Genomic DNA, 1,153,433 nt, shown 5'->3' with positions numbered 1-1,153,433 from the left:
ATGGCTGCCAAGTGCAAAATAACTTTCAGCTCATGCAGATCCCTGCAATCTTTAACAGATGGTCCTTTTAACATGATATAAAGACATTTCTATGATCCAGTAGAACATAAAAAAATGTGCACATTTATTTTTATAAATTTATCAATATCCTAATTCATTGCTATGTGGGCATTTTCCATTCTAAACATTTCATTAAGCGGGTACATGTAAGGTATAAGCAGGAGTACAGAGGAAATAGAGCATTGGGTCATAATTAACAGGAGAGACTAATGACTATTATCACAAACAGAATTATAATTTTTTTCACCCTAAGCAAAAAGCAAATCCTAGAATCATCTAGTAAAAACATTTTCATGGCTCCTATGCATTTTAGTGACCATCCATTTCCACTTCAGAGTAGCCAGAAGCAAATATCTAATAAAAACATTTTCATTAATACATTCAAGGAAAGGGCAAAGTCACATTTTTCAATTGCTCAGAAAAACATTTTTTGTGTAGAATAAACATGATAAGAAATACAAATATTAAGGAAATTAGACAGGTAATTACAAAAACAATCCTGGCTCTAAGGTACCAGGAGGACCACACAGGGCCATAGGAATTAGGACAAAGAGCCTCAAAGGGCTGCTCCTCCTCAAAAATGGGATGACCAAAGGGGTACTGTAGGAAGGGGGAGGCTCTAGTTGGCGCAGTGCAACACTAGCGACAAGCAGGGACTCTCTCTTCCTCGTCAGGGCTGAGGGTTACCTTCCAGACAACCTCTGCTTACCCTCTAGGTAGTGTGGCTTAAGCAGTCGTAGGCTAATCTTTGGGGCACATAGGGTTAAACACTTGCAATATCACACCGTCACAACCAACCCACCACACAATGAGACCAGACTGTATTCTGTAAAAATATATATATCTTTATATAGACTTCAAGCAGGCTTATGGATACAGTTATCAGGCTTTCAAATAGCGGTTCCAAGTTACTTAGTTCAAGTTGCCACAGTTCTTTCAAGCAATAAGAGTTCTTTGAGGGCCTTCTGCCCAGTTCAACAAAGTTCTTGTGGAGCAGGCGGCTCCCAGGGGATCTGTCCCACGTCGCGTTGCCTTCCCGGGGTCGCTGTTCGTTGCGGCTCTCAGCCGAGCAGTTCACGGGTCATCCGGGGCAGCGGTGTTCTGTGGCGGCAGGGTCCTTTCCTCGTCGTCCGCTCCGACCCTGGAGGCGGCGGTTGCGTGGTGGCGGCAAGTGGCAGTACGGTCCTCAAGTGCAGGACGTACCCAGCCAAGTGCCGGTGCAGCTGTGCGCTCACAGCTGAGCTGTCGGGCAAGGTACCGACCTAGGAGACTCTCACAGGGCGACTGTCCGTCTTTGCAAGTGGATTGGCTGCTCGTTGCGCAGTCAACTCGAGAGCTCGGACCGGACGGGTCCTCCTTCGCTTTGCTCTCGGGCTCCCGGTGCAGTTGCGGTCCCGGTGTTCGGGCCAGCGGCGGCTGGTCCTCACTTTGCTCTCGCTGTTGCTCTGGGCCCCGGTCACGGTGGTCAGGTGGATGTCATTGCCTTGGAGGAGATTCCTCCGTCGATACTGCCACGAGGAGCAGCACACGCAGTTGCTTTCTTCAGGGTGTAGCGCCCACTGGTCCTGGGGCGCTGGTCAGGGGGCAAGTTCAGTTTCAAGCCCTTGGAGATCTTTTAGCAGAGTTCGGCACAAAGTCTTGTAAAGCAAAAGTCTTTTCGTAGTCTTTCCTTTTCCTCTCCTTCGGCAGCAAGGCACCAGACACAGGCAAGAGACAGCACTCTTCCTTGTCCTTCCCGGTCCTTCTCGTCGGGCAGAGTTCCTTCTGTAGCCCAAACAGGATCTAATTTTCAAGGAGCAGGGCTCCTCCTTTTATATGGCATTTCTTTTGTTCTCACAGGCCAGGGGGGCCTTTGCATAGCCACTCTCAGTCCTCGAGTACCCTGGCGGGTGTACTCCGGCTTCTGCTTTCAGTGTGAGGGGCAGGCGCATTAGACGCCCCACAGGAGGTGGAGCCAGCATTGTGCGGACAGGGGCAGCCAGAGTACCTTGTTGATGGGGCTTCGCCCTTCCTGGGCCAGGTGTCGGCGGAATCATCCGACGCTCCCCAGGAGGGTGGAGCCAGCATTGTGGTGGCAGAGCACAGCAAGATCCAGAGTCAAGAGCCACTCCTACCTCCCACTAAGGTGTAATCTGCGCATTCACCACCTGTCATCCTCCCAGCCCTGTCACTCACACGTCCCAGACAGTCAGATACACATACCAGCAGAGGCGGCTGAGATGGTTAGGCAAGCAAAGGCTAACTTTCTAAAAGTAGCATTTGCAAACACAGGATACTAAAATAAACTTGTCTACACGAAATATTTTATCATCCTGAGTTCAGGCATACTAAACACGACGCGCTACCATGCTCCTTGAGCCTGCTGGGATTATAGGGTGTAATAATTCCAGCAGCTCAGTCTGGACTAATGGAGCAGGTAGCCTTCAATAGTGAAATACGGTTTTGGTTGTAAGTCACTACTAGGACATGCCACACACATCAGGGCTTGTCCTACCTTACACCTACAACGCACCCTGCCCGCAGGCCTACCATAGGGGTGACTAATATGTAGTCAAGGGAAGGTTCGGGGGCTGGCAAGTGGGTGCACTTGCCCAGCTAGCGTGACAGTACGAGACCGCATGCGGGTTCTGCGGTCGCAGTTCCCAGACACATCTTTACGGCTGCTTCGGTGGGTGCCGCAACCAGCGCTGCAGGCCCACCAGCAGTATTGGCATCTACAAGCCCCGGCACTCTTAGTGCACTTTACTAGGGACTAACAGTAAATCCAATGAACCAATCATGGATACCAATCGCATGTACAATTTACAGTAGGGAGCACTTGCACTGCGGCACGGGTCAGCCGTGGCGCAGTGCCCTGAGTATCGGAAAACCAGCAAAACATCGGAGGCACATCAGCAAAAAGTGGAAGGGAGACTCACGCCAAGGTGCCAGGTCTAACATGTGTCCCCTCCAGCTGAAATGTGGGGGGAACTACCCTTCCCCAGGGAGTTCCACATCACTAAGGCGGAAAAATCTGCACAGACCGTCAGCGTTGGCGTGATTGGTGCCAGGGCGGTGTTCCACCGTAAAGTCCATACTCTGTAGAGAAATGGACCACCTCAACAGTTTCGGGTTCTCACCCCTCATTTGCATCAACCATCTGAGGGGCCTGTGGTCCGTCTGAACTCGGAAGTGAGACCCAAACAAGTAGGGTCTTAGCTTCTTCAGCGCCCAGACCACAGCAAATGCTTCACGCTCTATTGCACTCCACCTACTTTCCCGTGGAAGTAACCTCCTACTTATGAAGGCTACGGGTTGGTCAAAGCCCTCCTCAGTCATCTGTGAAAGAACGGCCCCTACACCATGCTCTGAAGCGTCTGTTTGCACTATGAATTCCTTGGAGAAATCAGGAGCCAGGAGCACGGGCGCCGTGCACATGGCAGTCTTCAGGGTGTCAAAAGCCTTCTGACAGGTGCCAGTCCAAATCACATTCCTGGGCTGTTTCTTCGAAGTCAGCTCTGTCAAGGGGGTCACGATCGTGCCATAGCCCTTGACAAACCTCCTGTAATACCCAGTGAGCCCCGGGAAGGCTCTCACTGCAGTCTGGGTCTTGGGGGGTTCCCAAGCCAGGATGGTCTCGATTTTGGGTTGCAAGGGTGCTACCTGGCCACTCCCCACTTGGTGTCCCAAGTACACCACTGAACCCTGCCCAATCTGGCACTTGCTTGCCTTGATTGTGAGGCCTGCTCTGCGCAGGGCCATCAACACTTCCCAGAGGTGTCGCAGGTGTTCTGGCCAGGTGCCACTGAACACCGCGATGTCATCCAGGTAGGCGGCACTGAACTCGTCCAGCCCAGCCAACACCTGGTTGACCAATCTCTGAAAGGTGGCAGGGGCATTCTTCATTCCAAATGGCATAACCCGGAACTGGAAATGCCCATCTGGTGTAGAGAATGCTGACCTCTCCTTTGCCCCATCGGTCAAGGTGATCTGCCAGTACCCAGACGTCAAATCAAACGTACTGAGGAACCGAGCAGCCCCTAGCCGATCAATGAGCTCATCCGCTCTGGGGATGGGGTGCGCGTCAGTCTTCGTGACTGAATTGAGTCCTCTGTAGTCCACACAGAACCGGAGTTCGGGTGTGGCTCCCGGCGCAGCAGCCTTCGGAACCAAGACCACGGGGCTGGACCAAGGACTGCTGGAAGACTCAACCACCCCAAGGGCAAGCATCTTGGAGACCTCCTCCTTGATGCAGGCCCGGACCCTGTCAGTCACCCTGTAAGCCTTATGCTTCACAGGTAAGCTGTCTCCAGTGTCCACATCATGGACGCACCAATCTGTGACACTCGGAACCAGGGAGAACAGATCTGGAAACTGCCCCAGCAACTGGCGGCAGTCTTCCTGTTGTTCGGGGGTCAGGGTGGGTGAGAGGTTAACTCCATCCACTGACCTGTCTTTCTCACAGGCCACTAAGAGGTCAGGGAGAGGCTCCGACTCCTCCTCCATTCCGTCATCAGTTGCCAACAACATGCCCACTTCGGACCTTCGCAAGTGGGGCTTGAGGCGGTTGACATGTAGGACCCGCAAAGGGTTCCTGGGCGTCTTCATGTCCACCAAGTATGTCACGGGGCTCTTGCGCTCCACAACCTCGAATGGGCCTGTCCACTTATCCTGAAGGGCACAGGGCTCCACTGGGGCCAGGACATACACCTCTTGTCCAGGCTGAAGCTCGACCAGAGTGGCATTCTGGTCGTACCACCGCTTCATCTCCTCCTGGCTCGCTTCCAGATTTGCCTCGGCAAGTTGTCTGAAGCGTCTGGTCTGGTTTCTGAAGGCCAGCATGTAGCTATATACATTCTGGGGAGGTTTCCTGGGAGATTGCTCCCAGCCTTCCTTTACCAAACTCAGTGGTCCTCTCACTGGGTGACCGTACAGTAGCTCAAAGGGACTGAACCCTAGGGACTTCTGGGGTACCTCGCGATATGAAAAGAGTAGGCATGGTAAGAGGACGTCCCACTTACGCCTCATCGGACCTTCTAGGCCCATGATCATGCCCTTCAGGGTTCGGTTGAATCTCTCAACCAACCCGTTACCTTGGGGATGGTAAGGCGTGGTGAACTTATACGTTACGCCACACTCTTGCCAAAGGGACTTCATATACTTGGATATGAAGTTGGTCCCCCTGTCGCTCACCACCTCTAGAGGGAATCCTACTCGTGAGAAAATTCCCATCAGTGCACGTCCCACCACGGGGGCCGTCACTGTCCTCAGAGGGATGGCTTCAGGGTACCGGGTGGCATGGTCCACCAAGACCAGGATGAACCTGTTGCCCATGGCTGTCTTGGGGTCCAGAGGCCCAACAATGTCAATACCCACTCGCTGGAATGGCGTACCGACCACAGGGAAGGGTTGGAGGGGAGCCTTCTTCTTCCCTCCGGTCTTCCCACTTGCCTGGCAAGTCAGACAGGTTCTGCAATGAGCGTCTGAACTCTTATGCATTTGGGGCCAGTAAAAGTGGGTGACAAGCCTGTCATAGGTCTTGTCCATCCCCAAATGTCCTGCTAAAGGCACATCATGATCCAGACCCAGTAGGAAGGTTCTGAACTTCTGGGGTACCACCAGCACACGGCTGACCCAGGTTCAGCAGCCTTAGGCTCTGAATACAGGAGGTCGTTCTCCCAGTACACGTAATGTGTTTTGGCCTGAACACCATTGGCCTGGTCTGCAGCCTGCTGCCGCATACCCATGAGAGAGGGGCATTCCTTCTGCTCCTTGCAGAATTCCTCCCTGGAGGGTCCTCCTTCTTGCTGCCAATGGGTCAGCTCAGGCAGGTCCCCCAGTTTGGCGATCTGTTCCCCTGTAGGCTCCAGGGCATCCCCCTCAAGGTCTGCTTCCTCCTGGACCGTGGGAACCTCAGGGGCCGGTTTCCCGCGCCCCCTGCGCCCTCTCCCTAAGGCCGGTTCCTGGGCCTCTCCTTCAGGCCCCAGGACCTCTTGATCACCCCTACTGGCTGTCATTGACCGGGTGGTCACGCACGCCCAGTCAGGCAGACCCACCATCCGCAGGTGAGTCGTTTTCTCCACCTTTTCCCAAGGGGAGTGCTCCAAGTCATTCCCTAGCAAACAGTCAACAGGCATGGTTTTTCTTACACAGACCTGCAGAGTACCAGAGACCCCCCCCCACTCGAAGGGAACTTGAGCCATCGGACACTGACTCTCAGAATTATCAGCGTTGATAACCCTACAGTAGGCATGGGGTACAACCTGCTCTTGAGACACCAGGTGCTGCCTCACTGCAGTCACACTGGCTCCTGTGTCTCGAAGAGCCTCAGCTTCCTTGCCATTGATGATCACCATCTGCCCATATTTCTTAGTGTTAGAGGGCAGGTAGTTCGTAGGGATCATCTCACTGTCTCCTAGCGAGACTAGGGTCATCTGCACGGGATCTCCACCCCCGGGACCATTACTTCTTCTCCTAAGTGAACACTAGTCACTTGACGGGGCGGAGCACCAGTGGGTGCGGGTTTGCCAAATAGGCGACACTTGGGGTCACTGGATATGTGCCCAGGCTCGCCACATTTGTAACAATTGAAGGGCCCCTTTGGAACAGGTTTACCTGTCGGGGCCCCATTCTGCTTTGGGGGTGGGGGAGGCTGAGAACCTTGCTGCTGGTTCCCCTGGGAACTACTTTGGGGGCCTTTTTGGAACCCTTTCTGTTTTCCCCCCTTGTCCCCCCCACTCTTCTGCTGGGGACCCTGCCCACTCTTGGCGGAGTCTCCCACGGGACCTTTGTGGACCCTGGTGCTGAGCCAGCGGTCCGCCTCCCCAGCAAGCTTCCTCGGGTTGGACAGCTTGCTATCGATCAGGTGTTGGCGTAACTCAGGAAAACAGTGATCAGACAAGTGCTCCCATGCAATTAAATCAAAGAGACCTTGAAAATCATTCACTTTGCTACCCTTCACCCAACCATCCAGTGCTCTGCAAAAATAAGTCACATACTCCACATACGTATTCCCAGGCCGCTTAGTACATCCCCTAAACTTCTGTCTATACATTTCTGGGGTAAGCCCGTACCTGCGCATTAAAGCTTCTTTCATGTGGGAATAGGATCTCTGTTTCTCAACGGGCAAATCTAGCAAGGTATCTCGCCCTTCGCTAAGGAACCTTCCCCACAACCCCGCTCCCCAATCCTTGTCAGGGACCCGGTGGGAGGACATGGCTACCTCGTATGCCCTAAACCACTGTCCTATGTCATCCCCCTTAAAGAACTCCTTAACTACGTCCTTCGGGATGTGCACTCTTGACTCTACCTGCACTGGCGATGTGCTGCCACCAGAGGGAGGACGATCCAAGTCTCTCTCCTTGAGACTTATCTCCCTCATTTTCATTTCATAATCCATTTGGTGCTTTCGTTCTTCCAGCGCCATTCTTTTTGTTTCCAACTCCAGTTGGATTTTCAATTCTGCCAGCTTTCTTTCGTGATTCCTTGTTTCCTTCCTGTCTGCCAGCTCCTCTGGCGACAGGCCTTTACCAAAGCTGTGCACGCTGTCTTGCCTTTCGAGATCCACCAGATCCATAGGTGCATTCTGCTCTTCAGTCGCATCTTGCTCCGCGAGGGCATCTTGATCCTCCGGGGCCTTTCTGGACTCTATCCAGGCTTTCAGGGCCTTGTAGAATTCTGGCTTATTCTTGCAACCAGCGTGCGGAACTTTGAGTTTCTTACAGAAAAACTTCAGCTCCGTCTTTGAGTATTTGTCCAGCTTTGCGGCGTCCCACTCCACCTCCAACACCTCAGAGGTCGTGGACTCCGCTCCATCCAGGCTCTTCGTGCCCGGCATGGTTCTCACACTCGGAATCTTCTTTCAGCGAAAAGCAAAGTCTGTGGCTAAGTAACCGGACTGAAATCACTGTGCAATGGTCGGAAGCTAAGGTATAGATACCGCAAGTGTAAATTCGAAAAATCCTCACCGCTGCGTCCAATGTAGGAAGGGGGAGGCTCTAGTTGGCGCAGTGCAACACTAGCGACAAGCAGGGACTCTCTCTTCCTCGTCAGGGCTGAGGGTTACCTTCCAGACAACCTCTGCTTACCCTCTAGGTAGTGTGGCTTAAGCAGTCGTAGGCTAATCTTTGGGGCACATAGGGTTAAACACTTGCAATATCACACCGTCACAACCAACCCACCACACAATGAGACCAGACTGTATTCTGTAAAAATATATATATCTTTATATAGACTTCAAGCAGGCTTATGAATACAGTTATCAGGCTTTCAAATAGCGGTTCCAAGTTACTTAGTTCAAGTTTGTAGGAAGGTGGATATCTGACTATGGTTACCCCCAAACTTTTTGCCTGGTGTTTAGCTGGTTTTTGACTTAGTTGGCCTGAGATCCTGCTATTCAGGGCCCCAGGCTGATTGCTCTCTCCTTAAAATGGACTCCATGTACCTTAGGTGCATAACACAATTGGAATTGGTTCACCTTATAGGCCCCTGTAACAGTGTACCATAGGTACCCAGGGCATAGGTGTAGCCAAGGCCTGCCAGGGGCTGCAGCATGTATTGTGCCACCCCTGGCCTGGCCTCCATATTTGACACAACTGGCTGATCACTCAGCTGGGGTAAGTTGGTGTAATCACCTCTTACTTAGGTACAGTATGTCTGTGCCTAACCCTAAACTGGACACATATGTTCCTATCAGCCACTCCTATGGAAGGCCTCATCAATCCTAGAGGCAGAGTGCTTGGAAATATGTGAGATGGTGCTCTAGCATGAGCTGAGCCTGTCTGCAGCTGTCGGGAACCACTCCCTAAGCTGTTCCGGGATATTGCCATACCATATACTCTTAAGTGCATTATAATCCTCGCGGTTAAATGCTATCTTTGGTTTGGCTTTATCAAAACATGTCGAGTAAGGTGTCATACGAATTGGAATACTATCCCCTCGCCAGTTCTGGCGACGGGGATAGCATTCCACCCTTCTAGAGGGACACGACATGTGTGTAGCCTTAACCCCGGTTAAAGTTAAACAGAGCCTCAGCTCCACAAAATGGACGCTGCCACCACAGACACAAGTCTGGCCTCCTGCTGCTGACCGAAACTCGGCAGATGGTGGCCTGGACAAAGGGTTTCCTGCCTTGGGAGGTGCGAGCACCACCCCAGACAGGATTTTGTGTATTAGGTAGGACAGGGCTGAAAAGAATCAGACATGCCCGGGGCACACAAGGTGTCCCCGTGCATAGGCCAGCCCAAACCGGTTCTGGGGCCTTCCAGCCCCAGTCCTGGCGCGGAGCTGGACAAAGGAAAGGGGGTGTAACCGCCCCCCTTCCTGGTTCCTCCCAGAGGAGGGACCTAGTAGGTGATCCACCCCCTAGATTGGAATAAGAGGGGGAGCAGTGCCATTGCACAGCAGATCATCCCGAAATCAACTTAAACTAAGAAGAAGACTGGACTTCGACATTCTGCTGCACAGAAGACTGAAGAAGAATCTCCCTTGTGGCCAAGGAGTGACCACCCTGTGAACACAGGTACCAACCAGCAACTCGACGTCTGCTTTGCCGCCGCCTCCCGCCGGAGCCCGAGCCCAGAGCCCGACAAGAACCAGATTCCCAGACCTCTCAGAGCCCGATCCACAGTCCCTGCAAAGAAGGGACCCGTGGAGGCACCGAGTGACGTGGGACCGGACCTCTTGAAAGACACCCGAAAAGCTGACTGCGCAGCTTCTGAGGCATCCTCGACGTTGTGCTTTGGGGATTGAGAACCCCCACCACCGAGCAGCCCTTGCACCGAAGATCAGCCCTCCAGCATCTCCACGATCTGCGTGGGGCCCTTTTGCATTGTGCCACTCGACGCGCCATCCCGGCCACTAGCCAAGCGGCCAGCGGCCATCTTGGCGACGAACCCGAAGATTTAAACAGCAGGTCTGGTTGCTCCAGACCTACCCAAGCTCCTGTGAAAAGGAGCACCCGCTCTGACCTTGCTGGTCCGAGTGAACAGCATCTTTCAACTTCTGCGTGGCTTGCATTTGCCAAGGCCTGTTTGCTCCGATCAGGTCGCCGACACCGCCAACAGCGAGAAGCCTACGTGGGACAGCTCGTGTCCGACTCCTGGACGTCCTCGACCCCGGGTATCCACGTGGCTGCAGAAAGAAGCTACCCGACAACGCCTGTTTGCACCCGACATCACCTGGTTCCACTCTGGTTCCACGGCAGTCACTGGCTAGTGACTTTGAACACTGTCCCCTCTGCTTTCAGGTCTTCACATCTACAGATCCACCCTTGGATCCACCGGAACTCTTCTCATCGAGCCGCCTGCAGCATCTCCTGCTCCAAGCACCATCGACCAGCGTGACGAAACCCGACACACCTTCGACCCTGTGCACCCGCTTCCTGTGGGTGAGGTAACTCAGCTCCGCCGGTGCTCCTGCACTGGTACACATCCCAAGGGCCTGTGTTTTAAGTTTCAGCTCCGTAGGTCACTCGGAAAGTTCCTAACTTTCTAACTTTGTGCTTTTTACGCACCATAGACTTTGTATTGAGAAGTGCGTGCACTTTGAACACTGCACCCGAGTCCCGTGGGCCTTTCCCGACTTAGTTAACTCCAGTCTCGAATAGCTCCAGCGATTCCCAAGGCCCTAGGCCTCTTCACTTTCCTCCTGGTATCCCTTATACCACTTATTTAGTATATGGTTTAGGTGGCCCCTAGGGCTCATCCATATTGTGCAACTTTTGTGTATTTTAAACTGTCTTGTGATTTAACGCTTGTGCTTCTGTGCTCATAAAGAGTCCAGGGGATTTTTATAGTTAATAAATCAATATATATTTTCAATATATATCTGTGTGGTGTCCCTTTCATTTGGTATTCAAGGGGGTTGTGTATGGTATAACAGCTGGCTTCACATGCCTTTCAGAGTTTAGCCTAAGACTGCTTTGTCCACGTTACCACTAGGATAACTGGTCTACAAGGTTGAATTACAACCATCATCATAAGGGTTGCTTGGCATGGTACAAAGTGATCACTAAGAATTAGTGAGCATTATATACCAGGCCAACTTCTCACATTGGTGAGCAGCGGATTGGGATCTGAGCTTGCTGTTGTTTTACCATTACAATCTTTGAGATTATCATTTGAAAGATCATACAGGTACCTGCTAGGTACATATAAAACAAGACTAGTATACTTAAGTTCTACTGAACTTAGTTGTTGTAGAGCAAAGGGAGTAGCACACCCTAGCTACAACTACTAGATAGGTTTAGTAGGTAAACACCAGTGTAGGTAGATTGCAACACATCCACCCACACTAGAGCAATGTCTGGAACAGAGGGGTCCAGTGGACTTACTCCTGTTGAGAGTGACCCTCCAAGGGCACCATCCCAGTTTGCTATTTTTCCTTTTAAGGAACTAAGACAGCTTTGTGTCTTAAGGGGTCTGAAGACAGGGCCTTCCCCTACTGCAGACCACCTAAGAGAGCTTTTGGATCAGTCTGAAGCTCTAAAGACCTCTAAAGCAAACCCCACAGGGAATGCTGAAGGAGGCCATCCTTCAGAGGATGACACTGTAGACACCCCTACCCCTATCATCCTAGTAGATGAGGAAGCCTCCACCACTGGAGCTCCTCAAGTAGATGTAGAGGAAGAGGAAGAAGAAGAGGAGGAGGAGGTGGAAAGCAGTGAGTCAGATGATGACAGAGATAGTCAGGTGCTGGTCAGTAGACTGAACCAGGCTAACTTAAGTCAACTTGGGAATGAATCAGGTAACAACCCATTCAGACCCTCAGGTGGACTTAACCAGGGCCATAGGAGGAGGAGGCATCACTCAGGTGAATCCAATACCTCCCATGTCTCTAGAGGCTCTCATGGTCACTCCAGAAAGGAGATGACTAGCCCTCAGAGAAGGGAACATGAGGCCAAAATGAGAGAGGCTGAGCTTAGGATCCAGAGGCAAGAGTTAGAGGTTGCCCTGGCTAAGGAGAAACTTGCTAGAGCAAGACAGCCTAGAGAGAGTGGATTAGGATCCACTGGTGGCAGCACTATCCAGAAGGATAAAGACAGGTCCTTTGATACAAGAAACCTGAGTAAGATTGTGCCCCCCTACAAAGCTGGGGATGACATCCACAAATGGATGACTGCACTTGAGAGAGCCTGCATGGTACAGCAGATCCCTCAGGAGCAGTGGGCAGCAATCCTGTGGCTCTCCTTTGAAGGTAGAGGCAGAGACAGACTCCTCACAGTTAGTGATGAGGATTCTAGAAACTACATGGTCCTGAAGAGTGCTCTGATTGATGGGTTAGGCTTAACCACTGAACAGTACAGGTTAATGTTCAGAGATACCCAGAAGACACAGACTCAGGACTGGTCTGAATTTGTTGAATGTGCCACTAAGGCTCTGGAGGGCTGGTTGCTCGGAAGTAAGGTTACTGACTATACAGGATTGTATAATTTAATTATGAGAGAGCAAATCTTAAGTAATTGTCAAAATCAGCTTCTACATCAGCACCTGGTTGACTCTGATCTGACCTCCCCACAAGAATTGGGTAGGAGGGCAGACAAATGGGTCAGAACCAGGATCAGGCCTAAGAACCAGGGTGGTGACCAAAAGAAAGAGACTACCAAGCCTCAAGAGAAGGGTGGGGATAAAAGTAAGGAAAAGACTTCCCCAGGGCCCCAAAACTCCAAGAATGGGGGTGGGTCCCAAGACACTTCTACATCCCAGAAAAAGCCTTATTGTCATACCTGTAAACAGGTGGGGCATTACAAAACAGATAGCTGTTGTCCCAAGAATGGCAATAAGGAGAATATACCTCCAGGTAAGGCTCCAACACCTCCTGTCACTGTTAGCAGTGGTCCCCCAGGTGGTGGGAGCACCCCCAAGAATTTGGGTGGGTTTACTTTTGGAGGACAGGTGGACTCTGGCCTATCCAGGTCCCCTAACTCAGATACTCTTGTCTATGAGACTGGCATGGGGTTTGCCAATTTCACTGCTTGCCCAAACACTTTGAGCAAGTATAGACAGGAGCCCCTCATCAATGGCTTGAAAGTTGAGGCCTTCAGAGACACAGGGGCTAGCATCACCATGGTGGCTGAATGTCTAGTCCCCTCAAGGCAACTTTTACCTGATGCCAAATATCAGGTGACAAACATTGATGGCATAGAATCCAATCATCCCATGGCAGTAGTCAATCTTAGCTGGGGAGGTGTCACTGGCCCAAAGAGAGTGGCAGTGTCAGCAAACTTGCCTGTAGATTGCCTACTGGGTAATGATTTGGAAATCTCAGCCTGGGCTGAGGTTGAACAGCAAACCCATTCTAGAATGGTAAATCTCCATGGAAAGGTTAGTGGGGCTGTAATGGCTACAGCCCCAATTCAAGATGTCCTTCCTGAAAAGGTTGGGAGGGCTGAGCAAACCTCAGCCCCATCTTTAGATAACTTCCCTCCTGAAAAGAGTAGCAGGGCTGTACTAGTAACAGCCCATACCCAAACTGAGTCTCCTCCTGAAAAGGTTGGTGGGGCTGTGATGGCCACAGCCCAAACTCAAACTGATACATGGGTAGTGAAGCCTGAAATGATGGATCACTCCACCCAAACAGAGAGCATTGAGGAGGAAGAGAAATCTCCCTCCCACCAGACTTTAGGAAAGGATCAGCCTCCTCAGGGAACTGATCTTACCCCTGATGAAGGAACTGTCCCAGAGGTTGTTAGGCCTGGCCTGACAGAGCCTCTGATGGCAGTGGACCCTTCTCAGGAGGGACCCAGTCTGGAGCAGGTAACCTGCCCCTCTCTACCTTGCCTTACTCAGCCCAGGGCTGCAGAGGACAAGAAGGACAGTGAGACCCAAAGGGCCCCCTGTCAAATAAAGCACCCCCATCAACAGATTAGGGGCACCGAAACTAGTAGCCCTAGTGAGGTGAAAACTTTAAAAACTCCTGAGGGATCCCCCTTAAAAGTAGTTAGGGACCTCCCCCAGATGGATATTGTTGGGCACAGCCAAACCTGGGACCAAAAGGCCCCAAACCTGACCTGTCCCTCCAGTAAGCCAAACAGAGGGACCCAGCCTCCAGCTTTAGGTAGCCAGAGGTTGACCCTGAGAGCACAGTGCAACTCAGTCAGAGAAAGAAAGGCACACATGGTGGAGAGTGATTGGAGGAAGCTGAGCCCTACAGAGGAAACTCACTTCAGTACTCCATCCCAACACCAGCCTTTGACTTTGCAAAGACACACCACAGGTAGAGATTCCCTATGGTGGAGACCCTCAGATACCCTTAGGGTGAGGGATTGCTTAGTGGACCATGAGACAGGGGGTTACCAAGCCAGAGCTGGTACTTCCTTATATGGCCACTTAGGCAATATAGGCTTACCTGGTCAAGGATAGCCTTATCTCCTTTCGTTTGGGGGGGGGTTATGTAGGAAGGTGGATATCTGACTATGGTTACCCCCAAACTTTTTGCCTGGTGTTTAGCTGGTTTTTGACTTAGTTGGCCTGAGATCCTGCTATTCAGGGCCCCAGGCTGATTGCTCTCTCCTTAAAATGGACTCCATGTACCTTAGGTGCATAACACAATTGGAATTGGTTCACCTTATAGGCCCCTGTAACAGTGTACCATAGGTACCCAGGGCATAGGTGTAGCCAAGGCCTGCCAGGGGCTGCAGCATGTATTGTGCCACCCCTGGCCTGGCCTCCATATTTGACACAACTGGCTGATCACTCAGCTGGGGTAAGTTGGTGTAATCACCTCTTACTTAGGTACAGTATGTCTGTGCCTAACCCTAAACTGGACACATATGTTCCTATCAGCCACTCCTATGGAAGGCCTCATCAATCCTAGAGGCAGAGTGCTTGGAAATATGTGAGATGGTGCTCTAGCATGAGCTGAGCCTGTCTGCAGCTGTCGGGAACCACTCCCTAAGCTGTTCCGGGATATTGCCATACCATATACTCTTAAGTGCATTATAATCCTCGCGGTTAAATGCTATCTTTGGTTTGGCTTTATCAAAACATGTCGAGTAAGGTGTCATACGAATTGGAATACTATCCCCTCGCCAGTTCTGGCGACGGGGATAGCATTCCACCCTTCTAGAGGGACACGACATGTGTGTAGCCTTAACCCCGGTTAAAGTTAAACAGAGCCTCAGCTCCACAAAATGGACGCTGCCACCACAGACACAAGTCTGGCCTCCTGCTGCTGACCGAAACTCGGCAGATGGTGGCCTGGACAAAGGGTTTCCTGCCTTGGGAGGTGCGAGCACCACCCCAGACAGGATTTTGTGTATTAGGTAGGACAGGGCTGAAAAGAATCAGACATGCCCGGGGCACACAAGGTGTCCCCGTGCATAGGCCAGCCCAAACCGGTTCTGGGGCCTTCCAGCCCCAGTCCTGGCGCGGAGCTGGACAAAGGAAAGGGGGTGTAACCGCCCCCCTTCCTGGTTCCTCCCAGAGGAGGGACCTAGTAGGTGATCCACCCCCTAGATTGGAATAAGAGGGGGAGCAGTGCCATTGCACAGCAGATCATCCCGAAATCAACTTAAACTAAGAAGAAGACTGGACTTCGACATTCTGCTGCACAGAAGACTGAAGAAGAATCTCCCTTGTGGCCAAGGAGTGACCACCCTGTGAACACAGGTACCAACCAGCAACTCGACGTCTGCTTTGCCGCCGCCTCCCGCCGGAGCCCGAGCCCAGAGCCCGACAAGAACCAGATTCCCAGACCTCTCAGAGCCCGATCCACAGTCCCTGCAAAGAAGGGACCCGTGGAGGCACCGAGTGACGTGGGACCGGACCTCTTGAAAGACACCCGAAAAGCTGACTGCGCAGCTTCTGAGGCATCCTCGACGTTGTGCTTTGGGGATTGAGAACCCCCACCACCGAGCAGCCCTTGCACCGAAGATCAGCCCTCCAGCATCTCCACGATCTGCGTGGGGCCCTTTTGCATTGTGCCACTCGACGCGCCATCCCGGCCACTAGCCAAGCGGCCAGCGGCCATCTTGGCGACGAACCCGAAGATTTAAACAGCAGGTCTGGTTGCTCCAGACCTACCCAAGCTCCTGTGAAAAGGAGCACCCGCTCTGACCTTGCTGGTCCGAGTGAACAGCATCTTTCAACTTCTGCGTGGCTTGCATTTGCCAAGGCCTGTTTGCTCCGATCAGGTCGCCGACACCGCCAACAGCGAGAAGCCTACGTGGGACAGCTCGTGTCCGACTCCTGGACGTCCTCGACCCCGGGTATCCACGTGGCTGCAGAAAGAAGCTACCCGACAACGCCTGTTTGCACCCGACATCACCTGGTTCCACTCTGGTTCCACGGCAGTCACTGGCTAGTGACTTTGAACACTGTCCCCTCTGCTTTCAGGTCTTCACATCTACAGATCCACCCTTGGATCCACCGGAACTCTTCTCATCGAGCCGCCTGCAGCATCTCCTGCTCCAAGCACCATCGACCAGCGTGACGAAACCCGACACACCTTCGACCCTGTGCACCCGCTTCCTGTGGGTGAGGTAACTCAGCTCCGCCGGTGCTCCTGCACTGGTACACATCCCAAGGGCCTGTGTTTTAAGTTTCAGCTCCGTAGGTCACTCGGAAAGTTCCTAACTTTCTAACTTTGTGCTTTTTACGCACCATAGACTTTGTATTGAGAAGTGCGTGCACTTTGAACACTGCACCCGAGTCCCGTGGGCCTTTCCCGACTTAGTTAACTCCAGTCTCGAATAGCTCCAGCGATTCCCAAGGCCCTAGGCCTCTTCACTTTCCTCCTGGTATCCCTTATACCACTTATTTAGTATATGGTTTAGGTGGCCCCTAGGGCTCATCCATATTGTGCAACTTTTGTGTATTTTAAACTGTCTTGTGATTTAACGCTTGTGCTTCTGTGCTCATAAAGAGTCCAGGGGATTTTTATAGTTAATAAATCAATATATATTTTCAATATATATCTGTGTGGTGTCCCTTTCATTTGGTATTCAAGGGGGTTGTGTATGGTATAACAGCTGGCTTCACATGCCTTTCAGAGTTTAGCCTAAGACTGCTTTGTCCACGTTACCACTAGGATAACTGGTCTACAAGGTTGAATTACAACCATCATCATAAGGGTTGCTTGGCATGGTACAAAGTGATCACTAAGAATTAGTGAGCATTATATACCAGGCCAACTTCTCACAAAGTTGCCACAGTTCTTTCAAGCAATAAGAGTTCTTTGAGGGCCTTCTGCCCAGTTCAACAAAGTTCTTGTGGAGCAGGCGGCTCCCAGGGGATCTGTCCCACGTCGCGTTGCCTTCCCGGGGTCGCTGTTCATTGCGGCTCTCAGCCGAGCAGTTCACGGGTCATCCGGGGCAGCGGTGTTCTGTGGCGGCAGGGTCCTTTCCTCGTCGTCCGCTCCGACCCTGGAGGCGGCGGTTGCGTGGTGGCGGCAAGTGGCAGTACGGTCCTCAAGTGCAGGACGTACCCAGCCAAGTGCCGGTGCAGCTGTGCGCTCACAGCTGAGCTGTCGGGCAAGGTACCGACCTAGGGGACTCTCACAGGGCGACTGTCCGTCTTTGCAAGTGGATTGGCTGCTCGTTGCGCAGTCAACTCGAGAGCTCGGACCGGACGGGTCCTCCTTCGCTTTGCTCTCGGGCTCCCGGTGCAGTTGCGGTCACGGTGTTCGGGCCAGCGGCGGCTGGTCCTCACTTTGCTCTCGCTGTTGCTCTGGGCCCCGGTCACGGTGGTCAGGTGGATGTCGTTGCCTTGGAGGAGATTCCTCCGTCGATACTGCCACGAGGAGCAGCACACGCAGTTGCTTTCTTCAGGGTGTAGCGCCCACTGGTCCTGGGGCGCTGGTCAGGGGGCAAGTTCAGTTTCAAGCCCTTGGAGATCTTTTAGCAGAGTTCGGCACAAAGTCTTGTAAAGCAAAAGTCTTTTCGTAGTCTTTCCTTTTCCTCTCCTTCGGCAGCAAGGCACCAGACACAGGCAAGAGACAGCACTCTTCCTTGTCCTTCCCGGTCCTTCTCGTCGGGCAGAGTTCCTTCTGTAGCCCAAACAGGATCTAATTTTCAAGGAGCAGGGCTCCTTCTTTTATATGGCATTTCTTTTGTTCTCACAGGCCAGGGGGGCCTTTGCATAGCCACTCTCAGTCCTCGAGTACCCTGGCGGGTGTACTCCGGCTTCTGCTTTCAGTGTGAGGGGCAGGCGCATCAGACGCCCCACAGGAGGTGGAGCCAGCATTGTGCGGACAGGGGCAGCCAGAGTACCTTGTTGATGGGGCTTCGCCCTTCCTGGGCCAGGTGTCGGCGGAATCATCCGACGCTCCCCAGGAGGGTGGAGCCAGCATTGTGGTGGCAGAGCACAGCAAGATCCAGAGTCAAGAGCCACTCCTACCTCCCACTAAGGTGTAATCTGCGCATTCACCACCTGTCATCCTCCCAGCCCTGTCACTCACACGTCCCAGACAGTCAGATACACATACCAGCAGAAGCGGCTGAGATGGTTAGGCAAGCAAAGGCTAACTTTCTAAAAGTAGCATTTGCAAACACAGGATACTAAAATAAACTTGTCTACAAGAAATATTTTATCATCCTGAGTTCAGGCATACTAAACATGACGCGCTACCATGCTCCTTGAGCCTGCTGGGATTATAGGGTGTAATAATTCCAGCAGCTCAGTCTGGCCTAATGGAGCAGGTAGCCTTCAATAGTGAAATACGGTTTTGGTTGTAAGTCACTACTAGGACATGCCACACACATCAGGGCTTGTCCTACCTTACACCTACAACGCACCCTGCCCGCAGGCCTACCATAGGGGTGACTAATATGTAGTCAAGGGAAGGTTCGGGGGCTGGCAAGTGGGTGCACTTGCCCAGCTAGCGTGACAGTACGAGACCGCACGCGGGTTCTGCGGTCGCAGTTCCCAGACACATCTTTACGGCTGCTTCGGTGGGTGGCGCAACCAGCGCTGCAGGCCCACCAGCAGTATTGGCATCTACAAGCCCCGGCACTCTTAGTGCACTTTACTAGGGACTAACAGTAAATCCAATGAACCAATCATGGATACCAATCGCATGTACAAATTACTGTAGGGAGCACTTGCACTGCGGCACGGGTCAGCCGTGGCGCAGTGCCCTGAGTATCGGAAAACCAGCAAAACATCGGAGGCACATCAGCAAAAAGTGGAAGGGAGACTCACGCCAAGGTGCCAGGTCTAACAGGTACATTATTGACGAAAAATAAGTCCTTGGGGAAATTGAAGCCGCTTTACAACCACCCAGAGGGGAGTCTTCTCCCTGTGTCAGTTTGAGCCTCACAGGCAGGCTCTTGTTGTTTCCACAGTGGAGCTGCACAACTCGCAACTCAAGAATCACGGCCCAGATTCAAGGAAAAAGTTTCTTCTTTCAGGATAGGGCAATCACCCACTAGGGCAAATGCTCTCAGCGATCCTGTCCAGTGTCTCAGACAGTGCACCAGTTTTCTTCACTTCATTCTAACAGGCACTAGAGACACAGCACCTGTACCCTAAACTCAAGTCCTTCCCTAACTCCTATATTGCTCTATTGGCGCACTGCTCTTTGTTGGGGCCATACATTGCATCCAGTGTGCAAAGGTATCTCTTGACCAACAAACAAAGGTGCAAACTTGCTTTCACTTTGGGACCAGGATTCAGAGGCCTGATGCTAGGATCTCTGAAGCAACCCTTGTTTCAAAAGGGGTCACCTCAAGCAAAGCCTCCTTGCCGTTCTGGTTGTTTTGTGACTCTCTCAGCTGGGCAACAAAAACTTGATCCACAATTTCTCCTTTCTGATTTGTGACCCTGTCTTTCGCCCAAGACAGTTGCAGGGGTACACACTTCATCCGAGGGCTTCCGCCTTCACTGAGGTCCTAGTTGCCAGCAATGCCTGTGCTGGTTACCTTCAGTCAGGAGAGATAAATATGTGGAGGATCAAAATCAGGAAGACCAGAAATGTACTGAGCTGAAGAAGCAGAGAATTCCGGTGCGCAGGGTACCTCCTTAGTAGATTCCTGTCCTGTCCCCCTCAGTAGATTCCTGTCTCTTGTCAAGACCACTCCCTTAGATAGCCACTTCTGATGAGCCCCACGCTGGGTGCCATTTGTAGAAAATAAAAACCTTCTTTGGGGTCTCACGGATACACCTGGTTCTTTTAAACCAACAGAAAAGAAATTGGCACAGAAGCTGTAATATAAAAGCTATCTTTATTAACCTCAGATGAGGGAGACTACGTCACACAGTACCCTCAGGAACTGTAGGAGCCATTCTAAGGAGTACAGAAAACAGGGACCTTATATAAGCTTAGGTTACATTAGTCGTACAAAAGGGGGTGGTGATGGATGGAACATCTGAACCAATCAAACACTCACACCCAGTCAAAAGATCTGGGTTTAATCCATCACCGTTCGGTAGCCCACTCTGCCACCTCAGTTCAGACATGGCCATATGCAAATCAGTCTGACCCTGTGACTTATGGGAACAGTCCAGCCCAAACTGCCAAGCCATGCCTTCATTGAACCGGAAACAAGCTTTCTAGGACCGGTTTCTGGCATTTCAGCCGTCTTTAGCCAGGATTGCTTGAATCCAATGGCAAAGTGAACAAGGGATTCATGTCTGAGCATACCCTGCCAACGTATGGCGAACACAGTTGTACAAAAGGGGGTGGTGATGGACGGAGCATCTGAACCAATCAAACACTCACACCCAGTCATCATATCTGGGTTTAATCCATCACCGTTCTTTAGCCCCCTCTGCCACCCCAGTTCAGACATGGCCATATGCAAATCAGTCTGACCCTGTGTCTCATGGGAACAGTCCAGCCCGAACTGCCAAGCCATCCCTTCCCTGGACCGGAAACAAGCTTCCTAGGACCGGTTTCTGGCATTTCAGCCATCTTCAGCCAGGCTTGCTTGAATCCAGTGGCAAAGTGAGCAAGGGACTCACGTCTGAGCATACCCTGCCAACTTATGGCGAACAAAGCGGTACAAAAGAGGGTGGTGATGAACGGAGCATCTGAACCAATCAAACACTCACACCCAGTCAACAGATCTGGGTTTAATCCATCACCATTCTTTAGCCCCCTCTGCCACCCCAGTTCAGACATGGCCATATGCAAATCAGTCTGACCCTGTGTCTCATGGGAACAGTCCATCCCGAACTGCCAAGCCATGCCTTCCCTGGACCGGAAACAAGCTTCCTAGGACCGGTTTCTGGCATTTCAGCCGTCTTCAGCCAGGCCTGCTTGAATCCAGAGATAAAGTAAGCAAGGGACTCACGTCTGAGCATACCCTGCCAACTTATGGCGAACAAAGCAGTACAAAAGGGGGTGGTGATGGATGGAGCATCTGAACCAATCAAACACTCACACCCAGTCAACAGATCTGGGTTTAATCCATCACCGTTCTTTAGCCCACTCTGCCACCCCAGTTCAGACATGGCCATATGCAAATCAGTCTGACCTTGTGCCTCATGGGACCAGTCCAGCCCGAACTGCCAAGCCATGCCTTCCCTGGACCGGAAACAAGCTTCCTGGGACCGGTTTCTGGCATTTCAGCCGTCTTCAGCCAGGCTTGCTTGAATCCAGTGGCAAAGTGAGCAAGGGACTCGCGTCTGAGCATGCCCTGCCAACTTATGGCAAACAAAGCGGTACAAAAGGGGGTGGTGATGGACTGAGCATCTGAACCAATCGAACACTCACACCCAGTCAACAGATCTGGGTTTAATCCATCACCGTTCTTTAGTCCACTCTGCCACCCCAGTTGAGACATGGCCATATGGAAATAAGTCTGACCCTGTGCCTCATGGGAACAGTCCAGCCCGAACTGCCAAGCCATGCCTTCCCTAGACCGGAAACAAGCTTCCTAGGACCGGTTTCTGGCATTTCAGCCGTCTTCAGCCAGGCTTGCTTGAATCCAGTGGCAAAGGGGGTAGGTTACATTAGTCAGCATAATAACAAGGGGAGGTCCTGACATGTACCAGGATGCAAAATGACTAATATGGGTATACAAGATTTGCTTGCTCAACAAAGTGGGAGGAGAGTCCAAACTGAGCACATTAGTAAGAATAGCCTGACAGTTCTATACTAGGATCAGGTGCATTCTACTAGCTATGCCCCTTTGAGCATGTGCAAGGCTCTGGAAGAGGGAAACTGCACATGGCAAGCACATGGCTAACTTAAATGGCTGCCAAGTACAAAATGGCTTTCAGATCATGGTAACAGATCCCTGCATTCTTTAACAGTATGAGTGGTGAATAGATGATTGAAGTTAGTTTTCACCCAAAGTCTCCAGAAGGACTGTCTCGCACTTAAAAACTCTGTTAAGATTGGTTGGCTCCGATATGTTAAGAAGTTTTTATACAACCTGGGCCTAGAAAAATACTACCACAACCCCCCATTAATAGCAGAGCTGTCAAGAAGTAAGCTAAAGTCTAAGTGCCTGTGTCATCTAGCGGATCTGCGATTGGCCTCTGAAGCCAACAAAACCTCGGTTCAGCATTATTTGCTGATCCAATCCTCTGTGGCCATTCAGCCTTATTTAAAGTGGGATCTGAATGGCTATGATAAGTTTTTGTTGACCCATTTCAGGTTTAACATTTTCCATCGATTAGTTACCTTTCCAAACATCAATGACTGGTCAAAGCTGCGACCCCCTTGCCCCTGTGATGACATCTCAACTCAATCTCTAGTCTAATTCATTTGACCCTTTTCTGTAAATGTTATATAGAACCAAGAAAGCGCTAGCTAGTACCAATTTTAAAAAGTTTAGGTTTACGCCAATGTCGTCCTGCTTTTATGGCCCTTCAACTCATGGATTCTGACTGTTTGGCACTAAATATAACAAAATTCTTAAAACGTTGTATTTGTCATAGGAGTAACTTATAACAGAAGATCGACGCACTTTAACCTTGCTTTGTTGTAATGCTACTATGAATTTTGCATTTTAAATAGAGTTGTGTTTTGAAAATAAAATTTGTATTAATTGTTATAACTGTAATTAGTTGATATATATATATATGTACTTTTATATCACTTTGTATAGATTGCACATGACTGAGCATAAATGTCAGTTGATCATTCATTACCTGCAAATATGAAAATATATATGAATGATTTAAGTTATATAAAACAAAACAGTAGACAGCAATTTGAGTCATGTGTGTTACTATTTGCTATGTGCTTCATATGTTTAGACAGTTGAAATACGAATGTTTAAAGAGGAGAGAATAATATAGGTGACACTAAGCGTACTTAAAAGAAATAGCCGATAAACCTGACAGAACCATTGTTTTTTTGTTTATTTAGGTTATAGGATAGGCACATGACTGCTGATTGAATCGGAGAGTAAATAGATGCAATAGTTCATATATAGATGAGTAAATGGGCTGTATTAGTGCTGGTATGGGTAACTGAATTGGTGTATGAGTGCATGCGTAGGTGTATTTGTGCATGTATGAGCAACAGAATGGGTGTATCAGTGTGTGTATAGGTGGGTGAATGGGTGCATGAGTGTCCATTTGGGTGAGTGAAGAGGTGCTTTTGTTTGTATACAGGTGAGTGAAACAGTGGATGAGAGCCTGTATGGGTAAGTAATTGGCCGTGTGAGTACCTGTTTAAGTGAGTGAATGGCTGCAGGGGGAAATGTATGGGTATGGAATTGGGTGTATGAGGGCTTGTATGTGTGAGTGAATGGCTGCATTAGTTTCCTTATGACTATTGAATCTGTCTATGATAGAAAAGTGATTTGACAAATACAATCTTGCTGAACTCCATCCTTTCAGACAAAGAAAAAATATGTTAGTATTTAATCTTCAAGAATAAAAAATTATACCAAAATGCATTATTTTTACTGTAACATTTTAATACAACATAACGAAAATAATATTTCCTCATGTTTACAGTTCTCAGCTTTCATAGTTGTTTGCCACAAACAGTGGTCTGTATGATGCAGCATCAATGTGGGAAAAAGAACAATCAATGCATAGTAAAACAAAAAACAATTCTGCATATTACATTTTTATAAATAAATAATACCATGTGTAACACTCCCAACAATTCACTAATTATTGGCTTTTTCTAAAGCTTCTAGAATAATCTCAAGAAACGTTGCTTTTAATGGTTTCTTATGTGGTTATATCTGGTTCAATATGACATGTAATTGTCAAGCAGTCCTCAATTTTTTAGATCGTTTTAAAAACACTTTCTTGTAGGTACAATATTATGGAAAATGATTATGATCCATGTAGACAAAATACAACACAGTAGTATGTAGAAATTCTTGTTGGAGAATCAAAGGTTTTATTTTTATTTTTGAAGACAGTTTTAGGCGGCAACTTAAGGCTGCTTTTATTGCACTATATCCATTTAATATTTAACTGTATTAAGAGAATGTAGTGCTTAGATGTTATATAAACTCCTTTGTTAAATGTAAAAGGATTGTTGCACGTCCAACAATAGTCTGAAGATATTACCCCCAATAGGCCAAATAATGTCTACTAAACCATGAATACCATAATAAAAAACACCATACACCAATCTTTATCTACAAATATTAATCAGAACTTTGGTTGAAGAAATCACAGATATGAGTTTGGTAATTTCCACAGGATGTCTTGGTTTTATTTTTAGATTAGTGTCATTGCGTTCTGTCCATAAAGACTGGCACCTTAAATACACAATGTAGTGACCATACATTGTGTTTACTCCTTCATGAAAAACCATAGCCAAAGTAGTAAAGGTCCTTCCTTAAATTGATATTTGTCAAGCTACAAAGTTTGTTATTTTAATATTGAATTTTGAACCATCTGGTCTGCATCATTGTAACATTATTATGGGTTTTTTCCGGTTCTCTGAGGAAACAATGTAGATATAGGGTCTGATCTGCAGTTTGGCCAGGTCATACTTTGTTTGGCTGAAAAGGGACAGTTTTACAATCTGGCAAGGTCAAGTACAGGATTGTTTCTGAATTGATTATAGTAGTGGAGGTGAATTGACAATTTTCACACTAACGCTCCCATTTGTAACTTAGTCCAAATAAGTCATTAATATTTACTCCTTCTTCCAATACTCCTAGCATCACCATATCATTTTCTTCTGCATCTTGTTGAATATTGAGAGAAAATACTACTGATCCAGTCGACATATCTATAAGATCTCCTATTCCTGTAACAGAATGTATTTTTGTTCTGTCACTGTGTGAACGTTGCAGCAAACCATAGAGCACATTAGTAATTCTCTTATCTCTTTTCTGTTCGACTTTGGTAACAACATCTGGCAAATGCAATAGTACATTGACAACATTTACATAGCAGTTGACCCATGTAGGTTAGTCGAAATGGTAAACTACACTTTCTTCATCATTTAGTAGTTCCCTCTTCTTTGCTTGTTGGGATTTTTCCTTCTGTACTGCCTTTTGTTCATCATCTATATTCTGTTTTGTTATCTTTTACTTTAGACAGATTACTTGTTTCTCATAAACTGCATACTGGCCTAAATGAGGATCAAATAAACTCCTTAACTGATTGTATTTCCTTACGCAGCTAGCATCAGCACTGATTTTTTTCTCATAAAAGTCAATCAAAAACAAACCAGACAATGTTCTAATTCATGAAAATTCTACATATGACATTCCTTTTTTACATACAGTACTTCCAATATTTACATATACTGCATGTACACTTAGGGGTACATTCACAAGAACGTGTGCTAAACATCACCAAAAAAAGCTAACCACCTTTACACATTGCATCGGATCGTGGGAAAATAACTCTGTGCCAACGTGAAATTCACAACAAGCCGGTAGCATGCGATAGTCTGCCAAAACCGCGCTCATTGTCTGCTCCACAACCACCTCGATGGCGATAAAAACACAAACACCAATACGAAAAAACATACGATGGGCAAAAGCGCGATGAGGAAATCAGTGATAAGCAGCTCCAGGCTTGAAATACACACATGGCAGGCGGGAAAAATCAAAATAAAAGTAGGAAAAACATCCAAACACAAACTGAACAACACCCAAGCACCATGGAGGCAGCCGGAGCAGGCACTGAGGACGAGCGCAACCCCACAAGCACCCTGGATGACCAACCTGGGACCTTGGGGACAGGGAAGGGCAAGGACAAGAAGAAGAGGAAGACGAAGTTCAGTCTGCACGAAAACAGGATCCAAGTCATGGAGGTGATGGAACACCATCAACAACTGTTTGACACCTCCAACGTGTCATTGGGAACAAAAAATGGAATATGGAGGAACATCGTGGACAAGGTGAATGCCATAGGAGAGCACAGGAGGTCAATGGACGAGGCAAACCAGAAAGCAGCAATGCAGACTGGAGGTGGGGGCCCAGTGCCACAACTCGTGCTGGATGACATGGAGGAGCAGGTGTCGACAGCCATCAGTGTGGAGACTGTAGCCGGAGTCGGGGGACCGGACACTGATCGACAGGACATAACACAACCACAACAAGGTTAATGACCACTAGGTATGGGGGGACGGGTGGAGAGGGCCACAATGGCACACATGCACAATCAAGCAGTGCACACCCACAATGACTCTGGGTCATGGCCCTGATCCATACACTGTCACAATGTATAATGCCATGCTGTCTGAATGTCAACATGTACCTTGTGACTACATACATATGTACACATTATAATACACCATCGCCCCTTCACATTGCAGCGGCACCGTAAACACCGCCCGCAGAGCAGTCCCAGCCACTCTTTACTGATGACAAGGAGGACAATGCCAGCATCGCCACCCAAACCCTCCAAAACATCATGGGCATCATCCGTAACTCACCTCCAGGATCATAGCAGCCCAGCTACATCGAGTAGACCCTACCCACTACCCAAAGCACCTAGCAGGAGGCACCCACAGCCCCGGCACTCTCCCAAGACCCCCAGGAACAAATCATGGCCTTCCAACGCTGTGTGCTGGAGGGCCAGAGGGAGACAGCTGTGCAGGTGCGGGTGGGGTTCGGCCTCTTGGCTGCCAAAATGGACGCCACCCACGGGTGTCTAGGTCCCATCAGAACCAGCTCCAGTCCCTAACTGACACCCATGGCCTGCTCCATGGTCTCCAAGGAGCCCTGACTGACATTGCTGGAGTCATGACGCAGAGAGAAGAACACCTGTCCGCTCAGACTGGCTCCAGCAATTCCAGCCGTGAGCTGGCACACATGCGGAGGCTCATGGAGGACATGATGCGGATGGAAGCTGAAAGGAAAGTATGATAGCCACCGCTGCACATTAGCGAAATGTTGCTGGGATCTACCATGCCCTGCAGATCCTCATCATGGTATTGCTGCCACAAGGCACTCTGATGAATGCTGCTGCCCCCACACCGTCCACATCTCCATCCACTGGTGTGTCAGTGCCTCAAAGTGTGGCCAACAATCCTTCTCCAGCCCCTGATGTGTCAGTGGCACACAGTGCCGCAGCCGGTACTGCAAGGTGTGGCAGAGCACGCATACGAGAACGAGGACGTGGATGGGATTGATGTCAGAAGGAGGCAGTAGCATTCATCTCCGCCACCTCACCTGTTTCTGCTTGGTGTCCACATGGCCTCATGACCTCCCACTGACCCCCAATACACTCCGCTGCACTCACCTTGGAACGTGACATGAACTGCCATATCCTGTCTGATGACCAATGATACGGCGACCAGACTGCGGACTGTTCCCTTCCTCTACCTGAGTACCTGTCATCCTTGGATGGACTCTGGCTGGCCCTCCATGGGCCCATATTGTGTGGTGTGCTTGGCATGGCCCTGTACCGCTCCAGCTGCAATACTCCACTGGATGTGCAATCAACATCCAATAATCCTGAATGAATGTGTTGATGGAAGTAGGGACAGTGATTTCCCTTACGTCAATGATGCTTATCTAGTGGGATGCCTGTCAACATGTGCTACATTGCCTATTGCGTCACAGGTTCCGTCCACAATACAACAGGGACACAAACTTTTGTCACTTCCTTGTCCGGACATGGACTGAACCATGCCCAGAGCGCCCGAGTTATTGTTGCAAGCCCTGCACTTGTCAGGCGTATGGCAGGCCAGACCACTCCGCTGACCCTCCCTGAGGGGGGCCCACCTAGCTAACTGTCTCAGGCATACTCGCTGGTGGTGTGCAGGTCACTGATCTAGTTGTCAGCATGTCATTGCCACTCCCTGAGGGCTGGTCTGCGCACACACCACACTCATTCGGCACAGGCGTCACAGGCCCTGTGATCCCCACTAATATAAGGGGCTGACAACATCACATTTCCCTCTGCCGGCGGTGACTGGATGACAGACGCTACACGGTGCTCAATCATAAAGGGCCCATGATTTGCTGCACACAGGGTTGGTGGCACCTGAGGCCTTGCGGTTGGCACAGGCCTACCACCACGAGGCACTGACTGGCATAGCACAGGGTTAGTGGCACCCGAGGCCTGGCGGCTGACACAGGCCTACCACCATGTGACCCTGATTGGCGTTGCACATGGTTGGTGCCACACGTAATTGCTGAGTGGGTATGCATCCTGCGATGATGATGTGTGCACTGATGTGGTCTCCGCCATAGATGACACAGGACTCAGCGTCATTTGTGAGACATGATGGGCAGCGGGACGGACCTGCATGATGTGGACCATGCCATGGTGGCGTGACAGGGGCCTGGAGCTTGCAAGGGCACGCGGTGTGCCTACTGATGGACACACTGGTGGCAGCAGGTGAGCAGTGGGGTCTGTGTGCGCAGGGGCATTGGTTTCTCTCTTTCCCTTCTCTCTCTTTCTCTCTCTCTCCCTTCCCTCGCTCTCTCTAACTCTATCTCCCTTCCCTCTCTCTCTGTCACTCTATCTCCCTTCTCTCTCACTCTATCTCCCTTCCCACTCTCTCTCACTCTATCTCTATTCCCTTCCCTCTCTCTCTCTCACTCTATCTCCCATCCCTCTCTCTCTATCACTCTATCTCCCTTCCCTCTCTCTCTCTCCCTTCCTTTCCTTTCCTTCCCTCGCTTTCTCTGCTGCGCATGACACACGTCCTGATTTTGTGCTTTCTCTTCCTAGCTGTGTCATCGAGATTGTCCCTGGCGGACGGACAGGAATTTTCTGCATTAGTGTTTTGTGTTGTGTTTCAATAAAGTTTTGGTTGTTACTTCACTGTTGTGTGACTGTTTTTCGTTCTTCTGGCCACACATGTGTGTATTTATTTTGGCACTGTGGCTCATCGTGCATTTGTTCTGGCTCTTGTGGCGTGCATTGTATTTGTATGTCTGGGGAGGGCTGGGTGGGGCCTGGGGTGGTTGCGGGGGTGTTGTGGCCCTCATGGGTATCTGCAATGCAAGATCAGTGTCTCTTTGGCATCTGTGATTCTTCAGGTGTGGCTCTTGGCTGGGTTCCCTTTTGGGCTGCAGGTAGTTGTCCTGCTTAACAGCAGCAGAAGGCAGATGTTAATTCCCTGCTGCTATCGCTGCTTATCGCATTTTTTTGTTTTGCTTCGCAGATCTGGCAGTTCATTGTGAATGTGGTGTTGTAGTTTTTTCGTGTTTTTGCACGGGAAAACCAACTCTGCATCTCATTAGGGTTAGTTGGTGGTGCCCCTTGTAGGGATAAATTTTGGGCAGTTATCGGGGGAATACTGGCGATGTCTGCAGTTTGCACCAGCTTGTGAATGGGGTGTCAAATCTATCTCTGCATTTTTTTTGTTACAGTGGGGATAATTCGGAGTTGTGTGCTTGTGAATATCCCCCTTAAACCCTTGTGATTTGTGGATTGTTACAGCATATGCTAGTGACACTGGAAACTGTTTTCGCTGCACATAGAAGTCTTTTATTAACAAAAAACATGCAACACATCGAGAAATCTGCTGAACACTGTCAACCTCATAAAACTTTATGACCAAGTATTTCATGTCATCAACTACTAACCCTTCTTCAACATTTAGATTCCGACATAAAATTACATGACAGTTTTACAGAGATGTAACTGATTCTCTAATCCTGCAGTTTTTGGTACAGACTTTTCCAAAGAATTCATTTTTGATTGTAGTTTATCTATCAGTTTTCTTTAGTATATCTCCATATTGCACATCTGTTGTCTGTTGTCAACTACTTCTTTGTATCCAAAGTGTTACCAAATATTCACATCCCCAATACTTCTAAGAGAATTTCTTCTTTCATCATATAGATTTGTCTTGAAAACAGGTTGTCTTTTTACATTTTAATTGTATTTGGTGACCAACTACAGTTGTAGTAGGTCACCAAATACAATTAAATATTTTCCATCAAATAGTAAATCATACTTAATTTTCGATGTCTGTTGCATTCCTAAATGCATGAAGGCAACCATTAGATTTTAGACTATGCTCACTTCATCGATAATCAGAGACTTGTTCCAGTGGTAGAAATAGTAGTTGATAAAGAGTAATTCCTTTAATGTTATATGTGGCTAATCCTGTTGGTGCAGTTACTACACATGGCAAATTTGAATCTGTAATCTTCTATAGATAACTGGTGAGTACTTTAATTAAAAATCTTTTTCCAGTACCAGCTTGACCACTTATATATAGTCGAACTGGTTTAAATAAAGAACAGTCACACTCTTTCTTCTCATGCAGGTATCTGTGCTCTATTTTATATTTTACTTCATTAAAAATATTTTTCTGTTCATTGTTCAGTTGCTGTAGTACCTTTTGAAGTCCTCGGTTTTAGCTGTTACAAGCTGCATTGCATTTTCCACCTCATTAATAGCTATACCTGCTTCATTTTGAATAATTTGCTCTCCAAGAGGATCTAAACTTGGTGGTCCTGAACTTTCGCTGCTCTGAGATCTCTCCCTGGCTATGTGAGCAGCAATTGTTTCCTCCTACTGAACCTCATCTCTCAGCATTTGAAGGCAATTTGGAAATACTGAGCACTCAATAGTATCTTTTACAGCATTAAAAGAATCTTCGTAACAGTCATACTGTCCAAGTCATTCTGATTCGGCACGCCATGGCTTAAACAACTGCATAAGTGTCAAGTAGAAAAACTATTTTTTGTCTGGTGTTTGGAAACTTAGCTTTCTGTGGTTGATTAGATTTCCTATTTTATGTCTCATTAAACAACCACAACATCCAAGCAGTGCGCATCTTCCTTCTTCTAAGTTTTTAGTAGCATTACTTCTATATGTATAGTGCTGAAGTATTTCATATGAACAAAAAGAACAATTGGTGGACAGAATGCAGAACAACGTCATACATTCACCCCAGTACAGAGACCTGGGCCTAAATCCATTGTTTTTTTGCTCACAATGCCATTTCAGTTTGGACCCAGCCATATGCAAATCAGTCTTGACCCTGCGCCCACTGGGAGCAGTCCAGCCAGAACTGCCAGGCCAGGTCCTCCCTGGACTGGAAACTAGCATCCTAGAACCGGTTTCTATGTTTCACCCCTCTTCAGCCAGGATAGCTTGATTCCAGTGGCATGGAGAGCACGGGACTCACGTCTGAGCATACCCGTCCCACTCGGGGTGACAAATGCAAAAAGAACTATTGATGGACAGAATGCAGAACAATGTCATACATTCACCCCAGTACAGAGATCTAGGCCTAAATCCATAGTGTTTTTGCTCACCATGCCTTTCCAGTTTAGACCCAGCCATATGCAAATCAGTCTTGACCCTGCGCCCAATGGGAACAGTCCAGCCTGAAATGCCAGGCCAGGTCCTCCCTGGACTGGAAACAAGCATCCTAGGACCAGTTTCGGGCTTTCAGCCCTCATCAGCCAGGATAGCTTGACTCCAGTGGCATGGGGAGCACAGGACTCATGTCTGAGCAGGGAAACACTGTTACAACGAATGTATTGCATCGCGCTGCCATCGCAACGCGACTATTAAATCACGGCGGGCATCACAACGCATGTTATCCGGACGCATGGTACTACATCACAATAACATATACATCACTAGCGATTACATCGCTAGGGATGCGAAGGTGTGTTAGCGATGTGATGCCAAGGTGTGTTAGCAATGTTTTTTCAATGTGTCATTGATAAACATTATTGTAAAACATGAGAAACACGCACTTGATCACATGATAATATTTAATAGGGATATATATATATATATATATATTACCTACTGGCGGTCGCCAGTAGGTATATATAGTTAGGATTTTTTCTCTATGGGATTTTTGAAAATTCTATGTCTAATAACTTTGGCGTTTGTGGACGGAATTGGCTGAAATTTTCAGGAAAATGGAACATTTTGTTTCTGAGCAGCCCCTGACAATTTGGGGGGGTTTCATCAAGGGGGGGCCGAGAAAAAAGGGGGTCCCAAAACGCATTTTTCCCATGTTAATTTCCATAGGGCGGTTGGCCTCACTTTTAGCTCGAACGGCTGAATGGATTTGCACGAAACTTGGCAAAATTGTAGGGACTGTTAGCCTGATGTGCCTTTGCTAGGTCTCAATATATGTGCTCCAGTGGATTTTGAGTAATTTAGGTTCAAAAAAATATATATATCTGGGCGGAGCCTAACCACACATCTGATCTGATTGGCTGTCAGCACTTCATCCAAGAAGTGTTGGCAGCCATCTTGGGACCAATATACATGATAGCACCTCATTAAAAAGCATTGTAGTTAATAGAGGGTTTTAGGACTTTAGTTACATTATAAATCATTTGTTGATGGTACCATACTCGTTTTAGGAATTGTGGTGGGTTCTAAGGTGATTTTACCATGTGAAAAAACCTTCTGCTGTGATATCATGAATATTGTTTGAAAGAAAACTAATATCTCATGATTTTCCCACAGTGGTTTGGAAGGGGATCTATAAGCTAAACTGAAAGCATATTTTCTGTAAATTCACATTATCTTTCTCAGTCATGTGAAAATGAAGTCTGACATTCTCAGTAAAACATGTACATCCAACAAGGACAGAGACTGTCAGTTGATTCCTTTGTGTTCTACTGCAGCCTCCTAGAGTGTTCTAAAGAACAACTAGAGCGCTAACAGTCCTACTTATTACAAAGGTATGGCACACCTGAAGCCATCTTGATTGGAATAAAGTGGTAACTCTTAAAACATTTAATTTAAAAAGAAACAACATGAGGGGGTATATTTTGCCATAGAAAGTATGATTAGTGCTGCAGAAAGAAAAATTAGGGCACATTTTGAGTGACTTCTCAAATCCTTTTCTATTTCATTAAAACATTCTGACATGCAGTCTCCCAAAATGGCCACCAGAGACAAAAGAGCCCAAATGTAGCCCAAATATCACCCAGATGTAGCCCAAGTATAGCCCAATGACAGAATGTCCCAGAGTGTTCTAAAGAACAACTAGAGCGCTAACAGTCCTACTTATTACAAAGGTATGGCACACCTGAAGCCATCTTGATTGGAATAAAGTGGTAACTCTTAAAACATTTAATTTAAAAAGAAACAACATGAGGGGGTATATTTTGCCATAGAAAGTATGATTAGTGCTGCAGAATGAAAAATTAGGGCACATTTTGAGTGACTTCTCAAATCCTTTTCTATTTCATTAAAACATTCTGACATGCAGTCTCCCAAAATGGCCACCAGAGACAAAAGAGCCCAAATGTAGCCCAAATATCACCCAGATGTAGCCCAAGTATAGCCCAATGACAGAATGTCCCAGAGTGTTCTAAAGAACAACTAGAGCGCTAACAGTCCTACTTATTACAAAGGTATAGCACACCTGGAGCCATCGTGATGGGAATAAAGTGGTAACTCTTAAGACATTTAATTTAAAAAGGAACAAAATGAGGGGGTATATTATGCAATAGAAGGTATTATTAGTGCTGCAGAAAGAAAAATTAGGGCACATTTTGAGTGACTTTTCAAATCCTCTTCTATTTCATTAAAAAATTCTGACATGCAGTCTCCCAAAATGGCCACCAGAGACAAAAGAGCCAAAATGTAGCCCAAATATCACCCAGATGTAGCCCAAGTATAGCCCAATGACAGAATGTCCCAGAGTGTTCTAAAGAACAACTAGAGCGCTAACAGTCCTACTTATTACAAAGGTATGGCACACCTGAAGCCATCTTGATTGGAATAAAGTGGTAACTCTTAAAACATTTAATTTAAAAAGGAACAAAATGAGGGGGTATATGTTGCCATATGAATTATGATTAGTGCTGCAGAAAGAAAAATTAGGGCACATTTTGAGTGACTTCTCAAACCCTCTTCAATTTCATTAAAAAATTCTGACATAGTCTCGCAAGATGGCCACCAGAGACAAAAGAGCCTAAATGTAGCCCAAATATCACCCAGATGTACCCCAAGTATAGCCCAATGACAGAATGTCCCAGAGTGTTCTAAAGAACAACTAGAGCGCTAACAGTCTTACTTATGACAAAAGTATGGCACACCAGAAGCCATCTTGATTGGAATGAAGTGGTAAGTCTGAAGACACTCAATTTAAAAAGGAACAACATGAGGGGGTTAATTTTGCCATAGAAAGTATGATTAGTGCTTCAGAAAGAAAAATTAGGGATCATTTTGAGTGACTTCTCAAATCCTCTTCGATTTCATTAAAAAAATTCTGACATGCAGACTGAAACATGCACTTTGAATACCAGCAGCAGACGTCCCTGGTGAGCAGTAGCTTTACTACAGTGATCTAATGTGCAACTAGAGTGCTAACATTCAGAATTTATGGCAAATGTGTGACACATCTGAATGCCTTCTTGATGGAACCAAAGTAAACAAGCATTGAAAATGCAATAGATCTCGCCCTCATTTAAGTTAAAGCCATTCTGTTTGTAATGAGGTGGCTTTTTAGCTTTGCTTTTATTAGTGTTTTTTCAACTTTCATGTAAATAACGCACCGTTTTCACCAAATCGACTTTGCCCAATCACACCCTTCCCTTCGGCCAACAAATCCCAAAAATTCGGCACACCTGCCGATCCACTCTCCTTACAGCTCACCCAAGCCCCGTCCCTCTAGCGCAACTGGAACACCCCAAATTCACCTTCTCCATGCGCACCAAAAACTCCCATTGAATAACATGACAATTCGCTACTCCGCACAAAAATTGCTCTTTAAAGCACTTCCACTGCTCCGATCCGCTTCAAACTTGGCTGGAAACTAGTTCCAGCGATTCCCTAACATCTCACCAAAAATCAGCCCAATCCATCCACTGGAACGGGGACGAATTTCAACCCGAATACGCGCCCCCCGCAAACACAAAAAAAGCCATAAAACGGCCAAATCTCGACCAAAAACCGCCAAAATCCCTCAAAACCTTGCCAACACCAATACGCACGAAACTGAACCGGACCCTCAGCCCTAGGCTCCGGGAACCCTACTTAATTGACCCAAAAGCCCTAAAAAAGCAACATAATACACACGAAAACGCCCTAACAACCCTAAAATGCATATAAGTATATGTATGCATGCATTTATGTTTGTATTTATATAGATATACAGATGATATATGTTTATATATGTATGTATATATATATATTCACTGAAAAAACCATAGGCTATAGACCATATATAGTTAGGAATTAGCATTTACAAAACCTTGAAAATTCACTGAAAAAACCATAGGTTATAGACCATATATAGTTAGGAATTAGCATTTACAAAACCTTGAAAATTCACTGAAAAAACCATAGGTTATAGACCATATATAGTTAGGAATTCGCATTTACAAAACCTTATTTTACTCACACAAAACCATTGAAATTCCATATATAGTTAGTTGCACTAACTATATATCGCGCACCCGCAATCCACTGCTGATGATGTCACATATTACATCATTCATGACATGGTCAGTGACATCACTGATGACATCACTGATGACATCTCAAATGACATCACTGATGACATCACTGATGACAACATCCAGTGACTGTATGTTTCTGTAAAGTTAAAATATGTCTTACATATTGAAGAATGAGTGGATGTATAAGTGTCTGGATGAAGGATTTAGTAGGTGCATGACTGACTGTATGAGTGAGTGATTAAATGTGTCTCACTGAGTGCATGGGTTAGTGACTAAACTGTCTTAATTTGTGCATCATTATGTCTGTTGTTCTGTAAACTGTTGCATGTGTTGATAAGTAGCTATATGAGTAACTATATGGGTTATTGATTGGTTGCCCAAGTATTTGTATGGGAGACTGAGTGTGTGTGTGGGTGGCTGGGAGGTGTATGACTCTGTGCATAGATGTGTGAGCAGTTGATTCACTAGATGTATGGTTTCAAAAGTGCATGTGGAAACAGCTGTATGGGCGGTTGACTGTGTGCATGAGTGTATTGGTGAGTGAATGGATATCTCAGTGCTACATGTCAAAGTAAGTACATATGTAAAACACAGTACATGTGAGAGTTGACATATATAAATAACTGTGCATAAGAGCCAGTGAATGTGTGAGTGGCTGTATGGATCATTGTGAACTTGTATCAGGGATTGTATAAGAGAGTTAATATGTGTTAGTATATGTTTGAATAAGTAAAGTTTGTATAACTGTATAGTTGAGGAAATGGAGGTGTGATTGATTCTTTGATTGACTGACTAGGTGTGTGAGTAACTCCATGGATGAGTGACAGTCTGTGAGTGTCTGTTTACACTGATTGTATCTAAGGTTATATTAGAGTCTGAAGAGGTTCATCGTATTATCACATGAATGATATCATCAGTGATGTGATCAGTAATGTCAAATGAGATGTCATCAGTGATGTCATCAGTGATGTCATTTGAGATGTCATCAGTGATGTCATTTGAGATGTCATCAGTGATGTCATCAGTGATGTCACTGACCATGTCATGAATGATGTAATATGTGACATCATCAGCAGTGGATTGCGGGTGCGCGATATATAGTTAGTGCAACTAACTATATATGGAATTTCAATGGTTTTGTGTGAGTAAAATAAGGTTTTGTAAATGCGAATTCCTAACTATATATGGTCTATAACCTATGGTTTTTTCAGTGAATTTTCAAGGTTTTGTAAATGCTAATTCCTAACTATATATGGTCTATAACCTATGGTTTTTTCAGTGAATATATATATATATATATATATATATATATATATATATATATATATATATATATATATATATATATATATATATATATATTTATATATATATATATATATATATATATATTATTTTAGAAACAGTGTATTAACACCGCCTCATTGACAAGAAACTGGCACATACAAGAGCGAGTATATGTAAATAGAAAAGAAACACGCACATGATCAAATGAGAATATTTATTACCAGCGCACATAACACGCACTTGATCACATGATAATATTTAATAGGGACGCCAAGGTGCACATGATAATATTTAATAGGGATGCCAAGGTGTGTTAGCGATGTGATGCCAAGGATTCAATAGGGATGCCAAGGTGTGAGAGAAACACGCACATGCATAATATTTTAGAAACAGTGTATTAACACCGCCTCAATGACAAGAAACACGCACATACAAGACCAAGCATATGTAAATAGAAAAGAAACACTCACATGATCAGATGAGAATATTTATTACCAGCGCACATTATATTAAAAAAACTGTGTACGCACATGATCAGATGATATGTAAATATAAAAGAAACACGCACTTGATCACATGATAATATTTAATAGGGATGCCAAGGTGTGAAACACGCACACGCATAATATTTTAGAAAGTGTATTAACACCGCCTCAATGACAAGAAACATGCACATACAAGAGCGAGCATATGTAAATAGAAAAGAAACACGCACATGATCAGAAGAGAATATTTATTACCAGCGCACATAACAGGCACTTGATCACATGATAATATTTAATAGGGATGCCAAGGTGCACATGATAATATTTAATAGGGATGCCAAGGTGTGCTAGCGATGTGATGCCAAGGATTTAATAGGGATGCCAAGATGTGTTAGCGATGTGATGCCAAGGTGTGTTAGTGATGTTTTTTTAATGTGTCATTGTTAAACATCATTGTTAAACAAGAGAAACACGCACATGCATAATAATAACACCGCCTCAAAGACAAGAAACACTCACACACAAGACCGAGCATATGTAAATAGAAAAGAAACATGCACATGATCAGATGAGAATATTTATTACCAGCGCACATAATATTAAATAAACATTGCACACACATGATCAGCGAGTGAGTTCTGGAGAGTAGTAGAGAATGAATAGTGAGTAGTAGTGAGTAGTAGAGAAGGAGCAAATTGTCAATGTGCGCTCTTTTACCTTTTAGGAGACTTTAATTTAATTTAATTTAATTGTGGGTTTATATAGCGCTAGGAATCGACTCCCGGAGGAGTATCTCCACGCTTCGACCGCTGGGGAACCCGTCCTGGCTCACCCTGAGAGATGGTCCCTAATGGGTATCCCTAAGGTGCGACCAAGCATCCCCGGTGGTCTGGGGGGGCCGTTGTGAAGATGAGGCAAGCTAATGCCCAGAGTTGCCGAGTGTGGTCACTGACTGGAGTAGGCACCGAGGCGAGAATTATCGAGCCCGCTGACCATGGTCTACGACCCTGCCGCGTCGGGAATCGAACCCTGGTCCCGGGCCGTCCTCTGCTTACAGGTCTGCCGCCTCTAACCAGTGAGCCACACCACACCACTCCACTTTGCTCTGGAACTTTGCAATGACACCCAAAGATGTTGCTTGCCTTGCAAATCCCTCACCTTTAACACTCTGTGACAGCAAAAAGAAACATGTGTTGGTGGTGGTAGTAGTCCATCCATCCACCCACCCACCAATCCATCCATCCACCCACCCACCAATCCATCCATCCACCCACCCACCCATCCACCCACCCATCCACCCACGCATCCACCCACCCATAAGCCATTCGTCCATCCATACATCCACCCATCCACCCATCCATTCATCATTCATGCATCCAGCCATCATCCAGCCACCCATCATCCACCCACCCACCCACCCATCCATACACCTACCCACCCATTCACCAACCCATCCATCCATCCATCTTTCTTAGCCGGCCGTCGACAAACGGTCTGGGTTCCTCCTAGCTCCGCTGAGATGCCGCCATTGGGAGTCGGGGTTCAGCAGGGTTCTGTGTTGAGCCCGACTCTTTTTAATATCTTTATGACCCCTTTGGCGGCACTGGTGGAGTCCTTTGGGGCCCAGATAGTTTCTTACGCTGATGACATCCAGCTCCTCTTCACGTGTAGGAAAGGTGAGGATTTCGATGGAGAGAGCATTTGGGAATGTCTCGGGCGGTTTTTAATTTGTAACTCTGACAAGTCGGAGGTGCTGTTCTTTGGCTGTACCATGGACCCTGATTGGCAAGCATGGTGGCCGATTGATATGTTCCCCCCAGCTCGGGCATCCCAGCTGGCAAAAAACCTGGGAGTTAAGATCGATACTGGTCTGACGTTGAGATCTCAGATCCTCGGTCTTATGGGCACATGTTTTGGCATTCTTAAGATGCTCCGGAAGTTTCTCCCTCTGCTCACAGAAGAGCACAGGAATATTACGGTGCAAGCCTTGATTGGCTCCAGATTGGACTACGCCAACGTCCTTTATCTGGGTCTCCCGGATTATCTTGTGCAGCGACTGCAGGTCGTGCAGAATTCGGCTGCACGTGCCATATTTGGCCTTCGTAGGCGAGCCAGAGTGTCCGGCCTTCTGCAGTCGCTCCATTGGCTGCCTATCCTGAAGCGGATAGTTTTTAAGGCACTGACCCTGGCCCATAAAGCGCTCTTCTGCTCGGGAGCAAAATATCTTCAGTGCAGGCTTGTTTCCTATCGCCCGGCCCGAACTTTGCGTTCTGAATCTTTGTCTCTTGCGGTGGTTCCCCGAGTAAAGAAGGCCCGTATTGGGGGGCGCTCCTTTAGTCTGAGGACTCCACAGCTTTGGCACACTCTGCCACTGGTCTTACGCAGTTCTTCTAATCTGCTGTGTTTTAGGAAGGGCCTGAAAACTTGGCTTTTTACCCTCTAGTTATGTTATTCTGCTGTTACTGAATGTTTTCATCTGTTATGTTTTCCTTCTATGAGCTGCCAATATAAAGCGCCGGGACACTCCATTGGAGTAGCCGTGCGCTATAAAAATGAAATTTAACATAACATAACATAACATAACATCCATCCACTACCCATCTCCCCACCCATCCATCCATCCACCACCCAGCCCCCATCCATCCACCACCCAGCCCCCCACCCATCCATCCACCACCCAGCCCCCATCCATACATCCACCCAGCCACCCATCCATCCATCCATCCATCCATCCACCTGAGGGAATGCCTATCGGCACCCTTTACGTGGATGACGAACAACCACTTAAAGTGTAACTCTGCGAAAACAGAAATTGTGCCTTTTGGACCCAATAACTGTTTCTCTCCTCACGACTGGTGGCCCAAGGAGACAGAGGCTCCACCCAAGACTATCAATGCAGTACGAAATTTGGGTATCAAATTTGACAATACCCTGTCTTTTAAACAACAAGCCAAAGAAGTGGCAGGTGTCTGCTTTAACATCATTAGGGGTCTTAGAAAATTCTTCGACCTGCTCCCCCTGAGTGCCAGACAGATGGTTGCAATGGCGCTGATAACATCTAGACTAGATTACTGCAATAGTCTGTATGCAGGGTTAAATAAATCTGCCCTGCACAGACTCCAGATGGTCCAACGTGCAGCCGCCAGAATGGTCCTCAGACGGCCCAGAAAATCTTCGGCCTCTGCTGCATTAGATGCCCTACACTGGCTCCCGGTACAAAAGCGCATCCTGTTCAAGGTCCTTACTATCACCTACAAAGCTTTCCATCATCGGGGCCCATTGTACCTGCGCAGACACTTTATACAATATAACTCGACGCGGGAACTTAGATCCTCTACAGCGAATCTGCTCCTCGTTCCCAGATTTAGGCTGACGACCAAAGGAGGTAAATCCCTAGCAGTTATCGGCGCTAAAGCAATGAATAAACTACCCCACTTCCTCTGGGAAGCTACCACAGAGCCAAGGTTCAGAAAAATGCTGAAAACATGGATTTACACACTGTCAGACACAGGTTGTAAAGCCCTGCTATGATCCCCCCTCTCCAACATGGGCAGGTCAGCTGTGGTTATCTGCTGGCAATCAGGAGTCGCAGCGCCAAGATGCTCCTTGGAGTGGTAGTGCGCTATAAAAATGTTCCATCACATCACACATCACATCACACATCACCACCCAGCGCCCATCCATCCACCATCCAGCCCCCCACCCATCCATCCATCCATCCACCACCCAGCCCCCATCCATACATCCACCCAGCCACCCACCCAGCCACCCATCCATCCACCCATCCATCCATCCGCCCATTCACCCACCCACCCATCCACCCATCCATCCACCCACCCACCCATGCATCCATCCACCCATCAGCCATCCATCCACCCGTCCATCATGAATGAGGAGACACCTAAAATGTAGTAAACACATATGAATGAGGAGACACCTAAAATGTGGTAGGCACATAAAACACATAACAAGAAGTAAGTGTATTTGTTGGTGTAGTCACAGTGAGACGAGGCTCGAACATTGGTTTCCATCACCAAAGTCCGCAGTGCTTGGCCTCATACCACATCGATTCCCCTTATGTGCCTTGGTTTCCATCACCAAAGTCCGCAGTGCTTGGCCTCATACCACATCGATTCCCCTTATGTGGTCCTGATTTTTTAAATACATTTATATCTTTTGTGAGCGTTTGTTTTGTATTTTGTAGTAAACACATAAAAAGCTCTTGCAGGTTCTTTTTTATCACTGATTTCTCCTTTTGTCATTATTTTCCTACATACTTCTTCCTTGTTCATTCGCCCTTTTCTACCTTTGTCTCTATTGCTTTGGATCAAAAAAGAAGTCCCAGTCCCAAAAAGATCTGTGTCTGTGTCCATCACCTTCATCCATCTGCACAAATTAAACACAGCTTTTTTTAGTGATGTTTTTATTTGCCGGAGAACCCGGGCTCCAGATGACTGCAAGCCAGAGAGGTGGTTGAGAAAGGTGCTGCTAAAAGGTCATGGCTTTCTCTTGATTTAGGAGCCTTGTCAGGTTTGGATTGCAAATGTTAACATAAAGCAGTGTTATGTTCTGGTAGTTGACACTCCAGCTTAAGCAAACTTGAGGGGCCTAGGCTGGTTCCCTTCTGGGTAGGGGGTTTCCCCTGCGCCACAGATCGGCCTCACGTTAATTCTTTTTCAGAGGAATCTGAGATTGTTTGATGTGGCTGGGTTCATCTGATATGGGCTCTACATTCATAAACATAGAACCCATGCACTGTTGCAATTAGTGAGGTGACTGTGGTGTCGGAGAGAGAGAATGGAACATTGACAGATCATGCTCTTCTGAGAAGTGGCCATTTTAATAGCATTGAGATTGAGACACTAGTAGGCCAGGGCAAAATTTCCATTCCTCAGCCGTAATCTCATGTAATTCCTGTACATTTGCATTTTGCTTGTTACACAAAGTTCACACAAAATATGCTAGTATGCCACATTGTGCAATTACATGCAATTAGCATAAAAATCTAGCAAAAGTACAACATGAATCACCAGAATGAGAGTGGATGCTGTTTGTTGCCCTTCTGATTTTTAAACTATTATATTAATGTGAAATGCGTCCTTGCTTTCGAATTGGACGCACGGACATATTTTCCACTAAAATGTAGAACCAAATGCTGGTTTGGCATGACACGTAATGACACGTAAAATTGTGTGCTTTTTTCTACGTTTGGGGTAATTGCGCATATGTAAAATATGCAAATTTCACACACCTCTGAACGCCACCAGTACCAGTATGCTTGGGGTGGGCAAGAATGTGAAATAAAGAAGCCAGGAGTGAACTGCCAAAATCGGCAATAAGTAAGTAAAAGAGGCTTGTCTTGACCTTGGTTTCCAGTACCAAAGTCGGAAGCGCTTGGCCTCAGACCACATCGTCTCTCCTTATGTGGTCCGGAATTTTACATATATTACTATATTTTGGGAGCGTTTGCTTTCTATTTTGCAGTGGTGTAGGTAAGGTTAGTGGGGGCCGCGCACGCAATGTATAGCAAGCATTAATAATCGTAAAGTTGAACAATTTCAAGGCTTAAATGGGGCAGGTTATAAATCCCAAATCTGCATTCTTTCACACACGTTGGCATCGATAGTGCAAAGAGCTGGTTTGACACTCAGCAATTAATTAATGTAACTTACTTGAAAAGGCGGAGGTCGGGGCGCAGGGACGCTGCACTCACTTCTGGCCAGCTGGACAATCCACTGTAAAATGGATGGAGGCAGGGGGGGTGGGGGGGGGGGGGGGCGGAGGACTCCTTTTATACCACCCCAATATGTGCTTTGAAGATGTAAAGCGAAGCATTTTAAAAAGCCTGGCATTTATAAGGATATATTTATCAAATTAATGTACACACCCCCCCAAAAAAAAAACATGCAATAAACAGTGAAGAATTGGTGTGGGGAGGGGGGACGGGGGGAGGGGAAAGTGGGGGTCAGGGCTTAGAGGCAGGTTGACGAGGCGATAGCAAACACCGCGTTGTTTTTGGCATGTGACTTAGTGTACTGCGGGGTAATGTTCTGGCCAATAGAAAGCAACGGAATCGCGTTGCAACAGATAGCGAGGTAAAAACAGACGATGTATAATGGTCTGTGAGATGTAATAGATGCGGGGTAAAAGCGCGCGATCTCAATGTGCTCAATGTAACGTCATACATTCCTCTGATGTAACGTCATACATTCCTCTGAGCATACCCGACCCACTCGGGGTGACAAATGCAAAAAGAACAATTGATGGACAGAATGCAGAGCAATGTCATACATTCACCCCAGTGCAGAGAACTGGGCCTAAATCCATTGTTTGTTTTGCTCGCCATTCCAGTTTGGACCAAGCCATATGCAAATCAGTCTTGACCCTGCGCCCAATGGGAACAGTTCAGCCCGAACTGCCAGGCCAGGTCCTCCCTGGACTGGAAACAAGCATCCTGGGACCGGTTTCGGGCTTTCAGCCCTCATCAGCCAGGATAGCTTGATTCCAGTGGCATGGAGAGCACGGGACTCATGTCTGAGCATAGCCGTCCCACTCGGGGTGACAAATGCAAAAAGAACTATTCATGGACAGAATGTAGAACAATGTCATACATTCACCCCAGTACAGAGATCTGGGCCTAAACCCATCGTTTTGTTGCTCACCATGCCTTTCCAGTTTGGACCCAGCCATATGCAAATCAGTCTTGACCCTGCGCCTAATGGGCCCTCATCAGCCATATAAGCACATGTTTTCAACATATGTACTTCTTCTTGGATAGAATGTATCTAGCATGTTGGTTTTTCGAATGTCTCTACTCTCAGGTTCAAATTGAACAAGATCTTGTATTTTTGGGAAAGACTTTAGTACTCTGTTACGAGTGTTTGCAAGCCCTAGGCTACCCATACAATTCCTCTTGACTTAGAGCAGAGCTTTCCAAACTGTGTGTCCGGACACAGTACTGTGTCGCCTGCAAATGGTGGGTATGTCGCAGGATGACACCGGTATTAAGGGCACTTAGCACATAACTGCTGCTAATTAAGTGGCATTCCTTTGAAAGAGTGTCTCAGAGTCCTCCGCAGCAGCGCGGACTCCGAGACACTCTGCTCTATGGGGGCCGGGCGATTCCCAACAAAGCCTCATTAACAAGTAGTAGGACCCAGGGGGCTCGACGCCCGCTGCCCCTCACTCGAAAACGCTGTGACAGGAGGCGCGTCATTGTCACATTTATGCATTATCTTGCAACACTAAACAGAGTGGCAGTGCACCCGCGTGGGAGATAATGCAGTGAGGTGGGTATTTCTTTTTTGCTTACGAGCGAGAGAATTCGACTGGGAGAGCCCCAAGGCCAAAGAGAGGGGGGTGCCCACCTATGGTACTTGACCCGGCGGTGTCAGAGCTAAGGCTTCAGAGACCAGGCTGACAGCGAGGCCCCTGAGGGAAGAAGGTTACTGGGGGCAGACGAGCTGTGACTCATTTGGAGTAGGGAATGGAGTATTGAATATTTTAGCAGCAAATACTTAACTTTTTCGTATTTAAATAATCCGTTTTTATTGAAAGTGTGTGCTTAAATGTATTTCCCGCATATCGCTGAACTTAGTGCCATGTCAGTATCAACGAGAACGGTAACAACGTACTTGAGCGCCTAGAAACAATTTGTATTGTGCAGTGCACAAATAATAATTATAGAACACTGTATCCTCGACATCTGACTCTGACCCTGACCTCACTCTTTTCATTTAGCCACACCCCTTTCTATGATCTGCTCTCCCTTACCTGACTTCATCTCTGATATTTTCCTTTCTTCCCTTCAATCCCTTCCCTCTCTCTGCCCACAACCTTAAACCCTTCCCTCTCCTCGCTTTCTTGATCTTTCCCTTCTTCTTCCTTCCCCCAAGCTCAATTCCCTCCTCTCTTCTCCATACTCGTACCTCATACACTTTCCCCATTTGCTTTATCTACCTCTTCTGAGTTGCCTCTCAACTTCTCCCACATATTCTGCATGCCATGTTTTAAATATTTCAGCAGTATGGTGGGACATTTGTGACGAAAGTGGTTCCACCAACATGGGGAGGAAGGGGGGCTTCCATGAGAAATGTAAAGCCAGGCTGGCTACCATATCAAGGATCCTCCAAGCATTTCTTTTTGTGTCTGAGTTACAAACTGCTGTTTATTTCCAAGAATTGCCGCATCTCCCAAGCCAGTCTCGGGCAGTAGAATTAATTGTCAGAAGGCCTAAAAAGGATGGGAGCCCAACTCTGCCAATGGATCATCAGGTTATCTTCACTCTTCCTTTAAAGAGCAAACTTACTTAGAATCCGCGTTCCAATACCTTCACTTGCCTTGACCTCAAGCCTCTCTTCCTCTAGCCTACCCTGTCCTTTGCCTCACTTCCTCCTAGAGACAAAGGGAGGGGGACAGACTGAGGGAGGGAGACAGAGAGAGAGGAAAACCGTGGGAGACAGAGAGAGAGGGAGACAGGGGAAGGGAGTCCGGGGCTACAGAGGGAGGGAGAGGGAGTCAGAGAGAGGGAGACAGAGAGACGGAGACAAAGGGAGACAGATAGAGGGTGACAGACAGAGGGTGACAACAGAGGGAGACAGACAGAGGGAGGGAGAGAGACAGAGGGAGGGAGATAGACAGAGGGAGGGAGGGTGACAGACAGAGGGAGGAGGGCGACAGAGGGAGGAGGATGACAGAGGGATGGAGACAGAGAGAGGGAGACAAATTGAGGGAGGCAGATGTAGGGCGACAGATGGAGGAAGACAGAGGGAGGGAGACAGACAAGAGGGAGAGAGACAGAGGGAGGGAGACAGAGGGAGAGAGGGAGGGAGACAGAGGGAGAGGGAGAGAGAGAGAGAGAGAGGGGGGGGGGTGGAGAGAGACAGAGAGAGGTAGACAGAGAGAGAGGGAGAGAGACAGAGTGAGTGATACAGAGGGAGACCAAGGGAGACAGAGAGAGAGAGGGAGAGAGAGGGAGGGAGACAGAGAGGGAGGGAGAGAGATGGAGAGAGAGGGAGGGAGACAGAGAGAGGCACGGAGACAGAGACAGACAGAGACAAGGACAGACAGAGACAAATGGAGGCAGGGACAGGGGCAGACAGACCGAGGCAGAGACAGACAGAGACGGAGAGGGAGACAGAGGGAGGGAGACAGGGACAGACAGAGACAGGGACAGGGACAGAGGCAGAGACTGAGACAGACAGAGGCAGAGAGGGAGACTGAGAGGGAGATAGGGGGAAAGAGAGAAAGAGGTAGACAGAGGGTGACAGAAGGAGGGAAAGGGAGGGAGACAGAGAGAGAGGGAGACAGGTGGAGGGAGGCAGAGAGAGACAGTCAGGGGGAGACAGAGGGAAGGAGAGGGAGACAGACAGAGGGAGACAGAGAGAGACAGAGAGAGAGGGAGACAGAGGGAGGGAGACAGAGGGAGAGAGACAGAGGGAGACCATCAGAGAGAGACTGGCAGAGGGAGAGGGAGACAGAGGGATAGAGAGAGGGAGCCTACCCTGTCCAGTCCTCCTTTGCCTCACTTCCTCATAGAGACAAAGGGAGGGAGACAGACTGAGGGAGGAAGACAGAGAGAGAGCAAAACCGTGGGAGACAGAGAGAGAGGGAGACAGGGGAATGGAGTCCATGGTGACAGAGGGAGGTGGAGAGAGTCAGAGAGAGGGAGACAGAGAGAGGGAGACAGAGGGTAACAGACAGAGGGTGACAAACAGAGGGAGACAGACAGACAGAGGGAGGGAGAGAGACAGAGGGAGGAAGACAGACAGAGGGAGGAGGGCGACAGAGGGAGGAGGGTGACAGAGTTATGGAGACAGAGAGAGGGAGACAAATAGAGGGAGGCAGATGTAGGGCGACAGATGGAGGAAGACAGAGGGAGGGATACAGACAAGAGGGAGACAGACAGAGGGAGAGAGACAGAGGGAGAGAAAGGGATTGAGACAGAGGGAGACAGAGGGAGACAGAGATAGAGAGAGGGATGGAGACAGAGAGGGAGGGAGAGAGACTGAGAGAGAGGGAGACAGAGAGAAGGACGGAGACAGAGACAGACAGAGATAGAGGCAGACAGTGACAGGGACAGACAGAGACAAATAGAGGCAGGGACAGACAGACCGAGGCAGAGACAGACAGAGACGGAGAGGGAGACAGAGGGAGGGAGACAGGGACAGACAGAGACAGGGACAGGGACAGGCAGAGACTGAGACAGACAGAGGCAGAAAGGGAGATCGAGAGGGAGAGGGAGACAGGGGGAGAGAGAAAGAGGGAGACAGAGAGTGACAGAATTAGGGAAAGAGAGGGAGACCGAGAGAGATGGAGACAGAGGGAGGAAGGCAGATGGAGACAGTCAGGGGAGACAGAGGAAAGGAGAGGGAGACAGACAGAAGGAGGGAGACAGAGAGAGACAGAGAGAGAGGGAGACAGAGGGAGGGAGACAGAGGGAGACCATCAGAGGGAGACTGACAGAGGGAGAGGGAGACAGAGGGAGAGGGAGACAGAGGGATAGAGAGAGGGAGGGAGACAGAGGGACGGAAACAGAGGGAGACAGAGAGCGAGAGATATAATAGCGGGAGACAGAGGGCAACAGACAAAGGGAGACAGACAGAGGGAGACAGACAGAGGGAGGAGGGTGACAGAGGGAGGGAGCCAGAGGGAGCGAGACAGACAGAGAGAGACAGTGGAAGGTAGACAGTCAGAGGGAGACAGATAGAGGGAGACAGAGGGAGGGAGACAGACAGAGACAGACAGAGGGAGAGAGAGGGAGGGAGACAGAGAGAGGGAGACAGTTAGAGAGAGATAGAGGGAGACAGACAGAGTGAGTGAGAACCCCCCAAAACCCACCTTAGGTGGTTCGGGCTCACTCGCTCGCTACGCTCATTACTCTGCCTTACTGTGTCCCAAAATGATTCATCTCCAAAAAGTGTGTCACCAACATGAAAAGTTTGGAAAACTATGACTTAGAGAATAAACTAGCTGAGCGTAACCTGTCCAAGCATTCACATGAACCTATTTCTCTGTGAGAAAGCATTTTCAAACTAAAACTGTAAAATTTTGTTGAAGACCTTTTTCAGCTGAAATCTCCTCCCACATCTCTTTAATCTCTGTCTTCTCTGACTTTGTTATATATGAAGTGACATAGTGAGCAACAGCAATAGAGTTGTTTGCAACAAACTGTAGATCCATATTTGCATTCCATACCTTCAGCATGACAGGGTTGTAGTGATTAATGTACTTGGCCTCTCTTTTCTTCTCAGTTTTTATGTACTTTTTGGTGATTTCCATGCAGGGGTGTATCTGACTGCAGACACAGAGCTATTCACTCTTCCTTCTGAGATGACAGGTCATGGGAATCAAAAGCAGCATCTCATGTAAAAATGTCCTTTGCATCTGCATTTTCCACACCTATGATTTTGTTACTGTTGAACTTGTGCCCTTTCGGATTGCGCAACTCACATACTGCTCTACGAAAGACAACACAGACTCATCAGTATCTGTTCCAAACATTTGGGCATCTTTTACCCATACCACCATGTAAATATGAGGATCACCTCTAGCTTGGTCTTCTTTGCGACACAAGAAATCAATCACTTCACTGAGAAGAGGATTAGTTTTGTGCAGATAAAAGTCATCATGGCTTGACATATGTGGTTAAAATATCTGCAAACATCTGCAGGGTCCAATGAGCAGAGGTCTCCTGGTGTCTTCAGATTGATGTCTTTTATATTTGAATTTGCCTCACACAAGAATTCAGTTAGGTCATCCTATGCATACTCAGCACAACTATGGGCCTCATTACGATGTCGGTGGGAAAGGCTCCGAATGGGATTCGGGGTTTCCTAACCTCTGTCGGAACCCATGTTTCAGACTGACTTGGTTACGATAGAAGGAAACCGTTCGGCCGTTCCGACTCGGTTCCGACCAGCATTCGAAGGATCCGAGTGGGTCGGGGCCAAATCGTACACCTCAATTGACAGCGTTTCCGATCAACCGATTATGATGTTGAATTCCAACAACCTTCCAACTCGGTCTGCTCAACGCGAAAAGACTGTTGGAAACTAAATTTGGGGGCCCGTAGCAGGCCCCCCTTCTACTGGAGGCCTCCTGTTAAGGCCTGTGTGAGAGCCCTCTGTCAAACCAAGCACAGTGTGGCAGGCACCTTGGAGTACCTGCCACAGGGTGCAGAGGTTTCTTCAACCACCCCTTTTTGCAGTGGGAACCTGTGTTTATAGGTCGGAGCACTGGCTCCTATCAAAGACAATGAGAGTCCGACCCAACAGTGTTCGGAAACATCATAATCGGTTGGTCCTGTTCCCCGAACCCGAGTCGGACGGAAATGATTTCAACAAGGAGTTGGCTCATATAGGCCAATCTCGCTTCTAAACAGCGATTATAAGATCTTTGCAGCGGTGTTGGCGAATCGGTTGGGAAGCGAGGCTGGCTCAATAATCCACACTGACCAAAAGGGTTTCATAAAAGGTAGACAACTTTCAGACCTTACCTATGACTTAATTGGGGCAGTGGATATCGCCTCTACTTTCTCTCTTCCTTTGGCTATTATGACCCTCGACGCTACCAAAGCCTTCGACCGTGTAAATTGGGCATACTTAGCCGAAACCATGAAGAAATTCGCATTTGGTCCAAATTTTCGGAGATCAATTGATCTCTTATATGCAAATCCTAGTGCAAGGATTATGGTTAATGGCGTATGTACCGAGCCCTTTTTGATTACTAGGGGGACAAGACAGTGATGTCCCCTGTCCCTTTTACTTTTTAACATATACATTGAGCCACTTGCACAATCTTTTAGGGACGACTCAAGAATTTCCCCATTTAAATTTGATGGTTGGGAAAGGAAAGTAGGGCTATACGCCGATGACATTGTAATCTACACCAGTGACCCAGTAAATGCTTTTCCCATAGTGGTAGAAAAAGCTAAGGAATTCGGAACTATATCAGGCTACGACATCAATGCTGATAAGACTGAGTTAATGACATGGAACATTGCCAATCCGGGTGTCGGGGTGACGCCCTCAACTAGCTCAATACGTTACCTCGGAGTTAAAATAACACAAGACATTGAAGCCTTAGCAAAAGCAAACCTAGACCTGGTTGCCAAAGAGTGTAGGGCCCTTCTGAGATCCTGGGTAGGTCTTAGACTTTCAATTTTTGGGAAGGTTAACATAGTAAAGATGTCTATCCTCCCGAAACTGACTTTTATTTTCAACACAATTCCTATTGCATTTGACCCCAAGCAACTTCTTAAGTGCCAACAAGAAATACATTCTTTCATCTGGGGCTATAAAGCCACGAGGTTGGCTTGGAAAAAACTGAGGAGGAGGAGGGAGAAAGGGGGATTGGCCCTCCCAGATTTGCTATACTATTCTTGGGCGTTTCAGCTTTCCCATTCAAGAATGCTATTGAAGTCACCAGATCTTACTTCAAATGGGAAGCTATTTAGAGCTATGCTGGTAGGGGCAAACCTCCCATTAGATGGGTTTTTATTCAAGTTCGGAGATCGAAAGTTTTTCAAGAAGGTGAGGCTGAAGACCCTACTATCACAATTAAAGTCATGGGTACAAATTAGACGCAGAGTGGGGTTGGCCTACTATTCTAATTATGCTCAAATTTGGGATTCCCCCGGGCTGCCAATGTGCCTACAGGATTCTCTGGCAACCCCCCTAATCACAGCTGGGCTTTCTAGATGGGGTGAACTGCTATGTGGAAATAGCTTGATACCGTGGGAAGTTCTTAAGGAGAAAGTAGGGCCGACACTGTCAAGATTTAAATACACACAAATTAGCAGCTGGGCCAGAGAAGTAATCAGGAAGGACCCTAATACTGGGAAAATCAGTCCTTTAGAACAACGGCTAGTCGAAAAACAGATAGGAGGTAAGGAGGTGGCTCTTTGGTATTGGTCCATACTGGAAGAGATAGACGGGGATTTTCAACTTCCAAGGGAGCTATGGGGCAGAGAAATTGAGGCATTGGACGAGGATAGTTGGATAGATTCCTTTACCCTTCTGTATAAATTGGTAAAACTTGGCTTGGCTTAGACGAAATCACCTGTTCACTTTACACCGGGCATATCTTACCCCTTTACGTCTATCCAAATATCAAGAGGGGAAATGTTGCAATAAATGCCAACTGCCAGCAGCTTCCGACATACACATGTTTTGGGACTGCCCCCGAATAGCTACCTACTGGATGGAGATTAAAGTAACTTTGGACTCAATTATCAAAACCAACATTTCCTTATCCCTACCATTTGTCATTCTTGGCTTTGACCGGAACATCACTGGGGCAGCACGGTCATTTTTGTTCTATGCCATCCTGTTGGCAAGACGGCAGATATGCATGCATTGGGTGGATATCACCCCTCCCACTCACTCAGCATGGCTAACCTCATTATACGAAACCTCAAAGGTTGACTTGAAAAGATCATGTAGAGTCCAGAACCTCACATTCTGGAAACTTTTGACAGAGTGGAAGTGAAACTCTTTTGGGGTTTCCCCCCTCCCCCCCCCCAAATATCCGATGATTAAGCCCATCTACTCAACAATTCAGTATAATGGTCTGCCTAGATTTCGACATGTATATACTGACTTCACTGGCACGAAGTTGCCTTGAGACATCGTCACAAGATATATGGACGTTCAACCAACCCATAAAAATCTCTGCCTAGCTGTGTAGCGGCTCAATTTCCAGGGCATTGCTCACAATGGCGGTGAGCTGGCTGGGTGGTTAACTCCGCATCTAAGGGACGTGTGTCGGGCAGATGAGGATATAAAAAAAAAAAAAAACTATGGGCCTCATTACGATGTCGGTGGGAAAGGCTCCGAATGGGATTCGGGGTTTCCTAACCTCTGTCGGAACCCATGTTTCAGACTGACTTGGTTACGATAGAAGGAAACCGTTCGGCCGTTCCGACTCGGTTCCGATCAGCATTCGAAGGATCCGAGTGGGTCGGGGCCAAATCGTACACCTCAATTGACAGCGTTTCCGATCAACCGATTATGATGTTGAATTCCAACAACCTTCCAACTCGGTCTGCTCAACGCGAAAAGACTGTTGGAAACTAAATTTGGGGGCCCGTAGCAGGCCCCCCTTCTACTGGAGGCCTCCTGTTAAGGCCTGTGTGAGAGCCCTCTGTCAAACCAAGCACAGTGTGGCAGGCACCTTGGAGTACCTGCCACAGGGTGCAGAGGTTTCTTCAACCACCCCTTTTTGCAGTGGGAACCTGTGTTTATAGGTCGGAGCACTGGCTCCTATCAAAGACAATGAGAGTCCGACCCAACAGTGTTCGGAAACATCATAATCGGTTGGTCCTGTTCCCCGAACCCGAGTCGGACGGAAATGATTTCAACAAGGAGTTGGTTGGAATGCTTTCTGACCGACATCGTAATGAGGCCCTGAGTGTTAGAAACCATGTAGGTGGTCCTAAATTTCTCAATATATGTTTCAGTTCACCATGACGACGATACCAATATTTGTTGGTCCCACGTTGACATGCCATTAGATTAATGAATCAGTGTTTCAGTTGTTCTCCTTTTCCATGAACTTTCTCAACAAATCTCTTGCTGATTGATTTTGCAGATTTGCACCTGATTTATGGCATAAGACAACCAAGACAAGTCACTTTTAATCAGTAGATGAAATATGTGAGGGATATATTGGTGAAATTAAGGGTCTTCTGAGTAAAGTCTAGTAGATCTGTACCAATAATATCTTTAGAATGTAGGGGATGGACATTATAATGTTCATACATTTCTTCTAATCTGGATAGATTCACTTTTTCTACCTGATCTGATGATGGTGATGTGTTGTCCTCCACATATGTGATATCTTGAAGAATATCTATATTTCTTAATATATATTATTTTGTATCAGATGTGAAGTTGCCTTTTTAACTTTAGTAATATCTACTGACTCTTGCCATATCTTTTTACTCTTGTTAAGAATTATATTTAGCAGAATTACAAGTCACTCTTCCAAATTTCTCGGCACGCTTATTGTTTCAATATTTTGCTTAAAATCTAATGGCAAGTAGACATCTTTACCTTTGAGACCTTTCTGGAGCTCAGTTGTAGGCAATTTCCCTGTCTTTGGCTCCATTCAGACTATAGCTTTAAATGGATGTATACATTGTATAAGTATGGATTCATAAACATTCAAATCTTTAAACACTGTTGAAATACAAACTATTCCGAAGCTTTTGTGTACTGCTCTAGCAGGCATTTTTTTCTAACTTATTATAGTAGTACTTACATATAACTTGCAGTGTGGATGAGTCAAACTGTTCCTCTACAAATAAGTAAGCAGCAAATTCACGCCACTTATCATTATCATCTTTTTCAGATTTAATGTACAAATCAAATGAGTTTGACTTTTGTAGTGAGTGCATTGACAACATTTACAAACACAATTCTCTGTACACAATGTTTAAACTTTCTAATCTCTTCTTCAAAGCTACCCACTACAATACCTTTCTCCTGTTCTGGATCATCTGCTCTTACCAACTCTTAATTTTCTCTTCAATCCTATTCAGGACCAAAGAAGCAAAACTGTACATCATCATAAACCTTTTCTACCTCTGATGCAGTACTATGAAAAAGAGCTCTATTAATTTCTCCTGAACACAGGGCAGGAGTTTTTACATAGTAAAGCCCAACTAAAGTTTGCATTTTTGAGTGGTATACAGCTAACATTCTGAAATGATGAAAGCTGCTTTGCTACACTTTCTTTGATAGACAAGCTAGTAAGTGCCCTTGTAAATTAGTATGCTATCTTACTTTGCATGGATCTAATCCTTGCAAAGTACCTATTTTCTGTTTTAAACATACAGAGGAAATTTCTCAATATATCAATTGATTGCTGTTGAATACCACACACATTACTACAGCTCCATTTGTAAACAGGGGACTGTTTATGCATTCCCTTTACCCCTTCAACAATCACTTCTTCTACAGTTGTAGGTATCATTGCTGCTTTTGGAACAGGAATGCCATTCTTAATCTCATAATATCATCCACATTCATCAACTGCATGGACTAATCTGTTGTCTTAAAAGTAGCTTTTTCATTAAAGGAAGGCTCAGTACTTGAAGTATGTCACCACTAAACACTTTGCAAAAGTTACTTTTATTAACAAGTCTTTTCTTTTGGCTCAGTCTCCTCATAGACAACACTATTTTGTCCAGTGTCTTCATTCTCTTTAAAATCGAGATAAATAGCTCCCCCTACTGAGAAAACATCTTACCAACTATATTCAACACATTTTGTCTGATTGCCTGTGTTCTTCTTTTATACTACTTTATAGATGGTAACAAGTTTTGATTTACTCTAGTAGGGAACGTTTGAATTCTGATTTCCCTGAACTGCCTCTGACTTCTGGTTAAAGTCTCTCCTTTTTTGACAATGATTAAAGTCTCTCCTTTTTTCTGCAGTTTCTTACTTTTTATATGAGACATTTGGTCATTTGTTAGTTGGTGTTAATCTTTGCTTTTGTTTACTTGTTTTTGCAGTGTTTCAAGTTGTGTACATCTACCCCTAGATGCATCAACGTTGCCATTTGCGATTCCTTAATTGCGAAAAATAAGGAATCGCAATTAAGGATTCGCAAATGGCAATGCATCATTAATTTCGCTATTTTATTGAAATTCAGTAAAAATCGCAATTTTTACCGAATTCCAATAAAATTGCGAGTTCCAAATAGCGAATCCGATATTCCCATTCATTCCTAAGGGCTGAAATGCCCATAGGAATGAATGGGAATTGCGAATTCGCAATTTCAAATCGGAATGCATCAAAGCCTTTCAAGGGTGGAGAGGGGGGTCCAAAGGACCCCCCCCTGCACCCATGAAATGCACTTTTACATGTGAGTCACATACACACATGTCCTAAGGACATGTGTGCCTGTAACGTACACGTTTAAAAAATGCATTTTTATGCGTTTTTAAACATTTTTGCAAATTACCACGAAGTTCAACTTCGTGGTAATTTGCATTTGCAATTTTTAAAATCGCAAATGTTTTGAGGATGATGCATTGCTGTTAAGGAATCGCAAATTTGCGATTCCTTAACAGCAATCGCATTTTTTGGAACTCGCAAAAAAAAGCGATTTCCAAAAAATGCTTGATGCATCCCAGTAACCAATTTAGGAAGTGCAAAATGCCGATTTATGCGAATCGCACCGTTTGCACTTCCTAAAAAGGTTGATGCATCTGGGCACTAATTTTTAGAAATGTCTTTGTCTTCTTACCAGTAGTTTTTCTCTCTTTTCCCATCTTTTCCACATTTTGCCCCTTTTGTTTCTCAGTTCTGAGGAGACGATATGTTTGCTGCTGTTTCTTTCTTCTCTGCTTTTTTGATGGCAATGTATCTCTCTGTAGTTAACTATATATTGATGTCTGAAAAAAATAAATCAGAAGCACATTCACCATTTAATTACGTAGTATGTGATTACATTTAAACTATTTATCAACCAGCATAAACAGTTGTCTGAATGGGTGGATCTTGAAGTGCTTTTGCCACTATGTGATTCGGCGTATTAGTGGCTCTGTGCATTAGTAGTTAGTTATCTGAGACTGAAGTGTGGATGGCAGACTGTATGTATAACTGAATATATGGTTTTGTAACACTGGGTATACCTCACTTAAAGTTTTTAAGTACATGCTTTATTTTCTAAGGACACAGCATCTGATCTTATCACCTAGATACAGCTTTTGTTGGTAGAGATTTACCTGTGGAGGAAGATTAGTTTAAGGCTTTGCAAGGGGTTTTAATTGCCAAGTGAGCCCACCAGTAAAAGTGCATGCACAGGCTCAAGTGTACTAGGCCTAACTCATGTTTAAATGGCGACTACTTTGGTTCAGAGACTTAAAAGTGCCACCTATTTAGTACATATCTCATTCAGTGTGTCAGTCCATATGTGGGGGTGTCATTTCATATGTAAGTAAGTTTGCTGGTATCGAACTGTCTCTGTTTGTCATAGTATGGGTCTGAATATATATACGTAAGGGCCTGCATGGCTTGCCTCCTAAGTGTCTTGGTAAGTATTCACTTTTTTAGGTGTACGTGCAACTGACTCCATTATCACTAGTGCCTCTCTGTCTGAGTCAAAGCATAGGTGCTTCTATCACTATGTCAGTGGGTGCTTCCGTGTCTGTCTGCTTTTCTACTGCGGTGTGTCAGATAAATGTCTGGGTGGCAAAGTGGATGTTTATTGGGGCACATGAATTTGTATGAGCGCATATAGCTGACTGAATCTTCACACTACATGTGTCAACATCTAAGAACATACCATCCTACCTTGTGGCCTAGCTACAGCCTTCCTCTGGAGTGACTTACATCTAGAAGAAGATCAGTTTATGCCTTGTGGAAGAGTTTAAAATTTGAATATTGGCCTAGCAGTAAAACTGCATCCAGAGGCAAAACGATAAAAGGCCAAACAACATGATGCAAGAGCTAGTTCTCTGCATGTTAGACTTGAAAGTGTCAGTTCTTTAGTAAAATGTGAATGAATATCTTAGTCCCTGTCTGGGGCTGTCATTGCATGTGTATGTATATTTGAGAGTAAGGGGCAGATGTATCAAGATTCCGATTTGCGAATTCTAAATAGAGATTTTTTGCGAATCGCTATTTAGAATGCGCAAAATGGAATGTATGTACAAAATCGCTATTTTTTAGCGATTCCTTAATATTCTTTATTTGCGAATTCGCAGAATGCGAATTCGCAAATAAAGAATAATTTCCAATGCATTCCTATGGGCCAGGAGGCCCATAGGAATGATAGTGCAATAATTCTCAAATTGCGAATTCGCAATTTGCTAATCGCAATTTGAGAATTATTTCAAGGGTGCAGGGGTGTCTCAAAGACACCCTGCTGCACCCCTGAAATTTACATGTGTGTGCATGTGGCAAACATACATGCCCTGTGGTCATGTATGTGTGTCACATGCCACCCTCACAAATGCCAAATAGGGCATTTTTAAAAGAAATCGCAAATTACCACCAAGTACAGGTTGGTGGTCATTTGTGATTTCTTAACACAAATTCGCAATTTCAAAATGTTACATACATATCATTTAAGGAATCGCAAAAATTGCGATTCCTTAAATGCTATGGCAAAAGAAGGAATCGCAATTTTTTGCGATTCCTTAAATTGCGATTTTTTGATACATAGCAAATCATGCTAAAAGGCCGTTTGCGAGTCGCAAATGCCGAAATTCTGCGAATTTCGGCCTTTGCGAGTCACAAAAACCTTGATACATCTGGCCCTATATGACTGTCCCTCTTCATGACCTCCAAAGTTCTCTAAATTTGTCTGGAAGGGGCTATGTGGTTTGCCTCCTGGATGTGTTAGTGAGTGTTAGGTTTTTAAGATGTGTCTGCAGCTACCTTCATTAGCGTTACATAGATGTCACTTGTGCTTGTCAATATCAGTGAATCTTTAGGTGCTTCTGTCACCATGTCAGTGGGTGTTTTCGTGCCTGTCTGCTTTTCTATGTAGGTGTGTCAGATTAAACTCTGGGTGGCAGGGTGGAAGTTTAATGGGGCACATGAGTTTGTATGAGCGCATATAGGTACCTGAATCTTCTGACTACATTTCTTACCTTTTAAGCACATACCAGCCTGACCTATGATCTAGCTATAGCCTACCTCAGTGATGACTTATATCTAGTACAAGATCAATCTATCAATCTTTATGTGCCTGATTATTCAAAACCATTGCTGAGTTAAAGCCGTACTAAAAATCCCCAAAGTCATTAAACCATGTTAATAAATCTAAAAAGGCATCAATAATTTTAGACAACATATGCCGCAGTGTCTATCCCCAAATTCCTAAATCCATGTTAACACAACTAAAAAAAACACAGTGCTTTTAAACAATAAATGCCATAATATATATGTTAAAACTTAGGACTTCATTGTGGAGGTTAGAGTTCATTTGGACCTTTGCAATTAAAAAACTTTTCCAGCTTTTTCAAAGGTTTGTGTCCAGTGAATCATTTAGCTGCTAGGTTCAGCTTTTTACCTGCTGCGCTCATAAAGTCTATTGGGCTTCAGGCTAGCTGGATATTTCCTCCTTCATAGCAGGTTTTCACTGCCTGTCTGCATGTTCAAATCTGTCTTTCATTCAGGACCAGTTTTAGTATTGATCTTCGTTTCTTGTCAAGAACTTTACTGATGCATAGTAGGCGTAGTACATCTTCTTTGACATCCCCACTTAATCTGCAGTGTGTTATTGCAGCTGACCATTTCCATGATGGAAGGTGTCACATTGCTTGTAGGATACCCATTCTCAGATGCAGGAATTTTTCCTTCACTGTACTTGAAAAACCTATGCCAAGGTACGATTGTGGCGAGCACCTGGAATAGCTCTGAATGACGAACCAGCCAAAGGCCCTCTCCCTTAATGCAGCTTTTTCTTCTCCAAGGGACAGTGATTTTACCGTTCTATTTACTAGTTCCTTGAAACTTTTATGGGGCCCAGCGATTTCCCAAAGGCCCTGTAAGGCAAGACTGCTGATTGAGGATTGAAGGTAGGCCTAGGCCATAGCGGGACTGTCTTTTTTCTGTTTGAGCTCCTTCCATAAATATGAGTTCAGTGATCCAGTCTCTGTTCCCTTCATTTTGTGCCAGCATTTAACGTAGGCACCCTTGCGTGCTCTTCGCTGCTTTTGGAGGCCAAACTCTAACTGTATTTGTGCCGCTGAAGTATACTGTGGAAGATTAAATATTATTCTCATGGCCTCGGACAATGTTTTGTCCGGAGTGCCCTCATCTCTCCCTCTCAGGCATTCACTGCCATAGTTGATGGTCGGTAGCAGCCTCGCTCAAAGCACCTGTAGTAGAGGGGTGAGGCTGGGACCAGTTATTTTGTGCTTGATATTTTTTATTGCGCCAGCTAGTACAGTTCCTCTTCCTCTAAAGATCTAAAGATCGCTTTTTGTTGATGGAACATGCATTTCTTGTCAAATGTTATGCCCAGGTACTTAAATTCTTCAACCATCTCGAGTCGGTGACACCCCAGCTGTCAACAACACTGGTATTTGATCCTTCTCTGGTTTAGTACCACCCTTTGGAATTTTCTAGATTTATGCTTATCTCATTCTTGGCCGAAAAGTTGTTTGTAGTGTTTATCAGATGCTGTAGGCCGATTGAAGTCCGGCTGATTAAAATGAGATAATCGGCATACAGTAAGCTTGAAAAAGTAAGACTGGCCAAATTCGGGGCGTGATGTTAACAGTTGTCTAGCTCTGTTGTGAGATCTGACATGAAAAGATTAAATAGGGGCATGGCCAGGACGGAACCCTGCTTCTGCCCCTCGGTAGTCAGCATTTTCCTCGCTAGGCAGTTGCCTGCCCCCAATTTTATTCGAACCCATGTGTTGGTGTGGAGTAAAATTAGCTGCTATAGGAGGCTTGGGGTGATTTCCCAGCCAGATAGTTTCACCCAAAGTTTCTCCCTGTCAATGCTGTTGAAGGCGTCTGTGTAATACAAGATCAGTTTATGCCTTGTGTAGGCGTTTAAAATATGAAGATTGACCTAGCAGTAAAACTGCATCCAGAGGCTAAACTGTACAAGATCCAAAACTTGATGCAAGGGCTTCTTATCTGCATGTTAGACTTGAAAATGTCAGTTCTTTAGCAAATATGTGAATGACTGTCTCTCTTCATGACCTCTATGGTTCTCTACATGTATCCTTAAGGGCTACATGCTTTGCATCCTGGATGTGTTAGTGAGTATTATATTTCTAGGTGTGTGTGCAACTGCCTTCATTACTGCTACATAGATATCACTTGTGCCTGTCTTCATCAGTGAATGTTTAGGTGCTTCTGTCACTATGACACTGGGGGACAGATTTACCAATTTCTCTCGCAGTGCAGCAGCCACAAATGCTGCGCTGTGCGTGAAGGTGAGAGCAGGAGACCATCAAATTTACTGAACTTTGGCACTCTCCTCCCCTCTCCCTAGAGCCGGTGCTGAAATTATCTGCTGTGCACCACAGAGACACCCTTGCACGATAGTACAAGGGTGTGTCTGTGAGTCAAGCATAGGTTTTGTACTAGAAGTATACCCTTCCAGTAGAAAATACTATTCTTAGACAAATTTCAAATAACCATAGGTTGTAAGCCAAACGCGGCGGAAAAGCAGCGGACCTAAACGAAGACCCACCTGCCATCCTAATGTGGCGGTGGGTCTTTGGTGGGTCCGCAGAGGATTTTCCGCAACCACCAGGCCGGTGGTGGCTTCCGCCGGCCCGGAAGATGCGGAAAATCCTCCATCATAATGTGCCCCTTAGAGAGCATTATAGTGGTGAAATCACATCCTTTGACTGATAACATCACAGGCAGTGATCTTGCATGTTCTTTTAACCACATGAGCCTCAAAGAAAGCCTCAACATCATATGACCCTTCTCCTCAGTAACATCACAGGAAGTGACCTGAACAAGTGCTTAATATACTCTATGAACTAAACTGTAGATGATAAAGAAAATCTTACCAAGTTTCTCAAAACTGATAAACAGGCATACAATCTCACAAAATCAGCAAAATGGCACTATAGATTCCCAGCGTATCACAATGTAATACCTGGGATTCTGTAATCCCTGTGTAAACACCAGTCTATAATTTTTTTATAATCAGTGGCTGTGATGATCCCAGGTTGTCGATTATAAAGAAAATATGTCAGAACATGACTGGTATACTTTATTACAGCCGAATTCTAATGTCACAATGCCTGCTGCCAGACCCCGCAGCCGTGTGAAAGGCAGGTCAGGCCACAGAGCATAATTGAAGCAGCTGTTTAAAGCAACAAAAACAGAAGTTTGCTTTTCTTTGTTCTGCTCTACTTTTCTAGCTTACAATGACAACCAGATAAAAAAATGTTTATTTTTTGCACACCTAAAATAGGGGGTCATTACGATGGCGGACGGACCTGCTTCCGTCCGCCACCACGGAGGAAGAGGGACAGTCCGCATGGGCAGCGGCGGTCCCTCCATGCAAATTAGGATGTGACGGCCACCCTGGTGGTCACATCCTGTACCTTTAACTTTGCGGCGGGTGCTGCTTGAAGCAGCACCTGCCGCAGGGTTAAAAATGCATGTTTAACATTTACATGCACAAAGCGGCAGGCACCGCGCGGTGCCTGTCGCTTTGTGCATGTAAATGCGCAACGGGCCCCCAAACACCAAATACCGCATGCTTTTCCACGGCGGAAAACCCGCCGTGGAAAAGCATGTTTCAGCATGAATCCTAATATGGCTGGCGGTGTCTGATAGACACTGCCACCATATTAGAGATTTTCCGCCTTGGGACCGCGGTGGAAAAGCGGCAGACGGTCTTCACATCCACTGATGACCCCCCTGCCATCCTAATCTGGCGGGGGGACTTTGCAATCACCGCAGTGGTGAATCCGCATCCTCCGGGCCGGCTGGCGTTTCTGGCCCCATTGTTAGTGAAGAGCTAGACTATTTCTGCATGTTTCTACACATTTCAACTACTGCAGCTTTTTTGTTTTTAAAAACTGACTTGAATTGAACTGCTTCTAATATCTGTTTGCAGAGGGAGAAGTGATGTTGTGACTGTATATTGTATGGGATAAAGTAAGCCCTGGCATACATGATATGGATATTGCAAGTCACCTCAGAGTTCCATAACCTTATAAAGGAACTCTGTCTTCGGCCTCTCTATGGTTATGGAACTCCTCAGTGATTGCAATATCCTTATATTGTATGGCAGGGTGTACTTTATCTGTTACATAATGCTTTGATTCCTGATTCCTCATACTTGAACATATACTGCTACAGATAATGCACCCTGTACTGAAATCAAATCCTCTAACTCCCTAGACTTACTAGGCATAATAAATGACTCCCGTAGCTGATCTCTGTAGCTGAAACCTTCTTTGAGTTTTAACTAAGAAATGTAAATGATCTTAACTGCTAAGCCTACTCACCTACAGATCGCACACCACTACTGTACTCAAAATCTTAAAACAGCTTGGGTGTTTATAGCTAAGAAACATCCAATTGGCGGTAGTGGCTGATGATCTGCTTCTACCTACAATGACCTTGATATTGGATTTGAAGTCAACATGCTCAATCCAATTAGGTCCTATATGGCAAAAACTGTGCATATTGTCATCTTCCCTACATTCTAAACATCTCCACATAACAACAGTATATTGAGGCTCAAATCACTCTTTTGCTTTTTAGCGTCTATCTGTCCCCAATCCTAGAAAATATCAACACTTTTAAGCTTACTCTGTATCAATAGTCTATTGATATCTGGACCATCCAAAGTTGGAGAAACCATCAGACAATGAACTTCAGATGAGTGCTTGTGTGAAATAGATACCTGATGCTAAAGAATCACCTGAAAGTCAACTATTCAATAACAGAAAACCTCACTTGTGGAGCATTTCTTAATTCGCCATATCAAGACATTGTTTAATGCTAGCAGTACTCTGCATTCTGTCCTAAGTGACACAGTCCATAATAAACTAAATTGTTTTGGGGATATATCTAGATTGTATTCTTTTCAGAATACATGTGGTGAATTTATAACTTGAGCCCTGATGAAGTTGAAGGCATAATACCAGTATGACGAAACACGTGAGCTACATGCTTGAAGATTATAGTTAAAAGACTCAAGATTGGACTCTTTTTTCGTGGACTCTCAATTGCCATATGGATCCTTCGTTACATATATTGCGTTAAGTTAGCATGAGTGTATTACATGTTTAAACAGCCATTTTTCCTTCGGCTTCAGTTTGCACACGACACCTACTTGTTGTTGTCGCTTTCACCCTAGAAGCGGTGATGTGATTTATTTGAGAATAATATGTTATTACTATGCTATCAGCTTTGCTTGGTACACTTGGTACAACTGTCTGCACACTGAGAGCTGCACACTCTAAGAATAACCTAACACAAGGTTGCTGGAGGCCTGATCCTCGCACCACATTAGACATAACACAAATAATGTTGATGCCAACATTTTGGGCTCTACGCGGGTTTAAGATAGAGTTACAGGGAATGAACGTAGACACTAGGTGCTGCGCATGAAGAGAGCTGGGAGCTGTTGATGTGATCTACTCCTACTGACATTTAGAGGTATCGGTCCGCCCTGCTAAACCCCGAATGAGACCTTCTTAGATATAAAATAATATGCTAAATAGGGTGCGCGAAATATAGGTGATATAGATTTCTATAGATTTTGCATTGTAACATGCTATCACCTTTTGCTTACTATGGATTAGTGACTATGCTGCTAACTCTGATATTTATAATATGTATTTTGGTATTATACAAGATACTGCGTTTGAGAACCTTGCATTGAATAATAAATATTTCAAACTTGCACGTGTGTTCTTTGACTCTCAGTTTTGGTTTAAAATGATTATATAACGAAAGAGTGTTCATGTGTTCCACGATTCCTGAGGTATTCTAAAGATCATGTTCTGGTTTGTCTAAGACGTGGATCATTTCATAACGATCCATGAGACACTGTAGCTAGCTAGGTAAGGGGATTTCTTATACTGAGATGAGTTTTGGATCATCCTAACTCACTGAGGTTCTAGATCTCTATGCACAGTTCTGTGGGAGAACGGAAACCCTGCTACATGGCGCCTGTACGTTGTTGGCCTTATATCATGACACTCGAGTAGTATATCATTCAAACCATAACACCTTCATTCCCGTTTCCGGAAAACGGTGGTGTAGGGAAAACCTACCTATTTTTAAAATAGGTCTTTTCAAGCTTGAATTCTTCTAAAAACGGTTTCTTTGACTTACTACCCAGTTGTGCTACAAAGTGTTCTTTGTCTTTTTTCACTTCCTGTGCTGCCATGGCCGTGGACATCCCACAGCATAGCCGCATTGCGGTTCGTGACCACTTGCGGGCATATAATGTCCCTGTGGATGGCTTAGCTGTGGTTCTAGTGGTGAGTGCGGAACATGCGTACCCGTACGAATTGTTTTATTCTTGGGTGACATTTCCGGCAGTGGACGCTAATTCTGGTGTGTTCCATTCATACACTGCCTCGGCTGTGCCGGTGGCTTATGCTCCGTACAGGGCACTGGAAGTACCTATAGATGTTTGGCAGCACGGAGTTTGGTTTGGTGGCGCCCTACCCCATTCTTTAACCACTCCGAGGTTAGGTCCTTTGTCCATTCCGGGCACAAATTGGCCCGCTTTGGGTGGATTTACTCCTCACCCTAATCGCGCCACTTGTAATGTGGCTGACCTGCGGCGTCTTCATGAAGTCGCGGTTGGAGTGATTAGGGCGCTTGTTCATTACATTGGTCGTAATGTTCATGGCGCAGCCCCCGCAGGTGCGCAGCTTCGAGCGGAACAGTCTGGTTTGAAAATCAGTCCTGTCATGATGAATTCCGTTATGGGCAAGAAGCCCCAGGATAAGGATGATTTTCCTTTCTGGCTTGCAGAGAAATTCGACTAGCTGGAGGCTGTGTTTCCTAATACGACTCCTGGTGAGAAACACCGGATTCTTACGCTCAGTTTACCGAAAGATTTAGCCCCTGAACTTGTTGACTGTGAGACATGGGGTAAGACTTTTGCAGCGGTTTATTCGAGGTGCTATGGCACCCCGACTGTGTCCAACCTGTCTGCGGTCCTTAAACGTGTTCAAGATGATCACGGACCGGAGTCGGCGGTTGAATTGGGTATGCGTCTAAGTGGCTCCTTTGATGTGGTTTGCGAACTCATCCTTGCGAATGTCAAGGGGGATGCAGTGAACTTTCAGGTAGCCAATGCTCTGGCGTTAGTTCCCGATAAACCCCGTCAGTTAGCAAGGATTATTGTGGCGGCTTATAAAATGGTTGGCCGCACTTCTAAGGGTGTGAAGGCTTTTTCTGAAAAGGAGAAGAAACAGCCCCAGGGACAGTCTTCGGAAACGGGTGGACAACCTAAGTCCAAAAAACAAAATTGGCCGAAAAAGCAGAATCAGGGTAAGCAGCAACAACAACAACAGCAGACACAGGTTTCTAGTCCTGCGCCTTCGCTGCCTGCGCAGTCGGATAGAGTTTATGATTTGCGCGATCGCGCGACGATTAAATCGCCTGGAAGATTTCAGGCTTCTGACCAACGCTCTCCTCGTTCCTTTCAGGACTCATCGGCTCCGTCAACCGGTGGTGGAGGGGGCGGTAGGGGCAAGGGTGGCCAGCAAGGACGTGGTCAGCCCCGCCCGCGAAGTGAAGGGGATCAGCGGGACGACTCTACGCCCAAGAGACCGCAGTTTGCCAAGTAGAAGGTCGCAGCCTTAACGGCGCATCGATATGCCCCAGATAGTGAGAACGCGGCTTCGGAATCTGACGTGGGCTCTGACCTTGCTGGACAGCGCGGCGGAGATTACCATAGTGAGAGAGGCCCTCCGTCCACTGTTGAAGGTGACAGCGACTGACACTTATGTTGTGATTGAAACGGCTGATACACATGTTGCTCCCCCTGAACGACTTTTTGAAATTGTCCTGTTAATCGAAGGTGACATGCAGCAAACTGTAAAAGGGGTATTTTGGGAAAATCTTTCGTCTACGTATGACATTTTACTTTCGGAGGCTGACTGGCCCCCACCTTTTGTTCTCGCAGCTCCGCGAGGGGAGGAGGTAATCCTCCCCAGTTTCGCGCACACTATATCGAGAATGGAAGCGCTGCATTTTGCAGAAGAGTGGGCTCTGGCGCTTGCGCCGGCTGTGTACCGAAATCAGTGTGGCTGGGATAAATTGTCTCCTAGCCATGAGATTCCTTTACGGTCGCAGCCTCAGCCACAACCTCAGTATCCCATACGGCGTGAAGCTAAAGCTTCTGTCGCGGCTATCCTTGTACAATTGGAATATCAAGGTGTAATTGAAACGTGTGTGTCACCAATGAATAATCCCCTTTTTACTGTGAACAAGCCGGACGGCTCATATCGTCTGGTTTTGGATTACCGGCATTTGACCTCGCATTGCCGTAACTGTGCAGTACAGAATACTCACGGCTCTGCCCTAGTGAATAGTCTTGAGCGTAAACGGTTCAAAACCACGCTTGACATTTCCAATGGTTTTTATGCACACAGATTAGATGGTCTAAGTTCCCAATGGACCAGTTTTACGTGCGGCGGTGTACAAAAAAATGTTTAAACGACTCCCAATGGGCTATAAGAATAGTCCTGGAGTGTTTTCTGCCCGCATTGTCTCTCTTTTGGAGAGCTGCGATCCAGTTGCTTGTTCTTATGTGGATGACATTTATCTCACAGACGACGAACTTTGGGAGCATCTGTGTCGAGTAAATAGCATAATTTGTAACTTTGCAGACATGGGTTACAAGTTTAACTTTGCGAAATCACACATTGCGGAGTACACAGTGTTGTTTCTGGGTTATGAACTTAACCACGAAGGAAAGGGGTTGGCTCCTCACTTCCTGGAGAAGTGCGCGCAGTTGCGCTCTCCGACAACGCTGAAAAAATTACAGTCTTTGCTGAGTTTTTTTAATTTCGGGAGGACATACATTCCGGAATATGCCCCGCGTATCAAGCCTTTGTATGCCTTGATACAACCATCTTTTTCCAAATCATGCTGGCTGCCTGAGCATTCAGCCGTTCTGCAGTCTTTGCAGGCTGATTTGCTCGCTTCTGACTACTTACAGATTCGTGATAACCAGACCAACCTGGTGATAAGAATTATCCCTGGGGCGGTGGGTTTCACGTACCTGACTTTTAATGAAGGAGATACAGTACCTATTGCTTACAAGTCACACTTGTACACTTCGGCTGAACTGCGTTTTTCCACTGTGGAGAAAGTTTTAACGGCTGTGCAGATGGCAATTCTTAAGGAACGTGCCCTGTCGCAGGGAAAGCGCATGTTGGTTGTTACCCCGTGCCCTGCCTTGGAGGCAGTCACGAAAGCCAGTGTGCCAAATTCTAATGCTTTGCACCCGCGGTGGATTCAGTGGGCTACATCCTTGACATCCCAGGATGTCACGTTTATTTTTGACGCCGCTTTACGGTCGCAGGAGTATTTACAGTATGAATTTGTTCATCCGGCTCCTTTAGCGATGCGGCCGTTGGAGGATTTCCATTGTATCATTTACACTGATGGTTCGGCGCAGGTTGCGCATGGCTCTAAACATGCCTACGTTTCCGCTTGCGCCATTGTGGTCGGTGCCATGGTGAACGATGAGTTCAAGTCCAGTGTCGTGCACACGCAAACACTAGGAGACTGCACCGCACAATTAGCAGAGCTTCGTGCTCTGATGCTCGCATTGGAGTACGCTGATCCAAGTGTGACGACTTTAATCGTAAGTGATTCTTACTACTGTGTCCAGTCTTACAATGAGAACTTGTTCTTTTGGATTCAGAATGATTTTCGTGATTCCAAAGGTAGCACAATAAAACATAAAATGATCTGGGTCCGAGTGGCGGAACTTAAAGAGAAACTGCCGCTCGTGTTTGTGATTCATACTCTCGGCCATCAGCGCGTGGGGGTCCACGCTGTTGGAAATTCGCTTGCTGATGAGGCAGCGAAGTCTGCGGTATCAAAATACTTAGTTGCAGCAGTCACAAGGTCCAAAAGCAAAATAGATGATGACATCTTAGCGGCTGTTGCTGCCACGGAGAAGGGAGGTAAATATCCTGCGGGGTTCCCTTCGAAGTACACATACCACTTAAGTCCCGATAAGGTTCCTTATGTGAAAATTCCTGAAGATGGCGAACGTCTAGTTCCCAACTCGGATCGCAGGGCTTCTCTGATTACAGCCGCTCATGAAGGTGTGGCGTCTCCTCATGCGGGCGTCTCAGCCACTGTAACTCAGCTACAACAAAGGTTCTGGTGGCGGGGACTGTACAAACAGACGCGCGATTATGTCCTTATGTGTGACATTTGCCAGCAGATTAAACCTTCTACTGCTGCGCGTCCGCCTCAGACACAGTTGTACATCTCGAATAAACCGCTTGGTTGCATTTATTTGGATCACTGCGGTCCTTTTTCTTCTGATACTGCGTTTAAATACATCTTAGTAGCAGTTGACTCATGCACACGCTTTGTGTGGGTATGGCCACATCGAAGTGCTGATTCGCGGACTGTCATTAAGGATTTGCGTGTCTTTGTGGGAATTTTTGCCTGTGGTACTTTCCATTCGGACCAGGGTCCGGCTTTCGCCTCTAAGGCGTACAAGGATGCTATGGTTTCGTTGGGAGTCCAAGTCAAGTTTTCAAGTCCCTACAGGCCCGAGGGCAATAGTGTAGTAGAACGAATGAACCGCGACTTAAAGCAATCTTTGACAGCCCGAGTTATAGGCACTGGTTGAAACTGGCTGGCCCACCTCAATGACGTGCAGCGTGCGCTTAATAATCTCCCTAGAAGGTCTCTGGGTGGGCGGACCCCATACGAAATGCTCTTTGGTATCAAGATGTACGTCCCTGACCTCGATGGTTTAGACTGCCAGGCCCAGGGCGCGGCCTTTGACGTAGATGAACATTGCAATGTTTTACAGGATCTACAAAAGACCAGAGACAGTCTTGCTAAGGAACACTTGCCCTCCACGTCGGATGTTGCGTTGCAGATCCCGGTAGTTGGCTGGCTACCCCAAGTTGGAGAACTGGTTCGAGAGAAGATCGATAACAAGAAAGAGTTTGGTCCCTCATATCGAGCACCGGTTCGAGTTCTTGGAGTGAAGGGCACAAGAACAGTCATATTACCACCACTTCCAGGTCGTAAAGAAAACAGATTTATTTCTATTGACAATGTCAAGGCACACAGGGTGGCCGATTCTTCATAGCATGACACCGGCTGTATCCTGTCCTTCCATGGTGAGGCACTCTGTGCTAGCAATAACATCTGGCGCAGAACAGGAGGTGTCCCTCGAGATGCCTGCCATATCCAGTCCTTTATTAAATACTATTCCTGTTACTAACATTGATGAGCTGACCTATGCAGATCCTGCTGATTTATCTATGTCTGATTTACAAGCTCGTTTGGCTAACCAGTCCAGATTCTCTTTTGACTCTGATTCGGAACTTTCAAAGAAACCATCTACTATTGCAAAATATACCACGTTATTTAAAAAACATTTTTTAATTCCACCTTGGACATATGTTTGGCTGATACTATTTTCATTTTATCTTTTTATGTCAATTGGTTTTGTGTTTTATTTTTTCCGCCTGATCGATGGCCATTATGTGAAAGAAAGAACAGGAATTCGGTACCTTAATGGAACATTGGCCCCTCTTTCCTCCTCATATTCAGCACACAGACTAAAAAGAGACTTAAATACAGTAGAGATTACTGCTTGGCCTGTCCTTGATGGGATTGTGTGGGATGCGGTTAGGTTTCAGATTCATGGCCCCACAGAAGTTATTAATGTTCCTAATGTGCTTAGAGTAAACATGGGAGATGTGATTAAACAAAATATTCATTCTGATGATTGGGATCTTCAGGCCGTAGAAGCATTGTTCTCTGATTTGAAATATTATGCGGCCTTTGATGCTGAGGATTTGTACTTAGATTCTGTAAATTATGGTGATTTGTTTTGCTTTCAACATTATGGAAATCATTTCTTACATAAAACAAGTTCCAGGAGGGTTGCTGTGAATTACACACAATGGGAACATTGTCCTGCTCCTTTACAAGGGAGCTCTAGTACATTTCTGGGTAAATACTCTTATTTTACAGACTTTAATCAATCACGTCCTGAGTCGTTTTATTTTAAAGTGACACAGAAATTCATGTCCAAAGTTAGACTTACCGATACAAAATTATTGTATTCGAAGTCCTTTCTAGACAGGTTAGCTATAGATGGCTATGAATTATGGAAGGAGGTTATTGACCTTAAATCGGTTTGGAGTACCAAAGATTGACAGGTACAAGGCACTGAGGCTTTGCATCGTGCATGTCTCATCCCGAATCACATGTTGTTTTTAAATTCTACCATTTCCCAAACAACATGCTTTGGATTGGCTACATCTAAAAAATTGAATACACCTACTATCCCTGATTTGGAAGAATATTCAGGTTGGAATAATTTCACTACATTGTCCATCAGTGGGATACAAGCACTCTTGCACAATTCCTCCTTTAATATTTCCAGTTTTGATCCGGAGGGGTGGCTTTTGTGGCAAAGAAGCTCTGATTCTTGCCAACGTCGTTTTTTGGGTTTGTCTGGAGGTTTTACACACATCAGGCCAGATCCCCGTTTTGAGACAGGTCACACTGTTACTACTTATTCAGTAGGCAAATTGTGTCAGGACTGGTTACAACATTCCACTTTGGCTGCAGTTAAACTACATCTGTCCCAGTTGAATGAGAATATAGAGCTGAATGATTTTATAAAAGGCCCGGCTAAGGGTAGGTCTAAGCGCTGGCTTTATGCTGTTTACAATGAAATTTGGAAGTTTTCACAGATTGAGGCAGCTAAACGCCTGAGAGCTATTGATCAAGCAAATTTGGAAAAAGTGCTTGCGGTGGTCGATAACAGTATTACCATGCTTTCTTCCAGGATTTACACGTTGGATAATATTGTTTCTTCTGTTGTTGATATTGTGCATGATGAAGTGTCCACGTTATACCATGGTCAAAATCAATTACGCTCTGTAATGCAGTTTGCATTGACCCTACAGACACTTAAGTCTGGTCGAGTTCCCTGGAACTCATTGAACATTTCGTCCCTTTTCGCCCCTTTTAATCTGACTGAAAAGCAACGCATGCTTTCAATGCGTGATGCTTCATTTTCTATGTTACATATTGAGAAGCTAGAATCCTTGCCATTCTCTGTTGCTGAAACCACTGTTGCCACGTGGCTTATTCATGGATTAATTACATTACCATTTCCCTTATACAAATTTACTAATTGTATGCGGGATATTGCTATAGGACGATATGAACCGCTAGGCAATGCATTCCTCCATGAGGCATGGTCGTTACCATACACATACAGATGTCTGAAGGATGGAAAAGAAGTAAATCTTAATGGTGAGGAATGCACACAGTCACCTGACCATTCATTAATATGCAGACACATTCAGTTACACGGTTCTTGTAATCAGGACCGGCCAAATTTAGCATGTGTTTTAAAAGGCACGCCGGTTCCAGCTGTGGTTCCCACATTTACATTATTGACTAATGGTAGTTATTTGCTTTTGAACAACGAAGTATGTTGTGGGTTATTAATTGGTGTGGCTTATGTGGTAACTGTATCTGAGCGTGTGGTGTGTTGCAAAAACGTTCTATACCCACCCACGCATGGGTCTTCAGATGTCTCCATCTGGCCACGGATACCAACCTTGAAGGCGAAGTTCAATGGTTTAAGCAGAATAAGAGCCCTTTTGTCTCAAAAACAAGTGACCCTGAGTTCGGCCCGGGAAAATTATGTCCTTCACATAGCTAACACACGCACAGAGGTGCAGGCGCTTTTAAATACTGACTTGCCGTTTCATTTCTGTGAGCTGGTGCACCAGATCTTTAATGCATCTTCCACGACTGGGCTCGCACATTTTTTTAAATTGGTTAGCAGTGGCCTCGTGACTACATTTGAGAAAATCTTTGGTATCATTCCCACGTTTTTCCATTCTATGTTTTCAAGTTTGTTTGGTGGACTACCTGTTTTACTGGCTGTGGCTGCGGGCTTTTTGTTATTGTTTTTCTTTATAAAACATGGATGCCCATCCTGCGCAAGAAGCCGTATACACGCCTCCTGACACTGTGCCGTAATCGGATGCTCAATTACTATGGAACATTGCCGCTTGCAGCATTAAGCACGGCTTATAGATTGTCATTTCGGTTCACTGACTTCACGTGTGTCCAACCTGTGTTTCACTGCCTGAGCTGCGAGTTCGATTGGGCCATTGATTTGTGTCTATGCTTGAGGACTGCTCCTGACGTCGATTTTGATCAGCTAATGCGTCCCGTAGTGGCTCACGAGCTGATTTGTTCTGGCGAAAGAGTTATGGCCTTGGCAGCGATAAATGGAGTACTGGGTCAATGGGAGATCTCTGCAGCGGCGCATGCCTTTCTGACACACAGCGTTCTGGTGAACCCACCGAGTTGTCCTCTGACGTTACAGGAGGATCCGATGCTGGAGGAGCACGTATGTTCTTTCCCATTGCTGAATTGGATTGCTGAACTATTTTCGGATGATGGCAGTGATTTCATACTGGAGGCTGTTGCAACTTACTTTGCATATACTGTCCAATCGTGAGATGCCTGGGAGGATTGCTTTGTTATGGAATATGACTTTCCCCTGGCTGAATTGGAGGGATGAACTGTGTTCAGATGATGGAGAGTTCAATCATGTGATGTCGCTGAGAATAACGTTAATGTGGCACATGACTTTGGATATCGGATAAGTGCCTTGTTTTTTTTTTTCTTACAGACATTTGAATTAATGTGACCTGGTCCTACATTTCATATTTTGGAGACATGGCGGATAACTTTTGGTTCGAAAGTTTTGTTTTTCTTTTTATATTTTAGGCCACTGTAGGCATTCATACATATTCATTCATACATATTTTTTTAGCTTATTTTAGCTCAAGATTATTGAACTTTGCTTTCATTTTCTGTATCTGATTTAGTATTGCCTTTCCCTTATGTTTGACGGTGCTCGGATCATTGGGGGGGTGTCATATGGATACTTCGTTACATATATTGCGTTAAGTTAGCATGAGTGTATTACATGTTTAAACAGCCATTTTTCCTTCGGCTTCAGTTTGCACACGACACCTACTTGTTGTTGTCGCTTTCACCCTAGAAGCGGTGATGTGATTTATTTGAGAATAATATGTTATTACTATGCTATCAGCTTTGCTTGGTACACTTGGTACAACTGTCTGCACACTGAGAGCTGCACACTCTAAGAATAACCTAACACAAGGTTGCTGGGAGGCCTGATCCTCGCACCACATTAGACATAACACAAATAATGTTGATGCCAACATTTTGGGCTCTACGCGGGTTTAAGATAGAGTTACAGGGAATGAACGTAGACACTAGGTGCTGCGCATGAAGAGAGCTGGTAGCTGTTGATGTGATCTACTCCTACTGACATTTAGAGTTATGGGTCCGCCCTGCTAAACCCCGAATGAGACCTTCTCAGATATAAAATAATATGCTAAATAGGGTGCGCGAAATATAGGTGATATAGATTTCTATAGATTTTGCATTGTAACATGCTATCACCTTTTGCTTACTATGGATTAATGACTATGCTGCTAACTCTGATTTTTATAATATGTATTTTGGTATTATACAAGATACTGCGTTTGAGAACCTTGCATTGAATAATAAATATTTCAAACTTGCACGTGTGTTCTTTGACTCTCAGTTTTGGTTTGAAATGATTATATAACGAAAGAGTGTTCACTTGTTTCCACGATTCCTGAGGTATTCTAAAGATCATGTTCTGGTTTGTCTAAGACGTGGATCATTTCATAACGATCCATGAGACACTGTAGCTAGCTAGGTAAGGGGATTTCTTATACTGAGATGAGTTTTGGATCATCCTAACTCACTGAGGTTCTAGATCTCTATGCACAGTTCTGTGGGAGAACGGAAACCCTGCTACATGGCGCCCGTACGTTGTTGGCCTTATATCATGACACTCGAGTAGTATATCATTCAAACCATAACACCTTCATTCCCGTTTCCGGAAAACGGTGGTGTAGGGAAAACCTACCTATTTTTAAAATAGGTCTTTTCAAGCTTGAATTCTTCTAAAAACGGTTTCTTTGACTTACTACCCAGTTGTGCTACAAAGTGTTCTTTGTCTTTTTTCACTTCCTGTGCTGCCATGGCCGTGGACATCCCACAGCATAGCCGCATTGCGGTTCGTGACCACTTGCGGGCATATAATGTCCCTGTGGATGGCTTAGCTGTGGTTCTAGTGGTGAGTGCGGAACATGCGTACCCGTACGAATTGTTTTATTCTTGGGTGACATTTCCGGCAGTGGACGCTAATTCTGGTGTGTTCCATTCATACACTGCCTCGGCTGTGCCGGTGGCTTATGCTCCGTACAGGGCACTGGAAGTACCTATAGATGTTTGGCAGCACGGAGTTTGGTTTGGTGGCGCCCTACCCCATTCTTTAACCACTCCGAGGTTAGGTCCTTTGTCCATTCCGGGCACAAATTGGCCCGCTTTGGGTGGATTTACTCCTCACCCTAATCGCGCCACTTGTAATGTGGCTGACCTGCGGCGTCTTCATGAAGTCGCGGTTGGAGTGATTAGGGCGCTTGTTCATTACATTGGTCGTAATGTTCATGGCGCAGCCCCCGCAGGTGCGCAGCTTCGAGCGGAACAGTCTGGTTTGAAAATCAGTCCTGTCATGATGAATTCCGTTATGGGCAAGAAGCCCCAGGATAAGGATGATTTTCCTTTCTGGCTTGCAGAGAAATTCGACTAGCTGGAGGCTGTGTTTCCTAATACGACTCCTGGTGAGAAACACCGGATTCTTACGCTCAGTTTACCGAAAGATTTAGCCCCTGAACTTGTTGACTGTGAGACATGGGGTAAGACTTTTGCAGCGGTTTATTCGAGGTGCTATGGCACCCCGACTGTGTCCAACCTGTCTGCGGTCCTTAAACGTGTTCAAGATGATCACGGACCGGAGTCGGCGGTTGAATTGGGTATGCGTCTAAGTGGCTCCTTTGATGTGGTTTGCGAACTCATCCTTGCGAATGTCAAGGGGGATGCAGTGAACTTTCAGGTAGCCAATGCTCTGGCGTTAGTTCCCGATAAACCCCGTCAGTTAGCAAGGATTATTGTGGCGGCTTATAAAATGGTTGGCCGCACTTCTAAGGGTGTGAAGGCTTTTTCTGAAAAGGTGAAGAAACAGCCCCAGGGACAGTCTTCGGAAACGGGTGGACAACCTAAGTCCAAAAAACAAAATAGGCCGAAAAAGCAGAATCAGGGTAAGCAGCAACAACAACAACAGCAGACACAGGTTTCTAGTCCTGCGCCTTCGCTGCCTGCGCAGTCGGATAGAGTTTATGATTTGCGCGATCGCGCGACGATTAAATCGCCTGGAAGATTTCAGGCTTCTGACCAACGCTCTCCTCGTTCCTTTCAGGACTCATCGGCTCCGTCAACCGGTGGTGGAGGGGGCGGTAGGGGCAAGGGTGGCCAGCAAGGACGTGGTCAGCCCCCCCGCGAAGTGAAGGGGATCAGCGGGACGACTCTACGCCCAAGAGACCGCAGTTTGCCAAGTAGAAGGTCGCAGCCTTAACGGCGCATCGATATGCCCCAGATAGTGAGAACGCGGCTTCGGAATCTGACGTGGGCTCTGACCTTGCTGGACAGCGCGGCGGAGATTACCATAGTGAGAGAGGCCCTCCGTCCACTGTTGAAGGTGACAGCGACTGACACTTATGTTGTGATTGAAACGGCTGATACACATGTTGCTCCCCCTGAACGACTTTTTGAAATTGTCCTGTTAATCGAAGGTGACATGCAGCAAACTGTAAAAGGGGTATTTTGGGAAAATCTTTCGTCTACGTATGACATTTTACTTTCGGAGGCTGACTGGCCCCCACCTTTTGTTCTCGCAGCTCCGCGAGGGGAGGAGGTAATCCTCCCCAGTTTCGCGCACACTATATCGAGAATGGAAGCGCTGCATTTTGCAGAAGAGTGGGCTCTGGCGCTTGCGCCGGCTGTGTACCGAAATCAGTGTGGCTGGGATAAATTGTCTCCTAGCCATGAGATTCCTTTACGGTCGCAGCCTCAGCCACAACCTCAGTATCCCATACGGCGTGAAGCTAAAGCTTCTGTCGCGGCTATCCTTGTACAATTGGAATATCAAGGTGTAATTGAAACGTGTGTGTCACCAATGAATAATCCCCTTTTTACTGTGAACAAGCCGGACGGCTCATATCGTCTGGTTTTGGATTACCGGCATTTGACCTCGCATTGCCGTAACTGTGCAGTACAGAATACTCACGGCTCTGCCCTAGTGAATAGTCTTGAGCGTAAACGGTTCAAAACCACGCTTGACATTTCCAATGGTTTTTATGCACACAGATTAGATGGTCTAAGTTCCCAATGGACCAGTTTTACGTGCGGCGGTGTACAAAAAAATGTTTAAACGACTCCCAATGGGCTATAAGAATAGTCCTGGAGTGTTTTCTGCCCGCATTGTCTCTCTTTTGGAGAGCTTCGATCCAGTTGCTTGTTCTTATGTGGATGACATTTATCTCACAGACGACGAACTTTGGGAGCATCTGTGTCGAGTAAATAGCATAATTTGTAACTTTGCAGACATGGGTTACAAGTTTAACTTTGCGAAATCACACATTGCGGAGTACACAGTGTTGTTTCTGGGTTATGAACTTAACCACGAAGGAAAGGGGTTGGCTCCTCACTTCCTGGAGAAGTGCGCGCAGTTGCGCTCTCCGACAACGCTGAAAAAATTACAGTCTTTGCTGGGTTTTTTTAATTTCGGGAGGACATACATTCCGGAATATGCCCCGCGTATCAAGCCTTTGTATGCCTTGATACAACCATCTTTTTCCAAATCATGCTGGCTGCCGGAGCATTCAGCCGTTCTGCAGTCTTTGCAGGCTGATTTGCTCGCTTCTGACTACTTACAGATTCGTGATAACCAGACCAACCTGGTGATAAGAATTATCCCTGGGGCGGTGGGTTTCACGTACCTGACTTTTAATGAAGGAGATACAGTACCTATTGCTTACAAGTCACACTTGTACACTTCGGCTGAACTGCGTTTTTCCACTGTGGAGAAAGTTTTAACGGCTGTGCAGATGGCAATTCTTAAGGAACGTGCCCTGTCGCAGGGAAAGCGCATGTTGGTTGTTACCCCGTGCCCTGCCTTGGAGGCAGTCACGAAAGCCAGTGTGCCAAATTCTAATGCTTTGCACCCGCGGTGGATTCAGTGGGCTACATCCTTGACATCCCAGGATGTCACGTTTATTTTTGACGCCGCTTTACGGTCGCAGGAGTATTTACAGTATGAATTTGTTCATCCGGCTCCTTTAGCGATGCGGCCGTTGGAGGATTTCCATTGTATCATTTACACTGATGGTTCGGCGCAGGTTGCGCATGGCTCTAAACATGCCTACGTTTCCGCTTGCGCCATTGTGGTCGGTGCCATGGTGAACGATGAGTTCAAGTCCAGTGTCGTGCACACGCAAACACTAGGAGACTGCACCGCACAATTAGCAGAGCTTCGTGCTCTGATGCTCGCATTGGAGTACGCTGATCCAAGTGTGACGACTTTAATCGTAAGTGATTCTTACTACTGTGTCCAGTCTTACAATGAGAACTTGTTCTTTTGGATTCAGAATGATTTTCGTGATTCCAAAGGTAGCACAATAAAACATAAAATGATCTGGGTCCGAGTGGCGGAACTTAAAGAGAAACTGCCGCTCGTGTTTGTGATTCATACTCTCGGCCATCAGCGCGTGGGGGTCCACGCTGTTGGAAATTCGCTTGCTGATGAGGCAGCGAAGTCTGCGGTATCAAAATACTTAGTTGCAGCAGTCACAAGGTCCAAAAGCAAAATAGATGATGACATCTTAGCGGCTGTTGCTGCCACGGAGAAGGGAGGTAAATATCCTGCGGGGTTCCCTTCGAAGTACACATACCACTTAAGTCCCGATAAGGTTCCTTATGTGAAAATTCCTGAAGATGGCGAACGTCTAGTTCCCAACTCGGATTGCAGGGCTTCTCTGATTACAGCCGCTCATGAAGGTGTGGCGTCTCCTCATGCGGGCGTCTCAGCCACTGTAACTCAGCTACAACAAAGGTTCTGGTGGCGGGGACTGTACAAACAGACGCGCGATTATGTCCTTATGTGTGACATTTGCCAGCAGATTAAACCTTCTACTGCTGCGCGTCCGCCTCAGACACAGTTGTACATCTCGAATAAACCGCTTGGTTGCATTTATTTGGATCACTGCGGTCCTTTTTCTTCTGATACTGCGTTTAAATACATCTTAGTAGCAGTTGACTCATGCACACGCTTTGTGTGGGTATGGCCACATCGAAGTGCTGATTCGCGGACTGTCATTAAGGATTTGCGTGTCTTTGTGGGAATTTTTGCCTGTGGTACTTTCCATTCGGACCAGGGTCCGGCTTTCGCCTCTAAGGCGTACAAGGATGCTATGGTTTCGTTGGGAGTCCAAGTCAAGTTTTCAAGTCCCTACAGGCCCGAGGGCAATAGTGTAGTAGAACGAATGAACCGCGACTTAAAGCAATCTTTGACAGCCCGAGTTATAGGCACTGGTTGAAACTGGCTGGCCCACCTCAATGACGTGCAGCGTGCGCTTAATAATCTCCCTAGAAGGTCTCTGGGTGGGCGGACCCCATACGAAATGCTCTTTGGTATCAAGATGTACGTCCCTGACCTCGATGGTTTAGACTGCCAGGCCCAGGGCGCGGCCTTTGACGTAGATGAACATTGCAATGTTTTACAGGATCTACAAAAGACCAGAGACAGTCTTGCTAAGGAACACTTGCCCTCCACGTCGGATGTTGCGTTGCAGATCCCGGTAGTTGGCTGGCTACCCCAAGTTGGAGAACTGGTTCGAGAGAAGATCGATAACAAGAAAGAGTTTGGTCCCTCATATCGAGCACCGGTTCGAGTTCTTGGAGTGAAGGGCACAAGAACAGTCATATTACCACCACTTCCAGGTCGTAAAGAAAACAGATTTATTTCTATTGACAATGTCAAGGCACACAGGGTGGCCGATTCTTCATAGCATGACACCGGCTGTATCCTGTCCTTCCATGGTGAGGCACTCTGTGCTAGCAATAACATCTGGCGCAGAACAGGAGGTGTCCCTCGAGATGCCTGCCATATCCAGTCCTTTATTAAATACTATTCCTGTTACTAACATTGATGAGCTGACCTATGCAGATCCTGCTGATTTATCTATGTCTGATTTACAAGCTCGTTTGGCTAACCAGTCCAGATTCTCTTTTGACTCTGATTCGGAACTTTCAAAGAAACCATCTACTATTGCAAAATATACCACGTTATTTAAAAAACATTTTTTAATTCCACCTTGGACATATGTTTGGCTGATACTATTTTCATTTTATCTTTTTATGTCAATTGGTTTTGTGTTTTATTTTTTCCGCCTGATCGATGGCCATTATGTGAAAGAAAGAACAGGAATTCGGTACCTTAATGGAACATTGGCCCCTCTTTCCTCCTCATATTCAGCACACAGACTAAAAAGAGACTTAAATACAGTAGAGATTACTGCTTGGCCTGTCCTTGATGGGATTGTGTGGGATGCGGTTAGGTTTCAGATTCATGGCCCCACAGAAGTTATTAATGTTCCTAATGTGCTTAGAGTAAACATGGGAGATGTGATTAAACAAAATATTCATTCTGATGATTGGGATCTTCAGGCCGTAGAAGCATTGTTCTCTGATTTGAAATATTATGCGGCCTTTGATGCTGAGGATTTGTACTTAGATTCTGTAAATTATGGTGATTTGTTTTGCTTTCAACATTATGGAAATCATTTCTTACATAAAACAAGTTCCAGGAGGGTTGCTGTGAATTACCCACAATGGGAACATTGTCCTGCTCCTTTACAAGGGAGCTCTAGTACATTTCTGGGTAAATACTCTTATTTTACAGACTTTAATCAATCACGTCCTGAGTCGTTTTATTTTAAAGTGACACAGAAATTCATGTCCAAAGTTAGACTTACCGATACAAAATTATTGTATTCGAAGTCCTTTCTAGACAGGTTAGCTATAGATGGCTATGAATTATGGAAGGAGGTTATTGACCTTAAATCGGTTTGGAGTACCAAAGATTGACAGGTACAAGGCAGTGAGGCTTTGCATCGTGCATGTCTCATCCCGAATCACATGTTGTTTTTAAATTCTACCATTTCCCAAACAACATGCTTTGGATTGGCTACATCTAAAAAATTGAATACACCTACTATCCCTGATTTGGAAGAATATTCAGGTTGGAATAATTTCACTACATTGTCCATCAGTGGGATACAAGCACTCTTGCACAATTCCTCCTTTAATATTTCCAGTTTTGATCCGGAGGGGTGGCTTTTGTGGCAAAGAAGCTCTGATTCTTGCCAACGTCGTTTTTTGGGTTTGTCTGGAGGTTTTACACACATCAGGCCAGATCCCCGTTTTGAGACAGGTCACACTGTTACTACTTATTCAGTAGGCAAATTGTGTCAGGACTGGTTACAACATTCCACTTTGGCTGCAGTTAAACTACATCTGTCCCAGTTGAATGAGAATATAGAGCTGAATGATTTTATAAAAGTCCCGGCTAAGGGTAGGTCTAAGCGCTGGCTTTATGCTGTTTACGATGAAATTTGGAAGTTTTCAAAGATTGAGGCAGCTAAACGCCTGAGAGCTATTGATCAAGCAAATTTGGAAAAAGTGCTTGCGGTGGTCGATAACAGTATTACCATGCTTTCTTCCAGGATTTACACGTTGGATAATATTGTTTCTTCTGTTGTTGATATTGTGCATGATGAAGTGTCCACGTTATACCATGGTCAAAATCAATTACGCTCTGTAATGCAGTTTGCATTGACCCTACAGACACTTAAGTCTGGTCGAGTTCCCTGGAACTCATTGAACATTTCGTCCCTTTTCGCCCCTTTTAATCTGACTGAAAAGCAACGCATGCTTTCAATGCGTGATGCTTCATTTTCTATGTTACATATTGAGAAGCTAGAATCCTTGCCATTCTCTGTTGCTGAAACCACTGTTGCCACGTGGCTTATTCATGGATTAATTACATTACCATTTCCCTTATACAAATTTACTAATTGTATGCGGGATATTGCTAAAGGACGATATGAACCGCTAGGCAATGCATTCCTCCATGAGGCATGGTCGTTACCATACACATACAGATGTCTGAAGGATGGAAAAGAAGTAAATCTTAATGGTGAGGAATGCACACAGTCACCTGACCATTCATTAATATGCAGACACATTCAGTTACACGGTTCTTGTAATCAGGACCGGCCAAATTTAGCATGTGTTTTAAAAGGCACGCCGGTTCCAGCTGTGGTTCCCACATTTACATTATTGACTAATGGTAGTTATTTGCTTTTGAACAACGAAGTATGTTGTGGGTTATTAATTGGTGTGGCTTATGTGGTAACTGTATCAGAGCGTGTGGTGTGTTGCAAAAACGTTCTATACCCACCCACGCATGGGTCTTCAGATGTCTCCATCTGGCCACGGATACCAACCTTGAAGGCGAAGTTCAATGGTTTAAGCAGAATAAGAGCCCTTTTGTCTCAAAAACAAGTGACCCTGAGTTCGGCCCGGGAAAATTATGTCCTTCACATAGCTAACACACGCACAGAGGTGCAGGCGCTTTTAAATACTGACTTGCCGTTTCATTTCTGTGAGCTGGTGCACCAGATCTTTAATGCATCTTCCACGACTGGGCTCGCACATTTTTTTAAATTGGTTAGCAGTGGCCTCGTGACTACATTTGAGAAAATCTTTGGTATCATTCCCACGTTTTTCCATTCTATTTTTTCAAGTTTGTTTGGTGGACTACCTGTTTTACTGGCTGTGGCTGCGGGCTTTTTGTTATTGTTTTTCTTTATAAAACATGGATGCCCATCCTGCGCAAGAAGCCGTTCAACGCCTCCTGACACTGTGCCGTAATCGGATGCTCAATTACTATGGAACATTGCCGCTTGCAGCATTAAGCACGGCTTATAGATTGTCATTTCGGTTCACTGACTTCACGTGTGTCCAACCTGTGTTTCACTGCCTGAGCTGCGAGTTCGATTGGGCCATTGATTTGTGTCTATGCTTGAGGACTGCTCCTGACGTCGATTTTGATCAGCTAATGCGTCCCGTAGTGGCTCACGAGCTGATTTGTTCTGGCGAAAGAGTTATGGCCTTGGCAGCGATAAATGGAGTACTGGGTCAATGGGAGATCTCTGCAGCGGTGCATGCCTTTCTGACACACAGCGTTCTGGTGAACCCACCGAGTTGTCCTCTGACGTTACAGGAGGATCCGATGCTGGAGGAGCACGTATGTTCTTTCCCATTGCTGAATTGGATTGCTGAACTATTTTCGGATGATGGCAGTGATTTCATACTGGAGGCTGTTGCAACTTACTTTGCATATACTGTCCAATCGTGAGATGCCTGGGAGGATTGCTTTGTTATGGAATATGACTTTCCCCTGGCTGAATTGGAGGGATGAACTGTGTTCAGATGATGGAGAGTTCAATCATGTGATGTCGCTGAGAATAACGTTAATGTGGCACATGACTTTGGATATCGGATAAGTGCCTTGTTTTTTTTTTTCTTACAGACATTTGAATTAATGTGACCTGGTCCTACATTTCATATTTTGGAGACATGGCGGATAACTTTTGGTTCGAAAGTTTTGTTTTTCTTTTTATATTTGAGGCCACTGTAGGCATTCATACATATTCATTCATACATATTTTTTTTAGCTTATTTTAGCTCAAGATTATTGAACTTTGCTTTCATTTTCTGTATCTGATTTAGTATTGCCTTTCCCTTATGTTTGACGGTGCTCGGATCATTGGGGGGGTGTCATATGGATACTTCGTTACATATATTGCGTTAAGTTAGCATGAGTGTATTACATGTTTAAACAGCCATTTTTCCTTCGGCTTCAGTTTGCACACGACACCTACTTGTTGTTGTCGCTTTCACCCTAGAAGCGGTGATGTGATTTATTTGAGAATAATATGTTATTACTATGCTATCAGCTTTGCTTGGTACACTTGGTACAACTGTCTGCACACTGAGAGCTGCACACTCTAAGAATAACCTAACACAAGGTTGCTGGGAGGCCTGATCCTCGCACCACATTAGACATAACACAAATAATGTTGATGCCAACATTTTGGGCTCTACGCGGGTTTAAGATAGAGTTACAGGGAATGAACGTAGACACTAGGTGCTGCGCATGAAGAGAGCTGGTAGCTGTTGATGTGATCTACTCCTACTGACATTTAGAGTTATGGGTCCGCCCTGCTAAACCCCGAATGAGACCTTCTCAGATATAAAATAATATGCTAAATAGGGTGCGCGAAATATAGGTGATATAGATTTCTATAGATTTTGCATTGTAACATGCTATCACCTTTTGCTTACTATGGATTAATGACTATGCTGCTAACTCTGATTTTTATAATATGTATTTTGGTATTATACAAGATACTGCGTTTGAGAACCTTGCATTGAATAATAAATATTTCAAACTTGCACGTGTGTTCTTTGACTCTCAGTTTTGGTTTGAAATGATTATATAACGAAAGAGTGTTCACTTGTTTCCACGATTCCTGAGGTATTCTAAAGATCATGTTCTGGTTTGTCTAAGACGTGGATCATTTCATAACGATCCATGAGACACTGTAGCTAGCTAGGTAAGGGGATTTCTTATACTGAGATGAGTTTTGGATCATCCTAACTCACTGAGGTTCTAGATCTCTATGCACAGTTCTGTGGGAGAACGGAAACCCTGCTACATGGCGCCCGTACGTTGTTGGCCTTATATCATGACACTCGAGTAGTATATCATTCAAACCATAACACCTTCATTCCCGTTTCCGGAAAACGGTGGTGTAGGGAAAACCTACCTATTTTTAAAATAGGTCTTTTCAAGCTTGAATTCTTCTAAAAACGGTTTCTTTGACTTACTACCCAGTTGTGCTACAAAGTGTTCTTTGTCTTTTTTCACTTCCTGTGCTGCCATGGCCGTGGACATCCCACAGCATAGCCGCATTGCGGTTCGTGACCACTTGCGGGCATATAATGTCCCTGTGGATGGCTTAGCTGTGGTTCTAGTGGTGAGTGCGGAACATGCGTACCCGTACGAATTGTTTTATTCTTGGGTGACATTTCCGGCAGTGGACGCTAATTCTGGTGTGTTCCATTCATACACTGCCTCGGCTGTGCCGGTGGCTTATGCTCCGTACAGGGCACTGGAAGTACCTATAGATGTTTGGCAGCACGGAGTTTGGTTTGGTGGTGCCCTACCCCATTCTTTAACCACTCCGAGGTTAGGTCCTTTGTCCATTCCGGGCACAAATTGGCACGCTTTGGGTGGATTTACTCCTCACCCTAATTGCGCCACTTGTAATGTGGCTGACCTGCGGCGTCTTCATGAAGTCGCGGTTGGAGTGATTAGGGCGCTTGTTCATTACATTGGTCGTAATGTTCATGGCGCAGCCCCCGCAGGTGCGCAGCTTCGAGCGGAACAGTCTGGTTTGAAAATCAGTCCTGTCATGGTGAATTCCGTTATGGGCAAGAAGCCCCAGGATAAGGATGATTTTCCTTTCTGGCTTGCCGAGAAATTCGACCAGCTGGAGGCTGTGTTTCCTAATACGACTCCTGGTGAGAAACACCGGATTCTTACGCTCAGTTTACCGAAAGATTTAGCCCCTGAACTTGTTGACTGTGAGACATGGGGTAAGACTTTTGCAGCGGTTTATTCGAGGTGCTATGGCACCCCGACTGTGTCCAACCTGTCTGCGGTCCTTAAACGTGTTCAAGATGATCATGGACCGGAGTCGGCGGTTGAATTGGGTATGCGTTTAAGTGGCTCCTTTGATGTGGTTTGCGAACTCATCCTTGCGAATGTCAAGGGGGATGCAGTGAACTTTCTCTGCTCTGGCGTTAGTTCCCGATGCCGATAAACCCCGTCAGTTAGCAAGGATTATTGTGGCGGCTTATAAAATGGTTGGCCGCACTTCTAAGGGTGTGAAGGCTTTTTCTGAAAAGGAGAAGAAACAGCCCCAGGGACAGTCTTCGGAAACGGGTGGACAACCCAAGTCCAAAAAACAAAATTGGCCGAAAAAGCAGAATCAGGGTAAGCAGCAACAACAACAACAGCAGACACAGGTTTCTAGTCCTGCGCCTTCGCTGCCTGCGCAGTCGGATAGAGTTTATGATTTGCACGATCGCGCGACGATTAAATCGCCTGGAAGATTTCAGGCTTCTGACCAACGCTCTCCTCGTTCCTTTCAGGACTCATCGGCTCCGTCAACCGGTGGTGGAGGGGGCGGTAGGGGCAAGGGTGGCCAGCAAGGACGTGGTCAGCCCCGCCCGCGAAGTGAAGGGGATCAGCGGGACGACTCTACGCCCAAGAGACCGCAGTTTGCCAAGTAGAAGGTCGCAGCCTTAACGGCGCATCGATATGCCCCAGATAGTGAGAACGCGGCTTCGGAATCTGACGTGGGCTCTGACCTTGCTGGACAGCGCGGCGGAGATTACCATAGTGAGAGAGGCCCTCCGTCCACTGTTGAAGGTGACAGCGACTGACACTTATGTTGTGATTGAAACGGCTGATACACATGTTGCTCCCCCTGAACGACTTTTTGAAATTGTCCTGTTAATCGAAGGTGACATGCAGCGAACTGTAAAAGGGGTATTTTGGGAAAATCTTTCGTCTACGTATGACATTTTACTTTCGGAGGCTGACTGGCCCCCACCTTTTGTTCTCGCAGCTCCGCGAGGGGACGAGGTAATCCTCCCCAGTTTCGCGCACACTGTATCGAGAATGGAAGCGCTGCATTTTGCAGAAGAGTGGGCTCTGGCGCTTGCGCCGGCTGTGTACCGAAATCAGTGTGGCTGGGATAAATTGTCTCCTAGCCATGAGATTCCTTTACGGTCGCAGCCTCAGCCACAACCTCAGTATCCCATACGGCGTGAAGCTAAAGCTTCTGTCGCGGCTATCCTTGAACAATTGGAATATCAAGGTGTAATTGAAACGTGTGTGTCACCAATGAATAATCCCCTTTTTACTGTGAACAAGCCGGACGGCTCATATCGTCTGGTTTTGGATTACCGGCATTTGACCTCGCATTGCCGTAACTGTGCAGTACAGAATACTCACGGCTCTGCCCTAGTCAATAGTCTTGAGCGTAAACCGTTCAAAACCACGCTTGACATTTCCAATGGTTTTTATGCACACAGATTAGATGGTCTAAGTTCCCAATGGACCAGTTTTACGTGCGGCGGTGTACAAAAAAATGTTTAAACGACTCCCAATGGGCTATAAGAATAGTCCTGGAGTGTTTTCCGCCCGCATTGTCTCTCTTTTGGAGAGCTTCGATCCAGTTGCTTGTTCTTATGTGGATGACATTTATCTCACAGACGACGAACTTTGGGAGCATCTGTGTCGAGTAAATAGCATAATTTGTAACTTTGCGGACATGGGTTACAAGTTTAACTTTGCGAAATCACACATTGCGGAGTACACAGTGTTGTTTCTGGGTTATGAACTTAACCACGAAGGAAAGGGGTTGGCTCCTCACTTCCTGGAGAAGTGCGCGCAGTTGCGCTCTCCGACAACGCTGAAAAAATTACAGTCTTTGCTGGGTTTTTTAAATTTCGGGAGGACATACATTCCGGAATATGCCCAGCGTATCAAGCCTTTGTATGCCTTGATACAACCATCTTTTTCCAAATCATGCTGGCTGCCTGAGCATTCAGCCGTTCTGCAGTCTTTGCAGGCTGATTTGCTCGCTTCTGACTACTTACAGACTCGTGATAACCAGACCAACCTGGTGATAAGAATTATCCCTGGGGCGGTGGGTTTCACGTACCTGACTTTTAATGAAGGAGATACAGTACCTATTGCTTACAAGTCACACTTGTACACTTCGGCTGAACTGCGTTTTTCCACTGTGGAGAAAGTTTTAACGGCTGTGCAGATGGCAATTCTTAAGGAACGTGCCCTGTCGCAGGGAAAGCGCATGTTGGTTGTTACCCCGTGCCCTGCCTTGGAGGCAGTCACGAAAGCCAGTGTGCCAAATTCTAATGCTTTGCACCCGCGGTGGATTCAGTGGGCTACATCCTTGACATCCCAGGATGTCACGTTTATTTTTGACGCCGCTTTACGGTCGCAGGAGTATTTACAGTATGAATTTGTTCATCCGGCTCCTTTAGCGATGCGGCCGTTGGAGGATTTCCATTGTATCATTTACACTGATGGTTCGGCGCAGGTTGCGCATGGCTCTAAACATGCCTACGTTTCCGCTTGCGCCATTGTGGTCGGTGCCATGGTGAACGATGAGTTCAAGTCCAGTGTCATGCACACGCAAACACTAGGAGACTGCACCGCACAATTAGCAGAGCTTCGTGCTCTGATGCTCGCATTGGAGTACGCTGATCCAAGTGTGACGACTTTAATCGTAAGTGATTCTTACTACTGTGTCCAGTCTTACAATGAGAACTTGTTCTTTTGGATTCAGAATGATTTTCGTGATTCCAAAGGTAGCACAATAAAACATCAAATGATCTGGGTCCGAGTGGCGGAACTTAAAGAGAAACTGCCGCTCGTGTTTGTGATTCATACTCTCGGCCATCAGCGCGTGGGGGTCCACGCTGTTGGAAATTCGCTTGCTGATGAGGCAGCGAAGTCTGCGGTATCAAAATACTTAGTTGCAGCAGTCACAAGGTCCAAAAGCAAAATAGATCTTAGCGGCTGTTGCTGCCACGGAGAAGGGAGGTAAATATCCTGCGGGGTTCCCTTCTAAGTACACATACCACTTAAGTCCCGATAAGGTTCCTTATGTGAAAATTCCTGAAGTTGGCGAACGTCTAGTTCCCAACTCGGATCGCAGGGCTTCTCTGATTACAGCCGCTCATGAAGGTGTGGCGTCTGCGCATGCGGGCGTCTCAGCCACTGTAACTCAGCTACAACAAAGGTTCTGGTGGCGGGGACTGTACAAACAGACGCGCGATTATGTCCTTATGTGTGACATTTGCCAGCAGATTAAACCTTCTACTGCTGCGCGTCCGCCTCAGACACAGTTGTACATCTCGAATAAACCGCTTGGTTGCGTTTATTTGGATCACTGCGGTCCTTTTTCTTCTGATACTGCGTTTAAATACATCTTAGTAGCAGTTGACTCATGCACACGCTTTGTGTGGGTATGGCCACATCGAAGCGCTGATTCGCGGACTGTCATTAAGAATTTGCGTGTCTTTGTGGGAATTTTTGCCTGTGGTACTTTCCATTCGGACCAGGGTCCGGCTTTCGCCTCTAAGGCGTACAAGGATGCTATGGTTTCGTTGGGAGTCCAAGTCAAGTTTTCAAGTCCCTACAGGCCGGTGGGCAATAGTGTAGTAGAACGAATGAACCGCGACTTAAAGCAATCTTTGACAGCCCGAGTTATAGGCACTGGTAGAAACTGGCTGGCCCACCTCAATGACGTGCAGCGTGCGCTTAATAATCTCCCTAGAAGGTCTCTGGGTGGGCGGACCCCATACGAAATGCTCTTTGGTATCAAGATGTACGTCCCTGACCTCGATGGTTTAGACTGCCAGGCCCAGGCCGCGGCCTTTGACGTAGATGAACATTGCAATGTTTTACAGGATCTACAAAAGACCAGAGACAGTCTTGCTAAGGAACACTTGCCCTCCACGTCGGATGTTGCGTTGCAGATCCCGGTAGTTGGCTGGCTACCCCAAGTTGGAGAACTGGTTCGAGAGAAGATCGATAACAAGAAAGAGTTTGGTCCCTCATATCGAGCACCGGTTCGAGTTCTTGGAGTGAAGGGCACAAGAACAGTCATATTACCACCACTTCCAGGTCGTAAAGAAAACAGATTTATTTCTATTGACAATGTCAAGGCACACAGGGTGGCCGATTCTTCATAGCATGACACCGGCTGTATCCTGTCCTTCCATGGTGAGGCACTCTGTGCTAGCAATAACATCTGGCGCAGAACAGGAGGTGTCCCTCGAGATGCCTGCCATATCCAGTCCTTTATTAAATACTATTCCTGTTACTAACATTGATGAGCTGACCTATGCAGATCCTGCTGATTTATCTATGTCTGATTTACAAGCTCGTTTGGCTAACCAGTCCAGATTCTCTTTTGACTCTGATTCGGAACTTTCAAAGAAACCATCTACTATTGCAAAATATACCACGTTATTTAAAAAACATTTTTTAATTCCACCTTGGACATATGTTTGGCTGATACTATTTTCATTTTATCTTTTTATGTCAATTGGTTTTGTGTTTTATTTTTTCCGCCTGATCGATGGCCATTATATGAAAGAAAGAACAGGAATTCGGTACCTTAATGGAACATTGGCCCCTCTTTCCTCCTCACATTCAGCACACAGACTAAAAAGAGACTTAAATACAGTAGAGATTACTGCTTGGCCTGTCCTTGATGGGATTGTGTGGGATGCGGTTAGGTTTCAGATTCATGGCCCCACAGAAGTTATTAATGTTCCTAATGTGCTTAGAGTAAACATGGGAGATGTGATTAAACAAAATATTCGTTCTGATGATTTGGATCTTCAGGCCGTAGAAGCATTGTTCTCTGATTTGAAATATTATGCGGCCTTTGATGCTGAGGATTTGTACTTAGATTCTGTAAATTATGGTGATTTGTTTTGCTTTCAACATTATGGAAATCATTTCTTACATAAAACAAGTTCCAGGAGGGTTGCTGTGAATTACACACAATGGGAACATTGCCCTGCTCCTTTACAAGGGAGCTCTAGTACATTTCTGGGTAAATACTCTTATTTTACAGACTTTAATCAATCACGTCCTGAGTCGTTTTATTTTAAAGTGACACAGAAATTCATGTCCAAAGTTAGACTTACCGATACAAAATTATTGTATTCGAAGTCCTTTCTAGACAGGTTAGCTATAGATGGCTATGAGTTATGGAAGGAGGTTATTGACCTTAAATCGGTTGGGAGTACCAAAGATTGGCAGGTACAAGGCACTGAGGCTTTGCATCGTGCATGTCTCATCCCGAATCACATGTTGTTTTTAAATTCTACCATTTCCCAAACAACATGCTTTGGATTGGCTACATCTAAAAAATTGAATACACCTACTATCCCTGATTTGGAAGAATATTCAGGTTGGAATAATTTCACTACATTGTCCATCAGTGGGATACAAGCACTCTTGCACAATTCCTCCTTTAATATTTCCAGTTTTGATCCGGAGGGGTGGCTTTTGTGGCAAAGAAGCTCTGATTCTTGCCAACGTCGTTTTTTGGGTTTGTCTGGAGGTTTTACACACATCAGGCCAGATCCCCGTTTTGAGACAGGTCACACTGTTACTACTTATTCAGTAGGCAAATTGTGTCAGGACTGGTTACAACATTCCACTTTGGCTGCAGTTAAACTACATCTGTCCCAGTTGAATGAGAATATAGAGCTGAATGATTTTATAAAAGGCCCGGCTATGGGTAGGTCTAAGCGCTGGCTTTATGCTGTTTACAATGAAATTTGGAAATTTTCACAGATTGAGGCAGCTAAACGCCTGAGAGCTATTGATCAAGCAAATTTGGAAAAAGTGCTTGCGGTGGTCGATAACAGTATTACCATGCTTTCTTCCAGGATTTACACGTTGGATAATATTGTTTCTTCTGTTGTTGATATTGTGCATGATGAAGTGTCCACGTTATACCATGGTCAAAATCAATTACGCTCTGTAATGCAGTTTGCATGGACCCTACAGACACTTAAGTCTGGTCGAGTTCCCTGGAACTCATTGAACATTTTGTCCCTTTTTGCCCCTTTTAATCTGACTGAAAAGCAACGCATGCTTTCAATGCGTGATGCTTCATTTTCTATGTTACATATTGAGAAGCTAGAATCCTTGCCATTCTCTGTTGCTGAAACCACTGTTGCCACGTGGCTTATTCATGGATTAATTACATTACCATTTCCCTTATACAAATTTACTAATTGTATGCAGTATATTGTTATAGGACGATATGAACCACTAGGCAATGCATTCCTCCATGAGGCATGGTCGTTACCATACACATACAGATGTCTGAAGGATGGAAAAGAAGTAAATCTTAATGGTGAGGAATGCACACAGTCACCTGACCATTCATTAATATGCAGACACATTCAGTTACACGGTTCTTGTAATCAGGACCGGCCAAATTTAGCATGTGTTTTAAAAGGCACGCCGGTTCCAGCTGTGGTTCCCACATTTACATTATTGACTAATGGTAGTTATTTGCTTTTGAACAACGAAGTATGTTGTGGGTTATTAATTGGTATGGCTTATGTGGTAACTGTATCAGAGCGTGTGGTGTGTTGCAAAAACGTTCTATACCCACCCACGCATGGGTCTTCAGATGTCTCCATCTGGCCACGGATACCAACCTTGAAGGCGAAGTTCAATGGTTTAAGCAGAATAAGGGCCCTTTTGTCTCAAAAACAAGTGACCCTGAGTTCGGCCCGGGAAAATTATGTCCTTCACATAGCTAACACACGCACGGAGGTGCAGGCGCTTTTAAATACTGACTTGCCGTTTCATTTCTGTGAGCTGGTGCACCAGATCTTTAATGCATCTTCCACGACTGGGTTCGCAAATTTTTTTAAATTGGTTAGCAGTGGCCTCGTGACTACATTTGAGAAAATCTTTGGTATCATTCCAACGTTTTTCCATTCTATTTTTTCGAGTTTGTTTGGTGGACTACCTGTTTTACTGGCTGTGGCTGCGGGCTTTTTGTTATTGTTTTTCTTTATAAAACATGGATGCCCATCCTGCGCAAGAAGCCGTTCAACGCCTCCTGACACTGTGCCGTAATCGGATGCTCAATTACTATGGAACATTGCCGCTTGCAGCATTAAGCACGGCTTATAGATTGTCATTTCGGTTCACTGGCTTCACATGTGTCCAACCTGTGTTTCACTGCCTGAGCTGCGAGTTCGATTGGGCCATTGATTTGTGTCTATGCTTGAGGACTGCTCCTGACGTCGATTTTGATCAGCTAATGCGTCCCGTAGTGGCTCACGAGCTGATTTGTTCTGGCGAAAGAGTTATGGCCTTGGCAGCGATAAATGGAGTACTGGGTCAATGGGAGATCTCTGCAGCGGCGCATGCCTTTCTGACACACAGCGTTCTGGTGAACCCACCGAGTTGTCCTCTGACGTTACAGGAGGATCCGATGCTGGAGGAGCACGTATGTTCTTTCCCATTGCTGAATTGGATTGCTGAACTATTTTCGGATGATGGCAGTGATTTCATACTGGAGGCTGTTGCAACTTACTTTGCATATACTGTCCAATCGTGAGATGCCTGGGAGGATTGCTTTGTTATGGAATATGACTTTCCCCTGGCTGAATTGGAGGGATGAACTGTGTTCAGATGATGGAGAGTTCAATCATGTGATGTCGCTGAGAATAACGTTAATGTGGCACATGACTTTGGATATCGGATAAGTGCCTTGTTTTTTTTTTCTTACAGACATTTGAATTAATGTGACCTGGTCCTACATTTCATATTTTGGAGACCTGGCGGATAACTTTTGGTTCGAAAGTTTTGTTTTTCTTTTTATATTTGAGGCCACTGTAGGCATTCATACATATTCATTCATACATATTTTTTTAGCTTATTTTAGCTCAAGATTATTGAACTTTGCTTTCATTTTCTGTATCTGATTTAGTATTGCCTTTCCCTTATGTTTGACGGTGCTCGGATCATTGGGGGGGTGTCATATGGATACTTCGTTACATATATTGCGTTAAGTTAGCATGAGTGTATTACATGTTTAAACAGCCATTTTTCCTTCGGCTTCAGTTTGCACACGACACCTACTTGTTGTTGTCGCTTTCACCCTAGAAGCGGTGATGTGATTTATTTGAGAATAATATGTTATTACTATGCTATCAGCTTTGCTTGGTACACTTGGTACAACTGTCTGCACACTGAGAGCTGCACACTCTAAGAATAACCTAACACAAGGTTGCTGGGAGGCCTGATCCTCGCACCACATTAGACATAACACAAATAATGTTGATGCCAACATTTTGGGCTCTACGCGGGTTTAAGATAGAGTTACAGGGAATGAACGTAGACACTAGGTGCTGCGCATGAAGAGAGCTGGTAGCTGCTGATGTGATCTACTCCTACTGACATTTAGAGGTATGGGTCCGCCCTGCTAAACCCCGAATGAGACCTTCTTAGATATAAAATAATATGCTAAATAGGGTGCGCGAAATATAGGTGATATAGATTTCTATAGATTTTGCATTGTAACATGCTATTACCTTTTGCTTACTATGGATTAGTTACTATGCTGCTAACTCTGATTTTTATAATATCTATTTTGGTATTATACAAGATACTGCGTTTGAGAACCTTGCATTGAATAATAAATATTTCAAACTTGCACGTGTGTTCTTTGACTCTCAGTTTTGTTTTGAAATGATTATATAACGAAAGAGTGTTCATGTGTTCCACGATTCCTGAGGTATTCTAAAGATCATGTTCTGGTTTGTCTAAGACGTGTATCATTTCATAACGATCCATGAGACACTGTAGCTAGCTAGGTAAGGGGATTTCTTATACTGAGATGAGTTTTGGATCATCCTAACTCACTGAGGTTCTAGATCTCTATGCACAGTTCTGTGGGAGAACGGAAACCCTGCTACACAATAATTGTATGCTCAAAGGTATTTCAAAAGCAGAGGTATTATTTCTAAATTCTCACCACATCACAAAGTGTCCTAAGGAAAATGGGCTGTCCCTAAAATAATAACCTTTGTGTGATAGAGTCTAAAATCTCTTCAAAAAGCAAGTCAATGAAGTGACAAAATAAGCAACCTTCACCATAAAATTATAGGCTGGTTTCCCTCTCTTGGATTCTCTCACTTGGTCCTGGGCTTAAAAACTCACGTCTTGACACACATTGACTATGTCAATAGGCTCTTCTTTGGACTACTGAAACATACATGGTTCAGACTGCAACATATCTTGAATGATGCAACAAGACAAATTTGAAAGTGTGAAACAGGAGTGACCAGATAATCTCTGTCCTAAAGGCCATCCACTTGCTTCTTGTGGCCAGAAGAAATTCCTTTAGAGTGCGCTCTGCCTAGCACATTTAACGATCAACAAGAGAGGATCCTTGTTTTCAGATTCAAAACTCAGGACCCTTGTTTCTAGAATCGAAATGCAGGCTATAGTCCAAACAGTGTCATCTCAGATCTAGAATGACTCTGCTCCTGATCATCACTCCGACTTTTACAAAGTCTCACTAGGGTGAACGGGTCTTCTATTTACAGGCATGTGAGTTCTAAAATATACTTGTGAATGAAATCAGTTTAAGCAGCAGCCATCTAGGGACAGGCCTACTTAAGATTCATGCAACGCAGTGAAGCAAAGCAAGTTGCAGCGTTACGTTGAGTGAATGGGAGAGAGCTGAAAAGCACCATATCTATTAGGAAATGATGCTCTTCAGCCCTCTGCCTGCCTTGCGTATTTGAGGCTTCCTAGCACCGGCGCAGGCACACTTGCCCTTGTTCAAAATTAAATAGAGATATTTCTCCTCGTTATGCCTCACTTACAAAGGCATAGCATTTTGACGCATTCCTAGGCTTACAAGCTTTAGTAAATCTGATATTACACCAACATCCATGGGTGGGTGCATGGGAACGCCCATGCTCAACTATTGGAATGCCTTCCCAAAGCAAGGTAATGCAGGCAACACTATGCACTGCATTACTTTGCATTTACAAACCCACACTAAGTGGCTATGCATATCTTAGTAAATACCAACAATTATTTTGCATTGGGGCTTTGCCACAAACCTTACAAAACCCTGATGCAAAATCATAACAAATCTGTCCCTCAGTTTTTAGCATAGCAGTTTCCTGGAACGTTGCACTAAATAGACAGAATCTGCATGAATAGAAGTTTTGCTCTTGCAAGTTGATACTTTACTGTGATAAGTCTGCTCCATTATGCCTTGGGGTGCACTGTCCTCAAGCGTGACACTAAGAGCTGTCCTTGTTGGTGACGCTGCATCAAACACCATGGAATTTGTGCATTACTATTGTAGTGGAGGCTTACTTCTCATCCAAGAAAATGTTTGGGACATGGCAAATGGTATGGGCAGTATTATATAAATGCCAATACTATATAATATAATACAGCAAAACAACCACTAATGAATAGAACACTCTTTAATCTCAAAAAACTCTCTTTTGATTGATCAGCATGAATCTGCCTTTGGTGTGGACTGCAGGAAGAGAAGTGAACATGTTAAAAGGTAGATTGCTTTTGCATCTGTATCCACACATTTTGTGGATGGCTAATAGGGCTTGGGGTGCAGTTTAGTTAATTACCATAAATTTGCTGATTTTGGCAGGCTCAAAATAAAAAAATGCTTCCCAATCTTCAATTCCCTGTGTCGGTAATAAAGTTAGAACGTAAAATCAAGTGCCTTTCAGAAAATATTAACTTTTCTTACATTTCAAGAAATCATCAATTGATTAAGTGTTCCAGCTGATTTGAATTGTGAGATTAGTCTCCAGTTGTTTTAAGACTGCACATTATAGTTATAGTACAACTCCTGCCAATGGGAGACACCTACTGCAACAGTTCCATGGAGGCTGGTAAGCTTTGATTGTGTATTGTTAGTAAAGTGTTGATTAACATAAAAAAAAATAATCTCTAAAGATTAATATGTATAATGCAACAAAGCAGAATATGGAATTATTTTTTCCAGACCTGGCAAGGAACAACCCACCTTTTAACCTTTTATATATATTAGAAATCTGGTTATTTAGGGCCAGATGCACGAAAGTCCTGATTAGGTAATCACAAGACAGAATGTACTATAGGGTTGTGGCCATATTTGGCAACTCACATTTTAGCTGCTTTTTTTATTTTAGTTATCGTATTACGAAATTACCAAAATTGCGATCTTGGCTGCAAATTGTGAACACACATACAGAGAAGCACTTTTCGTTCTGAGTAATTACCTCAAACCAGGAAGTGCTTCTCATTTCAGTTCTGGATAGCAAACAGAAAGGAAGTGGTACACAGCTTCCAGTGCAATTTGCAAATTTGACCAGCAAGCCACAGCTTAGTACACCAGAGGCCCTTCTACACATAAGGTGCGCTTTTCCCGTCGGCGCCACAGAGCTCATGCCACAGAGCACCTTTAAACTGGTGTGCTGTGCACAAACAGGGAACGTGCACACTACTACAGAGATTGCGCTGACCTGCAGTGCCATCCCGTTCCTCCACAACTCTGATAGGTCAGGGCTGTTAGGATTGAGTATCATGTTAAGTATACCATGATCACATCAACTCAAAACTGAAGGTCCTTTCCTGGTCACTTAAAGTTTACCAAGGTACCCACGGTTCTTGAACCTGACAATTAAAATGCAGTAACTCACCATTTCAATTCTTTCCCCTGAATATCCATCAGGATTAATGTCTGTTTGCTGCAGAGTGGGACCCAACCTATCAGAAAATGTGGGCATCCACACACTTTTATTGACAATCGAATAAGAGTACCCCAGGGGGCGTGGCTTAGGCGTCGCCCAAGATGGCGGTGTAGCGGCGGACCTCCTGCACTAACCTCCGCTTCACACCGATTCCCACTGCTTCTTCTGGCAGTTTTCGACCATGAAACGCTGCTGTTTGCTAATCAGGATGAGGTGAGCCCAGTGCCCTCGACAACATTCACTTTTGCAGTCTTTTGGACGTTCTCTTGAATGCGGCTCAAATCTTTCAGTCCCGGCCTCCATTTTATATGCTGAGGCAGCGCGACTCGCGCTTTGCAACGCTAAGCTTGCTCTACATTTCAGCTGCTTTCTGCTTCATCGTACCGCTTCACCTTTGCTTCTGGAATGAGGTGGCCCCAGCGCTTTTAGCAATATTTGCCTTTGAAGCATTTTGAGCATTTTCTCGGTCGTGGCTCGGATTTACGAGTCCCGACCACCATTTTGTGTACTGTCACTGCGCATTTCACGCTTTTGACACACTGACTTTTTCTCGCAACTGAGCTTCCCTATGTTTCTCAGAAGCGCTCAACCTTTGCTTCAAGATGAGGTGAGCCCAACGCATTTATTGGAATTCAGTTTTATTGTGTTTCCAGCATTATTTTTGTTGTGAATGGGATCTTCACATTTCAAACACCATTTTGTTCTCAGGGAAACACGCACTTCTTCAATCTAAGCGCTGTGATGTTGCATCTCTTTTCTGCTTCTCCCATGCTTTGTGGATGAATTTTCTCCAACAATTTATTTCTCTTTGGCTATTTTTTCAATGCTTTGACTCGCCCATGACCTCGCTGCTCTCTGTTAAATGACCTTTTTGCCACGTTCAGGATCCCTGTCGTTTTTATCCATTTTTCCTCCTTTTTGGCTCCACTGCTTCTCATGTTTAATTGACTCTTTTCACCATATCTGACTTTTGGCGGCCAACGTTATACTTAAACCTCAGCTCCTTGGTGCTCTTATATGGGGAAACTTCATCATTTGAAACTTTCTACTGCTACCAAGGTACCTACTTGCTCGGACTCTGATTCTCCTTCACAGGATATGGAAGAAGGTGCGATGTCCAAACCTGAGATTAATCCGGGAGCAATTTCTAAAACTCACAATGGTAGCAAACTACCAACCACTTCAGCATCTTCTAAACGCCCCAAGAAGGACCCTCCCTCTCCAGATAATACCTCTTCCTCTTCTTCAATGGCTCTTATTTTGGAGGAACTACGAGCTCTCAGACCATTTATGGAAACGACAACTAAAACCTTGCAAATTATGCACGATAAATGGTCGTCCTTGGATTCTCGTGTTCAAATTCTTGAGCAGTCAACTGAATCTGTTCAAAGCTCCTGTTCTCGGATCCCATCCATGGAAGCTGAAATTCTCCATCTTAAAAGGCAAACAGAGGATTTGGAAAACAGAAATCGTAGAAACAACCTACGCCTTTATGGACTTCCTGAACTTTCAGAAGGATCCAACACTACTGCTTTTTTCCAGTCCTTTCTTCCAAAAATTCTAGATGCACCTGCCTTATCTTCTGTCAACATACAGAGAGCACATCGGCTAGGTCCCAAAGTCTCCTCTAAACCTCGGGGCGTCATCATGTTGTTTCTACAATACACAGATCTCCTACAAGTTCTTTCAGCTGCCAAGGTAAAAAAAAAAATTATTTGGGAGGGCCATTGTCTTTATCTGTCACAAGATGTTGCTAAGGTTACTGCTGACCGTCTGAAGAAATTTTTTGATATGCGCCCACAATTGAGAGCTCTCAATGCTAGATATGGTCTCCTTCACCCATGTCTTTTCAAGGTCACTTACAAGGAAAAAACTACTACATTTGAGATTCCTGCCGTTCTACAAGAATTTTTACGTCGGCATGGAGCGGATGTTATGGGCACTTCTAGAGCCACCTGAATGGACCTGATACAACTCTAGTCTTATGCACCCTACTTTAATTTTTGTTGTCTTTCTTTTTAATTGTTGTTTTACTCTTTCTTAGTATCCTATGTGTATTTATGCCTTAACTTAGTGTTCTTCCTTCGTTATTTTTTCTTACATTGTATTTTTCTACCCCTTTTTACAGATTTCCCCTCAATCATCCTATCCTGATGTTATCCCATTGGTCCTTTATACTGTCTTTGTTACTACTCTGTTAGCGGAGGTTTGGTTGCTGCTCTTGCTGTTGTTGCCGTCGTCTTTTGACGCCATCACCCATGTTCCACGTTTGTACCCGTAAGTATGTTTTTCAGTCGTCTGTTTTGGACATGTACTGTCTTTATGTTCTTTATCTCTTTCTATTCTCTTTCTTATTCTTTCTTGATCTTCCATTCTTTTCTTTCTTTCTCCCTTTTCTTCTTCTATATTGCTCTTAATTCCTTTCTCCTCTTATATCATTTATTCTTTCATATATTCTCTTTGGACTCAGCAAGCATGTTATCGCTTTATATTTCCTCACAGTTTTTAATTCCGTGTTACTACCTGGAATGTTAAAGAATTAAATAATCCAATTAAGAGGCAACGGGTATTGTCACATCTTGCTGTACGGGTATGTTCATCCTGCTGAATACTGCGGGTAATCCAGCAGACAGGCTCCTAACGAGTCGTGTTCCAGTAGACCCAGGCCGTGGTTTTCCACACACTAGCACAGAGGCACAGAGGCAGCTAGGTGCCCAAGCAGCAGTAGCAGCTCGCAGGGCTTGGCATACCGCCCCGCTTTGGCTCCCATCACCTCTGTCCACCTCCGGTCCTCGATCAGTGGGAAGAGCACAGAGAACGGAGGCGTGTAAGGCAGGCTGAGAGTCGGAGCGCTGAGGAAATAGCCCGGCGGCAGCGGGAGCTAGGCCCTGGGAGGGGCCAAGGTGAGACCACAGAGTCTACAGAGTCTTGTTTAAGACCCACAAAAGAGTGTGTTAAGAGTGCACAAAGAGGGTACGAAGAGGAAGCAATAAGGGACACACAGCTCCCAAGGAAGGTTTTTTCGGTGTTAAAGGGGACGGCAGTCAAACAAACAGGGATAATCGCTGCAAGGGATCCGAGTCTCCTCAATGCCTACAAGATAATACGCTCAGCAGAGCAAAGGGCTGTGTTCCACATTGTTCCAAATTACACTGCAAGTCAAAACAAGCTGAGGGGTCCGGAAGACGTGAGCCCGCGACGGCATACCCAACAGTATTAACGGTCTCGGCTTTTTGAATAAGAACCGAAAAGGGGGGAATAACATGCACCTGTCAATTGTATCATGGAATGTCGCAGGGCTAAAAAGAATGCTCAACTGCATAGCAGCATGCTCGTATCTACGAGAAAATTACATTCTTTGTCTACAAGAGACATGGGCCACTGAGCCTCTAATTCTCTCAGGTTACTATGAAATTCACACTGCTGCAATAAAAAGCAATATTTTCGGGAGAGCAGTAGGGGGCTCTCAATCTACATCAATCACAACCGCAAAATAGAGGCAAACTCAATAGAAACTAACTCTGCTAATCTCCAAGCAGTTTTGATTTCCGGTCTTAAAAGTAATAATAATGCAATCCGTCTGTTGATAATAAACTGTTACATAAACCCAGCCACAAAGCAAAAAAAGCAAGTTATAAAACTATTATCCGAAAAAATGGACAGTCTGATAAACAAACATGCCTCCCATCTCCCAATCATCTCAGGGGACATGAACATCAGGGGTCTAGGAGACGATATAAGGCACAGCACAAGTGCAACAGAAGTTGTCCTTGATAAAGGGCTGACTATGCTGCCTCAAGTTAAAAAGCTAACAGCCATGTGTTTTACCATCTTGAGGTGGCTCAGAAAAATCATCTGGATGCTGCTCGAGGATACGCAAAAATCTGTAGTCAATGCCCTCATCACCTCGCGGCTTGACTACGGAAACGTCCTTTATCTATGGTCCTCGCAGGCTGTTTTGAGAGGTCTTCAGCTTCTGCTAGACTGTTGTGCAAGAGCAATAGGAAAGAGCGCATGTCAGGTCATCTTAAGGCATTGCATTGGCTCAGAATCGAAAACAGAGTCAAGTTCAAGACCCTGAGTTTCATGCACAAAATCAAATTCGGCTCTGCCCCCAGATATCTTCAATCTCTGGTACATACCTACCTTCCTGCCCGCTGTTTGAGATCCTCATCGCAGGGCCTTTTTTGCGTGCCTAGGGTTTGTTTAGCCAGGATGGGTGGTAGATCCTTTTCGCTTTTGGGACCAAAGTTGTGGAACTCCCTCCCTCTTAATCTACGTACAGAAACAAGCTATGTACAGTTCCGCAGAGCCATAAAGACCTGGCTGTTTAACCAATAATTCCTGATCTGGCCTTGTATTTGAGTTTTATCACCTTCTCATCAGCTATCTTCTTCTTTAGCACCGGGAAACCCTTTTTGGGTAGCTGTCGCACTTTACAAACCTAACAAATAATAATAATAATAATAATAAATAATAATAATAAGTGGTAGCAAAGGACATAGTGGACAAGCAGTAGCAAAGGACATAGTGGACACACTAAATGAATGTGTAGCTGCCCTACTGGCTAAGTGTAAGAAAATTGATACCCTTCTCAAACAATTTATAAGCCAGAACGAGAAGGTGGTTAATCCCTCACCTGGTATCCCCAGTAACATATGCAGTAATATCGTAACTAAGTGCACGGAAATTCCTAGTGAGAACACCCAGGCTAAATGGGGTATTGTAGAGGGGCCCAAGCACACAAAATTGGGAGTAAACATTACAAATCAGGCACCTAGTGAACCCCTTCACAGACCTAAATGTCTGCATCTCCCCCCAGAGGCGGCCCCCCTGGTAGCTGTCTTTACAGGGATCCCACCACTAAGGGCCGGCAAAGGGGAGACAAACAAAGACTTGATGGACCTGGCTGGGGAATACTGCGCAGAGTTCAGTTCTGGAGGCACAGACATTACACGTACGGTCATTGCAGCAAGAAGGGTGAGCTGGGTGGGGTACCATCCTAAACCTATCCCAGGGGACTGCCTTGTTGTAAACTTTAACAGCTACGATAGTGCATATGGACTGTTCTGGGATGTATCAGTTTTGTCAAATTATGGTATTAGACCCCTCCCTCTGGGGTTTTTTTATCCTCCGGGTGGGATAACAAGACCGTTGGGTAAACTCCCTGTGACTCGCCAGGTGGGGCCTTCAAGTGCTACCTCATATCCATCTTACCAGCAGCGCTTTAACATGGTACAACAAAGACCTGCCCGAGAGCTACTAGGTGGGGTGGGAAGTGATTCTCCTAGTGTAGTTGAGTATGTGTCACAGGATAGTCTAGGCCCACCTACCATTAGTCTTACTAACCGTTTCTCCCACCTGACTCCAATGGAGACCAACGATTGACTGCCTGATGCTTTAGCTGAGGACAAAGGGTTGCCTAGCTTACAGAGACCATGTTGTAAAATTCTTACTTGGAATGTGGCGGGACTAAGTGCAAAAATCTCTGCCCCTATTTGGCAGGGGTTTGTCAACCAGTACGATATACTGGCCTTCCAAGAAACCTGGGATACATCGCCCAGTTTTTCATTGGACGGTTTTCTCAGCTTCTCTACTTTAGCAGTACCGGGAATGAGAGGAAGAACTAAAGGGCGTTTGCTTACACTGTTCTCACTTAACCTGGCTGGGGTTTTCAAAAAAGTAGAACCTGCTCCTATGAATGCATTAATAATTGAATTGTCCATTTCGGACCATCAACATTTTTTATTTATCAATTATTATAATTCCAGGGAGGGCTCATCTGGGAACAAGCACCTGATTGCCTTGGGAGATTTTCTGTTAGTCTATAAACATGATTGCACTTCTGCCCCAGTGATGGTTATCCTGGGAAATTTTAATATTCACCCTTGTGAGGGGGATTGTTATAATGATGGACATGGAGGATCACCTGTAGAGGGGATCCCCCATTTTGAACATAGCAAGGAGGGTGATGCCCTTGAGAGCCTCCTTGCCAACTCAAATTTATTTGAACCAGGTTTAGGCAAAGACGAGGTTAGAGTGCCCACATTCATTGGGAGGGATGCAAATACCATCATTGACTATATTTTTGTATCTCCTGGGGTGCTAGCCAAAACGCAGAAGTATAGGGTAGTGACCACAATTTTTAGTGACCATAACCCGGTCTTATTGGCTGTGGACCTTGAGAGTTTTACGCATGGAAGGAACTTAGGTGTGGTGGCCCCAAGACATTTGTCAACCAGGGAGCAGGGCAGGAGGGTAAAGTGGGAGAAGGTAATTCCAGAAACCTTTTTTAAGACACTTGCACAGGAAACCGAGGTTAATATGGCCGTTTTCCTAGACCCCACTTCATCAAGGGCTGATGTTGTGGTTGCCTATGTAGAGATATGCTCACGGATTTCTAAGAACCTGGAGTCAAGGAATGGCTCACACGGTGGGAAGGTGTATAAATGGTTCGATAAAAAGTGCTCACTCACCCATAGTGCCTTACTTAAAGCACTAAAACATAGCCCCTGGGACAAGTTACTTGTGGCGAACCTCCGCAAGGAATACAAATTGGCACTTGCAACACGCAAGGACCAAATTAAAGAAGAAGCCTGGAATAATCTGCAATCTGCAGATGTGCTGAGGGACAGCAAAAAATTTTGGGCTATTATTCACCAGTCGTTTTTCACTGAGGATTGGAAATCAGATATGGACTGTGTAATTGAAGATGAGAGCTGACTCAAGCACTTCAAAAACATCTATGACACTGAGTTAGGGGTCTTAACTTCCTCAGACGCTGTTGCACTTCGAAATACTACGCCCATTAAGTTTAACACCTCTGAGGTGGAAAAGGCGATAAAAGATAGAAGTAAACATAAGGCCCCTGGTCCTGATGGGGTCCCCGCAGACCTCTACATCCTGTACCCACAATTTTGGTCCAAAATCCTAACCAATGTTTTTAACGCAATACCCACCGCAGGTTTCCCATCCTCTTGGTCATCCTCCATTATTGTCTCAATCTTCAAGGACGGAAACAGAGGGGACCCCGCCTGCTACAGGCCAATCTCCCTGCTGGACTCTGCCGTTAAGATCTTAGGCAGAGTCATTTTACAGAGACTTGGGGATTGGCTTGAGGGGAGTGGGGTTCTTTCTGATCTCCAGTATGGTTTTAGAGCTTACAGGGGGACTATGGATCAATGCTTAAACCTCCATTTTATTATTAGTAAATACACAGTGGTGAAGGAGGGGATTCTATATTTGGGTTTTATGGATCTATCTTCTGCATTTGAGTTAGTTAATCGTTCAAAATGATGGCTTATTTTGCGGGATATGGGTCTAGATACCACTTTGGTTAATTTTTTAAATGATCTTCATCAGAATTTGTTGGCTTCTGTTAGGGTAACAAGGGATGGCAGGTGAACTGAGCAATATAGATCAGGAAGAGGGGTCAGTCAAGGCTGCATTCTGGCCCCTCTCCTATTTACGCTGTATATTAACTCCTTAGGTAAATCCCTAGACCTGGCCACCCTGGACGTTCCGCGTATGGGAGGGTCAGCTATTCCGGTCCTCCTGTACGCGGATGATGCCGTCCTACTTGCACGTACAGGTACGGGACTACAAAGACTGTTAGATCACTTTGGCACTTTTATGGAAGCCCTGGATTTAAAAATCAGTACCTCGAAATCCCACGTAATAGTGACCGGACTACGCAGGAAAACTATGAAGATCAAAACCTTTAGATGTAACGGAACACCAATTTCAAGGGTGCCCTTTTTCTGTTACTTAGGCGTTGTATCCGATGAAAGGGGGAATTGGGGCCCCCAGTTGAAACTCAAGGGTAATGTGGTTGCAAGATCTACCACAGCCCTTTTGAATTTCTCAAAAAGACTGGGAGCAAGACCCATGGAGGCTATGATCCGCATCTATAAATCAAAGTGCATGGTAATTGCCTCATATGGGGCCAATATTTGGGGCTACGTCCCAACACCAGGGATCCAAATTATAGAAAACAAGTTTATACGATCCCTTCTGTCACTCCCACAATCATCCCCCATATATTCAATTCACTGTGAAGTGGGTTTGGGGCATATTTCCGACCACCTAAAAATGGCCCCTTTGTTACGATGGGTCAAAACCTGGCTAAATGAGGAGATCACGCTGAACCACCTGATACTCAAGGACTGTATGGCCCTCGACAGAGCTGATAGAATACCCTGGCTGCGTATGTTAGAGCGGCATGCGTGAGGCTGGGGTGCCCGAAAATGTATTTATCACCACAGGGCCTCAGGGACGAGGATGTAGGGTGGATTAAGCGTAATTTCCTCAATTTGCTGGAGTTAGAAAGGGAGGAGGTTGAAGTTAGGAAACCTATGGTGAGATCAATTTATCAGCTGGTTATCTCCCCAGTCATGGAACCTTATTTGAAGTACGTGACTAAACCCTACCATTTTTCCTTTTAGTTAGATTTAGGTTCAACCTCATTCACCTTACGCTGGGTACCTATCTGAAGTGGGGGACCCCAGAAGACACCCCACCCCGCACCTGTGACAGCTTCTCCACACAGGATACACTCCACTTAGTGATGTTTTGTGAGCACTACCTGGTGGTCCGCAAACATTTTTTATACCCAATCCTGAAGGAACTAAAATTTGTCCAGGTGAGGCCTGCCCTCCTATATTTACAAATGCTTGACTCTGTTCAGGTCACATATAGTGTAGCCAGTTTTTTGGTAGCGGCAGCGCGCATAAATAAAATAAGACTCACCCAGACAAATTTATTACCACAATGATATTCTCCAAAAAAAAAAAACTTTTTTCAGCTTGTAATGTATTGAGGATTGTTTGAAATTGGGGTGGGTTCATTGATTCATGATATTGATTTTATTCCATTTCCTCTTTGTATCAAAGATTTTAATTGTTTTAGATTGTCAATAATGAACTGTAATCATGTGTACATCTCTATAATTTTAACATGTATAATAATGAATTTTGCATTGCTTTTATGGTTTTTATTAACCGAAATAAAGATATTTGACTGACAAAAAATAAGTGGTGCCTCTACATCGGCTGTTGAATGAGCATAACATGGTTTCCATTCAGGTTCCCACAAGGCAGTGAACTCTCAATGGTTGCCCTTGCCCACCTTCAAGAACAAGTCAACAATCGAATACATCTTTATCGCTGAGTAATTGGTAACATACTTCAAAGACTTCGAGGTGGGAGATAGGGAGGAAAGTGATCATAAGCCACTGAGGGTCACACTGGACATAAAGGCGAAAACTGCAAAACACCCCGGAACATTGGGAACCTCAACTGAGGAAGAGCATCATACATTATTGAACAGAATAAAATGGACCATAAAACTGAGTCCAGTTCTTATGGAATGGGTCACCCATAAAGAGCAGTGCCAAACTTTGGCTCCTCCTCTGGAGCACTGGAAGGATCTACTGGAGGAGCTAAAATTGGTTCTAGGACAGGACAGGGGTAACCGGAAAGCTCAAGGCCTACACCCGCAAAACCACCAATTACAATTAAACCCCAGCGACTTAGATCAAGCAAAACGGAGACTAACAAAGACATTGAAGGCGAGAAGAAAGGGAGAGACAAATCATCTCAGTGTGGAAATAAAAGTGCTACGAAGAGAACATAGGAAAAAAATATGGGAACTTCAGAGAAAGAAAATTGAGGCGGAGTGGCTGAAAATATTTAATATGCTGAAAGAAAAGGGTCAGTCTGGACTATGGAGATACATCAGGCAACTAAGCCATAACGGCCAAAGTAAAGAAAATGGGGGGGCAGCCGTGGAGTGGGTCAAGTATGCACTGCAATTGTACACAACAGATCTGGAAAGGAAGGTTATGCAAGAACAACAAATTCCACTAGACAAAGAAGAAGAAGACACGTGTTTGTTTATTAATACAAAAGAAGTAATCAACTTGATCAAGAAAATGAGGTCAGATAGTGCACAGGGCCCCAATTGAGTGCCAGCAGCAGTATTCGAAGTGGCATACAGATTCTGGGCAGACCAGCTAATCCCACTCTCCAATCATGCCTTTGAAACGGCCTCCATTTCATCATCGTGGAAAGGTTCAATTCTATTTCCCATATATAAAAAAGGAGACCGCACAAAACCTGAAAATTATCGGCTAGTGGCCTTGTTAGACATTGAGGCAAAGGCATATGCTAGAGTTTTGTTGAAGGAACTGGAAAGCTGGGCAGAGGAGAACAACATCCTTCCATTTTTCCAAACAGGATTAAGACCACAATGATCCACAGTAGATAACATCATAGCACTGGGATACCTGTCCAGACGTGCGATCCAGCCTGCTCAACCTCCTTTGTTTTGCTGTTTTGTAGATTATAGTGCAGCATTCGACCGGGTAGACCGTGGCATACTATGGAGAAAACTTACCAACTGGGGTATTCCCCAAAAGCTGCTAAAGGCAATAAGGTCTCTATATGATGGGACCTGGGTAAGGATCAAGACCAGTCAAACGTCACTGACCAACAAGGTCCACACAAACACTGGCCTTAAACAAGGGTGTGTTCTTGCACCTCTTCTTTTTAACATCTATACATCCGACCTGGGTCAAGCACTGGAAGGGGCAAACTTAGTCATTCCGAAGATGGGGAACGTGAGGCTGGAAATCATTCAATATGCCGACGATCTTGTAATTTTGGATCATACCAGGACTGGCTTACAGAAAGCCTTAGATGCGCTACATAGCTTTAATCAAAACAACAACCTACTGGTAAACCAGGACAAGACCAAGATCCTCATCTTTGGAAAGTACCATCGAAAACAGACAGCTCAATGGCGCCTAGGGGATCAGCAAATTAGATCTTGCAAAAATTACAACTACTTGGGTCTCAGGCTTACGGAAGGGCCAAAATAAAAAGCTCATTTGAAACATCTAAGAAATAAAGGTGCTGGGATTATTTGCAGCTTGAGAAAACTCAATCGTAAATTACATCGTCCATCCACGGAACCCATCCTAAAAGTTCTGAAAGCAAAAACAGTGCCCTCAATTAATTACGGCCACCTAACCTTTCCAGGCGCCTTTCACAATTTTTACATGAGCTTTCAAACTTCCATATATAAGAAAGTGCTGGCAATCCCACGACAGGCAAGGAGAGCCAGAGTAAGGCTGGAGCTGGGGCTTTCTTGCCCAGACATCTCTTGCCAGGGGCATACAATAAAATACTACATCAGCACTTTGAGAGCTCCAGCAACAGCGTTGAAAGCACAAATTAAAACAATCTTTGAAGAAAGCGGATCACCATGGCAAGCACAATTGACAGGAGCTATTCAATCGCTAGAAATAGAGGAGCAAAACCTGGTCAATGTTAATGTTTCAATCGCTGCATGGAAAAGAGCAGTGAACAGACAGGTAAAGCACATTTCATTCGTGAGAGATCTTGAAAGTCTGCATCACCATCCAAATCTTTCCACACAGGATGCCTCTTACAAAGTGGGAAAAGCACAGCTTATTTTGAGCAGGCACTATCAATTCAAACTCGAAAAAAGATCACTTATATGAGGCTCCTTGCATTACCCATTGTGGAGTTAAATCAAGTTGGGTCCGTGCAGACAAATTAGTAGCATGTAGACTTTGTGACTACCATCAGAAATCCTGGTATCATTTGCGGTGTTGCTGCCCAAAGCTAGCCAGTGAGAAGCATCGCTTGGTCATCCCAATCTGCAGAGTTCAGAGCCTCAAGCGATGCAGCGAAATCTCAGACTTGTGATTTTCATGTACAAAAAGTCAAATAGCAGCACGGCTGGGGAAATTTACTGACCTAATCCGTGCAGGACTGTCCGCAAACACTGAGCCGCAGAAACAAATCTGTAGGACTGGAAGCAGGGGAGAGGTGAACACACCTTTGTCTTAAAAATGAACGCACTTTGTTCTAAAACTGTATTGCTAGAATATGATACTATAATGAATGTTTTAGGTCAATTAGACTGTGGCAATAATCAGGGATTTTAACCTATTTGGTTTTTAGACAATTATTTTAGAATGTTAGCCTATTGTAATGATATTAATTAATCGAACAATAAAAGCTTTTTCACGTTTTTCACGTTCATATCTTGCTAGACTTAAGACTGTTGTTGCCCTTATTCAGGAATCTCACCTCTCAGAGGCTGAAGCTTTAAAAGTTAAACGTTGTTGGGTGGGACATGTTTTCTTTTCTCCCAATGATGATAAGAAAAATGGTGTTTTGATTTTGTTTCACAAAAAGTTAAATGTTTCGGTGATTTCTCAAGAATGTGATGCTCATGGTCGTTGGATATTTGCAAAATTGCTTATTGATAAAATACCCATTGTGATTTTCAATGTTTATGCCCCTACTGGCGTTGATAAGCTTTTCTGGCCTTCTATCTCAGATAAATTGACTACTCTAACAGATGAATATATTATTTTTGGTGTTGATTGCAATCACATTTTTGACCCTATTCTTGATCGTCACTCCAAAGTTAAATTCTCACCTTCTAGGATGCACTCCCAATTCACCAAAACTTTTCAAAACAATGCTTTAGTAGATATCTGGAGATTATGTAACCCCGATCTTAGAGAGTACAGTTTTTACTCCCCCTCTCATAACTCCCAATCTCGCATTGATTCTATTTTTCTTAGCAAATCCTTGACTCAACATGCTATTCACTCTGATATTGGTTCCATTTTGATCTCAGACCATGCTCCTGTACTTGTTGATATTGACCTGATTCACTTCTCTCCCCACTCTGGCAGGTGGAGGTTCAATAATTCTTTACTTCTTGAACCCACTTTCTGTACAGAATTTACTAAGTTTACATCTGAATTCTTTTTACTTAATCACACTCCCGATTCCTCTTACGTCTTGGTTTGGGACTCATTTAAGGCAGCTTCTAGAGGCTTTATCATTAACTTTGTCTTGCAAAAGAAAAAAGTTAATGAGGCTAAATCTGCTCATTTACTCACTAAAATCAAGCAATTAGAACTTGCCTATCACTCCTCGAATACCGAATCCTCCCTTAAAGATCTCATTGATGCCAACATTTCTTTTAATAAATTCACCACTGACGCTGCCTCGAATTTGCTATTGAAATGTAACGCACGATATTATGGTGGTCAAATTAAAATGGGTAAATTGCTTGCTAATTATTAAAAAATTCGAAAGGAACGAACAAAAATTGAAATGATTAAAACTTCGACTGGTGATTTTTTATTTAAAGATAAAGATATTCTTAATGAATTTGTGACTTTCTACAAAAATCTCTACACTCCAGAATTGGTTCCTACCTCAGCTGATTTCCTTTCCAACTTCCAATCTCTTCCTCCTCCTCCTTCAACTCATGTAGATTTTGGATCTTTAAATGTTGACATCTCACTTTCGGAGATCTCTCTCGCCATCTCAAAATTGCGTCATGGTAAAGCCCCCGGCCCAGATGGGTTTACTATTGAATTTTACAGTCATTTCGCTTCTCTCCTTTTATCAAAACTTTTACTTTTATTTCAATCTTTTCTTGATTCTGGTCTTTCGAGCGGCTCCTTTCAATAAGCCTTAATTTGTTTAATTCCCAAGGATGCTAAAGATCACTCTCTCTGTATAAACTATCGACCCATCTCTTTAGTCAATACCGATTACAAAGTCTTGGCAAAGATTCTTGCACTTCGAATGGATCCTTTATTGCCCGACTTAATTGGACCTGAACAATCTGGTTTCGTTAAAGGCCGTTTATCCTCTGATAATTCCAGAGTCTTCTTCGACATTCTCAGTAAAGCTCCTTCTCTGGATCTTCCCCTAGCTGCTATTTCTCTAGACGCTGAGAAAGCTTTTGACAGAATTAGTTGGAAATTTGTGTTTCAGGCTCTCTCTTGGGCAGGTTTTCCACCCAAATCTCTTTCTTTTATTTCTTTACTTTATTCTGGTCCTCAAGCGTCAATTTTTGTTAATGGTGCAGTTTCAGATTATTTTAACCTTCTAAGAGGTATTCGACAAGGTTGCCCTCTTTCCCCTTTATTATTTGTTCTAGCTCAGGAACCTTTTCTACCACAATCCGTCAGGATAATTCTATTTCTGGTTTTCACTTTGATTCTCAACAAGTTAAACTTTCGGTTATGCCGATGACATTCTTTTTTATTGTTCAGTTCCAATCACTTCTCTTCCTTCTTTTCTTCAGCAAGTCTCCTCTTTTTCCGCTGTATCTGGCTATCGTCTTAATGAAAATAAGTGTAAAATTCTCCCTTTAAATTCTGTATTCCCAAAACATCTTTTTGATCTTTCTGGCTTCTCGTGGGAACCAACCAAAATTAAATATTTAGGAGTTTTGTTTGCCCCTCTTTTATCTGACACTCTGAGAATAAATTTTGATTATATTTCGAAGAAATTGGATACTGCCATCACTTGTTGGAATGATGCTTCTCACCTCTTCTATTATCCACTATTTCTATGATCCCTATCCGTATTCCCGATTATTATTTTAAAAGGATTGACTCTATTTTGCTAAAGTTCCTGTGGAACGGTAAACAATCTTGCATCCCTCTTGACTCTTTAAGGAAGGATAAATCTCAATCTGGAGTTCGTTTCCCTGACTTCAAGGCATATCATTGTGCTTTTTCTCTCAAACAAACGTTTCGTTGGCTTTCCACTGATCTTCCTTTCTATCCCCCTCTTTGGTTAAGCATAGAGTCTTCTTTTATCTCTCCTTTTAACTTTTGTGAAATCTTATCTTTCACATCCCCTCTGACCCGCTTTCGCAACCCTATCATTTCTCATTCCCGCAATCTCCTTCTTCCTTATTTATCTTTTTCCTATCCCTCTACTTTTTCCACACATGAACAACCCATTTGGCATAATGAACAGCTCAAGATCCATAACCGCTCTTTCTTTTTGAAAACCTGGCACTCCCATGGTCTGCGCTGGATCTCTCAACTTCTCTCTAATAATCTTCCCCTTTCTTTTCCAGATCTTCAATCTCAATTCTCCTTACCATCTAGTTTACGCTCACAATACAACACGCTACTTCCCATTCTTATGTTTCATCTTAAATCCTTGCCGACCTCTAATCCCATTCCCGTCGCCTGTCGTCCCATATCTTTGGCAATTGATTCTTCTCCCTCCACATCATTTCTTTATAATTCTGCTGAATTATCTGTTGACAGATCCAAATCTAAAACTGAATTAGCCTGGGAGCGCGACTTCTCACTAGAATGGTCAACAGTCTTATGGGAAACAATTTGGTCTAAAATCCATAAAACCTCTAGAGCTGCCAGTACAACCCAAACTTTATATTTTATTAATAACCGTACTCTCTTTACTCCTTCAGTTTTGTCGACCTTCTCCTCTGACACCCCTTCTACTTGCTGGTCATGTCCCTGTCCATCTGCAGATTTGAAACATATGCTATTTGAATTTCCTCCTATTCTCCAATTTTAGAATCTAGTTTGGCTTCTACTCCCAAAAAATTCTATTTCAGATTCCTTTTTCCTCCACTCATATCAGTTTTAGGTTCTTTATCTCCTGCACTTCCTCAATCTCACCAACATTACCCTCTCATTGATCTTTTGATAGATATTGCTTTCCATCACATTACTGTTAACTGGAAACAAGCCACTAATGTTTCTTTCCGTTCATGGTGGAATGCGGTATGTTTCCATCGCCGACTAGACACTAATTATGTCTCTCCCGTTTCCCTAGCAATTAAAAGAGATCTACTATGGCTCCCGTTAGTAATTTATCTCTCCTCATCTGCCCCATCAGTCAACACCCATGATGTTAATTCTGTTGAGGTACGCAAACCACCTTAATTTTTCCCATTGCCTTTTTCTCATTCATTAATTGCTAATATTCCATTCATTGTTATTCTTCCTACATGTTATTTTAATATGCTCTGTTTTTTTGTAATTTATTATGCTTGCTTTGTCGTTCCATTTGCATGATTTTCGATGTATTCATTATTTTATTTCCTTATATTTAATGTATGCAATTCCATCATCTTTACCAATATTGTATAGTTTGATGAGTTATTATATTGTCTGTTTTTTCATTCCTGTTTCTGTTCATGTTTTCTTTAATATTCAATAAACTCAAACTAAAAAAAAAAAGAATAAGGGGACCCCGAGTCTGCATACAAGTTCAAGTTCAAGTTCAAGTCTGCATACATTTTTATTCGATCCTACCTATTGTCATATTACACAAAGGTTTCTTCTTAATCTGTACAATGTCAATATTTAGTATTTTACACTCACCATTCATTATCTTCAACTCAAATGAACTTTCATCCTGAACACCATAGGCTGAAGAATCCTCCTCACTGCCATCGCCTTCATCCACACACTTGACCTTGAGATTTCTTTTCGTCTTGCACAAATGTCCCTTTACTTCACAATTAGCTACTTTTTGCTTGACAGCAGGACACAACTTGATATTACAAAATACAATTTACTGTCGCAATGATAGCACCTCAAGTACTCCCTATTCCCCTCGCACTGCTTCTCCTTATCACTTCCAGAATATTTTATTTTTAACTCTGCATTTCTAGAAGCAGACTCGTTAACAATTGTACTTAAAACCTCATCACATTTTACCTTGACATCTGCTTTTACTTCCTTCCCACTCCTACTTAACATCTCAGCTTTCCTGACAACTGCTAAAATGTGTTCTGAATTAGCATCTCCATTCACCCACAATCTCTCCTGTTTAAATGGATCATTTTACGTGCATGACCACCTGGTCTCAAATCTTATTGCAACTTTACAATCCAATGACAAAGTTGTAAGCCTCAACATAATTGTCAACAGATTCATCCATTTCCTGTTTTCTCTGGAAGAATGTATACCGTACAACAACCACACACACCTTGGTAGAACAATAACGATTTAAATCTGCAACAGCTCTTTCAAACACATTTCTATCACCCTCCATCCCTGGACATCTGATTAATTGCTTTAAGACCTCTGGGCTTACAGAATGTAGAAAAAAATCCTTTTTCCTATGCGGTAAACATCTTTCCTTGTACATCAAGAGTTATCAATGCAAATAAAGCAATATGCTTTTCATTCTGCCAGTTAATGCAATGTCTACCCCAAGCAGGACAAAAAGATTGGGGGGAGGCTAATGAATAATTCTGTGCACTCATGCTGATGCTTCAACCAACGATAAGTTGGGACTAGTGTCCGTTCTTCACACAGTATAGTCCAACACAGAAATCACTGGTAATTACCCACAGTGTTCATTCTTCACCCTTGCGGTAGGAAAAGTATCAGCTCGAAACGCAAGTATGCTGCTAAATAAAATAAATACCTCAAAGTAACTTCACTTGCCGAAAGAAATGAACCAAACGTGACGATGAGCACCACCACATAAGAATGCCAGCAAGCAACGATTGCACAGCAGGGGCAACGTTGAAAAAAACGTACATCGTTGTGTGTGTCGTAAAATGCAGAAAAGACTAGACTGCTCAACATAAAATATGTGTAACATTCAAAAACACACAATAAAATCTGGCTGATGTGAATCGGAAATCATAAAAGAAGGGAAATGGATACATTTCAAAATTAGAAAAAAGAGGGGGGACAGGGAGCTAATTGGAGGTCCTATTTACAATAGGTAAGCGGTTGCCCACTTGCGCCCATATTTTTTTATTTTCCTTTTCCTTGTTTCCACCTCCCTTTTCAAAACCCACCCCTTCCTCATCCCCCTGCCCCCTGTTTCCCACATGACGTGGTACTATAGAACCTTATCATTCAAAAGAAGGTTTGCAATCAGACCATACGGGTTCATCAGCACCTCCTTCCACCACCATATGGACATCTAGCACTGTATGACGCTACCCGCTTTATATATGTGTCCGGAGAACCCTACCACCACTTAGATAAAGGATTTGCCATTAATGGGAATGAACCTGTAATATGCACACAAAACTATACTATACAGGAATATCAATAATTCGCTGTATCACCAGATAGACACTCCACATTGTGTGACGCTACTTACTGTTGTCTGTAACATCGGGATGCCATAAAGCACGTGATATTTGTAAAAAAAAACGTTCTCCTGTACTAGACTCGATCAACTACTTGGATTGCATTGCATGTTTGTCTTTCCCCTTTTTCTTACAATGTATTGTCTTACTTTGTGACTTCAGCTGTGTCAAGGGCCAACCCTGGATTTAAAGTCTGTACACTGTACAACAGCCCACTACCTTGGGTGCGCATATGCTGTATATGGCCTAACACACTGTCTACACAACCAATTGTGTTAATTCTTAATTGTCTTTTCTGTGTACCCCTCCCTTTGTGTTGTTTTAGATGAGACCGTTTTCTAGGTCCTCTCAGTGGCGCTACCTCAATTGACGAGGCCACTCTCCGATCACTTACTATTGCCTTTACCACACCTTTTGGTCCTGAAGAAGCACTAGAGATCTCCTCATGAGACTCTGTGACGTGCAAAACTTGGTCGACCTACTGCTTTTCACTTTTATAACACTACTTGGTTTCAGCTACTAAGGGCCTTAACTACCCTTGAGCAGCACTTAACCTATTGGTTTTTTAACCATTACAGAGGGGTCCCCTTTATTGAATCTACTCACTTTGGATACCCCCTAGTAATTTTGAACCCACCATTCACCACCGCTCTCCCTCAGATACTGACTCGCACACACCTTACGGCTTGACAAACAAACGATCTCCACCAAAGTGACCCTTCGGGGGAGTCATAGGGCACTGCAGCGCCGGCCCAATGAGGAGTACCGCTCTATGATGAAGCATGACATCCTTCGGGGTGTGTGAGAGCACCAAATACAAGTCTCGCTGACTTTAAAAAAAATGACAGTTTGCACACATTCACCTAGGAACAGCAACTCTCCTTATTGAACTATACATTTCAAAATGTACAACACCCAAAATGGTGGCATGTATGAATGTGGTGCGTAACGTATTGCATCACTCCCTATTAAACGCTAGACCACCCATACGACTCCATATCTACGTGGGCACGCAGTGCATAGATGCAGCAAGGCAAAGTACAATATGTGGTACAGGGACGCAAGAATTCCAACAAGACCCTTAGAATTTCAGCGCTGGATTGACTGCGCATAGCCATTCATGCACTATAGACATGGGTAATCTGCAATTGGAACAATGCGTTCCACGGAACCAACCCTGGTGAGTACAAACCCAAACTCACTTGGCATGAAAACCGTATAGATCCAATGATTGGTATTCAATCTGAAAATGGTCCACCAGAAATACAAACAAGAACCCACAACCAAATAAATATCCAAATAGTCCAGAATACAAAAGTACTCATTTCAAATCAAATACTGAGTGCCGCTGTGAGAGAGAAAACATATACTTATTTAATTTATTTTACATAGCGTGAATTTGACCCAAAGGTATCGGATATCAGAGCGCTTTACATAGCACCCATTGCGTTACTTGAGGGCACATAATTCTTTTTTTGTTTAGGCACAGGGAGATAAAGTGATTTTCCCAGAATCACAGGATGTTCAGTATTGTTGCAGAGACTAGAACCCAGTTGCCCAGATTCGAGGTCAACCGCCCTAGCTGTTAGGCCAACTCCTCTCCCCAAGTAAACACTAAAAACAGGTGCTAGTGCAAGGCAACATGCCTTATTCATGTAAGTATTGGGACATGGTTATATAATCAAAGTAATGTAGATCACTAGCAGGCATGCCTGGCACTGGTAATAGCAGTGAGGCGGGGTGGGGTGGGGGGAGCCGACAAACGACGGGATAGGGAAAGTAAAATTAAAATAAAACACCTACCTAGCCCTTGCTGCATCGCCGGGTCGGTGATGCAACCAGCGCAATTAAGTCATTTTATTTAACTAGGCTAGTTTAACTATGCTGGGCTAATTTAACACCACTTTTACCCATGTTATGTTATGTTAATGTAATTTGTAAAGTGCCTGAATCACCCGCGAAGGGGTAGAGTTACAGCCAGGAAGTATTAGTTTCTGAAAAGCTCTGTTTTGAGAAGCCGTCTAAAGTGAAGGTGATCAGAGCACTTCCGAAGAGAATGGGTTGTTTTTTTCTGAAATGGTCTTTGCATCTAGCAAAATTGCATGTTTTTCCACTTTCTACCGTTTTGGTAGCGCACATTTGCTGGAGGAATTTGTGAGGCCAAAAACCTGAGCACAAGCACAATATGTTCTTAACTTGGAAATTTCAATTTGCCGCAAACACCATTTTTGTCCAATATCACCATTGCCGTGCCAGGGGGCAGGGGAGCACGCACAGCCAGGGGGCAGGGGAGCAAGCACAGCCAGGGGTCAGGGAAGCAAGCACAGCGAGGGGGCAGGGAAGCAAGCACAGCGAGGGGGCAGGGGAGCAAGCACAGCGAGGGGGAAGTAAAGCAAGCACAGCGAGGGGGCAGGGAAGCAAGCACAGCGAGGGGGCAGGGAAGCAAGCACAGCGAGGGGGCAGGGAAGCAAGCACAGCGAGGGGGCAGGGGTACCAGGGGGCAGGGGGAGCAAGCACAGCGAGGGGGCAGGGGAGTAAGCACAGCCAGGGGGCAGGGGAGCAAGCACAGCGAGGGGGCAGGGAAGCAAGCACAGCGAGGGGGCAGGGAAGCAAGCACAGCGAGGGGGCAAGGGAGCAAGCACGGCCGGGGAAGCAAGCACAGCCAGGGAAGCAGCACAGCCAGGGGGCAGGGAAGCAAGCACAGTGAGGGGGCAGGGGAGCGAGCACAGCCAGGGGAGCAAGCACAGCCAGGGGGCAGGGAAGCAAGCACAGCCAGGGGGCAGGAGAGCAAGCACAGCCAGGGGGCAGGAGAGTAAGCACAGCCAGGGGGCAGGAGAGTAAGCACAGCCAGGGAAGCAAGCACAGCCAGGGGGAAGGGAAGCAAGCACAGCTAGGGGGCAGGAAAGTAAGCACAGCCAGGGGGCAGGGAAGCAAGCACAGCCAGGGGGCAGGGAAGCAAGCACAGCCAGGGGGCAGGAGTGCAAGCAGAGCCAGGGGGCAGGAGAGCAAGCACAGCCAGGGGGCAGGAGAGCATGTCCAGCCAGGGGGCAGGGAAGCAAGCACAGCGAGGGGGCAGGAAAGTAAGCACAGCGAGGGGGCATGGAAGCAAGCAGAGCAAGGGGGCAGGGAAGCAAGCACAGCCAGGGTGCAGGGAAGCAAGCACAGACAGGGGGCAGGGAAGCAAGTACAGCCAGGGGAGCAAGCACAGCCAGGGAAGCAAGCACAGCCAGGGGGCAGGAAAGCAAGCACAGCCAGGGGGCAGGGGAGCAAGCACAGCCAGGGGGCAGGGGAGCAAGCACAGCGAGGGGGCAGTGGAGCAAGCACAGCCAGGGAAGCAAGCACAGCCAGGGGGAAGGGAAGCAAGCACAGCCAGGGGGCAGGAAAGTAAGCACAGCCAGGGGGCAGGGAAGCAAGCACAGCCAGGGGGCAGGGAAGCAAGCACAGACAGGGGGCAGGGAAGCACAGCCAGGGGGCAGGAGAGCAAGCACAGCCAGGGGGCAGGGAAGCAAGCACAGCCAGGGGGCAGGGAAGCAAGCACAGTGAGCGCAGAGCAGAGAGACGGTGACGTCACTTCCTGACGCAAAGACCTGCAGAAGGGCCAACATGACGCACAGGGCCAGCGGAAGTAGAAGCATTATGGCCAGCACCTTCCAGATGTTCTGTGGCAAGAAGAAAGACTCGTAGGTGAGCGGATGGCAAATGGCCGCAAGCACATGAAGACGAGGGCCCCCAGCTCTATGGCGATGCTGTAGTTCACCAGCAGCAGAAGCAGTTGGCAGAGGCTGCGGGGGACGGGCTGGTTGAGGTATTGCAGCCAAAATCGCAGGATAGACCCCGAGAAGTAGACCAGCTGGCTCAGCGAGGTGATGAGCAGCAGCAAAAAACGGACCTTTGAGGCCAAACGGCGGTGCTGGTGAAGCAAGTACCGACTACTGGAATAGGGTTCTGTAGTTTGGGACACGGTCCAGTTCTCACTGGCCGCAAAGCTCCAAAATTTTCGGAATCGGGCGTGTTTTTAGGTTTGAGTGACGGATGACGTCACAGATAGAAAGAACCTATAAAACATGCCCCCGAATCTGAAAAGAGACGGGGCTTAAAGGGAGGGACGCCCCTCTCCTCCAATGGCTGGCGAGCATTTACTAGGCCAGCCAATGGAGAAGAGGGGTGGGTTTCAAGCCCCCTCTAAATAACATTACATCTTGGGCTCTGCCCACTGCTACGCAGTGTGACGGTCCTCGACCTAAAAAAGAGAAGTGGGGGGACTAACCTAATTAATCAGTATGCAAGTGGCATTACAGCATGTGACATCACAGCCTGTGACATCACAGGAAGGGGCATCACAAGAAGTGACATCAGATCTTAAGCCCTCATATATATGTTTAGCAGGTCTATAAGTCATAAGTAGATTTGAGCTCATTTTGGTATACTTGCAAACCTTCCTGATTTAGGCAGAAGATTCACACTTTTGTAAGCTTCACATAAACCAATGTTGCCTTTTGTCAGCGTAAAACTTCCTCTACCCATAGTGCTTTAAAAGAAAAAATAGTGATATTTAAATTATTACAACGCCTCCTCAGGGGTAGTAAGGGCTATATAAATGCTATTTATTTTGAGCAAATACTGGGAAAGGCCAACACATCTGACATTCATACAGTGCATGCATGTCTCCTAAACAGAGCCTGAACAAAGTGAAAAGCTGCTCTCAAGTATATGTGAAGTGCTAACAAGGTGCAAGCCTTTGTTTCTCAATGCTGCATTTGGGGCACACCAGTGGGTGGGGGGGGGAGCACTGACACAGACACCAAATTAGTGGGATAAAGGCCGCTTTATTGGAATGAGGTGCACCTAAACAACACCCACCTGGCCTGTGCCGAACAAAACTAATGCTCGCTAAATAGCAACTGCCTAACAGCCCCCCACCCCTAAATGTATCCCCAACAATGCAACAAAGTATCCACATCTGTTCCCAACAATGCAACAAAGTATCCACATCCGTTCAGCAACCTACCCCGACTGCAATGACCTCATTGACCTTCCTGACCTCCGCTCCCCCTCTGCCCATACAGCCCCAGGCCTCCTGCGTATACCTCCCTTTCTCTTGGGAAAACGCCACCCATCCCAGCACCTGTTCCAGCGACAACACAACTCTTGCGCCCTAACATCCTGGTGCACCCTCAACCAACAATGCCCCTCTCGAGAACCCAAGACCCTACCCGGACCTGCCACAGCCACAACAACCCCCCCCACCCCACCCCACCGGAGACAAAGGGAGGGAGGGCGGGACAAAATTGACTGGACAACCCCGGCTGCTGTGTCACTGCACCTCAAATGGTGATCAGTTAAACAAAATGTCCGGTTTTAAACCCGACAAGCCCAAAGGAGCCCAAGGAAAGCCCAAAGGGAGCCCAACCAGCCCAACCAGCCCAAACCAACCAACTACGGAAGCCCCACAGCGCTCCCCTATCCCCCCCCCTGCTGCCCCAAATTTCCCCGGGTGGGCAAGCCTCCCCTGGTCGGCTGCCCCCCCAAATCCCCATTGGGGCACACCAGTAGGTGGGTGGGGGGGAAAGCACTGACACAGACACCAAATTAGTGTGATAAAGGCCGCTTTATTGGAATCAGGTGCACCTAAACAACACCCACCTGGCCTGTGCGGAAACAAAACTAATGCTCGCTAAATAGCAACTGCCTAACAGCCCCCCCACCCCCACCCCTAAATGTATCCCCAACAATGCAACAAAGTATCCACATCCGTTCCCAACAATGCAACAAAGTATCCACATCCGTTCAGCAACCTACCCCGTCTGCAATGACCTCATTGACCTTCCTGACCTCCGCTCCCCCACAGCCCCAGGCCTCCTGCGTATACCCCCTTTCTCTTAGGAAAACGCCACTGGGAAGTCGTTTACGACTTTCAACCTCCCACTAGGACTCCTGCCTCCTGGGATACCTGAGCACCCCCAAAGCTTCATCCAGCGCCTCCTTCAACTGCACAATGTACAGTTCCATTCCATACCTTGAGAGGTGTACCCCATCCTCCCTGAAGAAATACACCGCTCCATAGCACAACTCCGGATGTTCCATTCTCCCCACCCCTTCTCTGGCACAGAAATCCCTCATCTCCCGGTTTATCTTCCTCCGGGCCCTGTCTATAGCTCCTGGGCGCTCTGCCCCCCTCCACACACGCCTGGGGATAAACTCAGACCAGATCACATGACAGCCCGCCCATTGCCGTTTGATTTCCCTCAGGTCCCTCTTCATTTGTTTGACCAATACCAGCCCCTTGCACTGCACCAAGTCGTTTTCACCCAGGTGAATCACCACTACATCTGCCCCCCCCCCTGACTACCGCATTCAAGAAAGGCAACAATTCATGCCAACGCATACCCCCTTTGCCCCTCCAGTGACAACGATACAATCCTGTATCCAATCCCAAATTGAATGCACGATGCCTTTCCCACTCCGCCTGCTCCGCCCGCTTGACAAAAGAGTGTCCCACCATATACACATTCAACACCGCCACCTCTGGCCCCGCCACAGCACCTGCAAAGAAACACATATCAGAATTCGGAATCAAAGTAACAACACCCCATCCACCTCCCGCAGCCTCACGTACTTCTGGTAACAATCCGACTTCCACCTTCCCAGCCTCTGTATCTCCTCCTTCCCCCAACCTCTACGCGCTGCCTCCGTCACCGCCCGATCCGGAAGGAAAGCGTCCCGAAAGCTAGAGGGTCCTCCCCCATGGACCACAGGGCGCGCTGCAGAACTCACAACGCCTGTGTCGCCGTCACTCCGACACCCCCGCCCCGACCAGACACCTCCCCCACCTCCTCGCACCGGGTCGCCATCAGCCTTCTACCCCATGCCGCGGGACACACTCCCTCCCGTACACCCGGGCCCAGGACCACCCAAGTTCCGACCCCACTCTGGTCAGTTTTCGAGTGACGCAGCCGCACCGCCACTTCCCTTGCTCGCAGGTCCACATCCTCCCACACCACCCCTGGCACCCCCTTCGTGCCCAACAGCTCCGACACTCGAAACGGTCCATAAAACAGCCAAGACATCAAGGTCGAAAACCGCACCGCCTCGCCCCCATCCCTGCACACCGCTGGCAGCGCGCCAATGATTCCTTCCAACAAAACCACCGTGATGGGACGCCGCAACCAAACCGAAGTGCCCCTCTCTCTCGCCCACCCCTCCAGCAGCCGGGACCCCAGTTCCACCGCCGACGGGGAGTAACCCCACCACAACTGTCCCATGAACGCCACTGCCGACATCTTGCCCGCAATCGTGACCCGCGACAACCCCTTGTCCATGAGCGCCAGCATCAACCGCATCACCTGCTCCTCGCGCTGCCACCGGTCCCCTCGCCTCACCGCGCCAGACAGCAGGAATTCCTCCCAGGCCTGCTCGTACAATTTCCACGTGGACACCGCTACGGATGTCTTCACCAGCTGAAGGACCCGTGCTCGCCCACCAACCACATCTCTCCCGGAACCGGCGTCCTGACTTCCGCCACCGCCGTGGCTACCCCATGGAACCTCTCCCACTGTGAATGAGACAAAGCATCCACAATGTCATTTTCCACTCCTGGAACGTGGCGCGTTGAAACAGGATGTCATTCTCTAAGCAGCGCAACACAAAAACCCTCATCAACTTCAACACCTGCGGATCTCTGGCCGACTGCCTATTTACCACCTGCATGACCACCATGTTGTCCACCTGAAACAACACCCGCTTGTGCGCCAGCTCCCGGCCCAAACCGTGACCGCCACCGCCAACGGGAACAATTCCAAAAACGCAATGCTCCGCCCCCCTGCTTGCCAATGCTCCGGCCACTGCTCCGGGCACCACCTTCCATCCCAGTACAGCCCGAAACCGCCGCCACCCGCCGCATCAGAGTACCTGGTGACGTCCCACTCCCAATCCTCCGCCGGCGCCATGGGCACTCCGTTGAACCGTTCCAAGAACGCCCGCCAGATCCTCCTTCATTCCCACTGACAATCGCAGATGGTGGTGAGGCAAAGACAACCCAGACAATGCCAACCCCAAATGCCGGCAGAAAGTTCGACCCGCCCGCACCACACGACACGCAAAGTTCAAGTGCCCCAACAGCACCTGCACCTCCCGCACCATCACCTTCCTTTTCGCCAGCATGCCATCCACCAGCGCCAGCCACGCCGACTTCTTGTCGTCCGGTAGGCGTGCTTCCACGGCGACCGAGTCGAGCTCAATACCGAGAAAGGACAACACCGTACTGGGACCGTACGTCTTCTCTGGCGCCAGGGGAACACCAAAATCCCCCATCAAAACGCTGGCAGTCCGCCGCACCGGGCCGTCCCACCAAGAAAAAGTCATCCAAGTAGTGCTTCACTGACTCCGAGCCTGTGCGCCTGGAAAAAACCCACTGCAGGAATGAACTGAAGCGCTCAAATAGTGAGCATGAGATGGAACACCCCATCGGCAATGCCTTGTGCACAAATATGAGTCCCTCAAACTGAATCCCCAGCAGCTGGTGATCCGCCGGGTGGACCGGAAGGAGCCGGAACGCCGACTTGACATCGCATTTCGCCATCAGTGCGCCCCTCCCCGCTGCCGTAACGAGCTTCCGCGCCACGTCCACCGAAGTGTATGTCACCGACGCCAGGTCCGCCGAAATGTAGGCATTAACTGACTCCCCCTCTGGCCACAACAGATGTTGTATCAACCGGAACTGCCCTTCCTCCTTCTTGGGCACCACCCCAATGGGGGAGATGATCAAGCCGGGCATCGGCGGCTCCGTGAACGGGCCCGCCATTCTCCTTCTCTGACCTCCTTGAACAACTTCTCCCGCACAATACCCTTCTGCGCGTTCACCGACTTCAGATTGTCTGCCCAGCGTCAATCCGGGGGCCCTCATAGCCCAGCCAAAACCCCTCCCGAAAATCTCGACGCAGCACTGCAGCATCCTCCGCCCGCGGATACGCCGCCAACCAGGGCTCCATCTGCTCTATCCTAACCGGCGTACGAGCCTTTGCCCAAAGCTCCGGTTCCGGCTCCTCCCCCTGTGGCCCCTCCCTTCCCTTCACCCTGCCCCCCCCGCTTTGGGGACCTCCTTGCACGGGTTGCTGGCCCGGTGGGCCACCGAGCCCACGTCTTCTCTGGCGCCAGGGGAACACCAAAATCCCCCATCAAACCGCTGGCAGTCCGCCGCACCGGGCCGTCCCACCAGGAAAAAGTCATCCAAGTAGTGCTTCACTGACTCCGAGCCTGTGCGCCTGGAAAAAACCCATTGCAGGAATGAACTGAAGCGCTCAAATAGTGAGCATGAGATGGAACACCCCATCGGCAGTGCCTTGTGCACAAATATGAGTCCCTCAAACTGAATCCCCAGCAGCTGGTGATCCGCCGGGTGGACCGGAAGGAGCCGGAACGCCGACTTGACATCGCATTTCGCCATCAGTGCGCCCCTCCCCGCTGCCGTAACGAGCTTCCGCGCCACGTCCACCGAAGTGTATGTCACCGACGCCAGGTCCGCCGAAATGTAGGCATTAACTGACTCCCCCTCCGGCCACGACAGATGTTGTATCAACCGGAACTGCCCTTCCTCCTTCTTGGGCACCACCCCAATGGGGGAGATGATCAAGCCGGGCATCGGCGGCTCCGTGAACGGGCCCGCCATTCTCCTTCTCTGACCTCCTTGAACAACTTCTCCCGCACAATACCCTTCTGCGCGTTCACCGACTTCAGATTGTCCGCCAGCGTCAATCCGGGGGCCCTCATAGCCCAGCCAAAACCCCTCCCGAAAATCTCGACGCAGCACTGCAGCATCCTCCGCCCGCGGATACGCCGCCAACCAGGGCTCCATCTGCTCTATCCTAACCGGCGTACGAGCCTTTGCCCAAAGCTCCGGCTCCGGCTCCTCCCCCTGTGGCCCCTCCCTTCCCTTCACCCTGCCCCCCCCCCCCACATTGGGGACCTCCTTGCACGGGTTGCTGGCCCGGTGGGCCACCGAGCCCCCAGCACCGCAGCGCTGGGTGCCACCTTCCGCATTTCGAGCACTCATGCCTAAAACAGCATGCCGCCCACCCGCACACTCCTCTATTGAAGTCCCAACAGGCCCCGACCGTGGCCTGGCCGCTGGTCTGCCCCCGCCCCCCGCCCCCCCGGGTGGGGCGCGCAGCAAAGGGGGGTGGCCCAAGCGGCAAACCGCTGGCCGTGTAAACGGTGCGGCCGAACTTGGCCCCGCCCATCGTCTGCTGGTACAAGTCCGCATCCAGCTCGCCCCATAGCGCCTCCGGGTCAGCCGCCATGCGCGCCCGGAACTCCTCATCATAGTGCGACCACACGAAACCGCCGTATGTCACCTGCGCTCTCCGCACCACATCCATGTATTCGAAAAGCGCCACTGAATGGTCTGGAAACTTCTCACAATACACACTCGCGTATATGAGGAAAGCCGCCGACCAATTGTCCAGCGTCAGCGGCACCTTCGGGCGCCTGGCCAACTCCTGCTCTTCCTCCTTTGACCCTTCCTTTGACGTCAACTCCCTGTGGAGAAGCTTCAAGATGTCAATGTACTCCCCCTTCCATATCTTTTCTTTTGTCGCCAACGACAGGTGCGCCCCCAGCGGCTTTGTCAGCCCCATGTACGGCAACTTACGCACCGGCACCACAGAACTCTCCTTCCCCCCACCGGCTGTGTCCTTTGCAGTGACCGCCGCCGACCCGCGCGCCTGCCTCGCCTTCAGCCGACTCCCGAGTCCTGCACGTACCGCCCCCGCACCAGCCGCCTCCCCCTCGCCCCCAGTCCCTACTGAGACCTGCACACAGCGCTGCTTGCCACTCCCCGCTCCGTCTCCTGCCTTACCTGGCATCAAGGTCGGCGTCCTTGCCGGATCCCGCCGCCTAACGAGTGGAGCTGAAGGGGCCGTCACTCTGGGTACTTCCCGCCTCGCCGGCACCTGGAATATACTGCCAACAACATTACTCGCCCCCCCTTCCCCCTGAATCTCCCCTTCCTCCACGGACTCACCATCCGCCACCTCCACACATTCCCTGCCCCCCCCTGGGGGGTCCGCCAGCTCAAACCTGCTTTCTCCCTACACACCTGCATCAAGTCACCCAAATCCACACTCCCACGCCTTTCCGTTACACCCGCATCAAACTCAGAATCATGTGCATCCATCCTCATTCCCCTGCCCCCGGCGGCCGTGACAACCCTTCGGGGAGGGGCCGGCGGGGATGACTCCCGCCGCCAGTTGCCGCGCTCATTTGCCAGGTCCCTCGCTGGAGCTCGGCCGCCCGTCCCAGACAGAGCTGGCCCATCCTCTCGGTGGTGTGGAGCCGCATGCTGCTCACTCGAGCGCCTCGCAAACAGCTCCTGCCAGGGAAAGAAGGTGGAGTCCAGCATACCGGCGTGAAAAAACTCACCTTCTCCCCCACGCACCCCCCCCACCCCTCACCCCCCCACTCCCCCATCCCAGCATCGCCCCCGCCCCCACCCCGCCGAGTGGCCGCCGCGCCGTGAGGGAACCCCTCTGCCCCCCACGCCCCACCCACCCTCCCAGTCCCAGCCCCCATGCCACCCCACCCGCCAGACCCCCAACCAGGCCCCGCACCACCCCCTCGCCCCCCCTCCCAGACCCCTGCTGCGCCAAACCCGCCTCCGCCTCCCACACCGCCACTCCCCCTGTCTCCCCCCGCCACCCCGGTCCCCCTGACTCCTCCACTGCTCCCCCGCCACCCCCCCTCCTCCGCTCCTCCCACCTGACCCACCACCCCTCTCCACCATGCCCCCCACGCCCCCCCTCCCCCATGGCCCCCGTCCGGCGAAGAAACTCTGCTCGGGCCCACTATGCCCCTACCCTCCTCCGACGCCGAGGAGCTACAATCTAGCTCAGTGTCCGCCCCCTCCCATCTCTTCCACCTCTGACTCCTCAATCAACAAGGGGGAGCCCGCCCCCCCGCACCCTCACCCAGCCCTGCTTGTAGGCCCTCCTGCCCCCCTTGCGGTATCCCAGCCTCCCCCCCGGGTCTCGCCCCCCCGGGCCACCCCGGGCCACCAGCCCCACCCTCTGCCTCCACCACCATCAACTCGATCTGCTCCTCAGGGTCCGCCCCCCCTTCTCCCTGCCCTCCCACCACCGCGTCAGGAGCCGTGGCCGCCCGCCCCTCCCCCAACCCCTCTGCCACCGCCCTCCTTCCTCCCCTTCCCTCCACGAACGCCAGCGCCTTCTTCCCTCGCCGCCCGGCCCTCGCCGCCCCTCGCTTCGCTGCCTTCCGCGGCGCCGCCGCCTCGCATTGATCCCCGCCCTACGAGCCTCCGCCCCCGCTCCCGCCCCCCTCCCGCCCCTCGGAGCCAGCCGCGGTGGCGACTGCGGCGGCTCACATGCCCACACAGCTGCCGCGGCGCCGTTGGCAGAGCGCCGTGGCGGCCTTACCTGCAAGTCGGGCCGGACGATGTCCATGCGGCCCGCCTCCCCCAATAGCCGCAGTGCTTCGGCCACCCTGGGGTCCTGAAGAGCCGCCATACCGACCGGCGCTGCCTCACTGCACACACGGTAACGCCGCACCACACCCTGCTATAGCCGCCGACCACGCCGCCTGATACCAGCCGTCGACGCCCCACCGTGCACGCCTCAGGCCTAATTTAACAAAATTGACTGGACAACCCTGGCTGCCGTGTCACTGCACCTCAAATGGTGGTCAGTTACACAAAATGTACGGTTTTAAACCCGACAAGCCCAAAGGAGCCCAAGGAAAGCCCAAGGGGAGCCCAACCAGCCAAAACCAGCCCAACTACGGAAGCCCCACAGCGCTCCCCTATCCCCCCCCCCTGCTGCCCCAAATTTCCTCGGGTGGGCAAGCCTCCCCTGGTCGGCTGCCCCCCCAAATCCCCATTGGTGTGAGGCTCCTGACTGCTGACAAGCCAGGAGACTTGAAGAAAAGGAGGCCTGATAACTCCCTAAATTCGGCCTTTGTTATGGACCTAGCAGGAGTCAGAAACAAGAGAGACCCATCCCCACCTGCACCTTTCTGCGACTGAAAGCAGATAACAGCGTGCAGTGTTTGGTAATTACACCGGGACGAATTCAGCATCTTTTCCAGTGGAGCCCAACTTCTTGGCAGGGTGGACGGCATCCACCCTTTGAAAAAAGTGGGTGGACGTCGTCCACCCGCGTGTACCCCCGACTCCTGCCCTGGTGCTCACCACAAGCCTTGAGAATGTCACCGGCTCCTCTGCTTCTACAGGGCCGGACTGGCCATTTATCCAGTCATGCATTTTCTCGCTGGGCTGGTGCCTTTGAAGGTCATTTCCGAAGAGTAATGGCCACTGCTGGTGCTCCTTTCATTTTCTCTAGCTTCTCGAGGTGAAATTCAGCAGGCACAGCGTGTGTGTGTGTGTGGGGGGGGGGGGGGGGGGGGGTGGGGGAGGGGGGAGAGAGAGAGAGAGAGAGAGAGAGAGAGAGAGAGCTCAGCTTGAAGATTTTTGCTAGGGTTGCTTTTTGCTCCCAGTCCAGACCTGTATATGTACAAAGGTGATGTACAGGGCTGCGCTCTCTACAGGCAGCATGGCAGCATTTAAAGGCCGCCTAGATGGAACACGGCCTCACGACTGCCTGCCTGACATGCATTTGGTGAGTCACCTCAACGCCTACTGATAAACCCCCCCAGGAGAAGCCTGTCAGCAGGAGCTGACGGCGGTGGGCCTTGTTCTGGATAGATGAGGAAAGTGAACATTAGAATTCTGTCATGAAAGCTGCGTTCTATCCTTAGCAATGCAGCCATTAATGAGTGACTAGATAATAACCCTAACCGCTTAGAATGGTAATTGCCTGAATAAAGTGCTGCTCACAGTGAGGAGTAGAATGAGTCAGCATAAAATATTTCTTCTGACTAATATGCACCACAAAAACTGAAGGCAATGTGTGCTTGGGTGGATGTGCTGTCAAGCAGTGGTATCCAATATACGTCATTAGTAAATTCCAACTATTGCATGGTTGTTTACTGCTTTCGGCTCTATGTATACAATCTGTGAATGAGAGTTTCTCTGACAGGTTTGTTTGACTCCTAACACTTCCTTCCACTCGAGCCTAACTCAGTGGAAGTTTCGTTGCCACGCGTCATGGATTCCACCACTCGGTTACTTGAGGCCACCCAGGGGCCCCATTGTATCTCCTGCGCATGCGCTCATTGACCCCCCCCCTCCATTTTCCCCGGGTCCTGCATCGTGTACATAACGAGGGCCCTTTGACTGGACAATTGGTTTGTGCTTTGGAATAGACAGTGAGGTCGTTAGTGGGATTGGCCGGGATGAGCTAGTGCCTCATCTGTAATTGTCCTGCTTACTCTTGAAATTCCTCAGCGTATTTGATTTTTTTCAGCACATGTTTATATCGTTTTTTTTCATGCAACATAATACTCCTGTATAGTGGGAAACTAGTTGCCTCAATGCGTGTGTGCGAGTTTAGGCTCTGTTTCAAGCGGGCAAGGATTGAAAGCTGTGGAGTTCAGCCTGAAGGCAGTGCACATTTCTGACAATGCCCATTAGTGGGTGATAATGGGTTTCAGAGCAAATGCTCATTCAATCCGTGGCCTCTCTGCAGAGTGCTTAGGGCAGTGGTCAGGTGTGTCAATTGTAAATGTGATTCTATGCAAAAGTGTGTGAAGGAGTTACAAAAATGCAAAGTCACTAAGAGGACTTGGAGAAAGTTAAAGAAAGGCAGTGCTTACAGATGAGTGAGTGCATTGTGTTTGTGGAGGCTAATGAGATGCAAGGGAGCACATGCAACAGAGAGTGAAAATAGGCTGCAGAAGAGAAAAGAGATGAGATGTGAGATATGCAGATGAGGGGTTTTAGAAAGATATCAGGAGAAAAAGGGCATAAGTATTGAACTGAAAATCTGTAGGAGAAGGTGTATGAAGAGGAAAACTGGAGTGACTGAGACACGCCGTAAACCACTACCCCGTCTATAGACCATAGTAATGTTTAATTCATAGTCTGTTAAAATGTTTGAATGACTTTGTATGTGTTTGTAAATAGATAGATAGAAAGATTGATAGATAGATAAAACAAAGGTTAAAGAGAATTTATTTTTTTTTTTATTAGAGTTGTATATAGCCTGAACTAAACCAGAGACACCGGATATCAGAGCACTTTACATGAGCACCAGTTTCGTTACAGATGGACACATTCGTTTTTGTTATGCACAGGGAGACAAAGTGATTTTTCCACAATCACAGGATATTGAGCGTCGTTGCTGAGACTCGAATCCGGTTCCACTGCTTCGAGGTTGACCACTCTAATTGTTAGGTAAAAATGTCAGTTAAAACATACCGATTTAAACAAATAAAACCACTGAAATTCACCAGTTACTGTTATCTCAAGTAACTATAGCTCATGCTCTAGAGTATACACCCATATAGGGGCCAGGATGTCTTCTTTGCCAAGACTGATATGCTGCTTAGTTCCCTCCTGTGTGTGTGGGAGGGCAATCTTGCATAGTGATGACTGTCCTGCAGGGTTCCGAATACAGAGGTGGTATAGCGCTTCCCAATGTCAGGAAGTACTGCAAGACATCCCAGTTCAGCATTGTCAATGACTGGGTGTACGTGGCTGGGATGACCCAGCCTTCTGGATGGATAGATTGTGAATGGGTGGCCGGAAATATCTCCATGCATTCGATGGTGGACAGTTGGGCCACACTGTGAGGCCAGCCACAGAGACAGTAATATCAGTGTGTCACAGACTGAACAGAGAACTGTATTGGGACAAGAGCTAACTCCTAAGAAGCCATTATAGGAAGGGAGATGATTGGGGCCAGTGGAGGCACTGAGAGAGGGGCTTTCGTGGGTGGGACGCCATTAGCCTTTCCACGCTGGCAGATGTATGGGCTGCAAATGGGATTGTCCATTTGAACACTTAAGGAGGGAATATCAGATACCTGCAATGCAGTGGCTAAGATATGGCCAGTTTCAGTATGCACTCCAGGGCTGCATACCCAGAAATGAGGAAATCCAGGAGGAATCCCCAATTGAAACGGGGGCTACTAGCTGGGCACCTCTGTAAAAAGTCTTTACTGCTGACATACAAGACGTTAATGAGGAATACACAGGGACCAATGGAGTAGCTGGGAACATGATCTGGGTGAGTTGGATGAGAACGACTGGCAAACAGCGCTCAGCTTCCCTGCAGAAGTGGCGATCAAGTCCAGTTATCAACTGGTCCAACTAAAGATCCTTGATAGAACGTATTACATGAGACCATTGCTATATAAGATGGGGAAGGTGGGGTTGTGCAGTGCCTTTGGCAAAGGGGGATGGAGTGCACACTCATGCACATGCTGAGTATTTGTACAATGGTGCACCTCTTCTGGGAGGCAGTCACCCAATCACTGGAGGAAGCGTCAGGGGTGCGAATAACATTGCAACACAAGCTTGCTCTACTTAGAGTATAGATTCCCTCCCTCAGATCTGTTATGATATCAGAAAATCCTGGTGAATATAGGGTACAAGGTGGCAAAGAGGGTTATTGCCCAGAAAAAGGGCAGTGTGGTTCAACCCCAATTTTGGGGTTGGGATACTGGCATTGAAACTTACAAACTCTTGGAGAGGGAGGTGTGCAAAGGAAGAGGTCACCCTCAGAAAGTTGATAAAAATTGAAGGAAGTTGATGTTGGAGCAGTGACTACAAGGGCAGTCAGGAGAGTGAACAGGGACACTTCTTTCAGGACAAGGGTGAAGGGCCCGAAATTACTCTGGTATCAGAGTTATGTGGGGAGGCAAGTGTTCACTTGCTGTTGGAGAAGGGAGTTGCGAATAGAGAATGTCCACAAAATTGCCAGTACCTATTTAAGTATCTCATTATTCTCTGCAGGAAGGCGAGGATTGGGCTGTGTAGTTATGTCATATGATATTTATAACAATCCTTTATTCTAATAAAACAATAAAAAATATTTTTATTAAATGTTCCAGCCAAGCACGAGTAAACACAGGGTTTCCTGCATGCACGGGTGCAGGCAGGGAAACCGTTATGTCCCGTGGGTGGCATCCTTGGGACATAAATATTGATGGAAAACTGAGATTTTGATTTAAATGAGATACGCAGTTCTCATATTGAGTGCACCCACAAGCAGCGGATTTGTTACATTTATAATTGTAATAACTCCAACAGACCGGCCTTCACTTCCCCAGGAATTCTCTCTGGGGCATATTACCAAGCAATAGCGATAATTATCGCTATTGCTTGGTTAGCGGGAAAAAAATATCGCCGAGCACCGAGGATTTTTACCGCTGAGATACCTTGATATTATCAAGGTTTATCTCAAAAGCGGTAAAAATCATGCGAAATGCATGAATATCGCTGAAAAATCAGCGATATTCATGCATTATCATGACAATGCTCTTAGCCATGTTATCCACCTTCCATTGGATAACATGGCTAAGAACTGCTTTTAGCAGGCGTTAGCTTTTGGAGATATTCGCGCTTAGCGCGAATATTTCCAAAAGTTGTTAATAGGAGCTAGAGATGTTAGCGACTGTTTTCAGTCGCTAACATCTTGGCACGCCCACTTTGCATGTCATTAGCGATAATTATCGCTGACATGCAAATTGGGCCCCTAAATCGCCTACAAGCTGTCGCTAACTGGTGTTAGCGACAGCTTGGTAATAGGGCAATAAAATTATCGCCGCATTAGCGGGAAAAAGTCCCGCTAATGCGGCGATAATGCCCTTGGTAATATGCCCCTCTGTTCGGGGACACTCCGACTTGCACAATGCAGACTCCAAAGGTTACGGTTACTGACGGCGTGGAGTATTTTACAAACGCGAGCTGCAGTGTTTTTAATGCACCACCAGCTTTCTGGAAGCATGCCGTCAGTAACCGCAACCTTTGGAGTCTGCATTGTGAAAGTCGGCATGCCCCCGACCAGATGGAATTCTTGGGGAAGTGGAGGCCAGTCTGTTGGAGTGAAGGTGCGGCGTGAAGAGCCCCTGTGTGCTCCCAGCAGGCCCTTTCTTCTTGCAAGCCAGCCCTCTCACCTTGATTCTTTTCACCGTTCGAACCTGGGCAATGTGATATTCATTGTGCGGTGTAGACATATCTATCTATCTATCTATCTATCTATCTATCTATCTATCTATCTATCTATCTATCTATCTATCTATCTATCTATCTATCTATCTATCTATCTATGTATCTATCTATCTATCTATCTATATATATATATATATATATATATATATATATATATATATATATATATATATATATATATATATATATATATATATATATATATATATATATATATATATATCACCAGTAGTTTTTTACTCATGTAGTATTTTTTTACTGTTCATTCATATGGTAGTTCCTAAGTCACATGATTATTTCACTTGTGTATTTAAGCCTAACAACTAAGCGACGCTGTTATGTGAGCAAGGCCACCTCGTTGGCCGAAACGCGTCATTAATTGCACTTTATGGATCAATAAAAAGGTTACCGCAGCCGGCAGTGGCTTGAATCAATCTAAGAGTCCGTCTCTCTGTTTGGTGGTTCTACGCACCTGAGCGGTAGTTGGATATATATATATATGTATATATATATATCCTACTGGTGGTCGCCAGAAGGTAGTTATAGATAGGACCATGTTTCTCTGTGAAAAGCGTTTTTAGACTTGCCTATAACGTTGGTGCCGGTTGATAAATCTTCACGAAAATTGCCCAAAAAATTCGATACTCACCTCAGCTGCTGTCGGTGAAGTTTCCAGGTGATCCATCAAGCGGGAACTAAGCAAATTGGGGTATCCCAAATCGCGTTTTCCCCATATTAATTCCCAAAGAGATTTTGAACAGACTGCCGTCCGAACTGCTGAATGGAATTACACCAAATTTGGCAGAAAGCTAGGTCTTGGTACCCAAAGTGTGCTTTTTGTTAGTTGGTGTAAATCTGTTCAGTAGTTTTAAACATATTAACTGAAAACCAATTTTGTATATCTATGGATGCGGGTTATCTGCGGATCCACCTGCTGCGAATCCGCAGCTCCACGTGTCAATGTAGGCTCCTGGTTGGCAGGCCGCACCTTAACAGAAAAGTTGCAGCCGCCATTTTATATCTCAGGAAATGGTCCTAGGGCTGATAGTTTAATTGACGGTTAATAAAGTGGTCAGGGTAGAGGTACCCTGACCCCAAGGGTAATTTAGAGGGGTTCCAGAGGGACCCATGATGGCCAATAAATTGCCTTTTTGATTTTTTTTTCTCAATGTGCTGCAATTTGTGGATCCCCGTGGTTTTCAGCGTGACCCCGTCCCCTGTGAAGCTGTGAATCCTGCTACAGCTCATCATAGACCCCACCCCCTTTGTCCATCACTCTGAAAACGTGCCTGTTGGGGCACTACTCGTTAGGAGAATTAAGTTCTCTTGGATGCTGATGGTCCTTGAGGGCCAAGAACCCTCCCTGTTACCACCAGTAAGTACCACATAGCGGGATTGTTGAGAGCTCGTTGGAGGCCCTGCTCACTCCTTGCACCACTCTGCAAAAATGCCTCCTGGTGTACTGCTCCTTGGGGGATAACGTCCAGTTGGATGCTGAGGGCCCTTCGGGGCCAAGAACGCCTCCTGTTACCACTAGTAATTCCCACACAGCAGGATTGCTGAGAGCTCACCAGAGACCCGACCCCCTTTCTCCACCACTCTGCAAATGTATCTCATGGTGCACTACTTGTTGGGGGATGAAGTCCCCTTGGATTCTGAGGGTCCTTGGGGGCCAAGAACCTGTCCTGTTGCCACTAGTAAGTCCCAGACAGCATGAGTGCTGAGAGCTTGTCAGAGGCCTTGCCCACTTTGTCCACCACTCTGCAAATGCGCCTCTTGATACATTATTCATTGGGGGATAAAGTCCCTTTGGATACTGGGGGTCATTAAGGGCCAACCAAGAACACCCCCATTACAAACCAATATGTCCCACACTGAGAGCTGATCGGGGGCCCGCCCACTTTGTCCACCACTCCGCAAATATGCCTTGTAGTACACTTCTTATTGGGGGATGAAGTCACATTCAATGCTGAGGGTCGTTGGGGGCCAAGAACCCCTCCTGCTAGAAGAAGTAGGTCCCACACAGCATGATTGGATAGAGCTTATTTGAGGCCCGCCCACTTAGTCCACCACTCTGCAAATGCACCTCATGGCACACTACTCTTTGGGGGATGAAGTCCCCTTGGTTGCTGAGGGTCCTTGGAGGACCAGAACCCCTCCTGTTACCACCTGTAAGTCCCACACAGCGGGATGGCTGAGAGCACAGTGGAGGCCCACTCCCTTTGTCCACCACTCTGCAAATGCGTCTCCTGGTACACTACTCCTTGAGAGAGGAAGTCCCTTGGATGCTGAGGTTCGTTGGGGGGCAAGAACCTCTCTTGTTACCACCATTAAGTTCAACATAGCAGGATTTCTGAGAGCTCATCAGAGGCCATGCCCCCTTTCTCCACTCACTGTATAGACCCATACAGTCACTCACATACCTAGCCATAGCCACATACAGCCACTCACAAACCTACACTCGCACAGCTACTCACACACCCACTCACAGACACATACAGTCTCCCACTCACCCACTCACAAACCCATACAGCCACTCACACACCCACACAGCTACTCACACACCCACATAACCACTCATACTCGCAGTCACAGACCCATACAGTCACTCACACACCCACTCACCAACCTATACAGCAACTCATACACCAACTCTGAAAGCTTACAGGTTACAGTTAGAAAATACATTTTAAATTGTTTTCAAAATGTATAAAAAACAAAGGTTACAGGGACTTTATAGTAAGGAAATGGAATAAAAAAGCCTTAGAACTTCACTGAGAAAAAAATGAAAGGTTACAGTGATGTTATAATTAGGCTCAGGTTTCACTTGTACATAAGCAGTGAAATTCAACAGTTATAGTTAGCTGAGCTAACTATAACTCGTGCCCCCCCTTGTGTCTGGACAAAACTTTAACCTCTCAAATGAGAGAAAACCATGTGTCAGGGGTTGTCTTTATTCATTTCTGGTTGGCTTCGTTTGTATTTTACCAATTCAAAGCTGTAATACTGTGCCTGGAGTGGTAAAACGCTTTTCTGATTAGGTCTCGCCTTCGCATCGTACATGCGCTGCAAGGCAAAAATACCTTTTCCCATAGCTTTGGCTTTTCAGCCAAGCACGTACACGCGTTCCATTTCCTTCAATGGCAACACGTGTACGTCAGGAGATTCACTCGTGGGTACACGTGCCACCACCTGGCAGCAATTATTGCTCCCGCAAGTGAATCGCGCCCGCCCCCTCCTCTCCCCCTTACTGTGCGAGGCGCGTGTGTTTGTGCTTGTTGTCTCTGCGCTTCCTTTCAACGTTCCAACTATTGCAATCGGCAAGCCAATCCTAATGGCGACTGCAGCCATTTCTGCTACCCCGTGCCTAACATGCAGAGGGTGTGTGGCTGCCCATACGGCATGAAGCTGGGCTCCAATCAATTGACGTGTATTGATGACCCATCAAGCGAGCCACCCACCATGCAGTAAGGCTCCTATTCTTTCCCGTGCGCTAATGGGAAATGCGTGCCAACATACTTCTGCTGCGACGTCGTTGACGATTGCCATGACAACAGCGACGAGCTGGGCTGGGGATCACTAAGTAAGTAGTAAAGCACGGTGCAAGCTCCTCACAGTCACAATTGTAGCCGGGGAATATTGAAGACCGTCGAAGGGGTCGGTCTGCTTTGCATTTTTGGCACCATCCTCGCTTCTTTAGCTGCCCATGATTTTAATTCAGCAAACGCCAATCACGTTTTGTATGGTCTGAAAGACCCCAGCATGGTGAAGTAAAACATCATCCCTACTCTTTATGCACACCACAAAATAAATCATCATCACTGTCGACAATGAAACATAGATTGCAATTTAAAGAAGTGAAACTTAAGGGGTGCGTGAGTACTCATTCTGTTTCACAACACCTACTGTTGCACACATATATTGTTAAATCATGCTCTCACCGGTGATAGTAGAGTACAGTTATTCAAGTCATTGCGCTTATGATATTTAAGGTGTTGTCTTAACAATGTGTATCATACTGTATTCAGCTATTTAGTTTGAATTCATTACTCTTGTTGCAAATAACATTTTTAGGCACAGCTCACAATTGGAAAAAAGCATACTTGTTTAAAAGAGGATAATAAATAAACCCATTGAATATATGTAGGGCAACTGAAATTATGCAATAGTGTGAACGCAGTTTTTTTCGCATAATTATAGATTGCAACATTTGCCGCACAATCCATATTCTGCTGCATAATCTGCAGATTTTAACAAAAAAAGTTTGTAGCTGAAACATTTCAAAGGTTGCTAAAAAAAATGCAGCAACACGTGTTGATGCTCAGTGGAAGGCCCTTTGCAAAGGTTGACTGATCACCGTTCTGTTGTTTATTGCTCTCGTTGAGTGCTTAACAGATACTAATGAGGTGCAACCTATGCCCAGGCAGTGTTAACAAGTGTTGACATGACAAAACAATAAACTAACGCTACCACACAATTTGCTGCATTACACCGCATAATTTGACTTTTATCGCCATATAATTTAGTAAGCCCTGACTTTCAAGTTGGCCGTTCCCTGCTGCATGATTCAGTGGCACCGAATATGTGGACTTTAAATGTTCCCAAAGTATCTCTTCATATATTCAACTTTCACAGCACTGTAACAAGTTTGATATACACCTACCCGCCTACATAGATTTCATTTTGTTTGTTTGGGGGCAATTCTGGATGAAAATGCTAAATTCCAAAGTTGAATTTAATTCATCGTATTCTCCCCCATGTGGAGGAATTCCGCCTTTGTATTCGACTGTGGATTTAGCATCTCCTCCAAAATCAGAATTTTTTAAAACTGGACTCCAAATCAGGCACTAACTCACTTTGAATGCTAGAATAATGTCACTAACCAGTCCAGCTATAATACAGGGTGTATCACTCATGGTATAAAAAGGCATTAGGAGGTATACTCTCTGATCAGTGAGGAGTATATGTGGAGATATATGTTATGTGTTCCAGTATCATTCTTTAAGGAATGTAGTAAACATATGTTATTCTCAAAGGAGATGTAATAGCGAAAGAGTTTAATTTGCCTAAAAGGAGAATTTCAAAAATATTTTTTCTTTTTTCTTTATCAAGTGGAAATTAGAAATATGCTTATGTGGAAGCCCTTCCAAATTATGACAAGCAGTTAGAGTGCTGGCGAAGTGTCAAGAATTAACAACATTTTTATGGCATTGGACAGAATTGCTTAGATGGGTTACTCCCCTTAAAGCCTTGGTGATGTGCATGATTTTCTGTTGCCTGCATTGGTATCGTTGTGCTGCTCGCTCTGCATTGATTGTTTAATTCTGTTGCCTGCATTGGTATCGTTGTGCTGCTCGCTCTACAGTGATCAATACTGGCGCCTGCATTGTTCGCATTGCCTCATTGAGTATTCCTGCCTCTGCATATATTACACACTTCGCCTCGCGTAGCGCTCGCATTACCAGCTAGATTAAAATTTAATTGTGCCTATTCGTGATAGTGCCTCTGCCCACAACGTTTTAACTGTTGTTGCCCCAACCGGTTCCGGTTTCGATTCCGCTGCCATTTTGTTGTTGTTGTGCCTTGGAGCCCGTCCTCTCCACCCCTCCCCCGCCTCCCAGCTGCTCCTCCCTCCCACTGACTCTCTAGTCTCGCCCGTTCTGTGAAGCGCTGTGACCGTCCTGACTCCGTCAGAAGCGGTCGCTCCCCACGGCCCCTGGCCCTTGCTGCTATCTCTGTGCTGCTCGCATTGCTCTACACATTACGACTGTACTATTGCCTGCATTGGTATCGTTGTGCTGCTCGCTCTGCATTGATTGATTAATTCTGTTGCCTGAATTGGTATCGTTGTGCTGCTCGCTCTGCATTGATTGTTTAATTCTGTTGCCTGCATTGGTATCGTTGTGCTGCTCGCTCTACAGTGATCAATACTGGCGCCTGCATTGTTCACATTGCCTCATTGAGTATTCCTGCCTCTGCATATATTACACGCTTCGCCACGCGTAGCGCTCGCATTACCAGCTAGATTAAAATTTAATTGTGCCTATTCGTGATAGTGGCTCTGCCCACAACGTTTTAACTGTTGTTGACCCAACCGGTTCCGGTTTCGATTCTGCTGCCATTTTGTTGTTGTTGTGCCTCGGAGCCCGTCCTCTCCACCCCGCCCCCGCCTCCCAGCTGCTCCTCCCTCCCACTGACTCTCTAGGCTCGCCCATCCTGTGAAGCGCTGTGATCGTCCTGACTCCGTCAGAAGCGGTCGCTCCCCACGGCCCCTGGCCCTTGCTGCTATCTCTGTGCTGCTCGCATTGCTCTTCACATTACGACTGTACTATTGCCTGCATTGGTATCGTTGTGCTGCTCGCTCTGCATTGATTGATTAATTCTGTTGCCTGCATTGGTATCGTTGTGCTGCTCGCTCTGCATTGATTGATCAATTCTGTTGCCTGCATTGGTATTGTTGTGCTGCTGGCTCTGCATTGATTGTTTAATTCTGTTGCCTGCATTGGTATCGTTGTGCTGCTCGCTCTACAGTGATCAATAATGGTGCCTGTATTGTTCGCATTGCCTCATTGAGTATTCCTGCCTCTGCATATATTACACGCTTTGCCTCACGTAGCGCTCGCATTACCAGCTAGATTAAAATTTAATTGTGCCTATTTGTGATGGTGCCTCTGCCCACAACGTTTTAACTGTTGTTGCCCCAACCGGTTCCGGTTTCGATTCCGCTGCCATTTTGTTGTTGTTGTGCCTCGGAGCCCGTCCTCTCAACCCCGCCCCCGCCTCCCAGCTGCTCCTCCCTCGCCCCTCTCCCCTCCACTATCCACATATGACAGAAGCTTTTGCGCGCAGCGATCGAGCCCCATGCGCGCCGAAGGTGCGCCGAAGGTAAGCCCGTCTACGCCCGTCCACGCCTGGACCGCGCCCAGCGCCAGACCCCCTGGTCCTCGCAAAACCCTCTTCACCCGCATAACGTACGACGCCGCAACCCTCTCAGCACTTAACCCCGGCCGCACACCACTATGCTACCAAGCTGCCCCAGGGCACACCCATGGACCCTTCACCTGCCACTCCTGCAAATTCGACTGCATCAGGACCCACACCAAATCCACTAACTTCAGACATATTCCCAACTCCAACCACCTGAAGTGCATCCTGTTGAACACCCGCTCAGTCCACAGACACTCCATTGAACTCTGGAACCTACTCGACACTACCTTACCGGACGCCGCCTTCCTTACAGAAACATGGATGAACGCCTCATCAGCGCCCGATATCGCCATAGCCATCCCGGACGGCTACAAGATCATCCGAAAGGACCGCACCAACCAAACAGGAGGAGGCATCGCCATCGTCCATAAGAACACCATCCGCATCACAACCAACTCCGACGACAACCTCGCCACAGCCGAACACCTTCACTTCCAGATCCAAACCAACCTCAAGACCACACTCAGAGGCACCCTCATCTACAGACCACCAGGACCCCGCACACAATTCAGTGAAGACATCACGGTCTTCATCAGCCCACATGCCCTCACCTCCGAGAACTACATTCTACTGGGAGACCTCAACTTCCACCTGGAAAAGAAAAACGACAGCAACACCACCACACTCCTGGGCAACCTGGACAATCTCGGTCTCAAACAACTTGTCCACTCCCCCACCCACCTTGCCGGACACACGCTTGACCCTATCTTCAACTCCAGCAAACACATCTCCTTCGATCACACCACAGCACTCCATTGGACGGACCACAGCTGCATCCACTTTAGTTACAAAAAGACCACGACCCACAACCCCCCACATCCTATACCTCGAAAAAATTGGAACAAAATCACCACCGACCAGCTCTTCACTTCACTCCACCAAAACCCCCCTGCCATATCATCGGACCCAAACCAAGCAGCTACCCACCTCACACAATGGATCACCCACAGCGCTGACGAACTAGCACCCTGGAAGAACCAGCTATTCAAGCAAAGAAGCAAAAAAGCCTCCTGGTTCAACGATGACCTTAAGAAATCCAAGAAGCTCTGCTGTACTCTCGAGAAAGCCTGGAAAAAAACCCCAACCACTGACAACCTAGCCACCTTCAAGAACGCCACCCGCAAACACCACCAACTGATCCGATCCACCAAGAAATCAGCATTCAAGGATCGACTCAACAACAATGTCCAAAACAACAAGGAACTATTCAACATCGTCAAAGAATTTACCAACCCCACCGCCGGCACCAACGACATCACTCCCTCCCAAGACCTCTGCGACTCTCTATCCTCATTCTTCCACAACAAAATTGCCGACATACATAACAGCTTTGAAAACCAGCACGAAGACCAGCCCACTCCACCCACCTCCGAACCTAAACCGCACTCTAACAACCTTTGCACATGGAACCCAATCACCACTGAAGACACCATCCGCCTGATGAACTCCATCCACTCAGGATCGCCAACCGACCATTCTCCTCACCACATTTTCAACAAAGCAGACTCCATCATCGCACCCCATCTCTGCGATGTCATCAACTGTTCCTTCAACTCCGCTACCTTCCCGGAAAGCTGGAAACATGCCGAACTCAGCGCCCTTCTGAAGAAACCCACAGCAGACCCCACTGAACTTTAGAACTACCGCCCCATCTCGCTCCTCCCATTCCCTGCCAAAGTCATAGACAAAGCCGTAAATAATCAGCTCCATCGCTCGCCAACACAACCACAACATCATCTCCTACGCAGACGACACCCAGCTGATCCTCTCCCTCACCAAAGACCCAAACACCGCCAAAACCAAATTACACGAAGGGATGAAAGAAGTAGCCGAATGGATGAAAAACAGCCGTCTAAAACTCAACTCCGACAAAACGGAAGTCCTCATCTTAGGATCATCCCCTCTGCCTGGGACGACTCTTGGTGGCCACCGGCCCTGGGAACCGCACCCAAACCTACGGATCACGCACGTAACCTGGGCTTCATCCTGGACTCCTCCCTCTCGGTGACTAGACAAGCCAGTTGCCGTCTCATCATCTTGCTTCAACATCCTCCGCATGCTCAAAAAAAATCTTCTGTTGGATCCCCACCGAAACAAGAAAGACAGTCACCCACGCACTGGTCACCAGCCGACTGGATTACGGAAACACCCTCTACGCCGGAACCACAGCCAAACTACAGAAAAAACTCCAACAAATCCAAAATGCCTCAGCCAGACTCATATTGGACATCCCTCGGCAAGCTCACATTTCTTGCCACCTGAAAGACCTCCATTGGCTCCCCATCAACAAGAGAATAACGTTCCGCCTTCTCACCCACGCACACAAAGCCCTCTACAACCAAGGACCCGAATGCCTCAACACATGACTGTCCTTCTACACCCCCTCCCGCCAATTAAGATTGTCCAATCAAGCCCTCGCCGCTGTCCCGCGCATACATAAATCCACCATGGGGGGAAGATCCTTCTCCTACTTAGCGGCCAAAACCTGGAATTCTCTCCCCACCCACCTCCGCCTTACACAGAACCACCTCGCCTTCAGAAAGCAACTAAAAACTTGGATATTCGATAAATAAAACACCCCCCCCCCCTCAAGCGCCTTGAGACCCTCTGGGTGAGTAGTGCGCTATACAATTCTCTGAACTTGACCTTGAACTTATCTTCAGACACTATTGCCCACATTAACTAAAGTTTTGCAAGGGCATTCGAGTGACCCAACACAGCGCATTAAATAGTGTCAATTTACTTACTGTTCTAAAGGCTTGTGTGCACATCAGTAGATTGTGGTGTGATGCACGCGTATCTACACAACTTTAAATTATGTAGGCATGTCTATCAGATTCACAAATAATGTTTAGGTAAACTGAAATCTTTAGATCATAGATGTAGATCTATGATTTGTAGGGATTTCAAACTTTCTGTTGGAATACATTTTTTTTTATTTTGCTTGGAAATTAACACAAACAACACATTTCCATGCTTACTCCTCTTCTTTCATACTTATTCCCATGGATTGACCATACTTCAATCTTTTTTTCTCCACTTGTAAAATAGTCGTCATGGTCAAGAAAACCATTCACTCATACTATTTTGAAATATGGAGAAATTTGAATAGAGAAATCCTACAAACCATTGAAATATAGGGGTTTGGGTGTACAAATCTAGTACACAGGATCTGGAACAACATCCTCTCATCCATTTGGACCACCCCAATGCTGCTTCAGTTTAGGAAAGAGTTAAAGGCGTACCTCTTTAAAGAACAGCAAGTCACAAAGCAATACCCACCCTGAATCTAGTCATTTCACTGATCACTCATTGACCGTATGCTTGTCTTTGACCGTGTACAGCACTCCAATGCTTTTTTGGCTAGGTTTGCAAGATAGAAATACCATATGCATACATAGATACAAATCCTTTTACATACACTCCATTGAAATATGGGGACGTTTGGGTGTTTTTGAGTGTGATAAATCAGGAAGAGTAACCAGACTCTTCCATGTTCCCAAAAACATGTGAATCCTTGTCTCCATTCTGTATTTACATGAGATTATTGTCAATAAGGTTGAGATTGGAAAAATCATGAATAATATTATATATATTCTCTTGTTTACCTAGCAAGGCGTGAAAAAAAGGATAAAACTGAAGGTTGCTGTTTTTAGGTTCTCGTGCCTAGAGATGCACTGCATAGCAGTGCTCGTGCAGCTAGAGTTCTTTTGTCCGGGGTTCTGAAATGGACACTGGAAATGTACACGCTCGTGCGTGTGTTTTTTGTTTGGTGTTCTGTGATTGGGCTTTGAGTGCGTGTTTTTTTTAAACAGACGACGCAATAGGCCAAAGGCGGGCACATTTCTATGCCCATAGCCTATTGGTGTGTGTTACGTGCACCAAAGCCAATGTGGTTTCAATTATCGTACCCAGACACGGATGCGATAATTGAAAGCACATGTTCGCTGTGGCGTGCAGCAGAATGCAGCTAGTACACAAATGTCACCACTCTGTTAAGAGTTCAAGGAAAACCTTTCCATGAAACTAGTTTGCCATGAAACTGAGCCCACCCAGAAGTAACCAATTTGCATTCTATATTGAGGCAGTATTTATGGAAATTGTATTCAGAAGTCACACTCATGCAAACAACAGCAGAAGACGACATAGAAATACCCAACTCCTGTCTACTTTCTGTGCACCGCAACCTCTCTGGTTTGTCATATGTCCTTTTTCAACCCCACCTCGTGGTAGCCGACCCCCGTTGCTGTTGCGAGGGGTCACTTCGAACAAGTTGTTATACAGGGTAGTGCGTTAACATCAGTCCTGTCTTCTGTACAGCTTGGTGGCCGGATAAGAGAGCGCTAAGTCCTTAGGCTCTCTTATCAGATGCAGGGAGTCCAGAACTTCTCCGGGGCAGGGAGTTTAGGGCACCCCTGAGCCTCCTCCTGTAAGAGCATTGCTCTTAGCTGTGATGTTGTCCTATTGCACCGTATTGCTGATGGCACACAGCGTTGCCTAGATATACTACCAGACAAGCATCTGTGACCCGTCTGGAGGTCAGTGCTGCACAAATGCAGAGGTCATGACCCATGGGAAGGGAACTAGCACGAGGATTCGTTCCTACAAAGATTGGGGCTGGGTGAGCGCGTGCAGGCTCAGCAGACGGGCGTCGAGGTGTCACACTTAATACCCACATGGCCTGCAATAACTTTCTTAAGACTTGGGCCATTGTTTAGTAAATACAATCTATGATGTAACGTGTCACATGTGATGGCATCGCTTTACTTCCCATTTAAAGGCCCAAGTGTGCAGAGTGAAAGTGTAGTGCACTCCAAGGTGCCCGGGCAAACCGTAAGGAGTGTGGGCCCATGTGGTGACTTAATGGAGGAAACCATAAAAGAATGTCCAGCACGGAAGAATGTAAAATACATGGATGATGTAAATAATGCTATTGCCTCAGGCCTTCCTAACACGTGTGCTCTGTTATAGGCGGCGCCAACGCGACCTGCACGACTCACAGTAAAGAATTTTTATCACATCGCATCTTTTTGCTGCTTTGCAACGGATTGATCACTCCTGAACGTTTTGATTCTGTTTTACCTGAGCTCCACAACTCAGCACTTCATTTGAAACAAGCATTTGCAATGCAATAGGTCTCGTATTTACGTGAGTTTGAGCTATTGACATTGCAAATGACAATGCCTTTTATTTTATTTTTTTGTTTTTAAAACATAAATAAAAGGAATTGTCATTTACAATCCTAATAGCTTAAACTTGTTTGCTTTGGCACAGGGCACAAACCAACCCTTTGGTTTGCTCAGCATAGTTATTTGATAGGCCTATTCACATCCAAGCTATTAATGACATTTTCTAGCGCACTAGAGAGGGGTTTTGCAAATTCAGTGAAAGGTACTACCTGATTTAATTGAAACAACACCACTATCTTTAGAATACATATCAGATGCTTGGTGACGGATACTGACACCGTGAAACGGAAATACTGCTTTGACAAATCAAGTTGATAACACAAATGCGAACGTCATTTTCTCTCCTAGGTCATTTATATGAAAGAGATTAATAGGTTTAAAAGGCACCAACATTAGCTGTGAAAGAAAAATATTTTGCCAGGTATAGGCTGGCAGACAACTGAGGAAAAAAGTGGGAATGAAGACTCAAACAAGCATTGGCACAGCCAATAGGTCTCGCAGTTGGGACCTTATACGTTTTTAGCCATGCAACAGTTGATGTTGTTGCACCAAGGATATTGTTCTGCATAACTAATTACTTATAAGGTTCCAAAGGCGAGACCTATTGGCTATGCCAATGCTTGTTTTACAGCTTGGCATGGATAGCACTGTGCTATGCTTAAAACCTTTGCTGTAGAACTGGCAAAAGACTTTGTCTCCTTTTATCTCAGCATGGATGACACTGTGCTAATCCTATGCTTAAAGACTTTGATAGAAAAGCAGACATTTGAGTTGGGCAAATTTAGAGTGTCGCTGGTGTTGAGGGTGCTCTATACAAGAGCTGCTTTACACCTAAACTTGAGAGCTACCCAGAGTCCTCTGCTTACTTTTTGCATAATGTATGCATTACTCCAAGCCTGAAAGGGTATTGTTTTGACTTATACTGGGTGCTGCCTTGTGTCTGGACAAAGCTCTACCTCTCTGAAGAGCTTCAATGAGAGTGAAACATGTGTCAGGGATTGCTTTTATTCATTTCATGTTGGCTTGGTTAGTATTTTTCTAATTCAAAGCTGTTATACTGTGCCTGGAGTGGTATAAGGATGTTGTCATTCTACAGCTCGGCATCCATAGCACTGGGATAGTCCACACACCTGAATGTGACCATGTATTCCTGACTGTGGGAATTGAAATTTTAACACAATCTACCTCACCCTGGTCTTTACTCTTTTTGGATGGCCGGGCTGATGTAAATCAAAAAACAGGTCGGTTAAACTGGACCTCTAAAGCATTCAACAAGATGAAAACTTCTATCTTTTTCTCAAATTCAGATTTTATAAACAAAGAAGATGATCTCATAACCAGTTATGAAGCTACAGTACAATCAGTTGTGGCTACCCTTCAGGTAAACACAAATAGGCAAGACAAGCGTAAAACCCATTCAAATGGAAAATGAGCCGACTATCTGTCATCACGACTAAACAGTTTCATCAGAATGCAATTCCAATCCTTCTCAGCCACAAGACAAAAAGAAATAAGAAAGTTGAAAAAACTTTGTCAATGGAAAAAAAAAAAAAGAAAATCAAGAGCAAAAAGACAACAACTGGGTGGATATTCAAACTGCAGTGAAAAGGCATTCTGGAGTACTTTAGCCATGCAAATGGGGATAAGGAAATCAATCCAAGCATCACCACTCTCTTGATCTGACTGGGAAAAGCACATCTTCAAATTATATAAATCTAATTTACAATACCTGGAGCAATCTGGGCAGCGGTCAGATAGAAAGGGCCAACTTGACCAGGATATGTCGGCTCCAACGTCTACACAGATTGCCATCTTCATTAATACCGCTAGATCATCTGCAGCAATGGGACCAGACAACATTCCGACCAAAGTTCTACAATCAAATCCTGACGAATCGGAGCAAACTTTTAACCCCTCTTTATCAACACTGTTTTATAACTGGAAAAATTCCAAAATCTTGGCGGGGGAGAATTGTGGTTCCCCTTTTACAAAAAGGTTCAAGATCAAACCCAAATAACTATTGACAAATTGCCCATATAGAAGCCACTGGAAAGATCTTTGCAGCCTGCATCTTAGACCACCTGAAGAATTGGGCATTTTTTAATGAAGTGATTCCTATGACGCAGGCAGTCTTCCGTCCAAAACATTCGGGAATGGACAATATTGTCGTCCTTCAAACTGTCCTTGACAAGTATGTAGTGTTAAAATCACATGAAGTTTACTGCGCTTTTATTGATTTTTCGACCGCTTTTGATAGTGTGGACAGGCCAACACTACAGAAGAAGTTAGAGAGTTTAGGGATTCTCCATGATCTTCTTACAATAATCATCTCATGGCATACGGGAACATGGTGTAGAGTTCAAATGGGGGGAGAAGAGGGCTTAACCAAATCAATTCCCACAGTGAATGGTTTGAAACAAGGTCACCTTCTCGCTCCCATGCCATTTTCTATATATATATATATAAGCGACCTTCCGGGGTACTTTCTACAAACTAACAATTTCCCACCAAAATTAGCACAAAGGGATATCCATAGCTTAATGTATGCCGACAATATTGTTATACTAGATCGTACTCCAATCGGCCTTCAAAGAAATCTAAATTAACTAAATAGATATGCAAAAGAGAACTTTTTGGTCCCTAATATTTTAAAAACCAAAGTTTTACCCTTTAGAGGGAAAAGGCAATCTTGTCCCCTTACTTGGTCATTGGGAGGTAAACCAATTGAGACCGTGAAAGAATATACCTGAGTGCCCATTGTAGATGGTCCACTATTTTTATCTTTTTACCCTGGTGTGCCCCTCCCCTAACATCACTCACAGAGATGCCATAGGGGGCCAGAGAAAACCATATCCCCACAACATACTTTGTTACACGGCGTATCAGGGGTGGCTAGTATTGCACACATGTACGTTTAACTTCAGTGCAACACCTGCTCTCTGCCGTAGTTGCTGTTCTCCATTACAAAGACCTACTGGTTGATAGACTGCCTGTGTGAGCGGGAACAGTGAAGGCTTCTCCGACTGATTTTGGGAAGCTTGCTCCATTCAAAAGTTGAACTTGTTCATAAAATCATAAACTGCCTCCCCCTGTGTTAAATACCACATAAAGAGACGCATACCATTGTATAAACCCTATATCAAAGGCTGTAAGCTGTAGTGTTGGCATAGTGAATATTAGAAAAAACATGTGTCATGGATAATAGGCACTGACTGTCAGATTGTGAAAAGTCTGTTTTACAATGTCTGTTGTTTCCAATGAGCATGTTTATTTTTAATATTTTTTAAAGGGTTTTAGGTTAGATTACAGAACTACAATTCTCATATTATCCTAACAGGAATAATGCTTGATAGTTGAATGTCTAAACTGAGATGAACGACTACATTTTTTGCAGACTATCACCACTTTCCGAGTAGAAGTAACAATCATCAGTCCTGGGGTGTGCACATATTGTCCTGCCGTCAGCAAACTTGAAGTTTAAGTTTGAATTTTAACTTCATAATGAACCTGAACTTACTTCTGCACAAGTTTTTTTCATATATATTTGATCATTATTCAGCTCATGAAAATGGTCTAAAGACAACAGAATCAATGCGCCAAAATGCTGAGAAAGTTTTGTTTTTTGTGACTTCCTCGTTTGCCTTGAGCCAAGAAAACATGAGTAGGGTTCCAGCAACGTGCAACCCCTGCTTATTTGTCAAAACTCCACTTATTGCTTATTGTTGCATATTTCATGACATACTTGGTTTTATTCTGTTTCTTGGGGCATAAATGCAATGATTACTGAGACAACGGGGAGATTTGCCAAAGATTTTGCACTGTGTTTGCATCTCAAAAGTGACGCAAATCGGCTCAAAATCTTTTGTTCACAATTTAAATAACGTGAAAGTAATGCAAAGCAACTCAAAATAACACTGTTTTGCATTACTTAGCGCCAAGGGGGCGTACCATGGGTGGAGCATGGGTGTTCCCATGCAACCACCCAAGGTTTCTGATTCTTAACCCAATTTACTAAACAATGTAGACTGGGTTTAGCATCATAAAACTGCGCCCTTTTAAAGTAAGCGCAAGGAAGAAGAAATGCTTTAATTTCTCCTTCCTTTTCCGACTTTGCATGTGTGCTGCACTGTACAGGACGTAAAGAAAGAGGGAAAAGGTTTGAAGTGAGTCGCAGCATAGTATTTTTTACTGGAAGGGTACCCTTTCAGAACAAAACCTATGTCAGACTCATGGAGACAACCTTGCACCCTGGTGCCTAGATGTCTCCGTGGCTCATGGGAGCTGAATTCAGCACCAGTGCCAGGGCGAGGGGAGGAGAGTGCCTTACCTCTCAAATTTGGCGCTCTCCTCATCTCTCCTTTTCATGCAGCACAGCATTTATGGCTGCTGCACTGTGCTGTGTGAAAAAGTAGTAAATCTCTTCCTATGAGCTATTCTCTCACATATGATCATGTGAAGGAGGAAATTCTAATGTGTCACTTACAAGAATCCTTACATGCTTCCAATCAAACTTTAATCTTTGCTCAAAGGTAGCCACAAGTCCATATTGTTGGCTGTACACAACTTGATGTCAATTGAAGCCAACTATTGCACTAATTCTCTTTCCCATTCAATTGCAAAAATAAGTGAAACATTTCTATCTACCTGGCTTTTAAACATTTTGAAATATGTTGAGTTCAATGATTTTACCACAGCTGGCTTTTTTAAGTTTAACAGAAAATGTTATTGTTAAAAAAAAAAGAAGGATGTCAATACATGGTACACAAAAGATATGAAGAAGAAGTTAATAAATAAAAAAACTGTCAAATACAGCAGTACCTCAATAACAATAATTAAAAAGGGCTACGAGATAAAACAAATAAGGTAATATTTCATAAACATGGGGTGAAGCAAATTATGATGGGAGATAATAAGAGAATAAAGAAAAGAGGAACATCAAGGCAATGAATTAAGGGGGTTTCAAAACGTCCTGTCCTGTTGGTCAGCTCGTAACTTAAAGGGACTTTTAGCACAAATATCAAGGTATGACGTAATGGGAAGCCATAAGTCCATGCGTTTTGTGCCATATGAAGAGGATAAACAAAAACAGTATCCAGTCTATGGCTGTGGCAAACATTGTACCACCATGCTCTGAAAGAAATATCCAAAAAGTTTTCCAATTAGCTGTAATCTGTTGGAAAGCAACGGCCAGCAATAAATCAACAATTCGAACATTAGGTGTGGTATTGTCCGAGCAGGAAGAGAGGCTGCCCAGAAAAATATGAATTAAAGAAAAAGGAATGTGGGTGTGAAAAATCATATTAATTTGGGACCAAACTTGCTGCCACAAGTCATGAACAGCAGTGCAAGTAAATAACATATGAAATAAAGTGGCTTGTGGGGAAGCACAAGACCAACAAAGGTCAGGAGTTGCAGGAAATTTCTTGTTGAGATCATGTGGAGTGAAAAGAAGCCTATTATTAATAAAGAACAAAGATTGCGTAATAGTCGCAGCTCTGGACGATTTACGTTGTTTGGTCCACAGTTTATCCCACAGAGGTATTGGCCAGGTTGTGTTAAAATCATGCTCCCATTGCTCTTCTACTTTCGACTTAGATCGTGTGAAATGTGTGTTGTAGAGAACCACAGCTGGCTTTTGTATTGTATTGTATTGTATTGTAGCAGTTTTTATTGAGCGCGATTGCTGCCCGCAGGCGTCCAAGCGCTGGGTAGAGGGAAAGTGACTGAGGGAGCTTAAGGTATATAGGATTGAGAAAACAGCAGTGTTTTTAAGTTTTTCCGGAATGCAAGTAGGTCAGGGTTGGAGCGGAGTTTGTTGGGAAGGGCATTCCATAGCCTAGCGGTGTTCAAGGAAAACATCCTGCCTCCAGATCTAGCTCGCTTCACCCTAGGCACGACGGCCAGGAAAGCCTCTGAAGACCGAAGGTTCCTTTTAGGGTGGTAGGGGGTGACCAGGCCAGTGTTTATGGCAGTTCCCGTCTTCCAAAAGGTGCGATGTGCCAGGCATAGCGCCTTGAAGGACACTCTCTGCTTCACTGGCAGCCAGTGGAGACTCTTCAGAGCAGGTCTGGCCGACTGGGTCCGAGGAATTTTCAGTAAAGTGCGTGCTGCACAATTCTGAACAATTTGCAGTTTCCTGAGGGTCATCTCCGGGGCCCCTAGGTATAAAGCATTATTTGAGTCCAGGCGAGATTGAATCAGACCTTGGACTGCCACCTTTTTTGCCTCTAGGGGAAGTAACGGGAGCACCTTCCTCAGAATTCTGAGTAGGCCAAAGCAGGTGGCAGACAGTTTTTTGGCCTGGGTGGAGAAGGAAAGTTTATCATCTAGCCATACTCCCAGGCTTTTGACACTTTCTTTATGAGTGGGCGGGGGACCCAGAGCACTGGGCCATAGGGACGTGAAAGACATAGGAGAGGTTGGGCCCAGGAGCATGAGCTCCGTCTTATCTCCATTCAGCTTAAGGGAGGAGTTGGTCATCCAGCCCTTCACGTCCACTAGGCAGTTTAACAGGTCTGCTGGGGAGTGAGTATTGTTCTCCGTTGCCAGCGAGACCACAAGCTGGGTGTCGTCGGCATATGACACGATTTTAATGCCGTATGGTTCTACAACACCCGCCAGCGGCCTCATGTAGACGTTGAACAATACAGGGCTCAGGGAAGAGCCCTGTGGCACTCCGCAGCTCAAGAGTTTCCTGGAGGACACCGTCTTTTCATCAAAGATCTGAAACGACCTCCCAGACAGAAAGGACTCGAACCACCTTAAAGCGTCACCTGAAACTCCGATGTTATGGAGACGGTCTAGCAAGGTGGTATAGCTGACCGTATCGAAGGCGGCACTTAGATCAAGGAGGATCACTGCCACCGATCCTCCCTGGTCTAGTATCCTTCTAGTTTCTTCGGTGACTGCTAACAAGGCGGTTTCGGTACCATGTTTCGGTCTAAAGCCTGTCTGGGAAGTATGTAGTAGAGAGTGGTCCTCCAGGAACTGGACCAGCTGCGCGTTTATGTGTTTCTCCAGTACCTTGCTCACCCATGGGAGAAGTGAAATGGGGCGGTAACTGGAGTGGTCGTCTGGGTCTAGGCTGGTTTTTTTTAACAGTGCCCGCACCATGGCCTGTTTCCAAGCCATGGGGACTGAACAAGCAGATATGGAGGTATTAAGGAGGTCTAGAATTGCGGGCAGGGTGGTTTTGCTGGCTCGCATAAGGATCTCTGGGGGGGCAGGATCACAGGGGGAGCCTGACTTGACTTGTTGAGCCACCTTGCTTAAAGTGTCCAGGTCCAGAGGATGGAAGTGCTCAAGGGAGGGCTGGTCTGGACGAAAGAGTGGTCTAGGGGGATGTGAGTTGCTCGAGTCCGGGGATGTGGCTGCAATAGGGAAGGTAGAGTAAATTTTTTGAACCTTTTCGCAGAAGAATTCCGCGAGCTCGTTGCATTGAGCCTGGGTTTTAGTAGGTGTAGGGGCCGTATTGACATGAGAGCACTGTTTTATAATATGAAAGATTTCTTTTGGCTTGGATTTTGCTTCTAATATTTTCTCGGAGTAGTGGGTTGCCTGGGCTGACCTGATTGCTTCTTTGTAGGTTCTGATCGCCTCTTTATAGGCAGCCTTCTTGTCTGGGAGGAAGTCTAAGCGCCATGCTCTCTCTTGTTGTCTGCAAATGCGTTTTAATTGTTTTAGAGAGTCAGAGAACCAGGGGGCGGATCTCTGTACTCTCTTCGCAGAGGATCTACGGTACGGAAGGATCGCGTCTAGCGAATGAGTGATCCAGCTCTCATAGTGGGTGTTTGCCACGTTAGGGTCTGGACAGGGTAGTGGGCGAGTGGAGTCTAGGTTGTTCATCCAGATCTCTAGTGGGAGTTTTGACCAGTTCCTCCTAGTGGTGGTTTTGATGGGGTATTAGAACTGAAGATACAGTTGTGCCAAGCTTGGATGAGCAAAGGATGAACTGGGATTCTACACACCCTGCTAGGCTTGTGCGTTTGGATTTCTTAGCTGCATTTGATATGGTGAATTACTTCACTGTTGTCCATCGTTTAGAGGGCACTGGCATAAGTGGTGCTGCTTTCATATGGTTATCCTCCTATTTTGACCATTGCCTGTCCCTCCACCACCATTTTGCTAAGGGCACTTTCTTTTATGCTTGGGATTTCCACAGATTTCTTCGCAATTTCCTCTTGTATCTATATTTTTGTGCAGCCGTTAGCAATCATTATCTGGCTGTTTGTGTGCCATCAATTTACTAAGTTAATGAGAATCAATTAGTTCTGTGCTTTAACCAATCTTCTTTTGACATTCAACATATCTTGTTCTTCACTTGTCGATTGTCCATTTATGGATGAGTAAAAACCTGCTCATATTGAACACCCACAAGTTAGCTGATGAAAAGTAATTTTCTACAACTGAAAGCAGGAAAAACAGAGATAATGCTTTTTGGAGATGCCCCTCTTCCCTGGTCCCCGAATTGGTGGGCGGTAGCCCTCAGCCCTTCCCCTAACCCCAAAACCCTAGTCAAAAATGTGGGCATTCGCCTTGATCATGCCTTAACATCAAAGTAGCATGCTGCCCATACTGCAAGCACTCGCTTCTAAGGGCTGGGCCTGCTACGACGAGATTTCCCTCTCTTGCCAGACTATATTCGGAAAACTCTCATTCAGACCATGGTAATGAGCCGTCTTGATTACTGCAATGCTCTCCTGGTCTCTGCGAACGAGTCATCCTCAGCATGTTACAGGTGGTTCAGAACACTGCTGCGCGACTCATCACAAATTCTCCTGTCAAAACCCTGTCCCTTCCCTTGCTACAAAAACTTCACTGGCTTCCAATTTGCAAGGGGTCAAGTTCAAGGTTTGCTGCACAGTCTATAAAGCCTTGCACAATAAAGGCCCTTCCTACATCTTTAGGAAGCTCAAGCCTTATACCCCCCCAAGGACTCTTAGGTCTTGCAGCAAATCACTTCTCAAAGTCCCTAGGGTTAGGAAAGCCAGTCTAGGTGGGAAATCCTTTTCCTACCTCGCTCCCCTGTACTGGAACCAGCTCCCCATACACCTCAGGCTATGCCCAGATTCTTTGCACTTCAGGAAACTTCTCAAGGCATCCCTGTTTTAACATCTTCCTCTGCCCGCCAGCAGCTTCGCCCAAAATCGCTGAGATACCCCTTCAGGGGTGAATGAGGCAATCTACAAAACCAAGAAAATATAATAAATAAATAATGTAAACAAAAAACTCAACTTATTAATAGAGGGCTATCCTTCACTGAACAAACTAATGCTGTTTTATCTGTTTGTTTTTTCCAGCTCAGTTTCCTGAGGAAGATATTACCATTTATATCTAACAATATGCATATTCTGGTGTGGGTGTTTTAGTGTCTTATGGGTTAACAATGACAGAACCCTTTTGACCTCTGATGGACTCCATAGAGCTGTGACGTATGTGTTAGAGTGGGATGCTATAAAACGGCTGGTTCAGAATATTGGGTCTACCGTTATTTGTAGACGAATAAAGACGTGTAATGCTAAGCTCTGTGTGATGTAGTCATTGATGGGTGCACAGGCTGGGCAAGACGCTACAACTGGCACGAGGTAAGGGATAAGTAACCCAAAAATCCACATTGCTCTCCCAGAGAGAATACTGTGGTCCAAGCAAACTACTCATGCATGCAGTTGCGCCATTTTTGAAGCACAGAATCGATGCTTAATGCAGGTGGAGTCAAATCGCAGTTGCAGTCGTTGTAAAGAAGTTGAAGACAAAGAAAGCATTACAAAAAGATCTGCATGAAAGTGGCCAAGAGCCTGCTTACCCCACTGCTATGCAATATAAAGCCATAAGTCATTCCTGTTCGTCCTAGCTATCAAACCTCTGGTTGAAGCATTGCGTAAAACACAGGACGAGTGGGAAATCCTTGTGGGCGATGGTCTGCATGGAGCTTCAATATATGCAGAGGAAAACAACCCTAACAACTCAGGCATCACATTGCAGTGCCATTGCAACGCGGTCGTTACAATGACCGCATTGTTACCACACAATGCCATTACTACGCAAGGCGTTACATTGACTTGCAGTAGATGGCGTGCTAACATTAGAAATACTATAGTTTACTATTCCAACACCTTCCCTACTGTTACATAGGCTGGAGTTGGAGTAGTAAATTATACATTTCTAATGTCAGTACGCCATCTACTGCAAGTCGAGGTAACGACTTGCGTAGTAATGGTTTTGCGTGGTAACAACGCGGTCGTTGTAACAACCCTGTTGTAATGACACGCGGAGTAATGGCCTGCGTTGTAACGAGTTATATTCATATGCAGATGACCTGCTTGTATATTTCAAATACCTCAGGCTACCATGTGCGATAGTAGAGAGAACACTGCTAGCATTTGCCGCTATTTCAGGACTCGGCGTGAATTGGGATAAATCATACCTATACCACTTCACGTAGTCTACTTTAGACCCGCACCAGCCTATTAATGGTAAGCCAGTGTATTGGCAATTGTCCACATTCTGGTATATTGGAATACTTATATATAGAGACTCCGCAGACCTGCTCGAGGGTAACCTGGTGCGTGCCATCACTGCGGTGGGAGCGCATATGTCCTTTTGGGGCACACTACAATTGGTGGCCATGGGACAAATTGCACTATTAAAGATGGTGGTGATCCTGCGCCTCTTTTACCATTTTGTGATTTTACCGTCCTGTCTTAAACCAGCTCTGTTTAAGGATCTGGAACTAGACATGAGTAAATTCATCTGGAATGGGTCGCGCAGCAGAGTGGCCTTGGCCAAGATGTACCCATCGACAACTAATGGAGGCCTTTCACTGCCGAATATGGAGCAATACTACCTTGTAGCCCGTCTCCAGTGGGTGTCAAAATGGTTGATTGTGCGCCACCTAGAAGACTTAGTGTCTCAGATGCCGAGACTCACGCATCCACAGGTGGTGGAATTATTCCATTCCAGCAGGAGGGCAGACCGCCTACCCAACTGTTGCTATAGGCAGCCCACTACTGCTTCCACCGCAGTCTGCAAATCACACACAGTGTGATCCCATATGCACCATCCCTCTTCATCGTAGGCACACCCAGAATGCACCGATCTATCACTAGTGTGGAACTACCGCAATGGAAGGAGGCAGGCATCCAGCACTAGCGACAAGCAGCTCCTACCTTTCGATGCGCATGCTGAAAATTCAGTCCTACCAAAAGGCCAGGTCCTACTGCATGTGGCGGTGGTCCACACATTGCAGAAGACATGAGGCAACATAGCGCAGGAGCCGGCCACACATTTAACCATAAAATATCTGCATGTACTAGAGACAGGCGCCGCCTAGTTAAATGGCTTGCGGAGTCATTGAGGGTTCACACAGCACCACAGTTGAGTTCCCTATGGGCTCATTGTGATGTGAACCTACAGAGTCCCAGCACCGAGGGTGAATGGGAAGCCAGCCTCGAGTGCCCCACTTGTGTCCCCCATAATGCAAGATTCCGGCTCATCCAATATTACATAGCGCACAGGGCTTACCTGACACCAATCAAGATTATTCAATATTTCAATTGCGCTGACACCAGTTACCCAAGATGTGCAGATGAAGGATGTGACATCCTTAAAATGCTTTAGTCCTGCTCTGCCCTACAACCATATTGGGGAGTGGTTACCACGATCTTAACGCAATGCACAAAGTGCACACTAACTTGGTCATAGGAGGTGTGCATACTGGGGTTGTTCCAGATTCCAGCCAATACAAGGGAACGTCCCGATACAGAGTCTGGTTTCCTTATCTTGATGAAAGGGTCGAAAAAGGATTAAAGGCCTGTCATCTATGCAACTGCCTCTCTACATAAATGACTCACCACACATTTAGCATGTCAGAACTCCAGAAGCATGCAGGGGATTGAGTACTCAATGACTTTTTCTTTCCAATTGACAATGGACCTGATGGAAATTGTGGACAAATACTCAAGTTACCCCATTGAGAAACTAGATTGCATCTTTGCAACATGGGGTGTTCCATCCATAGTGAAATCTGACAATGGCACACCCTTCAATAGTTGAAAGTTCAAAGACTTTTTAGAGCATCTGAATATAAAGCATCAGAAGAGCACACCTCTGTGGCCATAGGCCAATGAACTTGTTGAACACTTTATGAGCAAGCTAGAGACAGCCGTGCAGCTTGCTACTCTCAAGAATCTCGATTTAAAAATTGTGCTAAACTCTACAATGAGAGATTATCATTCAACACCTCACTCAAAAACAGGTGAAAGCACTGCAACATTGATATTTGGGAGAGCCATGACAACCAATTTGCCTCAATGGACGAACCAGAAAAAGAAAAACAAGAGTGTTACTCATGAGAAGGCCTTGGTTAGCAAACAGAAGAGGAAAGTGTACACTGACAAAAGATGACATGCGAAGGATCTCATCTTTAAGAAAGAAAATCGAGTGCTCGCAAGCCAAATGCAGAGAAGGAAATTGAATGCTCTATTTGATGCACAACCCTTTCAAGTAGTATCTACAAAGGGACACATGGTGACTGTCCAGCGCCCTGGGAAGTCCATTACCAGAGACTCTTTGCATTTTAGGCATTTGACTCATCATTCATCCAATCTAGATTTTGAAAAAGAGATTTGTTATGGAGCCTCTGAGACTGCTGTTGCCCCTACGCAGCCAACATAGATCCTAGACATTAACGGTGACAGTTCCTAGTTTCCATTGACAAGATCAGGTTGAACAATTTGAACGACTAGAAGATTGATTGAGGCGCTTTAATTGTACATATCTATATATATTTTGTAAAAAAAAAAATTTATTTAACAGAAGGGGAGATATAGGGCCTTGTTTACAAGCCTATTGCGCCGCTGGTACGTCACTTATTTTGACGCAGAAGCAGTACAATGGTCTTGCCTGTATTTACAAGGCTACGTAAAGTCACCCTGCGTGACTTTTCATGGTCTTGTAAATATGAGCTCCTTTCATGCTTTGCTCTGTGTGAAAGGGGCATTCCATGGGTGTTGCTATGGGTATTCCGACGCAACATCCATGGAACCTGAAACATTCCCAGATTTACAATGTTTTGTAAAACTGGGAATGTGTCAGAATACTACGCCTCCCACGGGAGGCACAGGAGTGGTGCAACAAGGCGAAATACTTTTATTTTCCTTATTTTTCCCTCTTTCTATGTGTGATACATTCTGCAGCATGCATGGAAAGAGGAAAATGCCTCAATTACTTTTTTTGTGCCGGAAGGTGTCTCTTCCTGCACATAAACAATCATCCCTTCAACGCAGGCCCCCTTGCAACATGACACAAGGGTGTCTGCGTTGGTGCACGGCTGCTGTTTGTGTGCAGCTCAGGGGAGAATGAGAGGAATGCGCTGCATCTTGTAGATACAGTGCATTCCTGCCCTTTTATTTTGACGCACAGCTGCGCAGTAAGCAGGCTTGCTGTGTTACCATGCATCAAAATATAATAAATGAGGCACATAGTGTTTTGAGAGTTAACAGTAATGGAAACCTTTTGGATCCTGATCAACCCCGTGGACCTGTGACATATGTGCTAGAGTAGAATGCAATGAAGGCTGGTTTAGAATGTTGGGTTTGCCGTTACACGAAGAGATATAAAGACGTGTAATACTAAGCTCAGTGTGTGGCATTGTCATTGACGGGTACCCAGGCTCGGGAAGACGCGACAGGTGCAAGGCAGGCATCCTTTCAAGTCCTGATGATAGGAATGCTTGCTATTTTATTTCCCCTTTAAAATATTAGCACGTTACAAAAGGGTCAGCATATGGAGGTGTGTCTGTTTTGTACCCCTGGTATTTATAAACATGTTTCTGAGGGGTGCAGTAAAGTTTTTTAGCTCCAAGTCTCACAGTGCAAGTTCTTGTCTGGCCAAGGTATATCTTCAATTGATTACATCCAGACGTTCCTCAGTACTCTCTTCATATGGATACTCTTTCTATTTTTGTTGTTACCAAGTGTAAGCATGCACACTATGGGGTAAGGTCTTCTCTGTTTTGGCCCCTCGGCATTGGAATGAGATCCCCCTCCACCTGTTCTTAATCTCGAACATAAATCATTCAGCAAGTTTTTCAAACCCTCCAGTTTTATTGAAAACAATTAGATAGCTGGTGGCTTTAGACTACCTACGTTGGTCCTTCTTGATTGTAGTCCTCCTGGTATTATGCCTCCAAGCTATTGTGAGCTTTACAAGTGGTTCATTCCTTCATTTTTAGGCTGTAAATGAACAGACCCCCAAAATCATGCTTAATGCTGGCCCTCGCCCATTACCACTTAAAAACTAGTCAACAATACTAGCAGCGTAAGGCCTACCTATGCATTTCAGTATAACAGGAAAGATGGCACAGTATCACTATCCGTGAGAAAGTGGATTATTTGTTGAGGTGGATGGTGTCCTTGTTGGGTCAAGTAATTGAAAACTGAGCTCACCCCTGAGAGCTATGGCACACAGCAGACAGGTTTAACTTAAGAAAATGTGTAAATCATTTAGAAGTTACTCAAACATTAATAAAAGTGAGAAACTCAACAAAATAAAAAAAAATCCTACTCTAGTTCGTTACAGAGAGAATATTTTGATGAACAACATGACATTGAAATGACAAAAATCCAATAAGGGGAACTAGTGATAGGATTATTTAAAGTTTTAAATAAAAAATAATGCCAAAAAGCATAAAGCACCAACTGCGGACAGCTCATTGTTCTAGACCAATCAAGGGTATGGCTTGAGGTTGGGGGATATATACGAGGACCAGGATGGCACCAGTCAAAGAGTTACCTTCGGACTAAGAACAATTTCAAGAAGGTAGGGTCCTCAGTGGAGTAATTCTTCAGCTAGATCGAAGTAGGGCTCGTTGGCAACCAGTTGATGAAGAACGTTGTCTTAGTGAAGCCCGTTGACAAAGGTGAGAAATATCCAAGCAGGAAAAGACTGGAGTTTGAGCCCAGGAACATGTTGCTGACTGTTGGATGCTGCTTGGTGTGTCGGGCCAGATAAAGATTTCTACCTCCGGACATGGACTCTTTTCTGGAAGTTGGATTTCCTCAGTGGGGCAAGGTTGAAGGCTGTAGCTAAAGAAAGTATGACATCTTAGGATGCCAGTCGATGTTGGACCCGCTGAATTGGATTTACTTCTGCAGAGAAGAATGTAAATGGAGCTGCCGTGAATTCACGCCCATTGGGAATGCACCCTTGGCGGATCAACTAGCACGTTGGCCATGGACCCACAACAATTCTCTAGGCAGAAATTTAAGATGCATTTAATTGGACAGTAGCCCACAAGGCTGTACCAGAGTTGTACCAGTTGCAGGTAGTTATTAGCAGTGAGAAAGGTACTAAGCAATTTCTAAGTACACTTCCTTATTCCTCGTCGGCATAGCAACTACCTACAAAGGAAAACACTAACCTCATGGCCAATGTGGTAACAGTGCATTTTCTGACTGTCTCCATAGGTATCATGGACACATTCTAAGCATTGCATCATGGCTTTATCAACAAGCCAAGTTTACAGGCAATCAGAGATACTTTGCACATATGGTCACAAAGCAAATGCCAATATGGCTTGAAGACAACACTGCAAAAAGTAGAGTCACATGAGGTTTTTTAATGCCCTTCCGTGCATTTGCAAAATATCCCACAAAAGAGAGTACATTCTGTTTTTTCACTCTCTTGCTGGCTCACTGATAAACTCAACACTTCTTGATTGTTTGCATCACTTTCGTCATCAAATGTATCATCACAATATAAATGAAAGAGAGAAAAGATGTTTTCTCATATAGTTCATGGCTAGTCACATATTGGCAACCGCAAGTCGCTTACTGCTAAAATAAATAAAGCAATTCAAATGATTACAGAAAAGAATAGTTTCAGTTTCAAGGTGGAATATTCACATTAACAGCAGTAGCTGTTTCTTGGAATCCACGAGACTCTATGATCACTCTAGGAAGGACCTATTATACGTTTCTGAGAACTGAGGATCCTGATGCGCTGCTCTGTCTTCACTGTGATGCATGTATAACTTTCCGGCTTCTCCATTTTAAATGTCTCTTTAGTGCTTTGTTTTATGAGAAAACAATACAAACACAGCACTAGTGATCCTGCAGTTAGAGGAACGAGTGAATGAACATTGTGCAGCTGTTCTCAATCCTATCTTGGTGTCCGATTCCCCCTATTGGCTCCAACAAAGTAAGTCCATTCCTTTTGCCATGCATGCAACCGCAAAGCCTCTCTTCCAGTGTGCTGTGGTATAACCTGGTATACATTTCTGAAAGGCCAAAAAGTCCCTTTTGAAAAAAGTTACTCTAAGCTTGGCTGGTTGCAGGATACCTGACTGGTCCCACCTTCTCCATGAAGGGTTTTGAAGGTGCAAAGACTTTTCAGTTTTTGCATCATTCCTGGGAGTAGGAATGGGTATGATTCCATTCCTGGCTACTTGTACACACAACACCTTTTTCAGGGTGCAACGGTGAACATCATACTATATAATGCAGACTTTCATGAAGGTACAAACGTCTGAATCCTGGAATGAATGTATCTATAAGGTGTAAATGCTGAGTACATTTAACTATACATGTTGTCATTGGGGTTCTGGGGTGACCTTGTAGTTTGTGATGAAATTGCAAGTGTCTCACATTTGGCAATTATATGCAGCCGAACCGAACATAATTTTGCTTGATGTTCAAACACAACTTTGGAGTGAGAAACACCAATGATTTTAGTGCCTCGTGTGCTGCACTCACTTGTATTGTAATATTTGTTTTGGTTCACAGAACCTAGACCAGCGTTCTCCAAAGTCGCGCCTGGAGGGCCGTATCCATGCCAGATTTTTAGCACATCCCAATTTAGATAAATGTACTTATCTTAAAAATCTGGCATGGATCCTGCACTCCAGGACCGACTTTGGAGAACCCTGACCTAAACTGAATTGTACAAAGACCCTATGATACCACACACAACAGAAAATAATTAGAGCGAACATTGATGGGCACAGCAATATTTTATGTTGTTCATACTTTGGACCGTCCTTTTTTTATAATGCCATCTCTCGTTATTTTCATTTCCATAGCCATTTTTGACTTGGCAGTCTAGTTTTTCACCGCTCTTACCCCCTTCCGGTTCCGGTGAAGGGGGCATATTAATCGGATGCTTCCCCGAGAGCGCAGCGGACATGGGGAGTATGTTCTATTTTGCCTACCACCATGCACCTCTGTTGTAATTTTAATGAACTGCCTTTGACTCTACTTGCTGTTCTGCTTCTGCCTCATTTTTACGTTTTTACCTGATTTTATCGCATTGACATTTTTTACTTACCTTACTGTTGCCCAGGAAAGAGTTTCTTCTGTTGCTCTCTGTCCCTCGGTACAACTTTGCAGAGATGCCATTTTTGGGTTGGCTGTGTCAATTCTTCACTACCCTTACCCCCTTCCGGGTTCCGGTGAAGGCGGTATATTAATAGGATGTTTCCCTGAGCTCTCAGAGGGCACGCAGCTGGCATGCCGAAGGCGCCCCAAAGGCAAGCCCGTCTGCGCTCGTCTGCGCCTGGCCGGCGCCAGGGGCCAGGCATGCTGTAAGATCGTCTAAAAATAGTAACTACCAGGTAATAAGGTATCCGGGGGCACAATTACTTGCACTACGAACCAAATCCCCACCTATAAAGTATGAACCTAGTATAAACCTTACTAATGGGGAGGCTGGCCATTGGCAATTGTGCAATTGTCATCCCATTAATGGTTTGGCCTCCTCTCTGGCTCACTTAGACTGGTCGCAGGTGTTGGGAACTGCAGAGATGCATATTCATGACTCTCTGATAACCAGCAGATCTTCTTTCCTTCAGGGGGCACTTATTAATGCCCGCTCTATGATCAAGCATAAGACAGAAATTGCTTTAACCATCACTACGCTCAATCTGGACTGTCTTTTTATTACTGAAACCTGGGCTAAGGAACACTCAGGCCTTACCTGACCTATGCTGTTCCCCCAGGCTATGCCATCCTTAGACATGACCTTCCCCGCACAATGGGTGGCAGCCTAGCCCTTGTGGCTAAAGATTTTCTTAACTGTACCCTCACCCCGCTGGTGGGAGCTCCAGGTTCGGCTTCTTGAAGTGGCCACTTTTTGCATTAAATCCGGAGGAAACGGTAGCTTCTCAGGCCTTTTGGTCTATCGCCCTACAGGGTCTGGGCAAATTTTCTTGAAACATGGGATCAGATTTTAGAACCCTATGCTATTATGACACATTATACAATTCTTGGGGACTTCAACTTCCATCTTGATTGTAACCTGAATACGGATTCAGTGCACCCTCCTGACCTCATGCAATCCATGGTTTTCAAGCAAATGATTCACTCCCCTCAACATAGGGGCGGCCATACTCTGAACGGCATTTTTGTCAATCACAGCTATCTTAAGTTCAAAACTGTTTTGCCTCCTAGCTGGGCTGACCATGGGCTGGTTGAATTGGTTATCACCTTTCCCTCCTGTTCTAAAATCATGTCTAATCTGTCTTCAAAAAATATCTTCAGTAGAAAAATGCAAAAGGTCACAGCCACGGACTGGAGGAAGGCTCTGACTTTAACCTCGGCCAGTAGTCCTACTGTTTATCCTATAACGGCTAAGGGCTCCCGTGATTGGATTACCAATGCACTGGATACTGTTGCTCCTATTAAATGCTGTACCACTAGGAGAGCAAACCCTTCAGCCTGTGGTTTCTCTAATGAACTTAGAACTCTTAGGCAGCTCTGTCGTAAACAAGAACAGAAGTGGCGGGCAGCCCCACTGTTTAAAAGACAAATTGATACACAGGTCCTTGCTGAAGGATTATAAGCATGCCATCTTGCAGGCGAAATCCCAGTATTTTACTGATAAAATGTGGTCCTCCGATAATTCATCTAGCATGCTTTTTGAAATCATTAAAGAAATTAACGAACCCCTAGGAGCCCCACTCCTTAATCCTACCCAAGACTTCTGCGATGACATAGCTCTTAATCTTCAGCAGAAGGTCCTGAAAATTTCTCACAAATTCTATTTCTCTGAGGAACTTATGCCTGCTACGGGTTGCACTTTGGCAGTCCTGCCTACTACGTTTTATAAAATTGGAGAAGCACTCCTGTCTATTTTTTTGAGAAAGCTTTGAACTTTCAAATGATTATTCACTTTCTGTGCTAAGCGTGCAGCGGAGGTAGCACGTTTGTCCCAAACGTGCCTCTACTCAAACCTCCTATCCTAAGTGAACAGAACACTTAGCCTCCGTGCACTGTTGCTGGTGTGATTCTATTTCTAGAATAACACTGAGAGTTTAAACAACTTTACAAAATAACACACTAGACACATACATACTGCTTATGTTTTTCATATATTTTCAAAATTTCAAAATGACTTTTGTTTCAAAGACATTTCTATGTGTAAACAAAGCTTAACATAAATGTTCAAAAGAAAGTCTTGTCAACATCCTAGAAGGATCTTCTTTGTGCCCGATGCATTTTGAGCTCTAAGAGCTCTTCCTCAAGGGCCTTTGAACTAAATATATCAGTCAATTACACTGCTTTAGTTAATGTTCAAGACATCTTTACTCATTCAGCAAGGCTGAAATCTTGAAAGTATAACGAAAAAGAAAACATGGAAGAGTGTACAAAATACCCCTTTCCACACCGCTGTGTTTGTGCTAAAAAATGAATGGAACTCATGTTTCTATACTCTCTTGCCGTATACATTCCTCTCCAAAACACCTATATACAAAAAACTGATTCAGTCTAACCATTCCAAATGAATTACGCTCTACAAACACCGTTGAGACCAACCGTCAAGGCCGTCTTACCTTATTATGAGTGGAACTAAGACTCCTTGTTCATGAACTTCGTTACACCGACCTCTTACTGAATCTGCCACCTAGAAAAGTGGTGGAAACGATATCAACACTGAGCTCAAACTCTAAAGCCACGGGGTTCAAAACAAGTTTACAGCTCTCTTAGAAAGCGAACTACGCTTTCGTCTTACCTCCGTCTCTAGAATTCTGTGAACGGTTCTAACTTTCTCCAGCTTTCGGCCTCACCCGGTGTTCACCAACAAACTACTGCCATTCCGCTCATAGCGCCTTCATCTTCACGAGTATTTAGGAAACCAAAAAAGGACTACCTACAACACTATTACGAGCGCCATCTTGGAATGGAGCTCGTCACCAAACGACTCAACCTAACCAAGTGTAAATGCTATAAATGCCGACGACATGCAAATCATTATTTCAATCTCTGATGATTTGCAGCTGGTTGCTCAAAGGTTAAACATCTGCATGACCAGCATAATACACTGAATGCAGGAAAATTCTCTTAAAATCAACACAGAGAAAACTGGATTCTGGTTTTCGGCACTCAGCCCCTAATTTGGTCTGCCACCTGATGGCTTGATACCTATGGCCCTCTTCCTGTCCCGGTAACACCTGCCAAAAATGTAGGTGTTATTTTTATTTATTTATTTGTTTATTTATTTATTTATTTATTTATTTCGGCCAGTTGGCCATAAAAGACACACATATATACATACATAAAACAGAGGGTCATAGCAATATACATACAACAATACTTTTAAAAACAGTTGACTTTTAAAATACAGTACAAAATTAATTTTCAGCATCCTCTTTTAAACATATTTCATTTGACAGCAGGAGTATAGGCTTATACAAGAGTCCTACTCAAAGCATCTGACCAAATTTCCTGCGAACAATATACACAGAGTAGAGGAACCTACTGATGCTGAATACAATAAACTGGGCAGTATTAGTTTTTATAATCCTATATGCTGTGAGACAGGATCTAGTTCCTAGGAGAGCACACATGGGTTTTAGCCATCTCTTTCGAGCTTTCGAATACACTTTGCATATGAACAACATGTGGACCACAGAGTAGAGGAACCTACTGATACTGAATACAATAAACTGGGCAGTATTAGTTTTTATAATCCTATATGCTGTGAGACAGGATCTAGTTCCTAGGAGAGCACACATGGGTTTTAGCCATCTCTTTCGAGCTTTCGAATACGCTTTGCATATGAACAACATGTGGACCTCGTTCTCCGTACAAGAATCTGAGCACATAGAACATTTCCCACTTTTGCCATTCAGACATTCCAATTTTTTCTTTGACCAGCGTTCTATATTGGAATTCAACATAAGGTTCCCATACCTGAATTTCAAAAAAAGAGACTTCGCAACAGGAGGCTCTATTTCGTCCAAAAAAGATTCAAAACAGGGTTCATCTTTAAAGGATAAGAAATCTTGGATTAAGGTCCCAGTTCTACTTTCATGTGCACGCCTATTAGTCATGTAGGACCAAAAGGCTCTTTTTACTATGGACTTGGCAAAGGGTGGTAGATTATCTGGATTTTCCCACAACGGGTGCAAGCCCAGTATTGAGAACCATTTTTTAATATGCCCAAACCATAGGATGGAGTGAAAAGAGTCTAGATTCAATAGCTCTCGAAGGCCATTCCTATATTCAAGTAATTCTGGGGTAGACCATATTCTTATCCAAAACATTAATGGTCTTATGATGATCAAATAATCAGATCGTGTAAAATTCAAATCAAATTGGAGGGGAATTAATGGTGTACTGGTGGGAACCCTTACAATTGTTCTCATAAATTTATTATCCAGGCCTTGGAAGCTATCCCTGGCCCAAGGGCCCCATATCTCAGCCCCATACAGGGCGGCAGATTGGATTTTAAATTTAAAGAGTTCAAGCACAGGGGTTACGCTCTTACTTGTACTGGCATTCAGTTTACTAATGATTGGTTTAACATTATGGGCATATGACACCTTACTTTTCTTTTATATTTGACAAGGGGCTGGCTTTCGACACCCAGGTGAACCATTTGGTTAGCACCTGTTTTCATATTCTTAAAATGCTTAAGAACGTGTTGCCTTACATTCCCCAAGATCTTCATCGACCCACCATCATTGCCCTAGTCACCTCACGGCTTGACTACTGCAATGCCTTATACCGCAATATCAGTAAAGGGTCACTGAACAAGCTGCAGGTTGTTCAAAAAACGCTGCTGTGAGACTTATCCTGAACATTCCCAAATATCACTCCATTAGTGTAGTAATACGGAACTTACATTGGCTTCCGATTAGGAAGCGAATCACCTTTAAGGCTCTGAATTTGGTGTACAAGGCTATGCATGGTATTGAATCATCGCACATTTCAACCGATTTCCAGTGGTACACCCCAGGCAATGGAGGTCCTCCATCTAGAAAAAGCTTGTCTCGCCTAGATTTTATCGCTCCAGATGGGGTGGGGGGGTCATTCTTTTTCCATGGTGGACGCTAAACTCTGGAACACTCTACCTCTCTCTATCACCATGGCTAACTCACTTGCTTCTTTTAAGAAGATGTTAAAGACCTGGCTTTTTGCATCATAGTTGGTGATTGTCTGCTTCCCTATCATCCCGCTTAGCGCCTTGATATCTATCTGGTTTAGTGCACTTTACAAATCTTTATCCTATCCTATCTTATAGCAATTGTGTGGGTCAGCTTGAATATTAGCATGGCACTTGCTCCTGATCTTTAGATGGTATGGTGCTGAACCTCTAACTCCACCCCAATAACTTTCAAACACAATTGTTGTCATCTAGTTAACTCCAGTGATGTTTTCAAGAGTCTCCATTTCTGTTAATTTGATGGCCCTTCCCTTGATGCCTAAGAGAATACACATCACAAGGATGACTATGAGGCAGAAGACTCATAACGATATTATTGATGATATCACATCCATACTGACATAAGTTACATTTATACTAGACCAAGACATAGCACAAATGAAAACAATAGTTTAGAGAAGAGACAGAATGGGGAACTTGCCAGACGCATTGCTCGTGCTCAGTATTAACTGACAATCTAATGCAATGAGCAAAAGTGGAGCCATATTGGTTTCATGAGATTCTTTATTTATTATTTGCTGGAAACTACATTAAAACTTAATTCGAAATTACTTTCCTCTAAAAAGAGTGTATCCAGCTTTGCTGAAATCTCTCTCTTTCCAAAATTACTAACTTCTGTAATTTAATTTGTATTGAAATGCAGGACTGCTCACTGTTTAGGCAGTATCAATTAAAATGTATTTTGCCACAGTCTAGAAATCAATCATGCAACCAGGTCATGAATAGAAAGATTTTCTATGATTAGCATCCATAGAAAAATGTTACAGTTCAATACCTCTATATTTTGATGTGAAATCTTTGTATGATCAGCAGATCACCGAAAAACCATCCATTAAAAACATTTCTATGTATTAAAACCTTAAATTGTGTGCATTTTTATCTGTATGAGACGCATTCATTATTAAATTGAAACTGTTGAGGGTCTGTTCGAATGGCCACACAGACAGAAAGATAACTCATTGATAAGTTTTGCTTTGGACGTCACTGCGAACAAATGGAATAGGGGTTGTTAGAAATGGGATTTCTGGCTGGCTAGGGCAAGCGCCTAAGCCAGGCAGAACCCCCCACTCTAGTCAGGGCAAGGGAGTTAAACCCTGAAGAAAACCCCTGCTCAACCCCTTGGTAGCTTGGCACAAGCAGTCAGGCTTATCCCAGAGGCAATGTATAAAGCGTTTGCGCACACAGACACACACAATAGCGACACAGTAGGCACACCACAAAAAAACTCCACACAAGGTCATATCAAAAATCGCCTTTGTATTACACATAAATACAGTAGAATCATTTCTAAAATAGTGATTATAAATCTGCGCACACCAGTACGCAGCATTTATTACCACTATTCCAAACAAACCAAACTTGATCATGCTACTCCTCTCATATCAGGAATTACCACTGACACACATATCAGGGAATCCCAAATGTGTTCCTATGAGAGGGCAGCCTCACAGCAGTGAGAAACCAAAAGGGCTGTTTGTCACTACCAGGACATGCCACACAATTGAAGTACATATCCTACCTTTTACCAACAATGCACCCTGCCCAAAGGACTAGCCATGGCCTACCTCAGGGGTGATTCACATGCAGTAAAATGGGGAGTCACAGACGTGGCACCCACTTTATGTGCCACGTCACAGCAGCAGTAAACTGCATGTGCAAGTGAGTCCTGAGACAGGTGTGAAAGGCTACTTTGGTGGGTGGCGCAATCAGCGCTGCAAACCCACCAGTAACATTTAATTTACTGGCCTTGGGTATCTGAGATACCAATTTACAAGGGACTGACAGGTAAATTAAATATGCCAAACAGGTGTAGACCACAGAGAGCCCACGCACTTTACACTGGACAGCACTGCTAAAGTGCCCATATCCTACAACCACCAACACCAGTTCAGTAAAAAGACTAGGAGGAAGGCAAAGAGTTCAGGGATGACCCTGCAAAAGGGGCAAAGTCCAACAGGGGTAAAAAGAAATGTGCAAGTGTTGTTGATGTCTGTAAGTAACATGCAGTGAAATATGTCATTCATTCTGAATGGAGCACTGAATTTAAATTACAAGTCACATATATATGGACAGGTCCGCGGTGGTTCACCTCCAGATCTAGGAACAGAAACATTTTTGTGTGGTTTTGGAATTAGATCTACCAAAAGGACACTTTAAATTAGAGGAGATGGTCTGACCAACTAGACTAAACCTCCATATCACCTTTTCTCTCTAACAAGATTTTTAGTTTGACTAAATTAATTAAGTGCAACCGAAGACGCTGGGAGGAATGGATAGAAATTAAGGTGCAAGACAACGTATTTGAAATGAGATGTAAACAAGGGACTAGTGATCAGGTTTAATGACAATAAATGATGTCACTTTAAACAACAATAACAAATATATTTGAACTAAAAAGCAAAGGACTGTACAATAGACCTTTCTGACACGCACAGAAAGAGCACAGCTCAAAGAAGGAGTCTGACTGCAATGAAGGCGCTTCATAGAGATTTGTTTTTCCGGTGACTGTTTGCCAGAAGTTTCTACTGGTGCTGCCAAAAGGCATGTTTCGGAACATCCCCACATCCACACGATTCAGGGATGTTTAGAGGAGGGGCCACAGGGGACAGGGGCTCTGCTTGAGGCCCCATAAATCCCTTTCCGATAGCCTTTTTACGCTGGAAGAATCAAAGTGAAATGGCTGGTGGAGAGGTGGAACGTAATCCCTACAGGGGCGTAACACAAGGCCCCGCAGCCCCTGCATTGCGGGTGGGCCACGCGAGGGCCACTGGCTCCGTGGGGGCCCCAGGGGCCCCTCACGTAACATGCTGCTTGCGCACACAGTAGTAGGGCTAAGGGCTGGCTGTGACAAAATGAGCAGCGTGGGCCGGCCGGAGTTTGAAATGGTTGCGGCGCAAGGCGTTGGGGGCCCGACAGGGCCGGGCCAGGTGGCCCCTGCGAGTCTCAGGCTGGACTTTCATCTTTTATGGTGCGGGGCGCGGGCCCTGGCCGTCAGTAGTGAATGAGTGACTTTACTGTGACTGTGAGGGAAGACGAGGCGGGCGGGCTGGGGGCCCCCGGGCCCGGGCCCGACCCCACCCGACTCGAGTGTGTCAGTGTGACAGTCAAGTCCGAATTTCGGGGGGGGAGGGGCCGGGGCCCGGCCGTCTGTCTGATGCAGGCAGGGGAGGCACCGTGACCGAGGCAGGGCCAGCCAGCAGGGTGGTACACGGCAGTGTGGCAGTGGCAGTGCACGCCACTATGATGCAAATAAAATTTATTAATGGAATGGTGGTGTTGGTGCCGAATCAATCGATGAATCAGGCGGCGGGACGGGGACGGACAGACTGTGGATGTGCGGCGCGCACACACTTGTTTACTCCAGACTTGTCTTTAATTCTTCTTTCACTTTCATTTGCGATTTCCGCCGCGTATGCGCATGCCGGGTGGGGGGTGGGGGGGCTGGGGTAGGACTGGCTGGCGGCGAGGAGAGGTGACCAATGATGCCCTTCCCTCATTACATTTGTCAATGTCAGCACACAGCACATGCGCAATCCGCAAACACAAGGTATGGCATCAGGGGCCAGGGGCGCGCATAGCCCGCCCATCCCAAGGAGCCAGGCCAAGCAGCCGCCCGGCCCGCCCATAGTAAAGACAACTTAGAAGAGAAGAGATCGATTTAGAAGACAAAAGCCAGCCAGGCCCGCCCCGCCGGGCGGCAGACAGATTGTCCGAAGTAAGTTTGTCCCTGCCGTCACCGTCCTGACAGTGACACTGACCTGTTCTGCTGCTGTGCTGTGGGGCCTAAGGGCCTTATAATCCTGATTTAAATTGCCCGGCCCCGGCGGCCCCTGCCCTGCCCTGTCACTGTGTTTCCTGCCTGGCAGCTGGCTAGCTAGCCTCCTCTGAGTCTGGCCTGGGTGTGGCGCATGCCATGATTCAGGATGGTGTGTAGAAGAGCGAGCTCCGCTCCGGACTGGTAGAAGAACTTTGTTTGAATTGAATGGGCAATTAATTCAATGGCGAACGGGGCATATATATGGGCGGGCGTCTCTGTGAGGTGTGGTAGCGTAGCGGCCCATAAGAGAGTAGAACGTTTGTTACTCTCAAAATGTGGAGGGGAGCAGGCGAGCAGCAGTAGGCCCGGGCTAGGATTGAAACGGAAGGCAGGGGGTCAGGTGGTGGGTGTGTGAACAGTGAACTCTGGAAGGTTAGGTATTGCTATCATTCCTCCAAAGGACCAGGGGTTGGTATTGTAATAGGCTGGGGGGAGGCCGAGGGAGATCATGAGAGTGGCACTGGTACGCCGCGTGGCGTTGGATGTCTGACAGTCACTCTGTGCGCACCGGTGCCGGTTCAGGTTGTGTGAGGTGGAAGTGAACGCTTGCAAATTGCAATTTGAGGTCGGAGCGGAGGACGTGACGTCACGTGTACCCCTGAAGACGTGTGTAAGTTCGGGTGTCCGTGTCCGTGAAGTACTAAGTACAGCCAGTAAGTGTCCATGCCATGCCATGTGCAACTGGCCATGTGGGACCAGAGATTCAACCGAACCGTTACCGCCCGGCGGTAGATGACGATGTGATGATGATGTATTGGGGGGAGGGGAGGGGGCAGAAGAATTGGAGGAAGGGAATGTTGCAGTCATGCTCGTGCTGCCAGGTGCTCAGCCTCCTCTGTCTAAGAGTGACTCTGATGGCCCGGGCAGTGGGCACTCTGGTCTGCAAAGTGCAATTATAAATGGTGCCCCGGGGTCGCCCTGGCTGGCCTGAGCCTGGCGAGGCCTGACTGAGCTGACTCCTGAGCAGCAGAGTAGTTTATTTTTTTCGCTGTTTATTTTTTTCAGTCGACAGTCTACTCGAAACGAAAGTCTCAAAATTCAGATTGATGATGAAATGGCGCAGGACAGGGAGCGAGCCGAGGGTGGGTGGGTGGATGATGCGTGCGCGCGGCGCGCACACACAGTCACACTTGTTGTTTACTACCTCCACTCTCAAGTGAAGTCCCGACTTTCACTTTCAATTCTGCCGACTGCCGCGTATGCCTCGGGGGCAGCAGGGGCAGGGCAGGGCCCATGTGGTAATGTGGGAGCAGTGGAGCAGCAGATATAATATGATATGGGCGTCTGGTCTGTGAGGTGGTAGCCTGGTAGGGGTAACCGTAGCATAGCATGCATCCTGCCAGGTGCCCTCAGTGCTTGCAGGAGAGCTACATTAACAATACTCCCAATAGAATTATGGACCAAAGTTACATTCATTCATTTTCAGATGTACTTACATTATTTTATGTACAGGCGCTTTTGGGCGCATAAAGTAATGTATAGCCGAAGATTATGTCCAGTACTTGAAAATATTTTCAGATCAATTTACAAAGGAAAATGTCCCACTTGGATAAAGAACTGTTCTTTTAGACCAAATATATGCAGGTTTATATGACATTAAACGGTGTTATCTTCTGGGATGTCCGGTACTTAACACAATGGCAGGTATTCTTTCAAGATCAGCTTTGACATGTTGAGAACAACAGAGTTCTCCATGTCTTGTTGTGTTATCTGGTGATTTGGCACCTGAAGAAAAGAACAAACGAACCTTGTCTGCAGTTGCCAATTTCCCAAGCAAAACATTGAGCACGCAACAAATTTGATTGGCATATTGATTACATTTTATATAAAACAAAATAAAGGAATATTTGATTTGATTAGCTTTACAGCTCTATAGTTTAATCATTTTTTTTATTTTGTGCTAAAAAACGGATCAATTTTTAAAAATTGACATGTGTTTAAAAAAAGCTCTCTCATCTACATATGATACAATGCGTGTCAACCTGAATATATTCTTAAGAAATAAAACAAAAGACAACCTTAACTATCAATAGTCGGGGACAAGAGTGTGTGGCTCAAAAAATTCTCTTCTACTTTATCACAGCTCTTCCAAATTTGATTAAAAGGCTGTGTGATAAGGCATGTCGCTTGTGGTGAGTTAAATGCAGATGGATGGTCGAATTTTGTTTAACATGGTCTCCCATCAATATTGCGTCTGTCATTTAAATCGATCATGATCGGAAAGTTGTGTGTGGAATGTCACCGTATGGGCATGTCGAGCAAAAATAATGAGGTAGAATTCTGCCCAAAGTGATTACGAAATTGATAAAGGAGTATGCCACAGATGTCGTTTGTTTATAATGTTTCTTTAAGGTGCCTCATCCTTCACGTTCTATTGGACTAAATATTAAAGACATTTGTTTGGCTTGAAATTGTTGCAGTTGCCTTAATTGTTTGTTTGTTCCTGCCGGGAGCCTTGCAAGTGATTGCCTTTGGGTGTTTAGCTCCATTATTCCTAAAAATAAAACAATGCAAGACAACATGAAGGTTATTTCTACCTTCCCTTGCGAAATAGAACACTTCAAGTGCAAAAAGCGAGCAAGGTATTTTGCAAAAACAACCATATGGAACAATACATATGGTAACATCTTCAGAAGTGCATTCTGTTGCGCACGCAGAGGATCAACTTGGAAGGCAGGGGGTGGGTGGGTGTGTGAACTGGAAGGTATCATCATTCCAAAGGTGAAAGGACCAGGGGTTGGTAATAGGCTGGGGAGAATATTGTCAGTTTCCGAAGCGTGATCTGAAGGGAGTGGGAATGAGTAAAGATTCTTCAGATATTTTCTCGTTTATGGATGGAGAATCAAACCAGTCTGAAAGTAAACTTGATTTTCAGACTGATACCCTGAAGATTGCTGGCCGATAATTCTGGAAGGAACATCTTATCTGCGAGGTTTAGGTAGAACCCTGACGGGGCTTCCTATTACTGGCGGCAGGCGGATTCAGTGGGCGCAGGCTTTTCACACAGTGCCGCATCTGCGCCCTTACATACAGCATGTCACTAATCTTGTCGAGATCTGTTTAGCTCTTTCTGTGGGGAGATGGTCAGGGAGTGGCACTGGCACACTGTGCGGGTAAGGTGGGAGGTTGAACGCTTGCATTCAGGAGGACGTGCAGAGTACACAGTGGGTGTCTAATGAAAGAAAGTGGCTCTCTGTGGAAGGGAATGGGATACAGATGTCATGGGGAAAGTATGTGTCTATGGGAGGAGGACGGTGGCTGTTTAGAGGCATAATTTGGATGTCTACGTTAAATGGGTGTTTACAAAAAGGAAGGTGTATATGTGTAGGAGTTCAGGGTTCAAAGGGGAACGTGAATTGACTTGTTAAGTCTTTAAAAGGATACAGAGAATGGGTTTTGGTAATATGGGATTTACATTTCACCCAGCGGGTCCCATACAGAAGGGTGCCTTAGAGAACATAGTGTGTGTGTGTGCGTGTGTGTGTGTGTGTGTGTGTGTGTGTGTGGGTGTGCGTGTGTGTGTGTGGGTGTGTGTGTGTGTATGTGTGTGTGTTCAGGATTCCGAAGTTTAGACACAGAGTCTCAGAGAGGCAAAGAGCACACGGAATGTCCACTTTCATGGAGATAAGGGTGTGCACTAATCACTATGAGCCTCATAGAAGAGGCAGCACAGTAGCTCAAGATGTCTGTAGGTATCCGAGGGTCACGACGAAGCCTGTAGATCTCCAAGAGAAGACTGCCCTAATATGTTCGGGGTGTTTAGGGATCGTAAGTGAATACCCTCTGTGAGAGCTATATACGAAGGTGCAAAACAGCACAAAATGTGGTTGTCAGAGCACTGCAACCACAGGAGTATACCATGAGCCACCGAGGCGGCTGCAAGAGATCATGAGTGCTGTGTGTGTGGGTGTTTTGAACACCATCACCACTCTTAAGGGGTGCCTCGCATGGTTCCAAGCAGTGACTCACTAGAATTTACAGAAAGACAATATAGAGGCATTATATTTAAATGCTGGAGGTTTCAAAGCAAAATATGCCAGATTTCTGCGTGGTGGGGCAAAGTGGTACATGGTGGGCCGCGCCGCCGGGGGGAGGCATGGTGGGCCACGCCGCGGGGGGGCCCCCTCCATGTGCTTTGCAGGGGGGCCCCCTCAAGTTTCGTTACGCCACTGAATCCCTACAGTGGTGCTTGAGAAAGCACCGACTGCATTGTGGGGAAGACGATCGGGACCGACCGCCTGACGGGCTTCTTGAGGCCATCGGAAACTGTTGGTCAGTCCCTGGTCCAATGTGGTCTGACCAACTGCATCCTAATGTGGCAGTCTGACCGATGTTATAGATGCCGATGGGAGCGACACCTATGAGAGGTCGGTGTCAGTCCCTTCGACATTGCAATTGGCCCCTTAGTTAATAATCACATAGTTGACTTAAACTTTCAAAAATGCAGTTGACAAACCTACATGATGTACAAATATCATTAAACATATATGCTTTTGGCAGTAACACAAGGACAGTTTTTACATTTTAATTCGTTTTTCAGTCCAAATATTACCTGGCAGTAGATTTCCAAATTACAGTTTACTTTTATTTTAGCCAATACCTTGTGTTACTTATGACAATCACATTTTACTGATTATTCCTAGAAATGAAGATTAGGTTGTTGAGTTGTATACTTCACTGTGTTTTCCATTGTTGTTTTAAGCTGTTAATATCATTTCAAGAGCTTCCTATATAGGCAGAACTTTTCGAGCTATCTTTTGCCTCATTCTATAAATTATAAAGAAATGTCATTGATGGAAAGTTTACATGTGTTGTTAATGCCTAAATGTTGATACATGCTTTGCTTCATTTTGCTATAAGTTAGATTGTCAAGCCCACAGTGTGCAGCACTCTGTAATCCTACATCTGTAGGACTGACCAATGGAGAATAACTTGAAATTGTGTATAATGATAATTGTTAAAAGGGAATCGGGTTGCGTTTTCACCTAAAAGCGCGGAACATGCAATACACTATTATTTTCTTAATTTCATATTAGAACGCATAAATTGCTTAAATAGATATATTTGCTACAGTCAGAATGTTATATTCCTCGGTAGGGCTAGAAATGAATCCAACATTTTTGAACAGTGCAATTTAAAACTTAAGCATTTACAGACAACACTGGATTAATTTTTAATGACACTCCTTTTCCCTGCCGGTTGCCCTCACATGAGTGATCATGCCTACCATCTGTGCCTCTAATTGAGTTGTTCCTCTTTCTTTAGGGTTCAGATAGGTGCCCTTAATTTTCACCTTGTCTATTTGATTTTCATCCCTGAAATAGATTGCACATGATCATCCTCTTTTTGCAGAATCCATACCAGCGCCTTCATAATTGAATCCCTTCCTGGGGCAAGGCAGTGTCCAGAAGGGGAGTTGTCCACAACTTTCTTGGAAGCTTCCCTAAGATTTGGGCTCAATTACATTAAACTTTAATTCTTTCCCTTCTTCTTTCTTCAGGGCGGTCATTTTAACTATTATGCCCAAAACCACTGTCTATCTGGCTTACAGATCACCATATTCCTCTGTCATAGAGCTGTTACTCACCTTCATGGATCATGATATATCTTCCAATAGGGCAGGTCTCCTATCAAGTAGGCACTTCCTTTACATATCTTGTTCTTGTAATGTTAAGTAGGGATGAGTGAAAATTTCTGCTCCACCGGCAGAGTTCGTGAAGTTTTGCCCACCAAGCAAGTATCACGGAGTTCTGGAAAATCTCTGCCAAGCGCTGCATGGTGGAGTTTTATCTGACACGCAGCGTGCAGCCACTGAATTTCACAGAGTTACAGGAAAACTCTGTGCGATTCCATGGAGTTACACGAGTGGGCAGAATTCAGCACGTCGAGCTGCTTGCTTGGATTATTTGCGCCGGGAGCTTGTTCTCTTCTGTAAAATCAGTGCCAACTACACCATGCAGTGTGCCAGAGAGCACTGCTTTATTCTGCCGCTCAAGTAGATTTTCCACTCAAGCGGCAGCTTTCTCACCGTGAATGGTCGTGACCTGTCGCTACCTGCCCGCAGTGAGAGATCTCGCTGGGAGGTGTTCTAGCACCAGAAAATCATGCTGGGGGACACAAACTCTCGCTAACACTAGCCAACTTAATGTTGAGTTGGCAGGCTGTGCAAGAGGAAAACTCCACCATGCAGCGGTTGGCAGAATTCTGTCAAAACTTTGCATTCCAAGCGGAGAGCAGAGTGGACAGTTTTGCCCAGCCCTACATTTAATCATCCATATCCCTTATTTTATAGAAACCACTTCTGTGCAATTTTGTGCAATTGTACTGTGTAGATAATCTCATGATAGATAATTTCCTATGGACCAATTCACAAACAGTATTTTGTAGTATGTAAAGAGGTACCATAGTAACAGAACTCATAGACTACAAAATGCAATTCGCAACTCTGTGGCCAAAGACCTCCTCCATCCCTCCAAATTTTTCTATTTGTAGATCTCCACAATGCTCTCAGGGATCTCTGCACATTTAGGTATATGAATAAGTAGCATATGTTACAGGAACCAGAGGGAGTAGTCGGAAATTGGGGAATAATAACTTCTAAAAGGGATGGATTTAGGCAAATTTAAGGAGGGGAGTGGGAAGGTCATGCTAATACAAAACACACACTCACAAAAAAAGAAATAAAACTGCAATTCACATAAAACACCTCTATGTTTACTGCAGCCCCAAAGGTGTCAAAATGGTAAATATAGAGCGTGTAAATCAGTGACAGCAGTGCCGTGAGGGGAACGGCTTACCGGAATCTTGCTTCTTTGGGGCTGCAATCACACACCGCCATCGTTCCGTCGTGTGCAGGGAAACACCCGCACAGTCGCGCAGGAAGCAGGGAACTACCAATCTCAGGTGCCCCGGCAGCTTTGACGTCAGCAGAGCGCCCAGAGGCGCGATAAAAATGTGGAACGCCTCTTGCCCCGCGAGTCGTGTGCGGGAGCGCCCGGGCCAAGGGCGGGCCTGTTTAAGCCCATTAAAGACCGGAAAAGGCCGGGTCGGGCCACCCCCTTTCCACCTACCGCCCAGCATATCCCTGTGAGTACTTTGTTTCTGTATATTGTTGTAGTCCATCGGGATTCCTACTATGCCTCCCAAGGAGGTCAAGGGGAGATCGGATGCTGCTAACTTCACGGGTGCAATGGACAACTTCATAACGAGAATGAACAGTGTTGTTGATGAGGGAATCACTATAATGGAGCGACGTGTCTCCCAGGAGCTGGCCATCGCAAGAAGGTCTTCAATGGGACACATTGCTATTGTGCGGACTCCTGATAACTTAAATGTTAATAGTGTTATAAGTGCTTTCCCAATCTTAGAACTTTCCACCCCTCAGCTTCCGGCTTGTGATTTGTCACAGGCTTCACTTAGTGGTCAGTCTACGGCTTCAGAATCATTACTGCTATCCCCCCAAAGGTTTCCCTCTGTGCCCAATATAGTTAAGGTGCATAACACTAGGCAACAGTGTGGGAGAGAGACAGGGGCAATCCCAAAAAACAAGCAAGGGTTAGTCAATAACACTGGTGGGAGGAAAAGGAAACTCCGAAAACCCCGAAACCCCGAAAAGCCACAAAAGAAAATCCACTTATCCGGAAGCAACCTGTAGCAAATCCAGTCCCAGGCTCAGTTGATTCTTCCGCGCCTTGCAGGGTGAGCCAGGCAACAGGTGGCTTGCCCAGCCAAGGAGAATGGGAGGGGGTCCAGTGGGTTGAGTCTAACACCATCTATGAGACCCTCAGGCTCTTTTTACTTCCATTAGAGGAAAGGTTGAGCAAGATAGAGGTCCACTTAAAAAGAATTGAGCGTGACCTCAAGGGAACTGTGGAATCCACCATAAGGGATAATCCCACCACCGCTACTAAATCACTGGTTAAAACCCGCAAGGAAAAGGCTGCTGCACCAGCCACTCATAAAGAAACAATAGCACCAAACACAGCCCATTTGGCCCCACCACCTGCACCTACACCTACCCCCCTTACTAAGGATCTAGCCCCAGCCAATATAAATAGTTCAAGTAAGCAAAAACATAATTTACCAAAGATTGTGACAAGTGGCGAGGTTCCTACTACTCAACCTAATATGGGGAAAAAGATTCTAAATCTACCCCCGGAGGTTTGTCCACTCGCGGTAGTCCTTGCTGGGGTTCCAAGGCTGGGCAAAGATGAGGTGGAAGGCCCCACAAAACTTTGGACTAGGGTTGTACACTGGCTATATCTGAACAGACCCCTGCCCCCGCACCTTGTTGGCAAAAAATACTCATGCTTCGGAGGGTACCGTGGGTTGGTCATTTGGCTAAAAATATAAGGGGCGATTGCATCTTGATCAATTTTAATAACTCTAGAATTGTTGATTATATTTGCAACTGTAGATACCCTAACACAGGTATGACCATTCGCTCTCTACCATTGACCTACTTTTATCCTCCAGGTTATTTTACCCCACAGATAGATGGTTGGACATTGGTACAACTGAGCGGGAGGGGACCACACCAGGGAGGATGGCCTATGCCCTCCTTCCACATGGACACTTTCTTTAACCACAACCGCTTTGATTGCCTGGAGGCTGTCGATTGACCCGTTGTTGGAGCAAGAGAACTGAATAATCTCCCTCCCCCCCCCTCAGTTGGTTGTTCTCCAGACTCACCTATATTACGACAGCCCGTGGGGTTCGAGCACCCAAATCCAGTTCTGGACACCTTGAGTGCCTCTAATATAGCCACCAGCCAGGACTCGGGTGAAAATTCATGTGTCCAATCCACAACAAGGTTTATATCAACAATCTGAAACTTGTTTCATGGAATGTGGCAGGTCTGCAAAACAAGCTCAGCTCAGATTGGAATAATTTCATTGATGGGCATGACATATGTATGTTTCAGGAAACATGGAGCCTTGAACCTCTATATAAGCAGGGATTTTCTTGTTTCCATGTGCCTGCTACTACGGTCGGGCGTGGTCGTCCCTCTGGAGGGCTCATGGTTGGGGGTACGAATGGTGCCCCCACCTGGGAACTCTTTAATGTGTACGCTAGAGGAACCCAAGGGGGGTGCAAAATCCACTACTATTGGGATATTAACTGATCTGCTTAAATTGTGTTCTCCTGACTCTATAACTTTGGTTGCTGGGGACCTTAACTGCTCGTTTGAACCTTTGGCAGTGGATGACATTCTCGGGGTGCATGAGGACGACGCCCAACGGGCGTTCCGCCCCTTTCCCTCACGCCTGTGAGGAGATTGTCTCCAGTAGTCATTCAACTGAATGCTCTAATGATTGAAACAGGTATAAGAGCTGTGAATGGCCGTACCATCTCCGACGCTCAGGGGGCAAACACATATAACAGAGTATCATGTGAGAGTAGGATCGATTATATATTGGTAGACAGGAGAGCTTGGAAATCAGTGGTAGATATGGTCATTACACCATCAGTGGAGAGTGACCATAACCCTGTGTCCCTCACACTGGTGGATCCGTGGCAGAGAAGGGAACATACTTTAACAAATAGTGAGAGGCTAATAACTAAGCAAATTATATCATCCAACTGCAATAGATTTCTCAAGTGGCCCAAGTTTAGCATGGACAAAACTAGACTAAGTGTGCTGGATGGAATCCTTAATGAGCAATCCTTAAGGCTTTCTGCAGCATGTAATGGCGAGGCTGGGCTTGTAGAGGCAGAAGCCATTTACACTGTTACTGTAGATCAGATTGGCAAACTGTTCACAGTTCCAGGTAAAAAGAGCTTGACAACCATCAAACCAGCCCAGAAATGGTTTGATAGTAACTGTAGAAAGAAGAAAAATAAATTAATATTTGCTATTAAATCAAGCAACCCATCAGTTGTTCGGCTGGCCAGACTGCACTATAGAAAAGCTATAACAACAGCTAAAAGGGAGTGGGAAGAATCCCACTAGGAAAGCCTCAGAGACGCAAGCAAAAACAAGAATGATGACCTATTCTGGGCCCTAGTAAGAAGATCGAATGGTTGTGACTCAGATCAGATCCCCAACCACATTACAGACAATGAATGGTTTGAGCACTTTAGCAAACTCTATGGTGGTAATGCACTGCCCGAAGCCCCAGGACATTTGAGTGGTGCCCTGGATGTTGGTTCTGGACAGGATTCTATCAATAGAGTCGACAAAAAAGAGGTCCTTACTGCAATAGCTAAAATTGTACCCGCTAAAGCCCCAGGGCAGGACGGCGTGCCAGGCGACCTTTTCAAAGCCAACCCTGAAGGCTGGGCAATTTACTTTGTAAACTTAATAAATGCACTGCTAGAGGGCTCACCTGTCCCGAATTCATGGAAGGCGGCTGAGGTGATTCCTATTTACAAGAAGGGCCCCAGGGAGGACCCAGCCAACTATCGCCCAATTAGTCTTATAAACGCGGGACAGAAATTGGTTGGCAGGGTACTTCTGGAGAGGATTCTTCCTTGGGCTGAGGAGAATAGTATCATCTCACCCTTCCAGGCAGGCTTTAGGGCTTGCACAGACACGGTAGACCAAGCTTTTAGACTTGCACTCCTATACTGGTGTTGTGACCGTATTTTTGGCTCTATTTCTGAGTGATGGTGACTTTAAGCTTGCTACCATCCTGAATCTCTATTCTTGCCTTGTGTTGGTCCTTTTCAGGCCTTTTTCAGAACCTAGAAGCATAAACTAGAGGATAGCTGCTTCATATGATGATACATCCCTTATTCCTCACTCTAATACATCTATTGCCTATTGGCTTTGACATAATTATGTGTCCTTTTATCATCCTACCTATAGTAGAGGGTGGATCCTGTAGTCCTGACTTTATATTACATATTGGTATGGTTTGTGTATGTACTCTGACAGAGCTAAGTGTTATTTCATCCTTCTCAGGCCTACAAGGCCCAGAACTAGAGAGACTCCATTTTGCTTTCTGTCCCTGCAGACTGAGATGCTTGCAGGGTAAGGGTGATGTTTTAGTTATGAGGTGTTGTTCGCCCTTTTGCAAACCGGAGAGAACCAGCCAGAGCTGAATCTAATCAAGAAGTGTCCCTGGGCTCAGGTCTCTAGACGAAACAAGCAGCTGATCACTGTGAGGGCGTCTGGAGCAGGGAGCCTGGTGCATGGACCTGGTGGGAGGAGGCTACTGGCTGGAACTTTCCACTAGAGGAGAGCATTCCATATTAGCGAAGTGCAGGAGAGGAGGAGTGTCAGTCGGTTCTTGGAGAGAGAGAAGTAAGATGGTTTTTGGAGCTGAAGAGAACAGTTCAGTTCAATTGGTTTTCTGGAATGGAGAGAGAAGGCAGATAATTGCTGAAGCTGGAGAGAGCAGTCATATGAACGAAGTTGGAACTGTCAGCTGGAGCTGCCAGTTTATCAGGATGCATTAAAGCAGTTACCAGTCAGATGGAGTAGTAAAGCTGCCAGCTGGAGCAGTTGAGCCAGAGGAGTGAAGCTGTGGTGACGGAGGGAGAGAGAGAGCCCTGATTCCACCAGAGAGAGAGAGAGAAACATTCTTCCTAATAGGGTGAGGTATTCTAAACTAGTTTGCTTTACACTAACACCTTAATCTTGCCTTTTATTTCCTAGGCTAAATTCCCCTACTGTATTGCTAATCCTTTTCCTTTCAGCGGTGTGCAGTCTATTTACAGTCCCTGTTAGTTACATGTGAATGTGGTATAGTAATAAAGCTTTACAGAGACCCTGCAGATCTGTGTATGTGTCTATTCCCATTTTACTTTTCAGGTTATGTGTTATAGTATAGTGTTATATTGTTATTGTTATTGCAATAAAGATACCCCAGTTCTTAGTGAACCAGCGTATGCCTTGTTCTTATATAGTGCAGGTAACCTTTTCTTCTAGTCAGGTGTCAGTGCACGAACGGAAGCGACCCCCGATCAGGTAAGTGACCACTGAATAATTAGGGAGAGAGGAGCCCTTGAGCTAAGAGAATAAGTTATACACTATGTAATTCGGCCATTCCATAATATTATTGTGCCTCTTATTCTTATATGAAAAGGTAACCTGTTCTTCTAGTCAGGTGTTACTGTTTGAACAGACGCTACCCCTGATAAGGTAAGTAATAACTGAATAATTAGGGAGAGAGGAGCCCTTGAACTGAAGGATAAGTTGTACACCGTGTAATTCGGCCATTCCATAATATTATTGTACCTCTAGTGAATAGTGAGAGAAACTTCCCAACATAGAGAGAGAGAGCTGAAGGTTTTCATAGGAAAGTGATCGTCGTTGTGTAGCGGCGTTAATGAGAGCACTGATTGTAGTCAGTGTGTATACCCACAAGATTGTGGCTTGGAGATTATAGAGAGCATCAGGGGGGAACCTGATGTGTATACCCACAGGATTGTGGCTTGAGTGAGCACTGGTTGCGGCCAGTGTGTAATGGTAAATAATCAGAACTGCCCCAGGGTAGATTAGTCTGGGCCTATGTGGTCGCGAGACTATGAGGTATGAGTGTGGTGTAGGGCATGGACGTCCTTAGTAATCAGTGAGTATTCCTAGTAATCCCTATAGATTTAGTGGTGTTTCTGATGATATGAGCTTGTATATTGCTAATTCCCCATCCTCAGGTAGGTACCCAGGTGCCTGGATAGATGGGTCCTGAGGAGGGAGGTGGTTGCGTTTCGGCTGGGTTGGTGGTGCTCTGGTGAGCTGATTCTATCTGGTCCGAAATTCCCGTCGTTACAACTGGAAGGTGGTTACTATTGGCAAAGGCGGTCTTTATTTGGCATTTATTGACTTAAAGACCGCCTTTGACCTGGTCCCTCGAGACCGCCTCTGGCTGATCTTGGAGGAGATGGGGTTTCCTCCACCAATCTTGAACCTCCTGGCACGCATGCACGATGGTACCTATGCCCGCATCAGATGGGGATCACAAGAGCAAAAAACTGATAGAATCCCTGTGAATCGAGGGGTACGCCAGGGTTACGTGTTAGCCCCGACACTCTTCTCGTTATTTGTCAATGGTGTAGTCTCTTTTTTGCTAAAAATAAACGCTGATGCCCCGACCCTGGCGGGTGACAAAGTCCCCGCTCTTCTTTTTGCAGATGATACATTATTGGTATCAAAAACACCCGCAGGACTGCAGAAATTGCTGGATCGCTTTTGTCTGTTTTGTAAGCTTAGGGGCCTCATCATAACCACCTCGAAAACTAAGCTCCTTTATCTTAATCCAAGCAAGTCATCCAGATCCACCCTTTCCCTGGATGTAGTGCCACTGGAACGTGTAAAAGAATTCGATTATCTAGGAATCAGAATCTCGGATAAATTAAAGTGGCAGCCTCACATTGACAAAATGGCATTAAATCACAAAAGGGTAGACGGAGCACTAGGGCGTGAGCATCGTAAATCTATTTCAAAGCCAATAGCCCCTGCTCTGGATATTTACACTGCAAAAGCTGTAGGCTGCGCCCTTTATGGCGCAGAGTTGTGGGGCTTTGAGTGTGTTGATGCCTTGGTCACCTCTGAGACTAATTTTTCAGGGAGCTGGTATCACTTCCGAGGGGCACTCCTATCAAACCATTATTGAGCGATCTGGGTCGCTGCTCTATTAAGGACCTAGCCAGGCTACGTCCTCTTTTGTATTGGGCTCGGCTGTGGCTGACCCCGGAGCTTTCAAGGTATTTGGATGGTCTGAGAGAAGTTATGAATCTTTTTGGTGCCCACAAAATTAGCTGGATCCGTAATATAAAGAGGCTCCTGCTCGAATCTGGCTTGCCAACTGATTGGGAGCCTGGGGTCTCTTTATCTAAGGTTGAAACTAAGCGAGCCTACTGGACATGGGTTGATGATCAAGAACAAAGGGACCCAAACCAAGGTAGGCTGACTGAGGAATTCAGACAGCACAAATCAAAGCCTCGCTTGGAGCCTTATTTGGATTTTATTACGAAACGAAGAGACAGATCCCTCTTTATACAGTTTAGGCTGGGCACATTGCGTCTCCGCGATTATACCTGTAAGTGGAAGCCCCCGCACCAAACCCCTTCTGACTGCCCATTCTGTAAAGGAGTCACTGAAAACATCCCTCATGTCTTCTTTGCATGCCCAGCCTATGGAAAACCCAGACAGAAATGGCTCAAACCTGTGTGTCTGCTGTTAGGAACCAGGGACCACTCCGCTGCAATCAGAATCCTTAAGGCTGACACTAGTACAACCTTAGTGTGTGGGGTGGCCAAATTTATTAACTGGGCCTGGCTGATTAGATTGAAGGCTACTAGATGACTGTATTTTTAGCTTAATTCTTTTAAAATATTCACAAAGCTGCTTATGTCTAATATGTTTTTTAAACAATATTTATTGAAGTATGATTGGTTTTATATCGTAATCCATTTTAAAAAATGTAACGTTAATGAATTGTGGTTTTATACTTTTATGTGCTTTTATGATATTCTGGATATCGAAATGAAGCTTTGATTTATTGTAAATATAATTATTGTTTTTTTAACAAGTCAATGAAAATAAAGCTTAAAAAAACAAACAACTTTTAAACATTTGTTTTAAAAAAAATACCAAAAGCAGATTTTAACCATGGCTACTAAACATAATATAAAAATGTTTGTGTTGTTTAAAAGATAATAATGATAAATTAAATTAATATATTTTAATTTGTTGTTTTATGTAACACATATTTTATTTCATGACTTAATGAGCTGTAAAAACATTTTTTATCATTTCCAATTTAATAATATTTTTAATTCATTTACACTCATATGATATAGTAAAATAGCTTTAATTATTTTGTAAAAAGTATATTAGAAAAATTATTAAATTTCCCAATACTTTCCAATAGGATGATCTCCACTCTGGTGGCAGAGATCTCCACCAACAGGTGAAAAGTTACCTATACTAACTTTATACTTGTTAATTCTCTACTTGTTAGTAGGCTCCACCTAATTTATCTGAGGGTGTGGAAACGTGAACAGGTGGCGATGACTTACACATGTAGCCTTGCAACTTACTCCTGGACTTTAGTCATAAATCAGGCATACTGAAGGAGCAGTGCTTAATCTGTACAATAATAAGGGCCTGATAACGAGGACGGTGGGACCACCACCGACAGCCCTTCGGAGGCAGTGCCACCGACATCGCAATGAAGATTCTCGCCCGCCACGTTAGGATGGCGGACGGATGGGTGGTGGTCGGAGAGACCGACCACAATAGATCCTTGAGCCCGTCGGAGGGAACTTCAATCTCTACAATGGTGGCGTTGCCTGCCAGGCATGATGTCCCCCCCCCGCTGGCTGTTTCATGGCGGTTTACCCGCCATGAAAAGGCTGGTGGATAAGGATATTGGGGGCCTGTAGCAGGCCCCGTACCCCACCCCTGCCCTCAGCTTTTGGTTATGGGGGGCACCGATAGTGTTCCCCTACATATCCCTGCACCATGTGGCAGGAACCGCATGGTGACTGCCACGTAGTGCAGGGATATGTGTAATGTCTATTTTGTGTAGCCCGCAGACCAACCGCAATACAAAATGTTTGACATTAAGCCCGCCGTGGAGGCGGTCGCATCTTAATGCCTTTGGGGGGACCGCAGATAACCAGTCCCATATGCGAAAGGCTGGCGGTCGGACGAAAGTCCGGCCACCATCATAATGTAGCCCTGAGTCCCTGTGTCCTTCCTGTTTTCTCAGAAGCCCTGAATTGTTTCTGTTGAATGTTGGAGATGTCAAATACTAAGGCTGTCTATTCTTGATTCAAACACATGCCTATTTTACCCACCACCAGACCCTCCCCCAACTTTTATATCACTCTTGTGTGTTATTTTTCATCCCTGCGATCTTCCTTTGTCACCCTTTTTCTGCCATTCTTTACTAGTTCCTGCCCCTTTTATGCCTTTCTCGCTCTGACTCTGAGTCTAATGATGGAAAATGAAGTCTCTTTTCCAAAAAACAGTGCAGGGGCCCCACTAATAACCACTTGCTCAAATTAAACACTATACAGGGTAGATCAGGCTTACTCAAAGGAAAATCTTTCTGAATCGAGACCATTTGATTTGTAGTAAGAATTCCTAAATATTAAGTTACAGAATCCAAGATCTAGGACATTTCTGACCCAAAGTCTAATCTTATTTGCAAGAGAGGAAAATCTGCCAGTGGCCGTTACTTTTCTTTTCTTTTTTTTTCAATTTGGTCACAATCTGGAGAACAACTTCGATTTCATCGGCTATCACAAGCATTCCCAATGACCATTCACGTTTAATTTGAACACTTTAGTGCTACAAAAGTGTGAAGTAAGTATGCAAATAGGGCGAGTAAACAGGGTGTGAAGAAGCCACGATCGGTCCCATATTTTCAAGGAAGGTGTTTCTGAAAATGGCAAAGTATTATCGATTTGGAGAAAAAAAGGAAAAACGTAAAGAATTCAAATGTACTTTTCCATCTTTCATCATACACTTGTGGAATTCCAACATGGAGCACATTCAGCATGAGTAATCGAAGAACAGGATTATGCCGCAAAATGTACTTCTTGCGTGGGTTTCTTGAGGTTCAGCATGTTTTAGAAAACCCAGAAATTATGTGCGTACATTTCTCAATTTATTTTTCATTTGGGTGCTGATTCACTGGGGCGCCACTTTTGCGTCACTTTTAAAATGGAAAAAGTGACGCAAAAGTGGCGCAGGCAACTGGTAAATATGCCCAACTGTGTTTAGACAGATATCCTTCTTAAGTTTAAATCGAAGTCCGTGCTTAGTTTAAAAAATAAAAAAAATTTAGTTATGGGACCAAAGTGTTTCTTATGAACCTGCAGTTGTTGCTGTCCACTGCTAGGATAGCATATTTAGCAAGTTTCTGTGTCTTGATTCCACTTCGTGCGGTTTTCTTCCACCACTCTACATTTCTGATCTTTTTATCTCACTCTATCAAGTTCCTTTTATCCCTGGTTCATCCCTTTCTCACTGTTTCCCTATCATTCAATTCCTCACTCTTTCTACATTCTTTGCCTTTTCTCGTGCAAACTATTGTCTTTATGGCTGAGGCCTCTGTGCTTTCTCTTGCAGTGTACAATGATGTATATAAGGGGGCCCATTGCACCAAATTATAGATAGCCTTTTCTATTGCTCCGAGTTTTTTTTTCTACATCAACATCCCAACGGTCCAGCTCTTTTTAAGGAGATGATCGAAGCCAAGGCAAACCAAACTGCTTCCTATGAATCGTGAGAAAAGTAAATCTTTGTCCACTAATGGCCCAGGAACCCGAATTTTTACTTTGTCTTGTTGTGGCTTTCAAGAGCCATCAGCCCACACAGTTACAGCGGTAGCCTTGGAAACCAAATCTTTTGCATTGTAAGAGTGTCTGAGTGCACAATTCAAATGTCAGCAACACTAGAGAAACTCTGCCCTGAAAGGTTCAATCGAAAAAGCTTTTTACTGCACTCAACGTAGTTTTGTGTTGATTTGTTTTTGTGATTTACTGGAATTTTTAGAGATAAATATAAACAAGCAAACAAATGCAAAAGCAGTCAAGCTCACTAACATCTCTGTGTCTCCGTCTCCTGCTCTCTAATTCCTTTTGTCTTAAACTCCGCCTCTCCCACTCTTTCTTCATAATTGTTCTCATTAATTAGTTGTATCAGCTGTCTGAAAAGGTAGCAAAGACACCGTGGACCCTGGTGTAAGCAAGCAAAATGGACACGTTGACTGCTGTTGGCATGGTACAATACGATAATCAGGGTTCAGTGGGTTTCTAGGGGCTTTGGGCCCTGCTGCCACTGCACCTGCTGCACCAATAGTAGCCACGCCCCTGGCACGTGCAAGTTTAATGTCAGTGCAATGTCAGGTCAAGCATATATTTGCTCTCCATGCAATGACAGCTAAGTCATCAAACGCTCCAGCTGTTCTCGTCTCTTCCCTAAGGTGTGGGCCAGCATATGTTCTTATAGATGTGGGAGATGTGATGCTCCTGCAGGCCTCTGGGCAGCCACTCTTCAGTTTAACAGCTCCAGTGAGTGGCATGGGTTAAGGGAGACGTGGCTTCAGTGCAGGGAGTGGTTTCTTCTCCAAGATGTCCCTGCCCCTAGTAACGTTCTGCATATTTAGATACACCTAGGGTGTAAGTTGAGACCCTCACATCAAGTCAGGAACCAATATGTAGACTCACTATTGCCAGAAACAGGGCCCTGCAACACTCTCTCCATTCATTTCCATGTAGTACAGGATCGACTCCTCTAGTAAACAGCACTTCCCTCTCTTCTCTACACCTCTCTTCTTGCCAACTAATATTAAAAGAGTGACATCCTCTATACACTACACACTCCTGTCACGTGGAAAGATCATTCTGGATGAGGCATGCTGGGACTGGGCTTGCATTGTCACATGGAAAGAGATGTGCAATCAAAGTGATGTGACATCAGTGAAGTCATAAATGATGCATGGCAGTGCACAGGCTATAGTTAGCCCTGTATCTATAACTGGTGAATTTCTGTGTATTTTTTAGTTAAAAACATTAATGTTGTCGTGGGCAAATTCACCTAACTAGACCATCATTTTAACCTTTGGTTTTTTCAGAGAATTTCTAAGATTTAAACATATATTTATTTATTTTTGGACTGGGGGGGTCTCTTTGAGGCCCTCCATAGGGCCTAGAAGGTCAAGATCTCCCTACCCTTCCCCCTTATGCTATTTGTTTTTTAATTTCAGTATAGGGGACTAAGACCCGGAGTCCTCTAAAGGCTGTCAGCAACTTTTCTTCTCATGCTGCTGGCAGCCAATCAGAGCGATCGCTCCCATGGGATACTGTCGCCTAAGGGAAAAGCTCCTTGGGCCAATCAGATTGCCCTGTTTTTTAAAATGCTGCTCCCGCAAGAGTCTCTCAATACTCTCATGGTCCCAACCTCCTAGATCTACACTAAATCACAAAAGACACAATCTGCACACCAAAATCTAGGTTCCTGACAAATTTGGTGTATCTCAATTCAGCAGTTTTTTGCTGTAGCTCATCTTAAAGAAATCTTTGGCAAATGCAATGGGAGCTTGCATTTTGCGACCCTCCCTTTTTTTCTTGCCCCGCTTGACAGATCACCCAGAAACATTCCAGGAAGGAACTAAGGTGGTTGAATTTTTTTTGCTTGTGCTCTCTCAGATGCTACAGGGCACTTTGTATTTTGACATTTCACACGGCAGCCTGGTCGTGGAGAGAGGCACCGTCACCAGTTGGAGAATATGACAATCACTGGCTGGGCGAGGTCGTAGCTCTGCACGAGGCGGAGCGAAATCGGCACAGTTCTCCATACGCGGATTTAGCCATCCTTCAGCTCTGCAACCCACTAGAGGTAGAAATTAATTTTAATTACAAAACTATGCACGGTTGTACCGCCTGCATTACGGAACTTCATATCCCACAAACCACCTTGGGATTGTGAACCCAACACACGCCCACAGGAAATGGGGTTTTGGCAAACATGCTTAATAAAAACCGGGAACACCTATGCAGGATGGTACGTGTGATGTTTTGCGCCCAGGAAGAAGGGGTCTCGGCCTCGAAACGCGTTGGCATACAGGATGAAAGGCAGACGTGACAGATGGCTGCGTGGCACTGCTGGAGGGCAGAGGACTGTTTGTGTGCTCTCTCAGATGCTACAGGGCACTTTGTATTTTGATATATGTATATGTGTCTTTCAAATTAGGTTTTATTTAAACTACAATTACCATAATGCTTAGCAGCGCAGCTAGGAAATGATGTAAACTAGCATGTGACAGCCATAAATATGTGAGAAAAATATGCAGGAAGTTGATCGTGAACAAGATGCAGGAGGCATTGAAACGTGTTGATCAATGCTTATCTTTTCTTGGCTTTAAATAAACGGATTGTGGAGTAAATGCAAAAGGAGTGCGCCCGTTCTTCTTTTTAAACGAAGGAGCAGTGTGGCAATTTTGAACGGCGTGGTTCCGCCGTAGGTGTAAGCATCTGCAAGGAGCACCCATATGGTCAGTGCAAAGCGAACCAAAGAGTGAATTTTGTTTCCAACCTGACCGGAGCGAACGCTGACAAAGGAAAAGGAAACGGCAGCATCTGATAACACACGCACCGCACCACTCCAAGGTGGATGTAAGAGTGTGGGTGTGTGTTTGAAAGCGAGATGTTACCGTGTCAATTGTGACTCGCAGTGAAGCGAGAAAGTCAGCTGTGTGCCGGAATTGGAATCCTTGGTGGTCTTAAAAATAACGCGACTAAAATCTTGATCAAAAAGAAACGCGCTTTGGAAAAAACCAATTGTTTGAAGGGTTACCGAGTACGGCTTCTGCATACAACCACAATAACACGGCAAAAAGTTAAAAACAAAAGGCAAGAAACAGAAAGCCACATGGAACAAAGGGCAGACAAGCGAAATGAATTGCTAACAACAATGTTTGTGAAGGGCAATATGGAAAGAGATAAAACTGACAAACCCTAAAAAACGGATGCTAATAAATCAGATGCCAAAAGTAAACTGAGAATGTGGGAGAAATTAGGCCGGAAAGAGATTAATAAATCATGGGAATTAATAACTTTGAAAAAATACCTGGAAGTCCACAGAGTTCCCAGAGGTCTGATAATTTTATTGATGCCAAGCCATCAGGGTACATCCAATGAACTTTTGGAAGATTGGGGTGATTTTATCTTGAAATACTCATTGGGTCTAGTGGAGATCTTAGTAAAACACATTGAAATTGACCTCAACAAAATTCAATTAGAACTCGCTGAAATGGAAAAAAAAGTAGCACAAATGAAACTAAATACTGATATGATTAAATTTAAAGAGGATCTGGATAGTCAAATTGAAAAACATGAAGAAACTGTCAGAGAGCGCAAACATAACAAATTCATCCGTGACACCGTTGACTGGGAGGAGGGTAGAATATTTACCTTCTCAAAGAAATATGACTACTACAAACAACTATCTGCAAAAAATCAAACAGGTTATACATCGGCAAGTGCGTCCTCACTATCTTCATCGGTGGCATCACTAGAGTTGGATACTGAAGAACCAGGCACATCAAGCAACCCGGACAACAAGCCTTTTTTAGAGGATATGCGCCTCGTGTTGCAACAGCGACAGTGGGAACAGCTTAGGCGCACAAATACAACAAAGAGGAAGAGGAAGAGGACGAGGACGGCAATGGACATTCCCAAAAAGACAAGAAGGGGCAAAAGAAATAAACGAGGAACCCCAAAAAGTGGGAACGGAGACACGGAGCATGCGCCAGAAGAAGGGAACATAAATGATGAACTTCAAATCATAAACTTATCAACAAGACCAATAACAGAAATAGAAACCTCTCTTCTAAAAAGAGGCATACATTTTTGCCCCAAAAAGAAACTAAACATGGTTCAAGCGCGCATTGACTTTTACCTATACATAAGGAAAATCAAATTAGCGAAGTTTTTGAGGAAAACAAAATGAAAGATAAAAAAGCCCAACAAATTGAAAACACAAACTTGGACTTGAGTGCGAGGGATGCAACTGCGTATTCCACACTAATAAACCTGGATGATGAGAATAAAGAGGAAATTACAGTAAGTCAAGCAATTCCTCAAGAAGGAGCGGGCTTAAGCAAAAAGAAGCCCAATTCGAAATTCTATCCTCAACTGGCGCCTGGAGACAAAGTGGACTTATTTCAGGAGGCTGTAATACAAGACCTTCAAAAAATCAAAGGTCTCAACTATGATGACAAAGTAACACCAGAGGAGCGTAAAGCATTGAAGAACCTGACTAATGATGACCAAATTGAAATAAAGATGGCGGACAAGGGAGGAAATATAGTGGTGTGGGGGAAGAACGCCTACATCACAGAAGCCCACCGCCAACTCAGGGATACTAAATACTATGAAAGATTGAAAAGCAACCCAACATCAGAAGTCAAAATCAAACTCGACAATGAGTTGAGAAAATGGAAATCAAAGCACCTTTTAGATGATGATGAATTAAAATATCTCACGGTAAATCATCCAATAACAGCAACAATATATTTTCTGCCCAAGGTCCACAAGGACCAAAGGAATCCTCCGGGCAGACCAATCTTATCGGCAAAAGGCTCTCTACTTGAACCAGTCTCCAATTACATTGACTATTTTCTAAAACCATATGTCACACAATTGAACTCTTACATCCAAGACACGAATGACCTACTAAGAAAACTGCAAGATACACCTTGGCAAGAGGGCTATAAACTTGTAAAAATGGATGTCATATCCTTATATACTAACATTAACAATGAAATTGGCTTGCAAGCTTGCAATTACTTCTTACAGGATAGGAATATCAAATACCGGAATCGTAATCAGATGTTAAAGGAAATGATTCTAATGTGTTTATCGCAAAACATTTTCTTGTTCGGCAAAAAAATGGAACCGCCATGGGTTTTTCTTTTAGCCCAAACTATGCATGTCTGACGATGGGATACTGGGAAAAGGAAATTGCATGGGCATCTGAGAATAACAACATGACCAGCAAAATTATGTGCTGGATAAGATTTATTGACGATTTGTTAATCATTTGGGATGGCTCCACAGAGGAATTCAAGGAATACCATACATCCATCAATGGCAAAATGACAGGGATTAACTTGACCTGTGAAATCAGCAATCAAGGAATAACTTTCCTCGACACATATATATATATCAAGGACAACCAGATCCAAACCACCCTGCACAGAAAATCAACAGCAATAAATGCCACACTGGAAGCCACAAGTTTTCATCAGAGCTCACTAATCACCAGCATCCCATACGGGGAATTTCTCCGTATAAGACGAATATGCAGCGAGGAAACGGAATGGGAAAAACACAGCACTGACACAAAAATAAGATTCAAAAATCGGAAATACAATCACGAAAATGTAGAACAGTGCTGGAGAAGAGCAAATGCAAAATCTAGAGCGGAATGCCTCAAAAGACAAATTAAAAATGTAGACAAACAAGAACCAATCAGATTAATCACGGATTTTGCTGAAGGAAGCAAAGGGTTTGTAAATATCCTGAGGAAAAATTGGCAGATATTACAGATGGATGAGACAGTTGGCAAAATAGTGGGAAAACATCCAACGGTTACCTACAGGAGAGCCCCAAACTTGAAAGACCTGCTCATTCATAGCCATTGCAAAACCAAAAAAGATAACAAAAAGGATTGGCTCAAAACCACCGGCTTTATAAAGTGTCACGGGTGCAAAATGTGCCAGATTGCAAAAACAACCAAAGAGGTAAAATTACCAAACAACAAAACATGGAAAATACGCCAACTCATAACTTGCAAAACTGAATTCACTGTATATGGAATAGAATGTCCATGCCACTCATGTACGTGGGAAGTACAAAAGGAGAATTGAAAAAACGCATCATGGAACATGCAAGAGCAACGACACACAAGGATCGCACAAATGCCGTCGCCAAACACATGGAACAGGTACATAACGGAGACTGGCTGAAACTAAAATTCTTTGGCATTGAGACAATTCCAAAAAACATCCGGGGAGGAGACCGGGAAAAAACCTTAAGACGGAAAGAGTCACGTCACATAATAAATTTCAGAACATTAAATCCATACGGCCTGAACCAATCGGAGGAGTTATACATTCATTTGTAATCATGAACATTATGGACAAATGATGATAAACTTATAAATGAATGCAAGAATAATAATTGGGAAACAAGTGCAACCCAATGGACCTAAATGCAGTGAAGCAACTGCCAACAAGAAATAAGAAATCCCACTGGAGGGATACAAAAATTGTTTGTTAAAGAAAGGGAAGGGAAATCTATGTAACCCTAAAGAAATAAGACGTTTTTTGTTTTCCAATGAACCATGATGAAATGTGTCTTTCAAATTAAGTTTTATTTAAACTACAATTACCATAATGCTTAGCAGCGCAGCTAGGAAATGATGTAAACTAGCATGTGACAGCCATAAATATGTGAGAAAAAAATGCAGGAAGTTGATTGTGAACAAGATGCAGGAGGCATCTAAACACGTTGATCAATGCTTATCTTTTCTTGACTTTAAATAAACGGATTGTGGAGTAAATGCAAAGGGAGTGCGCCCGTTCTTCTTTTTAAACGAAGGAGCAGTGTGGCAAAAAAAAAATATATATATATATATATATATATATATATATATATATATATATATATATATATATATATATATATATATATATATATATATATATATATATATAAAACCGGACACATTGAGAAAAGAATGGTTGTAAATATCTCAATTGTTGACCAGATTATTCTTACTGTGTATAATGAATTTAAGACTAAAACTGTTTGTTTTATAACGTTACATGTTTTTAATGAGCACAATACACTTTCACTTTAATCACCATTGGACAGCCTGAGATTTAATGCAATTTGCACATTACAAGATGGCCACTAAAATGCTAGACATGATATGTCCTTCTTTTATGTTTATGAAGTGTATAGCTGACCAATGGCTTTAAAATGGTGATTTCAATTTTACACTAACGTTACACTGACGAAGCCTGCAAAGGCGAAACGCGTCTGTAAGGGGTGAGGGGGGTTTGGTGAATAAAATGTGTTAAACGGATACCAGTGTGCCAGCCAATCTTTTTCTGATACCGCAATTGGACACAGAAAGCGTGCAGCGATATTGAAGCGTCTCACCAACGCTGGCGTCTTTGGCACCCGGGGAGTAGTGGAGCGACGGCGGTGAACCAAACCGTGCTACAAACCAATATGACCGTTGGCCCCGAGGCGAAATAAGCGAGAAGATCGTGAAAACATCGGCAACATAGTGCAGCGGCTTACAGGCTGAACTTCACACGAAAGCGGGAGCTAGCGGGTCTGCCGAACGGAGACTGGAAATGCGTTAGCGGCGGCTGACGGGTACCAAGAACTGGCATCGAACTCGGTGAGTGAACGCCGATTTGAACTGTTGATTGATACGCTTAGCCTCATCTCCGAAGGTTCCGAAAAGTAAACACCAAACCCCAAACCACAGTGACCCAGTCACCACCCCCTTGTCTGAACTAAGTAACACAGTAAGAACAGTGCAATTTAAAAATGTCTAATGAGGATGGTATCTCAGGAGAAAGGGAGTCGGCTGCTAATTTCATGTTCAGAAGCTCTGCAGGGAGACAAACGCAATCAAGTAAATCAACAACGACGAATGCCTCTGGAAGTGTCCTGAAAGTGCTATTTTCGAAACTAGAGAAAATACAAGAACGAGAAATTCGAAAATGGTGGGAAGCCACTTCACTAGAGAGGTATATCGATTGTGGAAGGATCCCAAGAGGATTACGTATTTACACCGTACCCTCGTACGAAAACCCGGACCCAGCGTTACTCAAAGATTGGGCAGAGTACACTGCAGAGTCAGCGAAAGGAATGGTGCGAATACTAATAAAATACGCGTGGAGCGACAGAGACAAATGTCTCAAAGAAATAGCAGAAATTGAAGAACAAATAGTAAAAGAAAAAGACTCCAAAGAAAAAGAAGAACTAAGGGATACCATGAACAAAAGGATCAAGAAATATGAATTAACCATTCGAAAAAGAAAGCAATCAAAATTCCTCAGAGATGAACAAGACTACCTCACAGGAAGAATTCTAACATTCGCCAAAAAGTTCGATGCCACTAGAAAACGCATGGCACAGACGAATGCAACACCTACCAATGAGGATACTGAGGAATCCGAAGTCTCAGAAGGAGAACAAACGGACAGCATCAAAGAAAAAACTGTGGCAACTGAAGATCCTTTTTTCGACGAGTTCAAGGTGATCAAAGAAACTCGTCTTCGCCCCCAACAGAGAAACCATCCACCACCACCTCAACAAAAGCAAAGAGGAGGACGCGGAGGGGCAAGAGGAGCAAGAGGTGGGGGCCAACAAGTGACAGCTTCCCCAAGAGTAACCAGGAGCGGACTGAACCGCAGAAGATAATGGACGAACAAGACAACAACGTCATTAACCTTTCCAAGAGAAAACTAACGGATGACGAAATTTCCATCCTCAAGAAAGGTCTGAGCTTCTGCCCGGCTAGTGACTTTGATCCTGTAAAAACACGGATTGACTTATTTAAATATACCAGGAAACTAAAGTTTAAAAAAATCTTTCTCCAGAATCCTAAAAAGGATAGTATGGAACATAACCTTGAAGTTTCAACTGGAAATAAAAATGAGGCCCATACCTGCGAAGAACTAGCAGATATACTTTTGACACCAACTCAAGAACTATTGCCTAATACATTTGCTGAGATGTCATCACAGAGTAACATCACACAAAAACGAGATCCCAGCAATATGAAAAACAAGTCCAAGAAGTTGCCTATCACAAACTATGATGCAATTGATCTCTTTAACGAAGCAGTGCTTGAAGATTTAGACAAAATCTCATCTGGAACAAAGAACAAAATAAATCAAAAAACACCGAACATATCAAAAAGAGAATGGCAAGCCATTAGATCGCTGAAGGAAGACACGACAATTGAAATCAAACCTTCTGACAAAGGAGGAAACATTGTGATCTTTGATCGTGACCATTAATTAGCAGAGGCACACAGACAGCTTAAAGACAAAGAATGTTATACCACAATACAGAGAACTGAGTATAACAAAAGCATTTTGACTTTTCATCGCATGTTAGACAATTGGCAGAAAGAAGATATGCTAACCATGGATGAATACCTCTTTCTGAAATGTGAAGCGCCGATACTACCAACGTTTTACCACCTACCAAAGGTGCACAAACATGCGAAAAGGCCTCCAGGACGCCCAATAGTGTCCTCCATTGGAAGCCTTCTCAAAAACACTTCCAGATTTGTCGACTCATACCTGGCTCCCTTCGTCAAAAACCTTCCATCTTATCTGAAGGACACTCAAGACTTTCTAAATGTTATGGACAATATTACATGGGACTCCAAAATGTTACTAATTACTTTAGATGTAGTAAATTTATATACCTGCATCAATCACGAACAGGGGCTTTTTGCCGTTAAATGGTTTTTAGATAAAAAACCGGAACATTTCCAGAGTCATAGTGCCATGATTTTGTCCATGATCAGATTTTGTTTGTTTAACAATATTTTCTTATTTGATGGGACTTTATACAATCAGAAAAGGGGTACTTCCATGGGCTCGTGCTTCTCCCCCAGCTACGCGAATTTATTCGTGGGCTGGTGGGAGAAGCACGAGGCGTGGAGTGACTCCAATCAGAAATGGACTGAAAAAATCCTTATGTGGACTAGGTATATCGACGACCTGTTCATAATTTGGCAGGGTGATCGTCAGTCAGCAGAAGAGTATATTACTACATTAAATAACAACACACTAAATTTAAGATTTACTAGCACGATCAGTACCAACAGCATCAATTACCTAGACCTAGAAATATTTGTGTGTAATAACATCTTGCAAACCCGTCTGTACAGAAAACCTACCGCGGGTAATGCGGTCTTGCATGCTAAATCATATCATCCGAAAAGTCTTGTGAAAAATGTACCATATGGCGAATTCCTACGCCTAAAGAGAAATTGTTCTCTTGAACAAGACTACAAACATGCGGCGATTGAAGCACATGGTAGATTGAAAAGTAGGGGATACAACATCAACATCCTCAAACAGGCCAGTGATAAAGCCTCTAGGACAAATAGGAGGGATCTCCTTGTTCCCAAACTGAAAACAGAGGCACCTGATGAGGTCCGTATGATAACGGAATTTAATACCAAATCAGGAGAAATAGTAAGTATCTTCCAAAAACACTGGCACATACTCACTGCTGACAAAGTCCTCAAGAAAAATCTGCCAAAAAGGCCTCTAATCACCTACAAAAGATGTCCATCTCTGGCAGATCATTTGGTCCACAGCCATTTTAGATCATTGGCACAACCCATCAAAATATCGAAATTGGTTGGTTTCTTCCCCTGTCTTAAATGTAAGGCATGCAGATTCAGTGGCAAAATATCTGAATACCCAAATCGCACAGGCGACAACAAACCCAATATAAAAATAAAGCAGTTACTCAACTGTAACTCTGAGTATACTGTATATTGTCTCACCTGTCCCTGCAAGCTGCGATACATTGGCAGCAGGATTAAACCAGTGAAACTAAGGATCCTTGAACATATGCGGGCAGTCACAAACAACGACAAATCATATCCTGTTGCCCGCTACTTTGCTCAATACCATCAGAGCAAGTGGGAGAAATTAAGTTTCTATTGCATCGATCAGGCCCCCAAATTAGAACGGGGAGGAGACAGGGACAAGTCTCTACGCATCCTGGAGTCCAAGCACATTATTAGTCTTAAGACCACAACTACTTGGGGTTTGAACAATAATGAAGAACTGTGGGTTCATTTATAACCAGCAGAACGTCACATTTATTTGGGAATTATAGGAGATAATGAAATGAAACTGTAGAACATCCCTACTTTTCCAATAATCTGTTATGCCTTATAAGTCTATATTGCACTGTTGCAAGAATTGCCCATTCAGGGCTGAATAACCCAAACCGGACACATTGAGAAAAGAATGGTTGTAAATATCTCAATTGTTGACCAGATTATTCTTACTGTGTATAATGAATTTAAGAAAAAAACTGTTTGTTTTATAACGTTACATGTTTTTAATGAGCACAATGCACTTTCACTTTAATCACCATTGGACAGCCTGAGATTTAATGCAATTTGCACATTACAAGATGGCCACTAAAATGCTATACATGATATGTCCTTCTTTTATGTTTATGAAGTGTATAGCTGACCAATGGCTTTAAAATGGTGATTTCAATTTTACACTAACGTTACACTGACGAAGCCTGCAAAGGCGAAACGCGTCTGTAAGGGGTGAGGGGGGTTTGGTGAATAAAATGTGTTAAACGGATACCAGTGTGCCAGCCAATCTTTTTCTGATACCGCAATTGGACACAGAAAGCGTGCAGCGATATATATATATATATATATATATATATATATATATATATATATATATATATATATATATATATATATATATATATTACCTACTGGCGGTCGCCAGTAGGTAGTTATAGTTAGGATAATTTTCAATGTTAAATCTCAACATTCTATTTTGAATAACTTTGGCGCCGGTTGACGAATCTGCCTGAAATTTTCAGGAAAATGGTCTCATGGCGGTCCGGTCCTTCCCTGAAAGTTTGGGGGGGATTCGTCAAGCGGGGGCCGAGATAAAAGGGGGGTCCCAAAACGCGTTTTCCCCATGTTAATTTCCATAGGGCGGTCGATTTCACTTTTAGCCCGAACGGCTGAATGGATTTCCACCAAACTTGGCAAAATTGTAGGGACTGGTAGCCCGATGTGCCTTTGCTAGGTCTCAAGATATGTGCTCCAGTGGATTTTGAGTAATTTAGGTTCAAAAAAATATATATATCTATAGGCGCTCTCCCGTGCGCGCACCCGAGTGCGCTCCAGGCGCGACACGCGACTTGCGCGCAGGAAGCTGATTGGATCTCAGTTGTCTGTAAACATTCTAAACAGTGCGGAGCGGCCGCCATCTTGTGTCTCGGTAAAATCGAGACACAAGGGGTTTGAAAAAAAAAGGGGCAAATGACCATAAGGGGGAAGAGTAGACCCCCTCTGACCCCCTAGGTTTGATGTAGGGACTAAAATAGGGTCCTGCAGGGCATTAAAAATTTTTTTTCGTTTTGCGCGGGGGAAGCGCATGGTACGCGCACCGGAGAAGCACGGGGAAAATCCAGGACCATATTTATGAAGGCCTTGCGCTGTTAGTTTTGCGCTTCCTGTGCGTCAATTTTTGTGACGCACCAGCGGTGTAAAAAAATGCGCATTGTTATGCAATATTTAAAAAATGACGCATCTATCTAGATGCGTCACTTTTTAAATATAGTGCAACGAGGTACATTTTATTACACTGCTGGTGTTATGCGTCACTTTTCTGTGCGCACTCCTTATGACATTCCAGATGTGTCATATTTAATGTATGACGAATCATGTTGCAGATACAATATGGCGCAGAGTTTTAAAAAGTGACCCATGTACCTAGATGCGTCACTTTTTAAAAAATAGTGTCAGGTATAATGCATGCAGAGGGGGTGTTCCTTGCAAAAAGCTTGGTAATAATGACGCAGTGCGTCACTTTTAGGATGCAGTTGCGCAAAAATCTTGCGCCTGCTTCACAGCAAACCTTTCACATGGTGCTTTTTCCATGTGAAAGGACACATTACTGGAGTTGCGTCACTTTTGTGACGCACTCCTGCAATGCGTTACTTTTGTGTTTACAGATATGTCAGAAATACTCCAGTTTATTCACTGTGTCATAACTTTCTTTTCTAACACTCACCTTCTTTCATTCCTCCTACTTCACTTCCTTTCACCTCTCATACCTTTCTGTTCTTTCTTACTCATTCTCCTTTCAATTATCAATGCACTATATTTCACTTACTCTTCATTTTTTAAGATTATAGCTCTTTGATGAGAATTGGAGGTAGTTCTGAAAAGAACTTTTGGTTTTCTTCTTTTAACTGAAGAGGAACAAAAACAGGGAATAGAAACTGCTCAACAGGAGCAAAAAGAAAAGAAAAAAATTAGGGGTGGGAAGGGCAGTGATGGTTCTCCAATGCCCGAACCATGAGCAGGACACTTTGCTCCCCATAGGTGAGGAGTTGATTGCAGTATCTGCATCTGACGACCCCATGGTTGAATGCAGGTTGAATGTTTGCTACCTGCCCCTGAGATTGTTCTCTTCCAGAAGAAGTTGCTCCTCCTGTTGATGTAGAGGCCTCATCTCTGGGAACCTCCTGTGCCAGAGCCCTGACACTTTCCCGGGCAAAATTCTGGGGGTGCCTCCTCTCCACATGGCGAATCATGGTGTAGTTGCCAAAAGAGTATTTTTTTTGGGGGTTACCCCGTGACAGGACCTGTTTGCAGATCCTGCACTCTACTTTTGGTGCATTCACCTTCTTCTGACCTTCTGGAAACTTAAAAAATTTCCAGATGAAATGTTCCTTCACCTTTGGGGTAGGAGGCTCTTCATCAATGAAGTCATCTTCACTGCTGGATGGTCTGGCAGCCATGATGAATCCAGGAATATGGAGCAGCAAAAAAGGCAGGTCTTTCAGTCACAAAAGTGAAAGAAGAAGTGAAGGAAATGGGTGGGGATTTCATTCATTGTAAAAAAAAACTGTTAGCAACCAATGAAAAGTGTTATTTTAGGGTCACATGACCCGACGCGTTTACGCTGCGCGCTCCGGAGCACTTCCGGGTGCGTTTACGCAGCGCGATCGTAGGCGCTTCCGGGGCGCAAACGTGGCGCGATCGTAGGCGCTTTTCCGTGCGTTTATGCGCCGCGCACGTATGCGCTTCCGAGGGCACTTACGTTGCGCGCCAAAGTGACGTCATCAATCTTTTATAGAAATGCATAATCATTTTCCATATTAAAAAAAACAAATTTTATTTGTATGGTACGAAATGTTTTGCATTATTATTAACTTTTCATTCATATTTTTTTTTCACGAACGACAGTTGCGCTCTGGGTGCGCTTTCAGATGAGCTCTCGGAGAAGCTTACAGGAGAGCTTAGCTGAAAGCTTCCCGGAGCGCGCACCCAGAGCGCAAAAGAAAAAAATTTAAAAAAAAAATGAATACTTAAAAAAAAACAGCAAATTGTAAAAAAAAAAAAGGTTAGAAACTCGATATACAAAGGAATTAGCAGTTAAAAAACCTATGAAATTCACTGAAAAAACCATAGGTTTCACACCAGTTATAGTTAGGAATTAGCATTTAAAAAACCTATGAAATTCACTGAAAAAACCATAGGTTTCACACCAGTTATAGTTAGGAATTAGCATTTAAAAAACCTATTAAATTCACTGAAAAAACCATAGGTTTCACACCAGTTATAGTTAGCTGGAAATTTTACTGATATAAAACCATTGAAATTCCCACGTTATAGTTAGTCGGACTCACTATAACTTGCGCGTGCAATGCACTGCTGATGACATCACATATTACATCACTCATGACATGGTCAGTGACATCACTCATGACACCATCCTTGTGACATAGTGACAGACCTCCTTTCACTATAATGTAACCCTTGAGACACATATTCAAAAATAGAAACTGAAATTTTTAAAAAAATGGAGATACCTATATCAGTTACAACAAGCAATTCAGTAATTCCACTATCTATATACACATCCACTCATTCACCAACAGTTCTATATAGTCACTCATACATATACTCACTCATCATATGAAGTGATACACCTATACATCCTGTTACACACCGACATTCATCCAAAAGTTACTCACACACATATTCACACGTGCAAATAAACTATTGGACATCCATTTATTTGAATATAGAGTTATACACACACTTCCACCTTACTTCTATTTAAAATTACACATATTTATTCTCTTAAACAATCACTTATAGAAACACATACTTATTTAAACAGGAACTCTTACAATCTCTTACTCTCACATATACTCACTTATATACATCAATATTCACATATACCAGATTAAAACATATGTAGTTACTGATAAAGACACTAGTGAGACAGTCATTCACTCACTAACAAACACATATAGACACTCATCCACCCATACAGTCCTGTACATATGTTGTCTTCAAAACACATACAAACAAAGAGTCAGTCACTCATGCATCTATGTGCTAAGTAATACCCCCACCAAACCATATAGACACTCATACTGATACTAATAATAATATCAAATAACCCATATACATACGCATGTTGCTACTTATCAACACATGTAGCCACTTATACACAAAGTGAAACACTAATATATGTATTTAAATTTTTAAACATAACTCACTAATATTTATTTTTCAGAAAGACACATATTCACTGGATGGTGTCATCAGTGATGTCATGAGTGATGTCACTGACCATGTCATGAGTGATGTAATATGTGATGTCATCAGCAGTGCATTGCACGCGCAAGTTATAGTGAGTCCGACTAACTATAACGTGGGAATTTCAATGGTTTTATATCAGTAAAATTTCCAGCTAACTATAACTGGTGTGAAACCTATGGTTTTTTCAGTGATATATATATATATATACATATACATATATATATATATATATATGTCATTACAACAAAAGTCCTGTCACAGAGGGAGCACAAATTAGCCGGTGCCCCCATCGAGACCAGGACAGTGTCTCGTTTGTATTCCACACGAAGAAAAAGTTGTGGCACTCCTCTTGGTAGTTTTTAAAGATGGTTATTTCAGACTGTGGTAACCAGGTTACTACAGTCTGAAATATACCATCTTTAAAAACTACCAAGAGGAGTGCCACAACTTTCCCTTCATGTGGAATATATATATATTTGGTTGGTAGCGGAAAAAAATGGAAAATAAAGAATACTCACCCGAATGCTGTGGTCTGTCTCCTGCTTCGCCGGTCCTGTCGGATTGGAGGCGGTTCTTTGGAGTGACTGTTGATATATATATATATATATATATATATATATATATATATATATATATATATATATATATATATATATATATATATATATATATATATATATATATATATATATATATATATATGTGTGTGTGTGTGTGTGTGTGTGTGTGTGTGTGGTTTTTTAAAACAAAACAACAAAGGTTAAACAATAGTTCTAGCTGGGTAGTTATGAAAAGCTTATTTATTTTTTCTGTACAATAGCAACTTGAGCCACACAAGCCTTAAAAATCAAAAAGTTATAGTTACAACTTTATAGTTATAACTAAAAGTTGTAATTCATGCCCCAACCAAAAATATTATAACTCGTGCACCTCTTTAAAAAAGTCTTGTTAACTTGCTAGCCATACTACATCAACTATAACTCGACTCTCTACCATGCACACTCTTCTCAAAATGAGGTAATTTCTGATGGCATGAATGTTCTTATGAGTTCTATGAATTCTAATGCATTTGCTTGACGGCCATTGAGGGAAACCTACTAAGCTCAGACATTTCAGAAAATTAAACACCTGGGGGAGTCCAGCGAGGTGTGAGTTGTGTGAGTCCCCCAACTTTTTCCTACCCAGAAGCCCTTGCAAACCTCAAATTTAGCTGAAAAAAAATCAAAATGTTCTCATATGTTTGTGTGGGAAAGTTGGAGGCTCACTGGGCTGACACAAATTTCCTACCACCTAGGTTTCCCAAGCAAATTTGTACCTCACTTGTGTGGGTGGGCCAAGTACCCACGGCAGGGAAAGGCCTACAATGCATTGTGGATACATCAAAATGATCTATCACAAAACAACCTGGTTGTGTAAGGGGGACACCTACGTTTTTGGTCCCAGTCTCAACAGCCATCTAGGGAAACCTACCAAACCCAGCCATCATCTGGGGGAGTCCAGGGAGGTGTGACTTGCATGAAACCCCAACGTTTTCCTACCCAGAGTCCCTTGCAAACCTCAAATTTAGTTGGAATAAATCCTTTTTTTTCACATTTCTATGTGGGAAAGTTGTGGGATCACCGGGCTGCCACAAAGTTCCTACCACCCAGCACTCCTCCATGTCTTTTGATAAAAATGGTACCTTACTTGTGTGGTTGGGCCAAGGACCCGCAGCAGGGAAGGGCCCAAAATGCATTGTAGAGACTCAAAATTATCTATCAAAAATGACCTGGTTTTGCAAAGGGGGCACCTGCACTTTTAGTCACGGGCTTGATGGCCATTTACGGAAACCTACCAAACTCAGACATTTCTGAAAACTAGACATCCAGGATATTTGATATTTGATATTTATTGGAATTTGTATAGCGCGACTATCGCTCCGGAAGGAGCATCTTGGCGCTGAGCAAACAGAGAACCAGCAATGGAAAGTGAGGATCAGATGGCTGCGAGGACCGATGAGTCAGACTGAGGGAAAATCCAGGTCTTCAGAAGTTTCCTAAAAAGGCTTTCTGTGGGGGCATGCCTAAGGTTGGGGGGGAGACAATTCCATGCCTTGGCAGCCAGAAATGAGAAGGTCTTTCCACCTTTTGTTTTTAGTTTTATTCGAGGTACAGTAACTAAATTGGCTCCTGACGACCTCAAGCAACGAGATGGAATGTAACGCAGGAAGCGCTTAGCCAGGTAAGAAGGGCCAGTGTTCCTGGTGGATTTGAAGACCGTGACGAGAAGCTTGAAGAGAATTCTTTTGTGGAGGGGCAGCCAATGAAGAGTGTTGAGGGCTGCAGAGGCCGAGGACCGTCGAGGGAGTTTAAGAACGAGCCTGGCCGCTGCGTGTTGAACGCTTTGCAGTTTCTTGAGGGAGGATTTCTTTATACCTGCCAGGAGGCCATTACAATAATCCAGCCGGGAAAGGATGAGAGCCACCGCGACTGATTTCCTGGCTGAGATGGGAAGGAAGTCAAAGAATTTCTTCAGCTGTCTGATCAAACTAAAACAGCACCCTGCGGTAATGCGCACATGCTCGTCAAAACTGAGGGACGAGTCAAATTGAACCCCAAGATTGCGGGCTGAGGAGACCGCACTCGGTGGTGCTTCAGAGTTTTGAGGCCACCAGTCTTAGGGGAGAAGAGGATGTCTTTGCCTAATGGTATTATTTCGGTTTTGGCGCTATTGCATTTAAGGTGGTTCAGGTTGAGCCAGGAAAAGACTTGGGAAAGGCAATTTTGAAATCTCAGGGCAAGTCAAGGTGTATTTTATCTATGGTGACGACAAGCTGAGTGTCGTCAGCATAGGAAGTCACGAGGATCCCGTGGGATTCGATCAGCATGAGGAGGGGGGCCATATATATATTGAAAAAGAGAGGACTCAGTATGGACCCCTGGGGCACACCTGATATAGTGGGTCTTTCGCCAGAAAGAAAGGGGCCTAAAGAAACAGTTTGTGATCGATTGGATAGGAATGATGTTATCCAAGCTAAAGCGGTACCCGACACACCGATCTCACGCATTCTGTTGATGAGAATGGCATGTGAGATGGTGTCGAAAGCTGTGGTTAAGTCGAGCAGGATGAGCACAGCCTGTCTACCCTCATCCTGCAAGAACTTAATGGTATCCGATAGTTCGATCAGTGCGGTTTCTGTGGAATGGCCCGGGCGGAAGCCAGATTGCTGTGGGTGCAAGATGCGATTATTTTCCACAAAAATTTTTAGTTCCTCGTGAACTAACTGCTCGGTGATTTTGCCTAGTGCTGGGAGTAGGGAGATTGGGCGCATGTTGGATAGATCAGTCGGGGATTTGTTTTGTTTTTTCATGAGGGGCTTAACTATGGCCTTCTTCCATTCAGCGGGGACAATGCCTGAGTTGAGGGATTCGTTAACAATGGCATTGATTGAAGGGTTGACAACCTCAATAAGGTGGTGTAGAATAATCGGGGGCAGGAGTCCGTGGGGGCTCCCGATCTACAGGTCATAATAGCCTTTTGTGTTTGTGACAGGGAAACTGTTGTAAAGTTACTCAGAGAAGGTATAGTAGTGTCGATATCTTGTATTTGAATTGGTGGGGGGGGGGAAATCCTTATGAATGTTGTTGATTTTTTCGATGAAGAAATCAGCTATTTGGTCGCAGAGGGTTTGTGATGGGGGGATTTCAAGTGCCAGTGCCTTGGGGTGGGTGAAGGACTTTACTATATTAAAAATAGTATGTTGTTTCTGTTTGGCTTCCTCTATAGCTGAGGTGAAGAATACCTTTTTGGCTTTTTTTATGTTGGAGAGGTATTGTTTCCTCTGCAGGATGTATATGGATCTAGAAGTGGGATCGTAAGTTTTCCTCCACTCTCTTTCAAGGACCCTGCACTTTAGATGACAATCGGCGAGGGCCTGGGTGTACCAGGCCCAGGCCACTCTGTCAATCCACAAATGAAAGTTTTTAGAGTCTTGTGATGCCTCTCCGACGATAGGAGGGGGGGGGACAGAGAGCTGGGGGTTCAACTTGATGCGCTCGGCCACTTTCTTCCAGTTGGTAGGGAAGGGGGTGGGAGGGCATTTGGTGTGCGGTAACAATAGGGGTTTAGCCTTGATGGAAAAAGGAATAAAACAGTGGTCTGTCCATATTTGTGGTAACGAAGGAGAGACATCTAGAGACGCCAAGTTTGTGCAGATGCCGTCCAACGTGTGCCCGACCCGGTGAGTAGGGGGGGAGACCTGTTGAGAAAGGCCAAAAATCTCGAGTGAGTGTAGGAAATTAGAGGTGTGGAGGTCTGTGCAGGATTCCAAATGGAGATTAAAATCACCGAGGAAGGTGAAGGTGGGATAGTGGGTCATAAGTGATCCAAGAGTCTCGTCCAGGGAGTCCAAGAACGGTGTGGCGTTCCCAGGGGGGCGGTAGACGAGTCCTCCTGAAAGGGAGGAGGAGGAGTTAATTTGGATCACAAAGCCGATGCTCTCACAGTCCTTGAGAGAGGCCAGATCGAATGTGTGGCACCTGAAGGATTTCTTAAGGATAGTACAGGGAGGTATTGAGGTTCCGTGACAATTCTAGTGGTGTTTTCGACTCGTTCGAATATGGACGAGTTTGGTATCTATGAACCGCAAATGACGTGTTTAGTGGGTGTACGCATTTTCGCTACACTGGTCTGAACCGTTCATCCGTTTCGTGGGTTTCTTCATCTGAACCCATGGGTTCCATTTTAGATACAGCATCCATTTTGTCTCTTGCCCTCAAGTAGCCAGCGAACGGACACTGTCCGCTTCGTGACCCTGGGATCCCCAAGCTCTTGCGGAAGACACGTGTTCCTTTGAGGGTGTCTTTATGACAAGGGGGATGATACTGTAAAGGCAGATGGCCCCGCTCAAGGCTCATCTTGCTGTGCCGATCTATTGTTTCAGCCGTGCATTCATTAGGCACGACTCCTTTGATCCTGCAATCGTGTTTCCGATATCGCCCCCTACACCAATCTGCTGTCTATCTTTGTCTTCCTTCCACCTGTTTCTGTCTTCTCTCAAACTCGTTTACAGCCGGAATGGAATGTACTTAATGTTGGGATGATGTACTTTTACAGTTGGGAACCGGCGATGCTACTGTAATTATGTTCCGGGATCCTGAATACATGAAAGCAGCCCTTTTGAAGTTTACTTTGGGAACTGAGTTGTAACCTTTTGTTCGCCATGTAGTGCTATGACGGAAATCTGTATAAAAGGAGCGATCCACTATTGCAATTTGAAGCAGTCTCCTAGAAACTACACGCGTTGTACTTCTTGTGACTTCTGTGTTCCCTGCAGTAAATAAACCTCGATCTTTGATGCCAAAGGAAGTGTCCCGTGTCTCTGTCATTTGTACGCCGCAACAGGTAACCCACGAAGGTTTCAGGTGTTGTCCCCTGGCACCTCTGGGTCTTAGAATAACCCAGTCCTTCAGTATGGCTTGCGTGGATCCCCCAACATTTTCCTACCCAGAACCCCATGCAAAACTCAAATTTAGCTAAAAAACAATCAAATTTCACATTTCTGTCTGGGATCACGTCGCTGGCACAATGTCCTACCAAGTAAAATAAAACCATATCTTGTGTGAGTGGGCCAAGGGCCTGTGATTGGGAAGGATTAAAACATGGAGACTGAGGGGATAGCACAGTGAAATCTAGCTGCTATATATTTTTTTTAAATACGGTTTTAGGCAATTCTGCATTGGACACTCACACAAGTAAGATATCATGTTTATCGCGAAACTAAGGGGAACGCTGGGTGGTAGGACAATTGTGCCGGCGCAGTCATCCCACAAAGAAATGTAAGGAGAATTAGATTTTCTTTAGCTAAATCTGAGGTTTGCAGGGAATTCTGAGGTCACATTCTTATGGGGAGACCTAGTGAAAAACAGAGGGCCCGATTCACAGAATGAACTTAAGACAGACTTAAGACAGACTTAAGTTAGGATTTTGTCTTAAGTCTGTCTTAAGTCTGTCTTAAGTCTGTCTTAAGTCTTTCTTAAGTTTGTCTTAAGTCTGTCTTAAGTCTGGCTTAAGTTTGACTTAAGACAATCTTAAGACAAAATCCTAACTTCTGTGAATACCAAAAGTAGTAAGTTCATTCTGTGAATGCCAAAAGTAGTAAGTGCATTCTGTGAATACCAAAATAGTAGTAAGTTTAGTATTGAGTCTTAAGTTCATTCTGTGAATCGGGCCCAATGTGCAAAAAATAAGTCATTTTTACATTACTACAACAATGGCTGTAAGGAACACAATTGACAATTTAGGGAGGAGGCAGGGTGCTTTCATGGCCCTTTCCTGCTTTCTAATGTTTTCTTACTGGTAGCAATAAGATTTAGAGGACTCTTCTCTCGCCTTCTCACTATCTTTCTCTCTTTCATGCACTCTCTCTCACTCTCTCTATCTTCTCATCGCTCTTTCTGTTTCAAACTCTCTCGACTCGGTTACAAAAAAAGTTAGACATTTACTCCTGGATGTTTATGCCTAGGTACAGTAAATATATAATTTAATTACAAGACCAGAGGATTTAATATGCGGCATCTCTTCTTTCTGATTGTTTCAGTAACACAGATCCAACCCCAAAACTACAATTACAACAATCCTAATTGTCTATGCAGGAAGTAGAACCACAAAGATATGGTATTATAATTCATATATAGTATTTATACTAATCAACTCTTTTTTGCTGCTGTGAAGGCAAGTGCTTTGACTCTCATTCCATTGTACTAAAAGGGAGTTTGGCATTATACTGAGTTCTTAGTGTGTTTCTGAGCATTTTTGCTACTTTATTTTAAGGTGCTCGGCCTGCTGGTGAATATCATTTGCGTGTGTGGCTAGAAGGCTACATTGTTTCCTGTTCTGAACTTTTTCAATATGTGAGTTCAAAAGCTAAATTGTTTCTTTTGTGAGTTGGCATAAACGATTCTTATGACAGAGCAGGCACTCTGCTGATTTCTTAGTAAATTGTTTAAACCAAAAGCATGGTGAGAGTTTAAATCCCTATGTATGATTGCAATGTCAATATTTAAAAAACATTGAATAAGGAAGATGACAGGAGGGGCAGTGAAGGGAGAGGTGGATATGTCTAAAATAAACCTCTGTACTTTATGGAGGCTTCAATGGCTAGTTCCACATAAAAAGTTGTGTCCTCCTCACTTAAGACAGCTGCCTCTCAAATTGGGAATTCAGTTGTGAGGACAGTTTCAAGTAATCTTCTACAACCTGCATGTGGGAGATAATCATATCTGCAGCATTTTCGCCTGTATTTACAGGTTTACCTGTTGATGTGGGAGGGTGCGGGCAGAACTGATGTGGCACAAGTATGAATAAAGCTAGCACCTGGTGCCCTCTAATGATTCTAGTAATGAAAGTGTTTTGGATATAGCATTTTAATTGTCGCATACTGATGATGACCTCAAGTCACAAGTCTAACCCCCAAATTTGAGGAGTTTATTGGTTTGGCCAAATGCCATTATGATGATCATTAAATGGATGACTTATATATGGTTATGAGGTTGATCACTCAAAAAATGTATCTGCAGGATATACATGATTTTGGACATCTGTGGATAGGGAAATGAATTTCAGGATGATGGCAGGATGTACTTGGCCCATGTAGCAAACAAGGCAGCTTTGACTTCAATTGTGGAACCATGTAGAGGTGGAACAGGCATTAGAAGATGAGTGGAATGAATGGAGCCTGGCATCATGTTGGGCACTGCCTGATTGTCCTAAAGACCAGTCCAACTCTAAGATCTTCAGTGACTAAACATAAGGCATCTACAAAAACTCAGAGGATCTCCCTTTAGATAGAGATGTCCACAATGAGACAGCCTGGTGGTTGGCTTATGTCGATCATTGGAACAGTCAGGCTATTTTTCCTATACCCCCAGGTCTAGTATTAGAATCAGATGCAAGTCTCTGGGAATGGGGAACTAGGTGTGGCAGTTTCTGAACTGAAGGAAGGCAGTCAAAAGAAAGTTGTTAATGCAAATACATTGTTTATAGCTTCTTGCAGATTCTATTGTAATTTAAAGCTTAATAAAGGGCAAGAGCAGTTTTCCAATTCTGCTGTATATGGACAATTTAACCACAGAAAGGTACATCATTTGATTGGGGGGTGGGGCATTATCCTAACTATCAGTGGATCTAGCCAACCTCCTTTGGAGGTTGTCTTCATCACTGATAACCAAATATATTTCTGGTTCATGCTACCCAGTGGCAGTTTTGCCTTCCGATTACCATCTCAAATTAATTGTTATTTGTTCAGTCACTTTGTGACATTTTTAGACCCATATGTTTACCACCTTTAGCAGTAGTATGTTTAATTCATTTTACTGTCAAACTCAGTCCTTAAATTCAACCAGTGATTGCCAGTGCTCAGCACCAGCACTTAATCATCAACACCAGCGCTTTTTATGCGCACCTGCTAAGGACCCATTCGCATTCATTTATGGTAGACACTGGTAGATTAAGTGATTTGCCCAGACTCACAGGATGTTGACCCCACGACACACCCTCTTCCTACTTTCATGGTTAGTAGTTGGTTCTGTTTTAGGCGGTTCAAACAGGTGAACTAGTGCATGCTGCCTCTTGGCGCGAGCTCCAGTACAATATGACTGGTAAAACATATGTTTGGAATCGTAGATGTATAAGATATTACAGATTTGCCAAGGTCTGACCTATTGACTTCTTTGATGATTATTTTAATTTTTGTACTCAGGTAGGATAAGATTTTGATGTTTTATTTTTTTGAAGACGAGGCTTTGTAGAGACACAAAATTATGTACAAAAAAAGGGTGAATACTATCTGAGAACTGTTCTAGATTAGGTAGGCGCACCCAACGCTGGAGTAAGTGGCTTATTGGCATCATGTAGTATTCAATTTTGGGTTGAACTATCATACTACTGAGAAGCAGTAGACTCCTGAGTTATGTTTCTCGGCTTTGTATAAAGAAACTCGACGTCTGTTCTCAAACGTTGCTGCAATTTACTTTTTCTATTTTTGTGAACAAAGGAATGAACAATGAGTGCATTAGAAGGATGTAATGACACTCATTCTCTGGACAGCGTACGCCCAGCTCCTACCAGGCACTGTGCTGTCTTTAAAAAGCTGAGCTACAGCAAGCAAGCACACGCTGCGTTGGAAGGAAAGGCTGTGGCACTTGGAAAGGTGTGCTATTATTTTGCAAAGTCAACTTGACCTTTTGAGTTTTACCCACTATACAATAAAAGCATGTGATTTTGGTTGCTCTTTTGGTAAATGCTCATTTAATAAGACCGCTGCACTTGATGATATTACATTCTTTTGTAAAATAGTTTTAGAATTTAACCCAAAGTTTGCCGAAGAAAATCATAGAATTTTCCGTGGGTGTCTCATAGGAATGCTTTATGATATATTTTGCATGTGAATATTTATTTCTGAATTTGTACAACACAGATCCAGTCAATAACATCGTCTTAGCTCTTAACATAGCGAAGCAATATAGGGGATGTATGACGTTACAACGCATGCTTTTACCACGCATGCTGTTACAACGCAAGTATTACAACGAAAACCTTTACAACGCATAGCGCTTTGGGGTGCTGGATAGTGAATAGTTTAATTTACTATTCCAACTCCAGTCCCCGTGGACACTAGGGAAGGTGTTGGATAGTAAATTAAATCTATTCCCTATCCTAGAGCGCCCCCCAGCGCAATGCATTGTAATGGTTTACGTTGTAATAGCTGCGTCGTAAAGGCACAGAGTGGTAAAAGTTGCGTTGTAAAGGATGTTCTCCAATATAGGGAACATTTTCAAGAAGGGATGGAATATTGTCATTACTTAGTATAATAATTAACTTTAAAGTAGCAAGCAAATCATTGGTGTAACATGAACATACATCACTATAAACTTTTAACCCCTCGACTGCTGACCTCCCCATGCCCTAATGCTGAGCTTTTTAAAACAAAATGTTTTGGGACATTTGTGATTCAGCCTCGCCTCCATAACTTTTTATTTCCACTAACCGTACCGTCCGAGGCCAGGGTGGGCCGCCACAACCCCATCATATTTTTCGACTATATTTCCTTGATAGCTAGTTGGCTTTCTGCCCTCAGTGAGGAGTGACTAGGTGAAAACACTCTCTGGAGAGATGTAGTTCAGTTTTTTTGGGGCGCTCCTGTAAATTACCTTGACTTTAGGGATATAGCTTTCAATAGTGAGCAGACAGAGGGACATCAGGGCTCATAGGTGCGAGAGAGTCCAATACCACCACAATTAATAGCTGTTTATTACTCAGGTCTCCGGATAAACCGAAGTAAAACGCGTGTTCCCCTGGTCGCTGAATCGGGTTGTCCTATTTCTTATCCACGTGACTTACTTTGGGCTCCACAAACCTTTAATTACTGGGGTATCCAGGTCTTTCACAATTTGGACAATCTCCGTGAGGGAAAACTGGAGGAGGGCCCTTCGGGCTCTGAAGTTCTGTTCTCATTTTGGTGCTCTCTTAAGCCGCCAACTATGGCATGCATTGCGCTCTCTAAAATAGTCATGCTCCCGAGGCTGCTTTACTCTTTCATGAACGTCCCAGTGAAAATCCAGGTATCCTGGTTTTGGAAGCTTGATGCACTTCTTCGGGAATGGACTTGGGAAGGTGGGCGCCAAAGAGTTGCTTTGACTACCCTCTGACACTCCCTCCCCCCCCATTTGAGGGCTGCCTGGGAGTTCCAGACTTTGAATTGTATTTTCTCGCAGCACAGCTTCAGTGGATTACGAAATAGCTTGAAAGGGTCAGATTACAGGAACTCGGTCAGTTGGGCACTGAGCCCAACCAGGGACTCCTGCTGGCAAAACTGTTGCGGCCGACACTCCGATTCCACGCCCAGGCATCTTTATGTCCACAGCCGTGGTCTGCTGGCGATGTGGACTGTGGTGCATTGGTATGGTGATCCCCTATGCCCCTGAACTCCAGCTGGTGGGCATCTCCATTAGGGGCCCATTGGGTTTCTTTTCTACAGGGCAAATGGATTCCTGGACGGAGGAAGATTTGGTGACTCTGGGTGACTGGTTTCAGTTGAATGTCTTATTGCCCTTTGGAGAGAAGGTGGAGCAGACAGGCCTGCCGGTGAGACAATTTCTAACCTATGAAGTGCTAACTCATGCCCTACGGGGCTTGTGGGGTTCTGAAAGAGCAGAACCTCCCACACATGCAGTCCTACGGCTTTTTCTGGTGCTGGCAACAGACTTCTGCCTATTCTAGTGGTTCTATAAGGCTCTGAATGGGGGAGCTAAAACACCTTCCGTGCTCATGACGAGCTCAGCTCGTCATGAGGCACGGTTGTGCTGTGCTCATGACGAGCTGAGCTCGTCATGACACACGCAGCGCTCGTACAGGGGGCTAATTCCCCCGCTGTGCTGAGCGTTCTGAGAAACGGGCATGGTCATGACGAGCTCAGCTCGTCATGAGCACAGCGCCACCGTGCAGCGTGACAAGCCGAGCTCATCACAAGCACTGTGGCGCTGCGTGCGCCTCTCCTCCCCCCAGCGCCGCGGGGGATTTAGCCCTGCAGCGAAGGGGTTAAGAAACCATTGGACACCCTAAGGGTTCGGGGGGCAACAGACTTGGGCCGGGACATGACTGATGCTAAATAAAGGAGGGTGCTTGCATATTCACAGAAAGCCTCTCGCAGTACGCGTCTTAAATACATACAATTCAATTACACTCACAGGACCTTCAGACTATTTATGGTGGGGAGCCTAGAGGTTTCCTTTGCTGTACGACTCCGGATACTGATTTTGGTCACATGTCTTGGGGTTGCCCTGGGCTCACAGGGTTCTGGGGGGAGGTAATCTTGTGTCTAAATGGAACTCTGTCTAGGACACTCGCAACTCTGCCTGAAATTTGTTTATTCGGCCTGCTCCATAGGCCAGGCCCCAAGATGATGGGGAATAAATATGTGGACTTGGCCCTGGCTCTGGGCAAGCGACGAGTGTCTATGGCTTGGAAATCACCCAGGGGACTGATGTTGAAACATGGATTACTGACATCACACATTGGGCACGGGCTGAGGAAAGGGTGCTATGATGGGGGGCTGGAAGGTGTTTCAGTTATAGACCTATTGAGCTGCACTGGAGGGAGGGAGTTGATGAATCAGAGTCCCCTGGGACTGCAGTTGATCCTCAGGAGGGGCCGAAAGTGGGGTCAATTCCTGGCTGTGAAAATGTGTGAAACACTGATAGAACTGAGGTATGCAGGTCTAGGCCCTGCCATAGTGGATTGGAATGCTCCTCCTTGCCCTTCTTTGACCCCCTACCCACCCTCGTAGCTAGGGGGGGGCAAGGGGGCGGAGCGCCCCAGGCGGCACTGTTTTGGAGGCGGCAAGGCAGCGGGGCACTTGTGGCCCGTTGCGGCGGCCTTCATGATTTATTTGGGGACATTCACTGTCTGACACTTTGTCAGTCAGTGTCCCCAGCCCCCAAATAAATTATAAACGCCGTCGCAACCGGCCACAAGTGCCGCGCACGCACGGCGGCACAGTCTCCAATGCAAGCAAGCAAACTGACCATGCGTGCAAAGTGCGTGCAGCGTACGCACGCTGCACGCATGGTGGTGTGGTGCGCGCGAGTCAGGCAGGCCCTCCACTCAGATCATTCAAGATGGAGCTGGACACCCCCTATAGGGGAATGGTTGCTGTCAAGAAGGAGCAAGGGAATGCATGAGTGGCAGGGCTGCTCACCTATCAAGAGTTTACCGAGCATTGGAGCCCACCGAGAACTTCACGAAGCACCACGAGGAAGCTAATGGCTTTTTCCTGCCTGCTCTTCCAGGGCGTTAAGGAATGCTGCTCCCATCCCCCGCTTGGGTACAGCTAGAGGCACTTTATAATCCACTCTAAGGTAAGGCGCTCTCCTCGAGCTTTTGGGTTCTGTGCCGAGTGTACACGTCGTGCGTTTTTACCATATTTATTGCAGCGTTCTTGTTTTAAGTTTTATGAAAAAGACTGCAGTTTTTAGTTTCAAAAGACTGTAGTGCTTATCCCATGAGTACAGAGAAATGTGCAGCTCCTGTCAGCCCAGTGGAGGAACGCAAATCATGGTTCACCTGTGTGGGGAGGTACTGCCAATGGGGTCACCTTGTGAGTGGGCGTCTTCACAGAAGTGTAATATTGGAGTAATTGTACAGCACAGGGCACTCGTTTAATTATCTCCTGTGTGATAGTTGTCGTTGCAAAGCACCCCAGTGCTCTTCGTTTCATCTGCTTCTTGTGCTAAAAGGCTGAGTGGGCCCTTCGGGAATTAAGTCTATGTTCTGAAGAGATCCCTGCAGTGTGCGTTCAACCAGCTGAGTCATCCTCAGGGCTTTAAGTGGGCCCGGACTCGCCGGGTTTGAGCACCGGCTGGTTTTTAAAAAGGGGATTCGAAACGGGTCTCTATCGGGCTCTGTTTACAAGCCATAGTTGCTGCTTATTTATCTTTTGCAAGTTACAACCATTGACAAAGCCAATAGTCCTTACTTGTTGTAGGTATGATGTTACTTGTATTATATATCTGGATGCAATGACAGAAACAGCAAAATACAAGTCGGGCGGCACACTATGCTTAGCACAGATTTTTAGCTGAAGTGTTTTTAAACCACGCCCCTAAGTACATTTACCACGCCCCTTTGAGAGACCATCCAGTTCTTTCATTCCACTTAAAGCCCTGGTCATCCCACTAATAAGGATCTTAATATGTTTCTCCCTGGCTCTATAGGGGTCCCCTTCCTCTTACACCATAGTGTGTGGGGCATTAAAATAAGGAGCCTGGCACCAACTACCTTCTGCTAATGGACCACGAAATTCGAGCCTGTGGTCTTGTTGGCCTGAGATGAAAAAGGTGGGCAATGCCAGGCTGATGCCTTGGGCAACCTCTGGCATTATCAGTATGTGGACGTCACAACGTGCATGTAATGAAAACTTTAAGTGTTCCTTCACCTTTAAATGGGAGCCCGTTCATAAATGGTATGAAGTGCTTTATGGAGGGTCATGGATGAGAATTAAATTGGGCAGGAATTGAGCTTTATCAAGAAAAATGCACAAACCAAATAACTTAAGGCAAACGTGTATATTAAACCCACTCCTTTTCTCGATATATATCACAGATGCAATTACAACACACTTCACTTGAGGTAACTATTAGCGGCAATACTACGTGTCTCTCGGACGTCCTTCAAGTGCTCGCCGTCTTTTTTCCCCAGCAATCCCCCCACCCCCCAAGGGCGGGCGATCTGAGGGATAGGCCCGGGCGCCACAAGCTCTAGCTACGCCCCTACCCTCTCCCCCGCAAATTATGCTTTCACACATTCTGTGACAGGACGTAGGCATGCATGGACACAGTTAGAGTTGTTTATTAAATAAGTATTATTGTTATTTTATGGCATTTATTCCTCCTGAAAGTGTGTCGATAACCTCATTCTCTTACGGGTGCTCGCTGCATAACGTGGACTAAAAATTGCAAACCTAAGTTACTGATTCGGTGTTAACACTGTAATGTATTGTTGAATCGTTTGAAATGCCAATAAAAAAAGTGTTAATAACAACCCAGTTGATGGGGGGGGGGGCAATATTATAGGATACACCAGAACCCATGACACCCTTGCCATGGCAACTTCTTCACTTTTTATGTATGTTGAATTTAGGGATTTATAATGTAAGCTTTTCTATGATTGTGGTGCCACTGCAGACTGTTTGAAGAATACAGTACATTGAATTGGAGGCAATCCTAGTACAATAAAGATAGGGGTGATGTGATCATATATTTGTGGTTAGGACAGCATTTGGAGGATAGGTGGGTAGTCTGTAAGTATGTAGTCAATTCTTGATCTGACTAATCATAATAATCGTGTTTGGAGTTTATTTTCTGGTATCAAGTACATGTTGTTTCTGAGGGTACACTTTTGCAATTGACCATTGTTTGCCAAGTTATTTGGTATTAAACGCAGAGTTAGTTTAAGTTGATACCTAAGAATCTGAAGGCTTGAGTTTTCGTTATGTGCTTGTGTTCTGTAGGAGTAGTGTGAGAGGAATAGGCACTCAATGTTGGTAGTACTGAATTTCAGGAAATATTTGGGCAGTCACCTCTGTGTTTCTACTACTCTTGTCACCAGCATTTTGGTATCTTGGTCTGCAAATATTTTTCAGTAAAGCTACCTGACATCCACATATTGGTGCATATTAAGCCTAGCTCTCATAGTTCTTTGTTCAGTGGTTCAACTAACCAGTGAAAGAGAATTGGACCAGAATAAATCCCTGAGGTAATCAATGAGGAGTCAGGTGAACTGGGACCATCCTGATGATAGCAATCAATTTATGATGTCGCCATTGAGCCCCTTCATTTAACCAGGATATTGATTATTGTCATATAGCTGACAGTATGGAAGGCTAATTTGCAGTCAAGAAGCATTAGGATGCATGTTTAATCCTTGTTTAAGACTTCAAGGCATCACCAAATACCGTAAGAGGGGCTGTTTTGCTGAACCCTTCTGTGAAGCCAGACTTTCACAATGCGGTCTCACAATTAGGTACCAACCTAGCCTTCTAGGGCCTTGCCTATGAAGGGTAGGACAGGTCTGAAGTTGTTGAGATCCTCAGAGGCATATTTATGACAGCTTTGTGTAATGCTTGCACCAAGCAACGTGGTACATGCATAAAGCAAACCTCTGAGACATGTTTATGAAGCCACGTGAAACCACTTTGTGTAGCTTTGAATTGATTCACAAATATGGAGTAATACAGCACGGTGCAAATTGCTACGTTGCATCACTTTGTGCAAGGAAGGTGTTACCACACACATTCCATGGTTTTGATGCATTCCCATATTTACCAACCCTGGCAAACCTGCGAATAAGCCAGAAAGATATGTCTCCCCAGGTGAGGCATTAAGAGGAGAATTATGTTTTTCCTTTTTCTTGTGTGCTGCATTCTGCAGAAAGAGGAAATGCTTTTCAGAATTGTTTTTGTGCAGGAAGGTGCCCCTTCTGGCACACAAGCAATCCTGCCTACCACACAGGCACCCTTGCACCTTGTTGGCACTAGGCTGCATAAATGGCACCAGCTGGTAACTTGCTGCAGTGCCCTGTGCCACAATTCCCGTAAATATGTCCCTCAGAGTATGCTGCCAGTGTAGACACTTGTAGTAAGGGAGCATTTTAAATGTAAATGTGAAACCAAAGCAGGCCTCTAATGTTAGTTAGGAAGGTCGAGACTGGATAGTTTGTATGGGAGGGGATGTTAAGTTTTTTAAGGTTTTTCATAGTGAGTTTGCAGATATGTAGGCAAAAGTGTCCTATCTGGTAATGTAATTTCGTTTTGAGCTTTGTGCTGTGTGAGATAGGGATGGAGGTATCATTATGAATATGGCCCCAGATTGTATAGTGTAAGCACTTGCACGACTCTATTAAGTCCTTCACAATGGAGAGCACCACAGATAGCAGAATTAATGAACTTGTGTGCACTAAATCTTTTTTGCACCGAAAGCTGACATGAGAGCAGTGCCAGAAAACCCACCATAATTCCAAGCAATGCCATATCTGCAATACAAGCATCATTTGCCTTTGCCTGAATTTATAGCAAAAAATGAAAAGAGGCACAAACATTGGCAAGCAGAATATAATGTTTCCTCAAAACTATACATATGACGTAAATTTCTCTGTGACAGCTGTCATTCCATAAAAATATGGACTAGATGGTATGCCTTGAGTACAAATTTCATGTGATACCTCTGGGTCAGCATTGCACATGGTTCAAGAAGTACCAAACAACATGAAAATTTAGGAACACAACACATTAAAACCCCCAAACCTATTTAGAAAAATTAAGAAAACGGACATGTGGATCCTTTAAACGTTTAAGACAAAAAGCGCCACAAAGCAGCAAGCCTGAAATATAGGTTATGTTTGCAGTAAACTGAGATTGTGGCACAAATTCAGGCAGACCATTGATTCTGAGGGTGTTCACTGCTTGGAGGAATTTGTCACCTAATTGTGGTCCTAAGACCTAAGTTCAGACTTACACATTTTTCAGGTTCTCAGATGTTTCCAGCAGCGCAAAGCAGAAGGTTGATTCTTGTAGAGGCTCCACTTGATAGAATACTTCTTTGTCATGACCTCTTTGTGGCTCCAAACTCTGACAGAAACCATTGTGAGTGGTACAAATAAGCAATCCATAGCCCAAAGAGCACACCTTTCTTCAGGAACATTTGATGCATTTTACCAGGCTCCAAGAAGTTGGAAAAATTCCAATTATTGTTGATGTTTGGAAAATCACTCCTGGTCTTTCCGACGACTCCCAGGGCACCAGGGAAGGCTTCTGGGTTCCAGGTATCTCCAGCCAAGGTTCCCACAGTGTCCAGTACAGCCCATTGGCAACTAGGCATCTGCTTTTCCCACAGTAGGTGGGGTCCTTTTACAGACGTTTCTGTCCCGTGGTAGGTACAGGAGAGCTATCTAAACTTTAGAGAGCAGTTCTAGTCCCAGGGTTCAAGTGGAGAGCAGAGTATACCTCAGGCTTCTTCAAAGGCAGTGAGACAGGATCTTTTATATTTATAATGTTTGGTCCAAGTTCAGGAATGTTCTGATGAGCTGGTGGTGTACTGACATTCCCCTCCACTGCATTAGCCACTGAATTGTGACTTTCAAAGACCTGATTTTAACTTCATGGCCTGCTTGACTATAAACCTTCACAGATGCCTCTATTCACAATGAAAGACGTCATGATACCCTCCCTCTCCCAGACCAGCCAAAGGACTCCTTTATGATGTGGCAACAGTTTCCCATGCTCCTATGCCCAGAGATAAATGTCTCAGAAGACTCTCTGGGTGAACATCAGAAGTGGCTCCTCCATTTGAGCAGAGGAGTGGCACCCCACAAGCCCCAGAGCTTAAAATTAAAATGGGAATAAAGTTTATTTATTGCGATTTTATTTTATAGCAACCTGTCTCGGACTAAGTGTGGGGAGGGGCGGGTCCAGAGCTGCCAAGAGGCAGCAGCAGAGAGCTGTGCACTCTACAGTGCTCATGTCTCTTTGCCCAGCTATCTTGGGACAGCCAGTCAGACATGCACATTTTAAAGTCGTGGTCAGCTGGGATAGAGAAAGTGCAGACGTCCAGTGCTTTTAAGAGCACTGAGAGAGCCTGCTATAACAATGTTGGTGCTGCTCTCATGCTCAGATGCTTATATGTTTGATATTTAGCATGGCTACATTTATACATTAAGCACTCAGCCTTGTAGGCTTACAGAGCACACCTCAAGGAGACTTAACTAATGTTTAAAACACCTTTTTAAGATATGTTTGGCTACAGTCTATTGTATTAGACTGCAGTTATTCAGACAACAATGGTGTCCCAGTAGTCCTATTCATCTAGTCATGCACCGGGGTATTATAAATATACAATGTAGGGGTGTTGGACTTTGCCCTTTTGGCAGGTTCACCCCGTAACGTTTTCTGTTTCTGTAACCTGGTGTTGGTGATTTTAGGCCTCTGTGCACTTTTTCACTGTGGTTCAGTGTAAAGTGCGTGCGCTCTCTGTGTATGTGTGGTGAGAGTGGCCTGCCCTCCCATAGGAATGCATGGTCTTATGTGTGTCCATGGTAGTTCCTGATGTGTGGGTAGTGCAGGGTTGAGTTTGGCATGTGCAAACTTGTGAGATTAAATGCTGCGCGATGATGTGCATGAATTTAATGTTTCTAGTGGGGAAGTGCCACTTCTAGAAGTTGGCATGTCTGTGCAGTGAATGTGAATAGACTGTCTGGCTTGTGATTGGCTGGAGCTGGCTGGTGTGCCTGGCTCCAGGAGTCAGGATGGGTCTGCCCCGGTGATGAATGGAGAGATCTGCATGTTGATGGGAGGGAGGAGTGCACCTGAGGCCTGAATTGGGCGGGGCCTTCCCTCCACAATGCTGGCTCCACCCCCTGTGGTGTGTCTGATGTCCCTGACCCACCCTGTGAATAGGCAGAGGGGCTGAGCAAAACAAAGTGCTCAAGAACCAGTCGAATCTGGTTCGCCCCTTGCCTGCACCTTTGGAAACAAAGGAAATGGTGTATAAAAGAGGGGTTGTGACCCCATGAAAATGTTCTTGTGTTCCACTTGAAACTACCAGGAGTGTACTGCCACTGGGGCCCAGGGGAAGGCTGGCCTCCCTGGGCCCTGCCCAGCCCCTGGATGCCTGGAGGATTTTCCCTTACTGAGAAGCTCCATTTCTTTGCTCCATTGTGATTCCAGGTCTTTCAGCAGCCTTTCTGCACCCTGGGTGCACTGTGCTTTCCCCAGGAGAGGGAGAGCCTGGGGCTGAGCAGCTCTGAACTGCAGCCCCCTCCTTGTGGCCCCTTGCGGGTGCCCACCCGCGATTTTTGGTGTGGAGCTGCAGGTGCCCACCCTGCATTGTGGCCGATAATTTTTATTGAGTGCGAGTGTGCCCACCCGTGACTTTGGCTGCAATCGCAGTGGGTGCCCACCCCGCTGTTTATTTGTCTAAACCGAGGGTGCCTAACCCCCTGTACTGCGGGTAAAAGAGTCACCGCCACGTCCCGCGGCTAAAACAGGAAGTCAGGTGATGTTTTGCCTGACGGTGGGCGGGACTTACGGTTTCACGATGGAAGTCCCGCACCTACCGCCGGCACCAGAGAAGTGGGGAGAGACTCCAGGCAGGTGCCCACCCAGCGCTGGACTGTGCCCCGGAAGAAGAGTTTACAACAAGGGGTGGTGCACTGGGCCAGGGACAGACTGATTTGCATATAGCCAGGTTCTGAGCTGGGATGGGGCAGTGAGATAAATAACGGTGATGGATCAAGCCCTGATCTTTTGACTGGGTAAGAGTGGTCTGTTTAACTCAGACACTCTGTTCATCACCACCCCCTTTTCTAAACCGGAAGAAGAGTTGGCCCAGGAGCCGCGAAGGCTCCACATCCTAACTTCCGGTCCCGAGATGGGGGAACCGGGTGAAGACTGGCACGGAGAGAGGAGGTCAGGAGCCTACCTTGCCTCCTCGAGTGCCGGTGACAAGCCCCGGTCCCGAGATGGGGGACCGGGTGAAGAAGCCGGCGTGAGCGGTGCTGCGGGGCTCCCATGTGGAGGGGAGAGCCCCGCAGGAGAAGTGCAGCCACAGCCGCGAGGCTCTCCAGAGTGAGAGAGCCCCACCCGCTGCACCATCGAGGCTCCCCGGACCGAGTCCCTCGCCCGCGCCGGAGACATGAGCCTCCCTGACGAGAGCCCGGTGAGTGTGGTGCGCGAGGGGAGAGTCAGAGCGGCCCCGTCTAGCCGTGGGCCGCTCCAACGGTGTAATCTACCTCCTGCTAGCCCCCATGGGCCCCACAGATCCTCGAGGGGCATTTTTGGTACGTAGAGGGCCATGAGGCAGTTCCAGGCCACAGGTGTTTCCATAGCCCAAGGGCACAGAGTCAGAGCGGCCCGTGTGCTCAGTGGGCCGCTCCAACGGTTGGGTACATAGTTAATTATCTAGGGAGCCAGGGGCCATGTGTGTATTTCAGAGCCCAGGTGGCTCCAACGTTTAGCCCCATTATTTTCAGAGCCTTGGTGGCTCCAATAGTGGCCTCAGTTATTTCAGAGCCTAGAGGGCTCCACGCTGCGGTGCAGTTGTTCCTGAGGGCCAGTGAGAGCCCTTACCGCAGTTTACAGATTCCAGCTGCCCAGCAAGTAGTAGGCAGCTGCACCGTTTAGGAGCAGTTCCAGTGAGAGTCCCTGAGAGGGACAGAAGTGTCACAGAGGTGCCAGGCATTCCACAGCTGTGCAGCACTTAGTGCCAGCTGCAGCGTTTAGGCTTCCCAGTGATTGTTCACAGCTGCCCAGCAAGTAGTGGGCAGCTGCAACGTTTAGGTTTGCGCAGGTGGCTCACCCTTGACTGGCGCTGCATTGGCAGCGCGCCCTGACATTCTGGACACAGGGCATTTGAGCCCCTTCTTGGATGGCCAGTTGGCATGGGGGCTGGTATGTGGATAGGGCTCAAGGCCCTAATGTGATTTATGTGCTCTACATGTGGTGCTATGAAATGTAATACGTTTAGTATGTTTTCCGCACCCTGTGTCTGATACCTCTAGATATGGTTTAGACTAATGAGGTTGTTTTACCTATGTAGGTTTGTGTTAGTGAGATTGTACTTCACTCTGTGCTTTACGCCCCTAATGTTAGTTATACTTAGGAGGTAGGGTCTAATGTGTTTAGACTAGTGTGGAGATTGCATAATGTGTTTATGTAGGTGAGGTTGGCGCAGGATGTAATTCACGCCTGATGTGAATGTACATAATGTAGTTTATGTTACAGGTTGAGGTGGAGTACAGTGATTACCAGTGGCTACTGGTTGTAGGTTTATGATATATTTTTACTTGTACCAATTTCTGCTAAGTGTTGATCCTGACAGTGGCCCACGTGGCCCTGACCTGTGTAAATAATCCCTTGTGAATATTGCCCGTGCCAGTTGGCACAATGTATATTGTGTGATTACTATCTGATTTGAGAATACAAAAGTTATTTTTATATAACCTTGTGTGGAGTTCCTTTTGTGGTGTGCCTGGGATGTTATTGCTGTGTGCGTGCGCAAATGCTTTACACATTGCCTCCAGGATAAGCCTGTCTGCTCGTGCCAAGCTACCAAGGGGGTGAGCAGGGATTATCTTTGGCGTGTAACTCCATTGCCCTGACTGGAGTGGTGGTTCCTGCCTGGCTTTGGCGCAAGCCTTAGCCAACCAGAAATCCCAGTTCTAACAAGGGGCATATTAGCAAGAACCTCGTTAAAATGATCGCCGTTTTAGCAGCAAGAAACTGCCACTAAAACAGCCATAATGGGCTTGCTAATATGCGTTATAGAATTCCAATAGAAGCCCAGGTTAGATGTCCTGCCACTAAAACGGCGATCATTTTAACAAGGTTCTTGCTAATATGCCCCGTAGTTCTTATGTGACATTTAGGTACTATACCACCAGTGCATTTTTCCCTGCCAACTTACAATGGCCTCTGGCTACCAGGCATTTTGGAATGCTGCTGAGCTGGGGGCTGAATTTGTTGATGGGGACCTGCGTCTCCATCAACTAAATCAGCCCCCACCACAGTGAAATCAGCACCCAGCTCAGCAGCATTCCAAAACGCCCGGTAGCCAGTCCGGCCCTGAATGGCCTTACTGTAAGTTTACTCACTGACTGAAATAAGCCAACTGAAGTAACCAATTTTACTGTATGTTTATAGAAGCAGTGCACACATAATGTGTCTCTGATTGGCAGTGTCACAGAGTCACAGTACAATTCAAAACAATCTGAAAAGATTGAAGGGGGTGGTCACTGGCAAATATCCTTTCTCACTTGTGTCCACTTCAAAGCACCAAAAAATCCGTTTAACTTGTCATACAGTACATCTAACTTTGTGATTCCAGAAAGATGCAGAGTTATCTACTTAGTAGTACACACTTGACAAAGCAATGGAGGCAATACCACCATTTCTGTACATCTGTTTTTTGCAGTGGCAGAGTATGCATCCAAATAGACCCATTTAAGAACCTTGGAATGCTGGAGTTAGTTTGTATCTTCATTTACTAGACGAAGACTCGTCTCCTCACAGGCTTATGCACATGCAATCACATTACTTCAACACTAATCTCTCTATACTACAACTACCTGTACGAAAAGAGTGAAAAGTAGTCATCCACAGGGGGCTTCTTGGGCGACACACTACAAGACGTTTCCCTCTGATTCCGTAGGCTTGGGAGACACACACTAAACATCAAGCACTGAAGAGGTCTTCATGTATGGAATGCCATGAACTCAGCTATATTTGGTAAAACTAATAGTTATGACCTTGGCAAGCATGTTTTTTTTTTTTGCAAACACCGGCAATATGTAAAAAAGCCAAACATAGAAAACATTTACAATATGCGAATATAGAAGTTGCCCTGCATCCCAGGTACACCAGCTCTGCGACTAAGTGCACTAATTTCCAGGCAGCTGTGGACTTGGAAAAGGGTAATATGCCTTTATTCACACACACACAAGTGCAAGCTAGCCAATGGATGAAGTACCATGACCAACTATCTGATGCTGTATGCTGTGGCGGACAGAAGCAATATCTGAATTTCATTTGAGCAACTTGTGTTCAAATATTTTATTGTATTTGGAGAAAAATAAATACAATCAAGATAAACAGCAATACACAAATACCAAAAATCGATGCATCCAAGTACACATTTAAAAAGTCAAAAAGAGTTACATGACAGCAAGTATTTGAACTAGGATGATAATGGTAGAAAATCATTATATATAAATGTATAGTGACAAAGAGCAGGTACTTCAAAGTCAACGAATAATAAACACCATCGCAAGAAATGATCAAGGGGGCAGACCCAAATACCCTGTATGTTTGTATGTAATTATGTATTTTTCTTGAAAACATGAGGTTGTGAAAAATCTAACACTGTCTCTAGGCTAGACCTAAAAGTTACTCCTTAACTCCCGAAAGGAGTGTTCCTTCATGTTAATTTGAGCATATTCATTTAGCAGGCCAGGATCAAAATCATTGGAATGCTGTGCTAATAGCAAACATAAAACAATTACTTAAAACTGCAAATGTGAGCTCATTCCAAACGAAACATCAAATAATGCACATATTCCCCAAGCAACCCACGCACCAAAGGAAATGAAAAGGAACGTTTTAAGCTTTTTCCTAAACTGGAGGTACCAAGGTATAATGCAAAATACACAACGGTAGGAAATACACAATGAGGTAGCTGCACAGTAAAGGACTGTGCAGTCATTTTCTGTGTTTGGAATTGAGACACATCCAGTTTTAAGATGGTCAGGGTGAGTCAGAAGTGACAGTGCCGCAAAATTTCTCTTTTTATTTCTGATTACTCTTCTAATGATGAGCTTTGTAGTTTGGACAGCAAATCTTAATAACAAAAAATATTTGGGTCTCAACAGGAAGCAGGCAAAGCTACCATACAATAGTGTAAAACAGGGAAAACATAAACAGATGCGGCCGGCATGAGTTGCGGGTGAGGGGGTGGGGGTCGCGCGGGACGGGGGTGCTAATTTCAAATAAAAAAAAAAACTTACAGTCGGCGGTCCTATCCTGCGTCATCCTCGCATGAAGCAGCCGCAGGCAGCATCCCTCCCCTCCGCTTACCCAATCACACTGCTCAATGGCAGTGTTGTGATTGGCTTGGACGCCCACTGCACAGGCGTCTATGGGGAGGCCGTTTTCTCCATGCAGGCTGCATGCAGCCTACATGGTGAAGTAGTGTGGCTCACTGGTTAGAGGCGGCAGACCCGAGAGCAGAGGACGGCCCGGGACCAGGGTTCGATTCCCGGAGTGGCAGGTTTCTGGACCAGGGTCAGCGGACTCGATAATTCTCTCGCCTCAGTGCCCACTCTGATCAGTGATCACACTCGGCAACTCTGGGCATTAGCTTGCATCATCTTCACTAACGGCCCCACCAGACCGCCGGGGATGCCTGGTCTCACCCTGGAGATACCCATTAAGGGACCATCTCTCAGGGAAGCCAGGAAGGGTTTCGCAGCGGTCGAAGCGCCTTGGGACCCTACGGGTAAGTAGTGCGCTATATAAATGCCTATACATTTACATTTACATTTACATGGAGAAAAGGGAGAGTCTGCATGACTGGTTTGGTTGGCCCCACAGCATTGGGCTAGCCACTCATACCCTGGACTCCAGCAGACCCAGCCACCTGCCTGCTCCCAACCAAACCCTTCTTCTGCTTTCTCGCAGTGTGAGAAGCAGAAACATAAAATTGTTTTTATGCCATTTTATGTTTCTGCATCTCGAACAGCGAGAAAGCAGTGGGGCGACGCACACATGGAGGAGCCGCCCCTGAACATAATCAAATGAACATGATTCTAACACCAATCTATGCGATACAAGCATGAAAAGACTTTTAAAGGAAAGGAGTAACCTGGGGAATACCCAACAGAACCTGGTTACCCATGTCCATCTTGGATCTGGCCAAGCCCTAGACCAGAAGGCTAGACTAAAGCCCTGACGATAATACAGAGATATAGGGGGATATTCTCAGGAACGTGTGATAAACATCGCAAACTTGGCATAACGCAACTACGCACATCGCAGTCTATCATGACAAAATAACACTGTTTTAACGTTCAATTCCTAACCCAACGGCACCATGTGATAGTTAGCAGGATAAAGCATCAAATGACCGCGTAAAAATCAAGGCAACGCCAAAAAAATGTGAAACACGAACACCAACAAAAGTTGTGATGCCCCAAATCGCGATACAAAAATCAGCGACAACCAGCAACAGGCCTGCAATTCTCATGTGTCATGCGGGAAAATGCACTATAAAAGCACAGAAAAATACACACCAATACCAAATTAAACTGCGTAGCACCATGGATGCACCCGGACCGAGTGCAGAGGACAACCCCAACCCCAAAAGCCCCACAGAGGACCTGCCAGGAACCCTGTGTTTGGGGAAGGGCAAGGAGAAGAGGAAGACGGGGTTCAGTCCGCAGGAAGACCGGATCATTGTCACGGAGGTGATAGAACACTACCAACAACTGTTCGTCACCTCCATTACATCATTGGGAACACAAACGGAAATATGGCAGTCCATTGTCAACAACGTGAATGCAGTCGGAGTGTCGAGGAGGTCAATGGAGGAGGTCAAAGGGTGCCAGCATGATGTGGAAAGCCAAACCAAACTGAAACTCACAGCCAGGAAGACAGCAAAGGCGACAGGAGATGGGAGTCCTGCGCCACAGGAGGAGCTGGATGAACCGGAGGAAATGGTGGCCACAGTCATCAGTGTGGAGATGGTGCAAGGAGTCGAGAGCCCTGACAGAGCTCGACATGACCTGACCCAACAGCAACAGGGTGATTAATGACCAGGGACTGGGGGGACGGAGGGAGATGGATATGATGGCACACATGCACAAACAAGTGTAGCACACTGCACACCCACAATGATTGTGGAACATGTCCCTGATACCCTTGGCACACTGCAGCACACACGGAAACACCATGTAGGCACCCGTTCACAACGTGCACAAAGGGGACCCCCTCCCTGTCACCAATCACACAACCTACCCATGCACATGTGCTGAATCCAGCAAAGCAGCAGCACTGTGAGCCACACTGACAATGCAAGTGACACTGCATGACCTGTAGAATGTCTGCAGCCGAAATACAGGACATAGTGCACAACACAACACTGAGGTGGCCCAGTGTGGGCCACATCCTCAAAGTAGCAGGTCACACTCTGACACATCCACGTGCACATACACCCCCTGACGTCAACAACCCATCTGCAGACAAACAATGCACAAGAGTACAAAATCCGTCCAAGAGCACAAATGTTCCAAGTCGTCCACTCCTCAGCAACCGAAAAGCACACAAGTCAACAGCACACAGCCTCAAAGGGGTAAGGGGCCGCTAAATCAGAGCTGCCGGGGCGACTCTCCCAAAATTCAGCACAGACACACAGCAATAACAGCACATCAACATTGTCGACAATATGGTAGAAAGCCCAACACTCACAACACAGGACAGAGGACACAACTGGTACCGCTTGTCCGTAGTAACTGGTCAATCACAGCTGGCATTGCCTGAAACTGTGTGATGATAATGGAGAAGTACAACCCCATATCCGTCATGTAGTCGAAATGTTCACTGTCTCCCATCAAATAGCCAGCTGCTCGAAAACAGTCACAAATTACATTGGCATGCTGTCTGTCTGGAAACATGTACAATGCGTAAACACACATAAGACACACTGTTTACCTGCATCTCCCATTTACCTTGCAGAGGGACAATCAACACCACCTTCAGAGCAAAACAGACATATCTTCAGTGATGATGAGGAGGACACCCTGGTCACCTGCACCAACACCCACCAATGTATCATAGACAGCCTCCACACCCCACCTCCAGGAGCAGGTCAGGCCAGCTGCATCGAGGTGACCACACCCCCTGCACACACCACACAGCAGGAAGCACACACCACCTCGGCTGGCTCACAGCACCCCCCCAACCAACATATGGCATTCCAACACCATGTGTTAGGGTGCCAGTAGAAGATGGCTGATCAGCTGCGTGTGGGATTCGACCTCATGGCAGCCAAACTCAATGCCATACGTGGGTGTCTAAGTCCCATCAGGGACCACTTACAGTCCATAACGAATACCCACTGTCCACTACATACTCTCCAACAATCCTTGGCTGACCTCGCTTGAACCATTACTCGGATACGCCGGCATCACTACCAAGCTACAGAAGAAACTTCAACAAATCCAGAACGCAGCTGCACGACTCATCCTCAACATCCCCCGCAACCACCACATCTCCAGACACCTGAAGAAACTCCACTGGCTCCCATGTCAGCAGGAGGATCACCTTCAGGCTCCTCACCCACGCACACAAAGCCCTTCACAACCTCGGACCAAAATTCATCAACCACCGCCTCTCCTTCTAGTGTCCTCCTCGCACCCTGCGCACGACAGGACAAGCCCTGGCAGCCGTGCCCCGCATCCGCAGGGCCACCGCCGGGGGCAGGTCCTTCTCCTACCTGGCAGCGAAGACCTGGAACTCTCTTCCCAGCCACCTGCGCGCCACACAGGACCACCTCTCCTTCAGAAGGCAGCTCAAGACCTGGCTTTTGGAGCACTGACTCCCCACCCCCCTCCAGCGCCTTGAGACCCCCACGGGTGAGTAGCGCGCTTTACAAATGCAAATGATTGATTGATTGATACAAGAACTGTCCAGTCAGTCAGGATCCAGTGATGACAGCACAGAGCTTGCACAGATGCAGAGGACAATGAAGAAAATGGAGCCGATGCAGGCTGGAAGGATGGCTGCCACGGCTGAACACCAGCGAGATGTAGCTGGAATCTTCCATGCCTTGCAGATCCTCATCTTGCCATTGTTGCGAACCTGTCCCAGATAACTGCAGCATGAACTTCGACACACACATCTCCGCCCCCTGATGCATCATTGGCACACAGTGATGCAGACCTACCATCTTCGCCCCTGATGTGCCAGTGGGACACAGTGATGCAGCCAAAACATCACCACACACACCTGACACACCGGACATCGAAGACGTATCAGAGGAGTAAGATGTGGATGGTAATGACTGTGTGAGGAAGTAGGTAGTAGCATCCATCCCCGCCATAGTGCCTGTCCCTGCCTGGTTCAGCCCTCTGCATTATGCCATGGAAAACACCTCCCACTGTCTCCTGAATGACTCTGCAACATTCACCTGGACCCCGACATGGACTGCCATTTCTGCTTTGGCATACAGAAATCCAGCAATCCAGCTGTGGACTGTACATTTCCTCTTCCAATTAACTGTTCATTCCCCTAATGACTCTGGTTGACCCACCACTGGGCGACCATGTAATGTGGGCCTGGCATGGCCATGTACTGCTCCTTCTCCGACCCCCACAGAATGTGAATTCAACATTTGACATCACACAGATGTGTCATGTCTATGTTCACTCAAGTATGACAGTATGGATGTATGTAGGGTCATGGATTGCACCAAAAGGTACACCCTGGTTAATTACTTCAAGATGCATGTTTGACCCTGACCCACATGGCCAATTAGATGATTGTGAAGGTGTGAACTAGCTGTGTCCTCATCGCACATGAACAACAATCTAGCAACCCCCCAACGTAGCCCCACGTCCATGTATTAATTAGGGCTGTGTGTGGAAATGTCAAATTCGTTGGCAGGCCTGAAGTAGTGTCCCCAATCAAAAGTGGCAACAGAACATCTCTTCGCATGACCTACTCACACACATCTGTGTGGACACAGGCTGTTGTGATGGATCACATTGATCCACATGGCAAGACGATGGACATCATACTCACATTGCTGAAGACACATAAGAGCACAGGTCTGCCAGCAACTATCCAAACCACAATGTCTGGCTCACAGTGGTGGAGCTACCAATAGGGACTCACCCCCAATGTACATGCGGCAGTCTGTCCCTCCCTGTGTACGGACAATGCACATTGAGGCACACGATTTGTCATACTAATCAACACTCATCACAATTGGACACTGGTGAAGTTGCATAGACTTTATTTGCATGTGTGTGTCAGTACGGGCAAGGCAAGAGCCACAACATGCAGACAAATGCTTAAGTCACTTACAGGCAGCATTCGAACATGTCGAGGTGCAAGTAATGGGGAGGCAAAAATGAACACAAATCATTACGGATCATTACGGATGGCAACTGACTCAGCCAACCTTGCCTTGCTGGACGAGTCATGTGATGTTTGGCATCGGCTCATTAACCCGTGTCAGGGTTCACGACTCACAGCCCATGGGATCTGCATAGTGCTGTACCACCAGACTGCGCTGACTGTGTGCCCAGCTGACAGTTAGCAGGTGCATGGGTCCGACAAGGTCACATGTCATGCTACATTGCCATGTGTGTACTCTCCCTCCAGCATTACGTAACGTTTGGGAATGTTGCCAAATGACGGTGTGCAGCTCCGCCCATGGGACTGCATCACCTTGCACAGGTGTGTCACAACACGCGTAGGTGCACGCTCATGCTTTCTGAGTCCTTGCGTATGCAGACATGTCCACTGTTGTGGTGGGAAAATTGCCCATTCCTCCAAGATACAACAAGGTGTTGGGACCTGTGTTCTGGTTGTGGCTGCAGGAACGTAGTTACTCATCCATAATTGCGAGTGCAGCTTCATGGGGAATCAGTTCCAGTAGTTTGTCATTCTTGAGTTCAACAAACACGAGGGAGAGGCAATTCATTAACTGGTTCAGACAGATGTTCTCCGTTCACGCAGTTTCACCAATCCGCAAGGCAGCCCAACAAGGGAGCGCCTCTATGTGGTCACTGCACATGATTACTTGTGCAATCTCCAATCCACTGCTGCCAGCACAGACACAACATATCAAGGCATCCCATGCCCAGGTATCACTGCTGCACTCCTGTTCGTGGGCCAACAGGGGGCACACAGACAAGTCATAATCTAGTTCAGCCACTGTTGTTTTGGTTGGGCAGACTTTTATGGGCCACTCGAATGTGCATGTTTGACAGTGGAACCAGGGCTGTGATGTACGCAAGCCGGAAACTCAGACAGTAACTGATTCGCAACATTGCCAGTGGCACTGATCCCAACAGATGCAGCATTCATGCATAGTACTGTTCCACGTGACAGGTGTTGTGCATGTGCCCGGGATAGCCTTCCATTGCGTTTGTTGTTCTCATGGCACCGGCATTCCTCAGACTGGGGGCAGTTCTGTGGACAAAATGTCACAGCTCGGAGCAATGAGTTATATGCGTGTGCAACGTCTGGACATATGGGTTTTTCTTTGCCAATGTGTCAGGGTCACCCAATGCAGGTGTACCTCGAGCAGGGACAAGTGTGTGTGCAGTGTGGACATGTTGGTCTTTCATTAGCGCAGTTCGTGGTGTGAGAGTCGTCAGTGGCTGGCATGGTATCTCACTCAGGGTGTGCCAGCCGCATTGAAGACCAAGGTCGGAGGTTCGGTTGTTCTTCCACCTTGTGTATTTAGACAAAGGAGCTTACATACATCATTTTATTCTGACTACTGCTTGCATTTCTGAGTTGAACTTGATGCAAGGCCTTAAATTTGGGTGCACCAATTGCATGACACAGGCAACAGTTGGCAAGTATGAGCCAGGGGCCAGATTGGCTTTGCGCTCCTTGTTGAGTCTCTCTCTCTCTTTCTTTCTCTCTCCCTCTCTCTCCCTCTCTCTCTCTCTCAATTTCTCTCTCTCTCTCTCTCTCTCTCTCTCTCTCTCTATCTGTCCTTTGATTAGTGCCTGACACACCTTCTTATCTTGGATATTGTCTTGCAGGCTGTCACTTCCAGATTGTCCATGGTTGACCCGCCATGACTCTTCCAAATAGTTGTTTGGAGGCAAATTTGATTGTGATATTTTGTTTGGACTTTTAATGGTAAATGGATATTTCTGCTTTTTCTGTACTAACATGTATGTTATTTGTTGTAAGTGTGCGACATTAAGCGAATAATTTGATTCATGATTTTGTGACTTTGATGTGCAATCTCTTGGTCAGGGTGAGGTGGGGGGTGCCCAGCTGCTCTGAAGGCATGGCAGCTAAGTGAAATATGGAGCAGCTGCTTCCAATTTGTTCTGTGTTTCACTGTGCAGGTAGCAACCTGCCTGCGCTTCAAGGAGGGACTAGAGTTCCCTTTGCAGGCAGGTGAGTGACTGCACCTGCCTGCAAGGGGATATCGGGGTGGTCCATAAGAACCTCTTTCCCCCTTCCTGAAGGCTGCCATCAGAGTGCACTGACAGTGCTCCGCCTTTTTGTGGTGCACTTTCAGTGCGCCTCCTGACAGCTTCTTTGCTTTTGCACTTGTGTCCATAATGCAGCATGGAAGCAGAGCTAAATATATTCTCATATTTGCATGAGGCTATGTCCCATGCAAATGAGGGAATACCCTCTTAAGAAAACCACGGGGGTGCATGTGTGCCAGTGCTATCTGTATTACAGAAGGGGCTACACAGGCGTCTGCTGCCCCTTCTGTAACACCAAAGTGCCTCATGGTGCACACAGTGGGTGCACATTCCCGATTCGTCCCTGGGGCAAAGTCTGTAACACGGGCCATAGACTGAAGGCACAGCAGAATATCAGCCATAGACACGTGATCAGAATATTGAGGGAAGTAAAGAGCAGTGGAATTGGCTTTATATGGAGGGTGAACAAAGAAGTAGAAAGAATGGTCCCTTGGGTACCATCCATGAAAACCTGGCATGGTGCAGAAACAGAATTCCCAACCTTAACTATGTGCGGTCAATTAAACATGAATGAGGCAAACCACCGTAGCAACCCAGCCATAAATCCCTTCCTATTTTCCAGGATATTGAACAACGCACAATAGAACACCATCAAGGATATTGTGTTCACGTATCAACCATCACACCATAGTTTTTTTCAAAGTTATGGCCAACATCGTATGACCCTCTGCCTATAATATACACTCTAGTCAAGTTATTCCATATGTGAATGTGATGTCCACACCAACCCCAGTTCAATGCAAAAGGCTCCTCTGCCTCCTGAGACTGGGGTTGTCCTTCAGATATACCAGCGGGAGGTTTCACAATCTAAGCTATGGCATGAGGGTGGTTTAAGAGATAGCAGATACCAAATAAATAGATAAGAGAAGTATTAGAAATTGGTTTCTGGTTGGGAGGGGTATGCACCCTGTCCAAGCAAGAACCACAATCCTAGTCAGGGTAAGTCACAACACACCCTAAATTATCCTGTGCTCCCCATTCTGGTCGCTTGGCAAAGAGCAGTCAAGATTAAATAAAGAGGCAATGTGCAAAGTATTTGTGCAACACTTCAAACAGTAACACAATGAAAACACCACAAGAAGAAACTATATCAGGTTATAAGGAATTATTTCTAAATAAAACAAGACCAAAGCAACAAAAATCCAATGAGTAGAAGTCCAGATAGGAATTTTTAGAGATATAATGCAAAAATAGTGCACAGAAGCAATGCGTACCTCAGGAGTTAATTGATGGCACCAAACTGAGACAAAGTCAAGAGTTCAGGCTGATCATGATAGAGCAAGGGCTAGATACAGGGACCCACTTAGGCCCGCTGAACAAAAGTACCTTGATTGCGTCGATGAAGATGCAGGTGCAGCCGAGCAATGCGTCAGTGATCCCCATGCAGTTGAGGTGATGCACCAGATTTCTCATGCAACAGCGGTGATGCAATGGTTCCGTGAGGGTAGCAACGGTTCCGAGGTGCAGCGGTTCCAATTGCATTGCGCTGGGTTTCTCCATGCTGTAGTAGCAATGCGTCGAACTTCTCTGCACAGTGGTGGCGATGCATTGCTTCTAAGGTGGCGGTTCCGGAGGAAGTGCAATGGTTCCAAAGTGATCCACCAATCCTGTTCCTGCAACAATGGTGATACAGCAATTCTGCTATCACAGCTGAAGATGCTTTGGTTCCACCAAAGCAAACACGAAGGCCCACTTCCAAGGGTCCTGGACTGGTGTGGCACCACTTGGCAGGATAGACTCACTAGCAGTAGAGCCCAAGTGTTGAAGCAGGAGGGTTGTAAGTCTTGTGTGTATTTGAGACTTAGAAACAGGAGGCAAGCCAACAAGCCCTTGGGGTCCCACTGGGTTCAACTGATGAAGGTCCAGTTCTTATCACCCAGGTGGAGAGAGCAGCAGGGCAACACAGCATCCCAGGAGAGTAGCAGTCCTTGAGCAGCACAGCAGTTTCTCTTCTTTAAGGCAGAGTGGTCACAGGTCCAGAGGTGCACTGGAGTTATGGTGTAAGAGGTCCAGTACTTATAACCAGTTGTGACTTTGAAGTGGGAGAGACTTCAAAGAAAGCTTTGAATAGCACAGCTCTCCTCCCTTCTGACCCTGGCTGTAGACTCACTACAGGAGGTATGCAGCTCTTTGTGTGTGGACAGGACACAGGGTATGCAGGTGTAAGTGTGAGGCTGTACCAGATCCTCCCTCCCATCTCCCAGGAAGACCCATCAAGACACACCTCAGCTTCCTTTGTGTGTGGCAGTCTAGAAGGAATACACAAAGCCCAGCTGCTACCCAACCTAGACTAAAGAGAGGCAGGCAGAAGGCACAAAATGGCTAAAGAAAGTAAATGGCATTTGCTAAACTGTCATTTAAAATCTTTTTCACCATAAGTTGTGATTTCAAATTGTGAGTCCAGTGACATCAAGCATGAAAAGTCCAGCGCTTCATAATTAGGAATTACACTTAAAAATGTAATAAGGCAATCCTAATGTTATCATATGGGGAGATAGGCCTTACAGTAGTGAAAAACAAAATGTGTGATTAAGGCAGGTGTGTCGAAACACGTAACAGCGTATATGGATTAAACAAAGAGTCAAAAATGCAAAGCTACCCCGGTGTCGGTGTCCGATTCTTTAAGGGGATTCGGAATTGATGTTTATTTATATATATATATATATCAGTGGCAGTGTAAAACTGCACACACAGGCTCTCCAATGGCAGTACTGCACATACAGGCTCTCCAATGGCATTACTAAGACATGGCTACAGAGCTACTTAAGTGGGTGGTAAAATGAGTGCTGCAGGTCCACTAATAGCATTCAATGTATATGCCCTGGGCACATGTTGTGCACTTTACTAGGGACTTATAAGTAAAATAAATGTGCCAATTGAGGATAAGTCAATGTTACCATGTATAGGGAAGAAAGCACACGCACTCTAGCACTATATAGCAGTGGTAAAGTGCACAGAGTCCTAAAGTCAGCAAAATCAAAGTCAGAAAAATTGAATGAGGCAGGCAAAAAGTTATGGGCATACCAACCTAAAGCTTTCAGGTCCAAAAAGAAGTTTAGATGTAATTTACTGGACTCCCATTCCAGGATTTGCCTCCATAAATGTGACCATTCATTTAATACTGTGTTAATTGGAGGAGCGTCGGTCTATGAAAAATCTCTCTCACAGCCATCCCTTTTTACAACATATTTTAGGCTTCAATTGCTGAATTGCAATATTAATTTTGTTATTTGATAAAGAATGTTTATAAACTGTGCATATTCATATGAATAATACAAATAATTTACAAAATTAAAGTTAGATTAGCAACCAAATCAAGGCCAAAGATAGATTTAGACAGCAAGTCATAACTAACATAGATAGAAAGTCAAACAATACATTTCCAATACTTAAACAAGACTGCTGAAAAATGGTGTTAGAGCTGAATATTGGGGGCAGATGATTCTTCAGGCCCTGAGATCACAGCAGCAACACCTGCTGGATATATTGTGTTTCGTCTTCACAGACTCATTAAGAGGGGTGGGGGGCTGGCAAATTTTTTATAAAGAGCACTTGCAGGTTGCTTTTAGCCCTGTCTCTGTTGAAGGCATGGAGGCAGTAATTTTCAATATTGAAGTTACAAAGACCCAATCATTTAATGGCCTTCTTATCTATCGCCGCCCATGGGCCAAGGGCCTTATTTGTAGAAAAATTAGCCAACTACTAGAAGCCCTTCTTCTGAAAACGGGCTTTACGGTCATTGGTGATTTTAATTTCCATCTGGAAAATCGTTCTGATACGGAAACAGAACACCTTTTAGACACACTGTCAGGTCTTGGCTTAGCCGAGATTGTGGAGGAAATTACAAAAAGTGGAGGGGCCCACTCATCCTGAGGATCACCTGCTAGATAGGATTTTCACTCATAACCCCAATATCCAATTCCTCCACACTCTACCGTTGATTAGGACAGATCATAATGCAGTAATGTGGAACTTGAAATCACAAAGTAGCTCTCTTTCTAGGGTTTATAAACTACACCAGGCAAACCGTGCATGGCACAAAATCCAAAATTCTGACTTGGATATTTGGTTATCACAAACACTTGTTCAAAAATGGCTAAAACAAAGATGTCTCAACCCTGGTTTGATGACTCCCTTTGAGACATCAAACAGGAATGCCGAAGACAACAGCACAAATGGCGCTATGAATATAAGAGAGGAAGGGATCAGTATAAATCCTGACTAGGTAGCTATCAGAAATTAATTTTGGCTGCCAACACACTATAAATAAAAACAGCCACCAATGTTTCCAAAACTCTTTTCCAAACTATAAAACATATTGATTACCCCAATAGGATCTGATTTACGCAACAAAAAATCAAGATTTCTGTGATTCCCTAACCTGTTCCTTTCATGACAAAGTCTTGAATATTTCTAAAAAGTTCACCTGCAGTTGCTCCGCAAACACATCTCTAAAACCAAGTTCCAAGTTAGTTAGCTTCTGACATTTTACGACTTTCTCAGGGGCACAGTTGGCTGAACTTATTCAAAAGATTAAAACAGGATCTCCCCATGATCCATGTCCTCCTAAGATTGTTCATCTTGTTCCAGAATCCATGCATGTCATCTATCAGCTATCTTTTCCACCATGTTCAACACAGGGATTTTCCCTTCCTGCTGGAAAGCAGCCTCAGTGCTTCCTCTCTTAAAGAAACCTAATCTTAACATCCTGGATCCCAACAATTATCAACCCATAGCTCGACTTCCCAACACGGCTATGTACGAACACATTTTCCCATAGACACAGAATAGATAAAACCCTTTGATACATCTGGCCCTAAGTTAGTAGAAAAAATCATGAATCTCCAACTTCCCTCTTTTATTGAGGCTTATCATTTTCTAGATGATACGCAGTTCGGTTTTAGACAAAATCATAGTACCGAAACGTCTCTGGTCATAGCCACGGGAGAAATTAGAACTTCACATGACAGAGGGGGTAATGCAATCCTGATCCTCCTGGACATTTCAGCAGCTTTTGATATGGTCAACCATGAGATTCTGGGGGACCGCTGGCGGTTGTATGATGTTACAACGCGATGTTTAAGATCGCGGTACATCACAACGCAAGTTTTACAATGCAAGTCGTTACCACGACTTGCGCTGTAGGGTGCTGGACTTAGGAATAGTTCGATTTACTATTCCAACACCAGCCTACGTACAGTAGGGAAGGTGTTGGAATAGTAATTCTACTATTCCTTAGTCTAGAGCGCCCTCCAGCGCAAGTCGTAGTAACAACTTGCGTTGTAAAAGACGCGTGGTAATGGCAGCGCAGTATTTTGACCGCATTGTCATGGATGTTCCCCCCGCTGGCAGGACGTGGGGATTGGAGACTCAGCAGTAGCATTACTAAAGTCCTTTCTCTCGAGACGTCTGACAAGTGGTATATCTTGGTTTATTTAATTCAGATCCATGCTCCTAGCCTTGTGGAGATCCTCAGGGCTCCTCCCTGTCCCCTACCCTGTTTATTCTTTATGTTGCCTCTTTGATCAAATCTTTTGGATTGTCTTTGGCATCAGATGCCGACAACACAGAAATATTAGTCTCACTGGCAAAAAGATAAAATTATTCCAGTAGCACTGTCATTAATGCATGAGTGCATTGAGTAGATGGATGGATAGCAATTGCCTGAAGCTTAACTCCACAAAAACAGAGGTCATCCACTTAGACAATAATCCGTCCATCTGGTCTCCTAGCCAGTGCCACATGGATTTGGGGGTACACAGTCTAAATATCGATTCCTAATTGTCGACCTACACAAATATTGTGTTGGAAATATCGAAGGTACAGAATTTCGATGTCAAGAATATCGTTGGACAGAATATCGACCCTAAGGTAAGTAATATCGAATTTATTTATATCGATGAAAGTAATATCAAAGTTAGTAATATCGATAGCATATATATCGATGTAACTAATTTCGATGTTACTAATATCGATATTTATATTATTTTTATGTTTTTAATCATGTATGTGTAATATGTTTTTGTTAAGTATTTTAATTTTTTTAAATTATATGTGTATTACTTTTATATATTAATAACGTTATTTTTAAGTAAATTTTATGTTTTAGTACCGGAGCGGGTTGTGGATTTATAGGGGAATTGGGTAGGAAGTAATTTAAAAATACTATATTAATTATTAATTTTTAGGAATTATAAATTAATTGTAATTGATTTTTGTTTCTATTTCTCTAGCCGATTGTGGGTTTATAGGACAATCAATTTATTTTTAATTAATTATTAATTAACAATTAAATATTTAATTGATAATTTATTTATTTAATTGGTAATTCATGTTTTCAATTGTTAACTATTTTTTTTAATTGATAATTCATGTTTGTAATTGGGAAATACATTTTTTAATTGGTAATTCCTTTTTTTATAGGTAAATAATTGTGTTAATTGGCAATTAATATTTTTAATTGGTAATTATTTCTTATTAATTGGAAAATATTTGTCATTAATTGGTAATCAATGTTTTATGAAAAAGTATTATTTGGTATATTGTTTAATAATTTTTAATTGTGAATGAATTTTAAATTAAAAAAAATTGTAATGAAAAATATTTTATTCTTTCATATTTAGTATTTGGTGAGTAATATTTAAAAATGTATATTTATTGGTATTTGTTGTTAATTTATTGTTAATGAATTATTCAAATGTAATTGCTTTTAATAAATATTAATTGTTTGTAAATTATGTAGATTTATTTAAAAATGTAAATATACAATATTTTAAATATTAAAAATATTTATAAGTATGTTAAATTTAAATTCTATGCTATCAAACGCTTTCCCTACTGTTGCACCCTCTGGAGTTAGAATAGTAATTTTTACCCCTGCGCTATCCAACGCTTTCCCTACTGTTGCACCCTCTGGAGTTGGAATAGTAATTTTTACCCTTACGTTATCCAACGCTTTCCCTACTGTTGCACTCACTGGAGTGGGACTAGTAATTTTTACCCACCCGCTATTCAACGTTTTCCCTACTGTTGCACTCTCTGGAGTGGGAATAGTAATTTTTAACCCCACGCTATCCAACGCTTTCCCTACTGTTGCACTCTCTGGAGTGGGAATAGTAATTTTTACCCCTACGCTATCCAACGCTTTCCCTACTGTTGCACCCTCTGGAGTTGGAATAGTAATTTTTACCCCTACGCTATCCAACGCTTTCCCTACTATTACACCCTCTGGAGTTGAAATAGTAATTTTTCGCCCTACGCCATCCAACGCTTTCCCTACTGTTGCACCCTCTGGAGTTGGAATAGTATTTTTTACCCCTACGCTATCCAACGCTTTCCCTACTGTTACACCCTCTAGAGTTGGAATACTCATTTTTAGCCCTACGCTATCCAACGTTTTCCCTATTGTTGCACCCTTTGGAGTTGGAATAGTAATTTTTACCCTTACGCTATCCAACGCTTTACCTACTGTTGCACCCTCTGGAGTTGGAATAGTAAATTTTACCCTTACGCTATCTAACGCTTTTTTACTCTTGCACCCTCTGGAGTTGGAATAGTAATTTTTACCCACCTGCTATCCAACGTTTTCCCCTACTGTTGCACCCTCTGGAGTTGGAATAGTAATTTTTACCCCTACGCTATCCAACGCTTTCTCTACTGTTACACTCTCTGGAGTTGGTATAGTAATTTTTATCCATACGATATCCAACGCTTCCCCTACTGTTGCACCCTTTAGAGTTGGAATAGTACATTTTACCCACTCGCTATCCAACGTTTTCCCTACTGTTGCACTCACTGGAGTGGGAATAGTAATTTTTACCCACCCGCTATCCAACGCTTTCCCTAGTGTTGCACTCTCTGGAGTGGGAATAGTAATTTCTACCCTTACGCTATCCAATGCTTTTTTACTCTTGTACCCTCTGGAGTTGGAATAGTTATTTTTACCCTTACGCTATCCAACGCTTTCCCTACTGTTGCACTTACTGGAGTGGGAATAGTAATTTTTACCCACCCGCTATCCAACGTTTTCCCTACTGTTGGACTCTCTGGAGTGGGAATAGTAATTTTCCCCCCTACGCTATCCAACGTTTTCCCTACTGTTGCACCCTCTGGAGTTGGAATAGTAATTTTTACCCTTACGCTATTCAATGCTTTCCCTACTGTTGCACTCACTGGAATGGGAATAGTATTTTTTACCCACCCACTATCCAACGCTTTCCCTACTGTTGCACTCTCTGGAGTGGGAATAGTAATTTTTACCCCTACGCTATCCAACGCTTTCCCTACTGTTGCACTCTCTGGAGTGGGAATAGTAATTTTTACCCCTCTGCTATTTAACGCTTTCCCTACTGTTTAATTTTCTTGAGTGGGAATAGTAATTTTACATTCTACGCTATCCAATGTTTTCATTAATGTAGTTTTTTGGGGACTTTAAATAGTATTTTTATTTATTTATGTATTTAATATTTTTTGTAATATTTTAGATAATGTTGTATTTAATTAACTTTTAAAATATTGAAAGTATATATACTTTTTTTAATTTATTAAATATAATTCATTATTTTTATTTATTTTATTATTTTGTGTGTAGATGTATTTGTAATGTATAGTATTTGTTAATAATTTATAATTAATTAAAATAATTAAGAAATATTATTATTAAGCAAGTATATATTATATATTGTATGTTAAATTTTAATTAAAGTTTTAATATTAAATATTTATTAATTATTAATTTTAAACATCATTAAATATGTTTAAATATGTTTAATTTATATATAAGTATTATTTACTTTATTTTACTTTTTTTTTTACAGAAAAAAACCCGATATTTTTTATTACGATATTTTTAACATCGATATTTTAGTTTCGATATTTTTGTACTTACCATGTTGTAGATAGGGTGTCGATATACTTGCCTTCGATATTCCAGAGTCAATGTTGCTGTAGGTCGATATTCTGTCCATCGATATTCTGTCAGAGATTCGGATTTGGGCATGGCAACAATGCCAATTCCAAAATAAAAAAACCTGGGGGTACTGCTGGATAGGGAGTTAAAATATAAAGATCAAGTAAACATGCTGAAGGCGGTGGTTATTGCTTTGGTCCTACCACGATTGGATTATTGTAATAGTCTTTATGTCGGCCTTCCAAAAGGCCCACTTAAAAAGCTGCAGACCACTCAAAATGCGGCCACACGTTTTTTTCTAAAAATCCCTAAATCTCCATCAGTCAGGTCAACCATCAGACAATTGCATTGGCTGCCTGTTAAACACTGTATCACATTAAGGCTCTATGCTTAGCCTATAAATCAGTCTACATGAAATCCTCAGCCTACTTTAAGAAAACTTGTGTGTTAATGTTAATGTAAGGTGTCTCGATGCTGCCACAACAGGTACAATACTGTGTTCCTGTTCAGCTCGACTTATAAGGGTTGCCTCCTTCAAACTTGCCACCCGTGGGGGAGGAAGTTTCTTTAGAACCGTTGCCCTTCATTGGAACAATCTGCCACTCGAGAAAACAACATCCTCTCTTTCCACTTTTAGGAAGAATCTCAAAACCTTGCTTTTTAATCAATGACCTCCTTTAATACTCTTTAGATTATCGTCAGCTTTTCTCTGCTCTGCTCCTTATAGCACCAAGACGCCTCAGGGAATTTGTGTGCTTTATAAGTTAAATCATTAATTAATTAATTCATTCATTCATTCAATATTGCTGATACATATATGACAGTAAAGATTTAGGACCTGAGATAAAAGCTTCCTGATTTGAAAAATCACAGGGTTTGCATCTGAAAAAAGGTTTGTCTTAATGTTCAAAAGCTCATTATGAACATGCAATACTTTTTGAGTTGCAAATATGAGGGTGTGTGAAAGGGACCTCTCTCTCTTTTTTGAGATTTGGTAAGGAATATGTTGGAAGGGAATGTTCAGGGTTTTCTGTTCAAACCAATAATAAGAGATAAAGACCACCAAATAGAATATGTGTTTTTCAGTAAAAACTGGAAAAGATCAGATTTTGCTGCACTTTTGTACACACATGCATCATTGAGAATTGCATTCGCAAATGGTGCGAATCGCAATTTTCGTCCGTTTGCGAATGCAATTCTCAAATTTGGGATGCATCATGCATTTCGCAATTTTAGAAATCGCAACCATGTTGCGATTTCTAAAATTGCGATTGCATTTAAGAAATCTCAATTTGAGATTTCTTAAATGCAATGCATGAACATTTTTAATTTGCAAATTCGCAAATAGGAAGGGGTATATTAGCATGAAGTTGCTAATTTGCGAAAACTTTCAAAAATCAACAAAAATGCATTTTTGAAAGTTTCATGTTACACACACACATGTCCTTGGGACATGTGTGTGTGAAACTTGCACTTAAAGTTACATTTCAGGGGTGCAGGGGGGGGTCCTTTGGACCCCCCTCTGCACCCTTGAAAATTCATTCACAAATTGCGATTCGCAAAATGCTAATCGCAATTTGTGAATGCCTTCCCATTCATTCCTATGGGCATCTTGGCCCATAGGAATCAATGGGAAGGGATTCCTAAATTGCGATTTGCAAATTGTGAATCGCAATTAAGGAATTTTTAGAAATCGTAAATAAAAATTCGATTTTTTGATGCATAGCAATTTGCGATTTCCTAATTGCGATTCCTTAATTTTCGCAATTAAGAAATCGCAAATGCTAACTTTGATGCATGTGGGTGTATGTGCTTTAGTACCCTTTGGATTCACATCATTATAAGTGCATCCTCTACCCCTAACTAACCCGGGCCATGGTAAGCCACTTAGTATGGCCCTTTGACCATATAAACAACCCCTAAACTCCCTGGACCCACTTCCAATCCAATTTGGAAGGTTCACCTTATCTTACTTTAGCTCACTGTTCACTGCACATTGTTGTTTATTGGCTGGCAGGTTCAGCGCTGAACTATGAACAGGGTCTCAGTCCATGGCAAGAAACGTCACTCACCTTGATGGATGCCATCCTTCTTCATTCTGAAAGTTCAAGTATCTGGTTGTGGCAACAAAGATCATTCTACCACTGGACATTTCTAGAATCAGTGACCTCATTTAAGGGCTGTATCTAATACTCCTGTTCATGGTTTAAATTGTGATGGCCTGAAAAACATTCTTATAGGAGTTGCATCTCCTCATACAGATAGAAAGGAACCATATCATGACCATATTAGGCAACCATGCATGTGCCAATAAGGGGTCCATGGGCCACTTTTGGTGAAACTGTGCTGTCTACAATTATTATTATTATTAGTATTAGTAGTAGTAGTATTAAGAGACTTATAATGCACACAGCTACCCTCAGGAGTTTCCCGGCGCAGAGCAGAAATAGGGGGAAATCAAAAGGAGATCTGACTAATGAGTTGGAAGAGCCAGGTCTTTAAACCGCTACGGAACACCAGAAGGGATGTTGGGTCTCTCAGAGAAGCTGGAAGGGAGTTCCACAGCTGCGGTCCTAAGTAGGAGAAAGAGCGGCCTTTCATGCGAGACAGCTTGATTTTTGGTACAATGAACCTAGTCTGCAAAGAAGATCTCAGGGGACAGGAAGGATGGTAGAGGTGGAACAAATCCAAAAGATATTTGGGGTCAATTCCAGATTTAACCTTAAACATGTAGCATAATGCTTGAAACTTGATCTGTTCGGCACAGTTAGCCAGTGCAGCTCATGAAGAACACTGGAGGCAGAGGTAAACTTGGGGAATGGATAAAGAAGCCTGGTGGCAGCATCCTGCACTAGCTGCAGCCGATGGATAGTAGATTTATCGGCACCAAAGTACAACACGTTGCCATAATCCAGTCTAGAAACAACAAGGGTCTGGATCACCGTCCTCTGTGCTTTGAAGGGAATAAGCCACTGGATCTTTTTTAGCCATTTGAGTACTGTGAAGCAGGTAGCCGTCACCTTGGCCACTTGTTGTTTCATAGATAATGACTTATGCACAATGAACCCCAGATTCTTAGCACCGCTTGAGGGAGTAGGAGGAGCACCTAGCTCGATAGTACAGTGATGTTGTCCCCTGAAATTTGGCTTTTTGCCCAGAATCAGGACTTCGGTTTTGTCCCCATTGAGTTTGAGCAAGTTATTATGCACCCAGAGAGATATCTTGCTCAAACCCAAGCTGGTATTGGAGGGAAGACGACAGAGAGAAAATAATCTGAGTGTTGTCAGTGTAGGAGAAGAGAAACAGTCCAGAAGTTTCAATCACCTCTGCTAAAGGTTGGATGTATAAGTTAAATAACAGTGGGCTCAGCACCGAGCCCTGCGAGACTTCAAAGGGAAAAGCATAGGAATTTGACCGAGCAGAGGAGGAGGAAACCTCAAAGGATTGGTCCTTAAAAAAGGAGCAAAACCACTCGAGGGCCATTCCATCAAGACCCAGTGCCAGCAGCTCACCCAGAAGGATATGATGAGACACTGTGTCAAAGACAATGCTAAGATCTAGTAGGATGAGTGCTGCTGTTTCTCCCTCAAATATGCTTTGCCTTAGCATCTGGGTTATCCCCTAAAGGGTGGATTCTGTAGAGAAACCATCCCTAAAGCCGGAGTGGGAAGGATGAAGGAAATTCTGGGTTTCCACATAAGAAGTCAGCTGACATGTTTCTCCATCATTTTTGAAAAGATGAGAAGTATAGAGATAAGAAAGAAATTGGAGGGATTAGTAGGGTCCAGATTCACTTTCTTTAGAAGAAGAAGGACCATTGCGTGTTTTCATTACTGGGGGACAACCCCTTTATTCAAAGAGGCATTCAGAAGATCCATAATCGTGGATAGATTGGAGAGATCCAGCTGGCGCAACAAATAGGGGGAAAAGGGGATCAAGGGGAGAGCCTGATTTAATCGACTGAATAATGCGGTTAAAAGCTATAATATCTAAAGGGAGCCAGGTGTTCAATTTGGGTGATGGGCTAACACTAGGCTGGAAATCAGATATAATATCTAAAGGGAACCAGGTGTTCAGTTTGGGTAGTGGGCTAACACTAGGCTGGAGATCAGATACCTTGGTAGGAATGAGGTTCTGACTAGTTGTAAATGGCTCAGCATCGTCCAGTTGCTGTCTCTGTAAATGATTGCTTTGCACATATTAACACAGAAAAAAGAGTGTGTTCCAGGGATCTATGATGTTACAACACGTTATTTTACAACGCATGCTGTAACATCGCAACTTTTACAACGCAGGTTCCATTACATCGGATGCCATTACAACGCAGGACATTACATAGCAGATGCTATTACAACGCATACCATTACATCGTAAGTATAGGTAAGTATATCTATTTTTAAAAAATGTAATTAAGTTAATTTAATTAATTTAATTTAACTAATATAATGAAATTAATTTAAAAATTGTAATTAATTTAATTTAGTCTAATTAAATTTAAAAATGGAATTAATGTAATTTAATTATTTTAATATAATTTAATTAATTTAATTTAATTAATTTTATAATTGTAATTATTTTAATTTAATTTATTTAATTTAATTAATATAATTGAATAAAACTTAAAATTGTAATTAATATAATTTAATAAATTAAATTCAATTAATTTAATTAATTTAATTTAATTAAAGTCGTACTTTAAAAATAATAAACCCTAAAAACACCCCTGTACCCCAAAACCCAAACCCAGCCCTAAAACCTAAAAATATCCCTGTACCCCAAAACCCAAACCCAGCCCTAAAACCTAAAAATACCCCTGTACCCCAAAACCCAAACCCAGCCCTAAAACCTAAAAATACCCCTGTACCCCAAAACCCAAACCCAGCCCTAAAACCTAAAAATACCCCTGTACCCCAAAACACCAAACCCTGCCCTAAAACCTAAAAATACCCCTGTACCCCAAAACCCAAACCCAGCCCTAAAACCTAAAAATACCCCTGTACCCCAAAACCCAAACCCAGCCCTAAAACCTAAAAATACCCCTGTACCCCAAAACCCAAACCCAGCCCTAAAACCTAAAAATACCCCTGTACCCCAAAACCCAAACCCAGCCCTAAAACCTAAAAATACCCCTGTACCCCAAAACCCAAACCCTGCCCTAAAACCTAAAAATACCCCTGTACCCCAAAACCCAAACCCAACCCTAAAACCTAAAAATACCCCTGTACCCCAAAACCCAAACCCAGCCCTAAAACCTAAAAAATACCCCTGTACCCCAAAACCCAAACCCAGCCCTAAACCCTAAAAATACCCCTGTACCCCAAACCCCAAACCCAGCCCTAAAACCTAAAAATACCCCTGTACCCCAAAACCCAAACCCTGCCCTAAAACCTAAAAATACCCCTGTACCCCAAAACGCAAACCCAACCCTAAAACCTAAAAATACCCCTGTACCCCAAAACCCAAACCCAGCCCTAAAACCTAAAAATACCCCTGTACCCCAAAACCCAAACCCAGCCCTAAAACCTAAAAATACCCCTGTACCCCAAAACCTAAACCCAGCCCTAAAACCTAAAAATACCCAAACACCCCAAAACATATACCTCAGTACCCCAAAACATATACTCCTATACTCATACTTATTTAAAAAATTACTTAAATTAATATATTTAATTTATAACATTAAAAAACATAAATAAATATATTTATTTATAATTAATATTAATTAAATTAATTATATAATATTAAATAAAATAAAAAAAATTATATACTTACCAATACTTACGATGTAATGGCATGCGTTGTAATAGCATCTGCTATGTAATATCCTGCGTTGTAATGGCATCCGATGTAATGGAACCAGCGTTGTAAAAGCTGCGTTGTAACAGCATTCCGATGTAAAAGTTGCGATGTAACAGTAACATACCGTGTTCCAGTGCTAGCCCCTACGGTATTTATATTTCCTTTCTTCTTTTTTCTTTCTCACAAGATTGGTTCTTGGGGTCTCTTTTAAGGTCTTATTCAAATAATATCTTGTATATTGCACATTGCACTTTAAAGGATTTTTGTTATCAAATGATCGTAAACTGCGCTTGTATTTTGGAGTATTTATAATCTGCCACGTATGTACTTTGTATATTTGGAATTTTGTGTGTAATTTATATGTATTCTATATTCTATGTTTGTGTCTATGAACTCTCAATAAAAAAATAATATTAAATAAAATAAAAAATAAAAAAACATTAATACCGAAAATCCACAAGGATACAAGCTGGAGACAGTGCAACTCAGAAACATTAAGCTGCAGCCACTTTTCTGTGTTTCCAAGTAGGTGCTGCAATCAGTACAGTTTGAGCAAAAACAGGTGCCTGGACCCATTTGAAGCCTGCATAGAGAAGTAGAACATGTTCATGATACAGCACCAGGAGTATCAAGTTCAACTTTCATTCGTACTGCCCCCATGTCAAAATGGAGTTTGGAACCTATGCTGTCTAGACACTTGCTAAAACCCCCTGTACACACCCTGGTAAACATATTTGATGAAAGCTTTCCTCCACAAGATGGAAAATACACTAGAACAGTGAACACTACACACAACATAAAGTTAACGTGGCTTAGGCAACTCTCACCCTTGAATGGAAATAGCACAGCACCCAAAATGTTTTCAAGTAAACAATGGCTCAGATGCTTGAAGTAAAGACTGACCATAAACCTTTGGTCTCACTTTTTACTAAGAAGGACATGGAAAGCATGACGCCCCGCATAGCTAAATGGGCGGTGGGACTGCAAGCCTACAATTTCAGAGTGACTTACATTCCAGGGCAACAAAATAGGGTTGCAGGTTTCCTATCGAGAGCACCAGCAGGAGGGGAGGAGGTCGAAGAGTTGAATGGTGACTCAATCCTGGAGGTGAGTCTAGCTGCGGTGGAAAAGAATGCATGGGTAACCCAGATGGAACAAGATGAAGTACTGATGAAAGTGAAGAAACATATTCTCACTGGATGGCCAAAGAAATGCAAGGATATGGAGACCCAGATCCAACCGTACTGGAATGTGCGGGAAGATCTATCAGTTGAAGGGAATTTTATACTCAAGTCCGGGAAGCTGGTCCCTCCGGAAGCTTTAAGGAGCCAGATCGTGGAACTAGCGCACGAAGGACACCTGGGCCGTAGTTTGAGCAAAGCTAGACTACGTATGGACTACTGGTTTCCAGCAATGGACAGTGAGATGGAGGACAAAGTGCGGGACTGCTACGCATGCAGCCTGAGTGACAAGTCTAAGGTCACTAAACGAGCACCATTGTCACCGGTGGAAGTTCCCAATGTTCCCTGGGACAAGTTAGGTTTCGACATAGCCGGGCCCATCCAAGTCAAGGGGCCCCAGGATTGGTACTTACTGGTTCTGGTGGACTACTATTCAAGCTGGATAACCTGCAAGATCGTCCACAATGTGAACACAAAGTCAATCATTGAGTTCCTGAAAGAGGTGTTCTCGAGAGAAGGCATCCCACTAACACTGGTCACGGACAATGGGGTACAACTGATCTCTGAAGAGATGAAGGAATTTCTGAAAGACTGCTCCATAGCTCATATCCGCACGCCACTGTATTGCCCCAAGGCAAACGGCAAGGTGGAAAGAGTAAACCGCATGTTGAAAGAGTGCATGCAATTGGCCAATCAGGCTGGGGAGAACATCGAGGAAGCAATAAGAGACATGCTATGGGCATATCACACTACGCCAAAGTCCACTACTGGACGTACTCCATTCGAGTTACTGAGAGGCAGGAAAGCTGGAACGAAGCTGACCCCCAATTGGATGGGAAGAAAGCAAATAGAAGAGACTGATCCAGAAGAGATCAAGAGGAGGATCAAAACCAATCAATGGAAATACAAGGAATGGTACGACAAGAAGTGGGGAGTCAAGGAGAGAGAATTCCAGCGAGGACAAAATTTCTACGTCAGGAAACCGGAGAGACTAAGGAAAGGGGGTGACAAGTTTTATGCCCCAGTACCATCAGAATGCCAAAAAAGAACACTGTGGTCATGGAGGATGGAAAATTATGGAGCCATGACCGGGTTGTGCCAGCAGGGGGGGAAGAAGCTAGGTCAAGCACAAGAAGGATGGAGGGTGGAGACATCAATAGAGGTGTTAGACAGGACAGGAAGAGTGATAGACTAAGGGTCTCCCCTCACTGGCACAAACAATACATAATGAGATCGTGATCGCGGTGTTGGGGGGGGTGGTGCTGGGGGGAAGGAAGTGAAAGACTTTCCACTGTTTGCAAAAAAAAACGACTCCAAAAACACTTCCCCCCCCCCCCTTCGGAACAAACACCTCGAAATTCCATTACGTCTATGGCAGCGTCCCTGGTTATATCGGTCACAGATCCCGGCATGATTGAAACCTTACCTCAAACTACGCTTCCCACAGTAGATGGGTCAGTAAATGAGGGAGAACTCTCGCAAGATATAACTCCCGGAACCGAAGGAACGGCGGGATTCAACACTAGCCTATCCGATTTTGAAAAGAGATCTGAAGAGAGATATCAGCTAGATATTTGTGAAATGCTCAATTTAATTCTCGATGAGATCCGCGAAATTAAAAACAATCAACAAGTGGAGCTAGCTGCTCTTCATGCTAGAATGGACAAGCTCGAGGAGTTAACCGTATCGCTCCCAAATAGAGTAGTGGAGGCGGAATCCAGGATCTCGACTTTGAAGATCAAATGGGACTGGTATCAGGAGCAACTAGAGAGGCCACCAAGAAGCGGATCTCCATGGAAAACAAACTCGAGGAGTTGGAAAACCACTCTCGCAGGTCGAATCTGAGAATTGTAGGGGTCCCGGAAGGGACAGAAGGCTCCGACACAGTTCAGTGGGCTAACTCCTTTATCCAAAACGTAGTTATTCCAGAGTTCGATGGAGACTTGACAATCACAAGGGCCCATAGAGTACCAGCACAGCGTTTTGCGAACTCTCCATTTCCAAGAACTATCTTACTGAACTTTGCTGACTTCAGGATAAAAGAACGAATCCTCTCTAGGGCATATCAACAACGCCAGTTCAATGTTTCTGAGATGGCAAAATGTAGAATATTTATGGACATGACAGCGGCAGCAGCCAGAAGAAGAAAAGAATTTGTAAAACTCTTGCAGCTATTCAAAGCTAACGGCGCCCAGGCTTCGATTGCGCAACAATCAAAGTTGAAGGTTCTTGTTAAAGGAAAACATTTTCTGTTTACCGATTTAGAGGAGGCTCAAACTCTTCTCAATGAGATATCTGCACGGGCTTAGCTCGGAAGGCAGGGGAGATAAAGAAGGGGAAGGTAAAATGGAAGGAATCTGGATTTAGAACTTGAGGTTGATATAATAGGCAGGATTTATTTATCTTATTCTTATTCTTTCTCCTCTTTAGTTAAAATAGAATACCAGAGGTGGGGGCTCTGGGTTACTAAGTTACACCAGGGTGTAAGAAGAGGACACCCGAAGAAGAAGTGGAGGGAGGGATGGGGGCTGCGTGAACAGAAAGGGGGGGGGCTCCCGCATCCCTGGGGGTGGTTAGGGTGGGGGGGTGGAAAGCAGTTAAAAAAGACATGTTCAGTAGGGTTGCTATTTTGACTCTCAATTCTGGTTGGTGCAGATTAGATATAAATTTCTGCAAAAGAAGAGGTGAGATTTGATTCATGTAAAATCCTGTCCATTAATGCAAAGGGGCTATTGAATAAACAGAAATACGGTTCACTTTTGAAATGGGCAATGGCCATGAATCCCCAGGTGGTCTTCTTACAGGAAACACACTTGAAGACCAATTCTCCAAAGTTGTTTTTGCCAAGATACTTCTCGTATGGGTTTTTCTCCTCAGCTGGGGTTGCCCAGAGGGGGGTTGCTATCTATTTCGCAAGGAATCTTCCATGGGAAGTCATGCAGGTGCAAAGAGACTCTAAAGGCAGATGGCTCTGGGTAGCAGTAAAACTGTTAGGGAAAGTATTAAACTTTGTAAATTACTATGGCCCAATATTCGATGAAATTTCAGCCCTGACGGAAATTAGTGAAATCTTGAGGGGCACTCCAGGACAAATTGTGTTAGGAGGCGATTTTAATTATATTCAAGATTTAAAAAGGGATACTTCTAATAAGAGCAAGAAGCAACTAAAACCAAAACAAAGGGGGTGTTGGAAGCTTTAACGACGGAATACCAACTGCGGGACTCATGGCGCTCCCTGAATCCCAATACAGAGTCCTACACTTGCTATTCTAATAGATTTCAAACTGCCTCTAGAATAGATTTTCTTTAACTTCCAGGTCTCTTCAAATTGGCAATGCATTGATAGGTTGCAACCCCTTTTCAGACCATGGGAGGATTGAAGTGGAACTGATGTTAGAAGGTACAAAAAGGGAACGCCCCAGGTGGCAGATGGATAGCACCCTTTTACAGAACACGGAATGGGTGGAGGGCTTCAAAGAATGGATGAAAACATTTTTTTTAGTTAACAAAGATTCAGCGGAGCCTTTCTCTATAAGGGGAGCATTTAAAGCAGCAGCCCGGGGGCAAATGATAGCATTTTCCTGCAACAAGGCAAATGCTCGTAAGGAACAAATTGCCGTCCTTCAAAGTGCCACTGAGAAGGAATATGCGTTAAAACTTAATCGAATGCCCAATAAATGGGAAGAAGCGAAATCATTGCTTAGGGATTTCTTCACCCTGGAAGAGATAAATAGCTCGAAGGCCTTTCAGCAAAGGCTCTATGAGGATAGTCAATTGATGGGAAAGCTTTTGGCTAATTCAATCAGAAAAAAGCAAGAATCTTCCATCATTCTAAAAATTCAAGATCCTCTGGGTGGAATAGAGACCCGGAGTGAGGGAATTGCGAAAGTATTCCTTGATCATTATGAAAGAATATACTCCACAGATATTCAGGTGGAGGGAACATTGATCAAGGAATATTTCGAAAGTTTAGATATTCCCAAAATCTCCAATTGTAGGAGGAATCAATTATGCAGTGAAATAAGCATACTGGAAATTCAAAATAGTATAAAAACAACAGCAGGAGCAAAAGTATCAGGCGTGGACGGGTTCCCGATTGAATTTTATAAGGTGTTTTTAAAGGAACTGGAGGGTCCCTTGAAAAATGTATTTAACTATATCAGAAGAGGTGGTAAGGTTCACTCTGAGTTTAAAGAATCTACAATTATCAGCTTTGCCAAAAAAGATAAGAATCCAGAGGAGGTAAATTCTTATAGACCAATCAGTCTACTGAATTTGGACTATAAGGTTTTTATGAAAATCTGGGCCCAAAGATTTGTGTCTGCAGCACAGGAAGTAATCCATCAAGATCAGACAGGGTTTATAGCCGGTAGATCAATGGCAGCGAACACAGAATATTTGATACAGGCCTTGGATTTTTTTAATATTAATTCAACTTCTGCATGTATCTTAATGATCGATGCAGAAAAAGCATTTGATTTAGTTAACTGGTCAGCGTTATTTTTTTCCTTGGGTTGTTTTGGGTTCCCGGCCCCGATTATTAGTATGTTACAGAACATTTATGAAGGGGCATCAGCTCAGGTTATAGTTAACACCAGGCAAGCAGGGAAGATTAAAATAAATCGCGGGACTAGGCAAGGGTGTCCTCTATCTCCCCTGCTTTTTACCTTTTTCATTGAACCGATGGTGATAAAAATAAGGAACAATGCAGCAATAATACCCCCTATTGGCGGAATGTCAAAGTTAAAATTATTTGCTGATGATATTGTTCTGTATTTTGCTCCGGAAAAAGAAAATATTTTACATCTCATGAAAGAGCTTAAGGATTACGAAAAGATTGGGGGATATAAAATCAATGAGAAGAAAACGGAAGTCCTTATTTTAAATTCCAATCTAGATTTTCTACCATTACACCTTCAGTCTCAAGCAGAAAAACGGGATACAATAAGATATTTAGGAATTTACGTGACTAGAGACTATCAAGATCTTTTTGGGTTGAACTATATTAAGATGAAGAACAAAATTAAGAACATGCTGGAACAATGGGATTCTTTGCCCTTGATTTTGATAGGTAGAGTTGCACTGGTAAAGATGAACATACTTCCTTTGGTTTTATTTATTTTTAGTAATATACCAATAAAAGTCAACATGGCCTTTTTTAAGGAACTTGATTCTATGATGAGTAGATTTATTTGGAATAAAAAAGCTTCAAGAGTTAAGCTCTTGGCGGTACAACTTACGGTAAATCAAGGTGGGCTGGCTCTCCCCCATTTTAAAACATACTATGAAGCAGCCCTCTTCGATATAGTGGCAGGACTACTAAGAACCAGACAGTCAAGAGACAATTTCTTTTTAGATAAAATGCTAGAGGAAGAAGGCTCTCAAATTTTTTTCTTTTTAAAAACTGCAAAGCTGCCCAAGAAAACAAGATACAAGACACTACTAGTGTACTCCTCAAGATTACGACTTTTATATAATAAATGTGGCTCAGATGGTTCTAGTTTTTTTAAATTAATAGAATGTGGTAAAATGGGACTTAAGATATCTCATAATCATCTGCTACTATGGGATTTAGCTGGGTTTCGTGAAATAAGACACTTATTTTCCCAACATAAGGTAATTAGCTGGCAAACAGTTGTAGATAGAGCATATCCTAGGCGGCTTATGTTTTTTGACTATTTACAACTGGTTTATCTGATAAGAAAAGAGTTAGGGGGGTCTGACACTTTACCCAATGCCTTGTTATCAGCCTTATATGGGGAAAAACATAAGGGTATAGGATACTGGTATAAAAGGCTACTCCCTCCAGGACCTCCTCAGGTAATTCTTAAACATCTAGACAAAATAAGCCTCACAACACAGCGCGTTTTTTCAGAAAAAGACTGGGAAGTAATATGTCAGCTAGGACATAAAGCACTCCGGGCAGCTAATTATAAACGAATGTCCTTTCTCTCTCGCTGGATGGCGTATTACACCCCGGAGGCCTTGCAGAGAATATTCCCTGATTATGAGAATAAATGCTTTAGATGCAAAACCAATGGTCAGGGTGGCTGGCACCATGTTTTTTTCTCTTGTCCAAAGCTAGAATCTTTTTGGAAGGGGATTTTTACTGACATGGAACTGGCAACTGGGAAAACACTGCTACCTGAAGCAGAAGTGGCATTTTTTGGTATTTGTAAAGATAGGGATAGGTTTAATAGCTCAGAAGAGGCTTTTATTTTTATTTCTACTATTGTAGCACGGTCCATGATTTTACAAAATTGGAAATCTGAGGTAATCCCATGTCAATTAAAATGGGTCAATAAAATGAAAAGAACATGTTCATTTGAGAGAGCTTATGCAGGTAGGGTGGGTGCGATCAAAAGATTTGAAAGGAATTGGAAATATTTTGAGAGGTTGGAATCTATAAAAGGAAATTGATATTGTACCATTGTCTTTTTATTAGCTGCTATTGCATTTTTTGCACTTTATTCGGCTATTTTGCACTGTACTGCACTAGCACTTTAATAATTGAAAAAATAACTTTGCTACTTTATTTGATGGGTTTTGATATACTAGTATATGAAGAATCATTCAGTAACAACGATGTATATTCTTGCACTGTCACTTTAGAATTATATCTTTATTATATATGATGTTTCTGTATTTTAAATTAGTAGGGTTAAAGGAACTAGAGTAGAAACTCGAATGTTTTTTCTTCCTTAGCCCTCCTTGTATATTGTTAATTCTCCATGTTCTTGCACAAGCACTTTAATATTGCCACAGTATTTTTGCAGCTACAAATTAGCAGCTTATTGCACTTTTTTTTTTCTTTTCTGCTCTTGTATTTGATAAATCATAAAATAATGTCGTTAATTTTTATTAATATTTCATTAGTGGTAGTGTATCTGTTAACTTTGTATGATTCTGCTTTAGTACTTTAAAGAAGGGTACAATGTAACAGGAAATTTGACGTATTGGATTAACTGTTTTCCTTATTCCATTTTGCACTAGCATTTTAAGATTGACTTAATTTATTCGTTATCAATAATGTATATGCTTGGTTTGTCTCTTGTATACTGTATGAAAATTTTATCTAGAGTCGAAAAATCAAATGTACCAATATCTCCCTACTGCAGTGGTTCCCAAACTTTTTTGACCTGTGGCTCCCCTGACCTAATCGGCAGTTGGCCGTGGCTCCCCACCATTTTTTTACCGGTGGGTGGGTGGGTGGTGTGTACCTCCTGTTATCTTCCTTAAAGTATTTGGGACGCAATGAAGGTATTATATTGGTTGGAATGCTTGAATTATTAATCTCATCCACTGGCTGCATCCCAATCCATCGGTTTTTTCCCCAACAGAGTACCTGGTCCCAAACCCTTATTTATGCCAGCTGCTGCTTTCAGTACCTTTTGGTACTGAGACCCGCTCTGAGAAAATGGAACATTGAGTTTGGTCTGTCGTAATCAGTATCCGCAGCCTTATTTTTACACTAAAAAGGTCTGTCCTTCCATCTGTGTGCCCATCTATATCCAAACATATTCAACCATTTGCACACCTATCCACCATATATCCTTCCGTCCATCATTTCACTCATCCATCCCTCCATCCACCCTTTCACTCATCCATCCATTATTCATCTACCCACCCTTTCACCCCATCCATCTGTACAATCATCCATGCATCCACATTTCCACCCAGCCATCCATTCACTTACTCATCCATCCACCCATTCACTTACTCATCCATTCAACCAGTCATTTATCCTTCCACCCATTCACCCTTTCAGTCATTCATCCTCCCTTTCTCTCTCCATCCCCCTTTCACTTATCCATCCATCTACCCACCCATTTACTCATCCATTCATGAATCCATCCATTGATCCTATTACTCATCCATTCTTTCACTCATCCAACCATCCGTTCACTCATCCAGCCATCCGTTCTCTCATCAATCCACCCTTCCACTTCACTCCTCTATCCATCATTTTGTCCATCTACCCCCTTTCACTAACTCATCAATCCTTACATCCACCCTTTCACTCATCCATCCATTCACCATTTCACTTATCAATTCATCCATCCACCCATTCACTTGCCCATCATCTACCCTTTCATTCATCCACCCATCCTTTCACACACCCATCCACCAATTCACTCGCCCATCAGCTGCCCTTTCACTCATCCATCCATCCTTTCACACACCCATCCACACTTGTACCCATCCATCTACCCTTCCACCCATACATCTACCCTTCCACCCATACATCCATCTATTTACCTTTTCTCTCATCCATACTTCCATTCATTCACTCATCCGTCCATCCTTTCTTTCATTATCTGTCCATTCCCCCTTTCATTCATGCATTCATCCTTTCAGTAATCCATCCAGCCATTCAGACATTCCTTCACTTATTTACTCACCCACCTTTTCACATTATGAGCTGAGCCTTTGTGTGCAGAGTTGCAGGCAGAAGAGGCCTATCAGGAACGAACTACAGCAAGGGGTGGGGTGCGGTGGGGGAGAGTTCACTATGCCCCTGCACATAGGCAGACTGAAAACGTAGAAGTCATGCATGATGCACAGTGCCAGGATGTGAGGTTACTGTAACATGGTGTTGTTTCCAGGGCTTTAAGCAGTGTAAAAAAACTGGGGGGTCTCTTCAAAGGGGGTGTTTGACGTAATTAAGAGCACAGCTTAAAACACCTAGGCTAAAAATATGCGCTTAGCATAGTGTTCTGCCTCACTGGTATTATGTTGTCTCTGTCATTGCATCCAGATATATAATACAGCAAGTATCATTACACCCCAACAAGCCAGGACTATTGGCTTTGTCAATGGTTGCTAGTTCCTTAAAAAAAAAAAAGGAGCAACCACAGCTTTGTTGAATACTATATTGAAAATACTTCAGTTCCAAAAATGACAGGACAGTGAGAGACCTGTTCTTTTAAACTTATTTTAAAGGCTTCTTTGAATGAAGTGTTTTCTAACGTTGCAGCTTTGGCGTTTGACTTTTTATCGTACAGAATGCCCTTCTGTACCCTGAGGCAGGAGGAGGCCGCCACATGGTGTCACACCCCCAGACTGCCCCATTGTCATTCAGTTAGTGGCAATCAGCGGCATACTGAATGACAATGGGCGGGAGGGGCTGCTCTCGTGCTCCTGGAGGAGTGCGAGGCGCCTCCAGCAGCAGGAGTGAGGCCTCTCACAGGGGAGCAGCCCTGCTCCCTGTGATGGCCAAAATTACAGATAAAAGGCCCGTCCCCCTAGTGTGCGCGGCGCCCCTGGCACCTCATTACAGCGCACCGGGGCGCCGCGGCGCTCAGTTTGGGAACCACAGCCCTACTGTCTTGTTCAATAAAAAAAAAAGTAGAAAAAAAAAAGAGATTGTGATCTGCAATGTGAACGTAAAGTGTGTTAGAGTTACTGAGGGTCTTCTGCGAAAGACCATGGGCCAGGATTATGGGTGGGGGTTTTCCCTCCTGCCTCTACTCCTTGTCCTTCCGGCTCCTACCCTTCCCCTTTCCTTTCCTTCCTTTCCCCTATGGAGGATGATGTTTTGTAACTTGGAATGTTCCGCTCGCTCTTTCCCCTTTCCCCCCTGACCTCCCCAGCACTTTGGTACAGTCCGTTCTGACAGCTCGGCGCTTGCTATCGAATGTTGAGATAGCGACCCAGTCCCGTGTTGACAAGCTGGCGGCATCGTTAAGGTTTCTACTTAATAAATTGAAGTAACTATCTACCCATATCGTTTCCTTATTACAGCACAAGGCTTATCTGGACTCACACTGGCTTTCAAATAAACACAAAATCCCAAAGATGTGACACAACAATGTAAAACAAACGTCGCTGCACAGGCAAATGAACCAAGGCGTCCTACAGGTCATGAAGTTACTTTGCTACCTCTTCTGCTTCTTTATACAGATGCAGAGTTTGATGCCACGTGGCTATTTTATAACAGTATGTCTATTTAATTCCTTAGCAAATGTCTCTCCTTTGACCTGTTAGATCATCAGAAATACGCCAATACTAGACATTATGTAGTATGACATATGCTTGGAATAACAGAGCACAGCTCACCCACATTATTTAGCTTTATGTGAAAAAACCTAATTCAGTCAATCTTCTTAATTTACCTGATTTTTTTTTTTTTAAGATTGTTATATAGCGCGAACTAACCCCGAGACATCGGGTATCAGAGCGCTTTACATGGCACCAGTTCGTTAGAGAAGGACACATTCATTTTTGTTAGGCACTGAAAGATTAATCACAGGATGTTGAGAGTCGTTGCTGGGACTCGAACTCAGTTCCCCAGCTTCGAGGTCGACCGCTCTAGCCGTTAGGCTACGTACTCTCCCCTCAGATATGTAGAGAAGGTATGTTAAATGCTTGCCATTAACCTTTTATGGGCTACAATCAAATCTTAATGAGGCACAAACATGTCCGCATCAATGCAGATCATGGACGCGGTGTGGAACTGGATAGCTGGAAAGAGGAGTTGCATAGAAGGTGACAGGGAGGTGAAGGAAATAAAGATACTTGTGGGAGCAAATTCATGGACGAGGTAAAGAGAATGAAATTAGTAGCAGAATAAATGGAAAGTAGAATGGACAATAGGAATGACTGAGCGAAGGAAGGAGATAAAAATCTAATTCATTATTAAAAACTGGGAAAACACCATCCCCATGATTTTGTACGGAGAAAAAAAGAACAAACATTCATAGCGACTTTTATAAATATTTAGAACATTTGTAACCACTGAAAAAAAAAATCACAACAAATTGAAACTGAAAACAGGATAGCCTAGGGGTTTATAAATGGTTTGTGACTGCAACTTGATGGGTTAGAGACCCACTACCACTGTAATCAAGCTATAACAGGCAGATGAGCCCATAATAAGGCCCAAACCAGTCCTGGGCTGCTTGTGTTCTGGCTCACAGAGGACCTGGCCTGGCAGTTTAGACTGGACTGCTCCCATTGGAGCAGAGTCAAGGCTGATTTACATATGACTGGATCCAAACTGAGGTGGCCTGGTGGGTGAAAAGGGATGGTGCCTGAGCGATCGCCAGTGGGTGAGATTAATTCAAGCATTCCATTTTTCACTTTGTTTTTGTTGCCCTAAGTGTGACTAGTATGCCCAGACATGGCCCACGTGCTCACTGCGCCACTGGAATTAAGCTATACATGGCTGATGGGCCCTTAATAATGGCAAAAGCTGTACTGGGTTGCTTGTGTCCCAGTTCAAAGTGGGCCTGGCCTGGCAGTTTGCGCTGGACATCTCTGACTACAGCAGGATCAAGGCTGACTTGCATATGGCTGGGTCCAAACTGAGGTGGCATGGCAGGTGAAAAAATATGGATTGGGATGCAGCCCTGACCAATCACCAGAGGGTGAGATTAATTCAAGCATTCCATCCAACACTTTTTTTGTTGTTGCCATAAGTGTGACGGGTGTGCCCAGGCGCGGGTCCCGTTCACATTGCAACTGGAATAAAGCTATACCTGGCTCATGATTTCATAATAAGGGCCAAACCGGACCTGGTTTGCCTGTGTTTTGGTTCAAGGTGGACCTGGCCTGGACTGTTGCCACTGGAGCAGGGCCAAGACTGATTTGCATGTTGTTGGGTTCAAACTGAGGTGGCATGGTTGGTGAAAAACAATACATTGGAATGTGGCCCGAGCGGTTGCCAGTGGCTGAGATTAAATAAAGCATTCTATTCATCACTTTGTTTTTTTGCCCTAAGTGTAAGGGTATGCCCAGATGTGAGTACTGTGCACACTGTGCCACTGGAATCAAGCTATACCTGGCTGATGAGCTCTTGATAAGGGTGAAACCAGTACTGGATTGCTTGTGTTCTGGCTGAAAGAGGACATGGACTGGTAGTTCGGCCTGGACTGCTCCCATTCAAGCAGGGTCAAGGCTGATTTGCATATGGCTGTTTCCAAACTAAGGTGGCATGATGGGTGGAAAATGATGGATAGGGATGCAGGCTGAGTGATCAGTACTTGTATTCCATCCATCACTTTGATTGTGTTGCCCTAGGTGTGGTGGGTATGTGTAGATATGGGTCCAGTGCACACTATGCCACTAGAATTAAGCTATTGTGTAATTCCTTTACTTTAGGAATGACTAATCCTTTCTTTGCTTTTCTTTATATAGCTTCTTCAGACATGTACATGAGAACATGAAATCTCCATGCATCATGGATAACTAAATCAGATAAGTAAAGGCATATTATATAACTTGAGCAGAGCACATTATTGCCTTTATAGATCGTGTTGATTCTTTAGAAGTTGTTGGCTTTCTTTTTCTTTTTTTAGGTTTGCAGAAGTGTAGACCGGTGTTACCACAGGAGAGAGGAGAACCGAAACAGGATTGATGAAGAAAGAGGAGCCTGCGTACTGCATCCTGGTGAGGAACTCCAAACAGCGAGACGCAACAGGTAGGTGAAGGGCAGGGTGGAAGATGCGCATGCGTCAACTAGATTGCGAAGTGCTCATCTGCCCATGCCAGACGACTTTATTCTGGGTTTGCTCCACCCCATCTGAAGACATGATTGGGTGCGGAGCAGGCCTGACAGCTATACCTAGCTGATGATCCCTTAATAAGGGCGGAAGCAGTCCTGGTTTGCTTGTGTTCCCAGTTCATAGTGGACCTGGCCTGAAAGTTTGTGCTGGACTGCTCCCATTAGAGAATGGTGAAGGCTGATTTGCATATGGCTGGGTCCAAACTGAGGTGGCGTTGTGGGTGAAAAATAATAGATTAGTATGCGGCCCTGAACGATCGCCAGTGGGTGAGATTAATTCAAGCATTCCATCAATCACTTTGTGTTTTGTTGCCCTAAGTGTGATGAGTATGCCCTGATGTGGGTCCTGTGCTTACTGTGCAATTAAAAGCTAGTTACACCTGGCTGATGGGCCCATAATAATAGGAAACTGGCTCTCGGTTGCTTGGGTTCTGGTTCAGGGAGTATCTTGCTTCATCTTGATCAGTTCGGGCTGGACTGCTCCTTTTGAAGCAAGGTCAAGGCTGATTTGCATATGGCTGGGTCCAAACTGAGGTGGCATGGTAGGAAAAAACAATGAATTGGGATGTGGCCCGATTGATCGCCAGTGACTGACACTAATTCAAGCATTCCATCCATCACTTTGTTTGTTGTTGCACTAAGTGAGGCGAGTATGCCCAAACTTGGGGTCCCATGATCACTGTGCCACTGGAATCAAGCTATACCTTCTGATGCACCCGTAATAAGGGCTAAACTGGACCTTGGTTGCTTGCGTTCTTAGTTTAAAGAGGGCCTGTCCTGGCAGTTCGGTCTGGCTGCTTCCATTGGAGCAGGGTCAAGGCTTATTTGCATAAGGCTGGGTCCAAACTGAGGTGGCATGGTGGGTGAAAGCCAAAGGATTGGGATGCAGCCCAGAGCGATCTACGGTGGCTGAGATCAATTCAAGCATTCCATCTATAACTTTGTTTTTTGTTGCTTAGTTAGGGGGGGGCAGACAAAACTCCTTGCATACGCTTTTTCTGAGTGGCCAGTTTCCAGGAAGTTTTTTTTATGTTTGAAGAGTTTTTATTAACATTTGGGGTGGGCAAAGCAGTTTAACATTTGCTTAAGATTGGAAGTTGTTGGTATTCTGTCATGAAATACACGAAGTTTAGGATGTAAGGAGTGGGTACAGTGATGGCTACCTGAGTTGGGGATTTATGGGTAGTACTTAGGTGTAGGTGGAGGGTGTGTAGTAGCAGATAAAATTTGCAAAAAATAAATATGGATAAATACAGACAGAAATGCCTAAAAAATAAATACCATACAACCGGGAGCCCTAATGATGAAATACAGTGAGGCATTTATAGTTTGTATGGCAGTGTTGCCTAGAGGACTGTATTAACTTGTGATGTGCACCTGCTTTATCAAAGCAGCCTTTTTATACTATCCTGTTGGCAGTGGTGTGTGCTCCCCCCTGTCGACCAAAGCTCTTTATGCATAGGTTAGCCTGCTTCTGTGTTTTCCAATGCAGAGCTAAGGGCAGGAGTTATCTGCCCAAGGTCACACAGTGTGTATCTCTTTGCACTGTCATAAGGGTTCCATTCTTCTTCTTTCTAGGGAGATGTTTCCCACATTCTCCATTATTTACAGCACTCCACTGCCTTTGGCTAGGATCGCACTATACAAATACAACACACATACATACATCCATGCAGCGGTAAACTATACCTGTATACATGTCAATAGGGTGGCTATCGAGATTGAAATGCAGATTTCGAATAACCATACATTATTGAAAAATTACCTAAGCATGAATATAGTACATTCTTTATGAATTCCAACACATTTCTCAGGCACTCAGCAACATGTGTCCTCACAACCATATGATTCCAATACTTTCGTTCTTGAGATTGCCACTTGCTTACATCGAGAATCCACAGGAGCATTTGACAATATTGCTTTGTTTATCTGCAAAAACATTCTTAGCAGGATACAACCTAAGCTGCAAGCTGAAGGCTATATTTAAGCAGCGGTTGTCATGCTTTCCTTCATTCACTCTGGATTGCAAAACATCAGGGAACTGATGACTCATGTTGCCTCCATTTTGTTGGTTTATTTTTATCCTCACTGCTTGCATGTTCTTTTCTGATCTTCTAGTGGACTGGAGGAGCTCTGAAGCGGTACACTTAGATTCCAAAGATGTAGCCCCTCATTACAAGAATTCCAATCCCCATGCAAAAGCTTGCACAAGGATTGGAATGGCAAGTTGTTTGGTAATTGTTACAAGAACCTGAAGAATTGAAAAATGTTATAAGAATCTGAGATTCAGTGTTCAAATAGACCTATAGCATTTTTGATAGGAGCCTGGGTCCCATTCCCATTCTCTCCAGCATTGGAAAAGGCAGCCCCTCTCCACACATTTAAATGCCCTTTCAGCGTCCAGGGATACAGCCACATTTTCCTCTTGGCTATTGAGGACTTGACACAAAAAGTATTGTAGGGTCCTCATGTTATCCCCGACATCTGCCAGGCACAAATTCTGCCTGGAATGGATGAATGAGACTGGGTGACAGGGGATAAAGCTTATTAGACAGTAGCTTGGCTATAATTTTCATGTCTGTGTTTAAGAGAGATTTGGGTTTGTGGCTGGCACACTTCAAGGAGTCTTTCTTCGGTTTTGGGATTAGAAAAATGATAGCACTGTGGTTAAAATCTAGGCGCAGAAGTCCAATACTCTTCACCTCTTTGAACAAGTCACACAACAGTGTTGAGATCTTGGCTTTGTTGATTTGATTAAATTCCACTGGGATGCAGTAATCCACAGAGGTTTAACTGGTGCTTAAATCATTAAGAGCCTTTTCTATTTTCTATGTGGAGTTTGTGTCTCTAAAGATTCTCTCAAGTCTATGTATAGTATGGGGGAAAAGATGCAGGACAATAATTGTTCCTTCAGGTGCTGGTTCACGAGTGATGATTGTAAGGGCCCAATGTAATTGTTGGCAGTAAGCATACTCTATCGCAACAGAGACGGAGTATGCTCGTCACATGGGTAATGGTCCAAGCATATGATTTAAATGTGGATGGACCATTGGTTTATTCATTGGTTTATTCATGGTGGAGGTCAGTTTTCACTGCCTGTCATCCCCAGGAAAACCCTGGCATTAACACCTTGACTGCAGCATGAATTCTCCTGCGGTGCTGGAATTCTAATCAGTGTGCGGGGTTCGGACGGCCCCCGGTCATTCTCTGCACACGCCCAGCTTCATGTGGGATGGCGGGGGCTGCCCACAGCATCGAAGGGGTTAAGGGGCTCATCAGAAATGAGACAGTGGCAATCATGCGGACAATCCACTCAGGGGCCCCAACGGACCCATGCCTTCATTGCATCTACAACCTAATAACATGACAAATCAGCACTAACCTGACCCACATCATCAACACTTCCATCACACCTGCCACTTTCCCAAATTAATGGACACTTTCAGAAATGAATCCCCTCCTCAAGAATCCCACAGCCGACCCAAATAAACTGAACAACTTCAGACCCATCTCCCCTATCCAGCCAAAGTGATTGAGAAGGACATCAATGATCAAATCACAACCCACTTACTTCGATCTTCACCATCTTCTTGACCACACTCAGTCAGGATTCCGAAAGAACCACAGCACTGAAAGGGCACTTATCGTGGCCACCAATGACATTCAAATTATCCCTGGACTGAAAAAAATAATGGTCCTCATCCTGCATGACCTCTCTGTGGCTTTCGACAATGCCTCCCATAAAACAAACATCGGAAGACTCCATGAGACTGACACACCAGGTTCCGCTCTCAAATGGATCTGTTCTTTTCTCACGGGATGAATCCAAAATGTCAGGCGGCCACCATTCACATTAGAGTCAAAAAGATTGATAGGCAGACTCTCACAAGCATTATCCCTCATCCCAGCCCTTTTCAACAAACACTTGCTATTGCTCAGCAGCATCATGTGGTCAAAAAACATCACTGTCATCTACGCCAATAAAACTCAGCTCATCCTCTCCCTGACGGACAAGACAGCGAGCACCAGAACTAACTTCACCAGCTGCGTTGTCTGCACTATGACAACTTATTTTGTTGATTCTTACACTTGATAGGAGTCAAAACATTACAACATGAAAACTATATCAGTCCAGTGTTTTGTCTTTTTTGCAATTCGTTTTGGTCCGATGAATAAGTCTGTGTAACTATGGGTTCCTTCTAGACACATAAGAAAGTACCACTTTTGAAGGAGTGCCATGGGACAATTGTTATCATAATACAGTGTACTATAGTAGGCAGCAGTAAATATCAAACTGAAATTTTTTGGAATAAGCTTAGTCAGGCAAGTCCCCCTAAGCGGTGGCAGGCAACTATTGTCCCTCTCAGTGTGAGCATGCAAGTGATGAGTCGATATTTTGTCTCAGGATTGCAGTTTACGGTGCCATATGCCGACTATTGCCCAGTGCATGCCTGGAAAGGCATCTCCTGACAGCCCAATGCAGTGTTGTGAAGACATCATAGCTCATGGAGGCATGGGATCTTATGTCCATATGAGCAGAACTCTCTTTTGTTTGAAAGTTTTCTCTGTTGGAGGTGAGAGCCCTTATCCACCATCTTGCTTCCAGATAAAAATGTGCAGATATTCGCACTAGAAGTGCAATATAGCGCAGCTTTGGCCTTCTTGGTGATATATTCTGTTGCTTCAATGTTTTCTGTGTTGATCTTCGTTTTGTCATGCAATTAGGCTACATATGTGTATTATGCTGCAGATAAGACAACATCACAGCAAGTCACCATACTGCATGCCAGAGGAATTGAATTGAGAGCCACAACAATGACAGTGACAGTAGCATTTTCAGGAAACGCTGTGCGATAAGACAATTTTGGACCAAATTAAAGACTGCTGATTAGAATTTAGGGGGTCATTACAATGGCGGTGAAACCGCCACCGGCAGCATGCTGGCAGACGCAAAGTTCGTAAGCCATGGGTCTGCCACAGGCAATCATTATGATTGCCTGGCGGACACACCCTGCATCAACAATATAGTGGCGGTGCCTAGCAGGCACCGTTCGCCATATTACGATGCTGCCTCCCCACCAGCCGGTGTACGGCGGAGTAACTGCCATTTACAGGCTGGAGGGGATTGCATTTGGGGGCCCGTAGTGGGCCCCCTTGTGTTTGGGCAGTTGGGTGTGCACTTGGGGGTACCGCCCTACATTTCCCTGCACCAGGTGGCAGGCACTGTGTGGTGCCTGCCACGTAGTGCAGGGATTTCCAAACAGTGCATATTGGACATTGTGGCAGGTGCTGCAGCCAGCAGCTGCCTCCGCAATGTCAGAGATACCCGATGCGACCACCCTTGGGTATTAGAGCGCTTTACAGTTACATGAGGTAGGTTTGAGAAACAGATTGTATAGCAGCATTAACATATATATATAATATAATATTCCTGTACATGTCTATATTCTCGGTTTCAAATAACACTTTTTGGAACTGATTAGTGTACAAGGTGTAACAGTATTCCTATAGAAATGCATCCAATGTGTCTTATTCTGTGATTGCTACAGAAAAACAAGTCCCGAATTGTACAGTACCATTAAAGACTATTCTATAATAATCTCATGTGCGGGACCGCCGCATTAGAGGCACACTATCCCAAGCCCAGGAACGATGGCGGACAGACGGAAATCCGTCCGCCATCGTAATGACCCCCTACACATTTCAAGTATTTCACTGCAGCATTCATTACCCAATCTACCATCTTAATGCAGATTACATGGCAGATGGATCACTTGAAGGGCTTAAAGATGCACTGCCCCTGTCACTGAGGAAAATTTGTAAGCAATGCTTAGATGAAGATTCCTCAGAAATGTGCAGTTCCCCAGTGACAGCAGCCAAACACTTCAACTTCATACTTGCCAACGTATGAACATTTTTCACCGTGTGAGAAGGAAGCAAGGCCTCGAAGGGTGTGTGGCTAAGTGCTGATTACATCCCGAGGCAATTTTTTGTTCACCGCCTCCCCCGACCAAAACCAAAAAAAGACTTGGAGGCTACCGCCGATATCCTGGGAAGGTTTCACACCCCATAATGGACATTAGCTGCTCAAAGCAACCAAACGATTAGCTAGAAACCTGCACTCCTCAGGGGTGTCCAGCTTATTGTTTGCATCCCATGTGATATCAGCTCCTAACCGGGTGACCGCGTGATAGGAGCCAATATCTTGTGACATACTGTGGTAGTTGGAAGACCTGCATCGACTGAAGCTATCAATTTAGGACTTAAAACTTGAGGGCATTGTTATGATTTTATTAAATTAGAAGCACCTCCACCAGCACATTTAGGACCAGAATCTGAGTTGAGAGCAAATCCTGATTTGGCTGGTAACCCTAGTAAATGGCCATATCAGAACTACTTCTTTCTCAGCAAAACCTCGCAGATAAGATTTTCCAAATGAATATTTCACCAGGAAAAAAAAACATCCAAAATCTGCATGCGGAAATTGCCTGTAATGCAGGAATTATCAAAACAATTGAGTATACAATCTCTGATTCCCATAGTAATGCTCAATGTCTCCAGCGACAACTTGAATAACCACGGGTTGCTCGGGGATACATCACTCAGCAGAGAAGATGTGTCTGCTCTGCTGATAAGCACCTTAGGCCCATTTCCAAGGGTCAGGTCTGGAGTGCCACCATTTTGGCAGGGTAGACTAACAGATGGCAGATTCCAGGTACAGATGCAAGGTTGGAAGCCTGTTATATCCATGAGGCTTCAGATCAGGAGGCCAGCCAACTAGCCCTTGGAGTTATTTTGGGTTTGGGGTTTAAGAGATGCAGGTACTGTCATTCTCGCCCAGGCAAGAGGGCCACAAGCAGCAGCTCAGCACAGCAAAGCAGAGTCCAGAAAGGTGCAGTCCAGAAGAGTAGCAGCCCTTCAGCAGCACAGTAGTGCTTCTTACTGGCAGTTCAGAAGTGTACATATTCACGATTGGGTTCTTGTCTGGAGTCTGGTATGTAAACTCATGATTAGGTTCTGAGATGACCCCTTATGCCTACCCGCCATTTTTCTATAACGTGAACTCTTCACAAGTGTAAATGTAATTTCTACTCTATCAATTCCCTCTTTGATGGTGAATCAAGCCATCACACTCTTATCTTTATCTTATGTGATGTTCCTTATAGTTCTGTTGTTCTCATCAGTTTCAAGTTTGATTGTTCTGATGCTTTAACATCATTTCAGTAGCTACATTGTCTGTCTTCTCATTCTGTCTCATCTCTCTTTCTTTTTACCCCTCGTGTTTCTTTATTTGTTTTTATGCATTAATACATGTTAATAGAAATAATTAGTATTAGTATGCAAGCAACTATGAGTAGTTTAGTCTTCAGATTTTGCCCCACTAATCCATTTCCCAAATTTGTAACCCATATTCCCATTGAAGAAATTCCTTTGGTAATTGATTCCCATGCACCATCAGTTGTTAATCCACTCAAATCTTTTCCCAGGTGAGTAATGTTGGTAATATATCCCTTTTGGGGCCAGAAGTACGAACATTCGATTTTGCAAGTCGCAAAGTTTTGCGAGTCAAAAATTCGCAACTTGCTAAATCATATGTACATTAGTGCCTGAGACACTGTTTGTGATTCTCAAATGGGTGGCAAGGGACCTGCCTCATTAATATTCATGAGCCAGGTAGAAATTTGTGACCCTTTGGGAATGGCCTGCAAACACAGTGATAGTGGCCCCCATGTCTGTGTTTGAATTTTCAATAAAACTACTTTTTTCCCTGAACCACTGCCTGCTCTTGAAAAATATTTCCACCGATTCACAAAGAGGAAGGGGTCCCTTGGGGACCCCTTTCCGTTTGCAAGTGGCTTACCACCTACTTGAAGTAGACAGTAAACAGCAAGTGTTTTGCGACCACAAATGCGGTTACAAAACAATGGTACATACAATTCTCGCTATTAGGAAGGGCCGCCCTTAGCACACCCCTTCCCTAATAGCGACTCGCAGACACTATTTTGCGAGTCGCCGACATACCACCATCCAATTCTCCGGTCGCAAACAGGCCAATTTCCCATTTGCAACCTCAGAAAATGGTTGTACGTCTGGCCCTAAATGTTTACTTTTATCAGGGAAATAGGTACAACATTGTTGAACCCTCAGCATTCGGCAGACTCCGCCTTCCTTTGCAAGTAGGACGTCTAATGCAACTCTGTTTTGTAGCACCAGAGATCTCATACCAATCATTTAATTATCTATGGCTAAAGATCCTCTGGCAGTATCTTTAGATAATCTCTCAACTATGGTAGAATGCTTAAACATTTTATGAGAATTTAATATCACCCCAACTGATGGAATTATTACACCAAATATATCTCCCACAACTTCAACAGCACCTACACCTCGTTTGAGTATAGTATGTTGCACTTCTTTGGCTTCATTTGATTGATCCACATGAGAAATGTTTGGAAAAACTATTCCCATATAGCAAGATCCATACCACCTTTTTGGTAGCCTGTCATTGGCCTTTTTCTGACAAATATAGTAAATCACTGGGTATACAGGATCTATGCCTCCCAAATATAAACCCCAACCACCTACAATTTGGAAAGCGTGTTCACATTCACTAGAGGCAATGAATATATTGTTAAACTTAGTTTTGTGTTGCATTATACATAGCTTTCCTTTATGTTGCTAATCTAGAGCAATAGCAGCTTGTGTTCCTGTTTACTTAAGTCCAGGTTCTTTAAAAACCCCATGGTGAAAGTTTTGTGTGATTTGCAACCTTTTCCATAATCTCTCTACGTCTATCGTCCATAGAATCTATACATTCATTTTCTACTTTGTATTAATAGCAAGTTAGATTGTATCAATGTGTATATGCTATATCTAGGCTCTGAATAGGTTGGAAAAATTCCCCCACCATCTCCCCTGTTTGAGTATCAGGCAAACGATTCAAGTTTTTACTAATAGGAACTTCAGAAAAGACTACATCAAGATTTGAATAATATTATTGAAACTGTCCTTTGCCATAGAACAAACTAGTTAGCACACTACAAGAAATTCTATAAGTAGCAGGTAAGTGATGGTACATTACCCCCTCTGAGACCGAGATAGGTAACTGTAGACACACATAACAATTTGAGACATCTATGGTACATACTCATAGAGATGCTTAGTGAAAACTTTTAATGAAAAATCACTAGTAGATTGATCTCCATGTAGAGTCTTGCCAGCTAACATGTTTAGTTCGTTATTATTTTTTAATGAAGATTTATAAACAGATAGGTTTACCTTTCTCTAAATATACATGGTGAGGCGAATTTAGAATTACAAGAATCATGACAAGAACTAATGAAAATGCAGCAAGTAAACAAGCACATATCTGTTTGCGTTCTAATGATAACGATCTTGGATCAATCAATCAATCAATCAATCAATCAATCAATCAATCAGGGTATTATAAGCGCTCTACCCACCCGTGAGGGTCTCAAGGTGCTGAGGGGAGGGATCAGCAGATCTGTTAAGCCGAAGAGCCAGGTCTTGAGTGTCTTCCTGAAGGTGTTGAAGGAGGGGGCGTGTCTGATGTCTGCCGGGAGCTCATTCCAGGTCTTGGCTGCCATGTGGGAGAAGGATCTTCCGCCTGCTCTGGCTCCGTGGATGCGCGGGGTGAGGTTGGAAAATCTGAGGTTCCTTTTGGGTACATGGAAGTTGATTCTGTTGTTGAGGTATTCGGGTCCGGTGTTGTGCAGGTATTTGTAAGCGCGGGTGAGGATTTTGAAGGTGACTCTTCTCCATGACTTCTCTAGAATCAGACTTTGTGACTTTATTATAATTTGGACTAGATGTTACAAACATTTGTAGCAAAAAGATGAATTTCAAGAATTTGTTACATTTTCTTTTTAACTGTCTTACTTTTTTGTCATGAATTCAGTTTTCTTGATTCTGTCCCAGGTTTCCACTGTGTGATTGTGCATTCTCAACCTGTTGAGCCTGTCCGTTCCTCTGATTAAGAGGATTTATTTGACATTCACACTCAAAATGCCCAGATTTGGCAGCAAATCAAATGTTGCTGTATGATATTACTAATTTCAGGTCTCAATCTGTACACAAATCGATAGACTAATCACCCTATGTCTTTGTGTGCCTCATTCTCCTTTCCATTGCACTGCTTGAAAGAATTAAATTAAATGAAATATTCATTTCTAAACGCGCACTACTACCCTGGGGTGTCTAGGCGCGTGCCTCAGGAGGTGACATGCCGAATTGACTCGAAAGTTACAGTTTGAAACGCCACATTTTAATTGCCTTCCTGAAGGAAAGTAGGTATGTTTTCTTTTTGTACACAGGAAGAGTGTTCCAAAGCTGTGATGTACTGCCAATAAAGCTTCCTGTTCCCCATTGTGTTTTCTTTGCTCTAAGAAAGATTAGATTGAATGCTTTTTCTGAACACAGGGGTCCGCCTGGGATGTACCAATGAAAGTTTTGCCTAAAGAAATCTGGGCCTTCTCCATGGAGGACCCCAAAAGGGAAACATAAAGCCTTAAAATTGATGTGTTTCTCTATAGGTAACCAGTGAAGCAGGGGAAGAGCACTCTTGACTGATTCTTTTTTAGGAATGCCGAACAATAAGTGTGCAGCTTCATTCTGCACAATCTGTAGTTTATTGAGGCTTTTCTTTCAGATATTAAAAAAAGGGGAATTGGTGTAGTCAGTTTTTGAGAGTACCAGAGAGGAGGTTACCATTTTCTACAGGTCTTTAGGTATGAACAGGAATATTTTCCTTAGGAGTTTCATTGCGAAAAACGAGGCTGAGGTGATGTAATTGACATGTCCGTCAAAGGTGAGTTGATTGTCAAAAACTACACCCAGATGTTTTACTTTATTGGCTGGGATGGGGGATGGGAGTGACCTTGTTCTGATGGCCACCAGTCTTTGGACCAGAATTGCCATCCAGTTCCGTATTTCCTGCACGAGCTGTGAAACCGCCTTGCTGTGTCCTCTGGATTAGCTGATACTCAGACCACTATTTGGATGTCATATGCATATGTTACCACTGACTCTGGTCAGAGGTACCACATATATATTAAAGAGTGTTGGGCTCAGAGACTACCCCTGGGGGACACCACATGATTTGATTTGATTTATAATGTCTATAGCGCCCGAATCACCCCGATCGGGGTATCTCAGCGCTTTGACTGCTAGCGGCCAACCAAAGGAGATTCTTAGAACAGAGTCGTTTTCAGTAACTTTCTGAATACCATAAAGTTGGAAATTTGACGCAAGTGGAATGGCAGTTGTTTCCAATAGCAAGGGGCGAGGTGAGAGAATGCTTTACCACCCATACGGGCCAGTTTGATGCATGGGACTTGGAGGAGTCCTTGAATACTTGAACGTAAGGTTCTCGGGGGGACGTACCTGACTAGTTTTTGGGTCAGATAGCTGGAACCCTGATTGTTCAGGGATTTATGAACCATACAGCATATTTCGAATTTTTGTTGGGAGCCAGAGAAGTTCTCAGAGAAGTGGAGCGGCTGAGGTTCTGGGAGGAGCATTGTTCACCAGCCTAGCCTCAGTGTTTTGGACTACTTGCAGTTTTCCGAGTGAGGATTCGTTGGCAGAGATAAGTAGAGCCTTACAGTAGTTCAGGCGGCTGAGGATTAGGGCCTGGACGAGGGTTTTACGTGTAGTTGTTGGCAGAAGGGGGAAGAACCTACGGAGCAGACCCAGTGTGTGGTAACATGTCCCAGCGGTGTGATTAGCATGTTCTTCTAACATTAGTTTATGGTCGAGTTTTACCCCTACATTTTTCACTGTTTGGGGAGTGGGGCAGACCCTAGATTCTAAGGCCACCAGTTAGGGGACCATTTCAGCGTTGCTTCCCCAAATAGCATTACCTCGGATTTGTCAGTGTTTAGCTGTAGGAGATTGTTACTCATCCAGCAGGCAATGCTTTCATACCCTCTGAGAAGGTGGATTGGATGTTCTTGTCCATTTTATCAAAGGAGAGAAGGAGTTGCGTGTCGTCGGCGTAGGAGATAGGGATAAAACTAAGTTTTCTCAGTAGGTCAGCCTGGGGGGGTAACATATATGTTAAACAGTGTGGGGCTTAGGCATGAGCCCTGCGGTACCCTTCTGGTGACATTAGTAGTTTGTGAGCTGAAAGGGCCTAGATTTATGGTTTGTGTTCTGTTGGTGAGGAAATTGGTCAGCCATTTCAGGGCAATCCCTCGAATGCTTACATCCTCGAGTCGGTGAAGTAAGATCTGGTGGGAGATGGTGCCGAATGCTGCGGACAGGTCAAGCAGCACCAAAAGTACTGCTCAACCATTGTCCGCCAGCATGTGGATGTTGTCCGTAACTTCCACCAGGGCTGACTCGGTACTGTGCATAGGTCGAAATCCTAACAGTGAGGGGTCTAGCCATTTGTAGGATTCAATAAATTCTGACAGATGTTTATTGATATGTTTCTCTAGAAGTTTGCTGTGTATGTGGAGCAGAGAGATGGAACGGTAAATAGAGACTTCATCAAGGCGATCTTGGGGTTCTTTCTAAGGAAAGGGAAAAGGGGGAGAGGTTAAATTGTTTACTGCAACACGTTGCTTTCTTCCTGATAGAAAAGGTTTGAGCAGAGAGTAAGCTTTGTCCTCTATTCCAATGGCAACAAGCTGATCCAGTAGGATGTTGTTATTAACAGTGTTGAAAGCTTCTGATAGGTCTAATAGAATCAACACGGCAGTGCCACCATTGCTTGTCTAATTTGTTCTGATGCATTGACCAACACTTGTTCAGTACTGTAATGTTTTCTAAAGCCATACTGTCAGGGATCTTCATGGCTGCGGTCCTCAGTGAAGGAGGTCAGCTGAGAGTTTATCGCTTTTTCAATTATCTTAGCCAGGAGGGGAAGTCTTGGGACCGGCCATAATTGTTGGGATCCCCTGGATCTAGGTTAGTAGAGGGAGAATGGTGGCTATCTTCCAGTCAGTTGGAAAGTGCCCTTGCTTAATCATTTTGTTGAAGATATCAGTTAGCTTGTAACAGTCTTTCGTTAAAGGCATGCACTGTCTCCTTTAATTCCTGAGTTGTCATGTCAATCTTCACCCAATCAATCTCTTCAGGAGAGATTTTCACTTTCAAATAGGTAATAGCTTGATTGTAATTTTTCATTACCTCAGGAGACAGTGCACCTGTATGTGGATGTCTAGCTTGTTCCGTTTCTGGCCATTCAGTTGCAATTTTACATTCTACCCACAAAACCTTCAAAACGTTCACAAACCGTTCAATTTTTTTGTACCATTCAACCTGATTTTCTCTCAATCTTGGGAAATTTGTACAGGGTAGTATATCTGGTTGTGTCCAAGGAACATGCACATGCTCGCCTCCAGGTACCTCTCTCATTGGAAGCATTCTCACTCCCTCTACTCCATCATCATCAAAAGAGGAGTACTTTGGCATTTGAATTTTTGCTGTTTTCTTATTCAAAGCCCACCTTTCCTCCCAATTTTCCAATTCTCCCCTTTTCCTAAGGGTTGTCAGTCACTCTTTAATCTGTAATCTCATTGCTGGAGATCTCATATTTTTAATGTCTCTGTCACTAAATCCAAATCTATATGTTTTCTGTAAAGTTTTGGATTTTTGAATGTCCACTTTATATTTCTGTGCCAGCTCAGACAACTTTTTATGTATGTTTCGAGCAAGTCTGGTAATATCTTTACATACAAACAGTAGTTCATCATCAGAGTACATAGCTATTCTAGCTGGGCTGATAGTGCCAATAATCATTTCTTCTAATTCGACTTTAAGTCTTGCCAGATGTAAATTTTTATCGTTTCTAAATTTTTAATCAGGGTTGTTTTCTTGAGTCCCTACACTCTTATTGTGAAAAGAAGGAGCTATCTCTTTAATCCAAACATCAAGCTGCCTATGTGAGGTGTAGGATATCAATATTTTTTGGGAATCCCTGCAAGTAACTTTCTGCTTTACCCTTCTTCTCCTTATACAGGAGTGGATGGTAAAAGTGATACACCAGAGTCTGACGAATACAACTGAAGAGTTCTTCCGGTCATATTCTGAGTTCCTCATTGTGGAGTTTTTAAACCATTTCCAAAATTGACTAAAGCTGCATTTTGTCCAATCCTTACACTAGAAGTAGCCTGTTGCACTGGACCTACATTGGAATTATCATTCGTGGCACTAGAAACATTTGCTGAATTCAGAATTAATGGTTCTTGAAATGTCTGTCCTGATCTGGGTTTTGTAGAAGTAGGACCACAACTATTCAGCCCAGTATGGATGGTGGATGTTTATACATTCTGCTTTTGTTTCCAGATTGATATAACAGAATGACAGGTCCATTGTCACTGGAACAGACAAAGCATCTGGATCATTTAACATTAATTTGCCTCGAATCCTCCTGCAATATCATTTATTGATAAGAAAGAATTGTGTGTATTTGAATTGATTAGCATAGCAGGTACATTTGGAATTGGCTCACCTCATGTACTTACCAAACTCTGAGGTTGCTCCTCAGTGTAGGTCGGTGGATGATTTAATAATAATCCAATTTAAAACTCTTCAGCAATCTTGTTCACATTTTCAGCAGTTTGTACAAATGTCTGCACATTCTCAATACGTTTTTTCTTTTCCTTACATTTCTTTCTTTCTTCCTTCTCTGCAGCTAGTACAAGGTACATACCATTTCCCTCTGCTATATCTGTCCTACAAGTTTTCGGCTGTGCATCCCATCTAGCATTGACATATCGATTTAGATAATTTTTTAATCTTCCCTGAAATTGCTGTTTCTCCTTCTGGTGCGCTTCATGATCCCATTCACTAAGGGTTTTAAATTGCATGGGTCTCAAAGGGGGTTTAATATTATTCATTTGCTTCCATAAATTCTCAAGAACCCAAAAACTAAATGTGCCATACTATGGAAAATCTAAATATCCATCCTTTTCAGTATGTTTCATCCAATTTTCAAGCCATGTACATGTGTGACGTCCTTTCTCCTGCGTCATGAATAAAGCTGGTGTATCAATTTTTTAAGTGTTTAAAAAAAAGTAATTTTCTCAATCCACTAATATTGTTCTTTACAAAAAATTCACTTCATATGTGCTGATATTCACTTCCTTATTGATTTTCAATTAGTCAATACCAACGTAGCGCTGCTATGACACTGTCAACCCATCGCAGCGCCGTGTTACACAAACCAACTAATACCAGTGCAGCACCTATGTGCATTCTCACAGCAACTAACCCTCATTTACAATTCTCATGAGTGCCTTCTCTTAGTAGCAATTCACAAAATTACAAGCTTTCAAAACCCTGTCTGTGCTACTAAAATGAAATATAGATTACACCCATTCAATAGAACAGCACAATTTAACTAATTTTCTACCATTCATAAATGAAATCCCTCCCGGCGCAACCTCACTTATAATCGGTATATTCTTTCCCCAAGCACTGAGAACAACTATGATGATTGTAGTTTCTCAACCTCACAATAGAAAGTTCCCTTCTCTTAGTGGTACTGCCGATGGTATCTCACCATCGAAAACCACAGCAGACAGTCGTACTCAGCATTTGCAGTGCAGAGAGCACACTTTGGCCTATAACCCCAAATCTTATGCCACTGCGGACCTGATAACAACTTAACTTAACTGCATAAGTGCCTCACTCAACACAATTCAAAACTCTGCATAACATCACAAAGCTAGATTACCACAATCTAAACCTTAAGCAATAGCATGCAACCCTATTGATACTCACACTATCATCTTGTTGCTGCTGTTGTTTTCTCCATCAACGTTGCTATACAGTCACCTTCGACTGAACATAGAGCTTTGGATTTGATTCAAGGTTTGAGATAGGAGTCTCAGTAAAGATCTTCCCCTTGTAGCCTATCTTCTATGGAAAACAAACATCCAACACTCTACCCGAATAAATGCTGTAGTGTAAGCTGGGCCTAAACTACAAAACATGGTGTGATTTATGATACTTTATAACTTTCAATCATTTCCACACTCTTGGTCCTCCAATGGACCTTGCTGTGTGCCAAAAGGAGTTGGATATAAGGGGTTCAATAGTCATCCTTTGAGGACCAGGAATTGGATAACTGAACTATAAATATGAAATCAAACTCATGTAAATTATTCTCAACACAATGCAATAAAGATATAGGATGCATACTGCTGGCCCAAATCTCCTGAAGATATGTAAGTGAGCCAAACTCATACACATTAAGTGAAGGAAAGTAGGATCTGCTTCTTATGGTTACCCCCACTTTTTGCTTTTTGCACCCCCTGTTTTGACTAGTCTGGCTGGGATCCTGCTATTCAGTACCCCAGCCTATCTGCTTTCTCCCTTAGAATGACATGTATGTACTTTGGTACAACTCCTGATTGGATACTGGGGCACCCTTATCAGCCCCTAGTATATGGTACACATGTACCCAGGGCATAGGTACCCCAGAGGCCTCCCATGGGCTGAAGTATGTATTATGCCACCCATGAGAAGCCATGCAAAATGGAACCTCAGGTCTGCTACTGCAGCCTGTGTAAGCTGGTGCTTGCACCACTTATGCGAGATATAGGTTCGCTATGTCTATATATATATATTTAGAGAATCGCAATTCACACAGAATAACGAGAGAGCAGAACCACCATATATGTGCTGTTTTCAGTGTTTCATTTGTGCAAAGTTCTTAGCCTGCAATCCACCGTAGAGTATTTGTAAGGTTCTACCTATAAAAAATCATAATTGAATTTTCAGATTAATACCTAATTTCATTTATATTACACATGAATAATTTCATATATTTACACATAGATAACAATCAAGAAATTCATGTATGTACATTTCATTTATGTGCAGACTAATTACACTATGTACAAAGGTAATAGTAACATAATAACAAAAAAGCAGAACCTTATATTTATATTCTAAGTCGTTTAAAAACCAGATTATGCTCCTCACTGTTATAGAAATCCAACCCAAGTGGGTAAAGAACAAATTGAACCAAACAGATACTGAAACCCAAATTAACAGTTCTCCCTATAATGCCCACCTTAGGGTACTGCAGATATTTTAAGTGTGTTTAGTAAAAGTGCAAGTGCTACATAAAAACTGTTCTACAAAGTTTAACAGGTTGCCGAATCCATTCACGAATAACTCCCTTTGGAGGTTCTCTTTTAGTTTACAGGAGTAAGTTCGGGGGTATTAGAGGCAGGTGTACATATCCTCACTGGCATTCAATCCTCCAGGGTGTTTACTATTTAGTTCTAAGATATATCTCGTCTCTAGCAGGCGCAACTTGGCGTCCCTGTTACCACCTCTCTTAAGAGGTAGAATGGAATCGACGAAAAAATATTGAAGACTGCTGGAGTCGCTATTGTGGGCAGATTCCAAGTGTGTCGACACTGGATAGGTCTGATCCTTTCCAGATATGGCCCTGAGGTGTTGCAATATTCGTTTATGGGCGGGCAAACGTGTGCTGCCCACATATTGGAGCCCACAAGGACATTGCAAAACAGAGACCACATATTCGGTTTTACATGTGAGTCTCTTGTTTATAGCAATGGGCTTTTCAAGCAAAGGACTAGAGAAATGGGTCTTGTTTATTCCATGGCCACATGCTTTGCATGATTGGCACTTCTTAAAACCTGTGATGCGATCCATCCAAGATTTAGAAGTGTCAAGACTACTGCTTACCAGAGCATTGGCCATAGTGGGGGATCTTCGAAACGTGAGGTTCGGTTTGTTGGATACCAGACCTCCTATTATCGGGTCCCCCTTGACCAGGTTCCAGTTCCTAGTGAAGATTTTCCTAATTTCTGAATGTTGATTACTGTAAGAGACAATGGCTCTAGCTTGTATTTGCTCATTGTCACTCCCCGTTTTATCAGTTCTTACTCTGGGTACTAGGGCTTGTTCCCTCGTGATTTTTTTAGTACGTTTGATAGCCCCATCTATTATTTCATTGCTGTACCCCCTGTTAAGAAACCGTATGTTACTCTCTCGTTGTGCTTGATCACATTCAGTATCCGAACTACATATTCTCCGCAACCTAAGCATCTCCCCATAGGGGATACTGCGGATGAGATGTTGTGGATGTTGACTAGTTGCATGGAGCAACGTATTCCCCGCAGTCGCTTTTCTGTGTAGTTTCGTTTCTAATGTATTGTCTTTGATATAGACCTCCACATCTAAAAAATTCACTGTCTCTTTGTGAATCTGTGAGGTGAATTGCAAGTTAAGGTTGTTTACATTTAATTCCCTTACAAAATCAGTGCCTTCCCCAGAGGATCCCCTCCATATTATGAACAGATCATCTATATATCTGAGGTATAACATCACCTTGTTGGTCATAGTGTCCCTGTGTTGATCCATGAGGACCCGCTCCTCCCACAGCCCAATGTGCAAACATGCAAAGCTGGGGGAAAAGCAGGCCCCCATGGCCACCCTTCTCATCTGTTGGTATATCTGATTGTTAAATGTAAAAAAGTTCTGTTCTAGGCAAAGCCTTAACATTCCAACAATCATTTTGTTATGATGTATACAATCCATGGGGCGCTTATCAAGGTAATGTTCCACTGCCTTAACACCGTCACAGTGTTTGATAGACGTATAAAGCGAGGTCATGTCCAAAGTCATAAGGAGAAAATCATCACTCCAGCCTACTGTGGCCAATTTGCAAATAAAGTCAGTAGTGTCTTTTACATAGGAATCCAGTTGTTTCACCCACTCCTGTAAAAAATAGTCAATATAACGAGAAATATTTTCAGTGGAACTGTCTATAGCCGAAATAATTGGCCTCCCTGGTGGCGTTGAGGCATCCTTATGCACCTTAGGTAAAAGGGAGAAAGTGGGGATGACAGGATGATCCTTTTTCAGATATTGGAATTCATCATAGGAAATTAAGCCACTACTTCGCCTTGCCATCAACTTCGAATTTTGGTCATTCCATGCTGTTTTTTTTACTGAAAGGTTGCTTTTTCTGTAGCAATCTATGTCCCCCAATTGCCGCTCAGCCTCTTTTATATACTCATCTCGATTCCAAAGGACGATGTTCCCTCCTTTGTCGGCTTGTTTCACTATTATTTTGTTTTTTATTTGAGGCAGTGTATAATTTTTTCAAATCCTCTATGATGAGTTCATGATAAATATCAAGATTGTCATGGGTTAGCACTGGTAAGAAGGTGGACTTGGCTTTGAATGGTGTGGTTCCGATCCCGGTACCACATATTGCAGTACTTGTAACCCCCAAACTTGTGTCCAGGCTTTCCCGTTGTAGACCCCAGATCTCCTGGAAAGCGGGCCCTTCTCCTGCAGTTAATAGTGAAGGGCTTTGTGCTGCCGCAGTTTTAGGCTTTTTATGAGGCTGTAAGCAATGGAATTTACTAAGTTTTAGTTTCCTAACATATCTAAAGGCGTCCATCCTCGTGTTTGCATAGTTGAAATCCCTAGGTGGGCAGTATGATAGTCCCAGGGATAGGATGGCAATCTCCTTGGATGTTAAGGAAACATCAGTCAGGTTGATTATTGAGGGGGGACTGACGTCTGTCCCCGTTTTTTGTTCCATTTGCCCCGATCGTTTTTTTTCTCTCCACCTGTTATTGTGGCATTTCCGTCGCTCGAGCCGCTTGCGGTTTGCCCTTTGTTTCCTTGAAAGGCTTTTGGATGCGCACTTGATCTCAGAGTGTCCCTTCGATTTTTGCACAAGCAGCTCACTTCCTGTGCAGGGATACGTTTTGTAAACCCCAATCCCTGACTTTTTGAAGGACTTCTCTCTGTTTCACTCTCTGCTGCTGAGCTTAAGTCAGTTGATGAGGCAGATGTTGATGCTACTTCTCGTGGCTTCCGCCCCATCTTGCTGATCCGTGCCTTAATTCCATCAAATCTCCGGGCAAAAGTAAAAATGTGTCCATTCAAATAGTCCAGTCTATCTCGTTCAAATGTAAAAGCCTTTCGCTTTTTAATGATGTTCTCCTCCTTATATATATGGGAGTCAAGTGAACGGTTGATCGTGAGCAAGGTATTTGAAATACCGAAACGCGTAGATCGTAACATCTGCCTGTGGAATGTAATGAGAAAATAAAAAAAATTGCAAAAAACAACCCGTGGAGTGCGACCCAATTTGTTCCTTCGCGAGGGAGCTGTGACAAATATATATATATATATATATATATAGATATTTATATATATATATAAGTGTGTATATCACTACATTTTAAACCTCATAAGTCACCCCTATAGCAAGCCTTAACAATCCTGAAGGCAGGGAGCTGAGTTTTACAGGAGAGGGTGCTCCTGCATGAGCAGGGCCCCTCTGCAGTCTTCAGAGACCATTCTCCAGGACTGTACGTGATACTACCAGACATATAGGTAGAGGTGCATTATAACCTCGCGGTAAATGCTATCTCAAAAACGACTGCAACAAAGTATGTCTTGTTTGGTGTCGAACAACTTGGAATCATACCTCCACACCAGTAACTGGAGTGGGAGGTATGATTACTCCCCTCAGAACCAAGGTTTTGGGGTACCTAAGTCTACCTGTACCAACTTTCTCGAGCCTTACAGCACAAAATGGATGCTGCCAGCCACAGACATGAGTCTGCCCTGCTGCTGCTGAGCCAAGCTCGAGCAGGGAAAGACAGCACAATAGGGATCCTGTCACAGGAAGGTGTGACCACCTCCCAGACCGGATTTAGTGTATTGGGGCTGGGTCGGTGCACTGTTTCAGAGCCAGAAAGTCTAGCTCCAGGGCACATTTGGTATCCTTGTGCATAGTCCAACTCAAACCAATCCTGTGAGCCATTTGCTCCTACTCTGGCATGAAAAATTACAAAGGACATGGAAGTAGCCTCCCCCTGTCGTGTCCCTCCCCTAAGAAGGTCCCTAGAATCTGTCCAACCCTTTACCGTGGGTATAAAATGGGCTACCTTGCTACAGGACATTAGATTTTACATGGACAAGATTCTGCCAGAAAATACCACTACACTTCAACCATCTGGACACGCTGGACTTCGCTGGAACTCCCTTGGGCTTGACTTCATCATACTAGAGCATACTAGTGAGTGTTATAGAGAATAAATACCCATTTTTATAACTACTGTGTGGTTTCCCTTTCATGTAACCAATACTATAAGGTTGCATTCTGATAAAACAAGGTGCTTAAGATCAGGAAGCTGCCAGCATCGCTAAACAAGGTTAAAGGTCTTTTTATAAAGGTGGCAATACGAGTAGTGAAGAGGCATGTTTGGTTTATCAGTAATTCCATTAGAGCCACATACCAATATTCATTCATTTTTCACAGAGCGCGTTTAAATATCAGCGTTTCCGTCGTTTGTAATTCAGAAGAATCGACACATCCGTGTTTGCACATGAGGAGTTCGTGGAGTTTTTGTATCTTCATCTTGTGATTACTCGTCAACGAACAGTCATTTTCATTTCAGCAAGTGTTCTTTGGGAGCTTTACTCTTACCTGTGCCTATTGGTTTAGGAGCAGACTTGACTATAACAGTATACTGGTTTGCTTGTTGTATTCAGCAGGGCTACCCCAACTAGTTTCCTGTCAATCACACATTCGTTGCTACTCCAGTCTTTATTTCAAGTAAGTTTCTGCACTTAAAGGGATATGACGTTGGGTTCTTTCACTCAATGATAGTATGCAGAATTTCAATATATCACGTGATTGCAACAAGGATGTTTGTTTCAAGGTGGTGGCACTGGTTGCTAAAAACTCTCACACTCTTGGTGTTCTGTTGGTGGTGTGATTCATCTTTCATTTTGCCTCTCATGTCTAACGCTTTTTTTGACCTGTATAATAAGCTCATAAAATGGACAACTTGTTATACTGGCTAGTGTGTATCACATAGTGGTTATAGAACTGCACGTTTGGATTGATTACAAGTGTGTTCCAGATTTTTTCAGCAAGTAGCATTGAAATATTCTGATATTTCGAACTGATATAATGTTTTGTTTCTTACAGTGCCCCTGAAGAAGGGAATCATCCCGAAATGCATTGGGCTTTTTTTGTAAATTGTGTACTTATGTTATTCGTTTGATTTGGCAGTTTTGAGTTTTCAGCAAGTGACTGATTGAATTCAATAGCCTTTTGTATCATTACTTTTCTCAAATAACTTTGTTGCACTTGAATTTTGTATTCTCATTGATCAAATCTTTATTTGTCTGTACGAGCAAATTCATAATGTACTGCTTGAAAAAATACAAGAATAATATATTTTTTTTAAAATACTTTCATGAGTGATTACTGGGACAAGTTTAAAATGTTTTAAATGTTTATTTGTTACAACTTATAACAAGTTGTGCGTTTGGTAAACTAGTGGAGCATCCACCAGAGGTTGAATATTCATTAGGGCTGGCTGCCTTTCAACCAAACAGCACACAAACAATGTACTAAATTAGAATAGCATCTAAGTAACAGAGTACATATTGGGAGTGTATTATTACCTGCCACTCATATTGGCCAGCGCACCCCAATTCGTTCAAACACCAAACATGTCATTTGACAGTATTTCTAATTTAACAGAAAATAGAGCAGCCACTAGAACCTACACAGACACGCAATTTGAAGGTATCTATTCACTTATTGAACAATCCCCATCATTCAATGTTCAGGGCAGTTCTATTCCACAACAATTGAACCAACTTGAGTTTATAGCCAAAAGAGCACTGAGTCAACGGCTTCATGCGTCGACATTGATCCAGTACCACAAGGTACAAAGAATCCCTCGTGGATTACGCTTGCCTATTAAGCCATTGCTATATAAATTCCAATATAACAAAAGGTTCATGGAAAAGTGGCAAGCAGTTCTAAACAAAGGCTCACTTGATTTAATTCTGCTTTTGATTGAGGAACTATCAAAAACTATTAAAGAGTTAGAAGAAGAGATACATATCATCAAGGCAGACTTATCAACACGTTGCGAGGCAGATTTCTGGAAACTCACTTTGGAAGATCTCAATGGAAAATTAGAGTCGTATGGTAAGGATATTCAGGAAAGAAAACTACGAAAATTCCGTAGAGATACAATTGATTATAAATTGAATGAGGTGTACACCTGAGCAGAGGTGTACGCCAAACGACGTCCTTATCAAAAGCCTGCAACTTCATCACAGGAATCAATTGTATCAGACACAGATTTGGACCCATCACGACAGCCGTTGCCTACTGGACAAGATACGTTAACATCTGGAGTCAAAAATGGAGCTAGTACATCAGCAGCACCGCCTTTTTTAGACAAGGTTCAAGGAGGAGGGAGACCCCCAAACTCCTTAAAAAAACAAGGAGGAGTCAAAGAAAAAGACAAAGAAACAAAGGAAAGGGAAGCCAAGGAAAAAGAAGCGGAAGCGCGGAGCTTGAGGAGCAAGGGCAAACCCTCGTGATCAATATCTCTTCAAAGGAATTTACTAAATCGCAGGAAATGGTTTTGAACAAATGAACTTCTTTTGTGCCAATCTATCATACCAACAAATTAGAATTGGAGGTGTCTATTTTTCGGTTTCTAAGAAATTTAAGGCTAAAACATTTCTTCACTAATGTGGTACCTTCTTCTGACACACCACTTATCACTCAAGAAGAAGTTGACTTGGAATTGAGACCATTCAAACCGAAGAGAATTTTTATGTCGCCAGTGTCACATAAAATACTTGACACTTTTGAGTCGTTGGTGCGACATGATCTTACTAAATTAAATTTGCATCCACCTATGCGATCAAATTTGAGAAAAGATGAAATGGACATTCTACGCAGATTAAGATCAGATGAACAAATAACTTTCCAAATGGCAGACAAGGGAGGTGCTCTAGTAGTAATGGACACGAGTTTCTATGTACAGAAGGTTAATGAACATCTTAATGATGCAACAACATATATTCTGTTAGAACAAGACCCAACCTCTAGTTTTGTTGAAACTCTCAATAAGATTTTGGAAAAAGCTGAAAACATGTCTTGGATTACATCCACGTTACGCAATTTTCTTACAGTACAATACCCAAGAAGACCAAGGTTGTACATGCTTCCTAAAGTGCACAAGAATTTGAACAATCCACCTTTCCGACCGATAGTGTCAGGTTGCGACTCTATTTTCTCACCAGCGGGCCAACTGATTGATCACTTTCTACAGAAATTCTTACAATCTTGGAGCAGTTACGTGAAAGACACAACTCACTTTCTTAATTTGTTGGAGCAAATACAAATGGAATACAGTCCTAACTGGTTGATGTGCACAATTGATGTAACCGCTCTTTACACCTCTATTCCATTGAAAGAAGGTGTTGAAGCTTGTGAGTGGGCGCTTCTAAAGTTACCTGAACTATCAGTCAATAAAGTTTTCATCCTTGAACTGTTGATATTCTGCTTACAACATAGCTATTTGGAATGGCAAGATAAATTTTACCTACAAGGGAGTGGAACCTCCATGGGTTTTTCAGGAGCGCCGGCGTACGCCAACACATTTATGGGGCAATTTGAGGACACGCACATTTTCAGCCAAGAAATCTGGTCTACCAACTTAGCGTTTTACGTCAGATTCATTGACGACATCTTCTTGGTGTGGAAGAGCTCTCAAATTTTGTTGGAACAATTGATTGGAGAATTAAATAACAAACATGAGAGAATCAAATTCACTCACGAAATCAATCAACGTACTATTCACTACTTGGATGTCATGATCACTCAAGGAGACAACAAGCTTGAGACACAAGTATACACTAAACCAACAGACAGAAATAATCTGCTTTTGTACACAAGCTTTCATCCACCGTCTCTAATAAACAATCTCCCGTATTCACAGTTGTTGAGGGTGAAACGCATTACCTCGAATAGATCTAATCTGCAATCTGCACTACAACACCAGCAAGAGAAATTCAGCGAAAGAGGTTATCCAGAAAAAATCTTATCAGCAGCTTTGAATAAAACTGAATTACAACCACGTGAAATGTTGTTAGTGACTAAACCAAAAGAGAAAACAAATAGACATGTATTTGTGTCTAAATATTCATCAAGATCGCAAGCCATCAAACACATTATCAAATCAAGATGGGAGCTATTGCGGCAAGAACCGGATTTCAAAGGACTATATGATGAAGAACCCCTTTTTGCATATACCCGTAGTAAAAACATCAAGGAGATCATATCTGCCAAAGCAGTTCCAACACAACAACACTACCATGGAATGCGCAAATGTCAGAATTGCGTTCATTGTAATAATGTAATGACTGGAGATGTTATCCATCACCCACATTCAGGAAAAGAGATCTCACTCAAATACAATGGTGATTGCAATAGCTCTAATGTAATATACACCATCAAGTGTCCATGTGGAGCATTATATGTGGGCAAAACTTCCAGAAAGATTAAAGTTCACATCACAGAGCATAAGAGTACATTCAGGACCAGGTCCACAAAATCTTACTTTGCAACACACTGGTTAGAGCAGCAACACACTAATGCTCAGCTCAAGTTTACCATTCTAGAAATGATCACAGCTAAACCAGATATAAATCACAACACATTGCTGGCACAGAGAGAAGCGTGGTGGATCAAACACTTGCACACACTGGCACCCAATGGGCTCAATGACAGAATCGAATTGCAATGTTTTTTGTGATAGCATTGTCATTAATTATGTGTAAATACCAATTATTCTTTTATCAAAGTGTAATAAGCAAATATTCACCATCTGTGTCTTTACATTCATAATATTAGTATCCACGTCGTGTGTAAATGAGCTTATATTCAGGCCAAATTATATATTTGATTGGAGCGAGTTATGTCTAGTCCCCTTTTATGTTATTTTATCTCCAGTCTTTTTTTATCATTTTTTTCACTTTATATTTTTTTCACTTTACACACATTATATTATTATTTTTTTCATTTTTTTCATCTTTTCGTGCACATGGAGTATTCACACATCCCCACATTGGTCAATTCCAATATTTGGTTATGCAACACACACACTGTGTCTTTGATATGAAGCAAACTTTAACACTGTTTACACAATAGTAAACACACAGCATATACAAACAACCACTGAGTTCTTAGATTACACACTTTCGTCACAGATATTCGTGGCACCATAATTTCTACAGTTCGTGGTATATATTTTTAATTAAACTATTCACCACTACGTGGCACTAGAAATAGTTGTAGCAGCGCTCAATAATATTTTTTCATATTCTCTTTTCATTGATATAGAGATCGGCAGGTATCTGTCAGCTAACTCCCGCGTTGATTCTTTGAATGGTGGTATCGGTTGAGGATTATCTCGATACGTCGGTTTTATAGTGAGTGTTACATTTGGAGCTAGTTGATGCAGAGGGTTCAGCACCGTCCTAGGTTGCTGTTGTCAACCAACCTCAAATAACTATGTAACATTGACGATTTATCAAGTCCTAATCTTCAGTATAACATACTGTTTCCCTTAGTCATGGCGGCCACATAGAGCCTGCCCTTCGCAGTCCTCTTTCTATGTGCATCTACACTAGAAATAGTGCTTTCCGTTTTCAAGCGAGTTGCGTGTTGGGAACCACAACAACGGTTACAAGTCGGTGCAGGTCGGAAAATTTAAGGTGAGTTTGAAAACCTTTCAGGATAAGGGAGAATTCGCAAAGCATGAAAATAAGGGTTCTTATTGACCAAAATGGCTATTCTTTTGTTTAGGCTCATTGGGGAGCATTACAAACATCCGGCATCTCCGTTATCGCAGCAGAGCTCACGTAATTCATAGATACGACCCCGTGGGCTAACGTGGGCTACAGTGCTCCTAATGAAAGGTGAGACGATTATGTCAACTTCGAGTTTTTTCAAATAACGGTGGTTGAAGTCAATTCGCTGCTTTACAGAAACTTCGTTTTCATTCAGTTACCGTTACTTTTAGTTACACATTACTCGGGTTTATGAGCATTAGCTAATTTCCCTGTTAAAGATCAGGAAGCTGCCAGCATCGCTAAACGAGGTTAAAGGTCTTTTTATAAAGGTGGCAATACGAGTAGTGAAGGGGCATGTTTGGTTTATCAGTAATTCCATTAGAGCCACATACCAATATTCATTCATTTTTCACAGAGCGCGTTTAAATATCAGCGTTTCCGTCGTTTGTAATTCAGAAGAATCGACACATCCGTGTTTGCACATGAGGAGTTCGTGGAGTTTTTGTATCTTCATCTTGTGATTACTCGTCAACGAACAGTCATTTTCATTTCAGTAAGTGTTCTTTGGGCGCTTTACTCTTACCTGTGCCTATTGGTTTAGGAGCAGACTTGACTATAACAGTATACTGGTTTGCTTGTTGTATTCAGCAGGGCTACCCCAACTAGTTTCCTGTCAATCACACATTCGTTGCTACTCCAGTCTTTATTTCAAGTAAGTTTCTGCACTTAAAGGGATATGACGTTGGGTTCTTTCACTCAATGATAGTACGCAGAATTTCAATAAATCACGTGATTGCAACAAGGATGTTTGTTTCAAGGTGGTGGCACTGGTTGCTAAAAACTCTCACACTCTTGGTGTTCTGTTGGTGGTGTGATTCATCTTTCATTTTGCCTCTCATGTCTAACGCTTTTTTTGACCTGTATAATAAGCTCATAAAATGGACAACTTGTTATACTGGCTAGTGTGTATCACATAGTGGTTATAGAACTGCACGTTTGGATTGATTACAAGTGTGTTCCAGATTTTTCCAGCAAGTAGCATTGAAATATTCTGATATTTCGAACTGATATAATGTTTTGTTTCTTACAGTGCCCCTGAAGAAGGGAATCATCCCGAAATGCATTGGGCTTTTTTTGTAAATTGTGTACTTATGTTATTCGTTTGATTTGGCAGTTTTGAGTTTTCAGCAAGTGACTGATTGAATTCAATAGCCTTTTGTATCATTACTTTTCTCAAATAACTTTGTTGCACTTGAATTTTGTATTCTCATTGATCAAATCTTTATTTGTCTGTAAGAGCAAATTCATAATGTACTGCTTGAAAAAATACAAGTTTAAAATGTTTTAAATGTTTATTTGTTACAACTTATAACAAGTTGTGCGTTTGGAAAACTAGTGGAGCATCCACCAGAGGTTGAATATTCATTAGGGCTGGCTGCCTTTCAACCAAACAGCACACAAACAATGTACTAAATTAGAATAGCATCTAAGTAACAGAGTACATATTAGGGAGTGCGCAGGCTAATTACTCTTTTCTATAGATAATAAATACCCATTTTTGAAATGAAATGAAATGAAATGAAAAAGAAATTTATAAAGCGCTCTGTGGCCAAGCGGCTTCCTGGCGCTGAGGAACACATCGGTATCTGCCTAACTGGTGCGAGAGAGATTAGCCCGGGAAAGCCTGAAGAAAGAAAAAAGTTTTGAGGGCTTTCCGAAAATGAGAAAAAATGGGAATGGAGCGGATAGAGAGGGGAAGAGAGTTCCAAATTTGCGGAGCACGCACAGAGAAACGGGTGCCCCCTGTGCGGGACTTACGGAAGCGGGGAACGTGAAGAAGAGAGAGGGAGGAAGATCGGAGGGAGCGGGGAGGGGCATAGGAAGAGATCAGAGAGTTAATGAAGAGAGGAGCGGACCGGGCCTGTGCCCGAAAGGCCAGGCAGGCAAGTTTGAACTGGGACCTGAACTGAACGGGGAGCCAGTGAAGAGTTTTTAGGGCGGGAGTGATGTGGGAGAACTTAGGTAGACGAAGGACAAGACGGGCCGCCTGGTTCTGGATGGCCTGGAGACGACGGGTCTCGTAGGCAGGGATGCCTACATACAGGCCATTACCATAATCCAGGCGGGATGTAATAAGGGCAGTAATGATAACTTTGAGGGCATCAACAGAAAAAAACCGGGAGATCTTACGGATGAGGCGGAGGGAGAGAAAGCAAGAGGATACAACAGAACTAATGTGTGCGTGCATCGAGAGGTCATTGCTGACCTTGATGCCCAAAGTCCGAACAGAGGGAACCGGGGAAGGTGGAGAACCAAAAGAAAGGGGCCAGTGGACAGAGGACCAAGGGTTAGAGGGGCCACCAGTGAGGACAAGCTCTGTCTTGTCAGGGTTGAGCTTCAAATGATTGAAGCTCATCCACTGAGAAATAAAGACAAGAGTTGACCTGAGCTTGGGAAGAGAGTGAGTGGGGGAGGATAGATCAAAGACGAGCTGGAGGTCATCAGCATAATTATACACTGAGACCCCCAGCTCAAGAAGAGAGGAAATGAGGGGGCGGATATAGAGGTTGAAGAGGAGGGGGGAAAGAGAGGAGCCTTGAGGTACCCCACACGTAACTGGGAGGGGAGGAGCCGAGAAGGAGGAGAGGTGGACTGCCTGTGAGCGTCCCTGCAGAAAGGACGCGATCCAAGAGAGGGCAACGACCTGGATGCCCGCTGCGCTGACACGGTCAAGAAGAATAGTATGATCGACCGTGTCTACCGTAACTACTGTGTGGTTTCCCTTTCATGTAACCAATACTATAAGGTTGCATTCTGATAAAACAAGGTGCTTAACATTACTTCAAGACTTAGCCTGAAGGCTGCTCTCCATAGCTACCACTAGGATAGCTTTCATTAAATGATATCTTTGACCTAATCACCATAAGGATTGTTTGGACTGGTAAAAGGTGCTCACTTTAATAGGTGGGCTACTTATTCCAGGCCAACTTCTCCCACTAAGTATTTGATGTCCTGAAATCAGTTTAATTGGGCCACCTTTAGTCATAAGTAAGAATTATATTTAAGAAAGCTCATTCTCTTTAAGATGATAAAACATGATGACTGAGTCAATTTAGTTGATATATTTTAGTTTATCAAACCTTTAGTAGATTAAGTGCAACCTAAATGAATAAGACATTTAGTAAATAGATTAAAAGACAAAAGCTCACAAAGTTCAGGAAAGGATGTGAAATGCCTGTTCTAGTGGTACCCGAAGGAAGGAACCACCGTGCCCATGCAGCCTATGCGCTAATTTGAAAAGGAAGCCTGTTGAGTCCTAATAATCTCATCAGTCAGTTTGTAATTCACCTGCATTCAGAATGGTAACTATCTGTCACCGTCATCAGCTGGACGAGAGCCCCTCTCCAAAAGGAAATTAATAAAAAATCCCCCAAAACGTTCTCATAAGGCACAGTTATATTATTCGCATTTCCGGGGATAAAGCCTCCTGGCCACTCAGTCCATTGTCAAAAATATCAAAAAAGGGAGTGAAGAGGTGGTGCAACAAGGCACCGCGGTGGGCTAATCCTCCTCTTATGAACGCTTAAATAATCAACAGAGACCACCTGAAACAAATATACAATACATATTCCGATGTTGTTGGAATACACTCAGTGTGTTAAAATACCCCTCACACACCAAAAGGGCCCTTGGTGTCATGCTTCATCATCGGGGTCTTCCCGCCCCCGCTGCGGGACGGGGCAGTGCTGCGACAAGCGGCTACGCCGGAGCACCTTTTAATTGTGAGTACTATGTGAGTGATGATGGAGTGAGTGTCAGTGAGGTCAGGAGTGATAGACAGTGAAATTAAAAGATACCTGGCCTGGTGTTTAGAAAAAATTATTTAATAGGCACTGGCTGGTATCGTTAAAAGGGTGAGGCGGAGGGCAAGATCGGGTTACTAGTCTTGCTCTCCTGTGTGGGTCAACATGTTTCGGGGCGGCATGCCCCTTCGTCAGGACCGGGTTGTATAGATCCCCCTGTCACTCACTAATGCGCTCCCACAGATAGAGAGTGTTGTGTTTGATCAATGTGTATAAATAATTTAAATACACGTGAAAAAAGCTCGATCAGTAATTCTGATGATGTAAGCTTATTGAATGAGGAGACAATGCCCCATGAGCCAAGCTGGGCGAAGGGTATAGAGGGTCCAATCAACCCCCACACCTCAGTGCTTCCTCCTTCGTCAGTGGCTTCCGTAGAATGGGGCATTGTCTCCTCATTCAATAAGCTTACATCATCAGAATTACTGATCGAGCTTTTTTCACGTGTATTTAAATTATTTATACACATTGATCAAACACAACACTCTCTATCTGTGGGAGCGCATTAGTGAGTGACAGGGGGATCTATACAACCCGGTCCTGACGAAGGGGCATGCCGCCCCGAAACATGTTGACCCACACAGGAGAGCAAGACTAGTAACCCGATCTTGCCCTCCGCCTCACCCTTTTAACGATACCAGCCAGTGCCTATTAAATAATTTTTTCTAAACACCAGGCCAGGTATCTTTTAATTTCACTGTCTATCACTCCTGACCTCACTGACACTCACTCCATCATCACTCACATAGTACTCACAATTAAAAGGTGCTCCGGCGTAGCCGCTTGTCGCAGCACTGCCCCGTCCCGCAGCGGGGGCGGGAAGACCCCGATGATGAAGCATGACACCAAGGGCCCTTTTGGTGTGTGAGGGGTATTTTAACACACTGAGTGTATTCCAACAACATCGGAATATGTATTGTATATTTGTTTCAGGTGGTCTCTGTTGATTATTTAAGCACTCAGTCCATTGGTCAGTTCATGTGGAATGTAGATCGGGTGACATGAAGAAGACACAAAATGTAGATAAAATATGTGGAACAATTACACAGTTCTTAATTCATCCTGTTAAATGAAACATTAAACCATGCCCCCTGAGCTGGAGCCTGCAGTAGTGTTCAAAAGTGCAAATGTAACAATATCTTATACAGTACACGAGAATCTCAAGTGGAGAAAGAACTTGTTACAGTCAACTGTTACGTTGAGTTATTTTCTCATACTCAGGGGCCCATTAGGATGGCGGGTGGATTGCCCCCACCAGGCTGGCGGTAGACACTGCAGGCCTGGCGGGGGCAATCCGCCCGCCATCCGTACCTAAATTCCCCCCGCCATATTAGAATGGCGGGGGGACCGCGGCGGACGGAAAGACTGTCCGCCGCTTTTCCGCCCGGTCGCCTTGCGGCCGGGGCGGAAAAGGTTTAATATGGTGGCGGTGTCTATTAGACACCGCCAGTCATATTACAATGGGCTTGGTTAGATGCCTTTCCGTGGCACCAAAGCCGCCACAGAAAGGCATGCGGTCTTAACTTTGGGGGTCCCCTGCGGGCCCCCAGAGTGAAGGAGAGGTGGGGGTGCACATGGGGGGTACCTGTGGTACCCTCCTGCATGGGGGTACCTGTGGTAACCTCCTGCATTTGCATACATGAAGCAGCAGGCACCGCGCGGTGCCTGCCGCTTCATGTATGCAAATGCATACATGCATTTTTAGCATTGTGGCGGGCGGTGCAGAGAGCACCGCCCGTCACAATGTTAAAAATGAGTGATGGGCCTGCCACTGTGGCGGGCGCATCCTAATGCCACCATCGGGACCCCTGCCCTTATGGCGGGCGGTCCCTTTTTCCGATGGGATGGAGGGCGGACAAAGTCCACCCGTCATCCTAATGGGAGCCATAGTGTTAATAGCGAAGCAGAAAAAGTCCATGAATACAGTTTGGCTTATGTTAAATTAGGCTAATATACCACAGAATACATAGGATTAGAAGTGTACATTTCTACGAATTTATGAAGAAGTTGAGAGTCTAGTGAAATTTCTGATGCTCTTTGTAACATTATGTATGATCAAAATTAATTCAATTAGAAATAGGGTACTACCTTATTTATAAGTACCAACATATAAATGCACTTCAAAAGAATAGATTATTTTGTCCTTTCAAGCTATTGTTATTAGCACATATAGAAAAGAACATTCTCTGAAAGTTTCACGAATGCGCCTTTTAGTACAAAGGTGTAGCACCTATTTTCTTTATATCATTTCGGTGCACATGTCATCACCCACAATGGTTACATTTATGGAAATTCAATATCAAAATCAAATTATTTATATTATTTTATACATCCCATTAGCTATTCTTTTATTTATATAGACTATAATCCGATTATAACTAAATCTAGTAATATGAGAACTTCATCGTGTACATGTTTCTAACACATGGTATTAGAACAAGATTCTTTTCTTTGATGAATCACAATCTATGGGGCTCATTACGATGGTGTAACGATCACTACTGCCGGCCCGTGGGTGGCGATCGTTATGCTATCGTAATGAAAAATACCCACCGCCATATTAGGATGGCGGTGGGCATCACAGCTGACGGAAAGTCTGTCCGCTATGTTTCTGCCGGTGGCAATTGTCACGACTGCCTGACGGGCGGAGTTGGGCCAATAATATGGTGGCGTTGCCTAGTAGGCACCACCCCCCATATTAGGATGTGGGTGAGTATAGGCCTTTCCATGGCAGCGATGCCACCATGGAAATGCTGATGGTAATTGGCTTTGGGGGCCATGGTACCCCCCTGCAGTTCCCTGCACCAATTGGCAGGCACCACGTGTTGCCTGCCATGTGGTGCAGAGAAATGCTGTGCATGCTCTTTTCCCATTGCGGACGGTGCTGCAGCCAGTCCTAATTGGACTGGTGGGACTGCCGCACGTCCGGTGGGCGGGTCCCATCACCGTTATGATGGCGGGCGGACTGATGTCTGCCCACCATCATAATGATCCCCTATGTCACTTATACATATGATATCAGTTAAACTACTCTTTTTCTGCATGCTTTTATGATGCAGCAACCAAAATTCTTTGTTTTCATAATTTTTCCATGACATGAAATCTTCGCATGCTTATTTATTTTTCTCTCAAAAGTGCCATGTCCAGTTTTTGTTTGTCTTTAAAAGTGTAAATTTAATTTCTGCTCTGTCACTGAAAAAGAGTACATTTACACAAACGTGCAAGTTTACCTTTGTGAATCAGGCCCAAAGTTTTTTGATGACTTTAAATTAGCAATACGTTATCTGTCATAAAATTAGTGTATGCCAAGTTCGCATAGTTTGCTTTTGCAAATTTATGTGAAATTTTGGAAAAATGATGTGAAGTACAAAACTAGCATTTGGCGCAATAGTTTAGGCCAAAATGCAGCCTTGTGTTCATTTATATAGCACAAGAAAACAAAAGTGACGGGTCCTAGGCATTGTCCTGTGCACCTGCTCAACATTTGTGCCACGAAAGGCACAGAATTATGTAATATGGCATAATAACGTAATTTTGCAAAATAAGCGTAAGACAATATTACTGAAATCATGCAAAATTTCACTAGCATAACAGAAATGTCACCCGAGACTACTTAAAATGGCACTTTCATAAAACTGGTATGCAAATGAGGGTGTGTTACCGCTACAACGCATCTTTTACAACGCGTTCCGTTACAACGCGATTTTTACATCGCAAATACCATTACAATGCATGCCATTACAACGCATGGCATTACATAGCAGATGCTATTACAACGCATGGCATTACATCGTAAGTATTGGTAAGTATTTAATTTTTTTTTATTTTATTTAATATTTTATAATTGATTTAATTATTATTAATTATTTAAAAATATTTATTTCGTTTTTAAATATTATAAATTAAATATATTAATTTAAGTATTTTTTAAAATAAGTATGAGTATAGGAGTATATGTTTTGGGGTACTGATGTATATGTTTTGGGGTGTTTGGGTATTTTTAGGTTTTAGGGCAGTGTTTGGGTTTTGGGGTACAGGGGTGTTTTTAGGTTTTAGGGCAGTGTTTGGGTTTTGGGGTACAGGGGTGTTTTTAGGTTTTAGGGCAGTGTTTGGGTTTTGGGGTACAGGGGTGTTTTTAGGTTTTAGGGCAGTGTTTGGGTTTTGGGGTACAGGGGTGTTTTTAGGTTTTAGGGCAGTGTTTGGGTTTTGGGGTACAGGGGTGTTTTTAGGTTTTAGGGCAGTGTTTGGGTTTTGGGGTACAGGGGTGTTTTTAGGTTTTAGGGCAGGGTTTGGGTTTTGGGGTACAGGGGTGTTTTTAGGTTTTAGGGCACTGTTTGGGTTTTGGGGTACAGGGGTGTTTTTAGGTTTTAGGGCAGTGTTTGGGTTTTGGGGTACAGGGGTGTTTTTAGGTTTTAGGGCAGTGTTTGGGTTTTGGGGTACAGGGGTGTTTTTAGGTTTTAGGGCAGTGTTTGGGTTTTGGGGTACAGGGGTGTTTTTAGGTTTTAGGGCAGGGTTTGGGTTTTGAGGTACAGGGGTGTTTTTAGGTTTTAGGACTGGGTTTGGGTTTTGGGGTACAGGGGTGTTTTTAGGTTTTAGGGCAGGGTTTGGGTTTTGGGGTACAGGGGTGTTTTTAGGTTTTAGGGCTGGGTTTGGGTTTTGGGGTACAGGGGTGTTTTAAGGTTTTAGGGCAGGGTTTGGGTTTTGGGGTACAGGGGTGTTTTTAGGTTTTAGGGCAGGGTTTGGGTTTTGGGGTACAGGGGTGTTTTTAGGTTTTAGGGCAGGGTTTGGGTTTTGGGGTACAGGGGTGTTTTTAGGTTTTAGGGCAGGGTTTGGGTTTTGGGGTACAGGGGTGTTTTTAAGTTTTAGGGCTGGGTTTGGGTTTTGGGGTACAGGGGTGTTTTTAGGTTTTAGGGCTGGGTTTGTTTTTTGGGGTACAGGGGTATTACGACTTTATATAAATTAAATTAATTAAATTAATTTTATTTAATTTAATTAAAATAATAACTATATTTACAATTATTAATTTAATTGTATTAATAAACGATTATAATTAAATTATATTATTTAAAAATGTTTAATTAATTAAATTCTTTTAATTTTATTAAATATAATTATATTATGTATTATTTATAACTTAATTAAATTATAATTATATTTATTGTTATTAATTACATTATATTATTTTCTATTTATAAATTTTTTATATATCATTAATTATATTATTTTAAATATATTAAATTAATATCAATTTTAATATTAATTAAATTACTATAATTAAATTAATTACTGTTTTAAAAATGTTATATTATTTTTATTATTTTAAATTAATTTAATTAACTTTATTACATTTTTTTTTAAAAAGATATACTTACCTATACTTACGATGTAATGCCATGCGTTGTAAAAGTATCTGCTATGTAATGCCATGCGTTGTAATGGCATGCATTGTAATGGTATTTGCGATGTAAAAAACGCGTTGTAACGGAACGCGTTGTAATACATCGCGTTGTACTGACACCAATCCGCAAATGAGAAGCGATCATGGTTCAGGATTTAGAAATCTATGGTATGGAAGCAATATAACACCTAAATAGCATTACTTACAATATAAGAATTGAAAAAATACCATCTGTAATTTACATGAAATGATTTAAGATTGAATTAAGAACACAATAGGGCCAGATGTAGGTAATTTCTAATTACCGATTCCTAAATACTGAATTTTACCGATTCGGTATTTAATAATCGGTAAATAGTATGTAGGAAAAAAATCGGTAATTTTTATCGATTCGGTAATATTTGTTATTACCGATTCGGTATTTACCAAATTGGTAATTTGGAATACCTTCCCATTCATTCCAATGGGCCTGGAGGCCCATAGGAATGAATGGGAAGCCATTCACTATTACCGATTCGGTAAATACCGAATCGGTAATAGGGGGAGCATGTTCAAGGGTGGCAGGATGTCACATTGACACCCTGTTGCACCCCTGAATCGTGCATGTGTGCACATGTGGCACACATACATGCCCTAAGGGCATGTATGTCTGCCACATGGCACTTGTAAAAGAGCACAAAATTGCTTTTTTAAAGGTATTCGATATTTACCACCAACTTGTAGTTGGTGGTAAAAAACGAATCCTTAAATCAAAAATGCATTCACTTGAGTGGTCCCTACATAGGATTTAAGGATTCGGTAATTTACCGATTCGGTATTTTAAGGATTTGGGGCCAGATGTAGGTCGCCAATTACCGGCCGGTAACGTCCGATTTCGGCCGTTACCGACCAGTATTTGGGATTTGGCATGTAGGGGGCATTTTATTTACAGAATCGGTATATTTACCGATTCAGTAAATTTACAGAATCGGTAAAATACTGAATCAGTAAATTTACCGATTTGTAAATCGAGATGTAGGTGGCACTGTAATCAGTGCCACAGGCCCTTACCGAATCGTAATGTACCATGGAATACTATTCCATGGTATATAACGAATTCCAGTATACATGCACATCTGTGCATGTACACCTGTGCCATGTGGCACACAGACATGCCCTAAGGGCTAAGGGCATGTCTGTGTGTCACATGGCACAGGTGCCAGAAGCAGGGAACAGTCGGAAACACAAGCCAGAAACAGGGGTGCAACAGGGTGTCAAAGTGACACCCTGTCACCCTTGCAAATTCTGTAATTTTACCGATTCTGTAATTACAGAATTGGTATTTGCCATTGATTCCTATGGGCTTCAAGGCCCATAGGAATCAATGGCAAATACCGATTCTGTAATTACAGAATCGGTAATTACCGAATCTTACAGATTCGGTATTTTTACCGAATATTTTACCTACATAGCAATTACCGAATAGTGAATACCGAATCGGTAAAATTCGGTCTTTACCATTCGGTAATTTGCTATTACCTACATCTAGGCCTTGGTAATTTACTGATTCCTTAAATTACCGAATTGGTAAATTACTGAATCCTTAAATCCATCCACTTACATTAGAAAAAGTTAAATACCGGTCGGTAACGCAAAATTTACCGTTTTTCGGCCGTTACTGACCGGTATTAAGCTACCTACATATGGCCCTAAGTGAGGGCTAAACCAGTAGACCAATCAAGTTTCTCAATGAAATTGGGCCTTGTACTTTTATCCCACACTTAATGCACATGTTGATTTATGAAATCCACGAAGGATATTTCATGTTTCAGGCTGTGGGTCTATCCTTGAACCTCTCTTCAAATGTGTTGATTTCTTCCTCAAAACTGGTATGCATCCCATAAAATCATAAGCGACATGTTTCACTCATACATACATACATACATACAGATCACAGAACAATCCAGCTGTGAACCTCCTTAGACAACGTGGTGACTTTTGATGATATGTTGGATCTCTGCATACTAAGGTCCGTAAGGGCCAGAAACTTTGTGTTATTGGAATATTGCTGAAGGAACATATGGTTCCCCTAACAATCAACATTAGATCAGTGCAAGACAACACTACATTACTACTGACAATAGACTTAATTCTGTATAAAGACACACTGTGATAGATTAACAACAAAACGGGTAAATCTACACCGTGAGGTTTTGGCCTCATGGATGTAAGTTTACATCCAGAAAAAGGGACGCTTCTGCTTGTTGTAGCGCTGTTCCTGGCGCTACTGTTGGATCTTCTGTAGCCTGCTGTACCTGTGGCCACTACTTGCCGCACCCGCTCCGCGGGTGCCGCTTCGCCCCATTTGGCTGGGGGCTGCTTAGAGACTTTGCTGAGGAGCCTGGAGTTGGGTGTGGGAGCGAGGCGCAGCGGGGCTGCGAGCGTGTGCAGGGACTCCATTGTCCAGGAGTCCCTGCGTGACCTGCAAGACCTTCCGGTCCGCTCTCCCCGTGGCCCGCCCACCGCCCACAGGAGGGTACTTTACCTCCTCCCGCCGCACAGCTCCTTGGGACGCTTCTGCTTGTTGTAGCGCTGTTCCTGGCGCTACTGTTGGATCTTCTGTAGCCTGCTGTACCTGTGGCCACTGCTTGCCGCACCCGCTCCGCGGGTGCCACTTCGCCCCATTTGGCTGGGGGCTGCTTAGAGACTTTTCTGAGGAGCCTGGAGTTGGGTGTGGGAGCGAGGCGCATCGGGGCTGCGAGCGTGTGCAGGGACTCCATTGTCCAGGAGTCCCTGCGTGACCTGCAAGACCTTCCGGTCCGCTCTCCCCGTGGCCCGCCCACCGCCCACAGGAGGGTACTTTACCTCCTCCCGCCGCACAGCTCCTTGGGACGCTTCTGCTGGTTGTAGCGCTGTTCCTGGCGCTACTGTTGGATCTTCTGTAGCCTGCTGTACCTGTGGCCACTGCTTGCCGCACCCGCTCCGCGGGTGCCGCTTCGCCCCATTTGGCTGGGGGCTGCTTAGAGACTTTGCTGAGGAGCCTGGAGTTGGGTGTGGGAGCGAGGCGCAGCGGGGCTGCGAGCGTGTGCAGGGACTCCATTGTCCAGGAGTCCCTGCGTGACCTGCAAGACCTTCCGGTCCGCTCTCCCCGTGGCCCGCCCACTGCCCACAAACGGTCCATATATCCAGGTCCGGGTCCCCCGCGACTCGGGACGCGCGCGGGACTAAGCCCGGGGCGAAGACCGGGCAAAGAGCGGGCCGTTTGAGGCCGTTCGAGGACGGAGAGGACTGGACTGGCCCACCCTCCATCGCTTTTTTCCTACAGGCAATCATCCCCTTGTTCCATAAGAAATTAGTACCAGGGCAACTCGGAGCAAGACCTCCAAGGCAGCCTCGCAAATTAGCGGCCCTATGGACGATTTTATCACCCGTACTAACATCGCCATTGATAATGAAATATCCAAATTACAAACCCGGGTGTCCTTAGAACTGGGTGCTGCTAGAAGACTGTCACAAGTGATAGCGCTCTCAAAAAAATCCTCCCTAGGCCACATAGCCACCGCGGTTACTCCAGAACGCCCTGCCGTCCCTAAATGTGTAGTTACACAGGCTGATGTCCATCGGATTTCTACTAACTCCACCCCCTCCCCATCGCTAGAGCGATATTCCAACGTAGATGAAGCCAAACTCCCAGCTGCATTTTGCGCCCAGAACCCGACCCCTAACCCTCAGTTATCTTCAAACCCCACTACTGGTAAACCACCTAAAAGGAAGCGTCGAACAGGCACTGCTTATGCACGCAAAAAAGCGAAAATTGTGCTTCCTCAAAACCTAACCTCAACAAGAGCACTATCACCTAACGTGTCATCTAATGTGATTCAAGAAAAAAGTACGGGGTCTCAAATCCCTAGGGAGGGTGGTACAGTGGATTCCGAAGTCATCCCACCTAGTATGGACCAAGAGACTGAGGGCTTGCAGACTGAAGGGTTGGGCAATAACGAAAGGGAATTTATAGATCTGGTCTGGGCAACCCTAAAGAAACTTCTTTCCCCTCTTGATCTTAGACTCTCGAGAATAGAGAATAACCTGCTCGAGATGGAAAAAAGTATTATTGCTCTGGCCACTCTTGGTTTGAAAACTCTTGAAAACCAGGGGCACCCTGTGCTAGATATAACATCACCAATTCCCACAATTCAAATCCAGGATGTCCCACCCCCAAACCCTGCCACACTACGGCAGGATGTCCCACCCCCAGCCCCACTCCCCTCTCGGCCGATACCTAAGCCAAGGTCTGTGGCGGTGAACCAAATTCCCCCTGCCGCTAAACCTAAGGCTCCCCAACGAGCCCCAAATTCCCAACTAGGAAAGCCTAAACCTGGCGCCCAGCCCAAATCTACCCTTGGTACCGTACAGGACCCTCCTTCAAAGGACAACTTCAGAGGGGGGTATATTGACCTTCCCCCTGAGGCCAACGACTATGTGGTGGTACTAACGGGTGTCCCCCAGATTGGTGTAGACCAGCATGAGAACCACTGGTCGTTAAAAAATAAAATAATGTATTGGTTAAATATTAATAGACCTATCCCCAATGGCCGGAGAAGCAGAGTCCTGATGGTTCGAAGAACTCGCTGGGTAGGCCCAACAAAGAAATCCAGTCCAGGGGACTGTATAGTGGTGACCTTTGAGGACCCGCATACGGCACAATTCATCTGCTCCTGGCCTGGTTCTGAAGGGTCCCCTGTTATACCCAGACCCCTGTCTTTCTTTTATCCACCCCGTGTCCAGCATATCCCGGCGGATGATTGGTCCCTAGCTCAGCACCAACCTTGGAAAAGCCACCCTAAAGCCTATAACCAACTCCAACCACTTTGGAACGGCTTTCCTACCTCAAACAGATATGGTGGCCTGGAGGAGGTGGATTGACTTTCTAGCCAACACATTCAACATAACTCCGAAAAATCTTTTTCCCTTCACACCCGAAGCCCACTAGAGCACGTACCCCCAGATCTCCCAGCGGTCCTAGTGGGATATACAAATGGCTTAGACACTAAGGAAGGGTTGAAGTCTCTTGTTATTTCTGACCCACTTGTCTCGGAAGGCTGCTCAGTTCCATCTTTTACGACTTCCCAACCATTAAGCCTAGGGGGTGCTGCAGAGGCGAATGGGATTGATACAACCAAGGTTCCTTCTCCGCAGCATTCTAAATCCAGTGCAAATGTTTCCAGAGAGGCTGCACTCGAAACTTCTCCGCCTATTTTTCCCTCTTCACAGCACACCTCTGGTACATCGTTAATAAAGATCCTGAGCTGGAATGTGGCTGGGCTTGATCGCAATCTTGATAATCCAGACTGGACTGCCCTTCTAGAACCATATAGCATCTGCCTTTTTCAGGAAACCTGGTGCCAAGAACCAAGGCACAGAGTGGGGTTCACGACCTACTTTGTCCCAGCCGTACAACAACCTGGCTCTAAAGGTCGCCCTTCAGGCGGTCTATTGATTTGGATTAGTATTGCCTTAAGGCTAGGTGTTACCCAAAGGTCTACTAAATCTCCTGACCTACAATGGCTATCACTGCATCACAAAGGAGGGAGGACCCTAGAAGTCTTTAACATCTATCTGAGGGGCTCCAATGGTGGGCCTTCACGTTTATCATCAACAGGCCTAAGCAATGAACTAGCCTCTTGCAATATTGATTCTTATGTCCTGCTGGCGGGTGATTTTAACTGTTGCTTTGAGCCATTGTCTAGGGAAGACATTCTGGATACCTTTGAAGAGGACTCAAGGAGAGGTATCCCTATCCTAAACATCGATCCGATTCCCAAATGGACTCAAAGTGCAATAGATATCAATGCCCTTTGCCTGGAACATAATCTGAGATCAGTCAACGGCCGTTCCAAATCGGACCCCAAGGGAGCCCATACGTATAACAGAACTGGGCGAACCTCAAGAATTGATTTTCTCATGCTCAATTTTAATCTGTGGACTTTCCACCAAGATATGGAGGTCATTGTATCCAGTGACAGTGATCACAACCCACTTTCTCTTTTGATCACTAGTCCATGGCAGGATGGGACCTTTGCTAGCTCAGACCACAACTGGAAAACCTCACGTGAAATCGTTCCCTCTAACTGTAGTAGGCGCTTGAAGTGGGCAAGAGTCTCGGCGGACGAAGAGAGGCTATCACAAGCTGGGTCTATTCTGCTAGAGGCTGATTCCAAGCTCGATACATTAAACCCTACGGATAAAAAGACCTTACCTTTGTTTATAAAGACCATAGAGGCTCTGAGTGATCTGTTTATTATCTCCCAGCCGAGCACCAAGGCGGCCCGAAAAGGTGCTTACACGTCCAGAACAAAGTGGTACAAATTCGAAATGCCGGGAAGCGAAGGGGGCTCTCATCTCGGCAGTAAAAAATAATGAGCCTGATAAAGTAAGGGCTGCAAGGAAGACTTACAAAAGAGTTGTGACCGAAGCAAAAGAAGCACATGATCTAAACTTCTGGTGGGACTTGGCCGAAGCAAGCAAAAAGAAAAACGCCAAGGAGTTTTGGGATCTGCTGAGAGCCAGGGAAAAGCCCACTGATCAGCAAATAACCTGCAACATCTCCGGTGCCGTATGGTTGGAACATTTCTCCAAGCTGTATTCCATCCCACTGGGGGTTTGTGATCATATCCTGGCTCCTTTGCCTTGCCCTACAACAGTCCCCATGAGCAGTGACGTCCTTTTTCTAGACAGGAGGTAGAAAAGGCAATTAAGGGCATTGTTTCCAACAAAGCTGCTGGCCCTGATGGGATCCCAGGCGATTTGCTAAAAACCTACCCGGCGTGGTGGAGCAGACTGATCACTTCCCTCCTAAATGATGCTCTGCTAGGAGGCTCCTTCCCTGATTCCTGGAGTGGAGCGGAAGTGGTCCCTATTTTTAAGAAGGGCTCCAGAGACGATCCGGCAAACTACCGCCCCATCAGCCTGCTGGACTCAACTCAAAAGGTGGCGGGCAAAGTTGTTCTAACCAGGATATTGCAGTGGGCAGAAGAAAATCAGATACTGTCCAACCTCCAAGCAGGTTTCAGAATGGGGACTGGCACTATCGAGCAGACATTTCGCCTCCTTATGCTCTATTGGAAAGTTGTGGTGTTGGGGGGGGGGCAGTTTGTACTTGGTCTTTATCGATCTACGCACAGCGTTCGATCTGGTCCCACGAGCATTACTGTGGAATGTTCTTAATGAGTTAGGCTTACCACCCTACCTGTTAGCCCTATTGATAAAATTCCACGATAGCAATTTCGCCCAAATTAGATGGGGTTCACAGGGCGAAAAAACATCTCGCATTCCGGTGAACAGGGGCGTCACCAGGGTTGTGTGCTTGCCCCCACTCTGTTCTCTCTCTATGTTAACGGAGTGGTGGAGCATCTCTCACAAGATCCATCTGATGCGCCGACCCTGGCGGGGAAGAAAATTCCGACGCTCCTGTTCGCGGACGACACCCTTCTAATTTCTAAGACTCCAGTGGGTATCCAAAAATTGCTATCTAGCTTCAAGTCCTTTTGTGATGACAAAGGCCTGGCCATAAATATAGGAAAGACCAAGTTCCTTGTCCTTAACCCCCCTAAAAAAACAGTTGTTACCCCTGTTCTAGACTCTGTTCATTTAGAGAGAGTCAAGGAATTTGACTACCTGGGTATACGGTTATCCGACTCTATGAGCTGGAGGGCACACCATCAGAAGGTGTTTCTTGCTCACAAGAGGGTAGCTGGAGCCCTGCTCAAACAACAGCGAGCTTCGCCATTGAAACCCATCGGGGCAGTTCTAGATATCTACAGGGCAAGGGTTGTAAGCGCGGCATTAAACGGCGCGGAACTGTGGGGCTCACAGAAAATTGATACCTTGGTCTCCCTTGATAATAATTTTCATAAAGATCTCTTGAGGCTGCCCCACAGTACTCCTACAATCCCCATTTTGCTTGATGCGGGTTCCCGCCCAATATGTGACCAAGCAAAACTACGCCCTCTATTACTATGGTCTAGAATCTGGAATGTCCCTGAACTCCACAGTTACGCAGAGGCTCTGGAAGATCTTTTGTCCCTTACAGGATGCCACAAGATTACCTGGCTTAGGGATGTTAAGTCCCTTCTCTACAAACTGGGGCTAGGAGATGCATGGGATAGTAAAACATCGCCCTCAAAACAAGTAATAAAAAAAGCCTTCTGGTCGTGGGTGGACAATGAAAGAATGTGCAATTCTAATCACTGTAAATCTGTCGCCCAGTTCTTGTTAATTAAAGAACTCCCTTTTAGGGAACCCTATCTGGACTCTATCCACAACTCTGGAGACAGAGCATTGTACATAAAATTCAGGTTAGGTGTACTCCCTCTTGGTCAATTTACCTCAACCTGGAAACCGCCTCTACAAACTGTGCCATACTGTCTCTTTTGCGAAATGAGGGTTGAATCTGTTGCACATTTGTTGTTCGAATGCAACACCTATGTTGCACCTAGGAAGTTGTGGTTGAGACCATTATGTAGGAGTCTGGGAGCAAGATCGCATTTAGAAGCCCTGCGCATATTGTGCACTGACGCAAGACCCTTTTTTGCCTGCTGTCTGGCAAAATTCTTAGGCTGGGCCTGGCGCTTAAGAACTGCAAAAAAACTGTTGATACAATAGTATGCTTTCCCCCTCCTCTTTCCTCCCGTTTAAAAAAAATCCAACTGACTATTTGGATTGTTTTTATACTGTATATTGCGAATATGTTGTTACTGTATTGTATGTGCTAAATTATGCTTTTTATTATTGTGAAATGCAGCTTTTATGATATGTTTTTATATCGAAATAAAGCTTATCTACTACTACATCCAGAAATATGTACCAGTTCTCTTAAAAACATTTGTGATTTCCATTTTCTCAAGAGCATATATTTATTTTTCCTCATGACAACAAAAGCAGAGCAAGTGGCAATGCAATGCTAACTTTCTTTTTGTCTACAATAGGAAACATTACTACCCCTCCCCAGTACTCCTATACATTTCGAGGATGTTCCTTTTTCTTTTCTACCCTGAACAGAGCTTCTCTGACCTTTCTTTCGTGTGTGGGAAAGGGATGGAGATGACTGCCCACTATGTAACTGCCATTCTCTAATCAACCTACATAGATTTATTCAGACAAAACTCTTTATAGAAGTAAATCTATTTATTAGTGCAAACTGACGTTTTGAGTTACAACAGTGGTTTTGTACTTTTAAATAAGGCTGTCTCAATGTGTAAGTATGGCTTACAAGGATATATAAGTTTGAAACTCACCTACTATACTTATAAATAAAAGGAGAAGCAATGGGTTTTGTTTGCCCTACAGTTAACAGACGTGTGTATATCACCTCATTAGAAGACAAATATGTGAACTTAAAGTCTTCAGTAATTTCATTAAATTGCATTTCTCATTTATTGGTGACATTGCCTGTGTATTGAAAAGTACAATAGAAAATACCATCAGAATTGAAAGAGGAGCTCAAAGATTATCGTGCAGTATGACAATTATCACATACAATTTTTTTATATAAAACTAATTTATAAGTTGTACTAGTTGAGCAAAAACTAACAAATCCTATATAGAACAAACTGCGCAAAAAATGTATTTAAATTAAGCAGCTGCCACCCTAAATGTGTTTAGGATAATGTATATATTGTTCAGTGTTTAAGGATTAGAAAACAACGTCAAATCAAGGAAGTTTTTTCACTTACTGTGACTACGTTTGTGAGAAACTGCTCACCTGGGACTCCCAAAGATATTGCTAAACTAAGTAAGAAAACGAGAATGATTACCTATAGGGAAAAATGTATGTAAAAAAAATTACAAGGAACGACCAAGATGACCCCTTTTGCGTGTGACTAAATGTGGTCTACAATGTAATGCAATACATAAATCAGCTATGAAACCTAGTCCACAGAAGGCACTTGAAATAATGCACTGATGTTGAAACAGGTCAACGTTTAAAGTGGGGGAGACCATATCTAAAGGACCCCAGAAAACTATCATTTGAGGCAAAGATTTAAATAAGGCAATGGGAATTTCCACTTGCCCACGCTCCCTACAATATTTCCGAGGAAGGGAGAGTAAAGTAATAGGCATTTGTTTTCCTTTCCATTATATTCAGATTGGGAAGCCATCTATGGACCGAGTACAGACATTACCCCCTACCCCACATGTTGCACACCTCAATACTATTTGCATCCTTTGTTAGCTAAGATAAAATCCTCTTTCCATTGTTGAAACACTTTTTAATGCTTTTCATGGCGGTCATGGTCACATTTTTTGTGCCACATTTTACTTTTTCTATTGTGAAGAATCTGTTTTCTACAAATGCGCATTTTGATGAAGTCTATAGACTGACACACTTCATTTGCATATTCAACGTCAATAAAAGAATGTGAAAGTTTTTCACAAATTAGCAAGCCACCGCTGAGTCACAACTGCTTTATTTTCTCCCAAATCATATGGAAATCAACTGTTTTCCATTTCCAACATAGTTAAAGAGGTTGTCTCTTTGAAATGTCTTTTAGGTATGCAAGTTAGGCTATGCAACCTTTAGAGACTGCAGTTTTTTATTTGCCTGAGCCTGAAAATACTGTATTTAGTACTGTATTTAGTACGGATCCCTGACTAAATATCGACGGACACAATATAGACTACCCAAAATATCGATCCCAAAATATCGATAGACAAAATATCGAATTCCTATCTACAAACAGGTAAGTACCAAAATATCGAATCCAAAATATCGTTTAAGTATATATACTTTATAAAAATATCGAATTTCTTAAAAATAATGTAAAATTCAAAAAATATAAAAAATAAATAGCTAAATATACTTAAAAATACTTAAATTACCTTGAAATTATGAAATAATTAAGTTAACTTATATCTGTTAAAACATATATATATATATATATATATATATATATATATATATTAACATAATATTAATTAAAAAAAACACAATATTATTACCGTAGGATAGCGGGAGTGTAAAAATTACTATTCCCACTCCTGGAAGTGCAACAGTAAGGAAAGCGTTGGATAGCGCAGGGGTAAAAATTACTATTCCCACTCCAGAGAGTGCAACAGTAGGAAAAGCGTTGGCTAGTGTAGGAGTAAAAATTACTATTCCCACTCCAGAGAGTGCAACAGTAGGGAAAGCGTTGGATAGCGTAGGGGTAAAAACTTACTATTCCCACTCCAGAGAGTGCAACAGTAGGGAAAATGTTGGATACCGTAGGGGTAAAAATTACTATTCCCACTCCAAAGAGTGCAACAGTAAGGAAAGCGTTGTATAGCGTAGGGGTAAAATTTACTATTCCCACTCCTGAGAGTGCAACAGTAGGGAAAGAGTTGGATAGCGTTGGGGTAAAAAGTACTATTCCCACTCCAGAGAGTGCAACAGTAGGGTAAGCGTTGGATAGCGTAGGGGTAAAAATTACTATTCCCACTCCAGAGAGTGCAACAGTAGAGAAAGCGTTGGATAGCGTAGGGGTAAAAATTACTATTCCCATAACAGTGAGTGCAACAGTAGGGAAAGCGTTGGATAGCGTAGGGGTAAAAATTACTATTCCCACTCCAGAGAGTGCAACAGAAGGGAAAGCGTTGGATAGCGTAGGGGAAAAAAATTACTATTCCCACTCCAGAGAGTGCAACAGTATGGAAAGCGCTGGATAGCGTAGGGGTAAAAATTACTATTCCCACTCCAGAGAGTGCAACAGTAGGGAAAACGTTGGATAGCGTAGGGGTGAAAATTACTATTCCCACTCCAGTGAGTGCAACAGTAGGGAAAGCGCTGGATAGCGTAGGGGTAGAAATTACCATTCCCACTCCAGAGAGTGCAACAGTGGGGAAAGCGTTGAATAGCGTAGGGGTAAAAATTACTATTCCCACTCCAGAGAGTCCAACAGTAGGGAAAGCGTTGGATAGCGTAGGGGTAAAAATTACTATTCCCACTCCAGAGAGTGCAACAGTAGGAAAAGCGTTGGCTAGTGTAGGAGTAAAAATTACTATTCCCACTCCAGAGAGTGCAACAGTAGGGAAAGCGTTGGATAGCGTAGGGGTAAAAACTTACTATTCCCACTCCAGAGAGTGCAACAGTAGGGAAAATGTTGGATACCGTAGGGGTAAAAATTACTATTCCCACTCCAAAGAGTGCAACAGTAAGGAAAGCGTTGTATAGCGTAGGGGTAAAATTTACTATTCCCACTCCTGAGAGTGCAACAGTAGGGAAAGAGTTGGATAGCGTTGGGGTAAAAAGTACTATTCCCACTCCAGAGAGTGCAACAGTAGGGTAAGCGTTGGATAGCGTAGGGGTAAAAATTACTATTCCCACTCCAGAGAGTGCAACAGTAGAGAAAGCGTTGGATAGCGTAGGGGTAAAAATTACTATTCCCATAACCGTGAGTGCAACAGTAGGGAAAGCGTTGGATAGCGTAGGGGTAAAAATTACTATTCCCACTCCAGAGAGTGCAACAGAAGGGAAAGCGTTGGATAGCGTAGGGGAAAAAAATTACTATTCCCACTCCAGAGAGTGCAACAGTATGGAAAGCGCTGGATAGCGTAGGGGTAAAAATTACTATTCCCACTCCAGAGAGTGCAACAGTAGGGAAAACGTTGGATAGCGTAGGGGTGAAAATTACTATTCCCACTCCAGTGAGTGCAACAGTAGGGAAAGCGCTGGATAGCGTAGGGGTAGAAATTACCATTCCCACTCCAGAGAGTGCAACAGTGGGGAAAGCGTTGAATAGCGTAGGGGTAAAAATTACTATTCCCACTCCAGAGAGTCCAACAGTAGGGAAAGCGTTGGATAGCGTAGGGGTAAAAATTACTATTCCCACTCCAGAGAGTGCAACAGTAGGGAAAGCGTTGGATAGCGTAGGGGTAAAAATTAATATTCCCACTACATGAGAGTGCAACAGTAGGGAAAGCGTTGGATACCGTAGGGGTAAAAATGACCATTCCCACTCCAGAGAGTGCAACAGTAAGGAAAGCGTTGGATAGCGTAGGGGTAAAAATTACTATTCACACTCCAGTGAGTGCAACAGTAGGGAAAGCGTTGGATAGCGTAGGGGTAAAAATTACTATTCCCACTCCAGAGAATGCAACAGTAGGGAAGGCCTTGGATAGCGTTGGGGTAAAAATTACTATTCCCATTCCAGAGAGTGCAACAGTAGGGAAGGCGTTGGATAGTGTAGGGGTAAAAATTACTATTCCCACTCCAGAGAGTGCAACAGTAGGGAAAGCGTTGGATAGCATAGGGGTAAATTTTACTATTCCCACTCTAGTGAAAATAAATTAATATAATTCACATAATTATCAATTAATCAATTAATAAAAATTAATTATCAATTAATATTTGATTAATTACCAATTAAAAATTAATTAACAATTTATTCAAAATAAATACCAATAAATTAATTAACATATTTGATTAATTATAATTAAATTCCTTCCCATCCTATTCCTCTATAAGCCCACAACCCGCTACAGAAAATAAATTAATATTATTCACATAATTATCAATTAATCAATTAATAAAAATTAATTATCAATTAAGAATTAATTATTTACCAATTAAAAATTGTTTAACAATGTATTCAAAATAAATACCAATAAATTATTTAAGATATTTAATAATTATAATTAAATTACTTCCCACCCTATTCCCCTATAAATGCACATCCCACTACAGAAAATAAATTAATAGTATTCACATAATTATCAATTAATCAATGAATAAAAATTAAATTTCAATTAAGAATTAATTAATTACCAAATAAAAATGAATTAACAATTTATTCAAAATAAATACCAATAAATTAATTGACATATTTAATTAATTATGATTAAATTACTTCCCATCCTATTCCCCTATAAACCCACAACCCGCTACAGAATTAAATTACGCAAACATTAAATAACATAAAATTAATTACTTAAAATAAATTACTAAAAAATATACACTTTTCACACATATACTAACATACAAAACACTTAAAAAAATGTGATATTATTAAAAATTCGATATTTTTAATAACCTATATTATGTACTTCGATATTTTAACTGTCTATATTTTTTTAATCGATATTACATTTCTTTCCTTCAAAACGATATTTTTGATGTCTACATTCTGTCCATTCGATATTTTGTCCATTCTATATTTTGGACTCGATATTTGTGTTCATCAATATTTTGGACTCGATATTTAGACCAAAAGACCATTTAGTACACCGTAATATTACATGCCTGATGACAGTCACTAAGATCATATTTGTAGGGTTTATGTAGTTTGGATCAAAACCCTAAATTAATGAAACTGCCTTTCATTTCAACCTTTCCATTTGATGATTATGTGAGTCTCAAACGCAGTGCTGGAGAATTTAATTAGGTTGTGCATGTAGCTCTATCAGTGTCATCTGCTCTGCACCGGGCTAAGTGGTGTATTGGATAACTAAGAGAGAGATGAAGCAGCCGTCTTATGCTGACATTTTGAAATATTGAAATAAGAAAAATGTACAGCATTTGAAAGTTAAATTTTTAAGTCGGATTACTCTGGTATCCTAATTAGTTTGGATGATCTAAAAAACATTATCATGACATACCTCAGACGGTGCTCTGGTTGGTCAAGTCTCCTTGAGTAGCCGAATAGCTAAGCCGCAGGGGTGGTCATCTCAAAAGAATAAGGCTTCTTCTATCCATAAACACAAGGAAAGACATCTCCCAAGCATTGCACAACTCCTGGGAAGTCATTAAATATGAGAAGGTCACATTCGTCCTTTTTGATAGCTCCCCAGTCTCGCCCACTCACTATGCAGAGCATGCCAGAGGCTCAAGACTCCCCATCCACATTCCTATGGTTCATATTTTGCCAAGAGATAAGGATGAGTAATTCCTAAGAGCAGTGTAATGTTGCTCTCTTCACACAGACATTAAGTAACAGCCTTTAATACTGCAGTCTTACTGATGACTTCACTTTCACATCTAGTACCATCTTGAGGTACAATACTAGATTTATTTTCATGTGGATTCAGCAGCAAAAAAGTACAGTACCATAGTCGTTACTACTTTTAAGTACACACAGTACATTTTGCACAAATGTAAATGCTTTGAGAATTTCTCCACTCCACTGTAAATATCGAAAATCACATGACTCCTGAACTTTCCTATGGACAAATTCAATGGAGAATCTATTTTTAAATTGTTAAAACTGTGTTCTTGTTAATGTTAATGGTCATTAATCTCCTACATTAGACAGCAGGTTGATTATCCACGAGTCTGCTACAATGGAATACTTTAAACATTGCATTGTACATGTGTGACATTTGTGGATTCATACCTTTCTGGTGAGTGGCTAAAATAACTGGGCTTATAATCACTCATCAGACAGTAAATATTATTACTGGAAGTAATGTGTGATATGGATATCACTAAGGACGCGTCATTTAACATGAAACTCAAGAGGTTTCTTCACTCATTAAACATTGTTTGATTGTCATAAATTAAACCAATCTTCTCATGCTTGTTTTCATCTTCTATTTATTCATAGTTGAATCATCATACTTGTTTTTTAGTTGATCAAAATTCATTTCCAAACATAAGCCGATATATTGCATTACTTCATGCTTGCCCAATGCATTTCGGGTTAAGGGTTAACCCTTCGTCAGGGGCTCGGTGCAGTAGCGTGCAGTATTCTCGGCGTCTGAATGCATTCAGTTAACCCGAAACCCGAAATGCATTGGGCAAGCATGAAGTAATGCAATATATCGGCTTATGTTTGGAAATGAATTTTGATCAACTAAAAAACAAGTATGATGATTCAACTATGAATAAATAGAAGATGAAAACAAGCATGAGAAGATTGGTTTAATTTATGACAATCAAACAATGTTTAATGAGTGAAGAAACCTCTTGAGTTTCATGTTAAATGACGCGTCCTTAGTGATATCCATATCACACATTACTTCCATTATTAAAAGCACTGCCAGACAGGGTGCGTCAAGGACTGCGCAACACGAACTATTTGAAATATTCAACTTTAATTAGAGAGTGCACGGAGATATCAGCAACCAGTAAATATTATTACAACATTGACTTTGATGTTTGACTAGAAATTAGTACACTTTACTTGGATTATTTCCTTTCTTCAAGACACAGTAGTTAACATAACCTACCCCATCTGGGACTTACACAATTGCAGGCAGTAGCATGAATATTGCACACTGCAACTAGAGTTTCTTCAATAGGGGTTGGAAACCCAAAAGCAACCTAGCTGTACAAGTTGTCTTATTCAGCTTTCATTAGAGAAAGTGAAAGATTAATCGTATTTTTTGCAATCTGGGCCTGCATCATGAAAAAACCTTTGACATTTCTTAAACTCAGTACCAGCACTGAGTCAGGCCATCCAGAATTTGGTGCCCAGAATCACTCTCAACCTCCCTTGTCGAGAACATATCACACCTCAAATCAAGGAGCTACACCGGCTACATATACACAAACGAGCACAACTCAAACTCCTGACCCATACCTTCAAGACTTTTCATAACTCGGGCCCTACATATCTCAACAATCACATCTGCTTTCACAAACCTTCCAGACACATCTGCATGGCCAGAATCCTACTGGTATACATCCCACACATATGGAAAACTAGATCTGGAGATTGAGCTTTTTCCTGTATTGCTTCTTGGAACAGCCTGCTGTTACACATCAGAACCACCTCCTCATCGTTGAATTCTGCAATAAGTTGGATTTTCGAATAGCCCCTCCGCCTGCACTGGGTGAGGCTAGACTCTCACCTTCACATCCCCAAGATACCCTTCCAGATATTAGCATGCTTTACAAATCAACATAACATAACTTAACATAACGAAAAGGTAAAACTATTAGAAAATGATTAGTCCTTGTTAGCTACCAACAATTAATCTAAAAGACAAGTCGTTAACTTCAAAACTCTAATATGCATAGGTAAGCTTATTTACATCAGTAGTACATGAAGAGAATTAAAGACTTGAATACAGGAGCATGCAGGAGCAATCATAAACTAATGAATAGGTTATTTAGAACATGTATTATACATGTAAATGGCTGTTTAAGGTGAAAATCGGAGAAACCCACCTCATTGTAACCTCTCTTGGAATGATTAGCCCTATAGAATGGGTTCAATTATTTCACACTGATACTTTATACCATCATATTTAGGCTATATTTTGTGGCTAATGTGTTTTTAGTACTAATTTACCTTGTTCTTTTGAAAACATTTTTAGTGATTGTCAGGGAATAACTGCTTGGATCCCAATTTATATATGATTATGCAAATTTCAATTGCCTGCTATAAAACATAGGATGACTGAAATTCTGCTACGGCAATAACAATGATGGAATCATGACAGAGATGTAATTTGCACCTTTAATATTGAATGAATGATAAAAGACAGTGGTTACTAAGGGACCATCATTGCACAAAATAAGGCAGATAAGTAATATAGAAGCGACCCACCCCTATATAACCTATAAAACAAATTAATACATTCATTGGATGATGTCATCAGTGATATTATTTGAAATGTCATTAGTGATACCAGAAATGATGAAAAAGAACATGTCAAAGGTGATGTAATATGTGAGGTCATAAGCAGTGCATGGCAGGGGCACAAGTTATAGTTAGCACTGCTAATTATAACTGGGGAATTTCTGTGTTTTTTTGTTCAAATCGTTAATATTATCACTGACACATTCACCTAAATATAACGTATCTTTAACCTTTGTTTTCTTCAGTGAATTTCTAAGGTATTTAAAAAAAAAATAGATCGTTTATCACACCTAACTACAACATTACTTTAAATGTTGTTTTTTTCATTGAATTTCTATGTTTAAAAAAAACAAAAACAGATCATTTTATCCCACCTAACTATAAGGTCTAACCTTTGTTTTTGTTTAGTGTATACTCTACAGCTGCATAAAGGACCACAAGGTAAAGTCTCCAGTGACCTTGTGTACGTTTACTTTTGGCATTGTGATTGTTCCTCAAGCGTCTTCATATCGTAATCAGTGATAAAATTAATCTTTATCTAGAGAACACGATGAGACTACAGACAAAGAGTTGAATCTCGACCAAACCAGGGTACTTACTCTTTGTTATATTAAGTAAGTGCTCCTTTGTTTGGTGGAGATGTCCTCATATTCCTTTGCATCAAGAACATGCCATCAAAATCGTCAACAAACTCGCTCGGGTCCCTTTGGTAAGTTGAGGTGTCTACTAGTCTGAAAAATGGTGGGAACTTATTGCATCATACTAATTTGGAAGGGGAGGTGGCAAACGGGTGGAGCTTGTACGTGTTTGGCGTATTTGCATTCTCAGCAGAAAGTAAAGGGAGAACATGGACTCTGCTCTCAGACCAGGAGACAGCAAGAAAGAACCCACTCGTCTTAGACAGTCACTACTGTACAGATTGAGCTCCAATAAATCAAAGGCATTCAGCTCCATCAAGGATTTCAAATCATTTTTTAACATGCAATGATGGAGAAAACACACTGTCCATCAGCCTGGAAAATGTCGAAAACATCATTGCACACTTTTAACGTGGAAGGGGTGTGGCCAAACAGTCAGAGATTGCAGGTGATTTGGTACCCTTGCATGCTCAGCAGCAATTAAAAGGGAGAACTATTCAATCAATATATCTCTATCTGAATAAGCCATAAATCACAAATCAAAATCCACAATAAATATAAACATTTCAGTACATAAAAGGTCAACTAAAATACATTTTAAATATATCATATTACAAAACTGTGCAATCTCTACTATAAGATCACTATATTCCTACAATAGAAGAGCAAACGGCCTCAATCAATTCACATAAAAGTATGACAAAATAACCAATTAACATGATTATAACAATGATCAAGAACTTCTAATAAAACAGGTTCCTTCAATAGCAGCAAATGTACCTAAGTTTATTAACGTATACACTAGAATGGTAAACAACCTTTACAACAAAACTTTTACATCGCACTACCATTACAATGCGGTCATTACAACGCAAACCATTACAACGCATTGTGCTGGGGGCGCTCTACGATAGGGAATAGGTTTAATTTTCTATCCAACACCTTCCCTAGTGTCCACGGGGACTGGAGTTGGAATAGAAAATTAAACTTTTCACTATCCAGCACCTCTAAGCGCTATGCGTTGTAAAGGTATGCGATGTAAAAACCGCGTTGTTAAGGCAGGCGTTGTAATAGCCTGCGTTGTAACGTCATACATCCCACTAGAATAAATAAATAGGGACATAAATGGAACGATGATCTAAAACACAGAAAAATCAGATAATCAGACAATAATTAACAATCAATTACATAAAACTCCAAGGAAGAGAATCGCCAAGAATGCAAGAACCCAACCAAATCTACTGGTGGGAAGCAATCCATTTCTGTCGAAGCCTCCACAAAGTTAAGAAGAACTGAGAGATGGCGACAACTATTGACAGAGCTGTATTCAATCATGTGATTCTTGCAGTAGATCTATGGTCTCAAATCGCCAAGTTCCGACATAGTGGCCGAATCAAAACTCTCATTTGAGCAAAATACTGGGGCCAAAAAACAAAATGTGCTCAATAATATTCTTGGTACCAGGGCAGAAGGGGCAGCACATTTCAGACTTAAAAAGGGAGCACTGCCAGTTTGCCATGAATTGCCGAAACTGCAGGGGCCCAAACCATAATTTAATATACATTTTCTTGCGGTAAGGGGCTTGATTGCATCCATGTATTCTTCCCAAAAATAAGTGTCCTTGACCTCTAAAGATGCTCTGGACAAGGAGCCCAGGATCCTGAACATTTGAAGCCCTTCATCAATGTGACTCCAATACATCTGTTTTAACATAAGCTTCAATGTCTGACAAGGAGAATCTGGATGTACCTAAAGGTTCTCACAACCAATCTTGATTAAAGTGTTTTTAAAATACCCAATCCTCATATAGTGCATCAAGTGTCTGAATCCAACCCTATGTATGAGAGATCTAATACCAAGATCTAACCTAAGGGGGACAAGGGGTGTAATGGCTGGCACGTTAGTAAGAAATCTGAGAAAACGATTCTCCACCATCTCCATATCATAAATTTCAACATGCCCTCAGAGTTTTCCACCATTTAGCGACACCCCCAATGCCTGCAAATTGTAAATCTGTAAAGCAGGAATAACTGGATAATAGCTGGATCCTCGGACAGCCCTCAGTATGCCATCTATGTAATGTTCCAATCTCAGTTTAACTTTTGAATCTTAGAAGACCAACCGAAAGACTCATTAAGAGTAAACTACAGATGATCAAAAGTGTGAACTTTTTCTAGAGGGATAGCATTAAGAACTGGATGTGACTGGGTGGTATGACGGGGATTTAAAACCAAATACTTGATTTTACTTATGTTAATTTCCTGTCCTCTCAGCTTGCAGAAGATACCAAACTGATCAACCAGGTTGTTGAATGCCCATAAGTGACTTCAAGATCAGCAGGGTATTGTCCGCAAGCAGGAGAGCTGGAATCTTTACTGCCGGCCAAGTTAGGGGCGTCGTGCTGGTACTGCTCCAAATGGGACACCAAATGATTAATGAAAAGCGGTAATAAAGTTGGAGCTAAGAAGCACTCTTGTCTCACTCCCCGAGACACTGGGCTAGGACCTGTCAGCTCTCTAGATAGTCCGCACCTGTCCTGAGGAAAATTCTTCTTTTGAAGTCTTCAGATAACATCCACCAATTAATTGGGAACACTTAAATTGGCCAAGACTTCCCAAAGGGTCTCTCTAGAGACAAGATCAAATGCTGACCGAAGGTCAACAAAATAACATATAAACAAACACAACCCATTGTAACATTTTTCCAGTTCACCAACTGTAATTTAAAAACTTTATCTGTGGTACTAATCCCTGCCCTAAACCCAGCTTGAAGGAGAGTGAGCACATCAGAACGCTCCATCTTGGCATGTATTCAGCTCTGTAGCATATGATTAAAAAGCTTCTGCGAGCTATCGATAAGACTTATACATTGATAGTTGGATGAAACCTGCCTAAGACCCTTTTTATAGATCAGAATAATCGCAGCCCCGGACCATAACCTTGGAACGGGTAGTCCATTTAATGTACTGTTAAAAAGTAGGGTAAAATAGGGGGCCCAATTATACTCTGCTTTGAAAAGATCTCCATGAACCTTGTCCGGGCCAGGCAATGGCAATAAACATTTCACTCAGAGTTATGGGGTAAATGACACTAACCGTCATACTAATAGAAATTTAACCAGATGGAGCGCAAGGTGGCTTTCCCGGCTCTATCTCATCCAGTAAGTCAACCATACCACGTTCATGAGTGGGCAAACCAGTGCCTGTCTGTAACTATAACTTACACCCAGGGCTGGATTGGCCATAGTGGGCACCGGGCATTTCCCTAGTGTGCCAGAAGGGTGGTGGCTGGTTTTGGACTAGTGGGGACCGTTTTGTTACTGGGGGACAGTTTTGCAGCACTGTTTGCTAGGGATTCTGGATAACAGTGCTGTAAATGAATTTAGGACCCTAGTGTGTACATTTTCCAGATTCATGCCCTTATATAGGTATACTTTATCATATCCTTATAAAGGCATTGAAATCACTACCATATTTGGCCTAAGCCTTGCAGCCCAAATGCGGCATGGCTACTTCCACTAAATTCCGAGAATCAACAACGATTTTTTGAAAAACCCGCCTTCAACAGCTAGGGACTTCCCCCTGCTTGAATATGGAGTTCTCCAAGAAATCCTGGAGTTTTCAAAGAATCAAGCCTTTGAGTGACGTTATTAATTTCAATCATACGTCAAACTCGGCACCTTCAAGGTATAAATATGCCTAGGTTTGCCCAGACAAACACACAGTGGTTTGGAGCAGATCGGCTATCTACTTGCCCGACGCCCTGCAGCAGCAAGTGCCGAAGGAAGACGACCCTCCAGCTGATGCACTGAGAGACTCTGTCTTTTCTCTTACCGAGAAATCCAGCTCCAGTGTTTCTGGCTTTCCCTTGCAGGTATCTGGGAAATCGAGTCCTGAGAGAGAGATACAAGACTTCCTTCATTCTAAAACCAAGGTACTGAGCTGATTAGACCTCTTAGAGAATTCTTGGAATAGATTCCTGGCAGAGAACTACTAAACTTAGGCTACTCCTCACTTACTTCTTCCCTTGTACTAGACTTAGGTTAGGTAAACCGGGGTAGGCGTATTTTAGAAGCACCAGTTGAGTACTTTTAGTAATTATTTATTACTGTATGTATTTAATACCTTTTATGCACTTTTATGGCTTAGAAACCATATCATGCTTTTACAGTACTACTTTATAATACTGTTCGTATTATATGCATTGTACTTTATAACAAGTATTACGATTGTAGCAGTACATTTCTTATGCTTGAGAAAGAAGACTGTTCATTAAATACTTTTATTGAAAACACCCGTCTCTGTGTTGTGTCCATGTTGTGTTTTGGGCCTTTTCCTGTCTCGGGTACTAGGCCTACCTACACAAGCGATGTGCCATTTATATTGGGAGACTTTGGGGAATGCTGCCGGAGTGGAAGTTCGTGGATTCACACAGATTCCAGAACTTTCCATCAGAGAAATTTGAGGAAATGTCTTTATTTTTAACAAATTTTGAGATGTGCAAGGGATTCTGGGTAACAGAACCTGGTGAGAGGCACACAAGTCACCACATCCTGTATTCCTCTTGGTGTATAAGTTTTAAAAAATGTACAGGTTTGCTTTGTTTGCTACGGTGCCACCGGCACTAAGGCCCAAAATCCACAGCTTGGCACATTGCAAAAAAAAGTCAATGCCCAGTGGGCTTTCTGCTGCCCCGGGGGCGGGGGGGGCAGATTGGGGTCTATTGTCACAATATGCCCCCAAAGGGGGCAAAAAAGCTGTGACAATTTTTTGGGAGGGGTGGGGGCATTGGGCAGCCCCCAACTCTGTGTATAATAAAGCCAGCATAATCCCTGATGCCTAATGGGCACTCCGCCCCCCAGTGGGCCGATCAGGGGATATTGCTCCCATTTGCCTCCCCGTGAGGCAGAAAAACTTTGGCTAATTTGTTTAGGAGGTGGGGGCATTGGCATACCCATTCTAGACAGCCCCCACCCCTACATATATTCTAAAAAAAATCCCTGGCCCCTCAGGGGGGCAGATAAGGGGATATTGCCATCATCTGCCTCTCAAGGAGGGTAAAAAAGACTGGGGTCATTTATCTGGGTGTGGGGGCATTGGCATGGCCATTCTGGTCAGCCCCCATCTCAATGTATTAAAAACAATAATCCAGGATACCTAGTGGGCTTTGTGCCCCTCCTGGAGGCAGATAAGGGGCTACAGTCCCCATCTACCCCCTGGGGAAGGCAGAAAGTCTGTGGCATTTTTGGGGGATGTAAAAATAATCCCTGGTGCCTAGTGGGATTTCTGCCCCTCTGGGGGGCATATCATGGGCTATTGCACCCATTGCCTCCTGGGTTGCACAAAGAATGTGGCATTTTTTGGGGAGCAGAGGGCATTGGCATGCCCAGTATGGGCAGCCCACATCTATTTGGAAATAAATAATCTTTAGTGTCTAGTGGGCTTTCTCCCCCCCCTGGTGGCAGATAAGTGACGTATTACCCCCATCTACCTCACAGGGGGCAGAAAGACGGTGGCAATTTTTTTGGGGGTGGGAGCATTGGCATGCCGATTCTGAGCAGACCCCACTCCTAGGTATAAAAAAGAAAACCTAATCCCTGGTGCCTAGTGGCCTTTCTGCCCCTCCGACCGGGGGGCATTTCAGGGGCTACTGCCAACATCTGCCTCCTGAGGAGGCACAAAGACTTTAGGATTTTTAGGGGAATAGTTGGGGGCTTGTCATGCCCCTTCTAGGGATTCTCCTCCCCTGATCCATAACAAAAATAATCTCTGGTGTCTAGGGTGCTTTTTGTCCACTCCTCCCGGGAGGCAGAAAGACTGAATGACTGAATAAGTCTATTTGGACTGGGGGGAGCAAAGGCCCTTGCCCAAGGGAACACTCCCCCTTCTGCTGCCTAGTGGGTGGATCCCTGCTTGGGGATCGCCCCCCTGCAGCGATCTCCAAGTAGGACTCCACCAGCGAGTGGTACTATATGAAAGGAGAGATTCTCCCTTTTCCAATTATACCTCTCCTGTGTGTTTCAGTGCTCGGGCTGAGATAGCCCCAGGAGCACCGAAACAGTAAAACTGAAACTACATTTCAGTTTAATTTTCAATGTAAAGATGTCAGAGCTCCATGCGTGCAGTCGTCATTACATTGAAAATAAAGAAATGGCTCAGGAGTTTGGGGAAGCTCTTCCTCACCTCCTGAGGCAAAAAATAAATAAGAATGTTGTGCTGGTGTGCACATGACAGAACGGTTCCGTCATAAGCACACGAGAACTGGTGCTCATGACAGATCCATTCCGTCATAAGAACCAAAGGGGTTAACAGACAGATTTCGGGGGAGAATTTTACATTAATGCATGATGTTTACATGATGATTGGACTCTTTCATGGATTGGCATAAAACTAGACATACCAATAGGGAGTCAATCTGTACTAGCTTCTGTCATATTTTGTGTAGATTTGTCACACACAGTGCCAAACTTATTTGCAAATAGCCCCCCTCCACCCCAATATGGTTCTGTTTGAATTTAAAAATACCAACATCGTAAGGGCCTGATTCACAAACTACATTTTTTAGAACGTAACTAAGTTCTACAGTAGTATTATCTGCTTACTACAAAATTCAATTCATAAACCCAGAGGTGGAGACCTCATCCCCGAGACGTTTTCTATGGGACAATCTCAATGCATATAGGTGCACTACTTATTAGAAAGTATGGTAAGAACCAGGGGGAGTGGTGGGAAAAGGCGGAATATCTACTACAAAATATGAGGTGGTAAATAAAAGGAAGGAGTTATCCAGAAAGGGACAGGCTACTACAAACACCCATCCACAAAAGAGTAGGCCCATTGCTCCTCGCAAGCTACACTTCTAAAGTTACTACAGCCCTAAAGGTTACAACACAGTAGTAAATGTGCCCCAACCCAACCTTAGACTAATTTGAGCACTACATTGCCACTCAAGTATTGCAATACATTCCCATAGAGAACCATGGCGGCAGAGACATAAAATATAACCCCATGGGAAGTAAATTTAACAAGATGGAATAATTTTGCTTTTGAAAAAATATATCTATATTTTGTTTAATAGTCAAAAAATTATATTTATATAACAAATAAATAGTAACTCAGTATTTTAAAGTTTAACAATAAACTTAATTCAAAAACAAAATACAATAAATATTTTAAACTTTTGTTGAAATATTTAAAATAATCTTAATTAATTCTATTCATAACTTTTACGAAACACTTAAGGGGATATTCACAAGGACCTATCTCCAATTTATCCCCACCTTAATGCATCAAAAGTGGAGATATAGACACCCCATTCACAAGCTGGTGCAAACTGCAGGCATCTCCTGTATTCCCGTGATAACTGCCCCAAAATGTATCACCACAGGCGTACACCACCAACTAACCCTAATGAGATGCAGAGTAGGCATTCCCGTGCCAAAAACACATGAAAAAACCACAACACCACTTTCACAATGAAATGCCAGATCGGCGATGCAAGTCAAAACCACGCGATAAGTCGGGGTAGCAGCAGGTATTTAACACCTGCCTCCTGCAGTTGTAAAGCCGGACGACTACCAGCGACTACCAGCAGTAAGCGACGGAGCCCCGCACACAGCCACACCCGAAAAACAAAAGACGCCATGGAGCTACTCTACATGCAGCTTGGAGCCCCAATAGGACCATAACACCCACCGCCACTACCCCCAGGACCCGGACCCACCCCCCCCCTGGACCACCACAGAGACACCGGCCCTACCGAAAATGCACCAGTCTAACAGACCTAACGCTCAAGAAAGTCATTGCCCACTACAGGCTCAAAAGGACAACCATCATCTGCATCATGACCCAGCCTGTAGTCGGTAGTGGGATGACCTGCAGGGCGGTGACGTGGGGAGGGGGAGGGCAGGGTGGGGGGCAGTAATGTATGGATTACGGAGTTTACAGGTTAGTAAACATATAAATAAATAAAACAAATTTTGTTGTGCCTGTAAAACTCCGTAATCCATACATTACCCACCCCCACCCTGCCCCTCTCCCTCCCCACGTCACCGCCCTGCAGGTCATCGCACTACCGACCGCAGCTGTCATGACCCACATCGCCCAGAGGTTGACTGTCCCAACACAGCGGAGAACTAACACCCCTCTGCAGACAAAGCTGCTGGCTGTGCTGCACCTGTTGGCCTCTGGCACCTTCCAACCAACAACTGCTAGAGTCTCAGGGGTCTCACAGCCGGCCCTATCAAAGTTCATCACACCTGCCCTGTATGCCATCCTCAGCTTCATACCCCAGTACCTTCACTTCCCCCACACTGCGCAGGAACAGCAGGAGACCAAGAAAGGCTTCTACGCCATAGCTGGATTCCCGGACGTGTTGGGGGCAATAGACTGCACACATGCCCCACTTGTGCCCCCTGCAGATACTGCACACTACTACCACAACAGAAAGCACACGCATTCCATCAATGTGCAGGCAACAGCGGACCACCGGGGACTCCTCACCAATGTCGTCGTAAACTACCCCAGCAGTGTGCACGATTCCTACATCTTTTGACAGTTGGTCAACAACCAGCGCTTCCAGGATGGCACGTATGGAACTGAACTACTCATTGGCAAGTGCCAAATAAACACACCACACTCCTCAAAGGCCCCATCACACAACGCACAACTGTGGGAATGCACACAAACCCAAACCACATACAACATGGCAATCAACATGCCCACCTACCAGACACCATAACACTACTCCATGGTGATCCTGGGCTACCCCTGCACACCATACAGCCATATCATGGCACCACAGCCACACAACAGCTGAACGTGTGTAGATGCGGAGCGCACCCATGTGCGAAGTATGCAAGTGACCCATGAATGGGAATGTACACAATGACAAGTGAGGCGTGGATGTGCAGGACAGCCATGGGAAGGCATACCACAGAGATGTCCATGCAGACCACAACTGCTGGTGACTGGAGAGTTGTGAACAGTGAACACAACCATGTCATACCAGGCTGTGGCTCAGACGGTGGAAATGTCTCTCGCTGCGTCCCCCCCCTGTGTGTGTGAGCGTAGTGGGTGGTCCCTGAGAACTGTCCCATGACGTTGGCCCACATTACTCCTTCCTCATTGACATACTCCACCGGCGTACCTTTCGTCACAGTAGGTCCCACATGTGGAACTGTGTCCTGAGTCCTGAATGGCAGTGACCCACAGCTCCAGACCCCCTTTCATCAGTGAGGCATAATTCCATATGGCAGGCCGGCGACATGTGGTGCCTCTAACCCTGTGCACCGTGAGTGACTGTTAGCCTCCTGCAGAAGATCGTTGGTGTCTGAGCCTATGGCCTGGGGGTTATCATCAGCAATGGGCAGGTACGAACTTAGTGTCTGGCATGAGTATATGGCATTCATGTCCTTCATGGGGCCAGACACAGCTGGCATGTGCCCTCTGCATCATGCCCTGAGGGTCCACCTTACACTGTCCACCGAGACACTCTGCGACAAGCTCCTTTTACATCTACGGAAACCTGCTCTGCCCTCATGACCCTACTCCAGTCAGCGTCATCTGGCGGCGGGCCCGTGTCGGCTGCGGTGCATCCGGGACCACAAACCCTGCACGACTCAAGTCATCCCCCCTTGTTGTTCTGACATTGCATTTCTGAATGCGTGATGACTGTTGAAGTTGTTACCCGCACCAGCTACTCCCTGAGGGCTGGCTTACACTCAACCCACACACAGCCAGCACAGGTGTCACTGTATTATTGGGCCTGTCAGCACATACTGCCAAACCAAGTATTGACTCCTTTCTTCTTGCACTGTCACAGGTGAGCAAGGATATGCACTCTGCTCTTGGATGATGACACCCCTCCGAGACCCGAACACAACCGCCCAGAGGCAGTACAATGCGGCCCACATACGCACCAGGGGCGTCGCTGAACGCACATTTGGCGTGTTGAAGTCACGTTTCAGGTACCTAGACGTCACAAGTAGAAAGCTTCTGTACAGCCTGGACATCGTGTGCAAGATGTGTATTGCACAACATCTGTGTACGCATCAAGGCATTATGGATCCCAGTTCCAGAAGTACCGGACGATGGGGCAGGTGGCCCACATCCCACTGCAGCTGCGGCAGGAATGGCCCATAGGAACACCATCATTGACAATTACTTCTCATGAGCACATAACATTGTGGCCGTCCATGGCAATCATGGGACAATACAAAATCCTCAAAAACACAGCATGTGAGAATAAAACATATTTTCAGGTGACAGGTTGTACTTGTACATTGTCATGTCACAGTTTCCTGCTGCTTGTTGATGTGTTGTGTGGGTGCCCCTTTGGGCGCATGGTGTACGTGGGACTACTTGATGTTTGTGTGTGTGCCATTGTGCCCATCTCCCCCGTCTACCCACTCCCTGGTCGGTACGCACCCTGTTGATGTGGTGTCGGGTCATGTTGGACAGTGTCCGGATCCTCGACTCCTGTCACCGCCTCCGGACTGGTGACTGTGGCCACCATCTTCTCCATGTCATTCAGCTCCTGCTGTTCTGTTGGACCCCCTCCTCGGGGTGCGTTGCAGCTTTTGTGTTGGCGGCGAGTTTCTGCTTGGTTTTGTCATTCACAAAAGTACAGGGACTCTTGTGCTCTTCCATTGTCCTCCTCTGCCATGCGACGGCATTCACATGGTCCGAGTTGGTGTGCCATCTTTGCCTCTTTGTTGCCAATGACACGTTGGGGGTGATGTGCAGTTGGTGGTGGTGTTCTGGCTCATCCATGGCAATAATCGGGTATTATATTCCTGCAGACTGTACCCCGTCTTCCCCTTCATCTTCACATTGGCCTTCCACGGGCCCTGTATTCTTGGGTGTTCCTCCGTGGGGATTGTGGGGTTCATGTTGGCTTCTCAGTGATTCAGGGTGCATCTGTGGTATTACGCAGTTGATGTTGTTTTTTTAGTGTAATTTTCGGTCTGCTGTTCTTGTGCTTTTTCCCGCATTACACGTGGTGATTGCTGGCCTCGCACTGGTTCTCACTGTTTTCTTATCGCCTTTGGGCACATCGCGTCTTGGGGTTTGTATTTTTATCTCCATTGCGGTGGTTGTATCGCGGACATTGGCCACGGGTTCGGCAAACTATCACGTCATACCGCGGTGTTGTGAATTCCACATTAACTCTGGGTAATTTTCTTGCAACAGGCTGCAGTGTGTAAATGTGTGTTATCATTTGTTGGTGATGTTTAGCACACGTTCTTGTGAATATACCCCTAAGGGTCTTATTCTGAGTTCAGCGGTCCGACCGCCAGAGGACTGCAACCTCTAGGAGACCACTGCACCTGTGGCCTTGTGGCCCCCATATTACGATTTTCCCCTGGGCCGACAGTGTGGCTGCAGCAGGCTTGTGGCAGTGGGCAATGTATTCCATATATATTTATGCTTGTGTGTACATTTTGATGACATATGCAAATGCACATATATGCATGATATATGTGGAAAAATACCACCTACCCTTTGTCGGAGTCCGACCCATATGTTGGCAGTCTCGGTAATGGGCACATGGTACCAAAGTAGTTGCCTGTATTTTGCTGAAGATGAAGTTGTATTTCCTCAGGGTGAAGAAACTCCTGTGTAGTGGGACCTGGAGAAAGGGATCCACTTCAAAATCTGCTTGGAAGAACTGGAAAGAGGTGAGTATGCACCCACCCCAAAGTTTCTGCCGACCTTATGACGGCGGTCCGACTGCTGCGGTCAGCTAGTCAGGAAGTCAACTTGTAACATGGACAGCAGTGTTGAGCCTCTGTACCGTCCAATGGAGGCTGCCTTTCCCCGGCCACGGCATTTGTCGGTGTGCTGGCAGTGCCGGCAGTCCAGCTGCGGTCTTCGCGAAGTCAATCGGCCAAACTCGCAATAAGTTGAATCGTTCACTGCCATCTGACCGACACGGCTGGGGCGGTGGTACATGGACCGCTGAACTAATAATAAGGTCATTAATGCATATTAATAGGAAATTTGGAGCAGGCCCATTGATGGAGACCAAATGCATTGACAAATAAAAAAATGCATTTTCAATGGACAGTGTGGATTACTCAAACTACACAGGTCCTGATTCTGATCTGGATTGGAAAGCTTCTAGACCGAATCGGTTTGAAAATGGTTTCCGACCACCCGGATCGGGAGAATCCGACCGACGGAGTACGATGCATCCGGATGCTTCCAGATACGATTTGGTTGGACTCCCATTGACTTCAATGGGATCATATATTCCTAACCGCATCATAAGTGGGCCCTGGGTCGGTAAGACACGTTCCAGATCAGATTTGGAAGGAGCAAATGCCATTAGGAGGCCTTCCTAAGCACATCAGAATCAGGCCCTAGGTGGGAATGCTTTCCTAACCGCTTCAGAATCAGTCCCATAGTAGAGACTATCACTGTGCAACATATTACCACCCAAACTGCATATGAACTTTGTATTGTGAATTTATAATATAACATAGCTTGCCAAAATGCTTATCACTAGTAAAATTTAAAAAAGCATAAAAAAGAATTCAATATTTGTATTCTAAGGTAAAGTAATGGTCTTCCTTACTGCAGACATGTGGGTGTGCCTACTTTTTAACTTGTACCTGCTGAATCTGATAGAAAGGGCTTCAATTAAACCTGTGTGCCATCACCGAAGACTAATCACTGCCACGAAATCTGCAACCTTCTGCCGTGCATGCAGGGGGTATAACCTCTTGATTGCTCAACAGGCTTCTTCAAGATTGGTGTGGTGGGAGGGGTGGACAACAACAAGGGAGTGCAAGTACCACCAAGGTGATTTCCCAGTCCCCACTGGTTGCCCAGCATAATGGCCTAAGAGTAAATGGCACCTTGTGGAAGCATCTGGGCCCTAGCGAATGCCTTGACCATTGTGAAGAGGGAGAAAGAGGTTACTGCCGTCTATGAGTGGGTGTGACCTCTGCCACCCTAATAACATCCTTCCACCAAGCCATGTCACAATAAGGCCACACATACTCCATACTAGATCATAATTTAGTAAGGGTATGGCAACCTTATTATTTTGGAGGAGGCAGAGATAACACAATCTGGAATATCTACCCAAATCTTTGTGTCCGCTTTGAAATTGGTGGATGGGTGGGTGGAGCACCTTTGCAAAAGGTGACATGTTTTTTCATGAAAGTAACTTGAACCTTTGAGCAGTTTACATGTGTAGGTTTACTCTTACACTTTTGAGTAACTTTACAGTTTTTGTCTACCTCACTATTTACAAGTGTAAAGTTACAAAAAAATGCAGACTTACATGTCTCCACCCCACATTTTTCCACCCTCCCCCAAAGCAGGGGATGGAGCCACAATTACAAGTTATTATAGCCAAAAAGAAGCAGTAATAAGTCCACACCACACATGGCCAATCACTGATACTGTAACACCCTCCCTTAGAAAATATAAGAGGCAGGCAATTAAAATAGAACCTATAGGTAGCTCCTCCCATCTTGTTGGCCAAGCAATTCTCTCTTAACCATGTATGTACATGTGACTATTCTTGTGAACACTTGTACAGCCTCCTTTTGAGCTTCCATGCTTACTCTGCAGATATTTTGGTATAAAGGTGCCACAGCTTTTGTATTCGGTGTGCTGCCTCTTACATTGCCTGAGGGTTGTGTATGATCGTAGTTCCACCTCATGAGGTTTAATAAATTCTTGATTTAATATTGCAGCTTCCGTGCCAATTTCTTCTTTGTTAGTCTGAAGGACTGGTGCGATAAGAAGGGCAAACCCCTGCACCAGTGGGCTTACTATGGCCCATCCCACACCTATTAGGTGGGGGCAAAGGTCACTTTTGAGTCAAGGTCCAATCCTGTATGTCTTTATCCGATTGAATAGGGTATGGAATGTCATTATGCAGTAGATTGTGGAAATCGCCTTGTTGGTGAATGTCCTTTTCGCAGGTGGCTGATCCTCTCACAATCTTCCAATAAGAACTCTTAGACCCATACTGAAGCAAGCCATAAGGATGAATGCACCAATCTTGCTGCTTATGGTCTTTGTTGATAGCCAGTGCTCCGAGATCTTGTTCTAAAATGAGTTTGTCCACATCAAGCATCACAATCGCAACGAACACCGCAAAATATACAATTCTTCCCAATTTTGCTATATCGGAACTGTGAGAAATTGGCCTGATATGCAGTGCTCACTATTCTAGTGATCACTATGTATCAGTCCAAATGACCCTTATTGATGATTGGTTGTAAGTCAACCTTATAGACCAGCTATCCTAGTAGCATGGACAAGAGCAGTCTTTAGGCTAAACTCTAGAGGGCGTGTTAAGCCAGCTGTTATACCATCACATATACCCCTTTAACACCAAGTGAAAGGACACCCCACAAGTTGTTATGAAAATAAAAGGATATTTATTATAACACAACAGCCCTGGACTCTTTATGAGGACAGGGCGCTAAGCACAATACAAAACTCTTAAAGAAATACTGAAAGTCGCACAATTTACACAAATGCTCGAGGGGCACAAAAAACCATATACTCTAAAAGTGAAATGCGAAATTACTAGCAGGTAAGTACTACTCTCATAGACTTTAGAAACGCTGGACCTACAATGCTGAACCCTTAGATTAGAAGCAGGAGGCCTAGGGACGTCGTGTGCAGAGTGGAAACTCTCACGCGTAATTCGGGACAAAGTCTAAGGATCCTAGTAAATGCAAAAGTTAGTGTTCTCGGGCGAACCCGACTAGGTAGGTCAAAAACGAAAGTGGATCTAGACACTTAGATAGTGGATCTACGCTGGAGCACTGTGGTACTCGGTTTACCTAGCCCAGGGGCTGTGGCTGCATAGGGTTCAAGTGTCGTCGGGAATCCTCGTTGACGAACCAGGAGCCTGAAGTGGAAGTTGCTGGCAGGCGACCAGTGAAGATGTTCCGGGCTGATCCAAGGACTGGATCAGCTGAAGAAGAGTACCTGAGGCTGTAAGCAGAGGGGACCAAGTTCTGAATCACTAGCCAGTGATTAGGTAGACACCAGGATGGCACTGGACGAGGTCACTCAGCCAGGCGAAGAGGTGACACTGGATTCTGCAGCTGCACGGACCAGGGGCGCTGATGTCGACCAGGCTGGAGGTCTGCGAGCTGTCCCATGTCGGATGTCTGCTGCTGGCGATGCTGGATCCGGTGAAGGAGGCAACAAGCCTTGGCTACGGCAAGCCCACGTGGCGACACAAAATGGTGTCTTGAGTGGACCAGGAGGGTCTGAGGAAGGTCCCCTTCAGGAGGAGACTAGGGCCAGTCTAGAGGAGCTAGACCAGCGGTGAAAACAACGTAGGTCGTCGTCTGGAGAGACACTAGCCAACGGGCAAGTGACCGGACAACGGAGCAGCAACCCAGGAGCAAAAGGGCCCCACGCAGATCTGGTGGATGCTGGGGGCTGGTCTTTGGAGCTCGTGCTGCTTGGGGTTGGGGCTTCTCTTACCCCAGTGCACCCAATCGAGGGTCCCTCGGTGGTCGTGCTGGTTCAGTGTCGTGCTGGTTCTGATGATCGCCGGGTCCTCTGGTCTCGTCGTACCTACGGTTCTCAGCTGTGCTGTAGAGGTAGGTTGAGGTAAGAGAGGGCAGGGAGTCCGGGTCTCGTCGTGCTGGGTCAGTCTGGTTCCGGAGGAAGGACGTTTCAGCAAACCGCAAAAGACTTAGTTGGTGCCTGCTGCTGCAGGGTGACTACTCCTTAGTCACAAGGGAGAAATCTTAGGAAGAAGTCTTGAGTTCCTTTTGTAGAAAGTAGTTTCAGGATTCAAAGATGATCTAATTTGGAAGGGTCCCCGCTCCTACCTTTATTCTAAAGAAAGGGGCTGGTACGAGACTAGGTCCTGCCCATGGGTGGGACCAGGAAGGGGGGTGGTTACACCCCTCTCCCCTGCCGGACTTTCCCCAGCTCAGGGGCTGATGTGCCCCTGGAACTGGTTCAAGCCAGCCTATGCATAGTGAGCACCGGGGTGCCACTTGCAGTCACCTTCCTATTCAGCACTGCCTACCTAGGATATACAAAACCCTGTCTGGGATGGTGCTAGCACCGCCCCTGACAGGAAACCCTTTGTCCAGGCTCTCCTCGCTGGAAGGACTCCCAGCAGCAGGAGGTCAGACTTGTGTCTGTGGTGGCAGCATCCATTTTGTGATGCTGAGGCTTGAGTTACCTTTAACCGGGGTTCACAGTTACATACATGTCGTGTCCCTCTAGAAGGGTGGAATGTTAACCCCGTCGCCAGAATTGGCGAGGGGTTAGTATTCCAATTCGTATGACATCTTACTCGACATGTTTTGATAAAGCGATACCAGAGTTGGCATATAACCGCGAGGATTATAATGCACTTAAGAGTATATGGTACGCGTTATCATAGAACAGCTATTAGGACTTGGTTCCGCAAGCTGCAGTCAGGCGCAGCTCATGCCAGAGCACCATCTCACATAATTCCAAGCACTCTGCCTTCAGGATTGTTAAGGCCTGCCATAGGAGTGACTGATAGGAATATATGTGTCTATTTTAGGGTTAGATATAGGTATACTATATCTAAAGCAAAGGGTGATTACACCACCTTGCCCCAGCTGTCGCGCAGCCAGTTGTGTCAAATTTAGCTGGCCAGCCAGGGGTGGCATAATACATGCTGCAGCCCCTGGTAGGCCCTGGGTACACCTATGCCCTGAGTTACAGGGACTGATAAGGTGGCCCAGTACCAATTGGTAAATGCACCTAAGGTACATGGAATCCATTTTACAGAGAGAGCAGTAGGCCTGGGGCCCTGAATAGCAGGGTCCCAGGTCAACTAAGTCGGAAAACCAGCAAAACACCATGCAAAAAGTTGGGGGCAACCATAGTCAGGTATCCACCCTCCTACACAACCCCCCCAAACGAAAGGAGATAAGGCTTTCCTTGACCAGGTAAGCCTACATTGCCTGAGTGGCCATATGAGGTGATACATGCACTGGCATGATTACCCCCTATATCATGGTCCACTAAGCAACCCCTCACCCTAAGGGTGTCTGAGGGTCTCCACCATAGGGAATCTCGACCTGTGGTGTGCTTTGGAAAAGTAAAAGGCTGGTGTGGGAATGGAGTACTGAAGTGAGACTCCACTAATGTTGGCCTCAACTTCCTCCAATCACCATCCACCATATGTGCCTTTCTTTCCAGGACTGAGTTGCTGTGAGCTCTCATGGTCAACCTCTGGCTACCTAAAGCTGGAGGCTGAGTCCCTCTGTTTGGCTTACTGGAGGGACAGGTCAGGTTTGGGGTTTTTAGGCCCCCGGTTTGGCTGTGCCCAACAGTGTCCATCTGTGGGAGGTCCCTAGCTAATTTTAAGGGGTATCCCTCAGGAGTCTGTTTTATTTTCACTTGGCTAGGTCTTCTAGCTTCAGTGACCCTAATCTGCTGATTGGGGAGTTCTTTTGGACAGGGGGCCCTTTGGGGTCCACCACTGGTCTCCCTGACCTCTACAGCCCTGGGCTGACTGAGGCAGGATAGAGAGGGGCAGGTTACCTGCTCCAGACTGGGTCCCACCTTGGAAGGGTCCACTGACATCAGGGGCTGTGCCAGGCTAGGCCTGACTACCTCTGGGGCAGTTCCTTCACAAGGGGTCAGATCAGTTCCCTGAGGAGGCTGATCCTTTCCTAGAGTCTGGTGGGAGGGAGATTTCTCTTCCTCCTCAATGCTCACTGTCTGAGTGGAGTGATCCATAGTTTCAGGCTTCACAACACTATTATCTGTCTGAGTTTGAGCTGTGGCCATCACAACTCCACCAACCTTTACAGGAAGGGACTCAGTTTGGATATGGGCTGTGACCATCACAGCCTTGCCAACCTGTTCAGGAAAGGCATCTTTCTCGGATAGGGCTGTGACTGGCACAGCCATCCTGACCTGTTCAGGGAGGACATCTTGGACTGAGACTGTGGCTATCACTGCCCCACTAACCTTACCATGGAGGTTTACAATTTTAAAATGGGTTTCTTGCTCTACCTCAGCCCAGTCTGAGATCTCTAAATCATTCCCCAGTAGGCAATCTACAGGCAAGTTTGGTGACACTGCCACTCTCTTGTGGCCAGTGACACCTCCCCAGCTGAGATTTACCACTGCTATGGGATGATCTCTCTGCACTCCATCAATGTTCATTACCTGGTATGTGGCTCCAGGTATAAGTTGCCTTGAGGGGACTAGGCTCTCAGTCACCATGGTAATGCTAGCCCCTGTGTCTCCGAGGCCTCAACTTTTGAACCATTGATGAGGGGCTCCTGTCTGTACTTGCCCAAAGTGTTGGGACAAGCTGTGAAGTTGGCAAACCCCATGCCAGTCTCACAGACAAGAGTATCTAAGTCAGGGGACCTGGATAGGCCAGAGTCCCCAGGAACCCCCAAAGAAAATGCACCCAGATTCTTGGGGGCACTCCCACCACCTGGGGGATTACTACTAGTAGTAACAGGAGGCTGGGAAGTTTTATTTGGGGGTATGTTCTCCTTATTGTTGTTGGGCTTAGGGCAACTGTTGTCAGTTTTGTAATGGCCTACCTGTTTTCAGGTATGACAATAAGGTTTCTTTTGGGTATTGGGAGAAGTCTGGGACCCACCCTTTTCAGAGGATTTTTGGGGGCCTGTGGTTTGATCAGAAGATTTATTCCCACCCTTCTCTTGAGGCTTGGTTGATTCCTTCTTTTGATCACCACCCTGGTTCTTAGGCCTGACCCTGGTTCTGACCCATTAGTCTGCCCTCTTACCCAATTCTTGTGGAGAGGTCAGATCAGAGTCTACCAGGTGCTGGTGTAATAACTGGTTCTGACAATTACTTAAGATTTGCTCTCTCAAAATTAGATTGTACAATCCTTTGAAATCAGTAACCTTACTTCCCAGTAGCCAGCCTTCAAAAGCCTTAGTGGCACAATCAACAAAGTCAGTCCAATCCTGAGACTGAGTTTTCTGGGTGTCTCTGAACAGCAACCTGTACTGCTCAGTTGTTAAGCCAAACCCATCAACCAGTGTATTCTTCAGGACTTGGTAATTGTTAGCATCCTCAGCTCTAGTAGTGAGGAGCTTATCTCTTCCTTTGCCTTCAAAGGAGAGCCACAAGATAGCTGCCCACTGACTCTGGGGCCGCGAGGATTATAATGCACTTAAGAGTATATGGTACGCGTTATCACAGAACAGCTATTAGGACTTGGTTCCGCAAGCTGCAGTCGGGCTCAGCTCATGCCAGAGCACCATCTCACATAATTCCAATCACTCTGCCTTCAGGATTGTTAAGGCCTGCCATAGGAGTGACTGATAGGAATATATGTGTCTATTTTAGGGTTAGATATAGGTATACTATATCTAAAGCAAAGGGTGATTACACCACCTTGCCCCAGCTGTCGCGCAGCCAGTTGTGTCAAATTTAGCTGGCCAGCCAGGGGTGGCATAATACATGCTGCAGCCCCTGGTAGGCCCTGGGTACACCTATGCCCTGAGTTACAGGGACTGATAAGGTGGCCCAGTACCAATTGGTAAATGCACCTAAGGTACATGGAATCCATTTTACAGAGAGAGCAGTAGGCCTGGGGCCCTGAATAGCAGGGTCCCAGGTCAACTAAGTCGGAAAACCAGCAAAACACCAGGCAAAAAGTTGGGGGCAACCATAGTCAGGTATCCACCCTCCTACAGGGACCCCAAACAAGTGGCACTCCAGACTGCAACAGTAAAAAATAAACCTCCAGCAGGGAAACAAAGCATTGGAATAACAGACATAGGGGCAGAGAGCATTCAATCTGAAACAGTCTCCCGGCACTAGCTAATCCAGCAGGCAAGGACACTTACATTTTGAGTACTCCCAAATGAAATTGCTTAAGGAACCCCCAAACTGAAAATCATTAAGGCCAGGAAGAGCCCTAGCCAGCCAAGGCTGCAGAAGATATACAAAATTAAAACAAAGCTCCCATCAACACATGTGATGAGTCAGTACCAGACAGTACTGATAGCCAGGTCTGGTGGCTCAGTGGACTACTGCATCCACTGCAGGGGCATGTGTTCGACCTCATGGTAACAGGTTCAAATCCCCACAGGTCCGCACAACCTTTCATCCATCTGAGGTCGATAAAATGAGTACCATTGAGTTGGATAACAATAAAAATCTGTTATTCAGGGCCAAGAGATCTCGTTGGGGTGAACCTGCGCTTTACAAATACACATGTTAGTTATAGGAGAAGCTTTCCCAGAAAAGGGGTTAATAAGAAGGATCTATTCAATAAAGACCTTGTCCAGTGAAAAGATCAGTTTTTCATTCCCCCTGACTTTGGGTAACTATGGGTAGTTTGATGGGTGTTGGTAGTTATGTTCTAGACGCTAGTTCTGATGTTGAAAGTTATTTTTTGAAATTTTTGTTTTTATAAATGTGTTGTTAAAATACAATTAAACCAATATGTTACTAAACAGCTAGACTCAAACTTTGTATAAAATATGTCTATATATCTGTTTTACACTTTGTCATTTGTATTCATGACTACTGATGTCATTGCGACCAACAGTGTTGCTGTGAAGAAGGAAAATGCATTTTTGATGTAGTTATTTCAACAAATGAACACAAAGGGGAAAGTTAAATTAGTATCCTACCAAAAAGCTACACTAAAATATGTCTCTATATATGTTTTACACTTTGTCAAAAACACCCAGAGGCGGTGGCACGACCTCAAGGCAAGGGTGAAAGGCATCAGGGCCAAGAACCACCTGCGGGCAGACAACACTGGCGATGGCACTCCCATGGATCAAATACCATACACCGAATGGGAGGAGAAGGTGCTAGGCACACTGCACCCTGAGAGCCTGGAAGGAATAGATGAGGGAGAGGAGGCTGGTAAGTACAAACCAATGAGCACCATCACACTGCTATGTCCTGCCTTGCACAACTGCTAAGACACATCTCCCAGGCTCCAATCCATGCATGTGGACCACACAATCACCCAAATGTGAAGCCCAGGGCTCAAATGCACCCACCATGATCAACCACAAATGTAGCCTCCTACGTTCCCAGGCTTGCATGTGGTCATGCAGCTATCACCACAACTCCCAACAGTCCCCTATGTCTACAGGAAGGATGGGGGTGGGTGAGAGGCCAGCACTGCAGCTCCCAACAGGCCCCCATGTCTACGGGGAGGGTGGGGGTGGGTGAGAGGCCAGCACTACAACTCCCAAAGGCCCCCATGACTACAGGGAGGGTGGGGGAGGGTGAGAGGCCAGCACTACAACTCCCAACAGGCCCTCATGACTACAGGGAGGGTGGGGGTGGGTGAGAGGCCAGCACTACAACTCCCAACAGACCCCCTTGTCCCATCCCAGAGCAATATGGAGTCCCTCCACCATGTGCTGACCAGTGCATTACCCTCTTCAAACTAAGAGGTAGGTAGCCATATTCACAGGGAGGGGTGGGTATGAGGTGGAAGTCTGTACTCCGAATTCCAATGTGCACCCTCCACCCTCATGATTGAAGCGAGGAGCAACACAACACATGGCTTCGTAGTAACTCCATGGTTAAAATGTGAAATTAAACATGGGACAGGTGAGTACGCAGTGCCTGCATACTGCATTCGTCGAACAACAAACAAGTACCATATGTCCACAAAAGGACCCACAAATAACAGACCCTTTGACACATGTAAGAGAAGCGTCACATCTGCACGCATCAAAGAACCAGCAAGGGGAAACTTGGACATGATGTCAGCACACACAATCCATGTAGTAGGCAGTCTGTGCATGATGTGAGACTTGACATACCCACAACAGCAAGTACAATGTGTTTCCTGACACAAGGCACATGGATGCAATGTCCAAACCTTGTCCCTAACACAAGGTAGACCATCCACATGACAGACCAACATATGTCTTCCACATTGCAGAGCCACAGCAACAATGTCAAAATGACTAACAAACTGCACAGAGTCCATGTCTGAATTGGGGTGGCAAAGTGGGCTAAAGAACGGTGATGGATTAAACCCAGATCTTTTGACTGGGTGTGAGTGTTTGATTGATTCAGATGCTCCGTCCATCACCACCCCCTTTTGTACCGCTTTTGGCCGCCATAAGTGTGGCAGGGTATACTCAGACGTGAGTCCCTTGCCCACTTTGCCACTGGATTCAAGCAAGCCGGGCTGAAGACGGCTGGAATGCCAGAAACCGGTCCTCGGAAGCTTGTTTCCGGTCCAGGGAAGGCATGGCTTGGCAGTTCCGGCTGGACTGTTCCCATGAGGCACAGGGTCAGACTGATTTGCATATAGCCATGTCTGAACTGGGGTGGCAGATTGGGCTAAAGAACAGTGATGGACTAAACCCAGATCTTTTGACTGGGTGTGAGTGCTTGATTGATTCAGATGCTCCGTCCATCACTATCCCCTCTTGTACCGCTTTTGGCCACCATATGTGTGGCAGGGTATACTCAGACGTGAGTCCCTTGCCCACTTTGCCACTGGATTCAAGCAAGCCGGGCTGAAGACGGCTGGAATGCCAGAAACCGGTCCTCGGAAGCTTGTTTCCGGTCCAGGGAAGGCATGGCTTGGCAGTTCGGGCTGGACTGTTCCCATGTGGCACAGGGTCAGACTGATTTGCATATAGCCATGTCTGAACTGGGTTGGCAGAGTGGGCCAAAGAACGATGATGGATTAAACCCAGATCTTTTGACTGGGTGTGAGTGTTTTATTGATTCAGACGCTCCGTCCATCACCACCCCCTTTTGTACCAATTGTACAACACGGCACCACTGAACCACACTATCACATCTTGATCAACACACACAAATAATCCATGTTGCAGACACTGATTGTATGTGTGACTTGACAGAAATGTAAGGCACTACTGCTAACTACACACACAACGTTCACCCACAAACAATATCCTGTGTGCAAACATGTACAATGGTACGTGCACACATGTTGAAAGAACAGCCAACATCCTATGACGGAGGGCCCATGTGTGGACAAGCATCTTCACAGACACAGATGGATGTGCACTCACAACACGAACCTGGAACACACCCTCCTTGTCTTCATGCACCCATGACTCAACCAACAATGCTGTGCATGCTCACATGACAGGCATTGACATACAACAGACGACACACAGATGCATACACAGAATGCATGTATCCCCCATCATTGCTTCTTGCACACACAAAACACAAACTCACGACTGGATCAAACTGTGGGTAGACAGTCTTAATGGACTGTGTAGATGTGCACACTTTCAAACGTGTGACCTCAAAACCAAGATGTCACCACATTGCCATGCACATCTGACGCAACTTGAGCTCACATCACTGTCCTTTGACAACCACTGGCAATGTCAATAGTATGATCACACATGCAACAAATGGACATTAATGAGACACGTGGACACGTGCCATTGACAGAACATGATGAGTTTTGAGGCATTCCGGACATGCCCTGACACATATGTACACCTATCATCATTACATGTGTGCGGAGACATGCAGTGTGTCTACACACCACATCAGGGCACGCCGTCCGCTATCACAGAAAATGATCCTTGCGACTGCAATTGTGCGTACCATTGGCTGCATGGTCAAGGTCCATCACGGTCACACCGCCAACCGCATGTGCGCGCTACCGTGATGATGCATCATTTAAAAATCATCACTCGCTGGCCAGGCAATGGTGGAGCATGCATTCCGCGGGGGAAGGGACAGGCTAACAGATACATTTGAATGTGCAAGTGGAAATGGCAGTTGGTATCCTCCCTTTCAGTCACATAGAGGCACCCACCGCCGGGTGCGGGCGGTGGGTGCCGCTATGTGTATTGATGGTACCGTTGCATGGATGGCCATGGCCGGTTACCCACTGCCGGCTCGGGGCGGTTACCCACCACCGGGTGCGGGCGGTGTGTGCCGCTATGTGTATTGATGTTACTGTGGCATGGATGGCTGTGGCCGGTTACCCACCGCCGGCTCCGGGCGGTTACACACTGCCCGCACCTAGAGGTGGGTGACGCTATGTGACTGAAAGGGGGGATGCCAACTGCCATGTCCACTTGCACATTCAAATGTATCTGTTAGCCTGCCCCGCCCCTTCGGGATGCGTGCTCCGCCATTGCCAGGCCAGCGAGTGATGATTTTCAAATGATGCACCATTGCGGTAGCGCGCACATGCGGTTGGCAGTGTGTGGAAACAGGTACCGCGGGACGCATAAGCGATTTCCAAAAAAGCGGAAGCCGTGCACCGCCACAGCAGGGCCAGTCATTGGCTCAATTTGAATGAGGCAGCCCGGGAACACCAATTGCTGCAGACCTGTGCCACTGATATCAGCTCAGGGCCCTATAAATGTGTGAATTTGAGCAACACACATCCACTGCTTCCAGCCACTGCTGCCGGAACCCATCACCTCTACCTGCTGCTGCTGACCACCCCACCAATTGCTGCTGTTGTGCCAGTGTCCTGGACCTTGCCATGGCGAGAGTTGGAGAGATCCGGTCCCGTCCCTTCAGTGCAGAGGAGCTGGAGGTCCTTGTGGATGGTGTGCTCTGCCACTATGAACGGCTCTACAGTGCCCCAGGACAGGTGGTAAGTGCAGTGGTGGACATGTTGGTGTGCATAAGGTGGTCCCTGACTCCTGGCCTCTGCAATCTGGGCGGTGTTCTGTGGGAGGCAGTGTGGGTATGCCCCAGCAGGCCAGGCATGCTGTGATGTGTTCCTGGTTCTGTCACTGACTGATTGACCTCTATGCTGCGAAGTGTTATCTTTGAGGGGTCACAAACATGACATGTGTAGTCCTGTGGCTGTGCTGGGTCACGACTGATCACATCTTTCTTGTGGGTGTGTACCTCACCTACTTTCCATGATGGACTAATCTAAAAAAAGCGAGAGTTTCCCAAAACACCCAGAAAGGACCGGGTAATACATATATTGAACAAAACAATTTTTCCTTTCTGTGTATTGAATTAAATTAATCAATATAGCAAATTATTTATTACAATGACCATCCCTGATTGTAACAAACCATTCATATAATATGGCCACACACATAGAAATATGTACTGTTCTTGATTTTTATTTTATAAAAGCATGACTATAAAAAACATTCCTTTTTCTAAAACAATTAAAATCACATTGGTTTCCAATGTTGCCTGTATTATTATACTCTTTTGCATGCATGCATTGGTCAATATGCAAAGTACATTCATTATATACAGTATACAATTAATACAACAGAGAAAAGTCCTTATTTCGACGCATTTCGGTATCTCTTTGTGTATAAAACACCTTCTTCAAGACAGAACAGATTAAAAACATCAAATCTTCTTTATAGAGTGTTTTGTTTAATATTTCCACTCTTCAAAGTCCGGACCTTCAATCAATCAGGTACGTCTTGTATAATATTCCTTAGTCGAAACTTCCTTCGTGTTTGAACGCTAAAGGTGTTCAAACCATCACTTTGGGTTACGATTTTCTTTTTGGTCTCCAAATGTTTTTCAATACGTTGCGACTACTTGAGCAGTTAGCCTCCGTATCTGCGTATGTCACCCTTTTATTCCATTAGATAGGTGTGAATCATAGAGCGCCTTTAAGCGCATAAGAAACCAGAGTCCCGATAGTCTCAGCCATCTTCTATGATGGACTAATGCCATAATGACCTGTCAGTCACATATGTTGTAATGTGCATGGCTGCTGACAGATACCTGTACCTTCTATCTGTGTGAACGGCCAACTGTTCACTGACTTTCCCCCTTTTGTCTCCAATTATGGTAGGTCAAGCTGCACCATCGCAAGGCCGTGTGGAGGGCCATAGCACGTGATGTACGGGCAGTGGGGGTGTGCAACAGGCGACACACACACACTCCACAAGCGGTGGGACGACATCTCCAGGCTGAGCAAGAATGTGGCGGAGATGACACTGGGGCTGATTCCCAGATCAGGCCGGCTTGCACGACGTACCATGACCCCTCTAATGCTACGTATCATAGCTGTGACACATCCTGACCCATCCACACGGTTGAGAGGGGAGCAGCAGCAAACTAGCGGTAAGCACACTAAATGTGTTTGTGACTTGGGAGTGCATGTATGTATTGCTGGTCAGACACAGTAGTGATATCCGTGGTGTATATGTTGTGCTGCTATTGCATGTTGGTGGCATTAGCAGAGTGAGAGTTAACATCCATGTCAGCCAGCTGGACATACCAGTTGCATTGTAGTGCAGGGGTCCAGGACATGCCATTCAGGTCTGTGGTCCCATGGCATCACATGTGTGGTGGTCTGCATGCACTTGCCCTGTTTGTTTCATGTACACGTGTCACAGGGCCCACTGATTCTTTGACATGAGGATGTCTGATAGGGGTGGTTCATGTGCAGGATGGATGCAACATGTTGTTCAGCAGTCAAGGAAGTTTGGATTTTGTAATTTCCAAGACATGAGTGTGGCACTTATGTATACCTCTTATCGCTCACTTTCAGCTTTGGACGAGGGCACTGACAGACAAACCACGGAGCTAAGTGGTGGCAATGCATCCGGATCAGAGATCACACAAATGCAGACTAAGACTGAAGAGAGCAGCCCCGGAGAGGGGGACATAACTATCCCCGAGTACTCACATGTGGAGACACCATCGTCCTCATCTTCAGACAGCGGTGGTGATTCATCAATGTTGGTAGACACAGGGAGTGGACAATCTACACCTTCAATCGGTACACAACACACTGGGCCCACACTGCCACCAACTGCAACAAGTACTGCTTGTGCTCGCCAGAGTAGGGGGAGCAGAGTGGCCTTTGGTGCAGGCACCGCTGCCCCTGTGACACAAACTGCTCTTTGTGCTGAGGCAGTTGATCTGCTGCGACAGCTGTGAGTAGGGCAGACAAACATGATAAATGCATTCCTGGACCACGATAGGAAGTTGGGGCAGGTGGTAGCATTCATGGAGGGGATGCATGGTGATGTTGCTGGTCTCCACAGTCCTTATCCAACACAGTGTCTGCAGACATTCAACAGTCACATGTACATGGTTCTACTTCAGTTCCCCCATCTACACCACTTACTGTCTCAGGGGAGAGTGACTTTTCTGAACCTGTCTCATTTTCAGGGTATTGCTCTAGAAGGAAGGCAGGCAACGGAGGCCACAGACACCATCCCCTAGGAAAGGGAAATCTCTCACAGAACACAACATCACCTACCCTGGAGATGACACACAGGACCATCAAGGGGTGATGGGGGACAAGGATTCACAGGGCACACAGGCTTCCCCCTCAAAAGGTACTCCCAAGGGCAAGGAACATCTCATGGACAAGGCACAGACCAAGGACAGGGCATCCACAAAGGACAGGACACCACCCACGGACACGGCTCCTCACAAGGAGAAGCCACCCCCCAAGGACAGGGACACTCCCAAGGACCGGGCCACTACAAAGGACAGGGCACCTCCCAAGGACAGGGCCCCTACAAAGGACAGGGACACTCCCAAGGACAGGGCCACTACAAAGGACAGGGCACCTCCAAAGTACCGGCCCCCTACAAAGGACAGGCACACTCCTAAGGACAGGGCGACTACAAAGGACAGGGCACCTCCCAAGGACCGGGCCCCTACAAAGGACAGGGACACTCCCAAGGACAGGGCCACTACAAAGGACAGGGCACCTCCCAAGGTCCGGGCCCCTACAAAGGACAGGGACACTCCCAACGACAGGGCCACTACAAGGACAGGGCACCTCCCAAGGACCGGCCCCTACAAAGGACAGGGACACTCCCAAGGACAGGGCCCCTACAAGGGACAGGGCACCTTCAATGGACAGGGCACCTCCCAGGGACAGAGCACCGCCCACGGAAAAGGCACATTACAAAGACAGGACAACTCCTAAGGCCAAGGCGTCTCACACGGCCAAGGCACCTCCCAGGGAGCAGACACCTCCCAGGGCCAAGGCGTCTCCTATGGATAGGACATCCACCAAAGACAGACATCCATCTCCCATGCATCCCCTGAAGCTGGTGTTGGTGAAGGAACATAACCACATGTGTCAGAGGTGGAGTCCCCCCAAACCTCTACTCCCATCCACACCCCGGTGAATCAGAGGAAGGAGTACTCTGTTGTTGCATCCCCCATTACACATGATACAGAGGGCAGAAGGCAGGGCAAGAGCAAGCGTCAAGCAGGGTCCAGCACGTCCCCAGAGAGCAGACCCCCACCAGCACATGATCCGCCTTTGATGGGTGGTGTTTCTGATGAGCCCGCACAACTTACCAGTCCAGACATGTCCAGGGTGGCCTTGCAAATTCCAAAGAAACGGAAACACACACCGGTGACACCTGACTACCCCAATGTCGCTCTAGTACAGCTGTCCCCAGCTCCCAGTGCCATACTGCCTTCTGGCCCATACAGCCCTGTGCCTCATCATTTCAGTGGTCCTAGTGGGTCAGCTGCAGTTCACTCTCATGTGTCAGATAGTGGTACTGTGTTTGTTGTTCAATGTCATGCCTCATGTAATAGCACTGTGTCAGCTGTGCCCTCTCCTGTTTCAGGTACTGCCACAGTGTGTGTCTTCCACTCTCATGTCTCAGATGCTGGCATGGTATTTGTTGGTCACTGTACAGGGACAGGTCCTGCCAGTGTATCTGGGTCTATCGCTCATGTGTCAGTCACTAAAGCTGTGGCTGTTTCTCACACTCCTGTCTCAGGTCCTGCCAATGTGTCTGGGTCTATCGCTCATGTGTCAGTCACTAGTGCTGTGGCTGTTTCTCACACTCCTGTCTCAGGTCCTGCCACTGTGTCTGGGTCTATCGCTCATGTGTCAGTCACTAGAGCTGTGGCTGTTTCTCACACTCCTGTCTCAGGTCCTGCCACTGTGTCTGGGTTTATCACTCATGTGTCAGTCACTAGAGCTGTGGCTGTTTGTCATGCTCCTGTCTCAGGTCCTGCCACTGTGCCTGGGGCTATCGCTCATGTGTCATTCACTAGAGCTGTGGCTGTTTCTCACACTCCTGTCTCAGGTCCTGCCACTGTGTCTGGGTCTACCGCTCCTGTGTTAGTCTCTAGAGCTGTGGCTGTTTCTCACACTCCTATCTCAGGTCCTGCCACTGTGTCTGGGTCTATCGCTCATGTGTCAGTCACTGGAGCTGTGGCTGTTTCTCACACTCCTGTCTCAGGTCCTGCCACTGTGTCTGAATCTACAGGGTACCACAGTCCACCTGATTCTGTGCTGTGAGGTGCATTTCCCATCACTCAAATCTCATTGTACTTGATGACTGGACTGTCCATTGTAACCACTCTTGCAATATTTTTCTCGATGGGACTGTCCGTATGACACACGTCCTTATTAGTTACCTTTGAACATTTTAGCACCCTGTCGTACAACACAGCTGCACCATATCTCACTTCTCATTTATACATGGTGAAATAACAGTTTATCACTTTTTTTGAAACACCAGCGGCATAATGTGGTGCTCCATATTTACAAAGCCATGTAAAGCCACTCTGCATGGCTTTTCATGGCCTTGTAAATACGGGCCCTTTACATGCAGCACTTTGTGTGAAAGGAGCATGCCATGGGTGTTGCTGTGGGTGTTCCCATCCAACACCCATGGATTCTGCCACATTCCCAGATTTACAATGATTTGTAATCCTGGGAATGTGTCAGGCTCCTTTGCCTCCCCAGGGGAGGTGTAGGGAGGCACAATGAGGAGAAATACCTTCATTTTTCCTCGTTTTTCCTCTTTCTATGCTAGCTGCATTCTGCAGAACACATAAAAAGAGGTAAATATCACTTGTGATTGTTTTTGTACAGGAAGTAGTACAGGAAGGTGTCCCTTCCTGCACAAAATCAATCATCCCCGCAACACAGGCACCCTTGCACAATAGTGCAAGGGTGCTGTGTGCAAGAGTGCTCCGTTGGCGCATGGCAGGAGTGCATCAATATTATATAGGTGCTTTATAGAGTGCATGGATAGTGCATACATGATTGTTTAAGCTCATGCATAGCACCTAGCAAATTGAAGTGTTTCAGTGATTGGACGACTACATGGCAGCTGCCCATGTGTTTTTGGTAACCCTGGGAGGAGTTTGCGGAGTTGCACTACGTGGAACTCAGCAAAGTACAAAACTCTGCCGCACTACGCAGAGCTCTGCACGCGGTGGAGTACGATAGAAAAATGCTGTTCGCAGTGCCGGATGCTTGTCCACACTGTGCAATCATCATGAAAGGCCCCATGCACAGAGCAAGCAGTCCCTGCTTTCCTTTTCTGTTGCTCGAGTAGATTTTTACTCGAGGAGCAGCTTTCTCAATTCGAGCGGGCTGTTTCTCAACGCGAGCGTACGTGACCACTCACAATGAGAAAACTGCCCCCCCCCCCCCTCCCCGCATTCAGAAATCTCGCCGGGAGGGTGATTTTCCACGCCCATGATAGGACTCAGCATAGGTCTTAGAAAATGATTCCTTTGTTCAACCCTTGGTAACGTGGCTGCCAGTAGACAGGCTTAGCTTCAAAGACAGGTATGTAAAGCATTCAAAAACACAATTTCTGTAAATAATTAAGACACAATACAAAATAAAAATCCAACACCAATTTATAAAGATAGGTAATATTTTCATCTTTTAAATGACACCAAAACGAAAATAATCCACTGTAGGGAACCAGAGATATACATTTTTAAAGATTAGTCACTTTCTAGTGCTTAGAAACCAACAGTGCCCCTTAAGTCATTTCGTTTTCTCTGACGGGTACACACCTTTATAAATTGTTCTGAAGAATTCTCACCACTGTAGTGGGCCGCCTTCTTCGGCAAGCAGGGTCCAGTTAGAACACCTTCCTGGCATTCTGCTTGCTGGTCCCAAAGTATCCAACACACAATCCAAGGTTCTGGAATCTCCAAGAGGGTCCTTGAAAGTGGGAAACTTCAATTCCGCAATCCACTTGAACAAAACTCTTACAAATCCACTGGTACTCCAGGCTTTGAATTCTTTATGGGGCTGTCCAGGTGAGCTCTGTGAACCTGTAGCTTGCAGGCAGTCCACTCTTGGTCCTTTGGCAGCAAGGTAATCCACAGGGCTGCAGTTTCACTTGGTACAGTCTCCAGAGGTCAGGCCTTAGAGTTCCTTGCACAGCAAAAATCATCAGCTGGGCACTTCTTGTTTCATTCAGTTTTAAGCAGCAGATCTGGAAGGCTCTACCCCTCTCAGATACTTATTCAAAATTCTCTGGATCAAGCACCAGGTCACTGCTGACCAATGAAAGCAGGGTAACTCCTCATAGTTATGACCACATCCTGTGGAGTGTGGTATTAATTTGTCCCAGAGTGCATCATTCTTCCAAATCCATAATGGTTGATTTTCCAGCAAGGAGGTAAGACCTGGCTAAACACACCAACTGGGATATCATATTTCCATGGACTCTTCCCCCTACCATCTGCACATACCTTCCTTAAGCCTAGCCTTGACTCTGGGTCAAGACTGTCATAGTGGACTGAAACCCAGGCCTCCCCTCTGCCTTTGAAGAGCGTAGTTTACGATGCCAACTCCTGGCCAGGCATTCCTATAGAACAGCAAACTGCCCTCCCAGCAACCTGGCTAATCCACTTAACTCTGACCAATCAGGGCAGACCACTGAAGGGCTGATTTTGGACTTACAAACAAGAAAGTCTCATAACTTATTGTATGTACACTTTAGGAGAAATTTAACAATATGATATTGTTGAATTTACTACTACCATTCTGGGAAGTCTTTGAATGGTCCGGCTAGTCCTCTCCTATCAATATTTAATAATCGATCACTTCCTACCATGTTAACCTATGGGCCATGGGGTTTGCAATAGGGAAAATGACCTGGGCCACTTTTCAAGAACCAGGTTTTATGAAACCATATTTAATAAGTATTTCTCTAATTTCTACAGGACCCCCACCCCCTGTGCAACTAGGGGAGACTTCAGGGGTTCTGAATCTGCAGAAATATTGCAGATCATCCTTACCTCAATTTTTCTAGCATCAAAGTCGAATTTGAGCACCTCTTTAATACAATGTGGGGAGTGAAATGTAAAATTTCACTTTACCCAGGCATATAAAAACAAATGTTATAAGCACGCTCCTTATAAATAACTAACCCCCCATCCCTGGGATACCTAGGGTTGACCCTGGGGGTCCCTAATATGCAAAAACATGGTAGGCTTTACATAAAAGTCGAAGTTTGAGGACAATGTAAGGTTTAAAAGTTGTCCTGGCCACCAGGGATGCTTTTAAACTGACCTCAGGCTTCAGCACTGCACACATGATAGTGCAGAAAATCTGCTGACCTCTAAACTGCCATGCCTCAGGATACTGGAGACTTCTAGGTAGTTTCAATCCTCTGCCCTATTACATACTAGGGGCTTATGGGGTAGGTCATGCCAATTACAGGGGTAGCCCACCATACCATAATGTACCCTAGTGTATGTTGGGTGTCTTAACTGTATTCTAATGTGTTCCTTTTAGCTTGGCACTGGCCCTGGGCCGAAGATAAACAGGGTCAGTCAGAGTCAGTTACCACCAGTTACAGTCAGCAAAACGTTGGGGGGTGCACAGGGCACAGGATGACTTTGCAACAAAGCCCTATGAGGTCTTGCAAACTATTGGGAATTATGATAGCGTAATTGCTGTAATAAGTTTATGTAAAATGCGCGTGAGAACTGTTTGTTTAAACAAATTGTAAACATATGTTTGAAAAATGCGCAACCTCTCAAGTAATGATAAAAACTCTGCACGAAGGTGAATTAATGAGATTAGATACATGAAATTATTTTTTTAAAGTATTTAATCGCTGAAAGATGGTGTGAGAATCACTGTTACAAAAAAGACACTTTCTATGTTAATGATGAATGATGTAACAAACTTTAAAATAAGGAGAGAGTAAGGAGCAGCGGTATTACGTGGAGCATCACCACGGATAGCACCTGTCCAGGAGTGATCCGGTTTTTGGTGCAACACGGAGCGAGCATTGGTAACGGAGGCACCGTTCTCCATCTACACAGCGGAGGAGAAAGTGCCAAAGACCGCACGCAGATCAGCAACCTGGTACAAGTGAGGCTTCATGATTGGATAAGCCGTAGCGTGTGTAGGTGGAACGCTTGAGTGTAGACAAGCAATAGGATGAGGGGGGAATTGCATCTAGAGAGACTAACCATAACAAAGCATGAATGACAAAATGTTTTGTGAATTGGCACTAAAAGAGCCAGGTATGGGCATGTTTAGAAAACGGCAATCAGAGACTGGTGCAAGGAGGGTGGAGACAAACTCAGAAGGGACAACTAACCTGAGCATTTTATTTGTAAAACTGGATAGACTTTATGAAAGAGAAACAAGGAATTGGTGGGAGGCCACTTCCCTTCAGAATTATGTGGAGGTGGATAGAGTGCCCAGGGGCCTCAGAATATATACTGATGAAATAACACAAGAGGGTCTTGACTCAAAACTCAGCAAGGCTGAGCCAACAATAAACTAAGAAAACAATAAACCTGCCTATACTGAGCAGCTATTTCCTCATCTGGACTGGGAACCTAGAAACTCTCAATGGGTTTGTTGAATGGCTTAATGGACGCACAAGCGATATAAAATTTAATTGTACATCCTCTAACCAATCCATCACATTTCTGGACGTACAAGTTGTACCCCGCAATGGAAGCCTTGAAACAACTTTATTCAGAAAATCAACAGATAGAAATAAAGCCCTGTTATTCACAAGCAACCATCCGCGAAGTCTGAGACAAAACTTACCATTTGGACAATTCCTCAGGATTCGAAGGAATTGTTCATGCAAAGAGGAATATTTCGATCATGCAAATTCACTTATGGAGAGGCTTCTCCTAAGAGGATATCCGAGGAAACTATTAAAACTATCTCTTAAAAGAGCATGGTGGACGCCACGCGAGGCACTAATGCACAAGAAAGCTAAAGTGGAGCAAAATCGAGTGGTGTGTGTGTCAACCTTTTGCCCTGCTGCAAATCAACTCAAGAAGTTGATAAATCTCAATTGGCATCTAGTGAAAGACTTGCATGAGGACTTTAGGAACCCGCCTTTATTTGCTTTTAAAAAAGAAAAGAGCGTGGCTAACCATATTGTGAGGGCAGCATTACCCAGTAAACAACCACCGACTCTAAGAAGTCTATTCGGCTTTCCACAGACGAAAGGACATCATAAATGTGGCACTTGCATTTGTTGTCATGACACCATAGAAGAGACATTGTTCTCGTTCAACAACATCCACTGGAAGCATGAAGTTTTCACAAACTGCAAAACAAGGAATGTGGTATATGCGATTCTATGCCCCTGTCCCAAGTTATATATTGGGAAAACCACCCAAGAGGTCAGGCAACGCATTACCCAGCATAAATCCAGGTTGCGCAGAGAAGTTGAGAATGCGCCCTTAGTGCACCATTGGGTGACTAAGAAACATGACAAAAATAATTTCAAGTGGACCGTTCTGTCCAAAATTGAAAAAGACCCAAGAGGTGGGGATTTGGAAACAAGATTGAATCAAAGAGAAGCTTTGCTGATCATGAAATATGATACAGCGGTCAATGGATTAAATGAAATCTCTGAAATTTATAAAACCTACCCTTGAATTTGTCAAGAGGACTTCATCTCCCAGAATCCTTCTTGGTACACTATCAACAGCATTACATTTCCCTACACCCCTCGGGGCGTAGCCACACCCTTAAGCTACACCGCAGTGAGGCCTCAGTAACCCGCCATTGACTGCAGGGTGAGGAGCGAGGACTTCGAATATTTTGACTTCTTCAAACAAAACCACGGTAAGCACACCCAGGCGCCAGCAAGCGCCGATTACCAGCAACTGACAATGCGATCACCCTCGCGTGACGGTAACTTACGATCTCCGCCTTTTCACTCCCCAACCTCAGGGACGCCGGATCCACAACCCTCGGACCGAGCGCAACCCGACTGGAAAACATCCCTTTGAACACACACGCGCTGCTTTTAAGGTAAGCGCGCAGATCCACTTTGACAAACAACTAGCCTAGGCACAGTTTGGTGGGATATGCACAGTGAGATTGAGCATACCTTCTTTCTCTTGCAGCACTTTTCGCTCCCTCTCCACTGGGAATACATCTGTCTCCCTTCGCTTTCTGTGGAGCCCTGACCCACTTGTTGAGGTAGGCTGAGGGTAGCTGTACATTGGTTGAGACGTTGATCTCGCAGGTTTCGGTTAGTGACGATTGTTTTCCTCTTTCTTTATAGTTAAACTGTGGTCCTGAAGAGAACCCTCAGAATTATAGGGTTCGAAACGCGTCGACCCGACCCGGTCCCGTGTCATTCTTTTCTATATGGAATGTGCCAATTAATTGAAAGATCATTTTCTTCTTTTTCCTAAAATTTTGAAAAAGTTTGACTAATGTGTAAAAATCAGCAAATGATATTGTCTTTGTATTTACACAACTGGTTTATGACACTGGGACCAGTATGAATGTGGTTTTTGTATGACTGGATGGCCAAGAATGTGTTGAATGCGAGTTTGTCTGAATTATGTACATACCAAAGTTTGTGTTTTGCTTGTATATAAATGTATAATATTTTCTTCATGTCTTTTGTATTCTCATGCACTAAAAAAACAGAAAGAGACTAAAAATCATAATAGTCTCCGAAACAGAATTAAAGTAAATGTTGCAATTCTAAAAGCAAGTGTTCATGCTATTTTTTCATGTACATTTCAACAATTGTTGTTCTCTAGAAAATAGCTGCTCAGTATAGGCAGGTTTATTGTTTTTCTCAGAATATATACTGTCCCGGCGTACGAGAACCCTGATCCTTTGCTATTAGAGTTATGGCTGGAACACATAGCCCTGTCGAGTAAAGGAATGTTAGATCTACTAATCAGATTTGCGTGGAGTGACAGAGAAAAGGCGTTGACAGAAATGAAAACACTGGAAGATGAGATCATGAAGGATGTTGATAAAAACAAACAAGACGAACTGAAAGAGGCAATAAAAAAGTTTGCAAAAATATGAAACAATCGCCTGGGACACATTTTGTTTCTTCGATAGGCAGTCTGCCAGAGGATCTATCCATCTATATTGATAATTTTCTTTTTCAAGTGGTCTTACAATTAAGTTCTTATATAAAGGACACAAAAGATTTTATTGTGAAGATCAAAGAATTGAAATGGGAACCTACCTACTTATCAATTGTACTTGACATTACAAGCCTTTACACGAGCATTAATCATCAGCAAGGATTAAATGCTATCAGATATTTTTTAGACAAAAGACCTATGAAGTTTGCTGTGCATAACAACATGTTAATCGAATTTATTGAATTTTGTTTATTAAATAACATTTTCCTATTTGAAGGGGAACTGTACAGATAAATTTCCGGAACTGCCATGGGTACCTGCTTCGTCCCCAGCTACGCAAACTTGTTCATGGGCTGGTGGGAGGAGCAGGTATCCCGGGCCCCGGAAAATTCAAAGTGGGTTGACAATATTGTAATTGGGTACAGATATATTGAAGACCTCTTCCTTGTATGGAGGGGGTTGCTAATTTTGGCTGAAGAATTCATCGAACACCTAAATCAGAATGACATAAACCTAAGGTTTTCATCAGACATAAGTTCAGTGGCAGTGAACTATTTGGATCTGAGGGTGTTTGAGAAAGATGGTAAACTAGAAACTGAGCTGTTTAGAAAACAAACTGCGGGCAATTCTATCTTACATGCCGAGAGCAACCATCCACCCAAATTGGTTAAGAGCATACCATATGGGGAGTTCCTCAGACTGAAAAGAAACTGTTCTAGGGAATGTGACTTCATAGCAGCAGCACATGACAGCATAGCAAGATTTACAGCAAGAGGGTACAGTAGGGATCTACTAGATACCACTATGGAAAAGGTAAAGAGAATTCCCAGAAAAAATCTATTGAAAGATAGAGAGAAAAAGGTCAAAACTGAAGAAAAGGATGGGTGAAGGTTCAGATTAATCACCACATATTCAGATGATGCCAGCTCCTTAAGAAACATGCTGAAAAAAAGTTTGCACACCTTGAAAACTGACATTATCATTGGGAAGGGTATCCCTTGGGTCCCCTTGATCACATTCAGAAAAGCAAGATCACTTCGGACAGGCTGGTACATAGCCACTTACAAACAATTCCAGGGAGAACAGGGATGATGAGAGACATGCAAGGCTTTTATCTCTGCGGAAAATGAAAGGCGTGTGCAAAAAGCAAAAAGGTAACATCCTATGATATACCAGGTCTAAAGCAAAGGAAGGAAATCAACAAATTTCTCACATGTCACACTACACTTGCTGTCCACTGTCTCACTGTCTCACATGTCCATGCGGACTGAGATATGTAGGTAGCACTGTACATAGTGTAAAGATTAGGGTCTTAGAACACCAGCGCCCTATTGTAAATTGTATTTTGCTTTAGACCATGTGCTAGTAGATCCAAGGGGTGGGGATCGGGTTTGGAAGTTGCGGAGACTGGAGTCCCGGTATATAATTGGTCTAGAGACAAAAGCACCCCAGGGATTAAATAAAAGCGATGAACTGGCAGTTCCTTTGGGTAAATAGTTTATAGACTCCACATATCTGACCTGCTCCAAATAGTGTTACATTTTTATAACAGAGTCAGTGAGATTTGCCAATATATGGCGAGATATTGAAAGTGGGAAACAGTGACAATTGCCGATCCACGGCTAAATCACAAAGCATAAGCTCGACGAGGTCTCGCGATACCTCAAGAGTACAGAATAAACATTGTACTAACAATAAGCTTAATCAGGCAGTACAAGCCCTATGAGGTCTCACAAACTATTGGGAATTACAATAGCGTAATTGCAGTAATAGGTTTATGTAAAATGCGAGTGAGAACTGTCTGTTTCAAAAAATTGTAAACATATGCTTGAAAAATGCGCAACCTCTCGAGTAACGATAAAAACACTCCATGAAGCTGAATGAATGAGATTAGATATATGGAAATATGTTTTTAAAGTATTTAATCACTGAAAGATGGCGTGAGAATCACTGTTACAAAAAAGACACTTTCTATGTTTATTATGAATGATGTAACAAACTTTAAAATGGCCTCACGCAGTGTCGATAGTAAACACTGAAGAAGGTCTACTGAAACGCGTTTGTCTATTTGTTGTGCAATAAAACAACATGAGAAAACTCTTCCCGTGAGTGCTTTAACACTTTTTGGCAAAGGATAGAGTAAGGAGCAGCAATATTTGTATGTATATATATATATTTTTTTATATATACATATTCATCTATATATCTATACTACTATTATAAAGAGAGGACTGCAAACCTTTGAGGCGGGTAAACTCAAGAAGTACAGCACCAATCACAACACCCAATACACCATTGTAAAGGGGAGTTTCAGCAGATGGACATAGGCTATACATCTGGCCACCATATACATTAGAAAGGTAAAATAACATAGGGGGGTAAAGTAGTCAACTATAGAAGTCCCTTATGGGCGTTGTAAACTACAGTGGGCGTGTCATGGGCGCCATTGGGGGCGTGGCGTGTGCCGTCTCATCGAGCTCAAACTTCGACACCTTCACTACAGTGGACGTGTCGTGGGCGTCGTGGCGTTATGTTGTAAACTATGGGGGGCGTGTCGTGGGCATCATTGGGGGGGCGTGGCGTGTGCCATCTCATTGAGCTCAACCTTCACTACAATGGCTGTGTCATGGGCGTTGTGGCGTTATGGTGGACCATTGCCGCGTAATACAATCAATCAATGTGGGCGTATCGTGGGCATCAATCATATAGCAGTCTAAATGCCCGCGAACTACAAATGAAGCGCCGCCGCTTTATGCACAACTTTCCACATATCGACATAGAAATAAAACATAATGCGTATTAACAACAATATGCCGCATGAGAATAGCGTTAGCCGCCTGCATCACGCCCCCAGAGAATAGCGTTCGACGCACCCTGAGAACGTCACACGCCGCCTGCATCACGCCCCCTGAGACTAGCCTTCGCCACCATCGCCACAACGGAGACACAGGTTCTGCTAAAAACAAACGTACCCCCAGCATTAGCCTGTCTGCAAATATCAACAAGACAGGCAAACAGACAATTTCTACTTTTAAAAAATAAAGCGTGTTAAGGATTCAAAGCATTGAGCATTAACTTAAAATTCTATAACTAAATTAAGTAAACATTGAACACATTCTCTTTTTATGCCCAGACAACGTCAGGACGGGCTGCTAGTATATATATATATATATATATATATATATATATATATATATATATATATATATATATATATATATATATATATATATATATATATATATATATATATACATATATATACATATATATATATATATATATATATATACACATATATATATATATATATATATATATACATATATATATATATATATATATATATATATATATATATATATATATATATATATATATATATATATATATATATATATATATATATATATACATTAAAAAAACAAAGGTTTATCTGAGACAATAGTTATGTCACAATGTCACTTTGTCAACAAGTCAAAAATAATTTCCCTTTGGATTATTTTGAAGCACACTATCTTTAAGGCATTTCACATCCTTACACAAGCAAACCAGATTCATCAACGAATGTCACATAGTACCAACGCCAATATATAAATGTTTTATTAAATGAATACTTTTTTTATATAAAAATACCTTAGCAATACATAAAAAAGGCAAATCAATTATTGTGAAATAAATCAATTACCAACTCTAGTATATCACATACACAAGAAAATACTCATAAAATGTCATATACTGACATTGGAATATTTTAAATGATGAGGAAGAAATAAGTTTAGAAAGACCTCTGTTTGCTTACAAAAGGAACATGAACTTGTGCAACCAGTTGGCGCATATCTATAGAGATGAATCAGGAAAAAGACATAAGACTATTGATAACACTGTTGCCAAGGACAACACACTGTGTGGTAATTGCTCCATGTGCCTTCAGTGTATAGGATCAAAAGATATAATACACAATGATAGAACAATAGTGGCACACACTCTTAATAACTGTTGCAGCATAAATGTAATCTATTTACTGAGATGCCCATGAGGATTAGCCTATGTGGGTGTAACGGGTAGAGAACCTAGGATTAGACTATTAGAACATAAATCAGCAATTAAAACTAACAAGTTGAATGCCCTACTAGTGTCTCATTTTCAAGACTGTGGACATAAAGAGACCCAATTTGAGTGGCTTATTCTTGAAAAGGTAGTAATGAATAAGAGAGGTGGCAATATGGAAGGAATAGGAAAGGCCAGAGAACAATGGTATATTTCGGTTTTAAACACTATAAGACAGAGATTAAACTAAGGAGAAGAATGGGAAAAATTGGTGAGGTAGAAATCTGATTTTGGCACCACTCTGTGACATCCAGTGTGATTATGAACACAGGATGTAAACAGTTTCCAGATTAGAGTTGAAGCATTAGCCTCATGGGTTTATGGGCTGATATTTGATGCACATGGCATATAAATAAATTATAAATTAAAAAAAATATGTCTTTACCAATAGGGTGGTTTTATGTACCTGTTTTACACGTCATATCAGGAGACACGCAGAGTATATGATGCTCCTAAGGGAGCAAAATTTACGAAATGTGGGTATAGTTTAATAATAAGCTCTGATTGTTTAGGCTATTCACAAATATGTGGACATTGGTTCTTATGTTCTGTATAGATACATGAGTGACTCACTTCAAGAAGGCCGCCATGTTGGGAAGCAAATGAGAAAAAAAAATGTGAAATAAACCCTTGTCCACAGCTCTTTATTAAAAGATCACCCCAACTTAAGAAACTTTGACAAAAGGAGGGTTAGGAACAGAAAATTCCCCTCTTTTCTTATGAGAATTGAGGAATGTGTTCGTTTCAGTCACGCATCGGGATACACAAGGGTGATTCATGAGACGCGTGTCTAGCATGAGGCTATAACTGTGAGGCAAAGTAAGGAACACCTCATATGTTTCTAATAATAAAATGTTAGCCGGCAAATATTAGGCTGATGGATAGGTAGCAGTAACATCCCTGCAGAGGGTTTTACAACTTGACACCAGGAAAAATATCCTTATTGTTAGGCTTTTGTTGTTAACTAATTTGAAGCGGATAATAATGATTAGTGTCGTAAAAGATTGAAATATGCAACAAGCCATGAGATTTCTCCTCATATTAAATAAATAATTAATATACAATACTGAGTATAAGAGTAGCTTCTACATAGTCTACAACAATGATGGCTTACAATGGGTTTTTTGTATAAACAGGCAATTGGTTTTAACTATAGGGTGAAATGGACACAACAAAGAGGTTTTAAAATTTGGAGACTGTCTTATTTTACAACCGCAAATAATTCAACATGTAACTTCCCCTTGCACCATTGAATTGCAGGTAACAACCTTGAAAGTACTACTTGTTACACTTTAGATTATGTATCGACTAGTTGACATTTTACAAATGTACTCTTGCTTATCCATTTTCAGTCCTTCTCTCCTTTATTTTATACATAATCGCTGGTTATATGCGAGATACGACACATTAATCCAGAGGAGCTAGATCCCTTAAGAACCTTTTACCACTCCATCACAACTTCTGGTGGGTTACCCCATATAGCTGCTCTTGCAGCATTTGGGTTTGAATGTTTGAATATTTGAAATATCTTGGTCTTAAATGAGTATGAAAGTAAATTATGGATTTGATCTTCTATCATTAATATGGGTAGTTGTGTGAATGTGAGAGTGTTTCATAAATCAGCAAAGGTTAAGTGTGAACCAAGCATAATATATATACTTTTCTTTCCTTGAATAATTTGTATTGTCAACATATGATGTGAAATGTATAATATATAGTTTGATGTAAATGACATGTTCTGAAATTATGAATTCTGAAATGTGATTTTATATGATGTTTTTACAATAGATGAAGTGCGGGGAGATATCAAGTATTTCTGCCTGATGAAGATGGTCGAATCTATTTATACCACCGAAACACGTTGCGCTGCTACTAAATAGCACTAAACCAAATTGGTTCTGGTCAGAAAAGCAAGAACTGTAAACAATGATATGTTGATCATGAAATTACTGTTGTATTAGTGCTTTAAATGACAAAAAAATGTAATGTCTAATATATTCTCTTGTATTGAATTTTATGAGTATTTTCTTGTGTATGTGATTTACGAGAGTTGGTAATTGATTTATTGCACAGTAATTGTTAGCTTTTTTAATGCATTTCCAAGGTGTTTCCATATAAAAATAGGATTCATTTAATAAAACATTTATATATTGGCTTTGGTACTCTGTGACACTCGTTGGTGATATTGGTTTGCTTGTGTATAGATGTGATATGAGTTAAAGATAGTGTGATACAAAATAGTCCAAAGGGAAATTGTTTTTGGCTTGTTGTCATTTTGGTGTCCTGTCCCTTTGGCAAAGGGGACCCCTCTCTTATTTTGGAAAATGTCAGTTACAACATAATATTTTTAATTTAAAAAAACTGACATTCACCAGCTATTGTTACCTAAAGTAAATATGGCTTGAACCATGACTTGTGACTTTGTCATGAGCAGTGCTGTCATAAATTATGTGATTTCAGACATCATCAGTGTTGCTGTAATTAAACATGAGTGAAGTACTATTTGAGGGTATTAGTAGCGCGCAGTGAGGAGTGGGCTAGAAACATATCATAGTAACGTATTACGTTATGTTAATAAATACATAGTAACAGATTAATATGTTCCAAAACTGCCATAAAGAGGTGTTGGTGGCATCTTGAACCTCAAGGCAGAAGGCTGAATGATTTCTAAGTATCAACAGACCTGAGATGGCAATATAGGACCATATTGCATAGCGTATCCTGAGGGAAAAGGGGAGACTGTCACAATCAAGGTGTAAAAGTGAATTACAGGAACAAAGAAAGTTAAGGTATAGGTGAATAGAAACGTTCACAGCCAGAAAAGCGGGAGCGGAGGACGCTGAAGAATCCGCTCCGCCCCCAAAAAAACGCAGAAAATGCCGAAAACGCTCTGAAAGCACCAACCGCTCCAGCTGCTTATACGCCACTTATACGCCAAAATCCCTGCATTGGGGCCCGTACCGGCTTGCCAACAGCCACGAGTTGTTTCCCAAAAGCTGCAAGGGTCACTTTAACGCGGCTGGATCCGTGAGTCGCGCTACCAACGCGGCTGATGCTGCGTGTGTCTCGGCAGCCTGAGCGCGTGTCTCGGCAGCCTGAGCGCGTGACTGTGGCAGTTGCAGAGGCAGGGAGAGGATCAGCAGAGGATCCGTAGCGGAGGAGCGGAGGTGTACTGTGTGGCTAGGTGCTTTCCGGAGCTTACCGGGCTTCTGGAGACTTACTGACTTACTGATAGGAGTTGGTTGACGGAGTCAGTTTGTGAGATTCGGCAAGCCCGAGTGTCTGGGTTGTGCGGACCGGGTAGAAGCAGCGGGGGACTGTGGAGGACTGCTGCAGAGAGAGTTAAAGGTATTCTACCACCAACCCCTTATCTTTCATCTTATCTTTGATAGTGGCAGGTTGTGGCAGCAGCGTTTGGGGTGTGGTTTTTGGATTAAGCCAGTCTTCCACAGACTCCCACAGATTCCTATGAGACCCCCGTTGAATTTATTAGAGGTCGTGTCAGCACAAGCAGCAGCAATTGGGGAGCAAGTAAGTCTACCGTGTTAGGATTGGCAGTAGTGAGAGTGAGTGTGTTTAACAGAAGTTGGTGGCCGCGCACGGCTTTGTATTGAAAACTCACTCAAGGTTACTCAAGGTTACTGCAGGACCCAAGGTACAGTGGGAGCTGCCTAACAGGTGCTAAAAAGCTGTGAGTCACAGTTGCATTAACTAAACAGAATTACAGTGCCCTTTGTTTCATTCCACCGGAATATCTGCTGATTTTGCCCTAGTTAAAATAGGAAACTAGCTATAGGGGATTGGAGTAAGTAATCAAGGATAATGAGATCAGGAAAAACGCGACAAACACCACAAAGGAAATCTAAAAAGAGACTGTTGAAAGCAGATCTAAAGTCTACTACAGACACCAAGAGAAGGAAAAAAAACTTTTCATCTCAAAAGGAAAAGTTGGTTTCTGTTTTAACACCAATAAGTGCATTTTTGTAATTTGGAGGAAAAAACGAGAACCAGAGATTTCAATTTCTTAAAGATCCAATGGTCGCAATTTAAGCCGCATATGGGGCTCAAGGACTGCCGAGTCCAATAACATCAAAAACACAGGACAATAAAAGCCAACAGCGGTCAGGATGCCCAAGTACCAATACTAAAATACCACAACCCAGGACAGCATATAAGAATGAGGGATCATAGAAACAAATAATTGTAAAGATGCCTTAACCAAGGCAAATAAAGAAGCTAAAAGTGAGACGGCCAGAATGGATGTTCCACCAAATAAAATTTTGATAACAACTATAGCGCAGGTGCATCCGTCCAAGGCCCAAATTAAAGATCAACTCGTTCAAAATAAAGATGGGAAACTTGAAGAATACCTAAAGGATAAAGGAGACCTCGGAGTAGCAAAAAATAAAGAATATAACAAAGTGCAATCCGATTAATGGTTTGATTCCTTTTCCATATCAGATGATGTGGACCTCATTAAATCATTGAACTTCAACAGACAATGAAATGAGGATGTATTTACTCAAGAAGGGGTTAAGAATTCAGCTATAGGCACACCTCTGGTTCAACAAATTGGGGAAGAGGGAGGGGCAGCCTCTACCCCAATAAAACAATTAGTATGTACGGACAGACAGGAGGAGAAAAACATCACTCTAAACTCTAGCCCTACGGGTAGTAAACCGTTCCGGTCACCCCCAATTACAATCTCTTCAGTGAGTGGAATCGATCAAATTTTAGAATTCCTGTCACAATCGAATAACTCAGTAAAATGGAGTGACAATCTACTGAGATATTTACAGCGAGCCATAGGCGTATTAAATTTCCAATCAGACAAACTTGATGTTCAAATTGAGTTAATGAATTTGATAGCAACTTATATTGCAGGGATTAACACCAAACTGGATTCATTAACCGTATTGTTCACTAAGGATAATCGGAGTAAAGCTCCCGGTAGTGGATTCCTAGTTAACTCAAATTGTGGATGCAGCCAGATAATAGATAAATTGGCATCCCGCCCTGAAATACTAACGGAAATTCTATATGTCGTCAAGCCAATAGAAAAAATTACTCATAAAGAACACTCAGATATGATTGATAGAAAAGACGTGAAGAACGACAAAGTAATCGCAGAAGTTAAGATTCAACACCCCAACATGAAGGAAGTTTTAAAAAAGATAAAATCAAGAAAACTACTTATCCAGGGGAAACGCAAACTGACCAGGAAATAATGTCTACACCTAACTTATCAAATTGTGGATTAACAAAAGGACAACGAAAAAGAGCCCATAAGGCCCGGCGAAATGTGAGTAAGCAAATTAACTAGGAACCAAAGCAAAACTATCCTATATTTTCACAATTGTATAGTCTTAAAACCAATCAACTTAGTAGCAAAAACCTCTTCGGGGTTATGGATGGAGTAACGTCTCTTTTACAAAATCCAATTGTCAGTTTAAATAAATCCCTTCAAAGTAATATATCTTCATAAACACAAACAAGTAATATACACTTACATGAAGATGTTAAACCAATAAAAAGTGACAAAGAGTGCTTTACTATTGTAAATAAGCAGGACTTCCCAGTAAATTTAAAATCCTCTGTGAGAGACAACATCATGGAACAAAAACAAGAAAATATTAAAGATCTGACAAAAGAAGGATATAAACGAATAATTGCTAATGGGGATGTAACGAATTTGAATTTACGACTTGATGTTAAAACCGTACCTAACAGACAAGATGGCAAAAATAGAATTGTACAAACTTTAACAACTATGTCAACAAAGTGCGAGGAACTTTTGAATGACCAAAGCATGGTTAACACTCAAGATAAAGTACAAGCGGATCAAAACAAACAAAAATCAGATAGGTTGTTAAAAAACAATTCGGAAAAACAAACCGGCCTTTTGTGTGAATAAACGGAAAACAAAGATTGGAATACTTTGAAAATTTACATGGATAAAATGGGATGAGTCTGTGAGTTTTCTAAAAAATAAATCTATCCCACAAGACCTTACAAACACGGAAGTAGGTCAAAAAATCGATAAAACATTGAGTACAATAATGAGTGATGGACAAGATAATATATTAAAGCAGGAAAGGGAGATTACGGATAACATAGTACATATCAGAAATAGAGTCGGTAATACAAAGATAGAGCAGAATAGTTCCATCCAAACGGGTATTCAACAAAGTAAACCAGGAGTATCAACAAATAAATTGATCTTCGAGCCAGAAGATCAAACAAAGGGTAGTTTGGACTCTTTAAATAGGGGAAACCTAAAGAGATTATTTAAGGAGATACCAAAACTGTGTAATATCACAACAGCAGGGGCCAGATGTAGCAAAATTAGAAATACTGACTCTTAATTACCGAATTTTACTGATTCAGTAATTAAGAGTAGGTATTTCTAATGTAGGTACCAATTCGGTAAATTTTACCGAATCGGTAAAAATCGGTATTTACCGATTCGGTAATACCGATTCGGTATTTGCTATTGAATCCTATGGGCCTTGAAGCCCATAGGATTCAATATCAAATACCGAATCGGTAAATACCGAATTTTGCAAGGGTGCAGGGGGTGTCACTTTGACACCCTCTGGCACCCCTGTTTTAGGCTTGTGTGCCATGTGGCACACATACATGCCCTAAGGGTGTACATGTGTACATGCACAGATGTGCATGTACACCTGAATCGGTATTTTACCATGCAATTGTATTGCATGGTAAAATACTGATTTTCAAAGCCCTGTGTCAATGTTAAAATTGGCTCCTACATACCAAACATGCACTTTCGGTAATTTTACCGACTGGTATATTTACCGATTCAGTAAAATATACAGAATCGGTAATTTTACCAATTCTGTAATTTTACCGAATCGGTAAAATTACCGATTCAGTAAAATTACCGAAAATGCATGTTTTTTATCCCCCTACATCTCCATGGCCATTTACCGGTCGGTAACGGCCGAATTCGGGCGTTACCGGCCGGTAAATGGCCAAAATTTCCCACCTACATCTGGCCCCAGATCTCTTGTCTGTGGAATTTTTGCAAAAGGAAAAAGGATCTGAAAAAGAGGTTACTCTGACAACTTGGTCCTCAAAGGAAGTAACAGCCTTGATTTTCTCTGAAAGGGAAAACTTTGATGCATGGGGTATTTATCTATCTTATCCAAAATCTTTAAAATACCCGTTCCCACTCTTATCTGATACAGCGATCATGATTGTATCTGGCAAGGAGATTGGTCCAAAAACTTGCCTAGGGGGGGCTCGATGTACTACTCCTAAAAACACAGAGCAGGCAAATAGCATATTAGAGACAACAAATCAGAACCGAGTTTGTTCAAACCAACCATTAGAAGGACTTCATGATTGGTCATGAGTGCCTCATTTCTAAAGCCAAAAACAATCCTGATTAATTTAATAAACCACACAGGTTAAATCCCTCAGTGATATACCCGGATACGCCAAAGGAATACTAAATAAAAATCTGCTCATGGAATATCAATGGGTTTATTAAACGGGCCAAGTTCCGGATACTCAGTTATTTTTACAAAGTTTTGACATCATCCTTTTACAGGAAACTTGGAATTTGAATTCTAAATCTATCATTGAATATGTAGAATTCCATGTTCTGGCAGAACAAATTTATAAATATGGGCACCCGAGAGGTGGTTTGTCCACCTTTGTAACAGAAAAATTAGATTAACAAATGGAAGAACTCGATACGGTTGACAGCTGGATACAGGTTGTGAAAATGGAAAGCAAAAACATTGGAAATAAAATGCCCTGGCAGCTGCTGATGTTAAACATATATATTCACCCCAATAAAAAGCTGAAAAAAGAAAAGTTTGTATGCCTGATTAACTTAATCAAGGTTCTACCGAAAAGTCATCAAAATTGTGAGTTAATAATCACAGGTGATTTTAATTCCAACTTAACAGGGAACAATTTAAATAAGAGTTTGCGTCAAACGGAAACGGAGGCAAATGAATTTAAAATCGCTTTGGACATCTTGGGACTACACATTCTGAATGGGAAAATAAAGGAAGATCAACCGGCAAGGATAACCTTTTTAAGTGGGAAGAACCAATCAATTATTGACTATACTATGGTCAGTAATGAACTTTACATCTCAGTGGATTCATTTTTCATACAATTCCGCCCTGAAAGTGACCATTTGCCGCAAATATTGACCATCAATGCAAAGCTGTTTGCAAAAGAGAAAATACCTGCTCTAACAGTAATCCCGATAACATACAATCTGAAGAAATTAAAATGGCGTGATACGAATGTTACACAAATAATGGATGCTGCACAACAATTTATAACCAATGGTGGGGTGCAGTGTACCATGTCACCAGAAGATTTTTGGGAACAATTAGAAAAGTTTCTTCTAAATAAATATCCCGTCCTACCGGGAAGTCAAGGTCAACAAAATGGAATTTATGAACCATGGTTCGATATACAGCTGCGAAACCTGAAGAGGGAAATTACAAGAGAATTCAGAAACGTATTTATGGCAGTAGGATCTGGAAAATCGGTGATAAACAACAATATTAAAGAAATGAAGAAGAACTTTAAAGAGAAATGTAGAGTGGCAAAAAAGAAACGTAAGGAAAAGATCTGGGAAAAATTACTCTGGGCCAGTAAATTACCTAACAGTTGTGAATTCTGGGGCATAATAAATAAGCTAACCAAGGGAACAGGAATGTCACAAAAAGCGGGAATAAGTGAGAAAGTTGGGAATTACATATACACAATATATATAATAATATTAACCATGAAGTGTTGAAGAAGTTGGAGCCTGGGACAGACACCACGCAGGAGGATAAAAATACAAAAATTGACTTTGACCCCTCTTCAGGGAAAATAGCACAACATAAAGAAATTTTAGTTCAGCTCAATACGGTTCAATTTGAAAATAGTTCACTGGTTCCAATTTATAACGGCTTAAACATCTTAATTGACAAAAACCGACTAAAAGAAATAATAAAAAATTGAAAACAGAAGGAGCTGCAGGGCCTAATGGACTTCCAAATGCAATCTTCAAACACCATGTAGAATTTTGGACAATTTTTTTCACTCCACTGTTTAATTACTTGCATTTAAAAAATAAGATCATTAATTTGTGGAAAGGGAGCATTTTTCATCCTATATATAAAAACGGTAATCGCAATGAGCCTAGTAATTTTTTTCTTTTTATTTATTTTGGCGGTTTTGTATAGCGGAACAAGACCCTTGCAGGTATCAGAGCGCTTTAGAGATCAGGTATAGGTAATGGCATATGAACACATATAAATATAAATACAGTGGCATATATGAATACAGTAAGAACTGGGAACAATTAAAGATTAGCACAAAGCTGCAGTAGTGTAAAGGACAAGTTCAGGTGAATTTGGCCATGAGAATTGATTTCACTTCTTTTTTTTAAATAGGCCTTAGATGGGTTAAGTCTCGTTTCTGGTGGTAGAGCGTTCCATATCCTGGGTGCCATTCCTGAGAAGGTACGATTGTATGTTATTTTCTTGGAGAAGCGTTGAGGTTTCAGAAGAAGATTGTTAGAGCTTCTGGGACACCTGTTGCCACCTGAAAGTACTAGTTTCTCTGCTAGGTATCTCAGGGTTTTGTGATGAAGCGCCTTATGTGTCATACAGGCGATTTTTAACTGGATTCTGACCTCAAAAGGTAGTCAGTTGAGGGTCTGAAGGTCAGGGGAAATGTGGCAGTTGCGTTTGGTGCCTGTGACGAGTCTAGCAGCTGTATTGATAGTAGCTCTGAGGGGAGCAGTTATGATTTGGGTAGACCACTGAGTGCGACACTTCCATAGTCAATTCTGGGAATTCCTAGAGATTGAACTGATGTTTGAAGTCATTTGTGGGAATGAAGGGTTTCAGTTTTCTTAATGTGTTAATCTGAAAATGTTAAGCCTTTGTTGCAGCGTTTATGTGTTTCAGCATGTTTAGTTTATCATCTAGGGTTATTCCAGAGATTTAGCGGAATCAATGATGAGAGGTTGCCCGTCTAGTGCCGTTAGGTGCTCCATCCACTCGCAGATGATCGTTGTTTGGTTGGGACGGGCGATTAAGAGGAATTCTGTTTTTAGTGTGTTTAGTTTTAAATGGTTCTTGGCTAGCCAGATCTGTGTATCTTGGAGCGCTGGGTTAAGGGACTTGATGTCTTCAAGAGATTTGACCTTAATGTAGAACTGTGTATCGTCTGCGTACATGTGATATTGGATATTTGCAGAGTTGAGAAGCTATGTGAGTGATTCCATAAACAGATTGAAGAGTGTTGGGGAGAGAGAAGATCCCTGAGGTACTCCTAGAGTGACAGGGGTGGAATTAGTGATTGGTTGCTTTTGAATCTTTGTGCTCTGTTATATTTTATGGTTGTAAAAAAAAACAAATAAAGACTTGATGATGATGATGTTCACTTCTTTGGGAGATACTGAATTATTTGAATGTGAGTCAGTAAGATGCCAATAGGGGACCAATTTTGTCCTATAGTAAATAAATGAATGCATACCCCTAGAAATATAGAACAGAGAACCATGTTAACAACGTGAAAGCTATCCAACCATTCAGGAAAAATGTGTTTGCTTTATCGCCGGTTATAAAATCCGTGCTCCTCATTTCTACTCCTCTCGTGCACACTGCAGTACATGGGGACAATGAAAAGAAATAGTTCCTCATGACGAATGTGCCACATCAGTAGTCCCTGTGGGACCACCGCGTCTCAATTTCGAAGGTAAACTGGCACAAAAGCATGGGCGATTAATGTAAGGCAGGATAGCTATGTCCCTAAAATCCTACACAAACACCTCCATTCGCAGGCACATGCACACGAGCGCGCGCGCTGATGTTCCAGTCTCATCCACATATATACGTAAACAGTGAAAGGGTACTATTCCGCCAGGCCACGTGCCCAGACACAATAGATTTCATGCCCATGTAGATATTGGACCAAAATATTGCTAATCTGCAAGCTTCGTTCAATTCTCCGGTCTAAATGACCACCTCACGTGCCAAGATAAACATCAATACACCAAGGATGGCCCCGAAAGCATCCCTTCTCGTTGGTCTTTCTATACCGACATCTTCGTGTCATAGTGGGTCCGTTACAGAGAAGAGGCTCGTTCATTAGTTGGCTGGCTCGTCGTGACACGCGTGTGTGGTGCGAGACGAGCCTGCTGCGGGCGCAGCGGGGGTGCATGCTAGGAGCTGTTTGTCTGTCTGGTCCATGCACCTTGCAGCCTCCTGCCCTGTCTGTGTGCGTCTCCCTCTCTGTGTGCTGGTATTCCTCCTCTTCGGACTGCGGTTCGCCCCCTTGCTGCTGGACCAAACCATTGCTGCGCTGGGAGGGAGGGCACCTGCCACAGGCTGCCTCTGGGGCCCCAGTGACGCTGCGGGCACCCTGCAAGGGAAGATACCGCCCGAGAGCGCCCGTCCCCCGCTGCTGAGGGTGGCTGGGCAGAGAGGCGGCGGCAGGGCACGGCACATGCGGGCTCCCGTCGCCGCCTCACCCCCTCGCCCAGCGGTGCGCGCTCCCTCGCCCGGGCTGTCTGCTGCAATGGCGATGAGCGGCTGAGCCCGGGGCTGTCACTGTGGCTCGCACGCTGGGCGGCACGGTGCTCGGGGAGGATGGAGATGAAAAGGAGACAGGGATCGTAGGACCAGAGGCATCCTGCATCTCGAGGGGGAGCCAAGGTAAGACGGGATCTGCAGACCCGCACCGGGCAGATTGAGAGGGGCAGAGCGCTGTGAGAGCGGTCCACTGATTGATGGTTAAAATGCAAACATTAAAAGGGGGGTAAGCATGTAGGGACGGGGCTTTTGTTTACTGCTCTGGAGCTCGCGCTGGAAGCTCGGGTGGCGATGCACAGATGTGCCCCATGCCAATGCCCGGGAGCACGACCGCCAGTGACCGGGCAGGGGCAGTCTCAACAACTTCACCTGCGGAAGGAAACAACCTGCGCTCAAAGCCCTGCACAGGTCACGGCAGTGCGGCTGCCTCTGTGCATCCCCGCGCGTCCCCACAAGCACGCGTTATTGCAGTCCCCATCGTAAAGGCAGACCGTGTCCTTCCAGTGCACATCGCAGGAGGGGTTTCATGTAGGATTTTATTGCTGCCAGGAACCGCGGCGGCTGAAAGCCGCCTTTACCCTGAAGATGTAAAATGCCCTATTGTTGTCAAATACATCTATGCTGTTTACGTATTTATTTTTGTTTGTGGCAGGAGGTTGCAGTTCATGTGGCGGTAATGCAGAAATCCGCGCTCACCTCCCAGTCACCCTGGCATGAAAATGGGGCGTGTGGACAGTCTGTGCAGCGCCGTGCAGCCCGCAGGTCACGTGCAGTAAACAATTCACTACTGAGACCAGTACCGTGCTTACAGGAGCTCAGGCACGTGTGGGCTTCACGGCGCTCTCCTGAGGCTGTAACTTTCTGCTGCCCTGTTAACTGCTTCCCTCACACCAAAACAGCTTTTGATGCGCAGTGTCACAGTGTGCCCTGTAAATTACACCTCCTCCTGGTTCACCGGGGCATCCTTTCATGCCCGCCGCAGCGCTGCCCGCTATGTTTCCGGGCAGGAGCCTTTTTTGTCACCGTGCACACGCAATGCAGCTCGCTGCTGCGGTCGAGTTACCGAATGCATCCCGGCGCTAGCTGAGAGCGGAGGCCTGTCCGTGATGTGCTGCCAGCGTCCGATGCTGGAGTGTGGGGTGAAGGGGGTGGTCATAAGGGCTCGGCGCAGCAACAAACCCCTTGCACAGTGGAGGTTACTCATGGGCTGTACCAATAGCTTTTCAGTCTGCGTCCTCTCCATAACTCTGAACTATTACTGTGCGCCAAAGTTTGCGCCTGCGCATCGCTTCTGCAATACGACCGCTCCCACCTCCTGTCAGGATCTGAGAGCAGTCGTTCAGTGCGCATTTCCTAACACAATTTGACAAGTGCATGCACGCGATTAGTGCATGCAGTCACGCACACACAATATAATCAAGCTTAGACGATGCCGCCTGCGTGCAGACCAATCCCACGCACAGACACCCATTTTCGCGTGGTTCTGCAGACATGGTACCTATGGACACAGATTATCAACAATATGAGCATCACTGCGCGCAGACCATCAGCTGTCAGATATAGCCACGTGCAACAGCCGTCTCACTGGAGCACCTCACAACCAGCAGGTGCCAAATACTCACAGACATCGGGGACTCACATAGTGATGTACTCTGGGGAGTTGGGGGGCGAGACTCAGGGACCAGCAGAACTCGGGGCGCCAGGAGAGCAAAGGGCCAGGTGTTCTAGACAAGCTCTGGTTAGTGCTTCAAATGAGAGCGCATGACATAGAGCGCCAAATGATTGAGTGTATGAATAATTAATAGATGAGTGAGTGCGCGGATGGATGAAAGTTTGAGTGCCTAGGTGAAAGCTTGACTGAATGAATTGATGAATGGGCGATTGAGAGCCTGGCTTGATACAGACGGGTTGCATCAGTGTAAACAGAGTGACACCTCAGGTAACTGGCACTATTATACATCTTCAGATCTACCCCATCGCTCATAAACCTTAAGTGCATTTTCAGATGTTCTCCAATACTTAGTAACAGTGTTCACATTTGCTCCCTCAATGAGCGGCCATTAGTGCATAATCAGACGTGCACCTTCAATAATTAACTACTCCTCAATACATGCAAAGGTTTACGCCACCACTCAGGTAAAACCAGTGCATTGTGATATTTTCACTCACTGAGCCGCTTTGTCTGGGTATGTACACACTGACATATCTCACACTCCAGAGTCCGAGCACAGGCAGAGTAGATGAGCGAATCATCTGCTGTTGTTCTGGTCCCTTCATGATTGGTGGATACTGAGGCCTGCTTCTGGGGCATGCACGTGCACACCAGCTGTCAACCAACAACACGGCCTGCGTGATGTGGCACCGCACCACCAGCGCAGCACCCACTGAGCTGCGTCCACAGAAACACCATATAAAACAAAGTGGTACGGTCGGAGCTCATAACTCTCACTCGCCATTTTAAAGTGCTTCTCAACAGTGAGGCCAGCACAGCGTTCAATCGGGCGTTTGTTCGTTCAAAATCTTTATTCGATCTATGTACAAACAGATCATAAAAAAACGATTTCATCAATTCGACCACAATAAAACAGATTAAGTAAAAACCAGAGAATGTTTAAAAGCTTATTAATCTTTTTTTTAAATGCCTTATTAAAACCAAGATCATCTGTACACTTTAATCCTTGAATGCTAAAATTCATAACAGCAAGCCCCTCGCCCTTCTATTCCTCCAACTTGCCCACAGAAAAGAGGCAACCATAAAACAAATGTGGGGATTAGGAAGAGCGTTTAAAAAGTGCAGTGCCACTCTGCATTGCATGACGTTTTGTAACCTTAAAATTGGGAGGAGGAACCTTTCTGTTTCAGTACGGTAAAGCTTGCAGAACAGGACCAAATGTAGATCGCACTGAGGTGAACAGTTGTCACAAGGACAGGGGTCCAAGTCTGCGTGCTTAAACCTCTGCTCTGGGGACCCGAATATCCGAGGGATTAGATTCAGGCGAAAGCGCAACAGAATAAATCTGTGTTGTGCTACAGTGACGGAGGAAAGGTAAAAGTAACCTTCCCCCGGTCTTGCCGGAATTTGGTCGTATACTGCAAGCGCCTGTAAGAGCCTGTTCTTTTCCCCACGGTCACGATTAGCCTTCTGTAAATAAAGGTCAATTATTTTCCGTTCAGAGACCTTACTACAAGATGTGGAGTCCCTAATATGTTCTCCCTGCCTCGTTGCTTTTAATTCCGCCTCCACATATCTAAGCCAGCCAATCCTGCTCAAGCAATCACAAATTAATCGTTTAGTTAGGTTAACAGTAACCCTTCGCCAGATCAAAAGCCACAGAGGAATGGGTGCCAATCTGATAGAGTCAAGCAAGTATGGGAGGCCCAATTCCAGATGTAAGATATAATTAGATGTTGAGGGTGGTAACGAGACCCTGGACTTAAAAAAGGTGTCTTCCACTCTCTGCAATTGGTTGATATGGGCCATTCCCCAAACTCCGGCCCCGTAAGATGCAGCCCCCTTTGTTTTTAGCTTGCTAGATGTTTTTAATTTTGTCCAAAGGGCTAGCAGCTAGTTTTTTAGCAAACCCCTTTATGGCTTGTAGACCTCTTTCCATTGCCCAGGGCTCTTGCTGCCACCAGTTTTTTCCAGGATTGCTTGTAATCAAACAAGATCCCCAGGTATGGAAAAGAGTCAACTACCTCGATTTTCTTTGAGGCTAGATGGAAGTGCAGTGCTTTCGCGCCTCTGGGAACTCTAGCTATAGTGATGAATGATTTGGATTCGTTCACTCTGAGATCTAATGAAGCCGTAAATAAATCATACGAAGATATAATGCTTTGAAGGGCTACCCCTGTCCTAGCACTTAAAACCGCATCGTCGGCGTACACCAATATTGGGAGTGGTATGTTATCAAGGTTTGACATGTCTAGAGAGAGACCAGACAGGGCGCCTCCACCCCGTTAGTATAGATGGAAAAAAGAAACAATGCAAGGACACAACCCTGTCTGACTCCTTTCTCTGTCTTAAATGACAGCGTGCATTCCCCGTTTCTGCCATAACGGACAGAGGCAGTGGCATTGGTGTACAGCTGACAAATACAGCGAATAATCGGGGGGTCGATCCCCATGCCCTCCATCATGGACCATAATTTAGCATGAGACACAGAATCGAAGGCCGCTGACAAATTCATGAAGGCAATGTATATCCTCCCACCTTTGGCCTTCATATATTTGTCTAAGCAAAGCAACAGGTTCAGACATTGTTCCACTGTCCCTTAAGCTTTCTGGAATCCATATTGCGCCGGCATTAAAATATTGTGTTCTTGTGCTCACTCCTCCAACCTGGCTAACAACAGCAGGCCCATAAGTTTAGCTGTTGTATCCAGGAGGGAAATGGGCCTATACTTCTTGGGACAGCCCCTATCTCCCTTTTTAAATATTGGAACTAATATACTGTGGTACAAGGATGGTGGTGGACCCTCTACCGCTATGCCATTAATACGATTTGTTATTAGCGTAACCCACAGGTCACGGTTGGCCAGGAAGAGGTCAATTGGGACCCTATCTGTTCCTGGGGCTTTCCCTCAAAACGCAAGCATTCAATCCTTTTCTCACTTTGTGCAGTGAGAAAGTCAGGATTCCTTGGGCAAGGGGCAGTTGATCGAGTTGAGAAAGTTCTTGAGGTGCTTGTAATGCGAAGATGCTTTAAAATGCCCTATCCATGCAGCTTCCTCTACATGTGTGTCCAAAGACGGATCATTCAAATCTTTGAAATATGGGGTGTTTATGACCGTCCAGAACTCCCTACTATTTCGTGAGCTAGCGGCTTGTTCCAGATCGTCCCAGGCCTTCTCCCGTAGTTCCTACACACGTTTACTTCTACCCTGCTTATAATCTTTGAGAAGTGATCTTATCAGTGCTGGAACTCTTGGTTGCATTTTTAGGGCAGTGTCAAGGGCTCTCTTAGCTGAAGAACATGATGAGTCAAACCAACGGCCAGGTGGTGTGCCATTTGCTGGTTTACGTTGGTTGAGCGCAGCTTTTACTTTTATTAGAAGGGTTTTGAACTGGGAGACTAGAAGGGAGGGAGAGGCACCCTCATCCAAACAATGTAGAATATCCCCCCTTAGTTGATTTAGTATAACAAAAGCCAGGTTCTTTTTCTCTACATGTGCCCACTTGATATCCATTGTTTCTGGATAATGCAATGTTATTCACTAACGGCTGGTATCTCTTCGCTTTCTGCGTGGTACTTAATTGGATGACTAACATTGTGTGATCGCTATGGCAAGTGAATGTATTACTAAAATCATCCACTCTATCTTGTATTACAGAAGAGGCTAAAATAAAAATCGATCGTGGACTCCGAATTATTTCTCCAGCATTTTGGCTCTATTTGACCAGTCTTGCCACAATTGATTACGGTCAAGTGCCTTGTATATAATAGCCTGTTGAGCGTGTCTCTGTATTCACTATGTTTAAAATGTAAGAGTGGGTTACCTTACGGATTGTCCATCCCACACACGCTAACCTCATTGTACTTGCATAAATGGGTATTAAAATACCTATTATGCTAGGAAGGCCTTTCTGAATTCAGGAGTTGATTAATCGGAGTTCATTATTTAAATCGTCAACCACTCGTTTCATGTTAGCCCCAAAATCATTATTGTAAAAATGATTTAATATCCAGTGGCCCTCATTTGTGAACTCCAATTGGAGAATTTGAATTTGTTCTAGGAGCCCACCTGTTTTACTTGTACTGATTGTGTATTAGAAACTAGGGTTAATAAACCGCCCTTAGCTCTGCCTGATGCCGAGGGCACTGCAGGGGTATGAATTGTGCGGAACCCCGGGAATAAAACTGTCTCCTTAGCCCACGTTTCTTAGAAGCATATAATGTCCATCGTTTGCCAGTGGCTAAGCCACTCATCGTTTCCGACTTTTGAAGCAATTCCTGCCACATTCCAGGTAACGAGGCTTATCTTATTCCTCTCCCCTATGCCCTGGGGGGAGACGGGGACAGGTGGAACCAGCGTGGTGGGCTCAGTATTGAGCAATATTAAGGAAGATGGATAGATAGGTATTGATGTTCAATTGCATGCTTTCACATCGGAAAGGGCTGCAAATCTATTATAGATCCCAACCCCTAGTGCAGTTTTTGGGCGTTCTAAGTGTCCTGGCATGGGGTGGCCTAGTCTTAGCCTACCCCTCTGTTCAATTCCTGAAATTGGGCCCTGTTTATAAAAATGCTCCAGAGCTAGAGGAACAATATGGGTGTTCCAAGAGCAAAATCTTTTGAGTTTCTAAGGAGAAAAGTGCTAGTTTAAGGGTTGTTAAAGTTTATCACTACACAATCCCCAGCAACAGATTTTGTACAGTTACCCACCCACCTCACCCTACTTGCCATAATGATATTATTGGCTAGCTGATGGCTCCCCATTCCCCAATCCACAGGCTGGTTTGATAGCCAGTACAGACATTTGTCAATTAACTGTGTGGTAGATTCCTGCGGATTGTCCCGCAAGATAGGAACGTTGGCCATAACCAGGACAAGGGGGGAACTGCTCGTGGGAGGTGGAGCCATTGTTATTGATTATTATTGGCCCTTTCTACTTGTGGATGGAGTGCCATTCTTAGTTCCCCCAGCCCTCGAGGTGCCTGATGTGCCTGAAGTATCATCTCTCCTTTGTCCCTGAGTGATGAAGGTCAGGCCATTGATTGAAGATGGGATTGCCCCCATCTCAAAGAAAGGTAAAAGGGGAAGAATGTTGGGCCTTAAAATATGGGAGCCCATTAATAAATGGAAGGAAAGTTAAGCTCCTGGTGTTTAGATAATCTTATACCCCCGACTGCTATATGTTTCACTTCTCTTACTTATTGGCTTTGATTGATTTACATTATGGATACATTTAGGTTGACCTATGTATAAATGTATTTCTTTTTAAGATTCAATTTATGAGTTTATACGTGGATTCAGTTCAGAATCAAATGTTAGAAATGCTTTTTAAATTCAAGCTCATGTCTGAATTTGACACTATGCATATTGGTTTGCAGATGTACTTGCTTTATTCTTTATTCCTTTTTTTTGTGAAGGATTGTCTGTGCCCTGTAAAAATAAAAGGGGAAAAATACCTTAATAAAAATATTTTTTTTAAAAAGATTGAAGATGGGATTGCTCATAGGCTAGAGGTGCCAAACCATCCATTACGGTTGTGCTTGGAGGACTGATCAAGGGCGGTAATGTGGTCGCATCTCCACCAGCACAGGCGTTAGATTGTAGTTTGTCCATGGTTGGGTGAATGGGATCTGCATTCTGGGTGAATGATAGTGCGGGTACATTTTGGGGCTCAAGGCCAGTTAGGCTCTCTTCAATCTTAGACAATTTCAAGAGGATGGGGTCAAGAAGAGTGGTCATTAATTTAGTGACTTCTGCCCAGACAAGGTGTTTGAGATTGATGGCAGCGGCGCTGTCATGATGCCTGCTCTAGTTACCTTGGCTTGAATTGTCCTGGGTTTGATCGCTCTTGAAGGTTTAGGTTGTTTAGGTTTAATAGCCCCACAACCCCTACGTTGCTTTGAAGAGGGGTCATTGGCTGAGATAATGAGGGTGGAGATTCATTATCCCTCAAGTTAGAAGTAGCTGGCAATTGTGCAGTTAGTGGAAGCTCCAGTTGACCAAGCGGGAGATAATCAAATAACGACATTTGGAACCTGGTGGTAAGAGGAGCATTCTCAAAGGTGCTTCCTGAGCATCACATATTGGCAAGAAGAAATGGTTCCATGGACAGTCGTCTGTCTCTCTGTTAGTTCTATTTCATGAGAGAGGACGCTCGCTGCTCTAGTCAAGAATGCAACAAGGGCTCCACGGCGGCCTTTCGTCCCACCATAGTTAATAGAAAATGCTACAAAAAAGTATGAAAACAGGTGGAAGAATAGTATCTTAGACTTTGGAACATGATGTTAAGGGGGTGGCCCAGCCCAGCCTCTTCCGGGCTCCTCCGGGCGTGGATGAGCCCGTCCTTGGCCCAGGCTTTGCCCGGCCACGTCCAGCGCCGCAGGCCGGCGTCTTCTTTTTAGCGCATCCTCAGTGCGCTAGGGTCTCTGTGGGTTGTAGTCCGACCACTATGTCCGGGTTCTGCCCCTGGCAATCCTCCGGGCCCGGGCTGGTTTGAGTGGTGCTGCGGCGAAAGGGCCCTCCACAGAAGACAGCCCAACAAATGGCAATAGGTGGATGCTGGCTACAAGGCGCCGCAGGCCTGCATCTTCCTTTTAGCGTGTCCTCAGTGCGCTAGGGACTCTGGGAGTTGTAGTCCCACTGCTATGTCTAGGTTCTGCCCTTGGCATTCTTCCGGTCCCGGGCTGGTTTGAGTGGTGCTGCAGCAAAAGGGCACTCCACAGAAGACTGCCCAACCAATGGCAATAGGTGGGTGCTGGCTACAAGGCGCCGCGGGCCGGCGTGTTCCTTTTGGCGCGTCCTAAGTGCGCTAGGGACTCTGGGGGTTGTAGTCCCACCACTATGTCTGGGTTCTGCTCCTGGCGTTCCTCCGGTCCCGGACTGGTTTGATCGGTGCTGCGGCAAAAGGGCACTCCACAGACGACAGCCCAACAAATGGAAATAGGTGAGTGCTGGCTACCACTCAAGCCACCTCCTGTGTCCAGAGTCCAAAAAGTTTCCACACACACACACACACACACACACATACACACACGCACATACACACACACACATACACACATACACACACACACATACACACATACACACACACACATACTTCCGGGTTAAAGTTGAGGCATGGCAGTTATATGAGTGTTTGCCATCCATGCCTCTCGTTCTCTTTGAGGGACTGCCCCACACTAAGAGTGGCTTGTCCTGCTCTGACCACCAAATTGGCTAATATCCTACTCACAGACACACCCCTTCACCTTATTGATTCCTATAGTTTTCCAACAAAATGCCATACTCCTGACTGAAAGTTCAAACACTGAATGACGTTCAGATAATTTAACAACTTGACAAGAGGGGCTTTTTGCGCTTATAGTGTTCCTATTAGATGAAAGGTCTATCTAGCTTAGTACTGCTCAAAGGTTGAGATACAGTCCCTTGTCATAAACTGTAGAGATAGGCAAAAGAATTTTGTCTATATAATGAATTTTAAATAATTCTCCTCCTGAGCAATTACTCAAGCAATATCTTGAGATCAATTCACAAAGAGCATCCAATAAATATCAAAACAAGTCGGAAGAAATCAATCCAATGTATTTCAAAAACTTCTTCTTTATTTTTCTTCTTTTCCAGACACTCAGTACTTTTTCTTTTCTTTTCCTTTGCCAACACGTGTTTCGTCCTAACTAAATATAGTTAACGGACTTCGTCAGGGCAATGAATATCTTTACTCTATAATATTGGCGAGACCTCAGACGATCACAAATTGAGAGTTCCTTCGTAGGACGATGTCCACTAGGTACCATCTCTTCTCATTATCTTCAATATTCAAGGTTAAGTCACATAGAATCGTGTAAAACATATATGTGCCTCGATTCAAGGGGGTCCTGGTGTAATCGGCGTCCGAAAAAGTACTGAGTGTCTGGAAAAGAAGAAAAATAAAGAAGACGTTTTTGAAATACATTGGATTGATTTCTTCCGACTTGTTTTGATATTTATTGGATGCTCTTTGTGAATTGATCTCAAGATATTGCTTGAGTAATTGCTCAGGAGGAGAATTATTTAAAACTGAATGACGTTCATACGCACACATGCTCAGACATCCCCAAGGACCACACTCTCACTCATACGCATGGCAGTAATTTCATAGTGCCCCCTGTCATAGTATTTTGTTCAAACCATAGCCTATGGACATTATGTTTAAAGTCGATGACGCTGGGTGTGGAGTTGTCTGTTAACAATACATAATTTGCTTAGCATTCAGTGGATCACAATGAATTTCACTGATCAGAAGTCGCTCTTTCTACAGAAAAGCCTTAGGACCCCTGCTCTAGTGTCTATGTTTCCCCCCTTACTGGTAAATGATTCCCTAAATCCTAGTCTATTTTCTGACTTTTTTTACAATAGAGAAGAGTCAAGGTGCCCATTAAACCTTGTGTTTGCTTACAATGTATTTTCCTCTAGAGGAGAGGTGTGGTGTATCGGTCAGAGCGGCTGACTCAAGAGCGCAGGGCTCTCGGTTTGATCGCCGGCAGCACCTCAGCTCAGCATCATGTGACTCTGGTCAATAGCTCACGTAATCTCCCCGGCGGCCCCCAGTGCCTTGAAACACTTAAGGGGGTGATGTGTTTGCGCTTTACAAATATGAAGCATTTTTCATGTCATCTAATTAATACACGGCTGTTGCACAGTCCGCTTCTCATGTATAATGACCAGACAGTAAGCTATGTATGATGCACAGGCCTATAAGTCTAACATCTGTTGGACTGATGATGCTTTGACTGATAAGGTATCCTGCTCCACTGGAAGCAACAGAATTCAGAGAAAATGCTTCAAGCTGGATGTTTCACTTCTTATGTTGTAGGCTTGACTCTCTGGAAGCAACTCACACCATTCACACGCCACAGCCTTTTGAAGATATAAGACTATTAAAACAGGGGTGCAAGCAGAACTGCTGCCTTCGGTATTTGTTGAGATGCAAATGTGGAGTTTGGCTTCTCCACTGCACCCTTCCAATGGCATGTTAGGTTTTCACTTCTGCACAGTTAAGCATCCAACGTTCACAGAAGTCATTGGAGTTAGGAATAGCATTGTCTGACTCCAGCAAGTCTCTCCGAGTTTCTTAACTTGTTCACTTCTTGTTAAAACAATGTCTACGTTGATATGTAAATACTGCCTGTGAAAATGTTTAATGAGGGGCAGGATAAACCGAAATTACTGAAACTTTTGCTTAACACACCTTTAGCTGAGAATGAGAGAAACCAAAGAAACAGGGAATCTTGCATAGCAGTAATTAAAAAAGAAGTTACATTTTCATGTGTCCATGTGGACATATATCAAGGTAATAATTCCATATATGATGCCTTCAGTCAGTTTTAGCTCTTCAGCTGAAGAGCAACAGATCGAACCTAGGTCCAGGAGCTGGTAAAGTTTTATTACAGTGGTGGCTGAGAAAGTATAACGAGTGCCAACTTTTCACACAGGCATCAGGAGCTGCCGGATACGTGGGTAACCCCCAACAACCATCCCATTTGTACCACTTTAAGAGGGGCGATCTAGACTCAGATCTACAACTTGTAACTTATGTGAATGTAACCTGTTGCTCTTAAAAACAAATTGTTCCTGTTTATTTTTTCACTAATCTACAAGCCAATCCATCTTATCCAAACCCCCTCCCCTACATCCTTTCGGAATGCCAAAGTTTTAATTAAACACTGAGTTTGAGCAATAACTAACTGTACTTTGTCACGGTTCAATGTGTATGCCACGGAGAAGAATGGCGAAATACTCATTTATTTCACTCGCAAACCACCCTCTGTGAGTGCCCACAAGACGGTGCCCAGTTCCAGTCCACTCTCACTGCATATACCCTCTGCTGTTACGTGGGAGTTACTGAGAGATCCCTACAGCAGCAGGAACTGCAAGGGCACACCCCAGAAAATCCTCTTTAAAAGAAGAGCCGTATTCATGTTGTGTTCTGTATAGTGTAATTGGGTTCACGTACATGTAATTTCAAGTTCCTGCCTGTTACTTTTCCGTACAATTGTACATGTGTTTTTTCTGAACTGTGATGTTGTTTCTCTCTGTAATGTAATGGTACTTGTATAGCGCACAAATCACCATGAGGCATCTCGGCGCTTGTACGAATACCGCTGAGGAACCCTTCCTGCCCTTTACCTGTGAAGTGCCCACTCCTGGGCACCATCAAGGTGAAGCCAGGCATCCTAGCGTTGTTGGGGCCGTTGTGGAGATTAAGCAAGCTATTGCCCAGAGTTGCAGAGTGGGACCCATGATTGGAATAGGCACCGAGGCGTGAATTATCAGGTCAGAGGAAATTGAGCCCAAGAGCCACCGAGGCAGGAATTGAACCCTGGTCTGGGCCAGACCTCTGCATCAGGGTCTGCCGCTCTAACCATTGAGCCACACTTCTCCACATCTCTGCATAATTGTGCCAATGAAAACACATCCAGGTAAAATGAACATTCATGGAGGTCTTCTGACGTGACAGTAGTTATACTGGATAGCCATGCATTAATCGAGAGGGCCTTGCACTGAGCCAAAATGCTGCTCATGCACCTACATCTTTTGGTGCTTACGTTCTCACGCCCATAACGCTTATCTCGGTCACCACACTAAACACGCTCGCATTCTTTTCATTGGTTCTTTGATATTACTCCATGAAGCTGATATCTTAGCCCCACCCTGTGTCACAAAGCTGAGTCAGGCCTCTTGCAGAGCCCTCGTGCCAGGCCTCTGTAGAGATTCTTTTCCCAGCTCTCTGCTGCTCTGCTTCAGCCCAATGAATAGGTTCTGTGCCAGGGCGGTGCCAAAAGTCACAGTCCTGAACGTGTTTCAAGGCTCTGGTGCTGTGCTACTGCTTGGTGCCGCACAAGCCAATTTGCAAGCTAGAGCCCGCCCGAGCCTGTAGGTAGCAGGCACAGTTACTTAGGGGCATATTTACATGTTCTGACGCATCTCTGCAAATCATCAGGGATGCGCCAGAACAGATGCGCCATGCAATCCTCTCCTTCCGCCATCACAGATGCACCACATTTACAATGCGGCACACCATGGTGCAAGGAAGGGAAGATGTGTGACGCATCTTGTGATGTATGGCCGGCGCATTGCTGGAGTCGCGTCGCAAGCGCGACGCAACTCCTGCAATGCACAGGGGCCACCCATATTCAACGTGGTGCGTCGCTTCAGGCAGGCGTAAAGATTTGACGCAGCAGCGTCGCAAAACTAACACAGTGAAATCTTGCAGATTTCACTGCGTCAACATTGGTCCCCATCGCAGGACGCTTACTGCGACCATTGTAAAAATCAAACAGAAGATATTGCGCACCTGCTTTTTTCCTGCCCCTTGTATGTCATTCCCCGCCGAAAGTGGCTAAAACCAATTTGCAAAAATATGGGTACTCGCTGTTGTTTACAAGCCCTAAGAATTTTAGTATCTGATTGCTCATCACCACTAGTAATAGGAGTAGCAAAATTCTTGGCCTGGGCTTGGGTAATAAGATCATGTACTTTAAAGCCTACCGGTTAACATGAACTATGAACTGCCTGTCTAAACTTGCTCGTTTTTTAATTTTTCTCAATGAATTTTTAAAATGTATGTATACATTTCTTAGTATTTATCAGCATTCGTCTTTTGTTGTTTAATATGTTTTTAGTGAATTATTCTCATGCTTAGTATTTATTGTATCATGGTTAGGAGGTTTGCTTTTATGACTAAAAGTCGAATAAAGCTTTGAAATTTGAAATTTGATTTACTGCGTCAGTTTTACGGGGCTTTCCTGCGAGGGAACACCCACCCTGCGACAGAACGCCCACATGAAACCTGACGTTTCATGGGGCGCAGGGCTTTACAACATGACGCATCTGCCTAGATGCGTCACGTTGTAAATAAGTCGCAAGGTGGCGCATTGTTTACGCTGCCGCTGCGTCACAAAAGTGATGCAACAGCGGCGTAAAAGTGTCGCAAGGGGCTTGTAAATCTGCCCCTTAGTGTCTCTGAGTGCGGTTTCAGGAAGTTCAAGGTAGGAGGCGCAATACTTTGCGATGATGGGATTTGTTTTGAGGGGGGGGAGTTTTATATAGCGCGAACTTGACCCAAAGGTATCAGGTATCAGGGCGCTTTACATTAGCATCAGTTGCGTTACACAAGGACACATTATTTTTTTTGTTAGGCACGGGGAGATTAAGTGATTTGCCAGGAGTCACAGGATGTTGAACATCAATGCCGAGACTCAAACCCGGTTCCCCAGATTTGAGGTCCACCACCCTAGCCTTTAGGTCACACCCTCTCCCCACATTTTTTAAATGCATAACCCGCCTTCCTTCAGGTGAGCCGATAGCTACTGGTATGGGTGAGGGGGCAAGGCGAATTCACACAGAAATAGCATTTCAGATAAAATATACAATATAACTATCAAAATGTGAACTACAGTTTTATTATATTTTAGGCGGCCTTCTTAGTGAAGCGACGAGGTCGCTAGCTACTCCGATGGGGTTGGTGAGCTACCAGTAACTTGTGATCGACCCATTGGTGACACCTGGTTTAGAATGTTTGGTTACCTGATTACTTGATGTGAAACAATTCTTGATTGGTGATATTTTCTACAATTCTGCCTATATTTTAAAAGTTATACACTTACCCTAACTTTCCTCCGTATGCTTTGTTACAGTTGGCTCTAAACGGTGCCGGTTCTCGCAGCCAGTCCACGGAGGTAAGAAGCATCTAAGAAGTACTTCAGAGGTTATCCTATCCCTGGAGTCATCAGAGCATTGGCCATTGGTCACTATGTACATGGAATTGCACCACTGACACAACATGATGAAGACCGAGGCATCAGGTGAGAGATCTACCCTCCGGAGTGCCTCTCCACACAGGAATGCATACAGAACGGAGTTTCAAGCACTGAAAAGTACCTTTGACAAACCCAAACAAGATGGCGATCAGAAACCAAAAGAAAGAGAGACCTGCCAGACCCAGCAGACAAGGGGAAGGAAATATGGCTCCAACGTCAACCGAATTAAAAATCTGTTCATGCAGATGGGCATGGAACCCGGTGAAAGCAATGCCACACCTGCCAAACCTAAGAGTGATCTCATTTCTCCTACTTCTCAGAAGCCGCCAAAGTCTAGAGATCCAAAGGAGGGGGCGGATGGCCCAGCAGTGAAAGTGAAATCTTCAATTTCTGAGAGGATCAGTAGATTTGACACACATCAGGATGGGCCTGCCTATTCAAGATTTACTGAAACTAGAAAGATGTTTGAGCAGAGCATCCGTGAGATGGGGCGTTCCCGTCGCTATTCACCCAAGCGAGACAGGAGAGGATCGAATGACCTACCAGATGAAGGTTCTGGAACTAAGTCGAATCGGGGCAGCACAGATTCATTGGATAGTCTTAGTTCTAGAACAGAAGCAGTCTCACCCACGGTTAGCCAGCTGAGTGCTGTGTTTGAAAACTCAGAAACACACACTACTGGCCTGGGAGAACTAAACAAAAGCCAAGTGGAATATTCTGTAACTGGCCATTATCCGCTGAGCATGCCCACTTCACCAGTGTCAACATTGGATGGACTTTTACCCACCAAAGACCAAAACTCCAGGTCTCCTTCACCAAAGCAGAGTGTTGGTTGCTCTACTGAGAATTTTACCAGGAACAATGCCTCTCTGGCCACTAGGGTAGATGTCAATAAATGCCCATTTCCAGTTTCGAAGCCAAGTAGGGATATCAAGAAGGCTGCAGACGTGTGTCATAATACCCTTGATAACTCAGAAGCGTACAAAGAAGACTCATCGAGCCGGACAAACGAGATACCTGATGGATTCAGCACTGAGATGAAAAAACAGGTTAACTCTAAAGTCGCTTCACAAATGAACTCCTTTGCGGAGAACGAGGAGAACAGTTTTGATACAACTGATGCAGAGGACTCACAAGGTAATTCAGCAAGTAATGGAGATGTCCCAACTGACCTGATTACTGATACCCCGGAGTGCCCTTATGACACCACGAGTGGAAAGGAAGCACAGGAAGACTACAGCAACTTCACAACTGCACACACATATGCCCACACTGATTATAATGTGTACAGGGTCCGATCGAGGTATAGTGAAGAGTGGGGTGATAATGAGCCAGATGACGAGGAAGACAGCGATGACAACAACGACTATGGACCTGATATGGAATTTACAGAAGTTACTGGATTGCCTGCTGAAGGTGAAGTGCCTGCCAATAGAAAGATACAGTTTAGCTGTGCCCCCATCAAGGTAAGAAGATGTATCCTATAAAGTGATGTGTTTAGCTCTATTCTTTTTTGTATGGTTATATAATGCAAAACCTTAACTACATTCGACAGAGCACTTTACAGTGAGGAAAAAAGGGGAGAACAATTCAGCACCTGAGGGTGGAGTCTGAAGGACACAGGGGAGCAGAGTAGGAAGGTGGGAAGCAGGACAGTGGGGGTGTGGGGGAGTGAGGGTTGGTCCACCATTCTAGATGGGGACATTGTCAAAGTTGCCATATGAGAGGAGTTTGAATGTTGAAGGTTTCGGCCACAGTTCAGCTTCCCCCTTTGCTGTGTTTTTGTTGTTTTGCTCCAGACTCTAGAGAAAAAATCGATGTGGGCTGAGTGTGTGATTGACTCAACACACGTGAGCATTTGAAAAGCCTAGAAATGGTTGGTAAGGACGAAAGGTTTGATACATCATAACAGCAGAAACTCGGCGTTATGAGCACCTGAGTGCAAAGGAAGTTACAATGGAAACCCTCCAGGGTTTGACATATGACGTGCAGCTGCTGGGGCGCTATTGTCAAGCAACACCATGAACAATAGAGGGTGCTCCTTTTCCCCTAGCCATACAAATGTGTTCATAAAATAAATTACATTGATGCAATGCAGGGAGCTCAGGTTCGCACTTTATTATTAATGATTCTCGCTGGCTGCTGCATGCATTTAAAATCTTCTCTGTAGATTGTACCCCTGTTTTTGCTCTAGTCTCTTCGTTGTTACCTAGAGTAACATGGCTGCAAGCAAAATCCTTAGCTTTTGTAGAAGCATCTATTCAACCGAGTTGGATTACTGACGTATGTATGTGCATATGCTTCTGTTTTGTTACACAAATAGAGTGGCACGAAGTGAAGATAAAACATTAGATTGATCGGAGCTGTTTTTGCAAGATTTAAAATCCGGTTAATCATTGCACACTGGCATGAAATTTACAGGCAAAAGAGCGCTTTCTAGAATAGCTGTGTGTAGGGGTGCAGCCGAGCTAATACTGGTGACGTGCAAGGTTCCTGTGACTCTCAGACCCCTCCCTCTGTTGGAACACACGATTTAAGTTCCTTCACTTGTAATACTTACAGATCCTGCTTTGAGTATTCCCTGATAACCTTTCTACTCAGAGCCAATGGGGGCGGCTTTCCCTTTAAAGTGAGGGCCTGGGCTGATTTGCATATGCTTGGCCTCATCTGGAGTGGCACAGACGAATTTAAATCGGCCAGAGAATCTGGCATCCACAATTATTTATTAGTGGTTCGGATTAGTTCAAGGGTTTCAGTCCATCAGTTTGTGGTGGGAAACAACCTTTACAACACAGTCATTACATCGCACTACCTTTACATAGTAGTCATTACATTGCAACATCCTTTACATCGCATGTCATTACGACACAGCCATTACAGTGTATGTCACTACAATGCATGTCACTACAATGCATGTCACTACAACGCAGACATTACATCGCATAGTACCCTTACACTATCCAACACTTACCCTACTGTTGCACTCACTGAAGTTAGAATAGTAATTTTTATCCCTACACTATCCAACACTTACCTTAAATGCAATGTAATAGTATGAATTATAATGGTATGCGTTGTAAAGTTATAATGCGATGTAATGGAATGCGTTGTAAAGGTAGTTTCTGAAAATGCAATGTAATGGCATGCTATGTAAAACAATGCGTTGTAAAGGATTTTGCAATGTAAAAACTGTGTTGTAAAGGCATGCATTGTAAATGTATACATTGTGGCGTCATGTATTTGTTTGTGGTATCTATTAAAATTGCCCTACGTGGCAGGAGTATTCTCAGATGTGAGTCAATTGTTTGCAGTGTTTTATGGGCTCAAACATTATATTACTACCAATGGTTTAATAGTCCAAATACATCAGAGTGGCTGTTGTGTCTCTTCACAAGGGATGGTGCTTAGCAATTCAGACTAGACTGTACTAATTGTGGTACCACAGGGTCAATTTACATATGGTTGGTCCATGTCTGGAACGGCACATAGAAACTAAAAACGATTTAGTGTGCTGTACTCAGAGTAACTATCACTGGTTAAAACTGATTCAGTCTTTTCCACCCCCCTTTATATGAACACACCAGAAACGTTTGAAGAAGTTGTCTTTTAAGGGAGATTTTTGTACACCAAGAGCACTTTATACTCATGGAAAAATTATTACATGATGCCTTTGTATAGAGAAAATTGTGTTTATTCCACAAATTAAAAACATTTATCAGGGAAAGGCAATTTCGAAGAATAGCCCAATCAGAAATCAGGCAAAAAGATAGAAATAGTCAAGTTATAGCTAACCCTTTTCTTGCTTAAAACATTTTTCCGTGGTTATTACTGCATTATGATGCAATGTGCGGAATGTCAAAGTTAAAATCACTTTCTTTTTTTCAATTTAAGAATAAAATGACTTTAAATTAGCTGAAACGTGTTTAATAACTCAGGATCGCAAGGCATGTTATTCCTGAATAATGTGTAATAGAATTCTGTAGCTGTCATAACTTGTACACTGCTGCAAATTTTCATTTTGTTTATTGATATGCTTCTTCCCTTTGTTATTGGGGGAGGGTTTGATTTTGTTAACCCTGTGGTGCCTGGTTGGCATGCTGCCGAAGCCGAATGTACTGATTATCTGCGTTATGCTTCTGCAGTTGAGATAATGCTTGTGGGGGTAGGAATGAAGTCATGGGAAGGCGAGGTGCAATTTTAAGGCTCCCGATAAAGCACCTAGTGCCAATTCTCATTGCAGAGATTCCGCCCGGAGTGTGGAGACTCCCCCGCGACAGGGGGCCTGTGCCACGAGTGCGGAGGCCCTTTGTGAATCAGGCCCTGTGTGACGGTGTCCCTAGTTTCCTCTTGGAAGTCCTGCATTTTGATGCCAAGCGCTACACAACAAACAATTGTAGTAAAGTTGTCCTACCCATTCAGCGGGAGAGTGGTAGGGGTGTGGAGCGGAGCTGGCAGGGCAATTTGGTGCACCAGTGTGGTAGTGCACAGTCATCTACAGACAGCAACTTTTCCATTGAAATGGGCACTAAATTTGCAAAGACACGCAATTTTACTGATAAAACTATATAGCTCGCAAACGATAATGTGGACATCAGATGTCAGCGAATATTGATCTTCTGCACATCACCATGTAAAGTATCTTAATTTGTTTTGTTGTTGATAAAATCTTTGTTTCCATCACACTTCTTGAACTACCAAAAAAAGTGCTTTATGTGTGCTTTTCAAATCACTTCTATATTTTGACATCTGTACAGTTCATCTAAAGGTATGTACATTTTTTTGGATGTTAGAAAAAAATGATAGCACACCCTTTCTTTCACTCCCTGTACCCTAGCAAGATTCTCTCGTAGGTCACTTGTACAAAATCCTCTCTCTTGGCAGTCAGAGAAAGAAAAGACCAGACTCCTTGTTAAAAGAATACGCAGCAATTTGTCAGAAGACATAGCCTGACATTTCACGTGTCTTTGAATGCACAGGAAATCAAACAAGAAAAAACACAAAATAAATTTAAAGGCATCTTTATTACTCATTCACTTTCTGAACTCCAGCATGGTTATCTTGGGGTTGCTGTAGCACCTCCTGTACCCCTACTTCCAACCCCTATGCACTTTCAATATATATGTTCATCCATTGGGGTACGATGGGTTCTGAAGAACAGTTCTTTCTCTGTACAATACTCGGGAACATGTTGCCAAATGGAGTACACTGTCCCCAAAGAACAGAGTCAGCATCCCACACACTGCAAGAGACTCTGGTTTGTAAGCACAACTATCCCTCACACTGCATTTGCATTCATTTGCATGCTGCCTCTTAGGTAAGACACTGCAACATGGCCCTACACTAAACCTGGACCACATGTCAGGCTGTCATGCAAAACACCAAACCATTCAACTAAGTTCAAAGATCAACCATCACTTTCATCCACCATGCAAAAGAAAAAAAAATGGAGTGACTGCTTACTCGCCCGTCATTGAGGCGCTTTGGGCTCTGTCAATGGGTAGGAAAGCACTATAGAAATGCCTCAATACAATTCAGTGGGTTAACAGTGAGGGCTAAGGCATGTTTTCCATCTTTCAGTGAACCCTGTCACAGGATTAGAAGGGTAAACAACCATTACTTCGCATCTTTCACTCTGCACTTCTTTTACTTAGCATCTTTTACTTAGCATTGTCTTTTACTTCGCATGCTTTTACTTAGCCTGACTTTACTTCGCATATGCCTTTACTTAGCATATGCCGTTACTTCGCAGGAGAAGAGTGGACCACGGGCAGAGAGAGGTAATTGGGGCAGTGTAGTTAGGGTAGTGTAGTAGTGTATGTGTAGTGTAGGGTGTAGTGTTTTAGAGTTTAGGGTAGTGTTGTAGTGTATGTGTAGTGTTGGGTGTAGTGTTTTAGGGTTTAGGGTAGTGTTGTAGTGTATGTGTAGTGTAGGGGGTAGTGTTTTAGGGTTTAGGGTAGTGTTGTAGTGTATGTGTAGTGTAGCGGGTAGTGTTTTAGGGAATAGGGTAGTGTTGTAGTGTATGTGTAGTGTAGGGTAGTGTTTTAGGGTTTAGGGTAGAGTTGTAGTGTACGTGTAGTAGAGGGGGTAGGGTTTTAGGGTTTAGGGTAGTGTTGTAGTGTATGTGTAGTGTAGGGTAGTGTTTTAGGGTGTAGGGTAGTGTTGTATTATATGTGTAGTGTAGGGGGTAGTATTTTAGGGTTTAGGGTAGTGTTGTAGGGTATGTGTAGTGTAGGATAATGTTTTATGGTTTAGGGTAGTGTTGCACTGTATGTTTAGTGTAGGGGGTATTGTTTTATAGTGTAGGGTAGAGTTGTAGTGTATGTGTAGTGTAGGGGGTAGTATTTTAGGGTTTAGAGTAGTGTTGTAGTGTATGTGTAGTGTAGGGTAGTGTTTTAGGGTTTAGGGTAGTGTTGTATTGTATGTGTAGTGTAGGGGGTAGTGGTTTAGGGTTTAGGGTAGTGTTGTAGGGTATGTGTAGTGTAGTATAGTGTTTTATGGTTTAGGGTAGTGTTGTACTGTATGTTTAGTGTAGGGGGTATTGTTTTATAGTTTAGGGTAGAGTTGTAGTGTATGTGTGGTGTAGGGTAGTGTTTTAGGGTTTAGGGTCGTGTTGTAGTGTATGTGTAGTGTAGGGGTAGTGTTTTAGGGTTTAGGGTAGTGTTGCAGTGTATGTGTAATGTAGGGTAGTGTTTTAGGGTTTAGGGTAGTGTGGTAGTGTAAGTCTAGTGTAGGATAGTGTTTTTTAGTGTTTTGGGAAGTGTAGGGGGCGTGGAGGGTAGTGTTGCTGTGTAGGGGAAAAAATGAAAAAAAGAATCTTTATGCGTAGTAAAATCCTGCGAAGTAAAGTACTGCTAAGTAATTCCTATTTAATGCTTTTTAATGATTTTGCGAAGTAAAGGTATGCGTAATAAAAAACTGCTAAGTAAAGGCATTTGCGAAGTAAAAACTTCGTAGTAAAGGCATGCTAAGTAACGTCATACAATCGATTAGACGCTCTTTCTTGATTGTTAAGACCGCTTTGGTACTTATGGACGGCACTTATCAGAACCAGAAGGCATTCCAACTGAAAATCTTCAATTCACCCACAACACCCCCTCTTTCTGCTCTGTAGTCACAACATGTGCTACATATGAAAGAGCATTTGTATGTTGTCATTTCCAAAGCTTGAAACCTGTTAAATCTTGTCTTAGAATGCATGGTTAACCTGCTATGGTTAATACTGTGACATTTGTTGAGGATTGTTCTGCACCTCATGCACGTGAAATCATTCTCTTTTAAGCACGCCACTAAGAAACAATAGTCGCTTATCCCTTGAGAAGATGTTTCTTGGATTCCCCTGCTGCTGTGCAATTTTCTGTAATTTTATATCTGAGTTCATTGATTGGTTGTTCTTGTAGCTAGGCAGTGCAATGCGTCTTCCACCTCAAAACACTCTGGGACAAAAGGTAGTTAAATCCAATACAGAGACGCTGTTGGCTTGTCAGTGGTGGCTTAAGACCTACTCTCATTGACCTTGGGTTCATATTTCTTGAAATAGGTGTTCTCAGTGAATGTGGAATCATTTTTGAAGGTGTGATTCTTAAAGCACATTTGTTTTAAGTGCTCAGGAGCACTAGCCCTCATTGTATCCACACTCCATTTTGTAGAGGAGAAGATGAGTGTTGATTGTTAAATTACATAATGAAAAATGGAATGAATACTGTTTTTCAAAAGCGGACATACTTTGCTGAAGAACAAACTCAATACACTTTACATTATGCTAATGTATAGGACATAAAGACAGAGAACTGGTAGTAGTGAACGCACAACAAAGGATCAGAGGGCAGATTTACTCCTATTTCATATCACGCATGAGGGTAACTTGCAGAACGCAGCACACATGGATAGAGGAAGTATTGAAGAGGAATTTCTCCCTGTTACACCTCTGTCAGGTAGGTTTGGTCACATTTGAAGCTTAAGAGCCTCTTTTAGAATTTGGCGGATGTAGTAGTTCAGAATTATCACATATCTTGCCTGCCAAGCTTGCAGTAAGCTTGTTGTTCCCCTGATCTATTTAGAGTTGGAGAAAAGCCATGATGGTGCCTTCACTTGCCGTGCCGGTGAAACCTTTGAACAGTGGTTCATCTGCCACTGGGCCATTGGTCAACGTATGACATTACCTCCCGTCCCTCCCTCGCCTTCCTTCAGCACAAATGAGGCCCCGCCTCCCACCCAGACCCACCCCCAGCATAAAAACTCTGCCCGCCCCCACCTCCATCTGTTTTTTTCTGTCTCACTAGTGAGACTTACCCTTTCAGTTCCTCCCTGTGGCAGTTGGCGTAGACGGTTCGTGGTGGCTGGGTGTCGCCCCCTTGGGCCCTCTGCATGCCTTGCCTGACTTGGGGCGTCCTGCCTTTCTCACGTGCCTTGCACTGGGGCCTCTCCGTTGACCCCGCTGTGGGTGTCTCCTTTGCCTTTCGGGTGGGCGTGGTTTTGTCAGTTTTTTCACCCTGGCTTGCTGCCTCCTTGTTTGAGTGCCTTGCCCTGTTGGGTTCCTGTCACTGCTACCTGGTCGGTTCCCTGTCTGTGGGTGGTCGTCTTTGGCATTTCCTCCTCAGTGGCAGCGGGACGATTCTGTTGGCGGGGTCCTGTGTGCGGTGGTTCGTGGGTGCTGGGTCTGCTTGATGCGGGTTCCTCCGGTTCGGGGAGGGTTCCTCTGCCGGTGCCCATCTCTGGTTCCTGCTGGGTGGCTCTGCTGGACTGGGTGTCCTCTTTGCTTGCCGTGTGTTCCGTCTGCTGGGTTCCTGTCGGTGGGGCTCGGGTTTGGGGCCCGCTCCATTGTGTTGCTGGGGCTGGGGTGTCCGGCGGCTTTGTGCCAGTTCTGGTTCTCCTGGGGGTCAGCTTCTGGCTTCGGCCGGTTCCCTTCCGTATGTTGGCCCTTCGGGCTGCCTTTCCGCAGGCTCTGCCTGGCGGTTTTTGGCGTGCCCTGGGTTTTGGGGGCGCTTCTTTCCGCTTCCCTGACACTGCTTCTTTTCTGCGTTTCCTGCGGTTCTCTGTGTGGTACGCACGTTTTCTGGGTTGCGTCCTTCCCCTTCGGCCTCGGGCCTTCGCCCTGGGTCTTCCCGCATGTCCGACTGCTCTCGTGGCTCTCCTTCATGCGGCGGGGGTTTTGCCTCTTCCTTCTCTGGTCGGCCTCTTGCGGCATGCGGCTGGAGTGTCTTTTTGCTCGGTCTGTTCGGGAGGTCCTTGGTGGTTCTTCTGGTGATCGGGTTTTTGGTGGCCCGGGCTGTGTCTTCCATTGTCCCCTCTCTGGGCCTGGTGTTTGTCGGGGCTCGTCTTCGGGCTGTGCTCAGACCTGTTCTCCTATCCGGGTGCCTGGTCTCTCTTCCTTCGTGGGTTCGGGCCTTGTTGTCCCGGGGCTCCTTGGGCGGTCCTGTGGCTGCGGGTGCTGGGGCGCCTGGCTTCTGTGGTGTTTCTGGTTCACTGGGCTCATTTTCTTCTTCTCCGCCTGCCGTCTAGCTCCTGTTGGGTTGGTCTCCAGGGTCTGTTGTCTCTGCTGCCCTTGTCGGTCCGTCCCCGGGGGTGTTCTCCTGGTGGCTCGCCCGCTGTTGCCTTCTGGCTGGGTGTTCGCTGGCTCTTCCGGCTCCTCTTGTGGTGGCTTCTGTCGCCGGCCTGTTCTGGGCATGGCTGGGGTCGGTTCGGGTTCCGGTTCTGATCTCTGCTGCTCTACCGGGGGTCCTCTTGCTGGCGGCTGTTGTGTCGTTGGGTCTTTCCCTGGTGCCCTTTCGGGGGTCTCTGCTGATCTGTCTCCGTCGGTTGTTCCTGTGGCTTGGTCCTCTGCCTCGATCGGGTGGGTCCTGCTTCTGGTGCCTGCGTCCTGTTTCTGTGGACTAAGGTCTGGGTGCTGGGCGTTTCGGCTTTGTCACGGGTTGGTTTTGCCTGTGTTCGGTCCTGCTCCTTCCTTGCCTGAGGCTCGTTTGCTCAGTTTGGCTGTCCGGTGCCTTTTTTGCTGTGGTGCCTGCTGGTGGCTGGGTCCTTCCGGGTGGAGGTCTCTTTGTTTGTTCGCTTGGTCCGACTCAGGTGTTGTTTGCCTTCCTGGTAGTTGGTTTCGGTCCACTGTCTTGGTGGCTTTTGCTCTTGTGGGGGTGGTTCCTCCTGTGGGGGTTCGGACCACGGAGTCTTGTCCTCTTTCTGAGGCCTGGGATGTTGATCTGCTGTGTTTGGGGCACTGTTTTGTGTTCTTTGTCACTCAGTTGTCCGTCTCTGTTTTCCTCTGCTTGCTATGTCCTCATTTGTGCTGAAGGAAGGCGAGGGAGGGACGGGAGGTAATGCGTCCATTTCTAACGATAATAGCATTACTCCTAGTCCTACTCCCTCGCCTTCCTTCAAGGACCCTCTCTCCCTCCCGGTGCGGTTCAACTGAGTGCTAGCTCGGCTTGTTTGTGTACAGGTGGAGGTGGGGGTGGGCAGAGTTTTTATGCTGGGGGTGGGTTTGGGTGGGAGGCGGGGCCTCATTTGTGCTGAAGGAAGGCGAGGGAGTAGGACTAGGAGTAATGCCATTATTTTTTAAATGGATGCATAATTTCCACCCTAACGTTGGTGGTTGTTCTGTCATACATTTTATCTCTTTAGGACCACCGGGAAAGGCCTGGAAGTCCTGCATAGGAAACCAATGAAATGAATTCTATATGCTGGGAAAAAACTCTCAGTTGTCAGGGATATTTAACTTTTTTCTTTAACAAACTCTTCCTTTGGTAGTTAATTTTTGACAAACAAACGTTTGCTGAGCGCGCACATTAAACATGGCTTCAATTCCACGGCAGCGACTGTACTGTCGGCACTGTTGGCACAGTGATCTCCACCTGCCTGAGATCTTAAAGTACGGCGAGCAGTATTTTACTAGGTCACAGAAGGACATTACTCCACTGACCTAGCTGGGGGGCAGACTGCCCATCACACTCTAAAAGAGGGTCTAAAAGTTTAACTTTTATTTAGTTTTTGAGTGCTAAAATCCTAAAATATCCTAAGGAGTCCATGCACTCAGCACACCTTAAACATGAAGATAATCAGTTTTTTAAAGCAAGCAGTAGCTTTTCCTCCTGCCTACATTTATTGGCAGTTTAATTCCACACATATTTGCCTATAGCTGGAAGGGTGCTACTGTCTTCTGTATATTTTTTTATGAGATTTCTTTTTTATTTCCTTTGCTACTAATTTGTTGATCCTTTTAAGAGTATATACTTGTACCAGCTTTTTTTTTATAGTCCAGCACTAGAGATTTCAAAAACTTTAGCTGCTCTTTGGGGCGTTGGTCTTTACTAGCATTTATTTACTCACTAGTAGGCAAGATTACTCATGAAGAGTTGAAGTAGATAGGTTAGGTATTTTATCTACGTGCCTTGTTGCAGAATGTTAAATTCTCTGCAGGTGAGCAGTGATTTTATTAATGTCATTCTGTGTAGGACATTATGATAGTTCAGCTGCAGCGGTCTAGGCAGTAGAACACATTTAACTGAGAGAAATTTGCATTGTAATTCGTTTTGAGTAAATGTAATAGATTTTTTTACAACAATTTGTATTAATTTGGTCATGGTGAAGGTTAGATTGAGAGCCAACCCAGGACTTTCACAGTATACAACATAGGGATGCTATCCTCAACACTGGAGAATGCTTTATAATTAGAGAGAAAATGGGCGTTGCTTTTCATAACTCCTTCAGACAGGAATTCGGGTACATCATTGTTCAGTGCTAGCCACTTACAATTCTTCCACAATGTCATAATCATATACTGGCCAACTACATTGTTGGCACTCGTGGAATATGCACCTACTATATGAAAATTTCTTGTAAAAATGTTAAACCCCACTCTTCTTGCTAATAAACAATACTGCAGTGGTTTATGATGTATATTGAAAATTGAAAAAGGTGAACAACAAACATAAAGGTAATCAAGTGCGTGGCAGTAGGGAAATGCAGTTATGTAGTTTAGGAACAAGTCGACTATGAATATCACATTCTTCATACGATGTATGATACATAACAGGTGTACAGTATGGAGCTATGAATATCACATTCTACATACGATTCATAGTACATTAGAGATGCACCATAGAGGACATAGTAAAACCACAACAATTTGTTTTAGTACAATCGAAGAACAAACTTATAAGATACGATCATTAGAAATTGGAGGACAGGTTGGAGGACTCCTCTTAGAGTACGAAGACATTTGATGCTGTGGTTGTGGAATGGAGAGCAGTGTGATGGGTTTTACTGTGGGTCAAATGTAAAAGAAAAGGCACTTGGATAACTTGCTTCCCGTTTTTCTTTTTCTGGAAATTCTCCTTGGTTTCTCATATGTCATCATTTTTGTTACTTGTTACTTTACTGTGATTTCATTTTGTATCATTCTTTTTGGAAAATCAATAAAAACAACTTGAAATAATAAAAATAAATAAAGATAACTGCTATACTTCATTCCACACATATTTAATAATTGCACGGTGTCTTATCTACCAGAACAGATCTGACTTACTCAATTGGTAATACAGTGGAATACTCATTTTATCATTTTCCCAAAAGCATCATTTCTTGAATCATATTACGATCCATCATATTTTCTTTATCTGCCTCCACGGGAGTCGTTCTTCTAAATTAAACAAAGTTATTTCCTTACCTCTACATTTGATGAATCCCTGCTTACCCATCCATTTCTTAACAACTTTATCCACAACTTTAGCGAGGAAGAACATTTTTCATTATAGTTCTAAAAATTGCTAAGATTGATGGATCCTTTGTAGATATTCTTTTACCAGTGCAGTTATCCAAGTTTGCTTAGCCTTTTATGGACTATAGAATACGCACAAGAGGCATTCACAATATGTAATCACTCATTTAGCCCCAGTGTTTAAAAAGGTATATTGGATGGTGATTACATTGATAAATTTATGGGGAAGCCAGCAGAGTTCTTTGCTGGTAGAAAATAAAAGTACTTGTTTGAGCACGTGATGTCATTGATGGTCGTGTTGGATATGGAGTGTGCCTGTAATGCATATTTATTGTCTGTAATATTTAATTAAGTAAGAATGCAGCCTTTATGTAGTTGGTAGCAGAAATTAATTTAAACTTCTGACAATCACAATATGAACAAAACTATTATGTGGAAGAATGCAACCAGTGTAAGGCCCATTGTAAATTTGTGCTGTAATAGTAATTTCGCTGATTTGTGAAGAAAGTTGTAAATGCTCTGGGAGAGGATTCCCTGCCGGTGTAAAATGCTGTGGCTGAATTCCTTGTGCTAAATTCCCACGACCTCAGGCATTCCACTGGAGTATTCTCCATTGAGGAACAATTCTCCAACCGAGGATCTAACATTTACTCCACAAGTCAGAGGATTTTCCATTACTTCCCAACTCTGAAGCAGGCCGTGGTGTCACCAGAAAAACATTGAAAAAGACAAGAGTGTGGAGTTCCGTCAATAGTAAAAAAATGCAGAAAGGAGAATACATGACTTAGCTTTAAGGTGCGTGAGTTCACTCTTGGAGATACATGTAGAGGGGAGCGAAGATAAAGTTTAATGCTTGTCAGTATAATTAAAAGATAATTTCGAATCTGTTTATAAGGAGACAGAAACATTCTTCTCTTTGTTATTAAGAGATAGTCAAGGCCAGCCTGCAAATTGTATTTATCCTTTAGTAGTCATTCAGGCACATAGCAGGACTCCAAAACATTTTAAAAGTGTTATCATTTAAAGAATGCAGTGACGCTACTGCGCATGTGCAGCCATTGAAGTAGAAGTTAACCCTACAGAGGCAGATCTCCGAGTCAATGAGATGATACTTATCTGAAGAAGATTAATTGAGTCTGTTCAGAAGGGATATTTGGGGGAGTAGTGATGTTTTTACACTGACCTGCATTCACTCTGCTTTTTTAATAGATCACTGTGTTTTGCCTCCTATCGTTACAATCGTTTGTGTTTCTCCTCTTGCATACAAAGACAATGTGTGAGAACAATGAATATATTGTTTGAGCATTTGAAACATAGGATGCCACAAAGGACGCAGGATAGCTTTTTTTATTGCATATAAATATCTAGCAGCAGTCATTGAATTTTCAAAGTTAAGGAGAATAACTTTACAAAGAAGAGGACTTTCATGTAATCCATTAGTTCATAGGCATAGTAATATGTATGAACACCAAATATTGCTTACAAAAAACATCCACTGCGTTAAATATATGTATGTATATGTAGACTTAAATCCACATTTATGTTGACAATACACATATACTTCGGACCTAGATACTAAAGAAAGAGCGTTTGTTTGCTGATAATTTTTGCACCATTTGATGAATCTTTACAAAGTTTTCCGCCTATAATTGTTCATCCACCTCAGCTTCTTCAAAGTTTTGGAGTGATCCGTCAAGCAGGTGCTGAGAAGGAAGGGGGATCACAAAATGCAATTTCCCCATGAAATTTCCATAGGAATTTTTAAACAGCGCTGAATAGTGGGGCCAAATAAAAAAACATATTTTGGGGGGGTTGCTGCGATACTGCTGGACTTTTGCAGGAGCCTGCCGGACTCCCCTGCTTCAGCATGAATCTCATCTGAGAGTAGGGACCATGCTGGCTTCTGCCAGAATGACATAAGAAAACATGACCAAAAAAGGAGTGGCATGAGTATCTGTGGTGGGTTGTCCGGGAACGAGTTGTTGGCCTTGCAGCTAACTCACACCACTCACCGCCGAAGGCCGTGTTTTGGCAGGTAGTAGGGGGCCCATGATGGGGTTGGGAGAAGGGACTGGCTGCAGTGTAGAGCCTGCAGCCAATCCCACAATGCGCATGGCCGGTGAGGTTGTCGACCCGCAGGGGGGCGGTTTGGGTGCAGTGTTAACTTAATAGTTAATATATATTAACGTCACTTACCTTTGCAAAATTTTGCTGGTCAACATTTCAGTAGGGTGATATTTTATCCTCACCACTCTCCCATCTGACTATTACATTCACTTCAATAAGTGTTGAAGTAAATCAACTGACTGATCCTGTGGTAGCCTTGGAAAAATCCAATTGACCCCATATGGGTGGCTCAATAACTTATTTACTGAAATAAGTTATTTTCAGTCATAATGGCCTGCATATACATATGCCACCAGTGTGGTTGGCTATTTTAACATTAAATAATTACGTTTATATGGCATCATTGACTTTCTTCACATTTTCGAAGTGCTCTCTCAACTTTCTAACTTCTGTCTATAGGTGTTATAATCTAAGGATTAAGTATAAGGCACAGCAGTGTACCGAGTTTGTAGGGTGGAGCTGTGGTCTAGTGGCCAAATAGCCTCTATCTAGATTTCTAAATGTATTTTGTAAGCAGAGTTATTCCCTACATTGGGATACTGTTGGGTGCTTAAACATTACACACCGTTTGCTCCACACTTACTGAAAGCATCCAGCAGTGGTAGGAATAGTTTCTGAGTCGCAGGAGCCTTGCCTCACACCAATGAGTAGGGGGTACATGTGACGAGAAATAAGTGGCCATCTGTGGAGGTTGCCTAGTTTGAGGAAATATAAATTTTATGGTCAAGAAATGTTCCCTAACGTGTACCCCACCGACTCCATGTACGAGCTTAAAGTGCATGTAACTTCCCTCCTGTGCCAGCTATGAAGACGCAAATACATTTGCGTCCAACGTTAACATGTCCTCTTTCAGACCCACCCTGAATGGGTTGAATATTCCGTTCCTAAGTATGCCATGCCAACGTCTTTTTGTGGTGTACTTTACACGTTTTTCAGCCCTGGCGAAGTAGGCCCTGAATTCTGCCATCGAGCCTTTTTCCTGCCTTCTGACTCTGAACGCCTCAGCCTGGGCTGCCTCTGTACCCGTGACCTCTGCCTTACTCCCTGTGCGGCTAACGGCGCTTAGCTCAGCCTGCTGCCTGCCAAGACTGTATTCAACCTTCGAATTATCTGCTCCGCTCCTCAAACATACATTCCTGCCTACTAGTTTAAGTAAACATCCTTTCAGCTGCAGAGCAAAGGGCCCGGCCTCACTGTCTCCGTGCAAGTAATTCATAGCTTCTGTTACCATGGTAGGCCCATGCCCCCTCGCATCTCATGCAGACACGTAGACGCCTATACACGCACTCACAGTCAGTATAGAATAGCCTCTGCCCAAGAGACCTTTCCCTCTAGATAATATGGTTCCCAAACATCAGATATCAGATATGATATAGGTACGAGTTGATCTGACATGCCAGACTTCTGTCTCTTTCCGCTAGTGTAAATGTCAAGTCCCCTGCACCCTCCAGCTCCACGTCAATCACACGTCATGCAGCTGCGCGCGCATCCAGGCCTCAGATTTCTGCTGACATTGCAAGATTCTGCTTCGTACCCACCTACTTGTGACACTTACATGTGACGTTTCTAGCACACACCTCTATGTTCACGCCCAGTTCACGCCTTCTGATTACGTATTGCTAACACGTGTATGCTGTTATCTTGTTTCTCTCAGCTGTTACGCCTACTGTATTGGTATTCATTATATGGTTTAAGTATAAAAGTTATGTCTTGTCAATAAAGTATGCTCTATCCCTTCCTGCACCCCAGTGGTGTCAGGAACACGATATCCGGTACCAGAACCATTCCTTTTTAAGGAATAAAACCCCCAAGAACTCTAACACCACGGACTCTGCGTCTTTCTTTCCGATTGAGTTATTTTTGTTTAAGTACTTACCTGCATAGAAATTAGGACGGTAAATCAAATATTTACCACAAGTTCAGTTTGTTAGATAAATATATTTTTAGGACGGGTAGGTTGTGAAGCATAAAATGTATCCTCTTGTAGACGATGATATAACTGTAACAGGTGTATTTATTTTACAGTTTCGTTTGACAACATTTTGTTTATTCAACATAATATTTAGCCATTTGAAAACAGGAGCTTCTCTAAAAGTTCCGTGGTAACTCTGTCGATGATGTGCATAATATTCAAAACTAATGGTATCAACGTGCTCTATGAAATATGTATACATGTTGGGTTCCTTCTTCTAACCATTGTCTTAACACGCTCTTTAGAATTTCACATGCGCTTTAACATTTGACCTCCAGCATATTTACAGACAAATACTTATACAAAATCCTGTTGTGTATCATTGCACTTGGTCTATGAACTGCCAAAATGATGTCTAATAAAGTAGAGAGGACGGAGCATTTAGTGAGTCATAAAGCACTATATTTGACGCCTACACCTGACTCCCTTCAGTGGTCAGCTTGCTCGAACTGAATGCAGAAGAAATGCATGCAGTTGTGAGAGGGTGGGATGTGCAACATATTCCATCTAGGCACATCCCGACGCTGGGTTTTACTGCATCCTTGACACATCACAAACCTTACCCTTTAGCAAATGTAGCTAACAAGAGTCAGACAAGCATTCATGGTTTCCTACCTGCATATGTTAGCGCTGCACATGGACAGTAGCCAGGTGGACACGCCTGCGAGTTCCAATGTTTGTTTTGTCTTTGACACAGGAGTGCGGTTAAATAAAAGGCTTCACCACATCTGCCAGGTATTTGCCACTTTGAGACGAAATTATCAACATGTCTCAATATGTAATTCTTTATGTGCTGCAATACATGATCATGTTTCTGAACACACACATATGTTCCAAGTTCCATCTTTTAAGTGAGTGTAGTACCTCTGCCAGTGAAATAGAAGGGTTTTGAAAATGTGCCTGATGGAGGCTACGCTGTCTTTCCTTGAATGGCTCTTTCGCCTGGGATATAACATTTACCTTTATATTTCTAAGGCTGAAATATAGATCGGGAAATCCCAGATCCATAAACCCCCCTTTAATAGAATTGATCCAAGGGTTCGCCAAAGCATTATCCAGGGAAAGGCAGTCTTCTAGTACATCTTTTGTGAATGAAGCCACTTTTCTTCCCCAAATTCTGATCCAGAGTAACCAAGGATCCAACTTAATCTTGTCCTCCAGGTCGTACAGACTCACTTCTGAGTGACAGATAAAAGACGGGTAGCTTGGGGGACTGCAACAAGTCTTCTTGGAAACTTGTTCTCAACCTTCTGGAGTGGACCAGCACCATTATAACCCCACACCCCAGGTGCAGAGTAACTAAATTCCAGAGGTAGCAGAAGTGACATCCACCACCCTTTCATCCCTTGGTTACACCACAAGTTGGACCTCTGGCATAGAGCTCTCAAGTTTCGCAATTCCATGCACGAGTCGCATGCATGAGTAACTCACCCAGTCCAGGTTTTTTCCTGTTTTGTAGAAATAATAGTCATTTGTAGCTCCTTACATATTCAGGGCTGCAAATATCAGAATGCAAAGAAGAAGACTAATGTAGATTTACTACTCAAATGTGGAATAGGAAAACGTAACAGCTGTGCCTCAGCCCCTCCTAGATGAGGAACAGGTGGACCTGGAAGGAGTGGAAAGTTACAAAATTAACAAGGGCTCATTTGTGGTTCCTGGCTCTGACTTCATCACTCTGATACCAGGATTAGCAAGGGCAGTGTCAGGGTTTCAAAGGGCATGCAACTGGTAACACATTAAAAGCTGCTATCCACGGTCACCCCTATTTTGTGGTGATGAATGCATTCGGTCAACAATTAAGGACATTGAGCCACTGATTTAAACATAAGATGAAAGTAATATACATGTCCAGCTGCATTTGGATAACGTATTATATCAATAGACTGTGGGACCACATGCAATTATTTTAACATATCTAGGGCCAATGCCTCCAACTCTGCGCAGTGTCACACCACTAAATATTTAAGACTCCCCTGCATAAATTGATGTGACATAAACCATCTCTTAAACCCACCCTAGTTTTTTACAACTACATATTAACAAAAAAAGAACATGCACCCTTGATAGAGACCGGGTTAAACGCAATGTTGTGCCCAATAGTCAGGTTGTCACTCGCTCATCTTTATGTCTCTTCCGATGCATTCAAAATTGCTTGCTAGGCTAAAAAAGATCTCCCATTTTATGCACACTGCATCCCACCTTCATGTCTCCTCCTAACCCTGTAGCGTACCGTAGCCTCCTCATAATATATTGTATTATACATCTGAATTATAAAATATAATGCAAATATTGAAAAAACACCCTGGAGGAAAAGTAGAATTTTTGCCATAATCTCTGATAGGAGTGTTGTTTAATCAGTAGGAGTTACCGCTCAAGTAACAGCTGGGAATATTTTTGACCTGCTCAATTTTGGGCCAAATTCTCAGCTTCACGTTTCCTATAAATTTTCTGAATTATTGGCCAAGTATGAACTTTTAGAATACGTTGATTTTTTCTACAAACGCATTAGACATCTTAAAATCACTGCAGTTGTGCTTACGTCTCGTGATGGTATTTGAAACCACCTTGCTACCTGTCTTGTACGGCATCTGGAGAAGCATGAGTGCCGGCTACCCTACTGGCCCTACCCTTTTGCATCGCAACAACACCCCCATTGATATGGTACATTATACCATTCAAATCCATGATCTGACAGTGAGAGACTTGGTTGGAGAAGCCTTATCCTGGTTCTCCTCCTTTCTCTCAGGACTCAAAGTGGTGGGAAAGTCTGTGTGCCAAACATTTCCACCAATTTTAGAAATTGCAATTACCCCTTAAAAATATAGATTGATTGTTGGCGTCCATCCTCACATTCAGATTTGTTTTAAAAGGAGGCTTAATTTCTCCTTTCTTCCACCATTGGTGTAAGGGTATTCATAAGGCAGAGAATATTTTAGTTATTGTTACGTTTGAACTTTTGTAAAATTACTATTTTTTCCAAATAAAAAACTTGATTATAATTTGTGTTTGTTACATTCATTTTCTATCACACATATTAACATTTGAGAAATATATAAGAAATATTATGATACCTATTTTTTTTATTCTTCAAGCTTACATCCTAATTAAATCATGGTGCCACAAGCTGGCGCTTGTTGGTGCCTTGTAACAGCTATTGCATTTTTTGTATATCGACTCATCAGTCTTGATTGACACAAAACCCAGTTTGGGCATGTCTGCTGCATCTAACTCTACGTTGTATTACTTAGAGTTAAGGGAGTGCTTTGTGGGTAGTACATGGCGCTGCTATCCAACCACCCATGGTTTTTAAAACAAAACCCTATCTACTAAAAAACAAAAGTAGACAAGGTTTTGCATAAAGAAATAATGCAATTTTGACATACCTCGTTCTCAAGGAGAAATGTTTTTATTGCTCCAATCTTTTCTAACGTGGCATGTATGCTAAACTGCACAGCACACAAACAAAGTACCATGCTTAAAACGTAAGGGGTGTATTAACAAGAACTGATGCATCTGCGTCGATGCGTCAGATTTTGTGCACCTGCCGCAAATGCCTTAACGATGCCATGGATGCGCTATACTTACAGTACAGTGCTCCATGGCTCAAGTTTTCACGGATTTGTCAGAAATTCTGACGCTTCTTTTGGTACTAAGGTGACACATTGCTGGAGTTTGTCGTAAGACTGACGCAACTCCAGCAATGTGTCAGAACACAGAGGCGAGTTCCATGGTAAAAAGCCCTGCATCAATCCTTATGTGTGGTTTGAGAAGGCATAGGGATTTTGACACAGTCAAGTCATAGAGTGACGCAGTGGAAAGTTGTAAATTTCACTGCATCAGTTTTACGTGGCTTTTAACGTGGGCATGCCAACCTTGCAGCCTGATTGTGCACCCGAGCTGGAGAGAGAGCAGGATTGCACCATAGCATAACATACTACAGCACAGCATAGCATAGCATAACATAATATAAGATATCTCTGTAGGTATGGTGCTTTCTTGATGTCCCTCTCAAGCAACGTAACACAGCACCTTTGGCTGTCGCGGCACTGTGTTGCAAAACATTTGAATAAATATACTTCTAAGCTGATACTTTTGCACGTACACACAACAGAAGAAGCTTAACTCGTATGCTAGAGTTAAAATGACCAATAAAATCAAAGTATATCCAAAGTGGGAGAGGAGTTGCCTAAAGGCTAGGGCGGTCGTCCTCGAATCTGGGGAACTCGGTTTGAGTCTCGGCAACAACGCTGAACATCCTGTGATTCTGGGCAAATCACTTGATCTCCCTGTGCCTAACAACAAACTGAATGTGTCCTCATGTAACGCAACTGGTGCTATGTTAAGCGCTCTGATACCCGATTCGGGGCAAGTTTGCGCTATATAAAACTCCGTAAAAATTTTTAAAAAATGGCACCGCCAGGGGCCATGGTAGACAATGCACACATCTGCAATGCCATCTGGCTGAACATTGCACAGTTCACTCAGTCATCCAACCTTTAAGTGCCTTATGAATAAAATACGTAAATTATTAAACATGAATGCACACAGCAGGGTTAGTGATTGATATCTCTTTTAATATTTAATTTGGAGTTCCACCTAATCGTGCACTGCACCCGAGCTGAAACGCTGCAGATACATCTGTGGCTCCCGCTGCATGCGTGAGAATAAGGGACTGTGACATGTGACTGTTACTAATCTCTATGTTGCAAATAGAAAAGGCATTTTTTTGTCACAAAGACATCTGCCTTTGTGTTTGTGGCTGCCAGTGGATACCTCCCCTGGGAGCTTCCGGTTTCACATATTATTAGAGATCTACAGATTCCTCTAAAAATGGCAGGTGTGGAGGTTTCCTTGGAGACACAAGTGGTTCATACAGTCGATTTCCAAAGATTATTAATACTTAGGGGGAGTGCAGAAAGGCTTAGGCATCATTAAGTATTCCAAAGAAAGAAAACACACCAAAACACACGAACCGAGGATTACAGCAATTACAGTGCACGGAGCAGGACTCTCAGTGGCGGATCAGCAAATATGATCTCCCTGTTGCGAAGTTGCCGTCCTGCAGAGTATTAGGGGTTTAAACTTTAAATGTGCCTTATCCCACCGAGACAGTAACAAAGCCTCCTTTGGGAGCAGCAGGACTGAGCAGGATTATTTGATTTTTTTTCTTGTGTGTATATCCCTTTCACAGGACGGGAAAGTAGTTCACGAAGCCATTGTTGTGTTTACTAGAAAAACTCTAGTCATTGACTCCACTGTTGGCCAGCGTTGTTAAGACTTGTGCACTGTTATGCAATTTATTTAAATCTTTTTAGAAAGACAAACTACTCTGGGATTGTGTAATTTTTAATCGCATTTAGCATATCAGGGCACGACTTCAGAATAGTCAAATCATTCCATGTAGCTTCTGGCTGTAAAATAGGCTGGAACATTAATTCTCAAGCGAACATATCAGAAAAAGTCAGGTGATACTATCCGTTCTATTTTTATATATTTAAACACAACTAAACAGTATAAACATGGTAACATGTTAGTGCAGGAAGCTTTCTTTGAATTTATTCCCTGTTGATGTCCTAGCGAAAAAGACTTACAGCCTGATTCATCAAGGTGAGTATTTGTTATTCCTTAATAGCGATTATTAAGAAATCGCTATTAAGGAATAGCAAAATGCTATTCACCAAGAAATCGCTAAATAAATTGCGATTTCTAATCATTCCTTAATTGCGATTAGCAAATTGCTAATCGCAATTAAGGAATATCTCCCCACTCATTCCTATGGGCCCAAAGGCCCAAAGGAATGAATGGGAAGACATTTCAATGTGCGAATCGCAATTAGCGATTCACATATTGAATTTGCGATTTCAAGGGTGCAGGGGTGTCCAAAGGACACCCTGTAGCACCCCTGAAATGTATGCTACATTGGTGTTGCGCACACACATGTCCCAAGGATAAGTGTGTGTGTAACATGAAACTTAGAAAAATGCATTTAAATGCATTTTTCTAAGTTTCCGCTATTTACCACGAGGTTTGACCTCGCGGTAAATAGCGGGAAATTTTTGCGAATTCGCAATTTAAAAATGTTGCAAGAATAGCATTTAAGGAATCTCTAATAAAGATTCCTTAAATGCTATTCCTCGCAAATATGCGAATTCTTAAATAGTGATTTTTGCATTTGGGATGATGAATCCCAAATGCAAAAATACCGCTTGCAAAGGGCCAGATTCTCAGAATCTGGCCCTTTGCGACCGGATTTATCAATGATGAATCAGGCTGCTACTTCCCATTTTAGAAAAGATGGATTTTACACACTGTTCCATATTGTAAATAAAGAGTTCTCTGTGTACGGATTTGTTTTCGAAATTACCAGGACGCGTAAACCTAGAAGTAAACCTAGGATGTAAACACCTAGTAGAAGACTGTAATAGCAAACACCTAGCACTAGATTTCAGGAGCAAAGCAAATACCTACAATTGAATTATGGAAGTGAAAAACTAGCAGTTAGTTGTAGAAGCACCCAAGTAGCAGAGCATTGTGGATGCTAACGCATAGTAGTAACCACATCACAGTAGATGGTAGAAACGAACACTTATCAGTAATTTGCAGATGTAAACAAAAAGGGGTAGATTGTGGGAACAAAAGCTTAGGGGCTGATCGGCTAGACTTATGGGGTCACCCACTGCCCTATTACGAGATTGGCAGTGGGACCGCCACATTCCTGCCGCAGCCGACAGGGAACCGCCATTCCCTGGTGGTGTTGAGGCGGTCAGGAGGCATCCATATGCTTGGCAAAACCGCTGCCGTCCCGCCAAGCATATTAGGAGTTTCCTCTCCACCAGGGTTTTCATGGCAGTTCCTCCTCCATGAAAACCATGGCGGAGAGGAAAGAAAGGGGGCCCTACAGGACCCCCCGGTGCCTATGCAGCCTGTGGCTAGGGTGCATGCACACCAGTTCATGCCGTGCAGGATCTGTTTTTGGCGTCCCATTGCAGGGCTCATTTTTAAAGGCACCACTGTGTGAATGCGCTAAAAGCCCGCCAGACAGCGGAACTCCTAATCTGTTGGACGGCCTCACCACGGGTTTGATGGTGCGGCAGTGGGGCAGACCCAACACCACGCAGCCAAAGTCGTAATCGGGCCCTTAGTGGACTGTGGGAGCAAACATCTAGCAGCAGAATGAAGCCACATACCCCTAGCAGTAGATTATGGAAGCAAACACCCAGCAGTAAGTTGTGTGAGCAGATATCTCAGAGTTAGCTGTAGGAGCAAATAAATAGTTAAATCAAGGAGGCAAACACCCAGAAATGATTTTTGGAGAACCCACCTAGTAGTAGATTATTAGTAGATTGTGGAAGAATACACCTGTCAATTAAATATGACGAGGTGTTATTATTCTAGAAGAGTGAGCATTTTAAATGTATTATATCTTGCCTCATGACGTTCAGGACCAAAATATGTAATTGAACAGTCTGCCTGAATTTTGGGCTTAGCACTATTGCTTGGGTAGTGATCAATCACTGTGACACGGAAAATGGCTGAGCCCACTCCCATCAGGAGGTTGAGACAATGCATGGTGAAATGTGCCAGTTACTAATGAACAGCATTATACGGGGAGAGGGCATATAAAGCCCAAAGCAAGACTGGGATGGAGCAGTATTTACATTTGTTACAGAGATGAATTACGGAAACAGCCATCTAAATTAAAACAAGGACCAGAGGACAAGGTTGGACAGGATCTGGAAGAAGCATAGACACTAAACACACAAATTAGGGTGAAGAACCACAAAACAAGTTGAGTAAAAACCAAAGAGCAACACATCTCTGACGCACTGTGCCCTGACCTACTGCAACACACATATATGTGAAAAGTAATTCACGAATTATACACATTCAACAGTGTAAGCCATTTACAATAGTAGCAAATGGAGCTGTACCTCACACTGTTTTAGTTGTTTTCAAGTTGTATTGTTGTTTCGAGTACCATACATATGCACGTTTAATGCAAGATGGGTATAACAAAATGTCTCCTGGTTGGTTACATAGGCAAATACACAAATGCCATAGGTTATGCCATGCAAATTACCATTGTTCTGTGTCACAATCATTGGCATTATATTTGATGTTAAACCAAAACAAAACATATTCAAACAGTATTCTTGAAGACTGTTGATGGCTTTGGGCAAGGCAAATATTGGGGCCTAAAGCAGTTCAAGGTTCAAGTTTATTAATGTTTAGACACTTGTCTTTAAAACAATAATTGCAAAACTACACATTCAAATTCTACATTAACAAGCCTTTGCTCTGCAATATGTCTCGCATTACTGATAGTTTGAAGTATTGGCATTGCAAATATTAATGCAACGCCAGTAGCTCATACTTTGAATAATGTGAGACATAGTGCATTGCAAATGCTTGCGTAGTGAGCCGGAAACAGCCTTTTATGTCTCAGTGCAGACCCGCAAGATGCTCCTAGAGGTCCCTAGTGATCAAGGCACCAGCACTGCATGTCTAGGTGCAGTACCACAAGCTGCTCCTAGATGTCCCTACTGAGCAAGGCACAAGCACTGCATGTCTCTTTGCATTACCACAAACTGCTCCTAGAGGTCCCTAGTGAGCAAGACACCAGCCCTGCATGTCTAGGTGCCATACCTCAAGCTGCTCCTAGAGGTCCCTAGTGAGCAAGGCACCAGCACTGCATGTCTAGGTGCAGTACCTCAAGCTGCTCCTAGAGGTCCCTAGTGAGCAAGGCACCAGCACTGCATGTCTAGGTGCAGTACCTCAAGCTGCTCCTAGTGGTCCCTAGTGAGCAAGGCACAAGCACTGCATGTCTAAAAAATGTGTGGCCAAAAGGGGACCTCTTTTGGTCACATATGGTGCTGCACCCTGCAGAAGATATGGTAAATCCACCCTGCCCATAATGCATTCCATGCAAGTCAGTACTACGAGTACATTCAAATAGCTATGTCCATATATACAATTAGTATCTTTGAAATGTGACAAAAGAATTATTACATTAATTTAGGATTATGTAGTACTCTGTGTGGAGCTGATGAAGGGAAATTTATAGACGGTCTCATATCAATGTGAGATGTTTTAGTGAGTGAAGTAACCACTGCCAGCCTAGCTTAGGACCAATTGTGTGTCCTGGCAGACGTCTTTTAAGAAAATAATGCCTTGAGACTGTAATTAAAACCTAGGGAGTAACAACACATGTAACAAGGGGTGTCCTCATGGGAGGTTACAAGAAGAGACAAGGTGGTATTAAGGAGGGACTACTAAGTCTGATGACCAATGAAAAACCACCAGTTACAAAGGACAGGGACAGGAGACAATTAAAAAGATGGGCAGAAAGTGGGTGGACCTTTATGCCCATATCCTGACTACAGCATGTCTCGATGAGACAGCACAAATGCTGCTTAGGAGAGACCTAAAAAATGACTGCAACCCTCTGACCCCCTTCCAACTAATCCAAATTCCAAGCTCAGCCTGAAGCAGTTGTTTGACATCGGCTTGGTGCTCATTTTTGTGGACTGGGGGTTATTTTTCATCAGCATTCTTTGAACGAGAGAAAGGCTAAAAGAAAAAGAAGAAGGTAAGGATGGGAGAAAGCAGGGGATCTGCAAAAGTGAGCTACAGAGCCAGGAAGTGTAGTGGAGTGAAAGAAAGAGGCATGAGTTGGAATCAATAAAGGGACCATTTGTAATTGGCAATCCCAGCATTTGGTATTGATGAAGGCAAGTTCCTAAAAATGTTGGAGAATACACTTATTTATTTATTTACTTTTTTTTTTACAAATTAAGCACCCTATACTTGTCTCTTCTCTGCACAACCACAACTTTTGTTTCTATACAATGAAGCAACTGCTGCATGGTCAAGTAAATATATAGAGGCATAACTTACCGTGGACTTTTCATAGATATGGGCCTTGTGGTTTCACATTTATGCATGGTAAGGCTTCTCCATGGCTGGTTATTTGCCAAACCTAGCTACAGAGTAATAGGGTGCAGTATAGTTGTTACTTTGTTAGCTGCTGACCATCCCTACCACCCAACAAGCCTGGTGGCAGTGATAGGTATGAAGTTAGGTGAGTGGATTCACGAATGAGAAGGCTTATCTCTGGGATGTAGCAAAAGTGGTTGTGGGTGCATAAGGCAAGTGAATTCCATAGCACAATGGTTGCGTCCACATCACCTTCAAATTAGAGTTAAATATCGATGCTCAGCCAAGGGGGCAGGAAGGACGAGAAAGGGACATGGTGTTTGCAGGCGAGTTTCAGAAGTACTATAGGAAGGAATATATTTTTGGGAATGTAGCTGCCTTGTATTAATTTGGGACTTTGAGAAACCAGGATACAGTGGTATTTTTAATTTGACTTCTTTGTGAAACTCAATTGATAATTATGCTCTGTACATTAACCCCACTGCTAGGCCCTGATTAAGATTTGAATGGAGCGGTATCCTGAGTTTGATAGCCCTCCGTGCAGGTGGTAACCGTGTGCCCTAACCTTCACAGAACTGAGCATTCCTTGTGGAATTCTGCCTCGTGAATCGAGGTCTTCACAGCTTGTTCCTATTCCATGTGGTTAAATTGTACATAAATGTGTATATGTATGGAGATACCGCCTGGAAACAGAAATATCGTAAACCTTGAATCTCCGCACATGTGTCCCTGACTCATCTTCCCGCTCTTAGCTGAACCACAAATTTGGAAGAAGGATGACAACAAAATGTAATAGGATGCTTTTTTTTTTATTAATGAAGAAGTACAATATGTGTGTGTGTATATGGGTGTGAGTTCAAATCGCTATGTACAACATTTTATAACAATTCATTGTTTTCACATTTTTATCTCATTTTCTTCTACTTATTCTGAACGCTTCAACCCGCCTGACACTAGTTTGAGATAATTGCTGCTTTGCTGTTAGATTAAGTCCTTAATGGGGTGTTTACACGGTGGCTGATTGCAGTCCTCATACTTCTAACACACGGTTTAATGTATCCTCTTCAATTGAGTAAGCAGGTTGCCAATCAAATATGATTATTTTTAAGTACAGCCATAAAACAAATACAAAACACCAATTATTGAAAAGTACCCAACACAAATCATTTAAAAACGTTATAAAAAAGCATGTAAAATATAAAAGCAGTTGACAGCCTATAGTCATATCAAAGTATGTGGAAGTTGTTATATCCCCATTGAGATACATGTAGTTATTTTTAAAATCTGGCTGGATCGGCCCTCCAGGACCTGTTTGGAGACCCCTGTTGTAAGTAGTAGGACTGCAGGCGGAATGCTAGCTGTACCGCAGCGCTCTGGAAATGCCCAATAAAACTAAGGAAGACTGTAGAGGGGCCAAAAAAGGAAATCCTGTAGCAGAGTCTCCTCTAAGAGTCAATGGAGTGCAGGCTCCTCCTTCATGGGTGTCTGTATGGCCTCACGGCCGGAGGTGAGAGTGCGCGTGCACAAACAGGAAGCAGACTGCAGCAGAGACAAGTGGGCTTGGTCCCTCCCAATGAGCTGTTTAGGATGACACACCGCTGGAAGAGGAGGACCTCCCACCCCCAATCAGGCCCAACCTGCAGAGGATAAACAAGACAAGTTACAGTGCAAGCGTGAGACCCTGAGGGGAGAATTGCAAAGTTGAACAATTCACCATCTACCTAGCAACAATCATGTGGGAGGATTCATCATCCCTAGATGGGGAGACTAGATGGGTAGACAAAGATCATTACTCTCCACTTCTGTGCATACTAACTTGCATTGATATTGTCTGCTCAATATCTTACCACCGGGAATAATAAAGCCAGCACCAAATGATCCCATCTCACAGTGGTTGTTTAATTGATGACTAACCAATTTTTATTGGGTTTTTATCAACTTTAGACATTAGCAGTGGAAGCAGGATGAGAGCAACAAATGGATGGCATTCGTTTTTTAGACATTACCAATTTCAGCAGGATAGTAATTGATACTTAGGTACCATATTGTTGCACTCTTTTGTTTATGTCCAGTATTGGGATTTGCGTGGAAAGTAAAGTACTTTTTCTTTTAAATACAAACACTGTGTGTATAGTGCTTTATTGGTTATTTGTACACGTTTTAGTGAGTTCCTCGTTTCTGGCCCCACGCCCTCTACCCGAGTAAGCCTTCGACTGCCTGACTTTGCTACATGGGTGGACTTGATGCTCAGTTTTGGATTCAACAATAAGGTAAAGCCTCACAGTGGTAAAAGACCCCTTGTTACAATTTGAGCACAATTACACCAAACTGCCTTGGGATGCCTTCAAAAAGATCCCATGGGGTGCCAGTGTACAGAGATAGAAGAGAGCGAGAACTCGAGAGGAGGAACACAAGGTTTCAAGGAGGAATCATGAAAGAGATGTGGAAGAATAGCAATGCTGCAGATAGTGTGGACCTGGCAAGAGATGGAGGTAGTGGGCAGCGAGGCAGAGGTGGAGAGAAAAGCAAAAAGAAAATAGGAGAGCACCTTGGAAGAAGGAAGATAACGTGAGGAGAGAACACCAAAAAAAGAATAGGCTTGGGAAATAGAGACTAAGTCAACTCGTAAATTACCAGAAAGTAGACTCAAAGAGAGGAGGAAAGTGAAAGAAAGAGAGACAGAGAGAGAGAAATATCGAATATAACCTTATGATATATGGGTGAGCCATGCCCTGAAACGGAAACCATAAACAACTGACACTATGCCTGACAATGTGAAAGAAACTCAAGGCAGTGCTGCCCATCCACGTGTGCTGATTGTCCTAAGTATTTCCTATGACTCAATTGGGTGAAGGTTAACACGCTATTCTTGCATTGTCGGCCCACAACCGTAACAAATTAGACACACGTCCCACTCATCATATGGCATTCTTTAGAGATAACCTTATGTTTAGACAGTCTTCTTTCTACAGTCTAGTTCAATTACTGTTGCACATCTGTTGAAAGATTCAAGTGTTTGTTGGCAAGGATCACTGCAGTCAAGTCTGGGTAATATGTATTCATCATACAAGGATCCAAGGTACACCTCAAACGCCTTTCTGTCTCCATTCCAGCACGGTCTCTGTTTCTCACTCAAATGGGGTCTAGTTTGCTCAGATAGGCTCTTTTTCCATCAAATGTGTCCCTTGCATTCAGGATGAATATATTTCTGAAATGTCATCTAGAGGCCTGAGGTTAACACAGGTGCCTGCTCCAGTGTCCTCCAACGCCAGCAGCTCTTCACTGGATCCCCTCTCTCTGTCCCCAGCCACAGGGTATACCACCCTGCCCTCCTTTTGGCCTTTAACAGCCAGCACTGAGTGGCTCAAGCACCCGTTTGCCTCCTCCCCCCTCTTTTCAGCACTGCACCATGGTCAGGGTGTCCTTCCCAACCTAGTGGTATCAGCCTGCAGCACGTACGGTCATGCCGCACACTAGCTACCACAAACCACTGTGCTCTGCTGGCTTTGTTATTCTCTAGTGATGGAATCTGAGTAGACGCATCTCAGATAGTTCTGCAGACTCACAGAAGCACTCTTTCATGCATGGCTTTCTCAGCTTCACAGGCCTCTGCACCCACTACAGTCTCTGCATTGTCTTCACAGACATGTAAATACTCCAGCATCATCACCTAACTGCATTAGATATGCTAAAAATAATTGGGAGATGTCATGATTTTTGCAAGATATAGATGTCTCTGCACAGTCATGACAGATAGCTCAGAAGAGTGCACCCATGTTTGCTCATAGCTCTCTAGCGCCACCTTGTCTGCATATTAAGTTTTACAGGTACTATTTTGGATTTCAAAACCCTTGGCTGCCTTGGGCAAATTTGTTGCTCTGCCATGGCGGTTGCTATTTCCTTGAAAGGTATGGTTTAAGGAGGTGCTGGTGTTGCTCTATCTCTGTTAGGTATAGGAATATCTTGCCAGATGTCAAAGCCATAAAGGTGTTTGGTAGATTTTGCAAATTAATTCGTTTTCTAAATAGAAATAATTAGGCTTGTGTTTCAATTTGTGAAAAAACGACAGTAAATTGAATTGTTACATTCTCAATGCCCAACCTATATTCATGCTACATGGCATTCCCACATTCCATTCGCAGCAAAGTACGGGTGACTATGGCTAGTCACTGTCTCACTTTGTAATCATTTTCATTTCATGTGAATTCAAATTGTTAGTAATTTTTTTTTTGCAAGAAAATACACTTGCTCAATTTAAATTTCTGAAGAATGAGTTCCTTGTGAACAATTGTTGAAAGCTATATGTTAAATTGGTAGTCTGTGACTTTCTTTCTATTTGTAAAATCTCTTTCAATGTCTACTGATTTATTTTATCAGTCTTCTTCCTTTCCTCCCCAAACATCTTAAACAAGCAGGCCACAGCAAGATCAAGAGGAAGGAATTTGGCCATGAACTTGGTACAGCCAGGCCAAGAGGCTTTAAACCAACTAAATTCTGAATGAAACTAAATGTCTAGTATCCTGAAATGAGATACGTATAGGATCACAAAATCTAAACTAGACATTTATTTTCATTCAAAATTCACAAGATCAGGACAGTATTATACTGTCCTAACCTAGTGAATTTTGAATGAAACTAAATGTGTAGTTTAGATTTTGTGATCCTATACTTATCTCATTTCAGGATGGAATCCTTGCAAGAAAATACACTTGCTCAATTTAAATTTCTGAAGAATGAGTTCCTTGTGAACAATTGTTGAAAGCTATATGTTAAATTGGTAGTCTGTGACTTTCTTTCTATTTGTAAAATCTCTTTCAATGTCTACTGATTTATTTTATCAGTCTTCTTCCTTTCCTCCCCATAACTGATCACCCTCCCTGATTTATGAGTCTTGGAAGTCTCTACACCCCTTCCGTGAGGGTTGTGGTGTCAGGGTTGCCCTTCATCCTTATCCAGGACTTTTCACTGTAGGCATTTAGTATGTATTAAAGAATTTGATACAATGCTGTCAGCAGAGGCCTGCTGTACACTGAGCATGTTTGCAATCATTGCTCTTTCAGATGTCAGCAGTTGCCCTCTGGACACTATTTATTTCCTGTGCCTTTGTATCAGTTTGTATGCCTCATTGGTGCTGTGTGCCTGTGTAGCCTTGTGGTTGTTCGGGTCTTAGTTTTCTTATTTATACCCACTCCTGTGTTTGTGCACTCTCACATCAATATATTTACTTCTAGAGAGTATGTTGCAGGAGTTTCTGCAGCTAAATGTTTCTGTTGCTTCGGCTACTGATTCTCTCCCTTTCGGTTTGGTGCCAGGAATGCTCCTTGACTGGTATTTCATTTGCATTGATTGCTTTGTGGCTGTTGCTTCCAGACGATTTTGCATTTAATGTGTTCATTTTTTCCTTCCTGTGGTTGTTCAATTAAATCTTTGCTATTCCTCAAGGTGTCTATGAAAATTACAGACATTTAGGCCTAGGATCTAGATGTTTCAGGTTCCTTGAAGCATGTTGAGATGATGTTCTCGCTTTCGATTTAGGGTTGACTTGTCTCATTCTCTTCAGGTAAGGAATACTGCAAGTTGGTATCTTGACAGAGTTAAGATATTTGTCACTTGTTTGTGCCATTATGTCTCATGTCTTTTGGTTCTTGTAGATGTCTTCTTTTCAGTGTGACCATGTCTCAGTCAGTATGATGTGCTTGTGTGTGTGTGTGTGCTATTAGCTGCCACCTTGACCACACTTCATATGGATGAATTTACCACTCATTACGATGCTTTCTGTCATGTTAGATTACTACTCCAAAGGCCTGATTCACAAAGGTGACTTACACTTTTGAGTAATTTACACCTTTTAGAAAATGTACTCCTTTTTCCTTATACACACAATCTGAGTTCAAGTTACGACTACAAAAAGAGTAGCAAGTCCAGTAGCACATATAGCCATCCACTTGTGCTGCAAACACCCTACAACATAAAAGAATGGAGGTAGTGAATTAAAATAAACAGCATAGGAAATAATGTTATATGAAATTAAAATGTGTAAATATAAATAAATATATTTTAATGTTACAAAATATACAAATAGTACATATTTATTATTTAATTAAAATAATACCCTATTTGAATTTAAAAATTACTGTAACAATATTTGTTATTACAATATAGCAAAATTATTGCTTTTTTACAATTTAAAATTCATAAAAATATTTTCATTTGAATTTAATATAGTTCAATTAATTAAAGATATATTACAAAATTAAGTTGAGTCCTGTAGCATTTTCTTTATTTTAAAATAAATATATGAATGAAATGTCAGTTAATATTAAATATAATCCCATATTTAACATATATGTTTGAGCTAAATATATATTTTCTTAATTTTCCCTATACTGTACCACAGGGAACCTCTGCAGTTGTACCATTAATCTCCGAATGGTTAAAGTATAGGTAAACATAAAAAATATGGTTATGTAATAATGTATATTAAGTTTACAAAAAGTAGTAAACTTACTCAAATTTTAATTTACTCAAAAGTGTAAGTTACCTTTGTGAATGAGGCCACTAGACTTTGGGTGGCTTTATGACTGGTAGTCTACATTTGCTTCCCTGAAGTTTTTGGCTTACACCTTCTGGTACTTCAGTGCTTTTTCATCTATTTTCATCTCTGACCTAGTTTGACTGGACATTTTGATGATCATAGAATATGGCATTAGACTGACAGGCTTCTGTAGCCATTTATCTGATGGTTCTTCAGACATGTGATTATATTCTAAAGTGGTGTTCTGAAACTCCCACAAGGGCCATGCATTATTTCTGACCTATGCGTGACTGTTTAGGGTTTTTGATTGACAATTTGACACTCTTTGGTATATCTTTGCAATGCAGGAAATGTGAGGAGGAGGCGGGACACAGTAATGATGCTGTAATGACTCGGTGGTTCCCCTTGTTACACTGAGTAATACTCTTCACTACTGTTGTAGGTTGCCTTACATTCACCTGGTGGATTCTTCTGGATTGTGTGGGACAACTTGGGTATTACAAACAGGACTTCGGGTTGAAGGGTCACATGTGAGCGTCTTCATGGCAGGGTTGAGGGATACTTTGAAGATCCAGTACAAGCACCTGTGGCTGGACTTGACTCACACTTTTGGTGTGAGGGCTGTGAAGAGAAAAAAAGTACAACCCAGTCTAATGATGATTACTGAAGACGCCCAGGGAGCTTTGCATATTGAGAGTTCTCATACACCAAAGGTGACCATTGAGTAATGGCGTTTTGAGAGGACTGATTTCTCAATTCAATTGTTTCTATAATCAGAGATATTTGTATTTCTGAAATGCGACATTGGCACAACATTTACAAGTGTAAAGCTTTTTCCGATGACGTTTATGGCAAAAGACCCTTTTATAATATATTGTAACAATGTTTTACAAAAACAAAAACAACAAGCAAAGTTTAATTGGAACTATCATTGGAATTATCACCCTATTCCCTCTAAAGATGTTTCAATAGGTACTTATAGGGGCTTAAATATGCACATATGCAGATGTTAAAAAAAGCTTATTGTTTTTGAGGGGAACAGGTTCAGACTCCCAGCAGATAATTGGTTTAGTTAATTGAAGCAGCATTAGTGCAGGGCATAAATAGAACTGTTTGCAGAAACCCATCGTATGAATTGAATAGAAAGTCATCAGGCAACATCAACAACATAAAAACATCTAATTCACTTAAGTGCATTGTTTTAATTTGAAGGAATAAATAAATGCGGGGATTAATGACACATAATGACATTGTATAGCAGATTCACATTCCCGGCTAATGTTCCCAACCATAATACAAGTGATTTGTTTTCTTGGGCTGTATCTCCTTTATTTTCCAACATCGATTTACTATTTCAATTAGGGATTTTACAGTGAAATGGCATATTTAATGCATGTGCATATTGCAATTAAGACAAATGTTTTGTACATCTAACTGGGTTAACTTATATTTTTCTTGCCAGCCTCTTTTTAAGAATAACATGATAGAATATACCATTCGGTAGAATGTACAAATGGTGTAAAAGTTAGCTGGAGAATGTAACTAAAGCTGACTCCTATATTTTTGACCTTATCTTGAAATTCCTGTGCCTGATGTGTAAATCATATACCCAAAAGGGGTGATCAGAGAGCACAGTGACATCTGTGATATGGGTTGTCAGGGGTAATTAGGTTGCTCTGGACAATAATGGAAGCAGAACAAATTGAATGCCTACCCCATGGTTGAGTAGTAAAAGAAAGCCATAATCGGGGTGTTGTGGACCCTCACACCCTGGGGCTTCAGAGGCCACTGCACCTTAGAGATACGCATCTAAATGATAGTTACACAACTTGTTGGAAGTCTGTTGTGAATTTAGCATTAATTTATTCATGTTAATTTTACTAATCCATTGTAGGAACTTAGGCCTTAATTTCAAGTGGTCTTTAATTTTGATGGGTCTTTTGACAGTAGTTATTGACTCCATCGTAATTATGAGGTCTGCAGTGTTTCCATAGATCTGTCTTTTCGTGCACAGTGATATGGGCTGCGTCAAGCAACCAAAATCTTGGTATGAAAATCTGGGGGGAAATGATGAATTGCAATTGGAATCGGGCCCGAATTTCCAATTCTCAGATGAGTTCTCAATTTTAAGTGAAACCTCAAGGTCCACCTTGTTGTAGTTATGCTTTTCTCTACCCTCAGAGTTACTGAAATCCCTAGGAGAAATCAAAGCCATTTTCTGGGCAACTTACAATGAGGGCCTTAGTGGACAGTGTTAGAAGAGGTCCTCTGCCATGAAGCTAAAATGGAGAGTGTCCAATATGATCCAATTCAAAATAATTCAGGGGCATATTACCAAGCTATAGCGATAATTATCGCTAAGCTTGGTTAGCGGGCAAATAATATCGCTGAGCTTCACCTCTTTTTATCGCCTAGGAGCCTTGATATTATCAAGGTTTATCTCCTAAGCGAAAAAAAACAGCCGAAATGCATGAATATCGCTGTAAAGTCAGCGATATTCATGCATTACCGAGCAAATGCTCTTAGTTATCCACCTACCATTGGATAACATGGCTAAGAACAGCTCAGGCCAGGCGTTAGCTTTTGGAGATAATCGCGCTTAGCGCGATTATTTCCAAAAGTTGGTAATAGGAGATAAAGATGTTAGCGACTGTTTCCAGTCGCTAACATCTTGGCACGCCCACTTTGCATGTCATTAGCGATAATTAACGCTGACATGCAAAGTGGGCACCTAAATGCCCGCTATCTCCTACTAGCTGTCGCTAACTGGTGTTAGCGACAGCTAGGTAATAGGGCGATACAATTATCGCCGCTTTAGTAGGAAAAATTCCCGCTAAAGCGGCGATAATGCCATTGGTAATATGCCCCTCAGTTCTCAGGAATCTCACCATTGTGTTTCAGAATCCAACTTTTATTCATTTTTCTAAACAACCCTTTTCAATCAGCTCAGCCAACACGTTTCGTCCAGGAACATATTAAACAAGAAGTCATTCAACACGTCATTCAAAACATGCACTATTGGAATACTAAACCCTGATGACATCCTACTGAATGAAACACTTTGAATGATATTGAATTGGATCATATTGGATACTTTTTGGAACTTTTTGATGGCTTGAATTTCGGATGAAATTAGATATATAAAAAATACGCTCCTTTTCAAGTTGTTTTTTGGTTTTTGAATATTTGTGATCTGTAAGCGGTGCTGTTACAAAAAGTAGCGCGTAGCAGTTCACAATATATCTAGTAAAACCCATTTGTGCAAAGCGAGGGCCCGCACTGCTGGTATTTGGTACCAAAATGGAGAGTGTCCTATAAGTACTCGGCAGTATCACACATGCCAATACCTATAGGTAACCCCATAAAAACCGACTGTATTAATGGCCTGGGCGTGAGAACGTCCATTGTAAAACCAGAAATCGTCATGAACTGATCCCTTCAAGCTTTAGTTCTCACCATGCAAGCCCCCTTTTTTTATGGAACCCCAGCTCGGGGAACAACGACATGCGCCACAGCAATCAAAAAACTCTCTACTCACCAAAAAAAGGAAAAACAACTCATCTCTGCTTCATCATTAGACTTTACATATTTGCTGATTCTTCTACTCCAGACGTGTGAGAATGTAGGCGATGCATTGGTAACGTGCTTTGATGGTGGGAGGAGGTTTTTTACTAGGTCTACTTTATTTCAGTCTTTTGGGAGGTCAGATGAGTTGGCTGGGACGGCTGTTAAATGCAATGCTCATTTGGCAAACGGTAAAATACATATTGTTTTTTTAAAGTATGACTATTTTGTTGTAATCCACAATTTGTTTGTAGCTAGTTTTTGACATAAATGAAAGCATATTTTTTTTAATTTACAGCCACCTGCGGCTCAGACAGAAACATTAGTTCCCTTCTGAGCCGTAGTGATACTGAAGAGCAGGGAAGGGTAACCTGGGCTATGCACAATGTTTGCTGGAAGCATTAACTTGATTTTTAGAAAAAAGGCTCTAATGCTTCCTGCAACAGCTCTGAAACTGCTGCAAAGCGTAAAAAAGGCCAGTGCTCTTCAAAACAGCTCTGGAACAGTCACAAAAGCTCAACATTAAATAAATAAAATACATAATCCTTTTAAATAACAATTGCCATCTCAGTGAGTCATCAAGTATCGCTAAGTGGATCAGTACCAACAACAAAAGACTAATGCCCCATGATATAAAGCATTATCCCTTTCAAGACATAAAATGGATGCTTATAATAAGAGAAATCTGGAGGAGAGACAGCAGCTAACAACTGAAGAGTGAATTTGCCCCATAAGGAGTAGCGACACATCTCCTCCGTTCTTATTAAAAAAGAACACTTCACTTTGTAGTTATAGATTTAGACTGCATTTGCTGTCTGCCTTAATGCATGTCATCAACACAAACAATAGGCATGCATCAACCATCTTAAGCTAGTGTTCATTTTGATCCAGGTTTCCTTCACACATTGCTTTTTTGAAGTATCTTTCACATTTTAGATCTGCCCCCAGGAGCATTGGGCCGATGTTGTATTCTGCTGTGGTGATTGGGTAAGGGTTCTGCCTCAGGTTTGCATCTGTGCATTGGGGTAGACAGTCCCACAACTCATGCAGACCTTACTTAGCCCAGCGGCAGAAAAGCCTATTTTCCCTGCTGTGCATGCAGTCTCTCTCACTGCTTTAAGTTATGGTTTACAAGAAACATAAAAGTTGGGTTCTTCAACAAGAAAAGAAACTCCTTTTAATAATAGCAAAGGATTATCTAACCAGGCAGGTGAAAAAGAGCCGTGTTGAATACAGAATAAAGGCACTTTCTACGTATCAATAACTGGAACCACCCACACAAATGTGGGTGCAATAAACTTCTTTTCCAGAACATAGAGCAGATGCACCTAGAGCCTGGATAACAATTATCACTAATATAACATAGCATTGCCATATTTATTTATGCCCATGAAATGAAGGCAAAATGATTAGACTTGTAAACGTGAATTTACAATGTGGGTGTTGAAGCCATTCTGTCTCTGTGATCTTCTGTACTCAAAAGCACGTGTCTTGTCAAAGAAATGTATTCTGTCGGGGACTCCAAAAAACGGATCTTTCCTAGAAGTGTCCCACACAGACCTTGGAGAGAGTCAGAATATATATTTAAATAAACATACATGAACAAGGTAACATCTCAAAAATAAGACTAAGTAGCAATCAGTTTATAGAGAGATATCAATTTGAATAGGGTGTCACAGTATCTTGAAAAGATGAAGCAAAGGCCTTGTTCTCTGTCACACACACCCTAAAAAAGAATGAAAACAGCCATTAAAACATAAAGCTAACAGCTTCCAAAATTATTAATCTAATTTTGCCAGGCCCAGTGGTGTGTCTAAAGAAATATATAATGTATGAGAAAAATCAAGATATGCAGGGGTTATTTCAGGTAGTTCGAAAGCTAAAAAGTCAGAGTTTCAAACCTTGAATTATAGGGGCATATGTATAAAAAATTTGATTTGCGATACTCAAATAGCAATTTTTAGCGAATCACTAATTGAGAATCGCAAAACGCGATGTAAATAATATTTAGCAAAAAATAGCAATTCCTTAAAAATTGCAAAATCAAATAGCAATTTCCAAAATAGCGATTTCCTATTAGTGAAATCACTATTAAGAAATCGCAAATTTAGCGAATCTTCAATTCAGGTGCAGCTTAAGGGTATCACACCGAAGGACTGGCCATGCTGTTCCTGATTGCCTGAGGCTGTGTCAGAGGCTGGGAGGAGAAGCACACCACTCTGAACTACAACACCACCAATACACAATGGATCCACAGGAGGACAAGGAGGCAGCCTGCAGGAAAAGAAACCACAAATTCAGTGAGAAGGAGCATGAGGTACTCATTGAGGAGATGGTTCAGAGCGATGAAGTGCTTTTTGGCAAAAAATCCCTGCATGTCCCTGAGTCCCAAAAGTGCAACATATGGCTGGACATACAGGTAAAAGGTGAATGCCGTAGGTGTCACACAGCGCGCCATTGGTGAACTACGCAAGCGCTGGTATGACATGCGCTCACGGTCCAAGGAAAAGTTTGGCACCAGGCTTGTGGAGGCGAAAAAAACTGGTATGGGTACATCAACAGAGCCTGAATCCACACGCCTTGAGGAGTTGGTGGAGTCCACCCTACAGCCCGAGAAGCATCGGCGGGGTTAAAGACATTGACAGCTCCGGCATGCCCAACACCAGACAAGGTAAAATGCATGCCAAATCAGCCCTGACCCATTACCAACTTAATAACACACTCAGGAATGTTCCAATCACGAAGTAACAATGCAACTCCGTTACACATTTTCCATTCCACCCAGCAATGCATCATGGGAGATGTAGTCACAGACATAACACCTTTGAGCAATGACACACAGCAATGTATCAGCAGTTGACACAAAATAGTAAAGCCAAAAATGTAACACAGCAATTAGGTAACCAAAATGCAAAAAACGTTATTCAGTGGACAATGGAAAGCAGGACACACACTAAGTAGTGCTTTTGTATTTACAGTTGAACCTGAAACACAGGGTGACAACACAGAGGCCGAGGAGGCAGTACAGAAACAGGACACAGAGCAGACGACATTGCCAACATCTGTCTTAAGAAGACACCATCACATTGTGCATCTACTCCCGGTGTTGGTGGGAGAACCCAAAGGCATAGAGGATGAGGCACATCCAGAGTACGAAGAGCATGCATGGCAGGCACATGATCAGCCCCCTATGCACCGTAGGGACGAGAGTTGCAGGAGACGCAGGCCAAGGACACAAACCAGCACAGACGCAGGAGAAGATCCTTCCTTATTTTCCGGCCTGGAAGTCACAATGTTGAAGGTCCAGCGCCTGCAAGCCAAAAGCATGAGATCAATAGGCAGGCAACTGGTGTCTGTTAATCATAACCTTACAGACATGAAGGAGGGCATCAGAGAGCTCAATCACAAAGTTGATGAGGGACATAAGGCCTGTGCAGACAGCATTAGGTAAATGACTGGAGCAATCAAAGAACTCTGTGCCACAATGAAAAGGGACCATGCATCCAGATGCAGGGGAAAACAACATCTGTTCACCTGTCTGGATCTCTATAGCAAGGCGGAAATGCCACATTGGTACTGTGATGACGCACAGTGACCATGCAGGTAGAAATGGCACACTGCAGCCAGGATGTTGTCAAAGGTTTGGTGCGGGTCACCAATGCAGTTAACCAGCTGCAGAGAGCTAACATAGGTCTCCTTGGGGCAGGGGACAGTGAGGAGCTCTCCGGCTTAAGCAGCATCACACCACCTATTGCAGAACTCAGAACCCAGACGCCTTAGTGTGAGGCAGGGAACACCATCAGATGCCTTAAGGGAGAGCAGTCAGCTCCCTGGGTGTGCAACTGCAGGACGTGCACATAAGAAATGAACTGAGTTACCACAGCTGAATGCTAATGGGTGAAGTAACCCATGGCATATGGACATTTGTAAACCCATTGCTCATGCACTGTGTACATGACACGTGCATGTAGGCTGTATGAATGCAATTTACCTCATGCTAAGGTGCATTAAAACACAGTTATTCTCAAATCAATATTTGCAATGTGTCATCATTACTCACCTAGAAATAGTTGTGTGTTATTTCATCATGTCTCCGTCGCCCCTCAGCTGCCCCTACACCACCTTCTGGTCTGCAACATGGACCTGGTACCTCATCCTCATCTGATTTTTTCTCTGTGAGTTCCACTGGTATGCCTTTTCATGTTGCAATGTTGTGCAGCATGGTACGGGTAGCCACAATCTTGCAGCAGGTCTCTGGGCCATATTGCAGTGCTCCTCCACTTTTATGCAGGCAGCGGAACCTGCTCTTCAGTTTACCAAATGTCCACTCAATTACACATCCCGTTGACTTGTGTGCACGATTGTATCTTCGCTCTCTTGGATTAGCCGGATTGAGGTACTGTGTGAGGATGAATTTGCGCACTGCATATGCACTGTCACCTACAGGATGAAACACATATGGTTAATCACTGTCCTCTCACTTCAGCCCTTAACTGTATTTAAGAGTGCTTGACATGCATTTACCTAGCAGGTATTCCTTGCCAAATTTGCCCCCCGGTGAGATGTGTGTATATCCAACTGTGACTAAAAAGGAAGGAATCATGTGTACTGCCCTGGTATTTTGCCTCTATATCAGTTATGATATATTTTGCATTGCAGATGACCTGTATGTTGAGTGTATAAAATGATTTGCGGTTTCTGAATACGTACTCATTGTTTGAGGGGGTGAGAGGGCTACATGGGTACCATCTATGCAACCAATGACATGGGGAAATTGGGAAATCTGGTAGAAGTCCAGTTTGGTTGGCTGCAATGTTTGTTGTGTTGCGGGGAATGAGATGTGATGATGTAGCCCCTGCACAATTCCATCCAAGAATGCATGGAAGAAGCACAACAGGCAACTCTGGGAGACCCCCCTGATGTTGCTATCACTCCCAGGAAGCTCCCGGATACTAGTAAGTGCAGTGAACACAGCACCTGCACATGTGGTGTAATGGTTTGGGTCCTGCTGGTTGGGTGTTCAAGCATAGGTTTTAGCTCAGCAATCAAGTCCAGTATGGTAGCTGAGTCCAGCCTATACTTCTCATGTATCTCTTCCTCTGTCTGCTGGAACAGAGTGATGCGCACTCTGAAGACCCATTCCTGTTGCCTCCTTCTCCGTGCTGCTGCTTGAATCCTCATCCTCCTGCCTATCACATACAGTGCTGCCATTGTAGAAGTCCCAGTGGCATTGTGGCCCTGTTTAAATAGGTTGTGCCTGGTTACCACCTGGTTTGAGTGGGTGGTAAAAATCAGGTGCAAAATTGCAAATTTTGAAGATTTGCAATTTGCGATTTTATGGTAAATAGGTTTGCGAATTCGCAATTTGTTACATGGCTTTTTACAAATATAGCAAATAGCATGTCGGTATTTGGGAATTTCCCAAAATTATTCGCAGATTGTGGACCTCACAAAAGAGGTATTCGCTATTTTAGCGAATACCAATGTTGCGATGCGAAACTCTGTTATACATAGGAGAAAGCTATTTTGCAATTGCAAGTATTGTTTTTTTGCGATTCACAGTGTTTGTGACCTCAAAATAGCTTGAAACATATGCCCCATAATCACTTAAGCGGGGTCATCATCAGACCAGAATGGTCTTTGACATTTGGAAGTAGCATCTTTAAGTTTTATCAGATAAGGAGAACAGAATTAGCGTCTCCATAATTAAAAAGTGCCTCAAATTGAATAACAAGACCTTAAGGCAGTTGAATAAAGCAGGCAGTGGGAACAAATGCTAAAACTCAGATTGTGAAGGAAAATCCCTGCAGAGCAACTATCACTGTCAGTATGACTAAAAAGCACAGTCAGGTTTTTACTTGTTTCTTTCAACATGAGTATGTGATTATTTGTGTGGTGGCATCTTGCCCCTTAGTGTTGACAGCTATGCCCCAATAAATATTGCTCTCAAAACTGGCACCAGCCTGATCATCTTGACATTCTTCTCAAACTTCTAACCCTATTGCCACTGAAAAAGGGAATTCAAGACATTGACTAATAAGAATTTAAGGAACTGTGTTGTCGGTGGAAATAGATTGCAATTCATAATTGGGCCGACTCACAATAAAATAAACAACTGTGAGTAGGTTTGATTTACTCTTGTATTACTCCTCTTAAGACTCCGGGTAGCTGTGCGCTTTACAAATACTGGATTTACATTTACATTTACTCCTATTTTACATCTGGCTTAATCCTAGAATTCAAGAGTAGAAGAGTATATCAGAGCAAACTATTTGAAAATTAGACATATATTCAGTCATCAGTTGTTTCGGGATAGAAACAGATGCTATATTGTCCACATTTCATATTCTGTCTTTAGCAGGATACGACATTTTATATATGCATCTTCACATTTTACTTGAGAGCTTTCATGAGAGTGGTAAACCTGTTTCAATGTACAGTACTCTATGCATTTAAATGAGCACAGTGATAGCTTCTGCCATTGCTAATTGTACTCTGGAGGATTGAAACCCATTGTGGTCTGCGGCTTTGCCTCCTAATGCGAAGTTGTATTGTACTAATGCACTGATGTCTGTTTTAATAACCTAGTTAGATTTATTAATTCTAATACATAAATAATGAATGCATAAACAGACACATATTATATATATTATTATAATATGTTTAATCCGACATTCCACCCATGACGGTGTACAGAGGGTAAATAACAAGTAACTATGTGGTGTTATATTAGCATTGAGGGGCTCTGGTTACATCATAAACCGTGAGGCTGAAGGGCAAATGATTTGTAATTGACACCAGAAACCAGAGATAGCAATAAATAACTATATTAACTGCTAACCTTTATAAATGTTTTCTATTACATGGTAATTTTGGGGTAGTTGGCTTGAAAAAGCTGGTGTGTCCAAAATGCTGCCAAAAATGGCCACTGGTTGTAATTTGAATCTTTCGGTTTAGTTTAACTTTCATTAATACATTATTGATAAAACAATGGAAAATGGTGAGGGCAAGTTGATTTATGTGATTATGTGACTGCAGTAGTTACCACATAATTATTGGATTTTATACATTTGCCACGTGATTTACAGATTGCACAAAAAATGTTGTTTCTATCTTGAATGGTTGAAAATATTACTGCTAGAGAATGTGCTGCATAATTTGTATTTTTAGCTGCTTAGCTTAGACACCCTTGACCCATAACTTTGGCCTCTATGCCACATAATCCTAGTAACTCTTACAGTGTGAAAGCATCTGCAGAGTAGTGTGGCGGGTCGTTTATGATGTCACCAAATCCCCACAATGGCAATATTGGACCAGTCACCCATTATGTATTCTCCACATAATATACAATATATAGTTATTCCTAGGTCAGGTGATTTTTCATTCAAAAATATTTGGTCAGGTCTTTTGTCCAACCCACATTTGCAAAGCCATTGGCTTACCCAGAGGAGGTTTATAGCTCATGATTGGTTGGACATAGGAAACCGCTGGATGTGATATATGATAAAAATAAAAAACAAAAGTCACTGAAAAAACTAAAGTTAAAGTGAAGTCTGCAGATTAAAGTGTAGATATGGTTGGAAATTCAACAAAAAAAAACACACTGACATTTGCAAGTTATGGTTAGAACTGCAGTCCATAACTTGCTCAACAGACATGCAAACCATGTATCCTATATTGAAATTTGGGGGCAGAGTAAATAATGGCTGGAGATTTTAGCCTGCATTAAAAACTCCTGGAAATTCACTAAAAAAAACAATGGTTAAAGTGACATTAGAGTCAGGCCTTGAAATAATCTAAAACAATACTGTTATATTACCAAAAAACCACTGAAATGCACCCAGTTTAAATTTACTGAGCTAAGCTCAACGTGCGCCTCCGCCATGCCCTGTAAGTGACCTCACATATTACATAACTCATGACAGGTTAAATGACTAGGGGAACATTACTGACAATCCTGTTCTGATTCGACCTGTGTCCAGTGTCCCTTGCAAGGAACCTACCCATTCTAGAAGCCCAAACACGCCCTCGAAATAAATATGCTCATTAAGGACTCTAACTTAGAGATCTTGTTCCGCACAGAAACGTGGCTTACGCCGGACTCAGACGCCGACATAGTCCAAGCCCTCCCCCCGGGATTCGGTATTCAACACCTTAACCGTCCCAAGGGCAGAGGAGGAGGCATTGCGGTCATTTTCAAGGAATCAATTCCATGCCGATTCCTTGATAGCCCTTTGCTAGACTGTGAAAACGTCTACTTTACATTGCAAATCTCCCCTTGCACTTCTCTTTCTGGATTTCTTATCTATCGCCCTCCTGGTACCATGGGACAATTCCACAACTCCCTCCTAGAATGCTCCATGGCCACGTCCAGCGCTCGGCCTAACTTCCTTATTTTAGGGGACTTTAATGTCCATATAGAAGACAGCAACGACAACACGGCTACAGAATTGATTCAAGATCTAGCAGTCCATCAATTGCACCTACAGAACTCCCTCCCCACTCACAACCGGGGGCACTTGCTCGACCCTATATTTTGCAACTTCCATGACCTTGTGACCAAGCCCCCTATCCCTGTGCCATGGTCTGACCACCTTCTTATCCCCTTCAGCTGGCGCATCCAGCTCAAACCACCGCAAATCCAAGGACCTGGCAGACCATCTCGTCCTTGGGCGAAATTAGATCATTATAAATGGAACCAAGCCCTCGAGGATACAATCCCTACTCTTAGCTCTACTCATGACCTTGCTGACTGCGAATTCTCATCCTGGATCACCAACTCTCTAGACATAGCTCTCCCCATAAAACCTCATTGCAAATTGAGGGCAAAAGCCACCTCACCATGGTTTACCCAGGAAATACGCCTCCTAAAGAAAATCTGTAAGAGAGCAGAAAGAGTATGGAGGAAAGACTTTGATCCCATCAGTAAAATCAATTATAGAATGAGAATTCTCAACTATAAAAAGGCTCTCAAGAACTCGCAAATTTCCTTCTACAATGAAAAAATCAGCAAGGCAGCAAACTCGTCAAGGGAGACGTTTCTTATCATGAAAAAACTTTTAAAACCCCCTACACCCCCTGCTGTACGCGACCCCACGATGGAACATGTAATGAGTTAGCCAACTTCTTCGACTCAAAAATACAAAAAATAATCAAACAACTCCCGTCTCTTTCTCCTGTGGACTCCCCCCTCCCTCTCTCTTCTCAGCACCAGAACAGAGACACTGAACTTAGCAAGTTCCCCCCCATTAACGTGGATACCCTTGGTTCCATACTGGAAGCTCTCAAAAGCGGATCACCTCACGACGCAGCCCCGGTGAGGCATCTGAAGCAGGTCGCCCCGATCATCCTACCACCTATGACCAACTTGTTAAACGCTTCCTTTGACTCCGGAACTGTTCCTACAAGTTGGAAAAAAGCGGTTGTGAAGGCTCTTATAAAAAAACCAAACCTCGACCCGGACAACCTGGCCAACTTCAGGCCGATATCACTCCTCCCCGGCATTAGTAAACTGGTGGAAAAATACATCAATTCCCAGCTGTCACATTACTTCGAGTCCAACGAGCTGTTAAAAACCTTCCAAACTGGTTTCCGCCCGGGCCAGGGGACAGAAACAGCGATGGTAGCGGTTGTCGAAGAAGCTAGGAAAATCATCGATGCAGGAGGATCAGTGGCAGTGATCCTCCTGGACCTTAGCGCAGCATTCGACACCGTTAACCATAGCATCCTGGCCCAGCGCCTGGAAAACCTGGGCATCACTGGGATGGCCCTCGACTGGCTAAAATCCTTCCTCCACAATCGCTCCTTTCAGGTGGCGGAGGGAGACTGCATCTCCAGGGAAACCCTGATACGTTACGGAGTGCCCCAGGGCTCTTCTTTGAGCCCTACACTCTTCAACGTATATATGGCACCACTTGATCAAATTGTCGCCCCCTTTGGCATCAAACTGCTGACCTATGCGGATGACACCCAGCTGGTCGTTTCCCTCAGCCAGGCAGAACCCCCCACCATTAATCTGTACTCCTGCCTGGAGGACATAGTCAGCTGGATGAGCGAGTCCCACCTAAAGCTCAATGGGGACAAAACCGAGCTAATGGTCCTGGGCAATCAGTCCCACTTCCGTCCGGAGTCTCTATGGCCTCCCAGCATGGGCCCACCTCAAATCCCCAAGACTGATATTAAAAGCCTGGGGATTTGGCTGGACGACAAACTAACCCTTAGCACGCAGGCCAGGAAAACCGCGGGCATTTGTTTCGGCCTACTACGTTCCATCCGTAAGATCCTCCCACTGCTCCCATTTCAGTCAAGGAAACTTCTAGTACAGGGTCTAATACTGTCTAGACTTGACTATGGCAACGCCTTATACCTCGGTTCACCTAAAAAAGTCATCTCTAGGCTGCAGGTGGTGCAAAATGCGGCCGCCCGGATCCTTACAGGTACTAAAAAACGCTGCTCTGCTAAACTTGCACTTAAAGAACTTCACTGGCTCCCAGTGGAGCAAAGGGTACAATTCAAGGCCATGTGCCTTACTCACAAAATCCTTTATGGAAAAGCCCCGCCGGTCCTCGTGACACCATACACGACAAACAGAACCTTACGCTCTACTAACGCCCACTTAACTCAAATACCCAGGATCAAGAGAACACGCTTCGGAGGTCGACAGTTCTCATTTCAAGCGTCCAAAATGTGGAACTCTCTCCTACCGGACCTTCGGGCCCAACCTAACCTCCTTTCATTCCGCAAATCCTTGAAGACATGGCTGTTCCCCTGACCTTTTCTCCACCCCGCCTGACCCTTCCTCTGGATTCAGTTAGCGCTGGGACGCTCTCGGGCAGCCATGCGCTCTATAAATCCCCCTTCAAATTCAAATTCAAATTCCAATTCTTGTCAAAGGTCTTTGTGTTATTGATGATTTTTCCTCGGAAATTAAATGTAAAGCACCAAGGATGTAATACCACATGAGGCAAGGCGTAACTGCAAAGTTTTTTGGGGGAAAACTTGGACCTTTGCTGTTGTTAATTATGTTTTAGTGTTGACCAGTGGTTATGTTTTGAGTGAGTTAGATGGCTAGGATTGCTAATATGCGCTACAAGTGGTGGGGAGAAGTTGTTAGAGTTGTTGAAATTTGTGTTGTGGAAATGTCCCCCTTTATCTTTCCATTTTCTATCTCTCTACTCCCTCTTCTTGTCTCTTTGGGGCTTCCTTTGGGTACAAGTTCTCTTACACTCATTTTCTAGTCTTGCTGACTATAAAAGCAGCAGACTGGCGCTGCCACGCAGCTCTCCGGTCCCAGGACATGCCAGTTCTTGTGCCTTTTATACATTTTTAATAAGGGAATTTTAATGTGATAGACATGCTTTGAATCAGAATTTGCTTTTTCGTTTTGTTGTTTTCCTGAGGCTGCCTTACCTGGGGGGAATTAATAACGTGTGCACTTCTTGCCCACATCTTGGCATCTTTTGTCAGCTTGCACTGCCCTTGACGTCTCCCGTAAGAGCAGGGCCGCCATCTTAGATCCCTTATGCTCTTGAGCTCACGCTCTAGTCTAGCTGACTATAAACGCAGTAGACTGGTACGGCCACGTGCAGGACGTGCACCGCTTGCACGTCGAAGGCACACCAAAGGCAAGCCCGTCTGTGCCCGTCCACACCAAGATGGTGCCAGGGGCCAGGTATGCGGCTGGGTTGGAGCCAGATTCTGTGCAGTACACAGCAGATGAGTTAAGGTCTCTGAACACGGAGATCAGTGCCACATACCGTAATTCTGTAAATGCAGGTATAGGTCAGTCTGCATGTCTTGAGTGCTCTTTTGTGCTGTCTACAAAGCTTGCAGAAGGGTGGGAGGACAGTAACTGCTATAGCAGGCTAGTGACTACACACTGTCTTTTGCTTAACTGTCGATCCCTTCCTAAACATAAAATTGAATTTGCCGACCTTATAGTGACCCATCAACTGATCGCCTTTTTTCTGAAGGAAACCTGGCTACACACCTAGGAGCCGATTATGATGGCGGACGGACCTGAGTCCGTGCGCCACCATAGAGTAGGAGAGACCGTCCGCAGGGGCTGCGGCGGTCCCATCGTGCAGATTAGGATGTGACCGCCAGGGTGGCGGTCACATCCTCAATCTTTAACATTGCGGCGGGTACAGCTTCTCCGCCGCAATGTTAAAAATGCATGCACGGCATTTGCGCGCACAAAGCAGCAGGCACCGCGTGGTGCCTGCCGCCTTGTCCACGCAAATGCAGGGGGGTACCATAGGTACCCCCCATGTGCACCCCCCACCCCCCCTTCACCCAGGGGGCCCGCAATGGGCCCCCGAATTGAAGGTCCGTATGCTTTTCCACGGCGGAAAAGCCGCAGTGGGAAAGCATATTTTGTACTCCATCCTAATGTGGCTGGCAGTGTCTGATAGACACCGCCAGCCATGTTAATGCTTTTCCACCGCGGTCGGAAGGCGACCGCGGCGGAAAAGCGGAGGACAGATTGTAAGACGCACCAGCCATCCTAATTTGGCGGTGGGTCTTTCCAGCTTCTGCGGCGGTTTTCCCGCATCCTCCGGGCCGGCGGTGGCTTCCGCCGGCCCGGTGGATGCGGGACATCCGTCATCGTAATATGCCCCTTAGTGTGCACCTGACATTTTGGAGGCTACTCCCATGGGCTATGTTATGTTAAGACTGGATAGACCAAAGGGGAGCAGGGCTGGCGGTGGTATATAATCAGCATTTAAGCTGCAGTTTCTCTGAAGTACAGATCAGTGGATCTGAAGCAGCTTTCTTTTCATTTTCACTAACGGCTCACTGCTCTCTTAACGATTTTTTTATTTGTAGACTCCCTGGGCCTCCCTCTTCTTTTATCACGTCTCTATTGGATTTTATTCCTACATATGCTCTGCAGAATTCTAACTTTCTAATCGTAGGAGATTTTAATCTTCATTTCTATGATTTGACTTTGCATCCAGTGATAAGCCTGTTGCAGGGACCCACTCACACTCAGAGTCGCAGCCTTGATCCTATTTTTGCCAACTATGCCATAGTCAAAGTTTCTCCCCCGGTTCCAATTGCATGGTCCAATTGCTCTCTTATTCCCTTTCAGATTCCTGAGACATTTCCTTAGCCGAATCCTTCTTCTGCCCTTCTCTGCTAGATTCCGGAATTGGGCCTTAATTACTCAAGAGGTTTTTACATCTGCATTGAGCAGCTGATTTAGATCGTTAGAGTCTTGTCCCGAGGTTGCTAGTCAAAGGTCTCAGTCTGGATTGTAGAGACCTTAGATTATTTAGCCCCATGGAAATTTCGGAACACTTCTCGCTCCCGACCATATGAAACCTGGGTTACAGAAGGCCTAGAATGTAAATGGCACAATAATTATTTATCTTAGACAACGATATTTACTTGCAAGCACTGATGGAATATCATAAGGAGATTCAAACTAGCCCAGACTTGTTTCTGTGCACAGAGAATAGATGAGGCAAAGAAATCTTTTCACAAGATTTCTAGAATAGTCAAATCTCTCCCGCCCTTGGACGTTGCGTCCCTGGTCAGAGCTTCTACCGCCAGTAGCTGCAGTCAGATTGCCCATTTCTTCTCTGATAAAATGTCGTCTTTCTATGCCTCCTTCCTGGAAAGCGCTAGCACTTATAGACATTCTCCGCCAAAAAGGGTTCCTTCTCTTTTATCAGAACTTTCCTTTTCTTTAGAGAATATTTCAGTGGGTCAAAAATGCCTCTTACCTGCAAAAATTAAATCTGGCTCTACTCTTGACCCTGCGCCACCGACTTTTCTAGTCTGAGGGTTTTCTGCCCTGATTCCTACACTATGCACTCTGCTTATTCAATCTTTTGCAGCAGGTCAACTTCCTGCGGAATGTAAGCATACCATAGTTGTTGCTCTTTTGAAGAAGCCGTCCCTGGACTCCTCAAAATCTGAGAGCTTTTGGCCTATTTCTTTGCTTCCATTCCTTGCGAAAATTGCTGAAAAGCATGTAAATTCCCAAATTATGAAGTTCATTAATGAGAATAGACTTCTTCATGAGACACAATCTGGCCTTAGGCCACAACACAGCGCGGAATCAGCGCTCCTTCTAGCTTCTGAGTCGCTACGAAGAGCGGCTGATGAAGGGAAAACTGCTGCACTTGTCATGTTAGATTTAAGTGCAGCATTTGACATGGTATCATATGGTTTGTTGCTGGAACAGCTGTGGTCACAGGGCATAAGAGGAAGAGCTTATAAATGGCTTGCTGATTTTCTACTTAGGTGCTCTTTTCATGTGTTTCAGAAACCTTTCACCTCTGATACTATCAGGGGGTTCATCAGGGTTCCGCTCTGAGCCCTATCTTGTTTAACCTGTGTCTTCATCCTCTGGGAGACTTAATCGAATGCCATGGGGTGAGGATCGTGTCATTTGCTGATGACACACAGTTAATCATCACTCTGACAAAAGGTGATGGCAGGGCCGCAGCAAACTTCAAATCTTGCTTGGTAGTTCTGGTGGTTTGGATTGATATTAGTTGTCTGAAGTCAAATGCAGACAAGGCATAGGTTCTGGTGATTAGGAAACAGCCATCAGTATGGTATTCCGCGTGGTGGCCGGAGGAATTAGGCCCCATTTCTATTCCTAAATCAAAAGTAAAAAATATGGGGATCCTTTTTGATGCGCAGTTATCTTTTGAGAGCCAGATCAAGTCCATGACCGGCACATGTTTGGGAGGGTTAAAGTTGCTAAGTAAGATCTTAGGGTTCCTGCTGGATTCAGCAAAAAGGATGGTTATTTAATTGCTATTAGTGTTCCGGCTTGATTATGGTAATGTACTCTATCTGGTAGTCTCTAAGGGCAGGCTGGGTATGCTTCAGAGAGTTCATAACCAATAGCGGCTACTGTTGTAGAACATTTTAGGACCCTAGTGTAATTTTCCTGATTCATGCCCTTATATAGGTATAAATCACCATATCTATATATAGGCATAGAAATCATAACCATATTTAAACATAGCTCATGCAGTCGAAATACGGATTTCTTGGAAAACTCGGCTTCAGCAGCTTGAATATTGATTTATCCAAGAACTCATGGAGTTTTCAAAGAACTGAGACTGTTTGATGACGTTATCATGTCCACCTTTACGTCAATCTCGGCACCTCAAGGTATAAATATGCCACACTTGCCCTAGCAAACACACAGTGGTCTGGAGCAGTTCGACTACAGCAAGTGCCGAAGGAAGCCAACCCTCCAGCAGACGTACTGAGAGAGACGCTGTCTTTTCTCTGGCTGAGGAATCCAGCTCCAGTGTGTCCAAGCTACCCTTGCGAGTTGTAGGGAAATCGAGTCCTGAGACTGACCTCCTTCATTCTAAACCAAGGTACGGAGCTGATTAGACCCTAAGAGAAATCTTGGATAGATTCTTGTCAAAAAGAATACAAAATTTATGCTACACCTCACTTACTTCTTCCTTCGTACTAGACGTAGGTTAGGTACATCGGGGTAGGCGTATTTTAGAAGGACCAGCTGAGTACTTTGTTTTTTATGTATATATTTATGTATGGTCTAGGAACTATACAATGCTTTTACAGTATTATTTTATAATACTCTTTTCACTGTACGCATTATACTTTACAACTAGTATCGCAATTATAGCCGTTCATTTCTTCTGCATGAGAAAGAAGGCTGTTCAATAAATAGTTTTATTGAAAATGCCCGTCTCTCTATTTCCCTGCACCTCTGGTGAAACGAAGCATGCACGAATGACTGACTAAAATATCTATCTATTGTTTCCACGACTCTGAAGATCAGTTTTATCTTGGGGAAACAAAGTTATCATGTTTATGCGGTTGTCAGAAACTAAATCCATTCTTGTGAATTCAAGAAATTTTCTAGTGACCTCTGAGCTAGCTGGCACTCACAATTAAATCTAATATATTCGATAGAGACCTAGTAGACATAAGTCCTACGTCAAATCTATACGATATATTATTCCAATACGCAGAGCCTATTGGGAATATATGAACTATACTACACTACTGGTGGGAGTGCTGCCAGGCGGTGACGCAGGGCGGGAAAGGGGCAGGGTGGGGGGTGGTAAACTCCGGATTATGGTCTAATGGAGGTAAGTATACAAATAAATAAATAAAACTAATTTCGGTGCGCGCGCTACATCGCCAAATGCGATGCAGCGCGCACAATGACATTTGTTTTATTTATTTATTTGTATACTTATCTCCGTTAGCCCATAATCCGGAGTTTACTACCCCGCACCCTGCCCCTCCCCCGCCCTGCATCACCGCCCGGCAGCACTCCCTCCAGGAGCCGCTACTGCTCATAATGCAGCTGCCTGGATGCTGGTAAAAAGGCCAAAATGGATGACCATTAGCCCAGGTTTTGCGGCACTCCACTGGCTTACCATTAGGCATAGAGTCTCTTTTAAGGCACTATATTTTACCTATAGGATACTGAATCAGAGGGATCCAAGCCATCTGTTTCCTCTGATTCGAGTCTTTACCCCCTCTAGATCACTTCAGTCTAGTGAAGCAACCCTTACTGAAATCCCTAGAGTGCACAGAATGCACCAGGAGGGGTAGCTCCTTTACTATTTTGGCAGCTTGTTCTTGCCAATTACAGAAAATGTTTTCATTCATTTCACGAAATATCAAGACTCACAATTCAATAATTTTAACAGCTGAAATTTAGAAACTAAAACATCTACGCAATTCAGTACTAAGACAAGTACAGAGGGGCCCAGAAGATGAAAAGTTACTTAACTTTTACTAAAAAGCCCAAAAAGCATTTAGGCAATTAACATTTTTAAAGAAACAAAAACGCTCTGACCAGTTCTGTTAAAATTAGTCCATGCAAGTAAAAATCACAACTCAAAGTCATTCTGGTCCCTCGTGAACAGGAAAATACATACCTATGAAAGATAAAGCAGTGTGAATACCTGTGAAGATGAATGGGTATTCTTTTTAACAACCCACTTCAAAGAGTCTGAAAAGGAAGAATATCCAACGGCCAGAACTACAACACTGGCCATGCAGTTCAACCACAGTCAAATCCAGGTCCCACTGAGCACACAGCGAATCATGTCACTTGACCAACCAGTAGGCACGGCTACTTGCTTACCACCAGCAACAGATATCGAACCTTCGTCTAAGCAGGAGAAGTTTCCCCACCAGGCATCAAAAGCATTAGAAAGTCAGACGACCTGTATCGCACAGACAATAACCAAAGGCCGTTCAGACAGGGTTCCCAGCCCAAAAGGTCTCTCCCTGGCCTTGTACAAGCAAGACACCGATTTTGCGGCTGAACATCTGGCACCCTTATTCAACCAATCAATCAATCAAGGCATTTATAGAGCGCGCTACTCACCCGTAAGGGTCTCAAGGCGCTGTGGGGGGGAGTGGGGGAGTGCAGCTACTGCTCGAACAGCCAGGTCTTGAGTAGCCTCCTGAAGGTCAGAAGGTCTTCAGTCTGACGTAGGAGGATGGGGAGGGCGTTCCAGGACTTGGCGACGAGGTAGGAGAAAGATTTGCCGCCGGTGGTCATTCTTCGGATGCGGGGAACGGTGGGGAGGGCGAGGTCGGCGGAGCGTAGCTGGTGGCTCGGGGTGTAGAAGGTGAGTCGTTTGTTGAGGTATGTTGGTCCGGTGTTGTGGAGTGCCTTGTGTGCTTGGGTGAGGAGCTTGAAGGTGATCTTCTTGTTGGCTGGAAGCCATTGCAGGTCTTTCAGGTGGGGTGTGATGTGGCTGTGGCGAAGGATGTCGAGGACGAGACGTGCGGAGGCGTTCTGTATGCGTTGCAGTTGTTTCAGCAGTTTGGCCAGGACTCCTGCATAGAGGGCGTTTCCGTAGTCCAGCCTGCTGCTGACGAGGGCCAAGGTGACTGTTCTTCTTGTGTTGGTGGGGATCCACCTGTAGATCTTTCGGAGCATGCGCAGGTTGTTGAAAGAGGAGGATGAGATGGCGTTGACTTGCTTGGTCATGGAGAGCGTTGAGTCGAGGATGAATCCCAGTTTGCATGCGTGGTCCATGGTTGTAGGTGCTGCACCCAGGACAGTCGACCACCAGACGACATCCAAGGCTGAGGGGGTGGAGCCAAGGATGAAGACCTCCATCTTGTCCGAGTTCAGTTTCAGGCGGCTGCTTTTCATCCATTCGGCGACGGCTTTCATTCCTTTTGAATGTTAGTTTTGGTGGTGCAAGGGTCTTTGGTGAGGGAGAGGATCAGCTGTGTGTCGTCAGCGTAGGAGATGATGTTGAGGTCGTGCATTCTGGCGACGCGGACTAGCGGGGCCATGTAGATGTTGAACAGGGTCGTGCTGAGGGATGATCCTTGGGGTACACCGCAGATGATCTTGGAGGCTTCGGATCGGAAGTGGGGGAGGCGGACGCTCTGTGTTCTGTCGGAGAGGAAGGAGGAGGTCCAGTCCAGTGCTTTGCTGTGGATTCCTGCATAATGGAGGCGAGTGTGTAGGGTGCAGTGGCAGACCGTGTCGGAAGCGGCTGAGAGGTCCAGGAGGATGAGGGCCGTGGTCTCACCTTTGTCCAATAGGGCCCTGATGTCATCGGTGGCAGGAACCCTGTCTGAACGGCCTTTGGTTATTGTCTGTGCGATACGGATTGTCAGAGTTTCTAATGCTTTAGATGCCTGGTGGGGAAACTCCTCCTGCTGAGACGACAGTTCGATATCTGTTGCTGGTGGTAACCAAGTAGCCGTGTCTACTCTTTGGTCAACTGACCTGATTCGCTGTGTGCTCAGTGGGACCTGGATTTGACTGTGGTTGAACTGCATGGCCTTTGTTGTAGTTCTATCCATTGGATCTTCTCCCTTTTCAGACTCTTTGAAGTGGGTTGTTAAAAAGAATACCCATTCATCTTCACAGATATTTGCACTGCTTTATCTTCCATAGGTATGTATTTTCCTGTTCAGGAGGGACCAGAATGACTTTGAGTTGTGTTTTTTACTTGCATCAGAGCAAGCAGCTCCTTCGCACCCCACCTGCACAACGTCATCAACCAATCCCTCGAGACTGCGACCTTCCTTGAGATCTGGAAACACGCCGAGATCAACGCCCTACTCAAAAAACCCAGGACAGATCCAAGAGACCTCAAGAACCTCCGACCCATCTCTCTGCACCCCTTCCTGGCCAAGGTCACCGAGAAAACCGTCAACAGACAGCTAACCCGATACCTCGAAGAAAACAGAATCCTGGACTCTTCCCAGTCAGGGTTCCGCAGCAACCACAGCACCGAGACTGCCCTCATTGCCCCCACCGATGACATCAGGACCCTGCTGGACAACGGCGAGACCGCAGCACTCATCCTCCTAGACCTCTCTGCCGCCTTCGACACCGTCTGTCACCGCACACTACGCCGCAGGGATCCGAGACAAGGCTCTGGATTGGACCACCTCCTTCCTCTCCGGCAGAACCCAGAGCTTCCGCCTCCCCCCATTCCATTCCAAAGTCTCTGAGATCATCTGCGGCGTACCCCAGAGATCCTCACTAAGCCCGACGCTGTTCAACATTTACACTGCCCGCTTGCACACGTAGCCCGACAGCACAACCTCAACATAATCTCCTATGCCGACGACACTCAGCTGATCCTCTCTCTCACCAAGGACCCCATCACCACCAAAGCCAACCTCCACGAAGGAATGAAGGCCGTCACCGATTGGGTGAAGACCAGCCGTCTGAAGCTGAACTTGGACAAGACAGAGGTCCTCATCCTCCGCCCCTAACCCTTCAGCCTGGGATGACTCCTGGTGGCCGACGGCACTGGGGGCAGCCCCGACATCCACCGAACACGCACGCAACCTGGGAATCATCCTTGACTCAACGCTCTCAACGACCAAGCAGGGCAACGCCGTCTCCTCCTCCTGCTTCAATACCTCCCGCATGCTCCGCAAGATCTACAGATGGATCCCGACAGATACAAGAAAGACAGTCACCCAGGCACTCATCAGTAGCAGACTCGACTATGGAAACACCCTCTACGCATGAGCCCCAACCAAGCTCATCAAACGACTACAAAATGCCTTGGCACGACTGATCCTCGATGTACCACGCCACAGCCACATCCCCTCCACCTGAGAAACCTGCACTGGCTCCCGTCAACAAGAGGATATCCTTCAAGCTCCTCACTCATGCACACAAGGCACTCCACAAGACCGGCCCAGCCTACCTCAACAGACGGCTCTCCTTCTACATCCCCAACCGCCTGCTACGCTCTGCTGACCTCTCACTTGCCACAGTCCTGCGCATCCGAAGATCAAACACCGATGGGAGATCCTTCTCCCACTTCACCGCCAAGACATGGAACACCCTCCCACTGAGCCTACGACAGACACAAGACCTGCTAACCTTTAGGAGGATACTCAAGAACCAGGCTGTTCGATCAGTAGCACCCCCCCCAGCACCTTGAGACCCTCGTGGGTATGTAGTGCGCTTTACAAATGATTGATTGATTGATTGATTGATTGATTGATTGATTGATTGATTGAACAGTGGACGTGGTCCGGGGGGTCTGTAGATCAGAGTTCCTCTGAGGGTGGTGTTGGGATCAGTGTGGATCTGGAATTGCAGGTGTTCGGCGGTGTTGAGGGTGTCATCGGAGTTGGTAGAGACCTTGAGGGTGAACTTGTGAACGATGGCGATTCCTCCTCCAACTCCATTGGTTCAGTCTTTGCGGGTGATCTTGTAGCCGTCCGGGATGGCTATAGCGATGTTGGGTGCCGAGGAGTCGTTCAACCAGGTCTCTGTCAGGAAGTCGACGTCCGGGGAGGATGTGTCGAGCAGATCCCAGAGTTTGACTGCATTTTTATGCGCAAAGTGGGTAGTCAGGAGTATGCAACAGAGGTGATTGGGTCCTGTCCTGGTGGGCGGATTGGTGGCTCTGGTACTGGTGAAGCTGCAGTTTCGGCAGGAGAAGTGTCCTTGGGTGCGCTTTGTGGAGGCCTTGAAGTAGGTGTGTTCTCGTCCGGTTTTGAGTGCGTGGAGGGTGCTGGCATCGTAGCGGTGTCAGGTGTTGTGGTGGTCGTGGGGGCCATGGGTTCTGGCACTAGGCGCGGTCTAGGCGCGGACGGGTGCAGACGGGCTTGCCGTAGGTGCGCCTTTGGCACGCCAGCGGTGCGGCCGCACTGCAGCCGCCATATATGGGGAGCTGGGAGGGAGGAGCAGCTGGGAGGCGGGAGCGGGGCGGCGAATAGGTGAGCGGGAGGGCGGGGCCGCAGGCAAGCAGCTGCGGGAGACTACAGGGGTACAGAAGGCAAGAGGGGGAAAAAGGCAACAGAATGGGGCTAAAAATAAGTACAGGAGAACACAGGCAACAAAATTAAAACAGAGGCCACAAAATTTAAAACAGAGGCAACAAAATTAAAACAGAGGCAGCAAGTTACAAAACGGGAGCAGGCAAACACAGGCAGCGATAGGGGGAAGCAAACTCACGGAAGCAGCAGCAGCGGGCACAAAGTCACGGACACACAGGCGGTGCTGTGCAGTGTGGGGAGTGGCCTAACCTGCAAGCAGTTACTACTGGGCTAGTCAGCTTATACCAGAATCCAGGCATGGAGCCATTATACCCCCAATCTTTAAAGGCTGCACGAGATCCGATCCTAAAAATTATAGGATGATTGCCCTTCTGGATGTTGAATCGAAATACTATGCCAGTTTGTTGCTTGAAGACCTATCATCATGGGCTATAAAAAACATTGTATTCCCTTCAACCAGACAGGATTCATGACAAAATCAGGCACCATACCAAACCTGCTTACCATATCAGTACTGATGGATAAAGCGGCAGCCTGAATATCGTTAATTCATCGCTCCTTTGTCGACCTCAAGGCAGCCTTTGATTGAGTGCCTAGGGGGCAACTATGGGTCAAATTGCAGAACTGGGGGATTCCACCCGTCCTCCTAAAAGCTATAATTCAGCTTCACACAAACACATGGATCCGCATAAAACTGGGAGAAGGATCCCATATTTCAAGGAAAATCCAAATGTCACGTGGAGTGAAACAAGGATGAGTGTTGGCTCCCCTTCTTTTCAACCTTTTTATCTCCAACCTATCACAGTCTCTTGATTACATCAATTCACACCCTCCAAAATTTGGTAGAATCAAGGTGGTGGATTGCAGTTCAATGGTAAAATCATAGAAAGGGCCGCCTCATATAAATACTTAGGGGTCCACATGGACAGGAGGTACACCTTCCTAAAACACAGGGATGAGGTTAGAGCCAAAGCTCTGACCATCCAGGTAACACTCATGAAGCTCGCAAGGGAACTATCTGGACCAATCTTGACCCCTCTAATAACTGTTATGAATACTGAAGTCTCCAACTACTTAACCTACAGCCAGGAGATCGTGCTAGGGAAGCATAACCACCTGGTGAACAAGAGTACAACAAGAGTTTTTAAGCAAGTGTTAAGACTTCCAAAAAACCGCATCCCTCACGCAGATACGATTCAATTTCGGCCTTCAAGATCATCGATTGATTGGGACTGAAGGATTTGCCAAGCTGTGTATTAAGCTACGCTTGCCCAGAGATGCATGCCTGGAGGCTATGCTGTGGCAGGAAGTATCTTCCAGGCACCCTGGATTATCAAATCGATGTTACCTAGATGAATCCATACAACTTTTGAAAGCTAAAGAAATCTGGAGCACCAATCCATATCAGCCAGCTCTTAAAATATACATCAAAAAGAGTATTCGCTCTTGGTCCTTCCATTCAGACAGAGCGCAACTGGCACAATGTTAGGAATGCTTGGATGATCATATCGGGATTAATTTAGGGAATAGCTGCACCACACCTGTTGTGCTCCTACGCAGTGTTCTGGAAAAAAATATTACTAGCTCTTAGAATGAGTGACTGGCCATTCCTGCACTACTTGCCTGGCTGGCGCTGCATTAATGATAATACAACATGCAGGGGGTGCTGGAGTAGCAAGGAATCGTTGGAGCATGCAGTCTGACTAAATCCTGCACTCCTCAACGACCAAAGGATTTTGTTATGGGGTGACTGTAATAAACTCAGCGTCCTCACCTGCAGGCAAGCAATCCTTGCATCTATGAAACCAGAGAACCCAATGCTTAATATTTGGTTTACAATGTTTCAGCCGGCAAAATATAATACCCCAGCTTTCTTTTGGACTCTCAGCACTGTGATCCCTTTGGTGCTTACCCGACCTCCTTCAAATCCAGGAGTTGTAGGAAAAAGTCACCCTACCGAGGAAATGCTCGGTTGCAAAATAATAGAGCCTGTTGCTCTTGAAGAGGAACAGAGTTTATTGAAATTCTAAACTCGAACTGGCGGGGAGTGAGAATAGCTCCCTGCAAACACACTTATCTGTAAGTCAGCTGTCTCTCTACGATGTAGTCTCTCCCTGGGTCGCATAGGTTTATTGACTCGGTGGGGTGACTTTTTCCCACTACTCCTGAAGGAGGTTTGGTAAGCACCAAAGGGATCACAGTGCTGAGATAAGCACCAAAGGGATCACAGTGTTGAGAGTCCTGAAGAAAGCTGGGGTAGTATATTTTTCCGGCTGAAACATGTCGACATTTTTGCAGAGTGGAGGGGTTGGCGTCTCATTATAAGCTCCCCAACCCAGCATCCACAGTTCTCTTGTTTTAAATCTGGACAGGGTGCCCTATATCAAAATTGTTAAGGGGACTCCCTGATACCAGTTTGACACAATTTCTTCTGCACTTTTTCTCACTTTTGATCATTACACTGTATGTTGTATTGTCTTCCCCCACCCTATTGCTCCACCTCCAGCGTTGGTCTGCACTGAGGTGTGTTAGCAGCCCTTTGATGAAGCATGACACAGCTTGCTGTGTGTGAGGGCAGTTTTATTTACTTGGTGTATTCCCCCAACATTAACTTACCACTACGTAGATTCATTATCCATCTTCTATTCATGTGATTAAGATATTAAGCGGTGGTCGAAGAGGGACGTTTATCCTCTCAACCTCATTTCTTGTGTGATTTTGAGCATATTTACAAGCACCTATCACCAACACAATGTCACTTTCAGTGACCTTGTGATGGCGATAGGTACCTCACCTTATTTACAAGGCAGTGTTAAGCCACTTAACGCTGCCTTGTAAATAAGGTCTCTTTCACTCTGTATTTAGCATGAAAGGGGAGGGCAATGGGTGTTGTGATTGGCATTCCACCACAACCACCCATTGATTTTAATGCAGCCCCCTATTTACAATGGCAGTTTAAATAGGAAGCAGCGCCAAAATTAGGACTAGGAAAAAACTGGTGTTAAACAGGCAAAACTAGGAGAAATACTTTATTTCTCCTAGCTTTTGTTGTTTCCATGTGTGCTACCTTGTGCTGCACACATACCCCCAGATGTATCAAAAACCCATTTTGCTATTCCTTAATAGCGAAAAATAACGATTTGCTATTAAGGAATAGCAAAATGCAATGCATGAAGAAATCACTAAAAAGATAGCGATTTCTTAAAATATCTTGAGTCGTAATTAAGGAATACTTCCCCATTCATTCCTATGGGCCTAGAGGCCCATAGGAATGAATCGGAAGACATTCTCAATTTGCGAATCGCAAATTGAGAATGTGATTTCAAGGGTGCAGGGGTGTCCAAAGGACACCCTGTTGCACCCCTGAAATTGATCTGTGCACATATGTTGCGCACACACATCCCGTAGGGCATGTGTGTGCGCAACATGAAACTTTGAAAAATGCACTTTAGTGCATTTTTCATCGCGTTTTGCGATTCTCAATTAGTGATTCGCTAAAAATTGCTATTTGAGTTTTGCAAATTACCACGAAGTTCAACTTCATTTTTTTTTTTTTTTAACATCATTTTTATTGCAACACCAATATAATTGTACAGTCAAGATAAGCAGCAATAGTATTTCACTGTGTACAAGAGTAGTATTAACCAGTCTTTCAGTTATCCGGGAGGTCCACCCTTTCCTCCGGTGCGGGTGGCCTTATCCATGGGTGCTTCTCGTATCACCTTACATTGTCTGTCAGTGGCAGTAGGCAAGCACTTCTGGGTTGCTTTTGCAATTTTCGCCCCTCCCCCGATTTCGGTTCCCCAACAGCCCGCCAATTCCAGCTTCCTTCCCACCTTCCCCCGTGGTCGCTCTGCGCCGTATCAGCAGTATAAAAGTGCCTGGTGCGTTGTAGGAGGAACAGACATTCGCTAAGGTGTGCTCTCCTGTACAGTGACAGGGCTTGCCCCATCTAGCTCACCCTCGCCCTCCAACTCCTCAGCGTCCATGTCGCGGAGCGCCTGCACCATCATTTCCCATGCAGTTGCCCTCTCCAGAGCCTTCTCGTCATTCATGCCACCTGGTATCTCAAGGTACTTTCACATGCGGCCCACCTCAGGCATTCCCCATACCACCTTTTATATGTGGGCCCCACTCTCGACTTCCAGTTCCTCGTAATCTCCCGCTTGGCCAGAATAAGTCCCAAGTCTATAAATTTGCTAGTAGTCTTGTTTCTAGGCGTGTGCGGGAACCAATGGAGGATGCCAACCGCTTTAGTGTACTGGATATCTCTGTCCATCGCGCTGTTAAGGGCCCGCCCAACTTCCTGCCAGTAGTCTCCCAGAGAGGGGCAATCCCATAACATGTGACCCAGGTCCGCCCCGACTGTATTACATCTGGGGCAAGCAGCGTTGTCTACCCCAAAATACTGTTGTATTTTCCCCGGTGTGAGGTATGCCCTGTGAATGACATAGAAGTGGATTAATTGAAACCTGGTGTTTCTCGAGCTCTTCCGTGCTCGCCTAAGTAACTGGCCCCAGGTCGTGTCAGGTATCTCCACTTGCAGGTCCAGCTCCCACTTGGCCTTCAGGGCCGTCAATGGTTGCAAGGCCTCCCGCTGCATCCTAGAGTACAAGCAAGTGACAGCCGTTAAGGTCCCCGCCGCCATCATCGTGTATTGACAGGCCATAGAGATGCCCGGCTCCTGCAACCCTTCCCCCCAGTGGGCTTGCATAGCGCCTGTTACCGCTGCATGCAACAAGTAGTCGCCCCTCGGCAGGTCGAAACGCTCCTGCAAGTCCTGAAACTGCAGCAACACCCCATCCTCATATAGATCACCCAGCATTTGTATCCCCGCCTCCTCCCAACCTAGCAAGCGCGACCAGTCCCCTCCATGCGGGAGGGCCGTGACCATTCCCAACGGAATTTCAGGGGCATACATAAGGCGGACTCCCGCCCGCTTACGGGCCCGGTCTCAGCAGAGTCGAAACGTCTGCTCCTCGACCGTCAAATCTCCCACCCGGAGCTTCTGGTGCAGCGTGATGTACGCCAGAACATGCCGCGGGGTACCATCTACTCTCGCGTCTTCAGGGCCTCTATACACTCTCGCAACCTCCTGAGTAAAAATCTGCAGCTGCGCAGCCAGGTAATACCCTTCAAAATCCGGCACCGCCATCCCTCCTTCATCCTTGGGGCGCAGCAGAGTGTCGAGCGCTATGCGCCTCCTTCCCGTGCCCCATAAGAACGCTATGACCAGAGATCTCAGGCGTTTAAAGATAGAGCTCGGTATCCAAACCGGAAGTGTCCTAAAATAATACAAAAGCCTGGGCAGGGCCACCATTTTGAGCAGGGAGATCCTACCAGCCAGGGATAATGGCAGGGTCGACCAGAAGTCCATGGACCCCGTAGGGCATTAATACAGCGGGTGATGTTGCCTTCCAGTAAATCAGCCGGGGTATGATAAACATAGACCCCCAAATAATGCAGGCAGCGCGGCTCCCATCTAAGTTCTTGCGCAGTGAGTGGGCATGGTTCTCCTGACCTCAGGGGGAACAGGCAGGATTTAGGCCAGTTGACCCTCAGGCCCGACAACCGGCCGAACCGCCCTAGTAGTCGCCGTGCCCCCTCGAGCTCGGGGCCCGCATCGGCCAGAAACATCAACAGGTCATCTGCGTATAAAGAAATGAAGTGCGGCTTGCCCCTAAACGATAAACCGGCATAGTGGCGGCCCAGCCTGGCCTCCACGGCGAAGGGTTCCATCGCCAAAGCGAACAGGAGCGGAGATAGGGAACATCCTTGTCTGGTGCCACGCCTGACCGGGTATTGCCTCGAGATCAGAGTACCCACTCGAACTCTCGCTACCGCGTCAGTGTACAGGACCTTAGTCCAGTTTATGTATCAGTCCCCCAGTCCGAAGCGTCGCATCACCTCATACAGGTAACCCCACTCAAGGCTGTCAAAGGCCTTCTCTATGTCAATGGAAAGGACAAATGGGGAAACGGCGCTCGGCCAGTCCGCACCCATCAGTCTCGTAAGCCTACGAATATTGTGGGTAGTGTTGCGTGTCGGAATAAAACCGCACTGGTCCTTATGAACAAGGCCCGTCATGTGCACCAGCAGTCTGTTGGCAAGAATTTTACTCAGGATCTTGTAGTCCGTCGTCAACATGGACAGCGGACGGTACGAGGACAAAGCCGCGCCCTCTCTGCCCGGTTTTAAGAGCGGGATCATGAGGGCCTCACTCATGGAGGTCGGGAGCCTACCCTTCGTTTGAGCTTCATTGTATACCTCGCGCAGCCACGGAGCAAGGTACTCCAGATATTTACTGTAGAATTCGATCGGGAGCCCGTCAAGTCCCGGGGTCTTGTTCCTGGCCATTTGCTTTACTGCACACCCTATCTCTCCAAGAGTGATGGGCCGACCCAGCTCTTCCGCCTCTGAGTCCTCCACCCTAGGTAGTTGTAAGCCGTCCAAGAACTCTCCTAGCTCATCCGCCCCTCCTGTCTCACCACTCTCATAGAACCCCTCGTAATAAGTACGAAACTTATTCAGGATCCCGGGTTGAGTATGGCAGGGCTCCTCCCCCACCTCCCGGATCATCATGATCGGCATGCCCCTCCCGACTGGGTTAGCGAGCCATGCCAGCATAGACCCCGCCTTATCGCCCTCCGCATGTGCCCTCGTCATGTACGCCTTATGGTCAAAGCTGCGCAGCCGTTCCAGCTCTACAGCCAGCCCCTCCCGTGCCCCACTAAGCCCCTCCTGCAACTCAGGGTGATTCGGGCGACCCTTCTCCAGTTCCCTCAGCCGCGTTTCAGCCTTATCCAAATCGTCCATCAAAGTCTTGCGAGCCCCAGCCGTGTGCCCAATACAGTGTCCCCGCACCACCACCTTAAACGCATCCCACTCTATCGCCCTCGTGGAGGCCGAACCACTGTTCTCCTCAAAGTAGCTCTCAATACGTTCTCCCAGAGCCTCCCTAAACAGCAGATCATCCAGGGTGTCGGGTTGCAGGCGCCATGTTGGCACGCAGTTAACAGTCGCCATCCAGTTCAGAGATATCAACAATGGGTTGTGGTCCGATAGCGTCCTGGCCAAGTATTCCGCCCCACCCACTGCAGGGAGCACGCATGGCGAACAAAGAAACGCATCTAGCCTTACGTGCAGATCATGCAGGTGCGAGTGAAAAGAGTAGTCCCTAGTAGTGGGGTGCAACGCCCTCCATGCATCCCTGAGGGCCCAGCTCTCCTGCCATTCCATCCTGCGCTTGGCGACTCTATGCACTGGGGACGCGCGCAGTGGGGGATGGGACCTATCCAATAACACATCCTCGACTGAGTTGAAATCCCCCCCCAAGAGGACCGGCCCTGCGAAATAACCCGCCAGTTTGCCCGAGATTGTAGACAGAAATGCGGGCAGATCTACATTAGGGGCGTACACATTGCAGAGAGATATCACCCTGCCTCTCAGCCTCCCCTCCACCGCCACATACCTGCCCTCCGGGTCCACCAATGCTTTTGTCACCTGGAAGGGGACCCCCGCCCGTATCCAAATCAGTGTCCCCCTTGCAAAAGCTGAGAACGTCGTGTAAAACAGCTGCCCCCTCCAGCGTCTCTGCAGAGCAGCCCCCTCTTGCTTATTAAGATGCGTTTCTTGCAGGAACGCTATATGAACCCCTCTACGCTTGAGGTATGCCTGAACTTTATGCCTGCGTGTCATTGGCTGCATACTCCGCACATTCCAGGACACACATTTCAATGCCCCGGTACTAGCCATCCCTCCCCACACAACTGGACCAGACAACAAAGAACAATGTCCTCACATGTCCCGCGACCACGGGCCACCCCACCCACCCTCTCCAAACAGGAAGCCAAACCCCTCCAACAACAACTACCCCCTGAGCAACCCCAACTGCTCGCAACGCCCACCCCCCCAGGACAGGCCCCCCCGCAACTGGAAGTACCCCCATCCAAACCAACACTCCCAACCACCCCTCAAAGAAAGGCAGTAATGGCCGCAGTCTCCACTGCGGTGACCTTAGGGGCCAGTAAGGCGTGGCTCGATGTGCTAGATCCTCAAAGCAAATCAACCCCGCGCACTCCACCCCACAATCCCCACATTATAGCGCCCCAAGACCTCAAGTAGCAGCGTTCCACTGCCACGGGCCCAATGCCCCGGTGTCCAACCAGCGAGTCCACTCCCCTAGTTCAGTTCAACACGTCTCAAGTATCTCCTCCGAAGTCTGCGGCGTCACAATAGGGCCCCGGGCTCCACCAAATTCCGATTGTCCCGTCTCCGAGCCCGTGCCGGGGTCCTCTGAGCCCGTACCCTTCCCGGACTGGCTTCTGGTCCTGGATAAGTCCGCTACCGCCTGTAGGGCCGCCTGCCTCTCCGCCTCAGTCTGCGACACCGAAGGCTTGCCGGTCCTCCTGCGGTTCCTCCTGATCCGTTGGGATTTCCTGACCGGTTGCGCCACCTTAGCCTCCTCCTCCCTGGCCTTAGCACCGTCCGTTCCCGCTTTATAAGTGTCCCACCAGGTCCAAGCGTCCGCAGAGGACGTAAAGAAGAGAGATTGTTCATCCACCACCACTCTCAGCTTGGCGGGGAACAGCAGAGAGTACTTGATGCCTTCATCGCGGAGCTCCCGCTTAAGGGACAGAAAGTTCGCCCTGAGCCGCTGCGTCTCAAACGTATAATCCGGGAACATAGTGACCCTGCTGTTGTCCACTTGAAAGGGCCCTGCCTCTCTCGCCCTCTGCAAAAGCCAGTCCCTGTCCCGGTAATGGAGCAACTTGAACACCACTGGGCGAGGTGGGAGGCCTGAGGCCGGCGGGCGCGCCGGAACCCTATGCGCCCGTTCCAGGGAGAAGAAGGGGGACAGTCCCTCCGGCGCCACCTCCGTTCGCAACCAGTTATCGAGGTAGCCCACCATATCGTCGCCTTCAATTTTTTCCGGCAGGCCCACGAGGCGTACGTTGTTGCGCCTATTCCGGTTTTCCGCATCTTCGGCCCTCCGTTCCAGCACCTTCAAGCGGTCCATCACCTCCGACATCTGCGCCTTCACCGCTGCATGGCCCGGGGCTATTTCCTTAACCGTGATCTCCACGGACTTCACTCTGTCCTTAAGTTTATCATGGTCGGCCTTCAGGAGGCCCAATCCCGTCGCCACCTGAGCTATATCTTTTTGCAAAGCGTCCCTTGTGGTGGCGATGGCCTCCAGGATACGGTCCTGCATCCGCTGTAATGCCGATTGGTCTCGATCCGCTCCTTCCGCAGCCTCTGTATCGGTCGCACCTTCTCCCTTCCTATTTGGCTTCCCCATCTGGGCCGGCTCGAGCGGTGGTCTCCAACTCTGTCCCTGCTCTCTCTCCGCACGTCGCCGGGCTCTGCCCTCAGGAAGGGTCCCTGCAGCCGCAGCGGAAAAGACTGTCCTTTTCGTGCCCGGGGCGCTGCCCAGGTCTCCGGATCCAAGGCTGTCTCTAGGGATCAAGGTCTCCGATCTACCGCTAGCCCGGATGGCGCCAGTCGTGCTCAGAGGCCCGGGGTCACCGTCACTGGGTTATAGCCACACTGTCGCCTCCACTACCAAGGGGCGGATCCCAATCGCCCGGGGTGCGTCCAGGGTCCACTCCAACACCCAGGGAGGGGTGCGATGCAACCGCTAGCACCTCCGACCTGTAGGGGTAGCAGCTCTTAGGGGGGCTCCGGCCCGGCGACTCCGTCGTCTCCGTATCTCATGCCACCGCCGCCATTTTAGGTCGAGGACTTCGCGCCTGAGTCCAACTTTCTGAGTCGGATAACTGGCTTGGAATGGCCCGGTGTTGTCCTCCGTGGGCACCGGACCCTCCGTGGTACCTTCCAGTGTCGAATGATATCAATTACGTCGGGGTCCGATCAGATTTTCAGGATATTTTCCGGGATCGGGCGCGGAGCTCCGAGCTCACGCTGCCTACCTCCTCGGCATCCAAGCCACGCCCCCACGAAGTTCAACTTCATGGTAATTTGCGAGCCCTGTTAGCGTAATCACTATTTTTTTAAACTTTAATGCATTGTATTTAAGGAATCTCAATTTGAAATTCCTTAAATGCAAGTAATCGCAATTTTGCGATTTCTTAATTTGCGATTTTTGCATTTGGGATGATGTATCCCAAATGCAAAAATACCGGTCGCAAAGGGGCAGATTCTGAGAACCTGCCCCTTTGCGAGCGGATTTTACCATGAATGAATCTATGCCATAGAAACAGCAAATTGCCTATGATTGTTTATGTGCAGGAAGGTCCCACCTCCTGCACATAAACAATAACATAAAATGCTGTTTTGCAACTTCTATATGTGCTGCATTAAGCAGCACACATAGAACTTAGAGAACGGAATTTAAAAATTGCTTATGTGCAGGAATATAACAATCTTACCCCTAACGCAGGCACCCTTGAACTATCACAGGGTTGCACTGCATTATTGTGAATATGGCTTATCCCTGCATTTTCAGAATGGGGAAGCGTGATGTTTGCTTAACGCCAGGCTGCTCCATTCTGCTGTAAATATACCCCACAGTGCCTTTGGTAGTGGATGGTTCTAATCTGTTTTGCATTATAGGGTGTACTCATGGTAATAGCGAATGCAGACTGTTATGGTAATAGCTAACATTGACTCACAGCCCAACGGCACGTGTGATTTGCAAGTTTGAGCGTATATAAAATAAAGGAAACAACACAAAAAATGGCTGTGTGTTGTGAAAGGCAGACATTGCAGCGGAATAAAGCTTGCTTCTAATCCTAATTGCAGGTTCATAAGAGTGACAAAAATGCCACTGTGGAGGTTGCTAAAAGAGAGAATGAACTTCCCCAGAAATTGAGCACTTATAATAAAAACACGTTTTGCCTTCATTACCTGTGGACGGGAGTGTGGGTTGAGACTTGGCAGAAATGCTAATGAGATCGAACTGAGCGATTTCAAAAGAACTTCCCTCCTAAGATTACCAGCCTACACAGAATCTTTTCTTCTTGCTTGGAGATGGCGCTTTTAGTTTAAAGTGCAGTAAATGTATGCTTCTTATAGCTCTCTGCTGCCGAAGTTTCGTCTTCCTTTGCAGTCAACATTTCCCTTGGTTGCTCAAATTTGAATATAGTAGTATTGAGGAAGGATGTGGTCAGAACGAGCACTTGGCCTCTTTACCGACGTGTGCTGTAAACACAATTAGTTACATACACGCTTGCGCTCACACACACACACCCACACACACCACACACACCACACACACAATAATTTCAGGCACAAAATACAAATACTGCACACTGGATTTGACAAGCAACTGTCCTTGTATGGGTGTAACAAAATGTGGCGGATACCACTGTAGTGATAATTGTAGAGTTAGCACAAAAGAGGAGAGAGAATGAACTTAGTGGTCCACTTGGATATATATACTCTACAACAAACTAACTCAGTTCTCCTGACATGGTAACACTCACATTGAATCACTAGGGATTATTCTGCGTGAGCCTCCTAAGCTACAATTTCTTACATGGATTTGATTTGCAGCTCCTTGTCCTCTCAGAGACTACAAACTGGAACTTGAATAATCCTGCTAAAGTTGATGCTGCCTTATGACTGAACTAGCATTGCTATTGCTACAGAAGAGACTCACACCCAATCAATTGCCACTTTCTATGCTAAACACCAGCAATGCCATGGCAAACCACCCATATAATTTGTACAAACCACAATGCTCTGAAAAATCTTGACAAGCTCCTTAACTAGCAGCAGTTAAATTCTAAAAACTTTGCCCATACTATGGAACGTGTTTTGCTGATTCTCTTGTACTTTTGAGCATTTGAAACAAAATCTTCAAATTTGCTAGTAGAAATGTGCCCTGCCTCTGCATGAACCAAGTCAACAGAACTCTGGTCTCAACCCTCATATGGATGATTAATCCTTATCTCATGGAAGTGTTCATGCAGACTGCCATCACATGCCTGGTACAAATATCCGCATCAGACTCAAATTTTCTAGAGAACTACCACCCAACTTGTAACCTGCTGTATCCCAGCACAATCTTTGAAAATTTCAGAACTGTGTAGAACAAAACTCCCTTCCTAGGACCACAAGATAGATTTCATACTCAATGACTTTGGTTAACATTAGAGATCAAATCCTTGCATTGTTGGGATGAAGATCACTAAAATTTATTGATACCACTCGAGCTTTCAGGCTCTATTGACTAAAATACTATTGACTAGACCCCGGGAGTGGGCAGGAATCACTGGAAGAGTACTGGGCTGGATTTCTTCCTTTGAAAATAGCCAATAGGTCTGAATTAGAGATTCACAACAATATCTGCTCAGAAAGTATATGGTGGAGTAACAAAAGATTTGGTGGCATCACTGCTGCACTTTAATGTATACACACTCCCCTTGGTCAAGGTGAAGGTTTTTGTAGGGTACATTCTCAAATACATGCCTAAAGTCACATTCAATTGGAGAAGGTCAAGGAAGGCCAAAGCAACAAAACACGTTGTCTAAATCTCATACTCGAGATGATGCAAGAACATTTCTTTTGTCTGAATGGACCAATGACTGGCATTCTTATGTCTGGCAGAGCAGAGACGTCCATCCCCTTTGAATGACCACTGAGTTCGGGAACTCCTTCTTCTCCATGCATGAAGGTAACACATTTGTGAGTGCTATCTGAGGATGTTATTCTCACCCCAGATAAAAGAATAGGTCAGTGGTGTCAGCCTGCAGTTACCTTTACTCGAGAAAGTATGCCTATTACTCAATTTAATACACAGCACAATGTGGAACAGACAAACCTTTATGAATCGCACACTTTAATTGCAGTAATATAGCGTATGCTGAACTTCTAAAAAATGTACGAAAGGCAGACAGAAATCACAGACTCAGGCTGCCTGGACTGTGCATGACTCTCTGGAAAACATGGCCATGTAAAACCTGCATTGAAAATACTATGTTGGTTGCCAAAAAACAAAATTACATTCAAAATGTTCTGTAAACAAAAGATATGGGAAGAGAAATGTGAGGTTCATGCAGATTCTTGCCACTACTACATACCAACTCTGGTCAGTCACATTGTACTGGATTACTCAACAAACCTTCAAAAGACTAAAACACAGAGGTAAATATTTAGGATGTAAAAGTCCAAAGCTATGAAATGCACTGAAACCTTGAAAGTCGCATGCAACTGCATGTGAATCAGAAAATCCTAAAAAGTGGACTCTTTAGACAAGCTTTTGAGTAAAGTGCAGCATGGTGGTAGTGTGTATTGGTAAATAGGGGATAGGCAACTTACTCCATGTTCAGTTAGACACATTGCACATGTAACTCATTCTGTGCAGCAAGTAAACTTGAAATGAAGACCAGCACTAAATAAAACGTTTAAATGTATTTATTTATTTATTTATAAAGTTTTATATAGAATAAACTAATCAATTCTTGGCCCTAAACTGGCTCTAGTTCCCTGTTATCCATGCACCCTGACAAGCAAGGAAACCACCCTAAATAAACAGTAGGAATATATTCTTGGTTATTCGTTTTATGATGACACAATCAGTAAAGTGCTAGCCCAAGGATGCACTATGGTCACTCAGGAGCAGAAATGGAATGTGTCGTTTGTTTTGTTGTCCATACACCCATGTTGTAAGCAGCTGATATTTTAGCACTCAACCCTCATGAATTCCTTAAATAATACCCTCCTGGAAGCCACCCCTGACACTGCAACTATCCTGAATATATATATATATATATTAAAATGTCAATTGCACCCTGGCACTCTGGACCTCTCCTCCATGTAGTCTTTGGTAATCCTGTTGCTACTACAAAACAAGCCTGGATTCCAGTTGATCCAAAGTGTACCCAAGCTTCATTGCTGCCTTGATATGTGTTGGATGTGGGGATCTAAAACCCTACGATTTCATTCATCCTTCAGCCTTTTCTTAATCTGCACTATCCTGCTGATATCCCATTCTTGCTGGACACGGCCAACAGACTCACTCAGCACCATGACCCCAAAGAGTCTGAGTAGGAACACACACTTTAAACATTGTGCTTGAATTTGCTAAAACATCTTTCCTAGAGAGAGACGATCCCTTCTGGATCAGTCACCCATATACCCTCTAAACAGACAACTGAAGTGTGCCCTGAAAACCAGCAAGTTGTCTCTTTATAACATTCCCTGTATTCTTCAATACACACCCTATGCCTACAAAGTGCCTCTTTTGTTCACAAGTCTAGCAACACACCTTGATGCCCAGACCTCCAATGATCTGACAGGAATGGAGTGGTCTCGCTAAGGACTTTCTTCTGCAAGTCTCCTTAAGACGTCAGCGTCTTTATTTTTGCATCCTTTCACAAAATATAAAAAAACGCAAATATTTATACACAAGCCTTTGAGTACTAACGGCCAGAACTCCCTCAGTTTGTGTGGACAAATGGTAGGATGGCAGTTTAGTATTTACAACACCCTCCAGGCACAGGTCTCTTGTTTACCAATCTTTGCCCTCAATCTACTGCAGCCAACAGGAACCAATAGAGCTCCAGAAAAAATATATATTCACCCCATCTTTCTTTCCTTCCATCATTATAGCTCATCATTTTATAACTGGTGTAGACCTACATCAAATAATTGTTGCAACATCGGAGTGGGATAAGTGTGCCTCTCTGGTTACGCTCTCTTCTCATAGTAGTCAGACCACGGTGGAATGAAGCTCAATTGTTTCCCACAACTTCATATTCACCTAGTAATATTTTCTTAATCAGGTAAAATGGACCTACCTGATATAGTAGTAAGGGCTGAGGGGCTGAAGTAGGTAGTGGGCAGGAGGGATCTGTAAAGTGCAGAAGGGATTATTTTGACATGTAACAAGATGGGATTTTTTTCAGTAGAATAATGAGATCTTCCATAGAATCTCCTACTTGATGCTCGCTGGTGCTGTAGTGGACTATGCCACTCAGCTTGACTCGGTGTGATGGCATACCTTTTAGAGCAGTAATGTCCTATATCTTGATGTAGTGTAGTTCCTATATTCCCAATAGGCTCTGTGCATTGGAATAATATATCCTATAGATGTGACATAGGACTGAGGTCACTATGTCTTTATCGAATATACTAAACTTAATTGTGAGTGCCAGCTAGCTCAGAGGTCACTAGAAACTTTGTCGAATACACAAGAAGGCATTCGTTTCTGACAACCGCATATACATGGCAACTTTGTCTCCCAAGAATAAAAACGTATCTTCAGAGTCGTGGAAACAATAGATAACTGTTTTACTCAGTCAATTGTGCATGCCTTGTTTCTACAGAGTTGCATAGAAATAAAGAGACGGGCGTTTCAATAAAAGGTTTTTTTTTAACAGTCTTCTTTCTCATGCAAGAGAGGTGAACTGCTACAATTGTTAGACAGAATGCAAAATATAATGCGCACAGCGTAAACAGTAGTATAAAATAATACTGTAATAGCATTGTCTAGTGCTATGACATATAAAAATTCATACATAAATAACACAGGCTAAAATACTCAACTGGTGCTTCTAAAATACGCCTACCTCAATGTACCTAACCTAGGTCTAGTACGTGGGAAGAGGTAAGTGTGGTCTTTAGCATAGGTTTAGTTTTTTGCCAAGAATTGCCAAAGGTTTCTCTAGGTTGAAATCAGCTCCATACCTTAGAATGAGAGAGGTTGGTATCTCTTTCACGGACTCAATTTCCCAACACCCCGAAAGGGGGGTCAGAAACACTGGAGCTATGTTTCTCTGCAGAGGAGGACAGCTTCTGATCAGTGCGTCAGCTGGAGAGTTGGCTTCCTTCGGCACTTGCTGTAGTGAGCTGCATCATGCAAGTAGGTAGTCAAACTGCACCGAACCACACCGTGCTTTGCAATAGCAAGTGAAGGTATATTTATCCCTTGAAGGTGTTTAGGAATGCAAGTTTTGGCGTAAAGTCGGGCATATGAACGTCATGGATGAACCCCTAAGGAATAGTTGTTCATGCATAATAATGAGTTTCTTGGAGAAACCAATATCCAGGCTAGGGGAAGTCCCTTCTGCTTAAGAGTCTGGTTTTCCAAGAAATCGTTGTGACGTTGATGAATAGATGGAAGTAGCCATGCCTGTATTTGGGCTGTATGGACTATGCCTAAATAAGGACTGGATTTCTATGCCTATATAATGGCAATGTGAATTGTACCTATATATGGGCATGAATCTGAAAAAATGCATACTGAATCTAAATCGCCACACAACACTGAGTAGCCAGAAATGTCAGTATACCGTGAGGTCCAACTATGTCCTTCCTTCCTCCATGCATAAACCATGAATGCCAAAATTACACACACATTGAGGAGTCACACCTTCACCCAACACAGTGAGACCCTGTTGGACCAGACATGTTTGTGTTTGGTGCCTCAAGCTGTTCAACAGATCTTAACAAAAACACTTATTTTGCAAGAAAGCACTAAATAGGGGAGAACATGGCGACTCGCTGAACAGCCGGGTCGGGAGCTCCGAGCATTTAAGGCTAATCACAACGAAAAAACAATAGAATGTGCACAACTATTTCCTCCACTGATACAAATTTACGAAGAATTTAATTGAATGATGCAATTTGTCACCTTACACGCACCGGAGGCTGGTTGACAAGAAGCAGGATATTGCAGGGTTTCAAGGTGGTGGCTATCCTTTTAAAAAAAATTACTTAAAGCTAGGATAGAAACAGTAAACACAGACTCAAAAGGGAGAAGGGCTATTGTAAACGTCAGAATGCATGATAAAACATATCTTAGCAGGATATTACGGTCCTAATATGGATGACACCGCACCCCTTCAGATGCTGTATACACACCTACTGGAATTCTCACCCCCTTATAATTTTGTATGGAGATTTTAATTTAGTAATAAACTCTAGAGAGGATAGACTACTCATAAGAAAGACATCAAATCTACCCAGAATGTGGGAGTGTCTAAAACTCCATATCAGGAATTTTGGGTTAGTGGATGTTTGGAAAGCAAAGGGGGACAAAACACACCGATACACATTTCAAAATAAAAAGCACGGACAAGCTTCCAGGATACACTTTTTTCTGGTAGATAGGGACCTGGTTAGCAACGTTAAGAAGGTAGAGCACCTACCTGCACATCTGTCTGATGATTCTGGAGTCTGGGTGCAGATACACATTGAGAATACCCCCTTAACCCTAAATGGACAGTAGCTCGCACTATAGTAGAAGATCCGCAAAATAAGGAGAAGCTGAAAACAGAGTCAGAACAATTTTTTTCAATAAATAGAGATGGCATGTGATGCATATAAAGCTGTCATTAGGGGAAAACTACTTAGTTTAGTGGCCTTCAAGCACAAGAGCACAAGGAACAAAATTAGTCAACTAGAAAATGAAATACAAAACTTAGGTATGGCAATAGCGAGGGGTGTGAACAAACAAGAAGTCAACAAATTAGATAAAGAAATAAAGGGGAAGAAAGAGTCACTGTCTGACGTCTTAGTCTCCTCAGTCAAACTTAAATGGGGAGTAAGCAAGCTCTCCCACTACGAGTATGGTGAGGGTTGCGGTAAAATGCTTGCCTGGAAAATGAAGACAAAGCAAACCCGGAATAAGATCCCAACCATCCAGGTCGAGAACCAAACAAACCTCAGAAAAGAGAATTCTGAGATTGAGAAGGCCTTCACAAACTTCTTTAAAGATCTCTATTCTGATGATACAGTATCCTCAATAGATCAAATATCCATTGCTACTTAGAGAGGGTTCCCAACCCTGACGCAAGAGCAAAGGGATGATCTCAATGCCGAAATAACAGTTGAAGAAGTGGCAAACATGATAGGAAAGCTATAAAAAGGGAAATCCGCAGGTCCCTATGCACTACCAAAAAGATATATACTATATTCAAAGAAAGCTTGGTTTCCCCCTGACAGTGGTACTAAATAGCATCTTCCGAGAAGGGCAGGAGTTTTTGGACTCATGGAACGAAGCAACTATTAGTAATAATGTTAAAACCAGGGAAAGACCCAAAAAGATGTGATTCCTACAGACCTATATTGTTTTTAAATAGTGATTTTGAAATCTATACCCAGATTTTAGCCAAGAGTTTGGGGCGAGTAGCTGAGCACTTAATATATCAAGATCAAAAACACTTCATTAAAGGAAGATAGATACAGGAATTGATGCATGAGATGATTGGTGCAATTGAAGTGGCAATACATGAGAAGGTACCCCTTTCACTTAACAACTTCAACAGCTAAAGCCTTCTATAGGGTTAGCTGGCTGTTCTTACATGCAGTATTGGGAAAATATGATCTGTAGAAAACTTTCCTAGTGGCCGTAAAATCTTTATACAAAAACCCAACTACTAGGGTCTTGATATGTGGCAACCTCACAGAGAAAATAAACATCAAGAAAGGCACCAGGCAAGGTTGTCCCCGCTACCCTTTGTTTTTTAATCTATATATTGAACAGGTGGCGAGTGCTTTTAGAGGCAACCAGGAGATCACTTCTTTCAAATATCAAGGGTGAGGATAGAAATTGGCTCTCTTCGCTGATGATCTAATGATTTTTACAAACAACTTTTTAGAGTCACTCCCAGTTTTGGAGGATACACTGGACCAATTCAGGAAGGTGTCAGTTTATTTGGTTAATCAATTGAAAACAGAGATCATGGAATGGAACAAAAAGTAATAACCCATTGGCAAAAGGAAAAATACGATATTTGGTTATGGAGATAGTAAAGGATATGAATAAAATAACCCACACAAATTTTTGTAAAACACTGTCAGAAGTTAGCAAGCTACTGAAAGTATGAGGGGCCTCCCCCTGTCATTTATGGGACACTCCAATATACTAAAAATTACAATCTTTCAGAAATGTATATATATTTTTAACTCCATACCTCTGGAGTTTAAGAAAGAATGGTTAAACAAGTTGCAAGGGGACCTGAGTAGTTTCATATGGGCCTTAAAAGGAGTCAGAATAGCTTGGAAAAAGCTTAGAAAGAAAAAAGAACACAGGGATAGCTAGTCCAGATCTACTCGAGTACTGCAGAGTGTTCCAGTTTAAGAATATAAGAGTATTGGTAAAAGAGCATCATACCTACCCCATCTATCTACAATCAGTGAAAAATGTAGAAGGTAGCCACTTTTTAAACAAATTTGGACATCTGAAATTCTTCAAAAAGATAAAACTGAAAGTATTCTGGTCTGCTTCTAAATTATGGTATCAAATTTGGAAATCATTGAAAATACCATATTATAGTGACTATGCCTCAATATGAGCCTCTCCAGGTACCCCAGAGTGCCTGCAAAATAAGCTTGCTAGCCCACTGAGAAAAGAAGGCATAAAAAAGTTGGGGCAACTGCTAGAATGAAATGCCCTAATCAGATGGAATCAACTCACAGCTATGATTTAAGGCTCATTATCACAATTCAAGAACTACCAGCTAGTAAGCTGGGTCACATCCCTTGGGGAAGATGAGACAGGAAATCGAGACATTGAGAGGAAAATACAAGGAAACGAGGTATTGAAAAATGAGTTATCAATCTGGTACTGGCCACCTATATCGGCCGGAGAGGAGGAGTTTACTCTACCTCTTGAGATCTGGGGGAAGGTGCTGCGGACACGGGGTGTAAAAGATAAATGGCAAGTATCTATGTCAGCATGTTGGTACATTGTCAAATCTGCCTCTCTAAGAACAAAACATTTATTCACTATACAAAGAGCCTACTGTTCACCAAAGAAATTGTCCAAATTAAACAAACAGAAGGTGAAAAGCTGCCCTAAATGTCGAGAATACATGGTGGACAACATACATATGTTTCAGCAGTGCAGCCAGCTCCAGAAATTCTGGAATGAAGTTAGTAAGGTCCTCATGGAATTATTGGGCCAACAAATAGAAGTAAGCATAGATCTAGTTACATTTGGGGCTCAAACACATAAGGAAGGTCTCCCTAAATTAAGTAAAAAAACAAGAGAACCTTCTTTATTAAGTGGACATTACATAATCCACCAACCCAGTGGGAATGGTTAGCATCAGTACAGAGGGTAAATAAGTTAGATCAAAGTGGGAGGCAAAGCAGGAGATTTGGATTCTGGGATATTTGGAACCAGAAACAAATTTCACAGAGCTGGCATGCTGAAGGGTTTCCGGATGTCCAATGGTTATGCAATAGCAATAACTTGCAAGCAAGGTGCTTGTATGGGTAGCTGCAGAAGGCTACTTCTCCCTCGAATGGAATGAAATGGGAGAAAAGGGGGTCCTGTTAGACGGTAAAAGATCTCCCCTACACTCTCACTTTAATAGTGGGCTGATCCAAGATGGAATATTTAGAATCAGGACCCCTGATACCCCCTACTGCAGATTATTGCACAATGAGGACACACACAAAAACTTAAAAAACATAAATGCCAAAAGTACACACACATTGAGGAGTCACAACTCCACCCAACACAGTGTGACCCTCTTGGAGCAGACATGTTTGTGTTTTGTGCCTCAAGCTTTTCAACAGATCTTTACAATACTACTTTTTCCTCGTCCCTTTTATGTGTCTTTTCCGTATGCCTGTACCCAACAAAGAAAGTTATTTGCGTGGTGCAGTAATATCACTAACCTAATGTTTATGCCTCACTTCCACATGGCTGGGTTAGGGAGTCTGGAGCTAGAGTCCTCTGATCAAAAGTGCCCCAAGCCAGTTACTTGCACCCAGGGTGGGCATGCAAATACGGTAACTCAATTGGCCACATGTACAATGTCTGTTACAGATGACAATTCGTATTTTTCTGTAAAATTCTTGTTTAGTTCAACCTACACAGTGATGAGAACATTTCTCTTTGTAATGAAAATGCTGTTTTGACTTGAAGAAAACAAAGGATTATCCATTAGTTGCTTTAGTGCTGACACTCTGTAGAATAATTTTATTTTGTGCCTTTGCTGATGGAAACATCTCTAATGACAAGGCCACTTCACCAAAGGAATGTGCTATGATCAAATCCATTACCTAATCACTATTGAATCAGTACATGTTGTGCAGTTTTGCCTCGGTACATCTCTTTGGAACAATTTTGCTTTCAACAGATTTCATCTTTTCAAATATTTATTTTAAAGTTTATTTTGAATTACTTGTAAAACTATTGGCTTTGACTATGAATGAGTGGTGTTTTGTCAATTGTGCGACATCCGATACATGTTATTTTTCCCTTTATTGTGTAGCCCGTTAAGTGCTGGGATTTTTCCCTCAGTGCTGAGCCCCTTTTAAGTCTGACGTTAGCGAAGACCCTTTGATTAAAAAAAAAAATAATACATGTATAATGTGATGTGTCATTTCCATTTTGCTTCTGCCTACTACAGCATACAGCATGCACAGCATTCTACTCTGTCGAAAAGAGCACATGCGCACACATTGTAGTTCTCTTTAGTGCCTGTGCCTATTTTTTACTTTATCACGTTGGTGTCTCCATTCTGTTTAGAGTCTAATGAGATAGCAAGATGCTTCCTACTAGCTATCTATGTTAAGCAGAGGGCACATTACAGCTTAATCATTTCTTGTCTCCTGCTGATATTAGTGCAAATTTATTTTGGAGTCGCTTTTTCATTATTCATATAACTGCTGCTATATATTACAAATTTTAGCTCTGAGGTTTATTCCCATCCATCCATCATCCATCCGTCCGTCTGTCTGTATATCTATCTAGCAATCTAGCTATCTGTCTGTCTGTCTACCTATCTATACAAGTCTCTCTATCTGTCTCTTCAAGTCTCCCTTTTTACCTATATTTTCGACACTTCTTATCTATTAGCATTAGCAACGAGGCTGCAGGACAATGGCTGATCAATTGGCTTTTTTTTAAGTCTGGTGTTCTCCAAGACCTTTTGATTTTCTAAAATTATGTGGGTAACATAGTAATAGGGGTTTTCAGCAAGACTTCATCCATTACTCTGTTTTTTGTGTCATTCACATTTCACTTCCACCCACTCCACCATACATCATGGGGCAATGAGATAATCATTGGTGATTTCACTGTGAGTTACAGCATGCTGCCCTTTCATAAGGAGTACATCCACGCACAAAGTAGTTCCCTTCAGTTTAGGGACTAGTATGGTAATGTGTGCTTTATGCAGACCAAAAATATTTTTGCTTTTATAAAATTATTTTTATGGATTGATGAGAGCCTAGCAGCTTCCTCAACAAAATTGTTTTGCAACAACAACATCAAAACAAAACAAAAATTGCCGAAGGTGAAAGCTGGCTGCCAGCAACAGACCTCTTGGCTTTGCCAATGTTTGTTTATGTTTGGTACAGGTGGTACTTAAACCTTAATAATGGCCTTCCACCAAAAGTGTCCAGGCCAAACTTGCATAATTTTTTCAGAACACATACTGGGATTCTAAAAGTATCCTGGGTTTGTGAATTCCGCTGGAACAAACCAAGAAAGTAGCCAAAATTTAGCAATTTTTACGAATAAAATTGTGTCTAATGTGCTGTATAAGAACGCATGTGCTTTTCTTCCAAGAATGGCATCAGCAAAAGGTTTACATGCGTATGAAATTCCCAACCTATACAGAGCAGGAAGAGATTGGAGAGATGTTGGTTAATTCCCTTAAACACGTTTGTTTGTGGTGTGCACAGACTCACAGAGAATTCCAAACCTGGATTTAATGATGCTTCCAAAACTACTTGCAGCATGATATCTAGATTTGTAGAACATTGACAAAACCAGAACCTTACTAGACAGCAAACTCTGGTATAATGTGAAGGGTGTCAGAATTTGTCACCTCACTGCAAGGCACCAAAATAGACTATTGATTTTTTTCCATAGGGCAAGTAGATTTTGGATGCATCTCTTCCCTTAGACTAGTAGATATTTTATAAAATGTATCACCGTTGGACTCCCCCTAATACTTTATTTGAACAGGAATCAGGAATTTACAATGAATAATGATTTTCTATATATATATATGTGTGTTTGTATATATACATCTATATAAACAAACACATATATATAGAAAATCATTTTTCTTTTTTGCGTGTTCATTTTTTATTTTGTTTATTTTGTCTAAATCTCTTAAATTATTGTTAAGTGTATTGAATACTTAGACCTTTTGCACATACCTTCTATATAATCATATTTATATCTTCTGATAGAGATGTGTTATCATGATAGAACACAAACCCAGAAGCAAATAGTCAAATATGTATGTTATGTATTCAATGACCTATATACATGTTAAACATACAATATAATAAGATACGTTTTTAACCAGGCACATTTTTAAATGTATACATATAATTATACATGTTTACATGCACCCAACATGCTCTACAGTTAGTAATATGTATGTATATACCTCTGTGTATTAATACTCATATGCATTTACATGTAATAATATTTGAATGATCAAACATGCACGTTTCTTGTGCATAACTTTAGCTAGTATGTTTTTTTATCTGCAAAATATATTGTTACAGCTATGCAGATATTTTCACTAATTTCATATTTACATACTCAGACAGGTATTGGCATAGGGTCTAAGACATTTTGAAATATGGACACTCATTAACCCATATCTTTACTATACAAAAGTAGATAATACATATTTGATTATTCCCACGTTGATGGACAAATGGATATGAGTACACAGAAATTTGGATATCTAGAATATGGGTATTTGTTTCAATATACTATGGTTGTATAGTTATTGTTTGGTGTAATATGCATACTAATGCTGTACATTTTGTGTTTTGAGTATGATGGTCCAACTCATGAATAATCTTCTGAAGGCAAGATAGTTGTCTGTGGATCTTATGTGTGACGGTAATATATTCCATTGTTTAACTTCTTGGACAGAGAAAGATGTTCCACCCATATTTTTTTCCTTGTATGCTAGAGTTTTGAGGCAAGGTGCCAATCCTGAGCAGAGGTTCCTTTGTTGTATATATTTGGTGACTTTCTTCCCAGTAAAAAGTGGCTCTTTGCCATGTATTGCTTTGTGGGTGACACAGCTTGAAGGTGGATCTTCTGGCAACCAGTAGCCAATGTAAAACCTTCAAGGCAGGGGAGAAATGCCCTTGTGGCTTTACATGTGGGAGTAGTCAGGCAGCAAAGCTCTGAATTCTTTGTTGTCTTTTCATAGTTAGTACAAGTGGTCTGTGGTATAGGCCATTAGTGTACTCAAGTTTAGATAGGACAAGAGAGATAGTGGCTTGAAGCTTGTGTGGAAATCCTGGGTGGGTGAAGATGTGTCACAGAGTTTTCATTGTAATAAATATTGATCCTTCTGCCTTATCCACTTGAGAATTGATAGCTTGGGGTCCATGGTAATACTCTGCTTTCTTGCCTCAATGGATACTGTAGGTGGTGGTCCCAGATCGTCAGGCCAGGCACAGAGTGGATCATAATTTTTCCAATTTTCACAGAAAAGTATTTCAGTTTTGGTTACATTCAATTTGAGGTGGCTACATGTAATACGCTCATCAACGGCTTGGTGGCAAATGATGATTTTGAAGTTTCCAATGTCTCTGGGGCTTTCCAGTTAACACCTTGGCTGCTAAGGCAATTCCCCTCCTGTGCTGGAAATTGCTATTTGGCTCTATTCATGACGAGCTCAGCTCGTCATCAGCACAGCTCAACTGTGCCTCATGACGAGCTGAGCTCGTCATGAGCAGGGAAGGGGTTGCATAGTTATAGCAAGCAAACTGAAAATAATTAATTATTGTCTGTAATAAATGTATGCAGATGTTGAAAAGAATGGGTGAGATGACACTGCCTTGCACGACTCCTGCTTTTATGATGTATGGTTTGTATGAGAAAGGCATACCTTCTCCATGGATGTGGGGGGAAATCCTCCCAATGATACTTTGAAGGCTTGTGGCAAATCAGTACACTTTACAGGCACAAACACAAAGAACATTAACTATATTGGCTATCACTTTTAAAAATGAGTTCAGAATCTGTCTTCGGAACTAGATTCCAATTCCTTTATATTTTCTACCATTTCCATTCAAAGAGTCTCACTTACAGTTTTAGGATAGAGAATCTCCTTGGATGGGATAGGGTGGACAAATAAAAAAAATATCAAATATCATGATCAAAAACATTCGAAAACAAGACTAGAGAAGTTTAACAGGGCCATACCGCCCAGGGATTGGTACAGAAACCTTAAAAGACTTTGGGCAGCATTTCTAGCACATAGATTGTTGCTCTCTACTAATAAAGGGATTCATTCAGAAACATGTGTCTAGAATTACACAGCACAGGCTGTACCAACAAGGGTGAAAAACTAAAGACTACTGCCGGATTAAGTGTTACCATGCACTGCATTTACCATGATGCATTGGGGCAAATTGAGTGCTGGGATGTGAATTAGTGTGCTCCCACCCTCCTTCTGTCATTCAGCAAGGTTATATCTCTTTTTATAGTGACCTTACAGAGTCAGAAATCAGACATGTTACAGTCCACTCAAAGTACGGCCCGGGCGACCTGCGGATCTACTGGCTTCCCAAGCGGCATCCTGGTTAACAGCAGTCGAGGGCCGCTATTTAGGTGACAGAACGCTAACTTTCAGAAAGATGTTAAATAAGACTATAAACAATAATTTACAGACATGGAGTTCATTTAGGGGTTACTAGGGGTCGCAGCTGCCAACACCTGCTTGTACCTTTTGACCCCTGCCATTTCTCCTGCAACCCCTGGCCTGAGAGAGATGAGTACAAAATGTAAACTGGCTTCTGAGGATCCCTGTTTGTTATCAGTAACTTTAAAGGAAAAATAATGTCACCAGCTTTCTTCCTGCAACATATTTACAAAAAAAGGTGCATGACACTGCTTACAGCAGAGCCTGCTGAAATAGGCGTGACAATGTGGGCAAGGCTCTTCTCTCCTGTGTATGGCCTTTCAGGTGGATAGGGATGTAAGGAAACTGGTTTTTTTTGTAGCCCTTCTCGCCTTTTGTCCCATTTGGGCCCCAATGTGGATAGTTTTTTTTACACTAAAAGTGTACTGGTACTTGCTAAAAAGGCCCCATTGCTAGAGCTCTATCCCTCAAATACGGGGTATGTGAATTGGTAAGATCAATTGGCAAGGATTTTAACCCCCTTATAAGTACCTGGTAAGTGTTACCAGTGGTACCCAGGCATGGGAGTTAAAGGGGTTACCAGGCCTGAAGCATGGATTGTGCCACTCTTAGTCACCCAAGTAAACAGATGACAGCAGTCCTGTCATTGCAGACATGCATGAGCAGTGCAAACTGCTCAAACTTGACTTTGTCCTCACCATGAGTGGGAAGGTCGCAGCATCATTTTTAATCTATATCATTCACCCGTAAGGTAGGCATCCTGAACTCAGGAGGTAGGGTGCATTATATTAAAGGTGTGGGCATATAATTTCAAGCCTAGCCCTATATAAGCCTCTTTCCATTAGGACCTACTAATCAATCACAGGCATTTGTATAGCGCACTACTTACCCAGAGGGTCTCAAGGTGCTAGGGCGGGGGGGGGGGGAGTGCTGCTACTGCTCGAATAGCCAGGTCTTGAGCTTCTTCCTGAAGGAGAGGTGGTCTTGGGTCAGGCGCAGGTCGGTCGTTAGGGAGTTCCAGGTCTTGGCGGCCAGGTAGGAGAAGGACCTTCCTCCTGTTGTCGTCCTTCGGATGTGGGGGATGGTGGCGAGGGCGTGGCTGGCTGATCAGAGATGTCGTTTGGGAGCGTAGAAGTTGATGCGGTTGTTGAGGTAGCTAGGGCCTTGATCGTGTAGGGCTTTGTGTGCGTGGGTGAGGAGGCGGAAGGTGATTCTTTGTTGACGGGGAGCCAATGCAGGTCTCTCAGATGTCCGGAGATGTGGCTGTGTCGTGGGATGTCGAGGATGAGTCTGGCTGAGGCGTTCTGGATCCGCTGGAGTCTCTTCTGGAGCTTGGCGGTGGTTCCGGCGTAGAGGGCGTTGCCGTAGTCCAGTCGGCTGGTGACGAGGGCCTGGAAGACCGTCTTCCTGGTCTCGGTGGGGATCCACCGGAAGATCTTCCGTAGCATGCGCAGGATGTTGAAGCATGACGAGGAGACGGCGTTGACTTGTCTGGTCATGGTGAGGGAGGAGTCCAAGATGAAGCCCTGGTTGCGTGCGTAGTCTGTCGGTTTGGGTGCGCTGCCCAGGGCGGGGGGCCACCAAGAGTCGTCCCAGGCGGAGGGCGAGGAACCCAGGATGAGGACTTCCGTCTTGTCTGAGTTCAGTTTCAGGCGGCTGGTCGTCATCCACTCGGCTACGTCTTTCATCCCTTCGTGAAGGTTGGCTCTGGCGGCGGCGGGGTCGTTGGTCAGGGAGAGGATCAGCTGGGTGTCGTCAGCGTAGGAGATGATGTTGAGGTTGTGCTGGCGTGCGATGGCCGCGAGGGGGCTCATGTAGACGTTGAAGAGGGTGGGGCTCAGCGAGGATCCTTGAGGGACGCCGCAGATGACTTCGGTGGCCTCTGACTTGTACGGTGGTAGACGGACTCTCTGTGTTCTTCCGTCGAGGAAGGAGATGATCCATTCCAGTGCCTTCTCCTGGATTCCGACGTTGCCGAGGCTCTGCACTAGGGTGCGGTGGCAGACAGTGTCGAATGCCGCGGAGAGGTCTAGGAGGATGAGGGCCGCTGTTTCTCCGTTGTCCATCAGGGCTCGGATGTCATCGGTGGCAGCGATGAGGGCGGTCTCGGTGCTGTGGTTGGCTCGGAAGCCAGACTGTGAGGGGTCGAGGGATCCATTCGTCTCGAGGAAGGCGGCCAGCTGCTTGTTGACGGTCTTCTCGATGACTTTGGCTGGGAACGGGAGGAGCGAGATGGGGCGGTAATTCTTGAGTTTGGTGGGGTCCGCTGTAGGTTTCTTGAGTAGGGCGCTGAGTTCAGCGTGCTTCCAGCTCTCTGGGAAGGTGGCGGTGTCGAAGGAGGTGTTGATGATGTCCCGCAGGTGGGGTGCGATGACCGCGTCAGCCTTGTTGAAGACGTGGTGAGGGCAGGGGTCGGTCGGAGATCCGGAGTGGATGGAGTTCATCAAGCGGATGGTGTCTTCGGTGCTGATCGGAGTCCAGGCGCGGAGGGTGGTGGTGGGGGGCGGAGGTTCGGTTGTGGCGTGCGTCGGTTGAGTGCTGAAGCTGTTGTGTATGTCCGCGATCTTGTTGTGGAAGTAGGAGGCGAGGGAGTTGCAGAGGTCTTGCGATGGGGTTATGTCGTTGTTTCCGGCATTGGGGTTGGAGAGCTCTTTGACGATGTTGAAGAGTTCCTTGCAATTGTGTGCGTTGTTGTCTAGCCGGTCCTTGAATGCAGTTTTCTTAGTGGCGCGGATCAGTTGGTGGTGCTTCCGGGTGGCAAGCTTGAGGGCGGTCATGTTGTCCGGTGTTGGTTCCCTTCTCCAGGCTTTCTTGAGGGCTCGGCAGTTCTTCTTGGAGCTCTTGAGTTCGTCGGTGAACCATGGGGCCTTCTTGCTGCCGGGTCTGCTAGGCGGGGTCCTCAGTGGGGCGAGTTCGTCCGCGCAGTTGTTGATCCACTTCGTGAGGTTGTCGGCGGCCTGGCTGGGGTTCGCTGAGCTGGCGGGGGGGTGTTGGCTCAGGGAAGCGGCGAGCTGGTCAGCTGTGATCTTGTTCCAGCTTCTTCGAGCAACCGGTTGCTGGTGGTGGTGGATCGTCGTTCTTCTGAAGGTGAAGTGGACGCAGCTGTGGTCCGTCCAGTGGAGTCCAGTGGCGTGGCTGAAGACGATGTCTTTGCTGGATGAGAAGACGGCGTCGAGTGTGTGTCCGGCGAGGTGGGTGGGGGTGGATACCAGCTGCTTGAGTCCGATGTTGGCGAGGTTGTCGAGCAGGGTGGTGGTGTTGCGGTCGTTGTTGTTCTCCAGGTGGAAGTTGAGGTCCCCCAGGAGGATGTAGTCAGCGGAGGGGAGGGCATGCGGGCTGACGAAGTCGGCGATGTCCTCGCTGAATTGTGTGCGTGGTCCCAGGGGTCGGTAGATCAGGGTGCCTCTGAGGGTGGTCTTCGGGTCGGTGCGGATCTGGAAGTGTAGGTGTTCTGCGGTTTTCAGGGTGTCGTCGGTGTTGGTCGTGATGTGGATGGTGTCCCTGTGGATGATGGCGATGCCTCCTCCAGTCTGTTTGACGCGGTCTCTTGGGGTGATCTTGTAGCCCTCTGGGATGGCGATGGCGATGTCAGGCGCTGAGGAGTCGTTCATCCAGGTTTCTGTGAGGAAGGCGACGTCAGGAGCTGTGGTGTCGAGGAGGTTCCAGAGTTCGATGGCGTGCCTGTGGACGGAGCGGGTGTTGAGCAGGATGCACTTGAGGTGGTTGCTGCTGGTGTTCGGCTTGGCGGGTGCTGGTGTGGGGCAGGTCCGGATGCAGGTGAACTTGCAGGCGTGGCAGCTGAAGGGTCCGTGGGTGCGCCTCGGGGTGGCTCGGAAGCATCCAGGGATCCCGCCGGTGTTAAGTGCGATGAGTTCGGTGGCGTTGTAGGACAGTCAGGTCGTCTTCCGTCGGTGGGGGCCAGGGGTCCTGGCGCTGGGCGCGGTCCAGGCGCGGACGGGCGCAGACGGGCTTACCTTTGGCGCACCTTCGGTGCTCAGTCGGCGCTCCCGCTGCGCGCGTCCGCTGTGCGGTCGCTCCGGGGGCGTCATAAGAAGGGGGACGATGGGCGGGTCAGCTGGGCGTCGGTCTTGGCTCGGCCAATGGGCCGGTGGTGGGCGGGGCCTGTGGCGAGCTGCGGCGGGAACGGGCTAGCGGGCTAGCGGGCTAGCGGGCGGCATTGCAGAGGCTGGTCCGCTCGGGGGGCCTCTGGGAGGAAGAATGCGGCAGGGAATGCAGGCAGGAGCAGGCTGGAACAGGAGGCGGCAGGAGGAGCAAGGGGGCGACCCGGCCTGGTGAAAGGCGCAGTGGTCACTCCCGAGTTCTCCCTGCTGTCTCCTTAACAAGGGGGACGATGGGCGGGTCAGCTGGGCGTCGGTCTCGGCTCGGCCAAAGGGCCGGTGGTGGGCGGGGCCTGTGGCGAGCTGCGGCGGGAACGGGCTAGCGGGCTAGCGGGCGGCACTGCAGAGGCTGGTCCGCTCGGGGGGCCTCTGGGAGGAAGAATGCGGCAGGGAATGCAGGCAGGAGCAGGCTGGAGCAGGAGGCGGCAGGAGGAGCAAGGGGGTGACCCGGCCTGGTGAAAGGCGCAGTTCAGGGGGCAATAGGATAACATGGGCTGGTACGTGGGCATCCCAAGGTTGCCAGCTTCATTATGGTCCCACTGAAAAGTGTCATGTTTGGTATCAAACAACTTGACCCTTCAAATCTGACTTTTTCCCGAAGTCATATTTATTGTGACATGCACCCAGAATCTACCTTAGCGTGCCTACCTGGTTGCTCCAGTCTTTCCTGTTCCATGGCGGACAGCTTAAAGGTGCTGCCACAAAGACAGGAATCTGACTCCCTGCCAGGAGTTGGGATCACTCCAAGAAGTCAGAAACAGAGGCCTGCCTGGGAAGAAGGTAACACCTCCCTCCATGAAAGGAAGGCTAGTGAAGTGGCACATCAAGGAGGTAAGCTTCAAAGATTACACCGCTTCTGATATACAACCCGGCTGCCTCCCAGAGGAGGAAACAGCCAACCTTTGTGCCCAGGCACATTTGCTCCCAGGCAGGTGGGAAAATTAGGTAGTCAGGAGGTGTACACCCCCAGAAGGCTAGTCATATCCTTAGGGTGAGCTATCTGGTCTGTAAAGCCAAGGAATTGTTCCCACTTTTTTAAAATTGTCCAATAGAGGGTTCTGGATAGAAAATGTGGCACATACCCCCAGATGTGGTCTCCTCAGGAGCGAATTAGCTGATGGAACTAGTAGCTCTAGGCTACTTTCACCCATACCTCTAATGCCCTTAAATCTAGCATTTAAATGGTACCCCTGGAACCAGAACCTCATATCAGAATCAACTTTCTAGGAAGGAGAAAGAAGAGACCCGAGTCTGCGACTTCAGGACCTGCATAAACCAAAGGCTGCATCTGTGGCCACCACCCTGCAACTGCATGACTGTGACTCATCCCAGACCAGAGATAAGTTCCACAGGAAAGAGGAACCTCTCTGAGAGCCAAAGGTAACTCCAGAACTCCCTCAGACTATAGGTACTAGTCCCCTGCAGCTCAGGTAAGACTACAGAATCACTGCCCATCAGGCACTTTGAGGGATCGGCCAAAAGTAAATGATCTAGTGCATCGCGGGAAAGGTGGTCATGACCTCCAGCAAGTTTCAGACGTCTAACGTTTTCCCGCAGATTCTAAGGGGTCGAAGTAACTCCAGGCTGAGCTTCCTGCTGCCAAGGCTTGTTGGTGGCCAGTCCGGCTACTCCTAGGTTTGTTCAACACTGTGCCTCAAGGGAACCCTGCAACCATCTTCAACCCACAGAATTAGCTGTCCCATTGTCAAGTTTTTCCATGTTCACTCCCCATCACCATCTAAGCTGTAAAACCAGCACCCCTGTGGCTTTCCCTTCAGCACCAGGGACAGCCGGACAACTCTGGACCCAGGTCATATGAGCCAGGTAAAACTCTAATGACTGTTGTTGCATGGTTCTGGGACTCGCATCACATTACCCCCAGTGGTTTTCACAGGACTCGACCTGCAAGTGAGATATTGTCAATAATCTTAACATATTGACCGCAGCATTAACACTTTCCTTGCACCCGGGGCCAACGGCCGTCACGAGCACTACCTTCGTAGTGCTGTGCACGTCCATTGGCCGACGCGGCCCCGCCAACACAATAGAACGCCCCACACCGCGGCAGAATTACCGCCGCGGTTAAGGCATTAAAGTTTTGCAGTAGTGAAATGCACAAATTTATTTTTCCTTCTATAATCCATAGCTCCAGTTATACTTATCTGATTGTGTTTGTTTTAGTGTCCTATTTATATTAAAATCTTTTTTATTTTTATAAAATGGGTTTGGATTTCTTTTGAACCGTGTTAATGGCTTATTGTCCATGTTGGTACTCTGAAATGCTTAACAAAGGTTCCTCTAGTAAAGCTTGCCTGTGTTGTGCCACACTACCAGGACTGAGGTAGGGATTTATTAGTGTGAATCCAAAAGGAGCAATTTGGGGTATTGTAAGTATATTGCATAGTGAAGCCTAACCAGTCTCACTGCATAATATTCACTTTCCTACAATGCACTGTAGCCCATCTACAAGGAGAGTGTAGTTGAAGTTGTGTGCCAGTTGCAGAATTGTTTTCTTTCTCTACTGGGTTTATATCTTGACCATGCAGTGTTCTGATCCCAGCTCATAGAGAGCATACGTCTCTTTCGGCCATATTCATCAACATGAATTGCGCTCGCAAATGGCCAGATTCTGAGAATCTGGCCGTTTGCGAGTGCGATTTTTGCATTTGGGATTCATCCTCTCAAATGCAAAAATCGCTATTACCGAAATTGCATATTTGCGAGGAATTGGATTTAAGGAATCTCTAATAGAGATTCCTTAAATCCAATTCATCAACCAATTGGAAATTGCGAATTCGCAATATTTGGTCGCAATTTACCACCAAGTCTGACTTGGTGGTAAATTGCGAAAAAAGAGTAAAAAGCACTTTAGTGCATTTTTTTCTTTTGCATGTTACACACACACATGTCCTCTGGACATGTGTGTGCTCAACACCTGTTCAAATGTGCATTTGAGGGGTGCTACAGGGTGTCCTTTGGACACCCCTGGCACCCTTCAAATCGCAATCTTATTTGCGATTAGCAAATTGCTAATCGCAAATAAGGAATACCCCCATTCATTCCTATGGGCCTTTTGGCCCATAGGAATGAATGGGGAGTTTTTCCTTATTTGCGATTAGCAATTTGCTAATCGCAAATAAGGAATCAATAGGAATCGCAATAACTTTTGCTAATCCTACATGAATCCCGTTTTGCGAGTCCTTAATAGCGAATCGCTATAATTCGCTATTAGGGCCTCGCAAAACGGGAGATTGATGAATCAGGCTGTTAGTATGCATCTCAGCTGCCTGTCTGAGACCTGGAAATGGATCTGGGTAGAAGTGCCTGTACACTGTCCTCTACTCCTCATTTTACACATACGTTTTTAAGTTTGTTCATTCGGATGCCTTAAGATTTAGGGCCAGAAGCATCAAGCATCCATATTGCGATTCCTTATTAGCGAAAAATAAGGAATCGCTAATAAGGAATAGCAAAATGGAATGCATCAAGCAATCACTATAACAAAAGCGATTCCTTAGAATTCCTTAATTGCGACTCGATTAATGAATACCTCCCCATTCATTCCTATGGGCCTAGAGGCCCATAGGAATGAATGGGAAGACAATCTCAATTTGCGAATCGCAATTAGCGATTCGCAAATTGAGATTGCGAGTTCAAGGGTGCAGGGGTGTCCAAAGGACACCCTGTTACACCCCTGAATGTGATCTGTGCACATATGTTGCGCACACACATGCCCTTAGGGCATGTGTGTGCGCAACATGAAACTTTGAAAAATGCACAAAAGTGCATTTTTCAAAGTTTTTGCAAATTACCATGAAGTTGTACTTCGTGGTAATTTGCGTGCCCTATTAGCGAATTCGCTATTTTTGATACTTTCATGCATTGCATTTAAGTAATCTCAATTTGAGATACCTTAAATGCAAACAATCGCAATTTAGCGAATTCTCTATTTGCGATTTTTGCATTTGGGATGATGCATCCCAAATGCAAAAATTGCACTCGCAAAGGGCCAGATTCTGAGAATCTGGCCCTTTTGCGAGCGCATTTCGCTTGATGCATCTGGCCCTTAGTCCTCCACATACCATTAAGAGTGTCTAAGCTCTGCTACTGGAAGAAAGTACATTTGTAATATTATAATTAAACTGCACTTTTCGTAAGAGTAGGAGCGTTTTATGCTCTATTCAATTTGTCAGCCATCAAGATAGGTGCCTGACACTCATTGAACTTATTGCGTGTGCAGAAACAGCTGCCAGCGCCACCCTCAGCATGCCCCCAGTTTAGTAACACTTTGAACCAAGGGAAGCAAACTCACTTGGATGGGATTTACTTACCAAAGAAAATGATGATTTTAGCGTTACTGTGCTTTACTTTGCATCAGGTGGGCGCACCATTGGTGGTACGTAGATGTTACCATGCAACCACAACTGGTTTGTGATGTAAATCCCTGCCTCCTAACATTGGTAGACAAGGATATTCACCAAACAATTACACCTCCTCGAGGCAGGCATAACTGTGGTGCAACTTTTAAAGCTCTCCACATTTTTCCAAATTTCCATGGGTGCTACATAGTACAGCCCACATACAAAGGGATTACGTTTTAATGCATCATTCTTGTACTGAGGGTTTGCTTTCCAGTACAAAACCTCTACTTTGACAGAATGCATAGACCCTTACGCTATGGTGCACGTGTGTGTGTTGCTGCATGGAAGCCTAGCTTGTGTACCAACGCAGGGAGAAAGGAAAACAGAGCCATGTCTGAGTGGATATGGTGCTGTTCTTATCATCACTTTCTCGTAACACAGCACAGCAAAAAAAAATAAAAAAAATTGGGCGACAGTGCCTGACACTTTAGTAAGTCTGCCCCATGTTTGTCACGCTGTCATTCAGTCATTTATCCAGCAGCACTTTTCATTTTGAGACTTTAGGTTTTTTTTATCGTAATATGCTTGCAAGCTACAGTTTGATAAAAAGCGAGGAATGCTTGAAGGTGTTACACATTACATGAAGCCCACTGGCTGCTTTGTCAAATCGTGTTTTGTGAGATAGGCCTGGAGAGATGATGTGTTCCTGCACTGTACATTGTTTCTGAGGATGAAGTGCTCAGTTGATTATCTGTATTGTACTTGTTTTATGGGAGGGAGGTTTACAAAGAAGTTGCCCATGTTGCATAAGTTTTGTGAGGGCAGCTTGCACTTCTGCTTCTTCCAGTGTTGTACATGTTCAGAAGGTGTCTCTCTCACCTCTATTGTTTGTGCTTCTCATGTTTTGTGCAAGTGAAGTTTGCAATACTCATGACAATCAAAATGCCTATTTTGTGAGGGAACCTTCCACTGCTGCATCCTACAGTCGTGTGATGGAGGATTGCATCACACAGACTGTTCCTGATGGATTCCTGTGCAGATCCTACCTGCACTATTACTGCTGCACAAAGTTGTTTTTCATAGCTGCTGCCCATCCTATACCTTTTCTGCGTACGAGGAAAGCTTCACTGTAGCTACCCAGTTTGTGTGTGTGCATGTACAAAGTTGGCACAGCTAATCACAATGCTGTGCCAATACTGTTTCTGTGAGAAAAGTTTGCCCTGCTGCTTCCTGTGATGTAACTGTTTAGTTTGAGGAGTTCCTGCCCTCACGTTCATATTGCACCACATGTGTGTGTGCATGAAGCTTGCAATGCTGCTACCTGTTTTCTACCTGCCTTGTATATGAGTGATGCTTACGCTGCTGGTGTCCATGTCTTCCTGTTCAGTGTAAAGGAAATCTCTGTTGCTTCATGGGAATCCTGATGCGAGTGTTGAAGGACCTCAATAGGCCATCCCCACAATTGAGCTCCGCACTCAAACACAGAGCTATAAGTATTCTGAGTAAAAAACAAACCTGACAAGACTGGGACTATAGTGGCTGCAGGAGAAAAGAGAATGTGAAAGGGTGACAGAGAATATTAAATAGTGAATTTGAAAGGAAGAAAGATATTTGGGTATGCCTAAAGAAGTGTGAGGACACTAGATCTAAGTACAGGAGAGGATGGGGGGAATAGTGAAGGGGAAATTAAAAGAAAGCGTGGCATATAAAAGTGCCCGTGCCTGATACCACTGACCCTTCCAGCTTGCTCCCTATTTCTCTCCTTGAATTTCTTTTTTTTGTATAATTTTTTTTTATTCAAGAGAAAGAACACATACATACAAATACAGTAATGTGCTCAGAATACGAGTATAAACAAACATTGTACATCAATACAGTCTATAAAAAGTAAATGATATATATAGAAGCAACAGATTGCATAACATTGTTTTAAAAATGTTACTACTACTCAAATAAGAAAACATAATAGCATTAAACTTTGTACAAAAAACTGTGTTCTGGTATAATTTAAGGGATAGTATAATATATTAATGAATTTTATTAATAAAAAGAAAGGATGGGTAAGTATAAAAGAAGAAGGGATAACAAAGAGAAAGATACGGAAAAGAGAAAAGGAAAAAGAAAGAGAAAAAGAAAAAAAATGAAATAAAAGATAATATTACAGAAAAGATAATTGCGATGACAAAAAATTAGTAAAAGGAAGCCATAATAAATCAGACTTAGGGCCAGATGTAGGTAGCCCTTTACCTATCGGAATCGGCCGAAAATACCGATTTTCGGCCGTTTCCGATCGGTAAAGGGCTATTGAGATGTAGGGGCACATTTTCGGTAATTTTACCAAATCGGTATCATTACCGAATCGGTAAATTTACCGATTCGGTAATATGTACCGAATCGGTAAAATAATTACCGATTCGGTAATATTTACTGATTCGGTAAAATTACCGAAAATGCAATGTAGGTAGGCAATGTACCTTGTGCACATGGCTTACAGAATCGGTATTTTACCATGGAATACAAATCCATGGTAAAATACTGATTCCGGTGTGCATGCACATGTGTGCATGCACACCTATGTCATGTGACAGGCAGACCTGCCCTTAGGGCAGGTCTGCCTGCCACATGGCACCTGTGCCTGTTTTGGGGGTGCCAGAGGGTGTCAAACTGACACCCCCTGCACCCTTGTGAATTCTTTAATTACCGATTCGGTAAATACCGAATCGGTAATGCCTAATCATTCCTATGGCTTCAAAGCCCATAGGAATGAATGGGCATTACCGATTTGGTATTTACTGAATCGGTAATTAAAGAATTGCTAAGGATTCGGTAACGAATCCAGATGTTGGGACCTACATACCATTTACCGATTTTGAAATACCGAATCGGTAGGATTCGGTATTTCAAAATCGTTAAATGGGATTTACCTACATCGGGCCCTTAATCTTTAGGTGGATAGATGCATGGGATACAGAAGCAATTCTATGTTCATCACATATTAAATTCCACCAAAATAAGAAAGATAATTTAGAATTGCCTTTCCAGCTTGTTATATTACTTTAAAAGCAACAGCAATAAACAAATCAAATAAAATAGATTTAGTAGCATATTGGTCAAAATCAGGACTTAGAGTACCTAAAAATACATTGTGAAAATTAAATTGAACATCTTAAGAAAAAATTGAAAGACATGTTGACCAGTTTTCCAAAAAGCATGAACCTTGGGACAATAGTAAAGTAAGTGTAAAAAGGATCCTTCAGCATCGAGACATGACCAGCAAAGTGATGAAACAGATGGATTGATTTTATGAAGAAAAAGGGGAGTATTAACAACTCTATTATGAATAGAATTTAAGGATTGTGTGATATTTGCGGCCTTGGAAGTTTTGTAAAGTTTTTGCCATAATCGGTCCCATTGAGTAACGGACAATATTTGGGTTATATCTGGTTCTCAAGCTAACTCAATATTAGATGTATTCCATGTGCTGGTAAGTACGGATAGGGTTTTTCTATATAAAGGAGGCACTAGGAATTGTATCAGAAGAAATTTGGTACAGAGGTGTATCAGGTGTGAATGAGACTGGAACTGGGTTAGATATGAAGTTTTGTAAACCATTCTGGAAAGCCGGAACTAAAATGTTACATTGTTGAAGACAAGAATCAGGGAGATTAAATTTCTCTTGCATTTGGTGGAATGGCAATATCAAATTATCAACTATCAATTGATTAACATGAAAATGCCTTTTTGTCTCCAGTGTTTTTAGTAGAATGATTTGTGACGAAATTTGATGTATTTATTAAACCATATTGAGGAGGCAAGAAAAGATTGATAGCTATCGAAATTTTTGAAAAATAGGTATTGAGAGTATTTCAAAATTGGGTACTTAGCGATAAAAGTACAATTAATCATAAATATAACATCCTGTAAAGAGAAATAATTTAACAGTGAACATTCAACAGTAACCCAAGAATGTCTAGGTAAATTGTGATAATCTTTAGACATAGCATAAAATTGACGTATTAAAAAAGCATTATGATATACTCTAAAATCAGGAAATTGAACACCGCCCTCGGTTTTAGGACGAATCAATTTAGATAAGGAATCCGTGCACATTTATCGTTCCATAAAAATGTGGTACATATAGAGTTAATCTGAGTAAAATAATAATTGGGGATTTGGAATGGTAACATTGAAAGTGCGAATAATGCCTGAGGAACAATCATCATTTTAATTGTATCAAGTCTGCCCCACCAGGACAAAAATAAAGAAGACCAAGACGCCAACAAATTGTTAATTTTATGTTTCAAGGAGGTAAATTTGTGGGATAGGGTGTCAGGAATCTTAGAGAAAAACCATGTTCCTAAATATTTATTTTTTTGGGGGCATCAAGTAAAGTTAGTTGAATCAAACATATGATGATAACATAGTGAATTTAAAGGTAAAATGTCAGTCTTGGAGAAATTTAGTTTGTAACCTTAGACTTTACAGAAAGATGAAATCTCTTGTAAAAAGGGGGGAAGGGAAGAAATAGGATTGGACATATAAATAAGGATATCATCTGCATATGCAGAAAGTTTAATTTGATGGGATTTCAATGTAAAACCAGCAATAAGGGGGTTAATTCTAATACGTTCAAGGAAAGGTTTAAACATAGAAGAAACAGTAACGGGGAAAGAGGGCATCCTTGTTGTGTACCTCTTTGCAGATTGTAATATGGGGAGAGGAGACCGTTAACAAAAACACATGCTTTTGGAGCAGTATACAATAGTTTGACATATGAAATAAACTTTGGACCAAACCCAAACCATTTTCCTTGTTCAAAGAAATGTTATTGATTTTCCTTACAAACACAAAATACATAAAAGACAGGGCAAAGTATTGTGTGTACATCACGTCAGCCATGAGGCCATTTCTAGAAGACAGCAAGCGGTGGATCAGATGGTATATTATAATCGGATTGATGCGAAGGGACACAAGTTAGTGAGTGTATAACCTTGGAATGCAGTAGGCCTTAGTGACCAAATCCTCAAGGAGACAGTATACATGCAAGTTGTACTTTGCCTTAGTGACCAAGACCTCAAGGAAACAGCAAACATGCATTCATGCAAGTTGTACTTGGCAGATCAGTGATAGGGCCAGATGCTTGAGTTGTACAATCCTTCGTAATGGTCCGTGAGGATCAAACTTGATTGAAGCCGGTCTTATGGACAGCATATTTTCCTCGAAGTTGCAGGGAAACTTATTTCTGGCATGGGGCACGTTATGTATAGTACAGAGCCCTCATAAAAAGGCTAGAGATGGGGATAGGAAAGTAGAGAGTGACAGAGGTACAGATGGAGTAAGAGTGAGAAGAGAGGAAACCCAAACTATTTTAAAGTGTATATCATGAAGTCCCAATTTATTCGATCAAATGCTTTCTCAGCATCAAGAGATAGGGCTGCTAGGGGAGAAGGGCATTTTCCTCAAAGGGTGAGAATATTTGAAAACCTTCTGGCATTGTCAGAAGCCAATCATCCTTTGGCAAAACCAGCCTGGTCTGGAATAATGCAAAGAGGAATAACTTTCTCTAAACAGTATGCCAAAATCTTTGCAAAAAATTTACAATCATAGTTAATTAGGGATATAGGAAGAAAAATTTTGCAAAAAGAGGAATCTTTATCAGGTTTGGGGATAACAATAATAAGGGACTCTAAAAAAGAACCATAGATAGAAATGAATTAAAAAGCTCTAATAATTTAGGGGCAAATATTGAGGAAAAGGCTAAAAATAGTTAAACTGAAAATCCATTAGGACCCGGTGCCTTAGATTTTTTCAAGGACTTAAAGGCATCGGATATTTCTTGAAGAGAGATATCCTCCTCTAATTGTAAAAAGATATCAGAGAGAGCTTTAGGTTTGGGAATATCTTGGAAAAAAATATAAAATCTTTTGCAGAGGGGTTAGTATTTTCTGTATATAAGAGATTGTAATAAGATTGAAATGTGTCTATAATGTCAGAATCAGATGTAAGGAGTTTGTCGGTTGTTTCGGAGTGGATAGATCCGATATTCTTACGTTCTGATTTAATTTTTAAACAATTTGCTAACATTTTTCCCGCTTTGTTTTGGCACCCGTGAAATTTAGATTTAATTTAAGAAGGATGTTACAGGCATCTACAGTGGCAATTTTGTTCAGGGTAGATTTAGCTTTAATTAACTTGTAATGATGAAGAGGACTTGGATGAAAAGTAGTTGTGTCCAAAGTTTTAATTTGGATCACGGTTTCTTTATATTTAGCATTTAACAGCTTTTTTTTCTTGGAAGAGTAAGCAATAGTGAAGGATCTAAAAGATGCTTTAAAGGCATCTCAATTATTGTGAATTGAGGTATCTAAAGAATTGTTAAGGAGAAAAAACTCCTTAATGAAAGAGGTCGCTTCTGATATAAAGGTTTGATCTGACAAAAGGTGATTGTTAAATCTCCAGCGACCTTGTTTGCACTTAGTGTGGGACAAATCAATAGAGGTAGAAACAGGAGCACGGTCAGAAATAAAAATAGAACCAATCTCATACAATTGGAGACAGGGGAGTAATGATTTAAAATTAAAATATAATCAATACGAGGCATTGTGTGGTGAACAGGGGAAAACAGGTGAGTTCTGAAGCATCTGGATTACATGTTTTCCATACATCAAATAAAGGGTGAGATGACATGGCAGACTGAAAAGATTTGTGGGTCTTATCTAGTTTAAATTTACATTTAGATTTCCTGTTGGAAAAAGGGTCCAACCAGTGATTAAAATCACCACTATATAGAGGATTGGATTGGATATAGAGTATAACTTCAGTTTTATAGAAATTCAGGGTCTGGTTTAACAGGTCCATAGATATTAAAAAAGGTTATTTGCATTTTGCTTATGAGAGCCTCCTTAAATAAGAAAACAACAACGACTAATCAGAAAATTTTAACTAAGTAAACTTTTCGAACCGTATTAGCGATCCTGTACTATAAGAACATTCAAATACTAGTATCTATCCCACGAGAAGAAATACTGTGAAGAAAAAGTTTAAGTTTGTCAGGATCATCAAATGAACGTGATCGTCCTTCATGTGTAATTTTACAAAGGCACGGATGAAGAATTCCATATTGAATATTGAGCTGACTCATCTGGGGTCGTAACACAAGAAATTCTATACTTTGAGCATTTGTTGAATTGGAAACATCTTGAGAAATGAAGATATTATGGCCTGACCAAATATGACAACGTTTAAGCCTTACTGCCCTCAGGACATGCATGAGCTCGGTGAATTCCAGGAAAAGCATTATGATTCCACATGATTTGTTTGACGTAGAGTGGAGACGACCAAGGCGATGCGCTCTTTGTATGTTGAGGAGAGATGAAGATGACTGAAGATCTAAAAGTTCAGGAAGGAGCTTCTGCAGAAATTAAACCATATCAGGGCCTTCAATATTCTCCGGAATCCCGTAAAGGCGCAGATTATTTCTACGATTGCGATTTTCAAGATTCTCTGTGTGTATTTTTAACTTGTGGATTTCTTGTTCTAATATTTGAATCTGTGAAGAAACATCTTGTAAGTCGCATACACACTGTTCAAGTTCCAAAACGTTTCCCTCCATAACAGTCCATCTCTCCTCAATCTGCTTTAACTTTTCATTGATCGTGGACATAAATGGTTGAAGGACGTACCTCGTCTAATATAGAGTCCAGAACTGGATTTTATGAGGAGAGAATAGGAGAAGGTGGATCATTTTTATGTTTTTTTGGCTTTGTACCAGGGGAGGAAGATCTAGCAATATGAAGATCACTAGCCATTGCGAAAAGATTGACTTATAATGCACAGCACTGGATGAATTTGTCTCAAGAATATAGTGAAGAAAATAAAAATTCTTGTATTGATGAGGAAGTTATATTGTCATAGTTCTCAACATGTGTCACATATTAGAATAAAAATGTTGAGCAATAGTAACATAAGAACCTCCAAGATATCATAACAAGTATCCCAGCAGATGTATACTGAGGAGGAAAAAAGTTATCTCATTGCAGCAAAAGATATTGGAAGGTGGTCAATAAATGCACCTTTATACGATAGTCAATGCCCAAAACGTTGCCCCAGGTGAAGGAAATAAAAGAAACATTATTTGAGCCCGGATGTGTATATAAAAAGGCAGAAAAAGAAGAATTTGTCGTGGTACAAAATGGCATGAGCACTGAGTAATGTTGGTGTTTGTGGTGATGTCTCTGTGGTCAGGCTCAGTGGCTGATGTGGGATGCCACATCAACCACTTTTTATAAAAGTGCTCTGTCGTATTCTCGCTTCTAACATTGTACAAATATCACCTGGCTTGCAAGTAACCGAATGCCTTTACTGTATAAAAAACAAGTGTACCACACTAAAAAAGAGTCACTTGCTAGGCTTGGACTAGCATTGCAAATCCTTTTGCAGTCTGATCGGTTTTAAGTTGTTATATGAAGCTCAGATGCATGATTCTTAGAAAACGGGCGGAAAAACGAGAACGCGAGCACCGTGGTTCAAAATGGCGGGCGCCCGCGTCTCGCTGTGGTGAAATCACAGCCGGGGCGTATGGGTTCGTAACTGATGTAAGACGCTCAGAAAGCGGTATCGAGACTCAAGCACCTTCACCAGGCCATTACCGCCGTTCGGAGGCAGGAATATCATTCAAACAAGGCTCTTTACAGGAACGAAGTCCCGCATCGATGCGGAGCTTACACCAGGTCAGCCATGACGCTTCGGCGCACAAGCCACGCCCCTCTCCTTCCGCTTCTGGTTAGGACTTCGGAATGAACAGATTCTTATCAAATCAAGCTTGTGTTGGACAGCATGCCTCCCTTATTCTAGGCAGGCAGACTTTCACCCTGGCCAGGGCATGAATTGGGACTTCTGTCTATCCTAGGTGATGTGAGAGAATGGTTGGAGGTTGATGTGGTCAGTACACATGCTCTTTTTGACATGTCAACAACAATCACCAAAGTTGGCCATCCATTCTTGTAAAGCATTTCAGAGAGGTGAATGTCCACAGCACATTTTTTGCCTGGAGAACCTCATTCTTGGAGGATCTGCATCAATGTACCCCCTGCCCCTAAGAAACAAATTGTATAAGTTCTATCATGGTATTCACCAGGGCTCTGATATCTCTTCACTCTTTTGTTCAATCAATACATGGACCCACTTACAATTCTTTGCAATTCTTTTATCTTCTTTTGTGGCAGAAACTGTTATTAATGTAGATGACACCCACGTTTTTTCAGACGTCCGGTAGAAACAAGGTAGCCCATAATTCCCCTGCATTCATTCCAGTGATGCTTCCAACTGTGAGATGCTGGAGGACCAAGACTTTCTAAAGCTCATCGTGGTCAAACCTGTAGTCATTTTACTATTGTCCATATGTGTTGGAAATTGTGGTTACTCTATTAATCATGCACTTAACCTGGAATTCTTAAAATCAATTACATCAGTTTCTTTGATAGTAACAGCGTCAAAGGATATGTTACATCCCTTCCAGGAAAGACTGGAGTTCGAGATCATATGATGTCACTTCCCGGGATGTCCCTTCTGCTATCCCTGGCATTTTGTTAAATCGAATCCATGTTACAGGCTAACTGAAGTAAACAAAAAAAAGCAAAAAATGTGTCCTTCACCACTTAACACCTTAATTTTTAAACACATCCTGCAACAAACATATAAACATATGATAACATCTCTTCAAAATTCATAAAAGTTTATTTCTTTAACATGGCACTTATTTCTCCTTAGGATATCAGATTATATCAGTGCATTGAGTATTTTTAAAAAGTGATAGTTTTCAAAAAAAGCTTAGAAACATTCATACCACCTCCCACCTTGACAACAATTTCAATAGTGAACTAAGAGGCAAGTCAGTTGGTATGTGGACCCCTCTGGGTGACCGGGGTTGTCATTATACATGAGCATTATAGTTTATTCAATCAAACACAAGAGAATGTTTTGTACACAGCACAGCTTGAACTCATCTATTTCTCGGTGCTCTTATGTGATAACGAAAAAAAGGATACAAGGTGAAATAAGTTATTGCCTAGGATGACACAATTTTCTCGGGTGGGGAGGCCTGGACTGATCCCTGAAACTGTGGTTTTACATTATACAATTTTATTTCATTCCAACTAAAAAATCAAGTTATTTTGTTCTTTTACTTAACTCTCCCCAGGGAAGCAGCAGAGAAGGATTACTCCAAGAAGCTGTAGAGGGATAGTGATTCAGATGCAGCATACCACCGTATTGACAAATCTATTACTATTCTAGAGGCTACGGGCTTAATTTAGATGGCAGTATGAAAAGAACCCCTCAAATTAACATCATGACTCACTGTCCATCTGATGTACATACTGTGCCCACCTTACACGTCGCCCTCCAATGCCCCACTCAAACCTATCTGGAATCAATGCGGCCCTCATGTACACCACAGACTATACTTTTAAGTCCCTGGAAAAATGTTTGTGAGTACCCATGGGTTACACCAGTCTTACATATTTAGGTCTCCAAGCGCAAAAGTTTCAAACAGCTTTATCAATTTAGATAATGAAAATAACTCCACAAAAGTGAAAAAGGAACAGCTTTAGCAGTAAGTGTTCTCTGGCACCGATGAACCAAGATCAGCTGTAAGTCTTCATACCACACTTTCATTCGATTATCAGTTTTAAGGAACAATAATTTTGGTCTAGAAATACCAGTTGTGTCTATCAAACACAGAAATCTCACTGTAGAGAAAAACGAAAATCTTCAAAACAAAAGTGTGTCAATATCATGAGGAACACATGATTATTTTTTATTTTGATTTAATACATGTTTGCTCAAGACACATGGGCGTCTCATTTTATTCTAGAACTCTCTGGTACCAGTGTCACACACAAGCTCTGACTTTCACAAGCTTTCATCATGAAATAGCAGTGAGCATACAGCATTATTTTCCACTCCTACAATAGCAGAGATTTCACAACCATCATTATCTGAAGGATTGTCATACAGCTTTATACTTCCTAGTAAAAGCATTATTTGTTTGAAAATATAAACGTCAGGATTGTGCCAGACTGATTCTGTGCACTCCTTCAGGACATGTTGGTGTGTAGTCCTGCTATCTTACAGCACACCATCTGTACCTCTAACCATACAGGGGAACAAATGTGTGTGAAACCTCAGAACATGACAACCCTAACTCCCCATGGAAATCATGGTCACAAATCTAAAACCCTTTCATTTGGACTCTCATGCATACCCAAAGAAATACATAAGAAATACATAACCTGCAGTTTTATTGAAACATTGTGATTCTTGACTTAAATTTGTGTGCTGCAAAGACTAATGAGAAGAAACAGAATAATGCAATTAGCATTATAAGAATAGTAAAAAAGATGAACAATTCCACCATTATGCTAAAGCTGTGAATATATGCTAGCATATAAGTACTGTGTATAGTGCAGACCTACTTACCGCTCCCTAGCCTAGTCTTGCCTAGGGTGGGTGATCTGTCAAATCCCTGTCAGGTGGTCTAACTTCCCCTTTACTTGCGGGCATCAGGCTGTTCATCTTGGAGTAGAGCTGGACATCCCTCATGTCAGTAAACATGAATCAGCTGGGCTGGATTTCCGGCATGCAATGACCTCGCAGTGTCAGCTGAGTGCTCCTCCACTCTAAACAAAGCAGTGGTTCTGTATATATAATAAACAGCCCTTATGTGGCCATGTCGAAACCACAGTCAGGACGCAATTGTTTACTCTAGTTCGATAGCTTCGTCACTTACCGGAGAATGTCAACAATGACATTTGCACAGTGAACTTTATCCCTTGATAGTGTGCCTACAAAGGGAAAATGTAAGCAATGCGGATTCAGAGAATGTTATCCTGCATGGTCATGCACGCAAATGTAGGTCAAAATTCACTGTGTTTAAAAGAGAAGGCAACTAGAAACGTGAGCATGTACATGGTGGTGCTTCCAACCCGGCCTGTCCTGACCATGTGCCAGGATGGACCTCCATTATTGCAGAGATAGCCAATGGTGTACTCTATGCATCACTATAATGCCAAAAATGCACTGGATAGCCAAAATGTTGTCAAGATGCCCCAGTATGCTTCGTGTGCACCATTTTTATGCCACCGGTAACCAGAATGTTGCAGTGATTCGATCGGGAGTGAGCAGTCTCTGAACACCTGGGGAGCGAAGGCCTCTTCCTCGGTTGACTTGGTGGCTGCCATCCACCCAATTTAGGGTGTTCCTACAGCAGCATTTTCCCAGCTGATTCTCTTGCTTGCACATGTAGAGCAGGTATTCTACTCTACTGAACCAGCAGCACTGTGGTCGATGATCTACTGGTTCATAGAGTCCGAATGAGTGGTCATCTGAGGCTTTGGCCTTGGAAACTGAGTGCTCCCCCGCCTCTACATAAGACGGGAGAACTGGGAGCTTGTTAGGACTAGTGCCTAGCCATTCACTCCACCTAAGTCTAAATTCCCCCCAAAACCCATTGCAGCTAAAAAGCTAAAATGCAAATGTACGCATCTAAACTTATTACATGAAAGCTGACAATATGCATTATATAAAACATAAATAAAACACTTCACTACTACTCGTGTTCATGTTGCAAATGTAATTACATTTTATGTGGGCTTTTGAGTGTTTTACCACAAGTGTTTGTGTTGCAACTACCTGGATTGATAAATAAATCCGAAATTAAGATTTCCTTCTGTTTCCTATTGCAGTTAGCTGTCGGTTGCCTGCATGGCTCACATTTAAAGCCTTCATCTTTCAAATACTAAAGCTAACAACTGAAGACGGCATTAGTATGTGAATTGAGATAGTTTATATCTTTCCGAAATGTTCCCTGGAGATTTGTGACACTTCATTGCCCCCTCAGTGGGAACTTCTTAAAATAGACAGTGAGCCTTCAGTAAATTGTGGATAAGCCTTAACTGAACAGCAGGGGCTAAGGTAGGATGATTAGACAGTATGATAGTGAAACCTTCCGGCACTGGCTAGTACATGATATTCATTCTAATTGCATGCACACTTACAGCAGGAGGTTCATATACGTTTTCTCGATTATTTTTTTTTCACAGAGGGCTTTCCCCTTGCAATATTTCTTTGGCGTGTGTAGTTTGTTCTGTGCAGTTTTGCCGGTTGTTTGATGATGTTATATTTATTTAAAGCTTTTAGAAATGCAGATAAGTGTTTGAAAGAATATATTCGTAGCCTGTACACCACTTTACAAAAAATGTCAATGGTAGCAGACGTATCATCATGGCACTACTGAAGTCATCGCAGAGCTAATCCTACCAAACCTTAGATCCATGGTCTTCAAACATTTTGTTTGAAACCTCTGCCTCTCTTAGATGATCAACAGCCTCGGATTGTGAGCCTCTTACACCAAGGGTAGCCAGGACAGTGGCCAGAGCAGTAGAAGGGCAATACAGGGGCAGCAGTTACTATTCCTGGCTACCCCTAATTGATGCTCATGCTTTGTAGGATTTGAATAGAATGTTCATATATTTTAAATGTATATTGAAATCCTTGTGGACTACACAAGTCCTGGCAAACTGCAGAGCAATGCATGAATGAATAAAATTTGCAAATCACTCTGATACCCAAAGGAATGTACTGGCACTGCAGAATACCTGGCATGAGGAAGACAGGCAGTCAGAGTAGATTTAGAGTTCTCTACTAAGTCGAAGATGATTAGTTTGGAGATGCAAGGAGGAAGGAAGAAAATGGCATCTTTAGCATGGGATATTCTAGTGTGTGATATATGCAGGTCATTCATGGACACAGAGAGCTGTGGCCGACAAGGAAGATAAGGAATGACATACTACTGCATATAGATGGGTGCCCCCCTACATGTAGCCAACCCACACGCTCTAGACCCATTCAGGAGCTCTCAGGCGTGCCCATGCACATTGCCGAGTGGGCCTCCTGGAGCTTGGGGCCATCCCGCCTGCTGAGGCTAAGGGGGCTATTGTTACGCCTCTGGACACGCCCCAATGGCAGATGAACAGTACTTTCAATCTGAAGCTCTAGGTGTGCAGAAAGCAATCCTAAATCACAAGATGATGGGAAATATAATAGCAGATAGGAAATCTGAGAGTGACCATGGTAGCTGCCTTTGGGATGCTCTTAAGTTGGTAAATCAAGTAAGATGTGTGATCCAAGTACAAGAAGAATGGTGAGCTGCTAAGCAGTTCAGTGGTAGGCAAACAGGAGGAGAGATGTGACTCTGGGAATTATAAGGATAAAGACTATGCAGACAGAGGATGCGTATTAAATCAAAGAAGGAGGCCATGAAATCCAAAATATTTCACTCATGTGGCAAGAGCAGAAGGCGAAAGAAGCTCACGCGGGTGACAAGGGAAGACTAGATGGTGTTAGGACCATCAATGATCAAAACTGCTGTTTCATCAGGGTTCAGATTCAAGTAATTTACTTTGATCCAGGAAGCAATCTAAGATTCCTAGGTCCAAAAGTAGGATGGGATGTCCCTAGTTCACCATTAAGATGAATCAGGATTTGGGTGTCACCAGCATATAGACCTTGACACAGAAGCCTAAAGATTCAAAGAGTGCAAGACAAAATCCCAAATAGCAATAAATGCAACATAAATTACTGATTGCAAGTAAATAGTATTATAAGCAAAAATCACAGGTTGGTAGACAGTTCGAAGTTAGTTAAAAAAAATTGAGATCTGTAATAACTTTACGATCCTCAGCTGAGGAATTAGTGCCATTATCGATCTTGAGAGCACATTAAGAGGAGCAAACAACCTTTATATGTGTTTTAGAGGTGTGGCTCTAATCAAACCTCCTGGGTATTTTTGAATATATTTAATACCATTAGGTGGTTGCCAACGGCTAGTAGAGCATGGGTAAGAAGTATGAGTCCATAACTAGATGGTGGTGGATTGTATTTACGTATTCCATTAGTTGCTGATTAAGAGTTTCTTCCACTCACCTTTTGTGTTATGATGTACATACATGCCTTGTAGGGATGTCTCTGCTTAGGCAGTTGCTGTCGGTTGTGATGGGTCATTAGTACCTTTGTCATGCTCCTAAAAATAAGCTTTTGTTCCTCACTAGAGAAGATGCCTGTATCTGTTTAATAGCAGCAGGAATCACTTTATGCTACCGCTGGTGGATCTGCAGTCTACAATGAACGTAGCCTGATATCTCTGGTCATCGCATCTTGCATGTAGGAGTGACTCCTGTGCAGCTGCCTTCTTAAGCCTGACAGCAATTGCATTCCAATGAAACTTAACTGATGTTCCTCTTTCAAGGCTGCATGGTTTTTGCAACAAGCTGAGGAAAGAAGGATGAAGTGATGCAATGTTCAGACTGCTGGTATGCTAATCAGGCTTTGCCCTGCTGGAGCTTTCACTTCATGCATCAACACGTCACACATTGATGGCTAATTTTGTCATAGCGTTGCTCCGCAACCAATGCAGTGGCTTCTCAGTTGTGCTGTCACAAGCACTTTGTTCAAATTGCCCATGCGGAGATATGACTGCAGCCCTGATGCTGATCAACATACCAGGTGTTGATGTGGGTAACTGAGCATCTATTTCTAAAATGACCCAAGAAGGCATTTCGGCTTCTTAGCCCTGTGAAGTTATGTACATTGTGCGAGCTCTGACTAGTGCAAGGTTCTCCAAAGTCGGTCATGGAGGGCCGGACCCATGCCAGATTTTTAAGATAACTACATTTATCTGAATGGGTAAATGCAAAAAATCTGGCATAGGTCTTGCCCTCTAGGACACACTTTGGAGAACCACTTCCACGTTAACGGTAGGATAAAAGACAGTGACAGCTAAAAAAAAGCACAGCCAATCACAGTGATGACATTAAGGCTCATCGTGGTCGAGAGCTGGAAAGGGTATGTATCGGTAGCATGGAATGGGCAGGTGCTGCATTGCTGGCATCAGGAGTGTAGCTTTCATTGGTGAAGCACGTGCAATGGCACCGGAGCACAGAGGCTTGAGAGGCCCACCACATCTTGATTATTGCTGTGTTTTATGATTCAAAGAGCAGCCAGATGGCTCATTTCCATCCTTGCACTGGAGCCCAGACACTCTGGCTCTGCCACTGCCTGACATGGAGGTACAGAGACAATTGCAGCTGCGGGTACACCTGGAGGTGTCACAGATGTATCCACCATCCCTACTGGAAGCCAAAACTGTGTCTTGCAACTGTGAGGTATGCTGATACTTCAATGTAAAAAGGATATCAATCATAGTTGCTGCAGTTCTACCTACATCCTTGCCCCAAGCCAACCACTGCATCTGTGAGCTTGTCCCAGTGAACACATCTCTGCTTTACTTATTGCTGTAGAGAAACCTTTATTATTTATTTTCTATGTCATCGACGGTTTGTAGCTGAACCCGTGTGCAGCTAAGGAGTTGGAGATCATTTTACTGCAAAGCGGATGGTTTATGTACAGTCTGCTTTCTGTGCTTCTATAAGTAATGCTAGTCAGATCAGTTGTTTTAAGTGAGCACATATTCTTTTATTGGTGATCTGGTATTACATTTAGAGCATTTGATATGAATCTGTTATTGTTTTATTGGAAGGAAAATACTCCTGAATTACCTCTGATTTAAAAATGTGCTTTCACTAGCAGCTTTGATAACCTTCCCCATAGCTGCTTATAGAGAAGTTACAGTGGTATGACAGAGGCACGCATGGCTAAAACACGCATACCTCTACTATGCTGCCTAAACATTGAATACGTCCGAACAACACATTATTTTACCACATGTGCCTTTACCAGACAATTTTGTCGTAAAGGTATGACTGGTAAAGGGATGTGTGGTAAAGATCACACCCAAGGCCACACACAATTAGCCCTAAAACCAACCCTGACCCCCCCTTATCTCTAAAAACTACCCTGACCCTACCATGAGCCTTAAAAATGACCCTGAACACCTAAGCCCTAAAAACTTCTCTGAATCCCCCTCCCCCATCACCCCGAGCCCATAAAACTACCTGGACCCCCCCTGAGCCCTAAAAAGTACCCCAAACCCCCTGAGCCCTCAAAACTACCCAGACCCCTTGTGAGCCCTAAAAGCTAACCGAACCCCCCTGAGCCCCAAAAACGACCGCAAGCCCCCGAGCTCTAAAAGCAACCCCTACTCCCTGAGCCCAAAAAAGTACCCCTGCCACCCCAGCCCTAAATGCAACCCAGACCCCCATGAGTACTTAAAACTACCATGATCCCCCTGAGCCCTAAAAACTACCCAACCTCCAAGCCCTAAAAACTATTGCGACCCTCCACCCCCTTGGTAAAGGCAACAATGGATATGCTTGCTGGGATTTAGCACGCGTGGCTCAGCCCATGTTAAGGCTATTTCCTGCTTCTTAGAAGCCCTTACAGTTTGTGCTATGATGAAGAGATCACTTGGGATACCTGTTACCCAGTGCTTAATTAGAGCAGGTGGGGCCCACCAGCATATATATATCTGTACTGGCACTTACTTTTACTCATCAGCCTTTCACCTAGAGCAAGAGAGAGGAACACACAAACAAAAGAGAGTAGGAGGAAGTAAAAGATGGAAAAATTGGGACATAGGTCGAAAACGGGTGAAAAAGACCTGCAAGTGTGAAGTAAAGTGGAAGAGAGTGACTGGTGGTGAGATAAAGACGCGGGAGGTTAAATCTAGACTAGGCATCCATAGTACTCTGCAATCCTGATAATTGTCGGTGTCGTCCGCGTGCTTGGAGAAACTCTTTGAGCACCAGTACCTATTATTCTACAAATTAAACTCTGGTGTTACCTCTGACAGGACAGGGCTCTTTACTAATGATGAAGAAGAAGCCCTTGTATTTGAATTTTCTCTAGCTGGGGCAATGTGTTGCTTATAAATCAATTGCAAGGCGCCAACCCCCTCTGGGAATGGCGTCGTTAGTGGCAGCCAAAGGGCCGACCCGGAGTAGGTTCACTTCCGAGTCAGGCGACCCGGAAGTGGACACGGCGCCAGGACCAATAGGAACAAGGGACGGCGGAGCGCCCCAGAAGTAGTGGTAGGGCGCGAGGCATAAAAGCCCGCGACCAGCTTAGAGGCCCCCTCTTTGTCCGCTGACCGCCCAGGAATCGGACGCCTCCTAGAGAAGACATCGCGGGACCATCGCGTAGGAGTGTACAGCGAGAGTTAATCCGACTCGTGATCTAGGTTAGCGGGCCGTGCAGTGTGTTATAGATTACGTTAAGCGTTTCATGCTTATTTTCTTGATTTACACATTTGTTGTTGGGGGGATCGCAGGCATCGCGAGTCACGCGCACGCAGGATCTAGCCAAGCGGGTGTGTGGCAGTCGCGGTGAGTGGGACCCCTAAGGGACTGAATTAATTCTGAGGTTGACCAGGGTGGGGGCTCGGGATCGGGTCCACAGGTCCAGGGGGGGAGAGCGCTGGCGCATTCAGCTCAATCGGATTCCCCGGGTCCAGGCTCAACCGCGGTGCGGTGGGCCTAAAGGCGTGTAATATCTATGATAAGTTTTAACGTTGTTTTCTTTAAGTGCAGGATGCCGCCGAAGAGGGCACCGAAGGGCAAAGAACCCGCAGCCAAAAATGACGAATACCTCGCCTTTACGGAGCTGCTGGAGTTTACAAGAGAAAAAGGCATGGATTGGGTACTAAAGAATATGAGAGACGGGGCTAGAGCAGATGCGAATTCTCAGGAAGAAAGGGGGAGAGGCAAAAGAGCGAAGCGTACCCCAGAAAAGCTTAAAAGTGCGGCAAAGGGCAAGCGGCCTAGGCCGGCGGATTCACGACCAGCATCACCAGGTGAGGAGGAGGTGCCAGAGACAATTGACTCGAATTCAGGCGCAGATAAAGACGCAGATGATACTGAAGGGCAGCACGAAGTGGCTAGGCCCACGCAAATAGGAGGGTTCCCCGTCACTTCTGTGGGGGGGTCCGGTCCGCAGGGTATGTTACCGCCAGTGGTGGCTCAACCGGGTAGCGGAGTGTCTCAAGTTTGGGTCCAGCCCGGGGGGGTCGCCCAGTTACCAGGGATGCAATTATATGGGTCGCATGGTCAAGCGATAGGTAACGGCCCCATAAGCTCAATGCTTCCTGCCATGGCCTACCCGACAAATGGGTCCCCCTTAATGATGAATGCTTACTCTAGTTTAGGGGGCCCAACACAGGGCTCAATGGCGAACACCGTGGTTGATGTGGCTGGTCCCTCTAATGGCCAGATGCAAGGGGGGGCTGGGGGGCAACCAACAGGTCACCCTTTGCTAGCATTCAGCCCGTTAATGTTTGGCTCGTCCTCAATGACCTTATCGCCATCCACGGGGATCACTTGGCACGTGCCAGCATATATGAAGGAAAGAATACTCAGAGGTGAATATGTAGAAGTGTTTGATCTTATCAATGCAGGGGTGGCGGCGGGAAAGCCCAAGGGCGGGAAAGAAGGAGAATACAACCAAAAGAAATCGTGGGTAGAGTGGTCCATGAAAAATTGGATCACGGGATTTGCGATATATGCCGCTGTTATGTTAGAAAAGTATCCGGTGCTAGGCCCACAAATGATGAGCTATATATCCCTGATACATGGCGCGGCAACAGAGTTTCCGGGCCAGGGGTGGCTGAAATATGATAAAATGTTTAGACAGATGAAAGCAGTACACCCGGGTATATCATGGGACCAGCGGGAGATCAATTTGTGGCACACAGTGTTCCATTCCGCCCCTTCAACGCCTAACCCTGCGCCCTCTACTCAGAGTCAGTCCTTTCGGAGTGACAAAGGTGTCGGTGAGAAAAAACAGGCCTGCTGGCAGTTTAATAGAAACGAGTGTACCAGGGGGGTCTCGTGTAGATTCAAACACTGCTGTTCGTATTGCGGTGGAACCTCTCATCCTGAGGTCAGATGTTTTAAGAAAACTGGAAACCCCAAAGAACAGTCCAGCCACGTCACCCCAAAGGGAAAACCAACTAAAACTTCCGACAAAGCTACCAACTCCCATTAAACGGCATGTCCTGACACACCTCCTCAGTAAATACGATAACCTCGAGGAGGCTCAATTCCTACTCCATGGTTTTACAGTTGGCTTCCGTATCCCGTCTTCAGCCCCCCCTTCTAATGTCCCGCCCCGTAATCAAAGCTCAGTGTTACGAAATATGGAGGCAGCGCGAGGCAAGATCATGAAGGAGGTATCATTGGGACGGGTCGGGGGTCCTTTCAAAGAGCCACCTACCCATAATCTGGTTTGCTCCCCGTTGGGTTTAGTTCCGAAAAAAGAGGAAGGTAAATTCCATCTGATTCATAATCTATCAAGTCCTCCAGGGTTATCGGTCAACGATAAGCTAGACCCAGACCTATGCACGGTGAGGTATACCAAGTTTGACACGGCTATTGAAAAATTGCAGGCATTTGGGGAAGGAGCATTAATGGCTAAAGCGGATATTGAATCGGCTTTTAGGTTATTGCCTGTTCACCCTGAAGATACCAGGTTCTTGGGCTTCACATTTGATGGTAGCTACTTCGTAGATTTATGCATGCCTATGGGGTGTTCCATTGCCTGTGCAGTTTTCGAGACATTTGCAAGGTTCCTGGAATGGGCGGTGGAGCAGTTTCTGACCTCTGACAAGTCACATTCAGTAGTGCACTACCTGGATGATTTTCTATTCATGGGTCCCGAGGGTTCCCAGTCGTGCAGGAAGGCCCTTCTGGGCTTCCAGCGCTTGGCTGGGGCGCTGGGGGTACCTCTGGCGGCGGAAAAAACCGAAGGCCCGACCACGTGTTTGACCTTACTGGGCATAGAAATTGATACAACGGCAGGGGTGTGCAGGTTGCCAGAGGCTAAGGTAGATGCCTTTAAGGCCGCTATTGATAGCTACCTGGGAGCGAGGAAGGTAACCTTACATCAGCTGCAAGTTCTTTTGGGTCAACTGAACTTTGCTCTGCGGGTCATACCAATGGGCAGGGCCTTCTCCAGGAGTATAGCGAGGGCAATGTCCGGGCTGCGGGCTAAACACCACAGGGTGAGGCTTTCAGCCGAGGTAAGAGAGGATCTTCTGATTTGGAGAAGTTTTTTGCAAGATTTCAATGGCACGGTGTTGTGGCGAGCAGCCTGCTCCTCTAATACTGATCTTGAGCTTTTCACTGATGCTGCAGGGAGTATTGGCTTCGGAGCTATATTCGGCCAAAAGTGGTGCATGCAGCGCTGGCCAGACGACTGGATAGAGCGAGGTCTGACTAATAACATTTCTTTTCTTGAGTTGTTCCCCATAGTGGTGGCCTTGCACTTGTGGGGGGATTTGCTGGCAAACAAGAGTATAGTATTCTGGTCGGACAACATGTCTGTAGTCATGGTAATTAATAACCAGTGGGCGACCTGTACTTGGGTACTCAGGCTGTTGAAAGAATTAGTTTTGTAGTGCCTGAGCCATAATGTCCAATTCACTGCTAAACATGTTCCAGGTGTGGAAAACAAAGCGGCTGATGCATTGTCTCGTTTTAAGTTAACAGAATTCCGGGAGCATTGGCCCCAAGCGGAGACGTCAATGTCAGCCTTCCCAGCGGAGCTATGGAAGTTTGGTGCCCCACAGCTGCCGAGTTGATATCTGCATCCTTGGCCCCCAAGACTAAGAGTATGTATCAAAAGTCATGGGATTGTTATATGGCATACCTGAAGGGTGTGGGCGTAGTGGACATCTTTGCTCCTCAGAGCGTGTTAGGCTTCATTGTACAGCAAAAAGAGAAGGAGAAGTCGGTAGCATTCATGAAAAGACAGTTGTCGGCGTTAGCATTTTATGCAGGTCTACAAGGGGTGTCTGATCCGACCAAGGATCAGAGGGTTAGAAGAGCAATGAGAGGTTGGGAGCGCTTGACACCTGGGGAAAAAGATTCCAGGAGACCGATAGACGTAGGGAAATTGATTAAAATCTTAGAGGCTCTACCGCTCGTTTGTTTTTCCCCGTATGAGACGCAATTATTCCGGGTGGCCTATACCTTAGCCTTTTGCGGGGCGTTACGAATCTCAGAATTACTCCCGGCGTCCAGGACGGATAGGGAAGGGGGTCTAAGGTGCTCGGATATAATTGAGTCCAAAGGTGTCCTGAGGCTTAGAGTTCGGAGATCGAAGACGGACCCCTTGGGTAAAGGGACCTGGTTACAACTAGGTAGAGTAGAGGGAGAGCCCTTCTGTCCAGTCAACTTGCTGAGGGTATTCCTCCAAGTCAGGCCTCAGGGAGCGGATGATAGATTGTTAATTCACGAGAGTGGTCTACCCCTTACCAGGTTCCAGTTCACACGAGTAGTTAAAATGACCCTGGCAAAGATCGGAGTTGATCCGGCCGATTTTACATCCCATTCGTTCCGAATTGGAGCAGCGACAACAGCTGCTGGCTTGGGCCTACCCGAACAGGTAATCAAGAGATTGGGTCGCTGGAAATCAGCATGTTAGGAACGTTATGTCCGCCCGCAATTAGTTTAACAAATCTGTATCATTAGCTTTCCGTCCCCTTTGTTTAGACTCGGTCTCATTGTATCTCTTCATGTTTACTTTAGGTACCTCCCCTAAGAGAACCCAAATATGTTGGTGTGGCCACTCCTTCATTCGCAGGGCCAGGGCGCACTTCGAAAAGACACTCAGGGACAGGGTGACCATGATGCGAGGTTGTGACCATCATTGGGTGGGAATAGGCGGGCAGCGCCTAGCGGACGTCCCAAGGGATGTTAAAACGGCTTTGGCCAGAGGCATGCCTTTCCCGGACGTATTCGTATTGCACTGCGGGGGCAACGATATGATTCCGGGCGGAAGGAGAGAAGTGAAGGAGTCCCTGTTCTCCACTCTAGCAGCAGTCAAAAGCATTTTTTCCGGAAGCCATAGTACTATGGTCGGAAGTCATTCCGAGGCTCGTGTGGGCACGGGGCGCACCTATGAAAGCAGTGAACAGATCTATTAAAAGGTTGAACCAGTCGGTGGCGGAAATCCTACAAAAATCTAGTATTAAAACGATTCGTCACAAGTTGATACAGACAGACAGGCCGGAGTTATACGCGGAGGACGGAGTGCACCTGTCGGAGGCGGGTATTGAGATATTTATAGAAACAGTCCTAGGGGCCATCTCCGAAGCCCTTGAGCGCAGGGGGGGGAGGTCGAGTCTGCCAGTAAGCTCCTCGCCCTGTGGCGGGGTTCCGGACAAGAATACCACGGGAACTTCTTGTCCAGTGACAGTTTTTACCTCAGAACAGGTTTGATAAATCATTATGGACTCTGGGCTGGCGGGAGAGTTGGGGCTGACCTGCTGGTGGCCTTGGCTCTTCAGCCCTACCCCGGAGGCCGCTGGTTGCCCAAGTGGGCGCATTCCTCACCTGCGGCTCTGTTGACCGGAAGGGGGTTAACGTTAAGGGAGCAGGTGATCTGGATTGTGGCCTGCTGGCGCAACCCTGAAGTCAAATGAAAGGCCCATTGGAGAATGGGCGGTAAATGTGTGTATATTGTATATAAGTGCAAGTTTACTCTTGAATACTGTGATGGAATATTTTTACGAATAAATAAAGAGAATGGTGGGTCAATGAAGTAATTGACCTGTGAACTTAATTTTAATAAACAAGCACACTGCAGAAAATCAAGCACGACTCCTGAGTTTGATGTTGAATTGGGTCCATGTAAAGCATGCAGTGTGGAGGGGGGAGAATGCACTTTGTCTGCCATCTATGCAAGGCGCCAACCCCCTCGGGGAATGGCGTCGTTAGTGGCAGCCAAAGGGCCGACCCGGAGTAGGTTCACTTCCGAGTCAGGCGACCCGGAAGTGGACACGGCGCCAGGACCAATAGGAACAAGGGACGGCGGAGCGCCCCGGAAGTAGTGGTAGGGCGCGAGGCATAAAAGCCCGCGACCAGCTTAGAGGCCCCCTCTTTGTCCGCTGACCGCCCAGGAGTCGGACGCCTCCTAGAGAAGACATCCACCCACCCATCCCTATTAATAAGGAGTTCAGTTAGGGCAGTAGCGGGGTTCCGGACAAGAATACCACGGGAACTTCTTGTCCAGTGACAGTTTTTACCTCTGAACAGGTTTGATAAATCATTATGGACTCTGGGCTGGCGGGAGAGTTGGGGCTGACCTGCTGGTGGCCCTGGCTCTTCAGCCCTACCCCGGAGGCCGCTGGTTGCCCAAGTGGGCGCATTCCTCACCTGCGGCTCTGTTGACCGGAAGGGGGTTAACGTTAAGGGAGCAGGTGATCTGGATTGTGGCCTGCTGGCGCAACCCTGAAGTCAAATGAAAGGCCCATTGGAGAATGGGCGGTAAATGTGTGTATATTGTATATAAGTGCAAGTTTACTCTTGAATACTGTGATGGAATATTTTTACGAATAAATAAAGAGAATGGTGGGTCAATGAAGTAATTGACCTGTGAACTTAATTTTAATAAACAAGCACACTGCAGAAAATCAAGCACGACTCCAGAGTTTGATGTTGAATTGGGTCCATGTAAAGCATGCAGTGTGGAGGGGGGAGAATGCACTTTGTCTGCCATCTATACTGCGGAGGCTGATTGGCTGGAGCAGCAAGCAAAGAGTATTGTTGTTTCCCTAAAGGAAACTGTTACATTGAGACAATCTCAGATTAGCAACATTTCTTATGTTATGTGTTTAATGGTGCCTGACATTAATGCCCTGAATGGCAGCATATCTAAATTCTCTTTTGGATTATACATATAGCTATTTCTGTGTGGGTGTGAAAGGGGGGTGGGTATCGCAGACCACTTCCCCCTAAAGAGAATTGATAAGCAGCATTCTTCCTAAATATAGATTTCTTCAAAAATAAAAAAATGTCATAACATCCAGTTCCTTACATTCTATAGATTAAAATGACGTTGAATACACTGCACTTTCAAGCAAGAAGAAGCACATTAAAGGCCTCAAGTAAGAAAAGTGGCACACTGCTGTTCATTATTCTAAACATTGCACCTGTCTGCAAATAGTTTCCTGGCCTTATTTTTCTCACACATGTTGTCTTAAATCCGATGGGATGACAAGTCTGGGGATGAAGTCGCCCCAACTATCATCCTCAATAAATAATCTCATGTCTACAAAAGAGTTATTTAAATCTTTTCAACGTAATCAATCCTTCAAGGCTGCAGTGCTTCTCATTATGATGGTCTGTTAACGTATTACCGAAAATAATGCAGCAGCTGTTCTTCTTGCAATGTTACATAGTACCTTAAAAAACACTATACGTTAGGAAACATTTTGGAAAGTACCCCAAATTTACAAAAATGAGATTATCGATGGGGGTGGTGCTGCCCAATTCTAATGGACAGGGGAGACATACGTGCCTCTGTTTCACCTCCAACTCAACCCGGCACAGTAAACATTTAAGGAGTTCTCCTGCTCCCCAGATACAATTTCCTAATTTTACCAGCCATGACTGGACAGAGATATTGCAGAGGTGCCTATGCTGTAAGTAAATGGACCACCATCACCCAGCTTGAGAAGACTGAACGCGTAATGTTGCAATTTGCTGGGGCGGCCTTTAGATAGGGTGATATATTTGGAGCCCGCTGGAGGAGACGTCTTCAGGTAACCCTCGCCTTGTTCTTGTCTTCATGTGCTTCTGGCAGTGCATAGATGGGTCTAACAAGGATGCACAGCTGATGCCGTCATGGTCAATAAATGGAGTCTTTGGGAGAGCACAGTGCGCTGCTTCTTGCCTGGAGGCAGGCACTTGTATGAGTATAATTGGCTACTCGATTTTTATTTTAATATTATTTTAAGTTAGACCAGCCTTTGAACACGATTACTGACTTTAAGGTATATTTTCAGTGTGGAATCTGAAAAGCACCTCACAGCTTCGAATAGTACATACATATTTTAATTTTGCAACCTACTAATGTTGCACATGCTGACACATACTTTGCATTAAAATGTGCTTATAGTTTTCCAACTGTCAAACGTGTAGATTTAAACAAATAAACCGACTCGGTTTAGCAAACTGGTTGAATGGATTTTTCTCCAAAAAGGCAAGGATTCAGCAATGTGAAATAATAATGACTTCCTTGCTGTGGGTCTATATGTTTCCGCCCCAGCTGTTACTGGATTGACAAAGAGGGTCTTATTTAAACGTCTTAATGAATGTCTTATGGGGTTTCTGAGTATTAATTCCATTTTCCCTCGCGTATTGCAGGAAGGCCATATGGCAGCTTCTGCTTGCCTCCCTGGATTCCAGCTGTGCAGAGTGCTCTATTATTGCTTCTTGTTGGATTTACACACAACCACAGTGCACCATGCTCTTCTCTCTTAATTTTCTCACCCTCATATTAATTCTTGTTTGTTGGACACGCATTAAACAGAGATGCCATAAAGAGAGATAACCAGTCGATTTTTTTTTATAAATGTCAAAAAAATAATTGTTTCCAGTAATTGGCCAGAAGGTTTGTCACTGAAAAAGAAAATGTTTTAAAACATTTTCTTTTGCATGTAAAGAAATACAATTCTACACATATCAAATACAATGATTTTCAAGTTAGTGACAAGAAACATGGCATCTGAATAAACTACATTCAGCTTCTCTGGAGCTGTGAGAGTAATTTGTAATTTGGTGAAGTTGGATCGCAGCCATAAACTGGTAGTGCTGCTCCATGCACAGCTAGCAGTTTTCGCGCCCTATTTTAGGTGCTGAAAGCACTGCCGATGGAACTCCTTGGCCTGTTTTGGGTGGGGTAACTGTCACTAGGTTTCCCGTCCAGGAAAGATAAACCCCAATTTGACATAAGTGAATATACTTAACAAAAATGAAAAGCTCGGAGGACATACCAAAATGCAGTCTGGAAGGGAAAAGAAATATCATTCACTGAATCCCTATCTGAAGGATACCTACTTTTTAGTCATGGCAGTCCTGGGCAGGGAAATATCTCAATTGGGGCAAAGAGAAAAGTGTCTGCATATTTTTTTATTTATTGTTTTTAGTCGATTAGGTGCAAAAAACATGGCGTCAGCAGACCATACTACTTTTACTACAACTGCTGAACCAGAAATAAATATTGTGTGGGGAGCTGGAGCCATTGTTAGCTGCAGTGGTAGCAAGTGTTTTATAGTGAACTGGATTGCAGTAAGGGCTACAGAGATCCCGGTCAGGCGAGTGGGTATCTCTAAATAGGCGAGGTCGTCCTCTACCAGGGGAGTGGGAGCAATAGTCACCACTGTCTTGGCAGGATGGGGGACTGCCCTTCAGGCTTAAGCCTGCTTTTCTCCATAAACAATAATTTTCTTAATAAGCATGTATATTCTCTATACCCTCAATCAAATCTCAGATACTCAAACACTCTTGTAGATTTGCATTTACATTCTTTTCATTTACTTAAATTTACCGTTCAATTTAATGTGAGAATAGAATATTTTGTAGCATTTTCTTGCCTAACCATGTGATACTTTTAGAGCGGTACTGAGACAAATAGACCTTTGAACAGTTTCAGACTATTCGTGAAATTAGCCCTTTTTCAAAATCATTTTCAATGTGTGTTCCTTTATTTTGTGTAAAATTAAGCTATTCCCCTCATCTGAAATCCTCCACTATATCATCGGTCCATTTTCCACTTTTTTCCATTCACATGGTCAAGTCTTATTTGCCCTCTGCAAAGGGATCTAATAGTAACTGACACTCACTACTGAAAATGTTAAATTCTTTTAAATGCCCGGGACACAGTTGTGGGCCTGAGATAAAGACACGGACGCACAATGAGGAGAAGAGCAATTACCAGCTTTTCAGATATGACAGCACATGGGACAAATTGGACAAATGGCTATTAGCACCTGTCCTCCAAATCTCAGAAAAATGGACCACTGTCCCTACCTGTTTCTTGCCTTACCATTGAAACTAAAATGCAGGCATTAAATAGTAGTTAGTGCCAGTGATCTAATAAAACCCCCGCAGCCCCCCCAGGCTTCTTTGATTGGGTTTCTGGTGTGTCCCTAGGTCTCATGCAATCTGCTACATTGTTTATCCTAAGGCAAAAGGTGTTGGAAAGTTGTTCCATGGCCCCCATGTGCTCCTGGTTATGCAGTCTTGTAGTGTCCAAGTTTGGGGCCTACCTATTTTTCAAGATTGTGCATGTGAAGCTTGGTGCGTTTGTTGGCTGCCAGGCCTGATATGGGGATGAGCGCATTCAGTGTTCTACTCTCGTCTGGAGCTGTGTTGGACACTAGGGATTCCCCTCTCCCAGGCACGCGCCTCTCCCTCGAACCACCCCCTGCTTCCTTTCAGTGCATTGGTACCTGCTGTTCTTGGCCTGAGCCTAGAGACTTATAACAAGCAGGCATGCTTCTGTTGCTATTTTTGAGGGGTATGGTATGGGGGCCAGACTTTAGAGATTTGGAAGAATTGAGAGGAAAAAGAAAGAAAACATTGCAGGGATCCAAAGAATGTCGAGAGTCAGGGGCTAAGGTCACAAACTCTTACTGAAGTCTGTCTAGTGATGATGATGAATCAGGACTGTCCCAGCAACTCTGGGATGCCTGCCTACTCGGGTAAACCTCCAAACTAACTTGTCGCCATGTCAGTGTCTCACAACTTATTGGTTCTTGTGCATGTGCCATGGAAGGTGTGGGGTCTTCACTATACCAGGTGTCCCGGCTCCCATCATTGGAGAATAACTTTGCTTAGAACTGGAAGGGGGGCAGCCATCGAGTGGAGACCAGTGTTTTTTGGAAGTGCTTTTGGGGCTACATGCCATGATGGAAACACCAGTCCTGGGCCGGGTGCCTGTAAATGGGGACCTTTTGATCTGGTCATTAGAACCCGTCATCTTTGACTTTAGACAAGGGGATCTGGATGCCTGACTTTTAGGTACTATACTAATAACAATAGGGGAGAGAGAGAGAGAAGATGTGGATTCGTATTCCCTAGTCAGATTATCAAAAACAAAATGGAATCCACTAGTGGGTGAGAGTGGTCCCTATAATGGTGGGGAGCACTAAGTGTTTTTAAAATACCCCTCACACACCAAAAGGACCCTTGGTGTCATGCTTCATCATAGGGGTCGTCGCACCCCTCTACGGGGTGCGGCGTGCTACTACTTATGACTACGTGGGAGCACTTATACACAAGCTATGTAGGTGTTTGTAGGGTTGTGGTGATCAGTGAGTAGTGGGGTTTGAAGTGTTGTAAGTGTTGGTTAAAAAGTACCTAGCTCGTGGGGTAGCTCAAAAAAGTTTAAATGAGCTCCCGAGCTGGTACCACATGAGGTAAATGTACATTACAATACATTAAAACCTCACTACACACCTTTTTGACAGTACCAGCTAGGGGTCCCATTAAAACTTTTTTTTGAGCTACCCCATGAGCCAGGTACTTTTTAACCATCACTTACAACAACCATCACTTAACGAATTTCGTTACGCGTACTGCATCACATTTGGTGATGCAGTGCACACAACAAAATTCGTTTTGTTTATTTATATGTTTACTTACCTGTTAAAGTCCGTAATCTATACATTACTACCCCCTACCCTGCCCACCCCTCCCCACGTCACCGCCCGGCAGGTACTCCCACTACCGGCTGCGGCTGGTTACATGAAGTAAAAATACTCGAAAATGTATTTTAGTGAAGAGGTTTTTGCATTGCATTTTGCAATGTTCATGTTTTTCGGTAATGAGGAGAGGATTTGTGGTAATGCTTTTCAGAATTAGAGAAAACAGTGACGTCGTATTTTTATTGTAAGTCAGTCTTAGTTGTGAGTTATACAAATGTAGCACACTCAAAAGAATCCACAGGATATCAAACTTAGTACACAAATGAAATAAATCAGTGGAAGGTAAAAAATAGAACACACAGAGAAGTGAAATATATATTTACTCATGAAAAATAAAGTTGGGGAGACAAATCCAAAAAGTGAATTAAAGCTATAGTCATGAACAGAGGTAACCAATGATTTTTCTACAGTTCACAACTAAAAACATCAACTCCTGGTGGATATAACAGACAACCAAAACTAATTAATAAAGAATGGTTGTGTGTTTGTGCCAAAGCAACGCTACTGGAGATGATGGAAGTGTCGACGTTTCGGTCTAAAGGGCAGTCGTCATGTAGACCATCATCAGGACAGAATATTTCATTGCTGAAAATACTCCCTGAAACTTCTGAAATACGCTGTAATTAGATGGCAATGGAGGGAAAATGAGTGTGGAGCACGGTATCAAATCGAATCTTTCGAATGGATTAATAGGGCCACATCAGCTGGCCGAATCTCAAGTAACAATCAAATTGGACAGCGTAACACAGTTGTCTTAGAAACGATCTCTGGGATGGCGTCCGTGTCTGACGAACCTGCATGCAGACAAGGACGCCATCCCAGAGATCGTTTCTAAGAGGACTGTGTTAGCTGTCCAATTTGATTGTTACTTGAGATTCGGCCAACTGATGTGGCCCTATTAATCCATTCGAAAGACCATTTTTATAATGATCCCTATAAAAAAATGTTTGAAGTATAAACAGCTCACATTGGATAGAAAGTACATAAATCATAATTATACACCATACAAACTCAATGCACAATAATGGTACAATTAGTCATTACCCTCGCTGTAAGAATGGCCGTCTCAGGTTGGGTTAATGGACAACAGAAGCGCTGATCAAACACAATACAGTTAGACCTGGGTGCTTGCAATTATGGCTGTGTTTGTTGGACTGGCCTGACAAGTTGAGACCACAGTCACATGCTATGTTTTGGTGATCTCAGGCACATACATATATCATGTATTGAGTTTAGTGGCCAATTTTCCGTTTTCAAAACTGGCCCACTAAATAGTGGTGTCCAGTGTGATGTCATATATGACATAGTTGGATAGGCTTCTACCTTATCAGAAATTAACCCTACGACGTCATGGACTGTATAAAGTGTGTACAGGAAGGGCTAATATAAGACATGGTCTCTGCTAAAATTTTGGACTGACTGATGTTTTAAATAATGGTAAATAGGTGTTTGTCACTAGAACATTAGAGAAATGTATTACTTTTAACAGGAAATGTAGCAGTATTTATTGATATATCTAAAGTAATTACAGTGTATAAGACAACACCGTACAATAACATAACACAAATGCAAAATAACTACACAACATAAATTTAACAGGGTACAACACAACAGTCAACACTAACCACAGTACAACACAATGCCGTAGTACAGCACCAAGAAAAACAGCCCAAAAACTATACCGCTTATCACCACTACAACAAAAACCTAAACAACAGATATGCACAGATATTTTTGTCACACATTAACATCTACACACATTTACTTTCATACTGTGGTAGTGAAATGGGGTTTGCACCAAGATGTGACTTGTTTACAGCCAAAGACGTAATAGCACCAGTCAAAAATATTTTCTGATCTGGCCCAGGACTTCCAAGTTGTATGTTTGCTGTTGCGGCAACACTATCTTCATGGCAGGATTCTTTTTGACTGGGAAAACGCCTATGTCTTTGGTTGGTTTGGTATTGGTAACTGGGAAGTTGATGGCTTTGTAGAGACGTTATCAAATTGTATTTTAAATGTATTGGGAGGCTTATTATTTCGGAAACATTACTGTGCCCTAGGCCCAGGAATCAACTTTAGGGCCAGAACCTTTACCCTTCTTTGAAGAGATACCCACTGTCTTAACTTCACCAGTTCTATGGTTTGCATCAAATAGATATTAATCTAAAGGCAGGTGGATGTGAAATGGAAGTACCAGTAGACCCAGAATCTGATTACTAGACTCTGGCACTGTATTGAGGTGCTAAGCGGGGAAAAGAAAGAAGAGAGGCTGCTGAAACCTGGGAGGCGCTTATAGCTACTTTTAATGAACCAGAGGGTGCTCAGAATGACCCAATCCCACTCACATCTTGGATTCTCCTTCCCATGATCTGTTGCTGCCTGCAGGTTGTCGATCTGAGATCAGAGGAATCAACAGGGACTACCTCCTTTCTGTCGCCAAATCTTCCTCCTGTCTCTCATTTTCTTATTACGTTAATAAAAACAAGCACAGTAGGAAAACCCACAGACAAACACAAGTACAATATTTATAGAATTCCCACTGACCATCACACAAACACTGAGATTCCATGACACCTAGAGGAGCTCGTAATTTTAATGATTTTTATGTTGATCTTCTTGTTATTTCTCTATTTGAAATCCAATAAACGAATACAGATGTCTCATAGTCTATATGCAAGAGACAAAAGATGGATGACCTTGGAGAATGGACAATTAATAGCCATGTAAGTCTATTTTATATATACACTGTCCAATTTTGGCCAATTTATACTCAATGTAAAGCGAAATAATCAGTCCATTGTTGTAGGGATGTCTTCATAATTGAAAGTATCAGAAATGTATACAAACTGTCATGTATTGTAAGCTGTTTAAAATCCATAAAATATGTTGACAAAAAGTAGATATTACTCTTAAAAAGGGTAAAACAATTCTCATAAAGGCCTTAATTTCATTGAACATCTTTAAAGACCTAGCCCATTTTGTGATAATACAGTAGACAAGTTGGGTAACTTGTTTATTGACTTGTTACTGTTCTATTGAAGAATCATAACTTTCCTGAAAAATGCATGTTCGGCACTTAAGAAATATTTAGATTTACTGAGGTCACCTTACTGATATTGTGAGTCTTTTTGAAACCTTGTGGGAAGACACTAGTACAGAATACCTTAATGTTCTTATCCCACCTCATTAAAAATCTTTTACAAAACACTTCGCTTTTCAGAGGACACAAATAATACTTGCTCAATCGTGAACTGAATATGGTATGTTTGACTGTAGACCTGCCAGTGTGATAAGGTTGTTGTTAATAATTTACCAAAGTATGTCTCTTCATTGGCATTTATCATTGAAATCTCATGGTTGTGAGTGATTTGAATTTTTTGGTCACTGATTACAGAGATACCAGAGGTCAATCAAGTGTACAAACTATGCAAGCACTTTGTTTCTGTCATTTAACACATGACAGGAAAAATGTTCTTGCATAGTTGCACAGATAGCTAGTCACACTTCAGATTTAATTGTTACCCCAAGTGACAAAGCCCTGATAATCTCTTTGGTCATTCCAGTTGCTTGGTCACATAATTATTGTGAGAAAATGGGTTGCTAATTTAGGATGGAGTATTCCATTGCCACTTTAATAAACACACACCTGGTAGGTCTCTGCATACTTTTTATTGAAACTAAGGCCAACCAAGAGTAGCCATGGCACAAGCAACACAATCCCCCAGAGAAATGCCCTCTGAGATCAAGCTGTACCAACAATTTTAAAGTTAAGAAAATATTACAATAATACACCCAAAGGAATGTAGAAGGATAGAGACAATGTAATGATCAGAAATACACCAAATCACTCTAAATCAGTCAAGGGGAACCAGAGATAAGAACTTTGAAAATGTTCTCATACAAATGCCTTAAAATATTATATGGCTGAGGTTGAACGGAGCATGATTTGAGGCTTCCTGTCATGGAGTGGAGTCATATACACCAAGTACTTTTCACCAGTCAAAGTTTTTTCTTTGGGTCTTAATCTTCGTTTTGTAGTTAAAGGTCTTCCTGCAGGACAAGGTTCAGAATGAAAACTTGTGAGGGTTCCTTGAAGTCAAATATGCCGCCAATGAGCTCCAGCTAAAGCCATTTGTTAAGGCGTCAGAGCAGGACAAGGATGGATTTTTTAGTTGTCAAAGTCGCTTTTCCCCTTGGATACATTAGCTACCTTGCCATGTTTCATGGTTTTTTGGTTCTCATAATCCACCAGCAGGGCAAGACTGGTAGCTGTAGCCAGGCAGTGATCCATATGGTCAAGTACCTTTACCACAAGGACTGGCGGAACCCAATTTTCAGCATGGCATAAAGCTCTGAGCAGGGCAGACTTTTCTATCTGCCTCGGGCATAATCTCCTCTCAGCACCTTGAACTGGTGCTCCAGAAAAGAAAATGTTCCAGTTCACTTCAGCTCCTGCGAAAGTTCCTCCTGGTCATCAGGGAATATTCCTAGACACCAGGTGTCTCTCCAGTCAGACCTCCTGCAGGGTCTCATCCACAGTAAGGGTAAGGAGTCCTTATGCTTATTGTGTCCATCGAGGCAACAGGAGGCCAACCACTTGACCCTGGGAGAACAATTCCAGTCCAGGGCACAGGTCGGAGTCCTTCTATCTTTGTCCAGCAGGTCAGAATTATTGTTCAAAGAGGTTTCCTTCCCAGGTCTAAGAATGTTCTGTGGAGCTAGTAGTAAGGTACCAGTCTTTTCCTGTGCACTAGCTAGTGGGAGGAGAATTTTCTACACCCAAGGCCGATTACCCTTTTGCACAATCCTCAGCTCCTTTGTTAGCACTTTCTCTCTGCTTTAATGCAAAAATTCCCTTGAGCCCTAATCTCAATTTGGCTGTCCCTTTCTTCCATCTGGAGAGGATGTGACACTTTCTGGTCTCTTGCATATTCTGATAGGATGCAACACTCACCCACATCAGGGTCCATTCTGATTTTCCCTCCTGATTGAGTTAAAATCAGAACGTTTATATTGGACCTGAAAATGAAAGGAAGCAGTAAATGCCACACTCATTTAGCATCACTAAGTTGAAAGAAGTGCTAAGCCTGTCCTTTAGTCTGTCAGCAGTTGCTGTACCCTTCCAGATGGCTTATTGCTGCTATCTGATCACTTGTTGATAACAATCCTGCCTTCTTGGTTACTGGGATCAAGCCACAGTCCTCTGGGAGTAGGATTATTAATTTACAACCAGGAATGGGTATTTAGCCTATGGAGTGCCACTGAAAGGCAAACCATTTCCAATCACTTTCCACTAAGATAATTATAAAATCTAATTTTGCCATTAAATTAGATTTTTAAGGCTAAGTGAAAACTACCTTTTATTAATTTTTTTCTAGCATTTTCTCAGTTAAAGATAGGAATTAAGGAGTTTAGCCCAATCTAGGCATGTTCGTGGAAAAACTAGCCTTACTGATACAAGCCTCAAAAAGTTTACTTGCCCACTCACAACGGCTATTCGGATTTTATCAGGTTGAGCTATTTTTAGCACCTACTGATTCCTTCTGGCAAGTTAACATAATGTGGAATAGTACAGGTGTTCTGTTCATTCAGAAAGTGAATGAGCAATAAAGATGCCTTTAAATCTTGTTTTAACTTGACACATTTGTTGTCTGTTCAAGGAAAGAGGTCAAATGACAGTTTGTCTTTTTACCAATGGCTGCTTGGAAAATTGAGTTTATTTTAATTTCTCTTTTTACTACAGTTAGAGGTTTTTTGTCAAGTGAGCTGTCTGGCTCAAAAGGCTGAAAGATGTAATATTTTTTAAACACATTACATTAAAATTACTTCTAAATGAATAGTACAAATATTTCAAAATATATCCAGAATTACGAAAGCACATTCTTTGTAATTGAGAAGTGTGATGCAAACAAAGATTTAAATAGAAGTGAAGCAAATCAGAACACTACTTGGTGATGTGCAAATTATAGCTATTTACCAAAACCCGATTTCCAATTTGCCCATTATATAGTTTTATCAGTAAAATCACATCATTGGGAAGGTTGGTGGACATTTCAATGTAAAGTCTACTGATTGCAAATGACAGTGTGCTACCACTTTATGCACTAGTTATGCATGTGTAAAAAGTATAAAAGGTGATTTGAGAAACATGCATCCACCCGCCCTGATGACAATGCTGTTAATAAACTAAGGCAAGTCGGGGGCCATGTGTATCCTATATGTGGCTAGATTTGTATTATATATGAAGCAAAAGTTTAGTTAAGAAAATCAAAGACGAGTTTTTTGTACAGCAAACATGCTGGACTCGCATATTTGAAGGTGCTCTCATGTGTGATAATAAAGAAAGTGGCGGCTCAGTAATTTAAATTATTTGAAGAGGATCACATCATTTGAAACCCCTTTATCGGTCAAGAGCATTACAGTTAGGTCCAGTAGATTATTTAAGTTACCAGACCTGTAGGTCTAGTAAAATCTTTATGATCTTTCGAGGCCTACAATACAAATAAAAAAGTTGTTCACTGTCAGGTCATACTAGTGGAGTTTGCTAGTATACAATAGGTATCCAGACCTCTGACTGTACAATGGACTGATATGTAGCAAAGGGGCTTCCCCGCCATGTGTCAGTGTATCGTTTTTTAACCTGCAGTCTAGCTAGAGCCTAGTGGTGCTCTGGCAGCCATATATTTTCATTGTATTTGTACCCTGCTTCCAAATGTATGACATATATAAGTTATAAGCCACTGGTGCAATTTCTGCATCAACTTAAAGTGACCTTCCTAGAAAGTTAAATGGTCCAATTGGGTGCAACCAGTTTTGAAGTAAAGTAGGGGCAACTCATATGCACTGTGGCACTTACTGGTAGTGTCAAACAATGAAAGCTGATGTGAGGATGCTTGCATAAGTCTAACCACTGGCAAATTATAGGCATAGCATTCTAACCATAGTTCTTTTGCCTACTATGTCACCTGAATTTGGACCATCCCAATGCAAATCAGTCTTGACTCTTCTCCAATTAGAACAGTCCAGCCTGAATTGCCAGACCAGGCCCCCCCTTGAACTGGAACATAAGCAACCCAAGACCTGTTTCACCATGGTTTCGGCTCATTATTTGGGTGCAGCTTGGTTTGATTGGCACAGTGAGCAAGGTACTCACATCTGGGTATACCATTGGCCACTTAGGGTATTACTTCCAATATACTCAGGGTGATGGGGGATGCTTGCAATACATCTAACCACTGACAAGTTGTGTGGGTAACATTACAACCCATAGTTCTTTTTCCCACTATGCCACCTCAGTTTGGACCCAGTCACATGCAAATCAGTGTTGACCCTGATGTCCCAATAGGAATAGTCGAGCCTGAACTGCGATGCCCGGACCTCCCTAAAACAGAACACAAGAAAAACAGGAGGTAATTTTCTCCCTGATTGGGATTCATCAGCCGGGTGCAGCTTGATTCTAGTGGCACAGTGAGCAATCCCCACACTTAAGAACTGGATCTCCGTGTTCAACCCAAAAAGTTAACTTTGGATAGCTTCAGCTGAAAAAGTGGCCAAATCCAAGCAGCGTGAAGAGAGACTTGTGTGAGATTGGAAACATGATTTTTACCTACTAATAAAATGTAGGTGTTGAGGTTCTGCAGTTTTCTAGTATGCGGATAATAAAGTAGAAATGAGCATTCCATCGCAAACGCTTGGTCTTATCCCCATGTCTGTAGTAAATCCTGGCCAATTATTAATTACCTCTGGAGCTCTGATGCTAGTAGTTTGTCTGTCCACCTCACCATAATGTTATTCATGACAACCCAGCAAATGTACCTAACCTTAGGCCTGGAGCAAATATGAAATGTTTGGCTGAGCTTCTGAAGCAAACAAAAACTGTTCAATTCCATGCCCATACCAAAGATACTATGATTATCAATGAACATCAAACAGTCTTTTCCTCCTCATCACTTTACTGAATCAACCAAACTGTTTCTCATGATCTTAGTATTATGGCTGGATGATGGTGGTGGTTGTCAGAGCCCTTATTTTACTAGATGTGTCAGTGGCTTTCAGTAAGGGAACTACACTATAAGTTCCCCAAATGTATAGATATTTATCTTGCTTAAAATGTATCTCTTCTGTCTGGTTGAATACAGACAGGCTTAGGTTCTTCACATAATATTGGAGCCCCCTTTTTGTGAAGTTCCACAAAGAACAGCATTATAAACACTGGTTTTTCATATCTACCTTCACGCTGATGACACTACTTGAATTCAGAAACTTTTTATTCTACAAGTATTTTGATGCTTACTAGCTCACTGAAATTACCCTTTCCACGTACGAAGAAATACATATTTTGGGTTACACTTCCTGAAAATTGATAGATGGATGTACATGGCCTAGTTAAAATGAAATCCATGTAAATAGAAATTATGTTGGATGGATACTTCTCCTCTTTTATTCTAACTGAATCTGACCAAATACCGTGGGAAACTACCCCGGGTCAAGCAAAAGTGTGTAAATAAGGATGGACTATAGTTTAATCATGTGAGAACAAATATCAACAGTTTTGAGAAAAGAGTTGTATCACCTACACTTTAACAAAATGGCGGGGTTTCTAATTCTAATATTTCCGTATAAAAATGTCAGGCAGGTTTGGCATTAGCTATTTCTTGTATTTGTTTATCAAATAGCATCTATTTGGAAGTTATTTATTAACTACAATGAAACGTCTCTGAGATATTATGGTATGTCCTCTCTGGCCGAGATCATTTAGCATTGGTTCTTAAATGCTTGCCTTGGTTGTGGGCCAGAGAGAAAATGCAGTCTTATCTCATTACAAGCATTATGCATTAGGGGTAAGATGTAGGAAGGCTATTACCGGTCGGTAACAGCCGAAATCGGCCTTTACCGACCGGCAGTAGGCTTTTCCTATGTAGGTTGCAAATTTACTGATTCGGTAAATAACGAATCGGTATTTACCGATTCGGTAATTGACATTCATTCCTATGGACCTCCAGGCCCATAGGAATGAATGGCAAATACCGAATAGGTAATTACCGATTCGGTAAATACCGAATCTTAACGATTCTGTATTTTTTACCGAATTATTATCTACATAGCATTTATCGATTCGAAAATACCGAATCGGTATAATTAGGTATTTTGGAATCGGTAAATGTGAATTACCTACATCTAGCCCTTAGTCTTTTACGTTCACTCTTCAGCGGCCTGAAAAAAGACTTAATAGGTAATGCTAGCCTCTATAGCTTTGATGAAATCTAGCGTCTCTCTTCATATAAATTGTAGAATCACCATTGTTTGTCTTACTCATAACTCCTATTGGGTCTAACGTTCCCTCAACAACATCTTAAAATACATCAGCCTTTTAGAGTGCTGAGATCTGTACACAAATCTCTCAGAGGTGGCTCTCATCGCCCCACTGAGCAGGTCAAAAAGGAAAAAAAAATGATAATAACTCATTGCTATTATCATTTTATTTTTTCCCTTGCTCAGCTGGGTAAGGGTGGGGTTGCTCTGCTCACAGAGCAGGTCAGGGGAGGAGTGGTTGGCCCAATCCTAGTGTGCAAGGCGCTTTGGCCGGCAATCTTAGGCCGGTCAAACCGCTATGCGCACTTTTCATGTTCGCCATGAAGGCTGCATTACAGCCTGCATGGTGAACATGCCCAGCCTCCCATTCTCTAGCTGAGCACCGAACCACGGTGCTCTGATCAATCACAAAGCTGCGTTGCAATATTGTGATTGACTATTGAGAGGTTTGGCCATTTTCCGGGCTTATGCCACTTGGCACCATGGAAAAGATCAAATGAAAACTGCTTATGTAGACTATGTAAGTCAGGTCAAGAAGCTATTCTACACTTATTGTGTCTTTGTCCGGACTTGAAAGTGGAAAGAAAAAGTACACTCAAGAAAATGTTTAATGAACGTGGTGTTAGGACTTGTAGGCAGGCACTAGTGGCAAGCTTAAACCCTGATGACTTGCCAATGAACTCAGCTTTTGTTAAATTTCTATTTATGGTCCAAAAAAAGTTGAAAGCTTGTGCTTGATTAATTTACGAGATGTGTGAATATGAACCTATTGAATTAACCAAAAATCCAATTTTAATCCATTGACTTTCATATCAGATTGATGAAAATTATTTGAACATATGGATAGTTTTTATCATTTTTATTGAAAATGTTTTACCTGCTTTTTGTATGATTTTAAGTAATCAAACAAATAAAATGTAATAATAATAATATTCAGAGGTTGGAAGCCGGGTGCTTCCTTCTTCCTGCCCTGGATGCGGGAGAAGAAATAGAGGAGTTGGCGATGGGAGACAGCAGAGAGGTAAGTGTTTATTTAATTTATTTTTTCATTTCCGCAGCCCACGCCCTGCGACTCACCCCCCTACCACCGTTAAATACCAGCCACCACTGGAATCTTTGCTCCATGTCACACCATTTAACAGCTTTAATTGTGAGAGTTTTGTCAGTCTACAGCAAGGGTTGCAGAGCACACTGCCATTGCAGGACCTTCAAAATGTTAATATATTCAAACATAAGCTGAAAACTCATTAGTTTCAGCAAGTCTTCTCCACTTTTTATTTGATTCCTCTTGCTTTCCCTATTAGATTCCTGTCAGTAATTCTCAGAGCTCCATGAGACCACTCTACAATACATGTGTGCTTTATAAAAAATATTTCAATAACTACTTATACTTTTTAGTATTATTTGAAATTGTATCTTACCACTAGCCAGGCAGTGAAGAGTGAAGTGCTTCGTCACCGCGATGGTTTATGTTCAAGGTATAGTAGGGTAGAACAATTAATTCTTTCACAGTGATCAAAGTTGGACATAGGGTGGAATAAAACACTAAAAGGGAACTTTAGCATCGATATTGTCAAACGTTTTAGAAGTGCAATCTTAATGCTGTTCTGCAAAGTGAAATACCTGTAGTGGTATAACGCATTTTTTTATTTTTTTTACATTTTATTTCTGTAATTTTTTATTGAAAATTATATTTACATCGAGCATTACATATACCTGGGAAGAGGAAGGAAAACGCCTCGGGGGGGGGGTGGGGGTTCAGTCTTCTTGGGGTTAGTCCATTCAATCGCATCTCCCCTCGTTGTTGGTCCATTTGGTTTGGTTTCCTTTGTGTCCTCCGCCCTCCCTCAATTCCGATGATTGTCTCTGTTTCATCCCCATCCCCACCCGTAGCAGAAAAAAGAGAGAGAGAGTGGGAGAGTGAGAAGTGCCGGATCATTATAGGTCTTGTGGTGTTTCTGCGTATGGTGATTGTCGGGTTGTGTGCCTGGCTGTGCTGTCTATGGTGGTTTATGCGAGGAAAGGTAGTTGTCTAAAGACTCCCACATGTTTGACTGTCTGTGCGTCTTTGGTGTGTGTTTCGATGTTATGGTGTCCGCCCCTCTCAGGAAGGTGACCCAGTTGAACCTGGCTCTGAACGTGGCTTTCCCTGTGTCCTTCCAGTTGTACAGTACCGTTTTGACCGCCACTGTCAGTAGCAGGTCAATCAGGTCTCTGTCTTCTTTGGCTGTGATTGAGGGAGCCATGAACCCTATTGCTAGGCTGTGAAAGTCTAGTTGTAGTGCGGCCCCTGTGATGACGTTTATTAGTGTGCCGATCTTGTTCCAGAACTTCCTGACCGTGGTGCAGTGAAAGATGAGATGTGCCAGATCCCCCTTTTGTTTGTTGCAGTTCCAGCAGGAGTCGCTCTCGCGAACTCCTATGGAGGCTAGGCGGGCGGGTCCAGTATGCCTTGTGTATCAGCCAAAATTTGGTCTGGTCTAGAGTTGTCGTTACTTTATTCCTTGTCGTGGATCTCCAGATGTCAGTCTTCTCTTCTTCGCTCAACTCCTTTCCCGCTAGCGTTCCCCAGTAGGACATGACTTTATTGTTGAGTTTGGTGGATTTGGGGGTCAGGGCTTTGTAGAGGTGAGCTACTTGGTACCCTAGTCTGTTGAGGTTCGTGGCATATTGTAGGATAGACGGTGTCTGTCTGTTCAAGTCTGCCTTCCCTATTGCTACCTTGATCTTTAGGAAGTTGTACAGTTCTATACTGTCCATTTTGTGTTTCCCTTTGAACGTATCAAATGTGGTGTGTGTGCCCTGCTTTTGAAGTTGGGTTACTGTGGATATGCCGTGTCTGTACCATGATTGCATGTTCAGTGTTTTGTCTTTGTACTTGATTCTGGAGTTGTGCCATATGGACTCCAGCTGGTTTTTTTTTATGCTTGTACCTAGTAGTCTGTCTATACTTAGGAGGGCTTTCCTGGTGTTTCTAAAAACGGGGTTGTTTTTGATTGCGGGGTGTCTAGTTGCTGTCAGAAGTGCAACAGGTTCCATACCACCCAGTAGTTCTCTTTCTAGTGTGAGCCAGGCTGGGGTATAGTCTTGTTTGGGGGTAAGCCAGTATAGTCCCTGTTTTGCTATGCATGCTGTCTGAAATGTTTTGAAGTTCGTTATGTTGAGGCCCCCTAGGTCTTTTGTTAATCTTAGTTTCTGTAAGCTAATTCTGGGTTTCTTCCCTCTCCATAGAAAAGTGTTGAGTAATTTATCCAGTTTTTTATGGAAGTCCTCCGAGTTAACCAGCGGCAGCATGTTCAGCATATAGTTCACTATTGGTGTGAGCATCATCTTGACCGTCTCTACCCTTCCTCACCATGTGGTGAATTTGGGTGACCATCCTTCTACTTTTCCCTTGATCTTACGTAGTATGGCTTGTTCATTCTGGTCTAGTGTGGACCTGAGATCCCTCTCAAAAAGGAGGCCTAGTTATTTGACGGGTTTCTTCTGCCATGTCAGCCCCGATGTACCCAGTACCGTCTTTGTGGTGTGGACGTTTAGGGGTTTGCACTCTGATTTTTCCTTATTTAGCTTGTATCCCGAGACCTGTGCATATTATTGTATGGTGTCCATCAGGGCTTTGATTGAATTTTCAGGATTTTCAGTGATGATTAGCACATCATCCGCGTAGGCGGCTAGTTTGAAGGTTTCCCCCTCCACTGGTATCCCCACTATGTCTGGGTTGGTTCTTATCACGTTAAGCAGTGGTTCTATCGCTAGGAGGAACAGGGCTGGAGATAGTGGGCACCCTTGTCTCGTTCCTCGCTCTAGGCGGAGTGGATCAGATGTCCCCCCCGTTGACTACTACTCGCGCTTTGGGCTCGTTGTAAAGGGCCAGGACCATCTTCCTGTAGTTGGGGCCTAGCCCAAATTTTTGCATGCATTGATTTAGGAACGGCCAGGACACTCTGTCAAATGCCTTTTCTGCATCCAGGGCTATCATCACTGCCGCAATGCTACTTTTGGAGGAGTGGTCTAAAACATATTTAGGTTTACGCGAAAAAGTTTTCCATCTCACAGCAGTGCAGTGTAGTTGAAAGTGAAAGTGGGAGGCAGTATAAAAATAACGGCGACATCCGCAAGTGAACTGTGATTCCTGATGTGCTGTTGCATACCACACTCCCCCAGGAAGGTAATTCTAGTGATTACCAGGCTGTCATGCGGGTTGGTTTTGGCGGATGGTCTCTCCACTTTCTCGGGGGTCTACCAATCGCAAGGGTTTCCCTAAGCCCCACAGAAGGGGCAGTCCTTGGGGCTACGGCACCATGAGGCTGGGGCGCCACATTACCACCTTATTATTAGCCCACTCACCCTGCCCTATAAAAATACTGCCCCCCAACAGTCAAATGTTAAAAGTTTGACAGGCCTTTTGCAGTGGTGAAGGTATGGATATAGCTAATTGGTTGGCTTACCTCTTCCCCAACCTCCTTGTAGTTGTAGCTGTGCTGCAAATGAGTTTAATTGAGGCCTGTGCTTCAAAAGAGTCTACAAATTAATTAAGGCTTATAGATGTGAGGTTCAGCAACTTTGTGGGAGTTTGCCTCTTTTGCTTGAGAGGTCTAATTATATCCTGAATGTGTAATCTTTTCATCATTAAATCCCTTGGTGATGACGTGGACGTGATCAGAGTAGGTATTGACAGGGGTTTGTGTGCAGTGAATTAAAATGAGTTTGCCTGGAAAAGTATGGAACTAGATTGGAAGGTACGAAATAGAGAAAGCTGCTATTGAGAACAGGGGTTAAGCTGATGTTGTTACAGATTAATAGAGCATTCTTAGTATGTTGTTAAAAGTTAAAATGTTAATCTTTACCATCGATTTGTCTTGTGACTCTGTTCAGTGCTCGGCTGCCTTGGGATAGGTGTGAGCTATGTAAATACTAAAGACATGTATAGTTTGCTATTGCAAACTACCTTTTACCCAAGTAAAATAGTTAATACTGAAAAGGGTTGAATTATGTAGTGAAGTATTTAAAAAATAAAAGTATCATCAGCAGGGTCGTGATGCTCCTCCTCTGGTAGCGTGTGAGAAAATTGCAATAATGGAACTACATTCACCCCTTGAGCAGAAAAATATGAAAATAAACGTTTAATAATTAATCCTTCAGATGCACTCTGGGACAGGTTCCCACTGTTACAGTGTAATGATTACAATGAGAGCACGGGGCATAAAATAGAAATACCGTTGTTTTTGGGGTCTAGTGTTAGGCATGATCTTTAGATTGTACCAACATTATATGTATATTGCAATTAGTTATTAAGCCTTTCAGAAAGCCCTATTCATCCATTAGTCTGTAGTTCTGTCATTCACATTTTTTTCTGCCCATAAAAGCATGCACAATGGGGTATATCACTGTGGCCTTTCCCTTTAGTACCCGGGACTACTACGGCAATGAATTATTTTTGATGCCCCAAAAAATGTTTTTGGCTTTTGACCAATGATTCTTGCTCCACATACTCCTGAGTTGGAGGTTCAGCTGAGCTAAAGCAGTGGAAACAAAGGGGCTGCAGCAGGGAGAGACATCAATATATTCTAGCATCAGGTCAGTGGAGAAACATAGGCCCCCATTCCCCCAGTGATGGAGGGGGCGTCCCCAAGCTCCAGGGGGCCCCCTCAGGACAGTAAACTGTCCTGCAAGCTCCTGATTGAGTCCGGAGTGGGCCCCTCATTGTACCTTGCAGGTGGCCCCATTAGTTTTCGTTACCCCATTGCATCAGGGTACTAAGATGCATCATGAATATATTGGTATGTAGTGTTTAGTTCTTGTATGTGCTTAAGTACATCTTTTCTTGAAAGTCAAACACTGGGTTAGACAGTATTGTTTCATACTTGGGGCCATGTTATCAAGGCAGGCGATAAAATGATTGCCGTTTTAGCGGCAGAAAACTGTCTAACCCACTGTCCTTCACATTTAACATGGGCTTCAATTGGAATTCCATAGAGCATATTATCAAGACCATTATCGCTGTTTCAGCTGCAGTTTTCGGCCGCTAAAACGGTGATAATTTTATCGCCTGTCTTGATAATATGCCCCTAAGTGTGTTTGTTGAATGCTGAGATCAGTCATTCACACACTACCCAGTGAGAAGACTGTGACTGGGCACCATCACTGCCACTGACAGTCTGAGGTTGAACGGGTGGTACGTCATCCAGTTTGCAGAGCCATAGTAGGGTGAACCCTAGAAGCTCAACCCCCACGGGTTTGGGGGATCATGGGGCAAGATCCTGCTTGCCCCATTCCCATCCGCCAACCGGTCTCACAGAGAGGTTATATTATAAACTTTAATTCAACATTTATGTTTTCAGACAGATAACTATTTTGTTTACTATATTATACCTAATGATGACTGCCTAGGAGAGTCCGGTGAAGGGTCCACCACAATGTGTTATCCCATCTCCTGCTTAGCTGCTTGCCACAGAGAGCATCAACGAGGCTGTACATCTGAAGAGGTAGCACACTTGAAGAGGCGAATGGGGTTCCCATGCTCCACATTTTGGTATGCTTTTGTTTGTGAGATAATGTTTGGCAACTTCTTATGCACAGTAGCATAGCCTGTGTGTCATGCGCCCTAGTGCAAGGAAGAAAATGGGCTCCTGGCTGGTATTCAAATTCTAAAATACAGCAATAAGCAGGGTTCATTGGGCCCCTCACACTTCTGGGCCCCTGTGTCACCGTACCTGCTGCACCATTTGAAGCTATGCCCTGCTATGCTACATGTGGAACAAGCATCGTCTTTGAACAACACACCACATGGCCTAGTTTAGTTGGCTACTCTTCAAACATGATGTGAAGATAGGGATTTCCTCTGGCTAATTGTGGCGCATTCACCACGACTTCCAACCTCCAGAGCAGAGTGTTAGACAGCATTGGTAAGCTTTTCCAAAATGGATGCTATACTATGGCATCTCCCTCAAGTCCTACCTTACTGTTTGCAGCTTACTTTGGAAGTGGCAGATGAGATAGGCAAGCACCCAATATATCGTGGTGGACAGGAAATAAAAGAATGTAGTCTCTGTCCTGACAGGCACGTTGGTGTATTTTGCGTTGAATTTTAGCAACTACATCAAGGATGTATTGTGTTTTCATTCATGGCAGAAAAATATAATTGTGTGGGCCAACCAGAACCAGGATAAATGTAGATTGCCCTCTCTTTTTAAAAAAAATATTTTTATTCAAATTCCCCTCCCCCCTTTTTGTTGATACAGGGCACAAATATTCATTTATAATGCAAGGTTATAGCAAAACGTATAAAACACAATTACAAAGTATACAAAATAAAAATGAGAAAAGAGATAAAGCAATGCAAGGATACAACAAAGCACGAAGATAATTTAAATCTGAGACACATTAATTTTCCATGCCTCCTACCCCGAGTTCTTCTCCTTCCATTTTTTGTATCGGTTCCCAGATTTCCTTTCCTAGTTTCTTACCATTTCTACCCCTCCGTGCATAAATTGCTTTCTCAAGGTTATAAATAGCTAATAAATTTGTTGGCCATTGATGGAATGTGGGCGGTACCCGGTCCAACCAAGCCTTGGTGATGCACAATCTCAAGACAGCCATAGCCATAAAGATAAAGTATTCATATTGTGTCTGGATAGCATTATCCACTATTCCAAGAAGTACCACTGCTGATGTTAAAGTGATCTCTATCCTTAATGACCTTTTAAGGAATGCTTCAATTTCGTCCCGGGTAGTTTTTAAATGGGTGCATGTAGCAAGCATATGGGCTAAGTCGGCCTCGGTATTGTCACATCTTGGGCACGTGATACCAGCTACCCCTCCCCATTGTGCTATCCTGGCGGGTATGTGATACAGAAAATACAGTGTCTTATAATGTTGTGCCTGAAGTGGTGCTGAGCATAGTAGTTTCTGACCTTATTCCAATGATCTACGGAAAAACTTCCTTCTCTGACCCCAGTTTCTGCGTCCATTTAATTTCAAATTTTTCCAGATCATCTACTTGGGACTCTATTAATTCAGAATAAAATCTTTTAATTGTGCAGTCTGTACCATCCTGTATAATATCCTAAATAGGGTTTGAACTAAATCCCGTCAGTCCTCCAGTTTTTGTCACCATAAAACTCCTAACTTGCAGGTACTTAAAAAAATGGGTTGAGTCCAGACCATATATTGCCTGCAGACCACTAAACTGCATCATCCCCTGCGGCCCCAAGATATCACCCATTTTACTAATCCCATGGCTTACCCAATCAGAAAAAGCAGCCCCTTAGAATATATCGCCAGGAAGATTGGGATTGTTATTCAGTCTGGTGTATGCGTTAAATCTGCCAAGACCAAGTTTTTTTGCGAATGAGGTCCAGATCTTATGGGCAGCGATAACCATTTTAAATTTGGTCCTCTTAAAATAATTATTATCAGTAAGCTTCAAGAAGAAGTTCTCAGCGTGATCTCCTAGCTCCAATGTATAAGTTGCTAAAGTTCCTAGACCATCTTGTCATTCCCTTTTTGCTCCTCCAAATAGCCCTGCCATGTATTGAAGGGACGCCGCCCAATAATACAACTTTAGATCAGGTAGGGCCTACCCACCCCGCTCCCTAGGGAGTGCCATGAATCTCAGCGCTCTTCGGGTCTTTCCATGCGCCCAGACAAATCGGTTTATCATTTGCTCAAGCACCTTAAACCACTTTGCTTCAAGCAATAAAGGTATGGCCCTAAATAAGTACAAACATTTTGGGAGAAAGATCATTTTGATTGTTTGTTCGACCTAATATTGAGAAGTGAATATTGTGTGATCTGTCTAGATCCTTCTTCGCTTTATTTATTACCGGTGTTATGTTGCCCTCTCAATTACACTAGCCACAAAATGTGTGTGGTATTTCATATTTTAGTTAAACAGCCTAAATCCTAGTTGTGTCACTTTTAATTCATAGCAAAAGAAAGCAGGAACAAAACCTCTTACAGTGACCTAAAAGAATTCAACAATTTTGGCAATTAAGTCAGTTATTTATGCAAAGGGTGCATCTGATGACACATTAGACTTCTCTCATATTTATTGTTTTTTTTATTTATTCTTCATTATACAAAAATATATATACTTTTTTGATTTTTCTGCAGTTTTCATTTACATGACATACATAAATAATACATTTAAATAACAGTTGACATACATTTGTTCAAGTGCGTTATATTTACTGAAATTGATGTTCTAGATAGAACCCCTATAAATAAGTGTAAGCATTCATTCCAGCATGCATACACACACTTTCTCACATACAAACAACAATGACAAAATACATTAGAATTTGCAGGCTTTATGATGAAATATTATTGTTGTCCAATACAAGACCCCCTTGTAATGTAATATCAATCTGTCAGAAATCAGGAAACAGTACATGTAGGATCGTTGTGATCTCTATTTGAATTATTTTCCAAATTTAGTTTTTATGTTATTCCAATTTGTCGTTTCCGAGGGTCTTTGTATGCATACATTACGAGGAGTCTTGTATTGGACAACAATAATATTTCATCATAAAGCCTGCAAATTCTTATGTATTTTGTCATTGTTGTTTGTATGTGAGAAAGTGTGTGTATGCATGCTGGAATGAATGCTTACACTTGTTTATAGGGGGTTCTATCTAGAACATCAATTTCAGTAAATATAACGCACTTGAACAAATGTATGTCAACTGTTATTTAAATGTATTATTTATGTATGTCATGTAAATGAAAACTGCAGAAAAATCAAAAAAGTATATATATTTTTGTAAAATGAAGAATAAATAAAAAAACAATAAATATGAGAGAAGTCTAATGTGTCATCAGATGCACCCTTTGCATAAATAACTGACTTAATTGCCAAAATTGTTGAATACTTTTAGGTCACTGTAAGAGGTTTTGTTCCTGCCTTCTTTTGCTACTTGCTACTCCCACCTCTTGACCACAAACAAAATTCGGAGTACCCCTGTTTCTGTCACTTTTAATTCAATCATGTTCAGATCAAATTCCATTCATACCCTTCAGGAGCTCTATTCTTTCATCTAGGAAATGAAGTTGTCTACTCAAATTAGATTGTAGGGGGGATTCATGTTGCGATTAGCGAAGATCGTAAGTTGTTCCATCAGTAAACATTACCTAATCCACCAGAAACATAACTGGTACAAGCACAATCAGATTTTTTGACTGGCAGGACATCAGAACGTGTGGTGGGATAAAGTTAAGCCATCCAGGATTTAAAGAAAACCAGCCAGAATATCCCTTTTGACTCATAGGATCATAATAACCATACCAACAATGTACCTCTAAGTCATACATTGAAGACGCTCCTAACTGACCTCGCACCGAAACTAAAAAACTATCCAGGCAGAATTGATGACACTCTTTTATCTCCTGAAAATTGAGCCGATGTTAAAGTGGGGGGAATCTCTTTGGTAGCAAAATAGTCCTAAAAAGAACTATAAAAGTACCAATTACATAAGACAACATATCAGATACATGCTTCCAACTTGTACAGAGGAACCAAGTGCCCTATTTAGAGTACTTTATAACAAATGACTGATGTCCCATCTGCCTTATCACAAGTGCAATATATCCAAATGCACTTGTAATTATGTGGATGGAATCTCTGCCACCCTCTAATTCAGACCCTAAATTACTTTGTTTGCCGACTGTTTCTAGTTCACATTTAATGCCAGTGTCAGGTGTAGGAAAAGACAAGATTAGACCCCCGCCTTTGCTGCAACAGGAGCAGGGCCGGACTGGGAACAAAAAACAACCCTGGCAGATTTCTGCTTGAATGGCCTGGGGGGCTAGCAAGAAGCACTGCTCCAGCTTTTGTTACAGGGGGCCGATCTCGCAGCACTGCTGCAAATCCGCCCCCCAGTGATAAAACCGATATTTGTACATTCATATTTTAAGTAGTATATTTTTGGCCCATACCATTCTTGTCGCAATTCTGACATACACACATTCACTAATTAGCCTAGGTTTCAGGGTCAGATGTGTCCACGTGGTTTAGCTCAAGTAACGTTCATCGTGCGCAAAAAGAATGAGGTCTTTGAATTCTACATACTTAGATTTGTCATAATTTCAAAACAAAATAAATTGTTCCATCCCTCTAGGGGTGTGTCCTATTCTTTTGAGGCAAAGTAAACTCCATGGCACTGAACGAAGGTCATGCACAAAATAGCCAGAACAAAGCCACCACATACATGAAACATAGAAATGTAGGTTCACCAGTGTTGGAGAAGAGTAACAACACAGAGTGCGGGTTAGAGAAAACTTTTGGAAACGTTGTTAAAAGAGTCACCTTTTAGCGAGGTTTTTGGTCAGAAGCTAACGAAATAAGAAAGGTCGTTATATGAACAACTTCTGCTCCTCGCTCAGTCACGTTCAGTAGTTTGATGTCTAGCACATGATTCTCGACGTACACATTTGCATGCTCCCTGCGTCCCCAAGGCACGCACGCGACCCCTCCGCCAGATGGCTCGTGGCACATGCAAGTAATGGTCTGATCAATCATTTATAGATAATGACCAGGGCCTGCAACCCTGCGCCTGCTCGCTCCGGAGCAACCCTTTGCCACAGCCTTCTGTTTGCTTTTGTGATCTTTGTTCCAGTCTGTCTTGCTCATTTGACATCATTTTTAGGTAGGATTCCCAGAGGCGTTTAATTGTTGATGGTTTCATTGCTAACTGAGGTCTGGTGGAGTGCTGCGGGGGACTGGGGTTAATCATCCGGGAGCTCTCCTATTGATATCTGTATGCAGATCACCCTCGTCACCCTTGAATGGCGTCTCATTCAGGTGGCAAACTTTACTGTGAGACTTGCACGCCTCACGCCACTTATGAGCCACGTCAGGATGGCGTTCCAGTGCTGAAATAGCAAAGAAAGGGTCTGTTCGCTTTTGTCTGGCGCCTTGAGTGCATACATTAACTCGAAATATCTCAGCGTTAATGCTTGTTTTGCTGGAGGCAGAGCTCAGACATACAGGGCAGTAATTGCCTGTTTGTATTTCCAAACTCTACAGTCAGAAAAACATGCACTAACTCAGATATATTTCTAGTTAATGTAATCAAGAAACCAAAAAGAGGGGAGAGGATGTAGCTTTCCTGCTAGAGCGGTCGACCTCTGACCTGGAGAACCCGGTTCGAGTCTCGGCAACGATGCTCAGCATCCTGTGATTCTGGGCAAATCACCTAATCTCCCCGGGCCTTATTTATGAAGGCCTTGCATCAGTTTTGCGCCGCCGGTGCGTCACTTTTTGTGACGCACCAGCGGTGTGAAAAATGCGCCTTATTGCGCCATATTTAGAAAGTGACGCATCTAGGTAGATGCGTCACTTTTTAAAAGCCTGCGCCACATTATACCTGCGTCAGGTATAATGTATGCAGAGGGGGCATTCCCCCGCAAAAAGCCTCGTAATAGTGATGCAGTGAAATCTATGAGATTTCACTGCGTCACTTTTAGGATGCTGTTGCATCAAAATCTTGCGCCTGCCTCACAGCAGGCGTAAGACTGATGCAAGCCCTTTCACATGGGGCTTTCTCCATGTGAAAGGACGCATTGCTGGAGTTGCGTCACTTTTGTGACACACTCCAGCAATGCGTCACTTTTGCGCTTACAGATACGTCAGAAATACTGACGTATCTGTAACTCCTTGCGGCATGATGCGTCATACATTAAATATGACGCATCAGGAATGTCGCAAGGAGTGCGCAGTAAAAAGTGACGCATCGCTGTTTTCACGCAGCGATGCGTCACTTTTCATAAATGAGGCCCCCCGTGCCTAACAAAAATGTATGTGTTCATCTGTAACGAAACTGGTGCTTATGTAAAGCGCTCTGATACCCGATATCTCGGGACCAGTTCACGCTAGATAAAACTCTAAAAAAGAAACAGACAGGCCAGTGCAGTGCTGGAAATTAAATCATGCTTCAACACTTGCTTTATAAGTGCCTGGTATAATGTTTCATAGCTGCACAACTACCATGAAAAGATGCAGATTTTACAATGACAATCAGACATAAGATGATTGTAACAAACTCCACCCCAGCAGATTTCTCCACCATGTTTTCATCCAACCTATGCTTGCTCTTTAAACAAAATATCTGTCAATGGACACCACAAAGCAGTAGCCAGCTAAGCAGACTGTGATCAAAAGAAATATCATAAAGGGACCTGCAGAGCTGCTCACAGCTGCCAGCTCCTGAAAATCAATAACTGCATGCCTTCTCTTCATCCATCACACCACTAACCACTGTGTCCCGGAACACCATCAGCACAGCTAAGTGTGCACAATAGGGGACACTTCCTAAATCAGCTCAAAACAAAGACAACACAATTCCAAACACACACCCTACATTTTGTAGCATGCTTCCCATGTAGGCAAGCGCTTTAGCACTCCACATATGGGTAGTAAATACTACATAAATGTTGCAATATGATACAATACATGCACAGTTCCTAAAGCAAAATGTTAGAGGATGTGAAAATGAGGTGGGCATTCTATAATATTGCAGGATTTCAATAGCGCTTCATACAAGGCTACGAAGCACTTTAACAGTTATTAGGTAAATCACTGGCCCATTCGGTGTGCATAATTGGAAGGCTGTGGGTTTGTAGTGTGGTCTTAATAGACAGTGTAGGGTGTAATAAGGGTTAATCTGTATAGAATAAGTGTTGCCACCTAAAGTTTTGCCTAAAGACCGCAGCTGCCACTATCCAATTTTCAGGCGTACTGAATCAAAGTGCCTCATATGATGCCACCTCACTGCTCTTTCATCCACCACCAGACACCATCTGCCCTTTTATCACCTTCTGTCAGGTGCTTTTTCATCTTTCCTTTCTTTTTTTGTCACTGTTTCTTCTTATTTCTTGTCCTGCTTCTTTTTGCCTTGTGTGTTTTCTCTCTCTTGCTACTGGTTGATGTGTGAGGAGGAAAAATAGGTGGCGGTCTCCAAACATGAGAGCCTGTGGGCCGCACCTGCAACCACTGGCTTAACTTAAGCACTGTGTGTAGGCAGTGAAGACAGGGACCTCATAAGCATTTTGGGTGCCCCGGTTCAAGCATGTTTTGGAGCACCCCTGTTCTAAACAGCTTTGAATTTATGATCCTATTACAGGTATTTCATGCCTTCTTTGGCTAGGTCACTGACTTGTGTTTCCAGCTAATATTCTGGGATTGTAACTTGTTTTCCATAGTGTAATACCACAGCAGCTAACTAATATTACTGCAAATAGTCTGTGTGACCCCCTCTCATTTCTCCTTTGTGAGGTCCTGCTTTGATCAAAAAGAAACTTTTTTTATGGATGATGCCTGGTGTGGAAAAATACAAAACATTTTTTAGAAAAATATAAAAATAATTAAATGAATGTTAAAAGTTCTAACGATTTAGCTTATCCGCTGAGTGCTTTGTATGATACAAAACTGTTGTATTCATTTAAATTTGAATAGTGCAGCCGCCCTGATTTGGATAAATGAATTACAGAGAACTTGGACTGCGGTACAAGGTGTGCCAAGTCCAAAATTCACTGACATATGTACATTCAGCCTGCACCCCATTCATATTGTGCAAAGGAGCAACGCGATTAGTGGAATTGCAGATGAAAGTGCCATACCTCGGCGAGCGCAGTTAAGGGGTATAGACAATTGGAGTAAATTAGATTTTTTGTAGTATGCTGCATTTCCTTTGTGTAGTTACTCCTGTGCTCCAACAGTTAATCAATTTGTGCAAGTGCAAATTCAACTTTTTGGGGGAGATATCCTCCCAATTATTATATATATTTGCATATAATTTTTTAGGTTTGCAAGTCTGTTTACATGAGTGAAAAAGGGAATTGGATGCCATATCTTTAAAGGGGGCAGAACTGTTCTGTTTGTTGCGTCAAAATATTCTCCATGCCCTCGGACTCGCTGCTGGTACTTTTTTTAGTTTCTATATTTATATTGTCTTATGTTGACAAATAAAGTAAAACATACATAACAGGAGGTGAAGGTCTCCACTTTGAGAAAATCACCTTCCCAACCATTGTTTTCTTTAATATTGTATTTTTGGCAAAATTGTTTTCAATAATGTGCAAACTGCAGGGAAAGGCATGACCTAAATAGAGCATTATGCTCACAGTGTATGAGAGGTGTTTCACCCTCGCAGGTCTGTGCTGCACAAAGCTGTTGCCCTTCCAAGAGTAAATAACAAAAAAGGCGTGTACTAAAATGATACCATGAGAAGCAGACGCACTTTTGTCAACAGTGTAGTTCCTTGCAATTTAAAAGGAAAAATAAGCAGCACAGACTCTCTCCCTCCTTCCTTTTGATTCACAGATCTTGCCTGTAAGTAACCATTTGCGCCATTCAGCATCTGTGGACCATCCACTCAGGGGCCCCAACAGACCCATGCCCCCACTACAACTAAAACCAGGGAAAATCAGCAATCAGCATCACCCTGACCTACATCATCAACAACTCCGTCAAGTCCACCAGTTTCCCGGATGAATGGAAACTTGCTGAAATCAAGGTCATCCTCAAAGAGGCCACAGCTAATCCGAATCAATTGAACAACTTTCGACCCATCACCCTGCTCCCCTATCCAGCCCAAGTGATTGAGCAGGTAATCAACAAGCAACTCACAACCCACCTCAAACTTCCCCACCTGCTAGACAACACTCAAGTAGGATTCAGAAAGAACTACAGCATCGTAACAGTACTCATTGCAGCCACTGACGACAATTGAATCACCTTGGACCAAGGAGAAACAGTGGTCCTCATCCTGCTTGATCTCTCCATGACTTTCAACACTGTCTACCATAATACTCTCATCAGAAAACTTCAGTAGATTGGTATACAAGGATCTTCTCTTATATGGATCTGTCCCCTCCTCATGGGCAGAACCCAAAGGGTTATGAGAAACCAAGAGACTGATATGCAGAGTCCTTCAGAGATCGTCCCTCAGCCCCATCCTTTTCATCGTATACATGACACCACTCACCAGCAACATCATTGTCATCTCCGACACAATGACACCCAATTCATCATCTACCTGATGGAAAAAACAACCAGCATCAGGATCAACCTTGCCGACTGCATGTCCATGGTAGCAGACTGGATGTGAGCCAACTGCCTGTAGCTCAGTTCTGGCAAGACAAATGTACTGGTTTTGGGCAACAAGACCTCCCCATGGGATGTCGGAGCTAGGACCAACTCCCACGCCCACAGACCATGCACGAAATCTAGGGATCATCCTAGATGACAAGATCGACATGACGGCTCAAGGGAATGCAGTGTGCACTCCCTGCTTCCACATCCTACGTATGCTGCAAAAGATTTTCAAATGGTTGCATGAACACCGAAGGAACGTCATGCAAGCACTCATTACCAGCAGGTTGGACTTTGCAAAATTCTACGCCAAAATATCCAAACAACTCATACACAGATCCCAGACCATCAAGAACATCACTGCAAGAGTCAGTCAGTCAGTCAGTCAAATTTACTTTATTTGGTTTATATGCAAACCATAAAAGCATACTAAAAACAATGAATATCAGCAAATATAAAACCATGATATATAGAAAACAATTGATGCTCAGATATACACATATAAAAACAATGAATAAAACAGTTTATGCTGATTACATCTTAACACAGCAATGAGAGACATACATAATTTTATGGTGTTAAGTTATTCTTGACCTCCCACGCTGCACCCGCATCACGCCACACAGTAGCTTCACTGGGTCTGCATTCACAAGTGCAGCCAATTCAAACTTCTCATGCACACATACAAACCCATAGACAACACAGGACCCCAAGACCTGAACAGCTGCATACACTTTCACCCATCCACCAGACGCCTATACTCTGCCTCACTATCACTCACACACATTTCCCGCATCCGTGACTGCAAAACTGGAGGTCGTTCATTCTCCTGCATAGCACCCAAGATATGGAACAAACTCCCTCAACACATCAAAGGCTCCTCCTCACTTCTTGAGTTCTGAAAGAAGCTGAAGACCTGACTTTTCATATAAGAACCTTGGGACCTCAAACCTACACACCTGCTCCAGCACCTATATACCCTCTCGAGTGATTAGTGCACTATACAAATCAACATAACATAAACCTGTTTGTATGTATGTCTATGGTATTTCTATAGCGAGGACCCAGCCAGTAGGCAGTGGGTCACTGTCGAAGCCTTGCATGAGGTTCCTCTATGACAGTGTCCACTATAGACATCAGCAAAGTGGACAGCGGTTCTATATATTTTGTTACTACTATTTGGAGTCCCGTCCATGAAGTAACACAGTCTTTGGCATTGCCGGCCCTTTCATGGTGTTTACGCACTATAGGTGCTTTGCAAACACAGCAATGGATTTCTGCTGGCTCTTATCTCTGCAGTCACACCTGGTTGCAGGTATTCGCTGAAGGAATCCTACTTTGCGAGTATTGATGGGACAAGGTTTCTGGGAAACCTGGCGGATCGTTGAGCTGAGACGATTTCATGCATCCAGCTCAGTTCAAGGACTTGGCCATGTCATGTTGCAGACGTGGTGCAAATACAGCACCTGTGTCTGCGAAGTGACCCAACCAAACATGCATCTGGTCATAAAACTCCTGGTAATGGGAATTTGTGGTAAACAATTTCTCTGCTTTGAGTGCTAGAATCCCTGGAGGCATTTCAATGGGAACTAATAACTTTCCATCTTGAAACAAAGTTTTTAAAAGCATTGTGACGTTATGCCTTAAACTTGATATTGTAGGACATTTGGCTGAAGCTACAGTGCCTTCATATATATTAATTGGCTAACTTGAGAAAAAGTTGGCATTCATCCACGTACCTGTATAACGTAGCAGAACCTCTCTATAAACAGAAGCAGAGGACAGACTCAATCCTGATACAATGTTTTAATGGAGTAAGACTATAAATAAATCATTTCTAGACGCCATCTGTTTAATTTTAGTTTGAATCAGTACACTGTGCATTTATAATTATTCTTTTCTTTCTTTTTTTCACATAATTTTGCAATGTCAGAAGCTGCTCCAAATCTGTACCCTCATTTTTACAAATACTAACGCCCCCATTAGGATGGCGGGCGGATTGCCAACGCCAGGCCGGCGGTGTTCACCGCCAGCCCGGTGGGGGCAATCCTCCCGCAATCCGTGCAGAAAAGACCCCCTGCCATATTATTATGGCTGGGAGGTCCACAGCGGACGGAAAGACCGACCACCGCATTTCCGCCCCAGTTGACTTGCGACCCGGGCAGAAAAGGCTGCAATATGTTGGTGTTGTCTTTCAAACACCGCCAGCCACATTACAATGTGCGTGTGGAAATGCCTTGTTGCCGCCACGGAAAGGCATGTGGAGTCTGCTAGGGGGGGCCCGCAACTCCCAGGAGGGGTGCACATGGGGGGTACCTATGGTACCCCCCTGCAGTTCCATGCACAACATGGCAGGCACCGTGCGGTGCCTGCCATGTTGTGCATGGAAGTGCACAACATGTCTCCCTAACATTGTGGCGGGAGGTGCTGAGTGCACTGCCCGCCACAATGTTAGGGATGCAGGATTCGCCTGCCACTGTGGCGGGCGCATCCTAATGGCCGGCACGGGACCCCCGCTCTTATGGCGGGCGGTCCCTCAGTACGACGGGATGGCGGGCGGACAAAGTCCTCCCCCCATCCTAATGTGCGCCTAAGTTCGGGGCTTGAGTGTCTACCGTGTAAACTGGGAACTTTGTGTAGCTAGTTCCTATAATGCACTTTGGAATGAAATGTCCTTTGGCTTCTGTTATTAGATTTAACACCTACTAAACACCACGTGGGCATCTGGTCTCTACACTAAACCACTTTAGGTATAGGATCTAGTTCGAAGCAGTGACCAAAGACTTCTGTTTCCTCAAAGATTACCTAGTACTTCTAAGATGGGATACAGCAAGTGGTGCCGTCCAAATCCTGCCAATTCTATATTTAATTGCTTGTTGCAAGCAAATGCTTATGGATTCTCCACATCAGTGGAAATCTTGATATTCAACACAAACAGGGTCGATTCATACAACTGTTCCTTGGCCACTGAACAACACCTTCTTTCACAGAAAACAAGACTTTATTTATTGAAGGATTTTAACTAACCCAAGTTTGGTTAGCATTTATTAGCGATTTCTCATATTATTTTAAAATAGCTATTTATTATGGGAATTGTAGTCTGTGGCTACCTATATCCAGTAAGCCCAGTGCTAGGTCAACTATTCAAACCTGAATCGTGGGATTTTCCTCACAGTTCCCTGTCCAGAATAAAATGGTGATAAACATCATTCTATTGCATACGAGAGGTTCCTGCCTCTGCTCCTCTAATAGTAGATAAAGTCAAAAATGCATTAACAGTGCTGGGTGCAAGATACAGTGGTTTCTGCCTTTTCTAAAGTAGTAAGAAAAGGGGGTGGTGATGAACAGAGTGTCTGAATTAAGCAGACCACTCTTACCCAGACCAAAGATCAGGGCTTGATCCATCACCGTTATTTAGCTCACTGCACCATCCCAGCTCAGAACCTGGCTATATGCAAATCAGTCTGTCCCTGGCCCAGTGCATCATGGGAACAGGGCAGACTAAACTACCAAGCCAATTCTTCACCAGAAAGGAGACAAGCTTCCGGGGACCGGTTTCTGGCATTTCAGCCGTCGTCGGCCCGGCTTGCTTGAATCCTGATGGTGCAGTGAGCAAGGGACTCATGTCTGAGTATACCCTGCCACACCTATAGTGGCCAAAAATGATTCAGAAAAAAGGGGGTGGTGATGAACAGAGTGTCTGAATTAAGCAGACCACTCTTACCCAGTCCAAAGATCAGGGCTTGATCCATCACCGTTATTTAGCTCACTGCACCATCCCAGCTCAGAACCTGGCTATATGCAAATCAGTCTGTCCCTGGCCCAGTGCATCATGGGAACAGGGCAGACTAAACTACCAAGCCAATTCTTCACCAGAAAGGAGACAAGCTTCCGGGGACCGGTTTCTGGCATTTCAGCCGTCGTCGGCCCGGCTTGCTTGAATCCTGATGGTGCAGTGAGCAAGGGACTCATGACTGAGTATACCCTGCCACACCTATAGTGGCCAAAAATGATTCAGAAAAGGGGGTGGTGATGAACAGAGTGTCTGAATTAAGCAGACCGCTCTTACCCAGTCCAAAGATCAGGGCTTGATCCATCACCGTTATTTAGCTCACTGCACCATCCCAGCTCAGAACCTGGCTATATGCAAATCAGTCTGTCCCTGGCCCAGTGCCTCATGGGAACAGGGAAGACTAAACTACCAAGCCAATTCTTCACCAGAAAGGAGACAAGCTTCCGGGGACCGGTTTCTGGCATTTCAGCCGTCGTCGGCCCGGCTTGCTTGAATCCTGATGGTGCAGTGAGCAAGGGACTCATGTCTGAGTATACCCTGCCACACCTATAGTGGCCAAAAATGATTCAGAAAAGGGGGTGGTGATGAACAGAGTGTCTGAATTAAGCAGACCACTCTTACCCAATCCAAAGATCAGGGCTTGATCCATCACCGTTATTTAGCTCACTGCACCATCCCAGCTCAGAACCTGGCTATATGCAAATCAGTCTGTCCCTGGCCCAGTGCCATGGGAACAGGGCAGACTAAACTACCAAGCCAATTCTTCACCAGAAAGGAGACAAGCTTCCGGGGACCGGTTTATGGCATTTCAGCCGTCGTCGGCCCGGCTTGCTTGAATCCTGATGGTGCAGTGAGCAAGGGACTCATGTCTGAGTATACCCTGCCACACCTATAGTGGCCAAAAATGATTCAGAAAAGGGGGTGGTGATGAACAGAGTGTCTGAAATAAGCAGACCACTCTTACCCAGTCCAAAGATCAGGGCTTGATCCATCACCGTTATTTAGCTCACTGCACCATCCCAGCTCAGAACCTGGCTATATGCAAATCAGTCTGTCCCTGGCCCAGTGCATCATGGGAACAGGGCAGACTAAACTACCAAGCCAATTCTTCAGCAGAAAGGAGACAAGCTTCCGGGGACCAGTTTCTGGCATTTCAGCCGTCGTCGGCCCGGCTTGCTTGAATCCTGATGGTGCAGTGAGCAAGGGACTCATGTCTGAGTATACCCTGCCACACCTATAGTGGCCAAAAATTATTCAGAAAAGGGGGTGGTGATGAACAGAGTGTCTGAATTAAGCAGACCACTCTTACCCAGTCCAAAGATCAGGGCTTGATCCATCACCGTTATTTAGCTCACTGCACCATCCCAGCTCAGAACCTGGCTATATGCAAATCCGTCTGTCCCTGGCCCAGTGCATCATGGGAACAGGGCAGACTAAACTACCAAGCCAATTCTTCAGCAGAAAGGAGACATGCTTCCAGGGACCGGTTTCTGGCATTTCAGCCGTCGTCGGCCCGGCTTGCTTGAATCCTGATGGTGCAGTGAGCAAGGGACTCATGTCTAAGTATACCCTGCCACACCTATAGTGGCCAAAAATGATTCAGAAAAGGGGGTGGTGATGAACAGAGTGTCTGAATTAAGCAGACCACTCTTACCCAGTCCAAAGATGAGGGCTTGATCCATCACCGTTATTTAGCTCACTGCACCATCCCAGCTCAGAACCTGGCTATATGCAAATCAGTCTGCCCTGGCCCAGTGCATCATGGGAACAGGGCAGACTAAACTACCAAGCCAATTCTTCACCAGAAAGGAGACAAGCTTCCGGGGACCGGTTTCTGGCATTTCAGCCGTCGTCGGCCCGGCTTGCTTGAATCCTGATGGTGCAGTGAGCAAGGGACTCATGTCTGAGTATACCCTGCCACACCTATAGTGGCCAAAAATGATTCAGAAAAGGGGGTGGTGATGAACAGAGTGTCTGAATTAAGCAGACCACTCTTACCCAGTCCAAAGATGAGGGCTTGATCCATCACCGTTATTTAGCTCACTGTACCATCCCAGCTCAGAACCTGGCTATATGCAAATCAGTCTGTCCCTGGCCCAGTGCATCATGGGAACAGGGCAGACTAAACTACCAAGCCAATTCTTCACCAGAAAGGAGACAAGCTTCCGGGGACCGGTTTCTGGCATTTCAGCCGTCGTCGGCCCGGCTTGCTTGAAACCTGATGGTGCAGTGAGCAAGGGACTCATGTCTGAGTATACCCTGCCACAACTATAGTGGCCACAAATGATTCAGAAAAGGGGGTGGTGATGAACAGAGTGTCTGAATTAAGCAGACCACTCTTACCCAGTCCAAAGATGAGGGCTTGATCCATCACCGTTATTTAGCTCACTGCACCATCCCAGCTCAGAACCTGGCTATATGCAAATCAGTCTGTCCCTGGCCCAGTGCATCATGGGAACAGGGCAGACTAAACTACCAAGCCAATTCTTCACCAGAAAGGAGCCAAGCTTCCGGGGACCGGTTTCTGGCATTTCAGCCGTCGTCGGCCCGGCTTGCTTGAATCCTGATGGTGCAGTGAGCAAGGGACTCATGTCTGAGTATACCCTGCCACACCTATAGTGGCCAAAAATGATTCAGAAAAGGGGGTGGTGATGAACAGAGTGTCTGAATTAAGCAGACCACTCTTACCCAGTCCAAAGATCAGGGATTGATCCATCACCGTTATTTAGCTCACTGCACCATCCCAGCTCAGAACCTGGCTATATGCAAATCAGTCTGTCCCTGGCCCAGTGCATCATGGGAACAGGGCAGACTAAACTACCAAGCCAATTCTTCACCAGAAAGGAGACAAGCTTCCGGGGACCGGTTTCTGGCATTTCAGCCGTCGTCGGCCCGGCTTGCTTGAATCCTGATGGTGCAGTGAGCAAGGCCCTGATCTTTGGACTGGGTAAGAGTGGTCTGCTTAATTCAGACACTCTGTTCATCACCACCCCCTTTTCTAAATCATTTTGTCCACCATAAGCGTGGAAGGGTATACTTAGATTTGAGTCCCTTGCTCATTGCACCATCAGGATTCAAGCAAGCCGGGCCGACGACGGCTGCAATGCCAGAAACCGGTCCCCGGAAGCTTGTTTCCTTCCCAGTATAAGAATTGGCTTGGTAGTTTGGTTTGCCCTGTTCCCATCATGCACTGGGACAGGAACAGACTAATTTGCATGTAGCCAGGTTCTGAGCTGGGATGGTGCAGTGAGCTAAAAAACGGTGATGGATCAAGCCCTGATCTTTGGACTGGGTAAGAGTGGTCTGCTTAATTCAGACACTCTGTTCATCACCACCCCCTTTTCTGAATCATTTTCTAAAGTAGTAGCTTGTATTTTCTTCCTGGTTTTAAATTATCAGTTGCAATAAGTCAAACACTCGGAAGCAAATGTCTCACTGATAGTCTCAAAATCTGGGGAATACATGGAATTGAACAGATGGAGAAGTCTTCTATTGCACTCTAATCATGATCAAACCAAGAAGTGGATACCTAACTCAAATGTATGTCATTCAGGTGAGCTTTGGAGGAAAATTCATCATGCCCGGGAGTAATTGTGGCAAGACCTCTGCCTGGTGATTTGACTGAATTCATCAGGGTTGATAATATATCCCCTTCGGAGGGAGGGGGCACTTATAATACAGACTCACTAGTCATTGATACTCACAGGAGGCAGAACTATTATGTAGGCAAGAGGATCCTGGAGATGCTTCAGAAGTTTTGACAAGGAGGAGATCTGAATATGTCTTCCTGGGCCAGGAGCCCTCATGCATCGTGTGCCAGATGTAAGACCGGATTGTGCATGCGCAAACGTGTTTGCGACCCGTTTGCACATGCAAGATTCCTGTGGGCCATGTACAAACACTATTTTGCAAGTCCAAAATAAATTGCAACTCACAAAATATTGTTTAGCGACTCACTATTAGGAAGGGGCGTTCCCTTCCTAATAGTGATCCCAGAAGCCACGTACAAATGTTTTGCGACCACAATTGCAGTCGCAAAACTCTCGCAATCTACCTCCCTCTTCAAGAGAGTGGTATCGCAGTCGAAAAAGGGAAGGGCTACCCAGGGGACCCCTTCCCCTTTGCTAATACAAAGGTAAAAATGAAACGAAAATGTTTCAATTTCTTTATTTTTTTAAATGCATCCCTTTTTCCTTCAGGAAAAACGAACTGTATTTTTTTTTTTAATTGCTTTATTTAATAGTAGTCCCGGACATGGAGGTCTGCTGAGCCCAACAGGCCACCATACCTGGGAGGGCCAGACATTCTCAATGGGGTTGCAAATTGTGAGTACCTCGTTAATATTGATGAGGCATGCAATTTGCGACCCCATTGAGAATCGCAAACAGTGTCTCTGACACTGTTGTACATGTCATTTTGCGAGTCGCAAATTACGAGTCGCAATTGTACGCAATTTGCGACTCATAAAATAACATGGTTGTACATCTAGCCCCAGGTCTATTAAAGCAGCAGCAATAATAGCAGGTGCAAGGCAGGCCTCCAAAAGGCCCAGTATCTCATGCATACAAATGCAGATGAACAAGTCTAGCCTTTAAATCCATACAAGGTCCTAGGGCCAACCTCTAATTACATAGTCAGTGATATCCCAGTGAATAGGCACAGCCAGGTCTCTTCTTAGGCCATAGCGATACAAAAGGGGATGATGGACGGAGCGTTTGAGCAAATCAAACACTCACCCCCAGACAACTGATCTGGGTTTAATCCATCACCATTCTTTAGCTCACTCAGCCACCCCAGTTCAGACATGGCCATATGCAAATCAGTCTGCCCCTTTGCCTCATGGGAACAGTCCAGCCCGAACTGCCAAGCCATGTCTTCCCTGGACCGGAAACAAGCATCCTGGGACCGGTTTCGGATTCATAATCCTCATCAGCCAGGCTATCTTGAATCCAGTGGCCAAGTGAGCAAGGGACTCACGTCCGAGCATACCCTGCCAACTTAGGGCGAACAAAGCGATACAAAAGGGGATGATGGACGGAGCGTTTGAGCAAATCAAACACTCACCCTCAGTCAACTGATCTGGGTTTAATCCATCACCATTCTTATCTCACTCAGCCACCCCAGTTCAGACATGGCCATATGCAAATCAGTCTGACCCTGGGCCTCATGGGAAAAGTCCAGCCCGAACCTCCAAGCCATGTCTTCCCTGGACCGGAAACAAGCATCCTGGGACCGGTTTCAGATTCATAATCCTCATCAGCCAGGCTATCTTGAATCCAGTGGCCAAGTGAGCAAGGGACTCACGTCTGAGCACACCCTGTAAACTTAGGGCGAACAAAGCGATACAAAAGGGAATGATGGACGGAGCGTTTGAGCAAATCAAACACTCACCCCCATTCAACTGATCTGGGTTTAATCCATCACCATTCTTTAGCTCACTCAGCCACCCCAGTTCAGACATGGCCATATGCAAATCAGTCTGACCCTGTGCCTCATGGGAACAGTCCAGCCCGAACTGCCAAGCCATGTCTTCCCTGGACCAGAAACAAGCATCCTGGGACCGGTTTCGGATTCATAATCCTCATCAGCCAGGCTATCTTGAATCCAGTGGCTAAGTGAGCAAGGGACTCACGTCTGAGCATACCCTGCCAACTTAGGGAGAACAAAGCGATACAAAACGGGATGATGGACGGAGCGTTTGAGCAAATCAAACACTCACCCCTAGTCAACTGATCTGGGTTTAATCCATCACCATTCTTTAGGTCACTCAACCACCCCAGTTCAGACATGGCCATGTGCAAATCAGTCTGACCCTGTGCCTCATGGAAACAGTCCAGCCCGAACTGCCAAGCCATGTCTTCCCTTTACCGGAAACAAGCATTCTGGGACCGGTTTCGGATTCATAATCCTCATCAGCCAGGCTGTCTTGAATCCATTGGCCAAGTGAGCAAGGGACTCACGTCTGAGCATACCCTGCCAACTTAGGGCGAACAAAGCGATACAAAAGGGGATGATGGACGGAGCGTTTGAGCATATCAAATACTCACCCCCAGTCAACTTATATGGGTTTAATCCATCACAATTCTTTAGCTCACTCAGCCACCCCAGTTCAGACATGGCAATATGCAAATCAGTCTGACCCTGTGCCTCATGGGAACAGTCCAGCCCGAACTGCCAAGCCATGTCTTCCCTGGACCGGAAACAAGCATCCTAGGACCGGTTTCGGATTCATAATCCTCATCAGCCAGGCTATCTTGAATCCAGTGGCCAAGTGAGCAAGGGACTCACGTCTGAACATACCCTGCCAACTTAGGGCGAACAAAGCGATACAAAAGGGGATGATGGACGGAGCGTTTGAGCAAATCAAACACTCACCCCCAGTAAACTGATCTGGGTTTAATCCATCACCATTCTTTAGCTCACTCAGCCACCCCAGTTCAGACATGGCCATATGCAAATCAGTCTGACCCTGTGCCTCATGGGAACAGTCCAGCCCGAACTGCTGAGCCATGTCTTCCATGGACCGAAAACAAGCTTCCTGGGACCGGTTTCGGATTCATAATCTTCATCAGCCAGGCTATCTTGAATCCAGTGGCCAAGTGAGCAAGGGACTCACGTCTGAGTATACCCTGCCAACTTAGGGCCCAGTATCTCATGCATACAAACGCAGATGAACATATCTAGCCTTTAAATCCATACAAGGTCCTAGGGCCAACCTCTAATTACATAATCAATGATATCCCAGTGAATAGGCACAGCCAGGTCTCTTCTTAGGCCATCCCTTGATCACTACGGGCCTGATTAGGAAATTGGCAGTCTGTGGACTACCAAGCTCATGGTGGCGGTCCAGTCACCATCGCTCCAGTGGTCTGACTGACCTATTACAACTTTGGCGGTCAGACTGCCATTTGACTGCCACAACTGCCAGGGTACCTCGTTCTTTGGTGGTGAGGTGGCAGTCAGGACCTCACAATATGCTGGCTGTGCCGCTGCAGCACCGCCATGCATATTACGAGTTTCCTGAACACCAGCAGTTGCAACTGCTGGCAGTCATGAAACAAAGAGGGCCCTAGAGAGCCCCTCTTGCACCATCCTCCCATATGAGCCTTTGAAATTCACCGCTGTGGGACCACCACGCTTCTGCCCACTAGACCACAATTTATCTCGTAATCTGGTGGGCAGGCGGCAGGCCTGTTTGGCGGTCCTGGAGCGAGGCGGCATCATGGCCGCTGGCTCCAGGGGTGCCAAATTTGTAATCGGGCCCTTAGTGTCAGAGCATAGATACATGTAGCATACATTTGATATACACTTCAGAAGTATCCTTTAGTTCTCACAACACAAGCTACTCTCTATATTCAGTTTATTCTTTTATCACAAACAGCAAACTTTCTTCACCAATTGAATCCTTTTATATTGATTGTGATATGATTCTCCTTGGCTGGTTACAGCCATACACACAGCTGTGCAGAATGTTGGCAGATCGCGATAAAGCCGAAAGGTCCTTACCTGTGTAAAACAGTGATTCTGGCCATCTCTACTTTGGCCATTCAGAGGGTTCAAGTCTACTACATTGTCAGTAAAAAGTTGGTTCTAGGCTTGAGTACACATTATTAATCAATTTTTTATTTTGATGTTGTGCTGCAGGACTAGTTAAATTAATCAGCACTTCCTGATGTATACTTCGAACTACAAGTTCCTCACTTTTAGAACATTTCCCAGGTGCCGGGCTGGATCCAGAAATCTCCAAACCAGTACTCCCATGTTCCGCTATATGGTGCTGTGCAGCTCTGCATTAGCTTTGTTCCATCAGTGATGGAGCAGAGCTGTGTATAAGTGCCACCCCTGCACGTCAACATCAGTTCCTTTCTTTCCACACCTTTGAATGCAGATTCTGGGCTGAACAATGCCCCCACCTAAAATTTTTGGTTTCAAACCATGTTGGTCCTATTGAAAACACATTTTGGTAATGGGCGTGCACTAGGTATGTCTTTGGTGTTTGGCCTCAGGGCAGGACTCCAAGTCATGTGAAGAGGATGCCCTCATGCCCCTAAAGGTGATCAGGGAATGTGAAGCAGAGTTGTTCATTGTTGAACATAAGAAGAAGTCACAACCTCACATACGTTCTGCTCCAATTTGTGGGCATAAACCTGCTTCTGCCCCTGAGGCCATTCCTGAGACAGGTCTTCTTCATGGTCAAAGTAATATGGTAAGCAGTACAAATTGAAGAGGAAACATCAAAAAGCAAAGCAGAACCCAACTTCATCCCATCACTTTCCATGTGAAGAGAAGTCGCAGGGGTTTTAAGGCGCCCCTCGATCTCTCTCCTGATTCCTGATTGATGAGCAAATTCCACAGTTGATCCCTGAGTTCTCCTGGATCATCAGGGACAACCAAGCAAATGGAGGCCTTTAAGGAGGACATGCTGCATATTTTTGGCACTCTTCTGGTTTGCTCTGGTGCACCTTCAGGCCTCAAGGACCCACAGGGGCCTCCAGTCGTGTTGGCACCAGCTGATTCCTGCTCTGCTTTGTCTGAGCACTTAGAACCTGGCGCAGGATTTGCATTGACTCCGGTGCCAATTCACATTAAGGCTCTAGTACCTGTGCCAGTAATTCTGTCATTGATGTGACTCCCAACATTGCTGATGTGAGAGTGGAGTCTAGTTCTGAATCTAATAATCAAACCCCAAGTAAAATCCATTTTGACCCCCTCTGGGGTCACGCTCCAACACCATTCCAGTGCACCCACTTCCAGTGCAGCCTGATTCAGACAATATACCACCACTTTCGCTGAACTGTTCTCTGAGGCTCCATCACCTTTTTGGTTTTGATTATGACCAGAGCTTACCTCTACCTGGAGATGACAATAGAGATGATGGGGAGAATTTACCCCCACATTATGGTGATGACATATTATACTTGGACTTACATGAGAACAGTGTGCCTGAAATTTCCCTTGATACAGCGTTGATTTCCCCCATGGTGCCACCAATGGAAGAGAGGGCTTTCTTTTATGTGGTAATTCAATGTGATGCAGAGGTCCTGGAACTTCATATGCCTTCTGCTCAAGTTAAGACAACCATCCTTACAGAAGTCCTGCAACCTGGGCCCACTTCCTCAGAGCCCTAACTTCGGTTTAATGAAGCTCTGACTGACATGATGATGGGCACGTGGTCACTTGCCTAGTGGTGAACAGGCAATTGTTCAGGTACCACAGGTCAGCGCCTGGTGGCCCTCATTATCTTATGCAGCATTCTACTCCAGAGAGATTGGTGGTCCAAGCTTCTACCAGCAAGGTGAACCATATTTAATTCTCCATGACCTCCCAAAAGAGGGAGTTGAGAAGGATTGAAGTGTTCAGAAAACAAATGTTATCTTTGTCCAGCCTGGTCTTGAGGTTGGCCAATGCAGGTGGCCTTTTCTTCTAATATATGGATGCTATCTGGAACATAGTTAGCCATATTTTGCAGGCATCCAAACAAGAGGTCTCACCAGCTGAAAAAAACAGAGATAGTGCAGATGCATCCGAATACGCCATTTGTCACCAAACTTACTGATAGAAATAGGGACACTTGCTTCTTTTCAGGGAAAGGGGGATACACACTTTAGATAACCCCTTCTCACCCCTGGGTAGCTTTGCACGAGCAGATAGACTTATCCCAAAGGCAATGAGAAAAGTATCTGTACTCAAAACACACAGTAATACAGTGATAACACCACAAATGGACACCACACCAGTTAAGAAAAAAAAGTATCTTTATCTAAACTCAACAAGACCAAAACGACGAATATCCAACATACAGGTAATAAGAATAACACACGTGGTTGTCTAGAGTGAATGCACATCCCCTGCCCCTGTCACTCCAAAACTAGACAGTCAGTACACAAACACAATTAAACAAGAAAATGCCCACTTTCTATGGTTTTGCTTTCCTCGCCCTAAGTTGGCAGGGTATGCCCAGACATGGGTCCCTTGATCACTTTGCCACTGGATTCAAGCTAGCTTGGCTGATGACAGCTGATTAGCCAGAAACCGGTCCCAGGATGCTTGTTTCTGGTCCAGGGAAGACATGGCTTGGCAGTTCGGGCTGGACTGTTCCCATGAGGCACAGGGTCAGACTGATTTGCATATGTCCATGTCTGAACTGGAGTGGAGGAGTGAGCTAAAGAATGATGATGGATTAAACCCAGATCAGTTGACTGGGGTGAGTGCTTGCAATGTTCAATACTCTGTCCATCATCACCTTTGGTTTTGCTTTATTAGCCCTAAGTTGGCAGGGTATGCCCAGACGTGGGTCCGTTGTTCACTTTGCCACTGGATACAAGCTAACCTGGCTGATGACGGCTGATTAGCCTGAAACCGGTCCCAGGATGCTTGTTTCCATTCCAGGGAAGATATGGCTTGGCAGTTCAGGCTGGACTGTTCCCATGAGACACAGGGTCAGACTGATTTGCATATGGCCATGTATGAGCTGAGGTGGCGGAGTGAGCTAAAGAATGATGATGGATTAAACCCAGGTCGTTTGACTGGGGGTGAGTGCTTGCAATGTTCAAAACTCTGTCCATCTTCCCCTTTGGTTTGACTTTCTAAAAGTGGCATTTCCAAACACAAATTTAAAAACCATCTTTACTAAAAGATGTGCTATTAAATTCTGAGTTCAGAGAGCCTAAACTTAATTTTTCAATCTTGTCCCAATGGGAAGTTATACTTGTATGATGTTACAAGTATCTCCCTTTCTATCCTATTGGGCAGCCTTTCAATAGTGAAAATAGAAATTGGCAGTATTTCACTATCAGGACATGTCACACACACCAGTACATGCCCTACATTTCACATACTGCACCCTTCCCAAGGGGGTATCTTTAGCCTATCATAGGGGTGTCTTACATGTGAGAAAAGGGAAGGATAGGGCCTGGCACGTGGGTGCAATCGTCAGGTCGACATGGCAGTTTAAAACTGCGCACAGACACTCCAGTGGCAGGTCTGAGATACCTTTTCACAGCTACTCATGTGGGTTGCACAGTCAGTGCTGCAGGCCCAACAGTAGAATTGGATTTACAGGCCCTGGCACACTTGAGTGCACTTTACTAGGGACTTACCAGTAAATCAAATATGCCAATCAAGGAGAATCAATAATAATAACAATTTACACAGGGGGCATGTGCACTTTGACACTGATCAGCAATGGCAAAGTGCCCAAAGCATCTAAGCCAGCAAAAATTAAATCCAGAACAACATTAACAATACAGGAGGTATAGGCAAAACATCAGGGGAAACCATGTGAAAGATGCCAAGTCTAACACTTCCTATCCATTTTGCACCCCTGGTGAAGCAGATAAACTGCTCACCATGTCACTAGATTCAAGCTATCCTGGCTGTTGAGGGGTGAAACCCCTAAACCAGTCCTAGGATGCTTGTTTCCGGTCCAGAGAGGACCTGGTTTGACAGTTCGAGCTGGACTTTTCTCTTGAGCCACATGGTCAAGACTGATTTGTATATGGCCAGGGCTAAACTGGGGTGGTATCGTGAGCAAAAGAACAATGGATTTAACCCAGATCTCTGGACTGGGGTGAATGTTTTGATTTGTTCTGCATTCTGTCCAACAATTGGGTGTCTTTTGACACCCTACTTGACACATAAAACCGAATTTGACACCTTTTGAAAGAAAACAACCAACATGCACAATTGGTGCTCATTATACATTGAAGAGTATCAAAAAACAGATCATAAAGAAACATAGTTACAGCATTGTAAAAGCATGCCAAAGTGTGTAGACTAGATGAAAATGTTCGATTGATTAACGTAGGTTTGTGTTTACTAAATTTTCATGGTGTACTCTTTTAATGTGAATTAGCAATGTGAAAGTGATGACTCACATGTTGTGGAAGTTTCATTAATCAGTCTTCTTTGAATAATTATATATGGGAAGAATTAAAAGGACTAAATGTAAATTAGATAACTTTATAAATGATCTTATTTTTTTTTTGTCCTCATTTGCCTTCCCTTTCCGTCAAGGGTCTTACCAACCACCTTGCACGACTTAAAGATGTAAGTTGATTTACCGATGGCATAGGTGTCCCAAAAATGAGAAGGAGTATATTTAGCTCCATCTGGGTATTTTTCAACCTGTAGGACCAAATCGATTCTGAGCTGACCCTGGTCCAAGAGCATTAATGGCATAATCATCGGACCTGGGGGAAAAAAAAAAAAAAAAAAACCCGGGTTCACTTCCAATTAATTAAAAGATCCCAAAAGGCCAAATTACATTTACTAGCAGTTCTTTTGAGGTCCATTTTAGATGTTTCGTATAAAGATGAAAGCCACCGAGAATATAAAGAAGGAGTTTTTTCTATCCACTGGATGCAGATCTGTCTCCTCGCCAATAGAATCGCATAAAAGAGGAAAGATTTCTCCTTGCCCTTAATATTGTCTTCTATTCCAAAGATGACAAGTGGAAGAGTAATTATTAAAGATGTATGTAGAATAGAATTGAGAGTATTCTTCACCTCTTCCCAAAAATTCGAGATATCTGGGCATTCTAAAAACATATGTATGTCATTGGCTTCTACCATGTTACATTTATTAAATTTTTTATCTGGTAGGAATTTAGACAGTTTTAATGGTGTTATGTATGCACGGTGTATTGAAAAAAGATGATTGCGTCTTAACCATGCAGGTTTTACCGTTTTGTACAATAAGCTGCACGATTGTTGCCATTTCTCATCACATGGAGTATTGATCACTATTTCCCATAACTCGTCTGGTAGTTTGAACTCCCCATCGATTTCTTCTAAGATCTGCCAATACAAGGTAGCTACTTCTTTTCCTCCACTAGGTCGCTCTACCAGCATTTGTTCTAATACATTAATTTTCCCAATGTTAGTATCTGTGCGGCTCTGCGATCTCACCCAGCTATCTAGTTGGATATATTTAAATCTAGATAATTCTGTTCCAACAAGTTCTTGTAATTCGTTCCAGGCAATTAAATTCCCGTCTATAATTAGTTGACCCCACCTAGTAATACCTGCTTGTTTTATGATGTTTGATAGCCTATCTTCCAAGAATGGTAGTAGGCTGGGTGAGTCCCAAATTGGAGAATACGTAGAATAATATGACAAGCCTATTTTTTCCTTATGTTATACCAATTTTTAACCCATGATTGTGCTATTTTAAGTTTAATTTTTTTGAAGAATTTATAATTTCCAAATTTGAACATAAACCCCTCTGGTGTTAAGTTTGCCCCCAATAATATTGCTTTGTACATGGAATTAGAGGTTAAGTTGGATGGTGTTTTCAGTAACATTCTCGAGTGTGACATCTGAAAAGCCCATGAGTAATACAACAGGTCTGGGAGTGCAAGTCCCCCCTTTTCCCTTCTTCTTCTTAATTTCTTCCATGCTATCCTCGTTGTTTTATAATTCCATATAAAGGAGTTAATTTCTCTTTGGGATTTTTCAATTTGTTTCTGCTCAAATGCGATTGGGATGGTGTTAAAAATAAAAGTGAACTTGGGGAGAATACACATTTTAACTAGATTCATTCTGCCAGTTATAGAGAGTGGTAGATGTGTCCAAGACTTTAGAAGTTTTTTACTTTCAGTATGTATTCTTTCAAGGTTGTTTGATCCAATCTTATCCACTTCCGGTGTTATTCTTATTCCTAAATAGCGCATTGATGTTGATATAGAAATATTTGTCTCTAACTGGATATTTGGAAGGTTCCATACCATAATCTCTGTTTTACTAGAGTTTATGTCATATCCCGATATCTGACCAAAATCTTTTGCATGTGCAATGATAACTGGGAATGCCTTAACTGGATCCGATGTACAGACCAGGATATCATCTGCGTATAAAGCTACCCGCTTTTCCCACTCTCCATAGCTAAAAGATGGAATATTAGCCTTGTTCCTTAGAATTTGGGCGAACGGTTCAATATATAAGTTAAAAAGGAGCGGGGAGAGCGGGCAGCCCTGCCTTGTGCCTTTAGTTATGTCGAAGGCTTCAGTTAAACTCCCATTAATCATTATCTTGGCAGAAGGTGTATTATATAAAAGTTTAATTGTTCTACGCAAGCCTTCCCCACAATTACATTTTTTTAACACGTCGTTTAGATAGAGCCAGTTGACTCTATCAAACGCTTTTGTTGCGTCTAAGGTCAGAGTAGCTAGGGGTACGGAAGTGGCTGTTGCGATATCTATGGCCCCCACCAGTTCTTGAGGTAACTCCGCTAGCTGTCTCCCCTTGATGAATCCCTTTTGATCTGGGTAAATAATACTACCAATAACGTTAGCTAATCTTGTAGAAATAATGGGGCATATTATCAAGGGGGTTTATCTCCGCTTTTTTGGCTTTAAAAGCCAAGAAAGCGGAGATAAAATGATCTCCCTATTACCTAGCTGTCGCTAACACCAGCTAGCCACAGCTAGTAGGAGATAGCGACCATCTTGGGCCCCACTTTGCATGTCAGTGATATTTATCACTAATGACATGCAAAGGGGGCGTGCCAAGATGTTAGCGACTGAAAACAGTAGCTAACATCGCTATCTCCTATTACCAACTTTTGGAGATATTCGCGCTAAGCGCGAATATCTCCAAAAGCTAACACCTGCCCTGAGAAGTTCTTAGCCATGTTATCCAATGGGAGGTGGATAACATGGCTAAGAGCATTAGCTCGGTAATGCATGATATTCATGCATTGCGGCGATTTTTATCGCATTTGCGATAAACCTTGGTAATACCAAGGTTTATTTGCGGTAAAAATCGCAGCAGCTCAGCGGTACATTTTTGTCTCTAACCAAGCAATAGCGATAATTAGCGCTATTGCTTGGTAATATGCCCCAATGTTTGTAAATATTTTATAATCACTGTTAAGAAGTGATATTGGTCTGTATGACCCACAGTCTAATGGAGATTTTCCGGGTTTAGGAATAAGCACTATGATAGCTTCTCCCCAAGATTTAGGTGGTATGTCGCCGTTTAGTAGAATTCCATTAAAAAGTACCATAAGTTCTGGGACTATAATGTGTTCAAGAGATCTATATATTTCTCCTGGCAGGCCGTCCGGCCCCGCCGCTTTTCCTTTTTTTGAGTGGTGAATTGCTTTTATAATCTCTTCCGTCGAGATCTCTTTCTCTAATAAAATATTTTGATTTGTTGATAGGGTTGGAAGTGTAAGAGAATCTAACCACCTATCTCTTGCTTGTTGATCATTGGGAAGATCTTCTTTATAGATTTCCTCAAAAAATTCATAGAATGCCTTTCCTATCTCTTGGTTAGTAGATCTAGTCTCTGTCTCCCCTGCGACCTTGATTTCTCTTATATAGTTAAGGGCTTTGTCAGTTTTTATTTTCCACGGCAATATTTTTCCTGAAGCTTCTCCAAACTCAAAGTGGGAGGATTTACTTGCTTCCCACCGCTTATTTATTCTTTCTTGTAAAATATTTTCCAACTGATTTTTCAATTCGGCCAGCTTTTCATGATCTGGAGATGTTACTACTATCGGATCCAATCTTAATTCTAGAAGTTTCATGTCCTTTTCTATTATCCTAATATTCTCGTTGAATATTTTCCGTCTATAGGAGGCTCTGTTTGTGATCTGCCCTCTTAAGAAGGCTTAAATGTCTCCCAAACCATTGTAGGAGTGGCAGAATGTTTATTAATATCGAAAAAGGATTTGATCACGTCTGATAAAAATATGACCTCTTCCTCCTCCAACAGAATTGTCCGATCAAAAGACCAGGAAGGATGTTTAACTAAGTTACCTCTTTTTAAGGTGAAGTCTATCGCAGAGTCGTCTGATAAATGTGATGGTAAATAGTTTATTGATGTTAGGGTATCCTTTAGACAGTAGCTAAAAAAGGCATAGTCAATTCTGGATTTGTGCTTAAAGCGACTGTTTCTAAAGGATACTCCCAGCTTGTTGCCCACCTTTTCTCTCCACAGGTCCGCCAAACCTAGATGTTTCATGATTAATTTGAGAGTTTCTCTTGATTTGCATCATTTGGGAAAAAAAAATTAGTGCTGCACGTTAATGCTAAATCAAATTTCACTGAAACTTTCAAAGCATGATCTTTATACATATACTAATGAGAATTACTAGAAACAATTTAGTTGCTTCATATTTAGAAATAATTCTGCATGTTGGTATCTTTGAAATGTAGTAATGTGCCACAGTTACACGTGCAAATTGCAATGGAATTAAAATGCTTTGTAAGTGACATAGATTTCAGAAAAAAATTAAGGTTTACAAAATTTAGAATTAACTATGTTTTTTAATTAATTATTATTGGGTATTTCATGAACTAAAATTCAATTTGGGCCTGCATTTTCTTTCTCCTGCTTGATTCTGTTCTCACGAGAAAGCTGCACACATTTGCAATGTGGGATGAAACTGTGTTTCATAAGAAAAGTCCCCATGCATATACTAGGACTATTTGCAGCTAGTTTGCTACTTTGGGAATATCTGCCGTGAGAAATTGTCCTTTTCAACTCATGCATGTGCCTTTGCTGAAAGCCGATTGTTTATAATTATACATTTTGAATACTTTGACAGCTTACTTGATGATCTCCACCTTTTTTGCCATAAAATGTGTCTTCTTTTTGCTGCATGAAAATCATATTATGCTAACTGACCAATGGACAGATTGGTCTGAGCAGATGAGATGACCAAGGAGGTCTTAATCCGGAACTGGGAAATTATATTATGCATTGGATTGTTGATCGGACAGACCATTCATTCACACACACTCTTTTTGCCACCTTTCCAATGAGGATTGCTTTCTATGGGACTGGAAGAAAGCCTTCAGACTTGTGGACTCTCTTGGCTGGCGCATACACTGTGTGCGCTATTTCCGGACTTCTTTCTCCCTTAGGAGAGAATCTTTGAGCTGACATGAAGCATTTCTTTTCCTGAACTCTCCTTCTAGAACTTTGGTAATTGATGGTCCGAAAGTGATACATTTGATTATTCTGTATTCTTAAATCCAAATGCCTGATATTAATGTATTTACTTCATTAATTTACTGATAACATTCTAACCATTCATAAGTTCTGTTTCGGACTCTATATGACTTGTCTCCAATGATTGATTGTGCATTCTAATAGTATTAATGAGGGACCAGAATTCTAATAGAGAGGGCTCTAGTAAACAGGTACTAATGTTATTATGCTGCCTAGCTTTAACAGACTTACTTGTTTGTATGGTTCTGGCCCGACTGAATTTCTTCAGGAGATTCGGTGTAGCAGTGATAATCCTGTACCGGTATAGTGTAGTATTAAGAATAAAATATATGAATTAAATTACAAGCTTGTGAGGCAGTATTCCAATTCCTGGTCGTCATTGGATAACTGGATTGGATCCCCTGTATCCGACCCCTCTCGGCACGGTTCAAGATCCATCGGTGGACCAAGTGAATGACTGTGTGGTGTAGTTTGCCAGGATAAATTAATATCAAAGCAAATAGGGCCAGTGGCACTAGAGCACCCCCAATTCTTATCTTGATCCCACTCGCTGTCATACTTCCCATCCCTATCACATCCCAGTTTCTCTCCTACTGGAAATACCTGGCACACTCCACAGTTCCTTTCATACTTCCTATCCCTGCCACACCAAATTTGCTTCACGTCACCTTTCAGTGTCACATTTCCCATACCTGTCAGAGTCCAGTTCACTGTGACAGTACCCATTCCTTTCAGAATCTTCATCATGGTACCATTTCCCGTTCCAGTCACACGCCCAATCCTTGTCATGCTCTCATCCCTATCACACTCCACATCCATGTCACACTTCCCGTCCCTGTCACTCTTCCAATTCTTTCGCTGTCCCAATCCTTGTTGCACTCCCAACCCCCATAACTCACCCAATCTCAGTCACTCCTAATACCTCGCGGGTGATAGTGAGAGAACTGGGTGCTACAGATCAGAACTGCAGTGCATGAGCAAAGAGGTGCTTAGTTTGGGGTTCTGGAAATCAGCACTGGCTTGCTTTGGCAGAGCAGTGAATGGACACACAATACGGACATAGCTGGGGTGCTGAAGATTAGGGTCAACGCTGAGGTGCATTGGCAAAGCTTGTTAGTAGACCCTCTCTGGGAATAGGAGGTGATTGAATGAGTGACAGTGTGAACCTTGTGATTGAGGCAGCTGTGGCAGAACTTATGTGGATCTCAGTTCTGGAATAACAGACATTCAGCATGTCAGGAATGAGTTGCAGTGGCAGCGCTTTTTGTAGGTGTCTATATGGAAATATGTTATAGTGCTGCATATCAGGGTAGAGGCACATTGGTAAACAACATGTTTGTGAGTCTACTTTGTGGAAAAGGTCAGTGTTTTTTTTCTGAATAATGTTGCAAGATTCATGTGAACACAGTTTTATTTTTGGGAACAACTCAGTGTTGACTCACTATCTGACCTAGTTTGTCACTTTTAAAATAATTGGATGTTGAAGTACGTGAATATGTTGCTGTATATAAGCAGTACAAATATATTTATTTATTCTGAATATAAACCATACCAGTTTGAAACACGCACACACGTTTATTTAAAAAGGTTATGATAATCGTACACAGTTTCACATATTTGTTTATTTCTAAATGCACACCATGTATCATTATGTAATGGTTCTGGTGAGATCATGACCATGACCCAGAAGGCCAAGTCGTTCGTAAATGCCCACAGAGCCCTGAGATGACAGTATAAGACCGTATTACAAGTTATAGTTGAGCCACACTTTCCATTCAATAGGCAATTTTGTATTTGCCTGTTACCAGAATATACCAAATCTGCTGCTCATTTAAATATGCTGCTAAGGCCCAACGTGCCAAATTAGATGCAGTCTGGGAAGTGAAGTGGCAAAAAAGTTAAGGGGTTTAAAAAAGATCTGATTAGGTGCAGATGAGCTTGAAAGGGTTAACACTTTTAAAATTGTAGTTTATGTTTATCACATTTGAATTTTGTCACAGAAAGGGAATAGTTGATGAAAGGGGAGGTCAAAATATTTTTGTACCATCTTGAAAATCACAATCATATTAAAATCTTAATTTTAAGAGTTTGGGAAAAAAATCCCCAGGCCAGGCACTGTGGTCAAGCCTCCTATGCAAGGCCAAACGTTGTGCAGAAGAAATCCTGAAAGTTCACAGAAAAGTTTCTGGTTGAAAAGTTATGGTTCAGCACACCCAGGCTGCTGCAAGGAGTAGCGCATGAACTACTGGTAGCTTGCCAGCTACTCGGAAATAGCTATCTTGTGTGTAGCTGAGCCTGCTAAAGTAGTAGTTCTTTCTTGGCTGAATTGCAAATTAAACAAAATAAAAAGTGGGCATTGCAGACAAAAATGTGTGTATTTACAGAACTCATAAACTGATGTTTGGAGAAAAATGGTTGAATTTCCAAAATATATTTAAAGTTGATATATATTATTGAGAAATCATGTGGCATTGGGGAGAAATAGTACTAATAATATTACTTTGGTTCCAGGCGCATTGTAGCTATGACTGTAAGGTGTTACCCCTGTAAAGGCATTCCAAATTGACAACGCCTTTTTGCAGTGTCGCCACTACTGTATACTAGTCTAGTGTACTCTGTTACGACACCAATTATATAATTAGTGGCTCAGGATGATGTTCATTGGAATATAATAAGTTCTTATGACAGAAAAGGTTGGAGACTCCTGGCACACATAGACTCAGTCATAAAAGTCACCACTTATGGTATAAGGCGCACCTCACACACCACACTGCGGATGGCAGAGGGAAAAAAGACTGGCTACCAAGAGCAAAACATGGAAAGCAATGTCTAGTATGGTGTACATAGTATATCGCATACAGTGTTTGCTGTTTAGATTAACCACATATGGGGATATGTATATACTCAGATCAATCAATCAATCATAGACATTTATAGAGCGCTCTACTTACCCGGAGGGTCTCAAGGCGCTAGGGGGGGGGGGGGGTGCTGCTACTGCCCGAACAGCCAGGTCTTGAGCTTCTTCCTGAAGGCGAGGTGGTCTTGGGTCAGGCGCAGGTCGGTCGGGAGGGAGTTCCAGGTCTTGGCGGCCAGGTAGGAGAAGGACCTTCCTCCTGTTGTCGTTCTTCGGATGCGGGGGACGGCGGCGAGGGCGTGACTGGCTGATCGGAGGTGTCGTTTGGGAGCGTAGAAGTTGATGCGGTTGTTGAGGTAGCTCGGGCCTTGATCCTGTAGGGCTTTGTGTGCGTGGGTGAGGAGACGGAAGGTGATTCTCTTGTTGACCGGGAGCCAGTGCAGGTCTCTTAGGTGTCCGGAGATGTGGCTGTGTTGTGGGATGTCGAGGATGAGTCTGGCTGAGGCGTTCTGGATCCGTTGGAGTCTCTTCTGGAGCTTGGTGGTGGTTCCGGCGTAGAGGGCGTTGCCGTAGTCCAGTCGGCTGGTGACGAGGGCCTGGGTGACAGTCTTCCTGGTCTCGATGGGGATCCACCGGAAGATTTTCCGTAGCATGCGCAGGATGTTGAAGCACGACGAGGAGACTGCGTTGACTTGCTTGGTCATGGAGAGGGAGGAGTCCAGGATGAAGCCCAGGTTGCGTGCGTGGTCTGTCGTTTTGGGTGCAGTTCCCAGGGCGGGGGGCCACCAGGAGTCGTCCCAGGCGGAGGGCAAGGATCCCAGGATGAGGACTTCCGTCTTGTCCGAGTTCAGCTTCAGGCGGCTGGTCGACATCCACTCGGCTACTTCTTTCATTCCTTCGTGAAGGTTGGCTCTGGCGGCGGCGGGGTCGTTGGTAAGGGAGAGGATCAGCTGGGTATCGTCGGCGTAGGAGATGATGTTCAGGTTGTGTTGGCGTGCGGTGGCCGCGAGGGGGCTCATGTAGACGTTGAAGAGGGTTGGGCTCAGCGAGGATCCTTGGGGTACGCCGCAGATGACTTCGGTGGCCTTTGATTTGTACGGTGGTAGGCGGACTCTCTGGGTTCTTCCGTCGAGGAAGGAGATGATCCATTCCAGTGCCTTCTCCTGGATTCCGACGTTGTAGAGGCGCTGCACTAGGGTGCGGTGGCAGACGGTGTCGAAGGCCGCGGAGAGGTCTAGGAGGATGAGGGCCGCTGTTTCTCCGTTATCCATCAGGGTTCGGATGTCGTCGGTGGCAGCGATGAGGGCGGTCTCGGTGCTGTGGTTGGCTCGGAAGCCAGACTGTGAGGGGTCGAGGGATCTGTTCGTCTCGAGGAAGGTGGCCAGTTGCTTGTTGACGGTCTTCTCGATGACTTTGGCTGGAAACGGGAGGAGCGAGATGGGGCGGTAATTCTTGAGTTCGGTGGGGTCCGCTGTTGGTTTCTTGAGTAGAGCGCTGAGTTCGGCGTGCTTCCAGCTCTCAGGGAAGGTGGCGGTGTCGAATGAGGTGTTGATGATGTCCCGCAGGTGGGGTGCGATGACAGCGTCGGCCTTGTTGAAGACGTGGTGAGGGCAGGGGTCGGTCGGAGATCCGGAGTGGATGGAGTTCATCATGCGGACGGTGTCTTCGGTGCTGATAGGAGTCCAGGCGCGGAGGGTGGTGGTGGGGGGCGGTGGTTCGGTTGAGTCGGACGTGGCGTTCGTCGGTTGGGTGTTGAAGCTGTTGTGTATGTCCGCAATCTTGTTGTGGAAGTAGGAGGCGAGGGAGTCGCAGAGTTCTTGCGATGGGGTGATGTCGTTGTTTCCGGCGTTGGGGTTGGAGAGCTCTTTCACGATGTTGAAGAGTTCCTTGCAGTTGTGTGCGTTGTTGTCCAGTCGGTCCTTGAATGCAGTTTTCTTGGTGTCGCGGATCAGCTGGTGGTGCTTCCGGGTGGCAAGCTTGAGGGTGGTCATGTTGTCCGGTGTTGGTTCCCTTCTCCAGGCTTTCTCGAGGGCTCGGCAGTTCTTCTTGGAGCTCTTGAGTTCGTCGGTGAACCATGGGGCCTTCTTGCTGCCGGGTCTGCTGGGCGGGGTCTTCAGTGGGGCGAGTTCGTCCGCGCAGTTGCTGATCCACTTCGTGAGGTTGTCCGCGGCCTGGCTGGGGTTGGCTGAGCTGGCGGGAGGGTGCTGGCTCAGGGAAGCGGCGAGCTGGTCGACTGTGATCTTGCTCCAGTTTCTGCGGGTGACCTGTTGCTGGTGGTGGTGGATCGTCGTTCTTCTGAAGGTGAAGTGGACGCAGCTGTGGTCTGTCCAGTGGAGTCCTGTGGCGTGGCTGAAGGCAATGTCTTTGCTGGATGAGAAGACGGCGTCGAGTGTGTGTCCGGCGAGGTGGGTGGGGGTGGTCACCAGCTGCTTGAGTCCGAGGTTGGCGAGCTTGTCGAGCAGGGTGGTGGTGTTGCGGTCGTTGTTGTTCTCCAGGTAGAAGTTGAGGTCCCCCAGGAGGATGTAGTCAGCGAAGGGGAGGGCATGCGGGCTGACGAAGTCGGCGATGTCCTCGCTGAATTGTGTGCGTGGTCCAGGGGGTCGGTAGATCAGGGTGCCTCTGAGGGTGGTCTTCGGGTCGGTGTGGATCTGGAAGTGTAGGTGTTCGGCGGTAGTCAGGATGTCGTCGGTGTAGGTCGTGATGCGGATGGTGTCCCTGTGGATGATGGCGATGCCTCCTCCCATCTGGTTGGCGGTGCGGTCCCTGCGGGTGATCTTGTAGCCCTCTGGGATGGCGATGGCGATGTCGGGCGCTGAAGAGGCGTTCATCCAGGTCTCCGTGAGGAAGGCAACGTCAGGAGCTGTGGTGTCGATGAGGTTCCAGAGTTCGATGGCGTGTCTGTGGACTGAGCGGGTGTTGAGCAGGATGCACTTGAGGTGGTTGCTGCTGGTGTTCGTCTTGGCGGGTGCTGGTGCGAGGCAGGTCCGGATGCAGGTGAACTTGCAGGCGGTGCAGCAGAAGGGTCCGTGGGAGCGCCTCGGGGTGGCACGGTAGCATCCCGGGACTCGTCCGTCGGTGAGTGCGATGAGGGTGGCGGCGTCGGTTAAAAGATCTCCCTGCCTGAAGATGGTCGGCAGGGCTCCGTATGTCCGTTGGCGGGTCGATACGTCTCTCACGGCGGTAAGCGCGGGAAAAGTGATGAGCTCATCACTTTTCCCGACCATCTTCAGGCAGGGAGATCTTTTAACCCCAATTCCAGATATATGAGGAACAAGAACTACCCTACAACTTGAAGACCTGTAAAGAACAAGTGCCACATTGTTTAGGCTAAAAAAGTGGCTGTTGAAATCAACAAATCAACATTTTATAAATAAACCACTTCTAAAAAAGAAACTTGATCACAAGAAACTATGAGAAGATCGATATATATTTTATTAGAGAACTAGAACACTCCAAGGGGAGCAATACTATCGAACATCAATCCATACAAAGGGTTCCAGTTGGCGGGCGCTAAATGTTTTATTACTAAATCAATCAGCTTTATCAAACCTAAGAAAATTTATCTAGAACAGCTTCTTAAAAAAATTTTCTATTAATATTGTGTGGCTGCTCCAGGAAGAAGGCGCTGGCCGCCGAAACGCGCGTAGAGACTGAATTTTTATGCCACCTACCTTTTTTATTGTTTTTCAATTTGCACATAATAATGTTGATGTTAAATATATATTGTGTATTTTTAATCGTGATTTGATACTTTATAAATGTCTTTTTAAACTGTATGAATTGTTTAATAAAATTAAGTTTTTTAGCTAGCTGTAGTTGACTTTCTATAATTCTTTACCATTAAGGTACTCTTATTCTTAAGTTGCCTAGGTTGTTAATTTTCATGTGTACTATTTTCCCTGACCTAGGAATTGCCAATTTCAGTTATTCAGGGGGTCCTTGCTAAATACACAAACAATAACATTTTTCAGTCAGATCGTTTATTGGTTGCTTCAGCGACATGTTAAACCAACCCCTCTACAACACGCACTACTTAGACATCAGCATGAAAGTGGGGGAATTGTGAATATTCTTCTTCTTCTTTCAATACTAGTTGATGGCATTATATTTTGTCCTTAAGTCATGCTTGTCGCGGATGTATAACAGTATGCCATCTTATCTTGTGAGCAGTTGTGTGATGGATAATCTGTTAATTGGAGTCCTCAGAGTCCTTCTTTTTGGGCAGGGTACCTCTTCTTGCGCCTCTGTTACTTTTCCCAACTACCCGAGGTTCATTGCAGCAGGCATGAGGAGGCTTCAAGAGAGAGATGGAGAGAAAGAGAGGCAGGGGTAAGTAAGGTACGATGAAAGCTTGTAGAGAGGGAGAAAAGGAGAGAGCGAGAGAGAATAGATGGATGGAAAACAAGTGATACAGAATTGTGTAGAGTCAAACAGGCAGCAGTGTTCTTTAAGTACATCTTTAATTCAACAAAATACATTTGGAAAAATATGTGAGATATTTTAAATGATTGTGTTCTAATAGAACTTGTTTGGGTGTGAATGAGGTTGTGGGGCGATGATGCCATTTGTGGGTCTGTGCAAAGTCACACAACAACACATACAAATGGCCACATGCATAAACACAACGTGCTGTTTGAAAAAATCTTACTAATCATGAAAATAACATACCATGAGCAATTGTGTAAGAATGTATTCGCTTATTTTCATTCACTTCAACAGACCATCTGTTGGTGAGCTCATGAGTTTATACCTGCATTTACATTTGAAAGATGTGCAGTTCAGCAAAAAGTGTTACAACAAGACTGAAATAAACAGTGACAAAGTCAATAGCCCTGCACTGGTTTCTGTGTATTGAACCTTTTTTTATTGTTATGAGCCTCGAGACAAGCTGTAGGCTAAAGATTTCAAAGTAAGTTACCTGGAAGTTTAAGTTACAAGCTAACAAATTTCATGTGTCAAGCTTTAGCCTTGCTTGTGGTTCTTTCTCTAAACTTTATGGCACAGCTTTTAGTGAAGTACATTCTCCTTTCCGTTACATATGTGGGCCTAAGTCACAAATATATTTGCGTGTTAAAGGTCAGCTTTTTTTCAAACCCAAATCCACCCCCTACTAGAGGGATATATACCCCTATCAATGGCTTCAAAATAGGAATAGAACACCCCAGATAGGGTTAAATATCTTGCTTGTATGATGAATACAGCTACTCTTGTATAATTTACACAAACTACCTCTTATAAAGACGAGTCGTACATTCAAACCATGTTATGTAAATCTGGAGGCATTTTTATGGAAAATATTTTGGAATTACCCACTGTCACCTGTGGATGTCACAGGCTGGAGTTGTTGGCAGTACAATCTTTAGAAAACCCGTTTTCACAAGATCTAAATGACAGGACAGAATGCATTGTGGATCCATTGTTTATGCATTAAACGTTTGCTCAGTTCAACCTGACCCTTAGTAAGGAACCGATATACCGATATTCATCAGTGCCATTCAGATGCCCTTTGAATATCCACCACCACTCTAAACAACATGTTAAGTCCAAAATACATTGGCAGCCCCATTTCAAGTCATTCTCATAGATCCACCATACAAAAGCAGGTTAGTAGGAGCCACATTCTGGCATATTTATTTATTTAATTATCTATTTTAATTTAAAGGTTTTATATAGCGCTGGCTAGACACGGAGGTATCAGAGCGCTTTACATGAGTATCAGATCATAGTTACAGGTTACATCGTTACAAAGGTTACACAGTTCTTAGAGCATGGCAACATAGTTACTTGTAAGGTCGAGATAAACAATAAGAACAAATACGTAAGGGGAAAAACAGGCAAGGGAACTAGATTCAGGGGAGGGGAAAGGAGCTGGGGAAGTAGATAGATAATGAAGGTGGGAAAGAGGAGAGGAGGGTGAGAGACACAGCATGGGAAGAGAATGAGGGGTGAAGGGGACACAAACCGGGAGACGAGTCAAAGCAACGTCCAGAGTCCAGTAAGCTGTGATCCCAGGGGAAGTGGTATCACTTCCCTATCTTTGATGCGAGAGGCTCCCTATACGCAGTGGACTCTCTCAGAATGGTCTCTGAGACTCCAAGGCCTACAAACTGGATCCTTCCCCAAAAAGGGGAGAGGGAGTGCTTTGGCAAGGGATGCCATAACATACCTCAAGTGTGAGTGGCTCCTTTGACGCAGTAGGCTCTCTCAGCGGGTTCACTGAGACTCCATGGTATAAATATTGGATCTTTCCCCAACAAGGGGAGAAGGAGTACGTATGTATGTATGTATGTATTGGTAATCTTTTATAGCGCGTGTCTGTCACCCAACGGGTATCTTGGCGCTTTGACTGAAAAGATCCTGCTGCGCACCCTACTGCATTAGGAACTAAGAAGAAACAGTCCTAGGAAAGAGATGTGTCTTTAAATTTTTCTTGAAAGAGACAAGGTCATTCATACTTCTCAATCCTAGCGGAAGAGTGTTCCATAGTCTGGCTGCCGTAAAGCTGAAAGATCGGCCGCCCAGCCGTGATCTCAAAACTTTAGGCACCACAGCAAGGTAAGCGGACGCCGAACGAAGGGATCTGGACGGAGTATACCAATGAAACATGTTCTTTAGTGGTACTGGGCCTTGTCCGTGAAGGGCCCTGAATACAATACATAAAGATTTAAAATCGATCCGTTGAAGGATCTTAGGAGTACTTAGTCAAGGGGCACAAAGGACAGGGCAGAGTAGCAGGCAAGGGGAGAGATTCAGGGGAGAGGGGTTAGGAGCTACGGAAGTAGACAAAGAGAGAAAGAGTACTAAATGGGAACATATTTAATTAATGAGTTCTGTATAGCGCTGGCTAGACCCGGAGGAATCAGAGCGCTTTACATGAGGAACAATAATGTTGCAATTTACATCAGTACAAAGTTAGATAAGTATCAAGAAAAGCATTTAAAGAACATAGGGGCCAAGGTGGGTGGAGCTAGGATGGGTAAGGGGTTAGGGTAAAGGGGTATGAGGGAGATAGGACTTAGAGACAAGGGGAAAATCTGCCCACGGTCCGGCTGGGTAGGTGACGGCAGGGGGGAGGGAGTTCACAACCATTCTCCTCTGTTAGCTATCTGGTAGCTCCACCGGACATTAGCCAAATCGCTTGGTCTCAAAAGTCTGGGGTAAGTTCCGCAGGTTAGGGGATAGGTTAAAGGTCTGGTCAATGTCCAATTATTGTCCCAGGGAAGTACAGCAACGTGGAGGGGACCACTATGGCAGCCATCTTAGGGTCAGGCAGGGGACTGCCATGCCCCTTCAGTGATCCAGTATCCCCGGATCAGCAGGCCAGTCGGATATTGCCCCAATCCTAGGAAGTAACAGGGATTTGCACCTTGCACAGAGTGTCCAAGGAGCCTAATGGTGATCAGTTTCATGCCCATGGGGCTTCCTTTCCTCCAAGTAGCCTGCCAAACAGAGATGCCCAGGTCAGTCTCACCCCCATGAAGAACACAGTTGCCCCCAGTCGGCCCAGGAACCTCAGTACTGTACTCAAGACTTTCCTATGGTTTCCCGCCGAAGGGCCCGAGCGTAGACCCACACAAACTCTGGTCTCTCCCATCAGATTCCCACTTACAGGATCCAGGTCAGTGCTGACGCTGCCACAGTAATCCTTGTACTCTACACTTACTTTGCCAACCCAGCCACATTTCTCAGCAATAGAGCTATCTCAGGAAGGGAGGGGCCTCGCACACTGGCCTCCGATCTTGTAAAGTAGGGACTAGCTCACACTTGCAAGTATATAACCAGTTTAGAATCACGGCTGTCTTTTGCGTAGATTGGACATAAGATCCTGTTGCATGAGTTGGTTGCCCTATTAGTTACCAATGACTGAGACTAGGGGTGAAATAGCTCACCAATTCCAATGGTGGGTCCGCTAATGATGTAGTTTTATCTTCATTACCCCTGAAGTGGGTTGTCCTTTCTTTTACAAAAACTGTGCTTTTAAGCCCTCAATGTTGTTCAAGTTGGAGACCTGTAGGTTAAAACCTTAATAATAGGTCCTAGTAGCTGAGTTGTAGCCTGAATCTGAGTATGTACTGGAATAATTAGAAGGTAAAGTAGCCCTTCCAAGATGGCTGCTTGATTATCCTGTGATAGTAATGATTTGCGATGTAGTCCTATCGCTCTTTCAATGACAAGGGCCTCACAAGGTGTAGTCCGCTGTCATCTTCCATGGAGTTGAATAGTAGTGGTTGATCCTTTGTTCCTGTTTAGCAATGATTAGTGGGTCGAGGTCCTATGTCTATTCTCCTGAATTGGACTGGGGAGGGTAGACCCATATTTAATTAGGTCATTATGGCTGCCATTTTGATGGGGGGAATACAACTGCTGTATACAGTGGAAGACAAAACAAAATGGGGGCCTTATGCTGCCCATCGGCAGAGAGTATGGTTCTCCATACCACAATTCGGTGCTCTGGTGGTCAACATCCTGCGAATCATGTGCAAAGCATGTTTATTAATATAACCATGCTTATCACAGCGCTCCGACCATCAATGACAATTCTCAGTTTGGTTCCCCATACCCTAAATCGGCGTTCAGGTGCACAGTCATAAGAGTCATGCTCCAAGCGCGCTTGTTGTTAAATCAGCTCTTATCAACCTCCAGGGTTCACAACACTCAATTATCAGCCCAAATGCACAAGCGGAATCTAGGGCTGATCCCAATAACTGACCCATCCAGGCACGAACACCGACTCCTGGATGCTCGCGCCGTGGGGAAGGGAGGAGGGTGAAGTACCTGCAGCGGCGGTTTTCCCTGGGAGTTGGTGGATCTGCAGGCTACCTCTGGCGCTGCTGCGGGTCTTAGCAGGAGGGTGAAGCTTCATCCACGATGTTCCAGTCCCTGAATGTTGCCGTCCAATGGTCCATCTCCTGCTCCGGTGATATCTTTGAAATCAGTAAACCCCCTTTGGCACTGTGTAAACGCGTAGGCGGCAGGGCAGATCGACAGCCATAGCGTCCGGGATCAAGCTGCGGTGTCCCTGGTGAAGTGTGCGATCCTAATAACAAGTGGCGGGTCGTCCCCTCATAAGTACAGGACGCCGATTTACAGGTGGCTGCAGTTCTTGTCACTCTTAGAAATGCAGGAGTACACCTCCCTGGATCTGCACAGTGCAGGGCGTAGGGCATGGGCCGACCAGCTGACACGTCCCCAAGCTGAATAAACAATGGTATCGAAAGCCCAAGCTGCGAGTTGTTGTGCCCATCCTAGCTCCGCAGTTTCACCCATGTCCGCATGCAGCAAAGCCAGTTAAAAGGCGAGGAGACCAGCAGTCTCTATGGGGTTGCGATCCCTGAGCAAATGTGCAGAGAGATGCACCTCAACTGGTTAGCACGCACAGCAGTTTCAGCGGTATCCACCAGATCTCGTGGCGACTTTTCATCCAGCTAGTGTTTAAGTACTGACCATCCAAGTGGTAAATTCAGCGGTGGTGGTCCCGTTTGCCCCAGGCAGCCCCACTCAAGAACTGTCAGGAATGATCAGTTCCATGAACTTTCTACCTTGAATGTATCCTGATTCCAAAGCGCTCTGAGGTTGTATCTATCACTTTTCCAAAACCTGCATAAAAACAACAGAAAGACATGGCAATAAATTATTTTCCTGGTGTTAGAATAACGAAATCCTATTGTGTTCTGCCTGGCTGAAACCATCGGTGTACGCGCGCTTAATAAGTGTTTTTAACATAACATAACATAACATGACAACAGTAGTAATAGTAAAAGCAGAAATGCGTTGCCGCCTGCTTGCTTAATTGCATTCACGCTGACATACATAGTTCAATGAGCCCCATCTGTTGAGGGACAGGCAATGGGGAAGTGATGCAGAGGGAAAAGAATGAGACCGCGAGATTGACAGATGGAAGGCTGCTTTTCCTCGTTCTGTTAGCAGTTTCTCATATCAGGGCCTTTTTTCGCTGTTCTCTTTCCAAAATATGTCAGTGATATTTTCTTGTGTATTTGTGCTCATTAGCATAAACGTTTCCCATTTCCAGTCCTAACATGTCACTGCAAAGATGTTAGATTAGCTGGGAAAGACACTGAATGACTGTTAGAAATTAGGTTTCTAGTTGGCTAGAGTATGCACCTAAACCAGGGAGAACCCAACACTTTAGTCAGTGTAAGGGAGTTACATACCCAAGATAACTCCTTCTCACTCCCTTGGTAGCTTGGCAGAGCAGTCAGGCTTATCTCGGAGGCAAAGTATAAAGTGTATGCATAACCCACACATACACCAGTGACACACTAGGCACACTACCAAAAATAGACTCCACACAAGGTTATATAAATATATCCTTTGAATTGTACAGAAAACACATTAGACCATAATCACATGAATCACTGTGCCACTAGCCACTAGATGACATGTCATAAATCATAAATCACTTTCAGAATCCTATAGCCAACAAAAACAGGGTCAGAAAAATAGGAGGCAAAAGGTTTGTGACAGGGGCACTTCCTTCTCTACGCCAGCATCACTAATATAACACGGGCATCTGGGCTACGAGCCCGGCCTCAGAGTCCTCAGTCTTGTTTAGAACCCTGCTGGAGTTTGGGGGGAGGGGACACTTGATAACCCACATATACAATGCGAAGATAACGGACACACCTAGACCAAGACCAAGGGTGAGATTGGCATGGGAGGAGGAACTGGGGCACTATTTACGGACTCAGAGTGGAAGGAGGCCTGTAAATTAGTAACAAGCATTTGCAATGCAATAGGTCTCGCATTTACGAGAGTTCGAGCTAATGGCATTGCAAATACAGTTTTGGGAAAAGCACTCGATGCCCTGCTTTCATGTTAATGTTGGCCACGCCCCTTTCCTTAGAGGAGCAGCGTCTAGAGAAAAGGGCCTGGCCATCATTGAGGTGAAGAAGTTGTATGGGGCCCTTTTACAAAAAAAAAGCATCTGTTTTTCAAGTCGACGAACAAATACTTTTTTCCGTAAGAGTGTCCTATGCCGCAGTTTCACTTTAATAGTGGCTGTGCACCTTTCTTTAGAGTCTGCTCGTCTAAAGAAAGGGACGTGGCCGACATTAAAGTAAAAACGCCATACGGGGCGCTTTTACAAACAAAAATGTGCAATGCCAGACCTATTTTTATTGCAAAGAAGCGACCCCATTGTCCAAGGCTGCTTTGAAAGTGAAAGCGTGCATGGCACGCCGAAGGTTACAGGAAAGAACGTTGTGCCCGCAGTATCAGAAACTCCTTAAAGAAAATAGTGTTTACACTCTAAAATAAACATATCATGTAACAATAGAAGTAAAATGGCCAGTCCTCAAGGGAGGTTACAAAGGAAGACAAGGTGGTTCTTAGGAGGGACTAACAGGCCTAATAATCAGAAGCCAGCATTTAAAAGGACACTGACACAAGCCAAAGAAAAATGTTGGTGGAGAGTGGGTGGGGCTTCAAGTTCATACTTGAATACAGCATGCCTTGCAGAGCAGTAGATGCGGTACTCAGGCTCAACTTAAAAAACTTCAACAGAAATATTTAATTTTTCTGTTTGAAACGCTTCCTTTTTCCTTTAAGAAATAAAAAAAAAATGATTTGCTTTATTTTTCAAAAAAACAGATATTGTGGTCTGCCGTCTCCAGCAGGCCACCATCCCCGTGCTATTGGCCTATTCCCAATGCGTCGCCAAATGCGACCTGCATCATGAATATTGATGAGGCAGGGACATTATGAAACACTAGCGTGTCTGAGACACATTAATACATTTCATTTTGAAAGTCTCTATTTGCGACTTGCAAAAAAATGAAATGGTTGCACATTCGGCCCTAAAATACTCCATGGCGAATATGGTGTGAGTTCTATTGACGCCACTCAATTGTTTCCTCAGCTAAGCCTTCCATTAGCAAAGATGTGTGTGGTACCAGGCGCTTTGATACTTTTACTCCAAAAATCGGATGCAAGATTCGTTAAGGTAAGAACAGTAGTTCTTTCTTGTTTTTTTTTAATAGCTTGATGACCTTCTTTATTGTTGCGCCACTGTGTAACAGGATATGTCAAAAAGGAAAATAAGCATAATATTAACTGGGCAGTGAGAGCCAACACAGGCTCATCATAATTTTGCTTTATGGATTCACACTTTTAAATAAATTATATAAAATGTACAATATTAGAATTGTACTTCGAAATAAAAATCACTATTATTGTGTATGATTTTTTTTCCAGATGGTCTAAAAAGGAACACATTGGAATTCATCATTTTCCATTTAGGGTACTAGGTTATATAAAAAAAGGTTTGGGGTGGAATAGACCCAACATGTGGTCTGGTAGTTGGTTGTTTCACCCACAAAGTTCTGAAGTTAGAACCACGTGTCAAGTAAAAGTGCTAAAAGATGTTGACCCTCTGCTTTGTAGGGCAAGCACCTTATCAAACATGATTGTCAATCCAATATTTTGAGGTTTTTAGCTTCTTACTCAATTTTAGTTGGTGGGTAAAAATAATCATGAGATTTAGTGAGGACAACACATAAACAGTCTAAAAATAGGTAAAGAGGAGACCAAGGATTAAGGCGGCAACTCAAGTGCAAATATTGTGGTTGACAATGATTGTGGGAGTAGTGTCACAGCAAGAGTATGTGTTGCCTTGGAAACTCATCTTTTGGTAGCTACCGAGGGTGACAAGCAGTGGTAAGTGTCGCGAAGCTAAGGTCCCTATTCGTATGTGAGCTTGTGGGTTACTTTAACACATTTTTAAAAATATTATTTACCGAAGGATCTAGACGGGCAAAGCCCAAGCAGGCAATGTAAATATAATACTAACAATAATGTACAGATATTCAAATACATTGCTGAGGTAAAGAGATATGGCACCTAGGTTTACTTTCTCTATTGTACGTATTTAGTGGATTTTAACAGTGGGGGGTAACAGTTTGATGTGCTGCCCCACCCTTCCTCAAATTTTAAAAGAGACACAGGACCAGGCCCAGCTAATAGACGTATCTTATTCCCGTTGAATAGATTGATAAATATATGCAACTTCGTGCCACTTCAAGTACAGGCCCTGCTACGCCAGTACCAGAGGAGCAATACACTGCTCATCATGTGTAACACCAGAACTCTGTCAGCATAACCCACCGGCAGAATCTACACCACACGACAAAAAGACACAACAATAAAGCAAAGCTCAAGAATTCTGGGACGTGCTCACGTGCATTAAGAAATGACTGGGCTGGCTCTGGTCACCATGCACAAACAGAAGCACTTCCCAAATAGGGCACACAGCAACCCAACCCCCTGCCATTGCTGCTATGGTGTAACTTTCTACCTGCGCTTTGATGACTACTCAGGGGTATGGAGTGCCACACGTGCAACTATAATGTAGTCTGAAACAAGAGGCCTGATCAGTAAATACTGAAGTATTTTCAGAACTAAAGTTAAGTCAGAGCATGATGGAGCTTGATGAGAGGGTAGGGGCAGGGTTGTGTACTGTAGCACAGAGAAAAGAAAAGACGACACGGGAATTAGGAACGGGACCAACAGGCGTACATCCAAAGTAGTCTTTGCAAATAGAATGCATGTAAAGGGCTAAATGGGTCTTTGGCCCCTGACTGTTAGCAGGTCGTACAGGTCAAAACTCTTTGACATAAGGCACAGGCAACCCTGAATGGACACAAATTAGAAATACCTAAGTGGGGAATCCTGCATCGGAGCCAGAAAGCTGGCGTTTGGTGTTTCGAATGTGATATATCAGTTTAGCAGGTAATTTTGTGCTTCCTCGAAGGCAATATGCAATTTGGGTGAATGGCGCTGCCTCCGCATACTGACACCAGCAGCAATATTCATTAATGAGGAATTTAGATACTGCTGCCAAGAAGAATGCCTAGCTCACCTCGGAAAGAAGTACTGATAGGATGCAGAGTCATGGAAACCCCAGTACAACAACATGTGTTTGTCCAATCTGAAATTCCTGAGAGCTTGCACGCTGTATTCAACGCACTAACCATTATCAACACATTAACGTACTCAGAGCCATCAGAGTATGGTTTCGTTCACAGGAGGCACCGGCAGAAAGGTTACGATGGCCTGAATAGGATGATTCAATGGCGTTCATGTCACCGTGGTCAGGCAGGTCACGACAGACTTTCCACCTCTCTGAGCTTCCTGTGGCATTTGTGTCGCTCCAGGCTCTGGCTTCGGGCTCTGACCAGCTCTGGCACACAATGGAAGACGGAGGTGCCCGAAGGGGGGGAGAGAGGGAAATTGAAAGTGCGCCATGCGCACATTGTGCTGAAATGGATGGGGGAGGGAGGGAAAGGGAAAGCGCACCATGCACGCGTTGTACTGAAACGGACGGGGGGAGGGAAAGTGAAAGCGTGCCATGCGCGGGTTGTGCTGAAACGCCATGAGCCGTATGCGTGCACATCGCCTGTCCGAGCAGGCACAGCAAGCAGGAGACAAGGAGGGAACAAAACATGCCTCCCTTCCAATGAAAAGCACAATTTTTTTTCCCGCGCCAATCAGAAGCATGGGTGGAGCTTCCACCCCGCTTCCAAAGCAAAACTGACGACAATAGTTTTGCATGCGACAGCACATGTGCTGCATCGCTAGTCGAGACCTAAAAAAGAGCTCATGCAACGTGCGATTTAAACTAGCTCACTTCAATTTTCTTCACCGCACATATATCACCCAGGTGCTACTATACCGCATAGACCCCATGAAACCGAACATGTGCCCTCTATGTCACATGACTCCAGCAACATTTTTACACTTGGCATGGGAGTGTCCCGCAGTACGTGCTCATTGGGGCTGCGTAGTTGCGACACTAAAGAGTGTGGGGGGAGCGACGCTAAGGCCAGAACCTACAGTTTGTTTATTGAGCATGCTCAAACAACGTAATGGAGCAAAAATGCAATGGCAATTTGCACAATTGGAGCTATTGTCTGCGAAGCGGCGAGTAGCCATGACATGAATTTGTACGGCTGACCCACTTTGGTAAAGTGGGGTAAAGATGTGAAAGAATGGGCAGTAGCGGAGGAACTCAGGCTAAGTGGATTGGGTAGAGGAGCATGCGGAAGAGGAACTAGGATTATGGAAAGAGGCGGTTGAGGATTTTGAAGCAGCAATAGCAACGGGGCAGGATACAGTGAATTCAGGCTCTGTGGCAGAGAGAGTGGATTCACCTACGAAAAGTCTTGAACCCAATGATGAAGGAACCACCCCTGCGGACTGGACCGCAAGTAGCTCAAGTACTGTATGATTGTAGAACTTTAAGGGGGGAAACAAGACACAGACGTAAAAAAAACTGGGAAATGTATAATTGGACACTGGATGGGGAAAGGGTAGAATGGCTATAAAGTGTATTTCATGCTTGTAACGGTTGTACAATATAGCACTGTTCATGTCAACAATTGTGAAATCAAATTAAACAAATTCTTTAAAAAACAAAAAAAGGCAAAAAATGTGTGGTTCAACCTGTCCCAAGGGCCAGGTCTAGCAATCACGATATCTGTTTAATAAAAACACAATTCGTTGGCAGTGAAGGCTGCAACCCAGGACACACAGGTGTTTAATCTGGAAAATAAAATTCAATAATGTTCCTGTCACACTCAACTTAATGTGGTCCCACTGCCACTGGGCCATGTCTAAGCAAAGTTCAAATCTACGTAAAAGGAGGGTGTAAGTATCAGTCCTTCCTTTATACAATAGTTCACAACAGTATAATATTGATCTGTATATTCTTTATTATTCAATCACATAAAGGTCTCATTTAGTTGAATTTTCAATTTCAAATGTATTCAGTCCATGATACATCAAAAAATCAATCCAGCCAACGCATTTCGTCCACTATGGACATCATCAGGGCTGCCAATTTAAAAAAAGTCATATCAATAATCATGTTCCGTCCTACACAAATCAAAACTACTGTGATGAATCATTAAAATACTTAGTATCAATTTATAATATCCCATACATGACCCCCAACACTCCCTGTCTACATACAATCTAACTGAGAACATTTCACAAACAATAATGCATTATTGACAATTTCCCTTATGGGAACAGAACCTCCTCTTCACTTTTTTTGAATAAATGTTCAATTCATTAGTATATTCTACGTCTTAGGTGCTATCCATGTTCACTACTCAATAATCACATGCCAATCCTATCGTTTTTCCTTTATACCTTGATTCATTCAATTTCCTTACCCCTTCCAGGTGCTAAATATCACCATATCCCTATATTATCTTAGAAGAAAACATTACCTCGTAATCCTAATTGAAGCACCACAATTTGCATTCTTCAGAGTGTAATGCTAATCCAATGTATAACTTCGAACTGTCATTTTGTTGTTACATCCTCTCCCCAGAATGACAGACGTATGTAGGATGTAGAGCATTCATAGATTGTAGAAGCCCTGGCGCCTGTCATGCTTCATTCAGCTATAAGGAAGCTCTAGGGATACCCCAAGGGATGTCTGCTGCTGTTACCAGACTGAAGATGGTATTTGTATACTGGTTTGCTTTGAAAGCGAATGACCATGGAGTTAATACCTAAAACAAAAATTGAGGAATTTGAGTTTACCTCAATCTTCTTAATTTAATATTAACAATGTTAACAGTTGTTATCAAATGAAAACAACCAGGTCTTCCTTATAATCTTACCAAATTAAATACTGAGGTTCTCTGAAGTTTGTGCTACCATATAAGGACAGTAGTCTACTTGTTATTCAACGATTATTAGTTCCAACCCACCTTCTCTGAGCATTGACTATGGAAGTTTAGTAAGATACCCTCGTCTACAATATTTCTTCTGCTTCAATCCACCCTGATAAAGGGATTAATGTGTATACATAGATGACTACTTTTTCTCTACAATGGTGGACCAAGGAGTAACATTTATCAAGAGGAGATATTTACAGAGGGATACAAGTAGGCCACAAACATTTTGACACAAATATTTCAGAACTTTGGGGAAGCCACCGGACTTAAGGTAAAATGGAATAAATCTGTATCTGTACTGGTTACACGCGATCGGAGTGGACTAGGATCCATTGACAACCTACAATTGGCAACTGACCACTTTCAATATTTAGGCATCCAGATCCCATTGATGGAACAGAGAGAGAAGTAAATATAGATCTGTTTTTGCTGGAACCAGGCGTGACATGGGTTCCTGTTGCCTGCTCCCACTCAACATTGCTGGTTGGGCATATTGTTTGAATGATTTCACTTCCTCGTTTGTTATATATATATTACAAAACTTCCCAGATATTATACCACTCCAGTCACTGCAATCAGCCATCTCATCATTTCTGTGGGCAGGTAAACAATCCTGCGTGGCCTTTAGGAAGCGCTTGCTATTCCCATCTGACGGGGGCTTGGACTGGCAGACATCAAGCTCTATTACTGGGCTTGTCAAACTGTGCCTATCAATGAATGACTGTTCAGGATTGGGCTGATCAAGTGTCTGCTAAGAACTAAAATGCAAAGCTATCCATGGCATGCTAAAGTTTCACATAGCCTGACCATACGTCAAGATCTTCCACCTGCTCCTCCAACGGCCCAGTCCTGCTGGCATTCTGCTCTCTGATGGATCAAATGAGGGGGAGTGCTGATTGCGGAGACTCCACTGTGGTGTTTCACTTGGCTTAAGTTTACAATAAATATACCAGGTTTTCATCCTTGGGATCTCACCGAAATTTCCAAATTAGGACAAATATGGGAAGGGGACCATAACTAATCATTGGTAAACATCCTTTACAACGCGTCCATTACAACGCAAGTCGTTACCACGACTTGCGCTGGAGGGCGCTAAAGGATTAATAATAGTAAATTTACTATCCCAACACCTTCCCTAGGGTCCACGGGGACTGGTGTTAGAATAGTAAATTATACTATTCGAAATCCGCGCCCCCAACGCAAGTCGTGGTAACGACTTGCGTTGTAAGGGACGCGGTGTAAAGGGATGCGTTGTGACGGTACGCGTTGTACCGTCATACATCCCTAATCATTTGGTTTCTTAACAGACACTTACGACATGCATAAGACGCAATTCTATGTCTACCCACAGCTGCGCCAATTCCTGGAGCCAAATACACCCGAACCAAAAGCGTTGCCCAAATACAATTCATTGGATCCAGAACTACATGCAACAACTTGGTGCTAAATGTATTTCAAAAGTATAACATGTATTGGTTAATAACACTCTGGACCCCCTTCAGCAATTACAAGACAGGTGGATGCAGACCATTGGATCGCTTGATGATGATGATCCAAGTGGCTGAGACTCATACAATTCAAACACCTACTCCGCATATATTTTAGCCCCTCCCCAACGAGTCAAATTAAACAGTTCTTAGTTCAAATTGTCTGCGATGCAAGATGGAACTAGGCACTTTCTACCACACAATATGGAGTTGCCCTGGTATACACAAATGTGGGGTGTCTATACGCAAGATAGAATTCTCAAGCTGTGGACAAACTTGAAACGTTAGACTGAGCTGTTGCAAGCCAAATGGGATATTGCCCATCATTGGCCGTCGAACAAAGCCCCCTGTTAAAGAATAGTCCAACAATATGGATTATTTAGCAAAGGACGAAAAGTATGTATATATATCACTGGGGTGTCCACAGAAATATCACAAGATATAGCTTCAACTTATGTCCCTAGGAGTGCTGTTACTAAATTAATAGAATTCCATGCAGCACCTCAAGGCAAGACTTCAACTTCACAGAAAAATAAAACTATTTCAGCCTCTTTCAATATTTACTTCTACCTATTTGTTCTCATTAGTCCACTGGCTACATATAAACCCAAGCTGCCTGCACTATTTTACTGTAGAAGTATTGTCACCTATTCAGTTGGTGGGAACTTGAGAGTTCTAACAAAACCATTTGACCTCCGACAAAGTAGGCTCCTTCTTGGAGATGCCCTTTTTGAACGTCTACGTTTTGAGGAGAAGGTACTTTGACTATTCCACCCTTTCAAGAATTATAGCAATGCTTGGGCATGTCCCTTTTTGATTTCCACAGTGGGTAGGCCTCTGGGGTCCTGGATCTGCTTTCTGCTATCTTTTTAAATGTATACTCCCTTATGCTGAAATACCATTCACTATCACTATAATGTTCAGGTTACATACATACCTATTAGGACTACAGTTGGTGAACTCTATCTTCCAGTAATGTATTGATGCTCTAGCACAAGGTACAACTATCATCTGAAGGGTGTTTTGGGTGCTAAATGTCTAAACCTCTTAAATGCTGTATGCGGTTTTCCGTATAATCATGTTGATGTGAGAACTCCCCTGTATTTCTCGGGCCACACCAGGCTTAGAGATTCATCTTCAAACCTTAAATCCTCTGATGGTGTCCTCAACAATTGTACAGCTTAGTTGGACCTGTAAAGCTTTCTTTCGAAAGCTAATTGAAAATAAACATTATGCACAAATCCATACACAGGTTAACAGTGTCAACAGCGTGTAACAAAATGTGCCTCCAAGGAAAGTGTAGGAGAGTAGTTAGAGGTATCTCTATGGGCTTTAGTGGAGCCACCACAAGCCCCTGGCATAAAGCCTCAGAAAGATAAACAAAGGACTCCTTAAGGTGCCCTTATTTCATCTGTCCGATGATCTCTTCTTAATGCTGGGGGTGGAATGCAAAATCAATAATTAATTAATGTAAAAACAATGTTTAAAATCAAAAAACATAATTGACTCTGAAAAGTGTGAAAGCTGACATAATGCCCCCTTTTCAGCTGTACGGCATTCACAAATCACAACATTTTATTTTCTATGCATTGCAATTTCTCATGACCTTATGTTTTGTGAAGGATCCCTTCTACTATGTGATGTCACAGAGATGTTCCCCTTTGAGTCAGGCAATGGCAGCAGGTCATTCTACTTATTTAGGGGTCGATTATGATGGCGTCCGTCCGCCACCCCCGAGGTGGATGGACCGTCCGCAGGGGCAGCGGCGTTCCCTCCATTGCAATTAGGATGTGAAGGTCACATTCCGTATATTTAACATTGCGACGGGTGCTGCTTTAAGCAGCACCCGCCGAAGTGCATGCTGTGCATTTCCATGCACAAAGCGGCAGGCACCGCACGGCGCCTGCCCCATTGTGCATGCAACTGCAGGGGGGTACCATAGGTACCCCCCATGTGCAACCCCCACCACCCCCTTCACCCTGGGGGCCCGCAATGGGCCCCCAATGCATGGACCGTATGCCTTTTGCCGCCACGGAAAGGCATAGCCCCCAGCACATCCTAATATGGCTGGCGGTGTCTGATAGACACCACCACCATATTAGAGCTTTTCCGCCGCGGTCGTAAGGCGACCGCGGCGTAAAAGTGGCGGACGGTCTTCCAGTCCGCCACGGTCCCCTCACCATTGTAATATGGCGGGGAGAAATAGGTGGCGGACGGGCAAGGATGGCGGACGGATCGCCACCGCCAGCATGGCGGTGGCGATCCGTCCGCCATCCTAATTGACCCCTATGTTCCAGTTGTCTTCTAATATTGCCCCGAAAAACAAAGTACTCTCCCACATTAATGTCTTAACCTGCAGAATTGCCCAGACAAGATGCTTTTCTCAGGAGCATTGATTGACATTTGGATTACATCTCCCAGCAAATGCCACAGCCAAGAGAATGAGCTTCAGGATTGATCAGCTTGCACTTTACTACATTTAACCACTTGCACTATTCTATTTAACACAAAATTCAAATTCAAATTGTTTACTTTATATCTCTATACAACTTTCAACAATGGAAATCCTTTGGTCACTTCCACTCTGAGCTTCCCGAATTGGCTGGATGTAGTTAATGATTCCTGGAAGGGACCTGATCAAGACCCTGCCGCATACTTTATCCAAGATCAATCTAAAGACTTTACAGAACCAGAGCAATGTTATTGTTTGGTCTTTATCCTTTAACATCTACTTGGCGCTTGTTGTCAGTATAAGGGTCAAATTCTTTTTTAGGTTCCGCCTGCACAGTGCTAGCGCTGTGCTTGTGAAATCTCTTGTATTTGATATAGCTTAAAAGGGGGCTCCTATCAGTTTTCCTACAGAATTCTCTTTTGCGTGGAACTTTTTTTTTTCTTCACTTCCCCTGGCAGTACGCATTTACTATACTTTTACTAAAGTTGTTCACACTGGTGAAGCCCCATTCACTCTCAAGATAAGAAAAAGGCAGACAGCTTCTAACCGTATGCTGGAATGCTTGTTTTTTGTTATTATTACTTAGCTTTGTAAATCAGGTGCTTTAGCTTTAGAACGTGTGACATTTCCTATTCACGCCTCAGTACCTTTCTTTGCACTTTGTAGGCATTATCGGATTGATTTTTTCAACTTAATCTATTTGTTCATTATGATCATATTCTAAATTTTAATAAACATTGCACATTAAAAAAAGTTAATATAAAAGAGCTATGCTATGGAGCCACTAGGCTTATGATTTGAATGTTGCAGCAGGTGCAGTAGCACCAAGCCCAAAAGTTGCGAGAACGCCTCTAAACACGTAACATTGCTATATTTGTCTACTAAATAGACAGTCACAATCACAGTTACCTTGCAGTAAAAAAGGGACTTGATTTGAATGTTGAAACAGGTGCAGTGACACCGGGGCCAAAAGCTCTAGGGACCCTATTACACCCTGATTACTGCTAAAATGTAAATCTTAACAGGCAGTCACAAGTGCAGTTACCTTGCAGAAAACAGGCTCATTAATTGAATGGTACAGCAGGTACAGGGGCACCAGGCCCAAATGTTGTCAGAACCCCTCTAAACACATACTATTATTACATCAATCCATTCTAGTATTTCCCTGTTTCATTTCATTTTTCAAAATGTTGCTATTGCTTACCCGCACTATACCTGTAGTAACAGCACAATAAAAAGTCTCCACTAAACACCAAATAGTGCTATATTTTACTGCTAGATAGGCAGTCACAAATACAGTTATCTTTAAGGCAATAAGGGCATGATTTGAATGGTGCAGCAGGTAAAGTGGCGCCAAGCCTAAATGTTTTCAGAACTTCTCTAAACACGTAATATTGCCATTACTTCAATTCATTCTATTATTTCCCTCTTTCATTTCATTTTTCAAAATATTGCTATTACTTAACCACACTAACTACACCACAAGTAACAGCACAATATATTGCCTTTTTGTACATTAAAAAGTCAGAACACTTTAATAGACTTTCTGTAGCTTATATTGTAGGACTTTCTGTAACTTATACTGTACAACTTCTCAGCAAGCTACAACTTACAACAACAAAAATATTATTAATCACATAGGCGAAACCTAATGCATTTATCAATGCTTGTTTCATATTTGCCCTTCTCTGTTCTCATTGTATGCACCTACACTGATTATCACCCTTAATGTCACCATGTATCAAAATATAAGATGTGAATGAAATGTTTGCAATAATTGTAAAGATAACTGCGCACCACTGGACTATAAAATGACCCTTGCATTCTGAGAGTTCCTGCCCAAAAACCTTTCACAGCCAAGAAACACAGGGGCATATTACCTCCAAACAGCGATATTTATCGCTAAGTAGGGTTAGCGGCAAAATTATTATCGCCGCGATTCACCGATTTTTATCGCTGAGATAACTTGCTATTAGTAAGGTTTATCTCAAAAGCGATAAAAATCAGATGAAATGCGTGAATATCGCTGACAATACAGCGATATTCACGCATTAGCGTGAAACAGCTCTTAGCCATGTTATCCACCTCCCATTGGATAACATGGCTAAGAACTGGTATTAGCAGGCGTTAGCTTTTGGAGATATTCGCGCTTAGCGCGAATATTTCCATCGCTTCGCCTTTGTAGGTAATAGGCTATAGCGATGTTAGCGACTGTTTTCAGTCGATAACATTTTGGCACGCCCACTTTGCATGTCATTATCGATAATTATCGCTGACATGCAAAGCGGGCCCCAAAGTGCTCGCTATCACCTACAAGCTGTCGCTAACTGGTGTTAGCGACAGCTTGGTAATTGGGAGATGAAATTTTTGCCGCTTTAGCGGGGAAAAATCCAGCTAAGGCGGCAAAAAGGCCCTTGGTAATATGCCCCCCAATCCTTTTTAAGTACCTCTGGCTCCTGCTAGATTGGTGAGCACTCGTTTAACCTGTGGCCATTATTCTGCTCGGAGTGCAAGGTTCGAAATGAAATAAGCTGCAGTGGCACGTGCTTGAGAAATAGTGGACATACAGATACCATATTTCCTTTCATTAGTCAATTAAAATCCCGTCTTGAAATGCACACGTTACTTTACTCTTTCCCCATATGTATTCATCAGAAAGTAGCAGTAAAATTTAGGAGATTCCGAAAAAGGAAAGGAACTCTGGTTCAAACAGATATATGCACTGGAAAGGCGAGATTTTGATCGATATCTTATCACTATTGATCTAAAACCCCGATCTGGTCGACTGAATCTTTATTGCCTGTCATTGAGGGAAGAAAGTGCATCTCTTACCAAGTTAGTTCACCCAATAAAGGACTCCGCTTCAAAGGATCACAAACAACTTCTAGCTTTCAAGGATTTATTATAAAGTCAAGATAAGTTGCAGGTACAAGCATCTCAAGATGAGATTCACAAGATACACGGGCCCAACTACATACATGTGCTCTCTGAAAGCCCTCAGACGAGCAACGGAAACTACCAGCACCAATTCTAAAAATAATAGGGCTATTAGCATAGACACATACTGAGATCTCTCAGACATTTACAGCCGGAGGGAAAATACAGGTTAGGCTGTCCCTACCCTGATCTAGATGGTATCCCTACTTAACCAGGTCCCTACCTAACAAAAAGGTGTCAGCAGTGAATGACCCCCAAGGGAAGTCACCCACTCTCAGACTCTTGGTGAAAACCTATAGTTCTCCAATCATGACCCCTCTCTGCCTACCCATCCGCTCTCTTAAGGGTCCTCAGGCTTCTGCTCTAACTCCACCCAGGGGTGCTGTCCCTAATACAAAAATACAACAACATTTAGGACGCCCCTCGTGAGACGCCCCTCACGTGGTGTAGCTTCTGGCTTTTTCCATGATGAAGCCTTGTGGTTAGAGTCGACCTTGCTTCTCAGACTCGTCTCCGGCCCGCTGATACCCCTCAAACATTCCGGAACCCTCCTCCATGTCTAGTCCGTCTCTTGAACAACCTTCTATTCATATTTCGTATAATTGAATACCCCCTTTTCTCTTACAGACAGACATTTGCAGCCAAATCCCAATTCTCATAGTTTTCCAACCGCGTTGCAACATTCGCCGGCCCAGACTAATATGTGTAAATCAACGTTAAACTTTTCAGGCCTACAACATTTCTCATAATGATTATAACTTTCGACTTTTTCTTTAATTATGGCATGTTAGTACTCTTATTCTGCTATTCAGTAAACACATCTATAAATCATGGTCTATTTGTTATTACTAAAACATTAGTGCAATCCATGTTGTGAAATTGAACCACCTTCCCCCTCCCTTCTAGCTCTGGCCCTGAGGCCTACCACGTTCAGCGTTTCCGTATGCCATCTTATATTTTAGCAGCTACACAACATGGATTCAGGAATAATCACGTTTAATTAAATCATTTGTTTCACACATTTCTGTATTAGTTCCACTTCTACTTAAATCTCTACATTAACTACACATTTCAGAATATAACTGTAGGTACTATCAGCACTCATGGCATTTCTCTTCATGACTTGTGCTTACTACGTGTAAGTGTGACGCACTTCTACATTTTGGTCAGTTTACGCTCTCTCAGTTCCCCCCTTTGATGACCTCTCGGGGTCATCATTAACCTTTAAACTGCAGTGATTGCTAGCATAACTCGTTTCTGTGTTTCCAGAGCCCTCAGACTCCGGTACTGACTATCTTGTATGGCAGCCAATCTCTGCAGCTGTTTTCTCCGAGCCCTCTCTGACCTTCTTGATCTGTACCATTTGAATACCCTCACCAATCCCCACAACACGATCCCACAGATCAATATTATGATGATAGGTTTTAGTATTTTCCACACAAAGCTTTTGCCTAAGGTGGTGAGCCAACCTCCAGCTTCACTTATTCCATGGCCCACCGTTTCCCAGACATTTTCTCTGCTCAGGTCTTCGATCTCTTTGTGAATATCAGTTATGTTCCTAATAACTTTCTCAAGGGGCTTCGAATTGTCTGGAATGTAAGTACAACATTCCTGGACCTTCAAAGCCTTACAGACTCCGCCCTCTTTTGCTAATAGGACGTCTAAGGCAAGACGGTTCTGAAGAACCATAGCCCTTATCGATTGCATCTCTCCTTCTACCAGCATTAAGGACTGAGCAGTGCTGGCAGACAACCTGTCTACGACTGTTGCCAGTCGTCTAATTTTAACATCATTAAGGATTAATCCCAAAAGAGGGAACACAGCTCCAAAGACATCTCCAACCATTTCTACACCTCCTACATCTCTCCTTCCCCTCGATGATGTCTTGCCCTCGATGATCTCTAAGTCTTGGGCATGATATATTTTAGGGAAGATAATTGCCAAGTAACATGATCCATACCAGTTGTCAGGTAGTCTTACGTAGGCATTTCTCCCACATACAAAATATACATTTGGAATCGCTTGCATTCCCTTCAGGAAGTCTTTAGTATAGTACTCTAAATTGAAAGCATGTTCACAGCTAACTTCTCCCACGTATACATTTTCATAATACGTTTTGGCTCTATGAAGACATAACTTTCCTCTCTGCGTTCTATCTAAAGCTATTGGACCACTACTACCTTTTCTCTTGTGTGCCTTTTCTTCCTCGGTCCAATCTGTTTTCCATTGTCCTGATTTTTTCAAAATCTTTTGTCTCCTATTTCGATCATCCACCTGCCCTATGAACTTTTTCTCGACTTCTGACACCTTGCATGTCAGGTTATTTCTGCGGGCATGTGAAGTATCTAAGGTAATCCAAGGAATGAAAAACTTTGCCAACCTGTCTTCACTCTTCCAGTAGTCCCATTTATTCATTTGTTTATAATTAGGGACTTCTGGTAATACTGCATCGTAATTGGAGAAATAGTATTCAAAACTATCTCTCCCATAAAATATACTAAGCAATAAGCTACATGTAATGCCATACGTCAGCGGGAGGTGATGATATCGAATGCCTTCATCTACAGACGCCGGCAACTGCATGCAGACGTAACAGTCCTTAACCTCCATGGCATCCACGTATTCATACAGAAGTTTAGCATAAGCATTAGACCTAAAGTCTCCTTGGGACTCATCTACGTGTAACCTGCGGGCTTCTGCAGCTAATAACGCTTTTTCATGAGTGTTTTCCCCTTTCTCACCAGCAACGGTGGGTGTAAGCGCCTCTACAGATTTCACATCAGTTACCTTTGCCTCTTCCTCACGTCCCTTTACATAAGAGACTGTTACTACTAAAGCTATTAATACTATCACTCCTACTATTAGTGTACCTATTATACATTTCGCTCTGCGGTTCTGGGTGCCGGCCTCCATTTCGTCAGACTGTATGGCTCTTTCTTATCTTGGCACAAAGTTCTTTTCCTTTCGTTCCTTTACAGTCTCTCTTACTCTTTTTGTCCTTAGAACCACACAACTGGAAGCTGACAACCTTCTTCGCAAAAGTTCTTTACAGTCCAATACAGACAACCCTAGCCCTTCTCCAGTAACTCAAGGGAAGGTCCCTAAGATTCTCTGCTTCCTGGGCGCTAGGTAATCTTCTTTTCTTCTCGCTTATTTACAAAGTCCTTTAAGCATCTACTATCAGGCGGTCGCCTGCAGCTTCGACAGCAAAGTTCAATATTTCCATACGAAGATTGTGCTCTTCTTGGGCTGATATCTTTGTACCAAAATCATGGAATTGCAATTCTGTGAGAAACATGTGCTTTAACTTGCTGAGGCGGGGAGGTCCGGGAACCATAAATGTCAGTGACCCTTCTTGTTCGACACCGGGTACTAACAGTCGTATTTCCACTGTTATGATGGGCTCAGAACTGGACACCACCACCGCTCGGATCCTCCCTGTCACTGGTTTCGAAGCCATCTGTCGCCAGATATGTCCATTCAGGGGTGGAGTATCTTCTGCTAGGTACACGCACTCTTCTTGACCTCCTCAAGACCGGTGCTTCAGCGCCCTGAGCACCTTCTTCCGGGTCTGAATCTTCTGATATCGGAGGAAGGGTTCTCTCTGGAGTTGACCTCAGACTAGAGCTTCTTCTCTGCGGCCAATCCGCTTCTCCACGTACCCTTCTACTCCTTCTCCTTCTTGTCTGTTCACGCTCTCTGTCAGACCTGTCAGTGTCTGACTCGTACTCCCAGCTACTTTCCCCTTCAGTAGCGTCGTCTGTTTCGCTGCTGTACTGACCGTCCTCAGCTTGGTCAGACTCGTTCCTTTCTTCCGCTGGCACCTCTACAGCTTGGCTAGCCCCCTCTATGGCTTCTCGGTCCGCTGCTGGACGTCTATCCGAGAGAGGAGCTGTGTTTTCCAGAGGTGCTGGAACCCTCCGCGTGTGCGACGCGTGGATCCAGTTGGGCAGGCCTCCCACCTTCACTGCCGTGTTTGTGATCAGGATGATCTGGAAGGGCCCACGCCAACGAACATCCAAACAGCTTCTTCTCACGTGTTTTTTCACCAGGACCCAGTCCCCAGGAAGCAAGTCATGACACGGGTCCTGGCACGATGGTACCTCGGCAGCCTGCACCTGAAGGGACACAGAATGAATGGCGTCAGACAGCCCCTTACAATAGTCCAGGATCATATCATCTGTGATGCTAATCAGTGCAGCAGTTGGGACAGAAGGTAACCTCATTGCTCTTCCCATCAATACCTCATGAGGAGACAAACCAGTTCTCCTATCCGGGGTACTACGGAGGCTCATAAGGACCAATGGCAACGCATCAGGCCAACTCAAGGATGTTGATGAACACACCTTTGCAATTCTGGCCTTGATGGTGCCATTTATTTGCTCCACAATTCCTGAAGCCTCTGGTCGATAACTGCAATGTAGTTTCTGATCTATGCTCAAAGCTGCACAAATCATTTTCACAAGCGAGCTGTTGAAATGCGTTCCCCTATCTGATTCCAAAGAGGCCGGCACCCCGAAGCGCGGGATAAGCTCCCTAAGCAGTAACTTGGCTACTGTGAGGGTGTCGCACCTACGTGTAGGGTATGCCTCAACCCATCTGGAGAAAACGCAAACAACCACCAGGATATAACGGAGGCGGCTGCACCTTGGCATTTCAATGAAATCTATCTGCATTCGATTGAATGGACCTCCTGACCTCCCAATGTGGCTCAGTGCAACTGGTGTCTTTTTCCCTACATTCAACTGCTGACACGTCACACAACGCTGGCACACTGCTTCGGCTGCTACTCTGAACTTAGGGTTGTACCAGGTCTGTCTAAACACTCTCAGCATAGCATCTCTTCCTAAGTGGACGGGACCATGTATGTGTCTGGCCATTGGGCTCACCATCTCATTGGGCAACACTGCTCTGCCATCTGCTGAAACCCAGAAATGGGCCTCACCCATCACACATCCTGCCTTTTGCCATGTTTCTTTTTCACAATCAGGAGCATTTTCTTGCATTTCCTTTAGTTCGTCCCATGTATCGACAGTTTCTAATATCATGGCTAATTCAGTCCTTACATTTATTCCACCCACTTCCACCTCTGTGAAAGAGTACCCTGTTTCTGCGCAATACCGCGCGACTTCGTCGGCATATCTATTGCCTTGTGACACGAAGTCCATATTTCTGGTATGTGCGGTGCACTTCACAACTGCGATACCTGCTGGACATTGCAACGCCTCTAACAACAGGCGTACAAACTCTCCATTGCGAATGGGAGAGCCTGAAGAGGTCATGAAACCTCTTTGAGACCACAACTGCCCGTAATCATGAACTACCCCGTAACCATATTGACTGTCAGTGTATATGGTGACTCGGATTTGGTTGCTTGCCAGGCAGGCACGTGTCAGAGCAATAATCTCGGCTACCTGAGCGGAGTGTACTCCTTCCAGGCATCCAGCTTCCACTACTCCAGTAATTGTGCAAACAGCGTAAGCTGCTCTCAACTGCCCAACTTCGTCTCTTACACATGAGCCATCGACAAAGAAAATTTCATCTGGGTCAGTCAGTGGCTCATCTACGATGTCGGGTCTTGGTTTGGTGCATAGTTCAGTCACATCGAGGCAGTCATGGTCTGTACAATCATCATCATCCTCAATATCGTTTGGAAGTGGCATCAAGGTAGCAGGATTTAAAACAGAGCATCTCCTGAGGGTCACGTTCTCTGCAGCAAGAATGACTTGCTCATAGCGCGTGAGCCTGCTGTTCGTCAGATGCTGTGTTTTGGTCCTGGTCATCAACAATTCAACAGAGTGGGGCACATGCACCTCTAACGGGTGCCCCATGACTATATTTTCACACCTCTCAATGCTGACACCTGTTGCGGCAACGGATTTGAGACATCCGGGCAACGCTGCGGCTACTGGGGCTAAAGTAGCCGAGAAATAAGCGACTGGTCTACGGGCATTCCCATGAATTTGGACTAACACAGACAGCGCGCAACCCTCTCTCTCACAACAGTAGAGCAAGAATGGTTTATCGTAATCCGGCATTCCCAGAGCCGGAGCACGACACAAGTCCTCTCTCAGCTGCAGGAACGCCATCAAACAGTCTTTGTCCCATGGTACCGGATCACTCACCTCCTTGTGCGTCAGTTTTTGCAAGGGCTTTGCTTTCAGTGAAAAGTTTGCAATCCACTGTCGGCAATATCCCACCATTCCTAGGAACATCCAGACTTCTCTCTGTGTTTTAGGCGCATTCATCTTCATGATGGCCTCTATCCTATCTGGTGACACTTTTCGTTTCCCTTTCTCAATTCTGTGTCCCAAGTACTGCACCTCTGTCAAGCAGTACTGCAATTTTCCCGGGGACACCTTATGCCCATTCTCAGCTAGGTGATTTAACAAAGCAATAGAGTCTTCCCTGCAAGCTTCCTCTGTTTCTGACGCCACAAGGAGGTCGTCTATGTACTGGACCAGAACTGACCTCTGGGGCAGCACTAGACTTTCAAGATTTTTCTTTAGAAGCTGGTTGAAGATCGATGGGCTCTCTGTATACCCCTGAGGAATACGACACCATGTTAGGACGCGACCTTCCAGCTTAAATGCGAAAAGAAAATGGCTTTCCTCGTCCAGAGGGATCGAGAAAAAAACCTGACAAAGATCAATTACCGTGAACCATTCTGCTTGGAACGGTATCTGAAACAGTATCACTGATGGATTCGGCACCACTGGACAACACGAAACGACTATGTTATTAATCTTTCTGAGGTCCTGCACTATCCGGAATTTCCCATTTGGTTTCTGCAAACCCATAATCGGGGAGTTACATGGACTACCCACGATTTCCTTCAGTATTCCCTGCTTAATCATGGATTCGATCACGGGTTTGATGCCTGCAATCGTTTCTGGAGTCAATTTATATTGAGGTGTTCTTGGAAACTCAGCATGCGGTTTCACTACAATTTTCACTGGGTCCACCCCTTTCACCAACCCAATCTCTTCCCCCGTGAAATCCCACACTTCTGGAGCAACTGTCTCTCTCAGATCCCAGGGGAGCTCATCTACTGTCAGAGTGGGATACAATTCCACACATATTCTGGAATTTGCGACTTTAAAATCAGCATCATCGTCATTAGTCAATACCTCCACGCCCTGTGGTGTGCAGTATATGGTGCAATTTAACTTGCACAAAAGGTCTCTTCCTAGCAGACATACAGGACTAGAATCGCAAACCACAAACTGATGCTCATCACTGTACTTCCCTATTTTCACCTGCACGGGTTCAGTCAGAGGACTGGTCATTCTCCTGTTAGCGACCCCCACCACTTGTATGGTCTCTCCAGACATGGGCAGGCCTGGAACTGCGGCTGATCTGATCGTGGATCGGGTGGCTCCTGTGTCCACTAGAAATGTCGTGGGGAACCCTGCCACTTCGGCCTCAACATAGGGTCCCCTCTGATCTACCTCCAGAGCTGCCCCGAGGGTGCAGTCATCCCTTTCTACCCTCTGTCCAGTTAGTGGGTCCACATAATAGCATTCCTCTCCCCCGACAAACAGTGGCATCTGTCTATAGGTCTTACCCATAGTCCCTACTCTGGGTGGCTGCGGGAACTGAGCTCGGGGAGGTGGGCCCCCCCCTTTGAGCACCTTTCCCTGGTATTGCGTTACCCCTCTTGCAGGCGCACTCTGGGTCACTTCCTCTTCTACCTCTTGGTCTCCTATCTCAACATTATAGGGACACTCGCGTTTCCAATGCCCCACCTCGTTACACTGGTGGCACCTAGTTGTTTTCTTTAAGGCAGCTATATCTATCCTGGGTCTAAAGGTGGAGTTCTCCTCATTGCCCTTGTTCTGACTGTACTGTTTCTTTCCTGCAGTGCCGGTTCCTGGTTGCTGTTGCTGCTGTCCCCCCTTCCCAGCTGCCTGCATCTGTACCACCATCAGTTTCTCCTTTAATTTCTTAGCCTTGGAGTCTATCTCATCACAGCAGTACCTGGCATACCTCAGTATTTCGTCTAGGGGTTTATTTTGCCAACAAATCAAGTGTTGCTGTATCATTAAACTAATATCCGGTCTCAGGCCCAAGACGAACTTGGACACAAATTGCCCTATGTCCTTTGGATCCATTACATCCAGACCGCTATACTGTTTAAACGCCTTCAGCAATCTCTCATAGTATTCGTGAACTGTCTCTTTGGGTTCCTGTCTTGTTCGGTCAATTTTTACCCAATCTATGTCCTGCATTGGCACTTTATCTTTCAGCCAAGTCATTACTCTCTCGAACTTTGCCATCACACTCTCGGACGGCCCATTAGTCTTAGCATCTCTCTCGGGCTCTATGGTGGGCCACTCAGCGCTAACCTTGCATGCGGTCCACAAATCTCCTGGCACTACTATGTCAAACAGCGTGTTCAAATCTATCCATAGGACCTTTGAGATTTTTACGAATCTCTCAACTTGCTTATACCACTCCACTGGGTTTTCCCGCAGTTTGGGGAAAGAGGTGGTAAAAGCAGCTAAATCCCCCCTACTCCAAGGGACGTGGACATAGGTCCCATTTGCGACTTCCCTCAAAGGGTATGTCTCTACTCCCTGCTGTCCTCCTGGTGTCATCCTAAGTGTGCTTCTCCTAACGGTCCCTCTCTTGGACCACCTCTCTTCCCACTTATCTAGGGCCCTCCATGTCCTTATTCCAGTGATCAGCTCCCTTATGTGTGTTTTCAATCCGATGGTTCTCCTCTCATCTAGATCTCGGTCTGTGTAATGTAGTCTGTGGTTGCCCTGTAATGCTTTGGTTCTTGACAGGTCCACCATATATTTGCCTGCTAGTTCTACCAATTTCTCATGGATTGTCCTCGCCTTTCGAGTTACGTCCTTTGCCATGAACAGAATTTCATCCTGCTCATACATGTCCATTCTTTCTAAGGGCAGGGTACCGTCTACCATGTCATCCAGATCCGACTTTAAGCTGGAGACATCGAGTCTTTTGGCTTTTATTTCTGCTCGCAATACCTCCTTCGAGGGAGGTTCACAGGTTTCTCTCCCATCCCAACTCCGGGCCCTACGTTTGGGTTCGGGAGAGTTGGGGAGTGCTCTCTCTTGTTCCCATCTCTCCAGGTCCCATGCTCGGCCATCCGATCTTGGAAGGTGATGGAACACGGGCCTGTTACCCCCTATCTTACTTTGTCCATTCTCTCCTCTCTTTTCACAGTAAGCCTCTCTGCTATTCTCCCTTCGGTCCCCATTCTCTCTTGGCCTCGTATCACTCAGTATCTGATACGATCCTTCCTGGTTTCCCATATTCCCTGGGCTGCGCTCATGTCCGTCATCACAGGGACTATGGTGCGGCCTTTCGCAGCTCCCACTCTTATCTCTATTGTCTGGCACGCAGTGGATACACTTAAAGCTGTCTCTGTACTCCCGAGCCCTCCTGTCTTCTTCACTATGTATTGGGCGAGACACCCCCCCGTTCTCTGGGCCCCCGTTTTCCAGGTCTAATCTACCTTCACTCCGGGCCCAATGGGTGCCTCTCCTACTGTCCTTCTCCCTCCCGTCCCACTCCGGACTGCTCTCTTCAGCCCCGCAGTGAGTCCGGGCTCTGCTGTCCTGCCTTTCCCTTTCAGCTTCCGCAGTTATGATGTTCTTGTGAGCCTCTACTGCCTCATTCCACTTCTTCATGTACTCGTTTAACTCCTGAAAGGATTTCCGTCCTGATCCCCTCATATCCTCTGGCCATCTATGGCCCCCCGGATCTCCTGTTGTGTGTACTGGGGTGCTCCACTCTCTTGGTATCGGCAACTGGCTTGGGGAGTTGATCGTATCATTCCTCCTTGCCATCTCTGCTCTTTCTCTGTCCCTCCGTACCCGTTCTTCCCCTCTAGCTCTCTCTGGGTCATATATCGATACTATAGGACCTATGGTAACAGGTACCTGTAGTGCATCAGGTAATGCGTAGGATGTGGCACACTCCGTCTCTGGCGGCCTTTGCACCACAAACCTCCCGACCACCTGTTGCACCTGGCTAGGCTGGGACAGTTCTTTCTTTGCAGCGGGATCCCAATCGGGACTGGGAAGCGGCCCATGCTCTCCTGCATTGCCCCCCCCTTTCTCACTATTCTCAACATCTCCCCCTGCTCTGTTATACGGAGGTGGCCTGTCTGTCAATAATCTGTTTATCAGGCTGTCCTCTGTCTCGCTCTCGTCATCCTCTTCTAGGGGGCTTTTGTTCCCGGGCATCTCTAACACTGGATATAATTTATTTACTTCCAGGTTATGCACCCTCCATCTTTTAGCATCCGCATCCCACTTGGCATCCTGTACTGCCCTTACCGAACGTTTCACTCTTTCTTGCCGTCTGTTCATGTTCTTTTCATGCGCTGCCCTAATCCATGCATTAAGGGCTTCAAACTGGGTTGGTCTCGGCAAGGGTCTCGTTGAGGTCATAATTGCTTTTAATCTGTGTAGCACCTCTAATCTGAACGTCCCGTATTTCGGGAACGTAAGTTCCTCATTTCCGTCTGTCATCTTACTCCACTCTGTGATCCATAGAATCGTATGCAGCCCAACATTTGTCCCCATATAACGGGCTGGTGTACCCTCCGGCGGGGCTTCTTCCCCTTCATACGATCCCCGCCTCTCTCTTTTAAACAGCGCTCTTAACCATTTAAAACACTTCATAATTATGCGTAAAATTTCCAGCTTGAATACTCTGTTTACTTCCTGATGACAATCCACCAATCCTTGCGCGGCTTTGCTAGCTGGCCTATCGCAGCGCGGTCTTTCACCGGCCGGCCAATCCCAGCGCGGCACTTCCTGACGTCACTAGTCTCCGCTTCGCAGCAGCATCCCTCCTTTCTCAGCTCTCTTCGCGGTCATGCATGCGTCCCATTCATACTCCGAAAAATGACTACTTCCGACCAAGCGGTCACTTCCCTCGACTGTACGTCCACAGTCTATCTGTAATTGTCAACACAACTGACGAGATGTCTATCGTCTCTCTGATAGGTTCTTTACACACACAGTAACTTCCGACCAGCGTCCGTTACTCACGCACTCACTCTTACGTTCCCCCTATCTCGGTCCTTCGGGTGATCAGTGGTACCTCGTGACCCCCCTTCACACTAGTTGACAATTACTCTGGGTGTCCGATACACCCGAACCACTTAAGCTCTCCTTGAACTTAAGATTTCCACCGGTTGTGCGCGCTCACAACCTGTTCCACAGTCACTCTACAAGCATTCAACTCCGCCAGACATTTACAACATAGATACAATACAAAACACCGCAATCTTAACACGCATGACCCTTTATACTCACTCTCGACCGATACTGCTGCTTTTCTGTCTCACGTCATCCGGTCCTTCTTCGGCGGGCGGTTCTTCCGATCATCGATCTCTAGGGGCCTTGGGGTAATCTAACCTGGCCTAGATCACCTTCCTCAAGAAGGCAACCATCCTCTGCTACCAACTGGAAAGGCGAGATTTTGATCGATATCTTATCACTATTGATCTAAAACCCCGATCTGGTCGACTGAATCTTTATTGCCTGTCATTGAGGGAAGAAAGTGCATCTCTTACCAAGTTAGTTCACCCAATAAAGGACTCCGCTTCAAAGGATCACAAACAACTTCTAGCTTTCAAGGATTTATTATAAAGTCAAGATAAGTTGCAGGTACAAGCATCTCAAGATGAGATTCACAAGATACACGGGCCCAACTACATACATGTGCTCTCTGAAAGCCCTCAGACGAGCAACGGAAACTACCAGCACCAATTCTAAAAATAATAGGGCTATTAGCATAGACACATACTGAGATCTCTCAGACATTTACAGCCGGAGGGAAAATACAGGTTAGGCTGTCCCTACCCTGATCTAGATGGTATCCCTACTTAACCAGGTCCCTACCTAACAAAAAGGTGTCAGCAGTGAATGACCCCCAAGGGAAGTCACCCACTCTCAGACTCTTGGTGAAAACCTATAGTTCTCCAATCATGACCCCTCTCTGCCTACCCATCCGCTCTCTTAAGGGTCCTCAGGCTTCTGCTCTAACTCCACCCAGGGGTGCTGTCCCTAATACAAAAATACAACAACATTTAGGACGCCCCTCGTGAGACGCCCCTCACGTGGTGTAGCTTCTGGCTTTTTCCATGATGAAGCCTTGTGGTTAGAGTCGACCTTGCTTCTCAGACTCGTCTCCGGCCCGCTGATACCCCTCAAACATTCCGGAACCCTCCTCCATGTCTAGTCCGTCTCTTGAACAACCTTCTATTCATATTTCGTATAATTGAATACCCCCTTTTCTCTTACAGACAGACATTTGCAGCCAAATCCCAATTCTCATAGTTTTCCAACCGCGTTGCAACATTCCCCGGCCCAGACTAATATGTGTAAATCAACGTTAAACTTTTCAGGCCTACAACATTTCTCATAATGATTATAACTTTCGACTTTTTCTTTAATTATGGCATGTTAGTACTCTTATTCTGCTATTCAGTAAACACATCTATAAATCATGGTCTATTTGTTATTACTAAAACATTAGTGCAATCCATGTTGTGAAATTGAACCACCTTCCCCCTCCCTTCTAGCTCTGGCCCTGAGGCCTACCACGTTCAGCGTTTCCGTATGCCATCTTATATTTTAGCAGCTACACAACATGGATTCAGGAATAATCACGTTTAATTAAATCATTTGTTTCACACATTTCTGTATTAGTTCCACTTCTACTTAAATCTCTACATTAACTACACATTTCAGAATATAACTGTAGGTACTATCAGCACTCATGGCATTTCTCTTCATGACTTGTGCTTACTACGTGTAAGTGTGACGCACTTCTACATTTTGGTTAGTTTACGCTCTCTCACACTGTGAAAAACCCCAAAATCCAAGCCAGAGAAAGTTAATTTAAATGTGTGAACATCCTTCTTACAAGCTGACATCCGACACACGGTGTTCCTGTGTCGGCCGCCTGCCAGCCCATTCTCAAGTGCCAGGCAATTATTAAATGAATGTCATTCTCCGGGCGGCATTTGCAGTGTAGTGCGCTGATACAAGTTACAGCACAAAACACATTCACTTGTGCGCTCCAATATAGAAATTAAGCGCATAGAGCACTCAATCGAAATTGTATAATAGAATTTCATTAAAAGCTAAGTGAGCCATATGCATCGAGGTAAGGAAAGGAATATATTATTGCTGCAGCGCGCGCGCTTTTTTGTACGGGAATTATGCACCATTTGGAAACAATTGGAAGCTGTGCTCTCATTATGTTTCCTCCTTAAGTGCTTCTGTGAAGGTCACATTAACCCTGCTCTCGCAGCTTTCAAGTGGCGGACTTCCCGCCTTTGGTTCTGCAACAGCGGGTCCTTTTAGACCGGCTGGGTACCTTGATGGGAGCCATTTCCTGGCATGCCAGGCCAGTAACAACAAGAGTTCTAGAAGGCGAAGGAACAAACAGCAGGAGAACTTGTAGTTGCAAAACTCAGAAATAAATGACCCAGCAAATGAGAGTTTTATGGACAGCACAATGTATATTTAGTGACGAGTGTTATCAGTGTAATAAAAAGAACGACGCCCATTGGTAGTTAAACTATACCGGATGCCAAGCAATATGACAAACATGAATTTGCATATATTCCCTTTGGGCTGGGGTTGATTTGTGTTGGATTCATTCGAGTGAGTAGTCCTTCATCTCGAGCATTTGATAGCTTATTGTTCATACTTTTTCTGCATAATTGTAAGGTTTGTGCAAATGCTAGGTACAAGGAAAAGCCGGGCATGTTGATGACTATCTGGTTCATGCTTTCCCTATTTCACATGCAATACATTTTTTTACAATAATGTACTGCATGGTCCTGCGGGGAATGAGATTTTGATATCAATTTATGATCAATTTAATAACTTATCTCATTCGTCAATTTTGGACCGTTGGTATCTGTCATTGAGTAAAAGACAAACCCCACATAGGTTAGATAAACCCCATAAACTGACGCCACTCTGAAGAACCACTTACAACTGATAAAGTTTGAAAGTTTTATATAAAAGTCTATTTGAATGCAAATACAATCCTCGCAGGATAAACCTCAAAGTATACAAAAGAATACAATATCAATTCCAGAATCAGCAATTAAAAGCATCGATGTGAAGTGGTTCCTTGGCGTCATCTACAGAAAGAGAAAATTAATCAAGTTAAATCTGTCCCTACTCTATACTAAGTGACATCCCTACTTCGCAAGTTCCTAACCTAAAAGGTCTCAGCAGTTTGACTCCCAAAGAAGTTCAAACTCCCTTAGCCTCTAAAGGTAACTTTAAGTTTAAGAAGCAGTACCCTTGCTGCCTACCCATCTGCTCTCTAAGGGTCCTCGGCCTACTGCTCTCTTGCGCTCTGATCTCTCTCAACGCATCTGCTCAAGTCATCTACTCTTCGCCCTTCTCTCTGAGCTCCCTCTGAGCAATTCGCTTCGCTGTTCCCTTCGCTAATTGCCAATTGCCATCTTCCCCCCGGGGTGCTGTCCCTAAAATACACACTCACAGTGTAGGTGAAACGCCCCTTGACGCCCACCACGGACTTTCCCCGATGATGTCAGCTTCTGGCTTCTTCCTTGGTTCCTCTCTTTCGCCGTCCGTTAAGTTGACCTTTCTCCTCCGATGTCATCTTCGTCTTCTTGTTGGCGACTTCTACTGACACTTTCAGATCAAAAGTCATATGAACTTAAACAAGACTTTAACTTACAACTGCGATTCTTTGACCCTTCTAGGTCCTGTGAATGGTCATTCAAAACAAGTCTCAAATTCTAAGCGCTTCTTATCACGTTCAGGCCATAAACCTTGTCCAGCGTTGTCACCTTAAATCTAGCAAGCTCTAGACTCTTTGACTCGCACGTTCACAGCAAGGCTATTCACGACTCCTGTGAGCCCACTAAATTACATACAGCGGACTACACTTCTGCGAAGCCTTGGTCAGTCAGGTTAAAATCACAAATGACCTAAACCTTTCTAACATTCTTACAAAAAGCCTTCTACACAGTATAACCTTTAATATATATATTCGTATTTAACAAATCTTTCACGTATATGTAAATACATTATACATAGGATACAAACTACATAGTGTATAACTTCATAATTCTCATTCGCTATCGTTATACATGTTCTACACCTTTCTTCACGTTTCATTTCTCGCCGCTTCTCCGGTTTAAGTTAAACACGTACATGAATTCTACTTTGCACGTTCTACATTTCATAAGCAATTCTACACCATTTCTACATCAGCCCACTACGTATACGGGCCTTCTAAATCTAATACATGTCCTAAAGTGAATACAGTTACATTTCCTATATTACTTTGGATTATATCAGTTATCTATATGCTGTAAGTGTCAACTTCACATTACGATATACATGTCATTCCTACGTTATACGATGTGCTTATAAATATGGCCTATACATAATTTTTATTCAAATTTGCGCTCTCTCAGTCCCCCCTTTGATGACTTCTAGGAGTCATCACTAAATGTAATTTGAATAACATCTCTACACAGGACTAGTTACAATATTCCCTCTTTTCATCGTTTCGAGTGCTCTTAAGCTTTTATACTGTTGATCTTGTAAAGCAGCTAATCTCCTTTCTTGCTCTCTCATTGTTCGTTGTAACCGATTCGACCTATACCATTTATACAATTTTACTAAACCTAACAATGTGATTATACAAATTAATACTATCAATACAGGCTTTATTATGTACCACACTATGCTTTTACCAAGGTTGGCAAACCAACTTCCAACCTTTCCTACTCCATGACCGACTTTTTCCCAAACGTTTATTTTTGATAAATCTTCAATCTCTTGATGAATCTGTGTAATGTTCTGTATGACTTTCTCAAGTGGTTTTGAATTATCAGGAATATAAGTACAACATTCCTGAACCTTCAAAGCCTTACAAACTCCGCCTTCTTTTGCTAGCAGTACATCTAAAGCAAGTCGGTTCTGAAGAACCATTGCTCTAATCGACTGCATCTCGCCTTCTACTAACATTAATGACCTTGCAGTACTTGCAGATAATCTATCCACAACTGTAGCCAGTCTCCTGATCTTAACATCGTTAAGTATTAAACCTAACATAGGAAACATTGCTCCAAATACATCTCCTACTACTTCTGCATCTCCTACTTCCCTTTTCGTTCTTGTCGAAGCCTTTCCTTCTATAATCGCTACATCCTTTGCATGATATATTTTGGGGAAGACAATTGCCAAGTAACACGAACCATACCAATTGTCAGGTAGTTTTACGTAGGCATTTCTTCCGCATACAAAATACACATTCGGAATAGCTTGCATTCCTTTCATAAAATCTTTCGTATAATACTCTAATCTAAAAGCATGTTCGCAATTTACTTCACCTACAAATACACTCTCATAATACGTTTTGCTTCGAGTTAAACATAACTTTCCTTTCTGCGTTCTATCCAATGCTATTGGACCATTGCTACCTTTCTTTTTATGTGCCTTCTCTTCTTCGGTCCAATCCGTTTTCCATTGTCCTGACATTTTTAGAATCTTCTGCCTTCTGTATCTATCATCTACTTGTCCTATGAACTTCTTCTCTACCTCCGACACTTTGCAAGTTAGATTATTTCTGCGTGCATATGATGTATCTAGTGTATCCCAAGGAAGAAAGAATTTGGCTAGTCTATCCTCCTTTTTGTAATAGTCCCACTTATTCATTTGTTTATAATTCGGAACTTCAGGCAGTACCGAATCATAATTTGAAAAGTAGTACTCAAATCCTTCCCTACCATAAAATATACTAAGCAGTAAACTACATGTTATCCCATAAGTCAGTGGGAGATGATGATATCTAATGCCTTCGTCTACAGAAGCCGGCAATTGCATACAAACATATCAATCTTTGGCCTCCATGGCATCGATATATTCATATAACAGTTTAGCATATGCGTTTGACCTAAAGTTTCCCTGTGACTCGTCTACATGTAATCTACGAGCTTCATCTGCTAGTAACGCTTTTTCACGTATTACATTGCTCTCCTCCTGCTTCCCCACAAGAGCAGGTTTCAAAGTCGTTACAGGCTGTACATTTGCTGTTCCTTTATCACTTTCATGTCCTATTATGTATGATATGGTCACTACTGTAATTATGAGAGAAATTACTACTGCTATTAGTGTACCTACTATACATCTAGCTTTTCGGTTTGGGTTGACGTTCTCCATGTTATCAAAACAGCGTAGCTCCTTCTCTTGCGAAAAAGTTTTTCCTTCTGCAATCTTGGTTTGCTTTATTTGCTTTCTCTGTCTGCAAAGTGCTTTTTTATCAACAAAGTCTCTTTTTCGCAACAATGTCCTTTTCTCTTTTAGCAACAGACAACCCTAACCCTTCTCCGTCCTCTAAATGTAATCCCTAATTTTATTCTTCTTTCCACTCGGCGCTAGGTTATCTTCTTCTTTATAGCTTATATACAAAAGTCTTTTATGCATCAACAATTATTCTCGCACCTGCAGCTTTCACAACAATTTCTAATAATTCGAAACGAATGACCTTTTCTTCTTCCTCTGGAATTTGATGACCGAAAGTCGGAAACTGTAGTCGATTTAGCACTAGATCTTGAATTTGACTCAAATATGGGGGTATGGGAAGTGTGAAAGTCAGTAACTCCTCAGTCTCGAGTCCAGGCGTCAACATCCATATCTCCACTGCCACAAATGGATCGTGATCGATTACTTTCACTTTCTTCACTCTCCCAGATTTCTGTCCCCAAGACATCTGCTAGATAAGTCCACTCTGGGGTGGCGTACCTTCTGCAGGGCACACGTACCCTTCTCGATCTCCTTGGACTTTCTGTTCCTGAGTCTGTAGTTTCCTCTTCCTGGTCCGATTCTTCAGCGATCGGGACAAGAGCTCTTTCTTGATCTGTTTTCAAGCTTGGCCTTCTCCTTCTCTCCGGCCAACTAGCTCCGTCACTCCTTGTCCTCCCACTCCTTGTCCTTGGACCTGTTTCTTGGTCACTCTCTACTTGTTCAGTGTCTGATTCAATCTCCCAATTACCCTCTTCTCCTGAGGCGACTTCGGTCCCACTGGTATCCTGACCTTCGTCGACCTGTTCCGTCTCAGTCTCAGCCTCTTCGCTCACCTCCACAGCTTGGCTTTCCCCCTCTATGGCCTTTCCGCTTTCTGCTGGATTCTCATCCGAGAGAGGAGCTGTTTCTTCTAGAGGTGTTGGCACTCTTCGGTGTGTGAGGCATGTATCCAGTTTGGCAGACCTCCACACTTTACTGCGGTATTCGTCACAAGTATGACTTGAAACGGTCCTCTCCAGCGCACGTCTAAGCAGTTCTTTCTGACATGCTTCTTCACCAGGACCCAGTCTCCCGGACTCAGGTCATGGCACAAATCTTGTGCTGATGGAACCTCCGCAGCCTGGACCTGGAGGGACACAGAATTAACGGCATCAGATAGTCCCTTACAGTAGTCCAAGATCAAATCGTCTGTGATGTTCACTAGAGCTGCAGTCGGAACCGATGGCAATCTCATAGCTCTCCCCATTAGCACTTCATGTGGAGAGAGACCTGTTTTTCTATCCGGTGTGCTACGTATGCTCATAAGAACCACTGGAAGTGCGTCTGGCTAACTCAGGGATGTTGCTGAACAAACTTTGGCAAGTCTGGACTTTATCGTGCTGTTGATTTGCTCTACAATCCCTGAAGCTTCGGGTCGATAACTGCAATGAAGTTTCTGATCGATACCCAAAGCTGAACATAGCATCTTCACTATTTCGCTGTTAAAATGAGTTCCTCTGTCTGATTCCAAAGAGGATGGCACCCCAAACCTCGGTATTAACTCTCTAAGTAACAATTTTGCTACTGTAAGTGTATCGCATCTACGTGTAGGGTAAGCCTCAACCCATCTAGAAAATATGCAAACAATCACTAAAACGTATCTGAGTCTATTGCATTTAGGCATTTCTATAAAATCAAGCTGCATCCTATTGAAAGGCCCCCCAGACCTCCCAATGTGACTCAACATAACTGGTGTTCTCTTTCCCACGTTTAGTTGCTGACAGATCGTACATCGCTGACACACTGCTTCTGCCGCTACTCTGAACTTTGGGTTAAACCACGTTTGTCTGAATACTCTCACCATAGCATCTCTACCTATGTGTGCTGATCCATGCAATTTCCTTGCCATTGGACTAACAAGTTCATTTGGTAAAACTGCTCTCCCATCGGCAGATATCCAGAAATTCATCTCACTTTTAATACAACCCGCTGTTTCCCAACTCTTTTTCTCATCATCTGGTGCATTTTCCTGAACACTTCTTAATTCATCCCACGTATCTACAGTATCCAACAACATTGTCAATTCAGTTCTTTCTTGGATTCCCCCCACTTTTACATCAGTGTGAGAATATCCCTGTTCTGCGCAGTAACGCGCTACTTCATCCGCATAGCGGTTACCTAGTGACACAAAATCTACGTTCTTCGTATGCGCTGCACATTTAACCACTGCAATAGCTGTTGGGCCTTGCAATGCCTCTAACAAAAGTCTCACGAATTCTCCATTCCTAATGGGAGAACCCGAGGAGGTCATGTAACCTCTTTGAGACCATAACTGCCCGTAATCGTGAACTACCCCGAAACCATACTGGCTATCGGTGTATATGGTGACTCGAAGTTTGTCGCCCGCTAAGCAAGCACGAGTCAAAGCAACAATTTCAGCTACCTGAGCGGAGTGTACTCCTTCCAGGCAAGCGGCTTCTATTACTCTCGTAATTGTGCAAACTGCATAAGCTGCTCTCAGCTGACCGATATTGTCTCTTACACATGAACCATCAACAAAGAATATTTCATCGGGGTCAGTCAATGGCTCATCTACAATATCGGGTCTCGGTTTGGTGCATAGTTCAGTCACATCAAGGCAGTCATGATCTGTACAAACTTCGTCATCGATCTCGTTTGGAAGTGGCATCAAAGTTGCAGGATTCAAGACGGAGCATCTTTTTAGGGTCACATTCTCGGCAGCCAGTATGACTTGCTCGTAGCGTGTGAGCCTGCTATTTGTCAGATGCTGAGTCTTAGTCCTGGTCATTAACAATTCTACAGAATGAGGTACATACACAACTAACTGATGACCCATTACTACACTTTCAGAACGTTTAATGCTGACACCCGTTGCAGCTACGGATTTGAGACATCCGGGCAACGCTGCGGCTACTGGATCTAATGTAGCCGAGAAATACGCCACTGGCCTGCGCGCATCTCCGTGGATCTGAGCTAAAACTGCTAACGCGCATCCCTCTCTTTCGCAGCAGTAAAGCAAAAATGGTTTTGTGTAATCAGGCATTCCTAAAGCCGGGGCACGACATAAGTCCTCCCTCAGCTGCAAAAACGCCATCAAACAATCTTTGTCCCATGGTACCGGATCACTTACTCCTTTGTGCGTCAGTTGTAATAAAGGTTTTGCCTTCAGTGAGAAGTTGGCTATCCACTGCCGACAATAACCGACCATGCCTAGAAACATCCTGACTTCTCTTTGTGTTGTAGGCGCGTTCATTTTCATGATCGCCTCTATTCTGTCTGGAGACACCTTCCGCTTTCCCTTTTCAATCCTATGGCCCAAGTATTGCACTTCAGTCATACAATATTGCAATTTACTTGGAGACACCTTGTGTCCGTCCTCGGCCAAGTGATTTAACAAGGTTATGGTGTCTTCTCTGCAAGCTTCCTCAGTTTCTGACGCAACCAGGAGGTCGTCTATGTACTGGACTAGAACCGAATTCTTGGGCAGTACTAGACTTTCAAGATTTCTTTTTAATAGCTGGTTAAAGATCGATGGGCTTTCTGTATACCCCTGAGGGATACGACACCATGTTAAGACGCGATCTTCCAGCTTAAAAGCGAAAAGATACTGGCTCTCTTCATCTAAAGGAATCGAAAAGAAAGCCTGGCACAAATCTATCACGGTAAACCATTCAGCTTGGAACGGTATCTGAAATAATATCACTGATGGATTCGGTACCACTGGACAACATGAGACAACAATATTATTAATCTTCCGAAGATCCTGCACTATTCTGTATTTTCCACTAGGCTTCTGCAAACCCATAATCGGGGAGTTACATGGACTACCCACGATCTCCTTCAGTATTCCCTGTTTAATCATGTATTCGATCACAGGCTTTATCCCTGCAATCGTCTCTGGAGTCAACTTGTATTGTGGAGTTCTTGGATACTCAGCATTGGGTCTTACCAAGATCTTTACTGATTCTACTCCTTTGATCAGTCCTATTTCTTCTCCAGTAAAATCCCACACCTCAGCTGACACTTTCTCCCTCAAATCCTGTGGAAGTTCCTCCACTGTTAAGGTAGGATATAGTTCCACGCACTCTTGCGAGTTTACAACCTTAATATCAGCATCCTCATCATTGGTCTGCACTTCTACTCCTTCAGGTGTACAATGTATTGTGCAGTTCAGTTTACACAACAGATCTCTTCCTAGCAAACACACAGGGCTAGAATCACAGATCACAAACTGATGTTCGTCACTGTAATTCATTTCTTTACTAACACTGGTTCGGTCAGAGGATTCGTCATCCTCTTGTTTGCGACTCCTACCACCTGAATCGTCTCTCCCGATATTGGCAAACCTGGGACTACCGCTGATCTCAACGTGGATCGAGTGGCCCCCGTATCCACCAAAAAGGTTGTAGGACATCCAGCTACTTCAGCCTCTACGTATGGTCCTCTCTGATCTACTTCCAGGGCTGCTCCTAGAGTACAGTCTTCCTCCCTGTTTACCCGTTGCCCTGTAAGAGGATCAACGTAGTAGCATTCTTCTCCTCCTACAAACAATGGCATTTGTCTATAAGTTTTCCCTCCATTCGTAATGCGAGGTGGTTGAGGAAACGGGGCTCGAGGAGTCTGAGTTCCCCCTTTGATAAACTTTCCCTTCGGGACTGCTGCTCCCTTAACCACGTTGTTCTGTACCTCTTCCTCCTCTTGTTCTAATTCCCCTGTCTCAACATTGTAAGGACACTCGCGTCTCCAATGTCCCACTTCGTTACACTGATGACACCTTGTTGTCTTTTTCAGTGTCGCGATATCCATTCTCGGTCTCGGTCTTTCTTCCTCATCTCTGCTCTGATTATTCTGTTTCTTTGCTTGCGTTCCTGTTCCCTGTTGCCGCTGTCCACCCTTTCCAGCTGCTTGCATTTGTACCAGCATTAGCTTTTCCTTGAGTTTCTTTGCCTTCGAGTCTATTTCATCGCTACAGTACCTTGCATACCTCAGAATTTCGTCTAAAGGTTTGTTCTGCCAACAAATCAGATGCTGTTGTATCATCAGGCTTATGTCTGGTCTTAATCCTAAAACAAACTTCGACACAAACTGTCCTATGTCCTTAGGATCCATTACGTCTAACCCACTATATTGTTTAAATGCTTTCAGTAGCCTCTCATAGAACTCGTGAACTGTCTCTTTGGGCTCCTGAGTTGTTCGGTCTATCTTAACCCAATCTATGTCTTGTACTGGCACTTTCTCCTTTAGCCAAGTTATTACTCTTTCGTATTTCTCCATGACTCTGTCTGATGGACCATTTGTCCGGGTATCTCTCGGAGGCTCGCAAGTGGGCCATTCAATACTAAGTTTGCATGCCGTCCACAAATCTCCGGGTACTACGATATCGAACAATGTGTTCAAATCGATCCACAGCACCTTAGAGATCTTCACGAACCTCTCTACCTGCTTGTACCACTCAACGGGATTTTCTCTAAGCTTTGGGAAGGAATTGGTAAATGCCGCCAAATCCCCCCTACTCCAGGGTACGTGAACGTAGTTTCCGTTCGCGATTTCTCGCAAAGGGAAAGCTTCCATTCGCATTAGGTCTGTGTCCTGGGACTTCACAATTGCACTTCTTCTGACAGATCCCTTCTTAGACCATTTTTCCTCCCATCTATCCAGATCTCTCCATATTCTGATACACATGACTAGTTCCCGTATGTGTACTCTTAGTCCAATCGTTCTACGTTCATCCAAATCTAGGTCTGTGCAATTTAGCCTATGATTGGGCTGTAAAGCTTTAGTTCGTGACATGTCTATCATATACTTTTCCGCTAATTCAGATAGTTTTTCATGAGCTGCCCTTGCTTTCCGAGTAACATCCTTTGATAAAAACAGTATTTCATCTGGTGCGTACAACTCTAACCTCTCTATTGCCACTGTGCCGTCAATTATTTCATCTAAGTCTGACTTCAAACCCATTACATCAATCCGTCTTGCTTTTATTTCAGCTCTCAGTATGTCAGTCCTAGGTGGTTCGCTCATGCCCCTCTCACCTCCACTATGCGCCCTACGCCTGAACACAGGTGAGTTATGAGGAGTTTTCTTTCCATCCCTTTGTTCCCATCTCTCTAGATCCCAAGCCTTTCCATCTTCCCGTGGGGTGTGGTGGAACATTACTCCATCCCCCCTCCCTACATTGCGTCTTTTCGGCTCGGTTTCTCCAGATTCGAGATAGGATCCACCGTTCTGTTCTAAATCACTGTAACTCGCTTGCTGTCTGGTGTCGCTCAATAACCGATAAGGTCCTTCATGGCCCTCCATGCTCCCGCGATCTCGTTCTTGATCACCAGAAGTATGGCGAGACGTTTCGCGACTCCCTATATTCTCATAACTTCGCCCATGATCACCGGATGCATGGCGAGACCCTTCACGACTCTCCATGTTCCCGTGATTCCAATGTTGCACTGTTTCACCCGGGGTATGGTGAGTGCATCTGAAAGTATTACGGTACTCCTGTGTCCTTCGTTCCCCCTCACTAAAGGTGACGCGAGGCACTTCGCCACACCCTGCACTCCTGTCGTCGCACATTTGCCTATTGCCGCTGATAGTAGGACAATTAATTCCTCTGCTTTCCTGACTCCCTCTCTCCCACTCCGGGCTGCTTTCGCCAGCTCCACAATGAGAGAGGATCCTGTTATCCTGGTCTCTCCACTCTGCTCCTGTTTCTAAACTTTTATTCCGAGCCTCTTCGGCAGTATCCCATTCTTTCAGGTATTCCCTTAATTCCTTATGGGTTTTCGGTTTCGGTCCCCTTAAGTCCATTGGCCCTCTTTGACCCCCCTGTTCTACCCAGGGACCTGTTGCGGCATCTAATGGGGTACTCCGACTCATCGGTGCTAGTATCTGTCTCTGAGGATTCATCATGGTATTCCTATTTTCCATCTCTGCCCTTTCCCTGTCCCATCGTGCCTGTTCCTCCTGCTGGACCCCTTCTGGGTTGTAGATTGACACAATAGGGCCTATGGTAACCGGTACTTGTAGAGCATCTGGCATTTGGTAGGACCTTGCATGTTGCGTTTCTGGCATTTTCTGGACCACGAATCTTCCCACTACTCTCTGTTCGGAACTAGATTGAGGTACTTCCTCCTCTTTCTTGGCATCCCACTCTGTTACTGGGATCGATTTATATTCCCCCCATCTAGCTCCGTCCTCTTGTGGTAATATGGGACTTGCGGCCCCTCCGCTGTACGGAGGTGGTCTATCTGTCAATAGCCTCTCTATCAGTTCCTCTTCTGTCTCGCTTTCCTCTTCTTCCTCTAGAGGTTTCTTTTCTCCCGTAACTTCCAGCATCGGGTACAGTTTGTCTGCTTCTATCTTTTGTACCCTCCACTTTTTGGCTTCATCGTCCCATTTAGCATCCTGCACTGCTTTTACCGATCTTCTCACTCTTTCTTGGCGCCTCTTTATGCTCTTTTCGTGTGCTGTTCTAAACCATACACTAAGTGCTTCGAACTGTGTTGGCCTCGGTAGAGGTCTTGTTGCAAGCATTACCGCTTTTAGTTCATTCAACACATCTAGCTTAAACGTTCCGAATCTCGGAAACGTCAGTTCCTTATTCCCTTCAGTTAGCTTATTCCACTCGGAGATCCATAATATCGAGTGCAAGCCTACATTCACTGCCATATAATAAGCTGGTGTGCCTTCTGGTGGAGCTTCTTCTCCGGCATATACATTTCTTCTATTCCTCCTAAAGAGTGCTCTTAAGCTCTTAAAACACTTCATTTTTCGATAATCTACAATTTTCCTCTTACTCTTCCTTGTTTACGTCCCGATGACCACCAACCAATCCCTAGGCGGCTCTCGCTAATCGGCCTATCTCAGTGCGACTCTCCGCTGACGTCTGACAAACTAACCAATCTCAGCGCGGTTCTATGCTGACGTCACTCGTTCCCTCTTGCAGCAATTCTCCTTCTTTCTCAATTCGTCTCACGATTTCGCATGCGTTTTCATTCATACACCGACAAATGACTACTTCCGTCCAAGCGATCACTTTTCTCTGACTGTACGGCCACAGTCTAACTGTAATTGCTACCTCAACTGGTGAAACGTCTTCCCTCTGACGGTCGGACGATCGCCTCAACTGATAGGTTACTTACACACAGTAAACGTACGACCAGCGTCCGTTACTCATTCACTCACTCTTACGCTCCCCCAATCATCGGTCTGTCGGGAAATCAATGGTACCTCATGACCCCCTTTCAATGGTAGACAAATTACTCTGGGTGTTCGATACACCCGAACCACTTAAGTCCTTCCCTGGAGCTTAAGATTTCCTCCGGTTGCGCGCGCTCACAACCTTCCCTCAATCACACTACAGGCATTCAACTCCGCTTGACATTACAACACAGGAACAACATAAAACACCGCAATCTTACAACGCATGACCCTTATACTCACTCTCGACCGACTCTGCTGCTTTTTCTCTCGTCGCACCGTCAGCACCGTCTTCGGCTGCAATTCTTCTTGTGGTCGTCGATGACTAGGGACCTTGGGGTAAACTAAACCTGGCCTAGGTCGTCTTCCTCAAGAAGATAACCATCTTTACTCTGCTACCAACTGCGGGGAATGAGATTTTGATATCAATTTATGATCAATTTAATAACTTATCTCATTCGTCAATTTTGGACTGTTGGTATCTGTCATTGAGTAAAAGACAAACCCCACATAGGTTAGATAAACCCCATAAACTGACGCCACTCTGAAGAACCACTTACAACTGATAAAGTTTGAAAGTTTTATATAAAAGTCTATTTGAATGCAAATACAATCCTCGCAGGATAAACCTCAAAGTATACAAAAGAATACAATATCAATTCCAGAATCAGCAATTAAAAGCATCGATGTGAAGTGGTTCCTTGGCGTCATCTACAGAAAGAGAAAATTAATCAAGTTAAATCTGTCCCTACTCTATACTAAGTGACATCCCTACTTCGCAAGTTCCTAACCTAAAAGGTCTCAGCAGTTTGACTCCCAAAGAAGTTCAAACTCCCTTAGCCTCTAAAGGTAACTTTAAGTTTAAGAAGCAGTACCCTTGCTGCCTACCCATCTGCTCTCTAAGGGTCCTCGGCCTACTGCTCTCTTGCGCTCTGATCTCTCTCAACGCATCTGCTCAAGTCATCTACTCTTCGCCCTTCTCTCTGAGCTCCCTCTGAGCAATTCGCTTCGCTGTTCCCTTCGCTAATTGCCAATTGCCATCTTCCCCCCGGGGTGCTGTCCCTAAAATACACACTCACAGTGTAGGTGAAACGCCCCTTGACGCCCACCACGGACTTTCCCCGATGATGTCAGCTTCTGGCTTCTTCCTTGGTTCCTCTCTTTCGCCGTCCGTTAAGTTGACCTTTCTCCTCCGATGTCATCTTCGTCTTCTTGTTGGCGACTTCTACTGACACTTTCAGATCAAAAGTCATATGAACTTAAACAAGACTTTAACTTACAACTGCGATTCTTTGACCCTTCTAGGTCCTGTGAATGGTCATTCAAAACAAGTCTCAAATTCTAAGCGCTTCTTATCACGTTCAGGCCATAAACCTTGTCCAGCGTTGTCACCTTAAATCTAGCAAGCTCTAGACTCTTTGACTCGCACGTTCACAGCAAGGCTATTCACGACTCCTGTGAGCCCACTAAATTACATACAGCGGACTACACTTCTGCGAAGCCTTGGTCAGTCAGGTTAAAATCACAAATGACCTAAACCTTTCTAACATTCTTACAAAAAGCCTTCTACACAGTATAACCTTTAATATATATATTCGTATTTAACAAATCTTTCACGTATATGTAAATACATTATACATAGGATACAAACTACATAGTGTATAACTTCATAATTCTCATTCGCTATCGTTATACATGTTCTACACCTTTCTTCACGTTTCATTTCTCGCCGCTTCTCCGGTTTAAGTTAAACACGTACATGAATTCTACTTTGCACGTTCTACATTTCATAAGCAATTCTACACCATTTCTACATCAGCCCACTACGTATACGGGCCTTCTAAATCTAATACATGTCCTAAAGTGAATACAGTTACATTTCCTATATTACTTTGGATTATATCAGTTATCTATATGCTGTAAGTGTCAACTTCACATTACGATATACATTTCATTCCTACGTTATACGATGTGCTTATAAATATGGCCTATACATAATTTTTATTCAAATTTGCGCTCTCTCAGTCCTTATTTTGTGAAGACTATGTATTTGTGTTTACATGCATGGAATAGGAGCACTATAGGAAGAAAAGATTTACATAGAAAACTATAATAGTACATATACAATATCTTATTTGAGTGGGTTCACAGACAACAACATAACCTGTAGCAAGTGATATAATCAATCCAACATATAACATTTGTTGCATATTTGCAGCAGTTCCATGAGATAACATAATGATTATGGGCAGGTGCGATGAGTGAGATATACTTTAATGCTGGTGGTCTCCTGGTTGGAAGGTAGATTTTGGAGTACGCTTGAATGCAGGGGACGAGGAAGTGCCTCTGTTTTACCTTGAAGGGATGCTAGAGGCTTGAAAATAGATTATTTCAGTTTGAGATAGGAGTGAAGGTTCATTCAAGAGCAGCGGATAACAGCTACACGATTGACGTTTTGAGTGCGCCGTTAAGGAGTGAGAGATGGGAATGATGAGAAAATGTTCATGTAAGTGGCATATAGGTAAAAAGATAAAGACAATGAAGAGAGTATGGCACACAAGGATGTTATATGTAGTCTTGGCGTGATCCGCGGTCAAACTCTTGCTCTGCCCAAAGAGAAGGATCAACAGAGTGAAACAGGTTTCAACAAGAGGAATAATGGCTAATATTCGGTAGCTTGGCCTTAGCAGCAAGGCAGCCTTTAAAGAAAACATATCCACAGCAAGTTTTGGTAATATTATAAAATTTAATTAGAAAAGTGTGGTAGAAGTAAAGGAAGTTTGATAAAAGATGCAAAAATTGGCGAAAATGATAAACATCCAAAGTGAAAACCAAGAAGGAAACGCACTGCTTTAAAAACTAAAAAGAACCAATCTGTTCCTGATTTAATGTATCTATCAATAGAGGTAACATTCCATTGGACTGGAAGGCGGCTCAGGTCAGATCCATTAAAAAAAAGCCAACTAGGCACTGACCAATCTTGCCAACTATCAACCCATCTCACTGCTCCCTTTACTGGGGAAGCTATTAGATAAACATATAAATAAACAGTTTATAGAATATCTGGAGGCTAATGGAATCTTAGTTTCATCACAGTCCTGCCTCATATCATCACACAGCACAGAGACAGCCCTGGTAGCGGCCCCTGACCACATCAGATGCTCTCTCGATACTAACTTACCATCAACGCTGGTGCTGCTGGACTTCTCCACAGCATTTGATACTGTATCCCATCCCAGATTACTTGGTAGGCTGCAAGATATTGGTATCATTACAATGGCGTTCAAATTTCCGTTCCAACAGGAGCCAAATGGTTATTCTGGGTCCCTATAAGTCTCGTACCATGTCTCTGGACAGAGGGGTACCACAGGGCACATACCTCAGCCCTATACTTTTTAACATTTATGTTACCCCCTCTTGCCAACATTGTCAGAGCTTTTGATATTAAATCATATGCAGAGGATACACAGCAACTAATCTCCTTAGACAAAAATTTGGTTAAAACTAAACTTTTTCTGCCAGGATGAAGGCAATTGCTACCAGGATGATTGAAAATTGTCTCCAGTTAAATGCAGCAACAACAGAGATTATGCTGTTTTGGAATTCCCAAGAGCTCTGGAACCTGATTGGTGGCCCCCAGAACATGGTATGGCCACTTCACCTAAACTAGTTGTTAAAAATGTTGTTGTCCAGATGGATCAATCTCTTACCGTGAAAGAAAACATTTTGGCCATCGTAGGCTCATGCTTCCACATGATGCCTTTGTTGAGAAGAGCTTTTTCTTTATTTCCACTACAGCAAGAAAAAATGTAGCCCAGGCGTTGGTTACCAGCTGTCTGGACTGTGGTAATGCACTCTTGGCCTCAGCTAACGAGACGTTGCTATCTAAACTTCAGGTGGTACAAAACACAGCTGCATGTCTCCGTCATTGGAGGATTGACTGAGGACCATGACAAAAAAAACCCACAAAAAAACCCACAAATATATATATATATAATATTATATATATATATATATATATATATATATATATATATATATATATATATATATATATAGGGTGGTGATATTCTTCAACAAAAGAATAAAAAAGCATTTAAACTCTGACTATGTTGCAGCGTGAACAAGGGCTCCTTTGCCCTAAACGCGTCGCTGGTTCTGTGGGATTTGTTAAATAAATAACATCCTGCTGACTTTTGCTGGTCCGTCCCTCATTCTGCTGGCGTGGAAGCGGTGTCTGCGTGCGCAGAGCGTGCTGAGGAGGAGCCTTGTTTCCATATATATATATATATATATATATATATATATATATATAGAGAGAGAGAGAGAGAGAGAGAGAGAGAGAGAGATGCTCTTTTATTTTGTTATACATATACTGTGGTTGCTATACCATACGGACAGTGCTTTGAATACAATCTCTAATGTCAGTATTTGAAGAACATACGCATCAATTGCTGCTTTGGTACCTTAAATTCAGTGAGATCCAATGTCCAGAACATCAATGCCAAATTAGATTAACAAACCGGTAAGGCATGGTTATTGGCCTGGCTAGTTAACATTGTTGAATCAGATCTATAGGTGATAACTGAAGAATATAAAAAAATATCCTGTAAAATAGAACACATATCTGAATCTTCCCTAAAATCACTTTTTGGAAGCTGTAGCCTCATTAAAGGAACTACATAGAGTTACAGTATCTGATATTACCCTCTTGCATGTGCGCTGTCTCAAGTGCTACTCCATGAACAGAAATCAGCCACTCCAGCTCTGTCCTTGGACAATGGATTCATCTCCTGACTTACACAACATGCACTTTGTGTGGGTGGAGGACATGGCGTATTACATGGCCACTAACTCCCGAACAATTGTCCTTAAATAACCTCATAGGAAATCTGGATTTACATCCCTGTTGTAATTAGAATTATCTAAAAAAAAAATGAGTATTGATACATAGATATGGGCACCCTCCTGATCTGTAAAGACTTTCATTATATTTTTCATAAAACACCTCTCCTGAAGCAAAACATGGCCCCAAAACCTGATAAAATACTCAGGCATCACAGACAACTTCTACAGAGAGAACATAACCATTTCCCTTCTATATAATCGTCTCCCGGTGTTTCTTGATTGCTCACAGCCTTGTCATACCATTTGAAATTATTCACTACAAGGTCTCCTGAAGCTGCTTTTAACACATTTATGACCAGCGCTGTTGAATTATTTAGTTGGAGTCAGTTTTCATTTCCTTTGAATCAAATCTTAGATTCAGGGATTACTGAATGATGTAAAAGCAGCACCTGGTTCACCCTCTGAATGCTGATACAGCATTCACCTCATTTGCTGAGTGTTTCTACCAAAGCAAACTTTGCTAGTGAATTGAGTGACCTCTTAAAGACGTGCCACCATTCCTATTTGGACTCGGTGAATATGAGTATTGTAGAACACTTTTGATGTCTTTGGCTTCTTGTGCTTTTTAATTTAGCCTATGGAGGCTTCCCTCTGACGTGAAACCAGAATCATCTAGAAAGACATAAAGACAAAAGACAAAAGAGAATGAGAATGAAGGAGGGATGGGTATGGGTATGGTATTACTAAAATCAAGATTGAGAGTGGAAAAGAGATATGTTTTTTCTTCATTTTATTGGTATGGATGAGGAACCTTTTAGTGACAAAGGGGCATGTTATCGAGAATGACGTAAAAAATGATCGCCGGTTTAGCGGCAGTAAATGGCGATAATGGGCTTGATAATATGCCCTTGAGAATTCCAATAGAAACCCATGTTCACACCAGAACATGAACTTCTATTGGAATTCTCAAGGGCATATTATCAAGCCCATTATCGCCGTTTTAGCTGCAGTTTTCTGCCGATAAACCAGCAATAGTTTTTAACGCCGTTCTTGATAATATGCCCCTATTTTTCTACTCCCCATACAGGGCCGACCTCCATGGCTTACCTATACTTAATCTCAAAGCGTTATCTCTATCCATCAGCTCAGCTCGAGGCTTGGTTTGTGGCTGCATACTATATAGATTTGGCCATGCCTAGGGGCGCCCACTGGAGCTGCCTGCTGGCCTCCCTGTGTACAGTGTGACCACAGACCGAGGTCAAAGAAGAGTTGCGGGGGTACTTTGTGTTTTTCTGTTTAGTCATTACTTGGTCAACCCTCCGCAAACATTAGAAGACATACATTTCAGCAACATCATTCCAAACATTACCAGAGTACCTGCTGTTTTAGGATTTCTCATTACAGGTAAATTCCACATTTACTTTCTGGTAAGAATGACGTTTTCAAGATGGAGGAGGAATATAGTCCACATGAGACAGCCTTACTTCCTGTTACTTCTTCTTGCCACATTGTTTATCTTTAGCCAATCAGGAGGGAATACATATGGCTTCCCAAAGAGGAGCCCATACATGGGTCACTTCTGTCTCTGCAGAGGCACCGGCTAATTAAATTAAATTAAATAATATTTCCTCTGCACTTGTGGTTAATAGTGAGTACTTCTAATGTCGCCTGGGTGAATCTCTAAATACCGGTCCCCACTTCTGTCCAATTCACGGACACTAACAGAGCCAAGTAATGAATTAAAGTAATCTGGAATCAATTTTCATTTTCAGTGCAAAATATTATTCTGTTATTCAGATGTGCTTCTTTAGCAACAACAATGAAAAAATGCTTGAAATTGGAATTCTATTTCAACCTCCACGTGTTTCAAGACAGCTAGCTCAATCCCTAGCAAGGAGAAAATCGACATTTTCCCCTTCAACAAACAAACAAGCATTCATTTGATAAAACCCAGTACCCATATAAATGATCTTCTCTCCGTTAGTATGCTGGAAAGAGATGTTCGAGGCATATGGGCTGCAGATGGTACATTATGAATAGATCGCCATCTGGTGTTGGGCTCGGATGATTGCACTTTGTTTTTCTCTTGGAGAGTCTTTTGTCTCTTGGTGACTCCTCCCTTGGTTGGTAGTGCGCATGGGCATCGGCTCCATCCTTAGATTGTTTTTTTCCGCCATCGGGTTCGGATGAAGATCGAGACGCTCCAGATCAACTTCACAAGAAAGTGATTTTCGGCGCGTATTCTCTTTCCAATTCGACGGTATTGTTATTCGAACGCGTTCATTTCTATTCCGACGCGTTACAAATTCAAAATAGAAGAGAAAAACTTGGATCTACGTCGAAGAACAGGAGGCCTTTCTCGACGCAGTCAAGCCCGGAGTCCATGGAAAGGACTCCATTAAAAAAATGTCCAACGTGTGGTGCTAAGTTCCCACACAAGGACCTACACAAGGTGTGCAACCTCTGTCTATCGCCTGAACACGAATCCAGGGACTGCGAAGCCTGCGCAGCATTCTCCTCCAAGCTAACTATTAGAAATCGTCGAGCTCGAAGACACGAGGTTTCCAGAATGCAGGCGGAAGCGATCCCGGAGCTGTTCGGAGACGAACAAATCGAGGAAGAAGAGGACCAGTCGGGGTCGGAAGGGGACCAGTCGGAGGTTGAAGAACTCATCGAGCAACAAACCGTGAGTGACGACGTCCCCTTACCGAAAAACCGACCCCGTGCGGTAACGACCCCGCCCTCGGGCCCGGTCAAACCGCTGAAAAAAGTTTCCGACGCCCCGCCCTCGGGCCCGGCAACGAAACCGAAACTGAAACCGAAACACTCGGACTCCCACCATGTCGGATCCGAGAAAAGGGCGACATCGACTTCGGCACCGAGGCTACATACAAAGGAGAGCTCGGGATCGAAACATTCCATGTCGAAACATAAATATGACTTATCGCCCAAGAGACACTCGATACCAAGAAAGTCGGAATCGAGCAAACATTCGGTGTCGAAAACAACAAGATCTGACGATCGAAAACAAAAGCACCTCTCGGAACCAGGACCCTCGGTACCGATTCAGGAGCAACAGACAGATCCCAAACAAAAGATCTTGTTTATTGATCCACAAACTGGGAAAGTGGTCACGAAGAAGAGAAAGAGTGAACAGTCAGAAGATAAACCTCTTCCTTCAAAAAAGAGAACAAGGGAGACGAATATAACTCCTCCTGCTTCTCCTTGTCCTAGAGTAACACCCTCTTCTCCTATTCCTCACAATAGGCCAAATATTCCTACACCTTCCACACCAAGACCAGCTACACCTCAGTCAGATGTAGACAGTGAGCTAGGGGAGGGAGAACCTCAAGGGGATGACAAAACTATCCCAGATGAGGAGGATCCATGGGAAAATTATGATGTAGGGTCAGATGAGGACAACGACCCAGAGCTATATCCCTCAAAGCCTTCACCACCTGATGATAACACAGGTTTTGTGCAGCTCATTAATAGGGCAGCAAAATACCATAAGGTAGATATACATACAGAACCTCAAATAGAGGATTTCTTGTTAGAGACTCTACCTAATGCACAGAGAACATCAGGTACTCTTCCTATGTTGAAAGGTCTTCTTACTCACACAGATGAGATATTCGAAAACCCAGTGAGAGCCAGGGTGTTAAACCCAAGAATTGATAAAAAATACAAAGCGGCTCCAAAGGACCCAATATTTATTAGAGGGCATGTACCGCTAGACTCGCTGGCGGTCTCAAACGCTCGTAAAAGAGCAAACTCATTATCTACAGGAGAGGCTCCTCCACCAGATAAAGAGTCAAAGTTAATAGATGCATCAGGTAAAAGAGTAGCATCACAGGCAGCGAATAGCTGGCGTATAGCCAATACACAAGCACTACTCGCACGTTACGACAGGGCACATTACGATGAGTTAGAAAAACTTCTTACACATCTCCCAAAGGAACATCAGAAGAAGGCAGACCAATTAATACAGGAAGGTAAAATAATAACAAATACTTCCATTAAATGTGCATTAGACGCAGCAGACACTGCAGCAAGATCGATTAACACTAGTGTTATGCTAAGAAGGCACGCATGGCTTAGAATCTCAGGATTCAAACAAGAGGTACAAACAGCCCTACTGAACAAACCATTTGATCAGAAGACATTGTTTGGTTCAAGCACAGACGAGACATTAGAGAAAATGAAGAAAGATACGGAAACGGCTAAGTCAATGGGAGCATTGCAACAGCCAACACACAGAGGTTCCTTTCGTAGATCCACCTATAGAGGGGGCTCAAAGAACACAGGAACGAATCAGCAATCCACATCTTTCACACCAACATCACCCAGAGGTAATTCAAGAGGCAGTTACAGAGGTAACAACAATAAGGGAAGAGGCCGCGGAAATAATAATAACCGCAACGCCTCAACACCAAAACAGTGACTTCATAGAACTCCCCCCAGACCACATAACACCGGTCGGGGGACGTCTATCACAGTTCCTACCTGTCTGGGAAAACATCACGCCAGACAAGTGGGTGAGACAAATTATCCAACATGGTTATTGCCTAGAACTCACAGATACCCCACCAAACATCCCCCCCAAACAGCGTCCAATGAGTCAGGATCATCTGACATTGTTAAGAGAAGAAGTGCTAGCACTTCTACAAAAGCATGCAATAGAGAAGGTCCCAAAAGATCAACAGGGCACAGGAGTATACTCTCTATACTTCCTGATCCCCAAAAAGGACGGGTCCCTACGACCAATATTAGACCTCAGACCTCTCAATGCTTACATAAATTCGGAGCACTTCCACATGGCCACGCTCCAACAAGTACTCCCTTTACTGAAGAAAGGGGACTTTCTTTCTACACTGGATCTAAAAGACGCTTACTTTCATATCCCAATTCACAAAGCCCACAGAAAATACCTAAGGTTTGTGTTAGAAGGACAACACTATCAGTTCAAAGTCCTTCCATTCGGTGTCACAACAGCACCGAGAGTTTTCACAAAATGCCTAGCTGTGGTGGCAGCACACCTGAGAAGACAACAAATACATGTCTTCCCATACTTGGACGATTGGCTAATAAAGGCCAAGTCAAAGGAAGAATGTCTTCACAACACACAGAAGACAATTCAATTGCTGCACCACCTAGGGTTCACGGTGAACTACAAAAAATCACACCTGCAACCAAACCAGATTCAGCAATACCTGGGGGCTACAGTAGACACAGAAAAGGCAATAGCATACCCCAACCCAATCAGAGTACAGACAATGGTCGGGTTAATACAAAGATTTCAACCACAACACTCACTACCAGCACGAGTGTTTATGCAACTATTAGGCATGATGTCCTCCTGCATACTGCTAATACCACATGCCAGACTACAAATGCGCCCACTACAAGAGTGTCTAGCGACACAGTGGAATCAGGCTCAAGGTCAGATTACAGATCTGGTGTTGGTAGACGACCGGACGTATCGCTCTCTGAAGTGGTGGAACACAGAAAACATTTCCAAGGGACGGTCGTTCCTAGAGCCAATTCCACAAGTGATAATAACAGCGGACGCATCGCTCTCCGGATGGGGAGCGCATATGGACAGATACACAGTACAGGGGAAGTGGAGTGTGCAGCAAAAGAAACTGCACATCAACTACCTAGAGCTATTAGCAATATTTCTAGCACTAAAAGCTTTCCAAATGCAAATAACAGGCAAAGCAGTCCTGATCAGAACAGACAACATGACTGCAATGTATTATATTCAAAAACAGGCGGGGACACACTCTCTCCAACTGTCCAGACTAGCACAGGACATATGGAGATGGGCCATTCCTCAAAAGATCTACCTGTTAGCGGAACACCTACCAGGAGTTCAAAACCAAATAGCAGACATCCTAAGCAGACAGTCAGAACAAGTACACGAATGGGAGCTGCACGACCAAATACTACAGCCATTCTTCCAAAAATGGAGGCAACCAGAGATAGATCTGTTTGCCAATCATCAGAACGCAAAATGCAAAGAATTCGCATCCAGGTACCCACACCAAAGGTCCCAGGGCAATGCACTGTGGATAAATTGGTCCAACAGATTTGCTTAGGCGTTCCCTCCTCTACCACTAATTCCATTACTGGTTCGGAAACTGCAGCAACATTCAATGACAATGATACTAGTGGCACCCACGTGGGCAAGACAGCCGTGGTTCACCACGCTGCTACAACTCTCACAAGTACCACATCAAAAGCTAAGGTTATTACCCATGCATCTTACACAGAACCATGGAGAAATAATGCACCCAGATCCCAAACAACTGAACCTAGCGATCTGGCTCCTGAGGTCATAGAGTTTGGGTATTTAGATTTACCACCAGAATGCATGGAAATCATTAAACAAGCAAGACGTCCTACCACCAGAGCATGCTATGCAGCAAAATGGAAGAGGTTTGCTATACACTGTAACAGTAAGCACATCAACCCTCTGGACGCATCCACTAAACAAATCATTTGCTATTTGTTACACTTACAGCAATGTAACCTAGCATATACCTCTATCAGAGTTCATCTAGCAGCCATAGCGGCATACCTACAAAACAGACAACATCTGTCACTGTTCAAAGTACCAGCAATTAAAGCTTTCATGGAAGGACTCAAAAGAGTCATTCCACCAAGAAGACCACCTTCCCCAGTCTGGAATCTCAACATAGTGCTTACCAGACTAATGGGGCCACCATTTGAACCTATGCATAGGTGTGAAATACAATTCCTCACATGGAAGGTAGCCTTCCTCATAGCTATCACGTCACTTAGAAGAGTAAGTGAACTGCAGGCTTTTACGATTCAAGAACCATTTATGCAGCTACACCAAAATAAAGTGGTTCTTAGAACAAACCCAAAATTCTTACTGAAGGTTATTTCAGCATTCCACATTAATCAGTCAGTGGAATTACCGGTTTTCTTTCCAAAACCACAAACAGTAGCTGAAAGAGCCCTACATACACTGGATGTTAGAAGGGCCATATTGTACTATATAGAAAGAACACAAACTTTCAGAAAGACAAAACAGCTATTTGTTGCGTTTTCTCCCACACATAAAGGCAATCCCATCTCCAAAGCGGGCATTGCCAGATGGATTGTAAAATGCATTCAAATATGCTACTTAAAGGCAAAGAGAACATTAACTGTTCCTCCTAGAGCTCACTCTACACGTAAACTAGGAGCATCTATGGCATTTCTGGGAAACATTCCACTAGATGACATATGCAAAGCGGCTACCTGGGTTACACCGCACACCTTCACAAAACACTATTGTGTAGATGTGCACACAACACAACAAGCTAGAGTGGGACAAGCAGTATTAAAAACATTGTTTCAGACAGTTGCAACAGACACGGGCGACCACCGCTAGGGAGAGAACTGCTATATAGTCTATTCATAATGTACCATCTGCAGCCCATATGCCTCGAACCGAATATGCTACTTACCAGTATGCATCTGTTCTTGGCATAGAGGGCTGCAGAGTGGTACATGCCCTCCCAGCCTCCCCGGAAACCTGTGTCTGTTCCAACATTATCTCATTTAGATACACTTACATGGGCACTCTTATCTGTATTCTACTATACTACTCCATCTAACCCTACTATGGCAAAACAATCTAAGGATGGAGCCGATGCCCATGCGCACTACCAACCAAGGGAGGAGTCACCAAGAGACAAAAGACTCTCCAAGAGAAAAACAAAGTGCAATCATCCGAGCCCAACACCAGATGGCGATCTATTCATAATGTACCACTCTGCAGCCCTCTATGCCAAGAACAGATGCATACTGGTAAGTAGCATATTCCTTCCACAGTTTCAAGTTTTTTTCATCATATTAGCTTTTTTTAGGTAACATGATGGAAATAGATGTCTATTGTTCCTTAACGTTTGTTACATTCTTTTATCTTTTCTTAGATAAGACGGAACGACTTGTTGTTACTTGTATTTTTTTCAAGGTTCCAAGCCACATTATTGCAGCCCTATTTCTAGCCTTGTGTAGGGAAATATGTTATATCTTAAAAGCAAACAGCAGTGAAAGTTGCTTAAATTCTAACCTTAAATTCAAATATTGACTTTGCTCAGTACTGATTTCATCATCTCAATTTTTTTCAAAAAAGCAGAGCGCCCCTGAGCCTGCCCCTTCTGAATGCATTTATGTTTATGTAGGACATCTCGAGGTAACGTAGTATCAGGATGTTTTGATTGAAGGGGACAGTATTCTCTAGTGATTATTTACTGATACATTTACCGGACTGCATTGCTGATAAATTTAATGAATTACATTGATTTTCTCAGGCTAGTAACGTGGTTTGGATGCATATATTTGCAAATATATACCAGTTTAAAGTGTTAAAATGCTATAGCTTACATATTTTACGGGTATCTTTCTCTCGCGTGCCATGTTCACTCCCCAGGGAATGGCTTGGGCCTTCAGAAATCCAGTTTTTCATGAAATATATCTGCTTCTTTCACAAACAATAAAGAGGCAAGCAAGAGATGTAGAATTGACCTGTGGACTGAGACATAGTGATTGTGAGATAGAGTCGAACACATTGGCTGCAGAAGTCACCGGTATATCTAGGCCCAGGTTTTACAACACTTTGCATCGGGTGTGTGTGACTTTTATAATGCAAACCTAATGCACAATGTTGTGTTAGGGTTTACAATCCAACGCAAAGCGAGATTTGCATTGGATTGTAAACCAAAGTAACACAAAGCTGCGCAATGGCAAAATTGCATTTCTTTGCGTCAAGGGGGCATTCCATGGATACAGCACACATACAAAGTGGGAAACGCATTAAAGGATAGTTTTTATTTTGAAAGGGACCCCACACAGCACAAAAACTATACTTCCTACAACACAGACACTCTTGCACTATGGTGGAAGGGTATCTGCATTGGCGAATGGCAGCCAAAAGTGTGCCAGTGGAGGTACAGAACAGCACAACATCTTAGTAGACATTGCGCTAATCTGCTCTCTCTCGTTCACCCAAGGCACCACAGCAACTCTACTTGCTGCCCCGATTTGCATGAGTTTTATGTAATTCTGGGCCTTAGGGTATCTCCATTTCAAACCAATCTGCTTAACATTTAATTGCATGTACAAAATGATAGGGAATGTTAAGCGTTTAGGCACTTTCCATTGACAAAGGTAGTTGCATACATGGATAATAGAAGGCTAAGTGTACAATCACAACTAAAGTATGTTGGTAGTTCACCTCGAAACCGGTCCGGTCCTCGGATGCTTGATTCCGTTCTGGGAAGGACATGGCTTTTGTAGTTCGGACTGGACTGTTCCCATGGGGCACAGGGTCAGAGCTGATTTGCATGTCGCCATTGTCTAACCCGGGGTGGAGTGGAGGGCAAAAAAACGATGGATTTGGGCCCAGATCTTTGGACTGGGTTGAATGTGTGACATTGATCCACATTCGGTCCATCACCTGTTTTGTTTGCAAATTCCGCCATAAGTGCGCTGGGGATGCTCAGACGTGGGTCCCAGGCACTCCACACCACTGGAGTCAAGCTAGCCGGGCTGATGAGAGGTGTATCCTCGAAACCGGTCCGGTCCTCGGATGCTTGATTCCATTCTGGGAAGGACATGGCTTTTGTAGTCCGGACTGGACTGTTCCCATGGGGCACATGGTCAGAGCTGATTTGCATGTCGCCATTGTCTAACCCGGGGTGGTGTGGAGTGCAAAAAAACGATGGATTTGGGCCCAGATCTTTGGACTGGGTTGAATGTGTGACATTGATCCACATTCGGTCCATCACCTGTTTTGTTTGGTAGTTCACAAGAGCCCATTTAGAAATGTTCACACAGCAAAAGTCCAACGCCCACCTGCGTAATATTCCATGAGTGCAGAAAATGACATAAATAAGAAAGCAAACACATGTAGAAGACCAAATGAACAAAATAAACAAAGAAAAAAGAATACTACTAAATCTACATATATTTAAAAAAATCTAAAAAAATAAACCCTCAAGAGATATATATATATATAGATACACACACACACACACTCACGCATGCACGCACACACACACTCTAGCTAGTTCTGGGGTGGCACCTCATTGGCAACACCTGTATAACACCTCTCACGAGCTGTGTATTTTCAAGCAAGCAATCACAGAGGACAGCAACAAAAAAGGTCAGCCACAAGCTTTCACGATGTTGGCATAGGTGTTTATTGCACTGCCCCTCAACTTGAACAATAATTTCAGGAGGAGGAGAGAGGGTATATTCTCTCTTTGGTATGTGTGAGGAAGACGTCGTAACAGGATACTTCTTCCATCCATAAGTGATCCTAGTTAAGGTTGCAGAACAAGAGCAGGACCTCCCTTCACCAAGAGCCTACTCCCATGCCATCCCTAACCGTGCCAAGGTACTTAATTGGAAACACAGCATTGGTTTTACCAGGGCCCTTGTACTCTTGTCCGGATTAGTGCAACATCATCTACATTGGAGAAACTAAGAAAGCTATCCAGATTCTCCAAAGAATGCAAAATGAAGCTGCCAAAATTTTCTTGAACCTAAAAAAACGGACTCACCTTACCCCAAGGACGGTGGCAACTAAACATACAGTTCAAAGCACGTTTACATTGTAAAAGTCCATCTGGGCACTGGGCACAGCCAACATTTTTTACTGAAAATGGATATGCATGGCACCCTCCCCCCGAGAAACGAGGGATTGAGTCAAAAAGCTGATCACTCAGAACAGATTTAATCATAAAATCAATGGAAGAACCTCAATCTGTGTACTGTATGCATTTCTTTAGCATTCACAATGGCGAGATCTTAAATATCAACTCAATCTCCCATCTTTTTGAAGATACAGGAGGACAATAGAATGAGCTGCATGGCTGAGTAAATTAGCATTAGATGGCAAGGACATGAGGGGGTACAATAACTTGCCAACGGCTAGGGCGCTCGACCTCGGACCTGGGAATCTGGGTTCGAGTCTTGGTAATGACGCCAAAACCTCCTGTGATTCTGGGCAAATCACTTAATCTCTCCGTGCCTAAAATGAATGTGTGTCCTCATGTAACGTAACTGGTGATATGTAAAGCGCTCTGATACCTGATTCGGTGCGGGTCTAGAACGCGCTATATAAAACTCTGCAACAAAAAATAAATAAATAAATAAAAATGTTTGGTACTTTTCCCTTCCATACTGTCCTGAGGTCTTGCTTTTGCTTCCAGGAAAAATGCAGTCAAAAGAGGCTACTGCCAAATGACATATTTGAAGGAGGTCAGTTTCTGTAACTTCAGCCAGTGACCAGAGTGAGTGGATGTCACTCCTAAGGAAACTTAATGAAAGTGGGCCACTGTGCTATCGATATAAGGCGGCAGTGTGTTTTTGTTTTCAAATTCAGTATTTGCAGCCGCATGTTTATCAAACTTTCCATATATTAACTTCCAAAACTCTCACACTCTTTATTTATCTTGGCCATTCAAATGCCTGTTTGGTTTTGCCAACATATGGGACACAAATACCTTACACTACAATACATTTCTGGCTAGTAGAATAATACGTCTAATTAGGAACCCCATGCACATGGAGTAGGAAGGAAATAGGGGGAGCCGAGTCACCAGGGATTGCATCCTCCTAGCCACTAAGCAATCCTGGTGTAGAGGATTGTGAGGAAATGGGGTGGATTATATGGTGTGGTTGTGCAACCTCACCAAGGCATACACTTACCATCCACTTTGGGTCCAGTAGGTTCCATCTGTCAAACCCTGCATAGTTGTGGCACTGAGCAGCAATGCTTACACAGAGGAACTAGAGTAAGGCATTTAAACAGCACCAAAACAATTGCCAAAAACATTAACACAAAGCTCTAGAAATCACACAGCAATTTGTACAAATAGACGGTATTTTTATAAGAATTTAGACACCACAATCGAAAAGATCCACCAAAGGGTTCCAGAAATAGGGATTTTACAAGAAATAATAAATCCAAGCATTTTCACTTAACCATGAACAAACCTTGGCAAATGCAATGAATATGTCAGAAACATTTTCAAAGATAACTTGGGTAACTGTCAATGTAGTCGAGTAGAAATACTTGGGGTGACCGGCTCCAGTAGGTAGCTAATCAGGGGGACCAACAAAGACCTTAGTAACAGTCCCCTCCACAGAAGAAGCAGACCTTAACCAGTTCCAGGCTCTTTATCTGCGTTGCAATGAATTCCCATGGAGTGGTCCTGATGCAAGAGTTGAAGGATGCTGAAGATCCTCTAGTGATGCTGTGGAGGCGATGCAGCCAACTGGGGGCCTTTCTGCAGGCACACCTTGATCCGCTAAAATGGTGTGTGGGTCCAAGTTGCATGGTCAATGTCCACAAGGTCCTTTCAGGTTTGGCCGAAGTCCAGTCGTCACTGGACTACTAGTCGCCCGGTGTTGTGGCCACAGGCCAATCCTTCCTGGCTCAATAATTCGACTTCTGGGGGTCCCAGCAATTCTCTGACACCACTCCCAGGCTCAGTAAACGTGGGTGCAACTCGGTGCATCAGGTCTTCGTCATTGGAGTGTAAACAAAAAAAATTCCTTTCTGTGTTATTATATTTCTAGTTGGTGACCAAAAGGCCTACACACAAATCATTTTTTACTTTGAATTCAAATGTGACACTGATAATTATTGCTACACAACACTAGATTTACTTTTCTCTCTCAGATTTTATTTACTGAAAAGATTTTTTTCATATTGGTTAAAAACATTCTGGTCATGCATTCAATATATAACATAATCGTGATCATGTGCTCTGGTACATAATATAATGAACTATCTAACAATTCCACTTTACGGTTACTACCACAGAGTCACTGATACTTATACTTTGATCTAAATTTGGCATAAATCACAAGTCAATTAATAAACATATTACATAAATAAAAAACAATAAAAGTCCTTAGTTGACGCGTTTCGGTGCTTTTGTAGTGTCGTGGCACCTTCCTCAGGACAGACGAATTAAAAAGCAAGTATTTTCTTCTTTCTAAAAAATTAAAGCATACAGTTAATTATATTGACTAGAGAGATAGTATAGTGAAGCAAATTGTGTACTTATTTAGTACCGTGTCACTAGATAGGGATTTATTAATTTTAGTAACTAACAGGCTTACTTTAGTTAGTAAGATATTGATCCTTCTCTTCAATGTTGAGACCAGTTAAGTGTTGTTTTTGTTGTTGTTATGGAACCAATTAAATTTAGGTCACAAATTCTGTAATTAAGGAGGAGGGGATGTAAATAAATGTGCTCTCCCTGCCCGACCGGCATGGAATAGATAAGAATGCCACTTACTTAAAAAAGGGGAGGCTCGTATCTATGGTGTCCTGCTATCGTTACTGCGTCTTTCAATCTGCGCAGAGTGTCTGGTAGACTCCGGTACACACGATGCCTACATAAGTTAAACAAACATACTGTTCAGTATGTATTTACCTAACGAACACTCACGTATGTACTTTTAAATACGGATACGTACCAATAACTTTAGGGAACATCACTTGATCCAGCTTATTATATTCAAGCTGTCCTCTGATATTTGAACGAAAATCTGGGTGTAGTAAATTTAACCCTTTTTAATATGATGGCCCACTCCTTCTGTGATACCTGAATGATAGGGGCATACTTAGTACATCTATACCAATATATAGTTCAACAAACATATATTTCTACACTATCGTTTGGGCGCTCAAATCTAAAGTCACTAGGGCCTCATATAAAACTCATTGCCGTCCACCATCCTAAGTGTGGAGTTGGTAATATGATTTATAACTTAGCGTAGTACCACCTCTTTCGCCAATTAAAAGATGATATTTACCGGGCGCTGTAGTTAAATTAGCCCGTCTCAAAATATGCTCTTTCTAAGACAACGCGTCTTTCAATTTGCGCGTTCTTCTCGGCCTATAGTCATTGGAGCTACACAGCAGTGGTGATAGTCTCTTGAAGACTTTAGGCTACCAACTTGCCCAGGTAGGCTTCTTTATCAGTTGTGTCCCCATGCTTTGAACAGGAGGCCAGTCGGCTGGTCCTTGTAGTCATTTGGCTTGTCTGGGCTCTGGAGACAGCTTCCTATTGAGCAGGATACGGCAGGCACAGTGCCTCTCTCTAGCCACCAGATGCTGCAGGTGCAGTCTTTAATGATGCAGCCTCTCTGCTGGTTCCCTGGAGCACCAGAGCAGTCCTTGTTTGGTCCTTCTTCCAGGCTCTTTGAGCTCTGAGGTCTTAACCTTGCACACCTGCCCAGTTGTCATGCTTTATCCTCGAGCCTCCTCATTCACCAATAATTATGCGAATGAGCGTACTATTTGAGTAGGAAGCACTTACTGGAGAATATAAGGTAAAGTAAAAACTACCTGGGAATCTCATGGATCCCTTTCTCTGTGTTGAGTACTTAGTTCATGGTTAAAAATAGCGTACTTTTTGTGGTGTAGGTTAGTAAAATAACCTGGCATTCTAACTTTAGTCCACATCCCACTTTTTTTACAATAGATTTACATGTTTTGTATTTCTATAAAAGTTACTTTCTGTAACATCTCTAAGCAGGCCTGTGGATATCTTCTAGAAATAGAACTGCTCGCCGCCCCTGCTTTGCATTTGCCCACATTGTTCTGGCTCAGTAGGAATTGAAATAATAGCTGCTTGGCTACAAAAATTAAATGGGTGAGGAGCATTGTTGTCAGACAACTGTCTGCTCAGATTGCGTCACATTGATGCTCATTGGCGCGCATGGCCTCGTTTGCAGAAAAAGACAGGCTCCCTGTGTGCATGCGCCGAATGTTGCTGCTTTGTACATGCAGTGGTTTTAGAATAGCATATTACGAGGTAATCACAGAATGTAGAATCACAACAAATCCCTGCTGCAGTAAAAACCTACTGGTTTGTAAGAGAATTACTAAATGGGCTGGAACAGAGTTTCAGTATTTAGGTCATAGCATGGGGGTGTGCTTTGGTGTGTGCAATATTTCATGCGGAGCTGATAAGGCCTCATTTCATTGGCGATATCAAGACATGACAAGTTACCAGATTGTTTTAAGCAGGTTGGAAGTGTACTTGTTACAAAAACAGACAGCTTTTTTAACTAGACTGCATGGAGAATCAAGGTGGACAGGGAATCCAGACAACTGCAGTATAAGAATTTCCCAGCAGGCACCCGAAAGGGTCAAAATCTACTAGCCCAAACCTCAATCAAACATTTCCGAGCATCTCTCGGGTTCTTGAAAAGTATTTCATTTGGGATCAGTGCTCAGAGAGTCTCTGAAATGTTTCAGTGATAATCACCTTTGTGTGTTTCTAACAGTTGATCTTATAAGCAAAACGGAGAGTTAGGAATGGATTAGATATATTGGTTGTAGGGATATAATGCACAATAGATCCTTTATTTATGATAGCTGTTATTATTGTACATGAGACTGATAATCTGCCTCCATTTCCGAGGTGTATCTTACCAGTCATGAAGCCTTTAAGTATAATTATCAAGCAGGTAAGGGAAAATTATAGACATCCACCTACAGTTTTTGTTTAAGAATTATCAATATAAGCCTGTTTCAAGAACAGCAGTGCTGTGGTAGGGAGATACCAGAAAGTAACTATTAAGGCTGGAATCCTTGCTGTGGTTTCCCCTGTCCTTTTGCCTCTACCACCTGTATTTTTGACTGGGTGCTGAATTTCCGCTTTGCCGGTTTATGTACTGTGGGCACTTTGCCACTGTTTATCAGTGCCAAAGTGCAAGTGCTTCCTGTCTAAATTGTGATTTATATTGGTTGTCCATGATTGGCATATTTGATTTACTGATAAGACAAAGTAAAATGCACTGTGCATGCCCAGGGCCTGTAAATCAAATGATACTAGTGGGCTTGCAACACTGATTGTGCCATCCACACCAGTAGCCTTTCAAATGTGTCTCAGATATACCACTGCAGTGTCTGCACGCTCAGTTTTTAACTGTCATGTCGACCTGGAAAGGGCACCCACTTGCCTAACCTTTCCTTTTCTTACATATAAGTCACCCCTACAGTAGGCCCCAAGTTACCCTCTTGGGCAGAGTGCATTGTATGTTAAAGGTAGGACATGTACTGGAGTGTTTTGCATGTCCTGATAGTGAAATACTGTGTATTTTGTTTTTCACTATTACAAGGTCGCTCTCCCATAGGCTATCATTCGAGCTACCTTGTAACATTTTAAACATGTAACATTCAATTGGGAACAGCTAGTGATTAGGAGTTTGAGCTCTCTCATCTCAGACTTTAATAAACACACATTTTGGTAAAGGTGTTTTTTAAATTGTATGTTTGAAAATGCCACTTTTGGGAAGTGGACATTTTTTTGTTCAACCCTCCTGTGTGCCTCTTCCTGCTTGTGGATTCACCATCTGGTTTTAGACTGAAAGGGGGCTCTTTGTGCATTAATTCCAGACACTCACACAATGGTAGTTGAGGTGTGCCCTGCATATACTGATGGGCCATCCTGGGTTAGAGTGGTGGGAGGAGTTGTCACTAGCTCCTGAATAGGCTGTGGCTGATCTACACAATGCTGTCTCCACCACCTGTATTGAAACTGGACCAGGGAGGACAGAACTGATGTTACTGAGCAAGAGAGACTTTCTGAACAAAGGGAAAATGGGGTATAGGAATTAGACCTAAAGCCCCAGAACTTTAGATTGCCTCCCGACTAAGAGGATCCTACCAAGAAGATGAACTGAAGAGCTGCCAGGAAGTGTTCTGCCCCCTTTGCTTTGTTTTGCTTTGCTGGGTGGACCTGCAGTTGCTGCTTCTGTATGTGGGCAGTGGAAAAGACTGAACTTTTGCCCTGCTGTGGTATCCTGCTTAAAGAAGATCTCCAAGGGCTTGATGTAGAGCTTGCCTGTTGTTAAGAAGTCTCAGGGACACAAAGACTTCAGCTGAAGCTTCCTTGAACTCCACTGCTGGGAGTTCTGACCTGACTTGTGATTCCAAACACAGTTCTGGTCTCTCGAAGGTTGTTCCAGCTTGAACTAACTAAAAAGAACTTGAAGAAACCTGAAAAATCGACCCTTCGCCTTTCTTGCAGCTGTTATTCTGATGCCGCACCAGCGTGCGGGAGAAATTCCAGAGACAGAGTCCCGTGTGGCCAAAGAAATCCATGCAGCACCCGTCAGCGCCCCAAAGAATTGCTGCTTGCTGAGTCCCGTGCACCATCTCCGAAGTCTGAGACCACCGATGTGACTCTGACGCAGGCCCTGCTGTGCGGCTAAAAGAAACGATGCATCGTGCGACAGCAGCTGAAGAAATAGACGCAGCTCCTGTTTGTCACCACTGCATCGACCTCCAGTGCATCTGGATTGCCACAAATTGCACCTGTGCAACTAACTTCTCTGACGCAGCACCCGCAAACCAGAACCGTCTTAAAATTGATGCAATACTTCCCCCTACAGTACGAATTTGACACATCACTTCTGCGTGCAGCAGAACTGTTGGATCACCTCCCCAAGGACTCAGGAACTGACGCATTGCTGTGTTTTCCTACGCTGCTGTCCTCTGCGGCTGGTTTGCCTTGAAGATTTTGACACATTTGAGGTACTTTCTGTAGAAATCACATATTTATAGTTTTCTATGAACCAAATTGCTTGAATCCTTTTTAAAGTCATATTTTGAACTATGTATGTTGGATTTTGTTGTTTTGGTCTTGTTTGGTTTAGATAAAGATACTATGGGGCATATTATCAAGGGGGTTTATCTCCGCTTTTTTGGCTTTAAAAGCCAAGAAAGCAGACATAAAATTATCTCCCGATTACCTAGCTGTCGCTAACACCAGTTAACGACAGCTAGTAGGAGATAGCGACCATCTTGGGCCCTCGCTTTGCATGTCAGTGATATTTATCACTAATGACATGCAAAGTGGGCGTGCCAAGATGTTAGCAACTGGAAACAGTCGCTAACATCGCTATCTCCTATTACCAACTTTTGGAGATATTCGCACTAAGCGCGAATATCTCCAAAAGCTAACACCTGCCCCATAGCAGTTCTTAGCCATGTTATCCAATGGTAGGTGGATAACATGGCTAAGAGCATTAGCTCGGTAATGCATGAATATCGCTGACTTTTCAGCGATATTCATGCATGCACTATGGGGCAGGTGTTAGCTTTAGGAGATATTTGTGCTTAGCGCGAATATCTCCAAAAGTTGGTAATAGGAGATAGCGATGTTAGCGACTGTTTTTGGCACGCCCACTTTGCATGTCATTAGTGATAAATATCACTGACATGCAAAGCGGGGCCCAAGATGGTTGCTATCTCCTACTAGCTGTCGCTAACTGGTGTTAGCAACAGCTAGGTAATAGGGAGATAATTTTATCTCCGCTTTCTTGGCTTTTAATACCAAAAAAGCGGAGATAAACCCCCTTGATAATATGCCCCACAGTGCTTTAGGAGGTCTAACAATCACGGAATGGATAACCTGTTCCTGCCACTAGGGGCCACCAATAACCCTAATCCTACAGAGGTCGGTCGGTATGAGTTGTCTGTACCAGGATATGTTTCTGTGACACACAGAACACACAGAGCTCAGCAGCAGGTGCCTTAACGTGGATAGTTGGACTGGAACCCGTGGAAACCAGTCAGCCTTGCAGGTGCAGGGCCGCGGATCCATCAGAAAGGCACTGCAGCTGGGAATATGCGCGCCATTGGAGCAGGCACTGGAGCCCCTGGGATAGCTCAGTGAGCTGGAAGCAGACAGGTTATACACAGCTCTCCAAGGACAGCGCATGGATTCGTTAAATGAGCTCAGAGAGTGGCGCCTTGAAGCTGTACACAGCGCTCTCCAGTAAGCACACAGACACACAGAGCTATCTTTCTAAGACTAAAAGCCATAGCGAGCAGGGCACACGCATTTCTGCAGCAGGTGCCTGGACCCAGTCAGCCGCCTAGGGACCAAAGGCCGCCCGGTGCACACAGACCTCTCTCTGACGTTGTAGGGAAAGCTGCATAAAGCATAGAGTGAACAACAGAAACATATACAACGGATGACAATGAACCAGACGTACCTGGGCCAGTCTCTGCAGGGGCCACGGGCATCTCTGGGGTCACTACGGGAACTTGTATAGAACTCTAGGTATAACATATATTTACTCTAAAGTCTCATCACTTCATTTCATTGAATGTTGTGATAGTTTGATGCATTTTATTTTCATGTTGGAAAAAGGCACCAGCAATACCCAAAGATTTGTAAAAAAAAAATATCTTCAAAACTTTAAACAGAATGTAAAACTGCCAGTGGACATCTCAACTTAAGGGCGGCACATGAGTCATGACCACATTAAAAAAGCATTTGCAATGCAATAGGTCTCGCATTTGCAAGAGTTTGATAATGGCATTGTAAAAGACAATGCCTTTTATTTATTTGTTAAAAAAAAAAAAAGGAATTGTTATTTAATGCCAATAGCTTACACTCTCGTAAATACGAGACTTATTGTCTTGCAAATGTGTGTTTCCATTTGCTCCCCTAGCTGTGCTGTGCTTTAGAATTACTGCACACTCTGAGGCCACTGTGCCCACGTCTCTTTCTGTTGGAAGACGGCAGCTTTTAAACACGATTACACACATTGACATCCCGCGATCACACACTAAACCCTGTTATGGTAATGGCTGAAAGAATAGGGTCGGCAACTTGAAGAAGTCACCTATACTCGGAGAAAACAGAAAATAAAAGCAAACATTGGCAAAGCCAATAGGTTTCGCCTCTGCGAGATGTATTGGCTTTGTCAATAATTTGTAGACATGTTGCACAGCAGCGCGTGCTGCTCGGCAACATGTCTGAAAGTAAGGAGAATAAAAGCAGTATGTGGCGGGCAGCGCAAGCCCAGCAGGCTTTCCTGATGCTGAAGAATGAGGGTTAAAGCGACAGGCTCAGAAATGCAGTTACTGATCTACGATTTCAGTTGTTTTTACATATGAAAGTATACATATGTGTGCTTGTCTGTTTGTGCTTGCTGCATGCGTGTGCCGCACATTGATAGAAATGGATGGCCAGGAGGATAGCCAATGGATTGGTTTTACTTATTTATATTTTTAGAATAAAACAGTTTATAATTTGAGACATGAACGTTGTGTAGCGCCTTCTCAAAAAAGAAAATGAAACAACGCAATTGTATTTCACATCCTTGGCTTTATTAAATGTAAAATGTGTCTTTGCAGGGCGAGTCATCCCACGCCATGGAGGTTCAGATTCAGGGGTAGGAATCTCACCCAAGCACTGGGGACCTGACCTTTGGAGGCAAAGGGCGGAAGTGTTATTAAAAGGATTCTGCTGTTCTTAAACGTAACAATTGTGTGTGAGGGGAATCTAACACTGAAACAGGTGTGCTTATCGCATGTCGATCACATAAATCTGTTTACTACAAATCTGTTTAATACATGTTAATTGGACGCGCTGATGTTCAGCATCCGAGCTGTTTACAACAAGCCAAAATAACAAGTAACACCGATGTGGACAGGGTGTGGCACAGCTGTTAGAGATGCTGATTGGAGCGCTCAGGCTCCCAGTTAGAGTCTCGGTGGCACCCCGTGCCCACTTGGCCAGGATGAGTAGTGCTCTCTTGGACACCATGACGGTGAAAGTGCCGGAGAACTTTTACCGCGGACAGAAGGAGCCGCTGCAGACCGCAACACCGACCAGGTGCTGCTATAGACTCACGCTGCCCCCGCTCCCGCCATCTTGATAGCTGGCCAGAGCATCTACAAAGGTAATATTGAAAAAATTAAGTTTGGTGAGCCTTACCAGAGAAAAGAAAGGCACGGCTCGGCAAATTCTATTTTTTCAATAATGTAATTTTTTTGTAAGCAGCTCGTGCCGTGCTGCTTACGAAAAGTGCACCACCAGTCTATAAAACTCCTTAAAAGCACAAATACGATCTTGTATACACCACACATTTATAATACAAGTTAGCAAACTGCCCCATATGCAACCACAACTTACCCGTTACCCCATAACCAACGTCAATCCCGTGAGTGATGTCTGCGGCCGCCACTGCAGCACGGGGGCCGGCTACTTAAAAAAAAAGAAGAAGCACGAGCATGCGCCACTGCAAGCCACGTGTTTCTATGATCGCGCCCGTGTGTGAACGCTAATAGGAACCATGTGACTGCCTATTGGTGTCTATTACGCGCACCAAGCGCGTAATAGGCACCAATAGGCCGTGGGCGGAGCAAGGCTCCCACCTTTGGCCAATTGCGTGCAGTCTTTTATAAAAAGACGCACGCAAAGGCCAATGGGGTAGCACAAAAGGAATCGCACACGCACGAGCATGTGCGATTCCTAGCTCAGTGCTAAAACCCCGTTTTTGATTACAAAATGCCTCGCGCTGCGAAGCACTGCTTCACAGTGCAACGCAGGTCGCGAGACCTAAAAATAGCACTATTGATGAAACTGCTTAACCCATGTACAAGTGCATAATAATGCAAGCCAACCACAATATGATATTGCATGCTAACCACGTCATAAAAAATTGCTGCCTAACTGCTCAATAAAAACACATATTGTACAGTTAGCACAAGGCAATTATGTCTGCCCAGTTTTCCCAAGTGCCAATTTAAATAGCATCATAGTGTATGCTGACTCAGTTACCACATAGTACAACATTTCTGTAATGGTCCAGGTAGTTCATATTGTTCAGTAGCCTCCAATATATCCTCAGATTCTAGGGTAATAGTACACCTTGTCTATTTATTTATCTATTTATTTATTTATTTAGCTTATAAAGCACCAAGCAGGCATCCTGACGCTGGCAGACTCAGACAGAAAGAAAAACCATGACTAAACATCAACTAAATCGTAGGAAACAACCAGGTTTTTAATCTCCTTCTAAAAGGCAGGAGGGCAGTAGCTTGCCTGAGCTCCAACGGGAGTACGTTCCACAGTTTAGCTACAGCTACACCAAAGGATCTACCCCCTGCCTTAGCTTTCTTGAACCTTGGTATCCTCACCAGTCTCGCCGATGAGGAGCAAAGGTTTCGCACAGGTACGTACCACACAAACCTCCTCTGCAAGGGAACAGGTCCCAGCCCATGAAGGGCTTTAAACACCAGACAGAGAGACTTAAACTGGACTCTCTGTCTCAATGGGAGCCAGTGCAGCGGAGCCAAAGCCATAGAGTAGGAGGACCTTCTAGGCCACCCAAGGGCTAACCTGGCCGCGGCCGACTGGATTCTTTGTAGTCTGTCAAGAAGATATTTCGGGGACCAGAGCAGCAGGGCATTACAATATTCTAATCTACTGAGCACAGTGCTACGCACCACTACTGCACGGGCTGGAGGAGGCAGCAAATTTTCCTAAGCAATCTAATAATGGCAGGGCAACCTGCCACAGTTTTCGAAACCTGAGTTTCCAAGGTAAGTTTGCTATTAAACATAACGCCCAGGTTACGGACCGTATTCACTGACTAACCCAAAGGGGAGGAGTCAGTAGGCCAAAAATTACTGAGCAGCACAGACGGGACCCTGTCCCTAGAACAATAAAGCACCTCCGTTTTACCTGCATTAAATTGCAGAGAATTGACCTTCAACCAGAGCGCGGTATCTCGCAGGCAGTTGTGAAACACTTCCAACGAAGTCGATTGATCTCCCTCAAGGGGGAGGATCAACTGTGTGTCATCAGCATAATTTACGATGTCAATGTTATGTTCTTTGATGACCGCAATCAGGGGTTTCTTATAGATGTTGAATAAAATAGGGCTGATTGCCGAGCCATGTGGTACGCCATGCAAGATATTTGTAAAGGTGGATTGGTAAGGAGGGAGGGACACAGCTTGCTGTCTATCCAGAAGAAAGGACTGGAACCACCTAAAAGCGCTGCCCGTAACCCCCACCTCTTCAGCCTTCTCATCAAGGTCCCATGGTTAACTGTGTCGAAGGCGGCAGACGATTAAAGCAGGATCAGCACAGCTGCCTGACCCCTGTCTGCTCGCCATCGCAACTCATCCAATACGGTCACCAAGGCTGTCTCTGTGCCATGGGCTGGCAGGAAACCAAACTGGACTTCCTTCAAGAGTTTATGCTGTTCCAAATGCTTGGAGAGAGTACTAGCAACCACCCGTTCCACAATTTTAGCAGGAAAGGGCAAAAGAGAGATGGGCCTAAAGTTCTTCAAACACTCAGGAAATAACTGTGGGAAATAACTCTGCCTCAAACTCTTTCCAGATTTTTAAGCCTGTCCTTGTCCAGTTATCCTCGTCTCCACCTCCTCTCTGCATGTTTTCATTCTAATTTCAGGTTTTTAAGTCTATCCGTGAACCAGGGGGCCGAAGGTCTTCCCCTACTCCTATGATTTTTTAAAGGGGCGAAGAAGTCTCTAAGACCGACGTAATCTTAAAGCAGAGAGAAGCATAGTTCTCGTCTGCCTGCATGTCAGGTGAAAAACACTCTTCCACCTGGAACAAAGGAACTACGCCTTTTTTTCGTACAAGAGTCTTCCAGTCCCTACTGACATACTCCCTCATAGGGCCAAATGCCCTAGTGTTGTAAGTAGCGGAATTAAAAAAAAATGTAATCAAAAAATTATCAGTCTAATCCATAGGTAAAATTTCCCCAATAGTAAGAAGATTGGCCTCTGAGAAAATTATATCAAACAGGTGGCCGCCTATATGGGTGGCCTTAGACACCTGCTGAAAAAGGCCAAGGCCTTCGCACGAATGAAGGACATTAAAAAAGCCTACGTCAAGGGAACCATTCAACCAAAGATTAAAATCTCCCAGGATCACCAATTTGCGGTGAGTAGTGGCCATATTGGTAAACATTTCCAGTAACAGCTGCTGCTGGAGAGCAGTAAAATCCCATGGGGTCTATAACAAATAACAAATAATCCCAGTTAAGAGATGACCATGTGCATTTTTAATGGAAAAACCAAATAATTCACATCCTGCGACTGCATCAATATCAATAGCGACCAGATTCAACGTTCCTTTAAAGATCACACCAACCCCACCACCCCTTCCATTCAGTCTGGGTTTGTGTCTAGAAGTTTTTCAAATGTCATGTTGCACAGAACATTATCATTCCTGGGCTAAAATTGTTCTTTGCTAGAATATTATTAGCAACAATATATCTGGCAGAAATATCTTGACCTAGATATTGCTTACAAATTTATCGTACCACTAGATATAGCTATTAAATCCTATTGAGCAATATTTTTGTAAACTATATTTAGCACACAATATTGTCAAACGATATTTTAATTATGATAGTGCCATACTCATTAGAATAGGTCTTCATGTTCTTTACCAGCCCTGATAGCACAGTCCGAAGAATACATAACTCCCCATTTTACACAAATTGCTGTCTTAATGAAGGTCCTGTTCATTCAGAATGAATTAGCTTTGTAATGTTCAACTAATCACAGGTTTCCATGTTGGGAAATTACCCAGTTAGTATGATTAGCCATATTCCATATGCCCCAGTAGGTACAGATTGATGTGGTTCATAATGCCCCAGAATGCAGACTCCCTGGTTCCTTAATGTCCTGATGTCTATTCATGAACAAAGCCCTCCCTTCATCCTCTTGCTGTCTTCCCTGGACTCAGCACCAGTAAGTCCAGACTGACTCTGTAGCAGTACAATGTTTTTATTTTAAAAATCTGTTTATTGAAAGTAGATTTGACAAAAATAACACAATAGTCATCATAATTAGAATAATAAACTGGTAAGAACTTGTGAGAGTTATACTTTACAGAAAAAAACAGGGGAGGAAGGGGTATGAATGGGTGTGAAGGTCTATTAGGCACCCTATTAGGAGAGGCTCACCGCAGGTGAGGGACAAAATGTATGGGGGTCTTGAGTAGACAACCCCGGGGAGTGTATTGTGTAAAGAGTTTGTGTAGATATCAATGTGGCAATTTGAGTGTGTGCTAGGATTTGTGAGACGTCGCTAATGAGAGTTGAGGTTAAAGAATACTTAACCAAACCAGGTATCTGGAGGTGAAGAGGGAGAAACCGGGCAAGGGGACCAGGGAGGAGAAGATGCACTCAGAGTGTCTGTATGGTGGAGTTTCGGAGCATATTAAGAGGGGAAGGTGCCTCATCAAGTTCCTGTGGCGGAGGAGATTGTTGGTGTGCTCCTATTGAGAAAGGTAAGAGAGAGTCCTCAAAGAGCTGCAGAGCTCAAAGTTACGGGGAGCAATGCGAAAGTTCTCTATCTAAGATAGGTGTTGAATAAGCGGCTGCCAGGTGTGGTTGCAATTGGTGACTGCGTGATTGAGTCAAGCGGGGAATAACTCTAGGGCCAGAACATGCCATAGGCGAAGAAACCATGTAGCGATAGGTGGAAGCATAGATTTTTCCCAGTAAAGAGCTATGGACTGTCTTGCTGCCCCTAGCATCTGTGCAGTTACGTGCCAGTCTGAATGAGTCATGGCTACTAATTGTGAGGGTCTAATGCCTAACAAGGTCACTGTTGGAGAACTTGGTATAGGGAATCCTACTATGTCTTTAATATGGCTAAGAACTTCCTTCCAGAAAAGCGTCAGTTTGGGACAGGACCACCAGATATGGATGAAGTCACCAATTCTGTCCTGGCATCTCCAACATGTTGGGGGGAAGCCTGGTACCATCTTCTGGATGCGAGCGGGAGTAAAAAACCATTGTGCCATGAGTTTGTAGGCTGACTCACGTTGGGGAATGCTTTAATAGATTTTGGAAATATCGCGCCAGAGCCGATCACAGATCTATGAAGAGACTTCCCCACCAGCATCTATATTCCATTGTCTTTGGTATGTGTAGGGTTGGAGCTGACGCGAGTGCAGTAGCACCTTGTATGTGCAAGAGATCAGACCCATCGAACCCTTAAACGCCCAAACAAGGGACTCAAAAGGGGTAAGTGACCTAGTGGCTCCTTGCATGTATGCGGGGGCGATTAGCCAGTGGTGAAGTTGATAGTACTGCATCCTTGAAGTGTCTGTGAAGTGATATTTTTTTTGCACTGTTCAAAGATAATGAATGTGTCCCCATGAAATAAATCCTGGATTATGCGACAGTCTCCCTCCGTCCAGGGCATGAAGGCGTGAGGCTGCAATGCAGGCGGGGAGATGGGTTTATGTTCTGTAGGGGAGTGGCTATGTATGCACTACAGGGGCGGGCCACTCGGGGAAGCCAAGCTAAGTCCCATAATGGCCTACATGAAACAGCTCGATCCATGTGGAACCAGTGTTTTTCGCTTTCATGGACGACCCATTCCGAGATATAGTACAGATGACAGGACCAGTAGTACTCAAGAAAGTTAGGACAATATTGGAGAGCCAGGTCTTGAGGTCTTTCCTGAAAATATGTAGAGTAGGGGAGCGTCCGATGTTAACCGGGAGCTCATTCTAGGCCTTGGCTGCAACATAGAAAAAAAGGCTCTTCGCCTCTCTGTTTCTGCGGATGAAGGGGGTTTCTGCTAGGGCGAGGTCAGCAGAGCGGAGGTTCCTTTTGGGTACGTGGAAGGAGACTCTCTTGTTGCGGTATTTGGGTCCAATGTAGTGTAGGGATTTGAAGGCGTGGGTGTCACATTTCCAGAAACTCAGACTTCACAAACACGAGATTCGCATAGCTCTCCGTTGACGACTGCACTCCCACCACTACTGACATTCCATCTTTCCGCTACCAGCATTTAGGTCTGTGCTTCAGCCACAAAACCTTCCGAACTTAGGAACCAGCTTCTTGTAGTTCACAAGGCAATCAATCAGTCCATCACTTTATTACTAACTTGGACCCTTCAGTGCACATTTTATTTCTGGGCTTTTAAAGTTATAACCACCATTTGGACCTCAATTGTTTTTATTGAACACAAGCGACTTTACGGAGAAAGGTTATTGTATGCTGCCAGGAACTGATGCAGATCGAAGACTGGGTTGTTGTAATTCCAATTAATTTAATCAGGTTTAATGTCGAAAATATTTGCATATAGTTTGCTATGGGTCGTTCTTGGGAGTTATGGCCAATCTTGATTTGGTTTGGTCTGCTTTTAATAGCACTGAGGTTAATGAACCAGCATGAGAACCAGAGGATGTTTTTAAGGGTTTATGCTAATCCGGGCACCCCCTGGATCTTTTTATTTGCAGTCTGGTTTTTCCAGCCGTTGCCTGAGGGATAAACTCTTCTGAGCTCAAAATCTGTTTTAGATTTATCAAAGCTGGTGGTTTCTCTTTTGAAATTGACGGTTATGAAACAGCAAACTGCATGCACCAAATTGAAAACTGAAAATATATTTCCTATTTAAATTTTTTCATTCATTTTACAGTATGCAACATAAGAGAAATGAAACATACAGAATAAAAGTACTTACGTAATTCCAATAAATGTAACAGGTATTAAGAAAAATAAAATATGTACACGAATTTTTATGCAGAATAATACATTTAAATAGACTTAAGAGTTTAAAATACAAAATAGTGCATTATAAAAAATTCTTATTTATTTTAGTGAATACGTTTGAGACGTTTAGAGCAATAACAACCACCATAAAATCCATATTTTTATGAAAAAATACATTATAATACATCCAAAGAGTACATATGTGAGATTTAGAAACGGAATCAAATCATATTATAGGTAGACTTTAAATTAGTTATGTGAGTTGGTGGTACGGCATTGTGAGAGCAGTGGCGTAACAATAGCCCCACGCAGCCCCCGGGGGGCACTATGGGGGGCGGGATGAGCCCTCAAGTTTCGTCACGCCACTGTTTAAGAGCACGCCCCACAGCCTATACAATGATATGTCTCAGATGCAAGCGCAGGGGGGGGGGGGGGGGGGGGGGGGGGGTTTGGGGGGGGGGGGGGTGGAGGGGGAAACTCACCTTCACAGCAGGCACCCCCAAACCAGTGGCGCGGATAAGGAGAATGAAAATGAAACGCATTTTGGGTGCTTTTGGGTGCGTCCTGAGGTCGATAATTACCCTCACGCCATATGGCCAAGCCGTATTTCTTCCATGCAACGAATCAAGGGGCGGGGGCTCCTCTAGAAGAAGAAAGCTGTTTCTTAATAAAAAAAAATACTTCACGTGATTATCTGTAATAAAATGCCCATTGCAGGCGTGCACTTTGGATTTACAATGGATTCTTTAGACTGCTTCATTATGCAGTTTATTGAGAGGTAATTCAATATTCGCAGGGTAAGTCTTCGTTAGCAAAGAATCTTTCTCCAAAGATGAATATATAGCCTGCAGGTCTAATTATTTTTAAGAAAATACATTTTCCAAAGCAAAATAGGAAGTAGTTGTTTGCATATGGGAACGCTCCAATCTGCATTTTAAACGTCTTTACTTTAAGCAAGACATGTTTTGTTGTATTACAGCGCTCTTCGTGTAATCCTCTTAGCCTTGGACATTTCATTTGTTTACTGCCAGAAGTTCACATTATTTAATAGGCCCCTGGCTGGACTGATTTTTTTCAAAATAGGAGCTTGCTGTATTTGAACTTGATCTCTATTTTCTGACTGTCAGGCCAAGCGAATTGAAATATAAATGTAATTATAAATACGTGTTAGAATAAATACATTTATGACAATGCTTTAGTTCACTCCCATTTTCTTTATCCATTTGTAGTTTTAATTTTATGCCTGGCTGCTGGTTTATTTTGGTATTCTTTTCTTCCTGGAAATAATACAACAAAGTTTTGTTAAAACTGAGGCCCATTCCACTAATTGAGTGTCATTTTATTGGTGATGGAGAAGCAGAAGTTTACTGCTGGAGAAATAAACATTCGCTTTGGTCGAAGCAGAAAATTAAGCTCTGATAGCATCTCATCTCTACAAAATAGCTTTAAGAAGAAAGGGGAAATACATATTGATTAATTGATAGAGCACAATGCAACACAAGTTGCCCATAGGAGCTGGCCTTTGCTATCCTGCCAGCTGGTTTACAATGAGGAAACCAGCACAAGAATCTGCCAAGGAAATGTTAATAAAGCCAAGCTATATAAATATTTAATTTCACTTTTGTTTGTGTAACCTTAAAAGAGTCTGATCCCAGTATTTGGTGTCTAAACATCCCAGGTTTCGTCTTTCACAAAAGAAAGTTTAGAAGGTGATATGATTAACACACTTTCGTTTTTGGACCTAAACTATATTGTTGTTTTGAAATCAAAATATACACCACACTGTAAAACACTCCATGGCAATAAGACAACAACAATAAATGCGGGCTTGCGTAGACCACACAGGCAGCATTAGTGTAGCCTAAGCATTTAGGGACATCATGGGGTACTAAAGAATGGTGAGAAACTTTGGTCGCACTTTGCGACCACTATGCGTAGAGCCAATGTGATATTTTAAGAACCGACCTATGTTATAATAGGTCAGTTTGCAAAACACCGAATGGAAGTGGGTCTCTATTCAACCTACCTACTACCTGAGGTAGGTCACAGATTGCAGCCCACTATGATTCACTACTATTAAAGGGATGGTGGTCTTCATGGGTCGCAGACAACCATGCCTATGATTGTTTTAAATAACACTTTAAAAAAAACACATTCAACAGGATGCATTACAAAAAAAAAACAATGGCAAGTTTTACAATTTTTTTTTAAAGTAAGCAGTGGTCCATTGCGACCAGTTCCCATTTGCGAGTGGGTTATCAGTACTGTTGTGTAGTTGCCAAATTATTCATGTTTTGTGACTGCATTTCCATTGCAAAACATTAATACCTACCATTCCGAATTACAATTTGAAAGGGACAAAACGTGCCCCTTCTAAATACTGATTCGGTATGTAGTTGCAAACCCAAATTGCGATTTGGTAACTTGTTACACATTCATAATGTTTATTTGGTGCATATCAAAAGGCAAATGTGTGGCCCGGAAGAGGCCGATTTTGATAATTGGACCCTTTGTGACCTCAAACAGCCCAACCCTTAACCCACATAGGGACACTGACAATAATAGAAAGGTCGAGGTCTTTTATTTCTTTGCAGAGCTAATACAGTGACTCCACTATGGAGAGCATACCTTGGTATCTGTGGGCATCTCTTGCTTAGTATAAGAGTGCTTCCACTAATGAACATTGGTCCGAGCCTCCTAGCCATTCTTCAATCCTGGTGCCTCGTTAGATCTCCAATGCTTAACAGTAATTCCAAGCATTCTGTTAAATGTTTATGTTCTTATGATTTTCAAAATATTAGTAGGGTCCCAAAGTTGCTGACATTTTTTAAAAATGAACAAGATTTTGTGGTGCATGCTAGACCCCACCGGAGTACAGTGCGAGTCACATCAGGCTTCAGCGGATGATTGATCATATATGTGACGATCATAAAGTAATCCGCGGCCCATAATCTGTGTTTGTAGATGTTGACATATTCATTTTTATAGACCCAAGTATAAAGTATCCCTGTAGGCAACCTGAGAATTAACTAGTAATCAAACCAAAATTGGTCTCAGGTGGTGAGGATTCATCAAAAACAAAGTCCACATGTTTTATCTTGGGCTTTGGTATAGCTTCTTCATCAAATAAGCACATTGTTTTGGAAGATAAGGGACGTCTTACCTTTGGGTTCTTCTGCCTACTACAGCATATAGCATTAGAAAAGGGATCAGCCTACTTCAGCCACTGGCTAACTTCACTTTGAATGAATGTATTTATCCCATGCACAAGGAGCACATCCACATATAAGGTAGATCCTTCTGGTGTTTAGTTTTTACTTTATTATTACTTTAGTGTTGCCTTTGTTTGTAAGCCTAGTGTTATTGCAGGACACTTACTAATAGGTAAGCACAGAGTGCACATTGTAGCTCTATAAGTTCCTGTCTCCAGCCAATGCTGTTGTAAATTCCTTCTGAAGTGTTTTTTGTTTTATCTGACTGCTGCTTTTTCACACCATACCAGCAGCTCACATGATCTCTGTATATAAGCTCATGAGGGTGCTCTATCTTTGCAACACTGTCTGTTATTTCTTCTTTCTGTCTTTCTTTACTTCTTTCCTCTTTTTTCTGTGCGTGTTCCTCTTTCTTTCCTTCTTTTGTTCCTTCTTTGCTTCTTTCTTCTATTCTTTTAACCCTTCCTCACCCTTTTTTTCTTTCTTTCTTTCTTGACTCCCTCCCTGTTTCTTTCACAGGTTTATGACCCTTAGGGAGAGATGGGAGATCAGGCAAGGCAGACCAGTTGGACCTTATTGGACCACAGTATATCCTATCAGTGACATGCACTTTCCCATTATACACACTTTTCTGCAGTGCTACTTCCATGTAATTTGAGTAATCTCTTCCTCATAACCTTCATAAACACCCTACCTTAAAACATTACACAAATAACGTTATTATACTATACTGCTCATTGTACCCTACTGCCTATTGATGAATGTAATATTTCTTAATATTTGGTATTGATTAGAGCCTTTCAAAAATGTTTGTTACTGTTTTAATGGCTAAATATTCTTTTCATACCATAGGCCATAAAAACACTTGTGACCCAAGTGAGAACAGATTAAAGCCTACATACTGAAGACAGATTATCCCAGTCAGTGCTAATCTGTGTTCATGAAGATTCCATCCAGGTGAATGTGCATCCGGATACTTTGCAGACAAATTTCCATAGGAAAGTTTTCTCATGAACATCTAACCATTTAGAAAAATGTTATACGGAACAGATTCAGCGTGGCAAGCTCATGGTGAAATCATATCATGAAGAACAAGCATTGACATAGCCAATAGGTCTCGCCTTTGGGACCTTGTAAATGTTTAGCCGGAGATATTGGCTCAGCCAATAATTACGTAATACTGTCAGAAAATGTGCTGCATAGCTTGTCTTTTGTTGCTAAATAATTTACTCAAATTTGCCACATAATTTTGCTCTCTCTTGCTGCATAATTCAAGTGGCCTGGGTTGAAGGAAAAAGAGAAGCAGCTGGGGGCACTCACATCAGGTGGTCACTTAGCTATTCATCAGGGTAAACTAATGCACATGTAGTATGTCAAATCAGAAGATACCAAGAGACAAACTGGGAAGTCAAAGTTTTTTTGACTTTAAATGTAACATAGGTCAAGTCTATTTATGCTCCTGGATTTAGAAGTTCATGTATAGCCGTTACAAGAATAGCAAGCATTGATATATTATATATATTAATATAAATATTTGCATTTAACAATAAATATTTATTACTAGCAAACCAAACTCATCTAATCACCAACAAAATAACGAAAATGTTAAATAAAACTGCAGGTATTCAAAGGGAATGTCATGCGCGTTACTAGCACATAACTCGGCCCCTATAGCAGGATTGTATTTTGTGACCAGCTGATTACCCAAGGATCTCTGCAACGTAAGCATTGCTCAACCTATGTGCACGGGCTAGAAATATGAGAGCTGCATGCTACATACAAAACTCTAACATGAAATAAACCTGTGATCAACAACTGCATACGAATATTTTCTCCCAGTGTACTAACTATCTAAGTTCTTAAAAGTAACCTACCCTTAAATTTTGTTCACATTCATCGATCTCAGTAACACCCCATTAAAGCTATTTTATAATCCGAGGACAGTTACGTAAAGTAGAAGGGTTCTACATTTGAACTTGAAACTAATTAATTTGGCAGCAATGTAAAAAAAATTAAAGAAAAAAGGTAGATATACAGAATAATTATGGACTGACAGTCTATGGGCCCAATGGCAATTAATCCAGAATTCAGCGTGAACTTCATGGACCTCTTTCAAACCATGTAGCTCGTCTCCTAGACACATGAACAGAGGCACGTTTTTCCTCACACTGACAGGCGCTACATAGCGCCAACTTATACATATCATATATCATGCGGTGTCTCATTTTGAAAGTTATTTTCACCCAGTTGGTTTGGGAAAGAGAGCGAGGCCAGGTGTTTAAGAGGCTTTCCCCTTCAAAGTAGATTGAGAAAGTATGTTTTTACAAAGAAGTTGACCTATTAGAAGTGTACGGATGCATGCTATTGTACAGGAGGGGCGTATATTATATATATTTTTTTAAACGGGTGACACCCACCAAAAGAGGGTGAGCTGACAGGTATATCTATGGCCACCCCCGGCCATTCTAAAACCCTTATCCTTGCTCCGTTGCTTCCAGAAAACACAGAAATATTACCAGAATAGGACAATTGCTTCATGGCCGCTTCCGTGTTCCGTGCTTTCACATGAGCAGCATGGGGTACCTGAGAAGCACCTGAGAGGTGGGATTTCTCTCCAGTGCCAGGCTCCAGAGAGGGGAGGGGCTCGTAGGTATCCTGGCCTGACCTTGCCCTTGGCGTACAAGGGGGGCTCTCCCGCAGGTACTTCAGTGGACACTGGACAGGGAGGTGTGGATTGACAGGCAAAGGGATTAAAAAAAGTATAGAGATTTTAATAAAGAGCCTTAAACAGCAGTAGATTTGTACAACCTTGATACTAAAATTTACATATTTTCTTAGAAGTGCATATTTTACCATCTAAGTGTGTATTTATCATTGAAACATGTCAGATGATCAAGCAGGAGTGCACATTAACTGGTTAACTAAATGCAGAAATATACACATTTCATCTTAATTTTTCACAAAACCTAAAATAAATATAAATAAATACAGGTAAAAATAGCTAAAAATAAATATGGATAAATACAGACTTAATTACGAAAAAATAAATGCCATAAAACCGTGAGCCCTAATTCTTAATGCATCCAGTAAAAAACGGGTGTAAGAACAGTTATCCACCATTAAATATGCAGAGTGGAACTTCAATTGGAAATTCTGCTCCACACAGTTTGTAATCACAGCTTTAGTTTTTGCTTCCCATGCGATTTTTTGTATCTATAAATTTGAAGGGTTGAATAATGGGGATAAGATGTCCGTACATTTTGTAACGATGTCTTCGGTAGGTCATATGTTTGAACAGTCTGCTTAGTGTAGGTGTGGCCATTCAAGTGTCAATCATAGGTAGCCTGGCGAATAATGCCTCCAGCTGCAGTAGCGGGCTGCCAGAGGTCATCGTTAACTGGAGTGTTCAAATAACTGACATCATATATTTACAATTATATATGTAGTCTTCTTCCACTTTTGCTTAGAATTTGTCAAATTTCACTGATATATCTCTATCAGTCTGTGCTCAGACAGATTTGTTTTTTTTATTTATTCTAAGAGATGGTGGCTATCTGTGCCTTCTTTACCTTGCTGCTTAATTAAGTGAGGTATTTCCGCCATGTTTGAAGGCAGCAGGTTTACCAAGATAGTTTGCAATTTGGAAAGTATTTTGAATTCTGGCAAGAGTCCAGAAGGACAGATCTGCCGAGGTCTTATCAGTTACTGAAGACAAGGAGCTGGCCTTTGACAGGCGAGAGGGAGCTGTCTTTTAAATGCTGGCAGGCCGGAAGCACCTCAGTTTGAATTATCATGCCTCCTTTGGTCAGTAGGTAGACTTGGGCTTGTAAAATGTGCACTTCATGCTGGCATCTCTTCAGAGGAGGATATGTCAAGGAACTGAAACCCATGTTACTTTTGTCTTTTTTCAGAGTCTCTTTTATACAGGGACTCTGAAAACTCTGAAGACTCTCGGCACAAGGCATCAGCAGGCTTTTCACCTAGTGTTTTACTTTGCTCAAAGAACAGAGCTCTAAAATGGCAAGTTACTTAATGAAAATATATGCATGCACAACTCTTGCTTGTGCCTTGGCTCCACAGTAATTGGCACCTAGAATAGAAAGGGTGCATTGTGCTGTGTTGTTAGTACTTATGTTGGGGAATGTATGTTCTCTATACTTACTGAGTGTACTTTACTTGTTTTCTTTACCCAGCAGATCATGGTGGTTGATTGGTTATGGCAATACGTTCTGTCTAAGATTTAAAAAGAATCAACTAGATCATGTCATAGAAAATCCTGTGTGTGTGCTGTTGTTCTGTGTGGTAGTTTGGAAGGGAGATCTTGCACTGCTGGCTCCCAATCTATATGTGCTGGGGATCCCCATGTGAAGCATCTTGTAAACCTTTGTATGTTTAGAGGGAGGTAGTAATGCCTGCTGCCGGTATCATGCCTGTCTTTGCTTGCAAAGAAAGATAGCACCCCTTTTCAATCAGAGTTTCTCACTTGAATCCTGAGCTTTCACAAGCAGCATGCACTCACCAATTCTTCTTCTAAGTACTAATCACTTTGGGGGACATGCATCAAGCATTTTCACAGGTCGTAAACAGGCCCAATTTCAGAATCAGCCGTTTTGCGACCGGTAAAATGCAATTTGTGTTGCATCAAACAAAATGCATTCGCAAAATAGGTAATCACAATTTTTTGTGATTACTTAAATTGCGAATGCATTTAGGGAATCGCAAATTGCAATTCCCTAAATGCAATGCATTATGCATTCGCAAATTGCGTTTTTGCAATTTGGAATTGCAAATTACCATCAACTTCATGTTGATGTTAATTTGAAATTCCTTTCGAAAAATGCAAATAAATGCATTTTTTAAGTGCATTGTGGTGCACACACATGCCCTTAGGGAAAGTACCTGTTTTCTCTCTTCTGTGGGTGCCTTATCAATGTCGTTGTTCCGTTAGAATAGACTTGTTATTAAGTCTGTTAGACCAGAGGGGCCTGATCCTTTAATTAAAATTTGGCCTCAGATATGGAAACTGAGATGGTGGGAGAAACCATGCTATGCCAGGCAGACCTGACTGCCAGCTCTGGCTGTAAAATCACATGCTCTCTGTTTAATGGTCTGTCTCAATATGCTCTTCCACTTTAAAAAAAATAAACGAGTTTCTCCATAAGTATGCATAACATAACTACTTTATCACAAAAACACTCAAATAACGTTTAATGTATAATAATGCAGTACCCACATAACAATTATTTTCATGTGTACTTTGTTCTCCACTTGAATACATATTGGTTACTTTTTACATATGTGGCTCTAAAAATAACACTGAAACAGGACTGCTTCTGCCATACTGAATTATCTGATTGGCTGGTCGCAGCCCGGAGAAACATGTTGTGGCTGCAATAAGAGGACTAGGGGTCTCAGTCCCCATGTCCTGAAAATGCTTAAAAAAAGTGTATACACACTGAACCCTTGACACTAGTGTTGGGGACCAAGAGGATCCACCCAAGATCGAAGGAAAATGCATATCACATGTACCATAGTACTCCAGCACAAACTGCAGTTCAAGCTTCACCCCATGCGGCTATGGCAGCAAGAAAACTTCGTCAGGCAGCTTGCACTATTCTGTGGTAGAGGGGGCTGAAGTTTCTGCACCACTATTGCAGTACCAATTTTCAATTTAAAACAAAATATAACTAAATATAGGTTTGATGATCTCTGGGGGAGGGGAACCCACCTGGGGTTAGCTGCCAGTTGCAGAGTTGGTTGCCCGCCTGGGGTTGGGCTCACGGCGCACTGCAGCCACCCCTCACTGTGCACGGCCGAAAAGAAGGTGACATTTCAGTAACAAATTTATACCTGTCAATCTCTTGACTTAAAATTATTTTTTTGGTGAAGTCTTTAAGAGAGTAATTCCATTGGGTTGAAATGAAAATTGCCCACAGGAGTAGTGTGTTGAATACTTCAAGCCCACACACTCTATGCTTGCCTGATGCCTTCAATGATGTTATCAGTGACATCATTTAACATGTTGTGATAGATGTTATATGTGAGGTCATAAGCAGTGCACGATGGTGGTTCAAGTTTTAGTTAGGTCAGCAAACTATAACTGGATTAATTGCAGTGTTTTTATTACATTTTTAAATGTAAGTTTTTACTTTCTTTTTTCATCCTATCTTATTTGTACACCCAACTATAATTTCACTTTAACCTTTGTTTTTTTGTGACTATATATATACATGGAATACAAACACTACTTACCAATTTACCTGTGAATTAAAGTAGTCCTGTTGTAAAGTACTGCAATGTAACAGCTGACACCGGAGCATCACTTCCCATTATCATCAGTCTTAGGGGTAGATCGACTTGATTCTGTGGCCACTTTGAGTGACTGACTGCAGCTTTTGTGCTTGTATAACTAGGCATAGTGCTTTCTAGCACATTAACTGTTGGGATGCATAGATATGCTTAGTATTGAAAATGTTTCAGTGGGATCTGGGATAATGGTATTTATTTACTGCTCTTTAACTGATACTTAGGTAACGAAGGAATTGATTTCGAGTTTGGCAAACAGTGTACTCTCTCAAAACATGAATCATAGCTAGGCCTGGCTGGTAAACTCGGCATTGCTCACTGCGTTTGAAGCGTGTTTTCCAATCCGCCCTCCGCATGGAGCACAGAAATCCAAAAAACTCTGCTTAGAGGCACACAGAGAGGAGTTTTTCCTCTTGCAAAGATAAATTGGCGAGTGCAAGCGAGGAAAGTCCAATGCTAAACCACCTCCCAGCAGGGGCGTAACAAACGCCCCCGCAGACCCCGCAGTGCGGGGGCCTCACTCTCTACAGTTAATGAAGGGGCCCCCAGGGGGCCTCGGCCCCCTCAGCTCTTCTGAGAGCTGTGAGAGAGGTCTGCGCTGAAGCAAGCCTCTCTCTCTCTGCATCTGAAGCAGGTGCAGCCTGCTCCGTTCCCCTCACCCCTCCCTCTGACTGAAGAGAAACAAAGTATCAATATACATTGTTTCTCTTCAGTCAGAGTCAGAGGCAGTCCCGGAAAGAGGATGGGGGCCCCAGAGACAGCAGTCTCCACTGCTCCTCTGAGGCAGCACAGAGCCCGGCCCCCACTCTCTCCTCTCCTCCCCTAGCCCAGAGAAGAGACAGGGACAAGGATGGGGTGGGGGCTTCACCCCACAAGAGAAGAGAAGAGACAGGGACAAGGATGGGGTGGGGGGCCCACCCCACAAGAGAAGAGAAGAGACGGGGACAGGCCCCCATCCGAGAAGAGACAGGGACAAGGATGGGTTGGGGGGCCCACCCCACAAGCGAAGAGCAGAGAAGAGAAAGGGACAGGCCCCCATCCAAGAAGAGACAGACAAGGATGGGGTGGGGGGCCCACCCCACAAGAGAAGAGAAGAGACAGGGACAAGGATGGGGTGGGGGCCCCGCCCCACCCCACAAGAGAAGAGAAGAGAAGAGAAGAGACAGGGACAGGGACAGGCCCCCATCCGAGAAGAGACAGGGACAAGTATGGGGTGGGGGGCCCACCCACAAGAGAACAGAAGAGACAGGGACAAGGATGGGGTGGGGGGCCCACCCCACAAGAGAATAGAAGAGAGGGTGGGGGGCCTACCCCACAAGAGAAGAGAAGAGACAGGGACAAGGATGGGGTGGGGGCCCCACCCCACAAGAGAAGAGAAGAGACAGGGACAGGCCCCCATCCGAGAAGAGACAGGGACAAGTATGGGGTGGGGGGCCCACCCACAAGAGAACAGAAGAGACAGGGACAAGGATGGGGTGGGGGGCCCACCCCACAAGAGAATAGAAGAGAGGGTGGGGGGCCCACCCCACAAGAGAAGAGAAGAGACAGGGACAAGGATGGGGTGGGGGCCCCACCCCACAAGAGAAGAGAAGAGAAAAGAAGAGACAGGGACAGGCCCCCATCCGAGAAGAGACAGGGACAAGGATGGGGTGGGGGGCCCACCCACAAGAGAACAGAAGAGACAGGGACAAGGATGGGGTGGGGGGCCCACCCCACATGAGAAGAGAAGAGAGGGTGGGGGCCCACCCCACAAGAGAAGAGAAGAGACAGGGACAAGGATGGGGTGGGGGCTCCACCCCACAAGAGAAGAGAAGAGACAGGGACAAGAAGAGACAGGGACAAGGATGGGGTGGGGGGCCCACCCACAAGAGAAGAGAAGAGACAGGGACAAGGATGGGGTGGGGGCCTCAGAGAGCAAGAGCAAGAGACAGCACAGAGCAGTGCTCGGGACCCTGACAAGGGTGGGAGTGGGGGCCCCCAGACAGAGTATTCTCCAGGGCAAAGCTCACATGAGAAGGGACGAGGTAGCAAAATGGTGCCCTCAGGTAAGCACGCTTGTTAGAACACACCATGGGCGTCCGCAGGGAGAGGGAAGTGGGGGGCCGAGAAGGGTGCAAGGCAGAGGGGGAGAAGGGTGCAAGGCAGAGGGGGAGAAGGATGCATGGTAGAGAAGGGTGCAAGGCAGAGGGGGAGAAGGATGCATGGTAGAGAAGGGTGCAAGGCAGAGGGGAGAAGGGTGCAAGGCAGAGGGGAGAAGGGTGCAAGGCAGAGAGGAGAGGGTGCAAGGCAGAGAGGAGAAGGGTGCAAGGCAGAGAGGAGAAGGGTGCAAGGCAAAGAGGAGAAGGGTGCAAGGCACAGAGGAGAAGGGTGCCAGGCAAAGAGGAGAAGGGTGCAAGGAAGAGAGGAGAAGGGTGCAAGGTAGAGAAGGGTGCAAGGCGGAGAAGGGTGCAAGGTAGAGAGGAGAAGGGTGCAAGGCGGAGGGGAGAAGGGTGCAAGGCGGAGGGGAGAAGGGTGCGAGGCGGGGGGGAGAAGGGTGCGAGGCATAGGGGAGAAGGGTGCGAGGCAGAGGGGAGAAGGGTGCAAGGCAGAGGGGAGAAGGGTGCAAGGCAGAGGGGAGAAGGGTGCAAGGCAGAGGGGAGAAGGGTGAAAGGCAGAGGGGAGAAGGGTGAAAGGCAGAGGGGAGAAGGGTGCAAGGTAGAGGGGAGAAGGGCGCAAGGCAGAGGGGAGAAGTGTGCAAGGCAGAGAAGAGAAGGGTGCAAGGCAAAGAGGAGAAGGGTGCAAGGCAAAGAGGAGAAGGGTGCAAGGAAGAGAGGAGAATGGTGGAAGGTAGAGAAGGGTGCAAGGCGGAGGGGGAGAAGGGTGCAAGGTAGAGGGGAGAAGGGTGCAAGGCAGAGTGGAGAAGGGTGCAAGGCGGAGGGGAGAAGGGTGCAAGGCAGAGGGGAGAAGGGTGCAAGGCGGAGGGGAGAAGGGTGCAAGGTGGAGGGGAGAAGGGTGCAAGGCAGAGGGGAGAAGGGTGCAAGGTAGAGAAGGGTGCAAGGCGGAGGGGGAGAAGGGTGCAAGGTGGAGGGGAGAAGGGTGCAAGGCGGAGGGGAGAAGGGTGCAAGGTGGAGGGGAGAAGGGTGCAAGGTAGAGAAGGGTGCAAGGCAGAGTTGGAGAAGGGTGCATGGCAGATGGGATAAGGGTGAAAGGCAGAGGGGAGAAGGGTGCAAGGTAGAGGGGAGAAGGGTGCAAGGCAGAGGGGAGAAGTGTGCAAGGCAGAGAAGAGAAGGGTGCAAGGCAGAGAAGAGAAGGGTGCAAGGCAAAGACGAGAAGGGTGCAAGGCAAAGAGGAGAAGGGTGCAAGGAAGAGAGGAGAAGGGTGGAAGGTAGAGAAGGGTGCAAGGCGGAGGGGGAGAAGGGTGCAAGGTAGAGGGGAGAAGGGCGCAAGGCAGAGTGGAGAAGGGTGCAAGGCGGAGGGGAGAAGGGTGCAAGGCAGAGGGTAGAAGGGTGCAAGGCGGAGGGAGAAGGGTGCAAGGCAAAGAGGAGAAGGGTGCAAGGAAGAGAGGAGAAGGGTGGAAGGTAGAGAAGGGTGCAAGGCGGAGGGGGAGAAGGGTGCAAGGTAGAGGGGAGAAGGGTGCAAGGCAGAGTGGAGAAGGGTGCAAGGCGGAGGGGAGAAGGGTGCAAGGCAGAGGGGAGAAGGGTGCAAGGCGGAGGGGAGAAGGGTGCAAGGCAGAGGGGAGAAGGGTGCAAGGCAGAGGGGAGAAGGGTGCAAGGCAGAGGGGAGAAGGGTGCAAGGCAGAGGGGAGAAGGGTGCAAGGCAGAGGGCAGAAGGGTGAAAGGCAGAGGGGAGAAGGGTGAAAGGCAGAGGGGAGAAGGGTGAAAGGTAGAGGGGAGAAGGGTGCAAGGCAGAGGGGAGAAGGGTGCAAGGCAGAGGGGAGAAGTGTGCAAGGCAGAGAAGAGAAGGGTGCAAGGCAAAGAGGAGAAGGGTGCAAGGCAAAGAGGAGAAGGGTGCAAGGAAGAGAGGAGAAGGGTGGAAGGTAGAGAAGGGTGCAAGGCGGAGGGTGAGAAGGGTGCAAGGTAGAGGGGAGAAGGGTGCAAGGCAGAGTGGAGAAGGGTGCAAGGCGGAGGGGAGAAGGGTGCAAGGCGGAGGGGAGAAGGGTGCAAGGCGGAGGGGAAAAGGGTGCAAGGTGGAGGGGAGAAGGGTGCAAGGCAGAGGGGAGAAGGGTGCAAGGCAGAGGGGAGAAGGGTGCAAGGCATAGGGGAGAAGGGTGCAAGGCAGAGGGGAGAAGGGTGCAAGGCAGAGGGGAGAAGGGTGCAAGGCAGAGAGGAGAAGGGTGCAAGGTAGAGAAGGGTGCAAGGCGGAGGGGGAGAAGGGTGCATGGCAGATGGGAGAAGGGTGAAAGGCAGAGGGGAGAAGGGTGTAAGGAAGAGAGGAGAAGGGTGCAAGGTAGAGAAGGGTGCAAGGCGAAGGGGGAGAAGGGTGCAAGGCAGAGGTGAGAAGGGTGCAAGGCAGAGGTGAGAAGGGTGCAAGGCAGAGAGGAGAAGGGTGCAAGGCAAAGGGGAGAAGGGTACAAGGCAAAGGGGAGATGGGTGCAAGGCAGAGGGGAAAAGGGTGCAAGGCAGAGGGGAGAAGGATGCAGGGTAGAGAAGGGTGCAAGGCGGCGGGGAGAAGGGTGCAAGGCAGAGAGGAGAAGGATGCAAGGTAAGTGCTACTTATAACGGCTGTATTGGTGACAGTGGCATAACAATCGCCCCGCATCCCCTGCAGTATGGCGGGTCGCTGGCCTGAGAGCTCTAGACTGGCACGGAGAATGGGAGGGGGGCCCCCTCCATGTAGTTTGCAGGGGGGCCCCCTCATGTTTTGTTACGCCACTGCCTCCCAGCGAGATTTTTCAACGCGGGCGGTTGTGGCAGGTTCCTACCACTTGCATTGAGAAACCTGCAGCTCTCGTTGATAAAACAGTTGCTTGATTCAAAATTCGACTCGAGCGGCAGAAAGAAGCTCCGCCCTCTTGCGCTGCCCATGGTGCTGTCGCACTGATTTTACAGCGCGGGGCAAACATCCAGCTCAAATTACCTCACTCTGCATGGCAGAGGTTTTTTGTCACTTCGTGGAGTTTCACGTAGCGGAATTCTGCAAACTCCACCAAGGCCTAATTATAGCTACAGGTTATAATGCACTTGTAATATAGCAAATGGGACATCTGCCCTATTTGGGACGGAGTACACTGACTGTCAAACTGGACATAAGACCCAAACGGTAAATTAATTTTACTTTAAGTGTATTAATTTTCCATTTTCTCAAAGCAAATTCATGTGATGACGTTTACATCAAAGAAAGTTCACCGGAAGACCCTTTTTGTGACATCATCGTGATGGACTGTTGTGTGACACCAGTTCCTGTGTGGGGTGTGGTCAGGGTAAAAGGCTGTGCAGTTTTACTTTGTGTGATGTCATCACTGGCTGAAGAGCTCATTTCAATTCTATCGTCTTTATTACAGGTTTTCAATACATACTCGAATGAGGACTACGATCGAAGAAATGACGAGGTGGACCCCGTGGCTGCCTCCGCGGAGTACGAACTGGAGAAGCGCGTGGAAAGACTTGCTCTTTTCCCAGCAGAGCTGGAGAAAGGTACAGTACAGGCTCCATTATTGTCTGTGGTTTCTATGAACAATTAATTGAAATTGCTGTTCTAAAGTACTCTTACTGAATCCCCTGGTAGTGTCCGTGGGTATATTGACTTTACATGCTTTTAGAAAGTGCACAGCGGTTATAAATAACAAGGCAGCTTAAATCCCAGGCAACTGAAGGGCAAGCAAGAGCTGCTGCTTGTAAAAGTTGTGCTCTCTGAAATGCAGCTCACAACTTGAGGGCAGGTCAGCTTTTTACGCGAGAGCTTTTATTCGATACTTGAACGCCGACCAAGTTGCTATGGCTGTGCTGACCTTTTGTAATGTCACTGCTGTCAACTGTGTCCCTTTGTGTACAGTTCTGCATCAGGAAATGTCTGTGACGACTGAAAAGAAAGGGTTTCTACTTTACACGATTCCAGACGTACTGGGATTCTGAAATCGCCAGCTGTTTTTAGGAATTGTGAATTCAATTAATTATGTGTGGGTCATCGGGCTGCAGAAATTAAATGCATGCCGGGGGAAGGGATGCCCAGGCGGGGGAGGTGAACCCGGGCACTACATGTTCCAGGGAGCTGACGTTGCCATGGGAAGTGTGGGTGACTTGAGACGCCAAGGGTATGTGAGATGAGAAGGTGTTTGCCTTCGTGCCAGGAATGCAGTTTCCTTTAGCAAATTAAGTGGCTCCAGAAAAAAATCCTTGGCTTGAACTCTAGATACATCTTCTAGTCTCTCTTTTGTTGCTAGAAGGGTTGACTTGCTGTTGTGCAACACGTATTAGTTGGGGGTGGATAAATCCGTTTTTGATCCATGGTATGCAGAAGCAAATCACAGAGCAAATCCGCCTTTGCTGGGATCCGCTCCTATGGAATAAACCATATCCCTGCAAGAGGGATTCCCACAGCAGACCGCGGAGCGCAGCAACATTGTTGGTCCGCATATTGGGCCTCATTTATGAGAAATGACGCATCGCTGTGTGAAAGCAGTGATGCGTCACTTCTCAGTGCGCACTCCTTGCGACATTCCTGATGTGTCATATTTAATGAATGACGCATCATGTCGCAAGGAGTTACAGATACGTCAGTATTTCTGACGTATCTGTAAGCGCAAAAGTGACGCATTGCTGGAGTGTGTCACAAAAGTGGCGCAACTCCAGCAATGCGTGAGGGAGGTGCAGGATTTGGACGCAACAGCGTCCTAAAAGTGATGCAGTGAAATCTTATAGATCTCACTGCCTCATTTCTACAACCCTTCCTTGCGTCAATACGCCCCCCTTGCATACATTATACATAGGTATAATGTGGCGCAGGGGTTTACAAAGGGACGCATCTACCTACATGCGTCACTTTGTAAATATGGCGTAACAAGGCGCATTTTTTACGCCACAAAAAGTGATGCACCAGCGGCGTAAAAGTGACGCACAGCCTCATAGAGGAGGCCCATTGTGTGACCAATAGACCTCATTGTGGCCTTCGGCATAATGTTGATTGGCTGCTTAGCGGGCTTGGAAAGTTTTCTTTATCAAAATTCACTTTACAGTTGAAATGAACAAAGGGCATATTTATGTTGCATTTGTCAGTGGATTATTAACTTTAATGTTGATCAAATCAATGTTGTTGTATTACAGTATATAATCTATATTATCCTATGTTTTTTGTGCATTTTCATCTCACTGAGAGTACCGGAGGCTGTGAGGAGATTAGGAGGAAGAACTCCGAACTCCACGGCTGTATATATTATTAAAAAGGATTTTTTGATGAGAAAAGCTCAGTGTAGTAAATCCATTGGGCAGTTCTTGCAGGTTTCAATTCAACTCCGGAAATATGCAGTGTGGGACAACACTGCATGAATTATGAGCGAGCACAGTTGTGCCTTTGTCTTTTCGCCTGGTTTAATAGTAATTAGCATAAAAGGGCCTACTTGGCAGAGCAGATCTCCCTGCGGTGCATTTAAAACATAATCTGCACTATTTTTCAAACTTTATACCATACATGATGAATGACTTTACATTGTCAGGTCTTAACACTTGTGCCGAGGAAATACGAAGAGCCACAAGAACCTAAAGTAAAAATGCCCACAGACCTCATGAGATCAGTAACAACTCCAGCATAAATGTAATACTGTATGCAATTAAGCAGATTTTAACTAGTTTTACAATTTGCAAGCCGTGAGACAAAGTCGTCCTTTTCTAGCAAATCGCAGTGGTGTTTATTTTCCAACGCAATTTATTGTTTATAAAGTACGATTGTAAAACCTTGAATCATCCATAAATTCTTGGCATCATAAAAGATGATATTGTTTAAAAATTAAAATATCATGTACAATAGAAGATCCCCCAGGCACGCTACATAGGAGTTTGCAACACTCTTCAGGCACATTCCGATCAGGACTAGACCAGCCTTCGCAGTAAGGGTATCTTCTGGCATGGCCAAAAGCAAACAAGAGATAGGTGAGTAGTGAGTGATGTTACAACACGTTAAAAGCATTTTTTAATAATAAAACAAAGATTAATTAGAAGACTATTTACTACATAAAAAAGAAAAACTGAAAAAAAGAAAAACAGAGTTTTGATAAAATTTTGAGGCTGACCACAATAATCACTGACAATAACCAACTTGATAGTCAATCGGAGAAGGTAAAGATCTTGGAAACGTGACTGAAGGCTTGAATTTGAGGTTGGCCCAAGTAAAGAAAATCTGCTGTTTCTGCCGCAAATGCTAAAATCAGTTTCTTCATTAGAGGCAGTATGGTGGAGGAACTCCCGCCGTTGCCCCCCTCCACTTTTAGAATTTTGTTCAGAAATTGGAGGGTTTCCAATTATCATTCAACACAAAATCAGGCCCATATTTCCTCTTCCAGGCTTCTGCCCATCGAAAGGCTCGTTAGAGGCTAACTCACATGCAAGTGTACTTAGTTGGCAAAGGCTATCAACTATGGTTATCATGAAATTTAAAGTTGAACTTTTTTTTAATGGACAAAAGACATTTGTTGCCGAGAGGTGAAATTAAGGGGTAGTTCCAAAGAGACTTCCACAGCCCTTAATATAGTATGAAGAATCAAGAGTATGTAGTGCAAATTTAACCATAAAGTAACAGCACACTATACAATAAAAGAGTGATATACTATACAAAAGCAAGTAAGACTTACAAAAAGGTTATGGTCAGTTGAATTCAGGCAGGACAAGTGTAACAAAGGTTTGGAGAAACCATTCAGAGAACTTCATGTAACAGAGACCTTTTTTTGTACCACAACCTATCAACAGCATTAGGTAGAAAAGGCCAGTACATGGATTCTTCCAAGCACGCAAATAAAATATATTCCAATACGGAATACATTCGATGGAATTCATCACACACACATTTTCCGACACAGGCCCCATGATAAGATAAGGCCATTGCAACAAGTTATCACCTGGTTACTACTGAAAGAGGTTTCCTTGAAGGGGAGAGTCATCAACTTCTTCTTGAATTGCATGAGTGAAGGCGTTTGTCGATGCAATTAAGTGCCAGATCCTAGGTGCATAGTGAGACAAGGTGTATCAAGTGGTAATTTTAGGTTACGTTTATCATTGAAGACATTGATCATGTCTGCTAGGAAATGTCTTCTGTTGATTGTGTTAGGCTTGAATATGATGCAGAAAGTCTGAAAATAATTCGACTTGTAGGATAAACAATGTAGGTCCCTGAGTTTAGTTCTGATGTGTTTGTTCTCCCACAGTCCCTTGAGGCATCATTCTGCTATGTAGAAAACAGTCTTCATTGGTGTAGTGTGCATGTCTTTGATGGAGACAAGCACTGCTTTGCCAATGTCTGGGTGTGACCGGATCAGGCCCTCGATGGCAGTTCTACGTTTGTGCTTTGGGAGGAATGCTTTGAGTTTGTTGAGAGTTAAGAGCTAGTGTATCTTCTTTATAAAGTGGGTCACGAAGAGTCTGCTGTCAAATGGCATCCGTGGAATGTCAACACTGCCTCGGAGTTGGTTTGTGAATCCATCAAGGTCCATTGCATTTAGCCATTTATGTACTTGAGCTTGTTTGTTAATGGCAATCTGGATGGACGCTGTTTTCTGGATTTTCAGTTTCAAGTAAGCCTTTGACATCCCGCCTTAGCGTGGGAGAAGCAGTGCTTCATGCGATTACAGCTGCTTCTCGTTGAGATCTTCAAGTCGAGCTTGGTGGCAATTAGATGCTGAATAGTCTGTTTAAAAAAATGTTTTACTATGCAAAACTCGCAGATACTCTGGGATTGAGCTCCACGCAGTGCTTCAATTTCCTGCCAAGTTATGTAAAATCTGTCTTATTACAGCCACAGTTTCCACGCCACCAGGACTAAATACAGCGGCGTTAAGTCTTGTAGGTACTGACCCACACCCAGATCCTCCTAGTGCATATTAATGTATTTAATTGGCTTGTTGATCCATTCTGGGACTAAGCGTTATAACAAACATACATGACTAAGAGCCAGGAGCGAATGAGAAAAGGTTAATAGGAGTACTTGGGAACGGGGGATACAGAAGGAGAGAAGACAATTAAAAGATTGTCTGGCTTTGCTTTGTGGGCAATCACAGGTGATCTACCTCATGGGGCCATATCTACCTGTTAATCCTATTATTTCTCATATGCCACAAATTTGCCAGTCTAATGGACAATAAGAACACCCGGGGCATATGATTTATTAAGAATCACATTCAACAGTATGTATTTGTAGAAATGGCTTCTATTCGTTCAGGAAGCTATTCATGGTCCCTTTATCAGGTAAGTGAGCTTCTCTACAGTGAATACTTTCCAATCGTTATGAGTTCACTGTGTCCTTCCTGAGAGTTTTACAATTTTCTATACTTGGGCCAGCGGAGCCATAATTGCTGTAAGCATCAAATGTGTCTGTCAAAGGAAGTTGTTTATCTGCATTTTATCACAGGATTTCAAACAAGACATGTACCTGATTAAGAGAAGCTAAAAAAATAGCTATATCTGTAAACCACTCCAGCCCATTGGTCCCCACATTCCCTCCACATATGAATATAGGTAACTGTTTCCCCACTTTCTATAGGTAATCCATACCATCGTCTTGAACATTTTTGTAAGGGATTTTCTATTTTCAAGAGATGGTAATGTAACCTACTGGAATTAAAGTGCTGTGAGTGGAAAGTGCGGAATGAAGGAATCTTTCACAACCTTTTGGCCCAAAGTTTGTCTGGTAATGTTTAAACCAGCTCCATCTCCTATGAAAGTCTAGATTTCCGCGATGGAAAGGGGTCCTTCTTTTTCAGAAACCTATGCAGTCTATCGGCAAGGCTTCCTCGTTAAAACTAAGAATGAAGGATTTCCTCAGTCATTGTGAACTATCTTATTAGATTTGTGCCCACTTTCTTCACAAAAACCTATTGTAATTCAAGATAATGAAGGACCTTGAGCAGCTCTAAGTGGAGTACAGCTTGAAGACAATAAAGAAGTGGCTCAGCTGTCCATCCCGAATCATTTGTCCAGCTTTTTCCAAATCATTATCCATCCACCTAGGGTAGACTGTGTGTGCTATCATAAAGAAAGAAAATGAAAGGTCCTAGACCAAACTCTATGGAAAGGGCCGTGTGGAAAATCTTGCAGAGGTACAATTTGTAGAGCCATATTGTGTATTCAAGAATACAAATTATTCCTCGGAAAAGAATGTGCAGTGCTGTAATGAGAATCAATGTCTACATTTTCGGTCAATTAAGATTGGTCCTTTAAAGTCTTAACGTGGGGTACTCTATGATAAGCCTCAAGGCATGTAAAAGGGTAGACTCCTTTGCTGGTGAGGCATAGCATATTTTGCGCTACCCTAGCCATTATTTTCACCCCGTTAAAGACAACAAACGTTCTGTTTAATTTACTAAAACATCTGTCCAGGGAAACTGTTGGGAGTAACATAAACAGCAAATGGACCCAGGAAGCAAATTCATGTTAACTAAGGTAATAAGATGCAGATATGAAAACTAAAGTTGGACTCATTTGTTTAGATTTGCCTTCAATGCCTGTAACAATGGTGGACAATATATTGCAAAGTTTTGGGTAGTTATAGTTAAGTCTGTCTTTTCATAGAAAATTCCTTTTTTGGTTTGCTAATAACTATGGTGCAAAATAAAGTGTTCTTTTTTGCCTAGTTTCTTGACGGAAAGTTTTGGCTGTCAAGAAAAGAGGGGGGGTCATAAAACTCAAAATCCGTATTTATTTTCCATACATTCTTTTTTAATACGACTACCATGAAAACTTCTGAACGGATTTACACCAAATTTGCCCGGAATCTAGATCCTGGTCCAGAACGCATGCTTTTTGTGATTTGCTGTAAATATGTTCAGTAGTTTTTGAGAAATTAAGGTTAAAAAATGCTTGCATATCAGGACCGTTGAGTTTGAGGGATTGCAGCGAGAGTCCTGCAAGCTCAACTTAAAAAAATAAAGCTTTTTGATTGGCCCAGGGGGCCCTTTTCCCTTGGGTCACCTTGCCCCCATGAGAGCAAGTGCTCTGATTGTCTGGTCAACATAAAAGAAAATGTGCTGCAGCCATTACAGAACACCGTGTACTAAGTCCCCTGACTCCTGAAAAGAAGCAGAAAAAGATATAAGGGGGCAGGATATACATGTCCTGCACCCATAGACCCTCTGAGCCCAATTTCAAGTTTTTCCGTCTGCGTTTCCGAAGTATTTCTGCAGGATTGCAGAAAAAGAAATGGTGGGTGCCATTTTCTTTAAAAATAATATGACCCCTGGGTTTAGCCAGGTCCCGGGGGTCAATATATATAAAAACTTGGGGATGGGACTGTGTGCGTGGGGACCCACCACCAAAGCAAATTTTGTCCCTAGGGACCCCATCCCCCAGGTCAGTATTATTTTATAAGGAGAGTGGGCCGTGCAGAACCCCTCCCCGAGCCTTTGGGCTGGCTCCACTGTGGTGTCCTGGGAGCCCACCCCGGGACACCATTCTTCCCATGTTGCGGGGAGCTGCAAAAATGCACCAGCCAGGATGGAGTAGACCTTTGTTTCTCTGCTGGCCCTCTTGCCGGCAGGGAAACTGACATTGCTTCTGCGTGGTGGCAGCATGCAAAAACAGCTCCTCCCACTGCGCGGGACCAATGCCGTCGCCTGATGCACCCAGGATGGGTGCATGTGGGGATCCAGCGATACTGCAGGGGGCCTGGTGCTCCCCCAAACAGCAGCCACCATAGTGTTTTTGTGGTTGCCCAAGGTCGGCACTGTGGATCTCACCTAAGGTCCCAGGGATGGGGTCACTAGTACCACTATTTGCTAAGGGGGGGGAACTGCGTGCCCTGTCCCCTAAAAAAAAAACAAAAAAAATCCCCGGGAGATGGGGTCCGTTGGACACCAGAGATTCGGGGAGGGGAGCGTGTGCCCCAATCCCTTAATTGAAGAAAACCGTCCCAGGGGATGGGGTTCTGGGGCCCCGGAACCTGTAGAGGCTCAGGTAGGGGGTGCAATGCTTTCCCCCCTTAAAATACAATGCAGCCCAAGGATATGGGGTTCCTGGGGGCTAGTAAAGAGTCAGGGAGCAGGGCTGTGCTTTCCCCTCTCCTTTATTACATGTAACAGCACAGAGGGTGAGGTCCCCAGGGCCCTAAAGGCTCGAGGTGGGGACAGGGGAGCATGCAGGCCAACGGGCCCTGGGGCTCCCCCAGTAGCCCCAACATAAAAACAGAATCTGGCATCCCAGGTAGGCAATGGGGCACCCAAGATAATTTTAAAACGGAATAGCATATTTTCATGCTCATGGTGCCCCCAGAAGAGACATGGGCAACACCAAGCATTTATTTATTATTGTAGGGAGCTACAGCGAGTGCAGCACTCCACCAACAACATAAAAAAAGCAGGACTCCTGAGTCATTTATTCCATGACCCCAGGAGAATTGACCATATTTTTTTAAAGCACTCCAAGCTGGTGCTCTATACTCTGCAGCTGGAGTGCAACGCCCACAAGTGGTTGTTTATATAATTGCATGTTATGAGCTGAAAAATGTTAAAAGAAAGACTCAGAGACATGCTAGTTTCATTAAAAAAAAAAACATTTTTCCAAGTCTTTATTTTGACATTTTCCAGCCCACAAAATGCAACCATTGTGGTAAATATTTGATTTACCGTCCTAATTTCTATGCAGGTAAGTACTTAATCAATAATAACTCAATCGGAAAGAAAGAGGCAGAGTCCGTGGTGTTAGAGTTCTTTGGGGTTTTATTCCTTAAAAAGGAATGGTTCTAGAACTGGATATCATGTTCCTGCAACCACAGGGGTTCAGGAAGGGATAGAGCAATATTTTATTGACAATACATAGCTTATATACTTAAGTTACATTATAGAAACCAATACAGTAGGCGTAACAGCTGAGAGAAACAAGATAACAGCATCCACGTGGTAGTGATACGTAATTAGAAGGCGTGAACTAGGCGTGAACTAGGCGTGAACATAGAGGTGTGTGCTAGAAACGTCATAGGTAGGTGTCACAAGTGGGTGGCACAAAGCAGAATCTTGTAATGTCAGCAGAAATCTGAGGCCTGGATGCGCGCGCAGCTGTATGACGTGTGATTGACGTGAAACTGGAGGGTGCAGGGGACTTGACATTTACACTGACGGAAAGAGACAGAAGTCTGGCATGTCAGATCAACTCGTACTTCTATCATATCTGATATCTGATGTTTGGGAACCATATTATCTATACGGAAAAGGTCTCTGGGGCAGAAGCTATTCTATACTAACTGGGAGTGCGTGTATAAGCGCCTAAGTGTCTACATGAGAACGCGAGGGGCATGGGCCTACCATGGTAACAGAGGCTATGAATTACTTGCACGGAGACAGTGAGGCCGGGCCCTTTGCTCTGCAGCTGGGGGGATGTTTACTCAAACTAGTAGGCAGGAATGCATTTTCGAGGAGCGGAACAGATAATTCGAAGGTTGAATACAGTCTTGGCAGGCAGCAGGCTGAGCTAAACGCCATGAGCCGCACAGGGAGTAAGGCAGAGGTCACGGGTACAGAGGCAGCCTGGGCTGAGGTTTTCAGAGTCAGAAAGCAGGAAAAGGCTCGATGGCAGAATTCAGGGCCTACTTCGCCAGAGCTGAAAAATGTGTAAAGTACACCATAAAAAGACGTTGGCATAGCATACTTAGGAACGGAGCATCCAACCCATTCAGGGTGGGTCTGAAAGAGGACATGTTAACGTTGGACGCAAATGTATTTGCGTCTTCATAGCTGGCACAGGAGGGAAGTTACATGCACTTTAAGCTGGTACATGGAGACGGTGGGGTACACGGTAGGGAACATTAATTGACCATAAAATTTATATTTCCTCATTCCCTCCTTGTTCCCTACGGACCCTTCATGATATATCGATCCTCATGAATCGATCAGTCTGTTCTTGTAACATCATTTGTTCTTCTTTCTTTCTTTCACGTTTTGAGAGAAAACTGGAATGTTCAATGCACGATGTGGCACACAGTCCACAAATCGCTGGCCCACACTGTAGGCACAGGCAGCAACTGAATACTATGACAAGGGCAATGCCTAGGAAGGATAGGATCTTCCATCCCCAAGCGGTTAACGTTGTCCAGAACCAACCGGACCAAGTCCAGGTGCCTGGATTCTGATGTATCTGATTTGCAATTTTATGAAGACGTGTAATAGCTTGATATACCGTTGGCGCGTTTTCTGGAATGAAAACACAGCAACTTGACCCGATGACCTTACAAGCTCCGCCTCTATCTGCCAAGATGACGTCAATAACAAGACGATTCTGAAGAACAACAACCCGCATGGCGGACTGCTCCTCTGTTAAGTTGCCTAGGGCGGAGGCAGTTTCATTCACTACAGCTTCAAGTGTTCTGGTTAATCTGCGTATTAGTTTACTATTTTGGACGGGGCCTGTGAAGAAAAAGAATCCTTTATTGAAATCTGTGTACTGCTCCCATGCCGTTTCAGTGTAGTCGACAATCGGGAGATCTTTTCGGAGCCTATTCTTTACTAGATTTGTATTTCTGTGATAATCAGGAGGGGCTAGAAAAACGGGTGGCAGAAGGAATGCAATGTAACAGGTACCATCCCAATCTGGAGGTAAGCGTACGTATGCGGTATGACCACAAACAAAGTAGGAATGACGGGTAGCTCTAAAGGAAGATTTACCTTGATCACTGAATTCGACCACAGTAGTACATTTGCTATGACCTAAGTGTACTGAACCCTTCTTACTGACACATAAATCACCAGTGACTGGTAATACTGACATAGCAGGGAGAACTGGTGCAGCTTCGGATTCAACAGTAAGAATCATAAGGTTAATTGTATAATTACCTAATCCATATACTTCATTTTCTAGATCAGTTCCTATTCTAGTGGGGAGTCCCTTCTTGTCGGGGTAACAGACATTAAGCAGAACTAAGTTCAAGTTTCCCCAAACCCAGCTCCCTTTGAAAACAGCAACATCAGGATCTAAGGAATTAATTATTCTAAACCATGCACCACAGGAGCCATTGTGAGTGAACGGGTACGGAAAGAGGGGCAGAACTCCCTTGTATTTCTGGTAGGGAGGGAGTCGGCCACATATCCAGCAGTTGGTAGCGTTGTTGGTCTGATGGGAGTGATGTAACATACTAATGAATGTGTTGTTGCGCAGCGCGAGTCTGTAAGAAAGTTCGTGGGGAGGTAATTCACTAAAAGAATGTTCAGCAGAAACATTGTAAGCAGATTGTTCACGCTTGAAAATAGGGTAGTATATAGGAAGCAATATACTCGCAACAATAATCAGAAGACTTAGAAAAAACTTAATCAATAATGTCACTATACAGTGACTACGGAGTGATTTGCAATATGTACGTTTCTTGAGTTGTCTCTCTCTCTCTCTATCTCGATCTAGGGGATACATGTCAGAAACTATTTAACCGATTCACCTAGGGGAGGACTTAAACAATTAAACTGTCTGACTTGCTAGATCGGAGTTTCATGCGGTACTCTTCTTCGGGAGTTTTCTCTTGTTTCGGAACTTTAAAGTCACTAGGTTCGATACAGTCTTTGGAAGGGGTGGACGAGTCTTTTTCTGGCATCAGTTCGTTACACTTTTTTATATGGCTTGTATGGATCCACCCCTTTCTGCCTTAAACTTTGATGGCGGTCCTCGTTGTAAGAAGGACGGTCTTCGGCTCTTTCCAGCGGGGCTCCAGCGGACTTTTCCTGTCGAAGTTCCTAATTAGGACCAGATCTCCTGGACGGACATCATGCGGCTTTACATCAGTGTTGTCAGGGAAAGCTGCGGCAACCTGTGAACGACATGATTGGAGTGCAGACATCAAGGAGGCAAGGTAATCTGTCAGCATATTACAATCAACATCGGTAATTGTCTTAGGTAAGGGCGTCCCCCACATATTCGGTGGTCTGCCAAAGACCACTTCATACGGGGATAGTCCTGATCGCGAGTGGGCGACCATCCTCATATAGAACAATGCAACTGGCAGGGCGACTATCCAGTCGACCCCTTTCTCTTTACATATTTTACCAAGGCGGGTCTTTAGTGTCTGGTTATGCCTTTCTACAAGGCCAGCGGCTTCGGGATGTCGGACACAATGGAATTTCCACTGATATCCTAGCAGCAGGGAAACCTGTCTCATAAGTTCGGAAGAGAATGGCTGTCCGTTATCTGAGTACACGACACGAGGCAAGCCGTATCGTGGGAAAAATTCTCGAACCAGCTGCCTGGCAGTGGTCGGAGCAGTGTAATCTGGGACTGGATATGCTTCGGTCCAACGGGAAAGTGCACAAACAATTACGAGGACATATTTGAATCCTCGACAACGGTCCATCTGGATATAATCCATCTGGAGGACTTCAAAAGGGTGATCGGGAGGATGAAATCCACCTTGCTCTACAGGGACGCTTTTACCTGGATTGAACTGACAACAGATCATGCAAGTACGCACTTTCTGTTTTGCTGCTGCTCGTAAGTGTTTGTTGTACCAGAGATTCTGTAAACTGTCTAACATCGCTTTCTCTCCTAGATGTGCAGGACTATGTGCTGTATTGATTATGACTTGAACCATAGAGTTGGGGAGAAACCATGTAGATTTTCCCTTCGTCATCCAACCTTGATCTGTCTGGATCCCTCCTAGTTCGGTCCATTTCTTTATTTCATCTGCAGTAGCATGTGTCTGAATATCAATTACATCTAGGGCGGGATCCCTGACTGTCATACAATGTGTCGGTACTATTGTCTTTGTCACGTCAGTTGTCTGAGTGTGAGTCAATGCTGTATGTTTTGCTGTCTGGTCTGCCAGGTCGTTACCCTGGGAAACAGAATCTGTAACTTTAGTATGTGCTTTACACTTCATGACGGATATGCCTGAAGGCAGATGTATTGCTTCTAACAGTGCTTGAATGAGGGGACCGTGTTGAATCTTGGCACCATGAGAGGTCAAGAAACCTCGTTCTTGCCATAACATTCCGAAGTCGTGTACAACTCCGAACGCATAACGGGAATCAGTGTATATGTTAACATTTCTGTTCTTGGCTAGTATACAGGCTCGGGTCAGAGCAATAAGCTCTGCCACTTGAGCGGACAGTGTGTCAATACGATATGTTTCTTTAACTTCAGTTTCAGTGGTCACTGCATACGCGGCCACTAATTCTCCTGTACTTGTTCTCATGCATGAACCATCCACGTAAAGTGTCAGGTCTGGATTTGTCAATGGAACATCCGTTAAGTCTCGTCGAGGCTTTGTTACTGTATTAATGATCTCTATACAATCATGCGGGCTGGATCTGTCATAATTGAAGGTAACAATGTTGCGGGGTTCAGAATGCTGCAGCGTCTGATTTCTATGTGTGGCTGGAATAGCGTTAATTCATAACCTGTCAGTCGTGCTATAGTCAAGTGTTGAGTCTGAGTTCTGTTTAAAAGAACCTCTACAGAATGTGGAACTTGCACTGTTAATTGATGTCCTAAAACAATTGAGTCGCTCTGTCTAATTGCTAGTGCTGTTGCTGCTACTGACTTTAAGCACGCAGGGAGTGCCTGGGCTACTGAATCCAATGTACTTGAAAACTAATCGCAAGGCTTATGTGAACCTGCTTGATCTTGGGTGAGGACAGACAATGCTGTACCATCACGTTCTGTAACAAAAAGTGTAAAAGGTTTGCTGTAACATGGTGTCGCTAAAACTGGTGCTTGGCATAAAGCTTTCTTTAATTCTTCAAAGGCTTGTGTGTGTTCCTGAGTCCAAGGAAGGACAGTCGAAGTCGCTGCCTCCTGTGTTGTCAACTGAATGAGTGGTTTAGCTAGAAATGCATACTGAGGAATCCATTGTCTGCAGTACGAGGGGAGGCCTATAAAGGCCCGCACTTCCTTTTGTGTCTGAGGTTGTGACATATGTACAATTAACTGAATGCGATCAGGAGTGAGCTGTTTCCCCACTTTGGACAGCAAGTGACCCAAGTACACAACTTGCTGAACACAGAATTGTAGCTTTGAAGGAGACACCTTGTGTCCCTTGTCGGCCAGAAAATGTAAAACTGTCAGTGATGCTTGTTCACATTCGGGCTCACTTCGTGCGGTGATCAGCAGATCATCGACGTATTGCAGTAAAGCGGTGTTAACTGGCATTTGAATACAATCTAGTTGTCTTTTCAGTGCTTGACTATAGATGCTGGGGCTTTCTGTGAATCCTTGAGGTGCACGGGAAAATTTGAAACTTCGTCCATTTAAACTGAATCCGAAAAGGTATTGGCTCTCTGGGTCAATAGGTACACTAAAGAAGGCGTTCTTGAGGTCAATTACAGTAAAGAACGTTGCTTCTGAATCAATAGCAGTCAATAGGGAAGAGATATCGGGAACCACAGGGTACTGTGGTACAATGCATTTATTCAGTTCTCGTAAATCAATCACCAGCCGATATACTGGCGGTGCATTGGGATCAGTACGTTTAAGAATCGGAATGATAGGGGAATTACAGATATTGGAGTCGGTCTCTACGACCACTCCTTGGGCAATGAGCTCTTCAATGATTTCCAGTAAAGCCACTACAGCATCGGGTGGTAACTTGTATTGTCTGATTCGTGGTAAAACAACACCTGGTTTCAGTGTAACACGGTATGGTGTAATGTGCATGCAGCCTACATCGGTTGGGCCTTGTGCCCACACGTGATCTGGTACATTTTTCAATCTGACATCAAACTCTCGTAATACATAGTGACCCTTGAAATCTCGCAGAAAGAGTCTAACTCCCTCCGGGGAACAACATATCACTGCTCCTAGAGCCTTCAATGTTTTGATACCTAACAGATTTTCTGGACATGATTTTGTAAGTAGCAAGTCTGTAACACGTGATAATGGACCCACAGCCAGGGAGACTGGTTCTGATACCTCATTTACAATAGGTTGTCCTGAAAAACCAAGGGAAACATTCTGTGAGCCTGAGAGGGGTGCCCCTGGGACTTCGTCATGGCTGATTGTTGTGCGGCTTGCCCCTGTGTCAATTAAAAACTTTCTGTCTTTTCCCAATACTTGACTGTGTACATAAGGACCCTCTTGATCTACAGGAATCTCAATAAGAGGCAAGCCAAACTCCCTCTCTAGGCTGTTTCATGTGTATCGTGGATAATCGGGGTAAGCAGATTGGGCATACTGGTACATCTGTTGTGAAACTTGCTGAGTCGCGGCAATGGGCTGTGGCTGTGGTACCGCTACCGTCTGTGCGGTATGAGATGAAGCATGCATAGGCTGTGTATTCTGCATGGGCTGTACATTCTGTGAAGTCTGTTGCTGGGCCTGGTCTTGTCTTGGTGGATGCGGTCTTTCTTTAGTTTTACCTGTTGCTATGTTATGTTTCAGAACTGGACATTCATGTACGTAGTGACCTGGCTGCTTGCAATAGTTGCATGTCCCTTTAACGGGAGCTGCGGCGTGACCTGTCTGGGTCGTACCCTTTCTCTGGCTGTCGGCTGGAACTGATTGGGCCACTAACATTTTCATTTTCGTGTCTTTCATACGTTTCTGTTCATGATCCTGTTCTTCTCTAATTCTGTTCTGATGGTATTGTAACATTTGTAACATCTGTGATGGCGTATTTGCTTGCCATGTACTCTCAACCTTGTATACACGGTTTTTAACTGCTAACAGGGAATTCTCCACTAACTTCGATACAAAAAGATGCGGGTACGACTCGCTACTTGGTTTAAGACCACTATTAATAATGAAACATTTCTCGAATCTTGAATAGAAGTCACTAGTATCTTCATCTTGCTTCTGTTTACAGGCTGAAATTGCGTCCCAATCTTCCTTTCTAGTTGTCAGTAATCTTGGCAGAACCTGTACTATCAAACCTGGTAATGCTTTAGTTTTCTCCCCAAGGCCTAGCCCTGGGGTACGTTTTTCCTCCTCGTCTTCTATTTCTGCCCATACAATCTTTTTGTCTCCCACCTCCCATTCTTTTTCCTTAAGTTTCTCGTAGATGCCGGTGGGCAACAGTACCTTTAACATTTTCATGATATCTTCATATGTGTAATCCCCCATCAGTAACATGTCTTTAAGTTCTCTGTGAAAACCTGCAGGGTCTTTATCATGACAGGGTACTAGTTTCTTCATTTCCAATAGTTCTAACTTGGTCAGGGGTGTGTGTACATACACACGTTTCAAGTTATTATCGGTACCCATAACTGGATGTACTTCTCGTAAGGGGTTCTGACTTTCAATGCCATGCAGACGCTCCATATGATACATTTTTCTTTCTGGGGGCGGAGCGGGAACATATTCGGCACTTAAGAAAGTGTTGTATCTATGTCGTTGTTCTAGAATTATTTGTATTAACTTGGTACTTAGGCCTTTCCATCTATCCATGAGTAGTGCTTCTAATGTATCGTGTAAGGGACCTGGATCAGAATGTTGGTTTCTGTATAACGTGAGGAGGTGCTGAATCATGTATACACCTGCTAATTTCTGCTCGTCTGGGGAAAGGTTCAGAAATGTCTGCGCTACTGTGTCATCATTGTATATGTTCGGATTGTCAGCCCATAATACTGCTGACCGGGCTAGTTCTTGTTCATCCATAGAATTGAGTACATGGTACCCCATTCGTTCTCGAAGCCTTTTATCAGTCTCTTGGAACTGATGTTCCGGAGAATTCGGTTTTGTTATGCCAGAGAGAAAAACTCTCTTGCTTTCCGGACGAATGCCTTTCCTAAGGTAAGTTCCCTTACCTACATACGCTATCGTGTCTGTAGTCTTTTCTTGTTCTTCAGGTTCTTCCTCCTCCTCGGAGGAGGAAGCTTTTTCTTTCTCTTTTTCGTGTATTTCTATTACTGCTTTTCGTATTTTCCTGTACATACTGGCTATGCAACCCCCTTTATCATGTTTTCCTTCGGATATATTTTGACCCCACTTGTTGAGTCCATCTAATTCCTCCTGTTCTGTCTCAGGCCTGTCTCGTTCTCTTATTAAGCAATTTATGAAAAAACGTAGTATATATGCTTGAGTGTCAACTTTCTGATGTGCCATGGCCTCCTTAATACTGTCAGGGTCTTCCCCAGTCTGGACAAAATGATATATTCTATCTAGGTGCTCTTTCATTCCTGAGAAAAACAGTAGATAATCTGTAGCATGTCGTAAGCGTAGTGATGCTATCATCATTCTATCGTCTTTGACGGGTACTGGATCATATCTGCAAACTGACAGCGGTTCTTTGAGTATGTCGAGGCGGGGTGATTGGAGTGTAAAAGGGTTCTGCATATCCCTAAGCTGTAATCTGTGTGTTGGTGGCGGGGTCCGGTAACCCCCGGTCGCACCTCCTGAGGTGGAAGCTTGGACATTATCTCTCTGTGGAGTCTGTATCTGTACTTGAACTTGTCTTTTAGTAGGATCAGGTAGAAGCGGTTTCGGTATATCAATTTTAGGTGCGGGAAGTGGTGGAGGTGGAGGAACGGTGGGCTGTCGAACGGGGAAACCTGGTTGCGGTAATGGCAGAATATGGTCTGGAGGCGGGTTGCCACCCCCGTCACCGTCAGTAGGCGGGACGCAGACAGGCAGATTGGTGTAAGCGGGTGCTACATCCTCTAGATAGGAATTCAGGAATATGTCTTTAGTAGTCCTGTGATTTACTTTAGTTGGAACCAATGGTGGCGGCAGATTTTTCGGTATTTCTGAAGTGGCCTCAGGCGAACCCTCGGCCACGAGATACATGCCATTTACGAGATTGTTTCGTGCGCGGTCTATTTGCTCTGATTTTACTCGGATCCCTTCAGTAACTAATTCGTTTTCTTGGGCTTTATCTGATTCTTTAAGTCTGTCTTCTCTACGGAGTGCTTTTTCAGCCCGCTTATGTGATTCCTTACGCCAAAATTCTATGGCGTCCTTCTGAGATTGTCTGGCTTTCTTTTTCCACAGTGCTTCTTCTACCTTCATGATGCACTCAGCATCCCATGTTCCGGTGACAGGCCATCTATGTCTTTCGTCTAGATGCTTAGTATAATCGGCCCATAAATCTAGATACAATATGGCATCTAAGCCATGCTTGTGGTACATAAAATTTCCATGAGTGTCCCTAGGGGGGATAGGAATTTCTTCCTCTAGTATCCCTTTCCTAGTTCCTATCTGCTTTAACTTGTTGAAAAACGGCATTTTGCTTACTTAATACTGAATGCTCAATCCTTGCTACTTAATACTGAATACAGCTAGTCACACAAGAACACAATAATGCACATTAAAAACAGTCACACTCATACCACGACATTAATCACATGAAAGACATTTGGGACATATATGACTACCCCCTATACCGGATGTACTGCTAAACAGCACAGATACACTGCTAAGAACAGTGCAAGAACTTGAAATAACTGATATACTGCTAAACAGTACAGATACACTGTCTAAAACAGTGCAGACCGAATTTGTGTACCCAAACCCGTCTTGATACGTCCCAGCATTGGTACTCACCGGGAAGCACGGAAACAAAAGGCCTCGGAAAACTCGACTGGACCGGACTGGACTCGCCTTCGACTCGACACGTGGATACTTCGGAAACTGGTGGGCCTCTTGACACCTCGGACCTTGCTTCTTTCGGCTAGGCTCTGGTCGGGATCCTCCGCACTCCTCACCGCCTCGTCTGGGTGCTGATCGCAGTCTTCGTCACCTCCGTGGGCCAGAGGGAGATACAGGAAATCCTGCCAGTACGCGTAGTTTCCGTCTAACTGATGGCAGGGGACAGAGCTTGCAACGCACCAACCGGCGCGTGGGGTGGGGGAGGGGTCCCTGTTCGGGCGCCAGAATAATGTGGTAAATATTTGATTTACCGTCCTAATTTCTATGCAGGTAAGTACTTAATCAATAATAACTCAATCGGAAAGAAAGAGGCAGAGTCCGTGGTGTTAGAGTTCTTTGGGGTTTTATTCCTTAAAAAGGAATGGTTCTAGAACTGGATATCATGTTCCTGCAACCACAGGGGTTCAGGAAGGGATAGAGCAATATTTTATTGACAATACATAGCTTATATACTTAAGTTACATTATAGAAACCAATACAGTAGGCGTAACAGCTGAGAGAAACAAGATAACAGCATCCACGTGGTAGTGATACGTAATTAGAAGGCGTGAACTAGGCGTGAACTAGGCGTGAACATAGAGGTGTGTGCTAGAAACGTCATAGGTAGGTGTCACAAGTGGGTGGCACAAAGCAGAATCTTGTAATGTCAGCAGAAATCTGAGGCCTGGATGCGCGCGCAGCTGTATGACGTGTGATTGACGTGAAACTGGAGGGTGCAGGGGACTTGACATTTACACTGACGGAAAGAGACAGAAGTCTGGCATGTCAGATCAACTCGTACTTCTATCATATCTGATATCTGATGTTTGGGAACCATATTATCTATACGGAAAAGGTCTCTGGGGCAGAAGCTATTCTATACTAACTGGGAGTGCGTGTATAAGCGCCTAAGTGTCTACATGAGAACGCGAGGGGCATGGGCCTACCATGGTAACAGAGGCTATGAATTACTTGCACGGAGACAGTGAGGCCGGGCCCTTTGCTCTGCAGCTGGGGGGATGTTTACTTAAACTAGTAGGCAGGAATGCATTTTCGAGGAGCGGAAAAGATAATTCGAAGGTTGAATACAGTCTTGGCAGGCAGCAGGCTGAGCTAAACGCCATGAGCCGCACAGGGAGTAAGGCAGAGGTCACGGGTACAGAGGCAGCCTGGGCTGAGGTTTTCAGAGTCAGAAAGCAGGAAAAGGCTCGATGGCAGAATTCAGGGCCTACTTCGCCAGAGCTGAAAAACGTGTAAAGTACACCATAAAAAGATGTTGGCATAGCATACTTAGGAACGGAGCATCCAACCCATTCAGGGTGGGTCTGAAAGAGGACATGTTAACGTTGGACGCAAATGTATTTGCGTCTTCATAGCTGGCACAGGAGGGAAGTTACATGCACTTTAAGCTGGTACATGAAGACGGTGGGGTACACGGTAGGGAACATTAATTGACCATAAAATTTATATTTCCTCACCATAAGAACACTGTTAAAAGAAAGACTCACATACATGATTTTTAAATTAAAACTTTCTTAAACATTTTTATGAAAATCACTATTATTAAGCATTGCATTGTGTGAATTACTGAAATATACATTTAATTTTAAAATATTGGTGAATTTTAGGAAAAGGTGATAGATATGCTTTATGTACATATTGATTTCCTCCCACCTTGATAAAGCCAATAGACCCACTTTTTAAATTTTGGTGTTGTGACTCTTTAACAAAGTCAGTAAGTCTACCTGACTGTGGCCAGGAACCACGAGTGCAACCGCACCCTGCGTATGCCAGAATGCCATGCATGGCCTGGGGTTGGATGCCCGTGGGGAGTTGGATGAAGGACCTAACCGTGGACAACCTCACACCACGCACAGCCAAAGGTGAGGTTGGCTTGACATATGGGAAAAAAAATATTACTTAATGTAAAAAAAAGCCTCTAAATTCACTGAAAAAAACAAAGGTTAAATTAGCATTATAGTTAGGTGAAATGTTGAGTGACAATGTAACATTTTAAACTAAAAAAAGAACACTGTAATCTATCAGTTATAATTATCTCAAGTGACTATAACTCATGCCCTAAAGTAACTGTAACTCGGGATGCATTTCCTGGCCATATGGACATGCACGAAGTGTGTGAAATGCTTACCTTTTAAAAACTGGAGTCTTGAATTAACATTATCATTACACCCTGTCAGCTACATGTTCTCTTTAAAAAGAATCTGTTAAATCAAAGAATTACATCTGTTTATGTATTTGCGAAGTTATTTGCATTGTATTGCATTGCATTGCATTGCATTGAAATACACCTTCGCAAACAGTTAAAGACATGGCTTTTCAATCAATAAACTCTACTCTGCAGTCTAGTTCTATTCACAAGCGCCGAGACACCCACGGGTATTTGTGCGCTCAATAAATCACCCAAATTAATTGTTTTCTACTAAATAAAATAGCTCTCACAGCCTCATAATCAAGTAGCCAATTCATCAGCTAGGGCAAATATAGAACATCTCAAATTAACCTCTCACAAGCAGTTGCTTGACCTCTCTGCCAAACCACAGCAAACATTTAATCATTGCAAAAACCTTCCTGTGGTGCCACCTCTGGAGCCTACATAACATCAGATGAGCTTTGTTCATCTCATTAAATCATTTTGTCCCTAGGGTCAGTAACATACCATCTCTGTCTTGGGAAGCATTTTAATTCTGCAAAGTGAGTCAAAGTTAAAATTACATCATCTCAGAGTATATCAGTGGAGAAGTGTGGCTCAATGGTTAGAGCGGCAGACCTTGATGCAGAGCGCTGGCCAGGGACCAGGGTTCGATTCCCGCCTCGGCGGGATTGGGCTTAAATTCCTCTGACCAGATATTCTCGCCTCAGTGCCGAATCTAAGCATGGGCCCCATGCTGCAACTCTGGGCAATAGCTTGCTTAGTCTCCACAACGGCCCCCGATACACAAAGGATGCCTGGTTTCACCATGGGATGCCCAGGAGTGGACACCTCACAAGGAAAAGCCAGGAGGGGTTCCCTTGTTTTAGGAGTACAAGCGCCGGGATGCTTACGGGTTACTGTTCGCGCTATACAAATACAACACATTTACATACAAATACAACACATTTACATCTTTGTAATTTTACTCCTGACCTCAAAACAGGCCTCCTTTCTATAGCCATATGCACCTTATTGCTCGTTTCCCTCAATTATTTATGTTTTTTGGATGGTTGTGGTGTGGTGGGCTTGGAATATTTGCTGGCCCCAAATACCACCTTCACCTTCCAGTCAGTTTATGCTTTATTACACAGCAAGGACAAACCTCCAACTGGTTCACATTTCAGTGGTGTCTTGCCCACAAGCCATATTGTGCTAGGGGCCTTATAATCCAACTTTCAAGTTTTCAGAATTATTTTTGTCATTAGGATGTGCTTTTTAAAAGTTACTTCCAATTCTTTCACCTCGGTATCCTTACTAATTGCCCCCATGTGATGCAGCATTTGGCTCTGTCAATTGGTCAATTATAGAGCAAATGGTGCCCTCAGGGGTCTGTTACATTGAGGCACTACTGAATAATTTTGTATATTAAGTAAAAAATGGCCTCCTTAGATGTATCCTATGATGGCCATACTGATAAATCTTGGATAATTTTTGTTTACAGCAGTAGGCCCAGAGGTTCTATATGGAGATTGTAGATGTCAGGAAATAAGGTTAAACCTAGTGATGCTGTTATTAGATACAATGGTGCACTGAGACCTTGTATTAATTTGGGATAGTTGATATTGGTTGGTTAGAAAGAGAAACATTTAAAGACAGTGTCATTGGCATCCCTAGATAAAGTCAGTGTTGCACAAGGCTTGGTGGTTGACTATATCAAATACTGAAGAGAGGTCCATGAGGATGTGAAGACGGGGTTTGCCACTGTCAGTGATGAGCAGGGCATCCTCCACTACCTGGATAGATGGTGTCTGTTGTTGTGCTGCATTGTTGTCTGAATCTTACCTGGTAGTCCTGGAGTATGGTGTCGATTTGAGTTGCCAAAATAGCTTTTTTGAAAATGTCTTCTCAATTATTCTATTAATCAAGTGGGTGATTGGAGTTGTCATCGAGTTCATGGTTGACTTTCATTTGTGTCGAAGGATACATTTGTGTTTATGGTACCATGGAAATACTATGTGACATGGAGGAACTGACAGTGTTTGGTAGTGGCATAGGGCTGTATCAGTGATGGATTTCACTAATTTAATAATTAGAGAGCTATATTCAAAAAGGGCTCTGCTTTCCTGGCCTGCTGTTGTCACAACAGGCACTGGACCACTTTATCACGTTTAGATTTCCAATTTGAAGAGCTTATAAATGTTTCTTTTGTGGTTGCTGCAGGTTCTCTATCCATCCTCTGGCTTAACTCAGCAGTACCAACAATACTACATAAGCTGTATTTGGAAATTCTTCTAACAGCCAAAGGTCACTTAAGCTCTGTATTTATTGGATCACCACAAGCTGGGCGACGGGTCTAAAAGTACTTTCCTGCCACCTTGATGTCAAGGCAACAAGACATTGCCTCTGTAGGTTGAAGACCTGTCTGTCCCCAGGAACATTTAACTACCAAGCACCAAACAGCAGGTTTCAGCCTCCATCCTAGTACAAATACTTCAGGTGGGCTCATATCCAAATCATGACACTAGCGTTCCAAGCTCCACTTGGAAGTTCCTGGTCTCAAAGCATAAACAAGGGTGAGTGTATTTAGTATAACGCTTTAAAGGATCTGCCTCACATCTAGTTAATGAATACACCAAACAAATTTCTAGTATCCCTGGCTTGTCTCAATCCCCTTTAACCCCCCCTTAAGATGTAAACAAAATGATGAAGTAGTTGCAGAGCCTGGTAACAGTTAGTAATGACTAAAAATCTATTAAGTACAATTCTACCTTTACCAAAGACCTCTGTTCTCTGAAGAAAGATTCAATGGTCTAAGGCGTAATTCCCCAACGAGTAGCTCGTGAACTTACCCTAGCAGCCAGCCACCTGTAAGTAGCTCTCCTATGTGCAACTATGACTACTAAATTAGGTTGGTTGAATTATATATGCTTTCTAAAACAACAATATGTGTATTTCCCGCTCTTATTAAGTGATATTGGAGAAAAATGGCAGAATTTTCAATATATATTTAAAGCTATTATTCCAGTTGTATATCGAGAGGCGTTGGGGAGACTTATTACTAATATTATTACCTTTGTGCTTGGGGGTATTACAGCTAGGGTTTTCATGTTTTACGGACCAAGAGGCATTCCACATGGACAAGCCTTCTTTACATTACTGCTTGCAACCGTGCCTGATGAACTGAGGAAATCACTTCTAGTAATCTTGCACATGGTGGCCACTTTTGTCGCCATTCGAGCACTAACAATATTAGTAGCTCTGAATGTTTTTCAATGATCTTAAGCCACTCTTATTACAGAAAAGGACGGAGACTACTGCAAAGACAGTCAGATTGTGATGGTCTGTTTATGAATATTCAGCATCTCACTGCAACAGCCTATTGAGTGCCTGGACATTTAAATTGTTATATGGGGTACTTTCTGTGAGAAGAGTGAGTCATTTAAAACAGGCATAGACTCTCTTAACATATACAACAAAAGAACTTAGGGGTCTAGGATAGAAATCCTTTAGTGATTTCTTAGAACGATCCTAATGTCTCATAGAGTACATCGGGATGAACAAATTATATCAACAGACCATATCACCAGAATGTGCAACACCCGTGATTGTCAGTAAACCTCCATGTGGATTCCCATCAAAATCTTGTGTTGATCAATATTCTCATCTGGTAATCCTACCAGGGTATTGTGTCTCTTGATCACTGAGACTGACAATATACCCCTCTGGTTGGCTTGGGGTAATCACCCACAATCACTCAGTATTACCACATGGTGTTGATATGATGGGGAAGTGCAGTGCAAAAAAACATAAGTGGTAATTAAAAAGGGATAGGGAACTTAACAACAACTATTTATTGGGCGTAAGCCCCTTCCTGGTTAAAACCAAGAACAGTGCAGTTCAATGATCGCAGTGTAAACAAATAGCTGCGAGATGGCCAACATGTTTCAGCCTATGACGGAAAATGACCAAGGCTTTCTTCAGGGCCGCTGTTCTACAAAATGCTACTGCCTGTAAGTGACTTAATGTGTGAAAAATAATTCAAAAAAATACACTCGTGACACAATACCAGTAAAGGATATAATGTTCCTTCAACTGTCTCAAATCCTCTTCGGCACCTGGTATCTTACTAGTATCTGTTAAAGACGAACACATAGGTGAGCCCACATTCAGCTACCATGGTCTATAGATTTAACGCTTCACTAGCATAAATTTCTAAATTAGTTACTCACCCAGAGTGTCCGGGGAATGGACCTCACCTCTTCCTGGACCTGGCTCAGGATATGTGAGACCCCGCTCTGCAAGGATAAAACCAACCCTGTCTTTAGCACGGGCAGAGAGAATTGTCTCATATCTACTCTGTCCATACTTTGTACCCAGGGTTCTATATTTATATACGTGCAGAGTAGCCTAGTATACAACAACCGGCTCCAAATCAAAGACCTCACTTCCACTTTAGTGTTACCTGCAACATTTTAGTTTCAACAATTGCTTAAATTCAAGGTAATAGCAAAAAAACAAAAAACAAAAAGACCTTATTGGATCTGTCCCTCAACTAGGAGTTTTAGATAAAAGGATGGGAGAAGAGGGAAAGGGAACGTCCCTTTAGTGCTGTCTCATTTATTCTCTTTCCTGTACTGGTTCTAAATCAACAGGAAAAAGAAAAGAAAACAGTACACACTATCACAGAGAGCGCAGCATGACTGTGTGCCTACCTGTCCGTCGTTGTCTCGATCTGTAACTGAGTGAGGGGGAGGCACTGGGCTCTCATGAATTCTGCTTTTTCAATGGTAGTGTCCTGTTTCAACCAGCCAATCAGGTCGTTTGCGCACGATATTGGCTACTAAAAGTCATTTCTTGGATAAGTCTCATGCTCCTCTGGCTGTATGTTACTACTTCCATGGGTTAAAAAACAGCTGGTTACGATTTTAATAGACTATGAATTCTACAATTTGTTTAGGTGTCTTTCACTCGCGTGTTCTCGCGAGAGAGTTAAGAAAGAACTACAAAATGACATCCCACGCTCGTTGTGTGTAGTTCAATGGGTATACGGCCACCGTGATCGGTTGTACCACAGTTGTAGGTGTTGTGTTACCAACAAGGGACACTATATATAGGGCTAACCTCTACTGGAAGTGTCAACTGTGTAAATCGAGCATAATATAAGCCGAATATACCACTAGTATGCAGATCCAATTAGTCTCGCGAGAAGACGCCTATGAACTACAGGATGACGTCATGTTTCTCGCGCGAGTAGTTCAAAGAATATGTGCCCGGTGTGAAGTTCCCTGATTCTCATATATCGATCTCCTTTCTTAGGTTGGACATTTGCAAACAATCTCCCTGGATTGGAGTTAGACATGAAACCAAGTGGTCCTGATCGAACCTGTTGGAAAATCGAGTCATTAAACAAACTGTTGTACTACTGGGTTCGTGGCTGCAAAATTGGAGGCATGTAAATGTACGATTATCTGGTAGTAGCATAAGGATCCAATAAAGCTTGGGAGAAAAATGTTTTGGAAAACTTTAGGACTCCAATGGTAGTGGCTATAGAGCAGAGGTATATAAGCCAATCAATATGCTAAAAATCCAGACATAGGGAGAATTTTCTTAATCCTTTTTTTTCTCAAAACAAGCAAGTATAAATGCTCAAGATAAGCTAAACCAAGGTATCTCATCATTCAGTCCATGCCTATCCGTACCCAGTTTGAAGACCCATTTTTGCTCCTTTTTAAATAGAAAATTGGATACATTGCTCACATGTGACGGAATGAAAGGTTTTTCAAGAACACTCCACTTAAAATCCGTATCACTGTGATTTAGTTGTATGAAGTGCTTAGTCAATTTTGAAATGTCCTTCTTGCACCGAAAGGTGCTTTTATGTTCCTGCATTCTCACACGCACCTTCCTTGTGGTCATGCCCACGTAGCGTTCATTACAGGGGCATGTGAGGAGATAGATCAGGTTGGCACTGTTGCAATTTGTAAATTGTCTTAATTCCCAAGGGTAGTCTGTGCCAATGTCTATACTCATAGTCTTGGAAGTTAAGGGGCAAACGGAACACGTCCCACATGGATGGTGTCCTATCACCGGGGGCAGGTCCCTAAGACATCCTACCTCTTTCCTGGGTGTTTCTTTAGGGCGGGTATGTATAAGGCGATCCCTGAGATTAGTGGAGCGCTTGAAGGCAAATAGAGGAAAATCTATTTTATCATTCCCGCTGTTCAGAATGCGCCAGTGAAGTCTAATGATCTTCTGGACACAATTAGATTTAGTACTAAAGGTACTCACTAATGTCAGACGGTCCAAAGGAGTTTTCTCTGGTCGTGGTTCCAACAGTGCTGCCGATTATTATTGGCTGCTCTTTTGTAACTGCGTTGGACTAGTCTCCTAGGATAGTGTCTGGAGGTCAGCTGTTTAGACAAATCCTCTGCATGATGTGCAAAGGTTTCTGGAGTAGAGCAGTTCCGGCGAACTCGGAGGAACTGCCCAAAAGGCAAGTTTTCGCGCAAGGATTTTGGATGTTGGCTTTCATACAACAACAGAGAATTCCTTGCCATCGTCTTGCGGTATAGTTCACTCTCAAGGCCCGTTTCAGTGGTATAAATGGAGAGGTCCAGAAATGAGACCCTGTCTTTACTCATTTCCATGGTAAAGCGCAGAAAACTGTTCTGGTTGTTGAGCCATGGGTGAAAAAGAAGAACAGATTCCTTGTTGCCTCTCCAAATCATTAGAATATCATCTATGTATCTTTTCCACCAAACTATTGATGGAAAAAATGGATTGGATTGATTTAGCACTGTTGTCTGGTCAAACATGTGAACATATAGATTTGCTAAGGAAGGGGCAAAAATACTGCCCATGCTTGTCCCGGAGATCTGGTGGTATATCTTATTTTCATACATGAAGAAATTCTCCTTCATGGCGATGGTAGCTATGGCCATGATGAAGGGCACCGGAGTGATGGAGTCAAGTTCCGATCCCTCCAGGATGGATCTGATAGTATCTAGAGTCGCACCCTGGGGGATGGAGGTGTACAAAGACTCTACATCGAGAGAAACAAGAAAATCCGTCTCTCGATTAAAGGCAATGTCAGGAATCACTCTTAACACATCCGTTGTGTCTTTTAGGTAAGTGGGCATTGTATGCACTAAAGGTTTTAGGAAGTGGTCTGCAAAAGCTGAGAGCGGTTCTAAGATCGAACCCTGGCCAGATATAATAGGCCTCCCAGGAGGTGGTCTCTGGGGTTTATGCACCTTTGGTAGGGTGTAGAAATAGGGCATTATAGGGTGTTGTGCCTGCAAGAATTGTGACTCTAATGGAGTAACCCAACCCTCTGCTAAAGCCTCTTCAAGCAGGACCCTGATTTCATTTCTCAATCTAGGAGTAGGGTCTATAGTGAGCAGATGATATGCATTGCTGTTATTCAACTGACGGAGGCACTCAGTCTTGTTACTGTATGTCTCCACTAAGCATCGGCGAATTTTGCGGATCTCGCTTTCGCGGATTTTGCGGATTTGCGAACTCGCAATCCGCAAAATCGGCGAATTCTCGCGAATTTTTGTAAATTTTTTTTTTAATGTTCGCACGGGTTTCTGCAAGTTCGCGAGGGTTTTGTACAATTTCGCAAATTGCGAAATTGTACAAAACGCGTGCGAACTTGCAGCAACCCGTGCGAACACAATAATATGAAGAGAAAGAAGCTCCTGGTCACAGGAACAGCACGGGGATTGCGCTCATGAAAGTCAAGGATGCAAAGGCCTCTACCCAGCATCACAGCTGACGTTCCACGGTAGATTTGGGAAGAGGCACACCTGTCCAGCCTCGAAGACGCTCATGATTGTTTTTGGGCTAATGAATGAGTCACTGAATTTGAGCATCAACTAGTTCGAGCGACCATGTGTGTGTTACTATGCAATCGCCCCGAAGGGTGCAGGGGTCCCTTGAGTGTGCTGTAGAAGTCACAGGAAGGGCATGGTAAATATTTTAGGATGGCGCCGGCAAGCTGCCAGCGCCATCCTAAAATAGTTACTAAGTTAGCTTCAACAGGAAGCTCTAATAGATAAAATCGAGCACCTGCTTTATTTTATCTATTAGAGCTTCCTGTTGAAGCTAACTTAGTAACTATTTTAGGATGGCGCTGGCAGCTTGCCGGCGCCATCCTAAAATAGTTACAACAGGCCAGGCTTCAAGTTTGAAACTTTTGCCCCCGGAAAAATCCGCCGCTCGCGGATTTGCGAATTCTCAGTAAATTTGCGGGAGTTCGCGGATTGCGAATTTACCGAAAATCCGCAAAATCCGCGAGCGTAACGGATTTTCCGCCCATGCTTAGTCTCCACATCTTGAACCACAATTGATCCGCCTTTGTCAGCAGGTTTCACGATTATGCTTACATCTTGAGTCAATGTTTTCAAAGCTAATCTCTCAGCTCCTGACAAGTTGTTGTAGCCAGATTTGGGAGAGGCCCAGATTTTCTCAATGTCATTCTTGACTGCCTGTTCAAAGGTAGGTATTTGCGGTGGTATGGCATTTGTGGGAGGTAAAAATGTCGATTTTATCCTCAAACCAGTATTAGTGTCAGTTTCGTGCCCTAACTCCTCATTATTCTTACTTTTGAAAAAATAATCTAACCTTAGTTTGCGGAAAAATTGGGCTAGTTCAGTTTGGAGTAAGAATGGGTCACCCTGATCTGTCATAACAAAACCTAGACCTTTATTCAAAACCACTTCCTCAATAGTTGACAAGGTTCTTTGACTCAAGTTGACTACTAGACTTTCTGCAGGTGTGTCTGTTATTCTTGTGCACCTCGTCTCGTATGACTCCGAGTTCCTGCATGTGGGCCTAGATTGTCTTCCCACTGGACCTGTGGCTGTCCTGGTGTAGGTCTTCTTTTGTCTCGGGAACGTCGGGGGCCACACGATAAAAAAGACTGATCATTGTAGGGTGGGAAACCAGAGAATGGACCCATAGGAGGTTGGAAATTACCCGGCGGGCCCCAGGGAGCTGGAGGCCACCATGGTTGTCCAGGCATATTGTACTGTCCTCTTAAATACTGGTATCTGCCAGCTCTGCCTCGATTAGGTGTGGCATTGTAAGGTGGAGTGGTGGCATCTGAGTCACTACCTGAGTCTGAGCTGGATCCTGAATAATTTGATCCGTATCTTTTTCCTTGCTTGTTAAAGTCTGGGGCTTTATATGTGTCGCTGGTGTATGGATAAACTCGTTCTAATTTAAATTTGGCCAAGTCTTTCTTGAATTTATCCAATTTAGTCTGGAGTACAGAGTCAAAAAAGTCTTTGTTGGTTTTGTCCGACTCCTCTTTCTGTTTCTTAAAGAGAGTGGGAGTAATCGTCGCCTTAATCTGTCCCTCCAAGACTTGTATCTCCACCAGGATACCGTCACATACCCGTTTGGCTGTGCTGATAATTAAAATCAGCCAGTCACGGGTGCACCGCCACGCAATCATTGACCAGTCTTTGAGGAATGGTTTGTCATTTAGAAAAAGGCGGGGGGCATTTGTCACTATGAGCCCCGGAGGGGCACAGCTTGCTCTCATGTATTCAGCCTTGATAATCCCATGTGTCTGTGTGCGTGAGTGCGATTTTTTCAATACTAAGACTTTTGTCCAATCGTCATTAGTGTTTACTGTCGGTGCTGGTAACGTCTCAAGAATGCTTGGCATGTTGTCCAAAATAGATTGGTACATTGAATCGTCATATGCCAAGCCATGACGTTCAGCCATTGTTGCAGGGCAATAGAAAAGTGGAGGAAGTCCAAGAAAGGACCAGTACACAGTATACTAGTACACTACGCCAAATCTAATCATTAGATGGCATGTAATCACTTGTATCAATGTGATCAGAATGGTTGAGCCCGCAGCTGGAGGCTGCTCTAATATATAAATAACAATACGGTGAATGAGGGCTAGAGGGATGTTTAAAGACCTTGCCTAAGTAATATCCCCCAAGGGAACTAACATATACAACAAAAGAACTTAGGGGTCTAGGATAGAAATCCTTTAGTGATTTCTTAGAATGATCCTAATGTCTCATAGAGTACATCGGGATGAACAAATTATATCAACAGACCATATCACCAGAATGTGCAACACCCGTGATTGTCAGTAAACCTCCATGTGGATTCCCATCAAAATCTTGTGTTGATCAATATTCTCATCTGGTAATCCTACCAGGGTATTGTGTCTCTTGATCACTGAGACTGACAATATACCCCTCTGGTTGGCTTGGGGTAATCACCCACAATCACTCAGTATTACCACATGGTGTTGATATGATGGGGAAGTGCAGTGCAAAAAAACATAAGTGGTGATTAAAAAGGGATAGGGAACTTAACAACAACTATTTATTGGGCGTAAGCCCCTTCCTGTTTAAAACCAAGAACAGTGCAATTCAATGATCGCAGTGTAAACAAATAGCTGCGAGATGGCCAACATGTTTCAGCCTATAACGGAAAATGACCAAGGCTTTCTTCAGGGCCGCTGTTCTACAAAATGCTACTGCCTGTAAGTGACTTAATGTGTGAAAAATAATTAAAAAAAACACACTCGTGACACTATACCAGTAAAGGATATAATGTTCCTTCAACTGTCTCAAATCCTCTTCGGCACCTGGTATCTTACTAGTATCTGTTAAAGACAAACACATAGGTGAGCCCACATTCAGCTACCATGGTCTATAGATTTAACGCTTCACTAGCATAAATTTCTAAATTAGTTACTCACCCAGAGTGTCCGGGGAATGGACCTCACATCTTCCTGGACCTGGCTCAGGATATGTGAGACCCCGCTCTGCAAGGATAAAACCAACCCTGTCTTTAGCACGGGCAGAGAGAATTGTCTCATATCTACTCTGTCCATACTTTGTACCCAGGGTTCTATATTTATATACGTGCAGAGTAGCCTAGTATACAACAACCGGCTCCAAATCAAAGACCTCACTTCCACTCTAGTGTTATGAGGTAATTGGAATTTTTATGGTCAATTGTGTCCCCTAACGTAGACCCCAACGGCTCCATGTACGAGTTTCAAGTACATGTAATTTCCCTCCACAACTGAATCTGAAGACGCAAATACATTTGCGTCCAACGTTAACATGTCCTCTATCAGATCCACCATGAATGGATCGATAATCCCGTTCCTAAGTATGCCGTGCCACCGTCTTTATGTGGTGCACTTTCACGTTTTCCTGGCTCTGCCGAGCTAGGCCCTGATTTCTGTCTCCAAGCCATTTCTGCCTCTGCCTCTGAAAGCTGCAGCCTGGAGATGCATCCCTGACCTCTGCCTTACTTCCTGCCAACCGAGCGGTGCCCGGCTCGGCCTGGTCTGACTGCCAAAAACAGGATTTTGCCTTCGAGTTATCAGCATAGCCAGCTCAGCTCCTCGAAAACACATTCCTGTCTAGTGACATACGAAAACATATCCCCGACTGCAGAGCAAAGAGCAAGTCTCCCTGTCTTCGTGCAAGTAATTTACAGTTCCCGTTGCCATGGTAGGCCCCTGGCTCCGAGCATTCGCAGTAGACACGTAGACACCTATACACGCACTAACATTCAGTATAGAGTAGCCTCTGCCCAAGAGACCTTTCCCTCTAGATTAAACATCCTCCAAATACTAGATATCAGATATGTTTAGGGACAGGTCGATCTGACATGCCAGACTTATGTCTCTTCTACTAGTGTTAAAAGTCAGACTCTTAGCTTCCTCCAGATGCACGTCAATCATACGTCATATTAGCTGCGCGCGCATCCAGGCCTTAGGTTTCAGCTGACTCTGCAAGAATTCTCTAAGCGTCCACCCACTTGTGACACATTTCTGTGACGTTTCTAGTTCACGCCTCTGTGCACACCCATATTCACGCCTTTTTGCTACGCACATGTGTTCTTATCATATACCTTTCACTTGTCACGCCTACTGTATTCAATACTATTGTGTCATTTTACTATATATGTCATGTACTGTGAATAAATCGTTGACATCTTTTCCTGCCATCATTGCATACCCGAACCCTTGTATTGATGGACGAGATCTCCATTGACTCGAGTCATTTAGTCATTTATGATTAAAGCCCTTAAGACTCAGACACCACGGACTCTGCCTCTCATTTGATCGAGCTATTCTTCTGTAAATTATATGGCAAAAAGAGTATACGGTAAAATATTTACCACATAATTTGGCACCCGAACAGGGATCCCTCCCCCACCCCACGCGCCAGAGATGCGTCGCAGGTTCTGCCCCCGACTACAGCTGTGACGGACCCCGTGCGCATCTGCAGGATTTCCTGTATCTCCCTCAGGCCTACGGAGGAGACGGAGACTGCGGCCGACATCCAGACGAGGCGGTGAGGAGTGCGGAGGATCCCGACCAGAGCCCAGCCGAGAGAGCAGCGTCCGAGGTATCGAGAGGCCCACCAGTAGAGTCGAGGCGCATGCGTAGTGCGCGGCAGAAGCAGTGACGTCAGTCCAGTCCGGTCCAGTCGAGTTTCCGAGGCCTTCCGTTCCGTGCTTCCCGGTGAGTACCGTTGCTGGGGACGCATCTAGACGGGTGCATTGATTTGTGTCCGGTCGAGACGGGTTTGGGTACACAGACCCGGTCTGCACTGTTTTAGCAGTGTATCTGTACTGTTTAGCAGTGCATCTAGTATATAATTATACGGTGTTTGTTGTTCGTTTTGAAATGTTTCAATGTGTTTTAATGTCGTGGTATGGTATGATTGTTCACATTTATTCTTACTATGTTAATTGTGTATAGTGTCTAGATCGAGGCAGTAATGCCTTTATTCTCAAAATTCAGATAGGAACTAGAAAAGGGATACTTGAGGAAGCTGTTCCCGTCCCACCCAGGGACACTCCTGGTCATTTTATGTACCACAAGCACGGCTTAGATGCCATATTATATCTCGACTTGTGGGTGGATTACACTAAGGACTTAGCCGAGAATCAGAGATGGCCCGTTACAGGGACATGGGATGCCGAGTGCATCATGAGAGTAGAAGAAGTGTTGTGGAAAAAGAAAGCCAGACAGTCACAGAAAGATGCCATTGAATTATGGCGTAAAGAAGCACACAGACGGACCGAGAAAGCACTCAGAAAAGCAGAGAAAAGCAGAGAGGATTCTGAAAAGGCCAAAGAAAAAGAACTACTAGAAGAAGGAGAACGAGTTAGAATGGAACAACACGACAGACAGAGTAATGCCATTTTGACAGGACTGTATCCAGTCCTGGCCGAGGGCCTGCCCAAGGCGACCCCGGAAACACCGAAAAACCTGCCCCCTCCATTGGTTCCGACTAAGTTACGTCATAAGACCGCAGCTGACATTTTCCTTTCTTCCTATTTAGACGATGTAGCTCCCGCATATATCAATGTACCTGCCCATGTCCCACCTGCTGATGTTAACCTGCCCCATGATCATCAGCCCCCAGGTCCGCAACAACAGACCCCTCCCAGACCGCTCCCTCCTGGTCCGTTTCCGGCACCCGCACCCGTTGTTCCCCCTGGTATTCAACAACTACACCCACATAATCCTTTTGGGACTGGCACGGTTCAGGTTCCAACCCAGTTACAGCAGGTACCGACCCTACAGCCAGGTTATGCTCAAGCCTCCGCTTCAGGAGGTGCTACAGGAGGTTATCAAACACCCCCACCGTTACACCGAGTGACAATGAGAGAATTTGCAATGGCACGGACACCTAGAGGTGCCCCGGCAGAACAGCTTAGAGAACAGCTTACAGATTGCAGATATGACACAGTGCCTGGTACGACAGGACCCATGTTGTTAGCGTCCCTACGTTTAAGACGTGTTACAGATTATTTGCTATTACTACCAGAAATGCCAGACCATCTAGACAAATTGTATCATTTTATTAGAACAGGAGAAAGACCGGAGAGTGTTGGTGAAGCCATGTCACGTCAGAAAGTTGAGAACAAAGGTTTAATCATGCGATTTTTGGTTAATTGTTTGATAAGAGAACAAGATCAGGCCGGTTTTCCACAGAATGAGATGGATAGATTGAACAGATGGAGCCAGAACATAGCGGATGGTAAACATGATAGAGAGAAAAGTGTACATGCCATGGTTAGAAAGATCCGTAAAGAAATAATAGATATACATGCACGTCGAGAATCTGATGAGCCACTCGAATCAGATGAGCCAAACTCCTCGCAGGAGGAGGATGATACAGAGGATCTAGCAGAAACCTCGCAACTGACAGATAAAAAAGTGATAGCATATGTAGGTAGAGAGAAACTTCCTAGACCACATCCTTTCGATAGGCCCTTCGATAGACCCATTTGTAAACAAGAAACGTTCGTAAACAAGAAACGTTACCTTTGTCCGATACCGGAGCGATGTACCCTTGAACATGTATTCCAAATGACTGACAAAGTACTGAAAGAAAGGATAGGTTATCAAGAACTCAATACCTTACGTGATCAGGAACTAGCCCGGTCCGCAGTACAGTGGGCCGGAGATGACAGTATATATAAAGATGATTCAGTAGTGCAAAAGTTTTTAAGTCTTACCCCCGAAGAACAGCGATTAGCTGGTATATACATGACCCAGCACCTCACTATACAGTATAAAAATCAAGCATCTGATCCAGGTCCGTTATATAACTTATTGCAAGACTTACTCCTGAGACGATGGAGAGGTCTAGGTACCGATCTAATTGAAACGATTTTAGAACAACGCCACAAATATAGAACGTTCTTGACTCCACATCTTGTTTCTGTTCCACCCCCAGTCAGGAAACCATTCCACTTTGACTTTGACAAACAGACTCCCTTACGAGAAGTACATCCAGTCAGGAATACTGATGATACCCTTACACGTGTGTATGTACACACGCCCATAACTAAAATGGAATTACTGGAAATGAAGAAAATAGTGCCCAGCCATGATAAAGACCCTGCAGGTTTTCACCGTGAAATAAAAGACATGTTACTCATGGGAGATTACACCTATCCCGATATTATGAAAATATTGAAAGTATTATTGCCTGCCGGTATTTACGAGAAACTCAAAGAAAAAGAATGGGAGGTGGGAGATAAAAAGATTGATTGGGCTGCATTAGAAACTGAAGAAACGACTCGAACCCCAGGTTTAGGTCTTGGGGATAAAACTAAAGCATTACCAGGATTGTTAGTACAGGTGTTGCCACGATTATTAGCAACTAAAAAGGAGGACTGGGATGCTATCTCAGCCTGCAAACAGAAACCCGATGAAGACACTAGTGATTTTTATTCCCGATTTGAGAAATGTTTTATTATTAACAGTGGCCTGAAAGCTAGTAGCGAGTCATACCCACACCTTTTCGTATCCAAATTAGTCGAGAATTCATTGCCCCAGGTTAAGAACCGTGTACTGAAAGTCGAGAGCACATGGCAAGCTAATTCGCCTTCACAAATGTTACAAATGTTGCAGTATCACCAGAACAGAATCAGGGAAGAACATGACCACGAACAGAGACGTATGAAAGACACGAAAATGAAAATGTTAGTTGCTCAGTCAGTTCCAACGGACGGTCATAAAAAGGGTACAACACAACCACAGTCCAATAATTCAGCAGCTCCTGTTAAAGGGATATGCAACTATTGTAAACAGCCAGGTCACTATGTAAACGATTGTGCAGTTTTGAAACATAACATAGCCACAGGTAAAACTAAAGAGAGACCGCGTCCTCCTAGATAGGACCAGGTCCAACAACATGTTCCACAGAATATACAACCTATGCAGGTTCCACAACAGACCGTAGCGGTACCACAGCCACAGCCCATTGCCGCAACACAACATGTCACGCAGCAGATGTACCGGTATGCACAATCCGACTACCCCGATTACCAGCAATACACATGGAACAGCCTAGAGAGGGAGGTTGGCTTGCCTCTTATTGAGGTTCCTGTAGATCAAGAGGGTCCTTACGTACATAGTCAGGTATTAGGGAAAGATAGAAAGTTTTTGATTGACACAGGGGCAAGCAGGACAACAATAAGTCACGACGAGGTTCCAGAGGCACCCCTCTCAGGCTCACAGAATGTTTCCCTTGGATTTTCAGGAAAACCTATTGTTAATGAAGTATCGAAACCAGTTCCCCTTGCAGTTGGTCCATTGTCCCGCACTACAGATTTATTACTCATGAAATCATGCCCAGAAAATTTGCTTGGTATAAAGACTTTGAAAGCTCTAGGAGCTGTGATTTGTTGTTCTCCGGAAGGAGTAAGGTTGTTCCTTCGTGATTTTAAGGGACATTATGTTTTGAGAGATTTTGACCCCAGGTTACAGAATGTTCCTGCACATTTATGGGCAAAAGGTCCCACTGATGTAGGTTGTATGCACATCACTCCATATCGCGTCACACTGAAGCCAGGAGTAATACTACCACGCATTCGACAATACAAGTTACCACCAGATGCTGTAGTGGCTTTACTGAAAATCATTGACAAGCTCATTGCACAAGGAGTGGTTGTAGAAACCGACTCAAATGTTTGTAATTTGGGGGGGCGTGGCTAGCAGCCGAGGATGGCGGCAGCAACCTAGAGAGGCTCCCGTAGCAAGGCGGCTTCCCGCAACAATCCGCATGCCAATCCGCGCACTACTCAGTCCGAAGAGGGTGTCCTGGGTGCGGTGACCGAGCGGCACCGGCACAGAAAATTTGGGAGTGCCTGGACCCCGGTTTCGGGGCGAAACTTCATCTCCGTCCCTTGGGCGAGACGGGCCTGGTGACACGAGGCGAGCATCGGTGTCAAGTGAATCCTGAGGCCGGGCGGAAGTTCATCCTCCCCGGCGTAACCATCCGGAAGTAGCCGACGACGCCATCGCCCGACACCTTTGGCTGGCGATCCTCCCTGCCGGCTGCTCTATCCCTCCCGTGGAATACACGGTGACGCCGGGCATCTGTGCCCCTTGGCTGCGCTCGACACGGACGCCATTTTGCTGAACTGGCCGAGGCCGCCACAGCTCCGCGGCGGCCGGCGACACTTGCATAGCACCAGCGGACTTTGGCCTCCCACCAGTTCTGAACTCCCCCTGCATTCCTTTCCCCCCCCCCCCCCCGTGGACAGCGACGGACCTCCGGCCCGTTCCAGCCTAGACTTTGTCTCATTGGACGGCAATGGCGGGGAAGGGACAACGGCAGAATGCTGCTCAGGCGAAGCTTGGGAAATATGCCTACGAGGGCCAGTCGGCCACACAATCTGAGCAGCGCAAATCATTGGGGAAGGGCGCTGACAATGACGGCGCTAAAAAGGCCACGCTGGACGACGTGCTAAGGACACTGGAGCAGGTGCAGGCCACGGTGGGTTCGACCGCGGCGGAGGTTACCCTGATCAGAGCCGACCTCCAGAAAATGAGCGAAAGGGTGAAGCAGGTGGAGGTTGTGACCAAATCTTTAATAGAAGACGTTTCGGACCTGCAAGTGGCAATGGAGAGGCTGCAGGCGGACAATAAACTTTTGAAAAGTAAGCTGGATGACCAGGAGGGGCGCTCCAGACGCAACAACGTCCGTATTTTGGGGGTTCCGGAGTCTGAAACAAAGGGGGCCATGGACCTGTATGTTGAAGACCTTATAAAGACCAAACTGGCCCCGAAGGGACTATCCAACTTCTTCACAGTAGAACGGGCCCACCGGGTCCCGGGCGGGACGCCTACCCCGGGTGCCGCTCCGCGCCCCATCTTGGCGAGACTCTTCAACTTTCGAGACCGCGATGCAGTCCTCCAGGCCGCTAGGGTGGCACCGCCCATCCAAATCCAGAATTCAAGGATTTCATTCTTCCCCGATTACACGGCGGAGGTCACCCGTAAGAGGAGGACCTTCCTCGAAGTTAAAAAGTCGCTTCGCGACCAAGAACTGCCGTACTCCATGCTGTTTCCGGCCCGGCTACGAGTGGTAGCGGATAAGAAGGTCTGGTTTTTCGATTCAGCAGAGACTGCCAGGGAATGGCTGGATGGCTGGCGCACAGTGGACCGCACCTCTAACCGTCGACGCAACAGATCGGGGGGGACGAGCCGGCGGGGCTCCCGCTCCCCATCCAGGAGCAGCGAGAATGGATCGCCACCACAGGACCAATTGGGAGCGGCTGGCGGCAAATGAAGAGACCACAAGGGACTACCGGGTTACTCCTGAACTTTACTCCCACTGATTCTCCATTGAGCCGTTAATGGACACTGGCCCGGACGCCCGAGGGCTGCAAAGGGACCGCCTGCTTTGGGGGACACTCTCCCCCGACGTGCAAGTACTCTGTTTCAGCTATGGGTTAAGCGCTCTGCTAAGTTGGGGTGGCGGGCAGTTTTGAGTCCGTTTGGCAGGGAGGCAGGGTGGGGGGTGTTGGGGGGGGGACTTGTTTGGTTTTACGGGAAATTCATGCTATCGATCGAACAATGTAGAATGTACGGTGCTGTTTACTGGAACGATGCTGGGAGGGTGGGCCATGTGCTGAGGGTTCTGGCCCCTGAGTTTCGATGGTGGTGGGTGAGCGGCTTAACGTGATGCAGGCGGGTGAGACGCGATTGGGCAGCTCCTCCCTCAAGCTTCTGGCATGGAACGTGCGTGGTTTGGGTGATAAAGTGAAGCGAGGCCTTGTTCTGTCCGAGGTCAAGCGACATAAACCTGACCTCATACTCCTTCAAGAAACCCATCTAATGGGTACTGCCACCAAGGCCCTGGACAGGCGAGGGTATTCAATGTTGGCCCACGCCGAATTCTACACTGGGTCCCGGGGCACGGGTATCCTACTTAGAAAATCCTCAACTTTTATCACCATTAGCACAAAAACCGACTCACAGGGCTGTTTTGCGGCGGTGTGTGGTCAATGGGAGGGGCGCCCCCTGACAATAGTATCAGTGTACATCCCGCCGTCCTTGCACTCAGTGATGCTGCCTGCCCTGGGCGATTTCCTACTGTCCCTCCCCGAGGGTGACACCTTGTTAGGCGGGGACTTTAATTCCCCTGCCGACCCACTGCTCGACAGGTTCCCCGCACCCGCTCTCCCCGGGGGTCCCTCCAGATTCCAAAGGTTCCTTGAGGCGTTGGGGCTGGTAGACATATGGCGGCACGTCCACCCTACATTACGACAGTACACCTTCCATTCCACCGTCCACAATAGCCTGTCCCGCATTGACCACTTTTTGGCGCTTGGGGATGGTTTGCAGCGCGTAGAAGAGGTGCTCATTCACCCAAGGGGCATCTCGGATCACTCCCCGCTGACGCTCACCATCACTTCACAAACACGCTCACGCCACCGCATCTTCCCGATGCATGCCTCATATCTTAAGGTGCCGAAGGTCCGGAGGGCACTGCAGACCGCCACAACGCATTACTTCATGGAGAACGAGCCTACCGCAGCCTCGGCTGAGGTGCTATGGGAGGCCTATAAGACTGTCCTGAGGGGGCAAGCCATTAGCTCCATAACCTCGTATAGGCGAGAACAGGCGGCGGAACACTCGGCGCTCGAGATACGACTGCGTGACACAACCGCTGCCCATGAAACGGACCCCACTGACGACACACTGCATGCGCTCACGCTGGCCCAGCGTCTCTATACAGACCACGCTCGACACATTGCACAAGGTCACATCACTGACACACAAAACCGAGTGTATGATTTGGGGGACAAAGCAGGGAAAATGCTGGCCTGGCTAGACAAAAGAGGCGGGAGTGCCAAGGGGATTCAACAGGTTAGGGATGACCTGGGGAACATTCACACGGACCCAGCTCGGATAGCAGAAGAGTTGGCTGCCCACTTCGAGAAAGTCTACACCCCGGAGCGGGACGTCACGGCCATTGCGGCCCAAAGCGCACTGTATGATCTGCCCATCCCGGCACTGTTGCCCGAGGCGACGGCTGAGCTTGAGACGCCTTTCACTGCTGACGAACTGCGGATCGCCATTGGGGCCCTGCATACGGGCAAAGCGCTCGGACCAAACGGCATCCCAATTGAGTGGTTCCAGGACCGCACTGCCGTTCTTAGCCCATACCTGCTTCGAATGTATGAGGAGTGCCGTACCGCGGGGGTACTCCCGTTAGACCAACGAACGGCCACGATAGTGGCTATCCCCAAGCCTGGCAAACCTCCGGAGGACTGCTCCTCCTACCGCCCTATATCCTTACTTAACGCAGAAAGTAAAATTCTGGCGAAACTGCTGGCAAATCGTCTCCTGCCCCACCTCTCTGATCTAATTCACCCGGACCAGTCCGGGTTCATGCCCCACAGGAACACCTCACTCAATCTACGACGGGTGCATGGGGTGTTGGCCAAAACGGATGAACTCGATGAACCAGCGGCCATCTTGGCCCTAGATGCCAAGATGGCCTTTGACATGGTGGAATGGGCTTATCTCTTCGAGGTTCTCCAGTACATGGGTTTCGGCCCTGTCTTCATATCTTGGGTTAAACTGCTGTACACCATGCCGGTAGCGCATGTGGTGGCGAATGGCCACATTTCACGCTCCTTCCCGCTCAAACGCGGCACTCGGCAGGGCTGCCCTCTTTCCCCCCTGCTATTTGCACTGTCGCTAGAGCCTTTGGCAATCCGCATTAGGACCACCCCCTTGCTCAAGGGGATTCAATGGAGGGAGGGCTGGGAGGACCGCATTTCGCTCTACGCGGACGATATGCTTGTATACCTGACGGACCCTGACCATGGCATCCCGGCTCTCTTACGTATCTGCAATGCCCACGGGGAGGTGTCGGGCTACACCATTAATTGGACTAAATCTGAATTATACACCCTGGCGGGCAGCCCACCCGCGGTTGGCTCTGACTGCCCCCTGCGATTGGCCGGCCCGTCCTTTAAATATCTAGGTATTCATGTTACGAGTGACCCGACGGAATTCGAAAAGTTGAACTTGGAGCCGCCGCTGGATCGCCTCAGGCGAGATGCGAGCTTCTGGGCAGGGTTACCACTAACGATGCTGGGAAAAGCAGCCCTCTTTAAGATGAAATCCCTGCCCCGCTTTCTGTATATTCTGGACAACACCCCCTTTGCGGTGCCCCCCAGGTATTTCAAAAAGGTGGCGGCGGTGGTCTCTGGTCTGCTATGGCACGATCGCCCGGCACGGATAGCTCACGCCAAGCTCTGTAAAGGTTGGTACGAGGGTGGCATCGCACTCCCTAACCTTCAACTTTACTATTGGGCGGCTCAGCTTAGACCGATTAATCAATGGCTGCACGCATCACAGTCGGACCCTGCATTCCAGGCGGATCGGGCCCAGCTAGGGGCGGGTACCCTGCTGGCCCCGCTCTATGACAAGCGTAAACTCAGGTTGTTGAAGGGGCCCACTAAGATCACGGTATCCGTCTGGCACGCAGCCACCGCTGCGCTGGGCTGGAAAGATACTATCACTAAGCTCACCCCGCTTTGGGATTCACGTGCTCTGGGCAACCTTCGGACCAGCAAGGGGTTCTCCCGCTGGGACGACATTGGCATATCAACAGTGGGAGACGTGTGGGACCATGGGGCTGTCATCACGTTCGACCGCCTGAAGGAACTCTACGAAATGGGACCACATGAAACCTATCGGTATGTTCAAGTGCGTCATGCTCTGCTGGCGGTTATTCCGGTGGGGTCAACTCTCCCAGAGTCGTCCCCACTAGAGGATCGCCTCTTAACTGACTATATGGTGGAAAAGGCCACCTCCCTTACCTACCGGAAACTCCTGAATAATTCCCCAGACCCGCTAGTGCCTCTTAAGGGAAAATGGGAGCAGGAAGTGGGGGAGATGGATGAACACGAATGGAACGAGGCACTGGCATCCCCTAAAGAGGCGGGCATATCCTCTAGAATGAGACTCATCCAACTCAAGGTTCTGCACAGGACATACTACACCAGGACATTGCTTCATCACATACAGCGAGCCCCTGACCCCTTCTGCTTGCGCAGCTGCGGGGAGGAGGGCACACTACTCCATACACTCTGGGGCTGCTCCCTTATACAAACATATTGGTGTCAGGTCATGCGCACCGTCTCACAAGTCCTAGAGGTCTCCGTGCTTCCAGAGCCACGTCGCTGTCTTCTTAATGTGTGGGAACCAACTGACCTGTCCCGACATGGCCGCCTCTGGGTGACGATTGGTATGATGATGGCGAAGAGGGACATTGCGCAGCGCTGGGGGGTGGCAGATCTGCCGAAGGCCTCCCAATGGTGTGTGAATATGGATAGGGCCATGGTCACGGAGCGGGCGGTGTATTTATCCAGGGGGTGCCCGGCCAAGTGGAACAAAGTTTGGTCCCCATGGAATGTTTACCGGGGTGAGATTTGTGAGCCACTCCCTGAAGGGGACACACTGGAGTCGGATGAGGACGAGTGAATGTGAGGGGAGGGCATGATGGTGGGAGGGGGGGCTGCACTGGGTGGGGGCGGTATAACGGAATGGGGCGATTGCTACGGTATTTACCAAGATGTGCAAAGCGCTATTTGAATGGACTCAGAGGCACACTTCCACCTGAATGGCATTCAGTTTCCTGTGTCGATGGCAACGTGATTTCCCGAAGTTTGAATGTTTTCCTTTTTTTAGGTATAAAACAGAAAACGAAAACCTCATAATTTGGCATGGACCATTCGCAACTCCTTCTTCACAATTTCCTTTTGGTGCTTCACCCTCAAGTCCTCACGACCGCATGTGCTGTGTTCATGCATATTTATTGCTTATAAGCTTTATTAGCGGCCGGCCCGATTGGGTTGTAGGCGACGAGCTGTGTACTAATCTGTGAAGGCTCAATAAAGGTTTAAAAAAAAAAAAAAAAAAAAAAAATGTTTGTAATTCCCCTATCATTCCAATTCTTAAACGTACAGATCCAAATGCACCTCCAGTTTATCGATTAGTTATCGATTTACGAGAATTGAATAAATGCATTGTACCACAATATCCCGTGGTCCCCGACATTTCGTCTCTATTGACTGCTATTGATTCTGAAGCGACGTTCTTCACTGTAATCGATCTCAAGAACGCCTTCTTTAGTGTTCCTATTGACCCGGAAAGCCAATATCTTTTCGGATTCTGTTTAAATGGCCGAAGCTTCAAATTTGCACGCGCACCTCAAGGATTCACAGAAAGCCCCAGCATCTACAGCCAAGCATTAAAACGACAATTAGACAGTATTCACATGCCACCTAACACTGCCCTACTTCAGTACGTCGATGATCTACTGATCACCGCCCGTAGCGAACCAGAATGTGAACAAGCATCACTGACGGTCTTGCTTTTCTTGGCGGACAAGGGACACAAGGTGTCTCCTTCGAAGCTACAATTCTGTGCTCAGCAAGTGGTGTACCTTGGGCACTTACTGACCAAGTGGGGTAGGCAGCTGACACCTGAACGAATTCAGTTAATTGCACATCTTCCGCAACCCAAGACACAGAAAGAAGTACGAGCCTTTATTGGACTCACTTCCTATTGCAGACAATGGATTCCACAATATGCATTTCTAGCTAAACCACTCATTCAGTTGACAACACAGGAGGCAGCGTCTTCGACTGTCCTCCCTTGGACCCAGGAACATACACAAGCTTTTGATGAATTAAAGAAAGCCTTATGTCAAGCACCAGTTTTAGCAACACCATGTTACAGCAAACCTTTTACACTTTTTGTCACAGAACGCAATGGCACAGCATTGTCGGTTCTCACTCAGTTACAAGCAGACAAACACAGACCGTGTGCTTATTTTTCGAGTACATTGGATCCAGTAGCCCAGGCCTTGTCTGCGTGCTTAAAGTCAGTTGCAGCGACAGCCCTAGCAATTAGACAAAGCGATTCCATTGTTTTAGGACATCCATTGACAGTACAAGTTCCACATTCTGTAGAGGTTCTTTTAAACAGAACCCAGACTCAACACTTGACTATAGCACGACTGACAGGTTATGAATTGACGTTATTTCAGCCACACATAGAAATCAGACGTTGTAATACACTGAATCCTGCTACACTGTTACCATCAAGCACAGCAGATCCCACTCCACATGACTGCGTGGATGTAATTGACACCGTTACGAAACCCAGACAAGACTTGACAGATGTTGCATTACCCGATCCAGACCTGACACTTTATGTGGATGGGTCATGTTTAAGAACAAGTACAGGAGAATTAGTGGCCGCGTATGCAGTGACCACTGAAACTGATGTCATAGAAACACATCGTATTGACACCCTGTCGGCCCAAGCAGCAGAGCTCATTGCTCTGACCCAAGCCTGTATACGAGCCAAGAACCAGAAAGTAAATATATACACAGATTCACGTTATGCATTCGGAGTTGTTCACGACTTCGGTGTCCTCTGGCAGGAAAGAGGTTTTTTGACCTCTCATGGAGCCAAGATACAACATGGTCCCCTCATTCAAGCCCTATTGGAAGCAATACATTTGCCTTCAGCCATAGCCATCATGAAGTGCAAGGCACATACAAAAGTCACAGACAAGATTTCACAGGGCAACGATTTTGCAGACCGCACAGCGAAATATACAGCACTGACTCATACTCAAACGACAGACATGACAAAGACTGATGCAACATCACAAACACATTGCATGACAGTCAGGGACCCCACACTAGATGTCATCGACATACAGACACATGCAACTCCAGATGAAATAAAGAAATGGGCTGAACAAGGAGGGGTCCAGACAGACCAAGGATGGATGACGAGGGGAAAGACCACATGGTTTCTTCCCAACTCTATGGTTCAAGTTATTATCAACACAGCACATAGTCCAGCACATTTAGGAGAAAAAGCTATGCTAGACAGTGTACAGAACCTTTGGTTCAACAAGCATTTACGAGCAGCCGCGAAACAGAAAGTGCGTACCTGCATGATCTGTTGTCAGTTCAATCCAGGAAAAGGGATTCCCGTAGAGCAAGGTGGATTCCATCCTCCCGACTATCCTTTTGAAGTCCTCCAGATGTATTATATCCAGATGGACAGATGCCGAGGATTTAAGTATGTCCTCGTAGTCGTATGTGCCCTATCCCGATGGACAGAAGCATATCCCGTCCCAGATTACACTGCCCCGACCACTGCCAAGCAGTTGGTTCGTGAGTTTTTCCCTCGATACGGTTTGCCCCGTGTCGTGTATTCAGATAATGGTCAGCCATTCTCATCCGAACTTATGAAGCAGGTCTCTCTTCTATTGGGATACCAGTGGAAGTTTCACTGTGTCCGGCATCCAGAGGCAGCAGGTCTCGTGGAGCGTCACAATCAGACTCTGAAAACGTGCCTTGCAAAAGTATGTAGAGAGAAGGGAGTTGATTAGATTGTAGCATTACCAGTTGCACTTTTCTATATGAGAATGGTAGCTCATTCTAGAACAGGGCTATCCCCGTATGAGGTGGTCTTCGGTAGACCTCCTAATATGTGGGGGACGCCTCTGCCGCGAAAGATCACTGATGTTGATAGTACTATGTTGATAGATTACCTTGCTTCCTTGATGACTGCACTACAATCATGTCGTTCACAGGTCGCGGCAGCCTTCCCAGACAACACCGAGGTGAAGCCACACAAAATCGTCCCTGGTGATATTGTATACATCCGCAACTTCGATCGGAAGAGTCCGCTGGAGCCCCGCTGGAAGGAGCCGAAGCTTGTTCTGCTGACTACAAGGACTGCCGTCAAGTTGGAGGGCCGTAAGGGCTGGCTCCACTCAAGTCACGTGAAAAGACATTATGGACTTCCGCCAAACTCTGAATCCCAGAACCCCCACGTACCAGTGACTGATACCAAACTCCCCCTGCTAGAGAAAACTCCCCAAGAGGAGTACAGGCTAAAGTTGAGGTCTAGTAAGTCAGACAGTTTAATTGTTTAAGTCCCCCTCGGGTGAAGCGGTTAGGCAGTTCTGACAATGTACAAGTTAGACCCAAATAGAGAGAGAGATAGTCAGGAGACCAAGAAACGAAAATATTGTAAAAGTCTCCGGAGCAGATGCGTCTGCACATTAATTATTATGCTTTTTCTGAGTCTTACGATTATTGTTTTAAGTTGGATGCTTTATATGTATTTTCCTCTTGCACATTTTTCTAATAACACTGCAGAGCACACGTTTAGTACTCTACCCCCACACGAATTATCCTATCGATTTGCGCTGCGCAACAACACTTTCATTCGTATGTTACATCATTCTCACCAGACCAGCAATGCTACTAATTGTTGGATATGTGGCCGACTCCCTCCCTACCAGAACTACAAGGGAGCTCTGCCTCTCTTTCCTTACCCGTTTACACATAATGGGCCCTGTGGTGCCTGGTTTAGTTTAATTTCTTCTATAAACACCGACTCTAAGGTTTCCCAAGGCAATTGGATATGGGGAAATCTGAACACCGTCATGAACAAAGCCTGTTTCCCGAACGAAGAAGGTCTTCCACAAATGACAGGGACAGATCTAGAAAACGAAGTGTATGGATTAGGCAATTTTACACTTAACCTCATGATTCTAAATGTCCAGTCAGAAACCAGTCCAGACTTGCCATCCATATCAGTTTTACCCGCAAAGGGTGAATTATGTGTCAGAAAACATGGTTCAGTACATCTAGGTCACAGTGTCTGTACTACTGTGGTCGAATTCAGTGATCAAGGCAAGTCTACATTCAAAGCTTCCCGACATTCCTATTTCATATGTGGTCAGACAGCTTATGTCCGTTTACCTCCATACTGGGATGGTACCTGTTTCATTGCATTCTTATTGCCACCAGTATTCCTAGCCCCATCTGACTATCACAGGAATTCCCGCCTTAATATTGGTAGACACAGAAGAGGCCTTCCAATAGTTGATCAGACTGAAACTACATGGGAACAATATACCGATTTCAATAAAGGATTCTTTCCCTATCTAGGAACTGTCTCCAATAGTAAACTGATACGTAAATTAACCAGAATATTAGAAGCAGTAGTGAATGAGACTACTTCAGCTTTGGGCAACTTAACAGAGGAGCAGTCTGCTATGAGACTTGTTGTTCTTCAGAACCGCCTTGTCCTTGACGTCATCCTGGCCGATAGGGGCGGAGCTTGTAGAGTCATCGGATCCAGTTGCTGCGTATTTATTCCAAATAATGCGCCATCAGTCTATAAAGCCATTACCAGACTTCACGAGATTGCTCATCTGATACACCAGAATCCAGGCTCCTGGACTTGGTCCGGTTGGCTCTGGAGTGTAGTGTCGGCCTGGGGATGGAAGCTACTGTCATTCCTAGGAATCATATTGGCCATAGTATTCAGTTGTTGCCTGTGTTTACAATGTGGGCCAGCGATTTGCGGCTTGTGTGCCACAGCTTGTATTCCCCATTCAAGTGCACGTTCCCATTCCAGAAGAAAGAAAGAAGAGCAAATGATGTTATATGAACAAATCGATGGTCTCATGAACACCGACATCTCATGAAGGGTCCGTAGGGGACAAGGAGGGAATGAGGTAATTGGAATTTTTATGGTCAATTGTGTCCCCTAACGTAGACCCCAACGGCTCCATGTACGAGTTTCAAGTACATGTAATTTCCCTCCACAACTGAATCTGAAGACGCAAATACATTTGCGTCCAACGTTAACATGTCCTCTATCAGATCCACCATGAATGGATCGATAATCCCGTTCCTAAGTATGCTGTGCCACCGTCTTTATGTGGTGCACTTTCACGTTTTCCTGGCTCTGCCGAGCTAGGCCCTGATTTCTGTCTCCAAGCCATTTCTGCCTCTGCCTCTGAAAGCTGCAGCCTGGAGATGCATCCCTGACCTCTGCCTTACTTCCTGCCAACCGAGCGGTGCCCGGCTCGGCCTGGTCTGACTGCCAAAAACAGTATTTTGCCTTCGAGTTATCAGCATAGCCAGCTCAGCTCCTCGAAAACACATTCCTGTCTAGTGACATACGAAAACATATCCCCGACTGCAGAGCAAAGAGCAAGTCTCCCTGTCTTCGTGCAAGTAATTTACAGTTCCCGTTGCCATGGTAGGCCCCTGGCTCCGAGCATTCGCAGTAGACACGTAGACACCTATACACGCACTAACATTCAGTATAGAGTATCCTCTGCCCAAGAGACCTTTCCCTCTAGATTAAACATCCTCCAAATACTAGATATCAGATATGTTTAGGGACAGGTCGATCTGACATGCCAGACTTATGTCTCTTCTACTAGTGTTAAAAGTCAGACTCTTAGCTTCCTCCAGATGCACGTCAATCACACGTCATATTAGCTGCGCGCGCATCCAGGCCTTAGGTTTCAGCTGACTCTGCAAGCGGACTCTAAGCGTCCACCCACTCGTGACACATTTCTGTGACGTTTCTAGTTCACGCCTCTGTGCACACCCATATTCACGCCTTTTTGCTACGCACATGTGTTCTTATCATATACCTTTCACTTGTCACGCCTACTGTATTCAATACTATTGTGTCATTTTACTATATATGTCATGTACTGTGAATAAATCGTTGACATCTTTTCCTGCCATCATTGCATACCCGAACCCTTGTATTGATGGACGAGATCTCCATTGACTCGAGTCATTTAGTCATTTATGATTAAAGCCCTTAAGACTCAGACACCACGGACTCTGCCTCCCATTTGATCGAGCTATTCTTCTGTAAATTATATGGCAAAAAGAGTATACGGTAAAATATTTACCACAGTTACCTGCAACATTTTAGTTTCAACAATTGCTTAAATTCAAGGTAATAGCAAAAAAACAAAAAACAAAAAGACCTTATTGGATCTGTCCCTCAACTAGGAGTTTTAGATAAAAGGATGGGAGAAGAGGGAAAGGGAACGTCCCTTTAGTGCTGTCTCATTTATTCTCTTTCCTCTACTGGTTCTAAATCAACAGGAAAAAGAAAAGAAAACAGTACACACTATCACAGAGAGCGCAGCATGACTGTGTGCCTACCTGTCCGTCGTTGTCTCGATCTGTAACTGAGTCAGGGGGAGGCACTGGGCTCTCATGAATTCTGCTTTTTCAATGGTAGTGTCCTGTTTCAACCAGCCAATCAGGTCGTTTGCGCACGATATTGGCTACTAAAAGTCATTTCTTGGATAAGTCTCACGCTCCTCTGGCTGTATGTTACTACTTCCATGGGTTAAAAAACGGCTGGTTACGATTTTAATAGACTATGAATTCTACAATTTGTTTAGGTGTCTTTCACTCGCGTGTTCTCGCGAGAGAGTTAAGAAAGAACTACAAAATGACATCCCACGCTCGTTGTGTGTAGTTCAATGGGTATACGGCCACCGTGATCGGTTGTACCACAGTTGTAGGTGTTGTGTTACCAACAAGGGACACTATATATAGGGCTAACCTCTACTGGAAGTGTCAACTGTGCAAATCGAGCATAATATAAGCTGAATATACCACTATTATTTAGATCCAATTAGTCTCGCGAGAAGACGCCTATGAACTACAGGATGACGTCATGCGTCTCGCGCGAGTAGTTCAAAGAATATGTGCCCGGTGTGAAGTTCCCTGATTCTCATATATCGATCTCCTTTCTTAGGTTGGACATTTGCAAACAATCTCCCTGAATTGGAGATAGACATGAAACCAAGTGGTCCTGATCGAACCTGTTGGAAAATCGAGTCATTAAACAAACTGTTGTACTACTGGGTTCGTGGCCGCAAAATTGGAGGCATGTAAATGTACGATTATTTGGTAGTAGCATAAGGATCCAATAAAGCTTGGGAGAAAAATGTTTTGGAAAACTTTAGGACTCCAATGGTAGTGGCTATAGAGAAGAGGTATATAAGCCAATCAATATGCTAAAAATCCAGACATAGGGAGAATTTTCTTAATCCTTTTTTTTCTCAAAACAAGCAAGTATAAATGCTCAAGATAAGCTAAACCAAGGTATCTCATCATTCAGTCCATGCCTATCCGTACCCAGTTTGAAGACCCATTTTTGCTCCTTTTTAAATAGAAAATTGGATACATTGCTCACATTTGACGGAATGAACGGTTTTTCAAGAACACTCCACTTAAAATCCGTATCACTGTGATTTAGTTGTATGAAGTGCTTAGTCAATTTTGAAATGTCCTTCTTGCACCGAAAGGTGCTTTTATGTTCCTGCATTCTCACACGCACCTTCCTTGTGGTCATGCCCACGTAGCGTTCATTACAGGGGCATGTGAGGAGATAGATCAGGTTGGCACTGTTGCAATTTGTAAATTGTCTTAATTCCCAAGGGTAGTCTGTGCCAATGTCTATACTCATAGTCTTGGAAGTTAAGGGGCAAACGGAACACGTCCCACATGGATGGTGTCCTATCACCGGGGGCAGGTCCCAAAGACATCCGACCTCTTTCCTGGGTGTTTCTTTAGGGCGGGTATGTATAAGGCGATCCCTGAGATTAGTGGAGCGCTTGAAGGCAAATAGAGGAAAATCTATTTTATCATTCCCGCTGTTCAGAATGCGCCAGTGACGTCTAATGATCTTCTGGACACAATTAGATTTAGTACTAAAGGTACTCACTAATGTCAGACGGTCCAAAGGATCCCATAAGTGTGGCAGGGTATGCTCAGACCTGAGTCCCATGCTCTCCACACCACTGGATTCAAGCAAGCCGGGCTGAAGACGGCTGGAATGCCAGAAACTGGTCCTCGGAAGCTTGTTTCCGGTCCAGGGAAGGCATGGCTTGGCAGTTCGGCTGGACTGTTCCCATGAGGCACAGGGTCAGACTGATTTGCATATGGCCATGTCTGAACTGGGGTGGTGTGGAGTGCGAAAAAACGATTGATTCAGGCCCAGATCTCTGTACCTTGGGTGAATGTATGACATTGTTCTGCATTCAGTCCATCAACTGTGGTTTTTGTGTAAGATTTATTCATGACAGATATCTTTGTTACAGATTCTTAATTATAAATCTACTGTGGGACCTTATTCCAGATTATAAATGTATTTTGCCGCAGATGATTTAGATTGCAGATTATGCTTAAACAAATCACACAAGGATATAGGTTGCTAAAAAGGGAGGCCTGTGGGCTTTCTCAATATATTAACACTAGTGCCATCAACCCTAAAGCCTTAGGCAAACAATGTTTTGTTCATTAGAAACCAAGAACCTTTGGTTTTACCAAGCAAACATAATATTTACTATTTGCCACCAAATAGTCATACTTACTAACTTGGACTTAGTGCTTTGTCAACAAATTCTAAATATTATTTTTACATCAAGCTGCCCAACTGACTGAAATCCAATACTCTCACATTCAGTTCAGTTCAGTTCAATAAGCTTTACTCGGTTAAGAAATATCAACCATGAAAGCAAATATACATACACAAATGTTAAAATCAAATGAATAAGAGAAACGGCAAGAATGCAATCACAAAGCATATTAGCATTAAAACAACATATTATTTCAGGCACAATTGATCTTAGAATGTTAATCACAACAAAAAATCATGTCTTGTGCTCTCTAGATGTAAACATAAGCTCGTAACAGCAATAATTATCTTAACATTATATATCCTAGACAATGATTTCAAATAGGCGGTTTTAAAATAAAGATGAAAAAATAGAGATTCAATCACAGTATAATATCATGAATACACCATACTTTTCCTGGCGTGAATTGATTTTTAAATATAAGTGGCAGCATAAAAACAAATCTCGGGCTCTCTTAATGTAAACAATAGACTCATAGCAGCATTAATACCTTTAATATTATATTTCTTAAACAGTGGTTTAAGGTAGGCAATTCTAAAATTCAAGTACAAATCGCATAAAAGTAAAAAGTGCAATGTGCTCTGTCTAGTGTGCCTGTCACATGGGCACGGGGAGGCTGATCTCTGTTTCATGATGGGAATTGTACTAAGTGATGGACAAGGCCAAGTCTCATTCTTGTATAACGAAGCAATGTGATGGTCTTGCAACTAAAGTTAAATAGCCTTGAAACCCATCGATCCCTATGTGCTGGTGATAGAGTTGATAAGTGGGTTGCATCTCTACCGTTCTCAGCCTATGGTACAAGAAAATATTCTTTATCTCCTGTTTGGCCAATCCCGTTACAACATTTGGATTTTCCAAGATTGGCATATTGAATATGTCTCTATATACCATATCTATATATTTAGGACAAGGGATCTTAAGGCAATTGTCCAATCGCAGGCAATCCTTGATAATAGTTTTTGTAAAGATGGTAGCCTCTTTTGCCCATATTGACCTCCACAATAGTAGGGGTCTAAGTGCAATTAGGTCTGACAAATAGTTGAGCCCTACCTCGCAATGAATCAGTTCAGACAATGCTGAGGCAGGCAGACATAAAAGCTTTTTTTTAAAAGAATTCCCCTCTAATTGTATATGACCCCAGACCCCTGCACCATTGAATGCAATAGATGTGTGTCTAGCTTTATAGATATCGATCATATCTTTGATGCAGCGATCCCCCAGCTTAGATGCGTACCTAAAAACTCCGTACACACTTTTTGTTATTTTAGCCCGAACGTTTAACATTTCATTCACCCATTTGCCATCGCCGGCAAACACTAACCCCAGATAACAGAAAGTATCAATGTTCTGAATTTTCTTTCTGTCTATAAAAAAGGATTTCTTATCCTTTGGTTTGGGGCCCCAGACTATTGTATAAGTTTTGGCCTTGTTAATCACGAGCTTTCTTCCGTTAACAAAATTTGCAAACCCATCGATTAACCCCTGGAGGCCTATCGGGGTTCGGGATAGAAGCACCGCGTCGCCGCATACAGCAGAACTGCTGGTACTTCCTGGCCCTCGACTTTGGGGGCGTCCACTTAAATAGTTTTGAGGACTGCGTCAACTTCATTAATAAATAGAGTAAAAAGCAAAGGTGCTAGGACGCAGCCCTGGCGGATACCACGTTTCACTTTAAAATTAGGTGTACACTGCCCCCTTTGGCCATACTGTACTCTGGTCATTTATTTCTCATACAGCCTAGCTAGAAAGTAAATGATGGGCTCTGGGGCTCCTAGATTAAGTAGAACTTGCCAAAGTATATTGTGGTCCACAAGATCAAAGGCGCTGCTAAGATCAGCAAAACATAAAAAAAGCCGTCCTTGTTTACCATGAGTATTTTTACCAATTAAAAGTTCCAAATTAATACATTGTTCAATCGTGCCTAACTCCTTTCTAAAACCATATTGTACCTGCGTCAATATCCCATTATCTACGTCCCACTCTTCCAATCTTACTAATAGGATCCTACTCATGACCTTAACAGATGTGTCCACTAGGGAAATCGGCCTGTAATTCTTGGCTTCAGATTTATTCCCCTTTTTAAAAATGGGAATAATAATGGATTCACCCCAAGTAATAGGGGCTCCTTCAGTTACGGCCGCATTAAAAATACTGGTTAGGATTGGGCCCCACAGATCGAACACAGTTTTATATATATCTATGGGTACCCCATCAGGGACCTGTGCTTTTCCCCCTTTACTACTTCTGATACCTAACTCTACCTCATCTAGAGTGATGTTTAGCGGGATAACTGGCCATTTACTTAGATTTGAAGGGGTCAGAGGGTTACAATACCATGGATTACATATAGTGGAAAAATATTCGACACATTCCTCACTACTAACGTGGCATAAGAGTTCCGGTTATGTATAATTTTTATGAAATGTCGAATTGACTGTTTCCCAAAACAATCTATTATTAGAAGTATCTGCGTCAAGTGCAAGGTTATCCCACGCCTCCTCCTGGAGTTCCCTCTTCCTCCGTTTTAAATTTACATTATATTCTAATCTTAATTTGTGAATTAGCACCTTATCACTAGATCTACTAGAAATGGATAGTTTCAGCTGGTTCAATTAATTGGTACAGGAATGATCGTACCAGCCCTTATTCGGCAGAAATTTCCTATGTGGAGGTGCAGTAAATATTTTATTAATAGTGTCGTTAATTTTGCAGAAAGCACTTAATATCTTATCTGGTTCAACCTTGTTTTCTAAACTATCATAGATCTCATTGCCACATTATAAATGATATGTTTAAGTATTTTTACTGGATTGATACCATTCCACCTCACTCTTGTCCCTTTTGGTCTGCATGGGGCAATATTATTAATAACTGTTTGTTCTGCTGGTGTTTTTTTTTCCACAGAAACAATCGCACAACAATACAGTTATGATTGCTCAATAACAATACGCCAATCCATGGGGTGGAACATAAATGCACAATATTAGCAGAGACTATTACATGGTCGATAATACTAGATGCATTTCTTCCTATAAAAGTTGGAATATCTTTCCCAAATCCATCCTGCCCACATTGCATGACCTCAAGGTCAGATTTAGCCAAGACGGTATTTAGGGAATCTCCGTAGCTGTTATGCGGAAAATAGATACAGGGGTCCCCTTCGTTACTGCTGAACCCGCAGACTTTGGTTTTAGAAAGAGTACAGGTTGGGATGTTAAAATCTCCGACCCAGATGATAGCAAAATTTTTGTTATCTACCATGGCCAAATTATATACCTCTTTCTCTAATTCGAGTACTATTTGATAACGAGTTGAGTCAAATACGTTGTTATAAAAATTAATCAATAAAACATCCCAACCGTCTTTGTGGTATAACCACAGTATCTGTGAATGGTGCCCTACATTAATAACCTTTTTGATTTTTAACAGCAGGGTATTTTTCAGAAGGATTAATAACCCACCCTTTGCTCTTCCGGATGTGGAGGGGATTGCAGCTATATTATAGGAGGCAAATTCTTCAATATGTACATAATCGATAATCCACGTTTCCTGTAGGCAAATTATATCATATTTACTAACAAAGTCCATCCAACCCAGCGCATCCTTTTTATTTGCCAATCCTGCTAAACTCCAGGTGGCAATGGTATAACCACTGGCTGGGGTGGTTCCTATAGTTTCAGTGGGTTGGTCATTTGTTAAATTACTGTCCACTCACGATCCCCGGCGGGGGCGCATTATCAGTGGTTCGATAACCTCTTCTATTACTTGCCCTTTATCTCTGGGTAGGTGCCCCCCTATATGGGTGTCTATCTCCTTGTTTAAAGTGATTAGTGCGGGTAGATTCATGTCACTAGATGAATCCTCGGGAATAGTTAGATTAGGCACAGACCTATCCACATTACATTCATAGTCTACAGATGGTTCAACAGCCGTCGACCCGTTTCCTTCAGATTTCCCAACGGGTAGATGGATGGTGCCCTGTCAATCGTTGATATCAAGTGAACTAAGGGGTAAAAATCTATTGGATGTGGGTAACCCATAGTACGGCTGAGACAACATAACTGGATTAATTCTGCACGGCTCCTATTCCCCCTCCTTATTGGGTACAGGCCTTAAATGTCTATAAAAGAACCCTGAAGGCAGAAGTGATACTTCGGGAGAACTATGCAAAGAAGTAGCCGCTCTTTCCAAAGCCCAGTTAGAGTTCCTAAAATGAATGATAACGCAGTCCCCATGCAGTGATTTCCTTAAAGGCCCGATCCAGTTCACTCTTCTCGTCAAGAGTATCTGTTCGGCATGATTCACAGGGAAACTGCAATTTTGTTTAAGCCAATACACTACTTTATTTTTTAAAAAGTCATGTGTTTCCTTTTTACTAGGCTCTATTTGGGGTACATTCACCAAAACTGCCGCATAAGGGCAACATACGGGTGGAAGATTAACCGACATCCAGGTACTTCCATCCAATTCCGCGCTCTCCCTTAACATGATAGGGATGTTAGTTGTCTCTAGGCTGGCATTAATTGCGGAATGGCTGGGACCTATTTGAATGTTATTTGCATCAGGTTTTGGAGCTGGGGGATTTGGACCTTGATCCTCAAATTCCTTATTATTCCTTATAATTCGTACTGGTTTAAGGTTTTGATTGAGGTCGTTGCAATATTTATACCTTGCTTAGAGGGCTCATAATGGCCCACCTGGGACCCATTTACAATTTCCTGAGGGTTTTTACTAATATGTCTAATCAAGTTACTCAGTTTATCAACTTCTCTATTAAGTGTATCAAGTTTATCGTATAGAGGTTTAATACTTGCTTCTAATTTTTGTGTTAAAAGCGTTACGAGGTGGTGTGTTTGCTCATCAGACAAATACCCTGGATCAGAGATTTTCTCCAGTGGTTTAACAGCAGTGTTAACTGGAGGCCCTTTTTTTATTTTTATGAGTAGTCCCTGCTTTTGGTTGGCTTTTCCTGCAGCTCCTTTTCTTTTTTTGTGTAGGTGGATCGCTATGAGATTGCACTAATAGAGCCTCAGCTGATAGAGATTGAGATGGGGCTAGATACGGGGTCACAGTATTATCATTGCTTGGGGCCAACTCTTCATCCCGCTCTACTACTTCTCCTGTCACCGTGCCTGCTCCTAATGATAGGCGACGCTCTGCCCTATCTATCTCTACGTTGATAGCACTTACAGTCCTTACTAGATAGGAATCTATAGTAGAACAAGAGGGGTCAACATCAGGATTGTTTTTTGTTTTTTTTACATTTTCGTTTCGACATCATAAATCAACGTATATGGTTGAACAAATACAATACCTAGCTATGATCTAGTTAGTTTTCTGCACTACAGAAGGTTGTTAAATAACTGACTTTGAATTACTCAGCAAGGTAAAATCTAAATTTAAGGTGCTAAGCAATAGTTGTAAACAAAGTACAGGGTGCAAACACTTGTACCTAAGGCCCAAGATCAGTTAAAAAATGCTATTAATAAAAAAAAAGAACTAAGAGGTATGCAAAATAGGCAAAGTGCGGGTAATGAACCCACAAGGTCAAGAGTACTAAAGGGCTGGGCACGTTTGAAACACAATTAATATCCCTACAATCGGACCTATAAAATCGAGCTTATAAAAGAAAGCTGGTTAGTGCGTATCAAGACACAATCTTATAAAAAGAGGACGGTCCCACTGCCACTTTAGGGGGGGAAAGTACATTAATCGTCTCACTGTCTTAAAGTACCTTGAAAAAATAGGCAGTCACCTGGTTGGTTCTGGGGGTTATTTCCAAACAGTGCCCAATTCCAGAGCCAGAATGTACAATTTCCTGAGACCAAATGGGGGTGGCCCTGCCCTGCCACATTCTGGCGTGGACGGGCGCAGACGGGCCCGCCCTTGGCCCGGGCTTTGCCTAGTCACACCCGCGCATGTGTAGGTGCTGTGCTTGTTATGAGGGCTTCAGGCACCCTCTGATGACGAGACTCTCCAGCGTCCTTGCAGGGCCTCCTGGGTGTTGAAGTCGTGCCGCCTGCCGCCTGGCCGTTCTCCTCACGGTGGTGCGGCCGTTCGGAAATGCAGCTGGCCCCCCTCAAGGCTGAAAGAAGCATAGGACAAAGAGGGTATGTTTGGCCGGTCCCCTCACGGCTGGAAGTGCGTTTACGCGGTGCGTAGGTGGTGCGCTTGTTATGAGGGCTTCAGGCGCCTTCCGATGACGAGATCTCCCGCGTCCTTGCAGGGCTTCCTGGGTGTTGAAGTCCTGCCGCCTGCCGCCTGGCCGTTCCCCTCACGGTGGTGCGGCAGTTCGGCGATGCAGCTGGCCCCCCCAAGACTGAAAGAGGCGTTGGGCAAAGAGGATAAGTTTGGCCGTTCCCCTCACGGCTGGAAGTGCGTCCCGCGGTGCGTAGGTGGTGCGCTCGTTATGAGGGCTTCAGGCGCCCCCCGATGACGAGGCTCTCCTGCATCCTTGCAGGGCCTCCTGGGTGTTGAAGTCTTGCCGCCTGCCGCCTGGCTGTTCCCCTCACGGCGGTGCGGCGGTGCGGCGGTGCGGCAGTTCAGCGATGCAGCTGGCCCCCCCAAGGCTGAAAGTGGCGTAGGGCAAAGAGGGTAAGTTTGGCTGTTCCCCTCACGGCTGGAAGTACTCCACATTCATAAAAGCATAATTGTGAGTAGGGAATGAAGGTGATGCCCACCTTCTCCTGCACTAATTTGTCCTAATTATTGGGAGATTTAGGATGAGCTCAATTTCCCGTAGCAAATTGGGGTCTGGTGAGGCCAACCGTTTCTCCAGGTGGCACCCAGCACTGGTTACAGCACTTTACCGGTTCCCTTGCTCCACTGCGGACAGTCAATAGGCCACTATGTTTCGAGCCCCAGAGCCTTATGGGCTGTTCCTCATGGGAAGTCCCTTTGGGGACCCAACCACTCTCAGGGATGCCCAAATCCTCAAATGGGCTTTAGCAAGGTCACGGGGACCTTGGGTTTCCCTTCGTGGATACCAGCTGTAGAACAGGCTTTGGGGTGTCCCAGGTGGGACCAGGGCATCCCTCCCCAAAATTGAAAGACAATCAGTGCGAAGTCGCACACACCAAATCCACTACGACTGAATCCTCTAATAAAGTATACATCACTCCTGCTTTTAGCGCCCCATGATGCCCCACAAGAGGTTTTATTGTACATTTCTTGACTCCTGTGATGCCCCAAGGAAGACAGGGGCACCACCAAAGTTGTCGGAAAGTGCTAGGGGGCTGCAGGAACACAGCAGCCCTGCTTGGTCAACTTTACAGCACTAAACCTATGTATTCCAGGTCCCAAGATGCCGACCTGGCGCGACTTTTCATCATGTTTGAAGTATTCTGGGCTGAATCTTTTGCTCTACAACTTTAGAGCGCAGTGATCTCTAGAAGTTTGTCCTATGGCTACATTTTATGTCACCTGGAGTGGTACAAGATTCCCAGACATGTGTAATGTTGGTTTAAAATGCTTTATTTAAAATATATTGCTGACAGTGATTTTTGATAAATAATGTAATGCTTTGTTGACAATAATGGTTGCATGCAAACATGGTTATTGATTTCTGTGATTTGGTGGTAATTTTGCAACATTTGATTAATGTTCTTGGAATGTGGTGACCCCACGACAAAGCCAATTGGCCTGCTTTATTTAACATGATACCCCTATATTGTTACTTTCTATCTGGTATAAGTGGGGGTACTGATTTTGGAAAGTCAACAAAGGTAATTTCATGTTCCTGATGTATATATTTGTAATTGAATGTATAGTATTCAGTAGTGTGTGTGTAATAAATGAACATTTCCTTCTTCAAAGAAAAAGCACTGACTGCACAATCATTTATTGAATGTTGTTATTGGGTGCCAGCGGATGGAGATTACTAACTCACACCACTTTCTCTTTGCAACCCTGAGAGTGTCAGGTGCTACAATGGGGTGCTTGATTCAAAGTGAGGAGATAGTTGAGGCCTCCATCCTGCACGAGTAATAACCCAACTTCTTACAATAGTCAATTCTGCATTGTCTATTGACTCTTTGATGATGACTCGAAGGGTGTTAGTCTATTTCTGGTAAAAGAAGGGTCTCCCTCTGCATTAGTTGACGTTCCTTCCCATTCTATTACTCATTGTACAGTGCAGTAGCACCAGCCTCCTAGTATATAGCTATTCACAATAACAAAATTAATATTAAAATGGGTAAATAAATACATCACATTTAAATAAATAAGTCAAATGTTGATTATATGATATTGGTGCAACTGTCTTCAGCATTAAGAGAAGGAAATAACTTCAGCTGTAAACTATATTGCTGAGAGGGTAGTAGTTCTACAAAGTAGACAAATGTTGTTAGAGCCATATCAAATGTTAAATGCTTGGGGCATTAGGAGCTTCCCCAAAACTGACTGGGACCCCTTACCTACCAGCAAATGCAACTCCTGTCTTCCCCTGAATGTCCCTTCTTTGGAGTCAAAACAGTATGATAGCTCTGACTCTGGCAGATCTGTTTACATCTTTTGAGTGAGCTATAGATACAAAAAGAATGAAGGAAGCTTCATTGCATAACCAGATCTTTGGAAATACCCAAGAAACCCCACGCTGGTGGCTTAGTTGTAACAGTTCCTAAAGAGACAACTGAACAACCAACCAAATAGGAAGTGCACCCGAGCATGAATGAAGCCTGCAGCTCCAGCTCGGTGAAAGTTCACTCTGGCCTCTATGGGCCTTCCCTCCATTAACATCATAGGGATCAGCAATTAGAACAACTTTGCTGCGCTACAGTGATTATAAAGGAAACTATGACTCAGATGATTCACTGGAGATTTGTGCCTTCCTTGACCATTGTTACAGGTGAAAAGGCACGTTAGAAGGAAATGGCACAGATGAATGACAGATGTGAAAGTAGGTGAGGTTGTGCAATTCTTTGAAAAAAGATAGGACAATCCTATCTTTTTTTTTTTGCAGTTCTCCATAGTGTGAATTCCACCCAAAGGTATTGGAGCACTTTACATGAGCACCACTTACACTACACAAGGACACATTAATTTTTTGTGGACACAAGTAGATAAAGTGATTTGTCTAGATTCACAGGATGTTGACCTCACGCCGACTCGATCCTGGTTCCCCAGTTCCAAAGTCAACAGCTCTGGCTGTTATGGCACATCCTGCCCTATCTTTTTATGTATGGACACTCCGCACTTGTAAGGATACTACTTGTAAATCCCTTTGCGAATAGCAAGCAATCATAAACTTATGCAAAAGAGTAAGTTTACCTTTGTAAATCAGGCCAAGACTCGCCGCTGCCACTCTGTAATTAATACATATATATGTATACATATCTTCAAGGAGAATAGAGCTGGAGTTAAAAATAGCAAATGTATACTTACCTTCTTGATATTTTTGTCCTCAACAGCTTTGCTTTGATATTTTGGCCACACAATATTTTGTCCTCAATATTCTGTCAGACAACCGCTTGTTCTGCAGCACGTGATAATAGGTTATTTGCTCATAAATTTCCTCCAACACTGAGTGGTTAGCCTCAGAGTTGTAACGTGAAGTATTTCTTTTGAATCAATAATAAAAAAAGATTGACACACAAATTAAGTTGTCAATCATGTGGCAAGGTTTCTGCACTAATCCGGCACTCTTTCGAGACTCTATTCAGAATTCACAAATTTCAGGCGCTCCTTCTTAAGTCAGGTGTTCTCAATAATGGGTGCAAAGAAGTGAAGAAACAAATGTCAACTTGCATGTACATGGACCATAGCCCGGCAATGCCTGTCATTCAATCGCTTGAATGCACCTTACCTTTACTAAGACAACGGGATACACAATGTTACTTTGTGAATCTCTGCTGAGTGTCTTTGCTCATTCTTTGGGTACATGTGACTGACTGCCTAATTGCAGGGAGTGGGAGTAAAATATGTATTCTTCTCTTTTATTGTACTTCAAAAACCTTTTTGTTCATACAGGCTCAGTATTGAAGGGCCAGCTTTTGCAGGCACATGCATCAATGTGGGCTTTTGCGATTTCTTAATTGCGATTTTTAAGGAATTGCAATTAGGAATCGCAAAAGCCTATGCATGTAGAAATCGCTTTAAAAATAGCGATTTCTAAGCATTCCTTAATTGCGACTCGCAAATTGTGACTCGCAATTCAGGAATACCTCCCCATTCATTCCTATGGGCCTAAAGGCCCATAGGAATGTATGGGAAGACATTCTCAATGTCCTATTTGCGAAATTGTTAATTATTTTTTCTTTAATGCATTGCATTTAAGGAATCTCAATTTGTGATTCCTTTAATGCAATTGAAATTTGAGTACTCGCAGTTAATTGCGAATTCTCAAATTTGCGGGGACATTGACCCTTGATGCATCGCAAAAGCTAATTTTGTGATCGAAAACGGACGATTTTTGCAAATCGCACTGTTTGCGATCACAAACAGCTTTGATGCATGTGCCTGTTGGTGTTTTATTTTAGATGCAATAAAAAGTTATTAGGGAGCGCATGTAAACTCTATTCAGCAATATTTTTACTGTAGTGTCTACTAAAGGAATTAAGAGACTGATTCCAAAAAATGTCAAATGTCAGAAACCACTTACCTAAAAAGTTTTAAATTTCAAACGTTTGATTGATTCCTCTCTGACATATAGAAACAAATCACGCTTGTCATGTATTTCCATTAGTTGTCCTCCTCTACCAACCTTACACTGAAAGATTGTCCAGAAGAATATAGAGAAATACATTTAGCAGAAATGTGCACTATAACTTTTAGCTATTTTAGTTGCCACCACCTGGATAATATTTTCTTCTGGATTAAAAAATCTGTTCGCCTATCTATTTCTGGAGTGCTTTGCTTCCATTTCCACCTCAGTAACACACTTACTCTAACCTTTTTCTAGAGTGAAATGAACAATATTGCTGTGCCAGGTAAAATGTGTGTGAATACCTACAACGTTCCGACCTTGAGGTTGTTCCTAGTATTTTACTAAGACAACCCAATTTCTCCCACTTCAATTGATTGACTCTAATCTTCCGAACCAAGCAAATGTGCCACACTAGAAGAATGTTTCTGGCCAGAAGATTTGACTTCATTAAAGATCCTTACTGTTTTTCAAATTTAAGGTTTCATTTTGCAAGGCAGAAAACAGATTTCTAGGAATACTTGTTGCTTGAATTCAATAAATCTTGCCTTAGTTTGTAAGTACAGAACTGGCCAACTGAAGAGAATAACATCTCAGCAATAAAGATATCAGATCAGATTAATTACTTGAACCAAAATGATAAGTCCCCTGTAGGAAGACAGTCTGAAAATAGACAAACATTGGCAGTGCCAATACGTCTGGTTTTAAAAGAATGTTATATTGTAATGTGAAGAATTACAAGTAGATAGCATGGGAATGGATATGTATTTGTGTGGAGGCAAAGAACTGTGTAAATATATTGGTGTCGGTTAAAAAAGGTCCGGTGAATGTTGCACTGTCAACCAGACCTTAAACTGCAGGTAGGTTAATGAGTGCCCTCCTCTCATCTGTGCTGCTGCCAGAGAAAAACACCATAAATTATCCACTTATCTAAGACTCCTTACTAACAGTACAATGTTGTCTGTGTGCCCCTGAAAGTTCAACCGCAGGCAGCTGGATGAATAAAATGATCACAGCTGTGTGTCGAGAAGCACTTTTTTGTGGAAGCGCACAACTTCTGCCCAATCAAAATATAGATTGGTCGCTCCAAACACGTGGGTGGAGCCAAAGGCCCTCTCCTGGTGGTTCTCATAAATGTCTGAGAACAGCTGCGCTGTTAAGCCAGAACATAAAAAGGGTGATGAAGTGTGGAATTATAACTTTGTTAGTAACAAAGCAGAGAACAAAGTGATTCATGGAACCTCGCAGAGGAACCTTGAGCAATATTCACATCTCCGACACAACCTGTAATGTCTCACCTGTGTCTTCCAGTAATAGTGGCCACAATCAACAATTTTGTAATTGCCAATAGTCATTTAGGTGCAGTGGCGTATAAGGACCTTAAATCATAATTGCACTAGACTAAATGTACATATAAAAAAGATAAGCCAGTGGAAGAAGTGCCTATAGAACACTAGGTAATGCTGAAATGAAGATATAAAAAATGAGTAAACCAATAAACCAAACTTTTTCAAGCATGAATTTGTGTTAATTTATGTCCAGTCATTTCTATTAGAGTCTGATCATAGAGTCTGAGATCATGCAGAACTGGCAAAGAGACACTTTCTCAGTAGTTGTCAGCTTAGAAATGCTAGTTTGCCGTCAACAGTACATTTCATGCATTCTACAAGTACAAAAATCACAAAAGCAAATACAACCCCAGGTGAAAACGCCACTATCACACACTCTTAAACCCCCCAGGCATAACACAATAAGCCTTCCTCCTTCTGCTAGATATTGATTGTAAAGGAGACGTCAGCCACCAAAGGATGCTCTGGTGTAAAGTGCCCTGGCATAAGGTCAAAAAACAGTGATTAAAAGATAATTAATTTCCTCAAGGGGAAAATAATTTTATTGCCTGTGGCCACCTACTTTGAGGGTCATCGGGATCTGAACTCCTCAAAAAGGGCAGACTTTTCTTTTAAGAAAAACAAATATTTTTTATGGTTCATCTTTGGCAAACAGGGAAAACCCACGTCCCTTTCTTCATATTATTTTGGGATCAGTCGGCTGTACTAGAATAGAAGAAAACACATTCATGTAAACTGAGAGCAGCGCAGAACAATGAACAGATATCTCAAGAATCGTAAATAAAGTTAACATAGCTCGCATCCCTCAGTGAGCATTATTTTCCTATTTTTTTCTTCCGGCCTGGTTGAATTGTTTGGCCTTGACGCTGGTTCAGTCTGTACATTCCTTTAATCCCTTTCCTTTCTGTTATCGCCATTCACAGATGACGACGGCCTTGGCATCAGCATCATTGGAATGGGGGTCGGCGCGGATGCGGGCCTGGAAAAGCTGGGAATATTTGTCAAGACGGTGACAGATGGCGGCGCGGCCCAGAAAGATGGCAGGTAAACGCCGCGCTTTCTAATGTCTCACCTACAGAAGCAATTGCCAGACTGTAACAAGAAGCTGTTTTGGGACACTTTAGGTGTTGGGCTCGAGCATAAAGTCATTTCACAGGAAATTGTCATAAAAAGCGTTCACATTAACGTGGTAATTTAGATAAAGAGGCTAGCGAACAAATGCAGCCCTAATGTAATTTGTGGTAGTTTTTCCATCAGCAGCTTCCATGACCTGGGTGTAAATTACACACATTTCTGTGATGGCAAAGAATGTTCCCCCAGGTTTTAACTTGGGCAGGTGTAACATCCTTTACAAAACACGCCCTTAATGATAACATTCTGCGCGTGCGCATATTTTGCCAACTTATGTTATATCTAGGTGTAAACGGCATGCGCGAAAACACCAGATCCCCCCCCTCGATTCACCCACCACAACATTCAGCGTGCCGGTGATATTTACACCCTATTTAAACCTTAGTTCACGTAATGGGGAATAACATTGTTTTTTTGCTCCTGTATTGTTGCTGTTTGGTGTATGTTTATTACTAGTCCAAACGCTAGTTTGCATGGGCAGTTAGTCACATTTGTTTGAGGTACCGATGCTTCCTAAAATTGATGGTTCACTGGATGATATTTTATCTGTATATCAGTAACCAGTTAAAAGCTGGTTGAGAAACAATTTGATAATATTATTGTGCCTCCGGGGTATTGAAGATAAATATTAGGATATCATCCCACTTAGCAGAGAAAAAGTTGATTATTGTGAATGTAAATAAAATCATCGTTATCTTTCTACCAGTGTCAAAGAATTGGTGCAAATTTCTTAGAAAAAAACAAAAGCATTTTATTCCATTCCTCCAAATGGTGATTAAACTCAGTTCTATAAAAACAGTGTAAATGCTTGTGGATTACGCGCATTTTGTTTTACAGTGACTCTACTGTTTGTGGGGCACCAATGGTGCACTTTTTCCTCCTCTCTGGGCTGCTGCTATTGGGAAGGTGCAATCATCTCTTTCACGCTCGCCAACCGGTCCAGGGCAAAGCTGTCACACATTCCAATTGTGAATGTGACCGCTGTGGATCACATGACTCAGAAGTCCCCTTGGTTTGCAACTATTCCCACAAATCCATTGAATTAGCGCTGTTTAGGGAGGTCTGAAGGCACGCTGTGTGGGGCGTGTGGGGCCCATGCCCAGTCAAAGCCCAGGCTAAGGACTGGCCCATCTGCGCCTGTCCACAACTAATCGAGGCTGGGCCACCCCTCTAACATCTGCCATCATACCGTGGTGAGTGAACTCTCAAACCGCCTGATGCGGCCTAGATATTGGCAAGTGCTTGTTGCACACTTTTCTTTGCCATCGGCCTGCTTCTTAGCTGTGATCCTCAGTATGGAATGAGATTGACTGTTTCTTCCTTCCCATCATTGGGGACTTGGACTTTGAGCCAATGGGTTAAACCTCCTAAGACTTCGGCAAGTGACCGCTGCATTATTTTCACCATCTAAGGGGTGCTACTTGCTTCATCTTTTTTTATTAAGCAAAAGAATACAAAGTTCCCCAGGGACAGTTAAAGAGGTATGTGTGTGTAAATATGGAAATAGAGCAGAAGCAGGGAACGGGGTGTTCCCTTGTTGGAACTAGAAGACCTCACACACCAAGGAACCTAGGTGTCATGCTTCATCATTGGTCTCATGCTCCTCGTCAGACTGGAGCTGCAATGTCTGACGGGCGCCGTAGGCGCTCTTTGTTGGAAATCTTTTGTTCCAGCTATTGGTTTGAGTGCGTGTAAGGGGTCTGGTGAAGGTGTAGTTGTGAGGGAATAGTGAGATTAAAAGAAGGTGAGCCAGTCCACAAGGGACTTTATTCACGTGGCTGACTCCCTTAGTTAAAATGGTGGGAGGGGAGAAAGGAACCGTGTGGTGCACAGTGGGCTAACTCAACCCTCTAAATAGGTCGACATGTTTCTTGCCTAACTGGCAATTCTTCAGGACCTCGGGTGCTCGGTACTACACAGTGAAAAAATTATATACACAATAAAATAAAGGAGATAGATACAACCTCACTGGGTCAATCAGGGAGCAGGCCAAGTGGTCCTGCTCTAGAGGGGAGACCTAAAAGAAATGTGTAGAAGTCAGCCAGGTGCATTGACAGTGGCATTATCTCAACAGTAGTAGGTCACCACAGTACTCCATAGAACACACATACACATAACATTAAGACAAGGATATATCCAGGATTACACATAGTGGGCGACTAAAAGTAGTTTTCGTCCATAGCTAAAGTTATAGTAGTGTAATACTGAATCAAAACATATTTATAATTTCACATGATTAGAAGAAGAGGTTATCACAAAGTAACGGATGATTGGACTAGCGCTTACCCTAAAAGTAACCCTAAAGGGCCCCGCAGTCTGTTCCCATGGGGCTACTCGTTAAGGTAAGGTACCTGTAAGAGAGGAACAGATACAGGCACACAGATGGTGTACTGAGTATACAGGATGGCATGTGAACGTAACAAAAAATGAAGAAGAAGAGGCCATGGTTCTAAGTGGACCCAAGGCGAGGTTGTGAGGGAATGATTAAGCCTCTGAATGATTGAACCAGGGCGGCTCATTGTTGTTCCCGCCTCTGCCTCGCAGTCAACTGAAGTTGTTGATACGCCTCAGAGAGAACCCCATTTAGATGGCTGTTTATGCTGTTCAGTAATTTTTTTATTTTATAATCTAGGTCACTAATTCCATTGCGTCTTCTTTTGTACTCACTCCAGCTAGTAAATATAACCTCCCCCCGACACCTCTCAGTCTGGATTCCGCAGCAACCACAGCACCGTGACCGCTCTCCACGCTGCCACTGACGACATCCGATTGCTACTCGACCAGGGACACACCATAGCCCTCATTCTCCTAGACCTCTCCGCAGCCATCGACACCGACTCTCATTGCACTCTAGCAGCCAGACTTCACGGCGACAAGGAACCAACCTCAACTGGATCCGATCCTTTCTCTCCAGCAGAACCCAGAGGATCAGACTCCCCTTCCTCTCCGAACCTACTGTTATCAACTGTGGAGTACCCCAAGGTCCTTCACTCAGCCTCACGCTCTTCAACGTCTACATGGCCCCCCCTCGCCGCCATCGTCATACAGCATGGGCTCAGCATTGTATCCTACGCCGACGACACCAAGCTCATTCTCTCACTCACGAAGAATCCAGAAGACACCAGCATCTGCTTCCAGGAAGGAATGAAGAATGTGGCAGACTGGTTGAAAAACAGCTGCCTGAAGCTCAACTCAGAGAAGACCGAGGTCCTCATCCTCAGATACTGCAACTCCGCCTGGGACAACACCTGGTGGCCCTCCACCCTCGGGAAACCACAGATTCCCACTGACCACGAACGCAACCTCTGAATCATCCTCGAATCCTTCCTCTCCATGAACCGCCATATCAACGCCGTCACCTCCACTAACTTCAACTGCGTGTACATCCTCCGCAAAACCTTCAAGTGGATCCCCCAACTGCAGAAAGACTGTCATCCACGCACTCATAACCAGCAGACTGGACTACGGCAACACCCTGTACGCCGGAATCAACAAGACCCTACTACACAGACTCCAGACCATCCAGAACACCGCTGCCAGACTGGTCCTCGGGAGCCATGTCCAATAGTGCGCTATAGAAATCCCTGATTGATTGATTGATTGAATTTATTTGGGGTTGTTAGGATGATTTCCCAGTGAACAGAATCTGTTATTGCACCCACTATCAGGCAGGCTACAGGAAGTGTTTTTTCATTGATTTCTTTGTCCAAGTTGCACATGGTAAAGCTCATTGCAGGGGTGGGGAGATGAAACATTATTATAAACTGACCCAGCTGCTCCTTTCTGTTATACATATATTATACCTTAAGTGCACCATGTAAAGTAGGGCCTTCAACCTTCCTTTTCTTATAGATCTGTGCCAACCTCACCTAGTAAAAATTTTTGTCTAGTATTTACCTCCGCAGTAGTGGTTAATGATGGGCAAGATAAAAAGCCCTAGAAATTTGACCCACATGTTCACCCCCAGTCAAGTCCACTTCTATAGAAAAGATGCTCCACAGGGCTTTGGGGGTGCTCAGCACGGAGATAGAACTTACTGAACGTCGACTTTTCCCCAGGCAGGACTGTCTCCTGAGCTGAGTGCTCTCTCAGTAGAATGCTCTCCTTCTTAAGACCAATTGCCATATCCTGAAGATCCATCACAGCACAAACCTCTAGTAACTATGGTACCCAAACTCGGGCCTTCGAGCACCAGGCCATATAGAAAGCCATCGTGGCATTTAAAAAGAGTAAGGCATGCATCGCCCCAAACCAGTATAGCTGACTCCTTAATACCTAGCAAGCCCTCACATTCTGTTGTGACTCCAATTGAGCTCCATGCTGGTGAAAATTATCTAGCCAAGATTGATCGAATTATTGCAGATTGCATGCGTAATGTCAAATATCTTCTTAGAGCTGAACTTAGTCCCCTCATCGCGCAATTTGATTCTTTAGGGAAAGACTGTCCCTTTTAAAGGTGTACACCAAGATACAGGAAGCACAAACGTCACAAGTGATAACAGGGCTGTCCAAACAGGACTGGTAAGAGAAATATAGACCACCATCAGTACTGAGGCTCTCTCCAACCAACAGCAGTGTAATAGAGTACCCACAACAACCAATCCCCAGCAACCTTCTGGCCCTGCAAGCTCTGATCATTATTAGCCCCCGCTTCAGCAGGATGCTTTGAAACAGAATAAAGAAGGGGTAAATAGTAAGCATACACCTGTTAGGGGAGACCAAAGCACCAGCAACAGTGCTGGGGGACCTAGGCTCCCAAGGATAAATCTTCCGCTAGTGTCATGCCCATACATTGTTATCTTAAGTAGGGTCCCAAAGTTTCATGCTGACCAGAAAGAGACTTATGACGTGTTGTTTAATAAAAAGTTAGGCTGGCTTGTAAAGCCCAAAGCGTCCCTTTGTCACAGGCACATAATATCCTGTTCACCCGGTGGGTAGCATGGTTAGGACCTGGCAGAGTAGACCATAAAGGGGACTATATAATTTTGTTACTGTAGGTTTCCTTAACTGGCCCACCTAGTATTTACTTGTAGGGCAAGCAGTGTCCATGAGTCAAACAGCTGCATTGATCCCCTTTATTTGGTATATTTTTATAGACCAGCAACCTGCCCCCCTGTAATTAGCCATCAGCAGCCACAATGGTCTAACTCTCTTTTGCCCGTTCATGTCCCCTTCTAGGTAGAGGTGGTGACACCTATGCAATTTCTACCTATAATCGGTATGCTCCCCCTAGATTGACTCCCTAGAGGTAAACAGCAGTAGACATCCCCCAAACACCAGTTTCGCAAAGAGACACCATATTATTTGCTAATATAAAGGACAGGTTTTTTTCAACAAGGTTGGGTGAGTGAAAGGGGGGCCCGTAGGCACACCTTGGGAGCAAGCTCTACTCCTTACCTGCCATCCCGGAGACCGCCGTATCTGGCTCCTGCTTCCTTCCCTCCCGCCACCGCAGCCCACAGCCATCAGCGGCCGCAGTGTGGAGGGGGGAATACTTCCGGACCACAAAGCCCAGACCACCTAGCGGCAGCGGAAGCCGCAATACGCACTCTTTGCGCCAGGAGGCGCACAAAAAGGGACGCAACCTCTGTGGAGCGGGGGCCCGTAGGCACACCTTGGGGGCAAGCTCTACTCCTTACCTGCCGTCCCGGAGACCGCCGTATCTGGCTCCTGCTTCCTTCCCTCCCGCCGCCGCAGTCCACAGCCATCAGCGGCCGCAGTGAGGAGGGTGGAATACTTCCGGACCACAAAGCCCAGACGCCCTAGCGGCAGCGGAAGCCGCAATACGCACTCTTCGTGCCAGGAGGCGCACAAAAAGGGACGCAGCCCCCGCGTCGCCGGACCGCGCGCGGGCATCCGCCGGGCTAAGCCCGGGCAAAGGGCGGGCCCTCTGTGGCCCTCAGAGGCCTGAGGAGGACTGGACGGGCCACCCCCCCTTGAAATCCTCACCAGAGGAGGTAAAGAAAGTTGAACTACCAAATGCTTGCTGATATTTAATGGACACATAGCTGTAAACACTAAAATTGTGCCTTCGTGTTGATGTTACGTATTACCCCAACCCAATTGAACGGAACCATGCCTCAGAAAGGGGTCCCCAAACAATCTGTCAACCAGAGGGGTTCATGTAATGGTACACTAGACCACCACTTAATCAGTATACCACGGCTTATACCTAGTGGTTCAAATGGGAATGATTCTTGCCAGGTCATAGCTAGCACCCCCAGTGAGCAATCTCCCTCAGAAACATCCGGTATTCTGCAAAGCCACTCACTGTTAGCGGAACTAATCAAGTATGTCCCAGCTGATTTGAAAACTAAACTAAATAGTGCTTCTCCCTGTATGGCTAATCAATCAATCAATCAATCAATAAATCAAAGCACTTGTATAGCGCGCTACTCACCCGGAAGGGTCTCAAGGCGCTTGGGGAAGGGGGGGCGCTACTGCTCGAACAGCCAGGTCTTGAGTTGTCTCCTGAAGGCGAGGTGGTCCTGGGTCAGCCGAAGGTGGATGGGGAGGGAGTTCCATGTCTTGGCAGCCGGGTAGGAGAAGGATCTGCCTCCGGCGGTGGCTCTTCGGATGCGTGGTACGGCGGCGAGGGCGAGGCTGGCGGACCGTAGCTGGCGGGTGGGTGCATGGAAGGTCAGGCGGTCGTTGAGGTACTTGGGGCCCAGGTTGTGGAGAGATTTGTGTGCGTGGGTGAGGAGCCTGAACGTGATCCTCTTGTTGACGGGGAGCCAGTGCAGGTTCCTCAGGTGGCCGGAGATGTGGCTGCGTCGAGGGATGTCCAGGATGAGTTGGGCGGAGGCGTTCTGGATGCGTTGTAGTCTTTTCTGTAGCTTGGCTGTTGTTCCGGCGTAGAGGGTGTTTCCGTAGTCCAGCCGGCTGGTGACGAGGGCCTGGGTGACCATCTTCCTGGTTTCGATCGGGATCCATCGGATCCATCGGAAGATCTTGCGGAGCATGCGGAGGGTGTGAAAGCATGAAGAGGAGACGGCGTTGACTTGTCTGGTCATCGAGAGGGAGGAGTCCAGGATGAAGCCCTGGTTGCGTGTGTGGTCTGTCGGCTTTGGGGCGGTGCCCAGGGCTGGGGGCCACCAGGAGTCGTCCCAGGCGGAGGGTGAAGGTCCAAGGATGAGGACTTCCGTCTTGTCTGAGTTCAGTTTCAAGCGGCTGTTCTTCATCCACTCGGTGACGTCTTTCATCCCTTCGTGGAGGTTGGTTCTGGCGGTGTCGGGGTCTCTGGTGAGGGAGAGGATCAGCTGGGTGTCGTCGGCGTAGGAGATGATGTTGAGGTTGTGTTGGCATGCGATGGCTGCGAGAGGTCTCATGTAGACGTTGAAGAGGGTGGGGCTGAGTGATGATCCTTGCGGGATGCCGCAGATGACTTCAGTGGCCTCGGAGCAAAACGGGGGGAGGCGGACTCTCTGTGTTCTTCCAGCGAGGAACGAGATGATCCACTTTAGTACTTTGCTCCACAATGATTTTGCGCCGGAATCCACCCCATTACATACAAAAGTTAACGCTCCAAGTGCAGGGCTCACGCAGACTTCACCCACTAAATGGAAATGTCACAAGGTTCAACAAAATGGGAATGACCCAAAGGTGCAAAAACTGTGTTTAAGCCCCCCATTGTTTGTCACTAACTACCCCTCAATTCCAGAGGCTGCAGAAGAATTAGATAGTCTAGCACCCCCCCTTCAACTGGCTCTAACAACTCTGATTGAATCATTGCTCAAATCTCTTATATCGCCGTTGTTGGAGAAAATAAATATCCTGGAGAATAAGCTGATGGAAATAGAGGATGTGATCAAGATTAATTTATCTCCCGCTAAAATCACTAAAATAATTAGTCGCCATCAACCCCTTGTTGACTCCATAGTGCCAACGCAACCTACACCATGCAACAATTTAAAAACTCTACAACTAGCCCCCAATAAAACAACCCCTAAGAATGCTTCTAAACCGGTACCACCTCAGCATATTATTGCTAGAGTAGAGAATATTAAAGTACCTTCTATACACCTTCCACCTGAGGCCGTCCCATACGTGTGTGTTCTCTCAGGAGTACCACCACTCACACATGGAAAATCCGAAAGGCAACAAGACTTACTAAATAAGGTTACCTTTTGGCTATCAAAAAACAGACCTCTGCCACCCGATCTGGATTGTGTTTAGCCTAAGTCGTTTTCTCCTATGTGTTGCCTTGATTTGGAGAAAGAAAAATCAGAAAACTTAAATGTAATGGGCTATTTTACCATGTTATTGACTGTTTGTTAGTTATAGTGCTGCCTGTCTTATTGTTATGGTGTATATCACTTTTTAAACAAAACAGATATTTAATTTATTATTTTACTATTGCGTATATCTATTCAGTGTTCTTTATAGAAAGGGGACCAACCAGGATCTAGCTAATCCCAGTTTAGATGACTTTTGCGTACTTTGCACAAATAAGATGTGATGATATATTTTTACCCACTGCTGCTATTTACTATATACTATAATGATGTGTTATGATTTTAATGTATTGTATCTTACAAGGTTTTTTAAACCGAATAAAGATTGAAATTGAATTGGATGGAACAATAATGTGTGTTAGAAGGGTGGGCTGGTTAGGCTCCCTCCCAAAAGACATTCCTGGTGACCTAGTGTTGGTAAAATGTAGGTTTAGGCATATTGTCCCATACCTACGAGACCGGCAGCCCCAAGAAGATGATGGCCCAATATCGATCTGGGATTTACATGATTTTTACCCCAGTGCGCCATACATACCCTCCTTAAGACCTGAGGTAGGGTGCAATTATAATTACGTGATGGGTAGAAGATCCTATGCTTCGAACAATTGTAGCTCCTCCGCTCTTAACCGCTTTGCACCAGTGTACAACATATATAAAAATTGAAATCTTTATTAACTTGCTCCTATTAAAGGTGAACATGATGTAAGGGTAGAACTGTGAATGCCTAACGTATAAAAATATGTAATTTTAAAGGAAAGCATCCATACTGGAGGGCAAATGTCTTTTAAACCAATGTTTTTTTAAACTTGTAGAAACTTTGTGTTATTGTATGTTTGATTTATGTTTGTTTTTTAACTGTATGCTTTTATGATTTTAATCCAAAATCGAATAAAGCAAAACTGACTGACTGACTGACTAAGTGAAAGGCAGCCCCATTCATGGTTAACTCAACATGCAGACAAGCTAAATGCAAATTGATTAAGGCAGTGAAGTCGCAGGGTAGATAAGTAATTCTAATTGCCAGGGACAGTTATAAAAAGGCCCTGTTGGATGCAAAGAAGCTAGGGAAAGGGAAAAATGGGAGGGACTTCTTGAGGCAGTAAGACCCAAAGACTTTTGTTTCTTTTGGAACATAATGTGGTCCTGAAAACGGGATGGATTGTGCTCCATTGATTGTACATCACAACCTGTGATGGGGTCGCACATTTCTCCACCCTTTATATAGAGGGCAGAGACAGGATGTCCCCTCTCTCTGGTAAGAGCCTATCTGAGGCCCCTAGTAAGCAACGTGGGGGAATATTATCAAGGACCGGTGTTAAAATTATCGCCGTTTTATCGGCAGGAAACTGCAGAAGCCCATGCCCTGATGTTAACATGGGCTTCTATAGGAATTTACAAGGGCGTATTATCAAGCCCTTTATCGCAGTTTTTTCGGCAGTTTCCTGCTGATAAAACAGCGATAATTTTAACACCGGTCCTTGATAATATGCCCCGTAGTCCCCTTGTAAGTGAAAACACAAGCTTTGTGGCTGGCCTCTCACTGAACCTCAGGAACTGCAAAAACCATGGGAGGGATCATCCCTAATAAAGCTCCTGGCCTTGATAAAATCACTGGCTATCTGTTTTTGGGTGAACCTGGAGTTTGGAGTGTCCACTTTTCAATAGTATTTACTGCAATCATGATGAGGGCCCCAATCCTCCTACGTGGGCTGGGGCCGAAATCATCCTCACATACAAAAAAAGGCTCACAGTATTCCCCTCCCAACTATCAACCCATAAGCCTCATTGACAGTGCGTGAAAGCTTTTTAGCAGAGTAATAATTGCAAGATTGCTGGAATTTATGATCCTCAATGAGGTTCTGACCCCAGTGCAAGCAGGATTGAGGGAAACAGTCAGTACCATTGGCCAGGTATTTAGACTCCAACTGCTGTACTTCAAAACTATTACACTAGGCAAGGGTCGACTCTATGTCATATTTGTCGACCTCCGCTCAGCCTTTGACCTTGTCCCTAGAAAAACATTGTGGAGGGTCCTTGCCGAGATCCCTGGTCGCTTGTTAGAGATCATAGGGGGATTACATACCGACAACTACGCACAACTGGGATGTGGTAGCGCAGGGGAGTTGACAGATCTCATTGCATTGAATAGAGGGGTGAAGCAAGGGTGTGTCCTTCCACCGACATTATTTTCCATTGTATTTCAATGATCTCGGTGACCATCCTGAGTTGTTTGTCATCGACGCAGCCAAGTTGGAAAACCAGAGTGTACCTGCACTTATGTTTGCAGATGATACCCTATTGCTCTCCAAATCTCTAAAGGGCCTCCAGAGGTTGCTGGATCGATTCAACGTTTTCTGTTGAGAGAGGGTTTTACAGATCAATGTGAACAAGATGAAATATATGGTCTTGGAGACAGGCTGCCTAAATAGGGTAAATCCTATGCTAGCAGGGATCTCTCCACAATGAGTGTGCACTATAGATTATTTGGGCATGAATGTAACTGAACATCTGTTATGTATCGTAGACTCAAATTAGAGCAAGTAGCAGGAGATATCATTAAGATGCTATGACAATCTCAGTTTCACCCAATATAGCCAGACCGAGAAATATACAATTCACAAGCCCTAGGGATGGCATGATATGGAGCATAACTGTGGGGGAACCTTCGTGTGATCTCCCTCACAGCTGTAGGAAAATGCTTATGCAGCAGTTGATTGGGCTTCTTGTAAGCTCTCCTCTTCTTCCGCTCAGGTTAGACCTTGGACTGAGATCGGTCAATGTCAAGGTAAGGCTGAATCCCTTACTCTATTAGAGAAGAGCCTGGCTCACCCCAGAGCTCTCCTCATTCCGTAAAGGTCTGGAGAAAATAGGGTCTATACCTGGTTCACCTGATATCCCATGGATCAGGTACATTAATGACACCCTTCGGGAAACAGGACTTGAGAGCCTATGGAGTTCACCTGGCGCATCAAGGGCAATTCCTAAGACTCTAGTCAAAACTATGTACTGGCAATTCAGGGACTCTGAGCTGCACTCCCAGCCAATTGGTGGTTCTATGTTAGAAGCTTTTTTGGTCTTTAAAGACTCCTACAGCTTCTTGAAAGAGAGCTTCCTGGATGAGAGCCAGACAACAATACACTCAGCTTTGGTATGGAACTCTGTCACTTTGCCATTTAGCAGTTAAATGGGCTAATCATAAGAACAATCAGGAATCCCATTGTCAAATGTGTGGGTCCCCATGGAAAAGTTTAGCACATTCTGTTTTTCTGTCTCCTTGACCATACATGTAGGAAAAGATGAATTGTCCCGCTGGGTCAGAATTTGGGAATCAAAGAGCACAAAGTGGCTGCCTGGATACTGAGATACGAAGACAGTTGTGTAATTGGATTGGGGTAAGCAGATTCCTGCTGGGCATCTGGAGAATCTGACAGATCAAGGTGGCAGACCTATCGGCTAGGGAATTTGAGGTCAACTTACAAAGTCAATTCCCTCCCTCCCTCCTCACCAAATTATATTAGTGCTGCATGAATTGCGGTAACCATAGACTGTTTTTATGACGTTGTATTGTCTTATTTTACTGAGAAGTCCTGGTGTGGATTATTTAGGAAATGTTGAATACGCACAAGACACTCAATGACATGAAACCGGATGAACTGCTAACTTTTGTTCTTCTATTTTTCCAAGTTGATCAAAAAAGATGGGAGACTCAACTGCATCATCTAATATGCACTAACTAACTTTGGTACCACTACACCATTTATTTCCCAGCATGTAAATTTCAGTATGTAATATGGGGAACCATACACTTCTGTCCCCATTATTACACAGTACTTATTAGCCCTAAACCATCCACTTGGGATTGGTAGAAACACACGGACAACTTTTTGGCTGGATAATTATACATAAACACGACCAATACCGTTTAAAAAATATATATATATTTTTCGGGTGGTTGCTAAAAACGCTATTGTTATTAACAATATGCAATAAATATTGATTTAAATAGCTTCTGATGCCCAAAAACTCAGTCATTCAAGAGCTATATCTTGGAATACGACGGAGCACACCAGCGTATCCATCCAACATGGCTGCCATTCCTCCCATCAGAGGCGGCCTTTCCAACCATTCGCGCGCGGTCTAGCTCTCTAGACCATGCGGTACAAACATGAAACTACAATACCGGTCCCTCGCCAGAGACACGTTAATATGCGGTCCGGCGGGGAGAAGAATAGGTGTGATAATGCGGCACCCCTCGTATAATGTAAGTGCCCGTTTTTTTTCACAGGGATAGTTGGCAACTACTTGAGTCCGTCAGAATCTTTGATTAAGGCCACGATCTATGGACACAATTCCATGCCATCAGCCATGCATAAATTACTTACTTCTCTTTTATTAGCGTTCGTGACCATGACATGACCAAAGTACTCTTTCCCTTTGCCGAATATGAGCACTAACGTTCATTATATTTCATTCTCGGCAGGATTGTTTCACAGGGTGACACCGCTCCCCCCTTCCCCCCCGGGTCCATGGAGCGAGATTTCTCTTATCAAACAGTAACAAACCACCTAACCTTATGATTACAAGAAGTGTTTTTCTGTATGTCACTGCTTAAGTTGTGAGTGAATAAATGAATGAATGTTGATGGCTGTGTATAAACACGTAGACTGCGCGTCAAACAAGCATGCCCTGATTACTTCTAGGCACAATCCCGGTTGCCTGGGAAGTTTACCAAGCATGTTTTTATAGTTCCTATGCACAATCACAATTGTCTGGGAAGACTGCATGCGCCAGTAAGGAGCAACTCACCCATAAGGAGCACTGCAATATTGGAAGTAGATAATCACCACCCCCACTCAAAAAGAGAGGGGGACTTTGTTTTCTAACTCAATCTCTTCATTTTCTCCATTTCAGATTTACAACGTGTCATAGGGAAAGTATGTACCAACAGCACATGCTTAATTAGTAGCAGCATTCACTTTATTTAATAATTTTTTCTTTACTTCACAATTGTTTATTTCCTATTTAGGTATATTAGGAGTGGCATACACAGTGCTGGTCCCTGTGTGGTCCTGAGGAAGAGCATGGGGAAGCTCGAAACATGTTGATCTCACACTGCGGCCCAACTCATTATAGTTAGGTTCCACAGTGAACCCCCCTTTTTAGACATACCAACCTAGGAGCAGGAATAAAATTTGTTGATGCCCACTAGCAAAGTATTTGTAATCACTTTCATCCACTCCCCCCAAAAATTGCACTACACATGGTCTACCTACAAGTGCTCCTACGTAACTCCGCAAGTCGCAGCACGCCTCAGTTCATAGAGGACTGGGATGGCCCCAATGATGAAGCATGTCACCGTGGGGAAACCCTAACTTGAACGAGTCAAGAGCCTTTAGCCTGTGGACTAGGTCTCTATACCCTACACTTTGGGTTTTCTTTTGAATCTATATGCCCGGAGGACGACCTAGTCTTAGCTCCTCCTACTCCCCCTACTTGTGGTCTACCCCCCAATAAGGCCAGCCCAGGACAGGGGTAGACCAATTAAATGTACCTGCTGTTATGGAGCATACACATACACCAGTGTGGCTGGACCATAAATAGATCAGCCTACCAGGTCATTTGTAGGATTGTAGGGGCTGTGATGGCTCCAGCAAGCCTTTGCCTTTGTGTCCACTGATTTACGTCATGACTGGGCTGGAGGAAGCAAGCGGTGCTGAGTCACCATAATTTGCACTCGTATACTAAATATGCTGGTCCTTCCGGATTGTATGATATTTTTCAAAATGCCCAGAGGTTGAGCACTCTAGCCCCAGGTCCCTTGTCTTAAAAGGGAGTGGGTGTTCCAGCTCACCCTTTAATGCTAAAGATAAACCGGAATCAACATTATAAAAGATAAAACGGTCTGTTCTTTCTAATGATGGACTATGAAGGGAAGAAGAGCATGAAACCCAAGATTCCTCAAAGACCAGGTATGAGACCATTGACAGTCCTTTGGAAACAGGCAATCGGAATTTGTGTAATCTTCGGATCCTGGGAGCCAATTGCATACATCATTTATAATCACACTTTTGTTTGCCACTAGTTTTTTTACCCTTAGAATTTTTTCTTTAATTCTTACTTTTCAATTTAAAGGTTAATATGTTAGCCTAGTAGAGCAGTGTTTCACAAACAGTGAGTCAGGAGCCAATTTTACGTGGGTCATGAAAGTCCAAGCAATAAATAAAGATTCCTTTAAATTCTGTATTTATCTTCTCATATTCCTATGCTTCTAAGGCAGAGGTTAAATGTCAGACTGTGTCATCTGGCAAATCGCTGCTTATGTTTTTAACATGGTGATTGGTGTTTACAAACTCCTCTCAATTTGCAGTCACTTAAATTAATTATGTGACAGGGAGTGTGAAAAGAAAGGTTGTAGGATGTCATTTGTTTGTTACACACAACAAAATATAAATTCCTGTAAATTAACTGCATACATTAAGCAGTTAGGAAAGAAAAAAATGAAACATATTTTTGTATTCTGAAATGTGATGGAAACAAAGATTTTAATAGGATCAAATCGAATTAGGACACTTTTCTTTGTGATGCACTAAAGGTAAATATTCACTTTCCACTCCTTATTGCTTGTGTCCCATATAGTGTTATCAGTAAAACTGTATGTCTGTGCAAATTTAGTGGCCATTTCAATGGAAAATGTGCTATTTTAAAATGACAGTGAGCTACCACACAATGCTTTAGTTACATTAAAAAACTCAAAAGCCTCATGTCTATTAAAACTAGGTTTGTCACTAAAATCCTCAAAATTGGGTTGTGGTTCTAAAATGTATGGGAAACACTGCCGTAGAGCCAAATTCCCTTGAATTGCTGAAGCGGATGTTGACAGGTTGAATTACATTCTCTATTAAACTACACCTCCGTGTGTTCTCTTTTTTTATTAGAAACTTTAGAGGTAACATTCAAAAAGTCTTCTAATGATATATAATGTGTTCTTAATGATGGATGGAATGCTGAATACATCAAACACTCAACCTCAGGCACACATCTGCGTTAAATCCATTATGCTTTTGGCTCGCCATGTCATTCCAGTTTGGACTGAGCCAAACGCATATCAGTCACCCTGATTCCCATAGGAACAGTGCAGCCAAATTGTCAGGCCGCCGACCCCAATACCGCAGCCCAAACTCTGCACAGATGGATCACCGACAACACCAACACCATAGCCCCCCTCAAGAAGAAAGGCTTCAAGAAGGCTTGAAGAAGAAAAATGAGTCCTTGAATTTAGCTTGTTATTTTCCATTTGAAGGTCTTACGTAGCATGCGGAGGGTGTGGAAGCAGGAGGATGCAACGGAGTTGAGCTGGTGGTCCATTTTGAGCTCGGAGTCCAGTATGATACCCAGGTGTCGTGCTTGGTCCATGGGGGCGGGGGGCCACCAGGTGTTGTTTTAGGCATCAGGTTGTTGGCCCATGATGAGCTGCAGTTTGGCTTCAGACCTGGCCTGGAAACGATGGAGCAAGCCTTACATTTATATTGTTTAATTGGAAAGTATACCATGGCCAAGAAAGCCAGGCTACATCTGGAAGATATGGAACTAAGCTCAGCGTTTGACTCTGTGGACAGAGCCAAACTGTGGAGCATTTTGTCAGACATAGGAATGAAGCAATATATAGTTGACTTTTCTAGTCAATTGCACAATGACGGCACTCATAGTGTGAGATACCGCATAGGGGAGACTACGGCAGTCTTTAGCCTGGCTAGTGGCATGCTCCAGGGCTGTGTGATGGCTCAGTTTCTGTTCTCCCTATACATAAATGAACTAGAGAAGCAGCTGGTAGACCTTGAGGCAGAATGCCCACAGGTAGGCATGCCTGCTTAAATTTAAGCGGACAACACTGTCTTAATTTCCAGGACAGCAAATGGGCTGCAGTGTCTTTTGGGCTTCTTTTGTAAATATATGATGAGTCTTGGTTTAAGGGTGCACCAGTCAAAAATACATGTTATGGTTGATAGGGCAAAAGGTAAGGAAATCCCGGTTTTTATAGTCAATAGTGAGAGAATACGCGCTGTCCCTCCATTTACTTCTTTAGGGCTTCTTTTTGACTACCACCTTACTTGGAGACCTTTGAAAATCAGTAGAGATGCCACATTCTTGAAAACGGTGATGGCAGTATTTAATTTTGCTAGCGGATTGGGACGGAATCCAGCCAGGAAACTTATAGCATTTACAGGACTAGTTTTTTTTTTAACTTCCTTAGAGTTTATTTTTTTAATTTTTTTATTTCAAAAACCTTTATTTGGTCCACAGTGGAAACACAGCCAAAGCACCTACAACCCTGGGACCAGCAGCGTGCAACAGTGAGTTAGCTAATCACTTCAAAAGTAACACAGCCCATAAGCCGACAACCATGGGGTCCGGCGGCATATCGTATATAGATGCATGTGATTCAGGCAACATCAACATTGTATAAATTGTGATCACAATATTTCAAACATAGGATCAAGCTCCGTGTAATCCTGTTTACACTGTGGTCTGCACTGGCAAGACTACTCAGCTTTGAAACAAGTAGCTTCTAGGTTATGTGAGAACTATCATTGATATTAACAAAAAAAACTCCCCCCTGTTACACACACACAATGTCATGGGTTGGCTCTACAGCATCAAACATTCTTCGGAAGTCCGTGCGCATATAATCCTCAGTTCACCTCCTGCAGATTAGCATCGAGCACACTGCTATGTCGCCCCTCGGGAACTGGTCGCCCCCAGGGCACAACAAGGCTCTGTGTTAGGTAATGTGGTGGATTTGAAACTTCTGCACACCCCATCCATCAGGCACACTCCCTCATCCCCACCAGCACGTGAAGGTACATGGTTCGGGTGCGTAGTCACCACTCATCAGTGTCTACTCTGCTGTGCTGTCAGCTCCAGAACTTCCAGTGGTTCCGCTAGGTCAGGCCCTAATAATTCTAGGAAGGCACTGCGCACTCTATGGAACTGGAAGTAGAGCAACAGTGTGAGATCCCTTCTATCGCCTGCCACTTGCTCCCAGGTTTTAACCGTGCCGTCCTTGAAAAAGTCACCCGCCAGGTGAATGCCGAGTTGCTGAGGAGCCCGGACCACTCCTTTTTCACCGATGGGGGGCAGCCACACTGTCCAGTCCACTGGCATAAGTGGCGAATATAGCAGTACACTCCCCTGCCTCAGCAGCAGAGTGTGCCACGCATGATTAGTAGCTGTGATTGAATCAGGAATCCCAGACCTGCGGTCCATTGGCTGGAACACCGTGACTGGAAGAGTAAGTGGCTCCACAAACAGTTTTTCCATGTGTACGTGTGGGATGCGAGGTTCGCCATGCACCCAAGTGTGCAAGTGTGATGCCTGCACCACTCAATAGTAGAGTTCTAGATTAGGGGCTCCAAGGCCTCCCATACTGTATGGCAGTGTGAGGGTCGTCCATTTGACTCTGGGCTGCTTACCAGCCCATGCAAGGTTGATCATAAGCTGGGTCACTCGTTGGAAAAAGGCCTTAGACAGCACAATCGGGATTGCACTGAAAAGGAACAGGAGTCTAGGTGAGATGACCATTTTCATTATGGCAATGCGCCCCATGAGGGAGAGAGAGATCTTGCTCCAAGTTGCCACATCATCCTCCAGTTTACTAATCGCCACTCCGTAGTTACCCTAAGCAGAAGCTCTGGGTCTGTGTGGATACGAACACCTAAATATCGAATAGGGTCCTCGGTCCATTGTAGCGGGTTCTCCATGTCAAATTTCTGAGTAACCAGAGTTAGGGGGAAGGCCATCGATTTAGTCCAATTTACTTTCAAGCCCGAAAGGGCGCCGAAGTGGACTACCTCCCTGAGCATCGGCGAGAGGTTATTTTCGGGATCATGAACATACAACAGGGTGTCGTCTGCGTACATAGAGGCGACTATGTTATATGTGGGGAAGCGAATACCTTCGTTGCCGTGGTATTCCCTCAGTGCACAAGCCAGCGGCTTCGCCTCCAAGGCATACAACAGTGGGGAGAGCGGGCAGCCCTGTCGTGTCCCTCTGCCAATAGCAAAGGGTTCCATAACTAGGTTGCCGATTCGCACCCTGGCCGAGGGCTTGTTGTAGAGAGCCCCTATCATTTGGAGAAATGGCTCGCCCAGTCCCATCCTCTGCAGAACCTGCCTCAGAAAAGACCATTCTACCGAATCAAATGCCTTATCCATGTCAAGGAATACAGCGATGGCCTTCGTATCCTGTTTCACATGCTGCATTGTGCCCAATACTGTGCGGATATTGTAGGTTAGGTTCCTACTGGGGATAAAGCCCGCCTGCTCTGGCGCCACCAGGCTGGGGGCCAGGAGTGCCAGCATAGCTAGCAGCTTAGCGTAAAGCTTAGTGTCAACATTTATCAAGGATAGCAGCCTATATGAGCTGCACTGGCTTTTGTGCCTTTCCAGGCTTAGTATCGTAACTAGCAATGCTTCCCGCATGGACTGTGGCATGCTACCCTCCACACAGAGGTCATCCAACAGTGCAGACAAGTTGCTCCTTGAAGACTTTATAGAATTCCATCGTAAGGCCATCTACTCCCGGAGCGCTGCCAGCTCGCATGGACGCCAGGGCCTCTATTATTTCCTTCTTACCTATGGGGAGCAATAGGAATTCACTGTGGGTGTTAGAAAGCATAGGCAGGTCAATGTGCTCCAATTACTCTAAGATCTTGTCAGTGAGATCACCACTCTTTGAGGAGTAAAGGTCAGAGTAAAAAGCTCCTCAACGTGTTTGCTATTTCCGAGTCATCCGTGATAGTCTGGCCGCTAGTAGTTTTTAACTCAGTTACTTGTGGCTTCCCTCTCCTACACTTCAGCATTCTAGCAAGGATCAAGCTAGGCCTCACTCCCTCATCGTTGGTGCGCACGGTTGCGTATTTACCCATATGCTTGATCTCCCTATCTGCTTCCTCATGAAATCCCTTATTAACCCCTTCCATGCTGATGACGAACCCCAGCCGTCATGCACTACGGTGCTCGTGTGCTGATGACGGCTGGGGTCCGTCACAGCCCGCCCCTGTTCGTGCTGTTTACAGCACACCAGGGGAATCGCGGCCGCATGGAAAGGGTTAAGGGATTTTATCTCTTCCGCTACTGCTGTGTCTGGGCACCTCAATGGTCGCTCCTCCAGTTTCGATAGTTGTCTCTCTGACTCGGACAGCCTCTGCCTAATGGATTTAAGAACACTAGAGTGTTTGGACATGGCAACGCCTCGTATGTAGACCTTAAAGACTTCCCACACTGTTTGAAAGCTTTCAACCAACCCCACATTGGTTTCGAAAAAGACCTCTATTGCCTCCGCTAGCTCACCCCTGAATAATGGGTCATGGATCGAGAATGGGGGAAAGCATCATGTGAAGGAAGAATTGCCTTCGTTGGAGCTTCGAGCACCAGTAAGAGCGGTGAGTGATCTGATAAAGTGCGCGGCAGTATCTAGCAGTCTCTAACGCGACCCACCATGGTGGAGGTAGCCAGCCAATAATCAATCCTAGTGTGGATATCGTAGTAGGCCGAGTAGTGGGTGTATGTCCCTGTGCCGTGTTTCTGTACCTCCACACGTGTTTCAGGTCCGAACTAGTGAGCAGAGTCTTCAGCAGCTGGGCCGCTGCTGATGGCCTACGTTGGGGACCAGCGGATCTATCCAGTGCTGGATTGAGTACTAAATTGAAGTCTCCTCCCCACAGAATTTGCCCAGTACTGTAATTACTAACTATATCCGCTAGGGACTGGTAAAAATCCAGGGAATCATAATTTGGACCGTATACGCTCACGACAACAAAGTCCATACCTAGGCCTTTGCAGTTGGCTATCACAAAACGGCCCTCCGTATCCACCCGTACGGAGGTTAGAATAAGTTTCGATTTGGGATTCACCTGGGTTAGCACCCCTCTGGTGTGGGTCGTGAAGCCTGCAGCTGTGATGTTACCTTCCTGGCCCCTACTGTGCAGCATCCTGCTAGTGAGTGGCAGATGTGTCTCCTGGAGGAGAGCTATATCCACTTGAAGACGTTGTAGGTAGCTAATCACTTTCCTTAACTTACAGAAATCATTTAGACCTCTCCCATTCCACGTGAGTGCACAGATCGTGACGGGAGAGTCACGATCCCCCAGTTTAGGTGTACTCAGCGTTGTTACAGGTACTATAGTGTGTACAAGCACGGTGTCTGGATGAGCCTAGCATGACCAGTGCGTGAAAAGATTGCAAAATCCCTCCCCACAAATAACTCAAATCAGCGAACATGTCCCCTCCCTCCCACAGCAGACCCCCCTAACTGGGCCTTGCAGAGTACACTACCACCCCTCCCTCCCCCTTCCCCATCCCAAACATGATAGTCTCCGTAGAGACAAAGCAGGTGAATTGCACGCGGGGGCCAAGGTTGCCGAACCGCCAGCCAGGAGTGCGAACGCGCACTACACTGGAGACCCCTCTGCCACCACCCGCAGCAGTCTATAGTGAGCATCAGTGAGGTTACTCATTGCGCAATCAGACTTTACAAATCCTGAAAATTGAAAAAACAATCTGCATGCATAGCTGTGCCCCCTTTCTTCTGAGCAGCACATAGACACACTCCCCTTAGGCCTCAGACAATCCCCTGCAGCATTATACAGACCCAGCTGGTGGGAAGCACAGTGCAAGCGCTGAATCGGGCCCCAGTTCAATAAATTTAGGGTAGTCGACCTGACACTATACCTCACCCCCGTCGATGACCCTCACCCCTATGCCATTAGTCCCGTAGAGAAACTCAAGAGTCCTTTCTGCAATGTGGAGCCTCGCCACCTTACCATCATGTGCAGCCATCAGGAAGTAGACAGTCACTCTTGTTCATCTAGTTGACCACCACCCTCCGCACCTTCCGACGGTAGATGCGCCTCCCTGCGTTGTTCTTTCGACCAGTTCTTTAGGACTTGTTGCACTGCTCTAGGGTCTGTGAACAGATGTGAGTGTCCTTGCCGGTTAACGCGTAGCTTTACCGGGTACAGCATGGCGTAGTCCAGACCAAGATCCCTTAGTTGTCGGTTGAGTGGGGCAAAGTGCTAGCGGGCCTCCTGCACTCTGGCGGTGAAGTCCGGAAAGAGCGAGATCTCCGAACCCTCATATTGCAGCGATTTCCTTTCCCTGGCTTGTCTCAGGGCTGCATCTCTGTTCCTATAATTAAGCAGCTTGGCTATGATGGGGCGCGGCGGGTTCCCCGGGCGTGGACGCGGGCCCAACGATCGATGGGCGTGCTCCACTACAAACATTGGGGAAAAAATTTCAGCCCGAGAAGGGTGGTCAAAAGTTTTTCAATGAAGAGCTCCATATTGCCCGTCTGCGTCGTCTCCGGAAGAGCCGTTATTTGGAGGTTGCAGCGACAGGAGCGGGCTTCCAAATCTCCCGATTTGTCCTGCAAGGTCTGCATCAACTAATCCAACCTTTTATGGTCTGTGTCTAGCTCTGTCTGCGCCTCCTCCGCCTCCGTTAACCTCCTCTCGGACATGTCAAGACGTTCTGCGTGCTTTTCTATGCGCTCCGCCATTCTGGCCATTCTACAGGTGAGAGCGATCCCAGCAACGTCATGCTGTTTTGGAGGCCTTTTTCCATTGCCAGGAGCATGTTCTTAATATCTGCACTCCCAACCGCATCGTCATCTTCCTGCTCAGCGTTTTTGTCTGCGCCCGTTGCACCCTGAGACCTTGAGCGCCTTTGCTCAAAGGTGAGCTTGCTCTGTGTCTTATCACCCTTGCCCATCGTGCGGCGCGGCGAGTCGTGCTCCAAATGGCTCAGCTCAACAGGTGGGACTAGCTTCTGCAACTCCTGGGTGGCCAGATCCGCCAGAACCACGGCGCGCAGTATCAGCAGGCCTTCGAACGGTTCCCAACCGCGTCCGGTTCAGGCTCAAAACTCTGGGCTGGCCGAAGTTGTCACTGGCCAGCCTAACGTCTTTAACTATCTCGCCTAGGATGGCCACTCTGCCGTTATGCTGGTCTCCCACAGGCCCTCAAGACAGGGGATTTAACCGAGGACAGGTTATCAGGTAATATCCGTGCCCCCTCTGCGGGTCCAGCGGTGTGGGCCACGATCTGTCCAAGGGCAGAAAAAGGGGAGGGGGGCAGCAGCAACCCCCAGGGCAGGCCCACTCACCCTTCTTGCGTGAGCCAGGGATCCAACACTCAATCACCCCAGACGGGGGGAAGGGGGGAGTGGTCACTCTCTCACCTGAGGCCCCTCAATGGGGTGGAGGGGGGGTCACCCCAAGCGCGGATCAGCAGGTCTCAGGAGCTCCGCTTGCCCAAGGGGCCCTGCAACACGTTCCCTGCTGGCCTCATGCCCGTTTTTGCACTCGTACCACCAGGATGGTCCATACTGCTCTCCATGTAAGGCAGCTAAGGCCAACAGAGTGCGCCGTCCAGGCTGCGTGGTCGTTGGAAGTCCAGTGGGGTCTTCAAGTCTCCCGACCACTGGGGCCCAGCATGTAGTTCAAGGGCTGCCCGGCCCTTGCAGACTTTTCTTCAGCGCTCTCCCTAATAGTGGTCAAGGGCCCCCGGCCTCCACAGGCTAGTCCGCCGGGGTCCCGCCCCTCCCTAGCACCGCCAGAAGCAATGAGTGTCTCGCGCTGTTCGGCGCAGTCGAGCGTGCCGCACCGGTCTCGTGGCCGGAAAGTCTCCTCAATCTTCGCCCCGGGGGGGACAGGGGGGGACAGCCGCGATGTTCGCAACCCCTCCTCCCAGGCAGGGGCCAAGCGCCTGGGAGTCCTTTCAGCTCGTTGTAGGCCGCATCCCGGATTGTAGGCCAGGTCTTTGCCGCATGCACAGTGATGTAGCGCGGATAGTGCAATTACTGGAGGTCGCGGCTTAGGGGCCTACCAGGCTGTCGCCGCATCGCCTCAGGGAGCTCCCGGGTTCTGAACCCAAACCACAGCCGCGTTGGATCACTGGATTTCCCGATAGTTCAGCACTGTCAGGGGCTGTGTCAGTGCCTTAAATCGCCTCACTAATGCAGGATATTTAAAGGATAGTGGTTGGCGAGCGATGGAGCTACGGGATTACGCGGCCATCTTCGTCACCGGCAAGCTCCGCCCCCCCACTTCCTTACAGTTTTATATAGCGCGAACTAGACTGGAAGATATCAGAGCGCTTTACATGACCACCAGTTTTGTTACAGATGGACACATTCATTTTTGATGACCAGGGGGGATTAAGTCATTTGCCCAGAATCACAGGATGTTTTAGTGTTGTTGCCAAGACTCAAACCCAGTTCCCCAGCTTCAAAGTCGACCGCTCTAGCAGTAAGGCTACATCCTCATCCAGGTGTTGCGCGGTGGCATCATATGGGTCTGAGGCGTTGGAGACCCACCGGGCCTGGTCACTCTAGACAATAGCTTTCTGTCCCCACTGGCACAAGTATCTTTTGCATTTGCATGGTGTGGCTGGGTCGCACCGGAGACTTCACAAAAATACAACCCCTGTTATCATGGCTCTGAATATGAGCACAGGACCAGACAGTTTCTAACCGGGCCATTCTCTCAGACTGTTTGCAACTGGATCATTGCTTAGATATTCCCTGGCTAAAGTACATCCATGACATTTCACAGAGCTTGGAGCTCGATGAATTGTTTAGGAACCCTAGTAGGTGCCGCTCGTAGTCGCAAGAGTGACTCTGCCCTTTGTGCCGTTTATCTGTATGGAGAAGTATTGCCCCTGGTTCTGCCTGTGACTCTTGGGGTGTTTGAGACAACCGCCGCTGAATTGCCGAGTCCGGGACTGCGAGGCCCACAGGTCTTAGCGCTCGCCACAACACGCACACCTGTTGCCTCTTCCCGGACTCCTCCCTACTGATTGGGGCGTCTAGTCTACATCCACGACTCGCGGCCCCCACTCCGCAGGAGCCGCACGTAGTCACAACAGTGACTCTGCCCTTTGTGCCGTTTATCTGTACGGAGAAGTATTGCTCCTGGTTCTGCCTGTGACTCTTGGGGTGTTTGAGACAACCGCCGCTGGATTGCCGAGTCCGGGACTGCGAGGCCCACAGGTCTTAGCGCTCGCCACAACACGTGCACCTGTTGCCTCTTCCCGGACTCCTCCCTACTGATTGGGGCGTCTACATCCACGACTCGCGGCCCCCGCTCCGCGGGAGCCGCACGTAGTCGCAACAGTGACTCTGCCCTTTGTGCCGTTTATCTGTACGGAGAAGTATTGCTCCTGGTTCTGCCTGTGACTCTTGGGGTGTTTGAGACAACCGCCGCTGGATTGCCGAGTCCGGGACTGCGAGGCCCACAGGTCTTAGCGCTCGCCACAACACGCGCACCTGTTGCCTCTTCCCGGACTCCTCCCTACTGATTGGGGCGTCTACATCCACGACTCGCGGCCCCCGCTCCGCGGTAGCCGCTCGTAGTCGCAACAGTGACTCTGCCCTTTGTGCCGTTTATCTGAACGGAGAAGTATTGCCCCTGGTTCTGCCTGTGACTCTTGGGGTGTTTGAGACAACCGCCGCTGGATTGCCGAGTCCGGGACTGCGAGGCCCACAGGTCTTAACGCTCGCCACAACACGCGCACCTGTTGCCTCTTCCTGGACTCCTCCTCCTCCCCTTTTGCCTCGTTAAGAACATCCCGCCATCAACGCGCTAGCGGGACGCGCGCGGGACAAAGCCCGGGGCGAAGCCCGGGCAAAGGGCGGGCCGTTTGAGGCCGTTCGAGGACTGAAGAGACTGGACTGGGCCACCCCTCTAACTACCTTCCTACATACTCAACTTTTGTCCCTTTTTTCCTCTAGTAAGCAGGATGCTAACTAGAGGAAACAAATTGAAGGCCTCTGGGAATGCGGGGAAACTGTTAGGCCCCATGGATGATTTTATCACCAAGGCTAACACATTTATAGACCAAAGCATTTCCCTGATGGAGAAAAGAGTTTCCCTGGACCTAGCGTTCGCCAAAGATCCTCTGTGGGCCATTTGGCTGACGCTAGAATGCCTCTACCTGACAATAAGAATGAAGGGCAAAGGGCTCCTGGTGAGGGTAGGCGTAGCTTACAAATTAATGTGGATCTGTTGGCTTCTCAGCTCCCAGATCTACAGTTAAGCTCAGATCTCGAAAGAACACCAGAACTATTGCCACAAACCCTTCCGCAAATGACATCAGATGATAGAGAGAAAGCAAGGGGAAGGATGGAGGGCGCTATAAGAAAAACAAAGCCTCATTCGAAAAAGTCTAGACCTAATTAGACTGATAATATCCTTAGTATACCACAGAATCCACCACCTATCACAGAGCAGATAGTAGTTCCCGTGATCGTCCATCATCCTGTTCACGACATCCCTACCCCTATTAACTTGGAATCCCCAACTCTCTTATCTAGTAGCAGGGAACTAGTGGATAGTAATAATCCCCACCTGATAAAGGAGATTGCGGAGCTTTTTAAGCTTCTTTTGCAACCAGTGGAAGCAAAGCTCGCGCAAATGGAGACCCAACTATCTAAACTGGTTAATCTTTCACAGAAAAACCAATCGCTAGGGAAGCAACAAACGGGGGGAAGTAAGCAAAATAAACAACCTTCCATCAAGCCAGGGAATACCCTCCCGAAACCTGCAACCATTAAAAAAAATCTACCTTTAGCAATAACTCCTATACCAACGAAAGGAAAGCCCACAGTGATCCCACCCACTAATATTACAACCTTGTCACAGAGAAACAGCACTTCAAAAACAACAACTGCTTTGAAGACAGTGGTATCAAATAAAGCAACATCTAAAACCCCGGCAATTCAAACTCCTGCTTCCAACCCCCGATTCCTGCCCCTAATAGAGATGCCCCTAGTGTATCTAATGAACCCAGATTCCCAACAGATATACCCCAGGACGCATCCCCTTACGTTGTGGTAATGACTGGAGTGCCTGAGTTAGTGGACCACAGTACTGAACCTATGTGGTCCCTGAAAAATAAGGCCCAACATTGGCTACATGCCAATCGTCCTATGCCTCCAACTTGGTATGGAAGGATTCTGACAGTACGCAGGACCCCATGAGTGGGAAAAGGTAGAAAAACGTTTCCAGGAGACTGCATCGTGATTACCTTTGAAGATCCCCGAGTTGTAGACTATATTTGCTCCCTGGATCACCCGAGGGCAAATAGAGGGATAGATATCAAACCTCTTTCTTTTTTCTATCCCTCCAGACAACCCTATGGTTCCTATCACGGTCATGATTTCCGTTGGAATGCTCCACCCCCACGTCAGATAGACTACATTAACACAAGACAATTTGGAGGCCCTCGGTATCGCGACCATGATAATTCCTGGCACTTAGCGGGTTCGCGTCATCAGGGAGGAAGCTGGGATGAATGGGGCCCACACACGCTGAGGGAGACATATAGAGAACCGCCCCACTGGGATAACTGGTATAGCATTCCGTTGAGTAATAGATTCAGCGGCCTTGAAATGGTCGACTGACCATCAACGGAAACTGAACCTAATAACTCAAACTTACCACAGCCATCTTCAAAAATAGGTATATCCCTGGTAACTACAGAACCCGCAGTAATAAAATCCGACACTTCCTTCATTTCTATCCTTGTTTGGAATGTGGCGGGCTTACGTCCAAAGGTAGAGGATGGGACAGCACTACATATTCTGAAGCCATTTAAAATAATCTGTCTCCAAGAGACATGGACCACGACTGAGCTCCCCCTCTTGGGATTTAAAACATACTTCATTCCAGCCGTTCGCAGCTCAATAGGTAGACCCAAAGGAGGGCTAATAACATATATTGCAAACACTCTAAAACTTCTAAAAGTGACTATCGTCCACTCTGATCCAAATTTTCAAATTCTCTCTCTTTCCTTCGAGGACAAGGAGACGATTCTCTTGGTCAATTCTTATAACAATCTAGAAGATGACCAATTTGTGATTCTCCTACGAAATGTCCAAGAGAGATTAACTCAACCTTATCGGCTGAAGAAAGGACAAGGGGTAACTCACCTTCTATGGGGAGGGGATTTCAATCTTCATCCTTGCCCGCTGATAAAATCAGCCTGTTGCGGGATTGTTGACGAATTTGATGTACCACTAGTGCACTTTGCCCACACTAAGGTGGGAAACGCTTTAAATAATTTGCTTTCTGATCTGGACCTTGTAATAGCTAATACACTAAATTCAGATCAAAACACCCTCCATCCGACCTATGTGGGCAGGGGCCATCAAACGACAGTTGATTATATCTTCCTGTCACCCGGCCTGTCGCATACAGCTAGACCCTTTCAGGTCATTGCTAACCCATTGAGCGATCATCTTGCATTGAGGATGGACATTAATTTAAGTGAATATAAGCCCCAAAACACCATAATAGCAAAAACCCTTGCCCAGAACAAGTTAGCTCTGGGCAAACGTAATGGTTATACCTTAAAGTGGGGAAAAATCAATCCAAACGAAATCACAAAGAAATTGGTTGGCGTGGCATATCCGAACATTATTAAATGTTTGGACTTATCGGTCAACCATGAAGAAGTCCTAAATAACTTCGGTCACATCTTAGAGAAAATCAAGGGACTACTGACAGTCAATCCAAAGTCCAAGACCCCTATGAAGAACGGCTGGTTCAATCATAGCTGTACCGTAGCCCTTACTAAATTAAAACTTGCACTGCATACCAAACCTAGAGATGCGGGCAGATTCAACTCCTCAGGTCCCAATATGGAAAGGCACGTAAAGTAAAAATTGAGGAATTGAAACAAAAACTTTGGGAAGATCTCCACACGAGTGCTTTTGCTAAAAACAGCGAGGACTTTTGGCGAACTGTTAGATCTCCCTATCTTACAGACAATAATAGCCCAAACATTGAAGTGGCCATTGACGAAGAAACATGGGTGGCTCACTTCACAAACATCTTCAGAAATAATTCCAGTCTTGTTGAGCCTGCTAATATTCTCCCAATAGTTGAATATCCAATACCACTTCATTTTGACATTCCCGACTTACTGGTGGCACTAGAATCAAGCAAGAACGGAAACGCCCCTGGCCCAGATGGGGTCCCAGTGGATCTCTTTAAACACAACTTGGAGCTCTGGGCCCCCATCCTTACTAGAGTGTGCACAGCAGCTGCAAATGTGGGCCTCCTAAACTCCTGGACTAAGTCTATTATGGTCCCCATCTTTAAAAAAGGGGACCGCCAGGATGTGAAATGTTACCGCCCCATCTCATTGCTGGACTCGCTGGGTAAGGTTGCTGGGAGAGTAATACTCGAGCGACTTCAACAATGGGCGGATGACAGAGCTATTGTTTCAGTTCTCCAGTTCGGTTTTCGAGAGGGGTTTGGAACGGTGGAGCAGGCCTTAAATCTTAGTTTGATTCTCGGGAAATACACGCAGGCAAAGAACAACATGGCATACATGGTCTATGTAGACCTGTCCGCAGCTTTCGACTGCGTTTCGCATACAAAACTGTGGACGGTCTTAGGGCAAATGGGTGTGGATCCCCCTCTTTTAGACTTCCTGAGGGAACTCTATTCTAGAGCTTCGGCAAGAGTGCGCTTTGGTCTGAATGGAGAGTTGACGGCGTCCTTCGGCGTAGAGCGTGGAGTCAGGCAGGGCTGTGTCCTGGCCCCCTTTCTCTTCTCGCTGTATACCAACGGTCTGGAGGTAGAGATGTTGAGGGGGGCCAAGGACCTCCCACGTGTAAAACAGCGCCTGATTCCTGCTTTGCTCTATGCGGATGACGCTGTCATCCTCACACGCACACCGCGTGAACTACAGCAATCCCTGAACAGGTACACAGCATTCATGGGCAGCCTTGAGCTGAAAGTGAATGTCAAAAAAACGTTTGTAATGATTACTGGTTCCAGAAAAAAACGAGTAAAAGACATCTATCTCGATAACCAAAAACTTGAGGTCACTTCCCAATACCTATACCTCGGAATCATGATAGACGAAAGACTGTCATGGAGGCCAGCGGTAGAGGCAAGATGCCATCTTTTCAGAAGATCCATAGCGGCTCTAATGAGTTTCTCCCAGAGATTGGGGAGGAGGGCACCAGTGGAGCTCCTGAAAATTTATAGCGCTAAGTGTCAGGCTATCGCCTTGTATGGAGCGGGAGTCTGGAGACACACAGACATTAGTGCACTCCAGGTAGTGGAAAACACTTTTTAAAGATTTCTTCTAGCCACCCCGAGAGGAACGTCAATCTATGCCTCTCATGTGGAACTAGGAATACCTTAATTAGAGGATCTGATAAAGATCCAACCACTGATGCTGTGGAGGCGCGTTTGGACCTCGGTCAAAAACGCCCTTACTCAGTCAATTGTAGCTGACACAATGGCTCTTGATCAGTCCTCAAAAGTAAAGTGGCTTAGCTATATTAGAAATTTCTTGAAAGATCTTGGCCTCGAGAATTACTACCTCCAACCAGAGACATTGGTCCACCTTCCCAAGAAGGCCTTAAAGAACTTGGCACTCAGTCACCTAGAGTCACTGAGACTGATGTCTGAGTCGTCAAAACCTTCGGTTCTGCATGCAAATATAGTTCAGATAACATATTCCATTCAGCCGTACCTAACTCTTCAGCTCTCTACATATGAGAGGATGTTATTAACAAGATTCAGATTGGACACTTTTTTTAGACTGGTGACATTCCCCGTGAGTAATAGCTGGGACCAAATTCTTCCTTTATGTCCCTGAGATGGGGAATCGAAACAATCTAACATACATGTTATCATGTTTTGTAAATTTCATCACCCACATAGGAGAATCTGGATTTTACCAGCATTGAGGCGTTGGGGATTTAGGCAATACCACCCTGCAATGCTTTGTCTCCAAATGTTAGATTCTGAATCTGTATGTTACATCGTTTTAAACTTCCTGAAATGTATTAGGAAACATAGAAGAAACCTATAGAAACTGTTCTGGAATTAGTTTTAATCTGTATAATTGAAATGATTATTATTAATCTTTTTGTATGAATTTCTTTGGAACAATGCACTGTAAATTGTACGTCTTTGTAAATATGTTTAAATTTATTTTTTAAATGTTCCTTTTATGGTTTTCCTTTGTGAAAAGCCGAATAAAGAAATTTATATATAACCCTAGTAGTCTCATAGCAAGTTTTGCTGATACTCCGAAGACTACATTCTTAACATACTGTGGAGACCTTCACTTACAAGGAACGCCATTAACTGGAGTTTTCAAGGTTATGTAGAGATCCCAGCGAACCCGGGGATGGCCTCATAATTGACGTGGGGGAATCTACGCCATAGCTTGTTTCTGGTCAGGACAAGGCTTGGCACTGTTCATTTTTTGGTGGCCTTCCCCACCATGGGCCCTTATTTTAGAAATGTACCTGTCTGTCCATGTGATGGCCGCTCGACCTAAAGCATGCTGCATTTTATGTTTTTTGGTAATTTGATATCTTTCTGAGAAGGTTTTATCTTGCACCATTTTTAAAACAAATCAAGATTCGCATTACTAGACCAGCTTTTACTTATTATTTTTGTTTTGTAGTATAGTTTTTTTTAAATGTCTTTATTGAGTTTTAAGCATACAACACAATGCAAAAGGGAAAACCGAATTACCACTTGACAATTTTGACAATAAAGATTGACCATACATGCAACTTCAAAGTATCCTGAGCAATGTATATGATCCAACCAAAGTCCCACTTAAGCGACCCTCTTAAGTGTTTACTATCAAGACACTGTTAAAGAGGCAGGACTCAGACCATGCATGAATCCTGTCAATCATCTGGTCGAGGCCCTATATCTGCGTCATCGGTGGCAGCTTGTTCTAGGAGGTATGGTTGGAGGGAGACCATATGTCACCTGGGTGGGAGGAGGGCGGTAAGAGCTTGGCATGAGTGTGCATTTGTTCTTGGCAGTGTATAAGGTCATTCAGCCAGTTTGTGAATATGGGCGCCCTACTTCTTCCCCATCTGCAGGCTACACGTCTCTTAGCCAGCAAGAGTGCCAGGGAGAATCATCTCCGCATTGAAGCAGTCAGAGCCTCGGTGTATCCTAGGAGCATGACAAGGGGGTTGTCAGGAACGTGCAGTCCAGTCCTGTGATCAAACGCCACCAACACATCCGCCCAGTAGCGTTGAATAGGAGGGCAATCCTAAACCAGGTGTCGGACGTCTGCACCCACACTCCCACAGCGTTCACAGTGGTCAGTGTCACGGAGGTGAAAGCGCATCAAGCACTTGGGGGTATAATAGAGACGGTACAAGCATTTGTAGTGAATGATGCGCAGCCTACTGCTGGCAGATACTTTCCCCGTCTGTTGGAGCAGAAGGACCACTGTTCGTCAGAGAGGGGGGAGTCAAGTTCTTTGTCCCAGCAAGATCTAGTCGAAGGGGGTTGTGGGTGCAGTCTCTTTGGGTAGTGCTGTACAGCAGTGAGATGATGTGTGTTGGAGTAGTTTTCTGTAGGAGGTTGTGCAGCAGGGTCATGATAGGGGGTTCCTGTGGGAAGCACGGGGTGAGGGCCTTTACGTCTTGTCTTAGTCTGATATAGTAAAAGCGTTCCAGGGGGGTAGGTGTGGCGGCACTGAAGAATTCTTCACTTGTGCAAAACTTTCTATTAACATGTAGCGTACCCCAGGTCTGAATGGAAAGTTTGCGGAGGAGTTGGTGGCAGCCTCCTTCCTGCGCAACTGGAAGGTCAAGTCTACCCTGAAGGGGTAACAAGGGGGAGTAGAGTGTGTTTATGTGGAGGCGACAGGCCAAATCATGCCAATCACTGGTAGTACAGTCTACTGTGGTGGAGGCAAGATGCTTTGGGATGGCATGTGATTTTAATTATGACATTTTATGAGAGGATTTAATGTTTTAACTTGTTGTTTTAATGTATTTTTATGTGTCTTGATTGTCTCTTCTATGAACATGATTGTGATTGAGTAAGGATAAATTGATTGATGTTCCTAATGGATCCACATATTCAGTGTCAATTCTATACAGGACCCCATGCAACACCCCAAACTCACCAAAACCGCAACATTGAATCTAATTTTATATCCGTTTATTATATTCTTTAGGAGTAGGGAGGGCTGCTAAAAAGGCAACAGGTGTTTTTTCTTCTTGAGTCGAGGAAGGTATGAAACATACGTTCTTGTGACCAGAGGGTAAAATGCACATTAAGGAAAGATGCCAAGAATTAATTAGAATTATAATCAGCTACATGATTCACACTTCTTACCTTTCTCTGCCTTCCTCCATAGATGATTTGCTTTTGGCGTTCCATGGCTGAGCAAATTCATGGTTTCGAACATTGCTCTGTTAGGTAGCTTGCTATCCTCACTGTTAGCAGCACAATGTAGAAGACTGCTGGCAACCTGTCCAACTATTTCTGCCAATCGCAGTTTGGTTCATGTTAGTGCTCTTTGCCTATACATACATATAGCTTCAGGGATTAGTACATCAAATTTTCAATATTTTTCAGGAAGACCTTAATGAACGCGCATTGATATCTCTGAGATGATGCAACGAGTCATTAATATCACAAGCAACATCCACACGACTTACAGGACTATTCATATGTAAGGTGTCTAAAAGTAAAACTGCAGCTGGAAAGAAGCAAGGAGAAGAATTGAAGTTTCACACTTGATCTGAGTGTAGAACCTTAATTTTGCTGAATGAGTGCGGTACCCAAGACGGAGTAAGAGCTTAGTGAGAATTATCTGGCCAGATCATTCCTAGAGCAAAGATCAGTGGACTGAGCCCTATACGATTCTAGAGTCAGATATACCATGTGATTTGTGAAGGAATTTAAATGGGAAAAAGAGATGAGGGAGATACTGATAATGCTAGGTCACTGAACCCGGCGAGCGAGGCGGGTAAAGTAAAATAGTGTGTCGCAGAGCCTTTAGCCTTCCCATTATTTCACACTCCACCTGTTTTCACTGCAGCAGTGGCACAAAGAGTAGATTTCTTTCATTACTTGTTATTAAAACCTCACTCTTGTGTATTCTTCAGTGCCCCCTGGATATTGAGCAGTCTTATGAGCCAGAAGAATTTATTAACCAACTAGTCACACTCTATGCTTACCTAGTGGTAATGATCTTAAAGTGGGCTTTGGACATTGAAAGTCCAGGGGGCATAGCAGAATACCTGCCAGTGAGCTTAGATCATATGTGAACGTAGATTGTTATAGACAACTAAGAAACATAATGAGAAATAGAAGGTAAAACCTATCAAGATCCTCTCGGCACAAACATTCATCATAATGCACCCACACATATCAGGCATCTAAACCGCTATGTCACCAGTACCCTCTGGTAATATTACCAGGAAGTTAGGCTACCGTGTCACAATCAAATATGTACAGTGTTTGTGATTCCCACTTCATCGACACCAGTACCCTCTAGAACCTTTGTTAGCTGAATATGCTGACACGCTACCTCCAACCCTTCCCCCACAAGAAAGGCCACCTGATGCAACAACAAACTCCCCACCTGTTGAATTGAAGGTATCTTAAAGCACTCTCATGGGCAAGGTAAGGCAGACTGTGCTGAACTCATAAGGGAGCAGAGCAAACAGTATAACACCGTGCAGGCTGTAGAAACAACAATCCTCAGCCCACAATGTGATAATTGAATCCTAAAGTTAATAAATCCTAAAATGACTATGATGCATGCCATAGAACAAATAACAGGCTTTTCAGTTGTGTTTGATTATTATTCTAAGCAACGTGTGTGCGAGGTTTGTAGTGTAATGCGTTATATTGAATGTATTGTTCTTAGTGGTAGCCGATATTGTATAGACTCTGAAAGTCATTGTCTGTATCATCTGGCATGTTTTATTTGGCTGGTGTAGTATGAAGGAGTTGAAATTATCTTGGCACATAATTGTAGACATTAGCTACTATTCAGGTTTATTTAGTTCTTTTACTGGATTCTTAAAAAGAAAATCTGAAAAGGAAGATTCCATCTTTAGACATAAATCCGACTGACAAGGTTCGTATAGACGGATGTATTGGACCTATGACCTATGACCACTGTGCTTTGGCCTGGTCGCCCCAACGCTCCTCGTACCTCCTGCTCCTGCCACCTGCCTCCTGCTGCTGTGCCTGCCTGCCTGCTCGCCTACGCCGTCAGCGAGCGCCCCAGCTGCCGCAGGGCCGCCCGCCAAGCCAGCACTCGCTTTTCCCGCCGCTGCCTGCCTGCGGCCCCGCCCCCTGCCAGCCGATTGGATCCCACGCTCCCGCCTCTCAGCTGACCCGCCCTCCCGGCTCCCTTCTTAAGGGGAACCCGTCTCCGTCTAGGGAGTGACCACTGCGCCTCGGCCTGGTCGCACCAACGCTCCTCGTACCTCCTGCTCCTGCCACCTGCCTCCTGCTGCTGTGCCTGCCTCCTTGCTCGCCTACGACGTCAGCGAGCGCCCCAGCCGCCGCAGGGCTGCCCGCCAAGCCTGCACTCGCTTTTCCCGCAGCTGCCTGCCTGCGGCCTAGCCCCCCGCCAGCCGATTGGATCCCACGCTCCCGCCTCCCAGCTGACCCGCCCTCCCGGCTCCCTTCTTAAGGGGAACCCGTCTCCGTCTAGGGAGTGACCACTGCGCCTCAGCCTGGTCGCCCCAACGCTCCTCGTACCTCCTGCTCCTGCCACCTGCCTCCTGCTGCTGTGCCTGCCTGCCTGCTCGCCTACGCCGTCAGCGAGCGCCCCAGCCACCGCAGGGCCGCCCGCCAAGCCCGCACTCGCTTTTCCCGCCGCTGCCTGCCTGCGGCCCCGCCCCCCGCCAGCCGATTGGATCCCACGCTCCCGCCTCCCAGCTGACCCGCCCTCCCGGCTCCCTTCTTATGATGCCCCCTCAGCGACCGGGCAGCGGACGCGTGCAGCGGGAGGACCGATTGTGCGCCGAAGGTGCGCCAAAGGTAAGCCCGTCTGCCCCTGTCCGCGCCTGGACCGCGCCCAGTGCCAGGACCCCTGGCCCCCGCAGACACCAGCCCACCCGCCGGACCTCCGACGCCACTGAACTCAACGCACTCAATGCTGGCCGAATCCCGGGCTGCTACCGAGCCACCCCGAGACGCACCCACGGACCCTTCTGCTGCCACTCCTGCAAGTTCACCTGCATCCAGACCTGCACTACTCCAACACCGACCAAGACCAAGACGAGCAACAGCAGCTGCCACCTGAAATGCATCCTGCTCAACACCCGCTCCGTCCACAGACACGCCGTCGAGCTCTGGAACCTGCTCGACACCACAGCCCCAGACGTCGCCTTCCTCACGGAAACCTGGATGAACGCCTCTTCAGCGCCCGACATCGCCATCGCCATCCCAGACGGCTACAAGATCATCCGCAGGGACCGCATCAACCAGACTGGAGGAGGCATCGCCATCATCCACAAGAACACCATCCGCATCACGACCAACAACGACGACACCCTCGCACCCGCCGAGCACCTGCACTTCCAGGTCCACATCAACCCCAAGACCACCCTCAGAGGCACCCTCATCTACAGACCCCCGGGACCACGCACACAATTCAGCGAAGACATCGCCGACTTCATCAGCCCGCACGCCCTCCCCTCCGCTGACTACATCCTCCTCGGGGACCTCAACTTCCACCTGGAGAACAACAACGACCGCAACACCACCACCCTGCTGGACAACCTCGCAAACCTCGGACTCAAGCAGCTGGTGACCACCCCCACCCACTACGCCGGACACACTCTCAACCCCGTGTTCTCATCCAGCAAGGAGATCACCTTCAGCCACGCCACCGGACTCCACTGGACGGACCACAGCTGTGTCCACTTCAGCTTCAGAAGGACCACAATCCACCACCACCAGCAACAGGTTGCACGCAGAAGCTGGAACAAGATCACAACCGACCAGCTTGCGACTTCCCTGAGCAAGAACCCACCCACCAGCGCACCGAACCCTAGCCAAGCGGCCACCAACCTCACAAAGTGGATCAGCGACTGCGCAGACGACCTCGCCCCCCCTGAGGACCCCCCCTAGCAGACCCGGCAGCAAGAAAGCCCCATGGTTCACCGACGAACTCAAGAGCCCTCGAGAGAGCCTGGCGCAGAGACCCAACACCGGACAACATGACTGCCCTCAAGCTCGCCACCTGAAAACACCACCAACTGATCCACGCCACCAAGAAAACTGCATTCACGGAACGACTGGACAACAACGCAAACAACAGCAAGGAACTCTTCAACATCGTTAAAGAGCTCTCCAACCCCAACGCCGGAAACAACGACATCACCCCTTCGCAAGACCTCTGCAACTCCCTCGCCTCCTACTTCCACAACAAGATCGCGGACATACACAACAGGTTCAGCCCTCAACCGACGCACGCCACGACCGAACCACCGCCCCCCACCACCACCCTCCGCGCCTGGACCCCGATAAGCACCGAAGACACCGTCCGCACGATGAACTCCATCCACTCCGGATCTCTGACCGACCCCTGCCCTCACCACGTCTTCAACAAGGCCGACGCTGTCATCGCACCCCACCTGCGGGACATCATCAACACCTCCTTCGACACCGCTACCTTCCCGGAGAGCTGGAAGCACGCCGAACTCAGCGCTCTACTAAAGAAGCCATCAGCCGACCCCACCGACCTCAAGAACTACCGCCCCATCTCGCTGCTTCCGTTCCCTGCAAAAGTCATCGAGAATACCATCAACAAGCAGCTGGCCGCCTTCCTCGAGATGAACGGATCCCTCGACCTCTCGCAGTCTGGCTTCCGGGCCAACCACAGCACTGAGACCGCCCTGATCGCAGCCACCGATGACATCCGAGCCCTGCTTGACAACGGAGAAACAGCAGCCCTCATCCTCCTAGACCTCTCCGCGGCCTTCGACACTGTCTGCCACCGTACACTAGTGCAGCGCCTCAGCAACATCAGAATCCAGGAGAAGGCACTGGAGTGGATCATCTCCTTCCTCGCCGGAAGGACACAGAGAGTCCGCCTCCCCCCGTTCAGATCAGAAGCCACCGAAGTCATCTGTGGCGTTCCTCAAGGCTCCTCGCTCAGTCCAACCCTCTTCAACGTCTACATGAGCCCCCTCGCAGACATCGCATGCCAGCACAACCTCAACATCATCTCCTACGCCGACGACACCCAGCTGATCCTCTCCCTCACCAACAACCCCGCCACCGCCAAAGCCAACCTTCACGAAGGGATGAAAGAGGTAGCCGAATGGATGAAGAACAGCCGCCTGAAACTGAACTCGGACAAGACGGAAGTCCTCATCCTGGGATCTTCACCCTCCGCCTGGGACGACTCCTGGTGGCCCCCCGCCCTAGGCTGCGCACCCAAACCAACAGACCACGCACGCAACCTGGGCTTCATCCTGGAATCCTCCCTCTCCATGACCAGACAAGTCAACGCCGTCTCCTCGTTGTGCTTCAACATCCTGCGCATGCTACGCAAGATCTTCCGGTGGATCCCCACCGACACCAGGAAGACGGTCACCCAGGCCCTAGTCACCAGCCGTCTGGACTACGGCAACTTCCTCTACGCCGAAACCACCGCCAAACTCCAGAAGAGACTCCAGCGGATCCAGAACGCCTCAGCACGACTCATACTGAACATCCCTCGTCGCAGCCACATCTCTGGACACCTGAGAGACCTGCACTGGCTCCCGGTCAACAAGAGAATCACCTTCCATTTCCTCACCCACGCACACAAAGCCCTACACAACCAAGGCCCAGGATACCTCAACAGCCGCCTCAACTTCTACGCTCCCAAACGCCAGCTTCGATCGACCGGACACGCCCTCGCCGCCGTCCCCCGCATCCGAAGAGCCACCACAGGGGGACGGTCCTTCTCCTACCTCGCCGCCAAGACATGGAACTCCCTCCTGACCCACCTCCGCCTGACCCAGGACCACCTCGCCTTCAGGAAGCAACTCAAGACCTGGCTGTTCGAGCAGTAGCGGACCCCCCTCCCCTAGCACCTTGAGACCCTCTGGGTGAGTAGTGCGCTATATAAATGCTTTGATTGATTGATTGATTGATTGATAGTGATTATATTGAATATTGGCTGATCCGTTCCTTCTGTTATCAACATATGTGCCCAATATTGTCTGCAGGTTGGAAAAGGCAAAATATTGCCCTAACATTTGACTCACAGTTACGGTTGTCTCAGCGCCCCCTGGAGCAATCAAAAATGAAGTGGGTCCAGTAATTCCTCCTGAAATGGTTGTAACACTTCCACCTTGATGGTGTGCTTCTAGGGCTCTCAGTCTCTACTTTGGAAGTCACCTGCTTAGACTTGGGAGGTCTACTCTGTTCTTCAACTGTTGTGCCACAGTCCTGTGCATCAGGGCCATTGCTGCGAGAACATTGCCCATGATCATGAGTTCTCTTAGGTGAACAAGGACCTCAGCTCTCAATATCGCAGATCTTGTAGTGTACAGAGGGACTAGTGCTTCAGTTGTATTTTCATGTTATCTCAGCTCCAGAAGTACATGGAAATGTCTGTTTTGCTATACTGATCATTTTACTCATCATGGCCAAACATCTGTACACTTTCTTAATCTTTGCACTGAGAACATGAACATTTGAGGGCTGTTGCTGTCATACTTCATATACGTTCTTCACCCATAGTCAGCTCATGGATTAAGCATTGGTTGCTTAAGCTCAGTTCCTAAACCAGTCACACCGCGAATTGATATTGATACTTCAGGACAGTTACTCACTTGAGAACAGCCCAATAACAATAATTTGCACCACGACCTAAAGAGAAGGGCTGCCATCTCCACTATGCCTAGCCTGGGCCGACCCTTAGCTGTGGCCTTCCCTTGCAAAAGATTTTTGAAGCTCTTCTCATGATAAACCACTAAGCTGTCTCAAATACCCGTAGGATATATCATTCAGGATTGAATATAGAACTCTTAAAAAAGGCTTTACAGTCAGAAATTTCCTGTTTCACTTGTCTAACTGGTACAAAAGGGGGTACTGATGGACGGAGCATCTGAACCAATCAAACACTCACACCCAGTCAACAGATCCGGGTTTAATCCATCACCGTTCTTTAGCCCACTCTGCCACCCCAGTTCAGACATGGCCATATGCAAATCAGTCTGACCCTGTGCCTCATGGGAACAGTCCAGCACGAACTGCCAAGCCATGTCTTCCCTGGACCGGAAACAAGCTTCTGAGGACAGGTTTGTGGCATTCCAGCCGTCTTCAGCCCGGCTTGATTGAATACAGTGGCAAAGTGAGCAAGGGACTCACGTCTGAGCATAACAATGAAGTTCCACATCAGGGAAACGATAAGAAAAAAATATAATAATAAAATACATTAAAGATATAAAACTAGTAGCATTATTAAAGTTGCACCTGGACAGGTAGAGACCATTTTAAGAGGCTTGTACTATAAAACGTATTGAACTTTGATACAAATATATATTTTTTGTTGTGAAATTAAAAAATCTGACAAATAAGTTCTTACTATTTAAACATTTACTATGCACCTTACGAATACACTATTAATGTTTAAAGTCACCACATTCTCATTTGTAATGGGCAAAGAATGGCTAGGGCACCCATTGCTAATTAGGTTTTCACCCTCAATATAGCAAATATTGCATTCACACAAGACACACTTTACCTTTACCTAATCCTGTCAGCCATCTGTCAATGTCACTATGGCCAGGTTTACAAACATTTTGTGCTGTGCTTGCATCACAAATGTTTTTTTGTTATTTATTTTCTAGCGCAAAACTCGTTTTGCACTGGAAAGTTGCCTAAAAGTAACGCAAAGCAGGAGAAAGCACTGCCTTGCCTTAGTTAGTGTCAAGGAGGCGTTACATGGGTGTTCAGATTCAACCACCTGTGCTTTTTGACGCAAAATACTATCTACCAAAAATCTGAAATGAGGGGCATAATTAATATTTTGTTGTGTTCGCCATGCACCAGGCAAAGGAGCGCAGCAACAAAGTCAGATTGATCAAGCCACACAAGGCCACCTTGCATGGCCCTGAGTGGCTTGATAAGTCTGGAATACCACAAGGCAAATCGCTGCCTTGCGTCACTTTGCCAAAAGTAGTGTGGAGAATTGTGGCTCAATGATTAGAGCGGCAGACCCTGATGCAGAGGTCTAGCCCGGGACCCGGGTTCAATTCCCCATCTCGGAGGGTCTTGGGCTCAAAATTCCACGGACCTGATAATTCTCGCCTCGGTGCCTATTCCAATCATGGAGTCCCACTCTGCAACTCTGGGCAATAGCTTGCTTAATCTCCACAACGGCCCCCACAACGCTAAGGATGCCTGGCCTCCACCTTGGGGGTGCCCAGGAGTGGACGCCTCACAGGGAAAGCCAGGATGGGTTCCACAGCGGTATTCGTACAAGCGCCTTGAGACCCTTGCGGGTGAGTAGTGCGCTATACAAGTATCAATTTACAAGTAGGTATTCCATGGGTCGAGTGTGGGTGATCCCAGGCAAACACCCATGGATGTTAGAACATTCTTAGATTTATTAACACTGATACACCTGGGAATGATTCAAAATGTGACCCCTTCCCATTGGAGGGACAACAAGGAGAAATATTGTTATTTATCCTCCTTGTTTCCTCTTTCTAAGTGTGTTGCATTCTGCTGGGAATTGTGATTATTCAAGTTGGTCCAAGAAAATCATTTTCACTTAGGGTAGTTCAAATCCTTGCTTTCGAGTGAATTATACAACAGCTGCAGCGTTGCTCTCTGGTCCTAGGACTGGTCCCAGCCCTGAGAAGAACAGTGATAAAGTGCTCTGTTTCCGGCTTCTCATCTATTTCAGTTCTACTTTCATCTGAGATCCATAACAAATAAAATGAGTACCACTGAGTTGGATAACAATAAACAACTGTTATTCAGCTCCACATTCCAGCCTAGCCTAAAATTCAACTAAAACATGTGGGTCAATTCTAATGTACTCAAAGAAATATGCCCCCTTTCGCAATTTCTTTCAAGAAGTCTGGAAAGTCTGCACAGTGCAAGCAGTGGCATGTGGTATCGCAAACATTTGGTGGGGCAACCAACCACTGATCAGCATCACACCTTTAACACCTTAGCTGCGGCGCAATTCCCTCCCCAGTGCTGCCCTGTCCATTCGAACTAGTGCTGAATGAACGTTCAATGGACGTGCGCAGCACTGGGGAGGTAGTGCTGCCGTCGGCCAACGCCCCGACGCAGCACTTAAGGGGTTAAGTTTAATGACAAAGCTGACATGCCTCATTATAAACAGTGTTAATAACGAACCACAACTGAGAGCTCTGGCTTTGAATTCAATGAAAATATACTTACTCACTCTGCTGACTCACCTCCTCTGGTCCTCTGCTTCAGCCCCCCGGCGAGTTGGTGCTGATCTGCCGCAATTAAATTCTCCTCATCAATACAGAAGCTGGTCTCATGTGGCTGATAATGTTAAGCAGCATGAGAGTAGCATCTCAACACTCCCACATACACTAGGGAGTTGTGCCTTTTTACAGCTGGGTGGAGTTGTTTATTTTGTAACATTTTATTTATTTATTTGAGTTTTATATAGCGCTGGCTTAACCCAAGGGTAACAGAGCGCTTTACATGTTTTCAGAATAACTTTACAATAAGTACATGACAAAAGTCAGATTGGTCAAAATAGTCAAGTAGAAAAATGTAGGACAATAGAGCAGTAAGGTAGTTCACTAAGGATTCAGTATTGTATAACAATCAAGCACTTGGGTAATGGGGATTAAGACAGATTCAAAGCTGTGTTGTCAGTTTGTCAGGGTGGCCTCCAGGACAGAAATTTTTCAAAGAGGGTTGGAAAATTTGGAGACGTAGGTCATCAGATGTTCTTGCTGAAGCACGAAAAGGAGGGGCTGTGGCATAGTTCTTTTTTTTTTTTATTGAGTTGTTTCCGGTATTTAAGGTAAAAAAGAGTTCATTACATATTTCAATTCATTATATAATCATTACACAATCAAAATAAATAATCAGAATAAATAGAGACAACATCAGCAATAGAAAAGCAGCATAAAAAAGCAGTGTCTAAGCAGAGGCAGACAAGATTAAAACACACATTATAATAGACAGGAGATGTAAGAGAGCCCCACCATCCTATACACATTCAACTTTCATTTTTTAGTGTCTAGATTCCCTCCATTTTCTAACAGGTGCCCATATATTCTTACCCATATCTCGTTTTTTCTTCCCCTTAAAATCATATAAACACTCCTCGATGTTATGCATTCCTAAAAACCTTGAAAGCCCTTGTTGGAAGGTGGGTGCTGTGGTATCTTTCCAACCAGCTCAGATTAATAGCCGTAGTATAGCCGCAGAAATAAAAACTAGGGCTTCCTCCCCACCTTCTGCCTTCAGTTTTCCATCCATGCCCACTAAGATCACCGTAGGGGATAGAACGATGTTTTGTCCTAGCAGCCCCTCCAGAAATAACTGTATTTCCTTGATAATTGGTATTAAATTTGGGCAATTATAAAACATATGGAGTAGATCTGCTGGGCCCGAATTACACCTAGGGCATCTATCATTATCCCTTACTCCCCAGGCAAACAATTTTGATGGAGTAAAATATAAATTAAATAATGTTTTATAATGCTGAGCCCTTAAATTTGAGGAGCGAAAAATCTTTTTATTTAATACTATGGCTCGATCTAGATCCACGTCTGGGTCACCCAATTTTTGAGCTATAGTGGTTTCTGTCTTTTCAATATCATCATCTAGCTCCTGCAGAAGATTATTGTAGCATATTCTAATTTTGTTGCCTCCTTTTTTCAAATATTCCACTATTAGATAACTTGACGAGAGAGATAACCTAGGCCTAAATGATCTAATAGTTTGGGTCAGTTGTGTATATAACAGCCATTGACTAGGTGGGAGCCAAAATTTTTGTTGTAGGATATTAAAGGCAAGAATCTCGTCACCTACTATAACATCACCCAAACACTTAACTCCCAGCTCCTTCCAGAGACGACTATTTATATTTTGGCCTAAATGGGCAAAGATGTTCGATTTCCAAATGTCAATGTTAGCATGAATTTTTGGGATGTTTAAAAATTTCATTAACAGCTTCCAAGTTCCCCATGCACCCATCAGAATCTAGTACCTGGCTCTTTTATAGTATCTTCTTTCGACCTCACACATCAGCAGTCCTACTGCCTTCCTTCCTACTAGAAGCTCAAAAATAGTGGGGAGAACTTGAGTGTCTATCGGGGATTCTACTGTTCCTGAATCACACTGAAACAATACATTCATTTGTACTAGCAGGCATGACCAATGATATAATCTGATGTTGGGCATTGCTAGGCCACCCCTCTCGAGTGGTAGAGACAAATGTGCAATCGACCTTCTAACTTTCCCATACTGCCAAATAAATCGGATAAATGTTCTCTCGATCTTCCTAATTGTCCCCTCTTCCAAAAGCAATGGTATGGCACGGAACAAGTAGAGCAACTTAGAGAACATAGTCATTTTCAGGACATTTACCCTACCGATCAATTGAAAGATGTAGCACGTCTGTCCTCTTAAGCTCCTTTTCAATTGACTCTATCAATGGGAGATAATTATCCGAGATAATCTTATTGACATTGGCGTTCACCCTTATCCCCAGATACACTGCTGAGTCCTCGTATCTTTGATCTAATTTGATAATTTTGTTCGTACAAATGATCTGAGTTTTTTCCTCGTTCAGGCGATACCCTGACCTAGCTCCAAAATTCTTGGCCAACTGACAAATCTCATCCATTGCTTGTTGTGGGGCAGATGTAATAATTGCCAGATCGTCAGCATATGTCAGGAGTTTGGTAGTATGTCCATTAAGTATCACCGGAATGATCTGATCCGAATTCAGGATTTTTTGAATTAGAGGATCTATATATAGCGAGAATAATATCGGGGAACAGGGGCAGCCTTGGCAGGTTCCCCTTCTGATTATTATCTTATCCGAGCTTTGGCCCATAACCATAACCCTAGCAATCGGGTCACTGTACATTGCCTTAATTGCCTTCATACTCTTATTTCCAAAGCCTCTTCCGGCCAAGATCCCCCATAAGCATTCCCAGGTCACGCGGTCGAATGCTTTCTCAGCATCGAGAAGGATCATGGAGATATCTTTTCCCTTGGCAGCATGGGCATCAAAGAGGGCTATAGCGCGTCTTATATGGTCTGTGGTGCCACGACCTGGTACAAACCCATGCTGCCAAGGGGAAATCAACCGACCAATAATCCCTCCCAGCCTCTTTGCCCAAACCGTAGAATATAATTTTGTATCTGAGTTAATTAGGGATATCGGACGATATGATCCCGGGTTATTCTTGGGTTTGCCCTTTTTATGGAATAAAACAATGTTAGTTTCCTTCCAAGTTTCCGGAATTGACCCTGAGCATACTATACCATTAAATAAATCTAGCAAAATTGGGGCTATTTCCTCCTCTAGACATTTATAAACTTCGAAGGGGAATCCCATCGGGTCCCGCAGCTTTACCAGCAGCTAGTTCCTGTAGCACTGTCCTAACCTCTGACAGAGTCAAATCTCGTTCCAATATTTCCCTACTTCTTTCATCTATTTTCGGGCCATCATCTTTAAGAGTTGGGCTCTGTACTAGCCCCTCACCTTCTTCATTATATAGTTTTTGGTAAAAGGTCTGGAACACTTTCAGAATCTCCTCCGGTTCAGTATACTCGGTCCCATTTTCCTGTATAATGGATATCAGATTATTAGATCTTTCCTGTCTAATTCGAAGTGCTAACACTCTACCTGCCTGATCCCTCGTCTCATATCGATTTGCCCTTGAGGACTGGTATTCCCTAGACTCCTTCTGCATCACTATCTCCTGGAGATCCGCTTTGATGGTAATCATTCTATTTAAACTTGCCTGATCATCAGCCCCCTGCCCGATCCCTGTGATATGTTGTGTTTCCACTATACCCAGCTCCCCAATCAGATTTTCAGCCTTCATTCTGTCTTCCTTACTCAGTCTGGCTGAACAATTTATTGTTTCCCCCCTCAGAGACGCCTTAAACGTATCCCAGACTGTATTGCGAGAGGCACTGTACCGATTCATGTCATAGAATTCCTTTGTCCATTGCCTTATATGTCTCACAAATCGATCATCAGCAAAAAGCTTTCTTTCAAATGACCATTTTGTTAGCCGCCTTTTTACTTTATCCATCACACAGGTTAAAATCAATGGGTTATGGTCAGAGATATATTTTGGCAATTTCCTTATTTTGACTTTACAAAGTTTATCTGAGGAGAGGAGGAAATAGTCCAGTTTAGTATATTTCCGGTGTGGGAAAGAGAAGTAGGTAAAGCCTGGCTCAGTAGGATTTTTCGCATTCCACACATCATCAAGTCCATGCGAACTCATAAGTGAAGTGAGCGCCCTGAACACTTTTGGCTTAGATCCTGCATAGCTACCTATCCTGTTCCAATCGACCGATACATTCATATCCCCACACATAATGATCGGTGTTGGCCAGTCTACCAACTCTTCCTCTAAAATATCAAAGACTTCCGGGTCGTCAAAATTTGAGCCATACACTGTACACAATGTATAACCAAGAGTCGATTCTGCTATTGCCCATCTTCCTGAGCTATCTGCCTTGACTCTTTTTGCTCCTCCTAGATTTTGTTTGGCAAGAATAGCCACCCCCTTAACCATCGAAGTTTGTGATGAACAGGCCAGTATCTCGTAACCCCTTATATTTAATAGATTTTTACTGGCCCACGGCAGGTGCGTCTCTTGCATACATAGAATGTCGATATTGTTAAATCTCGCAAAGTGTCCCACTCTCTGACACTTTCTCCAATCATTTAACCCAGCGACATTAATAGAACAGATGTTAATGTGTGACATTATCTAGTATTTTCTTTTCCGAATGGTATAGAAGATGAAATCTTAATTTCTCGACTGACATTCTTCTTACTCTCTGACTGAAACCAAAAACCTTTACATACCAAAACAACTCATTTTTTTCTTTTTGCTCCCTTCCTGCCCTCCCCCTCCCTTCCCACCAATTTCCCACCCAACCCCCACTCCACTGCCCCTTGCCCACCCCCAGCACCACCCGCAACCCACACACCCACTCAAATGAGGTGCTCAGACCTGGTCTGTGCACGTGATGGAGAGTCGATTGAAGTGGTGGAGATGAAATTTCTCATAATCTGTCAAAAAGGAAAGGAAAATTCCATGCCCTGGATAATAGACTGCCATTGCTAAGTAACTTTATCACTGAATGCCCCACAATAGCCACACATCATACTCCAAATAACAGTAATACCAACAGTTCCACAGAGGGCGAATAGCAGATTAACCTATTAGTCGTCTTATCGAAAATTATCGATATATCAGACCACATTATTATTCAACGTGCTTAGGTCCCTTGAGAATCCAGATATTCTTTAGCTTTCACCTCCGACGTGAAATACAGTATTTTTCCAGCGTTAATTATTTTTAATTGTGCCGGATTGATCAGATAAGCCTGCATCTTTTTAGCTTGAAAAGGTAGAATCAGCTGTCTCAACCTCCAGCGTCTCTCCACTGTTATGTGGCAGAAGTCTGGTCTGACAAAAATAGATATCTCCCCAACTGTTTTTCTTGCGTCTGGTATCGCTCTTTCCGATATTGCTTGCCTCAATAAAAAATTGCCCAAGAATATCAATATAGCTCTAGGCTTGTCCGTTTCTTTTGCATGTTTTTTTGGTTTGAACGGAGTTCGATGAGCACGCTGTATTTCCTCTGCCCAGTTCCAACCTGGTAAATCAACAAAAGCTTGTTCAAAAAGCCTAATGACAAAAGCTCTCATATCAGACCCTTCAGCCCCCTCCTGTATTCCCAGAACTCAAAGGTTATTCCTCCTTTGCCGATTCTCCAAGTCCTCCAGCTTCCATTGAATGTCCGTTATCTGGGCGTTTTGGGCATCCACCTTGGTAGTCGCTGCTGCCGACTCAGCCTCTGTTGAGACCACTCTTTCTTCCAAGTTTGATATTCGGTCTCCTAGGTTGACACACACTTTAGATAGTTTCCTTACAGCGCCTTGCATCTTTCTAACAGCTGCCTGTGCCTTATGGCTATCCCGGCGAGTCTCTTCTCTATGAGCAAGGATGTCCTTGTGTATCACCTCTAATAAGGACATCTGTGCGGTTTCACCATGCGGGCTCCCAAGTAGAGGAGAGTCTGACGAGTGATCCCACCTAAGCTCCTGGATTTTAATCCGCGAAGGCGGTCTAGCTGTGGATACATAATGATCAGAGCCATGTTCAGGTTCACTTTCTGAGTCCAGATTACTTCCTTCCTGTAATGAGCTGTCATCCTCTGACCACTCGCCACCCTCTGAGACAGAAAAAAAGCATTTGCTAGGGGTTTTTTCCTTACCCTTATCAGTTGGCTTTTCGTGTCCGGGATAGTTCATCGGATCATCTATATTATCAGCAATTCCCTCTTGATTAGCTGCCGATTTCATATCCATTGACTTATTTGGGCTCGAAATTTCAATCTCTAAATTTTCGCCAGCCTCTTCCTGAGCCTCTCTTGCTTCTTTTTTCGAGTCTGAGCCGCTAATTTCCACTGCGCTATTAACAAGCTCCATGCTTATGTCTGGTAACATAGGGGGTATGGCCACTCCCCCCCCTCCGCATTCGCTTCTGTAATGGCCTCTGCAGCCGCCTTTTCCTGCCCCTTTTCCATAATCACAGCACCGGCTTTACAGTCTTTCTCTTTCTCTTTCCCCATTTTCGCTAACATATCAATGATAGGGGTTGCTGCCATCCTAACTTTCCCCCCATGTTGATGTCTCCTTACCGAGGGCGTCTGCTTCATCTGATGCATATCTTCATCCTGCATCTCAGCCGCGGCTTCAGCTGCTGCTTTCCTTTTTGCAGCAGCTTTTGATGCGGTATTCAATTTCGGCGCCATTACTCCTCCTCTCTGTCTTTTGATCTTACACACCCCCCGGCTTCTCTGACCTCCTCCTGAGGCAGGGATCTCCTGTCCGTCCCGCTGCCTTCGCAGTTTTCGAGTCTCCGTGCAGACCTCCTCCGGAGAGACTTTCAGAGAAGCTTCACTCTTCGGTGTTGCAGGAGGCGTTTGTCTGCTTCGCTGACTCCGCGAACTTTGTGACTCCAGGCACCACCCCTCTACGTAGATTTTTCCTCTCACAGCTCTAGCCGCTAGCGTTACTGCCCGGAGCAGACGTCCAATGGACCCGGGGCAGGTAAGGGGCAGGAGCATTAGTTGAGCGCTGATCTCACCGTTGTCACCGTATTTCACCGCGGCTCACAAACTCTTGTGGGACAAGCTCCCGAAGTGTTTCCATGCCGTATTAAGATTCCCTTCGGCATTCGGCATTCGGCATTACGGTGACATCCAGGATTAAACGTTCATCCCCACCACCTCATCGCACACAGCCGTTCTACACGGCTGCCATCTTGCCCCTCGAGCGCTCCTCCGTGGCATAGTTCTTTAGGAAGTGAGTTCCACATTTTGGGGGACTTCCAGTTCAAGAGTTTATCTCCTTGATCTAAGTAAGGGGCAGTGCAAACAATTCTTAGTAGATTTTGAGAAAGGCTCCATTTAAAAAGGATTTGCAGCGTGGCACTTTATCCATGTTTTTTTAATTATGACATTTTCTACCTTTGAATTTTAAAATACGGGGTACTGTAGGTAATTCTTAGAACATTTCTTAGAAATTTTAATTATTAGTTTTATAAATAATGTAGCGCTCTCTTTTGTGACTTGTGTGAAACATCTGATTTCTAATATTAGAAATGGATCATCAACTGGAGAAGTTTGCCATTCCTGTAATGTTTACATATTAAGGCACTCTAGCAATGGCACTTTAAATTAGGATTTGGAGAAAAATCTTCAGAATGCTGCTAAACTATGGTGTGGTTTCTGAATTGAAATATAATGTATCCCCAATATCCTTTTACACTTTACAATGTTTTGTTGTGTCTTTCCACAATTTAATGTTTTGTTATATTTACTTTCTTTTGTAATGATATTTATTAATCAACAATAAAGTATTTTCCACAGCAGTTCAGAAGTTTGCCAGCGCTGATTTCTTTTTAAATTTGGGAGTAATGAGAAAAAGAGAGTTGGAGCTTCTCAGAGTCCAGCCTTTTCCTTCTATTAATAGTTTGGCTTCAAGTATTTGGTGTTTTTTGTATGTAGGGTTTTGTGGGTGATAGAAGCTGTTTTGTAGATGCACCTATTTATTTTATTTATTTATTTGCAGGTTTGTACCGCGCTGGCTTCGACTCCAGGAGGAGTATCTCCGCGCCTTTAGGCATCTACAACATATGTTTTGGGGAAGAACTAGTTTAGCAGCCATTCTAGAAGGTCTTCAGGAAGCTGAAAGGTGGTGCACAACCTTTCAGCTTCCTGATCGGTGCGCGAAAGGAGCTTTTTTTCGATTGAAGTGTAGATTTTAAGTTCCACGATCATTGGGGACAGGGATTGAGGTTTCCCACCACGTCTATTTGGAATTTATTTCTACATATAAGATTGGACGACATGTTGATGGATGATTGAATCTCTCCCTTAAATAAGGAGTTATTCTTACTTGGCTGATCCGAAGATACACTGGTTTCGGCCCTGCTCTCTTGGGGTCATCTTTAACCCTTGGTTGCCCTACCAATTGTCCTGAGGGAGACTCGCACGGTCCAGGTCTAACTTACCGGCTGACCATAAGTCGAGTCGAAACGTCGACGATACTTTTCCGACCTAGGATCCACACTTGCCAAAAAAAGTGCACAAAAATTGACATGGTTGTCTGTGTTTAGTTTATACTGACATCATTTGTTATTTAGCATTACTTTGTGGACCAGGTTCCGACACGGAAAATTGTGAGACTGTGATTACAGAATTAATATGTGAATATCTTTATCCTATTACTTTGAATTCTTTTATTTTCCTTACCCACCATACACACTTTTGATCACTTCTTTTGTGCACGCCTTTTTGGGCAATCTTTTTACTTCAAAAACAAAAAATACTTTTGTATATCATCATCCACTTGTGTAGAGACAATAAATTAAATATTGTACTTTGAATTGCTGTTGTAGTGGTATATATATAATTGTTTGAGTATGAGAAATAATTGATTTGGAGCGGATCCTGTTGGGACGCCCATGAGCATTCCTACTGTATGAATATACACTGATTGAATCAGGCTGAAAAGAATTAGGTCCTGGACCATTGTTTTTTCTTACTGTATTATACCCAGGTCCGTACCGTTTTGGGTTGCCCCATTTTTATTAATGGTTAGTATTGGGGTTAAGCCAGGTTTCTGTAAGAAATACAATGCCGATTTCTTCTGCAAGTATAGGGTCAGCAATTTATGTGGCATGTTTCACTGCTGATCTGCACTTTAGTAGCCTACATGGTAGGGAGCACGGGGTATTTCTAGTAGAGTGTAGTGTTTGGATGGTGATGTATTGAACGGGTGGTATGAATTTTGTATTCGGAAGAGGGATCCTATTTGTGCCAATGATTACTGTGATTGTTGATGCAGGCTTTGTGTCCGCTTGATGGGTTTTTATGTTCTATTATTCGCTGAGTATTTCTGCTTCTATTGGAGATAGTGGGTTTAGCGCTCTCCAGAGTCTGTAGGACAGGGGGCTCATGGGGATGGAGGTCTGGACAGAGAGACAGCTGACTGTTGGAAATCCTTTTTGGGGAGACAAATTCTCTATTCTCAGGATAGGAGTGCTTGTTAGCTTTGCCTGGATGGCAAAGCCATTTTTTACGATGGAGAGGTCATTGGTTAGTGAATCAAGTTTTTTTCTATGCCACTCAGGAACAGGGTAAGAATGTCGGGGTGTTGCCAAGTCTGTAAGTGGGTTGGCAGGCGTTGGGACTAGAGTCTAAAGTAGGCAAGTGATCTTTGTTAGAGCGGAGGGAGGTAACATCAAGGTAGGAAATGTAGCAGGGTTTCTTGGGCTGGGTGGGTTCTGCCATGGGAATCTGGGTTGTGATTGAGGGGGGCTTAGTGCTGAACGTTCTTCAATTTTGAAAGGTGCTCTTGTACCTACTGTGTGTTTCATGGGACTGTGTTTCAATGTAGACATTTGTTTTGTTGGGTGTAGCGAAGTTAGAACTGGAGATCACTTTACTCGGTCGTGCGTTAGGGGGGTTGCAGTGGTGCAAATAGTGGTGATGGAATCCTGTAAGCAAATAGGTTCTGGGCAGACAAACCTGGTTGGAAAGGTGGGGGGGGGGTGGGTGAGGAATCAAATTCAGTTCTGTTAAAGAGTTGAGGAGTGACGAGAAGTGTCAGTTAAAAAGGATGAGGTGATGGTCTGTAGCTTCACTTTCATAAAATCTTTATTTCGGTTTATAATACCATAAAAGATACAAACATATGACTCTTTATCAATAGTGCTCGAAATAGAATTAGTACAAAAAATGAGAAAAAAGTCTGTACACCAGATTCTAAGGAGTCAATTTTTTTCCAAGATACAGTCTTATAAACATGAAAAAGATCAACAAGGAACATAACTCACTGTTTAAAATCAGTATTAAAAATAGCTACAATAAAAACTAAAGTACAAGTGCATTTGTTTAAATGACAATTGTCACAGTTGTTATTCAACAACTCTATATAGTTCATTTGGGGCCCTTTAACCCTTATACATTGAAGATAAGAAAATGAAAACATATTAACACCATCGGTGCGGTGCAGATTTCCACCGTGCGCTGAAATTTTTAAAAACCCATTGTTCATGACGAGCTGAGCTCGTCATGAGTGTACGAGAGGTGTACATCATGACGAGCTGAGCTCGTCATGAGTGCACGAGAGGTGTACATCATGACGAGCTGAGCTCGTCATGAGCGTCGATGGGGTTAAAAATACTTAAAACCAGATTTTCCAGAAATTATCTTAGGGTATGAAACACCCTCAGACCATAGTATTTTCCTACAGTTGGATCATAACACTTGAGGGGGTGGTTAGTAACCTCCGCCTAATAGCCCAAAACCGGCCAAGAAATTTCACGACTGCGCACACAAATAGCCATCTTGTATCTGATTTTGAGATACGAAGGGCTTCAAAATGACTGAGGGTCCCCAACTGTCTACATACAGGAGCCAGCCAGTTACTTCTTGGTCTTGCATACGCAGGACATGCAAAAAAATACATGGCCAACGGTTTCTTTTGGATTTAAGCAAGAGGGACAGCCCTTAGGCTGGCTGTTATTATTCTGCCCAGAATTGGTGAAAGCGTTAATAGGTAGACAGCCGTATCTAAACTGACTATACAGTTTCCTGTCCCCAGGCTCCTTAATAATATCAGAGTAGCTCTCAAGACATTTAACAGTTTAAATATCTAAAAAAGCATCAGTTAGGCTACCATGGTGGATTTTCAAATAATTAATCTGCTCTACCCATGACCAATATTGGAGTTTTATTTTGTCCTTTGTATGCAGGGGCTGGGGACCAGCAAGCTCATTTGGGAGACCAATTGCTGCCCGGATGATATTTACAGATTTAATCCACCCGATTTTTTAAAATTTCTATCTAGGGCAGAAACTTCATTAAAATCAGCAGCATAAAGGGCCAAATCAGGGGTAGTAACCAGTCTGTACCAAATAGCAATGGGCGCAGTCTCGTTTGGTCATTAATTGACCTAACTCTCAGGTCCATTTTCAAGGGGAGAAGGGGGGTGCTCTGCGGGAGAGATACCAGACTCCTAAGAAACTTATTTTCCACAGTGGTTAGCTCACTACTAACCCTGGGCATAGTGGGGTACACGAAGCACCACGAAGTGGGGGGAAATCTACGCCCACACACACACTTCGCGTAGCCCCACTACGCGCCGCCCGCCTCCCTCCCGGCCTCTTCTAAATGCCCAAAATAATTTAAAACATTGTGAAACTAATTAAAAGCGACTTACCTGAGATGCGGCGTCCCGGGGCTCCCTCTTCCTGGTTTAATGCTGACTTCTTCCTGACAAATGCGCATGCGCGGCCGCCCGCGCATGCACATTTAATATGTAAACAACTGGAAATTGCATTCCATCTTCAGTGCAAGAACCTTTGTGGGACTCACCATACTGAGCAGCCTTTGGTGAGCAGGGCGATAATGCTCACCTCAGCCCTTGCAGCTGGCTGCGTAGGGAGACCTGGGCTTAACACGAAGGCCGTATCTCTCACTCCTCAGTATTAGACAGATTAAAACTATGTCCCAAATGTTTGTCCTGAGGGAAAGGGTTGCATTGGCCAGCTCAACCCTCAAGGCATTCAATTGTCAGCCAGACAAAACAGGAGCCAATGACGCCCACATATGAGGGTCTTCAAGCTGAATCCAGCCTCGGGTACACCAGGCGGCACAGTGGACCTCTGTTCTCCCAGCTGAGGCTCAATAAGACCTTGGGAGTCCCAAGTTCCTAAAGGGGCCGTTCTCCTGTGCAACCATCCGCCTGTCACATGATCTGATCTCCCTCGCCGCCAACATGTACAAGTGAGGAACACAATGGGTCACTCACATGGAGTCAACTGGTCAGCAGGGCCTCCTCCAGCAATAGGAGCATGGTCTTTGAGGGCAGCAGTGTTTGGAGTAGTCCGGTGCAGTGTGCGCCACCACCCCTGTTGGTCAGATCAACGGCTGGGCTTTTTTTCCAGGTGGCGGTATTGGGAGGCATCTCTGATCCATTCGGTATGTAAACAGCCCAAAATCGTCTGCTCTTTTTGTTTTTGGTAGGGCTTTTTCTGTGTAATTTCATATACTGACTACAAGGTGACTAATGGCTGGGTCAAGCTGGGAATTGCAAGTGGTTCTTGATCCCTGTCCTGGAGCTTTTTCAGGGAGTTCCACCTAGTCGGCCATTTTAGAGTGTGTGCATGTCAGACAGACTGTCGCAAGACAGCCGGCCAGCCTGATATGTTCACTCTAATCTGGTGGAGTGAGCACCACTCCCCTGGTGCTAGTCAGGAGCAGTGGCTTCCCTACTATCATGGCTAAGGCTGGGGAAAGACGGTATACAACGTTTACAACGATGTTTTTACCACGCACTACCACTACAACGCAGGCATTACCACGCATACCATTACAATGCATTGCGCTGGGGGGCGCTCTAGGATAGGGAATAAGTATAATTTTATATCCAACACCTTCCCTAGTGTCCACGGGGACTGGAGTTGGAATATAAAATTATACTTACCACTATCCAGCACCTCTAAGCTTTATGCGTTGTAACGGTATGCGTTGTAAATACCGCGTTGTAATGGTATGCGTGGTGAAAGTATGCGTTGTAACGTCATACATCCGGGAAAGACATAAATAAAAGGGTAATAAACTTAATTTATTACCATTTTTTTTTCACCTTTGTGGCACGGACAGCAGGGAGGCAACGCTCATCCGGGCTTATGGAGGGACCACCACTGAGTGCAAGGTCTGTCATCTTTAACAGTGTGAGAAAGTAAGAGGGTCAGTTTTGATATCAGGGCCCTCATTTGAAATCAGAGTTTGTTGCAGTGGAGGGGACACAGTGACTGTGGTAAGCAGAGACTAGTGCTGTATGCCAGCTGCCAAGGCTCCACTGCAGACCCTACTGAAGAAGATGCATATGGGTTGTGGACATTAGAGTCACGAGTTGAATAATGAAGCAGAACAGATGGGGCACAATGAAAAAGAACACTGAACAAGTAGTTCCTATTACAGCATGTGTAGTGAGGTATCAATGACATAAAACAGGATTAGTACCCCAGGTTTGCACTAGAGTGTACGGTGGTATAACGCAACACAATGGATGCACTCTTGTTGCGTAGGTAGAAAATGTCACGCATTCTGCAGCTTTCCACCTGCTGCCCATTATTATTAGATCCTACAACAGTTGTCCCTCATACCACTATCTCAAAACTAGTAATGACCACTGTGTTATAACGCCAACTGTTGTAAGAAAACAAAAGTTGCGGGTGGGTCAAAGTCTGCGAAGGGCCTATTGATGTCATATTCAGATTTCTTGTTTTTTTTACTTAGCTAATTAAAGGCTATGCAATAGCCTCATCACCGAGGTATACTGGAAGCAGCACGCGATTATCAAAACCAGCAAACTGCAACTGGTAATCCTTATAAGCACTCTTACCTAAACGTCCCTTTTGATACATGCACCACTCGCTATGCACCAGGCGTCCAAGTCCTGTAATGTATGTTGCACCAATGTATATTATGAAAAATATTATAACAGATGTGCAAACCGTGTGCAATGATTGGAACACAAAATTCAATAATCAGATTTAAGTGCAAAAAAAAGAATGTAATACAGCTATCCTCCTTTAAAACGTAATCTGCAATATTTAAAATAGGGTTAAATACGTGGTCTATTGGAGACGCCAAAGTTAATTTAAAAACACACATCAGCACTGGTCGCACAAGACCTGTTATTATTATTATTATTATTGACATTTATTAAGCGCACAGCTACCCCCAACGGGGGTGTCCCGGCACTGAGGAATGCGGATCCAGGGGGAGAAGAGATTTAACAGCCTGAGAACAGGAGAGTCTTAAGTTTGCCCCTGAATTGAGATTCGATGTCAATGAGACGGAGGCTAACGGGAAGGGAGTTCCATAGTTTTGATACTACCGCTCTAAAGGCTCTGCCGCCCTTTCTAAGAAGGCGGAATCTGGGGGTGAGTAAAAGGCGAAGATGGTTAGACCTGAGATTAAGACAGGATTGGACTGGTTTTAGTCTGTGTCTGAGGTATTTGGGGCCTTTTCCATTGAGGGCTCTGAAAGCTAGGACCAAGGCCTTGAATTTGACGCGAGCCGTGATCAGGAGCCAGTGCAGTTTCCTCAAATGGGGTGAAATGGAGTGTCGATAGGGAACTTTGCAGATCAGCCGGGCTGCAGCATTCTGCACGATCTGCAGCCTATGAAGAAGATAGGCGGGGAGTCCCACATATAGGCTGTTCGCATAGTCCAAGTGCAAGGTGATTAAAGCGTGCGTCACTGTCTTCAGTGATTCCGTGGGGAGAAAGGGGGAGATTTTTTTTAGCATGTGGAGTTTCCCAAAGCATGCCGGGGTTACTTTCTGGATCTGGGCTTTAAAGGATAATTTGTTGTCGAATTGGACTCCAAGATTGCGTGCCACCTTTACCGGAGAAGGTGGTGGGTTGAGTTCCGCAGGCCACCAGGTGGCGGGTGACAAGGGGATCGATTGATTAAAAAACAACACCTCCGTCTTGTCCGTATTGAGTTTTAATGTGTTTAAGGTCATCCAGGCTACAATATTGGAAAGGCAAGTTCTAAAGTTTTCAAAACCCGAGGGAGAGTGATCTCTGAAGGAAAAAACAAGCTGCCTGTCGTCAGCGTAGGATATCACTCTCACCCCAGTGGACTCAATCACCTTTGCTAGGGGTGCAACGTACACATTAAAAAAAGGGGGCTGAGGGCTGAACCCTGGGGCACCCCACAGCCAAGCGGTTTCTTGTCTTTAGACCAGAATGGTCGACACCAAACTTGTTGTGTGCGGTCAGTTAGGAAGGAGGTTATCCAAGCTAGCTGAGTTCCACCGATCCCTATCTCTAGGAGTCTGTTCAGGAGGATGGCATGGGAGACCGTGTCGAAGGCTGCGGACAAGTCGAGGAGCACAAGCATGGCTACCTCTCCCCGGTCCACAGTCTCCCGCACGGTCTCCTCCACCTCCAGAAGTGCTGTCTCCGTACTATAACCGGTCCTAAAGCCGGATTGCGAGTCATGTAGAAGATCATTACTTTCAAAATAGTCAGAGAGTTGTTCTTGGACTATTTTTTCCAGAATTTTGGCTGGTTTTGGAAGCAATGATATCGGGCGATAGTTACTGAGGACAGCAGGGTCTGCCTCAGGTTTTTTTAAGAGAGGAATGAGAACGGCCTGCTTCCAATTTTCCGGGAATTGACCAGAGGAAAGAGAGGAGTTCCATATCGATAGAAGGGGTTGTACAATCGCAGGAGCAACTGTGGAGAAAACTTGAGCAGGCATGGGATCTAAAGGTGAACCTGATTTACAAGATTGAAGTTTCATCAGTGCTGTGTCAAGGGTGATGGGTTTAAATGCATTCAGCCTTGAGTCCTTAGGCATGGGATTGAAGGGGGGAATACTCCCTGTGTCCGGACTATTGGCTACATTAAAAGAGGCATAGATGAGATGAATTTTCTCATAGAAGAAAATTCGATAGTTTATCGCAGAGTTCCTGGCAGGGCTCTGTCTTGTGTAGGAGGGCAGCGGGGTTGGTGAAGTCTTTCACAAATTGAAAGAGTACTTTGGCTGAGTTATCTGCAGATTTAATTTTACTGGCAAAGTATTCCCTCATGATACTTTTTTTGAGTTTGTGAAAAAATTGTAATGCCCCTCTGTAGGTAGTTTTAGCAGCTGGATCATAGTTGCGGCGCCAAAGACGTTCTAGCCTTTTGCATTTACTTTTTTCTTCCCGCAGCAGCTGGGAGAACCAGGGTGCAGAGGGTTCGGTTCTGGCTGAGGAGAGGACAGTGAGGGGGGCAATGTTCTCAATCGCCGTAGTGAGATATTGATTTAGGTTGGTGACGCCCTCATTTATATTCGTGGAGGGTTGCCATTTGAGTTTGGCTAATGCAGGTTCAATCTCTTCCAACGTTACTTTGAACCACTTTCTTCCTGTCCTCTCTGTCCTACAGACTGGGATCAGGGTAGATGGGAGTTTAAAATTAAAAGGAATTGCCCCCCCCCCCTCAGACCATGTCACCGGGAGGGGGGCAAGGGTGGAGAGGCCAGATGCATTCGTAAAGATAAGGTCTAGCGTGTGACCGGCCGTATGTGTAGGGCCCACAACTTTCTGCAGAAGGTTGATGCCCTCCATAGTTTCTACCAAGGAGGACGCCTTTGCACAGTTACTGTTATCTACGTGTAGATTAAAATCCCCCAGGACAGTAAAGTGCGGATGTTTTAGAGAGAGGTCCGCCAGGATCGTGAATAAGTCTGTGGTGTGGGTGGGGGGAGTACTCGGAGGATTGTGTATTAGTACCCCTGCACCAATGAGGAGAGCGGCCTCGGAAATACTGAAGTACATGGCTTCAATGGGTCCCAGGTTGTCCAGTTTTCTTGTAGAGATTTTCCAATGGGATCTGAGAATGATGGCAATCCCCCCCCTATTTTTGACCCAGGTCTATTAAGCCCAGCGAATTGATAATCAGGGGGGACTGCAAGAGCAATATCGGGGTTGGAGGCATCTTTTATCCAAGTTTCAGTGAGGAACATCAAGTCCCAGGCATTTGATGTAAGAGAGAGCCAGATATCGCTAGCGTGTTTAGGCAGGGACCGGCAGTTGATGAGGCAGGCCTTTAAATCACGCAGGGGAGTGCGGAGGTGTTTCTCTCTGGTGTCCCTGCATGCATAAGGTGAAAGGGCATGCAAGGAGAATTGACAATTTGGACAGGAGTAACATAGCTGGGCTGAAGTAGGGTTGTACCTTGTGTGGTTGCCCGCTATTGAAGGACGTAAGTCTAAGAGGCTTTCTCTGGACCAACTACGAAGTTCTATCAGGTCATTTAGGGTATAGTGACCGGCGCTGGGCGCGGGACAGGCGCGGACGGGCGCAGAAGGGCTTGCCTTAAGCGCGGCTTCGGCGCGCCATCGGCGCGCCCGCTGCGCGGGCGTTGACACATAGGATAAGTAGAGAGCGGAGCTGCAGATCAGCTCCGCCCCACCCCTGTTAGCACTACAGGCAGGACATGGGACATGAGGTGCCAGTTTGCGCTCCCTCCCTGAGCACAGCATTACGTCTGAAATGCTGAATGAATATAACCACATTGCACGAAACGAAACAGCATGATCCATTGATGATCAGAGCCACTTTATTGCCTCTCAAATTTTACATATGAGTTCGTTTGTTATTTTGTCTGTGGTATTTTTCATATATATCATTGATTTGTTCAGACTTTTAAAGTATTTATTGCTATAACTGTATGTCAATATCTTGCCCAAATTTATCAACTAAGTGAGATTATGTTATATGAATTCTATCTGTGAATATATCCACCCGAAATGAATAGTTGATTGAAGTTGTCCACTGAGAAACATGAATGCAAATAGGAACTTCCATTATGTACCTCTTTGTGTTTTTAACTTGTGCCATGTAATATTACAGGCATGACTTATCATATATTTTCAGATGATTTGTAATAATAAAAATCTTTCTTACACTGTTCAATGGTGATCACTTAGCCCTCTGAACATTTCGTTGTAATTATGTTGCATTATGCAAATTATAACAGCAACTGGCTAGGGATTTGTTATTGACAATTATAACCACATAGCACAACAGGCCTGACAACTACTCCTCTCAGAGCATTGCATGTCTCTGCAAATCAAAAGTACTGCTTTCTCCTGTCAGGACGCGGGCTTCCCATTACTGCGCGTGACGGATTCACGTAAACACACAATCCCAAAGTTTCTCTGAATATCATTTAACATTCAAGAATTACCGGTTTCTACTTCAGTCATTCCAAATATTGAAATGCAAATTGCTAGACGCAAACCCCTCAATGACATTCTTGGAACAATGGAAAGCTGAGTGCAGAGATAAGCCCTATATACAAAGAAAGAACCCTGTCAAAGCGTGCCAATTTTTTATGGTGCAGAGATGAACTGAACACTAACCACTGTAATTCTCATTGCCTGCTCCAAAGTGCCATGACTTATTAGCCTCTCTTCTCATAGCTTTTAAAATGGACTTGACAATTACTCTTTCAATAAATAGGTGTAACGAGGGGGAGAAAATATATTTAATTCCACTGTGCAATAAAAGAGAGTTTATTGTTATTTTCCTACAGTTTTTTTAATGAGGTTCCTAGCCTTTACTGGGTTCAGTTTAATGCCCAGCGCACATCAAACAAAATAGAACAAGCTCCATTTTTGGTATCTCCAAATTTAGGAGGAAACTGGCTCTACAGACATAGGGCCTCATTTATGAGGCTGTGCGTCACTTTTACGCCGCCGGTGCGTCACTTTTTGTGACGCACCAGTGGCGTATTTACAAAGTGACGCATCTATGTAGATGCGCCACTTTGTAAAGCCCTGTGCCACATTATACCTGCGCCAGGTATAATGTATGCAAGGGGGGCGTATTGACGCAAGAAAGGGTCGTAGAAGTGACGCAGTGAAATCTATAAGATTTCACTGAGCCACTTCTAGGATGCAAATGCGTCAATATCTTACGCCTGCCACACAGCAGGCGTAAGACTGACGCAGGCCCTTTCACATGGGGCTTGCCCCATGTGAAAGGACGCATTGCTGGAGTTGCGTCACTTTTGTGACACACTCTAGCAATGCGTCACTTTTGCGCCATACAGATACGTCAGAAATACTGACGTATCTGTAACTCCTTGCGCATTGATGCGTCATACTGTAAGTATGACGCATCATTGGTGTCGCAAGGAGGGCGCAGTGAAAAGTGACGCATCGCTGTTTTCATGCAGCGATGCGTCACTTTTCATAAATGAGGCCCACAGTCTTTTCTTCCATTTCTTTAGCAAGGGGGTGGAAGACAAATGACACATCTGGGAAGAATTGCAAAAAAACTGGAATTAAACATTTCTTCCACGCCTAGCCAGACATTAGCTGACAGATAGCGTCCACCCAGCAAAAGAATCTGCAGGGTGATCACAATCTGAAAACACCTGGGACCTCATTTATGAGAAATTATGCATCGCTGCGTGAAAGCAGCGATGCGTCACTTCTCAGTGCGCACACCTTGGGACATACCGGATGCGTCATATTTAATGTGTGACGCATCATGTCGCAAGGAGTTACAGATACGTCAGTATTTCTGACGTATCTGTAAGCGCAAAAGTGACGCATTGCTGGAGTGTGTCACAAAAGTGACGGTACTCCATCAATGTGTCCTTTCACATGGGGCAAGCCCCATGTGAAAGGGTCTGCGTCAGTCTTACGCCTGTTCTGAGGCAGGCGCAAGAATTTGACGCAACGGCGTCCAAGAAGTAACGCAGTAAAATCTCATAGATTTCACTGCGTCACTTCTACGAGTCTTTTTGCGGGAGAACGCCCTCCCTGCACACATTACACCTGATGCAGGTATAATGTAGCGCAGGGGTTTACAAAGTGACGCATCCGCTTAGATGCGTCACTTTGTAAATAGTGCACAACAGGAGGCATGTTTTACGCCGCCGATGCATCACAAAATGTGACGCATCAGAAGCGCAAAACTGACGCAAGGCCTCATAAATGAGGCCCCTGGTTTGCCATGATTACTCATGAGACAGCAGTTAGTATCTAGCATCAAAGAAGCCCCAAACCAGCACTACACATGGTTCCCTCCTAAATCAGTGCTTCATATCATACTGCCTCTGGTTTAGCATTTAGTAATATTCCATATTGTTACCATAGGCTGAACCCCAAAAGACAATTAGAGTAAATGACAATTTATACAACAACGCCAGCATTGGACATATAAAACGCATTTGCAATATAATTGCACAAGTTGTATCTCAGACTAAATGTTGTAAGTCTATTTTCCATCTGTCAAAACAATATAGTTGCATGTAAACAAGTATGAACACCATATTTTAAAAACAGATGCAAAAAGGGCCAAAGTAAAAATAAAAAACCACTGTAATGTAATACATGTATTCATGTACAGCAGCAGTTCAGAGATCATATACATTTAACCCCATGAATCTGAACTTCTCCCTTAAAACCTTTCACCTTCCAACTTAAATGCACCCAGTTCACTGTCTCAGCAGAGCATTACATATCCTTGGAAAAGGCCTCAATTATAGACATTGAAAACAGTCCAGGTAATATTTGGTTAATGAAACTAAATTCTCGTGTGTCAAGAAGAGCAAAATTTGTTTCATTATTTTTCACAAGGGTTACTTTTCATATTAGAATATTCTTAGTGGGCACACCCAAATGTGAAACCACACAAGCTGTCCTAAAAAATGTAATCCTTACATCTGGCAGCCTAAAGTTTCTCTGATTGAACTCTCAAGCACAAAACTGATCATGTCCTTGCACTGAAATCTTTAAACCACAGGAGAACCTTTGTGAGGTGCCTATCAATGAGAGTGTATTATGGTAGTGGTTACAAGTTTGCAGACTTTTCCATGACCGTTCCTTCAGAATTGGCAAATTTGTTTTTCCATCAAACTCATATAAAGTCAGCAGTACAATTTTTCCAATTGAGACCTTTTATCAGTGATGTTAAATAAAACCTTTCCAACTGTAATCAAACCTTAAGCCAACCAATGCACATAGGGCTTTTATTTCCATGTTTTACCAATGTAACGAATGAGTCAAAAATTGAGAGACTGCCATGCTCAAATATTGACATTAGTTTTGTATGATATTGGTATTGAAACACTACTTCTGGTTTGTTATCATTTAACCATCAAGTAAAGGCATCCTATTCTTGCGCCTTGCTCTATTTTATCAATGTTAACAACTAGGCTGGTTAAGAATCTGATGTTGGACACCAATACTGATCTGTTATCCACCCTCTTGCGAACCCTAGGTGATTACACATTTGCATTCAGCTTTACACATGTTCGTACATGAGGCAGGTAGAAGATGCTCTTTCAACCTGATTAAGAGTTTAAATGACGAGTACTCCATCACAAATGTGACGTTTCTTGTCTGCCTCATTAAAAGTGCATTATATCCTATGGCACTTCTGATAAGGTGGCCAGTATGTCCATCACATTTGTGACAGAATACCTCATCCACCAAACTCTAGATACAGCCCATTAACATTTGAGAAGAGTAACAGGAGGACAGGGGGACAGCCAATAGCACATGCATGATAGTGCATAGATCCTTTTCTTCAATCTTTCCACAAGCAAAGCCTGGGGGCTATATTCAGTAAATCGTAAGAGGGAAACTTGTACAATTTTTAAAATCAGGCAAAGACCCTATGGAATGGTGTTTGTATTAACCTATGGCCGTACTATAATCTGATTATGAGATATAATGAAAGTAATCACAATAAGACTAGCTGGGATAATAAGTCAAAAGGTATCTTAGAATCAAACAGGTGTTATTCACGACCACGTATAAGCTGCAAAGACAAAGTAACAGATTTACTCATATTTCATGGAATGAAATGCAGCAAGGCAACTTGCTTTGTTGCATAGCGTGAAAGGGAGAAATTAGAAATGCACCATATCACATAAGACATGACACATTTCTGCTCTCTCCTAATGCTGGCGCATTGTGTGATGCCCAGCTCCAGTGTAAGCACCCTTACGCCATGCTTCAAGGATGTTTGCGTTACGAGCAGGATTGTTTTTTGTGAAGGAAGGGTAACCTGCACATTCCTATTTCTAAGTATGCTGCTCACATGGAAAGAGGAAGTAACGAGGAGAAATAAAAATATTTCACCTTGTAAATTCTCTGTCAGGTAGGGATACCATTGTGGTGCAAACCCAAGTTTTCAAGTGTTTGTAAATAGGGGTTTGCATCAGAATAAATGGGGGGGGTGGGGGGTGTACAGGAATGCCATGGTCAACCCATGTAATGCTTAACTCACGAAACGTTACGCAAGGCAGTGTTATGTGCTGTGTTATTTTGATTTTACTAAACCATGCATAGCCATGCAAATTGACTTTGTGACTTCGTGTGGCTTAGTAAATGCCAAAAGGAATTTTGCATCGGTAGTGAAACAAAGAAAATGTCACTAGCGATTGTAGTTGCTGCACTCCTGAAACCAGCTGTAAAACTTGATGAAGAGACCAGGGGCACCTAGCAGACACCCACCCGAGGCCTCCCTGAGCCTGATAAACAAAATGGTTTCTACCTGGTATTAAAGGGCTGATGGGCGAAGGAATCCAGCATTTTGCGGCTCCCCATCAGCTGACGGAGTCTGGGGGTGCTGAAATTAATCCTGTGCCGGTGTGCGGGAGGGGATGGAGGTGCCTGTCCCATGGGATCACTGAAGACACCGGTGGTGCCGGAGGCGAGTGACGAAGCCCCCAGCAGCATGCAATAGTGAGGAAGAGACGCTGAGCTTGCAGCCATGGGCGCCACGTCATCTCCTCTGCATGCGGGGGGTCAGACAGATGACCCACAACTAACTGCGGCCTTCAGCTGTGGGGGCTCAGCCTGCGGTCAGCAGGATGCACAGCCCTGCGGGGGTCTGAGAAGGATGCGGCCGAGCCCTGCGATGTAAGCCCTTCAGCGAGCAGGTCTCCACTGGTGGTGGGTGTGCAGCAGCAGGGGATCTCCGGAGGCATGGGACAGCAGAGCCGCCTGCCGCCGGGGCCGTGATTGAAGATTCGGCCCCTCAACTGGTGAGGTCCCCCCCCTTCCCCTCCCGGAGAGGGAGAGACCAATGTGCCCCGATTGCCTCTGGAGTGACGACGGTGGCGCTCCTGAGACTGCAGCATAAGGAACCCAGTGTCCCCAGGACCAGCAAGGGGACACTGGGGCCTACCACCGTCCCAAGGAACCCGATGACACACGGGACGAACAAGGCCCCCCCTCTGGACTTTTCAGGTGAGGAAGGTAATGTGGGACTAAATAGTGGGAATCTCCTGATTGGTGTGTCTGGTGGGGCACGAGTGGGGGCTCTCGGCCTGCTGCAGGCAGGATGCCACTCTGGAGGCCTGCCTGGGCTGAGGCCCTGGAGTTAAATGCACAACCTTCTGGATTTGGGGTCGGCCTTGGGAGAGAATGAAGATCCTCCTTCTAGGCCCTGAGAGATGGAGGTACTGTTGAGGAGATATATTGGCAGCCCGGGGGGAATCTAAATATCAGTGCCCGGTGGCAGTAAGCAGCGCTGCGACGTCCATGAGATTGGTGCCTGTGAGATGAGCAAGACTGTAATGGATGCGCTCTTGAAGCTCCCTGTCACCTGGTGATCTCTGCCTCTGACGGGCATGGTTCCCGTCCCCTTGTGTGAGGCCTAGTGAGGCAGTCAACAGCCCTGTAGCTCATGTGACTTTGTGGATGAACGAAGCATCCTGACTGCTACTTAGGAGGAGTAGGGGAGAGGCATGATTGTCGACTGGGCCATCACCTGGTCTCCCGTGGCGGATCGGTCTGGACGGGCGATCTGAGAGTGACCGCTGACTGGCGAGGGAGATGCCCGAGATGTAACCTGCGAAGCACCTCCTGAATATATTTGGACTGAGGGATCGCCTGCTGTCCCAACGGGGGTCCAAACCCTGGTCCCTGAGATCGGGGTACAGTGTGTGGTCCCTCTAGCCATCGAGTGGGATGAATCCAGCAGTGCTCTGCCGCTCCATACGGAAGAAACGGACGTCTCGTTGAGTGCCAAAACGCGTGGTGAGCATTCTTACCACCATGGGGAAGGACAAAGGGGCAAAGACCTGTCCAACTCAAACTCGAATGGAACAATGTACGCTTACTGGGTCTACCCAAGATGGAGCGGTCCCCTCTGCTACTGGCTGACCAAAGGAGGACCTGATCACCATACTTCAAGCGATAAAGATATGCCAAGAATCAATGGAAACCAAAATTGGGGAGATCCGTGTTGATATAGCACTCATCTGCCAAGATCTTCGCAACGTGACAGCCATGTAACAGCCACGGAGTCCCGTATATCTGAGGTGGAGGACGATGTTTCAACACTGAAAACACAAGTCAAGCAGATTTTATCCGCACATCGGATCTCCATAAACAGGCGGAGGATGCCGAAAATCATTCCTGCCGGAATACCCTTTGCCTGGGTGGTCATCCTGAGGGCTCGGAGTCCACCCAAGTCAACAGCTTAATCGAAAATTGTTTCAGGTCATGGATGCTGGAGGATGCCTTGTCTCCTTGGTTTGTGGTGGAAAGAGTCCACCGCTCCCTTGCCCCTCGACCTCTGCTGGAAGCACCGCATGACCAATAATCGTGAGGATCCTCAACTTAAGGGACCCTAATGCCATTCTGCAGGAAGCCTGCTCTCGACCATAACTCAGCTATAAGGGAACCAGAATCCTGATCTTCCCTGATTATACCAAGGAAGTGAAGAATGATATAAGATCCTACGTCCAGGTTAAGCAAAAGTTGCTGGTCTTAAATCTGTCCTACAGACTCCTCTTCCCAGCCCACCTCAAAGTGATATTCCAAAACAACCCCTATTTCTTTGACACACCTGAGGCAGCTTGGACCTGGACAACTGAGGAGTGTCCACTCTGCCTACCCAAAACTTCAACAGCAGCAATACATCAGATAGGTCCAACTGGGAAAGACTCTGCGATGCCCCATGGACGACGTGCATGATCCCGTAGAAGAAGCGGGACCCGATGAACAAAGTACACATCGCTGAGTGGCTCGATCTAGGACAGAGATCAATCTAGAGAGATCAGGAAGACCTCAAATATCCGTGCCTAGCCGGATGAGACAAATTCTGGGGTATCTCCCAGACTCAGCTCAGATGACACTGATCTCTCCTGCAGCCCCCGCATATGAATTTAAGTGCCACTAATCCAGAAGTCCGCACCAGAGGAACAATTATCCTTGAGCTCAGAGGGGCTCAGCATGCTGTCATTGACCATGACCCTGGATTAACTTGTTAACACTCTAAGCTTGGAAGCCCAACTACCTGATCCATTGGAGACCACCAAATTGTCAGTCCCAGACATTGCCACTTTGCCACCATGTCAGGTCCATATAATGGGAGCGAGCCCATGCAAATCATCTCATGGAATATGAAGAGCAACTTAGATAAAATTAAACGAACAGAGATTTTAAAGTATTCCCGAAGGAATGACCCAAATGTCTTATTACTACAAGAGATACACCTAGTTGGGAACCGCTGCCTTTTACTGTTGCATCAGGGATTTGACAGGGTATGGCACTTTGGGTTCTGCAGAGGTGATTGGGGAACAGCAATCCTCTTACACTGCTCCCTTCCCTCCACAATGACCCAAGTATTTAACGACCCTTCAGGCCGATTAACAGATCTCTCTGGGACCCTAGGAGAATCCACCATTAATCTAATATCCCTAAATGCTCGTCCAGCAAATGTAGATCCCACTGTCCAAGCTGCACTGAAAGTAATATCCTCTCTTCCTCAGGGCTTGACGATAATTGGGGGCGATTTTAACGCTGTCCACAGAGGATGCTATGGAGGATGCCATATCCTCCTATAGAAACTTGGAGGCCAGATGTTTTAGGGTTTGGAGCGCAACACTGGGTCTCTGTGATGTCTGGTGCACTTGGCACCCTAGGACAACACAGTATACACACACCACTGCGCACCTCAACCATTCCCAGATAGACCTCTTTTTCATGCCCGCTCCAGACTGCCATGCCATCTCTGAAATCCAGATACTAGCACATGGAGTATCTGACCATTCCCTGCTCCTTTTACAAGTCAGTGGCCCCATGAGGACGCTTAGGCCCATAGGGAGATTAAATGCTTGGTTCCTCCAAGACCAGTGATACAAAGAGAATGATGGGAAGGAGCTCAATAATTTCTTTCGTACTAACAAAGGCACAGTGCAGTGCCAGGGTACACTTTGGGAGGCAGGCAAAGCCACAATTTGGGGGTACGCTAAAGGACTCCTTAAGTGCAGGCATCTCACCCGTGACCACCAGCTCGCTCAACTTGAAGCTAGAGTGCTCTGAATAGAAATGGCGGTGCTGGAGGGGGAAGCAGAATGCCGACAACTGCAATTAATGCGGGAAGAAATTAGGAGTATCTCCATTGAGTCAACCAAGTTGATTTGGAGATCCCCTGGGTTTATGGGTGGAGAGCCATAAATAGCAAGTTGCTCCATTGGCTTGCTATTCATCCTATGGCCAATCGAATAATCCCAGATATTTTTGACACACAGGGTCAAGCCTCCCATACACCTGCAGCAATTGCGCAGATCTTTGCCAACTATTACAAGACACTGTACTCGACGGATCCCTCACACACATCACATGATAGTTCAGCCTTCTTGCAAAATAGCCCTCTCCCAAGGCTATCAGAGATAGTGCAGAAAAACATGGATGAGCCTATCACTACTGAGGAAGTCAGCGAAGCAATCTCCATTCTTGCCTCTCACAAGACCCCGGACCCAGATGGACTCCCTTTGGACTATTACGCGACGTTCAACAAAACTCTGATCCCACAACTCCATGCCCTATTTGAGGAAGCAATAGAGGACTGGTCATTCTCCTCCATTACAGACACAGCCTCCATTGTGGTCATACCAAAGACACACTCTCTCCCGGTTTCCTGCTCACAATATCGCCCAATCTCCCTCATTAATACCGAAGTCAAAATATATGCAACGATTTTGGCCACCCAGATGAAAACAGTGCTCCACATCCTCATAAACCCTGACCAATGTGGCTTCATGCCGCACCGCAGCACCCGTCATTGCCTTCGATGCCTGCATGTGGCCCTTGCCTACCGGGACCTCCTTACACCATACCAGGCCTTAGTTTTACTTGATTTTGAGAAGGCCTTTACTACGGTTGACTGGTGCTACATGCAAGAGGTGCTAGAATGGGCAGGCTTCGGACCCTATTATAGAAAGATGGTAGTAGTTCTCTACTCCAACCCATCAGTCAGGGTCCTTATAAATGGGGCACTGTCTGAGGTTTTCCCGATCGCGAGGAGGACCGGACTGGACAGGGATGTCTGCTCTCCCTTCTCCCACAATCGAACCTCTGTCTTGTCACATCCGGATGGATGACCAGGTGCGGGGCTGGCCGGAATCTGAGGAGGACCTCAAGAGGACTAAATCACATTGAACGCTGACGATGTCCTCTTGTACCTCACTGATCCAGCTTGGTCTGGGCCAGCATGCCTGCAGATCCTCCACACCTTCGGCCGAGCATGTGGATTACTCCTTAATCCACTCAAATCCATGGTGGTGTCCCTTAATGACTCCAGGAAATGCTTCGACTGGCAGGCAACCATCTGCATTCAAAGATTATCCTTTACATACCTAGGTATCTCGGTGGTTCAAAATAATGGTTCTCCCCACCTCTTACATGCCCTCCAAAATCTCCCGATGCATCTACCTCGCAGCTGGTTTTGCGATACAGATGGGGTGATTACCAACTTCCTTTAGGGGGGCTCAAGAGCGCGTCTGGCTCTCACGACTTGCCAACGAACCACATATGAGGGAGAAATGGGCATGATGAATCCCTTTTTATACTATCTCGTCACTGGCCTCGTGAAACTCCATGATTGGATTAACGGGGGATGGTCGGACCCAACATATAGGCTTGAACTAGGACATCTTGGAATCTCTCAGGCCCACGCTATGCTGTATAGAGCCCCAATCCCTCAGAACCTTCCAGTAGTCACTCATATGGCTTTCTTAGCATGGCGATCTGCATTTATGCACATCCACTGGGACAACAGACTCATACTACAAACTCCACTATGGCACGGCACCTGGCTGCGGGAAGTGGGGACTCTGACGGGCTCTCAAATGTGGTACCTAATAGTCACCACCTACCTAGGAGATGTCCGGAAGGGTGAACATTTGTCCTCCTTTCAGGACTTACAATGCACATACTCCTTACACTCTACACAATTCTTTAAGTATCTCCAATTACGTCACGCCCTATCCAATCACCTCCCTAACCAAGTCATTTCCTGAATTCAACCTGCTGGATGCCAAAATTCTCATGAGAGACCAAATATACTGATCAATGATAAACAATACCCCATCCACTAGACCCTCCTAGAATACCATGGGAAGGATGGGTGGGCCCTCTGGAAGATGAAGACTGGAGGGACGCTCTTATGTTCCCCAGAACACCTACTATATCTGCCAGACTTCGCCTTATACAGATATACTATCTTCACTGCAACTGCACAAAGCTTGACTCCTCCCAGCCCTGCAATGTCATCCCTGTGGGGGAACAGCGTTTACAATGCAACTTTTACAACGCAGTACCTTTACGACGCAACCATTACAATGCAAGTCATTACAACGACTTGCGCTGGAGGGCGCTCTAGGATATAGGAATAGTTTTAATTTACTATCCAACACCTTCCCTACTATCCACGGGGATTGGATTTGGAATAGTAAATTAAACTATTCACTATTCGGCACCCCCCAACGCAAGTCGTTGTAACGACTTGCGTTTTAAAAGTTGCGTCATAAAGGCATGCGTTGTAAAAGTATGCGTTGTAACGACGTACATCTATCACATCTGAATTGAGTGGCATACTGGGGTTGGAGATTACCCTAAATCCACTTGTTCTTCTTCTGGAGGAGATACAGGGAATGGACAGCTCCCGAGCCGACAAGTTGTTTCTAGGAACAGCCCTGTTGATTGCTAAAAGAGACATTGCAATGGCTTGGAAAGACTCAAAATCTCCCTCTATTTCGAAATGGTGAAGGGGAGTTGATTGGTGTGTTGTCCAAGAAAAAGCGTTAATGAGGCAAGAGGGTGTCCGAGGAAGCATGAACAAGTATGGGGCTGATGAGTTTTAAAATGTCCTGACACTGAAACAGGAAGCTGTAGTAGGCTCATCATGTACACAATAATAAGGTTCATTATAACCACTGTGTGAGGTTAGTGGTACCAAAGTTCCTTTCCCACCCCTGCCGTGGAATCGGACCTTTATATAGGGGGTAGAAGGTCACAAAGTTTTCAAATTATCCATTCTATGTGTTTATAAAATGATGCAAGATATACACATTTACCCATTGGAACTGAAATACATAACTTGACAGCGGATACAAAACACCTAACCTGTCTATCCTGCCACTGCCATTAAAATTTGATTTGCAGACCTCTTTCCTTGTAATCAAATTATATGCTCCTTTATTCATCTCCATTTCTTTTGTGAGATTTATGTTCCTGAGAAGCACTAAATCTCGTCTCACAGCGTAAGTGATTGTATTGTCTGCTTTAGAAAATGCACTTTTCTCTTCTTCTGGTTTTCATTTTCGGAATTTGAATGTCTCTGTTGGAAGAAGTGAGAGAGGGTCAGAAAGACCCATGAGAGCACTTTTGGTCAGTAGCCCATCTAATATAGCCTTATAGCCGCCGTAGAGGGCTAATAACGAATATCTAGACTCTGGAACGCAGCCTGGAGATCGTCTGTGTAGTTGTCCTAAGCTTTGAGGACAATCACGAAGCTAAAAGTGGCAAAGCCTAATCTAAATTTCTCTTTCATGTAAAGTCCTCTAGGATAACCAGGTGCAGGTCCTCACATTTTAAGGAAACTAGACCTCTGTTAAAGGGGAGAAACCTGGGGTCTACCTCTCGGCTTGCCTACGTGTCCCTTGAGACTGGCAGGAAATGACATTTGGACCCAGGGAGGCAGGGAGAAAAACTGTTTCACTAGGTCTCCTGGGTGTGAGTTAATGACTTTAGGAGAAGTTTGAAGGTCTTTGAAGCTCCCCGGGTTGATATTTTGTTTGGTAAGGTGGCACAACAGATTGTGTCTTGAGTTCTGAAAAGCTACTACACAACCTCCTTTAACCAGTAGAAATGTATCCTTTCAATGACATTTGCTGTGATTAGTTCATTAGTAAGTATGTCAAAGCCAATAGGCTTTGGTGTGTCATTATTGAATAAATAAATATCTTCATACTTGTGTTAACTCTTTGAAATGTTCATCTGTACTGGAAGGTCCATTTTTATTGTTGATTTCATTCTGAACATCCTTTGGCACTGTAAGTAAGCCTGACTGTTTATAAATTGTACAAATTACAAATAAATTGCATATTTTACTGTGGGCATATATTAGGATGCTGTGGTTTTAGGGTCTGCACTAACTTCGGACCTACGGGTACAACTGTAGTTTTAGAGGGATGGTGACCTTTCTTTAGTGTGAGTCCCTTGCAGTTAGCGAGTTCTTTTGAGTTGTGCTATGTGTGATTTTTTTACCTGCCATTTTGTACATTTTTGTAATTTTGTGTAGGTTCTGTCAGGGGCAGCTGCTCCGTTTGAGCAGAAAAGCATCACTCCACTGAATTGTCCCCACAGAGAAACATAAAATGATGATGAAGTTAGTTCATTACAATTTTATTTTTCTCCAACCCGTCCCAAACGCAGCGCCACAACAGGGGCGGGGCTGCTGCTGAATGACAGCAGCAGAGAGAGCACGGCACTTTCAGTTTAAAGAGCGTGTGTCTTTTTAACCAGCCGTCTTGCGTGGAAAGCCACACATGTGTACTTTAAACCTCTCTAACCCGGTTACCTTTAAACAGATGGGTTAGAGAAAGACTAAGCCTCCAGAGTGCTGTGGAGCGCGGAGTGAGACCACTCCCACCAATCTTAGCACTGCTCTCATGCTGGTGAGAGCAGGGCTAGGATTGGTGAAGCCTGCCTGCCTCGAGGAGAGAAGACCATGAAGGAGGAGGAGGAGGAAGTAGCATTCACAGAGGTTGTCTTAATGTTTTTTTTTATCACCATCCTGTCCTACCACCCTCAGTACATGCCAGCCGCCACTGTGTTCTTTAGGTATGCGTTTTAAATGTAATTATTTTTAAAAGTAAAACGCTGACTGGACATTGAGTGCAGTTTGTTGAGTCGGTGAATCAAATTCTAATCCACAGCACCTCCCCGAGTCAGCCTTAAAACAGCTAGGCCTTGCTAATCTGAGAGTCAAGTCCTAAAAATATTACTAAGGTCCTATTTGGAGGGTCTGCCATACAGAGCCCTAGGGCACAAGAAGCAAAATACTGCAGTTAACACTACTAGTAACTCCCGGTTGTCCTGATACCTCCTGATATGAATTTTTCACAATTCACGTTACTAGTCGTAGAGAGGCCTCACTCTTATAGCTGGGCATACATATTTATATACAACCCTATTTTATATCGCCTTCAACCCCACAGATCTGGCACCATGTATAGCCATCAAGTTATGTAACACATTAACCCACTGTTTGGTGTCATTTAAACCCTCATCTACCATCCTATGTTTGGTGTCATTTAAACCCTCATCTACCATCCTATGTTTGGTGTCATTTAAACCCTCATCTACCATCCTATGTTTGGTGTCATTTAAACCCTCATCTACCATCCTATGTTTGGTGTCATTTAAACCCTCATCTACCATCCTATGTTTGGTGTCATTTAAACCCTCATCTACCATCCTATGTTTGGTGTCATTTAAACCCTCATCTACCATCCTATGTTTGGTGTCATTTAAACCCTCATCTACCATCCTATTTTCTGGGGTTCAGCATATTTCAGTGCAAAACGGTTACAAACGAGTCAATTGAACTAACAGCATCTCTTAAGCACTGTCACTTTTATGTTTTATTATCTTGCCACATTGGGTAGAAATTTTCTTGCAGGAATTTGCATTCGGCAGGTTCTGCTTTTTAAGTATTCTCCCATACTCTTCCTTTACTTACATTTTGTATTTGTATTTTGAGGATATATTGTTTAGGTTCTTTAAAGGAATGCAAGCAGTAACAATGATTTTCCTTCCAATAGGATACAAGTTAATGACCAAATAGTAGAAGTCGATGGAATCAGTCTGGTGGGGGTAACACAGAATTTTGCTGCAACTGTCCTCAGAAACACCAAAGGAAAAGTCAGGTATTTGCTTATTTTTTTTATTTATGTTTGCCAAAGGTCATGTACACAATGTTGTTCCTACATACCTATTTCCCTTCAATTTGACAAATGCCAGGATATTAAGGGAGGCAGGTTTTCAGCTTTAGTTATGTCTGTCCGCAGAAACTTTATAAAGTTTTACAGAAAATGGTAACAAATAGCTCTTTGGTTTACGTTTAGTTTAGATGTTAATTGTGCCCCGGCCTTTAGCTGGACAATGTGTTGCATTTTGTACAGTATATGTAACTATATCTAGCAAAGTATCACGCTGAGATCCCCATCTTCCACATATGAAAGTGAAGTCTGTGTCTCGGTACATCTGTAACTTTCGAGCATTGCGTGTAGTGGTAATACACGATACAAAACATAACATATGCAGGTTGAGGTGTAAAGGTAAATTGCATGTTTTGCACAGCATCAATATTTCGACACAGACCTGCATGTGGATATAAGTCTCATTCATAAAAAACACAGAAGATGTCTAGAAAGGATGCAATGGTTGCACGTCTTGGGAGGGCTTGGAGTAACAGGATGGATATATGGCATGAACACTTACATGAAGTTGTGGTGATGTAGGAGACTGCGAGAGAAGGTAGGGGATTCTTTGGTGAGCATGTAGTGTTAAACCAGTGGGACAGTCACTACTTCAAGAGCATCCTCTGGATGTGAAGCCTTGTGTGCCACGTTTTCTTCCAGGATTTTGTCAGAGCACCAAAGGATCCAGTATGGGCCATGCCCGACCCTTTTGCGGAAGATGGAACTGTGATGAAAAACTTGTGACACTTTGTTCCCAAAGTGGATGTTGTCATGTGGGGGTTGTAAAGGGCAAGTAAGAATGGTGTGTGGTGAGCTGTCTGCCAATTCCTGCTGGCCCTGCAGGGACATTGACTAAAGAGCATGTTACTTACCTTTGGTCAAGTCTTTTCTTGTAGGGACTCGATCTGACCACAGATTCCTCACCTTTTGAATATCCTCAGGCATCAGACTGGGTCGGAAAATGTTTAGATAGCAATTCTTCTTTGTGCCAACAGGTAGCATTGTGCAACATCATTCTACCTAAAGCCACTCCTTCCTGTGTGGATGTAATGTCAGGACAAGTATATATACAGCACCTGCCACTGGCCAATGGCTGCACGTCCATGCCAACGGACATGGAGCACAACGAAATCAAAATGAAACCGTGCGTAACATTATGAGATGTAGTCTTACTATTGGTCTGAATGAGATAATGCCACAGAACGGGGAGGCCGTATGGCAGGTGAGGAATCTGCAGTTAGAAAGCGTCACCACCAAAAAAGGTGTTACCAAATGTAAGTAACTTGTTCTTCTGATAGAGTGTTTTAACCACAGATTCTTTACCTTTTGAATAGATACCAAAGCAGTAACTCCCAGGTGGTGGTTCTGCGGAATGACTCAGACTAGGAACTCCTGCAGTACAGATCGAGCAAAATGACATTCCTATTGGACCTGTTTATCTAGAGTAGTCCTTGGTGAAGGTAGGATGGGATACCCACCTAGCAGCCTGCCAAATGTCCAAGACTGGCACACCATGCTCTGGCTTCATGGTAGCAGCTTTTGCTCTGGTGGATTGTCTGCAAACCTTTTGGGACTGCTTTTTGGCTAACCTATAGTAGATTGTATGACTTAAGACGATTGAACAAGAGATGGTGCTTTTCTGTACATCCTTGCCCTTCTTTGTTGCAGAAAATCTGACAATCAGTTGGTCATCCTGCGAAATTCACTGATACTGTTGATGTGAAAGCTAACGGCCCTATTATGTTCAAGGCAATGCAACCGTTCCTCCTTTGATTGATGATGCAGTGCATGAAATATTGATAAGGTGATGGATTTCTCTATATGAAAGGACGTGACTAACTTTGTCATGAATGCTGCTTTTGTTCAAAGCACTAATGTGTCCAGAAAAAAAGGAAACAAATGGTGGACTAGAGGACTAGACCTGAAGTTTGGTTACCTGCTTGGCAGATGGTATGGCAATGACGAACACTGTTTTAAATGTAATGGGCATAAAAGACAACTGTGCATGGGGTCAAAAGGCAAGCAAATCAGGTACATTAAGATAAGATTTAGATCCCATTGTAGCATTATAAAAGGAGTACATTGAAACATATGGTACAAACCCTTAAAAAAAAAGATCACAGGTATTCCTAAGAAGGATAGCTGATCCAGTAAGCACTAAAAGGCTAAAAAAGGCGATAAGTAACTCTTAACTGTGACTGACTGACTGACTAAAGTACTTATAAAGCGCTCGAATGCCGAGGCGTCTTGGCGCTGTAGTAACGAAGAGAGCGGCGATAGCAGATCTTAATGTGAGGAGAAAAGCCAGGTTTTCAGTGCCTTTCTAAAACAGTATTTAGATTTTTGTGAGCGCAGTACAAGGGGCAGAGAGTTCCATAGTTTGGAAGCTTGGTACAAGAAGGACCTGCCACCCCATCGCATTCTTCTTATTCTTGGCTGGCATGTCAAATCATGATTGGCTGATCTCAGCGTACGCAATGGCACATATCGAGGGAGGAGTTTGGACAAGTCGTCTGGTCCCGTACCGTACAAGGATTTGTGGACCAGACAGAGGGCCTTAAACTGTATTCTGCATCTAACTGGGAGCCAGTGAAGTTCCTTGATGGCTTTGGACGTTGGGTGACGGTAGGGTAGGTTTAACAGAACCCTGGCTGCGGCATTTTGGGTTGCCTGGAGTTTATTCAGTTGTTTTTCTCCTGTGCCCAAGTAGAGTGAGTTGCAATAATCCACTTGGGACATTACCAGGGCACCCGTTACTGTTTTTTTTAACGTTGGAGGGATGTACGGTAGGATTTTCCTAAGAATCTTGATAATGTAGAAGCAGGTGGAAGTTACCTGGTTAATCTGCGCTTTGCAGGAGAAATCTTTATCCACCAGGAAGCCAAGATTCCTAACCTCGTCTGCAGGACTAGGACAGGAGCCCGCCTCTGGAGGCCACCAGAGGTTATTCCAGACGGACAGTTTCTGACGGAATTCGATTATCTCGGTCTTGTCCGTATTTAATTTTAGAAAATTACAGCTCATCCAATTTTTTACACCAAGAAAACAATTCTTAAAACGCTCTGCAGTGGCTTCAATAGACTGGGTTACTGACACTATAATTTGGGTGTCGTCGGCGTACGACACTAATTGCAAGCCGTGAGATTGAATTAAGGCAGCTAAGGGGGTAAGGTATAGGTTAAACAGAGTGGGCGATAGCGCCGAGCCCTGAGGGACCCCACCTGGGAGGGAGAATTCATCAGATTGAAGACCTTCCCAGTGCGCTTGTTGGATTCGGGAATCCAGAAAAGATGTTAAAAGAGTTAGAGCAGTTCCAGTGAAGCCTAGAGTTTTTAAGCTGTTTAATAGAATAGAGTGGTTCACGGTGTTGAATGATGCTGTAAGATCTAGTAAGATCAGGGCCGTTCTACCACCCTCGTCCATTTTCCTTCGAATGTTTTCGGTTGCCATGATCAGGGCAGACTCTGTTGAATGGAAGGGACAAAAGCCATGCTGAGAGGGGTGTAGGAGCTTGTTATGGTCAACATACCGCATCATTTCTTGGTTTATGGCTTTTTCCAGAATCTTGGCTGGCAAGGGTAGGCAGGATATTGTCCGGTAGTGCTTGAGTACAGTAGGATACAACGAGTCCTTTTTGAGGATAGGCCGAATGCAGGCTTTCTTCCAGGTACTTGGGAAGTCCCCGGGGGTGATGATATTATTTATCAAGGGGGGCTGCCACCGTCTGTGGAATCATGTGCAGTATACGTGGTGGCAGGGGTCTAGAGGGGACCCTGACTTCATCTGTGTGATTAGGTCTGTCACCTGTGTCTCCTCTAATAAGGGGAAACTGGAATAGCTGGAACCAGTCAGGGGGGAAGTATCATTATTATCATTGAGTATAGTTAGTGCAGATGAACTAACATTATCGTAAACTGTCTGAACCTTTTGTTGGAAGAAGGTTGCAATATTTGTCTCAAAGTTCTGGTCGGGGCTAAAGACAGTGTCGCGGGGCTCTTAGTTAAATGAGTGACAGTTTTAAATAGCTCTCTAGTAGTGTTAGAGGCTGTCTAAATTTTATTTGTAAAATATACTGATTTGGCCTGAACTATTGCTGTCTTATATTCCTGCAGGGCTTTGGTACATGCTAATTTATTTTGAACACTATAGTCCGAACGCCATAACCGCTCAAGTCGTCGGCATTTCATTTTTATGTGTTTCACCTCTGTGGAATACCAGAGCGCAGTTGCAGATCGCCTTCTGGCTTTTTTTATTTCTACAGGAGCCAGTTGATCGACTGCCTGAGTGATCCAATTTTGGAATTTGATTGCTCCCGTGTTAGTGTTACCAGTCTCGAGAGCAGGAGGATCCTTTGCAAGTGAGTCAGCCAAAAGGGCAGGTTCAAGTTTGTTCCACAGGCGTGTTTTTTCAGGAAGTGTGAGACCTCTTCGGTGATTTGGTAGGTTATTCTGAAGCAAGTTAAAAAAGATGGCACTATGATCAGACCAGGGCACTGCTTGGGTCGAGGTAGCATTAATATGGCCATTGTTTGTGAAAATGCCATCAAGGGTATGTCCTGCAGTATGAGTGGGGCCTGAGATTAGCTGAATCATGCCAAAGCTAAGAAAATGGTCAATAAGAGTAGTCGAGTCAGGGTCATTGTTGGCTTCTAAATGAAAATTAAAGTCGCTCATGATGGTATAGGTGGTAGAGTCAGATGTAGATTCTAAAAAAGTGTGTAGTGCTCTAATAAACGGCGCTCTCAAACCGGGGGGGCGATACACAAGTAGGCCTGTAAATATTAGGCAATTGTTATTTTTAATTTTAAAGCTCATGGCTTCCGCTTCTAGACCCTGTTCGGGTAGTGAGAGTACTTTTAAATGGGATTCATAAATAATCCCAATACCACCACCCACTGCTCCTGATCTATTTACAAATTCTACAAGGTATCCTTCTGGAACTGCGTCATTCCAGTCTGGTCCTGAGGCGTCAGATGCCCATGTTTCTGTTAAAAACATTAGATCAACAGCATGATCTGTAATCAAGGCTGAAATTTCATGTTTGTGTTTGACCATGGATCTAGTGTCCAACAAAATGCACTTCAGAAATCTTTTTCCACACACCGAGCGGCTAGATTCACAGTTATGGTTATTATTGGCCAACAGATGAGTATTAGTAGTGGGGCATTTGCTCTTAGCTAGAGGTAAGTCGCATAGTTTGTGGGGTTGGAGAGGGGGATAGTTGAGCATCTTCAGGCCGCAGGAGGCGCAGCTAGATGAAGAAGAAAGACCTACTGGATTTGCTCTTTGCATAGGTTTACAGGGATATTGGTTTAGCTCGAGCAGCTGTGTGCTTGAGTATTGAAGATTTTGAGTTTTTTGAAAATGGCCATAGTTTCCGGCGCTAGGCGTGGAACTGGCGCGGACGGGCGCAGACGGGCCTGTCTTTGGCGCGCCGCCGGCACGCCTGCTGCACGCATCCGCTACGCGCGTCCGCTGCGCTCCCTGTAAGGGGGGGGGCATTTTGTAGTTGTAAGTGAGGGAGGGGCCGAGCACTGGACCGCTCGCAAAATTCACCCCCAAGATGGCGGGCGCGAAAGCAAGTCACACCCCCGGCAGCGTCTACTCGTCTGCAATGGGCTAGAATGCCTAATCAAGTAGGCGCTAAGTGGCAGAGAAGGGTAAATAGTTCCTAGCAGTCAGGAAGTATTAAAAACACGCTATGTGCCAAAATGATAATTTTACAGTGCTAATTAAAACGCGGTGATTCTTACATTCACATCAGAACACCAGTCCCGGCTTTCCGCCTCAGGACAATTCTACACACAGTGCTCTTAGTTCACTTAGTTAGTGGCCCAGCAAAGCCTTGCTTGGTCAAGGATTAAAAAATAACAAAATATTAGATAAAGAAGCTTGCAAGGATTGGATGTGACAAGAAGAACCTCACATAACAAACTTCTCCTAGCGTCCTGTAGACAGACTTCTTTGAAGGACACCTGACTGCCAGACTAACACAAACCACCTCAGGAGGAAGGATGCATGTCATCAGCTGTCACCCTTCAATCTCCACCAAAGGAGGGTAGGTCATGCAGGCTCTGGTGCAATAATACCATGCCCTGCTGTTATAAGCAGGAGAACATCCCAAAAAGGCAGTTTGACTGAAGGATACATTTATATAAATAAAGGTTTTTTGGGTGATTGCCATGGATTTAATACCTTCACCAGGAGCATTGTTTTGACCTCCTTTGTGTGTAAGATAAGGTCAAGGATCTCAGCTGCCCTTCTAATTGTGGCAAATGATGAAGTCTCCTTCGTAGCTATTGCAGGATTTGGGAAGAAAGTCCAATGTAAAGTGGGGTATCTAGACCGCTAGCATTTTCTAGATCTCCTTAAACATCCTCTTGTTCACAAGGATAGTACTCTTCAAAAAAAATAAACTCCTGAGAGTAATCAGACTCACATTGGGAAGATAATCTAGTTCTAGGTTGAATAGGTGTCTCGAATCTGAGAGAATAATCATATACTAGGCCTGCGCCGGTGATGTCGGTCTCGCCGCTAACGTTGAAGGCACGGGCATTAATCATGCCAACAACTGTAATACCATAGTCAGCTCCATTAGTGGAGCCATAGGAGTTGTTGGATCCGGGATCAGTGCTAATGGAGTAAAACTCAGAACTGTACTTGGGGACTAATCCGCAGACGGTGAACCAGCTGGAGGCCCTGATAGATCCGGGGTGCCTGCAGATGCTACAGTGGGTCCTGGTGTGACATCAAAGATTTTGTCTAAAGCTAATTTAAGTTGGAGCTGTTCTGGTATCGCTATGTGATCGTTTGGCTTTTGGAACAGAATCAACATCAAAGCTGACTTGTTAGGGGAGAATGGCACCTTGGCTTTGAGATTTCGAGTGCTTTTTGCAACTCTGAATGGTGTGCGTGATGAGAAGCAGATGAGCCAAGGTTGGATTTGTTTATGTTTTTAGGGCTCTCTTTTGACTTACCTGACTTCAATAAAGACTGGTCATGAGAGCAATCTTGTGAATGAGAACACATCTGTGCTTCGACTGTGATCGGTAGGCCCAATACTTCGATTAGGAGCAGCTCTTCAACTTTCTGCGCTCAGCGACTGCATGTTCGCTTCATTGTCATGGATGGCCCTTTTGTTTATCTTGGCATACAGAGAACACAACTTTGAGTCATGTCTGCAACCAAGACCCCTAAAGAAGACTTTGTGAGAAACTATAGCTGACATCTACTTGGTACAGTCTTAACAGGCCTTAAAGACTGTTGGTTTTGGTGACATTTTGTATGCACCCTAGCAGATTTGAGGGGAAAATCCCAAATCTGTTAAATGACAGTTGAAGCTTAGAATTGGTATCGGTTAGAGTGGAAAGAAAGGAACTGACCTCTTCCCAAGAAGGTGACATCTATTAGTGACACAGACACTGCATGCCTCTTAGCGGATATGGAAACACTAGGTCTGTATCAACGTATTTCTGCTCCTACCCATGACGCTGGTCACACTCTTGACGGCATTTTTACTAATATTGAGTCGCTACATATTTCAGATGTCCTCCCCCTGGCATGGACCGATCACCACGCCATTTTAAGTCATTTAGCTATCCCCGATGCCTCTAAGAGGAGGGCTGTTAACAATAGCCCCAAACAGGTGAGAGCATGGAAGGACATAAAGGCGGGGACATTGAACACATTCCTGGCTAGAACATCGCCATTGCTGTCAGATGACCCCACCGCTGCCATAAATCAGTTCAATACCTGGATCAATCAGGCCACACTTGAGCTAGCGCCCGTAAAATCTATCTCCCAGAATCGAGCCTCCCCCAGTGCTCCCTGGTTCTCGGATGAACTTAAAAAACAGAAACAATTAAATAAACAAAGAGAAAGACTTTGGCGGAAGCGCTATGACCCAGAAAGTAAATCATTATATAAAGACTCACTTGCCCGGTACAAACAGATGATCGCAGAGGCGAAAAGAGCCTATTATGCCGCACAAATTGAGACTGCCAAAAACTCGTGCAAAGAGTTATTCGACATCACTAAACGCTTGTCGGGTGGCACGCACGACCTCACACCACCTCCCTCACAACATCTTTGCGACGCCTTATCTGATTTTTTCTTCAAAAAAGTTAACGACATCTATCAGGCTTTTTCTCTAAACACGGACTCTACGCCACTATCCTTGTCCTCCACCTCACGGGATAACACACTGACCTGCTTTGTCGAGCTCACTATGGATCAGACAAGGAGTATTATTTCAAGAATCAAATCAGGTTCTGCATTAGACCCGTGTCCGCTCAAAGTTCTTATGCCAGTTATGGACACGTTGATACCGGCTATAACTCATGTTTGCAACACTATGTTTAGCTCCGGAATTTTCCCGGCTTCTCTGAAACATACGTTGGTCAAACCCCTCTTAAAGAAAGCCAATTTGAATAAAGATGACCTGAAAAACTATCGTCCGATAGCCAGTCTTCCTTTCCTGGCTAAGGTAATAGAAAAAGCCATGAATCAGCAACTGTCGGAATTTGTGGAGCAGCACCAGTTGCTTGATAACACCCAGTTCGGATTCCGCAAATGTCATGGCACGGAAACTGCCCTTCTAAAGGCTGCGGATGACATCAGAGCCATACGAGACCAGGGGGGGACAGCACTCCTGGTACTGCTGGATCTTTCGGCGGCCTTCGACACGGTCGACCACAAGATCTTAGTCGACCGTGTCGAACGACTGGGGGTCCAGAAAACTGCTCTGGACCTGCTTGTATCATTTCTGGCCAATAGATCACAAGCAGTATCTCTAGGACCCTACCAATCATCGAAGGTGTCTCTGCCGGGTGGGGTCCCTCAAGGCTCATCCCTGAGTCCGACACTATTTAATATCTACGTGTCGGACCTTGCAAATGTCATCAAAGCATTTGGGATGAGCCTGACCTCCTACGCCGATGACACCCAATTGGTACTGGCTATCAAAGGGGACGGGGAGGAAGTGGCCAATCGATTCACGAGAGGAATGATGGCAATAGGTGACTGGATGGCCACGAATTGTCTGAAACTCAATTCAGAAAAAACGGAAGTGGTCATCTTCGGTCACCTCTCCCCGGGCTGGTCACTTGTCTGGTGGCCACCATCTTTCGGTCCCCCGCCGAGTCCAGCTAGCAAAGTGAGAAATCTAGGCGTCATCTTCGATGCTGGCCTCAATTTTATGGCACATGCAAATAAAACTGCGGCTTCAGCTTATATGAAATTGAGAATGATTAGGAAAATACTACCTTTCCTACCGAACACGGCCGGGAAAACACTGGTCAGCTCACTAGTCCTGTCCTCCTTGGACTATTGTAATGCTCTATTCTTAAATGCCCAAGTCCGAGTGACAAATAAGATGCAGTCAATCCAAAATGCAGCCGCACGAATGCTGGCTGGGATCCCCAAGTTCGCACCAGTTACAAACATCATTAGGGATCTCCATTGGCTCCCGATACGCAGCCGTATCAAATTCAAATCGCTGTGTATTGTTTACAAGTCACTCAATAATCAAGCTCCCCACTTTCTCAAACAGAATCTTCTCCATCATGTCCCAACCCGATCTCTTCGTTCCTCTATTCAGAACTTCTTGGCTGTGCCTTGCACTAGAACAGTCACCTGGGGCGACAGGCGTTTCCTGGTTGCCGCCCCTAGACTCTGGAACACCCTTCCTGCACATATCCGAGCAAGTCCCTCCCTGTTCACATTCCGCAAACAGCTAAAGACGTGGTTATTTGACCAATAGCCTTGTATATCTTCTTTACCCAGTTGCTGATCCATCCCTTAACTAGCGCCGAGACGCCCACGGGTATTCGCCGCGCTCTACAAATGTCAATAAATAAATAAATAAATAAATAAATAAATCTATAGTCTGGTCCTAACGTAACAGCTGCACACGACGGAGCAGTACAAGGTAGCACAACGCGCCTGTTGGCGCTCAAGAGAATTGCTATGCAAGTGCGTCCTGATCCAGTCTGACTCCTGAGGATATTCAGAAGGTGAGGAACCTGCGGTTATCAGTCTTTATCAGAAAGAGGTGTGTTGGGTATGGCGCCTTAGATATCAGCCAAGGGAGCGAGGTGGGAAGATTCTGAGTGGCGCATACAGACCTAAAAAGTGTTTGTTTATGAGTTAATAAAGAAAATGTACAAAAACACATTCACCCCTTGATTTAAGTGAATTGTCTATAAACTACTATAATCAAGAACAAAATCAGCATGGCATACAGTTAGATAGTAACTTTTTGTATTCCTTTATGTAAGGAAGTGTCTTCTGCATTGTAAGCCCTGTGGGGTGTTAACTTCAGCTTTATGACAAACAAGAGAGGCAGGTTGACTGTTTTACATTTTTTACAAAGTAGCATTTTAACATTTTCATTTAGCAAATAATTCTTGGGCTGGGGTCTATTTGCTGTAACAAATTATGGTTAGTCGCTGTATATTACACTGTCATGATTTGCATAGAAGCTTCAATCAATGGCCAAAGAAGAGAGCACCAGCTTGTCCCTCATCCCCCTAAACTGTGAAAAAGTGCATTAAACATGACGAAACTCAGTCTTACAGAGTTAGATTTATAGACTTGTATTATTGGGTCAGTCAGTGAAAGACAAGGCAACATTAGACATAGGAACTTTCCCAGTCATGCTTTCAAGGCACCAGCTTGCTGTCAAGTCATTAGATCCCCCTGAAGGACATACTGGTTTTGTAAATATTTATTTAAATACCCAAAAATAGTTTGCCATTAAGTGTCTAATGCACAGCCTCAGCTCCTCCATAATGGCGGAGGAGCGTCACCCCACTTCTCAGAGTCAGTCCCAGAAAAATAAAATGATAACACAATAATATAATTTTAGTTTTCTGTGACTGGCTCTGTATGAGACATGCCTGTGTTGGGCGGGCCATGACAAGGAGGAATGGTGAAAACTTATAAGTACGCATGTCAGTTTGGCTGGCTGTCATCCGTGGGCCAAACAGACATTTGAGCTTCTAATCCTCTAGCCCACCTGTGTTGCACAGCCAGGTTGGAGAAAAGTCACAGTCTCCCAGGCACTATCCGAGTAGCAAACCAGGCCACTCAGACCAATTCTGGTGCTGCTCTCACAACATGAAAGGAGCGTCTGGAGTGGGTGGGGAGCCTGTCCTTTCTCAGTGACTGCCGGGAGAGAGGCACCGAGGCGGCTATCGGTGTCTGCGGCAGTGGGAGCAACAGGTGAGTTTTTAAAAATAATTTTTCCCTAAATTCCCTGTCCTCCTCTGCCTGCACACCTCCACCTTAGTTTTGTGGCAGCCACCACTGCTAATGCATACTTCAGGTCGTGCTCACAAGCAGTGACCAGGCACTATAAAGCACTATATAAAAGAATTAAAACTAAATTAATTAACAAAGTAGAAAAGAAAGGTTATTTCGAACATAGCATGAGGCACGTTATAGCTCACATTTTAGTGTTTTGAACTAAAGAGAGCAACACAGAGGAACAATGTACAAGATATTCCACATTTTACAAAGTTTCATGATTTGAAAAACAATGTTAGCTACAACCGCAAGTTGAGTGGCTTAGACAAGAAAATGGGAGAGGCAAAGTTAAGTTGACGTGGAGCTTTGAAATGAGTGTAGATGTCACAGGAACGGCTTTAGGGCAGTGCACCTGTGCAGCGGCAGCTGGTGCCGACTTTGATGGGGGGCTGTGTTTAAAGATAACAATTGGTTTAAAAGCATGTGAACTTTCTTGTGCTCCAGCAGTTTTCATGCAGCAATAAAAATGTCAAGATAACTCTCATGATTAATGTTCCTACTGGTGAGAGATCGAATTTTGTCTAGTTGCCTTTTGATGCATCCTAAAGAAGCATGGAGGATTAAGGTGCCTGCTGCAAAGAATGTTCACAATGTTTTTCGCATACTATAAACCAGGAAAGTCTATTTTCAGAATGAGAATTGCACTTCCAAAAATGTTAAAGAGAAGAATGCCACGAAAAAAATGCAGGAATGCCGAGAAATTATCCTTTTCTCCTTCACTGGAGGGTCTTTTACTCCCTATTGATGTGCACAAACGTTCTTCTCCAACAAAATCATAATTTTGCACACCCACAAATGAAATTGAATTGAAGAGATATTGTGAAATTTGTTGATGCTGTATATGTGATTTTCCTATTTTTTGGGGGTCTTATATTCAACACATTCTTCAAATCTATGCCTGCTAGGGCAGATCTGGAGGTATATGACGGCAAAAATAATTGAAGTGTAAATTTTCCCTCTGCCCATGAAATAGCTTATCTTGTTATGGCAATGCAAGCAGCTTAAACACATTTTCTTCTGTAAAAAAAAGTATGCATTTCCAATAAAACAAAATCTGCAATCTCAGTTTAAAAAACTGATCTATTTTCTTCTGTGCAGTAGTTTCCAGTTGTTAAATTTAAAAGTAATTTCTCGTGGGTGCTGCACTTAAGGTGAGCAATTGAAGCTTTTAGTCGGTTTTCTAAATTTGTAGAGAGGTGAAGGGTAACTCAGATTCTCCGAGGGGCGCCTTAAGTGACTGGTGGATGTATAACTATACCCAGAGGATTGGCAATGTGCATTCTGATGCAGAGCATCATGCGAACTCCTACGAGCAGAGAACTGAGCTGTCAGTTTGGGAGAACAATGGGAGAATGATGGGTTTGTTCTCAAAAAGTAATCAATGCTACCGCAGCCAGACAATCGCGTGATTATTATCTTGAGTCGAAGTAACAAGGCATGACTGATTTTCAGCTGGAAGTATGGAAATTGTTTTGGTAAATCATTTTAAGAACTGAGACTTGTTCAATCAAACCACGGTAACTCTTAGGCATATATCCTACAGAATGGATGCACTTTACTTTTCATAACGTTGCTGATATATATGTGTGCGCGTGTGTGTGTATATATATACATAAATATATATATATATATATTTATATATATATATATATTCACTGAAAAAACCATAGGTTATAGACCATATATAGTTAGGAATTAGCATTTACAAAACCTTATTTTACTCACACAAAACCATTGAAATTCGTATATATAGTTAGTTGCACTAACTATATATCGCGCACCCGCAATCCACTGCTGATCACATATTACATCATTCATGACATGGTCAGTGACATCACTGATGACATCACTGATGACATCTCAAATGACATCACTGATGATATCACTGATGACAACATCCAGTGACTGTATGTTTCTGTAAAGTTAAAATATGTGTTACATATTGAAGAATGAGTGGATGCATAAGTGTCTGGATGAAGGATTTAGTAGGTGCATGACTGACTGTATGAGTGAGTGATTAAATGTGTCTCACTGAGTGCATGGGTTAGTGACTAAACTGTCTTAATTTGTGCATCATTGTGTCTGTTGTTCTGTAAACCGCTGCATGTGTTGATCAGTAGCTATATGAGTAACTATATGGGTTATTGATTGGTTGCCCAAGTATTTGTATGGGAGACTGAGTGTGTGTGTGGGTGGCTGGGAGGTGTATGACTCTGTGCATAGACGTGTGAGCAGTTGATTCACTGGATGTATGGGTTCAAAAGTGCATGTGGAAACAGCTGTATGGGCGGTTGACTGTGTGCATGAGTGTATTGGTGAGTGAATGGATATTAACTGGTAGCACACCTATGAGCCCATAAGTGTATCTCCCATGGCACCAGTTTTCATTGCTGTTAATCCAGCTGTAGTTTTAATCCAAAAAAGTTCGAGACGACAATGTTCTCTTGTTCAAATAATTTGTATTTCCAATAAGTTCAAAATATATCACATTGTTGTTCCATAACATATAGCAATAATCCTGTATGTGTTCCAATGCATTTCGGTGAGTTAATCACCTTCGTCAGGGAACGTCTACAAACAAATGAAAAGGTATACATTGTGACCATTTGTAATAATTCCATGTTTAAATCTATCTAGTCACACTCGTTTAACTTGAATGTGTAGCGCGTTTTAAATGCGTTAATAAAAGCGTGTGTTAAGCGAGTCTAAGCAACTGGTGTAGGATGGTCGATTTTTAACGTCTCAGCGTGCACCCTTGTTCGACTATGGGGGTTAGTTAAACGGACCGTTTAGTTTTATAAAGTGCTCGCTCCTTGGCGGGAATGTGGAGGTCGCGTTACCGCTTACGCTTGGAAAATGCGTTTCTAATCCATTCTCACCTTGCTATTGATGTGTTAAAACTCGCCGCTTCTGCCCGACTGTGTCTGCGTGCTCGCTCTCCGGTTCAGGGTGTTTGAACTAACGCCGCGATCATCGCGCATGTGCTGTGCATTAATTAAAGGGTGTGTTAAAGGGTGTGTTTCTGTTGAACATTTTTTTTGCGTATTATTGACAAACCAAAAACTTTAGTGAACGACATTCAAAACAAGATTTGATATCACTTGTATCTACTACAGGTAGAGGTCAATCGAGGCTACCCTATCAAAAGTAACAATATATTCATGTGTCTGTTTTCAAGTTATATGCAGCATAATATCATGACTAATAATTATTTACAGGTAACACGAAAATTCTGTACGATCATTAAGCCCATTTGGCTTCAGGCTGTTCATGTAATAAATCCAGTGGTTCTCCCTTTTTAACAAGTTTTTTTTGTTCAGCGCTCCTTCTTTCCTCGGAACAATTTCCAATATGCATGCTCTCAGTTGATTTATGTTATGCCGCTCTTCTGTGAAATGGATGGCTACTGTGGATTTGGTGGAGTGGGTTCTAATATTGCTCTTATGTTCATGTAATCTCACTTTCAGTTTTCTCTCAGTGTGTCCCACATACACTTTCCCACAAGGGCATTTTAAAAGGTACACCACGTTGGTGGTGTCGCAACTAGCATTGACCCTAAGAGGTATCTTGTGTCCTTTCATGGGGTGATTTATCGTTATCCCCTTGATGATGTTGTGGCAGTTAGCGCAATTTAGACACGGTACCGTACCTCTATATATTTGGTGAGGTGTGGTTTGCTTGGGCTTCTTCAGTAATTCTCCTAAGTTCTTACCTCTTGAGTGAGCAAATAAAGGTTCTTTATCAAATATGCCTTTGAAGTCCGTCTCCATTTTAACAATTTGCCAATTTCTGTATATGATTTTTTTGAACTGGGAGCTTACATTGGAGTATTTACTAACACACGTTATTCTTTGTGTTTTAGTGGTGGTTTTATAGGTGAGTAGTTCTTGTATGGTTTTTGTGAGAGCTCTTTCCTGGGATTTCTGAATGATCTCCTCTGGATATCCTCTGGTGGAAAATCTATCTGCCATGTTTTGAAGCTGTTCTTGGCATACGTGGTCCTCAGATACCACTCTCCTGACCCTGAGAAATTGAGTGAAAGGGAGGTGTTGCTTCAACGTGGAAGGATGGTAACTGGTATAGTGTAATAGGTTGTTCTTATCTGTGGGTTTTCGGTATAAGTTCGTGGTGAAGATGCCATTTTTTAGTGTTATTTCCACATCCAAGTATTGGATGGTTGTGTTATTGATTGTCCATGTAAATTTGATTCTCTCGTTTTTTTCATCCAATATTTGCAATTGTTGTTCCAGTGATTCCTGTGTACCTTTCCATATGATGAACATGTCATCTATGAATCTCATGTACGCTAACAGATGTGTCGCCCACTCTTGATCATTATAGATGTGTTCCTCCTCAAATGATCCCATGAAAAGATTTGCGTACGCCGGTGCGGCGCAATTTCCCATAGCTGTACCATTAAGTTGAATATACCAGTGTTTTTCATAGGTAAAGTAACTGTTCAACAGGGTGAATTCCATTAGTTGCAATAGGAAGAGTTGTAGGTCATGCGGGTAAGTACTCTGTAATAAGGCTTTTTCAATAGCCTCTAGGCCTTCTCTATGAGGTATGGATGTATATAATGTTTTTACATCTACGGTGGCCATGATGCAGTCTGGTTCTATTTTCACTGCTTGTAACTTTACCAAAAAATCTGTGGTGTCTTTTATATACGAGATATTTTTTATGACCAAAGGTTGCAGGTGCTTATCAATGAATTTGCCCACTGGTTCGTGTATACTCAACTTGGTTGAAACGATAGGTCGACATGGGGGTTTCTTCAGGTCTTTATGTACCTTAGGTACTAGATATATGGTGGGACTCTTTGGGTTCTTTTGCGTAAGGTACTGTTTGGTTTTTTCATTAATGGTTCCTTGATCTGTGGCTTGTTTCAACATAGTGTGTAATTTTTTGCGTATGTCCATCGTGGGGTCGTGATCAATTTCCATATATGTATTGGTGTCATTTAGATGCGTTTGCATGGCTTCCTCATAGAACTTTTTGTTCATTACGACCATTGCTCCTCCCTTATCTGCTTTTTGGCAAACTATCTGTTGGTTGTTGGCTATGCTTTCAATAGCTCCAAATTCTTTTTTAGACATGTTCGGATTTCTGACCCTCTTGTTAGTGTTGATTTTGTTGATTTCTTGTTTGCATAAGTTTTCAAAAAGGTCTATCATTTTATGTGATGTAGGTGGCATGTAATTACTGGAGGTTTTTAATCCTTTCAATTCATCTTCTTTAGGAGGGGGTTTTTCTGTTATTACATTCTCGAAGAAGTGTCTTAATCTCATTTTGCGTGTGAGTTTAAATAGGCTCACTTCCAATTCAAGCTTGTTTGTGTGGGTGGTAGGTACGAACGATAACCCTCGTTGCAGAGTGTTTATTTGTAAATCGTTAAGATTTTGATCTGAAATATTCAACACTAAATTTTCTTGACTGGTTAGTGCTGTTTTTTTCTCTCTTTCCTGGTCGTGGTATTCCTCGTTTGTGGTGGATTTGTTTCTTTTGTTTTTGTTGCGTCCCCTCCTGGGTCTTCTGTTCCTGTTGGGCCTGCATCTAAAAAAGGCTCCGGAGTGGTTGGTTTGTCTGATGGTGTGGTTCCTGTTGGTGCTTTTCTTTGCTGTGGTCTATCACTGTCTGTAGATGACGTATCTGTTTGAGATGTGTATTGTTTGGTTTGTCTCCTTCTTGCATAAACTTCGGCCCATGTGTAGACTTCTTGTAATTTATAGTCGAGGGTATCCCTTCTATATTTCCTTAATTTACGTTCATTTACTTCCTGTATGTGGTTAGCCAACTGTGCATTGATGTCTTCTATGATTTTTTGTAACTCTTCTTCTGTGGCTCCCTTTTTCAATTCTTCGGTTACGGTCTCAATTTCTGTTTTTAATTCTTCCAGTATTTTTGCCAATTCTTCTATTATAAGTAATATTAAATCCAAACTGCATTTGTTTAAAATAGCAAACCAACGTTCAGTGAACGGTTTCGAATTCTTGCAAAGAGATGGTTTCAGGGCTATTCTGAGGCCTCTGGGGATTCGTTGTGCCTTGTGGTATTTGATCATAGTATTTGCGTGGAGTCGTTGATTGATTTCTCTACGTGTGAGATACATCAGTTGTTTGATTTGTTGTTCCTTGTTTCTCGTCACACTTGGTTCCGAAGTTTCAGCTTGTATTAATGAATAGATTTTTTCGCTGGCTTCCGCTGTATAGGCGAAAGTATCTGCTCTTTGATCTGTCGAATGCGTGATTTCCTCATACTGCATGTTGTCTTTCTGGTTGGGCGTGCTACTACCCTATTGGGGGGATTGCTGCAAGCCTTATGGAAAAAGGGTTGTGCACCGCCTATTTGTGAAAATCTTTCACCGTGCTGACATGGGAATCACTCCCCTCCTGGAGTGTATGTCGAAATACTAACTGGTAGCACACCTATGAGCCCATAAGTGTATCTCCCATGGCACCAGTTTTCATTGCTGTTAATCCAGCTGTAGTTTTAATCCAAAAAAGTTCGAGACGACAATGTTCTCTTGTTCAAATAATTTGTATTTCCAATAAGTTCAAAATATATCACATTGTTGTTCCATAACATATAGCAATAATCCTGTATGTGTTCCAATGCATTTCGGTGAGTTAATCACCTTCGTCAGGGAACGTCTACAAACAAATGAAAAGGTATACATTGTGACCATTTGTAATAATTCCATGTTTAAATCTATCTAGTCACACTCGTTTAACTTGAATGTGTAGCGCGTTTTAAATGCGTTAATAAAAGCGTGTGTTAAGCGAGTCTAAGCAACTGGTGTAGGATGGTCGATTTTTAACGTCTCAGCGTGCACCCTTGTTCGACTATGGGGGTTAGTTAAACGGACCGTTTAGTTTTATAAAGTGCTCGCTCCTTGGCGGGAATGTGGAGGTCGCGTTACCGCTTACGCTTGGAAAATGCGTTTCTAATCCATTCTCACCTTGCTATTGATGTGTTAAAACTCGCCGCTTCTGCCCGACTGTGTCTGCGTGCTCGCTCTCCGGTTCAGGGTGTTTGAACTAACGCCGCGATCATCGCGCATGTGCTGTGCATTAATTAAAGGGTGTGTTAAAGGGTGTGTTTCTGTTGAACATTTTTTTTGCGTATTATTGACAAACCAAAAACTTTAGTGAACGACATTCAAAACAAGATTTGATATCACTTGTATCTACTACAGGTAGAGGTCAATCGAGGCTACCCTATCAAAAGTAACAATATATTCATGTGTCTGTTTTCAAGTTATATGCAGCATAATATCATGACTAATAATTATTTACAGGTAACACGAAAATTCTGTACGATCATTAAGCCCATTTGGCTTCAGGCTGTTCATGTAATAAATCCAGTGGTTCTCCCTTTTTAACAAGTTTTTTTTGTTCAGCGCTCCTTCTTTCCTCGGTACAATTTCCAATATGCATGCTCTCAGTTGATTTATGTTATGCCGCTCTTCTGTGAAATGGATGGCTACTGTGGATTTGGTGGAGTGGGTTCTAATATTGCTCTTATGTTCATGTAATCTCACTTTCAGTTTTCTCTCAGTGTGTCCCACATACACTTTCCCACAAGGGCATTTTAAAAGGTACACCACGTTGGTGGTGTCGCAACTAGCATTGACCCTAAGAGGTATCTTGTCTCACCTATAAAACCACCACTAAAACACAAAGAATAACGTGTGTTAGTAAATACTCCAATGTAAGCTCCCAGTTCAAAAAAATCATATACAGAAATTGGCAAATTGTTAAAATGGAGACGGACTTCAAAGGCATATTTGATAAAGAACCTTTATTTGCTCACTCAAGAGGTAAGAACTTAGGAGAATTACTGAAGAAGCCCAAGCAAACCACACCTCACCAAATATATAGAGGTACGGTACCGTGTCTAAATTGCGCTAACTGCCACAACATCATCAAGGGGATAACGATAAATCACCCCATGAAAGGACACAAGATACCTCTTAGGGTCAATGCTAGTTGCGACACCACCAACGTGGTGTACCTTTTAAAATGCCCTTGTGGGAAAGTGTATGTGGGACACACTGAGAGAAAACTGAAAGTGAGATTACATGAACATAAGAGCAATATTAGAACCCACTCCACCAAATCCACAGTAGCCATCCATTTCACAGAAGAGCGGCATAACATAAATCAACTGAGAGCATGCATATTGGAAATTGTACCGAGGAAAGAAGGAGCGCTGAACAAAAAAAACTTGTTAAAAAGGGAGAACCACTGGATTTATTACATGAACAGCCTGAAGCCAAATGGGCTTAATGATCGTACAGAATTTTCGTGTTACCTGTAAATAATTATTAGTCATGATATTATGCTGCATATAACTTGAAAACAGACACATGAATATATTGTTACTTTTGATAGGGTAGCCTCGATTGACCTCTACCTGTAGTAGATACAAGTGATATCAAATCTTGTTTTGAATGTCGTTCACTAAAGTTTTTGGTTTGTCAATAATACGCAAAAAAAATGTTCAACAGAAACACACCCTTTAACACACCCTTTAATTAATGCACAGCACATGCGCGATGATCGCGGCGTTAGTTCAAACACCCTGAACCGGAGAGCGAGCACGCAGACACAGTCGGGCAGAAGCGGCGAGTTTTAACACATCAATAGCAAGGTGAGAATGGATTAGAAACGCATTTTCCAAGCGTAAGCGGTAACGCGACCTCCACATTCCCGCCAAGGAGCGAGCACTTTATAAAAGTAAACGGTCCGTTTAACTAACCCCCATAGTCGAACAAGGGTGCACACTGAGACGTTAAAAATCGACCATCCTACACCAGTTGCTTAGACTCGCTTAACACACGCTTTTATTAACGCATTTAAAACGCGCTACACATTCAAGTTAAACGAGTGTGACTAGATAGATTTAAACATGGAATTATTACAAATGGTCACAATGTATACCTTTTAATTTGTTTGTAGACGTTCCCTGACGAAGGTGATTAACTCACCGAAATGCATTGGAACACATACAGGATTATTGCTATATGTTATGGAACAACAATGTGATATATTTTGAACTTATTGGAAATACAAATTATTTGAACAAGAGAACATTGTCGTCTCGAACTTTTTTGGATTAAAACTACAGCTGGATTAACAGCAATGAAAACTGGTGCCATGGGAGATACACTTATGGGCTCATAGGTGTGCTACCAGTTAGTATTTCGACATACACTCCAGGAGGGGAGTGATTCCCATGTCAGCACGGTGAAAGATTTTCACAAATAGGCGGTGCACAACCCTTTTTCCATAAGGAGTGAATGGATATCTCAGTGGTACATGTCAAAGTAAGTACATATGTAAAACACAGTACATGTGAGAGTTGACATATATAAATAACTGTGCATAAGAGCCAGTGAATGTGTGAGTGGCTGTATGGATCATTGTGAACTTGTATCAGGGATTGTATAAGAGAGTAAATATGTGTTAGTATATGTTTGAATAAGTAAGGTGTGTATAACTGTATAGTTGAGGAAATGGAGGTGTGATTGATTCTTTGCATGTCTGACTAGGTGTGTGAGTAACTCCATGGATGAGTGACAGTCTGTGAGTGTCTGTTTACACTGAGTGTATCTAAGGTTATATTAGAGTCTGAAGAGGTTCATCGTATTATCACATGAATGATGTAATCAGTGATGTGATCATTAATGTCAAATGAGATGTCATCAGTGATGTCATCAGTGATGTCATTTGAGATGTCATCAGTGATGTCATCAGTAATGTCATTTCAGATGTCATCAGTGATGTCATCAGTGATGTCATTTGAGATATCATCAGTGATGTCATCAGTGATGTCATTTGAGATGTCATCAGTGATGTTATCAGTGATGTCACTGACCATGTCATGAATGATGTAATATGTGACATGATCAGCAGTGGATTGCGGGTGCGCGATATATAGTTAGTGCAACTAACTATATATGCGAATTTCAATGGTTTTGTGTGAGTAAAATAAGGTTTTGTAAATGCTAATTCCTAACTATATATGGTCTATAACCTATGGTTTTTTCAGTGAATTTTCAAGGTTTTGTAAATGCTAATTCCTAACTATATATGGTCCATAGCCTATGGTTTTTCAGTGAATATATATATATATATATATATATATATATATATATATATATATATATATATATATATATATATATATATATATATATATATATATATATATATATATATATATATAACATTTCTATGGCAAAATGAAACCCCTCATTTTGTTCCTTTGCAAATTAAATGTTTTAAGTGTTAACACTTTATTCCAATCAAGATGACTTCAGGTGTGCCATACTTTTGTCATAAGTAAGACTGTTAGCGCTCTAGTTGGTCTTTAGAACACTCTGGGACATTCTGTCACTGGGCTATAGTTGGGCTACATCTGGCTGATATTTGGGCTACATTTGTTTTTTTTGTCTCTGGTGGCCATCTTTGGGCTACATTGGGCTACATTGGGCTACATTTGGGCTCTAACATATATATAGCCCAATGTAGCCCAATATATATTTTTCGAAGTTAATTTTCATAAAAACCACTGGAGCATATATCTTGAGACATAGCAAAGGCACATCAGGCTACCAGTCCCTACAATTTTGCCAAGTTTTGTGGAAATCCATTCAGCCGTTCGAGCTAAAAGTGAGTCCAACCGCCCCATGGAAAACTCAATGTTAAAAACACGTTTTGGGACCCCCCTTTTTTCTCGGCCCCGCTTGACGAACCCCCCCCCCCCAAACTTTCAGGGGACGCTCAGAAACAAAATGTGCCATTTTCCTGAAAATTTCAGCCAATTCCGTCCATCAACGCCAAAGTTATTCAACATAGAATTTTCAGAAATCCCTATTCAAAAAACTCCTAACTATATATATACCTACTGGCGACCGCCAGTAGGTAATATATAACATTTCTATGGCAAAATGAAACCCCTCATTTTGTTCCTTTGCAAATTAAATGTTTTAAGTGTTAACACTTTATTCCAATCAAGATGACTTCAGGTGTGCCATACTTTTGTCATAAGTAAGACTGTTAGCGCTCTAGTTGTTCTTTAGAACACTCTGGGACATTCTGTCACTGGGCTATAGTTGGGCTACATCTGGCTGATATTTGGGCTACATTTGTTTTTTTTTGTCTCTGCTGGCCATCTTTGGGCTACATTGGGCTACATTGGGCTACATTGGGCTACATTTGGGCTCTAACATATATATAGCCCAATGTAGCCCAATATATATTTTTCAAAGTTAATTTTCATAAAAACCACTGGAGCATATATCTTGAGACATAGCAAAGGCACATCGGGCTACCAGTCCCTACAATTTTGCCAAGTTTTGTGGAAATCCATTCAGCCGTTCGAGCTAAAAGTGAGTCCAACCGCCCTATGGAAAACTCAATGTTAAAAACACGTTTTGGGACCCCCCTTTTTTCTCGGCCCCCGCTTGACGAACCCCCCCCAAACTTTCAGGGGACGCTCAGAAACAAAATGTGCCATTTTCCTGAAAATTTCAGCCAATCCCGTCCATTCAACAGAAATCCCTATTCAAAAAAATCCTAACTATATATACCTACTGGCGACCGCCAGTAGGTAATATATTTATATATATATATATTTTGACTGAAAAAAGCATAGGTTTTTCAGACGTTATAGTTAGGAATTAGTATTAAAAAACATTAAAAATTCACAGAAAAAAACATAGGTTTCAGGGACGTTATTGTTAGTTGGACATTTGACTCCTATAAAACCAGAGAAATTCGCCAGTTATAGTTAGGTGAGCTAACTATAACTTGCGCGCCCGCAATGCATTGCTGATGACGTCACATATTACATCACTCATGACATGGTCAGTGACTTCACTCATGACATCACTGATGACATCTCAAATGACATCACTGATGACATCATCCTGTGAATGTGTGTTTCTGTAAAGTTTAAATACGTTTCATATATATCTATGCCAAGATGTATTGAAGAATCAGTAGATTTACAAGTGCCTGAATGGATTATTTAGTAGGTGTGTGACTGACAGTATAAGTGAATGATTGAACATGTCTTACTGAATACATGGGTTAGTGACTAAACTGTGTGAAACTCTGTATTAGTCTCTCAGTTGGTGTGTAAGCGGCTTCATGGATTGGTGAGTAGCTACATGTGGGTTATTGATTTGTTGTCTCAGTATCTGTATGGGTGCCTGAGTGTCTGTGTGGGGGGGTGTGGGGGTGGCCCTGTGCACAGATGTCTGAGTGGGTGATTCACTGCTTGTATGGATTCAAAATTGCATCTGGGATGGGCTGTATGGGTGAGTTAGTGTGTGTATGGATGTTTTGGTGAGGGAATCAATGTCTCAGTGGTATACGTGTGAGTAACTACACATGTTTTAAGGCAGTATATGTGAGTGTAGAAGTATATAAATGACTATATGTGAGAGTAAGTTATTTGAAGAGTGAGCGTATAAAGGAGTGTGCTTGTATCAGTGATTGTATAAGACAGTAAGTATGTGTTAGTATCTGCATAAATAAGTGATGTGGTCTGTGTATAAATAACTCAGTTGGTGTGTACACCTGTATACATGAGTAAATGAGTATGTAATTCATTCTTTGCGTGACTGACTAGGTGTGTGATTAACTCTATGGATGAGTGGTAGAGTGTGACTGTATGTATAGGTGTATGAGTACATATTTTAGTACTGTATTGATGAGTAACTGTATGTATAAGTCACTGGATATATGTATAGACCTAGGAAATAGTCGGTGGTATGTAGTATCTGGCATTGTTATGTGTATATTTTCAAAAAATAGTAGTCTGTATTTTAGAGTGGGTGTATCAAAGTTTATATTAGAGCATCAGTATGTGCATCAGATTATCATGTGGATGATGTAATCAGAGATGTCATCAGTGATGTCATTTGAGATATCATCAGTGATGTCATCAGTGATGTCACTGACCATGTCATGAGTGATGTAATGTGTGATGTCATCAGCAATGCATTGCGGGCGCGCAAGTTATAGTTAGCTCAACTAATTATAACTGGCGAATTTCTCTGGTTTTATGAGTCAAATGTCCAACTAACTATAACGACCCTGAAACCTATGGTTTTTTCAGTGAATTTCTAAGGTTTTTTAAATGCTAATTCCTAACTATAACGTCTGTAAAACCTTTGTTTTTTTCAGTGAATTTCATTGTTTTTTAAATGTTAATTTTTTTTTTTTTTAAATGTATTTAGAAGTTTTCTATAGCGCTGGCCAGACCCGAGGGTATCGGAGAGCTTTACAAAGGATGGAGAGAAGACAAGTACAGAACAATAAAGCAGAATAGAGTCATACGTGTTCAGAGATTAAAAATTGTATTGAGCGCCTGAGGTGTGACGTTGAGGTAGAGAGATCAGAGGATCAGGGTGTGCTGTTGAGGTGGAGCGGTCCGGTGGGATTCTCGATTCATAGTATTCTCGTTGCAAAGTCAAAGTTTTGTGTTGAACTTCTTTCTTAGCGGTGAAGAGCCAGGGCTGAGGGTTAGAGGGAGGGGACGTGTAGAGGAGTCGATGCGCGACAACAGGTGGCTGCCAGACAGAAATGGGTAAGTTACGTAATTGAGTTCGAGAATGCACGGTTGAGGTAGAGGATTTTTAGGCGGCTCTTGAATTTTGGAAAGGAGGGGGTAGTTCTGATGTCCACGGGGATGGGGTTCCAGATTTTAGGAGCGTTGCCTGCAAAAGAGCGGGCTGCAGTTTTTTGTTTGCGTGTTTTCAGGGGGATGAGTAGGAGGGAGTTTGAACTTCTGAGACTTCTGGACTGCCCGTCTTTCTTGAGCTTAGAGGCTAGGTATTCTGATTTCCCTGTGTACAGGGCTTTGTGTGTAAGGCAGGCAGTTCTGAAGCTGGCGAGCATTTCCACTGGGAGCCATTGTAGATCTCTGAGTGTGGGAGATATGTGGTCGAATTTCTTTGCTCCAGAGACCATTCTGGCAGCTGCATCGAGGGTAGTTTTGAGTGATACTAGGTGAGAGAGAGCTGTTCCGGAGAGGGTTGCGTTCTCACAATCCAGTCTAGACAACACCAGTGATTGGGTGGCTTGTTTGAGGTCCCTAGGTAGAATGTGCGGTTTGATTTTATTGAGGAGCTTCAGATTGAGAAGGAGCTCCTAGCGGAGCTCTTGATGTGGTTAGTCATTGATAATTTGTGGTCAAGGTCGATTCCAAGTGATTTTACTGAGTTAGTCAGAGTGAGATTCCCATTGAAGGCATCGATTGCTTTCACCCATTCAATGATTTACGTGTTATCCTCCTTGTTAGAGATGATGAGGATCTCGGTTTTTCCTTGATTGAGTTTAAGGTGGTTCGTTGCTAGCCAGTCTTGGACTTCTCCCAGAGTGTCGTTGAGTCTTAGAATGTCATTAAAGGAGGAGGTTTCCAGGTAGATCTGGGTATCAGCTGCTTAGAGATGGAAAGGGATGTTGGCTTATTTCACTATGGTGGTGAGGGGTACCATATATATGTTGAACAGTTGAGGGGAGAGAACGGATCCTTGGGGGACAACTCTGGTCACGGGCAGAGGGTCAGATGTGAAGGATTTGATTTTAACTATTTGGAAGTGATTTTGAAAGAAGGAGGAGAACCATTGAAGGACCACATTGTCTACACCTACCCACTTTTTGAGGGCCTTGATGAGCAGCCTGTGGTCTACTGTGTCAAAGGCTGCTAACAGGTCTAGGAGGATGAGTAGGCAACAATGGTCTGAATCAAGGGAGTTGCGGATGTCATCCACGATGTTGAGGATTGCGGTTTCGGTGCTATAGCCTTTTCTAAAGTCTGATTGGTGATGGTCTAGTAGATTCATATTGTCAAACTGATTGTTCACTTGGCGGACCACACATTTTTCTAGGATTTTGGCTAGGAAGGGAAGACTGGGGACTGGTTTGAAGTTATTCAGGTCGTTAGTGTCTAGGCCTTGTTTCTTCAGAAGAGGTGTAACTTGGCTGACTTTGAGGCAGTCTGGTATGATGTCAGTTTTTAGGGAGCTGTTAATGATTTCGCACCAAAGTGGTGCAAGAGTGAGTTTCAGTTCTTTGTCCATTTGGGAGGGAATGGGGTCAAGGTTGTGCGATGAGGGCTTGGAGGATGAGATTAGATTGAGGATCTCGGCTTCGTGCATGTGGTCGAAGGAGGACCAAGCGATTGTGGGACGCCCTCTGGAGGTGGTTTCAGTTGCTGTGAGGCTGTTATTGCCGAGAGGATGGAGGTTAATGTCGAGTGATAGTTCGATCTTGGAGATTTCTTCTTTAAAGAAGTTGGCAAAGTTATCACATAGGGTTTTAGAGGGCTGGACATGGATAATAGACGGCTTGGATGTTTGTTTTTTGATGATGTCAAAGAGTTCTCTAGGTCTGTTTTTTGCCTTGTCTAGCGCAGTACAGAAAAAGTTTGTTTTTTCGTTAATGATATGCTTTTTGTACCTTCTTCTTGCTGATCTCGCAAAGGCGGAGGGATTATTTCTCCAATGACGTTCTGTGGCTCTAAGATGTCTTCTTTCCTAGTTGATGTCCTTAATAAACCAGGTTCTGGATGGGGTGTTTCTAGGTTTTTTGTTTCAAGGGTGCTAGTTGGTGTAGGATGGCAGACGTGGTTGTGTTGTAGTGTGAAGTGAGTTCAGCAGTTGAGAGGCCGTCCGAACAGATTGGCAGGAGGGAGGCTATTCTTTCTTCTAGTTCAGCTGTGTTGATCTGCAATAGCTTCCTAGACCATGTAGGGGGGTCTGTGATTGGTGGTTGGCACAGGATCGGTTGAGCGAGGTGGAATAGGATTAGGTGATGGTCTGACCAATCTACCGGAAGGATGTGGTCTATAGTAATTGCGTCATGTTGGGCGATGATGGTGTCCAGGATTGCCCCTTTGTTGTGGGTCTCTTTTGAGCAGTGTTGGGTAAGGTTGTTGGAATGTAGTAGCTCGTTCAGGAATTGTACTGTAGCACTGTTCTCATTGTTCCAGTGGAGGTTGAGATCGCCTAGAATGAGGATGTTGTTATCTCGGAGAGAACAGTGGGCGATCAGGTCTGACAGGTGTTCTGTGAACGTGGCGGTGTTACCAGGGGGATGGTATAGTAGGTGGCAATGCAGTAGATTGTTGTTGGTGGTTTGATGTTGGCAGTAAGGCATTCAAAGGAGTTGTATTTAAAGGTATCAGTTTCGGACACTGATAGGCTGTTGTTGTGGATAATTGCCACGCCTCTGCCTTTTCGGTATTTCCTATCTTTATTGATGATGGAGATGCCCCGAGGTACGAGCATATCCAGTATAGGCGAAGAGTTGTTTAGCTAGGTCTCGGTGATGAAGGCTACGTCTATGTTATGGTTGAGGATGGATTCTGCGAGCTCTATAGCATGTTTTGTGGCAGATCTGCAGTTTATGAGCATGCAGTTGGTACGGGGAGACTCTTTTTTTTTGGTTCAGTTGGGATGTTGATGAGGGAGGCTGGAGGTCTGGGGGGTTTCGGGAGGGAGTGGTCACTTCTGAATCCGGTGATTACCGGGATAGTAGATTGTGGGACGTAGGTGGAAGGAGTGGTGTAAGATGAGGCCAGCTCGAGCGCTTCTTCCGAGGACATGGCTTCCGCCGCTCTACTTGGTCTCCGGGCCTGGGATGAGGAAGGGCAAGGTGAGTGGCTAGGGGCGATGGCTTGGTTGGCCTGGGGTGTGTGGGGTGGAAGAGAAGGTGGTGGAGTGGGTGCTTAGGGGAGGATTGTGGAGTGTCAAGAGGTTGGTAAGGATAAGATTCAGGCCTTGTATTATAATGTCGACTTGGTTTTCGATACGGGTGAGGTGGCAATGTGTCTCTTCCTGAGTGGGGGAGTGTTGCTACTGGATGGGGTCTCTTTGGCGGGGAGAATAGATGATAGAGTTGTGTTGTCTTTTGATGTTAATTAGGTTTGTCTGATTGGGTTGTGGTGTCTGATTGGGTTGTGATCTGGGGCGGAGGAAGGGGCGGGTCGGGTTGAGGTAGTCGGTTATTCTTGTGGGGCAGTAGAGACCGGGGATTGGGGGACTTATGGCTTGTCTTGTGGTCATCTAGTGCTGCTTGGGGGGTGTTCGGCATCAGGGGTAGTTCTGGACGATGGGTTAGGGCGGTGGGCGGGACCTTGTCTTTGGTGGTGGAGGGATTAGGGAGGGTTATGGGTTGCAAGAGGGAGATTGTGTTCCCGGGGGGTGGAGTCGGGAGGGTGTTCAGTGTTGGGGGCTGGTTGCCCTGGTAGGCAGCAAGCGTGGCAGTGTTAGTATGTAGAGAGCGGAATAGGAGATCAAAAGCCTCAAGATTGGCATTGTTGGCTTGGATCAAGACTGTGCCATTGGAGTATATGGCCACCGATGTGATCCTGTAGTGGGGCAGGTGGTTAGGGGAATAGAATGAGATTTTGCAGCTATGGGTTGTCTTAGTGGTTTTGGTGATTTGGCGTTTTGCTCTCAGGGTGGAGATCCAATAACCTGGTCTAACTGTGTGGAAGATGAGGTCCATTTTTTTTAATCTTTCGAGGAACAGTGATAAACGTCCGCAAAGAGGGATTCTGGGAATTGCCTGATCAGTTTGTGTTTAAGGGATTTTTTTGCATTTGGTGTGAGGCTAGTGGCGGGGTGATTGAGAAGGAGTTTGGTTCATGTTGTTTAATGAGGGGAGAGGAGAGGGGGTTAGAGTTGGTTGTCGTGATGGAAGGCATTATGGCTGGGGTGTCAGAATATGTGGTAGGTAGTAGTGCTGGGTAAATCTGGTAGCCCGGTGGACGTGGTGGGAGTGACTTTGGGCTGGGTGTTAAAGGTGCCAGATCGCTCTATGTGTGTGGGGTTGGAGGTAATTAGGGTGCGATCTTGGGGGTCATGGGGGATAGGGTGTGGGGGGGGGTGTTAACAGTGGCAGATCGCTCTATGTGTGAGGGGTTGGAGGTAATCGGGGCGCAATCTTGAGGGGTTCAAGTGCGATAGGGAGTGGGGTGGCTTGAGTCAGCTTAGTACTGGAGGTGGGTGGGGTAGAAGAGGTGGTTGGGAGCAAGAGGGGGGTGGGGTGCAAGTGGTGGTTGGGAGTGCTGGGGGATAGGAGCTGCGGTATCTCAAAAAAAAGGGAAAAAAAGGGGGTAGCATTGGGGAATTAAGAGTTCCGAATTGTCAGGGAAACGCCTAGGAAAGGGTTTAGGGGTCGGAGGTAGGTCTTGTGACAGGAAGCGGCTCACCTGTGACTCTATCAGGATTCGCCCACAGTTGGGACCTGTGCACCCAGGGTGCAGTCCTAGTTGATCCGGCATTTTAAGGTCGGGAGAAAGGATCGGTTGGGATACATTAGAGATTCCGGATCGGGAAACAGGCGGTAGGCAGTCTCTGGGCGTGTATCTAGTCGAGAGTCCCCTATGTCTACTTCAGGAATCCATCAGAGTGGTTGCTGCTGTGCATTTCAGGATGATCGGTCTTCGTTGCATCACCATTTTGAGGTCAGGCGACACTGGGGGAATGTGTGAGACATTCCGTTTTCTCACAGGGACCCCTCTGGGAGAGACAAAGGACTGAAGGTAGTCTCTGGGCTTGTGGCAGAGTGCGACTCCCCTGAGCATTCTTCAGGTTGACCCTCTGGAGGTTGAGGCCCGGAGCTTCTAGGTAAGTTTTCCTGGCTGGGCCGCCATTTTGAGGACAGGCGGAGCGAGAGATTGCATAGGCATTCCAATTTAGTGTGTACTTCTGAGAGAGGTCTGGGGCAGGGGGGAAGTCTCTGTGTTTGTTCCACGGCCCTATTCCCCAACTCCTGCTTCAGGACGCTCCCAGGGTGATTGTGGGCAGCAGTTTCACATCGAGCTGTCCTGACGAGCCACCATTATGAGGCCAGGCGGGGTGGGGAGGTTGTCTGCGGCACTCTGATTTTAAGAGTCTGCACCTCCGAGAGAGGTCTGGGGCAGGAGGCAGTTTCGTAGTTGAGGCAAGGATCACCTGTGCCTGCTTGGGGAGGCCTCCAGCGTTTTTGTGGGCAGGAGTTTTATTGTGAGCTGTCCTGGCGGGCTGCCATTTTGAGGTCAGGTGAGGCGGGGGAGGTTTTCTGCGGCGTTCCGGTTTTAAAAGTATGGACATCCGAGAGAGGTCTGGCGCAGGAGGCAGTTTCGGAGATTGTGCTGAGGCGAGAATCCCCTGTGCATACTTGGGAGGATGCCTTCAGCGCAAGTTGTCGCCAGGAATTTCATGCGCGATGTCCCGGTTTGGCGGCCATTTTAAGGACAGGCAGGATGGAGTTGGTCGCGGTCCATTTTACCGTGATCTCTGAGAACTGCTGGCGTTGTTCCGATGGGTCTGGGTCCTGGGCGACTCGCGGTCTTCGGCAACAGCGTTCTTGTGCTCCTGCCGATCCGGGAATGGATGTCCTGGAGTCGAGGGATGACTCGGAGGCACCGTTCACCTTTGGAGGCAGCGGGTTGCAGCCAGAATATGATGCGGCGATGCTCCACATCGTCGACTCGAATCAGGCTTAACCTGCCCGGGAGTCCGGTGAGTACTCTTTTTCTTCATTCCATGGATTGGTTGGGAGGCGAGGCGGCGTGTCCTTTCATGTTAGTTGATTATTCATTCAGGAGGAGCTCGATTTCGGAGCTCCTTCCCTGCGGCCATCTTGGTATTTGAATATATTTGAATATTTATAAAACCTATATTTTTTCAAATTTTTTAAAAATATTTTGCAACTCTATTATCCTTTTTTTAACTTTAAAAATGATGTAATGTTTTATATCTTCCCCCCAAAATATGGGTATTATTTTTTTTTCTTTTTAGAAAACGACCGTAGTCCACCAAGCTCGATCATCACGCGAATCCTATCCACCACATTTAAATGATGCACATTTCGTATCCGCCGGGTTTGTGGCATCGCGTCTCGCGTAACAGCATAAACATATGAGATCGCGCCAACTGCTACTTTGGTAGGCGACGGGTACGCACTACCAAGCCCCGGTTTATGTCATGTACGTATGTGATCACGCCCCCTGCAAGTTGCGAATGCGACGAGTGCACGCTGCCACGCCCTGTGTTACATCATAGATGTACAGTGTTGCACCGCGTACGTCATTCCCTCATTTCTTTTTGTCTCAAAACTGTATGTAAATAACTTTAAAGTGTATGAGAACAAGCAATAATCAAAAATATTTTAAACATTTATATATTTCTAACTGTAATCAACTCATATTATAGTAAATATATTTCTAAAAATCACGTTGGGTGCGCGAATGCCATGTGACCATAAAAAAACCTTTTCATTAGCTCATAACATTTCCTATTGTTAAAGTTGGAAAACGCCGCCCATTTTAGTCAATCTCCTTACTGCCATTCATGAGACACACCTCTTCTGCTTAGAGAGCTTTTTTCTAAACTTTTTGCTACGTACACATATCTTACACTACACACAACATGCAACCATGATTTTCATCAATATTCTTGGTCTGTAAAGTAGCCTTCCACCTGTGATAGCCATACACCTAAAAGTTACATAACCAAAGTTTTCTCCACTACCATTGGTAACATGGTTGCATACGCAGTCCACAGCACAATGTAATGTGGTACGGCCCAGAGGCGGTATCATGCACAGATAATGAACACAATGACACAGATAGATAGTGGAAGTGGATACAGGCACGTGCGCTCGACACCCTTTTATTACCAGGGTCACATATCCAGTGTCGTATGGGCTGGATGCGTGTGGGGTGAGTGTAAAGCAGCCCTCAGGGAATAGTTGCTGCTACCATCAACTACAACAGTAATCATTGGATCACACACAGATATTCAATATTGAAAGAATCAATAATTTGTGCTGCATTAAGGTAGGGACAGTAAATGTGAAATAACACAGAAAAAAATATATGGTAAAAGAACCACAACTTGTGATATACTGAGACACAATCAATAGATCTGAAATAATACACAAAAAGAAGATATCATAAACTCCATTAGTTCTAGTGCACTCACATAGCCACATCAAAAGCATTCAGCATGTGCACAGCCAGCGATGATGTGTGCTGCAGGCGGGCCGTACTAGGAGCAATATCTGTTGCCATTAACACTGCATCATCTGCAATAGCGACTCAACCTGAGTTGTGAACAATACTGTCTGCAGTGTAGGCCACAGAGAGCGGTCAGCATGGACCCACAGCTACGTAAGGTGACTTGAGCTGCCCAGTTTGTCGTAGGCGAAGCAACAAAAAAGCGTGTGCAGAGCCTGCGATGATACGTATGCATGGTGCAGACAGTACTCACTGGAGCAATATCTTATCCTACAGGACTACCTCATCTACAATAGCGACTTGATATCAATTGTGAACACTTCTGTCTGCAGTGTAGGCTAGAGAGAGCGGTCAGCAAGGGCCCACAGCCACATGGCATTGACTTGAGCTCTACAGTTTGCAATACATGAAGCAAAATAAAAAGGTGTGCGGAGCCTGCAATGATGCATATGAGTGGTGCAGGCAGAGCGCACTGGAGCAATGTTTTATCTTCCAGGACTGCGTCATCTACAATACCGACTCATTGTCAAATGTGAACACTGAAGTCTGCAGCATAGGCCAGAGAGCGCGTTCAGCAAGGGCCCACAGCCACGTGGCATTGACTTGAGCTGCCCAGTTTGCCATACGCAAAGCAAAAAATAAGTGTGTGGATCCTGCAATGAGGCGTATGCGTCGTGTGGACAGAGCGCACTGGAACAATGTCTTTTCCTACAGGACTGCATCATCTACAATACCGACTCAATCTCAAATGTGAACACTGCTGTCTGCAGTGTTGGCCAGAGAGACCGTTCATCAAGGGCCTATCGCCACGTGACATTGACTTGAGCTCCACAGTTTTCAATGTGTGAAGCCACAAAGACCGTGTGTGGAGCCTGCAATGATGCGTATGAGTGGTGCAGACAGAGCGCACTACAGCAATGTATTTTCTTACAGGACTGCGTCATCTACAATAGCGACTTGATCTGATTTGTGAAAACTACTGTCTGTATTGTTAATTGAAGGCAGTCCTCACACACACAACCATGAATACTTTTTCTCACTGCCTCTTCACAAAATACAACAACGTAAATTACAGAAAACTCTGCAATAAATAAATCAAAACAATTCGAATTGCGATTTCATCTGTCCACAGTCTACACTATTCACTGTTACTTTGGACTTGCAAGATGAATATGGTCACTTTACTAAACCTAGAACTCATCCAAAAAAAGTTTGTCAAGCAAGTATACTAAAATAATATTGTCTATATTTCAATAAACGTTGTAGTTACTTCACTACTGGATTCTGTAATTAAACAATCACCACTCGATCTAAATTGTGAACCCTGCTAACCACAGTGTAAGCCAGAGGCACTGGACATTATGCCTCACAGCCACGTGCCGTTGGTTTTGAAAGCACGGAGTTGGTTGCACCTGATTGGACGGGGTACACAGAAATCAACACAGACTTTTACTTCTGACATCCTCCATCATAGAACATGACCCCGTTTCACAGATCGGACCTGCTGTACTGTGGTGTACTCCACCAACTGGTGTCAACCAAGCACAATCTTCATGTGCAGCAGTTAGCTACGCAAGCACAGAATCTGATGCACCTCAACCGAGGCAGTTCTGTGAAAACGAAGCAGAAGGTAATATCTGACATTTTCCATTGTGGGATCAAGACACCGTTCCACTGTTGGGACCTAGAGTTGGTTGCACCTGGTCGAAGGGAGAACCTTCATCTCCACTCTCAGATACAGTTCTAACATCGTCCATTGTGGGATCAAAACACCGTTCCACTGTTGGGACCTAGAGTTGGTTGCACCTGGTCGAAGGAAGTACCTTATCTCCACTCCCAGATGCAGTTCTAACATTGTCCATTGTGGGATCAAGACACCGTTCCACTGTTGGGACCTAGAGTTGGTTGCACCTGGTCAAAGGGAGTACCTTCATCTCCACTCTCAGATGCAGTTCTAACATTGTCCATTGTGGGGTCAAGACACCGTTCCACTGTTGGGACCTAGAGTCGGTTGCACCTGGTCGAAGGGAGTACCTTCGTCTCCACTCTCAGATGCAGTTCTAACATCATCCATTGTGGGATCAAGCACCGTTCCACTGTTCGGACCTGCTGTACTGCGGTGTACTCCAGCGACTACACTCAATCAAGCCCAATAATCATGTGCAGCAGTTAGCTACGGAATCACAGAGTGTGATCCACCTCAACAGAGGGAGTTCTATCAAAACCAAGTTGCAGATAATATTGGACATCATCCATTGTGGGATCAAGACACCGTTCTACTGTTGGGACCTAAAGTTCATTGCACCTGATTGGAGGGGGTACACAGAAATCAACACAGACTTTAACTTCTGACATCCTCAATCATAAAATCAAGAGCCCTTTTCACTGTTCGGACCTGCTGTACCGTGGTGTACTGCACCGACTGGTGTCATCCAAGCATAATAATCATGTGCAACAGTTAGTTACCCAAGCACAGAGTCTGATGCACCTCAACGGAGGCAGTTATGTGGAAACCAAGCAACAGGTAATATCGGACATCTTCCACTGTGGGATTAAGACACCGTTCCACTGTTGGGACCTAGAGTTGGTTGCACCTTGTCAAAGGGAGTACCTTCATCTCCACTCTCAGATACAGTTCTAGCATCGCGCACTATGGTATCAAAACACTGTTCCACTGTTGGTACCTATTGGACTACTGCGTTAGTAGTATACAGAGCACTTCATGCTCCTGGGCCTCAGGCTGGGCGCTGTGTGCCTGTGTCACGGCAGCCAGCGATAATCTCAGCAGCCTCCCGATCTCGGTCAAGGAGCTTCCGTTGGCACATGGTGGGCCCTCTTTCACATAAGGCGGTGTCGAAAAGTGAACTGTGGAGCATATGTTCGTCACAGCAGCCATGGCAGTTTCTGGATACCAGCACACTGAAAGCATCATTCACGCAGCCACCTTCGTTCACGGCGTCAGCCTCATGGTGGTGTAAGCTGCGCAGACCAAGCAGACACGTTCGCCATTCCGGACGAGAACCACACCCAGAGAAACCTGTCTTTTATTCATACCCCTACACTAGCCTTGCGTATGCCGAGCCAGCCCATTACCCTTAACATTTGGGAGGGGGGCACGTACTCGCTACATTTCCTTAAACTTCCCTACTGACTACTATCATGGTTGCGTCCACTGTCCACATCACTCAATAGACCATCAGTGTATGTTGACATATACATGTCTGGCTCTACATACTCAAGTCTGTCTGGCACATCCCCTCAAGACAATACTTTTATAATCGAAAATTACTTGCCACCTTTGCACATACTTTGCTCCCATCTGTCCCCACATTCTGCATTGTGTGGCAGAGGTGCCATGCCATGTTTGCCTTGTGTACATGGCTGGCCACAGTTCCCACAGTACGTAGTGTCGCTGAGCTGTGTCTGCTAGGTATACATGATGTTTGTCGTGCTGTATGTGATTATATAAGGTAGCACATTTATTCACGAACAGTGGTTTCTCCCATTTTACATATCGCTGTCTTAAAGAGCATATAGAAGTTTTTCTCTCAGGTGAAAAGTGCGACCACAATGGCAGTCATTCATTACTATCTAAGAATGTCCAACTACACTGCACTTCTAAGCTTATAGCCCCCAATCTTGCATCCTTTCTTAAAAGGACGCCAACTCCCACAATCAGACCTACATTCACACAGCTTTCTAATTGCAGTTATCTGATTCTCAATAACTTGCACTCCTACGTAATGTGAGCTGGCATACCGTATGCCCTTACTGTTTCAAACCGAGTAACTTCCTGTGGCAATGTCTATTCCCCACCACACAAACTAACTCCCAAACTTCAACTTGATCTTTAATCCCTACTTTGAAAACAGATTTCAATAAACAAACCAAACTGAAAGCACTTTTGTTCAGAACAGAAGTCTCCCTCACTTCTGCAAAATACATTTCTTGACTGCAGATACCACAAACTTCAAGTAAAATACACTCCCTTTTAAATACGAACCTCCAATTACACTTTGCGAATTGTTACTCAATTTTCAACACATCTCACACTCAAGGTCTGGCACACTTTTTTAAGACGGTCTCCTATGGACTTCTACCACACTTTCAAACTGTTTTTCTTTTAATACCAGACTTCATTCATTCAATTAGGAACGGTGCCCATAATTCTCGCTCTGTTTGCATACATCCTACTACTAATTCTGCTTGTAAAAAATGGCTACGTTCTCTGTGGTAACAACTATGTCTGATAGAATACGCCTCCACGCCAAGCTACATCAATACTGTAAAAAAATGGAAACACTTTTCGGCTACCTGCCTCTATTTATTATCAGAACCAGCTACAACATAACATTTATTTACACATATGCAATATGCGTACAACCATCTTTTGATTGCAAAACTTGCCCATTCGACTCATGTGTTCTTCCTTTGTCCCTTTTAATTACTTTTAATTCACAGTCTGGCGCACTCACAGGGGAGCCTGCGAGAAGCACCAGGGGTGCTTTATTTTTATTGTCAAGCCCACATCTCTTCACATTAGCACATTTACTGTGCTTGTTAAACTTGGACACACCCCTTTCATGGGGGATATTTTAAAACACACTTGAGCGCGTCTGCGCAGCTCCTAGTGTCTGGTACCCCACTGGACTCTTCCTTACTTTAGACTGGTACTGCTGTTTACGGACTTTTAAATAACTGTATTTCACTTTTACTTTCCTCGTATTGCACTCTATGTGCATCGGGAGGTGCCTGGCTCCCGCATGGCGGGCTTTATTGCAGCTATCATTTATTTCCATGTACTGCGTGCCTTAGTGCAACAGGAGGTGCCTGGCTCCTGGACCGTGGGTGCCATGTTGGCTTGGTGATTCCAACATATGTTTAATGATGTTATGTATTTTTCCTTACTCCCATTTTAATTACTTTTAATTCACAGTACGGCGCACTCACAGTAGAGCCTGCGAGACGCACTGGGGTGTGGCTGACCCCATTTTATTTTTCATTGTCAAGCCCACATCCCTTCACATTAGCGTGTTAAACACGCTTGTTAAACTCGGACGTGCCCCTTTCATGGGGAAATATTTAAGACACTCTAGAGCGGGTCAGTGCAGCTCCTGGTGTTTGGTACCCTACTATACTTTGTTAACTGATTTGCACATTTACTTTTCTTGTATTGAACTCAATGTGGATGGGGAGGTGCCTGGCTCTAGCACTTAGGGCGTTCTTGCAGCGAATTTTTATTTCCTTGTATTGCATGCCTTAGTGCATTGAAAGGTGCCTGGCTCCCACACTGTGGGAGCCATGTTGGTTTGTGATTCCAACATTTTTTTAGTGGTTTCATGTGTTCTACCTTTCTCCCTTTTTAAAGACTTTTAATTCACAATAGGTTGCTTGCACTGGAGCTTACAAGAAGCACCAAGGGTAGCTGCCCCTGTTTTATTTTTTTTATCAAGCTCACATCTCTTCACATTAGCACGTTTACTGTGCTTGTTAAACATGGACACACCCCTTTCATGGGGGATTTTTTAAAACACACTTGAACGTGTACGCGCAGCTCCTAGTGTCTGGTACCCCTCTGGACTCTTCCTTACTTTACACTGGTACTGCTGTTTATTGACTTTTAAATAACTGTATTTCACTTTTACTTTCCTTGTATTGCACTCTGTGTGCATCGAGAGGTGTCTGGCTCCCGCATCGTGGACGTTTTTGCAGCTAATTTCTATTTCCTTGTACTGCATGCCTTAGTGCAACAGGAGGTACCTGGCTCTTGCATCATGGGCGCCATGTTGGCTGGGCGATTCCAACATGTGTTTAATGATTTCATGTGTTCTTCCTTTCTCCCTTTTTAATTACGATTAATTTACAGTCCGGAGCACTTACAGAAGAGCCTGCGAGACACACTGGGGGGTAGCTGACCCCATTTTATTTTTCATTGTCAAGCCCACAACCCTTCACATTAGTGCTTGTTAAACTCGGACGTGCCTCTTTCATAGGGAAATTTTCAAGACACACCAGAGTGTGTCAGTGCAGCTCCTAGTGTTTGGTACCCTCCTGTACTCTGTTAACTGTACTGCACGTTTACATTCCTTGTATTGCACTCTCTGTGCATCAGGGTGGGCCTGGCTCTCGCACCGAGGGCGTTCTTGTAGCTAATTAATATTTCCTTGTACTGCATGCCTTAGTGGATCGGGTGGGATTGGCTCCCACACCATGGGCTTGAGGATTCAAATATTTTTTATTGATTTCGTGTGTTCTTCCTTTCACCCTTTTTAATTACTTTTAATTCCCAGTATGGCGTGCTCACGGGGAGCCTGCGTGACGCACAGGAGTAGCTGACCCCATTTTGTTTTTTATTGTCAAACCCACATCCCTTCACAGTAGCTCGTTTTCTGCGTTTGTTAAACTCAGACATGCCCCTATCATGGGGGAATATTTAAGACACACTAGAGAACGTCTGAGCCAATGGTGCACCTTAGGAAAGCTGCTATGTAAGAGTCTAGCCTGCACTCCTCTGTTGCTACCAAATGTTGCGGTATTTCATAAATGGTTAATGGTGTGTAATGGGAGCTACCCAGTGGTCAGTTGAGCCCACAACTGTTGATAAACTGCTATGTAGAGACCTAGTGGAGACTAGGTCTGGAAACTGGGAGCTCACTCTTAATGTCCCTGAGGTTTCAGGTTTGGTTAATACAATAGTAGAACTTATTCAATGTTTACAAAAAGAGGATTCAATATACTTGATTTCCAAAGGAAAATTTATATGGCTTATTTTGTAACCATTATTTCAAGGCATCGAAACAAACGTTTTTACATGCGTGAAAACATAAAGAAATGATGTCAATTTTGCAATCAAATTGTTCACCATACAAGCAAATGCAATAAACAAAAACAACAAAATCATAACATTTCCCAATGCATTTCGGGTCGGGTAGACCCTTCTTCAGGGGAATTACATATGTGGAAAACGAGTCCGTATCTTGTAAGTCAGTATCTCGCACCTCAGTCCGATAATAGGCACTGTAAGGTTAATAAAAACAACAACAACAATTGTATTCCTGCAGAACACAGAATATACATCATAAAATAGAATTAACACTAATTCCCACAAAAGGTGTGTAATATGAAAGCGTGCTGTTTAAAAGCGTGAGTATCACACAATAACGTGCATAAAAACCGAGAGTCGGTTAGGAAAATTATCAATACCCTTTAAAGTCGGTGCACATTTAGGAAACGTGTGTAGTACACAATGTAGTGTGCAGAGAGTGAAAAAATAAAAAAGAAATCAACAGCGCCATGGTGAATTAAGATCATAAGTGAGTGTGATTCCATGCAGATTGGTACTCGGTGTAAAACTACGGGAAAATGTACCTGTCTGAGGCTTCAGAACCTATACACGGGTCTAACTGAAACAACTGAGTGTGGGATGAGACCTGTGGAAGTAATACGGGGCATAGTCAGCGTGAAATTAGCTATTCAAGGTCCTATGTGAGTAAAAACGAAACTGTCTTACCAACAACGGTGGTTCACCGGAGCTAAATTAAAGCAAGTGCTGAGGTCTAGAAGAAACGACTGCTGCTGTCACTTCCAAAGCTATAACAAAGTAACGCATGCCGTCACTAATAATGCCGCTCATGCAAATAAAGTGAATGCTATCAAAAGGACCCGTAAGTTATCTTACCGCTACTCCACTGTCGGTAGTGTTGTCCGATATCTATCTCGATTCTAAATACACTTGATTCCAAAACGAACCTGTTTGAAAAAGAGGACATGAGGGGCAGATTGAAACCTACCCGCTAAGCTTAAAATTATAATGCATCTAGAGCAAACGCCATGAAGGCGCGGACGCTTACCTTCCTTCACGATCAAATGCGCGACCTCTGACACACCAATAGCTTCCGGAGTCAACATCCGGTTCGGGAATGAAACCTTATATGCTAAGACGTTTAAGAAAAGGCTACTCACTACGTGTAAACGGACGTGTGCCGTAACAAGGGAAATGATAAAATCTGTATTCCAGAAGGAACAGGTAGCGAAAATGTGAAATAATAAAAAGAAAATAAATAAACATAATTGGATGCTAGAGCTCGAACCAAGTGCTGCGAAGGTCTAGTAAAATTACCATGGAGGTGAGATAAAAAAACGCACGAATGGGTGAAAGTGAGTGAACAATAGAACTTGACGTGGAGACAGTGAAAAAGAAAAGGAGCTGTGGCAAATGAAATGAAGAGGAAAATAGTGTCAATCCTTTACAAGAATGGCGGAAAATAATCACCAAATCACAGATGGCAAATGATTGGATCTAAACTCTGCTAGTGCTGCATGTGTATGTTATGTGATTTTATAAGAAACATACCATCTCATACTGGTCATTGAGCCCACCTGGTGTCAACGTACCCAACCTTTTTATCCAGAATGTCTCTCGCCGTGCAAGGGCTACATTGTGGTCTATACCTTTGTGTTTCTCTACCACTTCTAGAATGGTGAATCTAAGTTGGGGTATAGAGTGGTGGAACTTAATCCAGTGTGTTGCTAGGCAAGATGTTGTAGACCTATTACGTATAGTACTTTTGTGCTCGATGATTCGAGTTTTGACCTTTCGAGAAGTTCTTCCCACATAGGTGAGTCCACATGGACACAGTATAGCATAGATTACCCCTGTGGTATTACAGTCTCCACTGTGTTTCAGACGGATTGCCTTGCCAGTGTGGGGATGCGTGAATTCTTTGCTCACCACTGCATTGTTGCATTGCCCACAGTTGTGGCATTTCCTCATCCCTTTGTAATTCACTTGTGAATGATGTTGAGGATCTTTCAAGATTTCTCTGATATTTTTTGCTCTTGTGTGTGCTATGATTGGAAAAGTCTTGAATAAATTGGCAAAATCAGGCTCGTTGGCTATCATTTCCCATCTTTTTCTGAGGATCTGTTTTATCCTTTGTGACTGTGTGGAGTGTTTCATTACAAACACTATTCGATCATTAGGCGATTTTACTGTGTGCCTCAGTAAGGCGTTTCTATCCATCGTAGAGACTTTTTGCACTGATGTTTCCAATATCTCTGTTGGGTAACCCCTATCAATATATCTTTTCACCTGTTCTTCAATCATAGTATTGCAATTGGTTGAGTCGGAGGATATTCGTTTAATCCTTATTAGTTGCGAAGTCGGTAGATGGTCTTTTAAATTTTTTGGGTGGGCACTAGTGTAGTGTAGTGCATTATTTACATCCGTTGGTTTGTGGTAAATGGTAGTTGTTATACCTGCAGGTGATTTGTTGATTTCAATGTCCAAGAATTGTATTTTTTGGTCCTGGATGTTATGAGTGAAACGTATCCTAGGGTTGCGGTCATTGAGTTCTCTAATCAATTCTTCCAACTCTCCCTTTGTCCCACGCCAAATTATCAAAATATCATCAATGAAACGTAGAAACAAAATTAAATTTGCTGTCCACCTAACGTTAGATAAGATGAACTGCTGCTCAAAATAGGCCATGAAGGTGTTAGCGTATGCAGGCGCCCCTGAAAATCCCATTGACGTGCCAGTCTTTTGCAAAAAAAATTTTGATTTCCAAGAAAAATAGCTGTGATACAAAGAAAAATGTAACAGTTCTAACAGAAAAATCCCCAATGGCTGATCCACATTTGATTGTAACAATCTCCATTCTATAGCTTCCAAGCCTTCTGTGTGTGCTATTGAGGTATAAAGTGCGACCACGTCAATGGTGCACAATAATGTGGTTTCTCCGATAAGGTTGTTGACTGCATTAAGTTTCAATAGACAATCTGTCGTGTCTTTTAGGTAAGTGTCCCAAGACTGAACCAATGGTTGTAAATGATGATCGATGAAGCGACCTACTGGTTCATGGATAGAACCACATCCTGCCACGATGGGTCTAAAAGGTGGATCAGTGGTGTTTTTGTGTATCTTGGGTAACATATAGATATGAGGTGTCTGCGGTGTGTTTGTTCTTAAGTATCTGCCAGTGTTGTTATTGATGACGCCCGATTCCTCTGCCTGAGTGATAATTGTGTCCAATATTTTGCTGAATTCCTCAGTGGGATCCTGGTCCATTTGTATATATGTTTCAATATCCAAAACATGCTCATCCACTTTGCGTTCATAAAAGGAGGTGTCCATCATCACCAGTGGTCCACCCTTGTCCGCCGGTTGTTGGTAAGACAGTTTCGTTTTTACTCACATAGGACCTTGAATAGCTAATTTCACGCTGACTATGCCCCGTATTACTTCCACAGGTCTCATCCCACACTCAGTTGTTTCAGTTAGACCCGTGTATAGGTTCTGAAGCCTCAGACAGGTACATTTTCCCGTAGTTTTACACCGAGTACCAATCTGCATGGAATCACACTCACTTATGATCTTAATTCACCATGGCGCTGTTGATTTCTTTTTTATTTTTTCACTCTCTGCACACTACATTGTGTACTACACACGTTTCCTAAATGTGCACCGACTTTAAAGGGTATTGATAATTTTCCTAACCGACTCTCGGTTTTTATGCACGTTATTGTGTGATACTCACGCTTTTAAACAGCACGCTTTCATATTACACACCTTTTGTGGGAATTAGTGTTAATTCTATTTTATGATGTATATTCTGTGTTCTGCAGGAATACAATTGTTGTTGTTGTTTTTATTAACCTTACAGTGCCTATTATCGGACTGAGGTGCGAGATACTGACTTACAAGATACAGACTCGTTTTCCACATATGTAATTCCCCTGAAGAAGGGTCTACCCGACCCGAAATGCATTGGGAAATGTTATGATTTTGTTGTTTTTGTTTATTGCATTTGCTTGTATGGTGAACAATTTGATTGCAAAATTGACATCATTTCTTTATGTTTTCACGCATGTAAAAACGTTTGTTTCGATGCCTTGAAATAATGGTTACAAAATAAGCCATATAAATTTTCCTTTGGAAATCAAGTATATTGAATCCTCTTTTTGTAAACATTGAATAAGTTCTACTATTGTATTAACCAAACCTGAAACCTCAGGGACATTAAGAGTGAGCTCCCAGTTTCCAGACCTAGTCTCCACTAGGTCTCTACATAGCAGTTTATCAACAGTTGTGGGCTCAACTGACCACTGGGTAGCTCCCATTACACACCATTAACCATTTCTGAAATACCGCAACATTTGGTAGCAACAGAGGAGTGCAGGCTAGACTCTTACATAGCAGCTTTCCTAAGGTGCACCATTGGCTCAGACGTTCTCTAGTGTGTCTTAAATATTCCCCCATGATAGGGGCATGTCTGAGTTTAACAAACGCAGAAAACGAGCTACTGTGAAGGGATGTGGGTTTGACAATAAAAAACAAAATGGGGTCAGCTACTCCTGTGCGTCACGCAGGCTCCCCGTGAGCGCGCCATACTGGGAATTAAAAGTAATTAAAAAGGGTGAAAGGAAGAACACACGAAATCAATAAAAAATATTTGAATCCTCAAGCCCATGGTGTGGGAGCCAATCCCACCCGATCCACTAAGGCATGCAGTACAAGGAAATATTAATTAGCTACAAGAACGCCCTCGGTGCGAGAGCCAGGCCCACCCTGATGCACAGAGAGTGCAATACAAGGAATGTAAACGTGCAGTACAGTTAACAGAGTACAGGAGGGTACCAAACACTAGGAGCTGCACTGACACACTCTGGTGTGTCTTGAAAATTTCCCTATGAAAGAGGCACGTCCGAGTTTAACAAGCACTAATGTGAAGGGTTGTGGGCTTGACAATGAAAAATAAAATGGGGTCAGCTACCCCCCAGTGTGTCTCGCAGGCTCTTCTGTAAGTGCTCCGGACTGTAAATTAATCGTAATTAAAAAGGGAGAAAGGAAGAACACATGAAATCATTAAACACATGTTGGAATCGCCCAGCCAACATGGCGCCCATGATGCAAGAGCCAGGTACCTCCTGTTGCACTAAGGCATGCAGTACAAGGAAATAGAAATTAGCTGCAAAAACGTCCACGATGCGGGAGCCAGACACCTCTCGATGCACACAGAGTGCAATACAAGGAAAGTAAAAGTGAAATACAGTTATTTAAAAGTCAATAAACAGCAGTACCAGTGTAAAGTAAGGAAGAGTCCAGAGGGGTACCAGACACTAGGAGCTGCGCGTACACGTTCAAGTGTGTTTTAAAAAATCCCCCATGAAAGGGGTGTGTCCATGTTTAACAAGCACAGTAAACGTGCTAATGTGAAGAGATGTGAGCTTGATAAAAAAAATAAAACAGGGGCAGCTACCCTTGGTGCTTCTTGTAAGCTCCAGTGCAAGCAACCTATTGTGAATGAAAAGTCTTTAAAAAGGGAGAAAGGTAGAACACATGAAACCACTAAAAAAATGTTGGAATCACAAACCAACATGGCTCCCACAGTGTGGGAGCCAGGCACCTTTCAATGCACTAAGGCATGCAATACAAGGAAATAAAAATTCGCTGCAAGAACGCCCTAAGTGCTAGAGCCAGGCACCTCCCCATCCACATTGAGTTCAATACAAGAAAAGTAAATGTGCAAATCAGTTAACAAAGTATAGTAGGGTACCAAACACCAGGAGCTGCACTGACCCGCTCTAGAGTGTCTTAAATATTTCCCCATGAAAGGGGCACGTCCGAGTTTAACAAGCGTGTTTAACACGCTAATGTGAAGGGATGTGGGCTTGACAATGAAAAATAAAATGGGGTCAGCCACACCCCAGTGCGTCTCGCAGGCTCTACTGTGAGTGCGCCGTACTGTGAATTAAAAGTAATTAAAATGGGAGTAAGGAAAAATACATAACATCATTAAACATATGTTGGAATCACCAAGCCAACATGGCACCCACGGTCCAGGAGCCAGGCACCTCCTGTTGCACTAAGGCACGCAGTACATGGAAATAAATGATAGCTGCAATAAAGCCCGCCATGCGGGAGCCAGGCACCTCCCGATGCACATAGAGTGCAATACGAGGAAAGTAAAAGTGAAATACAGTTATTTAAAAGTCCGTAAACAGCAGTACCAGTCTAAAGTAAGGAAGAGTCCAGTGGGGTACCAGACACTAGGAGCTGCGCAGACGCGCTCAAGTGTGTTTTAAAATATCCCCCATGAAAGGGGTGTGTCCAAGTTTAACAAGCACAGTAAATGTGCTAATGTGAAGAGATGTGGGCTTGACAATAAAAATAAAGCACCCCTGGTGCTTCTCGCAGGCTCCCCTGTGAGTGCGCCAGACTGTGAATTAAAAGTAATTAAAAGGGACAAAGGAAGAACACATGAGTCGAATGGGCAAGTTTTGCAATCAAAAGATGGTTGTACGCATATTGCATATGTGTAAATAAATGTTATGTTGTAGCTGGTTCTGATAATAAATAGAGGCAGGTAGCCGAAAAGTGTTTCCATTTTTTTACAGTATTGATGTAGCTTGGCGTGGAGGCGTATTCTGTCAGACATAGTTGTTACCACAGAGAACGTAGCCATTTTTTACAAGCAGAATTAGTAGTAGGATGTATGCAAACAGAGCGAGAATTATGGGCACCGTTCCTAATTGAATGAATGAAGTCTGGTATTAAAAGAAAAACAGTTTGAAAGTGTGGTAGAAGTCCATAGGAGACCGTCTTAAAAAAGTGTGCCAGACCTTGAGTGTGAGATGTGTTGAAAATTGAGTAACAATTCGCAAAGTGTAATTGGAGGTTCGTATTTAAAAGGGAGTGTATTTTACTTGAAGTTTGTGGTATCTGCAGTCAAGAAATGTATTTTGCAGAAGTGAGGGAGACTTCTGTTCTGAACAAAAGTGCTTTCAGTTTGGTTTGTTTATTGAAATCTGTTTTCAAAGTAGGGATTAAAGATCAAGTTGAAGTTTGGGAGTTAGTTTGTGTGGTGGGGAATAGACATTGCCACAGGAAGTTACTCGGTTTGAAACAGTAAGGGCATACGGTATGCCAGCTCACATTACGTAGGAGTGCAAGTTATTGAGAATCAGATAACTGCAATTAGAAAGCTGTGTGAATGTAGGTCTGATTGTGGGAGTTGGCGTCCTTTTAAGAAAGGATGCAAGATTGGGGGCTATAAGCTTAGAAGTGCAGTGTAGTTGGACATTCTTAGATAGTAATGAATGACTGCCATTGTGGTCGCACTTTTCACCTGAGAGAAAAACTTCTATATGCTCTTTAAGACAGCGATATGTAAAATGGGAGAAACCACTGTTCGTGAATAAATGTGCTACCTTATATAATCACATACAGCACGACAAACATCATGTATACCTAGCAGACACAGCGACACTACGTACTGTGGGAACTGTGGCCAGCCATGTACACAAGGCAAACATGGCATGGCACCTCTGCCACACAATGCAGAATGTGGGGACAGATGGGAGCAAAGTATGTGCAAAGGTGGCAAGTAATTTTCGATTATAAAAGTATTGTCTTGAGGGGATGTGCCAGACAGACTTGAGTATGTAGAGCCAGACATGTATATGTCAACATACACTGATGGTCTATTGAGTGATGTGGACAGTGGACGCAACCATGATAGTAGTCAGTAGGGAAGTTTAAGGAAATGTAGCGAGTATGTGCCCCCCTCCCAAATGTTAAGGGTAATGGGCTGGCTCGGCATACGCAAGGCTAGTGTAGGGGTATGAATAAAAGACAGGTTTCTCTGGGTGTGGTTCTCGTCCGGAATGGCGAACGTGTCTGCTTGGTCTGCGCAGCTTACACCACCATGAGGCTGACGCCGTGAACGAAGGTGGCTGCGTGAATGATGCTTTCAGTGTGCTGGTATCCAGAAACTGCCATGGCTGCTGTGACGAACATATGCTCCACAGTTCACTTTTCGACACCGCCTTATGTGAAAGAGGGCCCACCATGTGCCAACGGAAGCTCCTTGACCGACACCTTTTGTGGGAATTAGTGTTAATTCTATTTTATGATGTATATTCTGTGTTCTGCAGGAATACAATTGTTGTTGTTGTTTTTATTAACCTTACAGTGCCTATTATCGGACTGAGGTGCAAGATACTGACTTACAAGATACGGACTCGTTTTCCACATATGTAATTCCCCTGAAGAAGGGTCTACCCGACCCGAAATGCATTGGGAAATGTTATGATTTTGTTGTTTTTGTTTATTGCATTTGCTTGTATGGTGAACAATTTGATTGCAAAATTGACATCATTTCTTTATGTTTTCACGCATGTAAAAACGTTTGTTTCGATGCCTTGAAATAATGGTTACAAAATAAGCCATATAAATTTTCCTTTGGAAATCAAGTATATTGAATCCTCTTTTTGTAAACATTGAATAAGTTCTACTATTGTATTAACCAAACCTGAAACCTCAGGGACATTAAGAGTGAGCTCCCAGTTTCCAGACCTAGTCTCCACTAGGTCTCTACATAGCACCTTAGGAAAGCCCATCTGCTCCCATTTGCTCTCGGATAACGCTCTGCGCCACTAATGGCTGGGTGGCCCAGAACTGTTTAAAATTGAACTCAAACAAAACAGAGGTTGTTTTATTTGGTAACAATCCCTCCTTATGGTCTTCATCCTGGTGGCCTGTAGAATAGGGCTTGCTCCCTATTCCAGTCACAAAAGAAGGAACTTTAAGAGTTATCATGGACCACGGACTTACCTTCAGAGATCAGGTTAACTCAGTTATCTCCTCAACATTCTTTTTCTACAAATGAACAATAAGAAAATTTTTGCGCTTCATACCTTTAGATGCACAAAAATTGTAGTGTCCTCTCTTATTGTGACGGACTAGACTACTGTAATAGTATGTACATGAATATGGAGCAGAAACATCTTCATAGGCTTCAGGTTCTACAGAATGCGGGTGCCAGACTTCTTTCTAGAACTCCTACATTCAGACCCATTAAACGGGTGATCGTGGACTTCCACTGGCTTCCGGTCACAAAGAGAATTAAAAACAAGCACTCTGTTTAGCCTTTAAGGCTTCCTAAAATTCTGCCCCTGCGTTCGGCAGACGAAAGCTGCCCTCATATTTTCTCAGCAGAACTCTTCGATCCTCATGCTCAAAGCTCTTGACAGTCCCCAGCTGTTAAGACCTGGATTAATTTACCTCTGTCCATCTGTTCCTCCTCTAGTCTCCTGGCTTTTAGGAAGAGCCCAAAGACTTGGCTTTCTTTCCATTAGGCTGGCCATGTTCTGATACCAGGAGCTAGCGTTCGGATGTTTTCGGGTCGCTGTGCGCTTTACAAAAACCCAATAGCAATAATATTAACATGCTTTACTGGTCCCAGCGTTAATTCTGCTCTTCGACTGCAGCATACATAGCATGCACAAGCACTTTGCTGGACCAGTATAGGGGCTATGCATCCCCTAACTTGTCGCCAGTTGTAGCACCCTACTAGCCCAGGTACTCACCAATAATGATGCCACACACGCAGAGTAACTTTACACGTCTTTATTCTGTGGCATGTAAGCCAGAACTCAACATTCTAAGCCTGCCTTCAACGTATCCCTTCAAACTTTATGTCATAGGCCTATGGTATACAGAGGGAACCAAAAGAGTTCCTTGTTCTTTATTTACAAGACACTACACAGATATCTATATTTTGTAACTTTAATTTCTCAAAAACTACTGACCGGATTTACACCAAATCACAAAAAACACAATCTGCGTACTGTGATCTAGCTTCCTACCAAATTGTGTGTAATTCTGTTCTGAACTTTTTGCTGTAGTCCTGTCTATTTTTCTCTGCCCCCTCTTGACAGATCACCTCTAAACTTTCCATGCACAAACTAGTCAAAAGTAACACCTCAGGTAAGCATGCATCGTACCGCAGCACTATGCAGGTGAAGTTTGTGTGATAGGTACTGCAGAAGTATAGTGGAACACACAAAAAAATAAAAAATAATAATGAAAACCAAATGTGGGCTAGATGTCCACAGGGTGATGAGCATCCGTTGAAGTATGGCCAAAAGCTGGGTGCAGCAGGGGATTGACTGCCCATGGGGGGTGTGCGGCTGGACGCAGAGCTTGCCTAACATCCAGGCCCTGAGGCCAATCCCACGCTAGGCATTGCAAAACTTACATTATAGTTAGGTATGCTAATAGCATATTTCCTTTCATTAAAAGAAGCTCTGAAACTCACTAAAAGAACCACCAAGGTTAAAGAGTCATCATAGTTAGGTGTTGAAATTAAATAAAAACGTATGTTTAAAAGACAAGGACATTGGCTGAGCTTAGTATAACTTTGTTTCTCCCATGCACCTCACATATAACATCACTAGGCACATGGTAAATTACCTCATTGATGAAATTATTGATGACATTTCACATTATTGATGACATCACTGATGAAATCATAAGATCATTGTCACACCATCCAAATTCACATGACCAGTAATTTTAACTCAGCAGGTTGACAGGTATACATTTGCCACTAAAAAGACACATTCTGCCATGTCTTGAAGTCTATCTTTAATAGTTTGATAACATACACTACACACATTTCTTGGATGGGTACACACATTTCTGAGATGGGCACAATGGCATACAACCTTAGAGTCATGCTTACAAAACACCATTGTGAGATAAACCAGCAGTATTAGGAACAACCCCTACATTCTCCAATATTCTATGATGTTCTGCAAATAAATATTATAAACTTACATAGCACTCTTACAAATCTCTGTTCCAGCTCTGCTCCTCCCGCCCCCTCTCTATTTTAGGTGTTCAGCACCCCACTTTTTGCTTCCTTTCTCTCTTTGCAGCATCTGTCTTCTACTCTTTATCCTCCGCTCTGCACCCCTTTTTTTCTCTGATCCCTTACCACTCTCTATTTTAGGGGTTCTTCTCAAATTTGTTTGCTCTGCTTTCCCGCTTTGCAGCCTATGTCCTCCTCTGTTTATCATCTGCTTTATCCTTTACTTCAAATGGACCTAATGCAGGTCCATCCATACGAATGATAACACACAACAGGCACGTACATAAAATAAACATTGCCCATCTACATCAGCGGCAACTTCTCCGCTATGGCAGAGGTGCTTTACCCACTAGAGCCAGCCAAGTCTAGGCGGGGTGGGGCCATGATTACAGAAGGGGAGGAGTAGTGCACACTGTAAGTGTGCATGACAGTTTGGCCGGCTGTCTAAGGCTGGCCAAAGTGTCATTCGCACTTAGATCTCTTTGCACCCGAGCTGTGCTGCACAGCCGGGTGAAGAAGAGGCACAGGCTCCTAGGACCAGAGCGAGCGTCAAACCAGCTCACTCAGGCTAATCACAGCGCTTCTCTCATGCTGTATTACCACTATGAGAACAGCGTCTTGATTGGTGCCAAGGAGTCTACGCAGTGTGCACCAGCCCGGGAGGAATCGAAGCCAGGACCAGGGCAGAAGAACCTGATACGGCGGTCAGCAGTAGCTGATAAGTGTTTTTTTATTTTATTTACCTACACCCCCCCCCGCACCCTCGCCTCGCCGCTTGATAGCAAGAGCAGCCGCTACTTACCTACATGTCGAAAGGACTGCTCTTGCTTCATGGCATCTGTCCTGTATATATAGGCTAAAAGAAACGAACCCTTTTTGACTTGCGTGTACTTTTTCAGACTTGCAGGATCACGAGGGCATGATGCTATCTTTTTCATTGACCTAAAAACAATGATGGGTCTTGGCTCTCACTCAGCAAGGCTGAGCCGATACAATAAGAGAACAAAACCAATACTGAGACTTACTGTTCAACTATTTAAGGTCATTTCATGAAGGAAAACATGAAATTATGCTTTAAGGATTGCAATTTAGTCCAACGCACATTATTTAATATTCATTTGATTTTTCAATTGTTTTTTCAAAGAACATTTTTAGTTGTGAATTTCAATACATACAAAATAAATAAACACACATTTGTGAAAGAAAGATGATGAGGGCACGCTAAAACAATTACATCACCATACACTTGGCCAATTCCACATTCATATCACATTCATACAAACATCCATCCTAAAGACAAAAAATGGAAAAGGGTCCCTTTATCACATCCACATGTATGATTAAACAACCAATGTATCATGTGTTGCAGATTTCAATTAATCCATTTTTTACGAGGGAAATGTTTTCCTAAATACACAGATAATTTCTATGTGTTCAGGGACCAATTTCGGTTGATGCGTTTTGAACCCCGTCCGGTTTATGGGTTCTCCTCAGGACCAATAACTATCTACAAAAAACAACAAAACAACATATTTTTAGGCTAACTCAACTTCAACATGACCTGTGGCCTTAGGTCTAATTGACGACCCCCTAGTCGCTACCCTACCTTCAGTTCTCCAGCTCATGACTACAATCCATGTATGCCAGAATCCATGTGTCACACATATACAACACTGAAAAAGGAGAAGGAGAATAGAAAGTGCTTAGGTCACAACATGTGTAGAGTAGTAAATCGCTGTATTACACTTGACGCTCCAATAAAGTGACTTACTGTGAATACTCAGTAGTTCGTGCAAAAAATCTTTCGAGGTATATAAATTGCGGCCCTTCAATTGGTTCAACCATAAGAAGCACTCGTGTCCTCAGTCCCTATGATGTAATCAGAACGGGACCCCGTTTAACAACGACCATTAGACAAGGGATCGGCTTTTTAAACTGAACTGACACCGTTAATCACTTACATCGGGTTAGTTGATTCGGTGGTCTCGAGTTAAGGTCATCGTTCACTACTTCAATTGCGGGTCTTCGTGTCACCTCCTGGAAGTGGAAATCATGCGGACGCATTAGTACATGAAACGCCCTTCTGATGTGGCGCTTACGGTAGCATAGTCAGTTTGTGGTCTTACCGGGCGGTTGTGGGTTCCGTTAGACAAGCGATTCTGTCCCTGTCTGACAAGCGTCAGCGAAGCTCAAGGTGGGGCATGTTAGTTCCTATTTCCTCAAGAGCCTGCCGCTCGGGAGTCTGGACTTTGTAGTTTGTTAACTTACGGTTAGGGAACGGCGATGCGATGTGATTAACACACAACCACAAAAGGACACCTTTGCCAAGCATCAGCCAAAGGCTCGCAGAATTCGGGCACGAAATTCCTCAGTGTTTTAAAGGGGTTTAAATATCTCAGAAATTTCGTTGAGGCCGTTCGTGGCTGTATTGAACTTCATGATGAGAAACGCTTCTCTTTGACTTAGCCGTGCTTCAAAGTTCCCCCCACGGGGATCTTTTTCAATCTTAGAAAGAACAGTCCATTTAAGCTCATTTTCTTTGTGATCATTGGTAATCCAATGACTAACAAGTGGCGCATTCTTGACTCGTCTCCATATGCGAGATTTGTGCTGTGTGATGCGCTATCTAATTTCCTGAGTCGTTTTGCCAATATATAAATTTGGGCAAGGACACATGACTCCATAGACCACATTTCTGGTTTAACAGTTAGTAAACACCTCATGTTTCCAATAAATATCTTGGTATACAAAAATTGAACTTTCTATTGTTTGGTCGCAACAAGTGCATGTACCACATTTGTGGTGTCCAATTACAGGTGTTAAACCCAACATACTCCTTAAGGTTGGTGCTTGAGTCGTCGGTAGTGATGCGCGAACAATGTGATTGGCCACGCTTTTTTCTTTCCGAAATGCAAATAGTGGTGGTGCTGCAAACTCTTCATGTAAATTTTTGATCAAATGCCAGTTCGTTGTAATTAATTTCTTAAGTTGATGGGCATTTGGACAAAATGTAGTGACGCAAACAGCTCTTTTAGGGATCGTTTTTTTTTTTTCACCAATAGATTTTCTCGAGGAGTCCACCATGCTCTCTTAATTGAGTGCTTCAGTAGTTTTTTGGGGTATCCTCTTTGTATTAGACGGTCTTTTAGTTGATTGGCATGGCTGAAGTAACTTTCCTTGTTTGAGCAGTTTCTACGAATCCGTAAAAATTGTCCATACGGTAAATTCTGTTTGAGGCTGCGCGGGTGATTGCTACTGTAATGATGGGCTTTGTTTCTGTCAGTCTCCTTGCAGAACAAAGTTGTAGCCAATTGTCTATCTGATGACACCACTTTAACATCCAAAAAAATGATAGTTGCATTGGATGCGGAGCAGCTGAATTTGATGTCATTGGTCCTTAGTTTTAACCACTCAACAAATTCATTGAGTAGTTCATGAGTTCCTGTCCAAATTAAAAATACATCATCGATGTATCGCATGTAATTGGAGATGTGTTCAATATAAGGATTATTGTTGTATATGAACTTGTTTTCATATAATCCCATGAAAAGGACTGCCAGTTCTGGCGCAAAAGGGCACCCCATGGCTACTCCTCTTATTTGGTAAAAGAATTCAGAGTCAAATGAAAAGTAATTTTTTTGTAATGCAAATTTAGCAAGTTCCAAGATGAAGTCTGTAGGTACTCTCATCGGTTGTTCTCTGGTGTCTAGGAAAAAGGATAATGTTTCCAACGCCTGGTCTTGGGGGATCTGGGTATATAAAGACACGACGTCTAATGTCACGAGCAGTTGTTTTGTTTCATCAAATTGTACTGAGGCAATTCTATTGAGGAATTGCCGTGGTGTCTTTTAAATGGGCTGGAATGTCTTCGATGAAAGGTTTTAAAAAGAAGTCAATATACTTGGCTGCAGGTTCAATCAAAGAATTGCAGCCTGACACTATTGGTCGGCCTGGGGGGTCAGTTTCACTTTTATGCAGTTTGGGCAATACGTAAAAGGCTGGTATCCTGGGGTTCTTATTCTGCAGAAATGTACATTCTTTAGACCCTTAACAAACTACAAAGTCCAGACTCCCGAGCGGCAGGCTCGTGAGGAAATAGGAACTAACACGCCCCGCCTTGAGCTTCGCTGACGCTTGTCAGACAGGGACAGAATCGCTTGTCTAACGGAACCCACAACCGCCCGGTAAGACCACAAACTGACTATGCTACCGTAAGCGCCACATCAGAAGGGCGTTTCATGTACTAATGCGTCCGCATGATTTCCACTTCCAGGAGGTGACACGAAGACCCGCAATTGAAGTAGTGAACGATGACCTTAACTCGAGACCACCGAATCAACTAACCCGGGGTAAGTGATTAACGGTGTCAGTTCAGTTTAAAAAGCCGATCCCTTGTCTAATGGTCATTGTTAAACGTGGTCCCGTTCTGATTACATCATAGGGACTGAGGACACGAGTGCTTCTTACGGTTGAACCAATTGAAGGGCCGCAATTTATATACCTCGAAAGATTTTTTGCACGAACTACCGAGTATTCACAGTAAATCACTTTATTGGAGCGTCAAGTGTAATACAGCGATTTACTACTCTACACATGTTGTGACCTAAGCACTTTCTATTCTCCTTCTCCTTTTTTCAGTGTTGTATATGTGTGACACATGGATTCTGGCATACATGGATTGTAGTCATGAGCTGGAGAACTGAAGGTAGGGTAGCGACTAGGGGGTCGTCAATTAGACCTAAGGCCACAGGTCATGTTGAAGTTGAGTTAGCCTAAAAATATGTTGTTTTGTTGTTTTTTGTAGATAGTTATTGGTCCTGAGGAGAACCCATAAACCAGACGGGGTTCGAAACGCGTCGACTGACCTGGTCCCTGAACACATAGAAATTATCTGTGTATTTAGGAAAACATTTCCCTTGTAAAAATTGGATTAATTGAAATCTGCAACACATGATACATTGGTTGTTTAATCATACATGTGGATGTGATAAAGGGACCCTTTTCCATTTTTTGTCTTTAGGATGGATGTTTGTATGAATGTGATATGAATGTGGAATTGGCCAAGTGTATGGTGATGTAATTGTTTTAGCATGCCCTCATCATCTTTCTTTCACAAATGTGTGTTTATTTATTTTGTATGTATTGAAATGCACAACTAAAAATATTGTCCTTTGAAAAAACAATTGAAAAATTAAAGGAATATTGAATAATGTGCGTTGGACTAAATTGCAATCCTTAAAGCATAATTTCATGTTTTCCTTCATGAAATGACCTTAAATAGTTGAACAGTAAGTCTCAGTATTGGCAATCGTTTTGTTCTCTTATCTTTTTCATTGAGTCCATGTGAAGGCAACAAGTGTGCTCTATATGTTTTTTAAGAATCATCAGCTGCTTTTTTTCCACCATCCTATATACCATCACCATCGGCTGCATGGAACTTGTCTTGTAGCAGTATTTCGGGACATTTGTTTGCTTGGGTATTGATATGGAACCCGTGGTGTACTCTTAGGGGCAGAAAGGAGAAGCTCCTATTGCTTGTTTGCCCCAATATGTTGGAGCACTTACCTCGTTCGAAGCAGATGGAAATGTGTGGCGCAGGAAAACTTCACAGTGAGTGGGTTATGTAATATTTTTACTGCTCAGCACCATTAAGAAACATCTTTGGACATTCAGTAGCAATGCCTCGGGCTGTAACTCTGTAATAACATGCATCAAGCTGTAATATTCTAAATGTCTACTGAAGCGGTTTGCTGTTGGAATTGGATTGCGGTAATGACTGGAAGTGTCTCGCCGCCTAAACCCAGGGGCGGTTCTAAATAAGGTAGAAATGCGATCTGGTGATGGTATTACTTTTCGGCCTGGGCAACAGTCTGTTGCACTTGCATAATCTTACATAATGTGGTAATTTCACGTTACGCCAGTCACACAAAATTCTCGAAATTACAGTGCTACACCACATAATTACGCGCAGTTCTAGTAAAATGTAATGCATGGGAACAACATGAAAGGCCAGCACTTTAGTGGATGCTGTTAGTTGGGCTTCAGTTTTGCTCTTCTCTGGACACAATATCTAATGTTGCTCTACAATATACTGGAAAATCCAAGTTTTGCATTTTGCATCCTTTCCCCAAGTTTCGAGTAATTCAGCAGAAGCAAATTCAGCCAATTTTGCATATAGCTATTATTGGCTCCGCCGTGTCTGACACATTTACCATCCTGTCCTTGATAAGACTTTGAAGGGGAAATGTGATGCTTTGCAAAGCAGGGGTATTTGGTATCAACTTGGGGCCTACTATTATTGCTCAATCTTTTGGATTGACCAATGAAAGCGTATCAAAGAGATCCCACCTTGTTCTGTAGTCTGTTGTTTTCTACCTACATTTGCACTCTGCAAATATGTTTATATAAATACATACATTTAACATACCTGTGGTGCGAGTGACCTCTAAATTTCCTAAGGTAACTCATACTCTCGAACAAAGGTGTTGAGCATTCATGAATGTATACAGGGATCAGGACCAATTGAAGTATGCAGCAGGGGTGGCAACATTATGTGGCAGGAGGGTAGAGTAAATAATGCAGCATGAAAAGACAAATTATGCAGCATAATGCGGCACATTTTGTGATGGTATTAATTCATTATTTTGCCAGTTGTACACTGGGCATTGATTGCATTTCTTACTACCAGTTTAACACCCACATTTAGCAAAAAGCAAAAGAAGGGTGCCCACTCAACCTTTGCAAAGAGCCTTCCACTGCCCTGTAACATGTGTTGCTGCATTTTTAAAAACTTTTGAACTGTTAGAGCTAGAAACTAATTTTTTGGTCACAATTTCCAGATTATGCCGCAAATGATGGATTTTGTGGCAAATGTGGCAAATTTATAATTATAGGAAAAATGCCATGGCAACACAATCACATAATTCCAGTGACCATGACAATGATGCAGATACATTTGCTACTGTAATGTAACACAGGGAATATTTGTTATTTTTATTACATGTTATACAGATTCGTAATTGGTCGTGAAAAGCCAGGACAAATGAGCGAGGTGGCACAACTCATTAGTCAGACGCTGGAGCAAGAACGGCGCCAAAGAGAGCTGATGGAACAACATTACGCGCAGTACGACGCAGATGATGACGAGGTAAGACGCGCTACATCCGACCTATCCCTTCCAAGTCTTTTGATATTAGAAAAACAAAGGTAACCATCGGAAACTGTGTGAAAAGCCAGTCACTGTGTACAGTCTGCCACAACTAGAAAACAAGTATAAAGATTTGTAGAAAGGAAATTGAAGGAGATGGGACAGTCAATAAAAATCAAGTGAAGTCTTAAAAAGTCCTGATCAGATCTGAGCGTTTCACATTCAATGGTTTGCTAGGCCGACTTTTTCGAGAGATATACTAAGTGTTGATAAAATGGTGTAAACCCGAGACTCTTAAAATTCCTCCTTTGCGATATTTATACCAAGAACACTTACTTTCTGATAAAATCACTGCTATCAGTAGAGGTACTTTTTCAGTCTGCATGACTTAACTGAAAATACCAAAGCTAAGAAAGCTTCTCTTCCAGATATTTGACAGAAATGTCAGCCTCAAGCCAAGTTCCAGAAGTAGATCTTCTACAGCTGTGTGACATAAAGTGAGCTCTGCAAGTGCTAATTTAAGACACATCTGTGTTTTGGGCTGTCTGGTGCCTTAAATATTTGAAGAACTGGGGTAGCATTATGTTACCACCTTAAATGATGGTAACAGATTACTTGGATTTTTTAAGGCATGGGCTGCTTTTGGCCAGGAATGTAGCCTCGTTTGTTGAGCAGGCTAGTAAACAATCGAACAAGAAACATCATAATGACACAATAAAACATAATAAATGTTATGTTACTCCTAATTGGTATAGCACACAACTCACTTCTGAAGGAGTATCTTGGCGCTTTGCTATTCACAACAAAAATGCACTTTAGAACATCCACTTCTTTAACAACTTCTTAAACTTCCTAAAATCGGAATATGTACGAATAGTAAGTTTGTTCCAATGGAATGGGACCAAGTAAAAGAAAGATCTGCCACCAAATATGGAGGTGCGTATGCGTGGAATCTTCAGAAGGGCTTTATTTTGTGGACCTGAGCAATCTGGTGGGATGATTGTAACAAAACAAAGTCTAGAATGTGGATAGGCAGGAAGGGACTTGTTTAGTGCCATATGGGTCAGACAGCATAGCTTACAGATTGCTCGTTTTCTGATGGGAAGCCAATGAAAGGTTCTTAAAATAGGTGCAGAAGAAAGGATGTGAGGGAAAGTTACAAATTATCCGAGCAGCTTTATTCTGTACATCTTGCCGTTTGGATAGAAATTGTCATTAGCTGCCACTAACAGTGCATTCGTAGTTTAAGCATCTAGTAATTAGTGGCTCGACAAAAGTTTTTCTTGAGTTGGATGGGAGCCAACGTAAAACCTTCTTTAAAAGCTGCATTGTGGCACAGCTAGGTTGCATTAACTTGGTCTTTCATGGATAACATCTGGTCAGTCTTTATACCAAGATTTTCACCACCTGTTTAGGGCAGGGGGCTGGATCGAATTCTTTTGGCCACCAGTTAGCCGACCAAATCTCCTGTGCTTTGCCAAAAAGCACAATCTCAGTTTTTCGCCCTTTAGCTGAAGGCAATTGATGGTCATCCAAGCATTGATTTCCTTCAATAATAATAATAACCCACATTTGTAAAGCGCACAATCACCCGTAAGGGTCTCTAGGCGCTGGGGGCCGTCGGGAGGATTAAGCAAGCTATTGCCCAGAGTCACATGGTGGTGGGCTAATCTACCGCTGGTGCCGGGAATCGAACCGTTGCAACTTGCAAACTGAGATTCATCAGCATAGGATACAACCTCAAATCCACATGATCTCTCAATTTGTACTAGAGGCACTACATTAATAGGAACCTTGTGGGACTCCTTTGTTGATTGACATTGTTCTCGATTTGAAGGAGTCAAAACAGATGGTTTGGGTTCGACTGTCAAGAAAATCCATGAGCCAATGTTGCGCACTGCAGTATACTCCTGCCTCATGTAGTCTGCAGATTTGGATTGTGTGTGAGACCGTATCAATGGCAGTGGATAGGTTTAGTAGTACCAACATGACCGGCGTACCTGCCTCCTGTGATAGTCTGATGGTATCAGTGACTGTCACCAGTGCAGTCTCTGTGCTATGTAGTGCTTTGAAAACCCAATTGTGAGTGGTCTAAGATCTAATGTTCTTCTAGGAAGGTTGCCAGCTGTTTGTTGATAAAACTTTCTAGAATATCTCCTAGCAGAGGCTGAGGCTAGTGAGAGAATTAGGAGGCATATTATCAAGAAGCGGCGTTAAAATTATCGCCCCTTTAGCGGTATGAAACTGCCGCTTAAGCGGCAATAATGGGCTTGATAATATGCCCTTGTGAATTCCCATAAAAGCCCATGTTCTGGTGTGAACATGGGCTTCTATTGGAATTCTCAAGGGCATATTATTTAGCCCATTATCGCCGCTTTAGCGGCAGTTTCGTGCCGCTAAAGCGGCAATAGTTATAACGCCCTTCTTGATATTATGCCCCTTAGAGTGCTATTACTGATGGTGCAATGAAATTGGCAAAGAGGTTATCCTTGGAAGACATAGGTCCAAAGGACGACCTGATTTTGCTAGGCCCAATATCTTTTGCATCTGCTCCAGACAGCATGGCTCAAATGTCTTCAAAACATTGATTATATTCGGGGAGGCTGGCTAGGATCAAATTCCATCTCAGGCAATTTCAGGTTGATTAGAAAGTTCTTATAGACGATGTTAATCTTTTCTTCAAAAGATTTCTCCAGCGAGTCGCATCATTTTTTAGAGGAAAGGATAGTGCGAGTACATGCTAGAGGTTTTACAAAGTTGTTCAATGATTTGTGTAGTTCTTTTATGAAATTTCCAGCTTGGTCAATAGTTAAAGTTTGGTAGGTCTTACGAGCTGCTTTAATCGTATTGTTGTAACTGTTCAGCAGCAACCTACAGGCTTTTGTATCAGTAGATGATTTGGTTGAACTCCGCCTTCTTCAAGCCATTTGCATTTTAACTTTTCCAAGAGCAGATGTTTTGTGTACTAGGGTCTTGGCTTCTAGAAGAAGCACATGGAAATGTTTTAAAAGGGCCATTTGATTAAACGTTAGTGTGAGGGAGTCGTGGTAAGCAACCAAAGCAGTGTTAATATCAGTGTGTGAGGTGACTGTGAAAGTCCTGTAGATCTTATTTATTTATTTATTTATTTATTCATTTATTTTATGACATTTGATTAAGCGCGAACAAATGCCCGTGGGCGTCTCGGCACTGCAACATCTGCCAATAATTCTCCTGCTGCAGAAAGTGTGTTCCGGTGTTACTGGTTAAACAGCCAGGTCTTTAGCTGTTTGCGGAAGGACCAAAGAGTAGGGCTGGTCCTGATTGACTGGGGTAAGGTATTCCACAATTTAGGTGCCGAGACCAAGAACCTTCGGTCTCCCCAAGAAACAGTTTTGGTCCAAGGGACCACTTGATCGTTGAGGGTGGTAGATCGGAGCGATCTGGATGGGCAATAGGGGATCAGTTGTTCTTTAAGAAACGAGGGTCCTTGTTTATGCAGTGCCTTATATACAATGCAGAGAGCTTTGAACTTAATCCTGCGTCCGACGGGAAGCCAGTGTAATTTTCTGATGGTGTCGGTCGCAGACTTGTATTTGGGGATTCTGGCGAGTAATCTTGCTGCTGAATTTTGGACGGTCTGCATTTTTTTGATAACCCTGACCTGAACGTTTGCAAAAAGACCATTACAGTAGTCCAAAGTGGACAGCACTTAGAATTGGAAGAGGGTGGAACCGTCTTCCAAGGGCGTCTTGTTCTGCTAGCTTCTTTGTTGGGCTTGGAAGATGCTTTATTACATGAGCTATGAAATTTGATCACATAATGGTGTGACCATATGATAATGAGTGAGAGTTTACTTGTTACTCCCATTGAATTAGTAAAAATAAGGTCAAGGGTATGTTCTCCCTTATGAGTGGGTCCTGTCACTATTTGTTTGAGCTCTAACATTTCTATGTCTGCTAAGAGTTGGATTACTCCTGAGTCCTCAGTGTTTTCTCCATGGATATTAAAATTACCCGAGAGTAAGAGTTTTTTGGCAGCCAGGATGTGAGGTGCAATATAGTCAAATAATGCCTGGCTGAAGTTTTTCTACGCACCAGGTGGGCGGTAAACCAACGCCCCCCTCTAGCAATCATTGGTGGAGATTGAGATTTTAAAAATGCACATTTCAACACAGCAAACACAGCAATAAACAATAAATATTAATAAAGAAATAAACAACAAAGCAATAAAGCACAACACAGCAAAACAGTAAAAAAAAAGAATGCAACACATTCATAGTAAAACAACACACATTGTAGTTGCAGCACAAAAACAAAGTAGAACAATAACCAAAAGAACACATCCCCAACACGACAAATTGCCATGCAGCAAATATGCACGCAAACATTCTTGCCACACATTCCCACCTCCAGAACCTGCTTTCATTAGATGTTAAAAGGTGTGTGGAGCAAGCACTGCCTTAATTTACCATCAAAGGCAAAAATGTTTTGCGATCCTTGCCACCAGGTTTCAATGAGTTCCTATAGCCAGGGCTTGGACTTCTGAATTAGAATATTTAAGATCCCATCTCATAGTGATGTCCACCTCTGACCTGTCGCGCTAAGTGGTGCATCTTTGCTACAGTCCATGGTGTGCCTATGGAAGGTGGTTTCCACAGAATGTGATTCTAGTCCTTACTACAGAACATACATTTACCTAACTGATCTTTAAATTTCTTGACAAACCTCTTACTTTCTTCTTTTAACTTGTGGACCAGTATTGTGAAAAGCAATAAAACAAAATGCCAGTGTGCTTTTCATGCATTTCTGTACTTGCTTACCCCTGTGCATTTGATGACAATATATTATAACTGTTAAACCATGGCTTTACATTTCAATATAACACGTAGTGAAACAAGTGATTTGCACATATCCTCTTTATTTTCTGATTTAATTCCTCCATTCCGTCTTCCATTTTTATAAGATGGCTTGGGGCCCGAATAGAAGCACAGTTAGACCTGAAACCATCTCTTTTTGTATATATTACCTTATCATAGTATACAAATTCTTTCTGCAACTGAGATATTACTAGAAACTTTTCTCACATTATTGTGAGCATTGAGGCATTGGAAGACTCTATGTGGTTACTTGCAGTCATTTCGGAGTTGATCTTAAAATAGCACAGGAGGCCCAGTTTTTGGTGTGATTGTGACGAGGAGAGACATTGCTACACAGTGTATAGACGGGATAGACTATAACTTATAGGTGAGTATAAATAGCAGCTCAGCAGCCGAGAAGACCATTCATTTGACCGAATGGTGATCCCAAAGAGCGTAAGATTTGGTTCCCTTCGTTCACTAGTTTTGCACTCCAGGACAGCCGACTTCTGCAATGTGAGAGTTCAGAAATTGAAAGCCAATGACAACTTGGCAGCCATGTTGACTGCTACCCATTTTACTGCTGTGGTTTTTGTTTCAATTTACCTTATGGGCATTATTTCATTCTGTTATTTACTTGAGTAATTTAAACAGATTTGATGGAAATGTTTGAGCCAACACCTCTTGGCAACTCCAAATCTTGCTAGATAATTTCAGGCTTAGTTTATTTGATTGGCAAAAAACGACCAATCGTTACAAAAACAAACCTGCATCAATCAGTTAACACTTTCAACCAAGTCACTGTACTGGACATTTGTGCACACTGAAATGGTATACAACTATCTGCTCAATAAACATCACATTTCCTCAAAGGGTCATTTGTGCTATTACAGCAAAATATGCCAGACTTCTTTTTATTCGGGCATGCTGCTGCCTTTACTGTTACATACTCTTCAGTAGAGCAGAAGAAGAATTTTACTTGTGTTGGGCCTACTTCAAATCATTTCAGTTGTATAGAAAAGGAATACATTCACACATTCTCTGAAACCTTTCTGTGTTTCTTATTGTGTCAGACCTGTTGATTGGACCAGTGAATTCGAGATGCTCTCCCTTCCCAACACAAAGTAGAGCAATTGTATCCTTCATTGAGTTGAGCTTGTTGCAAGGTAGTCTCAATAAACCTCCTTTCGAGGTTACTATTTACAAAACAATGAGGTTCTGCAATGTTCCTTCAAGCAAGGGCCTATCAACTGTGCATAGTTTATTCTATAGCCCTGCAATGTTATTGCTGATTATTCTAGATGAGGACAATAGAGAGAGATCCAGTGAGAATTATGTTAACTAATTCTTTATTAGAGTGTACACAAAATATTTTTCAGCACTAGCTGTTAGTTTACTGGGAAGATACAAACAGACTGAGGACATGGTCATATTAGTCTGTCTTTGCCATTGTTGTTGGGGAACCTATGTGCCAAGCTTCCTTGACTCAGCCTGAAAGCAAATAACCAGCCCACACTGTTAGCCCCCCACCCTCAGATTATGTATACAAGAACCCCAGGTATAGTTCTGCTCTATTGCAACTCAACTGTGAGGTGAAGCTTATGTTCCTAGGCACAGCCAACTTCAAGACCCATACCAGGATATATTGCCTAGAGATACCTATCAAGTAAAAAAATAAAGATGGAAGGAAATACCTGAGCCATTCTGTGTCATTTCAGAAGGAGATGAAACACATGCAAATGAGTACTGGTGCAACCCTAATGGAAGAGTCTAGTCCTAATTTTTGGGCCACAACCTCACTGCACAGGAACACAAGCCATATTTTATGAATGTATTGTACCTTATCGGTGAAGAGAGAAATGAGTCACCAGAGATAGCAAGCGTGGGAGTCATGGCCAGACGTATCTCTTTCACCTTAGCAGTCTGACTGAAGCAGCAAAAAAGTGATGGCTGTTAGTGTTTCGGTCCAAGCTTTCAGGTGCAGGAAAATCATCTGTTTATCATTCCATATAATCTTTTTTTATCTTGATCATGTTGTAGAACAGGCTCAACCATATTACTATAAGGCTTGACCCTACACCAAAGTAGCAGTCCAGCTAAAAATTTCTAGTCCATGTTCTATTTGTCCTCATGCAACCTTCAAGATCATTCAACCTTCCTGGTGGTATGCAACCTATGGCACATTGCCAGAGGAGCAAAGGCTTGGCCTACACAAGCCACGGTGAAACAATAAAATAGCGTGGGTGGGAATGCTTGAGTTGGCTCCTTTTGACCTCTGGTAAGTCACTTGGGTAGCACTCATGCGTGTCTTAACACCTTGGGATTCCGATAATGTTTTTAATTCCATTATTTTTAGACTATCTCTGCTATAAAAAAAAATAATTAATGATCAGAAAAGTCACTAGGGGCCAGATGTAGGTAAATCTCATTTACCGATTCATAAATACCGAATTTTACCGATTCGGTATTTATGAATCTGTAAATGAGATGTAGATAAAAATTCGTTTTTTTTTACTGAATCGGTAAGATTCGGTATTTACCGATTCGGTAAATACCGAATCGGTATTTGCTATTGAATCCTATGGGCCTTGAAACCCATAGGATTCAATAGCATATACTGATTCGGTATTTACTGAATCAGTAAAAATACCGATTTGCTAAGGGGGACAGGGTGTCACTTTGACACCCTGTTGCACCCCTGTAACTGGCTTTTGCGCCATGTGGCACACAGACATGCCATTAGGACATGTCTGTCTGCCACATGGCACAGGTGTACATGCACAGATGTGCATGTACACAGGAATTCGTAATTTACCATGCAATTGTATTGCATGGTAAATACCGAATTCTAAAGGCCCGGTAGCACTTTTAGAAGTGCTACCTACATCGCAAAATACAATTTCGGTATGTTTACGGAATGGTAAATTTTCCGAATCGGTAAAATGTACAGAATCGGTAAATTTACTGATTCAGTATTTTACCGATTCGGTAAAATTACCGAAAATGTACGTTTTTTTAGCCCCTACATCTCCATAGCCCTTTACCGGTCGGAAACGGCCGAAAATCGGTATTTTCGGCCGTTTTCGACCGGTAAAGGGCTACCTACATCTGGCCCTAGATCTTGTCTCAAAGAAGGGTATATCTGGAATATCTAAGTCAAGGTAATTCTGCACAGAACCCCCAAAAATACAGTTATATTTGGGCCGTTGTTGACCTCCTCTGTTAGATGTAGCTTTCCTAGCCGCAGTGAGACTAGCACCCAATTTGGACATATGCTCAGTTCATGAAGACTCATAATAATGCTTGATACAACTGTTGTTAACTACTAGGAACTCCTCTTGATAGTATTCCATTCAGTCTTTGAGTTGTATCAAATAAGGAATCCAATCATATGAAACTTAGTCTGAACTCACCTCAAAGAAGAAGTCTAGTCACATTTTCAGGGCTGCATCTTTTGTGTGCAGGAAGAAGAACAATAGCAAATGTATTATTATTATTATTATTATTATTATTATTATTATTATTATTATTATTATTATTATTATTATTATTATCCTTCATTAGAGTTCATGAGGGAGGGGCAGTTTGAATTTGTCAAGCACAGTAAGTGCCATACCTATTTCTTGACATTCCTGTCCTATTTCGCAGAAAAGCGGTTTATCAGAGAGCATGAGCAAACACTGACAACTCCTCTAGGTAGCATTCCATTCCACTATGTTAACTTAGTGGCATTTTCTGGTGATGCTATGAAATAAACACATATAGTAAATATAGTGAGCGACCCAATATACCTTTGGGGGCTTGTAGTAGAATGGGTGAATTTGCCTCCAAAGGAGTTTATTTTAGAAATTGTATTTAGTTGGTTGTGCAAATAGATTCAGGTAACTTAATAATCTTGAGTGAAATTAATTTCAGTGAATCAGATAAACAAACATATAATTAAGACTAAATAAGCATGACAATACTTAACATTAAAACAATAACCAATAGACATGTGTATAGGCAAAATAGTAGATTTTATCAAAATTGAATCATAAAGGGAAAAATACAATACAGATAAATATATGTACAAAACAGGAATACAGGAAGAATATCTGAAAACAAATCAAATTCTCTGTAAAGCCTGTAAACCGCTTATCCAAAATACAGACGTATAGATTCTCCTTTGGATAAAGCTGAAAGTCAACGTTTCGGTCTTTATGGGCAACTCTTTAAGACCATCATCAGGACAGAAGAAAATTAATATTGTAACTCCCTAAAGAGGCGATCACTGAAGTATCGTATGTCTCGAGCTCTGTTGGCATCAGTAGTATTACTTCAAAACGTATCTTGAATCGACAGCCACCGATTGATATGCTGAAAAAGGAGACGATTTGTAAAAGGACTCGGGCGGCGGACAGAGGTTAATCTTAAGAATAACGAAAAAGTAGGCAATTAAAGCTCTCTTCCTGGTTAGTCGCGCCTCACACACTTGTCAGGAGGGATCACAATGTGTTTTGAAGTCATCAAAATGAACGATGTGTAGGAATCCTGAGAGTTTGAATAGCGAGGTGTGCCAGCCGTCACTCTGCTTGCAGAGTGACGGCTGGCACACCTCGCTATTCGCAACATTGTGATCCCTCCTGACAAGTGTGTGAGGCGCGACTAACCAGGAAAGAGAGCTTTAATTGCCTACTTTTTCGTTATTCTTGAGATTAACCTCTGTCCGCCGCCCGAGTCCTTTTACAAATCGTCTCCTTTTTCAGCATATCAATCGGTGGCTGTCGATTCAAGATCCGTTTTGAAGTAATACTACTGATGCCAACAGAGCTCGAGACATACGATGCTTCAGTGATCGTCTCTTTAGGGAGTTACAATATTAATTTTCTTCTGTCCTGATGATGGTCTTAAAGAGTTGCCCATAAAGACCGAAACGTCGACTTTCAGCTTTATCCAAAGGAGAATCTATACATCTGTATTTTGGATAAGCGGTTTACGGGCTTTACAGAGAATTTGATTTGTTTTCAGATATTCTTCCTGTATTCCTGTTTTGTACATATATTTATCTGTATTGTATTTTTCTCTTTATGATTCAATTTTGATAAAATCTACTATTTTGCCTATACACATGTCTATTGGTTATTGTTTTAATGTTAAGTATTGTCATGTTTATTTAGTCTTAATTATATGTTTGTTTATCTGATTCACTGAAATTAATTTCACTCAAGATTATTAAGTTACCTGAATCTATTTGCACAACCAACTAAATACAATTTCTAAAATAAACTCCTTTGGAGGCAAATTCACTCATTCTACTACATGAAATAAACACACCACGATTGGTTGATTGATGCCTCGTACTCTTAAGTGATCAGACTTTGTCCACCATCTGTAAAGTATGAAAGTTTAGCCCACATACCTTCTGTACAGGAGCAGAAAGATCCTCTGTTTTGCTACTTTGAAAACTACAGAGGCGCTCTGTACCATTTCCATCTGCCAGCTGCCTCTCTTTCAATGATCAACATTTCCTCATTTTGTATTTCAGGATGTGTCCTACTCTGTTTCGCATTGTATATATATTAATTTGTATTCCTACTGCAATACAGTATTTGGTTATTACTTTACGTCTCTCTGTTGAGAAATCAATTGGCATAACAGTGCTTGCAGCTGAGACCACAGTTTCATTTATAACATTGGCAAAAAATGCCTTTCTATTGCTCCTTTCAGCAAGGAAACCGGTTCAAATACTTATCTGTTGACTATAAATATTAGCTATATATTTATTGAGGATGCAGTCAGACTTTCGCCCTTTGCACAGTACAGTCTTCTTTATTACTTGTCTCTGAGTCCAACCATCAAATTGTTTGACAGAGGTGACACTGCAGAGCTCCTGATGCTGGACCATAGCGCAGCTTTCGACACCGCATCCCACAACCTTTTACTTGAACGGTTATGGAGCCGAGGTGTCTGTCATAAGGGCTTGCAATGGTTTGCTTCTTTTTGGCAGAACTACACCTTTCAGGTGTCACAAAAACCTTTACAAAACCATGTTTTCTTCTGAAAACCTGAGCCCTCCCTGAGCCCTACTGTATTCAATCTGATTATTCGCCACCTGGCTGATATCATCTTGAGTTATTGTTTTAACATCATATGGTACGCCGATGATACTCAGCTGATTATCACTGTGTCTCCTGAATGCAGACAAGATGGCTGCTTTACTGAGGACCTGTCTGTCGGAGGTTGCTCAGTGGTGGACCTCAATAGTCTTGAACTAAATTCTCCAAAAGCAGAGGACCTTATCCTAGCCAAGCAGCCTTCGATTTGGTCTTCTGCCTGGTGTCCAGATTTGCTCGGACCGTTACCTGCCCTAAAGCCTAAGGGTTAAAACTTGCGCATTTCAATGCATAGCTCACCTTCGACGTTCAGATCACAGCTTTAGCGTGCAAGTGTTTTGAGATCCTAAAAACTGTAAAAAAGAAATCTCGCCCCTCTCCCTGAATCTGCCAGAAAGATAGCAGTCTAGACTCCAGTCATGTCCAGGCATGACTTTTGTAACATTCTGCCCTTGGGAGTCTCAAAGTATTGGCTGATGAGACTTCAGCGAATGCAGAATGAGGCAGCACGTTTGCTGTTGAATCTCCCCAGACGGGCTTCAATGGGATCAGCAGTTTCAAAACTACACTGGCTACCTCTGAAAAAGAGGATCTCTTCTAAGGCCCGGTGCTATTGGGATGTATGTCATTACAACGCATGCTTTTACAACGCATGCCATTACGACGCAACTTTTACAATGCAAGTTGTTACAACGACTTGCATTGGGGGGCGCTGGATAGTGAATAGTTTAATATACTATTCCAACTCCAGTCCCCGTGGATAGTAGGGAAGGTGTTGGATAGTAATTAAACTATTCCCTATCCTAAAGCGCCCTCCAGCGCAATTCGTTGTAATGACTTGCGTTGTAAAAGTTGCGTCGTAATGGTAGTGTGTTGTAAAAGTTGCGTTGTAAAGGATGTTTCCCGTGCTATTGCTACGGGGTCCTTATGAATAAGGGCCCTCGTTACCGGCCCTCCTTTGTTAAGCCCTATTCTCCTGCAAAGAACCTCAGAGCTACAGGGGCACGATTGGCTTGTATTCCCACTGTAAAGAGAGCTCGCATTGGGGGCTTCTCCTTCAATTTCTTAACAGCCAAGCTGTGGAACTCCCTTCCTGTTCAACTAAGGCAGGTGCAAATGGAATTACTGTTCCTCAAAAATGTAAAAGAAACCTAGCAGTTCAGGTTGGCTTAATTGTTTTCTTCAATTAGCTGCTATATTTTCAGCTCTCTAGATACTCCTCTAACACCAGAAGACTGGCAAGCCTGTTGTGCACTTACTGAACTCCTTACACCCAGTGGAAATGTACGTATAATACATTACAAATATCTGCACCAAACTTACCACACTCCATTTCATTTACACAAACATGGCTTGCGTGTGGATGCAAAATGTAAACGCTGCAGGACAGACCAGGTCGAATTTATGGACCTAGCGTGGTACTGTGATAAAGTGAAACTCTACTGGGAGCTAGTGGTCCAGCTACTAAGTGCAATCCTGAATTGCAAAATAGACTGTAAACCACAATTATGTTTGTTGGGCCATTTAATGCATTTGAGATCTGCCAAGAAAAAGCTGCCCGCTATAATGTTACTCTTGGCAAAACGAAGAGTGGCCATACATTGGGACAGCAGGAAGAAACCCACAGTAACGCGTTGGATACTGGACTCCATCTATTGTAAAGACAATTTTCTGTTATATGCAGAAGAACTGCTCACAGCTGCCAAACCTTCTAGTTTCAGGGAACCTCTTACAAACTACTTACGTGAACATCTAGATATCCTTCAAGCTGATTCATATTTGCTATATATATTACTGTTATGTGTCGTCACTAAGATGTCTCATTGCTATCCTGAATATCACTAAGGGGCCCATTAGGATGTCGGGCGGATTGCCCCCGCCAGGCTGGCGGTAGCCACCTGGGACCTGGCGGGGGCAATCCGCCCGACATCCTCTCCAGAATTCCCCCCCCTGCCATATTAGAATGGCGGGGGGACCGCGGCGGACGGAAAGACCGTCCGCCGCTTTTCCCCCCCAGTCGCAAGGCGACCAGAGCGGACAAGGGTTTCTATGGTGGCGGTGTCTGTCAGACACTGCCTGCCATATTAGGATGCCTTTTTTCTAATGTCTTTCCGTGGCGGCATTGAAAGGCATGCGGTCTTCACTCTGAGGGCCCCCAGAGTGAAGGAGGGGTGGGGGTTGCACACGGGGGGTACCTGTGCATTCATTTGCATAAACAAAGCCTGGACTGTTCCCATTCAGACAATGATTGCCTATGGCCTAACACTTAGGGGCTCATTAGGATGACAGGCAGACTTTGTCCGCCCGCCATCCTGTCGGAATTCGGGACCGCCCGCCATTAGGGCAGGGGTCCCGTGGGGGGTATTAGTATGTGCCCGCCACAATGGCGTGCACATCCTGCATTTCTAGCATTGTGGCGGGCGGTGCTCTCTGCAACGCCCACCACAATGCCATAAATGCATAAATGCATTTGCATAAACAAAGTGGCAGACACCGGGCGGTGCCTGACGCTTTGTTTATGCAAATGCATTTATGCATTTATGGCATTGTGGCAGGCGTTGCAGAGAGCACCGCCCGCCACAATGCTATAAATGCAGGAATTGGCCGCCACTGTGGCGGGGACATCCTAATACCCCCCATGGGACCCCTGCCCTAATGGCGGGCGGTCCCGAATTCCAACAGGATGGCGGGCGGACAAAGTCCGCCCGTCATCCGAATGAGCCCCTAAGTGTTAGGCCATAGGCAATCATTGTCTGAAGGATGTATAATGCACGATGGACTTGGTATTGCACACGAATATGGTTTGTTTTATTTAATGTAAACCCCATAAATAAAATGTAAAAAAAAAAATATATATATATATATATATATATATATATATCTATATATATATATAGATATATATATATATATATATATATATATCTATATATATATATAAATATATATATATAAATATATATATATTCACTGAAAAAACCATAGGTTTCACACCAGTTATAGTTAACTGGAAATTGTACTGACATAAAACCATTGAAATTCCCACGTTATAGTTAGTTGGACTCACTATAACTTGCGCGTGCAATATACTGCTGATGACGTCACATATTACATCACTCATGACATGGTCAGTGACATCACTCATGACATCATGACAGCTATAAAATGTAATATTTTTGAAAATGAATGAATCCTATATTTTATTTATATTTAAAAAAAATTTTTAATGTACATATATTTTTTTAATTTATTTTATTTTATTTTTTTACCCTGGAGCGCTCCCGGGGCGCGCTCCGGAGAGCGTCCCGTTAGCGCTATTGCCGCGAACGAAAACATCATCGTGACGTATTGCGTAGCCGCGTCCACGTGATACGCATGGCGTAAGCGCACCCGGAAGCACTCGAGCGAATACGGTCACGCAACGTAAACATGTGACGCGCTTACGTGACCCGCCCGGGGGAGCGCCGGGAAGCGCGTCGGTCATGTGACCTGAAAATAACACTTTTAATTGGTGCAGAACAGTTTTGGTTTCATAATGATGAAATCCCTGGTTTTGTGACCTGAAAATAACACTTCTCATTGGTCCAAAACAGTTCTTTTTTCCAAATGATGAAAGACCCCACCTTTTTTCCTTATTCTGACTTTGTCCTTTGACTGAGGAAGACCTGTTTCAACAATACAGAGAACTATTTTGTACTTTCAAATAGCTACTGTAGCAGCAACAGCTGGAGCATCTGCACCACCACCACCACCACCAAGAGGACCACCACAACAGTACATTGGTGGTCAAGAAGAGGAGGAGGAGGAAGAGGAAGAGGAGGAGGGGAGAAGATGGCTGCCTGAACAGAATACCCCATACTAGCCCAAACCACACATTGTTTGGGAGTTTTTTTCAATCCCAGAGGGGAAGAAAAAAGTCAATGCGGCCAAGGTAACTTGCCTAATCTGTGGCATGGAACTCTCAAGGGGCAACCCAAACAAAAAATATTCATTTGGTAACAATACCATGATTAGGCATATGACCCGCAAGCATCCAAACAACTATTCTGCTGCAGAGTTCTGGGAACTGGCCAGTAACCTCCCCCAGTCTTCAAGGACCACCTCCAAAAGAAAGCAACCCACTCCATTGGGACCAGAAACAACGGAGACAATGCCTTGTATTCAACAACGATTTGAAGATTTTAGAATTACATGCATTCATTGTGGCAAGCTGATCTCCTATGGGGAAAAGAGCGTAAAGCTCATCGTCCTTGCTGGTGACAATCACAATTGCCCCAAAAAACCCTAATTTTTTCAGTTTTTTGTTTTTTGCTCCAGTTGAGCCATTTTCAATTCCCTGTTTTTTGTTTCTCCCCATAAAAATAACAAAAAAAATAAAAAATAGTTCATAAAAGCCAAAAAAAGTACAAAATGTTCATAAAACACAAAAAATATAAAACAACAAAAAGAAGAAAAAAAACAGTTCTTTTTAGAACTACCTCCAATTTATAAATAAAGGCTAAATTTTTTTAAAACTCTGTCATTCTTCTTTCCCCATGGGCCGCTCCCCGTTCCGCTCCCCGGTGCGCGTACTGGGCGCTCCCCCCGGGGCCCTTTTATAACCTCACATCAAACCTAGGGGGTCAGGGGGGGTCTACTCTGCCCCCTTATGGTGTTTTCCCCCTTTGTTTTGGCCACCTCTTGTGTCTTGATCCTACCGAGACACAAGATGGCGGCCGCTCCGGACTGTTTGGAATGTTTACAGACACCCGAATGCCAATCAGCTTTCAGTGCGCACCTTGCGTGTCGCGCCTGCTGCGCTCCCCGGTGCGCGTACCGGGGCGCGGCCATAGATATATATATTTTTTTGAACCTAAATTAGGCAAAGGCACATCGGGCTACCAGTCCCTACAATTTTGCCAAGTTCGGTGGAAATCCATTCAGCCGTTCGGGCTAAAAGTGAGTTCGACCGCCCTATGGAAATTAACATGGGGAAAACACGTTTTGAGACCCCCCTTTTATCTCGGCCCCCGTTTCACGAATCCCCCCCCAAAACTTTCAGGGAAGGACTGGAGCTCGACGAGTCAAATTTGAGGAAATTTTCAGGCAGATTCGTCAACCGATGCCAAAGTTATTCCAAATAGAATTTTGAGATTTTGCATTGAAAAAAATCCTAACTATAACTACCTACTGGCGACCGCCAGTAGGTAATATAAATATATATATATATATTTTTTTTTTTTTCCAGATCTCTGGAAGGTAGGAAGGTGACCTAGCGCTGGGACACTTTGGCAGAAGTAACTATGCACTTTGCAAATTACTTTATTATTATTTTATTATCTCATCTAAAGTTTTTTCTGTAGTGTAAGATTAACTTAGCATGGCTTCCATCTTCTTCTGTATGGTATGGTGTGTTGTGGATATGGTGTTTTTTTGGCATTGCATACAACCAATCAGGATGTAAGTAGGCCTTACCTTTTCTTATGCTCATATCCTCAGTTAGAAACACAAAAAGCGATGGTTGGAATACTTGAGCTAATCCAGGTCATCGTATGTTTGTGTCTGCTCAGTCCCTTTAGACAGTGACCAGCTTTATGAAAAGTCTTAGTCCTGCCCTAATAGGAACAGTCTAGCTCAAACTACTCAACCAGATTTCCTCCAAATAGGAACAAAAGCAAACCCCAGGCCTAGCTGGGTAGTTCAGACTGGACTGTTCCTACTGGAGAAGGGTCAAGATTGATTTGCATAAGGCTGATGTGAGTGGGTAATGCTGATATCAAGTCAAAGACTCCTAAAATTATAGGAAGCATATTATACTGGTACCCACCATGCAGGAGTGTGCTGAGCTATGTGCCAGGAATCAAGACTTGTGCAAGCCCCCCCCTCCATCTGTTGGAAGCAGTGGTCTGCCTTCTTAAAACCTGAACTTTACCTAAGGATATTTTGGAGGGATGATAAAGTTAGTAGAGTGCCAGTATTTGAGGAAAGAGTATTTGTCACAGTGGATGCCCACCTGTAGTAGGCATGGGCCACTTTAAATACCTCGTAAGGTCATGGCCACTGTTTATTATGCTAAGACAGCTGACTGTTTACATGTGGTGCAAGTTGGAAAGTGTTAAACATTTCAGGGACGTTATGATTAAACATACAGAATACAAAACTGGCTCAGTTAAGACACAGTTATACATGCTTAATGCTGAAGGCAGGAAAAAATATAGAAGAATGAAAGAGAGCAATCACAATATCTGAAGTGTTGGAGATGCATGCTTGGATGAACATGGCCTGAGTTGTACGAAAGATAAAAGAAACCAGATATAAGTGGCCCATAAACAACAGAGAAAGGGAGCACGTTTTGGGAGAATAACAGTCCTTTTCAGTTGGGCACATGGAAAGTTTTTTATTTTATTTTGGAGGCTTAGAAACACCAGGACAAATAAGAGCTTGAGGAGGATAGGGTAGCAGCGGACACAAGGAGTGAATGGGACTGGTGACGGAGAGGTGGTACAAGAATTAATTACAAGAAGACAAAGGCCAAATATAGCCCACACACATAGGGAGTGACAAGTGAGTGTATGGAAGGAAGACGTGTGGTCATAAATATTGGAAGTAGGAAGAAGGGCCTCTGATATGAGGAGTGAATGATGCAGGAGGTAAAACAGAGGGACATGGACTATTCTACTGAATATGATGGAAGATTGAGTGAGTCACGGACATTGCCAGTGCAGGGTAGGCAGAGGAAGAGGGGGCATGAATTGGGTGGGAATACATAGATTGTCCACAGCCACAAGATTTGAAAGGATCAGGACACAGAAGAGCGGCCAATCAGGGTCCAGACCTCAGGAGTAAGAGGGATTGGTAGGAGGAGGAGGGGTCAGTGACTAACTGCAAGAGGAAAAGTTGGAAGAAAAAAGAGAAACAATTGACCTGGGGGTGAGCAGAGCATGATGAAGAACAAATGTAACATGCATGAGGAGCAAGTGTTCAGGAGTGCTGCACGTGACAGAGGTGGGGGGTCACCTCCTAGGGGTGAGAAATGTAATAGGGGGAAGAAGCTCATGTTGGGTTTGATCTAGTGACATGGGAAGAAACTGATCCTGAGGCACTAAGATTTAATAGGTTGGCAATAGGAGGGAGAGGGGCACATATAAAGAGAGTGATTGATGCATGGCAAGGAACAGGAGTACGAGACACTGGGAGCAAGGAGCATGGGAGGTAGGTGAGAGGTTAGAGACAGGGATGAAGGATGAAGGGAGGACACATGAAAAAAAGACAGTGACAGTGAGCAGGAGGATTAGAAGGAAGAGAAACAACAGCACATTTGGGGGGACTTCCATGCTAGATCCTTTAATATCTATGGAAACTGTTGCAGATGGCTCTTTAGGGGACATCCTTTTTCAAATGGCTCATTAAGTTGCAGATAAAACGAATACTATAACATTTGTTGGCAGACCATCCTAGCCAGTCCACTGTGCAATCAGTTTGTGGCTCTCGTGCCACCTTGATTTTGCAGGTAGCTGAGGATTAGCAGTCAATTCTTAACATGAAGGTCAAATTAGGAGTTTGATTTGTAATACAGTAAAAGATTATTATCACAGTTGCAATGCAGAGATGAATGTTCAGCTGGGTATAAGTAATATATATATTATTATTATAGGTAAAAACTTTTAAAAAGTGCATAGGTAAAAAACAAAAATAATCCCTATGACTTTCTAGCTTCATCCCAAGCCAATAATCACTAAACTGCACTTTATATGTTGCAAAATGCTTTCAATGCTTTACTCTGGTAAAAGTATATTTAAGTGAATATGATTAAAAAGAACAGAAAAGACCAGGTAGGCCCACTGCAAGACTGTCTGGCAGGTCTCCCAGAGCTGGGCCTCCTACTCTGTTATTCCCAAAGTTATTAACTTGTTGCCCGAAAATGACTACATCAACAAAACTACTCCATTATGAGAATATTATTTGTATGCTCTATCTTCAGATCCTACAAAAAGAATGGCACTCATGTATGTGTATAACCTGAGCCCTGTCTTGCAGAGAAGGCTTGATGGGTTTGGTGAGACCTCAACCAAGCCTCTCTCAATGAGTCTCTGGCTGTCCTATTACTCCATTTACTCAAACTCTGATGAATGAGAATTTGGTCACTTATGCCCTAAATTTGCACTTTTGTCCACTCAGAGATGTTGTTGTCGATTGGGGTATGCCCCAATGTTTGTGATTAATCCCTGTTCAAAGACCATTGTATTTTGCTGTGACAAAGTTCAGCTTTGGCTTTGTACTGTCAGTGGCTCCCTTTGCTTTGGAAGTATACATCGACAGCACCTGTAATAATGTCTAACTTCTGGACGTTTTCCTGATGGGAGCGTGTATCAAACTTCTCCGATTCTAGACTTGGTAATGGTCCACTGATGAACTTTTCATTTAGATAATTCTCAGAAAGCTCTTGACATCCGTTAGGCATCCTGGCAGTTCCATCCTTAATACACTTGCTTCACTGTGTGTGCCCATGCAGAAGTGCTTTAGCAAATGCATCTTCCTATTAGTTCTGTGTCTGTGAATCATATACATTTGCTACCACCTTCCCATGCACTGTCTGCGGCTGTGTGGTCGCTTTCATCTGGAGATGAATTCAGAAATGACCCATTTCAAAATTTTGAGATTCAAATTTTCTGAAAACATCTATTTATATGTGCACATTATTGGAGTTTAGCTTTTCTCAAAAGGGGTTTTGCATTATGCATTTCTAATCTTTTTAATATTTCGTTTTTTGGTTTTCTTTGGCCAAATGCTATTGTTCGGCCTTGATATAAACCATCGATTTGCCTTTTCTCTTGTGGCATCTTATGTTTCCACTAGCCTCGTCCATTTTTCCTCCAGCCAGTAACCACTTGGTCATCTTTGATAAATCTCTTTCTTCCATTCTCTTCTTTTTGTACATCGCCTTCCACTGTTCTAAATGAACGCTTTAGTACCGGTAAAGGCATACCAACTATCACTATTTCGACTGGACATATTCTGGACCTCTACCTTTCTTTCTTTAGACTAGACTGTGATTCTTCTGTCTGAGCTGGGCTCTAGTCTAGCTCCCTGCTCTAGTCTCCCCAAGGTTGAATATGTCTCCTCTTTACACCCGCGTCTTTATCTAATCTGTCATCCCTTTTTATCCATTTGCACTTACTATCCATCCTTTTCCGCCCTCTTTTCTTCTTTCTCTATTTTACCTTTACGTTAATGTTCTCTATATATCTGTGTCCCTCATACATTCCTCTTCTCTAATATTCCTGCTGGCCTCCTTCAGTGTAACTTCCCATAGAACTGCCTAATTATCTTTGAAGTTCTCAAACTATTGAACCCTTTGCTCTGATCAGTCCTGGCCATTCAATCCTTTGCCATCTTCTATGCCCTTTTGAAAGTGATCTCCTTCATTCTGAGTCGTAGTGACTCCTACTAATAATACACAAGTTACTATAAGATTTTCATAGGGCTATTTTAAAAAAACTCTTTCTGCTAAACTAAAAAATCCATAGTGAGTTTGTATAGATCGCAAAATGACATCTTTATTATTATTATTATATTCTTATATAGCGCCAGATTCGACCCCCAAAGTGGTATCGCCGCACTTGCCTTGGGAACCCGTCCTGGCTTTTCCCTGTGAGATAGCCCCTACAGGGCATCCCCAAGGTGAAAGCCAGGCATCCCGCCGCGGGGGGCCGTTGTGGAGATTAAGCAAGCTTAATGCCCAGAGTTGCAGAGTGTGAACCCATGATTAGGTCAGGCACCGAAGCGAGAATTATCGAGTCCATGGACATTTGAGCTCAAGACCCTGCCGCGTTGGGGATTGAACCCTGGTACCGGGTCTGACCTCTGCTTCAGGGTCTGCCTGCTCTTACCAGTGAGCCACACTTCTCCATCTATAAAAGTACAGTGATATTTGACATTTTTCTGAATGACATTGTTTATACATTTCTTTGCATTATATCCTTTTTCACACAAATGTATCCTAGCAGAATAATTATCTTAAAAATAAATAGGATTGTTACATTTTCATGTCCTGATTTTTATTGTCCATTTCTCCTCGTCCTCTTCAAAAAATGTTTTGGAATTGCTCTACCTTATGTTTTTTAAGGACTTTTTCTCTATGTATGCGCAGCGTTTTGGTAAAGCGCTGCACTATTCAAATGAAGTGGATAGAAAATGAAAAATGCGGTATTCTAGCACAGAGTAGTGGAATTCCTCATGCTATAACTGTAAAATATCAAAGGTGCATAGATGTGATTGTAAGAGGAACTGGAGTCCTGGAACATTCCACTACCTTTTCAATTTCAATTTAAAGAGAACTTCACCTGAAAGCAAATTCTAATTTTAGTTGAAGTTTATGCTTACATTGAACGTAGATTAGCTGTATGGATTTGTAATACAATTGTTCTTGATTTACATTTCTTTCTTTACAAGAAAATATAAAGGATTTCTTGGAAGAGAAGGCAATCTCAATCACCTATTTATCATTAAACTAACCCTTTATTAATGAGTGAGGACTGTTACTATTCGTACTATTCCTTGCCATTTCGAAATTAAACTATACCCAGGGAAAAAGCATTGTATTTTGACTTGAATGCTTCAAAATATATGATTAGAACATTGTAAATATGATATATTATTCTTTTCGTTTGTTGACCTTTTTAGAACACTGAGCATGAATTTCGAGGAACTTCCTTCAACTTCAATAACAGTAACAACCGTTACATTACAGAGGTTTGTCGTTTGAAGCACCCATTTTCCTTCTGTATCTCTCTGATTCTTCAATAACACACTAACTCCCTTTGACCAATCATTAACCTGAATGGTTTGATCCTATTGATAGATATTTCTTATACTAAGCTACTGATTAGAGTGTGGTTTCTACAAATGAAATGGAGGCCTTTTATAAGCAACTTTGCTTTAGCAAATATTGCTTTTATTAACAAATATCTCAGCTAACCAATACTAAAAACATTTTTGATATCAGTGAAATGTGTATTTTGTCCTTCTCTGCGTAGAAAGGGGTGGTTAGAGTGTGAGCAAAAAATGATGGATAGGAAGGTGGCCCAGAGAAATTGACAGTGACTGAGACTTTTTGCAAGCACTCCACCATTCAGCTTAGAGCTTTCCGTGGTGCATTATTATCCTAAGAAAGGTGGTTTCCCAGATGTTGGTCTGGTGCCCACAGTGCCACAGAATCCTAGCTGCACCCTCTGACGATGCCCAAGTAGGGGGAACCTGATATGGAGTTACTTGTGTTCCCATAGAGAGGGCGCATGATGGGGCAGTTCGGGCTGGACTATTTTTATGGGAGAAGGATGAAGTCTGAATTGCGCACAGTGATCCCTCGAGTGACTGCCAAGGCCTGATGATTTTCACAAGATTTCCATCCATTATCTTTTTATTTTCCTCTTTGATCAGGGTGTGTCTTTATTTTTGTGTATGTTGCTATGGGTTAAATAGGCATAGTGTGTGAGATTGCAAGACTCTCATAGCAGCTTCATCAGAGAGCCCCTCTTGAGGTGGAACAAGTATAGCGATATTAGTGCTTCACTGACTGGTTGCTTCTTATAACTCATCAATTATGATTTAGGGTACTGACTGTTGGACATGGCCTTCTCTGCAGGGTCACCCTCAAATTCTTTGCCTTCACCTCTCCCCGTTTTCTGAAATCATTTTGTGTTGGTAATTAGCACTTTACCACTACTAACCAGTAATAAAGTGCTTGTACTCTGGCCCTGAAACATGGTAAAATTGGCCTACACCTGATTGGCACATTTAATTTACTTATAGGTCCCTGATATATAGTACTACATGTATGCAGTGTCTGTAAATTAAATGCTACTAGGGTTCTGCAGCACTCATTGTCCCCACCCACTAAAGAAGCCCTTTAAAACATGTCAACATGCCTGCTATTGCAGCCCATTTATGTAGTTTTAAACTGTCATTTCGACAAGCCAAATTAACCTTTTGCAGGACCTAAACTTTCATTTTCAATACATATAAGGCACTTTTAAGTTTTACAAGTCCTGGTAGTAAAAAACCTCCTAAATAATTTTTCAGTACTGAACGGCCTATCCCTTCAATTGGATAACATTCGATTGCCGTATTACATTTCATAAGTGCGAACCTTTGATTGAGAGCAGGGAGAAAAAACATATTTTGACTTAAATGGGTTGTAATTTAAAGCCCTCTTTAATGAGAAAGTGTGCTTTTAGATTAGAATTTTAAAAATGTGTCAGTTTTAGAAAGTTCGCATTTTCTTGCACCAAAAGTTACAAAGGCCTCCTAGGAGTTTTCAGCTGCCTGAGTCTATTGAAGACTCTCCGATTAAGATTGCATATGGGGCCCAGACAGTAAACAATAGGGGATTAAATGAGGGCAGAATGGCCCATCCTGCCAGTATGGTTGGGGCAGAGCTGTTCCCTGCCCCACTTACATTTCAAAGGTGTTGCCTCTAGCACACATAGTAACCTAACACTAGTGTTTTGTAACCCGAAACTTCTTTGTGCCTTGCCAGCCTTGGTAGGGAAGAGAAGAACCTCCCAGAACCAGATGTGGGGGTAGCCTAGAAAATTCCCCCACTTCAAAGGATGGTACTATGAGACTGTGTCCCCACCAAAGACATAAGGGCTGGAAAACTCCCTCTAATCCATTTCAGGGTATCTCCCTACTAAACTTTTGAACCCTTGTCACAGTCTTCCATTCTGATATTTACATTTTTATGCAAGGCAATGTGTGTGAAAACTGGATTTATTAAATAACATCCCTGCTCACTTGACCTGTAAACTAGGATTCTCACTTCTGGAAACCAATTGGAAGAATCTGGGTTAAAGAGTCCTAGAGCAGTCAGAAGGTACTAAGCCACAATTTCAACAACTGGAAATGTCCCAGCCTTGAAGCCTTGGTTGCTTTCTGGTCAGCCAATGCAGGAGCAGGATCGTTCAGTCACATTTGATAGGATTTGGTGCTCCAGAGCCCTGGGTAATGTTTCGCAAGCTTTTTGTAACCAGTAGTAGTCTGCAGAAGTCCAAGTCGACCCCTTTCCCACAGGGTCCACTTCCTACTCTGCTCTGTTGTGAGTGGAGAAACATGTGGCACTGGCTCTGGTGTCAGAGTTTATTAGAGTCCAAGATGTACAAGTCCAGATTTCTTCTTAAGATACGGGTTTATTGGTGAGTTGGTTCATCCATACTCTTCTGTGGCTCTTTTCTTTCAAAGGTGCTCCACCTGAAGCCTGTCATAATCACAGTGCACTAAGCAGGAGTGTGCTGAGGAAGAGTACAATGGTAGGTCTAGGTAGTACTGGGTAAAATAAATCTCTAACACATCTTCAGTATTCAGCTGAGGGTCTCCTCCATCTTGAGTGGACATCATCAGCCCAACCACCTGTGCCCCAGGAGGCTCCATCTGCTTTCAAAGCCTCCTCCTATCCTCCTATTGTGGGCATCTGCTCTCTGCCCATAGTGTCTGGCACCTTAAGACATAACTAAGTGGCGCCCTGACTGACCTTTACCACAGCTGCCACCTCAGGGTCTGGCAGCACTGTTCCAAGGATGACATCTTTGGGCACTGTGGGTTATAACCTACCATACCCTGAGCTTTAGGGTGTTTCTCTAACCTATTCTGGGAAATCTGAGGATTCCACCACCACTCTCCAATCTCCAAAGGGTCTATCACCAGGGCACTTTTTATCTTATTTTCTGTGGCTCCGCGGGCTAGCACTCACCATTCACTGCTTAAGAGAACTGTCCCTAATAGCTAACCTGTGTCTGCTTTATGCAGGGGTTTAAAAGTAGAGGTAGGGTGTTCCAGAGAGTTAAGAGCCCATGCATGCAAGTGTAAGGATAGTGACTAGCTACAGTTAAGTTATCAGAGAGAATTGTGATGATGTCTGTGCTGAAGAAAAGGAGGTGGAGGCATTCAAAATCTTGACAAAGGGTAAGGCACCCATGCCTAATATGATCCTATAGGAGGTATTCAAACAAGAAGTGGGCACCCGCCCAAAACTACTTTCTTCCCTCTGAGACTTCAAAGTGAACCCAATGCAGTCACTTGTGCCAGAGATTGGCCTGCTTTTCCTTTCTGCCTGTGTGATAGACATGCTGAGGCTTGTCAGACAGTGCATTCTATCACCCTATGTAGATTCCAACCCTACCCCTTCCTCTTCCAGTAGAAGGCTAATCCTACAAAATGAGCTTGATGTCTAGGGAGTATTTTTTAACTGCTCACGGGCCAGTAAAGTAATTAACATGGTCCCATGTCATTAGGGCTGGCTCAGGGAAACATAAATCATAATGCATCAAGGAACTCAGATAAATCAAATGAATATTTTATATATATTCAAGAATCAGGTAAGAGTCTAAAAATTCACTGTGGCTTTTCTGTTTTGACCCAATTCAAAACTGTATTTTATAAATACATACATATATACATTTATGCACTGCAAAATACATTTATGCACTGCAAACTTACACTTTAGTCAAAAAGAAAGGGACATTTCCATTTGGTTTCCCAATTAAATTAAATGGCCTGCACAGGTCATAACCAAATTATTCTGTGATCCATCTGCAACAGGGCTACCAGTGTGCAGACTTGGACTGAGTCAGATCTATCTTACTTGCTCAGCTTATGCGGGCCGCAGTGTACAATAATTTAATACGCTGACACTAGTGGTTATAGCTCAAAACCAATCCAACAGAAGCTTACAGTGGCTGAAACCACATTGAAATATCTCACTCATACCAGTGCTGCAGAAAACGGAGAGGTTGCAGATTGTAACCCATTGCCTCGCAGTTCTGTGATACTTTATGTATGTATGAGAACACGGTAGGGTGTTTAAATATCGATTACACTAATATCGATGTAAAAAATATAGTTGTATAAATATCGTTTACATAAATATCGACACCCTATACCTAAACAGGTAAGTACATAAATATCGACTCAAAAATATCGATGTAATAAATATAGATGTTAATATATATCGACTTTGTAAATTAATTATAATTACATTAAATAATTATTAAATATAAGTACTATTAACAAAATACTTTACATTACTTTAATATTTTAACTATTTTTAACTAATTAACTACACTTTTTCATTATAAACTTAATAATTGTGTACATATACATATATTTAACACATAAAATTATATAACAACAATGATACATACATTTATTTAAAATAATATAAATATTATTAGTTAAACCATTTCATAACGAAGGGGTAAAAAATACTATTCCCACTCCAAAGGATGCAACAGTAGGGAAAGCGCGTGATAGCGTAGGGGTAAAAATTACTATTCCAACTCCAGAGGGTGCAACAGTAGGGAAAGCGCTGGATAGCGTAGGGGTAAAAATTACTGTTCCCACTCCATATGGTGCAACAGTAGGGAAAGCATTGGATAGCGTAGGGGTAAAAATTACTATTCCCACTCCAAAGGGTGCAACAGTAGGGAAAGTGTTGGATAGCGTAGTGGTAAAAATTACTATTCCCACTCCAGAGGGTGCAACAGAAGGGAAAGCGTTGGATAGCGTTGGGGTAAAAATTACTATTCCCACTCCAAAGGGTGCAACAGTATGGAAAGCGCTGGATAGCGTAGGGGTAAAAATTACTATTCCCACTCAAGAGGGTGCAACAGTAGGGAAAGCGTTGGATAGCGTAGGGGTAATAATTACTATTCCCACTCCAAAGGGTGCAACAGCAGGGAAAGGGCTGGATAGCGTAGGGGTAAAAATTACTATTCCCACTCCAGAGGGTGCAACAGTAGGGAAAGCGTTGGATAGCGTTGGGGTAAAAATTACTATTCCCACTCCAAAGGGTGCAACAGTATGGAAAGCGCTGCATAGCGTAGGGGTAAAAATTACTATTCCCACTCCAGAGGGTGCAACAGTAGGGAAAGCATTGGATAGTGTAGGGGTAAAAATTACTATTCCCACTCCAAAGGGTGTAACAGTATGGAAAGCGATGGATAGCGTAGGGGTAAAAATTACTATTCCCACTCCAGAGGGTGCAACAGTAGGGAAAGCGTTGGATAGCGTAGGGGTAAAAATTACTATTCCCACTCCAGAGGGTGCAACAGTAGGGAAAGCGTTGGATAGCGTAGGGGTAATAATTACTATTCCCACTCCAGAGGGTGCAACAGTAGGGAAAGCGCTGGATAGCGTAGGGGTAAAACTTACTATTCCCACTCCAGAGGGTGCAACAGTAGGGAAAGCGTTGGATAGCGTAGGGGTAAAAATTACTATTCCCACTCCAAAGGGTGCAACAGTAGGGAAAGCGTTGGATAGCGTAGGGGTAAAAATTACTATTCCCACTCCAGAGGGTGCAACAGTAGGGAAAGCGCTGGATAGCGTAGGGGTAATAATTACTATTCCCACTCCAGAGGGTGCAACAGTAGGGAAAACGCAAGAACTCAAAAAAAAAATACACCGTCTGTCAAATTTAGTATTACATTTAATTTAGTTTATAAACTTATTTAAAATATACATTAAAATATATTATTATTAACAAACACCTACACACCTAAAAATAATTATTCATTTACATTAAATATTTTCTAATTAATTATTGATTAGTATTGTATTTTCAAATTATGTACATAAATAATTATTTTTCAGCTTTCACACCATGTACACTTATAAACACCACTACACAAACTACAAATTATTTATTGGTTTAAAAATAAAAATGTATTTAATTATAATTAAATAATCATTAATTAATTAATTATTCAATTAAAATGTAATTACTTCACTACATTTTCTATTAAATATTGAAGTACACACACCTAAAAATAATTAAATACTTAACATAATTAATTACCATAGTTAATTATCAATTAACCAATTTAAAATAATTAACTAATAATTATTAAATATTTTTTATTAATTTAAAATTTTAATTAATCAATTATTTAATTATATTTAAATTACTTCCCACCCTATTCCCCTATAAACCCACAACCCGCTACGGAACTTTTAACACTAAATTCCACATAAAATACATTATTCACTAATAAAATGCTACAAAATATACTATTTTAATTAACAATACTCATTAAAAACACTAAATTACTTATAATTATTTAATTAACGATATTTTTGTAAACTATGTTTTTGTAAACGATATTTATTACTACTATATTATTGTTATCGATATTTCTTACCTGTCTGTCGATATTCTTGTCAAACTATATTTTTGACATCGATATTTCTTCATGTCGATATTTCTGCGGCGATATTTATGTAAGGCGATATTTTCCCGGCGATATTCCCGCTCTGCACCTGAGAACACACCCTAAAAATAAAATGTCCTATATTCATTGCCAGACATGCACCAAAGAATTAATCATAACACATTTTAATGTAGTTATTCATATTTTACTTATGCTGTTAATAAGCCTTTTGAATATCCGGTGTTACTACTACGTAATGTAATTGTACTCATTACCAAAGAAAACATTAAAATAATAGCTTTCAACTCATGTAGTGACATATGTATAGTTAATTAAACACCTAGGGTCCGATTCACAAAAGTAATCTGAGGCAAAATCCTAACTTTCTGACTTTCGGTATTTACAGAAGGCATTTATGAATACTAAAGTTAAGATTTTGTCTCAGTTAATCCATTTCAGGGTATCTCCCTACTAAACTTTTGAACCCTTGTCACAGTCTTCCATTCTGATATTTACATTTTTATGCAAGGCAATGTGTGTGAAAACTGGATTTATTAAATAACATCCCTGCTCACTTGACCTGTAAACTAGGATTCTCACTTCTGGAAACCAATTGGAAGAATCTGGGTTAAAGAGTCCTAGAGCAGTCAGAAGGTACTAAGCCACAATTTCAACAACTGGAAATGTCCCAGCCTTGAAGCCTTGGTTGCTTTCTGGTCAGCCAATGCAGGAGCAGGATCGTTCAGTCACATTTGATAGGATTTGGTGCTCCAGAGCCCTGGGTAATGTTTCGCAAGCTTTTTGTAACCAGTAGTAGTCTGCAGAAGTCCAAGTGGACCCCTTTCCCACAGGGTCCACTTCCTACTCTGCTCTGTTGTGAGTGGAGAAACATGTGGCACTGGCTCTGGTGTCAGAGTTTATTAGAGTCCAAGATGTACAAGTCCAGATTTCTTCTTAAGATACGGGTTCATTGGTGAGTTGGTTCATCCATACTCTTCTGTGGCTCTTTTCTTTCAAAGGTGCTCCACCTGAAGCCTGTCATAATCACAGTGCACTAAGCAGGAGTGTGCTGAGGAAGAGTACAATGGTAGGTCTAGGTAGTACTGGGTAAAATAAATCTCTAACACATCTTCAGTATTCAGCTGAGGGTCTCCTCCATCTTGAGTGGACATCATCAGCCCAACCACCTGTGCCCCAGGAGGCTCCATCTGCTTTCAAAGCCTCCTCCTATCCTCCTATTGTGGGCATCTGCTCTCTGCCCATAGTGTCTGGCACCTTAAGACATAACTAAGTGGCGCCCTGACTGACCTTTACCACAGCTGCCACCTCAGGGTCTGGCAGCACTGTTCCAAGGATGACATCTTTGGGCACTGTGGGTTATAACCTACCATACCCTGAGCTTTAGGGTGTTTCTCTAACCTATTCTGGGAAATCTGAGGATTCCACCACCACTCTCCAATCTCCAAAGGGTCTATCACCAGGGCACTTTTTATCTTATTTTCTGTGGCTCCGGGGGCTAGCACTCACCATTCACTGCTTAAGAGAACTGTCCCTAATAGCTAACCTGTGTCTGCTTTATGCAGGGGTTTAAAAGTAGAGGTAGGGTGTTCCAGAGAGTTAAGAGCCCATGCATGCAAGTGTAAGGATAGTGACTAGCTACAGTTAAGTTATCAGAGAGAATTGTGATGATGTCTGTGCTGAAGAAAAGGAGGTGGAGGCATTCAAAATCTTGACAAAGGGTAAGGCACCCATGCCTAATATGATCCTATAGGAGGTATTCAAACAAGAAGTGGGCACCCGCCCAAAACTACTTTCTTCCCTCTGAGACTTCAAAGTGAACCCAATGCAGTCACTTGTGCCAGAGATTGGCCTGCTTTTCCTTTCTGCCTGTGTGATAGACATGCTGAGGCTTGTCAGACAGTGCATTCTATCACCCTATGTAGATTCCAACCCTACCCCTTCCTCTTCCAGTAGAAGGCTAATCCTACAAAATGAGCTTGATGTCTAGGGAGTATTTTTTAACTGCTCACGGGCCAGTAAAGTAATTAACATGGTCCCATGTCATTAGGGCTGGCTCAGGGAAACATAAATCATAATGCATCAAGGAACTCAGATAAATCAAATGAATATTTTATATATATTCAAGAATCAGGTAAGAGTCTAAAAATTCACTGTGGCTTTTCTGTTTTGACCCAATTCAAAACTGTATTTTATAAATACATACATATATACATTTATGCACTGCAAAATACATTTATGCACTGCAAACTTACACTTTAGTCAAAAAGAAAGGGACATTTCCATTTGGTTTCCCAATTAAATTAAATGGCCTGCACAGGTCATAACCAAATTATTCTGTGATCCATCTGCAACAGGGCTACCAGTGTGCAGACTTGGACTGAGTCAGATCTATCTTACTTGCTCAGCTTATGCGGGCCGCAGTGTACAATAATTTAATACGCTGACACTAGTGGTTATAGCTCAAAACCAATCCAACAGAAGCTTACAGTGGCTGAAACCACATTGAAATATCTCACTCATACCAGTGCTGCAGAAAACGGAGAGGTTGCAGATTGTAACCCATTGCCTCGCAGTTCTGTGATACTTTATGTATGTATGAGAACACGGTAGGGTGTTTAAATATCGATTACACTAATATCGATGTAAAAAATATAGTTGTATAAATATCGTTTACATAAATATCGACACCCTATACCTAAACAGGTAAGTACATAAATATCGACTCAAAAATATCGATGTAATAAATATAGATGTTAAAAATATCGACTTTGTAAATTAATTATAATTACATTAAATAATTATTAAATATAAGTACTATTAACAAAATACTTTACATTACTTTAATATTTTAACTATTTTTAACTAATTAACTACACTTTTTCATTATAAACTTAATAATTGTGTACATATACATATATTTAACACATAAAATTATATAACAACAATAATACATACATTTATTTAAAATAATATAAATATTATTAGTTAAACCATTTCATAACGAAGGGGTAAAAAATACTATTCCCACTCCAAAGGATGCAACAGTAGGGAAAGCGCGTGATAGCGTAGGGGTAAAAATTACTATTCCAACTCCAGAGGGTGCAACAGTAGGGAAAGCGCTGGATAGCGTAGGGGTAAAAACTACTATTCCCACTCCATATGGTGCAACAGTAGGGAAAGCATTGGATAGCGTAGGGGTAAAAATTACTATTCCCACTCCAAAGGGTGCAACAGTAGGGAAAGCGTTGGATAGCGTAGTGGTAAAAATTACTATTCCCACTCCAGAGGGTGCAACAGAAGGGAAAGCGTTGGATAGCGTTGGGGTAAAAATTACTATTCCCACTCCAAAGGGTGCAACAGTATGGAAAGCGCTGGATAGCGTAGGGGTAAAAATTACTATTCCCACTCAAGAGGGTGCAACAGTAGGGAAAGCGTTGGATAGCGTAGGGGTAATAATTACTATTCCCACTCCAAAGGGTGCAACAGCAGGGAAAGGGCTGGATAGCGTAGGGGTAAAAATTACTATTCCCACTCCAGAGGGTGCAACAGTAGGGAAAGCGTTGGATAGCGTTGGGGTAAAAATTACTATTCCCACTCCAAAGGGTGCAACAGTATGGAAAGCGCTGCATAGCGTAGGGGTAAAAATTACTATTCCCACTCCAGAGGGTGCAACAGTAGGGAAAGCATTGGATAGTGTAGGGGTAAAAATTACTATTCCCACTCCAAAGGGTGTAACAGTATGGAAAGCGATGGATAGCGTAGGGGTAAAAATTACTATTCCCACTCCAGAGGGTGCAACAGTAGGGAAAGCGTTGGATAGCGTAGGGGTAAAAATTACTATTCCCACTCCAGAGGGTGCAATAGTAGGGAAAGCGTTGGATGGCGTAGGGGTAATAATTACTATTCCCACTCCAGAGGGTGCAACAGTAGGGAAAGCGCTGGATAGCGTAGGGGTAAAACTTACTATTCCCACTCCAGAGGGTGCAACAGTAGGGAAAGCGTTGGATAGCGTAGGGGTAAAAATTACTATTCCCACTCCAAAGGGTGCAACAGTAGGGAAAGCGTTGGATAGCGTAGGGGTAAAAATTACTATTCCCACTCCAGAGGGTGCAACAGTAGGGAAAGCGCTGGATAGCGTAGGGGTAATAATTACTATTCCCACTCCAGAGGGTGCAACAGTAGGGAAAACGCAAGAACTCAAAAAAAAAATACACCGTCTGTCAAATTTAGTATTACATTTAATTTAGTTTATAAACTTATTTAAAATATACATTAAAATATATTATTATTAACAAACACCTACACACCTAAAAATAATTATTCATTTACATTAAATATTTTCTAATTAATTATTGATTAGTATTGTATTTTCAAATTATGTACATAAATAATTATTTTTCAGCTTTCACACCATGTACACTTATAAACACCACTACACAAACTACAAATTATTTATTGGTTTAAAAATAAAAATGTATTTAATTATAATTAAATAATCATTAATTAATTAATTATTCAATTAAAATGTAATTACTTCACTACATTTTCTATTAAATATTGAAGTACACACACCTAAAAATAATTAAATACTTAACATAATTAATTACCATAGTTAATTATCAAGTAACCAATTTAAAATAATTAACTAACAATTATTAAATATTTTTTATTAATTTAAAATTTTAATTAATCAATTATTTAATTATATTTAAATTACTTCCCACCCTATTCCCCTATAAACCCACAGCCCGCTACGGAACTTTTAACACTAAATTCCACATAAAATACATTATTCACTAATAAAATGCTACAAAATATACTATTTTAATTAACAATACTCATTAAAAACACTAAATTACTTATAATTATTTAATTAACGATATTTTTGTAAACTATGTTTTTGTAAACGATATTTATTACTACTATATTATTGTTATCGATATTTCTTACCTGTCTGTCGATATTCTTGTCAAACTATATTTTTGACATCGATATTTCTTCATGTCGATATTTCTGCGGCGATATTTATGTAAGGCGATATTTTCCCGGCGATATTCCCGCTCTGCACCTGAGAACACACCCTAAAAATAAAATGTCCTATATTCATTGCCAGACATGCACCAAAGAATTAATCATAACACATTTTAATGTAGTTATTCATATTTTACTTATGCTGTTAATAAGCCTTTTGAATATCCGGTGTTACTACTACGTAATGTAATTGTACTCATTACCAAAGAAAACACTAAAATAATAGCTTTCAACTCATGTAGTGACATATGTATAGTTAATTAAACACCTAGGGTCCGATTCACAAAAGTAATCTGAGGCAAAATCCTAACTTTCTGACTTTCGGTATTTACAGAAGGCATTTATGAATACTAAAGTTAAGATTTTGTCTCAGTTAATTTTAAATTGTGGTCTTAAGTTAAACTTAAGACAAATTTAAGTTTAACTGAGACACAATCCTAACTTAACGTCTAGGATTTTTTCTCAGTTAAACTTAAGACCAACTTAAGTTAAAGTTAAGACCAGATAAAAACTTTACTTTAGTACTCATAAATTCCTTCAGTGAATACCAAAAGTCATAAAGTTAGGATTTTGCTTCAGATTACTTGTGTGAATCGGGCCCCTAGTCTCAGACCACACATACAGTATGCATATCTAATACTACTTCTCAAATTAGCATTGGCTTCCAGGTTAATTCTAGATACTGTGCAATATTCATGTAATGAAAGTTTATAAATCAACATTTTATTTAGGAATTTGCCTTTACCATATGGTTTTCAGACTTCCTAGCTCATCATTCCCTATTAATGAGAAATTGTCCCTCCATCAAAGATTATTAATGAACTCAGGGGTGTCAGCCTTTTCAGGTCTTTGTGTAAGTAGCTCATCTAGTTCAGGATTGTTGTGCCTGGGTTAGATGCTGTACACGTTTGGACCTGTGATGTATGCTTCAAAACATGCCATTTGGAATAGGCTAAAGTTCAATGTTCGATTGGGCTTAGTTGCAAAATTGGTTCAAGGCCTACTTGGCAGTAGTACTGGGCCAAAAACATATGCTGCTTTTACAGGCAGTGGACTCTCTTCCTCTGGTATTTTAATGAAAATGCACTTGAATGGGCTGCAATTGCTTGTGTGCAAGCCCATTCTTAATAGGTTAACATACAGCCGTATCTCCACAAATCTAGCCTACTATACTATGCTAGTTGAGATTGTGTAGGAAATTTATATATAGATATGCTCAAATAAATGCAGGCAAATTTATTTTCATTGAAGTAGTAGGAGGTTAGTTTAAATGGTTTGATGAGGTCCAACTTTGGGCTGAGGTATATATTGAAAAAGAGAGAAGGAATAGGAGAGCATTGCGGAATGCTAGAGCTTTCCAGAACGCTAGCACCACTATAACACTTCAGTGGTGAGATGTTGTTGCATCATTCATGAGCATCTGCTGTAATCTAGTCCAGAGCAGTGAACTGAATACCAAAGTAATTTGTGGAACGCCCGTGTAAGGTTTGATCTTTTAGAGAAGTAAGAAGATATCCAATCCCAGATAGTGCCTTAAGTACATCTGAAGCAAGATGGGCAGGTTCATACTGTTGAAGTGAGAAGAGAGATCTGGTTGCAATAGTGCAGAGGCAATGATGATCTTACATCACCCAACAAGGCAATCAGGCTGGATTCCATTTCTCTACATGGGCAGAATCCTGTCCGTTGCCATTAAAGAAAGTTGTTTTTTTTAAAGAAAAAATAGATCTGGGTAAAGGTTGATCTTTTGAGATTGCCAAGGAACAACCCAATAGAATTTATCCAGAAAATGGACAGGGCTGTTTCTTTACATTCAGCTTGAAAAACTATTAGAATTTTAGGAACATATGAAAGACACAAACATTATGTTAACAATGACTCTGCTTGGAAAGGTAGCAGAGATGGTTAACAGGATGTTCTTGAATAACAGAGGTGGGGGTTGGGTCTGCTAAAATGCTGGAGCCGCCTACTATGATGAGTTTCTCAAAATCACTGGCATAAATTGGTTTGAAGGAGGATAATGTTTGTTGATGGGTAATATGTAGTTGCAGCTGTGGCTGGAATTTGCCATTTGACTTAACCATGAGGAGGCTTTCTATTTTTTTAGCACTGGAGATGTACTGATTTGCCAGGGTGTTACAAAGATCTTGAGAGTGGGGCATTAAGCAATCATTGCATTATGGGTGAGGAAATTCAGTGAATGGAGTATGTTTCCGTATTGGTTGCAGTTTTGTATATTTGTATGTGTCCTTGGAGATGGAACTTATCACTGATTTTTTTTTCCACTTTTCTATTCAAGGATTCTGTTTTCTACCTTTAGAATATTTATCTTAACTGACATACTCGTAGAGACCAAAAGATTGTTTTTTCGTAGGGAACATTGCCCTGGCCTTAGCTACCGCTAAGACCCTTGAAACCTTTCATAACACTTGGATGGATTTCAAAGTGCACACCTGGCCAACTGGTTGCCCTTTAAATCATTGCCCACACTGGTGAAGTGATCCTAATATTCCTTAGGCTTGTTGGTTTAAAGATGGACAAAGACCCTGAGCAAAGTGATGGCCCTGAAATATGTTATGTTCCTGCGACTTGCAGGGGCTTGGGGTATGCCTTTTGGGTAGTGGTGGTTTGAGAAGTCTTATAAAATGTGCTGGATATAGTAGGGTGTGATAGCCTACTTGTGGGGCAGGATAGACAATTACAAAGATAGTTTGTGAATGCAAAACACTCTTACTCTTAATACCAACCTATTTTAGTACTCCTGCACTACTATACCAGACCTGACACATATGATGAGCTCTCAACTTACTTCTGTCCTAACCTGCAAAATACAGACAACTGCAACTACTGAAACATTTAGTGAGCTCTCACAAAGTTTGTCAAGCCTTTCCTGTAGCATGGATTGATACATCACTACTGAGGATTTAACAAAGCTCTCAAAATAAACCTCTGTCCGGATCTGTACCATGTGATGTCATTACAGTAGTGAAATATCCAAAGAGGTCTCGCAATGTACCTCTATTATATATTCTTCTATTTATCTATATCTGCGACAAACTGAAGCTCTCATGATGCACCTTTATACTAATCTGCACAGTGCACTTATATCATACGAGGTAGGTATCCATAGAGCACGCACAATGTACCTCTGTCTCTTTTTCTATCATGCACTGACATTTCAATGCTGAGGCATTCAGATAAAGCGCGTTATACACCTCTATTCTGATCTGCACTTGCACCATTGTCATGGTAGTGCTCAAGCCTCTGGCCTCCTACAGGACCTTCTGGCCACTCATTTGCCTCAAAGAGTATCTGGGCCTACACATGAGAGAGGCCATCTATTAGATCCTATATTTTTTCCAATGACAATATATTAAAAGTTCAAAGTCCATCTCCTGTAATCTGGTCAGATCAGTTTTTTTCAAAGGTCTAAATCGCCCACTGAGCCTTGGAAAGAGGCCCTTATTGACTCCAAATCTATTCTAGGCTCAGACCCGACTTTAGCATATGGAAAGATCTCCCACTGGATTAACTCCACACTTGATCAAGGTATCCCAATAAAAACTGACACCAGACGAGCAAAATGCAAATCTGCAACCTGGTATACTCCTAATCTCCTAAAATTAAAACAACAATGTAAAAACGCAGAAAGGATCTTGAGAAGAGATTATGTGAGCCTAGTAAACAAAAATATTGAGATATCATTAGAGTTTATCACGCTGAAATAAAAAAAAAAGCAAAAGCATCACATTTTGAGGAAAGAATTAACGGCATTGCTAATTGCTCTCTCAAAATATCTCACATTGTGAGAACACTATAGTAGCCCTCCTCTACTGCCCCCAACCCACCTGAATCCTCACCCTATCACCGGCGCAATGACCTTGCAAGATTTTTTCAGAATAACATTCTGAACATTTATCATAATTTTCAACAGCCTATTGAAACTTGAAACCCCAGTTATACGTAAGACATGCCAGCTACCAATCTGGTCACGCTCATCAGTTTTCCTACTCTGACGCGAGATAGACTTGATGACATCCTGAGTAAAGTTAAATCGGGCTCACCTAGTGACTAGGTCCCTCTACGTATTTTAGCCAAAGAAGCTAACCAGGTACTAACCACCCTACTAGAAATGGGAAACCTTTCCCTTACTGCAGGATGAGTTCCGGTGGCATGGAAACATGCCATGTGCAAAGCTTTATTAAAAAACGGCCCAATCTGGATTCTCTAGATTTAGGAAATTACAGACAAAATTCTCTTCTGCCTGGGATAAGTAAAACACTAGAAAAACATGTCAACCTAATCATACCTAAACTTTTAGACAATCGTGATATTTTGCACTCCACTCAGACCCTACCCCTACGACCATACAACCGCACAGAGACCGCTCTTCTGGAGGTGCTACAAGAAGCCAAATATTTCTTTCTTTCTTTTTACCTTTTATTCTTTCTTCCTTTTTCCATTTTTTATTTTCTTTCGTTCATTATGTTTTTTTGCCTTTCTTTTGTTTCTGTCTTTCCTTTCTTCCTTTCCTATCTTCCTTCTTTATGACTGTCTTTCTTTCTTTCTTTCCGTCCTTCCTTCTTTTCCTTCTTAATTTCTTTCTTTTTCTTCCTTCTTCCTCTCGTTCTCTCTTTTTTTCGTTCTTCCCTACTTTCTATTTTCCTTCTTCATTATTTCTTACCTTTTTGTTCTTTCATTATTTCTCTTCCTTTCATTTCTTTCTTTCTTTTTTCTTTCCTTCCTTTATTTCTTTCTGTCCTATCCTTTTTCGTTTTTCTTTCCTCCCTTCCTTATTTTCCATGTTTCTTTCTTTCCTTATTTCTTTATCTTTTTTCTTTCAGTTTTTTCTTTCTTTCCTTCTTTCTTTCTTTCCTTATTTCCTTACTTCTTTTCTTTCTCAAAGCTAAGAGGCTTGCAGTCAATGGCAGAACCTTTGGCTTTTTTTAGGTTTGTGTTAGTCAATACTAAAAGCACGTGGTGGTTACTTATTTGGGCATTCAGCAACACTTCATCCATTTGTCTGTGGTTGTGTCATTCATATTTTTCTCCAACCCACTCAAGCATGCATCAAAGGGCAATGCATCAGCCCACTTCCGCCATTGGCTGACTTCTATGAGTTACAGCATGTTGCCCTTTCACAATGAGCACATGCACAGCAAAGTAGTTCCCTGCAAAACATTTTCGCCTTTAGCCAATGATTTTCAGATTGATGAACACTCACCAGCTTCCTGAACGTTTTGCCAACACCATGACAAAACAAAACAAAAGTTTCCAAACCCTCAGACCTATTGGCTTTGCCAAGGCCGGTTTAGGTTGTTTGTGTTCCTGCCACGAGATAATATATGACGTTACTTGGAACAAGACAGGGGTAAAACCATGTAACTCAGGAATGCAAATCCTTAAGATAGCTCTAGCCCTACCTTTAGATAATATACAGGTGGTTCCAGGCATTATACTGGCAAACTTTTCATCCTCGGGATGGTAAATGCTTTGTTTTCTCATATATAATTACAGCTCGTTCCTAGGCAATATAAAGGTGCAACCTTGCATCTCTCGGAATCATGTATCTTTGTTTATAGACACAGTATCCCTTCCCTGAGGGATTAGAGGGTCTACCCATGCAGCTCCAAGGGTGATGCTGCTTTACCTATGTTTTGTCTCTGGTGAAGCTGCAGGTAATTGTGTGGAGGTCTGATTACAGGAAAACAAACATGTAAATAGAACGGTTTTGTAGTAAACGTGATGCAGATTACCAATATTTTAATACTTTAATCATTTATATTAAGGATATAGGGCCAGATGTAGGTAAAATAGATTTACCGATTTTTAATTACCGAATTTTACAGATTCGGTAATTAAAAATCTGTAAATCTAAGGGGTGGATATGTAGGTATTCCAGATGTGCTGGAGTACCGATTCGGAAGAATTCGGTATTTACCGATTCGGTAAATGAATCGGTAAATACCGAATCAGTAATGCCCATTCATTCCTATGGGCTTTGAAGCCCATAGGAATGAATTGGCATTACCGATTCGGTATTTACCGAATCGGTAAATACCGATTTTCACAAGGGTGCAGGGGGTGTCACTTTGACACCCTCTGGCACCCCCAAAACAGGCTCGGGTGCCATGTGGCAGGCATACATGCCCTAAGGGCAGGTCTGCCTGTCACATGGCATAGGTGTGCATGCACACATGTGCATGCACACCGTAATCGGTATTTTACCATCAAATTGGATTTGATGGTAAAATACCGATTCAGTAAGGCCTCTGGGACTCTGAAGAGTCCCACCTACATCTGGGTGCCTCAGAATCGGTAATATTACCGAATTTTTATTTTACCGAATCAGTAAAATTACCGATTCGTTAATTTTACCGATTCGGTAAAATAATGCCCCCTACATACCTGTCACCCATTTACCGATCGGTAACAGCCAAAATCGGCCGTTACCGCTCGGTAAATGGCCTCAAACAGCCGCCTACATCTGGCCCATGATCTTTAAAAAAAGTGTAGTATATTTTGAAGCAGGGTGATGAAGGAAGAATACGTGGACAAGGGGGACCATGGCCACTAGTGGAATAGGAGTGTGAGTAGGTGGTGACCTCCTTTCTCCTTGTCTTGCAGGGGGTCGCTCGAGCTTTTGTTACACCACTGATCTTAAATGTGGGGTCTTTTTTTGGCTCCTGAACACAGTCAAGCACGGGAACATACCCATTCTCAATTTGCCATGCTTATTTTCAGAAGCATCTGTCTTCCCTGTTCACTTTGTGGTTTCACAACTACCAGGCGAACTTACTTTCTCGCAGGCAGGCAACAGGGAAAGCAGCAAGGAAAGCACTTTATTGTGCCTAGAGATGAACTGGGGATTTGGCTTTTCGATCCCTAATATGCAGGATCAGCCACACAGGAGCTCTGGTAGAAGGAGGGCACTGGCATGATGTTGGCTTTCCTATTGTGAATACTCGGCCATGTAGTTTTAAAACATTTTTAGGCTAATGATTAGCTATTTCACAGGGCTGGGATTTCAATTATCTGCTGCATTAGTATCTGTGACTAGAACAATCATTGCTTGGTAAATGTGCGCCAGTTCATTAAACTGCTGCATGTAAGTAGTTCATTGAAGTGGGACTTGAGAGCAGTTAAGTCTCATGAAGCTTGTTCCATCTAGTGTGTCCGGATTGGTAGAATCCTTAAATGTGAAGACACCAGTGCAATCAGGCCACTACACCTTATTCAGGATGCAGTCCCTGTTTCCTTGTGCATTTCTCATTTGAGCGATTGCCCTACTGGAGCATTATTCTCCAGGGAGGGAAAGGTTTAGACCACTTAGAGATGGTTTAAAAAACGTACAATACCTGTGCGGTAAAGGTTCTGGCAGTTGGTTCAGAGATGTACCCAGGTTTAATGGGAAATATTGTGTGAGAAGCACAACTTTAAATAAAAAAACAAGCAGATGCAGCCCCCACCCACTGAAAAAGATGCTGTCCTGCCTCCAGCAATGTGCACACTAGTAATTACGACTCTCCCCTGCCCCTCCTACTACTGTCCCTCACAAAGTCCTACATTCCTCTTCTCCATCATGTGAATCAACCCCATTGTGACCCCTTTCATCCACCCCCAGAGTATTCACCTCTTCTTGCCCATTTAGATTCCCCCTAATCCCTTCTCCCCTGCTCCGTCTTTTCTATCTCCATCTCACTTCTCTCACTACCCTCCCTTTCTGTTGCTCTCTTTACTAACGTGAGCTGCATTGGAGTGAATTATATAAGAAACATAATGATGGTTGTGTTGCCTGTCTATTGGTATGGTTCTCTGCAATGCATATACAAAAGCGAACATGTGGATATGCTATCTCGATCTGCACATCATCATATGTACATAAGTCATGAAAACTACAATGTGTCACTCTCCATCCATGTGGAGCTGGGTGCTAGAACGGTGCCAAATACTCATCCACCTGGAGTATTACACCTTTGGATCTACAGAGTAGTCCAAATCAAAATCCACCTCACAAGCACTGTAGCATACCAAAGCAAAGTCACTGTGAAAGTTCCTCAGACAGTTCAATCATTATCAATGCAAAATGATTAACAGTTGTTATGACCAATCATATGTGTGCTGTATGACACAGGAAACTCCACAAAGTGATCCAAATCCACGTCGAAAGTTCGCTAATCAATTTTTATTCCAAATAGACACAGCAGCTGCTGCATTCTCTTCAATAATACAACATTTGTAGTAGTTCCTTCAGGGCAAAGGAAGAGAGGCAGAAATCAGCGAAGCCCAATAAAAATAAGAATAGGTTTTAAAAGAAAGAACAAGTGAGATCACAGATGCATCCTCTACTCCCAGCGATTCGTAACCTCTGGTCCACAGATCCCTCAGTTCCGCAGGGCCTATGCTGGGGGTTGACAGAACCATATGGCATCTAGCCATTAATACTAACATTGCTGTATTTTCTCTCAAATAATTTGATGCACTTATCAAGACAATTACTAAAGAAATGTTTACAAAAATCATATTCGTTTTCAAAACCTTTTAGTAAGAAGATGAATGCTTGTTTAAGATGGAGCATTTTTCAATGAGTACAGTCACAATTCACACCCGAACACGGTCTGACCTGAATAGCAGCATGTTTCCAGCTAAAAATACTTTTGAATTGCCTAAGACTTTTGAGAGAAAATGCCCCTTTTTGTATGGTCACACCCAATTTGTTGCTGAATTTTATTGCTAGTTTTTAGACTCTGCACCTTGAGATGCTAAAGACCAATGCCCAGTGTATGTGCTCTGACACTATGAAATCGAAATACTGCCACAGGCAGTTTACCACTTCCCAGCAGGCAGCATGGACTCTGGCATGATGAGAACCTAGGGCCAGATCCCCTAAGCCATGCAGAGGTCACGAACCCCACTAAATCAGAGGGTTTCAACCACTGAATGACCTGTTATTGTGCAATGTACACATTTTGTGATTCTTTTCATGGTTATTAAATTACAAAATTGGTTTAGAAGTGCATAATAAATCATAATTTGGAATGGGTGTGTTCAGGGCATCCTTTCCAAAATGCAACTAACGATGCTGTTTAGCAATGTTTTTCAACCCTGATTTCAGTGGCAAACAACTGAAAAGTCATAGCGTCCTCAAAGGACTTTTTCTCCAAAATGTATTCTAATTCCGAAGGTGAGCGCCATCCGGGCACAATGCACTTCTTATATCAGATGTGCACTCCATCGTGGTCCGGCATTTTTTTTTTTACCTTTGACCCTGTCTCACGTGACTAGATGACTGCAGTTGGTGCTTTGTAATGTAGAAATTCATAACTCCGGTTCTACTGATGGAATTGTTTCAGTCAAATAATTTATTAAAATGTAATCTATTTTTCTAATTTGGTGTGGGATTTTTGTTGTGTTTTCACTTTATTACTGTTTATGTGCTGCATAAATGCTACCCAGGGTTAAGCACAGGTTAATTTGGTGCTTTTTTGTGTTCATTCGGCCAGGGACTGTGGCTGTCCTCACCCAGTCAACGAACATCCCAATGTCTCACAAGCACAGTAAAAGAAACAAAAAAGTGCACTTACAGTTAAAATGTTGTTAAAAATTACATTGGTGCAGACTAATATAGCAAATCAGTCCATTACGTACTTCACAAAATATGTTGTGGTTAATTCTGGTTTGCATAGCGTATTAAAAGAGTGCTGACTTATTTATACTTCAAGTGTGCCCTGATTATCTATTGTTCCTGATTGTTTTGTAAATTTAGCATATGTACAAATATAGAGATACATATGACGCATCTAATGTTCAAGGCTGTGTTTGCAAGTTTAAAACCGTTGTGACAGCTTGCCTCCGTGTCCGGCCCCTCAAGGTGTTAAAGGGCCTGCGTGACAGGTGTCTGTGCGCTTCTAGGGGCATCATTTATGAGGCCATGCGTCACTTTTTGTGACGTACCAGCAGCGTAAAAAATGTGCCTTGTTGCACCATATTTACAAAGTGACGCATCTAGGTAGATGCATCACTTTGTAAACCCCTGCGCCACATTATACCTGCACCAGGTGTAATGTATGCAAGGGGGGCGTATTGACGCAAGGAAGGGTCGTAGAAGTGACACAGTGAAATCTATGAGATTTCACTGCGTCACTTTTAGGACACCGTTGCGTCAAAATCTTGCGCCTGCCTCACACAAGGCGTAAGACTGACGCAGGCTCTTTCACATGGAGCTTGCCCCATGTGAAAGGAAGCATTGCTGCAGTTGCGTCACTTTTGTGACACACTCCAGCAATGCATCACTTTTGCGCCTACAGATACGTCAGAAATACTGACGTATCTGTAACTCCTTACGACATGATGCGTCATACTGTAAATATGACGCATCATTGTTGTCGCAAGGATGGCGCAATGAAAAGTGATGCATCACTGTTTTCACGCAGCGATGCGTCACTTTTCATAAATGAGGCCTTAGGAGCGCAGGGCACAGACGCAAGATATTCATGCTTGTATCAGCTTTTCTTTCCCAGAGTCTACATGTGTCCTCTGTGAGGGGTTTTTGACACTTCGGGATGTCCATGCGTCGGTGTCGCGCGCTGTGCCATTGCGTTCTAATACTGCAGTCTGCTCAGCTGCCAGCGCTGATGTTCGCAGCTTTTTAAAAAATGTGTGTGATTATTGTGCCGGATGGATCCCGGTTTCTTTTAAATAATGACCATGGGGCGAAAATCCGCTGAGGCTCATTAGCTCATGCCACTGAGGACGTCTAGTGTGGTGGGCAATGAAGCTGGCATTTTATGCAAATCTCGAAAAAACGTGCACTGACTGCCCGCCCACATTTTGAATGAGCGGGACACATTGACCATGAACCTGCGCCCGTGAGGCCATTTTTGGTAGGCAGAAGACGGATTTCTAGAATGTTGTCACTAGTGCGTCCGCACACTGCAAGATGTCACTTCCTTATTTTCATGCATAGTTTTTAAACAACTGCAATCTATAAAGTCTGGCATTCCGGTTACAATCTTTAAACAAAGCTCTGTTTTTTTTTCTTTCTTCCTTTTTGTCTCGTTAGGTTTCTCGCAAGAAGTTCTTATTCCTTTATTTTTGTTCAGTTTTCAAGGGGAGGAGTATAATATATCGAAAAGTGTGGCGTGATTGCATCATGGCTTCTGTATTTATGCCAGAGCTCTAGCCTCCATTGAAGTGGTAGATTCTGGTATATGTTGTTTATCTCATATTCCGATGCGTTCTGTGTGTTGATGGCATTGCATATGAAGTGATTGCCGACTGACCAGTAGGCCCATATATCCGAGTAACTGCCTAGTGATATCAGAGGCTGTTTGAGACATATTTAATGCCTAGTGACAAGCTATTTTGTCTTTAAACGGTCCAAGACAGATGAGCAGGTGGTTGAGGAGGTAAGTATAAAGACTAGACAGTCTAGCTAAGAAATGCACTGGTAAACATAGTAGTTAGTCAACAGGCTGGCAAATAAATAAGCTTTCTAATGTTTTGACCACAGTGTAGTTCATAGGTCTTTGATATTATTATCATGGCTGAACTACTAATACAATCTGAAGAACATGGGCTTCAAAAATGAAAATGAAAGTGAAAAAAAAGACTGTTGGTGGTTTACAAAGTACATGAAGATATTCTGCCATATTTCAAAGGCCTTGCCATTGTTTGAGTGGTTCCTAGTGGAGAATAGGGTCAAATTCAAGATGGTGTATATAAGGCAAGCACACTTCTGTGGTGAGTTCAGGGCTTTAAGTGGGCCAGGTCTGATCGGTGCTGAGCACTGGCGGTTTTTTAAAGGAGGTCTCTATTGGGCTCAGTTTTGTGCGCTAGCACAGGCAGTCCATTTTTTCCGGTCTGCAGTGACAGCAGACACATCGATGTGTACATGTTCACACTGCTCACTTCTCACTAGTGAAGTTACTTCATGACGTCATGTGAGGTGAGCGTTGTATGGGAAGGGAAATCCTTTAACGAGAGTCATTTTCTCTCTGGATTTCCCTTCTCTTTTTGAAACTCAGGAGCAGCAACATTGTCATGGTGTCACCAGGGCTTTAAGTGAAACCTTTTTCAATATTATGTACCAGCCATAGTTGCTGCTTATTTATCTTATGCAACTAACAACCATTGACAAAGCCAATAGTCCTGACTTCTTGTAGGTATGATGTTACTTGTTGTATCATATATCTGGATGCAATGACAGAAGCAGCAAAATACAAGTCAGGCAGCACACTAAGCTAAGCACAGATTTTTTGCATCTGTGTTTTAAGCCACACCCTTAATTACGTTGGCCATGCCCCTTTGAGAGACCCCCTCGTTTTTTTCATCCCACCTAAAGCCCTGGGGGAAGTCCCAGGATAGTGACCAATTATCGTGCTCACTACATTCACTGTAGAGAGCTCAGATGCAGTTATGTTTTTAATATAGTCTAGACCAATTTCACTCAAGATCATCTATAAAACAAATCTATCCGTGGACAAAACCATTGAACACAATATACTTTTGTCCATATTTTAGATATTAACAGAACTGCTTCACTTGTAAAAAATGTTTGATGGCAACAATGTTTAGGCAGGATTTAAATCCTGCCTAAACATTCCCCCTAAACCAGAATCCACATATGAACCGCATTGTGCACAGATCTGTCATGCAGGGTGAATTCATATATTGAGTGTGACATAATCGCTCATATGTACAATCACTACCTTCTTGGCAACCATCCAAGGTTTTGCACAATCTCAGAAGTTCTATGCACAAACTATCAAGGCAACTTACCTGTAAACAGTGCTATGAAAGGGCTACACGGCAACATAGCAACATGGTAGAGCTCAACAAAAAAGACAAATGAATAAGCAGGTGCCCATACATCTCTCTCTGTGTCAGTGTGGCCTTGACCTCTGCTTTCTCTTCTGACGCGTGCTGGTGTCCGTCTCCTACCATATTTTCGGTTTCTTTGTTTGTGGCTTCTGTTCTATCTGCTCCATGTCTCTGTTTAACTGCTCCTTTCTGCATCCTTTGTTCTTCTCAACTGCCCCTTTTTGCGTCTTTTGCTCCTCTTACTGCTCCGTTTTGCATCTTGGTCTCTTCTGTCAGTTTTTACCTCCTTACTTACTCCACAGATAGGGTTTTTCAACCTTGCTGCTCCTACCGTTCTTTGCCCCTATCACCCTTCGGACCTTCCCACTGGTTCTGAGCTCACCCACTCACCCAGTGCTCCTCCCTTTCTTCATGGCACTACTTCATGAAGGCTGCCGGTGTGCCAAAGTCAACTTGTCTTTGCCAGTCCAGGCCTGGACCATGCCTAGTGCCAGGAAGTCTGATACAAAAGTCTCTGCAAGTACACCCCTGACAAACTCTACCTTCACAACCCTGGATGCCTCCATAGAAGATGCTGCAGAGCTGCACCCCAGCCCACATTGGGCACCTTTGCCTGCTCACACTACCACGTAACATGCCTCCACACATTGACCCCCACCCCACCACCCCCAAACACACCGCAACCCTCACCAATTCAGAACTCAAGAAAACCCTCACACAGCAAAACACACCCACTCACCCAACAAAAGCTTGACACTGGGTTTTGGGACCTCATTGACTCCAATGCACCGGTCCTCCCCTTCCTCACCAAAAGAGGGCTCAACCCCTCTTCGGCACTGAACATGGCCGCAGCCGTGCCTACTGGAAACAAAATCCTGCACCAGGCCTGTCCCCAAAATCTAGGAGGAGGACTCACCATCATCCACAGAGACAAAATCAAGTGCACCTCTTACACTGACTCAGAAGCCACTTGTATGGAGCACCTGCACTTCAAGCTTCAGACAGAAAGCAAAATCAGTATCAAAGGCTCCCTTGAATACTGGCCTTTAGGACCTCGCATCTACTTTGCAGCCTCCTCACCAACCTCACCGTACCCCTCACGATGGGCACCAAAGACTTCATACTCCTAGTTGATCTCTACTTAAATCTTGACGACCCCCATACTCCCTTGCTCGGATGTCTACAGAATATCGGCTTCACCCAGCTCCTACAAGACCCTACCCACAATGCCAGATACATCCTGAACACCATCTTCTCCTCCAGCGACAAGGTTAAAGTCAGCCATATTATTCTGCTCACATGGAAGGACCACTCCATCATCCACTTCCACATAACAAGGCCACCAACAACACTTACGGAGGCTAGCAACACCCCAAACTGCTGCTGGAAGAAAGTTACCGAAATGGAATGGCTCAAGCCTTCCAACTAAACAACCCAGACCCCACCAACGACCTTATCAATGACACAAACAACTTCAACAACTAGATCTCCACCTGCATCAAAATCCCTGCCGCCCCTGAAAAACACCATACCCAAAAGATCCAGCAAACAAGCTTGCAGGTACAACACTGTCCTCAGAGAATCCAAGAGAGTTTGCAAACAACTGAAAAGGAAATGGAGAGCCACCCAAGCAACCACTGCAAGAAACACATACAAGACTTCACTTAGACACTATCACCATCATGTGAAAAGACCAAGGAAGAAGCCCTGACCCGAGAATTGACTCTAGCTCCAACAACTGCTAGGAACTTTTCAGCATTGTCAAGGAATTTCACCAACCTAACAGTCGCGACCAATACCATCACCTCTACACAAGAACTCTGCAATAACCTCTTCACTTCTTCCATGACAACATCACCAAGATCTACAGCAACTTTGAACCCCAGCCACCCCCATCGACTTTCCCAGCCTAGTAATCACATCAGCCAAAGACTGCCAACTGACAGCATGGAAGCCTCTATCCATGGAGGACACAGAATCAATAATGAAGACAGTCCACGCTGGGGCACCCACTGACCTTCGTCCCACCATATCTCCAAACTGGGATGAGCCATGATCAGCGCTGCACTCACTTTCATCATCAACACCTCCCTCAAGGCACCACTTTTCCAGATAGCTGGAAACATGCCAACGTTACTCCTCTGCTCAAAAATCCCTCAGACAACCCCAAAGTACATAGCAACTACCGACCCATCTCACTGCTTCCCTTTCCAGCCAAAGTCATTAAAAACACCAACAATATACAACTCTCTGACCACCTTGATTGCCACAAACACCTGGGTGACTTACAATCAGGATTCCGAAACAACCAGAGCACTGACACAGCCCTCATTACTGCCACAGACCACATATGCACCATCATCGATCTTTGACAGACTGCCTCCCTCATCCTTCTCGACCTTTCTGCTGCCTTCAATACCGTCTTCCACAGCACACTCATTGCCAGACTACACAGGGCAGGATTTGAAGAGCCACCACTCAAATGGATAGCTTCCTTCCTCTCTAGAAGAACACAATGAGTCAATATCAGAACTAAGGATATCATCTGCAGAGTCTCACAGGAATCATCACTCATTCCCACACTTTTTAACATGTACAGGATTCCTCTGGCTAACACCATCAGATTCTATTGCATCAACATCCTCTCCTACACTGACAAACACCCAGCTAATTTTTTCCCTTTCATACAAGACCGTCACTGCCAAGACACACTTCAAACTATGCATGCCCAGTGTGGTTAATTGGATAAAAAAAACTGCTGCCAACTCAACACCGACAAAACTGCAGAGTTGATCTTTGAGAATAAGAGCTCACCTTGGGAAGCTACCTGATGCTTCGGACCCGCACTTGCCCCAGTCGACCACGCCAGGAACCTAGGCCTCATCCTGGACACCAAGCTCATCAAGAAGTCTCAAGTCAATACCGTCACTTCCTCAGGCTTACACATCCTTCACATATCACCTAAAATCTTCAAGTGGCTTCCACTGGACACCAGATGTACCATCATGCAGGCCCTAATCACAAGCAGATTGGACTACAATAATCCACTCTATACTGGCTTCCCAATCCATCTTCTTCATAGACTTTAAATTAAGCTAAATGCTGCCACTAGACTCATCCTCAACCTCCTGTGCCGAAGTCACAGAACCCCACTCCTCAGAGAGCTCCACTGGATCCCCATCCAGATGCACTGCCAGTTTAAACTTCTCACACATGCATTCAAGTCACTACACAACACCAGACCCGCATACCTCAATCACTGGCTTCACATCCCACCAGACAACTTCGTTCAGCAACATTTTCACTCGCACACACAGCCCCACAGCCAAACAACCCGAATGGGAGGTCGATCATTTTCCTTCCAAGATGCCAAATCCTAAAATTACCTCCCCCAACACATAAGGGCCTCCTCCTAACTTCTTGAATTCAGAAAGAAGCTGAATATCTGATTTTTCAAAGCCTTTTGTGGTACCATCCAGATTGCCTGTACAGAGGCCCACCCTTGCCACACATCTACTCTCCCCTACTCACTACCTGTATACCCTCATGGGTGACAAGCAGCGCTCTACAAAGCACTTTACATTGAAATTCTTCAATGGATATGATTATGACCGGGTTTGTCGCTATCCACATAGGCAGTACCCAGATGAACATAAACCATATGTGTGGTTTCCTCGAAGATTGATTATGACTAATGTTTTGCTTTAATTTAAGGAACTCCTAGTGGGTTATGGGACTCACTGTTGGGCTTTAGAACCAATCCATCTAGTATAAAAAATATCTATTTATTTATTGAGAGAATGTAAGATTAAGAAATTATTTTATGAAGGCAACCAAATGAATTGGAGTGTCTATACATTTTAGCATATACTGTCCTTTAGTAAATGTAAATGTCAAGGTATTTGTAGAGCACACTGCCACCAAGCGGTTTCCTGGCGCTATTCCCCATACCGCTGTGGAACACTTCCTGGCTTTCCCTGTGAAGTGTCCACTCCTGGGCACCCCCAGGGTGAAGCCAGGCATCCTAGCGCTGTTGGGGCCGGTGTGGAGGTTAAGCAAGCTATTGCCCAGAGTTGCAGCGTGGGGCCCATGATTAGAATAGGCACCGAGGTGAGAATTGTCAGGTCCGAGGATATTGATCCCAAGACCCGCCGAGGCGGGTATTGAACTCTGGTCCCAGGATAGAACTCTGCATCAGGGTCTGCCGCTCTAACCATTGACGTTACAAAAGGGGGTGGTGATGGACGGAGCATCTGAATCAATCAAACACTCACACCCAGTCAAAAGATCTGGGTTTAATCCATCACCGTTCTTTAGCCCACTCTGCCACCCCAGTTCAGACATGGCTATATGCAAATCAGTCTGACCCTGTGCATCATGGGAACAGTCCAGCCCGAACTGCCAAGCCATGCCTTCCCTGGACCGGAAACAAGCTGAATCCAGTGGCAAAGTGAGCAAGGGACTCACGTCTGAGCAGGGTATGCTCAGACGTGAGTCCCTTGCTCACTTTGCCACTGGATTCAAGCAAGCCGGGCTGAAGACGGCTGGAATGCCAGAAACCGGTCCTCGGAAGCTTGTTTCCGGTCCAGGGAAGACTTGGCTTGGGAGTTCGGGCTGGACTGTTCCCATGAGGCACAGGGTCAGACTGATTTGCATATAGCCATGTCTGAACTGGGGTGGCAGAGTGGGCTAAAGAACGGTGATGGGCCGCCATAAGTGTGGCAGGGTATGCTCAGACATGAGTCCCTTGCTCACCTTGCCACTGGATTCAAGCAAGCCGGGCTGAAGACGGCTGGAATGCCAGAAACCGGTCCTCGGAAGCTTGTTTCCGGTCCAGGGAAGACATGGCTTGGCAGTTCGGGCTGGACTGTTCCTATGAGGCACAGGGTCAGACTGATTTGCATATAGCCATGTCTGAACTGGGGTGGTAAAGTGGGCTAAAGAACGGTGATGGATTAAACCCAGATCTTTTGACTGGGTGTGAGTGTTTGATTGATTCAGATGCTCCGTCCATCACCACCCCCTTTTGTACCGCTCTAACCATTTAGCCACACTCCTCCCAAGCCACAAGCCACTCTAGTAACCTTGTTGTATATTATAACAGGTCCATTATGTCAATATGGTAGCAATGGTCATATTTTAATATGAAATATGTAAGGTGTTACAATGGGCGCCTGATTGTACAATGTGCCAGAGTCTCATTTTTGACCCACAAATTTTCCATTCAGCAAGTTATGTCGAAAATGCTGTTTCCCAATTACATTTAAAGATTACGTAAAAAAGAAAGTTGGATATCATAGTTACAAGTCAATAAATATGAGAAAACAGACTGTTAAGTGTTTTCAGTATCAGCATGTGTATTTTCTGGAATTGATAATAGTTTTACAAGGCTACTGTGGATCAGTTCTGGAGTTAGTTGTCTTTGTGCGTCTGGGCTGTGCTCCCATGTTTCTACTAAAGTTGTAGAAATCACTGGAGGGTCACTGTTCCTACTGAGGGATGCTTCCCTGATTGGCCTCCAAGAGTATAGATACAGAAGATGATCGGTAGTAGTCCATCTAAACAGAAGAGTGTCAGGTTGGATAAAAACAATGTTTGTAGCAGGGAGATTCCTTGAATTTGAAGAGTTGGCCTCACACATCCTTTAAGGTGTCATGCTTCATCATAGGGTGTTTTGCTCCTCGTGGGGTTGGTGCTGCAGTCCCCCACGGGCCCGCAAGAGAGCTCTTTAGCAGAAATCGTTTCGGAAGAACACCGTAATGGTGAGTGCTGGTGTTAGGGGAAAATGAAGCAGAATTAAAAATAATTTAATGGTATCCGTAGTAATATTTATTCTTGGGTCTGTTCCGTATTGTTAACAACAGGGAACAGGAACTCTGAAACCTTACTACAATGAGGGGGGTCAGCTCAATTTCCAGAAAGTGAGAGGTGATAAAGGTTGTGGGGTTGACAAGTTTCACACCCTAATGGCCCCGTCTGGATCCTTGGCATTTCGTCAGCACCAAAAGAACAGTGATAAGTGTGGAATAAAAAGCACGGGTCAAAAAGAGATAATACACCCTGTTATATAAACCTGAGTCAGGTGAGTGGTTTGTTGTTGTCTCTGAACAGTCTTTTTGAACCACTCATACATGTTATTCCAACCTGTAGAAGTAAATAATAAGACATGGTAAGGAGGTGGTGGTGGGTGGTAACATTAGACATGATTCACATTTTAGTTAAAAACCTAAATTATACGAACAACTATACAGAAATTGAGATATAGTGCATAAATGCAAAGGCATGGCATTGTGTTGCTTTCAAGTTTCATAGTAAGGTGTTGTAGAAATGCATTGCATAGAATTTACCAGAACTACTCCCTGAGTTAAGGGTGTCGTGGATCTTAAAAAATGCTCAGCGCTTATCCCTCACAGTATACAGGGATGCCTCAACGGGGAAAGCAGGTGTCTGAAAAGGTTATCTAGGTTGAGGAAGCAAATTGAGAATGTATTGCAGTGTAGGGGGCCACATCTGTTCCGTAGTCAGAGAGGCAGCGTCTCACTTGCAACCAGCGGTAGAGTGGAGTAAAGGTTATGTACTCACATTGACCTTCTGCAGTATTGCATTCAAACCTGCCCGTGTCTGCTCACCGCCGGTATGGGAGTGGCGGGAGGTGCCGGTTTAAAAGGAGGAAGGCGGTAAAGGAAACTAAAGAGGTCCCCGCATCGGGACGACTGGCGGAAGTGACATGACCTGAAGGGGTCACAGGGCCGCAGCGGGCTCTCGCTGTTGATTTTGGTGGCCATCTTGGGAATGGCTAGACTAGCTGGTACGATAACATCATGAATGGCTGGTTTATGAAAAGGGAGAGCTTGGTTATAAAACAAGTTAAGACCTTTCCACATGAAGTTTTCAGAACCTGGTTTCTATGTGGAACTAAACCACTTTGCCATGGGATTGACACCTGTATGGTAACATTGTGAATGGCTAGTTTGTATTAAAAAATGGGGTGGTGTTAATAGATGATATCCCGACCTGAATGTTTGGCACAATGGGTGATCATTATTTGTGCTCGGGCCATCTTGGAAAGGCTATAATACAACGGTGGGTCACATAAATATATATTCCCATACTGTATGACGGATGGATAGAATCTCCATGGGGTTTTGAGGGAGGGTGTATCATACCTTTAGTAATTGTATTCATGAACCTTCCCTTGCATAATAAGGTGCGATGATGGAAGTGCCTGAGTTAGTATTCCAGTGGGTCCGAAGGTGTAAGCTTATGTAATAAATTCAGCCCATGGTATATCATCGTTGAGACCTTGTGTGTGTGACCTCAATCGACACACCCATTGTTGTTCATGTGCAAAGAGGGTGCTGGCTGTCCACCTCTGATTGCTTTCTATGATGGTCCAACGTAGGCTGTCGGTCGTGTGGTTGAGCTCTGAGAGAATGAACACATTTTGCTATTGGCTTTCTTGCAGCGTATCATGAAGTGGTGTTCACTGGTTTGTGTCTTTGTAGGTCTTGTAATCCACATAGTGGAGGTGGCATGGGTATTTAATCAAGTAAACACAGTTTCTGGTGTTGCAGTTAGTGTGTTGTCTCTGCTCCCTTGGTTTTTGAAGGCCCAGGTCTATATTCGTTGTGGTTTCTGTGAATGGAAAAAAAAGTGCATGATCTGCACGGGTAATGTCCCTCTCCTCGTGGAAGGCCCCACAGAGTTGTCTGGGTTTCATAAGGGGCACATGGACGTGTGTGTACAAGCATGTCCTTAAGGTTTTGTGTTTGTTTGTACGCAAAAAAAGGGGGGCTGGTCCAACCTCTATGGTACTGTATTAAGGATAGCACAATGCTTTATGATTAATTTCTGAATCTTATTAGAAGTGGGGGTGAAGGTTGTAACACATGTGAGTGTGTCAGTGGGTGGCATCTCTCTACTCTATAAAAGACTATCCCTATAGTTGTTTTTGCTCTTTTGTATGCCTGTTGTATCAATCTGGGTGCATAGTGGAGATACATTAGGTAGGATCAGAGTGTGGATGCCTGATTATCATATTCAGTGATTGTGTTACAATTTCTCCGTAAGTGCAGAAACTGGCGTACATGTAAGTTGACCATGAGGGATTTTAGGTGATGGCTGTCATACAGTAATAGGCCGTTCCTGTCGGTGAGTTTCTTACAGTTGTTCATGAGCAACTGTCCATCCTTGACAGAGTTAGAAAAGTCAAGAGATGATATGGATTCCTCTGAGATGGTACTGGCGAATTTAAAAAACTGATCCATAGTGTTCATCCAGTATCAAAACTATTTACATGTTTCGGAAACCCTGTGCCAAAAAAGCAAGATTTCATCTATATAACGACACCAAAGAAGTATGTTATTATGGAAGGGGTTGTCATCACTGTCAATGTAGGTGCTTCCAAAGGTAGATAAGTAGAGACATGCAAGGCTTGGAGCAAAAGTACTTCCCATGCAAGTCCCCTGTACTTGATGATAAAGTTGGCATTGAAATTCAAAGAAGTTCTCTTTGAGGACCAGAGCGGCACACTCTACAATGAAGGAGACCGGAGTCTTCCATGTCCATGGGTTCTCCGTCATCAGGATAGTCTCCAGGACTGCTAGAGTGGCGTCTTGAGGAATGTTTGTATATAAGGCTTTGACATCCAAGGTTACTAGAAAATCAATCTTCTCAGGTTATGGAAAAGCCTTTATGAGATTCAACACATCAGTTGTTTCTTTCCGGTATGTCTGAGTAAAAAAATCCCACAACTTGCTGAGAGGTTCCAAAAGCGAATCGATACCGAAGACAATGGGTTGTCCTGGTGGAGGGTTGGTACCCTTATGGATCTTCGAAAGGGTGTAGAAGTAGGGTATGCGTGGTTGCTTGTTCAGCAGAAACTGTCTTCATGTCTTGTGATCCATCCTTCAGTCTCAGCTTTATTGATGAGTCCTTTGATTTGAATGGTAAGTTATTCCGTAGGATCTGTGTCAGTGGGAAGGTAGTACCGGGTATCAGCGAGTTGACGTCGACATTCGTTGTTGTAGATACTCACATCGTGTAGGACTATGGCGCCACCTTGTCCGCTGGTTTCACAACAAGGGTTAGGTCGTCTTTTATCCCTTTCAGTAGATTTTTTCATGTTTGGACATATTGTTGAAAGGATCGTGCCCCCTCGTGAGTTCCCCATCCTTCAGGACAGCTTGCTCAAAAGTGCTGAATGATGGAGGCATAAATCTGAATCGTTTTTGTAATCCGGTGCCCTCTTCTGGGGTATGTGATTTGTCTTGGAAGAAGGCACGTAGTCTTATTTTCCAGAAGAATTAATGTAATTCCAGACTAAGGTGAAAGGGGTCTTTCCTTGGTGTGGGGACAAAGTCAAGGCTCTTTTCCAAAATGCTGTTTCATCATTGTTGAGCTGAAATGAAGATAGATTGACTACGAGTGTTTTGGTCTTGTTCTTTTGCTCCTCAGTAACATCTGAGCCTCGAGTTCCTGCCAGTGTAAGTTCTTGTTGGGTCCTCTTCTTCCTCCTTTTTTTCTTCCCTCCCTGTGTTGAAAAAATGGGGGTTCGAGAACTGTTGGTAGGAAGGGAATGGTTGTGGGTGACCTTGTTGTATATTCCACATTGGGGGTGGTCCCATCCATGGGCCAGTATATAGATTAGTTTGGTAAGGCTGGTTCGGGTAATTTGGTAAAGGGGGGGGAGGATGGTTGATGAAATGTCCCCTCTGTCTGTTGAAGTTACTCCTACTTTCATAGCTGGAATCTCTGCTCGCTGAACCAGATCTTCTGGAGAAACTGACCGAGCCCTCTTCTGAGGAAGTATCATTAGCCACGGCCCAGTATTCTTATTTAATATTAGGATATATCTTCTCTCTGTCGAACCATTTCACATACTTTTGTAGTTTGTTAATCTTCGGTTGGGTGAGATACTCTTTGTGCTCGTTCATTTCTTCATTTATTTCCACTGGTCGGGTTTTGAAAGCTGCGATTGTAATGCCCGTTCTGATTGAGGGCATTCTCTGCTACTGTCATCTCAATCAGGAGCGCATCGGAATGGCACTTCACAGTGTTAATAATAAGGACTGGCCAGTCACATGTGCATTTCCACACGATTTTGGACCACTCCCGATAAATTATGATATCTTCTAGGAAAGTTCTGGGGGTCAGGGTGACCAGTAACCCATTGGGGGCTATATTAGCCCTCAAATATTCTGTTGAAATAGAATCATGGAGTGTTGTCTTCACCTGTTGTTTCCTAAGGGCTGCCAAAACCTTTCAATCCTCAGTCTTACTCCCTGATGCCGAATTTTCTTCCACAGTAAGCAATGATGGTGCTCTTATAAACCATGCTATGGTGTCATCATCAAAACTTAGGCCAACGTAATCCATTATTTTGGAAGTGGATGGGTGAAGGGAGGACTAAGGTAATGTGGGTGTTTGAATGTTGTGTCTAGTTGAATGTGCTGGTGTAATTCTGCCTTCTGCTGTTGTGTGTAGATTGTTTGTCGCTAATCAATTTTCTTTGAAATGTAAGGTCTGCTGACCTATATGGTTCTTAGATCATGCATTGCGAGGTATAGTTTATTCTCTGCTGCTGTTGGAACCAACATAAATGTCTAAATTTGTCTATAGTGTTGTTTTTGTTTTTTATTGTTTCACCTTTTCGATGTTACAGATTGTTCCCTATAAGAGTGTCCTACAGGTTAAGGAGAAGCTCACCCTTGCAGCAACAAATTACCGACGGGATTATTGGAGTGCATAGATTTTTCCCAAATGGTTAGATTTGGAGTTTATGCGTGCTATCCTGGTAAATTGCTGTGATATTAGTTTTAAAATGTAATCCCCTGTTTGGAGAGAGCATGTGAGACAAAGTAACACAGGGCCCTGAGCACTTCCCCATTTGTATGAGTGCAATAAAGGAACGATAAAACGTTTAGGGTTCACTGTTGCAAGTAGATTAGGTAGGCAGCAGGACACATCTTCAAGTTATTAAGATAGATTTATTAAGATAGTACAGCAGAGCAGTAAACCTCACAGCTGACTAGACCATCAACTGCCAAGGCTGGAATCTTCACATACTAGATAGAACACTCTTAGGTACTATGGGAGATTGGTAAGATAGGAACACTAAGAACAGACTACCGACACCAAGGAGCCATATTGAAGGGAAGTACAAATATACAACATATCTTCTCCCTTTACAAATAAAACTCAAATGGAAGACTCAAACAAATAGTAAGAGTTAAAGTATGGAAACACGAAGAAGAAAACATATAACAGATAGGAAGTGAGCAACCTCTTAAACTTCTAGATCACGAAGGCAAAGGGACAGAATCAAAACGAGGATCAACATGAAGATCATGATGACCACCTTCTCCCCTTAGATTGACAAAGAAAAAAACAAAAAGAGACAGTCTACTCTCTAAAATCCGTCATTGTGGCCAGCATAAACGGGAACAGACAGTTTACTTCCTCCGATCAGTCTTTGTCTTCCGTGGCTTCCCGCTCATTGTTGAAGGTAAAACAGTTCAACAAGTGCCTCCAAGGCTCAAAAAGTTCTCTTACAGTCCAAAATCAAGTTCTGGACCAGGTTTCTAGGTTCTGGATCTTTTCCTCGGGTTGTGGGCCTCTGGTTGTAATTCGAGCCACTAAGTTCCCTTATGAATGTTATTTCTTTTGTGGACAAACTGTCTCAGTACTGTGGGCTATAAGCCTGATTCAAAACACGGAACATTTATCCCAACTCGGAGAACCACCTTGTCACAACTTTTCCTGTTGTGGTACTGGAACTGTTGTCTGTCACGAATCTTGGTCGTGAACTCTCCCGGTCCTGGGACACCCTTTGTCCACTCCTGGTATGGATTGTGGGACCTTTGTCCTCTTCCGGTCCTGGGACATCCTTTGTCCTCTCCTGGTTCGAATCCTGGGACCTTCGTCCCCTTCCGGTCCTGGGACGTCCTTTGTCCTCTACCGATATTGATTCTGGGACATATGTTGTCCCCTTCTGGACAGGTTGGAACCCTTGATCACTTTTTATTTTCTCTGGGATCCTTGTCTCCTTCTGAAAACTTTGTTCACTTTTTTTCTGGGACATTTGTCTCCTTTTGGAACCCTTGTCCACTACTTTTCCTCTGGGACATTGTCACCTTTGTGAGATCTCTGTTCCAGCTCTACATCGTGGTTTTGGGACTTTGCCCACTGCTAACTTCATGCACTGCCCATTCTGGGCCCTTTACCCCCCCTTTGACCACAGGACTCACCATATAGGTCTAGGGAAACTTTCCTTGTTCTGAACTGGCAGTATTTGTGCATGGGAGTATTTATGCGCTGCAATGGGTTTTTCCGCTATGCCGCTAAAACTGTTTTCATACATCCCATTGATGCTTAATAACAGTATGCACTTAAGTCTCTACAAGCATAAACTCCAGGGAAAGGGGCAGGACTTTTTTTTTTTTAATTCAAATTTTGCTTACACTTCACTGGTACCGCCTGAGTTTTGTTCTGGCCTTCACATGGAGAGCTATAGTGTGACATTTCAATTCATGTTATAGTCATGGGCTCTCCTTAAAGCTTATCTGTGCCACAATCACAAAATTGAATTGACCTTTTTATTTTTTTATCGTTGACAAGGCACTGTTGTGGTATATGCCGATAAGTATCACGAAGATAAATTAGTTTAGCTACAAGATAAGTTTTCATCGCTGGTGAATAACTGTCATTATACATTGCCACTAACATACTACAAAACTCCACAAGATGGCGCTATTGTTCAAAATTTGCTAAAGATACTGCCTATAAATACACATACTTTTACGATGTAAAAGAAATTACCTTGTTCTGTTCCTTTAACACATATGTTTTTCTTCATTAACGGATCAAAACGCTGCATTCTTTCTCCTTCTCAACTAACAAATGCGCATTGAAAGGGAAATGTTCGTGCTGCACTCACCCTTTTTTTTTTTTAAGGAGTGAGTGGAAAGTAATGTTGATATAACATCCGATGCGATGTAATGAACTTTGGCTTCGTGTAGGCAGTCACAAGCTGATCAACAACATGCGTCACCACGGAAACGAAGAATGCGAAAGAAGAATGTATGACGTTACAACGAATTCCGTTGCAACGCATGCCTTTACCACGCATGTGTTACAACAGAATTCGTTTTCCACGCTTAACCTTTACCTCGAATATTCCTTTACCACGCATACATTTACACCGTTTTTTGTTGTAAATGTATGCATGGTGAGGGCATACTCTTGATAAAGGTTAAAACTCTCCACTTACATTCCCTCAGCCTCACTCCTTATATTTACCCTTAACCCTTAATATATATATATGTATTTTTCTAAAATACCCCTTACCTTTTAACTCGCCTTCCCTCCATCTTCTCTGGTTTCGTCGGTCGTACGTCGTTAAGAGGAAGCGGAAGTTACTTTCCGTTTCCTCCCTAACGACGTTGATTGCTTCAGCTTCGGTTTCGGCTTTTTCGTCGGCTCCTCAGGTTAGTTTTGTTTTTTTGGGGGGGAGACCCCCCCAGCCCCCCTTTTTATCCCAGACCTTTATTTTTTTTTATGGGGGAGACCCCCCAAACCCCCCTTCGTTTTTCTTTTCATTTACCACACATGCCTTTACTACGTATTTCGTAGTAAAGGTATGCGTGGTAAACCCTTTCGTTGTAACCACGCACGCGTTGTAGTGCATGCGTGGTAAATGATTTCGTGGAAACGGCTTCGTTGTAGAGGCCGTTTCCCCGAAAGAAGCAAAGTCACAAAATGGATGCTCGACGTTACTTGACGTTTCACGTTGCTGACCGTCGTGACCTTTCAGGTTGCTCTCCTCTCCAGCTAAACACTGGAACACAGAAGGCGCAGCCTCTCTACTAGACCCCAAGGTGATTCTAAGACGTCATCAAACCACAAAGGAGCGCCTAGGAGAAGGATCTCACTGCGCACCAACGGCAAGGGAGTCACTGCAAGCTGTTCCATACATGCGTTGACTCAAAATAATCCAGTAAACTTTGTGAAAGCACTAGCTTTATATGTTATCCATTACCATTGAACATGCACTCTCACGCTTGCTAACAACTTTACTGACCTTTATGATTGAGTCAATATTCTTTTGATGAGATGACTTGCTTGCCTGCTAATATTTCATAAATGGCAAGAGTTCATAGTTGAAGATTGAAAAATGGTGGAAAGGTTTCTTGATAAATTCTAGTTTATTTTTCTCCATGGTTGGCGTGTTGCTGTCTTAGCAGTTGTAAGCCTTACTGTTTACCAGCTTCTTTTCTTATAGGAGATTTTCTTAGCGATTACAATTTAATTACCTCAAGATTACTGCTGAAGTGGGACAATGTCTTGTTTGGATTTCTGTGTTTCACGCAGCTACATTCTTCTTAAATCGCTGTCTTAAACTTCTTAGGTTTATTTTTACTTGTAAATTGCGGCTAATTTCTACGGGCTTTCTTGCGTTACGAAGATTTTTACGTGCTTTCCTTCTTGTTACTGGCCGTAGTTAGGTGGGTTCTTGTTTGTGAGGTCTTGCTCGTGCTGCGCTGATCTTCCTGTTCTACTCCTCTGGTCTGGTCAGCGCAGAATGTCGCCAAAATGTTGTAAGTAGATTAGGTAGGCAGCAGGACACGTCTTCAAGTTATTAAGATAGATTTATTAAGATAGTACAGCAGAGCAGTAAACCTCACAGCTGACCAGACCATCAACTGCCAAGGCTAAAATCTTCACATACTAGATAGAACACTTTTAGGTACTATGGGAGATTGGTAAGATAGGAACACTAAGAAAGGACTACAGACACCAAGGAAACATATTGAAGGGAAGTACAAATATACAACATTTACCCATGAGAGAATAGAGTTAGGCAGGGTGGGATATCTCTGATGCCATCAAGCACAATGTAATACCTTCAAATTGACTCTGCAGCCCACTATGTTGCTAGCTTCAGCGGTGCTGGTCCGTTATAGCAGATTAGCGTTGTCCCATTGCTTGAGCCAGTTGGTGAAAACATCATGTAAAATAAAATGATAATAAAGCAATTTTATTTTCATTTTAATTTTCATGACGGAGTCGGAGCTAAGACTTGGAGGTGGGGCCATCCTCTGACAGAAGCAATCATGGAGGAGGAGTTGTGGGCACTTCAAATGTGCATGTCGGTTTGGATTGCTGTTGTAGGATGGTCAAACCGGCATACAGATTTACATATCTCGAGGCTGTTGCATGGAGAACAGCAGGCAGGGGCAGGGGCATGAAACCAGCCTGCTCCAGCCAATCCCAGCTCTTCTTTCATGCTGGATAATAGCATTACCAGAGAGCAAAGTCTGGATTTGCGCAAGGGAGACTGGGAGCCTGCCCATCAGGACCAAAAGAGCACTGAGGCGGCGAGGTAGCAGGTAAGGTTTCTTTTATTGTTTTTATTATTGTTACTCATGCTGCCCCACCACTTTTCACTGCTAGCAGCAGCCACTGACTAGTGACTAACTTAGAAATTGCAGTTCATGCGCAAAGGATCGCAAAACGCTGATGTCAGACCCCGCCGACCCCGCCGACCCCGCTTAGCCAAGAAAACACCATTCTCCATCAGAGCAAAACATGCTGTTTACTAAAAGAGACCATTAATGGGGAGGGCCTAGCTTGGTTCCCTATGATAGAGTACTCTAAACTTTATGACAATTTATAGGCAGTTCACTTGTAATTGCTTTTATGGAGCTATATAAAGCACGTGTCAAAGATCACCTTATGTGACATTCTTCCTTTTAGAATGTGTATTAACATTTTTTCACTTTCAGTTGCTCCGTTCGCATTTTTCCTAACAGTTCTGAGACTAATTGGGTGCCGATTAACTATACACTGATACCTACCTATGATGTTCTACACTCAGTTGCTTATGTTCAATTATTCATCAGTGATATACATTTTTCTTGTTTATTAAGAAATCTGAAATTATTTATTATTTTTCTCTGACTACCCTCATGCCGGTACAGAAACCAATTGAGGCCCATTCAAACGGATCCTCACTGAGCTGTGAGCTAAGCTATGTCAGTAGTCATTTGGCGGGAACTTCAAATCCGCCGTCTCTACTTCCTGTCTCCAATAATCCCATTGGTACTTTGTTGCTGCAAGGGTGAGCTTCTCCTTAACCCGTAGGGCACTCTTATAGGGAACAAGCTGTAACGTCGAACAGGTGAAACAGTGCAATATAAAACAAATAGTTAAATATATGGAAATGACTGCCCATATACGTAGGAGGGAATAGGAATTGGGTGATTCTAGGTAGCAAAGCATGTGGAGGTTTTCCAATGAAGCAGTGGTTTGAGGAGGTTGCAGCTGGTAGGTAGATGTATCTCCTAGATATTGTTTTTAAGTAAGTAGCATAGGCTGTGGATTACATGGAAACTTTATAGTTGCTGCACGTAAGAGTCAGTCAAAATCTGTGTTATCCCTCATTATGGCATTACTAATACTGGGGTTATTGAAAATACTAGGGGGAGCACCAGTAGCTATCTGCAGTCGACTATCGTGTGGGCAATAACATGCAGGGGTGACCACAATGATCCTGCATGTCAGCCTGTAACTAAAAGCATTGGAGAGGACACATTCCTATAGGTGTAACCTGCAGGATTTGCCACCAGTAAGAAATGTGGGATTACTCTACCCAGGAAAGCCAGGTGCAGTAATGCCACACCACATACAATCTGATCCGGCTGATAACTCCTTTTGTAAAACGTATTCAGCACATAAATAACTGTTATGTTATGTTACAAAAATGTGTTAATCATGCAAATAACGGAGAGGTGTCCGAGCTCAGAAAAGAAAATTCACACCATAATAATTTAGATGAGATTGCCACAAACTTAGGGGTCCAGACCTTGCAACAGCAAGGACACCGAGGGGCAATATTACTACACATAGAGCCAGGTCTTCATGCCTTTCCTACTTTGAAGTAATATAGGCATGTTATCCACCGAAAATCTTCTGCCTCCTGATCGCGCTTGCCCAATTTTAGGAATACATAAGAGGCAACCATCCTGAGATGAAAGTGAGTGACTAGGAATGTAAAAATGCATTTTATTTCTCAAATAAAGAGGACCAGAGTGATGAATAGCCCTGAGGACCAAGCAGAGGGAATTAAATGCGACCCTCTTTACCACAGAAACCAGTGGACCGGTCAAGAGCAGCAGAAGCCAAAGGCATATTTAGGGAGTGCTAAGGCTAATTTGGCCTCTGAGTTTGGGATATGCTGAAGCATTTTCAACATGACAGATGGGATCTTTAACAACATGGAATTACAATAGCCTAAGCAAACTAGTACTAAGGATCTTGGTTTGAACCACAATCTTGTAAAACTGTGAGGGAGGAATTACAACAGTGTTTCTCAGTGCCCTCAATAGATGGAAGTAGGTTGCCATTAGATGGTTGGCGTGTTAATTCTAGGGCAGATTATCCTTCAAATAGAGGCCTAGGTTTTTTTACAGACTTAGCAGAAAAAGGAAGTCAAAATAGAGATGGAAAATTTCTAGTCAGCAGGCAATTCAAAAACCAAAGTACCTATATTTTGTCTGAATTAGATTTTAAAGCATTGTGTTGCAGGCAGGAGGTAACAGAGGACATATATGGTTGGAATATATCCAGGACAGCATCCCTGGTTTGTCAAAGGCTATGATTAGCTAAGCATCATCATCATAGGTCATGCATGAGACACCCAGCTACATAATCACTACAGTCAGAGGGCAAATATAGATAATGAATAAGATCATACTAAGCGCAGATCCCTGTGGGACACCTTGACTCAATACTTATATACCAACATATGGGGGAAGGTAGACAGTTTGACGCCTGGCCTCAAGATAGGCTTCGGAAAATTGGAGAAGTTGTGACTCAATTGGTGATGCCTTCAATTTCAACAGAAGTTTGGTATATCTGGCATAAACATATATATGAACAGGAAACAGTTCAGTGACTTTCACCAGAGGATGCAGATACACATTGCAATAAGAGGAAGTTTTTCAAAGTCCTGAGGGGCTCGCATTTGGTAATTGCAAAAGGTAACTTAAAAAGTGGGATCGCCAGTTTCTGATCTCGCCTGGGTCAAAAATGTATCTGCTCAAGCGAGTCCTATGTGATTTTCTCCTACATGTTGTTGTCTTAGCCTAATGACTTGTTGTCCACCATATCAAAGGCAGCACGCAGGTTAAATCGGATCAATGTTTTTTTCTTGAGCTGCAGCACAGCCCCAAGATCATCTAGGAATCTACACCACCACCAGCTTATCCTCTTTCAATAACTTCTAACAATGTGAGCATTATAGCAGAATATAATAAGATTCTGCAGACCTTGCAGTGGTGGTGTTCTCCATTACCTGCTCCAGTACTTTAACATGGTATAGTAAGTTCAAGAAAATTGAGGGCGGCATCTTAATTGGAGAATCAACCCATGCATGAGTAAATTGAGTTCAGTGCATTCTTAACCTTCTCACAAACAAACACAATCGCATTCAATGCTTATGTTCTGGTACAAATTGCAATGTAATAGGTTTTGAAATGTTTACCCTATTTACGAGAATGGTTTGAAATTGTGTATGCTCTTCTTCAATGTATTTACATTAAGGAACTATTGTTAACTAATTATGGAAAATTAACTAATGACTTGTCCTAATATTAAGACAGGGGAATATGCCACAGATGAGGATGAAGAAGATATGGGTCCAGTGCTTCCTGGAAGAGATATGGCAATTGAGGTGTTTGATCTTCCAGAAAGTGATGACATGTTTTCACCTTCAGAAGTGGACACAGGCAAACTGGCTCACAAATTTAAGGAGGTAAGCAGCACTCCAACTATGGCTTTCTAAATATTTGGATATTCAGTGAGGTCTTTTGATCCTCTGCCTCACTTCTCTACAAAACATAGCACTTTATTTGATATGCCCTACTCTACCTCAAAGTCATGATTGTAATAAGCTACATGTTTTATATCCAAAGCATTCTGTATACATTTATTTGACTGTAAAAGGTACTGCTTTTGCAGCAGTTTTACATCCACAGCGGGCGATGAAGTGTTTGCAGGTAGAAAAACATATCTAATGGAGATCTTGTCATATCTGTTGTCCTCCAAGCATTTATTGAAATTAGATTTTCATCTGTATGAAAATGTTGTCTATAATATTTCATTGGAAATGTGAGCCCTGTGTATTGGTAGCAGATGCTAAAAATGAAAACATTTATAACATGTAGATAACATGACTAGAATGTGGTGGGGAGAAAGAGACCACATTCTTGATGTGAGTGGGGGCCCCACACTGATGAACCTGTTTAGGTGAAATGATTTCAGTAAGGGTGACATAGGCCTTCCCGTGGGAGCCATTGCTTGGACAGTAAGGCAATCTCCTACAAAGAGTTTGAGGTTTTGTTAGTAAGTAACCAACCACAGCATATAATATATATATATATAAACTTGAAGGCCAGTAAGTCTAACTAAAACAAGAAAAATGTATTAGGAAAAAATAAATATATATAAATAAATATATACAGAAAAAACAAATAGTTATGGGTAAGGGAAAACGTCACCATCTAAAATCAGTAGAACAACTGCTACATACTAAGCAAAATTACTGAAAAGTAACCACTATTGTTTAGTCCATTTTTGGTGGCCCACCAGCCCTCTTATGGCGCAGAAGCCCTTGTGACTAGTGGAGGACAGTCCACCATAATTCAGAGAGTCCCCTGCCAAAGGATCAGTTTTGGTGCAAGTGCTTCTGTGGGTGTGACAGCAATATTTACGTCAACACTGGCTGGCCAACAACTTGATGCAGTGTAACTTTGACATTTTTTTGTTAAGCAGAATCAAACTCTCAAAATGGAGGTTTATTTCTGAAAAACAAAATATCTGTGTCCCTGACATGCATTGAGTTTTCCCCCTGCATGATGGGGCCTTTACCCTCCACTGAACCCCAAATGATCAACTTTATCTTCTATAGTGGTCTCAGTGCGTCCTAGGAACTTAGAGTCTCTCTAACCAGTGAGTGAATATGGTTAGATGGTAAAGCCCACATTTGGGCAAGGCTGCGGCAGCTACATATGCATTGCACTATCCCACAATTGAAAACCTCCAAACGGGACCAGGAGACCAAATAAGGCTCACTATTGTGTTCATACGGAAGGCCTGAAGTCCCGGTTGAGCCTGTCAAATGTTTTAAAAAAAACATTTAACATACGTCATAGATGTTTTTTCGATCCAGCAGATCAAGCTGTGAGACTGTATCCACCAATGCTGAATTGAAACAAATTATGCTGTTTGGAAGGAAGAAAAAGGCTCTGTACTGGACTGCTTTATACACATATCTAACAAAGGTTTTGTTAAATAGTTGCTACCTAGAACTCTTGGTCTTGTGGGTATGAGGTAGAGCATAGCATTGCAGCAATAATTTTTTGTTGCTCTACATTTAAAGTAAATATATACAATTATTTACAATAATATTAAACATTAAACAAATTCTACTGATTTATTATAAAGTTTAATAACCGTTTTAAATTTCCGTATCTTTTGCCATAAGGAGATCACCAACACTTAAAATTAAAAAAAATATTTAACTCAAAAAGAAAATTTGTAAACATATATTTATATTACATATTGTTGAAAATCCATTTTATATATTTATTTTGAATGTAGAACTACATTAAAATAAGATCCTACAGCACGATTAACTTAATTTTGGATCACATCTTTGATTGATTTAAATATAATTCATTAAATAAAAATATTTTTCTGAACTTTAAATTAAAAAATAAATTCCTACCTAAAGTAAAAACATTGCAGTTTTATTATTATGCATGAAAAATGAATAAAAGTGAAAATAAATGTTACCAGTTAGAGCTACTGTAGTAATATTCTAACATTTATTGCTGCAGTGCAAAGGTCATACTGTCTGGGATTGTATATAACAGTTACTTTACACATGGAATCAACTCTCTTAATAGTGTGAAGGTATTTTAACCACTTGCATCCTGGTTTTGCTTAAGTATATTTTGTGAAAAAACAAATTTATCTGAAAAATAACATGGCATATGCAGATGTGTAGAGTATAATATGCTTGTTATTACTTTGCTTGGAAAAAACTAGGAGATGCTGGACCCCCCCACGTGTGCAGATCTATACATAAGTATATATTTCCCAGTTTCAGTTAGATCAGAGTTTCCCTAGGAAGGGCATATTTTGTTTTCTTAATAACTTTGAAATTTTTTGATGAATATCCACAAAACTTTCATCCACTTTGGTGCATGCATGGAAGGTTTTGTGCTAATCTGTCAAACATTGGCAAAGAAAAACAGGGGCCCCAAAAGTGTGATTTCCCAGTTTAATTCCCGTAAGAAAGTTTGCTATCTGATATAGAGAAAACAGCTGAACAAATTCACAACACATTTGGTACAATGTTCAAACTTTACTCAGAAAGCATACTTGTTTGTGGTTTGGTGCAAATCTGTTCTGCTGTTTATGAGAATTTAGCATTTAAAGAGGGTCTCAAGTTGGGCATGTAAAGGTTAGCCTATCAAAAAAGTTAGAAATATCTACACCAGGAACCGGGAACTGAAAGCAGCCCCGGCAAATTTTTCCAGCCCAGCCCTGTCTGGCCCATAGTGAGCGAGCGCAGCGAGCGAGCCCGACAGCTACAAGGGCGGGGGGGGGGGGGGAGATTTGTGGGGGTTCTCCCCCAAGAACATTTTGGAAAAAGACAGACCAAAATGGTGAATTTTACAGCACATTTTTCAGTACATATTAAATTGTATTAACTTTCATAGCACAGTAAATAGTAGATGATGACCTTAAAGAGCACCAGGTTACCCACCAAGTCATATTTACCCATAGACCTTCTTTCACAGAGCACCAAAAATAGACACAAGTAGTGAATCGGAGAGAACAAAGTAAAAGTGAGACCAGCCCCCACATGGTGTGTGGCGAGCAAGCGTAGTGAGCAACGATTGCTAGGGGGATTTTAGGGGTTTGTCCCCCCAAGAAATTTGAGACAGAAAGGCCAAAAAAAAGCATATTTCAACACATTTTTCATTACATATTAGATTATATTAACTTTTAAAGCATAGTAAATGATTACTTCATGGAGCACCAGGATACCCAGTCATAAATTACAGTCATTCCTACAGAGAACACTAAAAAATGAAATGTCGAGCACGAAACATGAATTTAAATATAACCAATTTATTCTTCATATAAAATAGCATAAAGTGATTTAAAAACACACTTAACTTCAAACAATTGCGCAAAGGTTCATAGAAAAAGTATACAAGACAATTTGTACTTCAACCCTTGTGGTACCAACACTTTTGCAAAGAGCTGCTACTCTTTAGTGCGACCAGAAGTAACACTTCTAAAGAGGACTGATATCCTTTCTTGGTGCAGCACGTCACTGCCAGGGTGTAATAACTGTGATAGGTCAGTGACTGCACTTCTGAGGTGAATGCAGCAATATGGGACAGTGAGCACCCACTTTATTTTTTTTAAACATTTGCTAATCCATTTGCAGCAATGCTGTGTGTTGGCTGAGACATTTTTTGTTTGCATTTTATACAGAATGACTGATCTTTGTAGCGGTCTAGTGCAACTGCAAGATTGGGTGCCCTTTGGGGTGAGTTGTTGTGCCATAAGGGTGCACTCACTGAATAATTCTTGAAAAGGGAAGTGTCTGAATTTCTCAGTTCATTAAGGAAAAAAGGCACATAATAATAATAATAATAAAAAAGTAACAGAAGACCAGTTAGGTTTTCCTTTTGTAAGGCAATGTACGGTTTGCCAATTAGTTTTCTGTCTATGTATTCTCTAATGAGTTCTGGAAAAGGCCAGTGTCATGCTTTAGCCGAAATATAGCAAAGGCTCTCCGCCTCCTCCTGCCCCCTGCTCACCACATACCCTTGAGGTCCTCCTATATTCCAGGTTGATGCATGTAGCATGTTTCGACCTCTGAGGGGTGGTGATGGCTCATGGCTGGCTAAGTTACATGGAGGATCCGGGTCCGGGATAGCCGCTCCCCGAGTCATCAATCAGAGCCTGCCTGGCCTAGAGCCTGAGGCCAGCCACCACCTCGCTCCACCCCTGCTCACAACAAACAAAACCACTACGCTGCGGAACCGGGCCGGGTCCTAGCCCCTTGCCCCTTTAGGCCCCTTTTGCTCCCTTTTGCTTTTAATTCATTTCTCTGGCCCGGTCGAGACGCCCCCATTCAGTGCCGCCCAGCGCCCACCACCCAGTGGTCGAAGTGGGGGGAAAAAAGTAGGGGAACTGTGGACGGAGAATCAGAGGGCAGGAATAACCCGTGGATTGGGTCAGTGGGCGGAGTCAGAGGTGCGGCAGAAAGAGCAAAATATCCCTAATTTTAGTATTTGTTTCCCATTTCATCAACAAGTTACATCTTATTACGTTATTTAATTTAACCAATGGATATACATGTTTATTTAAGGTTTAATATTAGTTATTGACATTAAAATACATTCACAAAGTGGGATACGTTTCCAGTCATAGAATGTCCCAAATATCCTTAAAAGTGGAATCGCAAGCCGTTTGTCTCCCAGCCATGGAGTTTCTGTCATCAGAACTTCTCCTCCCTTTTCCACAAGAGCAGTTCAAACATGAATGGTAAAATATCCTAGTTTGCAAATGTTTTTCACATAATTATGGCTCTGTCATATTTGCCACATAATACAACATCTGCTGCATAATCGTACGATTTTAACTAATAAATTGTTGATACCTCAAATGTATCATAAGTTACTAAGAAATGTGACGTGTGCTGCTGTGAAGTGGAGGGCCCCATGAAAAGATTGACTGGTCACCTTTCTCACTGCTGCAGTTGTATGTTCCACTGGTACTAATAAGTAAAAATCTTTGCAGAGGCTGTTAGCATGTGTAAAAATGTCACAATAATAAAGTATCAGAAAAATGACAGCATCACTTATACCCGTGTAGGGTGTCAGAGCGCTTTACATCACACATATTACACAGAGACAATCAATCATACGAGTGTAAATCACTGTATAGGAAATGTTACATAAGAAAAAGGACTACAAGGTGTAGGATTCACATGACAACCATACTGGTAAACAGCATAGCTAAATAGGGATTGGTCTGGAGAAACACAAATTTAGAATTTAAAAGGTAATACCATGGTTGGGGGTTCTCTTTAATAATCAGAATTGATTTCTACCCAAATGAACCCTTTTTGTAACATGAGGATAATCAAAGACTCGGGAAAAAAACATAACACTCTAATTTATACCTTGCAGTTTGCAACAGGCTCTTACATGACAGTTAATACCTCACTGTTCTAACAATAGGGCCTCTCTGGCAAAAGCAGGAACCCACTGACCTATTTACATTAAGCAAAAACAACAATTGATGAACAGAATGCAGAACAATGTCATGCATTCACCCCAGTACAGAGATCTTGGCCGAAATCCATTGGGCCTCATTTATGAAAAGTGACGCATCGCTGTGTGAAAACAGCGATGCGTCACTTTTCATTGCGCCCTCCTTGAGACATGCTGGATGCGTCATATTTATAATATGACGCATCATGTCGCAAGGAGTTACAGATACGTCAGTATTTCTTACGTATCTGTATGGCGCAAAAGTGACACATTACTGGAGTGTGTCACAAAAGTGACGCAACTCCAGCAATGTGTCCTGCCTGCGTCAGTCTTACGCCTGCTGTGAGGCAGGCGTAAGAAATTGACTCATTTGTGTCCTAGAAGTGGCGCAGTGAAATCTCATAGATTTCACTGCGTCATTTCTACAACCCTTTCTTGCGTCAATATGCATACATTATACTTGGCGCAGGTATAATGTGGTGCAGGGGTTTACAAAGTGACGCATCTACTTAGATGAGTCACTTTGTAAATATGGCGCAACAAGGCGCATTTTTGTACGCCACTGGTGCGTCACAAAAAGTGACGCACCGACGGCGTAAAAGTGACGAACAGCCTCATAAATGAGGCCCATTGTTTTTTTGGCTCACCATGCCATTCCAGTTTGAACCCAGCCAGATGCAAATCAGTCTTTACCCTGTGCCCAATGGGAACAGTCCAGCCCGAACTGCCAGGCCAGGTCCTCCTTAAACTGGAAACAAGCATCGTAGGACCAGTTTCATTTGTTGCAGTTACACTATTTACATTATGTGCACTTTGTGATCCGTAAGGTACATGTTCTTAGCAGCAGGCACATTAACCCTCTTTCCATGAGTCAAAAACGTCCACTAGACTAAACACCTTCTGTCTTTACTAAGAACATGAATCACTGGAGTTATCATGACATTTTTATTGTTGCCGAAAATTGTTGGAGGCCAGGAAAGAGGCAGCAAGTGCTTTTAAAACCATATTATACTTGCAAACACGATGCCCCCGCCTGAAGTCAATGCCAGCCGCCGTCCGTGCAGGTAAAAGTGGTGGGTGATGGGGGCAGGAAAAGGGGGATTTTGATGGACAATGCAGAGGGAAAATTAATTATTTATTTAATTTTCCCTCTGCATCATCCCTCGAAATCCCCCCTTATCCGGCCCCTCTGCCCCACTGCTGTTACCTGCACAGACCGCGGCTGGTCAGCGCCTGGTGCGGATGCACTGCCCTAGAGCCACCCTGCTCAAGGGTCCTGTGACCTCAGTGACAGAGTCACTGCCACTCTGTGGTGTGCTGCTTCATAAACCCGCCTGCAAGACTGAAGGTGAACTTCAGAATGAATTGTGGTGGACAGGCCTTCTAGGTTAACCCACACTTGCCACTGCTAGGGTCCACCAGCTGGTGCTAAGACATCAGGGCTTTTAAGGTCTTGTGGGGCCTTCTAAGGTCTAGCATGGGAATGTGCTCCCTCAGGCGAGTGGTCTGGTGGACTAGTCATGAAGGCTGAACCTGGTTCCCCAGTTCCAAATTCAGCAGCTCTGACCATGGTGCCACATCCTCTCCCCCACTGAACACCAAATTGCCCTACTGAGAGAAACTTGCGCTGCACTGACCCGCTATAAACACCTGGATGTGACTCAATTCAAATCAGGCACTAGGCAAGAGCAATATGCTGCCTTAAAATTGTGTTTACAACATTCTGGAAAAAGCAAACAATCATAGGGAATACAAGATTAAGTAAAGCATGTAAAATGTAAGCAGGAAACAACATGGTTACCTTTTTCTTTTTACAGTCTTTATTCAGAAATTAGTGAGTGCTTTTGCCTGAAAAGTTAAGTCCATGACTACAGAGCATAGAAGGGACCCGTTTCAATGCCCATTGCTTATATCCTTACAAAACGTAAGCAGTATGGTTTAAAAAGACCACATTTGTGAACACACAGCCACTGTACACATTTTGTTTCCCAATTCACCCATCAAGCAGGTACTTCAGTACCTCCAGAAATAGTGCACTTTCTCACCCATGGTAAGCATTGTTGAGAGATGAGAAAACAAAAGTAGCGCTTCACTGGCATACACTGTAAAGTGGCGCTAATGGGTTTGGGTGTGAATAAGTCAATCTGGCCACCTTGCAACCACCCTCTCTTGCTTTAGTTTGTTAGTTAGTTATTTTTCATATTCTGAATGTTTTATTTCTCTCCACCCCGAGGATGCACACTTAGAAATTAAAAAATATCAGAAAAAGAGGCGTATCGGCAAAGGTGTTTTTCTTTTTTGGATCCATTTCACAGGGAAGCAAATAAACGAAAGGAGGAAGGAGAAGGTAATGCCTGGCTGTTCCTAATGTAATGACTGTCTCTGACTCACGCAGGGGTTGGTTCCACATGGCCAAAACGGCCCCAGCAACAGAACCGGCCCCTTGTCACAAAACCGGTCCCTAGCCCCTCCAGCCTACCGGGGGGGGGGGGGTGGAGGTGGGGATTGCCCGGTGCCCAGACTTACCAGTCCGGCCTTGATCTTTACGGTGGTCCTGCATTGCTCACACAGTACGATATTGCAGTACTCATGTGGTATGTTAAAAAAATGCTGGAACTTGATTGGTTGAGGGTAATTGTTTTTCTATTTTAATATAACAAATAGAAGTGATTCTAACAAGAACCTCTTTTTTTCTTTTTTTTATTCTGGACTTTTTCTTTTTTCAGTAAATTAACTAAAAATGAGATATAAACAGGGCATTAAAACAAACTTTGAGTACAAAACAGGTAATCAAATATTGAGTGCAAAATAAAAAAAAATGAAGTAATTTTTACAGGGTGCTTGGTGGACAGCCACCTGGTTGGCACAGGCTGTGGACCTTTGCTTACCCACAAAAACTTTTTTAATCAAGTAATACAATCCAAACCTATGGTTGAATGTCAAGCGTTGAAGACATTTTCTGGGGCATAGAGGACTTGTGTTGGAACAGGATCACCAGGTTGCAAACTGTGCGCTGCAACAGAATAAGTAGACACCTTCTTTTCTTCTTGTCATCTCCACTTTGCAGCATTAATCTGCCATGTATACCATGCATTTGAATGCATTAGCATATTAAATGTCCCAAATGAGTTTTTCTTTCTAGTACCCCTGTTGCACTACTTGGCACAATGAAGGTGATCAATTATGCAGACACCATTTTCTCCAGGTGTTGAAGAACTCCCACACAATTGATTCAGGAAAGGCCATTGGCTGTTGTTCCTCATCATGACGGTCATCAGGTGCTCTCTGATCTCCTCCTCATGTCATTCTGCAACTGATAGAACTGGAGTTTATGGTTGGCAGAGGTATGCATCTTGACCAAGCAGGACCCACCACTCTTATCAGGGTAAGCTAGATACACACTAAAAGATAACCTGTGCTCACCCTCTGGTAGCTTGGCATAGAGCAGTCAGGCAGCAGTCTGCCTGTGTAAAGTATTTGTGCAACACGCACATACAGTAACACAATGAATACACCACAAAAAGACTCCACACGTGTTTACAAAAATAGACAATACGTTTATGAGTAAATCACAACCTAAGTGAAAAAAATCCAATAAGAAGAACTGGAATTATGAATTTTTAAAGATGAAATCAAAATGAAGTGCTGAGAAGAAAATAGTGCTTAGGGGTTACGCCGTACTGGGGTAAATCCAAAGGTCAGACCAACCATGATGGAGGGCCGGCCGGTTACAGGACTCATTCACGTCCTGCTGAAAAAGTATCATGGATGATGAAGTGTCGATGTCGAAGACTCAATCAATCAATCATTACATTTGTAAAGCACGCTACACACCTGTGAGGGTTTCAAGGCACTGCGGGGGGGCTGCTACTGATGGAAGAGCCAGGTCTTCAGAAGTCCTCTGAAGGCCAGCAGGTCCCGGGTCTGTTGTAGGCCGTTAGGGAGAGTGTTCCAAGTCTTGGCGGCGAGGTAGGAGAAGGATCTGCCGCCGGCGGTGGTTTTGCGGGTGCGTGGAACAGTGGCGAGGGAGAGGTAGGCAGAGCGGAGGCTGCAGGTGGGGGTGTAGAAGCTGAGTCGGTCGTTGAGGTATGCTGGTCCGGCATTGTGTAGGGCTTTGTGTGCGTGGATGAGGAGTTTGAAGGTGATCCTCTTGTTGACGGGGAGCCAGTGCAGGCCTCTCAGGTGTAGGGTGATGTGGCTGCGTCGGGGGACGTTGAGGATCAACCGTGCCGAGGCGTTCTGGATACGTTGCAGCCGTCTCAGGAGCTTGGTTGTTGTTACTGCGTAGAGGGCATTCCCATAGTCCAGTCTGCTGGTGACGAGAGCCTGGGTGACGGTTCTTCTCGTGTCGGAGGGGATCCACTTGAAGACCTTGCGGAGCATTCGGAGAGTGTTGAATCAGGAATCGGAGATGGCGTTGACCTGCCTGGTCATGGAGAGGGCGGAGTCGAGGATGACCCCCAGGTTGCGTGCATGGTCGGTGGGTTCTGGGGCTGTTCCTAGCAATGTTGGCCACCAGGAGTTGTCCCAGGCTGAGGGGGTTGAGCCGAGGATGAGGACCTCCGTTTTGTCTGAATTCAGCTTCAGCCTGCTGTCCTTCATCCATTCGGTGACGGCCTTCATTCCTCTGTGGAGGTTGGCTTTGGCGGTGTGGGGGTCTTCGGTGAGGGAGATGATCAGCTGGGTGTCGTCGGCATAGGAGATGATGTTGAGGTTATGTTGTCGTGCGACGTGGGCGAGTGGTGCTATGTAGATATTGAACAGCGTTGGGCTGAGGGATGATCCCTGGGGGACACCGCAGATGATCTCGGTGGCCTTGGAGCGGAAGGGTGGGAGGCGGTCGCTCTGGATTCTGCCAGAGAGGAAGGATGTGGTCCAGGCCAGGGCCTTCTCTCAGATTCCGGCGTCGTGGAGGCGTGCTGTTAGGGTGCGGTGGCAGATCGTGTCGAAGGCTGCTGATAGGTCCAGAAGGATGAGGGCGGCTGTTTCTCCTTTGTCCATGAGGATCCTGATGTCATCGGTGGCGGCGATGAGGGCGGTCTCAGTGCTGTGGTTGCTGCAGAAGCCGGACTGGGATGGGTTCAGGATATTGTTGTCTTCGAGTTAGCTGCCTGTTAACGATCTTCTCCGTGACTTTCGCAGGGAAAGGGAGCAGGGAGATGGGCCGGAAGTTCTTGAGGTCCTTGGGGTCCGCCTAGAGTTTCTTCAGTAGGGCGTTGATCTTTGCGTGCTTCCAGCTCTCTTGGAAGGTTGCTGGCTCAAAGGGGATGTTGATTGTTTTCTGGAGATGGGGTGCGATGGTGGTACTGGCTTTGTTGAAAACGTGGTGAGGGCATGGGTCAGATGGGGATCCAGAGTGGATGGAGTTCATGGTCTTGACGGTGTCTTCGTCGCTGATGTTGGACCAGGTGGTCAGGCGGCTGGTGCGCATGGTGGTCGCAGGGGTGGTGGTCTCGGCGGTGGAGGTGGTGGTGTTGAAGCTGTCGTGGATGTCGTTGAAGCTGTCGTGGATGTTGGTGATCTTGCAGTGAAAGAAGGTGGCCAGTGAGTCGCACAGGTTTTGTGAAGGTGGAATGTCGTTGGTGTTGGAGCTGGGGTTGGAGAGTTCTTTCACGATGTTGAAGAGCTCTTTGCTGTTGTGTGCATTGTTGTCTAGGCGGTCCTCTTGGCGGTCCTCTTGGCAGTCCTGATGAGGTGGGGGTGCCTGCGGGTGGCGTTCTTGTGGGCTGTGTGGCTGGCTGGTGTTCGGTCGCGGAGCCAGCTCTTCTCCAGCTTCCGACAGGTGCGCTTGGATGTCTGGAGGTCTTTGGTGAACCAGGCGGCTTTCTTGTTGATGTGATTGGTGGCGGAGGTCTTGAGTGGGGCGAGGGTGTTGGCGCAGTTGTTGATCCACTGTTTGAGGTTGATGGCGGCGGTGTCGGTGGGGTCGGCGGGTGGTTCCAGGGCGAGGGCAGTGATCAGTTGGTCCTCGTGACCTTGTCCCAGCATCGGCGTGGTATCTGTTGGGTGCGGTGGTGTTTGGTGGGTTTCCTGAAGGTGAAGAGGACGCATCTGTGGTCTGTCCAGTGGGGTTCGGTAGTGTGGTTGAAGGAGACGTGGGGACTTGCGGAGAAGATGGGGTCGAGTGTGTGTGTCCAGCGGCGTGGGTGGGTGTCGTCACGAGCTGTTTGAGTCCGAGGTTGGCGAGGTTGTCGATCAGGGCGGTGGAGTTGGCGTCGTTGTTGTTCTCGAGGTGGAAGTTCAGGTCCCCGAGGAGGATGTAGTCCATGGAGGTGAGGGCGTGGGTGCTGATGAGGTTGGCGATGGAGTCGCTGAACTGTGGCCGGGGTCCGGGTGGTCTGTAGACGAGTGTTCCTCTGAGGGTGGTGTTGGGGTCGGTGTGGATCTGGAAGTGCATGTGCTCGGCGGTGGTGAGGGTGTCGTCGGTGCTGGTCGAAACTCTGAGGGTGTCCTTGTGGATGATGGCGATTCCCCCTCCCACTCCGTTGGTGCGGTCTCTGCTGGAGATCTTGTAGCCTTCTGGGATGGCTATGGCGATGTCTGGTACCGAGGTGGTGTTCAGCCAGGTCTTCGTCAGGAAGGCGACGTTGGGGTTGGTCGAGTCTAGGAGGTCCCAGAGTTCGATGGCGTGCTTGCGAGCAGAGCAGGTGTTGAGGAGGATGCATCGGAGGTGGTTGGGTTTTCTGTTTGATAGTTTGGCGGGCCGGATGCTGGAGAAGCTGCAGTGCTGGCAGGTGAAGGGCCCTTGGGTGCGCCTCGGGGTGGCCCTGTAGCAGGGGTGATCTCGCCCTGGATTGAGTACGTGGAGGGTGCTGGAGTCGTAGTGCAATCTAGTGTTGTGGCGGCTTCGGGGTCCAGGGGTTCTGCCGCTGGGTGCGGTCCAGGTGTGGACAGGCACAGACGGGCTTGAATTTTGGCGCGCCTTGGGCGCGCCAGCGACGCTTCTGCGTGGCGTCCTCTATAAGAGGCGAAGTGGGAGGGAGGAGAAGCTGGGAGGCGGGAGCGGGGTGGCCAATGGGCGTGTGGATGGGACGGGGAACAGAAGGCAAAGGGGGTGGGGCCGCAGGGATGCAGCGGCAGGAAGTGGGGAGCGGGGGGTACAGCGGGCAAGGGTCGCTAAGGGCGCCTACAGTACTGCAACACTGAGGTAAAGACAATTCAAAAAATAGAGAAAAAACAGAAGGCACAGTGAGACACAGTCAGAAACAGTAAGGCACAGGCAGTCACCAGATCGCGGCCAAAGGGGCACACCAGGGGCGACTCTGGGTGACAGCAGCAGGGGCAGGAGTCACGGTGCACAGGGGAAGCCGTGCGGCGTGGGGAGCGACCCGACCTGCGAGCAGGGTCAGGGGTCACTCGCTGCATCAGTTCTGATCCACACAGACGATGAAGGCTTCATCGATAAACCGCTTTGCAATGCAGGCGCTGCATCATCGTGGAGCTGTATTGTTCGCTGTCTTTGAACCGCACAGTTCATCGAAACAATGATTTTAGTGCTTGTGCACTGCAGAAGCTCTCTTCATAGGCCCAGGACTGGATTGGCACCACTTGGCAGGGTAGGACTCACAGGTGGCAGAGTCCAGGTGCTGTTGCAGGATTGAAGGAAGTCTTTTTTGGCCCTGAGACTTCAGCACTGAGGGCAGGCCAGCCAGCCCTTGGAGTCACTCTGGGTTAAAGTGAGATGGGTCCAGTCTTTGTCCATAGCAGAGGAGATCTCACCAGGCAGCAGGGCAGCACAGCAAATCAGAAAAGTGGTTCTTCCAGAGCAGTAGCCAAGCAGCGTGGCAATTCTTGTAGCACCCCATCAAAGAACAAAGGGATCCACCCTTATGGGAAAGTATAGAAGTGCTCCTCCAGACTACGTCTGTCTCCTACAATGGTGGAAAGCACAAAGTTTTGTTTAAATACCCTTCACCCAACAAAAGGACCCTTGGTAACATGCTTCATCATCAGCTGCAGGACGGTGTGCGCTACGACCTACAACTACGTGGGAGCACTGGTTACGAAAAACAATACTATGTGTGGGGTAGGAGTGTGAGTGGAAGGGTCAGAAGTGAGTGAATGGTGAAAAATAAAAAAATACCTGGCTAAGTGGAAAAAATTGATTTTAATGTTCCTTTGAATTGTATCGTTAAAAGTGGAAAATGATATGGAGATACTACGCTTTAATAAGCAGTCTCCTGTGTCGACATGTTTCAAAGCCCTCCCCTGGCTTCTCATCAGGACCTAGAAGAGATCCCTTCTACACTCAAATAAAAAACAACTGTGTATTTACATATAATCCTAACTAAGTGGTGCACATAAATTTAACACGCAGAGTATACTATACCCCAGTAGGTATATTGCTGAATGGGTTCTGGAAGAATAAAAACAGAGTTAAAATACCACAACACATCCAAAATGCATCATATGTGTGTGGTGGTGACCTGTAAAGAAAAGTGATACATTGCTGGTATATATTTTTCGTATCTTTATCCATTATAATTGGTAATCAGTGCTGTGTTATGCCGGCAAGATGGGAAAATACAAAAACATAAACACACAAAACATAAAATACACACTCTATATCTAAGGACCGCATGGTGTGGGTATCCATATGATGAGTATAACTGAGAGTACCAGTTAAATATATCTCTCCTTCAAAAAACAGTTTAGTGACAGATGAAGAAGCCTCCAAAGTTTAGGCTGTTCATGTACTCTTATATCACTCAGATAATGCCCCATGAGCCTTTAAAACGGGAGGGAAGGAGTACCTATAGTCACACACTTTTAAAGAAATTGAAAAAGAATAAGAAAAACTGTTGGTTTTGAGATCCTTCCTTATTGAGCAGCGTTTCACTGTTGCAAATTGGCTGTGCCGTACTTACAATACCAAGGTTACCTCCTCTTCAGGACACTGCATCGCAGCGTCTCCATGAAACATTGAGCTAGTGTGGGCAGTGTCCTTAAATGCTGAGCATCATTGGTAGTTTTGCTGCCAAAAAACTGCACTAATAGGAACAAACACTAGACCGTCAGAAAATCCAAGATGGTGACCTAGAATGGCACCTCCGGCTGAATGTGTTTGTTCCTCACTTCCTGTTGCTCAAGGGTGTTTGTTCCTCACTTCCTGTTACTCAAGGGTGCCTGTAGTATAGCCCAAGGAGTGAAAAAGAGTAGTGCACTAACTAAAAGGACACTACCTCTTCCTAACTCTTTAAACTATCTGAGCGTAAAATGGCATTAAATTCCACAACATAATGTACAGGCCACATTATTTCAGGGGTGTTTTTCTGCTGGCCCCAAGTATTCACTAGAAGGTTGGCTAACATAAGGGGTCTGCCCAGTCATTTCAAATGTTTATATGCAGTGTATTTGCAGTCGTTTTCTCTGCCCAGAGATAGTGACAAAAGTCACGGAGAGATACAAATCAGCTTAATTGTCTCCAGGGGATGTCGTCGTTCAGACCTGTAATGTGTGTCCCCAGGCAGAACACCCACCGCTGTTCCTTCGCGAGAAGCCCATGTTCACTGTTCAGTTGTTCGATATTGGTCCATTGTAGGTCTTCCATTGTGTGTTGGGTTGACAAGTAGTGGGTAGCCATTTTCGTAGTGCTTCTTTTGCAACGTACATTGCTCTTGTGCTCTCCTATGCGTGTCTTGACAGGTCTAGTTGTCATTCTGACATATTCCATTCCGCATGGGCAAGTGATGCTATAAACCACATTCTTGCTGTTGCAGTCCGTAAATCTCCTCTGCTCCCATTTCGTACCATTCTTGAATTTTATACTTTTGCTTTTCTTCGTCAGGTGGCATGTGCTTCAATTACCACAAGGATAATGGCCCTTCACTGGGGGTAGGAGGGTATTTTTTGCCTCAATTGCTAAGGTGTTTCATGGTCGTGTGTGGACCAGCATGTCCAACAGGCCCTTCCCCTTTTGTGTGCAAACATCCATTTGGGAAGGTTGAGGTTTCCACATGCCAGGAGTCTCCAATATTTGTTTACAATTTTTGTCACTTGATTGGTGTTGGTATTGTAAGTAGTGACACATATTGGTCTCTCTTCTGACCCCTCCTCTTTTCCTGCCCAGGAGGAGCTATCAAAAAGCAGATGAGTTCTCTGTCATACTCACCCTTCCTGTGTTTGTGGCTGTCTAGAGGAATTGCACAAAGTTTAGCTATCACCCAACCCAGACGTGTATTGGAAATAGGCTACAAGGCAAACAGAGCAGAGAAATATCCACTTTCTAAAAGTGGCATTTCTAAAACAGTATTGTTAAATCCAACTTTACCATTAAGTGTTTTATCATTACTATTGCAAAGATATGAAACATGAGGCAGCTACTCCTTTCTGATCAGGACTTACCACTTCAAAGTATATATGGTAATTCCCAGTGCTAACCTATGAGAGGAGTAGGCCTCAAAGTAGTGAAAAACGAATTTGGGTGTTTGTCACTGCCAGGGCATGCAAAATTGAAAAGTACATGTCTTACCTTTTATTTACACAGTACCCATCCCTTAGGGCTACCTAGCGCCTACCTTAGGGGTGACTTATATGTAATAAAATGGTTGTTTAAGGCTTGGTAAATGCAAACTCAAAGTTGCAGTAAACTGCACACACAGGCCTTGTAATGGTAGACCTGAGATAGGCTTCAAAGGCTACTCGTGTGGGTGGCAGTTGCTTTAAGGTTACAGGCCCTGGGTATATGGTATAGCACTTTACAAGAGACTTACAGCTGAACAAAATATGTAAATTCTGTATATGTCAATGCCAATATGTTTAGGGGAGATGTAAATGCATTTTAGCACTGGTCAGCAGTGGAAAAGTGCTCAGAGTCCTAAATCCAACAAAACAAATTCAGAAGAAAAAGTAGGAAGAAGGCAAAAGGATTGGGGTGACCCTGTAGAGAGGTACATTTTCCAACAGCAAGTTATTTTTTGTCTAGCCCCCTAAAAAGAGAATCACATCCAAAAAGTGAATCAAAAGCAGGGCTTACAGGAGTATATTTTTGTAATTTGTATTTAAGGCAAAAACTGATGGAAAATTGAAAGAATGCAATGTGCACATACACACAGCACAAGTGGGCATAGTTATGTGTACTTGTGTTATGACGATAGTGGGTGAGTAGGCACATCAAGTCTGTAAAACTACGAATGTATTATGCAATGTGACAATCTAATGTGTTTTATTGTAGCACAGATTTATGACTGACCAATGTTTAACAAAAAGATAAATAAATAAAAAATGGTACACCTCCCAGACCCAGGCATAACGAGGAGAAATATAAAAATGTCTTCTTGTTACTTCCTTTGTCTATGTGTGATGCATTCAGCATCACACACAGAAAAAGGAAAAGCCCTTTAAGGATTGTTTTTGTGCAGGAAGATGTCCGTTACTTCCCATAACAATCTTGTGGTAATGCAGGCACCCTTGGACTATGGTACAAGGGTGTCAGCATTTGCACTAAGCAGCACACAGAGCACCACCGCAGGGAGCGAGCATCAAAGCATCATCATATCTTCATAGATATGGCACATTTGTGCTCTCTTGCTGTCAAGCAACAGAGTGCAGCAAGTTGTGTTGCTGCAATGCGTGACTTCTTAGTAAATCTGCCCCCTGGTTACAAAGTATTTGAGAGAAAAAAGCTTATCAGGTTAGCATTTACATTCAAAATGCTTGCAAGTTTTGGGCACCAGCTAAAACTAGAGAAAAACATACAATTGCATAGCCATGAGAAAAGGAGAAAACTGTGACTTGAGGAGGTTACCGACAATCTGGAACACCGCAAGACTTCACATGAATGCACACAGATTTTGCACAGCTCTTATTATGGGCTTACTTCAACTGCTTGAGACTACGTTCTTGCACCAACACCATTCGTTTTGCCTTTAGTTTTGACATACAGTTTGCCAATTGTGCTCTATATATTCATTGCCGCCCTGATATTCTTAAATACATTTGTTTATCTAAACGTTTAGCTTTATGTCTACAGTAATGAGTGGGTATATGGATTTCGCAATTCACAAATGTTTCCAAGCGTAGAGTTACATCTTTCCAAGAGTACTCCTGCTAAACATATAGGAAATTCAATTTAAGTTCATGTGAAGCCATTTACTGTATCTGCTGTTGTACAACACAATTTATAATTCCGTATGCAAAATGTCTTGCATTTGTGCGAGAAAATATGTGCCCACATAAATATACCTTTTTCAATATACCCCGCCAGTCTGGAGGCGTTTCCTTCATACTCCCACACTAGAGAGTTATTTAATCCAAGCCTTCACTGTAATTCACTGTAATAGTTTACGGACCATTTCAAGGATTGAAATACAGATTCCCCTCCCTTGTGTCACTTCATATTGGTTTACACCCTCCAATAACTCGGTGGTCGATTGTATTGTGTTTTCCTTTGTTTTGCTGCCATCTAGCGGCCACAATCGTATATTGCACGATAACGACGGCTGTCAAAATACCAGCATGGGTTTCAATGGATTTTCACCCTGATCCTTCATCCACCTTTCTTTTCATTCTTTTTGGGTCTTGCGTTATCCATGACATTTTGATTTTCCTAAACATTTCTCTATAATATACTTACAGAGATGTCTGCCAGAAAACTTTGGGGCATATTAGCAAGAACCTCTGTAAAATTATCGCCGTTTTAGTGGCAGGGAACTGCCACTAAAAAGTGCGATAATGGTCTTGCTAATATGCGTTATAGAATTCCAATAGAAGCCCAGGTTAGATGTGCAGGACATCTAACCTGGGCTTCTATTGGACTTCTATAACACATATCGGCAAGCCCATTATCGCCGTTTTAGCCGCAGTTTCCTGCAGCTAAAACAGCGATCATATTACCGAGGTTCTTGCTAATCTGCCCTCTTATCCTTTGGTTTGTTATTGTGCCATTCACATTTGTCTTCTGCCTAAAATATACAGAATGAGAGACAGTGAGTCAGCACTCTTCAGCCATTGGCTAACTTCACTTTGAGCGACTTCCATTCTTCCCGATCACAAAGAGGACATCCACATGCAAAATGGAGTATTTCAAAGATAAGGAAGCAAGAGAAACGGCTTATTGAAAACTGAATGAATGGAGAGGAACCCTGATGAACAGGACAACGTATGTTAAGTTGTGTAACTAAAAACTGAGGGGGATATTCTGGAAAATGTGTGGTAATTATCGCAAAATTAGCTGAACACAACTTTGCACATCGCAGTCTATCGTGGGAAAATAACGTTGTGTTATCGTTGTATTCTCATCACGGCGGTACCATGCGATAGTCTCACGCTAATGTGTCAAATGACCACAATCAAATTACCATGATGGTAAAAAAACGAAAAACACAAACACGAAAAAAGTTGCGATGTGGCCAACAACGATAAAAAAAATCTGCGACAACCTGCGACAGGCCTGCAATTCCCACACGTCATGTGGGAAAATGCACTATAAAAGCACCGAAAAACACAAACAAAATAATTTAAACTGCGTAGCACCATGGCGGAAGCCAGAGCAAGTACAGAAGATGACCAGAAACCCACAAGCCCCCAGGAGTGACCCTTGGGGTCACGGAAGGGCAAGGAGAAGACGAAGAAGATGAGGTTCAGTCTGCAGGAAAACAGGATCATCATCATGGAGGTGATAGAACATCACCAACAACTGTTCGTCACCTCCAACATGTCATTGACAAATAAAAATGCAATATGGCAGTCCATCATGGACAAGGTGAATTCAGTTGGAGTGAGGAGGAGGACAATTGGAGAGGTCAAGAGGCGCTGGAATGATGCCAATCGCAAAACCAAGAAGACTCGCTGGCAACCATCAGGCAGCAATGCAGACTGAAGGTGGCAGTCCAGCGGAAGACCAAGAGATAGATGAGATGGAGGAAATGGTGTCCACAGTCATCAGTGGGGAGACAGTGGCATGATTTGGGGGTCCAGACACTGCTCGACATGACCTGACACAACAGCAACAGGGTGAGTACCGAACAGGGACTGGGGGAGATGGGCACAATGGCACACATGCACAAATAAGTTGAGCACACTGCACACCCACAATGACTCTGGATCATGTCCCTGATCCCCTTGGCACACTGCAGCATGCATACAAGCAGCAAGTAGGCCCCGCCCACTATGGGCACAAAGGGGTCCCTCCCCACACAGCACCAATCTTACAACCAACCCATGCACATGTGTTAAAACCAGCAAAGCTGCATGTATGTGAGTGACACTGACAATGCAAGTGACACTGCATGACGAATACCATGGCTGCAGTCCAATTATCATGACATGGTGCACGCCACGACAGTGAGGTGGCTGAGTGTGGAACTTATCCAGAAAGGAGCAGGTCACAGACTGACGCATCCACGTGCACAAACAACCCCTGATGTCAACAACACATCTGCGGATAAACCATGCCCAAGAGTCCAAAATCTGAACAGGAGCCAAAATTAGCCAAGTCTGCAACATTTCAGCACTGTAGAAGCACAGAAGTCAAAGGCACACCGCCTCAAAAGGATTAGGGGCAGCAAAATCACAGCTGCAGTGGCGGGTCTCCCTCAATGCAGCGCACACACATAGCAATAACAGCACATCAACATTGACGACAATGTGGTACAAAGTGCAACATTATCACTACAGAACAGAGTACACAACTGGTTCCCCTTGTGCATTGAAACTGGCCAATCACATCTGGCATAGCAGGAAACAGTGAGATGATATTGTACGTATACAACCTCACATCCGTGATGTCTTTCAAATGTCCACTGTCCCGCATCAGTCAGCTCCTCCCAAACAGTCACAATGTACATTGTCATGCAGACTGTATGTAAACTTGAAAAATGCATCAACATACATGTGAACACAATCTTAAAATGCCTCTCCCCATTGCAGAGGGACAATCAACACCTCCCGCAGAGCAGACCAGACAACTCATCAGTGATGATGAAGAAGAGGACCTCCACACCTTCGACTCTGATGCCCTACAGCAGCTCATGGACAGCTACGGCAACCCACCTCCAGGAGCAGGGCAGCCCATCTGCATCGAGGAAACTCCACCCCCTGCACAGACCACACAGCAGGAAGCACACACCACCACAGCTGGCTCCCAGCACCTCATCGAAGAATACATTGCATTCCAAGGCCAGGTGTTAGACAGCTAGAAGGAGGTGGCTGAACACGTGCAGGTGGGGTTCGACCACATGGCAGCCAAACTAGATGACATACGTGGATGTCTAAGTCACATCAGGGACCATGTACACTCTCTAATAGGCACCCACAGTTCGCTCCATGATGTCCAACAATCCATGCCTGACATCGTAGGAGTCATGCCTCAGAAAGGAGAACAACTGTCTAGTCAGAGTGGCCTCAGTGATTTCAGCTGAGAGTTGGCACAGATGCTGAGGATAATGGAGAACATAGAGCGAATGCATGCAGAAAAAATGGCTGCCACGGGTGCACACCAGCGAAAAGTTGTTGGTATCTTCCATGCCCTGCAGATCCTCATCATCGCATTACTGCCACTACGCTAGTCGCTGAAGAATGCTGCTGGTACTTCTACAAACACATCTCCGGCCCCTGATGTGTCAGTGGCACACAGTGCAACAGACCATCAGCACCCACATGTCAGACAGATGACATAGAGGACAAAGATGCGGGTGATTTTACCTGTGTATTAAGAAGGAGCCAGTAGCAATCTTCTCTGCCATATGCCCTGTTTCTGTTTGGTTCTGCCCTCTGCATCATGCTCTGTAACAACACCTCCCACTGTCCCCCGAAACAGTCTGCGACCACTCACCTTGGACCTAGACATGGACTGCCATATTTTCTTTGCTTATCAATGGCACAGAAATCAGACTGCGGACTGTACTCTTCCTCGTCCAATGTACATGTCAATACCTAAATGACCCTGGCTGGCCATCCACTGGGCTACAATGTAATGTGGGGTTTGCATGGCCATGTACTACTCCAGCTCCGACACTCCACCAAATGTGAATAAATCATTCAAATTCACACAGATGTGTCATGTCCATAATCGATCAAGTATGAAAGTATGGATAAATGTAAGGACATTGATGCCACAAAAAGGTACACCATGGGAAATGAAAGCAATACGCATGTGTGGCCGTGACCCACATAGGGAGTGAGATGACTGGGAATGTGTGCACTAGCTGTGGCCTCATTGCTCTGAAACAACAATTGCGCAATTTCACAACTTTCTCCCACGCAATGTTAGAAATAGTGCTGTGTAAGAAATGTCAAAGTCGTTGGCAAGCCTAAAGGCCTATAGTAGTGCCTCCCATCACATTTGACAACTGAACATCTCTTTGCATACCTACTCACACTCACCTGAGTGGACACAGCCTGTAGTGATGGATCACATTGATCCACATAGCAAGAAGTTGGACACCATACTCACATTGCTGAAGACACGTAAGAGCACAGATCTATCAGCAACTATCCCAACCATGTCTGGCTCACAGAGGTGGAGCTGGCAATGGGGACTCACCCCTAAGTGAAATGCGTCAGCCAGTCCCTCACTGTGTACAGACAATGCTCATTGAGGCACACAATTTGTCATTCTAATCAACACTCCTCACAGTTGAACACTAGTGAAGTTGCGTAGACTTAATTAGCATGTACATGTCAGTAAGGGCAAGACAAGGGCAACAACATGCAGACCAATGCATCAGACACTGACAGGCACCATTCGGTCACGGTATAGTTCCACGTGACAGGTGTTGTGCATGTGCCCGGGATGTTCTGCCATTATGTTTGTGGCTCTCGTAGAACTGGCACTCTTCTGACCTGCGGCAGTTATGTGGGTCATGTGCCACAGCTCGGAGAAATGAGTCTGATATGTGTGCAATTTGTGGACATATGGGTTGTTGTGTATGTAAGTGTCAAGGACATTCCATGCAAAAGTACCTTGAGCAAGGACTTTTGTGTGTGGGATGTGGATACGTTGGTCTTTCATTGGCGCTGTGCGTAGCGTGGAAATCATCATCATCTGCTATGGTGTGTCTCTCAGGGGGTGCCTCCCACATTCAAGACCAAGGTTGGAAGTGCAGATGTCCTTCCGCCTTACGTATTGAGTCAAAGGAGCTTTCATCCCTCATGTTAGTCTGACTAGCGCCTGCATTCTGGAAATGTGATGTGGCTTTCGCACTGTAATTGAGGCTAGGCCTTAGGCTTATGGTGCACCAATAGCGATACGCACACAACAGTTGGCATTCATGAGCCAAGAGCCCGATCGGTCTTGCACTCCTTGTACAATCCCTTTGTGCGCGGCCGCCATCCGGGTGCACGTAACATTGCAACATTGTCGATTGTGGGCCATGTGGTGCCGACACTGCAACATAGACACATGCATCAGTTGGTTTTCTGTCCAGCCCAGAAATGAACCACACCCAGAGCCCAGAAATAATTATTCACACCCCTATGCTGACCTGGCATACTCCGACACAGCCCACTTGACTTACGTATAAAGGGGGACGACGACAACCCTACGTGTCCCAGTTCTTCCCCACTGCCGTAGGGGACTTGGCTGCATCCGCCTGGCATATCACAAGACTCAATCATAAAGGGTCCCTGACTTGCGTTTCACAGAGTTGGTGGCAGCAAATACACTGCAGCCAGCTCGGGCCTACCACCATGGGACGGTGACTTTCAGTGAACAGAGGTAGGGGCACCTTAAGTGCTGAGCGGGTGTGCAACCTGCGATGATGCGCCATACTGGCGGCCCGGACTGGTAAGAAATTGTGGGATCCCTCCTGGACCGCACTATAGGCCTGAGCTAGTGGGCAGCGTGGGCCTTCCCGCCACTTGGCGTTGCATCGCGGTTCACAGAGTTAGTGGCACCTAAAGAGCTGAGTGGTTGTGCAGCCTGCCATGAAGCCTTGTGCACTGATATGATCTCTGCCATTGTGAAATCAAGACCCAGAATCACGTGTGTGACCTGGTGGCCCGTGCTGTGCGGCTGCATGATGTGGAGACTGCCAAGGTTGCGGGCCCCGGGCTTGGAGCTTGCACCGGCACGTGGTTGGCCCTCTTGGAGACACGCCGGTGGCGGAAGGTGAGCAGTGAGGCCTGTGTGAGCAGGGGCAGGCAATCACCGCTGGGCGGCGGGAAGGGTTGGGGTGCAGCAGCCTGTGTGCGCAGGGGTGGGCAAGCGATTATGGCGTGTGCAGGGACCTGGTGGGCTGCAGTGTATACCGGCACGTGGTTGGAGTCACACCAGTTGCAGCAGGTGAGCAGTGAGGCTGGGTCCGCAGTGTCAGTACTCTCTCTCCCTCTCCCTCTCTTCCTTTCACTGGCTCTCTCTCCCTCTCTTTCCCTCTCTTTCTCTCGTTCTCCCTCTTTCTCTCTTTCTCCTTTTTCTCTCTTCCTCTCTTCCTCTCTCTCTCCATCTCTTGCTTTCACTCTCTCTCCCTTTCTTGCTCTCTCTTTTTCTCTCTCTGTCCTTTGATGAGTGCATGACACACCTTCTTATCTTGAATTTTGTCTTGCAAGCTGTGACTTACAGATTGGCCAGATAAGACCCACCATGACTCTTCCAAATAGTTATTTTGAGATTAATTTGAATAAAATAATTTGTTTGGAAATTCAAAGAAGAATGAATTATTCTCCTTTTTCTGACCACACATGAATGTTAATTGTTGTAATTGTGCGACATTAGGTGCATTTTTTTGTTCATGATTTCGTAAAGTTGATGTTAAATATCTTTGTCCGGCGGTGGGGGTGCCCTAGGTAGGGCCCTACGGTGGGCGGTTCGGGGGGGGGGGGGGTTGTGGCCCTCTTGGGTGTCCGAGCTGTGTGATCAGTAGCTTCATGGCATCTGTTGTTCTTCTGGTGTGGCTGCGGGCTGGGCTCCCATTTCTGGTGCAGGTTATCATCCAACTTAATACCAAGAGAGAGCAGGTGTTAATTCCCTGCTGCTAACGCGCCTTATTGCATGTTTTGTGATCTTTTTTTTTTTTAAATAATTTTTTTGAAGTACTTTGGAATCAAAATAACCATAGCGTACGTAAGACCAATAAACAGATGAAATGAAAGGAATATCAAACATTCCGGATAACAGATACAAGGAAAAATCATAATATACTTTTTAGACACCAAACATATATATACAATTAATCAAAGAATGATTTCCAAATTGTGTCAAACTTTCTAATCCCTCCAATTTGTTGTGCGTATAAAAACTCAGTCTTTCTGACTCTTTTCATTTTATGTAACCATTCCTGGAACAAGGGAGCGTGTATTGACTGCCAGTTCTGTTGTATCAAAGATCTTGCTACAGCTGAAACTATGTACAGCAGTTTAACCAAATGATCTGCTAAGCCAAGATCGGGGTCATAGCCATAAAGCATTAATTGAGGGCTGCGAGCAATCCTAATATTTTAGTCGGTACAGAGGAAATCAAAAATTTTATTCCAAAATGTCAGGATTTTCGGACACAATGCGATTATATGGGACCACTTGGCTGGAGCAAAATGCCGACATCTAAAGCAGGTAGCAGAAGTGTTGTCGTACATTTAGCGATACGAGCAGGAGTGCGATGTAATAACCATTTATTAAAAAAGAGCATTCTGCACCAGTTGGTCTCTCTCAATACACAGAAGTTTAATTTATTTAAAGTCTTCCAAGTATTTAGAGATATGTTATGATTCTCATGTTCCTGCCATTTGTTGATTGCTTTTAAACTAAGGTCTTTCTCAATGCTCTGAGAGAGACAACGTTTCCATTCCCCTGGCTTTCTAACCAGTGAGGCTACAAAGAGATCATTCCATATCTGATTAGGGGTACTAATATGTTTAAGATCAAGTAGTTTTGTAAATCCTAATATAAAAGCCACTTAACAGAAAGTTTCATTGAATTAGTCGTGACATATGTACCGGAGTTATCCATCGGCCATCTCTGCAAAAGTCTGCTAATATATGAAACCCTGCGCGATGCCAGTTACCTACGATTTCCGAGCTGATTTTTAACTCAGTATGTGCAAAAACATATCTTAAAGGAGTCATAAGGTTAAACTGTGAAAGAGAGTATCTTTTAAGCATGCCATCTCTTCCTTTAAGAAACCAGTTCATAATCTTGTATCTGACGAGTTTTGGAGATCTAGGCACTAATAGCGGGGAGGGAATTTGAGCCTCAAGATAAATTAAATCCACAAAAAAGTTGATAAATACATCTGGGCCTTGTGTTTCAGGTTTAAACCTATTTAGGTATTGTGCCAAATAGGCATTATAGTAATCTTCAATGTTTGGTAGCGCAAGGCCTCCTTGCTCTGTATCCGCATATAGTGTCCCTATTGCTATACGAGGAGTCTTCTTCCCCCATATAAAACCGGAAAACAAAGACTCTACTTTTAAGAAAAAAGAGCCTGGAAGAAAACAAGGAATTGTTGAAAATAAAAAAATTGAAAAGTGGGAGAATAGACATTTTAATCAGAGCGACTCGGCCCAAAATGGATAATGGGAGTGAGTTCCATCTAATAAACATGGAGCGAACCCTCTGAAGAAGCGGGTCAAAGTTGAGCACATATAGATCCGAAACAAGCACGGAAAACAGAACTCCTAAATACCTTTTAGGCCTAGGGTTAATACAGCTAACTAGATCTGGGTGTAACTCTAGATCCGTGCCCCTGCAGACCAAAATTTCGTTTTTTTTCTTATTGATCCGATAACCTCCTAGAGCTTCAAATTCTTCAAATATCTGTAAGACCTGGGTCTGGGATTTCAGGTCAGGTTGGATTAATAACATAATGTCATCCGCATACAATTTAATTTTGGACATTGAGGTAATCGGAGGAGTAATGTTCACGGAATTCCGAATTGCAGTGGCCAATAGTTCAATAAAAAAAGCAAAAAGAATAGGTGACAAGGGACACCCTTGTCTGGTTCCACGTTGCACTACAACTGAGCCCACCATGACCGAATTAATAATGATATTAGCTTTGGCACCAGTGTATAACTTTTTAATTAAAGTAATAATCTGTAAAGGAATTAGTGCAGGAATACTCCTTATCTGAAAAAAATCTAACGCCTCAATTAAAAAGTGTGTGTTAGTGATTAATTGACGACCTGCTTTGAAACAGTTTTGATCAGAGTGTATTAAATCAGCAGCAATGGTATTAAAACGAATAGATAGTAGTTTGGTGGTAATTTTATAATCGGAGTTTAATAAAGTAATCGGTCTGTATGAACTAGGATCTTTAGAGTCTTTCCCCTCCTTCAGAAAGCTCACTACCATGCCTTCGTGAAAAGAATCTGGAACTCGACCACCATTTAACATAGAATTTAATAATTTTAATAACAAGTCGGAAAAAGAATTAAAAAAAACTTTAAAAAATTCAGAGGTCAGCCCATCCAGGCCGCAAGCCTTACAGAGCGGTAAATCCTTAATCACCAATTCTAGTTCAGTTTTAGTGAATGGACTCAACATTTTCTCCTGCTCAATCTTTTAAAGGAAGGGAATTGGTTATCTACCATGAAAATTAGAGAGCTTTTGATGGTCTATGACTTGATGTTTACTATAGATCTGTTGGTAATGTGAGAGCATTATGGAGCCGATTGCCGCCGGCTGTGATATCTCACTATTTTGATCGGGACATTTTAAGCAGCGAATCTGGTTTGCGACAGCTTGTTCTTTAGCCTGCAAAGCTAGAAGTTTTCCGGTGAAATTGTTTCCTCGTAAATTTTTTGGGTTTGTCTGAGAAAAATTGCTTCACTTTGCGAGAATAAATTAGAGCAAAGTTCACGTTTGGCTTCATTCAATTGGTTCTGAACCTGACTAGAAAAATCAACTTGTCGTTTTAGAGTTAAAATCTGAATTTCTTCTTGTAGTAAGTTTCTATCTTTCTTAATATTTGACCTCTCAGCTGCGTCCTTACCTATAACAATACCACGGATAAACGCTTTCAGGGAGTCCCAAATAATATGTAAAGGGGCGGTATCAAAATTACGAGCTATGAAGTCTGAGATTTCTAATTTAAGGAAAGTAATCCAATCATCATCTTGTAGGTATAGTTTGTTAAATATCCATCGCTTCGGAGTTCTAGAATCTTCTCCCAAAACAAACTCGGCTATCAACATTGCGTGGTCTGAAAAACCATTATAAAGAATTCTTTGATGGGAAAATTTTAATTGCCGGGAAGCCAGAAAAAAATCAATGTGTGAGGAAGATTTGAACCTGCCTGACCAGCAGACATATTATTATTAATTGATCGACGTGACTTAGGTTTAAGCTGTTTTTTAGAAAGTGTGGTGGAATCCAGCTTTGTGTCCATCAGAATATCAAAATCTCCCCAATGATAATATCTCCCCCTACCATAAGCAGAGATTGAAACAAATCTTCATAGTCTTGTGGGTTATAGTCTACCTGAGCATAAAAAGAAACAAAAGTATTCGGCCTACGTCTATTCATAACTGAACATGTGACCCAACACCACCTGCCTCCACTACCCTCCTCTGAGTGCATAATTTTTGCATTCAGATTCCGATTTAAGAAAAGGGCGACACCTCGTTGGGATACTGTAGTGGACAAAAATCCACGGAATGTGGCCCATGTCTTAAACATAGCAAAAGCATCATTTTTTGCGGCGGGAATATGAGTCTCTTGTAGCATGATGACCGCAGGATTTTCTGTTTTAATCCATAATTCGATGGCTCTCATTTTTTTCTTATTATTTAGGCCATTGACATTAAAAGAAATTATTTTAAGCCCCCTATTGATAGACATTCTGATTTATACAAACTTCCAGTAACCATTCCAACAAGATATACTTTTTCTGTCCAAATAGTTCTCTCCCTATTAATAATATATGGTGGAAAAAATCTTCAGCCAAAAATATAAAAAAAAATTCTGAATACATCAATATTTTTTCTTTTTTCACCCCCAGCACCAGTGGTCCCCCCCATACTACACCCAACCCTATGGCCCTGTCTCCACGCTGGCCATCAGGAAAGCTCTAATCATTGAGGCGCCTTGTTATTGCACCCCTTAACCCCTCTAAGAGTCCTATCCTGGTCCCCCACCCCTCCCCTGAGAAAATAAAAGAAAATGAAAGTACTCTGCAGCACTACCTTGAAAATCATTGAGTCAGAGTAGAAATCCCCCCGCAAAACACAAGACTGAATCAGGAAAGTTAATCAAAATACGTCAAGTCCCACTAGTCTTGTGAGATCTTACGAAACAATGCTTGTGCTTCGTCTATATCAGTCAACATATGAAATTTGCCTTTAACAAGAACTTTTAGCTTTGATTGCTGGACAATCATGGCTTGAGCGCCCTTATCTTTAAAAAGTTGAAGAATCTTTACAAATTCCTTCCTCCTCCTGGCTGCAGCAGCGGACATATCTGAAAAAATCCTACATTTAGTGGTAGCATTAGCTGCGAATTGCCATTGTTTAAAGGCTTTAGAAAGAATTATTTCTTTGACACGAACATCCGCGAAATTCACCAGAATAGTTCGAGGAAGTGTAGAGTTTGAGAGGGGCTGCGCTGGAATTCGGTGAGCACGAGTAATCATTAGATCTCCTTTGTATTCCGGTATAACCTCGTGAAGGAAGAAAGAAGTGATCCATTGTTTCATATCTGATCCCTCAATTTTCTCAGGAACTCCAACAATTCAGAGATTTGACTTCCTATTATAGTTTTCCAAGTCATCAAGCTTGGATTCAAGTAATTTTGAGTTTGTAGAAAGGCTTTTAACCTCCTTTCAATAAATAAGGAAGGGAGTTAGAGGATTATTAGCTAGGCTCGCCCTCCAAGAAATAGGTCAAACAGAAAAAGGTTTCTGTTTCCAGATACCTAAGAGCCTTGCTAGAAAAAAGCAGCCAGTACACATTGGGGTTGACTGTGAGAAATAGGTTTAATGTGTATAAAAAGGAAAAATTGTTCCTTTTTTAGGTGTCCCCTCACTCACCGGGGTTGCCCCACGGTGACATGCTTCATCATTGGGGCCATCCCAGTCCTCTACGGGCTGGGGCGTGCTACGACTTGCGAAGTTACGTAGGAGCACTTTAAAGGACTATGTGTGGTGCATGTGTATTTGTGGGGAGTGGACTGTGTGATGTGGGTTAAAAATACCTGCCCAGTAGGTTTTCAATAAACTTTATTCTGACCTCTAGGTGGTAACATTAAAAACGGGGTGGGGAGATAGGCTGCCCTAAACTTAATGTGTCCAGATGTACCTATCAACTCCTAAGTCGACATGTTTCGTGCATACCCCAAGCACTTCTTCGGGACTACACAGGGACCAGCCCTGTGTTCGCCACTCCTTAGCTCTTTCAATGAGACATTATCGAAATTGACTTTCAACTGCAGCAAACTCTACTAAGTGCATGCAATAATACCTACGTATTTTGTTCCAAAAAACACGTGGTTCCTGAAAGATAAAAAACAACTTGAAAGGTCACGGGGTGAATAACCCCTTATATTATCACACACAGTTTGTAGGCAGAAAATGTGATGGTTTTCTGTGATCTGAAAGCGGACTTGTTGACCGTGGTTGTTTTCATGCACAAAAACGCTCTGAGATTACTAGCTGACCAAAGGAATTATGAGGTTCTGAGGGCGGACCTGACAGAACGCCTGAGAATTGAGATCGCAGGGATAGTGGAAGAATGTCTGGTAAATGACTGGTTAACTAAAAAGGAAGCAGACTTTCTGGATAATAAACACCCAAGGACTCCGTATTTTTATACGATCCCTAAGATCCACAAAAGACTGGAGAAACCACCCGGGAGACCAATCGTCTCAGGTATAGGATCAATACTAGAGCCCCTGTCCAAGTTTGCAGATGCATTCTTGAGACCACTAGTACAAAAAACAGAGACATACCTACAGGACACGAAGTCAGTGTAGTGCCTCATAAAGGACCTTACTTTTGACCCCTCCACGCAGATACTAATCGGTCTCGACGTAGAGAGCCTCTATACAAGTCTACCACACAGAGAGACACTACAAATTCTGGAGGACATCCTATTTGAAAACCAGTGGGATTACAAAACACCAAGGCATGTAGTGCTAGAATGTTGTCGCCTCGCATTAACCGAGAATTTCTTCCTTCCTCTTCCAGCAAACCATATATAAACAAACCCATGGAACCAGCATGGGAAGCACTTTCGCGCCAAGCGTGGCGGGACTGTATGTGCACTGGCTAGAGACAAAGAAAATCTTGAGTACAGACAACCCCTACTCTACCAAGATCCAGATGTGGAGACGTTACATTGATGACGTCATCCTCATCTGGAATGGGAATGAGCAGGAGGCAAATGATTTCCTAGTTTGGTTGAATCTACAGGACCCTTTTCTGAAGTTCACCTCAACAATGAGTCGTGAAAAACTAGTCTTTCTGGATCTAAACATCAAGGCTGAAAGAGGGATACTGACAACCACAACACATTTTAAACCAACATCAAGGAATTGCCTACTAAGTTTTGAGAGCTTCCACCCGCGTCAACTTCGGGAAAATCTGCTATTTGGACAGTTTCTACGACTAAGGAGGAATTGTTCTGAGAAATGTGACTACGAAATGCAGGCCAAAGAACTGTGCGACAAACTACACCAAAGACAGTATCCCAAAAGGATTGTCCAAAAAGCAAAGAAAAGAGCATCCAATAATAACAGGGATGCACTACTGGAGTCAAAACCTAAGGAACCACCAACAGATACCTCTGAAAGAAGACCCATCTGTATCACTACCTACACGGTAGCTTCGCAGCAGGTAACAAAAATTGTAAAAAAACATTGGAAAACACTGAACAGTGGAGGTTTGAATATCACCCAACCGATGTTCAGTCATCGGAAAGGGAAAAATCTAAAGGATCTAGTGGTACATACACGTCCGAGGAATATGGAAGGCCCTATCCGACGTTTACATCCTTTTCCAGTTGGACACCACCCGTGTTCCAATTGTAGTGTATGCCACCTTACTGAAACTACCAAGCAGGTGACATGTAACACAGGCCTCGTATGGGATTTGAAAAACTTCTCAAACTGTAATACATCAGGGGTCGTATACATGATCACATGTGTGTGCAATTTGCACTACATAGGAATGACAACCAGAAAGGTAAACACAAGAATGGTTGAACATCGCAGTAACTTCAGGTGCAAACACTCAAATACAAAAATGACAACACACTTCCTGGAAAAGGCACACACACCCAATGATATGCGTTGGGTAGTTCTGGAAACTCAACAGCCCCATGCTGACATGGAAAAGAAACTACTGGAAAAAGAGCAACATTGGGTGTTCAGACTCCGCTCACACATAGTGGGACTAAATGACGATATCCCCTGGGGACAGTTTACCTAAATGGTATACGTATGCTAGACGAGAACTGAACCATAGTGTAAAAGACTCATAGAGTATCATATATGTAAATACTACCATCCACCCGAACTGTTGCATGAATCATGATGGGGTATCATGGCATTTTGTGCCATTCCTAGCAAATTATTTCATGAATGTGAGAGATTATAAATAGCCTATAGGGCATAACTGGTGAGCCGGGTGCGTTAAATAATTTTTTCGAGTTTATGCACTTAAAAATGATCAGGCCAGCATGTACCCTGATAATACGCTAAATTCCCCATACAACACCCTAAATTATTTTAGAGGTGTAATTAAGCCCTTACAGTTCCAATTAAGTACAATTTCCTAACAGATAACGAAATCGGTACCCCAAAGATGGCCGCCACGAATACGTGAGATAGCATGGAACAACACGCTCTAGTTCACGTAAGGGCGTTCCCACGCCAGCGCAAACAAACCGCGAACTGTATCTCCTTAAAAACAACACTGAAACCCTCAGTCCGATAACATCCGGACCGGAGGGACACAAGTAGGTGCCTGAATGCAGGAGGTAACCGGAGCACAAGTAAGTAAAAACAGGGCACCAAGGACCGCCTATGGGTCATTTTAACATCGCCAACCGACCCGCATTGTTGGGTGATTTACCAGCTTTGTTTTTCTCCCACTAGAGCTGCTAGGATACCGATACCCCTCCGACTCCATGGGGCCCAGTTAGGTCTCTTGAAAAGTATGTATGAGTGTGTATGACAGATGAATGCTTGGGTGTGTCACTGAGCGAGGTGTGTTTTTTAATCACGTTAAAATGCACGAAATGAATCACGTTTTTGTGCATGAAAACAACCACAGTCAACAAGTCCGCTTTCAGATCACAGAAAACCATCACATTTTCTGCCTACAAACTGTGTGTGATAATATAAGGGGTTATTCACCCCGTGACCTTTCAAGTTGTTTTTTATCTTTCAGGAACCACGTGTTTTTTGGAACAAAATACGTAGGTATTATTGCATGCACTTAGTAGAGTTTGCTGCAGTTGAAAGTCAATTTCGATAATGTCTCATTGAAAGAGCTAAGGAGTGGCGAACACAGGGCTGGTCCCTGTGTAGTCCCGAAGAAGTGCTTGGGGTATGCACGAAACATGTCGACTTAGGAGTTGATAGGTACATCTGGACACATTAAGTTTAGGGCAGCCTATCTCCCCACCCCGTTTTTAATGTTACCACCTAGAGGTCAGAATAAAGTTTATTGAAAACCTACTGGGCAGGTATTTTTAACCCACATCACACAGTCCACTCCCCACAAATACACATGCACCACACATAGTCCTTAAAAGTGCTCCTACGTAACTTTGCAAGTCGTAGCACGCCCCAGCCCGTAGAGGACTGGGATGGCCCCAATGATGAAGCATGTCACCGTGGGGCAACCCCGGTGAGTGAGGGGACACCTAAAAAAGGAACAATTTTTCCTTTTTATACACATTAAACATATTTCTCACAGTCAACCCCAATGTGTGCTGGCTGCTTTTTTCTAGCAAGGCTCTTAGGTATCTGGAAACAGAAACCTTTTTTTGTTTTAACCTCCTTTCTCACTTCAGTAATGTGATCTTCCAAGCCCGATATCCTGGTTTCGGCTTCTTGTAAACGGGCGGGGAGGGAAGACATAGATTCTTCAATTTTGTCTAAATGTTGATTAATAACAGCAAGTTCCGTCCTTTGAAATTGCTTCATTTCGTTCACCTCACCGTGTATCATATTTAGCATGTCTTTGACTGAGATCTGAAACTCTCCTGTGGTCTCGGTTTCCATCCCTAAGATTGGATTATAAGAGTCGGTGAAAGGAGAGGGTGCAAGATCAATATGGGACATTGCAGTGACTTGAATTCCTTTACTCTTTTCCATTTCCATTAAGTCAACAGGACTGGGTATCAAACTCGAAGTCTTAGAGGCAGGTGTGGGAGCTCCAGTAGCTCTCACAGCAGGAATCTCCGGAAAGGGACCAGAAATCATGCCAGAAACAGATGGTGCAGGAGTAAAAGACGTCGGAATGATGGATTTTCTCTCAAATAAGGGAAATTGTTTAGGAGTTTTAGGGACTAACGGAATCCTCCCCTCTTTGGATACCTGTGCGCCAATTTGAGGAGGAGGTTCAGTCAACTCTATCAATGTAGTTCCATGATTGTTGATAGCCACAGCAGATAGCTCTGGCGCCGAATTGTTCCCTAGGTTGAGTCAAGAAGGTAGAGACAGTATCTGGAGACTCCTCCTCCTCTTCCCCAGAGTTTTCAGAGATATCAGCTCCTGTGTCTGCATTTTTTGCAATGTCAGCGTCATCTTTCATTTGCTGGCGGCGGATTCGCGCCTTTGCGCGTGCAGTTAATTGTTTCCCCATCACCGAACTGCTTGCGCGCTAGATAAATGATCAAAAAAGAATCCAAATATATTTTTATTCAATTTTTAAGAGTATACCCGTTGAATGGTGCCTCAAGGAATGCTGTAACTTGTAATTAACCCAAACTGCGGCCTCTGCCTGATTGTATGCAGCTTCAGCGGCAGGGGAGACTCTCAGCACGGCAATAGAGTGGGCTCCAGGGACAGTATGCAGACAGTACGAAAAGTAGAAGAAGAAACAGGCAAGAGACACACTGCGAGCGTTATCAGCAATAACAGTTTCTTCAGTCCCGCACTGATACAGTGCATGGCGAGTCCGTTTAGAATGCAGAGCCACCCACCTCACATCTCCACGTGAAACAGGCTCAGTCTCAGGCTCAGGCTCTCTTAAGGCTTGTCCGCTGTGAAGACCGCAAGGAGTGCAGGAACTTATAGTTAGCCCCAACTGCAGCCGCTACCATGTTTTGTGATCTTATCACCGATCTGGCTGGTTGTTGAGAATGTTGTGAAGTGGTGTTTTCGCTGCATTTTGCACGGGAACGCCGGCACTGCATCTCATTAGCGTTAGTTGCCGGTGTCATCTGTGGCAATGTTTTTTGCAGCTGCTATCGCAGGAAAACTGGCAATGTTGGCTGTTAGCACCAGCTTGTGAATAGGGCAATAACTCTATCGCTGTGGCTACGATAAAGTGCCACTAACACAACGAGCGATAAGTCCTTTAAAAAATGCCCCCAAATGCTTCATTCTGAAACTGCACTTTTTAGGACGTTTTTAGTCCTACAAAGTACTATTCACAACCTGCACTTGCGCAGTAACTTATGCTTTCGTGTTATCTTACACGTGAAAATTACAGTTTAGTGAAAATGTAAACTGTTGCAGATGCTTACACACGTAAGTTACACTTTTATAGTAACAAACATATGCAAATGACACCTTTGTAGGAACTTATACTTTTGTAGGAAGTCTAGCACTGCACATGGCCAATGGCACTGCAACATACTCCCATAGAAAATAATGGCATTAGCAACTTAAAATAAAGCCTAATGGGAAATTATATTAAATTACATCACATCATTTAAAACAGTTAAGCATACAAAATAAATATAAATTAATGTTCAAAAATATTTATTAAATGTACATATGTATTATATAAAAATGAATAACCTATTGTGAATTAAAAAAAATATGTAACATTAACATTTTAATTGTTTTAAAAACTGCTTGCATTTTTATTAATTTCATACATTACGTTGAATAAGTATAAATGCACAATTCTTTTTTTCCATCAGGTGGTTTTTTTTTTTTAATTTAAATTTCAGAAAAATAATTGTCTTTTATTCTAATATATTTCAATGTATTAAAGTTTTAACTCAACATGCATGTAATAGTGCTGTGCCATTATTCAATGTTACTCTACATCTAAAATAAATATATACAATACATTTCCATTAATACTTAATACAAATATATTGTTAATATTTTTTTTCAAGTTAAACAATTGTTAGAAGTCTTACATATATTTTACCATGCACAGATCTCTGACCAGACTGCAGAGTATTCCTTGTTTTCTATTGTGTGCAGTTTGTGAATACCAAAAGATAGTAAACTCACTCAAAAGTGTAAACTTACTCTAAAGTGTAGGTTACCTTATTGAATCAGGTCCAGACCTGTCAAAGTGGAACCCTATTTCTTGAGTAAGACCTACATTCCGCAAGGTACAAGAGAAATACCAGCACTTCATGGTCCCTGACTATGAACAAGCTACTCGTGAACTGGTTTGCTTTTATGTCTGGCTGACAGCACAGCTGTTTGAAACTTTACATGATAATAGAAAAAGAGAATTGATGAGAGATTGGCTTTGGCTCCACCCACATGTTGTTTGTTATGAGTACAGCATTTGATTGAGCAGAGGTTGTGTGTTTCCATTTGAAAGAGTGCTTATATTGCATTGTGTGCCTTGATGGAAATCTTATTCTCGATACAGTATGACAGAGATGGTTATGGTGTCAATTCAGAAATCAAGGCTGTAGATATGATTCATTTATTATTAAAAGTAACAACTTAAACAGTAGGCCTAGTATGTTTATGTTAAAGAATATGTCAAAGCAAATACACATTACAGGATGACATGCAATTTCAGTATATTAAAGCTATAGCAAGATTTTCTGTTATACAGAATCTCACAGATTACCATTATAGGCTAGTGCTTTGACCTTGGTGACCCCCTCTGACCAACCCTGGTGGTAGAAGATATGCAATGTTATAATTGTTGTAAGAAAGATTGATTGTAATCTGTTTTGCTGACTCTAATTCTGTATATATTTTACCACTGCATGCCTGATGATTGTCTTGTTTAAAGGATTATGCTCTGTACAGCAGGGCTCAGTTGCTTAGAATGACCAATAATTAATAAAGACCTGACTGCTTCAGTAGGAAAAATAATGTTGGTACCATAGGTGTGATCTATTATGAAAAGTTTTAACAAAGACGGTAGGCTTGACTTATATAGTGTAAAAAGAATTTTGAAGCCAGTATGCTTTTTAGGCTGGATTGTTATAACACTATGTTAAAGCTTGTAAATATGTACCATTCCATGGGAGCTCACTCATTACTGTAGTAGGTGATTGTTTTGTAGTTCATTGCCTACTCTGACAAACCGCTGGGTTAAAGACTTGTATGGTTATAACTCTTGTTCAGCCCTCTTAAGCGGGTTGTATTTTGTTTGCAGACTCTAATATTGTATATTTTTTTTATTTGATAACTTATGGTTTCTCTGTGAGAAAGCATATACTTAGTAAGGTATGCCTGAGTTAGTTATGGTGACAAGTCAATGATGTAGGCCATAGGCCTTTTTGATTCATTAGGAAAATTGTGTGCATTGCCACTAGTCTGATCTTTTATGCCAAGGGCAGTAGTCCTGGCTTATTCATTGTGAAAAACGTGTTAAATACCTAATAAGTGAATGGTTATTAAATTGTTTTAAACTCTGTAGACAGATATTTTGTTACATGAAATGTCATAGTTGTCCATAGTAGTGAAGTGTTTTGCTGGTGATTACCAGCTCTAACATACTAAGCAATAGAACATGTGCACTGTCATAGTCCTTGTCAGGTCCTTTTAGGATAGTTGTATTTTGTTTTTCCACATATACGTTTATATATTTTTGTAATGTTATGACTGGCTGACTTATGGTTACCTTTTGGGATAGCCTATGCTAAATACAGTAGATCTGTGTTTCTTATAATGATAAGCCAATGATAAAGGTTAAATGCCTGAGTTGGTTCAGTGGGAAATGCTATATTAGATGCTAGTAGTAGTCAACGATGCTGGTATTGGTTACCCCCTTTGACAAACACTGGTGGTAGAAATTTTGCACCATTAGTTTTCATGTTAGGCCCAATATCAGAGATTATAAATTGATTTGCAAACTGTACCTTTGTACATATATGTCTGTTTGCCCCATGGTTGCCTTGTGGGAAAACTCATCTCAATATAGCAGGTTTGTTATGGTGCTGAGCCAATTTTAAAGGATAGGAAATAGCCCTGATTCGTTCATTGTGAATGTTAGGTCAAATGACAAAGGAGTGATCTGTTATGAAAAGGTATTACATAGCAGTCTTGACTCATTTATTATGAAAATGATTTTATAAAGTTGTTAGAAATTAGGTTACTGGTTGACTAGGATGTGAGCCCTTGTCAAGCAGCAACCACAGTCCTAGCCAGGATAAAGCACAAGCAAACCCCAACTTTAACTGAGCTCAACCTCCTGGTAACTGGCACAGATGAGATAGCTTTAACTTAGGAGCAATATGTGAAGCATTTGACCAACACTTCAAACAGTAAAACACTGAACACACTATACAAAATAAACCAACAACATGTTAGGGAAATAGAGCAGAATTCAATAAATAAAGCATGACCAAAATGACAAAAATCCAATTAGTAGAACCGAAGATATTGAATTTTAAGGTTTTAGATGAAATAGTGCCAAAATCACAAAGCAGCAACTGAGGATATCAGGTCACGCCGGACTAGAACAAATTCACAAGTTCAGGCTGACTGTGATGTAGTGTGAGCCGGCTGCAGGGACACAGTTAGGTCCACTGAACAACGTATATTAAATTCTGCCAGATTATTTTGCATAGGAGTGGGGTGGATTGGGGATGCAGTGGGGTTGGATTGGTGTGGGGTGAGGTGAGGTGAGGTGGATTGCAGTGGAGTGGGGTAGATTGGATTGGTCTGGATTGTGGTGAATTGGATTGGTGTGGGGTGGATTGGATTGGAGTGGGGTGGATTGTGATGGATTAGAGTGTGGTGAATTGGAATGGAGGGGGTTGATTGGGGTGAGGTTGATTGGACTGGGGATGATTTGAGTGGGGCGGATTGGAGTTGGTTAGATTCTTTGGATTTGAAGTGAGGCAGATTGGAGTGGGGCGGATTGGAGTGGACAGATTGTTTGGATTAGAGTGGTGCAGATTATTTTGGATTGGAGTGGGGCCTTTTTTTATTGGAATGGAGGAGGCAAATTGGAGTTGGATGGATTGGAGTGGGGCAGATTGTTTTGGATTATAGTGGGACAAATTGGAGGTGGGTGGATTCGAGCGGGCGGATTGGAGTGCGGCGGATTGGAGTGGGAACTATTGTTTGGATTGGAGTGGGGAAGATTGGAGTGAGGTAGTTTGGGGTGTACCACATAATTATGTGTTAAAGCATCATTTCAGAAATTACATATAAAAAATCAATGTCGCTTTGCAATACTTCAAAGTAGATAATCCTCATCTTTTGAGAACAGTGTCCACTATCACAAATAAAAGAAAACTTGAGTGTAAAGTAAGAAAAGAAGACTGGGCAAAATAAAATAAAGTTACATTTAGAAAATACATCTTTGCAATTTTGTGTGTCCTGCTGGGCACATTTTTGCCAGTGACACGCCTTCTGTTTGCATGACACTAAAAGTTAAAGATAACAAAATAGTACCTCATTTGTGTAGGGAGCAGTGGACAGGCACTGATTAAATTGAATCAATCAGTGCTTGGTCCCTGCTCCACAGACAGGAATGGAAATGATGTTATGCCTGCAGTGAGGAATTACAATGCTGTTAAGAAGATTGCCATGCAAGCCAACAAATGGGTAAGCAGTGGGGGCTCTAAGCCCTTTTTGTTAATAACAGTGTTTCACAAGCGAGAAGCATGTGTTGGCAGATGCTCTCGCTGGCTCGACCTTAAAAACCTGAAAACTGGAGTCTGCACAATGATGCCTCTGCTCCAGCTGTCAATTTCTTGCCTTTTCACATCACCTTCTCCCAACTTGTTACAAACTTGCATAAGGCGTTGAGACTGCCAGTAAGTGTTTTGTTTTTATAGCTGCAATATTTCCAATCTTAACCAATATTATTGGCACTACAACCATTAAAGAAGCTTAATTTATTACACATTTCTCCAAAAATAAGCCCCCTGAAACTAACCAATCAATGTTTTGTGAAAAGTCAGGCTCCTCTAATGTGGGCCACTTGTTTGTGTTCCCTGAGTCAATTTTTGATTACAATCCGACCCTGATTTTGCATTCCTTATTGCTCTATCTGCTGACAAATTTTGCTAGGTCAAAACAGCGGCATTTGCCCCTGGAAAACAGTCTACTAATCCATATACAGTAACACCTGCCTCCATTGTACTTCTCCATTCAACAGATGTAAACCCACAACAGTAATGCAGTGTTGCTTGACTGTGTTACCAATCCCTGCAGTATATGGAGATCCGGGTGCAAAATTACAGCATTTTGAGTTTTTACAGTCTTGAATGAGGACACACCTGGTGCCAAAGCAGTTTAACACTGATATCCATTATGTCTGTTTTATGTAATGGCTTCCTCTGATGTCCGCAGGAATGCACATACAGCATGAAGATTGCCTGACCCTAGACAAAACAATGAGTGCATAGCGGGAAAAGATTTTGTGCCTCAGAAAAACAATGCCATCAGAAATTGTTGTTCAAGTATATAATGCCCATCACAATTTCTGGACCAGTTGATAGCCCACACATTTCTATGCCAGTGTGCTACCATCATATTACATTGTCCCATTTATGGTAGTGCTGCTCAAGTATTCCGTGGCACACCCGATTATGCGATGGTGCTGCCCAGCTGTTGTAGGGTGCATATAAATAAATGATTGTCAGTGTGCCAGCCTACCAAGGATGCTGCAGCCATATGCATGGGCTCTGATAAATATAGCAGCCTTTAAGGTACGGTTGCTGATTTAACAGTGTAAATAGACAGTTCATAGTGCGCCAATAAGTCCTCATGCAAGGGAATCCTCCATTACTTTGCAGAAACTGGCATCAATCCACTCCTCGCAGAGATACTGAGTGTTTTTTTATTTCAGCTACACAGATGTACAACGTTTTGGCGAATCACATGAAAGAATTGGGAGCTGAAATCGGTTGCGGGATCTACCGTTACATCACAGCTTCAATTCTTTGGCAGACTTTTTATGTATGGACTTGAGTTTATGTTTTCACTTGTGCAATGGGGAACTATGCTCCATTTTTATTTTTGCAACCAGTACTACTGCACGATATTCCCGACTGCATGGTGTTTTTTGTGCAATTGCACAAAACCTGGAATTCACTCGGGTCTGCACAGGATCCGTATTTTTTTTAGCACAAACATCATTTAACCATACTGGTAGAGCAGTGTTCTCCAAAAATCCAAGCCACATTTTTTGCATATCCCCATTTAGATATATGTAGTTATCTTAAAAATCTGACATGGATCCGGCCCTCCAGGACCGACTTTGCAGAACAGCAGTAGAAGAAATAAAAACATGGCGCATCTGCACAGAATAAAAAGACCAATGACTGCCAATTACCTGCAAGATTCCAAAAACATTCAAACCGACGCCTTAGAATGCCACATACCAGGCTCGCAAGGTCCACAGCATTGTGAGTAAGTAAAATCTGACTCTATCAGGCACCCAAATGTTGGCATGTATTTGGAAATGGGTTTCTAGATAGCAACATGCCAGTTCAAAAATACAGAGCATCACAGATCTTCTACAAAAGCAGGAGGCTGCATTGTCTTTGATTTATATCCTAATCTCTGATTTGCAAATGGACCAGTGTCTCCCTTCGTTTAATTATACTGGAGAGTCAGCCATTTTGCCCGCCAGACGTTTTTAATTTACAGCCTACCGCACTGCAGCAGCTCGGTAGGCCTTCTGCCGTGCAATAAACTGTAGCGCGAGCTTCGCAGGCGTTTTCAGTACAGCAGCATCTCCAGCTCACGTGCTTTTGTGTTCTTTGCATCTTTCAGTTGCAAATCAAGCATGCAGTGACGGAGGCCGAGATTCAGAAGCTGAAGAACAAGGTAAGAGAGGAGCCCGAATCATCCATTTTTCAGCAATTTCAGAACGGGAAAGCCCGTGAAACTGGAAAATAACATGTCCATGTCCAGAATACAAAAATGCAGAGGTTTTATTATGGCTCTTGTATGAAGCAACTGTTTTATTTTATTGGCGCTCTGCACCTGTAGCATGGCGGATGCGCGCATTTAGCACGCAATCAGATTACAAAACTGGGTGATTGCTTGCTGCCTCCCTTCTGTGTGTATTTTATTGGAAATCGTCTCCGCATACATACAGGTTGACTTTCAAGCCGCATCATGTGCTATGAAGATTTACGCATGTTGAAGCAGGCGCTGCGAAATCAGCGGTCCGGTATACTCTGTTTACGAGCGGCTGCCTTTTACTGTTGTGTGGTGTACATGGGACCAGGAAGCCAACCCGCTTGTTGCTCCCCTTAGCAGATTTCATGGAAAGCCCTCAGCATTGTTCTTTTGTGTTGCCTTCTTTCATGTTTGCATTAACCAGGATGTTATAATAATTGGCTGGCTGCTCTACTAATGAAGTGATGTATCCACATTTTACACAGTATCTGTCGAAATGATGTGATTGGAGTTGAAACTGGGCATGTGGATACATTCACGTTCACTGTATGTGCAATGCTAGATGATGTATAGATGAACCTCTAACAGTTTCACCGTTCTTTAAAATTTGTATTTCCCCACTGACAATTTTAAAAATACACTTCATCCCCAGTCGCCTTTTTAGATTTTACAAAAGGATTTCCTTGTATTCCTAAAGAGCGAACTGGAGAGTTAGAGATTTCTGTTTATTGACTTGGGCAATGTGCCTTTTAACAAGACAAGAATTTTACAGAAATAAAATACCCTGTAAACCAATCCTTCGTTCAATTTGCTCATAAGTAACAGGAAGAGTAAAGGGTATTTGTTAAAATAGGTCTCCCTAATCTTTAAAATCTCCTGTCACCTGAATCTTCTCCTGGAATGGTCTAATCAATTCCATTTGCCAATTTTTTTTTTTTTAATTCCAGATGTTTAAAACCACAAAAAAGTGCAAAAAGTGTCAGGTCTGATAATAGTTATGGACTGAGTTACAGGTACATCTGTCCCGCGGGCAGCCATTATGTCTCATTCAGAAGTGAGTTTAGAAACTTATATAGGGAGTTCTCACCAACCTTCTAAAAAAAGATGCACTAAGAATCACTCGAAGCTCATGGGTGTCTGTAAGAATCCCAACCTCCAAGCGAAGCAACATCTCCTTCCATGATCTCTTCGTTGGCATGCTCCCTACTTTGCCAGCTCATTGCATTGTCCCAGGTGTCAGTTCATCATTTTCAGCCTAGGGGATTGACCATTACACTTGTTGCATCTGAAATATCAATGCCTAGAACAATGTCCCCATGTCAGTCTCTAGACCTTCAAAGAAGTAACATAGAGATTTTTTTTTCTATGGTCTACACATAAAGTAGAGAGGGCATCACATAATGGAAAGGAATCTGAATATATACAATAGCATTAACTGTCTAGGAACGTTTCTTTGCATCGCTTAATTATGGATTGTGAAATATTCAAATGAACATTTTAGAAGTAATCACTTTCTTTGCAATCACATTTTGGAGGCGAGGCCTGAAAGAAGGGTCAAACCCAGAGATTGATCAAAACATTATTGACATAGTAGCCACAATGTTAATTTTATTTATATATTGACTAATGTTACACCTGGTCAAAATTTCCACATAAACTTACAGAGTATATTCTTCTGAGAAAACACATCTTGTGACTATTATAGTATCATACTATTGTAGCTAGATCTGAGAACGTGATTCCTTGAAGAACAGGGAAGCCAACTGTTTTAGTTGGAGCATTATCTAACACCTCCTCAACTGACCTAGGGCTTTGTTTAGCCTTGTACATCCACAAAATCCTTGGTTAATGATTGTCAGTCACCAAGATTTATTTTTGTTCCCTTTATTTCAATGTTGTTTCAAACAGTCAAATATAGTTGTAAACTCTGCATCACATGATAAGCCTGAATAGGTGTTTAATAAACGTCTCTTGCAGCAAACATACTGTCACAAGACTGTACATCAGACAAAGACAGATCGATGCATGAAACTTTCAGTCCTTCACCTTTGCAGGCTTCTTTCTGTTCCTTTGTCAGACACTCATCCAAGCTGTGACCTCCCCCTCACTCTCAATCTGTGCTTCCTGTTGCTGTTTCACCCTTCCATAAAGACTTTTCTTTTCATGGCAAAATATGCCTCTGTTTTTTCGGACTTTCAAATTCCTTAAAAGCTAAGTATATATTTCAGGCTATCATCTTCCTAAATTACATCTAGAATTCCCCTGTTCACTTCATCAGACTCTCTCTTTCTTCTCTCTGTGCCATAGGACACAACATTTTCAAAAGTCAGTTCCCTAAGCCCTCCACCAGTTTCACTTTTTATCTGTACTTCTATGTCAGTGTCAACCATTTCCACATGTTCTCAGTTCTGTTCCTTTACTGGCCTTTCTCCTGTCGTAGTTTCCATCAAAACTGCTAATGCTGTTTCTCTTTTTGTCTCACTTACTCCCCACACCCATTTCTCTCCACCAGTGTTCTTTTTTCTTTTGTTTATTTTCTGTGAAGACCACCAATGCCCCATTATTCTTGCCTCATATTTCAATCTTTTTTCCAGGCCACTTCTTCTTTAGAATCCCCACCTAGTTTACACTATGTTTCTCTCTCATATTGTCCTCTCTGCCTTTACATTTCCATTGTAATTACTGTCTTTAAGCTTTTCTTTTAAGTTCTTCCCTCTCCCTCAATGTCAAGCTACGCGTTGTCTCATCATGAGATGAAATGCCTTTGTCAGGCCAATCACCCCCATTGCTTATTTACCTCTATTTGTCACTAGGCCCTGGTCAAGACATCCATGTAGGGAATTTTTATTTTTTATATAAAGATTTTGTGTGAGCAAAGCTACTCCCATGGGCTTGAATTAGGCAGGAAGTGGTAGTTCCAGAACTTGAATGCCATGTGAGTATGGACAAACATATATATTTAAGGGTAATTCCAACCCTGAAAAGGATTAGCTTTTTCCAGTGTAGGAAGCCACACTCCTCCACCTCAAAAAATGTGGTGTGTGGAGAAAGGAGTCTCTCCACGGGAAGACAAATCAACCATGTGCAATGCAATAGGTCTCACATTTATGAGAGTTTGAGCTATTGGCATTGTAAATTCTTCAGAGATTGGAACAAACTGAGATGTATGGAGAGCCCAGATTGGAATCCGTCACCTTGTGTGGGGTTAGGGTTGGCTTCAGCTGTGTTAACTGTCCTGGTATTTAGATTGTTTTCTTAAAAGAAAGTAGTGTAATCTTCACAAAGTCTAACTAAGGGAGTTATGTCAGTTTTAGTTGTAGAGGGGACGTACAGCTCTTTTGTTAGGTTAGGCCACTGGCCTAACTGTGGACTTTGTAAATCTCTTTGGCTACTGTAATCTTATTCTTGTATAAATTTACGTTTGCTGAAAAGTGGTTCTCATAACTGGTATCGCCGCCTGCCTCTCACGTTGGTATGTTTCCAGTGTACTTTAGAATAAGCTTTATTATATCAACAATTGGGTTTTGTAGTGTGTTCTTGTGCTTTTCATGTAGCAGAATAACACTCTCTAGAACCTCTTGGGTAGCTTAAGTATTTTAGTAAAGCATTGAGGTCAGTACAAGGCTTATCCGCAAGCCAATCTTTAAATGTGTTGGATGTCGTGGGGCAATGAGTCTGGAGGGCCTTATTCGTAGTGTCTTATTAGTGGGGTGCTTTTTAATGGGAATTTGTAAGTTGATGACAAAGGAGACTGCTATGTAATCAGAACCAATTAATTAAATTGATTCTCCTACATCTCCTTAGGAAGAAGAGAAAATATGGATTTAAATATCCCCTTTAATGTGAGCAGGATTTTAAGAGAAAAGTTGTAAAGTAAAATGTTTCAAGGCTTTCTTTGAAGAGTAAGGCAGTGCCTGTGGAGGTCACTAGCCATAAGTTAAGTGGCCTATAAGAATTATGTTATTTTTTGTAGACAATAAATCCTAATTTCCTCCGCTGACTAGGGAAGATCAGTAAGAAGAGAATGGGAAGGCAATACGTAAGCAGAACCCATAGGTTGACATTGCTGATTATACCATATACACTGGATTTGACTTGGCTCTCCATGTTTTGCCAGGGTCCTAAAAAATGTGTGAACTGGAGGATGGAACTGTCTGAACCATTTATATTGCAAACAAACAGTAGGTATCCGTTTACTGTATAGTTATATTTTGAGACTGGTGCACTCAAAAGTACATCAGTATATTATTCCCACATTAATAGAACTCACAAATTCACATGCATTTCAATTATTATCTTGATATGCATAATTAAAGTCAGGTTGCCCAATTTCATAATGATTTATTGCACCGGTCAGTGTTTTTGCTATTGAATGCTTACTACAGATACCCACTGTTTTGTCCTAGCTCTGTAAGTATGGCCAGAGCCCTAAACCAAACACTACACTGTGGCATACTGGGTGGCTGGACTATGAAGGGGAGACACCTTAGTCCTGATATGAGCTGAAACGTGTCTCCCACAAAGTAAGGACAATCTAGTTCCTAGAGGTAAACAGGCTTCTGTGAAAAATCCCGACCTTGCCTTTGGTAGCTTGGCACAAGCAGCAAGGCCTTCCTCAGAGAAATGTACCTGTGGTACAGGAATTGCAACACCAGAACAACGTCATAGTTAAGAAATAACTAGGCTAACATTCTCAAACAAATTTAGGTAAACGTGTGTCCTACTGAGGCTAGCTTTGGGCCAATTAACTGAATTACAGTCATCAAAAGCAGTAATAAGTCTTTGTTGAACAAATCCAGTGTTGACATGCAAAATCAGGTAGTCCACATACATTGTAAAATGAACTGTGTGACCTGTTAGCTGCAGGGCCATCATCTGTCCATCGACAAATATATCCTGGATTTTGGACATACTGGTTAGATTTGCTGAGGTCCTATAAGAGGAGGCCTTCTTTAAGGTCCATGAGTATTGGCATTTTTTGTGAAAAGTGTAAGCAACCAGATGACCCTGCACCTATGACTCTGAGTCCAGTTATATGAGCTGATTAAGCAGAAGTTTTGTTGTGTCAAATCTGGTCAGCTTGCTCCATGGCAGGTTTCTGTCTGCCCAATCAAGGCAACTAGAATCATTCAAAAAGCAGACAAACAGCCATAGCCTCACTTGGACAGTTTACAGGCAAAGAATCTAAATATGTAGGCAAACTCCACATAGAAAATAGTACATAAAGTTTACAGTTTAATGAAATCTATAAAATCACATGTGATGATTGCTTCAGTTCTAAAATACTCCTAAATGCACAAATGGACTCTGTACCTCAGTTCTATGTCATGCATTTGTTATCAATCCAAACCTGTTTGCTGCCTTTCTTTGCATTAACCAAGGTTGTCTCCTAACACGGATTAACGTTCTACCTGTGCACAGCTTCAGTCTGCAGAGAATGAGAAGGTGAGGTGGGAAAGGGAGAAGAACCAACTTCAGCAGAACATCGAGGAGAACAAGGAGAGAATGATGAAGCTTGAAAGCTACTGGATCGAAGCCCAGACTCTGTGTCACACTGTGAACGAGCACCTCAAAGAGACGCAGAGCCAGTACCAAGCTCTGGAAAAGAAATACAACAAGGCGAAAAAACTTATCAAGGACTTTCAACAAAAGTAAGCACCTCCTGCATCTAGAGCACGGTCCAGACCTGGACTGGCCATTCCGGGAACAGGGTGTTTCCCTGGGAGGCCGGGCTGGCGGTGGTTTCTGAATGGGGGAGCAAGGCCGCCCTCTGCTGTGTAGGTAGCCGCCCTTGGGTTACAGAACTAGGCAGATTCCGGGCTGTGGCTCCTTTTAGGGCTTGGCTGGGTGGAGGGAGGCTTGTCTGCCTCGAGGGTGGAGCGGAGCTGCAAATGCCAGATTGAGTGAACTGACTGTGTCTGCTGCTCTACCACGGTTCCACCTGCTGTGATTCAAGAACAGATTGGAAAAGAAATGGTTTTACGTCACGTCCGGTCAGATCACAAGCGCTTTAAAACCATTTTTTCAAAATAGCTTTTAAAGTGTGGCATAAAAATTGATAAGTTCTGCCCGACTCCTGCCTCCAGCAGCGGCGCTACAACAGCTGGCACCTGGTTGAGGGGAGTGAGTGAGCGAGTTTAGACACACCCCATCATTTCCATTTATAACTCCACATGGCATGGGAGAGTAGAGGGGTCTGTGCCAAAGATGCAGGGTGAAAAGAGGGGCTAGTCCAAAACCCCCATCAGCAGGCCATGTGAGAGAAAGACCTCTTTATCAGGGACTGGGAGAAATTACTGGGAATGATGGCCCCATGTCTGCATACTGTGAAGTGTTGGTACCGCAGTGCAAGGGGCCACAATGTGATAATGGTAACTAGTGGTAGTGCTCTTCATCAGTACAGAGGCGCTGCAGACCTCACTTGTTTCACAGGGACATGCATGAGCACCTCCTGCAGTCCAGGAAGGGTCCTTTGGAGTCTAGAATTTTAGTTCTAATTTCCCTTGGAATAAACAGAACTGCAAGTCCCAGAATACAAAACTTAAATCTGGGCTGATTGGACTAATGCACGCACAAGAACCTTGGGAGCTCTGTGGGGTGATGGTGTGGAGACGGGCATGATTTGTGAGGCCCCAAGTGAGATGGAAGTTTACGCTCTCAGTACTAACACCATCCAACAGTGAAACTGAACTTGGTTGTGACCTACACAGGCCCGTCCCTCTATTTACATGGTCACAAAAGAGGCCTGTGAGCTGAGTCTGCACTCAGTAAGAATGTCTTTGCACTCCTTGTGGTTCCCATCATGATTACATATCCTGATGCACTATAAGGTATTCTTTCACCATGCTCCATTTATATACTCAAACTTTTTGAAAAGACATAATTTTCTCAATGTTTCACCAACATTTATTGGAAGGAGAAGTCCCTGAAACTCACCTTGCACCCTGCAAGGATTGTTTGCCGCTCTCGAGTGCTAGTGCTGTATCCATCCAGGCTAGTCTGACAAAATCTGCAACGGCTGCTTTTAATTCCCACTCCGGCCCTGCACTGAGGTAGTGCACACACACGCGATGTAGCCAGGTACTGTCCGGCTTTACACACTCAGATCATATCCTTTACTTGTACGCTTCCCCTGATCATGGATTAGGGCTGGGCACCATAGCACCCTCTGAACCTTCTGGTAAGGCTGCACATGCCTCCCTTCTCCAAACCCGCACTCCATACAAAGACTAACTTTGGGTACACCAGATAGGGCACCCCATTCTTGCTTTCTGGGGATGGTGGTGCTTGGTATGGGAATACCACCTGTGTAGAACAATGTATACATTCACACCAAGACTGTGGTCTTGAATGAGTAGGATTAACGTACCAAAAGCAACTAGTTGTATGTAGTTGATGCCCTATTAAGACAGAAAGCAATTGAAGCTTACAAAGGTGGTTTAATTAGTAACTTTGTGCAACTTTAGCTATTTCTCACATTTCTGGTTGATTTTAATCACATCATGGTAGCTTTTAAGGTGCTCTTACACGCATCAGATCGCCCTCTCACTATGTCTTTCAAATTTATGGGATTTCAATGGTGTTTTCCAAGCACATGTTGCATTAGCCCTTCTTTAGGCCATGATACAGAATGTACCCTACAGTTGTATAAAATTAACTGAATTTTAGGAGGGCACAGAGGCTGTCATTTGAGCGTTTCTTGACTAATCATCTGTGGCTTTATTGTTGTACCCCAGAGATTTCGGGCCTCATTTATGAAAACTGTTACATCGCTGCGATAAAACAGTGATGCAACAGTTTTCACTGTGCCCTCCTTGTGACACAACAGATGCACCGTATTTAATATACAGCGCTCCATGTCGCAAGGAATGACAGATATGTCAGAAATCCTGACGTATCTGTAAGCCCAAAAGTCACGCATTGCTGGAGTTGTGTCGCAAGCAAGATGCAACTTCAGCAATGCATGGGGTATGCCTGTGCCTATTGCACTGCGTCGCCCTTACGACTGCCATGAGGAAAGCGTAGGGTTTTGAAGCACTAGCGTCCTGGAAGTGTTTGCAACACTTTCACAACTCTCTTTTGAATGGGAATGCCCACCCTGCATACTTTAAACCTGGCACAGATAGAAAGTGGTGCAAGGTTTTACAAGGTGACGTATCTGCCTAGATGTGTTACATTGTAAATATGTCGCAAAGTGGCACCTTGTTTAGGCTGCCGCTGCATCACGAAAAGGGACACAACGGTGGCACAAAAGTGTGGTAAGGCTTTCATAAATAAGGCCCTTTATTTAACAAAAAAACAATTGAAATACTGTCTAAAGTATGTGTAGTTAAATATGAATTGGGACCAGCACACTATATATTGGTATCTACAGCAAGATAAGTGCATGCTTCTGTGCTTTACTTTCTTAAAGGGAGCTTGACTTCATTAAACGCCAGGAAGGAGAAAGAAAGAAAATTGAAGATTTGGAAAAGGCACATCTTGCAGAAGTTAAGGAGCTTCAAGTTCGTGTGAGTAGCATCCGTGGAGACGCAAACCAAAAATAAAACAAATGAGATGTAAAATAATCTCACAACATTTACTGATCACATTATTATATGATGTTTTGGCATTCTAAATCTGTATGTTTTCATTCATTAAGTGATATCGTTGATAAAGAAAGAAGAACTATGCAGCATATTTATGAGCACCTGGTGTTGCCGTAGCATCACGTTTTGTGACATCACGAAATCATATTTATCATATCACACACAGCAAATTTGGGTAGCTTTGAATGGTCTTACAGATATGAAGTAAGGCAAGACATTACAAATCGCTGCGTTGCCTTCCTCTGCATTAGGGAGGTGTTTAATGGGCGTTGTGGTGGGAGTTCCCACTCAGAAACCATGGATTTTGACCCTTCACCAGATTTAGAAAACCATATAAACCTGGGGATGCTCCAAAACCTTATGCCTACCCAGGGGAGGCTCAACAAGGAGAAATAACTTTATTTCTCCTAATTTTTAACTCTGTTCCATGTTTACTGCATTCATCGGCACACATAGAAAGAGGAAAACGCCTCCCAGGATAGTTTTTTGGCAGGAAGGTGCCCTTTCCTGCACATTAACAATCCTGCCAACAATATAGGCACCCTTGGAGGAAGGGTGCCTGCATTTGAGTTTGGCTGCCGAAACTGTGCCAGGGCTGGGGGCATGGACAGGAATGCACCGCATTAGATAAATAAAATGCATTCATGCTTTTTCACTTTGACATAGGGCAGAGCAGCAAGGTAAATGTACATGTGTTTGTATTTATATAGCGCCTGCTACCCAGAGGTCTCGTAGCGCTGTAGTCATACCGCTGTGGAACCCTTCCTGGCTTGCCTGTGAGATGTCAACTCCTGGGCACCCCCAAGGTGAAGCCAGGCATCCAAGCACTGCTGGGGCCATTGTGGAGATTAAGCAAGGTATTGCCCAGAATCACAGAGTGGGACCCATGATTAGACTAGGCACCGAGGCGAGAATTATCAGGTCCGGGTAAATTGAGTCCAAGAGCCGCCGAGGCGGGAATTGAACCCTGGTCCCGGACCAGACCTCTGCATCAGGGTCTGCCACTCTAACCATTTAGCCACGCTTCTCCACAAGGTGGCTTGCCGTGCTGCCCCATGTCAAATCCCCATGAATGATGCCCTATGTCTACAAACTTAAAGGCACTCTATTTGTCCCATTTTTAGGTTGAGCATTCGAGATGCCTGTATACTATAGTATATTTCTTTGTGGGCTTACAGCAATCCCCTGCTATTCATTACTTGTGCCAGTGTCCTTTAAAAATCCTTGTTTTCTAGTGGGTAATCTTTACTATATGTCTCTCTTTATCGGCAGTTGTTCACTCCCTCAGAGCAGTGCCTCAGTACTTGTACCCTTCCACTTTTCTCATTGTAGCATCTGTTTAGGGATATGTCCCTTTATCTAAGCGCATTTGACACAAGCGCTAGATGGTTTCAGTGTCTCCAATCTGTTTCTGTAAATAGGGCTGTAAATCATGTTCTTATCTCGTTACATTGCTGCACATTTAAAGACAGAGGTCAAATGATAGAGGCTGTTTTCCGAAGGCACCTATTTCCGCCCACCTCTCTCCACACGGCCACTTGCAAGCACCCGAGCTACCCCTGCCGCCCTTTTAAGTTCAGTGCACACTGCCTGAACGGACATAAAGTTCCTCGTCGCATGCAGGAGGCTGCTGCTCACAAGCAGAGGGCACGAAAATGTGGGTACTGTAGTATTTGTCCAACCATCAGCAAACTGGACTATGCCAAACTACAGTTGTCCAAAAATGCTTCTTCCCACCCGCACCCTAGATCTTCTTGCTTGACCCCCTCAATAAACTATCCCACTCAATGCAGGGGAACATGTGTTGTCAGACCCCAACAAGATGGGCACCAAGCTCCTCTAAACACAGCAGGGTGCTGTCTAGAGGCTGGCGAGAACAGCCAAGGGTTTGGCTTAATCAACCTATCTGTGTGGAACTCTACTCTTATTGGGAAGAGAGGACACATGAGCGTGCCATTGACAGGCAGGTTTTGGTACTGTCTAGCTGGAACCCCATTCCTTTGTGTCGTCACAGTTGTGGAGATGTAGGAAGAATTCAGCCACTGCATGCACATCTATAGTGTGAGTAAAGATAGAAAGGGGACATTGCCATGCATGGCCAGCCGCGGGCCTGAACCTATGAGTCCGCGTTTGCTCGGGGACAAAATGTCTGGAACATATAATGTACTGTTCGTACACCCTCTTTGTACCGCCTCTGAGGAATGCTCAAGGCAATTTGATTTTAACATGTCTAATTTATTTTAACCTTTCTGCATTATCTCAGGCAGCAAGAGCCAGGCCCAGAGAATAGGTGGCTTTGGTTCCCATGGAAACCTGCTCAGGGCCCGGTTTGTTACAATGTAATTGTCTGGCACGGAATTATCACTGTGTCTGAAGAGGCCCAGACAAAGTAGGGTTGGAGTGGACCATTTGTATTTAATTGTATTACTGTGTCATTGTATTTGTATACCATATTACATTAATAATGTTCCTGTGTTAGAATTTTCAACTTGTCTGAAGCACCGCTTAGGCAGTCTATGCCAGGACAGTGTGTGCTGTGCTGCTCCTTCTAACTGCTCTTGTCCCATGTGGTCCTTGAGCTGTTCTTCCTAATATAATTGGATTTAACATGGAGTGTCAACAAGTTAATATCCTCAAGCTATCTTCACTGCAAGCAGCAGCTCTCAAGAGCTCATTTTGAAGGAGCATGCTGCTGGGTGCCCCCAGGACCAATGCACAGCCAAGTTATCTGTGCCAAAATGGCTTCTGCCCCATAATAGAGTTAAAAAAAAAATTGCTGTGGCCAGGACTGGCCTAAGCCTCTGGCACACATGTACTGGTCCCAGCCATGCTGAGCAAATTCTGTCTCTGCCACCATCAATCACGGGCTGCTGTCTCTTGGCCCCCCTGGTGCCGCAGACGCCAGATATCATAGTTTCACCAGCCGTGCAGGTGGCTCGTGCAACCGATGTAAGGGCACTCTTCAACTCGGTTCATACAGGACTGGCTGCACTCTACAGGACGGTACTCCTGTCCTAAAGCTCTTACTAACTTTGGCAGCCGCCAAAAGTGTAGGCTTACGCAGTGATAGCCACTGGCTGACACTAAAAAGCACAAATCAGTGCAGGCTGCGTACCAGCAGGATGTTTTCATTTCAGATTCCTGCCGCAGCTAGCCCGGTCCTCCAGGAATTACTGCTACTGCTGCCAGAATTCATAATTAAGTGACTCCACAGACTGCAGCTACCAGCCTGAGGCACAGGCAGTATTTACCTAGCACTGTCAGTGACTCTTTTGGTAAATCAAACAGCCGTGCCAAGTACCACGCATCAGGGGTTAAACTAATGCATGTGGTCCGCATCAGTGCACTAAAATGCAGATGTCACACACGTATAGTGCCTCCTGACGCTGTGTGGCGAAACGGAGACGAATGTTGGACCCACGCTCCATTAAATAAAGCAAAATATTTTTTTATCACTTTCTTAACCTTCCATTTCAAGGGTTTTGAAGCAGTTTCAAGATATTTTAGGGCTTCATTGATCAAAAGGGTATCATTTCTAATATTTATCTCTTTCTGTGCACTTCATTGCTTGGTTTTACTTTGGAAAAAATGTTACTCTAAGTATCACACATTTGGCAGTTGAGTTTTTTTTATATAAGTACACTGAAACCAAGGAAATGTCACACAATCTGAAAACTTGGCAGCTATAAGTATGAAGCCTTCTCACACCCCTCTGTTTCCCTCGAAACCCCTTGGTCTGGAGCCTGGCTGCAGAGACACACAGCCTCCAGGAACACTCCCATGTGTGTAGCCTTCTCACACCTTCCCTCAAAATCCCTGAATCTGCGGCCTGGCTGCAGCAAGGCACAGCCTCCAGGCTCCCCCCCTATACAAGGGCACTAGGTTAGGGCCCTCTATTTCTGGTGCTTTGCAGCAGCTTTACGATCTTCTAAGAGTTTCTTGTTGCTCAAATGGGTCTAATTTCTGATATTTATATATGTTTCCCTCGTCTTCGTTGCTTGATTTTGATCGAGAGAAAGCGTCACTCATACTTATTGAATGTCACTCATAATTACACTGAAATTATGAAAATGGGACTTGGGTTTCACTTAAAATTGGGATGCCATTCTGGATAGATTGTGCAGAGTACATTCTGCTTTTGTTGTTATGTTATGAGATTTTGTTGAGCGCACATTTCACTCAAAGGTTTCAAAGCGCTAGCCTATCCTGGGAAACAGTGGAGGAGAAAGAAAGAAGAGCAGACTGAAAGAAGATAACTCAGAACAGCCAGGTTTCGAGAGCCTTATGGAATTTTCTGTGGTTGGTCTCCATACTTAGACGTAGAGGGAGTGAGTTCCATAGAGTGGGGGCAAGATATGAAAAGGTTCTCCCACCATTTCTGGCGATGCTGATCTTGAATGGGATAAGAAGATGTTTGTTGGCAGATCGGAGAGTTCTGGAGAGGTTACACCTAACCAGTTTATTAGCAAAGTAATGAGGACCATGTCCACAGATGGTTTTGTGGACCAGACAATTGATCTTAAATGTTATGCGTTTTCTGATAGGAGGCCAGTGGAGAGCTCTCAGACTTGGTGTCACTCTTACCTGCACGAGCCGCGGCTGCAGCCAACCCTCTTCATCCATTGGCCTTTTATTGTAGCATTCACATTTTTCTTTCACCAGCAAAAGCATTCATCATGGGACAGTGTGTCAATCCACTCCAGCCACTGGCTAACTTCACTGTGTGTGACATGATTCCGTCCTTTAGCAAGAAGCCAATCCACACACAAAATGGTTCCTTCAAGTGCCAGTGACTTATGTGGCAATATATCATTTTTGAGGCCAATAAAATATTTTTGTTTTTAGCCACTGTGTTTCTTTTTAGATTCATGGGGTTGCAGCAACCTCCCCAACAAAAACCATGACCAAGCAAAGCAAGCATAGTCCAACCCAAAAGACTGGAAGGCAACTCCAGACTTGCCAGCTTTGCCACTGCTTGTTTTTACTTTGTTTCTTGCCCTCACTATCCTACCACATGCAAGGTTATTGAACTTAAAAAATAAAAAAAAAATCTGACTTAGGAAGAAATATTTTCTCTAAATGACTAGAAGAAGATCAGAATTATGCAAGTCAATCCATGTTTTTGGCATCAGTGTTAACTTAGGGGCATGAAGACACAGGCAGGTTTAATGTCATACATCAGAGAACTGTCCACTGTAAGCACATATTTCTCGCCTTGCTTGGCTCAGATATTTAGATCCACTTTGCAAGGGAACAAGCACCCTGTTCATTATTTGGATCCATTTTGCGGGGCAACAAATACAGCCGCTCCACTTCAAATGGAGCCAGCAATCTGCAGCGAGGGCATGGGGTGTCACAGTGGGGGTTAGCGTGATGAGGGGTCTCAGCACAATATACTTAACACAACATTATCATTCAAACACTTTCTATTACTGAGAACAAGGCACCAGATCAAACGTGCTTACATCCACTCTCCGGTATTACGAAAGGGTGGGATCTATACCTTTGAATGACAGACGTCTGAAATTACGCAGGGATGATGAAGCTTCCAACACACGACATCCTGATTGCGTCACTGGCCTACAGAGTGCATACAACCATAGATCATAACTGTAATGAAGATCTTTAAAACAGAAAGCCCTGCATCGTGCATCTCAGTTCAGAAAGTTGATTCTTGCCTGGCTTCCGTCTCCTGCAGCGTCTGCTGCTCTGTAGGTGCCCATTTTCCTGCAGTCTCAAGCCCCCGGCCTGTATGCATTATTTAGGCCACAGGGCTCAGAGCCCTTCTCCTTACCACATCCACTTGCCCCCCGGCTGCTCCTCAGATGCCGATCAGCATTTCCGTTGTGGCCGGAGCAGGAAAGTGCTCAGACAGTCAACACTTTCCTCCTGAATTGAGTGCCTTTATTCACAGCGCTGGTTGAGAGCCCCAGAGAGGCCCCGCCTCGTCGTCCACGTTACTCCTTTGCCGAGATGCGAGGCTGCCGCACCGTTGTGCCCCTCGGTCAGCACCTGGTGAGCTCACTCTGCAGCAGGTGCCTTCTGGGATTGGGCGCTGATAGGCCAGGTTTAATATTTGCCCAGTGGTGGCTGAGGGTCATCCCTCTCTCGTCTCCCCTAGCCAAGGAGCGTGACACGTGCCATTTTGACAGGGCTCCTCGTGGTGACCCAAGGTTGTCGCAGGCCTGGAAATGCCGCAGGGCTTGATTGGACTGCTCCGATTGTATGTTTCATCTTCAGGATCAATCAAGTTGGATATCTGCGCATGTTTTCTTGTTTTGGTAAATTACAATTTGCCCCAATTTTATTTTAGATTTTTAGGCCAGGTTATTTTAGGATTGAGTAAAAAATGTTGTGCTGCTTTTTAATTTACATTCATGTTGTTAATTAATCCAGAGAATGATAGGCCTATGATGTTTGATCAAACGAAATCTGATTTAATTTGAGGAAATTAATGTGGTATTAGTTAGTCAGGGAGTTGAGCACCGATATTACCAAGTATGTTTTTTTCATATTGATAAGCAAATAATAGTATAAGTAAATCAAACAGCTGTGTACTCATGCAGACTGGCATACTGTCTGACTTTGTAAGATTGACTTTGTACCTAGCAACTGTACCGGGTCTTTTTTTTATTGATTTGCGAAGATCAAGAAGGGATTGTTTACATTCAAAATATCAATAGGTAAATCAGCAGCATACATTGATATTTTATGCTGTAGAGAGCCATTACAGACCCTTCAAGGGGTGCAGCTGGAGATTATTAGAATGTGGTTGGATTATCACAACATTGAGTACGGGGGAGAGACAGCCTGACTGTTTCTTTCTTCTTAACTTCATTTAGGGTGTAACCAGGGCCACTGGAATTATGCGGGAGGGGTGCACCAAATTAAATGATAGGGTTCCCTAAAGTATGCGGCAAGAACAAGCAAATTATGCAACATAATGCAGCACATTTTTTAATAGTATTCCTTCATAATTTTGTAAATTTTACACATGGTAATACTATCCGAACAAATATTTAATCTCATTAATACTCATTTAACAATCAAATACGAAAATAAGCAACTGAAAGATGACCAGTTAACCTTTGAGAAGTGCCTTCCACTAACGCGCAAACAGATGTTGCCATGTTTTTAGTAACTTTTGATCCTTTGAGCTAGAACCAATTTTTTTTTCTTAAAATCTACAGATTATGCAGCTGATGGTGGATTATGTGAGAAATGCAGCAAATACATTACTATGCGAAATAAAGCAGCCGCCACAGAATCGTCTAATCCCAGTGACCCTGTGTATAATTATTCCTCATGATGGATCCTATGGATTCCAGTTTATCACTTTGATCCAGTGAATAATGGAGCCTTTGAATCAAGAGGTTTCAATATGAAGTCCAAGCACACATAGCTGAAGCCGTCTTCAGTGCCCAGCTACCACATCAATTAGGTCTGAGTTTTAGCCAAGATCTTTTAGTCTGTACTTATAGGAAAAACCGCTCTGTGGTAGCCACATAGTGGGCCCGATTCACAGAATTAACTTAAGACAAAATCCTAAACTTACTACTTTTGGTATTCACAGAATGCACTTACTACTTTTAGTATTCACAGAATGCACTTACTACTTTTGGTATTCACAGAATGGATTTAGGACTACTAACTTTACGTCCGCACTCGGGCCGGAAATTCCGGCCCGGTGGCGGAGCTTGCTGCCCGGAGGCGTAGCTTCCGGCGTGGAGGCGGAGCTTGCGACCCAGAGGCGGAGCTTCCGGCCCAGGGACGGAGCTTCTGGCCCGGAGGCGGAGCTTCTGGCTCGGAGGTGGGGATTTAGCCATGGCTGAAATCTCCTCCTCTGGGCCGGAAGCTCCGCCTTCGGGCCAGAAGCTCCGCCTCTTGGCTGCAAGATTGAATTCCATGTATTAGCATTTTGTAGTACGTTAATAACCCCTAAAACAAACATAAACAGCATAGTATATTGTATTACAATAAACATAGTGATTTTTTTTTTACCCAGCTCCACAGATACCAAATGTTGTGCACATCCTTATTACTTCTGCTTGCAGCAAACCATATCTTAATATAAGTTGCATTCTGATGGATACATCTAACTGCAGATGCTTATAGTATAATTTTCCTAGATGACAGACAGAATCTGGATCGTTTTCATAGCAATTGATCCCTCTCACTGGCATTGGACTCTGTGATGACCTGGCTCTGCCTCCGGAAGTGACCGTAGGGAGCTGTGTACAGGGCAAAGCCCTGCAAAATTATGCCAGTATCTTCCTTTCAGGGCCTTTCAACATGGCCCCAAGCTATACTTCCAACGTTGTTGCTTTTTGCCAAATCTAAGATTGTTCCTCAATAAGACAGTGTGATAGGGAAACGTCCCCTTTAAATTTCACAGGCTTTAAACCATGCCACAATTTCAGGAAGCAGATGTGAGTTATGGATCCACACAATATCTGCTTGTAGTGCCTTGGGTCGGGGCACAACTCAAAGTTATGCAACACATGTTACCTGATTCACTCAAAAGTGATCAGTGAGCTGGAGGTAAAGCTTTGCATTGCTGAACATTACAGAAAGTTGACCAACTCCTGCTTCAAGTCATGGACCACCTCCAGATCTCTGTCTTCTGGGAACTTGAAGTTGAAGAATACATTGTGCCACAAGCTGAAGATGCCCCTGCTGTCACCCAACTCCAAACTTGTACTGAAACTGGTCCCAACATGTCCCTAAGCCTTCTGGCTGTTGTCAACCCTGAAGTAGGTAGAGGCCATTCAGAAGGCCATGCTACAACATTTCAGGGTGATTCTGGCTCCCTCTTGAGCACCATTGGGCACAAAGAGCCACAGGTGATCCAATTTAGATTCCTGCTGGTAGGTCTGTCCAGGTGGCGGCTAACAGTGTTGGGCCTCTGACCAACTACCTGCTGCCACCGGCCCATGCATTGTCTCCTGCGCCAGAGACCTCATTGGTTCTGACAACTCAAGTGCTAAATCCTACTCCAATGCCCGTCTCTGATCTAGAACAGTCATCAGCCCTTGCCAGCCTAGGTCTTGAAATGCGTTTACCAAGATGCAGTACCCAGCTTTTAGTGATTTCCAGTCTCTTCATCATTGTCAGTATTACCTTCATCTGGTAGCCTTGTTCAAATCAGACTCTAGTGCTGTTCAAGGGTACCAAAATGTTCTGCATGACAAAAACAACAATGGGTAGACAGAGAACTTTCTCCTCTCTCATTTCTGGCCTCTATGCAGATCTGTAGAATGACAAGTTCCTACATATTTCCATTTGGACTCCAAGAATTAGTGTGGGTTTTGTTACCTTTTCTCCCCTTTCTTCTGTAGTCTTGATGTGCGTGCTTTAATTGGGCAGGGCATGGGCTCAGTTAAAAACTCGCTGCTCCAATTGAGTCAGCACTTGGTTTCTGACCTGGTCCTGTGACCCGGAAGGTCTTTCCTTGTGCTTCCGGATTCATCTTGGTTTCCTGTTGGGATTGTATTGCCTGACCTCCGATTTATGGAGTCACTCGTAAGCTGCTTTGCCTTTCGTCTTGGATACGGGACCAGTACTGGAATCATACTGACGTTTTTTTGAGGACTAAGGACTGGAAAAGACAGAAGTATTAAAAAACTCGTTGCTCCCTTTGTCTCGCGGTTCCATGTTTTGTCATTTTTTGGTACCACGCTAGCCACCTTTGCAGGGAATCCTACAATCTGCGGAATCGACCTTCAGGGTAACGCAGCTGCATTTTCTCTGGGAGATTCCTGGTATTTACCTTCCCCCCCCCGCCACAATGCTTAATTTGTGGAAAAATCGGGTGCACCCAAATTCCCTTCAGGTTTATTTATAAATATAGAGAAGCAGTTTTTTTTGTTCGTTATGTCTCATTTGGCGTTTTTTTCCCCTTCCCTTTTTGTCTTCGAATTCATGGAAAAGATAACTGAAGAGGTGTACTGTTTTTCATTTGTATATCCGTGATGGTATACATGGACGTTGCTAATACATTTCATGAGCATACCGGCACTGAGACTTATACAAGAATTTAAAAACCATTGCTTTCTAAAAGAAACAAAGAAGCACTTGGACCCTTTCTTTGAGGGTAAGAGATTTCTTGTGGGTACCCTGCATATTATGCCTACAAAATCAAGTATGTACATGGATGCATAACCTATCTCCTTTCTTCTCTTCTTTTCACCTTCTGTAGGTGTCCTGGGGTCTACTGGTCTCTGATAGTTGGTCCAAGGATATCCGAGCATTTGTGTTTTGTTCCTCACCTTCTTCCATGGTACAAGCCTTCCATCACTATAATTATTGGTGGTGTTGGCGACGGGTGCTAGAGGAGAGGAGTGTGATTTATTTTTGCTCCTGCAGTATTGGCTGGTTGAGAACCGGTAACAGGAGACCACTGCCACACTCCTCATTGAGGAGAATCCCTCCTTCACAGTAGTAGACAGAAGGGTAAGAGAGGTATTGTGCTTACAGCTACCCACAATATAGACCATTGCAAACTTATTGACCGAAATCTTGCAGCCTGGTTCTGCCACTTTAACTACTTCAGATGTCTTACTGCCTCTTAACGAGGCCCTGATGGAAACCTTGATGTTGATTTGCTCTAAGGCATGTTCAACCTGACCAGTAAGTGATTAGTAGCAAGATATCATGGGCCAGCCCCTAGAGATATTACATTTGTGACTGAACAAATGGCTCTCAAGAACTTGGCAGTTGAAGCTTCTACTAGCAATATGAACCTCAACACATTCCCCGTGCCCCACCAGACTGAGAATCAAAACATACCAATGCGTTTGGAAAAAGGCTTTTCTCTTCTGCTAGCTTTGCCCTGAGATCCCTGAACTCTATCGGCCTGTTTGAATGTTACACTCATGCACTTTGGGATATGACCAGCAAGATTTTACCCGTAATCCCTGATGAATTCAGGAATGTCTGTGCTCAGAAAACACAAGACAGATAGGATACAGCAAAATATGTTTTGAGGGTTTGCCTGGATATAATGGACTGTGTGGACCACTCCATAGTCACCAATGTTTAGATCAGTTATCATGCCTAGATGTATGCCTGAGAATTTTATGGGGATATGCACACATTCCTTATATATGTATTGTTGGTTGTGGGCATTTGAAGAGAAAATGGATTCTGCATTTGCGGGGCTCAAAGACAGCCATGCCCCTGCTCGTTGGGCTTTCTATCCCTCACCTGTCAATTCTATCAAAAATACCAAAAATTCAGAGGCTCACCTGTCTCCAAATACATCCCTAGATACCTTTCAGAATAGCCAACCTAAACTCTTTAGTCACTTAAGAGGGAATGGTGTCAGAGGCCATGGACATTACCAGTGTGAGCAGTAATCTTCTTCTTACAATTCCCAGCCTCAGCTGCAGCCAAGCTGCTATCATTCCCCCTCCCTCAGACATGTGCAACTGGTAGGGGTCCGCATTTGTCTTTTCCTGTCAAGCTGGCATGCTGTATCTTCTGACCAGGTGGTGCTTCGGATCATTCAACAATGTTACACCCTCTCCTTCACATTCCACCCCCTCCCCCCACATATCGCATCCGTTTTGCAGACTTCAGCAGATCAAGCCTCTATTCTGCAGGAAGTCTGGTTGCTACTGGCCAGAGGGGCCCTAGAGAAGATCTTAAGGTACAATAGGGCAGATAGTGCTCCTCTTGTTATTTTTCGATGCCTAAAAAAGGATGGCAGACTCAGGCACATTCTACTCCTTCAAATTTGCACACCTTCTTGTGGAAGAAAAAATTTAAGATGACGACTTCGACCCAGCTTTTTTCCACCCTACATACTAGGTGCAGGATTCATCCCTTGGACTAACAGGATGCATACTTTCACGAGTCCTTCCAGCAGTCCCACAGATGTTTCTTGCAGTTCGTTGTGTGGCCAAAGCCGAATTTTCTGTACTACTCCTTAGGTGTTTACAAAGGTGATCGTTTTGATCACTGCACATCTTCACAGGTCGGGAATACATGTATTCCTGTACATCAATGCCTGTCTGTCGAGATTGGCCTTTCCACAACAGCCGTGGCCACCTACAAACAATGGATTCTGTTGTGTGATCCCTGGATTTTTTCATCAGCGAGCTGAAGCCCCACCTGCAGTCTGCATAGAGGATTCCCTTCATTGGAACGTCCTGTACACTGACCTTTCCATCTCACAGCGAGTCTGGCGTCTTTAAGTTATGATCCTGATGTTTGGGGCTCACTATTGTGTTCTGTCGTGGACATTTCTGAGGTTTCATGGCCTTGCACATTATGGTGGTCTCATATGCCTGTTACCACATGTGGGCCTTGCAATAGAATCTCTGCATGCAGTGGGCAAAGCAATAGGCAACCTTTAAGACAATGTCTACATTTCAAGTAACATATTATACACACAAAAGAAGGGGCGAGATGTGCAACTTATAACCGGCCTCCCAAACCATAAATCTAACACGCACAAAAGCGATGAGGAGGTAAGAATCAAAGATGATCAACCTCTCTGTGGACCCATATGTGGTGATAAAAGTGACATCACCAACTAATAATGGCATGTTTTGAAAAATAGGCGTGCTACTACACCCTCTGTGTAACCAACACGAGGGGTGGAACAATGATTTGTTCAATTTCAAAACACTCAAAGGGATCCACTCTGCAGTGTCTCATTAAAACTACTGTAGAAGTATCCTACTCATTTATTCTGGGCCTTCTAAGAAGGGTTAATACACACAATGAGCTGGTCTTGGAGTAGTACCACCCTACCATCCTTCTACACTGTCAACATGTTTCGGACAATCATCTACTGTCACTTTGGGCCGATGGCCTTCTTCAAGTCTCAGATACCTACAATCCCTGTCACTATCAGTGAAAACTGCTTATTAGTAGACTGTGAAAAGATAATATCATGTAGCAACCTTACTCGTCTTCTAATTTCATGAGACCAACCTCAGGAGTACTTGGAGAGTGACATATGGCGCTACAGCGGTCCCTTGATGAATGTGTGACTACAGGACGATGCCTCCGCTCCTAACTCATACAAATACCATGATAATTCCTCTTCTCATGGAATTAGGTGACAAGTAAAGTTGTTGCATGATATTATCTTACCATTGTTCACTAATAAGCAGGATTGACTGATGGTGACAGTGATTTTAGGCATCTTGACAGGAGATATGGTATCTCTGGAAATGGCTGGACCTTCAAGGGCTCTCCCTAATGGCCAATCATGGGAGGCTACATTCCAGAGTAGGCACGCACAGCAGACATCAGCTGGAAGACACAAATCGCATCTTCATCTGGAGGTTGCTCAAGCTATCTTTGCCCAATGGAGTCTGGCTCGGTTAGATCTTTCACCATTGCTGGGAGCACGCACTGTCTTGATTATTCAATACCTGAGTTTCCGCCAAAAGTTTCCTGAGGAAAATGCAATCCCACTGCAGTAGTATTCAATTCCACTGTACACCTTCCTGCTCCTGCTTCTCCTGTGTCGACTTTTGAAGAGGACAAGGACAAAGTTGGCTCAAATCATTCTGATAGCTCCATATTGGGTCAGAAAAATGTGGTACCCAATCTTTTAAGCCTGATCATTTCTCCCCCCAGTAGTCCTATTTTTTAGGAAATACGGCAGGGTCCTGCGCCGGAATCTCCATAATGTTCACCTGGATTGTGAAGATTGAGACATACCACTGAGCATATATAAGTTATCCACAGAAGCAGTGGATTTTATTCTCATGGCTAGGCTCCCATCCACCAACACTATTTATTCCAGTTACGGGATTAAGTGCCCTGATGTAAAGAGCGTCAAGCAACCCTTGGCAGGCCAAACTGTTCAATGTTTTATTATTGTTTCTATCTCTGACTCTAGCAAGAATTTGTAGTGGGCATTGTTAAAAGTTATTTGTTTTTGCTTGAACCCTTTCTATCTTGGTCTGATCAACCTTTGTTATTCAAGTCACCCGTTGTAGTGCCATTTTGAGCTGTCTTATATATGTGTTACTCCCTGCTTCATTCTACATGCGCCAGAGGGACCTAAACTTGGTCTTTACATTCTTAATGTGCATGTCCTTCGAGCTCATGTGCAATTATTTTCCTAGATTATTGACCATCAAGATGGAATTTCTCTATTTGATTACTTCTGTGTACCACATCAGCTAGCTGTAGCCACTATCAGTGCACTTTCTCAACACCACCTTTTCCCAGATAAGTTGGTCCTGCAAACAGTTGCTTTCATTTTGCCACATGTGGTATCGCCCTTTCATATGGAGAACGTCATCACCCTTCCTGCCTTTTTCACTTAGCCTTAACCCTCTAAGAAGAGCTTCTAAATTTGCCATAAAGAGCACAAGAAACCATTACCAGTGCTAAGAAGGAAAACACACTCAGAAGTGAACCGTATCCCAGTGTTTCATCCTGTGCAGTAAGACATGCTATACCCTGGCTAATAAGGAGCCTCTTGAGCACAGTTCCAAAAGAGCCAAGGCTGCTACAGCAGGTTTGGGCAGTATCTTTCTTGTAGGAGATCTGCCTGGCTTCAACATGGACATCTGTACACATCTTCACCAGTCAGCACTGCATAGACAGACAGTCAAGTATGGAGATATGACCACTTTACTGTCCCTCTCCTGGGGCAAGTCCACATCTCACCTCTTCCACCTTTTTGGAGGTACTGCTTTGATATCTATACAAAAGGTGAGGAATACGCTGCGAGAAGAAAACATTACTTAGCTTTGACAGCTCTCTTTCTAGTGGCCTCCCTCCTACCTGTTCTGTGGAGTGGAGTTTTAGGCATCTAAAAAACTCCCCAAATCATTCATCCAAGTTATTAAGAGTGATCTGCCTTTGATGTTATCATGCTGGGGTGGCTATGTGGGGCTCTGTGCCATCTTTTTTGAAGACAGAGTAAGTTCACTGCCGAGTCCAATGACACCTCCTACCAGCACGGGGGAGCAATTGCTATAAAACAGTTTCACATCCATTCTAGTGCTTGAGGAATTTCAGAAGGTGAGGGATCTGTGGTTAGAGTATTCAGCAGAAAGAGCATTACAAAAGATAAGCAACTTATTCCTTTTTCCTATAAGTGAAAACTGTTTTTGGGAATTCTTCTTTGACAACTACACAAATTTCCTTCCATTTATAAAAAACAGATAATACACACCAAAATATGCATAGGAATTCATAAGCTTTCTGCTCTTATGGTATTTAGTGGACTAGAAAAAAGAAGTTTGTTTTCTCAGCACACTACTGCACAGCATTACCATTTCTACTGAAAATTCAGTAATCATATTAAGTGAAGAGCAGTATGGCATGGGACCTCAACCACAAGAATTGTCTGAAACCCAGTATTTTATATACCCTATTTTTATATTGTGCAGTTCAGCTCTGGAATCTCATGTTGCCTTAGCAGTAAAATACTACTCTCCTCACCAATAAGCATGAATTTAGCAGAGTAAAAATCTGAATAAACTTAGGGCCATTTAATAAATGAGTTCTCTATCAGAATAGGGGAAAATAAATGATTTTCAGAATTGTCAATCAATATGATACAGAAGAATGGATACATTTCCCATGAAGGCTCAGATACAGAAAAACTAAATTGCAAGCCATAGTAAAATCCCTATTTAACAATTGTAACTAGGAACATTCTAACTGTCAAACTCATAAAGAGTCCTAACAGCATCCTAAGAAAAGAAAGTCTCAAAATAATCGGACAGAGTCTTGGAAGGAAAATGGGAAGTCTCCCACAAAACCTTCAAACCATGGTTTTTTATACACAATGTATGCATGATAATCAATAAACATGCAAATTCAACATGGTATGGTCATGGTTAGGTCACATTGGCAAATCAAAACAACTATGCAATTATTAAAGTTTCTTAGCACTAACCCATTTCTTAAGTTAATGGATATCTTCTGCTTGCTTCCTCAGCAACTGCACTCCAGACAGGTACAACATAATATGAAAGATATTTCAAGCAATAGTTAATAGAATTATGTGCTTGGGCATGCCTGCATTGGAACCTACTGTGGAAATCCTTATAAATAATGCATCATAAACACGATGGAAAGCTTCATTCACAATACTTGTTTTCTATTATTATCATCCCCTTTTACATCATAACATTCTGTGCTTCATGAAAACTATGTAGAGAGATGACTTGCATCGGGTCAATGACAGAGGGGTGAATGACATGAGCAAGATGAACCAACAACAGAAAGGACATCCATCTTACATAAATGGTGGCTCGCACAAAAGTATGGCAAAACTAAACTACACTATAAATAACAAATTTCAAGTGCAATATTATTAATTCATTAGCCACAACTATAAGCATCATTAAAATTATTAATTTGCACACGTAATTTGTCACCCAAATTTGCACATCCTAAAAAGCTTTGACAATTGTACCATTGATTACTAACAGCATGTACTTACTGGCTGTAGTTGCCTCCAATAACACAGTGATTGGCAGGTATGCTCTATTTGTTTTGCTGGTTATATTCTCTGCCCAGTTGCATCAAGCATATCCACTGCAAGTATATCTCACAGTTCTCAATTTCTAGCACTAACCATATTGGTATTTACAGTGCCAGTAGGGAATAAAGAATCTATAAATACGACCAGTATCTTAAACGTGGTGTTTTTGTGGGATAACAGAGTCTCTTGATACCCCCCCAAGGTTGGGGGAAGATCCCAGTGAACTCATCCACTCTTAGAAAGGGGACAAAACAAGACTCTCTAAACGTAAGAAGACAAATGGTACTAGCCAGATGTTTGACTAGCAGTAGGCTAAAACTTAACGGGAACAAAACAGAACTAATGTTCCTAGGCAACAAGTTAACACTGCAAATCAAGATGAACTGGCCAAAAGAACTAGGACTTCCCTCGGAGCATAGGAGCCCCATAAAAAACTTAGGGATGTGGTGTCTCACAATGGAGTCCCAAGCTGTTTCGGAATCCTCAGGATTCCCCCGAAAAATCATGGACCTCATTCCAGAGGAGACCCAGAGAACCATGGTACAGGCGCTGGTGGTCTCGCGTCTTGATTACAGAAATTCTCTCTTCCTGGGGTCACCGAAATATGTATTGAATAGATTACAGGTGGTGCAAAATGCAGCAGCCAGACTATTTGGAAAAACACCTAGACATGAATCAGCTCGAAAGGCACTGAAGCCGCTCCACTGGCTGTCAGTCCAGGCCCGGATTAAGTTAAAAATGCTGTGCATAGCACATAGGTCCTTAAAGAAAAAAGGAACAACCCTATTTAGAACCCTGTTCACACCCTACACACCAGAAAAATCCTTAAGATCTTCCACAGAACACCTGGCCAAAACCACCAGAGTTAGGAGAGCCAGATGGGGAGGAAGATCGTTTTCGCATATAGGGCTGAAACTTTAGAACTCTATGAGTACAGATCTAAGACTTACCATGAACGATTTGGCCTTCAGAAAGAAACTGAAGACTTGGCTTTTCCCAGGTTGAGCCCCAGGCAATGCTTACTCCTGCTCCACAGTGCTGGGTAGCCCACGGGCAGCTACGCGCTCTATAAAACTCACAAACATAAACATAAACTGCTACCTTTCACAAATATTTACGTCCACTATTCATTTGAGGATTCTCTGGAAACAAACCAATTATCTGGTCAGTTAGTTAAATAACCCATTTGAAATTACTCATCGTACCACCTGCTGTGAAGTAGATGAATTTAGTTGTGTAATACCTCTCCATTCTCTTTAACACGCACATCCACTCACCTAGGCAAGCACAAATTGTCTTCTGAAAGCCTTTAACACCTCACTGAGATAAAGATTAAACAACTTCATACTACATCGCAGACTGCTATGAACATATATTTTAAGTTCTAAAACAGGTTGTAGAACGCCTGCTAGAGGACTTTCTTGCCATGTTCCAGTATGCCATTAGTACACAAATACAATAAACAGTTAATAGTTGTACAGTCCTCTGGTTGCAAGGCCTAAGTATGTTAAGTCCTTTAATAACACTGAATAATATTTAAATAAGGCACAGAATATGTTAACATTGTATGTAATGGAAGTTATCTTTCTCTTGCAACAGTAAGTTCCTTCCAGTTTCTATAGAGACGATTGTCCATTCCATGACTGACAACACCCTAGCAAAGTTTTATACATTCACATTAGTGTAATTGCTCTGTTCCTCTGTCAGATAAAAGGACATTTGCTTTAGTGGTATATTGTAGGTGTCTCTTGCAAATATTGAATTGGTCTCATATTCACCAAAATCTGGTTGCAAAATATTGAAATGTTTTTGACCCCCAAGCTGGAGTGATAACCCAATCAGTAAAGGGAAGGATTCTGTTTAAGACCCCTTTTCTTTGTGATTTAAAAAAAAAAGTTTGCTGATGGGAAGCCAATGGTCCGTAGAGCCACCCAAGATTCTTTAAAAAATAGAAAACCTTTCTTTTTTAATATGGCTGTTTCTCTTTTAACAAAAGTCTACTGTATTTAAAGGCAATTACAGACATGGTAGTCTGCTCATCCCTATGATGTCCTCCAATCGGAGTGAGTAACAATTTGTGACCTACCTCATCAATATTTGCAAGGTAGGTCAGATTGCGACCCACACCAAATCTGAATGTTCCAATCCAACATATCTGTACATAGATTAATTGGGAGAAATAGTCACTGGTCTCAAAATTATAGGTCACAAATTGTGACCAGTATTTTGTGACCAGTAGATAGTATCTCTGCCACTAGTAACCAATAGTATGAGAATTATCATGAATGGCAATCACCATGTAAAAACAAGCATTCTTTGATTAGCTCAGGCTAGCAAGAATATGTCAAACTGAAAAAAGTTAGTGGGCCCTGCTGGAGACAATATTTATTGCATCTGATGAAAATCTGATATTTAGATGTTCAGAATTTATCGGACACACTCATTATTGCAAGTTTTTAGGAGATAACATGGATTTTGGTGCTGACCACATTACATTTTGCATGCCCCAGTAAAATACCAGGCCTTGTTAAATCCCAGTAGGTTTGACTTGCTGAAAGTTAAGGAAGGGTCGATACCGAGTGCAGTAAATACTGCACCACTAGTAATTGCAATCCCTATGCACCATATAATGGGCCACTTTTAATCAGACCTTGTCTGTATATTTTCGGTGAATTAATGTTATAACATATTTATTTCAGATCAGAGACCTGGAAACAGAGGTATATAGGCTACTGAAGCAAAATGGGAGTCAAGTTAACAATAATAACAACATATTTGAAACCAGAACAACTCTTGCAGAAGTCTCAAGAGATTCTCCAGTGGAAAACCTGGACTCAAAGCAAATGCCTTGCACGGATGATTTAAATGAAGGTTTGTTGAAAACAGCCAAAAGCTCTTGGAACTGTAAATAACGGGATTTCATTAAAATGTCTTGCATTAGTGGGGTTCTATGTTGTACATACATTGCTGTACTGCCTGCTGTTTTGATAAAATATGTTCTGTATCTTCATAAACAAACTACAGTGATGCTAATAACATGCAGGCTGGATGATGGGTAATGTTCTTCACGCTTTAGCTTGGTAAAAGATCAAGGTCTGCTTAATGAGGAGTGGTTCCTTTTTTGCATTCATTGCAGCTGTTATAAGATTCAAGAGCTTAGTTCATCTCAATGGAGTAGGTCACAACCATTGTGCTGCAGTCTCTTCTTACTACCCACATGTGTTTGTCTTCTAAGCAGATCAACTAGTGAGCATATGCAAACTGAAGGACAAATCAAGCGACTTGACAACTAGGTGCCCACATATGGAAGGAAAATAATGGTTAAAATGTAAATATACTGTAAGGAATGCATCTTCATATGTGTCACGTGGCATTTTATTCTCGTTGCAGGAGCTAGAGTGAAAGAATGCAATCTCTAGCTCTTTTCTTCATCCTTACTGTTATTACTCTGTGAAGGTTCAATGATCTCTGTTGACAGACAGCGCAAATAGTAATATCTACAATGTGAATGGTACCCCTCATTCTCTGTCAATTTTTAGTGTAAATCATCTAGGTACAGCATGCCATCAGACCAGCTTCACCAATCCTGTATGTATAGTTGACTCAAATTCATTTGTTATTCATTAAAGTAGAGATGAATCTGCTTGGTTAGTTTATTTCTTCTCAAACCTACTCTTTTTTCATTTATGATTTAGAATTTAGATTTTTTTGTTTATTTTTTCTTTTCTTGAAAATGCAGATACTAGGCATCTTTATTTATTTAGGAATTATTTATAGTTTGAACAAGAAGAAGGTGGGTGACAGAGCGCTTTATGTGAGGAAACCTACAGTACATTAACAGGGAACAAGAAGCAGTTGGTTGACAGAGCCTTTTTACATATGAAAACCTACAATACATAAGCACCTATTGTTCATTTTATAAAATTAAAGCGGTCAGTTTTTAGGATAAAGGTTACAACAAAGGCAGTTTGTGTAATAGTTTTACTGCCAACAAGCAGGCCAGAAACTGTGGGTTGAGGGCATCCAGACATATAGTGGGCCTCTTTGTCAGGTGGTTATATCTATGGTCCTGAGGAACTGCCTCCAGTCCCGACCGGGCTCATCTGCTGCCTGTGCCATCGAAAAACAGAAAATTCCAAATCTGATGGTTTGAAAAAAAAATGGCAACCATGTTTTCCACCGTCATGGCCATCATCATTGATGGACAGTTGGATAATATACAGTAGCAGAAAGTCTTTGCTTGTCTCCCATGTCCAGAACATGCCTATCTCCCAGAATCTAGGCTTCAGCCCTGGAATGACAACATTGCTATGGCCTGTATGGAGATCCATCATGAACCATCATCACCACCAGGCCGGGTGACATCATTTTACCATTTTGTGCCTGTGTTGTAATCTCAGGGGAGGTTGCTTTTCCAGGAGTGTTCTATTGCCAGGTGCAATGTGAATGAGTGCCAGGAGCAAACATTAGTCCCACCCAAGGCTCCTGAAGAGTCCTTCTCGCAAAGATGTGCAGGCCCCCATTGAAAGTGAGACACTTTGATAAAAATGGACATTCTTGTGTTAGTGAAAGTACTGTTGTATTCTCTTAATTTGGGAGGACCCAAGATGAGCTGTTGTTCATCATGTTTTCTTTTAGGGCCCTTTTGGGCACTACTCTTGTTTGTTTGACATCATGAAAAGAAGTGTTAATGTGGTACCACAATGTACAAAGTATCCCTTAGTGGAGGCCTCCCAAGTAGTCAAGCAGTCAATCATGTGGTAAATTGTTCAAAGTTGTTAGGGTCTGTAGTTTGGGTGCTTCCAGTTGGAAAGACTGCCATAGAAAAGTTTTCCAGAAAGACATGTTAAGGACATCTACAGGAAATGGGGTGAAAAATGCAATATGGAAGGAAATAACAATTATGTGATTCCTTTGGTGAACCTTCTGGCCACGGAGTGTATGTGCATTTAGAATTAAAGGGCTTAATGCTCCTTATCTGCCGCCATATTTCTGACAATTGCATGTGCTAAACATAATTGGTTTCAGGCACATCAGCAATGGTAAAAAAAAATTACTTTGAAATGCCTCATATCAAGTGCTTTCTACCCTTGTGTGTAGTGTTTCACTTTCACCTAGCCATGATGACATATTAGATACAACACCCTCTGTCTTTGTCAGTGCCATGGCACACCTTTCATTGTGCATTCATGGCAGAAACACTGATGGAGTCCAAGATTACTGGTAAATATGCACCCTCCCCAATACAGACACAGATTGTGGCAGTTTGCACCTGAATTGGAAAGTACACACTAGTGACAAATAGAGCGGCAGTCCAAAGCAATTGCTCCCTTTTTCACTGCAGCATAATAGTAAAAAAGAGTGGCTATGCTGAGCATTTACACATCCTAACTTAATACAGATTTGGGGTAACAGTATCCCACACAAAGAATAAAGGAGTTCAAAGTACAATGAAGAAGAGTCCCCAGAGTGGGGCTCACATGGTAACAGCACCCAACCACCTATAGTGCGAAATTTTATTCTGTAAGATATCCGGGCAACTTATGAGGAAGGTAGCAAAGCACACACTGTAAAATGTTTCCGTAAATTTCTTGATAAGTGAATATATGTACTCACAGGATCGAGTTGCTCTAATTCATCTGCTTATTCGTCAAAAACTTCTGTGCATGGCATGAAAAGTATTCTCCAAAGAAGCAGCCTTCCTGTTTTCCAAGGCTAAAGATACCACAGTTCCAAATATGAAAAAGGGTTAAAAACAGCACATATGATAATCTTCGTTAGTCCTTCAAATCGCGGGCTAAGGTAATCCAAAAGTAAGCTAAGTAAGTAGTAACTTCTTTTGCACTCTTCCCCTTGCTAACCCCTTTATATCACTCATCTTTGTAAAACACCTCAGCTTCTCCCCTTTGGGGAGTCGTAGCCCACACCATAGACCTTGCAGTCCGAGTGTGAGGAGGGAACCAAATTATGAAACATTTCACCCTTGGGTGAGTGAGGGTTCTTGTCCTTAAATGATTTATTTCCCCTCAGCTCCATCACATACATATACCAGTGAGTATACAGGACACCACTTAAATACATGTGATCTGTCTGTACAGTCCCATCAGATAACTAGACGTGCACATTGTGAATTTCAGATCCTGCAGAAAAAACAGCAGCAAGAGACAAACTCAGTCAATCTAGAGTTTGATTGTTTCTCACTAAAACTGACAAAATAGTTACATTTTACAATTGGTGATCATTGGGAGTAGAAATACCCAGATTCAGACCATTTTTCTTATTTAAAAGTATAACAAAAATATGCAAATTGTCCACGATGACAGGCCCTCACTACATGTGCATTGCTTTGGTACCTCAGGTTGGCAAGGACAAAATGATTGTATATGTGCCAAAGAGGACACAGTTCAAATGGCTGGCTGTTCCTACCTTACCAATCAATAAACATTTGTTAACCTTCACAGAGTAATTACTGTCACAATGAAGAGTTGGGCTAGAGTAACGAAGATTACCGGTAAGTAATCTGAAACTTTGTACCATTACATTAATGGAAAATATTTTTGTTCTGTCAGAGTAAGGTGCTTGCCATTATTTAATTTTGGGGGAAATAGTAAACAAGGAGCCAATATATTTTGATTGGGATCTAGTTGAAACAACTTTTTATTAGCATTTGCATTTGCATTTTTGAATTGATCGTCTGTACATGTAATGGCAAAAATTGACTACTTGGTGGTACATTTCATTGTGGAAAAAGTGTGAATTTATCTGTGACCAGGTATCTGATGTTCTAACCTATGCTGCTAATATTGTGCCAACATTGACAGTATCACATGTTCCCTTTGCCTTCATGAACTGGAAAACTTCCTTCTTCTCTTCCTTCCTTCTTTTTCCCTCCTGTCTTATCTCATTTGCTTCGTTGCTGAGTCTCATGTTTATATTCTGCAAATGTGTCCTCTCACAACATGTGTGAACGATTTTCCCAGCAAATATATAATTCTGTAAAAGGTGCAGGACATAAGGTACCAACTTTTAGGACAGTGTACAGGTCATTAGGAATATGATGTTATGCCATGCCCTCACAACTTCACTATCACTGGAACTCTCAACACTTCTTCATATTTGACTTAAAATGGCTATACTACAGTATTATTTGAAGATTTAGGATTTTTTTGTTCAGGAGAAGCATGCATTGAGGAGGACCGAGTGACCCTTTGACTAGTTGATATCATACACTAATTTTTTTTACCGGAGAGATCATAGCCCACAGATGAGGGCTATACCAGTTAAAGGCCATGCGGCTTGGGCCTATAACAAGGAAGAGTGCTTTTCACCACCAGTATAGTCCTAGACAGAAGGGCTATTAGAACATTCCACCCACTAAGGGAAAAATGGTCTGAATGAAAATGGAAGAAGGAAAAAGACACTTATTGGAATGTTGGAGCAGAAGGCTTATAGCAGCCATTATTAGCCCTGAGTCACTCCACGGTTTTCAGTGGAGCGCCCACCATTTCAATTTTCTAATTGTTTTTTCATTTGTAAGAATAGCCATAAGTTGAAAATGTTCACCAACATAAACATCATATTTTCAAGATCCTAATATGAATCTGATCAAGGCCTACGTGTGTATCAGTGTGTTTTTCTTTACTGTTTATAATAGCAATAATAACCTCAGGGTACCTTCCTGTTTAACGATGCAGTGTGTGGGTTGGAGGCGCAGACTGGGGATATCAATACTTCTACCAGGGCATTAACTCTGCTGAAGCACCCTGTATGTTGGTCATTAACATTTTAAAGGCATGTATTTGTATCAATCTTTTAAACTTTTATTGCTGGGCGGTTCTGACGAATTATTTAAGCACTTGTACACAAAATAGTGTCTGTGCCTACCTGGATGATTGTAACCTTTGATATGTGTAGTAAAAATCAAAAACTCAAATGTGTGTTTTTCATTTGTATTATCAGTGTCAGATATATCAAACTTGCACAAGTTTTTGTCAGTCAATCATGTTTTCCTAGCAAAACAACATAGCATGGTGAACATCTTTGCAGGCAGCAACAATCAAGCCACTATTCCCAATTGTAAAATCTCATTCAAGCCAATACGTGGAAATCCCATGCTATGCATGTTTTCACACTGAGAAATAAACTTAACTTACTACCCATAGAATCAATATAAAGTAAGAAAACTTTATCAACGCACATATTCCACAACATGCGATTATACATTAGTGCACAAAACCACCTAAAATGTGATAACATTTCAAATCTATGAGAACAAACATAAGAATTCCATGGTGTCATCGGATATTTATGACTTAGTTTTGTATGTAAGATTAGCTTTGGGGGTAAACTGAACAATTTTCAGTCAAAACGCTATCCATGTTGCCCATTTCAGATTTGGGTCAACATGTAGGCATTTATTTTAGGGTAAATCATTTTGAGAAAAAGTCATTGTAATTTGTAAATACACTCATAATTAAAGTTCACTTTGTTTAATATTGTCCTTTTTGTTTGCTATTGATTTTTACATGAGTTATTATGTTTGATTACATACATGTTTGCTTTTCATTGATTTCAACATCGTTGTATCTAAAAAATTGACATTGGCGCTCAAATGTTTGTAAATTCACAAACCAGGATTACAAATGGGTCCTACAATGTTTGTCCTGCTGTGGTTAATTGTTTTCACACAGACATTTCAACACATCTCTACTATGGTTATGCTTTTCCAACTGTCTAGTCTAAAAGTTGCATGGTTCAGGTTTGGCTCTTCTTTTTAAAGTGGAACAAAATAAGCAACTTTGTGGGCAACACCTCAATATTTTAATTAGTTAGTTTAAATCACGCCCCACTCCCTGTAATAAGGCACCTTCCCACTCCTTGTGAAGCCTGGTCATTAATCTCTCTTCTTCACAGTCAAAATTAGACTCAGGTGATGAGACAGGGTTACTAGTTTAAAAAAATGTCAATCCCATTGAAATATTATCCCAGTCAAATAAGCAAGAAAAATGCAGCTTCAGGATTTCGTTTTAATTATTGGTCCTAAATCTCATGTATAGATTGCAATACCATGTGGTACTGGATCTCTCAGGTTTGCTCTACGTCCTCAGAGGTTTCCCAGTGTGTCTGTCTTCCACCTGTATTCTCTTTAGAGAACAATGCTTCTACCACCCTTTCGCCACCGTAGCCTACCAGGCAGTTAATTCCCCTTGGAAATAAAAAGATAAAAAAACTAAGTAGTTGCACAGTAGGGCTGTTTTTCTCCAATGTGGAATTGCACTGTGTGTACAGTTCCCCATTAGATAAATAGAAATGTGTAAGAACGTCCAATGGGAATGCCAGGCGTACTTCTGACAATATTGATGGATTGCAAAAAGTAGTGATCTGTACACTTTCAAATGAGTACCTATTACAAGGCAGATGTGTATATGTTTTTTTGTGAATCTGCCCATTAGCTTCCAACTTCTGAAATCAGGTAGGTATAATGAGCTGAACTACAGTGCTGGCAATCCCAGTGGACTTGAGTCAGAAAATGAATACATTGGTGTTAGTTTGTGAACAGATCAGGGATTTTTCAGGGATAATGGTAGCACAGACAAGACTAAGCTAGCTAGTTAAATCAGAAGTATGGGTCATATGTAGTAGCATACTGGTCGCAAAGAAACAGTTGCAAATTGCACATTGACTTTTTGCCAACTGTATTTTATTTCGCGAACCAATCTATTTACCAGTAGTTCAGTTCTTAGAATAATGAATAATTGGGTGTCAAAGAACGACCTGCCTAGTTACTAGTGTTTAGGCACGTTGCAATTTCAGCCACACATGATCAACCTCAGTGACAGGGATGGTGACTTGCAAGCACACCACCATCCTTATCTTGCATTTAAAATGAAAACTGTTTTTTTAAGCTGCCTTATTTTTTAAGGAAACAGGGCTACTTTTTTTTTTAATGCATTTTGAAAACCTTCAGTCAAAGTTGCTAGAAGCCCCTTGGATCACTGCCTTCTGCCTGCGAAGTTACAGCTTTAATTCCCAAATTGGATGAGCTCCAAAGAGAAAGAAAAAGAACAAGGAAGAAAGGATTAGAAATAAGAATATATGTTGGCTAAATACAAGTTTAAGGGGAGAATGCACGAAATAATAGAATCAAATCTCTGTCCTGGAGGGGTTAGGTGAAGAAAATGAAGCACCATATAGAATTGGATAGTTAACAAGCATTTGGGGTCAATGGAACAGAAGGCTGCATAGATTTGAGAAAGCGATAAGCTAGACAGAAGATAAAATAATTATATCAAAAGTTGTGAGGTTAATTGTCAAAGTAGAGCTCTAAGATCACAACCTTAAAGAACATCACAAAGAGAAAAAGATTTAGGTGACTAAACAGTTCAAGACAGGGAGTAGGTGTGGAAAGAAAGATTGAGAGTAAACCAAGAAGTTACTGACCCAAGTACTCACCGCAACCTCAAGGAGGTGGAGAGAGGCGAATGTGGAATTATGTTGGACACACAGATATCCAGAATGAGAAAAAGGTTTTCATTGAGTCAGTAACAGGTGTAAAGGAATTAGTGTCAGACTGAAGAATTGTTTCATTATAGTGACCAGAGGTATGCTAGGCTGGAGAGTAGTGAGGACAGTATCAGGATAAAAATAGAATGAAAGTTGCCCAGAAACTACATAAACCAAGAGTATGAAAGCAGAGAAATTGGACCAACATTAGAGAAATAGAATGGGTCATATGAAGATTATATAGGGTGTAGTAAGAATATTGTTTTACATCAACAACTATATTTGAATACATTTGGAATTGTTAAGTGACAAGCAACTGATATGTATTTTAATTTGTTTGATCAAATTAGTATGATTATGTTTCCCTCATTAGGTGCTCTCCATGGATCCACCCACTTTGAGTACTGTTTTTCCATATCAGGACTCTGGAACCCTGTGTAAAAGGAATGTAAACAATCAGAAAGGTTGTTTTTTTATGTCCATGCACTCATAGGTGTGAGCATCTGCCTCTCGTGTGTTTATTATCTTCATTATTTCACAAGGCACATGACATTCTATTATCGATTTCTCTCTCTGATATGTTTGGCAGAATATTTCTGTTTTCTACCATTTGCATAGGTCAGTTCTGATAACAAATTTCTTAGAATAATGTTTCCTTGTATTTTGAAGCTGTGTTAAACTTTGCATATATCCACATAATTCGTGTGTCCTTGGAATCAAACTAAATTCTTCTGAAATGTACTCACTTTCTTCAGGTAATCACCTTCAAGTTCCTTGTTTGCACTATCACATACTAACCATGGTCTCAGTGACAGTTCCTGTCTTCATTAATTTTAAAACATTAAGTGCTACTGCCCTCATCAGGAGGCCATTGCAGCATACACCACCCATTGTCCCTGCTACTGCTAACAATGATGGTACCAAACTAGCTACTAACCATCACACTCCTACAAGTGTGACAATTCAGACTATTCCAGGACCCCAAAGCTATAAGATCAGCATGGGCGGCAGGTATTAGATATGTTCAACTTATATGAAATTAGTACACAACTGTTGTTGTGCTCACTCTAAATCAGATAAACAGCCCACTATGTGATAGACTGTCATAAGTGCTGGAGCTGCCAATTGAGTGCTGTTGCTGAGCACCGGAAAGCACCAGCTCAAATTAAGCACTGCATTATTCTGACAAACTATGGTAAATCCATTAAAGCCTAGCCAAATAACACTGTCAGACACGAACCAGCTCATAGTGAAGAATGCCAGTTTTAAGATGGATTGAAATATATAAAATATGGTTCACTTATAAATTATTGCCCCTTTGGGTTCTGCTTTAGCTTAGCTCTCAGGACTCAGATCCTTTTTTAAAACAACTTTCAAAAAGGTATCCAATAAGACTCACTTTTGGGAGACCAGGTAAATGGTGGAAGGTTCTGATATTGGTTATTGATAACTTGGACCTAACAACGGAGGCTAATAGCCTTCAAGTTTAGGCTCCTACTGATTTAATGAGAGTTTGATACTAGATTGTTATTCCTTACCACTATAGGAAAGGTGCCCTTGCTGTTATCCTAAAGGTTGCTATTGTTTAGCTGTACGGCCACCATACTTAGATCTTTCTATACCTTCAGATGGGAATGTAGACCTTTATACCAACAGTTTTATAATGAGCTTGATTTGAATCACAGTCTGATTCCATGAGGCTTTACAAAAGTTTGCCCATTAAAGATGTGAGATGGCTGAGCCTCTCTTGAAAATAAAATTCATCATGGTGATTTTCATAAGTCAGTCATGCCTATATTTTTAATGCATAATCACTCAATTTTTAGCAATCTCAGTTTACTTTCCAGCCGAGCATCCTCTTTCCCAATACCATAGTAGCTGATCTCAGAGTTCAGCAGATACTAATGTATTCTTCAAACAACTGCTAAATGGCAACTAATGTGCAATCCATACATGGTCTTTCTCAATGGGATATAAGGATTTCTAGGAATATTGGTATCAAGGGCTGCATAAATACCTTGTCTTTGGATTCATGAATACCATTTGATGTCATGTAGAGAAATTACTCAGTTGACCGATTAAGTCAGATGCACTATTCACTGTAATACATCATAAGTGGGTGAGGTACAGTAATTTGTGAGACGTTTTAATTGTGATAGATCAGTCTCACATTACGAGCTGACTGTGCCCAAAAGTAAAGAGGGTTCTAAAGGCTGTTAGTACTGTTGTCATCTTTGGATCTGCTCTTAAATTACATTTCTCAGTCATTCATTCCACTGTTTGCTGACAAAATCACCAATCACTACAAGTGCAAAGTTTGCATTTAATGCATCTTGGATGGCTCAGCTACACAAATTTCATGAACAGGAGATCCCAAAGGTTTTGTAGTGCAGTGAGGTGAGCTTGAGGCCCTCCTCAAAAGTGTAGATTTTTCAGTGTATACGTCTTGTTATTATTTACAGAGAATTGGGGAAATGTGGGGCAAATTCAAGAGTTATTGAATAAATGGTCTTCAAATTATTAATTTCTGCTATTTTCAGTCGAAGGCGTAACTGATTATTTACAGTTTTGTAATTATTTATTAATTCTCTTTACCTGAAGTATTCTATCAGATTGTATTTATCATTGAAAGATGCAAAATAAGCCTACATCAACTGTGAACACTCAGCACATCTTTACTTTCCACTGTATCTCTTCTGATGCTTTGTACTCCACTGGCAGTTCTTAATCAATGCACCAGCAACTGAGCTGTTGGCTCCCATGATCTTATTTATTCAATTCTGTTGATTTTACATGACATAAATATTCAAGGTGCCCATTTATTCTGTAGGCCATCTGCTTTACTCTAACATCACATCCTTGTAATATTGAGGAGTCACTTATTTTAATAGCTTGGACCAGTCAGTTTCAGATTCCTTTCCAGATCACCTTTCCTTCCTTCTCCCAAAACTTCTCAGAGGAAGTCCGCGGAGGCCAACCTGTAAAAGTAAAATGTAAATTAACTAGCCATGATTGTTGTAACCTTTGTCCTGTAACATTCCATCAATTCCACTCTTAACCAGCACAGAAACAATCCTTTCAGTATTTTAGGATACCATGAAGTAATTTCTTGACATTTTTATGTCACTGAAACCCACAAATTATGTAATTTACATTATGTGAATGGGTTAAGTTAACAAAGAGCCAACCTGCCCTTTAACCTGCTTTTTAAAGCTGACAAATCTCGTTATCTCATCCATCTATTTCAGCACTGGTAGAAAGTGAGACAAGTAGATAAACAATGCTGCTTCTACACCCTAGGCATCTGTAAGATTTTCAGGTCGCTCTCAATCAACACCAGTTGGACCATTCACTCAGGCCCTTGTTAGCAGCAGCCTCGACTACAGAAATCACTCTCTGTGTAGGAATCACTGCACGCATCTTGAACAGACTACAGACAATACAAAATTAAGCTGCAAGACTCATCCTTGACTTCCTAGACAGACTCACATCCCCCCACACCTCAAGAAGCTACACTAGCTCCCAATCTAGAAGAGATGCCAGTTTAAGATGCTAACCCATGCATAAAATGCCCTGCACAAGGAAGAGCCAGCATACATCACCAAACGAATCTACCAACTGATTAGACACCTGCAACACCTCCCTCTTCCTCTCAGACACACCCCAGATCTGCCGATCCAACAGCAGAGTACGCTCCTTTTCTCACCTGGCGGCCAGAGGCTGAAAGAACCTTCCCCTGCACATTAGAAATGCCACATCACTCTGGGCTTTAAGGAACGGGCTCAATGCCTGGCTGTTTGAATGAACTGAGCACCGCAAAGCAGCTAGCAGCTCCAAAGCTGTGAGACCCTCATGGGTGATTTGCAGTGCTTTATCAATCCTAACTGGGTGATTGACTTATCCCTGGCTCTATCTACAGCAGGCTAATTTCACTTTCATATAAGTGGCCCTCCTCAACCGTTCGGATCCCAGCAAACTCTGATCCATTTTCACCCAACATTCCATCACCAACACAATTGAGGGTATAGTAGTCAAACAACTAATATGCCATCTCTATTCAAGCTCCATACTAGTTAATTTTCATGTTTACATCCTTGGATGAAGAGCGCATTTTGTAAGAATTTCATACTTTCGCCTATGACTTTATTACAGACACGGTTTATGCCAAATTTCTCCTGACTCTCTTTTTTATGCTGACCACCAATCCTCACTGAACCAAATTTATTGCTGACTGGGCTCACTTAGCTGCTTTACTTCCTTCCTACAAATACACATGCAAGCCATCTGTCCCTTTCACTTTATATTATTTGGTACCACTATCCTTTTTTGTGTACCACAGAAATCCACTCTTTCCTGCTCAATTTCTTGCATGTATCATTTGTTTTAACTTTTAACATACAGGCAGATTAATTAAAAATCATGCAGGGGCTGGATAAAGTTTGTCATGCTTCATGCACCAGACTGAGCCTCTCTCTGTTTGTGATCAATGACTGAAATGATTTTACCCCAAAGAACCCCTTCAAACTAAGGCTAAAATGTTCGATAACTTCTCTGATATTTGACGCAATGACTTCTGTCCTTCCGCTATGAGCAGAGTCTTACTTCCAGCTTCCCAATACATGGACTCAACATTCTTATTTATTACAAGTTTTCAGCAGATGCACAAATCAATTCTTTTACAAAATAATTTTTTTTATCTTAATGACTCATAATAAAAGGTTCAATTTTCTCACTTTTCCTCATGTCTAAAATGTCAAACATCACATTCTCAAAATTCCTAGACTTTTACAACCACATTTACCTGAGCTTCTATGCTGGCATTGTCCAGCATATATTTGACTCTAGAATGTAACTGTAACTACCATCACACCAACATCCCATCTTCCCTGAGTTGAATTCCCTATTCAACAATGTGTAAAGGTCAACGCCCATTTCATTGTCTATCGCACACTAAACATAAGATTCAATTTTCCTATGAAACAAATTTAATTACCATTAAGCTTCATGCTCAAAGCAGAAATCTGCATCCTTCATTTAGGAAGTTTTGCTACAAGTGCACGTGATCACTGATGGCTCACAGTAATTCTATACCCTACTAGGTTTTCTTCTTGCCAGTTTCCCAGGTAAACTACAGTGACATATTAGTGAATAGTTCTGAGCATTCCAGTCTTGACTGTTGAGTATTCATTCACCCTTTTTGTACATTTAATGGACAAAGCAAAGATATTGAATTGTTGTAATCCATGCTGATGTATGTTCAGAGGCACGGAGAATGGTATGGACAGAAAGATGAGGAGGAAAGTAGGTAGGTGAGGTGGGGGCTATCAAAGTGACTTTTCACAAAGTTTGTACAGATCTGAAGGCTAAAGCAAACAAGAGCATGTTTAAATTGCAGTGAAGCTGCTAGTGATCTTATTCTTATCTGATCGCCTGTTTGGAAGAGTTCTAAATAGATTTCTCAAGTATGGAAACATTCCCCCTACATGAGCATTGGTTGGTGAATTTTAGCACATCTAAAGACTAGAGACCAGAGTTTAAGTAAGTAATGTCTCTGTTTAAGGGATATCTGGTCATACTCTATAGTGGATGGGTAAGCCTCTTATTTTCAGATATGTGATATTCATCAGTAGCATCATAAAGGTTTTCTAGGCTTCATATGGTCGGTGGGTTAAAGATTTAAGTTGTTTGAGCTTGTTTTATTTAGTATGAACTAAAGCTTTTGTGGTGGTACTCCAAGAAATAGCACCACAATGACTGTTTGTAGGGAAGTAAGATGTAAGGTATCAAACTAAATTAATGTTGTTGTTGCAGGATGTTAATGTGTAATTCTCTTTTATCAGTGAGGACAATTTACCCTTAATTTTTGCAGATTGGTAATGGACAGAATTAAAAAGAGTTGCAGTTATATATGGTATTCAGAAAACAAATTGAAATGGAAAGTGGAATTGTCAGCATTTGAATGCCAGGCCTGAGTCATGTCTCCGTTGAGAGCTTATCAGTTCTTTAGCACCATGGTGTTGTTTTATATAATATTATTTATATAATATAATATTGTCCAGAATCTCAACAAGCAACAATTTGAAGATGACCATATAAATTAAGAATAGTTTCATACCATACTGCTACACATTGACACTTTTTTTGCCAAGTATCCACTAAAATGAAATTAAGATTTCTGTATATGAATTACGCTACTCCAGTGGCACATCAACACCGGCCAACCCTGATTGGTGTTCATAAATTTGAATGTTGGTTTCTATAGCAATAATGTAAAGAAATTTCATATTACCTAAGCATTACATGCATGGCAAGAAACCAGGTATGTTCAATAGTGGTACAATAGAACAGATACATGCCATTCTGGGTCTCCAGAGACTATTGACATGATCGCCATTTAGATTAATTGTATTAAGTATATCTAATACGAAATCAGATGTGTGTATGATTGTATTAAATCAATATTGGGTACTCTTGTTTTAAATAATTACAAAGAACCGTACTCTCAGAAGAGAAAAACTCTTTTTCCACTTTCCTGTCCTGATCATAAAGAGACTAAGCATAACATTCTATATTGTCTCTTGATTTAGCTTAAGTATTCTTAGCATACACTTTGGGTGTAGGTTAATCAAATTAGTGGGAGAGTTCCAGAACCACAGCACTAAAGTAAAGCCATGAACTTTAAAGAAGTATCTGATGAATTGTGAGTTTACAGTAGTAGTCATGATTGCATGCAGAGGCTCAGAAATTAAATTTCAGAGTGCTTACCAAAGCGGGAAAATTGAAAGAAAAAATAAGAATAGAAACAACAAATGTACAATTACAGTTTGTGATATTTTGCGTTTCCTAACCATCACTATGTGAAATTATTTCGCTGTTCCTCATTTGTAGTCTGGACCGGTAGAAAAATTATGATGAAATTATGAGTGGCTGTGCTTGCATGCTCAGTATTTGTTTGATGATCAGACGCAAAATTTAAAATGACTTCTTTGCAATAATGTCTTTATGTTTATGTGGTATTTGTGCACATAATGTTAGGAGTGCTGTCAAGAAGGGTTCCAAAATCTTTATTTGCAGTATAGAGATAAAACATGTCTAAATGTGGGAATGCTTATTAAAAGAGATGCTGAATCTTGGACTGGTGTACCGCATTTGTGTTTTTTTTGTTTTTCACATTCCTTTTTCAAAGAGTTCCGGGGTTCTGCTACTGGACACTAGTATTTTAAGACTGTGACTCCATGGAAAGCGCTTTTCAAGTGGCGAAATACAATTTTTGGGTAAGCAATCAGTTTTTTCACTCATGGAACATGGGTTTTGACTTTCATATCTGCCATCGGTTCCATTAGTGCATCAGTTGACTACAACATCACAAATCCTGATTGTTTTTGCTCAGTCATGACATATTGCATATAAGAACTAGTCATCAGTGTTTCCTATCATATTTTGTGTTGTTTTCACTTTTACTTCGTATACATTGATGTGACCAAGTTTCAAGGAGTCTTTATCAAATAGAGTAAGACCAATGGCTTTGCATGGATCGAGTGTAATGTTTCAGAGGAAATGAATAAGTAAATGAAGTTTCTCTCCCACAGTTAAATACAGCATGATATAGACGGGAGCACCTGGAAATCAGAATTTACATAGGTGTCAGAGAATGAATATCCATCAGAGTGGCAACCCTTAGCACCTTCATGATCTATTCTAATGGTCTTTGCAGAGAAGACTAATGTGGACTGCTGCATATTTTGTTTATTATATTGTCTTTCTTCTGTGTTCTCTCGAATGGATTATTTTATTGCGGGAACTTTTACGAAGATTAATTCTGGGGTCTAAATTCATTACTTGATCAAGAAATGTGCAAGTGTGCTAGTATGAAATATATGGTTCTGAGCATGGCTAGCTCTCTAATGGATATTGCTGTCATGTTGTAACAAGTTTCTTTGTTCAAGTTTCTTCTTACTGTTGGTTTCAATTGCTCTGAAGCATATAACATATAACAAATTTCGAATGTATATAAATATTGTAAATGTGATATACAAAAGACAACATAGAAATTAATTTTTTTTTAAAAACACTGAATGTTCCCGTAACCCGGATTGTACCCTATATATCTTAAAGGAGAGCCTTATCTCAAGAAGTGTTTTTAGGAGTAATTCTCTAAAATAATTGCATACATGTTCAAGAGAATGAATTTTATGCATCAAATTGTCAATAGCTAAACAAAGATAAATGTGGTTTCTAACTTGGAAGATGAATGTCAAGCTTTGTTTACTAAGTTCCTCCATATTAGCAAAGGGAATATTTTTTGTTCATATGACATTTGTTGCTCTCACATTGGAATACTTTATATCTTTCTTGGTCATGTTCTGTCACCTGTTGAGTTACTTATTGTGGTATGTTAGCCTTTTCATGAGGTGTGCTGCAAATATATTCAGAAATATAACGAGTGAGGTAACTAGTAGACATCCATGCCAATTTTCTCATTGTGATCGTTAAAATGTTTTACTTATCACAGATGATAGTTTTTTGAATTTTGAATAGTTTCACAAGTACCTTCCATATTTCAGAATTTATATATTGCATGATAGATTTTTAATTTGACATGTAATATTACATAATGTATTATTGAATAATTTTACACCTGATTCATCGGATCCTAGGAAACCGGGCCATCTTTATTATTAAATTACTTATGGTATTACATTTTTCATTGCTTTGTAATTATTCGGCGATACCAAAGGGGATGATGGACGGAGCGTTTGAGCAAATCAAACACTCACCCCCAGTCAATCGATCTGGGTTTAATCCATCACCATATTTTAGCTCACTCCACCACCCCAGTTCAGACATGGCCATATGCAAATCAGTCTGACCCTGTGCCTCATGTGGCAAAGTGAGCAAGGGACCCACGTCTGGGCATACCCTGCCAACTTAGGGCGAACAAAGCAATACCAAAGGGGATGATGGACAGAGCGTTTGAGCAAATCAAATCCCCTTTGTTATTGCTTTGTTTGCCCTAAGTTGGCAGGGTATGCCCAGACGTGGGTCCCTTGATCATTTTGCCACTGGATTCAAGATAGCCTGGCTGATGAGGGTTATGAACACGAAACCGGTCCCAGGATGCTTGTTTGCGGTCTAGGGAAGGCATGGCTTGGCAGTTCGGCCTGGACTGTTCCGATGAGGCACAGGGTCAGATTGATTTGCATATGGCCATGTCTGAACTGGGGTGCTGGAGTGAGCTAAAGAATGATGATGGATTAAACCCAGATCAGTTGACTGGGGTGAGGGTTTGATTTGCGCAAACGCTCCGTCCATCATCCCCTTTGGTATTGCTTTGTTCGCCCTAAGTTGGCAAGGTATGCCCAGACGAGGGTCCATTGCTCACTTTGCCACTGGATTCAAGATAGCCTGGCTGATGAGGGTCATGAACACGAAACCGTTCCCAGGAGTGTTTGTTTCCGGTCCAGGGAAGACATGGCTTGGCAGTTCGGGCTGGACTGTTCCCATGAGGCACAGGATCAGACTGATTTGCATAGGGCCATGTCTGAACTAGGGTGATGGAGTGAGCTAAGGGATCATGATGGATTAAACTCAGATCAGTTGACTGGGGCTGAGGGTTTGATTTGCTCAAACGCTCAGGCCATCATCCCCTTTGGTATCGCTTTGGAATTATTCAGCACCATCTTCCCTGAAATGACCCAACTCCCTTGATTAGAAAATCATGCATGGTTGAGAATTATAGATGTTGTTCCAATCAAGGACATTTGAGCCGTGAACCCATTTGTACTCAATAAAAAATTTACTTCCAGCGGTCAGTAAAGAAGAATAAGGGCCAACCCAAAGAGTTCTTGATTACATGTATTAACGCAGACAGTATGACAATTTGGCAATCTATAGTGCTGGATAATAATTTTTAATATTATTGTAGCCTTGAACACCTTGAACCTTTGGGTTGGGTTAAGTGATGCTGCTAATATTCAAAGACTTCAGAGATATTCTGTTGACAAACGTAGATTGAGGTTGGAAGTTCCTATAATCTAACTCACAGAATAATTACATTCTATCCAGTGTGACTCACAAAATGATATTCCTCATGTGAGTCCAAATTACCCACTCTTGACATGCTTTCTACCATACAGAATGCTCCAGACAAGCTATGTAATATCCCTGAGCCACATAGTGACAAACGCAGAATATCTTTAGATGATCAGAAGGATGGATAAACATATGCTTGCACTGATTTTGGGGAAAGTCAGTAATATTCTATCATCTACTATTATTTTTATACTACATCAGTAAATGATTGCTTTTTTACTGATAAAGAAGGGTTTTCCAATTTCAGTGCCTTGGGGGCTGGTAAAGAAATAGGAAGTGACATTCCCCCTCCATGGTCTACACCACACATCCGACAAATGAATACAATTAATTTCAGGGCCAGAGGACATACTTGGGCTATATCAAAATAAGATGAAAATTATATTGGCGGAGAAAAACTGGGTAAGGGGTAACAGGATACCTTACCAGGTGAATTATGTGCATACAATACACATAACATAATAAAATGTTCTATGAAAAGAGGCTGAAAGTGATTACTGAGGACATTCAACATGGGCACTATTAAAGAGGGGGGGGGTTCGTCCGTCGATTTGGTAAGGCGGGTAAATGCAATATGAGAAAAGAGTTTAGGAATACAGAGAAAACAAGCTACTAACAATATTCCACAGACCCTATAGTTGTTGTGAAACAAAATAGCCATTTGGTAGATGGACTATTGCAGCTAGACTAAAAATAGCCGACAACTTTCAGGCGCAAACACCCACAAGGTGATCAGAGATATGTTTACAAATAGTCTAAACCATTGGCAATCTCTCTGAGTAGCATTCCTACCCTCCATTTGTCTTCCACTGTGCCACTCTAGACAGAGGTCTATATTATGCAAATGGTTTTGTCGTTGTTAGTCTTTATCAGTGATGATTAACTTGGGTCCTGTGGCACAGTGATCAAAGGGCCTTTCGCTAGGCTTACCCTTGGCCACTTATGGCATTACATGAAATTGACAAATAGTTACTTGTTTAGAGTGGCACAGTAGGTGAAAATCAATGGATTGGAATGTTACAGAGAACAATTAACAGTTGTTTTGAATATTTTTAAGCATTTCTTTCATCACCTTTTGTATGCTTATTGTAATGCACTAGCAGAATTACCAGCCTGGGGGGTGATTGCGGTGGTGAGTGAAAGTATAGTGCCATTAGTTCAGAATGTCTTCAGTCCTGGAGGATTGACCTTAGATAATATTATGGCCCTGGCCCTGATGGTCAATAAAACATGGAAATGCATGCTACCTTTGCATGCATCATTTTCAAACTATGTAGTGGCTTTTGACACAGTCGACCAAGGAAAACTGTGCCTGACGCTTGTGAAATGTGGGAAAAATTCGGTGTTCAACCAAATGTTACACCATGAAACCTTGGCACGCATGTGATTGGGTGACAGAAAAAGTATCGGAATAAATGATTTGCTAACCAGGGCTTTAATCAGAGGTGTGTTCCAGCATAACGTTTATATGGCTGGTCTAATCATATAATGTGTGATATCCATGCTTTTCCTCCAAAGCCTGGGGTACCCACATTAGACATTTCTGATGGATACCTGTAATTGCAGATCCTTCCTCTTTTGAATACATTACCTAACACTAGACTGAATCTGGAATAGTTTAACTGCATTGCTCCACTGTGGAAGGAATATACGAGCTACATAATCTGCATCCCTGCATGTCAATTTTTAGGGTCTTTAATTCCACATCTTTGCAACCAGAGCTGGAGTTTGTTCCCAACTTTTTTTCTCATCAGTGGATGATTTTTTGTTCTGAAAAATCTATTCTTATTTATCCAGTGTTCAAGGGAACTATGGCCCTTCCTAGGGTTTAGGCCTTGCAGGGTCTGTCACAAACAAAAGGTCTGTGATAGATCCACATGAGTCATGCCTCTGGTATTTGGGTTTGCGCATGACTCTAATGACCTGTGAAGAGTGTACCTTTATGAACCCAAAGGCGATCTTTCAGCGTGAAGCAAAGCTGTATCTTGTGTAACTACAAGAAGTCACACACGTCTTGCTCTTGCACTCTGTCGAGGGTGCTGACCGGTTCCCACTCTCAACCCACAGTTAAAAAGCAAATGCACTAGTTAGATGAACAACCTTGGGCACTGATAATTTTCTTTAGAATGATCCATGCAGAAGATAAACATTTAACAACACTAACGTAAATATTTTCTTTAGTGACAGATTTCATGATTCTCAATGCATGTTGATATTGCCTATCACCTAAAAAAAGACACATCAGTATAACCCATTTCTTGTGAGGAAATAGGTAACGCTTACAAAAGAAAAATTAATGGTTCAAAGGTTTTGAGCTCCAAGTTATGTGAGGGACAAAGAGTGCTGTCAAAGTAGTTTGCTTCTTAGCGAATGCAAAAACTGTTGATATGTAGCTTTCCTTATATAAATCTTGTAAACAACTGTCTAGCTATGGGACAAGTAATCTGATCCAGAAAAGGCTCAAATGATGGGATCACTTAGAAGTCTCGAAATCTATCCATTATGTTGGTCAATTTACATTTTAATATTTATTCATCCCATAAAAGAACCTTTAACGTTTCCTATCATAGTAGTATATTTACCTGAGACAAATGACCATTTTAGGTCACTGTTTGTTATTTGCAAGGCATAATTCCCTCTGCTACCTTGAGTACTGTAGGTTACTTTTTGATAGCAAAGAACATTCCACTGCTAATTTAAGTGCATTATGGTCACTATCACATCTTGGAAGGATCTTCATGTCCACAATCTTTGGCCATAGTGGGAGAGAAAGCAATATATAATCCATTTTGCTGTATTGATTATAGCTATTAAAAGTAGGTTCACCAGCTACATCAGAGGGGTGTCTGTCATTACATGCTCTGAGGGCAAGACTCCGAGTAAGTCCCATAAGTTGGATAGCTGAAACGGAACCCCTTTTCAATGGTGCAAAATCTAATTGTGGTGTACCCCAAGCTGTGCCTTCCTCTTCAGTAATGCTCAAAACAGAGTTAACAAAAAGTTCAGGGGTGACATTAAAGTCACCGACAACTAAGACGTGTTCCCTCCCTAAGCATTAAACAGTCAATACATTCCTCAAGGTTAGTGAGAGCACAAGACTAGTTTGTGTTCACTGGGCCTAGAATACACATTAAAATATATAGAGAAGCTTATCATCAACATCAGAAATCGATAGCCCAGCAGGACATCCCTACCCCTGGGTGATTGATTCACAGCAGAAATTTGTGAACCAAGACCTAAAAATTGGATCTGTACACCAAGTATCTTGACTTATACAAATATCAAAAGTGTCAACAAAAGATCCCCATCTGCAAGTTCCAGGAGAGAACCTTCCACTTGTCAATGGAAATCGTGGGAGACAAATAAATACATTGTTCATAAGCATCCTCTTTAAATCACTCTCTATTGTTTACAGCCTGGGGGAGGGTCTCCATAAGCTTCGGAAGGGTGGTGGTAGCAGCAAGGAGTGAGACCACCCTTGTAACAGAAGGATTATACTTTAATAAAAATTATTGGGCACCATGCAAGAGGACCGAAATTCCCAGGCAACTGGCTCATCCTCCAACTTCAGAGTTATTAGTGGAATTTCAACATAATCAGAGTTGCCACCTGATTACTCATGGCGAGTCACCCTCACAATATCTGATCGAACTAATGAGAAATATATTTGCACATTAAGAATCCACTGGATCACTTTGCTAGTCAATGAGTCACTGACGTATCTATCCTCACGTGAGAGTTGGGTTACATTGTAATAGGCAATGAGTCGGGGCTTTGGCTATTAGGATGGTCATAAGGGGGAATTAGGCGGGTGGCTAAATTCACTAGTTCTGAATAATTTCTGGCAAAGGATATCCTTTGCGCAGAGCAGTCTGGTGAGGCATAGGTCCAGGCTCAGGTACCCAACTTTGGGCTCAGGATCAGTCGTAATTAGAGAAAAGGGAAAAGTTGGTTCATCACCCCGGTAGGCTAGAATGTTATTTCGTTGCCACAGCTGGATTAGATCCACGGATTGGTGGATCTTCAGACCTCTTTGATAGACTTGTTATTTGACAGATCTTGCCTGTGTGGCGAGAAGGTCAACTTGGTGTTGCAAAGCTTCAAGGAATGCCAGGCCACAGCGCGTTCCCTAGGACTTTCTACCCATTTGAGACCGAACTTGACTATTTCACCCCTTTGAGGCTACTCCAGAGGGTTTATTTATTTATTTTATTTATTTATAGAGCACAACATTCGTCTATTAGGATATCACAGCGCTAATTACTGAGACTCATGGTAAACTGACTCATGGTAAAGATACTGTGTGGGTTGGGGTTCTGACAACGCCAAAGCCCACCGCCACTGCAACACGCACCCCAGTACTTTTGGGTGCGAAGTTCAAGCAAATAACATCAAGTCCATGAGAGACAGTGAACTTCCCCGTCACCTGCCCCTTCTACATCTGCCTTCAAATCACTTTTTCTTGCCCTTAGTGGCACATGATCACCCTCTGAGATGCAGGATCAGACATTTCTTCTAAGGCTGTCAAATTATAACATTTGACAGACGTGTTCTTCAGACGATTCAGTGAGGCTATGCCTTGCCATTCCTTTTTGATCTACTGCACTGCCTCTTGCATCCACATCAGAATATCTTTCAGCGGAGCACCTGTCCATCTTGCTCCAAGAAGCATACGCTCATTTGTCCAAAGGGGCTATCAAGAGGGTCTCGGCTACGATATATGGAGTGGTTGTTACTACCGCTACTTTCTTGTGCCAAAGAATGACAAAAGTCTTTGTCCTCATTTAGAGCTCTACCCTCTGAATCCTTTCTTGTGGAATGACAAAATCAACATGCTCATGCTGACCTGGTTTTGTTAGCACTGGATGGTGGCTTTGGGCTTGCAGGATGCCTATGTTCATATACCTATTCTGCCATCTCACAGATACCGCATGCAGTTCAAGGTGGACCAGAAGCCTTTTCAATTTGCTGTATGCCCCTGTAGCCTCACCGGTGACGCTCAGGTGTTCTCGAAAGTGGTGTCGGAGGTTGTAACCCACTGTCTGAGGTAAAGGATTCCATTTTTCCCCTACCTCAATGACTGGCTGTTCAGCACAGTCAGTCATAGACAAACTACAGACAACAGCAAATCTCCTGACATCTCCAGGGTTCACTATCAACATGTCAATGTCACACCTGACTCCTTTGCAGAGGCTCCCTTCCACTGGAGCGATCCTGGATACAGTGCAGCTTCTGGACACAATGAGCCCAGGACTCTAAGGTTATCATCCTGATGTTTCAGCCTCAGTCCTGGGTTTCAGCAAGAGTGGCTCTGAGGCTTCTGGGCCTCTTGAAATTCTGATCACAGCTCTTTGAGTGCCATAGGTGGCATAGGTGGGATTTGCTATGGAACCTAGTGGCTCAGTGGGCCCAGCATTGGGGGAACCTGTCAGATTCCGTCCCGGTGCTGGAGTAGACTGCAATTGGTAACACCACCTACAGGTGGTATTGCAAAAAACATATGGGGTGAGGCCCTGAGAACTGTGACAACAGGCACTTCATCTCTAAAACTAGCTGAAGCATTAGGGCTGTTTCATGGTCATAAACCACCTGGTTGGATATTTGAACACCACAGCAGACTAGCTCAGCCGGGGACTTCAGGCAGATGACACAGGGAAGACCCCTGGCTAAATGTTCTGGCCAACGCCAAGAGTGTGTAGTGTCAAAGCCTTTGCACACTGGAGTTCCAAAAAGGCACTCTCTTGGAGACACGTTCCAGAGTGGAGCATAGAACTCCTAAAAACCTGTCTGTCTCTGCCTCTCCTGCCTCCCCTGCCCCACGTTTTGAAGAAGTTCTGGAATAACCGGGCTCAAATCATCCTAGTGGCTCTGGATTGGACAGGGATAGTGTGGTATCTGTGACCTCTGGGCATGAGAATCTATTCTTCGATCCGGCTACCCATTTGGAGGACCTCCTATCACAGCAACAAGGTATGATACTGCACCCGAACCTATGCAATCTGCACCACCATTTGTTGAGACTGAGCATTTGACCATCCTCTAAAAGTTGTGGATTTCAACCTTGCTTCCAGGCATTTCCCACAAAGCCTATTTACTCTGGAAGCTAAGACAAGTGTGGAGACTGGTGTGGCATCAAAATGCCTCACTGTTAGTTGCCTAGTTCATTTTTTCTCAGGCCTAGTAAGGACTAGCAGTGGGCACTGTTAAAGGTTATTTGTCAGCGCATTCACCCTTCTTATGTTTGCAGGACCAGCCGTCCTTGTTAAAATCATCTGATGTGATGAGGTTTCTATAAGGTTTGACTCGTACGTTTCCTTGCAATCCCTCCGTGATGCCACAGTGGGATTTAAATTTGTCTCTCTTTACTCAAGGGCATACCCACTCCCATCTATCTGCTGCATAGACGTCCACCACATCTCCTGATTTTGACGACTGTGTTCTTGGTCATGGTAGCCTTGGTTCGTCGCATGACTGAAATCTAGGCTCTCTTGGTGCAGCTGCCTTACATCACCTATTTCCTAGATAAGATGGGGTTGAGGTCCAGGGCCGCCTGGTTGCCGAAAGTCATAACTGCTTTCCACACTGTTCAATCCAGCACTCTCACAACATTCTCTGCTCCACCTCATCCTTCAAACGAGAAACTTGTTTGGCAGGACTCCAAAATAAATGTAAGCTTTTATATAGATTGCAACAAAGACCATTGGGTGGAGCTATATGCACTTTAGCTGGAGTGCAGGGTCCCCTTCTTGGTGGTCATATGGCTGCATTTTGTTGCCTGAAGTGTGTTAAAGATAGACTATATAGTTCTGTTGAATACAATTTTTTATTTTTATATAATTCTGTAATTATTAACAAGCATTGTTTTGCATTTATTAATAATGAGTGCGCTGGTTTATAGTTATTGATCAATTACTGTGGTGACTTTGAAAAAGCCAATAGGTTTGATTTATATATGTACATTTTATATATGTTCATTTGCTTACCCCATGGTAACGCCAATAGGCTTGCCTTTTATATTTTGGTCTTCTGGCTAGGGATAGGTGGAATTTATTTTCCGCCATGGGGAATTAGAGGAATTTGGCAATTCCGTTTGAGAGAGGAGATGTAGAAACTTTCTCAATTCTGCAAAAAGAATATCAGATGGCGCAGTCAGAGACCTTTAGGTACCACCAGACCAACCAGACGCTGAAGCCAGTACCACCGAAGGGAACCGAAATACCTGAGTTCTCCCCGCTGAAAGACAGGTTGCTAGATGACTATTTAGACAGCAAAGCGATTTCCCTAGCGTACCGTAAATTTATGAATAATGCCCCTGAGTTCTTGCTGGTCCTCTGAACCCACTGGCAGGGAGAAATAGGTTGTCTTGAGGATGAGGAATGGCTAGAGGCAATGGCCTCCCCTAAAGAGATGGCCATACACTCACGTTTTAGGTTGGTGCAATAAAATACCCTACACAGAGCCTATTTTGCATGCCCCACGCTGTCGAAGATGAAGAAAGTCTTTTTACCACTTCGCTCTAAGAGTTGCAGTCAGAGCGGCACATTCTTCACATAATATGGGGCTGCCCACTGCTCCAAGAGTACTGGGAGGCAATACTGACAAATATGAGAGAAGTGTATAATGTTGGGGTGACTAAGTCACCAAGGTGGTGTCTGCTGAATAGGGGTGAGTTGGACCAAACAAATAAGGAACGTCCCTGGGTGATGCTAGACTTCATGGTAGCTAAATGCAATATTTCTCGGAGAGCGGTATCGACCCGACACTGTAAGAATGGAGGGCTGATATGGATTAGTGTATGCTTGCAGAGAGAGCGGTTTACGTGAGTAGAGGCTGCCCACATAAATGGACAAAAAATTGAGGGAAATTGAATGAATATCCGAGGAAGATATGCAGACCTATTGACCAACAGAGGCAAGAGTGGTAGTAAATAATGTCCGGATGAATGAGACTAGAGGGTGGAGACGGGGTGAAGAGGAATAAGTCAAATGATGTACATTAACGAACACATCATCCACTGTTAAATTGACTCTTCATTGTATAACTGTGATCTAAAAGGAAGCCATCATAAAGGCAAAGTTGTTGTTATAGTAAAAAGATATATGTTTTAAAGAAAATGCACTATTTGCTCCCTCATTTTTCAAAATTTTCATCGGGGGAGAACACCCCAACCCCGATGCTCACTTGCCACCGGGCACTCATCTAGATCTTTTACGCCCAGCTTCTTTCAAATTGTCACCAGCCACCACTGTATACAATCCTTTATGTAATGTGAGCGTTTTTTGCAGTTTCCATCAATCAAGTCTGCTCCCTCTCATAACCTGTCCCTTCCAACATCCTTATACAGTTATTTAGTATGGTTGCAAATTCTGTATTACCTTGAATTGATTTGTCTATTGCTCAATTATTACTGATTTCAGATTGTTTTGTAACATCTACAAAGTCTTTATTTAGGAAGGGTATTTTTATCTGGTTCTAGCCCTAAGCATATGTATCTTGTTGTTTTTCTTAATAAGTTGAAGATGTTGAACCTTTTCTTATATAACTGATTACTTTGTACATATTTACAGAAGGTGCAGTGAAAGCTGACCAACCAGATGAAGTCTTTGGTAAGTTGAATGGCTCTTTCCAGATCTTTTTTCTAGACTTCTTATGGAGGTAACACTCCAGTGTAGCTTATAATTAAATAGGTTAGAGGATTAATGCCATTCTGGTATAGAAAACATTTAGTTGGTCTGTGCATATCTTTAACTTCACATCACTTCTTTAAATTGTCTCTTGCTACACTAAATAACCCACTGGATCACAAAGATGCCGCCACAAACTAAAGAAGTTAACAAGTCAGTCTTTTTCTAGGAATATGCTTGACCCTGAACTTCCACTCATTCCCCCCAACATGTTTCACCTTGTGCTGAGACATGAAGATCGCATCTTTGTACTAGATAACTCCTTATCAGTAGGGATTCCTCAATGCCTCATTTAGAAACTCCAGACCATGTTGACTGCAGTCTTTTGATTGTTGGTTAAGCTGTAAAAAAGGAAATTTGTGCCAATATACAAATGTTCATTACTCTTGTTGTCTGCTGAAGCTAGAGTTAAGTTTAAGATGTTATATCCACAAAATAAAACTTTCCAAAATGTTTCCCTTATCTAACTCAAAGTGAGCACTGAAAAATAATACAAAAAATATAGTATTTGTCTTTTTTTTTAAAAGCAACAATTTTTCAGATGCTTTTATTAGTAGTGCACATTCCCCAGGTTACCAGGCTGCCCGCTCACCAAGTGCAAAATATTTCCTAATGCATGCCCACTATTATTCTTTCAGAGTTTTAAGATCTAGTGATAAAGTCTTGCTCTCAGTACCACATTCAATAAATAAAGCTCAGGAGGCAGATCCTTCTCTTACCTAGACCCCTACTCTGGAATAAGCTTCCATTTCAAATATGTCAATGCGTAGACCATTACAAATTCAGAAAGAAATTATAAATTCTTACAAGCTTGCTGCGCCAATATACCCCTCCCGCAGTAATTCATGCATATTATAAATGAAATTAGCATAACATAACATTGTGATGGATGGAGGTGGAAGGAAACACCCAAGTAAACATTGGAAAAATGGTGTCACTGAAATGCAAACACAACAGCATGAAGGACAGAGTGCTGAAATTTATCAATCATTCAACCCCAGTCACAGATTTGAACTTAATCCATCGTTCGTTTGTTCACTATGCCACCCCAGTTAGGACCCATCCATATGCAAATCAGTCTTGACCCTGTTCCTCATTGGAACAGTCCAGCCTGAGCAGCCAGGCGAGGTCCTCCCTGAACCGAAAACAAGGATCCTGGGACTGGTTTCGGGGTATTACTCCTCATCAGCTTGAATCCAGTGGCACAGCGAGCAAGGGGTTGAAATGCTCCTGTTTGCTGATCTATGTTGTAATTGACAGTATCTCATGTCAATGGATGAAGGTTCTGGTGAAAAATAATCCAATCGTAACTTAAATTCATACAATACGCTAGTCATAAATGCTGCAAGTATCATACATGTCAAACGTATGTTATGGAGTTTGTAAAGCACATATCTGCCCCAGAACAGGGCTTCCCCATGTTAGACCCCAAAGACGTACGAGCTGCAATAGCCAGCAGAGAATAGGGTGAGGGGAGAGCTAGATGGAAAAGAAACAGGTCTAAAGAGATTTCCCGAAAAGCAGGTGATTCTGGATTTTCATAAGGGAGAGGGGAAGGGAATTCCAGATAAAAGGGGGCAGGGCTCGAAAAAGTGACCACCATCTCTTGCTCTCCTGAGTCGAGGAACAATGGCTAAATTTATTTTATTTTGAAGGTTTTATATAGCGCAGACAAGACTCTTGCGAGTAACAGAGCGCTTTACAAGTCGAGGATATAGTATACAATGATATAAGCGAGTAAGTTCTTAATCAAAAGACAACAGTAATAAGCTAGCAATAAATAATACAATGCAGTGAATAGACATTGAGTTCACGTGAATTTAGCCATGAGGATATCTTTCACTTCTCTTTTGAAGGAGGCCATGGAAGGGTTCATTCTTGTGTCACTGGGCAAAGCGTTCCAAATCCTCGGAGCCATGCCGGAAAAGGACTGGTTATACGTTTTTTTTCTTGGCAAATCGTTGAGGTTGTAGGAGAAGAGTCTTGGCACTCCTGGAGGCTCTGCTGCCCGCAGAGAGTACCGGTTTCTGAGCTAGGTAGTGTGGGGCGTTGTGGTGGAGAGCCTTGTGAGTCATACAAGCGATTTTTAGATGAATTCTGGCTTCAAACGTAGCCATTTGAGAGCTCTCAGCTCTGGTGATATGTGTTTCTCTTAGAGCCTGTGATGAGTCTCGCCGCAGAGTTCATCGTGGCTCTTAGCGGGCTGTCGATGACCTTGGGAGGCCGCATAATGTTACTGCTCCATATTCCACCCTGGGGATTACTAGGGCTTGCACTGCTTGTTTGAAATCGTAGGCGGGCAAAAAGGGTTTCAATCTTCGCAGGGTCTTAAGGTGGAAGTTGGCACCTTTTGTTGAGGCGTTAATGTGTTTCTGCATCTTTAGGTTACTGTCTAGAGTTACCCCCAGGGATTTCACTGAGTCGACAATGAGCGGATGACCATTGAGAGCTGTTAGGTGTTTCATCCAATCCAGGATAGGGTGGATTTTGTTAGGGGGAGTGATTTAACGGAATTCCGTTTTGAGGGAGTTAAGTTTCAAATTGTTTTCTGCCAGCCAAAATTGTTTTTTTTGTAAGGCGGTGTTGAGCGATTTGATGTCTTCCACTGAGTGGATCTAGATGTACATTTGGGTGTCGTTGGCATACATGCGGAATTGAATCTTTGAGAGGCTAAGAAGATCGGTGAGAGGTTCCATGAAAAGGTTGAACAAGGTGGGTGAGAGGGAGGAGCCTTGCGGACCTCCTAGTGTGACTGTCATGGGGTTGGACAGGGATTGGTTGACCTTGAATCTTTGGGATATATTTTGGAGGAAAGAGGCGAACCAGTTGAAAACATTTCCAGGCATTCCCATTCTGTGTTTCAGGAGATCAAGTAGGTTGTCATGTTTGACGGTTTCAAAAGCTGATGAGAGGTCGAGTAGGATTAGTAGACAGGCTTCATTTTGGTCAAGGATTTTTAGGGCGTCGTCTAATACATGTGTCATGGCTGATTCGGTTCTGTGACCTGCTCTGAAGCCTCATTAAAATTTGTTCAGCAGGTTGAAATGAGCAATGTGGCTGTTCAGCTGTAAGTTAACACATTTTTCTAGGAGTTTGGCTAACATAGGGATGTTAGAGATCGGTCGATAGTTATTAGGGTCAGACGGGTCCGCCATGGTTTTTTTTAGGATAGGCGAGACCTGCCCAGTTTTCAGGATGTCTGGAATGGATCCTTGAAGGAGGGAGGTGTTAATGATCTTGGTCCAGAGGAGTAGCAAAAGCGGAATGAAGTCTTTTAGATAGTTGGCAGGGAGCAGGTCTGTGAAGTGATTTGAGGGTTTCAGCACGTTTAGCGTCTTTAATATCGTGTCTTCACTGGAGTTGCATTGTTTTTTAGATTAAATAAAGTGAGGTCATTAGTTAGGGCACCAGTCGGGAACAGTGATGGGGTCTTTTTCGATTCTGATATAGATATTAAGTCCTAGAGTAGATCTGATTTTATGGATTCTGTCTTAGTGGCGTAGAAGGATGCAAATTCATCCCAGTTGGGAATAGAGAGGGGGTTGTCGATGAAGACATTAGGTAGGCTCTTGGTTTGGGATTTTATAAGATCATAAAGTTTTTTGGGCGGTTCTTGGCTAGGTCTATTTGAGACTCCAAGAAATCGGTTTTAGATTTTCTGATCTTTCTAAAGTAAGCGTTCCTGGATGATCTTAGCAGTTTGAGGAGATCCGCTGAGGGTGTAGCTCTCCAGCAACGTTCAATTACTCTAATAGAGCACCTGTTATCATTTAGTCTCCCATCATACCATGGTTCTGAGTCTTTAGATGAGGTTCTTTACAGTTGCAACTGGGCCATTTTGTGTAACAGGTTGTTCATGGAGTGAAAGTAGTGATTTGTCAGCCCCTGTACATCTAACATGTCTTCCGGGGGATAAAGCGGGATTGAGTTGGCTAAGGCTGTAAGGTCAGATCTGACGTTTTTCAGGTTTCTCTTCCATATCTTAGTTCTCAGAGGTTGTGTAGGGAGTCGTTTGATGGTTTCCAGGACTTGGAATGTAATGAAAGGATGGTCAGACCAGTCGCATGGAAGTATCGAGTTGAGCTGTGTGGAGGTCGCTTTGGAAATTATTAGGTCTATAGTTGCACCCTTGTTGTGAGTAGAGCTATTACATATTTGTATTTGTATAAAGCAAGCAGCTGGGTTGTAGCGGACAGCACGACCAGACTTAGTCACAACCTTATTAAACTTTATTGCCCACCTCAAATAATCTGCTGCTAATAGATCATAAAATAAATACAACACTTAGTAGATGAGAGGCAACATAAAAAGGACAAATCAAATGTACATATTTAGACTGACAAAGTTGTTCTTGTGTCGGTATCTTTCTTTTATTTGTCGGATGTATTTGCAGTATGCACAGGAATGATATCAGCCAACGCGTTTCTCCCAGAGCAAGGGCTTCTTCAGGACAAATACTGTAGACAAGAAAGTAGTTCCTACGAGTTTTTCAAAGAAGTGCGTCAATGGTAGAATCTAGTCCAGAGTTGAGATTATCCCCTGTAGGGGAAAACTCTTTGAGGAAAGCAAAAGCACCTGCAAGTCGCACTGTCTAAGTCATCAAGTGGGAGCCGTGTTTGGTGTACGTCAAGCCACCAAAATAGCTGGTTGAGATTGAGGTCAGTGATTGTTGGACCTGGGCCTCTTGGCAGGGTCATCCCTAAACTTTTTGCCTTCCTCCAATACTCTCTCTGACCTATTTTGTTTGGTTTAATGGCTCTGGGCACTTTACCACTGCTGACCAGTGCTAAAGTGCATATGCTCTCCCTACTGAAAAGTGTACATGTGATTGATGTCCATGATTGGTTCATTGGATTTACTGTTAGTCCCTAGTAAAGTGCACCAGGAGTGCCAGGGCTTGTAAATGCCAATACTGCTAGTGGGCCTGCAGCGCTGGTTGCGCCACCCACAGCTCGCTCCAACCCCGGGAGCAGCCTTAAAATGTGTCTAGGGTCTGCCATTGCAGAACCTGCGTGCAGTCTGGTACTGTCATGCTGGCTGGGCAAGTGCACCCACTTGCCAGCCCCTAAACCTTCCCTTAACTTCATATTAGTCACCCCTATGGTAGGCCTGAGGGCAGGGTGCATTGTAAGTGTAAGGTAGGACAAGCCCTGATGTGTGTGGCATGTCCTAGTAGTGAATTACAACCCAATTCGTTTTTCACTATTGTAAGGCTACCTGCTCCCCTTAGGCCAGAATGGACTGCTGGAATTATTACACTCTATAATCCCAGCAGGCTCAGGGAACATGGTAGAGAGTCATGTTTAGTATGCCTGAACTCAGAATAATAAAATACTTCTTTTAGTAAAGTTTATTTTAATATCCTGGGTTTGCAAATGCTACTTTTAGAAAGTTAGCATTTGCTTGTCTAACCATTTCAGCCCGCCTCTGCTCTTGTGTGTATCTGACTGTCTGAGTGTGTGAGTGACAGGGCTGGGTGTTGACAGGTGGTGAATGGCAGGATGACACCTTAGTGGGTGGTGGGAGTTTCCCCTGAGTGATGCATCAGGCTGTGCTCTGCCTCCACAATGCTGGCTCCGCCCCCCTGGGGAGCGACTGATGACTCAGCCTGCACCTGGACCAGGAAGGACCGAAGCTTGTCAACAAAGTGCTCAAGCTGCCCCTGTCTTCACAATGCCGGCTCCGCCCCCCTGGGGAGCGGCTGATGTGCCTGCCCTCACATTGAATGCAGAAGCAGAAGTACCCACCACAAGTGCTCAGGGACTGAGAACAGTTATGCAAAGGCCCCCCTGGCCTGTAAGAACAAAAGAAACTGGGTATAAAAGTAGGAGCCCTGCTCCTTGTAAATTAGATCCAGTTTGCGCAAAGAAGAAGCTCTGCCTGAAGAGAAGGACCCTGGAAGCTGCAAGGAGAAGTACTGACTCTGACCCCAAGAGACTGGCCTGTGGTGGGTGCCTTGCTGCTGAAGGAGAGCAGGAGAAGAAAGACTGAAAGACTTTGCTTTTATCCACCTTGTGCCAAACTTTTACCAAGATCTCCAAGGGCTTGCTGCCGAACTTGCCCCCTGACCAGCGCCCCAGGAACAGTGGGCGCTACCCTGTCCCCCTGGAAGAAGGAGCTGCTGTGAGCCATCAATCCGATCGACACAGCTGCTGAAGGAAAGAGGAGCGCGCCGTGAAAGAATCCCTGCGCCCCTCCTCAGAGGCCCTTGGCACCCCGTCCCGCCGAGCACCGCATCTGCTAACTGGCCGGCACCAGGTGACACCGTAAGGCCCAGCCTCGCTGGCCTAATCACCGTCCCTACCGCCTGCCTAACTGCGAAGCATCGCAAGAACGGACTTGGCCAAGTATCTGCTGTGACCTGAGAGGCTTGTGTGCGCCTCACGCTGCTACCCGGGGCTCTGCCCCCCTTTTCCAGGACCTGAGGTGTGTCGCCGTCTGCCCGACCCGCGCCGCAACGCCAACCTCTGAGCCAGAGCCGAGCCGCCGCTCGCTCCAACCCCGGGAGGAAGACACCGCGACGTGGACCGCCGAGCCGGCCTACACCCGACCCCTTCAGAAAGACAAAGGTACTGTTTCCCGTCCCGCGGTGCGAGCCCCTGTCCCGCCTCGCTCGCACCGCCATCTGCCTCAGCCGAGCCCCCGGAGCCGCGCAGTGAGCACTCCCCGGGCCCCCGCTCTCTCCCCTGACAGCCGTGCAGCGCGCTCGTCAGGCTGACAGTGACTCCCCGGCCGCCGATCCCGCTAGAGGCGTGAGATTGGGCAGACCGGGTCCGATCGTTGGCGCAGAGAGGCCCTGGCTGATTGAAATTCTTGCTGGAGGAACGTACCAGGACTAGGGAAGAGTCCGCAACCCTTTTTAAAAAGCACAAGAACAATTCTTTTAACGCTGAACAAGAACTGTGGCCCATTTTCGAGAAAATAACTGGAACTGAATTTTGCCTACTTGAGACTGTATTCACCAACCTGCGTAAAGTTTATATAAAGAGATATATTTTTACAAAGAATCCAGTCTTGTGTCATTGTGTGGTGGGTTGGTGGTTTATTGTGTGTGATGCTGCAAATGTTTAACCCAATGTACTCCAGAGTTTAGCCTAGACTGCTTGCGCCACACTACCTAGAGGGTAAGCAGAGGTTGTCTTGAGGGTAACCCTCAGCCCTGACGAGGAAGGTAGAGTCCCTGCTTGTCGCTAGTGCTGCACTGCGCCAACTAGAGACTCCCCCTTCCTACATTGGTGGCAGCGGTGGGATCGCGAATTTACATTTGCAGTGTTTTACCTTAGCTACTGACCATTGCATAGTGATTACAGTCCAGTAACTTAGCCACAGACTTTTTTTGATTTATGTGTTGCTAGAAGAGATCTCCATGTGTTTTTGAAGTCATGCCGGTGTCAGTGAAAATGGAAAAGGCACCATCCATTTCTTCTATTGACTGTGATTGGGAGAAACTAGAAAACTATACCGGGAAACAGCTCAAGAGCTTCTGCAAAAATTGGAACATTTCCATGACCGGACTCTCCAGAAGGGAGCAGTTCCAAAAGCACTGAGGGCCTGGGTCAAGGCAAGGAATGCCCCTGGAAAGGATTTTGAATTTGAGGATGCAGAACAGCAGCTGGAGGGACCCCTGACTCCAGAGTGGAGGGGTGCAACCTCCCCATTGGGTAGCAGTGTTTCTGGCCGAGGTCTGTCACCAGAGGAGCTGGCGGACAGACAGGCCACCCGAGAACATGAAATGAAGTTGGCGGAGCTGAAATGGAATTGCCAACTGGAGCTAGAATCTAGGAAGTTAGCCCTGAAAGAAATGAAAATGGAGCTTGCGCATGACTTAAGAATAAGGAAACTTGACTTGGAGCTCGAGGGGCTTGAGGCCAGGAGGGCTTCAGCCCAGCAACAAGAAATATGTGTAGCTCACAGATTGAGCTTTGCTGAGTTGGAGGTGGAGTCCAGCTCAGATGGTGGCAGCAACATTAAGGTAACCAGTGCTGACAGCATAGTGCGCGCACCTAGAGATATGGCACCTGACTTGGAGGGGGTTAACATACATCAGGAGGTTCAAGGGCATGAGGTAGCTCCATTAGTGCGCAGCGTCCCTGAAGGGAATAGGGTAGCTGGCGTAGGAGTTCATGGTCCTAGTGGTGGGAGGGATTCCCCCATGGTTGAGGTCCTGGTGGGTGAGTGTAAAGACCGCCCAGAAGAGTGTGGGTTGTGTGACAAAGACAGTCTGCTACTGTCTGGCCAGTCTCAGAAGGATTGTGTGGAGTATGTGTGTGAGGCGTTGGATGGAGAGGTGGAGGATAGTTTGGTTAACCCTGCTAGGGGGCTGTGTAATCCAATTGTGGGAGAGCATACTTTAAGTCCCAGTTTTCCAGAGCTATGCCAACACCTGTTTGAGAGTGAGTTCTCTGACCCCAGGGAGCTCACATTGGAGGCAGACCTTGTGGTGGATTCCAGTGGGTCTGGAGAGGCATTGGGGTGTGATCCTGTGTGGAGTGGCTCAGGTATCTTCCAGCCCAGAGTGGTGGGAGTGGCGCAGAGTAGCCCAGCTAGGTCCTGTAGTAGTGAGAGGGGTGTAGGGCCTCACGTCCTGTCCTTGAGGGGAAGGAGTGAGAATGGGTTTTGTCCCGGTAGTGCCCAACCTCAGTCTCAGAGCCTGGATGGTTCTTTAAGGGAACACCAGGTGGGGAGCCTAGGCTGTCCGGATGAGTCACCCGCTGAGGGGGATCCCCCAGTGGCTAGAGAACGTGGAGGCTCTGTAAACAGAGCTCCAGTAGTTCTGGTGTCTGGCAGTACCACTCCAGTTGGGAGGGTGCAGAAGTCCAGAAGGAGGGGCGAGAGGGGGAAAGAGTCCCCAGTGGAAGAACCAGTGGGTCAGGGGCCAGTCAGCAGGGCTGCGTCCCCAGTGAATGACCATGGGGACACCACTTCTGTCCTGGGGGATCTTCCCGCACTGTCAGATGGACAGGGGTTGGGAGATCTGCGCCAGGCAGACTGTCGCACAGCACATGAGCTATGTGCCACCCTCAGGGGGGGCATGCGTGCTCCCCGGGAAGTCCTGGTGCGCCAGGCAAGTGTTCAACTGCAGGGTTGGGTCCCTGAGTTGGAGAGCCAGGTTCAGGTGTTGTCTGACCTGGAGGGCGGGGCCTCTGTAATCAGTGTCCTGACCCATGTCACTTCTAGGGGTACCACTCCAGTTGGGAGTGGGCAGTACTCTGGAAGGGGGTGCAGAGGGAGGAAGTCATCGCCTCTGACCCCGGTTCAACTAGAGGGTCTAGACCCTAGGTTTAAGGGCCAGGTGCAGGGTGTCCCCCCTAACCTGGTGCCCCAGTTGCAGGATAGCACCCCTGAACTGGTGGGCGGATTGTGCAGCCCACCTGCCACAGGTGCCCTAACAATTCTGGAAGGGGGTACCACTCCAGGTGGGAGGGTACAGAGCCCCAAGGAGGAGGACCGGGTGTGGGAGAGCCCACCCCAGTTTTTGGTTCAGCTGCCAGGTACAGGCCTGGAGCTGGTGGGTCAGTGCCAGGATGACATACCTGACCTGACAGGAGGGAGAGTGGACAAAGGGTGCCAAGCACCTGGGGCTACTGCCCCCCACTCTCTGAGGCCACAGAGGTTTGGGAGCCCTGAGAGGCATGAGGCCTGGGTCTCAGCCCTGACTACTGTCAGTGGCCACTGTGATTTGATGACTTTCTGTTGGGACACACCTGTGAGCGAGTTAAGGTTAGAGGCTGCACAGGTGGTGTCCACAGAGGAAGAGAAGGGTGCCCCATGGAGTAGCTGGGTGGACCCTGAGAGTATGTACAGAGGATTTAAAATAGGTTCTGATTGGCGTAGAACTGGAATGTGCCCCTGCTGTTGCGGGCCAGGTCCATGTTCTATCGCCCTAAGCAGGGAAGCCCATCACAGTGGTGATTGGTCTACCCTGCGTTTTGGCTGGAAGGGGGTTGTGTTGGACCTGGGCCTCTTGGCAGGGTCATCCCTAAACTTTTTGCCTTCCTCCAATACTCTCTCTGACCTATTTTGTTTGGTTTAATGGCTCTGGGCACTTTACCACTGCTGACCAGTGCTAAAGTGCATATGCTCTCCCTACTGAAAAGTGTACATGTGATTGATGTCCATGATTGGTTCATTGGATTTACTGTTAGTCCCTAGTAAAGTGCACCAGGAGTGCCAGGGCTTGTAAATGCCAATACTGCTAGTGGGCCTGCAGCGCTGGTTGCGCCACCCACAGGAGCAGCCTTAAAATGTGTCTAGGGTCTGCCATTGCAGAACCTGCGTGCAGTCTGGTACTGTCATGCTGGCTGGGCAAGTGCACCCACTTGCCAGCCCCTAAACCTTCCCTTAACTTCATATTAGTCACCCCTATGGTAGGCCTGAGGGCAGGGTGCATTGTAAGTGTAAGGTAGGACAAGCCCTGATGTGTGTGGCATGTCTTAGTAGTGAATTACAACCCAATTCGTTTTTCACTATTGTAAGGCTACCTGCTCCCCTTAGGCCAGAATGGACTGCTGGAATTATTACACTCTATAATCCCAGCAGGCTCAGGGAACATGGTAGAGAGTCATGTTTAGTATGCCTGAACTCAGAATAATAAAATACTTCTTTTAGTAAAGTTTATTTTAATATCCTGGGTTTGCAAATGCTACTTTTAGAAAGTTAGCATTTGCTTGTCTAACCATTTCAGCCCGCCTCTGCTCTTGTGTGTATCTGACTGTCTGAGTGTGTGAGTGACAGGGCTGGGTGTTGACAGGTGGTGAATGGCAGGATGACACCTTAGTGGGTGGTGGGAGTTTCCCCTGAGTGATGCATCAGGCTGTGCTCTGCCTCCACAATGCTGGCTCCGCCCCCCTGGGGAGCGACTGATGACTCAGCCTGCACCTGGACCAGGAAGGACCGAAGCTTGTCAACAAAGTGCTCAAGCTGCCCCTGTCTTCACAATGCCGGCTCCGCCCCCCTGGGGAGCGGCTGATGTGCCTGCCCTCACATTGAATGCAGAAGCAGAAGTACCCACCACAAGTGCTCAGGGACTGAGAACAGTTATGCAAAGGCCCCCCTGGCCTGTAAGAACCAAAGAAACTGGGTATAAAAGTAGGAGCCCTGCTCCTTGTAAATTAGATCCAGTTTGCGCAAAGAAGAAGCTCTGCCTGAAGAGAAGGACCCTGGAAGCTGCAAGGAGAAGTACTGACTCTGACCCCAAGAGACTGGCCTGTGGTGGGTGCCTTGCTGCTGAAGGAGAGCAGGAGAAGAAAGACTGAAAGACTTTGCTTTTATCCACCTTGTGCCAAACTTTTACCAAGATCTCCAAGGGCTTGCTGCCGAACTTGCCCCCTGACCAGTGCCCCAGGAACAGTGGGCGCTACCCTGTCCCCCTGGAAGAAGGAGCTGCTGTGAGCCATCAATCCGATCGACACAGCTGCTGAAGGAAAGAGGAGCGCGCCGTGAAAGAATCCCTGCGCCCCTCCTCAGAGGCCCTTGGCACCCCGTCCCGCCGAGCACCGCATCTGCTAACTGGCCGGCACCAGGTGACACCGTAAGGCCCAGCCTCGCTGGCCTAATCACCGTCCCTACCGCCTGCCTAACTGCGAAGCATCGCAAGAACGGACTTGGCCAAGTATCTGCTGTGACCTGAGAGGCTTGTGTGCGCCTCACGCTGCTACCCGGGGCTCTGCCCCCCTTTTCCAGGACCTGAGGTGTGTCGCCGTCTGCCCGACCCGCGCCGCAACGCCAACCTCCGAGCCAGAGCCGAGCCGCCGCTCGCTCCAACCCCGGGAGGAAGACACCGTGACGTGGACCGCCGAGCCGGCCTACACCCGACCCCTTCAGAAAGACAAAGGTACTGTTTCCCGTCCCGCGGTGCGAGCCCCTGTCCCGCCTCGCTCGCACCGCCATCTGCCTCAGCCGAGCCCCCGGAGCCGCGCAGTGAGCACTCCCCGGGCCCCCGCTCTCTCCCCTGACAGCCGTGCAGCGCGCTCGTCAGGCTGACAGTGACTCCCCGGCCGCCAATCCCGCTAGAGGCGTGAGATTGGGCAGACCGGGTCCGATCGTTGGCGCAGAGAGGCCCTGGCTGATTGAAATTCTTGCTGGAGGAACGTACCAGGACTAGGGAAGAGTCCGCAACCCTTTTTAAAAAGCACAAGAACAATTCTTTTAACGCTGAACAAGAACTGTGGCCCATTTTCGAGAAAATAACTGGAACTGAATTGTGCCTACTTGAGACTGTATTCACCAACCTGCGTAAAGTTTATATAAAGAGATATATTTTTACAAAGAATCCAGTCTTGTGTCATTGTGTGGTGGGTTGGTGGTTTATTGTGTGTGATGCTGCAAATGTTTAACCCAATGTACTCCAGAGTTTAGCCTAGACTGCTTGCGCCACACTACCTAGAGGGTAAGCAGAGGTTGTCTTGAGGGTAACCCTCAGCCCTGACGAGGAAGGTAGAGTCCCTGCTTGTCGCTAGTGCTGCACTGCGCCAACTAGAGACTCCCCCTTCCTACAGTGATGAAGGCTTTGAGGCTGTTAACCCCTGAGTCGTTCTAGTCGTCCCAGTGAAGATTGATATCTCTCAAGTAAATCTGCTTAGTGTGTTGGTTGTCATCTGATGCTAGATTGTTCATTAAATGTTCTATGAAATTGAGGTTATCTCCCGGGGGATGGTAGAAGGTGTGTAAAGAGCATATTTGTTTCTTGTTGTTGGTGATGTTTTAGCATAGGTATTCACAAGAAGGTAAAGCAGGGGCATTGGTGTTGGTCACTTCACTGTTAGGTAGATCTGGTGTATGCAGGCTATCCCTCTACCTGGCCTGTCGGTTCTGTCTAGTCTAGTGATGTCATAGCTAGGTGGAAGCAAGATGTCCATGATGGGAGTAGTTGTTTCATTTAACCAAGTTTCTGTCAGGATCAAGATGTCTGATTCATTCGTGATAAGTAGGTCAGCTATATCGGCTGCATGTCTGGAGGTGGACTTGCAGTTAAGGAGGATACAGTGTAGCCGCGGGTGGGTTGATTCTGAGGTGGATTTGGCTGTGATGGGGATTCTAGTGAAGTTATTTTCTGCAATGTCTGTGGAGTTGAGACTAGTGGCTCTGTGTGTGTTGATTGGGATAGATTGCATTCGGAAGTCAGACTGGGGTCTAACTGGAATTCTCGTGCTCTGAGGTGGGTAGGGTAGCTCATAGGAGCGTAGGAGGTCCCCTAAATCTAAGTCAGATAGAAGGTTTGCACCCCTGATAGGGCGGGCAAAGGCATTAGGGTGTGGGACTGTGCTCCAGCGTGGAGAACCATGAACTTGGGAGTTTGATGGAGGATGTTGGAAGCGACTATACAGTTTAGGGCGTGGGGACATGCTGTATTCCTGTTTAATGCGATTGGAGTTGGTTTGTTGTAAAATAAGATCGTGGAGGGTTCGGTTGTCTGATTTGACTTGTTGAAGGGTAGATAATATCAGGTCAAGTTTAGGGTCAGGCGTGATAGTTTTGTTATTGGAAGGGTGGGCCGAAGGAGTAGACGGAGTAGAAGTCTCTTTAGATATGGCTGTGGCAAGAGCAGCGGGGGTATGAGTGGGGCTGATGGTCCCATGGGAGGAGCTGAGAGTAAGGGAGCGGGGGGAGGGTTAGATATGGCGAGCAGGGTGAGAGTTTTGGTAGGTGTCAATGCTGAGATCCGAGGGGGTATAGGAGAGGCTGTTAAGCTGCAGGGAGGTGTTGGGAGTAAAGGTGAGGGTGAGATATGAAGAGCAGGGATTGAGATTAGCTGAGCGCAAGGGTAGTGAGGGCTGGTGAGATTGGACAGGATGGGGGGCCCCTGGGAGTGAGGCAATGTAAAGGGTCTTGAAGTGAATACGTTTTTCTACATGGAGCCAATGCAGCTTGCGAAGAAGACCCAAAGCAGAGGAGAATTTGAGGAGAGCAGGGTCATCTCCAGGATGGAGCACCTATAACAGAGTCACAAAGATGTGGGAGCATTGAACACCTGACTTTCAACAACCACACCTAACAGTTATCATGAAGAGAGACAAAAAAGCTGTCTCCCTCCTTAAGACCCTTTGTGCTCTTGCAACAGGGATTGTAGTCCCACCTTTAATTCCTGCTATCCACCAAATGGCAGTCACCAGGAAGATGAAAGATCAACCACCTGCGTTACAGAACCAGTTGAATATCTAAAACGGAACCTGTGCCCTCTTTCCCCTTAACAGGGTCTAGTTTCCACTGTTTGGGAAAGTAACCTCACTTCCATCTTGTGCACATAAACAGGCCAGGTTTTCCAAAATGGAGACTGCATGACTGCCCCATTCTGATTCAAAGCAATACCAAAGGGGATGATGGACGGAGCGCTTGAGCAAATCAAACACTCACCCCCAGTCAACTGATCTGGGTTCAATCCATCACCATTCTTTAGCTCCATCCACCACCCCAGTTCAGACATGCAAATCAGTCTGACCCTGTGCATCCTGGGAACAGTCCAGCAAGAACTGCCAAGCCATGTCTTTCCTGGACCGGAAACAAGCATCCTGGGACAGGTTTCGGATTCATAATCCTCATCAGCCAGGCTACCTTGAATCCAGTGGTAGGGTGAGCAAGGTACCCACGTCTGGGCATACCCTGCCCACTTAGAGCAAACAAAGCGATACCAAAGGGGATGATGGACGGAGCGCTTGAGCAAATCAAACACTCACCCCCAGTCAACTGCTCTGGGTTCAATCCATCACCATTATTTAGCTCACTCCACCACCCCAGTTCAGACATGGCCATATGCAAACCAGTCTGACCCTGTGCCTCATGGGAACAGTCCAGCCTAAACTGCGAAGCCATGTCTTCCCTGGACCAGAAACAAGCATCCTGAGGCCGGTTTCAGATTCATAATGCTCATCAGCCCGGCTATCTTGAATACAGTGGTAAAGTGAGCAAGGGACCCACGTCTGGGCATACCCTTCCCACTTAGAGCGAACAAAGCGATACCAAAGGGGATGATGGATGGAGCGCTTGAGCAAATCAAACACTCACCCCCAGTCAACTGATCTGGGTTTAATCCATCACCATTCTTTAGCTCACTCCAGCACCCCAGTTCAGACATGGCCATATGCAAATCAGTCTGACACTGTGCCTCATGGGAACAGTCCAGTCGAACTGCCAAGCCATGTCTTCCCTGGACCGGAAACTAGCATCCTGGGACCGGTTTCGGATTCATAATCCTCATTCAGTCAGGCAGTCATACAGTGTGTAACCCTCTCTTCACAATCCATACACATACATCCATGCGCTCGGGTTCTCAGCTCTAGAATCCGCATTCATCATTACAAGCTGAACTTTCCATGAGTGAGCCAGTAGATCTCCACTCTTGTGACTCAGATAGAAAGATCTGCTCCACAGAATATGGTATGTGCCACTACAACTTCACATGCATGACCCCTGGCGAACAAGCAATTCTGCGTGTTCGCAGAATTTCTGCCTGTTCGCGGAGATTTTTTACTGTTTTGCGGAGATTTGTGTAACGCGACGCAAATTCCACCCACAACTAACAATTACTGGAAATGTTATTCCAACGTGAGGTGCGTGGCACTTGGCAGAGCTGCATCACAACTCTAGTTATGGCTCCACATAAACAATGGGTTCAGTGCATGATCCTTTTTTCCTGTTCGCAATTGCTGTTTGTGTACTCGGGGGAAATATCTTGCGAACACGCATTTTGAGAACCCGAACAAGCAAAACATTTCTCAAAGTCGCGGAACGCAGAATTTTGGGTAATTTTACGTTCTCCGCGGAACGCAAAATTACCCAAATTCCGCAAATTCCGCGACCGGAACGGAATTTGCCGCCCAGGCCTAAGAATTGTCCAGCTTTGTCGCAATGACTGAGATTATCACACAAAAGAACAATGTCCTGAAGTACGATAAAACAGTGTAGTTAGTTACAGTGTCTCGCTTTGCTGAGATGGGCGCATAAAAGCTGAGCACTGTTTTTCAAAGGCCACAAGATGGCGATAGTGTAACACGGGAGGTATAGGATTTTCAATATATTATGAAGTGGAAAAGTCCTGCAACGAACTTCAGAGATTTGAAGACTGAAATACAAAACCAGCACACCCGCATAATTAATGTAAAAAAGGGGCTCCTGCTCAAACCATAGTATCAAACAGATGTGGATGTCATGCAAATAAACCGGGTCAGTCTAAACTGCGGAAAAAGAGGGGCCCATTTGGAGAACTGTACAATGAGAAGATCCCCGCTGGGGCCCCTTTCACATCCTGCAGTCGGCCTCGGGCCCCACATGGCAGGGATCCTGGACAGACTCTGTCAGTTGATCATGTTCCAATCGAGCCAGGGAGGCGAGGCTGGGTAAGGGAGGAAATCTGTTTAATGTGTTATTTCTCTGCCGCCCCACCCGGCAACAGGTGTCCAACCTAGGCTGGGGGCTGTGCCATGCTACTACTAAGTGTGGGTGACATTATACTGCTCGCGAGAGTGTCACTCCTAGTCATTGACTGTCACTCATAATTACACTGACATTATGAAAATGTCACACATAAGCAATCTGAAAGCTTGGCAGCTATGGCTAAGAAGGACTGTGTTCAGAGCATGCACAGAATAGGGTTCATTACTACAGATTTAAGCAGAAAAAATGCCTCTGATGGTATTCCCACAAATGAAATCAGTTGTAATCTTTATTGTAAAAGTGAATTGAAACTTAATCTAAAACCCGAATCCAGACTTTACAACAGAAACGAAATCATGGCTCCCTGCATCTAGAATGACCATGACGCTGCAGTTTTGTTCATCTTATAAAATATTTCACAAGAGAGGACCACAGGTTTCTTGTGCACAAGAGATCCAAGATGAATGTACTAATAAGTATTTATAATGCACATTTCTGCTTCAGCTGTTGATAGAATAATATTCTAGCATCCACTTACAACACATGGAGATGTGTTTGGACAAAATGAGACCTAGAACGTTGTGTAATCTCAGTAGCCTGTGTCACACACACAGATGTCAGCCTTGCATTTAAGAACACTATGTCGCTCCCAGCATCCTGTGTGGAAATGCCAAACTTTGGGCAAGTGGAGACGCAGAGCTGGTACAAAGGAAGAGCATTTCTGGCGTAAGGTGCAACAAGGGAAACAATGGGGCAGATTTATCAAAATGTCACGCATGCAGTGCAGCGACACCTTGCTGCTGTACATGATAGGGAGTGTGGAAGGAATGCACAATATTTAACATTATTTGGCACATTCCTGTCTTCTCCTTGCACTCGGACCTACACAGACAGTGAGGGTGCCTGCATTGCAAGCAGTATTGTTTTTGTGCAGGAATGGACACCTTCCTGCTCAGGAGCAACCCCCTGAGGCTTTTTCCTCTTTGTACGTGTGCTGCAGACTTTCTCCTCCTCATACCTCTAATGGGAAGGCATAACATGTTGATGCATTCCCAGGTCTACCATCATGGTAAATCTAGGATTGCTTCAAAATCCATGGGGCAGGGTAATGCAAGGCAGTGACGTGTGGTGCCTTGCATTACTGCAGATCAACCATGCCATGCAAGGTGGCCTTGCATGGCTTAGTAATTCTCATCCTAGGTGTTGCGTCACCCTGTGTCTCCTTGCATGGCTAAGGGTGGCACAAAACCTTTTACAAATATGCTCCAAAGTTGCAGGAAATTGAATTGGTTACCTCCAAAGGTTGTCGATAACTTAATCTCCTTTTCTCTCCTTAACCGCATCGCTGCGGCGGCTATTCCCGCTGTGTGCGGCAAAATTCTAAGAGCCTTGTTACATGACAAGCTCAGCTCGTCATCAGCACACGACCACCGTGGTTGATGACGAGCTGAGCTCGTCATCAGCAGCGAAGGGGTTAAAAGATGTGATAATTGGGTTTAGTGTATTTGATGGATATGTCGAGCAATGCAATTGCTTTTAGAGTACTGGCAGTAGAAGAAACAGGGGGGCATATCAGCAATGCTTCGTGATAACTATCGCAAAGCGGATTAGTGCTCCTTTCCCTAACGCCTGCTATCGCAGGTTTTATAGAAACGCGTATCTCCAAGGTGATAAAAATTCCTGCGATAGAAGTAAAATCTTAGCTTTGCAGGGAACATCACTGGTTTTCCAGCGATGTTCCTTGCAAAACGGCAATAACCTTGCTGATACGACCCTGAGGTCGTATCAGCGGAATCCCCCCCTATGTTAGGGGTGGCTGAGTCAAGAATTTAGCAGAAAACAGTAGTTTCTCCAAAAGCTAACGTCTGCTAAAATGCTAGGGCATCCTTGCTGATAGCGCGAATCCGCGCTATTGATGTCCTGACATGTAGTGTATGTCAGGAACGCTTACTTTGCATCTCATTAGAAATGCAAAGGTAGGCATAGTGCAAAAGGGTGCTAACATGCGAATATGCATGTTAGCACCCTCTTGCTGATAGCGCAATGGTTTTATCTCCGCTTTTCTGGCTTTTAAAGCCAAAAAAGCAGAGATAAAGTCCTTGCTGATAAGCCCCAGGATTTATAGTAAAGGAAACCAATTTCTCTTTCTCCAATCCGAGTCAAGGAGCCTGTGCCAAATCCCTGTAGCATGCGCATTTTCTCACCAATCTACTTTACTGGGATTGGCAACGGGCCATTCAAGTTCCATAGTAAGGAAGGTTTAAATTTGTGACCTTCTGACGTCATGAGTTAGATCATTATCCTATTGATCTTTCTGACCTATATGATCCTTTTGAACGCCTTGACATCAAGGCTATCTCTCCAGTGGATTCATTCACTCAGTGGTGATCTTCTTTAGTAAGACTGGAACATATTCAGTGCAAGTTACACACTGGGTTCCACATTCAGTGCATGAAACTAATGAGTGCACTTATTCAAATTGGTTCTCGATTTATAATAGTTAAGCTCAGTGATCTGAAGTAGGTGCTTCAATCCACGACGCTGTTTGCCTACAGTTGAAAGATAGGTCGCAGCAGTATGTGCTTTGACCCATGAGGTTATCTTAATAGGACTCGGTGACACACACCCCTATGCAGCTGCCCTTTTCACCATTTATTCTTTCTAGCAGTCTTGAAATTATTACATGTAATGTTATTGCAACGCCCCCTGCATAGCCTTCTGCTGTTTCGCTATGCTATGTCTATTTTATTAACACGGCTGGAATTAAAATATACAAAAATAAAATCCATTGAGCTTTAATTCGTTAGAAGTTTTGTATTTTGAATAATGTTGTTTGATTAATGTGCTGTGTTTGGCTCCTGTTAATAAAAACATTTGCCTGCCCTATCCTCATCCTCAAGGTGTAAAAATGATTTTATTACTTTGAACATACACTTGGAGAACCACATACAAAAAACATCAGTGGACAACACATACACGCTTTTCGCTGTAACTAAGCCAGACAGATGTTGCTATTTTTTAACTTTTGCTATCCTTGCTTCATTTCAGTCCTATTTAAAGCTAAATAGATGTCACCTGATAGTTGAACATTTGCAAAGGTAGCATCTCACCATTGAGCCCTCTCAGACCTTATTATCTTCCTTATATAACTCCTGGCTGGACATGTAAGCACTGGCTCCTAGGAAGAAGTGGTGTGAGGGGAGCTTTTTGGACAGTTCTGACTAGTTGATTCTGCCAAGTTTTAGCTCGTGTAGGTCATTTAGTTACCATATTTTCCGGCGTATAAGACGACTCGGCGTATAAGACGACCCCCTACTTTTCATGATAAAATGTAGGTTTCATGCTATACTCGCCGTATAAGACTACCCCCACTTCCAACGCAGTCCTGCAAAGCGATTTTGGTCATTCACTGCGCCATTTGTTCTATTTGCCTATTACTTTTTATTTGCTATCGATACTTGCACAGTGCTTCCACAGTGCCACCATCACCTACGTAACATTAGTTCTTGTGTTTGAGTGCCCTCCATTTATTTCAATACTATACCGTACCTCTATGTGCACACATGTCACTTTTTCCTCCTGTAATGCACAATTTTCTATTGAGAAGCGGTCTGACACCTTCGGGTGAAGTCCGCACTATGTAAAAACGCATGAACACATACCGTAAAGTTTGGTACCCGGCGTATAAGACGACCCCCAACTTTCCAGAACATTTTAAGGGGTTAAAAAGTCGTCTTATACGCCGGAAAATACGGTATACATCATTTAACCAAACTTTGTGTGTTTGTTAATGCATGTGGTTAACCAGAGCTCTCCATCAAAAGTGGTCATCAAGAACATTTGTTTTGAATAAATGTAAAATGTAAATGTTTATAATGATTCAAGATTTCAATTTTTGCAAAAGTTGTTCGTGAAAATTAATTTGCGAAATGAGACCCTCTCTACGTTTTAGTTAAATGCGAAAAACGATAGTAAATATATGCAGACTTAATGGATATACTGACTATGAAATGAATGAGACTTATATAGCGCATGACTTACCCTGGGGCATCTCAGCGCTTGCTTAGGGAACCCGTCCTGGTATTCCCCTGTGAGATAACCCTGGCAGGGTATCCACAAGGTGAAAGTCAGGCATCCCACCGCGAGGGGCCGTTGTGGAGATTAAGCAAGCTATTGCCCAGAGTCGCAGAGTGTGAACCCGTGAGTCGAGAAGGCACCGGAGCGAGAATTAACGAGTCCGTGGAATTTTTGAGCCCAAGACCCGCCGAGGCGGGGAATTGAACCCTGGTCCCGGGCCGAACTCAAGCTCCAGGTCTGCCGCCTCTAACCCCTGAGCCACACTTCTCCACTGACTATGAGAAAGGGGATTATTAGATGAGGTGGATGGTAATCTCCCACAAGTAATAATGTCATTATTTTTGTTAGGTTCAATAAATGTTTTAGTAATTTAAACGTGAGCACAACCGCTGGTACCTATGGCACTGATCAAACAGGCTTAATTTAAGAAAATGTGTAAAGCATTTAGAAATACCACAAAGTTAAAAAGTGGAAAGAACAAACATAAAAAAAACACATTCCAAGTTATAAAAATTGAAAATAATTTAGTGAATAAAATGACACCAAACAACAAAAATCCAGTTAGGGTGAAGTGGAGATCTGAATTTTTAAACTTTAAAATCAAAACAGCACCAGAAAGCGCAAAGCCCCAACCTTTGGCAACTGGTCATGCTAGACCGGGACAAGGGTAAGGCTTAAGGCGACCGTGATGGACCATGGGTTGGAAACACAGGTCGGTTTGCTCTGTGCCATAGCTCGACCCATAGTAGCTATGACACAGAACAAACAGGTTTAATTAAAAGAAAAGTGTAAAGCATTTAGAAGTTCCAAAAAAGTTAAAAAGTCGAAAACATAACACAATAAAAATCATAATCAAAGTTATAAAAATAGAGAATAATTTAATGAACAAAATGACTCCAAAACAACAACATTCTAGTTAGGGGAACTGGAAATATGAATTTTTATACCTTAAAATAAAAGTAGCAACAGGTGTTGCTCGCTGTCAGGACTATTGCAGCTTTCTACCTTCGGACGCAGACTGTTTTCTGGATGTTATATTTCCTCAGTGGGGCTAGGCTGTAGGTTGTAGCCAAGAAGGGTTCAATACTGTTGGATGCCGGTTGGTGCAGCTGAAACAGATTCGGTCCTGTGGAGATGAACGTAGCGGGAGCTACTGTGAAGTCAGGCCCATTGGGATGACCCTCTGCAGATTGGCTGACAAGTTGGTCCTTTTCCCTCAATTGTTCTCCAGGCAAAAAGTTAGCAAAAAGTTTCTAAGTCCAAGTTTGTTTTTTAGGTTTAGGCAAGAGGAGTACATTTTGACACCACCCAAGGTTCCAGGACCTCAGGAACAGCACTTGGGGTAAGGACTCACCCAAATAGATGCCGCAAAAATGTTTTGGGCAGGTCCAGTTGAAACTGATGAGCTGTGCTCTTCCAATAGACTGTGTGAGGCATTTGTGTCCCTGTAGCTTAATAAAAGGCCACCCACTTCACCACTGAAGCCCACATCTTTGTCCTAGGTGCAAATGGGAGGATGTCCAGCCCTTAGGGTTCTCTTCACAGGTATCAACAGCAGGTGAAATTGTTCTGTCTTCCACAGGTCCAGTTGTGCTTTGAAGAGGTTGCCAGGTGTGCCACATTTGTGAGTGGTATTCGCCTTTGGGTAGAGGTGACTGCTGAACTCTCCGTAACTAATAGGGAAAATGTTCCCGGGGTAATTCTATCTACTTTTGGCAGCAGTTCCTATGTGCCCTACAGCAAACAATCCCACAGGGCCCCTCTACCTAAATTCAAAATGGCAGAACCTTTCTTTCCCTGTGTAGCACTCCTGTACCCATCCTACAGGTGGGCAGGGAAATTAGCAACCCTCCCTCAGGGGCAGCCCCTCTCCCACTAGGGTAGGTGCCTGGCTGGCTAAAGGAGACAAAGGACAGGGCCTGCCCTGATGTTATCCATATCTGCTTGTTACAGGGAAGGTCTGTTTGTATTTAATTAAGTTCTTGGGCACCTCCTAGATGGTCATTCTATCAGAGGAACAGAACACCTCCCCACCCCCAAGAACGTTGCCTCTGCTCTGGAAGCAAGCATATACCTCATCAAGGAGCTATTCAGCCCTTAGCTAATAGCTGGAAGTTCATGCAAATGGGTTTCGCAAGGCTTTAAGGATGAACAATTGATGTTTTTTTAAAGTACCTTTTGAAAAATGTTAAGTACAAATCTGACTGTACTAATGATATGAGCTTGTAGTAAATATTTTAAAAAAATCCAACAATGCACTTTTTTGCTAGTTCCTTTGTGTAGATAATATTATTTCATTTTAATATTATATCCCAATACTTCCCTATGGAAGAGTTTAGCCTGCTATTGCGAAAACAACTTTTGCGGGCCTAGTCACTGTAAGAACAAATGTTCACCTGACCTACTTTTAAATATCATGCACCCTGCCTTATTGGTATTTAAGTCCTACTTAGGGGTGACATATTAATATTTAAAAGGAGGTTTTAGCCTGTCAAAAGGGGTTCTTTGACTGATCAAATCTACAGTTTTACAACAGCACAGACAGGCTACTATAGTAGTGCTGCATTCATGTTTTGCACTGTCTCTATATTGGGGGCACAGTGCATGCTGTAGTCTACTAGCAACATTTTACTTACAGACCCTGGGTAAATTTGTACCACATATTTGGGAGTAAGTTAATTAGGCCAGATATGAGTATAGTCAATTTCAAAGTATTTTACGGGTCGGAGCACATGCCTGCTTAGCAGAGTCCCAGTGCAGTGTCAAAAAACCAGCAGCATCAGTCCATAAAAATAGGGATGATCATGCAAATAGAGGCATTTTCCTACACAGATATTTTTGTTCTGATTTACAACTATGCTTAACAGATGAGCATAAGTGATGAAGAAAATAAGAATTTCATTGTGCACTTGCACTGTCCTTTAGTCACACAAGTCGACACAGGGCAATGCAATTGCTTATTTGACATTTATTAAGCCATGCAAATCGATATTTGCATGTCCTTGTGTCCCTTTACACTTGCAATTTAATGCAAGTTAGTCTTGTGCGCAACCTTGTATTAGCCTGCACCAAGGAGATGTTACGTGTGTAGCGTGGGCATCCTCATGCATCCACGCATGTTTTTTTCAGCAAACCCAGATTTACTAAGGTCAGTAGGCCTGAGTTTGCGCCACAATGGTGCACATTCCTGAGGCTGGTGTAACAAGCAGAAATATCTTAATTTATCCTTGTTATTTCCTCTTTGAATGTGTGCTGCATTCTGCAGCGCTCATACAAAGAGGAATACGTCTCTATAAATAGTTTTTGTGCAGGAAGGTACCTCTTCCTGGATACAAACTATTCTGCCCATAGCACAGGCACCCTTGCTTCATGCCTGCATTGGTGCTAGCCTGCCACAAGAGTGCCAGTGCAAGGAGAGTGTAGAGGTGTGCCACATCTTAGTAAATATGTTGGGCCTTATTTATGAAGGCCTTGCGCAGCCGGTGCGTCACTTTTTCCTATGTTAAAAGTGACGCACCGGCGGCGCAAGGCCTCCATAAACAAAGCCGGTTGCATTTCTGCTCTCTCTCTTTTGCGCAATGCTGCGCAGCAAGGGACCCAGCTACGTGTCATTGCGTGAAGGTTTAGTAAATCTCTCCTTTATTTTTTGCCATTAAGGCTCTTCTTTAGTGGTGGCTCTATGCTCAGGAATTAAGTAAAGGAGAAGAATGTGTCATTACCAGAAAGTAGAAGAACAGAAAGCAGCAAGTGGAAGAATGAAGGAAGGAAAATATGTGCAATAATAAAAATAACTTTCACCTGAGGAACGTGGAATTCATTGGAGTAAATTGATTAAAATGCAAAAAAAGCATGTGTAGCATAACATGTGTGTTTGGAAAAAACTACAAAGAATGGTGACAGTAGTGTGAAGGATTTAAAAAATGAATGAATGTGCTTCTATAATACTTTGTTCTTAGACCTGAATGAAGCCATCCCAGAAACAGAAAGATTGAATTCCAAAGCACTTAAAACTCGTGTCCATCTCTCTGTGAAGAACAAACGTCATCGCCCCTCTAGAACACGGCTGTGTGACAGCGTCAGCTCAACCGATGGGGAGGATAGTCTGGAAAGGAAGGTAATTAATACAGTGTTTCTTTCTCTTTCAAACCCTCTGTGGTGTACCTAGTTTCTAGCTGCCTCTCCCTAAAACCACTGAATTGTTTGTGATATATTGGGCACTATTTCATATATTTTAATGTAGGTCTCTGTTCCCTAATTGGAATTTATCTTTGTGCAGATATGGTCACAGATGTGACGGCTGCAGGACGTTTGCTACCTTGTACAGTATATGGTAGTTTTCTCACTGGTGCACATAGCTTCTTGTGTATTGCAATAGGTGCAAGTGGCATTAGGAAATGTAGCTTTATCACTCAGCCAAAATATCTAACTGACCGAGCATCTTGTCAGTAGCTGTGGGATTCCATTTGTGTAATGCCTCACAAACACTGGGGCATATTAGCAAGGACCTCGGAAACTGCCGGTAAAACGGCGATAATGGGCTTGCTAATATGGGTTATAGAATTCCAATAGAAGCCCAGGTTAGATGTCCTGCACATCTAACCTGGGCTTCTATTGCAATTCTATGACGCATATTAGCAAGCCCATTATCGCCGCTTTAGTGGCAGTTTTCTGCCGCTAAAACGGCGATAATTTTAACGAGGTTCTTGCTAATATGCCCCACTGTGTCCATACTTGGCGTAAAAAAGCAAACCATATCCTTCTTCCACTAGTGTTAACATTTGGGACATTACTTGCGAAGGATATGAGCTGTTCACAAGTAAAAAGTCCCTTTTGAGATTTAAAGCAACTTTAAAGAACATCTTTTGAGGGTCTACTGCACTTCCTCCAGACTCCCACAACACTCTCTGAAAAGGTTGATGGTGCGTCTATCCTTCCTGTGCCACCTCCAAAGGTAGTATGCTCATTTTGATCCGTGTTCCGGAGACATATTGGGTGCGCCTTTGCCTGGACTTGAGTATTATATTAGTAACTTTCACCAGGGGCATGGAGGCATTTCCTGGGTCCAGGTAAGAAATCAGTCTAGTGCCGCGTTTTTCATTTTTGTTATGGGCGCCCAAGTCCCTTCAGGGGTACCCACATGCCTCTCAATGGTGAGTTATGGGGTGAAGCTTCAATGCCCCATGGTTCCTGTTGGTTCCCTCGCACATGGCAATTTCTCTTAGGCCATTATGGGAGTCAGCAGTGCTTCCTTCTCCCAACCATATCCAGGTTGGTGAGGAGATATTGGTGTTGACCGGGAGCAGGGGCAACACATCACCAGGATGGGAGCGCAGAGGTACTCCCTTACTCCTCCATGTATTCTATGGGGATGATATCCCCAAAGCCATAGGAGATCTTGGGGAGGGACCCCATGCACACCCTTACCCATTAAAGTTAATTTAATGACAATTTGACACCCCCTGGAGGCCTGGTCTTCTCTAAGGGATTTTAAGAAATCCTGGTGAAGTGCCACACATGCGATTCTCTGCCTAGTCCCCCGGGGGACCAAGCTTTACACCTTATTTTCTCCGGCCCTGTAGGGCCGATTTGCATGTTTCTGTTTTTATTTTGGCTAAATCTAGCCACCAAGAGTGTTTTCTTCGGGCCTCATGGCCAGTGCAGGTTTTGTTTTGAGGGGAGCTTGGTTTTGCTGCATTCTTGGCAGACCTGTCTTCTGACTGGACTCTTGATGCTCCTGCCTGTTTGGGGGCATCTTCCAGAGTCCCTCCACAGAAAGTAACCTGAACACCCCATAACAAACTTTCCAGGTCTCATGGTCTCCTGGCTTCTTGAAGGACACGCCTGTGTCAGTGTAGTCAAAGGCTAGTCCACAGAAGGACCATTGGAACGACCAAGGGCCCGCAGCATATCCATTCCTCCTGCTCTTTCCTCAGGGACCATAATGGGACCTGCAACACTTGGGCACTCTGGAGAGACTATTAGGTGTCAGCTGAAGCCAAAGCCCCAAAGTCAATCCTTGCTGAGGTTCAGGGGCTTTCTTCCTTCCATTTGCGAATTATTCTTGCATTGCAGTCGCAGGTCAGGTGTCTTCTCAAAAGTCTTCCCTTCTGCCGATCTATTTAAGTAGAGGTGGAAAGTTCTAGAAGCCACGTATCCCTGGTCAATCCTAGGATGTCACATCATCACTCCACACCTGTTCCAATACACCTGCACAGAATCTTCGGACATTTCAACATGGCGACTTCAAGTGGTCTATGAAAAGAACTACCCTGGGAGACACAGCTGCCTGATCCCTTTCAAACACAACTTCAAAGAAGAACCCCTGCTGTGTTCAGTTGCATAGGTCTGGCCTTGCTTCTTTGTTTATGAGGGCATTGGCTTGCCCAAGCCAGGTGCAATGCGAGGCGTTAATGAACACATGGAGATGCCCTCCCTACCCCTTAATTTCCCAGGAACTGGGTCAAGCACTGCTAATGGCTCTAATGTGTGTGCAGGCCTTTAATCCTTCTGCTAACTAGCAAAGTAATTAACTTGGCCCAGTACGGGGTAAAAAATCTGAACATGGCTGAGTCAGGGAAATATAATGATTTTCAAAGTGATGTAAGAAGTGTAGTTATGATGAAAGTGACTGTGGTTCTACAAACTTGATGCATGTTTACCATAGGATGAATACCTTACTGAACCCTGTCGGCTCAAGTGGAATGAAACTGTGCATTAATGCAGATTTTGCCTATAATGTGTAATTCAGTTAATCACCACAGGCATTCATTAAGTGCTATAAACTTATACTATGACTGCCCACTGTGAGAAATTGGGTTTTTGGTTGACTGGTGTATGTGCCCTGGTCAAGCAGCAACCACAATCCTTATCAGTGTGAGGCACAAGCCAATCCTATATTAACCTGTGCTCAACCCTCTGGTAGCTTGGCACATAGCAGTCAGAGTTAGGTTAGAGGCAATATGTATTTTTGCAACACTTCAAACAGTAATGAAGTGAAAGAAACCACACAAAAAGGAATCCAAACCAAGTTATCAGAATAGAGTAAAATGTAATAAATAAAACAGGACTACAATCACCAAAATACAATTAGTGGAACCGGAGTTCAGAATTTTTCAAGAATTTAGGTTAAAATTATGCCAAAACACACAAAGTGCCAGCCAAGGCTATCTGGTTGCTCTTGCCCAGGTCAAAGTCACACTTTCAGGCTGATTGCGTTGGAGTGAAGGTCGACTGCAATCACCAAGTTAAGACCCCTGAAGTCTGGCTTCTCAAAGTCTGTGCCAAGAGTCATATTCATGTTAGAGGGGGGCCTGTGGAGCAGGGAGAGAGTCGCAGGCCTCTGCCAGCATTGTGGGAAGTGCAAGCCGGTCGATGCTGGAGCACAAAGACTCTGGCTTACGAAGCTTTGCGCTGAATCGGCATGCGAGTAGCAAGGTCTTGGTGCGAATGGGCCCATTCGTGGCCCTAAAGAGCCCAAAAGCTTGAATTCAACTGCTGTTAGCAACACCAAAAGTCCAAGACCGGAGAGGCATGACTTGAGGGTCAGGAACTCACTGTAAGTGGGTCCAGGGGCTGGTGTAGAGCAATGAAGAGCCTCATGTGCCTGAGCCTCAGATCACAAGGTCAGTAGATTAGCCCTTGGTGTCACTCTGGTGTCCTGGGTTCAAGATGGAGTTTCAGGCTCAGTTATTCCTCCCAGGCAAGAGGACAGCAGATCAGCAGAGCAGGGCAGCAGTTTCTTCAGAGTAGCAGTCCAGCAGAGTGACAGTCCCTTCAGCAGCACAGCAGTCCTTCTTCCTGGCAGAGTAGCCACAAGTTCGGAAGTGTACCAAAGAGTTTGTGTATGAGGTCCAGTATTTATACCCATTTGTGCCTCTGAAGTGGGGGGAAGCTTCTAATGGCATGCTTTTGAAGTGTACGGGTGCCCTGCTTTCCTATTCCTGACTCTAGGCTAACTACAGAGAGTATGCCGCCCTTTGTGTGGAGACACGACACAGCATATTTCAGTATAAGTGGGCCTCTGCCCAGCTCCTCTCTTCCATCCTGCCAATGATGGACCATCACGTAACACCTAAGCTCCCCATTGTGTGTGGCTGTCTAGGAGGAATACACAAAGCCAAACTGTCACCCACACCCAGTCACATGAATCAGAGACAGGCTGCAGGCACCAATTGGCTAATTCAAGAAAATGTCATTTTCAAAACTATAATTCAAAATCCAAATTCACTATAAGTTAGGATTTTAAATTCCAATTCCAGAGACACCAAACATAGGCTTTTTACCTGGTCCCATACGGAAATTACACTTCTAAAATGTAATAAGGTAACTCCAATGTTATCCTATAGGATAGGTAGGCCATGCAGTAGTGAAAAACACATTTAAGAGTTTTTCCCTACCACGACATGTAAAACTTAAAACTACATGTCACACTTTTTAAATATATTGCATTGCGCCTTGTAGGTTGTCCAGGGCCTACCCTAGGGTTGACATATGTACTAAAAAGGAACCCAGGCAAAAGGTTTTATTTTGCCAGGTCGACATGACAGTTTAAAACTGCACACACATGCTCTACAATGGCAGGCCTGAGGAATGTTTAAAATGCAGCTCAAGTGTTGGCACAATCAGTGCTGGAGGCCCACTAGTAGTATTTTTTTCACAAGCCCTGGGTACAGGAAGTGCTACTTTACTAGGGACGTACAGGCAAACAAAATATGACAATTGGGTATAAGCCAATCTTAACATGTTTGAGGGAAAGAGCACAAGCACTTTAGCACTTTAGCACTTGTTAACAATGCAAAAGTGTGCAAAGTACTAATGCCAAAAAACTAAATTCAGCAAAATAGAAGAAGGAAGGCAAGAAGCCTGAGGATGACCCTGCAAAAAAGGCCAAGTCCAACACACAATCACATTATAAGGCCTACCCCAGGCCCTTGAAGATTCCCATGTGAAAAAGGCTACATGTGGACCAGGATGTGCAATACGGTAGTCAACCATGCAAAGCTTGCACACATGCATATGTGTGTGCTCTCGTGCTCATGTGTAACCAGCCCAGAGGCTCCTACGTAAGCTTTGCAGTAGCAGCCTTATCTGAAATGCACTGGCTGTTTGCACTCTTTCTTTTTATTTTCATGGATGCGTGACTCAGGTGGTGAGACTCACTGATCTGCTGAAACACAGAATGTTATTTATAATTGCATGAATGAGCAAAAAATGATCCACCTTTCGCTGACCTTTCTACTGCTCAAGATGACTCACAGATATTTTGCAAATATGTTGGGGAAACAGTATATTTTTAAGTTCCAGGTGGATCGATAGTTGAAAAGAGAAGTAGTGACATTAACAGGCCAATTTAAAGGAGAGGTGATTCCATATGTTTCTAAAACAGTGCAGTCATCCTGATCTCAGGCACTCAACCATGGGATCAGTTTTGGGTTTTCGCTGTACAATGGGGAAGGAGCTGGAGGGTCAGTGACAGAAGTATTTATTGGCAAAACACAGGACATTATATAAAAACTGCAATTTATTAATGCCACTGGCACCTACTGCATAATGTGAAATTGAGTTTTCTATTGATTTCAGGTGTTTTTTTCTTATCATGAATTTTGATAGTTGTGTACACATAATAAAGCATGTCACTTTCAGCAACTTGTATACACTTGGCCTTAAAAATCCTCTCTGACATTTAATGAAAACTATAATCATGCATGTGATTATAATCTACTGAAATGTTTTTAAAGATGACAAATCATAATTATAACAGATCTTGATCTTCTTGACTTTCTAAAGATTTAAATACTTTGCATAATTTGTTACACCTACAGCCCTCAGACGGCCATGGTAGTCCCATCGCGCACATTGCAAAATCACCTCTCTCTGTGTCTATGCGCACTTGCTCTTCAGCATCAGATTCAGGAGCTTCTTCACTGTCCCCAGTTGCTCTCAGTTCTGCATTTTCATTTGAAAACTTGGCTGACCACCAGGATGACGACGAGCAGCAAGTAGGAGATTCAATGTCCCCACTAACTATGGGGGACACTCCAGTTTCTTCTCCTTCCAAGTCCTGTAAAAGTTCTGAAGCTTCTCCTTCACATCAACCTAACATCGGCCATGGAGATCAAGATGAAGGTACTCGTTCTTTCATTTATGCATTTCATTCACATGTGTAAAAACATACTGGTGTCGTTTACCAGACCAACTCTCATAGTGGCCCCATTTTTTGCAGGACTTATTTCTGATCATATTAAGTCTGTTGGTTTAATAATTCTTAGTTAATAGAAGCAGGACAGCTACCATTCTGGTTTTGTATTAGCAGATGTATGTTCTATGCATTTGGGTTTGGGTACAGAACACATTAACTTTTATTAAGTGCCTCCTTAAATGACACAAAAACCTGTATAGAGGTAAACTCTTTATTTTGTTATTATAAGTTGACCTTTATTTGTTAACAGTCCTTCCAGATCCCTTATATAAAATACAGAACATTTCTACTTGCATAATATGAATAATGAAAATACCATATAGATGCTGTATGAATCCAACGGACTCAAAAATTAAATAGAACTGTTCGTTGGAGCAGCATTGGTTTGTCTCTTATCTGTTGGTTGTGTCCACAAATTAGAAATTTAATTATGGCTCAAACAATACTATCTCGTCTCCGGAAGTCAACTCATTAAAAAATTTAGATTTTCTTAATTCTTTAACTCTCCCTTATTGTCTTTATTTTTGAAATCCACTTCTGTAATCTACCTACTGCCATCTGAAGTGACTAAGCACAGCTCAGCATTCTCATTGGGATGCAAAGTATTACTACAGACCTTTTATAAGCTAATCCCATATGTATATGTATGTATATAGTACAGTTAGAAGTGTATACTTCACTTTTCTAAATACAGCTAGTCAATGAAATACTTTTCTTGCTGGACTGGTTTAACACATTTTTCATGATAATTGGTTCAGTATTACTGCTCTGAATTTCAATTGATGGAGCTGTTCTGGTTATAAGGACTGACACATTTGGCTCAATGGCATCCCTATGGATAAATTGGAAATATATTTAATTCACACATACCACATCCTGTGGTTTGACGGTTAAATCGTTTCATTTTACAAGGATATCCAGATAAAAACCTTCTTCTTTTTCCATGGATCTTGACTACTTATTTCTAAATTTCAAATCTGGGGTAGCGCCTTGAGCCGACAAATTTGGGCACACAAGTAGGATGCTGAGTAAGGTATAAATTATGTCTTTTGTTTTGCATTCACTGAGGGAGAAACAGAGGCATTTAACAATTGCCACATACATGCATCATTCCAAAACTAGCTCATGCAGGGTCTGGATATCATTGGCAAACATGTGACATCTGAGGCCAGCACTTACCCATACAAGGTACACTCATCTATGTTAGAAAGGATCCAGAAAAGGGTGATACAGCAGACCCGCACAGGGCATGCAATCTTCCCTGATATAACTCTGGAGTCCTCATCTGTTGATCTTTAAATGCCTGGAAGAACTGGATTCAACATAAGGAAGCTCCAGTGATATTCACCTGCCTGTTTATGAGATTTTTCTTTCTCACATAAATCCTAAAGCAGCAGACAAAATATCCCTTATTTAGCAAAGATAAAAAGTTTGCTTGCCGCCTTCGACTCAGCATGTAGAAACCTCATTATCAATTTGACAGAAAATAATACTCGGGATATGCTTACAACTGATAAATTATCACCCATACCAACATTTTGTGATGGATACTTCTAAATGCAGATTCCTCACCTTGTGAATACCCACAAGCTGCCAGACCGGACCTGGTGATTTTTTATCACCATTGCTCCCAAAAACTAGCAGGTGGCATTGTTGGCTCCAAGTTCACTTCGACCTGCCCAGGAAGTGACACTGAAGCCACATATATGCTTCACCCCTGCTCACTGACCTCAGTTCCTTTCTTTCTGCACCCTAGGACACGGATCCGTAGCTTGCTACTTTAACATGTTCTCAGTTTATTGGCAAATCTTTCCCAAAAAATGTCACTACAGTGTGCAAGGGAACATGCCACCTACAAAGACTGCATGGTTTAAACTTTGTAGGGGTTGTAACAAGCAGATGTCTGAGATATCCCAATCAGGTATGTCTCTGGTGGCTTCTCTTCACAGGACTCTAACTCTTGCAGGGGCTGAATTCCAGGCAATCTGAGCCTGCAAAGTCAAGCTCTACATCACCAAACACTATCAGAAGGTGTGTAAGGGCTGGTCTTACTCAGAGTTGAGGTTGCGGACCCTTTCACATTCTCGAGGCAGTTGCCCTGAGAAGTCTTCTTCACACTACAAGTTGTTGGGTAAGTCCAAGTCAATAAAGAAGCATAAGAAGTTGAAGCGTGACTCTTCCTTGTCCTGCCACTCTTGCCTTGAGATGTCACCAGGGCGTCATGGTGCATCCCAGTCTAAACCCAATCTCCTGACAAGGAATAAATTCCACAGCTCATACCGATGCAGCCGGAATTCCTGGGTCCAACTGTGACGGGTCAACAAGTAGCAGCTTTTAAAGAAGATATGTTGCACATCTTTGTTACGGTTCAGGTACCTTCCTGCATCCTTTTGGACCCCAAAGATTCGTGGATGTCTCAAGGCAGGCTACTGACGACGAATTCATCCTCAACAACATCGGTGGCTCTTGATTTCTCTGAGTCGCTTCTCCAATGCCTGGGCCGACGCCAAACTTGACTTAAAATCCAAGGCCAAAATCCACCCCAGTCTGCTGTGTCAAGGCCATCACTGATATTACTGATGTTGGGAAAAAAAACGCCTTTTTATTGGACTTTGAAGCAAATCTGACACAACCTTGACCAAAGTTGTGCCCTCCACAACTTTGGCTGCAGCTGGTTCAACCACCCTGTCAGTGCACAACTTCTTCCTGCGTCAGTGTGGGCCATGGTCATCAGACGCACCACAGGAGGTGGAGCCAGCATTGTGGAAGGCAGGTACAGCCCTATTCAAGCCCAGGGGCTACTCCTCCCACCACTCCAAATGCAGATAGGTCTATTAAGCCTAGTGCTGACTCAACCAAACTCCTGGTGCCACCCCAGCCCCTGTCACTCTCAAAACAGACAATCAATCCACAAACAGGCAGAGGCACACAGAAAGGTTGAATAAGAAAATAGCCACTTTCTAAAAGTGCTATTTTCAAACACAGAATTTCAAAAACATCCTTCCTAAAAGCTGTGTTATTAAATTCTTAGTTCAGAGATACCAGACTCAAAACTTCTATCTTTCTCCTATGGGAAGATATGCAGGTAATAATAATAAGTAAGCTTGTAAAGTGCCTGGTTACACTCACTAGAATATCCCCGCGCAGCAGCTCAAGATCCCTGTCTCTAGCAATAATTTTGAGCAGGCTAAGTTGTAAACTTAACATCTGGAATAGCAAAGTCTTTAGTTTTTTTCAGAAGTAGTATTCTGATGGTTCCAACCCGAGATCTTGAGGGAGAGCGTTCCAGGGCTTAGCGGCTAGGTAGCAAAAAGACTGACCACTCATTCTCATTCTTTTAATTACTGGGATCTTAACCTGTCACCCGGGACCGCAAGGCCCTGGTTGGAGTGTAGGGGGCTATTAGGCTATGTAGGTAACTAGGACCATTTTCCTACTGGATGCATTGACTGACACACAGGGCCTTAAAGAGAATTCTCTTCTTCAATGGGAGCCAGTGTAGGGCAGCTAGGGCATTCTTAGAGGAAGCTCTCCTGGAGAGCATCAGGACTAGGCGAGCTGCCGCGTTCTGAACGCATTGTAGTCTCTGAACACTCTTACCGCTGGCTCCTAGGTAGAGAGCGTTCCCATAGTCCAGGCGGGAAGTCACCAATGCATGTAATAAAGTTTTCCTGGTGGCTACGGTGAGCACCTCTAAGATCTTCCTGAGGCCTTTCATTATTCCGAAACACTTCCTCGTCACCGTCTTGGTGTGATGATCGAAAGAGAGCTTACAGTCCAACCACATACCCAAGTTCATTACCTGATGTTAGAACTGGGGGTCTCTAGTTGGTAGAGGTAGGTACCACTGTCCAAATAGGGACCCTTGATTCTAGTCAGGGTAAGGAGGAAACCCTCTGAGATAACCCTTGCTCACCCTCTAGGTAGCTTGGCACGAGCAGTCAATGCTATTCAGGAGGCAATGTGTAAAGTATTTGTACCAACACTCACAGTAACACAGTGAAAACACCACAAACTGACTCCACAACAGTTTAGGAAAATAAAGGTATTTAGTCTAAACTACACAAGACCAAAACGACAAAAATCCAACATACACAGTCCAAGAATATGGTTTCAAAAGAGTTCTTAAGGTTGTAATAAAAAGTTCTTTAGGGTGCGATAAAATAATCCACAGTTGCTTGAAAAGTTCACAGTTGCGTCACGTTTCAGACACAGTACCTTTAGTTGCGACAAAGTTTCAAAAGCAGAAGCTGGTGCGGTGGAAAACAAGCAATGCGTTGCTCCTGAGACCCTGGGGAGTCGATGCAACAGCCCCGCTGCAGCAGCGGGCGTGTTGCGACAAATCCGGTCTGTATTGGGAGGAAGGCCACTTGTATGGATTCCGGTGCGTAGGTTCTGTAGGAAGTTTGTTCTCGCAAAGGTATGATGCGGCGATCTCTGGAGTTGCAACGATCTCCGGGGTGACGAGGCACGAACCTGCTGTGATCTTCTCTCTCGCAGCTCCTCGATGCGATGGCTTCTGCGATGACACTCCCAGCGACGTGATGCATTCCGCAAGCAAGAAGTGCGGCGATCTCACCCAGCGACGACAGGCTCTGCGACGACACTCGCAGCGATGTTAGGCTTCCCGCACCGATCGGGTGCATCCCGCAAACGAAGGATGCGACGGCTCTGACAGCGGCAACAGGCGCTGCGACGATCTCGACCTTCGTAGTGGCGGGAAACTTCTCGCACTGTCGGGAATGCGCTCCGCAGCGAGCGATGCAATAACTTTTCAATTGCACAAAGTCTCTCAAGCTTATTTTCAAGCTTCCCAGAACAGGTACAACTTCCAGAGGCCCCACAACTGGACCAAGCACTCGAGGAAGGACAGAACTTTCTCATCAGAGTTCAGGGAAGTTGGGGGTGAAGTTCTTTTGTTCCTGGGTTTTCAGAACAGGGAGCCAGCTCTTCTCAGGCCCTTGGAGATTCTTTCAAAACAGGGGACACAGCACAACAGCAAAGTCCTTCCCCTCTACTTGGCAGCAAAGCAACAGGTCAGTCCAGCAGAGCAACAGCAGGACAGTCTTCCTTCTTCAGATTCAGCTTTCTCATTGGCAGAGGTTTCTTCTTGATTCCAGGATGATCTAATTTTCTGTTGTCAGGGGTCCTGTACTTATACCCCTAAAAGTCTTTGTTCTCTTTGTGCAAGTGGGCCCTGAGCCGGTCTGAACCAGTTCTGGGTGTTGTTGAGCACTTTGTTTGCCTGGCTTCTCCTTTCCTTTCAGAGTGAGGGGTAGGGTCGTGAGCTGCCCAGCAGGAGGTGGAGCCAGCATTGTGGCAGGCAGGCACAGCCCTATTCAGGCCCAGGTGCTAACTCCTCCCACCACTCAGGTTGCAGATGCAGTCATTCAGCCTAGGGCTGACTCAGCCAGCCTCCTGGGGAATCCCCAGCCCTTGTCACTCTCAAACCAGACAGTCAATACACAAACAGGCCAAGGCACACAGAATGGTCAGACAAGAGAACAGCAACTTTCTTAAAGTTCTGTTCTCAAACACAAGATTTAAAAACAACCTTTCCTAAAAGATGTGTTATTAAATTCTGAGTTCAGGGATACTCTTATGTCCTATCTTGTTCCTATGGGAAGAAATGCTGGTAGCCACTGTAGCCAGCATCCCCCATGTTAACCTATGGAGCAAGATAGCCTTACAATAGTGAAAACGAAAATGGCTGTAATTCACTACCAGAGCATGTCACCTGCACCAGTACATGCTCTACCTTTCACATACACTGCACCCTGCCCAGGGGGGTACCCTTGGGCCTTCCATAGGGGTGACCAATGTGCACAAAAAGTGAAGGGTTAGGCCTGGTCAGTGGGGACACTGACCAGGAGGACATGGCAGTAAACGGACTGCACACAGGCACTGAGGTGGCAGGCCTGAGACACCATTTTAGGGCTACTCATGTGGGTGGCACAATCAGTGCTGCAGGCCCACTATTAGCATTTGTCATCACCAGCCCTGGCACATCCAGTGCACTTTACTAGGGACTTCTTGGTGATACAAATATGCCAATCATGTATATCCAATCATCATAACAATTTACACAGGGAGCACTTACACTCTGGCACTGATCATCAGTGGCAGAGTGTCCAAAGCATCTAAACCAGCAAAAACGAAATCCAGCACAGCATCAAAAATACAGGAGGTAGAGGTAAAAAGATAGGGGGAAACCACACCAAAGATGCCAGGTCTAACACCTGATTACTAGGAGTGGGGGTGGGGCCCGAGTCTGCGGTCACCACCTTGATGACCACATCGAGGGAGCCTTACCCACTATCAGGACCTCCGTCTTACTGCCATTCAACTTTAAACAGTTACTTGACATCCATACTGCCAACTCCTGTAAACAGGTGGAGAAATTGGTGGCTGCCTCTTCGTGGTATTTTGATAACGATACCACTAGTTGGGTTGCACTTGCATATGACACAACACTAATGCCGTATTTTACAATGATGTCTGCCCGAGGGGCCTTATAAAGATTAAAATGAGTAGGGCTCAATATTGAGCCTTGGGGGACCCCTTGAGCCAGTCTAATGCTCTTAGAGTAATACGGTCTTTGAGACACTTGAAATCTACTGCTCTGTAAAAAAGATCTTATCCATTAACATGCTACATAATACACAGCTTTTCCCATTCTGGCCTATGAGAAAGATAGTCTTCCAATAGTGAAAAACGAAATTGGCAGTATTTCACTATCTGGACATGTTACACACGCTAGTACATGTCCTATCTTTCACATACACTGCACCCTGCCCAGGGGGGTATCTTGGGACTACCATAGGGGTGTCCTAGGTGTAAGAAAAGGGAAGGGTAAGGCCTGGCAAGTGGGTACACTGGCAAGGTCAACATGGCAGTTAGCAAACTGCGCACAGGCACTGCATTGGCAGGTCTGAGACATCTTTTTAGCGCTACTCATGTGGGTGGCACAATCAGTGCTGCAAGCCCACTATTAGCATTTGAGTTCCCAGCCCTGGCACACTCAGTGCAATTTACAAGGGACCTACTGGTAAAGCAAATATGCCAATCATGGATAACCAATCACAATAACAATTTACACAGAGAACATATGCACTTTAGCACTGATCAGCAGTGGTAAAGATCCCAGAGTTCTATAGCCAATAACCACAGGTCAGGAAAAATAAAGGAGGAAGAAGGAAAAACAAATGGGGATAACCCTGCAAAAAGGACCATTTTCAACAGTCATAATACTTGCTGTCTGACATTTTGTTATGGGGGTGATGTGATTTTTTTTTGTTTTGTTTGCTCTGCTGTGTTTTTGAACTACATATCATAATGTAATGTTGCTGTGTTGGACTATGGTTGATGTGTTGCGTTCAGTTTAGACTGCCTTGTTGTGTTGGGCTCTGTTATACAATAATGCAGCACAAAAAGACAACAGCACAAAAAACAATAGAACAGATCACCGGCTCAACAAATTGCCACTGAGCAATTGTGCATGAACCATTTTATTACACATTACCACCTAAGGTTTCCTATTTTCCTAGTATGGTGGTGCAGGTATTTAAAGCAAACACTGCCTAAATAGTACCAGTCAAAACTGCTTTGCAATCTGCCCATCATCATAAACTAACGCTCCCAGTGCTCACTTTATGCAATTCAAACTGTGTCTTGTATTAGCCTTTTTAGTGCTCACTTTATGTCATGCAGAACCTGGATCACCAAACATTTTGAAGAGTTCTATTTCATGTCATTGTGGTAAGTTAAGGCAGCACTTGGTTACCTCAATGTTATCGAAGTAGGTTTCTGGAGGTGGTACAGTAAGTTTGTGACTATGTGTTCTGTGGCATTTTGTTGTGTTGGTAATCACTGTGCTGCTTTTTGTGCTGTTTTGCTTTATGTATTGTATTACTGCATTGGGTTGCATTGTTTGCCTTCTCTTTTTACTGCTGTGTTGGGCTGTACCATGTTATGTTTTTGTTTAGTTCTTTTGTTTGTGCCATGTCGTTGTTTTGCGTTCTGTCGTTTATTTTAGAGATGTCAACATATACTGCTGCATTCCTTTCATGTTCCTGAGACTAACAACCCTTTACCCCTGTCTAGGTGGTAAAATACCGCTGCTCGAGCTCTTCGGCTATTTAAGACACCAGTCAGCTCATAACGGTGGCATATACCTGTATTAAATTATCCCCTTAAGTCAGAGGTCTTCAAACTTTTTTGCTCTGAGCCCCCCTTACCCAAAATATTTTGAAGTCGGGCCTCCCTCCAAAACGTTATGGAAAGTCTTGGGTAATTGTGAGGGTTAGGGCTGAGTGCAAGGACTGGGGCTTAAGGGATAATATCAGGGGCACATTTTGAGCAGCTCATACTTCACACTAAATGTTAGATGTATAAAAGAGCAAACCCATACAAACTGAACTACATAAAAACACTGCTCCCATTAATTGAGGTCCTCATGCTCTTGGGTCCCAGTGCATTTTCGTCTCTATACTAATGGTCGCTGTAGCCATAAATAATGCTTTACTAATGAGACCTACTGCCTTGCGAAGCAGTAAGTCTTCTCTACCCCATGTTAAAGTACTCCTCCCATCCTCCTTTCTGCCATCTCCCTAAAGCCTAAAGCTAAGGTGTGTCCACTGCTCTAATTACTCTCTCGCTTGGGCCATTGGTCTGGTGGAGGAAACAACACGGGCACAGCAAGGGTGGACTGAGCCCTAATGCAAGAAAGGAATGAGTAAAGCAGCAATGATTGGGGTTTAGTTGGGTCCTCACACCCCTGGGTCCTATTACCACTGCAGCACCAATGATACCTACTCTTCTGCCCATTCCACTGGCCATTATTTCCAGGCCTGAAACTCAAAGCAGACTGTCTGTCCCTTTGTTTTGAAAAAAGGGGGAAAATATACACATTTCCCCCCCGTAGCTTGTAATCTGGACCATAATTCTAACAAGCAAAATGGCTCCCCACCATTTGTGCTAGCTCCATAGTCTTATTGGTGTGCATTGGCCCCTCGCACGTTTGTCGCAGTGCCAATGCAGCTGCTGTACTAATAGTAGTGGTGGCCACAAAAAGAAATATGAACCTGCATTTCTGAACACCTTCTTCAGGCGTCTCTCTGAGGATGGGGGAAGCTGTCTCATTCATAAATGAAAAAAATCAGTTCCACATAGCGTGTTCCCCACTGGGCCATCTCTTTTGATGCTCTCCATGGATTTCACTCCTTTACTCTTTCTCCTGGGCCATTACCCAGAAACCACAGATGTTCGGGCGATTGGGCCTCTGAAAATGACCCCTTTGGCTCTTCCCTTGTACCCTCTCAACTCACCTGCAAGGACATCTGCATGTGAACAGAGGCCAAAGTTGGCAGGGGTACGAGGACTAAGGTGCCCATTTGTTTTTGATTTTGCAAAGATTTCCCATAACCTTTGTTAAAAACAACGATCCCAGATGTGTTAATGGGGACCTAGAGGTACCTCTGCGTGAGAGTTGAAGGAGGGTGTCTAATGTGGTTTAATTTATGAAATAACTTGAAACATCATGATGACAAAAAAAGAAATCTTTTTTAGAGGCAATGTAAGGATGTTGAGTTTTGAAAAGTGTACTTTTAATGGACTTATAAAAATGATTCCTGCTATAGGTACAGTCTGGTTAGCTATTACTAATATGTATTTTTTGAAAACACTTGTTTTATCTTATACAGGGCGCTGGAATTATGCGATTCTGCAGCTGTGAAATTTTTTGCATATTTATGGGTTTGCAGATATGCCACATAATCCACCACCTGCAGTATTACATGCAGATTTTAAAACATTTGTTTGAAGCTCAAATGGATCAAAAGTTACTAAGAACATGGTGACGTGTTTGCACGCATTGGAAGCCCTCTTCAAAGGGTGACTGGCCAACTTTCAGTGGCTTATTTCTGTATTTGCTTTTAAATTGGTACTAATGAGGTGAAATCTTTGCCCAGACAGTACTACCAAGTAAAAAAAAAAAAGGTAAAAATAATTATGTAATACTAGTAAAAATGTGCCGCATTACACTGCATAATTTTCTATGGTGCTCCACTGCCAAATAATTTCATTGGCCCTGATGACATACACAAAATCATTGTGTGGCAGCCTATCTTATACAGTGTTTAATATAATTGTAGAATAATGCCCTACATATTCACATTGCTTTCTGTTACATGCTGGGACCTTAAAACATTATAAATACACGTCGCTATTATGCGCGGCATCATCCTGCATTCAGGTTTTTGACTCCGTTCTGATACAGATATCTTCGGGGATCAAAATAAACTAGTTTCATAATATGAAGATGTGCAGGTCCCATCAATTTACTTAACACCTCATTTCTCACTTGTTGGCGTGAGCATTATTTTAAATGCAGCTGCTTAACTTGTAAATACAATAAAATACTTACAAAATAGTCTGTTGCTTTTAGCCTTGCTGTTGCCTTCGGGACCCCAAGATTCAGGATCACAGCTGCCTTACTTTTCTCGACACTTCAACTGTCATGTAAATGAAGAAGGCTTGGAAACGCGCAAAATAAACAAACTTGCTCTTCCAGGCCATCTTCATTGTTAAGTACTTAATGAGCCATTTGCGCCCCCCTGGGACTGCCGCCACGGACCCCCAGGGGGGCGCGCCCCACACTTTGAAGACCTCTGCCTTAAGTGATAAAGGCCACTGCCCCAGAGTGCATATCCAGGGTCCCTTAGCATTATGGGTCAGTCTAAAGCTACGTGTTTGCAGAGAGCTGTATTCTGTAGTTCAGCTAAGAAATACATTTATAAACTAAGCAGCCAAGAGCTTTCCCGACTTAATAAATCTGCGTGTATTAAGTTTAAAAGACCTATATTTTTAAAAATATCTAATACGATTGAGGCTTGATGCAATTGCACTTTTGCCTAATATGTGATTTCTTGATGTGATAGTTGGAATTGTTCATTTCCTACTTTCGATTAAGGAGTGTTTCTGATATTGGATGCTTTTTAAAACTTAGTTTTAGATGTTTGACTTCATTGCTTTTAGAATGTTTTCATGAACATATGTCCCAATAAACATATGGGGGCTATTTACAATAAAATGTCGGAGAGCGGTGTTACTCCAAAATTGGTAACGCCGCACTCCAACATTTTGTAAAAGCTTGGATGCGCCATATTTACAAAAATACGGTGCACCCGTGCATTTCGCTTAGTGCAGGCACCCTTGCGCTAGGTTGCAAGGGTGCCTGCACTGCAGGGGCGATTGTTTATGTGCAGGAAGGGACACCTTCCAGAATGCAGCATCAATAGACAGAGCAAAATATGGGGAGAGATTAATAATCTATCCTCCTATCACCATCCTAAAACCAGGTTTTACTTGGCCTTAGTGTTTGGCCCTGCCCCATCCCTGCAAATATTGGCCAGCATCAAAAAGCAATAGGTGTTGCGGCGGAAGGCCCACTGCAACACCCATTGCGGACCCCTTTCACGCTAAGTGAAGCACGAAAAGGGGCCTTATTTACAAGGCAATGTTAAGCCACGATAAGTGGCTTAATGTTGCCTTGTAAATAAAGAGAAGGGTATATCGCCAACAGAACATCACTAAAAGTGACATTCTGGTGACGATATCCCTTGTAAATTTGCCCCATTTTTAGGGCTTGCCCCTTTTCTATTTAGCAGAAATAGAAAACAGGGGTGAGCCCTTATGTCGCTGATCTGCTTCTTTCCCCAAAGGCTCTATTTAGGCAGCTGATTGGCTCTCTTCAAGCCGGATTCCCAACAGTTCACGAGAAATAGAATCACGTGACAAGCTCCTCGTGGACGAGCTTGCATGATCCTTCCCCCTGCCAGCAGCATTTGGCACATCAAAGGCTTCGCTGCCACATCCACAATTGAAGCTACGATCAAAGGCTTCCGCTGCCCCGCCCCGCCGTCACTTATTCAGGGCCACAGGCCCTGCCTCGCTTCCCGGCTCTGCTGTAACCACATGCTACTGGACACCCGTTACTTATTCAGGGCCGCAGGCCCTCCCTCGCTTAATCCGTGCACCCTTTTATTGCCTCGCTTCCCGGCTCTGCTGTAACCACATGCTACTGGACTCCCATCACTTATTCAGGGCCGCAGGCCCTGCCTCGCTTCCCGGCTCTGCTGTAACCACATGCTACTGGACGCCTGTCACTTATTCAGGGCCGCAGGCCCTGCCTCGCTTAATCCGTGCACCCTTTTATTGCCTCGCTTCCCGGCTCTGCTGTAACCACATGCTACTGGACTCCCATCACTTATTCAGGGACGCAGGCCCTGCCTCGCTTCCCGGCTCTGCTGTAACCACATGCTACTGGACGCCCGTCACTTATTCAGGGCCGCAGGCCCTGCCTCGCTTAATCCGTGTACCCTTTTATTGCCTCGCTTCCCGGCTCTGCTGTAACCACATGCTACTGGACTCCCGTCACTTATTCAGGGCCGCAGGCCCTGCCTCGCTTCCCGGCTCTGCTGTAACCACATGCTACTGGACGCCCGTCACTTATTCAGGGCCGCAGGCCTTGCCTCGCTTAATCTGTGCACCCTTTTATTGCCTCACTTCCCGGCTGTGCTGTAACCACATGCTACTGGACTCCCGTCACTTATTCAGGGCCGCAGGCCCTGCCTCGCTTCCCGGCTGTGCTGTAACCACATGCTACTGGACACCCGTCACTTATTCAGGGCCGCAGGCCCTACCTCGCTTAATCCGTGCACCCTTTTATTGCCTCACTTCCCGGCTCTGCTGTAACCACATGCTACTGGACTCCAGTCACTTATTCAGGGCTGCAGGCCCTGCCTCGCTTCCCGGCTCTGCTGTAACCACAGTGCGCACTAATGAAATGCACCTCGAGAGTCACAGTTAGTTCTTTGTCCTCCATTTGCTTCAAGCACCTAAATAAAGTATTTCTTGTTCAAAAATGGCTAATATGAACAAACGCCACTCAGCCATGCAACGCCAATCTCACCCACGCAGCTCTACTCACCCACGCAGCGCCACACTCACCCATGAAGCGCTACTCACCCATGCAGCTTCACTCTCACCCACGCAACCCCACTCAGCCACGCAACGCAACTCATTCACAAAACGCCACTCACTCACACAACCCAACTCATACAGCGCAACTCTCACCCACGCAGCACAATTCTCACCTACGCAGCACAAATCACACCCACGCAAGTCCACTCACCCACGCAACGCCACTCAGCCACGCAACACCACTCAGCCATGCAACGCCAATCTCACCCATGCAGCTCTACTCACCCACGCAGCGCCACTCAGCCACGCAGTGCCACTCTTTACCACAAGCATGTCTGTGCATTCCCTCCAGCTGGACCCCAGCATATCCGTGTACTCTTAACAATCACACACACATGCAAATTTGCAACCCCACTCACCCATGCAACACCACTCAGCCACGCAACGCCACTCATTCACAAAACGCCACTCACTCACGCAATGCAACTCATACAACGCAACTCTCACCCACGCAGCACAATTCTCACCTACGCAGCGCAAATCACACCCACGAAAGTCCAATCACCCACGCAACGCCACTCAGCCACGCAACGTCAATCTCACCCACGCAGCTCTACTCACCCATGCAGCACCACACTCACCCATGAAGCGCTACTCACCCAAGCAACTTCACTCTCACCCACGCAACGCCACTCACCCACACAACGCCACTCAGCCTTGCAGTGCCACCCTTAACCACAAGCATGTCTGTGTACTCCCTCCAGCTGCACCCCAGCATATCCGTGTACTCTTTAACAATCACACACATATGCAAATTTGCAACCCCACTCACCCACGCAACGCCACTCACCCACGCAACGCCACTCACCCACGCAGCACCACTCATTCACAAAACTCCACTCACTCACGCAACGCAACTCATACAGCGCAACTATCACCCACGCAGCCCAATTCTCACCTATGCAGCGCAAATCACACCCACGCAAGTCCAGTTACCCACGCAACACCACTCATCCATGCAACGCCAATCTCACCCACGCAGCTCTACTCATCTACGCAGCGCCACAATCACCCATGAAGCGCTACTCACCCATGTAGCTTCACTCTCCCCCACGCAATGCCACTCACCCACACAAAGCCACTCAGCCACGCAACGCCACTCATTCACAAAACGCCACTCACGCAATGCAACTCATACAGCGCAACTCTCACCCATGCAGCCCAATTCTCACCTACGCAGCGCAAATCACACCCACGCAAGTCCACTCACCCACGCAGCTCTACTCAGCCACGCAGCGCCACACTCACCCATGAAGCGCTACTCAACCATGCAGCTTCACTCTCACCCACGCAACGCCACTTTTTATTATTGCTCGCAATTTTGGCACTTAAGATGTGAGAGCATGCAACCCACCCCTCCCTCTCTGCATGTGTTCTCCTCCATTTGTCAAATTAATTCGCATAGTTGTGCTTTCGTGAGCCGACAGTAGTAGAGCACACGACGTGAAGAATTGGCATAAATGTCAATGCAGTACAGCTTTACACCACCCACTTGTGGGATTTAAAAATATAATAGCAGAGTTGGCAAGCAACCTCTATTTTACAGGCCCTGCTGCAGTCCTATCATGTCACACTTCACGGCCATCTGTCTGACTCGCAGACTTTCTCCCCCCAGCATTCTCTGCCATCACACTTTGTCTCGTTTCACACACCACCCACAGCCACAGCCACATCCCTACTCTGATGCACAAAACCTTCACAGTGTGTTCTTAATATTCTTTAAAAAAAAAAAATTAGACCTACTCACTATGTCCTCTTAACCACTGAACATTTGTAACAAACAAACACAAAATAAATCTACATTTGTGTGGTCCATCATGTTTTTTTTTCCAAAGGGAGGCCTGGGGGAGTGTGTTGACAAAACCACACCAGGATACTGGCGTGCTTTAAGTTGAGCTATAAAGACTCTTATCTCTTGCCGGACATCCCCTGTGAATTGCAAATAGGAACTCAAGGACAAGAAACGACGGAACCTCCACAGTCACATCAGACTGTAAATGTTGTTTCCCGACTTGGTCTTTGCTGTTTACATACTTGCATCAAAATCTAAGAGGAAAGTTTCATTATTTTGGTACATTTGATGTACTGCGCGCAAAGACACTAACCACACCTTAAAACACATCCCCCCCTTCACATTCACACGTCGTGAAAATTTCCTTCCTTAATCCCACTTCTTATTAGATTTTTACGTAATTTTTCAAAAGGTCGTCTTTCCTTGACCATTATTCAACTTAAATGTTATTTTCCTTCTATTCAATTATATTTTTAAAATTATTTCTGTCCCCCTTAACTCGGTCTCTCATTTTTTTCATCTCTCAATACAGACGCCAACTCCCATCACGCTCTGCTCCCTCTAACGTGACTCTCGTGCACAACTCACATACACACGTACGTGCCCTTATCACACCAGCAAGTTCCCACAGTCACCCACGCAGCGCCACTCTAACATATGCCTCGCAACTCACACCCACGCACTCACACCCACGCAACACCACTCACCCACGCAACACCCAGCCAGTTAACGCAAATCACCCACACCACCGAACGACAATGCACACAAGTGTACATCAAAGTCATACAATGTACATGCTGTTTTACAATGACCTGTTATCTATCAAAGGTTAACGACATGCACAGTGGTCAGCCTAAAGATAAAAAGTACAAAACATTATCACAATACGTTCAAGTACTGTACTTCAACATAAATTAAGGTATTCGGAAAACTAGGGAAAGAAAGCTGCCCTGTATACTCGCAAACCGGATATGGTTTCAGTGAACAGAAACCACTTCAAAAATATGAAAAGGCAGGAAACGCGCGAACGTAGCGCTCAACCATAAATGCAAGTTTTTGCAGCCTTCGGTGTACTGTTCAAAGATAGCTAAATAAAAAACAGTGCATTTACTGCCATCTTTAATAGGAAGCAATGTGTGCAGAAGGTGTCACATTTCCACTAATTAACACTATTAGCATTGTAAATGCCAAAGTTAGAATTTTCCACAAGTTAAAATTAAAAAAAAAAAACTTTGTCATTTACAATAATAATCCCTCAAACTTTACTAATGCGAGCCCTATTGCATTGCAAATGCTTGTTTCTACTAATTTCTCCACTAGATAGACAGCTACATCTTCCTTAGTGGTGGTAGGTTGTTTACCTCCCTCTGTAGTACCAGACATGTCCCTCCCTTTTCACCCACAATCAGCCTGAAATATCAGTGCACAGCAGATCAGGTTAAATATCCATGAGCAGCAGTCCTGAAAAAGACTAAACAATGGTGTACAGTAAACAAGAAAATAGTATACGTTTTAAATGAGGAGTTATGTTGATGATCCAGACAATACAAATTGTTAATTGCAAACACATAATACCATTGCACATTTACTTTATAGTTAAGATATCTTACGTAATCCAAAGAAATCAGCTTGGGCACTGCAGGCAGCCAGAGTAAGTAGTAGTGTTATACATTGGCAATTAATTGATCAACATAGTAAAATAAACACAATAGTTTAAAATCATCACCTCCACAGAAGTAGCTACAGGATCAATGATGTGCCAGTGAGTAAAGTTAAAAAAGAAACAGGTTGCACGACTACAGGTCTAGCTGCATTCTTTATACATTCTAAGGAGTACACAAGTGAGGCTCGTAGCACACAAACTGTGATTTGCCTCATCTCACAGTCAAACAATCCTATAACCATAAACACAGAGCTGTGGAAGGTAAGTATCTCTAGTGTCCTTAACCTCTTCAAGTGGTTAATTTGTACCTGTGGCTGCAGGTGGTGGCACTCATTGTTTGTGACCCTAATGCACAAATTACAAATCTCATGCTATACACTAGGATAAAGTATGATTTTTATAATTTTCCATAGTGGCTCCTATTTCACTACATGTCTGGATAGCTCACATTTTGGTGAGTCCATGGACATAGCCAACTCGCTATGACACTGTCCCAGGAGCACCAATAAGGTTGTTTTGCCATGCATACATACAAAAATTAACAAATTGTGCTTTTCAGGGTTCAGACATAACAGACACGGTTGCCAATTTTTCCATGCATAAGATACACTTACACTCAGAAACAGTTAACCCCTAAAACATTCCAAAATTGGAGACAGTCTTGATTGTCATATTTAACTTGCCTACAAATACCTGGTATATGGTAGCAAAGTGTACCCAGAGCATGTAAACTACATCTCACTAAAGGACTGGAGCACATATTGTGTCACCACTAAAGTGTCAATGCAAGTCATTTCTCCTGGGCTGCCACTGCAGCCTGGGTAGCCAGTTTTATTTAAAACTGTCACTTTAACTCGGCAAAATGAACGCTTTGCTGAACCTAAACCTTAATTTTTAATAGTTATAAGTTACCACAAAGGTAGGCCCTCTCGCTCGCGGTGAAGAGTGCAGGTACTTAATAAGTAGGGATTGTGTTCTTATGTTTTACATGCCCGGGCAATGAAAATTCTCTTGTCTCTTTTCACTGTGGTAGGTTGGCGTTCCCATAGAAAAGCACTGGGTTACATCACAATGCCTTATATTGCAAAACTTTAATAGGCAAGTCAGATCTTATATTACAATTTTAAGTATTACACTTTTAGAAAGTTGTCATTTTCCTGCCGGAGCGATTGTGTCTTTCTGCCAGTTTGCATCATCACCCAGGAGTTGAAAAGCTCCATTGATGAGGTGTTGTTTTGGCTCCTAGAGCTTAGAGAAAAATCTGCGCTTGGGTGGAAGATTCTTTCACAGGAAGATGATTTGGCTAGTGCTCAGGAATTTGGGCCTCTTTACGATGGCGGTGGGACCACCATCGTCAGCCCGTCAGTGGTGGTCCACTGCCATTGGACCATGCACCACCCGCCGAATTAGGATGGCGGGCGGACAATCAGCGGGTGGAGAGACAGTCCGACACTAATTCGACAGGCTCAAGGAGACTGTCAGACCGTTGGATGGACTGTACTCCCTACAATGGTGGTGGTGCCTCATCAGGCACGCCGTAGGGATTACAATGTCCGTTTCTGCCGCCCGTTTCATGGCGTTTAACCCACCATGAAAAGGCAGGCGGAAAGTGACTTGGGGGCCCATAGCCAGCCCCCTCTTACTCCCTGGACCTCTGCCATGGGTCCTGGGGGGCACCTATGGTGCCCCCTAAACATCCCTGCACCATGTGGCAGCATGGCATAGTGCCTGCCACACAGTGCAGGATTGTTTGAAATGTGTTTTTGTATTGTAGCATGTGCTGCAGCCCACAGCACACACAGCAATACAAAAGTTGCACATTGCAACCGCCTTGAAGGTGGTCTCATCGTGATAGCAATGACGGGACCGTTCGCCATCCTAATAAGGCCCTTAATTTTCAAAGGGGCCTGCCTGTAACATCTTGTCCTACCCTCTCTTTGCCCTGCTAGCCGCTCAGGCACCAAGGCACCCAGTGGCTAAGGGTAAAAGGGCTGCCTCCATGACCAGTTTTCAGTGACCACAAGGGTGAGTATGCTCCTTATCATAGCCACAAGTCTGAGTGGTCACAGAGAGCTCTGCCCAGGGAAAGAAAGGTCATGCCATGTTGGTTGTAGGTAGTGAGGGACATTGTGGGATAGTTTACAGTAAAACACACAGAAAGTGCTGAAAAAGTGTCACCCCTGGTAACCTTTACTCTATTGAATAGGGAGTGGCCAGAAGTTAGTTTCCACTACCCTCAGGCTGGTACTAGAATATAAATGCTGCACCCTCCAGAACCCTAGACTGCTCTTCAGAACATCTCTGGACCTGTGGAAGCTGGAAGAAGGACTGCACCTGCTGTTGTGACCTGTGAGGGGAACCCTAAGGACTGAACCTCCTCCTGCTTGTACCCAGAACTGAGAAGTAGACTTTAATGGTCATTTGTCTGATCTCCAGTTAAGCTATAGGGACACAAAAGCTGCAGCAAGTCGACTCCCCTGAAGATCCCAGTGGACCTGTTCCAACAGAGCCTGCTGTGGGACCTGCTGGTGTCTTTTAATGGAGGGAGTCTTTACCCCTAAGTGGTGTCTCTAAGATCCAGGGGCTATTAGATAAGTATAGGAGTGTACTCCTTCCGGCAAACCCTAAAAACTGTTTCTTAGAAACTTTTTGAAGGATCTTTGCGTGGGAGAATCGACTGAGGACCAGGACCAACCTGCTAAGTCAACCCAACAAATTTGTTTCAGCTGGACATCACAGAGAAGGTATCTGGACGTATGGAGCCTACTCTGTCTACAGCTTGCAGCCTTGCCCCGCTTAGGAATTGCAATCTCCCAAAAAGTCTGAAGGTAGAAATCTTCAATAGGCAAAAGAGCCAAAAGAATCCAGTCAGCAAAGAACTTTCCTTGGGCAAAATGTTTTCCCGATCGGAGCTTAGCCACTAAAAGTCTATCTATTCATACTGCTAACTTTTTCTATATATATATATTTGTCTATATTCACTTCAAAAAACAAAGGTTAAATAACTTTGTAGTTATGTGAGAATTTCAGTGACAACATAAAATTTTAAACACACAAAACAGTGAAATTCACCATTTATAGTTATCTCAAGTAAATATAACTTGTGCCCTAAGGCAACTATATCTTGTGCACCCGACATGCACAGTTTTGTCATCAATAATTTCATTGGAAATGTTTCAGTGATATTATCAGTGATGTAATACAGGATGTCATCAGTGATGTAATATGTGGGGTAATTTGCAGTGAATGGTGTTACAGTATACATAAATAGTTCAAAGGTCAATTTCGAGCACCACAAAATTAATAAGTGTAAGACAATTTATACTACCTCATAGAGTGCATATAAACATTACTTCATAACTCTCCTTCAACTCATGAGGTCTTGTGAATGTCATTTTTTTTCCAAATGTAACCTCTCTCATTCTGTTTTTCGTAAAATACTTTTGTTAAAAGAAGTACACGTGAAAATAATCAGTGTCATAAAACATAAATGCAGATGCACAGAGTATAATATTCTATGTATTATTGTTGCTGAGGGAGTGGAATGGCATCATGACGAACATAAGGAGGACTAGTTGGAGCTGAGGGTGATGATTTACTGTCTGACTTGTATAGATGAGTTTAATAAGGATGCATACCCACATGTAGAGTGTTACAAACATATTCACTCACAAAAGCACACACACATATTAAATAAGTGCACACATATAAACACGCACCACATGCACACCCCACCTTTTTAAATGATAAATAAGTGCAGGTGCACAGACCCCTGCACCAGATACATAACCACACACAGGCACAACCTCACTCACCTAACAAATGGTGAAAAAGCACATGCACTCACAGACACTTGCCCAAATACACAAAATATTAAATATGGGTATTAGACATATCCTCACCCTCTAAATGATGAATGATAAGGCTGCACACATTCACACAGAAACGTAGACGCACACACACCAAAGGGCCTTATTTATGAAAACTTTTGCTTCACTGCATGAAAACAGCAATGCAACAGTTTTCACTGCACCCTCCTTGTGACATGATGGATGCTTCAGACTTACTGTATGACGCATCATGTCGCAAAGAGTTACAGATACGTCAGTATTTCAGCGGTATCTGTAGGCGCAGTAATGACTCATTGCTGCCATTGCTGGAGTGTGTCACAAAAGTGACGCAACACCAGCAATGTAGCCTTTCACATGGGGCAAGTCCCATGTGAAAGTACCTGCTTCAGACTTACACCTTCCGTGAGGCATGTGTAAGATTTTGACGCAGTGATGCCTAAAAGTGGCGCAGAGAAATCTGATAGATTTCACTGCGTTACTTTTATGAGGCTTCTTAATTAGGAACGCCCACGCTGCATACATTATACCTGACGCAGGTATAATGTAGAGCAGGGCTTTACAAAGTGACGCACCTGCATAGATGCGTCAGTTTGAGAATAGGTCGCAACATGGCGCATTTTTTACGCCACCGGTGCATCACAAAATGTGACGCAACTGCAGCATAAAAGTGTGCAAGGCCTCAGAAATAAGGCCCCAAATTTTTAAGAAGTGTGGGCACAGATGCACACACAGACACAAAAGCACGCATGATTACACAGTCTAGAGGATAATGTGAGCACATGGGTGCACGCCCATGCTCACACCTTCCAAATATCATTAAAGTGTGCGTAGATGCGTCATAGTTGCTTACCGACGTTCTGTGAATTATAAATAGTGCCAAAGGTTCTAACTGGTGTTTCTCATTTGCACATTTCCCATAGACTGTGGCCGAGGTTCTCCCTCATCAGCGGTGCCCAGTTCTGCCCCAGGGCATGATGGGGCCTGTAAACGAAAGGCTGTCGACCCAAGGTAAGAGTCTATAATGCTTCACTCCAGCAAAAAGCTTTCACGAATAACCAGTGACCTGCCTGACTTGCTCTTTTCTGAATTGTTTTAGAAAACACTTACATAGGAACTCTCGAAAGGGAATCCAGGAGAAAGAGGCCAATAGGTTGTCATCGAGTAGCAGGTATGGGCAAAGAAAAGAGCAAGTGCTCCAAACCTGTGGACTTGTCAGACAGTGCTTGGTGTTCTTGTTGTGTGCTCACTCCATCCGAGTTAGGTATAAATTGACACAGTGTTTATCCCCTTCCTACTTTTCTTTTTTTAAGAAAGAGTGCAGAAGTGGAAACAGTGTTAAAGGTGTAATATGCAAAGACCACACTTTTTTCTTACAATATTCCAGCGGAAATAAGGGTTGCATATTTAATTCTTGGAGGGGAAAAACTTTTCTAAAATTGTCATCTGATATATCATAGGCAGTGCCTTTTCCTTTTTTAATATTCTGTCAACGAGGTAAGATCCAGATCTATGTGTCCACTGAGCTACCTAGGGCTATTGCAACATTTAGCCTTTTACCACAAAAGATATGCTGTACCAGATACATTATGATAAATATATGGTACATCCACCTCTATCCACTGCCTTCTGAAACTCTCCCTGCATGGATTTGGCTAATTCAACAATCTACACCTTTGATCCCGTGGGTGCTGCGTTCATTGGTCAACCCACTTCAGCACTGAGTAGAAGAACGAGAGATCACTCTTTTCAAGGTCATATTGTATTACTCACGAGCTGGGTCAGAAATGCACTCTGGTGGAGTTACCATCATCTCCTTTTTCTTTTCTTCATTTTTTTGCAAGCGTCTCATTCTTGGATAATAGCTTCAGGGCTGACAGACATTTTAATCAGGCATTCCTGCACAATATGTGACTGATACATGCTGTAGGGAGCTGCTGCCATCCTTCTTTTAGTTCTTTGCCGATTTTTACTTTTCATAGTTAGAAGGGAAAAGGATAGATGAAAAAACATAAACGTGTACAGATACAATATAACTTTTGACCAATAGGGATGTGTTGTAGTTGGAGTGCATGGTCTAAAACCATTCAGGTAGGAAGTAAGAGCTGTATTCCTTGTTAGGGCAGGATTCTCCAGAACACTGACATCAGCATTCTATGCATCATCACATTTTCACAGCATTCACACTCAACACACAACTACTCGGTCTTTGCTTACACTGAAACATCATGTTACAACATCATCCCCTTTCCTTACACAAAGGGCAAAACATGCATGCCATACCACTACAGGATGCAGTCCTTCTTTCAGAACCCGTTGCTGGGGCTGTGGGTGGCTATGCAAGCTGAGGGTGTATAGAGTAGACACAGAAGAATTTCTGTTTTTGTGTGGGCCTCAATCATTTTTAAAAATAGCTGTAGTGTTCACAATGTAGTGATTTGCTATTCGTTTCTAAATAAAGATACTTGAAAGATCAAGTGCATAAGCTGCTATATTATGTAATTTGAGTAACAAAATTTTAGTGGTTCACCCAAGTTCGATTTTTGCCACATTCATTTGCTTTGCAGCCACATCACCAGTATATTTTCTGGCTACATCTCCGGTGGATTGGAAAACAAGTTCTGACCCTGATAAAGGCGGGTGGAGTATCTCAACTTCACTGGGGAGTGGCTAGGGGAAGGAACCGAGGCCCTCCATGTAAGGGATTTTAAGAGTCATCTTGCTATAGACCTTCGTGGAAGGTTTGCAATTAACCAAGAAAAGAAATTCTGAAAAAGGGGGTATTGTACTGCAAGAAAGTAGTCAGAATTGCATGAAAAGGATTCTGCAATCACTGGCTAGTGCAGAGGCTAAGACTGGCATCTCTTTAGCCTTTCCTCGGAATATTCTTGGACTTGGAAGAAAACACCTAGGAGAAAGACGACTGTCTGAAAGCAGGAGTAAAAAAGGCCCAAGGACATCTGACTGCCCCCATCACTCAAGGAATGGAACTGCTCTCCAGTGGTAAAGTGGTTACACTCCTTTTATATTCTAAATTGACTCAAAACCCATTACAACTCCTGACTCCCCGAAGGACCAACTGGCTAATTACCTCATTTATGGAAGAACTAGCTGCATGTGCTTGTTAGAAAGAGAAGCTTATATTACAGGAGATTTAATCTATGGATTGAAGAGCCTTTTTGCTTCACACAAACCTTGGTCTGTGACTTTGTCGGACCCTTATTTCTTTCTTGCATCCTTGGTCAGATCAAATAGACAACCATTTCTCCTTGCAATCATTGTTAAAAATAAAACCTCTAAATCTCATTTGTCATTCTTGATTGGGAGTGGGACTGGTTTAATTCAGGTTAGCTGAATGTGAGTTACAATCAACTTTCCTCTACTCTTTCACTTGTCCACACACCAAACAAAGTTGCTTGGCAAGATACATTTTGTTTGTACAATAGTCTTAGAAAATCATCCCCGGCTCCAAAAATGCTGATTGGCATCTTCCAAAACCATAAAAAAAACTTGGTTTTCGGCTGTGTTTAGAGGTATTAAACTGGAAGTCCACATAGTTTAAATGCAGTGGTGCAAAGTTTGCAAGAGAGTTGAGAGAAATATATAAAGCTGCCAGTGCATCTTTTAAACAAAGAAATGATATTTTCTGCATGAGCTCATATTCTTTGGATTTTTTATTAGCTCCTTCCTCTCACAATTGTTTTTCTGGACAGAGAAGCATTGAAAGAGAAGGAGTTTCACAGCAGCATAGATCAATGCTGTCCACATCTTGCTCTGTCTCGGGCCCATCCTTGCAACTGTGGAGTGAAAGTTGCAGTCGACAGATCAGCCTCCTGGAGTCTTTGTGGAACCATATTGGAGGACAACTGAATATAATGATCCAGAAAGCAGGGGCAATGATTAGGTCTTATTGAAACTTGCGTTTTGGTTTTTGTGGATACCGGTACGTCTGTCTGCCTCTGTGTGTACGTGTCGATGTTTCTGTGCGTGATGTGGGCACTGTGCACCCCAGGCATGATGTCCATGTCAAAATGAACATATTGCTCTCTACCCCATATAATTCTGTCTATTAGCTGCTCAATGCTGGTATACCTTGGCACTATGTGTAAAGGCATGGCATAGTGATGCCCAGGCAATTATCATAATGTAATTCCTGGTGTATTGTAGTTAGCCATGGCTTGGTAGTTCCACACCTGGTTCAGTGCTTTCTTTGACCTAATTTGTAATTTTTGGAATTTTGTGGCAGCCTTATTATGATGATGCACAGCCCAGGTGTAATGCTAGCTCTTAAAAAAGATGCTAATTCATAGCATGGTGGGGGATTACATGGCGTGAGATGGTGATACATTAACATGCAATTCCTAATGAACACTCTAGGTGGATGTAAGGTAAGTGTGTAGTGGTTAACACACTCGGAGAAGAAGGGGTTTACCTCATTACGGACAGAAGACCCTCAGAAGACCCTCACACACCTCCCAACAGTGGGATGTCTTGCTTCATCCTCGGGTTTGCTCCTAATCGGGTCAGCGCTGCAATACCCGATCGACACCCTTAACGTGCCTTTTGGCGGAAATCTTTATTTCCTTTGCCGTTGGGTGCCGTGCGTGTGAGGGCGCTAGTGAGTGTAGATGTGGTGGGTGTAAAAGTGAGATTAAAACAGAAGGAAATGATTCATTCAACAATTACTTTAATGATTGTGGCCACCTGGTTAAAAGACGTGAAAGTCGTGCACCCCTGTTATAAGGTCACAGGGATGTACGCATTTGGGGTCAACATGTTTCTGGACAAACTTTCAATTAGAAGGCAATTCCTCAGGACCAAATAAAGATCTATCCACACTTTTTGGTGGTGGTACAATATTGAATAATAAAGTGACCAGCTGGACCGGCGGAGCTGGGGTAGGATGTCCAACACACTGTACTACACAGTGTTTGAGCTCGCCGGCCACTGATGTCATAACCCTCTGACCCAGACTGGGTTGACGTCATAGATCTGCATGTACCACTTTTTAGGGTGCTGTATGGGTGGTCAATTTAATTTTTATAAAGATCTCCACCAAAAGGCCCCGCTAAGGGTCCCGATCGGTTATTGCAGCACCGGCCCAATTGGGAGCAGACCCGATGATGAAGCAAGACATCCCACTGTTGGGGGTTGTGTGAGGGTCTTCTCTCTGAAAGGAGGTAATCCCCTCCTGCTCCGAGTGTGTTACCCACTACACACTAACCTTACGTCCACCTAGAGTGTTAATTTAGAACTGCATACCGTTCTGCTTTATATCTATCCTGGGCATGTATGCTGGACCTGTTTAAATATAGCCCATAGTCCTCCATTTTGTTAATAAGATACATTAACATGCACATATACATGGTAACTTTACATATATGGAAATGGCACACATGGCAGTGGGACACTTGATGAACATGGCAAAATGATGTTTGAATGGCAAACATACATTTCAGGACAAAATAGTGTTTTTCATGGAAATTACCATCTTTTGCTGTGGGAAATTTCGTTTAGTTTTACAACATGAAAAGTTCTATGCAAAGCAGATGTCAGGGGACAATATAATTTGATTTCTAAATATTTCAATTTAAATCTGACAGTTGATTGATAATTGTGACTGCTTTAATATGTGTAAATTGCATAGCATATCTGCTGCCCCAGCCTGTAAATCTCCTTCACCTGAGCAGTAGCACTAATGCACGAGTCTGTGACTATGCTATCTTTAGCTGGATATGGGGAAATTGTGTTTTTCCTCCCTGCCAGTTCTCAAGAGATTCTCAGTTACAACTTGTGCCCGAGAAGCTACTTGGAAGAGGCAGCAAGAAAGGAAGACTGAAAGGAATCAAGCAGCAGAAGTGAAGAAAAATGCTATGAACAATGATAAACTAGAAGGAACTAGCATTTTATGAGCTGCTTTTACCCCCCCCCCGTGGCCACTGGCCTGGTATATGTTCCTTATAGGTCACTCTCTCTGTATTGCATTTCTATTTCTAAATAGGTGAACCGTGTGTACTTTTTCTTTTAATGAAAAGGTTTTCTAAAAAGAAAAAAGAAACAGTGTAGTCCATACTTTGTGTCCAAAATGGCATCACTTTTTAGTGAGTTATCTGCTTTTTCATCAAGAGATGCGGGATCCTAATTATGTAGAAACATGCTAAATGTAATTTAGAAAATAGTGAGAAGAGGGCTCAGGTATGGAAGGGAACCATGAAAATGCACGATTCTTGATGAACTGTTTTAAATTCTGATTTGCCTTCAATTTATTTGAGCATTTTGCGATTTCTAGTGTCACTAAACATCCTGAGACAATCCATTGAGGAAACAGCCTTTGCAACAAAGTTTTTACCTTGTTAACCTTTATCTCGTATTTTTTAGCATGCATATTTATACCGCGCATATGCATTTAAAGTCATGCCAATACCACGCATTTAATGTAAGTTGGGGTCGGGCGGGGGGGGGGGTCTCCCCCCACAATTATATATATATATATTTTTTATTTCTGTAAATTTTTATTGAAGCAAATTATGTTTACATGGAACATATACATGGGAAACAGTAAGGTAAAAGTCATAGAGGAAGAAGAAAACGCCCCGGGGAGGGGAAGGAGGGGGCACTTAATATTTTCAGACTTGCTGTTGAGTCCTGTGATTCGTATACTCTTGTGGGTTGTTTCTTGGTTGGTTGCCCCTCCGTCGCCCCAACCCTCCATGCGGTTGCGGTCGGGTTTATCCTCTTTCTTATGTTTTGTCCTGTGGCTTGTGCGATTGACCTTCACTCGGCCTTTGTTATTCGCCCCCTCCGTGGCTGGAAAGGAGAATATCATTTTAAATATAAAAAACAATGCGTAGAATTGGCACAGGGGCGGCTCTAAGCTCATGGCGGCCCTGGGCAGGGAGAGTAAGTAGGGGGCCCTGGAAGAGGGGGTCGGGCGGGGTGGAGCCCAGAGGCCAGTGAAGAGGGGGGGCAGGGTGTTTGGAAGTGGAACAGACCAGAAGCCACCAAATCCCTGCCAAGGTCCGCCACGTAAATATGTATCCATCCTCAGAGGATTATTATATTAAGGATATATATTGGCATGGTGACCCCTGGGGTTTGGCGGCCCTGTGCAGGTGCACAGCTTGCACATGCCTAAGGCCGCCCTTGATTTGCACGCGTTTGAAATACATTTTTGCGGTAAATAAATGCACGCTAAAATATGTGTGTCAAAGGCATGCAATGTGATTGCATGCGTTGTACCATTGTACAACCACCCTCTAACGACTCTTGTTTTCCTCTGAAAAGGACCTCGAGGGACACCCTGGATAGTGCGGCGAGTAACCCTCCTGCCAAGGAGCCCGCAGCATCCCACGCTTCCTGCCTACCCTTCGCCTTCCTCGGAGAGAGTGGCAAGGGGTCCGACTCGTCCAGCAACCTGCCTTCATCTGCCAGCTCCACTGACCACTCCTCGGACAACCTCAACTCCAACAAAAGGAGGCCCAAGGTAGAAACAGACAAAGGGTTTACCACGCACGATGTCAAGGCTGTTTAATTATATTCCCGTCTGATTGCAACATTGCTTGACATATAAACTGCTCCTGATTAAGTTTTTTTCTTTAATACATATTCTTATCTTTTTCTCTCACTCTTCTGCTTTTCTAATCAATACAGACATAATCAGCATGTAGCACATAGAGCGTGTTTGACTCAGTAAAGCAGAAGGAGAGGCATGGCTGGCTTATTGGTCTTTTATTTTAGTGATCATTTTACATATCAATTCCTCCCTCTGAAAACACAATTCAGATATGTCCTGACACAACAAAGTAAGAGACGTTATTGCACAAGCAGTGATCATCAAATTCACAAATTGGACCCTGTTTGCATAATATTTGCAAACCTATGACTGTTACCAATTGTACGCACCTTGGTGCACGTTTCAAGACATCTTCCTGCAGTCTAACACCTGCATGTGCGCTCCGCTAGTACGCATGCAGCTTGTTGTCGGCACGCGCTTCTTCACCATAGCTTTTGAGTAGTGGAGTAACTAAGGGTCTATAACCTTCATGTGTGTTCTAACTCATTTTCATCTGTGTGCTGTTTTTTCCTCATAGCGCACCCTTTTCTGGTCATCACTATTTCACTTTCCATATCGTTTGGTACAGTATTTACTTACTCTGATCTGTTTATGTTTTTAGTGTATTCAGTTGTCCATTTTGCTGTGCTAGTTTGGGTTACTATAAATGTTCAGACAGTTATAAATGACACAAATACAAATTTTATTCAGGCATGAGATGAAGTGATCCAATTGAAAGATATATACTTGTTTTTTTCTACTATTTACTAGTCTACAAATTGTATATGATATATATATATAAATGAAGTGGGAATTGTTTTGAAGTGTAGGCAGCAAAAATGAGTGTTCTCTTGTGCCATCATATTTTTATTGCAAGACCTCTCCTTTGTTGTCTATGACCTCCTCGCATCTTTATTTCAGTAGAACTAGTGGCAATGCATCAGCGGATATGAATAGAAAGAGGAATGGATGGGTGAGCGGTAGATTAGAGTCTCTGAGTTACTGGCCTCCAAGCAGGCCGATAGGCGTAACAGGCAAAGAGTTAGAAATTTAGACAAACCATATTTTAGGCGTTAGGCTAGAAAGGCAGACTGATTCCTAGACTTACTTGTGATCAAAGAAAGATACATACTGATAGACAGGTGCACAAGTAGGCAAGCAAATGGATAGGGAAATCTAATTATAGATTGGTAGAAACACAAACAGATAAGTAGGAAGACAGAAAACGTAAACAAACACTTAGGGCCTGATTACGATGTTGGTTGGAGAGGCTCCACACGGCATTTGGATTTTCCCAAACAGTGTCGGAACCCATCATTATTGGTCAGTCGAAAACATTTCTGAGCGACCAATTATGATAGAAAGGTAACCATTCAGTCATTCCCAATCATTTCTGAGAGGCATTTGGAAACTCCGAGTCGGTCAAAGCTGAATCGAACAGCTCTATGGACCGCGTTTCCGACCAATGTTTTACGATGTCGGATTTGGACAGCCGTTCCGACTTGGACCATCCGAGACGAAAAGGTTGTCGAAAAAACTGACTTTGAGGGCATATAGCAGACCCCTCTTCATCCTCATGCCTCCAGTTGGGGCCCATGGGGATAACCAAGGGACCCCCTGTAGAACCATGCACAGTGTGACAGGCACCATGGAGTGCCCACCACAGGGTGCAAAGTTTTCCAAAACAACCCCTTTTTTCAATGTATTTACTTTTTTATTTTAAAGGTTTTGTATAGCGCGAACAAGACCCTTGCGGGTATCAGAGCGCTTTACAGGGCAGATGTAAGAAACAGAAACAAGCATAGAAAAACACAGGTGTGTATAATACAAACCAGCATTTAGTAAAGAACTAGCAATCATATTACAAGTTATATACATAGTTCATGTAAATTTGGCCATGAGAAGAGATTTCACTTCTTTTTTGAAAGATGCAGTAGAAGGATTTTGTCTAGTTTCTGGGGGCAGAGCATTCCACATCCTGGGAGCCATCCCGAGAAGGTCCGGTTGTATGTTTTCTTCTTGGCAAATCGTTGTGGTTTCAGTAGAAGATTACTGGAGCTCCTGCAGGATCTGTTACTACAAGGAGTGTTGTGATGAATAGCATTGTGCCTCATGCATGTGATTTTTAGTTGAATTCTGGCCTCGAAAGGTAGCCAGTTGCGGGCTCTAGGGTCAGGTGAGATGTGGCCGTTTCTTTTGGAGCCTGCGATGAGTCTAGCAGCTGCGTTGATTGAAGCTCTTAGAGGGGCCAGCGTTGATGAGGGAAGACCGCAAAGAGAGGCACTCCCATATTCCACTCTTGGGATTACTAGTGCTTGAACTGCAAGTTTGAAGTCATTTGCAGGATAGAAGGGTTTCAGCCTTCTTAAGGTGTTTATCTGAAAATCTGCTCCTTTTGTAGAGGCACGGATGTGTTTCTGCATGTTTAGATTTCTGTCCGGAGTTACTCCCAGTGATTTTGCTGAGTCGGTAATAAGAGGTTGGCAATTGAGTGGTGTTAGGTGATTCAGCCAATCACGAATGATGGTCGATTCCTTGGGAGGAGCGATTAGGAGGAATTCAGTTTTGAATGTGTTTAGTTTCAAATGTTTTTCAGCCGGCCAGATCTGCGTTTTCTGAAGCGTTGAGTTGAGAGATTTGATGTCCTTTAGTGAATGGATCTTTATATAGAGTTGTGTGTCATCTGCGTACATGTGATAATGGACATTAGAGGAGCTTCGAAGTTCAGTGAGCAGTTCCATGAAAAAGTTGAAAAGTGTAGGGGAGAGGGATGATCCCTGTGGAACCCCTAAAGTGACTGGGGCGGGCTCGGATAAGGATTGATTAACCTTGAATCTGTGTGATCTATTTTAAAGGAAAGAGATGAACTAGTTTAGAACAGATCCAGACATACAAATTTTGTGTTTCAGGAGATCTAGTAAGTTGTTGTGTTTGACATTGTCAAAGGCCGAAGATAGGTTGAGCAAGATTAGCAAACAGGCTTTGTTTTGGTCCAGGATTTTCAGTGCATCGTCTATTATGGGGGTCATGGCTGATTCAGTACTGTGACCTGCACGGAAGCCGGATTGGTATTGGTTGAGCAGGTTGAATTTATCTTTGTGGTTGGCAAGCTGCATGTGAACACATTTTAGTTTGGCCAGAGTAGGGATGTTAGAAATTGGGCGGTAGTTATTTAAGTACAAAAGGTCAACCGTTGGCTTCTTTAAGATGGCGACACCTGCCCAGATGTAAGGATTTCTGGGATGATTCCTTGAAGGAGAGATCTGTTTATAATCTTGGTCCATAGAGGCAGTTCCGCTGGAATGAAGTCTTTTATGTAGTTTGTGGGAAGAGGGTCTGTGAAATTGTTAGAGGGATTTAGGTCTGTGAGCGTTTTTAATATAGTTTCTTCACTGTATGGGTTTAAGGAGGACCAGGATTCAGTTGGGAGGCTGTGTTGTCGGTCAGAACACAGGCACCCATTGAAGTCTATAGGAGACTTTCCAAACGGTGTACAGAAGCATCATAAACGGTCGGTCGGTCGAAACCTCCGACTGCGAGTCGATCAGAACAGATTCCAACAAGGAGTCTGGAGGTTTAGTTTCTGACCTACATCGTAATCAGGCCCGCAGATGAACAGATAGACAGAAGGATAGACAAACATTAAGTCCATTTCTAAGAAGTCCATTAATGTGGTATATTGTGCATTAAATTCAGAAAGCATAGGAAAGAGTTCAGTATATTTGTATGGATTTGTGGGTGCTCATTTGATGGGCTGGTTGCTAAAGAGCAGAAGGACCTTACATTTTGGGGTTCTACTGTTTTGTTTTATTGAACAGTCTCCCAGTTGCTCTCTTTATAACCACCTCTAGATAAATTCCAACAATTTTTTATTAAACGCTTAATCAATGAAAAGCCTTGGTCTGCACCATAGCAGTGACAAAGAAAGCACTGGTACAGCATGTCTGAGCACGACTAGATTTAGATAGGAATGGCGCTTCTTATCTGCCATGAGTTAGTATGCTGGCATTGATCCTACTGATCCAGCCCAAAGTCAACATCATACTTTTTATATTTGTTTGCTGAATGGTACCATTTTTTCTTCTTGTAGGTCCTCACACTGAGTGATGACTTCAGTCCAAGCAGCACAAGCTCAGCTGAGGTCAGTGGGGGAGGAGCTGAACCCAAAGCCTCAGGGCGCTCTAATTCCATTGCACTCTCATCCGATGAGGTAAGACATTCTTAATCATGCAAGATACACTCTTTAACTCCTTCCCTGCTTATGACGAGCTGACCTTGTCATGAACAATGGGAAAATATAATATTCAGCACAGGAGGAAAATATCACTAGCACCCAAGGTGTTAAAGTACTCACTGATAGTTTGAAGTAAACAAAAACAATATAATTCAGCTTAAATAAAGCACAAGAAGCTGAAATAAAAGCCAATACTCTTGAATTTCAACAGAAAATTTATTATTTATTTATTTATTTATTTATAAATTTATAAAGCGCCTGGTGACCCGGAGGCATCCCCGCGCTATAGAATTGCAACATCCAAGAGGAGGGGGGGACCGGAGGACTATTTAGGGAATAGGAAAGTCTTTAGTTTTTTTCGGAAGAGGGCGTGGGAGGGTTCCAGACGCAGGTGGCGAGGCAGTGCGTTCCACCCTGAGGAGGCTTTGACCGAGAAGCGGCGGCCGCCGGTGCGAGCCTTCTTGAATTTAGGGACGATGGCCAGATGCTCATCGTCCGAGCGCAGTGACCTTGAGGCTTTGTAGGGGGCGACAAGGTCTTTCAGGGCGGCCGGGCCGGCACCATTAATGAGTTTATGACTGGTGCACATTGCTTTAAACTCAATTCGCTGGCGGACAGGGAGCCAGTGAAGGGCCTTGAGGGCCGGTTTGGCAGAGGCTCTAGGGGGGAGGTCCATTATGAGCCTTGCCGCGGCGTTTTGTGCCCGTTGGAGTTTGGCTAAGGTGTACTCCGGTGCACCAAGGTAGACGGCGTTGCTGTAATCAAGTCTGGCCAGGATGAGCCCTTGAACCAGCAGCTTCCTGGAGAGCGGGGGGAGAAGGGGGAGGATCTTGCGGGTAGACCGCAAGAGGCCAAAGCATGTTCCAGTGGTCTTGGTCGCCTGGGTCTTCATGGTGAGGCTTGGTTCCAGCCAGACGCCTAGCGTTTTGACTTGGGTCTTAGGAGTGGGAATCTCACCAAAGGTGTCTGGCCACACCGCGGCGGGGATTGAGGACCATTTGTTACCCAGGAGCATAATTTCGGTTTTGGCACCGTTCAATTTTAGGGAAGATTCGCACATCCAGGAGTAGATGTCCTGGAGACAGTTCCGCAGGCTGTCTGGATGTTTGTCCAGCTGGGAGAGGGAGACGACAAGTTGGGTGTCATCAGCGTAGTTGACAACCTTGATCCCATAGGGGGTCACAACATCTTCCAGGGGGGCCATGTAAACATTAAACAGGGTGGGACTAAGCGAGGACCCCTGCGGGACTCCGCATGTGAGTGGACGGGGGTCTGAGCGAGAGTTGCCGTCCCACACCTGAAAAGAACGGCCTGATAGGAAGGAGTTAATCCAGGCGTGTGCTGAGCCCACGATTCCTGCTCTGGCCAGGCGATGTAGAAGGACACGGTGATCCACCGTATCAAAGGCGGCACTGAGGTCCAGGAGGATCACCGCCACTGATCCTCCTGAATCAAGAATGCACCTCGATTCCTCAATGACGGCGAGGAGGGCTGTATCCGTGCCCTGACCGGGCCGAAAGCCGGTTTGAGAGGGGCGCAGGATTTTATTGGTCTCAAGGAATTGAGAGAGTTGGGAATTAACTAGTTTCTCTGCCATCTTGCTGATGCAGGGAAGGAGTGATATAGGTCTATAGTTAGACATGTCGTCAGGGTTCAGGTGGGGTTTTTTTAACAGGGCTTTGACAACCGCGTTTTTCCAGCTGGGCGGCACTGTGCCTTGTCGCAAGGAGATGTTAATAAGATCCCTAATGGTGGAGACTAAGCTGGGAGCGGCAGTTTTTAATATTCTAGCCGGGGCCGGGTCGAGAGGAGAGCCGCTTTTCATTTTGGCTAACGTGGAGGTAACCTCAATGAGAGAGGTTGCTCTAAAGGAGGACAGCCGCGGGCTGTTCGTGCAGACCTCAGTATCAGTGGGGTTGAGGGGGGTAGTCGTGGGAAGAGAGTCCAGTATTCGCGAAATTTTAGACTCGAAGAAGGAGGCAAGGTCATTACTTCTGTCTGGAGGGGCATGGGAGGCGGTGGGGGCCAACGGAATGTTGAGGAGTTCTTTGACAATCAAGTATGCTTCTTTTGAGGAATTGCTGGCGTTTTGAATTCTGTTGTCATAGAATCCTGACTTGGCAAGTTTGAGAGCTGATTTATAGCGTCTTACTGCACTATTGTAAAGGTCTTTGTTACTATGTCGCCAGTCCTTTCTCCATTGCCTCTCGGCCCTTTTACACTCTTTGCGTAGGACCCTGAGGTCATCATTATACCAGGGGGCTTGGCCCTTAATCCTATTTTTGATCTCCCGATTTTTTATGGGGATGAGTTTGTCAAGGGTGGACGATATCCAGTCTCTGACTTGGGAGTCGGCGGAGGCGGGGTCTTCAGAAAGACAAGGGGTTGACGCGTCCAGGGCTGTGGACCAGTCCTCCACAGAGAGTCTGGCCCACGCTCTATCTCTAGTGAAGGTGGGGGATTTTTGAGGCCTTTTAAAGGCTCCAGGGAGATGGGTCGTGACCAGAAAGTGGTCCGTCCACGGGAGGGGTTGGGACTTGATGTAAAGAAGGGAGGGGATGTTGGAGAACACCGGGTCGAGGAGGTGCCCTTTCGTGTGTGTGGGATCAGAGTTAGCGAGAAACAGACCCAAGGCCGCTAAGTCGTCAATAAGGTCGGTTGCCCCAGTGTCAAGGGGATCCTCGAGATGGATGTTTAGGTCACCAGTTATGATGAAGTTGGGTGTCAGGTGTGCTGCGGAGGTGACGGTTTCCAGCAGGGCGGCTATGAAGGGGCCCGAGTAGCCGGGCGGCCGATACACCAGGAGGCCTGACAGGGAGTTGGTCGAAGACAACTGAATCGTAAAGAGACAGCTCTCTGAGTCATGGATCGCGCCGTCTTTGGTTCGACAGGTAAAGTGGTCCCTGTAGATAATGGCCAGTCCACCTCCTCTACCTAGGGGGCGAGGTTGGGACATGATGAGGAAACCCGGGGGAAGGGCCATGACAATGTCGGCGTTAGAGTGCTCCGTAATCCAGGTTTCCGTGAGTAATAGTACGTCCAAATTAAGGTCGACAATCAGATGGTTGATATGCAGGGCGTGTTTAGGGAGTGATCTGCAGTTAAGAGTCGAAATTTTAAGGACAGGGGGAGGGACCTGTGGTTTTGGGAGGGAGAGATTGCCTGGTTTACATTTGTCACAGCGAGGAAAGGGGACAGTAGGGTCAAGTAGTGCCAGGCAGGCGCTGTTTTTAGTGGGTCTAAGACTGAGGAGCTCTCTACGAGAGTAGCTTACCTTGGAGGCGGCTGGGACAGGCATAGAGTCTGGCCCGAGGCCCGATCGTGCGCGGACGGGCGCAGACGGGCTTGCCTTAGGCGCGCCTTCGGCGCGCAAACGGCGCTCCCGCTGCGCTCGTCCGCTGCGCTGGGGGGGTCGACACATTTGAACTAGATGTAATGGGCGTAGCCTCGCAGGGGGCGTGGCTCCGCCTTTGGCGCGCTCTCGTGATGTGGTTCCCAGAGGGCGGGGGGCTGGATTAGCGCGAAACAGCAGCGCTTCCCCAGGTGAGCAAGAGCGTCTTAGTGCTTTTTAAAAATAGGCGAGTGATACAAGTTATTAGTGACAGTTATTTTTAAAATCAGGCAGTGACAATAGCCTCCGGCTTCCGCCTCAGAGGGTTCCAAGTAAATGGGGTTGATGCGCTAGAAGAGCGTTCTTATGGCGTCGGTCGGTGGGCGTGGCCTCGCAGGGGGCGTGGCTCCGCCTTTGGCGCGCTCTCGTGATGTGGTTCCCAGAGGGCGGGGGGCTGGATTAGCGCGAAACAGCAGCGCTTCCCCAGGTGAGCAAGAGCGTCTTAGTGCTTTTTAAAAATAGGCGAGTGATACAAGTTATTAGTGACAGTTATTTTTAAAATCAGGCAGTGACAATAGCCTCCGGCTTCCGCCTCAGAGGGTTCCAAGTAAATGGGGTTGATGCGCTAGAAGAGCGTTCTTATGGCGTCGGTCGGTGGGCGTGGCCTCGCAGGGGGCGTGGCTCCGCCTTTGGCGCGCTCTCGTGATGTGGTTCCCAGAGGGCGGGGGGCTGGATTAGCGCGAAACAGCAGCGCTTCCCCAGGTGAGCAAGAGCGTCTTAGTGCTTTTTAAAAATAGGCGAGTGATACAAGTTATTAGTGACAGTTATTTTTAAAATCAGGCAGTGACAATAGCCTCCGGCTTCCGCCTCAGAGGGTTCCAAGTAAATGGGGTTGATGCGCTAGAAGAGCGTTCTTATGGCGTCGGTCGGTGGGCGTGGCCTCGCAGGGGGCGTGGCTCCGCCTTTGGCGCGCTCTCGTGATGTGGTTCCCAGAGGGCGGGGGGCTGGATTAGCGCGAAACAGCAGCGCTTCCCCAGGTGAGCAAGAGCGTCTTAGTGCTTTTTAAAAATAGGCGAGTGATACAAGTTATTAGTGACAGTTATTTTTAAAATCAGGCAGTGACAATAGCCTCCGGCTTCCGCCTCAGAGGGTTCCAAGTAAATGGGGTTGATGCGCTAGAAGAGCGTTCTTATGGCGTCGGTCGGTGGGCGTGGCCTCGCAGGGGGCGTGGCTCCGCCTTTGGCGCGCTCTCGTGATGTGGTTCCCAGAGGGCGGGGGGCTGGATTAGCGCGAAACAGCAGCGCTTCCCCAGGTGAGCAAGAGCGTCTTAGTGCTTTTTAAAAATAGGCGAGTGATACAAGTTATTAGTGACAGTTATTTTTAAAATCAGGCAGTGACAATAGCCTCCGGCTTCCGCCTCAGAGGGTTCCAAGTAAATGCTTTGAATATCCATTCATCCCTCAATACTCAATACCTAGACAGTAGAATATTTTTATTTAATTCAGAATTATGCAGAAATCTGAATTCTTGTCAGGCCCAAATAAAAAAAAGTATTACGTTTCAGATAAGAAATCACACCTTTATCAGTGAAATGAATTGTCTACATACAACGACAGCTATCCTTTTCAAATTGTAGAGCACACTCAAAAACAAAAGCTGGTGAAACCAATAGTTTTCAGATCTAAAAGGGCTAGCTATTGGCATAGGAAGTGCTCACACATAAACTACAAGACAAAAGAGTCCTAAGGGTTGGAGTGAGAATTTCAGAATGCCTGCTTTCTCTATAGCACTTGTAAAATGTTTATACTGAAGTGCGTAGAAATCTCAAAATGCTCCAAACATTGGTGTGATGCATAATGGAAGTACTCAAAGTACCTGACCCGGAAAGGGTGTGTCTAGGTTGTAGCTGATAAAACTGTATTGATTGCAGCCATTTTACAGAGACATTACATGAAATTGCTGGATATCAGAATATCACCACAAACTTCCCAGCTTTGCCCTTGAGGTGGTAGGGGGTGGATGCATGGCTGATAGGTAAAGATGGCTGATGCAACATTGTAGAGCTGCTACCGAAGTCCCCATTAATCCGTTAAGCATCCTGCGACCTGAGGTATGGATACCATATTTACAGTAGCTCATTGGGCAAATAACGATCTCCTGAACCAGACTCAGGAATATATGCAGCTGTGGTGGGCTGATGGTGTTGTATGTGCTTTTTGTGTCTGTCTCTTCTTGGGTCTTCCACTAGTACATAGATATCACACACTCAGGATAGGCTTTTGTCAATGCTTAATTCGAGCCTGTGGTTGCCTGAGGGGCACAGCGGTACTCATTTTTGGGTACTGTTACTAATTTTTCTTCGTCTGACATTTCTTGAGAGCAAGTGAGGGAAAAACACACAAGTGAGAAACAAGGAGGAAGAAAAAACAGGGAGTGTTTAGCAGTGGATTAAGGTGGCACGAGGTGGACTCAGGACCACTCTGTCTTGATATTCAGCTCACTTCATTTAATAGCACTAGCCACTGGCTGCTGAGGAGTGTTTTGCACCCTGGCTCTCATTATGATACACATTTTTAATTCCTGCTTTTTCTCCATTAAAAGTATTGCAATTCATGATATTCAAGCCTTTTAAAAAATTACAAATTCTAAAGCAAGATCAGTGCCTAATTTCAGGATAACCACTTCCTATAAAATGAGTTCCATTTGAACGTGGAAATTATCTTATGTGGATGTCCTGAAAATTCACTATTGCAGTTTTTCGCTTGGACAAGTGTCAGACAACCCGGACCTAGACAAAATCCATCTGAGTGTATTGGTAGAGCTACTGTTACTGTTAAACATTTTGTGATTACTATTCATGTCAACCCAGTGCGGTGTGACTGGGGTATATGGAGAATGCTATCTAACCATTGACTATCTATCTGTTTTAGAGTAACAGGCACTGTCCCTTCTATTTTTAAAGACCTGAATGACAATGGCTTCTATTGTCAGATTTTACATTCATTTAATATATTTTCACTCAATAATTCAGGTTTCTGCAAATGAACAAACTCTTCAAATGTTCTAAAAGTGATAAAAGACAGCATGTTGAAAGCAAAAATTTAGTCTTAAGAATAAGCATAACTGACTGTTAAATTCATGTTGGCTTATGATGTCATTTTCTCCAATCAAAAGATAGACATTATCATTTTGAAATATTTTGCTTCATATTCAATATTCCATTCTAACCTGTTGTAATTGTTATACATGTTTATTCATTCTATAATATTTTTTGTCAATTTTCTTATTGCTGCCTGACACAGAGCCTGGATATGATAGATGATGAGGTGAGGCAATTAGAATCAACTACAGTGTGTGCTTGTAACATCATTGTGTCAAAACATTGTACTCTGCTGAATTACGCTCTCTAAGTAACCCACAGCATTCAAGTTAATTTCAATCCGGGGCTCAGTGGATGCCACACCTTGATTCGACTCTACTTCGTGAAAATATGGAAATATGAATTGAGGTGCAAAAAAGTCTTCCATTTATAAAATCTTGATATTGGCTCTTGAAAATTGCCAACTTTAGCATTAAGCTATTCTAGAGGAGAATTCCAGAACACATGAATATACCTTATTCAGTTTGCAGAGGAAGAGAGAGAGGACCTGCCGAGGTGTAGTAGCTGTGGTTGAGGAGAAAAATGTAGGTCGAGAAAGGATGATGAAATTGTTGAATAAAGATCCTGCGATTGGCAAGAGTCTGAGTGGGCATGGTAGAGCACACGAGAAGGGGAGTAAGCTTCTTGGAGATAAAGCTTGGATGACATATCTAGAAGGAGGGCAGAGACATATGGCATAATAGATGGGATGGAACCCTGAGAAGGAATACCTTTGAGAGCACAACAATGAATTGAAGGAAGAATGATAACCAGAGAGAGAAATTGAGCATGGAGATGATTATAAGCACTGTGGATGGACAAAACGAAAGTAACATTAGCAAGACATAGATCTTGAATGCAAGGCAGGATGCAGCAGAATGATAGTTGCTGTGAAGGAGATATAGAATCTACTTGTGTGCTGTGGGGGATGGGAAGAGTGCTGCGTGCTAACAAAGAAAGGAGGTAAAACCAGAGAAGGAGAGAGTAGGTTAATAAATGTTGAGAGAAAAAGAGAAAGTTGGGGAGGGGAGGGTAGACACGACATATGGTGAGAGAGCCTGAAGTACTGGGGACACAACTGTGGATGTGTCAAATAGAGTACTATGGGAGTGTGTTGGATTGGGGAAATGGTGGGAAGATAGAGATGAAAGCAGTAGGTGAGAAAAAGAAGCAAATATAACTGGATATAAATATATAAGCGATATCGATCTTGCAGAGGAATGACTAAGGACCTGATAATGATACTGGTAGTCGGACTGCCAACCGGTTATCAGTGGCAGCCTGACTGCCCACCGTCCTTTGGTACAACTGTCGTATTATGATACTGGCGGTCGGACCCGCAACTTTCGGACAGAAGACTGCCACCTCCACTAGGATCATAGATCCCGATGGTGCAGCAGTATGAGGAGTGACCCAGAATGGCGGCAGTGCGGAAGAAGACACACCTTACGGATTTCAATATCCCTGTCAGGGAGCCTATTCATGGCAGGAACCCCACCGTGAAATGGTTCTTGGAAAGGTTTTGGGGGTCCCCAAACAGGGCTCCAAGCATCTGAGCCCAGGTTAAAATGTGTCCTTGAACTGCCAGGTGTGCACAGCGACGGCCTCTGCTGTGGCCTTTTTCTATGGCTGCTTAATGCCCCCTCCATAGTACCGCCAACTTCTGACCACCAACCTGGCAATTGCAACGAAATACAACCGACGGACTGGCTGCATGCTTGTCCGCTGTCTCCTGACTGCCGCAATAGCGGTTGGCGATTCGACCGCCTGACATCATAATCAGGCCCTAAATTTGTGAATAGTTATCCTTGAAGTTTTGAGATGACGGTGGAGAGAATAAATAGATACTCAGAACAAGATGAAGGGGATGTGTATGGCCTAACAGAAGATGATAGAAGAAGCGATAGAGAGGCTTAGGGAAGGGAGAAGAGGACAAGAGAGGGGAGACGAACCTGAGGAGGATACTTGATTATAGTGAGTGTGGATAGGGTGCGTGGTCAACATCAAAGTGAAATAAAGTGAAGTTTGGAGGTTAGCATCATAAGTAGAGTAAGGTAGTGAGTAGGTGTTATGTATGATCATAAAAGACTGACAATAGAGTCAGCAATGAAGTTTCATTCTCACTATTAACATTTTTGATTGATGTTTAAAGAACGCTTGAGAATAAAAAAAAAATGACAGTTTAGGCACTTATGGGCACATGCATCAAGCAAAGGAATTGCGATTCCTTAATAGCGATTTTTAAGGAATCGCTATTAAGAACTCGCAATTGCTTCTGCATGTATGAATTACAAAATAAATTGCGATTCCTACACTTTCCCTAATAGCTAATCGCAAATTGCGATTGGCTATTAGGGTATGCCTTCCCATTCATTCCAATTTCATGGGTGCTAGGGGGGGGCAAAAGGCCACCCTTGTGCACCCCCAAAAATGGTATTTGTGCACATGTTGCGCACACACATGCTGCTCTACATGGCACTTAGAAAAATGCAATTTCTGCATTTATCTAAGGATTTGCAAATTAACATCAACTTGAAGTTGATGTTAATTTGTCATTCCTTCATGCAAATTCACATTCTAAGAATGCTTCTTGCATTGCATTTAGGGAATTGCAAATTGTGATTCCCTAACTGCGCTCACAAAATAGGTAATCGTAAAAATTGCGATGACCTATTTTGCAAATTCATTTTGGGTTGCAACTGGTAAAGTGCTTGATGCATGTGCCTCTTAGTAACTTGTCATGCTTTCCCTCTAGTAGTCAATTTCGCACTCACTCATACATTCATTCATCTACTCAGTCACCCATTGTTAGATTCCCCCCTTCACCTCCACAACCACCCACCACACACACAGAATCACACATGCCAAATCACCAATCAGTGAAGGGACACATTTAGTTATAAGCCATACCTACTGCTTATTTTCTGCATGGATGCCTATTGCTTGCTTCCTCTACAGTACACACTTTTTGCCTAGATTTACAAACTCAAAGGGCCCTATTGACAAAGAACCTCTGCAGTCATGGGGGAGGTTCCACAGTCATGGCAGAGTCTCCGGACTTGTGGCAGAATCTCTGTAGTGAGAATTCTAATTGCAGAGATTCTGGACAGACCCAGAGCCTCTTTCATGACTGCAGAGGCTTTTGTGAATTGAGCCCTTTGAGTTGGGTTTGTGCTACTTTTCCAATACAAACCCACCGAAAGGATTGTGATGACATTTACAATCCAGAGCAAATTGTGTTTTACGTTGGATTGTAACCCAATTCACTGCCTTGCGTTTCTTTGCTTTAAGTGGACATTTCATGGGTGTTGCATGGGCATTCTAATGCCACCATACATGGGTTTTGACACAGGTGCCCATATACAGAGAATTGGAAATTGGAATGTGGCCCAAAATCATGTGCCTCCTCTAGGCAGGCATAATGGAAAGAAATGTTTTCATTTCTCCTTGTTGTTCCCTCTTTGCTTGTGTGCTATATTGTAAATTGGGGCCTCGATTTTGAGACCTTAGTTTAGAGATATGATCATGTTATACAGTTCCCACTAGAAAAGGTAGGACTGCATGTTTAGGACAACAGGACATCAGAATGCAGTGACTGAGTCCATCTACAACATCAAAAACTGTTGTCCCAATTCCTAGCTAGCTCACAGTGCCTCATCCAATCCCTTAACCTCCCTGGGGTGACAGATAATTCTAGCAACCTCGGACATGGCACTCTGATTCCCAAGGGAATCATGGAAACTGATCATACCCCTTTCGTTGTCTACTCATGCATGCCTTTGGTTAACACAAGAAAGATATGAATAATGTTTTCCATACTTTTAATAAAACAATCATAATCTTGAATAGAATAAATGAGCTGTGATTATTAGGCGGATAAAACGAAGGAAAGTAACAGAGATTATGAACATGATGAAAAGAATAAACAGTCCAACCATGGCAGTCTGAATTTCTCTCTCTCTCTCTCTCCTTTCCCTTGGTTCTCTTTTACCAGGACATGCAGCGCTCTTTGTGGGTTCGTTTCCCTGCGGCAGATCCAAGCCGCTCCATATACACACACAATCTCTCCAGCCGGAGAGATACAAATGGGACACACTCTTGTGTATCTTTCTTTTGCACTTTTGCCGTGAGCAAGGAATCAAGGCATTCCGAAACACGTAGATCTTCCTTTGCCTAACAGCCCGCATTTTGAAGGATTTAAAATAAAACGTGCAAAATAAGATACACGAGAGTTCGTCCTGTTTGTATCTCTTCGGCTGGAGAGATTGTGTGGGGGTGTGTGTGTGTATATATATATATATATATATATATATATATATATATATATATATATATATATATATATATATATATATATATATATATATTTTTTTTTTTTTATTTATTTATTTATTTATTTATTTATTTATTTATTTATTTATTTATATATAGATATCCCTACCTATCACTACCCTTACTCTGAGAGCTTAGCAAGTGAACCCTCAGCCCGAATTATTAGGTTAGCCTGAGACCCCATACCTGGATGACTTGGTCTGGAGTAGGATTGCCAGTGCAGGATCAGGATGGCGGTCTAGCTTTAACAGAATTACATGACGAATACAGCATTCGCTCCAGGACCGTCATGGCTAGAGTGCCCCTCTGACCCGTAAAGGGACAGTGCACTGTTTATATAATACAACAACTGTATTAGAGGTACAGCTCTGATGCAATAACATCCTCATACCCCCACTCCCCAGTTCCCAGAGCGTCCCGGCTGTCTTGTAGAGCATCTGTTGGGGGAGGGCAGAGTAGTCCAGGTTTTTCCCTGAGCTGGTTCTCAGCGGGCATGAGGGCACCAGCACTACTGTCACTGGAGAGACTAGAGAGGCTCATCCTAGTCCCTGGGGTCAGCTGGTGACAGATTCCTTAGTCCATCTTTGCAGGGCATCAGGTAGCTTTTCTTACCAGCTGGACATCCTCGCTGCTCTTGTCACCTCCCGGGTACAGGGTCTTTTCAATTCTCTTTCTCTACTGCAGGGGTTGTTAAGTAGGGGGAGAAAGTATAAGGGGTCACTGAAAAGCTATATCATTCCATCCACCCCTCTATCAACCCTCCTGCACAGCATTCTGGGACAATTCAACATGGCAACTTCCAGTTTTATCTCCTCAGGTCCACCACTAGGTGACATCACTGCCTAACCCCTTCCCACCAATACCTTAAAGGTTAGACCCTACTGTGTTGACTCTAGAGGTTTGTCCCACCCCTTTGTTTTGTGGTCCTGGGCAGTGCCACATCAGGAGCAGTGTGACAAGCTAATTATCAGATGCAGATTCTCCCCACACCACTTTTCTCTCCTAGGAACTGGGTCAATTACTGATAATTTCTCCTTTTGTTAGGGGAGGCCTTTGTTCCACCTTCTTGCAAACAGAGTAATTAACTCCGCTCACTACAGGGTGAAAGGCCTGAAATCTGCTTATGAACTGAGCAAGAGAAGTATGATAATTGTTGAAGTTCCAAACGTTTTGGATGTGGTTATTCCCCACTTTGATACCTTGCTGGACCCTGAAGGCCTAAGTGGAGCGAAACAGAACTTTAGGGCAGATTTCACATATATGTACAAAACAATGAAAGCACTACAAATTTGCCAGTAAGCACTGGAGACCTATCTGTTACTGTCCCCTAATGTGCACACCCCATGTCCTAGCTTATCTTTCCAGAGTTAATTCTGCCACAGGCTACCTGTTGGCAAATACTAGACTGCGCACAACAGTAGTCTCACAGGCATAGCCCACACACATTGGCACACACACAGGCACACATGTTCACAAGTAACCAGAGTAGTGCCTCCTACCTAGCTGTGCAACAGCAGCCTTATCTTAAAAGGTGTACACTGGCAGTATATACACCCACTAGACACTCGGTCCACTAAGCATGACATTTTAGGGAGACTCAGACAGTGAGACTCACTCACAGTAAAACGTCAAAAAAAAGGGTAGTCAATGGTGAAAAATAATGGTGGAATAAACGGGTTGGACTTCACTTGCTCTGCAGGGGAAACCCCAAGCATTTTGCCTTCCGCCTCCTGTTTTTTAATTGTGTTTTTGTTGGCATTAGAACTCTACAAAACCAAAGGGGATGATGGACGGAGTGTTGAACGTGACAAGCACTCACACCCAGTCAAAAGATCTGGGTTTAATCCATCATCAGTCTTTAGCTCACTCAGCCACCCCAGTTCAGGCACGGCCATATGCAAATCAGTCTGACCCTGTGACTCATGGGAACAGTTCAGCCCGAACTGTCAAGCCATGTCTTCCCTGGACCGGAAACAAGCATCCTGGGACCAGTTTCTGGCTAATCAGCCATCATCAGCCAGGCTAGCTTGAATCCAGTGGCAAAGTGAGCAAGGGACACACTTCTGGGTATACCTTGCCAACTTAGGGCAAACAAAGCAAAACAATAGGGGATGATGGACGGAGTGTTGAACCTTGCAAGCACTTACCCCAGTCAATTAATCTGGGTTTAATTCATCATAATTCTTTAGCTCTCTCCACCACCCGAGTCAGACATGGCCATATGCAAATCAGTCTGACCCTGTGCCTCATGGGAACAGTCCAACCCTCTCCATCAACTGCTGTTTTTGCATTTGTCACCCCGAGTGGGACGGGTATGCTCAGACGTGAGTCCTGTGCTCTCCATGCCACTGGAATCAAGCTATCCTGGATGATGAGGGCTGAAAGCCTGAAACCGGTCCTAGGATGCTTGTTTCCAGTCCAGTGAGGACCTGGCTTGGCAGTTCGGGCTGGACAGTTCCCAAGGGACACAGGGTCAAGACTGATTTGCATATGGCTGGGTTAAAACTGGAATGTCATGGTGAGCAAAAAAAAACGATGGATTTAGGCCCCGATCTCTGTACAGGGGTGAATGTATGACAATGTACTGCATTCTGTCTATCAACTGTTGTTTTTGCATTTGTCACCCCTAGTGGGACGGGTATGCTCAGACATGAGTCCGGTGCTCTCCATGCAACTGGAATCAAGCTATCCTGGCTGATGAGGGCTGAAAGTCCGAAACCGGTCCTAGGATGCTTGTTTCCAGTCCAGTGAGGACCTGGCTTGGCAGTGAGGGCTGGACTGTTCCCATGGGGCACGGGGTCTAGACTGATTTGCATATGGCTGGGTTCAAACTGGAATGGCATGGTGAGCAATGGCATGGTGAGTCCCGTGCTCTCCATGCCATTGGAATCAAGCTATCCTGGCTGATGAGGGCTGAAAGTCCGAAACCGGTCCGAGGATGCTTGTTTCTTGTCCAGTGAGGACCTGGTTTGGCAGTTCGTGCTGGACTGTTCCCATGGGGCACAGGGTCAAGACTGATTTGCATATGGCTGGGTACTGGGGGGAATGTATGAATTGTTTTTGCATTCTGACCATCAACTGTTTTTGCCTGTGGCATTAGAACTCTATGCACTTTACCACTGCTAAGCAGTACTAAAGTACTATTGCTTTCTCCTTTAAACATAGCAACATTTGTACTGGGGTAAATGTATGACATTGTTCTGCATTCTGTCCATCAACTGTTGTTTTTGCATTTGTCACCCCTAGTGGGACGGGTATGCTCAGACGTGAGTCCGGTGCTCTCCATGCAACTGGAATCAAGCTATCCTGGCTGATGAGGGCTGAAAGTCCGAAACAGGTCCTAGGATGCTTGTTTCTAGTCCAGTGAGGACCTGGCTTGGCAGTGAGGGCTGGACTGTTCCTATGGGGCACAGGGTCAAGACTGATTTGCATATGGCTGGGTTCAAACTGGAATAGCATGGTGAGCGAAAAAACAATGGATTTAGGCCCAGATCTCTGTACTGGGGTGAATGTATAACATTGTTTTGCATTCTGTCCATCAACTGTTGTTTTTGCATTTGTCACCCCTAGTGGGACAGGTATGCTCAGACGTGAGTCCGGTGCTCTCCATGCAACTGGAATCAAGCTATCCTGGCTGATGAGGGCTGAAAGTCTGAAACCGGTCCTAGGATGCTTGTTTCCAGTCCAATGAGGACCTGGCTTGGCAGTGAGGGCTGGACTGTTCCCATGGGGCACAGGGTCAAGACTGATTTGCATATGGCTGGGTTCAAACTGGAATGGCATGGTGAGCAATGGCATGGTGAGTCCCGTGCTCTCCATGCCACTGGAATCAAGCTATCCTGGCGGATGAGGGCTGAAAGCCCGAAACCGGTCCGAGGATGCTTGTTTCTTGTCCAGTGAGGACCTGGCTTGGCAGTTCGTGCTAGACTGTTCCCCTGGGGCACAGGGTCAAGACTGATTTGCTTATGGCTGGGTACTGGAGTGAATGCATGATTTCTTTTGCATTCTGACCATCAACTGTTTTTGCATTTGGCATTAGAAAGCAGTACTACAGTACTATTGCGTTCTCCTATAAACATAGAAACATTGGATTTAGGCCCAGGTCTTTGTACTGGGGTGAATGTACGACATTGTTCTGCATTCTGTCCATCAACTGTTATTTTTGCATTTGTCACCCCTAGTGGGACGGGTATGCTAAGACGTGAGTCCGGTGCTCTCCATGCAACTGGAATCAAGCTATCCTGGCTGATGAGGCCTGAAAGTCCAAAACAGGTCCTAGGATGCTTGTTTCTAGTCCAGTAAGGACCTGGCTTGGCAGTGAGGGCTGGACTGTTCCTATGGGGCACAGGGTCAAGACTTATTTGCATATGGCTGGGCTCAAACTGGAATGGCATGGTGAGCGAAAAAACGATGGATTTAACCCCTTCAGCGCTAATGACAAGGGTAACTCGTCATGGAGTTTCCATTGATTTCAATGGAAATTACATTGAAGTACCAGAAGAAGCATAGCATCCAAGTGGTTAAGCCCAGATCTCTGTACTGGGGTGAATGTATGACATTGTTCTACATTCTGTCCATCAACTGTTGTTTTTGCATTTGTCACCTCGAGTGGGACGGGTATGCTCAGAAGTGAGTCCTGTGCTCTTCATGCCACTGGAATCAAGCTATCCTGGCTGATGAGGGCTGAAAGCCGGAAACCAGTCCTAGGATGCTTGTTTCCAGTCCAGTGAGGGCCTGGCTTGGCAGTTCGGGCTGGACTGTTCCCATGGGGCACAGGGTCAAGACTGATTTGCATATGGCTGAGTTAAAACTGGAATGGCATGGTGAGCAAAGAAATTATGGATTTAGGCCCTAGATCTCTGTACTGGGGTGAATGTATGACATTGTTCTGCATTCTGTCCATCAACTGTTGTTTTTGCATTTGTCACCCCGAGTGGGACGGGTATGTTCAGACGTGAGTCCCGTGCTCTCCATGCCACTGAAATCAAGCTGTCCTTGCTGATGAGGGTTGAAAGCCCGAAACCGGTCCGAGAATGCTTGTTTCTAGTCCAGTGAGGACCTGGCTTGGCAGTTTGTGCTGGACTGTTCCCATGGGGCACAGGGTCAATACTGATTTGCATATGGCTGGGTACTGGGGTGAATGTATGAAATTGTTTTGCATTATGTCAATCAACTGTTTTTGCATTTGGCATTAGATCACTTTGCACTTTACCACTGCTAAGCAGGATTAAAGTACTATTGCGTTCTCCTTTAAACATAGCAACATTGGATTTTACTAAGTGGCACATTTAATATACTTATTGTGCCACTCACTTAAGCCCTTTAAACCATGCCTCGGGTCTGTCATTACAGCCTGTGTGCAGTTTTAATTCAAACTGGGAAAATAAACCTTTTGTCAAGCACAAACCTCCCTTTTTTATCAATATAAGTCACCCCTATGGTAGACCCTAAACAGCCCAGTTGTTAAGACATGTGTTATTCATTTTGACATGTCCGATAGTGAAAAACTCCTGTATTTGTTTTTCACTACTTGTGAGGCCAGCCTCTCCCATAGGATACAATTGGGTTGCCTTATTACATTTGTGCATATAAGTGCAAACATTTGATTAAGAACAGATAAAAATGTTGTATTTGGTCTCAAAGGAATTGTAATTTAAAATCCTCTCTCCATCAATCCCTCCAGTCATACGTCAACTCCACTGGCTGCCTATCAGAAGCTGGACCAACTTTAAAGTACTGTGCATCGCATATAAAGCGATCAACAACACGGGACCTGAGTTCCTAACAAAAGTACTATGTTCATACTACCCCAACTTACCCCTGCGCTCCTCCTCAGCTCACCTACTGACCATTCATCGCACAAAGAAAACATCCTGGGGAGATAGACGATTCACTGTTGCCACAGCCAGACTTTGGAATACCCTCCCCCTCCACATTAAAACCAGTCCCTCCCTCCTGACATTTAGGAAACAAGTAAAAACCTGGCTCTTCAACCAGTAGTCACCCAACTCAGCTCCTCCTCTTTTTCTCTACAGCTCAGAAACACCCCAGGGTATTTGCGCGCTATACAAATCGCACAAATAAATAATAATAATCCTCTTTCATTGTAAAGGCGGATTGTAAGTCAAAATTCTGAAAATTAAACTTTTAGAAAGTTTGCATTTTCTTGTCCTATTCCATTTGGTGCCTGCAGCCTGTGTCCTAATCTGCCTTCAGAACACTTGCAAAGAACATGACACCAGCCCTTTGCCAACTCAGACCTTTTGGAGACTGGCAAGGGAAAAAAGACATTGTCCAGTGCCAGATAGGGAGAGAGCCTACACATTTCTTCCACTTCATAGGCTGGCACCAAGTATGAATATTGAACCGTCAGGCCAATTCTTCAGTACATTTCTAGACCTGTGGAAGAATTCAGAAGGACTGTCTTGTACTCAGAGAACTCCCCTGCTGTTTAAGGCCTGTCTTGTTTCTCGGAGGACTGCCCTACTGCTACCAGAGAACTGCACTGCTGCTTGAGGCAAAAAAGAGCAGGACATCCTGGTTAGTTCCTAAATTTTAGGTAGAGAACATCTCATTTATACCACCACTGACACTCTAAATAGACTTTCATCAAATGTCTGTTTTTCTGGTAGGGTTTTTAAGTGTAAGATTAGCACAGTGCCATCCTCACTGAGCTACAAAAAGTGACAAGGCCTTTGTCATTAAATGTTTTTACAGCAAAGTCTTTACGGATAGGATTAGCAAATTCCATCAATGCTGAACTGGAAAATGCAAAAACTCTTTTGGGATTTCAGGCACGCTATTACAGCTTTGGATTGGTACAAACTATCCAAACAAACCTGGATTGAATAAAAGCAACCCCTGACACCCTTAATAGAGCACTTTGTACCTTTCTAGCTTGGCGTGGATGGCACTGTGCTAATCCTATGCATATGATATATTTAAATAGAGTTGGTGAGAAAACCTACATAAATACTGATAGCAGCTAGCTTGCTGAGCTCCTGGAATCTATATAGACCTACCTGTTCAACTCTCGTAGCTCTAGGCTTCAGATTAGAATGTAGGCGGACCCACCTGAGCCTGTCACCCTTCTAATATTAATTGAATGAGCACCTCTTGTGTCAGCTGTTAGGCCAAAAACCATGATATTTCAACAAACATAAACATAAAAACACGGAATTAAGTGGGAAAATATCAACAGCCACTCTTTACGGCACTGCAATATTGTTGCAAGAGCCACAGAAAAACCAACCTCCTTATTGTTAACAATCTCATGGAGAAATTGGAGTGTAATGTGTAATATACTAGTTGCTGATGTGTGTCTGTGTCGTGTTTGTGCGTGTGTGTGGGTGTGTGTGTGTGTAAGAGAGAGAGATGGGCCCCCCACACTAACAAGGAGAGTTTCAGGCAGGATTGGTTGTTCTTCCCAATATGAATCTTAATTCTAGCATGATATAACAGAGAGGTAATCGGATATTTGTCGTTGTGTTTTTTCCTCTTCAATGACAAGTAAGTCCACCTTCAATGCCTCAGCGTTAAGCAACATCTACTAGGCATGACCGCAACCTTTTGCATGTGTCAGTTTTATTTAGTGAACGCCTCTGACTCTACTTGATTTTCTAACCAATAACACAGTGCAATGTTGTTTTTGCAGATTCTCGATGATGGGCAGTCACCTAAACACAGCAAGTGGCAAAATCATGTCATTCAAGAATGGAGTACAAAGCAAGTGTGCCAGTGGCTAGCTGGCATGCAGCTGGAACAATATGCTTCAGAATTCACTGCTCAAAATATCCATGGTGAAGAGCTTCTCCAACTGGATGGAAGCAAACTCAAGGTAAAGAGAGTGTTTTTAAAGACAACACTTTTTGGTTAATGCACCTTTTGATTTAGCAACTTTTATCATTTCACACTGACATTTAAATTAAGCTTTACATTGACTAATTCTTCTCCTGAGAAATGTGGTGTAATATTCAATACAGTATACCCATAAATAACGTTAATGATATTTACCTTGACGGTGAAGTATTTAGAAACAGTATGCATATACATATATTGTAAAATTATCATCACCCTTAACGTTTTCTTGCTCTCACATAGAGAAGGCATCATTGATCTTGACTCATTTAATGTGAGTTGATTTCTGTGGCCTTAAGCAACAATCACCATATGTGCCAATGTTCATATGTTTATATCATGTGAAAAAGTTACAGTAATTAAAAAAAAGAATACATTTAGCATATATTACATGCCAACATATAAACATTAGCATAATAACTTTGAGAAAATCATAAAATGCAAACTAAAGGGCGGATTTAGAGTGTGGTGGAGACAGCACTCAGTTGCATTTCCAAAACAGTACCCTGACTTCCAAACTTATGGTCCACTCAACTAATTTAAAAGTGGACCGACTGAAAGTATGTAGACGACAGAGCGTATTCTGGCTCTGTTGCAGCATATTCTTCCAAAGGCCCAATGGAGTACGGGCTGTCAGAGGTTAGCCATACAACCGTTCCTCCAATTTAGAGTGGGCAGTCGGATGGCTTTTACTCTCCATCACACCTGGTAAAATTTGGCAGTGATTGACAGTAAATTTTTTTAAAAAGAAGCCACTCCCCCCTGTCATAGGAGAAAACTCCCATGGTGTGGGGGTCATTAACCAAAGTTTTAAATCATTGAGAGGAACTAATCTGATTGCAGTCCCTGCCAATATTAAAAGATGTTCAAGGGGCCAGTGGGCATTTCTGATTTTAAGGATAATATTACAGTCAGGGTGGTGGAGTAATTTAATTCATCACCCTGACAGATAGTACTCCATCCTCCAAACTTTAAATCAGGCCCTTAATAACTTAGAAATTGAAATTATACATTCAAAATATTTGTTAAACTAACAATTATAATTCTAATATATACAAATAATCATAGGTTATGTTGCATATTAAAGCACAGTATAAAATGTATAATTATGATTTTTTTTAAATGGAAACACAAACAATATAATCATTAAACAATTAAAAAATACACTAAAGAAGTTAGGTATTAGGGGGCATGGCCAACCAAGATAGCTGCAAGGACGTGCCTCAAGGGAACTCCGCCTCCCCACCACCAAATCCTCAGATGTCCTTCTGACCTAAACAATCATCTTGCTCCAACTGGCCATAGTCCAATTGCTCTCACATCTGTGTGGCCCTCCAAGTGAGCAGACACAGATTTGCGGCCTCCTTGGGGAATTAAAGAGTCGTGACCATAGGCAGAGTGGCCGCTGCAGTCACTGGTCAATGTGGGGCCACTGGGTGAACTCCTTCTTCAAAAGCAAATATAACTGTGTAGGGCCAGTGTAAATGCTGCAGCGGGCCCATTGTGGATGGTTGGATGGTCTTGAAATGCCCGCCCAGGTGTGCCGGCTGGCCCTCAGACCTGGGCGGCACCAGAGCAGCAGAAGACATTTGCCTGGGGACCCGCTGGGGCCCCCAGGGCGAGCCCGCTGAGCCAAGGGTGCGGTCTCCTCCCATTTTTGTCAGCGGGAAGCTGAAGAGCTGTAGAGCCATTGGATTCATGACACAAACGCAGTCTCCCCAAGTCCTGCCTTGGTCTATCCGAGGCCAAGTGCTGCTGGTTCGGCCTAAATGCGGAGGGGGGCTGGGAAGGCACTGCGCTCGCTAGAAGGAGCGTCGCTCTGCGCTGGAGGGTGCCCTGTGCTACAGGTCCTGAGCACTGGTGACATAGGATCTGCCCTGGGACCCACTGAGAGACAGTGTAACCAGTAAGGTACCTTTGGACAGTATCGGAGGGACACCAGTAAAAAAGGCCATAGTGTCTCACCTCTGTGAGGGTCAGTGGGAGTTTCTGGTAGGACCCAGTGATACCCTGAAGTCAGTAGTGGTGCAGAGCATCAAACTTGGCTTGCCTGTGTTGGAGGTCCTGATAAAGGCATCCCACCCTCCCAGGTGCAGGAGAACACTGGAGGCCTGTGGGCCCCGGTCCTGTATGGTGAACTCCATTGAGTGTAGGGGACCTTTAGTTGAGGAGAGAGAACGTGAGGGGTGGGGCAATCCCTCACTCCTGGCTCTCCTTAAGGACTTGGTTGCCGTCTGGACTCTGGTGTGGCCCTAAGCTGCCTGCTTGACATTGGGTTGCGGCACTGCTTGAGTGTTGATGTCGGCTCCTCCTTGTGTCCCAGGGTACCTGTGACATCCTCTTTCCCCTTTAGTGGCTGCTGCCTGCCCCTGCATGCATTAGGGGTCAACTGTGTCATGTACTCCAATGAGATTGTAGTGCTTACTCTTTGAACTGTCTAACTTGGATTATGGGGAAGTTCAGGCACCAGAGGCAACAGCAGGGGAATACCAGTATTCAGTACACCACCCTGCACCAGGCCACCCAAAGAAACGCTAGACAGTAGCACCGAGGCAAAACAGAACGCTCCCCGGAACGTCAGGAAGAACCCTCACTTGCCGCCCTCCTGGAGGCTATACAAGGATCAAGAGATGTGCTCGAGAGTCAAATTGGAGAGGTATCTAGTAAAGTGATTCTGCTCCAGGCGGATTTCCTCAAAGTAGTGGAGAAGATGGATAATGTGGAATCCAACATTGCTTTCCTCCAGATGGAGGTAGGACAACTTAAACAACAGGTGACTCGGCTGACCAGCTTAAAAAAGCACCTTGGAGGATCGAGTTGAGGATGCTGAGGGTCTTTCATGGAGAAACAATTTACGCCTGTTGGAATTTCCTGAAATGGCTGACGCCCAGTCTACAGAGCACTTCTTATAGCACTGGGTGAGAAGCATATTACGGCCTGTAAGTTTGTCTGCCTTTTTTTTTATAGGGAGGGCACATAAGGTGTTGGAGCTGGTCCTTCCTCTGGGCACCCCCCTCAAGGGCACTCATTGCTCGCATAGTGAATTATAGAGACAGGGATGCGATCCAGAGAGCTGTGAGGGAGGATCCTGTTTCACAGCTCAAGAGCAGAAATATTGCACTTTACCCTGATTATGCACAGAATGTACAGGAGCACTGCAAATAATTTTTAAAGGTCAAGAAATGGCTGCATCCCATGGACCTCAAATAAACGCTCCTCTACCCAGCTAAACTACGTGTCATAGTGGTGGGTTAGTCACACTTTTTCAAGCACCCTGCGGATGTCTAGTCTTGGCTGGATTTGTCGGATAGACCTCCTGTGCGCCCCCTGAATACAGTTGAATCTTCAATGTGACAATCAAGGACCCCCTGTTTCAAAAAGATAATCCATAGTACAGGGAAATAATCAGTGTGAAAAAAATTACCAGGTGTCAACACTAAAGAAGTGAGGGGAAATGTACAGAAAGCACACAAATAAAGTAGTTAAAAAGGTGTAGTTGTATTTATTACAAATAGAAAAATAGAAACATTCATATTAAAAACATTACAGATGATGATTCAAACTGCACCGACAAATCTATGGGTAACCTAATGACACATTAATCATATACATATATCACAGTTACAAAAAAAGCAATTTTCAATTAAAAACAACAGACAAAATAAAACATTAAATCACAATATGAGAGAATATCATAAAAAGATCTGGTGGGAAACAATGTAGGTCGACGCGCGTTTCGGCGTTATAGAAAACGCCTTCATCAGGAGCCACAAAAAAAAGCTAAACAACTCTGATGGTGTATGTGATAGTCTTCTCAAACAACTGCAAGAGAGCTAGGCGACTCATTTATATTCTGGTAATGTATTGAGTAAGCAGTGCATCGTTATGCTAGAAACATATGCAGGTGCATCAACCTATGGGAGCAGTAACAACAATATTATCTGGCTTCCCGTAGCAGTTGGTAAAAACGGAGTATTGCAGCCTTTCAATGAAATGAAATTTCGTTGATATACGAATATTTTTTATCTCTCTCAAACTCCTTCCACCTAAGGGAACCTTTAAGCTCGTATGTTCAATAACATGCAGCCATTGAAAAAGGAAAATGCCACGGTTTGATGAGATATTCTGTAGCCGACAATGATGTAGGGTATCTCATTCAGGAGGTTTACGTGGAGTCCGGATGTAAATGATTTCATCAAACGCAATGAATGGCGGTAAATGGCAAGAACACAGCTACAATATAGACCGTGTTTCGTAGAAACAAAGGTTTGCACTAGGTGGCGGAAACACAGCTATGATTCCGACCTTGTTTCGTGGATAGAAAGGTCGCCGGCGTGTGCATCAACCTGCGGGAGCCGCGGAAATGATCTCTGCTGGCGTCCCGCAGCCGTTGGGATAAGAGGTAAACCTCTTTACCCTGATTATGCACAGAATGTACAGGAGCACTGCAAATAATTTTTAAAGGTCAAGAAATGGCTGCATCCCATGGACCTCAAATAAACGCTCCTCTACCCAGCTAAACTACGTGTCATAGTGGTGGGTTAGTCACACTTTTTCAAGCACCCTGCGGATGTCTAGTCTTGGCTGGATTTGTCGGATAGACCTCCTGTGCGCCCCCTGAATACAGTTGAATCTTCCACAGTAATGGTGAGTGACGTGGGTGCCGCTGCCTCTACTTCAAGGGCCAATCCTTGCAGCAGGTCGCATTATGATGCAGGACAATGGCACCATGGACACAGCAGGGCTTTACCGGTGCTGGAAATGGGACGGAGTAACCCCTCTCAGAACGGCAAGTTCTCAGTCACTTCCTCGCACAATAGTGACGTTGCTGCTGCAACTGTATCAACTTGATGGGTTGTTTTATAATGGCCTTGACTGAGGGGCCTTCTTTGTGGGCTGCTCTGCTGTGCATTGGCGGGTGATTGACTGACTGTTGTTCGCTTAAGGTACAGTTGATGTGGATAAGGGACTGTTTTTCATTAATTTTGCGGTTGGATACTGGAATCCACCTGGTATATTATGCAAACTATTCGTCTTTCTCGCAGGTTGGCCTAATTTGGTTTGCCCCTGGGGTGCCCTTTCCCTGACCTACATGGAGACAGATGTGTAGGGACATTATCTGTTACTCCAGGGCAGACCTTATGGAGTGGAGGTCACCATTGCCAACACATATGGGCCCAAAACTGATAAAGAGTTTTTATCTGACTCTGCAGTATGTCATTTCCCCTGCTATTGATTCCTGAGCACTGTAGGTTGGGGATTTTACCTGCGTAATGGATGGGGCTTGTTCGACACCCCACCTGCCCTCACACTAAGCCTAAAATGACATGTGCTATGGGAGGTTACAACTCAACAGGGCTTTGTGATATCAGACGGCTTCCCACCCCAACTTGAGGGAATATACATGCCAATCCCCAACACACGGTACCTTCAGCAGACTTGACCACATCTTACTGCCTGCCTCCCTAGGCTCTAGAGTACTAGCAGTGATGCACTTGTCCCATTATCTCTCCGATCATGCCCCTGTGTGCTGTTTGATTGTATGGGGGAGAGGTGCTCAGTCATCATGCACGTAGAGGTTACCTCCGGAAGTGTTACATGATACCACAGGTAGATAGATGTTAGCTGGTGCCATAACAGAGTTCTTTGAGCTGAATTGGTCATCTGTGGATAGTCAGGCTCCAGAATTGGAGCAATGAAAGCTGTGATACGGGGCCGCTGCATAGGCCTCTCCTTTGGGTTAAGGCAGATTTGACAGGCTTAGCTCACTCACAGGGAGGAGGAACGGGCATGTTTTCAGACAATCCCCTGGATGATGTGGAGGGACATAGGGGGAGGTGTGGGCCCAGTGACAGGTAGTGTGTGTGTGCAGGATGGACCTGAAAATGTACCCTGTGATCTTATTGCCAGCTACTCCACATTGAGGAGAACAGTTCTAGGCAGCTCCTATCCTGGATCCTGCACCAGGAGACCTCCAGCTCTCCCAATCTTCTCCTTAAGTGCTCTCAAGGGCGGGATATTTACACACAGAGGGTATTGTGGACATCCTTAAGGACCACCTAGAACAGGTGTATCATATCCAGTGGCCACCCTACCTGGAGCAAATTGCTGACTTCATAGCTGCCCTGCATATCCAGTGACTAGGGGATGTTGTGGCACAAGAATTGGATGCAGCTCTTACTGGTGAGGAAGTCCGGACCATGATTGTCTGTCAGCCCAGTGGGAGGGCACTGGGCAGTGATGGCTTTCCTGCTGAATTTTATCAGGCCTTTACCTGTATACTCACACAGAGAATAATTGAGGTGTATCAGGAAGCTGGGGACATTGGAGTGTTGCCTCCATCCATGTGGAACAACTGTATCTGCATGCTTTTGAAACCTGGTTCCAGTGCATCAGACTACTCTGCCTATCACTCCCTCACGATGATTAACACGGAGAGGAAGGTGCTTTCCAAAGCACTGGCCCTTAGATTGCATCGGATGATTTCCCAGGTAATCAATGATGACCAATGCTTACTGGGTACAGTCCAATGCTTACTGGGTACAGTACCACTATAGACTTATGCCGATTGATGTATGTCCTTCAGATGAGAAACAGGCATTTGTGCCCATTGACTTTCCCAATGTTTTTGACACTGGTTGACTGGCATTACCATATGATGGTATTGGAGGAAATAAGGTTTGGTTTACATTTACAGACCTGGATCTGCCACCTATACACTGAGGGTGAAGGTTGGTCGATCATGCTTGAGCCCATGAGTAGGGGGCAGGGGCACATGTCAGGGATGCGCGTTGTCCATCCCTTCTCTTTGCTATAGCGCAGGAGTCCCTAGCCATCCAGGTTTAGCAGGTCATGTCTGACTGAGGAATCAAAGTGTGGATAGTCAACCATCTGGTGTCCCCCTTTGTGGATGACACCCTTTTCTATCTCTCATGCTCCGGGCTCCATCCCTCTTCTAATGTACTACTTAGATGCCTTGGGGAGCTTACAGTTCTTAAAATTACCCATAGAAAACTATTGGTGCTCCCCCTCGGCACCATTGTTGCCCATACGTTAACCTCTCTGCTGGATTTGCCCCTACCCTGGGAGACTGATCAGTTCTGAACACACAGTGTAACGAAATTGGCGATAGATGTAGCTGAATGGTCAGTGGCTGAAGAGGTAAGCCTAAAAAATGTAGTTGTGATGAAAAGGTGAAGGAGGATTTGAAACTCTGGGTGGATCGCCTGGTCGAATTTATAGAGTCATAGGGCTCCTAGGTGCTCTCTTCAAATGACGATGCAAACTCTACTGATACAGATACTTGACAACCGATTCTGTAGTTGTGGCAGAGTTCAATTTGTTTGTAATACTCCTGTGTTGATGTATTCCACAAACTGTTCTAACCTTCCTCTATGTCACATGTCACATGGGTGAGGATGGCTCTTGTTCATGTGCTTGTTGCTGTAATTTTGCGAAAACCAATGGACAATGTCTATAAAAAACAGAACATAATAAAAAAAAGAATTATAACAATTTTAAAAACAAACTCAAATCTCCTGAAAGTATTTTTTTAAATACAGAGATAAATAAAAAATAGTAATCTAACTGCAATCCAAAAATATTAAAACAAATAAAAACTATTGAAATACAAAACTATAACTCTACAACACTGGAAAAAAACATATTTTTTTGCAAGAGGAAACAGATTTACTATTTCAAATTCAATCTAAAAGGCGTTGGAGAAAATGCTTGCCATTGGGGATCAAATACACTATTCTTACTCCAGTCCATAAAATGCTGGGAGAAGTGCATACATTAGAGGAGTGTCAGATTTGCTTTTCTACCTGCCGTCTAACAAATAGTGGGGAAAGTGCATAAGTTGGTAGATGTAATATTTACTGTTCTAAGTACAGGCTAACAAACGTTGTAGAGAATGTGAGCGAGTGGTGAGATGGGTGGAGTTTACTTTTCTAACTCCAGTCTGAGATAGATTGGGGAAAATGTAAACATTGAGGGTTTGTGGGGAATACCAATTCTATTTTAAGTGTAGTCTAACAAATACTGAACTTTTGAATTGTACCTCCAATCCCTTAAATCTTGGGAGAAGTGCTAAATTGGGGGAAGGGGACTTCAATTTACTATTCTATCTCCATTCTAACAAGCGTTGAGGAAAAAGTATGGATCTAAGGAGTCAGATTTAATATTCTATCTCCAGTCCCAAAAACAAATGGAAAAATGCATATAATGGAGTTTGGGGGGATAGATTTAATGTTCTAACTCAAACCCCACAAACATTAAAGAACATACATTTATTTTGGGGGTCAGGTTTAATATTCTGACTCCAGTACAATAAACATTGGGTAAAGTACATACATTTGGGAGAGGTCAGATTTACCATTCTAACTGCAATCTAACAAACATTGGGGAATATGCATGCACTGGGGGTGGAGGCTCATAGGTACTATTCAAACTCGAGTCTAACAAATACTAAAAAGGAGTATACATTGTGGCGGGTGTTAGGTGTGGTCGCAAACTTCAATCTAATAAAACATGGGAAAAGTGATTTGTTTGATTTAGAGTTTTATAAAGCATGAACGAATACCTAAAGGCACCTCAGCACTAAGAGCCACCATTAAAGTGTAGTGAACAGCCAGGTTTTTAAAAGCTCACAAAAGCGCAAAAGAGAGGATGCAGATTTTATTTCCAGGGAAAGCAGGTTCCAGTTGCATGTGGTACAGAGCATGAAGCTCCTGCCTCTTCAGGAGGAGAGTTTATGAGATGGCAACCACTAAATTCCTAGATGTGCTCGACAGGAGACAAGAGGCCTGTCGAGGACATACCACATAGATTTTTCTCTGAAAAAGTGGGGCCTAGCCCCTGAATGGCTTTGTAACTGATACAATGAGCTTTAAAATGCATACTCTGGTGCATAGGAAGCCAATGTAAACTCACTAAGGTTTGAGAGGCAGACTGAAATTCCAAGATTTTAATCAACAACCTGGCTGCTGAATTCTGGAGAATCTGGAGATTTTTGAGAGGAGCTTTAGAAAAATTAACATAAAGTCCATTGCAATAGTCCAACCTGGATATTACAAGGGCCAGGACAACCATTTTTAGAAAATTTGGAGGAAGAAACTATATTATTTGCCTAATGGAAAAGGAAGTAGAGACAACCTTATTAACTTGATCTTTGTAAGAGAGCTTGTCATCTAACAGGATTCCCAGATGTTTCACCTTTTTCAATGGTGCCGGAAGCGAATCCAATTTATCGACCCACCAGGAGGGGTTCCAAAAGGAGGAATTATTTCCAGATAAAATAACCTCACGTTTACAGGAATTTAGCCTAAGACAATAACTATCCATCCAAGCACCTACCTCCCTCATGCAATTGCGAAAAATGTCCCTTGGGTCTTGGCTTTTCCTAGAGAGGGAGACAACAATTTGAATGTCATTAGCGTATGGCACAAGCAACAGCCTAAAGGATTTCACCAGGGCCACCAAAGGTGTTACATAGATGTTAAAAAGCATTGGACGTAGGATTTAGATGTAAATTCGCCCATGGATAACATCTGACCTCTCTCAGTCAGAAAGGATCTGAATAAGTCTAAAGCCACACCATCAATACCAAGGCCTTCGAGCCAGTCAATTAGTGCCAATATTTAGAGCTCACATTTACTAGACCCAAATAATATAATACTCCATGCAAATATATGTTTAAAACAAACTAAAATCATTAACATATTATTTTTAATACTGTGAATTTATATATTTAAAATCTTAAAATTGTATTTCAATACTTAATTAAAAAAATTAAAAAGCTCATTCAAATCCACAAAATACCACACACCCTAATTAAAATACAAAAATTATTTTTAAAAGTTTACATTGAACAATATTTTATCTTAAAGAAATGGCATAAAGAAATAATAACATCAATTAATGTAACAGGATGGCATATGGACATCAGAACGGAGCTTCAATACATTTACAGTAAGTGTCAACACTTCATAACAGGATTGCTGCATTTTCTGCACTTTGTATTAGTGCAGGCATATTTCAGTAAGGATTTTATGTTTGTGACCAGACAGCACTGGTATTTCTCAGCAATGCTACTGTGTTTTAGGAAAATAGATCAACACATATGCAGTGCTACTTTACTTTCATTGGAACACTGCTGGTGCTTCTCAACAGGACTGATAACCTTGTAAGCAGAGATCAAGGGATAACATTAAAATACCACACACTTTTAACCAAATGACGCTCAGCAAATCTGTGAGGCAGGCAGCCTGGCGCTCATTAGCGGATTACTCCACCCATGGAATTGTGAAAATAATATGACCAAATGATGGATTTTACACCTAGGTGCTGAAGGACTTTTTCCAAAAAGGATACACTGTCTAAGTAGTTCTGTATGGGTACTCATAAAATAATCACATTTGTCAAATGCTATCTAATGTTAGACCCATCAGTCTTTCTCGCCTTACTTCTTTCTGTCTGTTTCCATTACTGTTTCCATGCATCAATGTAAAAATCCTTTTTCCATCTTTTATCCATCTAGTCTAACTTCTTTATTTCTATCCTTCTTTCTGCCTTATCCCTCATTCAACCTGCCTTCCCCTCCTTCCATCCTACATTCTACCTTTGTTTCTTCTCTTCATTCACCTTTTTTCCTTCTCTCGTCCATCTTCTATCTTTCCTCCCATTTTGCCTTCCTCCCTAATCCATGCACAAAGTCCTCTCTCCATCCATCCATCAATCCCAATAAATCTGTCCATCCTTTTTACAGGCATCCATCCTTCTCTCCATCTCCAACCTTATTCTTTCCATCCATCATTCCCTCTCTCTATCCTTCATTACATTCATCCATCCACCTTTCCGCTCACCCTCCTCTCCACTGATCCTTCTTTCCACCTAGCCTTCTCTCTACCTGTCCATCTACTCACTCTTTTCTGCATCCATCCATCTTTTTATGCAGCATTCATCCAGGCTTCATTAATCCATACTTCTCTGCATCCTCCAAATGTCTTCATCCTTCCATCCATGCTCCTTGTTCCTTTCCATCTATCCACCCATCTCCATTCATCCATCCATCAGTCCTCTCTCCATTCCTCCATCTTTCTTTCCACCCAGTCATCCTTTGCTTCTGTGCTCTCTTGTGAAATTGTTGCCTCACTCCATTGCTCCATCATAGCAGACTCTTTCAATTGGGTGAGTTCTAGCATCAACGATCAGTCATAGGACACCAAAAAGAGAAAATCACATGTTTTATGTTACTGAGAACTACACAATTGGAACCTAGCCCCACTCAAGCAGCTAAAGTGGGTGGTTGATGACACCCATGTAAACCCCGATAGATGTCTCCCTGCTTCCATCTTCAGTGATCTGCAGACCCAAGTTATAAATTGGCATGGCAGACACAACCTTCCACCCTTCTGTGGTTGGTAAATTCAGTGCCAATCAATATGTTAATAGTAACATCTGCTTTAAAGATTTATTTAAGCATTATATAGAGCTAATATGCTCTATTAAAACAAATTATTACCAGTAGGCTTTCAGTCAAAGGGTAATGACACTCCTCTTCACCATTACTCAACTTGGTTAGGGATAGGGAGGCACTGCCACTTCCAGCAAGAAATGCCATTTTTTATTGAAAACTCCTGCCACTTCTTGGCAGGACAACTATGCTTTTAGTTGGGCAGGAACACTACCTCAAAGTAGGGATGCCATACATCTAGAAAATCCAAATTGGATGCATGGCTGGACTATCCCTGTGCGTGGTAACTTGGAAATACATATCACAAATCAATGTTGAATGAGTTCTGAGTTAGGTATGACTCCACATTCAGGACTGCTCTTCTATGAAAACACGCAACATTTCTAGTACTGCTCTAAGGCCCTATTCTTGATCAAGATGTAGTTTTCAATTCATCTGCCACTTCAAAAATCACCTCTCTTGGATAAAGATTACACCGCTAGATCTCTAGTGGGATGACATCTTTTGGCCTGTCATCTAAAGATATTTGGAAGAAGGAGTTATATATGATTCTTAAACTACACCACATGAAAGAGAACTGCAATTTGGATTTATTTCGTACAATGTTCTTGTACTTTTAAAGCCCTGGCAATTATATACTTATGAAGTCTACTGTTTTCTTCATAGATTTCATTCACACAGCAACATACAGCATAGCATGCCTGTGGCAGAAATGCTTAAAATAATGTGAAGAATCTAAGTCCATTTAAAATAAATGCATTAACAGGTGGATTCCCGCACCAAACTGGATTGATGGTTATAACTACTTGACATTCCATTCCCTTAAATATATCTATACCTTGTCAGTTATGGTGCCATACAGCTAAAACTCCTTTCGGTTTAACCTTAAAAGAAGAGAGATAGTATTACAAATAGAGAGCAGGATATAGAGAATGGCAAAGGGAGAATGAGACTCAGAAGATAAAGATGAAGGCAGAGACATAGAGTGAAAGTGGTGGGTGTGGGTGTATGGGTGTGTGGGGGTGGGGGTGGCGGTATGTGTGTGTGAGTGTGTGCAAGCAAGAAAAAGAAGAGAGCCAAGAAGTTGAGAATACCAAAGGGGTAGAAAAAGAGAGAGAGAAAATACAACAGTGAAAGAGAAAATGTGAGGAAGAAGTGCAAGAGGGAGACAGAGTCAAGATTTATAACAGAGAGTATTGTGGAACAAGTGATTTAGGAATGCAGAGTGACAAGAGAATAAAAAACATGAAAAAATATAGAGCTAGAGGTTTGCAGATAAAGCAGCCAAATCACAAACTGACTTGTGTAGTACATGAAGCAGCACTACCAAAGTATTAATGACTTAGTAGTGATAAGGTAGTCTTGCATAAAGTAGTACTACAGTGGTTTTCCTCAGTTACTACAAAATGCTCTTCACAACCCCATGGCCAGTGACCACCATCTTTACATCGGCTATCTTTTTTTCCGTGTGGAAATTTTCACCAATCTTTCCAAACGTAGATATACTTTTTTGTAGTAAATGTGAGAGGGACAAAATGGGGTCGCTGAAAAATGGAGAACACTTACTACCAAATGAGAGGAGGGGTAGGAAAATTCAAGGAGGGGTTAAGGTGGGAAATGCCATACAAAATACACCCACAAATGAGTAAGACAATGGCTGCTACTACTTTTAAATAATGGATCTGATTCACAAAGATATTCTACACTTTTGACTAAGTTTACTACTGTTCTGTATACACAAACTGCACTTTTGTAGTGATTTACACTTTTGTATTTACTCACCCTTTTGTAATAAGTCCAGCACTGCACATGTATAACCACTGGTACTGCAACAACCTGAAGGTAGGGATTCATTACAAAAGTGTAAATTTGTCCACATGTATATGTTAATACAAAAGTGCAGTTTATGACTACAGAAACCTAGTAAATTTACATAAAAGTGTAAGTTACTACAAAAGAGCAGTTTGTGAATAGCGCTTTGTACTATGTTTTGGAGTATTAATGTAGTACTACAAAATGCACTACAAAGGGTAGTTTGTAAATCAGGCTCTATGTACGTTAATGTTCAACAAGTTATATATCATGATTAATTAAATATTTTATTATTTTAAAAGTTTCTACACTTAAAACAATGAATTTACTTATGATGATCTAGATGAAGATCTCATGTGTAAGTGGGAGGAAGGACTGACCAGTTCTTTAAATAATCTTGTGTGTATTCCTATTGGTAACATGTAAAAGAAGAGTTGGTGAACCTGAGGTAGTTATAAAAGAAAAAGTAGCAATGGACATGCCAGAACATACAAAGAAAAATTATGCAATACTACAATAGTTTATGAAGTGCATATAAAAGAAGATATCCCCCGTCGGGTTCCTGAGGACTTCGGGCCAAGCGGCCCCAACTGGGAGCCCAAGCGGGCCGGGTGCTTCGGCCCTGGCACCGTTGGGTGCTTCAGCCCCGGCGCCGTCGGCGACTTCGGTCCAGACGCCGCAAGGTACCGCTGGATCCGGTTTCCGGATCCAGGCCGCCGCTGGTCGACCTTACGACCCCGCAGGCATCTGCCCCTAGGGTGTCATCCTCGGCGGCGTCCCCACACAACGCCTTCTCTGGTCTACCCCTCGGTCCGGATCTGGCATTGGAGCGGCTTTGATCGACGCCGCATTCGGCGCCGGCCGAAGCAGAGTACTTCGAAGATCTGGGTCCATCCTTTACACCTGAATTTCAGGATATGGACGAGGAGGGGGACTGGGGGCAGTTTGAGGACCCCCTGACACGTGAGTGCCAGTCATTCCAGTACTGGACACAGGAACTAGGGGAAGCCAGTGGCCTGGATCACTCCTCAGACACTGGTTTTGTCTCCCCTCCTACTGTGGCTACGGAGGAGGGGGCTGCTTATAGTGTGGTGCTGTTGAGGGAAGCCAAGGCCTTGGCTCTTGAGCTCCCCTTTGCAACAGTGAGGTCTAATATCCTCACAGAGGTCCTTAAACTGCAGGCAAGCTCCCCAGAGCCTCTACTGCCTTTTAATGAGGCTCTCACGGATGTCCTGTTGGGCACCTGGTCCAAGCCCACTACAGGTCCCCCTGTAGATAGGAACGTCGCTAGGCGCCACCGCCCAGCCCCGGCCAACCCTAGTTTCTTGTCCACCCACCCCCGAGAGCCTGGTAGTCCAGGCCTCTACTTCCCAATCCGCATTCCTGACGGTACCACCAGATCGGGAAACCTAGAGGTATGAACAGTTTGGAAAGAAGATGTTCTCCTCCCTTAGTTTTGGGTTGCTGTCGGTCAACACCACCTGATTCTTGGGATGTTACACCCACTCTTTGTGGGATACGGTTGCAGCCGTTGTGCCTGAGTGCCCGGAGGGAGCCCGGGCGAAGCTCGCTCAAGTCCTCGCAGAGGAAAGAGACGCAGCCCGGTACTCGCTAGGAAGAGCGATTTTCACGTCTGTGGCGGTTCGCCGCCACACCTGGCTGAGGTCCGCCAACTTTTCGGCCGATGTCCAAAACACCCTTATGGACATGCCGTTTGATGGCAGCCACCTCTTTGCTGGCAAGGCAGATCATGCGCTGGAATGCTTCAAGGACTCCAGGACTACGGCCAAGTCCTTGGGCCTGTCAGCCCTACGTCTGCAATCTTCTGCCCAGCACTCCTTTTGTGGCCACTGAAGGGGTGCTCCCACACATCCTGCCTGCCACGGGCCGCAGACTAACATTCAGCACGGTGGCAGATGTGGTTACCGTCACGGCGGTAACAGGGGACAATGGCGCGGCCAGTCCAAATCCACCCCCGCAGCATCCGCCTCAAAGCATTCCTAGTCCGAGCTTTAAGGCCCATTTAACGCCAGTGGGGGGCAGGGTTCGCCATCACCTCCTCCACTGGCGCACCATTACATCGGACAGGTGGGTGCTGCAAATCATCCGAAGGGGCTACTCCCTCCCCTTCGAGGCGACCCCTACAGCCATGCAATTGCAGTACCACCACATGTCGGGGGTTCACTTGCAACTTCTGCAAGAGGAAGTTTCTTGGCCAAGGGGGCCATCGAGTGCATTCCTGGGCCAGAAGTAGGACGTGGTTGTTACTCCCACTACTTTCTGGTTTCCAAGAAGGGCAAACGGGGCCTACGCCCTATCTTGGACCTAAGGACATCAACGGCTTCCTCCGGAAGGAGAAGTTCAAGATGCTGACTTTGGCTCAGGTCTTAGCTGCCCTGGACCCGGGAGACTGGAAGGTAGCGTTGGACTTGCAGGACGAATATTTTCACATCCTTGTCCTGCCGGCCCACTGGCGCCACCTGAGGTTCACAGTAGGCCACGAGCACTTTCAATTTACCATGCTCCCCTTCGGCCTTACCAGCACCCCACGGGTGTTCACGAAAGTGATGGCGGTGGTTGCAGCTCATCTGCGCAAGTTAGGGGTTTCAGTCTTACCCTACCTCGACGACTGGTTGTTGATGGCGGGCTCACCCCAGACAATCGTCAGCCACCTCCAGACTATGGCCGACTTCCTCAACTGCTGGGGTTCTCCATCAATGTGCCAAAGTCGCACCTGTGTCCCTCTCAGAAGCTCCTCTTCATCGGAGCGGTTCTAGACTCGGCGCAGTTTCGGGTTTATCCACCCAAACAGCGGGTTTGGGATATTCAGGCTGTGATTCGGATCTTTCAGCCGTCATCCTGAGTCTCAGTCAGGTTGACGCTGCGGCTCCTGGGGCTGATGGCCTCCTGCATCTTTCTGGTGCATCTCGCCAGGTGGCGGATGCAGGCTCTGCAGAGGGACCTGAAGTTTCAGTGGGCCCAGCATCAGGGCAACTTGTCTGACAATGTCTTGATCTTGGAGTGCACTGCAAGACAGTTGCAGTGGTGGCTCATGGACCGTGATTGGGTCAGCGGCAGATCCCTCTCCCTACCCCAATTGGAGCACGTAGTTGTGACAGACACATCCCCCCAGGGCTGGGGGGGCGACATGGGAGAGGCGGAGATCAGAGGACTCTGGTCTCCAGCGGAGTCCCCGCTCCACATCAACCTTCTGGAGCTGCGGCTCACACTGAAGGCATTCCTCCCCTCTGTCTGGGGGAGTGTAGTGCAGGTGTTCACAGACAACACCACCGCCATGTGGTACTGTAACAAACAGGGCGGGCTGGGGTCGTGGACCCTATGCCAGGAGGCTCTGCGCCTCTGGCAGTGACTGGAACATCAGGGCGTGACCCTGGTGGTTCAACACCTGACAGGTTCCCTGAACGCCAGGGGTTGGGGTGAGCCTTGGTCAGATCTATTTGCCACAGAAGAGAACATGCAATGTCATCATTTCCAAGGTGGCGCTCGCTTGGAGGCGCTTTTTTTCGTGAGTGGAGCTGCGGTCTGTTGTACCCCTTTCCGCCTATACCACTTTTGCCCAGAGTGCTGAAGAAGATCAGACGTGACCAGGCCCAGGTCATCCTTGTGGCTCCAGACTGGGCATGAAGAAACTGGTATCCCGAGCTACTCAGCATGTCTGTCGATCCCCCGATTCGTCTGCCTCTTCATGAGGACCTTCTGTCGCAGCAGCAGGGGACGGTCCTCCACCCGAACCTGTCCAGTCTCCACTTACATGCGTGGAGATTGAGCGGCAGCAGTTGAGGCCATTTGACTTGCCTCCTGAAGTCTGTAATGTGATTCTGGCAGCCAGGCGTCCCTCCACAAAATCGGTATACGCCTGCAGGTGGAACCAATTTGTGGTATTGTGCACAGCAAAGGCTGCGGACCCCCTGTCTGCCCCTCTTTCAGAGTTTCTCCTCTTTCTTCTTTCTCTTGCCCAGCAGGGCTCTGCTCTGGGCACTCTAAAGGGCTACCTCTCTGCCATTTCCGCCTTCTTAAGGCTCCCTGATCAGCCCTCTTTGTTCAAGTCCCCAGTTGTAAATAGGTTTTTGAATGGCATCACTCATATGTTCCCTCCTGTTCCTTTCGTGATGCCTCAGTGGGACTTGAACCTTGTTCAGACTTATCTGATGTACGCTCCCTTCGAGCCACTTCATAACTGTCCTCTTCGTCTCCTTACTCTTAAGACTGCCAGGAGAGTGAGTGAGCTCCAGGCTCTTTCTTCTCAACCTCCTTTCCTTTCTGTCTATCTGGACAAAGTTGTGTTGCGGACACGACAACTTTCCTGCCCAAGGTAATCACAGCCTTCCACATCAGGCAGTCCATTACCTTGCCCACCTTCTTTCCGCCTCCGCATCCTTCAAAAGAGGAAGAGAGGTTTCACCGTCTGGACCGAAAATGTGTGCTCTCATTCTATCTGAATCGCACATGCCAGTTCCGGGTGGATGACCAACTCTTTGTTGGTTACGTGGGCGCTAAGAAGGGACGGGCGGTGCACAAGCGGACCATTTCTCGATGGGTCGTCTTGTGCATCAAGGCTTTTTACTCTCTGCCTAGAAAGGAGCCTCCTGTGGGGCTACGTGCCCATTCCACTCGGACCACGGCGGCTACTACTGCCCTGGGTCGGGGAGTCCCCTTGCAAGACATCTGTCAGGCAGCTACGTGGGCCTCGCTGCACACGTTCGCAAGACACTACTGCCTGGACAGCCAAATCCGGAGAGATGGCTTTGTTGCCCGTTCCGTTCTCCAGGACTTTCTGGTGTGATCATTGGTTCGCAGACCCACCACTGTGGTTGGTATTGCTGGGGTATCTATTCTAAGGTAAGGAATCTAACACTAACCTGTTTCTTTCAGATGCACAAGTTACTTACCTTCGGTAACAATATATCTGTAAGAAACAGTAGATAGTATTAGATTCCTAACCGCCCCACCCATCTTCCCCGTTCTGCGAACCGATATCTAGGGTTAAGGTCATCCCCTTTCAGGGCCCTAGCTTCATGACACCAGTGTTGGTTTTTATCATGGCTCGGCGTTTCTGGCGCGGAAAACCTGTGTATAAGAACTGACGTCAGCGCGCGAGGGCGGCATCTAAGTACTCTGATGACGTCATCCCGGCGCCAACGAAGTTGACGATGGACGCCTACCAACGCGCAGGGGTACTGCTACGCAAAATTTTCCAGATCCAGTCTGACGCCTGGGGATATTCTAAGGTGAGGAATCTAATACTAACTACTGTTTCTTACAGATATATCATTACCGAAGGTAAGTAACTTGTGCCTCTGCCCTAAAGTAGGGCATGGTTGTCTGTTGTGGTCTGAAAGTAGCTTAATAAAGATAGATTTGTTCATGTTTTTCCATAAACCTAAACTAAGGAGACACATTGCCATGACGGTTTTTTCCAATATTTTTATATTAAGGAGGAAGAAAGGACCAATATAAAGACAAGAAAATCAAACCAATCTTTTTCCCCAATAAATTCATGTTTTCTATATACTTCATCAAGATAAATCAAACATCAATAAGGGGCCAATTACGATGTCGGTCGGTGAACCTCTGACCGCACATCAGATGATTACCGACTAACAAGGTAGATGTACAGTCTGACCGCCCAATTATAATGTAGGCGGTCGACGTGTAAATCTGCTTGTCTTTCAGACTGGCTTCCGCAGACTCAAGGAGCCCGTAATCCAGTCGGAAACCTTTCATAATCCCCTTTGGACGGTGTTTCCATCTTCAGGATTATGATGTTGGTTTCAGATAGGCTTTTCATGTCTTACATACAAATTGTGTAATTGCATTCTTCCTTGGTGCATGTGGAGCTAGCTCCTTGGACCACACCTGAGGGGACCTACCACACGAACTACCAACACTCACAAATTACTGTCTCCTGAATAGTTGTACACGTTGGATGAAGTATTAGATGACATTACCAGTCGTAGGGTGCCAATATATGAAATCCGGTTGTTTACCATGTAATGTTTGTTGAATTCTCTCACTCCTGTGTAAAGTTACAGATGGGTGCATACTGTCCTTTTCCTTTGTCTCTTTATGGTGTGATTTTCCTGGTTAAGGTTTATGACAGAATCCGGCACTTAGAATCCCAGGTAGGACTCACTTGGGTTAATGTATACGTGTTCCTTCTCACAGTAGCATTTAGAATTTCTAAGGACACCTGTGTCTTTCTGATAGTCATCCAGTAGTCCCGATGAATGCGCCAGACCTAGTAGTCTAATTTTTCAGGGAAGAAAAGTGTTGGTAATTTTAAGGATGGACTGGAGTCATTATACTGTACAGATTCCAACACTTGATAGGTTTTTTTGTACCTAGGATGCTCACTAATACAGGTGGTAAACAAGGAACGTGGAGGTATTTATTAAATCTAACTGGATCAGGACTTTATCCTGCAAGATTTATGTTAGAACTCCCTCCTACCACCAAGTCTTCGTGGAGGTTGAGTCCACCCTGGTAGTACCATCTAACTGGGTTGGGGAGAGGATGCTGATGATGAATCATGACACTATAATGTGGGTGAGGCATCCTCTTCCAATAAGGATGGCTTCCCTGGTTTGAAGAGTCTTTTGTGACCTCTAGTAGGTAGCATCCGAACCCAATTCTGGGTTCACGCTCGTCGTTTTCAATCGGCAACCCACTCTTGCTGTGGGTAATTTGAGGAATTCCAAGAGCCAGCGAAACAGCCTTCTATTTAGACATTCGCAATGTGTCTTTTTAGAAAAAATACAAATACTGTGTATTGGAAATCAATAAGCACATACTAAGACTTAACAGAGAAATGCAGAAAAACCATGAAGGGCAAGAGGGGAATTAGAATATCCAAAAAGAGGCATACAAACCAGATGATGGAGGGAAAACAACTAATTGAATTCACTAAAGAGGGTTCTTACAATGTTGGGGAGAACACTAGATCTCCCGATGGGACGTTAGTATATCATGTGTTGGTTATCAATCTATATGAGAAAACTCTAACTGATGATATGATTTCTGTCCGAAAGTAGGGCATGGTTGTCTGTTGGGGCCCTCTCTGTGAAAGTAGCTCAATAAAGATAGATTTGTTCAAGTTTGCCCATAAAGTTGAACTCAGGCGACACATTGCCATTACCTTTTTTTCCCACTATTTTTTTACTGAGGAGGGAGAAATGACTGATACAAAGACGAGGAAATCAAGCCAAAATTTTCCACCAATAAAGTCATGTTTTGTATATACTTCATCCAGATGAATCAAACATCAATAAGGGGCCGATTACGATGTAGGTCGGCAAGCCTCCAACCGCTCGTCGGAAGATTGCCGACCGACATGGTAGGTTTACAGTCCGACCACCCAACTATAATGTAGGCGGTCGGAGCGTAAACTGGCTAGTCTTTCAGATTGGCTTCCGGTAGGCTTAAGGAGCCGTCGGCCAGTCAGTGCTCGACAGTTGGGATGCTATGCAGGAACATGTTGTGGCATTATTTTCTCAATTGTATAAGGATACTATTCCTGATCCTCCAAAGTTAAAAAGCTGGCTTTGCACAATCGGCTTCCCTGTACTCAATGAGGAAGAGAAAGTAATGATGGTAGCTCCAATTACCCAGGAAGCGATTAGTGGGGCAATTAAAAGAGCAAAGAATGGAAAGGCAGCTGGCTTAGATGCCATACCCTCAGAAGTGTATAAAATGCTAACAGAGGAAGTTCTGCCTGTATGGGAAGCATTTTAGCAGGGAGGTTTGGCTAGAATCACCACAAAGCTCATACACGAAAACCAGAAGGGGTTTATCCCCGGGAGGCAGTTGCATATGTTGTCCCAGCAGCTGATCGGTTGTATCGACATAGCTACATCAAGGTCGATACCCTCGGCGGCGGCAAATTTGGATGCTGCCAAGGCTTTTGATCGTGTTTGTTGGGACTACTTATGGGTAGTATTGGAAATTAGGGGGTTGGGCCATTCTTTATAACAACACTAAAGGCCCTATACCAACAAGAGACAGCTAGGGCTCTTCTTAACGGTGCGCTTACAAAGAGTTTTTTGATTCTAAGAGGAACGAGACAGGGGTGTCCCATCTCCCCATTATTGTTCGATATATATATATACCTTTCGCCTAGAAGCTCCATCAAGATGAACAGGTTATTGTTTTTAAGGCTGGCGCATATGAAAAGAAAATCACACTATATGTGGGTGACCTTATAATATATACAGCTGATCCGGCTGTCACAATTCCTAGGGTGGAGCCATTAGCAAAAGAATATGGAGCCTTCTCAGGATATTTTGTAAATAACGAGAAAACTGGGATAATGTGCTGGAATGTTTTTGATTGGAGGGTAAATATCCAGGGGGAGATTAGATACCTTGGATATGTATTATTAATGCACTAGAGAGAATTCTGCAGCACAATTTGGAAAGGGTATTAAAGGACATAGAAAAAACACTTTCTAGATGTAAGACCTCCCACTTTCGATATACGGAAGAGCAAACCTAATAAAAATGCTGCTGCTTCCTAAGCTGACATTTCCTGTAATTTTATCCCTCTTGCTTTCCCCAAGGGGTTGATAGATAAAATATAGGGCAAACTTGATTGTTTTGCCTGGGCAGCTAGGGGGGAACAGATTTCATGGAAAGAATTCTGAGGAAAATTGGCAGAAGGGGGGTTGGCACTCCTGGATTTAAGGTTATACTGCATGGCATTCAAGTTCAAGAACTGCAGAGCTCTCCTTCGCACACCGGGTCCCATGGTATGGTGCATGTTGCTGGAGGAGATTCTTTACAAATTTGGTGCAAAAACATTCTTTAAAAAAGTCAGACTGAAGACATTAAAGGCAGCACTTATCCATTGGGTAGGGATAAGGAAAATACAGGGAATGGGGTACTACTCAGATGGTGCACCAATATGGGACTCACCAGGCATGCCAGAATGTTTGCAAGATCAGTTAAGCATTCCTCTAAAGAAAGCAGGGATCGAACGATGGGGGCATCTTACGGTGTTGAAAGAGGTGGTCCTATGGGAAATCTTGACAGCTGACACAGGAGGGGGGTCTCTCTCAAGGTTTAAATACTTGCCGTTGTTATCCTGAGGGGAGAAAAGCAAGAGAGAGATTGAAAAGAATATACAGAAGGAGGCCCTGAAAAAGAAAGATGTTACTGTCTGGTACCAGACCCTGGTGCTATCAGAAGAAAAGAAGTTGAAAGCACCATATGAGATCCGGGCAGGTGATATTCAGATGACAGAACCACAGCAAAAGTTGCAACTCTCTTTTAAATTGTTGTATAAAGTGGTCAAGCCAGCGAATTTGAAAAGAAACCACTTTTTCACAGCTAACAGGTTATTTTGGACACAGAGAAAACTGGCTAAATTCTTAACAGCTGTAGCTCCAAGATGCCATAGATGTGGAATGCTGTGTGCAGATGATCAGCACAAGTTGTTTGAATGCCACTTGATTCAGGATTATTGGATGTCTGTGGAGAAAAGTAATAAATGAAATGTTTTGCTCCTACTTAAAAATCAGTTTAACATTGATCATGATTGGGTTGGAGGATCAGCCGGCCTCGCCTCAATTGACTAAAAGGCACGCCCTACTGTTTTATTTGATTCATCTAGCTAGGAGAGAAATATGTAAAAAATGGACAGATGCTGTACCACCACAAGGGCTGGAATGGCTCCAGGCGGTTAAATCTATTTGCAAAATGGACCTAGGACTTGAAAACAGTGCACACTCTAAGTTATGGGATGAATTTTTAAACTGGAATGGTACTATTAGAACTTAAACATTCTGTGTGTCCTATGATTACACTTGCTTAACCGGGTTGCTAGCACCTTTGAGTAGATTTTAACATAGCTATTAATGGATGACTTTGGTCTGTAAAATCTAGGATTCAAACATGGATTCCCCTTGTTTTAAAACACCATGTTCGTGATTGACCATTATTCTGGAGCAGACTGCTCCTGCTGTGCTTCTAAAATAGTGGGAAGCATATCAGCTGATTGAACCGACAAAAAGGTGCAGTAATATTATAATTGAATTTTATCTGGCCCCATGGCCTTTCCAAGTGAAGGATTCAAGGTCCACCCTATCCTCTTATCCTAATGCCACAATGCCTACTTGATCCAGATATTGCTTAATAATATCTACGGGGCAGAGCAGATCCTCCTGCTAGAGGGTACTATAGAAGTCAGCAAATTCCTCAGATATACTCTCCGGACAATTGACTATCTGACCTTGGCTTTCCCTTATGGCATTACTACCTCCCTGTACTTCTTTATACTTTGCTCTCAGGGCCAATTACTTCCCTACACTATCACTATATTCCTATTACTCATCCATGTGGGATTGAAACTTCTCCATGGACTGTCTAGGAGGTATGCTGTTGATCCCCACTTTAGCATTTTTCCATTCACCTCTCCACTTGCCCCTTTATGGTCATGCTTACAGGGAGCTCCTCAAAGCTCATCCTTGTGTAGCTCTTCCATCCTATTATTTTTTTGACTCTCTGTTTATTAAGACTAAAGCTGAGTGTTTTGCCCCATATCCCAGCTTTCAAGGCATCTTTTGAATGGGATTCCTGGTTGGCTGAGGTATGCACTCAGGCCAGGCTGGAACTAGCACTCTAGTCAGGGTAAGCTAGATACACACTTAAATATAACCTCATCCATGTGTGATTGAAACTTCTCCATGGACTGTCTAGGAGGTATGCTGTTGATCCCCACTTTAGCATTTTTCCATTCACCTCTCCACTTGCCCCTTTATGGTCATGCTTACAGGGAGCCCCTCAAAGCTCATCCTTGTGTAGTTCTTCCATCCTATTATTTTTGACTCTCTTTTTATTAAGACTAAAACTGGAGGGGCAAGATGGCCGACGCTGGGTTGCGGTGAGCAGTCGCACACATCCCCTCTCCTGCCTTAAACCTTAGAAATATGATTTGGTGATGCTGAATACCCTTAAATGGCCCCTGAATGGTCACGGAATGCTGGCTACAGGTTGCTAGGCTCGTTTGGATTGAGGAGTTACGAGCTCACCATAAATCATACAGCGAGGAGCTTCTTGGACACAAACTGGCTTAAGAGAAGAGTTCAAGTCCTGATGAGCGCGTTCGGACCCAAGAAGAAGCAGCAGCCACAAGCGGCTAAAATGTCTGCACGGACTGCGAGGCAGGAAAAGGAAAAGCCGTCGGCTGTGACGGTGGTAGAGGTTGCGGGCAAATGAAGACATGAATGGGCCCGCACGAAACCTTGGTGCGATCCAGAAGACGGGAGGCCCGCCAGGAAAGAAGTAAACCGATCAAAATGGAAAAATTGAACTCTAATGAACAAGACAGCCCTGCGGCACTCCGGAGCGTGACAGCAAGTAAAGTGGAAAGAACCGTTGAGAGACAAAAGGGCAAAGAATCTGCATTACGGCAGCCTACCTTAACAGAGGCTTTCGCTCCCAAGACGTTATCTCAGCACAACGGGGGCACAGGAAGCGGCAGAGTCAGCGGAGACTGCGGCATCAGCGGAGCCGGCAAAGCCGTCGGAAATCCAGACCCCCGAAAGAACATCCTCGAGGATTCTGAGAACGCAGAGGCCGAGGTTGTTAGGCAACGCCGCAGATCCGACCCAGAGTACGATCCTGTCTCCCTCGCGGAGGCGTCTGATGCAGGACAGGCTGAACAGGCTGATTTTTTTTTTTTTTTTTTATCCTCATTTTGCGATTGTATAGATAAGGAGGTTTCTGGAGAAGCTGATGATCTTTCTAGGAAACTTTGCCTTCACAGCCCCATCGCTTTCCGGAATTGTCTTTTTTGGGGAGTATCCCTTTCGCTGTTTAGATTCATCAATTTTTTCTCCACTTACCCTTTATCCTTTCCAATAATACCATTGGTTAGTGAGGTGTGAGCTAGCCAGCTTGACTACTCGGCAGAACCATTTCTGCCTGGTATTAAAGGTTATTGCGTTAATCATTGGATTTATTTTTCATGACCTATTAGAAGATTTTAGTTACTTTGAAAATATTGCTCCCAGATTTCCCAAAAGTTTGTTCTCTTCGAGTATCCCATGTTTCTATCAAAGTTATTAATTTTAATGACATAATTTAACCAATTTGTATAACTTGGGGCAACCGGTTTAACCCAATTAATGCAGATTTCTCTCCGGGCTAGTAATATTAATACAAAAAGTAGACTTTCCTGTTTTTTATTTAATTTATTACTGTCAGCATCTATGCTGCTTTGTACCCCAAAGAATATGAGAGTAGTACTTACAGTTATGTTGGTTCCTAGTATCATATTCACTGTCTTACCAATCTCCTCCCAATACTTTGTTATTGCGGGGCATTTTTCAAACATATGGATGTCGTCCGCTCTTGTTTCTCCGCATTTGGGGCATAGCTTCGCATTGGATCCCTTGAATTTAGACAATTTCTTTGGGGTCCAATAAGCACGATGTACTGTAAACAGATGATTCCTTCTTAAAGGTGCTGATTTTATACAGGACCAGCATTTTCCCATTGATTCTTGCCATACCAGTTGCAGATCTATCTCTTGAGCAGGTATGTCTTTCCTCCATATTTTTTCCGGGATTATAAAGGCTTCCTCTCCTGATTCAATAAGTGACCAATACCACTTTGATATTTCTTTTTTTATAGCTGTGGTTCTTGTCATTTCATTTTCAAGTATCTCGTTTCCCGTATTTTTCTCCTGTAATGATTTTGCCCAGTTTATTAGTTGGTAATATTTAAATTTTGATATTTTACCGTCTGTAAGTTCGTGTAACGAATTCCATGGAATTATTTCATTTCCCTTTAGCAATTGTCCCCATGTTACTATTCCTGCTACTTTAAGTAGCACTGCTAAAGAATCTTTTAAACATTCCGGTAACCCTAGAGAATCCCATATCGGTGCTTTTGTGCTATAATACGGGATTTTTACTGTGCTTCTTATTTGGAACCAGAGTTTAGCAGCGTTACATAGAATCTTCAATTTTATTTTTTTGAAGAATTTCGGGTGTCCGAATTTAAACAGGTAATGGTCAGTTTCCTCGGTCATATTTTGTAAGAAACTTGGATATTCTTGATATTTCCTCAACAATGATCTAAAGTTCTTGAATTGGAAGGATCTGTAATATTCAAATAAGTCAGGACTGGCTATTCCTCCTTGATCTTTCTTTCTCCTAAGTTTGCTCCAGGCTATTCTCGTTCCTTTGGAGGCCCAGATAAAACTTGCAATTTCGCCCTGAATCTTCTTCATGAGTTCTTTTTTTAAATTCCAATGGTATGGTGTTGAAAAGGTATGTGAATTTTGGGATAATAGACATTTTTATTATGTTGGATCGTCCTAGGAAAGTTAATGGTAAACTTGACCATGATTTAAATAGCCTTCTCATTTCTTTAGCAATTATCGTTAAATTTAGATGCGGAACTTTCTCCATTTCTTTTACCAGGGTGATTCCTAGATATTTTAGTTTGTCCCTACTGTATGGTGAAATTGGGTTACAGTTCCAGCTCATTGTTTCAGTTTTTCCTTTGTTTGTTAAGTAGCCCGAGACTTTACCAAAGTCATTCATTATTTCATCTAATGCTTGATAGGCACCTTCATAGTTTGTTGTGAAGACCATTAAGTCATCAGCATATAATGCTACTTTCTTTACCCAGTTTTGGTATTTAAAAGCAGAAATCTGTGGGTGTTCTCTGATCAAAGTAGCCAATGGTCCGATGTATAGATTAAAGAGCAACGGCGACAGTGGGCAACCTTGTCTTGTACCGCGTTGTATATTTATGTTGTTGGTTAGATTGCCGTTAACTAATATTTTGGCTCTTGGATTTTTATATATTTCTTCTACCGCTTGAACGAAATTTTCCCCCAGATCATATTTCCTTATAGCTTCATTTAGAAAAGCCCAACCTACCCTATCGAACGCTTTTGCGGCGTCGTAAGTGATTATAGTGAGGGGAAGTTTTTTAGTGGTGGCAATGTCAATTGCTGCGAACAATTCATGAGTAATTTCATGAATTTGCCTCCCTTTTACAAACCCCTTCTGGTCTAAGTTAATCAATCCAGGCATAACTTTTGCTAATCGTTTGGTATAACTTGTGTGAAAATTTTATAATTGCAGTTTAATAGCGATATTGGTCTATAAGACTCACACGTTTTGGGGTTTTTCCCGGGTTTTAGAATGATACTAATTATCGCATCGTTCCAGGTATCTGGGATTTTTTCATGATCTATATATATGCTGTTCATTAAGTCTGTTAATTTGTATATGAGATGTTCATTCAGTGCTATATAAAATTCATTTGGAAGGGCATCTGGGCCGGCGGATTTTCCTCTTTTTAGGTTGCTTATCACCTCTTTGACTTCCTCAGGTTTTATCTTTTGATTTAACTCTGTTTTTTCTTCATCTGTTATTTTTTGAAGAGAAATATCTTCCAAATATTTACCGATTTGTTCTTTGGTTGGATTTATATCTTCTTTATATATGCCGGAGTAAAATTTTGAGAACTCCTGTCTTATTAAATTATCTTCAGAGGTTTCCAGTGTTTGTTCTGTTATCTGAATACATGAAATGTTATTTCTGGATTGTTCGGATTTCGTTTTCCATGCTAGTAATTTTCCGCACCCTTCCCCATATTCATAATTGGCTAATTTACTGTTTTCCCATTTTTCTCTCACAGTGTTTTCTAGGTAATTTGCTAGAGTTTCTTTTGATCTTTGATATTTTTTTTCTAGTTCTTCTTTTTCTCCTGGAGGAATTATGTTCTCTAGTTGTATTTCCGCATTTTTAATATCTAGTTCCATCTTATTGATTTCTAGTTTCTTAACCTTTGCTTTATGTGCTCCTAGGCTAAGTAGTTTACCCCTTATCACTGCTTTATAAGCGTCCCAGGTTGTTTGCCTTGAGGTACCTGTTGCATTATCTTCGAAATAGTTTAATGAGACAGTTTCTAGCTGATTGATATATTGTTGGTTGTTTAGTAAAGATCGATCTACTGTCCATCTAGAAGGAGTTATATCTTTGGATATGAGTAGAGTTAATTTTACTGCTGAATGGTCAGATAAGTGTGCAGGAAGGTGTTCAATATTGCTAACTATGTTTTGTAAGGATCTATTTAAAAGAAAGAAATCTATCCTTGATTTGTGTCCTAATTTTTTGTTATGAAAGGTAAAAGGATAAACCTTATCTCCTTTTTGTGACCACATGTCTTCCAAGTCTAACTCTTTTTTATATATGCTTAGCCATTCCCTCATCTTGGGTAGGTTAAGATGTTTGTTTGGTGGTGATCTATCTTTTTTTGGATCCAGTATTATGTTATAATCTCCCCCTATGATTATGGGGTCAGATGTGGATAGGAGTTTCGAGTATAGTTTTTGAGGAGGGGTGGGGTCATCTAAATTTGGACCATAGTATCCTACTATGTTGAGTATGTTTCCTTCTATTCTTATTTTCACTATGGCCCATCTTCCTTTATTATCTACTGTCTTGCTCATGAGTTTTGCCTTTAAAGATTTTTTTAAGATTATTGCTACCCCTTTCACATGACAGTCTTGGGTAGTATATACACAATTCTCTACCCAGTTTAATCCTTTTATTATCTGTTCCCACTCACTACTAACAAGGTGAGTCTCTTGGATTATAATAATCTCACTCTCTATCTCCTTTATATATTCCATTATTTTCCTCCTTCTATTGGGGGTTCTTAGTCCATTAACATTCCATGATAAAACACTTACTGTTTTTTTTCCCGTCATTTCTTCCTAGAGAGTTTTGCTGCGAGGGCTGTATTAAGGCATTCTTGTGCAGTTTTTGTTTGCCATCTTGACTCCATTTTTTGATTTATGAGGATATTTTTTCTAATTTTTTTCCCTAGTTTGCTCCCCACCCGTGTATTTCTATTTACATTATAGTGTTCATATGGGGCTCGTTTTCCCCTCCCTGAGGAAGCCTCCCTTCTTCTTTTGGATGGAATTTTCCACCCGTTTCGAGCTCCAGTTCACCAGCTTTCTTATTTTGATTATATTAAAGATTTTTCTTCCCTCTTTAGTTCCGGGTTTTCTGGAGGTTTATATATCATATTTAACTTAATTTGTTTTTTCCCTTTGGATCTGGTCTTTTATCTGGAATATGAGGTTCTCTACTTCTTGAGGTTCTCTGATATTATGCATTTTATTCCGCCACATAATTCTCAATGCTGCTGGGAATTTCATCTGCACAGTTGCCCCTAATGTTTTCAACTCCTGCATATATTGTCCCAACTCCCATTGTCTATCTTGTGTGGCTTTACATATATCTGAACGTATTCTGAAGGACCAATTATCTTTGTTTAATGTTCCATTTTTTAATCCCTCACTCAGAATCCTTTCTTTTAGAGTGTAGGTCATAAAATTGACCAGAATTTTCCTTGGATTAAAATAAAATGCTAACAGAGGAAGTTCTGCCTGTATGGGAAGCATTTTAGCAGGGAGGTTTGGCTAGAATCACCACAAAGCTCATACACGAAAACCAGAAGGGGTTTATCCCCGGGAGGCAGTTGCATATGTTGTCCCAGCAGCTGATCGGTTGTATCGACATAGCTACATCAAGGTCGATACCCTCGGCGGCGGCAAATTTGGATGCTGCCAAGGCTTTTGATCGTGTTTGTTGGGACTACTTATGGGTAGTATTGGAAATTAGGGGGTTGGGCCATTCTTTATAACAACACTAAAGGCCCTATACCAACAAGAGACAGCTAGGGCTCTTCTTAACGGTGCGCTTACAAAGAGTTTTTTGATTCTAAGAGGAACGAGACAGGGGTGTCCCATCTCCCCATTATTGTTCGATATATATATATACCTTTCGCCTAGAAGCTCCATCAAGATGAACAGGTTATTGTTTTTAAGGCTGGCGCATATGAAAAGAAAATCACACTATATGTGGGTGACCTTATAATATATACAGCTGATCCGGCTGTCACAATTCCTAGGGTGGAGCCATTAGCAAAAGAATATGGAGCCTTCTCAGGATATTTTGTAAATAACGAGAAAACTGGGATAATGTGCTGGAATGTTTTTGATTGGAGGGTAAATATCCAGGGGGAGATTAGATACCTTGGATATGTATTATTAATGCACTAGAGAGAATTCTGCAGCACAATTTGGAAAGGGTATTAAAGGACATAGAAAAAACACTTTCTAGATGTAAGACCTCCCACTTTCGATATACGGAAGAGCAAACCTAATAAAAATGCTGCTGCTTCCTAAGCTGACATTTCCTGTAATTTTATCCCTCTTGCTTTCCCCAAGGGGTTGATAGATAAAATATAGGGCAAACTTGATTGTTTTGCCTGGGCAGCTAGGGGGGAACAGATTTCATGGAAAGAATTCTGAGGAAAATTGGCAGAAGGGGGGTTGGCACTCCTGGATTTAAGGTTATACTGCATGGCATTCAAGTTCAAGAACTGCAGAGCTCTCCTTGGCACACCGGGTCCCATGGTATGGTGCATGTTGCTGGAGGAGATTCTTTACAAATTTGGTGCAAAAACATTCTTTAAAAAAGTCAGACTGAAGACATTAAAGGCAGCACTTATCCATTGGGTAGGGATAAGGAAAATACAGGGAATGGGGTACTACTCAGATGGTGCACCAATATGGGACTCACCAGGCATGCCAGAATGTTTGCAAGATCAGTTAAGCATTCCTCTAAAGAAAGCAGGGATCGAACGATGGGGGCATCTTACGGTGTTGAAAGAGGTGGTCCTATGGGAAATCTTGACAGCTGACACAGGAGGGGGGTCTCTCTCAAGGTTTAAATACTTGCCGTTGTTATCCTGAGGGGAGAAAAGCAAGAGAGAGATTGAAAAGAATATACAGAAGGAGGCCCTGAAAAAGAAAGATGTTACTGTCTGGTACCAGACCCTGGTGCTATCAGAAGAAAAGAAGTTGAAAGCACCATATGAGATCCGGGCAGGTGATATTCAGATGACAGAACCACAGCAAAAGTTGCAACTCTCTTTTAAATTGTTGTATAAAGTGGTCAAGCCAGCGAATTTGAAAAGAAACCACTTTTTCACAGCTAACAGGTTATTTTGGACACAGAGAAAACTGGCTAAATTCTTAACAGCTGTAGCTCCAAGATGCCATAGATGTGGAATGCTGTGTGCAGATGATCAGCACAAGTTGTTTGAATGCCACTTGATTCAGGATTATTGGATGTCTGTGGAGAAAGTAATAAATGAAATGTTTTGCTCCTACTTAAAAATCAGTTTAACATTGATCATGATTGGGTTGGAGGATCAGCCGGCCTCGCCTCAATTAACTAAAAGGCACGCCCTACTGTTTTATTTGATTCATCTAGCTAGGAGAGAAATATGTAAAAAATGGACAGATGCTGTACCACCACAAGGGCTGGAATGGCTCCAGGCGGTTAAATCTATTTGCAAAATGGACCTAGGACTAGAAAACAGTGCACACTCTAAGTTATGGGATGAATTTTTAAACTGGAATGGTACTATTAGAACTTAAACATTCTGTGTGTCCTATGATTACACTTGCTTAACCGGGTTGCTAGCACCTTTGAGTAGATTTTAACATAGCTATTAATGGATGACTTTGGTCTGTAAAATCTAGGATTCAAACATGGATTCCCCTTGTTTTAAAACACCATGTTCGTGATTGACCATTATTCTGGAGCAGACTGCTCCTGCTGTGCTTCTAAAATAGTGGGAAGCATATCAGCTGATTGAACCGACAAAAAGGTGCAGTAATATTATAATTGAATTTTATCTGGCCCCATGGCCTTTCCAAGTGAAGGATTCAAGGTCCACCCTATCCTCTTATCCTAATGCCACAATGCCTACTTGATCCAGATATTGCTTAATAATATCTACGGGGCAGAGCAGATCCTCCTGCTAGAGGGTACTATAGAAGTCAGCAAATTCCTCAGATATACTCTCCGGACAATTGACTATCTGACCTTGGCTTTCCCTTATGGCATTACTACCTCCCTGTACTTCTTTATACTTTGCTCTCAGGGCCAATTACTTCCCTACACTATCACTATATTCCTATTACTCATCCATGTGGGATTGAAACTTCTCCATGGACTGTCTAGGAGGTATGCTGTTGATCCCCACTTTAGCATTTTTCCATTCACCTCTCCACTTGCCCCTTTATGGTCATGCTTACAGGGAGCTCCTCAAAGCTCATCCTTGTGTAGCTCTTCCATCCTATTATTTTTTTGACTCTCTGTTTATTAAGACTAAAGCTGAGTGTTTTGCCCCATATCCCAGCTTTCAAGGCATCTTTTGAATGGGATTCCTGGTTGGCTGAGGTATGCACTCAGGCCAGGCTGGAACTAGCACTCTAGTCAGGGTAAGCTAGATACACACTTAAATATAACCTCATCCATGTGTGATTGAAACTTCTCCATGGACTGTCTAGGAGGTATGCTGTTGATCCCCACTTTAGCATTTTTCCATTCACCTCTCCACTTGCCCCTTTATGGTCATGCTTACAGGGAGCCCCTCAAAGCTCATCCTTGTGTAGTTCTTCCATCCTATTATTTTTGACTCTCTTTTTATTAAGACTAAAACTAGAGGGGCAAGATGGCCGACGCTGGGTTGCGGTGAGCAGTCGCACACATCCCCTCTCCTGCCTTAAACCTTAGAAATATGATTTGGTGATGCTGAATACCCTTAAATGGCCCCTGAATGGTCACGGAATGCTGGCTACAGGTTGCTAGGCTCGTTTGGATTGAGGAGTTACGAGCTCACCATAAATCATACAGCGAGGAGCTTCTTGGACACAAACTGGCTTAAGAGAAGAGTTCAAGTCCTGATGAGCGCGTTCGGACCCAAGAAGAAGCAGCAGCCACAAGCGGCTAAAATGTCTGCACGGACTGCGAGGCAGGAAAAGGAAAAGCCGTCGGCTGTGACGGTGGTAGAGGTTGCGGGCAAATGAAGACATGAATGGGCCCGCACGAAACCTTGGTGCGATCCAGAAGACGGGAGGCCCGCCAGGAAAGAAGTAAACCGATCAAAATGGAAAAATTGAACTCTAATGAACAAGACAGCCCTGCGGCACTCCGGAGCGTGACAGCAAGTAAAGTGGAAAGAACCGTTGAGAGACAAAAGGGCAAAGAATCTGCATTACGGCAGCCTACCTTAACAGAGGCTTTCGCTCCCAAGACGTTATCTCAGCACAACGGGGGCACAGGAAGCGGCAGAGTCAGCGGAGACTGCGGCATCAGCGGAGCCGGCAAAGCCGTCGGAAATCCAGACCCCCGAAAGAACATCCTCGAGGATTCTGAGAACGCAGAGGCCGAGGTTGTTAGGCAACGCCGCAGATCCGACCCAGAGTACGATCCTGTCTCCCTCGCGGAGGCGTCTGATGCAGGACAGGCTGAACAGGCTGATTTTTTTTTTTTTTTATCCTCATTTTGCGATTGTATAGATAAGGAGGTTTCTGGAGAAGCTGATGATCTTTCTAGGAAACTTTGCCTTCACAGCCCCATCGCTTTCCGGAATTGTCTTTTTTGGGGAGTATCCCTTTCGCTGTTTAGATTCATCAATTTTTTCTCCACTTACCCTTTATCCTTTCCAATAATACCATTGGTTAGTGAGGTGTGAGCTAGCCAGCTTGACTACTCGGCAGAACCATTTCTGCCTGGTATTAAAGGTTATCGCGTTAATCATTGGATTTATTATTCATGACCTATTAGAAGATTTTAGTTACTTTGAAAATATTGCTCCCAGATTTCCCAAAAGTTTGTTCTCTTCGAGTATCCCATGTTTCTATCAAAGTTATTAATTTTAATGACATAATTTAACCAATTTGTATAACTTGGGGCAACCGGTTTAACCCAATTAATGCAGATTTCTCTCCGGGCTAGTAATATTAATACAAAAAGTAGACTTTCCTGTTTTTTATTTAATTTATTACTGTCAGCATCTATGCTGCTTTGTACCCCAAAGAATATGAGAGTAGTACTTACAGTTATGTTGGTTCCTAGTATCATATTCACTGTCTTACCAATCTCCTCCCAATACTTTGTTATTGCGGGGCATTTTTCAAACATATGGATGTCGTCCGCTCTTGTTTCTCCGCATTTGGGGCATAGCTTCGCATTGGATCCCTTGAATTTAGACAATTTCTTTGGGGTCCAATAAGCACGATGTACTGTAAACAGATGATTCCTTCTTAAAGGTGCTGATTTTATACAGGACCAGCATTTTCCCATTGATTCTTGCCATACCAGTTGCAGATCTATCTCTTGAGCAGGTATGTCTTTCCTCCATATTTTTTCCGGGATTATAAAGTCTTCCTCTCCTGATTCAATAAGTGACCAATACCACTTTGATATTTCTTTTTTTATAGCTGTGGTTCTTGTCATTTCATTTTCAAGTATCTCGTTTCCCGTATTTTTCTCCTGTAATGATTTTGCCCAGTTTATTAGTTGGTAATATTTAAATTTTGATATTTTACCGTCTGTAAGTTCGTGTAACGAATTCCATGGAATTATTTCATTTCCTTTTAGCAATTGTCCCCATGTTACTATTCCTGCTACTTTAAGTAGCACTGCTAAAGAATCTTTTAAACATTCCGGTAACCCTAGAGAATCCCATATCGGTGCTTTTGTGCTATAATACGGGATTTTTACTGTGCTTCTTATTTGGAACCAGAGTTTAGCAGCGTTACATAGAATCTTCAATTTTATTTTTTTGAAGAATTTCGGGTGTCCGAATTTAAACAGGTAATGGTCAGTTTCCTCGGTCATATTTTGTAAGAAACTTGGATATTCTTGATATTTCCTCAACAATGATCTAAAGTTCTTGAATTGGAAGGATCTGTAATATTCAAATAAGTCAGGACTGGCTATTCCTCCTTGATCTTTCTTTCTCCTAAGTTTGCTCCAGGCTATTCTCGTTCCTTTGGAGGCCCAGATAAAACTTGCAATTTCGCCCTGAATCTTCTTCATGAGTTCTTTTTTAAATTCCAATGGTATGGTGTTGAAAAGGTATGTGAATTTTGGGATAATAGACATTTTTATTATGTTGGATCGTCCTAGGAAAGTTAATGGTAAACTTGACCATGATTTAAATAGCCTTCTCATTTCTTTAGCAATTATCGTTAAATTTAGATGCGGAACTTTCTCCATTTCTTTTACCAGGGTGATTCCTAGATATTTTAGTTTGTCCCTACTGTATGGTGAAATTGGGTTACAGTTCCAGCTCATTGTTTCAGTTTTTCCTTTGTTTGTTAAGTAGCCCGAGACTTTACCAAAGTCATTCATTATTTCATCTAATGCTTGATAGGCACCTTCATAGTTTGTTGTGAAGACCATTAAGTCATCAGCATATAATGCTACTTTCTTTACCCAGTTTTGGTATTTAAAAGCAGAAATCTGTGGGTGTTCTCTGATCAAAGTAGCCAATGGTTCGATGTATAGATTAAAGAGCAATGGCGACAGTGGGCAACCTTGTCTTGTACCGCGTTGTATATTTATGTTGTTGGTTAGATTGCCGTTAACTAATATTTTGGCTCTTGGATTTTTATATATTTCTTCTACCGCTTGAACGAAATTTTCCCCCAGATCATATTTCCTTATAGCTTCATTTAGAAAAGCCCAACCTACCCTATCGAACGCTTTTGCGGCGTCGTAAGTGATTATAGTGAGGGGAAGTTTTTTAGTGGTGGCAATGTCAATTGCTGCGAACAATTCATGAGTAATTTCATGAATTTGCCTCCCTTTTACAAACCCCTTCTGGTCTAAGTTAATCAATCCAGGCATAACTTTTGCTAATCGTTTGGTATAACTTGTGTGAAAATTTTATAATTGCAGTTTAATAGCGATATTGGTCTATAAGACTCACACGTTTTGGGGTTTTTCCCGGGTTTTAGAATGATACTAATTATCGCATCGTTCCAGGTATCTGGGATTTTTTCATGATCTATATATATGCTGTTCATTAAGTCTGTTAATTTGTATATGAGATGTTCATTCAGTGCTATATAAAATTCATTTGGAAGGGCATCTGGGCCGGCGGATTTTCCTCTTTTTAGGTTGCTTATCACCTCTTTGACTTCCTCAGGTTTTATCTTTTGATTTAACTCTGTTTTTTCTTCATCTGTTATTTTTTGAAGAGAAATATCTTCCAAATATTTACCGATTTGTTCTTTGGTTGGATTTATATCTTCTTTATATATGCCGGAGTAAAATTTTGAGAACTCCTGTCTTATTAAATTATCTTCAGAGGTTTCCAGTGTTTGTTCTGTTATCTGAATACATGAAATGTTATTTCTGGATTGTTCGGATTTCGTTTTCCATGCTAGTAATTTTCCGCACCCTTCCCCATATTCATAATTGGCTAATTTACTGTTTTCCCATTTTTCTCTCACAGTGTTTTCTAGGTAATTTGCTAGAGTTTCTTTTGATCTCTGATATTTTTTTTCTAGTTCTTCTTTTTCTCCTGGAGGAATTATGTTCTCTAGTTGTATTTCCGCATTTTTAATATCTAGTTCCATCTTATTGATTTCTAGTTTCTTAACCTTTGCTTTATGTGCTCCTAGGCTAAGTAGTTTACCCCTTATCACTGCTTTATAAGCGTCCCAGGTTGTTTGCCTTGAGGTACCTGTTGCATTATCTTCGAAATAGTTTAATGAGACAGTTTCTAGCTGATTGATATATTGTTGGTTGTTTAGTAAAGATCGATCTACTGTCCATCTAGAAGGAGTTATATCTTTGGATATGAGTAGAGTTAATTTTACTGCTGAATGGTCAGATAAGTGTGCAGGAAGGTGTTCAATATTGCTAACTATGTTTTGTAAGGATCTATTTAAAAGAAAGAAATCTATCCTTGATTTGTGTCCTAATTTTTTGTTATGAAAGGTAAAAGGATAAACCTTATCTCCTTTTTGTGACCACATGTCTTCCAAGTCTAACTCTTTTTTATATATGCTTAGCCATTCCCTCATCTTGGGTAGGTTAAGATGTTTGTTTGGTGGTGATCTATCTTTTTTTGGATCCAGTATTATGTTATAATCTCCCCCTATGATTATGGGGTCAGATGTGGATAGGAGTTTCGAGTATAGTTTTTGAGGAGGGGTGGGGTCATCTAAATTTGGACCATAGTATCCTACTATGTTGAGTATGTTTCCTTCTATTCTTATTTTCACTATGGCCCATCTTCCTTTATTATCTACTGTCTTGCTCATGAGTTTTGCCTTTAAAGATTTTTTTAAGATTATTGCTACCCCTTTCACATGACAGTCTTGGGTAGTATATACACAATTCTCTACCCAGTTTAATCCTTTTATTATCTGTTCCCACTCACTACTAACAAGGTGAGTCTCTTGGATTATAATAATCTCACTCTCTATCTCCTTTATATATTCCATTATTTTCCTCCTTCTATTGGGGGTTCTTAGTCCATTAACATTCCATGATAAAACACTTACTGTTTTTTTTCCCGTCATTTCTTCCTAGAGAGTTTTGCTGCGAGGGCTGTATTAAGGCATTCTTGTGCAGTTTTTGTTTGCCATCTTGACTCCATTTTTTGATTTATGAGGATATTTTTTCAAATTTTTTTCCCTAGTTTGCTCCCCACCCGTGTATTTCTATTTACATTATAGTGTTCATATGGGGCTCGTTTTCCCCTCCCTGAGGAAGCCTCCCTTCTTCTTTTGGATGGAATTTTCCACCCGTTTCGAGCTCCAGTTCACCAGCTTTCTTATTTTGATTATATTAAAGATTTTTCTTCCCTCTTTAGTTCCGGGTTTTCTGGAGGTTTATATATCATATTTAACTTAATTTGTTTTTTCCCTTTGGATCTGGTCTTTTATCTGGAATATGAGGTTCTCTACTTCTTGAGGTTCTCTGATATTATGCATTTTATTCCGCCACATAATTCTCAATGCTGCTGGGAATTTCATCTGCACAGTTGCCCCTAATGTTTTCAACTCCTGCATATATTGTCCCAACTCCCATTGTCTATCTTGTGTGGCTTTACATATATCTGAACGTATTCTGAAGGACCAATTATCTTTGTTTAATGTTCCATTTTTTAATCCCTCACTCAGAATCCTTTCTTTTAGAGTGTAGGTCATAAAATTGACCAGAATTTTCCTTGGATTTTTCTTTTCTTTACTTTTTCTGAAAGGATCCCTGTGGACCCTCTGTATATCCTCCATCAGGTTACAGCTTTTAGTCCATGGGAAAAACTCTTCCAGGAGAGAGACAATATAAGATTTAATATCTGACCCTTCCATATTTTCCGGCACGTTTAAAATTCTAAGGTTGTTTTTCCTCCCTTGGTTTTCCATTGATTCCAGCTTTTCTTTGATTGTTTTCTCATTGTCTTTTAATTTCCGAATTTCTTTTTGATTCGTGCTAACCTTCTTATTTAGGGATTCCACTGCTGCTTCTACTGCTGTAACTCTCTCTCCCAACACATTTAATTTTTGGTCCAATCCTTCACATACTTCACGTATCTTATTTTGATTCTCCTCAGAGACTGAGAATTTTTCTGCCATTGCTGCCATTATCTTTTCGGTAAAAACCTCCATTCCTTTTTCGGTGATTATTACTTCTTGCTCCGTTGTTGCTGTTGTTTCTTGATCTGCAGATCTCTCTGTGGATTTAGCTTGTGATGTTGCTGTCTCCGTTAAGTGTGTGTTCATCGGAGTCCTGTTGACTTGAAAAGTTGGTTTTTCACTCTCGGTATTTCCTGAGATCAGCTCACCACTCACATTACTTAAGACTTTATTATGTGTGGGCAAACTTTCTAGGTGTGGTCCAATACTTACTAATGGTTCAATGGGCTCGCTCTGTATAAAGAAATGTCCACCTCTCACTTTCACAGATTGTTGAACCTTAAAATACGACCGCAGGGAAGGAGTAATTTTAACTTTTCGATTCGTTGGGAGCTTTGGTCTTGTAGATCTTATTTTAATATTTTCCGACAGCTCTGCTAACTTTGGTAATACTCTCTGACTTCGCTTAGTTGCTCTGGGGGACACACCTTTTTTTGGCGGTTCAAACTGTGATGCAAGCTTGCGATTCCTTAAACAATAAGTGGATGTCACTCCTCCTTCCAGATTTTCCTACTGCTGTTATTATATTGGTTTCAGGGTCTTTAGGTTTTTTTTCTATTGTCCTAGCTCTTGTATTGTACACCCTTACTTTGGATTTTATCTGAATGGGGCTTTCCTCTTTGTTTTTTCCAATGCTCTCTTGAATATAACAGTCTGTGATCAAATCAGGTGTTGTTCTCTTCAATTTATCTATCTCACCACTGGGTATGTTTTTTAATATTCCTGATCTGGCAGTGTGCTCTGATTTTATTACTTCTGAGGCTCCTTGATCTCCAATTATCTGCTGATCTGCAAGAAGTGCCTCTCTCTCAGTTACCTGCAGCGATGTATCTTTTTTAGAGCTCATTAGCCGTGTTTCTTTTAAAGTTACACTTTGCAGCTTGATATTTATAATTTGTTTTATAGTGTGCCCTTCGCGTTTCTTTCTCGTCTGAAAATGCCCCCAGGTATCGGTTTTCTTACTCGTTTTGCACTCTTGTGCGTCTCCCGACTCTCTCCCGCTGACCCTGCCGCCTGAGCCCCGGAACTGGAAGGGGATTCTCTGGAACGCCCTCCGACAGTTCCACGTTGCTTCTCGCGCACTCACCCAGGCTCCGGCGCTCGGGCAAGACAGCTGCTGCGGGAACCCCAGTTCAAACGGTAAGCTCCGTTTTGAAATCAGCCGATATCCATCTACCATCTCTTTGCGCCTCTGCCGAAACGTCCGTTTTCCGAGCGTTTTCCTCTTCCAGTCGTTGTTTTCAGCTTTGCATTAAACCCTCCTCATATGAGTCCGTAAAGTGTTCCTGCAGGAAGGTCAATCTTTAATCCGCATTTGGCTGGTGGTCAGAGCTCCCGACCGAGCGTGTTAGCCGGCCGCCATCTTCCTCTTCCAGGCTGATTGCAGGAAGGACAATGCTACAGACACGGTGAGCAGCGGAGGCAAAAACGGAGGGGGCTCGGGCCGGGCTGAAATTGGTAATGCTGACATGATGGGAGCCATAAAGTTGCTAGAGGAAGAGATGAGATCTGCGCAGGGGGGAAAAAAAACTCCAATACGTGGGGCAGTAGCCTTAGTCTTTCAAGCAGAGATGGCGTGGGGGAAGTAATAGAAAAGGGCGAAGGAGGGTCTGTCGAAGGGGACTGCTTTTACTCCCTCAATGAGGATTCTGAGTCAGACCAAACTAGTGTGGGGAGCTCAGAGGAGACCTCCGGTTCAGAGTCCAGCACGGATAAAGACACTATTCAAAAGAAGAAATCACTAAAATTAAGCAGGCAGCTTTCTGGGGGAATGGAGGGGGCCCAAAGACGCCTAGCTTGGGACTATTCTGCAACTTCACAGTCATATCAGGAGGAGGATGGTAACACCACGGAAATACCTCCTGGGGGATCAGCGCAACAGGTTCCTGTGGAGCTTTTGTTTAATACCCTTAAACAAATGCAAACGGAGGCCAGGGCTGAAAGCCGGAGAGCAAGGCAAGCCTCAAAAAAGATTCAGAACACAATGAGGAAAATGAACAAACTATATGATGGATTGGTTGAAGAACGAACAGGCAAGTTAGAGGATGACGTTGGAAGCTGGCAGACCTTCAAGACAGACCAGGAAAAACTCTCAGAAGACTTCCAGTGGAACTGGAAGATTTTGAAAATCGTCAGCGACGGAATAACATCAGACTGTTGGGTGTGGCAGAGGGGATTGAAGGGCAGGACATGAGACGATTTGTGGTGAACTTGCTGAAGGGGGCTTTTCCTGAGTCTGAATGGCAGTGGGAGAAGGAGGTACAACGGGCACATAGGTTTCCATTTATAGCGAAGCAGGGGGTGAGAAAGGATGGTCATGGCTCTTTTCCCAGAGCACTCTTAGTGAATGTGGGGAATTTACTGCTAAGGGAGGAAATTATTGCCAAAGATAGACCTGATAGCAAGAGAACGTTTGAGGGTACCACCTTCTTCGCCAGGCCTGATTTTGCCATGTAATGGTGGAGAGAAGGTGGAGGCTCAGGCAGATGATCGCACCGTTACATGCACTAGGCTCAGAAGCGTACCTCCTTTTCCCTGCTAAATTAAAAGTAATAACAAAGGGGAAAACAAGAATGTTTAACTCAGAGATTAAAGCTCAGGAGTTTCTCGAAGAACTTAAAAGTAAGAAAGGGGGTTAATATATCTTACATGTTGGATTGAAATTGGATTGAAATTGGTGTCTATTAAAATTGTCTGACGAAGATTGCTCAGTTCAGGGGGTATTTCAGTATGCAGATATGTAGGCTGAGGGGGGATGCGATTGACGCAATCCATAAGCGGCCACACATAGGTCATTCTTGACCTATTTGCCAGTAATGGGGGGAGGGTGGGGCTGGGAGGGTAGGGTAGGGTAAGGGTGATAAGGGGGGGCAAGAGGGGGGGCAAGAGGGGGGGGAAAGGCACAACATTTTGGTATTTATGGTTTGATTCAGCACATTGTCACAGGGTGTAGGTTTAGAGATATACGGTACATATAAGTAGTTGGTTTTCCCATAAGATTACTGATGTATTTTGATGACCTGTAAAATCACCTCGATTAATGTTTGTGGGCTCAATGAGGTTAATAAGAGATTGAGAGTGGCGGCATTGTTAAGATCCTTAAAGTTGGACCTGATATGTCTACAAGAGACCCATATAGAAGGAACAAGGTCATATTTATTTGAACAGCTGGGGTTTACAGTTTTAGCAAATATTAGGCAGGGGACAAAAATGAGAGGAGTCGCAGTACTGGGCAGAAACAGAGATGTAGTAGTAAGAAGAAAGAAGGAGGACCAATGGGGTAGATGGGTGATTCTCGAAATTTGCTTTAAAGGGGAAACTTTAACTTTGGTTACAATATACAGCTCCACTGAGGATGATCCGGATGTCTTGCAATTTTTGGATGTAGAACTGGCTCAATGGCCGGAGCCTATTGTATGCTGTGGGGACCTTAATATTCATGATCCGGATAGCTCTTTTATGCAGGTAGGAGGAAAATACGTGGGGAGGAAAAAGAAAGTGTATAGAGCACTGGTAGATATGGTGTTTCACAACTCTTTGGTAGATTCTGGGCTAAGATACATCCACATCTAGATGGCAGCACGTTTTTTTCAGCTCCACACAAAACTCTGGTCAGGTTGGATTACTTCTTAATTTCTAATTCTTTGATTCAGGGCTCACAGATAGAGAAGCAACCCCGGATAGTGTCCGACCATAGCCCTCTGGTATTGACCTTGAGATTGGGCCAGGTACAAAGAAGCAGTACGCAGTGGACATTTGAAAGAGCCTTATTAAAAAGATTCAACATATAGGGAATATATGGAGGAGTGGATTACATTTTTTTGGGAGATCAATAGAGGGACTGCACCCCCGGGGGTGGTGTGGGACGCCTTTAAGGCTTGGATACGGGGCGAGACTATGAGCTTCGTTTTAGCAAGGCAGAAGAAAGAGAGAGTAAAGATGGAGGAAGTAAGGCAGAAGTTGATAAAAGAGGAAGAAGAATTGTCCTCAGCTATACTACAGAATCGCTCTTTAGAAATACATCTTCGTAGAATCATAGCGCTTAAAGCGGAAACTATAGAAGGCATTGCCAAGAAAGCAGCAAATAACTACCTGCCTAAGAAAGAAAATGCGTATGAATTGAGCGAAAGGGTAGGGCATATCCTGGCTGTACGTACTAGGCAGAGACTAGCTACATCCGATATTAAAGAGATTAAGGATTCACAGGGTAATTTGGTTGGGGAGGCTGATTTAGTTAGAGAAGTATTTAGGAATTACTATACAGATTTGTATACTCCCGGAGAAGTAAGGAGTACTGAGGGTATAGCAAGCTATCTTAGGGAAATCCTTCCCCCAACTTTGTCTGATGAAGAAAGTGAAGTTTTAGAAGCCCCATTACAACTGGACAAACTTACTGTTGCTTTGAGTAGCTTACCCTCGGGGAAGGAGTAGGGCCGGATCAGATCCCGGTAGAGTTTTATAAAGTATTTAAAGGAACACTGCTGGTTGATATGTTTAACATCATGGTTCAGGCACAAAGGGGGGAGTCGACCCCGGAGTCATGGGGTGGGGCTGATATTATTGTAATTCTGAAAAAGGGGAAGACTCCAACAGTCCCGGGGTCATACAGGCCGATTACATTGATGAATGCTGATGTAAAACTTTATTCTAAAATGCTAGTAAAGAGACTGTCGGGGATTATTGAGAATTTGGTAAGCCCTGCACAACACGGATTTATACCTGGTAAAGGGACAACACAACATATCAGGACGGTGGTTACAATGTTTGATGCGGCAGGTGTCCTGGGAGACTCCATAGCAGCGCTCTTTTTAGATGCAGAAAAGGCGTTCGACAGGGTCTCCTGGGACTACCTATGGCAGACTCTGAGGTGGTGTGGTATTAGAGAAGGCTTTATAAAGGCCATACAGGCTTTATATAATGAACCTACCGCCAAGATTAGAGTTAACAGGGGGCACTCGGCAGCAGTCAAGATCGGAAGGGGGGCGAGGCAAGGGTGCCCTTCATCCCCACTGCTGTTTGCATTGTATCTAGAGCCACTCCTCAGTAGGTTTCCATCCAATCCTCATATTTCTCCTATGAGGGTGAATGGTTGCACGGTTAAAGCACTAGCATATGCCGATGACGTGGCCATACTCTCTCCATCTCCGTTATTGGCTATTAGGGAGGTAGAAGCTGAGGCTGAGTTGTTTGGCCAGGTTTCCGGATATAGTCTCAATAGATCCAAGACGCAGATTGTAGAAAATGTGTACTCCAGTTGTAATGATGTAAGGGTGGTTACCTCAGCAGTATATTTGGGGGTGGCAATCTCAGCAGACTTGGATATGGTTGTAGAGAATAATATCTCCCCACTAATTTCTAGGGTAAAGGCCGATTTGGAAAGATCTGTCCCTGGTGGGCACTTCTAATGTTATAAAAATGTTGATCCTGCCCAAGTTTCTCTATCTTTTTAGATCTATCCCATTATTTTTTTAAATCAAATGGTTTAATTCATTAGAGATCATATTGAATATATGTATTTGGGCTCAGGGTAAGACCCGGAGGGCCTATAGATGTATGTCCTTATCTAGAGAGAGGGGGGAGGGGTGCCGGATTTTAGACTGTATTAATTCGCTGCTGCTTTACAGTATATGCAGGGTCTGATAGGAGGGGGTGGTAGTGAGCAAAAAGTGACAACTATGTCTACAGAAGTGTATGCACCAGTTCTAGGAGAAGAGGCAGAAAATTGTTTCTTAAACTGTACTGAGTATGGATATTATAAGAGGACCAGATTCAAAACGCTTAATGCAGCTATCAGGATTTGGAATGCATTTTTGAAAAAAGCAGGATTGGGAAGATATAATAGATATACCAGGCTGTATAAGAATAGATCCTTCCCTGCGGCAGTCTTTGCTGACTCAACAATGGCTAGATGGTTTGAAAAGGGGATAGCACAGATTGGTGATTTGAGGGATTCAGAAGGGATAGCACAGTTTGCAGATCTTATAGTTTATTATGGCATTGATAGAAGGGATTTTTTTAAATACCTGTAGGTTAGTAGTTTCCTGAGTAACAAACAAGGAGGGCCCGCAGGGTCTGATAGTAATGAAATTATGGAAAAAATAAAGGTATGCGCGGACTGCACAATTAGATCTTTCTATGCATGCTTGGGAAAGGGGAGAATCAACGACATCGATAAGCATTGCAATAAGTGGGTCGAGAAGCTGGGTGGAGCACAAGAAAGGTTTCAGGAGTCACTAGAATTGGGTCGCACTGCTTTGTGCTCAGCTCCCCTTCAATCCCAGCATTATAAAACCTTGTTTTCATTATATTTCACCCCAGCGAGAATAGCAAAATGGGGAGGTACCACGGGTATCACTTGTCCATGTTGCAACTCTTTTGAGGCAGATATTGTACATATCTTTGCCACTTGCCCTCAATTGCATACCTTGATTAAAAATATAGAAGGCTTTTTAGATAGATCATTAGATATTCAAATAACTTTAACCCCATCCTGGTTACTGCTGGGGGTAGGCCCAGATGGGGGAAACCTACAGAGAGAATTTATTTTTATGGCCGCCACAGTATATAGATTAATTATAGCCAGGGCATGGCTTGATAGAAACCCACTGGTTATGCAAAATTGGCTGGCTAACTTATTAGCCGCTTATAATTTGGAGAAAGCTATAGATGCTCGGAACGGTATGAGGGGTAAGATGCGAGGACTAAGAATCTGGGAGCCTATAGCTAGCTGGAAAGACGCTTTGGGCTCGCATTAAGTGTGTTCATATCTGATTGTTGCTAATAGTGTATAGTTTTGTTGTTTGTTTATGTCTTCCTCTTACCCTTTTTCTTTATCCTTTTTCCTTGTTTTTTTTCTTTTTTTTAATCTCTTGGCTTTGAGTTTGGTTATTTCTTGAATTTAAGAGGCATTTCGGAGAAAATTGTACTGTATATATATAAAGATATTTTGTAGCGTTTGAAATGACATGAAAGGCTTAAATGTAAAATGTGCATAAATTGGAAAAATAAAATGATATTTAAAAAGACTAAAACTGAGTGTTTTGCCCCATATCGGAGCTTTCAAGGCATCTTTTAGAATGGGATTCCCGGTTGGCTGAGGTATGCACTCAAGCCAGGCAGGAACTACCGCTCTAGTCAGGGTAAGCTAGATACACACTTAAAAATAACCTGTGCTAACCCTCTGGTAGCTTGGCACAGAGTAGTTAGTCTTATCTAAAGAAGCAATGTGTAAAGCATTTGTGCTTTTCAAAATTATTGTATGGAGGTCGGTGACCTGTCAAACCTGAGGGGTAGGAATGGGTACATCCTTCATAGTTTCAAAAGGATTAAGGGATATGTCCTCCTTGGAAAAATGGCACTAACTTCAGAAGAGAAACCTTTAATAAGTGGAATGTTAAGTGCCACACCCATACATCACTTCAAAAGGAGGTGGGAAAACGTATTCCTTTATTAGCAGGGTGAATGGGAAAGATTAAAACAAATTTTAAGTAGATTTATAAATAACCCTCACCCACTCCAATAGTGACATGCTTCATCATAGGGTTCACCATGACACCTAAACATCCGGGTGGGCTTGACTATGTTCCAGGCAGCTCTTTTTATATTGTTATCTGGGGGGGTATAACAAATAAAAAATCCTCATCCACTACCAAGTTATCCCTTTATTAGCGGGGTGGATGGAAAAGATTGAAACTAAATATAAATGGAATTTAGGATATTATGTTCCTTTAACCTTTTAATGGAATGGATGTATGTAAAAGATTTAAACTAAATATAAATCGAATTTAGGATATTATGTTCCTATAACCCTTTAATGGAATGGATGGATGGAAAAGATTTAAACTAAATATAAATGTAATTTAGGATATTATGTTTCTATAACCCTTTTATTCGCCAACATGTTTCATCCCTACGCTATTGACCTACTTAGGTCCTCGGTTGTCGTCAGGGTAGGTTCTTTTTTCTAGTACTGCCCTGGTGATGTATATTCTGTACGTAGAATCTTTCATGTGGCAAGCATTCTAAGACAAGGCATGCACAAGGTAGTATTATATTTGCCAATCAAAACTGTACTTGTAAAAAGAAGGAAATATATGGCATAAAAAATGTGTGCCACTGTGTGTGGTTTTATAAGGATGACGCTCACACCTCCTACATGTGTGTCTCACATATATCAAGCTATAATCCATGCGCCACCCTTATTGATGCTGCATTCATTTCAACAAAGCACACCATACTGTGCATGCAATGCTTAAAATTAGTGCAGCCCTGTCAAGTACCACACATCAGGCATTACACAAACACATTTTAATGTGGTGATCTGCATCACTGCATTAAAATGTGTTATCATAAATTTTTAGCACTTTGACCAGCTGCGCATGCTGAGCCTAGGTAAATTAAAAGCAGGTAGTATAAAGCTGCAGCGACCTTGGTGTCACCCTTGTACTGCAGTGCAGTGCGGTCAAGTCTCTCACTTTGAGACAGCATCAATGTTGTGGTAGGCAGGGAGGGCTGGGGTCAGAGCTGTTGCGGGGCTTCGCAGTGACAGGCAAAGGCCAGAGCCTGGGCTGTGTTAGCCTTAGGGCTGTGCCTGGACTATCAGGAGTATGCCATGTGTGTCTGAATACTGGCAAGCAGAGAGTGCTGGGATAGAGCTGTGGTGGGGCTAGAAGCCTGCTCTAAGTCCTTTCGTGGCTGTGCATTGCGTCAGCGGTGGATCTGACAGGCCATGCATGAGTGTGTCAGTCATCTGGGCACTGGCCTGTGAGAAGAGCTGCATTAAGTAATGTGGTGCATCTGCCTGAGACTGATCTTGCATACACAGTTGATTTGCAAATTTGAAGGCCTTGGCTTCTGCATACTGACTCATAAAATAATGGCACCACTGCTTCCTGGGAGCTGCACTGAATCAAGCCCTCACTCAGCCCAGAGGCCTCATGTGACCCATCACGGCAGTGCATCCCACATAAACAAACAATATCTCTTATGCTGCCTAACTGTGGGGTGGGCGAAAGCTCTGTTTTTCCTTGTTGTGCCACCAGAGTGGTGCCTCAGGTCCACAGGGTGCGATCCAGCCTTGGGAGCAGTACTGGTCAGGAGTTAAATAGTTGGTGCGTGGCTAGCACCAGGCAGGATGATTTTTACAACTCCTGCCGGGCCCCCATGAAGACATCGCTACGATACTGGCTGGGCTGAGAATCAGATGAACAACTTGGTTTGCTTCCTACCATGGTGAGTCTTTAACACCTTTGCTGCTGCGGCTATTCCGCCACAACGCTAAGGGGGCGGGGGGCCGCGCGGCACGCCCATGCTGGTGACGGAACCGCTCCGTCACCAGCCTCGGTTGAGCTGTGCTCATGACGGAGCGGATCCGTCATGGCCCCGCCCGCTCAATAGAACGTGCCGCGCAGGCGCGTCGGGCGGGCCATGACGGAACCGCTTCGTCATCAGCACAGCGCCACCGCGGCTGATGACGGAGCGGTTCCGTCATCAGCACGGAAAGGTTAAACAACACAGCGCAGTCTGAGAAACCATGTCACGAACAAGCCCTGAGCGCCCTGAGCGCTGCTTCGCTTTACTTCCGCTGCTTTCTCGGTTACTTTAAACGCGATTACCCCCGGCGCTGTGCTCTGCCCTCCCCCCGCTGCCATTTTGTTTGCATTGTTGTTGTCCTCGTCCTCGTGAGCCCGCCCCGCCTCCCAGCTGAGCCGCCCTCGCCCCTCCCCCTTTCCACTATCAATATATGACCGATGAGCCTCCGCGCAGCGTCCGCGCCCCAGCCGCGCCGAAGGTGCGCCAAAGGTAAGCCCGTCTACGCCCGTCCGCGCCTGGACCGCGCCCAGCGCCAGACCCCCTGGGCCCCGTACCACCCACCCTTCCCGCATTACTTATGATGCCACCACCCTCCTAGCCCTCAACCCCGGCCGTTCCCCCAACTGCGTCCTAGCCGCTCCTGGACACACCCATGGACCCTTCTCCTGCAACTCCTGCAGGTTCGACGGCACCAAGAACAACTCCTCATCTACGAACAGACAACAGATACCCGACCCCAACAACCTACAATGCATCCTGCTCAACACCCGCTCGGTCCACAGGCACGCCATCGACCTCTGGAATCTACTAGACACCATCTCTCCGGACGTCGCCTTCCTAACAGAAACATGGATGAACGCCACATCAGCCCCAGACATCACCATTGCCATCCCGGAAGGCTATAAGATCATTCGCAAGGACCGTACCGGCCACACAGGAGGAGGCATCGCTATCGTCCATAAGAAATCCATCCGCATCTCAACCAGCTCAGACGTCAATCTCGCCAACTCTGAACACCTTTACTTCCAGATCCACATCGATCCCAAGACCACACTCAGAGGCACCCTCCTTTACAGACCACCAGGACCCCGCGCACAATTTACTGAAGATATCACGGACTTCATCACCCCACACGCGCTCCCTTCCGAGGATTACTTCCTTTTGGGAGACCTCAACTTTCACCTTGAAAAGAACAACGACCGCAACACCACCACCCTTTCGGACAACCTCGCTAACCTCGGACTCAAACAACTTGTCACCACCCCCACCCACATCGCAGGTCACACACTCGACCCTATCTTCACCTCCAGCAAACATGTTTCCTTCAGCCACACCACAGCTCTCCTTTGGACTGACCACAGCTGCGTTCAATTTACCTACAACAAACCCACTTCCTACAACCACCCCCAACCCACTCTGCAAAGAAACTGGAACAAAATCACCATCGACCAGATCTCCTCATCGCTTCTTCAAAACCCCCCAACCCACTCCTTAAACCCCGACCAAGCAGCCACCAACCTCACCCAATAGTTATCCAACAGCGCCGACATCCTAGCACCACTGAAAAACAACAAATCAAACTAGGCAGCAAGAAGGCCTCCTGGTTCAACGATGATCTTAAGAAATCCAAGAAACTCTGTCGCTCCCTTGAGAAGGCCTGGAAAAAAGACCCAACCACCAGCACCAAGGACACCTTCAAAAATGCCTCCCACATACACCACCAACTGATCCGAAAGGCCAAGAAAGCCGCTTTCAAGGACCGACTAGATAACAACGCCCACAATAGCAAGGAATTATTCAACATCGTCAAGGAATTTACCAACCCCTCAGCCAACTCCAACGACATCACCCCCTCCCAAGCCCTCTGCGACTCCCTAGCCTCATTCTTCCACAACAAAATTGCAGACATCCACAACAGCTTCGACAACCGACCCGAAGACCAACCCACCCAACCCCTTGCAGGACCCCCACCCCCCTGAACATCCTCAACGACTGGAAGCCAATCTCCACTGAGGACACCATCCGTCTGATGAACTCTATCCACTCAGGATCCCCCACAGACCCTTGCCCTCACCACATCTTTAACAAAGCAGACTCCATCATAGCACCGCACCTCCGAGATGTCATCAACTGCTCCCTCAACTCCGCAACCTTCCCGGAAAGCTGGAAACACGCCAAACTCAGCGCCCTCCTGAAGAAACCCACAGCTGACCCCACCGAACTCAAAAACTACCGCCCTATCTCACTCCTTCCATTCCCGGCCAAAGTCATCGAGAAAGCGGTCAACAACCAGCTCGCCGCATTCCTAAAAACCAACAAATCCCTCGACTCCTCACAATCCGGCTTCCGAGCCAAGCACAGCACTGAAACTGCCTTCATCGCAGTAACAGACGACATTCGAACTCTACTGGACAATGGAGACACAGTCGCCCTCATCCTCCTCGACCTCTCCGCAGCCTTCGACACGGTTTGTCATAGCACCCTTTTACAACGCCTCAGAAACGTCGGAATCCAAGGAAAAGCACTGGAATGGATCACCTCGTTCCTCACCGGAAGAACCCAGAGAGTCCGCCTTCCACCATTCAAGTCAGAGGCCACGGAAGTCATCTGCGGCGTACCACAAGGATCTTCACTCAGCCCCACCCTCTTCAATGTATACATGAGCCCCCTCGCGGTCATCGCCCGCCAACACAACCTCAACATCATCTCCTACGCCGACGACACTCAACTGATCCTATCACTCACCAGAGACCCTAACACTGCCAAAACCAACCTGCATGAAGGAATGAAAGAAGTAGCCGAATGGATGAAGCACAGCCGTCTGAAACTGAACTCAGACAAAACAGAAGTCCTCATCCTAGGCACCTCCCCCTCCGCCTGGGATGACTCTTGGTGGCCAGAGGCCCTTGGAAAAGCACCCATCCCGACGGACCGCGCAAGGAACCTTGGCGTCATCCTGGACTCCTCACTCTCGATGAACAGACAAGTCAACGCCGTTGCTTCATCTTGCTTCAACATTCTTCGCATGCTCAAAAAAACATTTCGCTGGATCCCCACTGAAACTAGAAAAACAGTCACCCACGCTCTGGTCACGAGCCGACTGGACTACGGAAACACCCTTTACGCCGGTACCACCGCAAAACTACAGAAAAAACTCCAATGCATCCAGAACGCTTCAGCCAGACTCATATTAGACATCCCGCGTAAAGAACACATCTCTGGTCACCTGAAAAACCTCCACTGGCTCCCCATCAATAAGAGGATTACCTTCCGGCTCCTAACCCACGCACACAAAGCACTCTACGAAATCGGACCCGAATGCCTCAACACACGACTGTCCTTCTACACCCCCTCCCGCCAGTTACGATCCTCCAACCTAGCCCTTGCCACGGTACCTCGCATCAACAAAACCACCATGGGAGGTAGATCCTTCTCCTACCTGGCAGCTAAAACCTGGAACTCACTTCCCACTCACCTTCGCCTTACTCAGAACCACCTAGCATTCAGAAAACAACTTAAAACGTGGATATTTGACAAGTAATTCCCCACCCTTCTTTCAGCGCCTTGAGACCCTCTGGGTATGTAGCGCGCTAAATAAATGTATTGACTTGACTGACTTGACTGCAACATCTACTGCTGCAAGCATTTGCCCTTTCTGTCCCTGTCAGAGCACTGAGGTCTACGAACTGCCCCACTGACTTGAGCAGAGCACTGTCTGTGAGCAGTAGTGTGTAGAGTCACGGGTCAGCCTTATGAGTGCCCCACTGCAGCTTAGAAACTACCAGTACAGTGTCAGCCCAAGACAGGATTATCTCAGCAGAGTTGGTAAGTGGCCTCTTGCACTGCATAGTAAGGACTAGAGTCAGTAATGTCTGTGTTTAAGGAGAGCTCACGCAATAAGGTACTAATTACAATGAGAAAAGGAGTTGGATTGCAGATATAAGTGCAATAAGGTGTTCTGTAGCCAAACATGGTCAGGCAATTTTACACTGTCCATGGAACTTGTCTGTGGTTCTGCAGGCAGCTGCTTTGATCACATCAAGTGTAAAATATTGTAGGATGTGAGTAGATTGTGGAGGTACACCTTCCTGCACATAAGCACTCATTAAGGACATTTTGCTCTTTCTATGTGTACTGCAGAATGCAGCAAACATAGAAATAGCAAAAAGCAAAGAGAAATAAAAGTATTTATTGCAGCTGCGCTCTGGCAATTCAGCATGTGGGGGTCACAGCGATGTGCTCCCACCATAATTTACAGTGTGAGTGCCGTTCTCCCCCAATTGAGACATACCCAGGGGCACTTTACTATTACGGGGAAGATCCTTGACAGAGGCCACAATTGTCACAGGGATCTTCATGGTGAATTACGATATGAGATCGAGTAGGTGTGCAGGTGCTCCTGCGGCCTACACCTTGGGCATGAATACTTTTGTTACCATATCTCTGCTAATATATGCGCAGCAGTGTGGGGCCCTACGTTTTTTGGAATATATGTAGGATTCATATGTTGTTCCTAATCTAGTCAGCATTACCTTGCAAAGTTTTGATGGTTTGATGGTTTTCTTTGATAATCCATGTGTCTTTTCCTAACCTAAACTGATATGACTTGACCTACTTATGATATTCATCGTTTTTATGCTTGCATTGTACAGGTTAATGGCTCAGAAAAATCTGGCTCCTGATTCAACACTTTCTGTTGTGCTGATAGGGTGTGATCAAGGGGTACCCTTTTTCCAACAGTCTGCTGTGTCTCTGTTCCACACTCTAGCTGAACTGAAAAAGACCCATTGTCTGTTCCTGCTCTTGGGGACCGCTGGAGGCTGCCATTTATATGGCGTAGGATTGGGATTAATACTTCGCATTTGAGTCCTCAAATTTGCCTGCTTAACACTCTCTAGCCCACCTGTGGTTAAACAGTGCTTATTCATCATATCCCTTATTGTATACTGGGCACCACCAACACTAAGGCATCCATATGTAAAGGTGCCAAGAAAAGGCATTTTTTGATGTCCCCAACCTTAACATTTGTCATTGCGCTGTCCCTACTGTGGTAACCCCTACCAGGGTGTGCTTCCCAGACTGTCTCAGAAGAATCTGCTGGTAATGCACTACTCATAGGCACTCCCATATCCCCTGCAGCTCTCCGGATCATCAAGGTTCCTGTCAGATCTCCAGCCTGGGCTAACCAAACCACTTCAACTGCATCTATGGCTCCTGTGGCTCCCATCGATCCCATAGTTTTTCCTGGACCTGCTGCTCCACTAACTGCTCTGGGAGCAGCTCTGTCACCTTGTGCTGTTTTCACTTGCTTTGATGCCACACTTCCTCCTTCCCTAGCAGAGCCAAGCAGGAAACTGCCTCCAAATCTGGGCCCCCCAAAGTGAGAGGAACTGCTCCGGAATGCTAGTGAGTGCAGCTTATCTAAGCCAAACCAGGTGCTTACACATCATTGGTGCTGGCTCTTGTTAATGTCTCACCACCTCAGATCAATCTCAGTCACCTCAAGGGGTCATCACAGCCTCTCTGATGACCTTGTGGTTTCATGAGCACATGGGGTTGGAGGGTTGATGTATCATAAAAATAACATAAGGAGCTATACTTACCCCCGATACCAATTACCAAATAACCAGTCAGTTGGCAGTGAAGAAAGTTCAATTGTTTTTTATGAAAAATACTCTATAGAGACGCCTCTCCCATCCTCACCCATCAAGGTGCGTGGAGAAGACTGCTGGCTTACATTCAAAACAGCACATATATATTTTCCGCATGGTACATGAATTCACCGTAAATGGAAAAACACTACTTGGCTCTTGGTCCTCGAAGAAGGATCATATATAGCACACATGCTTAGTTCAAAGCTCTGCTTAGTTATTATTGGGGAGGTCAGGAGGGGTGATTCCCTTTTGTCCCGGTGCCTGGGAGTGCTGGCACGGCGCCTTCAGGAATGCGCTTATCCCGCCCAAAGCCAGATGCAACCTTGAGTCCCAGGGCAGGGAAAGAATAGCGTGCATTCAGCTGCTTTCAGTAACACAACTGAACCGGGGCCTGACAACCACTGGAAGGTAACACATGATTACTGCTTGTGTCTAACATAAACAGAGGAAGATGGCGTCTATATGGTTCTCGGCCTACTCGAAGTAAACAGAACACACAAACAGCATATACCCCTACCTACTAGCTAAAACAGATGTAGGTTAGACTTAACGCATACTTACATAAAAGAGTATATAGATACATCATGCTAACACAAAATATATATTTGGCTAACACCACTGACATAGGGGAAATCGGATTTTAACCCTCAGGGTGTTGTGCCTGGCCGATTCAAGTGGCCACCATCTTGCTTCTCAGCTCTTCACCACATTGCCATTAACTTATATTGTTTCCAAAAGGTTATCCGTCTTCAGCAGAATAGTGATCTCTATATACTAGATCTCAATAACACCATGAACCTGCACTCATTCACAGAACAGGATAATATATCCAGCTCCATCAATTCAATCTTATAAGCATTAGAAATTAAAGGAGATCTTATTATGGGTAGTGGGATACTCCGGAATTACCCGAAAACCTATGGGCGGCAACAACTTTGATTTATTTTTCGACGAAATGTCCCTTTATTTGGATAAATGGTTTGATCATCTAAGTAAACATGCCATTTGATATACGAGTAATAACCTAACAAAGTCAGGAAAAATAGTCTTACAGTGACTTAAACAAAACTACAGTATTATTATTGGAGAGGCAGGCAAAGAGGAAATAACACTGATTATACTAAGAAAATTCTATTACAACTGAAGGAACCATCATGCAACCACAGGTTAGATAATAACCGCATCTACTGTAAACTTCTAAAATCTGTATTGAATTGACATATTGCAATGACATAGGACTCATGAAGAATGAGGAATACATGTACACAAACATTGATAAACCTAGGTTTGCATGCCTTTATACATTACCCAATCTACATGGGAAAGCTCCTTTTCCACCCTGAAAGACCAATATTTCTAGTAATAATTCTCCAACAGAAAAGTTCTCTGAATAAAATTGATGTCCTACATTTGATGCACCCACAATGTATTTAACAGGTCAGTGATCTAACCTGGGAGGTAGGAATGGCCTTGGTCACACTAGATTAGCAGCACTTCATATGAACATTATTCTACACGGGCATCATTATAATGGCAGTGGAACCACCACCATCATCTTATTGGTGGTGGTCCCACCACCATTAGACCATTACCACTCACCACATTATGATGGAAGGCAGATGCTTTTAGGTCAGAGAGACCGACCGCCACTGACCCGACAGGCGACGATCAGAGGGAACCGCAAACCCTAAAATGCTGGCAGTGCCTACCAGGCACCACAGTCAGGATTACGATGTCCCTTCCTGCCTGCCTTTTCATCTCGCTTTACCCACCACGAAAAGGCAGGCGAAAAGGGGACAAAAAATACACTACGCATTGTGACTCCCAATTCCTAACAAAAGTCCAATCCGCCATCATCAACTATGAGGGACTGCAAAGTGTTCCTGATGTTTCCCCTCTTATACCTACATTTTTATGGATTGGTTGAAGGATGAGCATATCAGGAGCCTGTGGCTTCTTTTGGATTGTCAAGATACACTGTTGTGATAGATAAATAGATAATATTGTTATGATATAGACAAAAACTAGCACTGGATTTGAGTCATTCTTTCAAAACTTAAATTACAATGGCTACAATATAAATTTCATGCGCAATTATTGTACAGACAGGATTACATGTTTGTATGCTGTAAATGATAAAATGGAAAGCAGGATGTTGAGGTAGGAAAATGTATGCAATGCTCTGTTGCACACAAACAGTTCCCATCATGAGTCCCAGATTAAAAGGAACCCCACTGGCAAAATGCTCAGAGCAAGGGGACTGTAGTAAAGATTTAAAATTCCCCAAGAATCTTATCAATATGCAAGCTGGATTTCTAGCAACGGGCTATGACACAACTGCAACTTCAAAAGTTTGGTCTCTTGACAGATTCTCAATACTGATCACTAGGGAGAAAAATACATTCATAGAGGAACCTCAGATGTTACTAGACTTATCACTTCTTATGGTAATAACATTGGTACAGTCGGAAGGACTCTCAATAGAAATTGGAATCAACTTACTAATTAAAATACAAAGAACAATGCTAGTTGTGATATGTGTCAATCCACTCAAGTCCAACATTCAAGAAAGATGCAAATATGAAATTCAATAAGAAATATGATGTTTATGTACTAGTTTGCACATGTTGTAAAATCTGTGTGAGCGCACTATTAGAGCACTTAAGAAAAAAATGCCAGAACGGAGCTATTAAGCAGCTACCAGACATCCCATTTCCATTTATTGACAAATGTTTCCAATACCGCGCAGTCAGATAGGTTTTACATTTCATGTAAGCATGAGCGAATTTTGCGGATCTCGCGTTCGCGAATTTTGCGGATTTGCGGATTCGCAATCCGCAAAATCCGCGAATTCCCGCGAATTTGCGGATTTTTTTTTTTTTGTGTTCGCCCGTGTTTCTGCCAGTTCGCGAGGGTTTTGTACACTTTCGCAAATTGCGAACTTACCTGTCGGGTCGCAAGTTTCGCGAACTCTTTGTTTCTACGTGTCCAGCCTGTTTGGGACACTCTTCTTCATCACTGCCACTCTCTGTCACCACTGCCACTCTCTGACTACTCATGCCACCCTCTGGCCCACCCATGCCACCCTCTGTTTCATCACCACACCCTCTGGTTGTCCAGTGTACATTATTTTCGGCAAAGCAAAGCACACCTTCCCTGCCTCAAGTGACCTGAATTAATTTGGGGCTGATTCATGTGTCACAGAATATTTTTTTAGCTGGCACCTGCTTCCTTAGTGCGCCCTGATTAGTGATCTTTTGCACTTGCTAAGTGCTTTCATTGTTGCAAAATTAGTTACAACACCTGCCCTGCCCCAACTGACAATAATGAATTAGGGGCTGATTAATGGATTTTAACTTCCAGCCTGGCTCCTGCTTGTCTCCCTTAGCTGTAATTCAGGACCTTTGTGGCATATGTGTAACTATTCTGAGGTTCAGAGCAGGGTCACATACTAGTTTCAACTGGCAACTGAACTCTGGAGGGGCCCCTCAGGAAGCACTCCAGGAAATGGCTACTAATGATGAGCCTGAACTTTTGAACCTGGTAAGTAGTTACTTTCAGTTTTGCTAAGATCGTATTTCTGCAATTTTGCACTTATTCGCGGGGCGCGAACTCACGCGAACAGTGCGAGCAGTGCGAGCAAAATCCGCTGCTCGCGGATTTGCGGATTTTGCGGGAAATTCGCAAATCTCGCGGATTGCGGATTTCCCGAAAATCCGCAAAATCCGCGAGCGGAACGGATTTTCCGCCCACGCCTAATTTCATGGTATACAGCAAATACCGATTGATGGTTGGAATGGCAATAGAAAACTCAGATTATGTAGATCATAGGCCCACTGGATTATGACGCTTAAAGCTGTGGAAATGGGGCTCAATATGAGCCATGAATACCAGGATTTTGTGATGTATTCTTTATGTGATGGTGCTTCAGTGGTCTTTGGAGAGGTGGATTTTAGGAGCGTGATTATATTTCTGATACAATTTAACACCTCTTTCCTTATAATTTGACAGCACATGTTTCTTCCAACTTACTCTATTGGGCTTCCATCATGCCTGAATGTCAATTAGTACACAGAGGGAACACATAACAGGCACAGGCTGGATATTACTCCTTTGATTAAGAGTAGCGTACACTAAAGCCGCCTCAGTCCCTTGGGTTCTCTGTGGACCACATGTGACTTTATCACATTAAGGGAAAGGGTACATATTTTTTTTCTACTAGGGACTTCAATTAACGTCATGCTATTTTTCGCCCGATCTAAAACTAACCTCTTACTTTTTGCTTTTATTTGATATAGTATATGCTTACACGTTACTGTTGATGTCCTACATGCACACTTGGCTTAGTTCTCCTCTGTTTAATAGCATCATGCTTTTATCACAGTGTATTTTTTATCACAATTTTGTCTATATTTTATTGAATTCCTGCCAGTTTGCTAGATCCGATCCAGTCCTTAATGTCTGTCCACGGGAGAGTGTCCATACCTTTGAATATATAGGGCTCACCTGTAATGAGCATTTTGGTAGGTCAGCCCTGATCCAAAAGTGTAAACTCAAACAATAATATTATGCTGTTGGTATCCTGAGAGCCTTGAAGGGCGTGTAGCTTTCGCTGGATAACACTCATATTGCAAACTTACAACTTGCAAGCTCTGAGGGGTCTCCTTCTGGCGGGCCACAACAATGTTAATGACATGGAACTGAAAAATCATTTTTCCTGACTCCTCACCAATCCTCTTGCCAGCACTGCATTCGTGCCACTCTGATTAGACCTTGGCATTCGACCTCTTGCCATCAGCGTAAAACTCAGACACCTGCTGTATTAGAGGCGGGTCTGGTCCTCAGATGCCTTATTGTCCTCTTGGCTGGCCCTCGAAGAAATCTTTAAACTTCCTTGGCTATCAGGATCCCATGGTTGGGGTATATTAGGTGCTGTTTTGAAGAGATTGGGTGCAGAAATATGTGGGCCCATCTTGTGGCATTTCCATATCCATGCTTAAGGAGCTGTATGGGAGAAATGCAGATGGTAGATCCCATAGGACTGGGAGGGATAGGTACCCTGACCTAGGCTTTTCTGGAATTGTAAGACACCTAGGGGCATATTTACAATGAAGTGGCGGAGTGCGGCATTAGCCTCCTTGGTTTAAGCCTCGCTCCGCCACTTCAGAAACGCAGGCCTGCACCATATTTATAACAACAATATGGTGCAACCCTGTGTTTCCCCATGCGCTGATGCTAAACTTAGCAACCTAGAGCCAACTTAGGCACCATACTGCTAGGGTGCCTGCATTTAGGCGAAGATTGATTATGTGCAGGAAGGTCTTCCTTCACATAAACAATCTTTATAGGGCATTTTTTAACGTTTATATGTGCTGCTTATTGCAGCACACATAGAAGTTGCAAAACTTCATTTTTTTATCGTTTATGTGCAGGAAGGGTCCCTTTCCTGCACATAAATAATCAATGGCAATTTGCTGTTTCTATGTGTGCTACACAACACAGCACACATGAGAATAGTAAAAACAAAGAGAAATAAAGCATTTCTCCTCATTTCGCCTGTTTAAGACCAGGTACTCCCTGGTCTTCATTTTAGCGCTGCCTTCTGTTTACCCCACCCTTGCAAATAGGGGGCAGGATTAAAATCAATGGGTGTTGTGGTGGAACTCCCACCACAACACCCATTGCCCTCCCCTTTCACACTTAGTACAGCGTGAAAAGGTGCCTTATTTACAAGGCAGCATTAAGCCACATTAAGTGGCTTAACACTGCCTTGTAAATAAGGTGTAGTCCCTAACGCCACCACAACATCTCTAAAAGTGATGCTTTCGTGGAATTAGGGCCTTGTAAATATGCCCCCTATTGTCTGGAAGATTACATGGGTATAATTGAGCCCCCAGCTACCAGATCTCTTTAGATCAGATTCCACGTCGTGACCCTTCCGCTTCGATCATTTACTGCAAAGTGGCAATGTCCCTACGGTGATCCTGAACCTGACCTGAGGTGTCCTTTTTGCCCTGAGGCTAAGGAAACTGTAGACCCTGTACTATATTTTGTCCACAATATCATGCCTGTAGGAGGAAGTGGTTTTTGATACTAGGCCGCAACCTGAGCCTTAGTGGCTATCAAATTGCAACTAGGATACTTAATTTGGACTCTGCTCAACCAATTGTATTAGCTGTTTCTTGTTTTCTCGCATATATGTAGAGACGCAGACAGAAAAAGGTCACCCTGTTGCTGCTTAATGCCTAGTTCCCACAACAAGTGTGTTCCTATGTTGCATTTTGCAGTTTCCCGTGATTTCATAAATTGTAGGCTAGTTTTGAATCTGAACTTCCAGCTCACGTTGCAGTGCAAATTATGTCTAAGAGTACCTGAAATTAACGTTGTCCCATACTTCAAATTGTTGTGATGTATCCCTCTTATTCTGCTAGGTCTTATTCTTATGCCCCTTTTTAAAACTATTTTATATGTCATGATTTTACAGATTTTACTGATATAATGATTTTGTTGTTTTAACTTATTGTTATATCTGCTTTTATGCCAATTGTCGAAATAAAGTCTAATAAAGTAAAAATTTACACTCGGGTTAGTCATAGTGCCATTACATGGCCGTCCAGCAACCTGTTGACTAGCCTTATTTTTTGATCTGCTTTGTCTTTTTTCCTTGATCAAATTTGACAATTTCTAAGACCACTAGTAGAACTCTATGTTTTCTTGACATTTCTTACCCGCATTATTTCTTTTTTACCTATGTACACAGTCCCTGTGTATACATCGCATACCTGCACAAACTGAAGCGGTGTGGCTCCCTATTATATCGAGGGACTCCATGTTCCAATCCCAGCAATAAAACAATTACAGAAAAAACGCTCTTATATGCAAAAGATTATAATGGCTTTAATGTAATATGAATATAAAAATGGGTGCAGCTTATGCCCAAACAAAATTTATTGTAGGAAATGCTGTAGATCTTAATAACCTTTGCAACTCTTTTTATAACTGCAACTGATTTGTGTATATCCCCCTTTTCCGTCTGCACCATTACAATATTTCTTCTGTGTAATAAAAATTAAAATATATTTATACAATAATTCACATTGAAGCTGATGTTTACTTATCATACTAACTCAAGTTCAAATTCTCTTTGATTTTCGTTGGTATAATATACACACAATATTTACAACTATCATATTTCAGCTTTGTTTCGTTTTAAAATAAGATGTAATTTTGAAATACGAATTCATAAAGGTATTGCAAAAGCACTTCATATCTTTTTACATTTGGAAATTGATTTTAGTTCTTAATATAATATCTTACGAGTTCACTGTGTCAATTTTTGATAGGTGATATTTCTGTCTTTTCTGACACTCTAAATTCTTATTTGTAGGGTTTGGGTGTTCACTCTTCCCAGGATAGAGCCATCATTAAAAAAAAACTTAAGGAGATGAAGGTGTCCATGGAGAAAGTTCGAAAAGTGCAGGAAAAAATTGAAAAACAGAAGGAAAAGCTGAGGAAGAAGGAGCAGGAACAACAGCAGAGAAGAGCAAAGAAAGCAGAGAAACTATCTCTTGATGCAACAGAGATGAAACCTGAGCTGTGATCAATGTATATTATAAACACTACAAGGAGAAACTTCCATTGAACTCCTCTGATCCCTACAAAGAAATGTGAGGTGGCCTGGTAGAGGCAAATTTTCAGAAGTAACATTTTCCAGCAATAAAAACACAACTCGAAAATGTTGATCTGAGAAGTGTGCGTAAGGCTGCCATTAAATAAGAAATCATACAGTATTTAAAAAAAGTCCTTATGTAATCATCATCATCCTTCATATTGCCAGATTCACCCTTTTCGGATATCAGTTGTGTGCACTGTATCTAACTGTATGGGATGTCAATAAGGTACTATTGACATTGAGTGTGAAAAGTTTAACGCTCAAAGAAGAAAAGTCATTCCACTGGAAATGTTCTCATGTTTGCACCTTCGGAGGGACTACTTCTCTGCGCATACTGTAATGAAAGATACATGTTTCCTATTGGGACTTGAAGATGAACATCAAAACCTCTTGTTCTGTGGCAGTTACCAATTTTAATCTGTTTCTACTTTATTTTTTTGTATTCAATGGGTTTGTAATTTGTTGTTTCAAGATTTTTATCATGTGTCTAATGATTATGGCAGCTTTATATGTGAAAGAGCTTTCAGGTGCAATGTGCCTTATAAGGCACATATTTAAAATACTATTTATTGGCAGTCATTATTAAATCTATTATTATTATTGCTATCAAACTGCACTAGATTGCTGGATGATCGATCGTACAAACCAACATTGTTAAATTTAGTTTTCAGCTCATGTTGGGTAGAATATGACTGCATTTATTATTATGGATTACCAGGATTCAAACCTCTTCCACTAGATTGTTTTATTGAGCTTTGTTGAGCAGGTGTTAGAATACCACACATACAAGATCTTTTCCTTTCAAAACACATAATATGAGCAATAGTATGTCTTCTTGTGTTCAGTCATAAATGTTTACTGACTTTTAGGTTTGTATTTCATAGATTCAAAACAGCAACTATAGGGACAAAGTACAATGCATTAATTAGACAACTGCTACTATTGCATGAATTCACCCTCCAGAATAAGTAAGTGAAGCTATTCACATATAAGATGTATACTTGTTTTCAAACTTTTACTTGTGTTCTTGCTGATACCACCTTATGATCTAGAATTTGAGCAATGTTTATATTAAAAAGTAAAGAAAGTGAGAACACAAAGTAACTAGGATTAATTTCACCCATACGATATTATCGTAGAACCTGTTTTCATATTTTTTCATATAACACATTCCATTAAATCAATAGTTCTTGGTAGATCTTTTACTGTTTTACAAGAATTGCTTTGAAAGTTTGAAAATATGAGGATTTTTCTTATTTTGAGTTAGTGTCTGTGTTCCCTCTAACATATTTTGCAAATCATAAAGACCTTCACTAATGAATTAATTTTTTCAACAAATAGGTTACTTGATAACTGGTTTTGGTTTTGTCACAAATTACTTTATGTTATCAAGAATCAATGAATTTTTGTCCCTTTAAAAAAAACGTTTGGCATTATCTCAGGGTAAAGTTGATGGCAAAATGGTTGTTAATTTTCATTTTACAATTTTGGAGCTACTGTTATGAATTTTTCACTTTTTGGCATATTAATAAATTAACACAGCTGTAGTCACTGTACACATGTTTAAATCGTTATAACATAGAGCCACCCTCTTATAGTAAACATTGCTAAAGCCATCGGTACAGTGATTAGTCCATTTTAACATCAATTTATTATCAGCTACTTGAGTCTGGCCTTCAGAAACTGATAAAAAGCATTATACAATAGTGTCACATAAGTGATTTATTTTCTGTGATAGGTTTTTAAGCTTTTTACATAAATGTAATCTTTTAAATACATTATTTGTTATTAAAATGAACAACTGACCAATCAACTACATGAAGTAGTACAATAATTATTACTTACTTAAAGTTGCTGGTTATGCTATCATTCTTAAAGTATTCCAATAAGACAAAGAATCTACATATTCTAATATTTTTCCTCATATTTTTCCATTCATTCATGTGTTTAAAACGTTTGCAGCATGATAGAGCCATGAAGTAAATGTTTTCTGAAATGTATGTATTTGGCAATCCCATGCCTGGTACAGTAACATTAACTATTCCATGATGATGGTATCAACCATTTGTTATTTGCCCCACATAACATATATTAATTAAGAATAAAGAAAAGGAATTTCCTACTAAAAGCATCTGTAGTGTTTCGAATCAAAGAAAAAAAATCACTTGTGGAATTGGATTTTGTATTTACATGTACTTTTCTAATGAAGTGATGTATATTAAGGTCTGTGTTCTCTAATTTACCTTCATTAGCTTAGCTTTAGTACAGATGTATGCAGATACACTACATTAAAAGCACTTATTACATGTATAATTGTGTGGTGCCAGTGGTGGAGTCCATGGTTGTACCTTCTGGTAATAACATTTTAGTAGTTTATTTTATTTGTATTGGGATTTGTGTAGGATTACAACTGTCATCCTGCGTGCCTTTCTTTATACATTTCTCCTTGGAACACATTTTATAAGAGTGATCAAACCTGTTTTAAGCTATTTCATTATTATTCTCATATTTCTGGGTCTTAAAGGTAGTGTAGGGATGCACAATAATAGCAGAAAATGCACAGACAGATGCCAAATCTGATGCTTGCATCAGTTTAGGATCACTGTTGAATGTGCTATAAATATTTAGAAAGTTGCCAAAAAGATGTAGATGAGCGAGTTCTTTTCCAAAGGTCGCTTTACGCTATGTTATGGCTGTTTGGGAGAATAAAAAAAGTACTGGGACAAACTGGATACCTGCTATTTGAAACAGCAAAGGTTTAATTCCTTCTTATTATAATCAAATGTGTTTACAGCTGTGTCAACTCTAGAGGTGTATATACTGGTTAAGACTAAATATATGTTAAGGAGCTGAAATAATTTTTTTGCTATTGCAGGAAATGTGTAATAATTTAAACCAATATCACTGTAAACCTTTTTCTTTAACTTCTGTTTACTTATATGTCTAAAATATGAGCTTCTGCGTGTTAGAAAACATCCTAAGTTCAGCTGTCAACTGAATTTTTTAACTTAAGGGTAGTTATGTTGTTTGTACCTGACTTGCCAGTTTGAACAAAAATAACCAAATGACTCTAAATCAAATTAACCTACTACTAGTGACAAGGAACAAGAACCCGTGTTGGGCATTCTCGTGATACCCTACATGTAGGCATTTGGTACTAAAATTGACAATTGAAATCGTATCTGTCAGATAAAATTAAACACTTTCCTGTATGTTTTCCAGTTTCTGATTAGTAATTGATAGAAATTCGTTTTTATTATATTCCAGTTCCCAAGACTACTAAGGTATGTGGTGTTCTCAGTGGTGTCAGTTATTTACCTTCAGTACTTTAATGTTCATGGCTGTTAAGAGTATACTGAACACAGAGCCATTTTCATAAATACATTTTCACCCCTGATAGATACACTTAAAACATGTACCT

General features: G+C 44.0%; 1 protein-coding gene across 3 annotated transcripts; it reads left to right on the top strand.

The window, feature by feature from the left end:
- Positions 1-369,409: 369,409 nt before the first annotated feature.
- On the top strand, positions 369,410-1,152,103 carry PPP1R9A (protein phosphatase 1 regulatory subunit 9A). Of its 3 annotated transcripts, XM_086941937.1 has the most exons (22): positions 369,410-369,664; positions 383,891-385,479; positions 650,932-651,064; positions 715,285-715,405; positions 788,984-789,088; positions 846,147-846,282; positions 867,874-867,942; positions 910,924-911,079; positions 952,619-952,672; positions 958,172-958,401; positions 961,164-961,260; positions 980,509-980,680; positions 1,006,972-1,007,010; positions 1,031,490-1,031,647; positions 1,037,355-1,037,658; positions 1,058,999-1,059,086; positions 1,059,175-1,059,246; positions 1,065,360-1,065,558; positions 1,069,718-1,069,837; positions 1,076,495-1,076,518; positions 1,088,318-1,088,500; positions 1,149,728-1,152,103. In XM_086941937.1, the coding sequence occupies exons 2-22, from the start codon at positions 384,037-384,039 to the stop codon at positions 1,149,938-1,149,940; spliced, it is 4,116 nt and encodes a 1,371-aa protein (XP_086798063.1). In that variant the 5' UTR covers positions 369,410-369,664; positions 383,891-384,036; the 3' UTR covers positions 1,149,941-1,152,103. The 3 variants fall into 3 exon arrangements, with proteins under 3 accessions (XP_086798063.1, XP_086798064.1, XP_086798065.1); XM_086941938.1 differs by lacking the exon at positions 867,874-867,942 and having other exon boundaries at positions 369,524-369,664; XM_086941939.1 differs by lacking the exons at positions 867,874-867,942; positions 1,076,495-1,076,518 and having other exon boundaries at positions 369,524-369,664.
- Positions 1,152,104-1,153,433: the final 1,330 nt, after the last annotated feature.

This window comes from Lissotriton vulgaris, chromosome 10 (assembly GCF_964263255.1).
Source record: "Lissotriton vulgaris chromosome 10, aLisVul1.2, whole genome shotgun sequence".
Lineage (NCBI taxonomy): Eukaryota > Metazoa > Chordata > Amphibia > Caudata > Salamandridae > Lissotriton > Lissotriton vulgaris.
Note: the sequence above shows the minus strand (reverse complement) of the source record. Positions and strands in the feature narration are given on the sequence as shown.

Coding starts and splice junctions, on each gene's coding strand:
- PPP1R9A (XM_086941937.1), top strand. CDS start 384,037: ATGATGAAGACCGAGGCATCAGGTGAGAGATCTACCCTCCGGAGTGCC. Junction 1,059,247..1,065,359: donor AGGTTGTCATCGAGTAGCAG/GTATGGGCAAAG, acceptor TCCTCTGAAAAG/GACCTCGAGGGACACCCTGG. Junction 1,065,559..1,069,717: donor CCAACAAAAGGAGGCCCAAG/GTAGAAACAGAC, acceptor TTCTTCTTGTAG/GTCCTCACACTGAGTGATGA.